The sequence below is a fragment of the Lissotriton helveticus genome, chromosome 6 (assembly GCF_964261635.1).
Source record: "Lissotriton helveticus chromosome 6, aLisHel1.1, whole genome shotgun sequence".
NCBI lineage: Eukaryota > Metazoa > Chordata > Amphibia > Caudata > Salamandridae > Lissotriton > Lissotriton helveticus.
The window spans coordinates 1,803,474,852-1,804,628,284 of NC_136067.1; the positions used below are offsets into that span (position 1 = coordinate 1,803,474,852).

The 1,153,433-nt window shown below is 43.7% G+C and overlaps 1 protein-coding gene across 1 annotated transcript; it reads left to right on the top strand.

The window, feature by feature from the left end:
- Positions 1-16,973: 16,973 nt before the first annotated feature.
- HAAO (3-hydroxyanthranilate 3,4-dioxygenase) lies at positions 16,974-972,232 on the top strand. The gene is made up of 10 exons (XM_078649691.1): positions 16,974-17,181; positions 234,178-234,256; positions 434,330-434,413; positions 555,352-555,458; positions 744,671-744,760; positions 802,563-802,606; positions 822,027-822,172; positions 825,609-825,677; positions 917,942-918,024; positions 971,883-972,232. The coding sequence occupies exons 1-10, from the start codon at positions 17,102-17,104 to the stop codon at positions 971,965-971,967; spliced, it is 867 nt and encodes a 288-aa protein (XP_078505817.1). The 5' UTR covers positions 16,974-17,101; the 3' UTR covers positions 971,968-972,232.
- The last annotated feature ends 181,201 nt before the right edge of the window (positions 972,233-1,153,433 follow it).

Consider the following 1,153,433-nt stretch of genomic DNA (forward strand, 5'->3'; position numbering starts at 1 on the left):
GAAGAAACAAATAAAAGGCTCCAAGCCTTGGACGACAAGTGGTCTACTATGGAGTCTAGGGTTGTGCAGATTGAGCAACAAGTCGACTCTATTCAAGTTGTGGTGAACCAGGTTCCTTCAATGAAGTTGGAAATTTTACTGCTCAAAAAACACGTGGAAAATTTGGAAAACCGTAACAGATGTAATAACTTGCAGATTTATGGCCTGGTAGAAAGCTTGGAAGGATCAGATGCCATCTCATTTTTCAAATCGTTCCTTCTACAGATTCTTGGTATACCTTCCTCCCCTCCGCTGAACATTCAAAGAGCACTTCTTTAGGTTATACTCCAACCATGGCAGCCTCTTCAGCCAAACATCGAGGTGTAATTAAATACTTCTTAGAATGCATAGACTTAATGAAGATTCTACAAGCGGCTAAACTCAAAAGTCGCTTTTTATGGCAAGGCTCTAATCTCTTTTTTGTGTAGTATTATGTCAAAGAAACTGCGGATCGAAGAAAGAAATTTCTTGATATGAGGCCAGCACTTCGTACTCTCAATGCCAGATTTGGTCTCTTTCATCCCTGTCTCTTCAAAGTGACATATAAGAATAGAACTACAACCTATGAAGATCCTGTTTTGCTACAACAATTCTTGGAATAGTGCCGAGAAGAAGATATGGATGTGTCCAGACATGCTACTGTTTAATCTTGTGCTGTTATTGTTTCTATTGTGCTCTGTTGTACATACTATGTTGTCCTTGTTCCCGTTTACTTAAGTTTCTCGGCTTTCCCTATGTTCTACTTACCTTGTCATGTTTTTCTTTTTTCTTCTAGGTGCGATATTTCCTTCATACCTATATTCTGTTACCCATGGTCTGCTTGGATGGTGACCTCCCTCCTCGATCCACCCTGGCTTACATGGTTAGTTGTACCATTTTCCCCATGTGGCTTTACCACCCTCATCTTCGCCTCACTGCCCTACATGCTGCCGAGGTTGCCGAGGCCGGCTTGCGTGCTTGGTGGCGCGGGCACAGACACACGCAGACGCAGCAGGTGCTGGTCGCTCTCTCCCCCACGGTCCGGGGCTTCACGAGGCCACAGGCATTGCTGGAGCCGCAGCCCTTTCCAAATGGGCCACCCCTAACCAACGGGCTGCCCGCAACCAACGCCATCTTAAAACATTCATCATAATGCGGCAAGAACCGCATCTTCTAATCTAACCGCGGCAGGAGCCGCGAGCAGCTAGCCGCTCTCAACGCCCTTCCACCCGCCCTGCCAAAACCCGGCTGGGATTGGGGGCTGCCAAATTGTCTAATCACAGCTGGGCGCTCCGTCAACACCCACCCTTCTAACGGGCCACAGTATATCTCCGCAAAAACCTCACCTCAGCGTGGAGGGAGCGTTCCTTTAGCGCCAACGCCACCATAAAGCGGCTGGAGCCACAAACTACACTACTAACGTGATTGAAGCAATAACATCATTTGTAAGGGCTGGTATTACGAGGCATACTCTTTGTCTTTTCCTCTGTTTGTTTTTGCTCAGTTGAAAATCGCAAGGCCATTAGAATTTAGCAGAAGCCCTAAGGCAGCATTCGAACGTGGTCAAGCAACATTTAAGCAACATTTAAGCATTACGCCACGCACTAAGGGCGTACCAAGGTAGTTATAATAGCTGCCAGTCCCCGTGATATAGATTCTGGACCTGCGTAGTTGGACTGCCCCAATAGCAATACAGCCTGGCAGTCTTTCAATTTAATCTCATTGATTCATCAACTACCCTAACTACTTCAACAGCCCAAAAAAAACCTCAACAGACTAATTATCATTTACACAACCTCACGTGACTTCAGTGCAACTACAAATATGGGAACAAGAAACTCAAATCTGGTACAATATCAAGACAAGCCTCACCCCCACAAATCAGCAAGATGTCAAAAATTAAAACTGCTTTACCCTCTGGGCAGAGGGAGTTCCAAATTAGGGTCAAGCCCCAAGGAGGGCTCTTTGGAGGACCAGCAAACAGGAGACGTATTACCAGCCCCAGTACTAGCACCTGCAACTCCATTAGGAAAAGCTCCTACTCCACACGAGCCCACGGCTAACATGAACAGTCTCAGTTCTAGAGAAAGAACAACCAGTACAGACGGCAACAGAGACATAAGAGAATTTCGGCTCCATACAACGCCAAACGATAAGCTTGGTGAACCTAGAGGAGCAGTGAGCTCACCATGTTCAGGACAAATCATCAGTACTGTTAGTCCTCCTACAGACGCCAGTAACATAAACTTAGGACTCCATTCATCTAGGCCCGAGCCATTCTACTCTCACCAGAAATAATTATGATTCTGGGGGGCACAACAGTACAAACAAATACGGTACCGGGCACGTCTAGCCATAATAGTCCATGCAACTTAGTAACTCAACGGCTGCGGATCCCATTTGCATGTCCGGCTTGGGCGCTCGACCTCGGACCTGGGGACCTGGGGATCTGGGTTCGAGTCTCAGTAACGATGCCAAAACCTCCTGTGATTCTGGGCAAATCACTTAATCTCCCTGTGCCTAAAATGAATGTGTGTCCTCATGTAACGTAACTGGTGCTATGTAAAGCGCTCAGATACCCGATTCGGTTCGGGTCTGGTTCGCGCTATATAAAACTCTGCAAAAAAAAAAAAAATGGGGCCAATAAAGCCAGCATAGCCAATGCTCATATAATAAGTGCATCAGCAGAGGCATCAGAAACATTAGAAACCTACTCCTTAAACCACAGTGGACCTGTATATGACAATGATCGTTCAGATCAGCAGTCCTCTCAGAGGGAGAGCAGGAAAAGAGCAGAAGCCGCCCATAATTGAAATATATTTAGTACTAATTATTGATGCCCTGACCTCAATGGCAAATGCTGCAATAATGGATGCAGATAAACTGGACGTTCAAATAAACATACTAAAAACAGTTTGCTGGTCTGATTTCAGGAATAGACTCCAAGTTAGAACATTTTAACTCTCTGATTCACAGAGCACAGGCAAACACAACATCAACAGTTAAACAAGAGGGCTGCGGCTGCAGTCCTATATTGCTGAACTTAGAAGAACTTCCAGAGATAATGAATACATTAATTGAAGATCTCAAGGAAGAAACTACCAGGCAACCAACCATTGTACATTCCAAGCAAAACATCAAGGAACTTACAATCACTAAAAACGCACAAAATTCGCAAACCAACGACAACGAACCCAAGCAAGACACAACTACGACAAGGGCAGTGGATGAGGACCTATGCAGAGCTAAAACAAATGCAATAGAAACATTCTTAGCTCTGACAATGATCATGAAAACCAAAACACCCAAAAGCCGACAAGCTCAGATACCCATCATCTTTCCCGGAAAAACAAGAAAAAACTAAAAAAGTTGAATAAACAAAAACAAAAAATCTAATAATAATGGCTCCATTCGGCAGTGGTTATTGCCGGAAAACCACATACTGTTGACCATCATGAGACTAATATTCCCCCTCAGACTCGGTACCTAAATTAAAACATTGCATGCTCAGCAATATCAGGCAAAATTAACTTCGAAACTAAGTCTGATGACATTGCGGATGACCGCACGGACCATGGATTAAATCATGTGAACATGAGGAAACAAAAAGTAAGCTGGTGTTCCAACCACTAACAAGGACAGCAAGCCAGGGATGGAAAGCACGACCTACAAAAAATCCAGGAACCTAATGTAAAGAGTCCCTCGCTGACTAAACCAGTGGATAAAAGTATGAGCAGTATGAACCAAGAAACTATAAGAACATATAAACGAGATTAAAGTGCAGCAGCTGGTAGCCGAAACAAACCAGGCAGAAGTTAATGTCGATACCCTGGCTCAGGAAACCCTAAACTCCACAAAGGTCCATGAACCGTGGGAGGCTATCATCCAACCAAACCTGCCTTCTATAAAACACGACGACCAGAAAATATTGCTGTACCATGAATAAGTCTCACAGGGCAAGTTGGACATCCTTAACCGCAGCAATCTTCTAAAACTGTGTGCAAATATCCCTGGTCTAGAAAACATACAAAAAACAGACATTGAGAGTGTTTCCTTCCTCACTCCAGGACTACGCGAGACCAACGAGACCACAGAGCTAATCTTCACTAATCTAGCCATGGCTGAGGCCTTGAAAAGAAACAGGAAGCAATTGGAAGAATGGGGCATAAACATTATGACCCAGCCTGTGCTAAACTACCCAATGCTCCTGAAAAACAGCAGCTTGAAGGAACCAACAGTTTCCCAGGAACAGAACTCTCAAAAAAAGACATTCGCGAACGATTTGCTTCATTTACTGCCACCAACAGTGTCCATTCTTCATGGGATTAAAAGCGGCACAAAAATAAATGTAACAAGTGATAGCTTAATTAAAATAACAACAAATCTGGGACAAGGTATTCGCTCTTGCTCAATGAAGGAGAATACTAGCAAAGACTGGTCTTGGTTGTCAAGGGCTTTAAATCCCAGTCCCTAATACCCGTCCCCCTGCAACCAATAAGACCATACCGCATCTGCCAACAATCGGCTCAGCCAAACACAGTAATTCGATGGCCATTATTCAAAGATTAAACATCTTGTCTTGGAACGTTGCAGGGATTTCAAAGCTTGTGCATAACTCAGCGACACTGGCTTTTTTAGAAGGAGCCGACATAATCTGCACCCAAGAAATGTGGGCAACTAAATCAATATCAATTAGAGGTTACTCAGAATATTGTAAACCAGCTATCAAAGATAACATATTTTGAAGAACATCAGGAGGGATTTCTATATACATCAAGCACTCACTGAAAATGCTGTTCACAGAAAAAAAAACAATGTCAAGTATGTTTCTGGCAGGCACCCTGAAAGGCCTCTCACAACTAACGGTCCATTATCAATACTCTTAATTAATGTTTATCACAACTCCCATGGGCCGGGGACAAGGACATGCTGACTCAGCTGATAAGTCAGATAAAAATTCTACTCTTACAGTTCGCTCCTATGGAATCCATCATCGTTGGGGACTTTAATACACACAACATAGGGGTCGCTGCATTACAAACCAACTATTCTGGGGCTGCAGACGCCTTCAATGCCCTGATGCAGTCTTATAATCTGCTAACAGCGCACTCTCTGTTTTTAAAGAATGCCCCAGAGGCAGTCTTTGCTCCCACATATAACAATCAAATGACAATAGACTACATATTATTAAGCAGAAGAATACAAAACCTCATGGTAAACTACACAGTACACTAGTGAAACGAAAGCGACTACGCCGCCTTAATGACCACGCTAAATCTCACAGTAGATACGCACTACACTTTGTGCTGCATTGGGGCATCTAACGGAGATTAATTGCACGTGCTGTCAAGAAGAATTAAATGGGGACCAGTGCCAATCAATGAATTTGAAAAATGGAAAAAAACATGGGCTGGCCAGAAACACAGCGCAAACAACAGGGACGCCATAAACTAATGGGATCGGTCCGCACGCAAATTAGCTTTACTGCTCCAAGGAGGCTCAACAAGCAGGACCCCCCATACCCATCACACACTTTTGGACGCGTCCCAGCATATAAAGAGAGTGCTAAACAATTAAATGCCAAACGTAGGGCCTATCAGAAAACCGGCTCAGAATCTGCCAAGAAGCCTCAAACAGCCATTCGAAGGAGGTCTGGGCTGTGAAACACGAATGCATTGAGGCAAAATGGCTGAAGATTTTCGACTTACTGAGACCTTGGAAGTACCAAGAGTTCTAACGATATTTGAATACTCGAACCCAAGGAGACAACCATAGAGAGAACTCTCTTGACACAGGCACCTGGGTCGCTCACTTGAAAACATTGTACAAAAAAGATGGAAGCATAACTTTGCCGAATAAAAGCCTTAACGTGAGTGGAGAACTAGACATTATTGCTCACACATCAAAAACCTTGGACTACCAAGCTTCCAGAGATAATGAATACATTAATTGAAGATCTCAAGGAAGAAACTACCAGGCAACAAACCATTGTACATTCCAAGCAAAACATCAAGGAGCTTACAATCACTAAAAACGCGCAAAATTCACAAACCAACGACAACAAACCCAAGCAAGACACAACTACGACAAGGGCAGTGGATGAGGACCTATGCAGAGCTAAAACAAATGCAATAGAAACATTCTTAGCTCTGACAATGATCATGAAAACCAAAACACCCAAAAGCCGACAAGCTCAGATACCCCTCATCTTTCCCGGAAAAACAAGAAAAAACTAAAAAAGTTGAATAAACAAAAAAAAAAAATCTAATAATAATGGCTCCATTCGGCAGTGGTTATTGCCAGAAAACCACATACTGTTGACCATCAAGAGACTAATATTCCCCCTCAGACTCGGTACCTAAATTAAAACATTGCATGCTCAGCAATATCAGGCAAAATTAACTTTGAAACTAAGTCTGATGACATTGCGGATGACCGCACGGACCATGGATTAAATCATGTGAACATGGGGAAACAAAAAGTAAGCTGGTGTTCCAACCACTAACAAGGACAGCAAGCCAGGGATGGAAAGCACGGCCTACAAAAAATCCAGGAACCTAATGTAAAGAGTCCCTCGCTGACTAAACCAGTGGATAAAAGTATGAGCAGTATGAACCAAGAAACTATAACAACATATAAACAAATTACCATCTTAGCACAAGACCACAGGACAGCCCAAGGCAATAGTGAGTCTGTCACTAATGCAGAGATGGAACCTGCATCAACTAGATCACAGAACGAGATTAAAGTCCAGCAGCTGGTAGCCGAAACAAACCGGGCAGAAGTTAATGTCGATACCCTGGCTCAGGAAACCCTAAACTCCACAAAGGTCCATGATCCGTGGGAGGCTATCATCCAACCAAACCTGCCTTCTATAAAACACGACGACCAGAAAATATTGCTGTACCCTGAATATGTCTCACAGGGCAAGTGGGACATCCTTAACCGCAGCAATCTTCTAAAACTGTGTGCAAACATCCCTGGTCTAGAAAACATACATAAAACAGACATTGAGAGTGTTTCCTTCCTCACTCCAGGACTAGGCGAGACCAACGAGACCACAGAGCTATTCTTCACTAATCTAGCCATGGATGAGGCCTTGAAAAGAAACAGGAAGCAATTGGAAGACTGGGGCATAAAAAGTATGACCCAGCCTGTGCTAAACTACCCAATGCTCCTGAAAAACAGCAGCTTGAAGGAACCAACAGTTTCCCAGGAACAGAACTCTCAAAAAAAGACATTCACGAACGATTTGCTTCATTTACTGCCACCAACAGTGTCCATTCTTCATGAGATTAAAAGCGGCACAAAAATAAATGTAACAAGTGATAGCTTAATTAAAATAATAACAAATCTGGGACAAGGTATTCGCTCTTGCTCTATGAAGGAGAATACTAGCAAAGACTGGTCTTGGTTGTCAAGGGCTTTAATTCCCAGTCCCCAATACCCATCCCCCTGCAACCAATGAGACCATACCGCATCTGCCAACAATCGGCTCAGCCAAACACAGTAATTCGATGGCCATTATTCAAAGATTAAACATCTTGTCTTGGAACTTTGCAGGGATTTCAAAGCTCGTGCATAACTCAGCGGCACTGGCTTTCTTAGAAGGAGCCGACATAATCTGCACCCAAGAAATGTGGGCAACTAAATCAATATCAATTAGAGGTTACTCGGAATATTGTAAACCAGCTATCAAAGATAACATATTTTGAAGACCATCAGGAGGGATTTCTATATACATCAAGCACTCACTGAAAATGCTATTCACAGAAAAAAAAAACGTCAAGTATGTTTCTGGCAGGCACCCTGAAAGGCCTCTCACAACTGACAATAGACTACATATTATTAAGCAGAAGAATACAAAACCTCATGGTAAACTACACAGTACACCAGTGAAACGAAAGCGACCATGCCGCCTTAATGACCACGCTAAATCTCACAGCAGATACGCACTACACTTTGCGCTGCATTGGGGCATCTAACGGAGATGAATTGCACGTGCTGTCAAGAAGAATTAAATGGGGACCAGTGCCAATCAATGAATTTGACAAATGGAAAAAAACATGGGCTGGCCGGAAACACAGCGCAAACAACAGGGACGCCATAGACGAATGGGATTGGTCCGCACGCAAATTAGCTTTACTGCTCCAAGGAGGCTCAACAAGCAGGACCCCCATACCCATCACACACTTTTGGACGCGTCCCAGCATATAAAGAGAGTGCTAAACAATTAAATGCCAAACATAGGGCCTATCAGAAAACCGGCCTAGAATCTGCCAAAAGGCTACTCAAAGGAGCCTCAAACAGCCATTCGAAGGAGGTCTGGGCTGTGAAACACGAATGCATTGAGGCAAAATGGCTGAAGATTTTCGACTTACTGAGACCTTGGAAGTACCAAGAGTTCTAACGATATTTGAATACTCTAACCCAAGGAGACAACCAGAGAGAGAACTCTCTCGACATAGGCACCTGGGTCGCTCACTTGAAAACATTGTTCAAAGAAGATGGAAGCATAACTTTGCCGAATAAAAGCCTTAACGTGAGTGGAGAACTAGACATTATTGCTCACACATCAAAAACCTTGGACAACCGAGCACTCCCAGGAAAAACTCTAGTTCGTATATCCTTGAAAAAGATCAGACACAATGGAACACCAGGACTCAACTGCCTGCCTGGCTCCCTCTTCAGGGCTGACACAGACTTCTGGACGGACAATTTAACCAAGTTATATGCTGAATGCCGGTTCTTGGGAAATGTTCCAGATTCCTGGAGAGGGTCGTTATTACACCCTATACATAAGAAAGGGCCAAAATCCAACCCACAAAACTATCGCATGATTGCCCTGTTGACATTGAGGGCAAGGCCTACGCAAGTACCCTCCTGGCGGAACTATGAAACTGGGCCAGTACTGAAGGCCTTCTGCCCTTTTTCCAAACAGGGTTTAGACCTGGGGCATCAACAGTGGATAATATAATAACGCTCTCATATCTAGCACAACAAGCCGTGTCACAACAAAGCCTGCCGCTTTTTGCTTGTTTCATTGACTATTTGGCAACTTTTGAGGGCGTAGACCCTTCCATCCTTTGGCAGAAGTCGGTACACTGGAACATCGTTCCTTCTTTACTACAAGCTATCCGCTCATTGTACTCGAGAACCTGGGTAACAATCAAATTTTTTAGCGCATCTGCTACCGAGAAAATCGACAAGGTTCGCGGCCTAAAGCAAGGGTGCATTTTAGCTCCTATGCTTTTCAACTTATACACCGCAGACATTGGCCAAGCCTTGATTGGAGCCACACTAGCAACACCTAGGATTGGGCATACTAAGATCCAATTAATGCAATACGCAGGCGACCTGGTACTCCTAGGCCATGCTAAAATAGGCTTACAAAAAGTACTTACGGCCCTGGGAATTTACAATGCAAAAAACAAGCTGGTTGCCAACCCATCCAAATTGAAAACTAGAATCTTTCGGCAATACCCTAAGAAAAAGCTGGCAAAATGGAGGCTAGGCCGGCTGACTTTGGTTTGCACACAACGCTACAACTATTTGGGGGTTTGGTTTTGGGAAACAGGTCGCCCAGGAGTTCACCTCCATAAAATGCAGATGAAAGGGAAAAGCATCACTTACGCCCTCTGCCAGCTATATGCCACTCTACATAGCCCAACATGATGGCTATCCAAAAAGTCCTGAGGGCGAAGGTAATACCATCACTTAATTACACACAACAGGCATTTCCGGGGAAACTAGCTAGAGACCTAGAAAAAATCCATTGCTAAGCCTATAAAAAGTTATTCAACCTTCCTGCATGCACCAGGAATAACCTAGTGCGGTTAGAATTCAACTTGAATCAACAAAAGCTGGAAGAGATGGCCTCTCTGAGTAAATACTTCTATCTTATTATGGCGGCACCAGAGAATACAATGAAGTCTATCATAAAAAGTATTTTTATGGAACCCGGTAACCCCTGGTCAGCCAGCCTTGCCGTTGCCAAAGACGTTTTGAAACTTGCAACAGTGAACTGCAACCCCGAGACAATCAAGTATACTGCCATCAAAAGCACAATAAAAAAACAAGTTTGCCTTTTTTTCCCATACGTTAGACATGGAATCATTGGAATCAAGAGGCTTCCATGAATCCCAAAGCCTCCCACATACAGATTAAAATTCCAAACTGCATCTTACTCAGGCAGTGGGGAGACAGGCCCTACACAGGATCATCGCATTCAGATTACATCCTCTCTCCCTTAAAGAACTATACCCTTTCGGGTCGACAAAATGGCGATCATGGAGTGTCGGCTCTGCAAATACAAACGTGAGTCCTTGGCCCATATCCTTTTTTGCTGCCCGGCCTTGCGCCTAGTCCGTAGACTATACCTCAGGCCCATTTGGCTACAACCGGGGAATAGAACTGCAAAAGAGGCAGTCCATTAACTGTACACACTGGAAACAGTGAAGCATATGTTTGGTAAATTTGTACAACAGACTCGAATGAAGCTGATGGACTCTCCCAGCTAAGTATTCAGGCAAGCTCCGCGGCTGAGGTCACATATCATCTCAAACTAATTGCTTAGCTTAACAGGAACATGAACAACTGTGGGCCTAGCTCAAAAAAGATTTATTGGACTTAACGATCATTGAATTTTAGACTTTTAGATTTTAATCATAATGTTTATTATTTTAAAATTGCTCGATTTTTAAAAAAATTGAGTGTTCTTTTTTACTTTGTTTTATTGTAATGGTTTTGAGTAACCACACAAATAAACTATTCATTCATTCATTTATTCATTCCCTCATCTTGTTTATGTGTTTCTTTGTAGTCGGATATTATGTTCTTGGAGTATATGGTGTATGTTTTTTGTTTACTGTTTTTGACTCTTCTTCATTTTTCCATTTTCTCTGTCCTTTTTCGAACAACTATCTCTCTTTACTAATGTTTTTTCTCTTTATTTCTTCTTTCTTTTCATCCCTTCCTTCCTTCCTGCTTATCACTGTTTCTTTTCTTACTCTCTGGGTCTTCATTACCACGTATTTTCTCCTCTCTGCTATTCATCTTGGTTGGAAGGGTTTTTGCAAACATTTTGCTAAAATATCATTACTTATACTATTGTTAATTTTCTGCTAGTTTAATTATTGTTACACACCTTTTGTTTTTTATTGAAAAACGCACATGGCTTTGAAGGTTGTCTCATGGAATGTTAAGGGTTTGGGCTCTCCTATAAAATGTCAACGAATACTCTCACACTTAACTAATTTGAAATGTGAAATTGCTTTATTACAAGAGGTTCATGTTTTAGAATAAGAGATTCCTAAACTTCAATGACAATGGGTTAGTCATATTTTTGCCTCTCCGGGCACAGGTAACCGTAATGGTGTAGCCTTTTTGTGTCATAAACACCTTGACTTACAAATTCTTTCACATGATACTGGTGATGTGGGTAGATGGGTTTCTGTTTCACTATTATTGAATAATGTCCCCTTGACCATTTTTAATCTGTATGCACCCCTTGCCCCAGATGTTACTTTTTGCCTTCAATATTATCTAAACTGCTGTCCCTTCAAGATTAATATTTGTTAGTTTGTGGAGATCGTAATTTGGTTATGAACCCTTTTATTTATCGTAATTCTCAATCCAAATTCATCCCTTCTCATATGTACTCTCAATTTACATCCGCTATTTATCAAATATCACTAGTAGATGCCTGGAAGATATGCATTCCCACACTTTGAGAATATTCTTTCTTTTCGCCAGTACATTTTTTCCAATCTCGCTTAGATTATTTCTTCACTTCAGCTCTTACACAAAATATCATTCACTCTGACATTGGTCCTATATTATTTTCTGATCCTCACCCTGTTAGTTTACATTTAGATCTGCTTTCTCTTGTCCACGATACAAGAAGATGGAGATTCAACAACTCTCTTCTCTTAGATCCCAAATCTACCCAACAATTTGAAACCTTTATTACCACTTTCTTCCTTGAAAATGAAACTCCACACCTGTCTCCACAGATTATTTGGGATGCCTTTAAAGCAGCCTCTAGAGATTTTATTATTTCCTTTGTGTCCCAGGGAAAGAATTCCTCTCTACTCAAAATGCAATCACTTACAGCACGCATTAAGCAACTGGAACTTTGCTTTTCCATACCAATTCTAAATCCTGTCTGGATGAGCTAATCAGGTCCAAATTCGAATAAGAAGTCTTTTTTGCTCAAAGCCTCAGCCAAATATTATGGGGGTCAAAATAAAGCAGGGAAGCTTTTAGCCAACTATCTAAAAGTTAAAAAAGAACGCATCAAAATTAGCTCTATTCTTTCTCCTAACAATCACATGATTTACAGAAATGAAGATATTCTATTCAAATTCATCAAATTTTTACAAACTCTTTATACTCCCGATTCCTTGGTACATAAGGATACTATAGTTTAATGCTTATCCTCTATTAACCCACCTTCATCTTATGAGCTTGATTTTTCAGTATTAGAGGATGATATCCGAGAGCTAGATATCCTTTCTTTTATTCGCTCTATTAAGCATGGTAAAGCCCTAGGTCCTGATGGTTTTACGATTGATTTTAATTCTTATTTTTCTCACATTCTTATTCCTAAATTACATCAGTTATTTCATTTCTTTATATCTTCCAAAAAGTCCAGCAGCTCTTTTCAAGAAGCCTTGAAGTCCTTATTTACAAGGAGGGTAAAGATCACACTTTATGTAAAAATTTTAGACCCATTTCGTTAAATAATTTGGGCTATAACATTTTCGCAAAAATGCTAGCTTTGCGCTTCGAGAAATGTTTACCCCTATTAATTGGTCGAGAACAATGTGGTTTTGTTAAGGGTAGACATCTCTCAGATAACACTTGGCTTTTCTTTAATGTTCTTACCAAGGCCAAATCATGTAAAGATTCCTTGGCCATATCTTTGGATGCTGATAAACCATTCGACCGAGTCGATTGGTCATTCATTTTCTCCACTTTAGCCTGGTTTGGTTTTGGTCCCAAGTTCATAAATGTTATCTCTTTATTATATTCTTCTCCTATTTCCTCCATTTTAGCTAATGGTCTTATATCTTCTTCCTTTTCCTTATACCGGGGGGTACAGCAAGGCTGTCCTCTTCAACCTCTTCTCTTTATACTTGCTCTCAAACACTTTTTAATTAAGATTTGTTTCAACTCTCAGATCACAGGCTTTAAATACGACACTAAACAATTGAAATCTGTTTATGCAGATGATATTTCACTCTTTTTATCTCAACCACAGATCTATTTGCCAGCTTTTTTTATCTGAAGTCCAGTCATTTGCCTCTGTGTCTGGTTATAAATTTAAATAGTGACAAATGTGAAATCCTCCCACTAAATTTAATATCCTTTTCCGTGGACTAAAGTCTCTTCAGGTGTTCGTTGGGCCATGGTTAACATCAAATACCTGGGTTTATGGTTCAAATCTTCCAGTCAAGAGTCCATGGTAACATATTTAAAAAAGTTACAGACACTCTTGAAAGATGCCACGTCCAGATGGAACCCCTTGTTCTTATCTTGGTGGGGCCGTCTTGACACGATCCAAATGATGTTGGTTCTTATAATACTTTTTTATCTCCCTAATATTCCTGTAAATATTCCAAAAGTCTATTTTGAGTAAATTTATTTATTCTATTCTATCGAAATTTCCATGGAATAATAAGAAACCTTGTATGTATTTACTTAAAATTAAATGGCCAAAACGGTTAGGTGGTGTCAATTTCCCTGATTACCAAACCTATCATACTGTGTTCTTTCTTAAATAAGCTTCTCTACTCCTCCAAGAAGACAACGAAGATTCATCATTACCGTTATGGACTTCCATTGAAAGAAATGTACTTCATCCTTTCTCTTTCCAAGAATTTTTATCTTTTTCACACCGTTCTTTGTCACTTTCTCTTCCGATTTTTAACAACAGTTGCAGAATTCTCCAACCTTTACTTACCAGTCATCTTTCTCCTACAGATCACTTTTTGCAATATTCACTATGGTATAATAATCATCTTGAAATCATTAATAGAGTTATTTTTTGTAAGGATTGGCATATGAAAGGACTTCACTGGGTACATTAGCTCTATCAGGATTATGCGTGTATACCTTTTACAGTTGCTCAAGTGCAATTTTCTTTACCTGCTTCGTGTGCATCTAAACATGCATCCCTAGTCTCACCTGTAATAACTTGGCACTTAGTACTACCTTATCATCGTGGCCTTCTTCCGTCATTTCCATCTTATCTCTTTACTCATCTGCATCTTAAGTTTATAAGCATTTGTCCTCTCCTCCACTTATTCTAGATAAAACAGAGGTGGAACTCTCCAATTGTTATTCTCTATTTCTACCTGGAATAAGATCTAGATTAGGATCAGGAAGTTTTCCAGGACTGCTAATACTACCTAAACTTTATTTTACATTTATAACAGACTTCTATTGACTCCTGTTTCACTACATAAAATAAATCCTGCTCTTTCCCCCTCATGCTGGTTCTGTAATACCTCCCCGGCTGATTTATATCACATGCTTTTTCTTTGCCCCCATGTTCAGAACTATTGGAAACGGGTTTCGAAGCAAATCAATAATATCTTTCACACTCAAATCCCTTACTCTCTTGTTAATATATTTCTAGGTAGTGTATCGTCTGAATGGGAATCACATACAATCAATTTCCATATTATTTACCTACTTCTCGCAGTAGTTTTCCAACAAATTACTAAGGCCTGGAAGAATGAGGCTAACATTTCTTATCAAGCCTGGTGGTATGGGGTTTGTTATAACCACAGGCTAGATAGAGCATATGTCCATCCTATTTCCCTTGCAATGAAATGTGAAAACCTATGGTAACCCATTACTCATTTTCTGGCTCTATCTGCTAATCTAGCATAAGTCCATAATCCCAGGGTTGATGAAGTGCCTAAACCTCCATGATTTCATTTTAGTTGTTTATATATTTGTTTTCTATAATAGAACTATGTAATTTCCGTGCACTTTTCTTTTATTATGTAACACAGTAGATCTTAAGTATATAAGTGGTTACGTTGATATTAATATTACATGAATGTCATTTTCCTTCCGTTTTCACTTCCCCGCCTTTTTTCTTTCCCCTCCCTTCCCTTTATTTTAAAACGACTATACAGTTCAGATTGTATTCACTATTTCTGTACTTTATTCAGCTGTTTTATATTATATCAATAAAGTTCCATTTTCAACTAAAAAAAGTGACCTTTCCTACTCACGATGAATAGCAAATTGAACGTCCTGGGGTTGCCTGTTGTGAGAGGATTTCTTTTAGAATGAATGATAAATTGGAGGTATTTTCCGTGATTGGCGTGCTTTTCTTGCTCAGTGAAAGAAGGTAAAGGATGTGAGATGGGTGGATAGCCCGGTACATACTAGTCACTAATTGAGAGGCAAAATCACTGATTAGACCAGATTAACATATCGTGCCACTATTATCACTGACAAGGGCAGTCAGAATTATCACTGGCATATGTTTTCCCCCTTACATCAGGGATATTTGAAAATTATTAATTCCTTAATTATAGTAGGTAGTTGTCGTGTACATGCTTGAATGCATTGGTGGACAGCCCTGAGCATTAAGATACTAGCACCGTGCTTTGTTTTGTGTCCACGCATATCAATATACTGGAATCTATAAATATTCTCTTATAGCCCAGTGACGTTGCACAGGGGAGAATTTAACCTGCCTTCCTCTGTCTATCTACATATGTTAAATAGTTACATGTTCCCCATCCCAAAATGTCTAAATATTTTGTCCCAGGCTGGCGTATTGGAGTATTTGTCAACAATGAATGTACATATTTGCCTCCCTATTCAGGAAATATGGTTAATGTATATTGACGTTTTATGTATTTATCTATATGTCGGTGTAATTATGGCATCTCTCATTCAAGTTTTATGGGCATCAAGTCCTGTCACTTAACATTTTAGTTCCTTCCCTAGCCGCATCACTTCTCTACAGTGTATGAATAATTGAGGGTACTAAATGTCCCTGGGTGACAGCTGATTTACACTCCTAAAAACTCTTGAGATTTTTTGTAACACCTATGCCACCTCAATCATCTATTGCTGATGGTAAAATAACTTGCCTTATTTCCCCTGTTTTTCCCTCCCCTCCCCCTCCCACCAATCTATGATGTAGTGATTTCTCCAGGGCAGAAGTCCTAAAAAAAGAAGTGGGGGGGATGCTGTCACCGGAAGTGATGTCACGACAGGAAGTAATGTCACGAAAGAGGGCTTGCACCATCTGGCTCATTGCCTCCCCTCGCTCACCCCTTAGATAGGATTGCATCTGAGAAGTCAGCGCGTGAGCAGCGTGCTGTGAGCTCTGATCTCCTACCAGAGAGGCCAAAGAGTGAAGTCCAGCTGTTTGGCAGGGGGGACGGCGTCCACCCGGTACAATAAGTGGGGGAACGCCGTCCACCCGCAGTGGTACACCGACTCGAGCCCTGGATTTTTCACGTCGCTAGATCCTTCCTTTTTCAATAGGCATTTCTTCTTTCAGGTCATTGCGACATTTGTCTAATTCTGACTATTGGTCAAGTGTGGTTATGAGTACTAAGTCTGTATATTGAATACAGTGTTTGAATCTTATTTTGTTCGGCAAGACTGTATGTTCCCTAAACGTTATATCGCTAAATAGGGACACTATAGGGTTTAAACTGTATAAAGAATGGTTCGCAGGACGACCTGAACATACTGTATACAAGGGCCAACTTGTGTGCATTCTATTTTGAAACGCTGAATGGCGAAATTAATAAATACTTCAAGAACAATAAATGTCAAACGGAACACGTTTCTCCACTTTGTACTTCCTCGGTTTAAAAGAAGTTATTTGTTAATGAGCTCACGCGGATGTTGCTCTCTCGTCCTTGACTGGATGTGAGTTTGCCTGTAACCTTTGAACCTTCGACCGTGTAAACAGAGCTGCCCCAAAGCACTACTCTTCAAAAGACAGTCGGGCAGTGAACGCCTCATACCTGCAGTGCGAAGCCACCGTTTAATAAACAGTGTTCGCTCGATTGCGATTTTTTCGTCCAACGGAGAAATGGAGACTCTGGTGAATGTAAGGCAATGGATTGACGACAACAAGCCATTCTTTCAACCACCGGTGTGCAATAAACTCATGTAAGTATTACTCAGGTTTTACTTTTACTTTCTGTAATGAGATATTACCCCCCACCCCAAAAAATAATACAGCTGAAATTAAATCGGAAGACGTGTCGAATGTATGCACCTAAGGAGCAGCTTGAAATGTTTACAAAGCTCTCGCTTTAAATGCTACGTTTATCTACTTAAAAAAAAAACAATCTTACAGCCAGTGCTTCTTTTGAGCTGGTGGTTGCCGCGGGTGCCCAATGGCACTCATTTTTGGGGGACTGATTTTTCCTTATCCATACATTTACAGAGAGCCAGAGGGGGAAAAGACAAACATGAAAGGAGGAGGGAAAGACTGGGGAACCACCGCCTGAGGAAGAAAGCAGAAACTTGCAAGAGTGCAAATTCAGTGCCTAATTTGAGCCGGTGGGGGCCACTGGAACTTATTTTTGGGGACCTGAACTTATTTTTCAGCATCACATAGCTGCCAAGTTCACACAGGTCCATGCTTGATGCGCTGCTCTAGTTCCCTTTCATTTTCCATGAATTGTTGGACTTGTAGTCCTGTACTATAATGCAATAAACAAGGCTAAAAGGTAATGCATGGAGCTGGGAAACCTAGCAGTGCTGCATAATTACCGAGCGCAAGGTGGAAAAACACACAGTTTGGAAAGAAAAGGAAGAGAAAGACAGCAAAACCCTCACAAAAGGAGAAAGCAGAAACCTGCAAGAGCGCGATAAAGGAGCAGGGAATATTTGGTATTGGTCAACTATATTGGTTCAGTACCCATCAATGTAACATGCAAGTAGTATTTCTACACAGTAGAGTTCAGCCAAGAAAATGCTTTAAATTGTGTAACACAAGTTCACAACATTCTATTTTACAAAACATCAATTAGACAAATTTATTTCATAAATTGACCCACTTGTAACTTGGTGTGTCTCTTTGAACTATGTTCCTTGCTCTTCGTCATCCATACTAATATAATAAAGAGAGAGCCCAAACCTTTGAGGCGGGTAATCTCAGGAACCACAGCAGAAGGTAAAAGGTAAAAGAACCGTGCCAGCAAAGTAGTCCCTTGTGGCCGTGTCTGCGTTGTGCTGTGGGCGTGTGCTGGGGGCGTGACAAACACTGGGGCGTGTGGTACGTTCCGCCCTTCATGCCATGTCTCATATCGTGTGCTAATCCCACCCTGTTCCTTTTAAATGCCCCTGCACCCCATAATCATAACCCACCCTTACTCCTTAAAATACCCCAACACCCTTAAACACTAACCCATCTTAACCCTGTAAATATACCCTGTACCCCAAAACCCAAATCTACCCCTGAACCCTAAAATACCCCTGTACCCCAAAACCCAAACCTAGCCCATAACCCTTAAAATACCCCTGTACCCCAAAACCCAAACTTACCCCTGAGCCCTAAAAATACCCTGTACCCCAAAACCCAAACCTAGCCCTGAACCCTAAAAATAACCCTGTACCCAAAAACCCAAACCTACCCCAGAACCCTAAAATACCCCTGTACCCCAAAACCCAAACCTAGCCCTGAACCCTAAAAATACCCCTGTAGCCCAAAACCCAAACCTAGCCATGAACCCTTAAAATACCCCTGTACCCCAAAACCCAACCCTACCCCATAACCCTAAAAATACCCCTATACCCCAAAACCCAAACCTAGCCCTGAACCCTAAAAATTACCCTGTACCCCAAAACCCATACCTATCCCTAAACCCTAAAACTACCCCTGTAACCCATAACCCAAAACTATATCTGAACCCTTAAAATACCCAAACACCCAAAAACATATACCTCAGTACCCCAAAACATATACCCCTATACCCATACTTACCTTATCCAAACATTAAAAAAAACATGCTTTTAACATTCATGCATGTACAACGAATTTCGTTGTAAATGTATGCGTGGTAAAAGCATATAAAATGTAATGCCATACGTTATAATGGCATTGCGGAGTCATGGTACTTTCGTAATGAAAGTTTGCGGAGTGATGGTATGCGAAAAGAAAGTTGCGGAATAATAGGTGTTTACCCTCCCCCGGTAAGTACATTGGTGGCACGGCGGCCCACATCTCCAGCAACATACTCATATTTTTTCACCACCCATTTGAAAAATGCACAGGTCTCTCTCATTGATGGCCAGCACCGACATACATTTTTAGACACATCTCCCGCCACAAGTTCTAGAATTGCGAACTTTAGAGCTGGGGAGCTACGTTCGAATCTCGGCATCAGCTCAACATACTGTGATTTCAGGCAAATCGCCTTGTCTCCCCGTGCCTACCACAAATTAATGTGTTCTTCTGTAATGCAAATTGTGCACATACCATGTTGTCGAGTTCGCGCTATATAATATTGCAAGGAAAAATAAAGTAGGGAAACTCGAGTTCACACACTACTGAACGCGCACTCTTAAGTGCATCAGCAGTGCACTGTGAATCGGAGTGTTTCACAGGCCTGTCACAGATAAGAAATGCTATCTAAATGAAATCCTACAAAACAATATACTACTGGCCGGCAGCAATTCATACCCGGACAACATCGGGACGGGCTGCTAGTCCTTATGTAAAGCGCTCTGATACCCACTTGGGTCATGTTCGCACTACACAAAACTTACAAATAAATAATACATAAATACAAGATTGTAGCTGTAAACGCCTGAGGCTTGAGCCGGGCGGTATCTTCCTTGTCCTCTTTGAATTCTTTTACTCGTCAGCACTTGCCCCATGTGTCCTCTCCCCCCCAGCACTAGCGCGCCGATTTAGGGCGTCGTTTGTTGCTTCATCGAGTTTATGGTGAAGACATTTTTTAATTGATAGCTTTTAAATATACATTTGGCACTCACCAAAGTCAGCGCTGTCTCCCACAGAGTGTCCGGCCGATATTAGGGCTGAGATACCGGGGACTCGGGCGGAGTGTTAGCGGCGGCCATCTTGGGTGAGTCAACAACATAAAAGCAGGCAGAGCGCTCCACTCGCGAGATTGTAGCTGTAAACGCCTGAGGCTTGAGCCGGGCGGTATCTTCCTTGTCCTCTTTGAATTCTTTTACTCGTTAGCACTTGCCCCATGTGTCCTCTCCCCCCCAGCACTAGCGCGCCGATTTAGGGCGTCGTTTGTTGCTTCATCGAGTTTATGGTGAAGACATTTTTTTATTGATAGCTTTTAAATATACATTTGGCACTCACCAAAGTCAGCGCTGTCTCCCACAGAGTGTCCGGCCGATATTAGGGCTGAGATACCGGGGACTCGGGCGGAGTGTTAGCGGCGGCCATCTTGGGTGAGTCAACAACATAAAAGCATACGGCCATGGCTCCGCGCAGCGGACGCGCTCAGCGGTCGCGCCGTATTAGCGCCGGCGTTACGCCAGAGTTCAGCCCGTCTGCGCCCGTCCGCGCTGAGGACAGGCTACAGGACGGGCTGCATTCCGTGAGGTATCACACTCCTATACCTTGGAGGAAATGCTGGTTTGGAAACCGATTGACTCCCTGTGCCACCATAGGTATACCCCTGAGGAACTACTGCTTATGGCCCCACATAATATACGTACCCGGAGCCCTGACACATTCCCCATGATTAACCATTCACCTATTAATTTACACTCTCCGCCTAAAAATATTTGTTCGGAGAAAGGATACCTTATCAATGCTCGCTCTATAATTAAAAACAATGTAACCTTTCATGATTTTGTGTTGGCTAGAAGGCCTGCCTGGGTCTTTGTCACGGAAACTTGGGCCTCAGAGACCTCAGGACACGACCTCCTAATGGCTATCCCAGAGGGTTATGCACTACACAGATTTGACAGAGTCAAGCGAAGGGGAGGAGGATTAGCAATTCTCTATCAGTCGCATTTTATCTGCCGCATTAATGCCCTGACGACACCATCCGACCCCTTCCAGGTCCTACATTTATTTATCTCTTCATCTCCTTCAGCTTCCTTTGTTGGCCTTCTTGTGTATAGGCCTCCTGGACCTAGATCCAAATTCAGCAGTGACCTGTTTAGAATCATGGAGCCATATGTTGGTAATCCCCACTTCACTATTCTAGGTGACTTAAATTTTAGGCCCTCTGCCCCCTGGTTCACTGAGCCTCTTAGGTTGATGAGACAGAGGTGCAGGAGACAGGAGAGAAAATGGAGGAAATCTTGGGACACTATGGACAGAGAGTTTCATAAACAACTGTTAGGGGAATATAAGTCCACGGTCATTAAGATAAAGCAACAATACTTCTCCGACCTTACTACCTCCCTCACCTCATCAAAGGAGCTGTTTAAAGTAGTGGACTCCCTCTGTTCATTACAAGTTCCAGACCCAGTTACTGGATCACAGGAGCTCTGTGACAAGATTTCAACCTTTTTTTACACTAAAATCGATGAAATTGCTTCTCATTTGGAAACGCAGAAACAATCCCTAGGGAATCACACTATCCAGGCTCTTACCAATTCAGAAGCCTGGCATAAAGATCCTACCAAGACTTTATCTAACTTTCCGTTGATCACTCTTGACAACCTCAACTCTCTGCTAAATAGGACCAAATCTTCCTCCCCTCTGGACCCCTGTCCTCTTAGAGTAATGAAGGAGTGTAGGGAAACACTACTTCCTCCATTGTTGGAGGTAATGAATAGTGCCCTGTTGCATGGGGTTTTTTCGTCAGCTTGGAAGAAAGCGATTGTTAAGCCACTACTGAAGAAACCCTCTCTAGACCCCACCATCTTAAAAAAATTTCGACCCATATCCCTACTTCCTGCCCCCGCCAAAATGCTAGAGATCCACCTGAATTCACACTTGTCTGCTTTCCTTGACTCTACTGGGTTCTTAGATCAGACCCAGCATGGGTTTAAGAAGCTGCATAGTACGGAGTCTGCACTTACTATGGTGACAAATAACATCAGAATGAAAGTGGATCAGGGACTGACAACGCTGCTGGTTTTACTCGATCTGACCGCAGCATTTGACACCCTATCTCCCTCAATTCTAACATCTCGTTTGAGGGAGATAGGAGTGGAGGGGCCCGCTTTGAGCCTTCTGTCCTTCTTCTTAGATCTTAGAGAACAGAGGGTCAAGCTTGGAGAATACCTCTCCCCTGCTACATCATTACAATGTGGGGTACCTCAGGGGTCAGCTCTAAGCCCCACCCTATTTAACATTTATGTGGCCCCACTAGCGAGACTAGTAAAAGCACATGGTATGGAAGTAGCGTCATATGCAGACGACCCTCAGATCATGGTGTCACTGGCCCAACCGGTCAGCACCTCTGCGTCCAGCTTCAGGAGTTGCATGCAATCAGTCTCTGACTGGATGATACTCAACTCCTTGAGGCTAAATGGCGAAAAGACCGAGGTGCTGATCTTTGGAAGGGACCAGGATGTATGGTCGAATGAATGGTGGCCGCCTTCCCTGGGAACATGCCCGGTCCCCTCTCATTCAGCCAGAAATTTAGGGGTTATCTTTGACACCTCGCTGGCAATGACCCTTCAGGTCAACAGGACGGTGGCTACTTGCTGGGGAATTATCAAAATTCTCCGACGAATAGTGCACTACCTTTCTCCCCAAGCTAGGAAACAGACAGTAGTTGCGCTGGTCGGGTCAAGATTGGATTACTGCAACTCACTATATGCAGAGATCAATAAGTTACTGATCCAGTGCCTCCAAACAGTACAGAATGTGGCCGCAAGATTTGTATTAGACATTCCTCGCTCCTCCTCTGCGATACTAGCCAGAAAGAGCCTCCACTGGCTTCCTATAGAGCATCGTATCTCCTTTAAAATCATTTGTCTGGTGCATAGGGCTCTGAAAGCTGGAACATCTGATGGGCTGGGATCTCTTCTCTCTGGCTATATCCCTAGCAGATGTCTACGTTCATCACAACATAATCTGTTGGTGATCCCCCGGACTAAGAAGTCCAGATGGGGAGGAAGAGCCTTTTCCATAGTTGCTCCGCATCTTTGGAATGCACTTCCATTGGAACTTAAGTCCCTATCCTCTCTGCCCCTTTTTAAAAAGGCTCTAAAAACATGGCGTTTCAAGAAAGCCTACCAGTATTTCAATTCTTTGGACATGAAAATATTTTCGTTGGTTAGGCGCCTTGATGCCCGACGGGCTGAGTCTGCGCGTTATAAATTTGCTTTCATTTAATTTCATTTCCTTTCAACCCTTTATTCTTCATAGTCAGTAAAAACACATAGCCTACGTTTTTCGTCCTCTCAGACTCAGGGCTTTCAATGTAATTATTCCTTTCTGACTACATGGTGGTATATGCTAATGATTCTCCTCCTATGGTTCGAAATGTTTGTGCCTCAAAGTTGAAGTGTGTCCAAATGGTAACCAGTCTATGATCCAAAGAAGTATTGAGGTAACATCATTCTGGATATTTGAAACAAATATTCCACTACAATTGGCGGTGTCCCATGATTCTGGAACTGAAGCTGTCAATTTTTCAGCCTACTGGGTTCTTGTCGTAGTATGAAAACTGATGTTTTGTAAACTAGATTACAAAGATGGGTGCTGAACCAATATAGTTGATCGGTAGTTAAGATTTGTTTAAACCTAGGAAGTGTAGGGGAGTTGAACTTCCAGTTCCGTTCACCAAACCCAATCCTAACTGTTCCCACTAATAGATAAGTGCAGTCCTGCTTGCCTCAATCCCTGTGGAGTTGAAATTGTTCCAATATTTGGTAGTGGATTAAAGTAGATTGAGTTAGGTTAAAGATTACCTGCTTGTTATTCAGTCAGGGCTTTAAGTAGGTTGAATAAACTGAGGGGTCTCTCAAAGGGGTGTGACCGATGTAATTAAGGGTGTGGCTTAAAAGCGCCCAAGCTGAAGATCTATTCTTAGCTTGGTGTGTCCCCCTACTGGTATTTTATTACTTCTATCATCACATCCATATATATAATAGAGCAAGTAACATTTCTCTTACAACAAGCTAGTACTGTTGGCTTTGTCAATTGGTGTTAGTTGTATAACATGAATAAGCAGCAACCATGGATTCATAGTATTGCATATTGAAAATGCTTCAGTTCGGAAATTGTGGGACTGTGAAAGAACTCTAACTAGTCTCTTTGAAGTTACATCAAAGGCAGTGAAGAGTGGTACTGCAGCAGAGTAAAGATTTCTTTTTTTTTTCGTCTTGATGGTGAGGGCAAAATTGGAGAGCCCCATAGGGACCCTTCCGGTGCTGAGCAGCGGCAAGACAGGTCCCACTTAAAGCCCTGTATTCAGTGCACCAACGTTAAATTTCACAGGCCGCACCTTCTGAGCAGAGCTTTGGCACTGGCACTTATTCTTTCACAAATGAAGGACTGAGTGATAAAGAGGTATGGACTGTCTAGCGGTGGATTAGTGAGGCATGAGGTGAGTTCAAGACTGTGCAGCCTTGGTATTCTGTACACTGACATTTATTAGCACTGGTCGTGGTCCAATGAGCAGAGCTCTGGGCACCAGCACTAATTCCTTTTACAAAGTAATCACTGCCGATTGTATTCAATTTACAAATGGAAATACACTAGTTGCAAGTTTATCATTCACTCACCGAAATAAATCTGGATAAATACCATGTAGATGGAAAAATGTGAGTGCGAATAAATGCTGACAGAAACGTCAGTAAAATAGGAACCATAAAACTGGAAAAATTCAGATGGGTCTCGAGTTGTGGTCACTTTCTTATAAAAAATCAGGGCATTCTGTAAGTGGTATATATTGTTAAATTTGTGCAGCGTTATTGTAATTAGTTTAAAATTTGTATATAGAATTCAGCTCCTCCATTAGAGAATATGCTGGTGCTACTGAGTACTGAATGTTTACCAATAAGGTTTTCAAACGATCCAGTTAATCAAGGATATAGTGCTCCACTCCTGGGGTAAGATTTCCACATTTGAACTATTTGTGTGCTTTAATATTAGATGTTCTATCTAAGAATTCATACATGTAAGCTATTGCAATTGAAACAATATAATAATGATGTGTTTTAGGGTATTTTTCCGGATTAGACTAGCTAGGCCTTGCCTTCATCTTTGTTGAAAGGGCTGCTGAATCATGATGTTCATTCTGTGTTTACATCTTCTTTGCTCAACACAAAGTGCCACAAGATGTTCACCGTTAATTTTATATGACGTATTGTTCTTGAAGAACATAGGGGATCAAGCGTTTTGCTACTTTCCAAGGCTCTTCCTGCTAGAACACTGTTATCACATTCATTCACAATTGTTTCTGTTGTTTATGTTACTAGTTTGTTCTGACACCTCTGGATGACATTAGGTCAGAAGGAGCAAATCAATGTTCTTGTAGTGGGTTAGGGCTAAGATGGTTGGGTGAGGAGAAACTTAAAAAATATGATATATTATTTGCTGTAATGTTGCTCACACCGTGCTGGTTTTGCAGTTTCCATGATTTTCCATTCTGAAAATGGCTATATAAACCCAAGAACTATTTGGAAGTGAGCCAGAGTTTTTGGATCACTACTAGCGATGGTGCCTGATTTTCCATTAATTTGCCGCAAAGTTGAGGCTTAGGGCCTGATTCAGAGTTTAACAGATGGGTATATACTCCATCAGGACAACGGAGTAAACTACTCCATCGCCTTGAGTGAACATCCACCCGCCATATTTTGAAATGTTGGCCAGCCTAGCTGACGTCACTTGCATTGGCAGAAACTGCCTTTTCAGCAGTTCCTTTCAATGCATTGAAAGTTTGACGGATGGTTCAGTCAACAGGATGGGGCAGTGCAGCAAGCTTTACATTTCTTTTTTATTTACAGAAAGAAAATCTCATAGCAAACAAGCATTTGCAATGCAATCAGTCTCGCCTTTGGGACCTTATATGTATTTAGCTATGCAGCACATTAGCCTGGGCGCTGAAACATTTACTGTTCTTTAACAGGAGGGAAAGTAAGCGTCAGGGGCGATATTTACAAGCTCAGGTTAAGTCACGCAGGGTGGCTTTACCTGTGATTGTAAACATTACTCCCCAGGCTGCAGCACTGCTGCGTCATGCAACGTGATGCACCGGAGGCGCAAGGGGCTTGTAAATCTGCCCCCAAATCCTTTCCATACTCTGCTCCTGTACCGGATGTTAGAGCCAAAACAGACCCCTGCCTTGGCTCTGCTTGTTAATGTGATGGCTCGCCCACCTCTACTTTAAGAGACTGAGAGAGGTTGTCACAGGAGTGCAACACTTGCAGTGGTAACTAAGCCTAGAGCCAAGGGCCAGATGCGCTAATCACGCCTTAATTGTGGTTGTCTTTTTATAAGCAATCTGAACAAGGCGGTCCAGTTCCTTTGCTTGCATCAGGGTCCATAGCCACAGAGACTGGAAATGGTTACAACGTGATTGCGTCAGAATCAGAGAAAGTGGACAGGATAGGGCAAGAGGCAGCAGAGAAATAAGGACTGAAACAGCCAGAATGGTCAAATAGGGAGCATAATTTGGACAGTAAAAATGCGATAATAGTGAAACAGTGGTAGGAGAAAGGAACAAGGAGAGGGTGGGTTCAAACAAAAGTGCCAAGGATGGCGAAGAAGAAATGGGCCAAATGGAAAGCTGTTGGCAACCAAAGCAAAAATGTGAGACATTAAAAGAAAAATTAAACAAAATCGTGGCGAAAAAGCAACTTTAAAGGAAAAAAGACACAGAAACAATAAAGTAAATAGAAAGCAAAGCAAGCGAGTGAAAGATATAGGAACAAATAAAGGAAAAATGAAGGATGAGAGATACACCAAGAAAGTTTAGGAGAATCAAAAGAGAAAGTAATAGATAAAAGGACTGAGCGAGAAAGAAATGACAGAGAATGACAGAATGACCACAAAAGAGAAGGAACAATAACATTGAGACAACGAGTAAAGAAGTGGAAATGTGGGTAGAAAGGGATGGAGAGAGATAGTAATGGAACAAGAGAGAAGGAGAGAGAGCGATAGAAGAACAAAGAGGAGAAGGACGGACAGGAGAAAGAAAGAATGAAAGAAAGAGAAAAAGAACAAGTATGGACAGATAAAGAAGGAAAGAGTGTTAGAAGAGAGAGTTGGGGAAGAGGGAGAAAAGTAAAAAGAAAAGAGCAGAGCAAGAGAGAGGGACAGAGAAAAAAGAGGGCAGGTGAGAATAAAGGAGAGCACGAAAGAAGGAGCAAGCGAGTGCCAGATGGGCCTGGGAGCGGTGTGTGTCCTGGTTTGTGGTCACGATGTGTCTGTTGCCTCTCCCCCGGGCTCACATCCTACTTGGCTCTGCTCACCCGGACTCTCACCAGAGCTGTTCTTCCTGCTCAGCCACTCTACCTTTCCACGGGGCCTGCTCCTTAATTCGCCCCTTGGCACTGCTTTTTACCACGGATGGTATGACATGTGGAGTTTGTGGTGCCCCGCTCTCCTTACCACGGGTCTAATGGTGCTTTGGTGAGTACTGAGTAGTGCAGCCCTGGGAATCAGTACGGCCCCTGCCCTGGCAATCTAATATGTAAAAACGAACAGCTCACCTTTTTAGCACCCACAGCTCAGCAAATACCACCACAGAAGCTGTGGGCGCAGTGCCCAGAGAGACTGCCCATGCGGAAGGAATGCTCAAAACATACAACGAGACATTGTTGGTGGGGTCCAGTTGGGAATGTCTTCCCCCTGGGCCCACCTCCCAAAGCCCCCTGGGCCCACTTCCCACTGCCTTCTGGGCACACATCCCACCCTCATGCGTGCACCCAGTCTCCATCACCGCACAGCATAACTGACACACAGAGCTGTCCCGTCTGTGTGTGCGTGTATTCATTTATTCATTCACCAGTGAAACAAATAATGTATTTTCTTTAGGGTTTTCTATAGTAGCGCCTATAATTATGGAGTGTTGCACAGTGTTGTCTTGTTTTCATTACACACGTGCATGAACATGGCGTGTATCTGTAGAGTGCTACATTCACCCCCAGATGTCTCCTGGCACTATTGACATAGAACAGGTGGTTACTGTTACACAATTCAATTTTACAATACAGATTAGGAACAAAATTGTCTCTGTGCTCGGAAACATGCATTGCCGTTAACCGAATCAATGCTACCCATGCTAGCGCCCTTTGGAAAAGTGAAAGGAGGAGCTGCTCCTCCCAGGACTGGCCCCACGACCTTCAGACTACACCAAGGTCTGAAGCTGATACCTCACCCTACTGAGTCACTTTACAGAGTTCACCTCACTGACGAGGTTTGCATCACAGGACTCAACCACTGAAGGATGAAAGGCCAACGCGGACCTGCCAAGACTCTTGTTATGAGTGTGTAGATAGTGCTGCAAGGCCAGTGACCAGCGGTACTGCCATGGGCATAAAGGGAAAGCAAGGGGTAGCAGCTCGTACCTCTGTCTGATAATACTTGACATCCAGGCAGCTTGTGGGGACACTGCGTGTGTGTGTAGGAGGGGGTGCTGGGGGGGGATTTGTGATGTACTCCGCAGGTATGACCTTCCTTCTGTTCAGGGTACACTGGGGCATGGTAATTTCAGATCACACTGACTGCGGTGGGCACGTTAACCCTCTGAGCTACTTGTCCACCTGCACTCGCAATGCATCATGGAAGAAGGCAAAGACCCCACAACGGAACAAGCCGGAACCAGAAAGTGTGGCTCTTAGCAGTAAACAATACAGTTGTTTGACGCCCCAACTTGCAGTCCATACTGGTCCTGTCAGTGACCCTACACCCTGGCAGCCACGCTGGAGGCCAGCTCCACGGAAAGTGCATTAATACCCCAAACACATCTAAAAAGGAACACAGCACAGGGTGAATCTGTCTACACATAGTCAAAGCAGCCCTGCCCTTGTACAGCTCGTTTGATTCATCATAGTGCTACCGCTGGAAAGCCTCAGGTAAAAATAGATTAGGTCTAGTGCTTGCTACATAGTCTTACTACTTCATGGCGCTATACACCCAAGGAATTATCACCAACCACGGCAAAGGTACATATTTCGGGACAACGGGATCACCCACCCCTGTCAGCCCAGTGCGGAGAAAGTTCCAGCTCCGAACTGTCCTGTGGGAAGCAGCTGCTGGAAAATGAATATTTATAGGAAGGTTTGGGCTCCAGGGAGGCTCGAGCTTGGCGGAAGTGACATGCGTTGCCGCCCACAACCAGACAACTGCTGCCTGACATTTGGGGCACTACTTTAAAAACAAGCATTTGTAATGCAATAGAACTCACATTTACGCAAGTCCTATTGCATTTAAAACAGGAGTGCGGGCGGGCAAAAAGGCATGAACAGGAGTGCGGGGGTCAGTGGGGGTGGCCCCAGAAGTCGAGAAATGCGAAAGGGAAGGGGGTGAGCCATGGCAACAAAATTGTTTTTAAAGGAAAAGGGGCCCATAGCCATGGAAGTATACAAATCAGAACATGGAAGTCAGGAGGAGGGACTAACAAGTTAAAAACCATTCAAAGGTAGCATTTATGATTTAAACCAATCCAAAAGATAGGCAGAGAGTGGGCAGAGCTTAAATGGAGCTTCCCCCACTATAGTGTATACTACATGCCTCGCAAAGTGATAGCAGCGCATTCACGCTGCAATGGTAGGCGAGACCTAAAAAACAATGACCACATTGAGTATTTTCTCACATGACATGGGGGTCATTTTCTGGCTGTGAGGAACAGTAAAAACTGGCCATTTATCTTCCCATTCTAAATAGGGTGGGCAAACAAAAGCCAATACTGTTGATGGCTCCTTGACCCGCTAAAATTACAAAATTCTCAAGGGTGTTTTGAGTTCACATCAACTATACATCAAAGACAAGAAATTAGGAAGTTAGGGAGAGATGAAAACGATTTAAAAAAATGGCAGAGTGTTCACCTTTTCTCACAAATTTGATGAGATCAAATCTTGTCCGAGTCAACTTACTGAGAATACCAAGACACTGACGACCCTCACGTCAGCCAGTGAAACAGATGTATCGAGTATTACAAGTAACCTGAGTGATACACAAGACCAAAATCCTGCTATTGTAGGCCCTTCTAGTAATATGACATCCTCTTTTTCAGTGTAATTGGAACGTTACAGGAAAGGGTCAATAAAGTGTACCAATATTCAAATTAAATCCTCATAGGACCTTATATTATTGTTTGATATTATATGGGGGTGCTTTTGGTTTTCGTCTCTATAAACATTACATACTGTTGGGATTCTTGGACCCAACGTGTATACACCCCCTTGGGTTGTAGGGTGTTGACGACCAAATAGCACCATCTTCAACTCTACTATTGTTGTCATTTATACTGCACCCACAGTAAACACTTGTCCTTGTGCGTGTATTCCTGAGGCGGTAGCCGGGATTGTGTGACTGTGATAGCATTCATTAGCTATTTTAAAATTGCACCTTTTGCCCGAATCTCTTGGCACTGACCTGTTTTTAAAATACATTTGCACGCCTTGCTTGTTCTCGGCGCCTCGCCCCCATCGCAGCCGATTAGGTGCTGCCCGGGAGCCAGCCCCTTAGCCGCCATCTTGGGTGAGGAACAGGGCTAGCGGACCAGTTGCTCGGCCCTCCCGACCTCCCCGGCATATAATGGCCATGCATCCTAGGACGCGCAGCGGGCGAGCCGGCGGCGCGCCGTAGGCGCGCCAAAGGCAAGCCCGTCTGCGCCCGTCCGCGCCCGATTGGGACCCGGGGCCCATCATTATGCTTGTTTTTTAAACTACTCTCCGACACAACTACATGCTTGCCAAGGTAATTGGCCTCTTAGTGTTTCCACCTTGGCCCGAATTAATAATCTGGGCATATCTCAGCCAACTCATACTTCATCACTGTCTCCTATGCTAGGACCACAGACCTCTTCATCGTCAACCGCTCAATCAGAGTCCCTCTCCCTCTCTTTTCCTACCTCCCCTGCTGTGGCTAGGGCCTACCTTCTTAACACACGCTCAGCGGTCAAACACCAACTGGAGCTCTTCAACCTTCTGGACACAGCCAAGCCTGATTTCCTGTTTCTGACTGAAACATGGTACTCACCTGATTCCTTGCCTGATGCCTTAGCGGCTCTTCCTGACTCTTATTATGCTCTCCGAGCCGATCACCCTGATGACTGGATGGGGAGTGGCTATGTTAGTCTGCTCCAACCTCCATTTCCAGCTTCTTTCCTACCCTACCATCACTGCAGTTGACTTCCTAGTTGCTTGCTCTGTCAACCTAGCGACTCCTCTCACCTGTGCGCTATTCTACCGTCCACCCCAAGCTATGTCTTACTTTATTCCAGCTATGCAGGAATTGCTGGCCACCTTGGTGGTCGACAATTCCTCTGTTTTGATACTGGGTGACTTCAATTTCTGGCCTAGTGACCCCCGGGAGGACCACACATCCAAAGATTTCACAGAATCTCTCCATTGCCTAAATTTCACTTCTCAGATTCACCTTCCTACCCATATACACGGCCACACTCTTGACCAGATCTGGTCAGCCAATCTGCCCATTTCCTCCCTTATAGTCCTTCCTTGCACCTGGTCTTACCATTCCTTGATTTCCTTCTCCCTTGAATTTGGGGCCGTCAATAAGCCCTCTCCTCCTAAAAACGTTTGACCTCGGAATTGGAACTGTGTGGATCCTGCTGATCTCTGCTCCTCCTTAGCGGCCTTGCCCACTTGCTTGGCCGGTGCCCCCTCTGATTCTCAGGTGGCTGCCATTAACATCTGGCTTTCTGCTTCCTGTGACTCAGTTCCCCTTCTCAAATTGGTCAGAACGTGTCGCTCTCACGAGGCTAACAGATGGTTCACTAACGACCTTAAGGCTCTCAAACTTGCACTTAGGCAGGCTGAGCGCCACTGGAGGCGCGGGTACTGCCCTATTCTCAGGAAACAATATTCTACTCTCCTCCGGGATTATAAAAAAGCCATCCTCCTAGCCAAAACAGAATATTTTTACCATCGTTCACGATCTAGCAGCTTCTGACAGAGTCGACCCCAAGCCTATCCCCTCTCAATCTCTCTGTAACTCCCTCAATACCTATTTTATTGAGAAGATTGCTACCATCAAACGCAATATCCCCGTGCCTTCCCCTTCCTTCTCCCCTTCCCAACTGTCTCCTACCTCCACCCTCCTTGACCAGTTCTCTCTGATCTCTAAAGAGATCTTACTCTCCCTGCTTAAGAAAGTGAAATCGGGGTCCCCTTCGACTGTTGCCCCGCCCATATTCTGAGGGAAGTCTTCCTTAGCTGTCCTGATCCTCCGTTAACCCTTCTTAATACTTCCATTACTCAGGGAATTGTCCCAGAGTCGTTTAAATCAGCTATAGTGATCCCCATCTTAAAAAAACCCGGTGCTGATCCTACCTCTCTCTCCAATTTTCGTCCTATCTCTTTGCTCCCATTCCTGGGAAAGATCCTGGATAGCCACGTAACCACCTGTCTCTCTGTTTTTATTGAGGAGAACCATCTTCTGGCCTCTCAGCAAGCCGGCTTCCGCCCAGCTCACTCAACGGAATCTGTGGTCCTCTCCGTCCTGGATGAGCTTAGGAGAAGTGCTGACATCAACTCTCCTCAGGCCATGGTTCTCCTTGATCTGCCGCCGCCTTCGACGCGGTCGATCATTCCATCCTTATCGATTGTGTCGGGGGCGCCGGCATTTGGGGTTCAGCTTTGGCCTGGCTCACTTCTTTCCTACAAGACTGTACCCAGGCCGTCCAGTTGGAGGGTTTCTCTGCTCCCACCTGTCTTGTCTCTTGCGGGGTCCCCCAGGGTTCTTCTCTCTCTCCTCTTCTTTTCAATCTTTATATCTATCCTCTTATAGCCGCTCTGCAAAAAATGGAGGTCACGGTATTTAATTATGCCGATGACCTCCAGCTCATTTTCAACCTTTCCTCTTCCCCTCATTCTATTCTTAAGTTTCAAACCACACTTACGTTCATTTATGACTGGATGAACCATAATCACCTAAAACTTAACCCTGACAAGACGGAGTTGGTCCTTACCGGTGGCCTCCCCAACTCCTGGAACTCTGCCTTCTGGCCCCCAGCCCTTGGTTACCCTCCCCAACCCTCTTCCTCTGTCAAAACTTTGGGCATCAAAATCAGTCATGACCTAACCATGCGTCCTCAGATTAGTTCTGTCGTTTCATCTTGTTTTCTGTCTCTTAGAATTATACGTAACATTTCTCGCTTCTTTTCTGCTGAAGCCCTTAAACTCATTCTCCTGTTTATGATTCTATCCCGCCTGGATTACGGCAATGGACTGTATGTAGGCATCCCTTACGAACTTCGGCGCCTACAGTTAATTCAAAATCAAGCAGCCCGCCTCATCTACAGGCTTCCGAAGTCTCATTGAGCTACCCCCTTGCTTAAAACTCTTCACCGGCTGCCCATCTTGGAGCGATCTTTATTCAAGATGGGTTGCCTGATCTTCATGGTCCTGGCTGGCACTGCCCCTAGCTTCATTAATTCGAAGATCTGTGCTTATGTTCCTAGCAGAAACCTCCGCTCCTCCGCTCAGTCCCTCCTGAGTGTCCCCCGGTTTCGGAGGAAAAAATTTGGAGGCATGAGGTTTTCCACCCTTGGCCCTCACTTTTGGAATGCCCTTCCCTTTACCATTAGGTCCATCCCTATCTATATGGACTTCCGTAAAGCCCTAAAAACTCATCTCTTCTCCCATGCATATCCATCGCAGTAATTCTCCTGTTTCCCCTCAGTGCTGTCGGTCCGTAGCGCCAAGAAACCGCATGGTGTTAGAGCGCTTTATAAAACATTTCAACTTCAACTTCAACTTCCTTAACGAGGTGCGAAAACTAAACCACTACTGCCCTCTGTTTGTCAGGAATGCTCTGCTCCCGATCGGGAGAGACAGGGCAGAGCGAGAACCTGAATAAAATTGGCCGGCACGGGCAGACGAGCGCTTTGTCTTCTAGTTGACACAGGTGTCTTCCGCTTTACCGTTAACCTACTTGATTGCTTCCAGGTCACTTCTAGTCACGTCTTGAGGTTCTTTGGAGGGTTGCTGAACGCTGGCTTCTCCATTCCTGCTTTCTTCGTATCTGTTTCTCCAGTATCTTGCAGGAACGTAATTCTCCTCTCTTGGAAATACAAGCAAACCTTTTGAGGATCCAAGTCATCTTTAAAGATGGTAATTCTAGCTGCACAATGTATACATATATGGGTTCACTCTTTGCTTATGATTGGCTTGTCCACAACGTATTGGAGATCTTATTTTCTTCTGCACGCCTGCTGAAATGCTATTATAACAAGCATTTGCAATGCAATAGGTCTCGTAATTCTGTGAGTTTGAGCTATTGGCATTCTAAACAACAATGCCTTTTTTGTATTGTTTGCTTTTTAAAAACATAAATAAAAGGCATTTTCATTTACAATGCCAATATCTTAAACTCGCATAAATGCGAGACCTATTGCATTTCAAATTTAGTGAAGTCAAAATGGGTGGGCGTGCATTTTCTCATCTTGCCCCTTTCCATTGGAACAGACTGGCGGGCGAGATACGAGCTTGCACAACTCTGGTGCAGTTTAAGAAGCAGCTTAACCACATGGATGCTGCACATATTTATCTGCTGTGCTGCAGATGCATATTTACCATTGTTCATGACGAGCTCAGCTGGTCATGAGCACACAAGCAGTGTACTGCATGACGAGCTGAGCTCGTCATGAGCATGGAAGGGGTTAAAACCTGGTTGTTCTAACCGACACTCTGTCATAGCTACCAGTACTGTGCAGCCAAAGGCACCTAGAGATCCCTTTGGGGATGATTCGTTGCACACTACAAATCCTAATAATAATAATAATGATAATAATTGTAATTGCTACATGTGGACAGCAGATGTAAAAGAGGAGGGGGTAAGAAAATCCTGGTGTACCACGCCTATTACAATGTAAACCATGTTGAGTGCCCATGGGCAGATTAAGAGGAAATGTAGAATATTATAATTTCTGTGAATAACAATGCAGTAGTATAAATAAAAATAAATGTAAAAAAAATTTGATCGAATTTAAACAACCCACTAACTATAGCCATATGGTCAGCCCTAGAAAGGGAACTTCTCTCTAGTCATCATAAATATTCTCTACACGTCGATAAAGCTAACTAATACAACAGAACTCTGGAATAAGAACCTGTCCTTTGCAACATTCATACAAGTGGTAAATAGAGCTTCAAAATTGCATTCTCTCGTGGATGACAAAATCATCTTTAGTAGTCGCTCACATGCCCGCATGGTCCTCAAAAACAACGACAGGATGAAACCAGGACCATACTTAAACCTGACATTCGCGGTATTCATAAATAGAAGGTCCATGGCGATTTGACTTGGCCAGTTTCCATAATTGGCAGACCAACAGTTCTGGAATATATAGTGGCTCCACAAAATGTAGGCTATGTGGATCTGAAAGGGGAAAACTTTATACAATCGATCTGTATGTGCCCCACTTTAAAACAAGTCCTACTATTGTAAAAGCGTTTTATTGTTGGGAACTTGCGAACATGCATGGTGGCAATAATACAAAGCCTTGATCCAGAGGACACTCACATTAATTGGAAGTTGATGACATTTCTGTTTATACATTAAACATGCTGTACAACATAAAATGGAATGATCCTTTATTAATCCCTATCTAATAAAACCGCACGGATGTGTGCATATTCCTGATTTCATTTCCTAGGAGCTATTCCTATAAAAAATACATATTATTTAGTTTTTCCCTTTTTTCATGGCCATCTGATTTGGGCTTTTTGACTCCCTGTTTTTTCACCATCATAGGTCAGTTCATATGATATTGTCCTTTTACGATATATATACTTTGCTCTGATTGCATAACACCTTTTTGTCCTCTCTTACTTCATTAGATAGTAATCTTATCCTGCATCTACCAGCATTATAGCCTCAGTGAAAGAGGGGAAATTAACAGGTAGTTATTCCTTATATGAAAAAACTTTTCATAACAGGATTGCAATCTGTTACATCCAAACCATATACATACACTATACAGAAAACACATAGGAAGTATCTGAAGCTTACCAGTCATCCCTGAGTGCGCCTTGGACAGGAGTCTTTTCTCTTCCTTTGTTTTCCCCTCTTCCCCCATTCCACCATTCCTTACTTTGACCTTGTTGGGCATTTGTGGTGGGTGTGGGAAGTTGGGACTTTGCATCAGAACTTGAATCTCCCCCTTGCGGAAACATCAGGTGAGAGTTACACTGCTTATTTGATAAAGTAATTTCTTTTTGACTGTATTTTGAGATGCTGTTTGAATCTCATTTATAGGGACACATTACCTCATAGGCTTTGAGGTTAACACTGTCCCAAACCCCTGCGTGTTTGAGTGCACCACTGTTATGTACACAGAAATTGCGTGTTCAAAGTTTTGGTGTCAGCTGGGGATCAAGAAACAAGATAAGGGACCTCTTTTGAAATAATGTTTGTCCCTGATCAGGACTTTATCTGTTTTCAGCTAGAGTTTGTAATTTGGATTATTTCTAGTGTTACAGTGCTGTTATCCAGCAAAACAGTTGTGAGTATTAGTAGGGTAGAATTAATTCTGAGTGATTGAAAGTGATTTAGTATAATGCACCAGAAACATATTGATGAATTATGGGATTTATAGTTTGAGAGTGCGGATTGGATTGAATCATGAATTAAACTTCATGTGAGATTTTTGGCTATGAATTGTTAATTATTGTTATATTGATGTTTTTGTCCTATTTATAAGTTGATAAATTGGTATTTGTCATTTCATTTATCATGGTCTTTTAAATAAGTGAATTGCATGCATCTAAGAAATTGTTGAATTTTTATGCTTTTTATGGATTAAGATAATCAGATTGTTCATAGTCCAAGAACTCAAAAGTATATTGCTGTACTTGTCTGCAGAATAGTGTGTTTTTGAGGCACCACATACACACATAGATAATCTATCTTGACTTTCTGTGTTATTAAGAATTGTCAACCTTTAGATTGAATGTGTTCAATTTAGATTAGAGTTGTTTATTCTTTGGTGCATGAGAGTAAACACACTGAACTACCGCTGGATGGGAAACTGCCTTGGTGTAAATTTTGTGATTGACAATTGCAGTGGAGGTCCTAGTTCAGTTTCTATCAAAAGTGGGATTGTTTTTCATCTATCTCTAGTTTCCTATTTTTATTTAAGTTGAGCAGGCAAGATTTTGTTTGCTGACTGACGCCTAGAGTCTTATTGCGATTAGTGAGCCGTCATCATGAGTCACACTGTGATTGGTTACCGCTGTAAGAAGGGCTGTGATTGGTTGACCTTTGCCATAGCTGCACTAGTATTGATTGTTTATGTTGAGGGCTTTCTAATTGTTATTTTGAGTGGGTTCTGTGTTGAAATCCCTAAAGCCCATAGTGTTTCTGTTATGGGGGGGAAGAGGATTCCTCCCGAAGGTTCTCCTGCATTTGAAATGATGACGAACTTCGAGCTCATAGATGTGTTTGGTTAAAAGACTGGCGCTAGTTCACTTCTATCTGCATGGACATGTAGTTTTTCTTTACAGAGTACTTCAAAATACTAGAAAACTTTATTTCTTAAGACATGCAATGGATGAGAGAAAGCTGCAACCTAGATCATTACATTAATGGGATCCAGTGGGCCTATAAAAAGAGAGAAAGACAATGAAGAAGCAGTTTAGAAATATGAGTCAGTGGTTAGAATCCGAATAGATTCACAGTTTGTGGTAGACTGGGCACAGGCTAGTTTGTTCCCTATACTTAGGGGACGCTTTCTTTTCATAGAATCCGAATAGGGCATTCAGAAAAAGGTGGGGAGAAAGGATAACAAGCATTTGCAATGCAATAGGTCTTGCATTTGGGAGAGTTTGAGCTATTGGCATTGCAAATGACAATGCCTTTTATCTATCTGTTTTGAAAACCTGCAAGTGTAAACAAGGACTTTAAATACAAAGTGTGTGTTTATTCACCGCTTGCAGGTTTTCAAAACCTATAAATAAAAGCAAGTCATTTACAATGCCGATAGCTCAAATTATTGCAAATGCGAGACCTACTGCATTGCCAATAGGTCTCACTTTTGGGACCTTATAAGTGTTTAACCAGAGCTATTGGCTCTGCCAATGTGTTTAAGGTATGTTGTAGAGCAGGCTAAGCTGTGCAACTGACTGTAATTTGGCAGTTGATGGGTGGTTACACTATGCTAATTTACAGTTGCAAAGAAAAAAAATCACTGACGTAGTTAAAATAATTTCTAATGATTTAGCTTACTTCAAGCATTCTATCCTTCACGTTTTGTCTTGCCTAATCATAACTGGCACCAAATAAACTACTTATGGCCAGGGAGGCGCCAATGCTTGTCTCCAGTGCCAGGAGGCGCTTAAAGGACGGATGGACTCCGGCAGCACGGGAGCCAGTGTTTCTTTGTGTTTCTTTGTGCAAGCCCGAATCCAGCCCGCATGCAGTGGGGACTCTAACTCACACAGTTCTTCACACCAGGGAGGCGCCGACGCTTGTCTCCAGCACCAGGAGGAGCTTAAAGGGCGGCAGGGACTCCCACAGCGCGGGAGCCGGTGTTTCTTTGTGCAAGCCCGCATCCAGCCTACACGCAGTGGGGACTCTAACTCCCACAGTTCTTCGTGCCAGGGAGGCGCTAACGTTTGTATCCAGTGCCAGGAGGCGCTTAAAGCACGGCATGGACTCCCACAGTGCGAGACAAGCATGGGCGACTGGAAGAGGCTGGGCTTGGCCTACCCTCTTGGCTATGTTCCATCGTTGGCTTTTAGCATTTACTGTCAGTGGCAACCCAGACAATCAGGTCTTGTGGCATCGGAGGAGGTAGGATTGACTATTCTTGTTGTTCCATTCAGGGCATAATAATTCTTACAAGGTGGGGACTGTGGTGGGAGTGCTGGACTAATTTTACGAGCAGCCTTTACATTCTGGGTTACATATTTGTTAATCTTACACGTATTCTGCTGTGACACTGTATTGGTTCCACAATAGTTTTAAAGTTATGGGGAGGCGAAAGTTACAAACAGCCTCTGCAGGGGCTACAGCTAGCTCTAATGCTACTGTTACAACTATGGACTCTTTTCTGCTGAGGGCGGCAGCTGTAATTGATAAAGAGATCAAGCTAGTGAATGGACGCCTTTCAAGGTCGCCATCCAACAGCTTGTATCCAACATCTGTCGGCCCTAGCGTACCCTTGGTGGAGGCTGTCATTGAACTCTTGAGTTCATCCATCGGTTCTGGGTCGTGTGACGGCTCTCAGGCTAACGCTTTGTTACCTTCGTTGCCATAAGCCCCTCTTAAGGCTACGCACAGGCCTCTTTCTCCAGTTATCATAATAGAAAACAAGGAGAGCAGTGATTCTCACTCATCTCAAGGGAAAGCTGGTAATTTAATAAAAAAACGCGCGGATAAACATCTATCACCAAGTTGTGAGAGTACTCAACTGCCCACAAAGGGTACTCTTAGCCTTGGTGAGGGCACAAAAAGGAAACTTCAAGCTATTGGGGCAAAGGAAAGAAACCTAAATCAAACCCTGTTACTAAGCCCATGGCATCTGTACCTGCTGCTCTGAATATAGATCCCTCGGTAATATTAGAAGCTTTTCAAGCAATAATGACTAGCTTGCTGGACACAAAGCTGGGTCCCATCCATGAGTGGCTAACCTTGTTTGAGAAATGTTATGCAGTGCCTAATCGGACTGATCAACTCGCAACCTCAGGTGGGCCAAGGGATAATTCGGTCTCACTACTGTAATTGATTCAGGTTTACTAACACATTCATCGATTAGCAACAGGGAACAGTCATGTGCCCAGTGTCAGACGAATCCTGTAGATCAGGGGGAGGCAGACACAATGAGTGAAAACCAGGTAACCAGTAGGGTTCTGCCTGCACACCAGCATGGGCTGGAGGATCTCCAAATTACCGGTGGTCGGCAGCAGGGGCTGCAGGGGTACTCAGTGGTGGAATCACAGCGTTTACCAGTTAGACATCTTCCACCAGAATCTTCGCCCTATCTAGTGATCCTGGGGAATGTGCCTCCGCTCCCACTGGGTATCAAAGAGGATTTTAGCCAGCTAAAAAATAAAGTACTTCACTGGTTATCTAACAATACCACCGTGGGTTTAAGGGCGGAACAAAACATTATCATGGTGTGCCGTATTAACTGGATAATTGGGAACAAAACGGGTTAGGTCTTTATGTGGTGAGGGCTAGACCTAATAACAATAGTAAACAACACAAAATGCCCAAACCACAGTGATTCAATACCATTTTTTGATATAGGGTAAGAAACACTTTATTGTTGCTTCCCTGGACACCATTATTTTGTGTCAATCATTTTATGTTTTTCTATAATTTGAAAAAATTGCTGACAGAAAAAAAGACATTGATTGCAAATGTTTACAAATATTTACAAGACTAAACGAATTGTAGCAAACATTAAAGGCAAAGACTATTTACACATTTAGAAAACATTAGAACACACATTAGAAAATATTCTCACATCAGACATTATTGAAAAAATAAATACAAACATTTCAATTACAAACAACAAAAAGCTTACAAACACTGAATGAGAGAAACTGGGGGTTGGGAAGATAAATGATTAAATGTCTTATATAATTTTTAACGCTGAACCAGCCGGTCCTAGCTTTAGTACAACAGTGATACTTTGTATCTCCCAACCAATACTGCCGACGCGTTTCTAGACCAGACTGGAGTCACTGGTCTGTCATCAGGGCTGTATGTATCTTGTATCTGTGGGATACAAAAGCAATGTTTTGCTTAATCTAGTGTGTGGGCTCCTTATTCTCGTAAAGTAGCTGTAATGTCGCTGTGCGCTACATACCAAGGCTGCTCAGTGTAGAATTTCTGAGGGGGTCTTTTGGAGGTCCGTTAAAATGAATAACGTGGCCAAACAAAGAAGCCTAAAAGAATTTAAGGGATGTTTTTAGTTTTTATAATTACGTGAGTGGTACAATATATTCACTAGCTGAAACATTTTGGGAAATTGGAAGTGTACCTTTTACTTTAGGTAGCGCCGAGTGCTGGCAGGATCCATTAGAAGCGGCGTGACCATCAGTTTGGGTTCTGAGAAAGATTAACATTCAGACGCTTAGCGGTGTGCACGTTGTGTTAAACACTCGCTTGAAGAATTCAAAAAGAGATTGCCTACCTTGAATTAATCTCTCATTAGCGCATGAATGGAGTTGTTAATTTCAGCATTCTGCAGGGAAAAACAGAGCGCGACCTTAGTAGATTATTTTAACTAGTTCAGAGCTCAGCTAGCGCGTGTTAGTGCAAGTGGAGCAAATACCTGTGGCTGGAGCTGCTGCTCTGTGCTGCAGGATTCTGATTTCTCTCAATAAAGATGGCCGCCGCTGTTTCTTGTTTGTTATATGCAAAAGCTGTACTGATGCATTGTGGGGCATGTAGTCCCATGAATCGCATTTGCTTGAAGTAAGAGCTGTCAACAGCACCTTATCCTAGTTTAAAGGTAATAGGTACGTCCTTCCAATTATTTATGTATTTTAAAAAAATGAATACGCTAAATTGTACTAGAATTTTGGGTGGCTTCTCTGGGTCAGTGACCTGTTTTCATACAATTGAGGACCAAGACCAACGGGCAAACCAGGGATGTCTAACCGATGCAAATCAGGACAGATGTAATCAAATATGCGCTATCTCAGACAGGTTGTTCAAACCAGTCTGTGCACTATTGAATTTTAAAATCAGATACGCTTCTTTTTGTAACAGAACGCGTTCGGCGTCATGGCATTTTGACCTTGAATTTACAGTGTACAGGACAGACCATTTGAATTCTTGCTCATTATGGGACTTCTCGCAAAAATGCTCCACCATTGGAGCAGACATGACCTTTTTCTTAATCCGCGATCGGTGCTGGCTTATTCTTTGGTTGACTTGCTGGCTGGTTTTTCCAATATAAATTAATTGGCACGGACATAGAATCAAGTACACAACGTTCTTTGTTCTACAATTAGAAAATTCTTTGTGCTTCCATTTGGTCCCATGGTGTACAAACTCATCGCCCTCTATTGTGCTGGAGCAGGCGATGCAGTTACAACACTTGTGGTGACCCTCGATAGGCTTGAGATTCCATTGCGCCAATAAGTCGCTCTTGGGCTTGGGAATAACCACGTCAGCTCGGATAAGTTCCTGGCCAATGCTACGATTTTTTCTGTATGCAAAAATTGGTTTGGGGAACGGGCAGCTCAACCCCTCCAACAAATGCCAATTCTTTAATACAGCCTGTCTCAGTTTGTGTGTATCTGAACAGAAGGTGGTGACGCACACAAGTTTCTCCAGAGGTGCTCGCTGTTTAGTTTGTAGTAGACATTCTCTAGGCGTGTATTTTGCACGCTTAAGAGAGTGTTTGAGGAGCTTACGTGGATAACCACGCTCTTGCATATCGCAGCAAAATGCTTGGGCCTGCAGCTCATAGTCTTGTATTTCTGAGCAATTCCGTCTTATTCTTAATAATTGCCCATAGGGTAAATTAGCTTTTAGGCGGCGGGGATGTGCGCTTCTGTGGTGTAGAATCGTGTTTCTGTCAGTGTCCTTCCTGAACAAAGACGAAACCAACCTACCGTCCACACACCTCATTTCAATATCCAAAAAAGTCATCCTACTAGGACTATTTTCTATCGAGAATTTTATATCTCTGTGCCTAGTGTTGAGCCATCCGTAAAAGCCCAATAACTCGGTCTGGCTCCCCTGCCACAGGAGCCAGACGTCGTCTATGTACCTGTACCACTGTAGTATTTGATGTTTAAAAGGGTTATTCATGTCCACAAACCTTTCTTCATACTGCGCCATGAAGAGCACCGCCATTTCTGGGGCATAAGGACATCCCATGGCGGTGCCCTTCACTTGCATGTAGAACTGACCGTTGAAGGTGAAGTAATTTCTCTTCAGTGCTATTGCTGCCAATTCTAAAATGAAGGCAGTCGGAACTCGATGTGGTCTTTCTCTCATGTCCAGATATATCTGCATGACTTCTAGGGCTTCTTCCTGGGGGATTTGGGTATACAAGGACGTGACGTCCATTGTAACCATGATTTGCGTTTGCGGATCAAAGATGGTACCTTCAACTTTGTTTAAAAAATCGGTTGTATCACGCAAATAAGATTTAACCTGGCACACAAATGGCTTTAAAAAGAAATCCACGTATTGCGCTATTGGCTCTAAACAAGAGTCACAGCCCGACACGATGGGACGTCCGGGGGGCTCTGTCAGGCTCTTGTGTATCTTCGGAAGAAGATAGAAGACAGGAGTCCTGGGGTACTTCTTTAAGAGGTAATCATACTCTTTATTACCCAGGAAACCACTTTCTTTGCTGGAGTCCAAGACTCTCTCAATTTGTCCCTGAATGTCCTTTGCAGGGTCCTCTGTTAGTGCGCGATACCAGATGGTGTTGTTGACCTGCTTGCCACCCTCTGACAGGTACATCTGGCGGGGCCAGATGACTATCGCCCCGCCCTTGTACGCCGGTTTAATAACTATGGAAGGGTCATTTTTGAGCGAACCTATTATGTCTCTCTGTTTTTTACTCATATTTTGTTTGGTAAAGATCTTGGCTTTCTCCATCTTGGTGATGGAAGACAGTAATGTCTGTTCGAAAGCTTGAACCTGTTTTGGGATATTAGTATAAGGAACAAAAGTAGATTTGCTCCTCAAACCAGTTGTTTCTACACTAGAAGTTAATGGAGCATTGGCGAAAAACGCCTTCAATCTGATTTTACGGCAAAATTCTATTGCTTCCATTTTCAATTTAGTGAAATCGGTGTTCCTACTAGGTACGAATTTTAGACCAAGATTGAGTACTGTTTCCTCCTCCGTAGACAAAACTCTAGATGACAAATTAACTACAGTCGAGGAGTTACCTATGACTTGTAATTGCTGCTCCGGGTTCGCATTTCCCATGGTACCTTGTACCTGGGTTTTGTTTGTTTGCCTTTGTCTAAAAAAGACACTCCCTTCTTTTGGTTGCTGTTGTTGGACCCCGATGAATCTGAGGAAGATGTGCTTGAGAAAGTACTAAATCGGTTTCTGGATCTGCCCTGGTATGTTGATAAGGCCTGACGCGAATCTGATTGTGAATAGTAGTCTTCGCGTAGGAATGGATACACTTGTTCTATTTTAAACGCCCTGACGTCGCGCTCGTATCTGTTGTTTTTATCTGTTATAGTATTGTCCTTAAAGATTTGAATATCTTTATCTATTTTGTCCAGAAGGGACTTTGCATCGGTGACCACCTGGCTGGTCTCAATGGACTTGGTCAATTCCTCTATTTCCTGTGCTTCCTTGTCGCATAAACGTTGGCTGGATAGGCATCTCGCGGAAAACTGGTGGGGGTGATTGTGTTATTGTGAATTTTAATAGATCATATCGCACTGATAGAATTCTGTCCAGGGATTTTTATCCTGGCCCCCCAAATTTTGGGTCTGCAGTACAGGCTTCTTTTATAAAGCAGATACACAAAGGTACACTTTAGGGACTAGCAATATGGATTCCTCCGAGATGCGGTAAAAGAACAATGGCTCCCACCAGCAGCACACAGTCTAAACCAGTCAGTTCAGCACGACCTTCCCCTTCCCCTGGAGTTATCAAATAGATATTCTACATTATCAAGGTTGGAGGAGTGCGATTGACTGCATAACCCTGTTGAGTCTGCTGTAGAGTCAAAATCCCAGCAGAAGGCTCCAATTGTGCAAAGTGTGGTGGTCTCTCGTGTATATAACATTAACATTCTGTCGTGGAACATTGCAAGTATGGCAGATAAGTTTCAGGATCCCATTTGGGTGAAATTTGTTAAGCTAAAATTCTCTGGGATCTGTTTCCAAGAGACTTGGTTATTGGACTGCAATTTATTCCTGGAGAGATTCAAGGCCTTTTTTCCCAGCTTCCCCATCGGCATTTGGAATAGCCAAGGGTGGTCTAGTCATTTATATATCTTTGGCAGTGGACTGCCGAATTCAGATTCTCCCATCTTCAAGTTTGGGTCTCCAGGTTCTAGTATGGGCCTGATTAATCTTTACAAAGCGACGACGAGTACCCTGGGGGAATTTAACATTACTTTGCTGGGTTCCTACATAAGGCAGTCTTGTGGTTTTATATCACATAACCTAATGGTGCTGGGCGATTTTAACATCCACCCCTGTGGAGATCCGAGGCATACAAGCATGGCTGATTTGGGCTGCCCTCAAAAGCGGGGTTTTAATTTCAAGCACCTTACTCAGGGGTAATTATTGAATAGCTTACTCAATGAATTTGACCTGATGTCACTAATGTATATTTCTGCTCCACATAGCAAAGCCCTTGTTCCCTCTTTTAAAGGGAAAGGTAGCGGTGCTCTTATAGACTACATTTTAATTACATCTACCCTCCAGTCTTTATTTTGTGGGTTTACTATCATGCAATTGAGTGGCCCACTTTTATTTAAAAACTCTAGGGTGGTGATGCCGGGCAAGCTAAGACCAACGGATGGTAGGCGCCGTCTTAAATGGTCGCAGATCTTCCCCGTTGCCTTTTATTGTGAACTAAGAAATTCTTGAGCTGACAAATTAGCTCTCTGTATCTCGCCGGGTACTTCTTCGATGGATGTCCTTAGCGCCTTTAATGTTATCACCATTAAGGTAGGGGAACTCTAAAGTGCTCCGGCACATAAGGTAGTCACTCCAACGCCCAGTTGGTTTGATTCATCTTGTACTCAAGCGGTGCGGAATCTGAGGGAGGCTTTGAATGTTACTCCAAGAAATCAACTACTTATACGCACCTGCCATAATGAATACAAACAATCACTGGCCATACGCAAGGGTGCCTTGAAAGAGGAGGCATGGAGGGAGTAGTTAGAGACGAGCTCCCTTGGGAACAGTTCCAGTTTCTGGAGTATTGTCAATAGACCGCTTTTTGAGCATGATGCAGGGGGTGATTTGGGCTCCAACATCACTGAGGAAGATTGGGTGACCCATTTTAAATTTATGTTTAAGGGCCCAATGGAGCAATCTCACCAGATAGACAGGGTCATCAATACCCCCGCAGTGGGTTTTGAGCAGAAAGAGGGTGAGGCAGGGATTGTCGGGTTGACATGTAATAAAGCACCAGGCCCGGATGGCATCCCACTGGACCTTTTTAAATCGGATTCACTTTTTTGAGCACCAGTTCTTGTGGCTGTGCTTAGTGCAGCAGCCAGGGACGGTTGTCCCGAGTCCTGGGCCACTTCAGCGATCGTGCCAGTGTTTAAAAAGGGGGACCGTAATAGCACCTTTTGATATAGGCCGATCTCCCCTCTTGACTCAGTGGTAAAGGCTGTGGGTGGGGTGTTATTAGAAAGATTATCTTCCTGTGCAGAGGAGCACAATATAATTTCTGATATTCAATATGGATTTCAGCCTGGGAGGTCAACTGTGGCCCAATGCCTCAATCTTTACTTGATCCTTGGTAAGTACACAATTGCTCGTCCAGGTACGATCTATCTGGCCTTCATGAACCTTTTGTCTGCATTTGATTGTGTCAACCGGGTCAAACTGTGGCAGTCCATGAGGGCCATGGGGGTGGAGAGCAATATTGTTAACTTCCTAAAGGATCTGCATGGGGCCACTAAGGCCAACCTTAGATTCTCACAGGACCGCTCTGTCTCTAGGGATTTTGACATTGGGAGGGGGATACTGCAAGGCTGTATTTTGGCCCGTTTTTTGTTCAACCTCTATATAAACGACCTGGATAGAGTTTTAGCAGACACAGGGGCAGATTTTCCGTATGTAGGGCGACAGGGCCTTCCCGTCCTACTATATGCGGACGATGCTGTCCTTATAGCCAGAACTGCTATCCCTGCTTGATGCCTTCTTAAAATTCATGGGGGCTTGAGATTTAGCAATTAATAACGCTAAATCCTATATATTGCAGGTAGGGATGCGGCCCAAGAAAAAGTTTCTCTTCACAGTAGGTCCCGAGAAGGTTCCTCTGACGACTGTCTTTTCATATTTGGGGGTTCTAGTGAATGCCCGTTTGAACTGGGGGCCTCTTATTCAAAAGAAAAAGGGGGAACTAGTGAGGGTAAACGCTGCTTTTTTCAACTTTGCTGCAAAAATAGGAAAGCTCCCAATTGCAGGTATGCTGCAAATCTATTAGGCTAAAAGCGTAACTACAGCTTGCTATGGCAGTGAAATTTGGGGGCATATTGCCACAGAAGCCTGGCAGGTGGTTGAGAACACTTTTTTGAAGCGCTTGTTGGGTGCGCTAAGCGGTTTGTCAAGTTTGGTGGCTCATGAGGAATTGGGGGTGCCTTATCTATGTGATACCCTAGCTTTGCACCCCTTAGCGTTCTGGTTCAAGTGTTGGCTGAATAAGGGTTTAGCCCTCAGTCAGCAGATCATAAATGAATGTATGAGCCTTGACAACATGTCTCGTATACCACGGCTAAAATACATTAAACATTGCTTTAATGAGTTGGGGCACCCTGAACTTTTCTGAAAGCCTGATACTATTGTACAAAAGGATGTGGAGTTTCTTAAGAAAGCTTTTAGTAGCATAAGTAAACTAGAAAGAGACGAGCGAGAAGTGCGAAAACCTAGTGTCCACAAATTCCTGATGCTAAAAACAAACCCATCCACTGAGCCTTATCTCCTGGGTTCGCTGTCTACATACAAGCGTTTTTTATTGTCTGCGTTCCGCCTGGATCTTTTCTATCTGTTACTTGCTGTTCCAAAAAGGAGTAGTAGCGGTAAGGTGTTAGAACCCTGTGGCTGCAACGGAGTTTCTCCACAGGATCTGCTACACTTCAAGTTTTTTTGTAAATATTATGAGGTACCCCGGAGATATTTTTTATTCCCTTTTTTAACCCCTTGGGCGCAGCCGCGATTCTGCGCCTGTGCGGCACATTCCAATCGCGGGTGCGGTCATGATGGCCGGGAGCCGTCATCAACACACAAGCATGGAAGGGGTTAAAGAAGTTGAATTTTAACCAGGTCCGCCCAGCGCTTCTGTACTTGCAATTGCTGAAGGCTGATTGTATCTTTTTCATCGTGGGTTATCTGAAATCTACGGTGAGAACCAGGGCCTGTTTGGACAATTAGCAACCCCGCTTGTTAGAGGGTGTACCCCTTTTTATTGTTTAGTATGTGAGGTAGTTCAACTGGCCCTTTTTTGCCTTTTATTGATATGAATTATATTTTGTATGTAATTTTATTGTATCGCGTTTTAAATTAAATTTGGATTTTGGGAAACTTTTATGGTTTTCTGCACGTGAAACCGAATACAGTTGATTTTGATTTGATGTGAACTACTCATGGTATCGACAATCTCTGGAATTCACAGTCTAAAAAAAAACATAAATCCACCCAAAAAGCAGGCACAGTTCAGTTGTCTCAGTGGCAAAAAAAAAATCAGTGACACAGTTAAAATAATTTCCGGTGATTAAGAGTTTTGGTGTGCTAATATGCTGCACATGGTTGCTCTTGCCATACGGTGCAAGTCATTTTAAAGCAACAGAACGAGAAAAGCATATCTATTCTCCAAATGGCATTTTATCATAATTTCACACGAGTTAAGCTTTGGATCCAGAAAAATTGGGCAGGGACAACTAATTGAATGAGAAGTGAGAGAGAAGAGAGAGAAAGGAGAGAGAGAGAGAGAGAGAGAGAGAGGGAGACACTATTCCAATGGCTCATGCTTGCCTAACCTATGTAAACAAGCATTTACAATGCAATAGGTCTCGCAATTACATTGTTTTGCGATATTGGCATCGAAAATGTTGCAGTTTTTTTCCCCTTCATGAAGCATTAGTCAAGAAATGGCGTTGTAAATGACAATGTCTTTTACCCCCTGTTGACCCCCGCAAAGCTCATCAGCATGTGCCTACCAGTTTGAGCTTGAAATGACACACTGCGTGAGTATTTTTCCAAAGTATGGGAGATTGCAGGCATTTATATTTGCTGCAGGCAATGTTTGTGCTAATATCAAGAAAATCAACAGAATAAACCGGCCCACATGGCATAAACAAAGTACACAAACTGTTAAAAAACAGGCCACACACGCACTGATCAGTCAGACCAGCCCATTGGGATCTGCCAGATTGCCCTGGGCCAATCTGAGCCTGTAAATACTTTCGGTAGGAAAGTACCCACACTTCTCCGTCACAAGTATGTGAGTCAATATTTCCATATCAAGCAGTACCTACTACCACACTGTTGTTGCACGCACCCGTTTTCCCACTTATGCACTATTTTACTAAGATGGTTCTCTTGCTACGAGCGCTCTGGTGCATGGTGCCCAGCTAGCATGCAGGGTATGAGTGCTTTCTAATAAATAAATATTGAGGAATGTATTTAATTAATAAGTAAACAACCATTTCCTGCCAATTTTAGCACAGAAAGGAATCAGATTTGTGATCTCCCAGGGCACCGGGGGAAGGGATTTGGTGCCACAGTGCTCACTGACTTGAAAACGTGCCAGTTCAAACAAGTGCACGCACCTACACGCCTGAGTGCTGCCCGCCTCCATATTACTTGTCTGGAACAGTAAACAATTGTGATGCCAAAGTACCTTTCCCTAAGTTTGGGAGATTCATTGCAGAGATTCTTAAATAGCATACAAATTTGGACTTCGCCTAGCTATGAAAAGTGGGAGGTCGGAAAACGTGATAACCAACCCCCAACCCTCACATACAAACCATTGAACACGAAATACGTCTATGTGCATCAGAGCCATTATATGCATATATATTGTCTGCTACTGGGTCACTTCTACTTAAGTCACTCACAGATAGAGGAGTGTAGTGTTTGAGAGCTAAGAGACATTCTGGAGCGAATCCTGTAACTGGCTCTGCTTCATTGCTAAAAAAAAGAAAAACAGAAAACACCCCGTATTTGGTTCTTAAATAAGGAAAGGCTATTTATAGTCCCTTTTGTGAATTCTATTCAAGATCAACGACCGCTAAGCAGCGATACCAGTTCCTCTATGGCGTAATTTCGTAGAGGATGTGTTGTTTTCTAGTGGGGTTATAATGTGTTCAGTCCGTGGTGGAAGATTAAATCAGTTCTTTAACCGCATGCGTGCAGCCGTTTTTCCCGCTGTGTGCGGCATTTTTCAAATTACCGCGATTCATGACGAGCTCAGCTCATCATCAGCACACGGCAGGTAACGCTGATGACGAGCTGAGCTCGTCATCAGCATCGATGGGGTTAAGGGCCTCCCACCGCCCATCCACTCCTCCCCAACACATGGTGTTTTGGTTCCAGGAAATCCTTCCCAGCATCTGTTCTAACTACAAAGCCCCACAAAGCATGCTCGGGATTATTTTAATTTTATTTTATTTGTTGAGTTTGTAAGGCGCTCAGCTACCCAAAAAGGGTTTCCCGGCGCCAGGACGGACATAGGCAGCAAGCAGGTCCTTCAGTAGACATTACTGATCAAACAACCAGGTTTTAAGATTTTTTCGAAAACGCATGTAATTAAGTTTCTTTACGGATGAAAGTGGGAAGAGTATTCCAGATGGAAGGGCCCAGGTAGGAAAATTATCTCCCTCCCATTCTGGAAAGTTTTACCCGGGGCACACAAAAGTTGCCCAAGGTTTCAGATCTTAAATGGCGGGAAGGCACGTAAGGGCGTACTAGTGCTTGGAGATATTGGGGAGCTGCACCTGCTTTTATCCTAAACATATAGCTCAGGGCTTTGAACTTAATGCAGTTCTCTACCCTGAGCCAATGTAGGTCACGTAGATATCCTGAAATGCTGGAGGTCTTTGGAATCCTGCAAAGCAACCTGGCAGCAGAATTCTGGATTAGCTGCAATCTACGGACCACAGCTTTGTTTGACCCAAGATAAAGAATGTTGCCGTAGTCAAGTCTTGATGTAATAAGGGCGTGGACTACAGTCTTTTGGGTGGAAATGGGCAACATCCATAGGATTTTCTTGAGCCATTTTAGAATGGTGAAACATAGTGCAGCTACCTTGACGGTTTGTTGATGCATGGACAGTGTATTGTCCACAATCACGCCCAGGTTCCGAATGTGGCTGGTAGGTTCAGGGAGATTACCCATTTGAGTAGGACAGTGGGAGAGCTTCCAAAGGTCTTTCTGTTTACACAAGATGAGAACCTCGGTCTTTTCACCATTTAGTTTTAGCTGATTTTTGGTCATCCAGTTGGAAATGTTAATGAGGCCTTGCTTGAGATGGGAAGGAGCCAGAGGGTTAGAGTTAGAGGGGGAAAAGAAGATTTGGGAATCGTCTGCGTAAGTAAACAAAGTTAGTCCAGCTTGATCTGCTATATCCGCTAGAGGTCTGACATAAAGGTTGAATAGCAGTGGACTGAGGATTGAGCCCTGGGATACTCCATGAGGTGAGGTATAGATTTTGGAGCAGGCTGTGGTTGACATGAATTAAAACGTACGATTTTCCAGAGAGGAAATGATCCATTCTAGTGCCGCTACGCATATGCCTGAGTTTTTAAGCGTATGTATTAGCCGTTTGTGCGAGATGGTATCAAAGGCCGCACTAAGGTCTAATAAAATAAGTGCAACTGTTTGACCTTCATCTAGAAGTTAACGGAGCTTTTCGGTAATGCCTAATAATGCTGTCTCAGTGGGGTAGCCGGGCCAAAACCGGATTGAGAAGGATGGGGAGAGTTATTGTTTTCAGTGAATTGTGTTAGAAGTGAGTGAACATGTCTTTCCAGAATTTTCAAAAAGACTGATAGGAGGGAAATGGGTCTGTAGTTGGAAAAAACCTCCGGGTCAGCCATAGGTTTTTTTAGGAGGGGGGTCACCTTTGCATGTTTCCAAGGAGCAGGTACAATGGATTGTAAGAGTGAGGTATTAAGAGTATTAAGAAGCACCTTCAGATGAGGGTTATCAAGTTGTTTCAAGATGTTGATAGGAATGGGATCATTAGGTGAACCTGATTTAATACTTTCAAGAATACTTTTAAGTTCATCCATACTAATGGGAGGCCAACAGTCTAAGGTGCCCATAGGAGCAGGTACAATGGATTGTAAGAGTGAGGTATTAAGAGTATTAAGAAGCACCTTCAGATGAGGGTTATCAAGTTGTTTCAAGATGTTGATAGGAATGGGATCATTAGGTGAACCTGATTTAATACTTTCAAGAATACTTTTAAGTTCATCCATACTAATGGGAGGCCAACAGTCTAAGGTGCCCATAGGGGCAGAGGAATTTACGGTGCCCTCTTGATTAGTGGAAATGATGTTGTCAGAATTGGAACTAGTCATTTCCAGAATTATATTTTTAATTTTACCTCTGAAAAATTGAGCGAGATTGTCGCACTGTAGCTCATTTAATGGCTGAGGGGTTGCGACTGTTTGAGATCCCGCTAGTTCTTTGACCATGTTGAACAGAGTTTTGGAGCGGTTGGTGGCTTCGGTGATGGTTTTAGAAACAAAGATGGCTTTCTCTTTTATACAGGAGGTGTGATAATTATTTCTGGCCTTGGTATATATCATTTTTTGCTCAGGTGAATAATGTTTACACCATTTACACTCTAGTGCTTTACATTTGGATTTTTTAATTTTGAGAGAGTCATTGAACCATGGGGCTGGAGGGCGATGGTTATTGAGTTTTTTGTGAGATGTGGGCAGACATAAATCAAGGAACAAAACAGAAACAGGCCAGCGTGGTGCAACCCGTGGAGTAGAGGGAGAGCGCGAGAAAGAGTGCGCGTGCCATAGAGAGAGAGAGAGAGAGAGAGAGACAGAGAGAGGTTCACCAAGTCACAAAACCTCGAGAAGTGGTTCAGCCTGACTACCTGCAAATGACTTTAAAAATCTTCAAACACTCATAAGGAATCTCCCAATCCACCGTTTACGGTCGAATTACCCCTTTGCAGTTTCCATCAGTCAGAGCTGCACAGAGGATGGTACTGCTATATCTTATCTATTCTTACCCATTGAGCTCTGTCATTCATATTGAGCTGTATTAACCCTCCCACGTTGCTCACAGAATAATGTATATCAAGTCACAGAGGGGGCAGGGTTCTCTTTGTTTATAAGTGTAAACAGAGAGACCAGGGTCGGCGACCCCAATGATAAATGTCCCATAACATGTGCAAACCTGACCCACATGAGATCTGCAGTCGCGTGCTACTGGTCTGGCACAGCGCCTCGACGCTGTGTCAAACGGGCGTAACACAGGCCCCCACAGCCCCCGTGGTAGGGGCGGCTCTAGGCTCATGGCGGCCCTGGGCAGGGAGCGTAGGTTGGGGGCCCCGGAAGAGGGGGTCCGGGTGGGGCAGAGCCCCCCGGAGCTTAGGAACCAGGAGGAATGCAGGCGCGGAGACCAGTGAAGATAAGGCGGACCGGGGTCAGGGGGTTTGGAAGTGGAACAGAGCCGGAGGCCGCCAAATCCCAGCCAGGGGCCGCCACGCAAATATGTATCCATCCTCAGAGGATTATTATATTAAGGATATATATTGGCGTGGAGGTCCCTGGGGTTTGGTGGCCCTGTGCAGGTGCACAGCTTGCACATGCCTAAGGCCGCCCCTGCCCGTGGTGCGGGGGGGGAGTGGGGCGTGCTCCAGGGGCCCCATTCACGGCCGTGCAGCCAGCAAACACTTCAAAAGATATGAGGCACTAGGCTGCCGGATTCCTCAGTAAAGTCACCCACATTTCTCTGCCGCTCCTGGCCGAATGGCAATAAAGTTAGCTCCTTATCGATTGCTTTCAAAGCGTCTTCCTGCAGTGTCCTATCTGCATTAACAAAGACTGTTATGAGAGAAAAGGGATGAGAGGTGTGGCACACGTGCGCCTAGGATGCTTGGACCAGAATTGTTTTTTTTTTTTTTATAAACCTTTATTTGCATAGAAAGGATATACAAAGCTGGGCCTACAACCAAACCGGCCGGCCACGATACGAGAAAGCAGTCAAGAAATCCAAAATGAAAGTTACAGAATCAATCGTAAAGGAGCGCGTTCAATACAATCTTAAAAGGGGGAGGAAAGAGGATCTAGACGGCCAGCAAACAGGAGCAAAGAAGGTTAATTTTATAACATAGCAATAAGGAGTATGACAGGCTCAGCTACAACATAGAGGAATCCGGATTCCCAAAACAAATCATTGGCAACAGAAAAGCTAAAGGGCATCAATGCAGGAGTATTAGCACTGTATACATCGGTATAAAAAAACAAAAAAAAAACAGGTGCTGTGAACACAAATCAATATGCAATTACCGACAACTTTGCACACCCACCACCCAGTAGCACATTGGAACAGAGCAAAGGGGCCGGAATAGCGACATCACCAAAATTGACCCGTCATACTAACCCTAGGAGAGAAGGAAAAAAGGGGGGGGGAGAGAGGGGGGAAGAAAGAAGAGAGGGAAAGGAAAACACAGACTGAAAGAGAAGAGTGCCTCGCCGATACAAGCGCCCCGTAGCGAGGAACACATAAAAGAGCAGGAATATTAGCAACGAGGAGGGCATGGGAGTCGCAATGAAAAGCAGCAAAACTATAAAAGAAGAACAGCGACGTTACAGGCCCCAACCCAATAATACCACGGAAGGCAAGGACAGACGCGGCACTCCAATAAAGGGACACAAAAAGGGCCATAGAACTGAGTAAAATAAAACATCAAAGAAGACCCAACCCACCCATCCCACCCAGCACCCCTGCAGAAGGCTACGGCCTACCCTCCAAACAGCGCGCCTGTCGCCCTAAACCAGAACCCGAAATGTAGTAGAGACAAGAGAGAAGAGGAATAAAGAGACAAAAAGAAGAACATGAAAACAAAAATAATAAATGGGAGGGAGGAGCAAAAGGGCAGAAATAAATACGGTCGGCCACAGCCCTCCGCCCAACCATACAGTCATATTACGTGTGAACCAGAACAACACAACTTCGAGCGCCACAGAACTTACAGGGGGGTCTCCCACAGCACTTTGAATATGAGCAACTGCGCCACGAATCCGTACACCAGTAAACCATCGGGGGCCGTGCATCTCACCCAAGTCCTTTCCGAACCACAATTACCACCCACCACATGACAGTGTGAAGTGAGCAACACGATGCGAGGCAAGCACACAAATGAAAATAATTACGATAAAGACGGAGACCAGGGGGGGTCAATCGGCAGGCAAGTGAACAAAAGTTCGAATAGGCAGTTCAAATGACTCAGCAATAGCAACAAGGGCAGCAAAAGACAGGAGTTCAGTTTCGCCGTTCGAAGAAGCGGGGGTGTCCCAGCAAAATAGAAACACGACCTCACCAAGGCAAAAACACGCTGCAGTTCACCATTTTTCTCAGGCACCCGGGGAGGATCGGGCCCCCGCACGACATCCAAGTCCCCAAACTCCAAACATCGAAGAGCAGGAGGTTCCAAAGCCACCGGCCTGCAGACCCGACTATGAACAGCGGCAGCATCTCTCATAGCGACCGAGGGGGGCGAGGCAGTGGCAGCACTGAGACAAGAGGGGACCATGAAGAAGCGTCCACCCAAGATGGCGGCGGATCGCAACGAGTCTCCAGGAGCACCGGGGGCCAAGGCCGCATACAAGGATCGCAGGGCATCAAGAACGTCTCCAATCGTGGGCTCGTGCTCACATGTCCATGCCCTCGTGCAGTCCAGCAACCCAAGGCCGCCATCACGAGGAAGTTCACCGCCCAAGTCGTCGGCAGCCATTTTGTAAGTTCAGCCTCTTCACCCCCCTCCGCGACTCCCGGGACAGTTCACAGATGTGGGCCTTTACAGATGTCCAGGGGGTCCCAGCAATGGCTGCCTCGGTGCAGAAAGGAGAGCCGCCCAAGGCGGGGGGTCGCCTGTATTATCGCTGGCGCTCCTCACAGACAGAGCCCGAGCGCGAGGGTCCAGGGTCGATGGACGGGGCAGCGGCGGGGGACCCCTTCACACGATCAGTCCACGGGGCACCGCGCTCCGCACCAGCCTCACGGCCGCCAAGGCAGGCCCGGATCAGGGTCACCGGGATGTTCACACAATGGCTCTCGCCAGCGGCTCAGTCCCTCGGCCGGGGCCGACGGTCACCACAACGCCAGGCCGGATCCAACAGGCGAGGCCCCGGTCTCAGCACCACGAAGGCCCGGGTCTCCTCGGGGGGCACAACTTCGGAACCGCAGCACGCCGGAGCCTCCAGTTCAAACGGTGAGTAAGAACGAAATGTTGCGTTTCTATTTCTTCGAAGATATGTCGTCTCTGGGCAGGATATGCAGCAGGATATGCGAGTCAGGCCAGAGGGCTGACGGAGCCGAGCTACAAGGCGACCATTCCGCTCGCGAGCTTGGCTCCTCCCCCCAGAATTGTTTTTAAACATTATACAATTACAATTATATTTCTGGTTTTTAGTTCGGAAGCATTGACATAGACGTCGATATTTCTCTTTTAAGGTCAATGTGTTACAAGATGAATCTGTAGGTGGCATTTTAACGGCTTTGCAAGTCCACTAATGAACCAACATCTGGGAAAATCACCACCAAATATAACGGTGAGCAGAGAGATTCTTCTGGAGAAAACCAGGCCCCAGCGCACACCCAAGGCCCATTAGTAATTTGATAATGATGTGAAAAACGTAAGCCTTCCATGCCCCTTCATGCAGGGATATTGTAACTTGTGTTGAGAAAGAAAAATGGCGCGTTCGTACATAGCTGTGATGGATTCCTCAAAGAGACAGTGGAAGGACCAGGATGCAAAACACATCAATGTTTGGAACCTGGAATCAGACATATATATCCGAATGTGATCTACTACCAGAAACATGGATCTGAATTGGTGTTTGGAAAGAGGCTGGGTTAATAGATGTCAGGCTACTAAAACGTCCCGTGACCAGACCATGCTGCTAACATCGTCAAAGAGAAGAACCCAGTAGGTTTTAAAATGCAGTTTGAAAGTTCTTCAAACTTTCGTTTTCGATGGCCCCTTATACAGTTTATGTCTATCCGGTTATAGCACCACCTTTGGTAAAGCAAATTCTACACTATCTGTCTCAAAAGATTGAGTTTAGACTTTGTTTAAAGAATGTCACTGTTGATGGATGTTACCTGTATGGATGATATAAAAAGAGGGAGGACGGCTTGCATTTCGAAATCTTAAACCTCTCCTAATGAGTGTCTTAGGGCCTGATTTAGAACTTGGCACATGGGTTATGCATCACAATGGTTACGGACATCCCGTCCATCGCAGGGGCGTAACACAAGCTCCGGGGGGGGGGGGGGGCCTCCACGGCTGCGCATCCAGCAACCACTTAGAACTACACACATCCGTCTAGGATGGGAGTTACGTAACTTACGTAGCGCTTGCCGTAGTTGCACACGCAGCCTCATCATAAATACGTGATCTACACTCTTAGGGTGAAGCATAGGGTGGGGCTGGTCATTCTCATGACCATGCCACTTTGTGCAATTAAAAGTGCGCCTAAGGTAAGGAGGTGGCTGAGAGGGACCGACGGGGACTTCCACAGTGAGGGCAACAGTTTCAAAGTGAGTACGAAAAATATTATTTCACAAGGTTTGTGAATAAAGCTGTACGTTTCCTCTGGGTGTTTGTATCCTGCAGGCCCCAGGTCTGGACTTGAGACAGCTTGCCAAGTTTGTCTCATGAAGGCATCCATGCGCTGAGGCCCGCACTTCTCGTGGCCTCACTGCAGCGCTGTGGGAGTCAGGTGATAGTCATCCCTCTTCCTGCGGGACTTTAAAGCAAAACATAAGAAACAAATGTTGTTTAAAGCATTGGCGATCTGACTGTGCTCACTTTAAAAGCATGTGTTTAACCACACAGGAGGCAAGAAATGCAGTTGTAGCAGGTGGCGCAATTAACTGCTGCAACGTCCACTGCAGCATGGCCCACATCCCGGTCACCACCCGAAAGCCTCTTCAGGGAGGACTCAGCTTGGTGATGTAACGCAGCGCCAACGGGCTTCAGAGCGCCCTACTCTCCCCTGACAACAGCCAGCAGGCCTAACTGTAGCATGTGGGCTTCTGTAAGCAGGGGACCCGACACCACCAGGCCACCCCAGTTCCCAGTTGACACATGCATCGGGGGATGCTGAGAGGGTAGGGGGCTTGCAGTAGTCATAGCAGAAGCTGTCCTGCTCCCCAGCATCAAAACGAGCCCCCACCTTTCCAACCTCTCTGGAAAATGCCCAGTGCATACCACCTCTTCCAATGTTTCAAATATATGCCCCCTGTTGGTTTTGCACCCGAAGATGAAGCAAGTTTAAAAGTAAGGATCGCTTTAATTAAGGACTCCACATATGACCAAACAGCCAAGTTCACAGCAACGTTGGACACAGGAGGCAATGTGAAAAGAAATATGCGGTTTTAGTTGCATTTTATACAGAAACTTGTACCATGTCACGCATTTAAGAAGTTTCAAGTTTATTGAGCTCAATGTTTTCTCAAAGGGTAAAAGATGCAGTATGGGAACCGTAGTTCAGAGAGTGCATCATGGATGTCCGGAGATTGATTTGTAACACGTGATGGGGGTGGAGCACATGTGGGTTTAATATCGAGCTGGGATTGAGAGAAGGGTGTACGGGAGGAAGGAGTTTAAGAAGAACGCAGAGCGGGAGGATAAAATTGAGTGAGCAGGTACGTGCCGAGTTGTGCTTCAGGTTTTTGAATAAGAAGGAAGAACGAGCAATCGTAGATGTTTAGTAATTAGAAAGCGCTTCGCGCCTGTTAGAAGAAAGGTATTGGCGCGGTAATCAAATGAAGATAGGGAGCAGTTAAAGCTTGAATATGCAAACGGAAGCACTGCAAATATAAAGTTAACACACCTCAAACAAGGATGGTATTTAACGGGAAACAACCTTTACAACGCAACTTTTACAATACACTACCATTACAACGAAACTTTTACAACGCAACATCCATTACATCGCATGCCATTACAACGCAACCATCACAACGCATGACACTACAACGCATACCACTACAACGCATGTCATTACAATGCAGTCATTACAACGCATACCATGACAATGCCTACCATTACAACGCATAGTACACTTACACTATCCAACACTTACCCTACTGTTGCACCTCCTGGAGTCAGAATAGTAATTTTTACCCCTACACTATCCAACACTTACCCCACTGTTGCACCCCCTGGAGTTAGAATAGTAATTTTTACCCCTACACTATCCAACACTTACCCCACTGTTGCACCCCCCTGGAGTTAGAATAGTAATTTTTCCCCTTACACTATCCAATACTTACCATACATGCAATGTAATGTTATGCGTTGTAATGATATGCGTTGTAAAGGTAGTATGCGTTGTAATGGAATGTGTTCTAAAGGTATTTTTTTTAAATTTGTTGTAGTGGCATGCGTTGTAATGGAATGCATTGTAATGGATGTTGCGTTGTAAAGGTATGCGTTGTAAAAGTATGCGTTGTAACGTCATACATCCGTATTTAACTGATGGATGAAAGTTTAAGATGAAGGGAATGACGCATGAGTGAAAGTAAGGAAGCTCGATACCATGGTGTATGGACTTTGTTATAGACCATGACATAGATTTTTCTGATATTTTACAGTGTTCACGGAAGGGAGTATTTGGAGTATATAGGGGACGGGGTCGCAATACTAGTTATGATCCACGTAATATAATGAGTGCAAATTACAGTGGTGGATCGCATATAAAATATGACTATCGTGAAGCTTAATTAGAATGCATGTATGTTAATTGTAAATAGGCAACAAATATTAATGATATTATTTCTGTAATGTTCACTTGCAGTTACCCCTGACGAAGGGCTAGAAAATGCCCGAAATGCATTGGGTTGTGAATAAAGAACTACTGCTCTGAACTATCTGTATTGGGATCGTATTTCCGAGGAGGCCTGGATGGGCACACGTTACATTACGTTAATACAAGAAGCTTCTGCAAATACAAATTTGTTTTCTATATGGACTCATTAAAAGAGAAGAAATAACGATGATTAATACTATGGTCAAGATTGGATTAATGATAAACATGGTTTAATGGAATCTGAATAGTTGGAACTAGTATCCATAACATGCAGTGCGACTGGGAATGGAGCGTGGACCACACGCTCCCCACATGTTTGTACAGTGCCCAATAGAGCCAGTAAGGGTCTGATAACAGTTAAAAAAACTGAAAACTGATTGCATTTTCGTTTTCTCCGGGTGACAAACAGTGAGTGGTCTAGACTGTAGCCCCGGATCAGTAAGTACATTTCAAGGCACTCGAAAGCCAGGGTTGGTCCACTGATAAACTATGGCAAGGTAACAGACCAGGTCACCCTCAGCAAAGAGCTATCTGCCAAAAGGACCACCACTGTGGCTAATGACCAGAAGCAGTACGGCATTTAGTGCAGCAAAGGTCTTAGGCTGGCCCTGCTCACCAGCTTCATCCTTTGACACCTAAAAGCGCTAAACTAACCTTCCATGCATGTCTCACCACAATTGGCTGAACCAGGCGAGATTTAAAAATGGAAGGTTTTAACTAACCGCCTGAAAGGCAATTTATTTCATTAGCACTAGCAGATAGCTCAAGCAGATAGTCTTCCTCCTGTCAATGATCTAGTGATGCCCTGTTGGGTAGGGTACCCTGTACCCTCCTCCCAAAGCTATTGCTGTAATGCGTGCCTGCCTGGTCGCATCACAGAAATAATGTGAAAGGGTTCTAAAACTAGAGAGAGGAATATTGAGACTTGCATTGGTTCTGTTGGAGTGATTTCCTTAATTTCACTCAGGTGTATCTTGGCAGCATGTTGGCCTGTTATGCTCACATGTAAATAAAATACTCCTCCATGGCATCACATGCAATGCACCTTAATGAAACCTTTTGGTACAGTGCATGGTAATCTCTTGCTTGTATATCTCAGTCATGTCAGGAGCTACTGCGGGACCTGGGACTGTAAAAACAATAAAAAGAATCCATATTTGTAAAGAGAAAACATATTACCCCCTTAAGGGTTTCAAGGCACTAGAAGCCATCAGGGAGATTAAGTAGGCTATTGCCCAGAGTCACAAGATGCTGAGATGAGCTAGCGCCGGTGATCCCTTTGCTCCGGAGTCCGCCGCTCTTGCCGCTGCACCACACCTCTCCCTGGAATGGGGCCCAAGTGGCATGAAGATCTGTTTCAATCCTTAAAACAAAGTGTTCTGCAGGGAAAGATTAAGCACAACAGATCTAGCACCGGGTGCCATCCTGTGTTGTTAGACATGGTGCCATCCTGTGGTGTTAGACATGGCGCCATCCTGTGTTGATAGACATGGTGCCATCCTTGGTGTTACACATGGCGCCATCTTGTGGTGTAACACATGGCTCCATCCTGTGGTGATAGACAGGCTGCCATCCTGTGGTGATAGACATGGCGCCATCCTGTGGTGTTACACATGGCGCCATCCTGTGGTGTTACACATGGCTCCATCCTGTGGTGTTGCACATGGCACCATCCTGTGGTGATAGACATGGTGCTATCCTGTGGCGATAGACATGGCGTTATCCTGTGGTGATAGACATGGTGCTTTCCTGTAGTGTTAGACATGGCGCCATCCTGTGGTGTTACACATGGTGCCATCCTGTGTTGTTAGACATGGTGCCATCCTGTGATGATAGACATGGTGCCATCCTGTGGTGATAGACATGGTTCCATCCTGTGGTGTTAGACATGGTTCCATACTGTGGTGTTACACAGGGCCCCATCCTGTGGTGTTACACATGGTGCCATCCTGTGTTGATAGACATGGTGCCATCATGTGTTGATAAACCAGTTTTACAGGGAGCACCCCTGACGAAGGGCTGGTCCCAAAATGCATTGGGGCTATATAACATTTCTGTGAAGCAGTTTACATATATGCCTCACAAATGCACTAGGATGTTCTTATGATATGAATTTCATTATAATTAAGTTATATTGAAACAATTGGATACTTTATGATCAAAACCATGACAGAATAAATGTCTTCTTGAAATTCAAGAATTGTTTGAAGCAATTTGTAAAAAGCGACATGCTCGCCTCCGAGTGCTATAGGTCTGACTCTTCCCGTATTAGACATGGTGCCATCCTGTGGTGTTCCACATGGTGCCATCCTGTGTTGATAGACATGGTGCCATCCTGTGGTGTTAGACATGGTGCCATCCTGTGGTGTTAGGCAGGAAGAACAACACAGGGTCCTGACTCAACTCAGTAAGGCTGAGTCAATATAACTAAAGAACAAAACAATTGCCAGTACTGAGATATACTCAAATAAAGTTTCTAAAACAACCCTAAGAATCAAACAATAAGGTTCACGTTCTTACACCATCATCACTTGATTTATTTCAAAAGTAATGGGAGAATTTTTCTTTTAACAAAATATTTTTTGCATGTGTATCAACTGTTTATACAAAATGTACACACTATGTACAAATAATTACAACATCAGACACCTACAACCAATGCACACCAGCAACCATACCCCACACGATTTGGCCAATACTCACTCTCACCTCATTCATACTACACACCAGTGCAAGTCACTATTCACTCTTGGTTGACCTGCACCCTGAAAATGAAAAATCCTAAATCCCAACGGCAACAATGAACTAGCTACCAAACATTATATTCCTGATATAACCAAATGCACATTCATAGAAATATGACTCAGTAAATTCACTATACAGTGCGCCCACCGGTAATGCCTCCCTACCTTAATTTATCACTAGACCACTCAATCGCTATTGAAACGAGTTTGTGTGCCAGCATTTCTGTAAAATACACAAAAAGCCGGATGGTCTCCGAAACTCGGAACCTACGGCATGAACAAAATGTGTATAAATGCCTCTTCTGAGGACAATCATGGCATCGAAATATTCTGCCACGCGTACTACTCCAAAACGCGCATTTACCTGGTATGTTGTTATTCGCGACTTATTTCGGTAACCAATGCTTCAGCAAAGATGGCATGAGGGCGTAAATGCTGAGTTCACTTGCTGGGATTAGTGTTTGAAATCCGGATATAGGCTGTGTATTGTCTAACATTGGGCACTTTTCACAACAGGGGCCCCAGTCACCTGAAAATCAACCGTGAGTGGCCACAGCCCAGTGCTACATTTGGTAAGCGCATTTTTGCACATGATTTGTTTAAACATGCATATTATCAGTGACAGACTAGTAAGACAAATGTTTGTTGTCTTTTTGTGTATTTTACAGAAATGCTGGCACACAAACTCGTTTCAATAGCGATTGAGTGGTCTAGTGATAATTTAAGGTAGGGAGGCATTACCGGTGGGCGCACTGGTTATGTGTTTTATGGAAACACTAATTGTTGAGATAGTCTAAAGTTTTGTTTTGTCCTTTTTTCGTAGAATATTGTGGCCCTGAGGAGAACCCTGCAAAGTCGCCAGGGTTCGAAACGTGTCGACCTTTTTGTGTCCCATGGCAAAAAAAAATCTTCTGTATAGTGAATTTACTGAGTCATATTTCTATGAATGTGCATTTGGTTATGTCATGAACATAATGTTTTGTAGCTAATTCATTGTTGCCGTTGGGATTTAGGATTTTTCATTTTCAGGGTGCAGGTCAACCAAGAGTGAATTACTGACTTGCACTGGTGTGCAGTATGAATGAGGTGAGAGTGAGTATTGGCCAAATCGTGTGGGGTATGGTTGCTGGTGTGCATTGGTTGTAGGTGTCTGATGTTGTAATTATTTGTACATAGTGTGTACATTTTGTATAAACAGTTGATACACATGCAAAAAATATTTTGTTAAAAGAAAAATTCTCCCATTACTTTTGAAATAAATGAAGTGATGATGGTGTAAGAACGTGGAACTTATTGTTTGATTCTTAGGGTTGTTTTGGAAACGTTATTTGAGTATATCTCAGTACTGGCAATTGTTTCATCCTGTGGTGTTACACATGGCGCCATCCTGTGGTGATAGACATGGCGCCATATTGTGGAGTTAGACATGGCGCCATCCTGTGGTGTTGCACATGGCGCCATCCTGTGTTGATAGACATGGTGGCATCCTCAGGTGTTACACATGGCACCATCCTGTGGTGTTACACGTGGCGCCATCCTCTGATGTTACACATGGCGCCATACTGTGGTGTTACACGTGGCGCCATCCTCTGATGTCTGATGTTACACATGGCGCCATCCTGTGGTGTTGCACATGCTGCCATCCTGTGGTGATAGACATGGCGCCATCCTGTGGTGTTACACATGGCGCCATACAGTGGTGTTACACGTGGCGCCATACTCTGATGTTACACATGGCGCCATCCTGTGGTGTTGCACATGGTGCCATCCTGAAGTGATAGACATGGCGCCATCCTGTGGTGATAGACATGGTGCTATCCTGTGGCGATTGACATGGCGTCATCCTGTGGTGATAGACATGGTGCTTTCCTCAAGTGTTAGACATGGTGCCATCCTCTGATGTTACACATGACGCCATCCTGTGGTGCTAGACATGGTGCCATCCTGAAGTGATAGACATAGTACCATCCTGTGGTGATAGACATGGTGCTATCCTGTGGCGATTGACATGGCGTCATCCTGTGGTGATAGACATGGTGCTTTCCTCTAGTGTTAGACATGGTGCCATTCTGTAGTGTTACACATGGTGCCATCCTGTGGTGCTATGTCTAGACAAGGGGTGGATGGCGCACAGCTTAAAGTTTGTGGTTTTCCTTTTCGAGGAAGTTGTTTTGATGAATGAAAAAGGTCGGGTGCTCCACCAGGTGACGTGTCCGTCCTGGCGCGTCTCTAGATTAAATCCTGGTTATGTGTCACCATAAGTTAATGGTGTCATCCCTGAGTTGTGGGCACTCCTTGGGTTCTTGTGAAACAAGACTCAGTGGTTTGTTATAGATAATGTACAGTTTTATTTTCACATCATCATTGTACGTCATGATAATATTCCATGGTTTCAATCGATATTTCAATCCTTTTCAATTCTTCATGATCACAAATACATCCGATTTGCTCCAATGCATTTCGGGCGGAATGCCCTTCATCTGGGAGCTCTACAAACGTAAAGACATAGCACTAAGGACGCATTTTCAGTCAGAAATCGATTCAGAAAATAAATACAGGTAACATGCGGGGGTTGTGAGTGGTGGGTGTACAACAAGTTGATCCGGGTGTGGCTGGGCGTGTAAAAAGAGCCATGGTTTTGGAGCTCGTGATCAATGTGGGATATTAGGAAACGCGAATTAGAAGTGAAACTAGTGTGGTGTACATGCAAGTACGATAACCGGTCTGGTATGCTAGTGTGCTATTTACACGTACATTCATGGTGAGGAGTGATCTGGTGTGCTCGCGTTTACGTGACTATACGCACTTGCGTGTGCTTCAATGATCCAGTATTCTCAGCGAGCTGGGTTAGTGACGCCATTATTAAAAGAGTGACTGTTTTAAAGGGTGATATCGGTTCAACTTACTTAATGATCTGCTGTCTCCAGCTTCGGTCGTCGGTGTGATAGTTCGGAACGAAGGTGGTGCCGAGGGAAGTGACGTTATATGTGTGATAAAGGAGTAAACATAAAAAACTGACTGTATATGCGTGAGCACGGTGCCGGACATATTGGGATGTGACAGAATTAAAGAGAGTATAGCATATTGGTGTGAACCAAACAAAACAGAACGTGATGATAAGTTTACAGGCGAAATCGCATTTCAGGAAACAAAGTATACAGCATTAGATATCTAGTGGATATCTCATAGAAAACATGAAAATTCTAGACGGTCATTGAGACCCATAGGCTTCATGGACTGCATCTTATATATCCAAGCCATCTCTCTCTGCAACAAATATTTGCTATTGTCAATGCCCTCGATTTTCTGAACCTGTTCAAGAATCATGAACTTAAGTTGTGACACATTATGTCTATTCTCATTGAAGTGTGCCGCCACATTGGATTTAGTGTTTTTGAGTCTTATGTTCGATTTATGTTCGTTAATACGAGTCTTTATTTTTCTCTCGGTCTTGCCGAGGTAACACATCCCGCACGGGCATTTAATGAGGTATACTACATTGGAAGTGTCACATGTCGCATTTACGTGTAGTCTCACAGGAGCGCCTTTCATGGGATGATTGACCACAGTTCCAGTGATAATGTTGTGGCAGTTTCCACAGTTTCTACAAGGTCTTGTGCCTTTTGCTGGTGTTTCCATGGGATTTTTTTTGTTGAGGATTTCTTTCAAGTTGGCGTTGCGGGTGTACGCAAATATAGGAGGTTCTTTGAAGGTGGTGCCAAAGTCGGGTTCAATACTCATTATTGGCCAGTGGCGTTAAATGATTCTTTTGAATGCGGTATTCATGTTTGAGAATTTTGACACCAGGACCATCCTGTTCCCCTTGTCTCGTGATGTTCTGGATAGTAATTTTTCTCTAGATGTTTCAAGAGCTCTCTTCTTGGCAGTTTCAATTAGGGATGTTGGGTATCCTCTTGTGATGAACCTTTCACCCATTTCTTGAAGTCTAATTTCAGTCTGTGTAGGGTTAGATGTGATCCTTCTAACTCTTAACATTTGGGACACTGGTAAATGTTGTTTTAAAGACCCTTGGTGGTGACTGGTGAAATGTAGGGTGTTGTTTCGGTCGTTTTTTTCCGGAACAGATCAGTTTCAAAACCGGTGATAGTGGTCGTGATTTTTACGTCTAGAAAGGTGATTGTGTTTTTACTGATCTCCCAAGTAAATTGAATGCATTCATTGGCATTGTTCAATGTGGGCAGGGCTTGTAACAGAGATTCTTCTGTGTCTTTCCAGATGATGAATATATCATCGATGTACCTCGCGTACATTTTCATGTTGTTTGTCCAGTTGGGGTTGTCATAAATGTTTTTTTGCTCAAAATACTTCATATAGATATTAGCGTAGGTGGGCGCGGCACAGTTCCCCATCGAGGTGCCGGACAGCTGTAGGTACCACTGTTGTTCTGTTGGAAATAGCTTTGGTACAGCGTGAAAATCATTAACTCCATAAGGAATTGTTGCATGCCTGGTTCCAAGTCGCTTTCGAGGATGGATTTCTCTATGGCTTCTATGCCCCCTGCATGGGGGATCGACGTATAGAGGGAGCGGACATCCGCTGTGCATAGTATTAATTGTTCTTCCTCAGAGATAGCAATTTGAGCCAGTTTGTTGAGGAAATCCGTCGTGTCTTGGACGTAGCTTTTCATCTGTCTTACTGTTGGCTGTAGGTACCTGTCTATAAATTTCCCCACGGGTTCATGGAGTGAGCCCCTGGTGGAGACCATGGGCCTGAACGGGGGGTCTTCAAGACTCTTATGAATTTTTGGTATCATGTGGATGGTAGGACTCTTGGGAAATGGTTTCAATAGATATTTCTTAGTTCTGTCGTCGATGGTACCACTTTCGTAAGCCTTTTGTACAATGTTGGTCAGGATTTCTTTGAATTGTGTGGTAGGGTTATTCGTAAGTTTCATGTAAGTGAATTCATCCTGTATGTGTTCCTGTATCTTCTGATCGTACATGGTGGAGTTCATCACCACCAAAGCGCCGCCTTTGTCGGCTTTAATACATTTAATCCGATCGTTGTTGGCTAAACTTCTCAAGGTATCATAATCTTTCTGTGTGATGTTTTTGTGTACTTTTTTGTTGTAGTTCAATTTGGATATATCTTGTTTGACGAGGTTCTCAAATAAGTCAATGCTTTTATGACTTAAGGGTGCTTCAAATGTGTTAACAGGTCTGAGTCCCATCAATTGGTCAGATTTCTTCGGTAAGGGGGGTATCACATGATCAAAGTAATATCGTAGTTTTAATTTACGTATGAACTTGTATGTGCTGACCTGTAGTTCTAGGTGATTGGTTTTGGAGGTTGGTATAAAGGAAGTTCCCTTAGATAAGAAATCAGTTTCGTGTTTGGTTAATGTAACGTCAGAAATGTTAATGATCATGTGTTCTTTTTCTTGTTGTCCTTCTTTGTACTCCGAGTACTGGGGTGAATGGTTTCTTGCTCCTTTTCTTTTCCGGAGGCTCCTCCTGGGTCGCCTCGGGTGCCTTTGCCTTCAGCTAAAAAAGATACCGCAGTAGATGATCCTGCTGGTTGGTTTAGGGGGCCTTCCCCAATTGTGGATTCCCGGACTGAGGTTTATCCTGTGTGAATACTTTTCTTAAGGGGCGATTTGAAGCGTCGCTTCCGGAGGAAGAAGTGTCGGTTTGTGAATTGAATGGTTTGTTTCTCCTGCGTTGGGCGTACACGTCTGCCCACGTGTACACTTCTCCCAATTTGTAGTCTTGGGTGTCTCTTCTAAATTTCCTGATTTTCCGATCGTTTATTTCTCTGGAGTGTTTGTCGATTTGTCCTTTGATGTCTTCTAGGATCTTCGTCCACTCATCGGTGGTTGTCATGTTTGACAATTCATCTTCCAATTCTTTGATTTCTTTGCTCAAGTCGGTTAGAATACTCGACAACTCTTGGATTATGAGTAGTATCAAGTCCAGACTGCATTTGTTTAGCACAGCGTTCCATTTTTCTTGGAAGGCTTTGGAGTTTTTGCACAACGATGGTTTCAACGCTATGCGTAACCCTCTGGGGATTCGTAGCGCGCGGTGATATTTAAGCAAAGTGCTTGCATGTAGTTTTTGGTTCACTTCCCGTTGGGATAGATAGAGTAGCTGTCGTATACATTGTTCCTTGGTGCGGTTGGAGGTGTTAGAGGCTATGTCTTCATTGATTAGGGCGTAGATGCGGGCTGTTTCACCTTCGTCGAAGGCCAAAATGTCTGATTTGACGTCGGTGGATCGGGTGATCTCGTCATATTGCATTTTGACAAGTGGCGTGCTGCCTTCCTTAGGGCGGACAGATAGGTATGACTAGACAAGGGGTGGATGGCGCACAGCTTAAAGTTTGTGGTTTTCCTTTTCGAGGAAGTTGTTTTGATGAATGAAAAAGGTCGGGTGCTCCACCAGGTGACGTGTCCGTCCTGGCGCGTCTCTAGATTAAATCCTGGTTATGTGTCACCATAAGTTAATGGTGTCATCCCTGAGTTGTGGGCACTCCTTGGGTTCTTGTGAAACAAGACTCCGTGGTTTGTTATAGATAATTTACAGTTTTATTTTCACATCATCATTGTACGTCATGATAATATTCCATGGTTTCAATCGATATTTCAATCCTTTTCAATTTTTCATGATCACAAATACATCCGATTTGCTCCAATGCATTTCGGGCGGAATGCCCTTCATCTCGGAGCTCTACAAACATAAAGACATAGCACTAAGGACGCGTTTTCAGTCAGAAATAGATTCAGAAAATAAATACAGGTAACATGCGGGGGGGTTGTGAGTGGTGGGTGTACAACAAGTTGATCCGGGTGTGGCTGGGCGTGTAAAAAGAGACTCAAAAACACTAAATCCAATGAGGCGGCACACTTCAATGAGAATAGACATAATGTGTCTCAACTTAAGTTCATGATTCTTGAACAGGTTCAGAAAATCGAGGGCATTGACAATAGCAAATATTTGTTGCAGAGAGAGATGGCTTGGATATGTAAGATGCAGTCCATGAAGCCTATGGGTCTCAATGACCGTCTAGAATTTTCATGTTTTCTATGAGATATCCACTAGATATCTAATGCTGTATACTTTGTTTCCTGAAATGCGATTTCACCTGTAAACTTATCATCACGTTCTGTTTTGTTTGGTTCACACCAATATGCTATACTCTCTTTAATTCTGTCACATCCCAATATGGCCGACACCGTGCTCACGCATATACAGTCCGTTTTTTATGTTTACTCCTTAATCACACGTATAACGTCACGTCCCTCGGCACCACCTTCGTTCCGAACTATCACACCGACGACCGAATCTGGAGACAGCAGATCATTAAGTAAGTTGAACCGATATCACCCTTTAAAACAGTCACTCGTTTAATAATGGCTTCACTAACCCAGCTCGCTGAGAATACTGGATCATTGAAGCACACGCAAGTGCATATAGTCACGTAAACGCAAGCACACCTGATCACTCCTCACCATGAATGTATGTGGAAATAGCACACTAGCATATCAGACCGGTTATCGTACTTGCATGTACACCACACTAGTTTCACTTCTAATTCGCGTTTCCTAATATCTCACATTGATCACGAGCTCCAAAACCATGGCTCTTTTTACACGCCCAGCCACACCCGGATCAACTTGTTGTACACCCACCACTCACAACCCCCCCGCATGTTACCTGTATTTATTTTCTGAATCTATTTCTGACTGAAAACGCGTCCTTAGTGCTATGTCTTTACGTTTGTAGAGCTCCCAGATGAAGGGCATTCCGCCCGAAATGCATTGGAGCAAATCGGATGTATTTGTGATCATGAAAAATTGAAAAGGATTGAAATATCGATTGAAACCATGGAATATTATCATGACGTACAATGATGATGTGAAAATAAAACTGTAAATTATCTATAACAAACCACGGAGTCTTGTTTCACAAGAACCCAAGGAGTGCCCACAACTCGGGGATGACACCATTAACTTGGGGTGACACATAACCAGGATCCTGTGGTGCTAGACATTGTGCCATCCTGTGGCGATAGACATGGCGCCATCATGTGGTGTTACACATGGCACCATCCTGTAGTGATAGACATGGTGCGATCCTGTGGTGATACACATGGTGCCATCCTGTGGTGTTAGACATGGTGCCATCCTGTGGTGTTAGACATGGCGCGATCCTGTGTTGATACCATGGCGCTATGCTGTGTTGATAGACATGGTGTCATCCTGTGGTGTTAGACATGGCACCATCCTGTGGTGATAGACATGGCACCATCCCGTGGCGTTACAAATGGCACCATCCCGTGGTGATAGACATGATGCCATCCTGTTGTGTTAGACATGTTAGCGCCCTCAACATTAAATAGGGCAGGCTAGCTCTAAACTTTATCATTAATTGTTACAAAAGATCATGGGGCCCCTAAATTGTTGCCTAAGGGATGAGGATCCCTACAGCCCACTTATGGATGGCCTGGTATATATGTATGTATTTGCTGTTTGCCTAGCACTAACCTAGCTGAAAGGGAACAGAGGTTTGTTCAGAAAGTATTATTTTGGATATTAACTATAAAATTTCCATAAAACCGTAACGCACATTTTAAGATAAATTTAATATTATCTCTCATTACAAATTATCAGACCTCTCTAAATTATATTAAAAACTAAATCTAGTTTGAAAGAGGTACTTAATCTGGATAGCAGCTTCGCTATGTTCTTGCAGCCTGAGATAAAAATTGACCCGAAGAAGAAAAGCCTATAAAAGGATATTCTAAGATACATAAAAGAAATCAATGCGATTGTACAAGTGCTAAATGCAAATTTTAGGTACAAATATAAGATATATCGGTGCCTAAATGTCACCTAAAAGTGACAGAAAAATAGAAATGTATTTCTAGTTCTTAATATGAACCGATGGGGTCCACAGGTATTCATTTTTGGGGACCAGCACTTATTTTTCTCCATCAGACTTTGATCCAGAGCAAACAAGAGAAAAACACAAAAGGTGGAAAAAAGGAGAAAGGAAAAAGACAAAAAAACAGTGACAAAAAAGAAAGCAGACATGAACAAGAACCTGAAAAAGTGAGATACATGGGCAGGGAGTTTCTGGGGGTGAATGAAAGAGGCATGGGGTTGGAATCAAGATTTTAAAGCACTGGAATTCATGCCCCCCCAACCAAGGACTTAATGCAGGCCCCTGCAGCACAGGGGGCCCCAAACCCTTGAAGGGACCGTCCAGTGGCGTAACATAGGACCCTGCAGCCCTCGATGTAAGGGGGCCTCCCTCAGCACAGTAACCTGACCGGAGAGCTCCTGATTGTGTTTGGAGGTGCCCCTCCACGTACCTTGCAGGGGGGCCCCCTGAAGTTTCTTTACACCACTGGTGTCAAAGAGAGTAAGTGCTAAATAAATCCCCCATCCCTCCATTATATACACCCTCTTCCACATACAGCACTCCCCCATCTGTGTCTACCTTTCCTGCACCCCTCGGTCCTATGGATCAGAGCCTGTCCGCCCCAGAGACCACTGTCTACCATGATGTAGGAAGAGTAGCGCCGCGTAGGATTCAGCACATGTCCTGCAGATATAAATTTAATGCACACTCGAGCTGTGCAATTCATGCTGAGGTCACAGCCAAGGGCCCCGCGGGTGCCTGGCAGGGACAAAGAGCGGGGCTGCAGAGACACGCTGCGGGCTGCTTTACTGCAAGGGAGCAGACTGGAACCGTGACCGAACCCAACATCTTTTACCCTGGCGGGGTCTCCATGGCATTGCTTCCTGTTTTATGCTCTAGTCCAGAAACAAAGTTTGTAACAAGAAGACGCAGGCAATAATTTCCGTACAGCAAGTCCCTCTCTGCCCCCTTCGTAGTCGTTCTGCAGAAGAAAAAAAACACAAAAGCGTGTTTCTGAAGAACAAAGGAAGGGTGAAGGTTGGAGATTATACAGCGAAATAAGGAGACCCGAGATGATTTTGCACCTGTAGACATGCGTGTGTGATCTTAGGCAATTCAGTGTACCCCGTGCTCCAGGTCCTAAGTATTTGGTAAACATTAAGAGAGCTTTGAAGCGAGCTGTAAGACACTATAAACCTAAAGCGAAACATCGCATCGGATAAAAGCTTGCAGCTTTGCCTGAAAGGGGCTCGCATTGAAGTTCACGGAGGCTCTCAAAGCACTGTCAAAAAAAGCTTGGACACAGCAAAAAATTGCTTGGAGTGCCTTGAAAAGTTTAGAATCTGAAATTGGTGAGATGAAACAGACAAAGGATACTTTGTTGAAGATTTTGCAAGTTTCCGTTTGTCGCACGCAGCACTATTGTGCCTCAAAATAGCTCAGAAATGTGAGACACACCAGTCTAGCTAGTATGTCCATTAATTTCTGGCCCCTTTCCAGAGATTACTGATAATAATGTTGTTTTGTTGGAAACCTACTGGTTAAAATCTGCATATTCCTTTTAATAAAATATACAATGTTTTTCTCAAACATATTAATCTTCTAACCAAAGAAAATGTATGCATTCACCTGCTTAGAAGTGTCTTCCAGCTCCGTTGAGCTCTATGCAAAATGAATAATGTAAATAATTTACTTTACTCCTGTAGTGTCTAGAAACGGCAAAGCGTACAGTGGTCTCTAAAATTAGTAAAATAATCCTTTCTAAATCTTAGTTGCATGCATTGCCCAGGTTATGTTTCCTTTAGTGACGGAGCCGGTGCCTGATAGCTGGAGGCAGGCGAGCAGCAGCAACAGGACCCACACAGCCTGGTCCATGCTGACAGCACAGGAGTGAGTCATGCACAGGTAGCAGAAAAGCCTTCCTCCCTTAATACCAGGCTGAGTGGGGCTCAGGTTTCAGACATCAGCCAGACCACATCCCTCGGGAAGTGGTTCAGCCTGACTACATGCAAATGTCTTTAAAAATATTCAATCTCCCAATCTGTTGTTTAGGGTCGAATTAACCTTTTGTAGTTTCCATCAGTCGGAGCTGCACAGAGGATGGGGGTTCTGGAAACACCTTTGACTGAACCCTAAAGAATCGTCTGCAAGGCAACGAGAGGACATGCCCTCAAGGCACCGCACGCTGAGTGTAAGCCGGGCTCTTTAAATGTGAAGTCTCACAGACCACACATTCCAGGCAGGTGTTGTTGCAGGTAGCCGGTGGCTTCCGTGGACGCGGTGAGCCCTGTGCACGCGTGTCCCTGCCAGCAGCACGCGGCGCAGGGACAAGGATGACACAGAGACATTCAGCATTTCTGCAACTGTGAGCAACATTCCTTCCACCCCGATCGCTGACCTGGCAAGAAATCTGAAACAAGCGCTCGCCATTGCAGGAAGGCAGCCGTTTGTTTCTTATCTTTAGGGGGGGCCATCTGTTTCTAATTAGCATGGCAGCGCTAAGGGCATGCTAATTAGAAACAGATGGCCCCCCTAAAGATAAGAAAGTGCTTCACGACAGCCGTAAGGCAGATGACCCAGTCTGGATGAGCTGTCTAAAAGGGAGAAAGGGCAGTAGCCCAAAAGCATCCTTTTTAATGGGAAGCCAGTGTTTAGCATAAACGCTGACGCGACCCAATGAAAATGATAGGCGGGGCTTCAAGTCCCCTTCTGAAATCTCCTCTCTAACTTTAGGTCTCGCCGAGCAAGCAACGCATGCACTGCAACGCTAGGTGAGACCTAAAAATGTATTTGCTAAGAAAGCCAGGCTAGTTCACCCAACCAAGCCTAACTATATGCAAGGATTTGGTACTGTGTTTGCATTAGATACCTGAGGGATTGATCTTCTATGCTGAGGGTAAATAGGTTGGGTTGTATTGGGCTTCATTCTCTAAACTGTTTCAATCTGCAGACATTTACCACTAGGTGATGCACAGATGAAAGCTAACAAAAGTTGAGCAATTAACATCTTGCACATAGTTGCCGTTGCGGAGACCCTCTAAGTCTTAATTACTGCAATAACAAGTAAAAGTCCCGAAGAATGTCAATGTCACTGAAAGGTTTCTTTCATTTGGCATGTGATCATGAACGTTAAAACTCCGCCCGATTCTTGTTGTGAAACCTCGTGTCAGAGATACTATACAATACAGGTAATTTGGGTAAAGACGACAAAGAAGTGCGATGCAACCCTCTTTTTGAAGAACATTCTAGGCGTTGTTCCACATTTCCTTGTTCAAATGGAATATTTGCTTAATAACTGATTGCCATTTTTGAATGTTCATGCTCTGCTTGATGATTGAAAAAAGATGGAATATAGAAGGGAAAGAACCTAGTTTTTGTATTATTCTAAATGTAATAGTTTGATTTTTTTTCTTTCGTTTTGCACAAAAATGTTGTAGACATATAGTACTAAAACATCCATGCATTTTGAAACAGTTGGATAGAAAATAAAACTCTTCATTAATATTTTTTTTATAGCTTTGTTTTTGCCTGTGCCCACCTTTCCTGTTTTGGTCTGTAAAGTAAAGCTATGGCAAGATGCTACAGGCTTTGGCTGTTTTGTCTTTCTTCGGTTCCTGTAGGTGTACAACCTGCTTCAAAGCAATGCCTGTTCCAGGGTGTTTTAGCTAATGCTGTGATGTAAATTTACCACAGAACAGAGAGGAGGAAAGGGGTATGTGGTTAATGCAGTTATTGTTTAAAAGGCGAAAGTATGTGCCGTAACTCCCAGCGCTGCTGGCCTTGGCTTTGGGGAGCCAGGTTCGAGTCTCCCCATCGGCCCAATATCCTATGATTCTGGGCAAATCACTTGATGCAAGAATATGACGACCTGGAATCTTGGCTAATTGATTCTGACTTTTTGCCCACAACAGCACAGACAATATAAAAAAAGTACTGAGTGGCATGCCCATATGGTGGGTGAAAGTAACATGCGCACACTACTTCATAACTTGACACAGAGCTGACGGGCTACTACTGGGAGAGAGTGCTGCAGAGTGCAGCTAGTATACAACTTCAGTGCCGCAGTGAGGCTGACACACAGCCCCTGGACTGTATATTTGGATTGGAAGTGTAATTAAAGTGTGATGGTCTAGTAACTTGTATTTTATTTGGTGCGCTGTTAATTATGTGTCTGACAGTCGGGACGGGTCGGAATCAAGCTGTACAATCTACAGTTACAGAGTTGCCATAAAAAGGAAAGATAAAAGCACGGTGCAGGGTGTCCCGTGGGAGCGCCCTACCTCCACAGCAGCCCCTCATACCTGAACTGGGCAAAACAAACAGATGCCAGTTAAGCATAGCAAAACTATAAAAATTATGTTGCTTTCCAAAATTGAAATTCTTTCCAAAGTAACACTTCTGCTCTGTAGACACAGGAGTCTGTGACACCACATTCAATAATGAGCCTACCTCTGAGTTAGATGTCCCACTTAGGCAGCACATGCAAGGCACAAGTCCTAAACCAGCATTGGTTATTTCAAGAAAATTTGCTACAGCCAATAGAACTGGAGGAAAAGCAAGTGGTGTGCACAGGAACCAATGAAAACTCAGGAAAAAAGAGGGGATGGGATATAAACCCTTTGTAGGGCATACCTAAAAACAAGCCCAATCCCCCTTAAAAGAAGCCCAAACCAAGCAAATATCCTAGAAAATGCCTAGTTGACGGTGGAGATAAAAAAGTGTAAAAAGCCTAAAATACAAGCAACATAGTGGGTGGCACTGTTGAGAAGGCAGTTGTAAAAAAGGCAGCAGTAACACAACTCTGGCATTAAGAGGAGGTGGGAGGAAGAATGGTATATTTGAAAGTAAGCAGCTAGGGCGCTGAAGCTAAACAGAGACAAACAGTAAAATAGCGGGAAACCAAGAAAACAATAGTCCCCCAAAGAACAGATAAAAAACTGTATCAGAATGGGACAGTACTAAGGGGCTCATTACGATGGCAGAGGGACCGCCACCGCCGGGCTGGCAGTGGCAGTCCCTCTGCCATCTGGCTCCCATTTCCCCCGCCACATTAGGAAGGAGGGGGGAATCACTTACTGACTACAGCGGACAAAAAGACTGCCCTCCAGGCTTCCACCATGGCAATAGTCATGATTCACTGGTGGAGCAGTCAGCATGCATGGAATGGCGATGGTGCCTAGTAGGCACCGCCTGCCATATTGCAATGCTGGCATCAGCCTGCCTTTCCATGGCGGTTCCCCTGCCATGGAAAGGCTGGCGGAGGCTGGTTTCTGGGGTCCGTTACGGACCCCTATTTTGTGGGGGAGGTCAATGTGCACTAGGGGGGTACCCATGGTAACCCCCTACATTTCCATGCACAAGGTGGCAGGCACTGTGTGGTGCCTGACATGTGCATGGAAATGCACTATGTGGCCTTTGTGCATTGCGAACAGTGCTGCTGCCAGCAGCACTGTCCGCAATGATCAAGGGCCTGGATGCTCCCGCTATAGTGGTGGGCACATCCTAATACACTGAGCAGGACCGCTTCCTTACCGGCAGTCAGTACCAGCTCAGCAGCGATGGCAGGTGAACTGATGTCCGCCCACCATCATAATAAGCCCCTTAGTCCCTGCTTTGTGGGAGGAACAAAAGAGTGAAAGGAGAGACAGAGAGGCAGGACTGACCACTAGCAAGCAAGGATTTTTAAAGGACACTGACATAGACAAATGAAAAGCAATGGCAAGAAGGGGGATTGGCTTGAAGCCCTCTGACTGATTACAGCAGGTCTCGAAGTGACAACGCATGCGCTATCTAGCTCGACCTGAAAGCAAAGTATTTTTGGTGTTAGTTAACCAATTAGACCAAATGAAAATTGATGATTCTAAGAAAGAAAATGAAAAAAGAGATGACTAAATTGAGGGGAAAGCTTTCTAAATGGCCTCCTAAATTTTAGATTTCCTCCTTACACAGATGATGGACAGAGACAAAGATCGTAGGTGCCTGATATGGGTGCTGGTAAACCAGGCATGAGGTACACAAAAAATAACAACATTGCATAGTGCCGGGGCTCTGCCTGGGAGTTCTTTGCTAGCTTTACGTGTTCCTCCTGGGTTTGCAAATGCCGTGAATACAGTCGTCGCTGTTGTTGAATGTATAGCTGCAACACCACCTGCGAAAAAGGCAATTTGTATTGCTAATTTGATAATAGAATTTGGGGACATTCAGCATGACACAAGAAGATTGTTTGTGTATAATTCTGATGAATTGAGATATTTAATTAAGGAAGCAGCTAGGTGCACAAATAAGTCTCATGATAAGCTAGAAGATGTAGCAGGAGAATAGTATTTTTTTGCCCAAAACAAGTAGCTTGTGCAAAAACTACAAAATGGAATTGAGTGAAGCATAAATAGAAAATATTTTTGTCAACCTGTTTCTTCAAGCTATGCATACTTTGGAATATCTTCATGTGGCTCCCCACCAACATCAGACAGATAATCACTCAACCCCTCATCATACGCAGACTCAACTACAGCACTGCCATCTACAATGGTATTTCTAAACACCCCCTTTAGACTACAGGCCATCCAGAACACTGCTACCAGACTCATCTTCAATTTTCTACATCAGACTCACATTTCCCACCACCTCAAGGAACTCCACTGGTTCCCTGTGAAGCAGAGATGCCAATTAAAGCTATTGACCCGGGCACACAAAGCCCTTCACAACCAGGAACCAGCCTACATCAATCACTGCCTGAATTTCTACCAGCCTGGTAGACAACTCCGCTCTGCCTCCCTATTGGCTGCTTACACCCCGACATCTACAGAGGTAACTGTGGAGGATGCTCCTTCTCCTACTTCACAGCGAGGGCATGAAACAACCTACTCCTGCTGCTCTGTACCCCCCATCTCTACCGGAGTTCCGGAAAGCACTCAAGACCTGGCTTTTCAACTAAGCCTACCGTACAAAACTGAAAGAGTCAGTGCTGGATAATATGAGAGGTTTATGCAGATTTATAGTAAATAGAGTGGAGTCAAAAAACAAGCAGAAGAGGGCGTTAGTTGATCCACATCAGATTTTGTTTTGGATTTGCGCCCAAAACCTGGATTGCATATCCTGCAGAGAGTAATATGCTTGAAGACCAAGAATATTGATGAATTACTCAAGTATACTAATTACTGTAACAACTGTTTTGGTGATGAATATCAAAAGCTGTTACTTGGTACAATCCGAGAGGTAGCCCAAAGTGCCCCATACCTAGATGGTGAGATGACTGGCCACACTGTATTATGTTTAATTAGTATCGGTGCTATCCATTCAACGGTCCATTCCATGGAGATTCCAAACTGACTACTATTGGGAAATAAGCAATGAACAGATTAGGAATCAAGTTTCATGTAATGTTTTAGTTACAATTAGGTCTATGGAAAATTAACATCAATTCATATTGTGTGATTCGAGTCCTGTTAACTTGCTTGGCAGAGACTTGCTTTCCAAAATGATTTGTGTGATCTGTTGCACACCAGATGGTGTCTCAATTGAAAACGAAGATGAAGAGCAATTCTTATTTTTTTTTTAAATCACAGGAATCAAGAGTTTAGTTGTTCCTAGCTCTTACAAAATATGATCCGCCTCTTGATTTATGATACACTATAAAATAAGAGTCATGGGATTTCCCAGGTAAAAAAAAATTGATTAAAAAAGAGTCCAGAACCAGTTAAGATTCAGGTCAAACCATATGCAGTTTATCCTAGAACTTGACAATGCACACTTTCGCGAGATGCAGAAGAGAGAATCAAGATCAAATAAATTCCTATTTGGTTAACTCAATCACTCAAAAGCCATACACGCCATATAACCAACATATAAAGGTAAGCAAACCAAGAATATATTTCCACAATTGCAAAAAGGACAATTTTTATTGAAACCAGTATATACTGTGTATAAATCTTCTTGAACCCTATATTCAGCATAAGAATTGTAATTCAAGTATGTACATTTAAGGTTAAAAACACACAATGATGAAATCCTTCCAGATGGGCAATAAACATATAAAATACATGGTTAAAACAATACAATTTCATAACAAATGGTTGCAAGTAAAAACACAACAACAACGCAGTGGGAAAACAAATCAGACAAAATATCATGTCATAAAAACAGCACTAGTCTGTGTCCGATCACTTGTTTCCTGTTGAAACTTCTATATGTCTTGCCTCACAAATCTCCCTGAGATCTAGCGTCCTAAGAAATAGTAGTGCCATTTGGTGACTGCAACCTGTCAGTGATGTCATCAGTGATATCATTTGAGATGTCATCAGTGATGTCACTGACCATGTCATGAATGATATAATATGTGATGTGATCAGCAGTGCATGGGGGGCGCAAGTTATAGTTAGCTGAACTAACTATAACGCGAGAATTTTTCTGATTTTGTACGAATGAATTGTCAAACTAACTATAATGTCCCTGAAACCTATGTTTTTTTCAGTGAATTTCAAAGGTTTTTTAAATGCTAATTTTTAACTATAATGTGCCTGAAACCTATGTTTTTTTCAGTGAATTTGTAAATCTAGTGTAACTGAATCCTATGATTTTTTTTATTTTCTCTATATATACATATATATTAAAAAAAATCGTAAACAATCTTTAGTTTGGAAAACTATATATATATATATATTTTAATATTATACAGAAGTCACACACTCTTCGCACACCCTACACGATGGCTGCGCGCATTCCGGTCGCCATTTTGAAAGGTCAAGCTGGGGGTGACTTTAGTGTAATTTGTAAAGTATGAAATATGTTTAAATTAATTATAAATAAAAGTTTTCCTTTAAGTGTTTGTCTACATTTATAAAGTATTATTTTTTATATCATTTTGACGAAAGTACAGTTATGAAATACGCGGTTTCCCCGCTTACTGTGCGGAACGTCTCCTCGCACGTATTTCCAGAATCGCGACTTCAGCGTATTTTAAAAGTTGAACAAATTACTATACAAAGTTAAAATATAATATTACAATAGACAGTTTTGCTAATGTACTATTAAGGGATTATACAAATTTCCATTTATAGTATATAATAATATATATGATTTTCGCGGGGGTGTGACGGGTGCGCGCCCCCTACGTGACTTTATGTCAGGAAAACAAAAAAAGAATGTGATTGCTTCAAATCAATTTAACTATGACAGAGGGAGGATTCATCTTTCTAATATTTCCCTTAGACAAGACCTGTTTGTCTATTCTCTAGAAAATATTTTTTTTTTGTGTGTTTGTTTATTTTGAATCTACTATGGCTTTAAATTTTGCAGAAGTGAATGCAATTGCAGTGCAGAAGGAGTGCGCCCCTGAGCTCTGCTTTGGTGAACAATGTATAATGTGATCTATGCTGCTCTGAAAGCGTACAAATGTTAATTGTTTTTGTTATAACGCGCTTTTGTGTTTCTTCAACAAACAATTTTTTGTTGTTCGTTTTTCATAATTGTTTTTAATATAAAAAACACACAAGAAAAGTAAAAAAGGTTAGAAAAATACAAAAAAAATTATATTGTTCTAAAAAACGGTTCTTACGGAACCACATCTACTGGTTAAAAAAAGAAAAATTATCAGTGATTGCATGAGAGTATGTACAGCATGTGGGTGATTGGAAAAATGCAAGTGTAGTGCATGGTTATTTTATGAATGTTTGAGAAGTGGCAACAGGATTCAATGAGTTCATGGAAAATAGAAGGATAATTGGAGGAGTGCATGAGTAGTCTGTAAGTGATTAGATGAGTGCATGTGTAGTGCAGACGTGATTGTAGTAGTGGATGGTTACTGCCTGGGTCATTCTATGATTAAATGGGTAGTGACTGGATGATTTGAGTACTGCAAGGAGAGTGAATGGTGAATTTATAAGTGCTTCAGTATTAGTGGAGAGATTGGATTAGTATATGGTACTGGCTGGGTGACTGGAGGTGTGCGCAGGGAGTGACAGTGTGATTGCTGGAGTGCATGGGTAGTACCTGGGAAAATGAAGGTGTCAATGAGCAGTGTGTAGGTGGTTAAAGGACTGCATGGATAGTGCACATGTAATTGTAGCACTGAATGTGTTAGTGTCTGAGTTATTTCATGAGTACATGGGTAGAGAGTATATGATTAGAATACTGCAAGGAGAGTGTATGGTTAATTTATAAGTGCTTGGGTATTGACAGACAGGTTGGATTAGTATATGGTACTGGCTAGGTGATTGGAGATGTGCATGTGGAGTGACAGTGTGTTTGCTGGACTTCATGGGTAGTAGCAGTGCATGTGTTAGTGCATGGGTCATTGCATGAGTACATGGGTAGTGACTGGATGATTAGAGTACTACAAGTCGAGTGTATGGTGAATTTTTAAGTGCTTAGGTATTGCCCGAGTGATAGGATAAGTAGATAGTGCTGGATGGGTGATTGGAGAAGTGCATAGGACTGACAGGAGGATTCCTAGACTGCATGGGTAGTAACTGGGTATTTAGAAGAGTGAATCAATAGTATGTAGCTGGTTAGAGGTCAGCATGCATAGTGCACAGAATATTGTAGCTATACTTGTGTTACTGGCTAGGCCATTCCATAAGTACATGACTAGTAACTGGAACGATTACATTGCTGCAAACAGAGTGCATGGTGAATATATAAGTGCTTCGATATTGGCGCAGTGATAGGATAAGTAGATAGTGCTGGATGGGTGATTGGAGAAGTGCATGGGACAGACAGGAGGATTCATAGACTGCATGGGTACTAACTGGGTATTTAGAGGAGTGTACCAATAGTATGTAGCTGGTTAGAGGTCTGCATGGATAGTGCACATGTGATTGTAGCACTGCATGTGTTAGTGTCTGGGTCATTGCATTGGTGCATGGGTAGTAACTGGATGATTAGAGTACTGCAAGGGGAGTGTATGGTGAATTTATAGCTGCTTGAGTATTAGTGGACAGATTGGATTAGTATATGGTACTGCTGTGTGACTGGAGGTGGTCATGAGGAGTGAGAGTGTCTTTGATAGGCTGAATGGGTAGTACCTGGGTGAATTAATCTTACCTATTTTCAAGGAGATATAAAATTAATAGTAACATTTTTTCACTTCTTTTTTTTGTAATGTAAATTTAAAATATTTTAAACTTTATTAGTAGGGTCCGTAAAAGAGAAGAAAAAAATGTGGTTATTACATAGAATTTTATACTTTTTACAACACAACATAATTACAAAATTACATCACATATTCAATTGACCATTTTTTTGCTGTCTTCAGATTCTATTGAATTCCACCATACATAGTGATTTCATTGTTGATCATCAGATGACAGCGGGCAAAAAAACACAATCAATAAGATTGTTAAAAAAAATATTTCTCTTCAAAATATCTACAACAACCTCAACTTTGTATTTACATTTTCACAAATGAACATTCTTAATAACATAGTAAATCATACGGAGATCAAATATGTGACCACTCTTTCAAACACAATTTTCCAACAGCAATACGAAAGAACAGAATCAATTATTGAAACCGTAATTATCAACATCTTCCCAATTGGCCGAAGGATGTTTCTGAAAATATTTCCATTGAGTATATCCAAAATAAACTTTTGAATTCATATTCACACCTTCTCAATAGGCTGAATGATGTTTCTGAAAACATTTGCAATGAGGATATCAAAGATAGACTTCTAAAATCATATTCACATGTTTCCAATAGGGTGAATGATATCTCCAAAATCATTTGTAGTGGAAATATCCCAAATATACTCAGTAATTCATGTTGATAGCTTCTCAGAATTTTGGCATCAAAAATATTAAATATGAATTTGGTAATTCATTAGGCAACCCAAATTTGAACTCTAAATGTCCATCATTACATAGAGTCCATTTAGGGGGCGATTCCGATTTGGTAAAATGCCCTCCGAATATCCGTACGGAGCGTTTTTCCCGTACGAATCGTATGCAGAACCGTACCCGTACGTCCGATGTAGTACGATTTGTACCCAAAGCAGTTCTACATACGAATCATACCAAAGACCGTGCAACTCACTAATCTGTACGAATCGCATCGAAACGCGCAGTACGCGATGTCCGTACGGATCGAAGCTGCATTTTCTGACCCAGCAAGTAAGAATCGTATCGACAACACTCCGTACGACTCTTTTTCTACTGGAGCTTAAAACGTCCGTAAAAGCAGATTTTGCCTCGAAATGCATGGATTTCAAGGGTACGGTGCGTATGTCCCTGTGCGTACACCCCATATCATAGGTGCAAGGACCGTAGGGGGGCGGTTCGTACACCCCAGTGTCGCAGGTGTATGGTGTGTACACCCCGTGTGTACACCCCGTGTGTATACCCCTTGATTTTAGGGGTACGGTGCGTATGTGATAGTGTTGCCCTCCGTACGAATAGCTCATACGCGATGTTTACCGTACGAATCGCGTACTCATTCCCCGGTCCGGATCGTACTTGGGGGGTCGTGCGGCATTTTTACGAATCGTACGGGTCACTGTACGGGTCGATGTCGTGCGGATTTACCCTTCATTTTCGTACGGTTCGCAATCATTAGAACATATTTTCTCGGAACGGATCGTACTACGCGATTCGGACGGATTTGTAAGATTCTTACGGAAACGGCTACGAATACCAATCATCGTACAGATTTGTTTCCCGAATCGGAATTGACCCCTTAGTGTTTATAGCATTTTAAATACACAGTATAGTGTCCAGATGTTGAAGTAGGTCCATCGTGGAAAACAATAGCCACTGTTTTAAAAGTTCTTCCTGAAATTGGCACTTGACCTGCCACAACATTTTTAATTTTGGTTTCCAATTATGTTCCATCTGCTCTACAACATTGCAGCATTAAAATAATATATTGTCCACATCTTTCTATAAATAATGTTGACAACATTTCCAATTTGCACTGAGTACATTTCATATCTTGATTAGCTGATTTCACTAGATCGTTGAAAGAAACTGTTTTCAAATCTGGTATTGTCAAATATATGAATCGTTCGGTGTCTCTTTTAGTGATAGATGATAATGAACAGCTGTCACATCTATGATCCCATCTGTAACGTAATCCAAACAGATTTTTCAATTTGTATTCCTTCATCTTCCAATACTGCAAGCCTAAACATAAGAAATTCCTGAGCATCTTGCTGTACATTCTGTGTAAATTGTGAAGAACCAGAACATATATCCATAAGATTTCGCACATCAGAAGCAGTATGGATTTTCATTTGATCAGTTTTCAACGTTTCAAAAATATAATGTAACAGAAAACAAAATCTTTTTTCTCGATTTTCCATAATTGCATTTTGTAGATTTAAAAAGAAAAAAGACAACGTTCACAATTACATTAGCATAGCAGTTGATACCTAAACTAATTTCTAACTGATATCCTACAATATTAGCAACCGTGTTCCCTTCCATTTTCTTTCCAGACTCATCATCCTTTTCAATTTTTTTTTTCTTTGCAACCTCAGTAAAATGTCTATCATATTTTCGTTTTGGACGTATTAAATGTTTTTCATAAATAGGATATTCACCTAAGAGCATAGAGTTCTTAACCTATTGTACTCTGTTACACAATGTGCATCTGCACTAAACTTTTGCTCATCAAAATCCATCAAATACAATCCTGATAATGTTCTTTCTCGAGACAATGCAACATATGCCATACCCTTTTTAAACACAGAACTTCCAATATTTACCAAAGCACTGTCTACACCTAAACCTTGAGATTTATGAATGGTCACTGCATATGCTAAAGAAACAGGAAACTGTGTTTCACCTCTTCAATCTGACCAAATTTAATCTTCAAAAATTCATCCCATCTGTATTTGCATAAAGAACAAAGTCATCAACATTCCCCATTGCTCCATTTACTACACCTTTCTCAACATCTAAATTATGCTGTAATATTACCCGGCAGTTTACAGATACATATAAGGTCCTTTCCAAACCAGCAGTCTTAGATATTGATTTTTCCAAAGAGTCTAATTTTAACTGTAATTTCTCTGACCAAAGAATAGTTACTCCTTCATGTTCTTTTTTATCAATGGCTACCATTTTCATTATTGATTCATTCTCCAGTTTCAACAGTTCTTCATTGAATGTGGAGCATTCGTTCAGTGTTGGCATAAGGCAAATTATAGATTTCTTTTCTGCAATTCTACGGTAGATAGTTTCAGGTGCAAAATTTTCTTTTGGAAACAAGTTTCTTAGTAGCCGACTTTCTAAAGCATTTTTTCCTTCTTTATTAACCCCTTCGGTGTTGATGACGGCTCCCGGCCATCATCAGTTATGGTGGGCGTGTGCTGATGACGGCTGGGAGCTGTCATGACCACGCCCGCGATCGGAATGTCCCGCACAGGTGGGGAATTCCGGCCGCAGCCAGGGAGTTAAGACACCAATTCTAATATTTTGAAGAATGTTTCCATAATCTTCATAATTTGCTTGTCACATGTTCTTAATAAGATTTTTAGTGTCTTCATGAAGAAGGGTTTTAAAAACCACATCTACTGGTTAAAAAAAGAAAAATTATCAGTGATTGCATGAGAGTATGTACAGCATGTGGGTGATTGGAAAAATGCAAGTGTAGTGCATGGTTATTTTATGAATGTTTGAGAAGTGGCAACAGGATTCAATGAGTTCATGGAAAATAGAAGGATAATTGGAGGAGTGCATGAGTAGTCTGTAAGTGATTAGATGAGTGCATGTGTAGTGCAGACGTGATTGTAGTAGTGGATGGTTACTGCCTGGGTCATTCTATGATTAAATGGGTAGTGACTGGATGATTTGAGTACTGCAAGGAGAGTGAATGGTGAATTTATAAGTGCTTCAGTATTAGTGGAGAGATTGGATTAGTATATGGTACTGGCTGGGTGACTGGAGGTGTGCGCAGGGAGTGACAGTGTGATTGCTGGAGTGCATGGGTAGTACCTGGGAAAATGAAGGTGTCAATGAGCAGTGTGTAGGTGGTTAAAGGACTGCATGGATAGTGCACATGTAATTGTAGCACTGAATGTGTTAGTGTCTGAGTTATTTCATGAGTACATGGGTAGAGAGTATATGATTAGAATACTGCAAGGAGAGTGTATGGTTAATTTATAAGTGCTTGGGTATTGACAGACAGGTTGGATTAGTATATGGTACTGGCTAGGTGATTGGAGATGTGCATGTGGAGTGACAGTGTGTTTGCTGGACTTCATGGGTAGTAGCAGTGCATGTGTTAGTGCATGGGTCATTGCATGAGTACATGGGTAGTGACTGGATGATTAGAGTACTACAAGTCGAGTGTATGGTGAATTTTTAAGTGCTTAGGTATTGCCCGAGTGATAGGATAAGTAGATAGTGCTGGATGGGTGATTGGAGAAGTGCATAGGACTGACAGGAGGATTCCTAGACTGCATGGGTAGTAACTGGGTATTTAGAAGAGTGAATCAATAGTATGTAGCTGGTTAGAGGTCAGCATGCATAGTGCACAGAATATTGTAGCTATACTTGTGTTACTGGCTAGGCCATTCCATAAGTACATGACTAGTAACTGGAACGATTACATTGCTGCAAACAGAGTGCATGGTGAATATATAAGTGCTTCGATATTGGCGCAGTGATAGGATAAGTAGATAGTGCTGGATGGGTGATTGGAGAAGTGCATGGGACAGACAGGAGGATTCATAGACTGCATGGGTACTAACTGGGTATTTAGAGGAGTGTACCAATAGTATGTAGCTGGTTAGAGGTCTGCATGGATAGTGCACATGTGATTGTAGCACTGCATGTGTTAGTGTCTGGGTCATTGCATTGGTGCATGGGTAGTAACTGGATGATTAGAGTACTGCAAGGGGAGTGTATGGTGAATTTATAGCTGCTTGAGTATTAGTGGACAGATTGGATTAGTATATGGTACTGCTGTGTGACTGGAGGTGGTCATGAGGAGTGAGAGTGTCTTTGATAGGCTGAATGGGTAGTACCTGGGTGAATTAATCTTACCTATTTTCAAGGAGATATAAAATTAATAGTAACATTTTTTCACTTCTTTTTTTTGTAATGTAAATTTAAAATATTTTAAACTTTATTAGTAGGGTCCGTAAAAGAGAAGAAAAAAATGTGGTTATTACATAGAATTTTATACTTTTTACAACACAACATAATTACAAAATTACATCACATATTCAATTGACCATTTTTTTGCTGTCTTCAGATTCTATTGAATTCCACCATACATAGTGATTTCATTGTTGATCATCAGATGACAGCGGGCAAAAAAACACAATCAATAAGATTGTTAAAAAAAATATTTCTCTTCAAAATATCTACAACAACCTCAACTTTGTATTTACATTTTCACAAATGAACATTCTTAATAACATAGTAAATCATACGGAGATCAAATATGTGACCACTCTTTCAAACACAATTTTCCAACAGCAATACGAAAGAACAGAATCAATTATTGAAACCGTAATTATCAACATCTTCCCAATTGGCCGAAGGATGTTTCTGAAAATATTTCCATTGAGTATATCCAAAATAAACTTTTGAATTCATATTCACACCTTCTCAATAGGCTGAATGATGTTTCTGAAAACATTTGCAATGAGGATATCAAAGATAGACTTCTAAAATCATATTCACATGTTTCCAATAGGGTGAATGATATCTCCAAAATCATTTGTAGTGGAAATATCCCAAATATACTCAGTAATTCATGTTGATAGCTTCTCAGAATTTTGGCATCAAAAATATTAAATATGAATTTGGTAATTCATTAGGCAACCCAAATTTGAACTCTAAATGTCCATCATTACATAGAGTCCATTTAGGGGGCGATTCCGATTTGGTAAAATGCCCTCCGAATATCCGTACGGAGCGTTTTTCCCGTACGAATCGTATGCAGAACCGTACCCGTACGTCCGATGTAGTACGATTTGTACCCAAAGCAGTTCTACATACGAATCATACCAAAGACCGTGCAACTCACTAATCTGTACGAATCGCATCGAAACGCGCAGTACGCGATGTCCGTACGGATCGAAGCTGCATTTTCTGACCCAGCAAGTAAGAATCGTATCGACAACACTCCGTACGACTCTTTTTCTACTGGAGCTTAAAACGTCCGTAAAAGCAGATTTTGCCTCGAAATGCATGGATTTCAAGGGTACGGTGCGTATGTCCCTGTGCGTACACCCCATATCATAGGTGCAAGGACCGTAGGGGGGCGGTTCGTACACCCCAGTGTCGCAGGTGTATGGTGTGTACACCCCGTGTGTACACCCCGTGTGTATACCCCTTGATTTTAGGGGTACGGTGCGTATGTGATAGTGTTGCCCTCCGTACGAATAGCTCATACGCGATGTTTACCGTACGAATCGCGTACTCATTCCCCGGTCCGGATCGTACTTGGGGGGTCGTGCGGCATTTTTACGAATCGTACGGGTCACTGTACGGGTCGATGTCGTGCGGATTTACCCTTCATTTTCGTACGGTTCGCAATCATTAGAACATATTTTCTCGGAACGGATCGTACTACGCGATTCGGACGGATTTGTAAGATTCTTACGGAAACGGCTACGAATACCAATCATCGTACAGATTTGTTTCCCGAATCGGAATTGACCCCTTAGTGTTTATAGCATTTTAAATACACAGTATAGTGTCCAGATGTTGAAGTAGGTCCATCGTGGAAAACAATAGCCACTGTTTTAAAAGTTCTTCCTGAAATTGGCACTTGACCTGCCACAACATTTTTAATTTTGGTTTCCAATTATGTTCCATCTGCTCTACAACATTGCAGCATTAAAATAATATATTGTCCACATCTTTCTATAAATAATGTTGACAACATTTCCAATTTGCACTGAGTACATTTCATATCTTGATTAGCTGATTTCACTAGATCGTTGAAAGAAACTGTTTTCAAATCTGGTATTGTCAAATATATGAATCGTTCGGTGTCTCTTTTAGTGATAGATGATAATGAACAGCTGTCACATCTATGATCCCATCTGTAACGTAATCCAAACAGATTTTTCAATTTGTATTCCTTCATCTTCCAATACTGCAAGCCTAAACATAAGAAATTCCTGAGCATCTTGCTGTACATTCTGTGTAAATTGTGAAGAACCAGAACATATATCCATAAGATTTCGCACATCAGAAGCAGTATGGATTTTCATTTGATCAGTTTTCAACGTTTCAAAAATATAATGTAACAGAAAACAAAATCTTTTTTCTCGATTTTCCATAATTGCATTTTGTAGATTTAAAAAGAAAAAAGACAACGTTCACAATTACATTAGCATAGCAGTTGATACCTAAACTAATTTCTAACTGATATCCTACAATATTAGCAACCGTGTTCCCTTCCATTTTCTTTCCAGACTCATCATCCTTTTCAATTTTTTTTTTCTTTGCAACCTCAGTAAAATGTCTATCATATTTTCGTTTTGGACGTATTAAATGTTTTTCATAAATAGGATATTCACCTAAGAGCATAGAGTTCTTAACCTATTGTACTCTGTTACACAATGTGCATCTGCACTAAACTTTTGCTCATCAAAATCCATCAAATACAATCCTGATAATGTTCTTTCTCGAGACAATGCAACATATGCCATACCCTTTTTAAACACAGAACTTCCAATATTTACCAAAGCACTGTCTACACCTAAACCTTGAGATTTATGAATGGTCACTGCATATGCTAAAGAAACAGGAAACTGTGTTTCACCTCTTCAATCTGACCAAATTTAATCTTCAAAAATTCATCCCATCTGTATTTGCATAAAGAACAAAGTCATCAACATTCCCCATTGCTCCATTTACTACACCTTTCTCAACATCTAAATTATGCTGTAATATTACCCGGCAGTTTACAGATACATATAAGGTCCTTTCCAAACCAGCAGTCTTAGATATTGATTTTTCCAAAGAGTCTAATTTTAACTGTAATTTCTCTGACCAAAGAATAGTTACTCCTTCATGTTCTTTTTTATCAATGGCTACCATTTTCATTATTGATTCATTCTCCAGTTTCAACAGTTCTTCATTGAATGTGGAGCATTCGTTCAGTGTTGGCATAAGGCAAATTATAGATTTCTTTTCTGCAATTCTACGGTAGATAGTTTCAGGTGCAAAATTTTCTTTTGGAAACAAGTTTCTTAGTAGCCGACTTTCTAAAGCATTTTTTCCTTCTTTATTAACCCCTTCGGTGTTGATGACGGCTCCCGGCCATCATCAGTTATGGTGGGCGTGTGCTGATGACGGCTGGGAGCTGTCATGACCACGCCCGCGATCGGAATGTCCCGCACAGGTGGGGAATTCCGGCCGCAGCCAGGGAGTTAAGACACCAATTCTAATATTTTGAAGAATGTTTCCATAATCTTCATAATTTGCTTGTCACATGTTCTTAATAAGATTTTTAGTGTCTTCATGAAGAAGGGTTTTAAAAACCGGTTGGCCTTTCACAGGTGTGAGTTGTGGTAGATTACCAAATACAATTACATGTTTTCCTCCAAATAAAACATCGTAATTTGTTTTTAAAATCTGCTGCATCCTCAAATGTACAAACGCAAGCATTAAGTTTGAAACCATGTTTACTTCATCAATTATCAGAAGTTTAATTGTCTTCAGTACTCTTGAAACTTTGAAACTAGCTTCTCCAGATAGCTTGTGATATTCCAACTTATTTTCATGTTTTACTGGTAACATAAATAGACGATGTAATGTAATCCCTTTAATGTTGTGTACTGCTAACCCAGTTGGAGCAGTTACAACACAAGACAAATGTGAATCAGTTGTTTTCTGTAGATAACTTGGCAAACATTTATTCAAGAAACTTTTCCCCGTTCCAGCTTATCCATTGATGTACATAAGAATAGGTCTAAATGATGTACATTGGCAATCATTCTTTTTATGCAGTAATCAATGTTGTATTTGTTGTGTAACTTGGTGATATATTTCTTTCTGTTCACTATTCAGACGTTCCTCTAAATTTTCCACATCAATATTCTCCTGTTGTGCTTGCTGTATCACCGTTTCCACTTCACTCATTGCTATTGGTGCTTCATTTTCAAGTATGGCTTCTCCTAGTGGATCTTGACTTTGTGGAGCATAACTCTGCCTATCCTGGAGCTATCTCTAGCTATTTGAGCTGCAATAGTTATTTCTTGCTTAATCTCTTAGTTCAACATCACAAAATACAAACATATACCCACCTTTCAAACCACACAAAGGAACAAAATCCAATGCCAAGCTTTCACTCTTCCACCACACCTAACACAGATACAGCAATACAGTACCTCTCTTCTAACCGCCTCTCATCCATTGGACAGTTTAGAACATTACTACGTGACCCTCATGCTGCACCACCTCCCCTGACTCATACACCTTCCGCCTTGAACACACACAAAAAATATAAGCAACGTGCGATACCACCTCACAACTTTGCTTCCCCATGTCTACTTCAACAATGTTACACCACAAAAGCAACACAGCACTCCAACTTACTCTCAAACACCATCTCCAACACATACGCACGCAGACCCATCAAAATACCTTCTTAGCATGCTCGATAAGGAACACAATACAGCTACACGATTTCTATCCTAATACAGCTAATAGCAGCACTAAAAACACTCCTGCTACAAACCCACACAATACTGGTTACTCTTCTACAAAACAAAGTCCCACTATCACCAAAGGCCACTCACTAAACTGTCTACTAATAAATGCTTGATCCCTCTCTAAAAACAAGCATCACATCTACGACCTTCTCAACCATGCAAAATCAGACATACTCTTCATAACCGAATCATGGTTGGGAGAGGATATGGCTCCAGTCCTGCATGAAGCCATTCCTCTAGGCTATCAAACAATCACCCAAAATCATATTGCCAAAAAAGGAGGTGGTCTAGCTGTTGTAGTCAGGCAAACAATACATATCACTAAAATTGACAACATCTCCATAAAGAATTGTGGGGTTCTTCTAACAAGATGTAATCCTACACCGTCTTCCTCCTGTAACTTCCTGCTCCTTTACAGACCTCCACCTAGCAAGGCAACATTCGCAGACGCAGTTCTAGACACAGTTTCAAACCTGATAACAATACACTCCAACCTAAGCATTCTGGGTGACCGTAACATTTGGTTTGATAAACCCAATATGACCCATCAAAAACAATAATCACCGGCCTAGACGCATTGAACCTGCATCAGATTGTCCACAATCTGACACACACCGCTGGACATATCCTAGATGTCATTTTTACTAATACTGAACTAGTTACCTTTCAAACTATAACTCCAGTCACATGGTCAGACCACCACTTGCTTGCTTTCCAACATAAAACAACGCTAAGCGACTCACCTAAAACTACCTTACATCCATCCATCTATCGGCCGTGGAACAAACTCAATTTGGAACACTTAAAAACACAACTAACATCCAGTACAAATCTGGAAACTATAAATTCTGTTCAAAATCTATATGAGTGGCTACAGGAAGCTTTTGACATCCTGATACCATTCAAAACCACACAACAGAACAAAAGAAAAAAGCGCCTTGGAGAAACATAGTAATAAAAGTCATAAAACAACAAATTAGAAAGCTGCAACGTACCTTACTCAAAACAAACGCCAAACAAGACAAACTTCACCTACAGAAAATTAACAGATTATACAAGTCGGCTATCAAAAAAGCTTAAGAAAAGGTACTATTCAGACAGAATTCAAATCGCTAAATGTGCAAATAAAGAATTCTATAAAATACTCAATGAATTTCGCAAACCAAATTGCCTAGAAGGAACTCATCCTGTTACTCAAGATTTCACAGACAAACTGGCAAATCATTACACGGACAAAGCAGACACGTTGGACTCATACTTAAAACAGAAACAAAGCCCCAGCACTAACCCTTGTACAAAACAACAATCCAAGAATGCTCTATAAAGCCTCTCTGCTCCTTCCAACACATCTCACACGATGAATTTATGGACCTTGTCAAAGCAAGCAGGCCTGCCAGCAGCCCTTCTGACCCCTGTCCACCACAAACTTTCAAGACAATCCTTTTAACAACCACTGCTGCACTCCAGTAAGAAGAATCATAAACGATTCCTTAACTACTTGAATATTTCCAGAAGAACTAAAAAAGTCATACATACGCCCTTTACTGAAGAAAACAAACTTGGACCCGCTGAACCCTGACAACTACGGACTCATTACAAATGGACCTTTCCTGGGCAAACTGATAGAAAGAGCAGCGTTCGCCCAGATGTCACAATTCATTGAAGAGAATGACATACTTTCAGACTTCCAAACAGGATTCTGTCCGGGAAGAGGCACTGAATCTGCCCTCTTTGCCATCTGGGATGACCTAAAGAATACAGTTGACCGCAACGGGGTTGATGCGCTACTCCTCTTGGATCTCTCAGCTGCCTTTGACATGGTTGACCATGACACTCTAAAACAAAGAATCTATGAAGCCGGCATAGAGGGAACAGCTCTAGACTAGATTGTGTCCTACCTTCAAAATAGAACTAATGTCATCCATATCCCACCTTTCTCGCCCAAACCATACTCCACAAAAGCAGGGGTCCCACAAGGTTCTGTCATCTCGCCCATGCTTTTCAACATCTACATGAAGTCATTACCAGTACTGATCAATAAATTTCACCTCGCGTGGAACAACTTTGCAGATGACACGCAAATACTCCTTCAACTAGAGTGCCCCAAAGACATTGGAAAATCAACAATTTTCAGCTGTCTCAGAGCCGTGGATCAGTGGATGACTTGGAGCCATCTCAAATTGAATGCTTCAAAAACTGAAATATTCAAGTGTGGCGATTGGAAACATTACAACCCGTTTGCTGCATGGCCTGATGAACTGGGATCACTGCCTAAAGTATTGAAGGAAGTAAGAAACCTCGACCATGGACTCCAAGCTGTCGATGAATGCCCAAGTGGATAAGCTAGCAAGATCAAGCTATGCTACTATAAAAACACTGCGACAAATTTTCCCTCATTTGGGATTTTCCAAGCTACCTCTCCCTTGTTCTGTCCAAACTTGATTATGCCAATAGCCTCTACCACGGATCACCTTTAACGACCATTAAAAGACTACAACGGATTCAGAACTCGGCTGCCAGACTACTCTTGCATATCAAACCGCGAGACCACATGAAAGCCCTGCATTGGTTACCGGTTGCCAGAAGATCCACGTTCAAGCTGCTTTGCATCACCCACAAAGCAATACATAGAATGTGACCACTCTTCATCAGGAATAAAATCACCAAACACATTCAGCAAAGGAACCTCCGCTCTAAAGAAGCATCTCGCCTCAAAATCCCACCATACAAGAAAAAAACCATGGGTGGCACATCCTTCTCTGTTCAAGCAGCCAAACTATGGAACTCTTTACCCCCCAACATAAGGTCCACCGACAACCACCTTATCTGCAGAAAACTACTCAAGATTTGGCTCTTCGCCACATAAGCACCATACGTTTTTATTACTTCTACACTTCCAATTCAATTCTTTATTTATGTTTTGGAACTCATAAGAGATCCACATAAAAGAAATACAACATATATTTGTACATACACAAACTTTGCATAAAACAGATACTGACAAGCATTTGGTTCCCAAGCCCTCTAATAAATATCTAGAAAACATTAAAAAAAAGTTAAATATATTAAAACAGAACATTTCATTGGGCAGATTATTCAAAGCATTCAGAAAGGAACTCGCTGTCAAGAGACCCAATTGTAAACATATATGTCTAAACCACTTTCTACGTAATATCCGCAAGGCTGGACATATAAAGAGGACATGTACAATATCCTGGATGGACATATTACAAAGGTGACAAATTGCAGGGGACCCATACCATCTAGATGTTAAATTATTTAGAGGAAGAAGGTCCTGCCTCGAGGAACCAAAAACGCCGTATACCGTGAGGTATATTCCAAGAAACATACGGTTGCATTTTCTTATATAGGCAGGAATCAAGAAATGGCGAAGGGCCTTTTTTTACAAGAATTGCCTCCCTGTCTAGGCTAAAACTCAATTTCCAAGTGGCCAGTTTTAGAACAGCCTTCAACTGGCCTGGGGACAATGTGAATAAAGTTAGTTCATCTAATTGCAGGTATTCAACCGCCTTTCTAAAATTCCTCACAATTCTAGAGTGTTCTTTTAAGGATCCCAACAATTCTTTTTTCATAAGATTCCGCATAGTCCCCGAGTCCCCCCGGGCCAGGCACGACACCCAATGAACAATCCCTGCTAAAGCCTGCACCCAACTACTGCGGATTCCAAACTCTAATCTAAGGGCAGCCGCTGTGCAAGCGGTATTAACATAAGCACCATACGCAAACAGAAATTTACAGCAAATCCCTCTGCATATAAGCTTTTGTTTTCACTATAGATATGTATCTATCTCTGTGTATTACTTTGTATAAACATGTAAAATATTTATGTTGTTGAGAGACAAAATAGTAATATTAATGCATAAATAAAAATCATATTTTTGGTCTACATTTACATACTTCCATTGTGCATCTATGTACCTTCCATGTACTTGGATCTGTGTGTTACTTTTCTCCTGAAAAAGCATATCCAACGCACTACCCTATTTCTCATACTGTGCTTCTATCAATATCTTTAATCTACATATACTTACCTCCTTTATGTATCTATATACTTTCAATGTACTTATGTATCTATATATTTATCACTTTCTTCAAATTTAGCATTTCCAATGCACTGCCCTGTTTCTCAGCCTATACTTCGCTTAATATATCTTCTAGACCAACCTTCTGACTCATCTCAAACTTCATTCTACTACTCCTTCCAATGCACTACCCTTTCTCTCATCCTATACATCTATCAATATATCCTCTACATCCACTCTCTCAAACCGTTCTAAACTCTTCCCTGTGACTCCTCCCCTCCAAAACTCCTTTTTACTCATCCAAAAGTCTCCTCCTACTGCTAAGAACTAAAAATTTTTTTTTTTTAAATCCTTTTCTCTTTTATCCCTCCACTATCCTTTTCAATCAAAATTAACAGACTAACATGTTCACTTCTCAAATTCCATATTCAACTATACTAATTCACCACTAATCCTTTATTGGGTTCCAGAGTAGCAAGCTACCTGACAATAAAGCGTCTCAACACCCCATCAGGGTTACAAGCGCTATATAAATGCAACCCTTGTTCCTTTACTACCCCTCCCCAAACCTTCTCAATCCAAATAACTGACTAACATACCCACAACTAACATTACTCTCATGTTTCACCATACTAATTCAACACTAATCCTGATGGGTTCCAGAGTAGGGTGCTAATTGCTCTTCAAAACCCCATCAGGGGTAGCAAGCGCTATATAAATACAAACCTCTTTCCCGCTTCTATCCGGCCACCTACCCTTCTCTACCCAAATAACTGAATAACATATCCACTACTCAAATTACTTAATATTTTACCATACTAATTTTCAACACTAATCCTCCAGGGGTTCCGGAGTAGCATCTACTCACCAGAAAAGTGCTTCAACACCCATCAGGGGTAACAAGTGCTATATGAATGCAAATCTTTCTTCCCCTTTTATCCCTCTGCTATCCTTCTCCCTCCAAATAACTGACTAATATCCACCACTGAAATTACTTCATATTTCACCATATTTTAATTCACCACTAACCCTTTATAAGCTTCCTGAATAGCGTGCGTCAACAAGCGCTATATAAATACAAACCTTTGTCCTCCTCTATACTTCTGCTATCATTCAAAAATCCAAATAACTGACTAATCTATCCACCAATTAAAATGTACTTGCATGTTTCACTTTACTAATTCAACACTAACCCTCTATGGGTCCCGGAGTAGCGTGCTACTTGCCGAAAAAGCACTTTGACCCCTCTTCATGGGTAGTAAGCACTATATAAATGCAATTACAATACAATACAATACAATACAATCTTTACATGCATTGAAAGAATCTTCATAGCAGTCCCAATCTCCAAGTAATTCCATTTCAGTTCGCCAAGTTTTGAAGAGTTGCAGAAGAGCTACATAGAAAAACTCTCTTTTATTTGGAGTATCGCAACTTAGTTTCCTGTGATTAATCAGATTTCCTTTGGCATGCTTTACCAAACATCCTTCAGATCCAATTACATCGTATTTTCCTTCATTTATATTTTCCATAAAACATTTTTTAAAGCTATAATGTTGCAGTATTTCATATATTGTGGAAGAGGTGTGGCGCAGCGGCCAGGGTGCCTGACTCCGCACTACGAGGTTCACGGTTCTATCCCGGGCACTGGCGGCAGGTTGGCCCAGCACCATGTGACTCTGGGCAATAGCTTGCTTAATCTTCCCGAGGGCCCCGAGTGCCGGGACACCACTTCGGAGGTAGCTGTGCACTTTACAAATAAATATTTATTTATTATTATAGACATATGTTTTCCAGGTATGGACTTCTATTTGCCTAGTATGTATCCAACATATTTGTTTTCAGAATATCTGTGCTCTCCGGTTCATTCAGTGCCAAGTATTAAATTTCTTGCACAGATTTCAAAACTCGATTTCGTGGTGCAGCAAGACTTAGACTTATCCAAATGATTCCTCTTGACTTTGAATATAAACTGGCAGATGCCAATCGATCTGAACATTCATATGATCCAAATTCCCGATGTGAAAGCATCTTCAAGCTGAAGCTGTACAATTTTTTCCTAAGTGTCTTCTCCTGTGAAATTTCCTCTCACATTTCTTTCAATTCTGTCTTCTCAGATTTGGTAATATATGATGTGACATAGCGAGCAACAGCAATTGAGGTATCTGCAACATATTGTATGTCCATATTTGCATTCCACATCTTCAAAATCACCAGATTGTAATCATTAATGTACTTCGATTCTTCTGTTCTTTTTATATTGTAAGTATTTTTGGGTGATTTTCGAGTGATAGTATGCCTCACTGCTGACATAAACCTGTTCACTCTTCCTTTGGAAATTACTGGATGTGGAAAGCCAAATGTTATGTTATGTTATGTTAACACGTTCTTCTATAGCGCAACAGCTACTCCAAAAAGGAGTGTCCCGGCGCTTTGGCGAAGAAAACCTTCAAGGGCAGCAACACAACTCAACAGCAAGGAAAAGCGGCAAGCCTATCTGGTGAACAGCCAGGTTTTTAAAGCCTTTCTGAAAGACAGAAGGCTGGGGGTCTGTCTAAGAGAGAGAGGAAGCTCGTTCCAGGCATGAGGAGCCAAATGATGAAAGGAACGGCCGCCCTGTCTGTCAAATCAACATTTTGTGTAAAATTGATCTTTTGACTTATATTTCCGTCGGCAATATTTTCCACATTGCTGACTTTGAAACTGTCATAAGATATTTTCTCCTCCTGTTTTCAGAATCACACAGGTAACATAGTCTTCAATAAAAGATAAAACAGTCTCATCCAAATCAGTTCCAAATTTAAGTGCATGCTTCATCCATAAAAGCATATGCATATAAGGAGCACCTCTAGCTTGGTATTCCTTTCTCCAAAAGAAATCAATAACTTTGCCAATAGGTGGATTTTTTTATTACAGACAAAATACATCATAGCTTCAGACCTATGATTAAAATATCTGCAAACATTTACAGGATCCAGGGAATACAGTTCTCCAGCTGTCTTTAATTCAATATTTTCTATATTTGAATTTGCTTCTCGTAGAAAATCCAGTAAATCATCCCATGCGTATTCAGCACAGCTAAGTGTAACAAACCACGTTGGGGTTCCTAAGTTTCCCTAACATACATTTTAATTTCCCAATGACGTTGATACCAATATTCAGTAGTGCCACATTGACATGCTATAAAATTAATTAACTGTGATTTTAAATAATTGTCTCTTTCTTCAACTTTGTCCATAAATGTCTTTGCAGAAACATGTGAAAGATGCATTCCTGTTTTTACTATATGGTTGACTGCATATGAAAGTGCAGACAGATCACTTTCAAATAAAATATGAAACAAATATGGAATACACTGGTGAAATCTTGGTTCTTCTGAGTGTAGTTGTGAAGTACAATATTCTGAAGCTGGAATCTGAACTGGTTGTTCATCATATCGTTCACCTTTTCCAGTAGGGAACAGATGTTGAAAACAACGAACTTCTAAGCTTTTTCCCCAGACACTCATGGGAGTTCCTTTTGCTTTTTTCATCTGGAACAACTCAATAGTACCTTCTATTAGCTCTTCTGAATGTAGAGGGTGTATAGTATGATGTTCATAAATTTCTTCTTTTCTTGAGTTCTCCACTTTTTCTATTTGTTCACTTGAAATGTGTGTTTCATCTTCTAAGCTCATTTCTTCTTCTTCTTCTACATTTACATTTCTATAGTAAATATTGTTTTGCACCAGATATAATGTAGCCTTTTTGACTTTCAGGACATCTACTAACTCTTGCCATATTTTCCGATATTTTTGTGGGTACACCATTAACAAGAAAGACTACAGGTTCAGTATCCTCTTTTTCTACACCAACAATTTCAAAATGTTTCTTTAAAATCTAAAAGTAAATACACAACTCTTCCTTCTAAACCTCTTTGTAGATAAGTTGGAGGCATCTTACCTGTTTTAAGCTCCATACGAATTATAGGCTGAAACAGGTGCACAGATTGAATAAGGATGGCCTCATATGTATTTAAATCTTTAAGTTCTGGAGGTATAGCTATTAATTCTAAGTCATTATGGACAGTTTTAGCTGCCATTATGTTCTCTTTTAATTTATTGTAACAATATGTACAAATACATTGTACAGTACCTAACTCAAAATGACCTTCCCCAAACAGATATGCAGCAAATTCTCTCCATTTATCATTGTTTTCCCTTTCACTTTTTAACCACACATCTACATTCCTAGTTTGAATTTTATAATAAGTATGTCGGCAACAAATACAAACATAGTTGAGATTTTCACCAGGAACTACTTTAAACTTTCTTATTTATTTTTCAAACTTCACATCAGTATTATCCTCCATCTCTTCTTCAACACCTACTCTTATCAAACTTTCACCTTCTCTACACTCCTCTTGACCAGCAAAGAAACGTAACTCTATATCATCAAAACTGTTTTTACATCCAACACTGAACCATGCAAAAGAGCTATATTAATTTCATTTTGATATAATGCAGGACTTTTCACGTAGTATAATCTTCTAACTGCTAACATTCTTAAATGATGAAAACAACTTTGACACACTTTCCTGGAAAGACAAGCCAGAGAATGACCTTGCAACACTGTATTTTTTCTCACTTTGTAAGGATCCAGTCCTTGTAATAGCTTAATCTTCTGTTTCCCAGTTTTTCTTGCATATTCCTTTAAGAAATTTACCAAAATATCAATAGATTGTTGACGTATACTACAAATACTACCACAATCCCATGTAAACACTGTAGCCTTGGTAGGTCTCCTTTGAACTTCCTCAGCTATTACTTCTTCAACATTTCTAGGAACTATCTTTTCTTTTTCAATTGGACAACCGTTTTTGAGTACGTAACAACGACCACAGGTATCGACTGCATGCACTAATGTATTTTGTTGAAAATAGCTTTCTTCATTAAAAAAATGTTCCGTACTCGAAGTATGCTTCCACTCCCCGGAAAATATTTTACAAAAATGTGTTCTATTTACAATTCTTTTTCTTTTACATTTGTCCTTCATACACTGCATTATTGTATTTAAAGTCTTCACTCTTTTTAAAATTAAGAGAAACATTTTTTTTTCAATTCAAATGCTTTTTCAATTATACTTAGAATCTCCTTTTTTGTCTGTAAAATGCTGATCTCCTTTGATATATTTTACATTTTTTGGTAAATTTTGGAGTACTCTACTTTTATACAATCTTTTTTAAATTTCTGAAAATTGTTTCTTCCTGCTTCCAACATCATTCTTTTTTGGATAATCCAATTGTCCGAATTTTTCAAAATTTTTCTTTTCCTTTTGTTTCACTGTTCTTGTTCTATCTCTCACTTCTTTATTTTTAGAATTTGAAACACTCGTTACAAGTTTAACAAAAATCTTTACTTCTCTTACCAGAAGGCTTTTTCCTTAATGATCCTTGTTGTACTTGATCTAATTGTTCTTTTCCTTTTTTTTAAACATAGGCCTCTTTTCATCGTTTCTTTTTTTCTTTGCTGATTTCTTGTCATTGTAACTCTTTCTTATAACTATGCAAATTATCAGTAAAAAAAGAAAAGTTTTGAAAACACTTTAATATAATAAAAATAATTATATATAAATATTGACATGTATAACTATAAAAATACAAAGAAACTACATTAATGATTTGAGCAATGGAACAGTGCTACCTGCATATTTATAGGAGTGTATGAGTAGTGTGAACGATACTAGAGCACAGCATTAGTAGTTCACATGTGATTGTGAAACTGCATGGTTAGAACCTGTATCATTCCATGAATACGCAGCTAGTGACTAATAGATTACAATACTACAAGGATAGTGCCTGAGTGCATTTATAAGTGCTTAAGTATTGGCGGAGTGAAAGGATAAGTATATAGTGCTGGATGGGTGATTGGAGAAGTGCATGGGACAGACAGGAGGATTCCTAGACTGCATAGGTACTAACTGGGTATCTAGAAGAGTGTATTAATAGTATGTAGCTGGTTAGAATATGCATGGATAGTGCACAGAATATTGTAGCTCTACTTGTGTTAGTGCCTAGACCATTCCAAAAGTACATGACTAGTAACTGCAATGATTACAGTGCTGAAAACAGAGTGCATGGTGAATTTATAAGTGCTTTGGTATTGGGGGAGTAATAAGATAAGTAGATTGTGGTAGATGGGTGATTGGAGAAGTGCATGGGACTGACAGGAGTATTCATAGACCACATGGGTGCTAACTGGGTATTTAGAAGAGTATATCAATAGTATGTAGCTGGTTAGAGGTCTGCATGCATAGTGCACATAATTTTGTAGCTGTACTTGTGTTAGTGGCTTGGCCATTCCATAAGTACATGAATAGTAACTGGAATGATTACAGTGTGCAAACAGAGTGCATGATGAATTTATAAGTGCTTAAGTATAGGCAGAGTGATAGGATAAGTAGAGAGTGCTGGGTGGGTAATTGGAGAACTGCATGGGGCTGACAGCAGGATTCCTAGACTGCATGCATACTAACTGGGTATTTAGAGGAGTGTATCAATAGTATGTAGCTGGTTAGAGGCCCGCAATCATAGGGCCCCGAATATTGTGGCTGTACTTGTGTTAGTGGCTAGACCATTCCATAAGTACATCGCTAGTAACTGGAATGATTACAGTGCTGCAAACAGAGTGAATAGTGAATTTATACGTGCTTAGGTATTAGCGCACTGAATGGATAAGTGTATGGTGCTGGATGGGTGATTGGAGGAGTGTATGAGTACTGACAGGGCAATACCTGCTCTGCAAGGATAGTGCTTATGGGATTAAAGTAGTGCATGAATCTCTACTGCTACTTTACCTTTTTACAACTACTTTTATATTACACCCAGCCAAATACAAAGCAGGAACCATTCACATGTCTCTGCTATAAGGCTTACCATATTACTGAAAAACATAAATGGATGTCTCTCTACCACAACACTATCTGCACCTCATAAATTCACAGAACAAACTTTAATTTTAAACCAGGCACCAAAAATGGTGTGGCATATTTCAAGTGTACCTCTTTAGAGACTTATAAAAACTAATCTCATCACTAATACCTTAACTCAACATATGCATTTCCAATTTCAAATCAACACCTAAAATTATGCGGTATACTACTAATGTACATATCCACACACTGAAATAGACTACCATAATCAGCAATCCCTATTCCAAAACACACATAATATAGCTTTATAGCCCCAGTAGCGGGCTATACCGGCTATTAAAGGCCCACTCCCGCGTTAAAGGCCTGAGCCGAAGGTGAGGGACTTTAACAAGGGACAGGACTTTAATAGCCGGTATAGCCCTGCTACGAAGAGCTATAAGGCTATTAAAACATTCTGCCACTAGAGGGCAGAATGTTCTAACAAATAAAACAAAGGCTTCTCGAAGCTCAAGGGGATTTAAATCCCCTTGAGCTCCAGGAGGCCATTGAAAAACATTGGAATGTAGCTCTGCAAGCCTTTACTGGCCCGTTGAAACACGGAGCGCTCCATTGTATGCAATGGAGCTCCCAACATTCCAATGTTCTAACACTATATAGAATTTATATTAAACAACATTTAAATGCATTACAAAAAACTGAAATAAACATTTCTTCATTACAAAATATCTCAAACTTCAAATGTCATGATTTATATTTTATCTTTAAAAGCAAATGCAGCACACAGTACACCTCACAAATTGATAACTCACCTTTCAAATTGATTTGTAGATTATGAAGTATGAGAATCTCACACCAGATTTTCTTATGCATACAATCAATAAAATGCACTGCTCTTAGCAAACCCTACAATGACAAACTTCCTCTCTCTTTCTCTACACATATAGATGTAAATAACAAATTACTTTGCTTCTGAGATTATTTCAAATTCTAAAACCTATTTCTATTGCTTACACATATCAGCCCTTGCCAACTGACCCCAAAATGCTTCTTTACATTTCTGAATTTGCGCCTGCACTGTGCACCGTAAGCGATGGCACCGCAAATCCATACAGGAGTTAAAAAATATATTATAAATAATTTTACCACATTTTTATTAATACACTACTTCTAAACATAGCACAGACTTGGGAAATCTCACTGTAATAACATATTACTTTAATATTTATAACAAATTCACATTTTAATGTGACAGTTAACTTTCTAACCTACCCCATTCTCCTTGATACCTGTTTCCATAGTAACAGTTCATGGAACACTTAACTGAACTGACAGGTCACAAGTTCAGCACACAATGTTGTGACTACAAACTGCAAATGTGCCTGACTTTCCAGAACATGAGCTTATCCTATCTAATGTACCTTTCAAACAGTTTTTACCAACCAATAAAAAACATGCTTTTTAAAGACCGAAACATGCATCCTATTTTTGACTATATAATGTTCTTAAACAGCCATTCATTTGTCTTCTTGTTTTAAAACTGCATCTTGTCCTCTATTTTAGATACCTCTTATTCTACCAACTATCTACTTTGACTACACACATCTTTTCAGTGCATCCAAATTTCCCTTCAACATGCTTAGAGTGTGGATTGTGGGATACAGCTACATTTTCTGGTACAAAATGTATGCTGAACACGGAGGTATTGACAAAGATCCAGCTTTGCAAAATGTGGACATTAAATGGATTGGACAAAGAGGATTAAAGTGGCACCAATTGATGCCTTTGGTTAACACCTTCTTACATCTCCAACCCCCTGACCTCATGATTGTGCACTGTGGTGCCAATGACCAGGCAACCTAGGCACATTGACTGGGGTAGGTCTGGAAATGCTAATGAAGGACTCCTTTGCAGAATTGATGTTGCTTTTCCCCCAAACTGCCTTTATATACTCTAACATATGCCAAAGACAGAAATGGAAGTGGTCCAATCAATTGTGTCCACAGATTGAGAAAGCTAGAAAAAATGTCAATACAACTGTTTCTGCTTACCTCCAAGACCATAGTATGGGGTCCATATTCAACAACAATCTGCGTTTCGATATGCATGGCATCTACAGGAGTGATGGTCTACATTTCATAGATAAGGGAAACAGAGTCCTTCTCAAAAACCTAAGGCTCTGCTTCGGCACTTGCATGTAGCTACAAAAATCTCCCAATAAACACAGGGGCTCTTTTTAGAGCCACCTAGTAACCCAACATATAATTTTGTTTTTGAAAAAGTATATATTTTTTTTCCTGCTTGGAGTCACACACCCAGCGTGACTTAAAGCCACACACCCATCGCGATCACAAGGGGGCCATACTAAGAGCCGCGCACCGATTGCTTTCACACGGGGGGCCGGGCTAAGAGCTGCGCACCAATCGCTTTCACACGGGGCGCGCTAAGAGCCGCGCACCCATCGCTTTCAGACGAATGGCCACGCTGATAGCCGTACTAGAGTCGCAACTCCATTGAAACAAATGTTTAAATAAAAATGCCCACGTACACTAATTTACATTTGCCTCGGAGACCCCATCCCCCAAAGCATGCCGACATTTTCATTATTTAAAAAAAGAAAAAAAACTAGAAGAGGGCCCCCTCCCATTGACAATTCCATCTCTCGGGACCCCATCCTCCAGGGCATGGCCACATATATAATTTTTTTAAGGAGGTGGAGCTGAGTGGCCCCCTCCTGAGGCCTCTATTGGCCCCGGGGACCCGAACCCCAGGGGCCGGCCTTTATGTATTTAATTTTTTATTTCGGGGGGCTGCGTGGCCCCCCTCCTGGGCCACTTATAGCCCCGGGGACCCCATGACCCAGGGCCGGCCCTATTGTAGTGAGGATACGGTTCTGCCTGCACACATTGCCATGTTGGCATTAGTAAGTTAGTTGCTCAAATGCCATTTTGCCGCCTTTGCACACAACACTAAATGTCTCAGTTTTTGTAAAAATGTACTCTTAAGTGATGGGACTACATGTAGCCCCAAAGAACCATTCTCACAGCTTCATGCCGCCCCTGGCGTGCATGATTTCACCAAAATGTTTACCCATTTCTTTGTAATATTCCAACTTTTCACCGTAATCTTTTTTCTTTCTCTTAAAATCATTATTTTCACTATTAAATCCAAATCCATAGACCGGATAAAGCTGCCAATTTTCAATTTTCTAGTATTCAGACTGTGCCAATCTAGGCTTTTCGTAAGAATATGGATAATGCAAAGTTCAACGCAAGCAGTCTTTATTTCATATAAAAACCCAATGCATTTCGGGCCGCTCATGGGCCCTTCTTCGGGGGTCACTACAATAAATAAAAATAACGAAATGATTGTTTAACACTCTTGAATACAATTACGACAAAATTTCATAAACATGATACTTTTTACATTAATTTACATAACCTATCGTTATGTCCCTCGTGTTAAGCATGCAGAGTCCTCTAGTCTCTCCTTTTCCAACCTGTTAATCCAACTGTAAACACTTCCCTGATAGTCCCAGTCTCTCACCCTCCCTCCGCCATTAATCTCCTCAAACCCTCTTTATCCATCCAGATATCCCAAAATAAAAACGTCTTGATATCCCAGAATTGAAAAACATGGAAAAACCTCATAGCTCGAGATTTAAAACTGCCCTTTGAAGTTAATACAATCAAATGTATTTCGTGCTGTTCTCCCTGTTCTCGTGAATAATTAGACATCGGCTTCCCACTTTTCTCTCCCACATTTTCTCATCATAAATCAACACGTATCTACCAACCCCCTTTCCTACGTACCTGCTGTGCTTGTATTTAAAAACCCATCTTCATCGACATCGTACTCGAGCAGTAATCCCTTCACCTGTTCCCGCCTCCTTTTTAAAGCTCCGCTCCCGCCTCCCTTTTTAAAGCTCTATACCTCCGTATTCCCCCTCCCAAATGGCTAGAACTCCACACCAGATTCCCGCCTTCGCGTACATGCTTCCTCTTGACAAACTACATGTCCCAAAATGCAAATGTGCAGTCAAATATTCCGTCTTTTCATTGCCATGTCTATTTTTATAAAATGTGCCATAATCTTCAATATCTCCATCTCCAAGTCACTCCGTGTGTTTTCTCTGCCACTTGCGATGAACTCCGATCTTTTGATGATGTTATGTGGATTTAAACGTCCCTTTTGATTTTTATCCGTATAATTGCTGAACCAACGGGTGCACTCCCTGGGTAGGGCTATAGTTATGAAGTTTTTTAAATGGTGGAGGGATGCACAATTTTTTTAACACGTTTCTTGTTTTCTCCATTTTTATCTTTCCTTTATTGTCAATTGCGTGTGGATCGGTTATTAGGCATTTGCCCCACTGCCATTAGTCAAAATGTACTCTTAAGTGATGGGACTACATGTAGCCCCAAAGAACCATTCGCACAGCTTCATGCCGCCCCTGGCGTGCATGATTTCACCAAAATGTTTAACCATTACTTTGTAATATTCCAACTTTTCACCGTAATCTTTTTTCTTTCTCTTAAAATCATTATTTTCACTATTAAATCCAAATCCACAGACCGGATAAAGCTGCCAATTTTAAATTTTCTAGTATTCAGACTGTGCCAATCCAGGCTTTTCGTAAGAATATGGATAATGCAAAGTTCAACGCAAGCAGTCTTTATTTCATATAAAAACCCAATGCATTTCGGGCCGCTCATGGGCCCTTCTTCGGGGGTCACTACAATAAATAAAAATAACGAAATGATTGTTTAACACTCTTGAATACAATTACGACAACATTTCATAAACATGATACTTTTTACATTAATTTACATAACCTGTCTGCGCATTGCATCTTGTCATTCCTATCGTTATGTCCCTCGTGTTAAGCACGCAGAGTCCTCTAGTCTCTCCTTTTCCAACCTGTTAATCCAACTGTAAACACTTCCCTGATGGTCCCAGTCTCTCACCCTCCCTCCGCCATTAATCTCCTCAAACCCTCTTTATCCATCCAGATATCCCAAAAGACAAACTGCTTGCTTTCCTTCATATGAGAACGGTCTGTTTTTTTACATCACTAGACTCACACTGTGACCTAAAGTCTGCACAAAGTGTTCAAGGTTAAATAACAATGTATTCTGTTGATGCAGTATGATCGGCCCACGCTCTAGACACAACATTCACACAGCTGCTCATTTGCTGAAACTCGGGTGCTTTTAATATTGCACTGCATGCATTAGAGAGGCATCTTTTGGAGAACATCTTCCCATCGATGAAGAGCTGTGCTGATCTGGGATGTGATTCACCTCACCTGATCTTGGAGGTATGGGGTTCCCCGTTTTAGCCTAGGGATCTTTTAATATTATAATACATAGCTCCTAGCAAGGGAGGGCGGTACACAAGGCACTATAGACCTGGTTCCACTATCATTATATTATGATTCCTCCTTTTGTATTTTATGGGATTGTAGCAATGCTGATTGTATTGATTTTATGCATATTTTTACTTATGTTAGCAAAGGTACTGCTTCTTAGAGCACGTAGTTGAAATAAACATTTTAAACTATACTGTGTCTCTGATTACTCACATTTTGGACATTTATGAGAATAAAAATGAAAGAGTGTTCTTGATTCCCACTATTCCCGAGAGGTACCTAAGTCGCTTGTTCTGGGTTGTCTAATCATTGGAAGATTCGCTGTAGTACGGAGAACGAATGAGACACTGATGCTAGTCGGATTGGGGGTCTGAGCACTGAGGTGGGTTTTGGTACAGCACAATACACAGAGGTCCTGGTTTCCTGCGCATAATTCTGTGCATGAGCAGAATCCCCGCAAAACTATCCATTGGGGACAGTGGGGGGAGCCCCAATGCCCCCACGGTCCCTGCCGGCTCCCCACCTCCTGCGGGAGCCCGCATTGCTTTTCCACACGAGGAGATGTTAACATGCAGCTCCCCTTATGGAAAAGCAATCAGCTTTGAATTTTGGAAGAGAGAGCAGGTTTCCCTGCTCTCGCTTCCAAAATCCAGAGCAAGTTTGCAGCTCCCGCCCTGTCATAGCAAACAACAATGTCCCGGGGTGGGCACCCAGGAACACTACAGGAGTTCCCGGGGTAGTGGTCCCCAGGGCCATCATAGGCTCCAGGAGGGGGGCGTGCAGCCCACAGCCCCCCTCCCAACATGAGTAAAGCACCGGGGAGGTGGTGGTCCCAGGGCTGCGGGGTCCCCAGTGGGCCCCAGCTATTATTTTTTAAGAAATGCCCCAGGACCTAGCCCACCCGGTATTCACGACGCTAGCGCAAAGTGCACCAGGATTTTTTTTTTAAATGCTTTGTTTGGCCCTGAGGGTCCTTCTGGGACCCCCTGAGCAGGCCTAGGGGGTCAAGGTGTTTCTACCCTTCCCCCTTCCTTGTTTTATATTGTTTCTCTATTTTCTGGTGACTTGCTTCTACCGAGTCACAAGATGGCTGCCAACACTTCCTGGTTTGGAGTGTTGACAGCCAATTGAATGAAGCTCGTGGTCGTGGCACCAACAAGAATGAAGCTCTTGGTCGGGAGGGGTTGCGACTCCACCGCATCCTTAGATATTCAAACTTTTATTTTTTGAATTTCTCAGCAACCCCTGAATAGATTTATACTATTAAAAAAATCCAAGTACTACCTTTTTGCCAAATTTGGGGTAATTCTTTTCAGTAGTTTTGGCTGTAGCCTGCCCAAAGTTTCTTATGGGAAATGGATTTTTTTGCTCTTATTTTTTCAATTTCTCAGCAACTACTGAACGGATTTATGGCATTTTAAAAAAAAGGTTGCTTTCTGAACCTTTAGCTCTACCTTTTTGTCAAATTTGGGGTCATTCTGTTCAGCAGTTCAGGCTGTAGCTCGTCTCAAAATTTCCTAAGGAAATTAACATGGGGAAAATGCGTTTTGGGACTGCCCTTTTTTCTCAGCCCCCGCTTGACGAATCACCCCCAAACTTTCAGGATAGGAGCTGACCTGGATAAACTTTTTTGGAGGGGAATTTCGTTTATTTTTTGAATTTCTCACAAACTACTGAACAGATTTAATTGCACCATTTAAAAAAAGGTCGCTTTCTGAACCAAGCTCTACCTTTTTGTCAAATTTGGTGTAATTACGTTCAGCAGTTCGGGCTGTATTCAGCAGTTCGGGCTGTAGCCCGTCTCAAAATTTCCTATGGAAATTAACATGGGGAAAATGCGTTTTGGGACCCCCCTTTTTTCTCAGCCCCCGCTTGACAAATCACTCCCAAACTTTCAGGATAGGAGCTGACCGGGATAGACTTTTTTGGGGGAGAATTTCGCTGCCCCCTTCTCTTGTTGTTATATCTTTGTTTCTCTGTTTTCTGGTGACTCGCTTCTACCGAGTCACAAGATCCTGCCAACACTTCCTGGTTTGGAGTGATGACAGCTAATTAGAAAGAAGCTTGTCGTCATGACAGCCAGTTAGAATGAAGCTCGTGGTCTGGAGGGGTTGCGACTCCACCGCGTCCCTAGATATCAAAACTATTATTTTTTTAATTTCTCAGCAACTACTGAATGGATTTACACCATTTAAACAAAAGGTTGGGAGGCGTGGCCAAGATGGCGACCGGGGTGGACGAAGGTGTGTGAGGCTCCCGGGCCAGTCCCCCGTCCTGACCATTCACTAGCCCTTGTACCCCCAGAGTGAGAGCGATCGATGCCCAGCGCAATAGGGGGCACCCCTCGATAGCACTTTTGGCCAGCGAGAGCCGGAATACGGCCCGAGCGGGACCCGCTCCTCCGCGGTGCCGGAGCCCACCATTTGCTGCAAGGAAGAGGCGGCCGAAGCTTGGGAGCGATCGAGGTTCCCTGATTGTTGAGGAAGCCTGGCTCCTGGGTGCTGGCCATTGGGAGACGACAGGGAGCAGAGGAAGCGGACCCGGCCGCCTGGAAGTCGCCCAGCATCGAGGAGGGTGATCGCGAGCGGACATCGCTTCTCCCGGGACAGCACGGAAATCGAGCCCCCGGCTTTGAGGCCTGGTGCCGGGGCTCGGGTAAGAGAGGCGGCTTTCACCCCCAGCAGCACAACGGGGGCCCGGTGTATATAGCGACTGGGGAGGCATCCGGAGGCGCAGCATAGACTGGAGCGGACAGCGCCCGGTGCCTCTGGGGAGAACTACTGAAGGCCCTGACAGCCCGGTGAGTGCGCCCTTAAACGGAGCGGGAGGCCGCACTTGGCAGCACGAAACACGAAACTCAAGCCCCCCTTGAGGGCCTGGCGCCGGGCCTCGAGTGAGAGTGGCGGCTGGCACCCCCACAACACAACGGGGGCCTGGGTGAACACAGCAACTGGGACGGCAGGGATTGGAGCGTCCGCGCCCGGTGCCCAAGGGGAGAGCGGCTGAAGGCCTCGACAGCCCGGTGAGTGCGCCCGCGGATGGGGCGGGAGGCCGCATCTGGCAGCACAGAGCGTGGAAACCGAGCCCCCTGCTTGGAGGCCTGGCGCCGGGGCTCGGGAGCAAGTGGCGGCAGACACCCACAGCACCACAGCGGGGACCGGGGGACGACGGTGACTCGGGCAGCACCCCAGGGCGCGGTGCAGAGTGGAGTGGACAGCACCCGGTGCCCTGGGGAGGGCTGCTGAGGACGCCCGTGGACAGGATGGGAGGCCAAGTTTAACAGCACGCAACAGGTTCCGGGCCGGGGCGCCTTTGCAAGGGTCGCGGAGGGCGGCCCACACCCCTCCTTGCATCAAGGCCAGAGGACTGGGGCCTGACCACAGTTATAACTGGGGCGCACCCCACGGGCATAGTCTCCTTAAGAGTAGGGGCCAATTTGAGGCTCTCTGTGGACAGCGGGCGCCGGTACCATGGCGTCGGGGCAGCGCAGAGGTGGACGCACAATAACAGACATGTTGGGGAAGAGCGCCCATAAAGGAGAGAAGTGCGCCCATAAAGGAGAGAAGAGCCCTACAACCTCGGCGGTGACAAAGAGCGTAACGGGGCCAGAAGATGAGGGAGCCCCTATCACCAAATCATTCTTGGAAACTCTTTTTAATACATTGCGTGAGGACTTCCAGACATTGAAACAGGACATGGCGGGGGAGTTCCGAGAGCTGCGCTGGGCCGTGGATAGCCTGGGTGAGCGGGTGGCCGCAGTGGAAGAGGCCGACCAGTCTAGAAGTGAGGAGGTGGAGCAGTTGCAGCAAGAAGTGGTGCGCCTCAAGGAACAGCAGGTCGACCTACAGGCGCATGCGGAGGACCTTGAAAATCGCTCCCGGAGAAATAACATAAGGGTCCGAGGCGTACCACTTAAAGCGGAGGGGGCAGATGTTACTCTCTCCCTGCAGGGCCTCTTTAGGGAAATTCTGGGGGAAGGGAAAGATTTTGATATCCGCACCGACAGGGCGCACAGAGTAGGCCTGGCGCGCCGAGCGCCTGCTCCCCCCCCAGACATTCTGGCGTTCCTTCCTGACTTTCCCTTAAAGGAACGTATTCTACAGAAGGCCCGCAAGAAGCAACCCCTCCGTTACCAAGACCACCCGGTGGCACTGTTTCATGACCTTTCGGCCATTACCCTTCAGAAGAGAAAAGCTTTTAAACCAGCCACTACATTTTTGCAGGAAAAAGGCATTCCTTATTCGTGGGGCCATCCCTTTAGGATAATATTCAAATGGAACAGAGCCCTGCAACAACTCCGATCCCTGCTGGACACATGCGCACTGCTGGGAATAAACCTAGACGGCGTTTCCACGAAGGACGACCCATCGGAGCGACCCTCGCCCAAGACTTCGCCACGAACCTCAAACGATGGCTGGCAGCGAGTAGGGCACAGACACTCGCCCAAGGGGTCTCTTAAACTGTACCCAGCACTGATGGTGCATGAACAGGCTGCGGCCATCCGAGAGGTATCCAGGGACACCGCGACATCGGAATAGCCGCACGGGTCACGCACTGTGCCCTGGTACAACAGCTCTTACAGAAGTGTGCACAGGGGTCTCTCTGCTTCAAGATCAGCAGGTCAGGAGGGGACGGGGGGCCGACAGGGTCGCCGTCGCCACACACTCCTCCACGTGAAGACTCTGTGGGCCTGAACTGTGTTCGGAAAGGCCCAGGACTATGACAACGTTGGGTTTCCAGTTGGGGTTGAGGACGGGGGAGGGCGGGGGCGGGGGGCCACAGTTGGGGTACAGTGCTGGGTCTCCAGTGGGGGGGAGCGGGAGGCGGGGATCCAGGGTATGGGGACTGGGGCTGGAGTTGAAGGGGGAGGGCGCAGGTGTGTTCCACTCGACAAAGGAAATGGCAGGGCCTTACGAGGGGGCTCTAGCTCAAGACACAGAGAGACAAAACATACACACATCCATGGCTGAGGCGACGCTTCAGGTTATTACCTTGAACATCAAGGGACTAAATAACCCCATCAAAAGAAGAGCGGTACTATCCTACCTGGAGAACTCAGGAGCATCCATATGCTTGCTGCAGGAGACGCATTTACTCTCCACGGACTGGCACCGTATGAGGTCCAGGGCCATCCCACAGCAATTCTACTCATCCACCAATGAGAAAAAGGCTGGGGTGGCTCTGCTATTCGCATGACATTTCATGGGCAGTGTGGTAGACAAGATCGCAGAAACCAAGGGTAGACTCCTAGCCTACAATGTCCTCATAGGGGATATGTCGATTGCAATAGGGTCGGTATACGCTCCCAATACCAAACAGGAAGCCTTTATTAAAGGGGCACTTGCAGACATGGTAGTGACTAACCATAGATATACACTGGTGGGAGGGGACACCAACCTGGTGATGAGCACTGAGAAAGACAGGTCAGGACAGCGATTCGGAGACACAGGGGCAATCTCCGCAGAAGGGCAACAGTGGTTAGCCAGTAGAGGGTTTATAGATCTTTGGAGGGGGTCTCACCCCACTACCCCGGGGTACACCTTTTATTCACACGTACACCACACATACGCCAGAATTGATCACTTCTTCGGCTCCGCAAACCTGGCCCCCTTGGTCCGCGATATCGAGGTTACCCCGGCGGCCCTGTCGGACCACGACGCGGTTATGACACGTTTGACAGTCCCACGCGTGTGGACGCGCAGCGGCAAGTGGCGCCTTCGGGAGAACCTGCTTCAACACAAAGGAGTAGCACAACAGCTTTCCAAAAGCATTCCAGATTATCTGAGCATAAACGACACGGGAGAAGTGGCCATGTCGGCCGTCTGGGGTGCACTAAAGGCGGTGGTACGAGGAGTACGAGGGGAGCTTATTGCGCTTGCTGCGGCGGACAACCGGGAACGCACCGAAAGACTCCAAGTGTTATCGGAGCAGGTGACGGAACTCGAAAGGGTTCATAGCCGGACACGGGCCCCCAGGATCTGGCCAAAGCTAAAGGCAGCCAGAGCACAGCTCGCAAGCTTGGACCTCGACCGCACAGAATACGCGGCGCTGCGCCTCCACCACACGTACTACGTGGGGGGGGACAAGACTGGACCTCTATTGTCCAGTAAGCTTAGAGCCAAAGTCCTCCGCTCCACAATCCCTGTTATTCAGGGTGAGGGAGGTAGAGAGGTCCGAGAAGATGATCAAATAGCAGAAGCATTCAGGGAGTTCTATGCCTCCCTATATACAGCTGATACGACCCTAGACACTGAGGCTGGGGACGCCTATCTCGAAGACGCAGCGATTACGGCCCTCAATGAGACTAACGCCCAGTGCCTGGAGGCCCAGATACGCTTGGAGGAAGTAATATCTGAGATAGCGCGCCTTAAACCGCTAAAAGCCCCTGGCCCGGACGGCTTTTCCGCGGGTTTTTATAAAACGTTTTGCCCCCTCCTAGCCCCAATACTTACCAAACTCTTCAACTCCTTTCAGGGTCCTGGCTCCATCCCACAGGACATGCTAGAAGCCGACATAATTGTCCTGCCGAAGCAGGGCAAGGGCACGACCCAGTGCGCGGCCTACCGACCGATCTCATTGCTTAATCTGGACCTACAACTTTTCACCGGGATTCTGGCCGCTAGGCTCGGCCCGTGCCTTCCAGGTATCATAGAGCCCGACCAGGCAGGCTTTATACCTAACCGTCAATGTGCTGATAATACCAAGCGCCTGATACACGTCATTGACAAGGCCCACTTCAATGAATCAGACGAGGCCCTCTTCTCGGTAGACGGGGAAAAAGCGTTTGACAGGGTAAATTGGAAACACCTAGACAGAACGCTGGCGAGATTCGGCGTAGGTGAGAGATTCCGCTCTTGGGTCGCCAGCTGTTACCCGACACCGCGGGCAACCATCCGGGTCAATGGAATAGGTTCTCGGCCTTTTGACATCAGGCGTGGTACCAGGCAGGGGTGTCCACTCTCGCCACTCCTGTTCGCTTGTACATAGAACCGTTCGCACAATGGGTATGCGACAGCCCGTCCATCACGGGCATCAGCTTCGGGGGGAGAGACAAACTATTAGCTTATACGCAGACGATATCTTGGTGGCCGTGGACAAACCCGAGATATCTGTCCCTGGCTTTCTAAGCGAAATGGAGACATTCGGGAGAGTCTTTGGCTTTAAAATGGACGTCGGGAAGTCGGTGATCCTACCCCTAGGACGCAATACAGGCCTCACCAACAGAGGCCTGATGCATATCGGAGGACTATTCACCAGTTTGTCATTGCCATATCTTGGGATCGTCCTGACACCCAACACGGCTCAAACGGTCGAAAACAACTACACTAGGCTCCTTGCCACCGTACAGGGGGACATTCAGCGTTGGCGCCAGCAACCGCTCTCCTGGCTCGGGTGTGCGGCGGCGGTGAAGATGTCCCTGCTGCCCAAGGTGCTGTATCTTTTTCAAACTATCCTGGTCACTCCCCCAATAGGGATGATTAAGAGACTACAGGACATCATACAACAATTTATATGGGCTGGAAAATGCCCCCGGCTCCGACAAGACTTAGCCATGCGGACAGGTGTCCCGGATTTACAACGCTACTTTCAGGCAGCGCAGCTCCGCTACCTCTTGGAATGGTCCCGCCCTACTTCGGAGAAACACTGGTTATTCCAGGATAGAGCGATGGCTGGCATGCCCCTGTGGAGAGTCCCGTTCCTGGCACGGCCGGACAGACCGGCGTACATCAAAAAATCTCCCGTCACCTGGACACTCCTCCAGGTGTGGGACGCGGTGGCGGTCGCCAAGAATCTCAAGTCTTTCCCGTCGCCGATGACACCCCTGCTGGATAACCCGGCCTTCCCACCTGGGATGGCCCCCAGCTCATTCCCTCAATGGCGACGGTCGGACTGTAGGTCCGCCGGACATCTGTTTGACACAGAAGGTTTCATGCCACTAGATACCATAGGGGATATGTATGGGATCGAAAAACCACAACAATTCCAGTACTTTCAGCTCCGGCACTGGCGCCATCGTCCCACAGGTTAGCCGACATCTCACGGCGTACGAGAAGTGGCTCGTTACAAAAAACACCGACGCTCGGGCCATATCGGAACTATACAAACTACTAGCCCCCCCCTCCCACAACACGATCCGGAGGCCAAAGACGATGGGAGCGAGAGATAGGGCGCACACTTACGGACAAGGAGTGGCAAGATATCTATTATAGGGCCCACCACACAGCCAGCAACGTGGCCAGTCGGGAAGTGGCAGTGAAAGTGGCATATTACTGGCATCTGACTCCGGCGAGGCTTCACCAGAGTAACCCATTTCGTGATCCCAACTGTTGGAGGGGTTGTGGCCAACCTGGGACGAAGCTACACCTGCGATGGGAATATGCGGAAGTGCAGGAATATTGGGAGGCAGTGCTTCGGGATGTGGACCAACACTTTAAAACAGAATTCCCCCGCTTCCCAGCCTACGCGGTGCTGGGCCTACCAAACAAAATCACGTTCCCACTCCAATCAATAGGGGGGAGACAGATGGGGCTGGCAGTAGGAGCAGCAACACAGCACATCCTCTCACTGTGGGGTACCTTACAAAAGCCCACGCACACAGGGTGGCTCCATAGATTATGGTACATTATGGGTATGGAAAGGATACAGGCCTCCATCACACAAAAGTCTGACTCCTTTAGGGAGACTTGGCAGCCACTAGTCTCACTGTTAACTCAAGAATTTAACGAGCTGACAGGCCCAAAATATCTTAGGGTCCTCCGCCTGGTGGATGAATTCCACAAGAACCCAGAGACCAAGAGTTAAAGGCCCAGCAGGGACGCATACACAGCGTTACTTGAATGTGCAGCGGAACACACCGGAGGGTGGATGGGGGTGGGGGAAGGATGGTTGGGGAGGGAGGCGGGGGTTGGGGAAGAGGGTAGGGGAAGTTCGGGCAAGGGAGTTGTTATTTGCATGGTTTAGGTTCATATTGCCCCCACTGGCTTGCATGGACACATTACTCCCTCCCAGGGAAGGGGGGCTTGGAGTGAGAGCCGGGAGGGGGGGGTACGAGCAAAATCGCGATTTTGGGATTGTCTGAACAATACTGTGTGTCATGTTGATGAAACCAATAAAACAAAGTTGATCAAAACAAAAGGTTGCTTTCTGATCCAAGCACTACCTTGTTACCAAATTTGGGGTAATTCCGTTCAGTAGTTTCGGCTGTAGCCTTGCACAAAGTTTCCTATGGGAAATTGATTTTTTTTACTCTTATTTTTTTAATTTCTCCTAAACAACTGAACGGAAACTCGAAACCAGGAAGTGTTGGCAGCCATCTTGTGCATCGGTAGCACCGAGTCACAAGAAAACAGTAAAACAAAGTTGAGAAATAAGGGGAAGGGGGCAGGCTAGAAACATTCTGAACCTCTAGGCGTGCTCCAGGGGTCGTACATGGATATTTAGGCTCAATTTTTATTTTTTTTTAAATAAAAAATGGTGGGGTACTCTTGCAGTACTTGTACGTGGTGGAAAAGGTGAAAAAAACTAGAAGTCTGTTTTATTCATTAGGTCCTGTGGGGGCAAATTACGGGGGTCATTTTTTTTTGCATAATGGGGATTTGTAAGGTGCCCGAGCATTGGGAACGGCACTCCTCTGGTTTTATTTTGAAGTATGCGGTGGGAGGTTACGGTCCTACTCCCCACAGTGTCGGGGAGCGGCACCCCTTGGTCGTTTTAAAAAACAAAAATGTTTTGCGCTCTCTCTCTCTCTCTTTCTCCCCGTACATGTCGCGGGGAACGCCACCTTTCTAGGGCAATAATATGTAAAATGACCTTCCAGCTCCGGGTACTTGCATTGTCTGGAGTTTTTTATTAATGTTGGGAGGGTGGGCTTGATAATACGTCCTTGTTAATTCCCATAGAAGCGCATGTTCTGGTGTTAACATGGGCTTCTATGGGAAATAACAAGGCTGTATTATCAAGCTCATTATCGCCATTTTATCGACAGTTTCCTGCCAATAAAACAGCGATAATTTTAACACCGGTCCTTGATAATATGCACCTAAGTTTACTGGTCAAAAAATAGAGCAATGGGCCATATTATCAACAAAAGGCAATACATTATCGCCGCTTTTATCGGCAGGAAACTGCTGATAGAGCGGCGATAATGGGCTTGATAATATGCCCTTGTAAATAACCATAGCAGCCCAGGTTAACATCAGAACCTGGGCTGCTATGGGAATTTACAAGGGCCTATTATCAAGCTCATTACCGCCGCTTTATCGGCAGTTTCCTGCCGATAAAAGCGTCTATAATGTATCGCCTTTTGTTGATAATATGCCCCTTCATTTCTAATATAGTATGTAAAACTTTCCTTTTTTTGTGTAGCAGTTGTACTCTCTACGCATGCGCAGCCTCGTTTCAAAGTCCACGTTTTTTCTTTTTCTTGAAGTTCAACAAGCAAACCTTTCTTTATTTCAGGTAGTAAATTTGTCGCTTTCTTTTTCCGGGTCGTGTGTGCCATCCACTACTGTACTTTTGTAATATATTAATAATCCTATTTTTTCTAAATTTATTTGAAAGGTAGTGTCGAGGCGCCAAACGTTGATTACGTACTCCGTCCACCGCCATTTTAGTAGTTCTTCACCGTTATTTTTATTATATCTGTTACTTAGAACTCAGTAGTTTTCAATCCTAGTCTTGAATATCTTACTATAGTATTTCAACATAATTTTTTTTGTGGACCGTCATACCTCTCCCCCACAAAATAAAAGAAGTATGCAGTTTTTTTTATTAACTTTTATTAAATCAATAAATGTAAACGAAACTGAATTATAACTATATAAGAAGCAACTAGAAAAATAACTTTAACAACAAACAATATTATGAACAAATTGTTAATTGGACTCCAAAAGATGTCCGATTGGTAATCTGCAAAACAAAAAAGAAAATTAGAGTTTAGAATTATGTACATGTGAGTAAATGAGCTTAATAAGCATTACAAGTTTTGGTTACTCTACAGTTTTACATGTGCAGTGTGCCTCGTACATTTCAGTTCTGTTATACTGCCACGTTCAAGTGGTGTCTATATGGAAGTGGCTACTGCGTTACTGACGCCCGTTATGCCGACTTATTTCTAATGTATTGCTATGAAGGCTTTGTAGATCTAGGCCTCTGTGCTTACCGTTGTATAAACCTTGCGGCCAAACATTTCAGGCACTCGATTCCACAACTTCACTTGAGCTGTTCTTCTACACATCGAAGCGGACAGCAGTGTCTATAAGTTTAAGAGCGAAAGAGAAATGATGTCACAGAGAGTGAGAGCGAGAAAGAGAGAGAAAAGAACATTAAAACTGTGTCGCCGAGTCTGGATTTGAGATTTTTTCTTGAAAAGTCAGACGTAGATTTACAAGCTCCTTGCGTCACTTTACCCATGTTAAAAGTGACTCAAAAGTGGCGTAATAAGGTTGTGGATCTGTTTGTCAGACTGTTGTAACCTATCTGTTGTCACTGCTTAGAGGTAATTATAGATTTTACAGAGAAGCTGCTGTACACTACGCACTCTGGGCCATAATATCAAGCCTGGGTGACAAAATTATCGCCACTTTATCAGTAGGAAAGTGCCACTAAAGTGGCGATAATGGGTTTGATAATATGCTCTATGGAATTCCAATCGAAGCTCATGTTATATGTGAAGGACATCTATCATCAGCTTCGATTGGAATTCCATAGAGCATATTATCAAATCCATTATCGCCACTTCAGCAGCACTTTCCTGCCGATAAAGTGGCGATAATTTTGTCGCCCAGGCTTGATAATATGGCCCTCTCTCCTTTCACAAATAAAGGCAACACTACAGTTTTACGAGTGCAGTGTACCTGGTACATTTCACTTGTTATAGTGCCGCGTTCAAGTGGTGTCTATATGGAAGTGCCTACTGCGTTACTGACGCCCGTTATGCCGACTTATTTCTAATGCATTGCTATGATGGCATTTTATATGTAGGCTGCTGTGCTTACCTTGTATAAACAGTGCGGCCACCGGAGTTCACCACTCGACTTGAACTCTGCTTCTATACGTCAAAATATATTCAATACATTGCAGACTATTCCATTGCTGTTGCTCGATAGGCCGTGGTTGCTTCTGAAGGATGTTTGCTGAAAGAAACAAAAGGACATTTTGATTAGTCATTGTAAACTGAGTTGCGTAAATATAGGCGGTGATCCTACCCCTAGGACGCAATACACGCCTGGCCAACAGAGGCCTGATGCATATCGGAGGACTATACACTAGTATGTCATTGCCATATCTTGGGATCGTCCTGACACCCAACACGGCTCAAACAGTCGAAAACAACTACACTAGGCTCCTTGCCACCGTACAGGGGGACATTCAGCGTTGGCGCCAGCAACCGCTCTCCTGGCTCTGGCGTGCGGCGGCGGTGAAGATGTACCTGCTGCCCAAGGTACTGTATCTTTTTCAAACTATCCCAGTCACTCCCCCAATAGGGATGATTAAGAAACTACAGGACATCATACAACAATTTATATGGGCTGGAAAACGCCCCCGGCTCCGACGAGACTTAGCCATGTGGACAGCCGCGGAGGGCGGCCTGGGTGTCCCGGATTTACAACGCTACTTTCAGGCAGCGCAGCTCCACTACCTCTTGGAATGGTCCCGCCCTACTTCGGAGAAACACTGGTTATTCCAGGATAGAGCGATGGCTGACATGCCCCTGTGGAGAGTCCCGTTCCTGGCACGGCCGGACAGACCGGCGTACATCAAGAAATCTCCCGTCACCTGGACACTCCTCCAGGTGTGGGACGCGGTGGTGGTCGCCAAGAATCTCACGTCTTTCCCGTCGCCGATGACACCCCTGCTGGATAACTCGGCCTTCCCGCCTGGGATGGCCCCCAGCTCATTCCCTCAATGGCGACGGTCGGACTGTAGGTCCGCCGGACATCTGTTCGACACAGAAGGTTTCATGCCACTAGATACCATACAGGATATGTATGGGATCGAAAAACCACAACGATTCCAGTACTTTCAGCTCCGGCACTGGATCACAAGTACAGCCATCGTCCCACAGGTTAGCCGACATCTCACGGCGTACGAGAAGTGGCTTGTTACAAAAAACACCGACGCTCGGGCTATATCGGAACTATACAAACTACTAGCCCCCGCCCTCCCACAACACGATATGCGGGCCAAAGACGATGGGAGCGAGAGATAGGGCGCACACTTACAGACAAGGAGCGGCAAGATATCTATTATAGGGCCCACCACACAGCCAGCAACGTGGCCAGTCGGGAAGCGGCAGTGAAAGAGGCATAATACTGGCATCTGAGTCCGGAGAGGCTTCACCAGAGTAACCCGCGCCGTGATCCCAACTGTTGGAGGGGTTGTGGCCAACCTGGGACGATGCTACACCTGCAATGGGAATGTGCGGAAGTGCAGGAATATTGGGAAGCAGTGCTTCGGGATGTGGACCAACACTTTGAAACAGAATTCCCCCGCTTTCCAGCCTACGTGGTGCTGGGCCTACCAAACAAAATCACGTTCCCACTCCAATCAATAGGGGGAGACAGATGGGTCTGGCAGTAGGAGCAGCGACACAGCACATCCTCTCACTGTGGGGTACCTTACGAAAGCCCACGCACACAGGGTGGCTCCATAGATTATGGTACATCATGGGTATGGAAAGGATACAGGGCTCTCTCACACAAAAGTCTGACTCCTTTAGGGAGACTTGGCAGCCACTAGTCTCACTGTTAACTCAAGAATTTAACGAGCTGACATGCCCGAAATATCTTGGGGTCCTCCGCCTGGTGGATGAATTCCACAAGAACCCAGAGACCAAGAGTTAAAGGCCCAGCAGGGACGCATACACAGCGTTACTTGGATGTGCAGCGGAACACACCGGAGGGGGGGGGGTGGGGGTGGAGGGGGACGGTTGGGGAGGGAGGCGGAGGTTGGGGAAGAGGGTAGGGGAAGTTCGGGCAAGGGAGTTGTTATTTGCATGGTTTAAGTTCATATTGCCCTCACTGGCTTGCATGGACACATGACTCCCTCCCAGGGAAGGGGGGCTTGGAGTGAGGGCCGGGAGGGGGGTACGAGCCAAATTGCGATTTTGGGATTGTCTGACCAATACTGTGTGCCATGTTGATGAAACCAATAAAACAAAGTTGATCAAAACAAAAGGTTGCTTTCTGATCCAAGCACTACCTTTTTGCCAAATTTGAGGTAATTCCGTTCAGTAGTTTCGGCTGTAGCCTTGCTCAAAGTTTCCTATGGGAAATTGCTTTTTTGACTCTTATTTTTTTAATTTCTCCAAAACAACTGAACGGATTTACACCATTTAAAGAAAAGGTCGCTTTCTGAACAAAGCTCTAACATTTTGCCAAATTTGGGGTAATTCTGTTCAGCACCTAAGGAAATTAACATGCCAAAAACGCGTTTTGGGACCACCCTTTTTTCTCAGCCCAAGCTTTACAAATCACCCCCAAACTTTCAGGATAGGAGCTGACCTGGATAAACTTTTTTGGGGAGAATTTCACCAAGATTCATAAAAGGACGCCAAAGTTATTAGCAAATCAAAAAATGCTTTTCCTATGGAAACTATGTTCTAACTATAATTACCTAGTAGGATATATATATATATATATATATATATATATACATTCACTGAAAATACCATAGGTTTCAGGCCTTATATAGTTAGGAATTAGCATTTAAAAAACCTTTGAAATTCACTCAAAAAACTATAAGTTTTAGGGGTGTTATAGTTAGCTGGACATTTCACTCATACAAAACCATTGAAATTGCTCCTATATAGTTAGTTGTACCAACTATATTTCACGCAACCGCAATCCACTGCTGATGATGTCACATATTACATCATTCATGACATGGTCAGTGACATCACTGATGACATCTCAAATGACATCACTGATGACATCACCGATGACATCATCCAGTGAATGTGGTTTGCTTCGTTATTTAAATATGCATTATATATATAGCAATTTGCATTGAAGAATGAGTGAATATATAAAAATAAATATTTGGATGGAGGATTTAGTAGCAGTGTAATTGACTATTTTCTTGACCAATTTATAGTGTCTCACTAAATATAGTGGATAGTGACTATACTGTTTGACTATCTGTATCACTTTGTCAGTTGTTGTATAAACTGGATCGGCTTAGGCGGCTCCTATTACTAGAAACCGCGTACCTGTTCCCGGGGGCACCCCCCCAGGTCAACACAGATTCCAACAGATTTGGATGAGATGGCTGGCTGTTTACAGATTCAATTCATTTACCCAGGTGGATGGCTAATTCCTCCCCACTATTCAGACCTGTTGGAATTTTTGTCTGTAGGTCGATGATATACCGAGACTCCAAACGTCTCAACCTCAACAGTCTGTTGCCACCCCTTATATACGTGTATTGAGCACTCGCAAGGCTTAAAAGCAGTTGAATATTTCATGATGAAGAGACCACTGAAATATGCGGGACACAGTTTCTAGTAATAGGAGCCGCCTAAGCCGATCCACGGCAAGATAATAATGGAATGTTTGATTCATTGGGCGCTTTCATTCACATATGTGAGATAAAATGCGTAAACATGTACACTCAATAAGGAAAAAAAAGGACTGTTTGAATAATCTTGAAATGTACAATGTATATTTGAAACGTACTTGTTTCTGATCAATTTTATGTCACAACAGATGTTGATAGAATTTAATTGGTGAGCCGATCCACGGCTCCGAAAATCAACTGAATCATGTTGTTTAAAAATGTAATTTTGCCCCATGATGAATGTAACAACGTTACTTTTGCACATTCCAATATGGCGCCCGCAGCTTTGAGACGGGTAGTCCATTCTCAGTTTCCATCAGAAACACCGCGCTGCATAAAATGTCTTCCCAATAGCGTTTTTGTAATTACATTGACAAAGGGCTTGGCCCGAAACGCGTCTGCACCAGGATTAAATTAAAGAAACTCTGAAACTCACCCCGCGAGTGCCGCTTTTCTTCTTCTCTCTCGGCTGGGAGAGAAGATTTCGGAGCATTGATATTACACGGTGCGCCAACCGTGTAGCGGCACCCACCGCTGGAGCCCCGTCTTTTTGGCGCAATTGGAGCAAGGATATATATATATATATATATATATCAGCACAAATCTTCAAACCTCCACTGCACAGCGGCGAAAGAAGAGACAGACCCCACGCTTTCCAGGCAAGATGTTTATTCAGTCCTTGTGCCTTCCAAAATGCAACGTTTCGACTACTGACGTAGTCTTGTTCACACACCTATATATTCACTGAAAAAACCATAGGTTTCACACCAGTTATAGTTAGCTGGAAATTTTACTCACATAAAACCATTGAAATTCCCACGTTATAGTTAGTTGGACTCACTATAACTTGCGCGTGCAATGCACTGCTGATGACGTCACATATTACATCACTCATGACATGGTCAGTGACATCACTCATGACATCACTGATGACACCATCCAGTGAATGTGTGTCTTTCTGAAAAATAGATATGTTTTATATATGTATATGTAAAAGTTGATGGAAGAATAAATGTTTAAAAAAGTGTCTAAATGGATTATTAAGTGTATCTTAGTTAATACATATATTAGTGAGTAATGTTTAAATATTTAAATATATGCATTAGTGTTTCACTTTGTGTATAAGTGGCTGCATGGGTTGGTGAGTAGCTACATGTGTATGTATATGGGTTATTAGATGTTTTTTTTGTATCAGTATGAGTGTTTGTATGGTTTGTTTGGGGTATTACTCAGCACATAGATGCATGAATGACTGACTCTCTCTTTGTATGTGTTTTGAAGACAGCATATGTGCATGACTGTATGGGTGGATGAGTGTGTATATGTGTGTGTTAGTGAGTGAATGACTTTTTCACTAGTGTCTTTATCAGTAACTACATATGTTTTAATCTAGTATATGTGAATATTTATGTATATAAGTGAGTACATGTGAGAGTAAGAGATTGTAAGAGTTCCTGTTTAAATAAGTATGTGTTTCTATAAGTGATTGTTTAAGAGAGTAAGTATGTGTAAGTTTCCTTAGAAGTAAGGTGGGAGTGTGTGTATAGCTGTATATGCAAATAAATGGATGTTCAATAGTTTATTTGCATGTGTGAGTATGTGTGAGAGTATCTTTTGGATGACTGTCGGTGTGTAACAGGATGTATAAGTGTATCACTACATATGATGAGTGAGTATATGTATGAGTGACTATATAGAACTGTTGGTGAATGAGTGGATGTGTATATAGATGGTGGAATTATTGAATTGGTTGTTGTAACTGGTATGGGTATCTCCATTTTTTTGAAAATGTTAGTTTCTATTATTGAATATGTGTTTCAAGGGTTACATTACAGTGAAAGGAGGTCTGTCACTCTGTCACAAGGATGTTGTCATCAGTGATGTCATGAGTGATGTCACTGAGCATGTCATGAGTGATGTAATATGTGACGTCATCAGCAGTGCATTGCACGCGCAAGTTATAGTGAGTCCAACTAACTATAACGTGGGAATTTCAATGGTTTTATTCGAGTAAAATTTCCAGCTAACTATAACTGGTGTGAAACCTATGGTTTTTTCAGTGAATTTAATAGGTTTTTTAAATGCTAATTCCTAACTATAACTGGTGTGAAACCTATGGTTTTTTCAGTGAATTTAATAGGTTTTTTAAATGCTAATTCCTAACTATAACTGGTGTTAAACCTATGGTTTTTTCAGTGAAATTTCATAGGTTTTTAAATGCTAATTCCTAACTATAACTGGTGTGAAACCTATGTTTTTTTCAGTGAATTTCATAGGTTTTGTAAATGCTAATTCCTAACTATATATAGGGCCTCAAACCTATGTTTTTTTTCAGTGAATTTCATAGGTTTTTTAATAGCTAATTTCTATAGCTATGAAATATAATATTCTTTATAATAAATCCTATATTGTATATTTATGTAATACTAATTTTTTTATGTATATTTTCCCTTTTTTTTATTTATTTTTTTGCCTTGGTGCGCTCCCGGTGCGCGGACCGGTAAACGCACGGGTAAGCGCAGTGTCACGGCGCGCCCCGGTGCGCGTACCGGTGAGCGTCCCGTTAGCGCAATTGCCGCGAACGAAAACATCATCGTGACGTATCGCGTAGCCGCGTGATGCGTCTTATGACGCACGGCGTAAGCGCACCCGGAAGCGCCCGAGCGCATACCATCGCGCAACGTAAGCGCCGCCGGGCGCGCCTCCGAGCGGGCACCGGGGCGCGTAGCGTAAGCGTGTCGGGTCATGTGACCTGAAAATAACACTTTTCATTGGTTGCTAACAGTTTTTTTTAGAAAGAATGAAATCCCCACCCATTTCCTTCACTTCTTCTTTCACGTTTGTGACTGCAAGACCTCTCTTTTTGCTGTCGGCTCTTTGCTGAATTAATATCTTGCATTACCATGGCTGCCAGAGCATCCAGCAGTGAAGATGAGTCAGAGGGATTTCTGGAAGAAGAGGTTCCTCAGCCGAAAATAAAAGAACACTTCATATGGAAGTTTTTTTCCATTCCACCTGATCAGAAAAAAGTAAATGCTCCAAAGGTGGAGTGCAGGATTTGTAAAACTGTCCTGTCACGGGGTGACCCCAGAAAGAAAGAAGCCCTTTAATGGCCCCCACATCAAACCTATGGGGTCAAGGGGGGTCTACCCTGCCCCCTTTTGGTCATTTCCCCCTGTGTTTTTGCCACCTCTTGTGTCTAGATCCTACCGAGACACAAGATGGCGGCCGCTCCGGACTGTTTGGAATGTTGACAGACACCCGAGAGCCAATCAGCTTTCCGCTCGCGAACTCGCGTAGCGCGCTGGTACGCGCCCCGGTGCGCGTACCGGGGCGCGCTTATAGATATATATATTTTTTGAACCTAAATTACTCAAAATCCACTGGAGCACATATCTTGAGACATAGCAAAGGCACATCGGGCTACCAGTCCCTACAATTTTGCCAAGTTTGGTGGAAATCCATTCTGCCGTTCGGGCTAAAAGTGAGTCCAACCGCCCTATGGAAATTAACATGGGGAAAACACATTTTGGGACCCCCTTTTATCTCGGCCCCCGCTTGAATCCCCCTGAAACTTATAGGGAAGGAGCAGAGCGGAGCGGGCTATCTTCTTTGAGAAATTCGCGAAGATTCGTCCACCGGCGCCAAAGTTATTCCCAATAGAATGTTGCGGATTTCCTATGGAAAACAATCCTAACTATAACTACCTACTGGCGACCGCCAGTAGGTTATATATATATATATATATATATACATATACTTATATTACCAACTGGCGGTCACCAGTAGGTAGTTATAGTTAGGGCCTAGTTTCCATAGGAACGATTTTATATTTTTTGGGGATTTTTTTCAGGGGAAAAACAAAAACAGGGATTCCAAAACTGCTCAACAGGAGCAAAAAATTGTGAAAAATTAGGGACGGGGAGGGCAGCGGTGTTCCTGTCTCTTTATAGCAATGAGTTCAACGCTCTGCTCCCCATAACTGAGCAGTTCATCACAGTTCACGCATAGAAATTTTATGCCTGCAAAGACCGGCTGCACGTTAGGGACCATTCTTCCACGTGGTGTTCTTGAAGGTGTTGCTCCACCAGTGGAGGTGCTGCCGCCATCTCTTGGTAAATTCCGTGCCAGGTCCCTGACACTCTCCCTGGCATAGTTATTTGGGTGTATTCCCTGGACATGCCTAATTAAAGTGGCATTTCCATAGCTATATTTCCTATTAGGATTGCCTCTGGATAAAATACTGCCACATATCTTGCAGGTTACCTTAGCAGCATTAACCTTTTTTTTCCTTCAGGGATGTGAAAAAATTTCCAAATGAAGTGGTCCTTTGTTTTGTGGTGAGGAGGGTCCTCAGGCAAAAAAACATCAGAATCACTGCTGGATGACTCCCTTGCAGCCATTGCTGTAGATCAGGAAACTTTGAGAAGCAGATAATGCACAGAAGACCTCTTGCTCTCTCCAAGCACAAAGCAATAGTGAGAGAAATCGGTGGGTTTCTCAATATTTGAAAAAAAAATGTTCTGAACCAATGAAAAGTGTTATTTTAAAGTCACATGGCTTGACTCGCTTACGCTACGCGCCCGAGGGCGCTTCCCGGGGTGCGTAGCGTAAGCGCGTCGGGGTGCTTACGTTTAACGATGGTATGCGCTCGGGTGCTTGCGGGTGCGCTTACGCCGTGCGTCATAATACGCATCTCGCGGCTTCGCGATACGTGTCTTATGACGCACTGTGTCGCGGCTACGTGATATGTCACAATGTTGTTTTTGTTTGCGGCAATAGCGCTAACGGGACGCTCACTGTTACGCGCACCGGGAACGCCCCGTAACACTGCGCTTACCCGTGCGCTCACCGGTAAGCGCACCCGGAGCGCTCCAGGGCAAAAACAAAAAAAAGGGGAAAAATATACATAAAAAAAAACATAGGTTTGAGGCCCTATATATAGTTAGGAATTAGGATTTAAAAAACCTATGAAATTCACTGAAAAAACCATAGGTTTCACACCAGTTATAGTTAGGAATTAGCATTTAAAAAACCTATTAAATTCACTGAAAAAATTATAGGTTTCACACCAGTTATAGTTAGCTGGAAATTTTACTCACATAAAACCATTGAAATTCCCACGTTATAGTTAGTTGGACTCACTATAACTTGCGCGTGCAATGCACTGCTGATGACGTCACATATTACATCACTCATGACATGGTCAGTAACATCACTCATGACATCACTGATGACACCATCCTTGTGACAGAGTGACAGACCTCCTTTCACTGTAATGTAACCCTTGAAACACATTTTCAAAAATAGAAACTAACATTTTCAAAAAAATGGAGATACCCATACCAGTTACAACAACCAATTCAATAATTCCACAATCTATATACACATCCACTCATTCACCGACAGTTCTATATAGACACTCATACATATACTCACTCATCATATGTAGTGATACACCTATACATCCTGTTACACACCGACAGTCATCCAAAAGAAACTCTCACACATACTCACACATGCAAATAAACTATTGAACATCCATTTATTTGCATATACAGCTATACACAAACTACCACTTTACTTCTAAGGAAACTTACACATATGTACTCTCTTAAACAATCACTTATAGAAACACATACTTATTTAAACAGGAACTCTTACAATCTCTTACTCTCACATATACTCACGTATATACATCAATATTCACATATACTAGATTAAAACATATGTAGTTACTGATAAAGACACTAGTGAGACAGTCATTCACTCACTAACACACACATATACACACTCATTCACCCATACAGTCCTGCACACATGCTGTCTTCAAAACAGATAGAAACAGAGAGTCAGTGATTCATGCATCTACCACAAACCATACAGACACTCATACTGATACTAAAAAAAATCTAATAACCCATATACATACACATGTAGCTGCTCACCAACCCATGCAGCCACTTATACACAAAGTGAAACACTAATACATATATTTAAATATTTAAACATTACTTTCTAATATATGTATTCACTAACATACACTTAATAAACCAGTTAACCAATCAATTTTTTTAATAAAAGACACACATTCAGTGGATGGTGTCATCAGTGATGTCATGAGTGATGTCACTGACCATGTCATGAGTGATGTAATATGTGACGTCATCAGCAGTGCATTGCACGCGCAAGTTATAGTGAGTCCAACTAACTATAACGTGGGAATTTCAATGCTTTTATGCGAGTAAAATTTCCAGCTAACTATAACTGGTGTGAAACCTGTTTTTTTCAGTGAATATACATATACATATATACATATACATATATATATATTAACCCTGGGCGTAGTGTGCGGAGTGGGGCTCCGCGGAGCTACGCGAAGTGGGCGCACAACTACGCCCACCCGTGCACTCCGCGTAGCCCCACTCCGCGCCGCCCGCCTCCCTCCCGCCCTCCCTAAATACATAAATAAAAGTATAAAAAGCTTTTAAAAACACTTACCTTGTCTGCCGCGTCCCCGGGGCTCCCTTTCGCCGTCCTGCGATTCGCGCCACCACCGATTCGGATCCTAATGCGCATGCGCGGCCGCCCGCGCATGCGCATTAGGATCCGAAATGGCGGCGCTAATCGCGGGACGGCGAGAGGGAGCCCCGGGACGCGGCAGACAAGGTAAGTGTTTTTAAAAGCTTTTTATACTTTTATTTATGTATTTAGGGAGGGCGGGAGGGAGGCGGGTGGCGGCCGGCTACGCACCGTCTGCGGAGCGCACGTAGTGCCGCCTCGCTACGCCCGCTACGCAAAATGCGTAGGAGACGGCACTCCGTGCACTCCGTGCACAGAGCGTAGCTGGCCGCCCACCCTTAATATATATATATATATATATATATATATATTACCTACTGGCGATAGCCAGTAGGTATATATCGTTAGGATTGTTTTCCATAGAGAAATCGCAACATTCTATTTGGAATAACTTTGGCGCCGGTTGAGGAATCTTCCTGAAATTTTCCTTAACTTTGCCTCGCGGCGCTCCGGTCCTTCCCTGAAAGTTTGGGGGGGATTCGTCAAGCGGGGGCCGAGATAAAAGGGGGGTCCCAAAACGTGTTTTCCCCATGTTAATTTCCATAGGGCGGTTGGACTCACTTTTAGCCCGAACGGCTGAATGGTTTTCCACCAAACTTGGCAAAATTGTAGGGACTGGTAGCCCGATGTGCCTTTGCTATGTCTCAAGATATGTGCTCCAGTGGTTTTTACGAAAACTAACTTTGAAAAAATATATATTGGGCTACATTGGGCTATATATATGTTAGAGCCCAAATGTAGCCCAATGTAGCCCAATGTAGCCCAGTGAAGCCCAAAGATGGCCACCAGAGACAAAAAAAAAAATGTAGCCCAAATATCAGCCAGATGTAGCCCAACTATAGCCCAATCAAAGAATGTCCCAGAGTGTTCTAAAGAACAACTAGACCACTAACAGTCTTACTTATGACAAAAGTATGGCACACCTGAAGTCATCTTGATTGGAATAAAGTGTTAACACTAAAAACATTTAATTTGCAAAGGAACAAAATGAGGGGGTTCATTTTGCCATAGAAATTATGATTAGTGCTGAAGAAAGAAAAATTAGGGCACATTTTGAGTGACTTCTCAAATCCTCTTATATTTCATTAATAAAATTCTGATATGCAGTCTCCCAAGATGGCCACCAGAGACAAAAGAGCCTGTGCTTAAAAACTCTGTTAGCAAAGCAGGCATTTAAGATTTAAAAAATAGTTAGGATTGTTTTCCATAGGGAAATCGCAACATTCTATTGGGAATAACTTTGGCGCAGGTTGAGGAATCTTCCTGACATTTTCCTTAACTTTGCCTCGCGGCGCTCAGGTCCTTCCCTGAAAGTTTTGGGGGGATTCGTCAAGGGGGGGCCGAGATAGAAGGGGGGTCCCAAAACGTGTTTTCCCCATGTTAATTTCCATAGGGCGGTTGGACTCACTTTTAGCCCGAACGGCTGAATGGTTTTCCACCAAACTTGGCAAAATTGTACGGACTGGTAGCCCAATGTGCCTTTGCTATGTCTCAAGATATGTGCTCCAGTGGTTTTTACGAAAATTAACTTTGAAAAAGAATATATTGGGCTACATTGGGCTATATATATGTTAGAGCCCAAATGTAGCCCAATGTAGCCCAATGTAGCCCAAAGATGGCCACCAGAGACAAAAAAACAAATGTAGCCCAAATATCAGCCAGATGTAGCCCAACTATAGCCCAATGACAGAATGTCCCAGAGTGTTCTGAAGAACAACTAGAGCGCTAACAGTCTTACTTATGACAAAAGTATGGCACACCTGAAGTCATCTTGATTGGAATAAAGTGTTAACACTAAAAACATTTAATTTGCAAAGGAACAAAATGAGGGGGTTCATTTTGCCATAGAAATTATGATTAGTGCTGAAGAAAGAAAAATGAGGGCACATTTTGAGTGACTTCTCAAATCCTCTTATATTTCATTAATAAAATTCTGATATGCAGTCTCCCAAGATGGCCACCAGGGACAAAAGAGCCTGTGCTTAAAAACTCTGTTAGCAAAGCAGGCATTTGAGATTTAAAAAATAGTTAGGATTGTTTTCCATAGGGAAATCGCAACATTCTATTGGGAATAACTTTGGCGCAGGTTGAGGAATCTTCCTGACATTTTCCTTAACTTTGCCTCGCGGCGCTCAGGTCCTTCCCTGAAAGTTTAGGGGGGATTCGTCAAGCGGGGGCCGAGATAAAAGGGGGGTCCCAAAACGTGTTTTCCCAATGTTAATTTCCATAGGGCGGTTGGACTCACTTTTAGCCCGAACGGCTGAAAGGTTTTCCACCAAACTTGGCAAAATTGTAGGGACTGGTAGCCCAATATGCCTTTGCTATGTCTCAAGATATGTGCTCCAGTGGTTTTTACGAAAATGAACTTTGAAAAAATATATATTGGGCTACATTGGGCTATATATATGTTAGAGCCGAAATGTAGCCCAATGTAGCCCAATGTAGCCCAATGTAGCCCAAAGATGGCCACCAGAGACAAAAAAACAAATGTAGCCCAAATATCAGCTAGATGTAGCCCAACTATAGCCCAATGACAGAATGTCCCAGAGTGTTCTAAAGAACAACTAGAGCGCTAACAGTCTTACTTATGACAAAAGTATGGCACACCTGAAGTCATCTTGATTGGAATAAAGTGTTAACACTTAAAACATTTAATTTGCAAAGGAACAAAATGAGGGGGTTCATTTTGCCATAGAAATTATGATTAGTGCTGAAGAAAGAAAAATTAGGGCACATTTTGAGTGACTTCTCAAATCCTCTTATATTTCATTAATAAAATTCTGATATGCAGTCTCCCAAGATGGCCACCAGAGACAAAAGAGCCTGTGCTTAAAAACTCTGTTAGCAAAGCAGGCATTTGAGATTTAAAAAATAGTTAGGATTGTTTTCCATAGGGAAATCGCAACATTCTATTGGGAATAACTTTGGCGCAGGTTGAGGAATCTTCCTGACATTTTCCTTAACTTTGCCTCGCGGCGCTCAGGTCCTTCCCTGAAAGTTTAGGGGGGATTCGTCAAGGGGGGGCCGAGATAGAAGGGGGGTCCCAAAACGTGTTTTCCCCATGTTAATTTCCATAGGGCGGTTGGACTCACTTTTAGCCCGAACGGCTGAATGGTTTTCCACCAAACTTGGCAAAATTGTACGGACTGGTAGCCCAATGTGCCTTTGCTATGTCTCAAGATATGTGCTCCAGTGGTTTTTACGAAAATTAACTTTGAAAAAGAATATATTGGGCTACATTGGGCTATATATATGTTAGAGCCCAAATGTAGCCCAATGTAGCCCAATGTAGCCCAAAGATGGCCACCAGAGACAAAAAAACAAATGTAGCCCAAATATCAGCCAGATGTAGCCCAACTATAGCCCAATGACAGAATGTCCCAGAGTGTTCTGAAGAACAACTAGAGCGCTAACAGTCTTACTTATGACAAAAGTATGGCACACCTGAAGTCATCTTGATTGGAATAAAGTGTTAACACTAAAAACATTTAATTTGCAAAGGAACAAAATGAGGGGGTTCATTTTGCCATAGAAATTATGATTAGTGCTGAAGAAAGAAAAATGAGGGCACATTTTGAGTGACTTCTCAAATCCTCTTATATTTCATTAATAAAATTCTGATATGCAGTCTCCCAAGATGGCCACCAGAGACAAAAGAGCCTGTGCTTAAAAACTCTGTTAGCAAAGCAGGCATTTGAGATTTAAAAAATAGTTAGGATTGTTTTCCATAGGGAAATCGCAACATTCTATTGGGAATAACTTTGGCGCAGGTTGAGGAATCTTCCTGACATTTTCCTTAACTTTGCCTCGCGGCGCTCAGGTCCTTCCCTGAAAGTTTAGGGGGGATTCGTCAAGCGGGGGCCGAGATAAAAGGGGGGTCCCAAAACGTGTTTTCCCCATGTTCATTTCCATAGGGCGGTTGGACTCACTTTTAGCCCGAACGGCTGAATGGTTTTCCACCAAACTTGGCAAAATTGTAGGGACTGGTAGCCCAATGTGCCTTTGCTATGTCTCAAGATATGTGCTCCAGTGGTTTTTACGAAAATGAACTTTGAAAAAATATATATTGGGCTACATTGGGCTATATATATGTTAGAGCCCAAATGTAGCCCAATGTAGCCCAATGTAGCCCAATGTAGCCCAAAGATGGCCATCAGAGACAAAAAAACAAATGTAGCCCAAATATCAGCTAGATGTAGCCCAACTATAGCCCAATGACAGAATGTCCCAGAGTGTTCTAAAGAACAACTAGAGCGCTAACAGTCTTACTTATGACAAAAGTATGGCACACCTGAAGTCATCTTGATTGGAATAAAGTGTTAACACTTAAAACATTTAATTTGCAAAGGAACAAAATGAGGGGGTTCATTTTGCCATAGAAATTATGATTAGTGCTGAAGAAAGAAAAATTAGGGCACATTTTGAGTGACTTCTCAAATCCTCTTATATTTCATTAAAAAAATTCTGATATGCAGTCTCCCAAGATGGCCACTAGAGACAAAAGAGCCTGTGCTTAAAAACTCTGTTAGCAAAGCAGGCATTTGAGATTTAAAAAATAGTTAGGATTGTTTTCCATAGGGAAATCGCAACATTCTATTGGGAATAACTTTGGCGCAGGTTGAGGAATCTTCCTGACATTTTCCTTAACTTTGCCTCGCGGCGCTCAGGTCCTTCCCTGAAAGTTTAGGGGGGATTCGTCAAGCGGGGGCCGAGATAAAAGGGGGGTCCCAAAACGTGTTTTCCCAATGTTAATTTCCATAGGGCGGTTGGACTCACTTTTAGCCCGAACGGCTGAATGGTTTTCCACCAAACTTGGCAAAATTGTAGGGACTGGTAGCCCGATGTGCCTTTGCTATGTCTCAAGATATGTGCTCCAGTGGTTTTTACGAAAATTAACTTTGAAAAAATATATATTGGGCTACATTGGGCTATATATATGTTAGAGCCCAAATGTAGCCCAATATAGCACAATGTAGCCCAATGTAGCCCAAACATGGCCACCAGAGCCAAAAAAAGTAAATGTAGCCCAAATATCAGCCAGATGTAGCCCAAATATAGCCCAATGACAGAATGTCCCAGAGTGTTCTAAAGAACAACTAGAGCGCTAACAGTCTTACTTATGACAAAAGTATGGCACACCTAAATTCACTGAAAAAAACATAGGTTTCAGGCCTTATATAGTTAGGAATAAGGCACAAGAAAGCAGAAAAACAAACGTGTAGAACACAAAAAGGGGGCAGGGTAGAAACACCCTGACCCCTTAGGACTGCTCAGGTGATCCCACTAGGATATTAATATATTTAAACGTTATCCGCTAATAGAATTAGCATTTAAAAAACCTTTGAAATTCACTGAAAAAACCATAGGTTTCAGGCCTTATATAGTTAGGAATTAGCATTTAAAAAACCTTTGCAATTCACTGAAAAAAACATAGGTTTCAGGCCTTATATAGTTAGGAATTAGCATTTAAAAAACCTTGCGAATTCACTGAACAGCTGCCCTGAGTGCCGGACCACGCCGACCTTGGGTGGAGGTTCCTAGAGGCTCCAGCATCGTGCTGACCGGGTATTTACCTAGAAGCACGGGCGCCACCTGAGCAGACTGCGGGGTGATTCCTTAAAGTTTGAGGGGTGATGTCCTCACAGGACCACTGACCTGCCCTGGTGTTTTTACCCCTTAGGTTGTATACTGCATACACTGTAAACGCCCAAATTGGGTACTTTTACTGGTTTATGAGCACAACGAGGTCCTGAAGAATTGCCCATAGGGCATGAAACATGTTGACCACATGCGAGGGTTGAACGAGGCCAGAATACATTGACTTTTGGTCCCCGGTACCCCTCCTTCACTATTTTATTAAGGCAGTTAGCCACACGAATAAAGTCTTCTTAGTGGACTAAACTTACCTTTTTTAATATACATTTTTTCACGCTCACTACTTTATTTTCCTGGGTCCCTCATACACAATCGATCACGGCAAGGAACAAAAGATCTCCACAAGAGTGTAGCACAACGTGCTACCCGTCAGGCATTGCAGCGCCGGCTTGACGTAGGAGCAGGAAGCCGGTGATGAGGCCAGACAACTACCGTGCGGGATGAAAATAAAATCATTCAGCTACCCAGTTGTATGAGGTTTCCTAGTTCCGACAAGGGATCCTCGCGGGTCCCTGTTCACTATTTATCACTTCTTTTTTCCTGAGAGAGAGACTGCTAGGCCACACTAACACGAATTCTTGGGGAACTCTGTACATTCAGTGTTTACTAGTTTAGAGGACAAGTACATTGGACCCCTATAAATATCGTCCTTTTTAGGTCCCCCTCTGTTGTTCTATACAATAATTCACTGAAAAAACCATAGGTTTCAGGCCTTATATAGTTAGGAATTAGCATTTAAAAAACCTTGCGAATTCACTGAAAAAAACCATAGGTTCCAGGCCTTATATAGTTAGGAATTAGCATTTAAAAAACCTTTGAAATTCACTGAAAAAACCATAGGTTTCAGGCCTTATATAGTTAGGAATTAGCATTTAAAAAAACCTTTGAAATTCACTGAAAAAACTATATGTTTTAGTGGTGTTATAGTTAGCTGGACATTTTACTCATACAAAACCATTGAAATTGCTCCTATATAGTTAGTTGTACTAACTATATTTCGCGCACCCGCAATCCACTGCTGATGATGTCATGAGTGATGTCACTGACCATGTCATGAGTGATGTAATATGTGACAGCATGTGTGCAGGACTGTATGGGTGAATGAGTGTGTATATGTGTGTGTTAGTGAGTGAATGACTGTCTCACTAGTGTCTTTATCAGTAACTACATATGTTTTAATCTAGTATATGTGAATATTGATGTATATACGTGAGTATATGTGAGAGTAAGAGATTGTAAGAGTTCCTGTTTAAATAAGTATGTGTTTCTATAAGTGATTGTTTAAGAGAGTACATATGTGTAAGTTTCCTTAGAAGTAAAGTGGTAGTTTGTGTATAGCTGTATATGCAAATAAATGGATGTTCAATAGTTTATTTGCATGTGTGAGTATGTGTGAGAGTATCTTTTGGATGACTGTCGGTGTGTAACAGGATGTATAGGTGTATCACTACATATGATGAGTGAGTATATGTATGAGTGTCTATATAGAACTGTTGGTGAATGAGTGGATGTGTATATAGATTGTGGAATTATTGAATTGGTTGTTGTAACTGGTATGGGTATCTCCATTTTTTTGAAAATGTTAGTTTCTATTTTTGAAAATGTGTTTCAAGGGTTACATTACAGTGAAAGGAGGTCTGTCACTCTGTCACAAGGATGGTGTCATCAGTGATGTCATGAGTGATGTCACTGACCATGTCATGAGTGATGTAATATGTGACGTCATCAGCAGTGCATTGCAAGCGCAAGTTATAGTGAGCCCAACTAACTATAACGTGGGAATTTCAATGCTTTTATGCGAGTAAAATTTCCAGCTAACTATAACTGGTGTGAAACCTGTTTTTTTCAGTGAATATACATATACATATATACATATACATATATATATATTAACCCTGGGCGTAGTGTGCGGAGTGGGGCTCCGCGGAGCTACGCGAAGTGGGCGCACAACTACTCCCACCCGTGCACTCCGCGTAGCCCCACTCCGCGCCGCCCGCCTCCCTCCCGCCCTCTCTAAATACATAACTAAAAGTATAAAAAGCTTTTAAAAACACTTACCTTGTCTGCCGCGTCCCCGGGGCTCCCTTTCGCCGTCCCGCGATTCTCGCCGCCACCGATTCGGATCCTAATGCGCATGCGCGGGCGGCCGCGCATGCGCATTCCTCATGAGAAATGCGCATGCGCGGCCGAAATGGATCCGAAATGGCGGCGCGAATCGCGGGACGGCGAGAGGGAGCCCCGGGGACGCGGCAGACAAGGTAAGTGTTTTTAAAAGCTTTTTATACTTTTATTTATGTATTTAGGGAGGGCGGGAGGGAGGCGGGTGGCGGCCGGCTACGCACCGTCTGCGGAGCGCACGTAGTGCCGCCTGGCTACGCCCGCTACGCAAGATGCGTAGGAGACGGCACTCCGTGCACTCCGTGCACGGAGCGTAGCTGGCCGCCCACCCTTAATATATATATATATATATATATATTCACTGAAAAAACCATAGGTTATAGACCATATATAGTTAGGAATTAGCATTTAAAAAACCTTTTTTTACTCACACAAAACTATTGAAATTCCATATATAGTTAGTAGTATTAACTATATATCGCGCACCCGCAATCCACTGCTGATCATGTCACATATTACATCATTCATGACATGGTCAGTGACATCACTGATGACATCTCAAATGACATCACTGATGACATCACTGATGACATCTCAAATGACATCTCAAATCAAATATATACAATACACCAGCAAAGTAACAGGGTAAAACATTTTATGAAATAACTATTTACATAACTATTTTATACTTTTTGTTGCCCGATCCGGCTAGCTCAATCGATCGAGCATGAAACTCATGCACTCTGATAGTTCAAAGTTTTGAGGAGTGCTTGTAACACTGTCTGAAGCCTATTTGCACTTGCTACAGCTTCACTATTCTCAATGTAAGTGGGGGCTGTTTGAGGACGTGACTGCATTTGAAAACAATGTGATGCGGTGCCACCCTGAACCGCTTGACGGAGGCCCCCGAGGGACGGTGTCATGGCGCGGACTCGGAGGGGGCGCTTGGCTCCGGCCCCCTCCGCAAGTCGTGTTGCCCTGGTGTGGCCTGAGATCGCCCCCGACATAGGTGGCCGGCTCCCGGGGTCAAGCGGAACTTTTTGCCTTTTGATGACTCTTCCATTCTTGACCTTGTCCCACAATCCGTTTCACCTAAAGACACGCTGTAGTGGGGCGCCCCTTTACCGTTTCAGTTGCCATTCCACCCGCTTTTGCTACACTGTGCCTCTTCCGCTATTCAGCTGTTTACCGCCCGCTCTTTCGACTACAGCGTCTCGCTCACCATGTACTTGAGTTGCTCCCGCTCTTGCGGTGCAGCGATAGGCGGCTGCCACAGGACTCTCAAAATGGCGGCCGGCTCTTCAGATTTGGGCGTGGTCCACTAAAATGGGCCTGCGACACCTTGGAACTCGGACGCTTGTCTGCTAGAGCTTGGGCTCCATTCTCGAAAGCGTCCCCTCAGCCTTGAAGATTCTACAAAAGTCTTGGGGGCCCCCGACTCCCGCAGGCTTCTGGTGGGGAGCGGCTAGCATGATTGCTCGTGGAATGGCCACGACGGAGCTACGAAATGGTGGTGCTCTCATGCTAACGCCAGCTTCAGTCTGAAACATCCAGAAACACTGTAGACTACCAATTCGATCAGTTCTGGTAGCGCCCCAACGTGACCCGGTAGAGAAGAACTTGCCCTCCCCTCTTTGACTGATGGTTCTTGTTGCCTGTCCCTTCTGTTGTCATTTAACAGAACTATTTAGCCTGCTGAAAGGGGTTGTGTTCCGACCGCTGGTTGGTGGAGACATTTTGACTATATTCTGGACCTGCGTTGTCGCGTAATGCGTCATATGACGCGCCGCGTTAGCGCATCCGGAAGTGCTCCGGTGCGCGAAGCGCAGCTTCCCGGAAGCGATCCGGGGCGCGGCGCGCTGCGCGTAACGTAAGCATAACAGGTCATGTGACTTGTTAATAAAACTTTTCATTGGTTCATTTTACTTTTCTTATTCTAATGATGAAAGGCTTGGTCATATGACCTAAAAATTACGCCTTTTATTACTTTCGAACATTATTTTTTCTTAAACATATGTTATAATGTTCCAGGCTAATGTACTTTCCCGGAAAATTTACAACTGTCCTGCAAGTAAAATATATTCCTTTTTCGAGAAAAAGGGCGTTTCTTCGTCCCATGACGGAGCCGTTGAGCAAAAGAGGCTCGGCCTGCTGTCTTAGTCGCCGATACGCCTGAATATCAGATTCTTATCGATCACTTTATGTTGCAGAAGTAGAAACACAACAGCCCTTGACCATTTATCTTTACTGCGTTCCTGCGTATTATACCTTTTACCCTTCATGTAATTGGACTGCTTTATTTCACTTGCCTTTTACTGATTCTAAAACAGTGACTATTATTAAAAACTTTACCAATGTAAATACTACTACCATGTTTTCTTTTAAAAACCTTTATTGTGAAAATGTCAGTATACAAATACGGGCCTATAACCACGTGGGCCGGCCACGGAGCAAACTGTAATCGTATATGATGAGTAGACATTTACACTGTAGAGGAACGTAACGGGCGGGCCATTAGGTTGCAAGAACTAAGGTGTCTAACAGTTGCGGAATCGGTGGACGTACATTTTATAATTAAAATACGACAGAGCCAGTTACAATAAAATTATCTAGATATACATTTGCGGGCAAGTACCATGGGTGACGTTAATTCGAACTTTCAATAGTACAGTAATCAATAACACATCAGAACTTAATATCAATAGGGATGTCGAAATATTCAATCAATTCTCGTCCCCGCCCGCCATGTGCTTCAAAACTGCATACGTATCTCGTGATTTCAAGGTTCTGCAACCAGTACACAACAAGGAGTTACGAGTCCCATTTATTCCGGCGCCATTTTGGGCGAGGACGGGCAGGTCCAGGATATAGTCAAAATGTCTCTACCAACCATCGACTATGATGATGTTCATATGCTGTATTTATTAGAGTAACACTCATCTGTCCACATGAAATTAATTTGCCACAATCTAAACATGTCATTTTAATCTTTCCAAAGTTCTTCTAAATATTTGGGACCGTTTCCCTTGCCTCTGATGCTGTCAGTGCCACTTCTTTGGTGAATGTACTGGCAGGTCGGGGGTTCTCCTCCAAATCTCTCTTTTGTGCAGCACTATAATTAATCGGTGCCACCTCTCCATATGACGATGCATGGTATAGTTACCATAACTATATTTTTTTTCGGTTCCTCTGGAGAGTACATCGTGGCAGATGAGGCAGGTAACGTACCGGGCATTTACCTTTTTTGCATGTAGAGGAAAGGAAAAAAAATTCGAGCGTCCGAGTTCTAAGGTGTCCCAGGGCCATTTTAGTGGACCAGGCCCAAATCCAAAGAACAGGCCGCCATTTTGAGAGTCCTGTTGCAGCCGCCTGTCGCTGTAGCATCAAGAGCGGCCGAAACTCAGCTGAATGGCAAATGAAACGGTAAAGGGGCGCCCCACTACAGCAGACGAGCCTCCACCTGGGAAGGCCCGTTCACGCCGCCTCCCCCCCCCCTTCGGGCACCCTACGCCGTTATTCGGAGCAGGATTGTAGGATGGCCACACCAGTGCGGCAACTTGCTAGACACCACCTCGGTGCCAACCGAATCTCAGCGCCTTGTGGTGTCTTCTATTCAGAAAATATTGTTGTGCTGCCTTCGGCCTATTTGCCGCAAGTGCGCACGCAACTCAGCTGCATAGCGAGTGAAACACCAAGGGGCGCCCCACTGCAGCCGAGGAACCTTCATCTTGGGGGCGACGCACAGCATCACATTGCTTTCCAATGCAGTCAGATCCTCAAACAACCCCCACTGACTGACGCGAACTCACAGGCCAACGGAGCGCCCCACGCCGACTTTCGGCGCAGCATTGTAGGATGGCCACACCAGTGCGGCAACTTGCTAGACACCACCTCGGTGCCATCCGGATCTTGGCGCGCTGCGCTGCCTTTGGCCCTATTCGCACATTGGTCCGCTACTGACGCCACCTCACAGGCCAACGGGGCGCCCCACGCCGACTTTCAGCATTGTAGGATGGCCACACCAGTGCGGCAACTTGCTAGACACCACCTCGGTGCCATCCGGATCTTGGCGCGTTGTGCTGCCTTCGGCCTATTCGCACATCAGTCCGCTACTGACGCGAACTCACAGGCCAACGGGGCGCCCCACGCCGACTTTCAGCATTGTAGGATGGCCACACCAGTGCGGCAACTTGCTAGACACCACCTCGGTGCCATCCGGATCTTGGCGCGTTGTGCTGCCTTCGGCCTATTCGCACGTCGGTCCGCTACTGACGCGAACTCACAGGCCAACGGGGCGCCCCACGCCGACTTTCAGCATTGTAGGATGGCCACACCAGTGCGGCAACTTGCTAGACACCACCTCGGTGCCATCCGGATCTTGGCGTGTTGTGCTGCCTTCGGCCTATTCGCACATCGGTCCGCTACTGACGCGAACTCACAGGCCAACGGGGCGCCCCACGCCGACTTTCAGCATTGTAGGATGGCCACACCAGTGCGGCAACTTGCTAGACACCACCTCGGTGCCATCCGGATCTTGGCGCGTTGTGCTGCCTTTGGCCTATTCGCACATCGGTCCGCTACTGACGCCGCCTCACGTGCCAACGGATTTTCTACGCTTTTTATACCCTATGCCGCATAACAGGTCATGTGACTTGTTTATAAAACTTTTCATTGGTTCATTTTACTTTTGGTTTCCTAATGATGGAAGGCTTGATCATATGACCTAAAAATAACACTTTTCATTGGATGAAAACTTTTTTTTTTTCCAAACGATGAAAGCCCCACCTTGTTTCTGGATGTTTCAGACTGAAGCTGGCGTCAGCATGAGAGCACCACCATCTCGTGGCTCCGTCGTGGTCATTCCGCGAGCAATCATGGCAGCCGCTCCCCACCGGAAGCCTGCAGGAGTCGGGGGCCCCCAAGACTTTTGTAGAATCCTCAAGGCTGAGGGGACGCTTTCGAGAATGGGGTCCAAGACCTAGCAGACAAGCGTCCGATTTCCAAGGTGTCCCAGGGCCATTTCAGTGGACCAGGCCCAAAAAGGAAAGAGCCTGCCGCCATTTTGAGAGTCCTGTGGCAGCCGCCTATCGCTGCACCGCAAGAGTGGGCGCAACTCAGCTGAATGGCGGATTTTGACACAGTGTACCAAAAGCGGGCGGAATGGCAACTGAAACGGTAAAGGGGCGCCCCACTACAGCAGACGAGCCTCCACCTGGGGAGGCCCGTTCACGCCGCCTCACCCCCCCCCCCCCCCGGGGCGCCCCACGCCGTTATTCGGAGCAGCATTGTAGGATACCAAAACCAGTGCGGCAACTTACTGGACATCACCTGGGTGCCATCCACATCTCAGCGCGTCTGCTGCCTTGGGACTATTCGCACAACAGACCGCTACTGACGAGCCACCCCCCGGGACGCCCCACGCCGTTATTCGGAGCAGCATTGTAGGATACCCAAAACCAGTGCGGCACCCAGGCAACATCACCTGGGTGCCATCCAGAACTCAGGACGTTGTGCTGCCTTGGGACTATTCGCACAACCGACCGCTACTGACCATTGTTCCTTCTTTTTTCCTAAATTTTTTTAAATGTTTTTACTGTTTTTGTTGCGTTGTATATATTTAGAAGTTATTAAAGTTTTATAATCCTACTACTTTGTTGGAGTGCTATATATTTTTAATGTGACACATAATTGTAAAAACTTTGATGTACAAAGAGGCATCCCTGGAATCTTCCGCTTCAGGCTCGGTCCCCTCCCCAATCACAATACAGGATGGTTTTCAGATAGTAGGAACGCGTGTGGTGTGACGGATCTCATCGGGTGGGGGCCTTGATCTACTGTAACTCCTTTGAAGAGGGGTGATTCTTTACAGCTGGGGCCATAAACTACATCTTTAGGGCTACCTGATAGCCTGGGACCGGCCTGGACAATCGGACACAGAGGAAGAGGAGTGTCAGAGGGTGCGGTAGTGAATAGGGCGAAAGGGAGGTGTCGGGTGGGCACAGGGTGTGATTCTCAGGGAAGAGCAGCGCAGATGGGGGGAGGTTTATTGCCCATGCATAAGACAGAGAGCGGGGGTGACCAGTGCCTGAGGGAGATGCTTGCGAGGGTGGGGAGCCATGCTAAGGATCGACAGCGTGCAGAGAGTGGGTCTGGTCAAGGCATCTAAAATGGCTGCCGTGCACGACAAAAGTGTGGCATTTGAAAAAAGGCAAGATGGCGCAGACAATGTTTTTCAACACTTCCTGATTTCCTTCGAATCGAACGTTAACAGACGTTATCTCTCCCACACTACCGGTCCCCCTGGGCTTAAACGCCGAGATGGTAGGGACTGCATCCCGTGGAGATAGGCCGAGACGTCACTCAGCAGAAAAAAAGAAAAAAAAAAGTCTATAAACATACAATAAGTTAAAAGTCAATCATTCTCGTTTCCTTGTAGTACGCTCCCCAGTCCGCTTCCCGTTACGCTAACCGGGCGCACCCCACCAAAAAAAAATGATTTTTTTTTTTTTTTGCCCCGCGGAGCCCTTTTAAAGCCTCCACATCAAACCTATGGGGTCAGGGAGGATATACTATGCCCCCTTATGGTCATTTGCCCCTTCGCTTTGGCCTCCTCTTGTCTCTCGATCCTACCGGGAGACAAGATGGCGGCCGCTCCGTACTGTTTGGAATGTTTACAGACACCGGAGAGCCAATCAGCTTCGCTTCGCAAAGCTCCGTAACGCGAAAAGTACGCGAAACGGAGCGCTACCCGAGACGCTGTCACAGATATATATCTTTTTTTGAACGTTAATTTCTCAAAATCCACTGCAGCACATATATTGAGACCTAGCAAAGGCACATCGGGCTACCAGTCCCTACAATTTTGCCAAGTTTCGTGCAAATCCATTCAGCCGTTCGAGCTAAAAGTGAGTCCAACCGCCCTATGGAAATTAACATGGGAAAAACGTGTTTTGGGACCCCCCTTTTTTCTCGGCCCCCCCCTTGACGAACCCCCCCCAAATTTTCAGGGGCTGCTCAGAAACAAAATGTTCCATTTTCCTGAAAATTTCAGCCAATTCCGTCCACAAACGCCAAAGTTATTAGACATAGAATTTTCAAAAATCCCATAGAGAAAAAATCCTAACTATATATACCTACTGGCGACCGCCAGTAGGTAATATATTACCTACTGGCGATAGCCAGTAGGTATATATAGTTAGGATTGTTTTCCATAGAGAAATCGCAACATTCTATTGGGAATAACTTTGGCGCCGGTTGAGGAATCTTCCTGAAATTTTCCTTAACTTTGCCTCGCGGCGCTCCAGTCCTTCCCTGAAAGTGTGGGGGGGATTCGTCAAGCGGGGGCCGAGATAAAAGGGGGGTCCCAAAACGTGTTTTCCCCATGTTAATTTCCATAGGGCGGTTGGACTCACTTTTAGCCCGAACGGCTGAATGGTTTTCCACCAAACTTGGCAAAATTGTAGGGACTGGTAGCCCGATGTGCCTTTGCTATGTCTCAAGATATGTGCTCCAGTGGTTTTTACGAAAACTAACTTTGAAAAAATATATATTGGGCTACATTGGGCTATATATATGTTAGAGCCCAAATGTAGCCCAATGTAGCCCAATGTAGCCCAGTGTAGCCCAAAGATGGCCACCAGAGACAAAAAAAATAAATGTAGCCCAAATATCAGCCAGATGTAGCCCAACTATAGCCCAATCACAGAATGTCCCAGAGTGTTCTAAAGAACAACTAGACCGCTAACAGTCTTACTTATGACAAAAGTATGGCACACCTGAAGTCATCTTGATTGGAATAAAGTGTTAACACTAAAAACATTTAATTTGCAAAGGAACAAAATGAGGGGGTTCATTTTGCCATAGAAATTATGATTAGTGCTGAAGAAAGAAAAATTAGGGCACATTTTGAGTGACTTCTCAAATCCTCTTATATTTCATTAATAAAATTCTGATATGCAGTCTCCCAAGATGGCCACCAGAGACAAAAGAGCCTGTGCTTAAAAACTCTGTTAGCAAAGCAGGCATTTGAGATTTAAAAAATAGTTAGGATTGTTTTCCATAGGGAAATCGCAACATTCTATTGGGAATAACTTTGGCGCAGGTTGAGGAATCTTCCTGACATTTTCCTTAACTTTGCCTCGCGGCGCTCAGGTCCTTCCCTGAAAGTTTAGGGGGGATTCGTCAAGCGGGGGCCGAGATAAAAGGGGGGTCCCAAAACGTGTTTTCCCCATGTTAATTTCCATAGGGCGGTTGGACTCACTTTTAGCCCGAACGGCTGAATGGTTTTCCACCAAACTTAGCAAAATTGTATGGACTGGTAGCCCAATGTGCCTTTGCTATGTCTCAAGATATGTGCTCCAGTGTTTTTTACGAAAATTAACTTTGAAAAAATATATATTGGGCTACATTGGGCTATATATATGTTAGAGCCCAAATGTAGCCCAATGTAGCCCAATGTAGCCCATTGTAGCCCAATGTAGCCCAAAGATGGCCACCAGAGACAAAAAAACAAATGTAGCCCAAATATCAGCCAGATGTAGCCCAACTATAGCCCAATGACAGAATGTCCCAGAGTGTTCTAAAGAACAACTAGAGCGCTAACAGTCTTACTTATGACAAAAGTATGGCACACCTGAAGTCATCTTGATTGGAATAAAGTGTTAACACTTAAAACATTTAATTTGCAAAGGAACAAAATGAGGGGGTTCATTTTGCCATAGAAATTATGATTAGTGCTGAAGAAAGAAAAATTAGGGCACATTTTGAGTGACTTCTCAAATCCTCTTATATTTCATTAATAAAATTCTGATATGCAGTCTCCCAAGATGGCCACCAGAGACAAAAGAGCCTGTGCTTAAAAACTCTGTTAGCAAAGCAGGCATTTGAGATTTAAAAAATAGTTAGGATTGTTTCCCATAGGGAAATCGCAACATTCTATTGGGAATAACTTTGGCGCAGGTTGAGGAATCTTCCTGACATTTTCCTTAACTTTGCCTCGCGGCGCTCAGGTCCTTCCCTGAAAGTTTAGGGGGGATTCGTCAAGCGGGGGCCGAGATAAAAGGGGGGTCCCAAAACGTGTTTTACCCATGTTAATTTCCATAGGGCGGTTGGACTCACTTTTAGCCCGAACGGCTGAATGGTTTTCCACCAAACTTGGCAAAATTGTAGGGACTGGCAGCCCAATGTGCCTTTGCTATGTCTCAAGATATGTGCTCCAGTGGTTTTTACGAAAATTAACTTTGAAAAAATATATATTGGGCTACATTGGGCTATATATATGTTAGAGCCCAAATGTAGCCCAATGTAGCCCAATGTAGCCCAATGTAGCCCAATGTAGCCCAAAGATGGCCACCAGAGACAAAAAACAAATGTAGCCCAAATATCAGCCAGATGTAGCCCAACTATAGCCCAATGACAGAATGTCCCAGAGTGTTCTAAAGAACAACTAGAGCGCTAACAGTCTTACTTATGACAAAAGTATGGCACACCTGAAGTCATCTTGATTGGAATAAAGTGTTAACACTTAAAACATTTAATTTGCAAAGGAAAAAAATGAGGGGGTTCATTTTGCCATAGAAATTATGATTAGTGCTGAAGAAAGAAAAATTAGGGCACATTTTGAGTGACTTCTCAAATCCTCTTATATTTCATTAAAAAAATTCTGATATGCAGTCTCCCAAGATGGCCACTAGAGACAAAAGAGCCTGTGCTTAAAAACTCTGTTAGCAAAGCAGGCATTTGAGATTTAAAAAATAGTTAGGATTGTTTTCCATAGGGAAATCGCAACATTCTATTGGGAATAACTTTGGCGCAGGTTGAGGAATCTTCCTGACATTTTCCTTAACTTTGCCTCGCGGCGCTCAGGTCCTTCCCTGAAAGTTTAGGGGGGATTCCTCAAGCGGGTGCCGAGATAAAAGGGGGGTCCCAAAACGTGTTTTCCCCATGTTAATTTCCATAGGGGGGTTGGACTCACTTTTAGCCCGAACGGCTGAATGGTTTTCCACCAACCTTGGCAAAATTATAGGGACTGGTAGCCCAATGTGCCTTTGCTATGTCTCAAGATATGTGCTCCAGTGGTTTTTACGAAAATTAACTTTGAAAAAATATATATTGGGCTACATTGGGCTATATATATGTTAGAGCCCAAATGTAGCCCAATGTAGCCCAATGTAGCCCAATGTAGCCCAATGTAGCCCAAAGATGGCCACCAGAGACAAAAAAAAACAAATGTAGCCCAAATATCAGCCAGATGTAGCCCAACTATAGCCCAATGACAGAATGTCCCAGAGTGTTCTAAAGAACAACTGGAGCGCTAACAGTCTTACTTATGACAAAAGTATGGCACACCTAAATTCACTGAAAAAAACATAGGTTTCAGGCCTTATATAGTTAGGAATAAGGCACAAGAAAGCAGAAAAACAAACGTGTAGAACACAAAAAGGGGGCAGGGTAGAAACACCCTGACCCCTTAGGGCTGCTCAGGTGATCCCACTAGGATATTAATATATTTAAACGTTATCCGCTAATAGAATTAGCATTTAAAAAACCTTTGAAATTCACTGAAAAAACCATAGGTTTCAGGCCTTATATAGTTAGGAATTAGCATTTAAAAAACCTTTGCAATTCACTGAAAAAAACATAGGTTTCAGGCCTTATATAGTTAGGAATTAGCATTTAAAAAACCTTGCAAATTCACTGAACAGCTGCTCTGAGTGCCGGACCACGCCGACCTTGGGTGGAGGTTCCTAGAGGCTCCAGCATCGTGCTGACCGGGTATTTACCTAGAAGCACGGGCGCCACCTGAGCAGACTGCGGGGCGATTCCTTAAAGTTTGAGGGGTGATGTCCTCACAGGACCACTGACCTGCCCATGTGTTTTTACCCCTTAGGTTGTATACTGCATACACTGTAAACGCCCAAATTGGGTACTTTTACTGGTTTATGAGCACGACGAGGTCCTGAAGAATTGCCCATAGGGCATGAAACATGTTGACCACATGCGAGGGTTGAACGAGGCCAGAATACATTGACTTTTGGTCCCCGGTACCCCTCCTTCACTATTTTATTAAGGCAGTTAGCCACACGAATAAAGTCTTCTTAGTGGACTAAACTAACCTTTTTTAATATACATTTTTTTCACGCTCACTACTTTATTTTCCTGGGTCCCTCATACACAATCGATCACGGCAAGGAACAAAAGATCTCCACAAGAGTGTAGCACAACGTGCTACCCGTCAGGCATTGCAGCGCCGGCTTGACGTAGGAGCAGGAAGCCGGTGATGAGGCCAGACAACTACCGTGCGGGATGAAAATAAAATCATTCAGCTACCCAGTTGTATGAGGTTTCCTAGTTCCGACAAGGGATCCTCGCGGGTCCCTGTTCACTATTTATCACTTCTTTTTTCCTGAGAGAGAGACTGCTAGGCCACACTAACACGAATTCTTGGGGAACTCTGTACATTCAGTGTTTACTAGTTTAGAGGACAAGTACATTGGACCCCTATAAATATCGTCCTTTTTAGGTCCCCCTCTGTTGTTCTATACAATAATTCACTGAAAAAACCATAGGTTTCAGGCCTTATATAGTTAGGAATTAGCATTTAAAAAACCTTGCGAATTCACTGAAAAAACCATAGGTTTCAGGCCTTATATAGTTAGGAATTAGCATTTAAAAAACCTTTGAAATTCACTGAAAAAACCATAGGTTTCAGGCCTTATATAGTTAGGAATTAGCATTTAAAAAAACCTTTGAAATTCACTGAAAAAACCATAGGTTTCAGGAGTTATATAGTTAGGAGTTAGCTTTTAAAAAAACCTTTGAAATTCACTCAAAAAACTATATGTTTTAGTGGTGTTATAGTTAGCTGGACATTTTACTCATACAAAACCATTGAAATTGCTCCTATATAGTTAGTTGTACTAACTATATTTCGCGCACCTGCAATCCACTGCTGATGATGTCACATATTAGATCATTCATGACATGGTCAGTGACATCACTGATGACATCTCAAATGACATCACTGATGACATCACTGATGACATCATCCACGTGACAATCACATACACCTTTTCATACACTATTACAATTTTTCATCACTCTTTGTAAAATACAGAGTATCATATTTAAATCCATTGTCACAGCAATACAAGTATCTAAAAATCCACTCAGTGATTCATAGATGTATACAGATATCTAATCACTTACCTATGGATTCACTCATACATGCTGTCAATGAACAATAGAACACTATCAAAAATACTTATACATCTATATCGACATTAAACAACAGCACTCATCCTATTCACATATGGAGTCATCCTACTCACTTATGCAAACAATGGATCATACTTACATATTTACTTTGCAAAACACTTATACAAACACCACTTCTTCTATTCATTTAGATAGTAAGTCATACTTAGTGAATTATAAAATCATTATTACAAGTATACAGTTATCCATACAGTCACTCACACAATCATTGTGTCTTATGTATACTTATTTATATACAACAACTGACACATACACTGCCTTTTATTTTTCTAGTTTGTTGGACATGTACCATTGAGAAATATATTTGCTCATGACCACACCCATAAAGAGATTCACTCACCCAAACAACTGTTAGAACATGTAGTTTTAACTTCATATATCTACTGAATCAACTATTCACACATCTTTGGACAGTCACACACCCCCCACCGAACCACACACACTTTCACACTCCTATACAAATACTCAGTTAACTAATCATTAACTAATATAGACTTTCACATAGCTAATAACCAACTGTAGAATCAGTTTACACAACAACTGACAAAGTGATACAGATATTCACACAGTTTAGTCACTATCCACTATATTTAGTGAGACATTATAAATTGGTCAAGTAAACAGTCAATTACACTGCTACTAAATCCTCCATCCAAATATTTATTTATATATTTCCACTTATTCTTCAATGCAAATTGCTATATATATAATGCATATTTAAATAACGAAGCAAACCACATTCACTGGATGATGTCATCAGTGATGTCATCAGTGATGTCATTTGAGATGTCATCAGTGATGTCACTGACCATGTCATGAATGATCTAATATGTGACATCATCAGCAGTGGATTGCGGGTGCGCGAAATATAGTTAGTACAACTAACTATATAGGAGCAATTTCAATGGTTTTGTATGAGTAAAATGTCCAGCTAACTATAACACCACTAAAACTTATAGTTTTTTGAGTGAATTTCAAAGGTTTTTTTAAAAGCTAATTCCTAACTATATAACTCCTGAAACCTATGTTTTTTTCAGTGAATTTCAAAGGTTTTTTTAAATGCTAATTCCTAACTATATAAGCCCTGAAACCTATGGTTTTTTCAGTGAATATATATATATATATAAATATATATATTACACAACAGCAACTCCACAAACGCCACTTCCACTTACATCATACACAAGGGACACTACATATTTCATCCATAGAATCTCCAATTTGGTAGTAGACGATCAGTGCTGGCTGGTATGCCTTGATGTCGAATCGCTGTATACCAGCATAAGACATCAAGACGGCATCAAGGCATGCCAGTTCTTTCTGAAGCAACGCAGGGTGGAACATTGGGAACATACATGTATGTTACTTGAAATGATCCGGATGTGTCTAAATGAGAATATTTTTCTATTTGACAGAGTCTACTATAGACAACAACAGGGGACTTCCATGGGCACCTGCTTCACCCCCAGTTATGCCAACCTTATGGTTGGCTGGTGGGAGAAGCAGGTGCTCTGGAATGACCAGACGGAAAAGTGGGCTTTAAATGTGAGAAAGTGGACGCGGTATATAGACAACGTCTTCTTTGTATGGAGAGGTTCTGAACAAAATTTTAACTGCTTCATTGATTGTTTGAACACTAATGAAGTTAATCTGAAATTTACAAAACATTACAGTAAACTCACAGTAGGCTTCTTAGACGTCAACATCTCTATAACAGACAACCGCTTGACCACAACCCTGTTCAGGAAGGACACAGCTGGTAATTCTGTACTTCATTCATCCAGTGCCCATCCTCCCAGCTTTAGATGGGGGATTACCTTTAGCGAATTCCTAAGGGCAAAGCGGAATTGTTCGGCAGAATCTCAATTCGAAAAAACAAAACAAGAAATGAAAGAGAGATTCCGAGCCCAAGGTTACTCACAGAAATCTTTGAAAGAGGCTGAAGAAAGAGTAGATAAAGTAACTAGAGAAGAGGCACTAATATCAAAGAAAAGTTTCCCCATGAGCAACACAAAGACTCCTGAGATCAGATTCATAACCAAATATTGTGGCCAATCTTATCAAATAAGAAAAATCTTGAAGAATAGATGGGATATCCTGAGACAGGATCCAATTCTAAGAAACTCCATTTGTACTACCCCAGGCATATCTTACAAACGCGGACAATCTTTAAAAGATTGTCTAGTACAGAGCCACTTGTCACCCAGGGAAACAGACTGGCTGAAAACAAATAAAGGCTTTAGAAAATGTGGCAATTGTAAAGCCTGCAGGGATAGTGTTAATTGCAATGAGATCGTTCTCCCCAAAACGAAAAAGAAATGGGAGATCAAACCCCGTATCACATGTTCTACTGAATATGTAGTATACCTTATACGCTGCCCATGTGACCTATGGTATATAGGGTCAACAACTGCACCAGTGAAGAAACGCATTCTAGAGCACTGGTTTGCAATCACTAATAAAGACCTTTCATACAGTACCGCAAGGCATTTTAATTAATTCCATCAGAGCAAAACATCGGCGGCCAAGTACATAGGGTTAGCTAGGATCAAGAATAACATCAGGGGCGGAGATAGATTAGCTGCATTACGAAAATTGGAGTCAAGATTAATTCTTTTGGCAGGAACCCTGTTTCCAGGTGGAATGAATATGGATGAAGAGCTACACTCTCATCTATAGGAGAAACAAGAAAGAAACCCTGTAAAGACCAATATGACTGAAAGTCGCTAGACTGATTACCCACCAAATATGTAAATCATTTTTGTTTTTAATCGACCCACCCGCCCACCCTCACAACCTCACAACTGGTACCAGCTAAATCAATGTGAGATTATGTAACACATATTTCTGTAACACGACCTGATGACACACCTCCCCTGACAGACTAATGTACTATTATTACCATTATAGCATACCAATACCTTCTCTTCTCCCATTTGTTGTAGGTCGAAAAGGGAAGAAACTTCAGAACAATGATTATGAACTTTGTATCTGAAAAGTATGAATTTTTGGTAGAAGGAATCTACATGTATGATCATATGGGTATACAATGGTAATATAATGAGTATATGGAGAGAAAGAAAGGAGGGAGACTACAAGGGTACTACACCGACATTGTCTCATATCTGTACAATTTATCCTATGATTTACTGTTGTAATGAAGTTGATAACGGAAATATGTTTAAACGGGTACTAAACCCTAAACCAGAAACCAACCACTACGCAAAGTGTTTGGAATGTTGAGAACAAAAACGAAAAGCTGGTTACTAGCACTTTTATCACAACTAATGCACGAAATTGGTATATATGGTCAATGAGTGTAATTGATTATATTATGTTTGCGAGTTTTTTTCATCAAACAAATTAGAAATATTGATTGAAATCATGCATGTACAAAATATACAAAACCATGAAAACATTTGTGTTATGGAACAATAAAGTACTATATGTTGAAAAAATGAAAAAAACGCGAATACACCTTTAAAAGGTGGTGTGTGAGGAACGCGCTATCCTCTGGGACCAAGAACAACCAGGGTTGTTCGAAACGCGTTATCCTCGATCGCTTGCTGTTCCACAATAAATACCAAACAAAGGACTACGGACTCGTTTGAATTCTTTTTGACTCACCGAATTCTGTTGCTGCATATATATATATATATTCACTGAAAAAAACATAGGTTATAGACCATATATAGTTAGGAATTAGCATTTACAAAACCTTGAAAATTCACTGAAAAAACCATAGGTTATAGACCATATATAGTTAGGAATTAGCATTTACAAAACCTTCAAAATTCACTGAAAAAACCATAGGTTATAGACCATATATAGTTAGGAATTAGCATTTAAAAAACCTTATTTTACTCACACAAAACCATTGAAATTCCATATATAGTTAGTAGTACTAACTATATATCGCGCACCCGCAATCCACTGCTGATCATGTCACATATTACATCATTCATGACATGGTCAGTGACATCACTGATGACATCACTGATGACATCTCAAATGACATCACTGATGACATCACTGATGACATCTCAAATGACATCACTGGTGACATCTCAAATGACATCACTGATGACATCACTGATGACAACATCCAGTGAATGTGTGTTTCTGAAAAGTTAAAATGTGTTTAACATATTGAAGAATGAGTGTATGTATGAGTGTCTGGATGAAGGATTTAGTAGGTGCGTGACTAACTGTATGAATGAGTGATTAAATGTGTCTTACTGAATGCATTGGTTAGTAACTAAACTGTCTGAATGTGTGCATCAGTATGTCTGTTGTTGTGTAAGCTGGTGCATGTGTTGATCAGTAGCTATATGAGAGGTTATATGGGTTATTGATTGGTTGTCCAAATATTTGTATGTGAGGGTAAGTGTGTGTGTGGGTGGCTGGGAGGTGTGTGACTCTGTGCATATATGTGTGAGCAGTTGATTCACTTCGTATATGGGTTCAAGAGTGCATGTGGAAAGAGCTGTATGGGTGGTTGACTGTGTGCATGGGTATGTTGGTGAGTGAATGGCTATCTCAGTGCTCCATGTCTAAGTAAGTAAATATGTAAAACACAGTGCATGTGAGAGTTGGCATATATAAATGACTATACATGAGAGCCTGTGATGGCATAAGTGACTGTATGGATCAATGTGTACTTGTATCAGTGATTGTAAAAGGGAGTAAGTATGTGTTAGTATATGTTTGATTAAGTAAGGTTTAGTCAGTAAAACTGTGTAGTTGAGGAAATGGGAGTGTGATTGATTCTTTGCATAACTAGCTCGGTGTGTGAGCAACTCTGTAGATGAGTGTCAGCGTGTGAATGTCTGTATAAGTGTATGAGTGGATATGATAGTGTTCTATTGATGAGTGACTGTATGTATGAGTGATTGTATGGGTGAATGAGTGGATGTGTGTGCAGACCAGGAAATCAGTGAGTGCGTATGTAGTTACTGGTATTGGTGTGTCAATAATTTCAGGAATGGTAGTTTGTATTTAACACTGGGTGTATCAAAGGTTAGATTAGAGTGTGAGGAGGTGTATCGTATTATCACATGGATGATGCCATCAGTGATGTCATCAGTGATGTCATTTGAGATGTCATCAGTGATGTCATCAGTGATGTCATTTGAGATGTCATCAGTGATGTCATCAGTGATGTCACTGACCATGTCATGAATGATGTAATATGTGACATCATCAGCAGTGGATTGCGGGCGCGCGAGTTATAGTGAGTCCAACTAACTATAACGTGGGAATTTCAATGGTTTTGTATGAGTAAAATGTTCAGCTAACTATAACTGGTGTGAAACCTATGTTTTTTTCAGTGAATTTGAAAGGTTTTTTAAATGCTAATTCCTAACTATAACGAGTGTGAAACCTATGGTTTTTTCAGTGAATTTCAAAGGTTTTTTAAATGCTAATTCCTAACTATAACGATTGTGAAACCTATGTTTTTTTAGTGAATTTCAAAGGTTTTTTAAAAGCTAATTCCTAACTATAACGTTTTGAAACCTATGTTTTTTTTGTGAATTTCAAAGGTTTTTTAAAAGCTAATTCCTAACTATAACGTTTGTGAAACCTATGGTTTTTTCTGTGAATTTCATCGTTTTTTTAAAAGCTAATTCCTTTGTATATCGACTTTGTAACCTACTATGTTTTTATTTTTTATTAGCTGTTTTTATAACTATTAATTATATTTTTTTTATCATTTTTTCCTGGTGCGCTCAGGGTGCGTGCACCGGTAAGCTCTCCAGAGAGCGCACCGAGAGCGCTATTTCTGCGTTCGTAAAAAAATATATATGCATGAAAAGTAAATAATAATGGAAGACATTTAGTACCATACTTATAAAAGCAGTATTTTTGATTCCCGAAATGAAAATGATTTTGCATTTCCGTAAAGCTATTAAAACGTCACTCAGGCGCGCCGCGTAAGCGCCCCCGGAAGCGCCTACGTTCGCGCCACGTAAGCGCCCCTGGAAGCGCTCCGGTGCGCGCAGCGTAAGCGCGTCAAGTCATGTGACCTTACAATAACACTTTTCACTGGTTGCTAACAGTTTTTTTTACAAAGAATGACATCCCCACCCATTTCCTTCACTTCTTCTTTCACTTTTGTGACTGCAAGACCTCTCTTTTTGCTCTCGGATCTTTGTTGGATTACTATCTTGGATTACCATGGCTGCCAGAGCATCCAGCAGTGAAGATGACATAGAGGGATTTCTTGATGAAGAAGTTCCTCAGCCGAAGATAAAAGAACACTTCATATGGAAGTTTTTTTTCCATTCCAACTGATCAGAAAAAAGTAAATGCTCCAAAGGTGGAGTGCAGGATTTGTCACACTGTCCTGTCACGGGGTGACCCCACAAAGAAATATTCATTTGGAAATTCCACAATGATTCGACATGTCGAGAGGAGGCACCCCCAGAACTTTGTCCGGGAGAGTGTCAGGGCTGTGGCACGAGAGGCTCCCAGTGATGGGGCCTCTACTTCAACCGGAGGACAAACTACATCAGGGAGGGGGCGATCACAAGAGCTGATTCCTAACATTCAGCCTGCTTTTAATAAAGGCGTTATTAAATGCAGATATTGCGATCAGCTACTTTGCTATGCGGAACAAAGTGTTCTGCTCATGGTTCGAGCATTGGATAACCATCGCTGCCATTCCCAGCCCTAATTTTGTTTTGTTTTTTTGCTCCTGTTTAGCAGTTTCCCATTCCCTGTTTTTGTTCACAAAAAGGAAAAAAAAAGTTCTTTTCAGAACTACCTCCAATTCTCATCAAAGAGCTGTATTCTTAAAAAAATGAAAAAGAGTGAGTGAAGTGGAGTGCATTGAGAGAGGAGAGGAAAATGAGTGAGAAAGCAAAAAAGGGACGAGAGGAGAAGGGAAGTGAAGTAGGGGGACTGAAAGAAGGTGAGTGTGGGGAAGGAGAGTGAGGAGAAGTAGAGTGAACATGGAGAATGTGGATACGCGAAACAAATGTAGTAAAGGAACGAGGGTGTGGAAGGGTAAGAAAAGAGCAGTGATGTTTTGGAAAGAGTGGAGATACAGACTGGATAAAGACAAGTGAGTGTGAGAACAGGTAAGTAAGGCAGTGAAGAAACAGAGAAAGTGAAAGAAAAAATAAGAGTAGAAGACTGAAGGCCTCATTTTTGCACCTGCCTCACAGCAGGCATAAGACTGATGCAGGCCCTTTCACATGGGCCTGGCCCCATGTGAAAGGATGCATTGCTGGGGTTGCGTCACTTTTGTAACACACTCAAGCAATGCATCACTTTTGTGCTTACAGATACGTCAGAAATACTGACGTATCTGTAACTCCTTGCGACATAATGCGTCATACATTAAATATGACGCATGAGTAGAAGACTGAAGGCCTCATTTATGAGGCCATGCGTCACTTTTATGCCGCTGGTGCGTCACTTTTTGTGACGCACCAGTGGGGTAAAAATTGCACCTTGTTGAGTCATATTTACAAAGTGATACATCTACGTAGATGCGTCACTTTGTGAACCTTTGCGCCACATTATACCTGCGTCATGTGCAATATCACTGCGTCACTTTTATGACGCTGTTGCGTCCAAATCTTGCGCCTGCCTCACAGCAGGCGTAACACTAACGTAGGCCCTTTCACATGGGACTGGCCCCATGTGAAAGGATGCATTGCTGGAGTTGCATCATTTTTGTGACACATTCCAGCAATGCACCACTTTCCTCTAAACACTCTACATTATTATTTATTTTACTTAAAATTTTTACACTGTTTTTCCCCCTGGTGCGCTCAGGGTGCGCGTACCGGAGAGCGCACCCGGGAGCGCACTCATCGCTTACCCCCGCGAAAATGTAAAAAAAAAAAAGTTTTTTTGCCCTTCAGGGTCCTTCTAGGCCCCCCTCAGAAAACCTAGAGGGTCAGGGGGGGTCTATTCTGCCCCCTTTTAATTATTTCCCCATTTATTTTTCACCTCTTGTGTCTCTGTTCTTCAGATTCACAAGATGGCGGACTATGCAGACCATTTAGAATGTTTATAGACACCCAAGAGCCAATTAGCTTTTGAAATTTACAACCAATTAAAATGTTTCTTTGGTTTTGAATTTGTGTGTGATGAAGTTTCATTGGTTTTCTACTAATGAAATGGTTTTCTAATGAGAGGGAAACACAGCCATTTTGTGATAGTACTCTTTGAGGTACATTTGTGAGGAATTTTTGGTGTTCTATTTCTGGTGTGAAATTTACACAGTATTAACTCTTCTACTCCTTTCTAAAAGGTGAGTTGTTAATTTGTAAGGGGAATTTAATACTTGATAAAGCTAGTTTAATATTATCTATTACTAAAAACGAAAAATTAAAGTGATTTTTTTCCTGCAATTTACAGCAAGAAATTTGAAAAGAATATGGATCTCAATGAGGACACCGTTAATATTAATTTTGAAATTTCTGCGACCTTTGTTGAGGAGAGTTTGATTGAGGTCTTAAATGATCCTGTTGATAACACTATCCATGAAGAAGACCTTCTTTTGAGAGGAGATGGAATGGAGGATTTTAATGATGAGACTTTGGATGCTAAATTAATGGAATGTTTGGACTATATTGAGTTCCAGGAGTCATGTATGAAGAGTTCTGATGAGGAGATTCCTGATCAGTTAATGTTAGAAGTTCTTCTAAATTATGAAAATTTTGAAGAATAAATTTATATTTATAAATTATAAATTGTTTGAGACATTTTTCTATTATTCTACTTGAAATTTATGAGATAGTAGTGAAATGATTGTGGTATAAATTGAAACTTATAGTATAGAGTGCAACATTTCTGTGTTACATAGTAAGTTTACTCACAGTTACTTCCCTTCTCCCACTATATTTTCTCCAATGTGCACTTCACATCTCTTCTTCATCTCATGCCTTCTTTCTCTCACTGTCTCTCTCTAATGTACACTATCGCCACCATTTTTTGTATTTTCAGAAGACAGTGAAATGTAATGCTCCAAAGGTGGAGTGCAATATCAGCCATACTATATTTTGCAGAGGAGACCCCAGAATGAAATACATTTTTGGTAATCCAACTATGATTCGGCACGTGCAGAAGAGGCACCCCCAGAACTATGCCCGGAAGAGTGTCAGGGCTCTGGCACGAGAGGCTCCAAGAGATGGTGCTTCTACTTCAACTGGAGGAACAACTGCATCGGTGAGGGGGCGACCAGAGCAGCTGAGCTCTAATATTCAGCCTGTTTTTAATGAGGCCTCCATCAAATGCAAAAATTGTGATGCCCTACTTTGTTACGGGGAACAAAGTATTATGATCATTGTTCAAGCATTAGAGAACCACCGCTGCGGTTCCCAGTCCTAATTTTAGTGAGAGAGGAAAGGAAAATGAGTGAGGGAGCAAAAAAAGGGACGAGAGGGGAAGGGAAGTGAAGTAGGGGGATTGAAAGAAGGTGAGTGTGTGATTATAACTAAGTTATATGGAGTGAGCTTGACAGAAGAGGAGTGAGAGACTAAAGAGACGGAGAGAATGAGACTAACAGAGAGAGAATGAGGTAAGGGGAGTGTAGAACTAAGAAGAAAGAGGGAGTAAGACAAGGAATTAGTGAAGTGGATTAAGGAGAGTAAGGGAAGGTAAAACAGTGAAAGAGCGAAGGATGGGAAGAGAGAGGAAAGAATGTAAAGGAGAAGGTCTGAAAGAAGATGAGTGTGGGAATATGGCTCAGTAATAGGGAGTGAGCATGATAGAAGAGGAGTGAAAGACTAAGAGGACGGAGAGAATGGGGGTAACCCAGAGAGAGTGAGAACATGGTAGTGAGTAACTTAGAGAACAGAGGGATTGACAGAAGCAGTTACTGAACTGCAGAAAGAGGAGTTAGGGAAGGGAAAAGAGTGAAGGAGTGAAGGATGGTAAAAGAGAGGAAGGAAAGTAAAGGAGAAGGTCTGAAAGAAGGTGAGTGTAGGAGTATGGCCGAGTTATAGGGAGTGAGCGTGATAGAAAAGGAGTGAGAGACTAAGAGGACGGAGAGAATGAGACTAACAGAGAGAGAATGAGGGAAGGGGAGTGTAGAACTAAGAGGACAGAGGGAGTAAGAGAAGGAGTTAGTAAAGTGGAGTAAGGAGAGTAAGGGAAGGGAAAAGAGTGAAGGAGCGAAGGAAGGGAAGAGAGAGGAAGGAAAGTAAAAGGAGAAGGTCTGACAGAAGGTGAGTGTGGGAGTATGGCTGAGTTACAGGGAGTGAGCGAAACAGAAGAGGAGTGAGAGACTAAGGGGATGGAGAGAATGAGGCTAACAGAAAGAGATTAAGGGAAGGGGAGTGTAGAAGTAAGAAGACAGAGAAAGAAAGAGAAGTAGTAAGTGAAGTGGAGTCAGGAGAATAAAATAAGGGAAATATATAAAACAATGAAGTAAAAGAAGAGAGAGGAAAGAAAATAAAGGAGAAGGCCTGTTTTTCCCTATGGTGCGCTTCAGGACCTCATTTATGAGGACATGCGTCACTTTTATGCCGCCGGTGCATCACTTTTTGTGACGCAACAGTGGTGTAAAAATTGCACCTTGTTGAGTCATATTTACAAAGTGACGCATGTAGGTAGATGCGTCACTTTGTAAACTCCTGCGCCACATTATACCTGCACCAGGTATAATATATGCAAAGAGGGCATATTGACGCAAAGAAGGGTCGTACAAGTGACACAATGACATCTAAGAGATCTCACTGCGTCACTTTCAGGACGCCGTTGTGTCAAAATCTTGCGCATGCCTCACAGCAGGCCTAAGACTGACACAGGCCCTTTCACATGGGGCTTACCCCATGTGAAAGGATGCATTGCTTGAAATTATTTTTTTACTATCATTTTTTACACTGTTTTTCTCTGTAGTGCTCTTCAGGGCCTCATTTATGAGGCCATGTGTCAATTTTACGCCGCTGGTGCATCTCTTTTTGTGACGCACCAGTGGTGTAAAAATTGCACCTTGTTGAGTCATATTTACAAAGTGACACATCTACTTAGATGCGTCACTTTGTAAACCCCTGCGCCACATTATACCTGCGCCACGTATAATGTATGCAAAGGAGGCGTATTGACGCAAGGAAAGGTCGTAGAAGTGACGCAGTGAAATCTATGAGATTTCACTGCGTCACTTTTAGGACACCGTTGCGCCTAAATCTTTCGTCTGCCTCACAGCAGGCGTAAGACTGACGCAGGCACTTTCACATGGGACTTGCCCCATGTGAAAGGATACATCGCTGGAAATTATTTGAGGGTAATAGAGAAAGAGTGAGAAAAGTAGAGTGAATAAATTAGAAGACAGAGGGTTTGAGAGAAGGAGTTATTGAAGTGGAGTAAGAAGAGTAAGACAAAGCAAAAGAATGAAAGAGCAAAGGATGGGAAGAGAGAGGAAGGTAAGTGAAGGAGAAGGTATCAAAAAAGGTGAGTGTGTGAGTATAAGTAAGTTATAGGGAGTGAGCTTGACAGAAGAGGAGTGAGAAACTAAAGAGACGGAGAGAATGAGACTAACAGAGAGAGAATGAGGTAAGAGGACTGTAGAAGGAAGAGGATAGAGGGAGTAAGACAAGTAATTAATGAAGTGGAGTAAGGAGAGTAAGGGAAGTGAAAACAGTGAAGGAGCGAATGATGGAAAGACAGAGGAATGAAAGTAAAGATCTGAAAAAAGGTGAGTCTAGGAGTATGGCTGAGTTATAGGGACTGAGCATGATAGAAAAGGAGTGAGAGAATAAAAGGACAAAGTGAATGATGCTAACAGAGAGAGAATGAGGTAAGGGAAGTGTACAATTAAGAGGACAGAAGTAGTAAGAGAAGGAGTTAGTACAGTGGAATAAGAAAATAAGGGAAGACAAAAGAGTGAAGGAGGTAAGAAGGAAAGATTGATGAAGTAAACTAAAGAAGAAGGTCTGATAGAAGGTGAATTTGGGAGTATGGCTGAGATATAGGCAGTGAGCGTGACAAAACAGAATTGAGAGACTAAGGGGATGGAGAGAATAAAGCTAACAGAAAGAGATTGAGGGAAGGGGAGTGTAGACGTAAGAAGACAGAGGGAGTAAGAGAAGGAGTTAATGAAGTGCAGTAAGGAGAGTGAAGGAAGGGAAAAAATAAAACAAAGAAGTAAGAGAAGGGGGAGGAAAGATAGTTAAAGAGAAGGCCTGAAAGAAGGTGAGAGTAAGAGAAGAGTGTGAAAAAAGAGAGTAAATGTGGGGATTCAGAATAAGTGAGGCAAGCGCAATAAGGGAACAGAGGTGTGGGAATATCAAAGAAGAGTAGTGAGGTTATGGAAAACAAAACAGTATAGAGAAAATAAATATTGTACATCACACTTACCTTATAAGTAATGTCAACTTAGTTTTATGTTTTCATTTAAATTTATATCTGTGAAAGACAAAACAAAATAAGTTACAATATTTATAATATATATTTTACAATACAAGAGACAAAGTAGGAGATTAACAAGGGTAAGGGAGGGTGAGTGAAGGGCAGGGAGGTTGATGAAAAAGGGAAAATAAAGAGAGAATAAAAGCAAGTGAGCTTGAGACAAAGGAAGTGAAGGAGTGAGAAAATAGAGGTAGTGAAGGAAAGAGTGACAGAAAGGAACTGAGTAAGAGAGCAAAGAAAGGTAAGGAAGGGAGTGTGGGTCAGTTTTAGGGAGTAAGCATGACGGAAGAGGAGTGAGACAGTGAGAGGATCCAGAGACTGAAGCTAAGATACAGGCTGTGAGGGAAAGGGAGTGAGGATGTGAGAAGACAGAGGAAGTGAGAAAAGCAGTAATTGAAGTGTAATAAGGTGAGTGAGAGAAGGGGAATTATTGAGGGAACAAAGAAACAAAACAATGGGAAGGGGAGTGAAGTAGAGTGACTGACAGCTGGAAAGTGCTGGATGGGAGAGAGGTAAAGGGCTGTGAAGGAGTGGTTAATGAGAATAAGTGAGGAAAATGGAATAAGGGAAGGGAGGTGCGGGAGAATCAAAAAAGGCCAGTGAGGGTGAGTTAAGAAGAGTGATAGAGGGTGGAAATAGATAAGTGAGCATAAGAGAATGGGATAATAATATATATTTAATAATATAAAATACAAAATAATTTCAACAACATGTTAAATGGTTTATTTTTGCTGTTCTCAGAATATATTGAATTTCACTTAAAACAGTGATTCAATAGTACTCATCATATAACAGCGGGCAAAAAAAACACAATCAAAATGATTGTGTTTAAAAAACGCATTGAATAATTTCTTAAATAATGTAAAATTTTAAAAACCATATCTAAACTCACTTTTGATCCATCCACTTTTCCACGAGGCCAAATATTATATGGAAAGTCCTTTTCTATGTAAATTAGTCCACTGTTTTCTTAATGTCTCATTTACCCGACTTTCTGAAAGAAAAGCTCCAACACCTTTTACATTATGAAACAAGAATTGTACTTTCACCTCTACCTTAATTTTAATAATTAATTTGTATAATACTCACAGCACACACTATATATGATAAAAATATACTATCTCTATGAAAACTACATGTTTTTTATTATCTTCATCACTCTCATTCAGAAAGTAATTTTGAAGAGCAAACTAAGTTATATTAACTGCTGCAATCTTCATAGGCCAATTACCTTCCCTAAAACTTCAGTTGTAAGAACACTAGGTAAGAATTTAGTAAGTCAGAAGGCAAACGTTGTTTGAAAGTCAATTGAGTATCATTACACAGCTTCCTCCCTTTTTGACATTTTAAGTAGCATGTGTAATGTCCTGATGTTGTTGAAGGACCGTCATGGTAAATAATTGCTGCAGTTGTAAAGGTTCTTCCTGAAATTGATAATTAAGAAGCCACAACATTTTTAATTAATGTTGTCAATTTAGTTCCATCAGGTCTACATCTTTGGAACATTAAAATAACATACTGTCCATATCTTCTTAAAAATAAAGTTGATATCATTGCAGTTTTACATTGACTACAGACCATGTTTTGATTTGCTGCTCAAACTACATTATTAAAAGACACTGATTTGCAGTCTGGTAAAGTCAAATATATAAATCTTTCAGTGTCTACTGTAGTACTACTTGAAAAGGAGCAATTGTCACAGTCATGTTGCCATTTATAAGAAAGGCCAAAAAGATTTTCTACATCTACACCTTCATCTTGCAATACAACAAGCATATACATTAGAAATTCCTGACAATCTTGCTGAATATTCAGTGTAAATTGATTTAGACCAGAACATATGTCTAAAACCTTTCAAATTTCAGAAACACTTTGTATTTTTGTTCTATCACTGCTACATTTCTCTAATACAGAATTTAATAAACCACAAAGTGTTTGATCACGATTTTCAGCAATCTGTTCTTTTACACTTTGGAGAAAAAAAACAACATTAACCACTACATTAGCATAGCAGTTGACACCAGAACTATTTTCAAACTGAAATCCAACAACATCTTTAACTGAATCCATTTCCTTTCTGCTTACAATTACTGTTTCATATACTATTTTTCTTTTTGCTACAACTTCACAACAATTTTTCTCATTTCTTCTTTTTCAGCCTACCACACGCTTTTCAAACAGAGGATAGTGAGGTAAATTTGGAGCATACTCTCTTCTTAACCTATTATATTCTTTTACACAATTTAGATCTGCATTAATCTTTGTCTCATCAAAATCAATCAAGTACAATCCAGATAAAGTTCTGACTCGAGATAAAGCAACATATGCCATGCCCTCCTTGAACACAGAATTTCTAATATTCACCAAAGCACTATCAACACTTAAACCTTGAGATTTATGAATAGTTACTGCATATGCCAAAGAAACAGGAAACAGTTTTCTGCATACATATAAATCTTTCACGAGCAAAAACCGAGCAGAACAGCGACAGATTTGTTGTACTTCTTCAATACCATCAAATTTAATGTTTATAATTTTAATTCCATCTCTATTTCGGTAATTCACAAAATCCACAACATGACCCATTGCTCCATTTACTAAACCTCTTTCCACATCTAAATTACGTCGTAAAATTATACGACAATTTAAAGATGCATACAGAGTCTTTTACATACCAGCAGTTTTAGATATTGTCTTCTCTAAAGAATCCAATTTTGATTTCAACTTTTCTGACAAAATAATAGTTGCTCCTTCATGTTCTATTTTATCAAAAGCTTCCAGTTTCACAATTTCTTGATTTTCCAACTTTAACATTTTGGTGTTGAAGATTGAACATTCTTGCAGAGTTGGCATCTAGCATATGACATATTTGTTTTCAGAAATTTTCTTAAAAATATTCTCTGGGAGAATGTTTTCTTTTGGAAACAAATTTGAAATTAATCGTGCATGTAAAGCTGCTTTCCCATGTTCACTTAGTTTCCCAATTCTTACATCTTGTAGAATATTTTTATAATCTTCATCCTCTGCCTGTCGCATATTTTGAAGTAGTTCTGCATATTTAAAATGTAGCCATATGTTAACATTTCCAATGCTTCCTAAGCACTTCCTGGTATCTTCATGCGTAAGCATTTTAAACCCTGGCTGTCCTTTCACTGGAGTTAGTTGCAGTAGATCTCCAAAAACAATGATGTGTTTGCCTCCAAATAACACATCATAGTCTGTTTTAAGAGTTTCTTGCATTCTTAAATGCACAAAAGCAAGCATTACATTTGACACCATGCTTACTTCAGCAATGATAAGTAGTTTCATTTTCTTTAGGAGTCTTGAAACTTCACAACAAGCTTCTACAGATAGCTTGTGGTATTGTAATTTGTTATCATGCTCCACTGGCAGCATCAATAAGCGATGTAAAAAATCCCTTTAATGTTGTGTGCTGCCAACCCAGTTGGAGCAGTAACAACACAAGAGAGCGATGATTCCGTTGTTTTCTGCAAATATGTTGCAATCACTTTAATCAGGAAACTTTTCCCAGTTCCTGCTTCTCCACTCACATGCAGTCGGATAGGTACAAATGATGTACATGAGCACTCTTTTTTCTCATGAGATAAACCATGCTCAATTTGTTGTGTCACTTGATCATATATTTGTCTCTGCTCAACGTTTAGTTCTTTTTCCAAATCTTCTAAGTCACCTCCATCCTCCTGAGCTTGTTCCATCGCTCTTTCAACTTCATCCATGGCAGTGGCAGCTTCATTTTGTAGAATTGGTCCTCCTAGTGGATCCTGACTCAATGAAGCAGAACTCTGACTGTCTTGAGAACTGCCTCTAGCAATCTCTGCTGCAATTGTAGCTTCTTGCTGTATTTCCTCCTTCAACATTTTCAGATAATTTGAAAAAACAGGACATTCTATGGTATCCTTGGTTGCATTAAACGAATCTTCATAAGTAAGAAAATCTCCAAGTAGTTCCTCTTCTGTACGCCAAGGCTTAAAGAGTTGCAAAAGAGCTAAGTAATAAAATTCCCTTTTGTCTGGAGATTCACAACTCAATTTTCGATGATTAATCAAATGGCCTTTTCTTTGTTTCACTAGACAGCCTTCACATCCAATTACAGCATATACTCCTTTATTGATGTCTTCTGTGACGTTCTTTTTAAAAATGTAGGTTTGCAGAACTTCATAGAAACAAGCGTTCTCAAGGTGAGTACTTCTATTTGGATAGTATGTATCCAACATGTTTGTCTTCAAAATATCTGTACTGTCTGGTTCTTTCTCCGCCAAATACTCTATTTCTTTTACAGATTTCGAAACTCGGTTTCGTGTTGCAGCAAGACCTAGACTCACCCAAATAATGGTTCTAGATTTGGCATATAGACTTGCTGATGACAACTGATCAGAACATTCATATGCTCCAATTTCTCGATGCGACAACATCTTTAGACTGTAACTGTATAATTTCTTGCTTAGACTCTTTTCATGTGAAATTTCCTCCCACATTTCCTTCAGTTCCGTTTTTTCTGATTTTGTGATGTAAGCCGTCACATATCGAGCCACAGCAATAGAGTTGTCAGCCACATATTGAATATCCATGTTAGCATTCCACATGGACAAAATGACTGGGTTGTAGTCATTTATAAATTTGGATTCCTCATTTCTTCTTAGGTTGAATGTATTTTTGGGTGATTTCCTTGTCACAGTATGTCGCAGAGAAGACATAAAATTGTTGACTCTTCCTTTCGATATTACTGGACCTGGAAATGCAAAATGACATTTCGTATAGAACTTGTCCTTGGATTTGTATTTTCGACGACAGTATTTTTCACAACGATGGCTTTGAAAGCGTAAAACTTGGTGTCTTAAATTGTTTTCTTCTGTACTTTTCGGAACAGCACATGTAGAATACTGCTCAATGAAACTCATCACTTTCTCATCTGAATCTGTTCCAAATGTAGGTGCATCTTTAATCCATACCAGCATATGTATATGAGGAGCACCTCTTGCTTGATACTCCTTTCTCCAAAAGAAATCCAACACCTCTCCAAGCAGAGGATTTTTTTTGTTTGTAATAAAAGACATCATAGCTTCAAACCTATGATTGAAATACATGCATACATTAACTGGATCCAAAGAGCACAGTTCTCCAGGTGTCTTGAATTCAATATTTTCAATGTTTTTATTTGCCTCTCGTAGAAATTCAAGTAAGTCTTCCCAAGCATACTCAGCACAGCTAAGAGTGAGGTGTAAAGGTTTCATTGGCATATTTACAAGCCGCTTGTGCAATGTTAGATATCATTTACTAATTAATGTTATATCTTGTTTATATATAGGTGGCCTGTTTTTGGAGTGTAGGTACAGAGAAATAATTTGTACAGAGACACACATACTGCTTGCAGAGACAGAGATGGTAGATTACATGTAATATCGTGGACATGTGCCTAAGATCACACCAAATCTATTGCATTTTCAATGCTTGTTTACTTTGGTTCCATCAAGAAGGCATTCAGATGTGTCACACATTTGCCATAAATTCTGAATGTTTGACATTAATGCTGGTCCAGAGATAGTATAAAGGTTTCATTGGCATACTTTCTAGCCGCTTCCGCAATGTTAGATATAATTTACTAATTAATGTTATATCTTGTTTATATATAGGTGGCCTGTTTTTGGCCTGTAAATACAGATAAATAATTTGTGCACAGACACACATACTACTTGCACAAACAGACATGGTAGATTACATGTAATATCGTGGACATGTGCCTAAGATCACACCAAATCTATTGCATTTTCAATGCTTGTTTACTTTGGTTCCATCAAGAAAGCATTCAGATGTGTTTTACATTTGCCATAAATTCTGAATGTTTGAAATTAATGCTGTTCCAGAGATAGTGTAAAGGTTTCATTAGCATATGTCAAACATTGCACACGTGGCTTGTAAATGTGCCAATGCAACCAATACACTATCTCTGTATCAGCTTTAATGTCAAACATTGCGCAAAAGTCTTGTAAATATGCCCCTCTTTATCTTTATCTGCGCCAGGTGTAATGTATGCAAAAGGGGCGTATTGACGCAAGGAAGGGTCGTAAAAGTGACGCAGTGAAATCTATGAGATTTCACTGCGTCATTTTAGGATACCATTGCGTCAAAATCTTGCGCCTGCCTCACAGCAGGCGTAAGACTGACGCAGGCCCTTTCACATGGGGCTAGCCCCATGTGAAAGGATGCATTGCTAGAGTTGCATCACTTTTGTGACACACTCCAGCAATGCATCACTTTTGCGCTTACAGATACGTCAGAAATACTGATGTATCTGTAACTCCTTGCGACATAATGCGTCATACATTAAATATGACGCATGAGTACAAGACTAAAGGCCTCATTTATGAGGCCATGCGTCACTTTTACGCCACCGGTGCGTCACTTTTTGAGATGCACCAGTGCTGTAAAAAATGCACCTTGTTGAGTCATATTTACAAAGTGACACATCTAGGTAGATGCGTCACTTTGTAAACCCCTGCGCCACATTATACCTGCGCCAGCTGTAATGTATGCAAAGGGGGCGTATTGACATAAGGAAGGGTCGTAGAAATGATGCAGTGACATCTAAGAGATATCACTGCGTCACTTTTATGACGCTGTTGCGTCCAAATCTTGCGCCTGCCTCACAGCAGGCGTAACACTAACGCAGGCCCTTTCACATGGGACTGGCCCCATGTGAAAGGATGCATTGCTGGAGTTGCATCATTTTTGTGACACATTCCAGCAATGCATCACTTTCCTCTAAACACTCTACATTATTTTTTTTGTAAATATGTCCCTCTTTATCTTATATTCCATCTCAATTGATACCATTACGGAAATACTTTATGCATCTCCCACACCATTTCATATGGTTTTCTATCTGCTATTCCTATCCCTCTCCATACTTTTACTACTTCCACCCATGCTAAAGGTTGCACAAGGCGCTTCAAAAAAAGGAGCATATTTACAAGTCCAATGAAACCATTACACAACTTCTAAACCAGCATTGAATCCAAGCATAAAAAACAATTTATAAAGAAGTCTACCTTATAAACACACAGCTATGTCAAAGATTGCACACACAGCTTGTAAATATACTTCTCTTTTTTTGTACTTTCTATCTCAATTTATGCCATTAAAAAAAAGCTTTAAACATCTCTCAGGGCATTTCATATTCTTGTCTGGTGCATATTTTATTATTCTGCATGCATTTTCTGCTTGTACCCATGTCAAAAATTGCACAAAAGTCTTGTAAATATACCCCTCTTTATCTTATATTCCATCTCAATTGATACCATTACTGAAATACTTTATGCATCTCCCACACCATTTCATATGGTTTTCTATCTGCTATTCCTATCCCTCTCCATACATTTACTACTTCCACCCATGCTAAAGGTTGCAGAAGGCGCTTCAAAAAAAGGAGCTTATTTACAAGTCCAATGAAACCATTACACAATTTCTAAACCAGCATTGAATCCAAGCATAAAAAACAATTTAAAAAGAAGTCTACCATATAAATACACAGCTAACATTCCTTAATTCACAAAGACACTCACTATGATACTTGACAAAAATCTTTAGGCTCTCTATCTTTTTTAAAAGAATCATTACTCACCTTTAAAAATGCATTGGAAGATGTCAAACAGTGTCAGTCACAGTCAACAGATATTCTTAACCAGAATCTCTGAACAATGCTTTCTTCACTGGAGCCTTTCAATAATGGCACAGATTCTTTCTAATTTCAGAGCCATATTCTTGTACATAGCCAATAAAAATTGTTCCCACACAAATTCAAAACCAAACTGCACATTTTAATTGGCTGTACATTTCAAGACTTTGAAACTCACATAACATTCACCCATCCCCCCAGTGCTCATTCACCAAGTAACCATGGTAACTCCCTCTTAAACCAGAACACAGTTCACAAGTTCAGCATACTAAATTGCAAAACAATCCTTCAAGCCTGTTTGACCTCTCAATCTACTAGCTAATGAAATGCAATGTTTCTTTAAATGACTTTTTCTCAACCATTGAAATGACTTCTTACAAAAAAAAAGCATGCACCCTAATTTTAAGTGGAGATTTTTAACAAAGCACCAATCATTTCTGGCTATTCAACTGCACTGATTCCCAAGCACTTCTTTTCATAAACAAACTGCCATTTCATTTCCACAACTCATCTGACTAAAAGCACATCCACCTTCAAAATGACAAAAGTCTGGTTTGTGGGTCATAGCTATGTCCAATTACACACAAATTCCTCAACTGGCACGAGAGTTATTCCCAATAGAATGTTGCGGATTTCCTATGGTAGCCAATCCTAACTATAACTACCTACTGGCGACCGCCAGTAGGCAATATATATATATATATATATATTCTCACTCTCTGTCCCACTTAGTAATCAGGGCACTCGCGGGTGGGTGCGGTATGCGGTAATGGGCCACCGCAATAACACAACGCTCAACTCCAGAATCGTTATTTTCCAAAGAACCGCACTCGTGGAGTCAAAGTTTCTCATGCTCACACCATCAAAGTTTAATCACACAGATTAACAGACGCGTTTCAGCGTAAAGCCTTCGTCAGTGTCAATTACATTGCGAGGGTTAGCATGGGTATTATAGCAAAACATTCATAGACATGGGTGACGGACTATGTGTTTTCTAGGTCGCGCCATCTTGAAGTGTGTTTAATACATTAATGCATTATAATACGCTGCGCGGTCTATATCGCCTCAAGTATTCCTTGAATAACTCTAATATTGCCGTGTATCGGCCTGGCTCCCCATGATAATCGTGGGGAGATAAAAATGGGGGGGGGATTGTGAAGCCTCGCAATCCCCAATATCAAGGTTCATACTTGTCCATCATGCCATGTATTGGCAATAATATAGTTGTGCACAGCAGCTCATTACCATCCGGTGCAAGATCACCCTCCACCCGTGCAAAGTTATAAATTCAAAGTTCTTGATCAGCCAAAGTACGTCAAATGAATATATCACGTAGTTATCCAGAGAAGAGAGATTCCCTAGTTAGACTGTCTCAACTCATTGATTCCTCCCAGTCATTCCTGAAAATTTCAGTATTTATCTATCTCTATCCAGATTTGGTGGCGAAGAATATGATAGAAAGAACAGTCACTGGCTAGTTGATGAAGTTATTTTCCCAGATGAACTGCCAGTTCTTCTCCGCTATTCAGTCCTCGTGGGGCCTTTGTCATGAGGTCGATGATATACCTGGATTCCAGGCGTCTCAGTTTTTTTAATCTATCACCCCCTCTGGTCCCCTCTGCCACAAAATCAATTCCAAAGTATTGCAGTTTACTTCTGTCTCTCTGGTGCACTTGATCAAAATGTCTTGCAACAGGGTATGCCGGGTCTGCTTTCTCAATGGCCCTTTGGTGTTCAAGTACCCTTATCCTTAATTGATGGATTGTGCTCCCAATGTACTTTAGGCCGCACGGGCAGACTAGACAGTAAACTGCATAACTGGTACTACATGTCATGAACTTCTTGATGGTTCTGGAGATGTTGTTCCCAGGGATTCCATATTTTCTTATCCTTTTGCTTCCCATGCAGGCCTTGCACTTACCGCAAGGAAAAAATCCTCCCATTTCAGCGATTTTCCCTGTTCTCATGGGGACCCGTTCATAATGGCTGTTTACCAGTGCATCTTTCAGGGATCTTGCCTTTCGGTAGGTTACTAATGGTCTCCCTGGAATGTCATCCTTCAAGATTGCATCAGTCTTTAGAATGTGCCAGTTTTTTTGCAATATTCTTTTGAAGTTCATGGATTCGCTGGTATAGGGAGTGATCAGTCGGAATTTCCCTTCGTTCTCAGATTGTGCCTTTGTTGGTCTGGGTTTGAGGAGATCCTCTCTTTTGATTTTTCTCACCTTTTTCAGAGTTTTAGATAGAGAGACCGGATTATATCCTCTTCTGCCAAATCTTTCTATGCAGCCTTTTGCTGCCAACTCAAAGTCTTGTTCCCTGCTGCTATTCCTTTTTATCCTGAGTAGTTCTCCGTATGGGATGCTCTGTATCAGTTTTGTGGGGTGGTTGCTATCTGCTCTTAGGATGGAGTTGCCAGCTGTGGGCTTCCTGTATAGTGCTGTATGCACTCCCTCCTCATCTACATTCACCCTTAGATCGAGATAGTCAACTGTGGTTCGGCTGACCGTTCCCGTGAAGTGTAGGTTGCAGTTGTTGTCATTCAGGATTTCTATATATTGACGGGCCCCCTCCATCGTCCCCTGCCACACGATGAAGAGGTCGTCAATATATCTAAACCACCTAACCACTTTCCCTATTTCCTGCCCCTCAATCTGTAGGGCCATGGGCACCCGCTCCTCCCACCAGCCTACGAACAGGTTCGCATAGCTGGGAGCAAAGCAGGTGCCCATCGCAGTCCCAGATATCTGTGTATACAGCTGTTCATCGAACAGGAAAATGTTGCTCGTCAAACAAAATTCCACAAACTCTAGAAGCATTTGATTATGCAACGCGAACCTTGCAGGTCTTCTGTTCAGGAAGTGTTCCACTGCAATTAAGCCCAGCTCGTGCTTGATGTTAGTGTAAAGGCTTGTTATATCTAGGACTACTAGGAGATAGGACGGATCCCAGACTAGATCAGCAATTTTTACCAGAAAATCTTTAGTGTCTTTTATGTGAGATTTCAATTGCGTCACCATTGGAAACAGGAAACTGTCTATAAATTTTGACATATTTTCTGTTAGTCCGTTGATAGATGAAACTATAGGGCGACCTGGTGGTTCTATTGCATTCTTGTGTAATTTTGGTAGATGGTAGAATGTTGGGATTGTAGGATTATTGCTTCGTAAGTACATATTTTCATCACTTCCCAGCATTTGTTTGTTGTACCATTTGTTGACCAGTTCATCGTATCTCCTTATGCCCTCTTTATACTTGACTTCATCTGTTCGCTGATAGTATTGCTTGTCTGAAAGTTGTCTCAGTGCTTCTTTGTGATAATACTCTCGTGTGAGCAACACCACGTTACCGCCTTTATCTGAAGGCTTAATGATGATATTTGTATCTTTTTGTAGATTTGTTAGAGCGTCTCTTTCTTGGGGGTCGATGTTATCAAGTTCCCTTGTTACTACTCGTTTGTTCCTTAGGGTTACAAGATCTTTTAGAACAGTCTCAGAAAAGGCATCTATCGCATCCCATGGCATGATAGGGTTGAATGTAGACATCGGTTTTAGTCCACTTTCTTCTCTCTCTTGAGTGATGTCGTTCATCATAGCTCTATCGATCACGGTATTGCCTTGTGTGCTTTGCGTATTTCTTTCCATCCTGAGACTCTCTAGATTTTCTATCCCTCTCAGATCTTCACAGGATAAGACATCAGTTGCGGTCAATCTTTTTGTGGCCAGTTTCGGCCCTTTGGAAGCTTTCCTCAATTGATGGTATTTGTGTAGCTTGAGCTTTCTTACGAAAACTGCAATACTTTGGAATTGATTTTGTGGCAGAGGGGACCAGAGGGGGTGATAGATTAAAAAAACTGAGACGCCTGGAATCCAGGTATATCATCGACCTCATGACAAAGGCCCCACGAGGACTGAATAGCGGAGAAGAACTGGCAGTTCATCTGGGAAAATAACTTCATCAACTAGCCAGTGACTGTTCTTTCTATCATATTCTTCGCCACCAAATCTGGATAGAGATAGATAAATACCGAAATTTTCAGGAATGACTGGGAGGAATCAATGAGTTGAGACAGTCTAACTAGGGAATCTCTCTTCTCTGGATAACTACGTGATATATTAATTTGACGTACTTTGGCTGATCAAGAACTTTGAATTTATAACTTTGCACGGGTGGAGGGTGATCTTGCACCGGATGGTAATGAGCTGCTGTGCACAACTATATTATTGCCAATACATGGCATGATGGACAAGTATGAACCTTGATATTGGGGATTGCGAGGCTTCACAATCCCCCCCCCATTTTTATCTCCCCACGATTATCATGGGGAGCCAGGCCGATACACGGCAATATTAGAGTTATTCAAGGAATACTTGAGGCGATATAGACCGCGCAGCGTATTATAATGCATTAATGTATTAAACACACTTCAAGATGGCGCGACCTAGAAAACACATAGTCCGTCACCCATGTCTATGAATGTTTTGCTATAATACCCATGCTAACCCTCGCAATGTAATTGACACTGACGAAGGCTTTACGCTGAAACGCGTCTGTTAATCTGTGTGATTAAACTTTGATGGTGTGAGCACGAGAAACTTTGACTCCACGAGTGCGGTTCTTTGGAAAATAACGATTCTGGAGTTGAGCGCTATATATATATATATATATATATATATATATATATATATATATTACCTACTGGCGGTCGCCAGTAGGTATATATAGTTAGGATTTTTTCCCTATGGGATTTTTGAAAATTCTATGTCTAATAACTTTGGCGTTTGTGGACGGAATTGGCTGAAATTTTCTGGAAAATGGAACATTTTGTTTCTGAGCAGCCCCTGGAAATTTGGGGGGGGTTCGTCAAGGGGGGGCCGAGAAAAAAGGGGGGTCCCAAAACGTGTTTTTAACATTGAGTTTTCCATAGGGCGGTTGGCCTCACTTTTAGCCTGAACGGCTGAATGGATTTGCACGAAACTTGGCAAAATTGTAGGGACTGGTAGCCCGATGTGCCTTTGCTAGGTCTCAATATATGTGCTTCAGTGGATTTTGAGAAATTAACGTTTAAAAAAAGATATATATCTGTAAGCGCGCTCTGGGCAGCGCTCCGGTTCGCGGACTTTACGCGTACCGGAACTTCGCGTAGCGAAGCTGATTGGCTCTCCGGTGTCTGTCAACATTCTAAACAGTCCGGAGCGGCCGCCATCTTGTCTCTCGGTAGGATTGAGAGACAAGAGGAGGCCAAAACAAAGGGGGAAATGACCATAAGGGGGCATAGTATATCCTCCCTGACCCCCTTGGTTTAATGTGGAGGCTTTAAAAGGGCCCCGCGGGGCAAAAAAAAAAAAAAAAAAAATTTGTTTTTTTGCGTGGGTAGTGCCCGGTTCGCGAACCGGGAAGCGTTCTGGGCAGCGTACTATAATGAAAAATGAATGATAGACTTTTCAAATACTGTATGTTAATTGATTGTTGGTTTTGTTGATTATTTTTTAATTTTTTAATTTTTTAAGCAATTATTTATTATTGTGATTGTGTTTCAAAATTTAATAACATTTCTAACATTTAACTAGTTTATGAATTACATATAAAAATGATTAAAGACTCAAACAATTTTTTAATATTACATACAATTTTATTTTTCAGATTGTTTTTCAAAATTTAATAGAACGTCTAGCATTTGACTGTCCGATATGTCCTCTTGTTGAGTGAACATAAGTTCCCACATTTGACCGTCATCATAATGGAGTAAATGATCGACAGATTCTACACATTGAAGTAATTCATAGTCCTGTGACTCATCCATGAATTCTAAGTCATCAATGGGTTCCATAACTTGTTCATTGTTGCTGTCCAGAACAATTTCGAAGGAAACATTCTGCTCACCTTCCATTTTATTGCTGTAATTTGCATAAAAAATAAATATATCAGTAGTGATAGGGCACTGTTGGGTTTAAGTTCAGACAGGTACTTGTGAGTTTATAACAGAGAAGTAATCTATGGGCACTGTATGGTTTCAGGCGTGAAGTAGTACTATTAAAAAGTGCCTGTGAAGAAGCCTAAGTAAATTCATAATTATACCACAGAAACCTAAATCAATCCATAATTATAATAAATAAGCCTTTCTCAATGTCTAACTCTTACAGAGGGATAGTAGAAGAAGCCTAAGTAAATTCATAATTATACCACAGAAACCTAAATCAATCCATAATTATAATAAAGAAGCCTTTCTCAATGTCTAACTCTTACAGAGGGATAGTATATAACTATCTGAAAATGTTTTCAAATTTATAAAATAATATCTCACCTTCTAAAAACAAGTTTAAGTTGTGAGTGAAAATGATCTTGCAATGTAATTCAGGAAGTAGTAGGCAAAATGGCTGTGTTTCTCTCTCTTTCTTTATATATATTCAGGTACATAACCAATCAAATGTCAGGTAAAAAAAGTAGAAAATGAAAGTAACATTTTAATTGGTTGTCAATTCCAACACTTCAGATGTGTTTTGTGCAGTAATTTACCTCAGGGTATTTAGAGAGGTCTACAGGCTAAATGGTTAAATGGAATTTCAATCAAATTTGTGAAAATGGTAGGCATTGGTATGTAGTATGAGGTAATCTATATTTGGTGAAATTGTCTCCAGTCGCTTTTCTGTAAACTACTTTCCCACCTTTTTTGATGGTGCGCTTCCCAGGGAGCGACCCGGTACGCGAACTGGTGAGCGCCCCGGTTTGCGAACCTTAAGCGTTACGGGAGTCCACCATTTTGTGTTTCGGTCGAATTAAGATACAAGATGGAGGGCAAATAATGTTCAGAATGGGTAGAAGGGGGCACGGTAGACTTATCTTGACCCCCTAGGTTTTCTGAGGGTGGCTGAGGAGGCCCATATGTGCGAAAAAAAACCATTTTTTTAAAAATTTAGCGAGGTTAGCTCCCGGTTCGCGTACCGGGAAGCGCCCCAGGGAGCGTACTTTGTTGAAAATTAGTGAAAAAAGTTAGAGTAAAATAATAATTGTGAGTGATCAGATGTAGGGTAGCTCTGAGAAGAGCTTTTGGGTTTATGATACATTTAGGTACTTATAAGTAGGTACCAATGCACAGTCTTAAATTCAGAATGAAAATTGTGTTGCCCTCATCTGAGAAGTGAACTCCATCTCCTCTGTAGATATCTTGCATGTAGAAACGCAAGTTATTGTTGTACAGGGAGCCCATTCCATGGTCTCTCATGTAAGCTGAAACAGATTTGTTTACATGCTTCCTCGACTTCTCAATTTGTGGACAAAATTGGTTTGACCACCTCCATTTCTGTCTTTGGCATATATTTGAATATACCAAGGCAGTCTGAGGAAAAAGTGCCATCAATTGCTCAAAGGTGTCCTTTAAAAGCATTTCCAGACCTACCCCAGTCAAAGTGCCCAAATCATTACCTCCACAGTGCACAATTAACAGGTCAGGTTTTGGCAAATGCATAAAGGTTTTCACCAATGGTATCAATTGGTGACATTTTAATCCTCTGTGGCCAAACCACTTAATTTCCACATCTTGTAAATTGAGGTTAGGTAAATTCCTGTTCTCAGCATACCTCTGAGCCCAATAGATGTAACTATGTCCAACAATCCAGACAGAAAACATGGTGAGAGAAGGTTCTCCTGCAGTCAGATGAAGTGTGGCAATGAAATGGCAGTTGAAAAAATAAGAGTTTAAAATGAAAAAAACTGTGGAGTTTCTGTGTTAATGAAGCAGTAACAGTGATTGGTGGATTTTGATTGCTGAAAACAGAAAGTTAGGGTGCATGGATGAGTTGTTTGAAAGATGTATTTTGAGTGGTCAAGAAAAAATCATTAAATGAAAGAATGCACTGGATATGAGGTGCACTGAGAGTTCAGAGTTCAATTGCAACATTGTTGTGTGAACTTGCAAACACCAGAAGTCTTCCAAGAGGTGGTTGCCATGCAGAAAAGGCATGAAATGGCAGAGGGGGGAAGGGTTTTCATTTGAAAAAAAGTGAGGGAAGAGTTTTGATTGGGTGACATGAGAGATATGTGTGAAGAATTACAGCATTTCTGTGCTTTTGATAGCTGCAGACTCTGGAGTGCATACCTTTTGCTCTGCTGAAGACAAATTGGTGTGTTTCTGAGACTGTTTTCAAACTCAAAGTATTTGCTAAGGTGAGAAAATATTTCTTTAATTTAGATAGAGAATAGTGTGCTTTAAGGAGAAAATTATGAAGAAAGTTGTGTTTTTCAAATGTTGCTTTGTCTCAAGTGTTTTACAAATAGATTTTGTTTCTTTGAGAAAATGTAATTGGAGAAAATGTGAAGTATTAGTACTGACAGGGTGTTTTTCTGCATAGGAGCTGTGGAGTCTTTTCAAATTATGACTTGAAAATCGTTTTTGAGGAAAATGAATGGTTATAATATTTCTGACAAGGACATAATGGTGTATGCTTCTTTATAATGCAATTGACTGTCTCTGATGTTATTTTTCCCATTTTAATGTAAGACCTTTCTCTGTGGCGCAAATTGCTTGTAAATATGCTCCCACCTGTGCATGGCAAATTTAGATTTTGAATGTTTGTGTTACATAGCCATGTTAAAAGTGATACAAACATGCTGCAAAGGCAATCAAAAAACGCTTTTATGTGTCTTAAGGACATTTTAAGTCATTTTCCCATGTGCAGTGTTTTGAAATTATGATTTGAAAATCGTTTTTGGGGAAAAGGAATTGTTTTTAAATTTATGACAAGGACATAATGGGGTATGCTTCTTTATAAGGCAATTGACTGTCTCTGATGTTATTTTTCCCATTTTAATGTAAGACCTTTCTCTGTGGCGCAAATTGCTTGTAAATATGCTCCCACCTGTGCATGGCAAATTTAGATTTTGAATGTTTGTGTTACATAGCCATGTTAAAAGTGATACAAACATGCTGCAAAGGCAATCAAAAAACGCTTTTATGTGTCTTAAGGACATTTGATGTCATTTTTCCCATATTACATTAAAAGACCTTTCTCCGTGGGGCACATTCCTTGTAAATATGGTCACACTTGTGCATGGTAAATTTAGATTTTGACTGTTTGAGTTACATAACCATGTTAAAAGTGACCCAAAAAAATTGCAAAGGCTTTCAAAAAACACTTTCATGTGTCTTAAGGACATTTTAAGTCATTTTCCTGTGGGCAGTGTTTTCAAATGATGACTTGAAAATCGTTTTTGAGGTAAAGGAATGTTGTTAAAATTTATGTGCGCCATATGCCCCCAAATTTCTTTTTCAGGGGTGCAGCAGGGTGTTCTTGAGACACCCCTGCACCTTTGGAAAAATTCCTAATTTGCGATGAGCTAATTGCTAATCGCAAATTGCACCTTCATTCCTATGGGCATCCTGGCCCATGGAAATGAATGGGTAATTTGCAATTAGCAATTTGCTCATCGCAAATTAGGAATGGTAAAGAATCGCTATTTATTCCTTAAAATTCGCTATTTTGGAAATGCAAAATAGTTTGATGATACATATGGCGGTTGATCTCTAACAAGATAAGAAGCTTAGGGATACATTTATGATGACTGGCGCAATGAAGTGGACATCACTTACTTCATTGGTAGAGCTTTACATGTATTATCTCCTCTGTATTCTTCATCAAGCGTAACTTTAATCTGCAATCCTGAGTAGGCCTCACCTTAAACAAACCTCTGGATAGGCCACACCTTATCGTCATCATGAATTAATCATTTAAAATGCTAGGGACAGATTTATGATAGGTGTATGCCTCTTTTGCGCCACTTACAAAACACTGCCCATGGGGAAATGACTTAAAATGTCCTTAAGACACATGAAAGTGTTTTTTTAAAGCCTTTGCAATTTTTTTGGGTCACTTTTAACATGGCTATGTGACTCAAACAGTCAAAATCTAAATTCACCATGCACAGGTGGGAGCATATTTACAAGGAATGTGCTCCATGGGGAAAGGTCTTATAATGTAATATGGGAAAAATGACATCAGAGACAGTGAAATGCCTTATAAAGAAGCATACACCATTATGTCCTTGTCATAAATTTACAAACCATTCCTTTTCCCTAAAAACGATTTTCAAATCAAAATTTGAAAACACTGCACATGTGGAAATGACTTAAAATGTCCTTAATTCAAAATTTGCTATTCCTTATTTTGCGATTGCACTGAAGGATTTGCAAATTTTGCGATTCCTTAAATGCAATGTATCAAACAAAAAATATGCAAAAAATGCCATTAAGGATTTGCAAATTACCACCAACTTCTAGTTGGTGGTAATTTGCGAATTCTTTTCAAAAAGCTTTTTTTCCAAAAAACATAAGGTGACATATGACGCCCATACATGCCCTTAGGGCATGTATGTGTGCCATATGCCCCCAAATTTCTTTTTCAGGGGTGCAGCAGGGTGTTCTTGAGACACCCCTGCACCCTTGGAAAAATTCCTAATTTGCGATGAGCTAATTGCTAATCGCAAATTGCATCTTCATTCCTATGGGCCTCCTGGCCCATGCAAATGAATGGGTAATTTGCAATTAGCAATTTGCTCATTGCAAATTAGGAATGGTAAAGAATCGCTATTTATTCCTTAAAATTCGCTATTTAGGAAATGCTAAATAGTTTGATGATACATATCTGTAACAAGATAAGAAGCTTAGGGATACATTTATGATGACTGGCGCAATGAAGTGGACATTACTTACTTCATTGGTAAGCCTTTACATGTATTATCTCCTCTGTATTCTTCATCAAGCGTAACTTTAATCTGCAATCCTGAGTAGGCCTCACCTTAAACAAACCTCTGGATAGGCCACACCTTATCGTCATCCTGAATTAATCATTTAAAATGCTAGGGACAGATTTATGATAGGTGTATGCCTCTTTTGCGCCACTGTGCGTCACTTTTGTGATGCAGCGGCGGTGCAAAAGATTTGCTATGAGGCGACAAAATTACAAATTGATGCATTTAGGCAGATGTGTCATGGTGTAAAAAAAACGTGCCACATGAAACCGATGCAGCAGTGATGCAAAAGATGCACCATGTTGCAAGACAGGCCTCACTTCGGGCCATATGTATCAAGCTAATTACCATTCGGAAAGATCAAAATTCTGCGAATTTCGGCCTTTGCGAATGCTAATTAGACAAATGGTATGTATCAAACAAGTTTGATGCAAAATAAGGAATAGCAAAATTTGCTATTCCTTATTTTGCGATTGCACTGAAGGATTTGCAAATTTTGCGATTCCTTAAATGCAATGTATCAAACAAAAAATATGTAAAAAATGACATTAAGGATTTGGAAACTACCACCAACTTTTAGTTGGTGGTAATTTGCGAATTCTTTTCAAAAAGCTTTTTTTCCAAAAAACAAAAGGTGCCATATGACGCCAATACATGCCCTTAGGGCATGTATGTGCGCCATATGCCCCCAAATTTCTTTTTCAGGGGTGCAGCAGGGTGTTCTTGAGACACCCCTGCACCCTTGGAAAAATTCCTAATTTGCGATAAATTAATTGCTAATCGCAAATTGCACCTTCATTCCTATGAGCCTCCTAGCCCATGGAAATGAATGGGTAATTTGCAATTAGCAATTTGCTCATTGCAAATTAGGAATGGTAAAGAATTGCTATTTATTCCTTAAAATTCGCTATTTAGGAAATGCAAAATAGTTTGATGATACATATGGCGGTTCATCTGTAACAAGATAAGAAGCTTAGGGATAGATTTATGATGACTGGCGCATCACCAGGGATGTGCCAGTCATCCTGCGCCGCTGTTCCGCCACCCATGGTGTGCTGCATTTACAATGCGGCGCAGCATGGGGCAAAAATGGCACAGATGCGTGACGTATCTGTGCTGTAAAGGTGGCGCATTGCTGGAGTTGTATCGCAAGTGCGATGCAGCTCCAGCAAGGCTCAGGGGTGCCCCATCTCCACAATGTTGCGTCAAGACCTATGCCTGCTTAAAGCAGGCGCAGGGTTTTGACGCAGCTTTCTCCTATCTGATTGTAAATGTGGCACACCATGGGTGGCAGAGCAGCGGTGCACGTTAACTGGTGCATGCCTGGGGATGTGCCATTTAACATAAATCTGCCCCTTTACATTTAAGTATGTGCAGGGGACACAGAGTCGGTGAGGCTTATCCAAGGTTAAGAAGAGATGAGTCCTGTTCACTGAAAAATTAGACATAGGCTTCACCTGCTCAGCATCGCTGGACATGGCTAAATAATAGCTGCAAAATGTTACTCTTGTTAAACAATTTTACTATTATAATCTCTGAGATTTGTCTCTTACTCTGCAACATCTCATTGTTGTTATCTTTCTTTAAAGATAAAGACAACATCAACATGAGCGACAATCAGCAATCAGTTGATTTTGACCTCATCATTGAACTTGTAATTGAAACATCAGTGGATGTTGATCCCTTGGATGATTTAAATCCTGAGGATGAAGAAGAACGTGATGAGGATGCAGATTTGTCCGAATTATATGACATAGGGTGGGAAGCTGACCTGCTTGATCCTATGGAACTATAAACATTTATTTTTAAAATTTATAATAAATAAAAAGTAAAAATGTAAACCGTTTAATTTAAAAATAAAGACACCTTCAAAAACAGGTTATGTGTAGTGTCTTCAATAAAATATTAAAATATGCTCATAAAATTAGATCATATTCACATATAAGATAGCACAGGTAACATGAATATAAATTCCATTTCTTTTCTGCTATTTCTGTATTCTAAAATTGCCATGCACTAAAAAAATCTTATATGTAAAAATGTAAAGTAGTGTTTTAAGTTTTTGATTACTGTTATTGATGTACTGTTGGGTAATAGTGGTTAATAACATTTTTTAATATATTTTACCACAGATTCAACTGCAGATCATTTCAACATTTCACCATGCCAACGAAAGAAAGACTGAGAAAGGCTGCAAAACGTCAAAGACAGCAGGTGATTGAAAAAAAGCAGCAGTCCTCTAACAAAAAGATTTGTCAAGTCAACAAGAAAGCACCGGGTAAGAGTACAAAAACATTCATAAGAAATATTTGCAGTAAAAAAAATATTACTACAGAAAATGTTTCAGTCCAGAAAAAGAGAAGCAATTCAAATGGAAAGGAAAGGCCAATCAAAAATGTTACTGCTAGAGCAAGAGATAACTCTGTGCATGATAGTAGAAGGAAACAACAGTTTAGGGACATTTGTAAACGAATGTTCCGCAACAGGATAATTGGCAATTTGTTAAAAAATATTAAGAAAGGTCAACAGAAAGTGGTTTTTTATAAGAGAAAAAAAAAAGTTGAGAAAGTTATTGATCAGGCATTTGAAATTAAACGTAAGTTATTTATTTTGATAATCAATAGAATTAGGAAGCTAAACAAGGCAATTTATGATTTCAAAAGAAATAGTAGATGGAAGAGAATAGTTAATCGTAGTAATTTTTGTGAAGTTTTTTCTGGAGAATGGATGCATAGTTCAAGCTGTGAGGCATTTTTCAATGAGGAGAGTTATTTCCAGGATAATGATTTGGTGCATGCAGTTGACACCAGTGGTCGTGCTTATGAAGTGAAAGATGGTTGTCCAGTTGAAAAAGAAAAACTTGTGACAACAGAGGCAGAAGAGGTGTTAGGTAATGAGGTTTTAGGAAGACGTGCTAAGGGTCCTGTGTACACCTGGAAGTGTAGTAGTATTTGCAGTGTGCGACAGGATTCCATCAATTTGCTTTGTGATTTTGTACGGTCATTTAATAAGAAAAGTTTGAAGCAGAAAATAAGGTTGTTGCAAGAATTAGATCCTTGCAGAGTGAGAGAAGTGACAGGTTTGCATGGTCATTCACTGGCTTGTCTTTCCAGGAGAGTATGCCAGAGTGTTTTTCATCATTTCAGGATGCTAGCAGTGCATCATAATAAAGTGAGGAAATTAGTTAGAATGTTGTATTATGCTAAGAGTCCAGCAATTATGCTTAAAAAATTATGTGCTGCTCTTTTGCATGGTTCTGAAATAGATGTGAAGAATATATGTGAAGAAATTGAGTTTTGTTACTTTGGAAGTAAAGAGGAGAATGTTGAAATTGACCAAGAAGAAGCGGGTGATGTGGAAGATAGCGTACAGGTTTCCAGTACAGATAATTTCCAGAGGGAAATTGCCACGTTTCAGGTCAAATCAAGTGAGAGGCCAAATTTCACTTGTGTGTGTTGTCGACGCACTTATTATAAGAATCAGACTAAGTTAGTGGATTTATATGCAAAAAGTGAAAGGGAAAATAATAGTGAATGGAAGGATTTCGCAACATACTTGATGGTAGAAAATTGTTTTGATTTGGGATTGGATCAACGTGTGTGTACTTATTGTTGTTGCAAATTAAATCAAAACCAGATGCCTGCTAGAGCAGTTCATAATAATCTGGAATTGGTTGAGATTCCTTCTGAATTGAAGGATTTAAATACTTATGAATCTATTTTGATTCAAAGTATCCATCCCTTTCAGGCTATTGTAAGAATGGAGCCAAAGACAGGGAAATTGCCTCCATCAGATTTACAGAGAGGATTAAAGGGAAGAGTTGTTTATTTGCCTCTAGATTTGAAGAAAAACATTAACACAATTGGAGTAGAAAAAATGGACGAGGAACCTCTGGTTATCTTAGTTAATGGGGTTCCGACAAAGAATAAGAAAATATGGCAAGATTTAGTAGATGTTAGGAAAGTTAAAAAGGCAACATTGTATTTGAAAAAAAATAATAAATACTATAAGAATGTATATGTTGCAGAAGAGGAAGTAAGTGAGGAAGAGGATAGCGATTTGTGTGCTGGTCAAATTGAGAAAGTAGAAACTTCTACTAGTGAAAAAATATATGAACATTATAGTGTTCATCCTTTGCATTCCAAGGAAGTCATAGGGAATGCTATTGAGTTGTTTCAAATGAAACAAGCCAAAGGGAGTCCCATTAGTGTTTGGGAGGAAAGTTTGGAAGCTCGGTGTTTCCCACAGCTTTTTCCAACAGGTCAGGGAGGAAGATATGATGAGCGGCCTCATCAAATTCCTGCTTCTGAATACCGGACTTTGCGATTGTATGCAGGAGATGCTAGGTTTCGACAATGCATTCCTTATTTGTTTCATCTCCTGTTTGAAAGCGATCTGTCTGGACTGTCATATGCAGTGAACCACATCTTGAAAAGTGGTATACACATGCAAAACATCTCGGCAAGTGACTTTATGGATAAAGTCAATGTCCAAGACAGTATTTTGGATTCTCACCTGATTAATCTCATGGCGTGTCAGCGTGGTACTAATGAGTACTGGTACCGTCGTCATGGTGATTTAAAATGTATGCTGAGGAACTTAGGTACTCCCACATGGTTCCTCACTCTGAGCTGTGCCGAGTATGGCTGGGAAGACTTACTTGAATTTCTACGAGAGGCAAATGCTAACGTAGAAAACATCGAATTCAAGACACCCGGAGAACTGTGCTCTTTGGATCCAGTCAATGTATGTAGGTACTTCAATCATAGATTTAAAGCTATGATGTCTTTCATCATGAATAAGAAGAATCCACCTCTTGGAGAGGTGTTGGATTTCTTCTGGAGAAAGGAGTACCAAGCAAGAGGTGCTCCTCATATACATATGTTGCTGTGGATCAAGGATGCACCTAAATTTGGAACGGATCCAGAAGACTCAGTGATGAGTTTTATACAACAGTATTCTACGTGTGCTGTTCCAAACGCAAAGGAGAAGAAAAGCCTAAGAGAAAAAGTTCTGCGTTTCCAAAGCCATCGATGTGGAAAGTACTGTCGTCGTAAATTCCGAAACAAGGACAAGTTCTACACCAAATGTCGTTTCGGCTTTCCACGACCGGTGATTTCTAAAGGAAGAGTAAACAGTTTGATGTCTTCGCTGCGACATAATGTGATGAAGAAATCACCTAAAAACACATACAATTTGAAGAGGAACGAAGACTCCAAGTACATCAACGACTACAACCCGGTGATTTTGTCCATGTGGAATGCTAACATGGATATACAGTTTGTGGCTGATAACTGTATGGCTGTGGCTCGGTATGTGACGTCTTACATCACCAAAAAAGAGAAGACAGAATTGAAGGATATGTGGGAGGACATTTCCCATGAAAAGAGCCTCAGCAAGAAGTTGTACAGTTTCAGTCTGAAGATGTTGTCGCATCGAGAAATCGGAGCGTACGAATGTTCTGACCGGTTGTCTTCAGCAAGTCTCTATGCCAAGTCCAGGAGTATCATTTGGGCGAGTCTTGGTCTTGCTGCAACGCGTAATCGAGTTCTCAAACCTGTGCGGGAAATTGAGTATTTGGCGGAAAAGGAGCCAAACAGTACCGACATTTTGAAGACCAACATGTTGGATACATATTATCCAAATCGAAGCATTCACCTCGAGAATGTTTGTCTGTATGAGGTTCTTCAAAATTACATATTCAAGAGGAACATCAAAGAAGATACTGAGAAAGGAGTGTATGCTGTAATAGGAAGTGAGGGATGTCTGGTCAAGCAAAGAAAATGCCACTTGGTAAACCATCGAAAATTGAGTGGCGAATCTCCTGAAAAAAAGGAGTTTTTCTATTTAGCACTTTTGCAACTTTTCAAGCCTTGGCGTGCAGAAGAGGAACTGCTTGGAGATTTTCTCTGTTACGAAGACTCTTTCAATGCCGCCAAGGAGACCATAGAATGTCCTGCTTTTCCCAAATATGTACAAATGTTGAATGCGGAAATTGAGCAGGAAGCAATGATTGCAGCCGAGATTGCCAGAGACAGTTCTCAGGACAGTCAGAGTTCTGCTTCATTGAGTCAGGATCCACTAGGAGGACCTGTTATCGAAAATGAAGCTGCCACTGCTATGAATGAAGTGGAAAGAGCCATGGCACATGCTCAGGAGGATGCGGTTAACTTAGAAGAGTTGGAAAGACAACTCAACGTTGAGCAGAGGAAAATATATGACGAAGTTACCATGCAAATTGATCATGGATTAAGTCATGACAAGAAAGAGTGCTCATGTACGTCGTTGAAGCCTGTCCGACTGTACGTGAGTGGAGAAGCGGGAACTGGAAAAATTTTCCTCATTAAAGCAATTTCATGCTATTTGCAGGAAAGGACAGAGTCATCGCTGTCTTGTGTTGTCACCGCTCCAACTGGACTGGCAGCACATAACATTAAAGGGATTACTTTACATCGTTTACTGATGCTGCCAGTGGAGCATGACAACAAATTACAATATCACAAGCTATCTGGAGATGCTTGTTTTGAAGTTTCAAGAATCTTGAGGAAAATGAAACTTCTTATCATTGACGAAGTAAGCATGGTTTCCAATGTCATGCTTGCCTTTGTGCATTTGAGAATGCAAGAAGTTCTCAAAACAGAGTATGATGTGTTATTTGGTGGCAAACACATCATTGTTTTCGGAGATCTTCTGCAGCTGACACCAGTGAAAGGGCAACCTGTGTTCAAAATGCTCACGCATGAAGATACCAGGAAGTGCCTAGGCAGCATTGGCAACGTCAATATATGGTTAAACTTCAATTATGCTGAACTGCATGAAAATATGCGTCAGGCGAAGGATGAAGTTTACAAGACTATTCTACAAGATGTTAGAATTGGAAAAGGGACCGAGCATGGGAAAGAAGCTTTACATGCATGATTACTGTCAAATTTATATCCAGAACAAGATGTTGTGCCTGAGAATATTTTTCAGAAAATTACTGAGAAGAAATCTGGAATATGTTTGATGCCAACTCTTGCAGAATGTGCCAAATTCAACAACAAAATGTTGCATTTAGAAAAGCAAGAGATTGTGAAACTGGAAGCTATTGACAGAGTAGAGCATATGGGATCAACAATTATTTTGTCTGAGAATCTGAAAACAAAATTGGATTCATTAGAGAAGAGTATATCTAAAACTGCAGGTTTTGAAAAGACTCTGAATGTGTGCTTGAACTGCCGTATAATTTTAAGAAGGAATTTACATGTTGAAAGAGGTCTGGTAAATGGATCAATGGGTAATGTTGTTGATTTTGTAAAATACAGAAATAGAGATGGAATTGAATTTTTAAAAATTAAATTTGATGGCATTGAGGAAGTACAGCTAATTGGTCGTTGTTCTGCTAGATTTTTGCTTGTAAAAGACTTATATGTTCGCCGTAAGCAGTTTCCTGTTTGCTTGGCATATGCGGTGACAATCCATAAATCGCAAGGTTTAAGTGTAGACAGTGCATTGGTGAATATTGGCAGTTCTGTGTTCAAGGAGGGTATGGCATATGTGGCATTGTCACGAGTTAGAACTTTATCGGGATTGTACTTGATTGAGTGTGATGTCACAAGCATTTGTGCGGATCTAGATTGTGTTAAGGAATACAATAGGTTAAGAAGAGAGTATGCGCCACATTTGCCTCAATATCCTTTGTTTGAGAAACGTGTGGTAGGCCGGAAACGAAGAAATGTGACCAATACTGGGGAGGTTGTAGCAAAAAGACGAAAAGTCGATGAACCTGAAATTATAAGCAGAAACAAAAAGGATTCTGTTGAAGATGTTGTTGGTTTTCAATTTGAAAACAGTTCTGGTGTCAACTGCTATGCTAATGTAGTGGTTAATGTTTTGTTTTCTCTAGAAAATGTAAAAGAAGAGATTGTGGTCAATTCTGATCAAAGATTTTGCAGTTTGTTAAATTCTGTGTTAGAGAAATGTAGCACTGATAGAATAAACATAGAAAGTGTGTCTGAAATTCGAAATCTGTTAGACAGATGTTCAGGCCAAACACAATTCTCTCAAAATATTCAGCAAGATTGTCAGGAGTTTTTAATGTATATGCTTGATGTATTGCATGCTGAAGGTGTAGATGTAGATCAGCTGTTTGGGCTTTCTTATCAATGGCAGCATGACTGCGAGAACTGTATGGTATCAAGTACTACTAGTGTAGACTCAGAAAGATTTATATATTTAACTTTGCCAGACAGTAAATCAGTCTCCTTTAATAAGCTAGTAAAAGCAGCTGATCACAACATGGAGTGTAGCCAATGTAAATCTGAAATGATGTCCACATTATTTATACGAACATATGGCCAGTATGTTATTTTAATGTTCCAACGATGTAGGCCTGATGGAACAAAATTGACAACTTTGATTAAAAAATTTGTGGCTTCACAGTTGTCAATATCAGGAAGGACTTTTGTAACTGTAGCAATTATATATCATGACGGTCCTTCAATAACATCAGGACATTACACAGCTTATTTAAAGTCTAGAAATGGCTGGTCATTCTGCAATGATTCTGTTTTAATTTTCAAAAAAAAATTGCCGTATGACCTTAAAAACTCTTACCTGGTGTTTTTAAAACCAAAATTTTAGGGAAAGAATCTCGGGATGTGCTCTGAGGAATTTCAAGAAGTTCTAATGGCTCCTACACGATTTGGCCTTGAGGATAAGTGTAGTTCAGAGACATAACTTCTAACCATAAGACTGGACGTCATGGAGAAATAAGTGCACTTTGAATGAGTTCAGAAAAACTATTTCTTTTTATAAGCTAATTGAAGCAGCCAATCAAAACATAGAGTAGAGGGAATGTAAGTCTGCAATGCTGTCTACTGTTTTACATTGCTTTGTGATTAAAAGTGATGTAGAGAATTAAATAATTGTAGTAGTCATAGAGGTAGTGTAAGTCTGCTTCATAGTAAGCAGTATCAGTGTCATAGGAAATGTAGAACATGACTGAGCAAGAAGGGGAAGATATTACTATTCCAGGATTGTGAAAATGATCTTCAACATTTTAATTCTGAAAGTTGCAGAAATGCCAAATGACGGGATTGGCTTACAACAAATCCAAGAGTTATAAATGGCTCTGACAAGATTTGGCCTTGTGGAAACTTGTGGTAGAGAGCAAGAAGTCATTTATTGCATGTAACATGTTTTTAAAAACGATGGAGGTTTTCTTTCAGAAAGTGGCGGGCTGAAAGTAATAACAGCACAACAGAGTGTAAGCTGTTCATAGGACATCCTTTGACGTCATGGAAAGTAAGTTAACTTTAAGGAGTTCTGAATTCTGATTTGTTATGTTGTATGGGTTTTTTAAACACAATCATTTTGATTGTGTTTTTTTTTCCCCGCTGTTATATGATGAATACCTTCAAGTCACTGTTTTTAGTGAATTTTGATACATTCTGAGAACAGCAAAAATAAACCATTTAACATGTATAATTAATTCTGTACTGTTTGCATTTATGATGTATATGTAGAACTGTGTAGGAGGCATGGAGAAGGTGAGGCTTCTGTAAGTGTCATAGTTGTTGCATGCAGTGCTGCACTTCTGCGTACTCTTTCATATGCTGGACTACATCTGCACAATGAGATACCTAAGCAAAGGAAACACAAGTGATGTGATTGTGAAATGAGCAAAAGAAATTGCACGTATTTCAATTACATCACCTGTGTTTCCTATCATTACGAATCACATTGTGCAGATCAAGTTTAGGTCTGTCCAGGGAAACAGAGGAGGTTTGGCCTTTGTTCAAGAGTGCAGTGGACATGACTCACTTCATTGGTAGGCCTGCAAATGTATTATCTTCTCTGTACTCTTCAACAACTCTAAATTTCATCTGCAACCCTGAGTAGGCCTCACCTCAAACAAACCTCTGGATAGGACACATCTTATTGGCATCCTGAAGCAATCATTTAAAATTTTAGTGTCTTGCGACACTTTTCTGAGACAACAGCAATGCAAAAGATGCACCATGTTTTAAGATAGGCCTCACTTCATCTGCAACAAGATACTGTTAGTTTAAAATGTATATCTTTAGGACTGTGTAGGGGGCCTGGAGAAGCAGAAGCTTCTGTAAGTGTCAAAGTTGTTGAAAAACTGTTTGTCCTTCAATCTTTTCCCTTGTCTTTTGTAATTTTTAAATACATGTTTTAATATTTTTCAAATGTTTGTTCTCTCTTTCACAGATTGAAAGTATAAAAACAAAAAGTGAGTAATTTAACGACAATTATAAGGTAAATGTTTTGTACTCTTTTCGTTACATTTCTATCACATTTAACTTCTATTAGTTCCACTGCTTCATTTCTTTAACCCTCAGTTTCCTGCCTTTGCTACTTCCCTCATTCCTTTCTCTATTACCTACTTACTCAACTCCTTCCACTCTTTTTCTCAGTCCCTCTCTTCTCATAGTTCCTCACTCTTGTTCACTCACTCCGTCTCTATTACTCTTAGTGTCTTTGACTGATCACTCTATCACTACTTGTTCATAATGCTTTCTCTGTGTAGTTGAAGCACACTAAGGGGCATATTATGAACACAGCCAATACAATTATTGCTGTTTTTATTGGCAGAAAACTGGTGCAAAAGTGGTTTTAGCGGCAGTTTCCTGCCGCAAAAGCGGCTTTAGCGACACAGTTCTGCCGATAAAAGCTGCAAAACTTTTATTGCCTATGTTGATGATATGGCTCTATGTTACTTACATTTCTTTGCTGTTTCAATTAATCTTTTTCTGTTATTTTTTGTTTTCTGTTTTCTATTTTTTCTCTCTGTTATTCCCCATGTTTTAATCTTATTTTGAACATTCACTCACATTCTCCAAGAAACTCTTCTTTGTTATTGTTCTACTCTCTTTTTTTTTCTTTCACTTCCTTATCTATTTTGTTTTTCACAATTATACCCTCTTCCGTCTTTTCTTCGGTAAATAGATCTATTAAACAGTATCTCTTCTTTACTCCCTATAGCTGTCTTTCTTTTAACATCACTCTCTGTTTACTTTCCTTATACTTACTCTTTTTTTTTTTTTTTTTTTTTTTGGTTAGCTCCCGGTCCGCGTACCGGGAAGCTAACCGGGAAGCGAACCAAAAGAAATAGAGCTTGCCAGAGTGCTAAACATTCTAGCAATTTTTTTTGAAAGGGGAGGTAGTTCTGAAAAGAACTTTTTTTTAATGTTTTTGTTGTTTTATATATATTTTTTTTTTTGAACATTTTTTGTTTTTTTTGTATTTTTTGAACGATTTTATATATTTTTTGGTTTTTTTGGGGGGGGAAACAACAAAAAACAGGCATTGAAAAGGGCTCAACAGGAGCAAAAAAAAATTACTGGGGGCGGTTAGGGCAATTATGATTGTTGTAAGCTAGGTTTATTGAATTGATACTCATGTTGCCACATGCTATCAACGCACCACAGTGCATACAAGTATGTTTCATGTGGCCAAAATTCTCTTGGATGTTTGGCACAGTTTCCCGTGCCTCTGCTGGTGTCAATGATATTGACGATCTTGACCTGGCCACAGGAGTTGATGTTGGATTTTCTTCCATATCCCGTATTTCCGCCCGGCTGTAATTGAGTGGATGCTTCCTGGTCATGTGCCTATGCATGGTATAGTTCCCATAACTATACTTTTTATCAGTCCCTCTTGATAATTTATCTTTGCAGATGAGGCAGGTGACATACCTCGCATTCACTTTCTTTTGCCCTGGAGGGATTGAATAAAACTGCCAGATGAAACTGGCTTTCCTATGGGAAACCCGGGGCATCTCTTCCAAGAACTGTGGTTCTTCTCTCTCCTCTTACTCCAAATTTCTTCTTCTTCATCCTCTGTGTTGGTCATGACCTGGGGAGGTGGTCCTCTCTTCCCATGAGGAGGTGGAGGTGGTGGTGGGGGTGCACCAGCTGAAGCAACTACTGAAGCCATTTCTCAAGTATTAATAAAGGTCTTCCTCTCACAATGATGAAAGTCAGAGTGAGGAAAGAAGGAGGGGTTTTCATCATTTGGGAAAAACAATAGTTCTCAACCAATGAAAAGTGTTATTTTTAGGTCACCTGACCTAGCCTTACATGATTATGAAACCAAAAGTGAAATGAACCAATGAAAAGTGTTATTAACAAGTCACATGACCTGTTATGCTTACGTTACGCGCTCCGGTCCGCGCCCCGGATAGCTTCCGGGTCGCTGCGCTTCGCGCCTCGGTCCGCGCCCCGGGGCACTTCCGGGTGCGCTAACGCGGTACGTCATAAGACGCATTACGCGGCAACGCGATACGTCGCGCTTTCGCGACGCGGCGCGGATCGCTTCCGGGGAGCTGCGTTTCGCGCCTCGGTCCGCGCCCCGGGGCACTTCCGGGTGCGCTAACGCGGTACGTCATAAGACGCATTACGCGGCAACGCGATACGTCGCGCTTTCGCGACGCGTCACGATGTTGATTTCTAAAGCGGCAGTTGCGCAAACGGAACGTTTACCGGTTCGCGGACTGGGTCGCGGCATCAAGATGAGCTAACGGGAAGCTTCCCGGTTCGCGGACCGGGAGCGAAACAAAAAAAATATAAAAAAAAAAATTATTAATAAACATATAAAATATATTTTTGGATTTAAAGAAGAATACATTTTACAGCTATAGATATTAGCTTTTAAAAAACCAATGAAATTCACTGAAAAAACCATAGGTTATAGACCATATATAGTTAGGAATTAGCATTTACAAAACCTTGAAAATTCACTGAAAAAACCATAGGTTATACACCATATATAGTTAGGAATTAGCATTTAAAAAACCTTATTTTACTCACACAAAACCATTGAAATTCCATATATAGCTAGTTGTACTAACTATATATCGCGCACCCGCAATCCACTGCTGATCATGTCACATATTACATCATTCATGACATGGTCAGTGACATCACTGATGACATCACTGATGACATCTCAAATGACATCACTGATGACATCACTGATGACATCTCATTTGACATTAATATATATATATATATATATATATATATATATATATATATATTGCCTACTGGCGGTATATATATATATATGTATTACACAACAGCAACTCCACAAACGCCACTTCCAATCTCCCACGATCGGCGAAGCAAGAAGGGAGAGACGGACCATAGGATCTGGCTTCGGGTTAAATTTTAATGTATAGGTGAGGCAACAACAGCACAACGCGTTTCGGGCCAGTGGGCCCTTGGTCACATGTAAGGTTGTTACAAGAATTTTTTCTTTTTTAAATGCTAGTGATAAAACACCACACCCCCTAGTGCACAAGGTTACAGCCATCACCTGACCAAAGATATAGAAGAAATACTATAATTTAACTCTACATTTGGCAGGTATTTAACATTAATTTTTTTCTGTAATAGGACTAGAACGCATTTCTGCCCTCTTGAAAGCTTGTTTCAAGACCTTATCTGAGTACCCTCGGGCTTTATGCCTGATATTCATCTGTCCTAGACATCGGTCAAACTCGATAGGGGCACTGCATATCCGTTTTAAGCGTAGGGTTCCCCCAGGGGTATGCTTGCAATCGTGTGTCTGGGATGCAGGCTAGTCGCATGCAAGGTTGTGTTTCCGGCAGTGGACTTTCTGAAGAGGGTGGTCTCTATTGCGTCATTCTTGATCAATACTTTTACGTCCAGGAAATCAATTTCACTTTGACTCATTTTAAAAATAAAGTGTAAATTTAAATCATTGTTATTGATTTTCCTGGACGAAATGAGCCGCTTCTTCTCCATCCCCCTGCCACAGGATGAAAACGTCATCTATGTAGTGTAGATATTGCCAGTCGGTAGTTATAGTTAGGACCTAGTTTCCATAGGAAATCCACAACATTCTATTTGGAATAACTTTGGCGCCAGTGGACGAATCTTCACAAATTTCTCCAAGAAAATGGCATGCTTAGTTCCGCTCCTTCCCTGAAAGTTTGGGGGTGATTCATCAAGCGGGGGCCGAGATAAAAGGGGGGTCCCAAAACGTGTTTTCCCCATGCAATTTTTCATAGGGACCTTTAGCCAGGACTACAGCCCGAACGGCTGAACTGAATTACACGAAATTTGGCAGAGAGGTAGATTTCGGTTCGCAGATTGTGCTTTTTGTTAAATGGTGTAAATCCGTTCAGTAGTTTCTGAGAAAATTAGAAGTAAAATCATAGCGATATCTAGGGACGGAGTGCAGCACGCGTATGGAAATCCGTTCAATTACGAGCACGAGCTGCATGGTGATTGGCTGTGAACTGTCTGTCAACACTCGAAACCAGGAAGTGTTGGGAGCCATCTTGTGCATCGGTAGAACCGAGTCACAAGAAAACAGTAAAACAAAGTTGAGAAATAAGGGGAAGGGGGCAGGCTAGAAACATTCTGAACCTCTAGGCTTGCTCAGGGGGTCGTACATGGATATTTAGGCTCAATTTTTATTTTTAAATAAAAAATGGTGGGGTGCTCATGCAGTACTTGTACGTGGTGGAAAAGGTGAAAAAAACTAGAAGTCTGTTTTATTCATTAGGTCCTGTGGGGGCAAATTACGGGGGTCATTTTTTTGCATAATGGGGATTTGTAAGGTGCCCCGGCAGGAAACTGCTGATAAAGCGGCGATAATGGGCTTGATAAAATGCCCTTGTGAATAACCATAGCAGCCCAGGTTAACATCAGAACCTGGGCTGCTATGGGAATTTACAAGGGCCTATTATCAAGCCCATTACCGCCGCTTTATCGGCAGTTTCCTGCCGATAAAAGCGTCTATAATGTATCGCCTTTTTTTGATAATATGCCCCTTCATTTCTATTATAGTATGTAAAACTTTCCTTTTTTTGTGTAGCAGTTGTACTCTCTACGCATGCGCATCCTCGTTTCGTAGTCGAAGTCCACGTTTTTTTCTTTTTCTTGAACTTCAACAAGCAAACCTTTCTTTATTTCAGGTAGTACATTTGTCGCTTTCTTTTTCCGGGTCGTGTGTGTCATCCTCTACTGTACTTTTGTAATATATTAATAATCATATTTTTTCAAAATTTATTTGAAAGGTAGTGTCGAGGCGCCAAACGTTGATTACGTACTCCGTCCACCGCCATTTTAGTAGTTCTTCACCGTTATTTTTATTATGTCTGTTACTTATAACTCATATATTTACAACAAGGGGTGGTGAGGGACAGAGTCTCTGAATTAAGCAGAATACTCTCACCCAGTCAAGAGATCAGGGCTAGATCCAACACCGTTTTTTAGCTCATTGCACCATCCCAGTTTCAGAACCTGGCTGTATGCAAATTAGTCTGTCCCTGGCCCAGTGCATCATGGGAACAGGGCAGACCAGACTACAAAAGCCAATTCTTACACTGGGAAGGAAACAAGCTTCCAGGGACCGGTTTCTGGCATTACAGCCGTCTTCGGCCCGGCTTGCTTGAATCCTGATGGTGCAATGAGCAAGGGACTCATGTCTGAGTATACCCTTCCACGCTTAGGGTGGACAAAAATATTTACAACAAGGGGTGGTGAGGGACAGAGTCTCTGAATTAAGCAGAATACTCTCAACCAGTCAAGAGATCAGGGCTAGATCCAACACCGTTTTTTAGCTCATTGCACCATCCCAGTTTCAGAACCTGGCTGTATGCAAATTAGTCTGTCCCTGGCCCAGTGCATCATGGGAACAGGGCAGACCAGACTACAAAAGCCAATTCTTACACTGGGAAGGAAACAAGCTTCCGGGGACCGGTTTCTGGCATTACAGCCGTGTTCGGCCCGGCTTGCTTGAATCCTGATGGTGCAATGAGCAAGGGACTCATGTCTGAGTATACCCTTCCACGCTTAGGGTGGACAAAAATATTTACAACAAGGGGTGGTGAGGGAGAGAGTCTCTGAATTAAGCAGAATACTCTCACCCAGTCAAGAGATCAGGGCTAGATCCAACACCGTTTTTTAGCTCATTGCACCATCCCAGTTTCAGAACCTGGCTGTATGCAAATTAGTCTGTCCCTGGCCCAGTGCATCATGAGAACAGGGCAGACCAGACTACAAAAGCCAATTCTTACACTGGGAAGGAAACAAGCTTCCGGGGACCGGTTTCTGGCATTACAGCCGTCTTCGGCCCAGCTTGCTTGAATCCTGATGGTGCAATGAGCAAGAATTGGCTTTTGTAGTCTGGTCTGCCCTGTTCCCATGTGTGGAGGTGTGGCAGGGTATGCTCAGACGTGAGTCCCTTGTTCACTTGGCCACTGGATTCAAGATAGCCTGGCTGATGAGGATTATGAATCCGAAACCGGTCCCAGGATGCTTGTTTCCGGTCCAGGGAAGACATGGCTTGGCAGTTCGGGCTGGACTGATCCCATGAGGCACAGGGTCAGACTGATTTGCATATAGCCATGTCTGAACTGGGGTGGCTGAGTGAACTAAAGAATGGTGATGGATTAAACCCAGATCAGTTGACTGGGGGTGAGTGTTTGATTTGTTCAAACGCTCCGTCCTTCATCCCCTTTTGTATCGCTTTGTTCGCCCTAAGTGTGGCAGGGTATGCTCAGACGTGAGTACCTTGTTCACTTGGCCACTGGATTCAAGATAGCCTGGCTGATGAGGATTATGAATCCAAAACCCGTCCCAGGATGCTTGTTTCCGGTCCAGGGAAGACATGGCTTGGCAGTTCGGGCTGGACTGTTCCCATGAGGCACAGGGTCAGACTGATTTGCATATAGCCATGTCTGAACTGGGGTGGCTGAGTGAACTAAAGAATGGTGATGGATTAAACCCAGATCAGTTGACTGGGGGTGAGTGTTTGATTTGTTCAAACGCTCCGTCCTTCATCCCCTTTTGTATCGCTTTGTTTGCCCTAAGTGTGGCAGGGTATGCTCAGACGTGAGTCCCTTGTTCACTTGGCCACTGGATTCAAGATAGCCTGGCTGATGAGGATTATGAATCCGAAACCGGTCCCAGGATGCTTGTTTCCGGTCCAGGGAAGACATGGCTTGGCAGTTCGGGCTGGACTGTTCCCATGAGGCACAGGGTCAGACTGATTTGCATATAGCCATGTCTGAACTGGGGTGGCTGAGTGAACTAAAGAATGGTGATGGATTAAACCCAGATCAGTTGACTGGGGGTGAGTGTTTGATTTGTTCAAACACTCCGTCCATCATCCCCTTTTGTATCGCTTTGTTCGCCCTAAGTGTGGCAGGGTATGCTCAGACGTGAGTCCCTTGTTCACTTGGCCCCTGGATTCAAGATAGCCTGGCTGATGAGGATTATGAATCCGAAACCGGTCCCATGATGCTTGTTTCAGGTCCAGGGAAGACATGGCTTGGCAGTTCAGGCTGGACTGTTCCCATGAGGCAAAGGGTCAGACTGATTTGCATATAGCCATTGTCTGAACTGGGGTGGCTGAGTGAACTAAAGAATGGTGATGGATTAAACCCAGATCAGCTGACTGGGGGTGAGTGTTTGATTTGTTCAAACGCTCCGTCCATCATCCCCTTTTGTATCGCTTTGTTTGCCCTAAGTGTGGCAGGGTATGCTCAGACGTGAGTCCCTTGTTCACTTGGCCACTGGATTCAAGATAGCCTGGCTGATGAGGATTATGAATCCGAAACTGGTCCCAGGATGCTTGTTTCCGGTCCAGGGAAGACATGGCTTGGCAGTTCGGGCTGGACTGTTCCCATGAGGCACAGGGTCAGACTGATTTGCATATAGCCATGTCTGAACTGGGGTGGCTGAGTGAACTAAAGAATGGTGATGGATTAAACCCAGATCAGTTGACTGGGGGTGAGTGTTTGATTTGTACAAACACTCCGTCCATCATCCCCTTTTGTATCGCTTTGTTCGCCCTAAGTGTGGCAGGGTATGCTCAGACGTGAGTCACTTGTTCACTTGGCCCCTGGATTCAAGATAGCCTGGCTGATGAGGATTATGAATCCGAAACCGGTCCCATGATGCTTGTTTCAGGTCCAGGGAAGACATGGCTTGGCAGTTCAGGCTGGACTGTTCCCATGAGGCACAGGGTCAGACTGATTTGCATATAGCCATGTCTGAACTGGGGTGGCTGAGTGAACTAAAGAATGGTGATGGATTAAACCCAGATCAGTTGACTGGGGGTGAGTGTTTGATTTGTTCAAACGCTCCGTCCATCATCCCCTTTTGTATCGCTTTGTTCGCCCTAAGTGCGGCAGGGTATGCTCAGACGTGAGTCCCTTGTTCACTTGGCCACTGGATTCAAGATAGCCTGGCTGATGAGGATTATGAATCCGAAACCGGTCCCAGGATGCTTGTTTCCGGTCCAAGGAAGACATGGCTTGGTAGTTCGGGCCGGACTGTTCCCATGAGGCACAGGGTCAGACTGATTTGCATATAGCCATGTCTGAACTGGGGTGGCTGAGTGAACTAAAGAATGGTGATGGATTAAACCCAGATCAGTTGACTGGGGGTGAGTGTTTGATTTGTTCAAACGCTCCGTCCATCATCCCCTTTTGTATTGCTTTGTAGTCAGCTACAACCCTTTGACTCCTTCTGATGCGTACTCAAGTGTTACTGCTCACCTTTTGTGGAAACGAGTTTCTTCATGATGTAGTCGCGATTTTCAACAAAGAAGTCTCATACGTGTTGCCGAGTCCTGATACCTCTATGGCTCACGACATACTCGTGCTCCCATCATCATCATCATAGCAGGTTCTTCACCCGCTCAGTGCTTCGGGCTCTACTAACTCAGTGACGAAAGAGGCCATGCAGGTAGTAGTGGGCTCTTTGCTCGGTGCTTTGGGAACAACTCTAAAATGGCGTACAACATGTGCGCTCCATCTTTTTTATACATAGGGTCATGTGTGTAGTGACGGATACGCTGAGTGAAGCATACTTGGTGTTTTAATTTGCAACAATGTATGAGGAACTTTTTACCTGAGTGCTGAGTTAGGTGTTCCCTGAAGTGTTTCTATGGTAACTGGCAGATTGTGGAATGGAGGAAGGGTTGAAAGTTTTGTCAGTTGGAAAGGGTGCAAAAGTTTAAGCAATAAAAATGTGTTTCGTTTTGAATTTAATGTGGGAATAAATGTGATTTTTGATTTATTTGTATATGTGAGTAGATTGAGTGTGTAGTTTGATCGGAAATGTTTGCTATTTGCTATAGTACTTCCTGATCCCGTAGGACTGCTTAGGGGGATTTACAATGATGTCCAAGTTCAAAATCTTTGATTGCCTTTGTTGAGCCTTTGATGGCCCTGGGGAGCACCGTCTCCGAGGGTCGGCTCTTGTAGTGTTATATGGTGCCTATTCGTGGGAGGCTGCTGTTTGCTATGGTTGGGCGAGAGTTCTCTTTGAAGTAGGAAAGCAGATTGTTTTTCGTCTGAGAGAGCAGCAGGCCCGGCTCCAGGAATTTTTATTTGGGTGGGCCAAGGGCTCATTCGGGTGGGCCACTGTGTGCCCAATTTGTCGTTTCTGGAGGTTGCCTACAAGCCCTAGATTACAACATATGTACTTGCAAACAGGCAGCATGAGACAACGGATTGCTTCTGTGTGTACCCAGAGCATGTGGAGAGTTATTTGAAAGTAAGACCAAAGTGTGGACCTAACTGCAAACCCTCGAATTCCAGCTGGCCAGGCAGTAAGAGCAATGTCTGGACCTCATTGCAAACCCTCGAATTCCAGCTCCCTGGCTTCAACACAAGTACTTGAATGCTAAGCATATTATGAAGCATTCAAGATTAAGGAAGTCCCTATTACTACACGAAAGCCTTGACACCATTGCACAAGAAAGGCTTCCAATTTACTCGTTGCAATTTGCCCAACACTTATTTCTCTGCACAAATGTAACTTTATAAATTTTATTTTCTTGTCATATTTTTGCAAAGTACTTTCATAGATAAATATTCTTGAAAAACAGTAACACATTTGAAAAAAGAGAAAGGAGTATTTTTGAAAACTGCCAGCAGTATTCACACCGACCATTTCAAAACTGCCAGTTCCTGTCAGAGGTAATCTTCTATTGTTTTTTGAAAACTCCCTTACAAACTCATGCATACATAGGTTTGCCGTGAGCTCTTTCTCATGTGGTAAAATAGTAAAATTCTGTTTCCAATCACGATTCATTGTGCGTCGGAAAGGTGTGAGGACGCGGAATAGGTTTGAAAAGGAGCTCTCACAGGCTGCGATTGAAAGCCGTATAACCAGCGTAGATACATACATTTCATGAAGTGCTGGGAAAGCTTCAGCATTATCATGTACCAGTTCACAAACGGTGGCAACATCTGCACCATCTGGGACTTTCTTTTGTAACAATGGTTTTGAAACAGTTAGTTCTGCTGCAAGAGTCACTTAAGGTTTGAGCCGGATGCCTGGTTCAGCTCAAGGTCCTCTTTGATCCTCGTGCTCTAAAACAAGCCTAGCTTTCATTTGGCTTCTGCCTGCTGCCCAGGCTGTGATGTCATATGCCAAGTATGAAAGGTAAAGCATTAATCTGTAATGCAAAAGAGGAGAGTGAGACACCTATCTATTGAGTGAATTGCACAATGTGAAAGTACAAAACCTGGGATCAATCCTGGCTTCCATGCTTGACCCAATTGTGTGATCCGAGCCAAATCTTTATTTCCAACAGCCTCCTTTATTCATCATCACATAGGAGTGCACCTTCAAATACATGTGTTGTAGCTGTGAACCATAGAAAACACCTTTTCTGTTTAATTTAGTATAGTATAATAATGCTTCTTCTGCACTAAGAATCTAAGCCACAAGTAGGTCACACACAACAGCTGGCCTTTTAGTTCAGATTTGATTAATACAGAAATGGCACTGGAGGCAAGAATCCTAGTTGATGTGCACCGAGTGAACTGTGTGTGAGGTTTAACATGTGTGTATTTAAAAGTTGAAAAACAGTAGGGCAATAATCAGCCTGGAGGCAGTTTTCAAGACGGCAAAGCAGGAGTACTAAAAGTCACCATTTAAATGTAATGTAAAGGACTTTAGTGATTATTAGTGCAGAAATAGCAGGGCTGCAAATCAGGACTAAGATGCATTGTAAGAGCTCATGAATCCAGAAGTGCGGGAGCTCTATTTTCTGAGTACTTATTTGCCCCACAGAAGTGTAGTACTGTCTATTCAGAGTAACTATTTGCTCCTGAGAACATGCAGTAATCTCTTCCCGGAGAACCTATTTGCTCCTTAGAAGTGCTGGTACTCTCTATGCAGAGAACCTATTTCCTTCAGAGAAGTGATGTTACCCCTTTGGAAAATCTCTTCAACATTTAAGAAAGGACTTTTTTAATATTGAAGAGATTTCACTGGCGGTATGCTGTACAATTTACAGTGCAAATTTTCACTTCTCGGCTTGTTGCTGGGGTCTTTGAACCAAGCCAAACAAATAGCTCAACTGCCTCGGCTCTTCCTGTTAATTTGTTGTCCCACCCACCCCTAGAGATGGGCCCATATATCTAGCAAGGCCTACTTCAGGGCCCTTCTTTATCTCTCCTTATTCTTACAAGGCCCAGTAAAATGCATTGTTTTGCAAATCTTTCTAATCGTTCACCCTCTGAAAAAGTGTTTTGTTCCCCATGTAAGGTCCCTTTCATGGGAAGAGGAGGTTTCTGAGGTGGGAGTATCAGGCAAGTAACACTACTCAGCCTCCCTCGTTGCCAGCCTCCAGAGAGAATCTCTCTTCATTCATACATCCACCTGATCCACACTCTGCAGCACACTTCCTTCAAAGCCTGATTATCAATGTTCTACCATCCCTCTACCGTGCACCTTATCTCACAGCTAACCTTGGTCCTCAGCCCCATTTCAGCCACCACGCGGCTTCATTTTCCTTATTAAAAATAAATCTTTTACAGATATTTATCAAGTTTATGTGTGGATATTTTTGTTGCTTGTAATGAGAGGTTTTTGCTTTATTGGTACTTATAAGTAAGTGCTTATCCATAGTCTAAATTTGTTGAGGAGCAGTGTTTTATACAGTGCTGAACTTTTGACCTGTGTTGACAGTTGGCTTTTGCATGATCTGTTGGGGTAGGGTGGAAAGTTATGTCAGTTGCAAAGGTTTGGAATGTTAAATCAATAGAAATGTGTGCTTTGTTTTGAATTAATGTGTGCAGGATTTTAATTGGTTATTTATATGTATGTATGTGTAAAATGAGAGGAGAAAAGGTTTCATTTGACGTTTCTGCTGGAAACACGGAACTAGAGAGATTCTGTACAAGAATATCCATTGTGTTGTTGGTATTCTTCTTAATCTACAAATCAATTTGAAAGGTGAGTTGATAAGTTGTATGGGAGTGTGTGCGGTGCATCTTTGTACATTAAGGAATTATGGGGTATATCAAGACAGGCGATAATATTATTGACGCTTTATGGGTAGAAAACTGCTGATAAAGCGGCGATAATGTTATCGCCTGTCTTGATAATATGCCCCTATATTTGTCCGTTGTTAAACATTTTATAGTAGTAAATGTGTTTTGCTATAATGCATGCTGTTATTTTTTTGGTTTAATATCAGTTTGTGCGTCTCTGTAAATTAAGGGATTATGGGCCATATTATCAATAAAGGGCGATACATTATCGCCACTTTTATCGGCAGGAAACTGCCGTAAAGCGGTGATAATGGTCTTGATAATATGTCCTTGTGAATTGCCATAGAAGCCTAGGTTAACACTAGAACCTGGGCTGCTATGGGAATTTACAAGGGCCTATTATAAAGCCAATTTGGCCGCTTTAGCAGCAGTTTCCTGCCGATAAAAGCGGCGATAATGTATCGCCCTTTGCTGATAATATGGCACTGATGGGCATAATATCAAGGACCGGTGTTAAAATTATCGACATTTTATGGGCAGGAAACTGCCGTTAAAACGGCGAAAATTGTCTTGATAACACGCCCTTGTTAATTCCCATAGAAGCCCATGTTCTGGTGTTGACATGGACTTCTATGGGAATTAACAAGGGCGTATTATGAAGGCCAGACGCGGCCCATGGAGGGAATTGCGGTGCGACAGGCGGGGCTGGGGAGGGGAAGGGTGGGGGGTGATAAACAAACCAATCTGGATGATTGCAGGTAAGTAAACAATTAAATGAATAAAACGAATTTTGGGCCATACTATCAACAACATAAGGCGATACATTATCGCCGGTTTTATCGGCAGGAAACTGCCGACAAAGCGGCGATAATGGCCTTGATAAATGCCCTTGTGAATTCCCATAGCAGCCCAGGTTAACACCAGAACCTGTGCTGCTATGGGAATTTACAAGGGCCTATAATCAAGCCCATTATCGCCGCTTTATCTTCAGTTTCCTGCCGATAAAACCGGTGATAATGTATCGCCTTATGTTGTTGATAATATGCCTTTTCGCTCCGTGCCCTGCATCGCATTTTGCGATGCAGGGCACGCTACAAAATTCGGGGCATATTATCAAGGACCGGTGTTAAAATGATCGCCGTTTTATAGTATTCGTAGCGTATGCTGAGAATGATTAGCAAGTCAAATCAGAGCACAGGGCGCGCTATGAGAATAGTTAGAAGTGGTCACTTATTGGAGATCCGATTCAGCTGTGTGGCTTATTGTGCGATGTTAGCAGGCATTGCTTACATGTTTACGGTAACTGAGCGTGTAGTTTGCTATAAAAAAGTTGTGTTTAGTCCTCTGTATGGGAAGCTGGATGTTTCAATCTGGCCGTCGATTCCGACCTTGAAAGAAGAGTCAACCAAATGAGCCGTATAAGAGCGATATTGTCTCAAAAAGAGGTCGCTCTTACATCTGCTAGAGAAACATTTGTCCTTCATGTAGTAAACACCCGCACAGAAGTGTATACTTTATTAAATACAGACGTGCCACGGAATCATAGGGAGTAAATTTAGACTATCTTTAAGGCGTCCACTTGTAGGGGGTTAGCTTACTTTTTTAAAGTTATAAGCATTGGCCTTGTGACTTCTGTAAAAACTATGGGGCCTATTTGGATGGCGGACGGACCTGCGTCCGTCCGCCACCCCCGAGGTGGAGGGACCGTCCGCAGGGGCAGCAGCGGTCCCTCCGGTGCAATTAGGATGTGACCGCCACCCTGGCGGTCACATCCTGTATCTTTACCATTGCGGCAGGTGCTGCTTGAAGCAGCACCCGCCCAAAGGTTAAAAATGCATGCCTTACATTTACATGCACACATCGGCAGGCACCTGCCGCTTTCTGCATGTAAATGCTGGGGGATACCATAGGTACCCCCCATGTGCACCCCCCACCCCCCGACACCCTGGCGGCCCGCAACGGGCCCCCAAACACAAAAGACCACATGCTTTTCCACGGCAGAAAAGCCGCAGTGGAAAAGCATGTTTCCGCATGCATCCTAATATGGCTTATGATGGTAACAGTTATTACGAAGCGCACAGCATGTATAAGCAAGTAAATACAAAATGAAAGTCCAATTGGTGCTCAAAGTGGAGCGAGTAGGTTACCACTACTCGGTAATCGTCAAAAATGACTGAACGTAAGCAAATATCCACCAAGCACTCGTTCTCAAATATAGTCTTTTTTAGTGTTCAAAGTTCATTTATTCCAAAAGGTCTTCATCAAATTTCTTCATCCAATAAACGACAAATACCAGCCAACACGTGTTTCGTCTAATCAGTATATGATTTACAGACTTCTTCAGGGCTGTAATTAATACAGTAACCAAAAATTACACAAAATACTAAATACTGAACTCAGTATTTACAATACAATTCTTCAAAAATTCACCGAATCCGTGCAAAAGAAAAAGTCAATCTAGGAAGTACCCGTCACCAAAAGTAAAGCTTGAAAACCCAAAGTGTGTCTATCTTACTCTAGTACCCAAGTATGAGTACATTTACTTAAAATCTTATATTTATCAATCACCTACAATACCAATTAGGACCCAGTCACCAACCACACCAGCAGATTGGTCATCGTGTAAATGATAATAGTAAAACATCTGCGACTCACCATTATACTTAATAGTAATGGTTGTGATTCGTAATCCTCGCAGCAAAAAAAAAAACTCAATCCTCAATCCAAACCAATCGTTATAATAATCTGAAAACAATACTAATATCTCTTAGTATACATTCTATTCGTATTGTCACACACATGTATCAAACTAAGGTTTAAATACACTTCACTTTCTTCCTGCTCAGTCATTCTATCCTCCAAATTGGCCAGTATAAAGTATACCTACTGGCTAGAGATGTATCAATCACCACTAAGTACATCATCTGATTCGTCTCACAGTTAAATATTCAGCATGGTCTAAATCCGACCTTCATAAATACTAAGAATTTGCATCAATCAACACTAAGTACCTCGATATTTCAGTTGTATCGTCTTCCAATAATTTGATTCGTCTCGCAGTTATATATTCGTCATGGTCTAAATCCGACCCTCGTAAATATTCCACACTCTCTCGTTGTCCACGTATCTGTAGACCGAGATCAATATATTACGTATATTCGTATACACTCATGTATCAACAGCATCGTACATGCTAAATCTACCAACCTTAAATATCTATATTAATCTCAGTAAACAATAGATACCTCAGTAGTTAAGCTGCTTCTCAGTCCAATGATTCCTAATATACTCCGTTCCTAGTCAGCGGTGCGATACTCTCTAAGTAATCCAAAGTTATCGCTGTCCTCATAGCGGTGGGCTGCAGACAGAAAATGTGGTACATTAGTAAGCGCCCTTTTGGCAGCTAAACATCTAGCGCCCAATATCCTAATTATTATCTCACTCACCGCATATCTGCTCGGTGAATTTTTGAAGAATTGTATTGTAAATACTGAGTTCAGTATTTAGTATTTTGTGTAATTTTTGGTTACTGTATTAATTACAGCCCTGAAGAAGTCTGTAAATCATATACTGATTAGACGAAACACGTGTTGGCTGGTATTTGTCGTTTATTGGATGAAGAAATTTGATGAAGACCTTTTGGAATAAATGAACTTTGAACACTAAAAAAGACTATATTTGAGAACGAGTGCTTGGTGGATATTTGCTTACTTTCCTAATATGGCTGGCGGTGTCTAGCAGACACCGCCACCATATTTGCCCGCACACACCGCGGATCAGCGGCGGACGGACTTGCCGTCCGCCGCTGATCCCACCGCCATCCTAATGTGGCGGTGGGTGTTCTAAATGTCCGCGGCAGTGAATCCGCATCCTCCAGGCCGGTGGTGGCTTCCGCCGGCTCTGAGGATGCGGATTCCCCGCCATCCTAATCGGCCCCTATATTTGGTGACTTGTCCGTGTTTTTTCATTCGATTTTTTCCAGCATCTTTGGTGAATTGTGCTTAATGCTCACATTAGTTGCCGGTGTGCTTGTATTAATTTGTTTACTTAAATATGGATGCACATTTTGCAGCAGACGACAATATTTCTCGGTTGTTGCTGGTCCACAACCGAATGCTTAGTTACTATGGAGCGCTGCCTCTTGCATCGTTGAGTGGAGATTATGGATTATCGTTTCGATTCTCCTTTTTCACATGCGTTCAGCCTCTCTTCCATTGCCTGAGCTGTGATTTCGACTGGGCCCTGGATTGGTGTCTCTGCATTACGGTGTCTCCCAACGCGGATTATGACCAGCTGATGAGCCCCTTAGTTGTTCATGACTTGCTCTTTTCTGGCGGCGGGATTATGGCCTTAGCAGCGAAACATGGAATAATGGGACGTTGGAATGTTTTTGCAGCGGCGCATGACTTCTTGGCACGCAATTACATTGAAGATGACCCGAGTTTTCCTCCGATGGTGATAGAGGCTCCGGTGGTTGAGGAACATGTATGTTCATTCCCACTATTGAATTGGATGGCTGAAATGTTTTCTGATGAGAACAATGACTTCCTGTTGGAGTCTGTTGCTACATACTGTGCTTAAACTCTGGTGGAATAAGACTGTTTGATTTTTCTACCTATTCTTTATTATTTAGTTACTGCTTTTTATCAAAGATCGATTTTTTTTGTTGCAAAATTGAACTTGACTCTGCTTTTTAGGCCTGGAGTCTGCGTTCGTAATTTGCCCATGTTTACATTATGTGCTTTGGTCAAGGAAATGTGTCGTGGGCTGCGCCTTGCACTCACACCGTGTTAAGTTAGCATGGGTTTATTAGAAGCTTAAACACCATTTTTGTTTTCCTGCTCTGGTTTGTACACAACACGCACTTGCAATATTGTTTAGAGAAGGCTGAGTATTTTGCTTCATATGAGAATAATTTGATATACTACATTTGTAGACTGTGTCGCTACTTTAGTGTGTATAGTGAGAGCATGAAACATCAAGGTTATGTTGGATACTGTGTGTGTTATTTGGAATGATGTTCGCACGTTTGAGCCATAAGAGATATGCAGCTGTGGCATCTCTTATACTTGCGCGTTTAGTAATGAAGTGTGCAGGCATGATTACACACAGTTTGAGAACATACGTATCTTGACAGTTTGTGTAGAACTCAATGTGATCCACTACTGCTGAGTAACAGAGGTATGGGTCTGCCTATGTAGTCGTATGTGATCTTCTGTAGTTATAAACTAACCTGCTAAGTAGGGAGGGTGACGTTTAGATGTATTTTAAATCGGTTTCCCTTTTGCGTTATAGGATGCTTTCTTCCTTTGTATTTTATGGAATAGTAACAATGCTGACAACTTTGTTTCTGATAATATGTTTGCTTGTATTATTTAAGGTACTGGGCATGAGATTACGGTGTTAGAAATAAACATTTCAAAGTTGCAGGTGTGTTTATTAAGTGCTTGTTTTGGACTTGTGTAATAATGTAACAAAAGTGTGCTCTTGTTATCTACCTTACCTGAGGTAACCTAAGTCGCATGTTGTGGGTTGATTAATAATTGGTGTTTTTGCTATAGGAGGAAGAACCAATGAATCACTGATTGCTAGTCTGTTAGGGGGTTTGGTTACTAAGGTGGGGTTTGGAACACCGTAATTCACTGAGGTCGTAAGTCTTTATGCACAGTTGTGTGTAGGAGCAGAATTACTGCAAGAGTAGTTACAAGAAAAAGGCTCATTAAAGGGCATTGAGTCTGAATCAAAATATGAAATTGAAGCATAATTGATAAGTGCAGCCAAGAATGGGAGCAAGTGTGCAAATTTCATAGTGCCTTCGGCCGGGGTAGTTGTTATAAAAAAGAAGCGTTGATAAAGGGCCTGTAGTTTGAATTTGAATTAAAGAAGAATGATTGATAACCCCAGCCAAGAAAGGGAGCAAGTAGGTGAGTGTATGTGTGGATGATGTTTTGATTGAGCAGAAGATGAAGAAGGTGAAAAATAAGAAAGGCTGCAGACTTGCAAACTTTGCACTTCTTTGTAAGGGAAGTGCCTGTTTAGTTTTCCTGTGCACATATATATATATATATATTCACTGAGAAAACCATAGGTTTCAGGCACGTTATAGTTAGGAATTAGCATTTAAAAAACCTTTGAAATTCACTGAAAAAACCATAGGTTTCAGGCACGTTATAGTTAGGAATTAGCATTTAAAAAACCTTAGAAATTCACTGAAAAAAACATAAGTTTCAGCCACGTTATAGTTAGGAATTAGCATTTAAAAAACCTTAGAAATTCACTGAAAGAACCATAGGTTTCACCCATGTTATAGTTAGCTGGACATTTCTCTCATACAAAGCCATTGAAATTCCTCCGTTATAGTTAGTTCAGCTAACTATAACTCGCGCGCCCGCAATGCACTGCTGATGACGTCACATATTACATCAGTCATGACATGGTCAGTGACATCACTCATGACATCACTGATGACATCTCAAATGACATCACTGATGACATCACTGATGACATTATCCTTGTGAAAGTGTAAGAGACCTCCTCTCAGCGTAATATAACCTTTGATACACACATTGAAAAATAGAAACTAAAAATTTCAAAACAATGGAGATACCAATACCAGTTACAACAACCTGTTCAGTAACTCCAACATCTACATACACATCCACTCATTCACCAACAGTTCTATATAGTCATACATACATGTACTCACTCATCATATGTACTCATACACCTATACATCCTGTTACACACAATACTCATCCATAGAGTTACTCACACACATACTCACACATGCAAATAAACTATCAAACATCCATTTACTTGCATATATAGCGATACACACACCACTACACTTACTTCTACAGAAACATACACATACTTATTCTCTTACACAATCACTTATAGAAGCACATATTAATTTATTTATATAGGAACTCTTCCAATCTGTCACACTCTCACATATACTCACGTATATACATCAATATACTCATAAAGATACTATTGAGACAGTCGTTCACTCACTAACACACCCATACACACACTCATCCATTGATACAGTCCTGCACACATGCTGTCTTCAAAATACATACAGTGAGTCAGTCATTCATGCATCTATGCGCTAAGTAATAACCCCACTAAACCATACAGACACTCATACTGATACTAAAAAAATCAACTAATAGCCCATATAGACACTCATATAGCTACTCACCAACCCATGCAGCCACTTATACACAAAGTGAGACACTGATACAGATATTTATATATTTAAACATTACCTGCTAATACATGTATTCAGTAGGATACACTTAATAAGTCAGTTATACAATCAATTTTACAAAAAAACAATCATTTAGACACTTATTTACCCATTTATTTTTCCAATGACCTTTAGATATGCATATATAAAAAATATTTATTTTTCAGAAAGACACACATTCACTGGATGATGTGATCAGTGATGTCATTTGAGATGTCATCAGTGATGTCATGAGTGATGTCACTGACCATGTCATGAGTGATATAATATGTGACGTCATCAGCAGTGCATTGCGGGCGCGCGAGTTATAGTTAGCTGAACTAACTATAACAGAGGAATTTCAATGGTTTTGTATGAGAGAAATGTCCAGATCTCTATAATATGGGTGAAACCTATGTTTTTTTTCAGTGAATTTCTAAGGTTTTTTAAATGCTAATTCCTAACTATAACGTGGCTGAAACCTATGGTTTTTCAGTGTATATATATATATATATATATATATATATATATATATATATATATATATATATATATATATGTATATATATATATATATATATATATATATATATATATATATATATATATATATATATATATATATGTATATATATATATATATATATAAATAAATATAATATAGCTCTTGCTAGTGATTAGGTGTTGACATGCTTTAGAGCATGTCGGACTCTATTTCTGAGCCCAAGGCTAGTGATCAATCCAGTGGTTACATTTTTGTTATTGGGGCTAATCTTTTGCTATCTAGGAAACCATTCCATACATTTACTCCTGTTTATTTGTAGTATTTTAAATGAATAGGACTTAGATCTGTTCATGGGGGGAGGGTTGTGCAAATGGTTGGTTGGTTAACTGGATAGGTGAGACAAGATCATTTATTGTTAGGTTGCAGGGATATGAGTTTGAAGAAGAAGGTTGTGATCTTTGGGGTAAGGCATGCAGAGGGTGATGGGTAAGGAGATGGTCATTTAATAGGAAGGAGAGAGAAGCAGTCACTAGTTTTAGATCAAGGTCAAATAGCTCTGCATGTTTTCAGGAATATCGAGGAGGCTTTTAGAGAAAGCAAGCTATTTGAGGGTGTAAAACTGTAGAAATAAACATTATTTGCTCGTGGAAAAGCATGTTGCACAGTGGCATTTGCATAGCTCTTATTAACCCCTTTAAAAAGTACTACTTCATTTCTTACCGCTTCCCACTTCAACGCATTTGTTGCAGAACAAGTCCCAGAGAATCACAGTCTTCAGGTGCACCAGTATTGGCATGGAAAGCTATGTCAGTGGTTAGATTTAGCAAATTATGTAATGGCTGTTTAGGCGCTGCCCATTTCATGTGCCAATGTTGAGCGGGCCTTTTCACAGATAAAGGTTTATGTGGGGAGGAAAGAGTGAGCATGAATGGCCAAAGGCTCACTGGAGAAGTATTGTATGGTGTACTACAATAATGTTTGATTTGTAGGAATGTATTTGAACCTCATATACCCTGTACGCACACTGTCTATATACCATGCACTCAGTGCAGAAAGCAAGCAATACCAAAAGCAAAATGTTCCATAAACACCAGAAAAACACTGTTTCCGTTGTTTGTAATTGTGCAAATTGTGTAACCACTGATTACCACTGTGTTTTTAAGATATTGAAATCACTGAAAAAAAAACAATCAGAATTTACCAAAAATAGAAACTGAAAACAGGAAAGCCTAGACATAAATATAGTGTCACTAAACAAAAACAATATAGTGTCACTGAACAATACAGTAGAAGGCACTTGACTTAACCAGTGATACCTAGATATACTTGGTTGCCATTACATGTGAAGTGCTCAATGGCAATTAAGGCATCTCTTGAAAGTTGTGATATTGATTTATCAGCATTGTCATATTTAGTTATCCTATTAAAATCAAGCACAATTTATTAGAGTGACAAAAGTAATATGTACATTTGTATGCTGAAGCCACACACCCTCAACTTTATGGAGGACATTTGAAGCTATTGCATCTTACTCAAGAGGGACATTTATTAACAACAACCTTGTGACAGACTTGTTAAGCAGTTGCTACTGACTTTAGAGGAACATCTAATAAAGCGCTGAAGCGCCAATGTCTTGTTAAAGACTGTGCACTGTTTCATCTAACTTGAAAAGGACATCTCATATTTACTTGTGTTACTGTAGCTATGTGAAAGGACAGACAATTAGCTTTGCTGATGATTGTTTATCTATTGTCAGCACAGGGGACACATGTTGATTCTTGTCTGCCTCTGATTTAAATGTCTTTGATGTCCTCACGGGAGTTTTTTGCCCAAAGGCTTTACCAATGCTTGACAGCTCAGTGTTTACACCTCGTAATCTTTCTCTTGTCTCGAGGCTAGCAGTGACAAATGATTATAGACCAACAATAGTATTAAGAGTTTGATTTTTTTTACTTTATGCAGCACTCTTTGTACAACAAACCGCTATTGTAGTTGGGCCAGAGACCCAACATGGGTCACTCATAACAATGTTCCAACCATACAGCTAACTGTGTGTCCGTCGAGAGCTCTTTGATGTTGCATGACAGCAAATACCACACACTAATTTACTGAAAGCTAGATTTTCAAAATTAACCTTGATGCTTGCTGCATGTTTCCCGCATCTGCCAAGAATCCAGAGAAGAGAAATTCTGTAGCAGTTGCTGGACATTAGGCAAGCAATGGGGAAGAGGGGCTGGTGACTACAGCAAGGGGCAAGCAACGAGAGTAAGTAAGGATGATGATAAGCAATTGAGCAAGCAACAAAAAAGTAACTCAATCCAAGCGCGAGTTGCAGAAGGAAACCTATAAAGAATTCAATCACTAATTGGTCTATGCTTTGTCGAAGGGAGAAACACACAAAAAGCCAGTGAACCCAGGACCCACGGACCAATGAGAAGCAAAGAAGTGAGAGTTACGTTGAAGCTAACCAATACTAATTAATGGGTGGGCTATTAGCCTTTTTACATGAATTTCTTTTTTCTTACAATAGCCTTACAGAGACAGCACGTGTGCTGTTTCAGGCAAGAGCTAAAAATGGAAGAAGGATTATTACAATGTGTGGAAATTGAAAATAGCTTTTCCGGTTAAGGAACCAAGGGTCAGATGTACATAGCATTTTTCTGGTCGCAAACTGCCCGATTCGCACAATCGGGCCGTTTGCAACCAGAAAAATGCTGTTTCATATGTACACATCAGATACAATCAGCACCTCTTTAACTCCCCTCCTTAATAATGTAGTGGAATCAGGGATCTTTCCATTAGCCTGGAAAAAGCTTGTATCAGGCCAATCCTAAAAAATCCTGCCCTGGACCAGACTGAGGTTGAAAACTACCGACCAATCTCTTGCTTGCCATTAGCTGCCAACATTTTGGAAAAATCAATGAATATGGAATTGAGTCAATTCCTCGAATCTAACAATCTGCTGGATCCTAGTCAACACGGCTTCTGATCTTGCCCCTCTACTGAGTCGGTGCTGATAATGGCTACAGAAGGGATTGACAGTCAGATTGACGGGGGTGCCGGGCCATCCTCATCCTTCTAGACCTATCTGCAGCCTTTGACACCATGAATTACACTGTGTTAGTGCGGCAGCTGAAGCTTCTGCGGATTGGGGGAATGGCCCTGGCCCTCCTCACTTCCTTCTTAGCCTCCAGAGAGCAGAGTATAGCCTGGGACCATCTGCAATCTGACACTTTTCACCTTCCTTGTGGGGTGCCACAGGGCTCGACCCTATCACCCACCCTTATTAACATCTTTGTCACTCCGCTGGCCAGAATCATCAGAAAGTATGGTTTCACCTTGGTCTCCTATGCGGATGATTCCCAACTCATTATATCCGTATCACAAAATCGAGAAGCTACTGCTGTTAGCTTCTATTCCTGTTTGACTGAAATCATAAGCTGGATGGGTCAAAACTTCCTTAAGATTAATACTGAGAAAAGTGAGGTGGTGGAATTTGGTAAGGGCCCTTCCGTGTGGAACCAAACCTGGTGGCCAACAGAGGCGGGTTAGTGTCCCTGTCCAACATCTAAGGTTCGGAACACAGGAATTGTCCTGGACAATCATTACATTTTGCAGGCCAGATAAACCACCCTACATCCTCCTGTTTTTTCTTACTAAAGATCCTACGTAAGATTTTCTCTTTATTCCTCAGGAACCCAGGAAAACAGTGGTGGTAGCTCTTATTCTGTCTAGAATTGAGTACTGTAACACACTTTTTGTGGGCATTGACAAAATTCAGTTGTCCAAATTACTGTCTTTACAAAATGCAGCCGCTCTTCTGATTTTAAATATCCCCAAAGGCCATTCTACCTCAGCAGGGATAAGAGAATTACATTGGCTCCATATTCAGCAACAAGTGGCGTTTAAGGCCCTCTGTCAGGACCACAGGGCATTCTATGTTGGCGGAGCTGCTGATATCCAAAAATTGTTCCTAAGCTCTGCACCTATGCGGAACCTAAGATCCACTAACGTGGGTCTTGTTCAAACTCCCAAAGTTTGCAGAGCTAAATGGGGAGGCATGAGTTTCTCCTACCATTCAGCCACTCTATAGAACAAGATGCCAACTGTCATGAGAGTGCAACCTAACTTGCAGCGTTTTAGGAAACTACTTAAATCCTGGCTGTTCCCTTCTACATAAGCTACATGAATTTTCAGAGCATCACTGTCTCACCGCTTTCGGCGCCAAGACGCCACGGCATTCAAGCACTTTATAAACTTTTTTCATTGTTTTTATTTCACAAATTGCGAATATGCGATTTGGTAACTTGCTACTGAATTGCATTTATGATTCGATATTTGTAAGGGGTGTGTTTAGAGTTTCACTTCCAAGTACTGAATCAGTATGGTATGTGTTACAACCGGCTATTTCTGGTAGGCTAAGGCTGATGCCAAAGCAAGGCAGAAACCACCATTCTAGTCAGGGCAAGGAAGTCACACGCCAAGATAACCCCTGCTCACCCTCTAGGTAGCTTGGCACGAGCAGTCTAGGCTAAACTCGGAGGCGATGTGTAAAGCATTTGCGTCAGCGCACAACAGCAACAACATATTAGGTACACCACAAAAGAGACTCCACACAAGGTTATATTAAAATAACTTTTGTATTGTCAAAACATATCAGATAGAAATCACACATGTACATTGTGCCAACTGGCACGGCAATATTCACAAGGGATTATTTACACAGGACAGGGCCACATGGGCCACTGTCATAATCAGCACTTTTAGAAATAGAAATAGTACTTATAGTACTTAGAATAAAAGTGTATAAAATCACTGTAACACAAAGTAACAGTTATAGATCACATCCAGTAACTACTGGGGACAGGTAAGTACCACCTACGTAACCCTAACCCTTTAGGAGACTGTCACGCAGGGGACCAGGACCTCACTAGGACCACCTGTACTAAAAAGAACCACCTAAGTATCACACAGCATTTAGGGGTCTAAGAAAGAACACATTACCCATGATGCATAAATATACATTCAGAGGAGTAGTAAAGAGAAACACATAATGTATAAACCTACACATTCAGCGGTGTTAAGAATAAAGCACATGATGCAATAACATTACATTCAGAGGTACCAGAATAATACAGTAGCGCAAAAGTCACATGATGTCTAAAACATTCAGAGGTGTAGGAATAACACATAATGCAAGGAAATACATTCAGAGGTGCAGTAACCATACAATTGCGCAAAACCTCACATAAACCACCACCTGTGGCAGTCCCTAGGCCAACTGGCCTTGTTGGGGCTAGAACGCCCTGAGTCTCAATGTCAGGGGCCTAAACGATGCAGGGGCCCACTACTTGCTGGGCCCCTGGGAACACTCACAAGGGCCTAAACGTTGCAGCTGGCACTAAGTGCTGCGCAGCTGGGAAGGCCGGGCACCACTGTGCCCTCGCTGTCCCACACAGGGACTCTCTCCTGAAATTGCGCCTAAACGGTGCAGCTGCCCACTAATGCTGGGCAGCTGGAGAACCATCAACACTGCGCCAGGGCCCTCACTGGCCCTCAGGCGCAAACTGCACCACGCTGGAGCCCCACAGGCTCTACAAACAGCTAGGTCCACGTTGGAGCCACCCAGGCTCTGGCATTATACGTGCCCAACGTTGGAGCCACACAGGCTCTTGAAGACAATGGTGCCCCCCCTATCTAAAACGAATGGTCCCGAACCTTCTCAGGGCTCCTCACAAGCATGGCCCCCAAGCCCCTCAGAGGGACTTCTGAGACAGCTACGGGCCCTCGGTGGAGCCTCTCTGGGCTCTAGACCACGTTGGGGCGACCCGCTGCCAACCGGGGCTGCCCTAGATGCACCAAAGTCAATTATGCCCCTACGAGCCTCGGGGCTCGCCCAACAAGATGAGGCCCCTTGAGCCTCTCTGGGCTCGCAAAACGCAGGGGCGACCCACTGCCAACTGGGGCCGCCCTTGAAGCCCTCGTGGCTTCACACTGGCAACAGGCGCGAGCTCGCGCCACTGGGGGGGGCGGACACCGTCACCGTGCCCCGGCGCCCCTCCCCTCTTCTGCCCCACTCTGCCCAGACTCACCGGCAGCCCATCGCGGGCGGGGCGACAGCAGGTCTCTGCTCCCTCGAGGCTCTCCCTCCATGCGGGGAGCCTCGCGCCGGCCTTCTCTCTTCCTCGCCGGGGCTCCCTCCGCACACGGGAGCCCCCAGCAGCCGACCACGAGTCTTCTCCTCTCTGCAGGGCTCCCTCGGCACACGGGAGCCCTACCAACCGGCCGCCTCGTCTCCCTGGGGCTCCCTCAGCCGAGAGGAGCCCCGTCCACCGCCGCCATCTCCCGCGCCTTCCTTTCTTCTCCTCGCCGACTGCGGGGGGCGGGACTTCCGGCCGGCTGCGCTGAGATTGGCCGGCCGGCCGACCACTTCCGGGTCGCTGCGGGCAGCGCAGCGGCCCTCCTCTTTAGGCAGGCAGGCGGGGAACCACGATCCGAGGGGTGGCACCCTCGATACAAACAGCACCCAATAAAAGTTGATGCGCTATTAAGCGCTTGGGGCCAAGTAGCACTGTAAATACAAATAAAGCGCTCTCCAGCGCTTGGGGGCAATAAAGCGCTCAGAAGCGCTAGAAAAATAGGCAAAGCGCTCCCGAGCGCTAGGAAAGGCAAATAAAGCGCTCCTAAGCGCTATTGACCAGCAACGTCTTCCAAGAAATGCAGCAGGCAGGGGGACAGTCCGGAAGAGTCCCCCAGCAGTCCATCAGGGCATCCAGGGGCTGGGCAGAGTCCCCCCCTCAGCGCTTTGCAGGGCAGAGGGGTCCCCCAGAAGTCCTCCAGCCTCCAGGGGCTGGGCAGCGCCCGCCCCGGGTAGATTCCAGTCAGCAACAGAACAAGACAAGAACAAATTGGAAGGGAACACAGCCCCTTCTTATACACAGAAAAGGCTTTGAAGTCTTTTGAAGTCTTTGTGTAAGCGAGCCCCTAAGCCCTGGGTGTATCTGGTTTCCCTCTCCTGTCAGCCTCAGGTCAGAGGTGACAGTGGGCCATCAGGAGGGAGAGCCATCAGGGGTGGGCCGACAGGCACAGCCTGGTTCCACCAGACGCTCTTTCCTCCCCTCCCTAACAGCAGATGGGGGCCTTTCATCTACGGCTGACTCAGACCCCCTCCTCCGGGGCCCTGCAGACCCCGTCCTACTCAAAACAGACAGTCCATCCACCAGCAGGCCCAGGCACTCCTGGGCCAGGCGCATCAGCCAATCACGTGCCAGCAGACTCACTACACAATTATGCCAACTTCTAAAAGTGGTGCTTCTAGACTAGACACAGCCATGCCGCATATACCATTCTGCAGCATTCCTTCTCACGAGTTCACACATATCAAACTCGACCCTGCACTCCCCATGCATCAGGAATCTACCATGGGCATACATATTCCCCATTCATTCCTATGGGAGGGCAGGTCACTCACCATCCATACACAGAGAGCACACGCACTTTACACTGTACCACAGTGAAAAAGTGCGCAGAGGCCTAAAATCACCAATCCAGGTTCCCAAAACAGGCTAGGAAAAAGCAAAAAGTCACGGGGTGAACCTGCCCAAAGGACCGGGTCCAACAGTATGTGTTACTGTTTTGCAACCAAATTCTGGTCGCAGAACAGTAATACTTTACCACCAGTTTAAAACTTGTGGTAACCCATTTGGAAAGAGGGGAGGGATCACAGAGGGACCCCCTCTCCTTTGAGAATGTAAATAATATTTGGACCACTGGACCACTGCCTGCTCTTAAAAAAATGAAAGTTCAAAGATTATTATTTTTTTTCTTTTTCAATGCGTCCCATTTTCCTTAAAGTAAAACAGACTGCATAAAAAAGTTTGCTTTATTAAAAATAATAATAATAATCACATTTATAAAGCGCCTGGTTACACTAGGCTAGTGTTTCCCCGTGCTGCGGTATCAGCTGCACTAGGCATCATGGTGGGAAGCTAAGAGTCTGGACGTGGCAAGGGGGGTCTACACAGAAGGGAAGAGGTATGTTTTCAATCTTTTCCAAAAAGTGATCTCTAGACCCTCCAGCCGGAGCCTCTGATGGAGTTTGTTCCACTGCTGTGCTGCCAAATAACGGAAGGAGCAGCCACCCATCCTTGCTCTCTTGATGGTGGGGACACACCCTTGCCCTGACCCGCTAGATCTTAGTTGCCGGGTTGGTAAGTAGGGGGTTAGTAGGTCATGCAGGTAGGAGGGGCCCTTCCTTTGTATGATCCGGTGGCTAACGCACAGAGTCTTGAACCTAACTCTCTCCTTAATTGGAAGCCCATGTAGGGCGGCTAATGCCCGCCTAGCAGAGGCTCTCTTAGGAAGCATTAGAACTAACCATGCTGCTGCGTTCTGGATACACTGGAGTCACTGCTTGCATTTGGCAGATGCACCCAGGTACAGTATGTTCCCATAATCCAGACATGATGTTACCAGAGCATGCACCTTGGTTTTCCTGGCTGCAGTAGGCAACACATCTAGGGTTTTCTGCAGACCACGTAGGACTCCAAAGCAGGCACCTGCCACCCGCCCGGTATGGTGTTCAAAAGAGAGCTTGGTGTCCAGCCAGACCCCAAGGTTCTTAGTCTGTTCACAAGGCATGGGGGTAGGACCCAAAGTCTGGGGCCACCATGCTGATGACCAAACTGATTAAGCTTTCCCTATCACAAGCACCTCGATCTTGTTGCTGTTTAATTTCAGACAGTTATTTGCCATCCAAGAGGTCAGTTCTTGCAGGCAGGACACAAAGTTGAAGGCTGCCTTATCCTGTGCCTGTGTAAGAGAAACCACCAGTTGTGTTTCATCGGCGTAGGACACAACCTTGATCCTGAATGTATCCGTGATCTTCGCTAGGGCGGTGACGTAAAGATTAAACAGGGTCGGGCTCAGGGTAGACCCCTGAGGCACCCCCTGTTTCAGCTTGACATCTTTGGAGTAGTGTGATCCCTGCACCACTTGCAAGCTGCACTCAGACAGAAAAGATTCCATCCAATTCAAGGCACTACCTGCCACACCTCCCTTCCTAAGACATTGCAGCAAACGTGCATTTTTCAAAGTAACATGTGTCGTACACACATGCCCTTAGGTCATGTGTGTGTGCCACATGTGCACACTTACCTTTTTGGGGGGTGCATTAGGGGACCACAGGGCCCTTGGCACCCTTAGAATTGCATTCGCAATTTGCGATTACCAATTTGGTAATCCCAATTTGCAAATGCAATTCCCATTCATTTCTATGGGCCTAAGAATGAATGAAGTGACATTACCTAATAGCGATTCGCAGTTTGCGAATCACTATTAGGTAATGTTTAGGAATCACAATTTATTTTGTGATTCCTACATGCATAAGGAATTGTGATTCTTAAATAGCAATTCCTTAAAAATCGCTATTTAGGAATCGCAATTCCTTATGGTGACCTTCTGAACATGTAAAATTACAATTTAGGTGGTCAGAAGTGAAACTAGCTGGATTCCAATGGGCTAAAGGAGCAGGTCGGCCCGTCGGAGACCAGCTCGTAATCAATATGGACGGTTAGATTTCCGGCAGGCTTACCATGTCGGGCTTTCCGGCATGTAAAGCCTTTAGGAAAGCGACTTTGGGGGCCCCTAGTAGGGCCCCCTTCAACCAACGGCGTCCGGTTGGTGTGCGAGAGGGCACATATGGTGCACCCTTGTTGATCCCTGCATTGTTTTGCAGGCACTGTGAGATGCCTGCTGTGCGGTGCAGGGATGAACACAAACTCCCTTTTCTGTATCGGAGCTTGTGATGCGGTCAGTTTCATAATTAAGCGGTCCGGACCGCTGCCCGGAGGTAGATGAGACCTGTATCCGCCCAACATCATAAATAGCCCCTTAGTGTGATTATTTTCAGTGACAGCCACAATATGAACACTTGAATCTCTATGAACAACACTGACAGATTTGATCCAGGTTCCAAATTTGGCAGCCTTATCCACCAAGCCACTCATGTAATAGGAATTAGGCTCCAGCATAAACACACATGAGGACAAAGGGAACAGAGCAAGAGGAATTCAATATGAAATAGGGCTCAGGAAAATAGAACTAACTTCTAAGAAACATGAACAGGGGTGGCAATATGCTGACCAAGGAACACTGAAATACAGGATAAGGAATCTACACACAAACTAGGGCAGAACTGGAAGTATGCAGACAGAACAAGAAACCTCATAGTATGCAGGTGCAGTTTGCTAACAAGCTGCAGCTGCACCACAATGCAGCCGCTAGGATTCTGTGAGGAACTCCTAAGTTTTTATCTGCCAAACCTGCGGATGCTTCATTGGCTCCATGTCAAACAAAGAGTCAATTGTAAAGCCCTGTATATCACCCTCAGGGCTCTGCATAACCTTGGCCCAAACTACCTTTTGGTTCAAATTGTATCTACCAGAGAGGATCCTCTGTTCAAGTGCTGCCAAATACATTGTAATTCCAAAGTTCGAGCTTGCCTCCTGGGGCAGCAGGAGCTTTGTGACAGGGGCCTCAAAACGGTGGAACTCAAATCTCGGGGGCACCTCTTGTCCTATTGCAGGCTCTGTAAACCTGGCTTTTTACCTAATACCCTCCGCAACCCACCAGCGCCTTGACGCCTCTGGGCATTTGTTCTTGCTATACAACATTATTTAACATAACATAACCAGTTGGGCATTACCTAGGAACTTAAATGGACCTTTCCTGTCATAAGCAGGTGTCAGATGAGACGTACACAGACCCTCCTTTTGTCTTACCAGTCAGGCAGGCACCAAACCCAGGGGGGTGAAAGCTTCCAAAGAACTGGTTTGGGGTGACGAAGAAGCAGAGGACTGCTCATTACCCTGGCAACATCTCTTGGCTCTTTACAAGGGGAGAAGAGCTTCTAAATATTGAATTCTATGGGCGAGAGGCACTGTGGAATTGTTACAATAGGTCACACAGGAACAACTGGAAAAGTAAGTAGAGTTCTCCCATTTTTCCCTACTGGTTAGGTAGTGGTCAGGAGTCGTCCCATCCACAACCTAGTGGCAGGCATGAATGTGGTATTCTTGTAACATTCTTCAGAGCACTACTGGACCTGAAGAAGAACTGAAGGACTGAACCTTCTATTTGAGACCTTTGAGAAGACCTGAAATGCTGGACCTGCTCCCACTTATACCCAGTACAAGCAAGTGAATTCCAGTGGTCAGTTGCCCTATCTCCTGTGTAAGCTACAGGGCGAAGCTGCAGAGGTCTTTTACTGTTGAGCCCAGCTGAAAAGTACAAACTGGATCTGACATGGTCCCTGCTGGTGGCCTCTGCTGGAGTCAGTCTTAACCCCCAAGTGCAGTACCTGAGGCACTGAGACCCTTGCTTGTCTTTAACGAACTCTGAAGGACCGTGACAAACCTGCCCAGCCGATCCGCCAAGGCATGCTGGCTGAAGAAACAGGTTTACCCCGCTCAGATCTTTTCCATAAGAGCAAATCCAATTCAGCAAGACCTTTCGGAGAAGGTATCTTGCCTCATGGAGCCCTCTTTGGAGATAGCCTGCAGGATTGCCTCACCGGAGGATCCCGAGATTAAAAAAGGAGATTAAGGACCTGATTTATTTGTTGGTGGTCCTCCACCCTGGTGACCAAATATTTTACTCCATTACCCTGGTAGAGGTCCCGACTGCCAAATGTATAAATATCTGTTGGGCTGGAAGACATTTAGTTCATTGACAGGAACGACTGTCAAGATGATAGAGCGGCAAGGTATTTTTTTTTTTTCAAATACAAAACCCCAAAGCATATTTTGCATTTAAAAATACAAAAACAATACCCCCTCACCATGGAAGGTTTCACCCAATTTTGGAGGGGTATTTTGCAGTTTTTACTGCCCAGGGTTTTCCTGGAGGTGATGGGCAGTGAAAACTGACCTGTTTGTCTGCTCATCTTAATCAGGTGGGTGGACATTCAGGTCAACATCCCTTACTGCATCCGGTCTTCGGAGTGGTCTAACCAAGACAGAGAGAGGAGTTTTCTCTGCCATTGATATACCAAAGATCTGCCTACTTATATATCTGGCAAACAGACCATTCTGTTGGCAGGAAGGATACACCATCGCCATTGCAAAGGAGTACCCTTTCCGCTAACATATAAATCAGGGCCAATTTATATATTGGCAGATGCAGTATTATCCGTTTGCATGGCAAAGTAATTTACGACCGCCATGCGATGGTACTCCCCCGTCTTATTTAATTAGTTCTGCCAGGCCAGCAGAAATATATAGCATTTCTAGGGACTGCCATCATGGGGACCTCATATAATGCCTATCCAATGTCGTGGAGCCCTCCTCAGATACAGCCTCGCCACACTTAAGAATTTTGAATTTCAGAAAAAAGACTTAAGTCACAAAGTAAAACTTATGACCGGGTCATACCTAGTTGGCATATCCCACACATCCTCCATCGCGGTCAGCCTGAATCACACCTAGGTCCTAGTCAATTGCGACCATTGGCTATTTGTGCTTTTTGGGGTTATTATTAATTCGCACATTAAAAATTCACATCTCCGTTTGCCGTGTTGGATTTTTGTCCTTTTGGTGTAATTTTGTCCATTTAATTTTGCTCTATTTTTTCAAACCGAGGGGCATATTATCAAGTAAGGGCGATACATTATCGCCGCTTTTATCGGCAGGAAACTGCCGATAAAGCGGCGATAATGGGCTTGATAATATGCTCTATGAATTCCAATCGAAGCCAATGTTAGATGTCTTCACATCTAACATGGCCTTCGATTGGAATTCATAGAGCATATTATCAAGCCCATTATCGCCGCTTTATCGGCAGTTTCCTGCCTATAAAAGCGGCGATAATGTAACGCCCTTTCTTGATAATATGCCCCTTAGAGTCACATTTGATGTGCTGTTATGAACATGGTCTGCCCATTGCACCTGTTTGATCGAGCTGCCACGGCCGGGCTGAAGAGCTGCGCTGAACATGTGCTGAACTCGCCTGACCGCTGCCCTTTCTGCTTACGCTGCGGGAGTCTGTGGTGGCAGGCTCGGTCCACGGCATATTGATATTGAGTGGGACTTATAATGTTTTGTGTTATCTAGTTTTTAACTAAGCTTTGCACATTTTCTTGACTTAAGCTGGTTTGCTCTGTGCCATAGATATCGGGGTTGAACTCAGATTTAAATGGCTGAAACCTTTAACTGGACTAAACCAGATAGTTACCTTATAATATATGCTGAACTATCGTCCATCCCAATCAATAAATAATTTACTTTCTCACATGGCCTTTAGTTTTCAAACCATTTGATCCCCATAGGTAGTAATAGGTTATGCTATATGCTCAGAGACAAATAAGAGAAAAAGGGCCATTAACACAGCCTCCCATTTTAGGGCAATGTAGCGATTTAATTGGGATAAGGAAAGAAGTAATGATAATTATCTTTTTTGGGACTATCCATTCTTTAAACATTTTTCAAAGCAGGGGCCTTCAAAATTGACGTCTCAGCCTAATGCAACATAGTAGGTATATTTTCTCATCTAAAAGTATTAATATTAATGGTATTGTTACCATTTTTAATATTCTTATCACTAATATTACTACTAATCAAAAACAATAACAATAACTTGCATTTTATGTTGCCACTTGAGTAATACTTGCTATATTTATCCTACTCGAATGTAGCCATTTCATCAAAATGATGTAAAAATGATGAGTCTATTTCAGCTTACCAAAAATCTAATTTTAGATTTTACATTTTCTCAAAGGTGCACTGTCATCTCAGGGAATGCTATCACAGATAATTGAGTTAATTTTAAAAAAATCAGCAAGGCTTTTTAACAAGTGAAACTCTCTCAGTTTTAACCTAAGCTGGTATATATAGGGGCATTTGGAAAAACCAGCTTCTCATCGTATGTTTACCTTTAAAAACTGTAAACTATCAAAAAATAAGAACTCATTAGTATGATGTAGAAACAAATATTTTTGAATATAATGTCTTGTACTAAATATCACGTATACTTAAATTAATAATTTTGCACTTGGTTCCACCAGATGGTAGCATTGTATAAACCATTACGAAAATATTTCTGGGCCTTTTCCATGTCAGACATCATCAGGAAGATTTCAATTGCTAAAGGAAGAGAGCTTTTGGAAGGCAAGAAAAGTTAAAAGTATGTTTCCATATGCTTCTAATGTTACCATATGTTGGTGACAATGAGGTATGCCCACTCTGCAGCACTAGAATAAGTCAAATAAGTGCAATAGGACCTCACCAAACAGTGCCTGTGAATTGCAAATTACCGATCCTATCAGGCCAAGTTGTCATCACAACAATAAAAGGATTTTAAACTCAACAACAAATAGAAACAAATCCTCATGGTGCCTCTAAAAATATTTAACAATTATTTTGGCAAAATCCATATTGTTATCAAACATTTCTGTGGGGTAATCTATAAAATAAAGCAATATATCTCAGACTTTAGATTTTGGGCCCGTGCCCAATTTACTGTGGGTGACCAATCCCAATCAGCAATTGGTCCTGCAAGGCAATGGTTGAACCCAGGATCGCCACAGGCAGCCAACCCCTTGCGCACGTCCTTTGGGAAGTCAAGTGGGTGCTAGTCCCTTAGTTATCTTTTTATTACATTTCAATTCAATTTCGGGAGGGGTTTGCGGTCCCCATTGTGGGGAGTCGTGATTCCTTAGAGAATTGTAAGCACTTGTGGTACTTCCTGCAGGGCGTGTGACACCTGCCCCTGGTTCACAATCCCATAATTGGCCCAATAAGTGATAAAAATGCTTGCTATTGGTTTCTCAGCCACGAGGCAGAGTTCGTGAAGCTCAAAGCCTTGTTGCAGGTAAGCAAAGCCTACCTCGTGGTTGGCAAATTCTGTGGCATAATCTATTTTTAAAAATGTTGATCCCAGGAGGGATGCCTTTTGCCCCCAACCCTCTTGACCCAGTCATGGGTTCCTCACCCTGCCTATTTTTCTCCATCATTTCTTTTTCAAGACCCAGGAACAATGCTCCCAGATTTGGAATAACTGAAGATATCTGTCAGACTCCTGTTCAGGGGGCCACGGGGCAAGCAGGTGCTACTGGCCCCAGCTGTGGGGTTTGAGGCTTTTTTACTGTCCCAGGACCTGGCCTACTATGTATTTTGAGCAACTGGATCAAGTACCCCTGCAGCACTTGACTCTTAGTGGTAGCACAGGTCAAACTGTCCAAGACTTCTCGGGCTTTAGGTAGACACGGGGGGGGGGTGAACACTGGCTTACAACTCTAACTACGTACAGCAGCAGCAATATATTATTGTTCAGTCAAATACTTGCTTTTATGAAAAAGGAGTATTTATATATGAACACAAAATAAAAGCCAACATTTGCAAACAACACATACAGTTATTGTGGTCAGGGCTGTAGTGTTTTATAGATGGGTCCCTGAGTCCAACTCTCCTCTCATAGCAGTAATGGTATTTCCAATTCACTGTAGATGATATTCAGGTTAAGCCGCACTAGCAGTCCCAGTCTCACGAGTCCCACTCCAATGCTTTATTAATGTCAAAAGTGTTCCATCGCTGAAGTGCTATCTGGCAGGCAAGTTCCCCTGGGGGCGTCTGGCTCGTTAATCAGTCTTACCAGCTTCAGCAGGATACAAACAACAGGAATCTGTGAGCATGTTCTCCTTGCGGTGCTGAAGCTGCAGCGGCTTTCTACTGTAAGTTTTTCACATGCTGCCTGGATGGGGCTGCATTCCGGTGTCCTTGAGTTCCTCACACGTGGTCCTGCAACAGCAGTGAGTGGGGTGCTCTTGTGATGCTGGTAAGTCTCCTGGGATCCTACACACAAGTGAGTGGGGTTACGATGCACCTGGCACTGGTCCTTATTAAAGGCATGGGCCTGCTCGGGTTACCACAGTGGCCTCCTTGCTCTAATGACAGTCTCACCCTTATCACACTCCTTGCCTTGTTCCAATGGTCTCCCTGGCATATGGGGTCACCATTCCTCCTCTGAGCACAAGCTACTTCCTGATTGGCACAGCAGCAATTTTCTTGGCAGCCCCACCTGGCTCATAAGGTCGCCAGTTTCAATCAAGCACTTGTGCTCCGGTCAGAGCAATCTTCACAGTGACCCCACCTGGCATACAATGTCCTCGACTTGGTACCTGCACACGGGCAATGATCCAATTAGTACAGCAACAGTTATGACTCATTACATTGCTGCCCTCCTCTGGCATACGGGTGTCAACAAAATGGCCCTGCACACTGGTGATGACCCGATTGAAGCAGCAGCTGTCTCCTCACATTTTGCCAGTGGAATCTAATCACCAGTATCTCTTACTGGACCTCGCTCCCTCCAATGCTCTTCCTCACAGGGCACACTGGTCTTGGCAGCTTGCCAGGCTCCGGTGCTCAAGGGTTCAAGGGCAGGTGGTCTTAGGTTCCATGGGCTATTTGACAGTTGATGGCTTTGGTGGTCTATGGAGAGTTATTTGCCCCCTTTGGCTTAGAACCATGCTCTTCTTGCTCTTTGTGAACCCAGTTAGCTAACCACTTGTCATCCAACACTGCAAGCGTCCCTGGATCCCTCTCTGTCAATTGAAATAGGTATTGCCTAAGCATGGTGAAGCACTTCTTCTTGAGTCCCTCTGACACCATCAACTGGTTAAGAGGACTGCAATTCCTTGGTCTCCATCCCTTTCCCCCACTCTTTCCAATCCTGCAATACACCATGAATCCAAGTCTCAAATAGCACACCGCCTGCTCTTTTGCAGTCCCGGAATCTCTGAATGTAATAAGCTAGCTTCAGTCCAAACCATCTAACGAGACCATCATTCAGTCACAGACCATCTAATCTACCAATGGCATTCTTCCAATGACAGCTGCCCCTTCCAATGGCAGGATACCACATTCAGGAAAGCTCCTTACAGCGAAATCAAAAGCTCACAAACCACTCCAAGATGTGATGACCTTCCACATATATATGCACACGATCTCTTGGAACCTTGACTACTACCAGACCTGAACTGGATGTAGAGTTACATATTCCAGATGGAGTTTTCATTGCTGCCATCCAATGTTTTTTCTCTAAAGGGCTATCTTTCCATTTCGAGCTTTCTTTCGTTCTCCTTCTGTTTCTCCTCCCACTCTCTCTATCACTCTCACCTCCTTTCCTCTTGTTCCAAGGGAGATAGTCTTGAACTCTCTGGTCATCTCTTCTTCCTCAGCCCTCAGCTTTCTGAAGCTCCAGCTGCAAGCTGAGGGTCCCTGCTAGCACTCAACCCACCCAAGGGTGACATTGGTGACAGTGATAGCCTAGAAATTTGAAGTAGTATATATACCTAGAGCATTCTAGAAACTAAAGATGGTGAGTGTCTTGGTGAAACTCTGGAAAATACATCATAGACCACAATATGAATGTGTCTGGGAGAGAGCTGTTCTAGGGGGATACTAGAGCCTTCCTCCACAGTGCTCTTGTGTTCCTAACCTAAGGTGCATATTATCAAGACAGGCGATAAAATGATCAACGCTTTAGCGACAGAAAACTGCAGCTAAAACGGCGATAATGGGCTTGGTAATATGCTCTATGGAATTCCAATTGAAGCCCATATTAGATGATCTTCACATTTAACATGGGCTTCAATTGGAATTCCATAGAGCATATTATCAAGCCCATTATCGCAGTTTTATCTGCAGTTTTCTGCCACTAAAGCAGCGATAATTTTATCGCCTGTCTTGATAATATGCCCCATAGTTTCCTCTCCCACAGTCAACTACAGCCTCAACCTTTCACCTAGTGTCTCAAACCGATCCCTTATGAAAATACTAAGGACCACTCTGTCCCTGCTCTTGGGAATTCTCTGATGAAGCCTGTGGCCCACTTACACAGTAGCACCTAGTCGACAATCTATTTGTGCGACATGACAGGTAAGGTAAACATCTTCTTTTCATCTCCAGATACAGTGTAGCGAATGTGGTTACTCAATAACTCAGTACGACACCAAGTCTCAAGTTAGTAAGTTTATTCCAAATTCAGACCCAGAAAAATAGCCTTGATCCTTATTTTTTCCCTACACTATCCATAAATGACAACCCTAAACTAAAGCAAAGGTTTACGGTAAGGTGAAATTAGAAATATGTCAGCTGTCGGAGTCCTCAGTAGAAGAAACTCCAACATGGGCCAAGTAGCATAAAGCCACACTAACCAAAGCAAAGGTCTGTAGCTCAAGATGTCCTAAATCAGAATGCTAACCATCCCTCACTAGGTTGCATCATAACACCAGTAACATCCAAATGACATCCCACAAACTGTACAGAGAAAAATGTCCATACTATAAGCACACTGGCTTCTTTACACCACCTTGCCATTCTCATAAACCTTTACTCCAGTGTTCCTTGGTTTAGCCTCCTTCTCACACGAGCAACACTCCTCCCATCTTGTTATCGCTTTTTCTTCGTACCAGTTGCCGCTTCGCATACCTCACTATCTACTGAGAACAAAGACACTTTTTCTCTCATTAACGAAGTCTTGTCAATCTGCAGTGGGAATACAAAATACATGCAGCATTTCTACTGCAAGAAAAAAATATGGATTCAAATGTTAATTGAAACGTGAGCTTGAAGTCAAATACATCTCAGACCCACAAGTTAGGCTAAGTTAACATGTGGATAGGTTACATTATGTGCACTTCTCTACACCCAAATGATCAAACTTTTCAGCACATACTTTAGTAATTAATACAGTAGTAAAATAACGATTCTTTTAGTAAACATCTTATTATACCAATTATCCGTGAACGCTTTAGTAAACATATCTCATGAAATACTAATATGTGAGCACTACAATTCTATCAGTCACATCGCTAAACGCATATATATTTAGTTAGTTCACAAGGATATTTTAAATATGCATTACCCCCAAAGTCATTTTAAACATTAGTCACATGGAATATATGGAATATATGTGATTGTGGACTACATGTGTTTACACAACTCTTGGGGTAGAGTAATTTTTACACTACTCCACCTCCAGCATCTGTCTCTACATAAATCCTTCATTTTATCTATGTACATGGTGTCGAGGTTTATTCCAACCATGTGTTTTCCATTGTTTATGCATGTCGTCTTTGTGCGTAAAAAAGGGTTTTATTGTACTACTGACATAAATTGGAAATAGCCTTTATCACTCATGTGTCTAAGGCCCCTACACAATAGGCGCCCCACTGCTTGCCGCCAATTGTCAGATGCCAGTTCAGACGGTCATGTGCAAGCAGAAGCAACTGGGCCCAACCGTGGCCTTTTACTACTGATGTCCTGTGGCCCTGCCTACTACGAATCCTGAGCAACTGAGCGAAGTACCCCTTTAGCACTTGACTGTCAGTGGTAGTGCGGGTCAAGCAATCCAAAATTCGTTGGTGGGGGAGGTAAAAACAGAGGAGTGAACACAGGCTCACAACTCAAAATACGTTCAGCAGCAACAATACATGATTGTCCACAAAAATACTTAAAAAAGCAGTATTTATATAGAAGCAGAAAGTACAATATGGCTTTCACAAACAATACACGCAGTCTGTTGAGGTTAGGGCTCTAGGGTTTTATATGCAACCCCCTGGGGACAACTCTTTTCTCCTAGTGGTAGTGGTTATTCCCTATTCACTGTAGGTGACTATCAGGTTGAATCCCACTAGTAGTCCAAGACTCAGGAGTCCCACTCTGACTCTTTATTAAAGTCAAAAGCATTCCAGTGCCGAAGTGCTATCTGGCAAGCAAATTTCACCAGGGCCAACTGACAGGCAAGTTCACCCGGGCCATTCGGCCTACCAATCCGTTTTTCTGTGTGCATCCTTCTGTGGTCTTTGAAGTTGCAGCGGCTGCTTCCGGAAAGTCTTTCACATCTGAACTGGGTGGAACTGCAGTCAGGTGTCCTCATGTTCCTCACACGTCATCCTGCAGTGGCAAGGGGAGTATTGCTGCTCTTCCAATGCTGGTAAATTTCTTGGGAACCTACCTGCTGGTGTGGGGGGTGTGTTGCATCTGGTGCTGGTCCTCTGTCACTACTTGGGCCCGCTCGGATCACCACAGCAGCCTCATTCCTCCGATGACAGTTTCAACCAGAGCACACTCCTTGTTTTGTCCCGTTTGCCTGCCCTGGAATACTGGGTCACCATTCTTCCTCTGCTCACGGTCTATGGCCCGATCAACACAGCAGCAATCTTAATGGCAGCCCCACCTGGCATGCAAGCTCTCTGACCTGGTATGTGCACATGCACAATGGCCAGATCAGTGCGGCAACAGTTATTGCTCACTTCACTGTGTGTCTCCACTGGCATACGGGGATCACCAACTTTACCCTGCTCATGGGCAACGGCCCGATCATTGCAGCAGCCGTCTCCTCACACCTTGCTACAGGGATCCAATCCCCAGTATCCCCCCTGGACCTTGCTCCCTCTAACATTCTCCTCTCCCTCACAGGACCAGCCACTGTCCATGCAGGTAAGAGCAGTGGGGTGGTGGAGCTGTGTGAAGGGGATTTCGAAGGACGATGACGAGGGCAAATTAATTATTTGTTTAATTGTCCCTCGTCATTGTCCGTCAAAATCCCTCTTCACCCGGCCCCACCGCTCTTACCTGCACAGGCCACGGCTGCACAGGACAAGCAGGAAGGCTTCAGTGTGCAAGAGTAGATGGTCACACATTTCATGAGTGATGTCCCTTCAGCCAGCTGACTGCCTAGCAGGCCTTGGCCCACAGTCCTGGCCATAGGCAGAAGTCTTGCAGAGCTTTTCTGCGCACAGCCCAGCTGGCTGCTTGATAGTTGATGATTTTGTGGGGCTCGAGCTACCCTTCTTACAGTCCATTTCCAGACATCATATGTGATTACTAGTGTCTGAGTCTTTGAAGTTGATGTCGGGGTCTGCCTCCTTTTGAAATGCCATCTCCTCTGCCCTGCCCTTCCTACAAAAATCAGTCTGTCACAGCAGGAGTAACTCTATATCTGATAGCCCCACAACACAGCTCATGGGAGTGACTAGAGGTTCACACCTAGATGTCAGCCACAGGGATATGCTTATCAAAAGGTTACCCCAGGGCCTCAGTCCTACTCATTATGATTCCCTTATAAGCCCCATTTCCTTCCTGAGATGTGTCCATGTCCATTCCCAGTTACCAGTCTCTGAATCAAACAGAGCACCCTTTGAAGTGTTCTGGAGAGCCTGGCTCTCCCTTCTGCAAGTGTGCCCCCCCCCCCCCAAGCGTACAGGAATGCAGCAAGCCACAAATCCTTCTTGGGGGGTTCCTCTACCTCCTTAACTCACGTCCCTCCAATCAGTCCTAGGTCTTTCAAAATAGAACCCAGGTTCTTCCATGTATGATGCCCTTCACAGCCAGCACATGCATATTGTATACATGCACTGCACAGCACTACATACTTCATGTATTGTACCATTTATATGGTCTCAGCACAGGCATATAATATACATGCACTGCACTATCTCTGTATTATACCATTTACAGGTACACTTATTCCCAGCACATGCATGTGAACATAAGATACCCTCACAGCACTGCATTATCCCTGAATTGTACCAGGTAAACAAACACCCAGCGCAATTGTACCGCATACGCACTGCTTTCCACATAAAACTGATGTAAGCCTAAGGGGTGTTAAGCACACAGCAGCAGAACTTTAAATGAGTGACCCTGTGGGCCTCAGTCCAGTGACACAGGTAAAAAATACCTGTTCACTCCTACTGATCACTACAAGATATACTGCTGGCACAGTGCTCATGCTCCTTAACTCCTGCTAAAGGCAGGAGTCTTACAGCACAATATGAGGGTGGCACTTGGTGCGCCCCTCTTGGTTCAAAAAGACTGCAGTTCGGAAGACAGGCCTATGTCATGGTGCACACACAAAATGCGTGTTCACCCATGACAACAACAATCAGCATTAGGGATTCAGACATCTTTACAGTTGAGGGACTTATTGCAGGGGTGCACGTCTATCACCGTGTGAGGGACTTTTCAGTCCCAACCTATACATTTTTGGAGGATAATATTTGTAATAGTATCTGGTGCAGGGTATAGTTATAATTACTAAAATATGTATTTTATAGCTCTTCAATGACGTATTATTACAGATTTAAAAAGTAAAAAATATCAAAATAGCTGCAAAAGTAATGTCAGTAAATAATATGCCTCTCTGGTGCTGCATGGTACGTGTGGCTCTGCTCCTAGGTATCTGTGTGAGCTGTGCGTGAAGAGTTTCCTCGCTTCCCAGTCCGGGGGACACAGATCCAACTGCTGTCAGTCGTATTAGAAAAAGATAAAGTGAGGAAAGGGGCAGTGAAATGCAGGCCATAAAAACTGACCATCTACTAAAAACAGAAGCCAACAATACGTACTTCGCAGCGGTGGTTTAAGCATCCTGGCATTTCCAATTACATTTTATATCTGTCGAACAGGTGGAAAATAATAAAATAATAATAAAACAATAATAAAATACATACGTCTGCGTAAGTATTCTAAAACAATGCTCCAGCAACAAACATAGGAGTTCTCATTTTTAGATTTCCATGTTACTTTATTGAAGTGCAGAACGTCCGCATCCACACCGTGAAGTAACTATTCTGTTACATTTTTTACATGAGTCCAGAAGGCACTCAATAGGACAATAAAAGGGTAGAATGTGCAGTAAATGAAGATTTCCAGTTTAAAAAAAATTCAGCTCGGTGCTATAAATGCAGATAATGGCAATATAGCGCTTTCTACTAACTTCCTTAAACATCTTTGTTTTTCAGGCACGATCGTCAGCTAAATATAATGTTTGTAGGTGGACCAAACCAGAGGACTGATTATCATATTGAGGAGGGTGAAGAGGTAAGCTGTTTCGTGTTTTTAAACCATCCTATGGAGCGATCTTGACTATTTTATTGTTGATGAACTCACTAGACTGGTTAGATGGAGAGTTTTTGTTCAATTATTTAGTTTTTAGGCTTTTTTCCCCACAGTGGTATGGGCTAGTGGAAAATAATGTTAGGTGACGTTTTCATAACTAAGAGAGGGCAAATGTCTATTATAAAATTATTAGAGATTCAAAATGCAACCCTCTTTAAATGAGCCCAAACCACACCCACCTTTGGACATATAAAATTAAACGACGGTGTTTAAAGCAACATTTCCGAGTACAGAGTGACATCTTCAGGATTTGTTGGGCTCCTGACAAGATATACTTTGAGGCCCCCTGTTTGGAATACACTTGAATTTAAATACCCTTTTCAGCTCATTGAAGCCCTCGTGATACCAAATAAATGTTGAATAATATGTTAAACCTTCAGATTATGGGGTATGCAAAAACAGCTAAGAGCTCATGCTGCTTACTGTTTGTCAGTCAAACAGTTCCAAAGGAAAGCTTTGATTGAGCATGGACAAACCCATTTCGTTTTTAATTTTGATCTAGAATTTTTACTTGCAACCACAGGAGGGCCCAAGTCTTTCGCTGAATTGGGAAAGCTGATTGATAATGACACCACAACATTTTTTTGTTCGTATACAATCATGTAATATTCATAAGATATGGGCAGGGCTTTGAGCCATGCATAGAAGTCAATCGATCATTTCTAAAGAGCAGTACTAGCACCTACTGGGGTATCCGGGTGCTGAGGTTGCTGTGTCTGCGTCGAAAAGCCACATTTTGAGTTGCTTTCTGAAAACTGCCAGGGAGTGTGCCATTCGGAGGTGTAGGGCGGTCCATTCCAGGTTTTGGAGTCGATGTAGGAAAATGAGCGGACCCCGATGTAGGTGCGATGGATACGGGGGACGTGTGCGAGAGCGAGTGATGTGGAGCGCAGGTGTCTCAACGGAATATGGAAGTTCAGCCCGTGGTTGATGTAAGAAGGTCCTTGTTTGTGGAGGGCTTTGTAGGAGTGGGTGAGTGTCTTGAACTGGCATCTTTTCTGGACAGGGAGCCTGTGGAGGTTTCTTAGGTGAGGACAGGTGTGGGTATGCTTGTAGAGGTCCAGGATGAGTATGACTGCTGTGTTTTATATTGTCTGGAGTCTTGTGAGGAGTTGCATGGAAATAACAGTGTAAAGCGTGTTGCCGTAAATGAGGTGACTGGTGATGAGGGCTTGTGCGAAGATCTTTCGGGCGTTTACTGGGATCCATCTGAAAATGTTGTGTCAATATTTACAATTTTTCTTATCCTAACAAGAGAGTCTAGGAAAACTCTATAATAACCAAAGAGCACAATATTTTTCTATATGTTCCATCTACTTTCATATGCCACAACTAACGTCTTGACAAGGTGTTAGCAAGGGAATATGAAAGCATGTTTTCACTTATAAATGATTTGGGCCATCTTTCTCGCTATTCCTCTGTGATTCCAAGCAGGACTAGGTGACAACTGTCCCCATATTAACAAAAAAAATTGAACTCTTGTACATGGTGTAGTCAATAAGGTCGCTGTGTCTCCACTTTTACATAGTCCAAACTGGATGATTTTCACCAAAATATAAAACCTCCTTTTCAAAATCCCGCAGAGTATAGCGACAGCGTAGCTTCAGGAGACTGCATTCAACCACAGGCATTTGAGATTCTGCCCTTTACATGGACCTGGAAGGGTCATTATAGATGTATGACAACTCCTCCAATGTAAAAACTATTTAGTCATTCCAGACAACTCTCATACCTGATCTTTATTTATTGTTTTCCCAAGGGAAGGGGGTGTGTTATGCCTTTATTTCGTATGATGCATCCTTTCCCTGATTACCCCATTCCCTGCTGCTCAGCCAGTATGAATGTGATGTGTATGTGGAATGTTAGAATGCTTGATGAGGAAGTGGAATGCTGGAGTGCCTTGTGGAGTGGAGAGAGACAGTTGGAGAGTGTGGGCTGAGCAGCAAGGATGCTGCTCCTGGTGGGTCTCAACTAATGAACTACCTTCTTGTAACTACCATCCTGTAACCAAGCTAAATAAACCTCCTATTTTACAACTTACCTCATGGCTACCTCTTGTCTTCCTTTGAATGGAACAACAACTCCACATTGTTTGTCACTCAAGATTACATCATCCTGATGGAAGGAACCAGAACAATTGAAATTTGAATGGTAGTTTCAAATTGCATTTTTCAGTCCATCGTTATGCTGATTAGGGCTGGTGGTAGGTAGGTCTTGTGCTAGTTTGTGGAAAGCTTAGTGGTCAGTAGATTCTCTTTTTATACCTGTGGAAACCCCCACTTTTCGCTTTTAGATCTCTATTTATCTTTGCTTTGTAACGTTACACTGAGTTTGACGTGGTGTCTAACTCAGTGTAATTCTCTTGTCAACATTATTATGAACTGCAACTGAGCAGGTCTCACCTTTTATTATAAGATTATCTGCCTGCAGAGAGCTAGGGTAAGTGGATTTGGTTTGTTTGCACACTTCATGTGTAGTCTGAGCGAGGAAGACGTAAGTGATTCAACTTGTCTTGTGTGGACAGTTGGCCTTGTGGACATTCAGAAGCCAGAATCTGTAGTGTGTTTACACTGTGCACTTGACAGCTAAAACTTGTTAAAAGAGTAATTTTTTACTGACCGACTCAGAACCCAGACCCAAGGTCTTTCTTCCAAGATGAAGTATTACAGATCTGTACCCAATAGGCTACATTCTTGAAGAGATTTACTTTACTGACAGAGAAAGAGGCTGTAAGCAGCATATCAGGTGATGTACTCAGTCGGAAGAACAGTAAAGGCCAAATTCATGCCTCCAGTGCCCCTCAGGAGGCACCCTGTATATTTGAGATGGAAGGGGGATGTCTTAGGGGGTGGAGAGGGACATAGCAAAGCTGATGTGACCACTCAATAAAAACGTTTACCCAGTGGCAGCTCCTCAAGGGAGTGCTGTGGGGCGGGTTGGGGGGGGGCACAGGGTGGGGGGTAGTAAACTCCGGAATGTGGCCGAACAGAGTTGAGTACATATATAAATAAATAAATCGAATTACATTGCGCGCTGCATCGCCGATTTGGCGTTGCAGCGCAAGCAATCTAATTTGTTTTATTTATTTATGTATATGCACAACTCGGTTCCCAGCATTTTGGAGTTTACTACCCTCCACCCTGCCCCTCCCTGCCTCATCGCCCACAGCACTCCCTCGAGGAGCCGCCACAGTTGAAATTCTTTTACACCTCAAAGTTCAGTATAAGCAAATAAACCTATGTATATTTGGTGTTGTAAAAATGCACATACGTTTTTTGTGCTGCACAGGGAAAGTATTTTCCCTCTGGCGGAATTACCCCAATGGACGAGATCTGTAAAGGCCTTTTGTACATGTAGACTGAACTCAGTATGTCTATCAAAACATTATTTGGTCCATTGGAAAGATTAGGCAATGTAAAGGTGCACTAAAACAACCCTGGTTCAAAATTGCATTTGCCTCATTTTCCCATCCACAGGGTGAAACAACCCTTGGAGGGAAGTAAAGTAAAGAAATGCACTTTAAAACACATCATTCATCACTCACATCCAATAAGGGCAAACAGCCAGTGATGTTCCTTGTTTGTGTTTCAGCAAATCTAGGATTGCTCTTGATCTGTCACATTTACTTATAGTATTTCCTTATCTTTTGAACCTGCAAAGAATGTTTCTGTTTATTCTGCCTGCTTTTGTGAGTCCACTTCTGAGAGAGCTTCATTACCCACTCTTTTTTGCCCAGTTTTTGAAATCCTCAAAGCAATATAACATATAAACAACCTGACTGAATGCCGTCTCTTCACAGCAAGGCTGGGGTTACTCAAGTTTAGGATCAATGTAAAGTCCAGTTGAGTTTGACATTTATCGATCTATCATTAATAATTAACAACGTGCCCTTGCTAGTGTATGTGCACATCTAAAACATGAATCAGCAAAAGATATGAGAGATTTCCTAAAGGAAATAACTTGCTTTGAAAAATATATTTTTTGAGTCATAAGGTATATTGTACCGAACGTGCAAGATTGTGGACATGGCCTAACTTAAATTCCTACCCACAACATTCCAGAGTAAACCTACAGTATGCCACAGAACGTTGGGGTATATTTACTAAAGTGTTGTGCAGGTACTTAAATTGCCTTCACTACTATTAGCTGCTAAAACCCCTGTAGTGACTAGGTCGAGTTACAGTATAAATTAAAGTAGTTTATCATACATTGAGCTACTCGGAAGTGGAGGACTAACGCGCAGGAGCTCCTGCACTTTCAACCTAATGTTCAACTGTCAAAACACATATTCCAACATTCTATAACATACATCACAAGATTCTAAACAAGAATACTTGCTTATGCTTGTTTCAGAAGGCACGTACAAGCATACTGTACTTAGCAGGTATTACACATTTTCCTTTCTCCCAGAACAACACAAATGACAGCACAAACCCCCATATACACAAGAATACACAACCACACACCACAAACAAATAACACTTAGAAAATAAATATATAAACACATTTAACAGGTGGGAAACCCGCTTGCCTTAACAGTCGGTCTAGCACTTTTTCATCTATTACTAACTTGAGACAACATTTGAAACTTTATTTCTCTTAGTGAGAATAAAACATGAATCAACAACATTTATATCACTATCGCGTGGTTGACGCATTTCCCTTGTACCAATTCAGAAGAAATATTTCCACCCCCATCACATTCCTCTGGCACCTTTTCAACCTTAACCACCTTTGCCAGATTCCACCAATATCTGCCACCACTAAAGTTAATGGCATTGCCACAAATGTTCTCCACCCTGACAGGATTGCTGAATTTACTCTTTCCTTTCTGGACATGAACAGAAAGGTTTATGTGTACTAAGTCGCCAATCTTGACATGAACCAATTTGGCACTCTTCCTATTGTCATACCATATTTTCTGCTTCTGTTAATTAAGCTCCACATTTCTCTTTACCAACTCCATCAATAGTTCCACATTAGATTTACTTTTGATCCATTGTGACATCCATGAAGGACAGAAACTAGTATTAACCTTGCTGCACCTCATTTGTTTAAATGGAGACACTTTAGTTGTAGAGAGAGGTTTGGTACTATAAAACCCTAACATAATGCTCACAGCTTGCACCCTTTCAATATTTGAGCTTTTGGCCCACCTGATGCACTCCCCCACCACCCGGTTCACCCTCCCTGCAGGCCCATTGGTTTGAGGGTGATACAAGGAAGTTTTAAGATGTTCGACTCCTCATTCCCTAAGAAAACTCTCAATTTCCTAACACACAAATTGTGCATCTTTATCTGTATCAATCTACTCAGGAAATCCCTCTCTTACAAATAGTTTTCTAAGGAAATCAATAATGGTACCAGCATTAGGACCTCAGAACAGTTTTAACTCGGGCAACTTTGAACGGTAGCCAATCAAAAATGCTATACATCTGGACCCCCAGGTAAAAAATCATATGGTTCCATAATATCTATGCCTAGCTTAATCTATGGTCCATCTGGACAATCAATAGGCATAAGTGGAGAGGTAGACACCTTCAGGTTTTTGACAACAGACTTGCATATCAGACAACTTTACACAAATCCATCTACCTTGGCGTTCATTCTTGGCCACCAAAACAACTCAGAAATCTGTCTTTTGGCAAGGTAAGAACCCAGATGACTCTCATGAGCATTTGTAATAATACTACTTCTCATGGCGTGTGGGGGGATCAACCTGTCTGAACTTAATAGAAGACCACCCTCTACAGAAATGTCATCACTCACTTTACAATATGGATGTAACAATGGTGAGAGAACTTTCTCTCTAGGCCAACCTCCCTTGATGAGGTCTATGATTTGCTGCAAAACCTGGACTCCTGACATGGCTTCCTTCCATTCTTCCTCAGAGCAGACCTTCAACTCAGGAATTTCAAGTGAATCTACTAGATAGTCCTCACAATCTTCATCCAACAAATCGGACAATATCATTTCTACAACACTATCCTCTTCTCTTTTTCAATGAAAAGGCGAAAGAATATCTGCTGTTCTGTTCCTTCCCACAGAAATATGGTTAACAACAAAATAATATTGCATTCATTTATAAAAACAACCTTAGAATATGTGGAGAGCAACACTTGCTACCACCACCACTCACAATGTTCAATAAAGGCTTATGGTCTGTTTGTAACTTAAAGTGGATTCTCCACACATAGTTGCGTATTTTCCAGCAACAGTCCAGCAACTCTGTCTGCATCAAAGAAAATTGCAATTCTTCCTCCCTAAGAACCCTTGAGTAAAATCTATAGTGAGTTCCTTGTTTCCATCAATCTGTGTATGCGTAGCAACTAGCCCTACTTGGCTGGCATCAAAAGTGATGCAACAAGGAAACCTTGGGTCATAAGGTTTGAAAGCATCACTTTGAATCAATAAAGTCTTAATGTATTGAAACACCAGATCCCACTACTCACATCACACAACTTTTTTTAGAAGATTACTAATGACCCTTACATTTGTAGCAAAATTAGGGATAAAACATGAATAGAACTCGCACAGGCCTTTTCAGAGAGAGGTGGAGAACATGCAAATTCTGAACCTGGAAAAAGTTAGTTCAGACTTCAGTCACCAAAACAGGGTAATCAGGTATGGAGCATTCTTCGCCAGGCAGCTCGGACCTGAAAAAAGTACTTTCTGAGGCAGCCAAATACACAGGTCCAACTGCAGCAGCTGTAGTCATCGCCAATATTTTCAAGTCACAGTAGAAATAAAAGTAGTTTATTTCTTTCATACATAGAGCTACTCAGTTGTGGAGAATGGATGCACAGGAGCTCCTTCACAGCCAACCGCTGTTCAACTGTCAAACACATTATCCACTTACATCACAAGATTCTAAACTAAAAAACGTACTAAAGCTTGTTTCAGGAGACAGGTACAAGTGTACTATCCATAACAGATACTACTACACCTCCACTCTGACTTGCACTATGTGGCAGACCGGCACAAAGTGTTTGCATTAAATAGTAGCCCTAAAGTAGCCCAAAGTAGGGTTTTGCGCTACTTTGCAATAATTACACTCAAGGGGCGTTCCATGATTTTTACATTGGCGTTTCCATGCAACCCCCCAATGGATTTTGATCCAAAGCCATATCGACTCATAATAGTCAACACCAAATATTAATGCCTTCTAGAGGCTAGCATGACGTTTGAGAGAGGTTTTCTTTTTTCAAAACTTTTCCAACTTTTTATGTCTGCTGAACTGCACAGCACGCCTACAAATGTCTTAGCATGGTATTTTCAACTGGATGGGTAACCTTCCAGTACGAAACTCTTATTTGACATGACACATACTCCCTTGCGCTATAGTGCAGTGTTGGCACAGAGGGAAATAGCACCATATCTTAGTAGGTATGGCGCTGTTCTGCTCTCTCCATTTCATACAATTCAGCATTGTATGAAAACTTAGTAGATCTGCCCCACAAGGTCCAAGCTCCATACGTACTTTTCCCGACACACTGTTAAACTTTAATCCTAGCGTGCAGTCTTTTCTATTCCTCTATTCCAATCAATCAACTTTATTCAGTTCTCGGACCATAAAAGTGCAAATGCATACAGTTCAAAAAGATATATGGTGCATACAATACAGCATGACAATTCTGTTGTAAAACAGATTCTGGAGAAATGGAACTATAAGATTAAAAAAAAGAAATATTGATCATTAAAAGTCCACAACATGGCCCAGCCAATTGTCCCAATGATGAAGAGTTCTACAATTGGTCGAGACATATTGTGGGTCACTTATGCACACATACTGTCTGGTAAACATCCTTTACAACGCAACTTTTACCACGCAGTGCCTTTACGGCGCAACTTTTACAACGCAAACAATTACAACACATTGCGCTGGGTGGCGCTCTAGGATAGGGAATAGGTTTAATTTACTATCCAACACCTTCCCTACTATCCACGGGGACTGGAGTTGGAATAGTAAATTAAACTATTCACTATCCAGCGCCCCAAAGCACCATGCGTTGTAATGGTATGCGATGTAAAAACCGCGTTGTAAAAGCATGCGATGTAAAAGTATGCGTTGTAATGTCATACATCCAATACTGTCTAGCATATAAAAAACAGGACATTAAAAAGGATTAAAATAAAAATAAAAGCCCAATAACAAATTTAATCATTTTTGATTTTTAACGTCAGTCTTCTGATGGTCCACATCTTACCAAGAAACGTAGCAACTGCACAAGTAAACTTGTATCGGATTTTAAAGTGTGCAGTGCTTCTAGGTGGCAATGAGTGCCAAGGCATTTGCAAAGAGGAGCTAAACATGTGGATCTTGGGGACCGATACAGCGGGCAAGCAAATAATACGTGGCCTACTGACTCAACAGTTAAGGGACAACCAGGACAAACCTGAGTAGAGGTAGCAGATTTTCTCCAAGAAGCTGTAAGGGAATTCACGGGGATGGAGCCAAAACTGAATTGCATAAACAGTTTCCTATCCTCCAGGACCGTTATAGCATCCAGGTATTGCTCAAGTTTGCTTGCCAATTTAAATTCTAAGAAGTCTGATGTGAGCTGGTTCTGACGCTGATAAATTAGTGGAGACTGGGCTAATCAATTCCGGTATTGTTTCTTGATTAAGTCCCTGCTAGGGAATGATGCAAGGTCCCTAGCATCCCACAGTCCCTCCAACCCTATTCCAGTGAGGAAAGATTTAAATTTGTGGAACCATTCAATTTGCTTGAACCGATCGAGCGCAATGATTTTGGAGAGGGCATCAGCATATGGAAGCAACTCTGGAGTAGTCCTAAGGCGAAACCAGAACAGGAGGGGGCGTAGGTTGACCTTCTTGATGATGAAAGTCCTGCCCATGTCCAACCTAATTGGGTGAAGGAGAGTGCTCTGTGGAAGTGACAACAGAGCTCTCAGAAATGTATTCTCCATGGTCAAGAGGCCATACAGAGTTTCAAACCCCCACAGTTCTGTGCCATATAGTGCTGAGCCCACTGGCTTACAGTCATAGATGTGAAGTGGAGCTGCTACTGGTCTGGTAGAGGAGGTCCTGTGCTCTTTGGTCATTGTCCCATTAATCGGTCTGTGTTGAGGAGTCCGCTTCACTATATGAGGCTTCCATGACTGGTCATCGGAGAGGGTGATCCCCAGGTACTCAAAGGTCTTCATTTCCCCAGGGGTACCCTACCCAATGTAAGCTTGCCGTGGAATGCTTTGTGGGGGTTCAACATTAAAAGATTTGTTTTTGTGGCGTTGATCTCTAAACCTCACACGGTGCAAAAAGTCTCAAAGTAATCCAGTGGCAACTGAAGGCCTCTAGGAGTTTTGGACACTAGCAGCATGTCATCGGCAAACAACAGTGTTACCACTTTGGTTCCCCCCGAGAGTTGGCTTCAGCAGGGATATCAGAGAGGTACTGGATGACTCCATTAACAAAAAGCGAGAAGACTGTGGGGGCAAATATGCAGCCCTGTCGGACCCCTTTATTAACTTTGATTGGATTGGTTAGCTGTCAATGGCTGCCCCATCAGACCCGTGCATAATTAGCCTGTGGAGGCTCTTAACCAGCAATAGAATATCAGTAGGGAGGCCCATCTCTTTTAGGGCTTATGTCTTGGGACAAAATCATAGGCAGAACTTAGATCAATGAAAGCAACATAGAGGCTCCCATGGCCTGTGATCACTGTCTTCCATGTCAATAAAAGGAAGCGACAGATCTGGTTGATGGTGCTAGTTTTTTCCTAAACACAGCTTGGAAGGGGGACAATATGCTAACATTGCTAATCCAGACCTGAATTTTCATAAGAAGTGCCCGAGCGAACACCTTTTGTACGCAGTCTATCAGACTGATAGGCCTGTAGTCGGAAAGTGACGATCAGTCACCCTTCTTGTAGACTGGAATCACCTCAGCTCCGTTCCGAAAAGTTGGAATTGGGTCACCCGCTGCAATACTATTTGCTAGTGCCACAATGTAAGATATAAGATGTCCCATTCACAACATCACTAAGAAAAACCTCATTGGGAATACCATGGAGCCCAGCAGTCTTGGCCCTAATGGTAGAATTAATGTTGGCCCTGATTTTAGCACCCATGAAGAAATCATTAGTGGCGAATTGAGCATGTTCAAGGGTACAGGCTACAGTATCTGGGTTTTGAGGTTCAGAATATAGTGTGGAGAAATGGTTGTGTCAGGCTGCAATGGGAATGTTGTTATAACTGTTATACTGCATATGTGTATTGCTCTTTATGCTTTATCCTACTACAGATCAACCACCGATGAACATGCTACGATATGATAAATTATGTATGGTTGCTTTGTCCAAAATATGTAATCACAATTGTGTAATGATGGGAAACAAATTTGACCCTATGTTGGCCGGATGAAGTAACATCATTCTCTGATTACTTTTGTAAACCAGGCACACAGGCTGTCTGACCAATCCAAGTTGGCCACACACACATCTCCACAAAGTCCAATATGGACACAATTTTACGATGTGAAAATAACCAGTCAGCTCCCCTTGTCTGTCTGCACATGCAAACTATATCCCACTCCATGTAAATTTATTGTCTCTGTAAACTGACAATTTATGCTGGCCGTTTTATTTACAATACTATTAATATTTACTTGACTTTTGAATAGCTCCATTAATGTAATGTATCAACAGATCGGGTACACTGACATCCGAGACTGTCTTCTGTTGCTTTGGTACCCCATTTGGGCAGCATTTAGCTGCTGCATGAACGCGCGTGGCTCTGATTTAAATGAGAGCGCCCTCCGCGCAGCCACTCCCGCTGATTCACCCGACAGATGCTGGAGGCTGCACCCGCAGTAGGCCCATAACAACTCTAGGTTTGCCAAGTCTAGATGGTGATAAACTGGCCATTGTCCAATTATTCATTTACCCTGTGTCTCTCTGTAGATTCATACACGGGTGGTATCTCCTCTGAAATATTCGAGGGAGCTTGTGACCATACCCATGGACTCAGGCGAAAGTAATAATATCGAGGGGATGTTGACATGTTGTTAAAGAGGTATGAGAAGGCAAGCTTCTTTTCAAGTTTTTACACAGACTGGCCTGTTTTATAGTAATGGTATAACTTCAATCTGAGCTGCAGTTCACGTTAGGGCCTGGTTATATTCAATTAATGCTGTTTTTACTTATGTCTTACGTTTATGCTCGGGCCCTGTTCAGTTTTTGATTCAATAATCATTACCTCAACCCGGTTGCTAAGCTAACTGCACTTTGTGATTAGCCTGTCTAATGGAGCGCTTATGTGCATCTCTATTGGATTAAGCGCTGCTGCACCTAGCTAGATTCTGGATGATGTATCCTCGGTTTGATATATGTTTTTTAATACTTTGATGAGGCACATGTTTTTAACCCGGCTGGGTACTGACTAAAAACTTTTGATTGTTGACTGCCATTTTGTAACATATGTTCAACACACTCTCTTTTTCTCTGGAGCCTGCGGGCCGACCAACACAACCCTCCCATGATCAACGCTGCCCCAAGCATCTGGCAATTGTTTGGTAAATATATGCCCAATTGTTTTGGATTGAAATAGGTGATTCACTCAGTCCGTCTTAAATCCTCCTTTTTCTTTAATTTAGGTGCCCCCCTCCCCGCTCCCCCACATCACATCACAGTCCTGAAGAAGACCCCACTGTAAGGTACAACTGAACCTACACCGCATAGGGGTCGAAACGTCGACTATCTTCTACAGCGCCTACCCACCCTCAACAAAGTATTATTAGTTTGGAGAACTACATGGATAGGACTACATGAATGTTAATACAATGTATGGGGCTGAAATGTTCACGCCCATCTGATGTCAACGATATGTATTTCTTTGTGACCACATGCAACTATTATATCCGTCTAACCACTACCTTGACCCTCACAAAACACCCTCTCCTTCTTCTTTCCTACCTCCCCTTCCATTACGGGCACTAATGTTTCTTTGAGTATATATATATATACATACAATGTATGAAAATGAGGATGTGAATAAACAACATCTCTTTAATGAAATTGTGGTATTAGTTATATGTACATAAGTCTTAGGTAATTTAGACATATGCTAAAAAAATACGTAGTCTGGTACTCAAGAATAAGGGCATTAAGCTGTATTGCTACTTCTGACCATTTTTGATGGGAGGTAAATTGAGGGAGGGGGGAGGGAACCTGCCCCAGCTCATCCTCCTCCCTGGTCTCACATATTTCTTCCATTGCTAGTGGCTTGTAGGTGACATTAAAGTAGGGGGAGGACAGCTATGGAAATGAGCCATACTGGAGGTTCATTAAACTAGTGTTGCTCCTCTGCTGCAAGTTCAGCCATATTGAATTTTGGAAGAACAGTGCTTTCTGGGAGAAGATTATGACTCACTTTGGAGGAAGTGGTCATGCTCTGGGGTGGTGCCCTGCACCTCATTGGACAGAGGTAATCGCGTGCTGGACTCCAGAGAACACTGATTTTGCTCAGAATGTACATTTCTGATTGAATGAAGATCTATAATTTTTTTTATTAGAGCAGACAAGAGTTTGTAGTACTTTTAATAAGCTGTATTGAGATCAGTTCTGAAGACAAGTTGGATTGTAAAGGAGGGTTAGCTGCTGTAAGGAGTTGTCTGACATCATAGAGTGTCACGCTGTGATAGGTTGGTTGGTGTGAAACTGTGCTGGGATTTTGTTGACAGAATAAATAGAGTATCACACAGGGATTGGTGGCTCAAACGATAACAAGGAAGTGTTTACTAGAGAATCAGGTGAAATAATTTGTAAAGGACATTAAAAGGACCAACAGAGTATGATGGTAGCCAGAGGTTAGATGAAAATATTTGAAATCCACATCATAGTTCTAGGGCCCAGTGCGTAGCGCTTCAACAGCAGCCTGGCTAATCCTCTTAACCATGACCAATCATGGGAAACGACAGGAAGGCTAGATTTTGACTTACAGACAAGAAAGTCGTAAAACTTATTTTCTGTATACTTTAGGAAAAATTCAACAATGGCATATTGCTGGATTTATCAATACCATTCTACTAAGTCCTTGAATTATATTTTTTTGTGAATTAGTAGCGATGGTTATGCCTTAATAAACTATTGCCATCTTAGCCTATGTGGCTGAAGGTCTACAATGACGAAAAGGAAATGTGCAGTTTCCCCCCTTTAGGGGTCCCGAATATGCAAATATAGTGTAGATCCTCACTCCACAGTGCTCCTAGAAGCACTTTCCTACAATGGGGAAGTGAAGTGTGTAATTTCTGTATCCCCAAGGCATGTAAAACCAATTATATCAGGGACTGCTTTATAAGTACATAACCCCCACCCCTGGGACACCTAGGGGAGACTCTGGGGGTACCTAATATGCCACAATATTGTAGTTTATCCCTTTTTGAGTGACCCTACCACAAAAGTCGAGTTTGGGCAACATTTACATTTAAAAGCAGTGCTGCAACACAGGGCTGCTTTTAAAATGACCTCAGGCTTTCAGCAGTACACACATGCATGCAATAAGGCTAAACTTCCATGCCCTATTATATACTGGGGACTTAAAGGTGGTTTTAATCCCCCTGCCATATTATGTACTGGAGACTTTATAGGGTAGGTCATGCCAATTATAAGTGTACCTTAATATATTGTTTACCCTCATGTATCTGTGTTTTTTCACTTGTGTTTTCAATATAGCACTGGCCCTGGGCCTGGTTAGGCAGAGCCCAGGGATAGTCAGAGTCAGTTACCACTAGTACCAGTCAGCAAAAAATTGGGGTGCACAGGGGACACAGGATGACTTTCCAACACTCAATTTTTCTAAATTGGTTCGAAACGTTTCTTTTGTTGGGTTTTGTCTTTATTACTGTTTTGGTACTGCATAAATACTTTAGACATTACCTCTAAGCTAAGCAGGTTTGTTCTGTGCCGTAGGTATGGGAGAGATTGAGCTAAGGTTACAAATACTTTAGACATTACCTCTAAGCTAAGCAGGTTTGTTTTGTGCAATAGGTATGGGAGAGATTGAGCTCAGGTTTATGTAGTGTCTCTGGTGGTTCACCCTGACAAGGTAGGTGTTTATTACTTGAGGTAGGTACTCACCCCCCTCAACTAATACCCCCGTTTTGTACAGTATAAGATAACATTGTTTATCGGCAACTATCCATAACAGTGAAGTTCATACCTCATACTTTCAAGTAACATCATAGATAACTCTAGATTTGGTCTCTTGTATTTGATGTTTTGCTATTAATGGCTAGCTATGTATAATTCTGTATATTATATTCATATTGGTTATTAGGATGCTAATTGCCTGAGATGCCTCCACTTAAGCATAAATAAATGTATTGGGATGCACAGGACTGCAATGGAATGTCAACGCCTCAAACAGTACAGTTTCAAAGAATTAGGGCCCATTTTCCCGGTCATGCTTTCTCCCGGCTGAGATTCAGTGCAATTCGAACTGATCTGTTGTGAAAGTAGAAGGCCAGAAAAGCAGACACTGATCTCCCAAAGACTAAGACCAATTGTTGCCAACAGCTTTGCGCCCAGTCAGTGTGGAAGATAAGATTCAATAATCAGTGACCTGAAATGAAACAGAAGGCCAGAACACCCAAAGGAATATGACTCACTGTCAAAGGTAGCATAGGCGTACCTTCAGGCAGTGTAGGGGGTACGAATCCATGCACAGATCAGTGGGCTTTTCAACAATTGGTCTGCACCAGGAACCAGTCAAAGCTGTCATCTGTTCCATGGTCAGTCATTCATGTGACTTATGTGCTATATAATACATATGTGTGACATTCACAGTACCTTCTAATATACTGGCATTACAGAAATTTAACATCAGGGAGCATTCTGGGACTGATTAGCAAAGTTACATTTATGATTGAAAATTTCTGCGCACATTCATTTTTGTCTACACTTAGGCATAAACTATCACCAAATGCAATAGGTATAAGTCTTTATACATACATGTTCCCAACCCCCTATGTGAGAGGGTGGAGACACATGTAACTCTAAATATGATGGTAAAGTTATTGCTAGCAACTTTACAGGTGGGTTTTTGACTTAAATCCACCAAATCTAGATATGTACAATGTAGGCCACATTCTCTACAATAAGTAGAAGTACGAACTGAAAAGAATGTGGAAAGAGGTATTACATGAGGAAAATATTACACACATGACAAACATCACAAGTGGAAGTATATCAATACAACCCTCTTCCCCGTGTAAATGAAGACGTTGTTGATGCAGGCATCTAATCCACTTGTGTTGTGTAGCAATGCGTGTACAAGTGTCTGTGTGTCTGCATGTCTATATATATGTGTCTCTCTGTGTGATAGTTTAGTACATGCAATATGGCATGTTATATCATTGTGTGTGTTTTTGTTTAGAGTATTTACATCTTTGTAATTTTCTATTTTCTATTTTCTAATGATCTATTACGACTGTTCTGTTTACATTTTTGTAAAGCAATTAGTATAGGAATGTGCAATGTTTAAAGCTATGGATTTCTTTACATTATTTTATTTTCTTATTACATTATTACAATATGATGTATATGCATAAGGCAATATCTAAATTAAAAAAAAAATGTATTTTAATTTTTTTGGTGTAGGGATTTGCACTAGCAGTGTTCTTCCATATTAGTGATACCTGTGAGTGGCCATTTGAGCTGTGTTTCAGTATGTTTAGGCCTCTTTTAGAGGTAGCAGATGCTGCTGTAACTTCATTGAATTCCTGTTCAACAATCCTTTTATAGGTATGTTTTTAGATTTATATATGACTCCCTGTTACTCCCTAAATTTTGCTTTTACTTCTCCCACTTTGTACTAAATATTCCCCACTTTCCATCTACTCTTTCTTGCCACGGCCACAATCACAGTAAAAATAAAGGACTGTACCTCTACAGAGAGTGCAGTGAACACCACACATCGGCACATCACTCTGCACATGAGGTATAGGACCGGCATATGTGTGATTCTGCACCTGTACATTTGCGAAATGCATTTCTGAGTAATTGAAGTAGTACTTCAGAAGTACAAAGTAAGTTACTCCTTTATGCCTTTTGAGAACTGGACCATCAGGTTATTTTCCAGTTTTATTGCAGCCTATTGTGCTTTTATGGTATCTTGAAAATCTATGTGCAGTGCATGGAAAATGCTGATTTTTTGGTATTATACAGCCTCTTCAATTTGCTATGAACTGCGTTTAAGAGCAAGGGTCCCCGGACACTCAGATAATATCTATCAGCCTCCTGTTTAGCTGCTACCCTTAATTTGGTTTTCAGAGCCACCTCCATTTTCACTTTCAGTCCTAGAGTGATGATCTATTTAAAGCTGCTGCTTTCAATCACAAATAAATGCTAGACAAGGGAAGCCTCATTAGTTAAAGCAGTTTTAGTACGGATTTTAATTCAGACATCTGTGACCCACAGCACTCTGGCGTGTTTACACATTAACATATTAAGTAGAGGTGGGTTAAAATTAAAATATCAGGTACTAATGCGTTAGTGTAAAATGCAGTCACATCCAGAGGTATAATGATATGCCTTATGTTTGTTAACAGAATTGAAAATGCAGGGTCAAAGTACATTACTTCCTGTTAAAATGTTTTGCTATTGATATTTTAAAAAGTCGTTTGCTCCATCATATCTACGCAGTGTGGGTGGAACATTACTTTTGTTTTATGATGAACTGATTTCTTCAAAGCTCATCTGGAGCTATATGACATACAGTGCCTCTGGGGTGCAACACCCGTGTATGCCCATTGTCTGTACCCATAGGAGCACTGTAGCATTACAGAAGAGTCCGTAGATGCTTGTGAGACATCTTCTTTAATACAGATCATGCAGGAGGACATAAAGCGCTGCGGCTATATTTAGAGTGCATTCCATCGTTTCCATGGGCCATGATCTCCGAAACAAATGAAGCAAACACTTTGCATCTGCACCATAATATAGATGCTTAGGGAACCTAGTAATATGAGCATATTACTAGGTTCCCTATGATTCAGGGTCATCAGTACACATAAACATTTACGTCCTGAAGATGGTTTTATAGATGCTTTCACACCAGAGACGGAACAACGACAATCCGACCCATTTTCTCAGTTACCATTCCTACAGGAATTGTTAATTGTAATGTTAATGGTGTACTTCCTGTTAATAATTATGTGACATGGGCTATGGCAAAAGTGTTTCATGATGGAAGAGATTTACCAAGAAGGGCTAACTTCAGTCGCTTTTGCTTGTATGATGTGATTTGTTATTTGTACCCTTTCTTTGTATACCAATCTTTTATATAAATTTGAACTCTAGTAAGTATACACCCGTGTAGAATTACTTATATTTGTTGAGCTTTGTCCAGCTTTGCGTTTGATTTGCTGTACAATTGAATAATTTACTTTAACATTCAAGTGTAATAAGTCACTGTTTAGGGCTTTAGAAAATTCATATGTTGAACCTACCAATAACTCAGATGTTAAAAAAAATCCCTTGAAGGCATCTATACCTGATCGTGTATATTACCCAAGCCTCCAAGGGTTTATTGGGTTTCCCATATTCTGTTTCATAATATAGATGCAGGAGCATAGGCAGAGAGGTCTTCAGAAGGCACGCTAATTGTGCACCATTAAAAGGTGGTGCACATTCAGTGTGCCCCTGATGGACTTCCCAGACATCCTACTGCAGTTGGGAGAATTCACTCATTGCACCTACCTTCAGGGGGATCTTTGTCCCCCTTTGATATGCTGGCAGGTCCAGCATGCACAGTAAACAAGCATTTACAATGCAATGGTCTCGGCATTATTAAAGGTAGAGCTATTGGCATTGCTCATGAATTTTTTTTTTTTTTAATCATAACTAAATGGCATTGTCATTTACATTGCCAATAGCTTAATCGTTAATACAATGGCATTGTCATTTACAATGCCAATAGCTTAATAGCTCGCAAATGCATGACCTATTGCATTTACACCCACACAGAGCCACACACACAAAGCCAACCACACACACATATAGAGCCACCCACACAAAGCCACAGACACACACACAGAGCCACACACACAGCCACACACACAGCCCCACACACACACAGAGTCCCACACACACACAGAGCCCCACACACATAACGCTAAACACAGAGTGTTGCCTTTTCACAGTGCTTTATAAAATGAGTTTTAGCCACACTCCAGCGCATCTGCGCTGTTGTACAACATGGCTGCAAAACACTGCCAGAGCCAATAGCTCTCAATGGCAAGAGCATTTGGCTTTGCCAATGCTTGTTAAAATATGGGGTGGGCTGCAAATCTTGACTTCCAACCTTGGTAGGCCAACTCATGTTGTATCACCCCTGAGGTCCATAGACTGGCTTATTAAATTCAGTAACAGAATCACCTGCTATTTACAGCTCGTAGAAATATCAAACCGCACTACGGAGCGCTATATCAAAGAGACATGCAGTGCTATTGAAATGAAGCCCGCTAGGGCGAGGAAGGGGATGCCAAGGATCAGTGCTTTAAAGATGTCTCATTCGAGTGCACCGCGAGTGGAATCAGTAGAGTAATCCCCGCTAGATGTTTGGCCCAGTTTTCTTTTCGGGTCAGGAAAATACACGTTGTGTATTGCCCTTGTGTAAAGAAAAAAAAAGTGAAAACAAGAACTTTGGACTTCAAATAAAGAAATTCCCAGCCGTAGCTTTTAGTGTTTAAAGGGGCAGGTGCCACTTTATCGGAAACGCGATGCACGAGACCCGCTGAACTCCATCTCGGGAACATTCGAGAATGTGTGGAATTAGACTGACTGCAGAGACGGCAGGGGTGTTCAAGCTCACACTGCTTTACACTTGTCTGCTGTCCAATCTGTCGGTGTTTAGGACCTTTCTGTATCGCTTGATGTCTCTCCAGTCCTGTGCCTAGTACTTCCCTTAGCTTTACTGCGCCTAGAAACGAGTTTGTTTGCGCTGTAGGTTAGACGCTATCAAATCAAGTCAAACTTGGAGCCACTCCCAGGGCTGAATGAGAGCAGTGATCTGCTGCCAGACAATACCTGGAGCATCGGCAAGAGAGATTCTGGAACACAGGAAAGGTGAACTAAATACGACAGCTCACCAACACCTCAGGGAGGTACATCTTGAAAGGGTGATTTAAAAAACAAAACGAAAAAAAAACATGCGCTGTATTAATTCTACCAAAAAGAGAGGAGACTAGCGCAAGAACATGTTGAATATACCTTTGTTAGTAAGACAGCTCAGTGGACTACTGCATCCACTGCAGCGATCTCGAATAGTCCGCTCTGCTTTGCGTATTGCCAATCACGCTCTCCATTATTTAGGGCACACAGGTTTATGCACAATCATTCCGCCTCCAGCTGGCAACACGTTCTGTTACAGGCAGTCAGAGCAGCGACATCTGCTTGGCACAGTTCAAAAGAATAAATTCCCACTTTTTTTGTTTGCAAATGGCATCGCAAAACGTTCCTTCCTTGACCAAGAACGCTGAAGATAACAGAGAGCATGACTGCTTCGGTGCAAAGCACAACAACTGTGCTGCAGGCTGCTAACAGCTGTGTGGCCATTGGGAAGGCCTTGTTTTTTGTGAATATGTTCTTGTTTTCGTAAAATCGCCTGTTCTTAATCGTGCCCAGCCCCCCACTCTGCCAGCCTTGGAAGCAAGCGAGGCGCGCGGCCGTCCTTTCAAATAATGAGGCATAATTAGGCCTGGCAGCTTTTATCTCCTTCTCCCGCTGAATTAGATTTCACAATAATAACAATGATTACTCTGGAAAAAAATCTGGTTTGTGCGCCCAGCGCCTTTCACATTAGTCTGGTACCCCAAATGCTGTTCAAGGGCAGAAGCGTGGAGGGAGGAGGCGGGCGGTAGGTGTGTGAGTGTTAACGAGTTCGCCGTGCAGTTTAAGACTGCCTGTGAGCACACAAGCCGTTCGCTTGCTGGTAATCTGCTGGAGTCAGGACAGACGGAGAGCCTGGAGGCTCGGCTCTCAGGGGAAGGCAGTCAGCCTGGTAATCGCCACTCCTGGGGTCGATGACAGCATAGGAGATGAGGCCACAGGGAGGGGAGGGGCGAAGTCTGGGTTAAACGGGCACACTGTCAGGACTCCTTCGCAACTCTCGGACCCGGCGAGCAAGAAAAAAATTTAAAAACTTACCTGGAGTAAGTTGTGTACTTGACCCCCCCCCCACACCCCTCCACCCCTCGGTGCTCGGTGTTTACGTCTGGTAAACGGTGACAAGCATGAATGACCACGTCGGAACCACGCTCTAAAAGGAGAACTGTAAACCAAGACTCTCGGCAAATGCGCAGCCACGAACTGGTGCCCTATATATTGGCTGGTGACCGTTGCGATCCCTGCCCGTACAATAGCTCACGACGAATCCAATCTCGATGATCCGGGATTGCTTTCTAAAGCTAAACGTATCATCTGTGCTGATGTAATCCAAGAATATTCATGGGGGGGGCAATTGTTACCTCGGTCTGGTCACTCCATCTGCACCGTTAGCATCGTTTTACTTGGTTTTCTAAAAGACGGTAGCTCCCTCTTACCTCACGCACTCGCTTAGGCCCACACGCTCTCAACACGGACTGAAGTAGAGAGGAAATGCGACTGCCACTCAGGAGAGGTGCCTCCACACGTCCATGTTTCTCCGAGGCGAGGCAGAAATGCCTTGGAGAAGGCATAGTCTTTTTCAGATTCGGGGGCGTGGTTTACTTTCTCTCCTCTTCCCATTGGCTGGAAGGTAAAATTCCAGCCAATGGGAAGAGGAGAGAAAGTAAATAGAAAGAAGCTTAAAAAAACGCCCCCGAATCCGAAAAAGACGGGGCTTGAACCGAGTGACGCCCCTCTCCTCCAATGGTCGGCCTCCGTTTAGGAAGCCAGCATATGGAGAAGAGGGGCGGGTTCAAGGCCCCTTACTAAAAAACATAAAATTTTCGGAGCTCCGCCCACACTGCTTACAGCAGTGCGACGAGTCCTCGACCTAAACAGAGTGGCTGGTTCATGCTGCAGCTCTCTGCATGCCAATAGGCCCAAATTCAAGCGGGAGACATGAATTTTAAAGCAAAAAATTACTTTAGTTCGAATGTCTCCAGTCTGAAGTTACCTGTGCTTCAATAGAAGTCAATGGGGGAAATACATTCTTCTGATTATTTTTAACATCTCCCACTTTCCTCTTCTTAAATGTTCTCTATTTGTACACTGGTTCTCATTGGTATCATTTAATCAAAAGGAATAATTAACTCTGTAGGTTAAATAACCTGTGCAATCAATGCTTCAAGAAAATTTCACAAAAGACCAACACAAAGTAAAAGAGAGAAGTAATTTTATCTCACCAATTATTCAATTAATCAAATAAAAATAATAGAAATAGTGCAATGTGCCCCCTGTAACATCCACCACATGTCAACATAATAGACATACTATGAAAATTGTATGCAAGTGTGGATTTGTCAGTAACAAACCACCTCAAGTTCCCAAATCAATTCACTCTCTTTATTGGTTTCTTTGCAACTGATCTGGGTCAACAACATTTCAACCCTTACTAGGATACAAGGATCTCTTCAGGGCAATTAATATATGGGGACATCTGGAATGATGAATGAAAAGTAATTACATATGGCGGTGACCTATGAAGGACCAGGAATGAAATTACTTTTCATTCATCATTCCAGATGTTTATTATTTTGGTATGTGTCTGTCTTTGAGGTCATCCGGACATACTTGTCTCATTAACTTTCCAAATTGTCCAGTTAACGGCTGGTCTCGCTCCAAATTGCAACATGTTTCACATGAGCACATTATTTTTGTCAATAGTTCACACATGAACAACTCCAAATAAATCTCATTTGAATTTTCATTCGAGTTTTCTTATATATTATTCATTTGACTTTTTGGGGTTGAATATGATCTGAGGCATGATGAAGTCAATAATTCTCAGAGCCAATTACCATATAAGATGCATCTTAATGCTATTTTCGACTTACAATTTCTTCTGATGTTATTTACAAGATCTCGAAAAAGAAAAGAGAAAAGTTCTCTTCAGCAGCATGATTTTTTATGTTCGAGCCACGTACACATTCATAATGGAATAATATTTTCCTGCATTGTGTGTAAATTGACGGTTCACAATTTCAATAACTTACAAGATCTTAAAGTGCATAAATTACGTAAACATTCTAAATAAAGTGCAAATCCACAATTGATGGTTTCAGCGGCTTTCGAGAACTTAGGGGCCCAAATAGGATGGCGGGCGGACTAGTGTCAGCCCGTCACCCTATTGGAAATGGAACCGACCGACTAGCCCTTAGCGGTCGCACCATAGGGATTACGATGCGACCGCCTGCAAGGCAGTCACACAGTGTATTTTTTGCATTGTGGCGGGTGCTGCTGGCTGCAGCACTCGCCGCAATGCAAAGAATGCACCCTGTACATATCCTTGCACTACGTGGCAGGCACCATGCGGTGCCTGCCATATGGTGCAGAGATATGTAGGGGGGCACCATAGTTGCCCACCAAAACCAAATCTAAGGCCCAGGGGGTAAGGGGGGCCCGCTACGGGTCCCCAATGTCCCTTTCTGCCTGCATTTTCATGGCCGGTTCACTACCAGCCGAAAAGGAACATCGTAATGCCAACGGTGAGGCCTGGCAGGCAACACCACCATTATAGACATTACTCGGCTTCTGACATACCAACAGACTCCTTGAGCCTGTCGAATCCCTGTCGGTATGTCTTTATGACCGCCACACATCCACCCGCCATCCAAATGTGGCGGGTCGGGTGGAAAAAATTCTTGTGATGGTGGTAGGACCACCACTAACAAGCTGCCGGTGGCGGTCATGCCGCCATCGTAATCGGGCCCTTAAAGTGCATAAATCATGTAAACATTCATAATAAAGTGCGTCCGTGTCGAGTGATCTGCGAATTTGCAGTCTGGGATCAAATAATGATCACTAAAACTGCACTGAGCAATTCATTTGCGATTTTTCTCAAGAAATAAAAAGATCTGACCTACTAAAGCATCATGTTGTGCTTAAGCCCCTTGGATGCTAAGGTAACTCTGGATATTTACATTCATTTCCATTGAAATGAATGGGCAGTCCATGACGAGTTACCCTTGTCATTAGCATCCAAGTGGTTAAATATCAACATAGACCTATGAGACAGAGAACCAAAACTATGTATAACATTGTACCTACTGAAGGTCACCAAGATGGACACTTGTAAGGCCTATCGAAAGATAGTCCGGGGTAAGATCTTAGAGAAGGATATAGAGATACACTGGGGAGATTTTTGAAGATACAGAATAGATTTTTTTAGAGATACAGAAGAGTTTTTTGCAAGCAGGCTTCTGGAGAAACTGCAGATTTCTAAACAAACTCACAAGCAGGTTTACGATCAAACGTCTACAAGAATTTACTGAAAGCACATTCTTATCCCATATCAAGACATTTATCAAAAAAGTGTCATCTTTCCATCTTTTTTAGATGGATATAAAGTTTGGCATCTGCATTTAAACACCATGGGATTTCACTCCCAATCATGATTAATTAGTTTGGATTCTGCTCTGAGGTTTGCCAGTATTAGTTGGATTCCATAAAAACAAAGACCACTTCTTTCCCCTACATGTTCTTCCTATATACGTTTGGAAATAGCATAAGATAAATCTTTATTTGATATTGCTCATAGATGTTAGAGTATTTGTAGCTTCAACTTGTTTATTGTGCTTTCTATGTATTTGTTTGCTACAGAAACATTCAAGCATGTATACTACAATTGTGCTCTCACAATGTATATATTTTTTTATGTCTCTGGTGTGTGGTATATAAATAAATAATACCGGATCTAGGTTTGACTGGACATAGCAATAACAGATAGCTCAATAAATAAGAGTCAAGATTCGAGGTAGTAGGAGTTTGCAGGTTTAATACAGCATAAAGGACAGGAACAGGACAACCTGCACAGAAATAGGATGGCAGAGCCCGGCAGCTGCCGGGGCTGGATCTGGGATGAGCGCGCTAACTTAAATAACAGTACACAAGCATATATACTAAAACAGTTGCAATTGCAATACATACAATAGGCGGAGCAGTGGGTGTGGTCAATAGCAGTCGCGAAAGATAAGGGTGAAAAGAGGTGTAACAGGAGGCGTATACATAGACATGTGATGAAAACGTAACGGAATATGTCATAAATGGGGCGGAAACATGGAGGGGGCTACCTAAGGAGCTGGGACCTCTAACCTAATGGTGCGCGCAAACTGACAATGACGTGTTACTAGGAGAAGCTGGGGGCTATGACTTCTGCACTAGGAGCAGAGACTGAAGTCTGGAGAATCAGGGCGACATGTACCTAAACAATATCTAGTATCTGATGTTTAGAGAACATGTTGATATAATCCAAAAGTTATCGGGGTAAAGGCTAACAGATTCTAAGACTGGTGCATGCATTATTCTACATGTAGTGCGTGATGAAGAATATTAAATGACCATTAATACAGTATTTCTCTTACATGGAGACGTAAAGGCTAGACTGTGACGGAAACTATTGATGCGATTCAGTAGCTTAGGAATGCAGAGAAGGAGGGCTGGACTGATAACTAGAATCATAACATATTCTTGGCAGACTAGCAGGCAGAGCCAGGCTGAACCGGGCACTGTGAGGCAGGAAGTAAGTGAAGGGTCGAGGATACAGGTGGGGGCTGTATCGCTCCTCAGCGAGGGCTCAGGAGACAGGAGCTGAATCTGGTGTCCGGGCCCTTTTGAGGCCTAGAAACGGGGACTTTACAATGAAATAACGTGCACACTGGGAAACGTGGCAGCGTAACTTTACATAGGCCTAATACTCGTAGCTTTCACGAGAACTGGAAACTGGCATACTAGGGATGGACACAACTGTAATTGCGTCTTTAATCAAACATGGGGAATACATATGCATATCAATCATGCACACATAACATAAGATGGGGGACACGTAGGGACACAGAACATGGCAAAATTTAATTTTCCACATTCCCTCCTTGTCACTACGTTTCCATCAGGAAACATCAATATTCATGATACCATCTATCATTTCATACAGTATCATTTGCTCGTCTCGGATTTTCTTGGAACGGGATTTAGAACGGGACTTGGGACTAGGAATACAAGAGGTAGCACAAATGCCACAAATCGCAGGGCCACATTGTATACATAGGCAGCAACTGAATATGATCGCTACTGCAATACCTAGAAAAGACAATACTTTCCATCCCCAGGCGGAGATTATATTCCAGAACCAACCGGACCATGTCCAGGTGCCTGGATCTTGGTGTAACATATGGGCAATTTTATGGAGTCTGGTTATAGCTGAATAAACAGACGGCGCGTTATTAGGAATGAAAATGCAGCAACTAGATCCGATGACTCTACAAGCCCCGCCCCTATCGGCCAGTATGACGTCAAGGACGAGACGATTCTGGAGCACGACAATTCTCATAAAGGATTGCTCTTCGGTTAAGTTACTTAGAGCAGAAGTAGTCTCAATCACTACTGCTTCAAGGGTTCTGGTTAATCTACGTATCAGTTTACTATTCACGACAGTACCTAAATAAGGAAAGACACCTTTATTGATATCTATATATTGTTCTAGAGCAGTTTCAGTATAATCGACAATCGGGAGGTCTCTCTTGTGTCTAGTATGTACTAGGTGGGAATTCCTATGATAGTCAGGTGGGGCTAGAAACACTGGTGGCAGTAAGAAGGCAATGTAACAGGTTCCCTCCCAATCGAGGGGCAGACGAACATATGCGGTCTGACCACAAACAAAATAAGAATGACGTGAAGCTTTAAAAATAGATTTCCTACTGTCACTATACTTGACAATAGTAGTACAATCACTATGTCCTACATGTACGGAACCATTCTTTCGGACACATAATTCGCCTTTAACTGGTAGTACTGACATAGCAGGTAAGTCTGGAGTAGTATCAGACTGAACATTCAGGACCATGAAATTCGAAGAATAATTACCTAAATTGTAAACTTCATTTTCTAGATCTAACCCTGTTCTGTGGGGAAGACCTTGCTTGTCTGGAAAACATGTACTGTTAAGAAAAGACATATCTGTTGAGGATGACGTTAACGTGGACCATGCTCCACATGAACCATTATGTGAAAATGGATAAGGAAAGAGTGGCAGAACTCCCTTCGGTGTCTGGAAAGGGGGGAGTCGGCCACACACCCAACAATTAGTGGCATTGCTGGTCTGGTGTGAATAATGTAACATGCGGATAAAGGAATTATTACGCATAGCAAGACGATAAGATAGTTCATGAGGAGGCAGATCACTAAACGTGTGCTCTACCGTAGCATTAGCAGACTTATTTACATGAGAAACTGGAAAACACAAATAAAATGCATAACCTGTGCAGGTAATCATGAGGCTGAAAAACAATATGAAACTTAGAAAAACGATACATCGGATTGAGTTTTGACTAACTCTCTCACTATGGGGGTCTATTTTATACATGTCAGAAACCGGTCTAACCGTTTCACCTAGGGGAGGACTTAGACAATCAAACTGGCTGACTTATTTTACTAGACCTTAATTTTAGCTTATACTCCTGTTGCGGAGTTTTCTCTAACAGGGAGGAATCTGTATCATTGTCTTTTGCGGGACAGTCCTTGAGAATAGTACTTTGGCAGTTTTTAAAATCCTGGGAAATGTTCTTTAAAACAGTCTTTAATCCATAAAACTTTTTCACATGTGACAGGTGGACCCAGCCCTTCCTGCCTTCCAGCTTGACGGCAGTACGGGTGGCCAGGAGGACCTGTTTTGGCTCCTTCCAGCGGGGCTCCAGCGGACTTGAACGATCAAAGTTCCTGACAAGAACCATGCATCCGGGAACGATTTCATGCGGTGCCACCTCGGTATTGTCTGGAAATGCGGCGGCAACCTGTGAACGACAAGAGTGTAGGGCAGACATCAAGGAAGCTAGGTAATCTGTCAGCATATTACTTGAAACATCTGTAATACTTCGGGGTCTAGGTGTACCCCACATATTAGGAGGGCGGCCGAATACGACCTCATACGGGGACAGACCTGATCTGGAATGTGCGACCATGCGCATATAAAACAAAGCGACTGGCAGAGCTACTAGCCAGTCTACACCTTTCTCTTTACATATTTTGGCAATGCGGATTTTCAGGGTCTGATTATGTCTCTCTACGAGACCGGCTGCTTCAGGATGGCGTACACAATGGAACTTCCACTGGTACCCTAACAACAGGGAAACATGTTTCATGAGCTCGGATGAGAATGGCTGGCCGTTATCAGAATATACGACTCTAGGGAGTCCGTAGCGGGGGAAGAATTCACGAACCAACTGCTTGGCAGTGGTCGTGGCTGTGTAATCTGGAACTGGATATGCCTCTGTCCACCTGGATAAAGCACATACCACTACAAGGACATACTTGAAACCTCGACATCGCTCCATCTGAATATAATCCATCTGGAGGACTTCAAAAGGGTGGTCAGGGGGCTGAAATCCACCTTGTTCCACCGGGACACTTTTACCTGGATTGAACTGGCAACATATCATACAGGTACGGACTTTCTGCTTGGCTGCAGCTCGTAAATGCTTATTGAACCAAATGTTCTGGATACTGTCTAACATAGCTTTTTCTCCTAAATGTGCTGGACTATGTGCGGTATTGATAATGACTTGAACCATAGAGTCGGGGAGAAACCATGTGGCTCTACCCTTCGTTACCCATCCCTGATCTGTCTGGACCCCTCCTTGTTCGGACCATTTCTTGATTTCATCGGGAGTAGCATGTAACTGGATATCTATGACATCTTGAGTAGGGTCCTTAACTGTCATACAGGTAGTCGGATCTGGAGTATGTGTCTGTGTCGGATTACCTGGAATGTCTGGAGTCTGTGCTGTAAGCTTGGCTGTGCGATCTGCTAGATCGTTACCTTGAGAAATAATGTCAGTAACTTTCGTATGTGCTTTGCACTTCATGATAGCAATAGATGTCGGTAAATGTATGGCATCTAACAGAGCTTGAATAAGGAGACCATGCTGAATCTTGGTTCCATGAGAAGTCATGAAACCTCTCTCCTGCCAGAGCACTCCGAAGTCGTGTACAACTCCGAATGCGTAGCGTGAATCTGTATAAACATTAACTTTCAGGTTCTTGGCGTGTATGCAGGCTTGTGTCAGAGCAACTAGCTCTGCTGCTTGAGCAGACAGGGTGTCAATACGGTGTGTTTCTATAACTTCAGAGTCAGTAGTCACTGCATACGCGGCTACTAGTTCTCCTGCACTTGTTCTCATACATGAACCATCCACATAAAGTGTCAGGTCGGGATCTGGTAATGGAATATCTGTCAGATCTTGTCTTGGCTTAGTCATAATATTAACTACTTCCACACAGTCGTGTGTGGCAGGATTCGAATTAACTGATGGTAACAGTGTAGCAGGATTTAGAACGTTGCAGCGTCTGATTTCTATGTGTGGCTGGAACAGTGTCAATTCATAACCTGTTAAACGTGCAATTGTCAAGTGCTGAGTCTGTGTACGGTTTAAAAGAACTTCCACGGAGTGTGGAACTTGTACTGTCAAGGAATGTCCTAATACTATGGAATCACTTTGTCTGATAGCTAGTGCTGTGGCTGCAACTGACTTGAGGCACGCAGGCAGAGCCTGGGCTACTGGATCTAATGTGCTCGAAAAATAAGCACAGGGCTTGTATTGTCCTGCTTGATCTTGTGTGAGAACAGATAATGCTGTACCTTCGCGTTCTGTGACGAAAAGTGTAAAAGGCTTACTGTAGTTCGGTGTAGCTAGAACTGGAGCTTGGCATAAAGCTTTCTTTAACTCATTGAAACTAAGTGTATGTTCAGATGTCCAAGGGAGGACAGTCGATACGGCTGCCTCCTGTGTCGTTAACTGTATCAGTGGCTTAGCTAGAAATGCATACTGAGGAATCCATTGTCTGCAATAAGAAGTAAGGCCGATAAAAGCACGTACCTCCTTCTGGGTCTTGGGCTGAGGAAGACTCGCTATTAACTGGATACGGTCTGGTGTCAACTGCCTACCCCACTTGGACAGTAAGTGGCCTAAATAGATCACTTGCTGGACACAGAATTGAAGCTTTGAAGGGGACACCTTGTGCCCCATCTCGGCAAGGAAATACAAGACTGTAAGTGATGCTCGCTCGCAAGCACGTTCAGAACGGGCTGTGATCAGTAGATCATCGACATACTGGAGCAGGGCAGTGTCTGTTGGCATGTGAATGTTGTCTAGTTGTCTCTTAAGCGCTTGACTATAAATACTAGGACTTTCTGTGAAACCTTGAGGAGCTCGTGTGAACATATAGCTCCTTCCATTTAAACAAAATCCGAAAAGAAACTGGCTGTCTGGATGAATGGGGACACTGAAAAACGCGTTCTTGAGGTCTATGACTGTAAAAAATGTTGCCTCAGAGTCAATGGCTGTCAATAGGGAAGAAATATCTGGAACAACTGGATACTGGGGAATAATACATTTATTGAGTTCTCGAAGGTCAATCACTAATCGATATACTGGGGGTGCATTTGGATCAGTACGTTTCATGACTGGAATGATCGGAGAATTACATACATTGGAGTCAGTTTCTACAACTACTCCTTGAGCGATGAGCTCGTCAATAATTTTGGATAAGGCTGTTACAGCCTCAGGTGGCAATCTATACTGTCTGATTCGTGGTAGGACTACACCTGGTTTGAGAGTCACACGATGGGGTGTGATTTGCATGAAACCTACATCAGTTGGACCTTGCGCCCATAGATGCTGCGGAACATTGGACAATCTTGGATCAAAATCTCGTAACACAAAGTGACCCTTGAAGTCACGTAGGAACAATCGTATTCCCTCTGGGGAGCAGCAAATAACTGCACCTAATTCTTTCAGTGTCTTAATGCCTAACAAATTTTCTGGACATGACTTAGTAAGTAATAGATCAGTAGTGCGGGACAATGGACCTACTTCTAGAGTAACTGGCTTAGATATCTCATTTACAATAGGCTTTCCTGAAAATCCAAGGGAAACATTTCTAGAGCCTGAGAGCGGAGCCCCTGGAACTTCGGCGTGACTAATGGTCGTCCTACTTGCCCCTGTATCAATCAGAAACTTTCTGTCTTTCCCTAGTACTTGACTGTGAACATAGGGACCTTCTTGATCTACAGGAATCTCGATGAGAGGCAAGCCTACCTCCCTCTCTAGGCTGTTTCATGAGTACTGTTGGTACTCTGGATACTCAGACTGTGCATACTGGTACATCTGCTGTGTAACATGCTGTGTTGCAGCAATAGGCTGCGGTGCTGGAACTGTCTGTTGTGCATTCTGTGGCTGAGAAGTCTGTGAAACTTGTTCTTGTCTAGGCGGACGTGGTCTTTCTTTAGTTTTACCAGTAGCTATATTGTGTTTCAGAACTGCACACTCGTTTATGAAATGACCTGGCTGTTTACAATAATTGCATGTCCCTTTAACGGGAGCTGCAGGATGACTGGCTTGAGTCGGACCCCTCTTCTGACTGTCTTGAGGAACAGATTGTGCAACTAGTACTTTCATTTTCGTGTCTTTCATACGTTTTCTCTCGTGATCTTGCTCTTCTCTGATTCTATTCTGGTGGTACTGGAGCATCTGTAACATCTGGGACGGGGTACTAGCTTGCCATGTACTTTCGACTTTCAAAACTCGATTCTTAACTTGTGGACTTGAATTCTCGACTAATTTAGTAACAAAAAGATGAGGGTATGACTCACTACTTGTCTTGAGACCACTGTTAATGCTAAAGCATTTCTCAAATCTAGAATAAAAATCACTAGTATCTTCGTCTGGTTTCTGTTTACAGGCTGAGATTGCATCCCAGTCTTCCTTTTTCGTGGCTAGTAATCTTGGCAAAACTTGTATTAACAGTTCAGGCAATTCTTTACATTTACCTCCTAGACCGGTACCTGGTACACGTGTATTTTCTTCAGCTTCTAGAGCTGCCCAATCTATCTTTTTCTCTCCCACCTCCCATTCTTTTTCCTTGAGTTTTTCATATGTGCCCGCAGGCAACAGAACCTTTAACATTTTAATAATATCTGGATACGTGTATTCTCCCATACGGAGCATGTCTTTTAATTCACGATGGAACCCTGCTGGATCTTTATCATGACAGGGAATTAACTTCTTCATCTCTAAGAGTTCCATCTTTGTAATCGGGGTGTAAACAAATACTCGTTGCATTTCACCAGCTGGTGTCCTAACTGGGTGTACTTCTCGTAACGGATGCTGTCTGTCTATGTAAAACGGTTTATTTTCTGGGGGTGAGACGTGAACAAAATGCGGATTCAGAAACGTTCTATATTTGTGGCGCTGTTCTAGAATGATACTAATTAAATCGGTACCTAGACCTTTCCATCTATACTGTAGTAACTCGTTTAGAACATCATGTAACGGACCTGGATCAGAATGCTGACCCTCATACAGTGTAATGAGGTGCTGGATCATATACATACCCACCAGTCGCTGCTCGGCTGGGGGCAGTTTCAGAAACATTTGTGCCACTATTTCGTCTGGAAAAGTGGTAGAATCAGTAATCCATCGGACTGCTGATCGGGCTAGTTCTTGTTCATGCATAGTACTTAACTCACTATAACCGATTCGTGATTTCAGAATGTGATCGGTAGCTTGAAATACTTGTTCTAGAGAACCTTGTTCTGGTGCTGGATGATGAAAAACTGACTTGTGTTCTAGGCGTAAGTGGCGGTCTGGAAATCTAGATTTTCCTACATACGCTATTCTGGCGGGATTCTCGTCCTCTACCTCTTCAGTAGAAGAGTCATTTTCTTTCTCGCTTACTTGTGCTGCTTTACGTTGTTCGTGTAACTTTATTATTTCCTTACGAATTCTCTTGTACATACTCTCTATACTACTGATAGTTCTGTGCTTACCCTCGGCTATATTATCACTCCACCTTGTCAGGATTCTCATTTCGGCCGGATCTTTGGTCGGATAATCTTGTTCCCTTATTAAACAATTAATCAGAAACTTTAATAACATGAGCTGGATCTCAGCTTTCCTTTGAGACATGGCTTCGCCAATACTTTCTGGATCATCCCCTGTACGGATGAAACGATATATTCTGTCTAGATCTTCTTTCATATTCGGTAGGGTGTCCAAATACCCGGTCACCCGTCTTACACGGATGGAATATATAACTGTACTATCATCACCTGCAACTGGATCATAGCGGCATTCAGTAAGAGCTCGTCGGATATCTGCAACGGACTTATATTTGGGCGTACGCTGTAACGCACTTTCATGTAACTCGACTAATGTTAAACGTTGGTGTGGTGGCGGGGTACCAGGAGGACCTCCTCCTGCGGCCCCTATACTGGAATCGTCGACTGATACTCTTCGTGCTGGCGCGGCGGGAAATTGTAATGTGGGCTGGACCGGGGGTACCGTAGCAGGTACTCCGGTGTCTGGAGGAGCAGGAATGGCATGATTTACAGGGACTGGCGGAACAGGATTTGCATATTCTGGGACTGTGTCGTCCAAGTAGGACGAGATGAAAATATCAGCTGCGGTCGGTTTGTGACGTAGCTTGGTCGGAACTAATGGTGGCGGAAAATTACTGGATGCCTCCGGGGTCGCTTTTGGCAAGCCCTCGGCAAGAAGAGGATACATACCTTTAATAAGGGCATTCCTCTGTCTGTCTGACTGTTCGATTTTGACTCGTTCACCTATCTCGATTAATTCCCTTTCGTGGGCTCGTTCTAAGGATTCTCTACTTAATTCTGACTTTCTGATTTCTTTTTCGGTTCTTTTATGAGATTCTTTGCGCCATAACTCGATGGCATCTTTCTGTGACTGTCTGGCTTTCTTTTTCCATAATGCTTCTTCTACTCGCATGATGCACTCGGCATCCCATGTACCCGATACGGGCCATCTATACTTTTCTTCTAACTGTTTGGTATACTCTACCCATAAATCTAGATATAATATGGCACTTATGCCATGCTTCTGATACATAAAGTGACCTGGACTGTCCCTAGGCGGGACAGGAACTGCTTCTTCTAACAGACCTTTTCTAGTTCTTAACTGACGTAGTTTCGAAAATAAAGGCATGACTGAACTGTAATCTAGACACAATACAATACACAATGAACACGATAATTACACCACTCTCATACCACGACACTAAAATACATGAAGAACTTTTAAAATAACGGTTCGGACAGAATACTACCTGGAATACGGAAAACAGAATACATGAATCTTCTTGAGAACAGAACGGACTAGAACAGAGACTAGATGCACTGCTGAAACAGTACGAAACTTACCGGTCTCATAAAGAGACACGTCAGGACCCGCATCCACCGGAGTGGACACTTCGTTTTGGGATCTGTGTACCACCAAACCCCACGGACCAGAGACAATTAGATTGACCCTGTCTAGATACTACCCCAGCAACGGTACTCACCGGGCAGCAAGAACGGAAGGCCTCGGACTGGACTGGACTGCTTCGACGCCGGACGGACGAACTTCGGACTTCTGTTACGGGTGGGCCTCCGGATACCTCGGACCTTGGACTCTCGGCTTGGGCTCTGGTCGGGACTCGCCGCGTTCCTCCACCGCCTCGTCTGGATGCTGGACCGCAACCTCCGTCTCCTCCGTAGGCCTGAGGGATACTTGAAGCAGAAATATCTGCACGTGCACGGTATGGTTCCGTCACGGCTGCAGAGGGTCAGGGGGCATACGTGGCTTCACCGGCGCGTGGGGAAAGGGCAGGTCCCTATTCGGGCGCCATTATGTGGTATATAAATAAATAATACCGGATCTAGGTTTGACTGGACATAGCAATAACAGATAGCTCAATAAATAAGAGTTAAGATTCGAGGTAGTAGGAGTTTGCAGGTTTAATACAGCATAAAGGACAGGAACAGGACAACCTGCACAGGAATAGGATGGCAGAGCCCGGCAGCTGCCGGGGCTGGATCTGGGATGAGCGCGCTAACTTAAATAACAGTACACAAGCATATATACTAAAACAGTTGCAATTGCAATACATACAATAGGCGGAGCAGTGGGTGTGGTCAATAGCAGTCGCGAAAGATAAGGGTGAAAAGAGGTGTAACAGGAGGCGTATACATAGACATGTGATGAAAACGTAACGGAATATGTCATAAATGGGGCGGAAACATGGAGGGGGCTACCTAAGGAGCTGGGACCTCTAACCTAATGGTGCGCGCAAACTGACAATGACGTGTTACTAGGAGAAGCTGGGGGCTATGACTTCTGCACTAGGAGCAGAGACTGAAGTCTGGAGAATCAGGGCGATATGTACCTAAACAATATCTAGTATCTGATGTTTAGAGAACATGTTGATATAATCCAAAAGTTATCGGGGTAAAGGCTAACAGATTCTAAGACTGGTGCATGCATTATTCTACATGTAGTGCGTGATGAAGAATATTAAATGACCATTAATACAGTATTTCTCTTACATGGAGACGTAAAGGCTAGACTGTGACGGAAACTATTGATGCGATTCAGTAGCTTAGGAATGCAGAGAAGGAGGGCTGGACTGATAACTAGAATCATAACATATTCTTGGCAGACTAGCAGGCAGAGCCAGGCTGAACCGGGCACTGTGAGGCAGGAAGTAAGTGAAGGGTCGAGGATACAGGTGGGGGCTGTATCGCTCCTCAGCGAGGGCTCAGGAGACAGGAGCTGAATCTGGTGTCCGGGCCCTTTTGAGGCCTAGAAACGGGGACTTTACAATGAAATAACGTGCACACTGGGAAACGTGGCAGCGTAACTTTACATAGGCCTAATACTCGTAGCTTTCACGAGAACTGGAAACTGGCATACTAGGGATGGACACAACTGTAATTGCGTCTTTAATCAAACATGGGGAATACATATGCATATCAATCATGCACACATAACATAAGATGGGGGACACGTAGGGACACAGAACATGGCAAAATTTAATTTTCCACAGGTGCGTCCATCCCATAGGCTATATGTAGTACTATTTTCACTAGGAAGCATGCCCTGCACCTTTGACATTTGTGAAAGCCAGGTCTTCTGTTTGACATAAGCCAGTTTGTTGCATTGCTTGAGCTGGTCATAAAGCTGAGTACCAAGATGTCACCCAGCGAATACATTTTCTGTAGGTTATATTTGGGGCATTCATTATAAAAAGGTTTTATTTCATCATCTCTTTATAAAATACCCCGAATGTTTTGGATCAATATTTTTATCTCCTTCTCTGAGTTGTTAAAATACATAATGTATCTTATTCTATTATCTTCCTCCGTTTCTTTTGTTTTTTTAGGGATCACTAAGTCCTGCCTGCCTCTCATTTTTTATCTCTCTAATGCATCTTCAAGTATTGATACAGGATATTCTCTTTTTTAAATCTCTGAAACATTTCATTTACTTGATTTTCAAAGTCCCCTACCTCTGAACAGTTCCTTTTTACTCTCAAGAATTATCTGTATGGTACACTCCATTTTAAAGCATTTGGGTGAGCACTGTTTGCAAAAAGGATACTGTTACAGCTTGTAGTTTTCCTGAATATTTTGGTGCAGATCTTGTCATTTTGAATACATAGGCTAATGTTCAAGAAATTGATATTAGTGGTGCTTATTTCATATGTAAAAGTTAAATCTTGGGGATTCTTATTAAGTGATTTAAAATAATGTCAAGCTCACTTTTTTCTCCTTCCCAGATTAAAAACAGGTTGTCGATAAAACGTAGCCATAAAATCCCCTTTTTCAAACTTTCTGCATTGGAATCTTTCCAAAACATTTCAGCCTCCCAAAATCTCATGGTCAAATTTCTGTATGTTGGGGTAAATGACATTCAGTTTCGTATCTCTGAATAAAATACTTTCCATCATATCTAATTTTTTTTATTTTTGAGCAGATTTCCATCATCTGTAGTAGCCTTTCAAAGTGTTCCATTAAGTTAAAAGATCTTGATCTTAAATAGTATTTGGTGGCTTCCAGGCCATCCTCATGCTTTATAGATGTATAAAGTGAGACAATTTCCACTGTTGCCATTATGTACTTCTTTTACCAAGGTATGCCACTGAGCCTGTTTAAAAAGTCAGTGGAATTAGGAGGCTTAAAACATAAGGGTATAAAAATATGTTAACAAATCTCGAGGTGTTTTCCAGTAAGGATTCACAAGAGCTAACAATCAGATGTCCAGGAGGGTTGTCTATGTTTTTATGAATTTTTGGAAAGAAATATATAGTTGGTAATATTGGATAATTCCTTTTTAGATTCCCATATTCTTCATCATCCAAAGAATTTTGATCATGCCACAATTTCAATTTTTCCTGAAAAACTTTCATTATATCAATCATTGGATTTTTGGCCAGTTTTTCGTAATGTTGCTGATTGATTAATTGTCTCTTGGCTTCCTGGATGTATTTGCTGTGATCCATTACAACAATATTCCCACCTTTATCTGATGCTTTTATAATCAGCTCTTTATCTTCTTGCAGTTCTTTCAGAGTCAACCAGTCTTCTCTGGTCATATTTGCTTTCAGATGATGGTGATTTGATTTGTGTTCCCTCACAGCTATATTCCTTAAACTCTCGGCATTCAACTCTTGGAACAAATCCACTCTGTTGCCTGTCGGTAATTGTGAACAAATCTTGATTTGCTTCTGCAGTCACTTGCCATTGATTTAGCCATATAAATCCCCACTCTAGCACGAAGTTCTTGGTCTGATAGTGTCTCATGATTCTCTTATGTCTGAATCCTCCTCTAAGGCCACAATGATTCGTAAGTGTGGTAGATCTTGTTCCGTTAGGTTAAATAGAGTTGAAGTCCCATTAGCTTTTGGTTTGTGTCTTCTTGATGCAAAATGTTTTTTAAATTCTAACTTCCTACACAACTTACATATATATATCAATCCTTGCTGATGCTAAGTCAATACTAACACTTGGACAGAAATATAAACCTTTATTTAGAATTCACTTAATTTTGTTTGCTAGTTCTTTGCTTGAGAGATTTATAACAAATTTGTCTTCCAATGATGTCAGGCCTTTTGATGTTACATTCTTTTTCTTGCTTTGCCACGTTTGCCTCTTTCTACCTCTCCTGTTACCTCCAGCAAGTCCTCCTGGCACACTACTGATTTCGGGATAAAGTCCAATTTACTCCTAAGGGACTTAGGGGCCAAGAAGCCCTCCTGGTACCTCCTGTATGTGCTCAACAGCAGTATTCCTGAGAGCTGGGTGGAGGTCCAACCCCCTTTCTCCACCACTCTGCAAACTTGACTAGTACTTAAAAATCAAATGTTACAGGATGCTATAGTTAGGATTTAGCATTTAAAGTACCATAGAAATTCACTGAAAAAAAACAAAGATTACAGGGACGTTATAGTTCGGTAAATGGATTTAAAAAAACTTTAGAAATCCATTGAAAAAACAAAAGGTTACAAGGACGTTATAGTTAAGCTCAGGTTTCATTGATAAAAAAAACAGAAACATTCAGCTATAACCCACACCCCCGTAATCGACTGCTTATGACTTCATATTTTACATCACTCATGACATGATCAGTGGCATCACTGATTGCATTACTGATTACATCTCAAATTACATCACTGATGACATCATCTACAGAATCACTGATGAACCCACTCACACTCCCATAGAACCTTTCATACATCCAATCCCACTCCCACACAGCTATTACCAAACCCATTCACAGACCCATACCAGTACATACACACCCACTCACTGATTCATAGATCTACACACCCACACTTCCACTCACTCACCCATAGAGCCACTCACACACCCACTCAGACACTAATACAGCCACTCATACAGCCACTCATACACACATACAGCCACTCACACACTACATCAGTCATCCATAGAGCTACTCACACACCTAGTCACTCACGGATGAAGTCAATCACACAGCCACTTACACACTTCTACAGATGCACATACACCCACTCACTTACGTATACAGACACTAAAACATACTAATTCACCTATACAATCACTGATACAACCACACACTCACCCATACAGCCACTCTCACATTTACTCATTTACCTATACAGTCAATCATATACCCCATCACTCACCTATACTGCCTTTCACATACCCAGTTATTCACCCATATACCACTGACACATCCACGTGCTCACCCACAAAGCCATACACACATTCACTCACCCATACAGCCTCTCACACATGCACTTACTAACCCATAAAGTCACTGACTCACCCGTTCACTTATCCATAGAGGCACACCCACAAAGACACTCAGACACCCATGCAGGTACTCCGATAACCAATTACTCGCCCATACATCCACTCATGTACCCATTCACACACCCATACAGCCACTTAGACACCAACTGACAGACAGATACAAGCATTCACACAACCAGTCACTCTCCCATACATTCACTGAGACACCAAATCACTCACTTAAACAGTCAGTCATGCACCCACTGAATCATCCATACAGGCACTCATACACCCACTGATTCACCAATCAACCTTGGTATATAATTAACACTCATAAACTTTTTTAAACACCTACGGTCACTGGATGATGAAATTTGAGATGTCATTAGTGATGTCATGAGTGATGTCACAGACCATGTTATGAGTGATGTAATATGTGAGGTCATAAGCAGTGAATTGCAGTGGGCATGAGTTATAGTTAGATGAGCTGACTATAATTGCCAAATTTCACTGGTTTTGTACAAGTGAAACCTGACCTTAACTATAAAGTCCCTGTAACCTTTGTTTTTTTCCTAAGAATATTACCTACTGGCGGTCGCCAGTAGGTATATATAGTTAGGATTTTTTCTCTATGGGATTTTTGAAAATTCTATGTCTAATAACTTTGGCGTTTGTGGACGGAATTGGCTGAAATTTTCAGGAAAATTGAACATTTTGTTTCTGAGCAGCCCCTGAAAATTTGGGGGGGTTTCGTCAAGGGGGGGCCGAGAAAAAAGGGGGGTCCCAAAACGTGGTTTAACATTGAGTTTTCCATAGGGCGGTTGGCCTCACTTTTAGCCCGAACGGCTGAATGGATTTGCACGAAACTTGGCAAAATTGTAGGGACTGGTAGCCCGATGAGCCTTTGCTTATATATCTGTAACAGCGGACCGGGCAGCGCTCCAGTTCGCGTACTTTTCGCGTAACGGAGCTTTGTGAAGCGAAGCTGATTGGTTCTCCGGCGTCTGTAAACATTCCAAACAGTCCGTAGCGGCCGCCATCTTGTCTCTCGGTAGGATCGAGAGACAAGAGGAGGCCAAAGCGAAGGGGCAAATGACCATAAGGGGGCATAGTAGATCCTCCCTGACCCCATAGGTTTGATGTGGAGGCTTTAAAAGGGCTCCGCGGGGCAAAAAAAAAAAAAAAAACGTTTTTTTGGTGGGGTGCGCCCGGTTAGCGTAACGGGAAGCGGACTGGGGAGCGTACTACAAGGAAAGAAGAATGATTGACTTTTAACTTATTGTATGTTTATAGACTTTTTTTTACTTTTTTTTCTGCTGAGTGACGTCTCGGCCTATCTCCACGGGATGCAGTCCCTACCATCTCGGCGTTTAAGCCCAGGGGGACCGGTAGTGTGGGAGAGATAACGGGGCATATTATCAAGGGGGTTTATCTCCGCTTTTTTGGCTTTAAAAGCCAAGAAAGCGGAGATAAAATTATCTCCGTATTACCTAGCTGTCGCTAACACCAGTTAGCGACCGCTAGTAGGAGATAGCGACCATCTTGGGCCCCACTTTGCATGTCAGTGATATTTATCACTAATGACATGCAAAGTGGGCATGCCAAGATGTTAGCGACTGGAAACAGTCGCTAACATCGCTATCTCCTATTACCAACTTTTGGAGATATTCGCGCTAAGCGCGAATATCTCCAAAAAGTAACACCTGCCCTGAGCAGTTCTTAGCCATGTTATCCAATGGGAGGTGGATAACATGGCTAAGAGCATTAGCTCGGTAATGCATGAATATCGCTGACTTTTCAGCGATATTCATGCATTGCAGCCGTTTTTTATCGCATTTGCGATAAACCTTGATAATAGCAAGGTTTATCTGCGATAATTTCTGACGATGCTTAGCGGTAAAAAATTCGTTGCTAAGCATCGTTAGCGATAAATATCGCTTAACTTTGGTAATATGCCCCAACGTCTGTTAACGTTCGATTCGAAGGAAATCAGGAAGTGTTGAAAAACATTGTCTGCGCCATCTTGCCTTTTTTCAAATGCCACACTTTTGTCGTGCACGGCAGCCATTTTAGATGCCTTGACCAGACCCACTCTCTGCACGCTGTCGATCCGTAGCATGGCTCCCCACCCTCGCAAGCATCTCCCCCAGGCACTGGTCACCCCCGCTCTCTGTCTTATGCATGGGCAATAAACCTCCCCCCATCTGCGCTGCTCTTCCCTGAGAATCACACTCTGTGCCCGCCCGACACCTCCCTTTCGCCCTATTCACTACCGCACCCTCTGACACTCCTCTTCCTCTGTGTCCGATTGTCCAGGCCGGTCCCAGGCTATCAGCTAGCCCTGCAGATGTAGTTTATGGCCCCAGCTGTAAAGAATCACCCCTCTTCAAAGGAGTTATAGTAGATCAAGGCCCACACCCGATGAGATCCGTCACACCACACGCGTTCCTACTATCTGAAAACCATCCTGTATTGTGATTGGGGAGGGGACCGAGCCTGAAGCGGAAGATTCCAGGGATGACTCTTTGTACATCAAAGTTTTTACAATTATGTGTCACATTAAAAATATATAGCACTCCAACAAAGTAGTAGGAATATAAAACTTTAATAACTTATAAATATATACAACAAAACAAAAACAGAAAAACATTTAAACATTTTTAGGGAAAAAGAAGGAACAATGGTCAGTAGCGGTCGGTTGTGCGAATAGTCCCAAGGCAGCACAACGTCCAGATTTCTGGACGGCACCCAGGTGATGTTGCCTGGGTGCCGCACTGATTTGGGTATCCGGCGTGGGGCGTCCCGGGGGGTGGGTCGTCAGTAGCGGTCTGTTGTGCGAATAGTTCCAAGGCAGCAGAACGTGCTGAAATGTGGATGGCACCAAGGTGATGTCCAGTAAGTTGCCGCCCTCCGAATAACGGCGTGGGGCGCCCCGAGGGGGGGGAGGCAGTCCAAAGTTCCGTTAAAAGGGCAAAGGAAAGGATCGGTGGTTTGAACCATCAGTCAAAAAGGGGAGGGGGTGCAACAATTTTTCCTACCGGGTCACACTGTGCTTTCACCGGAACTGATCCGAACTGTGGTCTGCAGGATTCTAGTCATTCAAACTGAGGCTGGCGCCAGCATGGGAGCGCCGACGTCCCGCGGCTACAGTTTTGTCACTCCACGGGCGATCATGGCAGTCATTCCCCATCGGGGGTGTCTGCGGGGGTCGGGGACTCCCGCGGCTCCTCGAGAATCTTCAAGGTCGTGGAGGACTACGGTGGTGGAGTCAACCAGTGACCGGGCCATTTCTTTATGCTGGGCCCGCTCTTGCCAGGTCGACCGCCATTTTGAGAGTTCGGTAGCTACCGGCGATCGCGGGGTCAAATGAGCGGACGGGCTCCACCCTGCCGGGCGAGACGTTGCAGCATCGCCACAGTGGAAGAACCCTTTTCCGGGCGCCTGGAGCGCTGAGGGTGCAGCTGGGAAGCCTCCACCTGGGGAGGCGGGAGAGGCCTGTTCGCACCGTCTCTCCCTCCCAGTGCACCCCACGGCGTCTCGCTTGACATTTGTTATGGCCGGACCAGGCGATGAGGACGAGGGGGGGGGTCGGAGGCATGTGCAAGACATCCCCCCCCAGTGTTGTCGCAGCCATTATAAAAGAAAGAAGAAATGTCCCGTCCGTCTTTGGGCCGGACCTCCGGTGGATGGCGGCCGGACGCCCTTTGCTCTGGCCCCATGAATGGGTTCCTTGGCTCATCCGGTGGGGCAGGCCTTGGCGTGTGGTGCCTCTCCTGGGCCTTTCGTGCAGTGGCCTCTCCACTCCCAGGCCCTCCATGGATGCTGGCCCAGACTGGGAGAGAGAGGGTCTAACCTGCAATTCTCCAGGGTTACCGCCACCGCGGCCGGATCCCGTCGGCCTCGGCCTCTGGTTGATGGTGGCCGGACTGGGAGAGAGAGGGGAGGGTCAAGGACACAGACATTCCCCCCCTTGCAACTCTCCAGGGTTGTCGTAGCAATCCCCCTGGCCGGGTCCCATTGGCCTCGGCCTTTCCTCCGGCTACACCCTACGTGATGATCTTCTGCCGACGGTTGGCAGCAGGACCCGCCTTATATGTGTTGCTTCCGGCTGGGCGTAGCCGCAAACCTGTTGCACTTTGGAAGTTTCCAGAATGGGGCGGATGTCTGCTGACTTGTATCTTTCCCAGTTTGCCGTTATTTGGCCGTGGCAGGCGGTGGGACAGACACGTTTTGGGGCAGTGAGGGGCGATGAAGCCTCGTTGCCTTGTGGCCGTTGCAATGTCACACTTGGTTTCTCTTACTGTTTTCAGGTTTCTTATTACGGGCTTACTTCTAACGTTTCTTGTTTCTAGGACAATAATAGGTTTTATCATTACGTATTGTTATCGTTTCTTTGTTTGTTATTTAATAAAAAGTTCATCAGTGGCCTACTGATTTTCGTTTTCCTATTCCTTTCTTTCCAGGTTGTTTCATGCTAAAGTTTCTGTTAACAGGATACAGTGATCACTTCGTTATTATTGCATATGTCCTTTTCACTAGGGGTGCTCTCTGGTCGGGCCAGATGACCTATCTCTAATACATGGTCCGGGTGAAACAGGTGCATCAATCAGTGGGGAGTAGATAGGCATGACAGATTACAACGGGGGAGAAAGGTCCGCATTACCTACCCTTTCACTACTTGCAAAGATTTTCCTACGTTTATTTGCAAACAGGGAATACCTCCAAAAAGAACCAATTCCCAAACAGTCAATGTTCGGGCAAACAATCAATCAATGAGGAACGAAATAGGCACGACGTGTTAAAGGTTTGCGTTACCTACCCTTCACTATCTGCAAAGGGAGAGAGAATATTCCTATTCTTCCCCGTTTGCAGGCAGAGAAGATCCTTAAGAGAACCAACTTCGAACAATTCAATGCTCGATTCAAACAATCAACAAGGGGTACTGTGAACACAAATGAACGCCGCTTATGTACATACACATTGCTATTTTCAACAGGTTGTTCCTAATGTTTCTATTTTAGCAAGGTCAAAAAGAGATCCCATTAGTGGCCTACTGATTTTGCTCGATTCCTTTTGTTTTTTTACACGATTTTTCGCTATCTGCAAAGACTAAACAGAGTATTGCGACTCTGTGCTTGTTTGTAAATAGAGAATGAACCAAAGAGAACCAATTCTAAAACAGTAAATGCTTGGATATCAATCAATCAAATGGAGAGAGAAGCAGGCACGACGGATTACAACGGGGGAAAAGGCCTGCGTTAACTACCCTTCACTATCTGCAAAGAGAGAGTACTCCTAATAGAAATGAGGGGGGGGGGGCAGCATCGAAAGCAGATCAGTGTGCATAAACACAAAAATGTTTTTTCTTACCACGTACTTGACAATCGACAGCTTATGATATTTGCTATTAAAAAACCATTGAAATTCACTGAAAAAACCATAGGTTATAGACCATATATAGTTAGGAATTAGCATTTACAAAACCTTGAAAATTCACTGAAAAAACCATAGGTTATAGACCATATATAGTTAGGAATTAGCATTTAAAAAACCTTATTTTACTCACACAAAACCATTGAAATTCCATATATAGTTAGTTGTACTAACTATATATCGCGCACCCGCAATCCACTGCTGATCATGTCACATATTACATCATTCATGACATGGTCAGTGACATCACTGATGACATCACTGATGACATCTCAAATGACATCACTGATGACATCACTGATGACATCTCAAATGACATCACTGATGACATCACTGATGACATCTCAAATGACATCACTGATGACATCACTGATGACATCTCATTTGACATTACTGATCACATCACTGATGACATCATTCATGTGATAATACGATGAACCTCTTCAGACTCTAATATAACCTTAGATACACTCAGTGTAAACACAGACTCACAGATTGTCATTCATCCATGAAGTTACACACACACACCTAGTCAGTCATGCAAACAATCAATCACACCTCCATTTTCCCAACTATACAGTTATACACACCTTACTTATTCAAACATATACTAAAACATATTTACTCTCTTATACAATCCTGGATACAAGTTCACAATGATGCATACAGCCACTCACACATTCACTGGCTCTTATGCACAGTTATTTATATATGTCAAGTCTCACATGTACTGTGTTTTACATATGTACTTACTTTGACATGTAGCACTGAGATATCCATTCACTCACCAATACACTGATGCACACAGTCAACCGCCCATACAGCTGTTTCCACATGCACTTTTGAACCCATACATCTAGTGAATCAACTGCTCACACATCTATGCACAGAGTCATACACCTCCCAGCCACCCACACATACACTCAGTCTCCCATACAAATACTTGGGCAACCAATCAATAACCCATATAGTTACTCATATAGCTACTGAACAACACATGCAGCAGTTTTCAGAACAACAGACATAATGATGCACAAATTAAGACAGTTTAGTCACTAACCCATGCACTCAGTGAGACACATTTAATCACTCACTCATACAGTCAGTCATGCACCTACTAAATCCTTCATCCAGACACTTATACATCCACTCAAGACATATTTTAACTTTACAGAAAAATACAGTCACTGGATGTTGTCATCAGTGATGTCATCAGTGATGTCATTTGAGATGTCATCAGTGATGTCATCAGTGATGTCATTTGAGATGTCATCAGTGATGTCATCAGTGATGTCATTTGAGATGTCATCAGTGATGTCATCAGTGATGTCACTGACCATGTCATGAATGATGTAATATGTGACATGACTCTGAGCAGTGGATTGCGGGTGCGCGATATATAGTTAGTACAACTAACTATATATGGAATTTCAATGGTTTTGTGTGAGTAAAATAAGGTTTTTTAAATGCTAATTCCTAACTATATATGGTCTATAACCTATGTTTTTTTCAGTGAATTTTCAAGGTTTTGTAAATGCTAATTCCTAACTATATATGGTCTATAACCTATGGTTTTTTCAGTGAATATATATATATATATATATATACAGCCAAAACCTTCTCCTCGGTAAGAAAAGCAATCCGGGCCACTTAGAGATGAAAAGCGTGTTTATTTAATGGCTTCCTCGACGCGTTTCGCAGATGAATCTGCTTTATCACGAGACAGAAACCAGAAACCAAGTGCTCTTTAAATACAGTCACATGTTTGTTCAATTCACATCCATGGAAAACAGACTAGTGGGTCTATCTACGGGCTGAGTTTGTTACTCTAAGAGGTGAGCATATCATAGAAACAAATAAAGGTAGTTGCAAAAAGCGTTATAGGGTCAAACACGCAAAATGCAATAAATTAAATTCATTGGACTGAAAATAATGCAAGTGCAATATAGTATCAATCGGCAGAGCACATTCAGGAATTTTAGCATATTCAGATAATATATCATTGTTATATATTCATGTTATTTACCGCCCCAGTGGGTCACTTTTTACAAAAAATCAATGACATGTCCTGTGACCCCAACTGGTTGTTTATGACCCTGGACGTCAGCAGCCTCTATACCTGCATCCCCCAACAGCAAGGCATCGAGGCATGCAGGCATTTCTTCAAAACACGGTCTATCTCTTACCACTTACATACTGAGATGCTTCTTGAAATGGCATATTTATGCCTTACCAAGAATTACTTCCTATTTAACAACACAGTTTACCATCAGCTACTGGGCACCGCGATGGGGACTTGTCTGGCGCCCAGCTTTGCCTGTCTGTACTTGGGACTATGGGAAGAGCAAGTGGTCTACAAATCCGAAGCATTCCACAACAACATTGTGTGCTGGCTCCGTTATATAGATGATATTTTTATCATCTGGAACGGTAACCAGAAGGACGCATTGGAATTTGTTAAAGACCTCAACACAAATACCTATAATCTTAGCTTTACCAGCCATATAGATCCCACAGTCATTGAGTTCCTCGATGTTAAAGTCGAAAAGAAAGACAATAACCTTACCACGACTTTATTTAGGAAGAGTACAGCAGGCAACAGTCTTTTGCATGCCTCCAGCTGTCACCCCACCAATCTGATCAACTCTATCCCTTTAGGAGAATTTCTGAGGGCCAAAAGAAATTGCTCAAACGAAACTGATTACAAAAAGGAGATAACTCTGATGAGTGACAGATTTAAGGAACGAGGATATGGAGGCAAATGCATTGCGAATGCCCTAGCTAAGGCCAACAAACGAGAGAGAACCAGCCTACTTAAAACTAGAAAGGAAGAAACCCAATCACCCTCTAAAAACATGAGTAGATTTATCACGGACTATCACTGTGATTCCAAAGAAGTGAGGAAAGTACTCAGTAAATATTGGAACATATTGAAGTTAGACAAAGACCTGGCCCCTGAAATCTCTGATTTTCCCCAACTTACGTTTAGGAGACCTAAGTCCCTTAATGACCTTCTTTGCTCCACTCTCTTACCTAAGATAGTGAAACCTAGAACTCCGGTGCAAGGTTTTTACACCTGTAACAGGTGTAAAGCCTGTCGCAACAGTAAAAACTTAAAGGAGATACAGTTATCTAAAGACACCAACAAGTTCAAAATCACCAAGCATGTCACTTGCCTTACAGATCATGTCATATACGCTCTGCAATGTCCCTGCCAATTATGCTATATTGGCAGTTCCAAACATCAAGCCAAGAAAAGGGTATTGGAACACATGCGGGCGATAACAAACAATGACAGACAGTATCCCATCGCCAGGCACTTTGCTACACACCACAACAGCAATGTGAATATGCTGTCGTTCTGTGTACTGGAAACAGTTCCGATAAGAGAGAGAGGAGGAGATCGCATAAAGGAAATGAGGAGACTTGAATCCAGATTAATTATCAAGTATAGGACGACCCAACCGCATGGCCATAATTTGCATGAGGAATTAAACGTCCACTTGGGTTAAACTGTGAGCTTGCAATGTATATAATTACCTGCTGTTTTTAACCATTTTTTCTTCACCTTTTAGCACTGATTTAACAGTCACTGATCTTTGTAATTTTTTTAATTTTGGTCTACAGAATCTGTTGGTGATCATAATTGGGAATCTGTTGGACCTCTGGGAGCACCTGAGTACATGAGACTATTGAATTGGACAATTTGAATTAATACTTTGAGCAACATATGCCCACTTGGGCTTTACCGCGGCATGTGTATGGTGGAAGGAATTATTATTTGCGCATTTGGCCCACTGGGGCGGTAAATAACATGAATATATAACAATGCTATATTATCTGAATATGCTAAAATTCCTGAATGTGCTCTGCCGATTGATGCTATATTGCACTTGCATTATTTTCAGTCCAATGAATTTAATTTATTGCATTTTGCGTGTTTGACCCTATAACGCTTTTTGCAACTACCTTTATTTGTTTCTATGATATGCTCACCTCTTAGAGTAACAAACTCAGCCCGTAGATAGACCCACTAGTCTGTTTTCCATGGATGTGAATTGAACAAACATGTGACTGTATTTAAAGAGCACTTGGTTTCTGGTTTCTGTCTCGTGATAAAGCAGATTCATCTGCGAAACGCGTCGAGGAAGCCATTAAATAAACACGCTTTTCATCTCTAAGTGGCCCGGATTGCTTTTCTTACCGAGGAGAAGGTTTTGGCTGTATATATTGGGACTCGCTATCCCATCCGGGGCCCGCCTTTGTAAAAGCGGCAGGGTTCTAAAAGCGACTCGTCTGGTTGGAATATATATATATATATATATATATATATATATATATATATATATATATATATATATATATATATATATATATATATATATATATATTCCAACCAGACGAGTCGCTTTTAGAACCCTGCCGCTTTTGTGTAACTGTTGCCATTTGAAATTGTTTGGAAAACAGACTAGGCTACTCATTACAAGTAGTTTGTCCTCGCTGTCTATTATCACGAGGTGTATGTTGAGAAAAAAAGAAAGAAAAAAATGCACTTTTTTTTTTCACTGTTTAGCAGTTACTATTTAAAACGCAAGCATTTCCAACTCTGACTGTCTGTGAGCAAGGGCGGATGCCCGAAACGCGTCAGATCGCTTGGTTCAGCTTTAAATAAAATCTGTGCTTTATACTTATTGGATCTGCGTAATTTCCTGGGTCGCTGTGGTCGCTGTGGTCGGAGCCTGGGGGATTGCACTTGTTGGATGTTAATTTCGGAAGGTGATTGCTTCCGTGGTGGATCCACTCTCCTGAAGTTGGCTGTCGTGTTCAATCATTCTACAAAAGCCTTTCCGTTTGGGAAAATTCGTCAACGACAGCTCCTGTGTCTGCGGAGGTATCGGTTCAAAGTTGGAAAATATCGGCGGTGCTTTTTGCAAATTTGAAAAGACACGAAGGCGCCAAGAAACGCCCATCCGGGCGGAATCCAACGGAGAACGCTCGTACATTTTGGCAGCACGGTGGAGAGGAACAGTAAGCACTTGCACGTTACCCTGGGAGCAGAATTATCGAGCTCGGGTAATTCAGTGCCCTTAACATCTAGAAGCAATTTGAACCAGGCGCCATGTCAGAGGAGACCCTCCGTGGCAGGGAAGCGGCGGCGGCCGCTCTGTACTCCAACTTACCCAAGGTAACAACGGGTGTGGGAGGAATCAGCAATAAAACTGATCAAACTGGTAGCTCCAATACGATAGAAACTCAAATACGGGCTGCACTAAAGAGACTTGAAAAATGCATGTATTCAGAAATGTCCAAATGGTGGGAACACAAATCTTTGAGTATGTATTTGGAGGAAAATAGAGTTCCTAGAGGCTTACGTATTTTATTGGCACCAAGCTACGACAAGCCTAATCCCAACATGCTTAAAGAGTGGGGCCAAGCCAATTTGGAATCATCTGCTAAACTGATGAAAATTCTGGTCAAATATGCTGTAATAGATCGTGAACAGCTTATGCAAGAGATTTCTGAAATTAATGAGGAGCTGCTTAAATTCGAACCTCATGACCTAATAATCAAAGGCAGAAAAGAAATTGATGAACGCATAGCGAAGCAGGAAGAGAAAATCAAAGCCCGCAAGATTTATAAATTTGCGCGCGATAAGGAGGACTATGCACAGGGAAGAATATTTACTTTCGCGCGCAAATTTGATAATATGAAGCGCTCCAAATTTGCTCAACAAACGCAGCTGGCTAAACAGGGCAAACCTGATGGACAAGCATCGGCCTCCGGGCAAGCTCTGGTCCCCACAACATCAGCAACATATCAAATACATAGCGATAATGAATCACTGACAAGTGCCCCCACCTCAGATGATGATGCCAGTGGCACTTGGGAGGCAAGCTCAGTTATCCTGGACTTAGGGGAAGAAATGGATTTTTTATCCAACGAAAGACTACAGTCACTAAGGCCCCGGCACAAACAGCCGACAAAGGGGCAGCCGCAGCAGCAAAGCGGGTCAGGAACAACAGAAGGCGGAGCCAGCGCCGGAAAAAGCACAAAAGCGCCCAAAAAACCAAAGCGGCAATACTGGCGCAAAAACAAGTGAATGATAATACTGTGGTTAATCTCTCTTCCGTTGACCTAACCAAGGCTGAACAACAACTTTTAAGCCTTGGTCTTTCATATTGTCCAGTCACTGATTTCAATTATGCCAAAACCCGCATAGATGTTTACATGTATATAAGAAAATGGAAGCTTAAAAAATTCTTTGCAATAAAGGAAGGTTTGAGCAACAAGACAACGCAAGAAATTGGAGCAAACACCAATGCTCTTTCAATTGTGCCCAAGCTTCCGGCCAGTGACACTCGAACAGTACTTACAGTACTAAACTTAATGGGCAATGACGCACCCACCAACGATTTGACATCCACACAGGATGAGTTGAGGGCAGCTGACATTCCCCAAATTGGAGCGAATACCAGTCCGTTCAAACAAACGTCTAAATTTAATCCTACCATGCCCAGAGACTCCATTGATGTTTTTCAGGACGTGGTGGTTGAAGACCTGAAGCGGTTACATCATCAGATCAAGCATAAAAAGCGATACAGAAGCAAACAGGAAACTGCATATCATACTTTGGTTAAAAAGTTGAGTAATGATCACAACATCATAGTAACCACGGCCGACAAGGGTGGCAATGTGGTCATCTGGCCCCAGGAGGAATACATAAAGGAAGCAAAGCGGCAGCTCAGTGATGGTACTTGCTATTCAATTACCACCATGAGACACTTTGAATCTTCCAAGGAATCACTCAAAAAATTGCTATTCAAATACAAAAGGGAAGGCATGATTTCCTTGCAAGAATTTGAATTCCTCCATGTTGAGTACCCTGTGTTGCCCAAACTCTACTTACTCCCAAAGATACACAAACTTTCAAGACCAGTGCCTGGCAGACCAATCATTTCGGCCATTGCAGGAGTGGCTGAACATGTCACAGAGTACATCGATTATTTCCTGCAAAGTCTGGTCCAAGAACTGCCCACGTATGTAAGAGACACAGGCGATTTTCTGTCCAAAATCCAAGACATCCAGTGGAGTGATGGAATGCTCATGATCACTTTGGACATAGAATCGCTCTATACGAGCATAGAACATGTATGTGGTATAGAAGCACTTGGTTTCTTCCTAGGAAAAAGGCCCATTAATTGTTATCAGCACAACAAAGTACTGATTGAGCTTACAACTTGGTGCCTGAATAACAATTTCTTTCTTTTTGGGAGTGAGTTGTATTTGCAGAAACGTGGGGTCGCAATGGGGGCCTGTTTCTCTCCCAGCTACGCGTGCTTGCACGTGGGCTGGTGGGAGGAGCAGGTCCTCAGGCGGCAACACGCCCAAATTTTTTCTGATCATGTTTTGCTTTGGCTTCGTTATATTGATGACGTTTTTTTGTTATGGCAGGGCGACAGAAACAGTGCACAACAGTTCATTGACTCCATCAATGTTAATAATGTGAACCTTAATTTCACTAGTTCCATTAGCGATTGTGAGGCTGAATTTTTGGATGTTAAAATCCTTATCCGCAATGGCCAGCTCACCACTAAGCTTCATCGGAAAAGCACTGCGGGCAACAGCATTTTGCACGCTAGCAGTGCACATCCGCGCCATGTGGTAGACAATATCCCTCTAGGTGAACTCTTAAGGATTAAGAGAATCTGTAGTACAGACTCTGATTTGGAATCTTGCACTAATGAAGCCCTGACTAGATTCCGTGCTAGGGGCTATCGTGAATCAGTACTTAAAACTGCTATGCGAAAAACTAAAACTAGATCTCGTGCTTCTTTGCTGGAGACCAATAGCAGTGCTGTTACATCTTGTACTTCAGATGGAGATACAACGAACCCCAGGTTCCTCACACCATACAGCAAACAGGCCAGGCAAATCAAATCCATTTTGTCTAATAGATGGCCTGTTCTTGCTACAGACCCTGTACTAAAACCGGAACTAGCGCAAGTCCCTATTGTTACCTTTAGGAAAGGTCCCTCACTTAAGTCCCACATCTGCCATGAATTTCCTGAACTTAGAAAAAAGCAGGAATGGATGAAAATAAGATCAGGTTTCATACGCTGTACCTCCTGCAGGGCTTGTAAATTTGGCAAAAGCACGCGGCAGTACAGTACGCCGTTCAGTCCAGACCCAATCCAAATCAAGGGTCAATATAATTGTAAAACTGAATTTGCCATTTACGTTTTAACCTGCACATGTGCACTCAGGTATGTCGGTAGCACACGACAACCGGTACACGTTAGGATCCTCCAGCATCTACGTGCTATCGTCAACAACGATCCAGCCTACCCTGTAGCTAGGCACTTCAAGGCTATACACAACAACAACCTGGAGTGCCTATCGTATTTTGTTATCTCTGCAATTGACAAACCCAGAAGAGGCGGAGATAGGGTCAGATTGCTGAGAAGAATGGAGTCTCACTTCATTCTAGAGCTGGACAGTAGATCCCCTAATGGCCTTAATAATACGGAGGACCTACATGTGTTTTTATAAACTAAGCCTTGCCTTCTCCCTCGTTTCTGTATTGCCTTGGGTGGTGGGGTTCTTTTGGTTGCCGCCCTCCCCCATGTGATGAATATTTTTGTCTCCTTGTTGGGTTATTGCACGTATTATCTGTACATATTACTTTACGGTGGCTCATTACTTATGTATGAGTATTTAATTTTTTGGGTACACTCATTTGAGGACATAGACAACAGTTTTTTCTGTATTCCTTGATCAATATGTTTTTGCAACAGTTCACATTTTGACAATAACATCCCCTTGACTACCATACCAATGAGCCCATGCTTCATAATTATGCTGCTACAGTCGTATGTTTACATATTACGCTGATTTGCACTTTGATAAATATAGATGCAATATTATACTGTTTACATTCATGCGTATTTTGCACTTAACCAACAGTATTACTGTGGGTGGTCTTTTTTAAATGCATCTGTCATAAGAATAGCTATGAAGTTTTAAATGATGCACTTTGCACTTTATTCTGCTATTTTGCACTATCAACTTTGAATGTTGGCGTGGGCTTAATGAGTGTATATATATATATATTTTCTATATACAACCATTTTTGGTATTTGCATTTTAAGCTGTCAAAAAAGTTATTTTTACATCTTTTACTTTTTATTTATGGGTTTTCGTTTTTGTCAAGAATTTACAATGTGGATTTAAACCAGTTAAATGAATTTGTGTAACTGTTGCCATTTGAAATTGTTTGGAAAACAGACTAGGCTACTCATTACAAGTAGTTTGTCCTCGCTGTCTATTATCACGAGGTGTATGTTGAGAAAAAAAGAAAGAAAAAAATGCACTTTTTTTTTTCACTGTTTAGCAGTTACTATTTAAAACGCAAGCATTTCCAACTCTGACTGTCTGTGAGCAAGGGCGGATGCCCGAAACGCGTCAGATCGCTTGGTTCAGCTTTAAATAAAATCTGTGCTTTATACTTATTGGATCTGCGTAATTTCCTGGGTCGCTGTGGTCGCTGTGGTCGGAGCCTGGGGGATTGCACTTGTTGGATATATATATATATATATATATATATGGCCCTGCAGCACTAAGAGACCCGGACTTCATTTGGCAAAGGTCGTTGTCAATTCAGCGATTTTACACACTCGGAGGACCGAGACGTCCGGAGTCCGCCTCACTGGCCAGGAGGTATCAGGCGGTAGGAGGCACTTGCCTCCTTTAGGACGCTATGCGCAATGGCTGTCCCTGCCGACATATCCTCCCTGGACGCCGAGGCAGCTGTGGACCGAGGGGACACAGGGAGGCCTTGAAGACTTTGGCAGCGCTCCGTGGGGACCTCCACCACCCTCTTGCACATTCCGGACAAAGCCATTTACCCACCAAGAGGCACTACCCATACCGCCGACCCAGATGCACACCTATGTTGCATTCTGGGAGTTGGAGTCCACTGTGTTATTCCGGACACCAACAGGTGAGAACAATCAGCCGGGGGAGGAGTTTCCGGACCTTTCATTATAGGGTTGCAGGTTTGGGACATTGAGTGGAGGACTTACTGTGCATGGCAGGGCGCTGAGGAAGGCCAGGAGCCGAAATGCATTCGCCGCCAGCACTGAATGCTGCTGAATAAAGCTTGGCGTTACCTGTTAACCCCCTCTGGCCTCCTTTTCTTCTGTTGTGGAGGGAAGTTATTCGATATTTTCTGCTCCAGCCAAGGGGGCAGCCTGGATGGCCCTGCAGCACTAAGAGACCCGGACTTCATTTGGCAAACGTCGTTGTCAATTCAGCGATTTCACACACTCGGGGGACCGAGACGTCCGGAGTCCACCTCACTGGCCAGAAGGTATCAGGCGGTAGGAGGCACTTGCCTCCGTTAGGACGCTATGCGCAATGGCTGTCCCTGCCGACATTTCCTCCCTGGATGCCGAGGCAGCTGCGGACCGAGGGGACACAGGGAGGCCTTGAAGACTTTGGCAGCGCTCCGTGGGGACCTCCACCACCCTCTTGCACATTCCGGACAAAGCCATTTACCCACCAAGAGGCACTACCCATACCACCAACCCAGATGCACACCCATGGTGCATTCTGGGAGTTGGAGTCCACTGTGTTATTCCGGACACCAACAGGTGAGAACAATCAGCCGGGGGAGGAGTTTCCGGACCTTTCATTATAGGGTTGCAGGTTTGGGACATTGAGTGGAGGACTTACTGTGCATGGCAGGGCGCTGAGGAAGGCCAGGAGCCAAAATGCATTCACCGCCAGCACTGAATGCTGCTGAATAAAGCTTGGCGTTACCTGTTAACCCCCTCTGGCCTCCTTTTCTTCTGTTGTGGAGGGAAGTTGTTCGATATTTTCTGCTCCAGCCAAGGGGGCAGCCTGGATGGCCCTGCAGCACTAAGAGACCCGGACTTCATTTGGCAAACGTCGTTGTCAATTCAGCGATTTCACACACTCGGGGGACCGAGACGTCCGGAGTCCGCCTCACTGGCCAGGAGTATCAGGCGGTAGGAGGCACTTGCCTCCGTTAGGACGCTATGCGCAATGGCTGTCCCTGCCGACATTTCCTCCCTGGACGCCGAGGCAGCTGCGGACCGAGGGGACACAGGGAGGCCTTGAAGACTTTGGCAGCGCTCCGTGGGGACCTCCACCACCCTCTTGCACATTCCGGACAAAGCCATTTACCCACCAAGAGGCACTACCATACCGTCGACCCAGATGCACACCTATGGTGCATTCTGGGAGTTGGAGTCCACTGCGTTATTCCGGACACCAACAGGTGAGAACAATCAGCCGGGGGAGGAGTTTCCGGACCTTTCATTATAGGGTTGCAGGTTTGGGACATTAAGTGGAGGACTTACTGTGCATGGCAGGGCGCTGAGGAAGGCCAGGAGCCGAAATGCATTCGCCGCCAGCACTGAAGGCTGCTGAATAAAGCTTGGCGTTACCTGTTAACCCCCTCTGCCTCCTTTTCTCACGTTGTGGAGGGAAGTTATTCGATATATATACATATATGTATATATATACTTAAAAAACACAGAAACTCAATCACCAGTTATATCTTCCAGAGTGAACTATAACCTGCATCCCCGCCATGCACTAGTTATAACCTCACATATTATATCACTCATGACATGTTTTATGACATAATTTATGACAACACTGATGGCATCTCAAATGACATCATTGATGACATCACTGAGCTTTTTTCAGTGAATTTCTAGGTTTTTTAAAACAAAAAGTTATATTTATTACGATATGTAAAGCCAACCCCCTTCCGCAGGGGGTTGGCGATACGACCTTATGTTTTTTAAAGGGGTGGGTTGCACATGCCCGCAGGACAGGATGGGGTTCACAATTCCATCCCCGAGGTTCTTTTTTATTGGGAATGGCCCCCCATCCGCCTGGGCCTTTTTTATGCAAGGGGAGGGGGGCCACGTGGCCAACCTCACCAAGCCTTATTGGGCACCTGTGCAACCCAACACCAGGGCCTTCTTTTTTAATTAAAGTGGAGGGGGCCAAGTGGCCACCCACATCAAGCCTTATTAGGTCCTGCAGACCCTACTCCCCATGGCGTTTTGTTTTTTATTCAAAGGGAGGGTGCCGCGTGGCCGACTCCTGAGCCTTATTAGACCCTGGGGACTTCATCCCCTGGGCTTTTTTTATACTCAGGGAGGGATGTCCATGTGTATCTGTTCCTGAGTGGACCCCCCATGGTCACAACTTAAAATAAAGGGGGGCTAAGGGGACCACCTCCCCGAGTATTGTTAGGCCCTGGGGACCACATACCCAAAGCCAACATTACAATTAAAAGGGAAGGGGGCCACATGGCCCCACTCCCTGAGCTTATTAGGACCTGGGGAGCCCAGGCATTTTGTTTTTTATTGAAGCAGGAGGGTGAAGAGCTCCCTTCCCAAGCCTTGTAGGCCCTGGGTACCCCATCCCCAGGGCCAATACTACATTTAAATGAGAGGGGGGATGCGTGGCCCCCTCCCCATGTCTTTTCAGGCCCTGGGGCCTCCATCCCCGGGGCCATTATTTTTAATTAAAGGGGAGGGAGGCTGAATGGTCCTCCTCCCCCAGCTTATTAGGCCCTGGGGACACCAGACATTTGTATCAATTAAAGGATAGGAGGGCCGCATGGCCCTCACCCATGAGCCTTGTTAGGCCCTGGGGACCTCCAACCCCCAGGGTCATATGTTTTTTAATTAAAGGGGAGTGGGGCCACATTGCCCCCCTCCTGGAGCCTTATTAGGCCCGGGCACCCCATCTTCTAGGCCACTTTTTTAAATAAAAAAGGAATAGGGTCCATAGTAATAAATTGAGCCCTGGGAGATGGGGTCCACAAGGCTAAAAACAGCTCAGGGAGGGGTGCCACACCTCTCCTTAATTAAAAAATGCAGTCTGTGCCGCCTTTTTCCCCCCCAATCCCGCAGAAGTCTTGCGGGATCATGGTAAAAATGGGGTCTGGGAGCAAGGTAACCCTATCCTACCCCCTTAAATCACTTTATTTTCTACTTTCAAGACAGGGGACTAAGTCCACAAGTCCTGTAATGGCTACCACCAACATTTTTCTGAGGATACTGACAGCCAATCAGAGTGCTTGCTCCCACTGACTCCCGCAGAGCGAATGGGCCCATTGGGAAAAAAGCACCCAGGGTCAGTCAGAAAGCTCCATTGTACCCTAAAGTAACTATGACTCATGCCCCCACCATGCACAGAATTATCAACAATGATGGCATTTCATATGTGATTAGTGATGTTATAAATGTAATCACTGAATATGCCATGAGAGATGTAATATGCAAAGGTAAAAGCAATGCATGGGGAGGATGCAAGGTTCAGTTACTTTAGGGTAGCAGTTATAGTTACTTGAGATACATATAACTGATGAATTTCAGTCGTTTTGTTAGTTTCAAATGATATATTTTCTGTGACATTTTCACCAAACTATAACATAATTTTAACCTTAGCTTTTTTCTGTGAATTTCCAAGGTTCTTTTAATGTAAACTTAAATATTCTTCCAATTCCTAACTTGAACAACATTTTAACCTTTCTGTTTTTCAGTGAATTTGTAGGGTTTTTCTTAACTTAAAGTAACATGTCCTGTAATGTCTGCCAGCAACATTGTTCTCATGTTGCTGGCAGCCAATCAGAGTGCTCGCTTTCGCAAGAGTCTGACTCCCACGGGAGTGAAATGGCCCAATAAAAATAAAGCTACCTGGGCCAAAAAGAACGCACTATTTTTAAATTGTCTCTCCCTTAAAAGTCTCTATAGTCTTTCGTGGACCTGACAGCTAAACTATAACATTATTTTTTACCCTAAATGTCTCAAAAATGACTGAACAGATTAACACCAAATCACAAAAAGCACAATCTACGTATGAAGATCTAGCTTCTAGCTAAATTTGGTGTAATTCCAGTTTTTGCTGTAGCTCATCTTAAAGAAGTCTATGGTAAATCAATAGGAATTTTGCTTTTTCGGACCCCCTTTTTTCGCAACCCCCTCATGACAGACCACCCAAAAACTTTCCAGGAAGGAGCTGAGGTGGAAGAACATTTGTTTTGGAAAGTTTTGTGAAGATTCGTCAAATGGGACCAAAGTTATTGGCCAACACAAAAATGCTCTTTCTGTGGAAAAGTAGACCTAACTATAACTACTTAGTGGCCGCTAACACAGGTAATATATATAAAAACCTACTGATGGGCAGTTATAGTTACGACCTAGTTTATGTAGACAAAGCGTTTTTTGTTTTGCTAATAAGTTATGGGGTCACTTGATGAATCTTCACAAAACTTTCAAGGCTAGTTTACTGAGGCCCGGCCTATATACATAATAGGGAGGGGAGCTCCGAGGGCCAGACATGCAATAGAATGGGAGGATGGCTGCGCAGCCCCCTTCATTGAGCCATTAATGGCCCTGGGGACCCCATCCCCCAGGGCCAGTCTCCAGCTATGTCCAGGATTCCCCACCCCTGGAAATAGCGGTTTCCCTGCCCCCCCAATGGGGCGGTCACGGAACCCTCCGTTTGCTCTTGCTTGCCTGGAGCAAGTTAAAGATTCCGCCAAGCGAGAGCAAACAGTAAGTCCGCTCCCAGCAGGTGGGGGCATTTTTCATGCAGAGTTTTTATCTGTTTCACTGTCTGCTGTGAAGCTGGCAAGGAAACAGATGCTGCTCCCACATGCAGGGAGCAGCATTTTTTGCTGCTCCCTGCATGAGGGAACAATGCTGTCTCCCGCTGAAAGCAGGGAACGTGGGGGCATTAAGGCTCATCGGCGGCCCCAACAAAAGGTACTGGGTGGGGCCTGGGCACCCACCATTGATTGGCCAGGCCCCTGGGGTCAAAATTGGCAAGGGGATGGGTGACCTTCTATGACACCCTTGAAAATATCACTGCAAAATTTGCAATAAAATTGTAGATGAGACCCAGACCCCACCCTGAAGGAGTGGCAACAAGTGGCTTCCCTGAGGGGTCATACAAGCAGCTCCAGTGGTTGTCGCATAGAAATGGGAACTTGTAGACCTGCTGTGGGTTGGATTGATGGGACTCTAATTTGTGGAGGTGTGAGAGTCCTCCTGCATGCAGTCTGGACTTGGCAGGATACTGTTCCCATTTTTTACCCACACCCCTCTTATTTTAGGCTACCGGACATACCTGAGGGAACATTGAGACACACCCCACTAGTCAGACTCTCCAGGATTTCGCGGTTTGCCGCAAAATCGGCACTTTTGTAAAAATTCCGCGATTTTTACAAAAGTGCCCGCGAAATCGGCACTTTTGTAGAAATCGCTGAAGGGTTCAAATAAATTCTAACGGGTCACACTTACCAATAACCCATATACGATTAAGGATAAGGAATAATTCAGTCGGCAATGGAGAAGGTTCAATCGTTTATTCATCAAAGACAAACCTTGGCAGGGGAGCCCCGGTCTACACAACCTCAAAGGTGCGCAGAGGAGACTGCTAACATGTTCAAAGTACAAAGCATATATACGTTTTCACACATCGAGAATGACACCCTACAAGGAAAAACGCAGTTTGTCAGCAGGCCAAGAGGAATACCCATATAAGGCACAATTGATTGCTACTATCCTAGGCTTCAGCTATTCCGGGGGCAGGTCAACCAGTTGCCTCCCAGTCTATCTAAAGCCGGGGAGGACAAGAACGGGTTTTGTGAGAATGTACGCATCCCACCAGGAAGGCAGGTGCGACCTTGAGTTTCTCTTGAGCTACCAGTTAGCAGACCTCGACCATGGTTTGGCTGACGTCGTGGATTAAAAAGAAAGACACAGTCACGTGATTTCAGGGAAACCGCATTTGCACACTAAGAAACGAAACAAAATGGCTCCAGCCATGTCAATAGTACTATCCAATAAAGAGTGAATGTAGGTAACTAAATAAATGCACTTCATTCTAATTAATCGAGTGTATGTTTACAAGGTTTATATTGGATATATTAGGCCAACAATATGTTTATGGCAAATTCGATCCCTACAGACGGCCCTTTTGGCCTAATATGGCCAATACACATACTTCTATTCTACAAATACCCCCTCATCTATTTGCATGAGATCATTTACTTTCTTTTGGATCATCTGTTTTTCTACCCTGATCTGTCGGGAAAATTGCAGTGCTGACGTGATCCTGGTGGCACAAAACGAGCAACAGGCAGGGCCGCATTGGAGACACAAGCAACATGTGAAGATTACTCCAAATGCCCCTGCCATTATTACAAATATCTTCCAAACCCAGGTAGCTAAAAGACCCCAAAACCAACTGCTAAGGGACCAGGTGCCATTGTCAACATGGGCCTCACTAGCCAATCGATGTAGCTTCTGTATAGCTAGATGAATAGTGGGCGCTGAATCTGGAATAAACACGCAGCAAGAGCTGCCGATCACACGACAGGCTCCTCCCCTATCTGCGAGGATGACGTCAAGAACCATCCGGTTCTGGAGCGAAACAAGCCTCGTCGCAGCAAGCTCTACAGTGATATTAATGAATATTCCAGTGGTGGTCTGGACCACATTCTCAACTATCCTTGACAAGCGTCTTATACTGCGACTATTGAATATGGGCCCCCAGAAGGGAGTAAGTCCCTTCGCGAAGTCTTCAAATTGCTGCAAGGAAGTATCTGTTTGATCAGTGGCATCAAGATCATAACTCCTAACGTTTCGGCTCACTACTTCCTCTTTCTGTATCAACTGGTGAGTTTTATGATAGTTAGGAGGGGCAATATATACAGGGGGATAAAGAAACTAAAGAGAACAACTTCCTGCCCAACCCCGGGGGAAGCCATGTATAGGCATTTTCACCACACACAAAATACACATCTGGTGGGGTGATCATAGGTGGGGTACTGTACACTTGTAGAGTGTAGGTGTAATTACATCTACTCCTGCCTACCTTAACATGGCCTCTACCCTGTATGCAAAACGGGGAGGTAGTATTAATGATAGGGATGGGTAAGGCTTTATCATTTGTAACGTTTCGGCCCTTAAAATGCTGAAAATACATCGTATCATTGAAGAGTTCAAAATCCTGCATTTCTTTCATTAGCCATGTCACATTCTTATAATCAGTATATAAATTCATACAGGCATTAGGGTCCAAGGAGCCCTCTCCTTCATTTCCAGCTGCATCAAATCCCTGATGTTTCTCTATGCATTTTAAAATGGCCTCATAATCCTTTTCAGTATACATTTTCGGTTCGGCTACATAATGCGAATACATCAACGATAACAACTGGAACCATGCTTCACAACTGGCTAAATAGGACATTGGTAGGGAAATAAACAGTTCATGTTGGTGCATAACTGAAGGGAGTAGTCCACATACCCAACAGTTTGTCTTATTTGTAGTGGAATGGGTCTGATGCAACATTTCTATAAAGGCATTTTTCATATAAGTCTCTCTATTCTAGTCTTATGAGGGGGCAAAGAGTAAAAGAGATGTTCTTCTGGGGCAACAGTGGTGCCTAGTAATTTCTGTACTGGATGCTGAAATTCTAAATATACAAACACACTCATCATAATAACTGTGATAATAATGATAAAAACAACGAATGCCACCTTCACTCTGGTGGACCATCCGGAATACAAATGCATATTATCCATATATCGCCGAGGGGCTAGTGGTCTCTCATCTTCCATTGCAAATCGGGCAAAAGGGAACATACTTGCTAAAAGTTCAGATATAACTCGGTCCCTCTCTATAAGTCCAAAAACTATCTGTATCCACAAAGCACGCACGCCACCAGAGGGGTTCTTCTCCCTGTGTCCGTTCAGAGTCTCACAGGTAGACTCTCGTCATTCATATCCATTGGACAAAATAACAAACAATTTCCTTTGTTTTGTAGAACGACCGCAGCCCCCAACTCAGTCTTTCTTTCTGAACAGAGCTATTTAGCACAATGTTCCAAGCTCTCAACGCGTTCAGTCCAGTGTCTCGCTCAGTACCCCAGCAAATATATCCAAGGTTTCAGAACTCCAGTCTTTCCCTATCTCCTATCAAGAGGAGCTGGGGTACTGCGCTGTTTTCGGGGCCGCAGGTCGTATTTGCAATGACCAGGTCACTCCTGATCAGAAAACAACTCAGTGGCACGGGCATTAGATACATCCGAATCCTGTGATGGACCCTCAATACTGGTCTCCGCTGATTGGGCCACCACTTTGTCGACCGACGGCTCAGCTTCACTTGGCTGCCCCCTGTCTCGAGCTTCTGAAAAAGGGACAAAGCTCCGGAGCGATTCTCCTTCTTGGCTTGGAATTCCTTCGCGGTTTTGCAAATCAAAGGGCAAAGGTAGAGGGAGTTGTTTCAAATTACTCCCATGGATCCAGTGTTTCCTCCCGTGCACCTTCACAGCTGACCTGGTAACGAGAATGATCTGATAGGGCTCAGACCATTTCGGCTCCAAACTCGATTTCTTCTGGTAGTTCCGTACTAGAACCCACTGACCGGGTTCCAGCCGATGTCCGGGACCCTCTGGTAGCGGCCGCAATGTCTCGGATACCTTTTGATGAATAGAACGCAGATCTTTAGTTAATGCATACAAATAATCTGTCATCAAAGGATAATCAATGTCTCTAAAGGACCTAGGTCTAGGGACTCCCCACACATTGGCGGGTCTGCCAAAAATGACCTCATATGGAGACAACCCAGTCCTCATGTGTGGAGTCGTTCTCAAGGATAGTAATGCCAAAGGGAGTGCATCAGGCCACTTTACTCCAGTGCTTGCGCAGATCTTGGCCATTTTCAATTTTAATATGCCATTGTAGTTTTTTAACTAGTCCTGCTGACTGGGGGTGTCTGGCTGCATGGAACTTCTGGCGAATTTGTAAACCATCACATACACTCTGAACCAATGCCGAATTAAAATGTGTTCCATTGTCCGACCATATATTTCCGGGCAAACAATACCTGGGGAAATATTCTTTAATCAAAGCTTTAGCAGTTACCACCGCAGTGACTTCTTTGCTGGGGTAGGCTTCAACCCACTTACTGAAAGCACAAACCACCACCAGCACGTATTTCAAGTTATTAACCCTCTCCATTTGAATGTAATCAATCTGAATAACTTCAAAAGGCAAGGATGGTGTGCAAAATTTCCACTTAGAACAGACTCTCTGCACCCCGAATTATAGCGTAAGCACACTGGACAGTATTTGACCACATGTGCGGCAGTTTTGGGAATGTTTGGGTTGTTCCAGACTGGGTCTAATACAGCACAAATACCTTTTGCTCCTATTTGTGCCGAGCCATGGGCCATGGTCACTACTGCATATACTAATGCATTAGGGAGTAACCAACGCTGTCTTTCAGTTCGATCTATCCAACATTCATTCTTGTCCAGTTTCCCTACTTCCTGCTTCCATTTCTGTGTCTCATCTATGGTGGCTTCCTTCTGTAATTCCCTTACACTCTCTATGGTATTGTCAAACACAGAAGTTTCCGCCACCCGTCGGGCTGAAGTACTGGGAAACATGGGAGTTACTTTAGTCCGAGCTGTTTCCTTCGCCACTGAATCAGCATAGGCATTTCCCTTTCCTGTAGAATCGACTATTTTCTGATGGGCGCTACATTTGATAATGGCCACTTTATCTGGTAGTGTCAAAGCTAACAACAAACGATCAATTATAGGACCATGTTGAATCTTTTGGCCATGTCTGGTAAAGAAACCCCTCTCCCTCCATAACCTCCCAAAACTATGGGCAACGCCAAAGGCGTACTGACTGTCCGTGTAAAGGGACATTGACAGAGACATTGTTAGGCACCAAGGACATCTACAGCTTTGAGCCAATGTTAGACAACTTATATCCCTCCTTGCTTAGGAAACTCTATCTACAATGGAGACATGGGTCCCTCCCACTCCGATTATTTACAAGCAAGTGGAGTAAACATGTGAATAGCCTTTGTCCAGCTTGCAAACTGGCCGAGGAGTCTGAGCTCCACATAATCTTTTTTTGTCCAGTTTATCGTGAGACACGCAAGAAATGGATCGTCCCTTTGTGCAGAAACCTGGGATTTGTAGACTGTATAGTTGCTTTTAGAGTCCTCAAAACAGACCTGTCGAAACATATTGTATTTGCAGTAGCTAAGTACCTAGGAGCTGTGTGGTTTCTGAGGACAAAATGTATTAAGGCCGCCCAGTGACCATAACATATAACAATGTGATAAACTTCTTTGAATGAACTGAACGAATTTGTAAAGTATAATTATGTTTTAACTGTTTTAATGGATTATTGTAATGTCTTTTATGGTGATAACATTTTACCGAAATAAAGAATAAAGGTTTACTCTCAATCCTTTGCTAATTTCGCACGCACGTAACAAAGCTATTAGTTCAGCTGCCTGGGCAGAGTGGTGTGAAATCCTAGCAGTTTCCACTACTGTCTTCAAAGTCGTAATAGCATACGCAGCTGTTGCAGTTCCATCTGGTAACTTAAAATTGGAGCCATCAACATACAATTCTCCTTGGGGTTCCGGTAAAGGAATGTCTGTGAGATCTACACGGCCCTTTGTCTCTTCCTCAGTTCTAAACACACAATTATGGATATCGTCCTTTGTATCACTAGAAGGGAGAGGTAATAGTGTTGCTGGATTCAATGTGGCACATCTCTTAATGGTAATGTGGGGTGCAAACAATGTCAGTTCGTATCCTGTCAAGCGGGCACTCGTAAGGTGCTGGGTTTTGGTTTTATTTAACATTTACTGTGAGGTCAGTGTTCAACACTATCCCCTCTGATTGTCGGATGGCCACTGCTACCGCCGCCATGGCCCTCAGACAACTGGGAAGGGCTCGTGCTTCTATGTCCAGTACTGATGAAAAGAAGGCACAGGGTCTCTGTTTCCCCCCAAAACCCTGAGTTAATACTGAAAGAGAACAACCGTCCACCTCGTGCACATAAAGTGACAAAGGCTTCCGGTAATCCGGGGAACCCAAAACAGGCGCAGAACATAAAGCAGATTTCAAAGAGCCAAAGGCTTCTTGGCATTCATCCGCCCAGGGTAGGGGTTCATGCACATCTTTGGTAGTCAAGTACAACAAGGGTTTAGAGATGAGGGAATAGTTAGGAATCCATTGGCGACAGTAAGAGGTTATGCCAAGAAGAGCACGGACATCACGTTGAGTACATGGTACAGACATATTAGTAATTACAGATATTCGTTCTGGTGTTAGTCGTCTCCCCGCTTTCGACAGTAAGTGGCCCAGGTAGGTCACTTCCTGTCAACAATATTGAAATTTGGAAAGGGAGACCTTATTTCCTTTTTTAGCCAAATGGTGTAACAACTTTACAGTAGCATCTCTGCACTTATCCTCCGTATCAGAGGCCACCAAAATGTCGTCGACATATTGAATGACTGTATTGCCGGTAGGTAAAACTAGTTCATCCAATACTGCTTTCAAAGCCTGGCTATATATACTAGGACTTTCTGTATAGCCCTGAGGTGCGCGCGTAAATCTAAAACTTCGTCCTCCTAATGAGTATCCGAAGATATGTCTGCTATCAGGATGAATAGGAATGCTAAAGAAAGCATTCTTTAAATCGATGACAGAAAAATATCGAGCAGTAGGGGGAATCATGGTAAGGATCGTAGTGTTATCTGGTACCATTGGGTATTGTGGGACCACTATTTTATTGACAGCTCTAAGGTCAATCACAAAACAATATGCAGATTTATAATCCGGGGTGCCATCAATTGGAGTCTTCTTCAAAATCGGCAAAATGGGACTATTACAGATATTTGCCGCTGTTTCTTCCACCACCCCTTTTCCAATTAAGTCGCGAATGATATGGAGCAATGCTTGTTCACCCTTTGGTGATATTTCATACTGTGGAATGCGAGGCATTTTTGCATTTGGTTTTATGGTGATTGACACCGAGTCTATTCTTAACAGACCCACGTCAGTATCCCCTTTCGCCCATAAGGTCGGAGGAATGGTAGCAAATTCAGGAGGCAAGGGTTCGTTTTTAGCAAAATACTGGGCCATTTCTATAGGTGGTTTCTGCATGGTTAGAAAAACACCATCGGGTGAGCAGTAGATTTGTGCATGAAGTTTCTTTAATATATCCAAACCTAACACATTCTCTCCACAATTAGAAGTAAGGAGAAAAGGAGTATGCATAGAAATGGGACCAATCGTGAAAGGCAGAGGTTTTGAAACGGGGCTGACTACCGGTATTCCAGAGAATCCGACTGATACATTATTTTGGCCAGACAGAGCTGCCCCTGGGACCAGTGCCTGGGCGACTGAACTACTCATCGCTCCAGTATCCACTAAAAACTTCCCTGATGTACCCAACAGTTCTCCTTCTACATAGGGTCCCTCTTGGTCCACTGGTACTGTAATACGGCCCCCGCTCTGTCCTTGGCTGTCTCAGGCATACTCTTGGTCCTCGTATCTGTCATTCTGATAGCTTTCATTGTAATATTGTCTATTCTGGGGGTCGTCAAAATGATTCTTACGAGACCCCTCGTGCTGCGATTCTTCCCTCCTCATACTATTCCGATCTATGTTTCCCCTACCTCTTCCTCGACCCCTACTGGGTCCGTTTCGTCCTTGTAGCAACGGGCAATCTATTCTCCAATGTCCCTCCTCCTTACAATAGGAACATTGGTTTATCCCAATATTTGGCGAACCCCCTCTGCCTCTCCCCACCGGCTGGCCACTTTGATACGAGCCCCGCACTCCCCTTCCTGTCATTTGACCTCTGCTAACTTGTTGCAATAATACCCTTGTTTTTAAATCCTTAGTCTTCTTCTCTAATCTGTCCTTGCTCTCATTCTCACGATGCTCGTAATATTGGGCCATACTAAGAATGACGGATGGTGCCGCTGTAGTCCACGTGCTTTCAGACGACTGAAAATTGCAAAAAACACAGTTGATGGCTATCAGCCTTCATTCAGCCTGGATAGCTTGACTCCAGTGGTGTGGAGAGCCTGGGACTCACGTCTGAGCATACCCAGCCCACTCGGGGTGAAAATTGCAAAAAACACAGTTGATGGACAGAATGTAGAACAATGTCATACATTCACCCCAGTATAAGGATCTGGGCCTAAATCCATCGTTTTTTTGCACTCCACACCACCCTGGGTTAGACACTGGCTATATGCAAATCAGCTCTGACCCTGTGCCTCATGGGAACAGTCCAGTCCGAACTACCAAGCCATGTCATTCTCAGACCGGAATCGAGCATCCAAGGACCGGTTTCTGGCACTCAGCCTTCATTCAGCCTGGATAGCTTGACTCCAGTCGTGTGGAGAGCCTGGGACTCACGTCTGAGCATACCCATCCCACTCGGGGTGAAAATTGCAAAAAACACAGTTGATGGACAGAATGTAGAACAATGTCATACATTCACCCCAGTACAAGGATCTGGGCCTAAATCCATCGCTTTTTTTGCACTCCACACCACCCTGGGTTAGACACTGGCTATATGCAAATCAGCTCTGACCCTGTGCCTCATGGGAACAGTCTAGTCCGAACTACCAAGCCATGTCATTCCCAGACCGGAATTGAGCATCCAAGGACCGGTTTCTGGCTATCAGCCTTCATTCAGCGTGGATAGCTTGATTCCAGTGGTGTGGAGAGCCTGGGACTCACTTCTGAGCATACCCAGCCCACTCGGGGTGAAAATTGCAAAAAACACAGGTGATGGACAGAATGTAGAACAATGTCATACATTCACCCTAGTACAAGGATCTGGGCCTAAAACCATCGTTTTTTTGCACTCCACACCACCCTGGGTTAGACACTGGCTATATGCAAATCAGCTCTGACCATTTGCAAAAAACACAGTTGATGGACAGAATGTAGAACAATGTCTTACATTCACCCCAGTACAAACATCTGGGCCTAAATCCATCGTTTTTTTGCACTCCACACCACCCTGGGTTAGACACTGGCTATATGCAAATCAGCTCTGGCCCTTTGCAAAAAACACAGTTGATGGACAGAATGTAGAACAATGTCATACATTCACCCCAGTACAAGGACCTGGGCCTAAATCCATCGTTTTTTTGCACTCCACACCACCCTGGGTTAGACACTGGCTATATGCAAATCAGCTCTGACCCTGTGCCTCATGGGAACAGTCCAGTCCGAACTACCAAGCTATGTCATTCTCAGACCGGAATCGAGCATCCAAGGACAGGTTTCTGGCTATCAGCCTTCATTCAGCCTGGATAGCTTGACTCCAGTGGTGTGGAGAGCCTGGGACTCACGTCTGAGCATACCCAGCCCACTCGGGGTGAAAATTGCAAAAAACACAGTTGAGGGACAGAATGTAGTACAATGTCATACATTCACCCCAGTACAAGGATCTGGGCCTAAATCCATCGTTTTTTTGCACTCCACACCACCCTGGGTTAGACACTGGCTATATGCAAATCAGCTCTGACCCTGTGCCTCATGGGAACAGTCCAGTCCGAACTACCAAGCCATGTCATTCCCAGACCGGAATCGAGCATCCAGGGACCGGTTTCTGGCTATCAGCCTTCATTCAGCCTGGATAGCTTGACTCCAGTCGTGTGGAGAGCCTGGGACTCACGTCTGAGCATACCCATCCCACTCGGGGTGAAAATTGCAAAAAACACAGTTGATGGACAGAATGTAGAACAATGTCATACATTCACCCCAGTACAAGGATCTGGGCCTAAATCCATCGTTTTTTTGCACTCCACACCACCCTTGGTTAAACACTGGCTATATGCAAATCAGCTCTGACCCTGTGCCTCATGGGAACAGTCTAGTCCGAATTACCAAGCCATGTCATCCCCAGACCAGAATCGAGCATCCAAGGACCGGTTTCTGGCTATCAGCCTTCATTCAGCGTGGATAGCTTGACTCCAGTGGTGTGGAGAGCCTGGGACTCACTTCTGAGCATACCCAGCCCACTCGGGGTGAAAATTGCAAAAAACACAGTTGATGGACAGAATGTAGAACAATGTCATACATTCACCCCAGTACAAGGATCTGGGCCTAAATCCATCGTTTTTTTGCAGTCCACACCACACTGGGTTAGACACTGGCTATATGAAAATCAGCTCTGAACCTTTGCAAAAAACACAGTTGATGGACAGAATGTAGTACAATGTCATACATTCACCCCAGTACAAGGATCTGGGCCTAAATCCATCGGTTTTTTGCACTCCACACCACCCTGGGTTAGACACTGGCTATATGCAAATCAGCTCTGACCCTGTGCCTCATGGGAACAGTCCAGTCCGAACTACCAAGCCATGTCATTCCCAGACCGGAATCGAGCATCCAAGGACCGGTTTCTGGCTATCAGCCTTCATTCAGCCTGGATAGCTTGACTCCAGTCGTGTGGAGAGCCTGGGACTCACGTCTGAGCATACCCATCACACTCGGGGTGAAAATTGCAAAAAACACAGTTGATGGACAGAATGTAGAACAATGTCATACATTCACCCCAGTACAAGGATCTGGGCCTAAATCCATCATTTTTTTGCACTCCACACCACCCAGGGTTAGACAATGGCTATATGCAAATCAGCCTTGACCCTGTGCCTCATGGGAACAGTCCAGCCCGAACTACCAAGCCATGTCTTTCCTAGACCGGAATCAAGCATCCAAGGACCGGTTTTTGGCTATCAGCCTTCTTCAGCCTGGATAGCTTGACTTCATTCAGCGTGGATAGCTTGATTCCAGTGGTGTGGAGAGCCTGGGACTCACTACTGAGCATACCCAGCCCACTCGGGGTGAAAATTGCAAAAAACACAGTTGATGGACAGAATGTAGAACAATGTCATACATTCACCCCAGTACAAGGATCTGGGCCTAAATCCATCGTTTTTTTGCACTCCACACCACCCTGGGTTAGACACTGGCTATATGCAAATCAGCTCTGACCATTTGCAAACAACACAGTTGATGGACAGAATGTAGAACAATGTCTTACATTCACCCCAGTACAAAGATCTGGGCCTAAATCCATCGTTTTTTTGCACTGCACACCACCCAAGGTCAGACAATGGCTATATGCAAATCAGCCCTGACCCTGTGCCTCATGGGAACAGTCCAGCCCGAACTACCAAGCCATGTCTTTCCTAGACCGGAATCAAGCATCCAAGGACCGGTTTCTGGCTATCTGCCTTCTTCAGCCTGGATAGCTTGACTCCAGTGGTGTGGAGAGCCTGGGACTCACGTCTGAGCATACCCAGCCCACTCGGGGTGAAAATTGCAAAAAACACAGTTGATGGACAGAATGTAGAACAATGTCTTACATTCACCCCAGTACAAAGATCTGGGCCTAAATCCATCATTTTTTGCACTCCACACCACCCTGGTTCAGACAATGGCTATATGCAAATCAGCCTTGACCCTGTGCCTCATGGGAACAGTCCAGCCCGAACTACCAAGCCATGTCTTTCCTAGACCGGAATCAAGCATCCAAGGACCGGTTTCTGGCTATCAGCCTTCTTCAGCCTGGATAGCATGACTCCAGTGGTGTGGAGAGCCTGGGACTCATGTCTGAGCATACCCAGCCCACTCGGGGTGAAAATTGCAAAAAACACAGTTGATGGACAGAATGTGGAACAATGTCTTACATTCACCCCAGTACAAAGATCTGGGCCTAAATCCATCGTTTTTTGCACTCCACACCACCCTAGGTCAGACAATGGCTATATGCAAATCAGCCTTGACCCTGTGCCTCATGGGAACAGTCCAGCCCGAACTACCAAGCCATGTCTTTCCTAAACCGGAATCAAGCATCCAAGGACCGGTTTCTGGCTATCAGCCTTCTTCAGCCTGGATAGCTTGACTCCAGTGGTGTGGAGAGCCTGGGACTCACGTCTGAGCATACCCAGCCCACTCGGGGTGAAAATTGCAAAAAACACAGTTGATGGACAGAATGTAGAACAATGTCTTACATTCACCCCAGTACAAAGATCTGGGCCTAAATCCATCGTTTTTTTGCACTCCACACCACCCTAGGTCAGACAATGGCTAGATGCAAATCAGCCTTGACCCTGTGCCTCATGGGAACAGTCCAGCCCGAACTACCAAGCCATGTCTTTCCTAGACCGGAATCAATCATCCAAGGACCGGTTTCTGGCTATCAGCCTTCTTCAGCCTGGATAGCTTGACTCCAGTGGTGTGGAGAGCCTGGGACTCACGTCTGAGCATACCCAGCCCACTCGGGGTGAAAATTGCAAAAAACACAGTTGATGGACAGAATGTAGAACAATGTCTTACATTCACCCCAGTACAAAGATCTGGGCCTAAATCCATCGTTTTTTTGCACTCCAAACCACCCTAGGTCAGACAATGGCTATATGCAAATCAGCCTTGACCCTGTGCCTCATGGGAACAGTCCAGCCCGAACTACCAAGCCATGTCTTGCCTAGACCGGAATCAAGCATCCAAGGACCGGTTTCTGGCTATCAGCCTTCTTCAGCCTGGATAGCTTGACTCCAGTGGTGTGGAGAGCCTGGGACTCACGTCTGAGCATACCCAGCCCACTCGGGGTGAAAATTGCAAAAAGCACAGTTGATGGACAGAATGTAGAACAATGTCTTACATTCACCCCAGTACAAGGATCTGGGTCTAAATCCATCATTTTTTTGCACTCCACACCACCCTAGGTCATACAATGGCTATATGCAAATCAGCCTTGACCCTGTGCCTCATGCGAACAGTCCAGCCCGAACTACCAAGCCATGTCTTTCCCAGACCGGAATCAAGCATCCAAGGACCGGTTTCTGGCTATCAGCCTTCTTCAGCCTGGATAGCTTGACTCCAGTGGTGTGGAGAGCCTGGGACTCACGTCTGAGCATACCCAGCCCACTCGGGGTGAAAATTGCAAAAAACACAGTTGATGGACAGAATGTAGAACAATGTCTTACATTCACCCCAGTACAAAGATCTGGGCCTAAATCCATTGTTTTTTTGCACTCCACACCACCCTGGTTCAGACAATGGCTATATGCAAATCAGCCTTGACTCTGTGCCTCATGGGAACAGTCCAGCCCGAACTACCAAGCCATGTCTTTCCTAGACCGGAATCAAGCATCCAAGGACCGGTTTCTGGCTATCAGCCTTCTTCAGCCTGGATAGCTTGACTCCAGTGGTGTGGAGAGCCTGGGACTCACGTCTGAGCATACCCAGCCCACTCGGGGTGAAAATTGCAAAAAACACAGTTGATGGACAGAATGTGGAACAATGTCTTACATTCACCCCAGTACAAAGATCTGGGCCTAAATCCATCGTTTTTTTGCACTCCACACTACCCTAGGTCAGACAATGGCTATATGCAAATCAGCCTTGACCCTGTGCCTCATGGGAACAGTCCAGCCCGAACTACCAAGCCATGTCTTTCCTAGACCGGAATCAAGCATCCAAGGACTGGTTTCTGGCTATCAGCCTTCTTCAGCCTGGATAGCTTGACTCCAGTGGTGTGGAGAGCCTGGGAATCACGTCTGAGCATACCCAGCCCACTCGGGGTGAAAATTGCAAAAAAAACACAGTTGATGGACAGAATGTAGAACAATGTCTTACATTCACCCCAGGACAAAGATCTGGGCCTAAATCCATCGTTTTTTTGCACTCCACACCACCCTAGGTCAGACAATGGCTATATGCAAATCAGCCTTGACGCTGTGCCTCATGGGAACAGTCCAGCCCGAACTACCAAGCCATGTCTTTCCTAGACCGGAATCAAGCATCCAAGCACCGGTTTCTGGCTATCAGCCTTCTTCAGCCTGGATAGCTTGACTCCAGTGGTGTGGAGAGCCTGGGACTCACGTCTGAGCATACCCAGCCCACTCGGGGTGAAAATTGCAAAAAACACAGTTGATGGACAGAATGTAGAACAATGTCTTACATTCACCCCAGTACAGAGATCTGGGCCTAAATCCATCGTGTTTTTGCACTCCACACCACCCTAGGTCAGACAATGGCTATATGCAAATCAGCCTTGACCCTGTGAATCATGGGAACAGTCCAGCCCGAACTACCAAGCCATGTCTTTCCTAGACCGGAATCAAGCATCCAAGGACCGGTTTCTGGCTATCAGCCTTCTTCAGCCTGGATAGCTTGACTCCAGTGGTGTGGAGAGCCTGGGACTCACGTCTGAGCATACCCAGCCCACTCGGGTTGAAAATTGCAGAAAACACAGTTGATGGACAGAATGTAGAACAATGTCTTACATTCACCCCAGTACAAAGATCTGGGCCTAAATCCATCGTTTTTGTGCACTCCAAACCACCCTAGGTCAGACAATGGCATATGCAAATCAGCCTTGACCCTGTGCCTCATGGGAACAGTCCAGCCCGAACTACCAAGCCATGTCTTTCCTAGACCGGAATCAAGCATCCAAGGACCGGTTTCTGGCTATCAGCCTTCTTCAGCCTGGATAGCTTGACTCCAGTGGTGTGGAGAGCCTGGGACTCACGTCTGAGCATACCCAGCCCACTCGGGGTGAAAATTGCAAAAAGCACAGTTGATGGACAGAATGTAGAACAATGTCTTACATTCACCCCAGTACAAGGATCTGGGTCTAAATCCATCATTTTTTTGCACTCCACACCACCCTAGGTCAGACAATGGCTATATGCAAATCAGCCTTGACCCTGTGCCTCATGCGAACAGTCCAGCCCGAACTACCAAGCCATGTCTTTCCCAGACCGGAATCAAGCATCCAAGGACCGGTTTCTGGCTATCAGCCTTCTTCAGCCTGGATAGCTTGACTCCAGTGGTGTGGAGAGCCTGGGACTCACGTCTGAGCATACCCAGCCCACTCGGGGTGAAAATTGCAAAAAACACAGTTGATGGACAGAATGTAGAACAATGTCTTACATTCACCCCAGTACAAAGATCTGGGCCTAAATCCATCGTTTTTTTGCACTCCACACCACCCTGGTTCAGACAATGGCTATATGCAAATCAGCCTTGACTCTGTGCCTCATGGGAACAGTCCAGCCCGAACTACCAAGCCATGTCTTTCCTAGACCGGAATCAAGCATCCAAGGACCGGTTTCTGGCTATCAGCCTTCTTCAGCCTGGATAGCTTGACTCCAGTGGTGTGGAGAGCCTGGGACTCACGTCTGAGCATACCCAGCCCACTCGGTGTGAAAATTGCAAAAAACACAGTTGATGGACAGAATGTAGAACAATGTCTTACATTCACCCCAGTACAAAGATCTGGGCCTAAATCCATCGTTTTTTTGCACTCCACACCACCCTAGGTCAGACAATGGCTATATGCAAATCAGCCTTGACCCTGTGCCTCATGGGAACAGTCCAGCCCGAACTACCAAGCCATGTCTTTCCTAGACCGGAATCAAGCATCCAAGGACCGGTTTCTGGCTATCAGCCTTCTTCAGCCTGGATAGCTTGACTCCAGTGGTGTGGAGAGCCTGGGAATCACGTCTGAGCATACCCAGCCCACTCGGGGTGAAAATTGCAAAAAAAACACAGTTGATGGACAGAATGTAGAACAATGTCTTACATTCACCCCAGTACAAAGATCTGGGCCTAAATCCATCGTTTTTTTGCACTCCACACCACCCTAGGTCAGACAATGGCTATATGCAAATCAGCCTTGACGCTGTGCCTCATGGGAACAGTCCAGCCCGAACTACCAAGCCATGTCTTTCCTAGACCGGAATCAAGCATCCAAGCACCGGTTTCTGGCTATCAGCCTTCTTCAGCCTGGATAGCTTGACTCCAGTGGTGTGGAGAGCCTGGGACTCACGTCTGAGCATACCCAGCCCACTCGGGTTGAAAATTGCAAAAAACACAGTTGATGGACAGAATGTAGAACAATGTCTTACATTCACCCCAGTACAAAGATCTGGGCCTAAATCCATTATTTGTTTGCACTCCACACCACCCTAGGTCAGACAATGACTATATGCAAATCAGCCTTGACCCTGTGCCTCATGCGAACAGTCCAGCCCGAACTACCAAGCCATGTCTTTCCCAGACCGGAATCAAGCATCCAAGGACCGGTTTCTGGCAATCAGCCTTCATTCAGCCTGGATAGCTTGACTCCAGTCGTGTGGAGAGCCTGGGACTCACGTCTGAGCATACCCATCCCACTCGGGGTGAAAATTGCAAAAAACACAGTTGATGGACAGAATGTAGAACAATGTCATACATTCACCCCAGTACAAGGATCTGGGCCTAAATCCATCGCTTTTTTTGCACTCCACACCACCCTGGGTTAGACACTGGCTATATGCAAATCAGCTCTGACCCTGTGCCTCATGGGAACAGTCTAGTCCGAACTACCAAGCCATGTCATTCCCAGACCGGAATTGAGCATCCAAGGACCGGTTTCTGGCTATCAGCCTTCATTCAGCGTGGATAGCTTGATTCCAGTGGTGTGGAGAGCCTGGGACTCACTTCTGAGCATACCCAGCCCACTCGGGGTGAAAATTGCAAAAAACACAGGTGATGGACAGAATGTAGAACAATGTCATACATTCACCCCAGTACAAGGATCTGGGCCTAAAACCATCGTTTTTTTGCACTCCACACCACCCTGGGTTAGACACTGGCTATATGCAAATCAGCTCTGACCATTTGCAAAAAACACAGTTGATGGACCGAATGTAGAACAATGTCTTACATTCACCCCAGTACAAAGATCTGGGCCTAAATCCATCGTTTTTTTGCACTCCACACCACCCTGGGTTAGACACTGGCTATATGCAAATCAGCTCTGGCCCTTTGCAAAAAACACAGTTGATGGACAGAATGTAGAACAATGTCATACATTCACCCCAGTACAAGGACCTGGGCCTAAATCCATCGTTTTTTTGCACTCCACACCACCCTGGGTTAGACACTGGCTATATGCAAATCAGCTCTGACCCTGTGCCTCATGGGAACAGTCCAGTCCGAACTACCAAGCTATGTCATTCTCAGACCGGAATCGAGCATCCAAGGACAGGTTTCTGGCTATCAGCCTTCATTCAGCCTGGATAGCTTGACTCCAGTGGTGTGGAGAGCCTGGGACTCACGTCTGAGCATACCCAGCCCACTCGGGGTGAAAATTGCAAAAAACACAGTTGAGGGACAGAATGTAGTACAATGTCATACATTCACCCCAGTACAAGGATCTGGGCCTAAATCCATCGTTTTTTTGCACTCCACACCACCCTGGGTTAGACACTGGCTATATGCAAATCAGCTCTGACCCTGTGCCTCATGGGAACAGTCCAGTCCGAACTACCAAGCCATGTCATTCCCAGACCGGAATCGAGCATCCAGGGACCGGTTTCTGGCTATCAGCCTTCATTCAGCCTGGATAGCTTGACTCCAGTCGTGTGGAGAGCCTGGGACTCACGTCTGAGCATACCCATCCCACTCGGGGTGAAAATTGCAAAAAACACAGTTGATGGACAGAATGTAGAACAATGTCATACATTCACCCCAGTACAAGGATCTGGGCCTAAATCCATCGTTTTTTTGCACTCCACACCACCCTTGGTTAAACACTGGCTATATGCAAATCAGCTCTGACCCTGTGCCTCATGGGAACAGTCTAGTCCGAACTACCAAGCCATGTCATCCCCAGACCGGAATCGAGCATCCAAGGACCGGTTTCTGGCTATCAGCCTTCTTCAGCCTGGATAGCTTGACTCCAGTGGTGTGGAGAGCCTGGGACTCACGTCTGAGCATACCCAGCCCACTCGGGGTGAAAATTGCAAAAAACACAGTTGATGGACAGAATGTAGAACAATGTCTTACATTCACCCCAGTACAAAGATCTGGGCCTAAATCCATCGTTTTTGTGCACTCCAAACCACCCTAGGTCAGACAATGGCATATGCAAATCAGCCTTGACCCTGTGCCTCATGGGAACAGTCCAGCCCGAACTACCAAGCCATGTCTTTCCTAGACCGGAATCAAGCATCCAAGGACCGGTTTCTGGCTATCAGCCTTCTTCAGCCTGGATAGCTTGACTCCAGTGGTGTGGAGAGCCTGGGACTCACGTCTGAGCATACCCAGCCCACTCGGGGTGAAAATTGCAAAAAGCACAGTTGATGGACAGAATGTAGAACAATGTCTTACATTCACCCCAGTACAAGGATCTGGGTCTAAATCCATCATTTTTTTGCACTCCACACCACCCTAGGTCAGACAATGGCTATATGCAAATCAGCCTTGACCCTGTGCCTCATGCGAACAGTCCAGCCCGAACTACCAAGCCATGTCTTTCCCAGACCGGAATCAAGCATCCAAGGACCGGTTTCTGGCTATCAGCCTTCTTCAGCCTGGATAGCTTGACTCCAGTGGTGTGGAGAGCCTGGGACTCACGTCTGAGCATACCCAGCCCACTCGGGGTGAAAATTGCAAAAAACACAGTTGATGGACAGAATGTAGAACAATGTCTTACATTCACCCCAGTACAAAGATCTGGGCCTAAATCCATCGTTTTTTTGCACTCCACACCACCCTGGTTCAGACAATGGCTATATGCAAATCAGCCTTGACTCTGTGCCTCATGGGAACAGTCCAGCCCGAACTACCAAGCCATGTCTTTCCTAGACCGGAATCAAGCATCCAAGGACCGGTTTCTGGCTATCAGCCTTCTTCAGCCTGGATAGCTTGACTCCAGTGGTGTGGAGAGCCTGGGACTCACGTCTGAGCATACCCAGCCCACTCGGTGTGAAAATTGCAAAAAACACAGTTGATGGACAGAATGTAGAACAATGTCTTACATTCACCCCAGTACAAAGATCTGGGCCTAAATCCATCGTTTTTTTGCACTCCACACCACCCTAGGTCAGACAATGGCTATATGCAAATCAGCCTTGACCCTGTGCCTCATGGGAACAGTCCAGCCCGAACTACCAAGCCATGTCTTTCCTAGACCGGAATCAAGCATCCAAGGACCGGTTTCTGGCTATCAGCCTTCTTCAGCCTGGATAGCTTGACTCCAGTGGTGTGGAGAGCCTGGGAATCACGTCTGAGCATACCCAGCCCACTCGGGGTGAAAATTGCAAAAAAAACACAGTTGATGGACAGAATGTAGAACAATGTCTTACATTCACCCCAGTACAAAGATCTGGGCCTAAATCCATCGTTTTTTTGCACTCCACACCACCCTAGGTCAGACAATGGCTATATGCAAATCAGCCTTGACGCTGTGCCTCATGGGAACAGTCCAGCCCGAACTACCAAGCCATGTCTTTCCTAGACCGGAATCAAGCATCCAAGCACCGGTTTCTGGCTATCAGCCTTCTTCAGCCTGGATAGCTTGACTCCAGTGGTGTGGAGAGCCTGGGACTCACGTCTGAGCATACCCAGCCCACTCGGGTTGAAAATTGCAAAAAACACAGTTGATGGACAGAATGTAGAACAATGTCTTACATTCACCCCAGTACAAAGATCTGGGCCTAAATCCATTATTTGTTTGCACTCCACACCACCCTAGGTCAGACAATGACTATATGCAAATCAGCCTTGACCCTGTGCCTCATGCGAACAGTCCAGCCCGAACTACCAAGCCATGTCTTTCCCAGACCGGAATCAAGCATCCAAGGACCGGTTTCTGGCAATCAGCCTTCATTCAGCCTGGATAGCTTGACTCCAGTCGTGTGGAGAGCCTGGGACTCACGTCTGAGCATACCCATCCCACTCGGGGTGAAAATTGCAAAAAACACAGTTGATGGACAGAATGTAGAACAATGTCATACATTCACCCCAGTACAAGGATCTGGGCCTAAATCCATCGCTTTTTTTGCACTCCACACCACCCTGGGTTAGACACTGGCTATATGCAAATCAGCTCTGACCCTGTGCCTCATGGGAACAGTCTAGTCCGAACTACCAAGCCATGTCATTCCCAGACCGGAATTGAGCATCCAAGGACCGGTTTCTGGCTATCAGCCTTCATTCAGCGTGGATAGCTTGATTCCAGTGGTGTGGAGAGCCTGGGACTCACTTCTGAGCATACCCAGCCCACTCGGGGTGAAAATTGCAAAAAACACAGGTGATGGACAGAATGTAGAACAATGTCATACATTCACCCCAGTACAAGGATCTGGGCCTAAAACCATCGTTTTTTTGCACTCCACACCACCCTGGGTTAGACACTGGCTATATGCAAATCAGCTCTGACCATTTGCAAAAAACACAGTTGATGGACCGAATGTAGAACAATGTCTTACATTCACCCCAGTACAAAGATCTGGGCCTAAATCCATCGTTTTTTTGCACTCCACACCACCCTGGGTTAGACACTGGCTATATGCAAATCAGCTCTGGCCCTTTGCAAAAAACACAGTTGATGGACAGAATGTAGAACAATGTCATACATTCACCCCAGTACAAGGACCTGGGCCTAAATCCATCGTTTTTTTGCACTCCACACCACCCTGGGTTAGACACTGGCTATATGCAAATCAGCTCTGACCCTGTGCCTCATGGGAACAGTCCAGTCCGAACTACCAAGCTATGTCATTCTCAGACCGGAATCGAGCATCCAAGGACAGGTTTCTGGCTATCAGCCTTCATTCAGCCTGGATAGCTTGACTCCAGTGGTGTGGAGAGCCTGGGACTCACGTCTGAGCATACCCAGCCCACTCGGGGTGAAAATTGCAAAAAACACAGTTGAGGGACAGAATGTAGTACAATGTCATACATTCACCCCAGTACAAGGATCTGGGCCTAAATCCATCGTTTTTTTGCACTCCACACCACCCTGGGTTAGACACTGGCTATATGCAAATCAGCTCTGACCCTGTGCCTCATGGGAACAGTCCAGTCCGAACTACCAAGCCATGTCATTCCCAGACCGGAATCGAGCATCCAGGGACCGGTTTCTGGCTATCAGCCTTCATTCAGCCTGGATAGCTTGACTCCAGTCGTGTGGAGAGCCTGGGACTCACGTCTGAGCATACCCATCCCACTCGGGGTGAAAAATGCAAAAAACACAGTTGATGGACAGAATGTAGAACAATGTCATACATTCACCCCAGTACAAGGATCTGGGCCTAAATCCATCGTTTTTTTGCACTCCACACCACCCTTGGTTAAACACTGGCTATATGCAAATCAGCTCTGACCCTGTGCCTCATGGGAACAGTCTAGTCCGAACTACCAAGCCATGTCATCCCCAGACCGGAATCGAGCATCCAAGGACCGGTTTCTGGCTATCAGCCTTCATTCAGCGTGGATAGCTTGACTCCAGTGGTGTGGAGAGCCTGGGACTCACTTCTGAGCATACCCGGCCCACTCGGGGTGAAAATTGCAAAAAACACAGTTGATGGACAGAATGTAGAACAATGTCATACATTCACCCCAGTACAAGGATCTGGGCCTAAATCCATCGTTTTTTTGCAGTCCACACCACACTGGGTTAGACACTGGCTATATGAAAATCAGCTCTGAACCTTTGCAAAAAACACAGTTGATGGACAGAATGTAGTACAATGTTATACATTCACCCCAGTACAAGGATCTGGGCCTAAATCCATCGTTTTTTTGCACTCCACACCACCCTGGGTTAGACACTGGCTATATGCAAATCAGCTCTGACCCTGTGCCTCATGGGAACAGTCCAGTCCGAACTACCAAGCCATGTCATTCCCAGACCGGAATCGAGCATCCAAGGACCAGTTTCTGGCTATCAGCCTTCATTCAGCCTGGATAGCTTGACTCCAGTCGTGTGGAGAGCCTGGGACTCACGTCTGAGCATACCCATCACACTTGGGGTGAAAATTGCAAAAAACACAGTTGATGGACAGAATGTAGAACAATGTCATACATTCACCCCAGTACAAGGATCTGGGCCTAAATCCATCATTTTTTTGCACTCCACACCACCCAGGGTTAGACAATGGCTATATGCAAATCAGCCTTGACCCTGTGCCTCATGGGAACAGTCCAGCCCGAACTACCAAGCCATGTCTTTCCTAGACCGGAATCAAGCATCCAAGGACCGGTTTTTGGCTATCAGCCTTCTTCAGCCTGGATAGCTTGACTTCATTCAGCGTGGATAGCTTGATTCCAGTGGTGTGGAGAGCCTGGGACTCACTACTGAGCATACCCAGCCCACTCGGGGTGAAAATTGCAAAAAACACAGTTGATGGACAGAATGTAGAACAATGTCATACATTCACCCCAGTACAAGGATCTGGGCCTAAATCCATCGTTTTTTTGCACTCCACACCACCCTGGGTTAGACACTGGCTATATGCAAATCAGCTCTGACCATTTGCAAACAACACAGTTGATGGACAGAATGTAGAACAATGTCTTACATTCACCCCAGTACAAAGATCTGGGCCTAAATCCATCGTTTTTTTGCACTGCACACCACCCAAGGTCAGACAATGGCTATATGCAAATCAGCCCTGACCCTGTGCCTCATGGGAACAGTCCAGCCCGAACTACCAAGCCATGTCTTTCCTAGACCGGAATCAAGCATCCAAGGACCGGTTTCTGGCTATCTGCCTTCTTCAGCCTGGATAGCTTGACTCCAGTGGTGTGGAGAGCCTGGGACTCACGTCTGAGCATACCCAGCCCACTCGGGGTGAAAATTGCAAAAAACACAGTTGATGGACAGAATGTAGAACAATGTCTTACATTCACCCCAGTACAAAGATCTGGGCCTAAATCCATCATTTTTTGCACTCCACACCACCCTGGTTCAGACAATGGCTATATGCAAATCAGCCTTGACCCTGTGCCTCATGGGAACAGTCCAGCCCGAACTACCAAGCCATGTCTTTCCTAGACCGGAATCAAGCATCCAAGGACCGGTTTCTGGCTATCAGCCTTCTTCAGCCTGGATAGCATGACTCCAGTGGTGTGGAGAGCCTGGGACTCATGTCTGAGCATACCCAGCCCACTCGGGGTGAAAATTGCAAAAAACACAGTTGATGGACAGAATGTGGAACAATGTCTTACATTCACCCCAGTACAAAGATCTGGGCCTAAATCCATCGTTTTTTTGCACTCCACACCACCCTAGGTCAGACAATGGCTATATGCAAATCAGCCTTGACCCTGTGCCTCATGGGAACAGTCCAGCCCGAACTACCAAGCCATGTCTTTCCTAAACCGGAATCAAGCATCCAAGGACCGGTTTCTGGCTATCAGCCTTCTTCAGCCTGGATAGCTTGACTCCAGTGGTGTGGAGAGCCTGGGACTCACGTCTGAGCATACCCAGCCCACTCGGGGTGAAAATTGCAAAAAACACAGTTGATGGACAGAATGTAGAACAATGTCTTACATTCACCCCAGTACAAAGATCTGGGCCTAAATCCATCGTTTTTTTGCACTCCACACCACCCTAGGTCAGACAATGGCTAGATGCAAATCAGCCTTGACCCTGTGCCTCATGGGAACAGTCCAGCCCGAACTACCAAGCCATGTCTTTCCTAGACCGGAATCAATCATCCAAGGACCGGTTTCTGGCTATCAGCCTTCTTCAGCCTGGATAGCTTGACTCCAGTGGTGTGGAGAGCCTGGGACTCACGTCTGAGCATACCCAGCCCACTCGGGGTGAAAATTGCAAAAAACACAGTTGATGGACAGAATGTAGAACAATGTCTTACATTCACCCCAGTACAAAGATCTGGGCCTAAATCCATCGTTTTTTTGCACTCCAAACCACCCTAGGTCAGACAATGGCTATATGCAAATCAGCCTTGACCCTGTGCCTCATGGGAACAGTCCAGCCCGAACTACCAAGCCATGTCTTGCCTAGACCGGAATCAAGCATCCAAGGACCGGTTTCTGGCTATCAGCCTTCTTCAGCCTGGATAGCTTGACTCCAGTGGTGTGGAGAGCCTGGGACTCACGTCTGAGCATACCCAGCCCACTCGGGGTGAAAATTGCAAAAAGCACAGTTGATGGACAGAATGTAGAACAATGTCTTACATTCACCCCAGTACAAGGATCTGGGTCTAAATCCATCATTTTTTTGCACTCCACACCACCCTAGGTCAGACAATGGCTATATGCAAATCAGCCTTGACCCTGTGCCTCATGCGAACAGTCCAGCCCGAACTACCAAGCCATGTCTTTCCCAGACCGGAATCAAGCATCCAAGGACCGGTTTCTGGCTATCAGCCTTCTTCAGCCTGGATAGCTTGACTCCAGTGGTGTGGAGAGCCTGGGACTCACGTCTGAGCATACCCAGCCCACTCGGGGTGAAAATTGCAAAAAACACAGTTGATGGACAGAATGTAGAACAATGTCTTACATTCACCCCAGTACAAAGATCTGGGCCTAAATCCATTGTTTTTTTGCACTCCACACCACCCTGGTTCAGACAATGGCTATATGCAAATCAGCCTTGACTCTGTGCCTCATGGGAACAGTCCAGCCCGAACTACCAAGCCATGTCTTTCCTAGACCGGAATCAAGCATCCAAGGACCGGTTTCTGGCTATCAGCCTTCTTCAGCCTGGATAGCTTGACTCCAGTGGTGTGGAGAGCCTGGGACTCACGTCTGAGCATACCCAGCCCACTCGGGGTGAAAATTGCAAAAAACACAGTTGATGGACAGAATGTGGAACAATGTCTTACATTCACCCCAGTACAAAGATCTGGGCCTAAATCCATCGTTTTTTTGCACTCCACACTACCCTAGGTCAGACAATGGCTATATGCAAATCAGCCTTGACCCTGTGCCTCATGGGAACAGTCCAGCCCGAACTACCAAGCCATGTCTTTCCTAGACCGGAATCAAGCATCCAAGGACTGGTTTCTGGCTATCAGCCTTCTTCAGCCTGGATAGCTTGACTCCAGTGGTGTGGAGAGCCTGGGAATCACGTCTGAGCATACCCAGCCCACTCGGGGTGAAAATTGCAAAAAAAACACAGTTGATGGACAGAATGTAGAACAATGTCTTACATTCACCCCAGGACAAAGATCTGGGCCTAAATCCATCGTTTTTTTGCACTCCACACCACCCTAGGTCAGACAATGGCTATATGCAAATCAGCCTTGACGCTGTGCCTCATGGGAACAGTCCAGCCCGAACTACCAAGCCATGTCTTTCCTAGACCGGAATCAAGCATCCAAGCACCGGTTTCTGGCTATCAGCCTTCTTCAGCCTGGATAGCTTGACTCCAGTGGTGTGGAGAGCCTGGGACTCACGTCTGAGCATACCCAGCCCACTCGGGGTGAAAATTGCAAAAAACACAGTTGATGGACAGAATGTAGAACAATGTCTTACATTCACCCCAGTACAGAGATCTGGGCCTAAATCCATCGTGTTTTTGCACTCCACACCACCCTAGGTCAGACAATGGCTATATGCAAATCAGCCTTGACCCTGTGAATCATGGGAACAGTCCAGCCCGAACTACCAAGCCATGTCTTTCCTAGACCGGAATCAAGCATCCAAGGACCGGTTTCTGGCTATCAGCCTTCTTCAGCCTGGATAGCTTGACTCCAGTGGTGTGGAGAGCCTGGGACTCACGTCTGAGCATACCCAGCCCACTCGGGTTGAAAATTGCAAAAAACACAGTTGATGGACAGAATGTAGAACAATGTCTTACATTCACCCCAGTACAAAGATCTGGGCCTAAAACCATCGTTTTTTTGCACTCCAAACCACCCTAGGTCAGACAATGGCATATGCAAATCAGCCTTGACCCTGTGCCTCATGGGAACAGTCCAGCCCGAACTACCAAGCCATGTCTTTCCTAGACCGGAATCAAGCATCCAAGGACCGGTTTCTGGCTATCAGCCTTCTTCAGCCTGGATAGCTTGACTCCAGTGGTGTGGAGAGCCTGGGACTCACGTCTGAGCATACCCAGCCCACTCGGGGTGAAAATTGCAAAAAGCACAGTTGATGGACAGAATGTAGAACAATGTCTTACATTCACCCCAGTACAAGGATCTGGGTCTAAATCCATCATTTTTTTGCACTCCACACCACCCTAGGTCAGACAATGGCTATATGCAAATCAGCCTTGACCCTGTGCCTCATGCGAACAGTCCAGCCCGAACTACCAAGCCATGTCTTTCCCAGACCGGAATCAAGCATCCAAGGACCGGTTTCTGGCTATCAGCCTTCTTCAGCCTGGATAGCTTGACTCCAGTGGTGTGGAGAGCCTGGGACTCACGTCTGAGCATACCCAGCCCACTCGGGGTGAAAATTGCAAAAAACACAGTTGATGGACAGAATGTAGAACAATGTCTTACATTCACCCCAGTACAAAGATCTGGGCCTAAATCCATTGTTTTTTTGCACTCCACACCACCCTGGTTCAGACAATGGCTATATGCAAATCAGCCTTGACTCTGTGCCTCATGGGAACAGTCCAGCCCGAACTACCAAGCCATGTCTTTCCTAGACCGGAATCAAGCATCCAAGGACCGGTTTCTGGCTATCAGCCTTCTTCAGCCTGGATAGCTTGACTCCAGTGGTGTGGAGAGCCTGGGACTCACGTCTGAGCGTACCCAGCCCACTCGGTGTGAAAATTGCAAAAAACACAGTTGATGGACAGAATGTAGAACAATGTCTTACATTCACCCCAGTACAAAGATCTGGGCCTAAATCCATCGTTTTTTTGCACTCCACACCACCCTAGGTCAGACAATGGCTATATGCAAATCAGCCTTGACCCTGTGCCTCATGGGAACAGTCCAGCCCGAACTACCAAGCCATGTCTTTCCTAGACCGGAATCAAGCATCCAAGGACCGGTTTCTGGCTATCAGCCTTCTTCAGCCTGGATAGCTTGACTCCAGTGGTGTGGAGAGCCTGGGAATCACGTCTGAGCATACCCAGCCCACTCGGGGTGAAAATTGCAAAAAAAACACAGTTGATGGACAGAATGTAGAACAATGTCTTACATTCACCCCAGTACAAAGATCTGGGCCTAAATCCATCGTTTTTTTGCACTCCACACCACCCTAGGTCAGACAATGGCTATATGCAAATCAGCCTTGACGCTGTGCCTCATGGGAACAGTCCAGCCCGAACTACCAAGCCATGTCTTTCCTAGACCGGAATCAAGCATCCAAGCACCGGTTTCTGGCTATCAGCCTTCTTCAGCCTGGATAGCTTGACTCCAGTGGTGTGGAGAGCCTGGGACTCACGTCTGAGCATACCCAGCCCACTCGGGTTGAAAATTGCAAAAAACACAGTTGATGGACAGAATGTAGAACAATGTCTTACATTCACCCCAGTACAAAGATCTGGGCCTAAATCCATTATTTGTTTGCACTCCACACCACCCTAGGTCAGACAATGACTATATGCAAATCAGCCTTGACCCTGTGCCTCATGCGAACAGTCCAGCCCGAACTACCAAGCCATGTCTTTCCCAGACCGGAATCAAGCATCCAAGGACCGGTTTCTGGCTATCAGCCTTCTTCAGCCTGGATAGCTTGACTCCAGTGGTGTGGAGAGCCTGGGACTCACGTCTGAGCATACCCAGCCCACTCGGGGTGAAAATTGCAAAAAACACAGTTGATGGACAGAATGTAGAACAATGTCTTACATTCACCCCAGTACAAAGATCTGGGCCTGAATCCATCGTTTTTTTGCACTCCACACCACCCTAGGTCAGACAATGGCTATATGCAAATCAGCCTTGAACCTGTGCCTCATGGGAACAGTCCAGCTTGAACTACCAAGCCATGTCTTTCCTAGACCGGAATCAAGCATCCAAGGACTGGTTTCTGGCTATCAGCCTTCTTCAGCCTGGATAGCTTGACTCCAGTGGTGTGGAGAGCCTGGGACTCACGTCTGAGCATACCCAGCCCACTCGGGGTGAAAATTGCAAAAAACACAGTTGATGGACAGAATGTAGAACAATGTCTTACATTCACCCCAGTACAAAGATCTGGGCCTACATCCATCATTTTTTGCACTCCACACCACCCTGGTTCAGACAATGGCTATATGCAAATCAGCCTTGACCCTGTGCCTCATGGGAACAGTCCAGCCCGAACTACCAAGCCATGTCTTTCCTAGACCGGAATCAAGCATCCAAGGACCGGTTTCTGGCTATCAGCCTTCTTCCGCCTGGATAGCTTGACTCCAGTGGTGTGGAGAGCCTGGGACTCACGTCTGAGCATACCCAGCCCACTCGGGGTGAAAATTGCAAAAAACACAGTTGATGGACAGAATGTAGAACAATGTCTTACATTCAGCCCAGTACAAAGATCTGGGCCTAAATCCATCGTTTTTTTGCACTCCACACCACCCTAGGTCAGACAATGGCTATATGCAAATCAGCCTTGACCCTGTGCCTCATGGGAACAGTCCAGCCCGAACTACCAAGCCATGTCTTTCCTAGACCGGAATCAAGCATCCAAGGACTGGTTTCTGGCTATCAGCCTTCTTCAGCCTGGATAGCTTGACTCCAGTGGTGTGGAGAGCCTGGAAATCACGTCTGAGCATACCCAGCCCACTCGGGGTGAAAATTGCAAAAAAAACACAGTTGATGGACAGAATGTAGAACAATGTCTTACATTCACCCCAGGACAAAGATCTGGGCCTAAATCCATCGTTTTTTTGCACTCCACACCACCCTAGGTCAGACAATGGCTATATGCAAATCAGCCTTGACGCTGTGCCTCATGGGAACAGTCCAGCCCGAACTACCAAGCCATGTCTTTCCTAGACCGGAATCAAGCATCCAAGCACCGGTTTCTGGCTATCAGCCTTCTTCAGCCTGGATAGCTTGACTCCAGTGGTGTGGAGAGCCTGGGACTCACGTCTGAGCATACCCAGCCCACTCGGGGTGAAAATTGCAAAAAACACAGTTGATGGACAGAATGTAGAACAATGTCTTACATTCACCCCAGTACAGAGATCTGGGCCTAAATCCATCGTGTTTTTGCACTCCACACCACCCTAGGTCAGACAATGGCTATATGCAAATCAGCCTTGACCCTGTGAATCATGGGAACAGTCCAGCCCGAACTACCAAGCCATGTCTTTCCTAGACCGGAATCAAGCATCCAAGGACCGGTTTCTGGCTATCAGCCTTCTTCAGCCTGGATAGCTTGACTCCAGTGGTGTGGAGAGCCTGGGACTCACGTCTGAGCATACCCAGCCCACTCGGGTTGAAAATTGCAAAAAACACAGTTGATGGACAGAATGTAGAACAATGTCTTACATTCACCCCAGTACAAAGATCTGGGCCTAAATCCATCGTTTTTTTGCACTCCAAACCACCCTAGGTCAGACAATGGCATATGCAAATCAGCCTTGACCCTGTGCCTCATGGGAACAGTCCAGCCCGAACTACCAAGCCATGTCTTTCCTAGACCGGAATCAAGCATCCAAGGACCGGTTTCTGGCTATCAGCCTTCTTCAGCCTGGATAGCTTGACTCCAGTGGTGTGGAGAGCCTGGGACTCACGTCTGAGCATACCCAGCCCACTCGGGGTGAAAATTGCAAAAAGCACAGTTGATGGACAGAATGTAGAACAATGTCTTACATTCACCCCAGTACAAGGATCTGGGTCTAAATCCATCATTTTTTTGCACTCCACACCACCCTAGGTCAGACAATGGCTATATGCAAATCAGCCTTGACCCTGTGCCTCATGCGAACAGTCCAGCCCGAACTACCAAGCCATGTCTTTCCCAGACCGGAATCAAGCATCCAAGGACCGGTTTCTGGCTATCAGCCTTCTTCAGCCTGGATAGCTTGACTCCAGTGGTGTGGAGAGCCTGGGACTCACGTCTGAGCATACCCAGCCCACTCGGGGTGAAAATTGCAAAAAACACAGTTGATGGACAGAATGTAGAACAATGTCTTACATTCACCCCAGTACAAAGATCTGGGCCTAAATCCATCGTTTTTTTGCACTCCACACCACCCTGGTTCAGACAATGGCTATATGCAAATCAGCCTTGACTCTGTGCCTCATGGGAACAGTCCAGCCCGAACTACCAAGCCATGTCTTTCCTAGACCGGAATCAAGCATCCAAGGACCGGTTTCTGGCTATCAGCCTTCTTCAGCCTGGATAGCTTGACTCCAGTGGTGTGGAGAGCCTGGGACTCACGTCTGAGCATACCCAGCCCACTCGGTGTGAAAATTGCAAAAAACACAGTTGATGGACAGAATGTAGAACAATGTCTTACATTCACCCCAGTACAAAGATCTGGGCCTAAATCCATCGTTTTTTTGCACTCCACACCACCCTAGGTCAGACAATGGCTATATGCAAATCAGCCTTGACCCTGTGCCTCATGGGAACAGTCCAGCCCGAACTACCAAGCCATGTCTTTCCTAGACCGGAATCAAGCATCCAAGGACCGGTTTCTGGCTATCAGCCTTCTTCAGCCTGGATAGCTTGACTCCAGTGGTGTGGAGAGCCTGGGAATCACGTCTGAGCATACCCAGCCCACTCGGGGTGAAAATTGCAAAAAAAACACAGTTGATGGACAGAATGTAGAACAATGTCTTACATTCACCCCAGTACAAAGATCTGGGCCTAAATCCATCGTTTTTTTGCACTCCACACCACCCTAGGTCAGACAATGGCTATATGCAAATCAGCCTTGACGCTGTGCCTCATGGGAACAGTCCAGCCCGAACTACCAAGCCATGTCTTTCCTAGACCGGAATCAAGCATCCAAGCACCGGTTTCTGGCTATCAGCCTTCTTCAGCCTGGATAGCTTGACTCCAGTGGTGTGGAGAGCCTGGGACTCACGTCTGAGCATACCCAGCCCACTCGGGTTGAAAATTGCAAAAAACACAGTTGATGGACAGAATGTAGAACAATGTCTTACATTCACCCCAGTACAAAGATCTGGGCCTAAATCCATTATTTGTTTGCACTCCACACCACCCTAGGTCAGACAATGACTATATGCAAATCAGCCTTGACCCTGTGCCTCATGCGAACAGTCCAACCCGAACTACCAAGCCATGTCTTTCCCAGACCGGAATCAAGCATCCAAGGACCGGTTTCTGGCTATCAGCCTTCTTCAGCCTGGATAGCTTGACTCCAGTGGTGTGGAGAGCCTGGGACTCACGTCTGAGCATACCCAGCCCACTCGGGGTGAAAATTGCAAAAAACACAGTTGATGGACAGAATGTAGAACAATGTCTTACATTCACCCCAGTACAAAGATCTGGGCCTGAATCCATCGTTTTTTTGCACTCCACACCACCCTAGGTCAGACAATGGCTATATGCAAATCAGCCTTGACCCTGTGCCTCATGGGAACAGTCCAGCTTGAACTACCAAGCCATGTCTTTCCTAGACCGGAATCAAGCATCCAAGGACTGGTTTCTGGCTATCAGCCTTCTTCAGCCTGGATAGCTTGACTCCAGTGGTGTGGAGAGCCTGGGACTCACGTCTGAGCATACCCAGCCCACTCGGGGTGAAAATTGCAAAAAACACAGTTGATGGACAGAATGTAGAACAATGTCTTACATTCACCCCAGTACAAAGATCTGGGCCTACATCCATCATTTTTTGCACTCCACACCACCCTGGTTCAGACAATGGCTATATGCAAATCAGCCTTGACCCTGTGCCTCATGGGAACAGTCCAGCCCGAACTACCAAGCCATGTCTTTCCTAGACCGGAATCAAGCATCCAAGGACCGGTTTCTGGCTATCAGCCTTCTTCCGCCTGGATAGCTTGACTCCAGTGGTGTGGAGAGCCTGGGACTCACGTCTGAGCATACCCAGCCCACTCGGGGTGAAAATTGCAAAAAACACAGTTGATGGACAGAATGTAGAACAATGTCTTACATTCAGCCCAGTACAAAGATCTGGGCCTAAATCCATCGTTTTTTTGCACTCCACACCACCCTAGGTCAGACAATGGCTATATGCAAATCAGCCTTGACCCTGTGCCTCATGGGAACAGTCCAGCCCGAACTACCAAGCCATGTCTTTCCTAGACCGGAATCAAGCATCCAAGGACCGGTTTCTGGCTATCAGCCTTCTTCAGCCTGGATAGCTTGACTCCAGTGGTGTGGAGAGCCTGGGACTCACGTCTGAGCATACCCAGCCCACTCGGGGTGAAAATTGCAAAAAAAACACAGTTGATGGACAGAATGTAGAACAATGTCTTACATTCACCCCAGTACAAAGATCTGGGCCTAAATCCATCGTTTTTTTGCACTCCACACCACCCTAGGTCAGACAATGGCTATATGCAAATCAGCCTTGACCCTGTGCCTCATGGGAACAGTCCAGCCCGAACTACCAAGCCATGTCTTTCCTAGACCGGAATCAAGCATCCAAGGACCGGTTTCTGGCTATCAGCCTTCTTCAGCCTGGATAGCTTGACTCCAGTGGTGTGGAGAGCCTGGGACTCACGTCTGAGCATACCCAGCCCACTCGGGGTGAAAATTGCAAAAAACACAGTTGATGGACAGAATGTAGAACAATGTCTTACATTCACCCTAGTACAAAGATCTGGGCCTAAATCCATCGTTTTTTTGCACTCCACACCACCCTAGGTCAGACAATGGCTATATGCAAATCAGCCGTGACCCTGTGCCTCATGGGAACAGTCCAGCCCGAACTACCAAGCCATGTCTTTCCTAGACCGGAATCAAGCATCCAAGGACCGGTTTCTGGCTATCAGCCTTCTTCAGCCTGGATAGCTTGACTCCAGTGGTGTGGAGAGCCTGGGACTCACGTCTGAGCATACCCAGCCCACTCGGGGTGAAAATTGCAAAAAACACAGTTGATGGACAGAATGTAAAACAATGTCTTACATTCACCCCAGTACAAAGATCTGGGCCTAAATCCATCATTTGTTTGTACTCCACACCACCCTGGTTCAGACAATGGCTATATGCAAATCAGCCTTGACTCTGTGCCTCGTGGGAACAGTCCAGCCCGAACTACCAAGCCATGTCTTTCCTAGACCGGAATCAAGCATCCAAGGACCGGTTTCTGGCTATCAGCCTTCTTCAGCCTGGATAGCTTGACTCCAGTGGTGTGGAGAGCCTGGGACTCACGTCTGAGCATACCCAGCCCACTCGGGGTGAAAATTGCAAAAAACACAGTTGATGGACAGAATGTAGAACAATGTCTTACATTCACCCCAGTACAAAGATCTGGGCCTAAATCCATCGTTTTTTTGCACTCCACACCACCCTAGGTCAGACAATGGCTATATGCAAATCAGCCTTGACCCTGTGCCTCATGGGAACAGTCCAGCCCGAACTACCAAGCCATGTCTTTCCTAGACCGGAATCAAGCATCCAAGGACCGGTTTCTGGCTATCAGCCTTATTCAGCCTGGATAGCTTGACTCCAGTGGTGTGGAGAGCCTGGGACTCACGTCTGAGCATACCCAGCCCACTCGGGGTGAAAATTGCAAAAAAAACACAGTTGATGGACAGAATGTAGAACAATGTCTTACATTCACCCCAGTACAAAGATCTGGGCCTAAATCCATCGTTTTTTGGCACTCCACACCACCGTAGGTCAGACAATGGCTATATGCAAATCAGCCTTGACCCTGTGCCTCATGGGAACAGTCCAGCCCGAACTACCAAGCCATGTCTTTCCTAGACCGGAATCAAGCATCCAAGGACCGGTTTCTGGCTATCAGCCTTCTTCAGCCTGGATAGCTTGACTCCAGTGGTGTGGAGAGCCTGGGACTCACGTCTGAGCTTACCCAGCCCACTCGGGGTGAAAATTGCAAAAAACACAGTTGATGGACAGAATGTAGAACAATGTCTTACATTCACCCCAGTACAAAGATCTGGGCCTAAATCCATCATTTTTTTGCACTCCACACCACCCTGGTTCAGACAATGGCTATATGCAAATCAGCCTTGACTCTGTGCCTCATGGGAACAGTCCAGCCCGAACTACCAAGCCATGTCTTTCCTAGACCGGAATCAAGCATCCAAGGACCGGTTTCTGGCTATCAGCCTTCTTCAGCCTGGATAGCTTGACTCCAGTGGTGTGGAGAGCCTGGGACTCACGTGTGAGCATACCCAGCCCACTCGGGGTGAAAATTGCAAAAAACACAGTTGATGGACAGAATGTAGAACAATGTCTTACATTCACCCCAGTACAAAGATCTGGGCCTAAATCCATCGTTTTTTTGCACTCCACACCACCCTAGGTCAGACAATGGCTATATGCAAATCAGCCTTGACCCTGTGCCTCATGGGAACAGTCCAGCCCGAACTACCAAGCCATGTCTTTCCTAGACCGGAATCAAGCATCCAAGGACCGGTTTCTGGCTATCAGCCTTCTTCAGCCTGGATAGCTTGACTCCAGTGGTGTGGAGAGCCTGGGACTCACGTCTGAGCATACCCAGCCCACTCGGGGTGAAAATTGCAAAAAAAACACAGTTGATGGACAGAATGTAGAACAATGTCTTACATTCACCCCAGTACAAAGATCTGGGCCTAAATCCATCGTTGTTTTGCACTCCACACCACCCTAGGTCAGACAATGGCTATATGCAAATCATCCTTGACCCTGTGCCTCATGGGAACAGTCCAGCCCGAACTACCAAGCCATGTCTTTCCTAGACCGGAATCAAGCATCCAAGGACCGGTTTCTGGCTATCAGCCTTCTTCAGCCTGGATAGCTTGACTCCAGTGGTGTGGAGAGCCTGGGACTCACGTCTGAGCATACCCAGCCCACCCGGGGTGAAAATTGCAAAAAAAACACAGTTGATGGACAGAATGTAAAACAATGTCTTACATTCACCCCAGTACAAAGATCTGGGCCTAAATCCATCGTTTTTTTGCACTCCACACCACCCTAGGTCAGACAATGGCTATATGCAAATCAGCCTTGACCCTGTGCCTCATGGGAACAGTCCAGCCCGAACTACCAAGCCATGTCTTTCCTAGACCGGAATCAAGCATCCAAGGACCGGTTTCTGGCTATCAGCCTTCTTCAGCCTGGATAGCTTGACTCCAGTGGTGTGGAGAGCCTGGGACTCACGTCTGAGCATACCCAGCCCACTCGGGGTGAAAATTGCAAAAAACACAGTTGATGGACAGAATGTAGAACAATGTCTTACATTCACCCTAGTACAAAGATCTGGGCCTAAATCCATCGTTTTTTTGCACTCCACACCACCCTAGGTCAGACAATGGCTATATGCAAATCAGCCGTGACCCTGTGCCTCATGAGAACAGTCCAGCCCGAACTACCAAGCCATGTCTTTCCTAGACCGGAATCAAGCATCCAAGGACCGGTTTCTGGCTATCAGCCTTCTTCAGCCTGGATAGCTTGACTCCAGTGGTGTGGAGAGCCTGGGACTCACGTCTGAGCATACCCAGCCCACTCGGGGTGAAAATTGCAAAAAACACAGTTGATGGACAGAATGTAGAACAATGTCTTACATTCACCCCAGTACAAAGATCTGGGCCTAAATCCATCATTTGTTTGCACTCCACACCACCCTGGTTCAGACAATGGCTATATGCAAATCAGCCTTGACCCTGTGCCTCATGGGAACAGTCCAGCCCGAACTACCAAGCCATGTCTTTCCTAGACCGGAATCAAGCATCCAAGGACCGGTTTCTGGCTATCAGCCTTCTTAAGCCTGGATAGCTTGACTCCAGTGGTGTGGAGAGCCTGGGACTCACGTCTGAGCATACCCAGCCCACTTGGGGTGAAAATTGCAAAAAAAACACAGTTGATGAACAGAATGTAGAACAATGTCTTACATTCACCCCAGTACAAAGATCTGGGCCTAAATCCATCGTTTTTTTGCACTCCACACCACCCTAGGTCAGACAATGGCTATATGCAAATCAGCCTTGACCCTGTGCCTCATGGGAACAGGCCAGCCCGAACTACCAAGCCATGTCTTTCCTAGACCGGAATCAAGCATCCAAGGACTGGTTTCTGGCTATCAGCCTTCTTCAGCCTGGATAGCTTGACTCCAGTGGTGTGGAGAGCCTGGGACTCACATCTGAGCTTACCCAGCCCACTCGGGGTGAAAATTGCAAAAAACACAGTTGATGGACAGAATGTAGAACAATGTCTTACATTCACCCCAGTACAAAGATCTGGGCCTAAATCCATCATTTTTTTGCACTCCACACCACCCTGGTTCAGACAATGGCTATATGCAAATCAGCCTTGACTCTGTGCCTCATGGGAACAGTCCAGCCCGAACTACCAAGCCATGTCTTTCCTAGACCGGAATCAAGCATCCAAGGACCGGTTTCTGGCTATCAGCCTTCTTCAGCCTGGATAGCTTGACTCCAGTGGTGTGGAGAGCCTGGGACTCACGTGTGAGCATACCCAGCCCACTCGGGGTGAAAATTGCAAAAAACACAGTTGATGGACAGAATGTAGAACAATGTCTTACATTCACCCCAGTACAAAGATCTGGGCCTAAATCCATCGTTTTTTTGCACTCCACACCACCCTAGGTCAGACAATGGCTATATGCAAATCAGCCTTGACCCTGTGCCTCATGGGAACAGTCCAGCCCGAACTACCAAGCCATGTCTTTCCTAGACCGGAATCAAGCATCCAAGGACCGGTTTCTGGCTATCAGCCTTCTTCAGCCTGGATAGCTTGACTCCAGTGGTGTGGAGAGCCTGGGACTCACGTCTGAGCATACCCAGCCCACTCGGGGTGAAAATTGCAAAAAACACAGTTGATGGACAGAATGTAGAACAATGTCTTACATTCACCCTAGTACAAAGATCTGGGCCTAAATCCATCGTTTTTTTGCACTCCACACCACCCTAGGTCAGACAATGGCTATATGCAAATCAGCCGTGACCCTGTGCCTCATGGGAACAGTCCAGCCCGAACTACCAGGCCATGTCTTTCCTAGACCGGAATCAAGCATCCAAGGACCGGTTTCTGGCTATCAGCCTTCTTCAGCCTGGATAGCTTGACTCCAGTGGTGTGGAGAGCCTGGGACTCACGTCTGAGCATACCCAGCCCACTCGGGGTGAAAATTGCAAAAAACACAGTTGATGGACAGAATGTAGAACAATGTCTTACATTCACCCCAGTACAAAGATCTGGGCCTGAATCCATCGTTTTTTTGCACTCCACACCACCCTAGGTCAGACAATGGCTATATGCAAATCAGCCTTGACCTTGTGCCTCATGGGAACAGTCCAGCTTGAACTACCAAGCCATGTCTTTCCCAGACCGGAATCAAGCATCCAAGGACCGGTTTCTGGCTATCAGCCTTCTTCAGCCTGGATAGCTTTTCTCCAGTGGTGTGGAGAGCCTGGGACTCACGTCTGAGCATACCCAGCCCACTCGGGGTGAAAATTGCAAAAAAAACACAGTTGATGGACAGAATGTAGAACAATGTCTTACATTCACCCCAGTACAAAGATCTGGGCCTAAATCCATCGTTTTTTTGCACTCCACACCACCCTAGGTCAGACAATGGCTATATGCAAATCAGCCTTGACCCTGTGCCTCATGGGAACAGTCCAGCCCGAACTACCAAGCCATGTCTTTCCTAGACCGGAATCAAGCATCCAAGGACCGGTTTCTGGCTATCAGCCTTCTTCAGCCTGGATAGCTTGACTCCAGTGGTGTGGAGAGCCTGGGACTCACGTCTGAGCTTACCCAGCCCACTCGGGGTGAAAATTGCAAAAAACACAGTTGATGGACAGAATGTAGAACAATGTCTTACATTCACCTCAGTACAAAGATCTGGGCCTAAATCCATCATTTTTTTGCACTCCACACCACCCTGGTTCAGACAATGGCTATATGCAAATCAGCCGTGACCCTGTGCCTCATAGGAACAGTCCAGCCCGAACTACCAAGCCATGTCTTTCCTAGACCGGAATCAAGCATCCAAGGACCGGTTTCTGGCTATCAGCCTTCTTCAGCCTGGATAGCTTGACTCCAGTGGTGTGGAGAGCCTGGGACTCACGTCTGAGCATACCCAGCCCACTCGGGGTGAAAATTGCAAAAAACACAGTTGATGGACAGAATGTAGAACAATGTCTTACATTCACCCCAGTACAAAGATCTGGGCCTAAATCCATCATTTGTTTGCACTCCACACCACCCTGGTTCAGACAATGGCTATATGCAAATCAGCCTTGACCCTGTGCCTCATGGGAACAGTCCAGCCCGAACTACCAAGCCATGTCTTTCCTAGACCGGAATCAAGCATCCAAGGACCGGTTTCTGGCTATCAGCCTTCTTAAGCCTGGATAGCTTGACTCCAGTGGTGTGGAGAGCCTGGGACTCACGTCTGAGCATACCCAGCCCACTTGGGGTGAAAATTGCAAAAAAAACACAGTTGATGGACAGAATGTAGAACAATGTCTTACATTCACCCCAGTACAAAGATCTGGGCCTAAATCCATCGTTTTTTTGCACTCCACACCACCCTAGGTCAGACAATGGCTATATGCAAATCAGCCTTGACCCTGTGCCTCATGGGAACAGTCCAGCCCGAACTACCAAGCCATGTCTTTCCTAGACCGGAATCAAGCATCCAAGGACTGGTTTCTGGCTATCAGCCTTCTTCAGCCTGGATAGCTTGACTCCAGTGGTGTGGAGAGCCTGGGACTCACATCTGAGCTTACCCAGCCCACTCGGGGTGAAAATTGCAAAAAACACAGTTGATGGACAGAATGTAGAACAATGTCTTACATTCACCCCAGTACAAAGATCTGGGCCTAAATCCATCATTTTTTTGCACTCCACACCACCCTGGTTCAGACAATGGCTATATGCAAATCAGCCTTGACTCTGTGCCTCATGGGAACAGTCCAGCCCGAACTACCAAGCCATGTCTTTCCTAGACCGGAATCAAGCATCCAAGGACCGGTTTCTGGCTATCAGCCTTCTTCAGCCTGGATAGCTTGACTCCAGTGGTGTGGAGAGCCTGGGACTCACGTGTGAGCATACCCAGCCCACTCGGGGTGAAAATTGCAAAAAACACAGTTGATGGACAGAATGTAGAACAATGTCTTACATTCACCCCAGTACAAAGATCTGGGCCTAAATCCATCGTTTTTTTGCACTCCACACCACCCTAGGTCAGACAATGGCTATATGCAAATCAGCCTTGACCCTGTGCCTCATGGGAACAGTCCAGCCCGAACTACCAAGCCATGTCTTTCCTAGACCGGAATCAAGCATCCAAGGACCGGTTTCTGGCTATCAGCCTTCTTCAGCCTGGATAGCTTGACTCCAGTGGTGTGGAGAGCCTGGGACTCACGTCTGAGCATACCCAGCCCACTCGGGGTGAAAATTGCAAAAAACACAGTTGATGGACAGAATGTAGAACAATGTCTTACATTCACCCTAGTACAAAGATCTGGGCCTAAATCCATCGTTTTTTTGCACTCCACACCACCCTAGGTCAGACAATGGCTATATGCAAATCAGCCGTGACCCTGTGCCTCATGGGAACAGTCCAGCCCGAACTACCAGGCCATGTCTTTCCTAGACCGGAATCAAGCATCCAAGGACCGGTTTCTGGCTATCAGCCTTCTTCAGCCTGGATAGCTTGACTCCAGTGGTGTGGAGAGCCTGGGACTCACGTCTGAGCATACCCAGCCCACTCGGGGTGAAAATTGCAAAAAACACAGTTGATGGACAGAATGTAGAACAATGTCTTACATTCACCCCAGTACAAAGATCTGGGCCTGAATCCATCGTTTTTTTGCACTCCACACCACCCTAGGTCAGACAATGGCTATATGCAAATCAGCCTTGACCTTGTGCCTCATGGGAACAGTCCAGCTTGAACTACCAAGCCATGTCTTTCCCAGACCGGAATCAAGCATCCAAGGACCGGTTTCTGGCTATCAGCCTTCTTCAGCCTGGATAGCTTTTCTCCAGTGGTGTGGAGAGCCTGGGACTCACGTCTGAGCATACCCAGCCCACTCGGGGTGAAAATTGCAAAAAAAACACAGTTGATGGACAGAATGTAGAACAATGTCTTACATTCACCCCAGTACAAAGATCTGGGCCTAAATCCATCGTTTTTTTGCACTCCACACCACCCTAGGTCAGACAATGGCTATATGCAAATCAGCCTTGACCCTGTGCCTCATGGGAACAGTCCAGCCCGAACTACCAAGCCATGTCTTTCCTAGACCGGAATCAAGCATCCAAGGACCGGTTTCTGGCTATCAGCCTTCTTCAGCCTGGATAGCTTGACTCCAGTGGTGTGGAGAGCCTGGGACTCACGTCTGAGCTTACCCAGCCCACTCGGGGTGAAAATTGCAAAAAACACAGTTGATGGACAGAATGTAGAACAATGTCTTACATTCACCTCAGTACAAAGATCTGGGCCTAAATCCATCATTTTTCTGCACTCCACACCACCCTGGTTCAGACAATGGCTATATGCAAATCAGCCGTGACCCTGTGCCTCATGGGAACAGTCCAGCCCGAACTACCAAGCCATGTCTTTCCTAGACCGGAATCAAGCATCCAAGGACCGGTTTCTGGCTATCAGCCTTCTTCAGCCTGGATAGCTTGACTCCAGTGGTGTGGAGAGCCTGGGACTCACGTCTGAGCATACCCAGCCCACTCGGGGTGAAAATTGCAAAAAACACAGTTGATGGACAGAATGTAGAACAATGTCTTACATTCACCCCAGTACAAAGATCTGGGCCTAAATCCATCGTTTTTTTGCACTCCACACCACCCTAGGTCAGACAATGGCTATATGCAAATCAGCCTTGACCCTGTGCCTCATGGGAACAGTCCAGCCCGAACTACCAAGCCATGTCTTTCCTAGACCGGAATCAAGCATCCAAGGACCGGTTTCTGGCTATCAGCCTTCTTCAGCCTGGATAGCTTGACTCCAGTGGTGTGGAGAGCCTGGGACTCACGTCTGAGCATACCCAGCCCACTCGGGGTGAAAATTGCAAAAAAAACACAGTTGATGGACAGAATGTAGAACAATGTCTTACATTCACCCCAGTACAAAGATCTGGGCCTAAATCCATCGTTTTTTGGCACTCCACACCACCGTAGGTCAGACAATGGCTATATGCAAATCAGCCTTGACCCTGTGCCTCATGGGAACAGTCCAGCCCGAACTACCAAGCCATGTCTTTCCTAGACCGGAATCAAGCATCCAAGGACCGGTTTCTGGCTATCAGCCTTCTTCAGCCTGGATAGCTTGACTCCAGTGGTGTGGAAAGCCTGGGACTCACGTCTGAGCTTACCCAGCCCACTCGGGGTGAAAATTGCAAAAAACACAGTTGATGGACAGAATGTAGAACAATGTCTTACATTCACCCCAGTACAAAGATCTGGGCCTAAATCCATCATTTTTTTGCACTCCACACCACCCTGGTTCAGACAATGGCTATATGCAAATCAGCCTTGACTCTGTGCCTCATGGGAACAGTCCAGCCCGAACTACCAAGCCATGTCTTTCCTAGACCGGAATCAAGCATCCAAGGACCGGTTTCTGGCTATCAGCCTTCTTCAGCCTGGATAGCTTGACTCCAGTGGTGTGGAGAGCCTGGGACTCACGTGTGAGCATACCCAGCCCACTCGGGGTGAAAATTGCAAAAAACACAGTTGATGGACAGAATGTAGAACAATGTCTTACATTCACCCCAGTACAAAGATCTGGGCCTAAATCCATCGTTTTTTTGCACTCCACACCACCCTAGGTCAGACAATGGCTATATGCAAATCAGCCGTGACCCTGTGCCTCATGGGAACAGTCCAGCCCGAACTACCAAGCCATGTCTTTCCTAGACCGGAATCAAGCATCCAAGGACCGGTTTCTGGCTATCAGCCTTCTTCAGCCTGGATAGCTTGACTCCAGTGGTGTGGAGAGCCTGGGACTCACGTCTGAGCATACCCAGCCCACTCGGGGTGAAAATTGCAAAAAAAACACAGTTGATGGACAGAATGTAGAACAATGTCTTACATTCACCCCAGTACAAAGATCTGGGCCTAAATCCATCGTTGTTTTGCACTCCACACCACCCTAGGTCAGACAATGGCTATATGCAAATCATCCTTGACCCTGTGCCTCATGGGAACAGTCCAGCCCGAACTACCAAGCCATGTCTTTCCTAGACCGGAATCAAGCATCCAAGGACCGGTTTCTGGCTATCAGCCTTCTTCAGCCTGGATAGCTTGACTCCAGTGGTGTGGAGAGCCTGGGACTCACGTCTGAGCATACCCAGCCCACCCGGGGTGAAAATTGCAAAAAAAACACAGTTGATGGACAGAATGTAAAACAATGTCTTATATTCACCCCAGTACAAAGATCTGGGCCTAAATCCATCGTTTTTTTGCACTCCACACCACCCTAGGTCAGACAATGGCTATATGCAAATCAGCCTTGACCCTGTGCCTCATGGGAACAGTCCAGCCCGAACTACCAAGCCATGTCTTTCCTAGACCGGAATCAAGCATCCAAGGACCGGTTTCTGGCTATCAGCCTTCTTCAGCCTGGATAGCTTGACTCCAGTGGTGTGGAGAGCCTGGGACTCACGTCTGAGCATACCCAGCCCACTCGGGGTGAAAATTGCAAAAAACACAGTTGATGGACAGAATGTAGAACAATGTCTTACATTCACCCTAGTACAAAGATCTGGGCCTAAATCCATCGTTTTTTTGCACTCCACACCACCCTAGGTCAGACAATGGCTATATGCAAATCAGCCGTGACCCTGTGCCTCATGAGAACAGTCCAGCCCGAACTACCAAGCCATGTCTTTCCTAGACCGGAATCAAGCATCCAAGGACCGGTTTCTGGCTATCAGCCTTCTTCAGCCTGGATAGCTTGACTCCAGTGGTGTGGAGAGCCTGGGACTCACGTCTGAGCATACCCAGCCCACTCGGGGTGAAAATTGCAAAAAACACAGTTGATGGACAGAATGTAAAACAATGTCTTACATTCACCCCAGTACAAAGATCTGGGCCTAAATCCATCATTTGTTTGCACTCCACACCACCCTGGTTCAGACAATGGCTATATGCAAATCAGCCTTGACTCTGTGCCTCGTGGGAACAGTCCAGCCCGAACTACCAAGCCATGTCTTTCCTAGACCGGAATCAAGCATCCAAGGACCGGTTTCTGGCTATCAGCCTTCTTCAGCCTGGATAGCTTGACTCCAGTGGTGTGGAGAGCCTGGGACTCACGTCTGAGCATACCCAGCCCACTCGGGGTGAAAATTGCAAAAAACACAGTTGATGGACAGAATGTAGAACAATGTCTTACATTCACCCCAGTACAAAGATCTGGGCCTAAATCCATCATTTGTTTGCACTCCACACCACCCTGGTTCAGACAATGGCTATATGCAAATCAGCCTTGACCCTGTGCCTCATGGGAACAGTCCAGCCCGAACTACCAAGCCATGTCTTTCCTACACCGGAATCAAGCATCCAAGGACCGGTTTCTGGCTATCAGCCTTCTTAAGCCTGGATAGCTTGACTCCAGTGGTGTGGAGAGCCTGGGACTCACGTCTGAGCATACCCAGCCCACTTGGGGTGAAAATTGCAAAAAAAACACAGTTGATGTACAGAATGTAGAACAATGTCTTACATTCACCCCAGTACAAAGATCTGGGCCTAAATCCATCGTTTTTTTGCACTCCACACCACCCTAGGTCAGACAATGGCTATATGCAAATCAGCCTTGACCCTGTGCCTCATGGGAACAGTCCAGCCCGAACTACCAAGCCATGTCTTTCCTAGACCGGAATCAAGCATCCAAGGACTGGTTTCTGGCTATCAGCCTTCTTCAGCCTGGATAGCTTGACTCCAGTGGTGTGGAGAGCCTGGGACTCACATCTGAGCTTACCCAGCCCACTCGGGGTGAAAATTGCAAAAAACACAGTTGATGGACAGAATGTAGAACAATGTCTTACATTCACCCCAGTACAAAGATCTGGGCCTAAATCCATCATTTTTTTGCACTCCACACCACCCTGGTTCAGACAATGGCTATATGCAAATCAGCCTTGACTCTGTGCCTCATGGGAACAGTCCAGCCCGAACTACCAAGCCATGTCTTTCCTAGACCGGAATCAAGCATCCAAGGACCGGTTTCTGGCTATCAGCCTTCTTCAGCCTGGATAGCTTGACTCCAGTGGTGTGGAGAGCCTGGGACTCACGTGTGAGCATACCCAGCCCACTCGGGGTGAAAATTGCAAAAAACACAGTTGATGGACAGAATGTAGAACAATGTCTTACATTCACCCCAGTACAAAGATCTGGGCCTAAATCCATCGTTTTTTTGCACTCCACACCACCCTAGGTCAGACAATGGCTATATGCAAATCAGCCTTGACCCTGTGCCTCATGGGAACAGTCCAGCCCGAACTACCAAGCCATGTCTTTCCTAGACCGGAATCAAGCATCCAAGGACCGGTTTCTGGCTATCAGCCTTCTTCAGCCTGGATAGCTTGACTCCAGTGGTGTGGAGAGCCTGGGACTCACGTCTGAGCATACCCAGCCCACTCGGGGTGAAAATTGCAAAAAACACAGTTGATGGACAGAATGTAGAACAATGTCTTACATTCACCCTAGTACAAAGATCTGGGCCTAAATCCATCGTTTTTTTGCACTCCACACCACCCTAGGTCAGACAATGGCTATATGCAAATCAGCCGTGACCCTGTGCCTCATGGGAACAGTCCAGCCCGAACTACCAGGCCATGTCTTTCCTAGACCGGAATCAAGCATCCAAGGATCGGTTTCTGGCTATCAGCCTTCTTCAGCCTGGATAGCTTGACTCCAGTGGTGTGGAGAGCCTGGGACTCACGTCTGAGCATACCCAGCCCACTCGGGGTGAAAATTGCAAAAAACACAGTTGATGGACAGAATGTAGAACAATGTCTTACATTCACCCCAGTACAAAGATCTGGGCCTGAATCCATCGTTTTTTTGCACTCCACACCACCCTAGGTCAGACAATGGCTATATGCAAATCAGCCTTGACCTTGTGCCTCATGGGAACAGTCCAGCTTGAACTACCAAGCCATGTCTTTCCCAGACCGGAATCAAGCATCCAAGGACCGGTTTCTGGCTATCAGCCTTCTTCAGCCTGGATAGCTTTTCTCCAGTGGTGTGGAGAGCCTGGGACTCACGTCTGAGCATACCCAGCCCACTCGGGGTGAAAATTGCAAAAAAAACACAGTTGATGGACAGAATGTAGAACAATGTCTTACATTCACCCCAGTACAAAGATCTGGGCCTAAATCCATCGTTTTTTTGCACTCCACACCACCCTAGGTCAGACAATGGCTATATGCAAATCAGCCTTGACCCTGTGCCTCATGGGAACAGTCCAGCCCGAACTACCAAGCCATGTCTTTCCTAGACCGGAATCAAGCATCCAAGGACCGGTTTCTGGCTATCAGCCTTCTTCAGCCTGGATAGCTTGACTCCAGTGGTGTGGAGAGCCTGGGACTCACGTCTGAGCTTACCCAGCCCACTCGGGGTGAAAATTGCAAAAAACACAGTTGATGGACAGAATGTAGAACAATGTCTTACATTCACCTCAGTACAAAGATCTGGGCCTAAATCCATCATTTTTTTGCACTCCACACCACCCTGGTTCAGACAATGGCTATATGCAAATCAGCCGTGACCCTGTGCCTCATGGGAACAGTCCAGCCCGAACTACCAAGCCATGTCTTTCCTAGACCGGAATCAAGCATCCAAGGACCGGTTTCTGGCTATCAGCCTTCTTCAGCCTGGATAGCTTGACTCCAGTGGTGTGGAGAGCCTGGGACTCACGTCTGAGCATACCCAGCCCACTCGGGTTGAAAATTGCAAAAAACACAGTTGATGGACAGAATGTAGAACAATGTCTTACATTCACCCCAGTACAAAGATCTGGGCCTAAATCCATCGTTTTTTTGCACTCCACACCACCCTAGGTCAGACAATGGCTATATGCAAATCAGCCTTGACCCTGTGCCTCATGGGAACAGTCCAGCCCGAACTACCAAGCCATGTCTTTCCTAGACCGGAATGAAGCATCCAAGGACCGGTTTCTGGCTATCAGCCTTCTTCAGCCTGGATAGCTTGACTCCAGTGGTGTGGAGAGCCTGGGACTCACGTCTGAGCATACCCATCCCACTCGGGGTGAAAATTGCAAAAAACACAGTTTTGGTATGCTCAGACGTGAGTCCCAGGCTCTCCACACCACTGGAGTCAAGCTATCCAGGCTGAATGAAGGCTGATAGCCAGAAACCGGTCCTTGGATGCTCGATTCCGGTCTGGGAATGACATGGCTTGGTAGTTCGGACTGGACTGTTCCCATGAGGCACAGGGTCAAGGCTGATTTGCATATAGCCATTGTCTGACCTAGGGTGGTGTGGAGTGCAAAAAAACGATTGATTTAGGCCCAGATCTTTGTACTGGGGTGAATGTAAGACATTTTTCTACATTCTGTCCATCAACTGTGTTTTTTGCAATTTTCAGACGACTGAAGGCGGGACATAACCTCCGGGAGTAGATTGGTAACAAACCTATTCACAAATAGTCGAATTCCCCCTTCTGTAGAGAGGTCCTGTCCACTGAAATCTATAAACACCTTCTCGAACCGAGTAAAGAAGTCGGACACACTTTCATCCTTCTTCTGTCTACATGATGTTAATTTATCCCAATCTACCTTCCTAGGAGGTAAAACTGTTTTCATGAATGTAACAATTTTTTCGGGCACTGCTAATATTTCATCTCTGGGCTTCTCTCCTGGTTTTCGTTCCTTGTCCCAATCTTTTAATTGGTTCCATGTTCCTCCTAATTCAGGGATATGGTCAGTATCATGAATCTGTCTCCAGATATCAACCGGAATTAGGAGACCAAAAAATAGCTCAATATCAGCTATAGTCATGATGGCAGAATTGTCAGCTTCGGTCAATTCTTTGTAATAAGCTGTAGGATTTTTACGAGGATCTGGTAGCTGGGCCTTTAATGTAAGCACTTCACTCCGTTTCCAAGGGGTATAAACCCATTGTTCCTGAAGCCTGGCGTCCACCCTGGCCCTAGTTACCACATTATTGGCATCTTTTAGTTCAGGTACTTCAGGGAAAAAGAGGGGATGCACCTCTCTCATGGGATGCTGTGCTCCCCATTCTGCGTTCTTTCGGTGCATCCTTTCCCTATAACTCAAAAGGGTGTTAACATTCTGATATACTTCCTCGAGTTGGAGATGGAATTTATGAGCATGATCCCTGATGTCACGCAGTATCTGAGGAGGTAATCCTTCCTCAAAACACTGTTCCCATCGTGAGATCAATCGGATCGCCATACTCTCTAGAGCCAGTTGTTGGGCAACGGGTTCAAAATCCTTCATAGTACTCCAAATATCTTCTAAGGTATAAATAGGATTCCGCATCCACTGGGATGCCTGAATTAAAATAGCTCTTCTCTCCTCCTGCCCCAACAGCGACCGAGTGAAAGCTCGTTGATCACTCGGGTCAGACATCGGTCGCTTGGGTGTGGCCCCAGGGCCCACCATATTTCGAAGGTCTAAAGAAGTTTGAATTGGAGGAGAGAGAAATACAGGGTGCAAGGGAGAGGGGACAGCCGCGTCCGGCCGAAGGGATAATAGGGATGAGGTAGTTAGTCGAAGAGAAGGAAGGGAAACCGGAATGTCGGATCTAGATCCGCCAACGGGAGCCGTGGCAATCATTCCCGACGGTGGTCGTGCAGCTGCAACAGCACTTGCCTGATCAACTCGCCCCACAGGCACGGCCGGATACAGGCCTTGCGGGGCATAAGGGGGAGGTGGTCGGGGTTCTAACAATTCTTCCAATTCATCACCTGTCTCTGGTCTGGCTACATAGCTTTTATCAGTCTCCAACCGAAACTGCCTATCCATCCGTTCAATATTCTTCTCCACTTTGTCTTTATCATATGCTATAGCTTTCTGTGTGACCGTCTGACCCGACTTCATCTTCCCCAGCTTCTCTTCCCTAATTCGTCGTCTTTTTGCTTCCTTCAACCATAAGTTCAAGGAGTCAAACATTGACTGACGACTCTTCTTCATAAACAATTTATTCTGTATATAATTTATCTTTTTCTCATCAAAAGACCCCGTGAGAGGCCATTGTAGATCCGAATTGTCCCTGGTATATTTGTTCCACAAAGTATTAAACAAAATTGGCTGTAATCCATGTTTGGTGTACATATCGAAACTGGGGCTACCTTCGGGAGGAGCAGGCTGTCTTTCTTCGAGCCGCGTTCCTCTCCGACAACAGCACCCAAAACACATTTTACTAAAACACGGCATTGTGCTTTATTCTACTCGCTCCTCTTACCTATAATCACACACACACACACACACAGTCGGACGCGTCCTTTCATATCATTCACTCATACAATTGTCACAATAAAGTGCTGTAAAGCAGTGCAAGGCAATTAGTTCTCGGAACCTATTCAAATGTAAATGATGTCTTCAAATATGAACAGAGCCCGTCGACTCCTGCTCGGGGAATCGATTCGAAAGAATTCCAGACCAACAGATTCACAAAAAGAGACAATCGTTAGAGTGCTCCGAGACCCTCAGATAGGCGAACCACGAACTCTCTCACAGGGCACCCCCTGGTCCCGTTCTGGTTGGGCCGGGTATCTGGACACGTCTCCAGACCCCTAGCTTACCCAGTTGCTCCCAGTGCTGTCCTGGAGAGAATTCGGCCGAGCGAGCAACACCGTACTCCGCTAAGGCATCGGAGGTAGTCTCAATTAATCACAAAACAAGTCAGTGAGGTCTCTACTCGCGCAGCCCCTCCGCTACTACGATAGATTCCCCGATTCCCTCGTGGTCCGGCTTCCCCGGCCACCTTCAAACAAAGACAGTTAACTGTGTATCCAAAGAGAAACACTTCCTCAAAGTCAGTCTAGTCCAATTCAATTTCAAAGATCACTCACCTGGTGCACTCAGGTCGATTGCAGGTTCTCCACTGCCGACATCTAAACAGACCGACACAGTCTGCTCTTCTCTCGGGTTAAGCCCGTAGGACTCCGGCGTAGGGTCTTCAACAGCTGGGAGGGGTACTGGGCTTGAGAGGGGAACGGCTTGTTTTCATACCACAAACGGGTGTCTCAAATCAGGATCCTATTTCTGTCCACCCACTCGGCCAGAACTCCTCCTTGTCCCGCTACTCCTGCTTACAGGAGGGGACGACCCTATCGCGGAGTCCGGGCGGAGTCGCCAACTGAAGGGTTCAAATAAATTCTAACGGGTCACACTGACCAATAACCCATATACGATTAAGGATAAGGAATAATTCAGTCTGCAATGGAGAAGGTTCAATCATTTATTCATCAAAGACAAACCCTGACAGGGGAGCCCCGGTCTACACAACCTCAAAGGTGCGCAGAGGAGACTGCTAACATGTTCAAAGTACAAAGCATATATACGTTTTCACACATCGAGAATGACACCCTACAAGGAAAAACACAGTTTGTCCTCAGGCCAAGAGGAATACCCATATAAGGAACAATTGATTGCTACTATCCTAGGCTTCAGCTATTCCGGGGGAAGGTCAACCAGTTGCCTCCCAGTCTATCTAAAGCCGGGGAGGACAAGAACGGGTTTTGTGAGAATGTACGCATCCCACCAGGAAGGTAGGTGCGACCTTGAGTTTCTCTTGAGCTACCAGTTAGCAGACCTCGACCATGGTTTGGCTGACGTCGTGGATTAGAAAGAAAGACACAGTCACGTGATTTCAGGGAAACCGTATTTACACACTAAGAAACTAAACAAAATGGCTCCAGCCGTGTCAATAGTACTATCCAATAAAGAGTGAATGTAGGTAACTAAATAAATGCACTTCATTCTAATTAATCGAGTGTATGTTTACAAGGTTTATATTGGATATATTAGGCCAACAATATGTTTATTGCAAATTCGATCCCTACATCGCGGCAGTTTTACAAAAGCCGCTATATCCTGGGGGTCTGAATATGGTCTCGTGCATGTACCAGGTAACTCACAGGATGAGTAGACTCGCGGCTTTCAAGTGGTACCCCCTGCTGTCCTTTTAGTGTATCTCTCGAGGGAAATATCTCTTAAAGTGTGTTAAGCTCCCAGGGGTGTACTCTGACTACCCTGTTCCTTTCCTGAACCTGTGAGCCCCTGACGAAGGGGCAGCAACTGCCTTACCTTCGGGTTTTCGAACCTCATCCTTCTGGTGGTCGTACAATTTTGGGTTCTGTGAAAAAAATAGGTTTAGGATTGAGGTAGACATTTGCATTGTGCGTCATTTAAAAACGGAGTGGCATTTGTATTCCATGTCAGCGGCTGGTGAGTATTTTCTCCAGTCACAAAGCTCCACGTCTCCTCTGTTATTCTCCTACCTAGACGGACTTCGTTGCAGCCCCTTGCGGGGAGATTGCCACACAATCCATCAGTAAAGACTTAATAGGATTGTCAACTCTGGGCTGGGATTGGTGCCTTTGATTACAATTGTAAAGAGCAACACAATCCATCACACCCTCCACGGACAACCAAAAATTAAAAAATATTTTTAAAAAATCACTGGAAGTGGTGTAAATCTCCATAGATGTGAATAATTCGCTCAGTGAACCTATGCACCTTTTACCTCAGTGCCAAACCTTTCTGACCTCAGTCAGCTGATAATCTAGGCTTCACTTAGGCCCTGATTATGAGTCATAACAAAATACAATATCCCAACAGGTAATATTCAAAAGACAAATAATATTCCATGCACAAGGCATTACACGAACATGAGTGAAGGAGACAATTATTCAAATCAATAAGTTATTGAAATTATTCTTATAGTTCACAAAAGATGGATTGACAAGGTCATATATATACAAATCGGGCAGCACAGCGGGAAAAAATTCAGTTGACAACCAGATATAAACTTGGTGCTCAAAATATGTACAAGTAGTCAGTGGCGACACAAGTGGTATAGTGAACAGCGTGAATGGCGCAGGTGCGTGAAGTGAACAATATATACAGTGAGTGACTCAGTGTGTGACAAAGTAGGAGTGACTTTACACTTATAATCACAATTTGAACAGAGCCACAGTAAAAGATGTGCCTGCAATTGCGCTGCGCGGTCGACGACGTTTCGGTCCTCAATTGTTCGGGACCATCCACAGGACATGGTTGCCTCAATAAAGGGTTCTGAATTGAATAGAAATTGGAGTCTCCAGATGGAAAGCGGATTTAATCCAGTTCCCGACCTAGATGTCTGCAGGTCTGGTTCACTTGGACTCCCTAATTCGACAAGACTACAAACATAACTAAGACGCTTTCCATCTGGAGACTCCAATTTCTATTCGATTCAGAACCCTTGTGCACACCCCTTTGACTGATCGCTGTTTCCCTGTCAGCACCTTTATTAAGGCAACCATGTCCTGAGGATGGTCCCGAACAATTGAGGACCGAAACGTCGTCGACCCCGCAGCGCAATTGCAGGCACATCTTTTACTGTGGCTCTGTTCAAATTGTGATTATAAGTGTAAAGTCACTCCTACTTTGTCACGTACTGAGTCACTCACTGTATATATTGTTCACTTCACGCACCTGCGCCGTTCACGCTGTTCACTATACCACTTGTGTCGCCACTGACTACTTGTACATATTTTGAGCACCAAGTTTATATCTGGATGTCAACTGAATTTTTCCCGCTGTGCTGCCCGATTTGTATATATATGACCTTGTCAATCCATCTTTTGTGAATTATAAGAATAATTTCAATAACTAATTGATTTGAATATTTGTCTCCTTCACTCATGTTCGTGTAATGCCTTGTGCATACAATATTATTTGTCTTTTGAATATTACCTATTGGGATATTGTATTTTGTTATACCTTTGAACCCTAATCCCGACTAGGTTTATGGGTCACACTCCTGTTACCTCTTACAAAACTGATTATGAGTCAGACAGGGCAGAATTACTGTGTGGAATTCCGTTCCGCCAGATCCTGGCGAGGCTCATGTTACCACACCTGGTTTTCCAGGGTGTTGGAACACCGAACACAATATAACAGGCAGTAATTCTTCCTGACAACTTGCATGGCGCTTTAGCAGCCTAGCCACCCTCCCATTTTTCCTCTGCCCCACCCACCTTCAGAATTTAGCTTCTCCTTCTCCTTCTCCTCAACCCCTCCTACCCCCCTTCCATCCACACCCCACAGAGGCTACAGCATACATTCAACACCTGCTTAGAGCAGGTGGAAAATATATGTATTAAACCCCATAGAACTGTCAAGTACTTGTGATTTTACAAGCGGTAAGTCTGGTCCCACGCTGTTATTACCTATTCCATGGGCTTTAACTCTTAATTGCAGTAAAGACTGGACGTGCGCGCGAGCTGTAGCAGAATGGAGGGCTCGAGCGGAAAGGCGCGAGGGAGGGAGAGGAATGTAAGGAAGACCGCTTCTGGCTGCATCCCTAATTCTGAACACGCGGCGCGATTTATCTCAGGAATTGCAGGCGATTGGTGGTCTGAAAGGGTGGAATAGCGCGCAGACGTGGAAAGGAGTGAGTGGGGAAATCAAAGACAATCTGGAAGGGAAAGACTGTTGAAGGGGAGATGGCAGCGAAAGAGTATGTGAAAGCATAGATGAAAGAAAAGGAAGAGAAAAAACAACCAGTCTGGAGGATGAGGACAGGTAATAGGTGCAGCGATGGAAGGGGGAAAGTAAGAGGGGGGGAAAGATGCAGATTGGTAAGATACTTACATGAGAAAAACCCAGTGGCGGCCCTCGAAATTTCGAACAGGTGCAACACCGAGGCTGGGATTGCACAGTGTGCACGTGTGCATTAAACATCTTTACAAAGAGTTTGGCTGTAGTCACCAGAGTGCATTTTGAGATAACAGTTACTCCGGTGGCTGAAGTTCCTCAAATAACAACGACCTACCTAGTAAATGTGGCAAAAACTATCTGTTGTATTGTCCGTTAGCACATTTAATCTTTCTTATTCCCCAGTCCACTGAACACTGCATCACTAGATTTTACTCCCTCTCACCAAACAGTGTATAGGATGTCATGGTTACAATCCACGACCCAAAAAATCACGGACAATCAATTTATGGCTGCCTGTGACCTCTGCTACACCACCACTGACCTTATTGATGACCTCACTACTTTGAATGCAGTTGTGAAAGTGTAGTAGTACTGTCAGCTTGTAGGTACCCATGTCATAATACATACAGATTAAAGGCTGCCGCATTGCACACACTACTTAGACAAATTCCTTTGTCTAACAATTGCTGATATCAGACTGCATTGTAACTTTAAACATGCATATGTCCTCACAATTGATAAATGTAAAAGTAGGTATATTTGTACTTGTCAATTTGTATAGACAAGCATTTGTTGTTTCAGCGATGCTTGTCATTGATGAAAGAAATGGCAAAGGTATATAACACCGGACCGATTAACGAGGTGGGGTGCAAATGTAAATTCGGATAAAATCAGATGCCTTAAGTGTAGATGTCAATCTGCTGCTATCTTACACATGCTGTACACCTGCCCAGCTTTAAGTGTACATTGGGAGGAAGTGGCACGGATAGCCTCGGCAGGGTTAGGATAAGAGCAAACAATTTCTCATTGGAAGAAACCTCCCTTCCTTGCTTTGATGGGGCCGGTGGCCAGGAAACGGCTGTCACTCCCAGGCCTGTGACGCATTCTTGGAGTGGCCATGTCCATGTCCTGGTGTCTGTGCTTCCGTCGGACTCTCGCTTTTTTTGAGGGGGCACCTGTCATGTCTGAGCACTTGTGTGCAGAGGCGCCAGGCGCGCGCTGGGTGTGGCGCCGCTCGTGGGACCCCTCGCGACGTATGAGAAGCATGTGCTGGTCCGAGGAATGAAGGAGAGGCAGACCCTGGTACGGCCTCCGCCATTCACTGGTTCTTTGTTGAGCCAAACCTACCACCGGGATCGACCAACAGTTGTTTCTCCTGCTGTTTCTCCGTTGTCTAGTAGGGTCCTGATGTCATCGGTGGCGACGATGAGGGCAGTTTCGGTGCTGTGGTTGCTGCGGAACCCAGACTGGGAAGGGTCCAGTATGCTGTTCTCCTCGAGGTAGCAGGTCAGTTGTTTGTTGACGGTCTTCTCGATGACCTTCACTGGGAACGGGAGCAGGGAGATGGGCCGGAAGTTCTTGAGGTCCTTGGGGTCCGCCTTGGGTTTCTTGAGTAAGGCGTTGATTTTAGCGTGCTTCCAGCTCTCCGGGAAGGTAGCTATCTCGAAGGAGATGTTGATGACTTTCCGGAGATGGGGTGTGATGGCTGTGCTGGCTTTCTTGAAGATGTGGTGTGGGCATGGGTCTGACGGAGATCCGGAGTGGATGGTGTTCATGATCGTGATGGTGTCGTCGTCGTTGATGTTGGTCCAGGAGAGTATGCGGTTGGTGCTGGTGGTGATCGTGGGGGCAGAGGTCTCAGTGTTTGTTGGGGCGGTCGTGGCGTTAAAGCTGTTGTGGATGTCTGCGATCTTGCGGGCAGTCTTTAGCTCTTCGAGGGAAACAAAGTGTCTACATTGTAAATAAACCAAATATACATAGCTTCATGTTGTTAACCACATCACTGCTGGAGCTATCCCTCTGCTGTGCTGCACCATAGTAGAAACGGGTGTGGTCATGACGAGCTTAGCTCGTCATGAGCACACGAGAGGTATACCTCATGACAAGCTGAGCTCGTCATGAGCATGGAAGGGGTTAAATTACTAAAAAAACTAAGATATCTGTGTTTGTTGTAGGAAGAATGGCCAAATAAAATGACGCAAAATTGCCGCTAAATTTCCATATTTGTGCCGCTAAATTTCCATTTTTGTGCCGCTAAATTTGCCAATCCATGCCGCTATATCCTGGGGGGTCTGGCTAGTAGGTTGGACACTCGACCCAAGCCTACATTAGTGTACATGAATGAGATGACTCTGATCAGAGGCGCAGAAGTGTGCTTTATGGTAGATAAGGTGAATGAGAAAGCAAATGTAGCTAGGAAGAGAGGCATACACGTCAATTCACCAAAATGGGTAACATCACACACTCTTTAACCTCACTGACATCACTGGAAATTATATATTTATAACCAACAACACTCATTGTAAAAAAATAAGTGGGCACAGTCAGCATTTTTCACAGGTCACTGAACTTAAATTACATGCGGAGGGCGTTAGGAATCACCTCTGAATGCTGCCACTGTAAAACAAAACAACTGCGAGTGCTGTCACCAGCTGTTGTATAGGACAAACAGTCAAAAGAAGCTAACCTCTGCAAAACATTATGAAGGCACCAGTTGGGATTTTCTCTTCTTAGTGCATGTTTGAGCTGCCCCTAAAGGGCATTAGATCTTCAGTTTGCGTGGTCCTTTGGGATTTGAGGCTGCACAAACTGTGCATAAAAGGTTAAAAATGAAGGGGAAAACTTAGAGAAAGTGGGCAGGCTGGCTTTATAACTTTGTTCAAACTTCAAATAAGATCATAAAAGTACAGTACATCATAAGGTGCATTCTCACAAAGTGTCAATACATATAGTTCCATTTTACAAAACATATCTAATCAAAGTTTACATAAAAAAAGTGTGTGCACAAATGACATTTATAAAGAGAATATGAATGCAGCTGTTAAATTGGGAGCTAAAACCATCCATAAAAAAAACCTCAAGAATACTCCCAAATTCATATTGCAATATACATAGTTCCATATAACATAGACCTAAAAGGGTTCAAATATATAATTAATTAAATTAATAATAATAATTTTTAAAAATCATGTGATCTACTAGTCGTTATTGAAAAACAGAGGTAGGATGCAAGACAGTGGCACACAAAGTGGTCAGACAGCATTTGTATGAATTCTAAAGCAGGGCGACATTGTATGAATTTGTATTTCCGCATGAGAGGAAAAATATACTTTTTGCGGTGTGCGAAATAAAATTTACAGAAAAAAATGAAGTGTAAATTGGATTTGTGAGGAAATTCCATCACATGGACAAACTGGCAATATATTTGGTGAATAAGTTCCTGCAGGATTACCCATCATACAAGGAATAAGGTTTAACTGAAATCTTACTAGTATAAAGCAATGTTGCATGTTAGTGACAAATGCTAAGTAGGAATTGCATCAAAATGAATAGAGGGTATCTTTTGAATATGATATAGCCATGAATTTATTACGATTACGTTCGTGCCTATCGCGCCATCTTTTTGTTTTTGTTTTTTGAGTTCGACTTTAGAGATCTTTTGACAATTAACTGGATTCCTATACAGAGGTTGCTGTCCCAAAGCTGTCAATGTATCTTTAACATATTGGATCCAGGGAACCTTCTGTACCTGATCAAGGGTTAAAGAATCTCTAATAATGTTATGTGTCAGGGCCACAGTGTCCCTTCTCCATATTGAATGCCATATTAAAATCGGGGTATGACAGGCTAAATCTGATATATAGGGTTCATTCAACTCTTTATGCAAATTAAAATTAGAACAACTATTAGGAAGAGCTAAAAGTTTTTAAAAAAAAGGAATCTTCTATGCTTTGTAAGGCATTGACATTTGCCATACCCCCAAATCCCTGCCCCATGCTAGAGAGAATGCTTTTGATGAATAGTTCTTTAAATTGCCTCCAATGGCTTAAAATCTAATTTTTTCATAAAAGAAAATATGGCAGAATACTTCTTTCTAACATATTACATCTGTTAGCTACCATGTTAGTCCATGAGGCCATACTTTTAAATAAAACACCCAAATATAAAAAGGTTTGGGTAGTTTCAACTCTACGATCCTGTAATCAGAATATGGGATTTAGATCCATCGCCCAGAAGGTCCAATGAAGCCATAAAAAGGGAAGTATTCATCAATACGTTTTTGCAGTGCTACCCCAGTCCTTGCTATCAATACTGCATCATCTGCGTATAAGAGTATAGGAATATACATTTCATTTACCAAAGGGACATCTGTTGTAGAATTTACCAAAGCAGATTCAACACCAATCGTGTAAACAGAAAACAGAAAAGGGGCCAGAACACAACCCTGCCTGACTCCCCTATGGATGGAGAAAATGAGCACATGGCAGCAAAGACGCAGCTCTACTGATGGCCAAAGACCTCTACAACCATACTTGTAAATGGTTGTTTTGTCAGAGAGGGTGAAAATTGTAAAAGAAATGGTATGTTTCCTATTCTTTATAAATCCCTTGGTTATTTTAGGAATGACGTGGGTGGGAATCTTTCTGTATGGTTCATGGAGAGTCATGCATAAATTAGTAGTCGAGTCACACTCATGTGTTGGGAGATGCAAGAGTATTAACACCTGCTGATTCCCTGGAAATCCTTTCCTTGCAGGAAAAAGTAACATTGCTAAGCTCAAAGTGCTAAAGAACTATAGCTATTTAAAAGATCACAGGACTTTAATTTACCTAGGTCTATATGTGTAATAGGCTTATTTATTTGTAGAGTTTTATATAGCGAGAACTTGACCCGAAGGCATCAGAGCGCTTCAGGGTTCACACAGTAGAAATAATTTGGTTTACATAATACATATTGGAATAGCTATACAGGTAAAAAAAGGCATGCACATAAGCGAAACATATGATGGTGTTAGGATAAGTAGCTGATACATTTTTGAGGTAGGCATAGCTTATCGATATATAAATTGTTTTAGCAACGCATAATACTGTACAAATTGGGGGAGGAATAAAGACATAATGGCAGTGCAGGAGCGCAACATCAAAGGCATTTTTTAGGAACAGACAGCTTATAAAAATATATATTGCTTTAATAGCGCATAGTATAATTACCTACTTGGATAGGCATAAAGGCATAATGGCAGTACATAAGCAAAATATACAAAGGCATTAGGATCAGTAGCTGAAACATTGTTCAGGTAGAAATAACACACATGTATACATTATGTTATAACAATGCATAGATACAATAGTGCAGGGTTACACAAGGAGTAAGTAAACATACATAGGACCAAAGATTACAATGGGCTGCAGCGTGCTTGAACAAAATATATGAAGTTATTAGAATCACCTTTATGTACGTCAAGAAAGAGGAAAGGATGTGAATTCTTTAATGCAGACACTAAGTCAACATTCTTTTCATTTATCTGCACTGACTTTAGCAACATTGGGAAGTATGAATATTTTATTTCTTGATCGAGTTATCGTTTTTGTTCATAGGTAAATTAATTACTGTCAGAATGTCTGTACATTCTATCAAATTAAGAAAAATGCTTCTTACTTAATATTTCTCAGAAGTTAAATGTTTGTCTTTCACATCTAGGAATTCTTTAAATATTAATATAAGAAAGACTAGGCTTTCCAAATCTCTAAAGTCTTTTAAAATTCAGGTACTGATTTATATTTGGTGGATGGCCCTTTTTTTCCACTCGGGCTAACGAGTAAATTACTCTGTTGCCATGGTGGAGGAGCCGCCTGCCAAATTTAGAAATGTCCAGTGGCGCAGTGGACATTTCTAACATTGACCAGAACAGGGGGTTCCTGTCAATGTATTGTAAGTGTGACATGTATGAAACGTACAGTGTTTTTTCTCAAACCAGGTTTTTCTTGGTGAAGAAAAAAAAAGAATGCCCCATTGCAATGGTAGTTTCTGTTTGGCAGTGTATGTTATTGAAAATCAGCTGTATGTCCTACGATCTAAATTAGGTGGTTTGACATATAGCCAAACCTCCGACAGCCCTTACTCCGTTGGGCTGTTGGAGGGGTTTGACCATAGCGGAGATAGAGTAATGCTGTTGTCAAAACATGGTCTGCTTGCTTCTTAATCGGGTGGGTGGACCATATTGTAAGTGGGGAAAGAACTCTATTGCCACTGTGGTGGAATTCCCTCTCTGCGAACAATTCATTTGGGCAGTTTTGTGGTTTTCCTTTGCTCCTTCATACCACCACAAATCTACGTTTCACCTGTCTCCTGAATTAAGATCCTCAGCATGACTTGTTTGTTCAAAAAGCTCTGTCTCCAAGATTGTGCCTCTCTGATTGTTTGCTGACTTTGTGTAACTCTGTAAATTGAAATAGGAGCTTTAGTTGATAACAATGTACAAAGAAAACCTACTTTTTCTTTCAGATACTCTAATTAGTATTTCAAATTTCTTTTTTGAATGCTAAGCCATTCCTTTCCTTATCAACCAATTTGGAAAAGTTTGGTCTAGTGACAAGTGAAACGTGAAAAAGTCTTTTATTGTTCGATTATTTAAAATCATTACAATATACTAACAATGTAAAAGAATTATCTAAAAACAGATAAGTTAAATTCCCTGCTTGTTACTACAAACTGGTGGAGCATAAAACCTTAAAAACAGTGTCACATTCTAGATATACAGTTTGAGTGCAAAGTACATTGTTTTTTGAATGGGAGGTATGTCCGCGGCACCCATACTTCCGGGCCGACTGTTTTCTTTATGAGGCTCTATTTTCGCAGACAGTGCAGCTCGAATTAGTTCTATGAATTTCCCCAGCCATGCAACTGTTTGAGTTGAGATTGAAGAAAACACAAGTCAGAGACTTCGCTGCATCGTGTGAGGCCCTGAGCTCTGCAGATTGGGGTGACCAAACGATGCCTCTCACTAGCTAACTTTGGGCAACAACACAACAAATGGAGCCAGGATTCCTGATGGTAATTGCAAAGTCTGCATGCTGCTAATTTATCCGGGCGGGCCCAGCTTTGATTAAAATCCACAATGGGCAATGCGAGGAGCCTCATGTAAGTGATCTTTTTTAGGGTTTGGACAGATAGTGCTTGCTCAAGATAAGGCTGTGGTTTTCCCACTTTTATAGGAGGCGTCCAATGAAGAAAGATTTAGATGGTGATGTAAACTTTCCAGGTCTCTTGCGTGTGATATGTACTTGACCTGTCTGTTCACAGCTCTTTTCCATGCAGCTATTGAAATATTAGCATTGTCCAGGTTTTGCACCTCTACTTCTAGCCATGTTGTGGCTACTGACAATTGCGCTTGCCATGGGAATCCGCTTTCTTCAAAGATTGTTTTGATTTGCGCTTTCAAGGCTGTTGCTGGAGCTCGCAGGGTACTAATGTAGTATTTTATAGTGTCGCCAAGGCAGGAAATATCTGGGCGAGATAGACCCAGCTCCAGCCTTACTCTGGCTCTCCTGACCTTTCGTGAGATGCCTAATACTTTCTTGTATATGGAAATTTGGTAGCCCATGAAAAAGTTAGTAAGGGCGCCAGGAAAGGTTAAGTGGCCGTAGTTGACTGAGGGCACTACTTTTGCTTTTAGGACTTTCAGAATGGGTTCAGTGGATGGACTGTGTAGTTTTCGGTTAAGACTTCTCAAGCTGCAGATGATTCCGGCCCCTTTCTTTCTTAGGTATTTCAAATGAGCTGTTGATGTTGCCCCTTCCATTAGCCTGAGACCCAGATAGTTATAGCTTTTACAAGATCTGATTTGATGGTCACCTAGGTGTCATTGAGCTGTTTTCTTTCGATGGTACTTTACAAAGATGAGGATCTGGGTCTTCTCCTGGTTTACCAGTAAATTATTCTTTTGATTGAATCTGTGTAGCGCTTCTAAGGCTTTCTGTAGACCTGACCTAGTATGGTCCAAGATTACAAGATCGTCCGCGTATTGGAGGATTTGAAGCCGCACATTCACCAACTTTGGAATAACTAAATTTTCCTCCTCCAGGGCTTGACCCATGTCGGATGTGTAGATGTTAAAGAGTAAAGGGGCAAGGACGCACCCTTGTTTGAGGCCGTTATTAGTTGGGACCTTAGTTGTTAACGACGTTTGGCTGGTCTTGATGCGTTCCCAGGTCCCATCGTATAGAGCAATTATCGCCTTTAACAACTTTTGAGGCATGCCCCAGTTGGTGAGTTTTCTCCATAATTTACCATGATCCACTCGGTCAAATGCTGCACTATAATCTACAAAGCAGCAAAACAAAGGGGGTTTGATAGGGCTGAGTCGCACGTATGGACAGATGGCCCAGTGCTAGGATGTTATCTATGGTAGAGCATTGAGGTCTAAATCCAGTTTGGAAGAATGGGAGGATGTTGTGCTCCTTTACCCAGCTTTCTAGTTCCTTCAGAAACACTCTAGCATATGTCTTTGCTTCGATATCTAGCAGAGCCACGAGCAGATAACTTTTGGGTTTTGTGCGGTCACCTTAGTGACAAGTGAATTGTGTTGATTTAACCCGTTCCATGCGTCAGACAGCCCCGGCTGTCCAATGTCACAGTGGGCGTGTGCGCAGGACTGCCGGGGGCCGTCCGAACCCCGCCCACTCACTATTTCGCCTGTGGCGGAATTCGCGCCGCGGTCAATGAGTTATTCAGTGTCAGATTAGATTGGCTTTGTTGGCTGAACACATATTCATATATTTATAGCACTAAAAATGGACAGACTGTCCATACACTCTCCCACCCTTTTTCCCACTATAATTTATTATTGGTCCATTTGCCAAGACCAACTTCTTGGCCAACAACCTCATTTTACTACTTTTTCTATACCTCGTTGAATCACTTAATCTCCCTGTGCCTCAGTTTCCAAATCTAGACAGATGAAGAACCAGTCCTTGTCCCCGGGAAGAAGTTAGCAGAACATCAGGGCAGCAGACCAGCAATCCAGTGGGGCACAGTCCTTCAGAGCAACCCTTTAGATGCTTATTCCACATCTAGTAACATCTTCAGTAAGAATGATATTATTACCTGCACAGTCCTAGAGGTTCTGAAAGAGTGGCTTCAGCGAAATATTTCCTTATAGAAATGCCAATATCTATGGAGGAAACCGCTAATATACAGTATTCACGTTTATTTTATAGCAGGACTTGTGTAGAAACCGGATGTAAAAAGCATAGCAGACTAGTCCTTGCCATAGTTTTGACACATATTAGACTTGCAGAAGTGTTGTTGTCATGTGTCTGATTCAAAGATGCAGGTATTTTGTATAAATACATGCTTTTTCTGCCAATACTGAGGCATTTCTGAATGTATGCTGCAAAGGATACAGTTCTTGAAAATATACAATTGTATTATGCTGCAAATTATTGCCCTTAAATACTGCAAATTAAGGGGCAGATTACGATGGCGGTTTTCCCGCATCCTCCGGGCCGGTGGAAGCCACCGCCGGCCCGGAGGATGTGGGAAAACCGCTGCGGACTGAAAAAGACCCCCCCCCCAGATTAGGATGGCTGGGGAATCGTTTTTCAGTCCGCAGCATTTCCGCTGCGGTCGCCTTCCGACCGCGGCGGAAAAGCTTTAACATGGCTGACGGTGTCTCTCAGACACCGCCAGCCATATTAGGATGTCTGACTTTCAATGCCTTTACATGGCGGCATGTCCCCCGTGCAAAGGCATACGGATTCTTGTTTGGGGGCCCGTTGCGGGCCCCCAGGGATGAAGGTGGGGGTGGGGGGTGCACATGGGGGGTACCATTTCCGTGCACAGCAGCAGGCACTGCACGGTGCCTGCCGCTTTGTGCATGCAAATGCACAACTTTCATTTTTAACATTGCGGCGGGTGCTGCTTCAAGCAGCACTCGCCGCAATGTTAAAAATAGAGGATGTGACCACCAGGGTGGCGGTCACATCCTAATTGCACAGGAGGGAACTCCGCATACCATGCGGAGGTTCCCTCCTACTCTATGGTGGCGGACGGACTCAGGTCCATCCACCATCATAATCGGCCCCATAAATGGGACATCCCAGGAAGAGAAAAAAGCAGTTGTCTTTATCTAGTCCTGCATCAGAGACAATCACCAACAACAGGCATTCTAGAATGTTCCTTTTTTGATGATGTCAGCTTGGTCTTTGAGACGCATTGTGACATTGTTCACCGGATGGCCCATTTAAAAGCACCTCCCTTGCTTCCCTGTTTGCCTCTTGTATCGGATCAAGTCAGACTCAACATCAGACATAATACAAAACCAGAATCCCTGCATACTCATTAGTTGTAACCACAGTACTATGACATTGGTGTCTGATACCCAAATGATGACTTGGGAATGTTGTACAAAGTCACCCCATGATCAGTATTTGCAAATATGCATGCACCAACTTCACCACTGCAAAGAACACCCCTTTCCCAAAATCTTACTTTGTAGACATTCTGCACCTAAAAAACTGATGAGAGGCTTCAGTATATATTTCAAGGGGCACGTCCTAGTTTGGATGTATGACGTTACAACGCATACTTTTACAACGCATACCGTTACAACGAATTTTTTACAACGCAAAAACTTTTACAACGCATACCATTACAACGCATGTTTTTACAACGCAAATACCTTTACAACGCATACCATTACAACGTAAGTATTGGTAAGTATATAATATTTTTTTATTTTAAATTAATTGTAATTAATATAATTTAATTTAATTTAATTTAATTAATCTAATTTTTTTTACCCTGTACCCCTGTACCCCAAAAAAACCCAAATTAACCCAAAACCCTAAAAATACCCCTGTACCCCAAAAAACCCAAACTGTCCCTGAACCCTAAAAATACCCCTGTACCCCAAAAACCCAAAACTGTCCCTGAACCCTAAAAATACCCCTGTACCCCAAAAACCCAAAACTGACCCTGAACCCTAAAAATACCCCTTTACCCAAAAACTGAAAACTGACCCTGAACCCTAAAAATACCCCTTTACCCAAAAACTGAAAACTGACCCTGAACCCTAAAAATACCCCTTTACCCAAAAACTGAAAACTGACCCTGAACCCTAAAAATACCCCTGTACCCAAAAACTGAAAACTGACCCTGAACCTTAAAAATACCCCTTTAGCCAAAAACTGAAAACTGACCCTGAACCCTAAAAATACCCCTTTACCCAAAAACTGAAAACTGACCCTGAACCCTAAAAATACCCCTTTACCCAAAAACTGAAAACTGACCCTGAACCCTAAAAATACCCCTTTACCAAAAAACTGAAAACTTAAAAAAAAAAAACATATAAAATATTAAATATAATTATATACTTACCAATACTTACGTTGTAATGGCATGCGTTGTAAAAGTACTTGCGTTGTAAAAACATGCGTTGTAATGGTATGCGTTGTAAAAGTTTTTGCGTTGTAAAAGTTTCGTTGTAATGGTAGTGCGTTGTAAAAGTTGCGTTGTAAAGGTTGTTTCCCCCTCGTTTTACACAGAAGTATTGTGAGCTGAAATTTCTTGAAATTGGTGTAATTATACAGAAGACTGTTCAAAGATATAATGCTGGAGCCTATTTACTCTGTATATTACAAGGATGTATCTCACTTTAACGTAGACTGGGCTTGCACTCCAGTATTTTCTTTAATCAGTGGTGGCAATGATATGATTTGTCATGCTGTACCTAACCAGTGCTCTGCAAGATTTTTATTTAATCTTTTATGTCAACTTTTATTTCATCTTTACTTTCGAGAAACTGTATTTGCACTGTACCACAGATTGGAGGAAGAGTTACCCTACATTTAGAATGCCTGTTTCTGTTGTTTTATTTTTACCACTGAGCTATTTTCTTTTGATATCAGATAATGTTTATTGGCACTAATTTCCGAAAGAGATGCTAACAATATTAATTGAATATTGTATCTATGAGATAAGTCAGCTGCAAGGTTGGTTATACAAAAAAAGCGAATAATGAGGACTTTCAAAGGAAGTACACACAATAAAGATAGACAACTGTCAAAAACAATACTAATACTCTTTTACTTGGCACAATACTGAATGAACATTATTCATTTTCCAAGTTTGATTATCTAGCTTAGGAGGACCATGAGGCCTATGTTTTTGTTCTTCTAAGGACAATGATAATTTAATTGCTGAAATGAACATGGCGAATCTGTCTTCTTCAGTGTGTTTCCATATTTAACTATACAGATGCTGTACTAGATCTTGAAAATCGTGTGTACTTCTAACATCTCAAATTAAACATTTTGTTTCAAAGATGCTATAAAATCACGCTTGAAATTGCATGCCCTTTAAAATATTGAAAGTATTATTCATATAGAATTGTAAAAAAAAAAGAATACTTTAATCTCATGGCCCATTTATCCCAAAATATACTAGTATTATTTTAATGTTTAGTTTGGTATGCCCACTTTCATAATGCCAGCATTTGAGTTCCTCCTAGCTTCAAAAGTGCAATGAGATCATTTCCTGTAAACAAAGACTACCACAGGCTATCTTTGGTCAAGATTGTTATTGACATAATATGTCCTCGTATCCTGTCCATTAGAAAGGAGTGGACAACTTAGAGTTAATAACAATGGCACTGTAGTATTTAAATTATACTTTTCTGCTTAGCCTCATCACAAAAAAATTTAAAAAAGCAGGTGAAATGAAATGAAATGAAAATGCGATTTATAAAGCGCGAAATAGTTGCCCGGAGGCATCCAAGCGCTAAGATTGCTGAAAGTTTTAAACAGAGAATAAAGACCAGATGAGACCAACAAACAAAAGAATTTATTTATTAAACAGAAAAGTTTTCAGGTGTTTCCTGAAAGAAGTCAGATCTGGGTTAGACCTTAGTTGAAGGGGTAGGCTGTTCCACAGCTTCGCAGCGTTCAAGGAAAAAGAGCGGCCTCCTGATCTAGCCCGGTTGACTTTGGGCACCGTAGCCAGGAAGGCACTAGCTGAGCGCAACTGTCTTCTAGGGAAATATGGAGTGATTAGGGAACGACTGATCAAAGGGCCAGTTGACCAAAAAGACTGATGGGCAATACAAAGGGATTTAAAAGCAATCCTGTCTCTCACAGGAAGCCAGTGCAGTCTTGTCAATCCGGGTTTAGCGGAGGACCTACGAGGGATTTGGAGTAGAGTCCGAGCTGCACAATTCTGGATCACTTGTAGCTTCCGCAGTGTGAAGTCGGGGGCTCCCAAATAGAGAGCATTTCCAAAGTCCAGCCTAGAATGGATCAATCCCTGTACAACAGTCTGCTTAGCTTGGAAGGGTAATAAGGGAAGGATCTTCTTCAGAATACCAAAGCAGGTAGCGGACAACTTCACAACCTGGTGATCTAACGTTAAATCCTTGTCCAACCAGATGCCCAGGCTCTTGATGGTATCCTTTGGAACTGGGGGAGTGCCCAGGCTGGCCGGCCAGATGGAATTCAGCGAGGGAGGGGCTGAACGTCCCAGAATCCTGACCTCTGTCTTGCTCCCATTAAGTTTGAGGCAAGACAGGGTCATCCAGCTGTGTACCTCGCTCAAACATCCGGCCAGGTCCACTGTCTCCGAGGAATTCTCAGCCCGCGTTGAAGAGACCACCAACTGGGTATCGTCGGCATAGGTAACGATCTTGATACCATATGGGCGGACGATAACTGCCAGCGGCCTCATATAGACATTGAACAATGTCGGGCTGAGCGAGGAGCCCTGCGGGACTCCACAATCCAACGGTCTACTAGTGGAAATGATGTTTCTCTCGAAAACCTGAAATGATCTGTTGGACAAGAATGACCTAAGCCACTTCAACGCTCCTCCTTGGATCCCAATATCATGGAGGCGCTGCAACAAGATCTCATGGTTCACAGTGTCAAAGGCGGCACTCAGATCGAGGAGGATGACTGCCACCGATCCTCCCCGATCTAAGATGCCCCTTGTTTCCTCCAGAACTGACAACAAAGCCGATTCTGTCCCATGTTTGGGGCGAAAACCGGTTTGTGATGAATCGAGCAGTTGATGTTTTTCCAAGAAATTGGTTAAAAGGTTGTTAATATATTTTTCCAATATCTTGCTGATCCAGGGGAGCAAAGAAATGGGACGGTAGTTGTTAAAGTTATTCATGTCCATATTAGGTTTCTTTGCAAGGGCCCTCACCCTAGCCTGTTTCCATGCTGGTGGAACCGTATTGGTGGAAATTGAGGCATTCAGTACCTCCAAGATGATCGGGAGGATAATGTAATTAACTGTTTTTAAGGAGCTCGGGGGGGCAGGATCACTAGGAGAGCCGGTTTTGACCTGCGCCATTAAAGTGGCCAGAAGGTCCAAATGTAATAAAGGGAACTTGTCCAAGACAGGTGGCGGATTGTCTGTTATCTCTTGCTTGGGATGTTCCTGAATATTAGCTGAGGCTGAGGTATAGGGAGCAGTGGTTGGAAGTGATGGAAATGATGAATAAATGAGATCCACTTTTTTATAAAAGAAGTCAGCTAGCTCATTGCATCTGGCTTGTAAGTCATCACAATTTATAGGGGGCTGAGGAAGTTTAGTGAGACATTTTACGATCCTATAGATCTCTTTAGAATTGGAGCTGGCTTCAGAAATCTTATGTGAGTAATACTGTGTTTGTGCCTTTTTTATTTCGGTCTTATAATCCCTAATTGATTCCCTATATAGATTTTTGTCATGGTCCGTATAGTCCAGGCGCCATTTCCTCTCTAGCCTTTTACATTTGCGTTTAGTGACCCTAAGCTCATCAGAATACCAGGGAGCGGAGGTCCTGGATCTCTTGGCCCGAGTAGTCTTAGTAGGGAGAATGATGTTCAATGAACTTGTTATCCAATTATTGAATTCCTCGTTGGCCAACAGAGGGTCAGCACTAATCGACGGTATAGTAGCTTGTAACTTGTCTGTCCACTTGTCTAAAGGGAGTTTAGCCCAGTTTCTGGCGTCCCAAGATCCTGGCATCAAAACGGGGGGTTTGTGCATATGCCAGGTAAAAGGGACCAAGCAATGGTCCGTCCATGGAAGTATGATAGGATGTTCTACCTCTAGATCAACACAGTTACTGAATATGGGGTCCAGCAAGTGCCCTTTCATGTGTGTGGGAGATCGGACGCGCTGCAGTAGCTGTAGAGAGGCCATGTCGGCGACAAGCTCTTGCGCCATGTGATCATTGAGGTCCTCCAGATGCAAGTTTAAGTCGCCCAATAATGTATAATTGGTGCAGATAGAGAATTCTAATCATGCAGGCAGTAACACACAACCAATAAGAGCTGCCACACGTTTGGTACCCCAGGAAAGACAATTAAAGTACATGTGTAATAACATCTATTGTTTACGAAGGAGTCTAAAATAACCAGCATTGTCTGAACTGTATGTTCATTTTTGTAACTATGTTTAGAATATTGTTTAAAGAGCTGAATACCATTATCCTTTACCTACTTACCTACTTTTTTGTTTAAGTAGTTTAAGGCCCTATGTTTCTCAACTATGGCAAACACTGAATCCATAATTTCTTTTGTACCTAAGCTCTGCATTTGAATATTTCTCTCAAAACGACATTACCACGGCCAAACTCACCATTTTTACTGCAATTCATTGGGATGCTCATAGATTCCTCACTCAATTTGTGTTTAGTATACTGTTCTGATGCTCACTTTTGTTATGCAGGATTGGCGGCTTGCTATGGATAGTAGATTCATGTTAACCTTCATTTACATAGCTTTCTATCTCTAGAAAGAAAAATATCTTCTTACTGAGAGTGAACTCAGTGGTGTTCTCGTTCTAGGTAAAGCACTGGAGTTGTTCGGGTTGCATGTCCTTCCACTTAAAAAAAGGTATTATTCACAGAAAGACCCCAGAATAGTGTTTGTATCTGTGTGTTACTTATATGATTTTTAAACTCCTTAGTCTAAAAACGCTTGCTGAGGTCAGCATGGGAAAAATCAAAATGGGAGCTGAAGGGCGTTGTCCCTGCAAGGCAATTCTTAGGACAGTAGGTATTTTTTTTTATTATCCATGACAAAGAGGGCATTTTATTATTTCTCTCAGAAGAGGTATCTTATTTAGTTTTGTCAAGTTAGATTCTATTTGGAGGAGATTGGAAAGACTTTACATATAACGGATTCAGCTTTCTGTTCTCTTAATGTAGTTTTATTTTATTTCGTTGTTTCAATTCCATGTTGCGTACTCTACCCTAGCTAGGATGCAGCAATTGACCTTTTATTTAAAAAGATTTATATAGCACAAACATGACTCAGTGGGTAGAGGGCTTTACAATTGAGCGAGAAAGAGGAGGCATGAAGAGCAGACAACAAGGCAAATGAGAAGGTACAAGTAGGACCTGGAGATCGTATAGTATAGGGTAACATAGATCTTTACAATTGTACAAGAAATAGGAAGCCTGAGGAGCCAGAGACAAGGTCATCACAACCAACAGATCTAAATAAAATCATAACAGACAAATAATATACAAGGGTGAGGAGAATGTGTCATAGAATGCCTGGAATGCGGGGGTTCTAGTGCAGATTTTTTTTAATCAATAGCACTTCAACTCCCTTTTTTAAATATGCCGCTTAGGGGTTCAGTCTGATTTCAGGGGGCTGGGAATTCCAGATTCTCAGGCGATACCCGAGAAAGTTCAATTGTGATTTTTCTTTTTAGGGAATTTCTGTGGCTTTAGCAGTAAGGGGCTGGCACTTTTAGTGGATCTAGAGCCACCAGATAGCTTGAGTTTTTGTGTGAGGTATATCGGGGTGTTGAAGTGTAAGGCTTTATGGATCATGCAGGCAATGTTTAGTTGCATTCTTGCTTCATATGAAAGCCAGTTTGGGGATTTCAACTCAGGCATAATATTGTTGTTTCTTTCAGTACCTTTGACGAGCAGCAGAATTAGGAGAGGCCCTTAGTGGAGCTATCTTAGATCTAGGAAGGCCGCAGAGGGTTGTACTTTCATAATCCAACTTGGAAATCACTGGGGCTTGCACAGCAGACTTTTTTTTTTGGATTTTTTTTGAAGATTTTATTATAGCTCGAGCTCTATGCCCCTAACATTCCACTATTGGGGCTCTCCACACCGTCTAGAATAACCACGTTGAAATGCATCTCCAAATGGTCAGAAGAGGGAGTGAACATGGTTTGGATGTTGTTTGCTCATAATATGCTACTGAATCATGATACTTTCGTAAGGGAACAAGGAGTCCACAACACTTTATACTTTCTCCACGCTAGCATTGGCAGATATTTTAAGAATACCTGGGCCCTAGACGGAAAGGAACCCCCGATGCATGAGCTAGTGCACAATTAATACCTAATGGGAAATGGGAGACACCTAATCAGATGGTTGTATAAGGGGTATACGAACACATGCTGGAGCTTCCCTACAAGACCTCAGAGACAAATGGAATGGGGGCATAGGCCGTGAGCTAACAAAAAAAGAATGGGGGGTTTATTTTATTTATTTTATTTTTGTGTTTTATAGAGTGCAAACTTGACTCGTTAGGGTATCAGAGCGCTTTACATAGTCAAGGAGTTGTACAAAAGGCATGGAATCGTGGGAGTACAAGGGGATGAAAGGAACAACAGGTACAGTTAGCATTACAGTAGCAGAGGACACGGGAGGGAAGGAAGGATACAAAGTATGGTTAACATTATAGTTGCTGAAGATAGGCCCCGGTTTTCATGGGGCGAAAGGTCTACGGAAGGAGGCAATAGTTTCTGTTGGGGTTATGGAACAGGGTTTAGATACAGAATTTGCTCATGAGGAATGTTTTGGCCTCCTTTTTAGGTTTCGACCTGGCGAGGGCACGAAGTGCCCCTCCCAGATCGAAAACTTTTGTCAACAGTATGGATGTCGGCACCGCCTCTGTTTCTCATTGGCTAGCTCCATAAATGGACGCTAGCCATTGGCAAACAGAGGCGTCCGTCATCCTTCGAGGCGACTCGTGGGCGTTCCTTGGATGTTTTTCTCATCCAGCCCCTTTGGACACGTCATGCGGCTGGGGGCGTGTTGTGTGGTTTTTTTTTTGGGCCGCCTTTCATTTTATCATTTGCCCCGACCTCTGGTGAGTGCTTGCTGCTGTCCTGCCTTTGTTCGTGTCCCCCCTCCCGCCGTCCCCTTCCCGCTCTCCGTGTGCCCGTCCCCCCTCCCGCTCTCCGTGAGCCTGTCCCCCCTCCCCCCTCCCGATCTCCGTGAGCCTGTCCCCCCTCCCCCCTTCCGATCTCCGTGAGCCTGTCCCAGATCGAGCGCTTGCAATTGTAGTTATGTATAGATCACTGTCATATATGCATAATTCGATTACGTTGCTAGCATATCTTTAACTTTTAAAATATCTTTAAAACGGTGTTTAAAAGAACGAGGCGTGCACCAAGCCCCTTTAAAACTTAATGAAACATTTTCCCAGCCTATTCGACTTCATTGATAGCTTGCACTGCGGCACAAACGTTTGCAAGAGATCGCTCTACTCTTCCTCATCAACTTTTTCACAACGTGTGTATAATCCCTGTCACGAGTCAAACACTCCTTTTATTCCCCTTTGAATTTTTTAGCTCTCCGTGAGCCTGTCCCCCCTCCCCCCTCCCGATCTCCGTGAGCCTGTCCCCCCTCCCCCCTCCCGCTCTCCGTGAGCCTGTCCCCCCTCCCCCCTCCCGCTCTCCGTGTGCCCGCCCCCCTCCCGCTCTCCGTGAGCCAGTCCCCCCTCCCGGTTTGTGGGTCTGTGGTGATAGGACAGGCCTCCTGAGGCCAGATGCGGGTCAGATAGTGTATGACTGCTCTGTTGTGTCTTGAGCCGGGCCCTGCCTGACTCGAGCGCTTGCAATTGTAGTTATGTATAGATCACTGTCATATATGCATAATTCGATTACGTTGCTAGCATATCTTTAACTTTTAAAATATCTTTAAAACGGTGTTTAAAAGAACGAGGCGTGCACCAAGCCCCTTTAAAACTTAATGAAACATTTTCCCAGCCTATTCGACTTCATTGATAGCTTGCAGTGCGGCACAAACGTTTGCAAGAGATCGCTCTACTCTTCCTCATCAACTTTTTCACAACGTGTGTATAATCCCTGTCACGAGTCAAACACTCCTTTTATTCCCCTTTGAATTTTATATTTTACCTTACTCCTTCTTCAGATCTGTAATTGAATACTTCTAATCATTCAGTCATTGAAGGTAGTCGAGTCCACCAGGACTTCAGGAACTCTGGCAAATCATTGCAACACTTTATCCATTCCCCTGACCCCCCCACCCCCCCCCCCGATTTGTTCTACTTTTTTGTTTAGTTGGTACGGGTTTTAAAGCATCTTTCAATCACAGTCTGAGTGCTGTGATTTATTGTGGAACTATGAGATTTGTTTATGGGGATCTGTGTTGTGTTTTTAAATATTGTATTTAGTACTTTTGTATGTCATTTTCTCATTTATGGAAAGACACAAGTTCGGGTAGTGCTGCGGATGCCATCTTGGTGTTTGGGATTTTCCAATGATGATCCACATTGGCAGATTGGTCCATATATGCACTTTGTGGGTAGTGGGCAGTGGAAATCGGGGTTCACCCTCCGATACCAAGGAGCTAAGGGTAGTTGCTATATGCCCATTGTATGCGGCAGTGTGCACTGGCTGAGCAACCTTGCTTGTGCACATTGCCTGGTTTTAAATGGTGACCTCTGGTACCATTGAGTTCCTTGTAGTGGCTGGGAGCGTTTCTTGAGACTTCACCAGACTGGGGCAGGCTTAAGGTGGTAGTGTAAGGGCGCAATATTTAAACTCTGTGGTAATTCAATGATCCTTCTACCATGCCTCTGAAGGAGGATGCTGCTTCTAACTACGGTTGAACAATTTAGAAGTGGTACTAGTAGAGTTTGATGCGAATGAGTGTTAAAAGTGGAGCTGGATGCTAGAGAAGTTGATGGGTCGTTTGTAATACAAGAAGGGATTTGTCATATCGGTACTTGCGTTAACGGTCTAGTTCAGCATCATTACGGTTCCTTGCCATCCTGTGGTGTCTATAGAATCAGTGGCTTATCAGACTCTCTTTCTTGGGTGCTAAACCTTTTTGGAGCACAGATGGGTAGACTTACTGAGCACGCTAAGTTTGGTCTGAAACCACTACTAAAATGTGTGTCACAGTTGAATGTTTTACACAGTTGACACCATCCTCCTTTTTCAACAACTACTGCATACCAATCAGTCAGAATGTAAGAAACCAGGAGCTAGGACAGTTTCCAAACTTCGGAAACTAATTTATGCAGCTCTGCTATAGGGCAACAGGATAAATAGGCATTACTGCATACTGCCAATGAGGGGTGGTATTGCACTGTTTTCCTTCTTTGAAAGCCTGGTTTGTATCAACATATGCGGAAGATGATTTAATTTAGGCTTGCAGCCTGGCTGCACTCCGTGGAGACACTGATGTCCATCTTATTTACAAGTCCTCTTTTAGGTTTCTGGGAGACCAATTTGATTTTTTAATTGCTAACATTTTAGGGATTCTTCATCTATCTAAGTAAGTCTCATCTTAATCCAGCCCACAGCTTGCAGGTTTTAGGTATCCTCTTTTGGACTGATGTAGTAGGTGTGGTCCTGGATCTGTTAGTGTTTGCGTTTCTCTGACAAGTTATCAACATTTGGGGTTCCACTCGCTGCTGGCTGAGAGTGTAGTTGGAGAGCATAGGGTAGACTCTCATTGTAGTTGGGGCACACCTCTAGGATTGATTTAGGAAGACATTGAAATGGTTCTCCTTGAGGTTTCCTACCGCTGGGTCATCATTCGTGTTCCAAGTTCAAACGAGAAGGTAGTTTAAATGAAAAAATACGATTTTGTTCCTTATCTTGTGGTTAGAGAAGTTAATACGTGCTTTACCAAACTGTAAAGGCTAATAAATAAGGCCACACTGAAACACGAGCAGAATGGATGCGAGTGGTCCCCATTTATTAAATAACATTTACTTTTCTGAATCTTTGTCTTTAAATTCTGCGTTGATTACTCCAGAGCCAAGTCTTCAGAAAGTGTAGTTTCCATGTGAGATGGATTCTATGTAATCTTCCATTTTCCCCTTGTTTCATACAGTAATTGCCTATATGTCTTCTTTGCTTTATTTGGCATATAGTACATTAGTTTTGGATCGTTTCTTGATTTTACTTAATTCTTCTTGACAAATGTTCTACCGCCACTTCTAGCTTGTGAGAACAACCCAATCCTCTAGAAGCGCGCTGTCCCTCTTGTGTCTAGGAGCACAGGTCCCGCCACTAGGCTTCCTTAGAGCTCCATGTATTATGTGCCCTTCAGGCGGGGACGTGGAAGTGCCCCAGCCGGAGCTGCTGCTGCCCCATTACTGGAGGAGGCTGTATGATCAGTTTGTTGTCTTTGAGTAGCACCAGTCCTGTGCCTTGCTTAAGTCTGCACTTTATTGATTACCAGCATGGTGGTAGCTACCGACGAGGAGGGATGCGAGGTAAATTGCTGACGAGTGATCAGATGACGCTTCTGGGTTTTATGGAGGCGATGGCCCCCTCTGAAGCTTGGACTGAAAATGATCCCACTCTCTTGGTACCCTTCAGACACAGGCAGTGGGTGGGCGGTTCCTGCCTGCTGTCTGTGACTTCTAGTCTGTGCTTGACATCTTTTTGTCGGCTTTGTGTTTTAAGCTTCCAATTGAGTTGATGAATGTTCATCTTTCCGCAACCCTAACTACTGCCATAGAAATTAAAACCGAACTACCTTTCTTTATTTCTCACTGGGCCCTCCCGGGTTCGGTCCCAAAAACATTTCAACCAATTTTGACTGTACTCTTGCAGTTCAGCGATCTGGTATCACATTTTTATTTGACATAAGTGTGGCTCTGTGTGTGGCTCTGTGTGTGTGGGGGGGCGGGCTCTGTGTGTGTGGGGGGGCTCTGTGTGTGTGTGTAGGTGTCGGTCTGTGTGTGTGTAGGTGTGGGTCTGTGTGTGGCATTTGCGAGAGATTAAGCTATTGGCATTGTAAATGACAATGCCATTTATTTATCCGTTTTCAAAACCAACACATAAATGACAATTTTGTCATTTACAATGCCAATAGCTCTAACTTTTGCAAAGGCGAAACCGTTGCATTGTAAATGCTTGTTGAAACGTGCAACAGAGGAGATTCTTCTGATGGCGGGTGGGAGGGAGTTCCATATACTTGGTGCAGCCCCAGCGAACGCCCGATTATAAGGTTGTTTTTCGGAAAGCGTGCGGGCTCGAGTAGGAGGTCTCTGGCAGACCGTGAGTTTCTGATTCCTCCAGATAACACAAGTTTCTGTGCCAGATATGCAGGGGAGTTCGAGTATAAGGCCTTGGGCGTAATGCATGCCAGTGCTCCTTATCCCGCGGTCAGCCAGGAAATCAAGGCTGAGATTGGAGCCAGGTCTCACGAGGTCAGATCTGACGTGTCAGGGGGAGTTCATAAAGTTACACATATGGATCTTGAGGGCTCCAGCCGACTCTTCAAGACACCAGCTGAGATCTATTTCCAAGGAGACTGGTTCAATCTGGCAAATCGGCCTCTGCAGCGCCATCAACACACTAAAGATAGAGGAAACAAGTCTACAGTCACTGGAAATTCCACTTAATGCTTGGAAAAAAGCGATAAATAGACAAGTGCACAAAATATCTTTTGCTCAAGACATCAAGTCTCTCCGTTCAAGCTCTAACTTTGATCCACTAAATAAATCGTACACGTCAGGTCAAGCCCAACTCTACCTAAGCGAGGCCCTAACACCACAAGCTCAAAGTAAAATACTTTTAATGAGACTTACTACATTAGGTATCACTGATTTCAATCCAGCATGGGCCCGCAAGGGAGAAAACACAAAATGCAGGCTGTGTTCCACATGAGGGAATCCTGGTTGCACCTCCTATGCTGTTTCCCCAATCTTCACAATGAACGTTGGTGACTCCTGCCCCCGATTTGTATAGGTAACGGAGCAAAGACCTGCAGCGAAGTGTCAGCTTTGGGCTTTTCCAAAACAAATGCTATGACCTTAGCAAGACTGGGGAAATTCACGCATCTGATCAGGGTTGCCTTAAAGGCCTCGAATGCACACAATCCAACGTCAGCGACCGGTACGCCAAACCCTGCGGAAGCAAGTGGACTGGTCCCCGACAGGCACTGAGGAGAGTGTCCCCTTTTTAGGTCTCGCATAGGGAGCGCAGGCTGCCTCTACATGGCATTTAGTAATCTTTATTAGTAGTGAAACTCCACCCATTTTGTTTTTCTTTGTATGGTCACTTGCCATTGGTTAAATGTGTCATTGCTGGTTTCATCTCACGCATTGATTGGCTGGTGGTCCGAAACGTCATTTCCGGTTTACTTCCATTTCGCAGGAAGCAGCACCGACCAACTACAATGTAGTTTGACTGCTGGCTGTTATTGTTTCATTTAGGGACTATTTGTTTATGTAGGCATCGTGCATGCACGCACGCCTGGGCAACAATCATAATGTTTTAATATTTACGGCGTTGAACACTGCCCCATGCCTTTCTTTTTATGGGTATTATTTAATACAATGGCGGCACCAGGGTCCAGGCAAACACAGCCTCCCGCCAGCTGTGTCAACACTCTACAGATCACTGCAACGAAAACAAAGGTCTTCTTGGCAGATGACGCTCCTCCTGCAAGGTTCCACGGCGCTGCTCGTTTTTTTTTTATACTTCTGCCCTTCTCTGCTCTACAAGCCCAGCTCTTTGGTGCTTCTGCTCGTAGTACTTGTCGTGTTGTCATGCCTGACCACACAGAGACAGATCAGGCAAGTAGGAAGCGGAAGTGGCGGGGACAGGAAAGGGAGGAGAAGTAGTCTGTAAGCCAGTAACTGCCTGGCAGGGAATAAAGAAGGACCCCCTTGACCGAGCACTGAGTCCTGTGTTTATTTGGGCGGGCTGCAGTGCGACAATGGCGACGAGGGTGGGATGCACTTACCCCACAAACAACGTCGCACAGCCCAGCTGAGGAAACGGCCCCAACGACAAGCCAGCAGCTCCAAGGAAGCGCCGCTCCAAAGAAAGAGCGCAAAAGTGAACCGACACCTGCACCGCTACCCTGGCCCGACGACATCGCGCTGCCATCCAAGGGAGCGAAGCGAGTGAAGCGCTCGCAGAAACACGCACTGGGGAAAGTGCTCACGCAGCATCGTGTGCTCGCGCGACAGAAGACGCGAGGAGCCCTGTGGAGCGGCGTCGCGGTGGGCGCGAACGTCCCATTCCCTCCCATGACCAAAGAATCACGAGGGTGAGTCCCGCTGAACAAGCGACCGCCGGATAAGTGAAGCGTGGCATAAATGCATGACAGAGACTGCCGGGGCTAAGGAGACGACGTCTCACACGGCGGCCATCTTTAAGTCAGGCGCCAGCCCTTTCAAAACTCACGTTTCAACAACGGCGGCCATCTTAGAGTCAGGCACAATCACTCCACACCACAAAACCAAGTGGAAAAGAGCGGGAACACTACTACTCACCTCAGCTACAAGCAAAACAAAGACAACAGAGTGAACAACACTACAAACAACTGCAGAAGAGTGCAGAGACAGCAAAAGAAAGACAATAGAGTGAACAACACTACAAATAACTGCTGAAGAGTGCAGATACAGCATGTCTGACACCGACGTTCAGAGCACCTCCACAAGCGGAGGCGCACCAGCGCAGTCCGGCACAACGATGATGCCTCAAGCAGTGCCCGTAGGAGCACCCTTCATGCGACAACCACAGCCGCTGGTGCTGACGCCTGGTAACACCATGGGGCCCGCCTGGAAAACCTGGAGCGAGGACTTCGAAGACTACATGGAAGGGTCCCTGGTACAAGACTCAAAACGTAAGCTGGTTGCACTGCGAAATCTAGCAGGCCAGGAAATAGCACAAATAATCAAAGAAATGCCCGACGCTGCCACTGCCACTTATGACGAAGTGAAGGCTGCCCTTGATAGGCGATTTCTGCACAAGCGCAACGTAGACTATGAACGCTACGTGTTCAACCTAGCCTCTCAAGAGAAAGGAGAGTGCATGGGCGACTTCATCACACGCATCAAGAGAATGACGCGCCATTGCCAAGCGAATAGAAACTCACAAGCCCGATCACAAAGAGCATGCCCTCCGAGTACAGACACGCAAAGCCACCCGACCGGTGCTGAGCACGCATAGAACAAGCAAGCATCACCACAGTTCCCGGAAATCGTCACCCAGACGAGAATCGCGGCACACAAAGTCCACCAGATCTGCACCTGCATGCTACCGATGTGGCCAAGACTATCCACACTCGGGACAATGCCCAGCCATCGGCCAGCGGTGTCACCGCTGTGGGAAGGACAACCACTTTGAGGTCGCATGTCAAGCAAGACAATCTACCCGTCAGTCTCCCGCTCCACGATCTGACACCCGACATCACGCACGTGCCGTGACGAGAAGAGAGAGCCACTCATCCAACTCATCGGGCTCAAGTGCCCACTCAATATGCTCTCACCAACGGCGAAGCAGATCCACAAGCACGCCTCGCCCTCGACATCACACCATGAGATCACGTCGAGCTCACCGATCCTCATCCAGCGGCTCATCGTCACTCACCACAGTGTCACAAGACAGTGACGAGTACATTTGTATGGTGGCTGACTCATCGTCACACACGACAGTGCCACAAGACAGTGATGAGTACATTTGTATGGTGGCTGACCCGGACCGGCTAAAACGATACCCAAAGCTAGACATTATGATAGGGGACCACCCAGCAAAGTTCGTCCTGGACTCGGGAGCCTCGCTAAATTACATCTGTGCGCTAGAGTACCACAACATGAAAACCCGACCCAAACTGGAGCCAGCGGCGGTTCGCATATTCACCTGGATGTGCCGGAAACCCTTACCATGTCTAGGTCGGTTCCACACCACACTGACCTTCAAAAATAGGAAAATTCCAGCATATATCCATGTAGTGGAAGGACCTGACTTTGCCGACTGCCTGCTCAGTTTGCCAACAGCTGAAAGACTGAAAATGGTGGAGCTGTTGTACATGACTGAAGATGCCCCTGACATCGTGGCGAAATTCCCAAAACTCTTCAAAGGCTTGGGCAAGTTGAATCATTTCAAAGTAAAGCTCCACATCAATGAAAGCGTCACACCTGTTGCCCAGCATCACAGGAAAGTGCCCTTTCACCTACAGCAAGCCGTTGATGACGAACTACAAGACCTCTTACAAACAGACATCATAGAGCGCACGTCTGGACCCACCCCATGGGTATCCCCCGTCGTGGTGGTCCCAAAGAAAGGACAAGACAACAAAGTCAGGCTATGCGTGGACATGAGAGCGCCCAACACCGCTATTGAGCGAGAGCGCCACCCAGGGCCACACATAAGTGATATGATCACGAAATTAAATGGTGCTACAATATTCTCAAAACTTGACCTGAATAAAGGGTACCACCAATTAGAGCTCCATGAACAATCACGGTACATTACAACGTTTACCACGCATCAAGGCCTATTCTGCTACAAACGCCTAAACTTCGGCATTTCATCAGCCGCCGAAATCTTCCAGGAAACAATCCAAAGAATTATTCAAGGGATTCCAAACTCATTTAACTACAGTGACGACCTATTAGTCTTCGGCAAGGATCAGGTTGAGCACGACACTGCCCTGGACAGAGTATGCCATGCACTACTGAAGGCAAACCTGACGCTAAATGCCACCAAGTGCGAGTTCCACAAAAACACCCTAAAATTCTATGGACACACGTTCTCAAGTGAAGGGATGACGCCAGACCCCGACAAGGTAGCAGCGCTTGCTGACGCTCCGACGCCCCGAGATGTGAGTGATCTCCGCTCCTTCCTGGGAATGGCGAGCTACTGCGCGCGCTATATTCGGGACTACGCCACCATCAGCTACCCGCTTCGAGAACTAACACGTCAAGGCCAACCCTTTGAGTGGTCACAAGCATGTGCACAAGCCTTCACGGAAATCAAACAAGCTGTCGGCTCTGCCATCAACCTAGCCTACTTTGACACGAACAAGAGAACAGAGATCACTGTCGACGCCAGCCCGGTGGGCCTAGGCGCCATTCTAGCTCAGTATCGTGAACACTCTGACCAGCGCCACATCATTGCATACGCCAGTCGCAGCCTCACGGACACGGAAAAAGCATACTCCCAGCCGGAGAAGGAAAGCCTGGCCGTAGTATGGGCGTGTGAGCACTTTCACCTATTCGTGTACGGAAAGCACTTCACCATTATCACTGACCACCAAGCCCTACTCACCATATTTGGCAATCCCAACTCCAAGATGCCACCTCGCATCGAGCGGTGGGGTTTGCGACTACAAGACTACATTTACACGATTGTCCACAAACCGGGCAAGGCCGAGAACCCAGCGGACTATATGTCTCGACACCCCCTACCGAGTGTCACGACTGCACAATCACTAGCAGACGACTACATTCATTTCGTCATCGATGCTGCGTGCCCTCCTACAGTTCCCCTGGAGGCTATCCAAGAAGCATCTGCCTCAGACCCACTGATTCAAGCAGTCATGACCCACATACGCGCCAACTCCTGGCGACATGCCAAGACCACAACTCCTGGTTCGGAAACACACCTCCGTGACCTCACGGCGTTTCAACGCGTTCATGATGAACTTTCCATCAGTGACAATGGCCTTCTCCTGAGAGGGGGGAGGATTGTGATCCCGCACAAGTTACGCCAAGGAATTGTCAACCTAGCCCACGAAGGCCACAGAGGCATGAACGCCACAAAGAAGACCTTGAGAGAACGAGTCTGGTTCCCCTCTCTTGATCTGATGGTAGAGGCAACTCTAAAGGACTGCATGACCTGCCAACTAGTGAGTCGCGAAGAACCCCCAGCGCCACTTCAAATGTCCGAACTTCCAGACGGGGTGTGGCAGCAAATCGCAGTTGACTTCTTTGGACCACTACAATCAGGACAATACATCATGGTTGTTATGGATGAGTATTCAAGATTTCCTTTCGCACACATGATACCATCTACCTGAGCAACAGCCGTCATTCCCATACTGGATGACATCTTCGCAGTGTGGGGCGTCCCTTCAAGAGTCAAGTCCGACAACGGACCCCCGTTCAATGGCCATGAGTTCGCAGACTTCGCGAAGCATCTTGATTTTAAACATCAGAAAATCACCCCACTATGGCCACAAGCCAACGGCATGGTGGAGCGATTCATGGGGACGCTAAAGAGAGCCATCCAGCAAGCGGAACTGACACGCAGAGACGTCCAGCAAACCTTAAACGAAGTACTGAGGGCATACCGGACCACCCCTCATAACACCACGAATCAGTGCCCGGCCACAATAATGCTGGGAAGAACACCCAGGACACGATTACCCACGATAAGCACAACGTCTCAACCACGGACCATCACTGTTGACCACGACACGCTGGTTGACATTGACAGAAAGAAGAAGCAGAAGATGAAGACGTATGCAGATCGGCGCCGACACGCCAAAGATGCCGACATCCGAGAAGGAGACTGGGCCATAGTACGAGGTGACCGGCGAACAAAAGCAGACAGCCGATACCTGAACCTTCCCTTACAGGTCCACAAGAGGAAAGGAACTATAATTACAGCCAAAGCTGATCACAAGCAAATAACGAGGAACATATCCCACTTCAAGAGATACACTCCCGTGAACAGGCGAGAAACGTCCTCAGGTCAAACTTCGAGTGACCCCGCCAGTCAAAGCGATAGCAACGATGTCCACTACCATCAATCTCCAAGAACGACCAGTGGCCCTGATCGACGCAGCCAAACGCCAGACCGAGAGGTTCGCCCCAGACGTCAGGTGAGGAGACCCCGGCGACTCGTCGAAGAAATGTAGCGACATTTCTTTGTACAAAAGGGGGAGATGTCGTGTTGTCATGCCTGACCACACAGAGACAGATCAGGCAAGTAGGAAGCGGAAGTGGCGGGGACAGGAAAGGGAGGAGAAGTAGTCTGTAAGCCAGTAACTGCCTGGCAGGGAATAAAGAAGGACCCCCTTGACCGAGCTCTGAGTCCTGTGTTTATTTGGGCGGGCTGCAGTGCGACAGTACTCTTTTCTTTATAGGGTTTCTTACTTGCAGACACGACGTGCTTAGCTACGTTCCAGCACGCCATGCCCACTTTCTGCCCCGTTTGCCCGCCCCGTTCAGAGATCGCAGATTTCCATTAATTTTTTTGCTCGCGGCCGCCTGCCATTTCCTTTTGTTTACATTGCTTTTGTTACTATCTCAGGACCAGCGCGGGTGCTACGATTTCATCAAAAGTAAGAAATAGAAAAAAAAGTGTTTTTTTATTTTTTATTAATGATGTAATATTGGCACCCGCGCTGGTGCAGAGATAGTAACCAAAGTAATTCGGCCAGGCGTCTCGACATGCTAACATGCCAGGACTGGCTGCGCATGTTTCAATGATATGAGGGGCAGGGGGCATCAGAGTGCACAAGGTTCCCAATTACGTGCTGTTTTTTTTCTTCACTGGCCTCTAGTGGAAAAAGAATAAGACAGTCTTATATCTTCAGCAGACTCATTCTTAGGTTTCCAGTTCTACTGGGACCTAGCTGTTGTTGTGGACCTGTGAGCTGTGCTGTCAAAGGTTTAAAAATGTATCAGTACTGCAACCTGCCAACTATGTCAGCTTTGAAGAAATCACAATGCGTTCTTTCATTCTAGTTTTTTCCCTTTACAACAGTGTGCGTTTGTGTGTCTGCTGCCTGCAGCACTACATAGCTGCCAAGTATTAACTTTCCCTATTTGTGAGAATTTGTAGAATGCTGTTTGCAGGGGTCAAACAGTTATTAATGAGTTGAAAGGTTTACTCCCACAGTATTGATGGGAGTTCAAATATCAACATAGAGTGAAAATACTTCCAGAGAATGTGCCACGTTACAACGCATATTTTGGTGTTTCTTCCTACATAACTTAGCCAGAAATGTGACATAGTTTAGTGCTCCATTGTTGCATAATATCCACCAACCTGTTAGCAAATGTTCAAGCAACACACATAAGCGAACTGAAAACAGCATCAGTGTGATGATACTTCCTTCGGTGAAAGTGGGCAGAGAGAAAGGAAATACTGCCACTGGAGACAATTGCAGCTGATGGTCAATAGGCATCTTCAAGTAGAACTGTTGTGGTTCATATATAACATTATGCTGCTATGATTGAGCTTCTTGCACATAAAGAGTCAACGCTGCTGGCATCTCAGCATGGAGTAAGCATTGATTTGTAAAAAGAAAACAAGCATTTGCAATGCAATAGGTCTCCCATTTACGCAACTTTAAGCTATAGACATTGTAAATGATAATGCCTTTTATTTATGTTTTAAAAACCAAAACATAAATAAAAGGCATTGTCATTTTCATTGCCAGTAGCTCAAACCCACGTAAATGCGAGACCTATTGCATTGCAAATGCTTGTTTTTTTCAAATGTATATGAACACAGATGGAAATGACATATTGAACAAATTTACAGAATTTCACCATCTGAAATGACATAACGGATTGAGAATAGTGGAAATAATGAATGACTGAACATGGATTCAAAACATGTTGACTTACTTGTGTCTGGTTACCAGTTATTACCATCCATTGTAACATATATGTGGTATTTTGACCAATTCGTGGGCTGTGTTTAAAAGTTCCAGTAGCACTGTAATGCTGTGGTACATCTGCTCCTCCAAACTCACAGGTTTTGTAGTTCAGGGAGGTGCATGGTGTACACAAGCCGAGTCTCCACTGACTCCACCTGGGTATAAGTTTCACCTGCCAGCCTCTTTCAAGGGGACCCCAGACCTCTGTTACAGCCAACCTGCCACTGGTTTTCCCTGCCCAAGCCTGCCTTGCAGACCTGGGCAGAGAAAATGCAGAATGTACAACAAGACATTCCCCTGCATGTTGGGGCATTTATTTTTAATTGACATTGACAATTTAAACCTGGTGCTCATTTGTCAAACCTTCTGTACTGGCCAGGGAGTCCCAGTGATGACAGTTCTGTTTACAGCATGGAGCTCCCCGCCACTCAGTTCCGGTTCTGAAAATAGGTTGGCCAGCCCACTACCAGGGTGGCACATGTAATGACCCCTGCCCCTCTGGTGGACCTGTGGACTGTCCTCCAGAGTCTAACTGAGGCACCATGTAATTTGATTGAAATGTCCATTGACCCTTGACTGTGGGGATGGAGTGTTTTAACAGAGGTGTAAGACAAATAACTATTTATTCTGTGACAGTTTCTGTAAATAGCTTTTTCCTATGAATAGCAGATGTCATGCAGTAGGGATAATCTCCTGTAAGGATCTTTGGTAACAAATACTGGCCAATATGCATAAGCCTTTTTACAGTAAGTTCCTTTTCCCATTCTTCACAAATTATATATCCAAGGTTTAAAGATGTTTGTCATGTGAAATACGTGGCTGTATAATTTCTTTGCAAACAATTTCTATTCTGTTAATTATTTATGAGCTAGGATTCCTTTTGCGTTGATTTTGCAATGGTACAAACGGGACAATGTTGCAGTTTCTACTGAACCAATCATGTCTGGCTGTTTCTCTGGGGTTTATTTACAAAGGTAAATGTTGATAGATAAGCAAGTGCATGACCACATTTACTGTGTTTTATGAAAGCAAAGTTCTCCACATGTGTGCAGCGAACTCCGCATTTGAAAGGAGTATGGTGCCGCTCGCAGAGGAGTGTTTGTTTGTTCGTGCTGAAAGCCCTTGCCTGTGACCCTGGGATAGCGCTGGTGAAGAGAGAAGCTCCGCTGAGCAAAAGTGTGGCCGTAAGGGGGACGGGACTGCGAGGCCCAACAGGCTGTGCGACCAACACCTAGCACACCTGCCGCCTCTTCCCGGGGACTCCTCCCCTCCATCACCGCCTACTTTACTCCTCGCGGCCCCCGCTCTGCGGGAGCCGCTCGCAGAGGAGTGTTTGTTTGTTCGTGCTGAAAGCCCTTGCCTGTGACCCTGGGATAGCGCTGGTGAAGAGAGAAGCTCCGCTGAGCAAAAGTGTGGCCGTAAGGGGGACGGGACTGCGAGGCCCAACAGGCTGTGCGACCAACACCTAGCACACCTGCCGCCTCTTCCCGGGGACTCCTCCCCTCCATCACCGCCTACTTTACTCCTCGCGGCCCCCGCTCCGCGGGTGCCGCTCGCAGAAGAGTGTTTGTTTGTTCGTGCTGAAAGCCCTTGCCTGTGACCCTGGGATAGCGCTGGTGAAGAGAGAAGCTCCGCTGAGCAAAAGTGTGGCCGTAAGGGGGACGGGACTGCGAGGCCCAACAGGCTGTGCGACCAACACCTAGCACACCTGCCGCCTCTTCCCGGGGACTCCTCCCCTCCATCACCGCCTACTTTACTCCTCGCGGCCCCCGCTCCGCGGGAGCCGCTCGCAGAGGAGTGTTTGTTTGTTCGTGCTGAAAGCCCTTGCCTGTGACCCTGGGATAGCGCTGGTGAAGAGAGAAGCTCTGCTGAGCAAAAGTGTGGCCGTAAGGGGGACGGGACTGCGAGGCCCAACAGGCTGTGCGACCAACACCTAGCACACCTGCCGCCTCTTCCCGGGGACTCCTCCCCTCCATCACCGCCTACTTTACTCCTCGCGGCTCCCGCTCCGCGGGTGCCGCTCGCAGAAGAGTGTTTGTTTGTTCGTGCTGAAAGCCCTTGCCTGTGACCCTGGGATAGCGCTGGTGAAGAGAGAAGCTCCGCTGAGCAAAAGTGTGGCCGTAAGGGGGACGGGACTGCGAGGCCCAACAGGCTGTGCGACCAACACCTAGCACACCTGCCGCCTCTTCCCGGGGACTCCTCCCCTCCATCACCGCCTACTTTACTCCTCGCGGCCCCCGCTCCGCGGGAGCCGCTCGCAGAGGAGTGTTTGTTTGTTCGTGCTGAAAGCCCTTGCCTGTGACCCTGGGATAGCGCTGGTGAAGAGAGAAGCTCTGCTGAGCAAAAGTGTGGCCGTAAGGGGGACGGAACTGCGAGTCCCAACAGGCTGTGTGACCAACACCTAGCACACCTGCCGCCTCTTCCCGGGGACTCCTCCCCTTAAACTCCTTCCGGTATAAGATCTACTACCAGGCACGCGTGAGCGGTACGCGTGTGCGGGACGAATCCCGGGACAAAGCCCGGACTAAGGGCGGACCCTCTGAGACCCTCAGAGACACGAGGAGCCGGGTCCGGGCATATCCCCTTGCCCTACAGGTACTGTCTGTTCCCGACTTTTTTCTCATTTCCGTCAATCATTTTGGCAACTTGCTTTTATTATCTATAGATGGCCACCACTAACATTGAGCAACCCATGCAGGATAATCAGGGTTTGCTGCTCAATGGGACTTTGGATAATTATTTTTCGAAACCATCACCGGATATTACTCGGGAGATTGCCCTGGCGGAGCGGCGGGCAGATCGCCGCCGTTCCGTGGAAAGTATTAAGAAGGGGTCTGCATCACTACCTTTAACCCCAGCGACTGGACCTCTTGATACTGTTACTGGTATAATAACCAATGAGTTGCCTCTTATATTGGATAGCTTACTCCCGGAAGGAAACATGGTTGTACTCTCACCTGACACTGCATCTAGGTCGGACACGATTGGCTTGCCAGTATCACCGATTGCAAGTAGTTTAACGACATCAAAGGGAGATGTCTCGTTACAATTGCACCTAGCCCGGAATAAGGCCAAAAAATTGCCGGTCATGGGGAAAATTTACGGTCCACCGCCGAATAAAAAACGGCGGAAAAAGTGGGATCCGTTGCAACCTAAATTGAGCTGTTCAGACTTTGGAAAAAAATTGTCTATGGTTGTCAAGAATCCCTGTGTTACACAATTAGATTTAGAGGGGACCCATAGTATATCTACATCCTCAGGCCAACCTAATACACCTGTAGACAAGGAGGATAGTATGGTCACTGTTGGAATTGATGATGTTCACACTGAGAACAAGGGCCCTGTGTCCCTATTTGATATTGAGAATCTGATCAAATCTTATTCTGCATCTATTCTAGAGAGGTTAATGGAAGTGGAGTGTAGACTGTCTAAAATCGAGAATGTCTTGGTCAAACAAGATCCTGTATGCCATAAAGGTGTTACTAATGTAGTTAGTAAAACATCTAACACTGCACCTCAAACCCTGTCACCCACAGTCCAACCACCTCCATCTACTTCCTCTTGTATCGTTCCTAGCCCTTCCCCAATTATATCTGTCCCTAAACCTATGGGGAACACAGTATCAGCGATTGTCCATCATCATGTATCCCCTAGTTCATCTCAATCAAAAATTGCTGATCATCTGCTGGGTAACGCTATAATCAAAACTAGTGATAATATATCTAAAAGTACCAGCAATTTATCTAATCTAGTTTTGCCAAACCCAACAAGGGAGACTAGGGAAACTAGTCACACCTGGGGGAAACCCAAAAGGGTTCCGCTGCCCGAACTTCCACCAGAGGCAGTACCCTATGTGGTAGTCCTAACAGGTGTGCCGGTACTTGAGCAAAATAAGAGGGAGGGTTTTAATCAATTAAAAAATAAGATAACGCATTGGCTGAGAATGCATAGGCCACTTGCAAATCATATCAATGGGGAAATAGTTCATGTTCGCCGCCTTGAATGGTTGGGGGGCAGAACCAAAGACATAGACGGTGACGTGGTGGTTGTGAACTTCAGGGATCCCATTGCGGTTCATTATATATTGAACTGGCAGATGGGCAGTTCCAATAACATTATAACTCCAAGACCCCTAACGTATTTTTATCCAAGGTCAGTGGTGTTTCCATTTCAGTATCCCCCTTCACACTGCACAACGCAAATTCAGCCATCTAACTACCCTTTTGTACAGAATGTTGGGAATGTTGGGAGTAATCAATATGTTCAGTATTCTCCGTCCCAACAGGGTATGAGAAGTACGTATTATCCCCCTTGTCATGTGACAGCCCCTGACCCCTTGGGATGGAACTATGTTCCAGTTAGAAATCAAAACTTCCAAAACAGAAGGATGGACCATCTAAAACCCTTCACACCACTGGAAACGTCAAATCGTTTTGATGTCTTCAGTGGTCTTGACAACTGTGATTGAAGTTTCCCGAGCGGGGGGATGAGGGAAGAGATATGAGGAATCCCATAGTTCCGGAAATTGTAAATGAGTGTAACCCACTTTCAACTTTAGCATCCAGGTCTCCGGTTAAATTGGTAACTTACATCACAAATATTCCTGAAGAACAGGTAGAACTAACATGCTCTTCAAGGCACTCACTTCCCGAGGAAATATCCTCGGCAAATAAATTGGCGTCACATATTGTTGGTAAGACGCCAAGGGCTAATATTGTTACGCCCTCTGTACTTGGGGTGCCAGTTAACCTGGTTTGTTGGAATATAGCCGGGGTTGCTAGTAACCTGAGGGATCCCGAGTGGGCTACTTTCATAGAATCTTTTGATTTTTGCTTACTCCAGGAAACATGGGCAGTTGATATCCCACACAGGGTAGGCTATAAGACCTATGGCATTGGGGCAATACCCTCTAGAAGTGGAAGGTCGTCGGGGGGTCTTTTGATTTGGGTAAAAATCAACCTAAAGGTTAATATTGAGGTGATAGACGTGAATTCTGTAGATATCCTAGTACTAAAAATAACAACCTCCAATGGGAACAAATTATTTCTAATAAATATCTATAACAGGCCAACCCCCTCTTCAAAGGAATCTCCAACCGTCTCCAAGTTGGATTGTTTTCTGAGAGGGCTGGATCCTAGGGAGGATCTTGTCATTTTGGCTGGGGATCTGAACTGTAACTACGAGCCAATTTCGGGCCTAAGCGAGATTTTTGAGGAAGAAGACCAGGCAAATAAGATCCCTTTTCTTGGGAACTTTAAATCGGTCAAGTGCTCTACTTTGGCTCTCCAGCTGATTAAATTATGTACAGAGCACTTCCTTAGGGCTTGTAATGGTCGGTTACCGTCTGACATCTTAAAAAAACCAACATTTAGTAGAAACACCTACAAGAGTAATTTGGACTTCGTGATAGCTTCAATCCCCCTTTGGCCGTACCTCATAGATCTCGATATAATGGAGAGGACTGAAAGCGACCATTTCCCTCTAAATTTGTCCTTAGATGTTGCATTATTTAGTGATTCTCTTTCATCACTCTTATCTGAGGAAGGTGCTGGTGACAGAAATGAAATCCATATTAGTAATAACAGGAGATCGCTAAAATGGCCATTTATTTTGGATCATAGCGATATTCTCAGTGAAATATATTCACTTTTTGCTGGGACTTTTGCTTCATATTTGAGTTTAACTCCCGAGGAGGAAGCAAAAACTCCCTTCTTGACTATACATCAGGAGTTTTTTCTTAAATTAAAATTATTGGTTACCAAAATGCCGAAAAAAAACCAGCAGAAGACCCAGAATCTGTCGCACAGTAAACCTTGGTATGACAGATCTTGTAGAGAGTCGAAGAGGGAATTGATAGTTGCGATTAAATCCAAGTCACAACCAGACGTTCAGAAAGCTAGAAATAACTATAAATCTGTCCAAAGGATATCCAAAAGTGCGTGGGAGGAAGAGAAATGGGCGGAATTGTTGTCAGCCGCAAGGTCACGCGATACTGTAGCTTTCTGGAGGCTGATAGCAAACGGGAATAATGTAGGAAGGGTGGCTAAGGATACCTTTTTAGATGAGCAAACCTGGGTAACTCATTTTACTAACTTGTATAGAAAATATGAAGATCCTCATATAGTATCGGAGACACCAAGTTATGTAATTCCAGTAGATCCGCTTGTCTTTACCTTGGGGGAAACTGAGCTGGCTTTAAGCCAAGTTAAAACTGGGAAAGCCCCAGGTTTGGATAAAATCCCTGGGGATCTTTACAAGCATGACTCAAAAATATGGGCACCCTATATAAATTATCTGTGCAATAAACTATCATATAGTTTAGAATTTCCAGAAAGCTGGAAGGGAGCTGAAATTGTTTTAATATATAAAAAAGGAGACAGGAAGGATCCCTGTAATTATCGGCCAATAAGCTTAATGGACATCCTACAGAAAATTTACTCACGCCATATTTTAGCGCGAGTGAGTAACTGGCTGGATGAAAATTCATTCTTGACTAAATTTCAAGCCGGGTTTAGGACAAAAGTCAGCACTATAGATCAGTGTTTTAGATTCTGCTGCCTCTATTGGAAGTACGTAATGATAAAAAAGGCCCATCTATACGTTGCCTTTGTTGACTTAAGGGCAGCATTCGATCTGGTGCCACGTGATCTTCTTTGGAAAACGTTGAGTGCAGCAGGCATGCCAAATAATATAGTAGCACAGATTGTAAAATTACATGAAGGGAACTTTGCGAGAATCAGATGGGGTCCAAACGGCGAACTATCTGGGAAAATTCCAATTGAACGTGGAGTTCGCCAAGGATGCGTTCTGGCCCCCACGCTTTTTTCTATTTTCGTAAACGATATTCCCTCATACTTAGAAAGATGTAAAAATGATGCACCAAAATTAAACGGTGAAAGGGTAGCATCTCTACTATTTGCTGACGATACTATCCTGATATCCCAAACAAAAAATGGCTTGCAGATTTTATTGAACACTTTTAATGATTATTGTAGCCAAAAGGGGCTAGAGATTAATGTTAAGAAAACGAAGTACATGGCCCTGAATCCAACCAAACCTGATAAGGGGTGTTTAATGTTAAAAGGAGTGAAGCTGGAATCTGTACCTCACTTCTCATATTTAGGGGTGACACTAGATTCCAACTTCACCTGGAAAGCACAATTGGAAAAAAGCAAACTAGTATTTGCTCAGAATATCAAACCGATACTTAGAGAGCAAAGCTTAAGCACTAGTAAAGCGGTGTCTCCAGTAATGGAACTTTTTAAATTCAAAGTCCAATCATCAGTGCTTTATGGTGCAGAATTGTGGGGGTCTGGGTCTAAGGAGACCTTCAGTGTCCAAGATAATAATTTCATGCGAAGCTTGGTAAGGGTTCCGAGAGGAACTCCATTAGTACCTCTGCAATTGGACCTTAATTTTAAAAGAACAGACCATCATGTTCTTATTAGACCACTTATGCTATGGGTGAGATTGTGGCATGTCCCTGAACTCCAAGCATATAGAGAGGGGCTGATAGAGATCATGGCACTGGACAGCCAGAAAAAAATCCCATGGCTTAGACATGTTTGTACGTGGTTTAATAACATAGGTCTGAAACATTTTTGGGAGAACCCTGAGCTATTACCATCTAACCCCAAATTAGTCCTGAAAAAGGCCTTCTGGTCCTATGTAGCAAACATGACTGTGAATGCCATAACTAGTGGCTCATTAGTTTCAAAAATTTTAAACTTTAAGGACGAACCCTCTTATGAGACCTTTATGGACGAAATAGAGCCTCCACTTGCCAAAACATTATTTTTAAAATTCAGATACAGTAATCTTTTATTAAAATCAACTTTGGCTCGTTGGGCAAGGAACCGTGATCCATCTTCTGAGGCATTGGACGAAGTTTGCTCACTTTGTGATAATAACCAAATAGAGAATGAGCAACATATTCTCTTCTTCTGTCCCTTGTATGGCCAAGAAAGAACCAGATGGATCAAACCAATATGCCTATTATTAGGCTTGAGATCCTACTGTCAGGCTCTGAGAATCTTGTCTACAAACACTTCACAACAGATAATATTTAGTGTTAGTAGATTTTTACTGTCTGTTTGCTACCGCAGGAAAAAAATGGGACATCGGCTGTAAACGAGTTTCCTTTATCTATGGACTTGAATTATGGACTTGAATTTGAATTTGTTTTTAACAGCACCACTTTACCGAAATTGCTCCTAAAATTAATGTTGTGTCCTCCAGTCTCATATGATTTTTATTATCATGCTCCAAGAGTTTTTTTACATGTATTGCACAGCTATATAGAATGTTCTTAATATTTTTAACTGAATGTGATTATCTTTTCTTTTTGTTGAACTGTAATGTTTAAGTTGCTCTTTTATGGCGTGTAGCCGAAATAAAGATTTGAAAGAAAGGAGTATGACCCGGGTGTTCCGAGGAATTTTTTGCCTTGGGAATGCCCACAAATAGTTTTTTTATGGGCATTCCTCGCCGACCTCTTCTCACCCTGGAAAGTGTCTGAGGTTTACGGCAATTGAGGTCTAGTGTAAATCTTCTCCTAGAGTGGAAAGGGCAAAGGGACCACCCCCATTTGGTGGTGGTGCAGCGAAAGTGCTGTCTCCAAAGGGGAAAAATATTAAACCCAGATCTTTTGACTGGGTGTGAGTGTTTGATTGATTCAGATGCTCCGTCCATCACCACCCCCTTTTGTACCACTTTTGGCCGCCATAAGTGTGGCAGGGTATGCTCAGACGTGAGTCTCTTGATCACTTTGTCACTGGATTCAAGCAAGCCGGGCTCAAGATGGCTGGAATGCCAGAAACCGGTCCTCGGAAGCTTGTTTCCGGTCCAGGGAAGGCATGGCTTGGCAGTTCGGGCTGGACTGTTCCCCTGAGGCACAGGGTCAGACTGATTTGCATATAGCCATGTTTGAACTGGGGTGGCAGAGTGGGCTAAAGAACGGTGATGGATTAAACCCAGGTCTTTTGACTGGGGGTGAGTGTTTGATTGATTCAGATGCTCCGTCCATCACCACCCCCTTTTGTACCACTAGTGTAAATCTTCTCCTAGAGTGGAAAGGGCAAAGGGATCACCCCCATTTGGTGGTGGTGCAGCGAAAGTGCTGTCTCCAAAGGGGAAAAATATTTCACCAGCACAGAACCAAAATGTGCATTTGTATCATTTCCATCAGTCACCTCATTCCTCCTGATCTTCCCACCTGACGCAACTTTCCAGTCACAATACAAGTTATTGAACAGTGAATAAACGTAAAAAATATGCTTAGGTGGTACTGGAACTCTCTGGCCGTATTTTTACGTTTAGTTTCATGAACAAGCCCCCATGTGTTAGTTTGCTGATTTAAACAATGTGTGCGTCTACTTTATTTGAAGCAATATAGCTGTATGTTCGACATGCAGGATTTGGATTTTCTAAATTGGGGAAATTGTTATGAGCTTTGGCTCTGATTGAGGCGGGCGCTTTCAAAACAACTTGCTTTAACATTGGTGATTTTCTTTGTTGTCGTCTTTTAAACAGCCATCCTTACTGGTTTGCCAATTATGTTTTCTCTATGGCACGTTGCTTTATTGTTCGAAATGGAGCTTGAATAATGCGGAAAGGTACCTATCTCACAAGCTGGCGCTAGTTTATTTGTTTCCCTTTCCGAGCTGCGGGACATTTGAGAACATTTCAATATCACAGCATTTGTCATAGAAATTGTTGGGTTTGACAAGTTAATAACATGCAATTATCATCAAAGTAAAGCTCAGCTCAATGGAGCATGCCACAGTGCCAGTTTGGCATGCTGCAAAATGTCAGATTGAAACAGTAGACGTTTTTTATTCAGTATATCAAGACCATAAATGAATGAATGAAATAATGTCTTATACGACGTTTAACATGTCAGTAACATTAAAGTGTTTTTTCAAATAAGCAAGTAGAGTCTAAACAGGAAACAATGGTAAACATATTTAAAAGGAGTTAATAATCAATTCTCGTTTTTTCTGCGTAAAAACCGAATAAAACAACTTTCTGAGCAGAACCGTTTTAAAAGAAACAATCCTAGGTGATCTGTATTGAGACAGATGGCACATTTGACAGTTATTGGGACAGTATTGGACAATTTCAGAGCTCAGCAATGTCGTCTCTCATTTTCCAGTAGTGAGAGCCTCTGGACCTGATGCCACCCGTTCAGATGTTTACAAAACCTATTCACTTATCTTTATCCCATTACTTATACAACTATTGAATTCCTTTGAACAAGGTATAAATATTCCTACAGCAGCAGCCCGTGCAGGAAAGAGCGGTGGGGCCCATAATTTGATAGACAACGACAAGGGAAAATTAAATATTTAATTTTCTCTCGTGGTCGTCTGTCAAATCCCCCCCACCGGGGCCCCACTGCCTCACCACTCTTACCTAGACAAGCCGCTCCTGTATTCCTAGATCCTGAAAGGAAATCTGCAGCTTTCATCACAAAGAGAAGGATCCTAAATCATGTCATAAAGACCTGTATCACTAATGAACTGTGTTTCAATAGTATAAACCAGGATCCTTGTTACCAGCATCTTATCCATGATTTCCGATGTAGTAGAGCCTATACCCCATGGATTTATCCTGGCTGCGATACCACAGAACGTACAAACCTAGCAATTGGCTTGTTCATTGTTCCTGAAGAAGAAGAAGTTAAATTGCCAGCAGGTATAATCCTATTGGATGCCGAAAAAGGCATTCACAAGAGTCTCCTGGCCTTAGATCTGGCTGCCTATAAAAATGCTAGGATCTGGTCCTCTCTTTTTGGAGAGTCCAAGCCTTCTATTGTGGTCTTAAAGCATAAATATCCTGCATTGGTCAGTTATGGCTAACTTAGTATTCACCAGAGGGATATAAAAATGACACCCTCTTTCTCCGCAGCTATTTGCACCTTATTTGGAACATTTTTAAAGTTTCTTAAAAGCTCACAGGAAATGACTTCTCTTGGGAACTTTAGAACTGACTGTAAAATCGCTGCATACAAGGATAATATTGATATTTTTTCCTTAGGTCCTCCTAAAGCTATTGGCACAATTGAACACTTGGTCAGAAAGGACCGGTATCTGGCTATTTCCTTACTCAAATAAGACCCAGATTGTATATAATCAATCAATTACAGATTGCGACACACAATACGTTTCATCAGCAACATACCTTGGATTACAAATTACCACTAAAGTGTTGATCTAATGAAATCAAATTATGACTCTCTTCTATAAGGTACAATAACTTGTATGCAGAATTGGCATAGACCTCTTCGAGGGATAACTAGCTGATGCTATCTGATCAAAATGATAATTCTTCCTCTCTTCTAGCATTAATTTCGAGCTGTTCCTCTTTGGCTCCCTCTTAATTATTTTCCCAAGGTAAATTTTCATGGTCACAATTTCTATAGTAATACAAAGAAAACTTGTAGTTCCCTTAATTACATCACACTAACAGCGCCTTGAGACCCTCACGGGTGAGTAGCGTGCTTACAATTCCCTGATTGATTGATTGGCTAACCCTGGCTAGGGGAGGGTGGGCTCTTTTACCAGCCATTCTGTTTTATTGGGCTTCATTTGTTAACTAAATTCCTCAGTTAATGGGCTATATATATAAAGAATTGCAATTGCATAACTTTATTACATTTTTTTTCACTATTGAGGTTTCTACGATAATGCATATTTTTAAACACTAGTTTCAAAACTCTCAGTGTATTTTGCCATAATATAGCATGACCTTGCACACAGACACAATATCTAAATTATTACAGAATATACATCTAATCAACTAAATCAAATCACTCTAATTCCTCGCATGATGCATACCTTGCAAACTAGGTCAATACTCCCCGACACAGGTACCTGAAAAGGTATCTCTTCTTACTTTGGAAATATCTTCAAATTAGATATTATTTTTCTAGACTTCTCAATAATTTAATTTTGCCTCCCATTTATTTTTAGATTTTATAAACGTCCTTCCTAAATGGGGGGGGGGGTGTGCCAGGACGAGCCTAATTCCTCTTTTTAGAGGCTCAAACTGCTAATTCCAACCAATTGGCAGATAAATGGAGCAACAATATAGGGAAAAAACTGCATGATGGTGAAATCAGCCAGAGCATTACAATGCAAGATGCTCCAAAACCTTTATTATAACCCAAAGAGATGATTGAGGACTGTAGGAATCTACTCAGTGCTTCTGCTGTGAAAGTATGTAAGATGATACAATACACATATTACCTGTGTGCTCTAAAATTCCGTATCATTTGACCCAGGTCTTTAGAGCAATTAACAATGTATTAGACAAACATTACCCGAAATATCAAATCAATCTTGTTCGGATAACCTTCAGGTGTGTTGTATAAATACAGTTGTATTGTTTTGTTACTGTCATTCTCATGGGACACACTTCCACCTACAATGGACAGGAAAAGGAAGTAAACTGCATGTGGCAATTTTGTAGCAAATTATGAATTACTAGCTAATTATCAATCCACATTTGAGTAGTGTAGCCTGTACAGGAAACCCGCCTATGGGCTAAGAATGGTCCAAATACTGATCATTTATTCAAATTGGTTGAAATGGCCACGCTTTCGACAATCCTGAATGAGTTCTTATGCTGTGATTGTTTTTATTGACAGCTGGATGCCTATCAGAATTACTTTTAGCAGCTCAAACCACTGTGGTTTTCTGCTCAGAAAGCTCATGGCAAAACAGAGAAGGCTATTTTCTGTGTTCTAGCAAGAAATCAACTATTTATCCAGCTCATTGGATTTGGGAATTTTGTGAATGCAAATGTTGGTATGTGACAAGACAATGAAGACGGTTTGACCTAATTCACTTTTTTTCTTTTGCTCTTAATCTCAACTATGTTCCTTAAAATGTACATGAATGTTATTCTCAGACTTAGCATCTCTCATGGTATGCAGTGTTGCACTTAACATGACAGTATTAATGAATGATGAGAGAAAATGTTTTGCGAAAAGCTGGAATCGTCTGGTTTACTCAAAAGTGTATGTCAGTTTGAGAAAATGTATGCAAAACAGCGGAAACATTATTATTGTGAAACACAAAAAGCACAATAAAATCTCTCAAAATTAAATGTAAGGGCATATTCCGTAGGGAAATTTCAGGTATGAGCGCAGTTTAAGTTTGGAAAAAAATGCTTATTGTGCACAGATATGCATTAAGTGTGAAGCATTTAAATCCATGTGTGCATAGTGCACAAAACACATATATACTTTACTCTTAGTCGATCAGAACCTACATTTAACTAGTGTGTAGTGCACAAAAGAGAGATAGATGGGTGGTGAGGGGACAGCTAAATGCAAATATGGGTCTCAATTCTCAAAACAAATCAGAAATCTGTACCAGTTGGCTGACTCCCTGGCACATGCATAGATTTCTGAAATGTCTGAGTTCACATATATTTTAAGGCTCCAGAAATCTGCAAAAATATCAGGTTCCAGGAATACGCCTTGAAATGTTTTGTAAGTTCTTAGTTAGGGGCTTGTAGAGTATTTTCCACATTTGCAATTGCACTTTTACTTGTACTTATTTTCCTCTCTGCAAAAATGTTGTTCGACGTGGAAAGAAATGTTTCTCACAGTCTCATGTTCTTTGCCCATTCACCACAGAGAGAGGGATTTATTCCTGCTCATGACAGGAGTAAATCTCTGACCATATCTCGGCTGGGAATGGTCTGACAAAAGTTTATGACTACCCACAAGCAAGTGCTTTAGTGGGTGTTCTCAAACTACCAGGGACTTTTCCTCCTGGAGCGTCCTGAATCCTCCTGTGTTCAAATGGATGGTGGTTGGCACCTAAGGTCATCCAAATTGATCGGCAATGCTAAAGTAGTGGCAAACATTCATCACAGACCATGGAAACAATTTCTGAAAGAGATATGGAACCGTCTGAAGGTGGGAAAGCTTGCATGAACAAACAAGTGGAAGGTTATGAGTACTTCACAAAATGGGTCAAATGTGCTAGCAACTATGAGTAAATATGCCAAAGGCAATAAGAAAGGTCAGACTTGTTGTTTAATTCTTATTGTTAGACCAGTCAGCCTTAGAGTGGTCTTCCCCCATTGTTTTTGCTGCCCTTAGGACTCTTAGCACTTTACCACTGCTACTCAGTGCTAAAATACATTTGCTTATTCCCTAAATATATTGCTGTATACCTGATTGACCTATTTAATTCAGATGTAAGTCCCTTGTAAGGTATACCATGTACCCAGTGCCTGTAGGTTAAATGCTACTAGTGGGCTGCAGCATTGATTGAGCAACCCACAAAAGTAGCCTTTCAAGCCTGTCTCAGGCCTTCCACTGCAGTGCCTATGTGCAGTGTACTGCCACTTCAACTTGCCATTTAAATTACTTGTAAAGCCTTAAACCCCTAATTTATTTCATGTGTCACCCCTAAAGGTGAGCCCTAGGTAGCCCTAAGGGAAGGGTGCTATGCAAGTAAAAGGTAGGATATGTACCTTTATGTCTTGCATGTCCTGGTAGTGACAAACAGCCTAGTTTGTCTTTCACTACTGTGAGGCCTACTCCTCTCATAGGTTAGCATAGGGAATTCCTTAATACACTTTTATGCTGTCATTCCTGATAATTGCTTTTTCATGGTCCAAATGTTTGGAATGGTATTGATAAATCCAACTTACTCGTGAAGTTGGAGTTAACATTTCTATTTTAGGAATGCCTCTTTTAGAAAGTGAACATTTCTCTGCACTTAGGTGACTAATTAGGACTTTGGCTCTCTGCTGACACAGCTGCACCAAACATTTACAAGGACCGCCTGCCCTTTTACGCCTAGTTGAACCCGTGTAAGGGGGACAGTCCTTTGCCTTTCCCATCGCTGTGCCAAGAAAGCAGGCATTGCAATGGGAATGGACCGTGCCATGCTATACGTTTGAGGGAATACAGAGACGGGGCACATCTTTTGTCTCCCTCAATGGCGGGGGGAGCATGGACCCCCTTTGTTCCTCCACCACCGACCTTTTCAAGGTGGGGCTCCCACCATGAAATGGCTGGTGGTGGCGGAACTCATAATATGCTCAGCGGGACTGCGCCAGTCCAGCTGAGCTTCTTACATAGTGGCCCATCTCCACCACCACCTTAGTACGACTGCTCCCTGGCGCAGCTGTTGGTCATCCGCTGCAACAACTTTTAAAGTTGTAATGCAGCAGGCCACGGACTGCCACAGCGAGTGCGGTGGTCAGAAGACCGCCGCACTCCTAATCAAGCTCTTAGTTATCTGTGTCCCTGACAGCCTGTCTCCAATACACATCTCGGGTTGGTGACAGATACACTTTGTGCATTCTCTCTAGAAACACAGAAATGATAGGTGTGTCTGAGTACCCATCTACATACTTCTGCATTCTGATGGCCTTGCCTGGGTGGGATGGAAGAAGACAGAGTGCCCCAAGCAAATATAAATAGGTTGGCCAACTTTAAAACGTTGCTGAAAATATTTTTGCTCAGCTGTATTTGGGAGGACTGGTCACTATAGAAGCCACTTGTCGAATCAACTATTATCTCTTTCAATCCAGAAAGACAAGATATGGTGGGTGGAATGATCAAAGGCTAGACAATTCGTTTTCTTGATGAGACTAAATGATGATAGATGTTGAACCCTCAAAGGAGCTTTTAGAAGCGTGAACACTAGGTGATATAAACCATTTCTTCCCTAACAAGATTTAGAGGGCAGGCTAGTACAGTAACTCAGTTTTATCGCACCTGGCTACTCATTTTATGTTAATTCAACTGAGAAAAAACACCTGCCTCCTTTCCATCTTCCCCAAAAAGAGGTAAAGGGCCTGGCTTTACCCAGTGGCGGGTGCTGATTACAAAAAGTGGTGGAGTTTAAGTCCATTTGTGGAACTGTACCATGCAAATGGCCGATTCTACTAAAGATGGTTTGTGGGGTCTATGCCTTGGAAAAAGTGGGGCAAAATAATGACTGTACCGCTGACCCTATCTAAGAAAGTGACCAAAGACCACAATTGTAATAGACATTTCTGAAATAACTTCACTACCGTAAATATTTGAAAGAATTTCTGGTTAACAAAATAAGGGCAACCCTTCTGAGGGAAGCTTGGACCTAGGAAGAGGTCTTGTCAGATCATCAGAAATTCCGCTTGCAGAAGTGTCAATTTTCCATAGGGTGATCTGCAATCCTTGTGAGTTGCTTCTCATCTAACACCACCTGAAGGCCAGTTGCACTCAATGCAAACTGTCAAAGAAAATAACAATTTCTGACATGTCTTCTGTGCATTTACAACAATGTATCTTGATAAGCTTTGAGCTCTGTTTGGTCTTCTCTACTCATAATACATGGCATTTCTGAGGCCCCATATAAAATCTGAAAACTAAACAATTTGAAAGCATATTTTGTTTTCTCTGGTTAATAAGTGTGTGCCTGTGCAGTTGTTCTTTCCTTAGGTACCCATGTGTCTGTATCAGGGCGGGCGGTGAGTATGTGTCTTGCTGCCTGTTTGTGTACATCTACTGTGTTTGTGTTCATCTGCTTTCTTGTGTTTGCTTACAATTTTGTGTTTTTGTGTGGGCCTGTATGTGTTCTATTTTTGTTTAGTGGGAAGGTATAGCTCGCTTTGGGATAGTTATTTCATAGTGATTATTAACATTGAAACAGTGCTCCGCAAGACTATGTTAGCGCCACATTCAAAGCGAAAGCACTGTGCGCATTCTCAGTGCAAGTAAACATGCCCGCACAGTTGAGTTTAGAAGGAATGAGGAACTTGATGATCTCATACTATAAAGCCAAAAAAAATATGTTTGGTGGTACTCATTTTATCCAAACAGGATGAAATGTTGACCAAGTTTAACAGGATTTACCTGTACGATGGAGTCAAACACAAATCCTTCCAGTTAACCCATTCCTTAGCTAGACTGGGATGTACAAGGAAAACAAATACTTGAACAGGTTTTTAATCTTTACTGTACAGGCAGTCAGAAATAAGAGATTTTAACTTATGGTTTTTGTTATATCACTAAGTTCGCTGCTCTAAGTCATATCTCAATGTTACTTTCATGCCCGTCTCACATCTGTGCCAATTCATTTGCATTGACAGCAGGACTGAAACAATCATATCAGGTTTACAATCCATCGACAAAGGATCTTCCTCAGCTCCTTTCACAGCTGCTAGGATCCTGTATTTTGTCCTGTTGTGTAAAAAACTGAAAGTGAATATAGCCTGGCATTACGGAACAAGGAGTACTCATCTTAACTCTTGCCATTTCGTCACTGGGTGGAGTGTGGCTAATGATGCTTGCTAATTCCACCCCATCTTGGTAAAAAATAGGATAGGGTGAGGAAATTGATTTTGACTGATGTTCAGCTTCCTTCAGCCTGAGCTGAAGAGTGAAACACCTAAGGCTAATTTCTATAGCACCTCCAGAAAGAGGAGGACACTGGGAAGCAAGGTCACCTGGGATCCGAGGCAACATGAGGGCTGTGTCTACATAAGCCCTGTTTTATTCCATAGCGCAGAGTAAAACACATACCAAGATGTGCAGTGCAGCTATTGAAGGTGTCTGGTGGCCTGTCCCTTTGTCTCAGAGCAAAGCAGTCAGGCATGAGTTCTGTTTAAAATGCATAACTTTATTTATGGTAAAAGGCTCTTAAGTAAAGGGGCCACAAAGGATATGGGTGGAGCCCCAATGCTCTAAAGCACTACCCGCTCTGCTTGGTTTATCTCAAAAGGCAAAATATTTCTTGTGAAGGAAAAAACAAAGAAAAGTAAACTTGAAAACAAGCTCGAGGAGCTTGATAACCATTCTCGAAGATCCAATCTTAGGATAGTAGGGGTACCTGAAGGACTGGAAGGCTCAAATATGCTCCAATGGGCCAACTCCTTTATTCATCAAAAAGTACTACCAGAGTTTGAAGGAGATCTGTCCATTATGAGAGCGCATCGGGTCCCGGCACAGAGGTTTGCCAATTCAACATTTCCTAGAACTATATTGATGAACTTCGCTGATTACAGGATTAAGGAAGAGATTCTATCAAAGGCTTTTCAACAAAGGCAATTTTCTGTTACAGAAACAATTAAATGTAGAATTTTTCCAGACATGACTGCTGCAGCTGCACGCCGCTGGAAAGAATTCGTTAAAATTCTCCACCTGTTTAAAATGAACGTCGCTCAAGCCTCATTCGCTCAGCAGTCTAAGTTAAAAGTACTTGTAAAGGGAAAGTTCTATATGTTTTCCGACCTTGAAGAAGCTCAGTCTCTCCTAAAAGAGATAACTTCAGAGACGAATGTCTGAGTAATTGGTATTAGGTCGGGTGGGGGTCCACTCGGTGAGGGAGATGGGGGGCTGGGGTGAAAGCAGTAAAAAAGAGCAGAAGCTGTAGGCAGAATGTGTACCAAATTTGGAATGAGGATTTAATGCTGCAAAAACTTTATTATGGAATTTAATAAATGTAACATCCTATCAGTTAATGCCAATGGTGTTTTAAATAAACAAAAATACGGTGCTCTCATAAAATGGGCAGTCTCTCTAAATCCCCATGTGATATTTCTCCAAGAGACCCATCTAAAAACTAATACTCCCTATATATTTATCCAGAAATATTTCTCCCATGTGTATTTCGCTTCAGCAGGGGTGGCCCAGAGAGGCGTTGCAATTTACTTTTCAAGGAGACTATCCGTAGAAATTTTAAAAATAAGAAGGGATCCCAAAGGAAGATGGTTATGGGTAGCAATTAAAATCCAAGGGAAAGTATTGAATTTCATAAACTATTATGGGCAAATATCGGATGAGGTGTCTAGTATATTAGAAATCAACGACCTTCTAAGGGGGGTCCCTGGTCAGATCATCATGGGAGGGTATTTCAATTACATACAAGACTTAAAAAAAGACACCACTAATAAAAATAAGAAGCAACTAAAGCCAAATACTAAAAAAGTTGTGGGGGCCTTTATCTTAGAATACCAGCTTATAGATCCATGGCGTGCACTAAACCCCGAAGGGGCATCCTTCACCTGCTATTCACACCGCTTCCAGACGGCATCAAGAATCGATTACTTTTTGATATCAAGATCGATTCAGATTTTAAATTCATCTATTGGATGTAATCCCTTTTCTGATCATGGGAAAATAGAGTTGAAAGTTAATCTAAGTGGAGGGGGCAGGGACCAGTCCAGGTGGCAGCTAGATCGTACCCTGCTCCAGAATCATGATTGGGTGGCTGGTTTCGGAGAATGGATCTCAGAATATTTTAAAATTAATAATGATTCAGCAGAACCATTCTCTGTCTTGGAGGGATTCAAGGCGGCAGCACGTGGCCAGATACTATCTTTTACATCAGCCCAGGTTAAAAAGAGGAGACAAAAGATATCTACGCTCCAAAAGGCCGTAGACAAAGAATATGCTTTACAGCTCCTCCGGCGCCCGAATCACCTGGAGCAAGCAAAGGCAGAATTAAGGGTTTTCTTTGTACTGGAAGAGATCAACAGTTCTAGAACCTTCCAACAAAGGATATATGAGGATAGCCAATTGGCAGGAAAGCTCTTGGCGAACTCTGTGAGGAAAAAACAAGAGTCTGCTGCGATAGTTAAAATCAGAAATCCGTTAAACGATCAAGAGATAGTAGACAACAGTTTGATTCAAAGGGCTTTCCTGGAGCATTTTAATCGCATTTACTCTACTGAATATCAAGTAGAAGAGGGTCAGATTCAGGATTATTTTATGAACTTAGATATCCCAAAGATCATGCCCAATCGGGCTTTACAACTAGGGTTAGATATTAATTTAGGGGAAATAGTCGATGCTATAAAGGCAACACCAGGGGCGAAAGCCTGTGGGCAAAACGGGTTCCCAATTGAATTCTATAAAATCTTCATAAAAGAACTAGTAACTCCTCTTATGAATCTATTTAATTACATAAAACTAGGAGGAATGGTACCCGCGTCCTTTAAAGAAGCAATAATAATATATTTTGTAAAAAAAGACAAAAGTCCAGAAGATATTAATTCTTATAGGCCAATAAGTCTTTTGAATTCTGACTACAAAATCCTAATGAAAATCTGTGCCCATCGTTTTATGTATGTGGCGCAAGAAGTCATACATTACGATCAGTTAGGATTCATAGCAGGCCGTGTTATGGCTTCTAACACAGAATTTTTAATTCAGGCACTAGACTATTTTAATGTTAATTCAATCCCCGCCTGTATCCTAATGGTCGACGCGGAAAAAGCGTTCGACCTTGTTAACTGGGCAACCCTGTTCCATTCTCTCACCAAATTCGGGTTCCCAGAAAAAGTGATCAAGATGCTCCAGAACATCTATCAAGGCGCCTCAGCACAGATCATAATAAATTCAGAAAAAGCTGGCTCAATCCAAGTTAACCGTGGGACCAGGCAGGGCTGCCCTTTGTCTCCTCTCCTTTTTACTTTTTTTATTGAACCCTTGGTTATTAAAATTAGAAATAACCCCGACATTTTCCCCCCTATCTCCGGGATGGCGAAGCTTAAGCTATTCGCGGATGATATTATCCTTTATGCAAAGCCAGACAAGGAGAATATTGAAAGCATATTAAAAGAATTCAAGGCATATGAACACATAGGAGGTTATAAAATCAATACAAAAAAAACAGAGGTCCTCGCCTTAAACACCAGTCTTAGTCATCTTCCATCGTGCTTGCATGTTCAGGCAGTAAGCCGAGACCCAATTAGATATTTAGGCATATATGTGACCTGTGACTACCATCAACTCTATCTCCTTAATTATGTGAGAATGAAGAATAAAATCAAGAATCTTCTCTCTCAATGGCTTTTAATTCCTCTCTCCTTGATTGGTAGGATATCGCTGATCAAGATGTCGATCTTACCTTTACTAATATTTTTGTTTAGCAATGTCCCTATTAAATTGAATTCTATTTTTTTCAAAGATATAGAATCTATGATCAGAAGTTTTGTCTGAGGTGGAAAGACCCCTAGGGTAAAGCTTTCCGTGATTCAACTCCCAGTCGACCAGGGGGGACTTGCTCTTCCACACATAAAAACATAATATGAGGCAGCCTTTTTAGACTTGGTGGCAGGTCTGATAGGTCCAAAAAACAAACGAGATAACTTCTTCTTAGTAAAATGCTACAAGAGTCCGATTCTCAAACCCAGGTATTTTTAAAGATCGCAAAACTTCCTAAAAGGACGAGATATAAGACCATAAAAGAACATCTATCCAGATTACAGTCCTTTTTCAAGAAAAATCAGAGCTCCTCAGCTTCCCAGTTTTTAAGCTTAAGAGAGTGTTCCGGTTTGGGCCTCCAAATTAGTAGTAGCCGAGTACTAAATTGGGAGAATTTGGGATTTCGGGAGTTAAGACACTTCTTTGTCCAGAATAGAATCATCTGATGGCAAGAAGTATTGGCTAGAATAAACACTCACATGCAACCAACGTTTTTTGAATTTCTACAAATCGTTCACTTTCTGAGACAAACTATCGGTGGACATCTCCCCACAATGGGTGAGCTGGTAATACTCCTTTATGAGGTTAAAATCACCGGCATAGGAAATTGGTACAAAAGGCTCCATTGTGCCGGTCAACTAGACACGGTGGATACCCATCTTGAGAAAATATTTAGACAAACTCAATGTAATTTAACACATAAGGAATGGGAAACTATAAGTTTGTTAGGCTATAAATCACTACGTGCCGCTAATTTTAAGAGGATGGCCTTCTTGTCCCGCAGGCTAGTGTACTGGACTCCATAAGCTCTTGAGAAAAGGTTCCCAGAGGTCGAGAATAAATGTTTTAGATGCCAAGCAGCCGGCCAGTGAGGTTGGCTCCATACCTTTTTTTCATGCCCTCAACTGAAATCTTTTTGGGAGGCCATTCTCCAAGACATTGAGGAGGCTTTAGGGAAAACACTAATACCCTCAGCTGAATTGGCCCTCTTTGGTATTTCGAAAGATAGAGGTACTCTCAATGATAACGAGGAAATATTTGTGTTTATTTCTTGTGCAGTTGCTCGTTCCTTAATACTCCAAAATTGGAAATCCAAGGAGCCTCCATCCCATTTAAAATGGTTGAACAAAACGAGGAGGTCTGGGAATTTCGAAAAAGCATATGCCTGTAGAGTGGGAGCAGTTAAAAGTTTTGAAAGAAAATGGCAGTACTTTGAGAATGTGGAGGCAATAAAAGGGGGGTTAAGTAAAAAATTTGATTGAATACTAAAACTAAACCTACATGATTTTTTTGTTTTTAAAGCAGTCATTAATTAAACAAGCAAAAAATGTGTTCCTGGTTGGATTGCACTATTTTGCACTTGCACTTTACACTTAAATCTTGCGGATGTTGCACATTGCCTGTAGCAGGTTGGACTGTACTGTAATGCACTTGCACTTTATGATCAAAGTTTGCGGATGTTGCACATTGCTTGTACTTGAAAAATATTTAACCAATATTTTGTGTAATAAGGATTACAATAATGACTGCTTTCGAGTTTTATGTATCTTAAATCTCTCCCCCCATTTTTAACTTGATCTTCAATCATGTTTTTACTCTTGTGTGACCCTATTTGAAGAAGAAGCTTTCTCTTAACTTTGTTTTTATTTCCATTGCTCTAAATTCTTCATTCATGAATTGTATTTTAACCTCCTTCTGCTCTATAAAAATTTAGAAAAAAAAGGAAAAAACAAAGAACATGAATAACTTAGGAATTTCATTTCTGCTATATGCTTTATTACAGAAGCTCCAGCTTCAATTTTATAATTATTTTTATTGAAGTATTAAGAAATAAAATGAATACAACTAAATCACGTGTTCTACTCAGGAATGAGTCCCCTGTCTTGCATTTTCCTTCAAGAATGAAAAAACTTGTAGTTTCAGATTTTACAGTAGTTTTAAAATATAAAGAAGGGCACTTTAGCGGGTCATCTAGTGTTTGGTGGATGGAAGGTATCTAGCAACAAAAAATATCCTTGCTTACCAAACATGCTGCTTCCCCACCCATTTGCATGTGGGTGAACGTAGGGTTTTGGATGGTGGAGCTTAGGCTGACCGCCTGTCAGAACCCCTGACACAAGGGCCCACTCGCTAAAAACAAGCTGTGGTGACTGTCACCTTTTCCTGTTTGGGATGAGGCAATTACCACTTGATTTCCTCTCCAGGACTGCCATCCAACCCTTGTAGGATCCAAGTTGGATAATCAATCAGTGATGATCACACGCTGATATAAAATTCCTTGTACTTCAAGGCCATAGTTTTTTGTTTTTTTTAAAGTAAATTCCCACTTTGAGAGTTTACTTTCAGAAAACAAATTAAGAATAACAAGGAGGTAATGGAAAACTGGGGTTTGCTTGCTGTTCAATAATGCCTTAGGCAAACTACCTACACCTGTGGCTACATGAAGACACAGAGATCCCTGCTGGAAAGATGGGGGTCTCTAAGTATGATGATGCTTGTCTAGTGGGTGGATGGTGGTCCACCTACCCTTGACCTGGCAGACCATCTGCCTTACTCCAATGGTCCCAGTTGTCATTATTTGAATGTAATATGGATAAGCATCTATCAGTGTCAGACATTTCTGTTCATTAATGTACTATGCTGTTTTTTTCCAATCTATTTCCATTCTAACACCTTCTGGATATGTGAGACAAATTAGATCTATGATTAATAGATTTAATTTGGGTTGCCAGTAATTAAGGTTGAATTGAAATAACCCTTTGTACCCTAAACTCTTAGGCCTGAAACTTTGCTAAGAACCACACATGCTTTACGGTCTTCTTTGAGAAAATAACTATACTGTTCTGATTTTCTAAAACGTTTTCTCTCGCAGAGTTGTGCAGCTTTATTTCTACATTTTTTACATTCTGCCACCCAATACTTATAGAAGCATTTGGTTAGCTTGAACTTTTGAGACATTGTTCTAAGCTCCAAAGTTCTTGGCGTTTCTAAGCAGAGGTAAATGTACCGTTTAATATAGTTCAGTTTCATAAGTCTTTATTTCGGCAAAATAAGCCATAAAAGACCGCACAGGATAAAACACAATATAACATTAAAACCCACATAATACATGAATTACATAATACACGATAAAAAAAATATAGGCTATCGGACTAACTAGTACTGTGAATATCTAACTCTGATTAGCCAGGACCAACCTAGATATGTAGCTACTGATATGGCCACTGGGAAAGATGTAACCATCCCTAACAACCTTAGGGCACCATCTGCCCCTCTCATCTTGAGCATTCGACAAATAGGTTTTAGCCATTTTTTCAGTGGGGCGGCATATGCAGGGCATACAAAAAAGAAAGGACCCAATGTTTCCTTTTGATCTTGACACCATGGGCAAGAGTTCCCTACTCCCTCCATTTATGAGTGAACGATCTCAGGGGTAACGTTCCTGCTCTAAATTGATGGAAAAGTTTTCTATGAATGCTCTTTGTTAAGGTATCCCAGTAGCTCTCCAAGACTGTGTCCACCTTATGGCTCAAAAATCTACCAGAAAGGGTAGATGTGCTGTGTTCCATAATCAGCCTATTTCTATAAGCGGCCCAAAACTGGTCTTTAAAATCCTTTTTCCCAGGGAACTTGCTGGTCCTGGGGTCGGACCATAGCTGGAAAAGGCCCATATCTGACAGGGTGGTTTTAACCGCTTTAAACCAGGGGAGATTGCCGCTACCCACTATTCGTCTGAGGTCTTCTATTCCCTCAGCAAAGGTAGCCAATTCAGGGGTTACCCATATTCTCCTCCATAATAGTATAATTCTCAATTTGGCTAGTTCCTCTATAGGATAACAAACCAGGTCCAACATTAAGGGAAGCATAGGGGTCGATTGAGGGAGACCCACCAAGTTCCGTAAAAATGTATTTTGTATTCCCTCAAGTTGGGACAAATTGACATAACCCCATAGGTCCGCTCCGTAAACAATCGCCGTTCTAATCTTAATATTATATATTTTGAGTGCTGGGCTTACTCTCTTGGTTAGAGAGGATCTCTGCTCCTTAACCAGTGTCCCACTCAACTGTGAACATTTTAATGACAATGCGTCCAACTGAGCAGACCATCTTAATCTGTGGTCTAAGACCACCCCCAGGTAAGTCATCTCATTTACCTGTTCCAAATTTACCCCATTAAGATTAACTTGTCCCAATCTTGGTCTATTTTTGGTAAAAACCATAAACTTGGTTTTGCTTGTGTTAACCTGTAAGTCATTGGCATCACAAAATTCTATAAATTTATTAAGTGCCGATTGTAGCCCCTTTTGAGTTTTTGAAAGTAAAAGCGTATCGTCCGCAAAAATTAGGAGCAGAACCTTCATACCACCTAAGCTAGGAGCGTCTGTGGGAGTGTCCTGTAAATAATCAACAACTCTGTTAATAAAAAGAAGAAAAAGAGTAGGGGCAAGGACACATCCTTGACGGACACCTCGGGTCACTGGAAACTTTTTAGTGACTTGGCCCTGCATACCCCAACGAACCTGTGCATAATTCTTCTCAAGGAGTCTTATAATTAAATCCAACAGGTCCTTTGGCAGACCCATTTGTGACAGAGCCTCCCACAGTTTGGGTCTTGGGACCAAGTTGAAGGCGGACTTAAGGTCCACAAAAGCTGCATAAATCACACCTTCATTTAAGACCACCACCTTCCAATAGATTAATAAGAATCTTAAGATCTGATCTATTGTACTTACACGGGGCCTAAAGCCGGCCTGCAGTGGAGATAGCATTGACCTTTCATCCATCCAAGCTGTAATCTTTTGGATGGCGTCTATAAGACTAATTGGACGGTAATTTGTAGGCAGGGAGCGATCCCCCTTTTTAAAAATAGGAAGGATTTCTGCCCCCTGCCAAGAGTCAGGTATCGGGGCACCATCTACCACAGCTTTAGCTATCTTTAAAATATAGGGGACCCAAACTGCCTGATCAGATTTAAAAAGATCTGAAGGAACACAATCTATACCAGGAGCTTTCCCACCTTTAGTCTGGCTTAAGGCCAACTCCACATCTAGACGGTCAAAGAGGGGATCATGACTCAGGGTTCTTAGGGGGCCATCCCATATGCTTGCAACGGGGGCTACCAGAGGACCAGAATTGCTAAATTGAGCCCCGAAATGTGCAACCCATCCATCTTCAGCTACATGATTGGACGGAAGTTGTGATTCATAGGAATTCCCCCATTTAAGAACATGCCAGAACCTCAATTGATTGGAAGATAAACTTGCCTCATAGAGGTCCTGCCAGTGTTTATCGTCCCAAGCCGACTTGGCCTCTTTCTGGCACTTTTTGTATTCCTGCCTGAACTTCCGAATAGTGGCACTGTCGCGAGATTTAAGTGCTGCGAGTAAGTCGATATGGGCTTGACGACAAGTTTGATTATACCACCTTCCCCCACCCAAAGGTATTCTGGTTTTTTCCCAGATTTTTTGTTTGTAGTTGAGAAAAGTGATTTCAAAAAAAGAAAGAGATTGTCGTGTAGCCCACAAATATCAACTAAATCGGTCGATGTCTCCATGGCGGCCAAAACCTCCACAACTTTCCGTGAGATTAGACTTAGGGTCGCCGGTTCCTCAGCTACTTTACTCCACTGTACCCTTCTTCTGTCATTCTCCAGAAATACATCTGCTGTAGCACATTTGTGGGGGGCTTCCAACCGGTGATTGCTATCAAGAGCTAGGCTGAGTACTAGGGGGTTGTGGTCACTCTCGGGACGATCCTCCACCATCATATCGACCAGAGAGGACCAGAATTCCACCTTATTAAGGAAGTAATCGATCCTGCTCGTCCTATGGCCATTATCAAAAGTGTGCTTCCCCTGTTTGTCTGACGGGGTTCGCCCATTCACAGCTCTCAGACCCCATTTGAGGCAGAACCCCAGCCAGTGGAGGGCTGCTTCTGTCCCTTTCTTGATAGGTAATAATTCTAGGGACGGAATTTGCCAAAGTTTGTCCTCTTCTGCCTGGAAGTCCATCTCTCTTCCAGAAAACGGCTCAATGGTGCAGTTTAAATCGCCTGCCAAAATAACAAAAGATTCCCTTCCAATTTGATTAAATATAAGCTCCAGATCATTGAATATACCACTTGGGCTACGTCCACCCGGGATACCCCTGGCATAGACATTTATAATAACTATCATCTGGGATCCTGATTTAGAAAGCTTAAGCACAAGGATATCAAGATTAGTAGTGGACACCTCTGTTATATGATAGTCCAAAGTCTGTCTTAACCAGACACATAGGCCCCCTGAGGGTCTACCCACTCCTGACCTACGAGCTGGTTTATAAAAGTTTAAGAACCCAGGTAGGAAGATAGGATCAATTGCCCAGGTCTCTTGGAAAATCAAGATGTCCTGATTATTCACCAACTCCACCCACTCCTCAATTTGAAGCTTACTACGCAGGCCAGCTATGTTCCACGAAATAAGTCTCAATGAAGTTGGGTAGTTAGCCAGGCCCGACCCTACGGAAACATTCATACAAGATGATAAGGGGTATCCCCCCCTTTGACTTGGAATAACCTGTGAAGGTACCTCATCGCTCCGGATTTTATCTATAGCAGCCGCACCACGAACTGCCAACCCAGGTTCCTGGCTTCTATTTTGAATCCCTCTATAAAAGCTAAGCTCCTTATTTCCAACCTCTAATGCCAATGCATCCTGAACCACAACCTCATCTACTTCCAAACTCACGCCCCAATCCCCACCAGAAAGATCAAACTTCCCATTCCCAATATAAGATGGCATTTCATTCAATACTTCGTCATAAAAGGGTACTGTAACTGGGGTAACAAAAATACCCGTACAATCTTGAGTGACCTCTGTATCGGGGAATGGCAAGAAAAGTCATTCGTTTGAGTCCAACCCCGAGATGGGTTCATAAAGATTATACAGCGGGATGTTCCAGTACTCGTTGTAGTTGGTATGATTGGTGTGATTTTTTGGTATGGGGAAGTGGCTGGGAGGATGATGACGTAAAGGAAGGGGGAAGGGAATATTTAAATTATTAACAGGGCAAGAAAAAAGTGGTGTACAATGAGCCAAATTCAAAGGGTTAATGTTTCTACCCGTTCTGGGATATGTAGGGGGTCTAAGCAGGGCCTCTGGATAAAAATAACGTAGATTTCGGGTTGAGACACCTCCTTCATTATTTCCTAGATACCAGTCGCTTATATGTGTTACGACTCTGTGGTCCTTAAAATTAACGATCACTACGTCTCCTTCAATATCTTTCGGACGGAGACCCACCCAATTGCATCTTCTTACAGAAATTATATCTCCGTTTAAATGAGCGGGGAGGGGCCAATTAGTTCTCAACCAAAAGATAACTTTATTTTTCAGATTGACATTGTGTTCGAGTTTTCCATTCGAAATCGGAGGGACACCTGTTAAAAGGATCACAAAGTTAGCTGACTCTGGAGGTAAGTCCACTGTAGTCCTACGATTTAAGGTGGCTCTTTGGGTTATGGTTTTAGTTTTAGCTACCCCCGGAAACATAGTTGGCTTATTCGTAGGAGGAAGCGGTTTATTCGGAGCCAACAGTGACTTCTCTTTGACTGGCTTGTGTACAGTCGTCGACTTGATAGAGATTGGGGGAGCACTTGTGTTATTAGAAGTTAAATTTCCATTTGTTTTATGTGGTCTACTTGGGTTCGATATATTTGTACTAGACTGGCATTTCGGTCGGAAATGGTCCTTGGGATTCACAGGGTCGGGATTTGTGCTCGGGTCGGCAGCTGCTAGAAGGCAATCCCCTAAGATTCTAACTCTCTCCATAAGTGGGAGCATATAGGATTTTAGAAGCTGATCAAAAAGTTCTATTGACTTTTTGTTAGCCATTGATAGTAATTCTTCTGGGAAGGGTGGTAATGAATGGGTACCTGGTGAGACCTCACTCACGAGTGGATCAATTAGTTTAGTTTTAGGGCCTACTAAAGGAGGTGGTGTACTCAAAGAATTATCCCCTTTTCTTTTTACCCCACCTTTTCTTCTTTTTTTCCTTGGCGGAGAGTGAAATACTCTTCGTGGATTCTTGGACTTAATTTTAGTCTTACTTCTAGTATGTAATGAAATTGTCTCAGTAGATGCAACAGTATCAATTGGATGATTAGAAAAAGTTGAATGATGTTGCGAGACAAGAATCAGGGCAGCTGAAGTGTTTAAGTCAATAAGACTATTAGAAAAAATAGGAGGGCTATTTATATTACCATCACTGTTGATAACAGAGTGAACAGGGGTTGTATTATGGTCTCGTAAGATACTAGGGATATGGTCGGTGCTGAATAAGTCAGCATCTATTTCTAACCTACCATTACTACCCAATTCTTGGGTGATAGTTAAATTTTGTGGGGAAGTCATTGGTTTCTTTTTGAGTTGTTCAATAGAGCGACGACGCTCTGCACGTTTCTCCGCTAGCAGAAGTTCTTTACCAATTTCTTTATTTGCCTTCGCGAAATATTTATCAAGGGGCCCAAGGATCGAGACCCCAACACTAGAAGGTAGAGAACTAGACATGTCTATAGGTGTCCTTAACACTTGGGGTACCCCCGTAAACGACTAACCTTTGACAACGGTAAGCAGATTATTGATGGATGTTAGGGACCAGGCCCAGCCCAGCCTCCTTCGGCCCCTGACGGCCACAGACGGTCCCGCCCTTGTCCCGGGCTTAGCCCGGCGCACTCCCGCGCGCTCCCGCGCAGCGGCAAAGAAGTCTAGCTAAATAGGGAGGGAGAAAGACAAGGGGGCGGGGCAAGCAGGGAGAGCAGCCCAGGTGTAACAGGTTGGGCTCACAGGGACTCCTGGGAGATGGAGTCCCTGCTCAAACGCTCGCAGCCCTGCTGTAACAACACGCACCCCACAATGGTCCTCCTTCAAGATTGCCGCCCCTCGCCTGTAGCCAGCTCACGCCGATGGTACTGCGATGTAAAGCTGTTTGTACAGGTCGGGCAGGAAAGCAGCAACCAAAGGTCCGGGAGCAGGAATCTTAGAGGGCAGGGTCAGTGTCAGCGTCCCACGATTGAAGTCCAGGCAGCCGTCTTTACATCCACGGTCGAGGGGGCGGGGCAAGCAGGGAGAGCGGCCCAGGTGTAAAAGGTTGGGCTCACAGGGACTCCTGGGAGATGGAGTCCCTGCTCAAAAGCTCGCAGCCCTGCTGCAACAACACGCACCCCACAATGGTCCTCCTTCAAGAATGCAGCACCTCGCCTGTAGCCAGCTCACGCCGATGGTACTGCGATGTAAAGCTGTTTGTACAGGTCGGGCAGGAGCAACCAAAGGTCCGGTAGCAGGAATCTTAGAGGGCAGGGTCAGTGTCAGCGTCCCACAAAATATATTAATAATCTGCTTCATAATATGTTAATTGAGATTCATGAATAATAAAATGCTTCTAATATGAATGTGGCACACACCTGATAATGAACCACATTTTTTGTACCCCTGTTAACATATCACAATTATATGGTATCCCCGAATTCAGCTGTGTTGATATTCATTGGCAACTAGTTCCATAACTTTATTTTGGGACCACCTCTTTTATAACCACTTTGACCTTTTGAGTTACTTACAGACCCTACCATGGATGCAATTATATCTGAACACAGTATGTCACAACTACTGATGTAGGATTGGTATACTTTTTCAGTTTGGTTTAATTCATATTCTGTGAAAACTGAGAGCACTAAAACTGCCACAGGTGTCTGACGAAAGTTAGTTTTTACTTGCCAGAATGAACATTTATTTAGAGAAAGCATACAAAGATAAGCTGATGAAGTAAAGAAATTGTAAGGGGCATCATTTGAATATTTATCGTTTTATATGTTTGTAATGCCCGGGGGCCTTTAACTATCTGAGAACTTGTTAAATTTCTGAAAGCTTTATCGAGGTCCCCATGCCTGCTCCATACAACCACACAACTGTGGGTTTTTTTTATTGTGGAAGGCCTGAAAAACACTGACAATGGCTGGTTTAAAGAAAAACTTGCCTCTCTCTAATGCGATTAATTGATAAAGTCCTCTCCCAGATTATAAAAATGCAGATAACAACAGGGAATTAAATTAAAAGGGAGAATTAGCCGAACAGACCCCAAATAAGTAGCAGGCACAACTTTCATGGGATCACCAGGCCAATGGGTAAAATACCTAGTATGCTGATGCTCATCACATTATTGCACCAGAGCTCCTAATATCACACTAAGCAATCGAACAGAAGACGTTTAGGCACATTGATGTCACTAGGTGGATGACAAATCAAGGTTTAAACAGCATATGAATCTGCCCACCCAAAAGGATGGTCACCCCTCGGATCTGTTCTTCACACATGAAATTACTTTCTACAATATTAGATCACTTCGGCACAGTGATCACCCTGCAGGCTCTCTCTCAAGTTACAAGATTGAATATCAGTCGTAATCCAATGCAGATCTAAAAAGGGCTTTTTGGTGACATGCTAGCACAACACCACCAATATCACTAAAGCAAAATTAATAACACCTAAACAAATATAGAAACCAAAAGCAGAGCTCAGTGCTGTCGCAAATAAATCGGTCACCAGCAATCTGTTAAATGGGAAAATAATTGATCAAGGAGGATAGAGTCATAGAGGATAGAGTCATTAGCACCAATCTAGATCTGTGATGGATGCATGCAGTGCATAGCATTGAAGTAACCAATAGCCATTACTTATTCAGCCCATCCACCATGCATGTAATCTCACGAACAATGCTCATAAAGCTATAGCACAGGATATTAGCCTTTGGGGTTTCACAAGTACAATCCTCGCATTATTAACCTACTATGCTTAACACTCCTTGATTGTCTTGAAACTAAAATGCCCAAAACGTGTACCTCTCACCAATGATAGATCAAAGTCAGGTCATCCACCAGTCTTTCTATACCCCTGCACAGCAGGTTGTCATAATTTTCAATGTGGAGCATGCACTATGTTCCAATTATAACAATTACGAATTATGTACTCCTTGCAAAAGTACGTGAAGCTAAGGGCCTTAATAATTTTTCATAGTCATTACACAGATTAAGTATGCAATGACCAAGCCAATAGGGCTGGCTTAGATTTTCAGTTCATTTCAGTCAGACCTCCTGGCTTTGCTAAATAAAATCGATTTACCAAAATAGCAAACGATGCATGTGCTTTAGCAGTATTGCATTTAAACTGACAATTAGTTACCACCAAAATAAACAACCATGCTGTCACTAGTATCTGTAAGGATGAAGCGTTTTTGAAGGCTCTGTGCTGCTGGCCATGTGCACTCACTCAGATCAACTCAATGATGTAATCATTCATTGACCCACCAAGTACCCATTTAAACCAGCTCCCTCAAGACCTTCCTCCCCCGCATACTAACCCAACCTAGACAATCAGTCAAGCATTACCTAACCAGGAATCCACTCACACCCTTTCACCTTTACACTCATACTTGCACTTGTTGACACCAATGCATTCTTGCATTTGCTCCTTATTTTAACATGCATTTGCTCACAGTAGCTCTAGCACAACCCTTATTTATTCTCTACCTCGCAGCAACATTCTTACGCCTTCACTTACTGTCTCACCAAGTACCACTCGATCTCGTTTCACCAATCATTCATCATGTAGTCATTCACATCAACACAATCGGGCACATGAAATGCAGACGTTAAAAGGCCTGCTAGCTGGCTAGCATACTGAGTAAAGGAGCTCTGGGATAGCAGCAGGTGCAGTCACGCACCAGGTAAGATGGCTGCAGCTGTACACTGAGGAGAGGGAGCAACAGTAAGTGAGTTTGAAGCTGAGTAGGAGAGAGCAACATAACAGTATATTCTGATAATAGAATTGAAAGTCATACAGTATCGAATAATAATGCCATTGCCCATTAATATATGAATTATTAATTTAAATATATCGCTCTGTACAGTGATATAATATGAGCTACTAAACTGAATCCGTTTCAAATGCTGCTTTGTAATCACAACTCTTTCGAAGGCTTGACTTGAATTTCGAACCCAGGCTTTTCTCTCCATGTGGAGCTGATACTTTGAACAGGCAAAAACTGATGAAAGGAATGCTTGCAATAACCACTGGCATTTGCTCAGGGTAGCATTCTAAACCATTGTTTGCCCAAAATGCGACCTCAGTTTGGACCCGGTCATATGCAAATCAGCCCTGACTCTGTTCCATTAGGAACAGACCAGCCCTGAATGCTAAGTCATGCCTTCCCTGACCCAGAACACAAGCAACCAAATACCGATTTCTTCCTAAATGTGATTTGACATTCAGGTGTAGATTGGCTCCAATAGCACAATGAGCATGGTACCGACATCTGGGCTTACCCTTGCCACTTAGGGCAGTACATCAAACACACAAAAGGTGATGTGATGTACACATTCAATAACTCTAACCACTGAAAATTGCTTGGTGTAGCATTCCAATCCATAGTTTTTTTGCCCACCATTTCACATCAGTATGTACCCAGCCAGAAGCAAATCAGTCTTGAACCTGCTTCTCGAGGAACAGTCCAGTCCAAACTGCTAAGCCAGGAACTCCCTGAACTGGAAAACAAGCAACCTAACACTAATTTTGCTCTGATTCGAGCTCGTAATTCATATGTAGGTTGGTTCTAGTGGCATAGTGAGCACAGGACAAATGTCTGGATATACCTTTGCCACTTACGGTGGTACATCAAACACACAAAAGGCAATGGGAGAAATGCTTGCAGTAAGTCTACCCACTGGCAATTGCTTGGGGTAGCATTCCAACCAATCGTTCTTTTGCCCACTGTTAGAACTGTCAGCCTTAGGCAATCACACAATAGAGGGATTAGCAGGCCTGAATGGGTCATCTGCTGGTTGGATAGGGGCGGAGCTGAGCAGAGCCCCACTTGCAACTGAATAGCCTATGCTCCGCTTTTACACAAAGTTCCTAACAACCCCACATTGTCACTGCTGCCAGCTTTAGGCCAGGGCAGGGGAGGCAGGAAATGCCATGCACTTCAAACCCACTGTCTAGAAGCTTCTCCCACTCTCCAGAATGAGAGCAGAAGTGCATAAAAACTAGACCTCAAGCACCAACTCTTCAATAAATTTCTGGACCTGTGGATGTTCTGCCCAGAAGAAGGGCTGCTGGAAGGTCTGCCACTCTGCTGGACGGATGCTCCAAAGGACTGCTGCGCTGCTGGTTTGCTGGCCTGTTGTCATGCTGCTCTGCTACTCTCTGCCTGGGTGAAAGGACTGGATTTTCAACTGTCGCAGGACCTCCAGAGTTACTCATGAGTGCTAGTTTGCCCGCCTCGTGTTCAGAGCCACAGGGACACAAAATACTTTTTCCAACTTGAATCCAAATTGGACCCAGCCTGAGTGAGTCCTGACCCTCCTAGTAGTGTCCTCCAATCCTGGACCATTGGAAGTGATTCTGAAAGTGACCAGGTAGCTAAAATCCAAAAGAGAGGACTTGCAAAATTTCTGTCTAAAACCTGCTCTGTGAACCAGGAGGAGACAAGGACCAATCTGCTTGCCTATTCACCTGAGGTGCATCACTGGTCGGAATGACTTTGTGGCTTCTCCCACTACGTTCTTTTCTGTAGCAGCAAATCCTTTTAAGCAATCCTTCACCATCGGGGCATCCGCCCTGTGGAACTGTCTTTGGCTACAGCCCTCTGCCTTGCCCCGCTGGAGGTTTTTGACTTCCATTTCAGCAACTAAGTCTGAACGTAGAAATCTTCACCATGACTTCGACCTAAGGACATCCAACTACGACAGTCCCTCCTCGTACACCTCAGCAGCCTTGCCTTGTTGAGCTTTACCTTCTCAGAAATTTTTATAAGTCTGAAAGTAAATGCTGACCAGACCCAATTCACTTCTTGTATACCAATCTTGCTCCATCGCAGTCTGCCATACTTTGTTTTACTATGCCCGATTTCGCCCTACTAGATATCTGGGATTGGCTCTTTACACATTTATTCGCTAGTTTTCACAAAAACTTTCGAAATTCATAACTGGTTCTACTGATTGGATTTTTGTCGTTTTGGTGGCAAGTAAAATATTTATTTATTTTTTATAAATTGTTTTGGGATTTTTTCATTTTATTATTGTTGGTGCCCTGCATAAATACTTTACACATTGCCTCTAAGTTGAGCCTGACTCCTTTTTGTGCCAAACTACCCAGGGTTAAGCACAGGCTAATTTAGTGGATTTTTGTGGTTCATTTGCAAGGAACTGAAGCTGTTGCTTGACCAGGGCTGACACCCCAGTCAACCAACAACCCCATTTCTCATATCCACTATGCCCCCTCTGGCTAAGCAATTCCATCTGGACTGTTCCTATTGCAGGGTAATGATTGATTTGCATATGGCTGGGTCCAAACTGAGGTGGCATGGGGAGCAAAATAATGATGGGTAGGCATGCTACCTTGAGCGATTGCCATTGTTATACTTATTGCAAGCATTCATCCCATCTACTTTTGTGACTTTGAGGAGCTGATACTTTTGGACACAAATAACTACTTGTGTGTAAAGCTGGCCATACTCTCTGGCCAGTGCAGTTTCCATTGAAGCATCTTAGCAGAACATCATCACTGCACAAGGGCCAAAAACAGTCTACTGGCTTGTTGTTATTTAGACTGGGCTCATGCCACCCTTTGCTATGCTGCTTGGTTATGTATTTACTCATTATATGGATTGCACTATGTATCTCTGAACTGATAGGATAGTGTGTGTGATTCTTCTTTTATGGTGCACATTGCCTCAAGCACCCATGACATGCGCCACTCACATTTTTCAGTATGCACATAGTTGCTGTACTTAAGTCCCTCCTGCTCCTCGAAGCAGGGAAGTGTTCTTATCTGCTAGGAAGTATTTAATCTGTGAGGTGAATGAATGGGGCAGAGAGGAGTCTAGGTGGTTATTACATATTCACGTAGGGCCAGATGCATCAAAGGGTTTTGCCCATTCTGTGTCTATTGGAAAATCTGATGATGCCTATGGCCCTTAGTCCTTGGACATGCTTTTTGCTACAGATACCTGATATAAAAACCATGGCTTCAGGATATTTTCTTTCATCTCTAATAAACAGAGACATAATAAGGGACACAGCCCATACTAGACTGCAGGGCTGCTTGATTACGGGAGTTCTGGACTCTGAAATGATCAATAAGGGTAGAGAAGATGGAGTGTTGACTGGGTTGCTGAGGAACCCAAGTGGAGAGATATACTGCAGAAAGGTATACATGCAATAGTGCAATTACAGTAGTAAGTGTATGTACTCGGTTAAACCCTTGGTTAATTTTTGATGATTGTCACCCTGTTATACTACGCACATTCCCATCTGTTTAGCATATTGGTATTGTACACAACAGGACCCTCGTGGTTCTAGGGTGGACCCTTATCAGGAACTATGTCATATACGGGAATGTGTTAGGGTGTGGTTAGTGTTTGAGTACGAGATAATGCATAATGTGTGTGAGTGTATGCTGAGGAATAAAGACATGTTTAGCTACAGCTCCCGTGTGTGGTAAATAAATAATTAATTACCGGTACTATTTTTGAATACATTAATAATAACAGATAGCTCAATAAATAAGAGGCAGGATCCGATGTATCTGAGTCTAACAGGCTTTAATCAGGCATAAGGGAAGGGACAGGATCGGGACAGCCTGAAATAGAATGGCATAGAAGGCAGCTGCAACGTTTCATCAACAGTACAAGGTATATATAGTAAGACATTACAATTACATTGCATACAGTAGGCGTAACAAGTGACACGCGTAAGATAAGAACACATGGGCGTGAAAAGAAGGCGTGCACAGGGCGTGCACGTAGACATGTGATGAGAACGTCACAGAAGTGTCATAAATGGGTGGAAACATGGAGGGGGCTACCTGGGCAGCTGGGACCTTTAACCTAGTGGTGCGCGCAAACGGGCAATGACGTGTTACCGGGGAGAACTGGGGGCTATGACTTCTGCACTAGAAGAGGAGACTAAAGTCTGCGGTGTCAGGACGACATGTACCTATAGCATATCTGGTATCTGGTGTTTGGAGTACATGTTGATAGAATCTAAAAGTTATCAGGGCAAAGGCTACTTGACACTAAGGCTGGTGCATGCATACATTCTACATGTATTGCGTGTGCTATGAATCTTCATGAATATTAACACAGTAATTCTCTTACATGGAGACAGAAAGACTAGACTATAGCTGAAGCTGTTTATGTGGTTCAGTAGCTTAGGAATGTGAAGACGGAGAGCTGAACTGATAACTAGAGGCATAACATATTCTTGGAAGACAGGCAGGCAGAGCCAGGCCGGGCACCGCGCTGCGCTGCGCGGCAGGAAGTAAGTGAAGGGTCAGGGATGCAGGTGGGGGCTGCATCGCTCCTCGGAGTGGGTTCAGGAGGCTGGAGCTTGAATCTGCTGTCCGGGCCCTTTTGAGGCCTAGAAACGGGGACAATTCAATGAATTAACGTGCACAATGTACAACGTTGGAAACATAGGCCTAATACTTGTTGCTTTCACGAGAACTGGAAACTGGCATACTAAAGTTGGACACAACTATAATTGCGTCTTTAATCGATCATAGGGGGATATATGCATATCGATCATGCACATGTAACATAGGATGGGGAACACGTAGGCACATATAACAAGGCAAAATTCAATTTTCCTCATTCCCTCCTTGTGCCCTACGTTTCCATCAGGAAACATCAATATTCATGATACCATCTATCTGTTCATATAGCATCATTTGCTCGTCTCGAATTGTCTTGGAATGGGACTTAGGACTGGGAATACAAGATGTAGCACACAAGCCGCAAATCGCAGGGCCACATTGTAAACATAAGCAACAACTGAATATGATCATTACTACTATACCTAGGAATGACAATACTTTCCATCCCCAGGCAGATATTATACTCCAGAGCCAACCGGACCATGTCCAGGTGCCTGGATTCTGGTGTAACTGATGGGCAATTTCATGAAGTCTGGTGATAGCTGAATAAACAGACGGTGCGTTATTAGGAATGAAAATGCAGCAACTAGATCCAATGACTCTACAAGCTCCTCCCCTATCGGCCAGTATGACGTCAAGGACGAGACGATTTTGGAGCACGACAAATCTCATAGCAGATTGCTCTTCAGTTAAGTTACCTAGAGCGGAAGTAGTCTCATTCACTACTGCTTCAAGGGTTCTGGTTAACCTTCGTATTAACTTACTATTCTGGACAGGACCTATGAAGAAAAAGAAACCTTTATTGAAGTCTTGATATTGTTCTAAGGCAGTTTCAGTCTGATCGACAATTGGGGACTCGATCTCCCTTCTATGTCTAACGTGTACTAGATGTGTGTTTCTATGATAATCAGATGGGGCTAGGAAAACTGGTGGCAGTAGGAAGGCAATGTAACATGTTCCATCCCAATCGAGGGGCAGACGTACATATGCGGTCTGGCCACAAACAAAATAAGAATGACGTGAGGCTTTGAAAATAGATTTCCCACTGTCACTATACTCGACCATAGTAGTACAATCACTATGTCCTACATGTGCGGAACCATTCTTTTTAACACATAATTCGCCTTTAACGGGTAGAACTAAAATAGCAGGCAAATCTGGAGTAGTCTCGGACTGAACATTCAAGACCATGAAATTCGAGGAATAATTACCTAGATCATATACTTCATTTTCTAGATCTAACCCTGTTCTATGGGAAAGACCTTCCTTGTCTGGGAAACATGTTCTGTTCAGAAGGGACATATCAGCCGAAGATGACGTTAACGTGGACCATGCTCCACACGAACCATTGTGTGAAAACGGATAGGGAAAGAGTGGCAGAACTCCCTTCGGTATCTGGAAAGGGGGGAGTCGACCACTCACCCAACAATTTGTGGTATTGCTGGTCTGGTGTGAATAGTGTAACATTCGGATAAAAGTATTATTGTGCATGGCAAGACGATAAGATAACTCGTGAGGAGGCAGTTCACTAAATGTGTGCTCTACTGTAACATTGGAGAACATATGTACATGTGAATTAATAGGAAAACATAGATGTAAGGCATAACTTATGCAGGTAACCATAAGACTCAGAAATATCAGAAAAAACAGAGTAATGATACATCTACTTCGAAGATTCTTTTGGTAACGTATTCTCTTAGAGTTTTGACTAACTCTCTCACTGTGTGGGTCTATCTCATACATGTCAGGAACCTGTCTAACCGTTTCACCCGAGAGGGACTTAGACAATTAAACTGGTTGACTTACTAGACCGAAGCTTATCTTTATACTCCTGCTGCGGAGTTTTCTCTAACAGGGGAAGTTTAGAGTCAGTATCTGGGCAGTCCTTGAGAAGGGGGCAGTCTTTGAAAAAAGATTTTGGTCGAAGTCCATGGAATCGCTTTACATGACTGGAGTGCAACCACCCCTTCCTGCCTTCCACCTGGACGGCCGTCCTTGTTGTTAGCAATACAAGTTTGGGCTCCTTCCAGCGGGGCTCCAGCGGACTTGAACGATCAAAATTCCTCACAAGAACTAGGTCGCCTGGTATGACCTCGTGCGGTTTCACTTGAGTGTTGTCTGGAAAAGCAGCGGCAACCTGTGAACGACAAGAGAGCAGTGCAGACATCAAGGAAGCCAGGTAATCTGTCAGCATGTTACTGTCAAAATCAGTAATTGTACGTGGTCTAGGTGTACCCCACATATTTGGGGGACGACCGAACACTACCTCGAAAGGGGACAGACCTGAACGGGAGTGTGCAACCATTCTCATATAAAAAAGGGCGACTGGCAGTGCTACCATCCAATCTACGCCTTTCTCTGCGCATACTTTGGCGATTCGGATTTTCAGAGTCTGGTTATGTCTCTCTACGAGACCGGCTGCTTCAGGATGTCGTACACAGTGGAACTTCCACTGGTACCCTAACAGAAGGGATACTTGTTTCATGAGTTCGGATGAGAATGGCTGGCCGTTATCTGAATACACGACCCTTGGTAAACCATAGCGGGGGAAAAACTCATGAACCAACTGCCTAGCAGTGGTCGCAGCTGTGTAATCTGGAACTGGATAGGCTTCTGTCCACCTGGACAAAGCGCATACAACTACGAGGACATACTTGAAACCTCGACATCGCTCCATCTGAATATAATCCATCTGGAGGACTTCAAAAGGGTGGTCAGGAGGATGGAATCCACCTTGTTCCACCGGGACACTTTTACCTGGATTGAACTGACAACAGATCATGCAGGTACGCACTTTCTGCTTGGCTGCTGCTCGTAAATGCTTGTTAAACCAGAGGTTCTGAATACTGTCTAACATGGCTTTCTCTCCTAAATGTGCTGGACTATGTGCGGTGTTAATAATGCCTTGAACCATAGAGTCGGGGAGAAACCATGTGGCTTTTCCCTTCGTCAACCATCCTTGATCTGTCTGGATCCCTCCTTGTTCGGACCATTTCTTGATTTCATCGGGAGTAGCATGTAACTGTATATCTATTACATCTTGTGTAGGGTCCTTAACTGTCATACAAGTAGTCTGATCTGGAATGTCTGTCTGTGTCGGGTTAACTGGAATGTCTGGAGTCTGAGCTGTAAGCTTGGCTGTTCGATCTGCTAGATCGTTACCCTGGGTAATGATGATGTCGGTGACTTTCGTATGTGCCTTGCACTTCATGATAGCGATAGCTGTCGGTAAATGTATTGCATCTAACAGAGCTTGAATGAGGGGGCCATGCTGAATCTTGGTTCCATGAGAAGTCATAAAACCTCTTTCTTGCCAGAGCACTCCAAAGTCGTGTACGACTCCGAATGCATAACGTGAATCTGTGTATATGTTTACTTTCAGGTTCTTCGCTCGTATGCAGGCTTGGGTCAGAGCGACGAGCTCTGCTGCTTGAGCAGACAGGGTGTCAATACGATGTGTTTCCACAACTTCAGTGTCAGTAGTCACTGCATACGTGGCTACTGGTTCTCCTGTACTTGTTCTCATACATGAACCATCCACATAAAGTGTCAGGTCGGGATCAGGTAATGCAATGTCTGTCAAGTCTTGTCTTGGCTTTGTCATGGTGTTAACAACTTCCACACAGTCATGTGTGGCAGGATTTGAAGTAACTGAGGGTAACAGTGTAGCGGGATTTAAAATGTTGCAGCGTCTGATTTCTATATGTGGCTGAAACAGTGTCAGTTCATAACCTGTTAAACGTGCAATTGTCAAGTGCTGAGTCTGTGTTCGGTTTAAAAGAACTTCCACGGAGTGTGGAACTTGTACTGTCAGGGAGTGTCCTAACACTATGGAATCACTTTGTCTGATAGCTAGAGCTGTGGCTGCAACTGACTTAAGGCACGCAGGCAGAGCCTGGGCCACTGGATCTAATGTGCTAGAAAAATAAGCACAGGGCTTGTATTGTCCTCCTTGATCTTGTGTGAGAACAGATAATGCAGTACCATCACGTTCAGTGACAAAAAGTGTAAAAGGCTTACTATAGTTTGGTGTTGCTAGAACAGGTGCTTGGCATAAAGCTTTCTTTAACTCATTGAAAACAAGTGTATGTTCCTGGGTCCAAGGGAGGACAGTCGATACGGCTGCCTCCTGTGTCGTTAACTGTATCAGTGGCTTGGCTAGAAATGCGTACTGAGGAATCCATTGTCTGCAGTAAGAAGTGAGGCCGATAAAAGCTCGTACCTCCTTTTGAGTCCTGGGTTGTGGAAGATGTGCTATTAACTGGATACGGTCAGGTGTCAACTGCCTACCCCTCTTGGACAGTAAGTGTCCTAGGTAGACCACTTGCTGGACACAGAATTGCAATTTGGAAGGGGACACCTTGTGCCCCATCTCGGCCAGGAAATACAGGACTGTAAGTGACGCACGTTCGCAGTCACGTTCAGAACGGGCTGTGATCAATAGATCATCGACATACTGGAGCAGGGCAGTGTCAGTTGGCATGTGAATATTGTCTAGTTGTCTTTTAAGTGCTTGACTGTAAATACTAGGACTTTCTGTGAAACCTTGAGGAGCTCGTGTGAATTTATAGCTCCTTCCATTTAAACAGAATCCGAAAAGGAATTGGCTGTCTGGATGAATGGGGACACTAAAGAATGCGTTCTTGAGATCAATAACAGTGAAGAACGTAGCTTCTGAATCAATGGCAGTTAATAGGGAAGAAATATCTGGAACCACTGGGTACTGGGGTATGATACATTTATTAAGTTCTCGAAGGTCAATCACTAATCGATAAACTGGAGGTGCATTGGGATCAGTACGTTTCAGAATCGGAATGATAGGAGAATTACATACATTGGAGTCAGTTTCTACAACCACTCCTTGAGCAATGAGCTCATCAATAATTTTGGATAAGGCTGCTACAGCCTCAGGTGGCAATTTGTACTGTCGTATTCGTGGTAATACAACACCTTTCTTCAGAGTGACACGATGGGGTGTAATGTGCATACAACCTACATCAGTTGGACCTTGCGCCCATAAATGCTGTGGTACATTCAATAATCTCGGATCAAAATCACGTAATACATAATGACCTTTAAAATCTCTCAAAAACAATCTCACTCCTTCAGGGGAACAGCATATGACTGCTCCTAATTCCTTCAGGGTCTTAATGCCTAGTAAATTTTCTGGACATGATTTCGTAAGTAACAAGTCTGTAGTTCGGGACAATGGACCAACCTCTACGGAAACTGGTTTCGATATTTCATTAACAATAGGCTTTCCTGAAAATCCAAGGGAAACATTTCTAGAGCCTGAGAGCGGAGCCCCTGGAACCTCGTCATGACTGATGGTAGTCCTACTTGCCCCTGTATCAATCAGAAACTTTCTGTCTTTCCCTAATACTTGACTATGCACATAGGGACCCTCTTGATCTACAGGAATCTCGATGAGAGGCAAGCCAACCTCCCTCTCTAGGCTGTTTCATGAATACGACTGATAATCTGGATATTCTGACTGTGCGTACTGGTACATCTGCTGTGTAACGTGCTGTGTGGCAGCTATAGGCTGCGGTACTGGAACTGTCTGTTGTGCGTTCTGCGGAACTTGTTCTTGCCTAGGAGGACGTGGTCTCTCTTTCGTTTTACCAGTAGCTATGTTGTGTTTCAGAACTGCACATTCGTTTATATAATGACCTGGCTGTTTACAGTAATTGCAGGTCCCTTTAACGGGAGCTGCAGGGTGACTAGCTTGATTCGTACCCCTCTTCTGACTTTCTGGTGGAACAGACTGTGCAACTAGTACTTTCATTTTCGTGTCCTTCATACGTCTCCTTTCGTGTTCTTGCTCTTCCCTGATTCTGTTCTGGTGGTACTGGAGCATCTGGAGCATCTGTGACGGAGTATTTGCTTGCCAGGTACTTTCGACTTTCAGTACTCGATTTTTAACTTGTGTACTTGAATTCTCGACTAGATTGGTAACAAAAAGATGTGGATACGACTCACTACTTGTTTTCAGACCACTATTAATAATGAAACATTTCTCAAATCTAGAATAAAAATCACTAGTATCTTCATCTTGTTTCCTTTTACAGGCTGAGATGGCATCCCAGTCTTCCTTTTTCGTGGCTAGTAATCTTGGCAAGACTTGTATCAATAACTCGGGCAATGCTTTAGCTTTATCCCCAAGACCGGTACCTGGAACTCGTGTGTTATCTTCAGTCTCTAATGCGGTCCAATCTATCTTTTTCTCTCCCACCTCCCATTCTTTTTCTTTGAGTTTTTCATATATGCCTGCAGGCAACAGGACCTTTAACATTTTAATGATATCAGGATACGTGTATTCTCCCATACGGAGCATGTCCTTTAATTCACGGTGGAACCCTGCTGGATCTTTATCGTGACAAGGTATTAACTTTTTCATTTCCAGGAGTTCTATTTTCGTGATAGGGGTGTAAACAAATACTCGTTCTAGACCACCCCCCTCTCCCTTAACTGGATGTACTTCTCGTAACGGATTCTGTCTATCTATGTAGAATGATTTTCTTACTGGGGGTGGGACAGGAACAAAATGTGGATTCAGGAACGTTCTGTATTTGTGGCGCTGTTCTAAGATGACACTAATTAAATCGGTACCTAGACCTTTCCATCTGTATAAGAGTAACTCGTTCAATACATCATGTAGAGGACCTGGATCAGAATGCTGACCCTCATACAATGTAATGAGGTGTTGGATCATATACGTACTCACCAGACGTTGCTCGGCTGGGGGCAGTTTCAGAAACGTTTGGGCCACTATTTCATCTGGAAATGTGGTAGAATCACTAGTCCATCGGACTGCTGATCGGGCTAGTTCTTGTTCATGCATTGTACTAAGCTCGCTATAACCTATTCGTGATTTCAGAATTTGATCGGTGGCCTGGAATACTTGTTCAAGAGAACACTGTTCTGGTACTGGAGGAGGAAAAACTTTCTTGTAATCTAGGCGTGAATGTCTGTCGGAAAATCTAGTTCTACCTACATACGCTATTCTGGAGGGATTCTCGCTGTCTACCTCTTCACTGGAAGAGTCATTCTCTTTCTCGGTTGCTCTTTTTGCTTCCTCCTTCTGGTGTATACTTATAATTTCCTTACGAATTTTCTTGTACATACTTTCTATACTACCTAGTGTCTTGTGTTTTCCCTCGGCTATATTGTCACTCCACCTAGTTAGGCCTTTCATCTCGTCTTGATCTTTATCAGGATAATCTTGTTCTCTTATTAAACAGTTAATCAAGAACTGTAAAATCATATGTTGAATCTCGGCTTTTCTGTGTGCCATAGCTTCGTGAATACTTCCTGGATTCTCTCCTATACGGACAAAATGATATATTCTGTCTAGATGTTCTTTCATGTCAGGCAGGGTGGCCAAAAAGTTGGCAACTCGTCTTAAACGTACTGAATATAATATCATGTGATCTTCGCCTGGAACTGGATCATATATACAGTCAGTAAGATGTCGCTTGAGGTCTGCGTATGTAGCCACTTTTGGCGTACGCTGTAACGCTGCTTCTCGCGGCGTCAGTCGTCTTACTTGAGGCGGGGTGATAGGAGCACCTCCCCCCGCACCTCCTGAACTGGAATCGTCAGTTAATACTGTACGTGCTGGTAGAGTGGCTGGCAAAACGGGTACACCTAATGTGGGCTGGTCCGGGGGCACTGGCACATTAATAGAGTCCCCGGGACCAGTGGCTGGAGGAACAGGAATTACATTATTTACAGGATGCTGAGGGTGAGCAGGCGGAATAGGATTTGCATATGCTGGGACTGTATCGTCCAAGTAGGACGAAAGAAAAATTTCAGCTGCAGTCGGTTTATGACGTAGCTTAATCGGGACCAATGGTGGCGGTAAATTACAGGGTGCTTCCGGGGTTGCCTTCGGCAAGCCCTCGGCAAGAAGAGGATACATACCTTTAATACGGGCATTTCTCTGTCTGTCGGACTGTTCTGATCTAACTCGTTCACCTTCTTCGAGTAATTCCCTTTCTTGGGCTTTTTCTGCGGATTCCCTACTTAATTCTGCTTTCCTGAATTCTTTTTCGGTTCTTCTATGAGATTCTTTGCGCCATAACTCGATGGCATCTTTCTGGGACTGTCTGGCTTTCTTTTTCCATAATGCTTCTTCTACTCGCATGATGCACTCGGCATCCCATGTACCTGATACAGGCCATCTATATTTCTCTTCAAGATCCTTGGTGTAATCCACCCATAAGTCTAGATATAATATGGCATTTAAGCCATGCTTGTGATACATAAAATGTCCAGGACTGTCCCTAGGAGGGACAGGAACTGATTCTTCGAGTAACCCTTTTCTGGTTTTGATCTGACGTAATTTCGAAAATAGAGGCATAATCGGGTCGTACTTAAACTAAACACAATACACAATAATCACAGTAATGGAATGGCAAACAAATCACTCATACCACGACATAGAAATACATTAATAACAATTCGAACAGAATACTACCTGATACACTGAAAACATAATACTTGAATTTCTCGAGAACGGACTTACTAGAATTACTGGATGCACTGCTAGAACAGTACAGAACATACCGGTCTCGTAAAGAGACACGTCATACCGTATCCACCTAGGTGGACACGTCGGACTGGATCTGTGTACCCAAACCCATCGGACCAGGAACAAACTAATGAACCTGTCTAGATACTTCCCCCGCAACGGTACTCACCGGGAAGCAGAACTTGAAGGCCTCGGACTGGACTGGACTGCTACGACGTCTGGTTACTACGCATGCGCTTCGGACCTCGGGCTTCGGTTACAGGTGGGCCTCCGGATACCTCGGACCTTGCTCTCTCGGCTTGGGCTCTGGTCGGGACGAACCGCATTCCTCACCGCCTCGTCTGGATGCCGGACCGCAGTCTCCGTCTCCTCCGTGGGCCTGAGGGAGACTTGATGAAGCAGAAATATCTGCACGTGCACGGTAGAGTTCCGTCACGGCTGTAGAAGGGTCAGGGGGCCTGCGTTACATCGCCGGCGCGTGGGGAAAGGGCTCGTCCCTGTTCGGGCGCCATTTTGTGGTAAATAAATAATTAATTACCGGTACTATTTTTGAATACATTAATAATAACAGATAGCTCAATAAATAAGAGGCAGGATCCGATGTATCTGAGTCTAACAGGCTTTAATCAGGCATGAGGGAAGGGACAGGATCGGGACAGCCTGAAATAGAATGGCATAGAAGGCAGCTGCAACGTTTCATCAACAGTACAAGGTATATATAGTAAGACATTACAATTACATTGCATACAGTAGGCGTAACAAGTGACACGCGTAAGATAAGAACACATGGGCGTGAAAAGAAGGCGTGCACAGGGCGTGCACGTAGACATGTGATGAGAACGTCACAGAAGTGTCATAAATGGGTGGAAACATGGAGGGGGCTACCTGGGCAGCTGGGACCTTTAACCTAGTGGTGCGCGCAAACGGGCAATGACGTGTTACCGGGGAGAACTGGGGCTATGACTTCTGCACTAGAAGAGGAGACTAAAGTCTGCGGTGTCAGGACGACATGTACCTATAGCATATCTGGTATCTGGTGTTTGGAGTACATGTTGATAGAATCTAAAAGTTATCAGGGCAAAGGCTACTTGACACTAAGGCTGGTGCATGCATACATTCTACATGTATTGCGTGTGCTATGAATCTTCATGAATATTAACACAGTAATTCTCTTACATGGAGACAGAAAGACTAGACTATAGCTGAAGCTGTTTATGTGGTTCAGTAGCTTAGGAATGTGAAGACGGAGAGCTGAACTGATAACTAGAGGCATAACATATTCTTGGCAGACAGGCAGGCAGAGCCAGGCCGGGCACCGCGCTGCGTGGCAGGAAGTAAGTGAAGGGTCAGGGATGCAGGTGGGGGCTGCATCGCTCCTCGGAGTGGGTTCAGGAGGCTGGAGCTTGAATCTGGTGTCCGAGCCCTTTTGAGGCCTAGAAACGGGGACAATTCAATGAATTAACGTGCACAATGTACAACGTTGGAAACATAGGCCTAATACTTGTTGCTTTCACGAGAACTGGAAACTGGCATACTAAAGTTGGACACAACTATAATTGCGTCTTTAATCGATCATAGGGGGATATATGCATATCGATCATGCACATATAACATAGGATGGGGAACACGTAGGCACATATAACAAGGCAAAATTCAATTTTCCTCACGTGTGGCATAATTCATCTGCACTTTCCAGCACTGGGGAAGATGATGCATCTGGCGATGAGTAGGGGGATACATGCACCAAGGAAAACAAAACAAGGCTCCTCTCCCTGAGAGTATGCATCAGTAGGACAAACTGCTTGTACATGCAATGTGTGCCTCTAATCGATGCAAGGCAGTCTATGACAGGTACATTTGGTGTCAACGCCCTGCTCCAGCCCACACATGGCCACCGAAGAAAGTGAAGGCCCTGCAGAGGAACACAATGAAAGCGCACGCCAAAACCACTGGTGAATCGGTCTACAGAGATGCTGCGCTTTGCCCCAAAATACGTAGCAATTACTCAAACAAAGAGAGAGATAACGGCAGTGAAAGCCAGGTATTGGGACAAGTGGCGCATTCGACAACCTCAGATAGGGAGCAGTGACCCAAGTCCAAGCAAAAGGGTTGTGTTTGCAGAAATTACAGGAGTCATGGTATGCCAAAGGCTGTCTGACCAGCACTTGCTCTCAATAGCAGAAAAAGGGAGCATGAAATACAATGCAGCCTTGTTCCTGAAGCTACCATCGCCCTTCAACACTTCTAAGAAGCAGAGCATTGGCTCCAGATGTGCTGTGTGGACAAAACATTCAATAATTCTTAGATGTACAAGAAGAAGACGATGAAAAGAAGACAATCGAATGCAAAATCATACCAAAGGTAAAAGAAACGTTGAAGGACAAGTTCAACTCAGTGCCCAATGTCGAATATGAAAGATATATCTTCAACCAAGCATGACAATAGGTTGGTGAAATAATGGACAAATTTGTTGAAAGACTTGATACACTCATCAAACATTGCAAATACTGTAATTTTACCAACAAAGAGGACGTGCACCTCAGTCATTGATGGCTGCCTTTCAGATTCAATTAGAAGGTGCGTGTTGAGAGAAACACACAGTTTAGAGAAAATGCCAATGGCTGCAAGAGCTGAAGAACAAGCAAGTTGACAAGCTACTGACATGAAAGCAGGAACAGATCACAATGAATCAGCTCTAGCCATGAAAAAGAAGAATAAGCACATAAGTTGAAATCTTTAGAGAAATCAAAATTATGCTTCCGATGTGGTTTTTCATTTCCCCATGAAGATGAATGTCCTGACAACGGGCAGGTCTGCAAAAGTTGTGGAAAAAAAGAATAATTTCATAACTGTGTGCCACGCTAAAGAAAAGTCAGGTGCATCATGATGAAAAATAAAGATGGAAGCAAGAATGTTTCAAAAGCACTCTTGTTAAATGCACAAAACCAAAAAGCAACATCAACTACAACATATCAGAACCAGGCAAAATCAATTGTAGTCAAGCTCGCCGTATAAAGGCTCTTCAACATCACTATTGTCCGCCAGTGAAGAAGATGGGTGTGCACTGAAGATGTCTACCGAAGGAAGGTGTGCGCATACGGAGTTGTCTGCCTATAAAGAAGATCACCGTTCAAAGAAATCTCAGCAAACAAACCAATAAACTTAATTTGGACACTGTCCTAAAGTCAAGCTGAAAATGAACGGCCATGTAGTGACTTTTATCATAGACAGTGGTGCTTTGATTGATATTATGCCCATGGCAAATGTAGGCGCTTATCCCCTGTGCCTCACCTCACTCCATCAGGCACGAAGGTATACACTTGGGCCACTCTTCTGAGCCACTGCAAAGCCAAGGGTCATTCACAACAATCTAACATAAAAAGACATTGATGCAAGCCATCATTCATGTACTACAAGGAACTTTTTGGAGTGTCTGTTTGCTCAGTTTTGCCACCGCTGCTGACATAGGGATAACATCCTTTAACTACAATCTCTGTGCTCAGTCTGAGATCACTTGCTGATTCCCATTGATGTTTCATGGCCTTGGAAATCTCTAGAAAATGAAATTAAAGCTTCATATCAATGAAGACATTCGCCATGTTGCTCAGCGACACCGTAGAGTTGCTTTCCATTTACAAGAAGCTGTAGAGAGAGAGTTGGAAGTGCTTCTGTAGCATGACAGGAGCAGTGCGCATCTGCGTAGATATGCACCAGGCAAACAGAGACACCCTGGTCCACAGCTCGCGAACATGATCATGCAATTGAACGAAGCTATAGTGTTTTCTTATCTTGACTTAAATAAATAATACCATCAACTTGAACTGGAGGAGGGCTGCAGATACAGTACTACTTTTTCAAGTCATGTTTGTTTTGTCAGATATAAGAGACTGAGTTTTGGAGTATCCTCTGCTGCTGAGAAATTTCAGGATGTTATTCGCTGAGCTATCCACCCTGTTATATATGCTTTCAATTACAGTGATGACATATTGCTTTTTGGGAGAACCTAGGAACATTATAAAGCCCTTAACCAAGTATGCCAGTTACTTGATAATGCCGGCCTCACTCTGAATGCTGCAGAGTGTGAGTTCCACCAAATCAAATTCTGTTTTTTTGGTCACATATTCTCTGACCGGGGAATGACTCCAGACCCAGACAAGGTGTAGGCACTATCATCCACTTGCCCCTCCCAAGATTTTACCAAGCTACGATCCTTTCTAGGCATGACCAGTTATTTGTCAAGATACATTTGCAACTTTACTACAGTGAGCGCCCCATTAAGTGACTTGACAAAGCAAAAGATACCAATTCAATGGTCTCCAGAATGCAACAGGAGTTTCAGAGACATAAAGCATGCAATAGAAAATGCAATAGAAATGGCTTGCTTCGACCCCAAGTTACATGATGAAATTACAGTTGATGAAATCCCGGTAGGGCTAGTGGCAATACTTGCTTAACACAGAGCCCTTCTGAATGCTCAGAAACACATTGTGGCCTATGCCAGTTGGAGCCTGTCTGAGACAGAACATTCCTACATTCAGCCGGAGAAGGATACTCAGGCTGTGGACCTGCAAACATGTTTTTATGTATTCCTCTGTGGAAAATGATTCACTGTCATCACCAGGCATTACTTACAATTTTAGTTAACCTGAAGGCTATTATGGCCCCTCAAATCGAGAGGTGGGGGTTTAAGGCTTGTCTGAGACAGAACATTCCTTCTTTTAGCCGGAGAAGGAGACTCAGGCTGTGGTGTGGGTCTGCAAATATTTTTATGTATTCCTCTGTGGAAAATGATTCACTGTCACCACCAGGCATTAATATAAATTTTTGGGAACCTCAAATCAAGAGGTGGGGGTTAAGAAGGCAAAACTATGACTATAGGATTGTGCCCAAACTGGTAAAGGATCAAAGACTAGCAGCTTACTTTTCACAAGTGCCACTACATCGTCACAGTTCGACTTCCAAGAGAGCTAAAGCAAATCTCAACTTTATCATGAGATCCAGCACACCAGTGGTTCTATCTGCGGAACAAATCATTGCTGCCACCAATGCTGATAAAGACATGATCATCGTTCAAGAATTTATTTCAACGCAGTCATGGAAGAGAAGTATCCGGCCACTTGCTGATGATGCTCAATTCTAAAAGTTCAAAAATGTGTAGGACGAGTTAGTCGTTACTGTTTGGAAACTCAGAGTTGGATGAGGTATAGATCATTCCAGAGGCTACTTTGCCTGGTAATATTAGATCAGTTAGGTGGGGCCTTTGTTTTCTGAATTGCCTGAGATCTAATGACCTTATTGCTCTAAATGGCAGGTTCTCAGAGGATTCTCCAGCCTTGTCACCATTCATTCCTCTAGAGGGCAATCATTATTTGATTATGTTTGGTGCTTGCTCTCAATTTGAGATACTAGGATGGATGTAAGTGATCACAGTATTCTCTTGGTGGTTTTTGATTTAAAGTTTAAGGCGCTCGAGTACTGGAATTCCAGAAATAACGCTATTGTTTTGGGCATACTTTTTAGCCGAATAACAATATGATGAATTTGGCCGCATGTTAAAATAGCAAGTTTACTCCCTTCTGTCACATTGCTAGAGAACCCTATTCCTTGGTTTGAAAAGCAGCTGTCACTGCTTCAATCATGTGGGAATAAAAATAGAATTATTAGTGTTAAACCCTCTGTAGTTATCTCTTAGGAGGTAAATTTCCTAGAAAGGAAACTTTTTAAGCAGTAGCTATTGAGAAAAAGGGAAATCAGTCAGGTGAAGCGCGTGAGAACTAGATTGAAGGCATCTGAACGTACGATGGAGGAGGCCCATAAAAGGATTAAGTTAAGACGCGCGTAAATATTGGTCTATAATAGCTAAATACTGTGATTCTAGAATTAAGACCAAGGCCATCCCTATATCCATCCGATGCAGAGTGGACCCAATATATCTCGCAGTTATATGCCATCAATTCCAGTTGCGGATGTTGTTGGAGTCGAGTGATGAACCTCCCTCATTGAATGGATCCGGCCCACCTTCTTCTGAGGCACCAAATCTGTAAATTGAATTTTTTGGCCATACCTTCTGCTTTCCGGCTACAATTTGGGCTCCTGACTATGAATGTGCTTGCTATGGCTGCTGATCTAAGGTGGGGGGAAAACATAATGAATAGTGGCTCGCGTTCCATCCAGACTGCAATAAAATATGAAGTTTTTTATGCATGTAGGGAAGAAGAGCCAACTTTCAAATTATATGAAAGCTTTGGATATGTTTGAATTTGATCAGAATGAGGTAGTACTGCTTCCAAAGCTTATCTTGACAAATCTGATTAAAGAAAACAGTTTATGAAGTGAGCCGGAAATAGCATTTGTAAAAAACCACAGCAATATGTATTATGGAACCTCCCCCATTGTGTGCACAGAACAATTTCATCATTAAGTATGAATTTGCTTCGGTTATGAATTATCACTGGATCCTGGCGCGGATTACCTAAGGAGGAGAGGCGTTGTGTTCTTTGTGGGAATTGCGTTCAAGATTTTAATCATTTGATATTTGTGTGTCCTCTCCTAAAATTATTGCGACGTCAATTGTTAGGACCATTGTTCTTAAAGTACAACATAACTTCGGCAGGGGAGACCAGGGAATGTCTCTCTGCATCTCTATCAGAAATAGTTTGTGCACATTCTTTTAAATATTTTAAACAATGTTTAAACGTATTTTAGTTGTTTGAATATTAAAATTGTATAGCAACTGTATTTGGTTTTGAATGTGTGGAATTTGGCATTTTAGGCATTAAATATTTTCTACAGTATAAATAGAATTACTGCATTAGTTCTGCCCTGTAAAGCTGGGGGCATTGCACAGATAGAAGTGCTGTATTAGTGTAGTATTGAAAAAGATTTTGCACCACTTCTTTTCTAAATTTATTACGCCTGCATAGTTTCCTGCATTCTTCAAGTATTGTATCATAATGTTTAATTGATTCAATTGCGCATTTGCACCTTTTCTGTCCGTGAGGCATTTTTTATCTAAAGTAGAGTATGGTTGCGCGCCGAATGGTTTCCTCTTGTATTTTATAATTCTGCATATTTTACCCTGTATTAATTGTCTTTTATAAAATCTGTTTTGAGTTCCAAATCATAATATATATTTGACTTTGACTTTGAAACGTTCAAAAATGTGTAGGACGAGTTAGCAGATACTCAAGAAGGCATAATACTGAGACCCTCGAGAATTGTCATACCTGAAAGCTTAAGACAGCAGGCCATCGAACTGGCCCACCAAGGACACTGCGGTATCGTAGCCACCAAAAGAGCCCTACGAGATCTAGTGTGGTTACCTTGACTGGATGAGAAAGTTGAGAAGGAGCTGAAAATGTGTCACATTGGTAATTGCTTGTCTCCCAACATGACGCAACACCCAATGACAATGTCTGACCTTCCTGCTCATGCCTGGGGGAGAGTTGCAGTTGACGTTTTTGAAACTTTGTGAAATAGACACCATCTCATGGTAGTCATTGATGAATATTCACATTTTCCTTTGGTGGTAGACTTATCTTGGACAACCCATGATAAGGTCATAGAATGACTTGATTACATCTTTGCAATGTGGGGCATTCCTGAAATCCTCAAATCTGACAATGGCCCACCCTTTAGCAGTAAAGAGTTCAAAGAGTTCCTTGTCTGACTCAATGTCAATGAGCAAAAGAGTACTCCTCTCTGACCCAAGCCAATGGTGTAGTTGAACGATTTATGGGCACCCTCAAGAGAGTCATCAGCTAGCGTCCATGGAAGGAATTGATCTCAGCCAAGCCATGTGCCTAGCCCTCTGGGCCTATCGATCAACTCTTCACTCCACAACTGGTGAGAGTCCAGCCACCTTGCTATTTGGGAGATCAATCAGAACAAAACTACCTCAATGGACCTCCGATTGATCAGTGAATACTGACCAGGTTTGAGACACTGACATGACTCGAAAAAGGAAAATGAAAGCATATGCCGATCAACATCGTCATGCCCAGCACAAAGAAACCTGGGTACTGGTTAAACAGAAACAAAGATGGAAAACGGACACTCCTTTTGCCATTATTCCTCTGCAGGTTGTGGTGTGCAAAAGACATATGATAAGAGCACATTGTCCTGGACAATCTATCACTTGGGATACATCACATTTCAGTCCTGAAACCATGCTTGAGGCAGTCCTCCCAGCAGATTTGGCATCATCACCTGAGCCTATGACTCCGTTGTCCGATCAGGGTGGACCTCGATCATCTCGATCATCTCGATCACTTCGCCGACTGATTGAAGAAAAGTGATTTTCGAAATGTTCACCACTTTTTATTTAACAAAGGGGGAGATATAGCATATTGCTGTTGTATGCACTGGGACCTTTGTGGTTCTGGGGCAGACTCTGAACAGGAACGACGTCACATGCGGGGAGGTGTTCCAGTGTGGTTAATGTTGATTTTGAGATAATGCTAGGGGTCGGTGAATAATTCCACTCTTCCGATTCATAACAGGGGGTGGTGATGGACAGAGTATCTGAATTAAGCAGAACACTCCTACCCAGTCAAAAGATCAGGGCTTGATCCATCACCGTTTTTTAGCTCACTGCACCATCCCAGTTCAGAACCTGGCTATATGCAAATTAGTCTGTCCCTGGCCCAGTGCATCATGGGAACAGGGCAGACCAAACTACCAAGCCAATTCTTTACTGGAAAGGAAAACAAGCTTCCGGGGACCGGTTTCTGGCATTACAGCCGTCTTCGGCCCGGCTTGCTTGAATCCTGATGGTGCAGTGAGCAAGGGACTCATGTCTGAGCATACCCTTCCACACTTGTGGTGGCCAAAACGATTCATAACAGGGGGTGGTGATGGACAGAGTATCTGAATTAAGCAGAACACTCCTACCCAGTCAAAAGATCAGGGCTTGATCCATCACCGTTTTTTTAGCTCACTGCACCATCCCAGTTCAGAACCTGGCTATATGCAAATTAGTCTGTCCCTGGCCCAGTGCATCATGGGAACAGGGCAGACCAAACTACCAAGCCAATTCTTTACTGGAAAGGAAAACAAGCTTCCGGGGACCGGTTTCTGGCATTACAGCCGTCTTCGGCGCGGCTTGCTTGAATCCTGATGGGGCAGTGAGAATTCCGCTCTTCCGGCAGAGTTCATGGAGTTTTGCCCACTCCACGTGGACTTCCCAAAAACTCAGCAAAGTGAAGTGGATTTTTTTCCCTTGCAAGAGAAATCTCACACTAGACACCTCCTTGCGAAAACTCTGAACTCGTGCTCTCTGAATGCAAGCCGTTGGAACAAATTTTACAGCCCAGGAGAAACTCTTGGTGCTAAAAATCTGCGCGAACAGCACTATGGTTTTGAATCCACTGCTTCCAGAATTCCGCTTAGCGTGATTCCCAAACTTCGCCCAGGCCTGAATAATGCACAATGTGTGTGAGTGTATGTTGAGGAATAAAGACATATTTAACAACTGCTCTCATGTGGAGAAGCGTGGCTCAGTGGTTAGAGGCGGCAGACCTGGAAGCTGAGATCGACCGTGGACCAGGGTTCGATTCCCCGCCTCGGCGGGTCTCGGGCTCAAAATTCCATGGACTCGACAATTCTCGCTCCGGTGCCTACTTGAATCACAGGGTCACACTCTGCAACTCTGGGCAATAGCTTGCTTAATCTCCACTACGGCCCCTCGCGCCGGGATGCCTGGCTTTCACCTTGTGGACACCCTGCCGGGGTTTCTCACAGGGGAATACCAGGATGGGTTCCCTAAGCAAGCGCCAGGATGCCCTTTGGGTGACAGGTTTGCACTATGTAAGTACACCTACATTTACATTTATGTGGCATTATCCATTTACATGCTCCAGGGCTAGGGAAGGCACTACAGTGGCAGAACTGTATGTGCTGCAAGAGCCCACCACTCAATGCCATAGAATCTCTTAAAGTTATTGCACGATTACTTAATATAAAAAAATCCACTCCTTGGACAATCTTTTTATTGTAAGTAAAACCAGTGCTGCTTGAGCTAGGCGTTGTGCCTGTACATCAACCTCCAAGATTAAGAATTGACTATTTAGTCTTGCTGCTTCTTATAAGTCTAAGACTAAAAAGAGGACCTTGGTATTTCACTGAGCTAACAGGATTTTTCTGTATTTCCATGCGCAGCTGCGGTAATTGTTACAAGGATTGCTTAACTTCCCTTGAGTTGTGCGGACCCAGCTACAAGTGGCATAAACACCGTGGGGCATATTACCAACAAAGTGGTTAAGAGAGGTGTTAGCCGCCTTGGCTTAACGTCTCTCTTCACCACTTTGGAAACGCTAGGCTGCACCATATTACCAAGGATATGGTGCAGCCTAGCGTTTCCCCCTGCAATGGCGATAAGTATTACAACTTAACGCCAGCGCAGGCAGGGAAGGTTTCTTTATGTATAGGAAGGTGTTCCTTTCTGCACATAGCCAAAGCTTAAATGCCATTTTGTAACTTACATGTGTGCTGCTTCATGAAGCACACATGTAAGTTACAAATTGGCATTTTTAAAAAGAGGTTTGTTTATGTACAGGAAGGGACACCTTCCTGTACATAAACAAACCTTGGCATTTTGCTTTTTCCATGTGTGCTGCACAAGGCAGCACACATGGAAAAAGCAAAAACGAGGAGAAATGAAGCATTTCTCCTCGTTTCGCCACCATAAGAACAGGTCTTTCCTGTTCTTAAATTTGGCGCTGCCACCTATTATCACCTCTCTTGATAAAAGGTGGCAGCGTCGAAGTGAATGGGTGTTGCGGTGGAACGCCCACCGCAACACCCACTGCACGCCCCCTTTCACGATGAGTTTATCGTGAAAGTGGCCCTATTACCAAGGCAGTGTTAAGTCAATTAACATGGCTTTAAGCCACGTTAATTGACTTAACGCTCCCTTGATAATAGGGCAATGCAAATACCGCCGCGTTATCGGCAGAAAAGAGCCGATGACGCGGCGATAAGGGGCTTGATAATATGCCCCATATTTTATTATTTCAAACTCGCGTCAGCAAATCAGAAAACGTGATTTTGCACGTATAAATCTGCTCATACACATAAATTCTGCCTGTATGGTGTGTTTTTGCATAGTAGCAAGGGTAGGTTGTAAGAGGTTCAAGAGTTGGGTTGTCTGCAAAGTGGATGAACACCCAAAAACCTGAAAGTGTGTGGGTAAGAACAAAGATTTGCCTGGCATATTTCCAGCCTATGGGAATAGGCAGGGAGTACTCCAGTGATATCCCAACCCCCATAAGTACTCGTGAAATTCTTTGTGAATTCAAGGAAAGTCAGAGATTTACAGAAATTGTATGCGTAAGACTACGAGTGTAACTTTTCGAATATACACAGGAATTTCGTGAATAAGGCCTTGATTTTAAGGATTTGCTTGCCTTGCCGACTACATGGTCAGTAGTTTCTTGAGCCTTTATACGTTTAAGGAACATGTAATAAACAACGGAAGAATGTTCTGGCTTTGGAAATGCAAGGCAAAGCAGCTGGTAGACTGAAATATGCAAATGGATACAGAGTACTATTTTCAAGCATAAGCCAGAAACCACGTTAAAATGCGAATGTTGTAGTCAATAGAGAATTTCCAAATACTTCACCTTTGGGAACAATACGATGCAGACTTTTTTTTTTTTTTACAAAATCACTTATAGCAGGCACTGTTCGCCTGCATGATAATGAGATCCAGATGTTTTTTAAATGCCAACCAAAATGCAATTAATACTTTTTTCCAAACTACGATGTGTTTTGCTCAAAAGTGCATGGTCAATATTTTATATGCAATGGTTGTGTGGCGGAGGATGAGCACTGTCCTCAACTTCTCAAGGGGGGGCGTAAATAATTGCGAAGAACTGATGAAAGTAAACAGTTGAAACACATGGTGCTAATAACAATATTAAACATGGTGCGCATGTATTGAGTTAAAGAAACACTGTGTAGGGGGTTCAGTGAAAGAGGAATCCTCTCAGTAAATGCCACAGAGACAGATAGAACCACAACAGAGTGCATTGGGGCTCAAAAGGTCTAAAGGCCACCTAGTTCTGCTTGGGGAGAATACGTGAACATTACACTTGTAATATTTAGTGTAGCAAAAGCAGAAAGTATGGTGCATAAAGAAATTTGTATAGGTTGAATTTCAAACACTTTATGCGGGCGGGGAATATCTCTGAGTGGAGGGCACTGGAGACTGCAGATTTATAAGGTGAGTATGCGCAAATGTTCTGCAGCGTTTACAGATGAAACAAATCTTTTTTGGCAATATGATTAATTGAAATATTTGTTATTTTTACAGCTATTTTTCCAAATAAATGGAGATATGTGCCTGAAGATAATTGAAAATGGGAAACATAACAATATCCACATTCGAGAAGGAGAGGTATTTGCTTGTTTTATTGCATATTGTGTATTTTCATTTACAAGTGGTATTTAAAATGTACATTTCCGATGTCTACCTTTAGAAATCTGTGTTTTAAAGGTTAATATTGATTAACAGCCTTCATAAACAATAAAAATATGAATGTTATGTAGTGTAATGAGTATCTTTTTCTACTGCCAGGCTCTAAATAAAAGAGGTGGAATGTACGTTTCCTCACATCAAGCTGAAAATAATTCAGTTCATGACAGTTAATAAACAGAACCCTCTAGGTGTGCAAGCTGGGGTAGAAGCCAAAGAAGAACAAAGTTTGCTCATTGAAAAAAAATTAGATAAAAAAGCAACACAGTATAATACAGTATCAATGAAAGTATTAAATGCAGGACCTTAAAAGAAAAAAGACACATACATGTCATTAGAACATTACAATGTTGGGGGCTCGATTGAAGACAACAGAGTGGCTCATTGCCAATAATGGCTGGTATAGGCCTTCTTCTCAAACATTTCATGTTTTTTTTCTGTTTCTCCCTGTTTCATTTAGAACATTCTAACACAGTGTGTGGAATGTTCTAATAACCATATATCTGTTCTGCCTCCAGGCTATATTGTTTATTAAATGCCCTTGCCCTCATTATGGACTCTCTTAAGACCTATTATTCATGTTCAGAGCATTTAACAACCAGGACAGCCCTTGCCAATGGGCGGTAAGACTATATTATGAGGTAATAAAAAGACGTCTCTCTTGAAAAGATAGGTGAGGCAAAGTTTGCGAAATACCATTTCCAGAAATAATTAAAACCTATATTGTGAGTCCAGTGTAAATGTATTTATTTATTTATTTATTGAATGTTTTATATAACGCGAACATGACCCAAGGGTATCAGAGCACTTAACGAGTATGTAATGCTAAATAAAAAACAAAGTTACGACAAAGGGCAATAAACTATAAAATTAATCATGGGGTACAGTGAATTAGGAGTAAACAGGGTCAATACATAGTACTTGAGCTAGACAATGTTACTTTGAGGACGTTATAGGAGAAATGGTAAAACAAGTGTACAATAAATGATAGATCTCAGCTAGTAAGGACTTGCTGTAATGCAGAGTTCAGGCACATAGTTGTTCTGATAGAGCTAGTTCGAGAGAGCAGAGTCATTGCTAATTAAAATGTTAGGAGTTCCAGATTCTAGGGGCCACTCCAGAGACAGCTCTATCATAGGTTTTCTTCTTCTGGAATAGGGTGGTTTCAGTACGAGATCCCTGGCGCTCCGCGAAGGTCTTCCTCCCCCCGAAATCTTAATTGTTTTAGCAAGGAACATCAAAGTTTTGTGGTGGATGGTTTTGTGGGTAATGCAAGCCAGTTTAAGTTGAACTCTGGCTTCGAATGGAAGCCAATTCAAAGCCTTTAGATGTGGAGAGACATGGTCAAATTTCTTTGATCCTGTACGGAGTCTTTCTGCAGCGTTGAGGCACATTTTTAAGGGAGCGGTGGAGATCTTGGGTAAGCCTGAAAGTGTAGTGCAACCATACTCGCTCCTAGAAATTACTAAGGATTGTACTGACATTTTAAAGTTAGTAGATAAAATGTAAATGTGTAAATGTAAATGTGTGGGATTTGTAAAGCGCACAGCTGCCCGTAAGCGTCCCGGCGTTGAAGACCGCTGGGGAACCCGTCCTGGCTTTCCCTGTGAGATGGTCCCTTCTGGGTATCTCCAAGGTGAAACCAGGCATCCCCGGCGTCTGTGGGGGGCCGTTGTAGAGATGAGGCAAGCTTAATGCCCATAGTTGCCGAGTGTGATCCCTGGTTAGAGTAGGCACTGAGGCGAGAATTGTTGATTCCGCTGACCCTGGTCAACAACCCTGCCGCGTCGGGAATTGAACCCTGGTCCCGGGCCATTCTTTGCTTCCGGGTCTGCCGCCTCTAACCAGTGAGCCACACTTGAATGGTTTCAATTTCCTGAGATAGCTCAGTTGAAAGCAGACGCTTTTGGCCATTGAGTTGATGAGAGATTGCATGTTTAAGTTCTTGTCAAGAGTAATACCTAGGGATTTGGAGGAGTCAAACAGGACAGGAGTACAGTTTAGAGCAGTGATCGACTTGGCCCATTCCTTAACATCTGCAAAGCTTTTTTTGTGGGGGGGGGGATCAAGAGGAATTCTGTTTTTTGCAGATTGTGTCTAATATGATTGCAGTTTAGCCAATGTAAGGTGAGCTTTAAGGCATCATTCATTGACTTGATCTCCTCCAGAGATTACTTTATCATGTAAATCTGGGTATGATTCGCATACATGTGATAGGAGGTGTTAGTATGCTGAAGTTTATCTGTGAGTGGTTCGACATAAAGTTTAAACAGTGAAGAGGAGAGAGTTGAGCATTGTGGAACACCAATCACGCTAGAGGAATGTATGGATAAATCATGGCTGACCAAAAATCTTTGGGTTCTGTTCTGCGAGAGGGATGTAACCTGTACAACACTGTACCTGAAAGCCCCATCCTGTTTTAAAGTCTGGCTGGCAGTATTTCGCGGTTAGCAGTGTCAAATGCGAAAGACAAGTCAAGAAGAACTGGTAGGCAGGTTTTGTTGTGATCAAGAGCCAAAAGAGTGTTGTCCACTATATGAAGAATTGCAGATTCGGTATTGGGACCAGGTCTAAACCCAGATTGACATTCAACAAGGAAATTGAATTTCTGGACGTGTTGGCTCAGCTGTTGTTGCACGCATTTATCTAGTACTTTTGCTAAAAGAGGAATGTTGGTCAAAGGCCTACATTTGTTTGGGTCTGCAGGATTCCCTGTATGCTTTTTTAAGATAGGAAGGACTTGACCAGTCTTGAGGCAGTCAGGTAAGGAACCTTGAGATAAGGAAACATTGATTATGTTGGTCCAACTGGGGACGATACATTGATGGAGTAACAGAAGGCATTTGGATGGGAAGGAATCATTGTAGTGATTATTAGGATTAGTGGACAACATGTTTCTAGTAATGTCATTGTGGTCATATAGCTTGAAGTTCGACCATTGTGCTTTGTTTTTGGAGGGTGAAGAGGTTCAGGGTGAATAATATACGAGTGGGAGAGTGCATCAGCAGCTGTCAGTAGTTCCAGGGTGTTGGCTTTGGATGAGAAAAAGGAGGCGAATTCCTCGCAGGTGATTTGGGATAGGGGTGATTCATGTGAGGTTTTAGCAAGCCTGTTCGATTGATGTTTTATCAGCTCAAATAGTTTACGCAGTCTATTTTTTACATTGTCAAGTTCAGAACTAAATAAATCTTTTTTTGATCTGACAATGCTTTTGTTGTAGGCTATCTGGTCTTTCTTAGAAGCTGTAAATGGAATGATGTGGGGTGATGCCTCCATTTCCTTTCAGCGAGTCTGAGGTTTCTCCTTTCGTCATTTAGCGATCCATTGAACCGTGGATTTTTATCTTTATCATGAATTCTTTTTAGTTTTAGAGGAGCAGTCGAGCTGATTATGTTAGACATTGTAGAGTTATAGTGATCAGTGAGATCGTTCACATTACCCAAATTGTCTGGGGGGAGAAGCTCTCGCTCTCAGTGTGCAATTAGATTTACATTATTTACATTTTTGGTGTCCCGTACCCAATGTATATTTTTGAGAGGTTGCAAGGTTTTTTTCTTTTTTATGAATGGTAATTGAAGCGCTGTAAAAGGTAGCCTAACTTGGCACGACAAATTGAAAACACATTTTTTACACTCAGCTATGCAAGTGGGAGAGGTGTAAAGGAGGGTTAGTGTAGAAGAATAGCAGCTCATACAAGTGTTAAAAGTCTATAGACCAGGCATGATGGAGAGATTACTACACTGCCATATTTATTTTTAGATGTTTCATCATCACCACGACAAGTGGCACCACATCTTATTATAAAGAGTGCTATGCTGCGCAGTTTTAATGGAATACTGAAAGCTGATATATCGTCCTGTGTTTCATATTTATAAGAAATTTAACATTCAGAGATATAGAATTTTATTTTTAGATCTGGCTTGTCAGTGCCACTGTTGTCATACCTTTTATGATTAACAGAAAAAAGGCTTTACTGAGAGAGGGACCTTGGTTCCACATTCTTGTTGATCTTCCTTTACTGTATTTGATTGGACAGAGGTGTGGGATTCTGCTGAAAAGGATTGATTGTGTTGCACAGCAGGAGGACTGAGCTGAGTATCAAGTCAATCAACAAAGCAGCAGGCCTAATTGTGTAAATGGGAAACGTTATGTCAGATGCCTTAGCTTAGGTCTGACCTTGTTCTTATGAAAAGCTATGACAAAGGCAGTAGACCCAAATTGTTTATTGTGAAATACATATGCCAGTAGACTTAATTCGGGTAGATTGTGATTTACTGTGTTATAGCCTATGTTAAATAATGTAAGAAGTAGCTTTGCATGGTGTAACCCGGGGACCGATCCAGTGGGAGGTAGTTTCACATTGACAAATATTATAAGAAGTAGTTTTACACTAGCTAGATTGCCAAAAACCATAGATATGCCTTCACATTGGGAACTCTCTAACAAATATCATATGAAGGAGTTTTACATTGGGAGCTTTTTTTGTGATGGAGTAACCAATCTGCCAAACTCTAAATCAGGCCTGTAATATTTATATCAATATATGCTTTGGGGCACTGCCTAAAAGACTTCATGTGTATTTCTAGACAGGGACCTAAAGGTCATGTTTATGTTCACATTAAAGCCTGATGTTTTCCAAGAAGCTCATTTAGGGCCATTGCTGATGTTTACAATTAGAGCCTGCTGGTGAGCTAATTCCCACATGTAACCTCACAGACATTGTAATAGTTATTTAGGGTAAGTGGTATGCATCTTGAATAATCTGCCAAACCTCTATTGGAGGGATTCCAATTTGTGATTCTACCTTAAATCTTTTAAATGTTTGTCAGTTTCATTATAGCGTGTGTGTGCTATAAATAATGTTTCACGTTTTAGAAAAAAGTAACTATCTGAACATTAATTTTTTGAGTGTTAATGTTGTGCTTTGCTGTGTGCAGTCTTTTTTTAGAGTCAGCCTTGACTGCTCTAATTTCCTTTATAGCCAGATGTTAACAGGAGTGTTTGTTCCCTAGTTTGAGGGTCTGGGGTAAAAGTAAAAACCATCAGTGAGATAATTGAGGCTAGTAACTTCTGACAGCCCGGGGACCTCCCAAACCAGATTTCTCTATTACAATAAAAAGGTGTTTTACATAGCATTCCCCTGGCCAAATGCTGTAGGAAAGGGGTTTTCTTTCTTTCTGAACCTTCCGACAAATGCATCGGTATGGGATTTACATTGAGAACTCTGTCAAAAGCAATAGCACAAGATTTTTACACTGTGAATGTCATCACAGACAAAAAGGAAGAGGTTTCCACTGTGAACTCCCTGATACATGAGATAGGAAAGGTGTTTAGTACAGAGATTCCTTTGTAGTTCTTGCCAGATGTATTGCTTGGTGTAGCAGATGTATGCTTTGGCTCTGCCTAAAATCTTTGATGGGTCTCTGTAAGTAGAGACCACACGGTCATGTTTATATTAAAGCCAATAAGCGTAATGTATTGATTTAATGTGGTGACAAAGGTAGCAGGCTCTCTCAGTTTACATTGTGAATGACTTCAAAAGGCCTGTAGACCTAATCTTTCCAATTATGAATAACTTTATGTGTTGCAATTAGCCAATATATGGGCATTGTCCGTTTTATTTTAAAACCACTTGGTGCGTAAATTGTCACCTAGTACCACATAGGTAATAAGAACAGACTAGAGGTACTGGGTTGGTTGCCTCCTATGATATTTCTTTGGGATACTTGAGTTTCACTGTGCATTTGCAGTCTTTATTTTCTAGCCCATATACCTCCCTTGGTTTCCATTTGTTTCCTTTAGTATCATTTCCACTGGTACACACCTAGAAAATCACTGTGCTCCTCATAAGCAAAAGTGGTATTGGTGCAATTTGCAAAGAAAGCCAACTGGGGTGGCAGAAGCTTTGTGGTCTGTGCAGCCACGGCTTGAACGAACTCCTGTTGCATGTTAGAGGCATGACTAACCTACTCGACTTCAGGAAGGCCTTGAAAACTTGGCTTTTTACCATTTAATCAGGCATCATTACTTCTCCCATCCACGTCCTCTGTAGGACTTCATTCTAGCACCAGGACATGCCTGGGAAACAGGTGCGATGTAGAAATATCAATAACATAACATAGTTTATAATTAACTGCTAAGTTTATTATCTGGGATTCAAGAGGTGAAAGGAGTTATTGGTCTACATATATGAGGGTCTGTGATATAGTGGCTGCCGGTCCCCACATATCAAAATACCGCCATTGACACAGTTGGGACTCATTAACTACTGACTGCTATGGGGCATGCTGATTTGTTTTTCTCAGTTGGGATTAAGGCATGGTTTGGATATTGAGAAATTGAGGCACGCCTATAGTCCCACATGTCCACCCTGTCATAGTGAAATATGGCACAAAATATATCTCAATTAGGAATTGTGATAAAATTGGGCAGAGCAAGACCAAAACACTGTTTAAAGATAAGCACGAGATATCGGTTAAGAACTTTCAAAGTCGTCTTACACAGCAAGGTCAGGTCAAATCAGTACTTTCGTAAGATAATGATTATAAAACATATATTTGTTTCCATGTTAAACTTATCCCATTCTCTGCACAGATGAAGAATTGTGAGCTCAGTGTTTGACTGGGAAACAAGACCGAAGCCCCAGCATGCCAGGAAAGGGTAACCAAGTTTGAAGCAATCACAGGCAGGTGAGGAGCAGGGTTAAGAGTCCATAAGACAGAGAACCAAGCTGAGGTAAAAGGGTAGAAGAGAGGACCATTTTGACTCACAGAGCATGGTGATTGGGAGGAGGAGGAAGGATTGCCCAGGATACTGTGTTATAGTCAACTTCAAATACCCTAATTTGGTTTGAAAACTGCTATCTGATGTGGAGCACATGCGAGAGAGACAAACTACCATTGGTCTTCTTCCTCCGGGGTATTTTTACAAGCCACCCAATGGGTTGCTCTTACTGTTCCTCTGTCACAACATCTCACACACACTTGTGCATCTGACAATGGCGCACTATGGCTTAATGGGTCATACAGTGTCCCTGTGTCCAACCGGTTGATGTTCTCGACTAGGTAGATTGACTTGCTAACAAGGAGGCCTCACAGCACCCAAACTGTATTAAGAATGACATAGATGGCTGTTCCAATATTGGACATCCAAAAATGGGAGATCAGAGTTGGTCAGACCCCCTCTCAAAAAATGGGGGATCAGAGTCGATCAGACCTCCCCTCACCAAGGGAATCTGTTCACACCTCGGGTGCTGTGGACTGCAGGGCTACATTTGAGGTCTGTAATAGCCTTGGCGCAAATACTCCCTACTTTTTAGGCTCATGGAATCAAGGGGTTACCATACAATCTGAGGAACCTCCATTCTAGTCGCATTTGGGTAATCATCATTCCCACACATCTGTCAGACTCACAAGCCATGAAGGGCGAAGCCTCACATGCTCACAGTATGGGGAGATCAGAATTGGAGGCTGAGTTAACAAGAAATCTAAATTCCTATTGGGAAGGAGTGACAGTGGCTACTTGGAACATTGCAGGTGCAAGCTAATGAATCCAGACCGGCGAAAGTTGGTTGTGTCCTTTGAAAGCTTCGGTGGGCAAGAAACCTGGATGCTTAACCCCTTTCACATAGATGGTTTTACCTCCTCATTCCAACCAGCACTTGCTTCAACAGCAGGAAGGGCACAAGAGATTCTTGCAACTTTCGTATCCGTTAAAATTCCTAATGTACATGTGTCCCCAAATGGTATCCCTGATCTCGCTGACAGAAGAATATGATATTTTGTTGATACATTTCTACAATAACTTTCTTAATCATGAAGCCTATAAGGGAATTAATGATTTAGATGAATATCTAAATGTTTTTACGCTCAGTTGACTAAAAATGTAATCCTAATATAGCTGGGGTGTTTTAATATTACCCTGTGTCCCATAGAAGAAAATAGTGTATGTGATCATTTAGCGGAAGAATGTGAGGACAGGGTACATTTTAGACACACTAGATTGGGGACACTGAACAAGCCAGTTCTGAAACACAATTTATTAATTTTGAGTGAGTCCAGTTAAATAACATTGAGAAGATTCCAACATTTATAGGGGTTGCCACAGGGAGTATCATAGATTTCATACTAATATCTGCAGTTACTGTGCCTCTAGTCTCAAATCATAAAACATTGGATAGTTGCCTCAGTGACCATAACCCTGTATGCTTTACCTTGGAGATAAAAATCCATTAAAATCCTGCAGCCAAGGAGGGTAATATGGGTCTTGCTAAGAATAAATGACTTTGGATTAAATGGCGATAGTGCATCCTCTTAGCTCCACTCAGAAAAGTGTCCATGATAATATGGAGTATAATATTGCATGCCTGGATGAAAACCCCACTCACACTTCCATTCTACCAGAAGTAAAAAGTTTATGTGAGGCAATTCCAGACAGTTTGGTTACTAATAGAGCCCTCTCCAGGGTCTTTCCACATCAATGGTTAATTAGGGGTTTGGTGGTGAACGTTTCTTCGCTGGCATAGATTTTGACGTTTGTTGTACTCTGCGCTCTGCTTGTAACGTGGAGTTCAGGAAAAAACTGCCTCCCACGTAGTGGAGTAGAGTTTACCAAAACCGAACCAGGGCCGATCCCACATTCGCCCTTCATCTGCATATGCTGCATACCAGGTCCTTCATCTACGCCGTTGGCTCTGTCACATGATGCCTATGCTATAATGACTATTTATCCTGATTGGCCAACACGATAAACCCTTTTGGGCTTGGGTAACAAACAGCCTGATTCATGTAGGTAAATTGCACTCGCAAAGGGCCAGATTCTGAGAATCTGGCCCTTTGCGAGTGCGATTTTTGCATTTGGTATTCATGATACCAAATGCAAAAATCGCTATTTAAGAAGTCGCAAATATGCGAGGAATAGCATTTAAGGAATCTCTAATAGAGATTCCTCAAATGCTATTCATGAAACATCAAGAAATAGCGATTTTGAACTTTTGGGGCCGCTATTTACCGACAGGTCAGACCTGTCGGTAAATAGCAAAAACTCAGAAAAATGCTTTTAAAAGCATTTTTCAAAGTTGCATGTAGCACACACACATGTCCTTTGGACATGTGTGTGCGCAACACCTGTCCAAAAGTGCATTTTAGGGGTGCTACAGGGTGTCCTTTGGACACCCCTGGCACCCTTAAAATCGCTATCTTAGTTGCGAGTAGCAAATTGCTACTCGCAAATCCCCATTCATTCCTATGGGCCTCTTGGCCCATAGGAATGAATGGGGAGTATTTGCGAGTAGCAAATTGCTACTCGCAAATAAAGAACATGTAGGAATCGCTATTTAAGTAGCAATTCCTACATGAATGCCGTTTTGCGTGTCCTCAATAGCGAATCGCTATGATTCGCTATTAGGGACACGCAAAACGGCATGTACATGAATCAGGCTGAAAGTATATTGTAATATGAGGATGCCTACAAGGGTTTTTTTAAAATATTAAGTATTATTTCCTTAACAATGTCACTCAAAAATGCCCAAACAGTGTCCTCAAAGACATGAATTCTGAAAATCAAATGACATAATCACAACCAAATTAAATAAAGAAAAGAGAAGGAATGTTGTATTCTTTAGTTGCCGTTTCAAGGGTAAAAACCAATATAAACATAAACATGAGTGACAAAGACTAACAATCTTACAACCAAATGTCTAATTGTCACTTGTGTTTTTTAATACCTATTTACACAGAAATCCTCCTATACATTACATAGACATCTCTTATACAATGAATTTCATTGATGGAAATGGGTTTGTTGGGCGACCTTTCAGTCTAATTACGTTGTCCATCTACAAGACCATCTTCAAGATAAAAGGATTTCTTATGTGGATGAAGGATCCTTCTGTAAAAAGCTATAATCGTAGAAAGGTATGTTTATCAGCTAAAGACATTAGCAAAAAGGGATACATCCAGATAAACGTGAACAGAATGATTATTTTATATTGTGAGCCATATAGAGACCTGTAACATATATTTAATCTTATCAATTCAGGAAGAAAGAATTAGCATGACTGATAAATAAGCCTATTTAGGATAAAATATAAAAAAACTTACTGAAAAATAGAATTGAATCAAGACTTTAAGGCAATTGGTCCTCAAAGACTGTCAGGACATAAGAGATCTGAAAAAGACGCATAGGAATTTTATTCAAAATATTAAAAAAAGAAAATCAATGTGTTCATGGCTACATAAACACATATCGTTCATTCAAGTTAATTCAGAACAATCATATTGTTAGTTTTATAAGTGATTATATTTCACACTAATTAAAGACAAAGTGGATCAAAAAAGAGGCATGCAGGGCAGAGCATACTTATATTGGTCCTGCAAATTTAAAAACACATTATAGAGTTGTAAAACGCTTATTTGTGCCACAGAGTTGTCGTAGTTATCCGCATGATTTAGAACATAACACGATGAACAAGAAATCTTTAAAATACCGCAGTTGAAAATTTGACATAAATTGTGGCGCTTCAAAAGACACAGGAACAGCAATAAGTCAAAACCAAGGAGAAGAAAAATGAAATTTAATACATAATTATCGTCATAGAATGGATGTACCAATAATTACTTGGTAATGGCAGGCAGCTCCTTCTTAGTTTGGCATCCACACGTGGTGAATTATACAACCACTGCTGGAAAGGTCATATAGAAGTGTATTTAAATTTCCATGTGACAAGAACCTGACTAAATATTAACGTTAGTAAACCTTTGGTTTTTGTGGCGGCCACCTTTAAATGGCTAACCTGCATAATGAACGATGAGAAAATTGGAGAATCTGTTTATGTCTAAACATTGCGAACAGTAATTAAAGGTTATTTATGGTGTTCGAAAGGTCTAAAAAACACATTAGCTCTAGTGGAAATATATTTAAACTTCTGTGTGCTGAAGAATCAGATAGACGTTACCATCAGCAATCAGTGATCCTCTTGATGGCTGTCTTAAATTTGCTTATGAGCAATTTGATTTGCCTATTTTTGTTTAATAACTAAGAACAGTGATGTTTAAGTGGAGAGTTTGTTTCATGTCTATTAAGTACATGTTTCTGCCTGATAACTAAGAGCAATAATTTAAAAATATTCCTGTTGTTAGAGAGGTCTCCAAATGCAAAGGGACAGACAGAAGGGTATTTAGGTTTCTGTGTGTCAAAGAAATAGCTAAATGCTCATGTCAACAATAATTTATATTTTTGGCTGCCATCTAAAAGGGGCTCATCTGCAAGATGGATTATCAGTCGTTTGAATTGCCTGTTATTTTATATAACTATAAACAAGGATGTTAAAGTAGAGATTAAGACCATAAATAATCTGATTCATGTATATAAGGTAGCAATTTAAAAAGAAGAAAGCGATTTCATACATGCATAAGATTAGAAAAAGTTACAGAGCACATATTGTATATATTCATGTATTCACATATTTAATTGTACATAAAAATTGAAAACTTAAACATGGGATATTTGAACACAAATATCAGTTAATCCATACAACTTTCAAATAGATTAGGAAAGACAGTTTTGAGTATATCAAAATATGTTGTACATGTAAATGGGGTAGCTAGTTTAACTACAGCTGTTGTTATTCAAATCAAGGTTTAAATATGATCAAACTAGTGTAGCTGGTGTTTGCCATTCAACAGCCAAGTTAATGCCTTTAGCTACGTTATCGGTTTTACATATCCGGTGGTTCTCCATTATTGTGAGGCCATGTTCCATATTGGAAGTCCTCTTGTATAATTTGAGAACATCTATGACCCACCACGCCATATCTTTTTCAGAGTGTTTCTGGCTTATGTAATGTACGAACATAGGGGCATGTTCAACCTTGCATCGTATCCGTTAATGTTGTAATATTTTTTTCTTGATCTGTTGTGTAGTTTTACCAACGTAATGAAGTCCACAAGGACATCAAATACAATAGACTACATTGCATGTATTGCAGTTTGAGAAGTGTTTTACTTTAAATTGTTTGCCATTGATGATAAAGTTCTTAGTGGTCTTAGTTGAATAACAAGCCACACACATATTACATTCAATATTGCCAATCACTGGGGAAAGTTGTACCATGTTGTCCACTGTTGCTTTACTAGGTGTATCATAGGCATGTACTAATCAGTCTTGCAGGTTTGACCCTCTTTTAAACGCAAATAGAGGTCTTGCTTTGAACTCTGGGATCCTCTTTAAGAGGGTCCACTGTATGATTATAATCTTTTTGATTTTATTTGATCGAGTGTCAAATGTGGACCCACAGACCAGATCAGTTGGTCGTTTTTTCACTTCCAGCAGAGCCTCTCTATTGTTAAACCAAGCTTGTTTGAGTGATTTTTTGAGGACTTTAGCTGGATAACCATGTTTTTTTACTTTTCTTTAAGTTTCTGTGCATTCAGAAAGTTGTCTTCCCTATTGGCACAGTTCCTGTGTAACCGCAGGAAATGCCCAACAGGTAACCCATCTTGAAGTGCCTGTAGATGATGGCTATTATATTTCAAAAGTGTATTCCTGGCTGTTGGTTTAGTAAATAATGTTGTATATAGTTTGGTATTTTTGACTTTCACCATTATGCCCAAAAAGTTAATTTGGTGTTTGTCAAATTCCATTGTGAATTTCAAATTAGGATTGAGTGAATTTATCCATATGTGGAAATTCAATAAACTTTGGTGATTTCCTTTCAAATCATTAGAACTTTATTGATGTATCTCATCCATTTAATGATGTATTCTCAATAAGGATTCATGATGCATTCAATGTTTTCGGCTTCAAAACAAGCTACATAGATGGTGGCAATGTCTTGAGCGAAAACTGTTCCCAATGCCACACCTTTCATATGTTGATAGAAATTATTTTGAAAGAGAACGAAGTTCTTACATAGTGATATTTCAAAACAATCCAAAATGAATGTGGTAGGCACATTATGAGGATGTGGTCTGGACTCTAATAGTTCTTTCAAAAGTCTAAGTATATCTTCTTGAGGTGGTTAGTGTACAGACTTTCAATGTCCATACTAACCAATAGTTCTTCATTGGGATAAAACACCTGATTTTCAATGGCATTAATTACAGCTGTAGTGTCCCTGATGTATGTGGGATTCTCAATAGTGAAAGGTCTTATAAAATAGTCTGCATATTGTGCAAGGGGTTTAAGTATAGAATTGCACCCAGAAACTATTAGTTGGACTGGAGTATTATCAACATTCTTGTGTACTTTTGAATATATATCACAGGGACAGTAGGAGCTGTATTTATCAGAAACACAGCTTCCTTATCATTAAGCCAACACTCTTCCAAACCTCTTTTACTGAGTTATAGAATCGATTTAGCTAATTCACCTATGCGATTTTTCAAAAGGTCTGCGCACTGGCCTATCACTAATAATCTCCACAACATTCTTGTGCACAATGGAATATTGCAGTCTGGGCATCCCTCCCTGCTTCTCTTTTTGGGCCTCCTTTCCCTAAACCCTCAATCGAGCCCCATGGCTGTACAACCTGTAATTCCCCTTTGTGGCCATAACTCCAGTAATGACCACCTATCGATTTGGTACTTGAATACCAGATCTTTAGTCAAACATCAGCTCGAGATCTTTCACCACCTAGACTCCAATAAGCCCGACATCTTGCTCATATCTGAAACTTGGCTCACATCTGCCTCCATCCCGGACACATTGGCCGCAATAACCGACAATTACTACATTCTTCAGGCAAACAGGCCTCAGGGGAAAGCAGGGGGCGGAGTTGCTGCCATTATTTCTAAAAATCACAAGATTTCTTCTATTACAATGTCCACCATCCCCTTAGTCGACGTCCTATTATTCAAACTCGAATCTAACAGGCTCCCTTTAACCTTTGCCCTGTTTTATAGACCACCTGGGAATGGGAAAAAAGTCCCTATCTGGCCAGAATCTGGACAAAAGGTTACAAAATAGGAACTCCCAGACCCAATAAAAACATAACCACGTGTTCAACAAATCACAATAATAAGGAAAATGAGATCAAAACCAATTTAAATTGATGTATAGAAATGTGTACAATTTATTCAATACAAAGATACATACTTTAAAAAATATACAGTGCCATTATTAAAACAAAGTTAAAAATGTGTCAATACACATAATGAGCAGATTAAAATTCCACACAGTTGTCGACGCAGCGTTTCGGTTTTATGATAACACCTTCATCAGGACAAGGTTCTGATTAAAGAGAAACATACAATTAGACACATTTACTGATTAATTCTTTATTTCGTAAAAAGTACATCGATTTTTAAAGAAAAAATACAGTTGGACCAATATCTAAACATTCGGGGCACAAGTAATTCATTTATTTCTTTATTAAACAAGTGGTATGCTGGGTTTGGGTTCAAGGGAGGGAGAGAATTTATCACTAAAGAGTACTATTGTTTATCAAATTCTCTATTCGTTGCACAATGGATAATTATAATGATGCATACCTTACAGGAAAACTAATTTGAGTCCTCAGTGTTCAATTCGAGGATTCTTCCTGTATTTATACAAATAAATTCTTCCAGAGTTGTACGAATTCACTGGATAGTTGGGCACATGTGGATCGTGCACTATTTTAAATTTAGAGAAGTGTAGAGTGTTAATAAAAAATCATACTGAATATCTGCTTATACATGGCTATTAGCAGTCGTCTTTACCTTAAAAGTATCTGTATGATCGCATAAGGTTGAGGGAGCCACCGTTTATTGTGAGTGGAGGGCAGGTACCCTGGTTGGCAAGAGAAAGGGAAACTATGTTTTAGATATGACTCGCCCGTTTCTTTATCCCTTAATTAAAAAAGAGAGGGAATTTTTTCACTTACCCTGCTATTATTAAAAATAAGCCCGATACACAGCTCATGGCTGCATTCTTTGATATTCAAACTTGCACGGGTTTGTTTTCCTCAAATTCGACCTTTTTGAGAGCTGATTTCTTCAATTTGTCAGGCTCTAGAGAAAAGGATTTGAAAATTTCGACTTACTCCTAGGTATTCTCTTTCAACCCAATTCCTGTTGAGAGATTTATTCTCCGATGTCTTTTCATTATTTAAAATCACTCTTATTGTATTGTATTCCTGACTTATATAAATTGCTTAAACATGAGTCCTACATTCTCGTATCTAGATCTTTTACGCCATGGCATTCGTAAGTAAGCAGTGTTGTCTCTTGCAACTAAAATTCAAGCCCCTGGTCTTAGCTGCTCGGAGACAAAGCCGCCCGACTCGCTCGGTTACAAATATTAGCTCCCTAGCAATGGCCTTCGTCAGTATGTAGAATTATCACTTGAGCTCCTTATCAAGCCCCTGATCTTACTCGCTCAAAATTGAAGCCACCAGTATCGCTTAGCTGCACGTTTAAGCCCCCTCACAAATAGAGCATTGTTTACTAAAAGTGCGTATTCATGGGATTAACTGCTCTGCTCTACCAATTACCCCACTACAACGCTTACCATTTGTCGGTCCGTCGACCTCCCTGCTCCACTCGTACCTTCTCGTTTGGAAATAAGTGATGGGTTCTTTTCGGGGAGAATTTATACGTGAAAAGGCGCCGTTCTTTCTTTGCTAATTAATTTTAATTACCTCATCATTTCCTGTGCGTCAAAAGATGTTGCAAACTACTCAGGTAGTTTCTTATCCACATCCTACTTCTCCGTTCTTGATCTCATAATTGACTTTCATTATCGCATCATTTCCTGTGCGCCAAGCGATGTTAACAAACTACTACTGTAGTTTCTTATCCATGCCCTACTTCTCAGCTAGAATATTCATCTCTATTAACATATGGTGCATGTTTTTAAATTATATCGAAGATCACAATCAACCTTCCGAACTAATATACCGCTACCCTTCAGCGGCGACCCCCAGGGTTAGAGGCCGATCTCAGACTACCCCAGTAGTTTTTTCAAGGTATTCTCGCGAGAGTTCGCAGAGAACACAGGCCCTAATATTCCTTCTAGATGCCTTATGTCTCTACTCATTTGTTTAATAGATAGAAAATTCCTAAAAGTGATAAGGCTTGATAAGGAGCTCAAGTGTTAATTCTACATACTGACGAAGGCCATTGCTAGGGAGCTAATATTTGTAACCGAGCGAGTCGGGCGGCTTTGTCTCCGAGCTGCTTAGACCAGGGGCTTGAGTTTTAGTTGCAAGAGACAACACTGCTTACTTACGAATGCCATGGTGTAAAATATCTAGATACGAGAATGTAGGACTCATGTTTAAGCAATATATATAAGTCAGGAATACAATACAATAAGAGTGATTTTAAATAATGAAAAGACATCGGAGAATAAAACTCTCAACATTAATTGGGTTTTAAAGAGAATACCTAGGACTAAGTCGAAATTTTCAAATCCTTTTCTCTAGAGCCTGACAAATTGAAGAAATCAGCTCTCAAAAAGGTCGAATTTGAGGAAAACAAACCTGTGCAAGTTTGAATATCAAAGCATCCAGCCAGGAGCCGTGTATCGGGCTTATTTTTAATAATAGCAGGGTAAGTGAAAAAATTCCCTCTCTTTTTTAATTAAGGGATAAAGAAACGGGCGAGTCATATCTAAAACATAGTTTCCCTTTCTCTTGCCAACCAGGGTACCTGCCCTCCACTCACAATAAACGGTGGCTCCCTCAACCTTATGCGATCATACAGATACTTTTAAGGTAAAGATGACTGCTAATAGCCATGTATAAGCAGATATTCAGTATGATTTTTTATTAACACTCTACACTTCTCTAAATTTAAAATAGTGCACGATCCACATGTGCCCAACTATCCAGTAAATTCGTACATCTCTGGAAGAAGTTTATTTGTATAAATACAGGATGAATCCTCAAATTGAACACTGAGGACTCAAATTAGTTTTCCTGTAAGGTATGCATCATTATAATTATCTATCCATTGTGCAACGAATAGAGAATTTGATAAACAATAGTACTCTTAAGTGATAAATTCTCTCCCTCCCTTGAACCCAAACCCAGCATACCACTGGTTTAATAAAGAAAAAAATGAATTACTTGTGTCCCGAATGTTTAGATATTGGTCCAGTATTTTTTCCTAAAAAAATGTACTTTTTACGAAAAAAAGAATTAATCAGTAAATGTGTCTAATTGTATGTTTCTCTTTAATCAGAACCTTGTCCTGATGAAGGTGTTATCATAAATCCGAAATGCTGCGTCGACAACTGTGTGGAATTTTAATCTGCTCATTATGTGTATTGACACATTTTTAACTTTGTTTTAATAATGACACTGTATATTTTTTAAAGTATGTATCTTTGTATTGAATAAATTGTACAAATTTCTATACATCAATTTCAATTGGTTTTGATCTCATTTTCCTTATTATTGTGATTTGTTGAACACGTGGTTATGTTTTCATTGGGTCTGGGAGTTCCTATTTTGTAAACTTTTGTCCAGATTCTGGCCAGATAGGGACTTTTTTCCCATTTCTATGTACCTCTCCTTGTCCCTGATTGGATTCCTAAGGAGACCTCCCTGTTTTTTACATATTTACTTATAGACCACCTGCTCATTCTCCGAATTTTCTTCAGCTTTTCGGAAGCATGGCTGCCGAGCTGGCAATAAATCAGGCCAAAATCTTGATCATAGGGGACTTCAATTACTGGCCCCTTGATCAGTGTGAAAGTTCCTCTTCAAAGGACTTTACGGACCTGTTAAATGGTCTTAATTTCTCACAGCACATCAACGTAGCTACCCACATTAAGGGTCACATTTTGTACCAGGTCTGGTCCTCTAATCTGGATATCTCAAATCTCCAGATTTCCCCATGTTATGTTATGTTAAGGTGTGCTTATAAAGCGCTCTGTCACCGTGGGTTTCCTGGCGCTGATCTGATACTGAGGGAGGCGGAAGAGATCAATGGGATTGTGGGAAGAGCCAAGTTTTTAAGGATTTGCGGAATTGAATAAGCAAGTTGGAGAATTTAAGCGAGGGAGGAAGAGAGTTCCAGAATTTGGGGGCCAAGAGTGCGAATCTCCGGCCGCCGATTCTGCTGAATTTAAAAGAGGGAACAACCAGGAGGCGGAGGTGAGCAGATCTGAGGTTACGTGGAGGGCAGTAGGGACTGATAAGAGATTTCAGAAAGGCGGGGCAGGGGCCGGTTAGGGATTTAAAAGTGAGGCAGCCGATCTTAAAGGCTACCCTCGAAGTGACAGAAAGCCAGTGTAATTTAGTGAGAAGAGGTTTGGCGGATTGCCATTTCGGGGTCCCGAAGGCCAGTCTCGCCGCTTGGTTCTGAACGATCTGTAATCTAGAGAGGAGAACCTTAGGCAGACCATGATAGAGAGAATTCGAGAAATCCAAGCGGGAGAGGACAAGAGCCATGATGACTTGGATCAGGGCTTCGGGGGTCAAGAGATAGGCCACCTTCCTGATCCTGTGCAGCTGATACATGCAGGAAGAGACCACCATCCCTATTTGGGGCTTAAGGGATAGCTCGGAGTCAATAGTGACCCCGAGACTCTTCACCGAGGCCACAGGGGTGGGAGAGGGGCCAAGCTCTGCCGGCCAGAAGTGCGGACCCCAATGGGTAGAGCTCTTGCCAGGGAGAAGGAGCTCCGTCTTCCCGGGATTCAATTTAAGTTGATTCTGGCTCATCCACTGGAGAATGTGGACCATAACCGACTGGAAATTAGAAATAGCAGAAAGAGAATTAAGAGGAAAGATGAGTTGCAGGTCGTCAGCGTAATTGAAAACGGTGATGTCCCACTGCCTCAGAGAAAAGAGAAGAGGTTGGAGATACAGATTGAAAAGAAGAGGAGATAAGGAGGAGCCCTGGGGGACCCTGCAGAGTGAACGCTCCCTAGGTGCCCTAAAGGTACCCAGGCTGACTGTCTGAGACCTCCCGGTCAGGAAGGATTTGACCCATGCCAGTGCCAGGCCCTGGATGCCGGCCTGCTCGACACGGTGGAGAAGGATGTTATGGTCCACCGTGTCGAAGGCGGCCGACAGATCTAGAAGAACCAGGGCCTGGGGGGTACCCCTGTCAGCGCCGTCTCTCAGAGCATCCAACACGGCCAAGATCACTACCTCCGTGGAGTGGCCGGGTCTAAAACCGGCCTGGTTGGCTTCAAGGAAGTTGGAGCTCTCGATGAACTGAGAGAGACAGGCGGTGACGTGGGCTTCCAGAATTTTAGAGAAGTAGGGCAGGAGGGAGATAGGCCGGTAGTTCGCCAAGGCTGCGGGGTCGGCTCCAGGCTTCTTCAATAGAGGCACCAGGACGGCTGCCTTGAAAGAGCTAGGCACCAAGCCAGAGGAGAGAGAAGAGTTCAACAAAGGGAGAATACTGTCAGGTAAAGAAAGGCATATGTCCCGTAGTATGGATGGTGGACAGCAATCGTCCGGAGAACCGGATTTAACACGAGCGGCCAGTGTGGCCAAAGATTTTGAATCAAGAGAGGGGAAGTGTGTGAGAGAGAGTGCATTGTGAAGGGGGCGGACAGAATCAGCGCCAGGAGAGGTGACCGGAATAGTGTCCTTAATCATAACAATTTTCTCTAAGAAAAACATGCTGAGAGCATTGCATGACTCCTGTGTAGGAGCCTGGGTCGGGAGCGTCCTGGAATCAGAGGTAAATTCGTCAAGGACTTTAAAAATCTCCTTCGATTTACAGGGGGCAGATAAAATTCTCTTAGAGGCATATGCTGTTTTGGCCGCAATAATGGCTTTTTTGTATTTATTGCGGGCGGCCACATAAATGTCTCTGCTCGTGGGACAGTAAACTCTCCTCCACTTGCGCTCCAGTTGGCGTAGCTCCAGATGTTGGGTTTTTAGTTGGGAGTCGAACCATTTGTGGGAGTTACTATGCCGAGAGCGGGGAAACTTGGTTAGCGGAGCAAAGATATCGCTAGCTGACGTAAGTCAGTGAGAAATGTTACCGTCTAGCTCATCGATGCGGCTATCGTTAGGGAGGGAGGGACAGGTCTGTGACAAATGGGAAAGAAATTTGGAGGAGTCAACAGCCCTCCACTTGCGGGCGACACCGCCTTCCAGTGGGGGGACCCTGATGTTACCATCGACAGAGATTATAGTCTCGATCAAGGAGTGGTCAGACCACACACAAGGAGTAATTTGCGGGCAAGAAGACTTAACCCCATGAATCCAGATGTGGTCGAGGATATGGCCACCGCTATGGGTGGGGAACTTAAGAAGTTGTGTGAAGTTTAAGCTCGAGAGAGTTTCAAATAGCTCAGTGGCGTGCGGCCCGGCATCCTTGTGTTGGAACCAGTAATTAAAATCGCCGAAAATGGCGACACGAGGGGAGGAAGTGATGAGATTGGCAAGCTGCTCAGTGAAGGATGAGGGGAAAGAGGGCATAGGGTGAGGGGGGCGGTAGAGTATTATAACAGTGACTGCACCCACCTCAGTTCCCAGGCTGAGAACCAAGTTATCCACTTCGGGGAGGATCATGGAGGTGGTGGCGATGATTTTTAAATTCTTGCGTATTACCGCTGCCACCCCACCACCGAGACGGCCCCCAGGGCGATTAGCATTCAGCAGATAATAGTCTGGGGTAATGCCGCCAGGATATCAGGGAGGGAGTCGTCGGTGAGCCATGTTTCTGATAATAAAAGAACATCTGGACTCTCAGCCAAGAGTAGGAGAAGGATGTCCGTTTGGTGTCTAACAAGAGAGCGGGTGTTTAGGTATAGTATTCGGATATGTGATTCAATAGGGACGGGTGGAGCATGTAGCACATCCGATCCCAGGTGGAAAGGGATATTCCCCGTGATTCCCAGAGTAGAAATGCGAGCTCTGACAGCAGGCGGAAGAGAACATGGAGAAGATTGTAGGCTCTTTAGAGCAGAGGGGGTGTAAGAGATCGCAGCGGCAGCGTCCCTGGCCCCTGGGCCCATCCGGCCGCGGACGGGCGCAGACGGGCTTCCCTTTGGAGCGCCTTCGGCGCGCAAACGGCGCTCCCGCTGCGCTCGTCCACTGCGCTTCCGGAGGATGCACATTTTATCTCAGTAAGGGAATGGGCCGGAAGGGGCGTGGCCTTGGGAAGGGGGCGTGGCCAGTGGGCTCGCCAGTGATGGCGGCAAAAGGACTTTATCGTCCTGCTGCAGCGCTAAGCTCAGCTGCGCGGGTGTCTGACAGAGCCACAGAAGTAGGTGCAGATAAAAACACAACAACAGAGCAAATGTGACACTCATATATTAAAATATTAGGCAACAGAAAAACGGCTCCCGGCTTTCCGCCTCAGGAGTTCAAAGCATCTGAGGACGCTCGTGGATCAGCGCCATAAATGCGTAGGTCGGGGGGTGTGGCCTCAGGAAGGGGGCGTGGCCAGTGGGCTCGCCAGTGATGGCGGCAAAAGGACTTTATCGTCCCGCTGCAGCGCTAAGCTCCGCTGCGCGGGTGTCTCCGAGGGATGACAGAGCCACAGAAGTAGGTGCAGATAAAAACACAACAACACAGCAAATGTGACACTCAAATATTAAAATTTTAGGCAACAGAAAAACGGTTCCCGGCTTTCCGCCTCAGGAGTTCAAAGCATCAGCACCCATGTGCCTGGTCGGACCATTTCTTCACCTCTTTCGCTCTCCCTATAACTGCCTCCCCCAAACTTGGTGCCCCGACCCCCCCACATTTAGGAACTGGAGTCAGGTTGACATTCCCTCTCTCTGCCTCTCTCTTGCTTCCTCTAAACCTAGCTTTCTCCAGCCGCTTGGACCACCCCTCTCAGTTCACACCCAGGCCGAAGAAATTAATATTTGGCTGGCCAAGGCCAGGGACACCTTTGCCCCTTTGAAAACTCTCAGAACCAAACGGCCACATGACGCCCAGCTCTGGTTTACCAGGGATCTAAAAGAGAGGAAACTTGCCCTCCGCCAGACCGAGCGCAAGTGGAGATTGGACTACTGCCCCTGTAAGAAAATTAATTTTCTCACTGCCTTAAAAGACTATAAATCGGCAATCCTTGCAGCTAACACCGAATATTTTCTCCATAGTGGACGAACTAGCTAAACCGGACCGTGTATCGATTAAACCTTCGCTATCACACTCCTTCTGCCATTCCCTTAATAGTTATTTTATTGAGAAAATCAGTAAGATAAAAACCAGTATTCCCAAAATTGTCTCAATCCCCAATCTGGGCAATAGACCTAGGAACCCTTCGTCCTTCTTAGAATTCCCTCTGATTACCAAGGAGATTTTCTTTTCCCTCCTCTGCAAAGTCCTCTCTGGTTCTCCATGGGATAGCTGCCCCGCCCACATTGCTCGTAAGATTTTTTTTAATCTCCCTGATCCACCAATCTCCCTTTTGAATAATTCTCTTATTTCTGGGTTGGTGCCCCTCTCTTTTAAATCTGCAGCTGTCTCCCCCATCCTTAAAAAACCGGGAGCTGACCCTGAGGTACTGAGAAATTTTCGTCCCATCTCGCTGCTTCCCTTTTTGGGTAAAGTCCTGGAGGCTTTTTGTTACAAACAATCTCAGCACCTTTGTGGAATCCTCTCATTTCCTAGACCCCCATCAAGCGGGGTTTAGGCCTCAACACTCAACTGAGTCTATTGCCCTGGCGGTCCATGATGAACTCAGAAAGGGGGCCGACCAGAACATCTCATAGGCTTTGGTGCTCCTGGATTTGTCGGCAGCGTTCGATACCGTCGACCATACCATCCTTCTCGACAGGGTCAAGAACGCCGGCATCCTGGGCACCCCACTCAAGTGGCTTACATCATTTTCCAAGACCGTAATCAAGCAGTCCGCCTCTCCACCTTTACCTCAGATAAAAAAAGTCTCACTTGCGGAGTTCCACAGGGCTCCTCTCTCTCCCCTTCATTATTCAATCTGTACATTTTCCCTTTGATTTCCAAACTTCAGAAGAGACCAGTAGTCATCTTCAATTATACAGATGACCTACAGCTCATTTTTAATATCGACTCCTCCCCTTCTTCCATTGAAAACGTCCATACCACGATGTCTTTTATTAGCAGCTGGATAAGCACGAACCAGCTCAAGCTCAATCCCGATAAGACCGAGCTGGTCTTGACAGGACCCCCAGGAAACCCCTGGAATACCAACTTTTGGCCATGCTCCCTGGGCTGTCCCCCATCTCCTGTCAACTCGGTAAAAAGTCTTGGCGTAACCATTTGCAGCGACCTTTCTATGAGGGACCAAATCAAACATTGGTATCAGTCTGCATATTCCACCTACGTCGTATTAGGAAAATGAGCAGATTTCTTTCCCGAGACGCTCTTATTCAAGTCATTCTGGGGTTGGTCATATCTCGGATTGACTACGCGAATGCATTGTATGTTGGAATACCGGCCTACAAAATGCATCCACTACAACTCATCTAGAATCAAGCTGCTAGACTCGTCTTTGGCCAGCCTAGGTCCAGTCACACCACACCTCTCCTTAGGAGCCTTCACTGGCTCCCTGGGGCCCAGCGCAGCTCTTTCAAACTAGGTTGCCTGAATCAAACGCCCTCTCCTTACAAGGTCATGCCTTGAACGTCTCTCGGATTTTCCGGCTCTAACCTATTGTCTACATGCGTCTTTAGACGCAAGAAACACGGTGGTTTGCGATTCTCCTCACAGGCATCTCTCTTTTGGAACTCACTTCCCCCAATTCTTCGTCTAACCCCATCCTATCCCCATTTTAGGAGGGCTCTGAAGACCTTGCTCTTCTCTCAAGCCTATAGGTAATTGCTCAGATCCTGTCGCATGCTCCCAGTCTGTCCTCCAAAGCGCCAAGAAACTGTTGGTGTACGTGCGCTGTATAAATATCTGTTATCCTATGATATCAAAGGTTTTTTACAATTTTCAGATACTGATAGTCATTTAAGAAGCTCTTTTCTATAGGAGGTTTTGTTCAAAAGAACAATGGGCTAGATTCACAAAAGTAATCTGAGACAAAATCCTAACTTTACGACTTGCGGTATTCACAAAGTGAATTTAGGAGTAGTAAAGTTAGGATTCGTAACTTTACTACTCCTAAATGCACTTTGTTAATGCCGAAAGTCGTAAAGTTAGCATTTTGTGTCAGTTAAGCTTAAAGTTTGGTTAACTTACAACCATAACTTAAATTTAACTGAGTCAAAATCCTAACTTTATGTCTTTTGGTATTCACAAGAGGAATTTAGGAGTAGTAAAGTTAGGATTCCTATCTTTACTCCTCCTAAATGCACTTTGTGAATACCGAAAGTCATAAAGTTAGGGTTTTGTCTCAGATTACTTTTGTGAATCGGGCCCCCTAACTTTCTACTCCTAAATTGAGACAAAATCCTTAACTTTACGACTTTCGGTATTCACAAAAGTCATTTAGGAGTAGTAAAGTTAGGATTCATATTTTTACGACTCCTGAATGCCTTTTGTGAATACCGAAAGTCTTAAAGTTAGGATTTTGTCTCTGTTTAAGAGTAGTAAATTTAGGAATCTTATCTTTACTACTCATAAATCCCTTTGGTGAATATTGAAAATATTTTGTCTCAGATTATTTTTGTGAATCAGGCCCCAAGCCTCCTTCCTTATCTGCTGGTTTTATAATGAGTCTGGAAGTGTTTGAAGCTTCTGTAAGGCTTGATATTCCTGTTTAGAAAAATTATATTTAACTTTTTGTGAGTCATTGAACAGATTCTCAATTTCAGTTAGGATGGCATTCTCAAAGATTAACACTTTCTTTGCAATCATTTGAATAGTAGGGCAAAAACTTGAGGTATTGTGTAGGGCTGTAGTATCTAATTTCTAAGCATTGGCACAAATGAAAGCCCTGATGGTAAAACTGATATTTCAGGCTGTGAGAGTACATGGAAAGATAAATTGAAGATCTATCTTGTTTGTCTGTAACCAGGAGTATATTGGTTCAGAAACTATCCTTGTCATGCTCGTCGTTGTCTCTTCCGAGACCCTGTGTCTCTGTAATTGATTTTGCTCTAAAAAAACCTGATGGGAAGTAGAGGATTGATTACCAAAGTCTTGTTGATAAAAGTTACCTGCAGTTTGATCACTGTCTGTATCTGAAGAAGTGTCAGAAAAGGTGACTTTTTTGAAAGACGTACTGTTGAGACCTGTAGTTTGATGAAAATCTTTCCTGTATTTCTTTATGTCCTTTTGTAACATCAGTTTTCAATGTAAATTAAACTGTTCAAACTCTTTGATTTTAGATACAACCTCGTCTAAAAGTGTCTTAGAATTAGTTATAGTAGAATCTGTACTTATTTTTCTTTTCAAGAGTTTCTATTTCCTTTAAGAGCAATTTGATGTGTTTAAGTTCTGTCTCTATGCTTAGGACCATCCAGGCTGTGAGCATTTGTTCGCAGAGAAGCTGAAATCGACTTTAAACTCTTTGTCTTCAATGAAAATAATTTGTAAACCTGTAGGTACTATGGGCCTCATTTATGACGGGCTTGCGCCACTGGTACGTCACTTTTTCCCATTTTAAAAGTGACGCACCAGCGGTACACCCTTCATAAATAAGGCCCTATGTTTGCATTGAGACAATCAGTTAAAAACTTGGTGTGTAATTCAGTTCTAACTACTTCTTTAATAATCTTTCCGATTGCATCAAATCTGATTCAAAAGGCTGTTGGACAGAGGGTCCCCTAGTCCATAAAAGAGATGGGCCACTTGCTATCTGGTGAATGTATTCATCAGTATACAAAAGAGTTTCTGCCTCAGACTTGTAGAAGGCCGAAAATTATGAAGTAAACAAATTGACTTACAAAACTACTTAGAAAAAAGTGACCCAACAGAAGACAGTTGTCTACGCATCAAACTATTTATCTTGATTAGGCAACCTGATAAATCCTTGTTGGATTGGGAACCAAAGTATTTCATATAATGAGGATGCCTACAAGGGATTTTTTTTAAATATTCAAAAGTTATTTTCTTTTACAATGTCACTTCTGAATGCCCAAACAGGGGCCTCAAAAACATAAATTCTGAAAATCTATTTACATATTCTTAAACAAATTAAATCAAAAAAGAGAAGGAACATGTGTATTCTTTAGTTGCGGTTTATAGTCCAATAAATCCCCTTTCACGGGTATAAAACAATATTCACACAAACATGAGTGACAAAGACTAACAACTAAACCAAATGTCTAATTGTCATTCATGTAATTTACCACCTTCTAGTACCTTTTGACACAGAGAATTTCCTATACATTAGTTAGACATCTCTTATACATTGAAATAATTTCATTGATGAAAATGGATTTGTTGGTCGACGTTTATTACGTTGTTTATCTATAAGACCATCTTCAGGACAAAAAGATTTCTGTTTTGGAAAAGGACCCTTCTGTAAAAAAGTATAATGAGGCAGCATTGGTGAGAGAAGCACTGGGAGAGTGTCGGGCTCAGGAACAAAGGCAGCCTGGGGGTTGTAGCATTGCCCTTGGAGGGGGATTACAATCCCTAGGCTGCCTTTGTTCCTTCAGGAGGGGCCACCAGAGAGGGAGCGCTTATAGCGTGTGTCAGTACTGCGCCCCGTGGGTGCCCCTACTGCTTTGTGCATCTCCCTGAGAGGGAAGACAACAGTCCTAAGGCTGTCTTTGGTCCTACAGGAGGGGCCACTAGAGAGGAAGCGCGTATAGCATGTGCCACTTCTGCGCCCTGTGGGACTTGCCCAATCATGGCCTAAGTGAAGACCCAGGCTGAGAGCGAGCCCGTCCGAGTCTGGTTGAGGCTGGTCTGGGCCACCTATCTTGACCCTTCTGAAAAAAGGTACTGTTTCCATTGCAACCTGTTGAACACTATTCTTGGTGGCAGTTCCTGCGCACATGAGGGCTTAATTGTTTTGTCAAATGGGTTTACTGTTACTGTTTTGGTGCGTCTCTCTACCAAGGAAGCAACTCTTTCTGGCAGGAGAACAAACAGCGAGCTGTTGCTCCCAACATCAAGTATGTAGAGTTCCTCTCTCTTCCCCACTTGTGTTTTGGTAGCCCAGGGCTCTCCCAGTGCTTCTCTCTCACTAGTGCTGCCTCATTATATCACAGGCATCATGTGACAGCGCCATGACGTAGAAGAAGGACCGGTAAAAGCAGCAGGCATATGCACATGGGGAGGGGCTCCACTGGCTCTGAAAAGAGTAAGAAAATGCCAGAAAAAGCATGGAACAAGGAAATGCCTTTGCAGAAATGTAGTTCAATTATGTTCATGAAGGACTGAATTTTAAGGCATTATACTTGTCCTATATATATATATATATAGGACAAGTATATATATATATATATAGGACAAGTATATGAGCTCCCAAATCCCTTCAAAAAGCGGTAAATCCAGCCGCCAAGAAAGAAGAAAGCACTCACGAGGGGGAGGTTTCCAATGATTTTTAATGAAACCTTCAAGCACCAGCAAAATGCATTTCGGCACTTAGCCTTTCTCTATTGCACCACATAACGCATCGCGGCCATTTTTTAAATATTGTACAAGTTGTCTACGTCATCAGAGTTTCATGAACATAGAAAAGGGACGATTGAGATTGTAGTCCCGCCATCTTGGAACATGCAATTCTACTATACATTCTAAACGAGATCGAGTGAATGTTTACAATCATAAATATGTTCTTACATTATAGTATTACCAGGATGAAATTCATGCATGTTAATGTTTCAATTATTTGGCCCTGAATGGGCTTCAGAAATAGTATTTTGCAGCCGCAAAATAATCTCGCCCATAATGGGCCGATTTTACCAACTCCAATTGATCGTAATCTACAACTTGAAAATCCTTAAAAAGCAATTGCATATATATACAGAATCAGAAACAACCCATCAAAATTAATGAAGCGTTACATTTTAACAAACATGAGAAGTTAGATATTGCAGAACAAGAGAACATATTCAATTAGCCCAAGTGTGATGCCAATTCTTCATGATTGTTTAAACAAATGGACTCTTGGTTTGGAGATCAATAATATAGCGGGACTCTAAGCGTCTCAGCTTTTGCTAGCGGTCTCCCCCCTAGGGGGAATGGGTATGTGGTCCAGACAAAAATAGGCCAATAGATCCCTATTGTGCCCATGAACTTTATTAAAATGTCTGGCCACAGGGTATGCTTCATCAAGGTTATTGATCGCACGCATATGTTCCAATATGCAAAGTTTAACTGGGTTTATCGTGCTGCCAATATATTGCAGCCCACAGGGACAAGTTAAACAATAAATCACATATGGTGTTGAACAGGTGATGAATTTATTGATTTTTTTAGGTTTCAGAATGCCTGGGATTTTATAGCTTAAGGTTCGCTTACTCATTTTGCAGGCTTTAAATTTTCCACAGGGATAAAAACACTTTAATGGTTGTAATGATTTGGGTTTTGAAATAACTGTGGCATGATGACTGTGTATCAATTGATCTTTTATGGCTCTGGCTTTCCGAAAAGTGATTTGCGGATTAGTCAGCAAATCTTCTTTGATACTAGTGTCAGTTAAAAGGATATTCCAATGCTTTTTAAGAATCCTTTTCAAATCTCCTGCATGATCAAAGCTCCAGTTTCAGAAAAGAAACGCCGCACTCACAAGACCCCATCAGAAGTGCTTTTATTGACAAGAAACGCGTTTTTGGCGTGCTGCCTTCATCAGCTTGTTAAAAGTCCATCTGCACATTCTGACATGATGTCGATTTAAACATGAAATCTGTTGCGATTGGATGTGACAGTTTAAACAGTGAAAGAGGACTGCATCCTCGAGAATGATGCATGCTGGGATATATAGTCCAGTAGAGCGCATGGGGGAACCAAATCCTGCCTGTATGACCCATTGATTCAATCTTAGCCTCTGTATGGGTATGTGCCTTCCATGCGCTTTTTGTGAATATTCACTGTCCTCTTTTCAACACAAAATTCCATTGTACCGGAATTTCACTTCCTTTTGAGGTCCCTCGTCCAGCCACAGGATCCCCCTGCACATGCCGCTGAAGCTGGTTCTATGGCTGCAGCGCCAATAGTAAGGATTACTATTGACACAGTCGACGGCGGTACACAGTTTCCTGCATGGCGGTGCAATTGCCGATTTCAAAATACGCTCCCCAAGTTCACCAAAGGCAATCTTCGCACTCCTGTAGACAGTGCAGCTAGTATGGCGGTGACCCATACGTAAATCAAAGCTCCAGTTTCAGAAAGGAAACGCCGCACTCACAGGACCCCATCAGAAGTGCTTTTATTAACAAGAAACGCGTTTTCGGCGTGCTGCCTTCATCAGCTTGTTAAAAGTCCAACTGCACATTCTGACATGATGTCGATTTAAACAGGAAATCTGTTGCGATTGGATGTGACAGTTTAAACAGTGAAAGAGGACTGCATCCTCAAGAATGATGCATGCTGGGATATATATTCCAGTAGAGCGCATGGGGGAACCAAATCCTGCCTGTATGGCCCATTGATTCAATCTTAGCCTCTGTATGGGTATGACCCTTCCATGCGCTTTTTGTGAATATTCACTGTCCTCTTTTCAACACAAAATTCCATTGTACCGGAATTTCACTTCCTTTTGAGGTCCCTCGTCCAGCCACAGGATCCCCCTGCACATGCCGCTGAAGCTGGTCCTATGGATGCAGCTCCAATAGTAAGGATTACTATTGATACAGTCGACGGCGGTACACAGTTTCCTGCATGGCGGTGCAATTGCCAATTTCAAATTACGCTCCCCAAGTTCACCAAAGGCAATCTTCGCACTCTTGTGGACGGGTGCAGCTAGTATGGCGGTGACCCATACGTAAATCAAAGCTCCAGTTTCAGAAAAGAAACACCGCACTATTGTATATATATATATATATATATATACAATAGCTCCAACAGCACCAGAGTGGGGCACTCTCAGGCGGGTGCTTCAAATGCGGGGGTGCACCGGCATATCAATTTCCGCTTCACTTCTCCATATATCCGGGTATTCAGCCCATAAAGATAAAGCACTCACGGGGGCCGTTTGAGACTTTTATTGACCACAAACACGCACAACAGCAACAGACGCGTTTTGGTACACATGGAGAAAGGTGTCAAATATTGGTTTATGGGGTCCTGTACTAACAAATGTCTTATGAAGTGCCATGGAGGGGAAAATCCCGGGGCCATGGAGATCGGCCACACTTGTCCCCATTTTCAAAAAGGAGACAAACTATGCCCACCTGTTATAGGCCAATTTCCTTAATTGATGCAACAGCAAAATTCTTGGTACTGGTGACCCTTGCCCGAATTGAGAGATAGGCAGAAGATAACAAGGTGTTAATGTCCATCCAGTATGTTAATGTTAATGTTAATGTTAAACAAGCTTATATAGCGCATGGCTACCCCAACAACGGGGCGTCCCAGCGCAGGCGGACAGTTTGAGACAAAGCCACTTAGCCCCAGGAGAAGACAAGTGGCGTTACATAGAAACCTTAGGTAGAAGGAAACAACCACGTTTTAATTTGCTTTCTAAATGTCAAGTAATTGTTTATAGCCCGCACCTCCGGGGGGATCGAATTCCACAATTTCGGAGCCAGATACCTGAGGGAGCGGCCTCCCGCTCTGCTCCTTCTGATTTTAATGGTGCAGGCAAGGTGAAGATCCACTGAACGGAGGGCACGTGTGGGAACATAAGAGGAGCACAGACCTCGCAAGATAAGAGGACCAGAGCAATGGAGAATTTTATGTAGTAGGCAAAGGGCCTTAAATTGAATGCGTTGTGTCACCAGTAACCAATGTAAGCGCCGCAGAATGTGAGACGTATGACAGTATTTGGGCAAAGCAAACAAAATGCGGGACGCAGCATTTTGAGCCCTTTGGAATCTGTTAATAACTGTCCGGTTAGAGCCCAGCAATAGTACATTGCAATAGTCTATATGTGATAGAACAAGGGCTTGGACAATAGTCTGGCGTACAGGGGGCTCGAAGAAACCCAGAATAGGTTTAAGCGACCGTAAGCGTCCATAGCATACGCCAGCCACTCTTTTTGCATGTGACTCTAGGGAAAGTGAATCATCCATAGTCACGCCCAGGTTTTTTACTTCCATCTTGGGGACGGGGAGAGGGCCTAAGGTGGAGGGCCACCAGTGATCATCCCATTTGTGTGTTTCCTTGCCGATCAAAAGTACCTCAGTTTTTGAAGAATTTAACTGCAGGCAGTTCATGGTCATCCAACTAGAGATGGCCAGGATGTCATCTTGAAATTTGGCTTGATCAGTTTCGATGTCATTAGAAAAGGAAAAAATCAACTGCGTATCGTCCGTGTAAGAAGTTAATTTGATCTTACGTTCTTTGGCCAACATTGCCAAAGGGCGGACGTATACGTTGAATAACGTGGGGCTGAGCGCTGACCCCTGCGGAACACCACAGCTCAATGGAAACCTGCTGGATGAGAACGGTGGTGCATGGACCTGGAAGAAACGGTCTGATAGAAAGGACGCGAACAAGTCCAGGGCTCCATCTTGGACTCCGATCTCCCATAGTCTTCTAAGTAGGATCCTATGGGAGACCGTGTCAAACGCCGCACTCAAGTCCAGCAGGACCAGAGCCGACGTGCCACCCAGATCTTGTGTCGCCCTCAGTTGTTCAGTGACGGCCAACAGGGCGGACTCCGTGCTGTGGTTAGGCCGGAATCCATTTTGTGAATCATCTAGAATTCCGTATGGGTTCAGACCCGGTATAGGGACTGTTTTTTTTTTTTTTTTTTTTTTTTTTATAAACCTTTATTGTTGCATTACTCAGATACAGGTATGGGCCTACAACCTGCGTGGCTGGCCGCTAGTACGGTTAGGTCAAATCAAGTAAAGCATACCACAAAAAACAATAGTCCACCACCCGCAGGCCCCGTAGCAAAGCTAGAGAACATTCGCCCTAAGCATATCACATGTACGTCAGGATTAAGGAAGATTTCTTTTTAAAGGTTTAAAGGAAAACAGGATCCGGTTACGTATAATCAATCAGTAACAAAGTAAGGAATTGCAATAGTACAGGATATTCACAAACAGGATCACTGTGGTTAAAATTTCGGCTCCGGTGCACATTAAACAGGATAAACAATAAAAACAATACTCGGAGCACCTTTAAAACATCCATACGTCATGTCTATGAGCCTCGTAAGAGCACCCTCCCTAACTGAATAGACTAGCAAAAAATATAGAGATACACTACCCAGATCCCAGAAAAGAAAAGGGAAAAAAAGGGCCATAGAAACAATAAAAGGACAAAAATAAGAAGAACCCATCCCCCACCCCGCACTCTTGTAGATGGCTACGGCCTACCCCCCCTAGCAGTGTGCCTGTCGCCCGTAAGGAACTAAAACCCCAAAAAGAACTAGTGCACAAGAAATGAAAAGAAAATAGTTACGAATAAAGCGGAGGAGGGCCTCCAGGCCAGCCCCCGGCCCCTCCCCACCCCGCGCTTACCTCAAGTACAATAAACAATATGAAATCAGATACAACCAGTTTGCAGAAGGGTAATACGATACTTTGTTAGCCCGCAAAGCTACATAGTCACAGAACAGTTTCGTGTCCCTCTCCCTCCAGCAGCCCGTTAGCAGCCTCTGCGCAATATCACCATCTCTAACCTTGGCCCACCCTATCGAGCTCGCCCACCCGCCAGGCAGTCTCAAAAAAGATTGTTTCGGAAGACTCGGGCACCCCGAGTGGTGGGAACAATCGATCATGTAAAGGAAAGTCATTGCGGGGATCAATCCACCCGAGTACGTTCACCAAACATCGAGACAGGACTGAGCATGGGGCCCTTAGTAAATGGGGAAAAGTCACATTTCCATTCCACTGTCGGAGCCGCATCAGCTTATTCAAAGGCGCTGCGTGGTCAACTGGTCCCTCCGGCGTTACGAGCCCAATGTCTCCCGATTCATGTGAACCTCTCGTCGGCCATCCAGGAGTCATAGGGGTCGGGCCTCTCAGAGTATCACTTGTCGGTGGGGTATCAGAAGCACAGCCCACTGATGTGGAATCGGGCAAGATTTCAGTCGCCCAAGATCCGACTGGCGTCTCCTTCCTCAGGGTGGCAGTAATGGCGTCCAGCCTCTCCCCCAGGCTTCGTGCGTCACATTCTAGGGCACTGCGGAGGGCGCCGAGGGCCACGACAAGATCACCAATCATCATCCCTTCGCAATGCACCCCGCTCTCGGAGTATCTACCCGCTCCGAGACCGCTGTCGCCGCGGGACACCTAAAGCAGGATATTGCCATCCAGCACCGCGGCTCGGTCCGCATCCATCCCCTTGCAGGGTCGGGAGCGGGTTTCAAACAAAGAGGAGGGAGATCGCATGGTGCCACGTACCAGCATGCAGGATCGGGTGCAGCAATCAGAGCCACCGACACCCCCAGGTACACCTCTCCGAAAACGAAAAACTCTCCTCCACAATTCGGGAGACTCCCGCAGTTGTCGGGAGAGGCAAAACTCCACGTCCGACCACCCCACCAGCCAGCAATCCGGTTCTAAGGGCTGCAGTCGATACGGTGATGGTCCAGACCCTCTCAGCGGCACCACTAGCGGGAAGGAGTCGCAACCGACGGAGCAAGGTAAGGTAGTCTCCCGCTCCGGGCGACCGATCTGGCTTTGCATCTGGTGGCCGCCATTGTTACATCGGCGGTCGGCGCAGCGCCTCACTCAAAACCCTGGCTCCGACGCCATCACAGGCCGTAAGCAAAGACGGGGCATATCTCCGGCTTAACCGCTGGTAGAAATCTCGGAGGCACACGGTTGGCGGCCACGACCATTCATCTTCCCAAAGCTGTAGTGCAGGCACAGGATCTCGGTCAGGATAGCATCGCGGGGCGGAGAGATCTACGGAGCCGGGCGCCTAAGCGGCCATCGCGGTCGCCGGCCTGGCTCCTCCCCGGTATAGGGACTGTTGAACAAACATTAAATCTAAATCTGATTACCAGGAAATACTTGAGGACAAAAGGGGGCGCCATTAACATGGTGTTCATCGAGCTGTCAAGCACTTTTGATTCAGTCAATAGGGACAAATTATGGGAGGTTATGCAGAAAATCGGGTTGTACCTAATCTGCTCACCCTAATAAAACACTTACACAATGACCTTGAAGTTTTGTTCTGATATGGCCCACTAGTGGAATTATCGTCTTAAATAAAGTCTGTGAAAGGTGTTAGTTAGACAAGGATGTATTTTAGCACCTTTTTGTTTTTGGTCTGTATCAATGGTATTACAGAACTTTATGACAGGCGGGTGTGGACTTTCCAAAGATATGAGATTAATCTGTGCCCATACTTTTATACGCAGATGATGCGTTCCTCATTATTCGCATCCCAAATGCACTGCAGAAGTTGTTAGATCTTTTCACTAGGTATATTGAAAGCCTGGACCTGATAGTGAATTATTTAAAATCAGATACCATGACATCCGGGCCACTATGCGCGAAATTAATGCACTTTAAAATGGGGGACAAACAAATGATTTTAGCTTCTTAGGTATTGTTTGTAGCTCATCATTAGGTTGGAAATCACACTTTCATATGAAAGCACAAACAATGGAAGGAATATGGAGGATATTTTTCTCTTTGCAAGTTCATTAAGACATAAACCTTTGGCAGAGATGATAGCCCTGTATAATACAAAATGATTTACCTCTGCCATATATGGGGCTGGGGTATAAAAAAACAGACAAACTTCAATATATTGAAAATGGTTTAAACACAGAATGCTTGCAGTACCAAAAAATATTGCAAATGTTGTATGTCATGAGGAATTGGTCCTTCCCTATACAGATGACCAGATACAAATTGCACCACTCTTCTGGTTGATTAAGTGTTGGCAAAACCCATAGGCAGAGTTCTTTAGAGCTTGCATGTTAGACTGTTTAGCCTTCGATAATCTGACTACGAAACCTTGGTTGATGTATGTAAAATCAGGTCTTCACAAATTGGCCTAATAGAAATGATCAAATCCCTTAATCATCTTCCACCAAATGCTAAGATGATCGTGAAATCCAAGTATGTCAACCATTGTTTGGAGGAAAGGTTATGAGGCACTTTGGATATGAAAACAGTTGAATGTTACTTGTAAATCTCTACAGTTAAATTAATTGAACCATATTTTGGATTGGTTGAGAATGTACATCTTCTGCTCCTTTTATCCTTTTATCATACTTAAGATTCAACTTAATTCCCTTTAAAGTTGTTTTTTTCCGTTACAATGCGCTTGACAGCGGGAATTACCCCCATGCCATTGTGATAATTCCACCAAGCAAACTCAAATACAATAGGAAGCGTTTTTGCATTATGAACTTTGAGAAACAATAGGAAGGGATTTTACTTCATGAAGTCCTTGCCAAACATCTTATGAAGGACTTTTAAATTGTGAACTTTATGACACATATCCTAGGAAGAGGTTTTACATTGCTTACTCGGGCAAATGCAATAAGGAGGGGGTTGGCAACTCTGGGAAATGTAATAGGAAAGGGTTTTACAATGTAAACTTTCTGGCAACTTCAGTACGAAGACATTTGATATTATGAACTCTGACAAACACAGTAAAAAATATTATTAAATTATGAACTCTGAGAAATACAACAGAAAGTAGTTTCCCGTGGTTTATCCTCTGCCAAATACATGATTTGTGGTGCTAGGCCTGAGTGCAGTTTTCTACTTTGTTTGTATTCTTTAACGTTTCAAAAGGACTTTATTGAAAATAAAGATTGCCATACTTAAAGTTACAAAATCATCAATACAAAATGAAAGCAATTAATTCAAAAAAGGTAGAATAATACAATTTAGGAAGAAGACAAAGACAGTAAAAAGAGAGATAGAAAGAAAAAGAGGAAGAGACGGGGAGGGGAAAAAATAAAGAACAATCTGTATATAGAAAGCAATATAAGCATAAAACATGTAAGACTTCTACATAAACTGTCATAGAATAAGAAGAAAACAGCCAGTTATTACAAATGAATAAAGTTATAATAACCGTATCATGGGGGTTTAGGAACTTCTTCACGAGGAGGGGTATGTAATGGACGAGATTGAGCAGATACATCTAAAAAATTAGTAATTGGTAACCATAATAAATCACGTTTATTAGCAAGCTGCATAGGATAAACATATGCTCTGTCTAGTCTGTGATTATATTATACACCATACCACCAAGCTTGAAAAGAGATATTTGATGCATTCTTCCAAGACTTAGTGATTTGCTGAAAGGCCACCACTAAGAGAAGATCGATAATGGAAATACTAGAAAAAGTCTGGGAAGACCATATGTCAGATAGGCTACCCAGAAAAATGTGGGTGAGTGAAAATGGAAATTGAGTGGAGAAATTAGGATTAATTTGCTGCCATACTTTGGACCAAAAAATATGAATTAGAGGGCAAGTGAAAAGCATATGTTTGAAATCGGCATGTGTATGGGGACAGGACCAACATGTAGATGGGATAGAAGGGTCTATAGCATATAATTTGGAGGGGGTGATTAAAAGTCTGCTATATACAAAAATACCGTTTGAGTGGTATTGGCTGCTCTGGAGGATTTCCTTAGTTTATTCCATATGTTATGCCATAATGGGATACTGAAAGAGTCTTCTAGATCAGATTCCAATCTTGTTCCGTTTTAAATTTGTCACGGATAAGAGGAACATCTTGCAATTGTTTATACATTTGTGAAGCTGAGGAAGAGGACAAGAGAAAGGGAATAGTAAGAGGAGAAGGTGTAGCAGGAGTGGAAGAAGCAGAAAAAGAGTTATAACAAGATTGAACAACAGTGCGCAATAAGTCATATTTATTAAGTAAGGAAAGAGGAAGAGAAAAACGAGATTGGAGAGACGAAAAAGGAAGGCAAAGACCATCCTGAAAAAGTTGATGAATCCAAAGAAGACCAAGAGAGTGCCAGTCTTTCCAGAAGAACGTTTTATTTTTGATTTTAATAAGAGGATTGTACCAAATGGGAGATTGTAAAAAACGAGCTCGGTCATCAAGACCATTAACGAAGAGAGGAAGAAAGAGTTTCCTAGAGTTCTTAAGAATAGGAAGAGACATCTTCGGAGGAATATGTGCTAAAGAAATAAATTCTTTAAAGGAAAATGGATGAAAAAAGGAGGATTCAAGTGCAACCCACAATGGAAAAGAGGAAACATCCTCGGTAGAATCTATTAAAAAAGGAACTGAGTGGGAAAGGAAAAAAGAAGTATGATAAGAAGAGAAATCTGGAAAATTAACTCCACCTAAAAATTTAGGACGTTTGAGTTTGGCAAAAGACATCCTTGCTTTTTTGTTTTGCCACAGAAATTTGGAAAGGATAGAATAAATGGACTTAAAACAAGACTTTGGAATATTAACAGGAAGATTAGACAGGAAAAATAAAATTATCGGAACTAACATCATTTTAATGGAGTCTAATCTACCCCACCAGGATAAAAACAGAGGGTGCCATCTAGTCGTGGAGTCTGTTAATGTAGTGAGCAGATTTTTAATATTTAAGGCTATCGTATCCTTAATAGAGGGAGTGAACCAGAGGCCTAGATATTTTATTTTAGAGGGACTCCAATGGAGTCCCTCTAAAATAAACAAGAAATCAATAAGAGATCGTTGGTATATAGTGTTTTTAAATTGGGTATGAACCTGAGATGGAGAAAAACTGGAAGTGGACTTCCTATCTAGAAAAGGGTCTATGATCATACTGCAAAGTGTGTTGCATGGATGAGGAAAGAATTTGAGGCCAAAATAGTTTATCCTGTACAGTGGGAGCATATACATTGAAAATAGTTAGAGGAATTTTGTTAACCAATAACGAAACAACTACCCATCGGTATCTTGAGCAATAAGTTGAACAGTAAGGCGTTTATGACACAGAACTGCACCCCCATTGCGCTTACCCGAACCAGGTGAAGCAAAAACATGGCCTACCCAATTACGACGTAACTTAGAAAGTTCAACTTCCTTAATATGAATTTCTTGCAATAAAACTATATCTGCTTTCAAATGAGCTAAATGAGAAAGAACACGTTGTCTCTTAATAGGAGACCCCAAACCTCTAACATTCCATGAAACTACATTAATTGACATCTAAACCTTCTTAGAAACAATCGAAAAATATGAGAACAATGCAATGTTAACATGAATACGTAGCAAAAATATAACCAAAACAAGTAGAAGCAATACAACCAAAATAGAAATAAATATAAAGAGGAAATAAGGAAAAAAGCTGAGGCAGAAACGTAAGATAGAATAAGAAATAACTGCAAAATAGGAAAGTGAAAGGCGAAATGAGAAAGGGGGAAGAAAGAAAAAAGAAGACAAAAAAGAGAAAGAGAGGGAGAAGAAGCAGGGAGAGGATAGAACACAACCGAAGAGGACAAAATGAGAGCAATATTCGAGGAAAAAATTAAAACAACAAAAGACATACCACAAGAAAACGAAAAGAACAGGGGTGGTGGAGCCACATGAGGGAAACGGAACGCTGAACAGGAAACGCCAAGACGAGAACGTGAGGAGAAGAACAACTTCAGGAGAGAACATATGAGGTACAAGGTGATGAGGGACCACAAAACCGCTACCTCAAAAAGAAATGAGGGAAAAAGAAAGAATTAGGTAATCGAGCACACCAAAAACACATTAAACAGCGAATAGCACAAACGTCAAAAAATGGCGGAACAAAATAACCACATAATACAGACGAAGGAAGAGAAACAAAAATAAAACACAACAGAATCCTTAAAAAAGAAGTATTAGTCCATTAAGGTCGAGGTAATTCCACGGAATTGCCACTGCAACTGTCCAAAAATTGCTGAAGTAATGCAGGATCTTCATAGGTGGTCGTCTTATTATTATAAGTCACTCTGAAGAGGCAAGGGTGGAATAGGCAATAGCGAGCATTTAAATTACGCAGAGCAGGTCTCATCTCAAAAAATCTTTTCCGACGATCCGCAGTTACCTTGGCGTAGTCTTGAGCAAAAAAGAGATTAGAGCCATTCCAAGTGAGTTTACCACGTTGTTTAGCCACATGAAGAACTTTGAGCAATTCCGTGTATGCCAAAAAATACAGGATAACACCTCTAGGTTTTGAAGAAGACGAAGCAGAGTGAGAAAGCGGGCCAAGACAATGGGCACGTTGAATATTCAATGGTGGATTGTCAGGGAGTCCTAGAAGAGATGGTAAGAAAGTCTGAAAAAAGGATATCGGATTTGACCCTTCAAGATTTTCAGCCAGACCGTAGATATGTAAATTATTGCATCTATTGCGATTTTCTAATTGCTCAATCTGCTGTTTGAGATGAGATATCTCTTTGGACATGAGAGGGGCTTGATTAGTAAGTCCTTCAACTAAGTCCACACGACTCTCCAAATCTCCAATTCTCTGCTCAGTGAGCGACCATGAAGACTTCCAAGTTTTGCAGGCGAGCATTAGTCTCTTCCATATGTGGCTTAAGAGCACAAATTTCATCAAGAATGAGCTCCATAGAAATTGTGGAAGACGAGTTAGTAGGAGATGGTGGGTTAACTTTCACTTGTTTGCCAGAAGGAGCTGTCGACGTCGAGGGTACCTTAGCAGTTTGCTTTGAGCTTGAGCGGGAACCAGAAGATGATGTAGAACCTTTGGACACATTAGAGTTGCTGATATTCTCTTCCATGGGTTCCTGTAGAACATTGAACGGATTAAAGTCCTCTAAACCAGCTTGTTTAGATTGAAGGGAGCCACCACGGTTGTTTCGAGACGATGCCATGAAAAGTCGTACAAGTAGAAGCCCTTTAAGGAAATTGAGAGGAGACTAATAGAGTATGAGGCGAAAACTGGGAAATGAAAAGTCAGTCAACAGAGAGCAACATAAATAAATAAAAGTTGAGAGACCAGCATATTGAAGAGGGCCAGAGATATTCAATAATGAAGAGTAATACTATCATTACAAAAAGGCGTATTTTCCTGAGAGAAATACTCATGTCACGCATTATGAGCGATATTCAGCGGGAACGCCAAAAAACAAAAGGCTGGCCGCGACTTTACAGTGAAGGGCAGCAACAAATTGAAGAAAGTAAAGTCACTGGGCTCACCATGAGCATTGTTTTTCGCTGCATTAGAAGCAGCCCTGGTTCCGACGTCCGAAGAGGAAAAAATTTGGGTCCGGACTAAAGAAATTAGTCCTGGAGCTGATCCAAGCCCTCACGTCTCGGCAGAGCTCCCAAGAACCGCGGCCATCTCCGAAGGCTCCGAAGCCACGCCCCCCTGTTTGTATTCTTTAAGTTTCATTTCGTTGGTGTAGTGTTCCTTTTCTTTGAGAGGCTATGTGGATAATGCAAACTGCTTTCAACACTGAATATCTGGATAAACAGAAAAGCTAAATATTACTCCGCACTCCTGGCAAGCACTAAATATTCTGGCAGGTCTAAAGTCTACCTTTGATTTAGCGTTTCAACATGCATGTTCGATGAGTCTTTTGTTTGCAGATCATGCTAAGTCAGGTCACCTATTTTAGATAAGGAATGATTGGAACAGATATGTTGAAAATAAAAAACAGGACCTGCAAGAAAACAAAGTAATCACCCACTCTCCTCCCCCAGCAAAAAATAAAAGAATTTAGAGGAGTGTGTCTGGGGTTTTAGATTCATGGTCTCACTTTCAGCCTTCACAAAATGATCTTGCACCGAAAGGCTTTAATGGAACATCTCAAGGGTAACGTAAGCACTTATTCAAATATATAATTTATTGAGATTATTCTGATTTACAATGGAACATATTAGTTTTTAAGTTTTCAGAGCCAAACCTTTATTAAAGAATCAAAACTTGAGAATTTTGTTGAGCCACGCTTACTACGGCATCAAATTCCACCATTATGATGGATTTTCCATTACACGAACTTTAGTTGTAGAAACATGGATGTTCCTAGGAGAGGAGCACCTGGGTGGCCATTAGGAAGTTAGAACTCTATGGTTATTTACAAACGTGCCTAATGTTTCTCACACTTAATTTTCACGTTTACGTTTAGTGCCAAAAAGTGCAGGAGTAGGTGTCTAAATTGACTGTGAAATACCCAAACACCCCTGTATTTGCTACGTGTTGTGGAGAGGGAATTCTCTACAATGATAAATATTTTATGGGTGGACAAACACAATTGAAAGTCTTAATGCACGTTTCTACCAAACCTACTGACACAGATTTTCTGCCTTAGGGTATTTCTTTGAGTCCACAAACACCTGCCATCGATGCATATTTAGAAAATAATCAATGATGTGTTGATGTCTGACTATGTCTCTGGCATTTCTGTTCTTGAGAACCTTGCATAACACACTCAGCTAGATGCCTGCACATTGTGAGGGAAGACCGGTGTAAAGTTAATACCCACTCCGACTGAGAATGTTCCAGGGACAAGTAGGGCCTAATTTGTATCAGTCCTAGAGGGGACAGGTTGTTTTTCTGCCCAATCTGGAATCTGGTGAATTCAGAGCTTTGGTGGTGGCAGATCTGCCTCTGTCCTGCAGCCTTCCACTACCTCACATATTTATGCAGAAATAGGCATGAATTTACCAGTATGTGGGAGAGGTTGTAGGACATAGCATAAACGCCACATACCTCAACAGTGGCAAAATACCCTCCTGGCCCTTGCCTACATCTGAAAAGGAGAGGTAGAAGAATGCTTCGCCATTGTCCTGAAACAGCATCCCACACTCCTTTTGATAGCTGGTGGCTGTCTAGCAGATGTGTTTCCTCCAGGCAGATCTCCTTTAAATGAGTTGGCTGTTATGTATCATTGTCTGCTTCTTTTTCTGTTCTAATTCTTGATCACCCTTGAAGTTCAAAAATTGATCCAGTGAGAATCTCTCCCCAGACAGGTTTCCTGTGGAAATTCTCTGGTCACAAATAACCAATCTACTTTTGTGGCCTTACACAAACTATTTTTCAACATATTTAGCAAAATGTTTTTAGATTACTTTAACCATTTGATATCTCTTCAGAATTTAATGAAAGATGACTGTGGCCGTAGCCGACAAGATGGGGCATTCAATATGACTTTATCTTTTTCTTGCCTCCAGAGTTCTACATATTTTAATTATTCTGGAAGCCTCTGAACTCTGCAAGGATTCAGAAATTGTGCGAGATGGAGTTTCTGCATCAACGCAGATTGTGTGGAATACCAGCAACTATGCTAAAATGTTATTGGCAGTTCTGGATGTGGCATTCTAAGTCAGTATTTGAACAGCACAGTCTGCTGTGGCGAGCTATTTAGCTGCAGAGGCTCGATTTTATAGTTCATTTTAGATTAAATGTGCTTTAACAATGTTTAGAGAAAATATAATATTTAATGATTTTAAATTCTTCTCAGTAAAGCGCAATCACATCAAGTACAAGTTTATTTAGACCATAAATATTTCTTTAAACGATAACAAACAATTCTGTAAGACAAATCATATATTACTTTACAATGAACATTACGTTAATTTAAGTTAGCTGCAAAAAAAGTATGAATCCAAAACTAGCAAACACATTTGCCATAAACCTGAGTTAATTATGCATACGAGTCATTTAACCTTCTGTTGCCATTCATGCATTGTACTAACCAACAATGATCCCTTACAAAAGCAGAGTTCGTTTTCAAATTTCCAAGCACAGTTAATAGGAATTGCACTCTTCATTAAGTATCTGGCTAATAAGAAATAAGTAAACAGAGCATTGCACATTTGGAAAGATTTGCCCACCTATCCTTAATGTAGGCACTAGAATCACCATTTAAAGCGCTCCACAAATTCACAAACAAGCACTGACAATGGCACCAAATTTTACTTTTGCGTTCACACACAACATAAACGCACTTTAACATAGATGGTGCAGACAGACATCCATGATCAGCCCTGCAGCAGGCGTTAAACTAAAGCATTTTAATGTGGTATCCACATCACTGCACTAAAATACCTTAGTGACAAATTTATAGTGCCTCCCTGACACCAATGGCACTGTACGAGCCTTACTGATGAGAGGTGCTGCATTAGCAGCGTAAGTGCGCTACTGGCACAGTGCACACTGTGCTTCAGCGGCCTTAGACTGATGCTGCATACACTGGTATCTGAGTTTATTGGCAAATTTGATGCACATGCCTGGTACAACTCTGCTAAAATGATGGTACCGTAGCAACTTTGAGGCTGCATTAAATCAAGCCACCATTCAGCCACGCAGCTTTAGGTATAATGTGCCCCGCCACAGAGGCGCGCCACCATGGTAAAAAAACAACATCCTGTTGGAGTAACAGAGGCAACGGGTTGCAGCTTTGTTTTTACTTGTTGCGCTGCTGACCAACAGAACGTCCCTCCGGTCCATGTAGCATAGCGTGACTAAGCCTCAACATCTGCCTTCCTCACCTGCTGAACGCAGAGAGTCTGACTACCTCTCATCCTCTTGGACCCTACAGAGATCAGCTAAATAGAGCCTTGGGGCTCCTCTCTGAGCCCCACTCTTTTTAACATCTACCTGGCCCGCTCACAGCCATCATCAGAAACCAGGGACTCAACATTGTCTCCTACGCTGACTTCACCCAGGTGATTGTCTCCCTAACCTACTAACCCACAGTTGCCAAAAACAACTTTCATGACGGGATGAAGAACAGCTGCCTCAAGCTCAATTCAGAAAAGTCCAAAGTCCTCATCATTGGCTCCACCCCCTCAACTTGGGACGATTACTGGTGGCCGGCAGCACTGGGAAACCCCCCCACACCCATGGACAACACTCAGAACCTCATCATCATCCTGGACACCTCACTCACCATGAACCGCTAGAGCAATGCTGTCTCATCATCCTGCTTCCAAACACTACACCTGCTCCAAAAGATATACCAGTGGATCCCCACCAAGTCCAGAAAGATGGTCACCCATGCACTCATCAGTAACAGAATTGACTACAGGAACACAATCTACGTCGGTATCACCCAGAAACTCCTCAAGAAATTGTAGAACATTAAGGATGCCTCCACCAGACTCATCCTCAACATCCCCAGCTGCAATCACAACAGCAGCCACCTAAGGGACCTCCACTAACTCCCAGTCAACAAAAGAATCACCTTCAAGCTCCTCATACATGCCTACAAAGCCATATTCGACACAAGACCTGCGTATCTCAACCACTGCCTTGCATTCCACTCCCCCAATAGAGACCTCAGCTCTGCCCAACTGGCCCTGGCTACCGTCCCATGTATCCTCAAGAACACAGCTGGTGGAAGATCCTTCTCCTACCTCACAACAAAGACCTGAAACACACTGCCTCTCCACCTCAGGCAATCAGTATCACTGCCTCAATTCAGAAAGGACCTGGAAATCTGGCTATTCAACTGAACCACAGTGCCTTCAACGGACCAGCAACTCCCCACCCCCGTCCCTTGAGACCCTCACGGGTGAGTATTCACGCTTTACAAGCAACCTGATTGATTTATTGATTGACAGTGCTGGTCTTGTGTTCGGAGGTCGGCATGTGCAACTTGCCTCATGCAGGATCTTTTTTAGAAAGTTCTGCCGGGCCCCCAGGAAGACATCATGTGACCCAGACAGGGAATGGAATCAGAACAACTTATCATAGTGAGCACTGTCTTTAAAGATATAGCTCAGTCTAACAAACCATGTCACAGACTAGCTTACTCCCCATAACTTCCACTTCCGAGAACATCTGCCTGATCTGCCCCCTGAGGTGGCTGGGCTGTCCAACTGACTCGAGCACAGCACTATCTGAGCAGCCCTGAGCAGAGCAGCAATCAGCAAAGTTTGTTCCCCACTGCAGCTTAAAAACTACTAGAACAGTGTCAGCCCGAGGCAGCATTTTCCTAGCAGAGTTGGTAAGTGCCTGTTGTAGGTAGGCAAGCACTACAGAGTTCAGTAATTTCTGTGTTTTCAGAGAGATCAGGTAACATGGTACTGTTTAAAATAAAAAAAGATATGGTTTGCAAATCTAATTTGCAATAAGGTGTTCCGTAGCCCACAATGGTCTGGCAAATTTGTCTGTGGTTCTGAGAGCAATTGCAGTGATCAGAACAGGTACAAGATCATGTAGGATGTGACTAGAGTGTGGTTACACACTTGGTTTACAGCAGGATCAACTTACAAAGCCGCACTAGAATAGTGCCTTTCCATGTCAGGTGCTTTGCTGACATTTCATGATCTTTTTAGGGATTCTTCTTGCTCAAATGGATGTAATTTCTTATATTTGTGTTACCATAGACTTCATTGCTTGATTTTGCTGGGAAACAATGTTACTCTAAACTATGCGTCCAGCTCAGAGTGAGACAATCACATGCCCTCTTTGATTCTCTCAGTTAAGCGCTTGATAGATATAAGCATTTATCTGTACCCGCAGCCCCAGCAGAGACAGTGCCGTAATTTGTATCCTGCTTGCAGCACTTTGCTGTTGTTATTTTCTGGCAAAAACATTTGCCCCACTATGTCCTGCACGATTCATAAAGGGGGTGGTGATGGACAGAGTATCTGAATTAAGCAGAACACTCCTACCCAGTCAAAAGATCAGGGCTTGATCCATCACCGTTTTTTAGCTCACTGCACCATCCCAGCTCAGAACCTGGCTACATGCAAATTAGTCTGACCCTGGCCCAGTGCATCATGGGAACAGGGAAGACCAAACTACCAAGCCAATTCTTTACTGGAAAGGAAACAAGCTTCCGGGGACCGGTTTCTGGCATTACAGCCGTCTTCGGCCCGGCTTGCTTGAATCCTGATGGTGCAGTGAGCAAGGGACTCACATCTGAGTATACCCTTCCACACTTGTGGTGGCCAAAACGATTCATAAAGGGGGTGGTGATGGACAGAGTATCTGAATTAAGCAGAACACTCCTACCCAGTCAAAAGATCAGGGCTTGATCCATCACCGTTTTTTAGCTCACTGCACCATCCCAGCTCAGAACCTGGCTACATGCAAATTAGTCTGACCCTGGCCCAGTGCATCATGGGAACAGGGAAGACCAAACTACCAAGCCAATTCTTTACTGGAAAGGAAACAAGCTTCCGGGGACCGGTTTCTGGCATTATGTCCTGCAGTATCTCATGGCATGACAGAGCAAGCCCTTGTCCACAAACCAACACTAAGGCTGATATACACTTGCAACAATCAACAATGCATTGATTTGGGAAGCAGACCATTAACTGACATAGGGGTTAGGTGTTGGGAATTACCCATTAGAGACAGGAGTAGATATGGACAGAAAGAAGGATGAAAGCATGTATGCAGACTTCTAGCCACTTAATATTTAGATTGGTGACAAACTTAAATTTAAAGGTTGGTGCCAATATATCACCAAAATTAAGCCTCTTCACAGAGAAATCCCTTCTACTGTGTGCTGAATTGCTTCAGTCTCCTTGTCCATTCAATCACCATCCTTTTTATGGTGGTAACTTCTTGGTAACTGTTAGAAACATGGTTTCTGGTTGGCTAGGGTATGCACTTAAGCCATGCAGAATCTACCACTCTATTCAGGGTAAGGGAGTTACACACGCAAGAAAACCACAGCTCACCCCTTGGTAGTTTGGCAGAGCAGTCAGGCTTATCCCAAAGGCAATGTGTAAAGCATTGACACAATAAATACACCAGAGGTGTATTGTATACAACACAGAGACCCAAACCATATAAACCATATATCACTTTTCTAACTAGTCCGAAAGTCAGATCATAACAGAACATTACAATGTGTGCAATAAAATATTGACTTATCGGTTGCACACCTATATGTAATCCTAAAAATAATACGCATTCACCCTGGCAGTGCAAGGCAAAACGACACATATCAATACATTCAGGTCATGAAACGCAACATGCAATCAGTAAGGCACATGAATAATAGTCACTGTGCACCTCATGCCAATACTGAGCAGTACTCATTATCCTGGCAGTGCAAGCAAAAAGACATACCTAAAGAAGAATAGAGTTCAAAGCATTAACAATAGCACGCAGGGCTTTGACAGAGAGAGGTCCCAAGTACCTCAAAGCTAGAGTACAGAAATACACCCAGACCAGATCCCTGAGATTCAACCATCCGGAACTTTTATCAGTTCCTCGTTATAAAAAAGCGCATTTCGGCGGTTGTTCGTTCACTGTAAAAACAGCTGCACTGTGGAACACCATGTCAATATATATCAGGAAAGCCAAGACAGAGAGACTGTTTAGGAAGGCTCTGAAAACTAGGCTATTTAGCCTTCCATGAATCTCCTAGCCTCTCTCTCCTGCTGCTGCCAGCGCCGGCACAACCCCGTCGGGGTAGCGGCCCGCTCTATAAGTGGTAATAATAATAATACTAATAATCAGGGCATAAAACGCTGTTCAAGTTAGGTAATCAACATAAGTCACCACAAATGCAATAATAACACATAAATACCAGTAGAATTCATGTGTTGCAGTGGAAGAGCAGGGCACAGTGCACCTGCTCTCTTGTTAGAGGTTATACGGTACACCAGCACCAGAATGTGGAATACAGACGCACCTGTGCGCCTATGGCAATCCAAACATGGCAAGTATCCAGCTGCTGATTGGGTACTCTGTCAAGGTCTTGCCCCGTTTTGGGGAAGCATACGATTGGTGCGTCTTTAGTCATCAGGGCAACAAGGTGGGGCTGTGCACCTCTCGGAGATGTACGCCCAGGGTGCACACTTGTCGAGTCGATGTAGAGTTACAACATCGCTCGTGAAAACAATGGGGGAACACAGCATGCTGCTCCTTTCAAAATGGAAAAGCAAAAGACACACAGATGATGGACGGAATGTGGAACAAATCAAGCATTCACCCCAGTCAAGAGATCTGGATTAAATCCATTGTTGTTTTGCTCACCATACCACCCCAGTTTAAATCTAGCCATATGCAAATCAGTTTTGACCCTGCTCCTTATGGGAACAGTTCAGCCTGAACTGCCAAGCCAGATCCTCCCTGGACCAGAAACAAGCATCCTGGGACCAGTTTTGGGTATCACCCTTATCAGCCAGGCTAGCTTGAATCCAGTGGCACAGTAAGCTATGGACCAATGTCATGGCATGCCTCGTGCACTAAGGGCAAGAAAGCAAAAGACACACAGATGATATACATAATGCAGAACACATCAAACATTCACCCCCAGCCAAAAGATGTGGGTTAAATCCATTGATCATTTGCTCACAATGCCACCCCAGTTTAGACCCAGCCATATGCAAATCAGTCTTGAACCTGCTCCTCATGGCAAGCCAGATCCTCCCTAGACCAGAAACAAGCCTCCTAAGACAGGTTTTGGGGTATTACCCCTCATCAGTCAGGCCAGCTTGAATCCAGTTGCACAGTGAACCAGGGGCACTCGTTACTGTACTCTGTGTTTCAGCGGTGTTCAACAGCGGGAAAGTGCAATCACACTGCAGTCCCAGGCAAGGGCACTCACGGCGAATCCTGCACCGGACTTTAGAGGTGATAAGCACTCACCACACGCTATGACCCAGAAAGAAAAGAACAATGAGGTGCTCTCCCTGTACCGTATATCCGAATAATAGAGATTGAAATACTTTCCAGGCGCTATACTGGTAGAGACCACAAGCACACACTAGTGCTAGACACGCACTGCCAGGAACAAGTTAGCCTGCACTTGAAGTGAAAAATAAAGCGCTCACAATAATGCGGGCAGGTCACCAAGCCCTGGGAGATCACTGGGGGCACCATAGCTGGAGTGTAGGCAGCAGTCAAGCACACAGGGTCCTTTGTAGGTAAAGAGGCAGTCCTTGTTAGCAGGCCAGTGCAATAGAGCAAAGTCCAAGTGGTGGTTTCTCCTGACTTTACAGTACTCCTCTGATGCAGTATGCAGAGCCAGCAGCATCTGGTTTCAAGTTCCATGCAGTGTCTGCAAACATGGGGTCCGAACACATGTGCTTATACTCAAAATGTTTTTAATGTGAAGTTAAATTCAAACAAACTTTAGAAGTGCACAACACCCCCATTCAATCCCCAGCCCTGGATCCAGGCACATACATGGGGTGGAGATAGCATTGTTAGAGGACAGGCACAGCCCTATTCAGGTGTCAGTGACAACTCCTTCCACAGCTCTAGCTCAGAAAGACACATCAGGATATGCAAGGCACATCTCGGCTTCCTTTGCGACTGTCTAGAGTGAATGCACAAACAGGCTTCTGTCAGTCTAAACCAAAAGTCGTTTGGAGTCAGGATGCAAAGCACAAAGAGTCAGAAGCAATCTGCTTTCACCAAAAAGCAGGATTTATCACCACTATTCCAAAAATACCAAACATGACAACGCTACGCTTTTCAGATCAGAAATTACCACTGAAATACATATCAGGGAATTCCCAATGCAAACCTATGAGCAGGCCTCACAGCAGTAAGAAACCAAATTGGCTGTTTGTCATTACCAGAACATGCCACACAACAAATGCACAAGTCCTAAATTTTGCCTACAAAGCACCTTCCTACAGGGCTACTTAGAGCCTTCCTTAGGGGTGACCTATATGTAGTAAAAGGGGATTTCCAGACTTGGCAAGTAACTTTAAATGGCAAGTTACTATGGCAGTAAACTACGCACACAGTCCTTGCAGACTTCTGTGTGTGGGGCAAGCAGCACTGCAGGCCCACTAGTATCATTTAATTTAGGGTCCCCTGGTATATAGGATATCACTGTACAAGGTACTTATAGGTAAATTAAATATGTCGAACAGGTGTAGACCAATCATGCCAAGTGTTAAGGAGAGAGAAGATGCACTTTAGCACTAATCAGTAGTGGTAAAGTGCAGCACATCTTATTTTTGGTCTTCCCAAGTACCACACTGCGTCCAAGGCCCTGAGTCAACTTCATTGGCTGCCTATGAAAAAGAGAATTGCTTTTGAGGCCCTATGCATCGCCTTCAAGGCTTTACACAACATTAGACATGCCTTCCTCACTCACTTATTTCTATGGTACATTTGTTCTAGACCTTTACCCTCCTCGTTTATGAAAAACATCGTTGTTCCCAAATTTAGATTGGCGCGCTGGGGCAAAAAAAGCATAGTAGTATGTACTTCAAAATTGTGGAATTCTCTTCCCTTGATCTGAAAAATGTGCATAACCTTCTGCATTTCGGGAAAGCGTTAAAAACATTGCTCTTTAACCAATAGTTGGGCCTTGGTCTTCTCAGTTAATTGCCCCTTTCTCAAGGCAGTGCCGAGCCACCTTCGGGTATTCGAGCGCTATACAAAACTCATTAACATAACATAGTCTTAAAACCAACAAAAACAGGTCATAAAAAATACAGGACCACAGTAAAAATTTTGGGGATAACCCTGAAATAAGGGTCAGGTCCAACATTAACAATACAGTGCTCTCTGCATCCACATTCCAGCCTTTTCGCCTTCACTATATAAACCATGTCTAGCACTTCAATTTTGTGCCATCATCTTTAATAATAACATATGACACACCTGTATGGACGTTAAAGAAGTGAAGCTAGAGGGTCTCTAGTTTCATCCCTTGACAGGCACACATATTATTGTCTTTTCTAGTGAGAAAAAAGACTTCCATTCAATAAGTTTTTCTTTAAATGTCTTTATATTTCATTGCGTTTTTGGCTTCAATATTTCAAAATTGCTTCATATGTCATCAAAATCATTGTGGACAATGTTTACTTCAGGCAATGTCTTTAAGACGTGTCCAATGCATTTCGGGCATTAACATCATGCCCTTCATCAGGGAATCGACACTGTGAAACAATAATATAAATGGCCATTAGTGTGGCTTCTACCCGTATCAATATATGTGAAAATCAACAAACAAACATATTCCTAAACATGATCATATTCACCCCTATTTTACACTATGCACATGTTGATGAAAATGGCATGATAAAAACGACATGATTAAACGGTGGTACACAATGGTGGGCATGGTCCTACGTATATGGGGGCGGTTGTGAGCAAACGAAATGTAAATATAAGGGCGGCGTGTCACTTACATGCCTGTCCGGGGAAGTTGGTCAATTCTGTGAAGAAACGATAAAAATGTGGTCAGCGCATGCTGATTGGGTGCTTCGGTGAAGCACTCAGAAGTTAAATCTATCGAGTGTCGGTGACTGACCTGAAATGAGGTTAAGAAGTGTTGCGGTCCGTTTGTACGTCTCCAGGAACGCCGGCACAGAAGATTCTGGCCGCGTTTAGATATTTTGAATTTTGCCGGTCATGTGACGCGTCACGTGTCTGACATGGTAAAAAGACTATGGGAGTCTATCGTGTGGTCGAGTGAAGTTTGGAAAGATCAAAGGAAAAGAATACAATTTACGGGCTTATCTTTGAAGTAGACTGTGTGCGAACTAATAAAATGTAAAAGAGTGACGGCTGATAGAAATATGGACGGACAACTTTAAAAAAAAAAATAATAATGTTGTGTATATGCTTGAGTCTAAGATCGAACTGCGGGTATCTGGGGTTAGAAAGGTTTGTTATTAACACTAAGGCTAGTGTTGATTGTGTAAAAACTGAATGAAAAATACAGGGTAAGATGCTGGTGGGAAGTGAAAGTGTCAATATTAATCAGGAACAAACACAGTAATCACAAGTTAAGGTCAATGGAGCAAATGTTTACAGGTAACAGGACAGTTCAATTCTTTCATTCAAACCCATCAATTTTTGGGTCGACAATTTCTGAATCCAGAAGTTCTCTCTTCTTAGGAGGTGTTTGTTGTTGTCTGTCCCCTCCATTTTTTGAACAGTTTCAAGGATGATGTATTTGATTTGCGAAACATTGTGATGTTCTTCAACGTAATGTGAAGATAATGCTGACTTCAGATTTTTAAGTCGGATGTTAGACTTGTGTTCAGTGAGACGCACTTTGATGCGTCGTTCTGTCTTACCGACGTACATCTTGCCACATGGGCATCTTATCCCATAGATCAAATTGCTGGTGTCGCAGGTGGCATTGACCCTTAGTTTAATAGCGTTACCTTGCATGGGGTGATGGATAATGTTTCCTATAATTATACTGTTGCAATTGCCGCAGTTAAGGCAAGGTTTTGTTCCAGAATATGTTATGGTCTCAATGGGTTTATTCTGTAGGATTTCTCCCAAGTTCTTTGCCCTAGTGAAAGCGAATAGGGGTGGTTGTCTGAATGACTGTTTAAAGTCAGGTTCAATGTTGAGTATTGGCCAATGCTTCAATATAACTTGTTTGTATTTTTTGCTAGCAGTTGAATATTTAGAAACCACCACAGTCCGTGTTTGCTCAGGTTTTACTTTTGGAGTTAAGAGCTTGGTCCTGTCGATATTAATTATCCTTGCTTTAGTTTCTTCAACTAGGGTTTGGGGATAACCTCTGTTGATGAACTTGTTGGTCATCTCATTAAGACTTACATTGAGGATTGCGTCATCAGAGGTAATCCTTTTTACTCTTGCCATCTGTGAGAATGGTAGGTTCCTTATCAAATTAGGTTCATGAAAGCTCGAATGTAGTAGCATGTTGTTCCTGTCAGTCGGTTTGACATAGAGTTCCGTTGTAAAACCATGTTGGGTTAAAGATATTTTCACATCCAAGAAATTGACAGAGATATCTGATATATCCCAGGTTAATTGAATTCTTTGGTCTATCTCATTGAACTTGGTGAGTTCAGTTCGTAATGTCTCTTCCGTGTTGGTCCAAATGATGAAAAAATCATCAATGTATCGGATTATCATTCTCAAGTTGTTGGTCCATGCTGTTTTCGTGAGGATATGTTGATTTTCGTACCACTGCATAAAAATATTCGCATACACGGGTGCGGCCGAATTGCCCATGGCCATCCCGGTGAGTTGTTGATACCAATTTTCTTTGACTTTAAAATAACTGTGATGTAAAGTGAAACACATGAGTTCCATTAGAAACAACTGTAGGTCTTGGTCCAATTCAGTGTTCAAAAGTGCTGCTTCCATGGCTTCAATCCCCATGTCATGGGGTATGCTCGTGTATAAGCTACACACGTCTGCAGTGCATAAGATCACTTTTTCGTCTGGATTCCAAGGTAGTTGTTGTAATTTCAATAGGAATTGTGAGGTGTCCTTGATATAGGTTTGCATGGATTGCACTGTAGGTTGTAAATATTTGTCAATCAGCTGTCCAATTGGTTCGTGTAGGCTTCCTCGCGTGGAAACGATTGGTCTCATTGGTGGGTCCCTGATGTTTTTGTGGATTTTCGGCACCATTCGCAATGATGGGCTTCTTGGGTTGGAGGTTATTAGGAAGTTTTTTGTTCTCTCGGTGATGACCCCCTGGTTATAAGCTCCATCGATAATGGTCTGTAGTGTTTTCGAATACTCCACTGTCGGGTTGTGATCCAGTTTGCAGTAAGTGTTGATGTCTGTGACGTGTTCCATCACTTTGTTCTCGTACATAGTGGTGTTCATAATCACGATCGCTCCACCCTTGTCCGCTTTGGTGAATGTTGTTCGATCATTGGCTGCCAATTTATGCAGTGTATCACGGTCCTTTTGTGTCATATTCCTTGATTTAGGTTTGGTGTGTTTGATCTTACTGAGATCTTGTTTGACTATGGTTTCAAATAAATCCAATGTCTTGTGGTTTATCGGTGCTTGAAAGGAGCTCTGGGGACGTAATCCCAACAGTTGATCTTTTTCTTGTTGTGGACGCTCCGGTACAACGTTGTCAAAAAAGTGTCTTAGTCTGAGTTTTCGCATTAGCTTGAAGAAGCTCACTTCCAATTCTAAATGGTCCGTGGAAGTAGTAGGTACGAAGGAGGTTCCCTTCTGAAGTAATCCCAATTCGTAGGTACTAAAGTCTTGGTTGCTGATGTTGATAACTAGTTGTTCTGTGGTTGATTCTTTTTGGGTCTCTTCTCCTTCTCCTTGTCTTTGGTTGTTGCTGTCGTGCTCCGAGTGGTCGGAGGATCTCTTTCTTTGTCCTTGTCTTTTCCCTCTCCTGGGTCTCCTTTTTGTGCTTGACCCTGTTCTAAAAAAGGATTGATGTTAGGTGTTCTGCTGGTAGTTGGTTCTTCAGCTGTGGTTTGATCTTGTGATACCCGGGTTGGTTGGGTTTTGCGTGGTTTTTGACTCGGTTCACTGTCGGTTGATGAAGTGTCAGTGTTGGAGTTGTATGGGCGATTCCTGCGTTTTTGGGCATAAATGTCAGCCCATGAGTAGACTTCACCAAGTCTGTAATCCAAGGTGTCCCTCTGGACACCAGCTTACCCTCTTACTATTCTGTATCCCATCCTCAACTTTCCCTTTATACATATTGTTGTCATAACATGCTTTAGTTAATTGCACCAAATACGTACGGCGACTCTCAGAATGCACTGGTTTGTAATATAAAACCACAGTACCAAGAAAATAAATTCCAGTATACACAGAGCAAGCTAGCTCAAACTATACTTATTTTCATATTTCTTACTTCAAAGTTAATACATCTCATTTTAATCGAAGACTGCCAAAAAAGTAATACATTCATCAGAGTTTTTGTAACTGTGCTGAACATGCACATTGTGTTTATAAAGTTCCCCTGAACTTAATGATTTTGCCATCTGCAACTTCTACAACAGTTGTTTTTAATTGTTTCACCAGGCTCATATATTTGCATCAGTGTAATTTAATTGCTGACAGTTGCTTCCAAGCAGTTAATCATTAAAGGCAGGATGGCAGTCCTGCTCTGAAAACAAAGACGTGTTTTCATCATTCAGCGGCGCATTGAGAAGGGACAACAAGCGATCACAAGAAATGCTGTCTCAAAGTGATCTCTGTGCAAACGCTATTTCTGTTAGTGCTGGTGGCCAATGATGAAAATAACAGCTAATGAATTAGCATACACAATATTTAAAACTTCAATATCTGACATTTCTGGTACAAACTCCTCATGACTAACTTCCCGAATGCCAATTAGGTGACACTTCCTTTCAAAACTAAAATCCCATTGGTACATGTTGCAATAACATTTAATTTCATTGGTCCTAAACTCATGTTATTTGTCTACCTGGGTCATGCTTGCCTTAATCATAGTTGTTTCCATCCACCTAACCATCTGTCTGAGCCAAGGTTTGAAATGGATTTTGTTCACAAACACACCCTGGATATGTTGTTAGCATTTCTAGAAATGCAACTGTAAAGAATTAAAGATCAAAAATGGGTTACTGACCCACAACAACAAATTCACTCTATTGAAAGTTTGCATCATACCATGGCTTCCATCAAATTTGAATCCTCAACTCCCAGGGTTTTCTTGTGCTGGAGGTACTCGAAAATACTCCCTAAACATACTTTAAAAGTCATGGGGTCAAAACATGATTAATTTTGACCTGGATTTAGCCTGGTACATTCTTAGAGGTACACCAAATGGAACAATCTGTTTATTTCATATAGAAATTTCAAAATGGTACCCATTGTCTTAGCAACAGATGCATGATTCCTGATAGTCTACATAGCAGTTATTTAAGTGAGTGACAGTAAAGTTATTGTAAATGAATTTCACCAGATAAAGCAAGTATTCCTAACTTGTAAACAAGTTGAATTAAAAAGATGAATTGTGTTACATTTTATATTCGACCTGGTCTTTTTTAGTCAAAATCTGATAGGCTGATTAGTTTTATCTTTGCTGTGTACAAATTGCATGAAAAATGTTTATGTAGCGATGGAAATATCCTTTTTTTCCTAACTTTTAGACAGCAGCTCGCTGACATCCTTATTTATTGCAAGTACTGGAAGATAATTCAGGTTGGCTCCTGTTAGATATTTAGTAATCCAATATACAGTACTTTTTTTTGTTCAAATCATTTTTATTGAAAAAAGAACACAATAACGAAAGCAAATACATACATAGAATAAAGGACGATAAGAAAAGAAAAGAAATTAAAAAACAATAGTAATAGGACCGAATCACACAATACAAATATGTTAATCATTACATACGTGCTAAACATTACATACATGCTAACGTGCTCAAGTGCCTATCGAATGCAGCCAATATTTATATGAGGGCCACAGTATATGAAAATAATATTGAAAGCATATGTATACCATGAGTGACCATATAAATAAGCAGTACGGCGTCATGCAAAAGGATTAAGTAATAATATAGCATACACCTTCATAGCAAGGGCGAAACATAGTAGTTACATATATTGTCATAATAGGTTAAATTCACGGAGGGTCAAATGAGAATGATGAGGCATCTATTGATTTCCAAAGTTTCCGGTGAGTCTTACGCCATGGAGGGGAGTGAAGAGCCGGGTTGTCTGCACCTCTTAGGAAGCACAGTCATTCTTGCCAAATTCTAAAAGGCACATCTTTAGCATTTTTCCATTTGCACAATATGACTTTACAGGCTAAGGTGAGCAAGAGGTCCATTAAGTGTCGATCGTTATCATTGACCAGTTCTGGATCCAGGACGCCTAATAAAATATATGAGAACTCCCTGGGAGGATGGGTGTTGAAAATATGACCTATACATTTGTAAACTTTGTCCCAATATACCTGTAGTGTGGGGCAGGTGAAGAGCATGTGAGCGAGATCAGCAACAGTAGAGTTACAGTTCCAGCATGTCGGACTGTCGTTTAGGCGGAGTTTAAAAAGTTTTTCCGGAGTCCAATATGACCTATTGAGTAACATGTATTTAGTCTGTGATAGAATAGGGGATATTTTATTCGAGAAGGCTGTGCTATATATTTTATCCCAATCAAATGAGATATTAGTGGAATTGGGTTCGGATTCCCATTTGACCTCGTTTTGTTTATGCATTTTCCTTGGATTAGGTAATAGGAGTTTGTATATTCTGGAGACGGTGTGACCTGCACTCAGCATTAGTGACAATTGAGACACTAATAATGGATCAAAGGGTTTAATAGAGCGTGCAGAGAGGAGTGCTTTATTTTTATTTTATTTATTTATTTGTTACATTTATGAAGCGCCTGACTCACCCCAAATGGGGTATCTCCGCTCTGAGGACAAGGTTACATATGATACAAGGGGAGAAAGAGATTAGAAGAGCTGAGTCTTAAGTTTTTCCTAAAAGACAAATAGTTGCCTTCTTGACGAAGATCTAACGACAGTTGATTCCATAATTTAGGAGCTAAATTAAAGAAGGATTTGCCTCCCAATCTGGTCTGCTTAATGCGAGGAATAGTGAGCAGGCTTTTGCCTTCAGATCGAAGTGAGCACGTAGGGGTATATTTAATTAGTTTTTCTGCCAAATATGTTGGACCAATAGAATTAAGGCCTTTAAACACCAAGCAACACACTTTGAAATGGATTCTCTTGCGAATAGGAAGCCAATGTAGGGTGTGCAGGACGGGAAGGGAAGGGGCACGGTAGGAAGCACTAGTCACCAGGCGGGCAGCAGTATTTTGCACCACCTGTAGGCTTTGCAAATCAGAGTCCATAGCGGATATCAGCAAAGCGTTGTTATAGTCCAGACGGCTAAGGACCAGAACATGAATTAACGTTTTGCGTGTGCCCATCGGCAGTAAGTGAAAGATCTTCCGGATCAGACTCAGAGCATAAAACAAGATCTCTTAACTGCTGCAATGTGGCCCTCCAAGTTAAGGTCTTCCAATTTTAAATCCATGGGGGTAAGGTTGTGTTGGCTCTGAAGGACAGATAAAGGTATCGGGTGGGCCCTGTATAGATGTCTTTTACTAGGTTTATTCCTTTTTGGGACCAGAGCTCCCAGGAGAGAATGCTACCTTCAACCCTTAAAGAGGGATTTCGCTATAAAGAGGTCATGCTAGACTTATTTACTTTTAGTTTATACAGGCGGTCAATTCGTAGGAGGGCTCTTTAATATTAAGGAGAACATATCGTGAGTAAAGAAGGTGGGAGAGGTCCATGGCGAGGAGGGCAGATAAAGGCATTTTATCTATGAGTGACCTTTCTATATCCAGCCAAACTGGAGTATAGTCCGAAAATTCGGTCAGCCAGTTTGCTTCTTGCTTGCAGAGAAAAGCCGTTTGATAATTCCTAAAGTTAGGAAGACCCAGACCGCTTTTTCTTTAGATAGCTGTAGCTTAGTCAGTGATATTCTGGGTTTGGGATTCAATTTATTCCTTGATTGAAGAAGTACGTGTTTTTGGTTCATCTACTGGCACAACTGCACAACTATTAAAACAGTTGGAGTACACCATGAGAAAAGAAATTAATCAAAGGTTACATGCAACTACTCTCAACGAGTATCACAAGGTTAAAAGAATTCCACGCGGTTTACGTATTGCACTAAAACCAATGCTGTTCAAATTCAATAAATCATTCATGGTGAGATGGAATGCCATTTTAAATAAATGTTCTTTAGATTTAATTCTACTGATTATCGAAGAATTATCCTCTGTGTTGAAAGATTTATCACAGGACATTGCTAGACATAAGGATGAAATCAATGCCCAAACAGAATTAGAAGACTGGAATAAAACTTTAGAGGACATCAATACACATTTGAATATACATGCTCGAGAGGTTCATGAACGCAAACTCAGAAAGTTTCGCCGAGACACCATTGATTACAAGTTGGATGAGGTCTAGACGTGGGCAGAGGCTTACTCACAGAAAAGATTCTTTAAGAAAAACACTGCACAAACCTCATCTGAACAAAGTGTAGTACCAGACGAGGACTTAACCTTACAATGACCACCTGCACCACGAGTAGCATCGGAGGAAGGCACCAGGGGAAGAGACGCGGCATCAACATCCACCATTCAGCTACCTTTTTTAGAGGTAGGCCAGGATGCAAATCTACCTCCAGACAAAATCACCGCAACCTCAAAAGAAAACCTACAAGGAGGGGACAAACTTAAAAAAAAAACGATACAGGACGACCTCAACGTGTTGTGAAGAGGGTAACCTAATAGTTAACATCTCTGACAGGAATCTTAACCTCGAGGAACAACAAGTTCTCAATAGAGGAACATCATTTGTTCCCACATACTCATCTAATGAGTTGGAAACTGAAGTTGCGTTATTTAAATTCACTCGGAAATTAAGCTTGAAATGGATTTATTCCACTATTGAAAGCACAAACACTCGTGACACACCAGAACCCTTTCGGCTGAAAAGCAAGTTCATGTCACCTATCTCACATAAAAGTATTGATAACTTTGAATCTTTGGTAAAGAAAGACTTATAAATGGTGCAATATGTTAAACCCAAACGCACAAACTTAACAAAGAAAGAACAACGAATTTTGAATGATTTACGTCAAGACACCAGCATAACATTTCAACCGGCAGATAAAGGGGGTGCTCTTGTAATGATGTACACCACATTTTACACACAAAAAGTGGATGAGCATGTCCAGGACCTGGATACATACATTCCATTGGAACAGGATCCCACACCAGAATTTGGAAAAACATTAGCTATCTTGGTGAACCAAGCTGAATCGTCAGGTCTTATGGAGAAGTGTGGCTCAATGGTTAGAGCGGCAGACCCTGATGCAGAGGTCTAGCCCGGGACCAGGGTTCAATTTCCCGCCTCGGCGGGTCTTGGGCTCAAAATTCCACAGACCTGATAATTCTCGCCTCGGTGCCTATTCCAATCATGGAGTCCCACTCTGCAACTCTGGGCAATAGCTTGCTTAATCTTCACAACGGCCCCTACAACGCTAAGGATGCCTGGCCTCCACCTTGGGGGTGCCCAGGAGTGGACACCTCACAGGGAAAGCCAGGATGGGTTCCACAGCGGTATTCGTACAAGCGCCTTGAGACCCTTGCGGGTGAGTAGTGCGCTATACAAGTATCAATTTACATTTACATCAATTCCAACACTCGGAAATACTTACTCATTGCAAATCCACAGGTTCCCCATATATACATGCTTCCAAAAATACATAAGCATGCAAGTAATCCACCTTGTCGCCCCATCGTGGCAGGATGCGGGTCAATACACGAACCTATTGGTCGGTTCATTGATTTTCATTTACAACCTTTAGTACAACAATGGCACACTTATGTAAAAGACACAACGGATTGTTTACATAAGCTGGAAAACATACGACATCTCATCACTGATTCTACAATTTTTTGCACCATTGATGTAGTGGCTTTGTATACGTCCATTGCACATAATGAAGGACTGGAATCTGAGTGGCGTTTATTACAAGCTGATATGGACAAGGACTTCGGGGTATTCCTGCTGGAACTGCTCCACTTTTCCCTGTACCATAGTTATTTCCGTTGGAAGGATCAGTTCTATCTTCAGCGCACCGGGGTATCCATGGGATTTCCCGGTGCCCCCTCATATGCCAACACGTTCATGGCACATTTTGAGGACACACACATACTACATCATCCCATTTGGCAAAGCAACACCATTTTATTTTTAAGGTTCATTGACGACATGCTCTTGTTATGGAAAGGAGAAATGCAAACCTTGAACACATGTATTAGAGAACTCAATGAAAAGAACCCCCGCATTCAGTTTACACATAAGATAGATTCTCACAAAATCCAATTCCTTGACATTGAAATATACAAAACTTCTGATGGATTAGCAACCACAGTCTACCGTAAGCCTACTGATGTCAACAATGCGTTGCACTATTCTAGTGCTCACTCCAGATCTCTAAAGGACCATCTGCCACTGTCTCAATTGATATGCATCAAGAGAATCACCTCACGTCCAGCACAAACTAATGAACTGATTGAACAACAACTGGTGCGATACAAAGCGCGAGGATACCCGGAATCAACGCTGGAAAATGCCAAAGAAAAAGTTGCTACTAAAACAAGGATGGAACTACTCCAAAAAGTTGTAAAACCATCGAACAAACGCACAGTGTTTGTTCTAAAGCAATCCACGCAGGCCGTTAAAATTAAAAATATCATCCGCAAAAGATGGGAAATCATCTTACAAGAACCAGACTTTATCGGTCTTTTTGAGGGTCTTCCACTATTCGCTCACAATCGAGCTAAGAATATGAGGGAAATTTTGAAAAAACAACTACCACTTGAAAATAAGGCCTTTAAAGGCATGCGTAAATGTTGGAATTGCGGGCAATTTAGCAATGTAATTACAGACAAAACCTTCGCGCACCCCAAGACAGGCCAACAGATTCCTTTAAAACACACATCAGATTGTAACACAGCTAGCGTGATATACGCCATACGTTGTCCGTGTGGACTAGTGTATGTAGGTAGAAAAGCACGCAAGATCAAAACTCGAATTATAGAGCACAAAAGTTCTATTCGTAACAAACATCTTACATCTAGTCTGGCTTCACACTGGGTAAAAACTGCACACACTATTCCCCAGATCAGATTCACCATTCTGGAAAAGGTAGATGAAGTTGTTGGCAAAGACCATCACATGATGTTGTCTCGGAGGGAGACCATTTGGATAAAAAAATTGTGTACAATGAATCCGGGTGGTTTAAACGATCAGTAAAAATTGTTATGCTTTCTATAAATCTTGGTATTAGAATTATTCTCTTAACCACAATTGGGGTGATCCATCTTATACTATACAATTACACTATGTACAGGGCTTTGCACATGAGGATGTTCCCTGACAGGGGGCAGGACATATTAATTATTTAACAGCACATGACACTCACCGCAGGATTGGCCAGTGGTCGTCGCATTAGGATAAATTTTGCATACATCCACACTCCATTCATGTATATTAAGCTCACTCGGTCTAACTTCCATAGGATTCATTGTGAACGATTAGTTCAGTATAACAATTGGGCGCTATTGAAGTTTGTGTTAACATATAGATATGCAAGATAGCAGGCAATATTGATGCCGATACTCAACATTGGAACACACACACATTTTTTGGGACTGTAGGATACGTCTTGAATGATCAATCCATTATAATGATTGGGCGTTATTAAGGCTTGCGTTTACAGACAGACATGTAAAACAGCAGGAAATATCGATGCCGATGCTCAATATTGGAATAAACACACCGTGAAAGTGTTTTTGGGTATTGTTGGGTTAGTCTTTAACACTCTTGCTGCTTCCACGCATATGTTGGTCTCAATAAAGTTGTTGAGTGCTGATGACACTCAAGGGAGGGACTATAAGTATCACATGACCTCTAAAAAGGTGTGTATAATTCCTTTCGACAAACGCGGGACCTCTGAGTTTGTGGACGGAGGACGGCTGCTTGGTTGAGTGTGGAACACGTCGGGAGAAACGTAGGTACACGATGTCGCATTACACAGATTTGGCTACAGATGCTCGTTTATCCAGAAGGATGTAAATGACTAGCATTGTTGTTATTTACAGACGTGGGCAAGGATTCCTGCTCAGCTTCTGCTACAGGATTGATAGACGGTCTGAAGGACTTTCGCTTGACAAGAGACTTTGGTAAGCTGGATCTAAGATCGTTAAGTAGTTAAAGGAACACACGATTTGTTTACACTCAGGCGATTGGAGATGAGTAGTAACACACGCTTGAATTTATATTGTAGTGAATATAATGGCGGATTCTTCTAACGTGTAAGTAGGTCAGTTTAGTTTTTTCTCTCTGGGCTCCTAGGTTTTCACCATCACATTGGGTGTCACTTAATTAGCCACATTAGTGTACAGGGAACCCCCCATGTGCAAAGATTATACCCTATAAACAATTGGTTGGCTGAAATCACTTAGTGTAACACTGGGTGAACTTGGTCTCCGGACGCTTTGGGAAAACCCGGCGGGAACTACTTTCCCAACTAAAAAAGCCCTAAAAGAAATCTACTGGGAGAAGGTGGCCGCTCGGTACTGGGGTAGTACTAGTGTAGCGTCCATGGCTGGAGGATTCTTAGAAGCAAAGCTGATTTCCAGCCTTGAACCATACTGGGACGCTATAACCATACCGAGGGACAGGAAGCTCCTTTTTCAACTTAGAGCAGGTGCCCTTCCCCTTAGATCTCTGACAGGCAGGTGGGGAGGCCCATTTATCAATAACTGTCCAGTTTGTGGAGCCCCCAAGGAAACAATTGGCCATTTTTTATTTGCCTGCACGATCTATGCAGACCCCAGACGTATCTGGCTAACACCAATCTGCAAGAACTTAGGTACCACTAGCAGTGTTGTAGCTCTAAGAATCATATGCACTAACACTTTTCTGCCTCTAGTAATAACTACAGCTAAATATCTTGGTTGGGCATGGACTATTATACAGAGGTTTCTAGGCACTTGATCGTCTTTTTTTATTGTATTACCATTCAGTCTGCATTTTTTATACTTGTAATTTTTATCTGTAAATTTTATCTGCAAACTTTTATCTTGTAATGATATTTACGTTTTAAACTATTTGTCTGTAAATCAAGTCCTATTTTTAACTGAAAAGTCTGTTAAAAACAATTTTATATTCGGTGACTGAATGTGCTTTTATGAGTGAACCTCAAATAAAGCAAAATTTGACTGACCCTATAAACAACCCCAATTGATTCTCTGAAATGTAACTAGACACTCCAAAGTAAAAAAATGTGTGTATATATTTTTTGCAGTGCCAACTAGATGAACATCTCAACCAATTTTGAACGTTTCAAGTGGAAACAAATCATATTTCAAAAATACTGTATTGGAATTCCACGTTTTTTCCCCTGAAGAAGGGTCATTATTGACCCGAAATGCATTGGGTTTTTGTTGTTTAAAGTATAATTTTTATTGACATAACAAAGATTTTTTGTTAAAGCATTCACGGAAATGTGGATATGTGTATTTATGTATAATTCATTTTTCTGTTCTTCTTGAAAAGTGACACATAAAGCAAAGTTATTTGAACACACAAAGAGTGATTGTTGTAATACTTGATAAATGTACATGAGATACATTATTGATAACAGTTTGATACACAAGATTATAGGTTTGAAGCCTTAGGGACACAGTAGAGCATCTCACAGACCAGGTGACCCTTGGCCTCGACAGAGCGTTCAACAGAAGGGGGATAGGGCATCCCCTTAGTGAGACCGCTCACTTATTACAGATGACATTTAACTGAATACACACAAACTAGAGATTCACTCAGGAGTGCTGATCTACACCTACAGAGGGTTTCTTACCCTGCCAGAGGAACGTGTTGAAGAGCTTATAGACCTTGTCCAGAAAATCAGAGGAGAAAGTCATTGGAATCATACTAGCTAGATAATTAACCAAAGGAGTCACCCTCATTTTCAGAGTTTCGGCCTTGCCCCACCATGAGAGATATTTAGGGGACCACCCTTCCAATAATGTGGATATATTTTTGTATACTAAGGTTTCATTAGTGTGAAGGGTAGAGATCAGATCTTTATCGAAGTCAAGGCCCAGATATTTAAAACATTTGGGTTGCCATGAAAGGTCAGAGTCTCCCATAATCTCTTTGCTGCTGAGGTTATTTAGGAGTTTTACTTCAGTCTTATATTTGTTTAGCTTTTATACGGATACCCTAGAAAAGCTTTCTATCGAGGACATGAGTGCAGGGATAGCCTTATCAGCTTCTTCAGAAATCACTAAAACATCATCGGCGTAAGCGGTAATCTTGACCGTATAATCGTTAAAGTGGACCCCTGACATACTCTCATTGTTCCAAATGTGATATAAGAAGGGCTCAATGGTGAGTAAAAATAGTGAAGGAGAGAGGGGGCAGCCCTGTCTAGTACCCTGTTGGAGTTAGAAGGCGGGCGAGATCGAGCCTCCTGCACGGACCCTAGCCGAGGGGCTGAAATATAGAGACATTACCATGCGCGTGAAATTTTCTCCTAGCCCAAATTTATTCAGTGCCGCTTCTAGATATGTCCAATCAACTTTGTTGAATGTTTTTTCGGCATCGAGCGTGATGGCTACTGTAGTCGAGTTGGTAGGTTTAGCCTTTTCCAAGACATGGGCTAGGAACCTGGTATTATCGCTAGATAGTCTATACTTTTAAAAACCAACCTGTGATGGGTGAATACGTTTTGGCAGGAATTTTTTGCAGACTGTTAGCCAGAATCATTGCAAAAAGCTTACAATCTAGGTTAATGAGGGAGATCAGCCTGTATTTTTTGGGTAGTGTCGGGTCTTTCCCGTCTTTAGGCAATACAGCAATGATAGCTTCAGCCAATGTTCCTGTGAGTTTGCCTGCCTCACTAAATTCGTGGAACAGATGTAAAAGTGGTGTAACTAAAAGTGAGGGGAAACACTTATAAAATGATGCGCTAAACCCATCGGGTCCAGGGGCCTTCCCACATTTAAGTGATTTATTGGCTTTTCAATTTCCAGGGTGGTTATTGGGCTGTTGAGTTCTGACTGCTCTGAATCTGAAAGGGCTGGGAGGTCACACTCATTGAGATAATCCTGAATTTTAGTGTTGCCTACGTCTTTATTTTTAGAATATAAGGTATTATAAAAATCTTTAACATTTTCAGCAATCTTGTCTGGGTTAGAATGGACTACGCCATTTTGATCTTTTATGCTATTAATCGTGTTTTTCTGTACTTTAAATTTTAAGTATGCAGCTAGGTTTTTGCCTGCCTTATTTGATTCACAGAGCCTGAATTTCTTTTGCTTATTAAGCCATATTCCAGCTCTATTAATTATTATTTTATTATATTCATACTTTTTGTTCACTAGTTTGTTAATTGTTGACACATCTCTAGATGCTATGTGCTTATTTTCTAGGGTTGAGATTTCCTTTTCTAATTCGTCAAGAGCTTTGTTGTATTCCTTATTTACGGCTGACCTAATTTTAATTATTTCGCCCCTAATGGTGCTTTTCAGAGCCTCCCAGCGGGTTAAGCCAGACGTGTCCATCCTTTTATTGTTCAGGAGGTAACTCTGGATTGCATTTTCTATGATTTTCCTATGTTGTTCCTTCACTAACAGTTCATCTTTCAGTCTCCAAAGGGACTGACGAGTGGTCGGTTTTATGTTAGATATAGATACGGAGATACAGGAGTGATCTGATACCACCCTGAGTTCAATTGACGTCTCTACGATTCTAGCAGTGGCATTACTGGTGATAAATAGGTAGTCGATACATGTGTAGGAATTGTGAGGTGGTGAGTAAAGTGAGTATTCTCTACCTGTGGTGTTTTGTAATCTCCAGGAGTCCATCAGATTGAAGCGGGAACAGAGGTTAGTAAAGGCTTTATGGGAGTTGTTACTCCGATAATCAGTCCCTGTCTAGAGCTGGGTCGAAAGGCAGATTAAAATATCCTGCCAGGATATGCATTGCCGAATCTGGGATAGTCTCGATCTGTTTAGATTGGTCATTCTAGAAGTCTAATTCGATAGTATTAGGTACGTAGATATTGGTGATAAAGAATTCCGTGTTGTCCTCAATCAATTTAGTCGTGACTCACCTCCCATTAGTATCGGCCGTGTGTGCTCCTATTTCAATATTTGATTTTTTAGCTATTAGGGTCAGAACACCATTTTTCTTGCCCACCGCCTCAGAGCCAACAACTTCATTGTAACATCTATGTTTAAGTGTATTGAACTGTTTGGCACTAATTTTTATTTCTTGTAAAAGGACAACGTCCCCTTTATGTCTCTGGAGGTAGTCCAGAATCTTCCTCCGCTTAACCAGGTGATTAAGGCCTTTGACATTAAGTGAAAGTATTTTCAGGTTATTCAGAGTGGAAATCCCTGAGGGCCTATTGGGTGTAGTGTGTGACATCATACGTATGTCATAAATATGATCCAACTAAACCAATGCCACTGCTGTACTTTCAATAGCAATGGTGATGCGCACAGTTTTTAAAGCAAAGGGCCCTCCTACCAATTAAAATTCTAACATCTGACAACCCATGTATAAAGTAGCTCATCAGTTTAGTTTTTTGAAAACAAAGAGACAAGCTAAAACCGGAAACTGTATTTTAAAATTCTATTTGTGAAAGAAACATATTTTCTTGGTTATCAGGTATTAGGTGCCAAATGTTAAGTTAGAAAGCTTACCAATGGGGTAGCCCCAGGTTTTAAGGAGTCGGTACAGTTTAGGCATGCAGGATGCTGATGTATTTATACTGAGCACAGTATTGAAAGCTCCATGTGCACGTTAGTATGTATAGCTAGAAGGTCTCTGATTGGGCCATATAGTATATAGTATCTCTATAGTAAAAATAAAAAATGGCTGGCTGAGGCAAGCTTTCACTTTAGCCTGCTGCTTGATAGCGAGTTGTGAGAGGCAATATAGAGTTAGATCTTGCTCTAAAATCGTTCTAAAATTGTTAAGAGTTTCTGAAAGAATCCTTTGCTATCAGCTAGGTGTGTTAAGAAATATTAAAGACATAATATTGATATTGTAAAAAAATTAACTTGGCATACAAAGCTTTACTATAAGGACAGTGGACCCGTGTTACACAGATCTCATGATGGATATAAATGACATTTTTGGATTTGAATTCTGGATGGAGACCATTGAGAGAGCCTTGGTATGTGAGGTATTCTGTGGTAATTAATGATATTACAAATGTCGAACTGAAAGAATAAGACCCTTCAGTATACATTAAAGTCAGATGACTCTCATGGCAGGTATTATTAATTGAATTAGGATTTAATAAATTAGCTCTGCAGTGTTATTATGCTGTTATACTTTGTATAGGAATCCTGTGAGATGACAACATTAAATCACAGACATATACTGTATGACAGGATACATTGCTGTATTACCTTTTCTAGGCAATAGATATTATAGTCTAGGTGCGTGTGATTCATGGGTTTTTATAAGTGTATTATAAAAACATTTTTTGAAAACATATGTGTTTTTGCAAATTTTCTTGGGAAGCTGATTGTACTGGTTGTACTATTTATATGTAGGATATATATATCTGCATAAGACTCAAGTAGCACAATATAAATATTGAACTCTCTCCAGAATTTAGGTAGCCCAATATCACTTTTTTAGTTCGCAAGATTTACATATTGAACAGTCAGATCCATAGCAAGCAATATAGAAAAGTCACCTCATTAAGCAGTGTTTTCCACACTACATCTGCTTACCCCAAGCCCTTACCCAAAAATATCCCCTGTTGGAAATTCTTATGACCATGTAGATTGAGTAGCTCAGACCTTGACTTCAAGAAGGAGGCTTCCAATACCAAAAACTGCTTCCTTCTGAGGGGAGTATGCACTAGCGTAGGTGGACATTCTAAGATAGAATCACTGTTTCCGTGGTACTCGAGTTGCTGAGACAACTGTGTCTCTGGTGTGAGTCCTGGCATACATGTGGCGTTCTAGTCTTTGTCCACGTCCCATGCATGTCGCTACATGAAGTCGATCAGATCACTGCCATGATTCTTGGATGCAGTTAGAGTACAAGAGCCGCGTCTGAGAAAGGTTTTTTGTCTGCTATTAATAAAGGTTTTATTTACCTTCTGCTTGTCATTCCTCCCTTGATCGTTTTCTGATTGTTCTTAGCGGCTATGCTGCAACCAAATCTCCTGCTACTCCATTGCCTGCATCATTGGTAACCATAACTGTACTCTGGAAAATCTCTGGAAACATGATAATAAAATGCTTTAGAAACAATGGACTGATTCATCTCAGGTAGTAAGGCATATTATAAAAGTACTGGTGAGATATATGCTTACTGCAGTGGCTATCCTGGGAGTGCTTTTTAAATCCGAATAGTAAAGTTTTGGAAGAAAGAGGCAATAAATATCTTTTAGAAGTAAAAGGGCACTTAAAGAATTATGGGCCATATGTAGGTAACTTGGAAATACCATTTCCTAAATGCCGAATTTTACCGAATCGGTATTTAGGAATCGGTAAATACCAAATCGGTAATTCAAAACAACAGTAATTGAGGACACAGCCAATCCTGTGCAACCACCACCCCTCCGAACCAAGAAGTGGCCACACCCAGGCAGGTGCACACAATCAGAACCTTCTGGAGAGGCTGGGAGTGCAGAGGAGAGCAACAGAGCCATTGCCTGAACTTTCCCTGCAAATCTTGCACAATGGCCAGCCAGGACACAGAAAGAGAAAGGGGGAAAGAAACAGAAAACTGAAATTCAGTCAAAAGGAACTGCAGGTTCTTGTGGAGGAGGTAGTGAAACAGCATACAAAGTTGCTTCGAAAGCAGTCCCTGTAAGTTGCAGAATCAGACAAAAGAAAAATCTGGCTTGGAATCCAGTCACAGGTGAATGCCATTAGAGTGACCCCCAGGGGCATTAAAGTGCTTAAGAAGCAGTGGTATGATATCAGGAGCATCACCAAAAAGAAGATGGCTGATCTAAAAAAAGAAGCAAGCCAGACAGGAGGAGGAAGGAACAGGGCACCTGCCCTGACTGAACTTGAGCAGCTCGTGGAGTCCACGATAGAGCCAGTAAGTGTCTGTGGAATCGGGGATGCAGACAGCTCTGCCAGAGCTACTACCAAACAAGGTACGAAGCATGGACAGCATTGTGCACCCCCTCTTCCCCATATCCACAATTGGGCTATGTGAATCCCACTCCAATAGAGGTTTTTGTTCAGAGCAGCAAAGCATTATGGGAGATGTAGTCAGTGAAACCCCTACCATGACAGGAATCGCACTGAACAACAAGGCATGTGACACACATCAGCGATAAGCAGGCAGAGGAAAATGATATAGTGTGGCAGAAATGTATTTTTATAATTGCAATGCAGGGCTGCTGGAACACTGAGCTAACGTACAATTTCTGTCCACAGGCAAGATATCGCGCAGGACTTCTCAGGACTAGGGAGAGAGGGCACCCCAGAAGGATATCACAGGGAAGTGCAGGGCACACACCACCACCACAGCCAGCCTCGCCACTACAGCCAGCCTCGCCACCACAGCCAGCCTCGCCACTACTCTAGCCTCACCAGCAGCAACACCACCTGCAGTGGTTGGACCTAGTAGGCATGCTGTTGCCAGACTGCAGGAGTTTGAGTCGTCCTCAGAAGACACAAGGGGGGGGGACATCTACTGTGCCACTGGATGGCAGCAATGCTGGTTTGCTGTCCATTTCTGAGGGAGCACACACAGGTGCCGGACGCCGCCGCAGGGCTTGTGATAGCAGTCTACCTCTACAGAGTGAGAGCCATGATGTCTTCGCAGGGCTAGAGGCAAACATGGTGAAGGTGAGGCGCCTACAAGGCAAGTCAATTCAGTCAGTCCAGTGACAAATGAAGCGCCTCAATGACAACATGACCAACATTGATAAGGGCATTAGCTCAATGGCTGAGGGCATGAAGGAGATGGCTGCAGGCATGCAGGACATTACCCAGTCTGTGATGCTGCTGTGCAGCAAAATGGATGAGGACAGGGTAACACGGCGCAGGGAGAGGCAGAAAATGGAACACCATACGAGGGCAGTGAACCGCCTAGCAACTGCCAATTCTCTGCTCTGCAGACTGCAGGCACTCCGTGGCCATGGAGGAGGGGCTGGCACACTGCAGCACTGATGTCTCCAGGGGGCTGGTGAAGGTTACCACTGCACTTGAAGTGCTGCTGTCGACTCAGGATTTATAAATAAACAAAGCTCTTATCACCTCTTTGAATCTATGCCTAAATAAAAAACTTTTAATAGAAAAATCTTTTGATGCCTCCAACCTGTCTTTATATTTTCTTATTGGTAGTGCTTGGAAGGGCACTAAACTCTTGAGGCTATTGAGCATTTCTTGATTTGGGTCCACCTTCCTTTTTTAATCAAGTTAATGACAATGGGCCATATGTACAGAATTTAAGGACTGTGTGTTCCTAATTGCTACTCTTTGGGAATTGCAATTTGGAAATTAGTGAAAGTGATTCCTAATGGGGTCGGAATGGACCTACCTCACATGGACGTCGATTCACCAAAATCCCTGGGGTAGTGGAAATTACATCATATACCCTTTGATCTTAATGACATCACAGGAAGTAACATCATATGAGCTTTGACCGTGAGTCGTCCCAGAAAGTGATGTCACACAACCCTAATCCTGATGATATCACAAACATGAGCATTGCTGAAGTTACATAATAACTGCACATTAATATTCTGTATTCTGCTAGGGAATAACAGATGGGTGGGGGGGTTTCTGTTCCCTGAGCAAAGTTAGAAATACATGCGCTTTACTAGTGGGTTTAAATGCACAATTTTCACATAAATTTGCTAAGAAGCCATAGCTCTAAAAAAAACACTCAATAAACATTCAAGTCCTTTCATGGCGTGTCTGGCTAATGAAACCTGACAGTCCCCATGAGTTTACCCAATTATGTTTTAAAAATGTCTTATAGGTGCCCCCTTATGTAAACAATTACCTCCATTGCTAGAACCAGCATTTTGCTGTGGTGGATCATTTTGCCCAAACATTACATGCAATATTCCAGTCTTCCCATATGTCAAGAATTTCCTCCAATGTGCTTTCATCGCAATTTGCCACAGGTGCAACCTATGCCAAGGGTTTCCTCCAGTAGGCCAAGCTGACATTTTTTCATGGTTGCCCCGTGCCAAAATTTACCAACAGTGTGGCAGCACTAGCATTTTATTGAAGGTATCCCACATTTATGTGTTGTATCCAGTATGCCAGTGCCAACATTTTGCCAATAGTGCTTCTATATGCCAAGACGCATGCGAGGTCCAACAGCGGATTTACAAGCATAGCAACACAGGTTCACTTAAATTCACTGACTCACACTCATTCTATCATTAGCACTCAATTGCACTGATTTGTTTTCACCTGGTGTCTTGCACTCACTCTAACTCTGAATCACTCATTCGCACTCTCTCACTTATACTTACTCACTTTGACATGTACACACCCACGATTTCACATGCACACATACATGCTCACACATATACACGCTCTCTCACACAAACTCACTCTCACCCATTCATGCACAGAACATACATTTAAAGCCATTTTTTTTAACCTAAGATGCTAGTGAAGGTCCAAACCTTACTGCTCCACGTTTTACTACACTAATAGTGGATAATAAACTATTATTCACTATTAAATAAATATAAATGAGAAGAAAACAAGGTTAGAACCTGACTCTGATAATGTGAAATACCCTTGTGTTCTTGGCTCTAATTATGCCACCTCTGAGGACAAAGGCTGCAAAGGCAGTGCCAGGGTTAGCAAGAGGCAAGGTAGGTATCACAACTGTGCCCCCTGGCGACCCCTAAATGACGTCCATGCTACTGCATGACTATTAATGTGTAGGTCATAATTTGTGACCCATTAGGTATTGCAGCTATTACACAGGGATTGTGTCCTGTGGGGTTCAGGAGGACACCATGTGTGTGATTGCTTTTTAATAGTGCAACATTTTTTTTTTTAATACAGGCTGTTTTCCTCAAAGGAAAATAGGATGTGTTTAAAAAGTAACTTTAAAGTTTGAAGTTCTTAAGCCACACCAATTAAAACTGGTGACTTGCATACAATTTATCAAGATGCGCTTTTTCACTCATGTTCTGTTATAATCGTATCGGAGTTAAACCTTTTTCATGCAATACCTTCCGGGTACTGAGGGGTCTGTAGAGATCCCTATAAGAGGGGACCTTTTCTTGTGGGGTGCTTGTACACCATGAGGAATTCAATCATATGGATGACTATTGTATCTTTGGAACCCTCGGAAATCTCTGCAAATTCATTGTACACGAATAGCAGTCTAGGGATGCCTCAAGGGCCGATGTTCACCATCACCTGTTGCTTATGCCCAGTAGAACTACACAGTGATTTGGTGGAAAAGTAAAATTCGCAAAGTGATACTAGCACTTCCATACTGATGTCTGCCGCTGTCCTGCCATTCTGCCACTGAGAATGTTGGGAAGGAAAGATAGTTTAGCATTGACAGAGGCAATGCCTCCACCAGGTTCTAAATGAAGGACTAGGTGGTGGGTATGATCTTTGGACATGCCCTGGATCGAGTTTCCTGGCTTTGACTGGTTCATAGAAGCTCACAGGTTACTGCCTTCACCCAAATCCGAATCCCAGTCCAACATTGGCCAGCTGGTGAACAGAAGTTCATGGCCACATAACAAGATCACAGAATGCAATTCCAATTGCGTGGTGGCTTACAAACATGGTGGTAGGAATTATCAAGTCTTGCCCAAAAGGGCTGGATATTAGGTACACACTGAGTCGTTTGCACTTTTTATGAGTCACACTATTGTAAGAGGTGTGGCGCTACGGCCAGGGTGGCTGACTCCGGAGTCTTGAGCTCACGGTTCTATCCCCAGCACCCCAGCACCGGAAGCAGATCAGCTCAGCATCTTGTGACTCTAGGCAATAGCTCACATAATCTCCCTGACGGCACCCAGCTCCTTGAGACCCTTATGGGTGATTAGTTTGTGCTTTACAAATACCGGGTTATTAATATTATTACTGTCATTTGCATTTGTATTGAAGGAAAATACATAACAGCAACAGAGACGTTTTCAGTCTCGTTGTCTGTTTTTTTAACCCAAATGAGAATTTACCATTAGGTTGCTGAAATAATGCATTTACGGTGAGCTTCCCTGATTTATACCTGAGGATTCCAGCTTGACACAAACAGGCTTGCCATGGACTCTGTTCCTATAATGTAATCTGATCCTAGTCCCCGAAGGCAAAGATGGTTGTCCTTATGAGACGCGATACATACAATTAATTAACATGGCGCCATGATGATTGATCTGTAATCTTCCCACTAGGACTTTGGTTTTAGATAGTCTCAATTCTCTTCATTGGTTGCTAGTCCTCGAAAGAGCGGTGTTCAAGCTACTCTGCCATATAAACCAAGTGTTTTTTTGCACCGGGCCTGTTGCTCTAAATGGAAGAATTTCCTTCCACAAGCCAGTCAGTGCTGTTCAATCCGCTAGTGAGGTTATCATCCACTGTCTGATCGAGTCAGGAAGACTACAATTGATAATCACTTCACCTATTTGGCTGCTTTCCACGGAAAAGGCCTTTGTCTTTATTTGCGCTCTACTTCTGATATTCTGACATTTTGTAAGTTGCTCGAAACGTGGTTGCTTCATCTGTGATTTTCTCTGTATTTAGGTTGTTTGGGGGAAGTTTGGATAGGACGGTTGTCTAGTGCCAGGATATCCCTTTGGGCATCATTGTGCACTTTACAATTGTTATAAATAAAGTAAATAAATAAATTATATCCATGAACATTATTACTATTGTGTCTGTTACACTGGGGTAGGTGGTGGTCAGTTAGGATCAGTGAAAGTGTTTAAAACGTCTCCAGATATGTTCATCACTATTTTTTTTCACAAATACTTCAGTATGATATGTGCAGCAACCAAATTAAGTGTGTTGTGTAACAGGTAATCATGTAATACGGTCATATCTTACAATCAAGGGACTTCGGTGACTTCATAAACCAAAAGTCCGAAACCCAAGTTGATTGTAAATGTCACCAGAGCATTTTGAACGTTGATGTTTTAATTAGACAGCTAATTATTTATAAATGAGCTAGGATAAGCTCAAAGATACTTGAAGCTTCTCCGAAAATGTTCATCTAACAATAGACCCTGATTGTAATGTGAATGTTCTGTTTTTTGCTTACCTTTCTTGAAGAGGCTACGAATTAAAAAGTGAGTAGTGGTGAAGTCCTGCCGAGTTTATATTATATAGTAATTTCTGCCAAATATGAAAAATATTTCACAGTTTCCTGTGAAATATTTCCTTTTTTTTTAACAATGATTGTCTTGCCACACAAGTTCCCAAACGTTTAATATATTGTTAGAAATTGGGTTACTGGTTGAGGAGGGGTGAAAACATACTCAAACAGCAACCACAATTCTTGTCAGGGTGAAAAACAAGCAAACCCCAATTTAACCTGTGCTTGACCCTCTGGTAGCTTGGTACAAATCATTCAGACTTAACTGCGAGGCAATGTGTAAAGTATTTAAGCAGTAGTTCAAACAGTAATAAAGTGAAAACACAGCACAAGAACAATCCCACACTAATTTAGAAAAATAGATAACATTTAATAAATGATTTGAGACCAAAAAAACAAACATCTAGTCAGTAGAACCATAGACATTTAGTTTTAAAGATCTAGGTGAAAATTGTGCCTAGGAGCGTGAAGCACCAACTGTGGTTATCTGCCCATTCCAGACTGGGACAAAGTCACAGGTTCAGACAGACCGCGATGGAATAAGGGGCAGATACAGGGGCCAAATTAAGCCTTAATAAAGTGCCTTAAATCGTGGTTGCGCAGCATTGCCAGAACCCACACCGAAGATGCTGCAGCGGCAGAGAGGAAGATGCGATGCAGAGTCCTGTGTAGTTGTCGAGGAGGCTGTCTATGAGAGGCTTGCATTGCGAAGGCCTGCGTCTGGGATGTGTTACTCAGTGGCAGTTCTAGTGTGGCTGCTAGGATATGCATTGCACTGCATCGGTTCTGCTCTGAGGGTTACAGCTGGCCTGGCAGAGCACTTTCAGGGCAACTTTTGGGGTTTCCCTTTCAGAACTCCTAAACTTTAAGCGGTATCCCTCTGGGCTGAGCTAAACTTAGCAATAAGGGCTGCTTTCTTGGGGGTGTAGATTATCTGTCTGTTCAGCCACCTTCAAAGCCTACAGAATATCCATCCCTATTCTAGTGTGTGCCTCCACAGACTTGCCCCCTCAAAATCATCTGGGACCATATGTATTCTAAGGGCTACCGCATAGGCTGCAAACCACCCGTAGATATCATCCCTCACCTCAAAGCTGGGCATGTGGACTTCTTTATCTCCTTTGTTCATTGCTCCCACCATTTCTGCAGGACTCTGACAGCTGTTTGGCCTTCAATTCAACCCCTTTAGCCAACAAAACCTTTTTCTCCTGCAAGGCTTTCTCTGCCTCAGCCATAATTTCCATCTTCTTTTCCTCCATCTTAACCTTGGCCATCTGCATCAATATTCCCTATTAGCTTTTCTGTCAATCAGCTTCTCTGGTGACAAACCTTGGAAGGACACAATGTTTTCTGCTCTGGGAGGGTTCTCCAAATCTGGAGGCAAAGCATCCCCTCCCCTGTGTGCTGCATGCTAGGACCTGCATCTAAGTTCCCTCCTTGCTCCTCTACACATTTGCCTCATCCTGGTCATGTGTTCCTGTCACCAACTCATAAGCCTCCGCCAAGGTCCTCTGAGCTTTCTGAAGCTAAAACAGTTTGGTGCCTTTTTTGTTGGAAGTCCCCTTTACTAACAGAACTTGTGCTCAGCCAAAGTGTACCTTTCCAGGTTGATGAGCTCGAATTTTATTTCTGCAGGTATGGTTACTGACAGTCAGGATGAGAGTGAATGTCCAAAAATGCCAATCAAGGAGAATTAAAAAAAAACTCTGATTGGTATTGATCCAGCGCCCCTATAGAAATTCTGTCTCAGCAAAACTACCCAACACCAGATACTCACCATTAATCATAAATCATTCACAAGGCCCATTAACCAATGAGACAGATTTTGAGCAGCTGAATCATGTGACCTAATTAAACAGAACCTATTCACAAACTATTTACACATTTATATACAATGGCCATGGATTTGCGCATGAAACATTTTAATTAAGTCACTAAGGTAAATGGATCAACTAATGGTAACAAGACCATGAATAACAAGTCCAGCTTGTTGTTTCAAAATCTTATTTTATTAGCTTTATTCATATAAGTGCATTTTTATAAATCTTTATTAGCAATTTTCACAATTTTTATTGAGGAATAGCACATTAGACTGTAAATTCAAAGTAAAATCTATTAGCATGATTTAAGTAAAATAAACAGTTTCATCACCTAAAACCTATTTTCCCTGTCTAAAACTCACTTTGCCTAAAGAAATAGTTAATAACCCTATTGATCCTTACGTGCTCCAAAAAGTCCTTCAGCACGACACGCCATACAGGATCTGGAAAGCGATAAGCGCCTTCCCTCCCAAGGGGGCAATTTTTATACCTTTTCCCCTAGCTAATCTCACTGAAAAATATACTTTTTCCCTACCATCCAGAGCTTTCATTGGCTGATAGACGTCAGCCCACAGGGTGTCATCATCTTTTTCGAAGCCTAGTTCCGACCTTTCTATGAGTCTATTGTCTCTTATTCACAAGTCACGCAGCTTCCTCAAAGAGAAACATTTTTGTAAATGACAGTCCGTGACTTCCTTAGCTTGGCAATCTTTGCCGGTTTCCGACCTTGGCTTAGTCCTCCCATGAGCATGTATAATACATTTTTCAATTGAATTTGCAGAATAACTCCAACATGATAAAACTTTCCACGCAGAGCTCTTGCTCTTTCTGGACAGGACTTGACAACACCATCTTTAACGTTAAGACGTTAGGCCTCAGGCCTTAGGCCTCTCTCATGGAGAACTAGTATTCAAACAAACACAAAAGAATAATTAATGAAAGAATTAGAATTCATTCTGTTACCCACCCACCTTTGCCAATCATTAACCCATTAATCTATGTTACCTAGCTAAAGCAAATAAAGCAACAAACAGAATTGTGCAACATTAAAACAAAAAGACATAACATGAGCACACACAAATAAGCACATGCCATTAATTGAACAGCCGCATTTAATACTGACAAAGACAATAGACAAGGTTAGTTCATTATTTTTTACGTACAAGCAGATGCAACATAAAGCACATATATGAGCACATGTATTAGTCCCTTATGTAATGTGTGCATTTTAATCTAGGTTGATTAGTAAAATTCACTCCATGCTTATCAGTACAATTATTTAATTATGGAAGTTTAACTTTGCGAGTCGAAATAAATAAATTTCTAAATCTCGCTCCATCGATATTAAATTATTTATCTGGGTTTTTAGTGTAATATAAAATCACTTTATGGCACTGCACAAACACAAGTCCTAATCCCAATGCTAATCCCTAATGCTGGAAATTGGATTACTGGTTGAGGAGGAGTGCAACACTACTGAAGCAGCAACCACAATTCTTGTCAGGGTGAAATACAAGCACAAAGCGCCAACTGTGATTTTCTGTTTTCGCCAGACAAAAAAAGTTGCAAATTCAGTTTGAACCTGAGGGAGCGCAGGCTGGATACATAGACCATGTTTGGCCTGCTGAACACAGTACTTTAATTCTTGGTTGAAGAGAATTGTGATAACCTGCGTCAAGGACGCATCATGCATCAGTGGTTCAGAGGAAGCTGTGGGGCTGCAAAGTTCAGTTCTTTACTGTCATCAAGGATGCCCTTGAGGAGGGGCTTGCAATGCGAAGACCTGCATCAAAGATGCTTCATGCAGCAGCGGTTCAAAGGAAGCTGCAGGCCAGATCCTGCATTGGGGATGCATTGTGTAGCAGATGTTCCCATGTGGCTTCAAAGAAATGCATTGTGTTGCGTCTGTTCTGCTCACAGGACCACAGCTGGTCAGGTAGAGCATCTTCAGGTCTATTTCCAAGGGTCAAGGAATGGTGTGGCACTGCCTGGGAGTTAGATCTCTCAGCAGACAGAGTACAGGTGATGGATTTAAGGTGTTTGGAGCCTTTTCTGCCCCTGGGGCTCTGTTCAGGAGGCCAGCCAACTAGCCCTTAGAATCACTCTGGTGGCCCTGGGATCAAGATGCAGGTCCAGTACTTTGACTCAGGCAGCAGGGCATCAGCACAGCATAGTAACAGTGCTCCTTGCAGAGCTGTACAGCAGTCATTCTGAAGATTTTGCAGGTCCAGAGGTGTACTGAAGAGTTGGGACTGAGGGTCCAATATTTATAGTAGGTGCCAACCTTGAAGTAGGAGAATGTTCTGGAGGTTTCCACCCCTAGAGGTGCTTGGAATTTGCTACCTTCTACCCTGGCTTCAGCTTGTCTGGGGGCCCAAATGGCCAGTGTCAAACCCTTTGTTAGTGTGTTCAGGCAGAGGTTTTGTGAAGTGCACATGTGCATGTGTGTTAGGTGATAATGCTTCCTCCTATCAAGTTAGAGATGGCCCATCCTGCCAACACATACCCCTCTTTGTCTCACTGTCTGGGAGCAATACACAAAGACCAACTGTGAGCTACACCTAGTCATGTGACCCAAGATACAAGTGGCAGGCACCAAATGGATTGGAAAAGAAAATGCCCAATTTTGAAAAGTGTTTTTTTTTTAGAATTGTATCATAAAATCTGATTTACGTTTACATTACCGTTTTTAGACCCCAAACTTGACATTCCGACTTGCTCTTAATTGAAAGTTATCACTTATTAAATATAATAAGGTAACCCAGTGTTATCCTATGGGAGAGGTAAGCTTTACAGTAGTGAAAAATGAATGTAAGAGTTTTTCATTACCAGGACGTTTAAAACGTAAAGGTACAGGTCAAACTTTCCAAATAGACTGCACCATGCCCTATGGGCTGTGTAGGGTCTACCCTAGGGGTGAGTTATATGTCTTCAAAAGGGAGGCTTTGGTCTGGAAAGAGGTCTGCCGTGCCATGTTGAAATGGCAGTGTAAACCTGCGCACACAGTGGTAGGCCTGAGACATGTTTAAAAGGGCTACTGAAGCAGGTGCACAATAAGTGCTGCAGGCCCATTAGTAGCATTTAATTTAAAAGCTCTAGGTATGCGTTGTACCATTTTACAAGAGACTTAAAAGTAAATTAAATGTGCCAATAGAGTGTAAGCCAATTCTACCATGTTTAAAGGGGTGAGCACAAGCACTTTGCACTGGTTGGCAGTGGTCTGGACTATGGCAACGCCCTCTACGCCGGAACCACCGCCAAGCTCCAGAAGAGACTCCAGCGTATCCAGAACGCCTCGGCGAGACTCATCCTCGACGTCCCCAGAAGAAGCCACATCTCCAGACACCTGGGAGACCTGCACTGGCTCCCGATCAACAAAAGAATCACCTTCCGGCTCCTCACCCACGCACACAAAGCCCTACACAACCAAGGCCCAGGATACCTCAACAGCCGCCTCAACTTCTACGCTCCCAAACGCCACCTCCGATCGACCAACCACGCCCTCGCCGCCGCCCCCCGCATCCGAAGAGCGACAACAGGAGGAAGGTCCTTCTCCTACCTGGCTGCCAAGACCTGGAACTCCCTTCCGACCCACCTCCGCCTGACCCAGGACCACCTCTACTTCAGGAAGAAACTCAAGACCTGGCTGTTTGAGCAGTAGCAGCACCCCCCCCCCCCCCCTAGCGCCTTGAGACCCTCCGGGTGAGTAGTGCGCTCTATAAATGTCTTTGATTGATTGATTGATTAAAATGTACGTAGTCTTAAAAGCCAACATAAACAGGATAAAAAAACAGGAAGGTGAAGGCAAAACTTTGGGGGAAGACCCTGCAGAGGGGGCCAAGTCAAACATATAAAATGATGAAAATGTTTATGTTATCTAAAATCCAACCCCCCAAAAAGTGCAGTAATTCACCAACATATAAAACTAAGTAGAAAATGTGTAGATCAGCATTATTTTTAAACATGATTAGAATTGTGCATTCACAACCATTGGTGGAAATGAGGTTTCTAGTTGGCAGAGGTATGCGCCCTGACTAAGTAGGGACCACAGTTTCTCTTTAGGATAAATCAGATGCATACTCTAAATTAACCTGTGCTCATCCTCAGGTTGCCTTATACAGAGCAGGCAGGCTTAACTTAAGAGGCAATGTGTAAAGTACTTGTGCAACGCTTCTTACAGCATGTTAGACCTGGCACCTTGGCGTGGGTCTCCCTTCCATTTTTTGCTGTTGCCTCATGTGTTTTTGCTGGTTATGTATGTTTTGGGCACTGTGCCACTGCTGTCCAGTGCCACAGTGCAAGGGCTCCCGATGGTAAATTGATGTATGGATTAGTGATTCCATCATTGATTGGGTTGGTTTTCTTGTCAGACCCTAGTACATTGCACTGAGTGTGCCCAGGGCTTGTGAACCAAATGCTCCTGGTGGGCTTGCAGCACTGGTTGTGCCACCCACAGAAGCAGCCTGTAAAAGTGTGGGTCAGGTCTGCCATTGCAGAGCCTCTGTGCAGTCTGGTACTGCCATGTTGACTGGGCAAGTGCACCCACTTGCCAGTCCCTAAACCTTCCCTTTTCTGCATATTAGTCACCCCTACGGTAGGCCCAAGAGCAGGGTGCATTGTAGGTAAAAGGTAGGACAAGCCCTGATGTGTGAAGCATGTCCTAATAGTGATGTTCAGCCATTTTCGTTTTTCACTATTGCAAGGCTACCTGTTCCCCATAGGCCAGAATGGGCAGCTTGATTATTACATTTTATAATCCTAACTGACTCAGGGAACTAGGTAGAAATTCGAGTTTAGTATGCCTAAACTCAGAATGATGAAATGCATCTTTTAGGGAAGTTGGTTTTAATATTCTGTGTTTGAAAATACCACTTTTAGAAAGTAGGTATTTTCTTGTCTACATGTCTAAGCCCGCCTCTGCTAGGTTGTGTATTCCTTGTCTGGAGTTTGAGTGACAGGGGCTGGGGGATTCCAGGAAACAGGGAGAGTCAGCACAGGGCTGAATAGAGAGATCTGCATGCAGATGGGAGAGAGAAGTTGCACCTGGGACCTAAATAGGGCTTTGCCTCCCCTCCACGATGCTGGCTCCACCTCCTGTGGTGCGTCTGATTTCCCTGCCCTGCACTGTGAAAGGAAAGAAGGAGTCATGTAAACAGAGTGCTCCAGGACTGACCTGAACTGGTTTGGACTAGGCAAAGGCCTCTCTGCCTTCAGAGAACAAAGAGAAACTGTGTATAAAAGAGGGGACCCAGACCCCAGAACTTTAGATCACTTGTGGGAAACAAGAAGAAACCTTTGCTGAGGAGAGGAACCAGAGAGACTGAGGAGAGACTATCCCTAAGCTGAAGTGTTGCTTGGGGGAATGGCCTCCACTGGTTGCCTGAATGCCAAAGAAAGGAGAGAGGAACTTTGTGTGTTCTTTCATCAACTTGTGAAGGATCTCCAAGGGCTTGAGAAAGAGCTTGCCTCCTGCTGAATTGTCAGGGACAACAGACTTCACCCACCACCTCCCCAAGAGTTCTTTGTAAGTACCTGCAGTTGTGTTGGGCTTTCTGAGGGACTGCGTGTCTTAAGGAGCTGGAAGCATGAGTCACGAAGGAGAAGCGTGTTGCCGAACTGCCACAGTCGCTTCACAACGCCAAAGCACCTCGCATCGCCGGAGAAGAGGATCGACGACGCAGCAGATGCCAAAGCATCATTCGAGAAGCGTGCCACAGCCGCTGTAGTTGCATCGCTGGGAAAGTGTGTTGCTGCTGCAAGCTGTCGCATCATTGCCGAAGCACCTCGCATCTCCGGAGAAGAGGATCAACGTCGCATCAGACACAGCCGCATCACCGAAAAGTGTGTTGAAGCATCGTGGAGTCGCCGCACTGCTGTCGGCCGTACACGCATCGTGTTGCATCCAAGAGAAGATGCCATCTTTGTTTCATTGCACTGGATCCTCATCGCATCACAGCATTGTGGGCCGCTTCACCACGGAAGCGCAGTAAGAAACCGACGCATCACCTCCCCTCGCAGAGAAGAACCAACTCATCCCCTAAGCATCAGTAGGGACCCGACGCATCACCGTTCTTGCGTGTAGGGAACCGATGCATCACCTTCCCTGCAACACTTTCGTTGTATAGCGTTACGCATCCTAAGGTACATTGACTCAAAGTGTTGCATTTTACATCTTAAAAGAACTAAGCTAATTTTACAATTTACAGTATTGTGGATTTTGTCGTTTGTGGTCTTGCGTCTATATAAAAATACTTATTGTTATACTAAAACTTGTATGGTGTCCATCTGTAGTGTTGTCACTGGGTTGCTGTATGTGTTCACAAATGCTTTACACACTGCCTCTGAGGTAAGCTTGTCTTTTCGTGCCAAGCTACCAAGGGGGTCAGCAGAGGATATTTTAGGAGTGTTCCCCATTATCCTGACTAGATGGAAGAGTCCCTGTTTGGACAAAGGTACCTACCTCTGCCAACTAGAGACCCCAAATGTAACACAGCATAACAGTGAAAATACACTAGGTTACGAAAATAAGCTTGCTTTAATAAACAAAGCAAGACCAAAGATAGAAAAATCCAAGTAGTACTGGAGTTATGTATTTTGAAAGATCAAATTGAAATATAGTGCTGAACAGTCGGTAGCGCTTAAAGTCAAGCTGACTGCGATGTTGCTTAGATCATATACAGTAGTCACGCAGGCCTGCTGAAAACAGTACCTTTCCAGAGGATATGTAAACATCGAGGAGCAACTGCATCAGTTCTGAGCCACACAGTCGGATCCCATGTTGTCGTCGAACCCCTTTACAAGATTTGCACTGTGTTGTTGATGAGTCCCCCAGTCGGGATCCACAACGTCGTCAAGTCCCCTTATGATGAAGATACTGCATCATTGTCGAGCCTCTCAGTCGGGTTCTGCGTCGTCATTGAACCCCTTGCAGGGAACGTGCTGTGTCATTGTTGAGCCACGCTGTCAATACTGTTGAGTCCCTGTTGAAGCACTGCATCGGCGTCGAAGGCAAATGCTTTGGCTTTGGATTTTGTCAGAAAACAGCTGCAGAACCCCTTTTGAAGGCCCAGGACTTGATTGGATCGTCTTTGCAGGGCAGGCCTCACAGTTGGCAGAGTCCAGCAGCTGAAGCAGCCTTGAATGAAATGTATGATGTTTGTGAAACTTCAGAACAGGAGGCAAGCCAGCAAGCCCTTGGAGTCACTTGGTTCTGGGGATGTAGAGAGTCAGGTCCAATCTCCAATCCTTCTCACCACCAGACAAGGGGGGCAGCCGGGCATGCATGGCAGAGCAGGAGTCCAGCAACTCCAGCAGAGTCCAGCCAAGTGACAGTCCTTTTAGCAGCACAGCAGTCCTTCTTCTTGGCAGAGTGTCCTCAGGTTCAGAGTGTACTGAGTTGGGGCTGTCAGGGGTCCAGTACGTATACCCAGCTGCACCTTTCAAGTGGGGTAGACTTCAAGAGATGCCTTTGAAGTCCACAAGGTCCTTGCCCTTCCTTCCCAGGCTCCAGTCTTACTACAGGGGGTTATGCAGCTCTTGGTGTGGGGACAGGTACAGTCCTAGTCAGGTGCAAATGTCAACTCCTCTTTCCAACATAGCCCAGGAAGACACATCAGCCTGGTGATGGGCCATAAGTATGTGAATGTCACACCTCGGCTACCTTTGTATGTGACTGTATAGAGGGAATGCATACAGCACAGCTGGCACCCCAGATGTGTATTAAGAGATAGGGAGAGGCACAGAAAAAGAAAATGCAAACTTTCTAAAAGTGCAAAAAGAACAATTGATGGACGGAATGCTGAACAATGTCAATCATTCACCCCCCCCTATACAGAGATCTGGGCCTATATCCATCTTTTTTTGTTCACCCTGCCATTCCAGTTTAGACCCAGCCATATGCAAATCATCCTCGAGTGTGCTCCCCATGGGAACTGCCAGGCCAGGTCCTCCCTGGACCGAAAAAAAGCATTCTGGTTCCTGTTTCAGGCTATCACCACTCAACAGCCAGGCATGCTTGAATCCAGTGGCACAGTGAGCACGGAACCCACGTAGGCAACAAATACAAAAAGAACAGTTGATGGACGGACTGCTGTATACAGTGTCAAACAGTCACCCCCAGTACAGAGATCTTGGCCTATATCCATCGTTTTTTTGCTCACCATGCCATTCCAGTTTAAATCCAGCCATATACAAATCAGTCTTGACCCTGCTCCCCTTGGGAACAATCGAGCCTGAATTACCAGGCCAGGTCCTCCCTGTACCACAAACAAGCATCCTGGGACCGGTTTTGGGGTATCACCCCTTATCAGCCAGGCAGCTTGACTCCAGTGGCACAGTGAGCAAGGGACCCACGTCTGGGCATACCCTTCCCATTTAGGGTGACAAATGCAAAAAAGAACAATTGATGGACAGAATGCTGAACAATGTCAAACATTCACCCCCAGTACAGATATCTGTGTCTATATCCATTGTTTATTTTTGCTCACCAAGCCATTCTAGTTTAGGCCCAGCCATATGCAAATCAGTCTTGTGTATGGATTCCTGCCACAGGTCACCTCTTTTTGCTATCACCATATACCGACATGACCCATATCATTCCTCCCAACACTTATAAACAAACAAACGTCTTGTACCCTGACTTTTGACTATATTACATGCTGTTGGTAATAGCTAGCTGCAGCTGGTGTTCCCCAATTTGTTTCAAAAGGCGTATTAGCTTTTGCAAATGTTTTACCTTGCATATGCAAGGTCAGGTTTCAGGCGCCACAGAAACATCCAATAAATCCACCAGAATAAGTATCAAGCAAACAGCATAGATGACCTCAGCGTGAACCTTCTGGAAGACAGCCCTCATCAAATTAATTCCCTGCACCTGTTCCTTGTTACAAACAATTAGAGTGTGACCTTTATGAATGTTCTAAAGCAGTCTTAATTAAAGACCATCCACACTCCTGCCCTTCACTTAGCCTCTTCACCTGCCACTTACCTGTTTCCCGGCTTCCAGGACTCTGTCTTGTCAGCTCACTTGATCCTCCCACTTCGACCTTACCGCAAAGAATGTCCTGCTTTAGTCTCGCACCTGGATGGAAAAAAGAAGAAGAAGAAAAGGAGAGATGCATTAACAGCCTCGATTTTACTACGCGCTGAGCCCAGTCACAACATAGTTCTGCAAACTAAGGTAACCACTGTTGGTGTTCAACTTGTACATACTGTTGGGAGGGCTCTGCCATAGAGGTCTTGGGTGAAGCTAACCCCATCCAAATTTGCTTGTGGGTTTGAAGCTGAAATCATACCTACTACAGTTTTGAAAATGTTGATAAAGGAGCCTCTACGGACAATCTTAAATGAAAACAAAACAACAACAAAACTAAGGGTTAGTTGAGATTTGAAAAGCTTTCGTGAGGTGATACCTTAAGAAATGGAGTTAATTCTAGACTAAGGCCTTATTATTTGTTTGTTTATAGGTACCATATCTGCGGTACCATTCATCAGACTGGTGTGAATGCCTGCAGCAGTGTTGCTGTATACGAGCCACAGCATCATTGAATCTACACGTTCTCTCCATCCCAACCCTCTTCCATCTGCGATTTGCCATCGGTGCAGTGTCTCCTGTAAACTGATGGAAAGTCTCTGGAGGTATCGGGCACTAGCATTGCCGCCCCATTGAAAACATCTAGGGGATCCAGGCAGGTGGCTTATGATGTCTTGACCCTGCTCCCCATGGGAAAAGTTCAGCCTGAACTGCCAAGCCCAGTCCTTCCTGGACCGGGTTCAGGGTATCATCCCATATCAGCCAGTCTGGTTTGCAGCCAGTGGCACAGTGAACACGGGACCCACGTCTGGGTTTACCATTCTCACTTAGGGACAAATGCAAAAAGAAGGACTTATGGATCGAATTCTGTGCAATATTCACACATAAAGGGAGCTGAGGTGTGAACATTCATCCCAGTACAGATATCTGTGCCTATATCCATTGTTTTGTTGCTCACCATGCCATTCCCGTTTAGACCCAGCCATATGCAAAACAGCTTTGACTCTGCTCCCCATGGGAACAGTCTAGCCTGAACTGCCAGGCCAGGTCCTCCCTGGACCGAATGAAAGCATTCGGGTTCCAGGTTCAGGGTATCACCCTTCATCAGCCAGCCATGCTTGAATCCAGTGGCACAGTGAGAACAGAACCCACGTAGGGCAACAAATGCAAAAAGAACAATTAATGGACAGAATGCTGTACAGTGTCAAACAGTCACCCTCAGTACAGAGATCTGGGCCTATATCCATTGTTTTATCGCTCACCATGCCATTCTAGTTTAAATCCAGCCATTTTCAAATCAGTCTCGACCCTGGTCCCCTTGGGAACAATCGAGCCTGAATTGCCAGGCCAGGTCCTCTCTGTACCACAAACAAGCATCCTTGGACCGGTTTTGGGGCATCAACCCTTATCAGCCAGGCAGCTTGAATCCAGTGGCACAGTGAGCACTAGACCCATGTCTGGGCATACCCTTCCCACTTAGGGTGACACATGCAAAAAGAACAATTGATGGACAGAATGCTGAACAATGTCAAACATTCACCCCAAGTACAGATATCTGGGTCTATATCCATCGTTTATTTTTGCTCACCGTGCCATTCCTGTTTAGACCCAGCTATATGCAAAATAGTTTTGACCCTGCTCCCCATGGGAACAGTCCAGCCCAAACTGCCAGGCCAGGTCTTCCCTGGACCAGCAACAAGCATCCTGGGACCAGTTTCAGGGTATCACTACTCATCAGCCTGGCTAGCTTCAATCCAGTGGCACAATGAGGACACAATCCACATCTGGGCAAACCCTTCCCACTTAGGGCGACAAATAGAAAAAGAACAATTAATGTACGCAATTCTGAACAATGTCAAACATTCACCCCAGTACAGAGATCTGGGTCTATATCCACTGTTTCTTTGCTCACCATGCTATTCTAGTTTAGACCCAGCCATATGCAAACCAGTCATGTGTAAGTATTCCTTCTACAGCTCTCCTCTTTTTGCTATCACAATATACCAGCATGACCCATATCATTCCTCCCAACACTTATAAATAAACAAACGTCTTGTACCCTGACTTTCAACCATATTACATGCTGTTGTTAGTAGCTAGCTGCAGTTGGTGTTCCCCAGTTTGTTTCAAAAGGTTTAATAGGTTTTGCAAATGTTTTACCATGCATATGCAACGTCAGGTTTCAGGCGCCACGTAAACATCCAATAAATCCACCAGAATAAGTATCAAGCAAACGGCATAGACCACCTCAGCGTGAACCTTCTGGAATACAGCCCTCATAAAATTAATAACCTGTACCTGTTCCCTGTTACAAACAATTAGAATGTGACCTTTATGAATGTTCTAAAGCAGTATTATTTAAAGACCATCCACACTCCTCCCCTTCACTTAGCCTCTTCACCTGCCGCTTACATGTATCCCGGCTTCCAGGACTCTGTCTTGCCAGCTCACTCAATCCTCCCACTTCTACCTTTCCACAAAGAACGTCCTGCTTTAGTTTCGCACTTGAACGGGAAAAAGAACAAGAAGAATGGAGAGACGTATTAATAGACTTGATTTTACTACGCACTGAGCCCAGTCGCAACATCATTCTGCATACTATGGTAACGACTGTTGTTGTTCAAATTGTACATACTATTGGCAGGTCTCTGTCATAGAGGACTTGGGTGAAGCTAACCCCATCCAAATTTACTTGCGGGTTTGATGCTGAAATCATACTCACTACAGTTTTGAAGATTTTGATAAAGGAGCCGCTACGGACAATCTAAATGAAAACAAAACAGCAGCAAAACTAAGGGTTGGCTGAGATTTGAGGTGATACCTCAAGAAATAGAGTTAATACTAGACTAAGACATTATTAGTTGTTTGTTTATAGGTACCATATCCGCCGGTATCATTCATCAGAATGGTGTGAATGTCTGCTGCAATGTTGCTGTATACGAGCCACAGAATCTTTGACTCTACACGTTCCCTCCATCCCAACCCTCTTCCAACTGCGATTTGTCATCAGTGCATTGTCTCCTCCTGTAAACTGATGGCAAGTCTCGGGAGGATTCAGGCATTAGCATCGCCATCCCATTGAAAACATCTAGGATCCAGGCAGGTGGCTTATGATGTCTTGACCCTGCTCCCCATGGGAACAGTTCAGCCTTAACTGCCAGGCCCAGTCCTCCCTGGACCGGTTTCAGGGTATCACCCCCTCATCAGCCAGGCTAGTTTGAAGCCAGTGGCACAGTGAGTACGGGACCTACATCTGGGTATACCATTCTCACTTAGGGTGACAAATGCAAAAAGAATGACTTATGGATCGAATTCTGTGCAATATTCACACATAAAGGTAGCTGAGGTGTGAACATTCACCCCAGTACAGATATCTGTGCCTATATCCATTGTTTTGTTGCTCACCATGCCATTCCCGTTTAGACCCAGTCATTTGCAAATCAGCCTTGATCCTGCTCCCCATGGGGATAGTCCAGCCCGTACTGCCAGGCCAAGTCTTTTTTTGCAACCTACTAAACTGGCATTTTCAGACTTACAATTTAAAATCTGACTTTACCATGAGTTTTGATTTTAAATTTTGAGTCCAGAGACATAAAACTCGTAATTTCTGTATTGTTCCAATTGAAAATTACACTTATGAGATGCAACAAGGCAATCCTAACGTTAACCTATGGGCCAGATAGGCTTGCAGCAGTTAAAAACAAATATAAGAGTTTTTCACTACCTGGACATGAAAAAGTACATGTCCAACCTTTTACTGCACCCTGCCCTTGTTGCTGTCCAGGACCTACCACAGGAGTGACATATGTATTAAAAAGGCAGGTTTGGGCCTGGCAAGAGAGTTATCTTGCCAAGTCGACATGGCCTTTTAAAACTGCACACACAGGCTCTAGAATGGCAGGTCTGAGATATGTTTAAAAGGCTACTGGCGTGTGTGGCACAATCAGTGCTGCAGGCCCACTACTAAAACTTTTTTAAAGAATTGGGGCTTGCCTTGATACTCCTACCACATCCGCACAAAGAATCAACTATAGAAACAAAATAATGCAGAGGAATCAATAACAAAACATATATTTCTGTAAGGAAAAAGCAAATTAATCCCTATCAATGAGTATTAGATCTCTAAACCTTCTTCCATTTTTTGTTACTCAGATACAAGCTCCAAGTGTAATATCCAAAAAATACTTATCTTTTTTAAAATATATCAAAAAAACACAAGCAAAATATATGCACAAGTAAATACATACGTATACATTTACAAATCCTTACTACCCATTCTTACTTAGTACGGATGCTAGTTATAAACAAAGAAACTTAATTCAAAGAGAAATCTGAAACCAGGAAGTAGTCCAGTACACACTTGAGGAAATAAAACAACCCTCCACAAACTACAAAAAGTATGTAATCAAATTTTTAAATATCAATCATGGTCTATGGGACTCCTCCATGCTGTTGGGTTGAGGCATTTCGGCTCATTAATTCGGGCCACATTAGGACAAGGGCAAAAGGAATACAATGCCTACAAAATAACATATGCAAATAAATATCATCTCTATTGCATAACTTCAATGACAATGCAAAAAGAATATACATGACAATTCAGAATCTCATTTTAACAGGCCACCAAGGGTGCAAGACAAAGAACACCAACCACAGTGACGTATTAACCCCTTCCATTCTGATGACGAGCTCAGCTCGTCATCAGCGTTAACTGCCGTGTGCTGATGACGAGCTGAGCTCGTCATGAATCGCGGTAATTTTAAAAATGCCGCATACAGCGGGAAAAGCGGACGCATGCATGCGGTTAAGAAAAAGAAAGTGACAAAATACCGTTTGAAAGCTGTAAATACCAAAATGTGTCTTGTATAAATAAATTAGAACCAAAAAACACATACCAGTTTATACTCTGTAAGCACTAGCCACCAGTGTCTGATAAAAAGAACCAAGTATCCACCAACCCAGATAGATGGCCAAAACAAGTATAAAACTCTACCTTTTCTTTTTCTCCGCAAAGATTCAACACTTCATATAAATACTACTGGAAAATTCTCCACTGAGATGTCTGAATAATGGACTTAGGCTGAAAAACTAATAAACAAAATATAAAAATAAAGTACAATTCTCTGAATAAGATGGTGCCAAGAAAGTCCAAAACTACTGGTCAATATCGGGACCAACCTGTAATATGAAGCATTTCAACACTGCTCAGTGAGTGGCGAGGTCTGATAATTTCAAACATCTATCCAGTAGGGGACTGCTATACAAAAACAATCAAGAGCAATAATTAAACCACAGTCCTGGATTGCTCTTTCAGTGTTGAATATCACAATGGGAGGCCGATCATATCTACTTACCTGAACACTCAGAAAGAATTACTTACAGCTGCTCTCCTTGCACTACAATATCATACACGCAGAAGTAAGGTTGCCAAGATGACTAAAACCTTCCTACTGCAACCTAGGTGCCAGGAATCTGGTCAGATGGTCCAAACGGATGTCCACGTATGTGCTTTTGAAGTAGCAAGTTCTCTAGGGTCTAAACAAAAAAGGAGGACTACAGGATCGTAGAGCCTCTTTCTCAGATATATACGTATATAATGGATAGAAAGATTACGGTGGCTAGAAAAAGAGGGGAAATATTTCTAAAACTGCTTGGTCCTACACTAAGGGTGTAAAAGGAAACAATTATGAAACAAAGATATACTATATTTTAAAAAAGAAACAAAGAAAAATAGAGCCATCACCTGTCATGTCACCCAAGGCAGGCAGTCTAAGTAAATCAAGTAGCATTTAATTTACAGACCCCGGGCATATTTGGTGCACTTCACTAGGGACTTCGAAGTAAATTAAATATGCCAATTGTGGACAAGCCAATGTTACCGTGTTTTAGGGAGAGAGCACATGCATTTAGCACTTGTTAGCTGTGGGAAAGTGCCCAGAATTGTCAAGCCAACAAAAATGAATTCATGAAAAAGGGGATGAGGGAGGCAAATTGTTTGGGGGTGATTCTGCAGAAAGGGCCATTTCCAACACATTCCAACAACCATGATATGCTTTACCAGCATGATCTCGAAGACAAAGGGGTTCTAGAAATAATTTAAACCCAGATAAGCTCCTTTGCTGCAAGGGTTCCTACCCGCATTTTAAGAGACTATGTTGCACTAACAACCTCATTATTTTGCAGCCAGACACATGTCTTATTGGATAACTTTTCTTACCCCACACTAAAGTGCGGAGAGAGCCCCTTCAGTCTGTGCAGCCTAGGCCACACACAGCAGCTTCATCTGTGTATGCATTTCCATTTTGCCATGGCTTATGTACCTGATCTTATTTGTCTCAGGTAGGACAGACTCATGGGTTTTGTGCAGGCCTGCTAGGCAATGGCTATCAGCATGTGTTGCTGATAACTTTACTGGCCCTACATTCAACCTACAGACATAGATCTGTGTGTGGAGACCCAGGCTTGACTCCTCCCCCCACCAGCTCATGTGAATTCTCAGGAGAGAATAATACCCAAAGGAAACAATCCTACAAGGTCCCATTTCACAGTGTCCTCAGCTACTTCATTGTCAAGTGGGCCATGTGTATTCATTTATGGAACATTGAGGGAGTGTGTTTTTTTGCCACTGAAGGTGTGCTCACTAGCTTTGATGTCTAAGTCAGAGAGCTACAGGTGGTTGCCCTTGGTTTCAGACCGTATAGTTGGGTGACAAGTATACATACAGTGATATCCTATTCTACTCCTCAGAACTGGACAAGATCAGTAGGGAGGGTGTTGAGCACCAGAGAGCTCCAGATGCTTCCAGGGGCTGAGAGACCCTGCTATCCACTCTGGCATATTTCGCTGGTGCAAGTGAGAGTGCTCCAATTAAACGAAGTATTATGAAGCCACTAATCCACCATGATGTATTCACATCATTAATTAAATGGAGCTTTCATCCCCATCAGGGGTTTGCAGGATGGACATAAGAGTCACCCTGAAGCGAAGAAGGTATTTAGAACATTTATGCGATGGTTCTGTTTTTTTTACTGATGGGTGTTTATGAAATGACTCTTTACTTTTTACTGAAATCTCTTTACTCAGACCTAATTCCCTCTAAGGATGCTTCTAATCTGTTGAATGGTGTCTGGGCAGAAAATGTCCAATGTAATATTGCAAAGTGTCACCTGTCACTGTTTCAGGGATTCTGCTCAGGAACAGAACTATGCTTGGGACCATAAAATGCCGGCAGTATCTATGAGCCCAAGTCTGATTAGCTATAGTGCCTCACTTGCCTTCCTAACCTTTCCAGAGAAACAAGTGAGTTGGCACCCCAGAACACAACACTCTTGTTCCTTTCATGGATCACTGTAACAGGATACACCCTTTCACTCGCTCACTCCTACTTGTCCACCATAAGATAAACAAGAGACACAAAGGAAGTTTAGAATATTTATTTAAAATATAGTGTCCTAAGATGCAGTGTTTGCTCCACAATTAGAAACTAAATGGTTAGCATGGGTAACAAACCATATACCATCAAAAAGCCTTGTCATGTTACAGGACAGATTAGCCTAACTGCCTCCCCCCTTTCCTACTGAAGCTAAATGATTATATACCGAAGATCTCTGGGATTTGTGGGGGACCCAGTACCTTCACAAAAAGGGGGTTGCCGTCTGCACACCATTCTTATTCATCGTTATCCCATCATTGTTCATCATAACTTTAGTATGTGTTAACAAATCAGTATGTTTACAAATCATTATATAGTACTCACATATCAAAACTAAACAATACATGGCGTGCTTTTACTCGAAACTAACGTTTTCCCTCTAAACGCGATGTGTGCGCGAAACACATCGTGCACTGAGACACCTTCAACAACAATATTCACCTTCCCTTATGCCACTTTTCCTAACCCTCCCCTCGTACTTCATTAAAGGGTGACTTTGCTCCATATATCTTCCCTATACTGAAGTCATCCGTACCTTCATACAACTGCCTCTTTTTACTCCTCCATGGCGTCTCTGCTTCTCTCGCACACCGATATTAAGTGCTCTCATGCTGTTACCCCTGTTTCATAAATGCGCAGCTAACTCTTTTAGAACTAACAGAATAAAAGGTGTCTCTGTGCACAATGTGTTTCGTGCATACAGCGCGTTTAGAGGTAAAACGTTAGTTTAAAGTAAAAGCACGGCATGGATTGTTTAGTTTTGATATGTGAGTACTACATAATGATTTGTCAACATACTGATTTGTTAACACATACTAAAGTTAATATTTTACCATTTTAGTGAACCCCTGAAGAAGGGCTACTGACAGCCTAAAATGCATTGGGTCTATGACATCCACTACCAAGGATGATTTTTGTATACAGCATGTTTCGGAAAAAGGCCTGGAATGGCATATTTGAGTCAGAAGAAATTTTAGTATACTTATACCCCCTCACATGTGGCAGGAGAAAAAAGTGGTGAAAATTGGAAAAAGGCCTGGATGGGCATATCTGATTCAGAAGAAATTTGAGTATTCTTATACCGCCTCACATGTGGCAGGATAAAAAAAGTGGTGAAAATTGGAAAAAAAGTTTTGGAAATAACGGAATAAAAAATAATGAAACATTGATAAACTGTGGAATTCATTGTGGAATTTATTCACGTATTACGCTGTGCGTCCGGATGGAGTGAAACAGTATCTTAACATACATAGATAGACGTTCTACATCTCAGCTGATGAGGTAATCTTGCCTCGGGACCTTCGCTCAGTGGGCGCATTTTTAGAACTCTTGTCCTCAGTTATAGGACAACATGTTTTCTCAATAACAGAAGCAGCATTCTCATGTTATGTCTGGGTGCTAGTGTCTCACCAGAGAGAATAACAAGGGACATTGTTGTTTGACCTTGCATATGGTGCTCAGATTAAATCCCAGGAAAAGGGCAGAACATGAAAACATATGCAGTTTCTGTGTGAAGATACAATGTGGCACAAAAGTGAGCACGCTTATGTAGTAATGTGTGCTAAAGAAATGCAGCCAACAACTGGGGCTGGGCATAGTTTGTGAAGTAGCGCTACGGGAACTGCGTAGTACCCTGTTTGCACTGTGCAATATCCCGTTTTCAATGATTGCACAGTGCGTACAAGCATCCAGCACTGTGCAATCATTGAAAACTGCATCTTGCACAGTGCGAGCTGTAGTTTTCTGCCGCTCGAATAGATTTTTCCTCGAGCGACAGCTTTCTCAACGCGGACTGGTAGTTTCTCATCGCGAGCAGTCGCGAGCATACGCGACCACTCGCAATGAGAAACCTGACCTCCTCGTGTTGAGAATCTCGTCTGGAGGTTTGTTTTCCAAGCTCGTGATCGGTAACTTGATGTTGTTGATCGTGAACGAGGAAAAAGTCTCACCCGGATGTCATTGTGCTTGCTCGCGGTCGCCAACTTGACGTTGAGGACCGTGAGCAAGATAAAAATGACCGCTGCACCACGCTACGTGTGTTTGCACTGTGCTACGTGCAGTTTGCGTTGTGCAAAGTAGCGCAAACTTCGCAAACTACGCAAGCATAGCGTAGTGCTTTGCCCAGGGTTACCTACGACGCGTACAACTAGGCTTAGATAGGGAAAACAACAATGGGCCATGCAGGAAACACACAACACCCTCCCTTTGGCCAGGTTAAAAGCACGATAAAAAATACTAAATTAAATAAATATAATTAGAAGGTAAACAAACTCAAAGTGCAATTTGAGAATAAGACATGCTGGAAACAATAACGGCAAAGACAATTTAGAAAAATATTCAGATCATGGTGTTTCAGAGGAACCCGTTGTGTCACTCGCCAATTCAAAGGCTTGGGACTCCATGAAGTGCATATGATGAGTCCGAGATTGGTGAGGTTGTCCAGCAAGGTGGTGGTGTTGCTGTCGTTGTTATTCTCCAGATGGAAGTTGAGGTCTCCTAGGAAAATATAGTCCTCGGAGGGGAGGGCGTGCGGGCTGACGAAGTCAGCGATGTCTTCGCTGAATTGTGTGCGGGGTCCTGGGGGTCTGTAGATGAGGGTGCCTCTGAGTGTGGTCTTGGGGTTGGTTTGTATTTGGAAGTGGAGGTGTTTAGTGGATAAGAAGGTGTCGTTGGTGCTGGTCGTGATGTGGATGGTGTTTTTGTGAACAATGGCGATACCTCCTCCAGGAATGAGATGATCCAGTCCAAGGCCTTATCTTGTATTCCGACGTTCCTGAGGCGTTGTACAAGGGTGCGGTGGCACACTGTGTCGAACGCTGCGGAGAGGTCCAGGAGGATGAGGGCCACTGTTTCCCCGGTGTTGAGCAGTGTCCGGATGTCGTCTGTGGCTGCAATGAGGGCGGTCTCAGTACTGTGGTTGGCTCAGAAACCGGATTGTGAGGGGTCTAGGGCATTGTTAGATTCAAGGAAGGCGGCGAGGTGACTGTTGACGGTCTTCTCTATGACATTGGCGGGGAATTGGAGGAGCGAGATGGGATGGTAGTTCTTAAGTTCGGTGGGGTCCGCTGTAGGTTTCTTCAGGAGGGCACTAAGTACGGCATGTTTCCAGCTTTCCGGGAAGGTGGCAGTGTTGAAGGAGCAGTTGATGATGTCCCGGAGTTGGGGGGCAATGATGGAGTCGGCCTTGTTGAAGATGTGATGGGGGCATGGGTCGGTTGGAGATCCGGAGTGGATGGAGTTCATTGTGCGGATGGTGTCTTCGGTGCTGATCGGGGTCCAGGCGCGGAGGGTGGTGGTGGGGGGCTTCTGTTCTGTGGTTGGGGGAGTGGTCAGGTCGCCGAAGCTGTTATGTATGTCAGCGATCTTGCTGTGGAAGAATGAGGCAAGAGAATCGCAGAGGTCTTGAGAGGGAGTGATGTCGTTGTTGCCGGCGTTGGGGTTGATGAGCTCTTTGACAATGCTGAAGAGTTCTTTGCTGTTGTGGGCGTCGTTGTCTAGTCGCTCCTTGAATGCTGATTTTTTGGTGGTGCGGATCAGCTGGTGGTGTTTGCGGGTGGCGTTCTTGAGGGCGGTCATGTTGTTTGTGGTTGGGTTTCTTCGCCATGCTTTCTCGAGGGTGCGGCAGTTCTTTTTAGAGTTCTTGAGGTCATCGTTGAACCAAGGGGCTTTTTTGCTTCCTGGCTTGTTAGGAGGGTTTTTCAAGGGTGCTAGTTCATCAGCGCAGTGGGTGATCCATTGTGTGAGATTGATGGCTGCTTGGTTTGGGTCCGTTGATCTGGCGGGAGGGTTTTGGTTTAGAGATGTGGTGAGCTGGTCGGTGGTAATTTTGTTCCAGTATCTTCGGGGAACTTGTTGCGGGTGGTGGTGGGTCGTGGTCTTTCTGAAGCTGAAGTGGACGCAGCTGTGGTCAGTCCAGTGGAGTCCCGTGGCGTGATTGAAGGAGATGTGCTTAAGCCCTTGCCACGATTCCACGCATCGGAAGAGCCACCATGGGAGGAAGATCCTTCTCCTACTTGGCGGCCAAGACCTGGAACTCCCTCCCCACCCACCTCCGTCTTACACAGAACCACCTCTCCTTCAGAAAACAACTCAAGACCTGGCTGTTTGATCAGTAGCGAACCCCTCTTCCTTTAAGCGCCTTGAGACCCTCTGGGTGAATATACAAATTTATGACTTGACTTGACTTGACTTGTAGCCTGCAACCATGTTAGTAGAATTGGTTTCCTATGACTCATGTGCCGATACACATACCCCCTTAATTCATCAATGTCCCGATTTGCGAGTCCTTAATAGCGATTATAAAGGAATCGCTATTAAAGACTCGCAAAACGGGATTCAGTAGAAATCGCAATATTAAATGCAATTTCTACTGCTTCCTTATTTGCGATTCGCTAATTACTAATCACAAATAAGGAATGACTCCCAATTCATTCCTATGGGCAATTTAGTGATTTCTAGATTTGCGATTTTTGCATTTGGGATGATGAATCCCAAATGCAAAAAAAGTGCTCGTAAAGGGCCAGATTCTCAGAATCTGGCCCTTTGCGAGCCGATTTTGGCTTCATGAATCTGGCTGATAGTTCTTCAAAGTGAGTGGCTCAAACTTTGCATTGTGTACAAGTTGCAAATCTAAAGGACATGTCTGAAAATGGGTCACTATGGGACTCATCAGCAGTCCAAGTAGCGGGTGTCTGCGAAGCCAGGCAAATATCCAGTGCCCATTCAAAGGGGCACCAGAGACAGCGAAAAACAGGTTGCACACAGGTAAACCAAGCAGGCCGGAATGGTAAGGATCAATTAAGATCCTGTTCTAGCAGTAGAAACATTCCAAAGATCTGAAGAATATCGTCACCGTAGCGTTGGAGCAGTTCTAGTTCCAGAGGGCCTGCTAATGGAATATCCATTGTGGAAAAGGAGGAACAGGATGGAATCCTCCGAAAACACTGGAAAAATGGTGCGGATAAAACCCAGGATTACTCTCAAGATAGTTTGGAATCAATTAACAAGGACAGACTCTACAATCTTAAAAAAGTGGGCGAGGCCAGCCATACTAAAAAGTTGATGCACTAATTCTCCGAAATACAGAGGAAGGTTTCTATTTGACAATGAGGTATTTCACTGGAGGTTCAAGCCACCTGCAATTTGAATGTTTCGCGAGCAGATGTGAGAGCTACTTCTTGTTTGAGCAATAATGCTTTGAGCCTGCTTAGCTTGTTGAAGTCTGCCTTCAAAGTTAGAATGGAAGGCCACACCAAGCTATCTATGATCCCATGTGGGTGGGGAAACAAGACATTGTTGCAATAAGTGACTAACTGGGAAATATATAAACTATGCAGTACTGCAGCTTGCATTCCTCAACAATCTTGATCACTAAGCATTAAATAACTCCCATTGGAGAGTACTGTAATAACGGGGAGAATTATGGGAATCTGCATTCCTTTAAAATACCAGGCCAAATTGGGCACTGAAATTTTGCAGGTACCATGAATTTTCACGTTTACAAATGAGTGAATGTCCAACAGTAGAGTAGCATTCATTGCCAGTACCAGAAATGTCCTTGCTGGCACATTCACAACGATATGTAAAAGGAAGTGACCATAATTCATTAATGAAGCTGGTTCCAAGGGGTTCATATCTACCTGCAGGGAAATGTTTCATGCAAGCTGTGAATTGAAATGTTGAGATAGGCAGAGAAATAGCTCTTTGTATTAACCACAATGAGTTTCAGCTATAGTGAATGGACGTTTTTCAATTTTTTTAAAACGAAGCATTGTGTAGGTTGCATCTTTCATGGCTATCAATTGTTGTTTGTGATGATAAATTGAAAGGCAGAAATAAATCAGTGCAATTTTAAGTAATGTCATGGAACACATCCATTTTTGAGTGTTTTAAGTGTTCGGCTAAACTGCATAATAGACCTTGCCCATGATACAGTGTTGACATGTCACTCTGTACAATATTGATAACAGACAGCAAAATGTTCATTAGATTGTAAATACAACATGACAACGTATTAATACTATTATCAACAGCAGCAAGCACTTTATCCAAATTATCTTGATCAATTTGTCTTAAACATGCAGCACCTTCCATCTGGGATAATTAACAGATTTCATTGTAGCATATATAAATCTTTTAGAATGTGGAGATTTGGGACCTAAAAGTAAATCTGATAAATTCCTGTCTTCGGACAGGAGGGAAAGATGTTGCTTCATTGCAGACAGTATGGAATGAACTAACCATTGTTGACATATCAACTCTACCAAATAGGTGGTAATAATACCAGAATGTGTTAACTGAACATATCAGGATCAGGTCTCTTTGATCTGAATCCAGGTGTGGAATTAAGAAAGCGAGTTTGGCAACCATTACTGTTTACTGGTCACAACAACCACCCGTCAGGACTCGAAAATGAAGAATTAAATGTACCATTCTGCCCCATGCTATTTATTGTTCTTCTTCTGTGTAATTTGTGAAACTCTGCCAGTTATCAAAGCGGGCAATAGTGGGAATTGTTGGTGTGTTCATTTCTTTGTTTGCGTGGGAATTAAACAGGTTAAAAATAATGTTTCCGTTCCCTGAATATGCCAAGATTTTGTTTCCCAAATCGACTTCAAATCAATGGTGTCCTTCCAGTAATCATAAAGGCTAACTGGTTGAGAGCGAAGCTGTAAATATGAGCTTAGTCTGAGTGAGCATATATTTTTGGGTGGGGTAGCAACTAATTTTGAAATAATATGGCACAGGAACTGAAGTATCATATTCTGTAAAATACGTGATTTCGTTTTTTTTGCTTTTTGAAACTCCTTTGTGGGCGAGTTGGACAATGTTCCCATTGTGTATAATTAAAATGTGGATGCTGACCATTGGTTCAGTGCAGAAAATTATGTCCTTAATGATGATAACAGAGCATATCTGCATTTTTGCTTTTGCCACCTGTATATTTGCTCTGTGTTGGACTCCCTTTTGCTGGTCTAGATGCTTGGGCACTTTGCCACTGCTGTTTAGTGCCAAAGTGCAAGCACTCCCTTTTTAAATTGTTGTTATGGATTAGTGATTCCGTGATTGGCTTATTTGATGTACGAGTCAGACCCTAGTACAGTGCACTGTGTGTGCACAGGGCCTGTTAATCAAATGCTACTAGTGTGCTGCATTACTGATTGTGCCACCCACAGAAGCAGCCTTTAAAAGGTGACTCTGGCCTGCCATTGCAAAGCCTGTGTGCAGTCTAGTACTGCCATGTCGACTTGGCAAGTGCACCCACTTGCCAGGCCCTAACCTTCCCATTTCATACATGTCAGTCACCCCTAAGGTAGGACATGCCCTGGTGTGTGTGGCAGTACGCAGACATAATATCGAACTTTTAATATCGAAGTGACATAATATCGAAGTTTAAATATCGATGATGAAAAATATCGGAATCACAAATATCGATTACAAAAATATCGTAATAAGTATGTGTGCTGAAATATCGATAACAAAAATATCTAAGTAAAAATATCGTTGTAAAGAAATATTGATAAATAGTAAAAATATCGAAATGAAATATATAGTAATAATTATGTAGTAATATGTGTTATTGTTGTGTAATAATTAATAATATTTAGAATTTATTAATAGTAATGTGTACCTATAAAATATAATAAATAAAAATAATAAAACATATATAAATTTAGGAGCGGGATGTGGGGTTAATAGGGGATAAGGGTGGGGAGTGTATTAAAAATGTATATATTATAAATATAAAATTGCTGAATTTTTATTTTCATTAGAAAATATAAAAAAAAAAAATGTAAATATACATTTTATATAAAAATTCATTAATTGATATATAAATTTAGGAGCGGGATGTTGGGTTTATAGGGGATAAGGGTGGGGAGTGTTTTAAAAAAAAATATTAATTTTTATTTATTTAATTGAAAAATATAATAAAATTTTTAAAAAATTTAAAATTAAAATTTTGTAATTTTTAAAAAAATTCTAAATTTTTTAAATATGTTTTCAAATATATTTGTTACAAAATGTTATATTTGAAATAGATGTTATTTTATAATAATTATTTTTAAATAATATAATATACAAAATGTTTATTAATAAATATATTACAATAGGAGAACATTTTTAAATGGTTAAATAATTCTACATAAAAAAAGTTTTTTTATTTTTAAATTTTTTGGGAAAATATTAAAATAAAAATACAAAATATTTTATAATTTATAAATATATATTTTACATTTTTTTTTAAAAAATGTAAAAACATTTATAAAACCAATATGTACATTAAATACAAATTTAAAATTTCGAATTTCGATTAAATTTAGAAATAAATTGCGAAATTTTTTCTATAACATTTCTCAATATTGTTCTACTTTAAAATATAGTTTAACAAATTATTTGATATAAATAATTGGAATATTTTTTTACATTTATTTAATATTTACACATTCGGATTAAGTATATTTGTTTGTTGAGTGTATGGAGTGAGTAAAATTGTTAACAATCTATATTGCTGTACAGTTTTGTATATTATACTACATTTGAATAGTGAAAATAAAAATTATTAATTAGAAAAGATTATTTTTTAAACATTATTATTGTATATAGTGTTTAAGGTATGTATTTTTATTTAAGTAAACATATATATATATGCATTTTATGTACCTTGGAGTGGGAATGTAAATGTATATGTAAATAGTGTGCTAAAGTATTCCTAATTAATGTAGAATGGAGTAGGAATAGTACATTATATATAATTTGTGTCCACCATCTATCTCTAATTAATGTAGACTGGAGTGAGAATATTAAATTATATTTAATTAGTGTCCAGCACCTAACCCAAATTAATGTAGACTGGAGTGGGAATAGTAATATCTATTTTATTAGTGTCCAGCACCTACCTCAAATTAATGTAGATTGGAGTGGGAATATTAAATTATAATTAATTAGTCTCCAGCACCTACCCAAATTTAATGGTGATTGGAGTGGGAATATTAAATCATATTTAATTATTGTCCAGCACCTACCCCAAATTAATGGTGAATGGAGTGGGAATAGTAATTTATATATAATTAGTGTCCAGCATCTACCCCAAAATTATGTACACTGGAGTGGGAATAGTAAATTATATTTACTTAGTGTCCAGCATCTACCCCAAAATAATTTAGATTGGAGTGGAAATAGTAAATTATTATTAATTAGTGACCAGCACTTACCCCAAAATCATGTAGACTGGAGTGGGAATAGTAAATTATAATTAATTAGTGTCCAGCACCTACCTTAAATTAATGTAGACTGGAGTGGGAATAGTAAATTATATTTAATTAGTGTCCAGCACCTACCCCAAATTAATAGTGACTGGAGTGGGAATAGTAAATTATATTTAATTAGTGTCCAGCACCTACACCAAAATAATGTAGACTGGAGTGGGAATAGTAAAGTTATCCAGATTGAAATGTCATTAAATAAAAATTTTAGTGAAGTTACATTTTAAATACTGTAGTGTTTTTTGGAACAAAATAATTTTTTTATTAACATGAGAACGAACAACAATAAACATTAGTATAACATATATTTTTTACATTTATATTTATTAATATATTTGTGTAATTTGTGTAAATTTTATTAAACATTTCAAACAATCTTGGTAATATTACTTAATTCAAAGAATACATATTTAATAAAGATAAGTATTGTTAGAAGTAAATAATATGGGAAACAACCATTACAACGCAACTTTTACAACGCACTACCATTACAACGAAATTTTTACAACGCAAAAACTATTACTACGCATGTATTTACAACGCATTTTTTTACAACGCAGGTACCTTTACAACGCATACCATTACAACGTAAGTATTGGTAAGTATATAATTATATTTAATATTTTATATGGTACGTTTTTTTTAAGGGATTAAGGGCCATATGTATCAAGCTAATTAGCATTCGCAAAGGCCGAAATTCTGCAAATTTCGGCCTTTGCGAATGCTAATTAGACAAATGGTATGTATCAAACATGTTTGATGCAAAATAAGGAATAGCAAAATTTGCTATTCCTTATTTTGCGATTGCACTTAAGGAATCGCAAATTTTGCGATTCCTTAAATGCAATGTATCAAACAAAAAATATGCAAAAAATGCCATTAAGGATTAGCAAATTACCACCAACTACTAGTTGGTGGTAATTTGCGAATTCTTATCAAAAAGCTTTTTTAAAAAAAACAAAAGGTGCCATATGACGCCCATACATGCCCTTAGGGCATGTATGTGCGCCATATGCCCCCAAATGTCTTTTTCAGGGGTGCAGCAGGGTGTTCTTGAGACACCCCTGCACCCTTGGAAAAATCCCTAATTTGCGATCAGCAAATTGCTAATTGCAAATTGCACTTTCATTCCTATGGGCCTCCTGGCCCATGGAAATGAAGGGGTAATTTGCGATTAACAATTTGCTAATCTCAAATTAGGAATGCTAAGGAATCGCTATAGAAAAGCGATTTTGTACATACATACCGTTTTGCATTTCCTAAATAGCGATTCCTTAAAATTCGCTATTTAGGAAATGCAAAATGGTTTGATGATACATATGGGGATATTTAAGGGTCCAGGTGCAGTTTTCAGTTTTGGGGTAAAGGGGTATTTTTTGGGTTCAGGGTCAGTTTTGGGTTTTTGGGTAAAGGGGTATTTTTAGGGTTCAGGGTCAGTTTTCAGTTTTTGGGTAAAGGGGTATTTTTAGGGGTCATGCTCAGTTTTCAGTTTTTGGGTAAAGGGGTATTTTTAGGGTTCAGGGTCAGTTTTGGGTTTTTGGGTAAAGGGGTATATTTAGGGTTCAGGGTCAGTTTTCAGTTTTTGGGTAAAGGGGTATTTTTAGGGTTCAGGGTCAGTTTTCAGTTTTTGGGTAAAGGGGTATTTTTAGGGTTCAGGGTCAGTTTTCAGTTTTTGGGTAAAGGGGTATTTTTAGGGTTCAGGGTCAGTTTTCAGTTTTTGGGTAAAGGGGTATTTTTAGGGTTCAGGGTCAGTTTTCAGTTTTTGGGTAAAGGGGTATTTTTAGGGTTCAGGGTCAGTTTTCAGTTTTTGGGTAAAGGGGTATTTTTAGGGTTCAGGGTCAGTTTTGGGTTTTTGGATAAAGGGGTATTTTTAGGGTTCAGGGTCAGTTTTGGGTTTTTGGGTAAAGGGGTATTTTTAGGGTTCAGGGTCAGTTTTGGGTTTTGGGTTTTTGGGTAAAAGGGTATTTTTAGGGTTTAAGGTCAGTTTTGGGTTTTTGGGGGACAGGGGTACAGGGTTAAAATACATTTAAATTTAAAATAATTTAATTAAATGAAATTACATTACATTAAATTAAATTAAATTATATTATTTTTAATTACTAAATTTTATATAAAATTAATTAAATGTATTTAAAATACATTTAATTATATTAAATTAAAATAAATTATATTATTTTCAATTATTTTAAAATAAACAAATTTTTATATATTTACCAATACTTACTTTGTAATGGTATGTGTTGTAAAGGTACCTGCGTTGTAAAAACATGCGTTGTAAATACATGCGTTGTAATAGTTTTTGCGTTGTAAAAATTTCGTTGTAATGGTATGTGTTGTAAAAGTATGAGTTGTAACGTCATACATCCAAATAAAATATACAGTTTGAAAAATACATATACAATGTATATATTCAAATACATGTTGTTAGTAAACAATAGTTTAGTATTTATATTAATATAAATATATTAATATTACATTTTGTAACAAAAATTTTAATTGAAGAAAATATTGTGGAATAGATTTATTTATATACATTTTGTTAAACATTTTGTTAATTTTTTTTACTCCATTTCAACATTTTTATAATTATAATAATAAATATTATGTATTTCATAATATTTATTTTTATAATTTTACAAATTGTGTACATTTTTCAAAGTATTTTAATACAAATAAAACATTACTATTTTTTCATAGTATTCCTTGGTTTATTAAATTAACAAATACTTTGCTTGCATTAAATAATAAGTGTGTAATTTCTATCATTTTCTTTAGTTTTGGGTCCTTTATTTTGTAACCGCTTTAGGTCGTTTTGTGTCATTTTGAGGAAGTTCAGCTAGCGGTTGGGAAACACTTCACGTCTCTGAAGGTAAGGTTTATTTAATATGTTTTAACTGTGTTTTAAATTAATTTTGAGAGTAGTTTGGTCGTATTTAGTGTTGTTAGAAGTAAATGTGTTGTATTGGCGATTATGATATGTTGTGTTTGCGGATGTACATTTAACGTACTTTTTAGTGTTGTATTGGCTTGTGTGTAGAGTTAGTGTTTCGATGTTTAAGTTTATTATTCGAAATATAATGTTGCTATTACTTTTAGTAGGACTGTATGTGTTATTTTATGTGGGTGGGAATATTTCTTTTATGTCTTTCACTTGCAGGAGTTCCTGATGTCCGAAGGAAGCGTTTTTTTGGGATAAAACTGTTCGTTAGTTTTATTAACTAATAGTTTGTAGACACTTCTTCTAATTTTTCGGCTTTCCTGGAGCGTTTTTTCTACATTTTTACATCTTTCGGGTTTTTTATGGTATTTCGAAGGAGCTTCGTGGAATGGATTTATCTATTTTGGGCCACTTGTATTTTTTCATTTTATTTTTTGGGTAACTGGTATTCGAAACTGGATTATTTTGGTGGAAATGGATTCTACATCATTTGGAATATCTTTGGTAGTCAAGTCAAGTCAAGTCAGAGAATTTATATAGCGCACTACATACCCAGAGGGTCCCAAGGCGCTTAGAAAGGGGAGGAGGATTACTTGTCAAATATCCATGTTTTAAGTTGCTTTCTGAATGCTAGGTGGTTCTGGGTAAGGCGAAGGTAAGCGGGGAGTGAGTTCCATGTTTTAGCAGCCAGTAAGTTTTTTTAAATTTTTATAATTGTGGGTGGGTAATGTTCTAATGAATATTGTTTAGTTTTATTTATTTCAAACTTAATTAATGTGTGTATATATATTTAATTATTTAATATATATTCCATACATTAATTTTTTTCGAAATAAATTATATGAATGTAATATTATTGTATTAGAACATTTTTCTATTGAGATTGTTTGTGGCTTAGAGTAGTTTACAGTAGTGTTTTGGCTATTATATTGAGGTATTCAATGCCTGTTGTGCTAGGGTACAGCTTTACTTGTTGCTCTAGGTATTTGTGCATTTGTTTTGTTTGTTTGGATGTTTTTGGAGTTAGTTCAGTAATGGATTGCTCCATTCTGAATTCCTGATAACTTTGCTCTTTTTTGAGGCATGTAATGAATTTTTCTAATGTTGGTTTAGTTCGGCCTGTTGATTGGAGGAAGGCATTGTGCCAACCTTCAACTGTGTTGTTTGTTTTAGATTCTCCATTTAAGGTGCTTCTGTAAACATTCCACCAGGGTATTAAGAATTTAGGATTTCTCCTGTGGCCAGATCTATGGAGTCTACCTATCCAAGTGTCCTCAAAGTAGTCTAAGAGAGGACTTAACTTTGCTTCATTTTGTTTGTAAAATTGGCTGTCTATTAAAAGGTTGTAGTGTTCGGCCACATCTGTTTCAGGGACGTAAGCTAGTGCTATCAGTTTTTTTATTTGATATGCAAAAGATGAGCTTGTAGCATATTCTATGCTCAGAGTAGTTTTTTGTAAATGCCTCCAAAGACACTGATTAAAATAATAATAGCAGCCTTGGATACAGGTATGGGGGTATATTTTTAAAATAGCTGAGAGCATTGCTTGTTCAAAATCCAGTATAATTTTTTCAGGGGAATAGTCATTTGTTTTTTGTTTGATAATGTTTAATAAATCCATATATGTTGAATTAGTTTTATTTGGAAGCAGTGCATATAGTAGAGGTATGTTACAGTTTTGATATAAGCCATGTATTGTGTAAAGTTGGTAGAAAGGTCTGGGACAGATGTTAAAAGTACCGTCCATCATCCAAAATTGGCATTGTTGGAGTTTTATTAAATTTATAGCAGTACCAAAGATTATTATTCTTTTCTCATTGTTTTTATTGTCGTAAATTATAAAAGGTATTTTGTTTAAAGTTATAGTTTGGTCATGAGTTAAATTTATATCACTATAATTTTTAGGAGGTGGAGTGGTAGTAGTAGTTGCTTTTTTGGTACGTGATATTGTTCTTTTGAGAGAAATTATATTAGGCATTTGGGTAGTGGCTGTTTTTGGGATTTGTGGAATTTGTTCTTTTAAAATTAGGCGTGTAGGTTTTTGGGACCCTGTACTAGCTTCTTTAATGTTTTCTAATGCTGTTCTGACTTCTATTTCTGTTACATTTGGAGGGTGGTTGTGTTCCCTGGTGTAAAGGACAGTTGCTTCTCTAGTTGTTGCTCTTCCATAACATTTGTTAGAGTAATATTTGCAACATTTCCAATTTACTTTCATCCCAAATTGTTTCTCTTGGGTATAAGTATAACCCATGTAGCAGAGTAATAGTTTCCCTTTTTGACTGGTAACAAATTCAGCTCCTTCTGTAATTTTCTCCTTTTTAAATCTATAAGAAATATATGGTATAGTTATAATAGTTATAGTTATATGTATTTTACGTGGGAATTATACATTTTTATATTGTGCATGCTTACCTTTGGTTGAAGTTTAGTCTGTGATTTTGATGTTCTTTACTCTTTTCCTTGTGGTCTGTCTTTTCTGGTGTTTCTTTGCTAGAAAAAAAACATTTATTTGTGTTAATTGTTTAGTTTTAGTTTTTTGGGTAGCTTTTACATGTTTTGCTATAAGCTAAAGCTTTTACTTATTTTATCTTTTTGAAAAGTGTTTGGATATACTTACTTTGGTAGTTGATTCTTTGTTTGTTGAATTCTGTTCTTTGATATTTGTTGTTAGTGGATGTTGTAGTGGTGCTAGAAAAAAGAAGGATATATGCATAAATTATTACTATATGTTAGCAATTTTTAATTCTTTAGGAGTTACTGTTTGTCACATCATTTAATTGACTTACTTTGTATTAGTTGCTTGTTATGCTGAGTTTTAATGCTGTTGTAGGTGTAAGGCAATCTGTTCAATTTTCAGTTGTGGCCTGTATTTTCTTTGATGTCTTTATCTGTAAAAAAAAAATTAAAATTAAAATCCATATTTTGAAACATATTTTTGGTAGCAGGTCTGTTTGCTGTTTTAATTTTAAAGCTTCAATTAATTAATGTTGTTCGAGAAAAAATATAAAATGATTACTTTGTTAGTAGTTTTGTAGTTTTCTTCTTAGTTTTTTCTGTTCTTTAGTAGTGAAGTTTTCTGTAGTGTTAGGAGAAAATATACAATACATATGTATGAGTAATTTGTCCATTTTACTAATTGTGTAATTTTAGCAGTTCCTTTAATTAAGTTACATTTTGTTACTTACTTTCAATCCTCTTAATGGTAGGTTGAATCTTAGTTTTCTTGTAGGCGTCGTCAAATGTATCCACAGTATTCTTTCCTGTCTTCTACTTTTCTCAGGTAATTTGTTTGTGGGATGTAATTGTTTATATAGTGTTTAGGAGTTAGTAATTAGTTAGCTATTGGTGAGATTATGTTTGTACTGTTTTGATTCGTTGGTTTGTATTTTTGAAAAACTGTTGGTGTAATTAATTACCATATATGGTAAACGCTAATTAATGTTGAGCATACATACCTTTATATAATATGTTAAAGAAATAATTTATAAATGTGTAAATCATTTATTATTAAATGTGAAAATATTTTTATTTATAAATTGTTGTAAAATGTTAATTGTAGTGCTAATAGTATTTTTTTAATGTTTAAAAGTGTTATAGAATAATAATAAAATTGTTCAATATTGCTTAAATAACGATATTATTGTAGCCGATATTTTTACTCTCGATATTTTTAACGTACTGTTTATAAATTTTATTTATCGATATTTAAATATTGCGATATATATGGGGTCGATATAATTGATATCGATGTTTATGTATTGCGATATTTTAATTTCGATATTTGTGTATGTGATTAAATAAGTATAGGATGACGATATATTTGATGTCGATATTTTAGTGTCGATAATTTTGTACTACGATAATGTGTGTTTCGATATTATGTCATAGATTCGTGTGTGGCATGTCCTGATAGTGAATTACTGCCAATTTTGTTTTTTCACTATTACAAGGCTACCTGTTCTTATAGGACAGAATGGGGCGTTTGTTTATAACATCTTATAAACATAACTGGCCGTGGGAACAAGGTAGGAAATTAAAGTTTAGTATGCCAGAACACAGAATGTTGAGATGCATCTTTAGAGATGTTGATTTTTACATTCTGTGTTTGAAAATATCACTTTTAGAAATTTGGCCTTTTCTTGCCTTACCATCCAGTATTCCTCTGCTAGGGTTGTGTATTGCATGTCTGGCTTTTTGGATGACAGGGGCTGGAGAGGGGCAGTGGCTTCAGATGTCTGATGAGTCAGGGCTGGGCTGAATAGACCTGGGCTGCATTTAGAGTGGGCGGAAGAGATTTCTTTTCACCTAAATGGGCCTGCTATGCCTTCAACAATGCTGTCTTCACCTCCTGCCAGGAAGCTGCACCAGTGAGGATAGAACTGGTTTTGGTTGGGTACAAACACTCTCTGCCTTCAGAGAACAAAGGATTTTTGTGTATAAAAAGAGGGGCCCAGACCCCAGACTTTTAGATCACTTCTGGGAATCAAGAGGAAACTTTGCCATGGGGAAGAGCTGCAGAAGCTGAGGAGGAATACTGCCCCTGTGCTGGTTGCTGTCTGGGGTGGGCCTGCAGTGGCTACTTGCTGCCAAGGAAAGGAGAAAAGGACTTTGCTGTTTGCTTTGTCACCTGCTTGAGGAAAAGATCTCCAAGGGCTTGAAATAGAGCTTGTCCTCGTGTTCTGAAGTCTCAGGGACACAAAGACTTTTTCTTCTGTCTCTCTGCATCTAGAACTGCTGTTTCAGCTGCCACAGAAGGACATTTCAACACCGAGGAGCAACGCAAAAACCTGTACCTAAGTCGTGGGCACCGCTCATGTACAGCACGATGCACCATCCCGACTTGAAGCGTGGACCATACGCCTTCTGATGCTGTGCTACATCCACTCAGAAGCTGTCACCGAGACCGCTGCCTGCATCGGAGCCGAGGACACCGCTCATGAGGTCCATGGCGCATCGTCCAGGCTAGCACTGCCCCCTGACTTCATTAACGTTGGTGCTTCATCAACGCAGAGGCGGTACTCGACGTGGGTGACTCCTGAATCCATTGACACAGCGCCTTCGTAAGAAATGGCCGCCTCGCCGCCACCGTGTTGCCACCACTCCAACACAGTAAGAATCCGACATCGCACCTCCCCTGCACCGCAGTAAGGAACGGAGGCTTCACCTCCCCCAGGGATGTAAGGAACCAACACCGCCCGACGCCAATGAATCATCACCTCCCCGATGCCGTACATCGTCTTTGCTTTCATCAATTCGAAGGTACTGTTCTTTGGGAGTCTGCTTGATTCCGTGCCCGACTGTATATTAATGACAAGGCAGGGGTATCCTTATTAGGCCTGGGTGGAGTTCATGGAGTTCTGCTATGAGGAACTTCACAAAGTGACAAAAAACCTCCATGGATGTCCGCAAGCAGTGGAGTGCAGTGCAAACTGCCATTTGTGCTGATCTTCCTGCTGCTCGGGTAAAAATTCTACGCTAGCGGCAACTCACACTCACCAACTTACCATTGACGAGCACAAGCGGGGAAAAAACTGTGCTTCATTATGCAGAGCGGAGTTTTCTCCACTCCGCGAGCGCAAACAGAGCACAGTTCACTGCCCAGGCCTCATCCTTATCCCAACCAGTATAGTTACGATAAAGTACAGGGGCCAATGCAAGAGCCCATTCAGATGCATAAGCTTGTTTGACTTGGTGAGGGACAAGGTCTGAAAAAGAAGGGAGAATTATTATTTATTTTTATTTATTTCATTTATAAAGCGCGTCTGTCACCTAAAAGGCATCCTGGCGCTAGCAGCCTCAAGACAGCATTAAGAAGGAGGGCGGTAGCGGACTAGAGTTTAGGGAAGAGAAATGTTTTCAATCTCCTCCTAAACAGAAGGAGATCGGAAATGTGTCTGAGCTCAGCCGGGAGAGCATTCCACAGTTTCACCGCGGCTACGCCAAACGCTCTTCCTCCTGCTTTGATTTTCTTAAACCGAGGTATTATCACCAACCTGGCAGAGGAGGAGCGTAGGCTGCGGGCTGGAACATACCATCTAAATTTCCTTTGTAGGCCCACAGGACCAAGATCATGCAGGGCCTTAAAGGTCAGACAGAGAGACTTGAATTGTACCCTCTGTCTCACCGGGAGCCAGTGTAACTGGGCCAAAGCCGTAGAGGAAGAGGCTCTCGTGGCCCACCCCAGGGCTAGTTTAGCCGCCGCAGACTGGACTCTCTGAAGTCTATCCATACGAAAGCTTGGAGAATCCAGCAGCAGGGAGTTACAATAGACTAGCCTGCTGAGCACAGTACAACGTACCACCTCAACCCGGGCTGGGGCGGAAGTAGGGGAAGAATTTTTCTCAGAAGTCTGATGACAGCTAGACAGCCAGCTACTAGTTTCGATACCTTCGCCTCCAGAGAAAGCTCCGTATTGAACATGACACCTAAATTGCGCACTACCTTCACTGGCTGTACCTCTGAGGAGAAATCCCCAGGCCAGAAGTTACAGGGTAAAGAAGTTTGCACCCTAGGCCTAGGGCAGTAAAGCACTTCCATTTTCTCTGCAATAAATTGCAGTGAATTGGCTTTAAACCACCCCGCCGCGTCTTGCAGACAGTTATGAAATTCCTCCAAGGAGGTCGAATTATCTCCCTCCAGGGAAAGAATCAACTGCGTATCGTCGGCGTAATTGACGATTTCAATATTATGTTTCTGAATGAGAGCAACTAAGGGCCTCATATAGATATTAAACAGCACCGGGCTGACTGCTGAGCCTTGGGGAATGCCGTGCAGGGTAGCAGAGAAGGTGGATTGGAAGGGAGGGAGGGCCACCGCTTGTTCCCTGTTCTTGAGGAAGGACTCAAACCACTCCAGAGCCCTGCCAGCAACCCCCCTCTCTCTCAGCCTGTCCAACAGGATGGCATGGTTCACCGTATCGAAGGCGGCAGACAGGTCAAGCAGTATCAACACACCTGCCTGACCCCTGTCTGCTCGCCAACGAAGCTCATCCAGCACGGTCACCAAGGCCGTCTCGGTACCATGGGCTGGCCGGAAACCAAACTGCACTTCATCCTAGAGCTTGTATTGCTCAAGATGTCTGGAAAGAGTGCCTGCCACCACCCGCTCAACAATTTTTGCTGGGAAAGGTAGGAGCGAGATGGGTCTAAAGTTCTTCAAGCACTTGGGATCAAGGGTGGGCTTTTTCAGTAACGGGATCACCACCGCCCTCTTCCACTGCGAAGGAACCACTCCAGTGGAGAGCGACTGATTGCAAACAAGCCGAAGCGTGTGAAAAAGCTCATCCTCAAACTCCTTCCAGATTTTCAATGGGAGCGGATCAAGTGGAGACCCAGATGTAATAACTGAAGCCACACTCCTAAACTCATCTGCAGTCAGCTGCAGAAATTCCACAAGGGACTGAACTCTTCCCTGTTCGCAGGCCACTCCAAGATTGTAATAATGGGAGGGAGGGGTGCCTAGGTCCTGCTTCAAAGGTCTATCACACCAGCCAGTACCGAGGGGTCTAGACTGGCTCAGGATTGTGCTGACCCATCCCCAGGTCTTCAATGATCCAGCTAGGTTCTCACACAGTTCCTGGGAGGGGGGATCTCATTCTTGACACAGTCAGGGCTGATAATGCTATTTAAAATATTGAAAATACTGCGGGAGCTATTTGGGGCATCGGTAATCTTGTTGGAATAGTACGATGCTTTAGCTCTATAAATCGTCTTCTTGAATTCTGTCCGCTTTATTTTCCATGCCAGCCTGTCCCTGTCCAAGTACGCCTGTCTCCACTTCCTCTCCGCTTGCCTGCAAGCCAGCCTCAGATTTTTTAGGCTGTCTGTGAACCAGGGGGATGAAGGTCTCCCCCTGCTCCTAGAAGAAGGTTGTTCTCCGAAAAAATCAGGTCCAACCGATGACCCCCTGTATGAGTAGCCTGGGAGACTCGCTGGAAAAGGCCAAGGCCCTCACATGAATGGGTCAGATTGTAAAGACCTACGTTCAAGGTGCCATTCAGCCAAAGATTAAAGTCTCCAAGGATTACCAACTGGCTATGGGTAGCAGCCATGTTTGTAAGCAATTCCAGGAGCGACAGCTGCTTGGATGTGGTGAAGATCCCCGGGGGTCTATAGCAAATAATGCCGGTTAGAAAGTGTCTATGTGCGTTCTTGATCGTGAAACCAAATAGTTCACAACCATCACATGCATCAAGCTCAAGGATGTGCAAATCCAGAACATCTCTAAAAATTACACCCACCACACCCCCCCTTCCACCAACCCTAGGCCTATGCCTAATTTTAAAACCTGCCGGGCAGGCGTCCCCAGCATCAACCTCACACTCGGGCACAGTCCATGTTTCCATCATGCACAGAAAATCCAGTTCATGGGCGTCAAACATCGATTGTATTTCAACCCTATGTTTAGGCAAGGATCTCACGTTTAGAAGTCCACCAACTATAATGTAATTCCTCAGCAAATCTGATATAGGGAAAGCCGTGTTGGACAACAGCAAAGACCCCCTGTCGGTACCCTGCTCACCAATATTGGTGAATTCATCACTGGTGTAACGTCTGCGATCATCCAGGGTGGCTAGCCCCTGCTCCCTCCCCAGAGGGGCAGCATAACTGGCGCTGGGCGCATCCTTGGCGCGGACGGGCACAGACGGGCTTGCCTTTAGCGTGCCCGCTGCGCGCGTCCACTGCGCAGGTGCTTCAGTGTAAGCATTTATAGAAGCCCCGGAGGTGTCCAGCCAGGTGATTCAGTGAACACTAGCCTGCGACCTCACTTACTCCTCCTCACCCAAGATGGCGGCCAAAGTCTCTTCCTTGCCCCGAGCAGTGGCTCCTAATGAAGGATTGAGCCCAGATACTTCAAGAACAGCAGCGCGGTAGGCACAAAGAATAAAAAACTCACCCCCCACAATAAAGCAATTAATGCAAAAAATGAAGAAAATGCAATAAAATTCGGGCTTAATTAGGAAAGCTATCCATACTCCCGGCTCACGCCTCAGGAGTCTGGTGGCTGCGCGGGCGCTTCAGTGTAAGCATTTATAGAAGCCCCGGAGGTGTCCAGCCAGGTGATTCAGTGAACACTAGCCTGCGACCTCACTTACTCCTCCTCACCCAAGATGGCGGCCAAAGTCCCTTCCTTGCCCCGAGCAGTGGCTCCTAATGAAGGATTGAGCCCAGCTACTTCAAAAACAGCAGCGCGGTAGGCACAACGAATAAAAAAGTCACCCCCCACAATAAAGCAATTAATGCAAAAAACGAAGAAAATGCAATAAAATTCGGGCTTAATTAGGAAAGCTATTTATACTCCCGGCTCACGCCTCGGAAGGTTACATCCTCACCTTGGGGGGAATTCAAGAACAAAAGGTGGGGTCGAATCGACCTCCACCAGAAGTATGTCAGAAGACGAAGTTCAGTTATCCCAAAATATTGCTGTGATCGTGCGCTTAACGTCACCTTCAATTCCAATATCTAAGTGATATAGTCTGTCCAGACTACGCAGGTGTCCGCTCTTCAACCGTAATAAATGTTTCAGTTGCTTTTACTACCAGAAAATGGTGGAGAGTCCGGTGTACTATAATGACTTCTGCCAAGCTGTCGAGGAGAGTCACCACCCAACTCTTGTTCCTTCTTTATCTTCATGTCAGATGAGCGTTGTATCTCCCTTTTGTATGTCGAGCCTAGACAGTGCATGCGCTATCTGGAAGACCTCTTGTAGTAGGAAAGAACTGGAAAGAACTTATGGCCCACCTGCTTCCCTCCTATTGGTTTAATGCCTTGTCACTCTTCTTTGCTGCCTCCTTAATGGTTAAACGGAGCGATACCTCATGTCCATTTAATGAACAGCAGCACCAACTAACCACAGTTACTCTCTGCCAGCATTGTTCATCTGTTCCTCAGACATACTCTTTTTCCTGTGTTTGGTGTGCCACGATAATGACACCCTTTACGGTCCATTATGTGCATAGGTTTAATAAGTACGGGCTCCATGCTACATGTTTTAACACAGCACCCACTTATGTCTTGTTTATCACCATGGCGCCCTTCACGGACCGCCAGGAGCATAACGATTTAATGCGCCATGGCACTGCGCTGTATGCTTTAGCACGGCGCCCCTATCCAGGCTATCGCTGGGCGCCACTCCTTTTCAATGCTCCATATTCAGCATTCAAAGCAGCCACAGACAGCTGCGGGGGATGGGCTGAAGGAGGTGATTCTCCCTCACCACTCGATTGCTTGTTTTCTATTTATTCACTCTTTTTTTTTTCTTACATTGGCGCACCTGTGCTTTGCCTTTTAATATGTTAAGCTAAAGCGCGGATGATTTACACACTATTTTTCGTTAAAAAAAATTCTTGCACTTTGGTTTCATTTTAGTTACAACTCGGATCAGTAATTAAAAAGAAAATCACCCGTGCTTTATCTTTAAACATGCTAAGCTAAAACTCAGGTGGCGCGATTTCGTCAAAAGAAATAGCAAAAACACATATTTTTTTCTATTTCTTTACTTTTGCAACAATCACGGGACCCGCACTTTAGCTTACCATGTTTAAAGGTAAAGCGTGGGTGCCACGATTGTAATAAAAGTAAACAGAGAAACAAAAAGCATGCAGCCACCCTTTTTTTCTATTTATTTCATATTGTTAAAATGGTGGCACCCGTGCTTTACCTTTAAACATGTTAAGCTAAAGCGTGTGTGCTGCGATTGCTGCAAAAGTAAAGAAATTAGAACACATTTCTTTCTTTACTTTTGCAGCAATCACGGCAGCCGCGCTTTAGCTTAACATGTTTAAAGGTAAAAGCGCTAGTGCCGTGAATAACTTTTTTCTTTTTAATTACTGATCCAAGTTGTAACTAAAATGAAACCAAAGTTGAAAAACGTTTGTTAATGAAAACTGGTGTGGGGGAAGCAACTAGGGCTGAGGGTGGATGGCTACTGTACAGCATCTTCCAAACTTCATAAATTATATGAAGACAAACATACTTTGGAAATGCTATTTCAGAAAATGGCAACTGGAAAGATTCCCAAAGCAAAGTCTGTAGCGTATGCTTTCACTTCCAAACATTTCACATTCACGGAACTGAATGAAATGGAATACCTTCCCCTTGGCAAGAGCAAGCGGAGAAGCGTGCAGCGCACTGTAAGCTTTTCGTTCTACCAATACAAACAGCCTGTGATCTGTGGTGCACTCTCCCACTACCACAAACTGTTAACCTTATGCAAATACGATTTGTGAGTGGCATACCCACAGTGCAAGTAAAAGTAATATAGCAATTTGATTGGGCCTGTCACATTATATGAGGAAACAGGTCATTGGAAAAACTGTTTTATTTTTGTTGGCTCATGAGCTAATTTTCTCATTCTGAAATTGTTCTTTGAGCATTTCTTCTTTTGATGAAATCGAACAGAATAGCTACTAGCCCCTGATTTTTCTGTATTGCTAATTTGGTTTATGAATGAGCCCTTGACAGTGGAATTATTGTCTATTAAAACATGATTTAATTGTGATTCTTAATTGTCAGCTTCTGTTTCAATGTACACATCTAAGGGAAAGCCGCTCTTTCGGAAAAAACACCTAACCCACTTATATTTAGTAGTTGAAATTATTGTCAATATTAAAGTCGGTCATACCATACCGCGTATGCACCACAACACCATTTTGTACCTCCTCCATAAACATTCACTGTGCGATGGACATTCCTCTTAAGTTGTCCCTGAGCCTACGAGCTAATATTTTTCATCAGACCAAGCGTTACATTGCTATTGCTTTGTTCCAGTGAGCATTAAGCATTGGCAGTTATTTTAATAAGGCAGAAGTGTCCTATGTCGACAAGCCAGTTCTGGCACAGTGTTGAAAGTGTTTTTAAGTTTGGATTATCCCTCAGTGTGATTTACAGGTGTTTATTGTTCCCGACTCAGTGGTACTCATTTTATCTTCCTCAGGATGATGAAAGCTTGCCGGTTGCATTCCTATACCAAAATAAGCCTGGCCTGCAGGAAGCAGGCACAACACAGTAAAGGGAGGGCAGCTAAGCTCTTATTTCAGCTGACCATGCACAAGCAACAGTTGTAAAAGTATGGAGTCTATTTCTTAAATAGATTAACAACTCCAATTGCTCTAACTTTTGACAATGTGAGACCTATTGCATTGCAAATGCTTGAAGTTTCATGTACTTTCCTTGCCTGTAGTCAGATCACCCTCCTTTGTCTTACTGCTGATCAGACAATTCCACAAAGGAACAAGGGGAACGTGTATCAGGAGCTTCATACCTGTCTGGAGTGTTTATTTTAGTGCAATCCCGAAAATTGTATTGTATTTCAGAGGTCTCCCAGGATGGAGAACTTCCTACCTTTCTGTTGTTGCTTAGATTCATCCAATGGGTTTTTAGCAAACTCACAGGATGGTCTAGTATCCTTCTCAGAGCTCGGTTTGCCAAGTGATCGTACTGAAGTTCTGGTTGCCAAACTAATGCGTCCTAAAGATATATGAACATTAGCAATGATACCCGGCACCTCACGTTCACTTCTGTATAGCCAAAGACGCTGCTTCACATTTAGCATTAGAAAGAATAATTTCAGACACAGCAGGAAAATTACCCACAAGTTTTATCCCCAAATCGAGGGCAGGACCTGCTACATGCTAATTTAATATTTGTTTAAGGATTTTTCAGTGGAATGGCCATCAAGGGATTTGCATGACCAAGAGTGTGTACTGTGGCAAATAAAGTCCCCACTTATTGCAGTCAGCTGGAGTGGGAACCAGTCTAGTGGGTAGGCACACAGTTAAAATTCTGTGCTTGTCTTGTGGTCCCACAAAGGGAAACACAGCTTCAAGTTGATTGATTTTTTTGCGCAATCCAAAACTGTATTTCCTCACGTGTAGTGTGCCGTTTGCTCATAACCTAATGAACAATAACAGGACTTATTACAGGTGCTGTGGAAAAATGAGCTTGCACATGCAGCCCAAGTCTGGATGGACCAGCTAGTAATGTATCTGAAAAAAATAATATTAGACCTCGATATAGGGCGACAAGAACATTATACAAACCATGAGTGTGCACTAGATTTAAATTACCTAAATGTGGACATGGTGTATATCCAGCCATGTGGCCCCATCATTACTGAGAGGACCCATTGGACCAGGCCAAGGCCCATGGGGAAGGGCACCGTTAAACCAAGTCTGGTTTTCCCAGACTGTAAGAGAAATTTAAACAGGGGCTTAAGATCAATATGCTGCAAGTGTCTGGGATATAGTTTATTCATAAAAAGTGTTAGCGTTAGCGTCCGCAGCTGTAAATGTGACCCAGGAATATAAAACCTCAAAGTGGAATGCAGCATCCGCTTCCACAACAAATATTATAGGAGCTCCCACAATAGGGACTCCATGTTGTTGTAAATGGGCATACACTGCTGGGCGGCAGTGGCTGCAAATGCAATGGGTTGCGCCATGAGTAATTTATAACGGATTAAAAATGTAGCGCTAACAGGGTATAAAAACCTTTTTATATCCAAACTTGAAAAACCAACAGAACTAGGTGCTACCTAAAACTGTGGAGGTTCCACAACACCACGGATGTCTCCAATACAAAGGTATGAGAATATTGTGGACAATCAAAAGCACTACTCAGGGTTCCTGCAAGTAAGTACCTGACCAAAATGTTGGCCGTGCCATGTTGCAGGTATTCTGCCCAGGAACAGAACTATGCTTGGGACCATAGAACATTGGCCTATAGGAACTGAGTCACCATACTACCTCTGTATCTGTGAGCCGACTACGAGTAGCCAGAGTGCCTTATTTGCCCTCCTAACCTTTCCAGAGAAACAATGAATTCTCTCTCAAGAACACAACACTCTCAATCCTCTCAGGAATCATGGTAACAAGACACAACCTCTTGCTCTCTCACTCTTTCTTATCCACAAAAGGATAAACACGAAGGAAGTTTAGACTATTTAGTTAAACTATCCTGCCCTAAATATTTGCACCACAATTAGAAACAAAATGATTAGCAAAAATATAGCTAGCATGGTTAACAAACCATACACCATAAAATGCCCTGTCATGCCTGTCATGTTATAAAACAGATTAGCATAAACCCCACCTTTCCTACTGAAGCTAAAGCTTTTATTTCAAAGATCTCTGGGATTAATGGTGAACCGTATACCTTATCATACATCTCAGCTAATGTGGTAATCTTCGCTCAGTGTGTGCATTTTTAGACCTCTTGTCTTCAGTTATAGGGCAAGACATGCTTGCTCACAAACAGCAGCTACATTCTCAAATTATGTCTCGGAGCTAGTGTCTGACCAGAGAGAATAACAAAGGGCATTGCTGTTTGACCTTGCCTGTGGTTTTCAGACGAAATCCTAGCAAAAGAATATGAAAAGATATGCAGTTTCTGTGTAAAAATACAATGTGGCTGAAAAGCGAGTGTGTTTATGTAGTAACATATGCAAAAAGAAATGTGGATTACAATGTGTACAACTAGGCTAAAATATGCAAAAATAACAATGGGTCATGTAGTAACGTGCAAAAGGAAATGTGGATTAGAATGTGTACAAGTAGGCTAACATGGGCAAAACATGACAATGGGTCATGCAGGAAACACACAACACCACTGCTTAGCCTTGCAGCTGAGAAATCACTGACAATTCTTCCTGACCATAAGTCCACATTACTATTGCCATCCAATCCAAGAATCAAGATGCATGCCAAAAGCTACTACTTTAACTAAGTGTATCCTCTTTTCCACCTGGAATAAGAAGAAGATCCTTTTAGCTGGAAGACTTTGGTTTTCGGATTGAGATAATGATTCAGGGTTCAATTGAAAGTGAATGTGACTATCTTTGATAGGTCTTCAGTTTGGTATTAACAAGCTGTCCTGACAGTTGATTGTTGGACAACACACTGGTTTACTTAGTGAGTTTGGCTATGAGTAACGGGCTTTTGCTTATGTGTTGGGCCCAGGGTCATAACTTTAAGACATCTTACAAAAGTAGAGATTTGTTTGACCTGACTTACTGCGGCCTGGTGTCAACAACCACCTTTGCTGTCCACTGGCTTGGCGCTCACTCACAGGTTGGAATATTTGCTCCAACTGTCAGTCTTCCACTAAAAGCCTTTTGCACCAGTTCAGAAGAGTGACCAGCATGTCTTACTTCCACCTAGTGACTCACATTCTTGCTGCATGATTCCTTGTGGTGTAATAGACAGTACCACACTCAACGTTTGACTTGTGGAACATCTTCATCACAGTACACCCTTGGCTACAGTGAGGGGGTACTGCCCTCTCCCGCATCAATACCAAGAGCAGCAATAGGCCTCCACACCTTGCTATATTTTTAGTGCACCAGTCTGTACATGGGGTTTTGGATTGTTTTTTCCAGTAATTGATTATTGAAGTAAGTTTCACACTGCTTCAGTCTTACAAGTCACTTGCACATAGCTCCCTTTAATTGACCTGGACCATCCCAGAATAGCCAGTTGCCACTAGGTGGGGCATTCTCATGCATTTAGGAGAAACATAGGCTGATTATCCCTACTCTGAAACATTATTTCTGTGCAGGGGTTTCCAAACCAGAACTCACAGCCTTCATGCATATTGCCCCAAGTGCACACTCCACACTGAGAGACTACTGTCACTTAGCGGGCCATATTATCTCTAAAACTGCAGGACAGAAAAGGCATATCTTTGCATTGTGAAAGTTGGGGTGTCACAAATGATTTCACTTGATTCAATGAAATGTAAATGTCCCTGGATATTAAACATTGCACTCATTTGCTTGCACTTAGACTACTCAGTTGAATATAAGAAATCTAAACATCATACAGCTGAATACAGCTGTTGCTGGCAGAGTCCCCAGGTCCCATTCAGGGGATTTTTTATGGCACACCCCCTGTTGCAGCTCCAGATTGGTTGATATTTAATTACAGGCTGCCTGTCTGAAGACTTGGTTGCTTAGAGTGTAATAATGGAGGCTTTGGTTGACAGTGGAAAAAAGCATGCAGCAACACATCAAGGACTGCTTTATGAAAAGAAAACTAGATAATTGATGTTGTTTGGCTTGTTGGTTGCAGTCTAAATAATGAGATCATAAACTTTATTTGGACAGATGTTCCTGCTGCCAGCTCGGATTCCACATTCTCCTCAAAGATACACAAACACTGTGGGACTTGTGGTAGAGAGGCGGAGGCTGAAAACGGAGATGGATGGACTCAGGTGAGGCATGCTTTCATACCACGTGCACTTACTGCAACTCTAAATGACGGAAATAGGGCTAATATCTGGGATGATCATATAAGCTACTTGTATGGATCCCAGTCGGTAGTCAAGACTTGATCCAAAGACATTGCAAAGGAATCGATCTCCAGGTAAAACTGAGGGTGAAGACGGAGGTAGGCACTACGAAAACAGCAGAGCCCCATCATGGCACCCAGTAGGTGTTCAACATTGTTCTCTTTCACCATGATCTTGCTTGAACAGAAAGAGACATCAGCATGCCTTAAACGAATTAGGAGTAATGGAGTGCCGGGTCCAAACCGCTTGCCAAACACTATCTTAAGGGCCAACTTATGGTCACTGGTGTTGACTTCCTCTATTATAAAGTAATCTTGACCAAGACTGTCGCAGAGTCATGGCAAGAAAGTATCATGCAATCTAGCTATAAGAGCGGCACACCAGAATCACCTACACATTATAGTTTAATTGCCCTAACAGACTTAGAGGCAAAAGGTTTTGCCTCTTGCCCTCTAGAGGAGCTAGAAGCCTGGGCATCTGCAGCACATTTTATTCCACTGAATCGAACTAGATTTCGCTAGGGCCTGGCGACTACTTCTAACTTGCTCGCCCTGATGCTCCTGGCCGAGTATGCCATATCAATGAAACACAAACTTTACATGTTTCTCATTGATTTAAAAGCAGTCTTGGACACCTTTCCCAGGGATTTGCTATGGCAAAAGTTAGCCACATGGGGTGCACCACCAAAATTTCTGGACCTCATAATATACTTTTATATGAACACTTGGGTTCAGATGAAGATGGGGGATGAAATTAAGGGTGTGTGGTAAATTTCACTCTGTGGATGGAGTTAGCAGAGTTTTGATGCTCCGTGCTCCGCTTGGAGCACAGAGTAAACCTAAAACTCCACCCATGCTGCATAGAGGAGTTTGCTAGCACACGCCCACCTCATACAACCACACCTACGGATTATAGAGCTGCACAATTGGGCTGGGAGGGTGAAAGAGCCTATTAAGTGTTCCGGACTGCCTGGGACTACAGTACTCACCCTGCTGTAGTCAAGGCAGGAGCCTGCAGTGAGCTGCACATTTAAGAGAAGAGGTGTGAGCTGTCCGGGCAATGTATTGGGGCAGATTGTAGTGAGACAACAGATTTCACTTGCTTTTGGTATTCCTGGTTCAGGATGACCTTCTGAGACCCATGCACCCTGCACTACGTGACTGCTGCACAACCCAGAGTCTGGAGTGGCTGAACATCTTGATGCATGATCCAACCTTCCCATGTGATGAGCATGGTTTACGACCACCCCTTCCTGGCCCCACCAGGGGCTTGACTTCCTTCTTCCCTGCCTTGGCACTGCCCCATGGCGGGACGGCCCTCTCTCTGCCGGGCACCCTTACTATGCCTATAATGGTGTGGGCAGCTGAAGCAGGCAGTGCCATCAGGTGGCCACGCACCTCTGGCCGCTCAAGGAGGAGATGGACAGCGAACCCAAGGTGCAACTAGTAGCCAAGGATTTGTGGGACCAGTTCCACAAGTGGCGCAAAGAGATGGTGAGTGACTAGGGGCCAGATGTAGGTAAATTCAATTTAGCGAGTCCTTAATAGCAATTTTTTACTGAATCGCTATTAAGGACTCGCTAAATTGAATGTAGGTAGGATTTTCTTTTAAAGGAAATCACTACTTACCACCAACTTGAAGTTGTTGGTAATTAGTGATTCCTTAAGGCTGAAGTGCACGTTTTTTAGTGCTACTTACATTGCATTTAAGGAATCGGTATTTCTAATTCCCAAATGCAAGAGAAAAATATGGAATTCCTTATTTTGCAAGTAGGTTTCAACTCATCTACATTGCTCTCAGCGAAAAACCGGTCGGTAACGTAGAAATTCTGCAAATTTCTGCGTTACCACTCGGTATTTGGCCACTTACACCTGGCCCGAATTCCGGCCGGTGCGTGTCTGCTCAGAACTATTTTTTCTTTCATATCTCCCAGCGCCTGCACTCCAACCCTGCACTTTACTGCAATTTGCTTATCCACCATCTTCACTAAACACAACTAGCAAGTATGTGACCTGCATTTGGGGAATTGTTTTCTCCTCTCCTTAGCTAAGTCAGCAGTTAATATGGGTATAAATTATGAAATAGTGATCACACAACTCTGTAATTCAGACGAAATGTCTCCTGAGTACATCACATGGCAAAACAAAGGTAAGGGTGTCCTCCTTATTGAGTACTGTCATATAGAAATGATTTGCCTTCACACTGTGTTAAGTTAGCATGAGCTTATTAGGAGTTTAAACGCCATTTTACCTTTCTGCTGCTTCTGCACACAGCACATATTGTTATTAAAGCTTTGAGCCTAGTAGAATATTTTGCTTCACGCGAGAATAATATGTTTTGCTATTGTATCAGCTTTGCTTGGTAAGCTATGTCTGTACAGTGAGTGCCGAGGCCTTCAAGGTTATTTCAACACAGTGGTTGTTGTGAGGTCTGATCTTCGCACGTCCTAGACATAACATATATGCCGCTGCGGCCAACTCTGGCTTTAGGCGCGTTTAATATTGCATTGCACAGATCATGCACACACACTTGATGATTCTTCGCATGCAGAGAGCTGGTGGAAGATGATGTGATCCCTTTCCACTAGGAGCAGAGGTATGGGGCCGCCCTTCTAAAACCCAAAGAGACCTTCTTTAGATATAATATAATATACTAGGAAGGGAGGGTAAGACTTAGGTGCTATTTAGCCTTTTTCCCTCTAGCATTTTAACATGCTTTCTCCCTTTGTATTTTATGGACTAGTAACTATGCTGATAACATTGTTTCTTATAATATGTTTGCTTGTATTAGCTAAGATACTGCGCTTGAGAACACTGCATTAGAAATAAACATTTCAAACTTGCACATGTCTTCATTTACTCCTCGTTCTGGATTGATATGTTGGTATAACGAAAGAGTGTTCATGTGTTCCACGTTACCTGAGGTGTTCTAAGTCCATGTTCTGGGTTGTCTAAACATTGGGGGTTTGTAAGAACCAATGAGACACTGATTGCTAGTCTGGTAGGGGATTTTGGGTACTAAGGTGAGTTTTGGCACACCCTAATTCACTGAGGTTCCAAGTCTCTATGCACAGTTCTGTGTGAGAGCAGGATCCCTGCGACAGTACCATTAAGTAGGATAATAGAATAATCGCAGTTGTAAAATGAAGTGCTATATAAAACATTTACTCTTTAATAATATTAGATGTTTACCTCATAATTTCATGTTCTGGGGCTTTATTTTTGAACTTCTGCAGTTTGCATTTACTAGGGACAAGTATTTTATGGCTATATTATCTTCTGCCCTTGTTTTCAGTCGACATACTATCTGAAATTGTTTGCAGGCAGTTTTACAAACCTACTCCTTAGGGTGCAGCGTGTGAAATGAAATACATTATTCTCAGCGTTTTCCTTACGTTATTATGATTACATTGCCTATTTTCAATGGAGTAAATGCAAATGTGCTGCGCTGAGGCCCCTGGCTGACAGTTCTGTGATACACATCAAAATAAAGCCCTACGTTCAAGTTACTCCCCCAGGTTGCAGAACTCCACAGAATCTCTCTGAGTTTTTCAGTCACCCCGTAGAATTCCGCTGAGTGAAACTCTGCGAGCCCCGCCCAGGACTAGATGAAACATCTCTCAGTCAGAGAATAGAACCATCAAACGGTTCAAACAGAGGTGTGTTCTCGCTCCCTTTTTTTTAAATCTCTTTATGGCAGACCTCGATCAACTTTTGGACACATCTAAGTCTCACCCTCCTAAGCTGTCTAACAATCCCTTAAAATACCTTCAATATACAGATGATACAGTTTTACTTAGTTAAATACCTATAGGTTTGCAACAATTAATCAACTCTTTTGATGAATATACATTAGCCAACCATCTTGAGATTAATATAAAAAAAACTTAGGTCATGTCAAATGAAATATTGCCATTTAGATCACAGTCCTGGTACTCAAGAAGGAAACTAAATGAAACAGTTAAAAGCTGTAAGTACCTTTGCATCATGTTCGACAAGCAAAAATTCTTTCAGAAGCCACTTGGATTTACTCAGGGCTAAATCTGTTACTAACACCTTTAAGGCTCTTCATTACAAACTGGCATGTTCATCTTATGCTCATCTATACTTCTATTATAAAGAGAGAACTTTGAACCTTTGAGGCGGGTAAACTCAGGAACCACAGCACCAATCCAAACACCCGATACATCGTTGTAATTGTCAGGGTCTGCAGATGGACATAGGCTATATAAAAAATAAAATATACGTTCTTTAAAATATTTACGATTTAAAAAAAAGTAGTCCCTTGGAAGTAGCACCAGCCGCGACGTGTGTGCTGACATCAGGAGCGCGGGGAGGAGCGGCGTACAGGAGCGCGAGGAGGAGCGGCGGACATGAGAGTGGGGAGGAGCGGCGGACAGGCGGGGAGGAGCGGTGAGGAGCGGCAGACAGGCGGTGAGGAGCGGCAGACAGGCGGGGAGGAGCGGCAGCTGAGGTAGGTGAAGCGGCACGTGTGCGGCTCATTGGGGGCCTTGAAAGTGGCGGGTGCGCTCCGGGGGACCCACGGACAACGTCGGGGCGGGCGGGGGCCCTGAAGCCTGAGACAACGTCGGGGCGGGCGGGGGCCCAGAAGCCTGATTGCTCCCGGACAACGTCGGGACGGGCTGCTAGTCTTGTAAATATAATGAAAACTTAATTCCAGCCCTAACTTATGGCTCATTTATTTTTTGAGGGAAAGATGCCAAATTATTCCACCTGCGACAGTTGTAGGTGGTAAAATAGGGCTTTGGGGGGGCGGCCCACCAGCGGGAGGCCTGCCACCCCGGGGGTTTTGGGGCCGGGGAAGGGGGGGCTAGAGCCTGCACCGTACGTCGGCTGGTTTTGGGCTGTTCTGGTAGCCTTGGGCTGGGGTTTGGCTATTTTTGGGCTGCTTGTGGGCTGGTTGCCTTTAAAACCGGTCATTTTGTGTAATGGGCCACCATTTTGGTGACTTGTGACACAGCAGCCGGGCGGGGGATGGCGGATAAAAGGTTTTGTGAATTTAATTGTAATGGTGGTCGCATCGCGTGGGGGGGCAGGGTCGCCCTTTGGTTGTCCATGGGGCCTGTTTGGTGCTGGGAGTCGTGGTTGGCGGTGGCGTGAGGAGCGGAGGCGGACGGCGCGCAACACCGAACCGCGGGTCCTGGAGGGCCGGTGGAGGCCTCTGCGGCGCGCCGCTGGCGATGCTGCGGCGGCCGGGTTAGCGGTGGTGCCGCTGTGTGTATGCCCCAGGTAGGAGGTGGGTGGGTGGGGGCATCGCAGGGCCTGGCGAGAGGGCGGTGCGGTAGGAACGCGGCCGGGGTGAGGGGCATATGGGAAGGGGTGAGCTCATCGCGGGTGGTGGCGGCTGAGCCTAAGCGGCAGATAGCTTGGCACGGACACCACCATCTGGTACGTCGGGGCTTTCCTTGTGCGTTAGACAGCGCATTAGGTTTAATATGCCTTCAAAGGTTTCGATAGCAGGCATGTCGGTAATGACGGCGACAGCGGAGCTATCGCTTAGATTATCAGCGTTTACTTGGCCCTGACGTGAGGATGCGCAGTGATGGATGACGGGGACAGGCACGTTTCTAGCCCAAATATGCCAGGCTCTTAAAAGCCGGGCTCGCCTCTGCACTTTCCTAAGTGCGCGGTACTGAGGAACACTGGGGGGGGGGGCTATGAATATGTTACCACTCCGGATCTGGTAATCGGTAGATGGTGAAAAGGAGGGGGCGGGCTGAGGGGTGCGGGGGGGCAGACGTTGAGAGCCTGGGGGAGGGTGGGAGGGCGGGACTGGGGGGGGTGCTGTTGCACCGGGTGTGCGAAGGGGGGTACGAGTTGGGGGAGGGGGGCGGACAGTGTGTAGGGGGAGGCCCGTTTCGGGAGGGCAGGCCTTCGAGGGGGGGTGGGGTGCCAGCGGGAGCGGGGCAGGTGGGGGGGTGGGAGGCACGATGGTTGCGGGGGGGAGCATGACAGGTGCGGAAGGGGGAGCTTTTGGGGGCGGGGGGGAGTTTAACCCCCGGCTTGCTGGACCACACCTCTTGTTCTGGACAGGGAGGCGGAGATTGGCGCTCGGGAGGGCAGCATGCGGCCCCACTCGACCGAGGGGATGGGCCGGCTCTGCCTGGTATGGGCGGTCGCGCTCCCACGAGGGACCGTTCTTGGAAGCGCGAGGGGAAGCGGGGCGGTGCGCCCCCCCCCGAAGGGTCAGCACGGCCGCCGGGGGTTGGGGATGGAGATTGGAAGCGGTTGATCAGATGCTGAGTATTACTTACTTATTTATGCGTTTTGGATGGCGCAGACTTTACTTGAAGGTGTCGGAGCGCTTCAAGATAGGAACGGACCTGATATGGGAGCAGTACAAGTGAACGAATGGCAGGTTACAAAAGGGGCAAGCAGCAAGTAGTGGCATGATACTGCAATCAAGGGAGGACACTTGAACACAAGAGCACGGGTTACGTGGGGGCAGCGAACAGTGTGTACCTGGGACTTGGTGACGTGTGCTTGTTACTGGGAGTGTCGAGCACAGGTGAAGGGGTGTTAGCGCATTTATGGCAGCCTAACGGACCACACACACACACAGGGGTCAGCACTGACATGGTCACGGAGAATGAAAATTTTGCTAAAAGGTCTGCCCGCAGGTAATAGTGGGGGGCATGCATTTCATTTGGAAGTGTCTGGAAGGAGGAGTACTGGAGGTCAGTTTTGTCGGCCGGGGGGAGTTGGTGGTTCGAAGCGGAGGCGGAAGGGAGTTCCAGTTGCTAATTGCGTTGCCCGGAAAGGGTGGGGCCGTCGGTCGGTCCTTCTTGTAAGTGGGAGGTCCATGCTGTCGATTTTCCGCATTTGGTTATGAGCTAGAGCTTACAGAGAGTTTCAGCTTCTTTGTGAGATAGTGTGAAAGGGGCGGGACGAGGGGATGAGTGGAAGGAGGGGCCCGGTGCTGGGCAGGAGGCCTTGATGCCATTGGACTATGTGAGGATGCGGAGGAAGAGGGGGAGAGGCGGGAAGGGGGCGGGTGAGCAGAGTAGCTGTTTTTGTAGGGTGCTTCAGGTATGCCCATGGCTGGGAGCGCCGAGAGTAGCTGGCCCACCGGGAATATCGGGATGGAACATGTCAGTTAGTACCATGACATATTTTGCTCGCTCTCTTCCACGTTTAACAGAAGGGTATGGCTGTTGATTTAGTATCAATTTTTTGTCCTCGTCAGAGTAAGGCGCTTGGGCACACCAGGAGTCGAGTCTATGACAACAAGGGTACAGGGGCTCCTTCAGCAGAAGGCTTATACCATAACACTAGAGCAGTAACATCATTCATGCAATGGCCACAGTCGACAGGTACCTAAAATCGAGTGGGGTGATGAGGGTTCGAGGGAGTGGGGCATGAGGACGTGTTGCACGTATGGCTTCTTGTTTTTCTTACCACACAATCCCATGGTAATACTACTTCTGATTACTGTTAGAAAGGATTTTATTGTGCCATTTTCAATGTATTCTTGAACATCGACTGAAGGCTTAGCTGGCCGTAACAGGGGTTAAAGCTGAAAGTTGCACACGACTCAAGGAAGCTCAAAAATGCCTCTTTACAGGCAGGTGAATAAATGTGCCAGCCTTGCTGGTTTGGTGATTGTACATTAACAAGCATTGGCACAGCCAATAGGCCTCACCTTTGGGACCTTGTAGGTGTTTAGCTATGCGACACATTCTCCTGGGTGCTGTGCCTGGTAAGCTATCTCAGGTGAAGGGAAGCCTGGGAGTGGGGGGACAGGGTAGTAGGAAGGGGCACATATCAAGGAGGGTGGGTGGCAGGGAAGGCGTCAATGGGACAGCAATGATGCAGGGGGGGGGGACAAGCAGCATTGATGGGGGATCAACCAGTGAGGAGAGAAGATGAGGGGCAGGGGGCAGTACTGAGGTGTTGAAAAGGTGTTCAAGGCATTGCCCATGGGAGGTTTGATCTCGCGTGCGCGGATTGGGCAAGTTAGTTCTTTGTTGCAGTGGGCTTTTTTCCTGGCGGACAGGCTCTGAGACGGTGACACACGATCTGGAGGACTTTTTTCTGTGGGACGGCAGGGTGCAAGGGACTGCCAGCGGCAGCTGGTCAGTTGTACGGGCCTCGTGGTTTGCCTGGGGGTGCCCCTGGCGCCAGAGAAGACGTACGGTCCCAGACGATGCTGTCCTGGCTTGGTATAGAGCTCGACTCCGGGGCAGGGAAGCACGCCTGCCAGGGGAGGAGGGGGCATTAATGTTGGCATGGGGGGCGACAGCTCTGCCCAGGGGATGTTTGATGTCGTGTGCGCTGTGTGTACCATTCAGCTGTTGGCAGTGGGGGGTTTTTCCTGGCAGACAGGCGCAGGCGGTGACGCACTATCTGGTTGACTTCTTTCTGGTGGGACGGCTGGGTTCGACGGACTGCCAGCGGCAGCTGGTCTGTTTTACGGGCCTCGTGGGTTGCCTGGGGGTGCCCTTGGCGCCAGAGAAAACGTACGGTCCCAGACGGTGCTGTCCTTGCTTGGTATAGAGCTCGACTCCGGGCCATGGAAGCTCACCTGCCAGAGGACGGGGGGCTGCAATGTTGGCATGGGGGGCGACAGCACTTCCCATAGGGAGGTTCGATTTCGTGTGCGATGTGTGAGACATTCAGTTCGTTTTGCAGTGGGCTTTTTCCGGGCAGACAGGCTCTGGGTTGGTACCGCACTATCTGGATGACTTCTTTCTGGTGGGACGGGCGGGTTTCAACAGACTGCCAGCAGAGCTGGACGGTTTTACGGGCCTTGTGGTTTACCCGGGGGTGCCCCGGGCGCCAGAGAGGAAGCGCGGTCCCAGTTCGGTGCGGTCATTCCTTGGTAGAGAGCTCGACTCCGTGGCATGGATGCACGCCTGCCGGAAGACAAGAGGATGGCAACGTCGTCGTTTGGGTCTGACACTGTCCGGTTTGACGCTGCCGCATCATTGACTACGGTTGTCGGCGGGGATTAAGGGGGATCGGTTGGGACAGGCATTCTTGGGGCATTTCCATGGTGTGCCTATGACCGAACAGGGGAGGAGTTGCGGTGGTAGAGAGCAGAGAGGCAGGGGACCGGTGGCTTCAGCAGGAGCAGGTGGTGCGGTTCAGGTTGAATTTGATGGACGGGGTTTTTTTGTTTGCGGGGTGACGATTCGCCGTCGGCGGGGGACTGAGGTACGGAGCTGTTGGATGGTTGGGCGGGGTTTTGGTCGAGGAGGAGGTGACAGAGTGTATGCGGCGGGGGTGCTTGGGGGTCCTGCGGCACGCCCTATGGTGTATGGGTGAGGACCTGAAGGCGTTACAGAGGCATTCTTTCGGAGTGGGGCGGCAACGGAGGCTGTGCGTCAGGGTGGGGAAGGCCTCGGGCCCTGGAGGTCAGACTGTGAGCGGGCGTATGTCAGGCAGGGGGGGAGGGGAGTGAAGCTATGACATGAAGTAAACATTTCTCGCCTCTCTCGGGTGTGTCTTTTCAGGTGCAGGGGCGGGGCCAATTGCAGAGGCGCTGGAGAGCTATTTGGTGAACACTCCTTTATAAGGCAAGCAGAAAGGGGGACTGGGTCAAGCGCCGGACTCGGAAGTTGGAATTGGATGGCAGGTTGTTTCATGGTCAGTGGCAAGGAAGAGGGGCAGGCGCTGGCATGCTTTATTGCCGACTTTGACTGAGGTGGAAAAGGGGAGAGTGTGTCAGACGTGGCCTGGGTAACGTGCAAAGGGTTAGCGTTGGTTAAACAAGTAAAGAGGGGCCTGTTAGCAATTCGGCGCAGGTAAGCGGGGGTCTTGTCAAGTGGTCGGATTTTAGGTCATAGGCGGGTTTGGAGGGGGGTTGAGAGGCCAGCGGCCATAGATAGGCCCGGAGGAACTTTATAGGGAAATGAAGGCTTTTTGAGGAGAAAGAAGGTTGTGAAAGGATGGAGCGCTCGGAGATTAGGCTCGGGCGGTGGATTTTCTGGGAGGAGGGGTACACCTGGCAGTACGGAATGGAGTTGTATGTGGTACACTGGCAGGAGGCTTTGGATCAGGCCATTGGTGGGCGCAGATACACGAAAGTGCAGGAGTCCTAGGGGGGGTCGAAAGCCATTAGCACGTCTTTCGAGTGGCGGTTCTTCCTAATATATGGGGGAAGTGAAAGAGATATGTTTTGGATTATCGGGGGGTAGGTCAAGCACAATAAAGTATTTAGACAGGTGGAGAGGAACATTTACGTTTTTGCTAATTGTTTACTGCTTGTGGATTGGGGGAACCAGTTTAGGGGAGGGGGTGGGGGGTTTGTCAGGAAATTGCATATTTAGTGAGGCATAGTTTTGTACGGCGCAGGCCAAGGGTTTTCATTGTGTAAGGTGCACCTGCTTCCAATAAAGCGGCCTTTATCACACCAACATTTTGAGTCTCTGGTCGGTGCTTTGCCTCCCCCCCCCCCTTCCCCGTTGGGCCCCAATCAGTCTTTAGGATTCCAACATATATTGTCCATGCCCAGATTAGACCAGAGTTTGGTCTTTGTAGGCAGGATCTAGCTCACCATGCAGCATTCTTGAACCACTCCTATTCTCTGGCCTCATCGGAAACAGGATCGCTTGCCAACATGTGCTGGTTAGCAATCACCAACTCTACCCATACCGGCCAACGCCAGATTATATGATGCAGTGCCTCCAAGCCTTAGGCCTAAGGAATCATTGGCCTGCTCAAATAACTGCAGTTTGCTTCAAGCGCAGTGTGAATCAATCGACAAATCTATTTTCATTCCAATTGGTCAAAGGACCTATTGCAGCAGAAAAGCATGCCTGGTCACTTATCAATTCTTATGAAATGCTGGGCATCCAGCCTTTCCTTACCACACATGTTTCTCCATACATGTTAGATGCATTCCTGAGGCTAAGACTTGGTGTTTTTCCAACTAAGGAGGGGACCTCAGTATGGTTCCATGATTGGCCAAACAGTAAAAGCAGGCTTTATGGCTACAAGGAGATAAAACTACTGCATATAGTGTGTGTTTGTCCAAATCTATAAACTCCAGTCAGATTTTTGCTGAGACCCTTTTTCTTAGAAGCAGGGGGTAAGACTATGTCGGCAAGCTCTGATGTTATGTTTATCTGGCACATCTATTTCACTCATCTTCCAGTTTGTCAAGTTTTTGGCTGAGGCTCAAAAAAAACTGTCCGTTTCAGAGCCACCACAGGAAGTGTTTTGCTTTACACTTTAACATGCTTCCTGATGACTTTGCTGTTTATTCGTTAATAGCCTACTAGCTGAATTAATTATTTTCCAGGTCCTTTAAGTCACTGCATTTTTTGTTGAATTGGTGTTATTTTAGGGTTAAATATGGACAATCATTAAATAGTATATACCTCAGCACATTTTCAACTGTTTTGTGAATGTTTTGCACATGTTTTTTTCTACCAAGCAAGGTCCAGTTATAATTTAATGGGCTTAGAACTTTGAATTTCTGAAATCATGTGGTTATATGAACTGCAGACAATTTGTACAATTTATTAACACCTATATGCATTTGTTTTACATTTGTTCTACTTACCTGTCGGGTTGGAACACTGAAGAACTGCACTTTGCACTCCAACGTTGCTCATAATAATGCTGCATATATGGTCATACCAGCTTCTAATAGACATTGTATTTAAAGCTATGTTTTAAATGAGTCTGTGTTATTCATGAGATTGTAATGAATTTGATTAATCAAACAATAAGTAGCTACAAATACTGCAGCTCCACCATTTTACATTATCTTACAGCTAGCCTCCATCTCGCCTCAATAAAGAACTGTATCCCCTCTTTTCTTGGCTACGTAAAATGGAAGTCTGTGTTCGCAGCTTTCTCAGGATCGACATAGTTTCTGAATGTATTGGCAGTTTTGAAAAAATATAATATACAGTTAAATATACAGTTAAAGGACGAGGGGCATGATTTCCCTCTGAATCAAGCCACCTGCTCGCCCTGAAGCGTCCATATTTAAATTAACGCATTAGTATTTTGCGATGAGAGGAACAGATTGTTACATTTATTTAATAATTTGGCACAGATGGAGGAATTATAGCCATTGTCCAAGGGATTAGAGGGGACTGGCAGTAACAGCAAGGCACGGGCACCGAGTACAAATAATACATTACACATAGTGACGTATTGACACACTAAAAGTACGTTTTTCCCGTCATCACATGTATGTACCATGGAAAGGGTAGAATGTGAAGTGAGACAGGCATTATTTACTACAAGCGAAGCGGAAGTGAAATGAACTGCTTCCTCACTGTAGTCATGAAATGCATGTTAGATTTCTTGTTATTTATCATGGATGAAATGTATCTAGGAAACTCCAGTGCTGGAAGATGAATCATTACATTTAGGGAAATATTTTAAAAAAACATAAATTTTTCCGTGACACCATTATAACAATTAATTTGACTTGAAAAACTGCAAACCATTCACTGGCACAACCCAGAGGAGTGGTACAGACAATACGAGCAATATCAAGGAAAAATACATGTGATGTGCGCACATGCAAACGTTGTACACCCTTCTGCATAAGGCACACTCCATATTCAGCTTGCCTATTAGTGCAAGCACAGTAAATTTTTTGTGCATGCGTGCTTGCACATGCACATTTTGTGCATGCTTTTCCAAGATACTTCTCCAAGAACTCTTCAGCTCCAAAAAAATAACTTTGGGCTGAAGGGGGAATAATACAGAGAGCTGTTTTCTGTTCAATATTTAATACAACCAGCATTGAGCCCCTTTGGTGGTAACACACTGATACTGCCCATACAGTACGGGCCATACCCACGCATCAACCTCATTATCGCTAATCGCCAACAATCAGACCAACATGAGTATGCATGTGTGAGTAACTTTGCTAAGGGGTACTAATTGAAAGTACGTTAAAAAAAAAAATTAAACATGAAATTCTGTCTCAACAAACAATATCTGTCTGTCCTAAGTGTTGTACTGTCACTTTTATTTTATTTCCCTACCTTTTCCACTTCTTCATGTCGCTCTAAGATACAAGGTGAAATAAAACCTTGTAAGTCACGGCACAGCTGGTTACTCGATCAACTTGTACAACTGGAACATCCAGCCTTTCAGCAGTGTAAGATAATTGGAAAAATAATCTTTCTCATCCTGATGATTTGCCAATAGACCCCTTACGGGCTGGATGAGGCAAGAAATATGTTGAGCAATCTTTATAGCACGCATGCTCTATAAGACCATTATATCCAATAGGAGCTACAATGTTTTTATTTAGGTTAGCGAGCCACATTAATAAAGTTTAGTAAACTGAGCATCACAAAATCTATTTTAAAATCACTTCTATCACTCCACTCTACTACTTATCACAACCCACACACCCTCACTCACTCAACGGCTTTATCAAAAAGAACTCCCCAAAGAGCTCCTTAGCGGGAGCCCGTCTAAATGATGAAGCATGGCATCTCTTGGGGGCGTGAGGACACTTCCTCCAATTGGACGCTATTCCACTGACCTGACCACCAACCCCTTTTCACAGGAACTGCATCCATTATTTTTAGCTATCTTAGTAAGGGAGTATGTGTGCTCCCAGTTCCTCTCGTTTTGATAACATAAAACACACATTTACATAAAAAGGTGAACCACAGTATTACCACAATTAACTGTAAATTTAATGCAAGCAATAGCGTAAAATGTTCTGTGCATGGTTAAGAAACAACAGTAATCTTATCAATACATACAAGGAAAAGATTATATTTCAACCAATGTTCCACTCTGTGGGGCTTATCTATAAGAGTCCTTAAGTTTGAGTTTATTAACAACAGCAAAAATGAAAAACAATACAGTGATTTAGAATAAGTCCTATTTAACAAAAACATACAGTGTGCAAATATCATGCTGTGTAAAGATTAAAAATACAAAATATGAAATGATGGAGGGAGAGAAGGGGAACAATATACAACTACTTTATAATAAGGTTATAGAATGTGATAAATGATAAAAAAACATAGACATAATGATAAGAAAAACGAAATCACATAGCTATTGATTTAAAGTTATATATATCTTCTAATAATATAACAAGGGCTTCATCTAATACAGTAATAATGATAGTTGAAGATTAGGCAGAAAAGGATATGTACATAATTAATGGGAGCAATTAGAAGTCTCCCCTTATAGCCAGTGATACAGAAGAGACATAGTTATTATCTAATCTTTGAGGAAAACAACAGCTTTCCACCATGACCTAAATGTAACCTTTTGAGCTTGTTTCCAGTTTGAGGTTATTAGAGGAAAAGCAAAAGCTAACAGTAAATCTAACAACTTATAGTTTGGTGATGTATGAGTCCACTGAGGTGACAAAATACCTAAACACATTAATTAAAGAAAAAGGAATATTGACAATAAAGATCTTATTGATTTGAGTCCAGACCAGCTCCCAAAACTAATGAATAGGGGAGCAATCAAATAACATGTGTTTTAAATCAGCAGTTGTGCATGAACAGGACTAACAGGTAGAAGGTGTGGTTGGTGAAAAAGATGCTATAGTCACCGGGGTAAATAACAAACAATGGTAAACAAAGTAGAGGGTATTTGCAGTATGTGCGGTTTGTGAAGCTTAAGCCATAGCTTATCCCATGTAGTAATTGGCCAACATTGCATTAAATCCTTTTCCCAGGACAATTAAATATTTGATTTGATTTTGTCTGAAGGCATTTGTAAGGATTTGTATATAGTAGTAGCAGATGCGCAATTGTCTATTAATGGAAAAAGTGTAGCATAATTTGCGGGGCAGGAAGTAACGGATAATGCAAGAAGATATTGGTTGAGGGATGATTTTAAAAGTTGATATTGTGGTATAAATGTTGATGGTAATGAAAATTGAGTTTGAAGATCAGTAGAGGATAGGGTTGAGCCTCAACTAGAAGTTAAGATATCCAATGCAAACCTTTTGTTTAGCCAAGTCTTCCAATATATATTACGATTCTTAATTCGCAGTTTAGTATGCCAAATGGGTTGTTGATGATAGGACGCAACCAAGGGATATGACAAAGAGGTGTCAGGAGTTTACAGGAATGAGAAATAATTGGAGAACATATTAGTTAAATATTTGTTGTGAAAGCAAGATTTTTTTGAAAATCAAGATGGGAAATACAAGATTTCACTAATTGTAGCCACAAAGGAATCCGGATGTAAGGGGAGCTCAGAAGAGAGCCTGTGAGCAGCTTGTTTCAGGGAGAAGACGTAGTGATCTCTGTTAGATTTATCCTTTTTTAAAGAGGACAAAGCTATACATGGGGGCCTTCATTCCAAAGAACTTTTGTTAAGAGGGAATCTAATTTCCTAAAATAATACCCAGGACTGTGACCAGGAATCATAGAGATAATATATAGTATCAGGGGAGTGAACATAATTTTAATAGAATCAACTCTGCCCCACCAGGAGAGAAAAAGTGGATGCCTATGAGCAATAGTATCATTCAGTGTCTTGGTAATGCAGTCAAAATTTAGTTTTAAAGTCTCCGAAATCATCTGAGAGAACCACAATCCTAGATACTTTATTGTGGAGTATTGCCATGCAAAACCTTGGTGTTTAAAAAGCTCTTTATTACATAAAACATTTGGAGGTAAAACCTCACATTTATCGGTATTAAGCTGATAACCTGATAAATGGGAAAATGTGGTAACTTGTTGAAGGAAAGGATGAAAAGAAGCAGCAGGATTGGAGCAATACAGGAGAATGTCATCAGCATAAACTGACATTTTAACCTGATGAGGTCCAAATTGGAAACCTGAATTACCAGAATTTTGTCAAATTTGGTTAAAAAGAGTTCAAGTGCAATGATAAACAAAAGAGGTGATAAATGACACACTTGCCGTACCCCTCTAAACAAAGGAAAATAATTTGAAAGGATACCATTAACAAAGATTGCAGCTTTAGGGCCGAATATAGTAGAGAAATTAGAGCAATCTATTTGGTCAGAAAATCATTCCATGTTAATGCTTGAAACATAAAACCCCAGCCAATCCTATCGTAAGCTTTTTCTGCATTCAAAGCAATAGCAGCAATAGAATGATCCAAAGTGGAGGCCTTGATTAGGACATTAAAAAAAGACTTGAGAATTGTCAAAAGCTAGCCGTCCCTTAACAAAGCCAGATTGTTCAGGGCCTATATTATCAGTCAGGACAGGGTCAATACATAATGTAACACCAACATCTTTGCAAAGATTTTGTAGTCAGTATTAATTAAAGAAATGATTCTTGCACAGGGAGAGAACTTTATTGTCTTTTCAAATTAGGCATAGCATGGCTTTTTGGAAAGTGCCCTGGGAAGTACCTTTAGTAATGATGAATTAAATAAAAGTAAAAGTTTGAGAAGGAGAAGGTTCACAAAATGGTTGTGAAATTCAATAGTGAAGCCATCGGGCCCCAGGGCCTTCCCTCTGCATAGAACTGAAACTGCATGAGTAATTTCCGATAGAGAAATATCAGCTCCTAGGGAGTCAAAATCAACATAGGGTGAGGGAGGAGAAGTAATGGATTGAAAATAATCGGGTAAATCTGATTGCAGGGGTTGTGTTTCTGGAGAATATACATTTGTAAATTCATGGGGTCAAAGCTTTGTGAGTCCAGCACCAAGCGTCGCTATTAGTATGAGCCTGTCAGATCTACTCTAAATCCATGTGCGTTAGATCTGGGATGTGACCCACACACATCCCACCAACAGTGATTAAAAAAATCACCACTATCAAAAAAACAAAAGTGACCCAGACCCGGTTACAACAGTCTGTATTAACCCGTGCCGTGCCTTGCTTCCGTCGGCGGTTGGCTGATGGGAGCACTACCTCGCGGGTGCTGCCATTGGCCAACGGCCGACAAAGCCCCGCCCACTCAATGAACGCCCGCACCGTGGCAAAAAAAAAACGCCACGGTTAAGGCGTTAAATATAGATGTCCTAGTACATCATATCTGAGCAAAAACACAATATATTAGTAAACCGCTTCCCGGACGAACAGATGGTCGCAAAACTTTATTGTTGTTAGTTTATTCCTTTCATTCAGAGGCACTTTATTCCTTTAAAACATCACACAATTGCTTGCCGCCAACGTGTTACATCCCTCATGGGACTTCTTCAGGGCTAAAAGCAATTTACAAAAATACAATATTTACACAATATATACAATAAAACATTCAATATACAACAACAGTGCCATTCATTGTAATTCATTGTTAAGCTAAACATGCATTGCCTATTAGTCACGGTCCTTATCGGACGACACTCATACTCAATATTAAAATCCACGGGAAGCTGTGCAGAACATCTTATGGTCATATTATCTTGAACATTTACAGGAACCGGAGGAGACTTATTCAGTGAACATACAAAAATTGCAACTCATATTGTAGCTACTATAATTCATTGTGTCTTACATCACAAACTATCCTCTATGTATAAAACACCCAATGTTGGTCTTACTCAATTAGCATTAGGTTTAAAAACGATATGTGTATTTTATATCGTACCTTAATCAGAATTTTTGTCTGTGGATGTCATTTGATGGAAGTTCATGTCACATTTAAAAACAACAACGATCAAGAGACCATGTATCTATAAATAACCATTCAAAATATTCAAAATCTCAGCAAGTGCTTATATTTACATAATAAAACGAAATTCAAAATTTGACCAATATCCAAATTTCGGATTCTAATAAACCTCAACTTGAACAGAGAGGGCTAAGGACACCATACAAATTACATTATATTGATTGAAGTGAACGCAATTCCAAAATGATCTAATCCATCTCTATATTAGGGTCTGTTCTTGCTCACATATTTACTTACATTAATTAACAACCTTCTACACAGAAACCGCGCCTCAAGCGGTGCTTAATAAATGCTCCTTGTGGGACTTTATAATGTTATGCTCTATCTGTCTTAGTCCTGTCACACCCCTGTCCACTATGCTTGTTTTAGACAGATTAGAAAATCCTTGGAAAACTCACAGGCATACTCTGTGTTCTTCACAATATATAAGCTTGACGTTGCAAACGGGTTCATGGACAACAATAAAGTGAGATTCAGCGGTGGCAGAATACCCAAATCTGTCAAGGTATACAGCAATGATATTAAATCCCCTCGTATTGACTCAAGCGCCAGTCAATACCAAACAACTACACACAAGGGCATGCTTTTAACAAATTCAACATTCTCATGCTTTTATCAAATTCAAATTACTCGTAGACTTACGCTACGATTCACATATCTAGTCTCTTTTTTGCCATATAGATCCACTTGCATAATAGGGTGGTTCACTTATTAAAATAAAGTACATCTGAAACATGTAGATGTTTGCACATATACAGATCACAATAACATATTGAACCATAGCATCACTTCCTATCTGAACAAATGTATGTATTTTGGGCGTTGTCAATGTTGTATCTACCTACGATATGCCCTTAATAGTAGGTTCTTATCCGAGTAGGGAGTTAACACCCAATGATATAGTCCATTGGTTGTGCTGTAAGTACAAACCAACAAAACACTGACATTATGTCTCTGTAATTGCATACCCCGCATAGTATCGGAAATATCATAAATGAGACATCAGACTCTATGCTATATACGTATACTGACAGCTATTCGGGTCGCACTAAGCGAAAAAGATATTTGCACGAATCATTTCAGTTTAACAAAACAAATCCTGGCTACCTTATTGATGTATCTTATAAAACGGCTGTTGCAGCATCTACCCTGCAATTGTTTGTACCATATTTTATAAACAAGACTCAGTGACAAACTAAATTATGCTGCTCACAATGTTGCGGTGTGGCCATCTATTATCAGTAATACTATCAGTGCTTCCCACACTTTATTATGTGCGCGGAAGCCTCAGCCTTAGTTTGACATTTATAAAGCGCAGCTTATACCCGAGGGCGTCTTGGCGCTGAGATTTGCAGAATTGTTGTTCAGTGCGGCTTGTAGTATCCGAATTGATTCAGAGATAACAACTATTGGTTAAACAACCATGTCTTTAGTTTCTTGCGAAACTGCAGAAGTGATGGGCTTAGTCTGATATCTTGTGGCAAGGTGTTCCATAATTTAGGTGCCGCTGTCAAGAAACGACGGTCGCCCCATGAAACTGTTTTGGACCGAGGGACCATTAGTTGGTTGAGATTGGAGGACCAGAGCTGTCTAGGGGGCAGGTATCGAACCAACTGGTCCTTTAGAAATTGGGGACTTTTATTGTTTAAGGACTTGTAGACTAAACATAAGGATTTAAATTTAATCCTATTATGGATGGTCAACCAATGTAAATCTTTTATTGTTCCTGATATTACTGCAAATTTTGGAAGTCCGGAGAGTAGACGTGCAGCAGCATTTTGTCAGTATGCGGCTCACACACTGCACTCGCCACTATTTCGTGTAATAATTTAACCCCTTCGGCGCTCATGACAAGGTCAGCTCGTCATGGGCGTAACCTGCGCTACGCGGATGATGAGCTGACCTTGTCACGTAACGCGGGATTTTTGAAATCGCAGCGCGCAGCGGGAAAACCGCTAGCGCGCATGCGGTTAAAACATTGACAATGTTCAGCCGAAAACCATTAACACTAACGGCACGCGCATTAAAGTTTGTTGTGAGCTACTCAATGCTAAAAACGGCAGGGTAAAACTCCCACAACCACTCCTCTCCAAAGGGAGTGTTATGCTATACATAATATGTGTAAGCACTCATGCTTTTACTCTGACTTTCAATAGATATTTTCGAAAGACTGTTCTTGCAGTTAACTAACTCAGTACTTACGCCAATGTATGCGGCACTCCGTGTACACCCAGCAATCAGGTTCTCTCACTAAATGCGCAAAACGAGCGCCTTTCTTTAGCAGTATTTATACCCTGTCCCAAATGTTAAACACCTGTGATTCTACCGCAGTGCCTCGCAGTCACATGATCTATGCATAAAGTCAGGCGCCATCTTATAAGGTGAAAAATCTTTAATTACCCAAATTTGTTGTTTTCACCATTATTTAGCCACGTTTTGAAATTCAATTATCGGATTACTTGTATCCCCGTGAGAGCAAAGCGCCCCATATATCAGCTAATAAGTGTACAAAACATCCACGTTGCTCTTCGGGCGATATTTAACCACACAGTCAATACTTCTCAATAAGGTGCCATATTTAAACGTGTCAGATTTCTATTTAGACACATTATATAGCCCTTACTTTCTCAGAGATGCTGTTGTTAAAATCGGCAAACTATATCATAACAACTCAAAGCCTTGTCACTATCAAGTCCTGATCGGTTAACTGCCACAAACGGTACAAATAATTATGTTGTTGCGTATCTCTTTTGAGTCAACATTGTTTTCTCTTGGAATTATGTGGCCCATACCATTAAGTCGACTCAAGTTCTTAGGGTCTTATTATTCCTTGTTATACCCACAGTTTCATCTGATCTCCACGTTCCTGGTTTTGTAACCACTCAGAAAAAACAGACAACATACAGCTATCTCTTATATTCATAAACAGCCAAACAGCCGATTGTGACACTAGGGTACCGAGTTATCATTTCCTTCACAATGAGTAGGTAATAAGGTACTGGCTCATCAAAAGGCTATAACCCATCACTATGTATCCTGTCCAATACATGGTTTATACACTTTGTTCTTTTGTATGAAAATGCATTCATGTCTTACTTATAAGTCCAAAATATGGGCAATAAGGTTTCTTTAATATCACCCCCCTACTGATTATAAGCAGACCCCACTAGTCAAATTCAACCTCTACCGGTACTAACAGATGAACAATATTGAAACCACTTGTCCTACATGTCATATTTTGATACATTGTACTTTTTCAACATCAGTGATGATTCTAACTATTGTCAGTAATCTCCAACATTTAACATCAAAGAAATGGAACAGTCATTAGAATGTTTTACATGGCTCATCTGCAGAGAGCAATATCTAAATGTATTCACTTTTTTACAAAAAGTGATGAAACTCATTATTACAGTTGAGGCCAGATGTGACAGCTCTCAACTGACAAATCCACATTGCCTCAGTCTGTCTCAATAGAGTAGTTCTATTACCACCCCTTGCACTACTTTTCACTTGATCCAATGCATGAAATATTATCCCTAGTTGATCTGGGTGTTCTGCCATTATATGCTGGGCTACTGGAGAAAGCTCATCTTTGTTTTTTATATCTCTAACGTGTTCTTGCATGCAGATTTTTAAAGATATAATGCTCCTCCCTACATAGATTCGGCCGCAATCACACCTCAATACATAAACTGCATTAGTCTTGTTGCAATTGATAAAAGAGAATATCCTGTACTATTTTGAATTATTGTATTGGAAGCTTGTACATTTATCGAGTCCCAGCTTACAAACACAGCAATTCCCACATGCATAGAAACCATGTGGTTTTTCCGGTAGCCACGCTTGTAATGTCACCTTAGGTTCGCTAACATGGCTAGGGCACAACATATTCCTTAATGTTTTGCCCTTACGGTAAATTACCCGTGGTCTATTAGGGACAATCTTAGATGGAAGGGCATTGCATTGCAAAAGGTACCAGTTTTTATGTACAATATTGTATATATGTCCACTATACATATTATATTCTGTGATGAACATAACTTGATCTCGAAATCTCTCATCCGTCTTAGCAACCCTTGCCACAAGTGTGTCCTTTCTGTTTAATATTTTTGCTTTTTCCTCAGAGTTTTTGAGGCAATTCCTGTTATATCCTCTTTTTTTTTAATCTGTCTGAATCCCTTTGATTGTCCTGTCAAAGTTATCTTCTTAACTACAGTTACGGTGTGCCCGTACCATCTCGCCATACAGTATTCCCGCAATGGTGGAACTAGGATAATAGCTATCAGCATGCAACACACTATTGCATGCAGTCGATTTCTTAAAAATATCACTTTAGATATTACCCTCCTGTATGTACAATCTCAAGTCCAGGTACATAATCTCTTTTTTGGAGCTGCTGATGGTCGATTTGATATTAAAGATGTTGTCATTAAGGTACATAAAATACTGATTTAAAGCTTCATCACTGCCCTTCCATACTAGCAGGATGTCGTCAATATATCTGACGTAAAATAAAATGTTCTCAATCCAGTCCCGTGCTCCTGGGCCCCAGGTGTGCTCCATCTCGTAAAGCCCCATGTACAATGGGGCAAACCTGGAGCCCATAGAAGTCCCCTGTTGTTGTAAGAACCATTTCTCACCATGCATAAAAGCATTTTGTGACAGAATGAGATTTGCCATCTCCAACAACATTTGTGTGTGTTTCAAGTGGCAAGCATTCCTCTTGTACAAAAAGTAAGAAAGTGCACATACTCCCTGATTGATCTCTATACGCGTGTACAAGTTCTCCTCATCCATGGTCACAAATGTGAAGACATCAGTTTACCACGGTAGATCTTCCAATTTGCAAAGCAGTTCTCTACTGTCCTTTATATAAGACGGGAGATTCCTAACCGAGGGTTGAAGAAAAGTATCTACATACTCTGCCAGATGTTCAATAGGTTCTCCATTACCAGAAATTATAGGTCAGCCCGGGGAGAAAGATCCCCCCTTGTGTACTTTGGGGAGTATACAGATGCATGGGTGTCTCGAGTTCTGTGCTAGGAGATACTTATATTCAATGTCAGAGATCAGACCTGACTCCTTCCAATCCAACAATTTGGCATTGATGTTTCTCTCTATTTGTGTGGTTGGATTAGAGTTTAGCCTTTTGTAACAGCATTCCTGATTCAACTGTCGATCAATCTCAGAGACATAGTCTGTATAGTCCATCAGGACTATATTTCCTCCCTTATCTTCTTCGCAGATTATGATATTGGAATTATCTTTCAAAGATTTCAAAAACAATTTCTCCTCCTTGGTTAGATTGTCTGTGTGTTTACACCTACTCTGGAAACCATATGAATCCTCCAATTGGTACAGATCTTGTGTGACTCTGCGAGAATTCATCTATTACAGAGTTGGTGTGATTAGGAGGTATGAATTTAGAAGTGCTATGAAGACCACTATCTATCGTTGTATCTTCCATAACTGCCAAATTACGGGCAAAATCTATTAAGTTACTGTTATCACCATCATTTAAAGCCACTATTACATGTGACACATTAATGTCTGCAATGGTAAAGTCCGAATTATAAACAGTCCCCCCAGACACATTACATGTAGACGGATGTTCTGCAAAGAACTGTTTTAATTGTAGTTTACGTACAAATTTGAAAAGGTCCAGGTGTACATTTTCCAAATATGGTTTCTCAGGTGGACAATAATTCAAACCTTTACACAATATTGCAACTTCTTCTTCACTCAAAATTCTTGAAGATAAATTAATAACATTTAAGGCATTCATATTAGTCTCCACATGTACACTGCCCACATCATGGTTCACAATCTCATTATTCACTTGTTTTGCCCGTTCGCAATTCTTGCTTTTATATCGGTCCATGTGTTTTTTGCCACACCGCTTTGTTCATTTACCTGATTGTTCTTTTTGTTTCCAAGGCAGAAGCGCTGGACCTCATGGAAAAAAGAGATGGTTGGTCTAAATTGGCCGTGCTGGTACTGAGCCCCTCACTTAGCTCACTTTCTATTGAGGAGAGAGACGTGGAACTAGATGATATACTTTGTTCCTTAGTTTCACTATTGGGGACCTGTGTCAGTTTGCGTAAGATCGTCATACTTCCTGGCAAAAGTACAAATCTGCACTCTCTCATAGCCCCCTGGTCTCTTTCTATAACATAATTCTTTTGAAGCATGTCTGTCAAATTTGTTTCATTAATTTCCTTCTCCAAGGATATTATATCATCCCTGATCTTTTTCACCTTACGTTCTGAGTTCCTAATCAATATGTCCATCATCTTATAGGACGCATCGTAGAGTCCATCCTCCCACTCCCCTACGTGGTCGGGGTCCAAATCCTCCTAATTTGGGAAAATAAGAATCTGGAGACCCCGTGGGATTCTCCTATTCTCCAGATATTTCCTCAATGTCGCCCCGTCCCACCATTTGGCGAGTTCTTGCTTTTTTAGTCTCTCTAACCGTTCAAATTTGCTTTTTAGGCCTTCAGTCCATAGTGTCTTTGTAGCTGCCCCTCCTCTGACTCTGGCGGCGCAAGTATGACCTTGAGGAGAAATTGAAGTACAAGGATGTTATAAAATTATATCATAAACAGATTGCCGAAGCTAAAAAGATCTACTTTGAGCGTAGAATTGATCAAGCTGACAATACGAGTAGGGAACTATTCCGTATTGTGAAGGAATTCGTGGATCCCGCTGCTGGCGCCCGGGTACACTCTCATACTGAGGAGTGGATCAGGCAGCTTGCTGACTTCTTTGCTGCTAAGATCGTAAAGATTCAGGATTCCTTCGGCAGGGTGGGGCCTCTGAAGGCTGATGTGGCCTTGTCGAACGATCAAAAGCTCTTGTCATCTGCTGAAGTAGCTGTTGGGCCCACGTTATCGGCGTTTCCCCCGCTGTCTTGTGAAACCTCACTTGAGTTGCTTTCCCGTTTGAAATCTGGATCCCCCTTGGATGCTTGTCCGGCTAAATGCCTGAGCAATGTGGCTTCAGCTGTAAACACCTTGCTGAACCCCTTGCTTAACATGTCTCTGAGCTCCGGGGTGGTCCCTAGAGAGTGGAAACATGCTCTTATCCTCCCGTTGATCAAAAAACCTCTCCTTGACCCCCTGCAGCCGGCCAACTACAGACCAATCTCCCTCCTCCCTGCTCTGGCGAAGGTCGCGGAGAAGCATGTTCAGCACACTCTTACCACCTTTATCGAGAATAACAATCTGCTGCATGACTCCCAATCTGGTTTCCGTGGTAATTATAGCACGGAGACAGCTCTTGTGGAGGTGACCGACGCCATCAGGGAGACGCTTGATCTAGGGGGAAAGGCCATGTTGGTCTTGCTTGACCTGTCGGCGGCATTCGACACCGTCCCACACGCAGGCCTCCTTTTAAGACTCAGGGAGATAGGAATGCGGGGGACGGTGTTGGATTGGTTTCAATCCTTCTTAGCCGACCGTCGACAGGTGATCTGGGCTCCTCCGTTTTCCGCGGAAATGCCTTCGCTAGAGGTGGGGGTACCTCAAGGATCTATCTTGAGCCCCACCATTTTTAACATTTATATGGCCCCTCTGGCGAAGGTCGCGGAAGCATTTGGAGCCCAGGTCATTTCATACGCTGACGACACCCAGCTCCTGTTTACCTGCAGTAAGGGAGAGGATTTCGACGGCGGCAGAATCAAAGACTGTCTGAGTGCAGTCTTTGCATGGTTTCAACATCAGAGCTTGAAATGCAACTCGGACAAGTCCGAGCTGCTCTTTTTTGGCTGTGCCCCTGATCCTGGTTGGAAGTCGTGGTGGCCCCCGGACATGTTTCCCCCAGAGAAACCTTCTTCCCAAGCAAAAAATTTGGGAGTCATGTTTGATGACGACCTTTCTTTTCGTCCGCACATCACGAGTTTAGCAGGGAAATGTTTCGGCATCCTTAGGATGGTGAGGAAATTTCTCCCACTGCTCTCCCTACAGTACCGCAAGAACATCGTTCAAGCGCTTGTGGGATCGCGTCTAGATTATGCTAACGCACTTTTTGCTGGGCTGCCTAATTATCTCATGTCCAGATTGCAAATGGTCCAAAATTCAGCGGCCAGAGCAATTTTTGGGCTCCCGCGGAGAGTTAGCGCCTCTCTGTTGCGCGGCAGGCTGCACTGGCTACCACTGCCGTGTAGAATCAGGTTTAAAATCCTTATGTTGGCGTTTAAAGCCCTCCATTCGACGGGCCCTGCCTACCTCAGGAAGCGTATTGCTTTCTACGTTCCCCGGAGGCTGCTGAGATCGGCGGATCTGGCTAAGGTGGTGGTGCCAGCGATCAAACGAGTGCGGATGGGTGGTCGATCTTTTCAGTCCATGGCGGCTCGTTTTTGGAATGAGCTCCCCCTTTCACTTCGCAAGGCCAATAATCTTCTGGCCTTCAGGAAGGAGCTGAAGACCGTCCTTTTCTCTGCACAACCTGTGCGCCCATAGTGTATCCGCTTCTGGGGTTTCTTGGTTCTGTTCAGGCCTCTTTGCTAAAGCGCCGGGACACCCTTCCTGGGTAGCCGTGCGCTCAAAAAGTGTGGTTTTAACATAACATAACATAACATTAGTGTCTTGTTTGCCAAATAAGTCTCCCAGTAGCGCCTCCCTAATGTCGTCAAAATCCATTGTATCAAATTGTATCGGGCTCTTGTGCGGAATGTGCTGGTAAGCTCAAAATTAGGGGAAAGAAACACTGCAAGAGGTCAAAGATTTGCGAGTCCAGCATCAAGCGTCGCTATTAGTATGAGCCTGTCAGATCTACTCTAAATCCCTGTGCGTTAGGTCTGGGATTTGACCCACATACATCCCACCAACGGTGATTAAAAAATCACCACTTTAAAAAAAACAAAAGTGACCCCGCACCCGGTTACAACGGTCTGTATTAAATATAGATGTCCTAGTACATCATATATGAGCAAAAACACAATATATCAGTAAACAGCTTCCCAGACGAACAGATGGTCGCAATACTTGATTGTTGTTAGTTTATTACTTTTATTCAGAGGCACTGTATTCCTTTAAAACATCACACAATTGCTTACCGCCAACATGTTTCATCCCTCATGGGACTTCTTCAGGGCTAAAAGCAATTTACAAAAATACAATATTTACACAATCTATACAATAAACCATTCAATATACAGGAACAGTGCCATTCATTGTAATTCATTGTTAAGCTAAACACGTATTGCCTATTAGTCATGGTCCTTGTCGGATGCCACTCATATTCAATAGTAAATCCACGGGAAGCTGTGCAGAACATCTTATGGTCATATTATCCTAAACATTTACATATTGTAGCTAGTATACTTCATTGTGTCTTACATAAAAAACTATCCTCTATGTATAAAACACCCAATGTTGGTCTTACTCAATTAGCATTAAGTTTAAAAATGATATGTGCATTTTATATCGTACCTTAATCAGAGTTTGTGTCTGTGGATGTCATTCAAGAGACGTTCATGTCACATTTAAAAACAACAACGATCCAGAGACCATGTATCTATAAGCAAACATTCCAAATATTCAAAATATCAGTGAGTGCTTATATGTACATAATAAAACAAAATTAAAAATTGGACCAATATCCACATTTCTGAGTCTATTAAACCTCAACATGAACAGAGAGGGCTAATGACACCATAAAAATTACAAATTCATTTAAGATATCTTTGTCCATAAAGGGAGGAGTCCCAGAGTTACTTTGTAAGGATTCTATTCTGGTTCTGTCTCTTCTTATTTTTTTTAATAATTAGCCAACAGTTCTCCCATTTTATTTTAACCCCCAAATTAAGGAGTACTGCTTTTCAATAAATATGATGTAGCAGCATCCATTGTTAATCTGTTAGAAGTGAGTTTGGTGCCAATATGATTCTGTAAGAAAGACTCATTATTGGAGTGATAGTAAGTATATTCCAATTTTCTTAAAATGTTGTTAATTAGTTGATTGGATTGGGCATCCATAGATTTTTTACTGTTGAAAATTTCTTTTGATTATAAAACCCCTATCTGCTGCCTTAAAGGAGTCCCAAATCATTGCAAAAGAAGAGTTAGGTGTAGTGTTAATAGTGTTAATAGGAGCTATTAAAAAGCCATCTACCAGCTTGAGGTGAAAAGGGTATAAGGTCAAGGTTTGCGCATACAGGTGTGTGATCTGATATTAAAATTGATCCTGTTTCAGACTAAAGGACATGTTGGGCCAAATATTTATTTAGAAAAAGATAATCTATACAGGATTGTGAGTGGTGAGGGATTGAATTAAAACAATATTCCTGGAGATCTGGGTGGCATAATCACCAAATATCACCTAATGAATTACAAACTACTGTGGATTAAAATTGCCAATCCATTTCTGGTATGAACAAACTTGACTGTCGAATGCCTGTCCAGTATGGGATCATGAATTTGATTGTAGTCACCACCAAATATATATTAATCATCACATAAAAGAAATGTATCAGGAAGTTTGGTCCAAAAAAGCTTATAAACAGAGACTGGACCGTACACATTAAAAATAGTTAAAGGTATGTTATCAATAAGGAGTTTAACAATAATCCGATTACTGATGAACAACTGTACCATCTAATTTTTTATAGCAAATAATCAGTGCTCCATGTTTCCTCCTTAACGCTGGAGAAGCAAAATTATTACCTACCCAGTATATTTTTAACTGTGCAGCTTCAAGCTCAGACAGATGTGATTCCTTAAGTAATGCAATGTCAGTTTTTAATTGAGCTAAATGAGATAACACCCTTTGCCTTTTAATAGGGTTACCTAACCCTTTAATGTTCCAAGTGGTAACCCGGAACATAATACTAAAACAGTAGCATGAGCAATCAATATGTCAATAGCAAGAAAAAATTAGAATAAGATCAAATATTGAAAGGATTAAGAATACAACTTTTGCTTGGTGAGGAAAAGAAAAGAACATGGATTACAAAATACGAAGGTAGGATAGAGTAGAACCACATAAGGGAACATCAGGGAGGAGAGAATAAAACAATAAACAAAGAGACAGTATAAGTCATACAAATGACGACTTAAGCACATACCTACAAAACACAAAAACAAAAGGGAGGATGACAACACGAGAAGACGATGGCAACAGCACCGGAACTCCACAGTATGTCCGGGCAGTCTTGAATTAAATGAAGACATCAAATGCAGATGAGACCATATGGAAAACGGGATACAGAGACAATATCAATAAAATTTTAAAAAGCATAGAGAAAAACCAACCTAACAATTAGACAAAGAAGAAACAAGTGGTTAATGAATTTTTAAAGAACAGAAAGCAGGAAACAACTAAAGGGCAATCAAATAATCGTTTAAGTATCCATGTCCTCTCTATCAAAGGTTTTGAAGAAATTTCTGTAATACAGCCAGCTACTCGTATGTGGTTATCTTTTCCTTGTATGTTACTTTAAATAGTCAAGGATGTCTTAAACCATATCTGACATTTATACCTTTTAGCTGTGGACGCAGGTTGAGAAATTGCTTCTGGTGATCTGCTGTGGCTTTAGCTACACCCTGAGAGAAGCTTAATATGTTTGTTTTTTTAGAATTGGCAGCTGACATGACATGTAACAGGTCAGTATATTGCAAGAACAAAATAACCCCTTGTGGTTTCATTGAGAGTCTGGAACCAAATCTGTGAGCCCTTTGTATGTTAGGTGGGGCAGTAGTAGGCATTTCAAGATGTTTTGGCGAGAAAGTTCGAAAGTAGACAGTCAAGTTGGAACCCTGTGTATTTTCAGTAAGTCCATTTATATGGAGATTATTCCTGCAATAGCAATTCTCAAGATCTTCAGTCTGCTTTTCGAGAAGAGCTTTTTCGAACTCCAGATAAGAAATACGTGAGCATGCAGACTGAAAGTTTCCGTTTTTGATCCATAATAAGAACTCGCAATTCCAAAAAAGACCATTTACCATCCAGGTGCTATAATGTCTTATTAGGTTCTTCCATGAAGGGTTTTAGCATGAGGATTTTGTCAAGAATCACATCCATATAGGGTGATGAGGACTGCCCTTGGAGACAGGGGATCTTTTTTGCTTGTTTTGTGGATTCTACAGGCATTTTACTTGATAACATTGCTTTTGGAATGCCACCTGGAAGAGATTCAGATTTGTGGGAAGATGCGTCTTCCATGTTGTTGCAATTAGAAACTGAATCTAGTAGTGTACTATTATTGTATGTACCAGAGAGCTTAAGATTTCTTAATTTCCCTATATAAGAGAAAAAAGAAAATTATATAAGGCACTCTAGAGGTTTTAACAGCTGATGAAAAAATTGTAGTACCTCTTCTGAAACAAGGCAGCTCTGTCACGCAATGAAGAGCAGCTAACCACAAGCTCTATAAACTGAAGCACAGGAGAATATACAGAAACACTCCAAGTTATGAGAAGTTCTGAAGACATGAAACTGCATTGTCAATTTTGCCCTCAAGTAATTGAAAAAGAAAAGCTCATAAAAGTATTAGAGTAATCTATATTACTGAAGCCATTAACATTATTAGACACATCTTGCAAAAAGATATTCCACAGAGTGCAACAAAATGCTGAGGTAAAGAAGCTCCTTGGTCATGAAGAGCAGAGTGTTGTCTTAGAAGTCAAGCCAAAAAGAAAAATTATTTGCAGACAAAGAAAAAAGGAATATAAAAGGCACCAAATAGAAGAACCATAGTATTATGAGGCAAATATTGGTAGAATTGGCTTTAAAACATGAGCGTGGTATATGCTTGCCACCTCATTAAAGAATGGAGTGCTATCGCCACTCAAAATAGTGGGCATAACCTTGCATGTGAGGAGAAATCCCCAAGGGCACCCGCAGCTAGAAAACAATGCGTAGAGGAGTTATGTAAAACTCCAGCGAATCACCATGTCGTGAGGGACAGATGCCATATTGCCCCTTCCCTCTCCAAGCACAGGAGCGATCACCGGCTGAGAAAAGGCTCGCTGTTCCTCGGGAGCTCAGCACTGCGCTGCCATCTAGGGCCGGCTCCACAACCATGCCCTCATTTATAAAAGTCCTGTGTCACTTTTGCACTACATAAAGTGGTGCATGCGTGCACCAGTGTCCGCGTAAAGATTTATGAAGCCACGCAAAACCACCCTGCGTGCCTTTGAGTGGCTTCATAAATCATGAGTTGGGCGGCGCAGTTCAAATCGCTGCGTCGCCTTCCTCTGTACCTGGGAGGCATTCCATGGTTGTTGTGGCGGGTTTTCCCATGCAACACTCACGCTCTGCCAGATTTACAAAGTGATATGAACCTGGGGAAGCATCAAATCCGTACACCTCCCAAGGTGAGGCATAACAAGGAGAAATATATTTCTTTTTCTATGTGTTTTCATCATTCCATTCTGCAGCACACATAGAAAGTGGAAAACGCTTTGCAGGATTGTTTCCCTTTCCTTTTCTGCACAAAATAATCCTGCATGTAACAGAGGCACCCTTGCACCACGGTGCAAGGATGCCTACATTGGCGCTAGGCTGCCAAAACGGCATCCGCGTAAGCTTAAATACAGTGCATTCCTGTCTTTTACCTGTGGCATAGGGCAGCACAACAAGGTGCCTTGCTGCACTGCCTTACGCCAAAATGCCATAAATCAGGTGCCACTTCCCCTGGGGCACTTGAACATTTTCTTCGAATGGAACAGTGCATTTTTGGTATTTAGAACATGACCATCTCCTAAAACTGCAAGACAGATGTCAACCAACACACAGCAGTTCATTCTCATGTGATATTTTTTAAATTGTGCTAATGACTTCATAGCATTTTCAACTTTATGCAAATAAACAATATGAACAATATGTAAATTATTTGTTCTGATACTACTAATAGATGGACTTAGAGTGTAGCATTTGAATATAGGACAATGTTGGATTCAGTTCATATGAATGTTTGGACATTTGCATCTTTTCATGATGTCTGGGCTGGATGGTTCGGTTGTCATGGGGGACCTCTGTCAGGGATAGGCTGGGATTCCACCAGCATGACTTGGAAGCAGTCTAGTGTTCTAACTCAAGCCAAAAGCGCTATTCAGATACCTACTAAGCCCAGGTGGTATGGAGCAGAATAAAAGACTTCCAGCCTCATTGCTAACATGGCCATCATCGCCAAGTTGTATATATTTGTATTTTCTGCATTCACAGTTTTGTTTATCATCATTAATCTAATTTAAATGCACAACATGAAAGTTCATTGGTCATTGGTCATAGGAAGCGACATTTTAGCCATTGATGACTGGTATTTTCCAGCAATAATGTGCTTCAAGCACAGATGCTTTTCATTATGCCTAAGAATTTGCCACGTGAAATGCATTTTGAGTTATGAAGACTAGAGGTTGGCATATGCAGTACATTTTCAAAATTATTATTGTAATATAAAAATCGTTCTGCAACCTGTAGACGAAAAGGAAATGACAATTGCTTTCTCACACTCGCACGTTTCAGAGCAATCACTCTAGAATAAGCATAACATTATTCGGATGGCTTAGTACAGATTTTGCACATTAGCCCTACTCCAACTCGGCTTTGAATCTATAAGTTCAGAGAGCCAGAGAGTGGTAAATATGAATAGCTTTTATGGCATTAAGCCGGATATTTTGATGAATGGTGAATGATGAATGGTGTGTCAATGTTCTTCCTTTACAACACTTAACAACAGATTGTTTTTTCTGTTTTTTCTCTTCATAATAATAAAATCAAACAGTAAAAATAGCTAATACAGCAACATATGCATTATATTTGGGGACAGAAGAGCGGCCAAGGACCATCCAACACTGTCATTTTCTCTTTGATTAACTATACACAGTCCACAAAAACAGTAAAGATTGTACTCTTGCTATGATCTGTTTTCTTTTAAATTATTTGTAAAGAGGACCTATCGCCTACTTTGTGCTTAGAAACTGTTTTCCTTTTCCTTGAACCCCTTTTGAATCTTACCCCTTTTAAAATTCTTACGCTTTATTTAAATATTATTTGTTTTAATCATTTATTCTCTGTAGTGTTATCATTACCCCACAGGGTCTTGTTGAAACTTGAAAAAGGTACAAATATTCACACATGGAAACATGACATGCTTTCTTTTATAGTAATATATATTACCTGCTGGCGGTCGCCAGTAGGTAGTTATAGTCAGGACCTATTTTCCATAGGAAATACGCCATAATCTTTTTGGAATAACTTTGGCGCCGGTTGACGAATCGTCAAAACTTATGGCCCGCTCCGGTCCACTCCTATCATGTCTCAGGGTGATTCGTCAAGCTGGGGCCGAGAAAAAAGGGGGTCCCAAAATGTGTTTTCCCCATGCAATTCCCCATAGGAACCTTTAATCGCAGCTACAGCCCGAACTGCTGAATGGAATTACACCAAATTTGGCAAAGATGTAGCCCTTGATTGAGTCGTGCCTTTTGCTTAAATGGTGGAAATCCATTCAGTAGTTCCTGAGAAAATCAAAAGTAAAATCACATATATATCTATGGCCGTGGAGAATCTGCGCGCCCTAAGCGCATCCAGCTGAGCACAAGCTGTATTCAATAAGGCTGTCAACACTCCAAATCAGGAAGTGTTGGCAGCCATTTTGTGCCTCGGTAGAACTGAGGCACAAGAAACCTAAGAAAAATACATTAAAAAAACGTGAAAAGGGGAAAGGGTAGAAACACTGCCTGCTTAGGGGGTCCCACAAAGACCGCAAAATTGGGTGCGCGGATCTTGCCCGTAAAAAAAAAAACGAAGCGCGGGCTCCCGCGCTTCGATGCTAATTAGCCCCTGGGGAGGGCCAAATCCTGGGAGCATGTTATAAATAAAGTGTGGGGGGTCCAATGCCCGGCACACTGCACCGGGGACCTCCACCCCCCGGGCAAAAGCATGAATAATTGCAGGGGGGGCACATGGACCCCCCACTGCCTCCGGGACCACCACCCCCGGAGGTTAATATTATAATGTTGGGGGACCTCTAAGGCCCCGCCAAGCCCCGGGGACCGCCACCCCCGGGACTCGACTTAATTGAGATTGTGGGTGGGGGCACACTACCCCCCTGCAGCCCCGGGGACCGCCACCTCTGGGGCTTTAAAAAAATACCCTGTGTGGGGGGTTCAAGCCCCCCCACATGCCTCGGGGACTGCCACCTCCCTGGGGCACTAAACATACAAATTGGGAAGTCTGTGATGGACCCCCAACACCCCCCGGGGCTTTGTAAAATATGGGAGGGGGGCCGTGCGGCCCCCCTCCTGGAGTATTGTTGTGGCCCTGGGGACCACCACCGCCCAGGGCCGGCTCCTGCAGTGTCCCAGGGTGCCCACCCCCGGGACACTGTAGTTTGCGCTCCCACCCTCATTGCAAACTGCTTTGCTTCATTGAAGCGAGAGCAGGGAAACCTGTGTCCTCATGTAACATAACTGGTGCTATGTAAATCGCTCTGATACCCAATTCGGTTCGGGTCTAGTTCGCGCTATATAAAACTCTGCTAAATAAAAATAAATAAAAAATACAGTTTTCGAAACAGTCACTCATACAATCACTGAGTCTTATGTATACCTATTTATACACAACTGTCACATACACTGCCTTTTATATTTCTACTTTGTTAGACATGTACCATTGAGAAATATATTTACACATCACCACACCCATAAAGAGATTCACTCACCCAAACAACTGTTTCCACCTGCATTCTTAACCTCATGTACATACTAAATCAACTATTTACACATCTTTGCACAGTCAGACACCTCCCACCCAATCACACACACATTCACTATCCCAAACAAATACTCACTTAACTAATTAATAACTAATATAGACTTTCACATAGCTAGTAACCAATTTATGTAGTAGTTTACACAACAAGAGATAGAGTGATACAGTTATTCACACAGTTTAATCACTATCCCATATATTTAGTGAGACACTTTAAATTAGTCACTTAGGCAGTAAATCACACTGCTACTAAATCCTCCATCCAGACACTCATACATCCACTCAGTCTTCAATGCAGATTGCTATATATATAATACTTTTTTAAATATGGAACCAAACCACATTCACTGGATGATGTCATCAGTGACGTCATCAATGATGTCACTTATCTTGTCATGAATGATGTAATATGTGACATCATCAGCAGTGGCTTGCAGGCGAGCGAGTTATAGTTAGTACAACTAACTATAACGGAGGAATTTCAATGGTTTGTACGAGTGAAATGTTCAGCTAACTATAACACCCCTACAACCTATGTTTTTTTCCAGTGAATATATATATATATATATATATATATATATATATTCACTGAAAAAACCATAGGTTATAGACCATATATAGTTAGGAATTTGCATTTACAAAACCTTGAAAATTCACTGAAAAAACCATAGGTTAGAGACCATATATAGTTAGCTGGACATTTTATTGACATAAAACCAATGAAATTCCATATATAGTTAGTTGCACTAACTATATATCGCGCACCCGCAATCCACTGCTGATGATGTCACATATTACATCATTCATGACATGGTCAGTGACATCACTGATGACATCACTGATGACATCTCAAATGACATCACTGATGACATCTCAAATGACATCACTGATGACATCATCTAGTGTCTGTGTGTTTTTGTAAAGTTTAAATATGTTTTACATATTGAAGAATGAGTGGATGTATGGAAGACTGAGTGTGTGTGTGGCTGGCTGGGAGGTGTGTGGCTCTGTGCATATCAATGTGTACTTGTATCAGTGATTGTATAAGAGAGTAAGTATGTGTTAGTATATGTGTGAAAAAGTATGGTGTTCTGTGTTTAACTGTATAGATGAGGAAATCGAAGTGTGATTGATTCTTCACAGGACTGACTAGGTGTATGAGTGCATATGATAGTGTTGTAATAATGAGTGACTGTATGTATGAGTGATTGTATGGGTGAATGAGTGAATGTGTGTGTAGACGTAGGAATCAGTGAGTGCGTATGTAGTAACTGGTATTGGTGTGTCATGATGTCATCAGTGATGTCATTTGAGATGTCATCAGTGATGTCATTTGAGATGTCATCAGTGATGTCATCAGTGATGTCACTGAAGTATGGTGTTCTGTGTTTAACTGTATAGATGAGGAAATGGAAGTGTGATTGATTCTTTACAGGACTGACTAGAAGTGTGAGTAACTCCATGGATGAGTGGCAGTGTGTGGCAGTGTGTGAGTGTCTGCATAGGTGTATGAGTGCATATGATAGTGTTGTAATAATGAGTGACTGTATGTATGAGTGATTGTATGGGTGAATGAGTGAATGTGTGTGTAGACGTAGGAATCAGTGAGTGCGTATGTAGTAACTGGTATTGGTGTGTCATGATGTCATCAGTGATGTCATTTGAGATGTCATCAGTGATGTCATCAGTGATGTCATTTGAGATGTCATCAGTGATGTCATCAGTGATGTCACTGACCATGTCATGAATGATGTAATATGTGACATCATCAGCAGTGGATTGCGGGTGCGCGATATATAGTTAGTGCAACTAACTATATATGGAATTTCATTGGTTTTATGTCAATAAAATGTCCAGCTAACTATATATGGTCTCTAACCTATGGTTTTTTTCAGTGAATTTTCAAGGTTTTGTAAATGCAAATTCCTAACTATATATGGTCTATAAACTATGGTTTTTTCAGTGAATTTCATTGGTTTTTTAAAAGCTAATATCTATAGCTGTAAAATATATTCTTTATTACGTGACGCGTCGCATAACCGTGACGTATCGGCTCTGCAGCGCAAACAAAACCCGTAACGTAAGCGTGCCGGAGCACGCTTACAGATATATATATTTTTTTTAACCTTAATTAGACAAAATCCACACGTGCACATATCTTGAGGCCTTGCAAAGGCACATCAAACAAACAGTCCCTACAATTTTGCCAAGTTTGCTGGAAATCTATTCCCTTCATTTTTTTTTTACTGTTTCTCTTGGTTTTCCCCTTGTTACGCTTACCGGGACGCTACCCGGTACGCGAACCGGACGCTCCAAAAACACAAGATGGCGGACTCCCGTTACGCTGCCGGTTAGCTGCCCGGTTCGCGTACCGGGAAGCGCCTCTACCGCGAAAAATCGCGAGGACTTTAATATCCCCCTCATCAATCCTAGGGGTCAGGAGGGGTTTACCTTGCCCCCTTTCCTTCATTTCCCCCTTCGTTTTTCACCATATCTTGTCTCTCGATCCTACCGAGAGACAAGATGGCGGCCGCTCCGGACTGTTTAGAATGTTGACAGACACCGGAGAGCCAATCAGCTTCGCTTCGTGAAGTTCCGTTACGCGTCAGGTACGCGAACCGGGGCGCTAACCGGAGCGCTGTCACAGATATATATTTTTTTTAAACGTTAATTTCTCGAAATCCACTGGAGCACATATATTGAGACATAGCAAAGGCACGTCGGGCAAACCATATCTACAATTTTGCCAAGTTTCATGTAAATCTATTCAGCCGTTCGAGCTAAAAGTGAGTCCAACCGCCCTATGGAAAAATGAATGTGAAAAACGCGTTTTGGGACCCCCCTTTTTTCTCGGCCCCCCCTTGACAAAACCCCCCCAAATTTTCAGGGGCTGCTCAGAAACAAACTGTGCCATTTTCCTGAAAATTTCAGCCAATTCCGTCCACAAACGCCAAAGTTATTAGACATAGAATTTTCAGAAATCCCATAGAGAAAAAATCCTATCTATATATACCCACTGGCTATCGCCAGTAGGTAATATAGATATATAAACATATATAATCTGCATATCTATATAAATATAAATGCATGCATACATATACATATATGCATACATATGCATGTTATTTACATGAAAGTTTTAAAAACACTAATAAAAGCAAAGCTAAAAAGCCACCTCATTACAAACAGAATGGCTTTAACTTAAACGAGGGCGAGATCTATTGCATTTTCAATGCTTGTTTACTTTGGTTCTATCAAGAAGGCATTCAGATGTGTCACACATTTGCCATAAATTCTGAATGTTAGCACTCTAGTTGCTCATTAGATCAGTGTAGTAAAGCTAGTGCTCACCAGGGAAGTCTGCTGCTAATCATGGTTTGCAGCCATTTTCCCGCATTTTTTATCCCGCAGACTTTCAGTCCGCATACCATTATCCCGCAAGGTCATTGACCTCGCATACCATTATCCCGCATTTTTTCAAAACGCATGTGCATTTATCGCGCATGCCTTTACAAAGAATTACGTTTTAAAGGCATGTATGGTAAATGCATTTGCGTTGTGAAAACCACGATGACGAGAGATGTAAGTGGGTTTGTGTTAATTTTTTCGTGGGTTAGTGATTGTGTAGTGTAGTGTTGTGTAGTGTAGTGTTGTGTTAGTGTAGTGTAGAGTTGTGGTGGTTGTTTAGTGTAGGGTCATGCTGGGGGTAGTGTTTTAGGGTTTAGGGTTGTGTTGTAGTGTTTGCGTAGTGTAGGGTCATGCTGTGGCTAGTGTTTTAGGGTTTAGGGTAGTGTTGTAGTGTTTGCGTAGTGTAGGGTCATGCTGGGGGTAGTGTTTTAGGGTTTTGGGTAGTGTTGTAGTGTTTGCGTAGTGTAGGGTCATGCTGGGGGTAGTGTTTTAGGGGTTTAGGGTAGTGTTGTAGTGTTTGCGTAGTGTAGGGTCATGCTGGGGGGTAGTGTTTTAGGGTTTAGGGTAGTGTTGTAGTGTTTGCGTAGTGTAGGGTCATGCTGGGTGTAGTGTTTTAGGGTTTAGGGTAGTGTTGTAGTGTTTGCGTAGTGTAGGGTCATGCTGGGGGTAGTGTTTTAGGGTTTAGGGTAGTGTTGTAGTGTTTGCGTAGTGTAGGGTCATGCTGGGGTGTAGTGTTTTAGGGTTTAGGGTAGTGTTGTAGTGTTTGCGTAGTGTAGGGTCATGCTGGGGGTAGTGTTTTAGGGTTTAGGGTAGTGTTGTAGTGTTTGCGTAGTGTAGGGTCATGCTGGGGGTAGTGTTTTAGGGTTTAGGGTAGTGTTGTAGTGTTTGCGTAGTGTAGGGTCATGCTGGGGTGTAGTGTTTTAGGGTTTTGGGTAGTGTTGTAGTGTTTGCGTAGTGTAGGGTCATGCTGGGGGTAGTGTTTTAGGGTTTAGGGTAGTGTTGTAGTGTTTGCGTAGTGTAGGGTCATGCTGGGGGTAGTGTTTTAGGGTTTAGGGTAGTGTTGTAGTGTTTGCGTAGTGTAGGGTCATGCTGGGGGTAGTGTTTTAGGGTTTAGGGTAGTGTTGTAGTGTTTGCGTAGTGTAGGGTCATGCTGGGGTGTAGTGTTTTAGGGTTTTGGGTAGTGTTGTAGTGTTTGCGTAGTGTGGGGTCATGCTGGGGGTAGTGTTTTAGGGTTTAGGGTAGTGTTGTAATGTTTGCGTAGTGTAGGGTCATGCTGGGGGTAGTGTTTTAGGGTTTAGGGTAGTGTTGTAGTGTTTGCGTAGTGTAGGGTCATGCTGGGGTGTAGTGTTTTAGGGTTTTGGGTAGTGTTGTAGTGTTTGCGTAGTGTAGGGTCATGCTGGGGGTAGTGTTTTAGGGTTTTGGGTAGTGTTGTAGTGTTTGCGTAGTGTAGGGTCATGCTGGGGGTAGTGTTTTAGGTTTTTGGGTAGTGTTGTAGTGTTTGCGTAGTGTAGGGTCATGCTGGGGGTAGTGTTTTAGGGGTTTAGGGTAGTGTTGTAGTGTTTGCGTAGTGTAGGGTCATGCTGGGGGGTAGTGTTTTAGGGTTTAGGGTAGTGTTGTAGTGTTTGCGTAGTGTAGGGTCATGCTGGGTGTAGTGTTTTAGGGTTTAGGGTAGTGTTGTAGTGTTTGCGTAGTGTAGGGTCATGCTGGGGGTAGTGTTTTAGGGTTTAGGGTAGTGTTGTAGTGTTTGCGTAGTGTAGGGTCATGCTGGGGTGTAGTGTTTTAGGGTTTAGGGTAGTGTTGTAGTGTTTGCGTAGTGTAGGGTCATGCTGGGGGTACTGTTTTAGGGTTTAGGGTAGTGTTGTAGTGTTTGCGTAGTGTAGGGTCATGCTGGGGGTAGTGTTTTAGGGTTTAGGGTAGTGTTGTAGTGTTTGCGTAGTGTAGGGTCATGCTGGGGGTTGTGTTTTAGGGTTTAGGGTAGTGTTGTAGTGTTTGCGTAGTGTAGGGTCATGCTGGGGGTAGTGTTTTAGGGTTTAGGGTGGTGTTGTAGTGTTTGCGTAGTGTAGGGTCATGCTGGGGGTAGTGTTTTAGGGTTTAGGGTAGTGTTGTAGTGTTTGCGTAGTGTAGGGTCATGCTGGGGTGTAGTGTTTTAGGGTTTTGGGTAGTGTTGTAGTGTTTGCGTAGTGTAGGGTCATGCTGGGGGTAGTGTTTTAGGGTTTAGGGTAGTGTTGTAGTGTTTGCGTAGTGTAGGGTCATGCTGGGGGTAGTGTTTTAGGGTTTAGGGTAGTGTTGTAGTGTTTGCGTAGTGTAGGGTCATGCTGGGGGTAGTGTTTTAGGGTTTAGGGTAGTGTTGTAGTGTTTGCGTAGTGTAGGGTCATGCTGGGGTGTAGTGTTTTAGGGTTTTGGGTAGTGTTGTAGTGTTTGCGTAGTGTGGGGTCATGCTGGGGGTAGTGTTTTAGGGTTTAGGGTAGTGTTGTAATGTTTGCGTAGTGTAGGGTCATGCTGGGGGTAGTGTTTTAGGGTTTAGGGTAGTGTTGTAGTGTTTGCGTAGTGTAGGGTCATGCTGGGGTGTAGTGTTTTAGGGTTTTGGGTAGTGTTGTAGTGTTTGCGTAGTGTAGGGTCATGCTGGGGGTAGTGTTTTAGGGTTTAGGGTAGTGTTGTAGTGTTTGCGTAGTGTAGGGTCATGCTGGGGGTAGTGTTCTAGGGTTTAGAGTAGTGTTGTAGTGTTTGCGTAGTGTAGGGTCATGCTGGGGTGTAGTGTTTTAGGGTTTTGCGTAGTGTTGTAGTGTTTGCGTAGTGTAGGGTCATGCTGGGGTGTAGTGTTTTAGGGTTTAGGGTTGTGTTGTAGTGTCTGTGTAGTGTAGGGTCATGCTGGGGGTAGTGTTTTAGGGTTTAGGGTAGTGTTGTAGTGTTTGTGTAGTGTAGGGTCATGCTGGGGGTAGTGTTTTAGGGTTTAGGGTTGTGTTGTAGTGTTTGTGTAGTGTAGGGTCATGCTGGGGGTAGTGTTTTAGGGTTTAGGGTTGTGTTGTAGTGTTTGTGTAGTGTAGGGTCATGCTGGGGGTAGTGTTTTAGGGTTTAGGGTAGTGTTGTAGTGTTTGCGTAGTGTAGGGTCATGCTGGGGTGTAGTGTTTTAGGGTTTTGGGTAGTGTTGTAGTGTTTGCGTAGTGTAGGGTCATGCTGGGCTTAGTGTTTTAGGGTTTAGGGTAGTGTTGTAGTGTTTGTGTAGTGTAGGGTCATGCTGGGGGTAGTGTTTTAGGGTTTAGGGTAGTGTTGTACTGTTTGTGTAGTGTAGGGTCATGCTGGGGGTAGTGTTTTAGGGTTTAGGGTAGTTTAGTTGTTTAGTGTATGCTAAAGGCATATTCGTTCTAAAAGTTTTCGTTATTTTAATTTGCGGCCTAATAGTACATGCAAGATTTTTTTTGCGGACTTATGGTATGCGGGATTTCGTCATATATTCGCTAATCATACTTTCTATGGCAAAATGAACCCCCTCATTTTGTTCCTTTTTAAATTAAATGTTTTAAGAGTTACCACTTTATTCCAATCAAGATGGCTTCAGGTGTGCCATACCTTTGTAATAAGTAGGACTGTTAGCACTCTAGTTGTTCTTTAGAACACTCTGGGACATTCTGTCATTGGGCTATAGTTGGGCTACATCTGGCTGATATTTGGGCTACATTTGTTTTTTTTTGTCTCTGGTGGCCATCTTTGGGCTACATTGGGCTACATTGGGCTACATTGGGCTACATTTGGGCTCCAACATATATATAGCCCAGTGTAGCCCAATATATATTTTTCAAAGTTAATTTTCGTAAAAACCACTGGAGCCTATATCCTGAGACATAGCAAAGGCACATCGGGCTACCAGTCCCTACAATTTTGCCAAGTTTGGTGTAAATCCATTCAGCCGTTCGGGCTAAAAGTGAGGCCAACCGCCCTATGGAAAATTGCATGGGAAAAACACGTTTTGGGACCCCCCTTTTTTCTCGGCCCCCCCTTGACGAAACCCCCCCAAATTTTCAGGGGCTGCTCAGAAACAAAATGTTCCATTTTCCTGACAATTTCAGCCAATTCTGTCCTCAAACGCCAAAGTTATTCGACATAGAATTTTCAAAAATCCCATAGGAAAAAAATCCTAACTATATATACCTACTGGCTATCCCCAGTAGGTAATATATATATATATATATATATATATATATATATATATATATATATATATATATATATATATATATATATATATATATATATATATATATATATATATATATATATATATATATATAAAAACATATATATTAGAGAACATGTATGTGTGTATATATGTGTGTATATATAACAGCATGGTAACATAAACCATCCTGGGCTGTTTAGTTTAAAAGCAACAGGTAGTATTCACCACTTGGTCTACCTAAATATATATTATTATTTGTATGTTTGAGGTCTGCGATAACGAATTATCCAGGAAGTCGCATAGTACATTAACAATATGGGTATATGTTGTACTGAGATGTTTTAGGAGCAAAAGGTGTTTCAGGTGGAAGAGAGGTCTTGTTTTCATCTCCTGAGGAAAAGTGTTCCATACAAAGGTGGTCCTAAGTGGAGCCTGTACTTGTTGCAGAGGTGTATTTTCCTTCTCTTTGGATTAGGTTTTTTTTTATAAAAGAAATGATCATTAAAGATTTCCGGGCCGTGTTTATTTTTAGTCATCTTCATATAGCTGTTTACAACTAATTTTTCATATTTTCTTTTAGCCACCTGGAATTGTGTAGTTTATGATAATTAAGTTCTGAAAATTTTAATTTAACACACATGCTGCCAGGTGCTATGAATAAAACAAACACGTAGCAACACCCACTCATCCCTAAAGAATTAATAAAATGTGCAATATGCTACATATAAATATGTAATTTATATTGAAACCGGCAATATCATGCCCACGTATCAGTTTTTTGATTTTTGATTTTCTTTTACAAATTAAATTATGTCGATTTGCAAAAGTGCTGGTGCCAATTTCAGATTACCTAGTTTGCAGTGGAGCTGGTTGTAACTAAAATGTGCACCACCTGAAAGTGCAACAATGGGCACTTAATTCAATTATATAATCTCATAATTTTACTCAATTGTAGCGTCAGCATCAGTGCAACCTATATTTTCTGGTCCAGTCAACAGAATATGATACTGGGATGTGGATTGATGCTGCTGTTTCTGACTCTGTGCCCTGAGACATTGCTAACCAGCCCTCCATGCAAGTGCTCTGACCCCTAAAACACGTTGAATTGGTTAACACCTAACCGGCCTATTTAACTTTCCTTTAAGTTTATTGTATATGGTGCCCAAAATACATGCATGGAAAGCTAAATGTTACTTATAGACTATGATGTCATCCAATTGTGCGACCAGCAAACATGACTCCAGGCCTGCCACTTCAGCAAGGCAGCTGCACCTTAATCCCGCCCCTCGACCTGCCAAAATAAACCGTTTTTGCAGGAGAAAACCTTCCTTTTAAATATTAATGCCACCCCTATGAAGGCCTTGAAGTCCTTATGGCAGGGTTCATGGTAATTAAAAGTAGAACATTTATAAATTTAAAATTAATTTAAAGTTAACATAATGTCCGTACAATGACTATACCCAAAATAGGTTTGACTGGCCCATAAAGAAACACTGAGAACCAATATTAAATGATACAGTTGATATCTCAAGTTAGGTACCAGTTATAAACATACCTCAAGGTCATTTTTTAATAATTTTTTAAAGCCCAACTTAATGACAATGTCGGATTTGTATTAAATATGAAGGAGTGGAACTTCTAGAAATTTACCCTTTCCCTGCCTGAAGATCCTAAAGGCTAATTTGCAGTAGACCCAGGTGGTGAAGAGCCCTGCTAAGGAGTCAAAAGAGCAAAGACAAAATGTGGCATTCTCTGGCATCTTCTTCAGAACAATACCGGACCTGTGGAAGACCAGAATACAGACTGTACATGTTATTTGAGTCCTATGAAGCAATCTGAAGGCCTAGACCTGCTCTCACTGGTACCCAAGCCAAAGCAGTGGACTCCAAGGGGCAGTTGGCTGACCTCCTGTGTAAGCTTCAGTGTCACAACAAGCTGCGGGAGGCCTTTTCCTTAAGATTCTAGTTGTCCAGTATCAACTAGACCTGACGTTGAAGCTGCTGGTTGCCTCTGCTGGAGTGAGTCTTGACCTCCAAGTGCTGTTCTTGAGTTCCTGCGACCCTTGGCTGTGCCTAACTTGATGACATTCAACATCCCTGAAATCCTGGGATTTCAAGCTCTCCAGAGGACCAGAACATTTTTGGACTGTAAGACCTTCAGAAGACAGGGGTAAACCTGTCACTGGGTAGAAGAAACATGTTTCCTCTCCCAGATCTTTTCTGCAGCAGCAAATCCGATTTAGCTGGACCTTACAGAGAAAGTATCCAGAATCAGGGGAACCGCAGCCTTGCCCCGCTGGAGGATTCTAAACTCCAAAAAAGACTCTAATTCTAGAGAAAGAAATTTGGCCAGGCAAAGGCACCAAAAGTGTACGGCTAGCATGATGACTTCCCTGGGCACGAATTTCACATTTCCATGCTAAAACCAACGACTTCACCAGAACCTTGTCCAATGCTTGTCTGATATTGTCTGACCATCTTCGAAAACAGTCTGCTGCCCTGCTATGCTGAAAGATTTTGACTTCCAGTGATGACTAAACTCCCTGGTAAAACCTCCGACCAGGTTGAACCTGGTTGGTGTATTTGACCAGCAGTCCATCACAGTCAGACTGAAATTACACCTAGGTCCCGGTCTTCTTTAACCACTGACTACCATTGACACTTTGCAATTTTTTTGTACTATTTTTACTTAAAACCTTAAAATTCATAACTCTGGCTCTCCTTATTGGATTTTTGTTGATTGTGTGTCATTTAATTCTTTAAATTATTCTCTATATTTATAAATTGAAGAGGAATTTTTATTGTGTTGAGTTTTCACCTTTTTAAACCTTGTTGTTACTTCTAAATGCTTTACATGTTGATTAAGGTATGCCTGTCTGCTCTGTTCCATAGCTACTAGGTATTTAACTCCAGCCGCGGGCCGTGGAGGGAGTTACGGTGGGGCAGGGAGGCGGGGAGGGGGAGGGGCAGGGTGGAGAGGGCTAAAAAACGGCATATGGATAATTACAGGTAAGTAAACAATTTAATTAATAAAACGAATTTCGTAGCGCGCACTGCATCGCATTTTGCCACGAGGAGAATTTCCTGTAGAAATATATCGGGAGATGCGGCATTTGAACAAACGAGCTGTAATGCAGGCTGTTTAGTACCAATCGACTACTGCCTAAATGCCGGGGCATATACTTGTGAAGATACCAGTCCCCAGCAGGGAATACGCAGAATTTATAGAACACTGCCGCGTCCAATATATGAATGTGTCCTTATCGCTAACTTCCGGATTCGTATATCATTGAGATCAGCTTTGATCTTTTCAAGGTCAACTGTATGCCTTATCGAGAATAATAATATACATAAAAGCCGGGTGGACTTATAGAAGAAATAAGACTTACCTTCCACTCCACTCATCGAGATATAGAACCCATTTTATGTCCTGTCCTATGTATGTGCGAATGACGGTCACCTGATGAAGGCAGATTGCCGAAACGCGCGTAGTGAAATCCAACCGCTTTGCCTACTACGATAGAATATAGACCGGTCCATTGTGACTTGTTGTATATTTTGTTTGTCTTTTTCTGTACTTTATCAAATTTGTTGTTTTATCTTTATGCATGTATATTTAATAATTTAATGAAATATAAAATGAAAATATTCAAGAAATAATAATGTTTGAACCAAAAATGAATATAAAATAAAATGTTGCGTATATATTAAAACTATTTGTGCTGCTATACTTGTAGTAGTACTATGAAGGTCGCTTTTTCTATTATGTTTCTATGTTTGAGAGATTTGGCACTTATTATTTGAGTGGTTGCTATAATTGTATTTTTCCTATAGTGTTGTTTTCCCTACGTATAGCAACTTTACTACTGTAGGGGTCCCCTGTTTTTCAAATAGTTCAACCCAGATCTATGACTGGGAGTGAGCGTCTGAAAATTTTCAGCGCTGCGTCCAACATCTCCTTGTGTTTGCTTTGTTTGAGCTAAGTTGGAAGGGTATGCCCAGATATGGGTCCCTTGCTAACTTTGCCACTGGATTCATGTGAGACTGTCTGATGAAGGGTATTACCCAGAAACCTGCCCCAGGATGCTTATTTCTGGTTCAGGGAAGACCTGGCTTTGTAGTTCGGGCTGGACTGTTCCCATGAGGCGCAGGGTCACGCCTGATTTGCATATAGCTGGGTCTGAACTGAGGTGGCGAAGTGAGCTAAAGAATGATGATGAATTCAACCCAGATCTATGACTGGGGGTGAGTGTCTGAACAATTTCAGCACTCCATCCATCATCTCCTTGTGTTTGCTTTGTTCACCCTAAGTTGGGAGGGTTTGCCCAGACGTGGGTCCCTTGCTCACTTTGCCATTGGATTCAAGCTAGCCTGGCTGATGAAGTGTGTAACCCAGAAACCGGTCCCAGGATGCTTGTTTCCGGTTTAGGGAAGACCTGGCTTGGCAGTTTGGGCTGGACTGTTCTCCTGAGGCACAGGGTCAAGACTAATTTACACATAGCTGGGTCTGAACTGAGGTGGCGAAGTGATCTAACGAATGATGACGGATTCAAGCCAGATCTGTGCTGGTGGTGAGTGTCTGAAAAGTTCCAGCTCTCCGTCCATCATCTCCTTGTGCTTGTTATGTACTATATTCCACAAACAGTTCAATATTGTATAGAAAATCAACTTCTTTTCAATTAGGGATAGATGTATTGTTCAGAAAGTAAATTTAAATTATTTGAACTGTTCCATTTCAAAATTGAAAGGAAAAGTAACCAATAATGATTAAATCTAAGCCATACAACTGAACGCAACCAACTAGCCTCTGCATCAGAAAAGTAGTGTAATTCTTAAAAACACAAACCTACTTATTCCCACCTGTGCACTCCGCAGCTACCAGCCTTGTGCGGCACTGAGCTGGCCCCGGTGCTGTAAACCGTTCTCTGGGGGAGAGCTAAGGCAATGGGGAAAACTAGCATAGAAAACATCTGACCCCATTCAGATCACCCGTATCAGCAAGGTGGCAAAGTAGAAAAGCTAGAGGGGTGGAGGATCAAGAGGTGAGCCAAACGCTGCCCTCCTCCATCTTGGAGACTGAAGCGTCTCGGCTGATGGAGCCAACAGTGTTCTCCATGGTGAATCTGCGGCTCATTTACAGTTGGACTAGTTTATCAGGACTGTCTCTACTGCCTCTAATTCTATTGCCTGCCCGTCCCACCTGTTCACGCTGCCCAAGTCTCTCTGCATCAACGTCGTCAAGCAGCGCACCGCAGTCTGGCCGACTCCCACAGCTCCAGACCAATGACTACCTTTCCTTCATTTACGAACTCACCTACACAGGGAAGATGCCTTCATGCCCTACAGCACATGCTACCCCCCTTCCCATAGTTGGTGCTCAGCATGAGCTCAAGTACAGCCCCCGGCTCCAGCAAGCTGCATACACCCACCACCACCTGCCATTCTACCTCTATAGCCAGCACCAACTCGGGGATCCCTCCAGGCCCAACAACACTGCCCGTGAGTGCAACAGCACCCTGAAGGTCTGGTTGAATGAGCACTGCAAGATCCCCTGCTATGGCAAGAAGATCATGCTCAACAAATATGCAATATATATTTGTCCAACCCTAATCGCTTCAACATTTCTTAATATGTATTCTTGAGTGAATATGCAACTTGTATATTTGTATCACTAACCACAAGTATCTGTAGATATATCTACTTACTACCATTCTTTTTGAAGTCCTTATGTAATGTAACTAGTTCTATGCTAAAGCGCTCTGACACCTTCGGTTAAAGTGCATGCAATATAAAAACACACAAATAAATACATTAATTTGACAGAAATAAACAGGGGAAATATTAAAACAACAGTGTAAATACACCCACCACTTTCACTCGTTCCCTAGGGTAACTATAACTTGAGTCCTTGCAAAGCACTGCTACTTCCCCCACATAGGACATCAGTAATGACATCTTGTATGGCATCACTCATTCCGTAACTGCAACATTTGCAATAAAATTAGTGATGGGAAAACTGTGCATGGTGGGGGCACTATATATGTCACATACTACTTACCCCATAATGCCAATGTGCTGAAGAAACTCCCATTTGGGCGGGGATAAAGGTATAGTCCACACAGCTGCTGGAACTTTGCACATGCAGCCAGTGAACAAGGGCATGGAGCCCGAAACATGTTTGGCGCTTTGTTTGTGGGGCTGGAATGCGCGGTGCACATCACCTGCAATAAAAGATGGCTATATTTTCACCTGAGTTTCACGTCTCCATGCAAGGTAAACTTGGAATTATGTGGATGTTAAAAAGCGGCGTGCCTCGTCGCAGAGACGACCCGCCGCGCAGTCAGCAGTACCTCCGAAGCTTGAAGATTGTTTGCATCATTGTTGGAAATGCCGGTATTGCCAGGATGAACATTGATTTACACTGTGACATTCTCTCTTCAATGCACCCACTTGGGATTTTATTTTATGTTTGTGCACAGCCCTGACAGCAACCAATATGGCTCAGTCACGGACTACTTACCCCATAATGCCTCTGTGCTGAAGGAACTCCCATTTGGGCGGGGATAAAGGTATAGTCCATACAGCTGCTGGAACTTTGCACATGCAGCCAGTGAACAAGGGCATGGAGCCCGAAACATGTTTGGCGCTTTGTTTGTGGGGCTGGAATGCGCGGTGCACATCACCTGCAATAAAAGATGGCTATATTTCCACCTGAGTTTGGCGTCTCCATGCAAGGTAAACTTGGAATTATGTGGATATATATATATATAAATATATATAAAAACGAACAATACGAATGGGTAGCAAACTTACAGAGACTAAATAGTTTCCCTCAGGAAACCGCAGATTCCGTGCCCCTGCAGTTCACCATGACACATAAAACACAAAGGCCTGCGCGCTTGACACTCACCTTCAGACGCGCACGGACGGGGGTGCACCAAACACACGACGTGCAGTGACCGCGATAAAGAGGTTACAGACTACTGAGCGGCTACAAACTTATACACGTGGTGTTAGGAACTCTTCCATGTCTAAACCGGCATGGAACTGACAGCAGTCATTTAGATTATTTTCATAAACATTTTTTCAGACCATGTGTTTAAAACCAATTCTTCATGAAATGTATACACACCAACATGAACCGTTAATTGTAAAGATGTATTTACAATGATTTACGAATTTTATGTTTGATGTGTCACAATGACTTGCATGTTTTTGAGCGCAATTAACTCTTCTATGTTTACAGTCAAACACCTAATTATGTCACATGGTTGTTCCATCACCTATCAAGTATGCACTAGTATAAATAAGGCTCACTGACTTGGTGTAAAGCAGATGAAGTGAACAAGGCGGACTTGTCCGCCGAAACGCGTCTGATCGTATGTATTGGTGAATAAAAACCTTTGACTTGACCCACGGAGTCGGTGCCTGTTCTTCTGAAGCCTAAGTCAGGATTGGGAAAATAAATATATATATATATTTTTTTTTTTTTCACTGAAAAATGCATAGTTTTCAGGCAGGTTATAGTTAGGAATTATCATTCAAAAAACCTTTGAATTTCACTGAAAAAAACATAGGTTTCAGGTAGGTTATAGTTAGGAATTATCCTTTAAAAAATCTTAGAAATTCACTGAAAAAACTAAGCATGGGCGGATTTTGCGGATTCGCAATCCGCGAATTTGCGGATTTGCGTATTCGCGGATTGCGAAAATACGCGAAATCCGCGAATTCTCGCGGATTTGCGTATTTTTTGGGGGTGTGTGTGTTCGCACGGGTTTCTGCAAGTTCGCGAGGGTTTTGTACAATTTCGCAAATTGCAAACTTACTTGTCGGGTCGCCAGTTTTGCGAACTTGTTGTTTCTACGTGCCCAGCCTGTTTGCTAAGCTTTCTTCATCACTGCCACCCTCTGTCACCACTGGCACTCTCTTTGGTCACCCATGCCTCCCTCTGGCTCACCCATGTCACCCTCTGTGTCATCACATCCCCCTTCTAGTTCACCAGTGTACATTATTGGGGCAAAGCAAAGCACTGCCATCCTCTGTCAATACTGGGACTCTGGTTCACCCATGCCACCCTCTGGCTGGCACACCCATGCCACCCTCAGTGTCATCACAACACCCTCTGATTGACCACTGAGTGAACAAACACCTGCTAAGTGCTTTAAGTTTTGCAAACAACAACACCTGCCCTGCCCCAACTGACATTAATGAAGGCTGGCACCTGCTTGTCTGCTCCCTTTCCTTTTTGTTGCAAATGCAATGTAAATAATTTTTTTTAACAGGATGCAATGGCATACTTGTAACTATTCTGTCACTGTCAGAGCAGGGTCACACAATAGTTGCAAGTAGGCAACCGGATTCTGGAGGGCCCCTTCAGGAAGCACTACAGGTAAATGGTTACAAATGATGAGCTCGAACTTTTGCACCTGCTCGTTCGTTTTGCTTTTGCAAAACTCGTTTTTCGGTAATTTCGCCCTATTCGCGAGGCGCGTCGTAGTGCGAACTCGCCCGTGGAAGCCGCGAACTCGTGCGAGTTACCCCAAGGTTGAGTATGGGCGCCGCCATTTTGTTTGCGTGACGTATTTCCGTTTCCGCCCGCTATGTGTAATCTCGCGCGATGAGCGCCTTGCGAATACAAGTTCGCACGAGTTCGCGAGAGAAATCGCATGCGAACTTACTTACGCGCACGTGATCGGGCCGCCATCTTGTTTTTCATTCATTCCTATGTGTCTGGGTATGGTGTTTCTATCCTCTGTATATCTCTGCCATCCTTTGCTTGTTTTAATATTTTTTTGATCTATTTAACTTATTTTCTATCCCTCTATTTTTCTAGATCTATATTTTTGTGTTTTAGGCTACTTTTGTTTACTTTTGAACTACTTTTTTAAACTTTTATTTCCTTCTTCCCTACTCTTATTCTTTTTCATTTTGTCTCTTCTTTACTGCTAACACCTGCCCAGAACATGGTCAAGACAGCTGTCAAGCTGCCCAAGACGGGCACCGCAGCCCGTGCCCGGCTCCCGTGTGGTCGCTTGAGGGCGGAAATGGTGGTGCCCCGGGAGATCTTCAGCCCTGAGGAGGTGGGCGCACTTGTTTTTTATGTGCAGCGCCGTCTCCCCAGGACCATCGCGGCAGGATCGCTGCTGGTTACACCAACAGCCAGGAGCGACGGAAGCGGTGGGGGCAGGTGTGCCGGGCCCTTTTTAAGATCACGGGGGTCCAGCGCACCTACAATCAAGTCACCCACCGCTGGACCGACATCCTGGACCGAGAGCGTGACCTGCTAGACGTGCTGGGAGTGGAGGTCCCCGGGCTTGGTGAGTAGTAGTAGCAATTTTTTCATTACTCACTACTCTGTTTTTTCTCCTGCTCTATGTGACTGTGTTATATTGCAAATGTTTGCTTTAACTTTTTTACAAAGAGCAATAATGCTGCTGGTGATTACATTGATACGAGAGGTAAATTACTATTTCAAAATCTTCTGTGCATTTCAGGTGCACTGTTCTCCTTCTCTGTGCCGGTGCCACTGCTTATTTGTTTTCTATTTTGTGTTCATTTAATTGGGCTGAGTAATGTATGAGTGTATTTTACAGAACTGCGTAATGCTAGACACAAAGGGGCAGATTTACAAGCCCCTTGTGCCACGTTTACGCTGCCTTACCTGACGCACAGCGACGTAAACGTGGCGCATCCCTGCGAGTCATGTACAACGTGATGCATCTAAGGAGATGCGCCACGTGAAGGCCTGGGCCTGCGCCACAATGGGTGCGTTCCCACGCAGGGGGGGGGTGGGGGGTGGGGGGTGCCGGTCAGGCAGATGTGTGCCTCGCAAAAGTGCCTGCGTGAAATCTACAAGATTTAACGCAGGCACTTCCGCGATGCTGCTATGTCAATTCTTTATGCCTGCTTGCTTGAAGCAGGCGTAAGGACTGATGCGGTATGTTGAGTATTGGGCAGCCCTGAGCACTGCTATAGTTGCATCGCGCCCGCGACACGACTCTAGAGATGCGCCCCTATTTCGTCACGAGATGCGTCACGCATCTGCCTACCCTTGCGCCAGGGTTTGCCGCATTGTAATAGCGGCGCATCTGCCGTGACGCAAGGTTAGTTTTGCGTTACGCATTTGTTCTGGTGCACATCTGGAGGTGTCCAGCTCAGAACTCGTAAGTATGCCCCTAAGTGTCAGATTAGCAATTACCTGCGCATCCCTGCAAAGTGTGCGGCACGCCAGCACCACCCATGGTGCGCCGTATTTACAATGCGGCACACCATGGTCCCAAAACGTCACCGAAGCGTTACGCATCGGTGCCGTAAAGGCGGCTCATTGATGGAGTTGCATTGCAACGATGGCGCAGCTCCAGCAATGCTGCGTCAAGCCGTAAGTCTGCTTCATGCAGGCGCAGGGTTTCAGTGACGCATCATTGTCCTAAATGACTGATTGAAATTTTATATATTCCCCATAGCCACTTTTAGCATGCGTTCCTGCGCAGGAACGCCCTCCCTTGCGATGGAATGCTCCCTAATGGCGCAGGGTTTTAGAATGGGATGCATCTCCCATATGCGTCACGTTGTTAATATACGCCACACCATGGCGCCTCTCTTGTTGTGGCGCTGCGTCACAAAATTGACGCAAGAATGGAGCAAAAGAGCTGCAAGGGGCTTTTAAATCTGCCCCTAGAGTAGAGGCTCAGGTGCAGTCCTTCCTTTGTAGCCCTCTTTTTGGATGAAATAGTAGGTTCTTGTTCTTTCTAAATGTTTGATTTGGTTGACAAGGACATCGGCAAGCAGCAATCATCAATGTTTTCTGTTATTTCTTTCATGTTGTACGTCAGGTCCGCCCAGGGGCAAGCGGACCGAAAAATCGGATGCAGTGGCTCCAAAGGAGGAGGATGCAGGCCAGGGCGGCGAGTGCTCCTTTGCTGGCCCCAGTAAGTTTTCATTTAAATATAGAGGACCTATTGTTGTCCAAGCATTCCTAATTTAATTGTTTCGAAATAGTGTTTAGATAGGAGCAAAATCAATAATACTACTGTTGCAGGGACAATTCTCCACAAACCGAACTATGGACACCAAAGACCAGAGTAATAATATTTCAGAGTGGCGTGTTTGGCACACTGTATAAATATAAACCTGGTAGTGTCAGCAGCACAGACTCCTCCTTGCAAAAATTGCAAAACTTTTCGCTCAGTCACTCTAGTCTGGAGGACTAAAAACCACAGAGTCTATTCAAGTTTAAAAGCTTTATTAAAAGTTTAAGTAAACACATATATTAAAATAAAGTTAGTTGGAAATGGAAAAGTGCTTGGTGCTGAGTTGATGAGTAATGGATTGGAACACATTTCTTGTGGTCGAGCCGAGCTTTCACCTGGTTTGAAGTTGATGTTCCTCTTGTCCTTAGAAGTCCAGTTTCTGTCTGTTCAGAGAAAAATAGTGTGTGTTAAAATTAAGCAAGCATTCAACAATTGTGACAAAAAAATGAAGCAAGACAACAGCTTTCCCTGGAAGGAGGGACATTTTTACTTTAGACTAGAGTAGACAGTCAATTAATTTTTCTGTTGTTTTCACATTTTTTCATTCATAGACCAAATACTAGTGGAGTGGTGTAATCTAACATTCTTAAATCTACTTTGTAGGTGGAACATCTGGTGGCGGGGCCAGCTCGGATGTGGTGGTCATCATTGACTCGGAGTCCGAGGGTCAATCTGGGGAGGAGGCGGCGCTAGAGGAGTCAGACCAAGAGCAAGAAGTACAGACTGTGAGGAAGGAGACGGTGGCGGTGGCGAGTACAGGTAAGCTGGATCATGGTACTATCTGACTCTTAGATAGTATATGATGTGTATCCAGTGGTGGCCCAGTGACAAATTACAATATGGTAATTACAGCAGGCTGGGACCGACAGACAGATAGAGGCAGAGACAGAGAGAGAGGAAGACAGAAGGAGAGAGAGAGAGGGAGGGAGCCAGAGGGAGGGTGAGGGAGGGAGACAGAGAGAGAGAGACAGCGAGGTAGAGGGAGACAAAGGGAGACAGAAAGAGGGAGACAGAGAGAGAGAGAGAGAGAGAGAGAGGGAGGGAAACAGACATATCGCCTGGGCCTGGTGCAGATGATACGGTTGCTGGTGTGGTTAACGGCTCAGAGGAAAAATCACTCACTTCTGCCAGATCTCTTTCATATGAAAGAGCACCAAACCAAGGATACAAGTGAGTTGTGGGAAGGGAAATGGTGATTCAAGCGCCCCCCCTTGCCCCTCCCTCCGGACGCCCATGATACTGGCCTGAATAGTTTTGTACTGCCCTGGCTAGTTGCTAGTTGTACTGTGACACAACTTCCTGCTGAATCATTTTGTGTTAATCATATTCTTAAAGAGCATTGGTTACAGATTATGTCTTTCTTTCTTCATATAGTTGGCAATACTAAAACATCCAAACCAACGAGGAGTATGCTGGTTGTACTGGCCCGGCAACGGAGGCTGGAAGCAACTGTTGCCGAATATCGGCGGCTGGTGGAACTGGAGGGGGACGACACGCACTCCAGTGCATCAAATCTAACATCATCTACATCCTCCTCCGTTACCCCACGTTCTGCTGGTAAGCACAGTGCTCCAGCGAACCGGAGCCGTGCTGGAAGACGCCACCGCCGAGCAGCAAAAGCTGCACCTCGCAGTACTGTTAAGGGTCGCTTGCGCCGTGCACTCCGCAGAGTGTCCGACCTAGAGGCGGAGGTCCAGAAATGGAACAAATATCAGAATGTGGTGGAGGGCCTCTGCCTAGATCAAGCCACCCTCCAGGAGAAGTACGATGCCCTGGCCCTAAGGCATGATGCCCTGGAGGCCAAACTTAACAGCTTGCATCCCTAGAGTGTCCCTTGCCCCTTTTTTTGAGACTTTTGGGGGGTGGGAATTGGGAGTTGGGTTTTTTGGGGACTTTTGAAGGACTATTTATTTGTTGGGGTTAGGGAGGGTCTTGCGGGAGATTATTTTGTTAGGGATATAAATATACTTTTTCAAACTTTATCTGAGCATACCTGTTTTTTTACTACTTTTGAGCTGGGTGGGTGGTGGTTTTGCAGTAATTTCATTTAACTGAACACTGTCATCGTGTTGGTTCACGTGCAATAGGCCAAATGTTTTCCTAAGTAAATGCCTACACCCACCACCACCTGCCATTCTACCTCTATAGCCAGCACCAACTCGGGGATCCCTCCAGGCCCAACAACACTGCCCGTGAGTGCAACAGCACCCTGAAGGTCTGGTTGAATGAGCACTGCAAGATCCCCTGCTATGGCAAGAAGATCATGCTCAACAAATATGCAATATATATTTGTCCAACCCTAATCGCTTCAACATTTCTTAATATGTATTCTTGAGTGAATATGCAACTTGTATATTTGTATCACTAACCACAAGTATCTGTAGATATATCTACTTACTACCATTCTTTTTGAAGTCCTTATGTAATGTAACTAGTTCTATGCTAAAGCGCTCTGACACCTTCGGTTAAAGTGCATGCAATATAAAAACACACAAATAAATACATTAATTTGACAGAAATAAACAGGGGAAATATTAAAACAACAGTGTAAATACACCCACCACTTTCACTCGTTCCCTAGGGTAACTATAACTTGAGTCCTTGCAAAGCACTGCTACTTCCCCCACATAGGACATCAGTAATGACATCTTGTATGGCATCACTCATTCCGTAACTGCAACATTTGCAATAAAATTAGTGATGGGAAAACTGTGCATGGTGGGGGCACTATATATGTCACATACTACTTACCCCATAATGCCAATGTGCTGAAGAAACTCCCATTTGGGCGGGGATAAAGGTATAGTCCACACAGCTGCTGGAACTTTGCACATGCAGCCAGTGAACAAGGGCATGGAGCCCGAAACATGTTTGGCGCTTTGTTTGTGGGGCTGGAATGCGCGGTGCACATCACCTGCAATAAAAGATGGCTATATTTTCACCTGAGTTTCACGTCTCCATGCAAGGTAAACTTGGAATTATGTGGATGTTAAAAAGCGGCGTGCCTCGTCGCAGAGACGACCCGCCGCGCAGTCAGCAGTACCTCCGAAGCTTGAAGATTGTTTGCATCATTGTTGGAAATGCCGGTATTGCCAGGATGAACATTGATTTACACTGTGACATTCTCTCTTCAATGCACCCACTTGGGATTTTATTTTATGTTTGTGCACAGCCCTGACAGCAACCAATATGGCTCAGTCACGGACTACTTACCGCATAATGCCTCTGTGCTGAAGGAACTCCCATTTGGGCGGGGATAAAGGTATAGTCCACACAGCTGCTGGAACTTTGCACATGCAGCCAGTGAACAAGGGCATGGAGCCCGAAACATGTTTGGCGCTTTGTTTGTGGGGCTGGAATGCGCGGTGCACATCACCTGCAATAAAAGATGGCTATATTTCCACCTGAGTTTGGCGTCTCCATGCAAGGTAAACTTGGAATTATGTGGATATATATATATATATAACTATATATAAAAACGAACAATACGAATGGGTAGCAAACTTACAGAGACTAAATAGTTTCCCTCAGGAAACCGCAGATTCCGTGCCCCTGCTGTTCACCATGACACATAAAACACAAAGGCCTGCGCGCTTGACACTCACCTTCAGACGCGCACGGACGGGGGTGCACCAAACACACGACGTGCAGTGACCGCGATAAAGAGGTTACAGACTACTGAGCGGCTACAAACTTATACACGTGGTGTTAGGAACTCTTCCATGTCTAAACCGGCATGGAACTGACAGCAGTCATTTAGATTATTTTCATAAACATTTTTTCAGACCATGTGTTTAAAACCAATTCTTCATGAAATGTATACACACCAACATGAACCGTTAATTGTAAAGATGTATTTACAATGATTTACGAATTTTATGTTTGATGTGTCACAATGACTTGCATGTTTTTGAGCGCAATTAACTCTTCTATGTTTACAGTCAAACACCTAATTATGTCACATGGTTGTTCCATCACCTATCAAGTATGCACTAGTATAAATAAGGCTCACTGACTTGGTGTAAAGCAGATGAAGTGAACAAGGCGGACTTGTCCGCCGAAACGCGTCTGATCGTATGTATTGGTGAATAAAAACCTTTGACTTGACCCACGGAGTCGGTGCCTGTTCTTCTGAAGCCTAAGTCAGGATTGGGAAAATAAATATATATATATATTTTTTTTTTTCACTGAAAAATGCATAGTTTTCAGGCAGGTTATAGTTAGGAATTATCATTCAAAAAACCTTTGAATTTCACTGAAAAAAACATAGGTTTCAGGTAGGTTATAGTTAGGAATTATCCTTTAAAAAATCTTAGAAATTGACTGAAAAAACTAAGCATGGGCGGATTTTGCGGATTCGCAATCCGCGAATTTGCGGATTTGCGTATTCGCGGATTGCGAAAATCCGCGAAATCCGCGAATTATCGCGGATTTGCGTATTTTTTGGGGGTGTGTGTGTTCGCACGGGTTTCTGCAAGTTCGCGAGAGTTTTGTACAATTTCGCAAATTGCGAACTTACTTGTCGGGTCGCCAGTTTTGCGAACTTGTTGTTTCTACGTGCCCAGCCTGTTTGCTAAGCTTTCTTCATCACTGCCACCCTCTGTCACCACTGGCACTCTCTTTGGTCACCCATGCCACCCTCTGGCTCACCCATGTCACCCTCTGTGTCATCACATCCCCCTTCTAGTTCACCAGTGTACATTATTGGGGCAAAGCAAAGCACTGCCATCCTCTGTCAATACTGGGACTCTGGTTCACCCATGCCACCCTATGGCTGGCACACCCATGCCACCCTCAGTGTCATCACAACACCCTCTGATTGACCACTGAGTGAACAAACACCTGCTAAGTGCTTTAAGTTTTGCAAACAACAACACCTGCCCTGCCCCAACTGACATTAATGAAGGCTGGCACCTGCTTGTCTGCTCCCTTTCCTTTTTGTTGCAAATGCAATGTAAATAATTTTTTTTAACAGGATGCAATGGCATACTTGTAACTATTCTGTGACTGTCAGAGCAGGGTCACACAATAGTTGCAAGTAGGCAACCGGATTCTGGAGGGCCCCTTCAGGAAGCACTACAGGTAAATGGTTACAAATGATGAGCTCGAACTTTTGCACCTGCTCGTTCGTTTTGCTTTTGCAAAACTCGTTTTTCGGTAATTTCGCCCTATTCGCGAGGCGCGTCGTAGTGCGAACTCGCCCGTGGAAGCCGCGAACTCGTGCGAGTTACCCCAAGGTTGAGTATGGGCGCCGCCATTTTGTTTGCGTGACGTATTTCCGTTTCCGCCCGCTATGTGTAATCTCGCGCGATGAGCGCCTTGCGAATACAAGTTCGCACGAGTTCGCGAGAGAAATCGCGTGCGAACTTACTTACGCGCACGTGATCGGGCCGCCATCTTGTTTTTCATTCATTCCTATGTGTCTGGGTATGGTGTTTCTATCCTCTGTATATCTCTGCCATCCTTTGCTTGTTTTAATATTTTTTTGATCTATTTAACTTATTTTCTATCCCTCTATTTTTCTAGATCTATATTTTTGTGTTTTAGGCTACTTTTGTTTACTTTTGAACTACTTTTTTAAACTTTTATTTCCTTCTTCCCTACTCTTATTCTTTTTCATTTTGTCTCTTCTTTACTGCTAACACCTGCCCAGAACATGGTCAAGACAGCTGTCAAGCTGCCCAAGACGGGCACCGCAGCCCGTGCCCGGCTCCCGTGTGGTCGCTTGAGGGCGGAAATGGTGGTGCCCCGGGAGATCTTCAGCCCTGAGGAGGTGGGCGCACTTGTTTTTTATGTGCAGCGCCGTCTCCCCAGGACCATCGCGGCAGGATCGCTGCTGGTTACACCAACAGCCAGGAGCGACGGAAGCGGTGGGGGCAGGTGTGCCGGGCCCTTTTTAAGATCACGGGGGTCCAGCGCACCTACAATCAAGTCACCCACCGCTGGACCGACATCCTGGACCGAGAGCGTGACCTGCTAGACGTGCTGGGAGTGGAGGTCCCCGGGCTTGGTGAGTAGTAGTAGCAATTTTTTCATTACTCACTACTCTGTTTTTTCTCCTGCTCTATGTGACTGTGTTATATTGCAAATGTTTGCTTTAACTTTTTTACAAAGAGCAATAATGCTGCTGGTGATTACATTGATAGGAGAGGTAAATTACTATTTCAAAATCTTCTGTGCATTTCAGGTGCACTGTTCTCCTTCTCTGTGCCGGTGCCACTGCTTATTTGTTTTCTATTTTGTGTTCATTTAATTGGGCTGAGTAATGTATGAGTGTATTTTACAGAACTGCGTAATGCTAGACACAAAGGGGCAGATTTACAAGCCCCTTGTGCCACGTTTACGCTGCCTTACCTGACGCACAGCGACGTAAACGTGGCGCATCCCTGCGAGTCATGTACACGTGAAGGCCTGGGCCTGCGCCACAATGGGTGCGTTCCCACGCAGGGGGGGGGGTGGGGGGTGGGGGGTGCCGGTCAGGCAGATGTGTGCCTCGCAAAAGTGCCTGCGTGAAATCTACAAGATTTAACGCAGGCACTTCCGCGACGCTGCTATGTCAATTCTTTATGCCTGCTTGCTTGAAGCAGGCGTAAGGACTGATGCGGTATGTTGAGTATTGGGCAGCCCTGAGCACTGCTATAGTTGCATCGCGCCCGCGACGCGACTCTAGAGATGCGCCCCTATTTCGTCACGAGATGCGTCACGCATCTGCCTACCCTTGCGCCAGGGTTTGCCGCATAGTAATAGCGGCGCATCTGCCGTGACGCAAGGTTAGTTTTGCGTTACGCATTTGTTCTGGTGCACATCTGGAGGTGTCCAGCTCAGAACTCGTAAGTATGCCCCTAAGTGTCAGATTAGCAATTACCTGCGCATCCCTGCAAAGTGTGCGGCACGCCAGCACCACCCATGGTGCGCCGTATTTACAATGCGGCACACCATGGTCCCAAAACGTCACCGAAGCGTTACGCATCGGTGCCGTAAAGGCGGCTCATTGATGGAGTTGCGTTGCAACAATGGCGCAGCTCCAGCAATGCTGCGTCAAGCCGTAAGTCTGCTTCATGCAGGCGCAGGGTTTCAGTGACGCATCATTGTCCTAAATGACTGATTGAAATTTTATATATTCCCCATAGCCACTTTTAGCATGCGTTCCTGCGCAGGAACGCCCTCCCTTGCGATGGAATGCTCCCTAATGGCGCAGGGTTTTAGAGTGGGATGCATCTCCCATATGCGTCACGTTGTTAATATACGCCACACCATGGCGCCTCTCTTGTTGTGGCGCTGCGTCACAAAATTGACGCAAGAATGGAGCAAAAGAGCTGCAAGGGGCTTTTAAATCTGCCCCTAGAGTAGAGGCTCAGGTGCAGTCCTTCCTTTGTAGCCCTCTTTTTGGATGAAATAGTAGGTTCTTGTTCTTTCTAAATGTTTGATTTGGTTGACAAGGACATCGGCAAGCAGCAATCATCAATGTTTTCTGTTATTTCTTTCATGTTGTACGTCAGGTCCGCCCAGGGGCAAGCGGACCGAAAAATCGGATGCAGTGGCTCCAAAGGAGGAGGATGCAGGCCAGGGCGGCGAGTGCTCCTTTGCTGGCCCCAGTAAGTTTTCATTTAAATATAGAGGACCTATTGTTGCCCAAGCATTCCTAATTTAATTGTTTCGAAATAGTGTTTAGATAGGAGCAAAATCAATAATACTACTGTTGCAGGGACAATTCTCCACAAACCGAACTATGGACACCAAAGACCAGAGTAATAATATTTCAGAGTGGCGTGTTTGGCACACTGTATAAATATAAACCTGGTAGTGTCAGCAGCACAGACTCCTCCTTGCAAAAATTGCAAAACTTTTCGCTCAGTCACTCTAGTCTGGAGGACTAAAAACCACAGAGTCTATTCAAGTTTAAAAGCTTTATTAAAAGTTTAAGTAAACACATATATTAAAATAAAGTTAGTTGGAAATGGAAAAGTGCTTGGTGCTGAGTTGATGAGTAATGGATTGGAACACATTTCTTGTGGTCGAGCCGAGCTTTCACCTGGTTTGAAGTTGATGTTCCTCTTGTCCTTAGAAGTCCAGTTTCTGTCTGTTCAGAGAAAAATAGTGTGTGTTAAAATTAAGCAAGCATTCAACAATTGTGACAAAAAAATGAAGCAAGACAACAGCTTTCCCTGGAAGGAGGGACATTTTTACTTTAGACTAGAGTAGACAGTCAATTAATTTTTCTGTTGTTTTCACATTTTTTCATTCATAGACCAAATACTAGTGGAGTGGTGTAATCTAACATTCTTAAATCTACTTTGTAGGTGGAACATCTGGTGGCGGGGCCAGCTCGGATGTGGTGGTCATCATTGACTCGGAGTCCGAGGGTCAATCTGGGGAGGAGGCGGCGCTAGAGGAGTCGGACCAAGAGCAAGAAGTACAGACTGTGAGGAAGGAGACGGTGGCGGTGGCGAGTACAGGTAAGCTGGATCATGGTACTATCTGACTCTTAGATAGGATATGATGTGTATCCAGTGGTGGCCCAGTGACAAATTACAATATGGTAATTACAGCAGGCTGGGACCGACAGACAGATAGAGGCAGAGACAGAGAGAGAGGAAGACAGAAGGAGAGAGAGAGAGGGAGGGAGCCAGAGGGCGGGTGAGGGAGGGAGACAGAGAGAGAGAGACAGCGAGGTAGAGGGAGACAAAGGGAGACAGAAAGAGGGAGAGAGAGAGAGAGAGAGAGAGAGAGAGAGGGAGGGAAACAGACATATCGCCTGGGCCTGGTGCAGATGATACGGTTGCTGGTGTGGTTAACGGCTCAGAGGAAAAATCACTCACTTCTGCCAGATCTCTTTCATATGAAAGAGCACCAAACCAAGGATACAAGTGAGTTGTGGGAAGGGAAATGGTGATTCAAGCGCCCCCCCTTGCCCCTCCCTGCGGACGCCCATGATACTGGCCTGAATAGTTTTGTACTGCCCTGGCTAGTTGCTAGTTGTACTGTGACACAACTTCCTGCTGAATCATTTTGTGTTAATCATATTCTTAAAGAGCATTGGTTACAGATTATGTCTTTCTTTCTTCATATAGTTGGCAATACTAAAACATCCAAACCAACGAGGAGTATGCTGGCTGTACTGACCCGGCAACGGAGGCTGGAAGCAACTGTTGCCGAATATCGGCGGCTGGTGGAACTGGAGGGGGACGACACGCACTCCAGTGCATCAAATCTAACATCATCTACATCCTCCTCCGTTACCCCACGTTCTGCCGGTAAGCACAGTGCTCCAGCGAACCGGAGCCGTGCTGGAAGACGCCACCGCCGAGCAGCAAAAGCTGCACCTCGCAGTACTGTTAAGGGTCGCTTGCGCCGTGCACTCCGCAGAGTGTCCGACATAGAGGCGGAGGTCCAGAAATGGAACAAATATCAGAATGTGGTGGAGGGCCTCCGCCTAGATCAAGCCACCCTCCAGGAGAAGTACGATGCCCTGGCCCTAAGGCATGATGCCCTGGAGGCCAAACTTAACAGCTTGCATCCCTAGAGTGTCCCTTGCCTCTTTTTTTGAGACTTTTGGGGGTGGGAATTGGGAGTTGGGTTTTTTGGGGACTTTTGAAGGACTATTTATTTGTTGGGGTTAGGGAGGGTCTTGCGGGAGATTATTTTGTTAGGGATATAAATATACTTTTTCAAACTTTATCTGAGCATACCTGTTTTTTTACTACTTTTGAGCTGGGTGGGTGGTGGTTTTGCAGTAATTTCATTTAACTGAACACTGTCATCGTGTTGGTTCACGTGCAATAGGCCAAATGTTTTCCTAAGTAAATGCCTGTCACAGAGTTTGTTAATTCAAGAGCCCTAGGACTTTACTGCTAGTACCACTGTCACTCTCACGCCTCTCCGAATACTCCATTATACTACCTCCCATCCAAACGCTTATCTTACCTGTAATTTGTGTTTGAGGGCTGGCTCCACCTGGAATTCACAGAGTCCTAAAGCGTTCTGCAGCAGGGCCACAACTGGAGTTTCCCGGCGTGGATTTTCTGCAAATCAAAAGCAATCAACATTAGAAATGTGGCAGCGGTGCTCACACAACCCTAAAACCTAGAAGCCCCACAGACAGCACCCCTGAGACAGGCAAGCGAGCAATAATAACGCCTACACGTTCACGTGCAATAGGCCAAATGTTTTCCTAAGTAAATGCCTGTCACAGAGTTTGTTAATTCAAGAGCCCTAGGACTTTACTGCTAGTACCACTGTCACTCTCACGCCTCTCCGAATACTCCATTATACTACCTCCCATCCAAACGCTTATCTTACCTGTAATTTGTGTTTGAGGGCTGGCTCCACCTGGAATTCACAGAGTCCTAAAGCGTTCTGCAGCAGGGCCACAACTGGAGTTTCCCGGCGTGGATTTTCTGCAAATCAAAAGCAATCAACATTAGAAATGTGGCAGCCACCTGGAATTCACAGTGGGGGACTCGTCAACGTTAAGTAAGTTTCTTCATTGTGCAGAATCCAGGCATCAGCATTATGGGTAATGGATAGGGTGAGTCTGGAGGAGGAGGACTCAGGATAGACGACCAGGACTGAGTTCTTGTCAACTAACTGTTGTGAACCTGAGGAATGCTGCGGCATCAAAATCAAGACAGTTCTGTTGATGGGCTTGTTGTTTTATTGGTTGATTACAGTTTTGTTGGGAATGTGATGAAGCACTTGCTAAAGAAAGACAGACACACAGGAATAAAAGTGAATAAGGAGGACTATTTACAATTAATGAATGATTGAGTCATTTTCAGAACTCGCTGTCAGGGAAGCAGAACTCGTCCTCATACTCTGCTAAATCATCAGTCGGGGTTACTTCTGGTAACTGAGGAGAACTTTCCTCAGGTAGGGCGGTGTCCTCTTCTTCCTGCGTGCATTCTCGTACTCTGTAATCTGGTGGTATGAAGTGCTGGTTCATCTTTATCAAGGTGAGCCGCTCCACATTTGCGGGCAAGAGGCGGGACCTTTTGGAAGTCACAATGCCACCAGCAGAACTAAAAACACGTTCTGAGGACACGCTTGCGAGTGGGCAAGACAAGTAATTGATAGCCAGGTTGGTGAGCTCTCGCCATATTTTTCTTTTCCCATGCCAATACGCCAATGGGTCCTCAGTAATATTGACCTCTGTTGAGTCATCCAGATAGGCCTGCACCATTGAAAGAATGTCCTCCCGGATTCCTGTACTTTGCACTTCTGTGTCCTTTCTAGGACCAGGAAACCCTAGCTGAGTTAGCCAACTCGCTTCAGACATATCGCATGCGCCTGGTGCAGATGATACGGTTGCTGGTGTGGTTAACGGCTCAGAGGGAAAGTCACTCACTTCTGCCACAGGCACAGATGCAGAAGGGCTTTTTTGGGACGCCTGATGGCCTGCTGATTCACTAGTAGTACTGTCTTCTCCTACAGTTTCCTTCCGCTCTCTTTCAAAACGAATGGCTGACTGAGCTAGCCAACCTTTGTACTCTGTAACATCCGATGTTTCAAAAGGAATTATTACTTTGCCAAACAATGGCTTTTTGTAACGTGGATCCAGAATAGTAGCACAAATGTAGTGCTGTTGTTTCTTGATATTTACAAGCCGTTCATTGCTAACTAGGCGCTGTAATAATCTCTGCGCCAACTCATGTGCTTCGTTCTTTCCAACGTCTTTTAATTCTGAAGACACCACCTTGACTTGGTGCTCGAGCTTCAGCAACAGTGGGATAGCTTTGCTCAAAGAACAGTCCTCCCTGCTGACGTCACGCGTGAAGACCTCAAAAGGCCGAAGCATGTCTGTCAGGCTTTTAACTAGCTGCCATTGCTCCATCGCTAGCATAATTTCTGTCGTATCACCACCCAGGTTGTAGAAATACTCATTGACTACTGGAAACAGCTCATGCAGACGCTCAAGCATGTAGAAGGTTGAGTTCCAACGTGTTGCCACCTCCTGGATAAGTGCTTTCACTGGCATTCTACGTTCATTTTGCTTGCGCCTCAGCTCCTTCCGGGCCTTAAAAGAATGGTTGAAATGTGTGCATATTCTTCTGCAGATGGTCAGTGTTTTGTCGACTGCAAGTTCTTTTTTCAAAAAATTTTGCACAACAAGGTTGATACAGTGCGCCAAACACGGCCCTCTGAAATAGAAACCGTCCGCCATGGCCTTAACTACATTACTGCCATTATCTGTAGAAACATAACCAACCTTGCAATGTCTTGGGCGCAGCCATTGCAAGACCTTTTTGTTAAAGTCAGCCAAAATGTTGACTGCAGTATGACTTTTCTCCATGCCAAACATGGCTAATGTTGCATGTTTACGAGCACCCTTAAAAATCTCGATCAAGTCACCACCTGCATTTATCTGTTTTGTAACCCCTGAAAAAGAGACCCAGTGTGCAGTGATGCACATGTAATCAAGGGCTTGGCAACTGGTCCACATGTCTGTTGTCAGGTGTATAGTGTGAACAGCACTCTTCTGCGAAGCTGCCCCCACCAACTCAAGCACCTCTTTGTGTAGTGCTGGAACAGCAACCCTGGCAAAATAGTACCGGCTAGGAACCTTCCATTTAGGGGCCAATGTTGCCACGAGTTCAAGGAAACCCACACCTTCGACAAACGAAAAAGGGAGAAGGTCCACCGCTAGCATTTTTGCCAGCTTAGTGTTATAGAGGCGTACAGTTGGGTGGTTGCGTTGAAATTGCGCATCTGAGGAGAACATGGCTGAAATGGTGCGCTGGACAAATTTACGGGATGATGCTGATGCCTTCTTTGACCCACTTCTGATCAGTGTTGACATTTTCCGCATTGGTGTGTCTCCCAGACTCTCAGTGTGCCTGCTATGTGTTACGGAGGGTGTGGTGCTGCCAGGGGTACTGGGTGCAACCGGACACATGTCTGACGCTTCTTCTACCTCCCCATCATCTTCAGATGAAACACCTACTATGGGTATATTTTGTCCACTTGCCCTTTGGGATCGCTTTCCCTTGACGTTTGCTAGGTGCGGAAACTATTCGACAGCGTGCTTTCTTTCAAGATGACCTATCTGGCCTCCGGTTCCATAGTTGGTACCAGTCTTACCACGGCTAACGCTAGTCTTACAAATGCAACAAACGGCTATGTTATCATATTTTTCACGGACACTAAAAAAGTTCCAAACTGGGGCCTGGAAACTTCTGGTTTTGCCGCACGAGGTGATACTGCTGCCAATGCCAGATGAAGCAGTGGTGGATGAGCCTTGCAGACATCTACTGGGTTGTGCAATTATTGCAGCAACCTTACTTGAGGGAGTCGAGCTGGATGGAGTCCCCCTCTGGGGAGAAAATATGGGAGCTGTAGGTTTTGTTGAACTTGTGGTACTACTTGACTGCGTTGGTGGTGCTACCAGTGGCACGTCGCCAGGGTCACGCTCAGCATGACGTCGGGATAGGGTGTAAATGTCTGTCTGCTGCATGGCCGGTGTGGCTGGACTGACATGTGTGATGACTAGGTCATTGCTGTCATCCTCTTCAACAACATCAGAATGCACCACTTCATCAAGTCGGACGTTCGGATCCATAAGTATGAGCTTTCCGGGGCCCTTCCTTTTAACATGTGATACCTTTCGCAGCTCATGGTGTGCCTCCCTCTCAGACGTCAGAGATGGTTGCCAATCTAGATCCAGATCATCATCTGATGGAGCGGGGCTTGAAGAGGAACTTCTACACACCCTCCTTGATCTTTTCCTTGCTGGGGAGCTGGGAGAAAATGAATAATCAGGAGGAGTGGCTTCGTCTTCCTGACATGATACCCCGGCTCCAAAGTCAATTTCCTCCTGTGCCCCTACTTCTGGAAGAACAACCATTGTGGGCACTTGCACCGCTCCATGCGCCGCTACATGGGCATCTTCACTGACCTCTACTTGCAAGTCTCCAATGGACCTCTCCTTCTCGGCCTTCTCCTTCTCGGCCTTCTCCTTCTCGGCCTTCTCCTTCTCGGCCTTCTCCTTCTCGGCCTTCTCCTTCTCGGCCAGCTCCTTCTCGGCTTTCTCCTTCTCGGCCTTCTCCTTCTCGGACAGCTCCTTCTCGGACAGCTCCTTCTCGGACAGCTCCTTCTCGGACAGCTCCTTCTCGGACAGCTCCTTCTTGGACAGCTCCTTGCGCATGTACTTCTGCTTGTACTAGTAGCCCATGCAGTTGTTGTTGCGGCTTTGGTTGTTGAATAGTACTTGTGAGATGAGTTACAACCTGTGTTGATGGTGTGCTGCTACTTTCTTGCGATGAACCAACATCACTGGTCGTTGGTGATTCAACAACTAAACAGGCTACCTGTGCAGCACTCATGGTGGGCATTTGTTTTTTTTGTTGTTGTTGCCCAAAAAATGTATTGGTTGAGCCACCAGTCTCCTTGGTAAGTGGTGCCACTTGCTTCTTCTTCTCCTTAGTAGAGACATCTTTATTGCAAGAGGACCTACGGGCACCTCTTTTTGGAGCCATCTTCTTCAGATGTCAGAACAACAGGCCGCAGCAGCACTTCTTCCTGGCACTGATGCTCAACGATGATGCGGAGTTTTGTGCACCTAAACGCAAACGAAGACAGAGGAACATCAGTAAATATAAATGTTGCATATGTAGCGCTTGAATAAACAGTTTGCAAGTAGGCATTTATGAATACACACGTGCACACCACACAATATGGAAATTTCAAAATTAGGATTTTCTAAATTTTTGGGAAACAGGAATTTAACATTGATCCAAGAGAGCACACACACAGAGGGTTGTACTTTCATGTACCCCTGACTCCGTCTGGGCACAATGGGTGAAAGCAAGGCACAATGGGTGCAGGCCTATGTCTCAAAGCTCACTGCCTGCCTTCAAAATGGCCGCTTGACCCCCCCATCCACATGGCCAGGACCATGCCTCAAAATGGCCACCACCAACATAGCCAGCACCCAACCCCTACTCCAAAAAGTCAAAAAACACAACACAAATCAAATCACCACAATCCAATGCCATCCATCCATTTTCAGAAGGCTTATGCTGCCTGCTGGTGGTTTTCCGGTGCAAAATTGCAATTTTTACAATTTCGCGAGTGCGAGATTGTTGCTTCACGGTGCGAACGTGGCAAAAACCCGCAAAAACCGCGAACAGACCGATTCTGGGCCCCCCTGGGCATAATGGATGACATCAGAGCACAGTGGGTGCAGGCCTATGGCACAAAGCACACAAACTGGCTTACAAATGGCCCCTAGACCCCCACCCACACGGGACCAGACAATAAAATGGCCCCCACCCACATAGCAAGCCCCCAACACCACCCCAAAAAGTCCTAAAACACACAAAAATCAGCACAATCCAATGCCATCCATGCCCTGGCCAGAATCATGTTAAAAAAAAATTCAACAAAACAGTTGTATCATGCATGCACCCATAAATAAGCCTGGTGGTTTTCAATTCATGTGCAGCAGAATTGTAATTTTTACAATTTCGCGAGTGCGAGATTGTTGCTGCGCGGGACACAAGCAGTGCGAACACAAGCAAAAACATCCTCAGCTCGCGAACTTGCAGATTTTCCCCCCAAAAAGTCGAAAAAAAAGCAACACACACAAAAATCACCACAAACAAACAACATCAACTTACTTCTTTGTGAAATCAAATTTCGAATCCAAAAGTAATCCAAAAGGCCTCAAATCCAAATATCCAGCAGCAACCACAAAAAGTAATCCTTCCCAGTCAAGATCGAAATCAAAGTGGCCAGGAAATGGAGGAGCTTGCTGGACAGGAACAGGAAGTTGGAGACTGGGGCACTTCCTTCACCCCACCCCTATGGGAGGAGCTTGCTGGACAGGAACAGGAAGTTGGAGACTGGGCCACTTCCTTTACTAATTTTTGTACTTTCGCTAGTGCGAGATTGTTCCTGCCCGCGCCGCGGACCGCGAGCAGCGCGAGCAGTGCGAACACAAACAAAAAATCCGCTTCGCGCGGATTTGGCGTATTCTCGCCGCATCCGCGAGAGTTCGCGGATTGCGGATTCTCCGAAAATACGAAAAATCCGCGAGCGTAACGGATTTTACGCCCATGCTTAGAAAAAATCATAGGTTTCAGGGGTGTTATAGTTAGCTGGACATTTTACTCATACAAAACCATTGAAATTCCTCCGTTATATTTAGTTGTACTAAATGTAACTCTCGCGCCCGCAATCCACTGATGTTGATGTCACATATTACATCATTCATGACATGCTATTGTGGTTTTAATAAAAGTTAATTTTAAAAAAGTATATACGTCTTCTTTATCTGACAACATTTCACTATTATTTAGTATGATAATCATATGCTTAAAAAACATTTAAAAACAGAAATGATGTTTATAACTAGAAGTATAATACTGAGGCTAACTCTTTACCAGCTCTTTACCGGAGTCTATAGCTGCGACTAACGGTTCCTATGGAAACATTTTAAAAACTACAGCACAGTAACTGTTTCGATTAGCAACATTGTGTGGTGAACTTCTAACCTCTGTGCTCGCTTAAGTGTTCCATGAACTGTTACTATGGTAACAGGCAGTAAGCAGTTTTGGGGGTAGGGTTGAAAGGTACTGGCTGTACAGAAACCATTATATTTACCCAGGATCCTCTACATGACAGAAAGGAAAGCAAACTAAGACAGAACACTGTAGCAGATTTACAAGACCCTTGCACCACTTTCGCGTCACATTTCCCATCTTAAAAGTGATGCAATAGTAACGCAAGGAACTTGTAAATCTGTCACTATGCACATTACGAGCAAAAGAAGTACACAACTCTTTCAATACTTTATCAATCACAATTAGACAGTGTTGCTTCACGATTCCAATGCACTTCACTAAATACTTTGTGTCTATTTAAATGGGAGATGAGATTGTCGACACTACAAAAACAAAGGGACATATTTACAAAGACGGCGTTAAAATTGTCGCCGCTTTAACGACAGCAAACTACAACAAAAACGGCAAAAATTGACTTCAAATCCTTTATCTTACCGGAAGATTTTTTCAACATTGCTGTTTGCTATGCAAGAGTAAGAGCCAAAGCTCTCGCCATGCCATAGCAAAGTTGGGGGCATATTATCAAGGACAGCGTTAACATGTTCTGGTGTGAACCTGGGCTACTATTGGAATTGTCATGAATTCTCAAAAGACTATAATAGGCATTATGGCCGCTTTAACAACACTTTCATAACGCTAAAGCGACGATCATTTTAACGCTGTGCTTGTAAGTATGCCCCCAATATCGCGAAAAATACAGCGATAATTTATGTTCGCAAGTGAAAAGCTAATTAATATAAAACTGTGGACTCAACATATCCATCCACCTCGCATATTAAACATGCTTAAGTCTACTTCAGAATAGATGTTAGGATCCGACATATACCACAATTAGCGATCCAGCCAGGGCCGCCTTGTAAATACAATGCTATTGTCATACCTCCCTCTACCCTTTAATATTCTCATAGAAACACCTACCTTGCCACTGAGAACACCTATATTGCAACTCACTGGAGATACAAAGCGAGCCCTTAGGAAACCAGCTGCTAACATGCATTAATGCATCTTAGTGTCGCCTAGTAAATAGGGCAATATCATTTTCACCGCATTTTTGGCTTTTTTTCAAAATTGCTGTTGAAATGGCACTTTTTAATATGCCCTCAGTTTTAGGGTAGCAAAATTATGAGCAAGTGTCCTGGAAATGGTGGGAGAAAACAAGACACCCAAATACTTCATATTAGAGGGACACCATGCAAAGTTAGCATTATCAAACATGTAACGGTAATAGGAGGAGTTTAACTGTAAAATCTCAGTTTTAGAAAATTTAATTTGTAATCAGAGATAGCAGAGTATAAATCACTCTCATTTAAAAAGGGTCTTAGGGAAGTGAGGGGATTAGACATATAAAACAGAATATCATCTGCATAAGCTGAGAGTTTGATTTCTAGAGAATTCTATTCAGATATAATTACAGTATTACATTGAATGTGCTTAAGGGCTCGAAGGAAAGGAGAAAAAGCAAAGGTGAAAGAGGACAATGTTGTCTAGTTCCTCTATGTAAATTAAAATAGGGAGAGAAAGGGCCATTGACAAAAATACAGACACAGGATTCAACATATAATAGTTTGATAAAGGAAATAAGCTTTGGGCCTATACCAAATCCTTGCAGAGTGGTAAACATAAATTGCCAATTTATATGATCAAAAGCTTTTTCAGCATCGAGTCAGAGGGCAGCAAGAAGAGATGGATATTTTTTTCCAGAGGCAAGGACATTAGTTAACATTCTAGCATTATTGGAGGCATATCTACCTTTAATAAAACCAACCTGGTCAGGCTTAACATAAGGTGGGGAACAACATCCTCCAAACGAGATGCTAGAATTTTAGCAAGAGTTTTACAATCATAGTTAATTATTGAAATTGGCCTATAGTTTTTATAGTTCGTAGGATCTTTATCCAGTTTAAGGATAATGACAATAAGAGCATCCAAAAGGAACCACAGGCTTTAGAGCTAAGCAAAAAAAAAAAAAAAGTTCCATCTGGACCAGGAGCTTTGGCCTTTTTCAAAGACTTAAAGCATCAATAACGTCCCAAAGAGTAACATCTATTTCAAGAGTTAAAAGAGTATCAGGAATAGAGCGGGGGTTAGGGAGGTCACAAAAAGTCTTAATCTTAGTCTTAATCTTGCACTCAGAAGGAGTTGTATCCTCTGTATATAGAAGTTAATAATAGGATTGTAAAGCATTATCAGAGTCAGAAGACATCATAGTGTTGTTGTGTTCATTATGAATAGGGACAATATTTGTCAGTTCCAATTTTATTTTTAAATAATTAGCCAACATTTTGCCAGTTTTATTTTGGCCACCATGGTATTTAGGTTTCATTTTTAGAAGGACGTTGCTAGCATCAATCGTAGAAATCCTAATCAGGGCAGACTTGGCTTTAATCATTTTTAACAAGTTAGCGGAGGACTTGGAGTTGAAGTATGTATTCTCAAAAACTTTGATATGTTGGAGAAATGAAAGATATTTAGAATCTAACATATTTTTCCTTTTAGCAAAGTAGGCAACAGTGAAGGCCCTAAAGGAAGCCTTGCAAGCATCCCAATTATTGTGAACAGTAGTCTTTAGGGTGAGTAAGTTGAAAAAAATCATTAATAAAGGTAGTCGCTTCCAAAATAAAGGCTTGTTCTGATAGTAAGGAGTTATTAAATCGCCAATGTCCCTGTTTAGAAGTGTAACGAGACATGTCAAAGGAGGACAAAACAGGGGCATAGTCAGAAATAAAAATAGAACCAATTTCTGATGATTGAATAGAGGGAAGTAAGGATTTAGAAACTAGAATATAATCAATTCGAGACATAGGGGCCGATTAGGATGGAGGATTTTCCGCCTCCTCTGGGCCGGCGGAAGCCACCTCCGGCCCGGAGGAGGCGGAAAATCCTCTGCGGAGTCACCAAAGACCCACCGCCGCATTACGATGGCTGGTGGGTCTTGGTTTCTGTCCGCTGCTTTTCCGCCGCGGCCGGATTACAACCGCGGCGGAAAAGCTCTCATTTGGCTGGCAGCGTCTATCAGACACCGCCAGCCAAATTAGGATGCATTTGTAAACATGCTTTTCCGCGGCGGTTTTTCCGCCGTGGAAAAGCATGTGTACTTTTGATTTTGGGGGCCCGTTGCGGGCCCCCAGGGTGTAGGCGGGTGGGGGGTGCACATGGGGGGTACCTATGGTACCCCCCAGTATTTACATGCACAAAGCGGCAGGCACCGCGCGGTGCCTGCCGCTTTGTGCATGTAAATGTTACACATGCACTTTTAACATTGCGGCGGGTGCTGCTTGAAGCAGCACCCGCCGCAATGTTAAATATCCAGGATGTGACCGCCAGGGTGGCGGTCACATCCTAATTTGCACGGAGGGACCGCCGCAGCCAATGCGGACGGTCCCTCCACCTCTGGAAAGGCGGACGGACGCAAGTCCGTCCGCCATCCTAATCGGCCCCATAGTATGGTGTACATTGGAAAATAACGTAAATTATATAGATCCGGGTTACATGTTTTCAATACATCAAAGAATGAACGCGAGGCAATGGCAGATTGGAATGCTTTATGAGACTTATCGGGTTTAAATGTGCAATTAGATTTCCTATCAGTAAATGGATCCAGCCAATCATCAAAATCATTAAAATCACTGACAACAATAATATTAGGATTAGAGATAGAAAATAACCTTAATTTAACAGTGCCTAAATTCGGGATCAGATTTAACAGGACCATAAATATTGAAGAAAGTAACATGTTTTTGAAATATAATAGCATCAACCGAAAGCCATTGTCCATTTGTGTCACATTCAGGTGATAAAATCTGAATATTCAATGACTTGTGGCATAAAATGGCTACACCACCTTTACGGTTAACGGCAGGAGAAAAAGCAATCTAACCAACCCAGTGATGTTTAAGTTTAAGTGAATCAACATCATTTCAATGCGTTTCCTACAAAAAAGCAACTTGTGTATTAAGCTTAGATAGGTGAGAAAGTACCTCCTGAAGTTTGACGGGATTACCCAGATCCGAACATTCTACGAGACAACATTAAACATGATGTGGGGTTGGGATGAGGATATGGGAACAGTTGCAACAGACTGCAAAATCAATAAGAAAAATAAAAAGACACTGTTTATCAACAAAGAAAGAACATAAGAAAACAGTCACTAAGAAAAGAGAAAGAGAATATAATAAACACTCGTACAAATAAAAGGGAAATTGGAAAAAGAAACAAGGAAAAAGAGAAAGAGAAAGACAGCAAAATTGGAGAGAAATAGAAAGGAGGAAATGGAAATAAGAGAAGGAAAAATACAGGACAGATAAAGGATAGAAATCCAGATCTGGAAAAAAGAGAACAAAGGATGTGCATACGGCATGCTAGCGTCAAAAGCAAGAACAGCAGCAGAGAAGGAGACTGAAAGGTATATAAAAAAAAAACATATATTTAAAGAAATTTTGAATCAAAGAATAGAATAAGAAAAACCATGCGAAGAGTTAAGAGTATCTAGCAACATCAAGTATTAGGTTCCATTCTCTGGCGACTTGTAATATTCAGTAAAAAGGTTTTTATTTTAGCCGGATCATCAAAAGACCATGAGACACCTTCATGGGTGATTTCTCAGAGGCAGGGATGAAGAATACCGTAACGAATGCCCAGTTCTCTCATCCGGGGATGAAGGGCTAGGAATTCTTTTCGACGAGCATTAGCTGCATTGGAAATTGCTTGAGAAATGACTATGTTATAACCATACCAGACAACGTTTTTCCTTAGCAGTTTTCAAAACACGCGTCAAGTCAGTGAATTCCAAAAAGAGCTTTATGATACCAATCGGCTTAGTGGAGGGGGTTGAAGATGGCCAGAGAGATGTGCACGTTGAATGTTAACAGAAGGTGTAGATTGAAGGCCAAGAAGATCAGGTAAACACTTCTTCAAGAAGGACAGGACCTTCAAGGTTCTCAGGAAGACTATAAAGGTGAAGATTGTTCCTTCTGTTTCGATTTTCAAGGTCCTCAGTATGTAATTTGAGATTTTTGATTTCTTGTTCCAGCATAGGTATTTTGATCTTGAAGGTCACCAACACACTGTTCCAAATGAGACATCTTGCCCTCCATGACAATCTAGCAGTCTTCAATTTGTTTTAGCTTTTCATTAGTTGGGCACATGAAAGGTTTGAGACCTCACACCCTATCCAAAATAGTGTCTAAAACCGGGTTATGGGACAACAGAATTGGAGAGGGAGGGTCATTTTTTGCTCGCTCTGTTTTTGTACCCAATAAAAGTTGTTTAAAGATGTATGTGAGTCACTGGTTATCTTGACGAAATGGATTGATTTTTTTTTAAAAGATCGAATCCTGCCCATGCACAAAAAAAGAAAAATGATTGTAGAGGTGTAAAAAGTTTAAAATAGAGTCATATATATATATAGAAATATCAACACAAATTATATCATTATATCATATTTTCACATATTTCACTGTAACTTCCTTGTTCATCTATCAATAAGCGGAGAAAGTTGAAATTTGGGCCAACCTGGAGTAAAGGGTCTTTCCAGGAAAGACATACTTGAAGAAAAGTTGCCCAGTAAACCTGAGGAGGCTGGATATCAGGCTGTTCATATGTAAGGAGAGGAGTTCACCGCTACAGCACCAAGAGCTAAGGAGAGCACTTCAACAACTGTCAATAGTGCACAAAATTACAGCTGACAGGCAATTCCAGAGGAAGCAGGAAAACCGAGACGCTCGCTTGTGTGAAGAAAATCACCACCACAGCACCGTGATCCTTAAAAACATACCTCAGTGACACTTTTTGAATTTTGAGATGCTGCGACTTCTAGGAGTTGAAAACCCCACCCAATTTAGTCAAGCTTTTGAATCCCAGATTAAAATGATTTACAAACTTGTGAAGAACATGTGGAAAATCCTAGCATTGTGCATTAGTAAAAGTCAGATGAATTGTTGTCAAAATTCTGAAAAGAAACTACAAACTGATTTGGAGAGAAGGTGGAAAGATATCTGTAATAAACTTGCTAAGCCATGCAGTAATGAGCTATGTCTGATCTGAGCCTCGTGGCTCTTTGTACTTTGTGGTGGCTAGGCCTTTATCGTAGAAACACATTCTTTGGTCTGTGTTACTTCCCTTGCTCTCTACTAGCTATCTCTGTGATCATTGTTGAATCCGGTCTGTTTCCCCTCTGCGTTTATTTTTGTGTTCACCGAAATATACCAAAATATACGAAATTACAGCTGAGAGACAATTCCTGAGGGAGCAGAAAATCCAAGACGGGAGCAGAGCGCTAGAAAATGGCCGCTCGCGTGTGTGAAGAAAATCACTGTTGCGGCACCAGGAGTCCTGAAAACATACCTAAGTAAATATTTTGGAATTTTGAGGTGCCGCGGCATACAGGAGTTGACAACCTCAGCGGGTGGAGAAAGGAATGGTGCGAGAAGGCTGAAAACAATGACAAAGCTTTTTGTTCGTAACGGAGCTCAGCAGGAACTATGCCAAATGCAGATGGCACACCTGCATTAGTTGTACTGTTGTGAATCTGTGATTCTAAGCCCATGACAGGTTTGATTTGTATCTCTGCACCAGAAATGGTTGATTTATTATTGCTATGATAGGCATGTGAAATGTTAACACTTGCCTTAAACATGTGGGAGAAATAAAAATATGCATTAATTACATGGTATTACTTATTCTAAAGTTTTATGTTCTACCTAGCTGCTACTGCTACTTCAGATATTCCTGCCTTCAACATTTGATGTAGGAAAATGTTGGAAGTTACTTAACCTGTATTAATAGTAAGGTGCATACGTAGGATTGTGCTTAAAAAGATATGTGGAATAAAAGGCTGCTGAGGAGATGCCACAGGCAGTGGAAACATATGAAATGTGGTAGCAGTACACAATGGCCTTCAGTAGTTTTTACTGCTTCCACCTGTTATTTCATGGGCAGCCTGTACACAAAAGAGCATAACGTGTTCCTGTTGCTTTTCAGATTAATTTAGAGACGTTTGGAGTGTGTGGTGGTCCAGTTTGCTGACTTCTTTCTATTACTCTCCACCACCTCTCCAAATCAACAAGACATCCTTTTTAGCACTCCTTTCTTCACAACACAGAAGGTCTGTAACCTGGCAGTCACCTTCCATAACAAATTTTCTTTTGAACTTTAATTCAATGATGTTATTAAAGTACATTTCGATTTGATATGCAACTGAGGGATATCCTTCTTTTTGTCCATCCAAAATGATGGGCAAAACTAGTCCACACAGTGATGATGGGCCACATGTATCAACCAATTTTGCGTTTGCAAACTGGCCCATTCGTAGAATTGGCCTGTTTGCGAATGCAAAAAAGTATTTTTACATGTATCAAACCATATTTTGCGATTCAGTAACCTGTTACCGAATCACAAAATGGGTTTACGACTCAATATTTGGAAGGGGCATGTTTAGGGCGGTTCTTCCAAATAGCAAATCCTAATGGTATGTATGAATGTTTTATGAACGTGAATGCGGTCGCAAATCATTTACATTTTACCACTTAATTCAAATAGGTGGTAACTCATTTGCACATGGGAAGGGGTCCCCAAGGGACCCCTTCCCCTTTCGGAATGGTTGTAAAAACATTTTGTAAGAGCAGGCTGTGGTCCAGGGGACCACTGCCTGCCCTTTAAAATGTAAAGAAAAATTTTCTTCTTCTTTTTTGTTTTAAACGCACCCTGTTTTCCTTTAAGGAAAATGAACTGCATTTGAAAAATAAGATTCCTTTATTTTTTAAAGCAATCATGGACATGGTGGACTGCTGACCCCAGCAGGCCCCCATCCCTGTGATTTTAGCGATTCCTATAGGTTCACAAATTGCGATCTATCTCATTAATATTAATGAGGTACGTCAATTTGCGACAAACTAGGAATCGGTATATGAAACTCATTGAGTTTCATACATTGGAATTTGCAATTACCTAATTGAAATTCTCAGAAAATTAGGTATTGGATACATGTGGCCCAATGTCTCTACCTGCAGACACATAATGGCATCAACATAAGTCTCCTTGTAAAATGTGTCTGAAGATTCGTAAAAGCCCAAAACCTGGGTGTAAAACATAACACAACATGTATTTGTAAAGTGCACCTTCACCAGTAGGCCTCTTGGCAGTTGTTAGAAATGGGATCTCTGGTTGGCTAAGGCTTGTGCCAAAGCCAGGCAGAGACCACTACTCTAGTCAGGGCAAGAAAATTGCACGCCAAAGATAACCCCTGCTCACCCCCTTGGTAGCTTGGCACGAGCAGTCAGGCTTATCCCGGAGGCCAAGTGTAAAGCATTTGTGCACGCACACAGCAACAACATCCCAGGCACACTACAAAAGGAACTCCACACAAGGTTATATCATAAATAGCCTTTGTATTCTCATAACACATTAGAATAGTAAACACATAATATACATGGTGCTACCTGGCACTGGGTCAAATCTACAAGGGATTATAAACACCTGACATGGCCCACAGGACCACTGTCAGAACCATCACAAAGCATACTTAGTAAAAGTAAAACAGGTCATAAACGCACAACCAGTAACCACTGGTAATCACTGTACTTAGCATCAGCCTGTAACATAAACTACATTATGCACAGTATCACATCAGGCGCAAATTACATTCTGCGCCAACCTCACCAGCATAAACACATTATGCAATCCTCTGATTAGTCTGAACACATTAGACCCTAACCTTCTAAACATAACTCACATTAGGGGCATTAATCACACAGTGAAACATGATCTCACTAGTATAAACCAGAATATGCAAAACAACCTCATAATCATAAAAACCACAGTTAGAGGTATAACACAGGGTGCGTAAATCATACTATATACATTACATTTCCTAGCACCCTATAAATCACTTCAGGGCCTGGCGCCCTACAAACCTAGCAGTCCCCCTGACCAACTGGCCATCTCAGAAAGGGGGCTCAAATGTCCTGTGTCCAGAATGTCAAGGCGCGCTGCCAATGCAGCGGAAGTCCAGGTGCGCACTCTGCGCATGCCTAAATGTTGCAGCTGGGACTAAGTGCTGCGCAGCTGTGAAGGGATGGGGCAAAGGAGTGCATCTCACTCCTAACTTCAAACAGGCCCCCAAAGAAAGAATAACCTAAACGGTGCAGCTGCCCACTACTTACTGGGCAGCTGTAAATATTAAACTGAGGCCTGGCACCACTGTGCCCTTTAATGCAATGTGCCAATGTTGGAGCCACACAGGGCTCTAAAACAATCATGGCCACAACTAACAAAGCAGCTGCCCTCTAGCAAGCGGGGCAGCTGGGAATCAGCATAAGGGCCCGGCAGTATGGGGCCCCCTGGCCCCAACGGGAACTTTAACATTTCTTGCCCCACATTGGAGCCACACAGACTCTGGAAATAAGCATGCCCCTGTTGAAGCCACACGGGGCTCTGAAATAATCATGCCTAAGGCGTTGCAGTGGCCCGCAACTGCGGCGCCGCTGTGAAAATCCGCACCACACTGGGGGCACTGAAAATGCTCACGGGCCCCTCTGGCCCTTTAAACAACAATGTTCCCCCTTCGTTGGAGCGACCCCCTATCAGACGGGGGCCGCTCAGGAAATAGGCCGGGCTTGGACCGGCACCAACAATGCACCTAGCCTGCCCCCCTGAGCCCCCCTGAGCTGTTGCAGTTCACTGGCTCTTAGTGGGGGGAGTGACTCCTCTCTTCCCAGTCTCCACTTGCGGCGTATCTGCGGTGATCTCCGGCCGCCTGTTCTAGCACTAGTGGCAGCACGTGGGGCTTCCCTCACTCATGGAAGCCACGCGCTGCCCTCGGCGGCCTCTCTTGTTCAAATGTGGCAGGGGCAGGCACACGCGGGGCTCTGTCTTCCACTCAGGAGCCCCGGCCCGGAATCTCCCCGCATTTCATTGCCATGTCCAGCGCGGGATGGGCTCCCGCCTGGAATCTGTGGTTTCTTCACCCGGGCCCACTCCTGGGACCCGTGGGCGCGGGGCTTCTCCCTTGAAAGCGGAAGGCCCGCCCCACATCAGGCAACACATTGCCTGACTTCCGGTTTTCTGCATTCTCGGCGGCTAGGGGGCCGTGGCGGTGATTTCTGTTCGGCGGTAATGAGGGGTAGGCTCCCTCCTAAATTGAAATGTAAAGCGGGGTCGGCACCGCGTTTGAATTAAAGTAAAGCGGGGTGGGCACCCATAATTTTGAATATAAAAATAAGCGGGAGGGCACCCGCGATTGCAGAATCACGTGGGGTGGGCACCCGCAATCAAGCATTATGGGGGAATCCCTATCCTGGGGATTCCCTCAAAGACAATCGCAGGCCAGCACTGCCAGGGCAATGGACAAAGGCCCCTTCTCGCAATGAAGGGACAAATTAAGACACAAGGCTCCCAGGCGCTAGGGGAAAAAGCACAAAGTCCCTTTAAGGTACTGGAGGTCAGGAACAGAGCAGGCAAAGGAAGGGGTTCAGGGGCAGAGGTGGGCACAGGGGCCAGCACACAGGGCCCTCCAGCAGGGAGGCAGCCCCCATGGCAGTCCCTCCTGGGCCCCAGCAGCAGCAAGCCCACTCCATCAGGAACAGAACAGGAACACTGAACAGAACAGGAGCAGAACTGGACACAGCCCCTATATTTACATTAGCAACTACCTTTATGTCACAGCACAGGATTTAGGGATACCAGTTAGAACTGGTATAGGGGAGCTTTGGAGCACTTTGTTTTGCTCAGCTCCTCTCTCCTGTGTCAGGTGGGGGCTCAGGGATTAGACACACCACAGGGGGCAGAGCCGGCATTGTGGAGGGAAGGCAAAGTTTTATTCAGGTCCCAGGTGCAACTCCTCCCTCCCATCTACATGCAGATCTCCCTATTCACCACTGGGCAGACTCCCCCCTGTCTCCTGGAGCCATCCACACCTCTCAGCTCCTGTCACTCACAAGCCAGACATGCAACTCACATCAGGCAGGCAGACACACGGGACACAGAAATGGCAACTTCTAAAAGTGGCATTTCTCCACCAGTCACCATAAATCTGTTCACACCATTGCGTAGCATTTATTCTCACGAGTTCACACATACTAAACTCGCCCCTGCCCTCCTCTCGCACCAGGAATTACCATGGACACACATATACCCCATGCATTCCTATGAGAGGGCAGCCCAATCTCACCACACGCACTCAGAGAGCGCACGCACTTTACACTGGGCCACAGTGCTAAAGTGCGCAGAGGCCTAAAATTACTACCACTATGTCAGAGCTCATGGCAAAAAGTTTAGAGGTGAACCGGCCAAAAGGGCCAAGTCCAACAGCAGTGAATAACAGATGTTTATTGTTACCCAGCAATACTCATGTTATTGACTCGAGAAGGATGAAAGGCCAAGTGGATCCACCGAAATTTTAACTTGTGACCTTGAGGTCGAGCACAGCCCCCTGCAGGGGATGCATTAGTCCATTAAGCCACCATCACTCCTATCACTGCTTTCTACTGGCCTCTCTTTAAGTATCCTTGACGACTAGCCAGAAGCCTATGGTCAACCTACTTATTATACTCTCCATAAAACGCCATATAATCTATATAGCGGATGTTTTCTTGAAGGGCAAGGCTCTACTCTCCTTAACCCTCTGCCACTTTTCCTCTTCTGAACCTCTGGCTTCATGAATTCCAGAAGAGCGATAACACCAGTGTTGAACTAAAGCAACAAAACATTTTAACGTCCAGGATCTATGTGCGTAGATAAATACACGAATAAAAGTGTGCTTCCACAACTACTTCCACGGAGGATTTAGTCTAAAAAACGTCAGTTTTCTTCTTGTGGTACAAACATTTCACAGTGCGTTTCAGAAAAGCTTCTATCTACATTAAATTTACAAACGTTTATCAGAGGATTGAAGAAAGATGGGTCTGGGAAATAAACATACTCGATGCCGGATGTTTTCTAATTAGAAGAACCTAATTGTCACATTCTGATTCACAACCCCTTTATATTCTGCTTGGTGTTAAACAACAAGGAAGACATTAAAAGGGGGTGTTGACAGCCTAATGTATAATATACTTTATTTCGCAGAAGGAAGACGATAAAAAAGATGCATCATGTCCTCGCTCAGTCTAATTAACACAGTGTGCTAATTACTGTATAAAACCCATATGTGCAGCTAAGAGGATATGAAGCAAGCCCTTGTTGGTAGGTAATTAGTGGGGTGTAGACAGTTTTAAAAAAAACTTTATATATACATCTGTTATGATTGTAGTATAGGGGAGAAGCATTGCACACAATCAGACTCCGATGTTTACATCGGATGTTGCAGCCTGAAGGTGTGAGGTTTACCTTCGATGTGAAGTTTTTTTGTTGCAGCTGAATGCTTCCCCAGAAGATGAATAAAATTCGACCTCAAACTGGAGAGAATCCAGTCTGCCAATAATATAGCGATTGCATGTGATCAACAATTAATTTTTTCGAATCTGTGGCATACTGGGTAGGATGAAAGAGTAATCAAGTTAGCCATATAAGGTGGTTTATTTTAGTGAATATCTTTGCTTGCTAGATAAAATATGTAAATTGGATCCTTGCTTGGCAGGGAGTGTGAGTCTTAGTACAGGGGTGATATCACATTTCCTTTCGAGGAAATGAGTCTTTTGAGAGAGTGAGTTTTTGGTTGAGTGGGGTGGAAGCCCTGCTCAAGCAACAGCCACTATCCCTGTTAGTGTGAACCACTAAAGTCATTAAATTAACCTGTGCTTAAACCTTTGGTAGCTTGGAACAAAAGCAGTCAGGCTTAACTTAGAGTTAATGTGTAAAGCATGTATGCAGCACACAAACAGTAATAAAGTGAAGACACAACACAAGAAAAATCGCACACTGGTATTGAAAAATAGTGTACATTTTTATAAAATTATTTGACATCAAAACAATAAAAAATCAATTAGTAGAGTTATCCTTTTTTAAAGTTTAAGGAAAAAAACTAGCACATAAATATTAAAAGCAGCAACAGCGGACATCTAATCTCGCGAGGCCAGGTCAAAGTTGAAAAATATGGCCAACCACAGTGGAGCCTGGGAAAATATAAGAAGCTTATTGGGCCCGGTCGGTGCTTATCTTCCGATTTAGAAGAAGTTTCAACAAAAAGTGTTTGAGGAGGTAAAGGAGAGCGAGGCAAGGCTGCAGGCAGCATCCGAGGAGGAGGTGTTGTCATCGGGGACCGCTGGACAAAGCTGTTTTGAAAATTTCTATGTTCAGGCGTAGTCTCTTTTTCAGAAGTCGAAACACTCCAGTGGGACGAGGCTGAAGGCTGTAGCTGATGAGGGCTCTATGAGGCCGGGTACCCCCTCTCCAAAGGACCACTGAACAGGATTTGCTGATGTGGATAACAATGTAATGGGCACTGCCACAAGGTCGGACCGACTAGCGATGCACCTTGGACGGATCGACCCGCAGGTGGGTCCTGGTCTCTCGGTTCCTAGAGCAGTGTTTATCCCCAAAACATTCTGAATCCCAAGTTTTGGATTTTGGTTATCTGGCACCTTTTGCCCCACTTCCAAGGGTCCAGATCTGGAGAGGAGCCACTTGAAAGGGCAGGACTCACTCAGGCTGGGTTCAGTTTTCTGTCCCTGATCAGGAGGCCAGCCAACTATCCCTTGGAGTCACTTTTGTAGCCCTTGTTTCAGGAAGTAGAACTTGACTCAAGCACTAGGGCAGGCTTTTGAGGGTTCAAGGTATGCTCCAGGCAGCAGAGCAGTCCTTCCAAGTGCAGCAAAGCAGTCTTATGAAGTACACAGAAGGTCACAGCAGCAAATGGTCTAATGAGAGTGCTCTGTCTGTTAACCACTCTGTGTGCAAGTCTGTTGTCTCGTCTCCTGAGAGCACTGACTCCGCATAGTGGTACAAAACTAAAAATTTGCAATATGGGGCGTGGCTTGGCTGGCTGCAAGATGGCCGCACCTTGAGTGGGCTATGTGGGCTATGCCGGCCAAGCTTCTTAATCTGGAAGAATCTGCAAGGCATCTGCATACCTCCTGCACCTAAACGCGATTCCCCAACTCTGTGTGGCAAGGGGAATCGCCTGATCCATCTTCTGCCTCTCTACCTGGATCCTCGGCGGTGCTGTGCTCCTTGTGTTCTCGAGGGGGGCGCTCCCATTCCCACCAGAGCGTCGTGGGCCCTAGGCGCCCTACTGGGACGGTGGGAGATCCTGTGTTCCTGAGCTGTGGGGACTGGTGAGTCGCACTCTCCCGGGGATTTGTGCTGGTGGTGTTGGGTGACGTCTTGCTGCACAGCCTGGCCCGGGGTGCCGCGGCCTAGTCGCCGCCGTACATTCTATCCTCCCCCGGCCGTGTGAGTTAGTGATCTTTGATGCCCGGGCCCGGCGGCAGAGCACCAGACCCCCCGCATCTCCCCGCCGGCGCTCCCCCAGCATGATGCGCGTCCTTCGCTCCTCAATAGGGCGCTTTGTGTGCTGGCTGCCTCTGCCCTTGTGCCTCCGGGCGTCCTTGCCGCACCATACATTGCTGCCATTCCTGGTCCTCTGCTGATTAGCTGTGCGGACTGTACCTGGAGGCGTGGGGAGTCTCGCCTCTGCAACTTCCTGGTGGGGTCCCCTCGCACAGCTATCGGCGCCAGCCCAGTCTGCTCCTGTGATCCTGGGCCTGGGATCCTCTAATCTCTGTTGCTGCACCCTGGCCTGCTGCGGCCTGATTTACGGGCCCTGTCGCTTTTATTGCTGGGGCCGGTGTGAAAATAATTACCGTTCCAACTCTCGCCCTGGTTGGCACTCCACCCGAGACATTAGAATGCCCGAGGCCTTGGGGGCGCTATCAACTGTCCTTGCCTCGCCTGCGCTCTAGCCAGTGCTGGTCGCTGGCATGCTTCAACCTTGCTATATTGGAGGCTTCACAGGGATGCTGGATCTTCACCCGCCTTGTGCTCCTCGCCTGCCTTGCTCTGGTGCCTGTTCCTTGGGGGGGGGAGCTCCCCCTTTCCACTTGGCCCCTCTGTTTGCTTTGCTTCTTGCCTGCGGGCTTGCATCCTGGCGTTGCTGATCTCTGCTGGTGCCCTGACAACATCGTTCTGCTGCCTGCTCTTCGGAGGTGGCACTATTGGCTTGTGCTCCAGCTCACCTCCCTACATCGACTGCTGGAGGCTGCTGATTAAAGGCCATTGTTCACACAACCCCCTCTTTGCCTCTGGCTGCCCCTGCGCTGCCCGGGGGGGGCGCAGCCCCTGTCCTGCTATGGCTGCACAGCGTGGGAGCTCTGAATGTGTCCTTCCACTTGTCCCGTGTCACCGGCTGCTGTTGGACGGTGAGCCCCTGCCTTTGCTCGCTTCTCCTGGCCCCGTGCTGACACAGGCCCATCAGCTGTGCCCTTCACTATGGGGAAATCGGACCCAAAACATCCCAAGATAGCATTTGAGCTCAGAAGATCCTCCCATCAGGACAGAGCTGGCTCTGACGTGGACAAGATTCTGGCTGTAATTGGGGAGAAGAATGAGAATTTGGAGGCCCGCTCCTGTCGGAGCAAACGGACCTTCCGGAGTCCACCAACATCTCCAAAATGGAAGACTTCATCGAGCAACTGATCAAAGAACTCTTCGGGGATGTTCTCGGCCCGCGCCCTGGCCAGGACTGCCTCCCTGCCTCATTATAGCTAAAATCTTGAATTACCGGGACCGGGACCGGGACGCCATCCTTCGAGCTGCACGTGACATGGGGCACCATCAATCACCAGGGAAATACTCTCTCCTTTTACCCGGACTATACTCTCACTGTCCAGGCAGCCTGGAGGGAGTTCCTCCAGAAGCAAGACGTCTCGTACTCCTTGGCCTACCCGGCGAAGCTGAGAGTCCGCCAGGGCGCCAAGACACTTGTTTTTCCAGACCCTGGGGAGAAACTTGAAAAAGAAGCCTGTTCCTCCCCTCCCAAGTCGCCACTTGATCATGCTGATTGTCTGAGTGACAACGATTGAATGTGCGGACATTGTTTTTTCACTTTAAAATCTTGTGTTGTCTGATGCCGAATACTACCCAAGCTTGGCCATCCTGCTGTTCTGCAGGAGTGTTCACCTAGCCCTGCCATGCCCTCATGGGATGAGTCCCAATGTTACTGCTGTTCTTGCCTTTTGTAGTTGTGGGTCCCTGGGGTGGGGTGGGTGGACTTGTTATCCTAATTGAGGGGTTGGAGTGGGTGCGGGGTTGGTGGGTTTCCTATTAGGGTAGCGGCTGTACTTCGCCACTGTTTGTTTGTTAGTTATTGCTCTAATATGCCATGACTGTGACATTGCACTGGGCTCACTGTTTCTTCTCGCCTCAAGTCTAATGTTATCCATGATTCATGATTGTACTGTTCCTTTGGCTTCATCTTCTGCATCCCTGCTGTTTTTGTCGGATCTGGATGCATGGGGCATCATCTACACATTCCAACGAGCCCTGTATTTAAGCCTCCTCTCCGCCACTGTTGGCCTAATGCGTCCCTCCCACGGGGTCCTTCCAGCTGCCGCGTCGACTGCCTCGTGTCCTCCTACCCGCGATGCTCCCTTCCTGTGCTGCGTCATGTCACTCCTGAGGCCTCCTACTCATGTCTGACACGGTCTGTTGGACTTGGAATATCCGTGGTTTGAACAACCACCGCAAGGCACTGTTGACTCACTCACACCTGCAGAGGCACCAGGTTGACATATGCTTTTTACAGGAGACACCCGATGCCCTGTTCCCTCTCCCGAATCCAGGCGCATTACTGGGGTGAAATACACTATTCTACTTATTCTTCCTGTGCTTGGGGGGTTTCTGTTCTAATATGCAGGGGTTTTCCCTGGCACACTGCCCAAACAAACATAGATCCTGAGGGCAGGTATGTAATTCTCCATGGTGCACTGTTGGCCCAGCCCGTGACTCTCGCCGCAGTCTACGGCCCTAATTCTGACGACCCGGACTTCTTCCATCATGTATGGCACCTTATTTCCTCCTTTGGCCCTGCTGCAGTTGTCTGGGGTGAGGATTTTAATGTCACCTTATCGGCGGCTCTTGATAGGTCTGGTTCTCATGTCTCTCACCCACGCGCCACTTCAGCCCTCACCTCCATCCTAATTGATAACTCCCTTCACGATGTCTGGCACCACCTCCGGCCCGATGCCCGCGAGGGCACCTGTATGACCAGCACAAGGGGCTGCTGGTCGCGCATTGACTTATGGCTCACCTCCCCTGATGTCCTGCTCTTGCTCACTGATGCAACATATATTGCGCGCACCTTTTCCGACCATGCGCCGGTCCAAATCCGCCTTTGTCTGCCCCACTCCCCGCAGCGTGCTTTCACTTGGCGTCTCCCTCCAAATTCCCTTTGGGACACAGTGTTTTGCGCAGACATCCAAACTGCTATCATTAACTATTTCGAAATTAACAAGAGATCCGTGGAATCATCTTCCGTGCTATGGGAAGGTTTTAAGACAGTAATTCGGAATGAATGTATCTCCAAACAAGCTGCCGTTCTCCGCTCCATCCGATTCCCTCTGCCTAAGTTTGAGAAAGAGATAAAAGATCTGGATTCCGCCCAGGCTGCGCACCCCAGCCCTGTTACTTTAGCACTAATTCGTAAAAAATCTACAGTTTTCAGAGGCCAGGCGCGCCGCTTCGGGGAGGATGATTGTCCGGGTCGCACTCTGGCCAACCTTCTTCGGCCACCACGCGCTGCTTCCTATGTTATGGCCCTAATTGATGAAGGTCCATCCAGAACTATCGCCCCGGACAAGATTAAGTCCAGTTTTTTAGATTTCTACTCACAGCTGTATACTACAGGCACCCCCCCAACCCGCGAGGCCTTTGATCAATACTTCGATTCCATCTTGTTGGTCTGGCTCGAGGACCACCACCGGGAATTTTTAGATATACCCTTCACCAGGGAGGAAATACTCGCTGCCATCAGGGGTCTACCTGCGGACAAGGCTCCTGGCCTTTATGGCCTACCGGCCTCGTTCTACAAAATGTATGCAGATCTCCTAGAGCTGCACTTGGCGGCGATGTATAATGAATCGTTTGACAATGGTCTCTTCCCGCAGTCTCTCCAGGAGGCTTTAATTACTCTGCTCCTCAAACCCGACAAGCCAGCTGACGGTCACCATTCTTACCACCCCCTCTCTTTAATAAACATTGATAACAAAATATTCGCCAAACTGATCGCCTCCCGCCTTTTGCTCCTCATGTCACTCATTGCTCTCCCAGACCAATCTGGATTCATTCCCGGCAGAGCTACCTCGCATAACCTCCGCACAATCTTCTCAGTTCTATACTAAATCAATCCTAACCTCCCCACGGTGGGCCCTCTGCTGGACGCCACAAAGGCGTTCGATACGCTTGAGTGGCCCTTTCTGTTCTACCTTTTACCCTGTATGGGCTTCAGAAAAATATTTATCCGAAAGATTATGCTCCTTTACACCGCACCATTGACTCGCTTACGCTTTAATGTTCAGATTACCGACCCCATCAGCATCAATCAAGGCACCCGGCAGGGATGTCCATTATCGCCTATGTTTTTTGCCATCGCCATGGAACCCCTGGCTGCTACGCTCCGGCAGCACCATACTCATAGGGAATAGGCTTCTTGGCCCGCTCCCTTCTCGTCTCCTTGTATGCAGACGGATTTACGTTGTACGTCCGCCACCCCCAGGACAACCTTAGCCCCCTGGTCAGGGAAATCATATGCTTTGGTGGTCTTTCCAAAATACAAGTGAATTGGAGTAAGTCTGTGTTGTTTCCCTTGACTGATGCCTCTGCTCCGTTTGCACCTGATTTCCCGTTTGTGTGGGCTTCTGGCCCCACGCGCTACTTAGGCATCTGGCTGAGTAGGGACTTGGATGCACTGTGGAGATCAAACTTTGGCTGTGCTGTGGATTGGTTGGAATCCAAGATCTCCACATGGAGTCGGCTCCCATTGTCTCTGGCTGGCAGGATCACCATCGCCAAGATGGTGGTCCTGCCAAAATTCCTCTACTTGTTTCTAAATGTCCTGATCCCTCTCACCACTCATTTTTTTTCTCGCAAACTGCGCTCCTTAATCATCTCACTTGTCTGGGCGGGTAAACTGCCAAGGGTGGCATATGATATCCTTACCCTCCCCATGTCTGCCGGTGGTCTGGGTGCGCAGGATTTTAAGATATATGCCCTGTGCACACAAGACAGCTTTCTGCATTTTTGGATTCATCCCACCCCCTACCAGCCTCATGTTGCCGTTGAAGTGGATATAGCCTCCCCCTGGCCTCTGTCTACGGCACTGTTTACACCGGCAGTGCAACCTCAGGCACAGGTGAATACAGTTGAGGTGTTGCGCTGGGCCTGGTCCGGCCTGCGGCAGCTTTCTGATCTCCTCTTGCTATCGGCTAACGCCGTGCCAATAGTGAACCACCCTGATCGCCCCGCTTCAGCCTTCTGGTATGTCCAAGCACGCGACACGTCTTGGTCTATGGACGGTGGCGGACCTGTAGCCAAGAGATGCCTTTTACCACCTCCCAAACTTCTCAGGCACGCTGGACACGCTACTATTCTACCAGCTGCGTTCCATCTGTCGGACATTGCATTCCACATTCCCCCAGCCCCCTCCCACTATGCCGGCCCTTGACTTTGTGTATGCATCCCCGACCTCACATAAATTAGTTACCAAATTATACACGCTCACACTAATGTCTACTTCCATTTCCACAGACCACGCGCGGGAGGCATGGGGGGGCGCATCTTGGCATAGACATTGCGCAGGCTGACTGGCTCTACTGCTGCAACCAGACGAAGAAACTGTCACCTAATTACTGGCTTCGTCTGATGCACTTCAAGTTCCTGCATAGGATATATCACACCCCTGCTCAGCTCCACAAGCTTAGGCTCATTCCCAATGACACCTGCGTGCGCTGCGACGCCCCTGGGGCTGATTTCGCGCACCTGGCATGTTTGTGCCCCAGGGTCTCCGAATTCTGGCAGGGCGTGTGCTCCACAGTCTCGGCCATAACTAGTACCTCAGTGTCCCCCGATCCCACCCTCTGCCTACTTGGTTTTGTAAAACTCTGTCCAGCTGATTCCTGCCACCTGATGCTGCAGGTCTTGGCCCGAAATATAGTGGCCATGTGCTGGGGTCGTGGGCCTGCTCCCAGGGTTAACAGCTGGCTGGAGGACGCCTCTAGGTGTCAGACTCTATTGTCGGAGTTCTGGGACTTAATGCCCGTTAGATTCCGCCCAGTGGATATTTGGGGCCCTCTGGTGACTTACCTCCATTCCCGTTCCTCTCCCAGCGGCACCGCCTTTCCCGCGCTCCCCGCCGGCTCCTCGCCCGCGGCGGCCGCCGGTGCTGTCCGGTGACCGTCTCCCCATATTTGGATTAGGTCCAGTCCCGTGTCCCTCATCTTTAATAATGGTGTGGTGCTGGAGTCCCCCTGTGTGGAGGGCCCCCCAAAGTCTTGATGCCTGTATAATACGCCTTACCTCTCATTGTCTCTTGTAATGTTATGTTAAGGCCGTACTTTTAGAGCGCACGGCTACCCCAGGGGGTGTCCCGGCGCTTTGGCAAAGAGGCCTGAAATCCAAAAAAACAAAGGCAGAAACGCTACAGTCACAGTGATTACACGGAAAAGAGCATGGTCTTCAGCTCTTTCCTGAAAGCTAGGAGGCTATTAGCTTTGCGGAGGGAGAGAGGGAGCTCATTCCAAAGGCACGCTGCCATATATTGGAAGGACCGTCCTCCCATCCGAACTCGTTTGACAGTGGGCACCTCCATTTTAGCCAAATCGGCTGACCGCAGCATCCTCCGTGGCACATAGAAAGCAGTACGCTTTCTAATGTAGTTAGGACCAACAAAGTGAAGGGCTTTGAACGCCAGCGTGAGAATTCTAAACCTGATTCTTTTAGAAATAGGTAGCCAATGCAACCTATTTAAAAGCAGAGCAGCACTGGCTCTCCTTGGCAGGCCAAATATGGCTCTGGCCGCCGAGTTTTGGACAATTTGCAGTCTAGCCAGAAGATAATTGGGCAGACCTGCAAAAAGTGCGTTCGCATAATCTAACCGTGACCCTACTAGCGCCTGGACTACAGTTTTTCGATATTGCAGGGAAAGCAGTGGAAGAAATTTCCTCAGCATTTTAAGAATGCCGAAGCATTTCCCTGCTAGCCCCATAATATGGGGTCGGAAAGATAGGTCGTCATCAAATACCACTCCCAGATTTTTCACTTGGGAGGATGACCTCTCAGGAGGGAACATGTCCTGGGGCCACCACAACTTCCAGCTCGGATCGGGGGCACAGCCAAAGAAAAGCAACTCAGACTTATCCGAGTTGCATTTCAGGCTGTGCTGCTGAAACCACGCAAAGACTGCACTCAGACAGTCTTTGATCCTGTCGCCGTCAAAGACCTCTCCTTTGCTGCACGTAAACAAGAGCTGGGTGTCATCAGCGTATGAGATGACCCGGGCCCCATAAGCCTCCGCTACCATCGCCAGAGGGGCCATATAGATGTTAAAAATGGTGGGGCTCAGGATGGACCCTTGAGGAACCCCGACCTCTAGCGATGGCATTTCAGCGGAGAACGGTGGAGCCCAGATCACCTGTCGGCGGCCCGATAGGAAGGATTGAAACCAATCCAACACCGTCCCCCGCAGTCCGATCTCCCTGAGTCTTAAAAGGAGACCATCATGAGGGACGGTGTCGAAAGCCGCCGACAAGTCCAGCATGACTAACATCGCCTTTCCCCCTCGATCGAGCGTCTCCCTGATGGCGTCGGTCACCTCCACAAGGGCTGTCTCCATGCTATAATTAGCACGGAAACCCGATTGAGAATCATGGAGAATGTTGTTATTCTCAAGAAAGGTGGTAAGTGTATACTGAACATGCTTCTCAACCACCTTCGCCAGAGCAGGGAGGAGGGAGATCGGTCTGTAGTTAGCCAGCAGCAAAGGATCTAACAGAGGTTTTTTGATCAGCGGCAGAATGAGTGCTTGTTTCCATTCCCTGGGCACCACTCCAGAGCTCAAAGACAAATTGAGCAGGGGGTTCAGCAAACTGTTTAATGCCGATGCAACCCTGCCCAAACACTTTGCTGGACAAGCATCCCAGGGTGAGCCAGATTGAAGCCGAGACAGTAGCTCCAGCGACGTTCCACAGGACATCTGTGGAAAGACCGATAATGTAGGTCTGGGCTCTGCCTCTAAGGATGGTACCGGGCTCCATATACGACCTAAATCGTCAGCATCCGTGGCAGAATCCACGTGGGGAAAGGAATCTTGAATAGTTTTAATTTTTGTAACAAAAAAGTCAGCCAGCTGCCTAATCCACCCTTCTGTATGAGAGTGTGAAAGGGCACCTGCGGCAGGATGAACAAACTCTTTAACAATTCTAAAAAGTTCCCTACTCATGTTGTCCGCCCGGTCTATTCTATGGTCAAGATATTCCTTTTTGGCTTCGGAGATGTGTTTGTGGTACTGTTTTATGGCATCACGGTACTTTAATTTCTCCACTGGGTCGTATTTGCGACGCCAGAGTCTTTCCGCCTTTTTACAGTCTTGGCACATTTTCCGTAGTGTGGAGGTAAACCAAGGAGCGGAATCATGGCAGGGGGCTGTTCTAGTTGACTTCCCTGGAGCTAGCTCCTCAAATCTTGTTTGCAGCCATTTCTGAACCAAAGTCAGATCAGCCTCTAAGTTCCCTATAAGTTTACACGGGTGTTGGCAGAGAGCATCCGATAGCATATCTGCTGTCACTAAATGAAACGCTCTGGACTGATGAAACACATCCTTCTGTGTTCTATGGCTAGTCCTAAACTCATATGAGATAGCAACAGCTTACTGGTTTATGTCTGTTTGACTTGGCTTCCAATGTGTCGATTTGTCCTTATCTGCTGCCCAGTGTATAGTCATGTCTCAAAGGTTTTGGGAAAAAAAAATTGCAATTAGATGGAGCTGTTGTTTATTGCACCCATATGTTTCAATATTTGTTTATAATGTAAAGCCTGTAGCAAAAACTTTTGATGAACTAGGCACACAACAGAGAAACAACCTGTGTTTGTTCTCCAAATCAGCACAGTTGACAATTTGGATAAAAATGCAGGCAGCAAGTGACTTGTATATTCCTTTAAAAATATCTAGGTATTCTTAGGTCACAATACGGCAAACTCTCACCAAAGTCCCCTCGGCTGCAGAAGGTGAGCCATACCTGAAGAAAATGAACCTATCCGGCTAGATATTATAAAACATTTCAAGCACTTAAGTAAATGCATCTAAACGTTCAACCTAAATAGAAATAGGTTTAGTGAAGGACCCTGAAACCTTCAACTGTTGAAATCATTCTGTCTTTGCCACATCATTGGAAGGTCATTGAATGGCAGACTCTAGAATGAGTCTGAGAATCAGATGGGATATCTTTGGTGCAGCGTGATTTATGCTCCACCCTCCATCATGGCACTTTTCAACATTTTGGTGGTCCGCCATGTATTTTGACTATCATCGAGTCCACTTAGAGTGCTTCGTGTTTTCCTTGACACACATTTCCCATCAGAGCAACAGGCTCTGCTTGCAAGTAGGTGGGTCCAAATTAAACCAGTAACCACATATGAGGGTAACTACTGTACTCTCCAATCACATTATATAGAGACCAGGGTCGGACTGAGACAGAAAATAGGCCAAGGCACCAAAAAAAAAAAAGAGGCCCCTATTAGTCCATCAGGTTGCTAAAAAGTGTCCCTCGTCGGCAAATAGAGCCGTCTTGAACTTTCAGAAACACAATAGGTGTGCTGTAAGGTTTGAAGCATTTGTGTTTACTGCAAGTAACATTTGAGGTAAAATCAATAGGAAAAGCCTGCCCACCACACCACAAAACAGGCTTACACACCTCTAAAAAACCATCCCACACACTCTCTTATCAGACCAGCCCCTCGGGCACTGCCTGATTGCCCAATAGCCCAGTCCAACCCTAATGGATAGTGATATTCAGTTGAAATTAACTTGATAGTTTAGGCGCACACACCATTTTCCTTTACCACTATTGAGAACATTGTCTGCAGCCCCCTAAAATCTGCTGAGCACCTCATGAATGGTTTCCTTTATATAACATCTTTATGTGTTATGTGTGTGGGAACATGTCTGTTGTTCATTGTAACTGAGGGTTGAATGTCTTTTATGTTCTTCAACGTTCTTGCACACAGCACACAATGGTGCTCCCATGCTAGTTATCCTGTCCCAGGAGAAGCACCTGGGGTGCACCTTAGATACCCTGAAGCAATTTCACCTTTTCTAGTGTTTTTATTTCATTTTATTTTATTTTATTATATTCAATTTTGTGTGACCCCTGCTGAACATCACAAGGAGAGCTAAGCAAGAATCCTTATGCAAAAATACAGCATCCACAATACAGTGAAGGTGCACATTTTAAAACAAATATAATCACACACCTGCTCTCGGAGCCCCAAACCCTTGGCATACTACAAGTCACATAAAATAATGGGTCTATTTGTGAAATCTAACAAGTAAGAAGAAGTGGATGGGTAATATAGGGTAATCACAGGGCAGCTCCTGAAAAACCATGACCTTGGCTTTTGCACATGGTGGGAATATCAAAACTTGGTGTCCTACCGCAGATGGAGCTGGAGCTTGGAACTGTTAGCCCCAAGTCAGCACAATGCCACAAAACAGAATGACTAGCAACTCTGTGCTATTGTGCTTAGCTTAACTTATGATCCACAATGTTACCACAAACAAGAATATAGCAGGCACACACTCTCAGACACTTTAGTCATGCCAATATCAAAGTGGATTACTCAGCTAAACCAGTTTCCATTGATTTAAGGCTGAGAAGGAATGATTACAAGTAAAATAGAGTGCCACAATAATGCTGCAAAATGTCAAATTTTGTGCTAAAAAGGTATTTGCAAATCTATGCAGGAATATCCTGGGGGCCTGACTAGGGACTTATAAATAAATAAAATATGCCAATCAGGTGTAAGCCAAAGTTACCGTGTTTCAGGAAGTGAGAACTTTAGCATTGTCCTAAGGCCAACAAAAACAAATTCAGCAAACATAGGAGAGGTGAAGGCAAAACTTTTGGGGATGACGCTGCAGAGAGGGCCAAGTCCAACAAGCCTTGATAACCCATTTGAAGACTTTGAAGCAATGCAAGACCTGTTTTCCTTCAAACAATCAAATTGAATTCAATATTTATTATGATTTAGAACTCCACAGAATTCCACATAAAATACATAATTAAAACACAATTCCATACACCAAAAAATTCAAACAAAATTACAAATTCGATTTTATGCTAAAAACATTCAATTAAAAGAGAACAATTTTTCTGTTCACTAAGTATGCTCTACGGTGGTCAACTTCATTTCAATGCAGATGGTCTTTCAAACATATACAGGCTTCTTTCAATTGCAGCACGCAATGGTTTGTCAGGAAAACCTGATCCAAGTGAGGTACAAAGAAGAATTAATATACGGTTGTAATCCGAAAATATATATCAAACAACTCACAACAATTAAAAAGATACACATGTTTGGTTGAAAGCATAAAAACCTAAGCTTGAGGGCTCTGTGCGTCTTCTTTTGGAGAAATTATCCCAAGTAATACTAGCAGCAAAAAGTTTTTATAAAGTGCTCAATAAAGTGATGATGCTCTAAGTATCCTCTATGGAACACTCTTTACCAATGAATAACTAGCAGCAAAATTATCTCATAAGGTGCACATAAGAACTTAAAAAGACGACTAACACGTCTGAAAAAAGTGCAAGTGCTCTGTGCAACTTTTTGGGAGATTATTTCCCAACCTCCCCTAGCAGCAGAGTAAATGGTCTAACATAGAAGTACTACAAACACTCAAATCACCACAACATTTTACGATCTTAATAACTATTTAAAAATTCTTTGAAAAAGCGAAAAATTTTAAAACACATCAGTTCGGATGGGGGGGACAGAAGGCAGTTACGGGCCTGTTCTGCTGTGGAAATATTATACTTTAGAAAACCAATCCTTAAATATCTACGTCGTATTGAATGGAGTGCAGGGCACACAAACAAAACATGATCAGATCTTGTATACCACAATTACATAGCTGACAATATCTTTCATTTTTAGGAATACCCTCCCAGGAACCTGTTACAATTCTTAGAGGTAGTAAATTCAATCTTAATAACAGAATCACCCTACGTACTCCGTGTTTCAGGTTCCATAAGACATAAGGTTGGGGATTTTTAACAATGGTGCTCCCAACAATACAATCCATACTTCTATTCAATGAGCACAGTTTCAAATCTCTTTCACGAGAAACCACAAATAGTGTTTTCTTAATTATCTTCTTTAAGACTGTTTTACATAAAACCGCTGCCCCATCCATATCTAAACCAAACATGCTTAATGCTTTTAAATAATTTCTAAAAATAGCTCTTTTCCTCAACATGTTTACAAATATTTCCCTGTGCAACGCTGCCCTTAGTAAATTGCCGGAACCGTTTATCAGAGCATTACACCACCTTAAACAGGCAGCCATTGATAGCACATATGTAGAAAGAAGACCAAATTCAAGTCTAAGCGCTGCGATCGGTGCTGCACAGTTCAGATTACATATTTGGAGCCAGATCTTTCCTTCCACTTTCTCAAATTTGGCCCACTCATGCGCATCTATTGTTTCGCTAGCATAATTCAAAGTCGGTGGGATCTTTATTTTATAAACTGAAATAATGTGTGAGAAATGTCTTTTCCCTCATTGCATGTACAGGCGATTAATTGCAGAGGCTTGTGAAATCGCTTTACCTTTGCAATGATCCATGTGTCTGTTGTCTGAACACCTGTTAGTAAATATTTGTCCTAAATATGGATAAAAGGTTACTACTTCCAGTTTCTCCTTTCCCAGAAACCACTTCAATTTTTTTTTAACCTTACAACCTTGATCACTAAAAATCATAACTTTACTCTTTAAAATATTTATTTTTAAAAAATACTCTTCTGTATACCTAACTAGCTCTGTCAATCGTCTTTGCAAACCAATTGATGTTAAGTCCATTATTATTGCATTGTCTGCATATAACAGACAACTCAGTTTTAGGTTACCTACTTTTTTTTTTTTGCAGAGTTTTATATAGCGCGAACTAGACCCGAACCGAATCAGGTATCAGAGCGCTTTACATAGCACCAGTTACGTTACATGAGGACGGACACACATTCATTTTAGGCACAGGGAGATTAAGTGATTTGCCCAGAATCACAGGAGGTTTTGGCGTCGTTACCGAGACTCGAACCCAGATCCCCAGGTCTGAGGTCGAGCGCCCTAGCCGTTAGGCCAACTCCCCTTTACTCTGTCCTACACTACTCAGCAGATCATTGATGTAAATAGAAAAGAGTAAAGGGGCCAAGAGGCACCCCTGCTTCAGCCCGTTATGTGTGCTTATTTTCTTTGAGAGGCCTTGTGTTCCCCCCAATAAAACTTTTGTCCAGACCGAAGAATGGAGAGCAATTATTAATCTTAGGAGGTTCCCTGGAATCCCCATTGTAACCAATTTCCTCCACTGCGTCCCCCGATCTACCCTATCGAACACTGTGAAGAAATCTATAAAGGCTGAGTACAACGGGACCCCCCGACCCACGGGATATTTTTCAATTAAGGTTTGAAGAACAGAATTGTTATTCAGTGTGCCACTATTCTTACGGAATCCTGTTTGTTCCACAGGTATATAATTATTTCCGAATGCCCACTCTTGCAAGTGGCCAAGGATACTCTTCGCAAACAGTTTCCCCGTTGCATCTAAAAGGGAAATTTGTCTAAAACTGGCGGGGGAATTTTTGGGTCCCTTCTTATATAACGGGACTAATATACTTCCCTTCCAAGATTGTGGGATGTCCCCATCATTATAACAGTGGACAAACAACGGATGTAAAAATTTAGCCCAATCCTCGCGGTTATTATAGCTACAGGAACATCATCCGTCAAACAATCATAACAAGCTTTATGGAGAATATGTAAAGACTGCTCTGGCACTGACAGCAGGAATAGTAAGTTGTCACTAAGAGACGTGCTGAGTATCAGTGATGCACATCACAACCAAGGACTGAAAATGTCTTAATTAAGTAGGACTTGTTACCTGCAAATCACTTTCACTCTCTGCTAGGCCATCTTGCTCAGCTCCAGCCTTCACAAGGTCACCATGTTTCCTGTTACTTCGTTTGCTCTCATCACTATAGCTGACAAACTGTAAGAAATAGGGTTGTTAGTTGAGAGGCATGGGAGTCCCACTCAGGCAACAACCACAATCCTTGGAGTGAACCGCAAAAGCCATCAAACCCTATGGTAAATTGGCACAATATTAGTCAGGCTTAACTTTAAGGCTATGTATAAAGTCTTAATGCAGCCCACAAACAGCAATAAAGTGAAAACACAACGCAAGAAAAATAGAGTTGTTTTTAACCCCTTGGACGCTCATGACGAGCTCAGCTCGTCATGGAAATGCCATCCATTTCAATGCCAATTACATGGCAACGATGTAATAGGCCTTAGCATCCAAGTGGTTAATCAATAAAATAATATTAGAGTGACAAAAATCCAATCATTATAAACTGAGATATTGGATTTCAAAGTTTTAAATGAAAATAGCTACAAGATCGGAAATCGCCAATCGCTGTAAATAGACTGGGGAAAGTAACAAATTTAGTCTGAATATTCAAAACCAAGTCCCGGGCACACGTATAGGTATACAGTTAGTACGTTTGTAGTGTTCAATTAGTACAGAAATCAAAAGAGATCGACACCGGAAGTTCCACGTATTGAACGATGTTTATGCAAGTTTTAGAGTTCGTCAAAGCAAAACGCCAGCCGACACGCGTTTCCTCAACAGGTGTTACCTGTGACTCTTCGGGGCTGGGAACAATACAAAATGAATAATCACACCTATTGTCAAGATTCTCAAAAGAGAGTGTCAACCATTTTACAGTGAAATCAGTTGGGTGACATCACAAGACACCCAATTATCAGTGGAAACCCTAATGAAACTTATTTAAAACCAAGGACAGCAGATAAGCCAAGAATATGGAAGAAAATGCATGGTGACATAAAATAATTGCTAGGCAATGCGTTCAATCAAAAAGTAAAAATCTGCGATTCTGAAGCCATAATTAGAAACTCATGGGGTGACCGTTTACTGAAGGCGAGCATGTTGATCAAAAGACCCAGTGAACGTTTCAAAAGGCTGGTGATATACGATAATGGTACATGCTAAAACGAAAACATGAAATACCCACATGGTTTCAAAACAACCTGCAATTGGAACCACAATGCGTTGAAAGAATGTTAAAACAAAAATGCATGTATTTGCAAAAATCGGACCACTTAAAAATAAAAAAGGAGTGGTAACACCACAGGAAGTGACCTTTTATTGGCACACGAAGCCAAGACTTGAGCGCTAAGACTAGAGCGCTAACTTCCGTGCATGAAAGTGAACACGGAAGTGGTGTTGGGGGCTAGTGGTGACTATTCCAGTTGTGGTGAAGTAGAAAGGAAAGAAAGTCAAAAAACCTAAATCCTATTTTTAAGGACAGTAAGAATCACGAGTAAAAAACACATTTTAAAACTGACTTGAGAATCTAATAGTTGGTTGTAGAATAACGATTACAAAGGTAAATAGTATCTTGTAGTGCTAGGCTGGTAATACAACATCCCTACGACAATGCTAGTGAATATGCAAAATATTTTTTCAGTATTATTATAAAGGGCAACACAAAGATCTGATCGTAATGATAAAATAGTACGATGGTATTGGCAATGAATTAACAACACAATATTCAAAGAATAGATCCAGAAACATGGGTGAATATTGTAAACAGCCGTTGTTTGTGTAGGAAAATTAAATTTACATTTCATAGGAAGTGCGAAGCGAGCATGGAAAATTAAAAAGTTCAACACAGTTAGAGCTAGAAAAACTAGTCAACATGTAAAGAGGGTATTGGTATCATAGGAAGGGAAAATAATGGAAAAAGTAAAACAAAATAAATGAAGAATGTTACACAGAAGCAGAGAATTTGGTAACAGGGATTTGTACAAAAAGTGAAAAGAAAGAGTAAGACATTACGAAATGCTGTAGCTTATGGCTATACAACATGAGTGTGTAGCCCCATTAGGTTAGGATGTGAAAACAAGGTCCAAAGCACGAGCAATGCCTCAAGTGCCCCGGAAGTATTGCAACTCATGATCAGTGTTCTGGCCATGTCTCACAGTGTGTAGGTGCATAATCCAGGTGGCCTCAAGACATCTCAGTCTGAGGTCATGATTACCTCCCCTTATATTAGGTTGGGCAACATCAATTCCAAAGAATGAGAATCTTTTTAGAGCACCCTGCGAGGGGCATGAAGCAATATGTAGAGCCACAGGGTACCTGAGTCCTGTTGGTGCATGGCTTTGGCGTGTTCACTTATGCGATCTTTCAGGGCCCTGATGGTGCTGCCAACATATTGGCTTTTACAGGTGCATTCAAGAACATACATTACAAATGTAGTGTTACAGTTGATCACATTGATCTCATAGTGACGTTTGTGATGGCTAGTAAATATCTTAACTCCATTTTGTGCCCATTTGCAGACCCCACAACAACCGCATTTGTGAAAACCTTTGGTGTGTGGCGTGAGCCAAGTAGATGTTTTTGAACAGTGTGGAACAGTGGGACTAAGTCTGTTCCTCAAAGTCCTCCCACGTCTATATGTGATTAATGGCTTGGTTGTAATGCTCTCACTCAATGTTTTATCAGCCAGTAGGATGATCCAATGTTTATTTAGGCTCTTTCTGATCAGAATGCTGAGGTCATTGTAATCGGTTATCAATCTGCCTGGTTGGGTTTGTGGTTCTTTGTGGGTTTTAGGTCGAATTGTAATGTCCCTGTTAGTCTTTTCAATTCTGGTTACCGCTTTGTTGATGGTATTTTCTTTATAACCTCTTTTGGAAAATCGGTTACTCATGTCTGACACGCAGTTACGGAATTCAACTTCTTCGCTGCAGTTCCTTCTCGCTCTCACGAGTTCTCCATAAGGGATTGACTCTATCTGGTGGACAGGGTGGGAACTTTCATCATGAAGAATTGCATTGCACGCTGTTTCTTTTCAATAAAGTCTGCTGTGTAAAATGTTCTCTTCAACATAAAGTTCTATATCTAGGAAAGTAATGAGTGACGTGCTTTGACTGCAAGTGAACCTCATGTCCATGTCATTGGTGTTGAGGTGCTCACAGAAGGCATTCAGTTCCTCTTGTGTGCCTGCCCACAGGAGAAGACAGTCGTCGATGTAGCGTCCCCAGTATACAATGGAATTGGACCAGTGTGCACCTCTCTTGCCCCAAATCCAAACTGTCTCTAATGTGCCCATGTAGAGGTTAGCAAAAGAAGGTGAGAACCTTGAGCCCATGGACAAACCTTTGGTTTGCTTGTACCATTTCTTATCATACATGAAGCAATTGTTATGAAGTATGACGTCCATCATGGATATTAACATAATAGTGTGCAGCCACAGAGGGGCTGGTCTGTTGTCCTAATATTGTGTCATGGCCTTTAAGCCTATATCAGGTTTGATCGAGGTGTACAGCGACACCACATCCAGTGTTGCCATGGTCATGCCTAGTTGCCAACGGACGTCACTAAGGATATCCAGAATATGCTTAGTGTCCTGGATAAATGACGGAAGATTTTTGACCATAGGGTTGAGAAATATGTCGATGTACTCCGCCAGTCTTTCTGTGGGTCCCCTTCTACCAGAAACAATAGGTCTGTCAGGCGGAAAGGCTGATTTTTCGTGTATCTTTGGGAGTGTGTATAGCCAAGGTGCAATGTGTCTATCTACTCTCATGGGCAGGACTTCATTTTCATCTAGTAGACCTAAGGTGTGCCAGTCAGACAGATGTTTGTTAATTAGGTTAGACAAAACACTAGTAGGGTTATTTGCAAGAGGTTCATAGCAAGTGGAGTCATTAAGTTGTGTAAGAATTTTATTATGATAGTCTGTCCTGTCCATTATAATGACGTTCCCGCCCTTGTTGGCCTCTCTTATGATTATGTCTTGATCTGAGATGAGGGATCTGAGGGCCATGCGTTCGTTTCTTGAGAGATTGTCTCTGCTTCTATGTTTTGGTTTGTCAAATTTGTTCTCGTATTTGTCAATATCTTCTAAGACTAAATTGGAAGAGGTGTCTACAGGGTTGCCACCTGGTAGTGTGGGGGTCCATTTAGATTTAATTTTGAGACCACTAGCAATTGTCATGTCAGTGTCAATGTCAAGTTCATGTAATAGATGTTCAAGTGTGTAGGGGCGCTCGTCTAGGTCACTAAGTGTCATGAGCAGGTGAGTGTCTTTGATGTCTTTAATACTTTGGAAGGTAGGGAGGGTAATGTTGTCTAGGGTCATGGTGTTGGTGTTGGCTTTGTAGATACCAGAAAAATGTTTCCTAAGTTTCAGACCCCTAATGAATTTAAAAAGGTCAATCTTAGTTCTAGAGAGGTCACCAGTTTCATGAGGATTAAAGTTGAGACCCTTGCTGAGTAAAGAGATCATATCTTCAGTTAATGTTTTGGATGAAAGTTTGACAACCTGGACCTCTTTATTGGCTGTTATTTCTTTTTGTCCCCTGACCTTAACTTCTTCTTGTAATCATCTTTTGCCAGATTTTTTCCCTCTATGGGTTTTCTTTCCTGTGTGCCCTGTCTTTGCTGTGTTCTCTTCTTTTTTCTGATGGTTTGAACCTTGCGTAAAAAATTGGAAGTTGTTGCTCCTCTCTGCAATTCGCATTCACTATCACTTGTGGCAAGGGTGTTTGAAGAAGAGGAACTGGATGATATGGAGGATGTGTCTGCTCTCTCTACTTATTCACTTTTTTTGGTGTTCTGGACAAGTTGATCGTATTTTCTAGCAAAAGTAAAGACACGCCCTTCTTTGTAGTCAGCCTCATCTCTTTTTAACTGTCTTCTCTTCCTATCTTTTTTGTTTTGGTGTCTACTAAGTACCTCGTTTAGAATTATATCATTTTTTTCGGTGACTTCTTTGAGATCCAGATCTCGTATTTCTAACTCTAGCTATGCGATGTCGGATTGTAGCTTAGTTACCTTGCGTTCGGCGTTTTCAATTAAAATGTGAATGAGCGTGTTCGAGTTTGCTGTTAGTGCCTCTTCCCATTTGCCTAACTAGTATTAGCACAGGTCAGGTAAATGGACCAGGTTAGTCTCACTGAAGAGTCACTTTCTCAAGTTTGGCGCAAAACATTTTGTTTGTGTTGAAGGAGGCCGCAAGGAGGCCACAAGGAGGAGGCTTTTGGCGCAAAGAGAAGGTCAAGACTTGCAGACTGATTGCTGTAGCACAAAGAGCAGCTTGTTGCTGGAGCCGCGTTGGTTGACCATTTTAGATGGTAATTTTCAGCATGAAGTGCAGGTTTTGCATTGCTGGTCATCACAGACAGTCTCTGTCAGCATGAGGAGCAGGCCTCCCAGGAGCTACCCTTTGGCGGCAGAGTTTCAGCATGAATAGGCCTGTTCAAGGTTCAAGGTTGCAAAGTGGCAAATCTTCAGAATGTTCACCTTTTTCTTTAGAAGGAGCTCTTATTCATCCCAGCCTAGGGTCCAGGATCGGGATGGTGCACCTCTTGGGGATTAGGAATCACTCCAGCAGAGGCCTGCAGAAAGACTGAGTCAGGTTCAGGAAGGTCCAGTCAGATCTGATTGTAGCTGTACTGTTAAAGGGAGGCCTCTGGAAGCTTGTTGTGTCCCTGTTGTTCACATAGGAGGTCACTCAGTTAATCCTTAAAGTCACACTGGGTAGCCTGGGATCGAGGCATGCAGGTCCAAACTTCTTTCTTTGGACAGTAAGGCAGACTGCCAAGCAGCAGGGAAGTCTTTCTGGCAGCAGGGCAGTCCTTTTTCTTACTCTTCCTTACATCTAGGAGTGTTTTTATGAGTAGACCTCAGCGTCCTCTATTTATACCACATGCTAGCCTTGATGTGGAGGGATTTTCCTGTTCTACCCCCAAAACTGGTTCTGTTCCATTCTTACCCCTGCCCTGGTCCAGCCTGTTAACTGTCTAGGGTGACAAAAGAAGATTTAAAATTACAATTCATATAACTGTAAACATCCTTTGTCTATTTGCTCCCAATCTGAAGTAAACATGTAAAAAAAGTGATACGGTAACCCCGTGTTAATTAAAGGGAGAGACAGACCTTACAACAGTAAAATAATGTATTTTAAGTACACATGTCTTACTTTTTAAATGCAATGCAACCTGCCCTATGAGCCTTTAGGACCTAACTTAGGCATGACCTATTAGTATTAATAAAGAAGGTTAAGGTCTGGCAGAAGGTTCAATTTAAAACTGCACTATAGGTTGCAGTGGCAGGCCTGAGACATGTTTTATAAGGCTACTTGAATGGGTGGCCCCCTGAGTGATGCTTCCCATAAGTAGCATTTAATTTACAGGCCCTGAGTACATGTAATACCATATACTATAGCCTTACAAGTAAATAACATGTACCAATCAGGTGTGCGCCAATTGTTATCATGTTTTAAAGGAAGAACATATGCGCTTTAGCACTGTTAACAGTAGTAAAGTGCATAGAGTCCTGAAAGCCAACAAAAACATATTCAGCAAAGGAAGGGCAGAAGATGGCAAAAATCTTGAGTGAACAAGCAGAAAGGATCAGGTCCAACACAAACGCTTGCTATGATTCATATTGTTAAACCACCTATGCTTCTTACTGTAGCTTACAATCATTTGTTGCACCACTACCTTATGCAACTATTACAACAGTACTATTTTCACAGGCAATATACTTTTCCCACTTGATCTTAGGACTACTGTTCATCAATTTTGGCTATTGACTCCAATCAACAAATGGAGCCTTGAAAAAGTATGGTTGACGATTCACGTGGTGGCTATTTCTTCATTCACCATGACGTTTCTGGATATATACATATGTACCTCAATGTCAACTGACAATTCTGTTCTTTTTTCCAACAAGAACTGAAGTACATCATACATTGTCAGTTTCTTCATTCACCTGGATGCATATTTGTATTTTTTGCTGTCACCTGATACTGCTCTAGTTTTGATAATAAGGATTGAAGCACCTTGTAAAGCTTATGATACTCATGCGTGTATGTGAAGATTGTGATATTACCTGTGTGAAATCAACATAGGAACAAGCTCTGTATCATAAGGTGCAATAAAGAGGACCCCCATGCCCACATCTAAAAATCTGGATGCCATGTTGATGTACTTGAATGCTTTTTCCTGATGTTCTGTTGCATTGGCAAAAAAAAGAAAACAGGTTGTGATGATGCGACCACTGCTGGTGGTTCCCTCACTCCCACTGATGCATATGCTGATGTCATATGGATGCAAGGACCAACAAAGTGATACAAGCGCCATTTGCTTTGTTTTTTCATTCTCCGACCCAAGATGGTGGATACTGGTTTGATCTTTAAATAAAAAAATTGAGACATTTTTAAAAAGAAAAAAAAAACAATAATGATCCACAGGGGCAGGAAGCAACAGCAGAGAAGGTGGGAGTAGAAAGTGTCCAGAGGAGGGGAATATCAGGGAACATACGACAGAGCCACAGGTGGGTGGGATAGAAGCACACAAAAATGGGACGGTCTGGGGGAAGCACATGGGCGAGAGAGAGCAACCAACATCCAAGTATGAGAACAACACAGGGTGGGGGAAAGCAAAAGAAGGTGAAAACAACATGGGGTTAGGAGGAGATGGACAAGAGGGTAGAGCAACACAGTGCACAGGAAGAGAGGCACACTAGAGAGAGCAAGACAAACCACCTGGGCTCAAGCATTTGGTGGGGCGGCACACAAGGTAGAGATCTGGAAAACACATAAAATCTCATGATGTGCTTAACCAAAATAGAAAAAAAAGTTCCCTAAAAGAGAGCAGCGAAAGAATATGTCAGCCAATCAAAGGGATGATAAAGAGGCTATGTTCCATGGCAGGGACAAACACAAGATGACAAGATGCAACAAGGGAAAGCTATTGAATAAGTAGTTGAGAGTGACAATAAGGCCAATGGGCAATAGGCTGGCTGTAAGCCCCTCTAAATTTTTAGTAACCCCACACTAGGTTTTTCGCATCCTGACAGCTTGTGCTGTCTGGTAGGTGAGGCCTAAAAAGAACAACCATTCGTTAAATAAACACAGAATAAACGTTATTAGCTATTTTGTTTTCTTTTAACCTCCGAATTGCTTTTTATATTGTTCTAAATATGTTTTAAACGTTATTACATTTGTTTAGCATACCATGAATGAAGAACTAGGCTTCTCAAATGTATATCATTTACCTTAGCCTTAACATTAAAAATATTGTAAATTAATCATTGGCTTACCTCTCTAATGAATTGGAATCAGTACAGTTAAGTACCATATTGGGTTGTGCAGTGTGGTCCAGGCAATTATCTTTTTTGTGGATTTAGAAGGCAGTAGAAGGGGACAAAGAGGTCATCCACCTCCCTCCGACCGTGGCAGTTCATTCCAGCTGCTCAACACCACTAACTTCAAGGCATTGATTGACTGTGTCACTTGTATGTTGGATGCTGTATACCAACCATTGGGAATAAGGACCTAAAGGTTGCTAACAAAGAAAAACCTTAAAAGTAGTGTGTGGAGAAGACATTGTAGCAAACCTAATACTTTCATTCAAGTATGTTTTCTTAGATGAAAATACATTAAAACTTTAGTTGTGACATGATGGATGTAGGCCTGCTCTCTTTTTGTAGCCCTAGCCAGTCATCCACAATCAACAAATAAACCTATTGTTAAGGCTTCTGTAAGCCATGTGAAAAAGAAACAATAGAGGCAGAAAGATGAAACAAGACTCGTATTTAACGGAAATTAAATATTCCAGAAAGAACTTTCAACAAGTTCCAGTTCAGTATGAGTATAAAGTACAGTGAAACAATGTAATGGAGCATAGAAAAGACAAAAGAAAAGTACAACTCAGAGGCACCATAGACTAATCCTAAGGATAATGTATTTGAACCTTGGAAAATGATTTACTTGTAACCAAAAATAATCATACTAGGGATGTAGCAGTTATTCTCGCAGGATCTTACGAGATACCTACCAACCCTTATGAAAGAAGAGTGCCAAACTGAGTCTGTGTGCTGTACATCATGCTCAGAACTCATCGGCACTCTCTGATAATAACACAAGTTTATTAACACAAACATTAAAGGATAAAGGGGCTAGAATAACAGTATGCTGCAATGTAGTATAGCAAGGGGTGGTGATGGACAGAGTCTCTGAATTAAGCAGAGTACTCTCACCCAGTCAAGAGATCAGGGCTAGATCCGACACCGTTTTTTAGCTCATTGCACCATCCCAGTTTCAGAACCTGGCTGTATGCAAATTAGTCTGTCCCTGGCCCAGTGCATCATGGGAACAGGGCAGACCAGACTACAAAAGCCAATTCTTACACTGGGAAGGAAACAAGCTTCCGGGGACCGGTTTCTGGCATTACAGCCGTCTTCGGCCCGGCTTGCTTGAATCCTGATGGTGCAATGAGCAAGGGACTCACATCTGAGTATACCCTTCCACGCTTAGGGTGGACAAAATTATTTACAACAAGGGGTGGTGATGGACAGAGTCTCTGAATTAAGCAGAGTACTCTCACCCAGTCAAGAGATCAGGGCTAGATCCAACACCGTATTTTAGCTCATTGCACCATCCCAGTTTCAGAACCTGGCTGTATGCAAATTAGTCTGTCCCTGGCCCAGTGCATCATGGGAACAGGGCAGACCAGACTACAAAAGCCAATTCTTACACTGGGAAGGAAACAAGCTTCCGGGGACCGGTTTCTGGCATTACAGCCGTCTTCGGCCCGGCTTGCTTGAATCCTGATGGTGCAATGAGCAAGGGACTCACATCTGAGTATACCCTTCCACGCTTAGGGTGGACAAAATTATTTACAACAAGGGGTGGTGATGGACAGAGTCTCTGAATTAAGCAGAGTACTCTCACCCAGTCAAGAGATCAGGGCTAGATCCAACACCGTTTTTTAGCTCATTGCACCATCCCAGTTTCAGAACCTGGCTGTATGCAAATTAGTCTGTCCCTGGCCCAGTGCATCATGGGAACAGGGCAGACCAGACTACAAAAGCCAATTCTTACACTGGGAAGGAAACAAGCTTCCGGGGACCGGTTTCTGGCATTACAGCCGTCTTCGGCCCGGCTTGCTTGAATCCTGATGGTGCAATGAGCAAGGGACTCACATCTGAGTATACCCTTCCACGCTTAGGGTGGACAAAATTATTTACAACAAGGGGTGGTGATGGACAGTGTCTCTGAATTAAGCAGAGTACTCTCACCCAGTCAAGAGATCAGGGCTAGATCCAACACCGTTTTTTAGCTCATTGTACCATCCCAGTTTCAGAACCTGGCTGTATGCAAATTAGTCTGTCCCTGGCCCAGTGCATCATGGGAACAGGGCAGACCAGACTACAAAAGCCAATTCTTACACTGGGAAGGAAACAAGCTTCCGGGGACCGGTTTCTGGCATTACAGCCGTCTTCGGCCCGGCTTGCTTGAATCCTGATGGTGCAATGAGCAAGGGACTCACATCTGAGTATACCCTTCCACGCTTAGGGTGGACAAAATTATTTGCAACAAGGGGTGGTGATGGACAGAGTCTCTGAATTAAGCAGAGTACTCTCACCCAGTCAAGAGATCAGGGCTAGATCCAACACCGTTTTTTAGCTCATTGCACCATCCCAGTTTCAGAACCTGGCTGTATGCAAATTAGTCTGTCCCTTTTGCCATGTTCTGTGTCCCTACGTGTCCCCCATCTTATGTTATGTGTGCATGATTAATATGCATATGTATTCCCCATGTTTGATTAAAGACGCAATTACAGTTGTGTCCATCTCTAGTATGCTAGTTTCCAGTTCTCGTGAATACTATGAATATCAGGCCTATGTAAAGTTACGTTGCCACGTTTCTCAGTGTGCACGTTATTTCATTGTAAAGTCCCCGTTTCTAGGCCTCAAAAGGGCCCGGACACCAGATTCAGCTCCTGTCTCCTGAGCCCTCGCTGAGGAGCGATACAGCCCCACCTGTGTTCCTGACCCTTCACTTACTTCCTGCCTCACAGTGCCCGGTTCAGCCTGGCTCTGCCTACGAGTCTGCCAAGAGTATGTTATGATTCTAGTTATCAGTTCAGCCCTCCTTCTCTGCATTCCTAAACTACTGAATCGCATCAATAGTTTCAGTCATCGTCTAGCCTTTACGTCTCCATGTAAGAGAAATACTGTATTAATGGTCATTTCATATTCTTCAACACGCACTACATGTAGAATAATGCATGCACCAGTCTTAGTGTCTGTTAGCCTTTACCCCGATAACTTTTGGATTCTATCAACATGTTCTCTAAACATCAGATACTAGATAGTGTTTAGGTACATGTCGCCCTGACTCTCCAGACTTCAGTCTCTGCTCCTAGCGCAGAAGTCATAGCCCCCAGCTTCTCCTAGTAACACGTCATTGTCAGTTTGCGCGCACCATTAGGTTAGAGGTCCCGGCTCCTTAGGTAGCCCCCTCCATGTTTCCGCCCCATTTATGACATATTCTGTTACGTTTACATCACATGTCTATGTATACGCCTCCTGTTACACCCACTTTCACCCTTATCTTTCGCGACTGCTATTGACCACACCCACTGCTCCGCCTATTGTATGTATTGCAATGCAACTGTTTTAATATATATGCTTGTACTCTGTTATTAAAAGGACTCCAGTCCAATCCTGTCCCAGGCAGCGCTGCCATCCCATTCCTGTGCAGGTTGTCCTGTTCCTGTCCTTTATGCTGTATTAAACCTGCAAACTCCTACTACCTCGAATCTTGACTCTTATTTATTGAGCTATCTGTTATTGCTATGTCCAGTCAAACCTAGATCCGGTATTATTTATTTATATACCACATAATGGCGCCCGAATAGGGACTTGCCCTTTCCCCACGCGCCGGTGAAGCCACGTATGCCCCCTGACCCTCTGCAGCCGTGACGGAACCATACCGGCCACGTGCAGATATTTCTGCTTCAAGTATCCCTCAGGCCCACGGAGGATCCGGAGGTTGCGGTCCAGCATCCAGACGAGGCGGTGGAGGAACGCGGCGAGTCCCGACCAGAGCCCAAGCCGAGAGTCCAAGGTCCGAGGTATCCGGAGGCCCACCCGTAACAGAAGTCCGAAGTCCGTCTGTCCGGCGTCAAAGCAGTCCAGTCCAGTCCGAGGCCTTCCGTTCTTGCTGCCCGGTGAGTACCGTTGCTGGGGTAGTATCTAGACAGGGTCAATCTAATTGTCTCTGGTCCGTGGGGTTTGGTGGTACGCAGATCCCAAAACGAAGTGTCCACTTCGGTGGATGCGGGTCCTGACGTGTCTCTTTATGAGACCGGTAAGTTTCGTACTGTTTCAGCAGTGCATCTAGTTTCTGTTCTAGCCAGTTCTGTTCTCGAGAAGATTCATGTATTCTGTTTTCCGTATTCCAGGTAGTATTCTGTTCGAACTGTTATTTTAAATGTCATTCATGTATTTTAATGTCGTGGTATGAAAGTGGTGTAATTATCGTGTTCATTGTGTATTGTATTGTGTCCAGATTAGAGTTCAGTCATGCCGTTATTTTCCAGACTACGTCAGTTAAAAACTAGAAAAGGTCTGTTAGAAGAAGCAGTTCCTGTCCCGCCTAGGGACAGTCCAGGTCATTTTATGTATCAGAAGCATGGCATAAGTGCCATATTGTATCTAGATGTATGGGTAGAGTATACCAAACAGTTAAAAGAAAAGTATAGATGGCCCGTATCGGGTACATGGGATGCCGAGTGCATCATGCGAGTAGAAGAAGCATTATGGAAAAAGAAAGCCAGACAGTCACAGAAAGATGCCATCGAGTTATGGCGCAAAGAATCTCATAAAAGAACCGAAAAAGAAATCAGAAAGTCAGAATTAAGTAGAGAATCCTTAGAACGAGCCCAAGAAAGGGAATTAATCGAGATAGGTGAACGAGTTAAAACCGAACAGTCAGACAGACAGAGGAATGCCCTCATTAAGGGTATGTATCCTCTTCTTGCCGAGGGCTTGCCAAAAGCGACCCCGGAGGCATCCAGTAATTTTCCGCCACCATTAGTTCCGACCAAGCTACGTCACAAACCGACCGCAGCTGATATTTTCATCTCGTCCTATTTGGACGACACGGTTCCGGAATATGCAAATCCTGTTCCGTCAGTCCCTGTAAATCATGCAATTCCTGCTCCTCCAGACACCGGAGTACCTGCCACGGTACCCCCGGTCCAGCCTACATTACAATTTCCCACTCTGCCAGCACGAAGAGTATCAGTCGACGATTCCAGTTTAGGGGCCGCAGGAGGAGGTCCTCCTGGTACCCCGCCACCACACCAACGTGTAACATTAGTCGAGTTACATGAAAGTGCGTTACAGCGTACGCCCAAATATAAGTCCGTTGCAGATATCCAACGAGCTCTTACTGAATGCCGCTATGATCCAGTTGCAGGTGATGATAGTACAGTTATATATTCCATCCGTGTAAGACGGGTGACCGGGTATTTGGACACCCTACCGAATATGAAAGAAGATCTAGACAGAATATATCGTTTCATCCGTACAGGGGATGATCCAGAAAGTATTGGCGAAGCCATGTCCCAAAGGAAAGCTGAGATCCAACTCATGCTATTAAAGTTTCTGATTAATTGTTTAATAAGGGAACAAGATTATCCGTCCAAAGATCCGAGCGAAATGAGAATCCTGACAAGGTGGAGTGATAATATAGCCGAGGGTAAACACAGAACTATCAGTAGTATAGAGAGTATGTACAAGAGAATTCGTAAGGAAATAATAAAGTTACACGAACAACGTAAAGCAGCACAAGTAAGCGAGAAAGAGAATGACTCTTCTACTGAAGAGGTAGACGACGAGAATCCCGCCAGAATAGCGTATGTAGGAAAATCTAGATTTCCAGACCGCCATTTACGCCTAGAACACAAGTCAGTTTTTCATCATCCAGCACCAGAACAAGGTTCTCTAGAACAAGTATTTCAAGCTATCGATCATATTCTGAAATCACGAATCGGTTATAGTAAGTTAAGTACTATGCATGAACAAGAACTAGCCCGATCAGCAGTCCGATGGATTACTGATTCTACCACTTTTCCAGACGAAATAGTGGCACAAATGTTTCTGAAACTGCCCCCAGCCGAGCAACGACTGGTGGGTATGTATATGATCCAGCACCTCATTACTCTGTATGAGGGTCAACATTCTGATCCAGGTCTGTTACATGATGTCCTGAACGAGTTACTCCAGTATAGATGGAAAGGTTTAGGTACCGATTTAATTAGTGTCATTCTAGAACAACGCCACAAATATAGAACGTTCCTGAACCCGCATTTTGTTCATGTTTCACCTCCAGAAAGTAAACCCTTTTACATAGATAGACAGAATCCGCTACGAGAAGTACACCCAGTCAGGACAGCAGATGGTGAAATGCAACGAGTGTTTGTTTACACCCCGATTACAAAGATGGAACTCTTAGAAATGAAGAAATTAATTCCCTGTCATGACAAAGATCCAGCAGGGTTCCACCGAGAATTAAAAGACATGCTCCGTATGGGAGAATACACGTATCCAGATATTATTAAAATGCTAAAGGTCCTGTTGCCCGCAGGGGTATATGAAAAACTCAAGGAAAAAGAATGGGAGGTGGGAGAGAAAAAGATCGATTGGGCAGTTCTAGAAGCTGAAGATAAGATACGAGTACCAGGTACCGGTCTTGGAGAGAAATGTAAAGAATTACCTGAATTGTTAATACAAGTTTTGCCCAGGTTATTAGCCACTAAAAAGGAAGACTGGGATGCAATCTCAGCATGTAAACAGAAACAAGACGAAGACACTAGTGATTTTTATTCTAGATTTGAGAAATGCTTTATTATAAACAGTGGCCTCAAGACAAGTAGTGAGTCATACCCTCATCTTTTTGTTACTAAATTAGTTGAGAATTCAAGTCCACAAGTTAAGAATCGAGTTTTGAAAGTCGAAAGTACATGGCAAGCTAGTACCCCGTCCCAGATGTTACAGATGCTCCAATATCACCAGAATAGAATCAGAGAAGAGCAAGATCATGAAAGGAAACGTATGAAAGACACGAAAATGAAAGTGCTAGTTGCACAATCTGTTCCTCAAGACAGTCAGAAGAGGGGTCCGAATCAAGCCAGTCATCCTGCAGCTCCCGTTAAAGGGACATGCAATTATTGTAAACAGCCAGGTCATTTCATAAACGAGTGTGCAGTTCTGAAACACAATATAGCTACTGGTAAGACTAAAGAAAGACCACGTCCGCCCAGACAAGAACAAGTTTCACAGACTTCTCAGCCACAGAATGCACAACAGACAGTTCCAGCACCGCAGCCTATTGCTGCAACACAGCATGTTACACAGCAGATGTACCAGTATGCACAGTCTGAGTATCCAGAGTATCAGCCATATTCATGAAACAGCCTAGAGAGGGAGGTAGGCTTGCCTCTCATCGAGATTCCTGTAGATCAAGAAGGTCCCTATGTTCACAGTCAAGTACTAGGGAAAGACAGAAAGTTTCTGATTGATACAGGGGCAAGTAGGACCACCATCAGTCACGCCGAAGTTCCAGGGGCTCCGCTCTCAGGCTCTAGAAATGGTTCCCTTGGATTTTCAGGAAAGCCTATTGTAAACGAGATATCTAAGCCAGTTACTCTAGAAGTAGGTCCATTGTCCCGCACTACTGATCTGTTACTTACGAAGTCATGTCCAGAAAATCTGTTAGGTATTAGAACACTGAAAGAATTAGGTGCAGTTATTTGCTGTTCCCCTGAGGGAATACGACTGTTTCTACGTGACTTCAAGGGTCACTATGTATTACGAGATTTTGATCCGAGATTGTCTAATGTTCCGCAGCATCTATGGGCGCAAGGTCCAACTGATGTAGGTCTTATGCAAATCACACCCCATCGTGTGACTCTCAAGCCAGGTGTAGTGTTACCACGAATCAGACAGTACAGATTGCCACCTGAGGCTGTAACAGCCTTATCCAAAATTATTGACGAGCTCATGGCTGAAGGAGTAGTTGTAGAAACTGACTCCAATGTATGTAATTCTCCGATCATTCCAGTCATGAAACGTACTGATCCAAATGCACCCCCAGTATATCGATTAGTGATTGACCTTCGAGAACTCAATAAATTTATTATTCCCCAGTACCCAGTTGTCCCCGATATCTCTTCCCTATTGACAGCCATTGATTCCGAAGCCTCATTTTTTACAGTCATAGACCTCAAGAACGCGTTTTTCAGTGTCCCCATTCATCCAGACAGCCAGTTTCTTTTCGGATTTTGTTTAAATGGAAGGAGCTATATGTTCACACGAGCTCCTCAAGGTTTCACAGAAAGTCCTAGCATTTACAGTCAAGCACTTAAGAGACAACTAGACAACATTCACATGCCAACAGACACTGCCCTGCTCCAGTATGTCGATGATCTACTGATCACAGCCCGTTCTGAACGTGCTTGCGAGCGAGCATCACTTACAGTCTTGTATTTCCTTGCCGAGATGGGGCACAAGGTGTCCCCTTCGAAGCTTCAATTCTGTGTCCAGCAAGTGATCTATTTAGGCCACTTGCTGTCCAAGTGGGGTAGGCAGCTGACATCAGACCGTATCCAGTTAATAGCGAGTCTTCCTCAGCCCAAGACACAGAAGGAGGTACGTGCTTTTATCGGCCTTACTTCTTACTGCAGACAATGGATTCCTCAGTATGCATTTCTAGCTAAACCACTAATACAGTTAACGACACAGGAGGCAGCCGTATCGACAGTCCTCCCTTGGACATCTGAACATACACTTAGTTTCAATGAGTTGAAGAAAGCCTTATGCCAAGCTCCAGTTCTAGCTACACCGAACTACAGTAAGCCTTTTACACTTTTCGTCACAGAACGCGAAGGTACAGCATTATCTGTTCTCACACAAGATCAAGCAGGACAATACAAGCCCTGTGCTTATTTTTCGAGCACATTAGATCCTGTAGCCCAGGCTCTGCCTGCGTGCCTCAAGTCAGTTGCAGCCACAGCACTAGCTATCAGACAAAGTGATTCCATAGTATTAGGACATTCCTTGACAGTACAAGTTCCACACTCCGTGGAAGTTCTTTTAAATCGAACACAGACTCAGCACTTGACAATTGCACGTTTAACAGGTTATGAACTGACACTGTTCCAGCCACACATAGAAATCAGACGCTGCAACGTTCTAAATCCTGCTACACTATTACCGTCAGTTAATTCGAATCCTGCCACACATGACTGTGTGGAAGTAGTTAATATTATGACAAAGCCAAGACAAGATCTGACAGATATTCCATTACCAGATCCCGACCTGACACTTTATGTGGATGGTTCATGTATGAGAACAAGTACAGGAGAACTAGTAGCCGCGTATGCAGTGACTACTGACACTGAAGTTATAGAAACACACCGTATTGACACCCTGTCTGCCCAAGCAGCAGAGCTAGTTGCTCTGACACAAGCCTGCATACACGCCAAGAACCTGAAAGTTAATGTTTATACAGATTCACGCTACGCATTCGGAGTTGTACACGACTTCGGAGTGCTCTGGCAGGAGAGAGGTTTCATGACTTCTCATGGAACCAAGATTCAGCATGGTCTCCTTATTCAAGCTCTGTTAGATGCCATACACTTACCGACATCTATTGCTATCATGAAGTGCAAGGCACATACGAAAGCTACTGACATTATTTCTCAAGGTAATGATCTAGCAGATCGCACAGCCAAGCTTACAGCACAGACTCCAGACATTTCAGTTAATCCGACACAGACACATACTCCAGCTCCGACTACCAGTATGACAGTTAAGGACCCTACTCAAGATGTCATAGATATCCAGTTACATGCTACTCCCGATGAAATCAAGAAATGGTCCGAACAAGGAGGGGTCCAGACAGATCAGGGTTGGGTAACGAAGGGTAGAGCCACATGGTTTCTCCCCGACTCTATGGTTCAAGTCATTATCAATACCGCACATAGTCCAGCACATTTAGGAGAAAAAGCTATGTTAGACAGTATCCAGAACATTTGGTTCAACAAGCATTTACGAGCTGCAGCCAAGCAGAAAGTCCGTACCTGTATGATATGTTGCCAGTTCAATCCAGGTAAAAGTGTCCCGGTGGAACAAGGTGGATTTCAGCCCCCTGACCACCCTTTTGAAGTCCTCCAGATGGATTATATTCAGATGGAGCGATGTCGAGGTTTCAAGTATGTCCTTGTAGTTGTATGCGCTTTGTCCAGATGGACAGAAGCATATCCAGTCCCAGATTACACAGCCACGACCACTGCCAAGCAGTTGGTTCGTGAATTCTTCCCCCGCTACGGACTCCCTAGGGTCGTATATTCTGATAACGGCCAGCCATTCTCATCTGAGCTCATGAAACATGTTTCCCTGTTGTTAGGGTACCAGTGGAAGTTCCATTGTGTACGCCATCCTGAAGCAGCCGGTCTCGTAGAGAGACATAACCAGACCCTGAAAATCCGCATTGCCAAAATATGTAAAGAGAAAGGTGTGGACTGGCTAGTAGCTCTGCCAGTCGCTCTGTTTTATATGCGCATGGTCGCACATTCCAGACCAGGTCTGTCCCCGTACGAGGTCGTATTTGGCCGCCCCCCTAATATGTGGGGTACACCTAGACCCCGAAGTATTACCGATGTTTCAAGTAATATGCTGGCAGATTACCTAGCTTCCTTGATGTCTGCCCTACACTCTTGTCGTTCACAGGTTGCCGCCGCATTTCCAGACAATACCGAGGTGGCACCGCATGAAATCGTTCCCGGAAGTTTGGTTCTTGTGAGGAACTTTGATCGTTCAAGTCCGCTGGAGCCTCGCTGGAAGGAGCCAAAACAGGTCCTCCTGGCCACCCGTACTGCCGTCAAGCTGGAAGGCAGGAAGGGCTGGGTCCACCTGTCTCATGTGAAAAAGTTTTATGGATTAAAGACTGTTTCCAAGAACATTTCCCAGGATTTGAAAGACTGCCAAAGTACTATTCTTAAGGACTGTCCCGCAAAAGACAATGATACTAAACCCTCCCTGTTAGAGAAAACTCCGCAACAGGAGTATAAGAAGAAATTAAGGTCTAGTAAAATAAGTCAGCCAGTTTGATTGTCTAAGTCCTCCCCTAGGTGAAACGGTTAGACCGGTTTCTGACATGTATAAAATAGACCCCCATAGTGAGAGAGTTAGTCAAAACTCAATCCGATGTATCGTTTTTCTAAGTTTCATATTGTTTTTCAGCCTCATGATTACCTGCACAGGTTATGCATTTTATTTGTGTTTTCCAGTTTCTCATGTAAATAAGTCTTCTATTGCTACAGTAGAGCACACGTTTAGTGATCTGCCTCCTCATGAACTATCTTATCGTCTTGCTATGCGTAATAATTCCTTTATCCGCATGTTACATTATTCACACCAGACCAGTAATGCCACTAATTGTTGGGTGTGTGGTCGACTCCCCCCTTTCCAGACACCGAAGGGAGTTCTGCCACTGTTTCCTTATCCGTTTTCCCATAATGGTTCATGTGGAGCATGGTCCACGTTAACGTCATCCTCAACAGATATGTCTTTTCTTAACAGTACATGTTTTCCAGACAAGCAAGGTCTTCCCCACAGAACAGGGTTAGATCTAGAAAATGAAGTTTATAATTTAGGTAATTATTCTTCGAATTTCATGGTCCTGAATGTTCAGTCTGATACTACTCCAGACTTACCTGCTATGTCAGTACTACCAGTTAAAGGCGAATTATGTGTCCGAAAGAATGGTTCCGTACATGTAGGACATAGTGATTGTACTACTATTGTCAAGTATAGTGACAGTAGGAAATCTATTTTTAAAGCTTCACGTCATTCTTATTTTGTTTGTGGTCAGACCGCATATGTTGGTCTGCCCCTCGATTGGGAGGGAACCTGTTACATTGCCTTCCTACTGCCACCAGTTTTTCTAGCCCCACCTGACTATCATAGGAATTCCCACCTAGTACATATCAGACACAAGAGAGACCTCCCGATTGTCGATTATACTGAAACTGCTATAGAACAATATATAGATATCAATAAAGGTGTCTTCCCTTATTTAGGTACTGTTGTGAATAGTAAACTGATACGTAGATTAACCAGAACACTCAAAGCAGTAGTGATTGAGACTACTTCTGCTCTAGGTAATTTAACCGAGGAGCAATCCTTTATGAGAATTGTCGTGCTCCAGAATCGTCTCGTTCTTGACGTCATACTGGCCGATAGGGGCGGGGCATGTAGAGTCATCGGATCTAGTTGCTGCATTTTCATTCCTAATAACGCGCCGTCTGTTTATTCAGCTATAACCAGACTCCATAAAATTGCCCATATGTTACACCAAGATCCAGGCACCTGGACCTGGTCCGGTTGGTTCTGGAATATAATTTCTGCCTGGGGATGGAAAGTATTGTCCTTTCTAGGTATTGCAGTAGCGATCATATTCAGTTGTTGCCTTTGTATACAATGTGGCCCTGCGATTTGTGGCATTTGTGCTACCTCTTGTATTCCTAGTCCCAAGTCCCGTTCTAAATCCAGTCCCAAGAAAATTCGAGACGAGCAAATGATACTGTATGAAATGATAGATGGTATCATGAATATTGATGTTTCCTGATGGAAACGTAGTGACAAGGAGGGAATGTGGAAAAGTAAATTTTGCCATGTTCTGTGTCCCTACGTGTCCCCCATCTTATGTTATGTGTGCATGATTAATATGCATATGTATTCCCCATGTTTGATTAAAGACGCAATTACAGTTGTGTCCATCTCTAGTATGCTAGTTTCCAGTTCTCGTGAATACTATGAATATCAGGCCTATGTAAAGTTACGTTGCCACGTTTCTCAGTGTGCACGTTATTTCATTGTAAAGTCCCCGTTTCTAGGCCTCAAAAGGGCCCGGACACCAGATTCAGCTCCTGTCTCCTGAGCCCTCGCTGAGGAGCGATACAGCCCCACCTGTGTTCCTGACCCTTCACTTACTTCCTGCCTCACAGTGCCCGGTTCAGCCTGGCTCTGCCTACGAGTCTGCCAAGAGTATGTTATGATTCTAGTTATCAGTTCAGCCCTCCTTCTCTGCATTCCTAAACTACTGAATCGCATCAATAGTTTCAGTCATCGTCTAGCCTTTACGTCTCCATGTAAGAGAAATACTGTATTAATGGTCATTTCATATTCTTCAACACGCACTACATGTAGAATAATGCATGCACCAGTCTTAGTGTCTGTTAGCCTTTACCCCGATAACTTTTGGATTCTATCAACATGTTCTCTAAACATCAGATACTAGATAGTGTTTAGGTACATGTCGCCCTGACTCTCCAGACTTCAGTCTCTGCTCCTAGCGCAGAAGTCATAGCCCCCAGCTTCTCCTAGTAACACGTCATTGTCAGTTTGCGCGCACCATTAGGTTAGAGGTCCCGGCTCCTTAGGTAGCCCCCTCCATGTTTCCGCCCCATTTATGACATATTCTGTTACGTTTACATCACATGTCTATGTATACGCCTCCTGTTACACCCACTTTCACCCTTATCTTTCGCGACTGCTATTGACCACACCCACTGCTCCGCCTATTGTATGTATTGCAATGCAACTGTTTTAATATATATGCTTGTACTCTGTTATTAAAAGGACCCCAGTCCAATCCTGTCCCAGGCAGCGCTGCCATCCCATTCCTGTGCAGGTTGTCCTGTTCCTGTCCTTTATGCTGTATTAAACCTGCAAACTCCTACTACCTCGAATCTTGACTCTTATTTATTGAGCTATCTGTTATTGCTATGTCCAGTCAAACCTAGATCCGGTATTATTTATTTATATACCACAGCATCATGGGAACAGGGCAGACCAGACTACAAAAGCCAATTCTTACACTGGGAAGGAAACAAGCTTCCGGGGACCGGTTTCTGGCATTCCCAGTGTAAGAATTGGCTTTGTAGTTTGGTTTGCCCTGTTCCCATCATGCACTGGGACAGGAACAGACTTTCTTTGCATACAGCCAGGTTCTGAAACTGGGATGGTGCAATGAGCTAAAAAACGGTGTTGGATCTAGCCCTGATCTCTTGACTGGGTGAGAGTATTCTGCTTAATTCAGAGACTCTGTCCCTCACCACCCCTTGTTGTAAATAGCAATGTAGTATAGGGAATACTGAAACGCAGCAATGCACAAATAAATACAGTAAACTAGGAACGTTAGAACGGCAACTGGAACCAGGATTGGAAGTATGTGGAAAGAACAAGGAACTCTGCAGTGCTGGACATGGAATCTACATTCAGATATGCCAGATGCTATATATGCAAAATAGGTTTAGGCAGCAGAATGGCTGTAGCTTCAGATCAGGCTTTGGGCTCAAAAGAACTACAACACCAAAATATATTAAAGAATCAGTCATCTGCCGCACACACAGAAGCAAAGAGTTTGTCTTAAAGCAGCACATAAACCAATATCAGGTTTAAGCAGAGTCTCAGTAGATAATTGTGAACTAGGAGTACTGAGTTCACAGGGATTATCGGCCACATGCATCAAAGTGCCCATTTGCGATTTCTTAATAGCGAAAATTAAGGAATCGCAATTAAGAAATCGCAAATTGGTATGCATTAAAAAATCTAATTTTTTTAGCGATTTCTTCATTTTCCTTAATTGCGATTGACTAATTGCGAATCGCAATTAAGGAAAACCCTTCCCATTGATTCCTATGGGCCAAGAGGCCCATAGGAATCAATGGGAAGGCATTTACAATTTGCGATTTTCAATTTGCGAATCGCAAATTGAAAATGCAATTTCAAGGGTGCAGGGGGGTCCAAAGAACCCCTCCCTGCACCCCTGAAATTAAACTTAAGAGCAATTTACACACACACATGTCCCAAGGACATGTGTGTGTGTAAAATGCAACTTTCTAAAATGCATTTTTGTGCATGTTTGAAGGTTTTCGGTAAATTAGCATGAGGTTCAACCTCGTGCTAATTTACCACTTCCAAATTGACAATTCGCAAATTTAAAATGATCATGCATTGCATTTAAGAAATCTGAAATTGCGATTTCTTAAATGCAATCGCTATTTTAGAAATCGCAACATGGTTGCGATTCCTAAAATTGCGAAATGCATGATGCATTCCAAATTAGTCAATTGCATTCGCAAACGGCCGAAAATTGCGATTCGCACCGTTTGCGAATGCAATCGACTTTGATGCATGTGGGCATAAATGTCAGGGGCTTTAAGGGAAATCTTAGGTGCAGGCAATAAAAAAACGCCCTAGGAATCATAGTTATGGCTCTATAATAAAGGCACCAAAGGAACTTGAAGAGGGATAGTCTAGATAATACGAAAGGGGATGCACGAAAAATTGCTCATACACGCCGTGAGGGGAACGGCTCCCTTACCTTTGGCACAATCTTAGTCCCTGGTTCCTTCAGCACTGTGAGGGAAACGGCAGCCGACCTTTTCCAGTACCGCCCTGCTACTTTACACCAAATTACATCTCCCAGTAATCAGAGCGTGGCGCCGGTGGAAGGCGTCATCGCAGGGCGCTTGAAATTCAGCGCGGCCCTCCCGCAGTGCGGGAAGCGGGCGGGCGTGCTCGGGCGCTGCCTGGGTGAAGCCCGGGCGAAGGGCGGGCCTGTCCGCGCTCGTAAGAGCCTGAAAGAGGCTGGGCTGGGCCACCTCCCCAAAATCCGCCAAATGGGTAAACGCGAACATGTGGGCAATGTGGAACAGGAGGGTTTAAACTAAAGTCCCCAGAAAGACTCCCTCAATAATATCGTATCTGACCTCGGCAGTGGGAGACTTGAACAAAGAGATTTCTAATGCCGAAAAGGAGTTGGGGCTGGGTCCAAGTCAAATTTGCGGTGAGGGGCCTGTGGCAGCTGGACATCAATCATCTATCCCCCCCGTACCATTGGAACCAGTGGTTTTGATCAATGCCTCAAATACAAGGAGGGAAGCTCAAACCCTTGAGACTGTTTTTCCAGAGATTGTCATTGCTGAAATCCTCTCTTGACAAGGACCGACCTATATTGGGTACAAAGGCCCCTGAGGAGAAAAGGGGCATTAATAGAAATGCTGGTAAACGGCAAAAACATGTATCAAGAGGTTCCTCTAAACCGGCATTTAAGTTGGATGAAAACATTGAATTGACTTTACGGAATCTGATAGAGGAGATTTTTAGTGAGCGGTTTGAGTCCATAGTAATTGGTATGGCAAAAGATGTTGTTGACACTCTTAACACATTTGTTGGGGACCTCAAGAAGAAATGTGAGAGGTTGGACTCTTTTTTAATGGACATAAAGCATACCACCGAAGTTATCCCAAAAGTGGGTTTGTTACCTAATCCTCCTGTAGAGAGAAGATCTAAATCTCAAGAGAAATATTTAGGTAATCAACTACATCAACTCTCAGGAGGAGGGGTAAAATCTAATCTTGATGTTAGAGCGGGGGAAAACCAAAAATTAGCAAAGTCTTGCCAAAATATCCATAGCCCAGACAACTTACAACTCACTGGCCTGACACTGACAGGTATTGAGAAATGTGCACCCCAAACTAATAATGTAAGTTATAATGGCAGTATAATTAATCTTCCACCAGAAGCCACTCCCTTGGTTGTGGTTCTTGTTGGGGTTCCACATGTTAGGGACCCCGACATTGAATCAGCGGCGGCCCTGATACGTAAATCGACACACTGGTGTGACCATTATTGTACAGGCCAATCCGAGATTTCTGCACATATTATAATGCTAGGAGGGTGTCTTGGGTTGGAAACGGACCCAAACAGGTACCTGGTGACTGTATTATAGTCTATTTTAACAAACAGTATGTTTGTAGACAGGCTGTTTTGGGATTCTTCCACAGTATATGGGGGTGACATTAGGGCATTTCCATTGGGTTTCTTCTACCCCCCTGTAAAAAACTCCACAAATGGAGGGGACGGAGTAGGAGGGGGTGGATCTAAGGGGCTGTCCTCAGTCCTTAACATGCCTCCCTATTAGAAGAAGTGTCACGTTAGGTCTAGAGAATAAAACCAGGGAGTTAAGCACACCTTCACATTTGGTTCCCCGTTTGCCGTTCATAGCTGAGGGAGATTTACCCCTCTCAAATAGATTTTCACCTCTAGCTCAACTGGACGAGAATGATTGACTGAATGGGAAAGAGGGTGGTAATGCTGCATTCTGCTCGAAGGGTCCTGTCACTATTGATACTGGTGGTGAAATCCCACGGAACTGTAGTATGATTAGTTGGAACATCGCAGGCCTGGGGTAAAAAAGAGATGGCTCCATATGGATGGATTTTATTAAATCTCACGATATAATAGCGCTACAGGAAACATGGGATACGGGGGCAAACTTCTGGGTGGATGGGTTTAGGTCATTCTTTCAACCTGCTTGTTCTGCCATAGTAGGAAGAGCTATAGGCTCTTTAAAAATGTTAGAGGTCGATTCTCCAAACTGCCTGGCGGTAGAAGTAACTGTCTTTAATCACTCAAAGTTACTATTGGTACATTTGTATAATTCTGGGGAATCAGGTTTCAGAAACCAACACTTGTGTTTTCTTAAATCGTTTTTAGAAGAATATAGGTTAAAACAATCCACTTCTTATTATATATTATTAATGGGCGATTTTAATGTACACCTTTTTGATTTAAATTGTCTTATTGATGACCACTTAGGACACAGTCACTCGGTGACTCCCCACTTTGAACATTCATCTCGGGGGGAGGCCTTGGAGGATCTTTTGGCCAAAGCTGATCTTTTTGAACCCTTTTTTTCAGCCATTCAGAGCGGTGTCCTACATTTAAATCTAAGAATAAAGACACCATCATTGATTATATATTTTTGTCCCTAAGGTGGTTAGATAAAGTAGTTTTTTATAACGCCAGGTTGTCACCTTACAGCGACCACAACCCTGTCATTTTAGTATTGGATAGCGGGGTTTGGTATCTTGGTCTTGGGGGGAAAAACTGTGAAGTAAACTGTTTGGTAATATGTGACCAGGGGAGGAGACTTAAGTGGTCCAAAGTAACGCCTGATACCTTTTTTACTGATCTTTGTGTAAAGGCTGAAGGGAATCTGGCTATGTGCGCTGACTCCTCTAACCCAAAGGAGTTGGTCCTTAAAGCTTTCGAGGGTTTATGTAGTCAGATTGCGGTTGATCTGACGATTGGCACTAAGATTAAAGGGAACCGCGGTCCACGGTGGTTCGACGATGCTTGCTCGAAAGCTCAACGTTTATTAATTTTAGCTCTGAAAAGTGTACCCCGAGACAGGACACTGGTAGCCAGCCTCCGTAAGCAGTATAAGCTAGCAATGCATTCCCGGAAAACATAAATTAAGACAGAGGCCTTGAATGCACTTTTACCTGTAGAGATCTTAAAAGACAGCTCTAGATTCTGGTCCATTATAAACGCCTCCTTTTTTTCCTCTGTTGAGAACGATGTGCAGGAGTGTAATATTTCAGAGGCACAGTGGTTAGCTCACTTTGGGGCAATTCATGAGCCCACTGGAACGCCGTCTCTTATTGCTAATCCACCCCCCGACAGGGAACAGTCTCTTTTATATTCAGTGAGGTGGATATTGAGAGAGCAATAAAGGAGACCTCGAGCAATAAAGCCCCTGGACCCGATGGGGTTCCTGCAGATATTTACAAATGTGAACCTATATTTTAGTCAAAAATACTGGCTGATGTTTTTAATGCTTCTGGTATGCATGGGTTCCCTGTATCCTGGAGCCAATCTATCATCATCCCGGTTTTCAAAAAAGGTCAGAGAGGGGACCCACAGTGCTATAGACCTATATCGCTGATTGATTTGGCTGTAAACATTTTGGGTAGAGTGATCTTAGCTAAAATTACAGACTGGGTTATTGAAAATAAGATTTCATCAGACTTGCAGTGCAGCTTCAGGCAAGGCAGAAGCACTATGGATCAGTGCCTCAACTTGCACCTACTAATTAGCAAGTGTACTGTGGCCAAGGAAGGCTCTCTGCACATGGCGTTCATGGATTTGTCCTCACCCTTCGACCTGGTTAACAGGTCTAAGCTGTGGAGTACTCTGTTGGAAATGGGCATTGAACCGTGTCTAGTTTATTTCTTGGCTGATCTCCATCGGGACCTTCATGCGTCAGTTAGGATTTCCCAGGATGGCAAATGTACTGGGTCTTTTAAATCTGAACGGGGCGTTCGCCAAGGGTGCATACTGGCGCCCTTATTGTTCACTCTTTATATTAACCCCCTAGATAAATACTTAAAGGAGGCGAGCCTGGACATCCCGCGTGTAGGAGAGTATCTAATACCGGTCCTCCTATACGCGGATGATGCCGTCCTTTTAGCACGTACTGCGTTGGGTCTTCAGAAACTCTTGGATGCTTTTGGAACCTATATGCAGTCTTTGGATTTGGTTGTAAATAATGGGAAGTCACACACCATTTTAACTGGTAAAAAAACTAGGAAAGCGAAATGATCCTTTTGTAATGGAGTGGAAGTGTCCTGGGTTACCTCCTTTACATACCTAGGGCTATTATACGATGACAAAGGCTCATGGGTTCCCCAAAATAAAGCTAAAAGACTGGCTGTCACCAGATCAATGACCGCTTTATTAAGGTTCGCTCAGCGCCTGGGGGCTAGGCCAGTAGAGCCCATCCTCAAGATATAAAGATCAAAGTGCCTGGCCATTGCTGCATATGGCTCCTCTATATGGGGTTTTAAACAACAGCCGGAGGTTCAGATAGCTGAAAATAGGTTCCTTTGTAGCCTTCTGTCTGTCCCTCAATTGATATCTATCTATGCAATCCATCAAGAATTAAGGCAGGGCTACGTATCGGATATCATGAATTTAGCTCCACTTCTGTGCTAGCTTAAAACCTGGCTCAATACAGAACTGACCTTGAATCATTTGATTCTTCGAGATATCATTAATTTGGATAAAGCCAATGACATCAAGTGGTTGACATATGTTAAACGTATGGTTTTTAAAATAGGGCGGCTAGAATTATTTGAAACCCCTGTAAGGATCTGTAGGGAGGATGTGAAGTGGGTCAAAATGAATTTTTTCAACACTGAAATGATGGAACAGGAAGATCTGGAGCTACAGAAACCATTGGCTCAGGCTCATTTTTTGACTAAAACCACCTGGTTAATTGAACCCTATCTGATAACTGTGACTTAGCCTTTTCATCGCTGGTTCCTGACTAGGTTCCGTTTTAACTTGATCAGGTTATTTTCCCGGGGTGGTGTAAACCAGAGGATGCGGATCCCTGCCATTGTGATAATTTCTCCGTACAGAACACTACATTTTATGATGTTCTGTGTTTATTACAACAATATTAGGAGGACGTTTTTAATCCCTTTATTGAGTGGCAAGGGTTTTCTACAAGTCAGACCGGCTCTACTTTATCTCAAAATGTTGAATAATCCTGGGATATTATCAATGTCGCCTGTTTTGTGTTGCTGCTGTCCGAATCAAGAACAAAAGATGTTCTGGGCTATATAGTGTATACATCTCAATGGTACCGTTTTATGAATTTGTAATTTTGATATATTTTGCTCTTTTTACATTATTACAGAATTATTGTATCACCCAGATTGTCTAAATGTTTTAAGGGATGTGCTTTTGTATCTGTTTTTTGTACTGTTATGATTTTTTTAAAAATCGAATAAAGTGGATTAATTGATTGATTGAAAGGCAAAAGAATAGGGAATAGGGGAATGAGGAATCAATTTAAAAGAAAACAATAAGCACAAAGGGCCTCCTGCTAGCAGAGATCCAAGAACTTTATTTTTTTGAAGGAAGGTTACTTCTTCATAGGTGCAAAGGGGGCACCGTAAAACTAAGGGGTGTTATTTAGAGTTTGGTGGATGTGAAACAAATTGATGAACGTCCCATTCAGCCTGTTTAGATTGTATTGTTGGCTAAACACTCTAAATAGGGTGTACAGGATATCTGTCAATTTTTGGTGGATGTCACACATCTCATAAACTCCTATCATCCCCTATAACACTGCTCAACAAGCAAACCTTAAGATAGGTCCCTAGAGCTTAGGGGATACCTCAAACTGAGCTGGATGTTAAAAAGGAACTTCAAGAACAAGGGTCAAATTGGTGATTTTAGGACATCCGGAACAGTCAACTGTAAGTCATGTCCTCTAATGACTATAACTCTACCTTGTATCATAGTTTCATAGTTTAACTTTCTGCTTTTACCGAGCTCCATATGGACCACATTTGTGCACCCTTTTCCATTGAGTTCTGTGCCTGTGTCTGTCTAGTTCACACTGCGGTTTTAGTTTTTTGATGAGTGCGTGTATAAAACATACTTCCTGTGCATTTCATATTTTTCTGGGACTTTTGCCCTTCAAACCAGGGATTAGTGGAATCTGGGACCATTTTTGATTTGTTAATTGACTTCAATTTATTCATATCTCAAAATATGTAAAGGCATTTATATTAGAACTGAAAGCCAAATGGCAGAAAGTACACAAAATGCAATACACAATGAAAGGTAAAACAGTATAATAAAGTGCTAAACCGATGCAGATTCTATGTAAAAGCTGTATCCTGTTGACCATCACTAGATGATCGTGAAATTGGAGTTATTCTAAAAAGGAGAAAACACAACACAATACGAATTCAGTTTGTAATAATGCAATGATTAAAAATGTTCACAGACATATACTGCAATCATCAACCCCTCTCAAACACAACACTTTAAATTATTGCATTTTTTGGGTGGCAGTGATCATATCAAAGTTGATGGGAAATGTAGACTGGTTTGCTAAGTATATTCTTGTATTTAGTTGGCAAAGACAGCACAGCACATGCACTGCCTGTCACACAGGCTCAAACGTTGAAGGCGTCGTTGATCTAGACTTTGCTCTATCAGCCTTTTAAATTTAGAGATGGAATGCTGCTACCTCACATGTATTTAACATACATGTTACCTTTACTCACAAAGGTAAACTTATATTTTTGTGTAAGTAAAAATTTTTTTGCAAAGCACAAACTCCGAGCAATTCGTAAGTTTACGACTCCAGAGACTTCTCAGTCTGCATTGGGAACTCAACACATGAAAAGATAGGACAGGTTTATCTTTTTATGTAGTGATTCTACGCCCGACTGCAGAGTTTCCACAGTTGTAAATTTGCTATTAACTCAGAGTTTGTGAATAGCAAAAGTATAGTAAACTTACACAAAAGTGTAAGTTTACCTTTGTGAATCAGGCCCATTCCTGCACCAGGCTTCTTTAACAAGTCGCACGAGTACTTCCACACAGAACACTCACCTGTAAGTAGCTCTTCTGTGTGCAGCATAGCCTACTAAATTAGAAGCTTTTGCCTGTCTGAATTAATATATTTACACCAAAATTGAAAAGTGTGCATTTCAGACAAAAATGTATGTATTTTCAGAAATCATAAGCTGATGTTTGGAGAAAAATAGATTTATTTTAACTTAAATGTGAGTAATAATGATGTGGCATTGGTGAGACGTATTAGCATTATTATAATTTCTTTGGTGCCACGAGCATTGCAGCTGTGGCAGTTATGTATTAACTATGTAAAGGCATTCCAAAATGACAACCCTTTTTCATGTTACTTCTGTCAGCCCTGCCTGATGGACTGTGGTGATCATGCTGTTAATCTTGTCTGATGTTGTAGTCCCCTGATCAATAGTAACATTGTCCCTCGAAGACCTCTGCACACTAAAAAACAAACTATTTTCTGAAGTAATTTGCTCATACTGTTTTATATAATTTACATTTCTGAATTTCATAGGCATTTTAGAGGATTCAACTATAGTTTGCAGAATTCCTCTCAGTTTGCATTATCATTCATCAGCGTGTGGTTGAAGCAAAGTAGTTTCTTTCCCATTATCTTAACAGTCCTCATTAACAGGCCTGCAGAGGCGATTTGTCAGTGTTATCTCACTTTAAGAGGATTCATTAGCTTTAACTTCAGGTGAAAGTGAGCTTTTTTCCACTGGTTTAGTCACAGGTGCATGGCAGATAGGAGAGGCATACAGCCAACTCTGTCTGCATCTGCTCACAAAATGCGTTTAAGTTGGTGTGCTGACTCAAAAACTAATTTTAACCAGTTCAATTAAGTTAAAGTATTCACACCAGCAAATAGATGATTGTTTAGGTATATAGACCAGTGAGTTAACTACTAAGGGAAACACGTCACTCTGCATGCTTACTGGCATACGTGAGGGCCGTGTACTGTAAAAGCGGCCCAGTGTCACTTGTGAGACCTTTAGCCAGTCCTGTCTTTTTTTTGGTTTATACATAAGGCTCCCTGTATTCTATTTTAATTGATATTTACTGATCAATACTGACTGAAAGCTAAATCAAGCCCTTAGGCTTTGGTACCTTTGCAGCTTCCTCTAAAGTTGAAAGGTTTGAGGCAGTATTGAGAGTGTGAATATGACTATTAAACTCCTTGGAAAAGTTTGGCCGTGAGCATTCAGTAGCCAGATGCCCATTTTGAAAACTTTCAAGGAGGTTCATCGCAGCATCTCTGACCAAAATAGAAGGCGATGGTACGCATGCTGACAAGAAGAATTAAACCCCACGTTTTGTTTCAGAATCATTTTCAAAATCAGTTAAGTTGAAGTATGTTTTGTAAGTAAAGAGATAATTGCACCACAGAAAAAGGCCATTTGTAGGAGAGTGTGATTTCGCTTTATATCGTTATCAGGCCACCAGACACCCGTGGAGATTAGGGACCTCATTACGTGTCCCGTGGAAGGGGGGCCGGTAGATTTGATCTCTTAAAGCAGGTCATATCATCCAGAGAAGAATCACAGATGGAATTGGTTGCAGTATTCTCTGGTAATTCGTCAGTTCTCAGTGGGGAGACTCAGGGTCCCACCCATAATCCTGCACAGAACTCGACCCCACCCCCACAATATAGAAAACTCCAGAGTGCAGACATAACAGGGAGAAATCCAGGTTACCCGTTGTGATGGCGTGAATCATACTGGTAGGCAAGCTAGCAGATTGATGGGAGAGATTCGAACGCAAGATATGCCTGTGGTTGGCTTGGCCCTGTGAGCCATTGCACAAGCTGAGATATTGATTTTTTTTAAATAGCCTTAATAGAGTTTTCAAGTAATACATTGAAACATTAACTACGCCCATAAGCAGGACATAGTAGGTTTTAGAAATACCTCCATATGCTAATATGCCCAGCAACACTGAATGACTTGATGCAGCTGTTCTTGGTTATCACCTATGGGCCCTCTCCAGCTTTAAGAAGCTGTGGGATGCCATTATATTGGTAGAGACGGCATGGCATGTGTTAGCATTTTGGTGTATCTAGCACATGGCATGGCTGTGCCAGCCCGGGCGGCATCTTTCTGTTGTTAGACGATGTTGAAATCAAAGTGTTCCTCCATATACCCCAGATTTGTGTGCTTGTGTGGGGATCTGTAGGCTTTATAAATGTCCCTTTCAACTACTCAGCAGCAGTCCATTCTCCTGAGTCATATACTGTAAGAGGAGGGAAGCCCTGCACTCCAGTGTTGTGTGATATGCCACTTCGGATTTAGGCATACCAGCCTAATAATGGTGCGAATGCTTCTGGAGCCCCTATATCAAACTGCACTCCCAATAGAGCAAGGACAATTGGCCTGTCACTCATATTTTAGAATATTCTATATCCAGAATGGTTGAATGCAAGGGCAGTACCATTCAGCATCTGTTGCATGTATAGCAGGGATTCTGCATCAATATGAGAAGATCGTCCACATATGAGGAGGGATATGCTTTTCTCCAGAGTCCCATTCTACCTGAAGCTAGGTAGGAGTGCACTTGTTCTAATTAGTTCTGCTAGAAGCTCTATTAGTCGGGCAAAGAGCAGGTGGAACAAAAGGCACCCTTTTCTTGTAGCCTGCTCATTATTAAAGCATCACAACAGAACTCCCCCACTCTTCCCTGTGCCCAAATGGCTTTTTTTAAATCTATATGGGTCAGGGATCTTTACCCCTCAAACTTCTGGGCCTGAGCAAACACCAGCTGAGGCTATTTGTGGTTCTTCCTCCTAGTTTGAAGCCATTATGATCATAGCGTACTGGCTGTAATGAGACAGTTTACTGGTATTTTGTTTAGCACCTTTGCTTCGGAGTTGATATGGGGCATTGGCTTGTAGAGATGATTGGCTTACAGGTACACCACCCTTATCAAAATCACTGCTATTTTTGCCACATGTACATCACTGGATAGCGAGCCTGTTTGTATTGCTTCATTATGCATGGATACAGGGGACAGTTAGACTAACACATTTCTTGAAAAGTTTCCTTGGAAAGACATTGGGGATGGATGTTTATTGGACTGCATGGCAGAGATCGCCTCTTTGATCTCCTCTAGTGTTATTGGTAAGTATGATTCCTCAAATCTAGAAAGGCTGAGGGTTTTAATTGGGAGGCCCATTATTAGGGGGCGAAGCCGTTCGGTGTATGGAGGAGGCCTCAGAGTGTATATTCACGTACAGTAGTCTTCCAATGCATAGGCTCTCTCCTGTGCTCTAGAGGCATCTCTGCCTGCCTGGTGCAGATATTGTGAATTAATATGGTCGACAGGTCATGAGTTGCAAGCCAGAGCAACAGTTTCCCTGATTTGTTAGGAAAATTAGCAAGTCTTGATCTAAATTAAATCCAAGTGTCACTGGCTGTGTCTAGTATTAACCCCCAGATGCATCAACAACTCAATTTGCGATTCCTTAATAGCGAAAAATACCGATTCGCTATTAAGGAATAGCAAAATGGAATGCATCAAGAAATCACTTAAAAAATGGCGATTTCTTAGAATTCCTTAACTGCGACTCGCAAATTGCGAGTCGCAATTAAGGAATACCTCCCCATTCTTTCCTATGGACCTAGAGGCCCATAGGAATGAATGGGAAGACAATCTCAATTTGCGAATCGCAGTTAGCGATTCGCAAATTGAGATTGCGATTTCAAGGATGCAGGGGTGTCCAAAGGACGCCCTGTTGCACCCCTGAAATTGATATGTGCACATATGTTGCGCACACACATGCCCTTAGGGCATGTGTGTGCGCAACATGAAACTTTTTGCAAATTACCAAGAAGTTGTACTTCATGGTAACTTGCGTGCCCTATTAGCAAATTCGCTATTTTAAAAACTTTCATGCATTGCATTTAAGGAATCTCAATTTGAGATTCCTTAAATGCAAAAAATCGCAATTTAGCGATTTCTAAAATTGCGATTTTTGCATTTGGGATGATGCATCCCAAATGCAAAAATACCGCTCGCAAAGGGGCAGATTCTGAGAATCTGCCCCTTTGCGAGCGGATTTTTGTTTGATGAATCTGGGCCTAACAGGTAGATTCATCAAAGACCCGTTTTGCGAGTCTTTAATAGCGATTCATAAGGAATCGCTATTAAGGACTTGCAAAACGGGATTCATGTAGGAATTGCAAAAAATATTGTGATTCCTACATGTTCCTTATTTGTGAATAGCAAATTGCTAATCGCAAATAAGGATGCGATTTCAAGGGTGCCAGGGGTGTCCAAAGGACACCCTGTAACACCCCTGAAATGCAACATTACACAGGTGTTGCGCACACACATGTCCAAAGGACATGTGTGTGTGTAACATGCAACAGAGAATAATGCACTAAAGTGCTTTTTTCTATTTTTTTCGCTATTTACCACGAAGTCTGACTTCGTGGTAAATAGCGGCCAAATATAGCGAATTCGCAATTTTTAAATGTTTCATGAATGGCATTTAAGGAATCTCTAATAGAGATTCCTTACATGCTAATCCTCGCAAATTTGCGAATTCTTTATTAGCGATTTTTGCATTAGGGATGATGAATCCCAAATGCAAAAATTGCACTCGTAAAGGGCCAGATTCTCAGAATCTGGCCCTTTTGCGAGCGCATTTCAGTTGATGAATCTGGCTGTAAGTCTTTTAGTTGTGTTTAAGCAGTCTTCAGCATTCTAAAGGGGGTGTTGTCCCTGGATGTCTGGACATGCTGTTCAGGTTCCCTTATTTTAGTCTTGAGGGTTGTGTTGTGTTAACGTTCTATATACTTCTCTTTGGTGGGAGACATACCCTTTCATTTATGACTGCCTTACAGACATCATGCAGCAACGTTAATCACAAAATATATATTAAAACTGTAAAATTCAAAAAACGTTTGTTATATATGACACTCACTGAGAGCTACCAGTGTGAATATCAGATTCTAAATCTTGGAACTCACTGCTAAAATGGAGCAACAGTAATAAACAAATCATTCCCACTGTTGCTACGCGATAAAGGCTTTTAAGGCTGCTCTGGCAAGGCTCTCAGAGAGCCTGCCAGTGCTGCCTGCACTCGTTCTCTGCTCCGATACAGAGCAAGAACATTGCTTTGTGCAGGGAGGGTGGAGGAAAGCACAGAGGCTGAAGGGGAAGCGTGGCATTAGACCAGGTGTTATTTTTTACATATATGGGCAAGGGATGGGTTGGGTTGAAAGAAGGATAGTGTGGGTGTGCTGCAGGACACATCTTTCTTTTTAATCTGGGAAGGGAAGCACTTCCAAATACAGGGTGAGGGTGGGTGCAGGACCCCAGGAGGTATTTTTTAATAGGGGGTTGGTAATGCAGAGGTGTTAAGATGCCATGCATTTTTATTTGAGGGAGGGGCAGAGGGGAGTGACGGTCAGAGGGGGATGGACAGCTGGCAGGACACCAGCTGTAACATGGGGCTGAGTTAGATGAGTCTATGTTGTCTATGGGCTCACCTAACGCACCCCCTGTTGAAAGCCGGGACCAATAATTTGGGTGGACCACACATACCATAATATTGTAGATGGGTAACAGTTAATATGAAGGATGTTTTTCACTGAGAGGTTGTGAGTGACATCAAATAGACAACGAAATCAAAGCTCAAGTTGTCTATGATGTCACTCAGAGCCCGAGGTGAAAAACACCCTCATTCTATATGTTATGTATGTCTCAGAGAGATCCATTATTTTGAAAAACAGATCCTGAATTTTGTTTTTCATGACTATAATGTGGCAATATGTCTCCCACTGTTACTGCACCAAATAGGAAAGTGCTCACTTCCTCTGTGTTTCACCAATTCAATGGATCTCCAGAAACCTGAGTGAGTTGGCGGAGTGGTAGCTCTGGTCTCAGCCTGCTTTATGTGCCTCTTTTGGGTCTCCACGGACCCAAATGAGACAGGAGGGTGTGTGCAGTGCTCTTTCTCCGCCAACTGCCCTATAGCCTATCAAACAGGGGCCTCTGCCGCAGCCCACAGAGATTTTAAAGCTGTGCTGACACTGCTCCCAGGAAACTTAACAGCACAGTACTGTCTTTCTGCTTCCAAGAGATCAGGGAGTACAGCTTCTATGCAGGGAGGGAAGGGAAGGGAGGGGACGGGAGGGGAAGGGACCAAAGGTCGCTGTAATCGGCGTCACCATGTATTATGTTATAATATTTGGGCACAGGGAAATTAAGGAGAAGATTGTGTTGGTTGGACCAGGACGCCATGTGTGTTTAACTGGGGAGAGGACGGTAAATGCTGGGGAGCAGAACACCAGGTGTGTTGTTTTATTTTGCAGAGGGTGGGTAAGTTGAGAGGGGCGTGGGAGGGTAGCATATCTCAGAAATGCTTTTTAAAATTTGAAGGTGTAGAGAAGTGATGGCATGTTGGGCGAAGGTTACTGACATACTTGGTGTTGTGTCCCCTGACTTTTTGTCTTCTGACCTCCTGTTTTGCTGACTTCATTTTTTATGACTTTAGGGTTCTGGCACTTTACCACTGATAACCAGGGCTAAAGTGTATATACGCTGTACTCAAATCATTGGCTTATCCAAAAGAGGCATATTTAATTTACTTATAAGTCTCTAGAACAAGTGCACAATATGTGCCCAGGTCCTGCAAATTATATCCTACAAGTGGGCCTGCAGTTCCATGTGTGCCACCCACTTTAATAGCCCTTTAAAAATGTCTCAGGCCTGCCACTGCAGAGCTTGTGAGTACAGTTTAAGCTGCCATTTCGACATGACAAGTTATCCTACTTTCCAGGGCAAAACCCTCCCTTTTTTCCATATACATCACCACTAAGGTAGGCCCTATGCAGCCCTAATGGGCAGGGTGCAATGTATTTGAAAGGTAGGACATGTACGTTTGAGCCTTACATGTCTTTGTAGTGAAAAACTGCTCAATTAGTTTTTCACTACTGCTTGGCCTATCACTCCCATAGGTTAACATTGGAATTGTCTTAAAACATCTTTTAAGTGTAATTTCCAATTGGGAAAACGACTTGGAGTTTGGTGTCTCGGACTCACAATTTAAAATCAAAACCTATAGCAAGGTTAGATTTTAAATAATAAGTCTGAAAATGCCACTTTTAGAAAGTTGGCATTTTATTACTCTTACCAACCTATTCCTCTGCCTGTCTTTGAATGAACGTCTGGGTTGGGTGACAGCTGAGCTTTTTGCATTTCCTCTGGACAGTCACACAAAGGGAGCTGGGGTGTTACATTTGCATCCTGATCACCAGGCCGATGGGCCTTCCTGAAGTAGATTGCGAGAAAAGAGATGGCTCTTGCACCTGAATAGGGCTGGGCCTATCCCCACACAAAGAGCTGCATTCCCCCTGTAATGAGTATGGAGCCAGGGAAGGAAATCTTCAAAGGCCTTTTTAAAGTCTCCCCCACTACAAAGGCACATTTGGGTATAGGTTCTGGGCCCCTGACACCACCATAATCAGAACTGTCAGAAAGGACTGCCACTTTGCTAACTACATTTACTGTGTTGGCTTACTGCCTGCTGATTCCTGTGCTGTAGGAGGGATGGCCACTTTGTTACCTGCTCAGCTTTGTTGGCCTGCTGCCTGCTGCTTCTTGCCTAGGAGTGAGAGGACTGGACCTGTTCTCTACATACTTGCACCCAAGTTTCTCCAAGGGCTTGTTGGCTTGCCTCCTGTTCTCTAAATTCTCAGGGTCACAAAATATTTCTTGCAGGTCTGCTGGTGCTGCTGGACTCTGCCATCTGTAAGTCCTACCCTTGTCTGAGGTGTCCCCTCCAGACCTGGGCCTCAGAAGGTGGATCTTTAGTTGTTTTTTCTGCAAAAATAAATGCAGTGGCCCCTTTGCGACGATTGGGACCGACGCATATTACCTTTAATGGAGACGCAGTGCCAATTCAATGACAACGTGGGTCTTGACTGCGAAGTTCGGCTCCAATGCATTGCTGACACTTTGAACGGACTGCGAGGCTTTACTTCCACGATTCGGCCAGACTGTGTGAATCGGAACCGACGCAGGGAGTCCTCGATGCAGAGGCTTGCTCAATAGCCGGCCTGCCCTCCATCGCATTTGGCCTGGAACATTGGATTTACTCCGGTGTAGCATGACCTCAAGTAACCTTTTAGCACTATTGACTCCGAAGCACTGTTTTTGGATTTAATCTTTAAAAATTCATATCCTGAGTTCTGCTTATTGGATTTTTGTCTTTTGGTCTTGTTTTAATCAGATACATATTCTCTACTTATCTAAACTGGCGTGGAGTCTTTTTGTGGTGTTTTAACTATGTTACTGTAATTTGAGTGTTGCACAAATACTTCAAATGTTGCCTCTTAAGTTAAGCCTGACTGTTTGCGCCAAGCTACCAGAGGATGGGCATAGGTTAATGTAGTTTGTATATCTGACTTACCCTGACTAGGATTGTGGCTCCTACCTGGACAAGGTGTATACTCTGCCAACCAGAAACCTCAATTTCTAATAGTTACCATGTGTAGTAGGGGGCATATGGCAGATGCAGGTGAGTCCTTATTGTGTAGCTGTTCTCCCATGACTTATCTATCCCTTGCGGAGTTGATGAGATGAAGGGAAGATGAACTAGAGGAGTCATACATAATTGGATGTTTTTCAACCTGAGGTATTAAGCGACATCACAGAGCTCTCAAACTTTGTTTGTTATCTGTTTGAAGTCATTTAGAATCCCTGAGTGATAAACATTCCTGTAATTCACAGTTAGCTCCCTATAATAACATATATTTCTTTAAAATGTATAACTCTTTTATTTCGCACAGTAGATCATGTCACTCCATTATGTTACAATTACAAAAAGTATGTTGGCCTGAAACATCAATTTATTGTGTATTCTGTAAACAGTCAATAATGGTATTAAATTTGGAACAATTTTATAGATATCAAACCAGATGAGAGTGAGGTGTTTATATTGGAAATATCCTGAATATCCCTTTATAGAGCTTGACCCATCATTGTATATGAAAGCAATATAATTTGAAAAGAAGCTGCCTTTATCCAGTATTCATCAGCTGCGGGCTTGGAAATACTTCGCTGAAGGTCTGAATGTATAGCTCAGTAATCAAGAGTTTTCTAAAGCATGCCATTTGCAAAGATTTGTGCAGAATTTGATTAAATAGGCACCCATAATGCTCAACTACTTAATAGAGGCCACAGTGCTTTGGCTCAACAGGCTCGACACTGCACACCAAAGGCCAGCCCATCCGTACCTGGACCACCCCTAGTGCCAGGAACCCTGTCCTTCTGGATATCCATTAGTACTCTTCCGCAGATCTCTGAGCCCTGGACTTCAGATGCCCCAAGAACCACCTGCCCTAACAGAAACCTGTGTTACTCCCACTTTGCCTAACAACACCAGATCACTCTGCAAACATGCCACCAATATCTTGGACACCATCTCCACCCTTTCCCCAATATAACTTTCAACACAGAGACCGGGCTCAACCCCTCTTCGATTCCCGACATTGCAACTATGACACACAGTGGCTACAATATGACACACTGAGACCACACCAGCAAACATGGAGGTGGCATCGCTATCATCCACAAAGAATCAATCCGCTACTCAACCAGCAAAAAGGACATCACACCAATCATGGAGCACCTGAATTTCCGAAGAACTTACCATTTTCGAAATGCATTGGGTCTTTTACTGTACTGGGCCAAAGGATAGTTGGCATCACATGTCTATGTTTAAGTTTGTATAAACAGCATATGGCATTTGAAAATGAGGAATAAAGCATTCTAGTTCAACTTATCTGTCTCCGGATTGATCTCATAAGAATTGAAAACATGGATTACTTAACACGTTATAAAGATTGGAATACAATTGGATTACTCTGGTTAATGTTAAAAACGGTTTAAATGTGAAGGAATGTTGTACTAATCTTAGCAGTGCAGCAGTTGGTGTCGCCACTTTCGCACCTTTGTCCATCAACTTTTAGAAAGTTGGCATTTTTCTGTCCTATTTGGTGCCTGCAGCTTATTCCTGGGTTGCATGACTAGGTGTAGTTGGCAGTTGGACTTTTCTTCCTCCCAGACAGCAATACAATAGAAGGATAAGATGTGCCTTGAATGGCAATCAACTGGCAGGATTGTGGGGCAGAGCTGTGCAAGGCCCCAGTTGCAATAGAATAGGCTGTACTCTGCCTTCACATAAAGGACTTCTCAACACTGCATTGTTCGTGCAGCTAGTTTGGTGCCAGGGCAGGGAAGACAGGAAACATTTTAAACTTAAAAGGGAATCCTCTAGAAGATTCTCTTTCAAAGAAGTCACCAGGTTAAAATTGGACCCAAAGACCAAACTCTTGAGTACACACCGGACCTGTGGATACTATAGGTGGACTGCTCTGCTGCTTTGCCATCAGAAGGTCTCCCACTCTGCTGCCATGCTCTTCTGCTGCTATGCTGACTGCTGCCATGCTTCCTGAGAATTAAGACCGGACCTGCACTATTAATTCCTGGCTGAAGTGACTCCAAGGGTCAACCAGCTGACCTCCTGTTTTGAGCTACAGGAACATAATAAGCTCCAGAGGCTCCCTACAACTTCCCAGCTGACCTGCTGCCTGGACTTGCAACTGGACCTGCCTGAACCCTGCTTGCCTCTGCTGGAGTGAGTCCCTGATCCCTAAGAGTTGCCCCTCAAGTTCTAGTCCTTGGTTGTGGCATTAGTTGACCTCTACCCTAAAGATAAGGAGAAACCCTGGAGTTTGCCGACAGGGCCATTCACGATACGATCTTGTCGCTTTCCTCCCGACTCACAGCAACCACCAGCAATGCCTGGCACTATGAGATCTACACTGTACTCTATAGCAACAACAAAGCGCGGTGACCACTAAGGCAAGGCTCCAGCAACAACCATCTGTGATGCTCAACAGTATCTTCGTTCTACTTCGATGACCATCTGCAATGCTCTCACTGCTCCTCACTGCGAAAGGGGGAACAGAACTCTGTGCTGGACTTTCAAGGCAACTCTTTCAGCTGGACAAATCTGGTCCCTGTATCTGGACTGTGCTCTATCACTGTCGGCCTGATCTTGTGACTTTCACCCGGATTCGCACGACCAGATTGTTATGAGTAGACCTCTGTGCTTTTATTTTACTTTACTTACCTGACTTATTTTTAATTGCATTTCTCCGGGTCTACTGATTGTATTTTTGCAGTTTTTGTGTCAAATTATTTATTACAATTTACTCTATTTTTCTAAATTGATGTTTTCACTTCATTACTATTTGAGTGCTGCATAAATATTTTACAAATTGCCTCTAAATAAAGCCTGGCTGCTTGGTGTCAATGTACCAGAGGGTTAAGTACGGGGCTTATTTAGTGACTTTAGTGGTTCAGCCTGACAATCAATCAATCAAACATTTGTAGAGCACTGTCATCCCTGGGGATATCTAGGTGCTGGATTGCGAGGTCTCCATCGTGCCAGCTCCCCCTGTGACTGGTCTTCAGGAAACAGCAGGAAAAGGGAAGAAATGAGCAGATAAAAGGCCAAGCAGAGCACAGAAAAATGATCAGAAAGTGCAAAACAAAGGGCAGAAAGAAGAGCAAAATAAGGCAAAAAAGAGGGCAGAAAAACAAGTAGAAAAGGCAAAACAGAGCAGAATATGGCAAAACATAGGGCTGAAAAAAAGCAGAAAAAAGCAAAATGGAGGGCAGAGAAGTGAGCAGAAAAGGCAAAACATAGGGCAGAAACACAAATAGGAAAGACAAAACGAAGGGCAGAAAAACTAGCAGGAAAAGGCAGAAAAACAAGCAGAAAAGGAAAAACAGAGCAAGAAACAAACAGGAGTCACAAACAGAAGGCAGAAAAGCAAGCAGAAAAGACAAAACAAAGCAGAAGAAGGCAAAACAGAGGGCAGAAACACAAGACGAAAAAGCAAAAGAGAGCCCAGAAAAACAAGCCGGGGGCACCGAAACGAGCAGAAAAGGCAAAACGAAGGCAGGAAAATGAGCAGGAAAGGCAAAACAGAGAAGGTTAAAATTAGCAGAGAGAGGCAAAACAGAGGGAGCAGCATAGATTAACGTGCCACAGGCAAGCGGGACAGGGAAACTGTCACAGGGGGAGCTAGCATGAGGGCAAGGATTGTGATTGTTATTTGAGGTGGGCTCTTAACCCCCTCAACTAATACTCACATATTTTAGAATGGTCCACTTTGATTCTCTGTCGAATGGTCATCAATAACGGGCAGCATTCAAAATGCATGGTAAACTCTGACATACCAATGAGCAAGTTAATCATTGGGCAGTCTTTGCAGGCACCTTTTTGTGTAAAAGTCACACAGGACTGACCACTCAATGATTAGGGTATGCAAGTTGCAATGTATATATGTTTAAGCGTTTTCAAGGACTGTCTCACCATTGCGCCTTATTTATCACTGCTGTAATAATTTGGTACTTGAATTGTGAGTCATTTGAAATCATTCAGGAGTGACAAAAAGTTAACGTATCTTATTTTAGTCCACACTCTCCAATAAATCGGCTTGCCTTGTTATGTGGCGGATGTGGTCACGTTTTCACTTAGTGTGTAAAGCTGTATGCCATTGATTAACAATGACCTATTAGAAATTACTCAAAATTCATTTGTGTGTATGTTGCTAATTTCCAAGCCAAATACAGACAGCCTAAATATAGTATCTGGTGCCAAAAGACACTGAGTTTTGCATGGAGTAGCACTGGGGCTTAGCACAGTGAAAGCGTATCTTACCTAGGGACTTGTGACCCACATGTGTTACAGCAATCAGGGGATAATATATAAAAGCAATAACTTGTATATGCAAAGCTATTTAGGGACCATGCCTGCATAGTGCCCCTTTTCAAAACATACTATATTAGCATTTGGAGCAGACTGTTGGGAATGTTTTCTTTGTCAGCTGCAACTACCATTATGCTAGTGAAAGGAGCATATGTTGATGACACCTCCCCCGTCTTTCTACTTTGGATGGTCCTGGTGTACAGCACTAATGCTCCAACAGCATCTCATTGACAGCATAAGGACCAGTGGTAGGAAAAATAGCCTTTTTGCTTCATGACACGGTAAGGGTGCAGAGAGGGAACTATGACAGCCATGGATATATGGAGAGTGTTAGAACTGGAGGTCTCTAGTTGGCAGAGGTAGGTACCACTGTTCAAATAAGGACCCTTGTCAGGGTAAGGAGGAAACACTCTTTAGATAACCTCTGCTCGCCCCCTTGGTAGCTTGGCACAAGCAGTCAGGCTTATACAAAAGCAATGTGTAAAGTATTTGTACCAACACTCACAGTAACACAGAGAAAACACCACAAATTGACCGCACAATGGTTAACAAAAATAAAGGTATTTAATCTAAACTATACAAGACCAAAACGACAAAAATCCAACATACACAGTTCAAGAATATGGTTGCAAAAGAGTTCTTGAGGTTGCGATAAAATAATCCACATTTGCGTGAAAAGTTCACAGTTGCATCACGTTTAGCCAACAGTACCTTTTAAAAGCGACAAAGTTCCAAAGCAGAAGCTGGTGCAGTGGAAAACAAGCTATGCGTTGCTCCTGAGACCTTGGGGAGGCGATGCGACAAGCCCGCTGCAGCAGTGGGTGTGTTGCGACGAATATGGTCTGAATGAGGAGGAAGGCTTACTTGTATAGATTCAGGTGCATAGGTTCCGTAGGAAGTTCTCTCACAAAGGTGCGATGCGATGATCTTTGGAGTTGCGACGATCTCTGGGGCGACGATGCGTGGACCAGCGGTGATCTCTCTCTCGCAGCTCCTCGATGCGATGGCTTCTGCGACAACACTCGCAGCGACTTGATGAGGTCCGCAAGCAAGCAGTGCGACGATCACACTCAGCGACAACAGGCTCTGTGACGACACTCGCAGCGATGGTAGTCTTCCCTCACCGGTCTGGTGCGTCCCGCAAACGAAGGATGCGACGGCTCTGGCAGCGGCAACAGGAGCTGCTACGATCTCGAAATTCCCGCCACTATGACGATCTCGACCTTCATAGTGGTGGGAATTTCCTCGCACTGTCGGGGATGCACTCCGCAAGCGAGCGATGCAATAACTTTCTGTACCAAAGTCTCTCAAATCTTGGTTTCCCAGCACAGATACAACTTCCAGAGGGGCCACAGCTGGCCCAAGCACTCTAGGAAGGACAGAACTCTCTCAGCAGAGTTCAGGGAAGCTGGGGATGAAGTTCTTTTGTTCCTGAGACTTCTTAACAGGGAGCCAGCTCTTCTCAAGCCCTTGGAGATTCCTTCAAGACAGGGGACACAGCATCAAAAGCAAAGTCCTTCCCCTCTCCTTGGCAGCAAAGCAACAGCAGGTCAGTGCAGCAGAGCAACAGCAGGACAGTCTTCCTTCTTCAGTTTCAGCTTTCTCCTTGGGAGAGGTTCCTTCTTGATTCCAGGATGATCTAATTTTCTGTAGTCAGGGGTCCGGTACTTATACCCCTAAAAGTCTTTGTTCCCTTTGTGCAGGAGGGCTTTGAACCTGGTCTGAACAAGTTCAGACGCACCACAGGGGGTGAAGTCAGCACTGTGGGGGGCAGGCACAGTCCTATTCAGGTCCCGGTGCTATCCCCTCCCACCACTCAAGATGCAGGTGCAGTCATTCAGCCTAGGGCTGACTCAGCCAGCCTCCTGGGGGCTCCCCAGCCCCTGTCACTCTCACACCAGACAGTCAATTCACAAACAGGCCAAGGCACCCAGAAAGGTCAGCTTTCTAAAAGTGCTCTTTTCAAACACAGGATTTTAAAACAACCTTTCCTAAAAGATCTGTTATTAAATTATGAGTTCAGGGATACCAGACTTTTATGTCCTAGATTGCTCCTATGGGAAGATATGCTGGTAGCCACTGTAGCTAGCATTCCCCATGATAGCCTATGGGGCAAGATAGCCTTACAATAGTGAAAAACGAAAATGGCTGTAATTCACTACCAGAGCATGTCACCTGCACAAGTACATGCTCTACCTTTCACATACACTGCAGCCTGCCCAAGGGGGTACCTTGGGCCTTCCATAGGGGTGACCAATGTGTACAGAAAGGGAAGGGTTAGGCCTGGTCAGTGGGGACACTGACCAGGAGGACATGGCAGTTCACAGACTGCACACAGGCACTGCGATGGCAGGCCTGAGACACCATTTTAGAGCTACTCATGTGTGTGGCACAATCAGTGCTGCAGGCCCACTAGTAGCATTTGTTATCACCAGCCCTGGCACACTCAGTGCACTTTACTATGGACTTCTTGGTGACACAAGTATGCAAATAATGGATAACCAATCACAATAACAATTTACACAGAGAGCATATGCACTTTAGCACTGATCAGCAGTGGTAAAGTGCCCAGAGTCCTATTGCCAACAGCCACGGGTCAGGAACAATAGGGGAGGGACCCCCTTCTAGAATAGTCAGGGCACCTGTGGCAGGTGTCCTGCACCATTCACCCACCAGTCCAGGGGTTCTATCCTACAACTTGTATTCAAGGTCAGGGGGATAACCCGGACATGGCCCTCAAACCTAGGCTCCAAAGCCGCCAGGTCAGACAACAACTGAACCTGGCTTCCCCACCCAGGGACCAACCCCTGCGGTGGAACACTTACCCGGTTCACCAGGACTTCACTCACAGGTGTGCCCATACTGGTACACACTACCCACTTGGCCAACACAACGGTGTGGCCCAGTCCACCCCCAGGGTTAGACTCCTGCCCTCCTTCCAGGGGCAGCCCTGTCCACCAGGACAACCAGACACAGGGGCCACTGACAGCTGTCAGTGATGAGAGCCAGGCCTCCTGCCTGTCAGGCCTCTCTAGCCTCAGTGGCGTCAGAGAGTGGGGGGCAATAGCCCCAGATGCCTGGCACCTTTCTTCCACTCTCCATCTTACCAAGTCAGGTAGGGCCTCCTGACACTTGCCCGCCAGCCTAGGGTCTATACCCTCAGGCTGACTAGGGGTCACGGGCGAGGCTCTCCTCTCCATACCCCGCCATCTGGGTTCCCGCACTCTCCTCCTAGGAGAGGCGCCCTCAGAACACAAGTTTCCTACCAGTTCAGGACCTCTCTCCAGCAACTGGTCTCCCAACCTAGAGTTTAAACTCTCAGGTTGCACCGGGGTCAGAGGCGAGGGCTCCCTCCCTCTGCACCCCCTTCCAGAGCGCTGCACCCTCCCTACTGGAGGGGAACCCCTGGAAGCCAAACTGGTCAGGACACTGGTTACAGATGTCCTTCCTTCCAGGTCAGGCAGATCCTGAACCTGGTCTCTCAACCCACGGACCAATACCTGCAGTTGTGCACTTGCCTGGCATGCCAGGACTTCTGGGGACTCACACAGTACTCCCTGGAGGGTGACACATAACTCATGTGTCCCGTGACAGTTTGCCTGGCGCAGGTCTCCCGACCCCTGTCCACCTAACAGTGTGCGAAGATCTCCCAGGACATAAGTGGTGTCGCCATGGTCTCTCCTGGGAGACTCAGCCCTTCTGGCTGGCAGCTGACCCACTGGTTCTCCCACTGGGGGCTCCTTCCCCCTCTCACCCCTCAGTCTGGACTTCTGCACCCTCCCAACTGGAGTGGCACTTCCAGACACCAGAACTGATGGAGGCCTGGTTACAGGTACTCCCCGTTCAACAGACACTAGGAGATCCTCCTCAAATGGCCTATTAGCACCTTCTAGGTCCCCAACCTGGTGTTCCCTTAAAGAAACCTCCAGGCCCTGAGACTGGGTTTCGGGCACCGTGAGACACACCGTCCCACACTCACTCCCCCTCCACTGAGACCGGACATGAGCCCCTACATCCCTCCCACTACACTGGGACATAACTGGGCTACACTGAACCTCTTCCACCTCACAGATCTGGAAGATATCTGTGCCACTCCTTTTGGGATCACTCTCCAATGCCTCTTCAGACCCTCTGGAATCCACCAAGGGGTCTGCCTCCAATGCAAGCTCCCTGGAATCAGAGAACTTACAATCCACCGGGTGTTGGCATAGCTCTGGAAAACAGGGACTTAAAATATGCTCTACAACAAATGAATCACACAGCCCCCCACAGTTGTTACCCAAGCTACCCTTTGCTTCACCCTCCTGGGCCTCACGCAAGTACCCCACACCACTCTCCTGAGATTGGCAAGAGAGTGTACTACTGTCTCTGTCACACAACCCACACTCTTCTGGCTGGTCTTCACACTCACACACCAAGGTTTCTACTATGGGGGAACCCCTCTCCCTGTACCTCTCATCTAGAGTCAGTAGAGTGTCCCTCCCACCACTAGGAATATGGTCCCCTGTGCCAGTCCCCCAATCTACTTCAGGGACACTGCACTCCACTGGAACTACATCATAAACCTGAAACCCTTGGTGTATGTCGACCCCCTCCCTCAAGTCAGGCGCCACATCTCTGGGTGTTTGTACCTTTCTCTCAGCACTAGATATCTTAATCATGCTGCCACCATCTGAGCTGGACTCCACCTCCAACTCAGCAAAGCTCACTTCTTGAGCTACATGTTTTTCTTCTTTCTGGGCTAAGGCCCACCGGATCTCACCCTCCTTGCTTTCCCGGTCGAATTCTCTGCACCTTCCCACAGCAGCAAGGTGCCACTCATCTTTCTCTCCCCCTCACTGTCAGAGAAGTCCTCCTCCTCAAAATCGTGTGTTAGTGTTGCTTCCCAGATTCTGACCTCATGGGAATACAGGCATGCCACCAGATCCCCCCTTGTGGAACCTCTGTCCACAGGCAGTCCCCTCTCTTTGCAAAAGGCCTTTATCTCCTCCACTGTGTAGATATCCAGGTGGAAAAAGTTGACTTCCATTTTGGCAGGACTTTACAGGTGCAACACTAGCCAGGAGGACACCAGGAAAAATTAACAGTATGTGGTTGCGTACTGGTCTGCACTCACTAGTGAGGTACACCAATCACTGTGGGTCTAGTACAAATACAAGTTCAAATCCCACCGCTGACCAACAATGTTAGAACTGGAGATCTCTAGTTGGCAGAAGTAGGTACCACTGTCCAAATAAGGACCCTTGCTTCTAGTCAGGGTAAGGAAGAAACACTCTTTAGAAAACCTCTGATCACACTCTTGGTAGCTTGGCACAAGCAGTCAGGCTTATCCAAAAGCAATGTGTAAGATATTTGTACCAACACTCACAGTAACACAGTGAAAACACCACAAGCTGACTCCACAACAGTTTAGAAAAATAATGGTATTTAATCTAAACTACACAAGACCAAAACGACAAAAATCCAACATACACAGTTCAAGAATATGGTTGCAAAAGAGTTCTTGAGGTTGCGATAAAATAATCCACATTTGCGTGAAAAGTTCACAGTTGCATCACGTTTAGCCAACAGTACCTTTTAAAAGCGACAAAGTTCCAAAGCAGAAGCTGGTGCAGTGGAAAACAAGCGATGCGTTGCTCCTGAACCCTGGGGAGGCGATGCGACAACCCCACTGCAGCAGCGGGCGTGTTGCGACGAATCCGGTCTGTATGGGGAGGAAGGCTGACTTGTATGGATTCTGGTGCGTAGGTTCCGTAGGAAGTTTTCTCTCGCAAAGGCACGATGTGATGATCTTTGGAGTTGCGACGATCTCCGAGGCGACGATGCGCGGACCAGCGGTGATCTCTCTCTCGCAGTTCCTCGATGCGATGGCTTCTGCGACGACACTCGCAGCGACGTGATGCGGTCCGCAAGCAAGCGGTGTGACAATCTCACCCAGCGACGACAGGGTCTGCCACAACACTCGCAGCGATGGTAGTCTTCTCGCACCGGTCTGGTGCATCCCGCAAATGAAGGATGCAACGGCTCTGGCAGAGGCAACAGGCACTGCGACGATCTCTACCTTCGTAGCGGCGGGAATTTCCTCGCACTGTCGGGGATGCACTCCGCAAGCAAGCGATGCGATTACTTTCTGTAGCAAAGTCTCTCAAATCTTGGTTTCCAGTTTCCCAGCACAGGTACAACTTCCAGAGGCACCACAACTGGCCCAAGCACTCTAGGAAGGACAGACCTCTCTCAGCAGATTTCAGGGAAGCTGGGGGTGAAGTCCTTTTGTTCCTGAGACTTCTTAACAGGAGCTAGCTCTTTTCAGGCCCTTGGAGATTCCTTCAAGACAGGGGACACAGCACCAAAAGCAAAGTCCTTCCCCTATCCTTGGCAGCAAAGCAACAGCAGGTCAGTCCAGCAGAGCAACAGCAGGACAGTCTTCCTTCTTCTGTTTCAGCTTTCTCCTTGGCAGAGGTTCCTTCTTGAATCCAGGATGATCTAATTTTCTGTAGTCAGGGGTCCTGTACTTATACCCCTAAAAGTCTTTGTTCCCTTTGTGCAGGAGGGCTTTGAGCCCGGTCTGAACAAGTTCTGGGTGTTCCTTGAGCACTTTGTTTTCCTGGCTTCTCCTTTCCTTTCAGAGAGAGGGGCAGGGTCGTCAGCCGCCCAGCATTGTGGAGGGAGAGCACAGCCCTGGAGCACTTTGTTGACATGATTCCCTCTCTCCATTCACAGTGCAGGGCAGAGCCATCAGACACACCACAGGGGTTGGAGCCAGCACTGTGGGGGGCAGGCACAGTCCTATTCAGGTCCCGGTGCTATCCCCTCCCGCCACTCAAGATGCAGATGCAGTCATTCAGCCGAGGGCTGACTGAGCCAGCCTCCTGAGGGCTCCCCAGCCCCTGTCACTCTCAAACCAGACAGTCAATTCACAAACAGGCCAAGGCACCCAGAAAGGTCAGACAAGAGAACAGCAGCTTTCGAAAAGGGCTGTTCTCAAACACAGGATTTAAAAACAACCTTTCCTAAAAGATGTGTTAATAAATTCTGAGTTCAGGGATACCAGACTTTTATGTCCTATATTGCTCCTATGGGAAGATATGCTGGTAGCCACTGTAGCCAGCATTCCCCATGATAACCTATGAGGCAAGATAGCCTTACAATAGTGAAAAACGAAAATGGCTGTAATTCAATACCAGAGCATGTCTCCTGCACAAGTACATGCTCTACCTTTCACATACACTGCACCCTGTCCAAGGGGGTACCTTGGGCCTTCCATAGGGGTGACCAATGTGTACAGAAAGGGAAGGGTTAGGCCTGGTCAGTGGGGACACTGACCAGGAGGACATGGCAGTTCACAGACTGCACACAGGCACTGCGGTGGCAGGCCTGAGACACCATTTTAGGGCTACTCATGTCGGTGGCACAATCAGTGCTGCAGGCCCACTAGTAGCATTTGTTATCACCAGCCCTGGCACACTCAGGTCACTTTACTAGGGACTTCTTGGTGACACAAGTATGCCAATCATGGATAACCAATCACAATAACAATTTACACATAGAGCATATGCACTTTAGTACTGATCAGCAGTGGTAAAGAGCCCAGAGTCCGATTGCCAACAGCCACGGGTCAGGAAAAATAGGGGAGGTAGAAGCAAAATGTTTGGGGATAACCCTGCAAGAAGGGCCAGTTCCAACAGAGAGGAAGCTGGAGCTGTACCATAGAAGTGAGGAGCCAATTTCCTCTAAGCCCACTCTATGCTATTGTGGCTCTCTCTGTTGGAGGCAGTGCCTGTTCACACTGCACAAGTATACGCAGGGTGGCAAACCTTCCCTTTTGCTTTTTTCACTAGTGTAACATTTTTAACAGTGTTAGAATGATACCTTGTGATGAAAACTGTATTGAGTATAACATTAATAAGTGTACAGTAAAGAAAAGAATCCTATCCCAAATTCTTTAATCAATCAACCTTGAAATGTAAGTGCATACTTATCCATAAATCAGTCAGTATTTGTAAAGTGCTGCTAATCACCCATGAGGGTATCCAGGTACTAGGTTGCTGAGCTCAGTCAAAAAGCCAGGTCTTGAGTCTGTTCCTGAAATCCACCAGTGGGGGTAATGTCCAGATGTGGAGAGGAAGGCTTTTGACTGGACTTGGAGCTGAGGTACGAGAAAGAACGGCCTCCGCTGTGGCTTCAGCAGATGCGCAGTGTCTGTGCGAGGGCAATGAAGGCAGAGCGAAGGTCTCTGGATGGTTGGTGGAAGTTTAGGCGATGGTTGATGTATGCTGGTTCTAGGTCATGTAGGGCTTTGTAGGTGTGTGTCAGTATTTCAAATTGTCATCTTTTCTGGATGCAGAACCAGAAAATGTTCCTAAGTTGTGGGGTGATGGGGGCCATTTGGGCAAGTTGAGGATGAGTCTGACCGGTGAGTTCTGTATCGTCTGGAGTTCCCTCATGAGATTTGTGGTGGTGCCTCTGTGGAGTGTGTTACAGTAGTCCAGCCGGCTGGTGACCACGGCTTGAGTGCCAGTTTTCCTCGGGCCGAAAGGGCAGCCATTTTATGATTCTTCAGAGCATGCAGTGAGTTTGGAAGAAGGTGAAGGAGACTGCTCTGATCTGTCGTTTCATGCTGAGTTTGCTGTCCCGAATGGAGCAGAGGTTGCGGGTATGGTCTGTTGGTTTGGGAGTGGCTCTGAGTTTGGCGGGCCACCAGGTGTCGTTCCAGGAGGAGGGGTTGTTGCCATAGATAAGCACTTTGGTCTTGTCGGCGACATTCCTCATACAGTTGTAGAAGTTGGTCTTTGTGTTGGTGGTGGGGTCTGCTGAGAGCGAGAGGATAAACTGGGTGTCGTCGGCATAGGATAAGATGTTGAGATCGCGGGTTCTGACGATGTCGGAAAGAGGTGTCATGTAGGTGTTGAAGACGGTGGTGCTCAGGAATGAAACTTGAATGGTGCATTTGGGTTCCATGGCAGCAAGAGGTAGGCGGGTTCTGAGTTTGTCCCGTGAGGAACAATGTAATCCATCTGAGGGAGTCTCCCTGGATCCCAATTTGATGCGGTCTCTTGATGAGTGTGTGGTGGGATACGGGGGCAAATGCTGTGCTGTGCAGAGGTCGAGGAGAATCAGGGCTGTCAATTCTGCATTGTCAAGGAGGGTGTGGATGTCATCAGTGGTGGCGATCAGGGTGGTCTTGGTACTGTGGGTGGCATGGAAACCAGATTGGAAGTCATTGAGCAGGTTGTTTCTCTGTATGTGTTCAGTGAGTTGCTGGTTGATGACCTTCACAAGCACTTTAATGCGGAAAGGGTGCAGCAAGATGGGGTGGTATTTCTGGAGTGCACTGGGGTCAGCGGAGGATTTCTTGAGGAGAGGTCTGAATTCTGCGTCTTTCCATGCATCGGGAAAGGTGGCTGTGGTCATGGGTTGAGGATGGTGGTGAGTTGGAGGCCAATGTCCTGGTCACCGAGGTTGATAAAGCGGGTGGATGGAGTTCATTATGGCTTTGGTGTTCTATGTGATGAGCTGTTCTCACGCAGTGTGTGGCTGGTCCAGGGAGACTTCCGTTGGACTGAGGAAGCTGTGGAGGTCGATGGGTGGAGGCTTGAAGTTCCTGTAGATGGTGGATATCTTGTGATGGAAGTGGTTCCCCAAAGCGTCGGATAGTTCCTGTGAAGAAGGGATCATGTTCTTGGTAGTTAGATAGTTTTGGCCAAGTCGAATTGGCAGTTTAAAACTGCACTAGAGGCTGCATTGACAGACCTGTGACAAGTTTTAATGTGTTATTTCAGTAGGTAGCACAATTAGTGCTACAGGCCAACTAGAAACATTTAATCTACAGGCCCTAGTAGCATGTAGTACAGTTTATGAGCAGTTTATCAGTAGATTAAATGTACCAATCTGGTGTAAGCGAATGAATGAATGAATGAAACAGCACTTGTATAGCGCTAACTACCCGGAGGCCTCGTAGCGCTTATGACAGGAACTTAATTAGCGAGGGCTCAAGGCAGGTCAGCAGAGTGTAGCATACAAGTGTGTTTTCAGGGTTTTCCTGAAGGAAAGATGGTTTACAGTTTCCCGAAGGGGTAGAGGGAGAATGTTCCAGAGTTTTGCCGCAGTATGTGAAAAGGAGCGGCCACCCCAGCGTGCTTTCCTGACTCTGATGGGAGTAGCCAACTGGAGGGAACAGGAACGAAGGGAACGAGATGGAACATAGGGAGTAACCAGGGACTGAAGAATTGCGGGCCAGTGCGATGGAAGGCCTTGTGTAATATACACATGGCCTTAAATTGTATTCTTGCAGTTATAGGAAGCCAGTGAAGTTCCCTTAAAGCATTCCTTGCTGACTGCCATCGGGGAAGGTTGTAAAGTAGGCGGGCCGCACTGTTTTGGGTGACTTGGAGCCTCTGAATGGTGTACGCAGGGGCTCCCATGTAGAGGACATTCCCATAGTCCAGGCGGGATAGTATAAGGGCCTGGACCAGGATCCTCCTTGCCTGAAATGGGAGCAGAGGGAGTACCCTCCTTAGCATCCTCATCAACCCAAAACAGGTAGCCGCGGTCTTCGTAGCTTGGACCGAGAAGTTCAGGTCGGTGTCAAGCCAGATCCCTAAGCTTTTTATTTGGGATTTGGGAATAGGGGGCGGGCCTAAACATGGGGGCCAGGAGGATGCAAAGCCTGAGGGGGAGGGATTACCTAACAGTAAGCCAGTTGTACAATGTTTTTAGGGAGAGAGCACAAGCACTTTAGCACTGGTTAGTGGTGATAAAGTGCAGAGACTACTAAAATAAACTAAATAAATCTACCTAATCAGGAGGGGTGAAGGCTAAAGGTATGTGGGAATACCACACCAAGGATGGCAAATCTAACAGGTGCTTGGACTGATGGCCCAATGTCTGTATGACCATCAGGTAGGCTTCTACAGCAGATCCAGTAGGTGCTCCACCAGCAGAGACTTGATGGTTTGCTTGTCTCTACATTAAGCAAGTTTGGCTGACAGAGTAGTCGGTCCACCAAACTCTAAATTACACCCTCAATCCATCTAATTTGAGGATGTGGTGTAGTGGCAGAGCTGCCCATTTTGGAACTGGCGAACAAGGTTTGAGTACGAGATTCGGCTCAACATCCTGTGATTATGGGCAAATCACTTCATCTTCCAGTGCCTAAAAAAATAAATAAAGATAAATCTGATCTCTGTAATGGAACTGGTGCTCATGTAAAGTGCTCCAGTGCCTTTGAGCCAAGTGTATGCTATATAAAACTGAAAAAATGCTATCTGCGCTTTGAGGTAAACAGCCTCTTGAAGCTAACTACCCAAAAATAAATATGTAATTTAAATGTTGATTATTTGTAACGTGTATTATGGCCCCATATTGCCATCTTGGGGTTTTAGTGACATTGAAAAACCACAGAGCCTCCAGCCAAGTTGATTATACTGTCATTAGTAACCCTCAGTTGCAATATTGCAGCTTAATATGCAGTTATTGTTATGTATTTTTCATATTACATTCATTTGCTTGAATAAAAATGTTTTCTGAAGGAATAATGCTGATATGTGTTGGACTGTATATACGTATGGAAAATTGCACTTTTTTTGTATAATGCATCTAATGTTATTGCTATTCCCTGAGTGCAACATGTCCTTTTTCTATATACGTATCTAGTATGCAAAATTCCTGTTACCCAGGGCACAATGTTTGCGGTCAAGGACGTTTTCATGGTTATTTTGCCCCCTGGAGAACTATACTCAACCCCCTGCAGCACAAACCCATCTAGGCTTTGGCTGCCTGTTCACAGCACCACAGTATAGCTGTGGGTGAAATGATTGTCTGCAAGCGATATAGGCATTCGTATGTACAATATATTTCAAATGTTGTATATGCTTCATGGATGCAAAGCCTTTACTATTAGGATAAGAGCTCTAGGAAAATCAGTGAGTTGTACGCTCAGATTTCATTACTGACAGTAAGTTAAATATAGAAACGTACACATTTTGTAAAATGTAACAATTTGTGGCTGTTTATAACATTTCTAGAATGCTCCTTTAATATATGCAAATTATATCAAAAAATTGAAGGTAGATCAGTGATTGCTTTCAAAATTTAATGTGCCCAAATAATGTTTGAAAAAGGGTGAAAGTCACCGTTTTTTTACACTGTCAGGCAATCTTTAAAAGACAGCTTTGAATACATTTCTTTTAAAAGTTCAGTTGATAAAAGAGTGTTAGATGCACACCAGTATGATAAAAAAAATATTTATGGGGAATCGGATTAAGCAACAAGGAGCAACATTAAAGCAACATATTAAAAAACAGAGCCCCTTTCTTAAAGAAAGGCGCAAAAGAGCACTCATTGTTATATGGCAAGGCATTGGGACATATTTATGATTTTCAGGAATTTGCATGAGTAAATATACAATTCTATGTTTGCTCGTGCATGAATCTAAATATGCAGAGCAAGTGCAAATTCACTTGTTGAAACTTTTTTCTTCAGGTAGAAAATATTTTCCTGCTTGGGGAAATGTCTTTCTAGTGGAAACGAATCCCATGACACCCTTAGAGAAAAAAAAGTTTACTCTTGTTCTTGTCAGAAGTTAATTTCTCACTTTTCCAGGGGGCAATGGGCTAGAGAGGAGTTGAGGAATACCCTTAGACTATATTTGTGAATGCGCACAAAGCATTCTAGCCCTGGGACTACTATTTCTATTCTGCTTCCAGACCCTGTAAGTATATTTGTTCCTATAAACATCTTGATGCTAGTTGTTAGATTTGGGGGTCTCTGGTCGGCACAGGTATGCACTTGTGACAAACAGGGACCCTCTCCTCTAGTCAGGGCAAGGGACTTACTCCTTAAAAATAACCCCTGCTCACCCTTTAGGTTGCGTGGCGCGAGCATACAAGGCTAATCTTCAGGGCGTTAGTTTAGTTAAGCATTTATGACCACATACAGTAATACAAATGACCCACCACAAATGGACACCAGTCTATATTTATAAAAATACGTATGTTTTATGTAAAAATAGGTTTCTATGCAGATTTACATTACAAGACCACAATAACGATGTAAATATGATGCCACAGTTCTTTGGAATAAAAAGAGTTCTTTACAGTTCGTTAAAAAGGCTAACTGCGGGTCCTGCGCGCTTTGCGCCGGCTGTGCGACCCGTTCGTGTGTTTAGAAATGCGTTTAAACAACCGTTGTGGACCCTGGTCCGATGCGAACCCTTGACTTGGTTCAAGTCGCACAGTACCTTTTTATTGATGATCGCGGCATTCAGATGCGGCCACAGGTGAGGGCAGGCCCGGGACGGGGCCGGCGGTTCTCCACTTGGTCATCCGGCTCGCAGACAGCCTCGAGGTGTGAGGCGGGTGAGCGGGACTGTGGGGAGAGGTGCGGGGGGTCCGGGGCTGTATGCGGCTCACAGGGCGAGGTGTCTTTCAGGCATGCGAGGCGCACTCCTTCCATATGCTTGGTGGTTCGCGGCATACCTTCGGGTCGGCTGGGGGACTGTGATTGTAAAGGCGGGGCAGGCACGGCACAGGGCTCTCAGTACGCAACGTACAAAGAGGCCTTCAGTGTGCGGCGCGGCCCAGCGGTTCACAAGGGAGTGGAGCGGAGCAGGGCGGCTGGGTATGTCACGAACGTACGCACCGTCCGAGGCTCGAGGCAGCCCTTCAAGCGAATTCCTGTGGGAGGGGGTGCAATGCGCACAGCGTGCTCCAGGCGGGCGGGGTGAACGGAGTGCAAGCGGCCCAGGGAAGCGTAGAGAGAGCGACTCGGACTCGAGCGGGGCTCTCACAAGGCAGGGGTGGCCAGGCACGGCACAGGGCTCTCAGTACGCAACGTACAAAGAGGCCTTCAGTGTGCGGCGCGGCCCAGCGTTCTCAAGGGAGCGGAGCGGAGCAGGGCGGCTGGGTATGTCACGAACGTACGCACCGTCCGAGGCTCGAGGCAGCCCTTCAAGCGAATTCCTGCGGGAGGGGGTGCGATGTGCACAGCGTGCTCCAGGCGGGCGGGGTGAACGGAGTGCAGGCGGCCCAGGGAAGCGTAGAGAGAACGACTCGGACTCGAGCGGGGCTCTCACAAGGCAGGGGTGGCCAGGCACCAGACGTCACGGCCCAAGGAGGGGGCGAGGCACACCAGAGATCACGGATCCGGCGAGGGGGGGAAACACAGCAGCCCAGCAGCAGACAGGCGAAGGCAGGTTGAGCCCAATGGTCCCGGGGCTCAGTTCAGGGGGCAAGCTTGTTCCCAAGCCCTTGGAGATCGTTTCAGGCACAAGTTCTGCAAAATCCTTTCTGGTCTTTTCCTCTCCTTTCCTCAGCAAGGCACCTACTGCAGGCCAGTCTCCCAGGGCAGAGACAGTACTCCTCCTCCAGCTTCTCCAGGTCCTTCTAGTCAGGCAGAGGCTATTCGTGGTCAAAACAGGATCTGATGTTTAGGAGCAGGGCTCCTACGTTTAAACGCAAAATCTTTTGTTTTTGCAGGCCAGGGGGCCTGAGCCTGGTTCAACCCAGTTTTGGAGCTCTTTGTTTTGGAGACTCTTGCTGTTTCTTTTAGGGTGCAGGGCAGATACATCAGACGCTCCGCAGGAGGTGGAGCCAGCATTGTGGTGGCAGAGCACAGCCCTATTCAGAGTCAAGGGACACTCCTCCCACCTATCCTGGGGGTAATCCCTCTATTCACCACCTGGCAGCCCAGACTGTCTCCTGGAATCCCCCAGCCCTGTCACTCACAGAAACCAGACAGCAGATACTCATCCTAGCAGAGGTGGGCTGAAATGGTCAGGCAAGCAAATGCTAACTTTCTAAAAGTAGCATTTGCAAACACAGGATATTAAAATAAACTTTACTATAGGAAGTATTTTATTATTCTGAGTTCAGGCATACTAAACTTGACTTTCTACCATGTTCCCTGAGCCTGCTGGGATTATAGAGTGTAATAATTCCAGCAGCCCATTCTGGCCTATGAGAACAGGTAGCCTTACAATAGTAAAAAAAGAAAATGGCTGTAATTCACTATTAGGACATGCCACACACATCAGGGCTTGTCCTACCTTATGCTTACAATGCACCCTGGCCTTGGGCCTACCTTAGGGGTGACTCAAATGAAGTAAAGGGAAGGTTTAAGGGCTGGCAAGTGGGTGCACTTGCCCAGCCAGCATGACAGTACCAGACATACGCAGGCTCTGCAATGGCAGACCTTTGACACATTTTACTAGGCCGCTTCTGTGGGTGGCACAACCAGTGTTGCAGGCCCACCAGCAGCATTTGTATTTACAAGCCCTGGCACTCCTGGTGCACTTTACTGGGGACTGACAGTAAACCAAATAAGCCAATCATGGAAACCAATGAATGTATACACTTTTCATAGGGAGCACTTGCACTGTGGCACTGATTGGCAGTGGCACAGTGCCCTGAGCAGCTAACACCAGTAAAACACATGAGGCACATCAGCAAAAAGTGGAAGGGAGACTCACGCCAAGGTGCCAGGTCTAACACTAGTCGATCCTTTCTGAGTGCAAAACCAACCTTTGCACATGTAAGCCAAGATTACATGCATAAATAGTGTTGGGAATTGGTTTCATAACATTTTGTGGTAGATTTACTAAATTAAAAAGCAATTAAGCACAGCAACCAAAAGTTGCGGCACTGCGTTAAATTATGAAGTAGAGAGCAGTGCATGTCTGCTAAATATGCTGATCTCTTCCTCTCCACTGCCATGCACACAGGCTGCCTGGTGCTATGAACACAGCTTTGCACCACAGTGCAAATGGGTGTGTGTGAGGTCTAGCATAGGTTTTGTATGGGAAGGATACTTGTCCAGTACAAAGTCCTATGCCTAGACATTGAATGTATGCTGTGTGGTGCAGCATGCATGCATGCATTATGTGGAAAATTTGGAGAAATAAGTATATTTCTCTGAATTTGCACCTGCCTCAAACAGGTGCTGTTTTTTATGCACATCCCAGTGTAACAGTTTTAGTATATAGGGCTCAGTATCAAAAACTATGGGTGGTTATGCAGTAACGCCTATGTACCACCCATGAAATGTCCCTTTAACGCAAAGTAGCATAAAACAGCACAAATCTCTATTTCCACTTTAAAAAGGGCTCTTTTCCCACACAAAAAGGTCCTGCACTGGGAAGTAAGTACCCTATCACGACATTGTGTCACTTTGCATCACTTTGCATGACTTTTCGGTGGTGCAACGTCTGGAGAAATCTGTCCCTTTGACTCTATAACACTTTGCAGATTTCAAACATAAAACAGCCATGGATTCAGATTTTAGTATACGCTCAAAATTATGGCAGAGGTGTGAGCTGAGGTACAGTGAAATTGGGCGATTTTCTCAAGAACTATATAATTTGGTCTAATGGAAAAGATCAGTGTTCGAGTGGTCTCATTAAGCCTCCGTGACAACATAAGTACTGGAGCACATGTGGAATCTGAATTCATTTACAGTAACATTTTGTGAAATCCAGTGAATGCTTAAAAGTAAATTTGCCAGAGCAGATCACAAGATGCATCCACAGAAACTAAAGTAGTTAGTGAGCTATGGTACAATTGGAACACAGATGTATCATGTCATCTGTAAATAGAACTGTTGCAAAGCAAAAGTGCTGGCATCTTAAGAGCCTCACTGTGATCAAAAACTGGCCTAAATAGAGCCCATTGATAAATCGAGCCTTTCACTATTGAAAGATATGAAATGAATAGAACCCACATATGTTCAGAGTCCGGTATAGTTAGAATTGTGGCTTAATCAAAGCATTGCTAGAATCCAAACCTTTACATAATATGAAAGGGTAGTATCTGAGCAGACAATGGGAAAACTGTTCCCTTAGCAGAAAATCTGCTTTTACCTAAATAAAGAGAAGGCTATAATTTCAGATCCCATTCTTCTGAATATTCTATTCTGGAAGTGCGGGTTATCTTTTAAGCTGATATTCATTATCCTACATGTATTTAGTGCACTGATGGACTTTCACATAGACAAATATGCCATCTCTGAACATTTTAAACCTTAAAGCCATTCAGGGTTTAAAATATTTACTTTAAACAGTTTCAAAATATTTACAACAAAGGGAAAACAGCTATGGAGGTACTAATTTCATCAATTCATTTCTTGTAAGTATCTTCCATCTTTCCCCCACCAGAAGAAGCCAGAGGCCAATTACCTAACAGAGGTCCTGTGACATTAAGTTGGAACTCGCCTCCATCCTTCTTTGGTCACAAAACTCCTCAGTGACTTGTATCCGTACAGAGAACATCAGCTGGTGCTTTATTCCATATAACATGCATTGAAGGCCTACAACTTGTATGGGTTGGAAAGAGACTCGCCATATCCCTGGTTTACAGGTCACAACTTTGGAGAGAATTAGAGGCCTTCTGAAAATTCACCAAAAAAGAATTAAGCTCCTAGTAACACAACAGTCACAATCATTAAAACCTGGTGCATGCAAAGACCTTACAGAGAGAGCCAACTTTAAGCTTTCAGGACTCAGGGCCAGATGTAGGTAATTCTATTTTACCGATTCATAAATACCGAATTTTACCGATTCGGTATTTATGAATCGGTAAAATAGAAGTAGTGAGATGTAGGTACATTTATTTTTCAATTTACCGAATCTGTAAGAATCGGTATTTACTGATTCAGTAAATGCTGAATCGGTATTGCCCATTGACTCCTATGGGCCTTGAAGCCCATAGGAATCAATGGGCAATACCGAATCGGTATTTACCGAATCGGTAAATACCGAATCCTGCAAGGGTGCAGGGGGTGTCACTTTGACACCCTCTAGCACCCCAAATACAGGCATGTGTGCCATGTGGCACACAGACATGCCCTAAGGGCATGTCTGTGAGCCACATGGCACAGGCGTGCATGCACAGATGTGCATGCACACCTGAATTCGGTATTTTACCACCCAATTGGATTGGGTGGTAAAATACCGATTCTTAAGGGCCTGTGACACTCTTAGGAGTGTCACCTACATGTGGATTTACCGAATCGGTAAAAATACCGATTCGGTATATTACAGAATCGGTAAATTTATCGAATCGGTACATTTACCGATTCTGTAAAATGATTGCCCCTACATGCCAAATCCTAAATACCGGTCGGTAACGGCCAAAATCGGCCGTTACCGACCGGTATTTCCTCTCCTACATCTTGCCCTCAGTTTCTCCTTTTCAGTGTCTCCTTTTCCAGCCCCCCTTTTCCAGCCCTGCCTTTGCAGCAAAACTTATTGGGGCACATTAGCAAGAACCTCGTTAAAATTATCGCCATTTTTGCGGCAGTTTCCTGCCGCTAAAACCGCGATAATTTTAACGAGGTTCTTGCTAATATACCCCTTTCTCTCTTATCCTTTTTCACTGGAGATCTTAAGCCCTGGCACAAACATTCCCATCTTCAACATCATAAAATCTGTATTTGGTTGTACGTGGCAACCATAAAAGAGCAAAATACATAACCATGAAAACATAGAGATAAAACACATGTGCATAAAATTCAACATAGAGGTATAAAAAAAACATGTTAAAAGAAAGAACTTCAAATGCACTGACACATTGTTCAGTCAGGTCTTGAACGCCTAGAGGCCATCATTGCACATGAACAACACACCACAGTGAATACATTCATTGGGAAGCAATTGTAAATACATAAGAGAAGGTCCTACTTGGTTAAAGTTTAAAGTTCTCATCAGTAGGAACAAGAACCACTTTCTGGACCAACTGTAGTATTTGAAAAACATAACAAAATGTAAGGTGTCCTGCGGAGACCTATTGTCGCAGCTGCGGAGCAAAATATTGCCCGAGTGCACCCATCCACAGGGTGTGATCAGGAGATTCTGTTATTGACTTAGCATCTCCTGGTCAAAGAAACCGGTTTGCCTGCTAGAAACCTGTGCTAAGCAGGGCTCCATGCCTTCGACAGACTACAAGAGCATGTGTCCCCTTACTGGCGGTTTTGTCAGTTCATCCACTTCTCTAATTAATGTTACCTGCTCAAGGCACAACTCTAATGCTTTTAAAATTTCGTGGAAATAGGTAGTGGGGTGTCAGATAAGTATCTACTCTCCCGGGTGCAGCAAATGCTGACTTAACATAGGCTAACCTGGGAATTCAGTGCACACCTTCAAGGGACAAACAATTAGAGAGGATCAGTCTGTTACGCAAAAGATCCTCCCTGGTCCAGACTTTTACCCAACAGAGGAGGGGGCCAAGAGCGACAAGATCAGCAAGAGAAACCTGGTTCCAAGTTCAATGTGTACTGACAGAGCCAGGGTACATAGCAGGACCTGACAAGTCACCTTAAGATTTTTTTCTGCCACTTGGATTATATCAGACTTCCAATAACCCCAAATCTCACTGCCATACCGAGCCTGGGACACACACTTAACATCGTAAATCTTGACCAGAAGCTCAACCTACGAACAAAACTAGCCACAGCACCACTAGTTTTGACAAGATCTGCTCTCTTCCCCTCCAACACAGGCTGCCAGTTGTTCTTGGCATCAACTAACACCCCAAGGTAGGGAAAGGCTGAAACTTTACCCAGTGTGTGGTGGCAATAGTGGTTAGACCACTTTGGAGGGGTCTACAATTTTGGTGAGGTGGCAGAGGGTGAGGATATGGTAGCCAAATATTAGGGTCTGGCACCCGTAGTTTTTACCCTGGAGGAAGTAGTCAAGGGCATAAATTCTCTAAGCAGGAAGAAGGCCCCTGGCCCTGACCAGACTCCGTCAGACCTTATGATGGTTGACAATGATTTGAGGGGCCCTCTATTGACCATGTCCTAAATGTAGCAGCACGTTGTGGGGTTAAACCCTCGTGGTCAATGGGGAGGATTGTGCCTGTGTTCAAGAAGGATGATAAAGATAACCCCGCCCCATCTCATTGATTGATGCTGCAGTAAATGTCCCTTTGGAGGGCCATACTTAATAGACTGATGGCCTGGTCAGATGCTAATGATATCTTCACTGACGTCTAATATGGCTTTCGGCCAGGAGGCCCACATCTGACCAATGTTTGAATCTTTACTTAATTATAAATAAGTATACTGCGGCCCGGCCTGAATTCCTCCATTTGGCATTCATGGTCCTCACGTCCACATCCAAAAAAGTAAACTGTGCTAAATTGTCGGCCTTGTTGCTTGAGTTAGGAGTGGAGACCAACATAGTGGCCTTGTTGGCAGAACTGCACTCTATCACTGTGGAATCTGAGCGCTTTTCACACGGTGTGGGAACAAATGGCAGGACCTGTCCCTTCTCTCTAATATATGGCCTATTTACTACCATCCAAAAAAGATAACAGGCTCCCTTCTCATTTGCCTCCCAGGCTAATTCCAAAAGGTTGTGTTTATGATCAACTACTGCCTGCATGTGGGCCTGCTTTCTGGCTGCAAAGAGACTCCTGTCTACTAGGACCCTCTTCAGGACCGCCTTCAGATGCTGAATGAACTTAGAGCAAGCCTTATCAAACCATTTTGGATTTTGCCTGCCCGCGCGGTTTGAGGGTACGGTCAATAATTCCTTGACTTTACATACAATACCCTCAAATGCTTGCAGAACATCCTTATTGAGGGCATCTGCATTCGAGACAGGTGACTATTTCCTGGTCCCTGTTAGATAAAAGGGAAGCTTGAATGTACGCAGGACCTACTGGGGTCCACTTAAGGTCACCTACCTTGGTCAAAAGGGAAGAGCCCATTTAGAGACCCGTCACCCTGTGATTGAGTGGCATCCATGAATCCCTCAAGATCTAAAAGCCGGGGATTATGGTGGCTAAATGGGCTGTGAATTATGTTAAAGTCAGCAATACACAAAGAATAGGGTCACAGACACAATGATAAATTCAGTGATAGAGCCGCAGCCACTCCCCTTAAAGGTTAGAAAAATAATAGGGTTAGATGAATTAACCAACTTGTCTAGGGCAAGCACCAGCTTGTGGGATTCAAGAATCATGCTGAACTTCAAGCCTTCCTTAGAATGAACAAAGTTAAGCCCCTCTGACACCATACACCTAGGCTTTGTAGAGTCAGTCAATACTGGGCAGTTAGACAAGTGCCAATTAAAATCTCACTCTGTCATTATCAACCCCTGGTCCACCCCCACCCCCTGTTCCAACCTGGAGTTCAGGGATGAACTTAAACTTTGGAGACTAGAAACCCCTTCTTGTCCTCTTCTGGCATTGCAAAAATTCCCCAAAGAATTAGGGGATGCGCCCTCTGCAGATAACATGAGCCCCTGCAGACTGCTGTATCCAGCGACAAATCAACAGCCTGCTGACTTTGCTCCACTGCCTCAAAGTTAATCAGTCCCTCGTTGGCCCTACTTTCAGGCAAGGGCACTGCTGGTAAAAATCATTTCTTGTAGCCTTCAATGAAAAATCTATTATTCACCGCCCACATTTTCTTCAGACAGATGATCTGATAAGATTTAACAAACTCCCCCCAATTTGGATCTGTAAACATTGATGAGAGACGGATACTGACTTTAGATACTTTGAGTTCATTCCCGGGGTCACCACTAGGGGGATAATAAATTGGGGGTAGACCTGGTGGGCTTTGAGGTAACTTCTAAGGAGTTAGCAGGCGGGAGGCGGTTGATGGACGTTGATAAGTAGATCCCAGTCAGTCACACGACTCAAGGCTACTTAAGGGGGCAAATCGATTAGAGAAGTTCAGCACCAGGGGCTGCACACTAGGCTGGCAATCGCAAATATAACAGGCCTGCATTAGCTAGCCTTAAGGGCTATAGAAGCTGCAAACCTTCTCCGGTTTATAGAATAATCCCATGCTACAATGCCCTGCTGATCATGAGACCTACAGGAGGATACTGTAGCTAAGACATGTGCCACAATCCTAGGATTTTTAAAATTTACCACCACGCAGTCCCCATTCCAATGTTTTTGAGTTCCATACCCACCCAACTAACTCTGTGGACCATGGTAATTTAGTCAGCAATACCTGCCCATGCTTGGGCATGCTGATAGAACCTTGTTTTTCAACTCTTGGAAGTGCTCAGGTGCAGAATTTGATTGGGTGGGACATTCCTCAGAACCACAACATATGGGATATCCTCAGGTGGCAAGTTAAGTATATCCCCAGTGTACGGTAAGCGGGGTGAGACTGTAGTTCTGTGGTGGTTCTCCCTATTGGGGGCAACTAGAGTTGAGGGAACTGTGGGACTATCCTTACGGCCCTTCCTGGCCCTGGGGGGAAAATGCTATTATATCGGGTGCACTATGAGTAAAGACAGTGCTGTCCACTGTGGCGTGAGTTCCAGAAGCAGCTGACTCCAGTGGGGCTAATCTGCCTTGCCTGCAAATCCCTCTCTGCATTGATTAGAGCTAGAAGTTCAGATACTTTGGTCTCAATTGGTTCAAGATTGGCATCGCCGTGAGTGTGGAAATTAATTCCTTGCTAAAAGGGTCCCCCCTCCAAGACAGAATACATTGATGTAGGAGGGGAAACTGAATGGGTACTAGGACACCCTGAGCCTGCATTTGCCCCCCCCCCGCCCACACTTCCTGCTCAGGCTGGAGGAGGCTGAGGAAGCTGAATCATGGCCCCAGAACCCTATCCCTGTGATAGAGGTCTGACTGATGGTGACCCCCTGTGATCCCCGACCCCCTCAACTCCCCCACTCACAGCACTCCTCCCCTCCACCCTCCTGGGAGCCTCCGCATGTGAGGGATGACTGGTTGGGGACTGAGTGGGGCTACCCCCAGTTGGCGACATCCTTCTTTTCTCCAGCTCACTGCACATGTTAAGAATCCTTCGATGGCCATCCCCGCTGTGTTTTAGGTTGTTACTATTCCTTTACAGCAGGAGCTTTCCCCCTTGCCCATAATTGAGTCACTCAGGCGACACGGCCCCTGATAGTCAACGGCTAAGGAGGCTAACAGTGCCCCTCCATTAGCTTCCATATCAAGCCAACCCCACCAGCTCAAGCACCCATGACACCACTTACTAGCCCGGTCTACAGGCACAAATGCTAGAGAGGTCTGCCCAAAGCACTAACTCGAGGGTCCAGAACAGAGCAGTAAGTGTTTGTTGGTCTCTACCACACGCCCCACAAACCAGAAGCCAGTCCAGTGGGGCCCTCTGTGTAACTTTTGCACTTAATGGTGTTCTTGAGCCGGCAAACATTTCGTCCAGTACCTTATTCTGCCAAGATATTAGGCCCACAACGCACCAGAAAACAAATCCGGGAGGTAGGAAGAAAGAAAAGACCAAAGGGGGTGGCCTGCCCTGCCTCTTCCTGTCACTGATGGGTGCAGGACAGGCCTGCCCTTAGCCCGGGGTTTGCTCGTCCACTGTCCGTCCACGGCCCGCCCGCATCCCGCGGCGGGCCCGCATCCCGCTGCAATCTTGGTAGCACCTGATGGAATGCAGGGGCGGCTCCGCTCCAGGCAAGGATTCTAGAACTCGTAGTCCCCAGCAGCTGCCAGTAGCAGCAGCTCTTTTCGCAGAGCATCCCACAGTGTCAGTGTGGTAAGGGAGTTAACAGCTCCCTCGAATCAGGGTCTGTAGTGGTCGAGTAAGCATGCCCCAGAAGCGTGAATGCAGCGAAACAGCCCCCGAGCCACGGCACTGCAGCACGCTTTAGTAGCTGCCTGATGGAATGCAGGTGGAGCTCCAGGTGCAATCCAGGCAAGGATTCTAGGACTCCTAGTCCCCATTGGCTGCCAGTGGTTCTTTCTGCAGAGCATCCCACAGTATCAGCATAGCAAGAGGAGTTAACAGCCCCCTCGAATCAGGCCCTGTAGTGGTTGAATAAGCATGCCTCAGGAGTGTGAATGTAGTAAAACAGCCCCATCTTAGTTTAAAACCAACTGGGCCTCTGAAGGAGGTAAGACTGTGGTAAGCACAAACAGAAGTGCAAAAGGAGGAATCATGCAGGTGTGCAAAGGTGGTACACTGAAAGACTGCACTACGAAGAGAAATGTAAGAAGACACTGGTCTGCAGTCCTCACTCGCGGATATTAGCGCAATGATAAAATTGAAAGCCATTCTTTGGAGGTATACATTATATATGCCCAAAGAATGTCTACTTAAATCTGCGCGGTAATCTATTTTAAATAACCTTTAAGTGCCCTGGCTATCAACCCACTTTTCTCATGTAGTTTTTAAAATTGTCTTCCATTGTAAGGTCTAGAGACAGCTTTAGCTGTTTGCAGAGCTTCCATACACAGAGGAAGGTGCAATGAGTCACCCTACACAGCCATTGCTTGTTGGAATTGTTACTCACAGTTTATATCATTCCACATTACATCCACTGGAAGATGGAAGTGTCAGTCATGAGAGGGTTGGCCTCTTTTCAGCAGCCAGCTCCAGCCATTTGATTGGCTGCTGGTTGTTCAAGCTCGTCTATGATAGTTGTTTTTTTCTGTTGGCTTCTACTGCAATGTAGCGATGGTCAGTTCCCTGCATTGGAATGGAAGTGCACTCATGTAGATTCATAATCTAAATCTGTTAGCTGCGGGGGAGGGGCTTATGCCTGGCAGATGCTGGCAGACACTTCACCTGCTCAGGAAGCAATGGGGTGACCAACCGTCTGTAAATTTCATGGACGGCCCGTGAATTGGATCTCACTTCTGTTGTCCATGATGATCCCTTTCACGGATGCCTTTTGTTCGTAATTTTGGGCATTAGGGAACAGCATTGTTCCCTTGCGAGAGGACTCAGTTCCCTGATGGGGCCGCACTCATCCCCTGAGCACAACATGAGTCCCACCCCGCCCATTGTCAGTCTCTATGCCGGCTGATTGTCACATACAGAATGACAAGGGGCTGCATGTGGTGTGTGTCCTCCTCCTGCCTCGGTCTAGGGCAGTGATAGGGGGGTGCAGGTGCACACCTGTGTGTAGACTTTAAGTGGGTTTCTAGTTTCTTATAAGATATTTGGTGGGTTTGTAAAGAATGTGCGTGCAATTCCCGGTGGGGAAATGACCCTAATTCCCCATGTTAGAACAGCAAGGCAGGCTGTGGGAGAACCCACAGTTAGGGGAATGCACAGCTCAAAGACAATAATGTCTAAATCAAATTTATCAATGACAGTTTAGAATTCTTATGAAAAGCTCTGAGGCCAACAATTATATGTTTCATCACATATGTTTTACTGTTATCGCATTTTACAAATCACAACTCAAAAACATTATTAGCATGTATATGTCTACAAACTGTTCGTATCAATTGTCAAAATAATATCAAGTCAACAATGCGTTTGAGCACTTAAGAGGTACATAACATTCTTATTTCATCCATCCCAATGCATTTCGGGTTACGTGGAACCCTTCGTCAGGGGAAAGCGTTCGAGAGTGAAGTTTTCTCATTCAATGTCGCCACTGGAAATTAAAAACACAACAACATGCAGTAAAAATACTGCTCGGCTATTAGGATTTGCACCCCAAGTTGTGCATTGAAATAAAGAGTGTTGGAGATAAGCCAGTATAGTAGTTGAATGAAATGAATCCTCCAAGCAAGGAGAGTGAAAAGGGTCCAATCACCATAAGGTGAAAATAATATAGAATAAAAATAATAATAATATGGTGATAACGTCTTGGTGATACCTTGCAAAAAGTGTTGATCCGGACAAGAGATCAGGTGCTAAGGGTTTCAGTGCTGAGCACTACTGTCTGTAAATACAATGATACAATGATGTATTATAATGGAGACTGTCCTGTGGCAGTAGAGAGAGAGCAGAGACCGTGAATGAAACGTGACATTCTTGTGCTCGCTTACCGGAAATGTAGTTATGTGAGCACTAGCGAGAGTGCTGGTAATCCGGAGTAATGGGGAGAAGGAAAACCCTCTGTGTGGCTCGGCTGCGGGTCACCGTACTATAAAGATAAACATGGGGAGCGAAGTTAGACTCCTCCAATTATCGATGTTTTCACTATAGACATAGCGTCTACTAAAGAATAAGGAGCGGGATAAACATACCGGAGGTTTGCCAAGTTCTCAGACCGTCAGTTGCTTCGAACGCGATGAATGGGAGATAATCCAGGGTGCAATGCGCGACCGGGGAGGTTCTATACAGAAGGCAGTGGGAGGTCTACTGTGCGTAAAAATAGACCCAAGGGTGAACAACGATGTGGAAAACGGAATGGAGCAGTGTCCCCAAGGATCAGGAAATGAAACGAAGGATCAAGTGTATAAAAGATAGAGATAATTATGAAAATAAAATGAAAGGGGTGAAAAGAACACAATATGTGATGTGTGGTGTTGAAAAAGATAAATAAAAACAGAATCTAAAACGAGAGTAATTTTAGGGAAAGACATATTTTAGAAGAAAGAAAAAGAAGAATGAAACATTTGTGAACAAGCAGTCAAAGTGGAAAACAAGATAAGAAGTGGGTGCAGATCCTGTACAATATTGAGCTGAAAGGAATACTTTATACAAAACACAGCATCTCATAATGGTCATTGAGCCCATTTGGGGCTATCGTTCTCAGTGTTTTTATCCAATGTGTTTCCCTACGAGCTAATGATGTGTTGATGTCAGTGCCTGACACCTTTTTGACTCTTTCTAGTATGGTAAATCGTAATTGGGGTATGGTGTGACCCGATGTCTCCCAGTGTGTTGCCAGTGGGGATGTGGTGTTCTTGTTCCGAATCCGGCTTTTATGCTCTATTATGCGAGTTTTTATCTTTCTGCTTGTTCTGCCTACGTACACTAGGCCACATGGGCATTTAATTGCGTATATCACTTCTTCAGTGTTGCAATTTGACGTATGATGAAGTTTTAGTTTGGTGCCCGTTTGTGGATGCATAAAAGTGTCACCTGTGATTACATTACTGCACTGTCCACAGTTGTAACATTTAGTCATTCCCTTGTAACCTCCTATGGGTTTGTCTTCTTGTGGTTTCAAAAGTTCACGAAGATTCTTCGCTCTTTGGTGTGCAAATAAAGGAGAATCTAAGAAGATACCTTGAAAGTCTGGTTCATTTTCAATGATTTCCCATCTTTTCTTGATGATATTTTTTATGCGAGGAGCTTGTGTGGAGTGTTTCAGTACAAATACCTCTCTGCGGGATGGCGTTCTTACTGTGGTTTGTAGCAAATCCTTCCTTGGTTTCTTTTCAACCTGTTCTGCAGCTTGATCAAGTATTTCTACTGGATATCCTCTTGTTTGATATCTGCATTTTTGTTCTTGGATTTTGTGGGTACATTCTTGGAAGGTGTATCAATGGTACCTGCCTCTACAGCTTTCGTGACTATAATAGTCAATACAGTCAATAGATCGTCCGTGGGATCTTTATCCAATGTCAAGTAAGTATCAGTGTCAGCCAAGTGGGCGTCCACGCTATGGTTGTAAAATGTGGTATCTAATACTACAAGGGCGCCACCCTTGTCAGCTAAGATACATTTTCTGGATATAGAAATTCAAAAAACAACCACAGGCTTGAGTACATCAGTCTACACTAAACCCACAGACGTGAACAGTGCATTACACTTTACCAGTGCACACCCCATTTCTCTTAAGAAACATCTCCCGATTTCGCAGTTCATGCGCATAAAGAGAATCACCTCGGATAACCAAGAATGTACCCACAAAATCCAAGAACAAAAATGCAGATATCAAACAAGAGGATATCCAGTAGAAATACTTGATCAAGCTGCAGAACAGGTTGAAAAGAAACCAAGGAAGGATTTGCTACAAACCACAGTAAGAACGCCATCCCGCAGAGAGGTATTTGTACTGAAACACTCCACACAAGCTCCTCGCATAAAAAATATCATCAAGAAAAGATGGGAAATCATTGAAAATGAACCAGACTTTCAAGGTATCTTCTTAGATTCTCCTTTATTTGCACACCAAAGAGCGAAGAATCTTCGTGAACTTTTGAAACCACAAGAAGACAAACCCATAGGAGGTTACAAGGGAATGACTAAATGTTACAACTGTGGACAGTGCAGTAATGTAATCACAGGTGACACTTTTATGCATCCACAAACGGGCACCAAACTAAAACTTCATCATACGTCAAATTGCAACACTGAAGAAGTGATATACGCAATTAAATGCCCATGTGGCCTAGTGTACGTAGGCAGAACAAGCAGAAAGATAAAAACTCGCATAATAGAGCATAAAAGCCGGATTCGGAACAAGAACACCACATCCCCACTGGCAACACACTGGGAGACATCGGGTCACACCATACCCCAATTACGATTTACCATACTAGAAAGAGTCAAAAAGGTGTCAGGCACTGACATCAACACATCATTAGCTCGTAGGGAAACACATTGGATAAAAACACTGAGAACGATAGCCCCAAATGGGCTCAATGACCATTATGAGATGCTGTGTTTTGTATAAAGTATTCCTTTCAGCTCAATATTGTACAGGATCTGCACCCACTTCTTATCTTGTTTTCCACTTTGACTGCTTGTTCACAAATGTTTCATTCTTCTTTTTCTTTCTTCTAAAATATGTCTTTCCCTAAAATTACTCTCGTTTTAGATTCTGTTTTTATTTATCTTTTTCAACACCACACATCACATATTGTGTTCTTTTCACCCCTTTCATTTTATTTTCATAATTATCTCTATCTTTTATACACTTGATCCTTCGTTTCATTTCCTGATCCTTGGGGACACTGCTCCATTCCGTTTTCCACATCGTTGTTCACCCTTGGGTCTATTTTTACGCACAGTAGACCTCCCACTGCCTTCTGTATAGAACCTCCCCGGTCGCGCATTGCACCCTGGATTATCTCCCATTCATCGCGTTCGAAGCAACTGACGGTCTGAGAACTTGGCAAACCTCCGGTATGTTTATCCCGCTCCTTATTCTTTAGTAGACGCTATGTCTATAGTGAAAACATCGATAATTGGAGGAGTCTAACTTCGCTCCCCATGTTTATCTTTATAGTACGGTGACCCGCAGCCGAGCCACACAGAGGGTTTTCCTTCTCCCCATTACTCCGGATTACCAGCACTCTCGCTAGTGCTCACATAACTACATTTCCGGTAAGCGAGCACAAGAATGTCACGTTTCATTCACGGTCTCTGCTCTCTCTCTACTGCCACAGGACAGTCTCCATTATAATACATCATTGTATCATTGTATTTACAGACAGTAGTGCTCAGCACTGAAACCCTTAGCACCTGATCTCTTGTCCGGATCAACACTTTTTGCAAGGTATCACCAAGACGTTATCACCATATTATTATTATTTTTATTCTATATTATTTTCACCTTATGGTGATTGGACCCTTTTCACTCTCCTTGCTTGGAGGATTCATTTCATTCAACTACTATACTGGCTTATCTCCAACACTCTTTATTTCAATGCACAACTTGGGGTGCAAATCCTAATAGCCGAGCAGTATTTTTACTGCATGTTGTTGTGTTTTTAATTTCCAGTGGCGACATTGAATGAGAAAACTTCACTCTCGAACGCTTTCCCCTGACGAAGGGTTCCACGTAACCCGAAATGCATTGGGATGGATGAAATAAGAATGTTATGTACCTCTTAAGTGCTCAAACGCATTGTTGACTTGATATTATTTTGACAATTGATACGAACAGTTTGTAGACATATACATGCTAATAATGTTTTTGAGTTGTGATTTGTAAAATGCGATAACAGTAAAACATATGTGATGAAACATATAATTGTTGGCCTCAGAGCTTTTCATAAGAATTCTAAACTGTCATTGATAAATTTGATTTAGACATTATTGTCTTTGAGCTGTGCATTCCCCTAACTGTGGGTTCTCCCACAGCCTGCCTTGTCGGTCTAGGGCAGGGCATTATGTCAGATGGAAGAAACGTACAATAACGCCCATGCTGCTACATGAGAATCCAGTTCAAGTACAGAAGCCGGTGAAAGAAGATAAAAGGAAGCGGTTATAGTTCTTTCAGAGTCTCATCTTTTTAGAACTGATGCATTTTAAATATTATATTCAACAAAGCCATGGTTGCTGCTTTTTTATGTTATGCAACTAATACCTATTGACAAATCTAATAGTTCTGGCTTGTTGGAGGTGTAACTTTACTTGTTCTATTATATATCTGGATGCAAAGACAGAAACAGTTAAATACCAGTCGGGAGGCAGACTATGCTAAGCACAGATTTGTAGCTTTGGTGTTTTAAGCTACGCCCTTAATTACATCGAACACCCCCTTTGAAGAGACCCCGCCCCCCAGTTTTTTCATCCCACTTAAAGCCCTGGAAACAACACCATGTCACAGTCACCTCACGTCCTGGCACTGTGCGTCATGCATGACTTCCACTTTTTCAGATCGTCTATGTGTAGGGGTATTGTGAACCCTGCCCCACCCCACCCCTTGCTTAGGGTGGAGTTCTTCATGGGCCTCTTCTGTCTGCCACTCTGCATACAAAGCCTCAGCTCATAATGTGAAAAGGTGGGTGAGTAAGTAAGCAAAGGGATGGGTGAATGGCTGGATGGATTAGTGAAAGGATGAATGAATGAATGAATGAATGAATGAATGAAAGGGTGACTGGATAGATAATGAAAGAAAGGATGGATGGATGGATGAGTGAGTGAGTGAGTGCAAGGATGGATGGATGAAAGAAAAGGTAAATTGATTGATGTATGGGTGGAAGGGTAGGTGGATGGGTAAAATGGTGGATGGAGAGTGAAAGGATGGATGAATGAGTGAAAGGGTAGATGAGGGGCAAGTGAATGGGTGGATGAATGAGTGAAATGATGGATGGCTTGATGAACTGATAAGTGAAAGGGTGAATGGATGGATGGATGAGTGAAAGGGTGGAAGAAAGGATGGATGAATAAGTGAAAGGGAGGGTAGATGGACAAAAGGATGGAGAGATGAGTGATGGAGTGAAAGAGTGGATGGATGAGAGAAAGGATGGATGAATGCGTGATAGGGATAATGGATGGATTCATGAGTGGATGAGAAGATGGATGGGTGGAAGGATCGATGGATAAGTGAAAAGGGGGATAGAGAGAAAAAGGGAGGATGGATGGATGGATGACTGAAAGGTCGAATAGGTGGAAGGATAAGTGACTGGGTGGATGGATAAGTAAGTGAAAAGATGGCTGGATGGGAGAAAGGGTAAATGGCTGGATGGATGAGTGAATATGTGGATGGGTGGAAGAGTGGATGGATGAGTGTACGGATGGATTGGGTGAAAGGGTGGATGGATAATGGATGGATGAGTGAAAGGGTGGATGGAAAGATGGATGAGTGAAATGATGGATGGAAGGATACATGAAGGATAGATTTACAAATGGTTGAATATGTTTGGATATAGATGGGCACACAGATGGAAGGACAGAATAAATGGTGAAAGACTGAATGATGGCTGCAAGAACGATTAAACCTTGTAGCCCCCATTATCTTAAGTAACATTTTTCTGTACATTGACTTTCACATTTATATGAGTCATTGTCTCTATATAATATGTGTGTGATGTAACACATCCCAACACCCTGCCCTACAAACTTGGGATGATTAACACTATAAAAGAAATTAAATACACATGAGAGAGGGTCTATGTGAAGATGAGGGGCACCATTGGAGAGCGGTAGCAAGGCCAGACTGGCCGTCCCAAGCATCGGGTGTTTCCCTGAGAGGCTGGAAAGAGAGAGGGGTGGTTTTGTTGCTGGGGTCTGGCACTGCAGAGTTCCTTGTATATCCAGCAGTTTTCAGGCAACAATAAAAGCGGCCTCACTTATATTCAGGTGTGGCTCACCATTGTCTGGTGCCTAATGTACCTGCTGGAGCTAGATGGGAGATTTGAATCATCTAAGGTAGCAAAAGGAGTTAATATGCCTGCTGCAAAGAATGTGTGCTATGCATATAAAAGAATAGTATTTTATGTGCAGATCTCAGTGGGTTACTACTATTGTCACTGAGATTCTTTTGTTACTGTGCAGTTCATATGTAATCGAGCACAGTGAGCTATGAAATGCCATCAAAGAGCTGCATGCAAGCTGCATGGTGCAGGTTACAATGTTATGTTTTTTTCCCAGTCTTTCATTATCCTGATGTTGCTAAAACAAAAGTTTGTTAGGTTAGGAATACATTCTTATCATTAAAGTTAACCCTAATCACAGGGCAGTGTCTACCATTAGGCAAGACTAGGCGGCCGCCTAGGGCGGCAAAAGGGGGAAACATTTTGTAGCGCCTTCTACAATCCGACGTCACGTGAGGCCACGTGAGGCGCCGTGTTTCTCCGAGGTCTCAAGCAACGGGCAAATGTGCAGATTTTATTGCAAGAAAGATGTACCCTATAAAACGTTTTCTTTCAGTGAAACTATTTTCTGTGACTGACTTTCAGCCTCCTGAAATAACTGTAAAACGACACAAAGCGTGTTATAAACTCGTGAGTAAACACGTGACAAAATACATAGCAGGTATACATATATAATTAAGACTAGCAGCCCGTCCCGACGTTGTCCGGGTATAAAATAGAATGTGTATAATGTGTGTATTTGGCAAAGGCAATTTAGTTTAAGGTCATTTAGGTCGTTGAATGAGAGAGTTATCAGCCGCGGGTAAATCCGTTTAATGAGAGAGTTGAGTGACAGCGAGTAGGAGAGGCTGCAGTAATTGTCCCTGAAGACATGCTCATTTGCGTGTTCCCCCGCTTGAGGCCCAGATGCAGGCCTGTTTGATGTTAGCAGGCGCGTGTTCACCCACTTGAGGCCCAGCTGCAGCCCTGGTTGATGTTATCAGGTGCGTGTAATTAGTGTACTGACCCGCCGCCTGAGCCCGGCTAGACCCCTGGTTGATGGTAGCAGGCGCGTGTAATTTAGTTGAACGAGAGAGTTCAGTAACAGTGCGCAGGGGAGGCTGCAGTAACGTTACTTACCAGGCCTCCAGGTGAACGCGTTTGTCACGCCCCCAGCACACGGCCACAGCAGATGATCTTCTGATTAATGTGCGACCCACATGGCGCGAAGGGCGGAACGTAGCACACACCCCCAGCGTTTCTCACGCCCCAAGCGTGCCCCTTGATGCGGCGCAATTGCGTTCACATGGCATGAAGGCCAGACACACTCCCCCAGCATTTCTCACGCCCCCAGCGTGCCCCTTGATGCTGCGCAGCAACGTAATTGGCGCTTGTATGTACAACTCACATGGCATGAAGGGCGGACACATGCCCCCAGCACACGCCCACAGCCAACGATGTGATGGCCGTATCACACGCCCCCAGCGTAGGTCACGCCCCCAGCCCACGCCCACAGCACAACGCAGACACGACCACAAGGGACTACTTTGCTGGCACAGTTCTTTTACCTTTTAAATGTATAGAGGAGTTGGCCTAACGGCTAAGGCGATCAACCTCGGACCTGGGGATCTGGGTTCGAGTCTTGGTAACGACGCCAAACATCCTGTGATTCTGGGCAAATCACTTAATCTCCCCGTACCTAACAAAAATGAATGTGTGTCCTCATGTAACGTAACTGGTGCTATGTATAGCTATGTATAGCGCTCTGATACGTGATTCAGTTCGGGTCAAGTTCGCGCTATATAAAACTCTGCAAAAAAAAATAAAAAAAATATGGTGGCCGTCTGCATAGCCTATGTCCTTCTGCTGCAACTGCCCTTTCCAAAGCTGTATTGGGTGTTGTGATTGGTCCTGTGGTTACTGAGATTACCCGCCTCAAAGGTTTGCACTCTCTCTTTATAATATTAGTATGGATGGTAACTATGCCACATACATAACTCAGTGGCTATGATATTTGTAAATATATTAAATATAGAAAGAACCTACACTGTCCCAATTACTGTAGCAGTGCCCACCAATAAGGGCAGAGTGTGGCTGCATGATTGTTCGTGCTGTAACCAAAGGCATGCACCTACTCTCTCTAAGCAAATGAGGATGACAGTACCTCATGCTCCATTTTATGGGCACAGTGCAATTGCTGTTCGTTTTCTTCCAGTGTCTAATATTATCAGGATGAGGAAACGCTACTTGTCTGATTTAGTCTAACATTAGATGCGTGGCTGTTTTTTCCGTGTTCGCGAGGTGCGTGTAGTGCCTCACGTGCTTCAGCTACATCAAGTACAAACAAAACATTTGTACTAGTGAACTGGAATTTACGCAGGTTGTAAATCTGTGTGCGCAACCCTAACCTTCATATTGTGTGGCAGGCGCTTCCGACTTTATGAGTCTTCAGTATGTATATTTTATGATCCTATCTGGACATTGTGTGATGCGAAGGGAGGTGGGGCTACCAAAGGGGGTGGGGGTGAGGAATTTGTGTTTGCACCCCCTTATGCCGTTGAGACCTCCTTTCTCACCACTGGCTTAGCAAAGTTGGCATGGGCTCTAATGCAAGCAAATATAATCGTCCTCATTCCGTGGTTTGGTAGTTTAAAAAAACACAGCTATGTTTGGGGTGTATTGGGCTCGTCTCGGCCCTGACCCTGCACCTGCCAAACTACAGATTGCTACTTTGCTGGCTCTCACAGGCGTAGGCAGTCTAAACCATTTACAAACCTTGCTTTTAATGCCGCTGATGGGCCCAGGATCTTATTTTGCCTCCCAGAGCACTGAAACGTCTCCTCCTCTGTGTACATCACACAAGGGACGGGAGGGGCAGCTGACACAGACCCCTAGCTCTCTGGGGGCATATTTACCCAACTCTTCATCCTTCCTGCCCGCCCTCTGCACCCCATGGAGCCGAGTCCAGCATGGGCAGATAACGCGCGCCTTGCCGATGGCTAACATCGTTCATTTACGGACTCTCCTGGGCAGTTTCACTTCAGTCATGTGTTTTTCAAAGCTCTTGTGCTTCGGGTGGTGGGTGCCTGGGATGCTGTTGTTGGAGGAGGCCCTTCATAAAACTTCAGAAATCGCCCCCTCCTGAAGAAAAGGGCCTGGGTTTGTGTAACGTGCATATGGAATGTGAGTCCATCTTGTACATGCACTCTCGAGTTGTCACATCCCCTAGTGTTGCTATATTTACATGTATCCCGCGTGTCGACTCTGAAGAGGGAAAGGCCTAGAAGGTCCTACGGGGATGCACAGCTAATATTCGCAAGCCAAGCCTCTCAGCATCTATCTGGGGCTGAACACGGTACCCTGTCTTACAGGGTAGCCAAGATCTTGCTGTAGGTGGGGAGATGTGACCTGCAGATTTCATCTCGGGAATTTACAATACCCTTAAAATGATTTTTCTTGGAGTTGAATATGTCACCAAGTCTCTGCAGCACGTACATGCTCCCTTGTACCGATCTCTCTGGCACAGATCTCAGCAGCAGGTACCTTAGCCCGACACGCTATACAACTCGAGATTATACGTGTCTGCAGCTGGTGCATTAGCCAGGCAAGCAATATAACTGATCTTGAAATATATGAAGGGCTGATTAAGATTTCCTCAGCGGGAACCCAACCCCATGCGGTATCCCCATGAGACCTTTAAGTGGTTTGAAACTTACAACCTGCATTTTATTGCCTTTCAACTACTTTTTAACCTTCATTTCTTAAACTTATAGTAATAATGACTTAAGACTCAATGTGTACAGCCCATTGAAAGCAGATTACATTGGTGCAGTTATTAGAATTTTGTTTAGTCTATTACTCTGTTGAGAAATGCTAATTTTGCTGATCAGAAGGATACAAAAACCTAGTTGGGGCCCCGGAGATTGGAAACTGAGTGTGCAGGTTAAGCTCTCGGACGTGTTAACTGGACTTACAATGCCACCACAAAGAGGGCTCCCCTGTGCAATCTGTTATTCCATATACATTTACGTGCATGGTGAACCTATCAGAAGAGACACCTGCATAGGATCTTCACTACGGAAGGGTATTACGCAAATCGGGGTTAAGTGGCTCTGTGGATCGCTCAGTTGTGTTGTAGAGACTCATCCTTTAGCCGGAGTTGAGGTGCTTTCCAAGAGCGCTGGGTGTTTTGGTTCTTGTAGAGTTGGATGAAATAATTAGCATCGGTGGTGGATCCCTGTCCCAGGCACATGTGACTCGCCCAGTCTCTGTGTTCACTGGTAACTTGATGACTATACCATTTTAATAGATTTTTTTTGTACCTATAGGACAGTACTAAAGAACTAGTGCATACACACAGCTAGGAAAATACTGAAATACAATACATATGAAACTGTATAACAATACTAATTAGCTATACGTCACATAATTGTATATCATCACCTACGGAACTGTATGAGTAACTAGATGTAGCTACGGTAACTATGGATCTTTGCTGTGTAACAATACTGTTGATATACATTATAATTAACTGTATACTGATACAGACTTTGCCACTATACTCCAACTCATTGTACTCTATGTAACTGTATGACAACACAAACGATGTAACTATATTAGCTAACAACAGTAAAAAAAAAGATTTTGACATTGCTAGAGTAACTGTGTAAGGTAAATTACAAAGGCCAAGCTGGCTTCAGTTATGGCAATTGATGACCACTATCATGACTGAAGTGTACTTGAATATTGTTTGCAACTGCTGATGCGGCTTTTTGGATTTTTCTTTTATTCTCTGCAATAGAGTGAGCCTGGTTAGGTCTGAGCAAGGTCAAATGATGTTAGTGAGGGAGCGACAAACAATTGTTTATGCATTAGACCACTGAGGCAACTTGTTAGTCTCACCCAGAAACGGCCCTGCCTAACCATGTTGTTATGTCCTGAATCTTGAGTTTGTGCTTCTTCAGACCAAGCACTCTTACAAAAGGCCTGCCAGTATAGGTGAAACGTGCATCCTATACCTTGTAGTGCCGTTTGCCTCATTCAACATGTTCTATACACTGATTTACAAACGTATGATTCATTGTCTCTATGTGTGTGTGTGATGTAAATCCAGCATTTTATACTGTTTCGAGAAGGGCTATGTTAGACTTGGGCCTTAGGGCAGGTTCACCCCTAATCTTTTTGCCTTTATTTGTGACCCTGTGTAGTGATTTGTGGGTCTTGGCGCACTTTTTCCCTGTGTCCCAGAGTGAAAGTGCGTGCGTGTAGTATGGCTGGCCTGCTCTCCCATAGGAATGCATGGGGAATGTGTGTGCCCTGTTAGTTCCTGATGTGTGGGGAGTGCAGGCTCGAGTTTAGTATGTATGAACTCGTGAGAATGAATGCTGCGCAATGGTATGTGCGGCTTGTATGTGTCTAGAAGGGAAGTGCTACTTCTGGACATTGATGTATGTGTGCAGTGAGGATAGTGGAGCGTGATTGGCTGGAGCTGGCTGGCATGACAGGCTCCAGGAAGTCTGGATGGGTCTGCCCGGTGATGAGTGTGAGATCAGCATGAGTGATGTGTGGGAGGAGTAGATCTGTGTCCTGGATGGGCTGGGTTTTTCCCCACACAATGCTGGCTCCGCCCCCCTGTGGTTTGTCTAATGACCCAAGCCTCCCCAGTGAATGAAAGGGGTGGTTGGGCCATCAAGGGTACTCCCAAGCCAGCTGCAACTGGTTTCCCCCCACCCTGCACCTCCTAACAAAGGAATTCTCTGTATAAATATGGGGCTGTGTCCCCACAGAAATTGTTCTACTTTTGGATCCTTGCCAGAGGGGGCTGTTGCTGCTGCTGGGGCCAAGAGGACCGCCACTTGGCTTGTCTCCCTGCCTGGAGACCCAGTGTGCTGGCTCTGGCCCTGCCCTGCCCCTCTGCCTGCCTCCAGTCCCTGCTGGAGCTTTTGCTTTTGCTTAGAGTGCCTGGAGGCGCTCTTATTTGATTTATAGCGCTTTCCTGGTGCCCCAGCGCTCAATAGCGCTTTGCTGATATCTCTAGCGCTAGGAGCGCTTTTCTTTAGCCCCTAAGCGCTGGGTGCGCTTTATTTCTATTATAGCGCTGTGGAGCGCTTTTGCCGCTTTTTGGCATTAGCGAGTGCCACCTCGCGTTATATTTTGATTTGGAAGCCGGTGCCCACCCGGCATTGCCCCGTTTTTGGATATTGTAAGTATCACGAGGGAGCCCACTCCTCGGATACTGTGAGCCCGCCTGCCTGTCTAAAGCGAGCCGCCGCGCTGCCCGCGGCGACCCGGAAGCACTGGCCTGACCGGCCAATCGCAGCGCGGCCCGGGAGAGGCCGACCGGAAGTCCCGCCCCCGCAGCCGAGCAGCGCGAAGGGAAAGCAGCCGGCCGTGTCCCCGAGGCTCCCCGAGTGGAGAGAGGAGCCCCGGGAGAAAGAGACGAGCAGCGCGAGAGGAGCCGGCAGGGTCTGCCCCCGCAGCACCAGCGAAGGACCGGTGAGTGCGGGGACAGGGTCTTTTGTTGCTTGAGAGCGGCCCCGGTTGGCAGCGGGCCGCTCCCACGTGCCAGGTCTTCTGAGTCCCCCGTGAGGGACTCCAACGAGAGGGGCCATTCTTTGTTCTGTGAGCCCGAGGGGCCCCAGCCATAGTTCTTTTACGGGCCCGAGGCTCCGGGGGCAATTGATCTTTGTCGAGCCTGCGAGGCTCCCGCCCTATGCATAATTACGAGCCCCGAGGCTCGAGGGGGCATTCGTTTTAAGAGCCCACGAGGCTCCAAGCACCTGCATTTGTTCACAAGTCCCGAGAGGCTCGAGTGCCGGCACCCTGGCCCATTGAGCCCTGAGAGAGGCTCTTGAGCGCCCATCATTGGTCTAGAGCGCAGAAGCTCTTTGGTGCCAGCACCTTTGTTTTGCGAGCCACAGAGGCTCTAGGGGGACACAGGCAGCTAGTTGGTTGTAGCCCCGAGGCTCCCACGCTGTGTCTCCCCACCTGTGTTCTTGAGCCCACGCGGCTCCAACGTTTGCCTACTTGCTATTCACAACTGTCCAGCACTTAGTGGACAGTTGCTACGTTTAGGCTTTTGTGTGCTGCCTGCGCAGCCTTCCCTGACATTGAGACTCAGGGCATTCAGCCCCTTTCGAGGCCAGTTGGCCTGAGGGACATTTCTAATGTTGTGCCATGTGCACCCTGCGCAATTTATGATTCCTGCTTATTTGATTTCTGCGCAAATGTTCTACCTGCACCTCTGAATGTGTTTTAATGTTTCATGTGCCCTTGTTTGTTATTGCCTTTGCTAAAAGTGACCTGCTTAGGTGATTCTTTGTTCTTTTATTCCCCTTTGCTAAAAGTGACCTGCTTAGAGGAATGTTTGTTTTTACCTTTGCTAAAAGTGACCTGCTTAGGTAATTCTTTATGTGTTTATCCCCTTTGCTAAAAGTGACCTGCTTAGAGGATTGGTTGTGTCATTACCTTTGCTAAAAGTGACCTGCTTAGGTAATGCCTTGTTCTTTTATTTCCCTTTGCTAAAAGTGACCTGCTGAGAGGAATGTTGATGTTTAATTGCCTTTGCTAAATGTTACTTGCCTAGGTGATTATTTTAGGTTTCCTTCCCCCTGCGTGATTTCCCTACAGAGACTAGGGTGGCGTAGGAGGTGATAGGTTTTCCTTCCATAGGTCCTGATGATAAGGTCCTAGCTCCCTGCGTGATTTCCCTACAGAGATTAGGGTGGCGTAGTAGGTGATAGGTTTTCCTTCCATAGGTCCTAGCTCCCTGCGTGATTTCCCTACAGAGACTAGGGTGGCGTAGGAGGTATTTTCCCTTTACCAGTTGTTACTGGTTGTATGCTACATTTTCTATTTCTGTGTTACAGTCATTATATGTTTATGTGCTAAAGTGTTATACCTACAAGTATTATTTCTAACAAGTGCATACCCCTGACAGTGGTCCAGGTGGCCCTGTCCTGTACATAATCCCTTGTAAATCTTGCCCGTGCCTGTTGGCACATTGTAAAGTGTGTGTGTTATCTAATGTGTTTTTATTATTATAATACAAAGGCTATTTTTTATATAACCTTGTGTGGAGTTTCCTTTGTGGTGGGCCTTTGGTTGTTGTCGCTGGGGTGCACGCGCAAACGCTTTACACATCGCCTCTGAGATTAGCCTTGCTGCTCGCGCCACGTTACCTAGAGGGTGAGCGGGGGTTATCTTGGTGTGTGACTCCCTAGCCCTGACCTTGGAAATGGTGATCCCTGACTGACCTCGACGCAAGCCTTGGCCAGCCAGGGGTCCCGTTTCTAACATTGGTGGCTAGCGGTGCGGATTGGACTTGCGTTTGCGTTGTACCACAGTGGCGACAGGCCACACTTCAAAACTCTGCAATTTTAGATAACCACATTTTGGGGATTATTGTTTTTTAGGGAAGATAAGTATTGCTTCTCCTGAAAGGGTCATTTGTATTTTGTCCAGTACCTTGTTCCCCGCCCTGCTCCCAGAGTTTGGTACCTGTGTCGCTAGTGGTCAGGTTGAGATAATCAGGGGTGGTAGAAACTGCCTTACCAGTCCGAGGGGAGGGTTGTGTGTGAATGAGTGTGTGTTACGCTGGACAGTGGAGTGCAAGTTCTGAGATAGGAATCTTGCTGAATTTTGTAATTGTGTACTCCTGTGTAAGCTCAGACCCCCCAGGTTCCCTGTGTCAAACTCTTCTTGAGAACGTCCGCCAAAATGGAGCCTGTTTTTGATCTCTGTTGTCTTTTTAGGTACAGTAGGTCAGAGCTGGTCAGATTCTGTGAAGAGGGAGGCATGGAGGTGAGTGTGTCGGATACTCAGTCCCAGCTTAGGGACAGCCTGATCCAATGGCAAAAGGGTCAGTGGGATCTTGAGTACAGTGAGAGAGAGAGGACCCGGGCCGCACGTCATGAGGATGGTGAGTCTGTTGGGAGCCCTGAAGATTCTGATGAAGAATGTGAGTTGTATGAGGATGACAGTGGATGGATGTCAGCAGATAGTGAGGACCCCATAGATAGGGAGTCCCTTGCTGAGTCCAGTGTCAGTACCAGCGCCCCATCCCTTTCCCTGTCCCCAGAGGAGTGGTTGGATAGGAGGGAAGAGAGGGCCTTGTTCAGGGAGAGTAGGTTATCCCCTGAGTGTAATTGTAATTGTCTGGATTCCCCAGGGAGGGTGGAGTCCAGTGGTGGCAGCTTTTTAAATATTAGTGTGGACAGTCCCACTCCCAGTTCCCCGAGTATGGTTCCTGTTTCCCCAGAGGAGGAGAATAGGTTGAGGTTTAGGAACCTTAGGAAACCGTCTCATCAGTCTTGGGAAGATTTTGTGGATGACTGTTGTGGAGCCCTGTGTGATTGGGTACGGGAGCCCACGAAATGTGATTGGGACATATTGTTCGATATGTTTCTCAGAGAGCAGTTGCTCAGTGTTGTTTATCCAGGGTTGCGCCAGCACCTGTTAGGGTGTGGATTGTCTGAGCCATATGAACTGGCAGAGGAAGCAGACCGTTGGGAAAGTGCGAGAGGTTCTTTTGAGTCACTAGTGAGTGATTCCAACAATAGTGGGTCAGGTGTCTTCCAGCCCAGTGTGGTGGAAGAGGGTGAGAGTAGCCCAGCTAGGTCCTTGGTTAGTGAGAAGGGTATAGGGGCTGACTGCCTGTCTCAGTGGAGCGGTAGTGAGTGTGTGACCGAGAGTCCCCAGATGCCCGAAGCCCTGTCACAGAGCCTGGATGGTTTCTTTAGGGAACACCAGGAAAGGAACCTAGACTTGCCTGTTAGTTCACTTGAGGGAGATCTCCTAGTGTGTAGAGAACCTGGAGCATCTGTAAGCGGAGCTTCCACGGTTCCAGAGTCTGGCGGTACCGCTCCAGTAGGGAGAGTACAGAAGTCCAGTGAAAGGAGTGATTTAGGGATCGGATGTGAGTCCCCAGAAGTCCTGGAGTGCCAGGCATTGGTTCCACCAAAGGTTGTAGACCGGAGGTTGGAGGTCCAGGTTCAGGATCAGCCTGACCTGAAGGGTGGGACTACTCTAATCAGTGTCCTAACCAGTTCTTTCTCCAGAGGTACCGCCCCGGTTGGGAGGGAGCAGGACTCTGGAAGGGGGTGCAGAGGGTGGGAGAGCCCACCTCTGACCCCGGTACCACCTGAGGGGTTAAACCCTAGGTTGGGAGAATGTTGTTTAGAGGGGACCCCTCGCAGGAGGAGGAGGAACCCTAGGAGAAGAGGTAAGGGGAGGAGAGCCTTCCCTGAGACTCCTGGTCCACCTAAGGTGGTAGACCCTAGGTTGGAGAACCAGTGGCAGTCTAGCCCTGTCTTGCAGATAGGAAGAGTGGAGCATGGCTATTATGTGCCAGGGGTTACTACCCCCCACTTTGTGAGTAGGCAGGATCCAGTGGTACCTGGGTGGCCTAGGGCCTGGTCCTGGTCGAGGGCAGCTGGAGAGTATCAGTGGGGTACCCCAGTTAGTCCCTACAGTAGTTTTAGAAGGAACCCTAGGGGTTCACCGTGGCGTAAAACAGGAGGGTGTCCCTGCCGTTGTGGGCCCGCGTCCTTGTTTTATCGCCCCAAGCAGGGTAGCCCATCACGGTGGTGATCGGTCTGCCCTGCGTTTTGGCTGGAAGGGGGTCGTGTTAGACTTGGGCCTTAGGGCAGGTTCACCCCTAATCTTTTTGCCTTTATTTGTGACCCTGTGTAGTGATTTGTGGGTCTTGGCGCACTTTTTCCCTGTGTCCCAGAGTGAAAGTGCGTGCGTGTAGTATGGCTGGCCTGCTCTCCCATAGGAATGCATGGGGAATGTGTGTGCCCTGTTAGTTCCTGATGTGTGGGGAGTGCAGGCTCGAGTTTAGTATGTATGAACTCGTGAGAATGAATGCTGCGCAATGGTATGTGCGGCTTGTATGTGTCTAGAAGGGAAGTGCTACTTCTGGACATTGATGTATGTGTGCAGTGAGGATAGTGGAGCGTGATTGGCTGGAGCTGGCTGGCATGACAGGCTCCAGGAAGTCTGGATGGGTCTGCCCGGTGATGAGTGTGAGATCAGCATGAGTGATGTGTGGGAGGAGTAGATCTGTGTCCTGGATGGGCTGGGTTTTTCCCCACACAATGCTGGCTCCGCCCCCCTGTGGTTTGTCTAATGACCCAAGCCTCCCCAGTGAATGAAAGGGGTGGTTGGGCCATCAAGGGTACTCCCAAGCCAGCTGCAACTGGTTTCCCCCCACCCTGCACCTCCTAACAAAGGAATTCTCTGTATAAATATGGGGCTGTGTCCCCACAGAAATTGTTCTACTTTTGGATCCTTGCCAGAGGGGGCTGTTGCTGCTGCTGGGGCCAAGAGGACCGCCACTTGGCTTGTCTCCCTGCCTGGAGACCCAGTGTGCTGGCTCTGGCCCTGCCCTGCCCCTCTGCCTGCCTCCAGTCCCTGCTGGAGCTTTTGCTTTTGCTTAGAGTGCCTGGAGGCGCTCTTATTTGATTTATAGCGCTTTCCTGGTGCCCCAGCGCTCAATAGCGCTTTGCTGATATCTCTAGCGCTAGGAACGCTTTTCTTTAGCCCCTAAGCGCTGGGTGCGCTTTATTTCTATTATAGCGCTGTGGAGCGCTTTTGCCGCTTTTTGGCATTAGCGAGTGCCACCTCGCGTTATATTTTGATTTGGAAGCCGGTGCCCACCCGGCATTGCCCCGTTTTTGGATATTGTAAGTATCACGAGGGAGCCCACTCCTCGGATACTGTGAGCCCGCCTGCCTGTCTAAAGCGAGCCGCCGCGCTGCCCGCGGCGACCCGGAAGCACTGGCCTGACCGGCCAATCGCAGCGCGGCCCGGGAGAGGCCGACCGGAAGTCCCGCCCCCGCAGCCGAGCAGCGCGAAGGGAAAGCAGCCGGCCGTGTCCCCGAGGCTCCCCGAGTGGAGAGAGGAGCCCCGGGAGAAAGAGACGAGCAGCGCGAGAGGAGCCGGCAGGGTCTGCCCCCGCAGCACCAGCGAAGGACCGGTGAGTGCGGGGACAGGGTCTTTTGTTGCTTGAGAGCGGCCCCGGTTGGCAGCGGGCCGCTCCCACGTGCCAGGTCTTCTGAGTCCCCCGTGAGGGACTCCAACGAGAGGGGCCATTCTTTGTTCTGTGAGCCCGAGGGGCCCCAGCCATAGTTCTTTTACGGGCCCGAGGCTCCGGGGGCAATTGATCTTTGTCGAGCCTGCGAGGCTCCCGCCCTATGCATAATTACGAGCCCCGAGGCTCGAGGGGGCATTCGTTTTAAGAGCCCACGAGGCTCCAAGCACCTGCATTTGTTCACGAGTCCCGAGAGGCTCGAGTGCCGGCACCCTGGCCCATTGAGCCCTGAGAGAGGCTCTTGAGCGCCCATCATTGGTCTAGAGCGCAGAAGCTCTTTGGTGCCAGCACCTTTGTTTTGCGAGCCACAGAGGCTCTAGGGGGACACAGGCAGCTAGTTGGTTGTAGCCCCGAGGCTCCCACGCTGTGTCTCCCCACCTGTGTTCTTGAGCCCACGCGGCTCCAACGTTTGCCTACTTGCTATTCACAACTGTCCAGCACTTAGTGGACAGTTGCTACGTTTAGGCTTTTGTGTGCTGCCTGCGCAGCCTTCCCTGACATTGAGACTCAGGGCATTCAGCCCCTTTCGAGGCCAGTTGGCCTGAGGGACATTTCTAATGTTGTGCCATGTGCACCCTGCGCAATTTATGATTCCTGCTTATTTGATTTCTGCGCAAATGTTCTACCTGCACCTCTGAATGTGTTTAAATGTTTCATGTGCCCTTGTTTGTTATTGCCTTTGCTAAAAGTGACCTGCTTAGGTGATTCTTTGTTCTTTTATTCCCCTTTGCTAAAAGTGACCTGCTTAGAGGAATGTTTGTTTTTACCTTTGCTAAAAGTGACCTGCTTAGGTAATTCTTTATGTGTTTATCCCCTTTGCTAAAAGTGACCTGCTTAGAGGATTGGTTGTGTCATTACCTTTGCTAAAAGTGACCTGCTTAGGTAATGCCTTGTTCTTTTATTTCCCTTTGCTAAAAGTGACCTGCTGAGAGGAATGTTGATGTTTAATTGCCTTTGCTAAATGTTACTTGCCTAGGTGATTATTTTAGGTTTCCTTCCCCCTGCGTGATTTCCCTACAGAGACTAGGGTGGCGTAGGAGGTGATAGGTTTTCCTTCCATAGGTCCTGATGATAAGGTCCTAGCTCCCTGCGTGATTTCCCTACAGAGATTAGGGTGGCGTAGTAGGTGATAGGTTTTCCTTCCATAGGTCCTAGCTCCCTGCGTGATTTCCCTACAGAGACTAGGGTGGCGTAGGAGGTATTTTCCCTTTACCAGTTGTTACTGGTTGTATGCTACATTTTCTATTTCTGTGTTACAGTCATTATATGTTTATGTGCTAAAGTGTTATACCTACAAGTATTATTTCTAACAAGTGCATACCCCTGACAGTGGTCCAGGTGGCCCTGTCCTGTACATAATCCCTTGTAAATCTTGCCCGTGCCTGTTGGCACATTGTAAAGTGTGTGTGTTATCTAATGTGTTTTTATTATTATAATACAAAGGCTATTTTTTATATAACCTTGTGTGGAGTTTCCTTTGTGGTGGGCCTTTGGTTGTTGTCGCTGGGGTGCACGCGCAAACGCTTTACACATCGCCTCTGAGATTAGCCTTGCTGCTCGCGCCACGTTACCTAGAGGGTGAGCGGGGGTTATCTTGGTGTGTGACTCCCTAGCCCTGACCTTGGAAATGGTGATCCCTGACTGACCTCGACGCAAGCCTTGGCCAGCCAGGGGTCCCGTTTCTAACAGGCTATAAAACAAATGAAATACATGTGAGTGAGGGGCTGTGGAGAGATGAGAGGCACTGTTGGTGATAGTGAGAAAATCTTTGAAGAGCCCCATCAAAGATTGTTGTTTCCTGGTGCACAGTAAAGTCATTATTTACTATGCTTTAGAAGCTAATGCAATTCATATATAATGGCAAATGTGTTGTAGAATGCACAATGTTTCCCCAAATTTTCTTGGGGGTGTGAAAACAAAGGCTGTAAGCTGTCCGTTTGTTTGTAACACACAACTTTTAAATATGTGTAAATACGCTGTGCAAATGTTTCAAAACATATCAGCAGTTAGGAAACCACAAATGGAACACTTGTTTGTAATTCAGAAGTGTGCTGGAAAAAGAGTTCTAATAGGATCAAAACAATCAAGTAACTTTACTTGGTGATGTTGATATGATAATTATTTGCTGAAGCGACATTTCCACACACTAGTATTTGTGCACTATACAGATTTATCTGTAAAACTGCATGATGGCATTTTGCTTCCATTTTAAAAGAAAATGTTCTGTATGTAAAAGACAGTGCCTCCTTTTGCTCTACAATAATGCCTTAACAGTGTATACAGTTTCTAGTTTGTAGCACACTTCTGTGCATCAATGAGAATCTGCAGTTTAAAGCTCATAGAAATGAAACTGCCCAATCAGTATTTTATTTCCAATATACAGCTAAAATAAGGGAGGCTGATACATGATATAGTAATGTCGACTCCTATCTAACCGCTCTGACCCACAATAATACCATAACACTCAGCAGTCTGCAGCCAATTATAGCTCATGCAGGTTAATACTCCCTTTTCCTGCTTAATGCTCTTACCCTCATACAAGACCTCTCCACTATGGGTCTTATCCATCACTCTATATTATACCAGCCTATACCAGTCATCACCAGCTGAACAGAAATGGAATACCTGAAGCGATCTGACACATAAAGCTGGCTACTTGGAGGACTGCACTCTTAACCAGCACTGCAGGTTCCAATTAGCTGCATCCTATGTGTGTCGCTTTACATCGTACAATGTCTATCTGAGCAGATCTTCCCGCCCATTTCTCTCACCAAACATGCCTGCTTGGGCATGACTTGGGTAAATAAAATATCAGACTGGACAACCCAGTGCAATAACCATATAAGTATTTTGTTATCTGAAATACCACAAAAAGACCTGCACGGTTGTTCAAAGCTGTGGGCATACTGAAAAACCGTGAAGTGCACGATTGTCTCAACCTAATATAAACTTATTTTGACTTGTACTTAAGTGGTTGTCTATTTACATACTCATATACTATTGCACGACCTCCTCTGATGTGTCTCTAAAATGTAACTCTTGTCTTGAAGTTTTGCCCTGAATTTAGATCTCCTGTCCTGTCCTGAACTACTTTAAAAATGTGATTGTCCAACTGGGGCATTTTTTCCATAGTTATGGATTTACCTCACTCACTGCAAATTCATCCTCTGTGGAATCATTTGCATTTTTTAATAAACAAATCAATTAGCGAATTTTCTCATGGAGTGCACATTGGCAGACACTTTCCAAAGGTTAACTGGACGACTTTAATGTGTTGATTTTTTTATTTGGATATTGAACGGGTACTAATGGGATGAAACATTCGCTCAGAAAATTGTAATGTCGCCATTTGATGGACTTGAGGGTAGGCTTTTATATGCAGCATGAAAAAGACATCTTGGCACACATAAATCATTTCAGAAAGGGGGAAATAATTCCTCCCTTCCCGTGAAAATGTATTTCTAAAATATTTTTGCAAATTTGTGTAGCCACAAAAAACAGCAGTAATTTCAAGAGACCACTCGTACTAAGGAAAATTCCCCAAATTCTTTGAAGGTATGAGTTTTGAAACTTAGAGTGCCTTTTAGTGAGATAATTACCTGCTGTAGTGCACAGTGCAATAGTGAATATTAGACCTTTGATGGAGTGGTGATGATTCTTGCTTAAATATGGCAACCTTGGCAATTAACCTACAGGTGCCCCCTCCTTAGCCTAATGCTGGGTCTGAGATTGCATGCTGTCGACATGGTTATACCAGTGGGATGATGGTTCCCACTTTTGGCTTAATGCTGGCCCTGACATTATGGTGATAATATATGGCATGAAGGTGCTTATTTGCAGTACACTGTGTACCTACATGCTATTTCCAGTGCTTAGTTTGTGAAAACAATAATTGCTGTGATCAAAAGTTTTTTTCCTTCAGAAGCCAGCCACCAGTGCTGCCATATATTGGGGATTGCCAAAGGCAGTCTAGTCTTGATGTCACCTGATCTCCATTTCATGCACTTCCATACCCTTCCTTACCGTTTATCTCTCTTTTGCAGGTTCCTTTTCATCCCTGCTTTCTCCCTCTGTCACTGCTTTTCTGTCTTGTTTTTAACCTTCCTTTCCTTTTTCTGCCTTTCTGTCTCTCTTGTTCTGGGTGAAAGTCTGCTGACGAAATATAAGTCCCAGTCCCCAAAAATGACTGCTGGTGGGCCCCACCTGAAACCTCCAGCTCAAATTAAGCACTGGCTCTGAAAATGTTTCTAACCAGCCTCATTCATTCATTCATTGTTTTACGCACACACTCATCACCGTACCCATTCACCCATCCCTGCAGTCATGCAGATGCCTATCCCTGGACTTACAAGTTCATCCAAGCATACATGCACGCGCTTACCAATTCCTTCAGGCCATTTTTCAGAAAATGGACTCGTTCACCCATCAGTACAACCATGCAATACAAAGTCACTAATCAGTCAAGAACTACATTTAATCAAAAGGCCAGAATGGTTCACTTTGCCAAAGCTAGTTTACTTATATCAGCATAGAAACTCTGATAGACATATAAAGCAACTGTTTTCATTTTTGTAGGCGCTAGAAGGTTGACGAATGACATACTCTATGCTCATAAATTAGAGACGTGCATCTGGCACTTGCCACTGTCTGAAAGTTTGTTAGCAGTCAAGAGCTTCTGTTGGTCTTGTCCTCAAAATTCCTGCGAAGTTATGTTTTGTCTAATGGACACATGCGAGAGATGCACTGAACTGAACTGCTACTGATTGTGTTTTGACAGGTACTACGTTGGAGACTCCACTGACGTCTTATACGAAAATTGGTTTTACTGCGGGAACCTGGGAACACAACTTCTGCCAATAATTGAAGCGTAAGCATCGTATTTTCCCTCCGGAGGGTAACCGAGAAGGCTAGCACCTGTTCTGTGCAACACGCTGTAGGGTTTCTAATTAATTGGCATGAAAGTAGGTTGACAGCCCTTATTTCACTGTGATAAATGCATATGATTTTCCAACTCCCAAACGCCATCAGCTGGAACAGCACTAAGTAGGGGAAGGACACGTTTTGTAGCAATAAATCAGATCATGAGTACACAAATTGAAAAAAAGTTATTTTAGGACAAGGAACAATTTTCATGAACTTTTTTTTACTCTTGTTTTTACCTGTTTTTATGGTTGACATTTTGCACGCACCGTCTGGATATTGGCAGTTGAAAATGATCTGTCTGAATTCAATTAGCTTAACAGTGGCAATTGATGTGCGGTTAAAACATACATTCAAATAGGCGCGCAGCATAAATATTGAAAAGCCGGTGAAATGCACGTGAGCTCCTCAGAACTCAGTGCGTTATTAAGAGTGGTATGGGTTCACAGGGCCTAATTTAAAGATTGACTGTTGGGATACCCCATCACAAACGTCAGCTGTATTACAAGTGCATTATATCCTACCTTTGGGTCAGAATATCAGACCCGCCAAATTCTAAATCAGAGCCACAGACTAAATGGTCTTTCATTTTAAGGACCATGGGAGTCTTAGTTTGAGGGCAAACAAACTTTCAATTTGTATGAAAGCAGGTGCACCCTTGGTTTTTTGCTAAAAACAGTTTGCCAGGAAAAATCTATGGAATTGTTTACAGGAAATAAGTATAACATTCCAAATTCCATACCTCAGATGAAGGGAAAACGTGGTATTACTATGTTATTCCCCATTCTGAAGTGTACTACTCTGAACAATGGCGTAGCGTGGGGGGGTGGAGGGGCCGCAGTGGCAGTTGCCCCGGGAGCAAAATTCTTAGGAGGTGCACAATATTAAAAGAAAACGATTCGCACTAGTAACTTTTTTTCTTTTAAAATTTTGCGACAGGAAGTGCTAATGGCTCACGAGTTAGGGGGCACAATACTAGTCTTGCTACGGGTGCTGGCAACCCACGCTACACCACTGACTCCGAATGATGCAGGAATAAAGTCCCCCAAATTCTCGCCTGGGAAGAAAGAAGGTCGTGGAATTCATGTTATATCAGTTGGCTCCAAGTCAGTTTTTGGCCTAAATGCGATAACCGTGCCAAATTATTACCTGAACACCTAAAACTAAACCCAACATAATTTTGTTCCACAGCGATTTGGAGACTCCCCTTCTCAAATTCGATCTTTTACACCTATGCCCGCTGAGTTTATTTGTTGCTTTTCTGTCCATGGAATTGCACTGTTGCCAACTTCCTGCAGGGCTTATTGACACTTTATTCCACTTTAGTGTGTATCCATTTTTAGTTAGAAGTCCTCTGCTGCATGTGTGGTCCCCATGGTATAAGAAACTGTAATAAAATCAAATACAATCTAGAAAGAAGGGAGGTAGTTGGTGGATCCCATGACATTGTCATTACTGCCAATCTCTCAATCATAACGCCAAATACAATGGGCCTCATTTATGAGGCCTTGCATCAATTTTGCGCTTCCGATGCGTCACTTTTTGTGACGCATCGGCGGCGTAAAACATGCCTCCTATTGCGCACTATTTGCAAAGTGACGCATCTAAGCAGATGCATCACTTTGTAAACCCCTGCGCTACATTATACTTGCGTCAGGTATAATGTATGCAGGGGGGGGGCGGTCCCCCGCAAAAAGCCTCGTAGAAGTGACGCAGTGAAATCTATGAGATTTCACTGCGTCACTTCTAGGACGCTGTTGCGTCAAAATCTTACGCTTGCCTCACAGCAGGCGTAAGACTGACGCAGGCCCTTTCACATGGGGCTTGCCCCATGTTAAAGGATGCATTGCTGGAGTTGCGTCACTTTTGTGACACACTCCAGCAATGCGTCACTTTTGCGCCTACAGATACATCAGAAATACTGACGTATCTGTAACTCCTTGCGCCATGATGCGTCATACTGTTAATATGACGCATCATTGGTGTCGCAAGGAGGACACAGTGAAAAGTGACGCATCGCTGTTTTCACTCAGCGATGCGTCACTTTTCATAAATGAGGCCCAATATTTTGAACTTCTAGTAAAGATGTCTTGGCATTCACCATGAATCTCTACTGCTGTTCATTTGGATTTGCTTTATTGAGGATATGTTGTTCATGAGTAATGAGGGAAATAAAAGGAGTCTTCAAGTTTAAAGAGGTGGTGTAAGCAGCATTATCGAACAAGTGTGACTGTACTCGGCATGGGACATCAGCCGTACCAGTAGTTAGATACTGTCTTCTGTGTTAATTTTACCTAATTCATAGTTCCTTAGCGCCTCACAGTTTTAACCAATACTAGTAAATTTCGAAAATCTTGATGCACAATGTTTCAGGGACATTTAGTGTTATCTTCAGGGACAATTAGTGTTCTCTTCGGAGAATATTCTTTCAAAGTAGGCGGTGCCAATGAGGTACCAACGGACTGTCAGTTATCTAGTAGAGTATGGTGCATGCAATGGCTCAGTCTACAAACAGTGTTCGACAAGAGTGACACCCTGAATATAGATATATTGAGAGTTGTTCCAGCACTATGAGGGCATGTGCAGTTCTTTGGTATCTGTTTCACTTCATATTTGAAAATAATAAATTATAGGGTACATTATTCCATAAAATGCATCAAATCATAGTCTATTCTTCATCGCCAGTTACTTTTCTAACGCTCCCACTTCTTTTCTCAGAATTCTAAAGAAGAGTACCTGATTGGGACTGTTAGAAATGGTGGTCTCTAGTTGGCAGAGATAAGTACCTTTGTCCAAATAGGGACCCTTCCTTCTAGTCAGGATGAACTTCTAAAATAACCCCTGCTCACCCCCTTGGTAGCTTGGCACAAGCGGACAGGCTCACCTCAGAGGCAGAGTCTAAAGCATTTGTGAACACATACAGTAATACAGTGAAAACACTACAAATGGACACCACACCAGTTTAGAAAAATAAGTAATCTTTATCTAAACCAAAACAAGAGGAAACGACAAAAATCCACAAAAAATGTAATAAAAATATGACTTTCAGGTGGTAGAAATAGTTAAGTTCAAAGCAAATTGCAGATGCAGCACTTTTCACACAAAGTACCTGGGATGTGTCACACAATCAACAAAACAGGCTGCAGGGAAGGTGATGCTTCGGTTTCTTACACTCTGGGTAGGTGATGTGTTGGTTCCTTGCTCCAGGAGAGGTGATGCGTTGGTTACTTACTGCTGCGCAGGGGAGGTGATGCATTGGTTCCTTACCGGAGAGGAGGTGATGGGTCGGTTTCTTACTGCGTGGGGAGTTGATGCGTCAGTTTCTTACTGCATCCCCCAACGATGCGACAAACTTGACACCTCGATGCGGTGCGACGATCCAGGGCGATGCATAGATTCTTCCAGCTCCCAGCAGAAAACAGTCTCTAGAAGTCCAAAACAACAGCAGGCACATCTTTGCAGGTCAGAACGTCCAGCAACGGGGTTCAGGAGAGCTGGGGGTGAAGTCTTTGTGTCCCTGAGAATTCAGAACAGGAGGCAAGCTCAGTTTCAAGCCCTTGGAGATCTTTTCTTCAAGCAGGTGGAAAAGCAAACAGCAAAGCCTTTTTTCTCCTTTCCTTGACAGCAAGCAGCCACTCCAGGCAACAAACAGCACAGGGGCAGTATTCCTACTCTGCTTATCTGGCTCTTCTCCTTGGCAAAGGTTCCTCTTGATTTCCCGGAAGTGAGCTAGATTTCTGGGGTCTGGGGCACTCTTTTTATGCCCAAAAATTCTTTGTTCTCTGAAGGCAGAGAGTGTCTTTACCCAGTCAAAACCAGTTATGTGGGGCAACAACCTCCATTGTCAGTGTGAGCCCTGGCTCCATACACACCACAGGGGGATGGAGGCATCACTGTGGAAGGCAGGCACAGCCCTATTCAGGTGAAGGTGCTACTCCTCCCACCATTCCAAATGCAGACCAGGCCTATTCAGCCCAGCCTGACTCATCAGACTTCTGGAGCCGGTGTCCATCTCCAGCCCCTGTCATACAAAAGCCAGACATGCAATACACAAACCTAGCAGAGGCACACTGGATGGTGAGGCTAGAAAATACCTACTTTCTAAAAGTGGTATTTTGAAACACAGAATGTAAAAATCACCCTCACTAAAAGATGTACTTTAACATTTTAAATTCAGGCACACTAAACTTTTTTTTTTTTCGTTCAAAAAGTTTTATTGGTAACACAACAAACACAGGAGTTTAGCCTACATCCACTGAGTGGTCAGCTGCCGTCAAGATAAAATAAATCAAAGTAAACAGGAAAATCAGATATCGTGGTACACAGCAAGCCGCCTACAACCACTACGGGCCGGCCGCGTCAGGTAATCAGTGAAAGGTCACTGCAATGTAACATGCAACAATGAAACAAGAGCTAGCACTAAGCCTACATGCACATTCTCTGGGTAAAAAGGGGAGGCAGAATAGGGGTCACAGGTAGTCAGTATGTACTGCATTCCCAGACAAAGTCATGCAATCAAGCATATAAATAGGGTCACCCAAGGAGAAGCCCACGGAAAGGGAGGACGGGGAGGGAGGGGGGAACATCCGCCAGGCACCAGGACAGGAGGGCACCCACTCACCCCAGGAGACCAACAACCAATTTCAACAAGAGCAGCACCCGTGATTGTTGGCACTGAGACTTATCTAGGAATGTGGAGCAGTATGTTCAGTGCAGTTGTGTCATGTGGAAAGGGTGAAACCATTACGAGGGGCAGTCGGTCAAGCTCGCCGTTTCTGTGTCTGCTGCCCTGGCCGAAAGATAAGCTGTCATAGGTGACCAAATGTCTCGAGGTCTAGATGAGGTAGGCAGCAATTCAGCATAATTGGATAATTGTTCCTGACAATAGGTCATGTCACCTAGCCATTCCTTAAATTTGGACGCACGTCCTCTGCCCCAACGACAGGCCACTCGTCTTTTAGCCATTAATAATGCTAATGCTATGTATTTACGAGACGACGTGGAATGGGTAGGACATAGCCAAGTAGTGCCACAAGTGGGGTTGTGTCTAATTGTGTCCCAGTCATCTGATGCAGAGCTTCAAAGACCTCCTTCCAGAAGGTCCGGACCTCCGGACAGCTCCAAGCTAAATGCAACATGTCTGCATTGGTCGCATGGCACCTATCACAGGCGTCTGTTTCTCTAGCCGGTGTGTAATGGATGTATGACGTTACAACGCATACTTTTACTCCGCATACCATTACAACGCGGTATTTACAACGAATACCGTTACAACGCATAGCGCTTTGGGGTGCTGGATAGTGGTAAGTATAATTTACTATTCTAACTCCAGTCCCCGTGGACCCTAGGGAAGGTGTTGGATAGTAAATTAAACTTACCTCTTATCCTAGAGCGCCCCCCAGCGCAATGCGTTGTAATGTCATGCGTTGTAATGCCCGCGTTGTAATGGTAGTGCGGAGTAAAAGTTGCGTCGTAACGGGTGTATACCGTGTGTAATATAACCTGTGAAGGTATTTGTAGTGTATAATGCGTAGTCTGCTACTAGCCGATACGCGCTCAGTCTGTAGGCAACAAAACTCCCATTGGTCATCAGTGATCTCAACTCCTATTTCCTCACTCCATCGAGTCCGGGCTTGCGGAGCTGGCTTTACCTGTTGCTCTTGAATAGCATGTTACAATAATGAAACTAGTTTTGTAGGTGTTTCGCGTTGCAGGAGCAAGTGAAGGGGTGCAAGTGTGGGAGGTTCTGCTGGGAAATCAGCATGCAAGGCTCGATTCCATGTCGAAGACGTAGATATAGGAAGCTGTCCAGCGGCGTGCGGGTAAGAATTAGAAAGAGGCATTCTAGGGTTCGGAATTGTCTATCTTCGTACAGTGTCCCCCTAGTGAGGAGAGCAGCTCTCTCCTTAAGTTTATGAAAGATCGTCTCCTGCAGTAGTGGCATTGCGGGGTGATAGGCCAGTGGCAAAAGTGGAGAATATTGAGAGTCCGCTCCCAATAGGGTCACAATGCGGCGCCACGCAGTGATCGTGGCATTCACAGTATTCTGAGTGAGGTCTCGGGTTGGGATTTCAGCAAACAGTACCCCCTCTATTGGAATCGGGTGCGCGAACCAATGTTCGGCTGCTATGTGCGGCATAAATCGGTGGTGTCGCACCCAATAGTATAGATAATGGGCCTGCGCGCAAATGTAATACAATTCCAGGTCCGGGATGGCAAAACCACCCGCGGCTTAAGGTCTGGTGATCATCGACCACTGTAGTCGAGCCTGCTTCCCCCCCCACACCAACCTAATCAACTCGGTTTTTAACAATGCGAAGAAGTGGCGCCCTGGATGGTACGGAATGTTAAGGAAAAGGTAGAGTTGTTGAGGAAGTATGACCATTTTGATCAAAGAGGCACGTCCAGCTAGTGACAGTGGGAGCCAGATCCAACGGGATATCTTGTCGGTGATACGGGTGAGTGCAACACCATAATTAAGCCTAATAAGTTCTTCTTTATTCCGAGTGATGCCAATGCCCAGGTAGCGGAAATCGTCATCACACCATTCGAGCGGGTAATCCAAGGGGAAACGTAGCATTGAACTCGTAAGGGGGAAGAGGCATGATTTTCCCCAATTAATCTGGACTCCAGATATACCGCCAAACACAACAAACTCTCGGAGGAGCGCATTGAGGTTAGAGCTGGGATCGTGAACATAGAGCGTTATGTCGTCGGCATACATAGAGACAAGAATCTGCCGCAGTTGGCATCTCAGAGCCATATCGTTATGCCGTTGCCGTAGTCTAGCCGCCAGTGGTTCAGTGACCAACGCAAATAAAAGAGGCGACAGGGGTAAGCCCTCCGGGTGCCCCGGGCAATTGGGATAGACGTGGACATATGACCATTGATCAGTACTCTGGCACCTGGCTGACAATATAGGAGCTTAATCCATGAAATAAATATAGGGGGGAAGCCCATCCGTTGCATGACTCCGAATAAATAGTCTAATTCAACAGAATCGAACGCCTTGGTGGCATCGAGAAAGACCGCCGCCAAAGGAAGATCAGGGGAGACAGCGTCCAGGACAGTAAAAAGCGAACGTAAGTTATGAGAGGTGGATCTTCCCGGGACAAACCCAGATTGATCCGGTAGTGTTAAGCGGTCACGTAGTAAGGTCAGCCTGTTGGCAATGAGCTTCGACAATATCTTAGCGTCGCAATTGAGCAAAGAAAGGGGGCGATAGGAGCCACACATGTGAGATGGTTTGTCGGGTTTCAGGAGGGAGATAAGGAGTAGTTTCTGTCCTGTAACTCCAGTTCTGTAGTAGGGGTATCTCTGTTATAGTCATAATCTAGTGAATAGTCCCGCCCATGTGCGTGGACCCCGGAGCAATCAAAAATAATCTCTTACAGTGTCAAAAAATGCAGAAAATGCATAGACACTTAAGAGAGAATTTAAAGACAGATAATGCAGCCAAAAGGCTACACTGTCCAGTACTTCAACTAGAAATTCCACCATAAAATCCACAAAACAGCAAAGCCTGTACAGATTTCCCTTGCTTAACAGCAAAATCCCTCAGGAATGATAGAGAGAAGAACCTGGACAGACAAGCCCCATAGGCTGCCATTATGTGGCTTAATCAGGATACTGCGCCTTTAAGGAACCTTCCAGAACCTTCTCTCAGTATCCCAGAATGCATAGCAGGTCCAACTTAGCCTCAGTTCTTTTCGAAGGCGTAGAAAACGCCAGACCTGTAGCATTATGATCATGAACAACACTCCACCGGGGAGGCGGGAGGGCGCTTATGACTATAACAGAGATACCCCTACTACAGAACTGGAGTTACAGGACAGAAACTACTCCTTCTGTAGTAGGGGATCTCTGTGTATAGTCATAATCTAGTGAATAGAATGGCAAGCCCATCCCCACACCAAGCGGCGGTGGAGAGTAAAATAACGCCACTACTGTGCGAACAGATTCCGCAGCGAAGCCTGCCCAACCTGAGCGTCTGCCCTGGCATCAGAGTCCAGGCAGTAATGCTTAGCAAAGGTATGGACCGACTTCCAAGTGGCCGCCTTGCAGATCTCTGCAATGGGAACATTACGGAGCATAGCTGTCGTAGCAGCCTTGCCCCTGGTGGAATGAGCCTTAGGTTTGCCCCCTAAGGACTTATTAGCTTTGCAGTAACACAACTGAATGCAGGACACAATCCACCTCGAGATGGACTGTTTAGAGGTAGCAAGACCTGTCCTGACTGAGCCATAATTGATGAACAATTGGTCTGACCTACGAATATCTTTAGTCTTATCAAGATAAAACTTCAGCACCCTCCGCACATCCAGGGAATGTAAAGACCTTTCCGCTGGAGAGGAAGGGTTCTGAAAGAACGTAGGCAAAGTGATAGTCTGATTGATATGAAAATCAGAAACAACCTTGGGAAGAAACTTAGGGTGAGTACGCATAACAACTTTAGCATTATGAAATACAGTATAAGGTTCTTGGCAACACAATGCCTGAATCTCACTCACCCTGCGGGCCGATGTAATGGCCACGAGGAACGCCGCCTTCCAGGACAGGTGCTGCAACGAAGCCTTATGGATGGGTTCAAAAGGCTCCTTCATCAACCTGGACAGCACCACATTCAAGTCCCATGAAGGCGAAGGAAGCCTGACAGGAGGGAACACTTTCTTCAAGCCTTCCAAAAAATCTTTGATCACAGGGATCTGGAAAAAGGAAGTCTGTGAAGGTCCTTTCCTGTAGGCAGTCAAAGCAGCCAGATGAACCTTAATGGAATGGACATTAAGGCCCGACTGCGCCAGATGAAGCAGATATGGAAGGATGACATCCTCCTTGCATGACGTAGGGTCATAGTTCTTAGACTTGCACCAGATGCAAAACCTCTTCCACTTGTAAGCATAGGAAGTCCTAGTGGAAGGTCGCTTAGCCTCCTTCAGTATGCCCATACAATCCTCTGGAAGATTCAGATGGCCATATTGTACTATTTCAGGAGCCATGCCGCCAAACTCAAAGACGAGAGGTTGGGGTGCACCATCCGCCCCCCGAACTTCGTGAGAAGGTCCGGCCTGCACGGCAGCTTCATGTGAGGAAGGAGAGATCGGTGAAGTAGGTCCGTGAACCACCACTGTCTGGGCCATTCCGGGGCAATCAGAATCATCCTCGCCCTGGAGTGAGACAACTTGATGAGAACCGCCGGAATCAGGGGAATTGGTGGAAAAGCGTACAGAAAGCTGTTCGACCAGTTGATCCATAACGCGTTCCCCAGCGTCCCTGGCTGGTAGTACCTGGAGGCGAAGCCTCGGCATTTGCTGTTTTCGGCGGTGGCGAACAGATCTACGTCTGGAGTTCCCCACCTTGCGAAGACTTCTCCCAGTACTTCGTCGTTTATGACCCATTCGTGGTTTTCCTGCACGATTCTGCTCAGTTCGTCTGCCTGAACATTCTGCACACCTGGCAGATGGGTAGCCGTAATCGACAGTCCTCGAGCCAGAAGCCAGTGCCAGATCGCCTGCGCCTCCTGCGACAGAGTGCGCGATCTCGAGCCCCCCTGCTTGTTGAGGTAATACATCGTCGTCGTGTTGTCCGTCTGAACAAGCAGAGAGTTGGTCTGAAAGGACGGATGAAAGGCCTTCAGTGCCAAGTGAACAGCTCTCAGTTCCAGGAAATTGATGTGGTACGTGGACTCCGTCGGGGACCACGTCCCTTGAATTTGCAGGTCTCCGGAATGCGCCCCCCAACCTTGGAGAGACGCATCCGTCACGATGGTCTGCGTGGGAATGTCCTTGTGGAAGGGAACGCCTCTGAGGAGATTCTCCTTTGAGCACCACCACTTCAGAGACTGAAGAGCATGTAGAGACAGTCGTATCCTGTCGTCCCAAGAACCTCTCCTCTGGTCCCACTGATCCTCCAAGCACTCCTGCAGAGGTCTCATCTGTAGCCGTGCGTGAGGAGTGAGAAAGATGCAAGAGGCCATCGATCCCAGTAGAGAAGACACCGTCCTCACAGTCGTAGACGGAGTGTTCATGAGAGCCTGAGCCTTCCGAACGAGTGATAAACGTCGCTCTTCCGAAGGAGACACGCTTGCTGACAGCGTATTGATGGAGGCCCCCAAGTACTGGATGCACTGCACCGGAATCGGGACCGACTTGGACATGTTGATGTGCAACCCCAGCTTGTTCAAGAGAACGCACGTCTTCTGGAAGTGTGCTTGAGCTTCCGAGAAGGAGGAGGCTTTGATCAACCAATCGTCCAGGTACGGGTAGACAAACACCTTGTTCTTCCTCAGGTGCGCCGCTACCACTGCCATACATTTTGAGAATGTCCTGGGTGCAGACTTCAGTCCGAAGGGTAGCACCGTGTACTGATAGTGATTGGTGCCGACTTGAAAGCGCAGAAATTTTCTGTGTTTGCATGCAATGGGCACGTGGAAGTATGCGTCCTGTAGATCTATGGCACACATCCAGTCTCCTCGTTGCAGCTGAGGGTAGATCTGATGCAACGACAGCATGCGAAACTTTTCTCTGCGAATCCACTTGTTTGCCTGCCGCAAATCCAGAATGGGCCTGAACTCGTTTTTGTCCTTCTTGCGGACAAGAAAGAACCGAGAGTACAGACCTCTTCCTCTTTGAGACAGAGGCACGTCTTCGATCGCCCTTTTCCTTAGCAGAACGTCCGCCTCCGCCTGAAGCTCGTGCAGTTGATACTGCGAGCTGACGGGAGGAATCGATGGAGGAGGGCTGGTGAAACGTAGACTGTATCCATTGCAAACAATATTCAGCACCCACTTGTCCTGAGTAATTTTTCTCCACTCTGCCAGAAAAAATTGAACGCTTCCCCCCACCGGAGCGGGTAACGGACGAGGGGGAAGTAACAGCTCAGGGACGGGACCCGGCCGGGCCCTTGGTCGCGGTAGAGGACTGTTGACGACCTCTACCACCCTGTCGCTTCTGGAAGGGCCGCCTGTACTGCTGCTGCTGCTGCTGCTGTTGATGTTGTCCAGCAGACTGCCCCCTTCCACGACCCTGCGACCCAAACCGACGTTGGTACTGTCGGAAGGGTTTCTTTTCCTTGGGCTTCTCCAAGCCCACTGCCGTCAGGGTCTCCGCTTCGGCCTTCACCCTGGCCATCTCATCATCCGCGTGTTTCCCGAAGAGGGTACCTCCGGAAAACGGGAGATTCGCCACGCGTTGCTGTGCTTCCGGTTTCAATGACGTCAACCTGAGCCAAGCATGGCGTCTCTGGTGAATCCCGTGGCAATATCCGTGCGCGGACAGCAATGATATGTCCGCCGCGGCGCCGATGGCCTGATTAGAGACCAGCATCCCCTCCTTGACGATCTCCACAAAGTCCTCCTTGCGGTCTCGAGGGACGAGGTCTGCGAACTGCTCCATCGAGTCCCACAGGGACCGGTCGTAACGTCCCAGCAAAGCCGAGTCACTGGCGGCCTTCATGGACGAGGCGGATGTCCCACACGCCTTGCGACCAGCAGAATCGATCCACCGGCTCTCCTTGTCCGGAGGCACCGTGGACGCAGGGGAGGTGGCATGAAGCTTCCGAGCAGCAGTCACGATGACTGAATCCGGTACCGGGTCCTTCCTCAAGAAGGCTGGGTCTGAGTCCGGAGCCCTGTACTTTTTGAGGATCCTGGAAGGCACAGATTTCACCGTTGCCGGCGTCAGGAATAGCTGTTCGGCGGGCTCAAGGAGCCCCGGCACCAGAGGTAACAGTGGGCGAGACAAGTGCCTTTTGTGTAAAGTCTCAAATATCACCGAGGTAGAAGCCGTAGGTGCTTCAACCTCAATGCCCAACTTCGCCGCACCACGCAGGAGAACCTCCTGAAATGTGCTAATATCGTCTATCGGAGACACCCTAGTCTCCGGCGAATCAGACAGCGTGGGCGAGTAGGAACGGGTCCCAGATGGAGAACGCGACCTGGACCGACGTCTCTTGTGATGACGCCTGGATCGTGAGGAAGATCCACGGCCACTCCTTGATCTGTCCCGTCTCCCCGAGCGAGACCTCGACCTCTTGGGCCTCGGACGCTCCTTCGGCCTCCCAGGGTCAGGAGCTCTAGGCTTCTTAGGAGTCTTCTTCGGAGGCGTCGGGAACTTAGGCATCGACACCGCCCTCGGTGGGATCGGGGGTGGAGGAGCAACCGGACGCGGGTCCCGCGGAGCCGGCTTCGGAGGCGGGGTAGGGGCCTTCGGAGGAGGACCCCTCGGCATAGCAGGCCGCGGAGGAGGTGTAGACGGCTTCATCGGAGTATCCACCCCGGAATGCGCCGGTCCCGGCGAGCCACCATCTCTTCCAGAGCGTGGGGAGCCCCCCACAGTCCTGGGCCTGTCCTTAGGACCTCCAGACGCTGAAGACCGGTGTCCAGACGACGACCGATGTCCCCTCGACGTCGAACGGTCCTTCGGCGTCGACCGAATCACACTTCTCGACGTCGAACCGTGTCTCCGTCTCGACGTCGACCCCGACCAGATCGACGAGCCACGAAACCTCGACGACGGGCGATGGTGCCTCGACGGCGACCTCGACCTCTTCGCCGGCCTCGACGTCGACTTCTTGGATCGCTTCGACGTCGACCTCCTCGACGTCGACCTCTCTGACCTTCTCGACGTCGATCTCCTTGACCGTCTCGACGTCGGTCTTTTGGAATGCTTCGACGTCGACCTCTTCGGCGCCGGAGACGCCTTCCGTCTCGACGGCGACCTCGACGACGAGGATCCCCTCGACGACGATGTCCTCGACGGCGACCGGCGGTGTCGCCTCGACGGCGAGCGCCGACGCCGGGCCCTCCGATGTCGACCACTCGACGCCGACAGCGACGACGAGGATATCGACACCGGCTTCGACGGCGGCCGGAACACGTTCCTCGACGTTGACGGGCGACGTTTTCTCGACCCAGAGCCCTGGGGAGACCTGGAACTGGCCGTTGACCGTCCCCTCGACGTCGTGGTCAGCGCAACTGACCCAGACGGAGACCTTGGGCGAGGGCTGGTCTTCCTGCCCCTGGGGAGCCCCCCAGAGGCCTCAGCATGGGTAGAAGGAGCCCCTCCTGACCCACCTCGTGCCTTCAGCTTTCTCTCCTCAAGTCCCTGAAGCCTGATTTTCTTCCTCTCCTTCAGGGTTCTCCCAGAGAAGCTTCTGCAGATCACACACTCCTCAGGGATGTGGGAAGAGGGAAGGCAGAGAATACAGACCTCATGGGAGTCTGACCTGGCCTTCTTTCTTGAGCACTCAGGGCATTTATCGAATAATGCAGGCATTATGGACAAACAAAGAGTGCAGAAACACAGAAAGAAAGTCACCAAAGTACTTTAAAAGTACCAAAAATCGAATTCAGTGTAAAAACACCAACAAAACCCTTGAAAAGGGAGAGCTCAATGCTCCAGGGTCCTGCTTGCAGGAGCCGGAAAAAAGAACTGAGGCTAAGTTGGACCTGCTATGCATTCTGGGATACTGAGAGAAGGTTCTGGAAGGTTCCTTAAAGGCGCAGTATCCTGATTAAGCCACATAATGGCAGCCTATGGGGCTTGTCTGTCCAGGTTCTTCTCTCTATCATTCCTGAGGGATTTTGCTGTTAAGCAAGGGAAATCTGTACAGGCTTTGCTGTTTTGTGGATTTTATGGTGGAATTTCTAGTTGAAGTACTGGACAGTGTAGCCTTTTGGCTGCATTATCTGTCTTTAAATTCTCTCTTAAGTGTCTATGCATTTTCTGCATTTTTTGACACTGTAAGAGATTATTTTTGATTGCTCCGGGGTCCACGCACATGGGCGGGACTATTCACTAGATTATGACTATACACAGAGATCCCCTACTACAGAATGAGCCTTCTCTCATGGATGGTGGGAGGATCCCCACGTCAAGGGATTCTTCGAAGACTTCGCGTAGAATAGGTGCCATCAGGTCAATGTAGGTTTTATAAAATTCAATAGGGATGCCGTCCAGGCCAGAGGCTTTTCCCGATTGCATGCCCATAATGGCATCCCGGACCTCGTCGAGTTCGAATGGGGCACTTAAGAATTCTCGGTGCACATCGCTAAGCCAACCCAACGCTACGTCACCTAGGTAAGAATCTAGGTCAAGGTCACGCTGACCAACACTCGCATACAGGTTGGTGTAGTGATTGGTGAATTCATCTAGGATGGTAGTAGTATCCCAGCATCTCGTGCCATCTGATTGTTCTAGGTCAATTATATAATTGGAGTGCCTTGGTTTTTTAATCACATCAGCAAGAGCTTTGCCAGGGCGCTCCCCTTCTCCGTATCTACGCGCCACCCAGTGTTTGCCACAAAAGCGTACCTCCCTATCCGCTTCTGCCATGTATTCCGTCAGCGTCTCCCTAAATTTGCTCTGAGTGTCTCCGTCTGGGCGGCTGGCTAGGAGAGTTTCAAGCCTATGTAGTTCTAGCTCTAGTCTCTGAAGGGAGGAAGTGATGCTCTTTAAGACTCCCGCTCCTTTAGATATGCACACCCCTCTAATGGTAACTTCCCAAATTGTTTCCACACTCCACACAGATCCCTTGTTGACCTCAAAGAATTCACGAATCTCATCTTCCAGTTCCGCTCAGAAGACCTCATCGAGCAGCATAGGCGCATTCAGCCGCGCTCGAAGGAGGAGCTTACATAAGCAGGAATCCTTCCACTAGCCAGGTAGACTTACTTGCTGGCTGCGCGCTGCGTGACCCGCTATTGCTTTTCTTTGATAGCTTTGATTTTAACCCTTTTAAAAACATAATTGCATTTACAAATTTCGCGCTGCATGAGTACAGGACGCAGGCGTCGTAGCTCTTTTAGTTGCATTGGGGAATAGTAGGCAGAGCTTACCTGCACTGTAATAGTTTGGCACCCGCACTTTGCGGGACCGAGGGACATCGGGGGCTCATTGGGAACGCTTCGCGCCGTTTTTGGCCGCCATATTGGGTTGGGCATCTAGGTGGTGATACTTCCTAGGCGGCATCTTGGGTGAGGGGCCAGCGGCTTGCCCTCACAGGACTCTTGTGATCTACGGTATTTAAGATGGACGCATCCCAAGCGCGCAGCGTTGGCGCGCAGCTGGCACGTCGTTGGCGTGCCGGAGGTGTGCCAGAGGTGATCCCGTTTGCGTCCGTTCGTGCAACGGTTGAGCCTAGGGCCGGTTCTGCTGCTTTACTTGCCTCCCCTCGCTTGGTCTATTCCAGTTTAGAACTTATGCAGCTTAGGCCGGACCAATCGCTCGGTGGACAGCAGGACACTGCTATCCGTAAGCCGGAGGTGCTTGCCTGTGGCCTACTTAACGTGCGGTCCCTTTGTAAGCACCACACCGAGATTGCTTTTCTTATTGAGTCTCTTGGGCTGGATGTGCTCTTCCTTACGGAGACTTGGACGCGGGCAGATAGTGATGCAGAACTGGGACTGGCGTGCCCATCGGGCTACAAAATTAGGCATACTCCCCGCCCGAAGAACAGGGGGAGGAATAGGATTCATTTTTAGAGAGACCTTAGCCCTCACTCAGTTGGAGATTAAGGAGGTGCAGGGCTTCGAACTGATGGTTTTTTCCTTTAAAGAACAGAAAGGAGTATTACAATCGGGGGTTCTTTGTTATAGACTACTGGGTAATGCAGTATCGACTCTGTCTGAACTGATTGATCTCATCTATGATCTCTCAAACTCCCACACCAGGTTACTAATTTTGGGAGACTTTAATCTATGGCCGAAAGGGCCTTTACATACTGCCTATAGCGATCTATGCCAGGCCTGCAGCAATATTCAGCTGCAGCAGTTGGTACTCTCCACGACCCATCTGAGGGGCCATATTTTGGATCTAGTCTTTGCGGATACCATGCAGGTGATGGTGAATGATATAATTTCCCAGTGTTGGACGGACCATGCACTTGTCTCCTTTTCTCTCTAACTACCGGTGGACTCCTTGAGCGCTGCAGGGTCGAGGCCTACCAAAGTGGGTAGACCTTGGTCTAAGCTTTTAAAAACCCCAGCTCTGCCAACTCTACTTCCTGGCGGGTTTGTGTTGGGGGCTAATGCTGAAGAAAGTTATGCCAGTCTATGTCAGCAAATCTCGAACTCCCTGGACAAGGTGGCTCCATTTTGTAGGTCACGGGACAGACAGACACGAGCTAAGCCCTGATACTCTAACGATCTTCTGCTGCTGAAGCAGCGATGCAAGCGGGCAGAAAGGGCCTGGAGGAAGCATTATCTAGATCTGGCGAAAGCCACTTTTAAGCTCGCCTTGACGGAATATAAGGCACAGATTAAGGGGGTCATTAGGATCGCGGTTTTTCCGCATCCTCGGGGCCGGCGGAAGGCACCGCCGGCCCAGAGGATGCGGAAAAACCGCAGCGGACTGACCAAAGACCCACCGCCACATTAGGATGGCTGGTGGGTCCTGGTTTCCGTCCGCAGCTTTTCCGCCGCGGCTGGCTTACAACCGCGGCGGAAAAGCTCTAATATGGTGATGGTGTCTGTCAGACACCGTCCACCATATTAGGATGGCCTGTAAAGTATGCTTTTCCGCGGCGGGTTTTCCGCCGTGGAAAAGCATACGGAACTTCACTGCGGGGGCCCGTTGCGGGCCCCCTAGGTGAAGGGGGGGTGGGGGGTGCACATGGGGGGTACCTATGGTACCCCCCTGCATTTGCATGCAGAAAGCGGCAGGCACCGTGCGGTGCCTGCCTCTTACTGCATGCAAATGCAATGCGTGCATTTTTAACATTGCGGCGGGTGCAGCTTGAAGCTCCACCACCCGCAATGTTAAAAATAGAGGATGTGACCGCAACCCTGGTGGTCACATCCTAATCAGCACGGAGGGAACGCCGCAGCCCCTGCGGACGTTCCCTCCTCCTCAAGGGTGGCGGACGGACGCAAGTCCGTCCGCCATCCTAATCGGCCCCTAAGTGTGCAAAGGCTACTTATCTTGAGGAAATGCTGAATCAGGCGACAAACAAGTCACAGACTCTGTTCAGGATTGTTAGCAACCTCTCTCGACCGGCATGCGCCATGAACAACATCCCATCCTCCCAGGCTCTATGTGACTCTCTGGCAGCTGCATTTGAGGATAAGATCGCTACCATCCTGAGTGGACTTGCTATGCCGGATTCTCAATCCTCGGTGCCTCCGGCCTTTACATCTACTCCGGGTGGCCCGGAAGTCCTGTCTGACTGGCCTCAGCTGAGCTACTTTTCTGTCCCACATTTTGATGATTTCTGCAGACTGGCACAGACTGTGTCTTCGGGTTCCCCAATGGACCCTCTTCCTCACAAATTCTGGAAACTTTTCAAGGAGGAACTTTTTCGCCCTTTGTATTCCATCTGTCTCCAGTCTTTTGACACCGCTATGATTCCCGCGTGTTGGAAGATGGCGGTGGTGTCCCCTCTCCTGAAGAAGTCCACACTAGATCCCACCTGCTCGGCGAACTACAGGCCTATTTCACTGCTCCCTTTTCCGGTGAAGATCATGGAGAAGTTGGTTACCCAGTCCCTGTCCAGATTTCTGGAAGATAACACCTGTTTGGATGTGGCCCAGTTCGGTTTCTGGCCAGCGCATGGTACAGAGTCCGCACTGGTGGTCGTTGTGGACAAACTTCGCTCGCGGGTCGACACTGGTCAGGCAGCCTTTTTAGTGCTGCTCGGCATGTCGGCCGCGTTCGACACGGTCAGCCACTCGACCCTCATTAGGAAACTGGAGGAGGCTGGGGTAACAGGGTTGGCACGAGACTGGTTAGTCTTGTACCTTCACAATAGGCAGCAGGTGGTGGCATTGCCGCCTTTTAGATCAGGGGTTAGGAAAGTAGGGCAGGGTGTGCCCCAGGGCTCGGCCATCAGCCCAATACTATTCAATCTGTACCTCCGCCCCCTAATCCAATTGATAAGTTCTTTTGGTATCTCGGTATTTAATTATGCCGATGATACTCAATTAGTCTTCTCTTTGGAAGGTAAAGAGGCCGTCTCTCTAGAGACCTTTCACCGCTGTATGACAGCGACAGCGGACTGGTTGTGTTCCAATTCACTCCAGTTTAACGGGTCTAAAACGGAGGTGTTGTACTGCTCTAACGACCGCGTCCCACGCTCCCTGCCAGAGGGCTTTTGGCCCTCCTCTTTCTCGGGGGCAGTGACGGCAGCGGAGTCTGCTCGCAACTTGGGGGTCATGTTTGGCCCCAATTTACAACTGGATGCCTTTGCCAATAAGACTGTAACTACATGTATGACGCTGCTTCGTATGCTAAGTAAAGTCCTCCCTATGCTCCCAGTACAGGCTAGACCTGAGGTCGTGCGGGGGATTATTTTAAGCAGGTTGGATTACTGCAACGCACTGCTTCTGGGAGCGCCTAAACCTCTGGTTGGTAAGTTGCAACGCATACAAAATATGGCAGCCAAGCTGGCACTCTCTCGTCTGCGCACTGCCTCCTCTACCTCAGCGCTGCTTGATCTTCATTGGCTGCCTGTTCAGCAACGGATCCTTTTTAAGGCAGCGTGTTTGGTTTTTGAGGCCTTGCATGGACAGGGTCCTGCTCTGCTGCAGAACCTTTTCTCCTGGTATTCTACTCCTCGAACCCTGCGCTCTTCCTCTGCATGCCTGGTAACGGTTCCCAGGTTCCAGAGGTCAAGGATGGGAGGTCGCTCCTTCAGCTTTTCCGCTGCCAAACTTTGGAATTCTCTCCCGCTACCATTGAGGAGCCAGGGCGAATTTCCATCCTTTAAGAGAAGTCTGAAGACCTATCTTTTTCCAAGAGTAGTGTGATCTCTATGAGTGTGTGTCAGCTATGTTTAGTCAAAGCGCCAGGATACCCTCTGGGTGACAGTGCTGCGCTATACTAGAATGCAATACATGCATACATACATACATGCGCTGCGTGGGCACTCAAAGGTCGAGGGGGAGAGAGTGAGCAAGACTGGTGCGTGATCGGAATATGTCCTGGCTAAGTGTTGCATTGCCGTGACCAGAGGACCCAGACCCTGAGACAAAAGCCAAAAGTCCAGTCGCGCCCAAGAGGCGGCATGAGCAGTAAAGTGTGTGCCCTCACGTCAGTGTGGATAGACGTGCCGCCAAGCATCTAACAGAGAGTTATCAGAGATGATGTCATGGAGCGCATGGGCTGCTTTGGTGCGGTGGTGTGGCGCGGGATTAGATCTGTCAGAAGCAGGGTCATAGGTGACATTAAAATCTCCTCCCCAGATGATATTGGTCGAGCCAATTTCACTTATTTTATCCCATAGGGAAGAGAAAAATTCAGGGGAGTCTGTGTTGGGGCCATAACAGCATACTAGCGTCACCGAGTTTAGGCTTAGTCGCCCCCATGTGAGGCGAAACCTCCCCTGTACGTCACTGAAGGAGCCTACCGCAGCAAAAGGCACATTATTCTTGATCAGTATGGTAGTGCCCCTGGAATTGGTAGAACAAGAAGAAAAAACTCTGTGCATGGACCAGCGGGAAGCAAAGGTAGGGGCCCGCAAGGGGTTAGGATGGGTTTCCTCTAGCATCGCAATATGGATGTGGTGTCGGTCTAAGTAAGCAATGATCTGTCGCCTCTTTCGTGGGTCCCCCAACCCCGGGACATTCCATGTAAGGACGTTTAATGGTGTCCCCCATGAGCCATTGTGAATGTTAGAGATAAATCTGAGCAAGCATTACCAGATGAAAGTGCAGTATGTAGGAACAAAGGGAAAGACACCATGTGCAATGTAGGGTGCGAAATACCATTCAATAAATGCAGTCCTAAATACCAAAAGTATACGGAGTAACGCCTCCAACCATGCAGTACAACATTCACGTACTCTCAATTCCCCCCTCCCTCCCCACCCACTGAAGTATCCCAATCATGCCAGTACCCTACACCCACCCCCTACAATCCCCCCACACCCCCAACAAATAGAACAACCACAGTTTGGGTCTCACTAAACTCATGTAGTGGACCAAAGCAGGATAATGCCCTTAGGGGGCTGTCTAAGGTGGCAACACAACCTCACCCCTTTCTTGCCAGCCAGATGCCAAGGCCTCAAGCAGGCAGACAGAGGCGCCAGGCGTTAAATAACTTGGCACTCACTGGGTTAGTCAAGGCACCCCCACATATAAAACACAAAGGGATCAGCATCATCCAAACATCCCTGTAAAGGTTCTCAGGTGGACGGGGAGCAAGTATTCTAATAATAGAGGACTTCGTATCAAAAGGACCGTGAAATCAGCCCTCCCATCATACACATCCAGGGTAAAGCACATCTCAATTCAGCCCCCCAGGCTCTGAGGAGCTCGCATGTCATCTCATAGTACAGTTCAAGCTCAAAATCACTCCCCGCCCAAGGTTACAGAGTGCATGGGTCTTACTAGTGTTCCATATCTGCGTCAGCCAGTGGGGGATCTCGAGGATCGTCTGCATCCGCCTCTAGTCTAGCCGATCTTTTCAGATGTTTCATGAAGTCCTCCACTTGCTGTGGCTTCGTAAAGAATCGCTGCTTCCCCTGATGAGTGACCCGCAGTCTTGCCGGGTACAGAAGCACGTAGTCCACCTGTGCTTTTCGCAGTTTAGCCTTGACGTCCAAAAACTTACGGCGTTCCTCCTGCACCATAGGAGTGAAGTCAGGATATATGGAAAAAGTAACTCTATTATAGACCAGCTCCCGCCCGCTGCGCGCCACCCGCAATGCCACATCTCGGTCTCTGTAGTTTAGAAGACGCACTAATATCGGATGTGGAGTGTCTCCAGGTTTAGGCCGGGGCGCAAGCGAACTGTGAGCCCGCTCGACAATAAATTGGGCAGAGAAAGCGTCAGCCCCCACGGCCTCCAGGAGTAACTTCTCTACATAGTCCTCCATATGTCCAGTGTTGGTCGACTCTGGAATACCAATAAGGCGAATGTTATTGCGCCGGCTGCACGCTTCCAAGTCCTCGTTCTTCGCTGCAATGGAGCGTAGCAGATTTTCCATACGAGACAGTTGGGACGTGTGAGCGGTAGTGACGTCCTCAGAATCAGAGATGCGCCTTTCCGCTTCTTTAATCCTCTCATCATGCCCATCTAACTTGTGGGCAATGGCGTCCATCTGAGAGGTTGGCCTGTCCACTTTATCAACAATAGTGGCGAATCCTTGCCGAACCTCTCTGAGGATGTCCTGTATTTCAGAAGTCGGGGCAGGCGCCGCTGTTCCATCCACAGTCCGTCCAGGCTGTTCCCGATCTCCTTGGATAGGCCGGGGCGTTTTTTTAGCAGCCTCGAAAGTAATCTTGGGTTGGCGCGTGTCCGGCTTGCCCATTTTGCCAATCGGGTATGACAGTGATCTCTGTGCCTGCCCTCCAACAGCGCTCAAGTCTAGCAGGGTTATTCGCAGAGATTAGGGAGGGATTGAATCAGGTAAATGAGCTCACCACTAGCCTTCTCTGCAGAAGTCCAGACTTCCCCGCTAAGCAGCCGCCACTCCCTCACTCTGGGCACTTAAGGATATCTGTAGGCTCTTGAAGGTCGCAGTAGTCAGGGATAGAGAGCGCCACTCGTGCCCTACACCGTCCAAGGAGCACTGCCTCGCCACACAGGGATGTCGCAACCTAGGATTCAAAATGACGCTGATGGTCTCGCTCCTTCCACCGAGCGTCGCAATGGGCCGGGTTCGGTCAGCAGGCCGCCTCGGTAGGTCGCGCCTCCGCGACGCTACCCTCGGGATCGAAGATGGGAGGGGGGCATAACATTCCCCCACGGCACTCGCTGGGCAAACAGCACCACTGCGTGGGATGGGTGCTCAACGTGACCTACAGCGAGCCCGGAACCAGCACCGAGCACAGGCGCTTACTCACCCCCTCCTCGCGGTATCCGAAGCATTGTGCCGAGGACAGTTATAGCAGCTTCGTAGGCCCGAGGTCTCTGACCTCATATGTCACGCCGCGATGCGGGCTAGTAATTTCGGCAAGAGCTTGCTGTACCTCCAGTTCTCACCATGCAAGGGGAGCAGCACTCCACCAGCTTCCTCTCGGCGCGTGGCCGTCGTCGGTGGCAGCGTCACAGGCAATCGAGTGCCGCCCCTGCAACCTCTGGCCGGGAATGCAGCCGATGCGGCCCAGCCAGCCGCGCCGCAGCCTCGGTGTAGAGTAGCCGCCGTGGCCGGCCCCTCAGTGCCGGGAGTAACGCTGTCCGGCGGGCCCGTCTTTCTTTTCCGGCTCCCGGGTCAGCGAGCCGGCAAAGTGTGCGACACTCGGTCCGCAGGCGCAGCTCAGTGTCAGCAATCGATTGAGGGTGCCAGGTTCCACCAGTCGGGCCAATAAAAGGATAATTAAAAGGATTATTTACGCCAGGAGGCAGGAGCTCGCTACAGAGCGGCCATCTGCTAGTGCGCCACCTAGCGCCCCCCAGGCACACTAAACTTTACTTTTATATCTTGTTCCCAGGGTCAGTTATGTTTATAAGATGTTATAAAAACACTCTCTATTCTGTCCTATGTGAACAGATAGCCTTGCAATCGTGAAAAACGAAATTGCCAGTATTTCACTATGAGGATATGCCACACACATCAGGGCATGTCCTACCTTTCACATACAATGCACCCTGCCCACAGGTAGACCTTGGGCCTACATTAGGGGTGACTAATATGTGGAAAAGGGAAGGTTTAAGTTGACAAGGCAGTTCCAGACTGCACACAGGCTCTGCAATGGCAGACCTGATTCACATTTTACGAGCTGCTTCTGTGGGTGGCACAATCATTGCTGCAAGCCCACCAGCATTAACTATAAAGGGGCGGCCCAGTGTACCTCAGAACCTGGGTATTGATATCAGAAAAAAGTGGTTCTGTCGGGCTGTAATCCATAACACAATTTACAAGAGAGAGCATATGCACTTTAGCACTGATCAACAGTGGTAAAGGGCCCAGAGTCATAAAACCACCAACAACAGGTCAGAAAAAATACAGGAGGAAGGCAAAAACTTCTGGGATGACCCTGCAAAAAGGGCCAAGTCCGACAGAGACAAAAGATAATGAACATTTAATGAGGATTAGAGAACACTCAGGGACTAATAACAGTAGAAATGCAAAAAGCACAGACCACAAAGAGTATGTGTTGCAAGGCAGCCGTCTGGAAATAGCAGTCCTAACTTCTGTGAAGTATGCTATTATGTTCCCTTCTTTGTGCACAGTCATGTTTAAACTAAGAGTGCCCATGTACTTGTTGTGTGGTGATACTAAACATGTCTGTTAGCAATATAAGACACAACCTTTGCAAAACTCCAGAGCAATGAAAACACAAAGACCAGAAAGAATGTACAATATGTTGGAGACTTTGGAGAAACAGTGAACGTGTCAGTGGACGAGACAGAATTGAGAACTTTGCTTGCTTGTTGGGCAGTTTGAACCATGCAGCAAAGAATATGGTGGCATAGGCAACAACAATACACAAACGAAAACTGTTTATCTTACTCACATGGACACACACTTATTGTGCCAGAAACACTTCAGCTGCATATGTCCACCCAGAAAATATGCATGCACAAATATATACACATGGTGTCAAAAGGTCAAGGCACACAAGAACAGGTAAGGAAAGTACATAGTGGCACACATAGACTACACTAAGGACATATTACATGTAATGGGGTGACCCTGTAACCCTCAGAACCTGGGTGGGTAATATAGTGAATAATAATGGTTCTGTCGGACAGAAATACACAGTAATATAGTATTCCAATTACGTTATTTGCACACTTCGTCCCTAATGAGGATACAAAGACAATGGTATCTATACCAGTAAACTTAAACACACATGTATACTTAAACACACTGACCAAAAAGTTTTAAGTGAAGTTTTACTCATACACTTTCGTATTCTTTATATTTGAATCAAAACATTCATGTTGCTGTCCAATTATAAAACATAAAATATACAAGGCACGTGAATTCTGTGCAAAACTGTTACACCATTAAAACAACATATAAAATTGTCACTTCATGGACTTATTAGCGACGACAACTATATGTACAATAATCCAGTAGGTGCATCAATTAATTCTTGGGTCCTAGAGGATTTTTAATAGTTGGTTCATATAAGAAGGAAATGCGTCGACGTTTCGACCCTGGGAAGGATGCGCTGATTTTGCGCATCAGAAGCGGGTCTTCATCAGGACTGGAGTGATGTAGGACAGCCTGTTAGATATAATGGACATGTATCAGGGGTTGGTCAGTGGTATTATGCATATAAAAGGTGCGGGCACAGTCAATGCTCACCTTATGTGGACCTTAACTTAATTTGGTCTTGTTTGAGTAGAACTGCTGGTCAGCTGACTTAGGCAATAAAGGGAAATTCCTTCGATCTACAATTAAAAATGTGGTGATAATTCCACATAACAAACCCTGGCTTCTCTTCTCTTAGAAACTCGGGGAAGGTTCACGTTTCATGCAGTCATACATACCTCTGTATTCGTTAGTTATACAGGAGGTGGGATGAGGAAGGCGTAATATCCTTGATCTGTAAGGAGGCGGATGTAATCTGTTAGTCAACGGATTTAATGTGAGGTTCAACTACTGTTTTAAAAAAAAGAGAGTGCTCGTAGCCTCCCTTGTGCGGTCGTGTCTATGACATAAATGTGAAGTGGGTGCTTTCTCACTAATATGTCCTTCTACTGACGGCCTGAGGGGTCTTATTTGGTCGCGGTATTCCGCGTAGGCTCTATGGAGGAATGAGGCTGGCTTTATATGCCGTGATTAGGCTCGTAAAAACGTTGGCTAATCCTTGTGATTCGTGACAGGTTAAGGGTGAGCATGCATTATTTATCGATTCTGTAATCAAAACGGCTCTATGCACAAATGAGAATGACCGTATATGCCGTGGTTAAGCTCGTAAACATGTTGGTTAATCCTTTTCGTGCGTGACAGGTTAAGGGTGAGCATGCATTATTCTGTAATCAAAACGGCTTACTCGTACCCTTCTAATCATGGAGTATTAAACCTATCCGGTTAACTGAGCACATGGGCAGAGTGCTTAAACACATTAAACCACTCTGTCCACTTACTTGTTTGCTTTTTAAACAACCGCTCTCCGTGTCTGTCTCCTTCTCAATTCAGCGTGGGAATGCCGATTCTCTGCGTTCCCTGTTACTAATAAGCCTGCACTGTACCCGTGCATTAAGCAGTAAGGCTTAATTTTAAGGCAATTTGTAAACTATTTATGCAACACTTCAAACAGTAATACAGTGAAAAACACAACACAAAAAAAATCTGTCACCAATTTTGAAGAATAGGGCAAAATGTAATACAATATTTGACACCAAAATGACAAAAATCCAAACAGTAGAACCCGAGATATGCAATTTCAAAGATTTTAGGTAAGTAAAGCACTTAAAAGTACAAAGCGCCATTCACGGCTACCTGGTCATGCAAGACCGGGTAAAAGTCACAAGTTTAGCCTGACCATGATGGCACGTGGGCCAGATACAGGGACCAGTTTAATCAAGCTGAAAGACTTTAAAGTCCATCTCGAAGGGTTCCGTTCACAGTGAAATGGCCATGACCAGCAAGGAGAGCATCAAGGATGGTCATTGCTGTAGCACGAAGATCCTGTTAGGTGTCACTGATCGTGGTTGCTGGTGCATCGCATTGGCACTTTCAGCGAGCTTTCAATACTGTAGCATGAAGTGCACACCTTGCGCTGCCCAGTATCATTGGTTGTCGCTGTCGCTTGAAGAGTTGGTTTAACTGGGACTTAATGTTGGTGGGCAGTGCGGGCAGCAAGATATTGGAGTGAACAGACCTGTTCATGCTCGCAGAGAGCCAAAACTTCAGGGGAGCTTCACAGAGTTCACACCAAGCAACCAGGACCTGAGGAGCACCATTTGGGGGTCAGGAACACACTCCAGGGGAGGCAAGCAGGGCTATGGCAGGTCGAGGCAGCAGGTCCATTGCAGGAAGTCGCTCAAGCTTGTTATGTCCCTGTAGCTCAAAACAGAAGGGCTCTGGTAGGTCCAGCTGCAGGTCCAGGCAGCAGGTCAGCTGGGCAGTTGCAGGGAGCCTCCGGAGCTTGTTATGTGCCTGTAGCTCAAAACAGGAGGTCAGCTGGTTGTCCCTTGGTTCACTTCAGAATGGGATGAAGGGTGCAGGTCCAGTCTTCCTACTAAGCAAGCAGGGCATCAGGGAACAGAGCAGCAGAGTAGCAGGGCAACAGGGTGGCAGTCCTTCTGGCATCAAAGCAGCACGCCTTCTTCTGTAGTATCTACAGGTCCAGGAGTGTACTGAAGAGTTGGATCTGGGAGTCCAATATTTATACCTGATGCCCACTTTGAAATATGATAAGGTTCTCCCCCTGAGGTGTCAGGCATCCCCTTCTCTCCTGCCATGGCCACAGCTTGTCTTGGGGCACGAAAGACAAGTGACAAACCCTATGTGATTGTTTTTAGGCAGGGCCTTTGTGATGTGCAAATTTGGTAGGTGACAGCTCCTCCCTCTCATTAAGGCAGAGTGGCCCATCCTGCCAACACCTATATTCCCTTTGTCTCACTGTCTGGCAACCATCTACAAAGACCAACTACTAGCCACACTTAGTAACGTGACTCAGAGATAGGCTAAAGGCACCAAATGGTTAGCACAAGAAAATGCCAACTTTCTAAAAGTGGCAATTTCAGAATTGTGACTTAAAATCCACTTTACCATTAAAGAGGGCTTTTAATTGCAATTCATTAGATGTATTTCCTGCTCCCAATGGAAAGTCATCACTTATTAAATGCAATAAGGAAACCCATTGTTATCATAGGAGAGAGGTAGGCCTTGAAGTAGTGAAAATTTAATGTAATCGTTTTTCACTACAAGTACATGTAAAACTTAAAAGTCCAACTCTCTAAATACACTGCACCCTCCCCTATGGGCTATTTAGCACTTACCCCACGGGTGAAAAGTTTAGGCCTGGCAAAAGGTTTATTTTGCCAGGTCAAAATGGCAGTTTAAAACTGCACACATGCCGCAATGGCAGGAGCTTGAGACATGTTTGAAAAGCCCACTTAAGTGGGTTACACAATAAGTGCAGTGGAGCCCGCAATGACTTTGAGTCAGCACGCTACAGGGTGTCCAGTAGACAATGCTTTAAAGATGTGACTCTGCATAAAGGGTCAAAACTTCGACATATTGGGTCCCTCCCAGATCATTGGTTGTTGGACTGTTTGAACCCATATGTCGATATCATTGGATGTCTGGGAAGCCTTTTTGTCTATGGGCGGGGACACTTGTACATATTTTAAATATCAATGATGTCTTATTTGTTGTTATGTTTGACTTATCTATTTGCAGTTACACTGTGCCGTCATTGGAGAACCTGCATCATTTTGACTATCTATTTAATTTTATTGCCCACTGGATTCATGCTATGTAACTTTAATATAAAACATTGACCATTGATAGAATCGCATGGATTATATTTGTATTTGTTCCTATTTAGCCAATTGTATTCTGTACCAGTTATATATTGAATGATGTCTAGGGGACCATTGTTCTTTATTATTTTCCTTTTCCTTGTTACTTGGAATAATGGGTGCCCACATTTTGCTGAATTATAAGCAGACCCACAAGTAGCATTTAATTTACTTACCATGGGTACATATAGTGCCACTTTACTAGGCACTTACAAGTAAATGAAACATGCCAATTGGGTGTAAGTCACTTACTATGTTTAAACGAGAGAGCACAAGGAGTGACTGCTCCTCTGCTAAGGTGGAGGAGCGTCACCCCATTGCTTTTCAGCAGAATGAAGAACGACAAATTAAATGATAACAACACAATGTTGTTATCATTTTATTTTTCCATACTGACGCAGGTTTTGGGATGGGGCGGGGCTTGGCTGTAATCACAGCCAGCAAGGGGAGGAAGAAATATGTGCAATTAAGTGCGCATGACGGTTCGGCCAGCCGTCTTGGGCCGACCAATCAGTCATGCACCCTTAGCATGTTTTCCACCAGGCTGTAATACATTTCCCCGGTGGAGAACATGCACAGGGTCCCACTCCCCTTCTGAGGGCAGACCCTCGGTGCTCAGAACAAACATAACGCTGCATTGCACAGAGATGATGACGGAGGAGAATCATCCTCCTTACAAAGGTAAGTGAGGTTTATTTTTTTAAACACCCCCTACCCTGCCACCCTTGTTCAATATCAGCCGCCACTGAGCACAATCATTTTAAGAGAGGTAAAGTGTGCAAAGTCCTAAAAATCAACAGAAACTGGTTCAGAAAAAAGGAGGGTGAAGACAAAAAGTTTGGGGGCGAACCTGCTGAAAGAGCTAATTCCAACAACACCCATAACTATTAGTGTTTGAAAGTGTGACTATTGGAAATATTGTAAACGGTTTGTCTGTACTACCAGTCCATGGGTAAGAAAGCATGAGAGCGAGGTTTACACTTATTTGTTGCTAGGTCTTGCTGCTGATAGATTGCATCTTGTGAGGGTTGGGAGGAATTGGATATGCCTTATACTTATAGGTACACCTGATAAGCGGAAGAGGTGTGGCGCCGCGGCTTGGGCGACTGACTCTGGAATCTGGGGATGAAGGTTTGAACCCTGGCACTGGCGGCAGATTAGCCCAGCACCATGAGACCCTGGGCAACAGCTTGCTTAATCTTCCTGACGGCCCCCAGCGCCTAGAGACCCTTACGGGGGATTGTGCGCTTTACAAATGTGGATTATTTATTCTTATAAGCAGGTTGCTGAAAAGATTGCAAGCTTAAGTGCAGTGTACTTACCAAGTCAGGTATCGCTTCTGTTGCTGTGCATTTTGCACTGAGCATAAGATGTCTGCTAACTCTACATTTCATCTTGAATGTTCGTTGTTGTACATCGAAGGGGCATGGTAATGTATAATTGTATGGTGCACAAGACTGGCATCTGAATTCCCAGATCTTGTTACCATTACAGCTGGTGCTTTCGTCCCTTGGCCCTGGGCAACAACTGCTAGGCATCCACTGCAGATCCAGGATACTCGCTTTGAAACACATTCTGACTGCAGCTGTCGCACTCAGCAGGAAAACCCTTAGGCTTGTTCACATTACTGTCCATTTTGCTGACTCTGTAATCTGGGATGCACAGGTCATGTACTCTAAAAAGAAGTGGTAACAGTTCAACTACATCCACTCGTGTGGTAGCCCCGTTTTTAATCAGACAGCAGAGACATGGTTTGGAAAAACCTCTCATTCTGACATTATGGATGTAGTTCCAGAATCATTTCCCATGCTAAGACTGGATCTCATACCAGGGCTTGGTGGTAGTTGGGAACCGTCTTTAATACAAACTTAAATCCTGACAGTGACCATCTACTTACATTGATGTTTATGAACATGTGACAGTGCATCTTCGGGCTTCACATGCTGAATCCTTACTTTTTGTTTTCTTCTGTTCTTCAAATTCAGGTTCCGACTCTAAACCAGTACTTATTGATCTCTTCCTATCTCTAGTACAATCTAGCACTAAAATGGCAGGGCACATTGATTTCAAAATATGGTTTGGAGATGACAAGGATACATCGGCTATTAAAGTGGCCATAGATTTAGAAGATATTGGTTCAATACATGGCTCTCAGCCAGCCACCCAAGAAAAGGGACATTTCCTAAAACGAATGCTCTCCGTGGTTAGAAGTACAGGACAGAACAATATTTCCCCTTTGGCTAGGTCAGACCCTCATCTGCGCACCTTCGGTCAAAGGGGAGAAAAGTTGTCGAACTGATATTCAAAAATAAAGATGAACCTTTATGACTTACAACCCTAAAAAGTTAACTTTAGATAATCTGATTCAGGTTCTCTGTCGTGTATTTCTATAGGTTCTGAATCGATCCCCCTATTCCTGACCCTATTCTGGTTAAACTACCTAGCTAGTTAACTAACAGTCAGCCCATGAGGCAAGAAAACCCCCATGATGCAGATACCGTTATCTGACGCAGTCACACTACGGCACAGGAACGTGTTATCTGATTAGGTCATAACGCTTGAGATCTAATTAGACAAGCGACATTCCTCCAGCCCCTGATAAGGCATACGACGTTCTCATAACAAATCAAACCTATGACAACCTGGACAATCCGTGCGGCCATTGTTTTGATTTCACAGAGAACTTTTGCAAAAGAATGTGCTAACGAGCAAGTCGTATGACATCTTTATTGACGTACCTATGTCCATCCTTACGTCAATCCCGGCACCTTTAAGGTATAAATATTGCCGACCTTGCCCTATGCAAACACACGCGTGGTGACAAGACGGAGCAGCCATACTTGCCGAAGCCGAGAGCAGAAGCAGACCCCGCTGGCAGCAGCCCCGCCTTCCTGACGCGCTGAGAGACGCGCTGCTATCTCAAGCCGAGAGACCCAGCACCGGCGCTTCCGGGTAGCCCTCGCAGGCAGCCTGGAATATCGAGAGCAGAGAAAGAGATACCATTCCTCATTCATCCTAAATTCCAGGTACAGAACTGAATAACCCCTCACAGAGAATTCTTTAGTTATTCACTTGGCAAAAACAAACTTAACTTAAACTGTAACTTTCTATTCCCGCCCACGCATTAGACTTAGGTCAGGTACACGGGGTAGGCGTATTTAGAAACACCAGTTGAGTACGTTTAGTCAAATGTATATGTGTATGTAAATATATTTTAATCATTTTAAACATCATATGGCTCAGAAACCATATCAATGTTTTTACAGTATTATTTTATACTATTGCTTCTAATGTATGCACTTTACTTAACTATAAGTATTGCAATAATATCGATCCATTTCTCTTGTACGAGAAAAGAGACTGATCAATAAATAACATCTTTTATTGAACACGCCCGTCTCTTCCTTTTCTCTACATTCTGATGAGACTAAGAATGCACGTACTGACTGAGTAAAATAATTGCCTTGTGCTCACACGACTCTCGAGATTGACTCTTGATTAGGGGAGAGCAAAGTTGTCATGTTCTATGGTTGTCAGAAACTAAATCCCTTCTTGTCTAATCAGGGAAGTTAATCCTTCCTTGAACATTCGAGAAAGTTTCTAGCGAACTCTGAGCTTAGCTGGCAAACCCAAAAATTAAGTCTAGTATCGACAGTAGTAGACCTAGTTAACGTCTGGCCTAGGCCTTTACTGCTGTAGGTACTATTCCAATGCGCAGAGCCTATTGGGAAAATAGGAGCTACACTACATGGCGCCCAACGCGTTTGGAAAGGGCGATAAAACTAACGTAAGACATTTAGAGTAACTCAGTCGTGCTTTCTCACTCAGACCCCTTTTCCCAAATACTCCAAAGACGTCTGGAGTGGGTGAAAGGTTATTATATCCTCCAAAACCTCGCAGGGGGGAACTCCTATGTATGGTTCTTGGTCTAGTCAACGTTGAAGGATAAAACAGTTCCAGAATATTGTGCATCTAATCTCTGTTTCCATAAGAAACCTGATCTGCAAATAAAAATAATACCATCCTGTCAGTAAAATGGGAGACAGTGATGGAGAAAGAGAGGCAATTAGATTAGCTACTGAAATAGCAGATGCTGATGCTACCATGCAAGCAGCAGACGCGGATATAATACTCATTCCGGTCATTAAAAGGAGATCTATAACCTTAAAACTTATAGAAAATGGACTGACACCTAGAGGTGGCACAGTCATATTCGTAATTGAGGCACACGAATATCGGCAGACAGAGGTATACTATACATGGATACATTTTCCAGCAGCAAATGCTGTAACAAAGTACTTCCACTATTACAAAGTAGAGGAACCTCCTGAAACGTACACTCCTTTCGAGGAGGTGGAAGTACCACTCAAATTCCAAGAGCATTTGCTCTTATTTGATGGCGCCCTAATACATAACAATCACATTACAAGGCTCGGTCCTTTAGGAAGACCAGGAGCAACGTGGCCGGTCTTAGCCGGATACACACCACATCCAGACATCGAAAGAATGCCTGCAGCAGAGCTATTAATACAGCTAAAACAACTACTAAAAATTCATAGACAATTAGTTCAGTATGTAATGCGGACTTCAACAATTCAGCCAGCGATTAAACTTCCACAGCTGACCCCTCACCAGGGGAACACAAATAAAATTACACCACAGAACATCCAATCCTGCCTAGGTAAAGTTCCAGCTAAACGGGAACAAATACCATTCTGGTTGGCACAGAAAATTACCCAAATAGAGGCGGTGTTTCCTGACACCACCCCGCTGGAAAAACACAGGATTCTGACTATATGTCTCCCAATGGGAATCGCACCACACATTGAGGACTGTGACACTTGGGGTACAGTCTTTGCTTCCATCTACACAAAAACGCACGGTGTTCCATCCATTTCGGTAATACCAGATGTGCTAAAACAAATTCAAGATGAATACGGTCCAGAACCTGCTTTAACTCTTGGTATGAAATTACTGAAAGACTTCAAGCAGGTCTCGGCTATATTACTAGCCAACATAAAAGGTGAAGCAGCAAACGTGGCGATCCGCCAGAGGTTAAAAGAGACAGATATAGCAGACCAACCAGCTGAAATAGCCAGAATCATAGAAAAATCCTATGAAGAACTAGGCAGAGATAGTCTAGGTGGAATACCAGTAAAACCGCAACTGACTACAAGTCCAGAAAAAATATTTTTTAATAATAATAATTCACCAAAAAAGAACTGGGATGGAAATAAACAATCCAATCCTAAAGAAAAGAAATTCCAGTCCAGAGGAAGGTCTCCTAGGCGAAGAGAGAAATCTCCAAACCCGAGACAAAGGTCACCCCAGAGTGACCCCTCTGGGAATAGATATAACCTTAGAAATAGGGATAATATTAAAAAACCTGATAGATATCAAGACATTGATACACGTCCCTCTCAATCTTTTCAGAATTCCTCGCAGAAATCGGAAAGAAGAGGACGATCAGAAGAGCACGCCAAGTCCAAAGACAAGGAACCTGCTCAACTGAAAAAGAAATTACAATTTCCAAAAAAGAAGGTAGCCAGTATCAAGGTAGTTAACAATGCCGAGAATACTGAGGACACAACTGAAAAACGGAGAGTGGGCTCAGACAATGCTAGACAGCGCAGCAGAGATGAGCATAGCTCGCAAAGTCCTTATGAATCATCTGGAGACAGTGGACACGAATGAATATCTTCAAGTGGAAACTGCAGATACCAGAGTTAGCAAGCCCCACAAAATATACGAGATAACATTACGTATAGAGGGAGATAAGACTAGGAAAATAAGGGGACTATTTTGGGATAACCTCTCCAAAGGCTATGACATCCTTCTAGCTGAAAAAGACTGGCCACCAGAGTTTGTCAGGGAGTGCCCTCATGGCGAAGAAGTAATTATGCCTGCCTTCTCGAATCAAATACCGATTCATAAAAAATATACACTTGCTAGAAAGTGGGCAGTGGCCTTAGCACCTGCTTTATATAAAAATCATGTAGGATGGGATGAGGATTCTCCTCCTCACAAAATCCAGTCAAAATCACAACCAACTGCACAAAGGCAGTACCCAATTAAGCAAGAAGCTAAAAAACAAGTAAATGAAATACTAGATCAGCTAGAATACCAGGGGGTGATTGAAACTTGCACCTCACAAATGAACAATCCTTTGTTTCCGGTCTCCAAACCAGACAATTCGTACCGTCTAGTTTTGGATTACCGACACCTTAACACATGTTGCAAAACCTTTGCAGTGCAAAACTCACACAGTGCTGCACTAATGAATAACATAGTGCGCAAAAAATACAAAACAACCTTGGACATCTCCAATGGATTCTTTTGTCAAAACATAGCACCAGAGAGCAGATATTTAACAGCATTCTCAGTAAATGGCACTCAAAAACAATTCTGTCGGTTAGCCCAGGGGTACAAGAACAGCCCGGGGGTATTCTCAGCGAGAGTAACAGAATTACTACAACTATATGATGATGAAGCATTATCTTATGTCGATGACATTTACTTAACAGATGATGACTTGGAGACTCACTTGAAAAGAGTGAACACCATAATACTTGGTTTTGCTGCAGAGGGTTACAAATTCAACTTCAAAAAATCCAGAATTGCCCATCTGAAAATCCAGTACGGAGGATATGAATTATCAAGTATTGCCTGGTTGACAGTCTTTTAAGAACTAGAAGAATTAAAAAATCTAAAATATGAAAAGACGTATCCTCTGCCAATCGACATTCTGCCTCTACGACATTACGCCTGTGTAATCTATACAGACGGACATGCTCAACCCTCCGTTTGGGGAGAACAAGCATACAACCCCACATGTGAGATTACAAAAGAAGTGTGGCGCGGAGGTAAACTAAGACCTCTATTAACAAAATCACACTCAGTAGAAACTAATTCAGAAAAACAAACTGAAATAATAGCTTTGAAAATGGCGCTAGATAATGCGGATCGCGAATTCCCGACACTTATAGTGTCAGATTCATATTACTGCGTCAAAGCATATAACAAGGATTTGCAGACATGGATTCAGAACGGTTACAAAGATGACACAGATGCACCAATAAAGCAGAAACTGCTCTGGGAACAAGTAGCTCTTTTGAAAAAAGAACTACCAAAGACTCACGTGACACACTCACTGAGTCATCAGCGTGATGGCGTTCACGTTGTGGGGAATTCATTGGCTGAAACAGCCGCAGCGGCAGCCACTAAACCGGCTCCCGTAGATCGAAAAAAGCGTACATTAAAATACATTGACGGTGAAACAATGCTGGCGGTGAAAACGTCATCAAAAGGCGACTGCTCAGCGTTACCGATCAACTATCCACTCAATTATACATACATAATCGATGCAAACTCCGTCCCTTTTGCTCGAATCCCTGGAGTGGGGGATAGAGTGATTCCAAACATGGACAGGAGAAACTTGTTAATCGCAGACGCACACATGGGCGAGGGTCACAGACACCTTAAATTAAAAGATTCTCTGGAAGAATTACAATCACGGTACTGGTGGCCAGGCATGAGCCTGCACTACACCATGTTTGTAAAAAACTGCCCAAACTGCAACAGAGATCGCAGTGGGGAGAGAAGCAGTTTAATACCTCGTCGTATCAAGGCAGATAATATTACCAGCAAAAAGAATGGCTTGCGATTAACATATACAGGCTAGTTTCCACTTATAATGTAGATCACCAGCACTCGGCTGACGTCCGGACTATTATACAAGATTTGCGAGTCTAAATGGCATATACGCTAAGAGCATGCTACGTTCGACCATTTCTTTCACTCAGGCAAACCAGCCTGGGGGGGAAACATGGCCAAATGAGCACAGCCCAGCGGGAATCTTCTCACTTCCTTCCTGAGGGTATGGGACGGTGTAAAGAAAAAACCAAGGCAGAAAGCAATCTATAATAGAAAGGATATTAGGTTCGGGAGCTGGGTGGGTCAAACATCTAATAAGTGTCCAACGTAGTCTAAATAACTTGCCAAGAAATTCTCTGAAGGGATTCAGTCCGTACGAATTATTATTCGGAACTAGGATGTTGATCTCTGACCTTGATAGTCAGACTTCAGTGGTAATAGAAAAAACCTTTGATGTCAAAGACCGTTTGGCTATTTTGCAGGACTTAAACAAAACAAGAAAAGACCTGAGCAACATACAGTTGAAACAACAGCCAACGACCACTGAAGATTCACCACCTGTCCCAGCAAGACCTGTCTGGATTCCAAAAGTCGGGGATCTAGTCAGGGAGAAGATCGCGGTAAAGAAGGAATTTGGGCCTTCTTACAGAAAAGCAGTTCCTGTCTTGTCTGTCAACGGGACAAGATCAGTTGTACTACCGCCACTTGCTGGAAAAAAAGAGAACCGAGTTGTATCCATCGACCTGGTAAAACCACAACATGTGGCCGATAACAAACAGTAGGCCAAGTGGACTCCCAATAAGTAGCAGAACACCAAGGTTTGCTACCAGTACAGAGGTCCTAACAAAGAGGCTCATCACATTCGAAACGCCTAAAGAAGAACAACAAGGACTATGCAACAATGCAATAGAACTCAGACCTCTGAAAACCCAAATAAAGACATTTAGCAGAGACACACCAATCTACAATGAAGTTCCAAGTGAAAATGCAAGAAACAAAAATCCTGAACCAATTGGAACAATTGACAGAACTGCATCTGGTTACTTCATCAACTTCGATGATTCCTCTGAAGGTTTCAGCGAACAAAAGACACAGCCATCATCAAAATCCTTTAAAGACAAAGCTAAGGAACTTTTGAAACAACTGAAAGAAACATATCTGGTTACTCCATGGATTGAATTTTGGGTGGGTTTTGGTGCATTTATCCTCATACTTTGGCTCATCATGGTATTTACCTTGGGACGCTTCATTGAGGGAAAATATGCTAAAATGGACACAGCAAGTCAGAACATCAACTTGGTCCTCAAACCACACACATCTTCACACGTCGAGAAACGAGAACTTTCTTCAGAACTTTCTTCAGCCAACTTCACAGCAATTCCAATACCTGGTGGGGTAGCCTGGGACAACACTGACTATGAAATTTATGGTCCGGTCGAGATCCTGAAATATCCACACCAAATCAAGATCTCCTTGAGTGATTTTGCAAAACCAAACTCATTTGCTGATGATTGGGACTTTGAAAGTATAAACAATATGATGTCTGACTTAGTAATGTCTGCTAAATTTACAAAACATGATTATTTGCAAGGTTCTACAAATTATGATAGTATGTATTGCTATAACCATTATGGTAACAGTTCTTTGCATAAATCTGCACAACCAAGAAATGTTTTAAATTATAATCAATGGGAACATTGTGCTACACCTCCAAAAGGGAGCTCTAGAACCGTGTATGACAAATATTCATACTTTCAAGGTTTTAACACTAGTAATGCTGAAACATTTTATTACAAATTGTCAAACAAGACAGGGATGAAAACCATGATAACCAACACAAAATTGATTTATTCTGATTCGTTCTTTGAAAAAATGAATACTTTTGGATTTGATTATTGGGACAAAAATGTTGATTTGAAAAGTGTTTGGGGTACAAAAGAATGGCAAGTACAGGGTTTAGAAGCTTTGTTTAGAGCCTGCATGATCCCAGAACAAATGACATTTTTAAATGACACTGTTCAACAAACCACCTGTCTTGGCTTAGCCAAAATCAAAGATTTAAAAAACCCGTCTATTCCAAAGCCAATAATGTTTAGCAATAGCTCTGAAACAGATGAAGAAATAGACATAAACCATATATTAAACCAAAACAGAACACATCCTGATTGGAAACAATGGTTGATCTGGCCCACAGATACAAATCACTGTCAAGATAGATTCCTGAATAAAACACAGGGTTTCAAAATGACCAGGCCAGACCCTAGATATCCCCAAAGACATCACCCAGGGATAATAACAACCTACAGTGTGGGCAAATTATGCCTTCAATGGCTACAAACTTCCACACTGCCTGAAATTAAGCAACACCTAACTTTACTTACTGATGGTGCTGACTTGCGTGATTTCATACTGGGACCACGCAAACAGCGTCAAAAGCGTTTCATAGCAGCCTCTGTATATGCAGCATACAATGAGGCCTGGAAGGTTACTCAAATTGAAACAGCAGAAAGAATACGGGAAATTGACCGTATTAATTTGGAAAAATCACTTTCTGTAGTGGACAATGGGTTAATGACTCTGTCCTCCAGAATTTTTTCATTGGACAGCATTGTGTCTTCAGCAATCGATATATTATCGCAAGACTTACTGTTATTACAACATGGACAGTCACAATTGCGTTCCATTGTACAGCTTGGCTGGACGTTACAAAATCTGCGTTCAGGCTATGTGCCTTGGCGTTTAATCAACACAACGTCACTATTCCAAATCTTTAACCTTACTGATAGACAAATCGGTATGGCGCAGAAGGGTGCTGATTATACAATCTTGAGCATTGAAAAACTAGAAAGATTACCAATGACAATGTCAGAACGACCTGTCAGTGAATGGATAATCCACGGAATCATAAATATTCCAATCTCAACCTTCAGGTTTCAATACTGCCAAAAATATATACAGGCTGGCATGTACGAGAAATTGGGAAAGGGGTACCTTAAAACAACTTGGAACCTGCCCTATTCACATGCATGTGTCAGTAACAAAGGACAGAAAGTGTTTCTTAGTGGCAACAATTGTGCTATGTCACTAAGCGGCACGCTTCTGTGTAACGGTATTAGTTTGCACGGAGCCTGTGAAGGGAATTCATACAACCTTTCATGTCACCAGCAAGGCGCACCTGCAACTGAAATAGAACCATTCTTTCAAAGACTCTATAATGGGAGTTACATTCTTATTGTAGACCGCAGATGTTGTAGTCTTATGCCCGGGACTCCTTATCTCGTCACTACGACGGCGAAGGTCAAGTGCTGTGGACGTTCTTTATTCCCCAGCTCCTTTCCAGACAGGGAGGCAAGGGCATGGCCCGGTTTGAAAATTACTTCTATTCGAATAGATACTTTAAGCAGAATGAAAACAGTGCTTCTTCAGACGCCTACAAGGCTCACGTCATCTAAAGAAACGTATGATCTACAAGTCGCAAGGACGACTGCAGAGATACATACATTATTATCAACTAATTCCCCCGTACATTTCGCGGACATCCTGAGCGAAATCTTAAATATTTCTGATACCACTGGGGTCTCAAAGGTATTTAAGACAGTATTTTCGATGGCATTAACACCATTCAAAGCCATACTGGGTATTTTTCCAGATTTCGTCCATTCGATTTTTGGCGGACTTCCCCTGATCCTGGGACTAATTGCAGGAATCCTATTCCTAGTCCTTATTTTTCGTTATGGCAACCCATGTCACAGATCAAACTCTCGCGACAATGGAAGATACGATCCTAGCCATTGGATACCGGGACCGGATATCAAAAATCCTGGGACTCTCCCGGCTTAGAGACCTAAACATGACTTGGTTTCTATCATTTCGACCAATGTGGCAAAGGTGTGTTTTACCTGTACTAAAGTGTCTGCTATGCGGAGAAGAATGCGTGTTAGACACCTGTCTGACGCTACAATCGGATGCGCCAGTGGATGCAGATACACTGTTGGTTCCTACCAAGGTTCACGCACTGTGCTGCCCTCAAAGGCTGCCAATTCTGATGACGGCATTCCTGGAATCTTCACCACTACGATTGAAGGGTAGTGAAGTTCGAGATGAAAGCAGCATCGAACAGGTACGACCTTCTGTCAGCAATGCAAATCAGAATGTCAATGGAGACAATCATGCACACGAATGCATGGTTACCCCTATTTCCGACTTAGTGGAACTTTCCCATGAAGCTGTTGACAGTTTTTTCGAAAGCCTGAATGATATGATGTTCTCTCCGGAACAGAAATAGAGACTTTTGAGTAAACTCGCACACGGCGTTCCCTGAATTCGGCCTTCAACTTTAAAAATAAAGTCACATGAACAATTACAATCCAGTTCACGGACAGCAACTTTTTTCAGCAAGCCCTTAAAAAAAAATTCTATATATTTTCTCCCCGGGACACTGATCTTCTGCTTAAAGTAAGAAACTATTGCTAGAGAACTAAGATTTCTATTTTAGATACTTTATATAGACTTTAGCTGCCCGCTGGTATGTTCACAAATATTTTATTATGTGATGAAATGGTCTCGACCTTCCTTTCTGTATAGCTATATTAAGAGCCATTTCATGTGTATTTCTCATATACCAAAAAGCAATAATGCATAACAATGCGTGTTTAATTTTGCATTTAATTCATAGCTTAAGTGCATACAATATATATGACTGCATTTTTTCAGTATATTTGAAAATTTCAAAATGCATTTATGTATTTTGGGGTGGTAAGGTATACACTATACTCTATAGTATGTTGTACTATGTTATACTATGCATAGATTAGTAGATATGACCATAGTTAGCGTGGAGTGGGTGTCGTGTATTTCTATAGGTTCTGAATCGATCCCCCTATTCCTGACCCTATTCTGGTTAAACTACCTAGCTAGTTAACTAACAGTCAGCCCATGAGGCAAGAAAACCCCCATGATGCAGATACCGTTATCTGACGCAGTCACACTACGGCACAGGAACGTGTTATCTGATTAGGTCATAACGCTTGAGATCTAATTAGACAAGCGACATTCCTCCAGCCCCTGATAAGGCATACGACGTTCTCATAACAAATCAAACCTATGACAACCTGGACAATCCGTGCGGCCATTGTTTTGATTTCACAGAGAACTTTTGCAAAAGAATGTGCTAACGAGCAAGTCGTATGACATCTTTATTGACGTACCTATGTCCATCCTTACGTCAATCCCGGCACCTTTAAGGTATAAATATTGCCGACCTTGCCCTATGCAAACACACGCGTGGTGACAAGACGGAGCAGCCATACTTGCCGAAGCCGAGAGCAGAAGCAGACCCCGCTGGCAGCAGCCCCGCCTTCCTGACGCGCTGAGAGACGCGCTGCTATCTCAAGCCGAGAGACCCAGCACCGGCGCTTCCGGGTAGCCCTCGCAGGCAGCCTGGAATATCGAGAGCAGAGAAAGAGATACCATTCCTCATTCATCCTAAATTCCAGGTACAGAACTGAATAACCCCTCACAGAGAATTCTTTAGTTATTCACTTGGCAAAAACAAACTTAACTTAAACTGTAACTTTCTATTCCCGCCCACGCATTAGACTTAGGTCAGGTACACGGGGTAGGCGTATTTAGAAACACCAGTTGAGTACGTTTAGTCAAATGTATATGTGTATGTAAATATATTTTAATCATTTTAAACATACTATGGCTCAGAAACCATATCAATGTTTTTACAGTATTATTTTATACTATTGCTTCTAATGTATGCACTTTACTTAACTATAAGTATTGCAATAATATCGATCCATTTCTCTTGTACGAGAAAAGAGACTGATCAATAAATAACATCTTTTATTGAACACGCCCGTCTCTTCCTTTTCTCTACATTCTGATGAGACTAAGAATGCACATACTGACTGAGTAAAATAATTGCCTTGTGCTCACACGACTCTCGAGATTGACTCTTGATTAGGGGAGAGCAAAGTTGTCATGTTCTATGGTTGTCAGAAACTAAATCCCTTCTTGTCTAATCAGGGAAGTTAATCCTTCCTTGAACATTCGAGAAAGTTTCTAGCGAACTCTGAGCTTAGCTGGCAAACCCAAAAATTAAGTCTAGTATCGACAGTAGTAGACCTAGTTAACGTCTGGCCTAGGCCTTTACTGCTGTAGGTACTATTCCAATGCGCAGAGCCTATTGGGAAAATAGGAGCTACACTACACTCTATATGGAAGATGTGAACTGACCACCTGGCATTAGAGCTACGGGACATGGTGAATGGCCTCACCTTTTACTAATAATTATGCTCTGTTTAATCTCTTTTAAATCATAAGAGAAAAATCTAATAACGCTCACACATGGTTCACAAAGGAATTAACACCTTACAAATGCATAAAAGGAAATTGGAACAGTAATGGCATAAGGATCCCTCTGATACTCTAAGCTCTGAACAACAACTGGCCAGTAAATCCTATAAGTGAGACTAGCAGAATGCAAATAGAGAGTGCTGTGACCAACTAATACAGGAACTTAAAGTGGTTGGGATCTTGAAAGCACTGCTTATTCATTCTTAGAGGCCAGTTAATTGGTGTGACTCAGTCCAAAATTATTTTTGGGATAAGAGTGAGCTTATCTGTGCCAAGACTGAAGACCCTGTAGTCAAAAGTACAGCGGTGGATTCAGTTTCATCGAAATGGACTTTGCTCTTGTGCATTTACATTTTATAAATATGTCACATGAGGAAACCATTTCTTTTAAATTGGCTTTGAAACTGACTATCTACTTTCTCAAATGATCAATCAATGCTATGGTGAGATGAGCTCATTTATTCAAAACATTGTAAATGGATCATTTTAGGAAGTTGTAATCCCTGCTTCTAGAAAGCAATCTTGGATCACCCCACTTCTGAGGAAAGATGGTGGCAATGTTTAGTTGCCGTCCAACTATTGTCCCAGTTCAAAGATCCCATGGTTTCTAAAACGTTTATCAAAAGTGGCCACCGTACAACCATAGGATTATATTCTGGCATTCTTGGGATAGACAATCCTGTTTCAGCTCACATAGAGGCACAGAAGCTGCTTTGACTGATGCTGGTTATCTATTTAGATCTCGTAGGTTCTAGGCACCCAGCTCTACTGAAGTTCCTGGATCTCTCTGTGGTCTTTTGCCAACCTTGACCACCCTAAGCTATTAGAATTACTTGCTAGGGTTGCAGGATTGGGTGAAGGACCTTAGTTGGGTAGTCTTCTTTTTAGCTGATTGATCATCTATGGGTGTCGTGAATCAGTGTCAGGCTGAGCCCATGACGTTTAACTGTTGGGTTCCACAGGAATCATGATGTAGTGTTTTATCTAGGAAACCTGAATCGATATTCCTATTTTATGCCCTTGTCCGGCTATAATCAATAATATCCATACAACGGCATAATAACCATATCCATAATTCAGTCGTAGCACATGCTGTCACATTAAGCAAGGCTGCTTCTCCGGCCCCCTAGTAAGCACACCGAGTTCTCTAAACAAAACCAAGCCTCCAGCAACCTTGGAAATCCCCCTTGCTTTTGTTTTGATTTCGTCCTAGAACTCCTGTAAAGCACTGTAAGAACGGGCAGTTCTTAGTGACATCTTTATTGACGTCTTATGTCCAACCTTACGTCAAACCCAGGCACCTTTCAGGTATAAATATACCAACGTTGCCTTAAGCAAACACACGGTGGTGATTCTGGAGCAGAGCAGCTATCTACTTGCCCGAGAGCCCAGCTGATGCGAGAGCCCACGGAAGCTGCCCCTCCTCTTTGACGCGCTGAGAAAGACGCTGTCTTTTATCCTGCCGAGAAATCCAGCTCCGGCGTTTCCAGCCTACCCTTGCGGGTTGCTGGGATATCGAGTCCTGAGAGAGAGATACCAGACCTCCTGCTTTCTATTACCCAGGTACGGAACTGACTAAACCCTTACAGAGAATTCTTGAGTCAGATTCTTGGCAAAACAAACTTAACTTAAACGCCTACTTACTTACTCCTTCCCACGTATCAGACTTAGGTCAGGTACACCGGGGTAGGCGTATTTAGAAGCACCAGTTGAGTATGATTAGTCAATGTATATATATATGTATATATTTTATCTATTTTAAAGTATCATATGGCTAAAAAACCATATCAATGCTTTTACAGTATTATTTTATAATCCTCCTTTTACTGTACGCACTTTACTTTACCATGAGCATTACAATCATGGCAATTCATTTCTCTTGTATGAGGAAGAAGACTGCTCAATAAATAACACCTTTTATTGAAAACGCCCGTCTCTCTTTTCTCTGCATTCTGGTGAAACTAAGTACGCACATTTGACTGAGCGAAATAGCTGTCTATTGTTTTCACACGACTCTAGAGATACACTCTTATTCAGGGAGAGCAAAGTTGTCATGTTTTATGGTTGTCAGAAGCTAATCCCTTCTTGTCTATCCAGGGAGGTTAAACTCCTCCTCGTTTATTCGAGAGTTTCTAGTGACCTCTGAGCTAGCTGGCAACCCTTAAGTCTAATATAGTCAGTAGAGACCTAGTTAACCTCAGTCCTACGTCTACACTGCTGAATATATTATTCCAATGCGCAGAGCCTATTGGGAATATAGGAACTACACTACATGGCGCCCAACGTTTGGTAAGGCGATAAATCTAACGCAAGACGTTAGAGTAACTCAGTCGTGCTTTTTCACACAGACCCTTTTCCCGTAAAAACTCCAAAAGACGTCTGGAGTGGGTAAAAGGCTAAAAATCCGCCGAAACTTAGTAGCAAGAGATTTCTATGTATAGTTTTGGTATAGTCAACGTTGAAGGATACAGTGTTCCAAAAATATTGTGCACCTAATCTTTGTTTCCTTGAAACTTGATCTGCAACAAAAACCTTTCTGTCAGTAAAAAAATGACAGAAAGTGAAGAAGAAAGGGAGGCAGCTAGAATAGCAGCTCGACTCCTAGAGGATGACACTAGTCTCCTGCAGACCGACCCGAATGCAATACTCATTCCGGTCAACATAAGAAAAACTATAACTCTTAAACTTATAGAGAATAGACTAACATCGAGAGGTGGTATAGTCGTATTCGTAATTGAGGCACATGAATATCCGCAGACAGAGGTATTCTATTCATGGATAAACTTTCCAGCAGCAAATGCTGTCACACACGAATTCCACTATTACAAAATAGGGAAACCACCGGATGAATACACTCCTTTCGAGGAGGTGGAAATCCCATTAAAATACCAAGAGCACCTGCTCTGGTTTAAAGGCGCCCTAAAACATAATAATCACATCACCAGGCTCGGTCCACTAGGTAGACCAGGAGCAACCTGGCCGGTTCTAGCCAGCTACACACCACATCCAGACATTGAAAAAATGTCAATACCAGAACTTTTAGCACAGCTAAAACAACTGATTAAAATTCATAGACAATTAGTCCAATATGTAATGCGGACTTCGACAGTCCAACCAGCTATTAACATTCCACAGCTGACCCCTCATCAGGGGAACACAAATAAAATTACACCACAGAACATACAATCATGTCTGGGTAAAGTACCAACAAAACGGGAACAAATTCCATTCTGGTTAGCACAACAAATCACTCAAATAGAGGCAGTATGTCCGGATACTACCCCTACTGAGAAACACAGAATTCTGACTATCTGCCTTCCAATGGGGATCGCACCACATGTGGAGGACTGTGACACTTGGGGCACAGTCTTTGCTTCCATTTACACAAAAACACATGGTGTTCCGTTCATGGCGGTAATACCCGATGTGCTAAGACAGATTCAAAATGAATACGGTCCGGAACCTGCTTTAACTCTGGGTATGAAATTACTAAAAGACTTCAAGCAGGTCTCGGCTATATTATTAGCCAACATAAAAGGGGAAGCAGCATATGTGGTAATCCGTCAGAAATTGAAAGAAACAGATATAGCAGAACAGCCATTTGAACTTGCCAGAATCATAGAAAAATCCTATGAAGAACTATGAAGAGATAGTTTGGGTGGGAAACCCGTAAAACCCCAACTAACTGAAAATCCTGAAAAAATATTTATTAAAAATAATCTAAACACTCCAAAAAAGAGCTGGGATAGAAATAAACAATCCACTCCCAAAGAAAAAAGATTCCAGTCCAGAGGAAGGTCTCCTCGGCTGAGAGAAAGATCTCCGGACCAAGGACACAAGTCTCCCCAGAGGGAGCCCTCTGAGAAAAGATACAACCTTAGAAATAGGGATAATCTAAAGAAACCTGATAGATATCAAGATATTGATACACGTCCCTCTCGATCTTTTCAGACTTCCTCGCAGAAATCGGAAAGAAGAGGACGATCAGAACAAAGGGAAGAGCACGTCAAGTCCAAAGACAAAGAACCTGCTCATCAAAGTAAAAAATTACAATTTCTAAAAAAGAAGGTAGCCAGCATTAAAATAATCAAATATGCCGAGGATACTGAGGACACAGCTGAAAAACGGAGAGTGGGCCCAGACAGTGCTAGACAGCGCAGCAGAAGTGACCATAGCTCGCAAGATCCTGATGAATCATCTGGAGACAGTGGACACGAATGAATACATTCAAGTGGAAACTGCAGACAGCAGAGTTAGCAAACCTCATAAAATATACGAGATAACATTACGTATAGAGGGAGATAAGACTAGGAAAGTAAGGGGTCTATTTTGGGATAACCTTTCCAAAGGCTATGACATCCTTCTAGCTGAAAAGGACTGGCCACCAGAGTTTGTCGGGGAGTGCCCTCATGGCAAAGAAATGATTATGCCTGCCTTCTCAAATTACATTCCAATTCACAAAAAATATACACTTGCAAGAAAGTGGGCAGTAGCCCAAGCTCCTGCATTATATAAAAATCATGTAGGATGGGATGAGGACTCTCCTCCTCACAAAATCCAATTAAAATGTCAACCAACTGCACAAAGGCAGTACCCAATTAAGCAAGAAGCTAAAAAACAGGTCAGGGAGATCTTAGATCAACTTGAATACCAGGGGGTGATTGAAACATGCACCTCACAAATGAACAATCCTTTGTTTCCTGTCTCCAAGCCAGACGATTCATATCGTCTTGTTTTGGACTGCAGACACCTTAACTCATGTTGCATGACATTTGCAGTACAAAACTCACACAGTGCAGCACTAATGAATAACATCGCGCGCAAAAAATACAAAACAACATTAGACATCTCTAATGGATTCTTTTGTCAAAACATTGCACCTGAAAGCAGGTATTTGACCGCTTTCTAGATAATGGGCTCGCAAAACAATTTCTGTCGACTCCCACAGGGGTTCAAGAATAGCCCAGGATTATTCTCAGCAAGAGTAACAGAGTTACTACAAATGTATGATGATGAGGCATTATCTTATGTCGATGACATCTATCTAACAGACGATGACTTGGATACTCACTTGAAAAGAGTGAACACCATAATACTTGGGTTCGCAGCAGAGGGTTACAAATTCAACTTTAAAAAGTCACGAATTGCCCATCTAACTGTCCTGTTTTTAGGATATGAATTATCAAGTGAAGGCAAAAGCCTAGCAGACAACTTCTTAGAAAAGTGTGCTGTACTCCAAGCACCAAAAACGCTGAGGAACTTACAATCAATACTAGGATTCCTAAATTTTGGAAGAACATACATTCTAAATTATGCAGAGGGGTTAAACCTCTCTATGAATTAATAAAACCTGATTTTAAACCAATCAATTGGACTCAAAAACACACAGAAATGTTGAGATCATTGCAAACAGACATGTTAGCAAAAACAAAATTGCAAATCCGCGACAATACACGCAACCTTGTAATCCGAGTCATCCCAGGAAGATGCGGATTCACGTACCTGACCTCTAATGAGGGAGAAAAGGTACCAATAGCATACAAATCACACTTGTACTCACAAGCTGAAAAAACATTCAGTCTTGCGAAAAATGTTGTAAATGTGGTTCAAACAGCTGTAGCAAAAGAAAGAGCCCAGGCCCAAGGCAGACGGATTACTGTTTTAACAGCAGAATCAGCTTCGAGGCATTAACAAGCCCATGTAATTTAACTACCGTGGCATTAGATCCAAAATGGATACAATGGGAAAATTCTCTTGCTACAGAAAAAGTATAATACTATTTTGACCCGGAAATGAAAAAATTGAAATATCTAACATATGAAAAAGAATATCCTCTGCCTGAAGACATTCTGCCCATACAACTTTACGCCTGCGTAATATACACAAACAGTTATGCAGAACCCTCAGTTTGGGGAAAACAAGCTTATAACGCTATGTGCGAGGTTGTCAAATGCCGGTGGCGCGGAGATAAATTGAGACCACTGGTAACAATGTCACAATCTGTAAAAGACAATTCAGGTCAACAAACTGAATTAAGAGCTTTAAATATGGCGCTCGACATTGCCAATCGCGAATTCCCGACACTAATAGTGTGCGATTCGCATTCCTGCGTCAAATCATACAATAATGACTTGCAGACATGGGTTGAAAACTGTTACAAAGATGACACAGGTGCCACAATTAAGCAAAAATCGCTTTGGGAACAAGTAGTTCTTGTAAAGAAAGAACTACAAAAGACTCACGTGAGACATACACTGAGTCATCAGCGTGATGGCGTTCACGCTGCAGGGAATTCATTGGCTGAGACATCCACAGCGGAAGCAACTAAACCGGCTTCCGTAGCCACAAAAAAGTGTTCAGAAAAATACATAGACGGGGAAACCATGCTGGCGGTAAAAATGTCTTCAAAAGGCGACTGTGCAGCATTACCCGTGAACTATCCACTCAATTATACATACATAATCGATGCAAACTCCGTTCCTTTTGCTCGAATCCCTGGAGTGGGGGATAGAGTAATTCCAAACACGAACAGGAGAATCTTCTTAATACAAGAAGCACATATGGGATTAGGTCTAAGGCATCAGATGATCAAGGAATCTCTGACAGAATTACAATCAGAATACTGGTGGCCGGGAATGAGCGTAGATAATCACAAATTTGCGAAAAATTGTGAAAACTGCAACATAGATCGCATTGGCGAACCGGCCGAAGTAGTGCCAGAACACCTAGTAGAAATCATAAGGCGATCTATACGCATGATTAAACAGGAAACATGCGTCCCAATGTATATTATTTAAGACTAGATTCACTTAAAATGTAGACACCAGCGCTCGGCTGACGCCAGAACTGTTATAAAAGATTTGCGAGTCTATATTGGCAAATACGCAATTGGCATGCTACATTCTGACCAGGGTCCTGCTTTTAGCTCTCGAGCTTATAAGGAGGCCATGACCAGCATGGGCATTGCATTGCGGTACACTTGTCCCTTCCATCCTAAGGGAAACGGGATTGTGGAAAGAAAAAACCGAGACATAAAGCAATCTATAACGGCGAGGGTATTAGGTACAGGTACTGGGTGGGTCCAACATTTAACAAGTGTCCAACGTAGTCTTAACAATCTGCCAAGAAATTCTCTAAAAGGTTTCAGTCCGTATGAACTATTGTTCGGGACTAGAATGCACATTCAGGACCTCGATAGTCAGACTTCAGTGGTAGAAGAAACATGCTTTGATATCAAAGATCGTTTGGCTATTTTACAGGACTTAAATGAAACAAGAAAAGACCTGAGCAACGTAAAGCTAAAACAGCAGCCAACAGCCACTGAAGAGAAACCACCTGTCCCAGCAAGGCCTGTCTGGATTCCAAAGATTGGGGATCTGGTCAGAGAGTAGATCGCGGTGAAGAAGGAATTTGGGCCTTCTTACAGAAAAACAGTACCTGTTTTAGCTGTCAACGGAACAAGATCAGTTGTACTACCGCCCCTTGCTGGTAAAAAGGAGAACCGAGTTTTATCCATCGACCTGGTAAAACCACAATCATGTGGCCGATAATAAGTAGTAGGCCCAGTGGACTCCCAAGAAATAGCAGAAGACCACATCTTGCTACAGTCCAAGAGGTTCAAACTGAGAGACTAATCACATTTGAAAAACCTGCAGTGATTAAAAAGGGACTATGCAATAATGCCATGGAACTTGTGCCTCTTGAAACCCAAATTGAAACAGTTCGTCAAGAAACACCAGTCTACAACGATATAGCCTCAGACTATGCTAATAAAACAAAGAAAATTCCAAAAACAAATAAAAATCCGGAAGCGATTCCAACAATTGACAGAACTGCATCTGGCTACTTCATCAATTTCGATGTCTTTTCTGAGGATCCGAGCGAACAAGAAGAACAGCCAACAGCTAAATGTTTTAAAGACAAAGTACCAGAACTCTTTCATGAACTCAAAGAAACCTATCTGATTTCTCCATGGATTGAATTTTGGATTGTGTTAGGTGTACTTTTCCTCTTGCTTTGGCTCATCATGGTTCTTTGTTTGGGAAAATTCATTGAGGGAAAATATAGTACAATGGACACAGCAAGTCAGAACATCAACTTGGTCCTAAAGCCACACAAGTCATCTCACATCGAGAAAAGAGAACTTTCATCCGTGAATGTCACAGCCAATCCAATACCCGGTGGGGTAGCTTGGGACAAAACAGATTACGATATTTATGGCCCGGTCGAGCTCTTGAAGTATCCACACCAGTTCAAGATTTCATTGAGTGACTTTGTAAAACCGAGCACATTCTGTGATGATTGGGACTTTGAAAGTATTAATGATATGATGTCAGATTTAGTAATGTCAGCAAAATTTACAGAACATGATTACTTGCAGGGTTCATCTAATTATGAAGAATTGTACTGCTACAACCACTTTGCACATCACTATTTGCATAAATCTGCCCAACCTAGAAATGTTTTCAATTATAATCAGTGGGAACACTGTGCAACTCCACCAAAAGGCAGTTCAAAAACATTTTATGAGAAATTCCCATACTTCTCAGGGTTTAACACAAGTGAAGCAGAAGTGTTTTATTTCAAAATGTTAAATAAGACAGGAATGAAAACAATGCTGACAAACACTAAATTAATCTATCCGGGAGATTTCTAACGGGAGCTATATTCTAATAGTGGACCACAGATGTTGTGGCATGGTGCCAGGAAAAGCGTATCTAGTTAGCGTTAGTTCCATGGTCACTTGCTGTATGCAAGTATTGTTTCCAAACAGAACTCCAGACAGGGAGGAAAACATTTGGCCATTTTTGAATATCTCTTCTATTCGAATTGATACTTTAAGCAGAATGAAGTCTGTCCTTTTGCAGACAACTGTGCCCTTGACGTCATCAAAAGAAACGTATGATCTGCAAGTCGCAAGGACAACGGCAGAGATACATAGCCTTTTATCAGCAAATTGCCCCCTACATTTCGCAGACATGTTAAGCCAAATCCTAAATATGTCCGATACTGGCGGTATCCCACATATATTTAAGACAATTTTTTCGGGACTGTTAACACCCTTCACAACAGTTCTGGGCATTTTTCCTAATTTTGTCCATTCTGTCTTTGGCGGCCTACCACTCCTGTTGGGACTCGTAGCAGGCATTCTATTTTTGATACTTCTGCTTCGTTATGGCAAGCCAAAACGCAGACAAGACTCCAGCAATGATGGAAGAAATGATCCTAGCTATACGCTATCGGGACCGCATAACTAAAGTCCTTGGATTAGCCCGGCTAAGAGATCTGAATATGACCTGGTTTCTTTCATTCAGACCCATCTGGCAGAATTGTATCTTACCTGTGCTGCGATGTATGCTATGCGGAGAAGAATGCGTGTTGGACGTCTGTCTTACACTACAATCAGCAGTACCATTGGATACAGATACTTTGCTAAGTCCTGTAACGGCTCATGCATCGTGTTATCCCCAGCGGTTACCAATCCTGATGATGGCATTCGTTGAGACTTCACCACTGCGGTTAAAGGGTAGTGAAGTAAGAGATGAGAGCAACATCACCCAGGTACGACCTTCTGTGAGCACTGCTGATCCTGTCATTGATGATAGCAATCATGCTCACGACTGCACAGTTGCGGCATTTTCCAACTTGGTTGAACTTTCACCTGAAGCCGTAGACACCTTTTTTGCGAGTCTGTCTGAAATGATGTTTTCCCCCCAACAAAAAAAATAATAACTTTTAAGCAAACTAGTACACAGCGTTCCATGAACTCTGAATTCGGCCTTCGGCTTTGATAAACAAAAGCTACTGAACATATTTGGAACTATATTTTTTCTCTCTCCCCTGAAAGCGAAATTAAATTATTTTCCCGATTACAAAATATTGACCTTTTTTTTTTGGCACATGTACTCTGCTTGAAGTAGAACTATTCTTAGAGAACAGAGCTTCTATTTTAGGAACTCTAAAGACAATATATCACGTCAGCCTCTAGCATATTTACAGCAACTGTATTTATATGTGAAGGAATGGTCTCAACCCTTTTTTCTGTATTAAGAGCCATTTCATGTGTAAATTTCGCAAATCATTCATGCCGATATATATATGCATCCTTTTTAATGAATAATTACACTGCTTGAAAAGCGTACAGTACCTATAATCATTTTCATGTATTTCACATACACCATTTCAAATGCAAAAATGTATTTTGGGGTGGGTTGGTATACACATGCACCTTTTATGTTTACTATTGCCTAGTTTTTAGTAATGATGGACATTAATTCGTGGAGTGGGTGTAGTGTTTTATCTAGGAAACCTGAATCGATATTCCTATTTTATGCCCTTGTCCGGCTATAATCAATAATATCCATACAATGGCATAATAACCATATCCATAATTCAGTCGTAGCACATGCTGTCACATTAAGCAAGGCTACTTCTCTGGCCCCCTAGTAAGCACACCGAGTTCTCTAAACAAAACTAAGCCTCCAGCAACCTGGGAAATCCCCCTTGCTTTTGTTTTGATTTCGTCCTAGAACTCCTGTAAAGCACTGTAAGAACGGCCAGTTCTTAGTGACATCTTTATTGACGTCTTATCTCCAACCTTACGTCAAACCCAGGCACCTTTCAGGTATAAATATACCAACGTTGCCTTAAGCAAACACACGGTGGTGATTCTGGAGCAGAGCAGCTATCTACTTGCCCGAGAGCCCAGCTGATGCGAGAGCCCACGGAAGCTGCCCCTCCTCTTTGACGCGCTGAGAAAGACGCTGTCTTTTATCCTGCCGAGAAATCCAGCTCCGGCGTTTCCAGCCTACCCTTGCGGGTTGCTGGGATATCGAGTCCTGAGAGAGATACCAGACCTCCTGCTTTCTATTACCCAGGTACGGAACTGACTAAACCCTTACAGAGAATTCTTGAGTCATATTCTTGGCAAAACAAGCTTAACTTAAACGGCTACTTACTTACTCCTTCCCACGTATCAGGCTTAGGTCAGGTACACCGGGGTAGGCGTATTTAGAAGCACCAGTTGAGTACGATTAGTCAATGTATATATGTATGTATATATTTTATCTATTTTAAAGTATCATATGGCTAAGAAACCATATCAATGCTTTTACAGTATTATTTTATAATCCTCCTTTTACTGTACGCACTTTACTTGGATGTATGACGTTACAACGCATACTTTTACAACGCCTACCTTTACAATGCAATTTTTACACCGCAACATCCACTACAACGCACACCATTACAACGCATGCCATTAAAACGAATACTTTAAAAGTACCTTTACAACGCATTCCATTACAACGCATACTACATTTACAATGCATACCATTACAACGCATTACATTACATTGCATGTAAGGTAAGTATTGGATAGTGTAGGGGTAAAAATTACTATTCTAACTCCAGGGGGTGCAACAGTAGGGTAGGTTTTGGATAGTGTAGGGGTAAAAATTACTATTCTTACTCCAGGGGGTGCAACAGTAGGGTAAGTGTTGGGTGGTAATTTTATGCGCTGTAATGGTATGCGTTGTAATAACTGAGTTGTAATGACATGTGTTGTAGTGGTGTGCGATGTAGTGTCATGCGTTGTAATTACTGCATTGTAAAAACATGCGTTGTAATGGATTTTACGTTGTAAAAGTTGCGTTGTAATGGTAGTGCATTGTAAAAGTTGCGTTGTAAAGGTTGTTTCCCACTTTACTTTACCATGAGCATTACAATCGTGGCAATTCATTTCTCTTGTATGAGGAAGAAGACTGCTCAATAAATAACACCTTTTATTGAAAACGCCCGTCTCTCTTTTCTCTGCATTCTGGTGAAACTAAGTACGCACATTTGACTGAGTGAAATAGCTGTCTATTGTTTTCACACGACTCTAGAGATACACTCTTATTCAGGGAGAGCAAAGTTGTCATGTTTTATGGTTGTCAGAAGCTAATCCCTTCTTGTCTATCCAGGGAGGTTAAACTCCTCCTCGTTTATTCGAGAAAGTTTCTAGTGACCGCTGAGCTAGCTGGCAAACCTTAAGTCTAATATAGTCAGTAGAGACCTAGTTAACCTCAGTCCTACGTCTACACTGCTGAATATATTATTCCAATGCGCAGCGCCTATTGGGAATATAGGAACTACACTACAATGACTCTCACTTCACTTTCATGTATATGCACAACCCTTGCATGAATGTCTGACTAATATTCATGTAAGTTTTTACCGCTATAAAAATGATACTCAGGAGGTCTTATCTATGGCAGAATTTAACAAGAGTATTGAGGTTTTTCAGATGTGGATTAAGGCAAACCAGCAAGTTCGGAATGCCTAACAAACTGAATTTTTACTGATTGGTACTGATCACTGGCTGAAACTTAACAAAGTTGAATATTGTTTGTTTCTTGTTGCTTTGTCGGAGATGGTAATAAAGCACAAAGTATAAACATAGCAGTAGTTTTTGATGAACAGGTGGCAATGGATGGACAAGTCAAACAGATAATACATTTTTCAAATTACCAGATTAAGCTCTTATTAAAAACTAAACAGGCTTACAATTGCAAGAGCAAATATTCTGCTCCAAAAAGGATAACAGTAATTTTCTGTTAGCTGGTACTTTGCAAACCAATTTTAAAAAGCTGCAAGTTCTACAGACGTCTGCTGTGAGAGCACTTCTTAATATTCCCAACCCCTTGCATATTTCTGAGGCCTGCTGTAGTCTCTGGCGGTTTCTAGTAGCCCCTAGGATTATGTTGAAAACCTTACCTAAGACTCCCAGCTGATCCTCTCCCTCACCAACGAGGCCACAATTGTCAGAAACAACTTCCATGACGGTATAAAGGACGTCGCCACCTGGATGAGAGACAGCTGCCTCAAGCTCAAATCGGACAAGACTGAAATCCTCATCCTGGGGCCCAACACTTCTGTTTGGGTAGGCCCCTGGTGGCTCATCATGTTAGTACCCCCCCAGACACCACGGACCATAAACTCGGCATCATACTGAACTCATTGCTCACCATGAACTGCCAGATCACCGCCATCCCCACATCATGCTTCCACACTCTACGTCTGCTATGAAAGACCTTCCGATGGTTCCCCACTGAGGCCAGAAAGACAGTCGGCCATGCACTCATCAGCAGCAGCCTCGATTACGGCAACGCACTTTGTGCAGGCATCACCCAGAAACTCCTCAGGAAACTACAGAACGTTCAAAACGCTGCAGCCAGACTGGACCTCAACATCCCCCGTCGCAGCCACATCTCCTAACACCTACGAGAACTCCACTGGCTTCCAGTCAAAAAAAGAGTCACCTTTAAGCTCTTTACATATGCCTACAAAGCTCACCATGACTCCAGACCAGCATACCTGAACCACCACCTCTCATTCCATGTACCAACCAGACACCTCTGCTCCTCCCAACTACCCCTTGCCACCATCCCTCAGATCCACAAGACCCAGACCAGTGGAATATCCTTTTCGTTCCTCACCGCCAAACCCTGGAACACCCTGCCTCTCCACCTCAGGCTATCCCAGTCGCTAACCCAATCTCAAGACCTGGCTCTTCGACTGAACTGCATCTCCCAGCCGGACCTGCAGCCCCCGTGCCTTGAGAGCCTCACACGTGAGTAGCCGCACTTAGAAGTACTGATCGATTAATTGATCTGAATGTACAAACCTTTTTTGACAAAGCCGCTCTATACATAAAAGAGATACTCATATTGTTCTAGCAGATTTCTCAGATCTGGTGGGAAGTAGTCATTAATTCCACTGAAATGTACTAGGAATGAAGCTGGAGGGAAAATTCTCCCACCGTTGCCTGCTCCTTGCAGAAGCTGCTTCTACAACTTTTCCATCTTAGGGCTTTAGTATTATTGATTTGATATATGAGGGTGTGCAAAATGTTACCGACCAAACTCCCTTCTGGATTCTACTTCTAAACTTATGGGTAGAGTCCTTCTGGCCAGATTGGAATGCCGGTTAAAAGAGAATAATATCTTAACAGACGCCCAGTATGGATTCAGAAGGGGTATTGGAACGGTGGAGCAACGTGTAAATTTAGAGTTGCTCATAGGGAAATATACACAGGGTTTGGATCACTCCATCTCTGGTTCGTCGACCTGGTAAACCATGCCAAATTGTGGCAAACCTTAGCAGAGATGGGCGCACCTGGTGATATAACACACTTTCTCTCACTGTTATACGCCCATCTAACTTCAAAAATATGCTATGGCCAGAAAGGGGAATGCACCCCGCACTTTAGGGTTACTAGAGGAATTAGACAAGGCTGTGTCCTTGCCCCCTTTTATTTTCCCTTTATATCAATGGTATCGATTTTCTTTTACAGAGCTTGCCAGCTGATGCCCCTGTTATTGGTAAACGTGTCACCCCTGTTTTATTATATGCAGATGATGCAGTCCTAATATCTAGGACTGCAAATGGCCTCCAACTTTTGATCGAAAATTTTACATCCAACATAACTGAAAAGAACCTAAAAATAAATTTGGGCAAAACATTGGTTATGACAAGTGGGAAAACAAAATCGAAAAATAGAAATCACTATGTTGGGGGTAGCAAAATTGGAAGAACATCTACTTTTTCGTATCTGGGGTTACTTTATAATGGCAAGGGACCATGGGCTGCAAATCATTGTAAACTTAAGTTCCTGAGATCTAGTGAGGCGATTCTCAGATTTTCTGAGAAAATAGGGAATAAGCCCATACGTGAAATATTAAAGCTATATGGGAGCCAATGCATTACAGGGGTGTGCTACGTAGGAGCACTCTGGGGTATGGCAGATATCTCCCCATTACAAACTCTTGAAAATAAATTCCTGAGACGGGTTTTATCTGTGCCTAGTTCGACATCGATTTATATAGTTCATAAGGAGCTAGACACACCATATATAAGTGACTCGATTAGCGTAGCGGCCCTTGTATTGTGGCACCGAATCTTCACTAAAGAGGAAGCTCATTTCACGAAAGAAATAATTTTAGATTGCCTCACATTAGACCACCATAGAAACATACCCTGGCTGCATTACATTTGTAGCCTTATGGCTGAGTGCAATATGGTATCTCATTTTAAAGGTCCTGTGAGTATACAGATTTATGGTAAGATCGAGCTCAAGAGGAGATTCCTGAAATGCAGAGAAACTGAGAGGCTAATTGAACTTAGTACAAAATCAGGCATTAAATCATACTGCGAAGGACCACTTCTCTTTGGCATACAACCATATCTCATTTTTACTAGAAACTTACAGCACAGATTTTCTTTGACGAGATTAAGGCTGGGTACACTCCACTTTCAAGTAGCATTCCCAGAGATGGGAAAGTGGAGTCGAGATTTACCTAAGTGCCTGTGCGATGGTACAAGCCCCCAGAGTACTTTGCATTTTATACTTTTTTTGTAACTTTTACAGGGACATCAGAAAATGGTTTTTAAGATCCCTTTTTATATCAAACAAATTGTATTTTTATAATCTGCTTTTTATCATGTTTGCAATTTGGAAAACTCATCGATATGTAATGCAGTGATCCTCTTTACCCAGGTGGCAATTAAACTAAGAAAGGATCTCACTTATCTGGAATTGCTATATTATGAATCTGATTAGCTTGAATTTTCCCTATAAATCATTTGTTACACATTTTTGACTCAATGCTTTTATAAATATCGTGCTGCTATTGACTTGAGTTTTTAAATGTGTTTGTATTTTATTGTGTTCAGTGAAGCTCTGTACAATCCACTCTGTGTATTTTTTTGAAAGTTTTTTAGGATACAGTTGTGTATACTTATGATGAAATATCCTCCTGTGTAAATCTATCACAATATTTTATTCTCCCCAAATGATTATGATGATTGCTTTTTTGACATATGTAGTATGCTTTCATGGTTATATATTTATATACCGAATAAAGCTTGTTTTTTTTTATTTGATATATGTATGATATGATATGAAGTGAAGAGATGTAATGTGATGTGATGTGATACTGCACCTTACAGCAGTACCTGACCATAACATGAGTGCATGTACATCTTTAATCTGCGACACCAATGTAATGTACTGGTGCAGTGGCAGAAGTCTATGCGTCATGTAAGATGCTTAAATTCCTCTCCGAGCACCAATCATTAAGATTAATAAATGGCATACTATATATTTGCTATATGAATTTCATCTCAAGGCTACAGCCTGTTTTACTAATCACTTTACTGAAGAAGGTACATAGATTTACATTTTCCTACTTGTAATCCCTGGAGCTTAGAACCCTGATGATTAGTCATGTGCATTTCATGTATTAGTGTTGCATAAACGTTGTGGGTAGGACAAACTGTATTAGACCCAGTCCACATTTTCGTTTGACTTTACATTTTGTGTCATTTAAGGTTTTTCATCTCAGAGCAGCATAAAACCGGAAAGCCAAATCCAGGTAATGTCATTGCATTGCTTATACATTTCCACCTAGTTAAAGTGCGTATTAATTTGCAGGAATTTGCATCCATTTGACCCTGAGGTGAGACACAGTGAATCTAAATTAATACTGTATGGTGCTGTAATGTGGTAAAATACTATTTCAAAGTCTATATACGTTGCCTCACCCGTACAGGTGCATGCCTACAGAATGCCAGAATAAGATATAGCTTGAGAAAGTATCATGTCCACATGCGTAGAACTAGTACTCCATAGGTGCAGACCATCACCAATGTCTTTTATTGGGAATGTTGCTTAACTAGACTCAGGAGCGCATGTCTAGTGCTTAAGGTATTGCTAGTAGAAACTGGGGCCCTGGCTTTTATCGACAGCTTCCATTGTAATTGATTTTCTTCCATAGTGTATGAATGTATCCAATTGCTAACTTTGTGGACATTCAGCATGTATTAACACCTGGACTACAGAACAGGTTTTGGTCTCCCGAAGATGAGAGACCAAGCAATTCCTCTTAGCAAAGGCTGAAAATGTCCTCTAATGTATGCAATGTTTTTAATGATTATTGTAAGTATAAAAATGAATAGTAATGTAGCAAAAGCTAATGACTACAGGAATCCAGTAATTCTTCTCCTGAACTAAGCCTTAATTGTAGACAACTTATAAAATGTGCCAAAAATTCACATTCATTTTATTTTTGCTTTATTTTATAAACAATATTTCCGGCCAACATTTTAAATATTTAGTTCTATTCAGTTCATTCCAAAAGCATTCCCTGCCAAAACCACCACACGATCTTTCTTGCAGGGTGTCACAGGAATGCTCCACAATGGAAATACAAGCCGTGTTAATCAATCACTTAAATGACTAATTCTGGCGTCTGTAAGGGTTACTAGTTTACACCACCACATAATTTCTCAACCTATGACGAATATCCATTCTCAAGTTTAAGTCTGACTTGAACAAATAAACGGGGAATTATGCACGGAAATATTGTTTTTAATGAAAAGTTGAAAATAAAATGAATTTAAATTTTCACTAAATTTGAACTGGTGGAGAGGATTCTTACTTAAGAAGTAGAAACGTTTTTGTAGTGGCTGCAAGAACCCACAATAGTAGACAAAGACCCAGGTTGAAGTATGGTGTGAAACAAACAGGAGACGTGGATAATTTCCTTTTTGAGGAAACTGCATCAAAACCTGCCTAGAAGATGACTATCTGCGGATGGTATTCCTTTATGAACTATGACGAATTTTGATTTTCTGTGACTGGTTTAGATATCTGTGATCGACATAGAAGCACACTGCATACTGGCAATGCATTCCAATGAACCAAGAATGGCGGCGTGCACATGTAGTGGTCCATCAGAATCATTTTAAACCATTTTCAAAATGGACTCCAATTGCATGTCTTCTCTCATTCCCATCATGCATAGATAGGTAAAGTCACAGGATAGACAGTTATTTTACCCTGTCTGCACTTCCTCCTTTATTCCTAATTTCTGAAATTATTTCTCCAATTTGTTTCCTCATCCTTTTGAGTATCTCTCTAAACTTTATAACTGTATCACCAAAGTGTGATAATCTATAATGGATGGGGTAGGCCCCTCGCCTATCCTCAGGTGTTAATATTCTCAACCCCCTACTGTAAATCCCTTCCAGACTACTAGGCCCCTAATTTCTGAGACTGGTGTTGCCTTTAAGGCACATACGCTTCACTTTCCTGTGCCTGGTCTAGATCTTGTAGAACGCCTTTATTTTTGATACTCATGCTTGCGATTGGGGCACTCGCCTGACTCCTGCAGCTGGGAATTGCCTTGTTCTTTTTGTCAAACAAAAGTCTTTACTCTCAATCTGCATAGCTGTCAGGTGTCCTCATGCTATGTGTGACACCCGTATCCACTGCAGACTGTCTGCCGACAGCGTATTCATTCTCATTCTCTCTCTCTCTCTCTCTCTCTCTCTCTCGTCACTCTCTCTCTCTCTCTCTCTTTCCTTCAACTAGTTCCTTTGCTTTGTTGTACACGCCCCTCTCCCTGCTCACTGGCAGCTGGTGCACTTTGAAAGTGATGGTGCATAAGACTAAACCATCAATTTACCTGAGCAAGCGAGGGTGCTGTTGCAGAGTGTTATACAGGAGCATTCTCTTACTGTGAAAAAAAAGTTAAATGGTGCATTTTTCAGCACTATTTCTTAAACAAATTAACAAAAAGCAATCATTTTTGCCTCCTACTGCACCAGTAAGAGAGAGTATTGCTCAAGATACAGTCCCATTGGCATAGGTAGCCGGGGGGGGGGAGGGGGGGGGCGGAATATGGCTGTGACAGGAAGTACCCCTGGCAGGATTGAGGTGCAATGGCAACGCTGTGCAGTGGATGGCAGTTTCGAAATATCATGTGATGCTGCAGGTTAGCTTCGCCATGGGAAACGGCCTTTACAACGAAGCCGTTTCCCCGAAATCTTTAACCACGCATGCAGTACAACGCATGCGTGGTTACCACTAATGCCTTTACCACGCATACCTTTACTACGATGTTTGTAGTAAAGGCATATGTGGTAAAGGTAAAAAGAAAAAAAGGGGGGCTTGGGGGGGGCTCCCCCCCAAATAAAACAACTTACCATAAGTCACGTCGGCGTCAGCGTCGTTTAAGAGAAATCGGAAAAAAAATGCCGTTTTCTCTTAACGACGTATGACGTCACCACGCAATTATTCGAGGAAAAGTTTATCTGTGGTAAACGAATTCCGTTGTAACGCATGCGTGGTAAAGGCATGCGTTGCAACGGAATTCGTTGTATCATCATATATTCAAACAAATTCGACCAAAATGTATTGGTGAGCTTTACAGGAGCACCAGTTACATTACACATGGTCACATTATGTTTTTTTAGTCATGGGGTTAACTGATTTCCCAGAATCAGAAGGCGTTGAGCTGACGCCGACACTCAAACCTTGTTCAGCAGTGCCAGTGGTGGCGGGTGTAGTCGTAACATTTGTGTGTTTGTGTCTCAAGTGTGTGTGCGTGAGGGAAGGAACATCTCAGACTTCCCATAAAGGAAGTAAATTGTGATCCAATCGGATTCACAGAACTCTTTCAAGTTGGAGAATGCACTGCCTGGGATTAGCATGCCCAACAACCTAAACCTGAACATATAAATTGGAACTTCCCACTAGATTGTTGAACATCTTTGCACATGGACCCATGTCGGCCTGTCCGTCTCCTTCTAACTATAAACAATCCTGAATATTCATGCTGAAAATCTGCTGGCCTGGTCTGCTGATGACATTGTCAGCTCAGAAGCTCCCACCTAGCCCAAGAAGCTCAGAGATGAGGAACCAGCAGCATGAATCCATCTCTACCCCAAGCCAGAGACTGGGGGGCTTACCCATGAAATTACCTTTTCAAGTGAGGGTGACTAGAGGGGCGATTAATCCCAGAGTGTGCACTCCTTGTCTGCTCCAATTTATATTGTTTTCTACTTTGGCAGAACCTTGAGGTGGTGCAGTGATCAATACCTAGTTTATCTGTCAGCTAATTAGAACGAGAGGCCTGTGTGTCCTGCTAGCTAGCTGGAAGAACAGAGGTTTGAGTGGCCTTACAGAAGGCCTTAGTGTCTGCGGGCATAACATTTCTGATAACAGTGGTCCGCCCAATTCAACACCAAGGTTGGTCCACCTGAGCAGACAGTGACACCAACACTAAATCCAGGCCGCAGATTTACCTCTCTGCACGAAATTCATACATTTTCGAACACTGAAACACTGCCATTTTGCAATGCAGGTTAACAGGTAGACTGTATAATGGTTTACAGTTAATCTGCTTTGTGTCTGCATTGTTTTAGAAGTTTGAGAACAGGAGGGTAGAGAACAGTAAATAAGTAAATATTACTGAATCTTAACAAAGTAGCTTAATATTGTCAGAGGGGAGTGATCTTTCATTTTACAGCACATCGACCGTTATTTGTTTGCCAGTATTGCTTAATATTACCAACATGTCTCTAATTGCATTGTTGTTCTATTTTGCTTTTCGTTTTGAGGATTGCTTTTATGCTCCGAATTATTTGGTGCTCATGAATTGTTTTATAGTGTGCATACCCAGAGACCCTGGTTTTACTACTATGTTGCCATGCATAGCCATTTGCATATGTAGTGTATTTGTTTGTGGTTTTAAGATTTGAAATATATTGAGTTACTGTGAAAGTACCTTTGGATTATTATTTTAGTGTTACTATACCGTGCTCTACAATGTACCCTCAACTCCAGCTGGAGATACCCATCTTTATTATTAAGACATGATTGTATTGTGTTGTTCCCAAATTCACTCTACACCACCACTGGGAGGCCTACGAGGCCCACCTGGAAGCATAAGAGCCAGTCACCTTCGTAAAACAGCCACTGGATGGCTTGATATGACCCCCTGTGAAATCCATCTTCTTTGGCAGTAAGGTAGTAGAGATGAAAAATTAACAATATGGCTGACTAGGGAAGAGAGGGTGCACAGGAAGAGAGAACGCTGTAATCCATGTCATCCTCTAATCCTCCCCTAGCTTGAAATGCAAGACTTGGGTGCCACTACTGCCTTATGGCCATATCTGCTACTGAGATTCTCGGACAAGTTTTACACTGGATGAAACAAGCTTTCAAAGTTGTTCTGCGTTACAGTACATAACCTATGTGTCTTCACTATATCCAGGCCTAATTCTACATGCCTTCTGTACCTGTAACAGGCCCTCAACAATTCAGGATTGTCACAAATTGATGAGCCGTGTCTGAATGAGGAAAGAAACAGAAGGGTACTAATCCACTAATCAGCAAAACCCCACTCTACTAAAAAAACGGCACCACATCCAACTGTGTTCCCTCTATGTAGCCCCAGTGCCAAGGGTTCTGTTCAGAAGTCACGGTGTTTTTGCCAAATGCCATTATCTATGAATTCAAAGTCTTTCTGTTCTTTCAAAGTCTTGCACGACAATCTAGTATTTCCATAAAACAGTCTAGCAACTTTTGTATTGAACGTGTGACTAATTCCGTCTCAGTTATTCCTAAATTCATACATGGGGTCAAACCACCACACAACCAAGCCTTGCAGCAAAACTCGGTTTTACATGCTAAACTCGGATTGGCGCACGCATATCAATGCATTTGTAAGGATTGATAGTCCAGGTGTTGTAGTGCAGCACCTGGACTATTGGATTTACCTGAGAACTGCCATGCACCACGCTCCTTTCTCTCCTTCTTCCTCCTAGCCTAAGACCACTGTTTTGCAAATAAAGCTTTTTTTAGAGTTTAGCAGATCCTAGATTACTTCCCAATAACAATGAGATCTCATAAGACTTTGAGAGCCTGCAAATTTAGCATTAGGAACCCTACATTACCATCTCTATAAATTAGCAAGTTATCTATTTACGTAGAAAGAAGATCATTAGCGGGCACAACTTGAACTAGATCTCTTCCTGGAGTGACATAACTACTGCAGTTGAAATTCTGAGAAAACTCAATGAGAGCTTTAGGTGCATGGACCACAGACACTGAAAGACCTGTGTGATGGACAGTCCTGGCAATCACAGACAATGCATTGAACAGTTCACATGTGTGCTTGGAAGGAGTATTGCCTGCAATGTAGCTCACACTACATGGCCAGTTTTAAAGTTGCTCACACTACATGTCCAGTTTTCAACCTCCAAATAGACTTAAATACCCAGATCAGGGTTGCTTGACCACTGCACAGCCATTACCCAAGAAACTCACTCTTTATCAGATATGGTGCATTCCATGGCTAAATCTTGGTTGCTTCACCCCACACGCCCTGCCTGGACTTGACCACCAAATAGGCAATCATTCCTTGGTCATGGTTGCTCAACAACTACCAGCCCATCGAACCCAAGAATGCCATCTAGGCAGACCTGAAAAAATATTCCTCAGACTGCTCTGACAACACCGCCAGAAACCCAGTCCTGGGCACCACAAGTATATATTTCCAGCCAGGAGCACTCCATGCCTGCTCCAAATTATGAGTGCCTATTAATTTGCTGAACCATGCACAGTGGCCTCTCTTGGATGCTCTCAAGGATGAATAGGTGATGAGGACACATTCAGGCCACCGCGTCACACCCTATTATCCATCCCCAAACCGTTTGCCTCAGAACACCAAAACAACAAATAAAAAGATTGCATGTCATCACAGATGAATTAGGAAGATACTCCATGGTTGGAAAAGTTTAGCCTATCTTAGGCCCTAACTGTTCTTCTCCCTCTAGGCCATAGTTTTTAACTAAAGTTGCCCCAAACTTCCATGGGTGTAAAATAGAGTTGATATTGAGAAATCAATGTTTCTAATGAGGCTACTGAACATATCTTAGTAATAACACCTCTAATACCTTTTTTTGTCCCCCATGACAATATCTTTCCTAGTGGAGAAACTGATTTCCCATTCTTTCACAGCAAAATGGTCACAATCTACAAACACTTCGACCCCCAACTACCCATTGCCAGCATCCACAGCCTCCACAAATTCACCGACCCCCACTCAAAACCTAGGATTACAACCTGGGACCAACTCATCACCCAGATTACCTCCACCATCATGGGCTCCGTCCACTCAGGAGCACTGAGGGACCCTTGCCCCCACCACAGGTTTAACCTGGGGAACAGCACCATCAGCATAAAACTCACCACCATCTTCAACTCCTTCATCTCTTCTACCACCGTCCTAAAGGAATGGAACCATTCGGGAGTTAAACTACTTCTCAAAAATCCATCCACAGACCTGGAAGAGCTCAGGAACTACCGGCCCATCTCTCTGCTCCCTTTTCTTGCCAAAGTTCTGGAAAAAGCTATCAATCCCCAACTCACCAACCACCTAGAAAACAGCAACATAATGGACCCATCCCAATCTGAATAGTGTGCAAATCACAGCACAGAAACCACCTTAATCACAGCCCCGGATTACGTCAGAGCTCCTTTGAACAAGGAGAAGCCGCAGTCCTGATCCTCCTTGACCTTTCGGCTGCCTTCAACACCGTATTCCACTACACCCTCCTAAAAAGATTCCACCAGATGGGGATCCAAGGAGAAGTCCTCAAATAGATCTCATCCTTCCTCACCAGAAGAACACAGAGCGTCTGCCCTACACCTCGGCCTAAAGGACATCATCTGCGGCGTCCCCAAAGGGTCCTTACTAAACTCTACCCTGTTCAACACCTATATGGCCCCTCTGGGCATATGGTATCAACATCATATCATACGCGGATGACACTCAGCTAGCTCATCCTCTCCCTATCCAAAAACCCAGCTAACACTAAGGCCAACTTCCACCTGACCAGTGTCGCCAGCTGGATGCAAAACAACCGACTCAACCTCAACTCTGACAGAACGGAGGTACTCGTCTTTGGGAGCAACACATCCATGTGGGATGACTCTTAGTGGCCAGTACAGCTGGGAACTTCACGTACACTCACAGAACATGCCAGGATCCTAGGTATCACACTAGACAGCAAACTAAGCTTTGAAAAAAAAAGAGCAGTATCATGAGCCTGCTTTCTCACTTTCTGCATGCTCTGGAAAATCTTCAAGTGGCTCCCCACTGACACCAGATGCACCGTCACCCAAGCCCTCCTCACCAACTGCCTTGACTACGGAAACACATTCTATGTGGGTGTCACCTCACAGCTGCTAAACAGACTTCAAACCATTCAGAACTAAGCTGCAAGGCTCGTCCTCAACCTCCTAAGGCAGACCAACATCATCACTCACCTCAGAGCACGTCGCTGGCTCTTCATCCACAAAAGGTGCCCATTCAAGATGCTAACCCACGCCTACAGGGCTCTGCACAACCAAGGACCAGCCTACATCAACCACATGTTGAACTTCCACCAACCCCTCAGACAACTGCGCTCTGCCTCCCTCTCCCTAGCCCACACTACCCGCCTCTGCCAAAGCAGAAGTGGTGGCCTCTCCTGCTCCTATCTGGCCACCTAGGCTTGGAAAGGCCTCCCACTCCGGAACTCACCTCCCTGCAGGAATTTAGAAATGGTCTGAAGACCTGACTGTTCGACTAATATACACCCAGCAGCAGCAACCACCAGTGCCTGGATACCATCACGGGTGATAATAGCAGTGGTTTACAAATCCAGATTGATTGATTAACCACCATTAAAGATGGTGGCGCTCCCTCCACAAACTGACCCAAAGACTCACTTATTCCTTTCATTGACAGGAATAACTTTGTATGGGTTTCCATGGTAGGACACTGTCTCCATGATTTATGTAAAGACACAAAAATCTCCAAGTTTGTGGATGTTTGCCTGCTCTTGCAGTTTGCCACAACAGGAACACTCATAACAACAACCTAAACTTGCCAATTTGGCCATGCCACTATATTGGCGGCATCCACTTTAGGAATGTAAAATTCAACCAATCCTGAGACTTGGAAATTAGATCCTGGATTTCATGTCTCTAAGGTCCATTCTTTAAATAAATAAGCTCTTACTAGGTGCACAAATACTTTACAAAATGAGGGCCTAAAATGGAAGCCAAAATCCTGGTGTTGGGATGGAAAAGGCCCTTGCATGGTGATGGAGTTGTTCCCCTGCACGGAGTGCCCCAGATACAGTGATATTTGGATCCTTGGTAATGATTTATGCTCATTAGCGAACATGGATCCCCCATGTGTGCAGTGACCTAAGCCTGTCTCACAGACTGCGGTCTGCTTAGAATGGGAGGGCCACCCAAAGCATTACCCTCAGGATGTGTAAGGCTACTGCCTTAACCTACCAGCCCATCGGGCTCAAGAATGCTATCTACGCCTATAAAAATCCCTCAGACTGCATTGACAACACCTACAGAAACCCAGGCCAAAGCACCACAAGTATATATTTCCATCCATGCTTGCTGCAATTTATGAGTGCCCATAAATTTGCTGATCCATGAACAGTAGCCTTGCTCGGAGCTGGAGTTAAGTAGCGCGAGCATGGTGGTGGCAGCATACTATGGGGCATATTAGCTAGGAAGTGGCGGAGAGAGGTGTTAACCTTCTCGGCTTAACGCCTCTCTCCGCCACTTCGGAAACGCAAGCCTGCACCATATTATCAAGGATATGGTGCAGCCTCGCGTTTCCCCCTGCAATGGCACTGAGTTTTACAACTTAGCACCAATGCAGGCACCCTTGCACCAGAGTGTATATAGGTCCTGATGAGAAACGCAGTGGGGACTGCGTTCGGAACATGTCGACCAAATAGGGAGTAGAAATTTTACGCCCCACTTAATTTCCCCTTTTAAGGTTTCCAGCTAGGGAACTGAATGCAGTCTATTTTTTCCACTAGCCAGGACATTTTTAATTCTCCTTTTATCCTGCACAACCCTCACTTTCCCTATCACTCTCACAATATTCACCAAAACTCATAGTCTTTTCACAAATAAAGTGCTCCCGCGTAGTCGTAGGTCGTAGCACACCCTGCCCCGTAGAGGGACGGGAAGACCCCTATGATGAAGCATGTCACTATGGGACTCATTGTGTGTGAGGGGTATTTTAAAAACACAGTGCTTCTCTCTAACATCTCCAGAGACAAGCCCTTTTCACTCATCACAAAAGAATTAAAAAATTGAAAAAATAAGATTCATAGGATAAAATCCCATTGTTTATACGAAGGTTGATAGGAGGTAGATTCTATTCTTTAGGAACCTCTATCCTCCCCCTTCTGTTTTGTTTCGGTACTAGGAGGAGTGCCACGTTACAGGGGATGATGGTTCTGAGGAGCTGCTGTCCTGTACTAATGAGTACTCACTGGCTGCTGACCTGGCCTAGCACTGCCTGCCTGCTCTCCTGCCCTAGCGCCTCGTGAGCGCTACACCTGGGCCCTGACTGCTCCCTAGTGCCTGGAAGAGAAGAGCGCTTGATCTGACTGTTAAGGAGCACCTTTGACTGCACCTAGAAGGAGGTGAGGAGCGCAACCTGTTGTCCCTGAGTCTGCCGGTGGAACCTAGCGCCTCGTGAGCGCTATATTTGGTGGGCGCTATACTTCAGTTGACTGCCTCCTGCCCTAGCGCCTTGGAAGCACCATACTTAAAGTGCCAGTGAAGAGGAACTGAGGCCTACAGCACTGTATTGAGAGAACTGTGCCCCCTATACTGTGCTATTAAAGCGCTGGGATCCCCTAAGCGCTGTGTGGTAAAAAAGGAACTGTCTTATTGTGAAGCGCTGCGGGAGCCTACCCTGCGTTATTGCCGCCATTGCGGGTGCCCACCCCGCGTTTGTGCAGCCTCTCTCCATTACCAATATAGCGGGTGCCTACCCGCTTCATGCATAATTGATGAGCGGGTGCCCACCCCGCATAATAGTGGCACTTTGCGCATATCAAAACTAGGCAGGAACCTACCCCGCACTTCACCACCATTGGAACTGCTCAAGATCACCGCCGCTGCCCGGGTACCTGAGAGTAAACGCTCTGCCTGAAGAAGCGCTGTGTAACCCCCGATCACCGCCGCGGACCAGGAGATGTGAGGGAAGCTGCGCGGGCCTCACAGCGCTGGGAAACGAAGAGGAGCCACTGAGGATCCCCGCGGCGGCCCCCGGAGCCTGGGAGGGTCTCGCTGCGGTAAAGGAAAGGCCGCAGTAGGCCCAGGAGCGTTCCTCGAGGCCGACGTCATCGGCCGCGTCTGGTGGCAGGCGCGGCCCCATTTGTTCCTGCGGCCGCGCCCACCGGAAGCCGCCACCTCATTGGCTCGCGTGCCCGGCCCCTTTGGAAGCTGCGGAGGCTGCCGCGCCCCCGCGAGAGCCACGCACGGATTGGCTGCTGAGCCTGAAGGCAGCCAGATGACCCGGAGACGCCCATACATCGCCGAGAGGAGCTCCAGGAGAGCGAGAGCCCCCGATCTGCTCCAGACCCGGATGAGGAGTGGTAGCCCGGACGACAGCGAGGAAGGCCACCAGGAAGGGGCTGCTGCTGGCAGGGCTCCCATGTTGGAAAGTAAAGCCCCGCGCCTGCCGTCCAGCCTGCAGCAGAGAGAAGAAGAGTCCCGGGGTCCACCCTTGGTTGGCGGGTGTGTCAGGGCACAGGGTCGGTGCCCACCCCCGGGGCCAGTGTTTGTTGTGGGGGCTCAAGGGGAACTGCACTGAGTGGGGCCTTGGTCCTGTGAGAGCCTCTGAAGAGGGACCCCTCCATGTTCTCCATGCTGACCTGGGTTACTGTACACAGCTGGCCCGTCTGACAGTGGCAGCTGCCCCCTGCTTGTGGCCGGCGTGAGTTTAGAGACCCCATTGAGGCTGCACAGTGGCGCCAGAGCCCCAGCGTTATTGTAAAATTGGGGTGGCTTAGGAGCTGACGTCTGGAGCCTGCCCTGAGGGCCTGATGGGCTGGGGCTGGACCTGCTCTAAGTTGGGGTATTGAGTCTGACACTGGCCAATCGTGTTTTATGCCCCAGGGTCTATACAAACAGGTAGATGCCCCTACACTGAAGATTGTTGTGCACAATAGGCCCCTAGGCTCACATGTGTAGGCCCAGGGGGATTTAGATTCGGGGTTAGTGCCCCACATGAATAGGGTTGACATTTCATGCGCAGATGTTCAATGCCCCATGTTAAATGTGTTGATGTAGGTGGGAGAGATGCCTATGTTCCCAGGTGGGCAGTGCTGAAGTTTCTATGCCCAGTTGTATGCACACTGTGTTTCTACCTCATGAGTTCTGCCTCATGTGGCATCGAGGATGGTGATTTAGACCATTGCTAATGCGCTGACGTGCATACTAATGTGAGCTATGCCTGAAGCCATGCCTAAGGTGAAAGTCATGCTATGAGGGTTTACTGCAGATGTTCCTGCCTAATGTGTTATGTCACTGTGATTCACGCTTCAGGTTCCTACCTTATGCCGAATGCTAATGCTTTATGTCTTTATTGCAGCATTGAGACTGATGGACTTACCTTTCTCATTTATTCTTTATCCTAGCGTAATGGTTCTGGCAGTGAGCCGATTGGCCCTGCCCTGTAAATAATCTCCTTTGTATATATTGCCCTGGCGCCACTTGGCGCAGTCTAGAGACTACTGTGGTTACCTATGTGGTTACTCTTGTATGTTTTATACAATACAAAAGTTATTCTTTTCATCTAATCTGGTGTGGTCTCTTTTTGTGGTGTGCCTTGTGTGTCGCCTGTGTGTACTGCGTGGATGCTCTGCATATGTCCTCTGGAATTTGGCCCGCCCGCTCTGCACCATACTACCCCATTTCTAACAATGTGGCATGAGCGCACTAGTATGTACGTGTGCCTTGGAAGAGGTACAGTACAGCGGAGCCTGTGAGCATCAAAATGTGTGTGTGTGCCGTCGAGTGTGTGTGCTTGTGAAAAAGCACAATACACGGAAGTCACTGGGTTCCACTTTGGCAGAACCAGGGCTTGCTGAAGATGCAGGGAGAGGTGGATGTTTACTCCCAACAGAATTGTGAATTGTTGCATTTCTAGGCACTGGGTAGGACACACACCAGAGGAAAGAAGAGCCAGGCTCTTCAGTGCACTTCAATAGGAGCTCTTTGATTCTGAAAGGAGGTTGCTGTCAAAGAGCTCTGGGCACATCTAAAGAAGGAGATGGGGCTAATAGGAGAAACAAAAGAAGTAGGGTTGAGTCCTTTGGTACCCTTTTGAAGCACATATCATAAAGGCTGACCTCTAGGTGTGAACCGCTATTCACTCCCTTGGCCTGTTTTGGGGGCAAGATTTGAGACTGCCCTGCTGTGAAAGACTGCTCTCTGGAGGAAGAGCACAACAAAGGAGTGAGCACTCCAAAGTGTGCAACTGCCAGAACATTAACTACAAGTGTGTCTGGAAATGAGTAATAAAAAGAGGAGTTTGAGATTTCCAAATTGTCAAACTGAAAGTGTACATCAGCTTGGAGAAGCTCAGCACAAGTCCTGCCTGTTGTGCCCAGGCTTGGGGATTAAGGGTCTACTACTCTCCCATGCTGGGTGAGGGGACATCACCCAGGAGAATCAAAAAGAGTCACCTGGACCCTGTAGCACCAGCTTCTATCTCACCCAGGACTGTGAGGTGAAGGAGATCATTTCGAGGGAGTCTGGTTCGTTGGGACTGCCACACTGATCGGGCTTTTGTATCACTTTGTTCGCCCTAACTGTGGCAGGGTATGCTCGGACGTGAGTCCCTTGCTCACTTGGCCACTGGATTCAAGATAGCCTGGCTGATGAGGATTATGAATCCGAAACCGGTCCCAGGATGCTTGTTTCCGGTCCATGGAAGACATGGCTTGGCAGTTCGGGCTGGACTGTTCCCATGAGGCACAGGGTCAGACTGATTTGCATATAGCCATGTCTGAAATGGGGTGGCTGAGTGGGCTAAAGAATGGTGATGGATTAAACCCAGATCAGTTGACTGGGGGTGAGTGTTTGATTTGCTCAAATGCTCCGTCCATCATCCCCTTTTGTATCGCTTTGTTCGCCCTAAGTGTGGCAGGGTATGCTCAGACGTGAGTCCCTTGCTCACTTGGCCACTGGATTCAAGATAGCCTGGCTGATGAGGATTATGAATCCGAAACCGGTCCCTGGATGCTTGTTTCCGGTCCATGGAAGACATGGCTTGGCAGTTCGGGCTGGACTGTTCCCATGAGGCACAGGGTCAGACTTCTTTGCATATAGCCATGTCTGAAATGGGGTGGCTGAGTGGGCTAAAGAATGGTGATGGATTAAACCCAGATCAGTTGACTGGGGGTGAGCGTTTGATTTGCTCAAACGCTCCGTCCATCATCCCCTTTTGTATCGCTTTGTTCGCCCTAAGTGTGGCAGGGTATGCTCAGACGTGAGTCCCTTGCTCACTTGGCCACTGGATTCAAGATAGCCTGGCTGATGAGGATTATGAATCCGAAACCGGTCCCAGGATGCTTGTTTCCGGTCCATGGAAGACATGGCTTGGCAGATCGGGCTGGACTGTTCCCATGAGGCACAGGGTCAGACTGATTTGCATATAGCCGTGTCTGAAATGGGGTGGCTGAGTGGGCTAAAGAATGGTGATGGATTAAACCCAGATCAGTTGACTGGGGGTGAGTGTTTGATTTGCTCAAACGCTCCGTCCATCATCCCCTTTTGTATCGCTTTGTTCGCCCTAAGTGTGGCAGGGTATGCTCACATGTGAGTCCCTTGCTCACTTGGCCACTGGATTCAAGATAGCCTGGCTGATGAGGATTATGAATCCGAAACCAGTCCCAGGATGCTTGTTTTCGGTCCATGGAAGACATGGCTTGGCAGTTCGGGCTGGACTGTTCCCATGAGGCACAGGGTCAGATGGATTTGCATATAGCCATGTCTGAAATGGGGTGGCTGAGTGGGCTAAAGAATGGTGATGGATTAAACCCAGATCAGTTGACTGGGGGTGAGTGTTTGATTTGCTCAAATGCTCCGCCCATCATCCCCTTTTGTATCGCTTTGTGCGCCCTAAGTGTGGCAGGGTATGCTCAGACGTGAGTCCCTTGCTCACTTGGCCACTGGATTCAAGATAGCCTGGCTGATGAGGATTATGAATCCGAAACCGGTCCCAGGATGCTTGTTTCCGGTCCATGTAAGACATGGCTTGGCAGTTCGGGCTGGACTGTTCCCATGAGGCACAGGGTCAGACTGATTTGCATATAGCCATGTCTGAAATGGGGTGGCTGAGTGGGCTAAAGAATGGTGATGGATTAAACCCAGATCAGTTGACTGGGGGTGAGTGTTTGATTTGCTCAAACGCTCCGTCCATCATCCCCTTTTGTATCGCTTTGTTCGCCCTAAGTGTGGCAGGGTATGCTCAGACGTGAGTCCCTTGCTCACTTGGCCACTGGATTCAAGATAGCCTGGCTGATGAGGATTATGAATCCGAAACCGGTCCCAGGATGCTTGTTTCCGGTCCATGGAAGACATGGCTTGGCAGTTCGGGCTGGACTGTTCCCATGAGGCACAGGGTCAGACTTATTTGCATATAGCCATGTCTGAAATGGGGTGGCTGAGTGGGCTAAAGAATGGTGATGGATTAAACCCAGATCAGTTGACTGGGGGTGAGTGTTTGATTTGCTCAAACGCTCCGTCCATCATCCCCTTTTGTATCGCTTTGTTCGCCCTAAGTGTGGCAGGGTATGCTCAGACGTGAGTCCCTTGCTCACTTGGCCACTGGATTCAAGATAGCCTGGCTGATGAGGATTATGAATCCGAAACCGGTCCCAGGATGCTTGTTTCCGGTCCATGGAAGACATGGCTTGGCAGATCGGGCTGGACTGTTCCCATGAGGCACAGGGTCAGACTGATTTGCATATAGCCGTGTCTGAAATGGGGTGGCTGAGTGGGCTAAAGAATGGTGATGGATTAAACCCAGATCAGTTGACTGGGGGAGAGTGTTTGATTTGCTCAAACGCTCCGTCCATCATCCCCTTTTGTATCGCTTTGTTCGCCCTAAGTGTGGCAGGGTATGCTCAGACGTGAGTCCCTTGCTCACTTGGCCACTGGATTCAAGATAGCCTGGCTGATGAGGATTATGAATCCGAAACCGGTCCCAGGATTCTTGTTTCCGGTCCATGGAAGACATGACTTGGCAGTTCGGGCTGGACTGTTCCCATGAAGCACAGGGTCAGACTGATTTGCATATAGCCATGTCTGAAATGGGGTGGCTGAGTGGGCTAAAGAATGGTGATGGATTAAACCCAGATCAGTTGACTGGGGGTGAGTGTTTGATTTGCTCAAACGCTCCGCCCATCATCCCCTTTTGTATCGCTTTGTTCGCCCTAAGTGTGGCAGGGTATGCTCAGACGTGAGTCCCTTGCTCACTTGGCCACTGGATTCAAGATAGCCTGGCTGATGAGGATTATGAATCCGAAACCGGTCCCAGGATGCTTGTTTCCGGTCCATGGAAGACATGGCTTGGCAGATCGGGCTGGACTGTTCCCATGAGGCACAGGGTCAGACTGATTTGCATATAGCCGTGTCTGAAATGGGGTGGCTGAGTGGGCTAAAGAATGGTGATGGATTAAACCCAGATCAGTTGACTGGGGGTGAGTGTTTGATTTGCTCAAACGCTCCGTCCATCATCCCCTTTTGTATCGCTTTGTTCGCCCTAAGTGTGGCAGGGTATGCTCAGACGTGAGTCCCTTGCTCACTTGGCCACTGGATTCAAGATAGCCTGGCTGATGAGGATTATGAATCCGAAACCGGTCCCAGGATTCTTGTTTCCGGTCCATGGAAGACATGACTTGGCAGTTCGGGCTGGACTGTTCCCATGAAGCACAGGGTCAGACTGATTTGCATATAGCCATGTCTGAAATGGGGTGGCTGAGTGGGCTAAAGAATGGTGATGGATTAAACCCAGATCAGTTGACTGGGGGTGAGTGTTTGATTTGCTCAAACGCTCCGCCCATCATCCCCTTTTGTATCGCTTTGTTCGCCCTAAGTGTGGCAGGGTATGCTCAGACGTGAGTCCCTTGCTCACTTGGCCACTGGATTCAAGATAGCCTGGCTGATGAGGAATATGAATCCGAAACCGGTCCCAGGATGCTTGTTTCCGGTCCATGGAAGACATGGCTTGGCAGTGCGGGCTGGACTGTTCCCATGAGGCACAGGGTCAGACTGATTTGCATAAAGCCATGTCTGAAATGGGGTGGCTGAGTGGGCTAAAGAATGGTGATGGATGAAACCCAGATCAGTTGACTGGGGGTGAGTGTTTGATTTGCTCAAACGCTCCGTCCATCATCCCCTTTTGTATCGCTTTGTTCGCCCTAAGTGTGGCAGGGTATGCTCAGACGTGAGTCCCTTGCTCACTTGGCCACTGGATTCAAGATAGCCTGGCTGATGAGGATTATGAATCCGAAACCGGTCCCAGGATGATTGTTTCCGGTCCATGGAAGACATGGCTTGGCAGTTCGGGCTGGACTGTTCCCATGAGGAACAGGGTCAGACTGATTTGCATATAGCCATGTCTGAAATGGGGTGGTTGAGTGGGCTAAAGAATGGTGATGGATTAAACCCAGATCAGTTGACTGGGGGTGAGTGTTTGATTTGCTCAAACGCTCCGTCCATCATCCCCTTTTGTATCGCTTTGTTCGCCCTAAGTGTGGCAGGGTATGCTCAGACGTGAGTCCCTTGCTCACTTGGCCACTGGATTCAAGATAGCCTGGCTGATGAGGATTATGAATCCGAAACCGGTCCCAGGATGCTTGTTTCCGGTCCATGGAAGACATGGCTTGGCAGTTCGGGCTGGACTGTTCCCATGAGGCACAGGGTCAGACTGATTTGCATATAGCCATGTCTGAAATGGGGTGACTGAGTGGGCTAAAGAATGGTGATGGATTAAACCCAGATCAGTTGACTGGGGGTGAGTGTTTGATTTGCTCAAACGCTCCGTCCATCATCCCCTTTTGTATCGCTTTGTTCGCCCTAAGTGTGGCAGGGTATGCTCAGACGTGAGTCCCTTGCTCACTTGGCCACTGGATTCAAGATAGCCTGGCTGATGAGGATTATGAATCCGAAACCGGTCCCAGGATGCTTGTTTCCGGTACATGGAAGACATGGCTTGGCAGTTTGGGCTGGACTGTTCCCATGAGGCACAGGGTCAGACTGATTTGCATATAGCCATGTCTGAAATGAGGTGGCTGAGTGGGCTAAAGAATGGTGATGGATTAAACCCAGATCAGTTGACTGGGGGTGAGTGTTTGATTTGCTCAAACGCTCCGTCCATCATCCCCTTTTGTATCGCTTTGTTCGCCCTAAGTGTGGCAGGGTATGCTCAGACGTGAGTCCCTTGCTCACTTGGCCACTGGATTCAAGATAGCCTGGCTGATGAGGATTATGAATCCGAAACCGGTCCCAGGATGCTTGTTTCCGGTACATGGAAGACATGGCTTGGCAGTTTGGGCTGGACTGTTCCCATGAGGCACAGGGTCAGACTGATTTGCATATAGCCATGTCTGAAATGAGGTGGCTGAGTGGGCTAAAGAATGGTGATGGATTAAACCCAGATCAGTTGACTGGGGGTGAGTGTTTGATTTGCTCAAACGCTCCGTCCATCATCCCCTTTTGTATCACACTGATCGGGCTGCCAGCCCATGTGCCAAAATCTGTGACCCCCTTACGAAGTGGGAGCCACGTTGAAGAGTAAGGGTTATTGCCCTGTATATTCTGCTGTGAGTCTACCTGTATGTAAGGCATTAGAGGTCATGTGGGAGGAAGAGGGCTGTCACCCTGTCCTCACAGGTAGCTGAGAAGACACTAAGGGCCGTGACCCATGGAGAGTAAGAGCAGCAACTTCAACTTCCCCGTCCCGGAGCATCTAGACCCCAGGAACAACTTACCTCATTTGGAGGTATGCCGAGAATGATGGCCACCTGTACTGCAGCTTCCTGCTATCTAGGCACAACAGGGCTGTTAAGGGGCGTCTGGGGACTCTGAACCGCCAGTCTGGGAGAGTGGGTAAGATTGACCAATGGGCCGCCAGGCTTTGGGGAGCTTGCTCTCCATTGATGCTCTCCAGCATGGGGACTTGGGGAGCATATTAAAAAGCTCTCATAGAACTTCTGAGATTTTAATGCCTTAGCAGACTTAGCTTGGATGTTGTCAAATGTGAATGGGGAATAGCCATCAGCCATAAACAGGAGAGCAGGACCGAAACGCTGACCTGGTTAACGCTAGTGGACTTGCCTCAAGAAGACTGTGCATTTTGTTTGTAGTGTGGTCTATTGTAATTTTTGTTAGTAGATATATACGCCTTTTTACATAAAAACAAGTATTGACTGGACAATAATTTAATTGGGATGAGCTGGAAGTATTTCTTATTTGTGGGCCTGTGCGTGCCCTACACCTACCTCCTCCCTGAGAAGCCTTGAAAAAGAGTGAAGGGGTACATGGTACAGTTGCTCAGAGTCCTTAGTAGGCTGGACCCCAGGCCTTCAGGGGTGAAAGGTCTTAACCACAATGGTTGGGCCCAGGAATTCCTACTTGCCCAGTGGCCCTCTGAAATGGGTTCTGACACCTGGATTAGAATGCATGAAAAGCCTATATACCACAACCAATTGACCTGACTATCATGCCAGAAATCAAACACCATTTGGTATACAGATTCTTCATTAGCATAGTATATGTTTCATTACAATTAGGAATTAAATATAACTAGTGTGATTTTATTTCAAATTTTGCTTCGATAAACTGTGTTATTTAATGACATGAGTCTAAAAGATGTCTTCTGAGGTTTGATTGACACCAGGTAATCTTGTGTCATTGGCTTCCTAAGGATGGGATTTGATTTACCCATCTGCTCTTATCTTCAAGCATCTGAAACCAGTAACGAGAAACCTATGGAGCAGTTTTACACCGGAAATGTGTCTGTTAGTTGATAGCTGGACTAATATCACAGATGTGAAGGAGTATGCACCAAACACATTAACGCAGGAGTATATGACGCTTCTCTTGTTTTATTGCAGAAGAACTTTTGAAGGAGACCCCTTTCCCGTTCAATACCACAAAAGTCATGGAGCCATTTTCCTTCAAGAGCTGGATAGATAGTCATCGAAAAGAATTACTTCAAAAGAAGTCCTTAAATATATTTGAAAACAAGTATGAAACTGAGGTATGAATGTATTTGTTTTATTTTCTAAGCCTATCAAATGCAGTAGCGGTCGGTGGTGGGAGTAGCTGCCAGGTGGCGACGTGGGGAGGGGGAGGGGCAGGGTGGGGGGTAGTAATCTATGGATTACGGCGGATTACAGGTAAGTAAACATATAAATAAATAAAACGAATTTTGTTGCGCGCACTATATCCCCAAAATGCGATGCAGTGCACGCAACGAAATGTGTTTTATTTATTTATATGTTTACTTACCTGTAATCCTCCGTAATCCATAGATTACTACCCCCCACCCTGCCCCTCCCCACGTCACTGCCCGGCAGCTACTCCCACCACCGACCGCTACTGATCAAATGGATGCTTCATAAGTACATACACTGTGAACACATCCCCATTTCTGGGTTTTACCCAAAGACTGTGGGTCGGATAGAAGGTCTGCCCCATCGAGATCAAGTGAACCACGCTTTATTCGATTTCTTTTTAGATAAACATAAAAGCACACAATATCACACTTCATCACAATAAAAAACAGAATTTTACGAAATCATATATAAAATCCGTTCAGGTAGTTTAAATTGTCTACTTGATTTCATACTCGTTATTAAGGAAACGTTTTAGAAGTTCACATTAAAATAGTTTTTCTACACTTAAGTACACGTTTTAAAAACATTGATAAAATCCGTACAAAATATTCATTTTCTAAAAATTGTAGGGCTATAAATGCAGGGCGGCATTGCCTGAGGTCTATTTTGATTTCATGCCTCGTTACAGTACGGTTTGGGGCAGAGCACCTGTCTGTATAGTTGGGGTCTACGGCATGTTTTGGTTTGAAGCATGGTTATTATAATAGTGTTTGAGCCTGGTTTGAGCAGTGAGTAACAAACATGGTGCAGGTAAATACTTAGCACTCACTTTAAACACTTTTAGTGCTTGCATAGTATTGTGCATTGCTATTTTAAAACGTATGCATTTCTAATCACCAATAACATCAAACCTGCATCACATTACTTGTCGCCCAAAGAAAACAACACACAAACACTCCACTTGAAATGCAAAAACTTGTACGAGAACAAATGTGGAACAATTACAAAACAAAAACATAGCAAATAGGACCACAATATGTAAAAAGAGTACTCTTCCAAAGAAGAATCCTAATCAGCTTCATAGGCATCACAGGCCTGTTGATGCTTGCTCCATCTCTTCTCTACGTCTTCTTCTGATGCTAGTGACCAGGACCTGGCAGAGATTGTCTAAAGAATTTGTAACCTGCTATGTAGCAGAAAACACGTTGCTGAAATGCAGGGTTGTGTGATGGAACCATGCATGCAATTACCACGCATGCTGGTTCCACGCTGTCTAAACCATGCAAGTCTTAACCACGCATATGCCTTTACAACAAAATATGCATTGTTAAGGCATGTATGGCAAAGACGTAGGCGTGGTTAAGACTTATCAGAAGAGGGTAACCCCCTACCTCTGCCACCAACCCTGAGCCCAAAAACACCCTCAGGGCAGAATTCTACCCTTATCCCTGCCCCCTGCCCCCGGCCCTGAGTCTTGAAATGGCCCCTAAGCCCCTGCCCTGAGACCTAAAACGACCCCTTCCCTCCTGAAAACCAACCTCTTCCTCCCCGAACACTAAAAAAATTCCCTGCCCCCAGCCCTAAAAAGTACCTTTATCCCTGCCCCTCCTGAACCCTAAAACGACCCCGAAAACCCTGCCCTGAGACCTAAAATTACCCCCCTCCCTCTTGAAAATCAACCCCCTCCCCTCCGTACCCTAAAAGCTACCCCGCCCGAGCCCTAATAACTACCCCAACCCCCTGAGCCCCAAAAACTTCCTGACCCCTGAAGCCCTAAAAACTACCTGACCACCCACCCCTGAGCCCTAAAAATGACCCCAACCCCCTGAGCCCTTAAAACTTCCCCAACCCCCACAGCCCTGATAAAAACACTGTCCCCATCCCTGAACAACACCCCAACCCTCCAAACCCCAGCCCCGGTCCCACTTCCCTCACCACGTCCTTTCCCGATCCTTCGTCTTCCTGGGCCCACCCATTCCAGCAGCTAGATCTTGCACTGCCTTAACCACGCATATGCGTGGTTAAGGCAAGTGTGGTTGTGTTTGCATTGTTCAGACATGCATGGCTGAGCCCGCATTGTTTCGACCGTATCCCGATATGTAGTGATCTCTGATGCTTAGCAGATCTTCGTAAGGCAGTAGGGTTCATGCATCAGAAAGTTGTGCCAGGAGTTAGCTCTGTAGAAAGTGTAACTTCATATGGGTGAAAGCCACCATGGTGCTTCTCCCTTCCTAGAGGGACTCAATCTCGTTTATAAACATGGAAAGCAGCAAGGGCACAAGCCTACATTTGCAAGTGTTCTGGGTATATTTACATGTTCGTCCATTGTTGACACTATCTGTTAGTTATGTATCTAGGCAAATAGTGACCTGGATGCATTTTTCCGTTACCTCATCATGTTTTGCATCATCTTCCTGTTTCCTTACTCAAGCCATGTCTATGGAAACTTTCACTGGCTTGCACATTAGAGGAGTTAAAAGTATGGATCCTCTTCTGCTCTTTAATGGTCCCAAACTCAATGAAAAACAAAGCCACAATATTCTCTTGACACTGTGCACATAAATTGGTTTGCTATGATGATCTGTTAGAATCCTAATTGGTAAATCAGGACCCATATATGTGGATGTATGTAAGAGAGAGCTCAATATAATGGAAACCTTACTACAAACTGCATTTTGTAGTAGATAAAGTAATACTCCAATAGTACTACTCACATAATACATACATAATACAATTCACAACTCTTCAGCGGAAGTCCTCAGCTCCTGCCTCTCCTGGCTTTTCTGTACAGATATCTTGGCCTGGGGGGAGTCAAGGACCACAAATGGCCAACCACTAGTGCTGTAATACACTCCCATAGAAAACAATGTGGATGTATCTATAAGAGAGATTAATATAATGGAAACCTCACTACAAAGGGCTCGATTCACAAACTGCATTTTGTAGTAAATAAAGTAATACTCCAATAGTACCACTCACATAATACATACATAATACAGTTCACAACACTTCAGCAGAAGTCCTCAGCCCCTGCCTCTCCTGTCTTTTCTGTACAGATATCTTGGCAACAGTGGCAGAGATTAATGCACACATAAGCGCACAATTTAGTTATATTTATAAATATGTGTGTATTTATCTTTGTGAATAATGCCCATAGTAGCAAAAAAGGCGAGGGGGTGGTTGTGATAGGAGAGTAAAAGGACAGTGGGAGTTGGTAGACTGGAGGAAGTTGTACAGTGGTATTTTAATTCTTTGTTAGCATGGAGGTTGCTTGATGACAATAGGTTGCTGGGCATTCATATTATAGCAAATAATTCCAGATTGAATCTATTTGAAATGAGATGCTCTATGTTTTAGGCGGTGGTATATGGACCAGGAATAAGCGATGGAGTCAACACGGAAGTGGACATATGGATATGGCAGTTGGTATGTAATATTTCAAAATGTGCAACAAAAACAATGGAGTGATTTGCATGTTTCTGCTGGTAAGCCAGCAGCACCAACAAAAGTTCCCTTGAAACATATTTCCATATCTGTGTGCTGAAGGTGGCTGGTTTCTGGACACATCACCTAAATGGAGTTACTAGTAGTATCTTTATTATGCGTGGCGACTCGTCAGTTGTAAAAAAACAACTAGTAAAATACCTTTGTGAATAGCAAACAATTGTAAACTTACACAAAGTTGTAAGTTTATCTTTGTGAATCAGGCCCAAAATGTGCCTCTATACTACAGTAACAAATTGACCACGAAGATGGCCTATTCGTGTACACATTAGCTCAAACCAGACCCATGCACAAAGTAGTCCTGTGTATGTATAGTTATAGAGCAAGAGTATGGAAACACATCACAATGTTATTCTGTTTTCCTAAGTAGCATGTTTCTGTGTAAAGAAAGGCAGAACTTCAAATTATGTTTTCTGAAATTTAATAAAAAAGTAAGCTTCAGTAAGATCACCTGGACCAGCAATCAATAAAGATCCAGTCTACCATTTACAAAAGGGTTTCAGGATACACATCATCAACATGTAATAATCAGTAATAAATGGTATGGCACAATAATTATTCTGTAATAATTTTGTGGGACATACGTATTTCACTCTATTGCTATAAAGATTCAGTGCTGAATTTAAGAAAAAACCTCTTACATTGACATCCTTTTCAAGGGGAGATTTATGAATTTTGGAAATGCAATTACATTTCCATTAGAGATCTTGGAAAGCTGCATCACTCACTGGTTTGCAGATGAAGTGAAAGGTATGTAAGTGACAGTCCAATTTGCTCTTGCCCTAATGGTGAATTGTTTGCAAAGTACAACTCTGCATTAGAGAAAGGCAGCCTGGTGTGGAAATGCACATTTATTTCATAACTTTTTTTGGGCAGTGGGTAAAACATTTTTGGTGGAGTAACCCCCCCCCATGCCCTACCAGGTATGGGTGTGTTCCCTGCCACATTCCCATCATGAAAGTGGATCTATTCTACGCAGGCCCTTTGCTGGAGAAGATCTCATAGCATTTCCTTGGTGGCAAAGGGATGTAAAGGATTGATATTTTTGGTGCATTCATAAATTCCCAAGGCAAACCACACCTTGAACCATACACTCTCAACACCTGGCATGTGGTTTACTCCTGCATAATTGTATGCAGTCTTAGCATACAATTATGCAGTAGTGAAATCATATGTATCCTTTTGTAGATATCAGTAGCATTAATGGGTACCTTTATGTCCGTAACCATATGTTTACTGACGAAAATAGCTTGGCGATTCGGGCTCACAATGTACATATAATCTGATGGATGTCTGTGATTACTGCACTATTGACTATGCCCTTGCTAGCCTCCCTCACCAGTCAGGCTGACATTCTAAATTTAGCTTTACCTGCTTCCTGTGGTCTCACCATTGTGCCTCTATGAAATAAAAGACGGGTGCTGCTGTAAGATTTCTTCCTCCCCAGCTCCCACTGTAAACATAACCCTGCTCAGTAGCGTGGGGAGGTAAGAATCTTGGGGGATATTATCAAGGACAGGCGATACATTATCGCCGCTTTTATCGGCAGGAAACTGCCGATAAAGCTGCGATAATGGCCTTGATAATATGCTCTATGAATTCCAATCGAAGCCCATGCTAGATGTGTTCACATCTAACATGGGCTTCGATTGGAATTCATAGAGCATATTATCAAGGCCATTATCGCCGCTTTATCGGCAGTTTCCTGCCGATAAAAGCGGCGATAATATATCGCATGTCCTTGATAATATGCCCCTCCTCCTTTTGCATGAAGAGTTCATTGCCCCCAGTGGCGAGGTCTGTGCTATATATATGGTACTTCATGTTGAATAAGCCATCATTTACAAGAAAAAATGATGATTCTTGGTTGCACTAGCCACTTTTAAGACCTTAATGCACTACATGGACATGATGAATAACCTATTAATGTAAAAATTACATTATTAGTCGGGGACTGGTCATATATTCATAAAATACTTTTTTATTACTTGAAGTGGACTGTCATCATGTGGTTATGAATTTGTATTGTTTTACATCTTTGACCGTCTCATTTCTGACGCTTGAACATGCACTTTATAATTGTATTCAATGAGGGAATTGAATGCGAATCCAATGTACTTTACAATTATGAGGAACAGTATATGAACTAGATCACTGTGAACTATTTTGTGTTTACATATTATGTAATGTTCTTCATACACTGTTTCCATAAACTAAATGAAAAAATGGATACAATTCAACAACAAAACGCGGGTGGAAATTGCCATTATCCACTCTTGAGGAGTTACAGTCTAGCTGCGAGTAGCAGTAAAAATTGTAGATGGACTTAGCACTTGAGCTCTTTATATTGACTTTCTAGACGGTGGGACTCTATGGTCTAGTAGAAGGCTGTGAAGCCGAAATGCTTAGGCCGTCCTATTTTTGATGCATTGTGGTGTGTGCTAAAATGAAATAAAAAAAACCCTATTATTTTTACTCTGTGGTGGTGCCGCGTTCTATCATTGAAGATCAACGTGGTGTGTGTCCAATATTTATGTATATAACCAAGGTGCTCGGGCACAGAAACGCCTGGGCGTTTACTAGCTGCATGATTAAATGAATGACACGCTTTAAGATATTCGGGCTCGAGTGGATTTTTGTACAGAAAGTACGGAGAAATCTTTGCGAGTGTCTATGGAGAGTCGCGACCTCATCTTGAGCCCGCCGCCATAAAGAGGCTAGGAGATCCGCGACTAGTGTTGGTGTATATATATATATATATATATATATATATATATATATTACCTACTGGCGGTCGCCAGTAGGTATATATAGTTAGGATTTTTTCCCTATGGGATTTTTGAAAATTCTATGTCTAATAACTTTGGCGTTTGTGGACGGAATTGGCTGAAATTTTCTGGAAAATGGAACATTTTGTTTCTGAGCAGCCCTTGGAAATTTGGGGGGGTTTCGTCAAGGGGGGGCCGAGAAAAAAGGGGGGTCCCAAAATGTGTTTTTAACATTGAGTTTTCCATAGGGCGGTTGGCCTCACTTTTAGCCCGAACGGCTGAATGGATTTGCATGAAACTTGGCAAAATTGTAGGGACTGGTAGCCCGATGTGCCTTTTCTAGGTCTCAATATATGTGCTCCAGTGGATTTTGAGAAATTAACATTTAAAAAAAGATGTATATCTGTAAGCGCGCTCCGGGCAGCGCTCCGGTCCGCGGACCTTAAGCGTACCGGAACTTCGCGTAGCTAAGCTGATTGGCTCTCCGGTGTCTGTCAACATTCTAAACAGTCCGGAGCGGCCGCCATCTTGTCTCTCGGTAGGATTGAGAGACAAGAGGAGGCCAAAACAAAGGCGAAAATGACCATAAGGGGGCATACTAGATCCTCCCTGACCCCCTAGGTTTAATGTGGAGGTTTTAAAAGGGCCCCGCGGGGCAAAAAAAACAAAAACATTTTTTTGTTTTTTTTGCGTGGGGAGCGCCCGGTCCGCGAACCGGGAAGCGTTCTGGGCAGCGTACTGCAATGAAAAATGAATGATAGACTTTTCAAATGCTGTATGTTAATTGATTGTTGTTTTTGTTGATTATTTTTTATTTTCTTTATTTTTTAAGCATTTTTTTTTATTGTGATTGTGTTTCATAATTTATTAAACTTTCTAACATTTCATTGTCAGAAATTTCATAATTATCATGGAATATACATTGTAGTCTCTGAGGGTGTAAAATGTCCTCATTTGCAAGGAGGTTATCTACTGCTTGTACACATTACAGTAGTTCATTGTCCCAAGTTTCATCGAAAAATTCAATGTCAATTTGATCAATTGTATCAATCAATTCTTGGCTGCTCTCTTGCAGGTGCATTTCAAAAGAAACTTGGTTTTCGCCTTCCATTTTGCCTGAAATTTGGATTAAAAAAATATATATTAGTAGAGATAGGGCAATGTTGGGAATAATTTTAGATAGGCATTTTTTATCAGTGAATTTATCTTTGGGCAGTGTATAGTATCAGAGTGGAAGTAGGAATATAAAAAAGTGTATGTGATTTAACGTAAGTAAATTCATAATTATACAAGAGAAGCCTAACTCCATCCATAACTATAACAGAGAAGTCTCTCTAAATCTATAACTACTACAGAGGGATAGTATATATCTATCAGAAAAAGTTTACCATATTAACTTATAGTGCACAATATACTTCAGTTTTAAAAATAAAAACTTACCTTTAGAAAGAAGTTGAAGGAATTAGTGAAAATACTATTGAAATGTACAGCAAGAAGTAGTAGTCAAAATGGCTGTGTTTTCTTCTCTTCCTTTATATATATTCAGGTATATAACCAATGAAATGTCAGGTAAAAAAAGTAGAAAATGAAAGTAACATTTTCATTGGTTGTCAATTCCAACACTTCAGATGTGTTTTGTGAAGTAATTTACCTCAGGGTATTTAGAGAGGTCTACAGGCTAAATGACTAAATGGAATTCCAATCAAATTTGTGAAAATGGTAGGGATTGGTATGTAGTATGAGCTAATCTATATTTGGTGAAATTGTCTCCAGTGGCTTTTCTGTGAACTACTTTCCCACCTTTTTTGATGGTGCGCTTCCCAGAGAGCGACCCGGTACGCGAACCGTTGAGCGCCCCAGTTCGCGAACCTTAAGCGTTCCGGGAGTCCACCATTTTGTGTTTCGGTCGAATTAAGATACAAGATGGAGGGCAAATAATGTTCAGAATGGGTAGAAGGGGGCACGGTAGAGTTATCTTGACCCCCTAGGTTTTCTGAGGGTGGCTGAGGAGGCTTATATGTGCGAAAAAAAAACATTTAAAAAAAAAATTCGCGAGGTTAGCTCCCGGTTCGCGTACCGGGTAGCGCCCCAGGGAGCGTACTTTGTTGGAAATTAGTGAAAAATGTTAGAGTAAAATAATAATTGTGAGTGATCAGATGTAGGGTAGCTCTGAGAAGAGCTTTTGGGTTTATGGTACATTTAGGTACTTATAAGTAGGTACCAATGCACATTCTTAAATTCAGAGTGAAAACTCTGTTGCCCTCATCTGAGAAGTGAACTCCATCTCCTCTGTAGATATCTTGCATGTAGTAACGCAAGTTATTGTTGTACAACATTCCATGGTCTCTCATGTAAGCTGAAACAGATTTGTTTACATGCTTCCTCGACTTCTCAATTTGTGGACAAAATTGGTTTGACCACCTCCATTTCTGTCTTTGGCATATATTTGAATATACCAAGGCAGTCTGAGGAAAAAGTGCCATTAATTGCTCAAAGGTGTCCTTTAAAAGCATTTCCAGACCTACACCAGTCAAAGTGCCCAAGTCATTACCTCCACAGTGCACAATTAACAGGTCAGGTTTGGGCAAATGCATAAAGGTTTTCACCAATGGTATCAATTGGTGACATTTTAATCCTCTGTGGCCAAACCACTTAATTTCCACATCTTGTAAATTGAGGTTAGGTAATTTCCTGTTTTCAACGTACCTTTGAGCCCAGTGAATATAACTATGTCCAACAATCCAGACAGAAAACATGGTGAGAGAAGGTTCTCCTGCAGTCAGATGAAGTGTGGCAATGAAATGGCAGTTGAAAAAATGAGAGTTTAAAATGAAAAAAACTGTGGAGTTTCTGTGTTCATGAAGCAGTAACAGTGATTGGTGGATTTTGATTGCTGAAAACAGAAAGTTAGGGTGCACGGATGTGTTCTTTGAAAGGTCAATAAAAAATCATTAAATGAAAGAATGCACTGGATATGCAGGTGCACTGAGAGTTCAGAGTTCAATTGCGACAAAGTTGTGTGAACTTGCAAACACCAGAAGTCTTCCAAGAGGTGGTTGCCATGCAGAAAAGGCAGAAAGGGCAGAGGGGGGAAGGGTTTTCATTTGAAAAAAAGTGAGGGAAGAGTTTTGATTGGGTGACATGAGAGATATGTGTGAAGAATTACAGCATTTCTGTGCTTTTGATAGCTGCAGACTCTGGAGTGCATACCTTTTGCTCTGCTGAAGACAAATTGGTGTGTTTCTGAACCTGTTTTCAAACTCAAAGTATTTGCTAAGGTGAGAAAATATTTCTTTAATTTAGATAGAGAATAGTGTGCTTTTAGGAGAAAATTATGAATTATGTGGCGCAAATTGCTTGTAAATATGCTCCCACATGTGCATGGAAAATTTAGATTTTGAATGTTTGTGTTACATAGCCATGTTAAAAGTGATACAAACATGCTGCAAAGGCAATCAAAACACGCTTTTATGTGTCTTAAGGACATTTTAAGTAATTTTCCCATGTGCAGTGTTTTGAAATTATGATTTGAAAATCGTTTTTGGGGAAAAGGAATTGTTTTTAAATTTATGACAAGGACATAATGGTGTATGCTTCTTTATACGGCAATTGACTGTCCCTGATGTTATTTTTCCCATTTTAATGTAAGACCTTTCTCTGTGGCGCAAGTTGCTTGTAAATATGCTCCGACCTGTGCATGGGAAATTTAGATTTTAAATGTTTGTGTTACATAGCCATGTTAAAAGTGACCCAACCATGCTGGAAAGGCAATAAAAAAACACTTTCATGTGTCTTAAGGACATTTTAAGTAATTTCCCTGTGGGCAGTGTTTTCAAATTATGAATTGAAAATCGTTTTTGAGGTAAAGGAATGTTGTTAAAATTTATGTGCGCCATATGTCCACAAATTTCGTTTTCAGGGGTGCAGCAGGGTGTTCTTGAGACACCCCTGCACCTTTGGAAAAATTCCTAATTTGCGATGAGCTAATTGCTAATCGCAAATTGCACCTTCATTCCTATGGGCCTCCTGCTCCATGGAAATGAATGGGTAATTTGCAATTAGCAATTTGCTCATCGCAAATTAGGAATGGTAAAGAATCGCTATTTATTCCTTAAAATTCGCTATTTTGGAAATGCAAAATAGTTATATGATACATATGGCGGTTGATGTCTAACAAGATAAGAAGCTTAGGGATACATTTATGATGACTGGCGCAATGAAGTGGACATCACTTACTTCATTGGTAGAGCTTTACATGTATTATGTCCTCTGTATTCTTCATCAAGCGTAACTTTAATCTGCAATCCTGAGTAGGCCTCACCTTAAACAAACCTCTGGATAGGCCACACCTTATCGTCATCCTGAATTAATCATTTAAAATGCTAGGGACAGATTTATGATAGGTGTATGCCTCTTTTGCGCCACTTACAAAACACTGTCCACGGGGAAATGACTTAAAATGTCCTTAAGACACATGAATGTGTTTTTTTAAAGCGTTTGCAATTTTTTGGGGTGACTTTTAACATGGGTATGTGACTCAAACAGTCAAAATCTAAATTCACCATGCACAGGTGGGAGCATATTTACAAGGAATGTGCTCCATGGGGAAAGGTCTTATAATGTAATATGGGAAAAATGACATCAGAGACACTGAAATGCCTTATAGAGAAGCATACACCATTATGTCCTTGTCATAAATTTGCAAACCATTACTTTTCCCCAAAAACGATTTTCAAATCATAATTTGAAAACACTGCACATGTGGAAATTACTTAAAATGTCCTTAATTCAAAATTTGCTATTCCTTATTTTGCGATTGCACTGAAGGATTTGCAAATTTTGCGATTCCTTAAATGCAATGTATCAAACAAAAAATATGTAAAAAATGATATTAAGGATTTGGAAACTACCACCAACTTCTAGTTTGTGGTAATTTGCGAATTCTTTTCAAAAAGCATTTTTTTCCAAAAAACAAAAGGTGCCATATGACGCCTATACATGTCCTTAGGGCATGTATGTGTGCCATATGCCCCCAAATTTCTTTTTCAGGGGTGTAGCAGGGTGTTCTTGACATACCCCTGCACGCTTGAAAAAATTCCTATTTTGTGATGAGCTAATTGCTAATCGCAAATTGCAACCTTCATTCCTATGAGCCTCCTAGCCCATGGAAGTGAATGGGTAACTTGCAATTAGCAATTTGCTCATTGCAAATTAGGAATGGTAAAGAATTGCTATGTATTCCTTAAAATTTGCTATTTAGGAAATGCAAAATAGTTTGATGGTACATATGGTGGTTCATCTGTAACAAGATAAGAAGCTTAGGGATATATTTATGATGACTGGCGCAATAAAGTGGACATTACTTACTTCATTGGTAGGCCTTTACATGTATTATCTCCTCTGTATTCTTCATCAAGCGTAACTTTAATCTGCAATCCTGAGTAGGCCTCACCTTAAACAAACCTTTGGATAGGCCACACCTTATTGTCATCCTGGATTAATCATTTAAAATGCTAGGGACAGATTTATGATAGGTGTATGCCTCTTTTGTGCCACTGTGCGTCACTTTTATGATGCAGCGGCGGTGCTAATTTGCAATTAGCAATTTGCTCATTGCAAATTAGGAATGGTAAAGAATTGCTATTTATTCCTTAAAATTTGCTATTTAGGAAATGCAAAATAGTTTGATGGTACATATGGTGGTTCATCTGTAACAAGATAAGAAGCTTAGGGATACATTTATGATGACTGGCGCAATAAAGTGCACATTACTTACTTCATTGGTAGGCCTTTACATGTAATATCTCCTCTGTATTCTTCATCAAGCGTAACTTTAATCTGCAATCCTGAGTAGGCCTCACCTTAAACAAACCTCTGGATAGGCCACACCTTATCGTCATCCTGGATTAATCTTTTAAAATGCTAGGGACAGATTTATGATAGGTGTATGCCTCTTTTGTGCCACTGTGCGTCACTTTTATGATGCAGCGGCGGTGCAAAAGATTTGCTATGAGGCGACAACATTACAAATTGATGCATTTAGGCAGATATGTCATGGTGTAAAAAAAACGTACCACATGAAACCGATGCAGCAGTGATGCAAAAGATGCACCATGTCGCAAGACAGGCCTCACTTGGGGCCATATGTATCAAGCTAATTAGCATTCGCAAAGATCAAAATTCTACGAATTTCGGCCTTTGCGAATGTTAATTAGACAAATGGTATGTATCAAACAAGTTTGATGCAAAATAAGGAGTAGCAAAATTTGCTATTCCTTATTTTGCAATTGCACTGAAGGATTTGCAAATTTTGTGACTACTTAAATGCAATGTATCAAACAAAAAATATGTAAAAAATGACATTAAGGATTTGGAAACTATTGTGGTAAATTGGTGGTAATTTGTGAATTCTTTTCAAAAAGCTTTTTTTCAAAAAAACAAAAGGTGCCATATGACGCCAACACATGCCCTTAGGGCATGTATGTGTGCCATATGCCCCCAAATTTCTTTTTCAGGGGTGCAGCAGGGTGTTCTTGAGACACCCCTGCACCCTTGGAAAAATTCCTAATTTGTGATGAGCAAATTGCTAATCGCAAATTAAACCTTCATTCCTATGAGCCTCCTAGCCCATGGAAATGAATGGGTAACTTGCAATTAGCAATTTGCTCATTGCAAATTAGGAATGGTAAAGAATTGCTATTTATTCCTTAAAATTCGCTATTTAGGAAATGCAAAATAGTTTCATGCTACATATGGCGGTTCATCTGTAACAAGATAAGAAGCTTAGGGATAGATTTATGATGACTGGTGCATCACCAGGGATGTGTCAGTCATCCTGCGCCGCTGTTCCGCCACCCATGGTGTGCTGCATTTAGAATACGGGGCATCATGGGGCAAAAATGGCACAGATGCGTGACGTATCTGTGCTGTAAAGGTAGTGATTGCTGGAGTTGTATCGCAAGTGCGATGCCGCTCAAGCAAGGCTCAGGGGTGCCCCATCTCCACAATGTTGCGTCAAGACCTATGCCTGCTTAAAGCAGGCGCAGGGTTTTGACAAAGCTTTCTCCTATCTGATTGTAAATACGGCACACCATGGGTGGCAGAGTAGTGGTGCACGTTAACTGGTGCATGCCTGGGGATGTGCCATTTAACATAAATCTGCCCCTTTACATTTAAGTATGTGCAGGACACACAGAGTCGGTGAGGCTTATCCAAGGTTAAGAAGAGATGAGTCCTGTTCACTGAAAATTTAGACATAGTCTTCACCTGCTCAGCATTGCTGGACATGGCTAAATAATAGCTGCAAAATATTACTCTTGTTAAACAATTTTACTATTATAATCTCTGAGATTTGTCTCTTACTCTGCAACATCTCATTGTTGTTATCTTTCTTTAAAGATAAAGACAACCTCAACATGAGCGACAATCTGCAATCAGTTGATTTTGACCTCATCATTGAACTTGTAATTGAAACATCAGTGGATGTTGATCCCTTGGATGATTTAAATCCTGAGGATGAAGAAGAGCGTGATGAGGATGCAGATTTGTCCGAATTATATGACATAGGATGGGAAGCTGACCTGCTTGAGCCTATGGAAATATAAACATTTATTTTTAAAATTTATAATTAATAAAAAGTAAAAAGGTAAACCGTTTAATTTAAAAATAAAGACACCTTCAAAAGCAGATTATGTGTAGTGTCTTCAATAAAATATTAAAATATGCTCATAAAATTAGATCAGATTCACATATAAAATAGCACAGGTAACATAAATATAAATGTCATTTCTTTTCTGCTATTTCTGTATTGTAAATTTGCAAGGACTAAAAAATCTTCTATTTAAAATGTCAAGTAGTGTGTTAAGTTTTTGATCACTGTTATTGTTTTACTGTTTGGTAATAATGGTTAATAACATTTTTTATTATATTTTACCACAGATTCAACTGCAGATCATTTCAAGATTTCACCATGCCAACAATAGAAAGACAGAGAAAGGCTGCAAAACGTCAAAGACAGCAGGTGAAAGAAAATAAGCAGCAGTCCTCTAACAAAAAGATTTGTCAAGTCACGAAGAAAGCACCGGGTAAGAGCACAAAATATTTCATAAGAAATATGTGTAGTAAAAAACATATTACTACAGAAAATGTTTCAGTCCATAAAACGAGAAGGAATTCAAATGGAAAGGAAAGGCCATTCAAAAATGTTACTGCTAGAGCAAGAGATAACTCTGTGCATGATAGTAGAAGGAAACAACAGTTTAGGGAGATTCGTAAACGAATGTTCCGCAACAGGATAATTGGCAATTTGTTAAAAAATATTAAGAAAGGTCAACAGAAACTGGTTTTTTATAAGAGAAAAAAAAAGTTGAGAAAGTTATTGATCAGGCATTTGAAATTAAACGTAAGTTATTTATTTTGATAATCAATAGAATTTGGAAGCTAAACAAGGCAATTTATGATTTCAAAAGAAATAGTAGATGGAAGAGAATAGTTAATCGTAGTAATTTTTGTGAAGTTTTTTCTGGAGAATGGATGCATAGTTCAAGCTGTGAGGCATTTTTTAATGAGGAGAGTTATTTCCAGGATAATGATTTGGTGCATGCAGTTGACACCAGTGGTCGTGCTTATGAAGTGAAAGATGGTTGTCCAGTTGAAAAAGAAAAACTTGTGACAACAGAGGCAGAAGAGGTGTTAGGTAATGAGGTTTTAGGAAGACGTGCTAAGGGTCCTGTGTACACCTGGAAGTGTAGTAGTATTTGCAGTGTGCGACAGGATTCCATCAATTTGCTTTGTGATTTTGTACGGTCATTTAATAAGAAAAGTTTGAAGCAGAAAATAAGGTTGTTGCAAGAATTAGATCCTTGCAGAGTAAGAGAAGTGACAGGTTTGCATGGTCATTCACTGGCTTGTCTTTCCAGGAGAGTATGCCAGAGTGTTTTTCATCATTTCAGGATGCTAGCAGTGCATCATAATAAAGTGAGGAAATTAGTTAGAATGTTGTATTATGCTAAGAGTCCAGCAATTATGCTTAAACAATTATGCGCTGCTCTTTTGCATGGTTCTGAAATAGATGTGAAGAATATATGTGAAGAAATTGAGTTTTGTTACTTTGGAAGTAAAGAGGAGAATGTTGAAATTGAGCAAGAAGAAGAGGGTCATGTGGAAGATAGTGTACAGGTTTCCAGTACAGATAATTTCCAGAGGGAAATTGCGACGTTTGAGGTGAAATCAAGTGAGAGGCCTAATTTCACTTGTGTGTGTTGTCGACGCACTTATTATAAGAATCAGACTAAGTTAGTGGATTTATATGCAAAAAGTGAAAGGGAAGATAATAGTGAATGGAAGGATTTCGCAACATACTTGATGGTAGAAAATTGTTTTGATTTGGGATTGGATCAACGTGTGTGTACTTATTGTTGTTGCAAATTAAATCAAAACCAGATGCCTGCTAGAGCAGTTCATAATAATCTGGAATTGGTTGAGATTCCTTCTGAATTGAAGGATTTAAATACTTATGAATCTATTTTGATTCAAAGTATCCATCCCTTTCAGGCTATTGTAAGAATGGAGCCAAAGACAGGGAAATTGCCTCCATCAGATTTACAGAGAGGATTAAAGGGAAGAGTTGTTTATTTGCCTCTAGATTTGAAGAAAAACATTAACACAATTGGAGTAGAAAAAGTGGAAGAGGAACCTCTGGTTATCTTAGTTAATGGGGTTCCGACAAAGAATAAGAAAATATGGCAAGATTTAGTAGATGTTAGGAAAGTTAAAAAGGCAACATTGTATTTGAAAAAAAATAATAAATTCTATAAGAATGTATATGTTGCAGAAGAGGAAGTAAGTGAGGAAGAGGATAGCGATTTGTGTGCTGGTCAAATTGAGAAAGTAGAACCCTCTACTAGTGAAGAAATATATGAACATTATAGTGTTCATCCTTTGCATTCCAAGGAAGTCATGGGGAATGCTATTGAGTTGTTTCAAATGAAACAAGCCAAAGGGAGTCCCATTAGTGTTTGGGAGGAAAGTTTGGAAGCTCGGTGTTTCCCACAGCTTTTTCCAACAGGTCAGGGAGGAAGATATGATGAGCGACCTCATCAAATTCCTGCTTCTGAATACCGGACTTTGCGATTGTATGCAGGAGATGCTAGGTTTCGACAATGCATTCCCTATTTGTTTCATCTCCTGTTTGAAAGCGATCTGTCTGGACTGTCATATGCAGTGAACCACATCTTGAAAAGTGGTATACACATGCAAAACATCTCGGCAAGTGACTTTATGGATAAAGTCAATGTCCAAGACAGTATTTTGGATTCTCACCTGATTAATCTCATGGCGTGTCAGTGTGGTACTAATGAGTACTGGTACCGTCGTCATGGTGATTTAAAATGTATGCTGAGGAACTTAGGTACTCCCACATGGTTCCTCACTCTGAGCTGTGCCGAGTATGGCTGGGAAGACTTACTTGAATTTCTACGAGAGGCAAATGCTAACGTAGATAACATCGAATTCAAGACACCCGGAGAACTGTGCTCTTTGGATCCAGTCAATGTATGTAGGTACTTCAATCATAGATTTGAAGCTATGATGTCTTTCATCATGAATAAGAAGAATCCACCTCTTGGAGAGGTCTTGGATTTCTTCTGGAGAAAGGAGTACCAAGCAAGAGGTGCTCCTCATATACATATGTTGCTGTGGATCAAGGATGCACCTAAATTTGGAACGGATCCAGAAGACTCAGTGATGAGTTTCATCCAACAGTATTCTACGTGTGCTGTTCCAAACGCAAAGGAGAAGAAAAGCCTAAGAGAAAAAGTTCTGCGTTTCCAAAGCCATCGATGTGGAAAGTACTGCCGTCGTAAATTCCGAAACAAGGACAAGTTCTACACCAAATGTCGTTTCGGTTTTCCACGACCGGTGATTTCTAAAGGAAGAGTAAACAGTTTGATGTCTTCGCTGCGACATAATGTCATGAAGAAATCACCTAAAAACACATACAATTTGAAGAGGAACGAAGAGTCCAAGTACATCAACGACTACAACCCGGTGATTTTGTCCATGTGGAATGCTAACATGGATATACAGTTTGTGGCTGATAACTGTATGGCTGTGGCTCGGTATGTGACGTCTTACATCACCAAAAAAGAGAAGACAGAATTGAAGGATATGTGGGAGGACATTTCCCATGAAAAGAGCCTCAGCAAGAAGTTGTACAGTTTCAGTCTGAAGATGTTGTCGCATCAAGAAATTGGAGCTTACGAATGCTCTGACCGGTTGTCTTCAGCAAGTCTCTATGCCAAGTCCAGGAGTATCGTTTGGGCGAGTCTTGGTCTTGCTGCAACGCGTAATCGAGTTCTGAAACCTGTGCGGGAAATTGAGTATTTGGCGGAAAAGGAGCCAAACAGTACCGACATTTTGAAGACCAACATGTTGGATACATATTATCCAAATAGAAGCAGTCACCTCGACAATGTTTGTCTGTATGAGGTTCTTCAAAATTACATATTCAAGAGGAACATCAAAGAAGATACTGAGAAAGGAGTGTATGCTGTAATAGGAAGTGAGGGATGTCTGGTCAAGCAAAGAAAATGCCACTTGGTAAACCATCGAAAATTGAGTGGCGAATCTCCTGAAAAAAAGGAGTTTTTCTATTTAGCACTTTTGCAACTTTTCAAGCCTTGGCGTGCAGAAGAGGAACTGCTTGGAGATTTCCTCTGTTACGAAGACTCTTTCAATGCCGCCAAGGAGACCATAGCATGTCCTGCTTTTCCCAAATATGTAGAAATGTTGAATGAGGAAATTGAGCAGGAAGCAACGATTGCAGCCGAGATTGCCAGAGACAGTTCTCAGGACAGTCAGAGTTCTGCTTCATTGAGTCAGGATCCACTAGGAGGACCTGTTATCGAAAATGAAGCTGCCACTGCCATGAATGAAGTGGAAAGAGCCATGGCACATGCTCAGGAGGATGCGGTTAACTTAGAAGAGTTGGAAAGACAACTCAACGTTGAGCAGAGGAAAATATATGACGAAGTTACTATGCAAATTGATCATGGATTAAGTCATGACAAGAAAGAGTGCTCATGTACGTCGTTGAAGCCTGTCCGACTGTACGTGAGTGGAGAAGCGGGAACTGGAAAAAGTTTCCTCATTAAAGCAATTTCATGCTATTTGCAGGAAAGGACAGAGTCATCGCTGTCTTGTGTTGTCACCGCTCCAACTGGACTGGCAGCACATAACATTAAAGGGATTACTTTACATCGTTTACTGATGCTGCCAGTGGAGCATGACAACAAATTACAATATCACAAGCTATCTGGAGATGCTTGTTTTGAAGTTTCAAGAATCTTGAGGAAAATGAAACTTCTTATCATTGACGAAGTAAGCATGGTTTCCAATGTCATGCTTGCCTTTGTGCATTTGAGAATGCAAGAAGTTCTCAAAACAGAGTATGATGTGTTATTTGGTGGCAAACACATCATTGTTTTCGGAGATCTTCTGCAGCTGACACCAGTGAAAGGGCAACCTGTGTTCAAAATGCTCACGCATGAAGATACCAGGAAGTGCCTAGGCAGCATTGGCAACGTCAATATATGGTTAAACTTCAATTATGCTGAACTGCATGAAAATATGCGTCAGGCGAAGGATGAAGTTTACAAGACTATTCTACAAGATGTTAGAATTGGAAAAGTGACCGAGCATGGGAAAGAAGCTTTACATGCACGATTACTGTCAAATTTATATCCAGAACAAGATGTTGTGCCTGAGAATATTTTTCAGAAAATTACTGATAAGAAATCTGGAATATGTTTGATGCCAACTCTTGCAGAATGTGCCAAATTCAACAACAAAATGTTGCATTTAGAAAAGCAAGAGATTGTGAAACTGGAAGCTATTGACAGAGTAGAGCATATGGGATCAACAATTATTTTGTCTGAGAATCTGAAAACAAAATTGGATTCATTAGAGAAGAGTATATCTAAAACTGCAGGTTTTGAAAAGACTCTGAATGTGTGCTTGAACTGCCGTATAATTTTAAGAAGGAATTTACATGTTGAAAGAGGTCTGGTAAATGGATCAATGGGTAATGTTGTTGATTTTGTAAAATACAGAAATAGAGATGGAATTGAATTTTTAAAAAATAAATTTGATGGCATTGAGGAAGTACAGCTAATTGGTCGTTGCTCTGCTAGATTTTTGCTTGTAAAAGACTTATATGTTCGCCGTAAGCAGTTTCCTGTTTGCTTGGCATATGCGGTGACAATCCATAAATCGCAAGGTTTAAGTGTAGACAGTGCATTGGTGAATATTGGCAGTTCTGTGTTCAAGGAGGGTATGGCATATGTGGCATTGTCACGAGTTAGAACTTTATCGGGATTGTACTTGATTGAGTGTGATGTCACAAACATTTGTGCTGATCTAGATTGTGTTAAGGAATACAATAGGTTAAGAAGAGAGTATGCGCCACATTTGCCTCAGTATCCTTTGTTTGAGAAACGTGTGGTAGGCCGGAAACGAAGAAATGTGACCAATACTGGGGAGGTTGTAGCAAAAAGACGAAAAGTCGATGAACCTAAAATTACAAGCAGAAACAAAAAGGATTCTGTTGAAGATGTTGTTGGTTTTCAATTTGAAAACAGTTCTGGTGTCAACTGCTATGCTAATGTAGTGGTTAATGTTTTGTTTTCTCTAAAAAATGTAAAAGAAGAGATTGTGGTCAATTCTGATCAAAGATTTTGCAGTTTGTTAAATTCTGTGTTAGAGAAATGTAGCACTGATAGAAGAAACATAGAAAGTGTGTCTGAAATTCGAAATCTGTTAGACAGATGTTCAGGCCAAACACAATTCTCTCAAAATATTCAGCAAGATTGTCAGGAGTTTTTAATGTATATGCTTGATGTATTACATGCTGAAGGTGTAGATGTAGATCAGCTGTTTGGGCTTTCTTACCAATGGCAGCATGACTGCGAGAACTGTATGGTATCAAGTACTACTAGTGTAGACTCAGAAAGATTTATATATTTAACTTTGCCAGACAGTAAATCAGTCTCCTTTAATAAGCTAGTAAAAGCAGCTGATCACAACATGGAGTGTAGCCAATGTAAATCTGAAATGATGTCCACATTATTTATACGAACATATGGCCAGTATGTCATTTTAATGTTCCAACGATGTAGGCCTGATGGAACAAAATTGACAACTTTAATTAAAAATTTTGTAGCTTCGCAGTTGTCAATATCAGGAAGGACTTTTGTAACTGCAGCAATTATATATCATGACGGCCCTTCAATAACATCAGGACATTACACAGCTTATTTAAAGTCTAGAAATGGCTGGTCATTCTGCAATGATTCTGTTTTAATTTAAAAAAAAAAAATTGCCGTATGACCTTAAAAACTCTTACCTGGTGTTTTTAAAACCAAAATTTTAGGGAAATAATCTCGGGATGTGCTCTGTGGAATTTCAAGAAGTTCTAATGGCTCCTACACAATTTGGCCTTGAGGATAAGTGTAGTTCAGAGACATAACTTCTAACCATAGGACTGGACGTCATGGAGAAATACGTGCACTTTGAATGAGTTCAGAAAAACTGTTTCTTTTTATAAGCTAATTGAAGCAGCCAATCAAAACATGGAGTAGAGGGAATGTAAGTCTGCAATGCTGTCTACTGTTTTACATTGCTTTGTGATTAAAAGTGATGTAGAGAATTAAATAATTGTAGTAGTCATAGAGGTAGTGTAAGTCTGCTTCATAGTAAGCAGTAGCAGTGTCATAGGAAATGTAGAACATGACTGAGCAAGAAGGGGAAGATATTACTATTCCAGGATTGTGAAAATGATCTTCAACATTTTAATTCTGAAAGTTGCGGAAATGCCAAATGACGGGATTGGCTTACAAGAAATCCAAGAGTTATAAATGGCTCTGACCAGATTTGGCCTTGTGGAAACTTGTGGTAGAGAGCAAGAAGTCATTTATTGCATGTAACGTGTTTTTAAAAACGATGGAGATTTTCTTTCAGAAAGTGGCGGGCTGAAAGTAATAACAGCACAAAAGAGTGTAAGCTGTTCATAGGACATCCTTGGACGTCATGGAAAGTAAGTTAACTTTAAGGAGTTCTGAATTTTGATTTCTTATGTTGTATGGGTTTTTTAAACACAATCATTTTGATTGTGTTTTTTTTTCCCCGCTGTTATATGATGAATACCTTCAAGTCACTGTTTTTAGTGAATTTTGATACATTCTGAGAACAGCAAAAATAAACCATTTAACATGTATAATTAATTCTGTACTGTTTGCATTTATGATGTATATGTAGAACTGTGTAGGAGGCATGGAGAAGGTGAGGCTTCTGTAAGTGTCAAAGTTGTTGCATGCAGTGCTGCACTTCTGCGTATTCTTTCATATGCTGGACTACATCTGCACAATGAGATACCTAAGCAAAGGAAACACAAGTGATGTGATTGTGAAATGAGCAAAATAAATTGCACGTATTTCATTTACATCACCTGTGTTTCCTATCATTACGAATCACATTGTGCAGATCAAGTTTAGGTCTGTCCAGGGAAACATAGGAGGTTTGGACTTTGTTGAAGAGTGCAGTGGACATGACTCACTTCATTGGTAGACCTTCACATGTATTATCTCCTCTATACTCTTCAACAAGTGTAAATCTCATCTGCAACCCTGAGTAGGCCTCACCTCAAACAAACCTCTGGATAGTAGACATCTTATTGGCATCCTGAAGCAATTATTTAAAATGTTAGTGTCTTGCGACACTTTTCTGAAACAACAGCAATGCAAAAGATGCACCATGTTTTAAGATAGGCCTCACTTCATCTGCATCAAGATACTGTTAGTTTAAAATGTATATCTTTAGGACTGTGTAGGGGGCCTGGAGAAGCAGAAGCTTCTGTAAGTGTCAAAGTTGTTGAAAAACTGTTTGTCCTTCAATCTTTTCCCTTGTCTTTTCTAATTTTTAAATACATGTTTTAATATTTTTCAAATGTTTGTTCTCTCTTTCACAGATTGAAAGTATAAAAACAAAAAGTGAGTAATTTAACGACAATTATAAGGTAAATGTTTTGTATTCTTTTCGTTACATTTCTATCACATTCACCTACTATTAGTTCCACAGCTTCATTTCTTTAACCCTCAGTTTCCTGCCTTTGCTACTTTCCTCATTCCTTTCTCTATTACCTACTTACTCAACTCCTTCCACTCTTTTCCTCAGTCCCTCTCTTCTCATAGTTCCTCACTCTTGTTCACTCACTCCGTCTCTATTACTCTTAGTGTCTTTGACTGATCACTCTATCACTACTTGTTCATAATGCTTTCTCTGTGTAGTTGAAGCACACTAAGGGGAATATTATGAACACAGCCAATAAAATTATTGCTCTTTTTATTGGCAGAAAACTGGTGCAAAAGTGGTTTTAGCGGCAGTTTTCTGCCACAAAAGCAGCTTTAGCTACACATTTCTGCCAATAAAAGCTGCAAAACTTTTATTGCCTATGTTGATGATATGGCTCTATGTTACTTACATTTCTTTGCTGTTTCAATTAATCTTTTTCTGTTATTTTTTGTTTTCTGTTTTCTATTTTTTCTCTCTGTTATTCCTCACGTTTTAATCTTATTTTGAACATTCACTCACATTCTCCAAGAAACTCTTCTTTGTTAATGTTATACTCTCTTTTTTTTTCTTTCACTTCGTTATCTATTTTGTTTTTCACAATTATACCCTCTTCTGTCTTTTCTTCGGTAAATAGATCTATTAAACAGTATCTCTTCTTTACTCCCTATAGCTGTCTTTCTTTTAACATCACTCTCTGTTTACTTTCCTTATACTTACACTTTTTTTTTTTTTTTGGTTAGCTCCCGGTCCGCGTACCGGGAAGCTAACCCGGGAGCGAACCAAAAGAAATAGAGCTTGCCAGAGTGCTAAACATTCTAGCAATTTTTTTTGAAAGGGAAGGTAGTTCTGAAAAGAACTTTTTTTAAAATATTTTTGTTGTTTTATATTTTTTTTTTATTTTTTGAACATTTTTTGTTTTTTTTGTATTTTTTGAACGATTTTATATTTTTTGGGGTTTTTTTTGGGGGGGGAAACAACAAAAAACAGGCGTTGAAAAGGGCTCAACAGGAGCAAAAAAAAATTACTGGGGGCGGTTAGGGCAATCATGGTGTTCATACGCCAGGTTGAGTGCATTGATGCTCATGTTGCCACAAGCTAATAATGCACGACAGTGCATACATAAGTGAATCATGTGCCCAAAATTTTCTTGAATATTTGGCACAGTTTCCCGTGCCTCTTCTGGTGTTAGAGAAATCGGTATTGTTGGTCTGGCCACAGGAGTTGGTCTTGGATTGTCAAGCATATCCCTTATTTCCGCCCGGCTGTAATTTAGTGGATGCTTCCTTGTCATGTGCCTGTGCATTGTGTGATTTCCATAGCTATATTTTTTGTCCGTCCCTCTGGACAATTGTTCTTTGCATATGCGGCAGGTGACATACCTCGCATTGACTTTTTTTTGGCCACGAGGGATCGAATAAAACTGCCAGATGAAACTGGCTTTCTTTCTGGAAACCCGGGGCACCTCTTCTAAGAACTGTGGTTCTTCTCCCTCCTCATCCATTTCTTCATCTTCCTCCTCAGTGTTGGTAATGACCTGGGGAGGTGGTCCTCTCTTCCCATGAGGAGGTGGAGGTGGTGGTGGGGGTCCACCAGCTGAAGCTACCAATGAAGCCATTTTCCAACAAGCAAAATAGGTCTTCCTCTCACAATGATGAAAGTCAGAGTGAGGAAAGAAGGAGGGGTTTTCATCATTTGGGAAAAACAATACTTCTCAACCAATGAAAAGTGTTATTTTTAGGTCACCTGACCTAGCCTTACATCATTATGAAACCAAAAGTGAAATGAACCAATGAAAAGTTTTATTAACAAGTCACATGACCTCTCACGCTCATGTTACGCGCTGCGGAACGCGCCCCGGTTAGCTTCCGGGTCGCTAAGCTTCGCGCCCCGGTCCGCGCCCCGGGACACTTCCGGGTGCGCTAACGCGGTACGTCACAAGACGCAGTACGCGGCAACGCGATACGTCGCATTTTCGCGACGCGCCGCGGATCGCTTCCGGGGAGCTGCGTTTCGCGCCTCGGTCCGCGCCCCGGGGCACTTCCGGGTGCGCTAACGCAGTACGTCATAAGACGCATTACGCGGCAACGCGATACCGTCACTATGTTGATTTTTTACCGGTTCGCGGACCGGGTCGCGGCATCAAATTGAGCTAACGGGAAGCTTCCCGGTCCGCGGACCGGGAGCGAAACAAAAAAAATATTTAAAAAAAATTATTAATAAACATATAAAATATATTTTTGGATTTAAATAAGAATACATTTTACAGCTATAGATATTTGCTATTAAAAAACCATTGAAATTCACTGAAAAAACCATAGGTTATAAACCATATATAGTTAGGAATTAGCATTTACAAAACCTTGAAAATTCACTGAAAAAACCATAGGTTATACACCATATATAGTTAGGAATTAGCATTTAAAAAACCTTATTTTACTCACACAAAACCATTGAAATTCCATATATAGTTAGTTGCACTAACTATATATCGCGCACCCACAATCCACTGCTGATGATGTCACATATTACATCATTCATGACATGGTCAGTGACGTCACTGATGACATCACTGATGACATCTCAAATGACATCACTGATGACATCACTGATAACAACATCCGGTGATTTTATGTTTCTGTAAAGTTTAAATATGTCTTACATATTGAAGAATGAGTGGATGTATAAGTGTCTGGACGAAGGATTTAGTAGGTGCATGACTGACTGTATGAGTGAGTGATTAAATGTATCTCACTGAGTGCATGGGTTAGTGACTAAACTGTCTTAATTTGTGCATCATTATGTCTGTTGTTCTGTAAACTGCTGCATGTGTTGATCAGTAGCTATATGAGTAACTATATGGGTTATTGATTGATTGTCCAAGTATTTGTATGGGAGACTGAGTGTGTGTGTGGCTGGCTGGGAGGTGTGTGACTCTGTGCAGATCAATGTGTACTTATATCAATGATTGTATAACAAGGTAAGTATGTGTTAGTATATGTTTGAAAATGTAAGGTGCTCTATGTTTAACTGTATAGACAAGAAAATGGAAGTGTGATTGATTCTTTACAGGACTGACTAGGTGTGTGAGTAACTCCATGGATGAGTGGCAGAGTGTGAGTGTCTGTATAGGTGTATGAGTGCATATGATAGTGTTGTAAAGATGAGTGATTGTATGTATGAATGATTGTATGGGTGAATGAGTGAATGTGTGTGTAGACGTAGGAATCAGTGAGTACATATGTAGTAACTAGTATTGGTGTGTCAATGGTTTCAAAAATTATACTCTGTATTTAACACTGGGTGAAACAGAGGTTATATTAAAATGTGAGGAGATGCATTGTATTGTCACATGAATGATATCATCAGTGATGTGGTCATTGATGTCAAATGAGATGTCATCAGTGGAGTCATCAGTGATGTCATTTGAGATGTCATCAGTGATGTCATCAGTGATGTCACTGACCATGTCATGAATGATGTAATATGTGACATCATCAGCAGTGGATTGCGGGTGCGCGATATATAGTTAGTGCAACTAACTATATATGGAATTTCAATGGTTTTGTGTGAGTAAAATAAGGTTTTTTAAATGCTAATTCCTAACTATATATGCTGTATAACCTATGGTTTTTTCAGTGAATATATATATATATATATTTTTTTTTTTTTAAATAAACGTTTCCATTGTAAAATGTGTTTTTTGTTTTGCCAATAACTTTGGTACAGCTGCTGTGTTGAAAGTTTCGGGGTGATCCATCAAGCGGGCCAAGAAAATAGGGGGGTCCCAAAACGCGTTTTTCCCATTTTAAGGCTCTGGGGATTTTTCATTTTCTGAACAGGACTACAGCCCGAACTGCTGAATGGAATTACACCAAATATGGCAGAAAGCTAGACGTCGGTCCAGAAAGCATGGTTATTGTGATTTGGTGTAAATCCATTCAGTAGTTTTTGAGATATCTATTTTAAAAAATATAGATATCTAGGGACTCGTGTACATGCAGTGGACTTGCGAATCCGACAAAAATTTGATTGGCTGTCAACACTCAACCAGGAAGTGTTTGCAGCGTCCCAGAATTTTTTATTTTTTTTAAAGACAAGGGGGCAGGAACACCCCGATCCCCAGATATGGAAGTGAATCTGTGGCAACATATGTGAAAAAAAAACAATTGTGGCTCTCTCCCTTGCTTTAGAGTAACCCCTGGGTGGGTTAGGTCCTGGGGGCAAAAAGTTAATGAAGGAAGGGGCTCATGGTCCCCCTTCCTAGGCTTTTGTTATGCTCCGGGGACTACCACCTCCCAGGGGCACATACATCAATTAAAAACAAAGCCACGCCTCTCCCCTGCTGCCCCAGGGACTGCCCTCTCCCCAGGACACTGTTGTATGCAAATACAGTGGGACTGCTCCTCAGGTCTCGGAGACCGCTACCTTCCTCTAGCATAAACATTAATTATTTTAAAAAAACAATGTGGGGGAAGCCCTACGACCTCCCCTGCAGCCCCGGGGAACGCCACCTCCCCGTGGCTAAAATAAATAATAATGTATGGGGGGCTCAAGCCCCCCTGCGCAACCTGTGGACCGCCACCTCCCCAGGAAGAAATACAATAATAAAGGGGGTCTGTTGTGGACCCCGGGGACCACCACCACCATGGGGCTTACTTAACAAAGGAGGGGCAATTTGGCCATCCTCGTGGAGACCTACATGGCCCTGGGGACTGCCATCCCAGGACCGGCTCCAGCAATGACCCTGGGTGCCAACCCTGGGACATATCAAACAAGTGCTCTGCTTTCAGCAAGCAAGAGCACAACATGCTCTTGCTTGCTAAAAGCAGATCAAATGTCTGTTTCCCTGCCTGCTGTGAACTGAGCAGGGAAACAGACACTTTGCTTTGCGGCCCAGGGAGCAGCTCCCTAGGTCCCAAAGCAATGCCGGTTCCCACATAAGGCCGGGAGCTGGCAGGAACCGCAGGGACCTTCAGACACCCCCCACAGTCCCTAACGGAGAGGCCAGTCCCAGAGAAATGAGTTCCCCAGGCCAAAAATCGACCTGTGGAGAGGGGCCGCGCTGCCCCGCTCTCTTTTTTTGTTTTTATCTTTTAAAAAGGGGCATGCCCCAGGGAATCGAGCCCCCACAATTGCAAGAAAATATAAAAAAAAAAGAAAAGGCCTGGCCCTGGGGGATGGTGTCCCTAGGGCCAAAATCGGCCTCAGTAGGGTGGGTCCAGGGAAAGGGGACCACGTGCCCCCCTTCCTATAAAATAAAAAAATAAAAAAAAGGCAGTAACTTGCCGAAGGCCCCGCCCCCTTTCTCCACTACTCTGCAAACGTGCCTCCTGTCGCATACCTGGTTGGGGAGCACAAGTTATAGTTAGCTCAGCTAACTAAAACTGCTGAACTTCTCTGTAACCTTTGTTTTTTTCAGTGAATTTCCAAGATTATTTTATATTCCACTTACTAACTATAATGTCCCTGTAACCTTCAGTTTTTTCTGAGAATATATATATACATATATATATATATATTCACTGAAAAAACCATAGGTTATAGACCATATATAGTTAGGAATTAGCATTTACAAAACCTTGAAAATTCACTGAAAAAACCATAGGTTATAGACCATATATAGTTAGGAATTAGCATTTAAAAAACCTTATTTTACTCACACAAAACCATTGAAATTCCATATATAGTTAGTTGTACTAACTATATATCGCACACCCGCAATCCACTGCTGATCATGTCACATATTACATCATTCATGACATGGTCAGTGACATCACTGATGACATCACTGATGACATCTCAAATGACATCACTGATGACATCTCAAATGACATCACTGATAACATCACTGATGACATCTCAAATGACATCACTGATGACATCACTGATGACAACATCCAGTGACTGTATTTTTCTGTAAAGTTAAAATATGTCTTGAGTGGATGTATAAGTGTCTGGATGAAGGATTTAGTAGGTGCATGACTGACTGTATGAGTGAGTGATTAAATGTGTCTCACTGAGTGCATGGGTTAGTGACTAAACTGTCTTAATTTGTGCATCATTATGTCTGTTGTTCTGAAAACTGCTGCATGTGTTGTTCAGTAGCTATATGAGTAACTATATGGGTTATTGATTGGTTGCCCAAGTATTTGTATGGGAGACTGAGTGTATGTGTGGGTGGCTGGGAGGTGTATGACTCTGTGCATAGATGTGTGAGCAGTTGATTCACTAGATGTATGGGTTCAAAAGTGCATGTGGAAACAGCTGTATGGGCGGTTGACTGTGTGCATCAGTGTATTGGTGAGTGAATGGATATCTCAGTGCTACATGTCAAAGTAAGTACATATGTAAAACACAGTACATGTGAGACTTGACATATATAAATAACTGTGCATAAGAGCCAGTGAATGTGTGAGTGGCTGTATGCATCATTGTGAACTTGTATCCAGGATTGTATAAGAGAGTAAATATGTTTTAGTATATGTTTGAATAAGTAAGGTGTGTATAACTGTATAGTTGGGAAAATGGAGGTGTGATTGATTGTTTGCATGACTGACTAGGTGTGTGTGTGTAACTTCATGGATGAATGACAATCTGTGAGTCTGTGTTTACACTGAGTGTATCTAAGGTTATATTAGAGTCTGAAGAGGTTCATCGTATTATCACATGAATGATGTCATCAGTGATGTGATCAGTAATGTCAAATGAGATGTCATCAGTGATGTCATCAGTGATGTCATTTGAGATGTCATCAGTGATGTCATCAGTGATGTCATTTGAGATGTCATCACTGATGTCATTAGTGATGTCATTTGAGATGTCATCAGTGATGTCATCAGTGATGTCACTGACCATGTCATGAATGATGTAATATGTGACATGATCAGCAGTGGATTGCGGGTGCGCGATATATAGTTAGTACAACTAACTATATATGGAATTTCAATGGTTTTGTGTGAGTAAAATAAGGTTTTTTAAATGCTAATTCCTAACTATATATGGTCTATAACCTATGGTTTTTTCAGTGAATTTTCAAGGTTTTGTAAATGCTAATTCCTAACTATATATGGTCTATAACCTATGTTTTTTTCAGTGAATTTCAATGGTTTTTTAATAGCAAATATCATAAGCTGTCGATTGTCAAGTACGTGGTAAGAAAAAACATTTTCGTGTTTATGCACACTGATCTGCTTTCAATGCTGCCCCCCCCCTCATTTCTATTAGGAGTACTCTCTCTTTGCAGATAGTGAAGGGTAGTTAACGCAGGCCTTTGCCCCTGTTGTAATCCGTCGTGCCTGCTTCTCTCTCCATTTGATTGATTGTTATCCAAGCATTTACTGTTTTAGAATTGGTTCTCTTTGGTTCATTCTCTATTTACAAACAAGCACAGAGTCACAATACTCTGTTTAGTCTTTGCAGATAGCGAAAAATCGTGTAAAAAAACAAAAGGAATCGAGCAAAATCAGTAGGCCACTAATGGGATCTCTTTTTGACCTCGCTAAAATAGAAACATTAGGAACAACCTGTTGAAAATAGCAATGTGTATGTACATAAGCGGCGTTCATTTGTGTTCACAGTACCCCTTGTTGATTGTTTGAATCGAGCATTGAATTGTTCGAAGTTGGTTCTCTTAAGGATCTTCTCTGCCTGCAAACGGGGAAGAATAGGAATATTCTCTCTCACTTTGCAGATAGTGAAGGGTAGGTAACGCAAACCTTTAACACGTCGTGCCTATTTCGTTCCTCATTGATTGATTGTTTGCCCGAACATTGACTGTTTGGGAATTGGTTCTTTTTGGAGGTATTCCCTGTTTGCAAATAAACGTAGGAAAATCTTTGCAAGTAGTGAAAGGGTAGGTAATGCGGACCTTTCTCCCCCGTTGTAATCTGTCATGCCTATCTACTCCCCACTGATTGATGCACCTGTTTCACCCGGACCATTTACTAGAGATAGGTCATCTGGCCCGACCAGAGAGCACCCCTAGTGAAAAGGACATATGCAATAATAACGAAGTGATCACTGTATCCTGTTAACAGAAACTTTAGCATGAAACAACCTGGAAAGAAAGGAATAGGAAAACGAAAATCAGTAGGCCACTGATGAACTTTTTATTAAATAACAAACAAAGAAACGATAACAATACGTAATGATAAAACCTATTATTGTCCTAGAAACAAGAAACGTTAGAAGTAAGCACGTAATAAGAAACCTGAAAACAGTAAGAGAAACCAAGTGTGACATTGCAACGGCCACAAGGCAACGAGGCTTCATCGCCCCTCACTGCCCCAAAACGTGTCTGTCCCACCGCCTGCCACGGCCAAATAACGGCAAACTGGGAAAGATACAAGTCAGCAGACATCCGCCCCATTCTGGAAACTTCCAAAGTGCAACAGGTTTGCGGCTACGCCCAGCCGGAAGCAACACATATAAGGCGGGTCCTGCTGCCAACCGTCGGCAGAAGATCATCACGTAGGGTGTAGCTGGAGGAAAGGCCGAGGCCAATGGGACCCGGCCAGGGGGATTGCTACGACAACCCTGGAGAGTTGCAAGGGGGGAATGTCTGTGTCCTCCACCCTCCCCTCTCTCTCCCAGTCCGGCCACCATCAACCAGAGGCCGAGGCCGACGGGATCCGGCCGCGGTGGCGGTAACCCTGGAGAATTGCAGGTTAGACCCTCTCTCTCCCAGTCTGGGCCAGCATCCATGGAGGGCCTGGGAGTGGAGAGGCCACTGCACGAAAGGCCCAGGAGAGGCACCACACGCCAAGGCCTGCCCCACCGGATGAGCCAAGGAACCCGTTCATGGGGCCAGAGCAAAGGGCGTCCGGCCGCCATCCACCGGAGGTCTGGCCCAAAGACGGACGGGACATTTCTTCTTTCTTTTATAATGGCTGCGACAACACTGGGGGGGGATGTCTTGCACATGCCTCCGACCCCCCCCCCTCGTCCTCATCGCCTGGTCCGGCCATAACAAATGTCAAGCGAGACGCCGTGGGGTGCACTGGGAGGGAGAGACGGTGCGAACAGGCCTCTCCCACCTCCCCAGGTGGAGGCTTCCCAGCTGCACCCTCAGCGCTCCAGGCGCCCGGAAAAGGGTTCTTCCACTGTGGCGATGCTGCAACGTCTCGCCCGGCAGGGTGGAGCCCGTCCGCTCATTTGACCCCGCGATCGCCGGTAGCTACCGAACTCTCAAAATGGCGGTCGACCTGGCAAGAGCGGGCCCAGCATAAAGAAATGGCCCGGTCACTGGTTGACTCCACCACCGTAGTCCTCCACGACCTTGAAGATTCTAGAGGAGCCGCGGGAGTCCCCGACCCCCGCAGACACCCCCGATGGGGAATGACTGCCATGATCGCCCGTGGAGTGACGAAACTGTAGCCGCGGGACGTCGGCGCTCCCATGCTGGCGCCAGCCTCAGTTTGAATGACTAGAATCCTGCAGACCACAGTTCGGATCAGTTCCGGTGAAAGCACAGTGTGACCCGGTAGGAAAAATTGTTGCACCCCCTCCCCTTTTTGACTGATGGTTCAAACCACCGATCCTTTCCTTTGCCCTTTTAACGGAACTTTGGACTGCCTCCCCCCCCCGGGGCGCCCCACGCCGTTATTCGGAGGGCAGCAACTTACTGGACATCACCTTGGTGCCATCCACATTTCAGCGCGTTCTGCTGCCTTGGAACTATTCGCACAACAGACCGCTACTGACGACCCACCCCCCGGGACGCCCCACGCCGGATACCCAAATCAGTGCGGCACCCAGGCAACATCACCTGGGTGCCGTCCAGAAATCTGGACGTTGTGCTGCCTTGGGACTATTCGCACAACCGACCGCTACTGACCATTGTTCCTTCTTTTTCCCTAAAAATGTTTAAATGTTTTTACTGTTTTTGTTTTGTTGTATATATTTATAAGTTATTAAAGTTTTATATTCCTACTACTTTGTTGGAGTGCTATATATTTTTAATGTGACACATAATTGTAAAAACTTTGATGTACAAAGAGTCATCCCTGGAATCTTCCGCTTCAGGTTCGGTCCCCTCCCCAATCACAATACAGGATGGTTTTCAGATAGTAGGAACGCGTGTGGTGTGACGGATCTCATCGGGTGTGGGCCTTGATCTACTATAACTCCTTTGAAGAGGGGTGATTCTTTACAGCTGGGGCCATAAACTACATCTGCAGGGCTAGCTGATAGCCTGGGACCGGCCTGGACAATCGGACACAGAGGAAGAGGAGTGTCAGAGGGTGCGGTAGTGAATAGGGCGAAAGGGAGGTGTCGGGCGGGCACAGAGTGTGATTCTCAGGGAAGAGCAGCGCAGATGGGGGGAGGTTTATTGCCCATGCATAGGACAGAGAGCGGGGGTGACCAGTGCCTGGGGGAGATGCTTGCGAGGGTGGGGAGCCATGCTACGGATCGACAGCGTGCAGAGAGTGGGTCTGGTCAAGGCATCTAAAATGGCTGCCGTGCACGACAAAAGTGTGGCATTTGAAAAAAGGCAAGATGGCGCAGACAATGTTTTTCAACACTTCCTGATTTCCTTCGAATCGAACGTTAACAGACGTTGGGGCATATTACCAAAGTTAAGCGATATTTATCGCTAACGATGCTTAGCAACAAATTTTTTACCGCTAAGCATCGTCAGAAATTATCGCAGATAAACCTTGCTATTATCAAGGTTTATCGCAAATGCGATAAAAAACGGCCGCAATGCATGAATATCGCTGAAAAGTCAGCGATATTCATGCATTACCGAGCTAATGCTCTTAGCCATGTTATCCACCTCCCATTGGATAACATGGCTAAGAACTGCTCAGGGCTGGTGTCACTTTTTGGAGATATTCGCGCTTAGCGCGAATATCTCCAAAAGTTGGTAATAGGAGATAGCGATGTTAGCGACTGTTTCCAGTCGCTAACATCTTGGCCTGCCCACTTTGCATGTCATTAGTGATAAATATCACTGACATGCAAAGTGGGGCCCAAGATGGTCGCTATCTCCTACTAGCGGTCGCTAACTGGTGTTAGCGACAGCTAGGTAATAGGGAGATAATTTTATCTCCGCTTAGGGACTGCATCCTGTGGAGATAGGCCGAGACGTCACTCAGCAGAAAAAAAAGTAAAAAAAAGTCTATAAACATACAATAAGTTAAAAGTCAATCATTCTTCTTTCCTTGTAGTACGCTCCCCAGTCCGCTTCCCGTTACGCTAACCGGGCGCACCCCACCAAAAAAGCCTCCACATCAAACCTATGGGGTCAGGGAGGATCTACTATGCCCCCTTATTGTCATTTGCCCCTTCGCTTTGGCCTCCTCTTGTCTCTCGATCCTACCGAGAGACAAGATGGCGGCCGCTACGGACTGTTTGGAATGTTTACAGACGCCGGAGAACCAATCAGCTTCGCTTCACAAAGCTCCGTAACGCGAAAAGTACGCGAAGTGGGGCGCTGCCCGTTGCGCTGTTACAGATATATATCTTTTTTTGAACGTTAATTTCTCAAAATCCACTAGAGCACATATATTGAGACCTAGCAAAGGCACATCGGGCTACCAGTCCCTACAATTTTGCTAAGTTTCGTGCAAATCCATTCAGCCGTTCGATTATTATTATTTTTTTTTTTTTTTGCCCCGCGGGGCCCTTTTAAAACCTCCACATCAAACCTAGGGGGTCAGGGAGGATCTACTATGCCCCCTTATGGTCATTTGCCCCTTCGCTTTGCCCTCCTCTTGTCTCTCGATCCTACCGAGAGACAAGATGGCGGCCGCTACGGACTGTTTGGAATGTTTACAGACGCCGGAGAACCAATCAGCTTCGCTTCACAAAGCTCCGTAACGCGAAAAGTACGCGTAGCGGAGCGCTGCCCGGTGCGCTGTTACAGATATATATCTTTTTTTGAACGTTAATTTCTCAAAATCCACTGGAGCACATATATTGAGACCTAGCAAAGGCACATCGGGCTACTAGTCCCTACAATTTTGCCAAGTTTCGTGCAAATCCATTCAGCCGTTCGGGCTAAAAGTGAGGCCAACCGCCCTATGGAAATTAACATTGGAAAAATGCGTTTTGGGACCCCCCTTTTTTCTCGGCCCCCCCTTGACGAACCCCCCAAATTTTCAGGGGCGGCTCAGAAACAAAATGTTCCATTTTCCTGAAAATATCAGCCAATTCCGTCCACAAACGCCAAAGTTATTAGACATAGAATTTTCAAAAATCCCATAGAGAAAAAATCCTAACTATATATACCTACTGGCGACCGCCAGTAGGTAATATATATATATATATATATATATATATATATGACTGCTCCAAGTACTCCGTAGTATCTTACTACAAAAGACCAGCACTCACGGTAGCGAGCTTCAGTTTTTATTATAGCTCACGGCGTTCAGACGCGTTTCGGCATTCGCCTTCGTCGGTGTTAACATGGCGCCGACGAAACGGCCGTTTTTTATGTTCAAACATCAACATTCATGGATACAGTAAAAGGACAACAATGTCAGAATGTGGGCGCCATCTTAGAGTGGTATAGTACCTCACCCCCACAATGGCGAAATATTGGAAGTTCCATCAAACTCCTATATGAGTTAACGACCCTCCAACATTCATCAACATATTAAATATATTAAGTATGTTAAATACGTTGCTTTCATAAAGCCCTAGATGGGCTACTGTCATTTCATTCACAATATCCATGAGTGTAAACAACCCTCGTAAAACTCCACATTCCCAAATTATCAAAACGGTTCATCCACAAAATACAGTTACAATTCATCTACAAATTACAGTTCATCTACAAATTGAAACAGTCTTACTTAATTAATTAATTGTCCCCTAAATGTACTGCCAATTCCTCATGAGAATTCAGACCTGCAGGTGTCTTGGTATTCAGATCAATGATATATCTAGACTCTAACCTTCTGAGAGTCGTCAATCTATCACCCCCCCTGGGGTTCTGTGGTACATGGTCTAAACAAAAATAAGTCAGAAGATTCCTGTCCCCATTGTGCCAATCTTTAAAGTGGCGGGCCACTGGATATGTAAGGTCCCCATTATTGATGGCTCTGGCATGCTCTAAAACCCTGATTTTCGCAGGATGAATGGTACTCCCTACATATTTTAATCCGCACGGGCACTGTAAGCAGTATACTGTGTACGGAGTAGTGCAGGTCAAAAATTTGTTTATCATTCTAGGTTGCCTCAGTCCTGGTACCTGGAATGTGGAGACTTTCTTGCTGCCAGCACAGGCCTTACACTTTTTGCAGGGATGAAACCCCTTAAGGACATTCTCAAAAGCCTTTGTTTTTCTCTTCTGCACATAGCTGTTTGTTACGCTATCTCTGAGGGATCTTGCCTTACGGTAGGTTATAAGGGGTCTTTTCGGAATATCTAATCCGATTACTGGATCCATTTGTAGAAGTTTCCAGTGTCTGTTAAATATGTTTCTCAGTTTGGTGGCATCTTGTGAGAAGGTGGTGATCATTCTAAAATTATTAACTTTATCTTCCTCACCTCCTCCTTTGTTGCTCACCTTCAGGAGACTTTCTCTAGTAACAGTGTCTACTCTTCGCTTGGCACCTTCCAAGACCTGAGTACTGTACCCTCGTTCTCGAAATCTGGCCATACTTTCAGCCGCATATTTCTCATAATCAATGCTCCTAGTATTATTTCTCTTAATTCTGAGCAATTCTCCGTAGGGGATACTATTCTTTAGTCTTGGAGGGTGTCCACTGTGAGCATGCAAAATGGAATTTCCCGCAGTGGGTTTCCGATATCATTTTGTGCATATTTTGTTATCGACAACTGTTACTGCCAAATCTAGAAAATTCACAGATGCTTCACTGATGTCAGCTGTGAATTCCAGATTGTACTCATTCTGGTTCAAAGCTCCTATATACTCAAGAGCACTCTCCTTTGTCCCTCTCCATATAACGAAGAGGTCGTCGATATACCTATGCCAGGTGACGATTTTCTCCGTCCATAGATCTTTATCTGCTGCCCAGGCCACCTGCTCCTCCCACCAGCCCACAAATAAATTAGCGTAGCTGGGGGCGAAGCAGGTTCCCATCGCAGTCCCTGACAGTTGTTTGAAATATTGACTCTCAAATAAAAAGATGTTATTATGTAAACAGAATTTTAAGAATTCTACCAACATTGCATTGTGCTCAGTATATTTGGCTTCTCTGTTTCTCAGAAAATACTGTACCGCCTTTACTCCTTGCTGATGTGATATGCAGGTGTATAGACTAGTAATATCCATAGATATCATTACATCTCCTTCTCTCCACACAACATCATTCAATTTGCCCAGAAAATCCTTGGTATCTTTTGTGTAAGATCTTAATTTCACCACAAAAGTAGACAAGAAGTGATCAATATATATAGAAACATGTTCGAGCAAACTACCTTGAGACGAGACAATGGGTCTCCCTGGGGGACACGTGGCATTTTTATGAACTTTCGGGAGATGGTAGAAACAGGGCGTGACATGGCTAAGCTTTCTCAAATACAAATACTCCTCTGTCTCCAACATTCCCTTCTCATACCATTCCTTAAGCATCAAATAACATTCCCCAATACTGTTTGTATATACATCCCTTTTCACTTTCATATATGAGGTCTCATTGTTCAATTGCCTCAAAGCTTCGTTATTGTATGCCTCAAGTGTTTGCACGACAACGTTTCCACCTTTGTCTGAAGGTTTTACGATTATCAAAGGGTCATTATTCAAGCCAACCATCGCCTGATACTGTTCTCTAGGAAAGTTAGCATCCTTCGTCAGATGATTCTTAGTCTTAATCAGATCATTGTCATTTCCTCGCATCAATGTCAAGTCTCTTATAACATTATCTACAAATGTATCGATAATATCATTAGGCATCTGTGGAACAAAAGTAGATACTGGCCTGAATGTAGTTGATGCGCTTTTTTGTTCGATTCCTGAGGGATCAGCCGACCCCTCTTGCGACCCCAACTCAGTTCTAAGGTCCTCCAAAACCTGAATCGCTGGAAGGTCTCGTTCCAGTAGAACATCCGTTCTTTCCTCTGTTCCCTTTTTTGACAATCCAGTGTCTTTTTTCGGACGCAACTTGAAAAATGTATGCAGCTTTAGCTTTCTGGCGAACTTGAATAAATCTATCCGTGTCTGTGTGTATTCCAATTTCCTTTTAGGACAAAACGATAGTCCTAACTGCAGCACACTCTCTTCTGTCTTTGTCAACACACGCGGGGTCAAATTGATAATGGTCAGGTTGTCAGGAGTCATTCCACTTAACGTTTTCTGGTAAACTTCTTCTTGCTCCTGGTAAGCATTGGTGAGCCTATTCCGTTTGCTCCGGCGGCCCCCCCTCCTCGTTTTCCTGCACCTTTATGTCCAGGTTCCGGGGGCTTCCCTCTCGCGTTGCTTTGCCACGACTGTCGGATGACTTGGAACTCGCTTTGAAAAAGCCCCGGTTTGTCTCCCGAGCTGCTACCTGGTTGGTTGTCCTCATCGGAATGCTCTGGTGTGGTTACCTCTGATTCGGACGTCTCAGGTTGCTCAGTGGGCTTCTGCGCTGCCTTTGCTTGCAGCACCTTCCTTGGTGCATCATATTTCTTCGCGAACGTCAGGATTCTGCCCGCCGAATAATCCCGTTCGTCCCTCTCGAACTTTTCTTGCTTGCGGGCTCGTATTTTGCCTTCTTATGTTTTAAGGCGCTTCTTCATACCTTCCCTGAGGTTATCCTGTTTCTCCTTGTCCGCGTCTTTTTCAATCTCCAATTCAAGTTCCTCAATGGCTTTCCGTACCTTCGTGTGATCACTCCAGGCAAAGTCGATCAGAATCCTCAACATTCCTAACACGAGTGCGCTGTATGTTCAGACCATTTTTGAAGGAGCAGTGGGTCGGGGTTCTCATAAGCCGGCACCGTATATATTCTCAGGCCCCTGGGGACCCTTTTTACCTCTATGTAGTTCTGAAGTGAGGTACCCTCCCACCATTTACGGATTTCCCGTTCGTACAGTCTCTCCAATGCCACAAATTGATTAGTCAGGGTTGTGGGTTTTTCAATATTCTCCCGGGGCAGTGCGCCCCCTTTTGGGGTAGGTTTCTTTTTAAAGACTTCTAAGATCGTTTCCTCGCGGTCCACGTCACAATACATTACAATTGTATATTCACACACCGGAACTCCACATACGTTGCAGGAGTTTCAGCCACCTCGCTCTGTCGGCATTTGGTTGTGTCGGTATCGTTATGCGACAATTCCTGTCCAGGATCGATGTCCACTCATACGACACGTTACCTCTGCACGGTGCACGGGAAAATTATATCTTGCTCCTGTGTTGTGCACCAAACTCCCAGCACTCACGAGCGGGTGCCCTTAAGTGGGTGGTGCCCCCGCCTCTATGACTGCTCCAAGTACTCCGTAGTATCAACATGGCGCCGCCGAAACTGCCGTTTTTTATGTTAGGAGTTTGATGGAACTTCGAATATTTCGCCATTGTGGGGGTGAGGTACTATACCACTCTAAGATGGCGCCCACATTCTGACATTGTTGTCCTTTTACTGTATCCATGAATGTTGATGTTTGAACATAAAAAACGGCCGTTTCGGCGGCGCCATGTTAACACCGACGAAGGCGAATGCCGAAACGCGTCTGAACGCCGTGAGCTATAATAAAAACTGAAGCTCGCTACCGTGAGTGCTGGTCTTTTGTAGTAAGATACTACGGAGTACTTGGAGCAGTCATAGAGGCGGGGGCACCACCCGCTTAAGGGCACCCGCTCGTGAGTGCTGGGAGTTTGGTGCACAACACAGGAGCAAGATATATATATATATATTACCTACTGGCGGTCGTCAGTAGGTATATATAGTTAGGATTTTTTCTCTATGGGATTTTTGAAAATTCTATGTCTAATAACTTTGGCGTTTGTGGACGGAATTGGCTGAAATTTTCAGGAAAATTGCACATTTTGTTTCTGAGCAGCCCCTGAAAATTGGGGGGGGGGTTCGTCCAGGGGGGGTCGAGAAAAAGGGGAGTCCCAAAACGTGTTTTTAACATTGAGTTTTCCATAGGGCGGTTGGCCTCACTTTTAGCCCGAACGGCTGAATGGATTTGCACGAAACTTGGCAAAATTGTAGGGACTGGTAGCCCGATGTGCCTTTTGTAGGTCTCAATATATGTGCTCCAGTGGATTTTGAGAAATTAACGTTTAAAAAAAGATATATATCTGTAACAGCGGACCGGGCAGCGCTCCAGTTCGCGTACTTTTCGCGCAACGGAGCTTTGTGAAGCGAAGCTGATTGGTTCTCCGGCGTCTGTGAACATTCCAAACAGTCCGTAGCGGCCGCCATCTTGTCTCTCGGTAGGATCGAGAGACAAGAGGAGGCCAGAGCGAAGGGGCAAATGACCATAAGGGGGCATAGTAGATTCTCGCTGACCCCCTAGGTTTGATGTGGAGGTTTTAAAAGGGCCCCGCGGGGCAAAAAAAAATAAAATAATAATAATCGAACGGCTGAATGGATTTGCACGAAACTTGGCAAAATTGTAGGGACTGGTAGCCCGATGTGCCTTTGCTAGGTCTCAATATATGTGCTCCAGTGGATTTTGAGAAATTAACGTTCAAAAAAAGATATATATCTGTAACAGCGCTCCGCTTCGCGTACTTTTCGCGTTACGGAGCTTTGCGAAGCTGATTGGTTCTTCGGCATCTGTAAACATTCCAAACAGTCCGTAGCGGCCGCCATCTTGTCTCTCGGTAGGATCGAGAGACAAGAGGAGGCCAAAGCGAAGGGGCAAATGACCATAAGGGGGCATAGTAGATCCTCCCTGACCCCCTAGGTTTGATGTGGAGGCTTTAAAAGGGTCTCGCAGGGCAAAAAAAAAATATATCGTTTTTTTAGTTTTTTTGCGTGGAGTGCGCCCGGTTCGCGAACCGGGAAGCGTTCTGGGGAGCGTACTTTCTTGAAAATTTGTGAAAAAAGTTAGAGTAAAATAATAATTGTGAGTGATCAGATGTAGGGTAGCTCTGAGAAGAGCTTTTGGGTTTATGGTACATTTAGGTACTTATAAGTAGGTACCAATGCACAGTCTTAAATTCAGAGTGAAAATTCTGTTGCCCTCATCTGAGAAGTGAACTCCATCTCCTCTGTAGATATCTTGCATGTAGTAACGCAAGTTATTGTTGTACAGGGAGCCCATTCCATGGTCTCTCATGTAAGCTGAAACAGATTTGTTTACATGCTTCCTCGATTTCTCAATTTGTGGACAAAATTGGTTCGACCACCTCCATTTTTGTCTTTGGCATATATTTGAATATACCAAGGCAGTCTGAGGAAAAAGTGCCATCAATTGCTCAAAGGTGTCCTTTAAAAGCATTTCCAGACCTACCCCAGTCAAAGTGCCCAAATCATTACCTCCACAGTGCACAATTAACAGGTCAGGTTTTGGCAAATGCATAAAGGTTTTCACCAATGGTATCAATTGGTGACATTTTAATCCTCTGTGGCCAAACCACTTAATTTCCACATCTTGTAAATTGAGGTTAGGTAAATCACTGTTTTCAGCATACCTCTGAGCCCAATAGATGTAACTATGTCCAACAATCCAGACAGAAAACATGGCGAGAGAAAAAAATGAGAGTGTAAAATGAAAAAAACGGAGGAGTTTCTGTGTTAATGAAGCAGTAAGAGTGATTGGTGGATTTTGATTGCTGAAAACAGAAGTTAGGGTGCATGGATGAGTTCGTTGAAAGATGTATTTTGAGTGGCGAAGAAAAAATCATTAAATGAAAGATTGCACTGGATATGCAGGTGCACTGAGAGTTCAGAGTTCAATTGCAACATTGTTGTGTGAACTTGGAAACACCAGAGGTCTTGCAAGAGGTGGTTGCTATGCAGAAAAAGCAGAGAGGGGGCAGAGGGGGAAGGGTTTTGATTTGAAAAAAAGTGAGGGAAGAGTTTTGATTGGGTGACATGAGAGATATGTGTGAAGAATTACAGCATTTCTTTGCTTTTGATAGCTGCAGACTCTGGAGTGCATACCTTTTGCTCTGCTGAAGACAAATTGGTGTGTTTCTGAGACTGTTTTGAAACTCAAAGTATTTGCTAAGGTGAGAAAAGATTTCTTTAATTTAGATAGAAAATAGTGTGCTTTAAGGAGAAAATTATGAAGAAAGTTGTGTTTTTCAAATGTTGCTTTGTCTCAAGTGTTTTACAAATAGATTTTGTTTCTTTGAGAAATTGTAATTGGAGAAAATGTGAAGTATTAGTACTGACAGGGTTTTTATGTGCATAGGAGCTGTGGAGTGTTTTCAAATTATGACTTGTAAATCGTTTTTGAGAAAAAGCAATGGTTTTAATATTGATGACAAGGACATAATGGTGTCTGCTTCTTTATAGGGTAATTGAGAGTCTCTGATGTTATTTTTCCCATTTCAATGTAAGAAGTTTGTCTGTGGAGCAAATTGCTTGTAAATATGCTCCCACCTGTGAATGGCAAATTTAGATTTTGAATGTTTGCGTTACATAGGCATGTTAAAGGTGACTGAAACATGCTGCAAAGGCAATCAAAAAACGCTTTTATGTGTCTTAAGGACATTTTAAGTCATTTCCCCATGTGCAGTGTTTTCAAATTATGAGTTGAAAATCGTTTTTGAGGTAAAGGAATGTTTTCAAAATTTATGTGCGCCATATGCCCCCAAATTTCTTTTTCAGGGGTGCAGCAGGGTGTTCTTGAGACACCCCTGCACCCTCGGAAAAATTCGTAATTTGCGATGAGGTAATTGCTAATCGCAAATTGCACCTTCATTCCTATGGGCCTCCTGCTGCATGGAAATGAATGGGTAATTTGTAATTAGCAAATAGCTCATCGCAAACTAGGAATGGTAAAGAATCGCTATTTATTCCTTAAAGTTCGCTATTTAGGAAATGCAAAAAACTTTGATGATACATATGGCGGTTCATCTCTAACAAGATAAGAAGCATAGGGATAGATTTATGATGACTGGCGCATCACCAGGGATGTGTTAGTCATTCTGTGCCGCTGTTCCGTCACCTATGGTGTGCTGCATTTACAATGCGGCGCATCATGGGGCAAAAACAGCACAGATGCGTGACGTATCTGTGCCGTAAAGGTGGCGCATTGCTGGAGTTGTATCGCAAGTGTGATGAAGCTCCAGCAAGGCTCAGGGGTGCCCCTGTCGCAGGGTTTCTGTTCTCACACAGAACTGTGGACAGAGGATTGGAACCTCGGCGAATTAGGGTGCCCCAAAACTCACCTTAGTAATCAAAAACCCCTTAGCAAGCTAGGTACAGTGTCACATTGGATATAACAAACTCTCAATGTTTAGACAATCCAGAATATGAACTTATAGTACTTCAGGATACGTGGAACTCATGAACAGTCGGTCGTTATATATTTCTTAGAAACCAGAACATGGAGTTAAGAAGAACACATGTGTATTTGAAATGTTTATTTACTAATGCCGTCTTCTCAGGCGTAGTATCTTAGATAATACAAGTACACATATTATCAGTAGCAAAATTACCAGCATAGTTACTAGTACATAAAAAGCGAATGGTGACAGTATGTTAACATGCTGTAAATGAATAAGAGTTAGCAACACTTATAAGCAGCCGCGGGCCGTGGAGGGAGTTACGGTGGGGCAGGGAGGCGGGGAGGGGGAGGGGCAGGGTGGAGAGGGCTCCACCCTGCCCCTCCCCCTCCCCGCCTCCCTGCCCCACCGTAACTCCCTCCACGGCCCGCGGCTGCTTATATCTCACCCTCCCTAATACACATATTATATTATTTGCTAGGAAGGTCTCTTTGTGTTGGTTTAGGGCGTGCCCATACTTTAGTGTCTTAGATTTGAAGGAATCACATCAGCATACACCAGCTCTCTCTTCATGTGAACCGCATCAAGTGTTGTGTATGTGTGTTCGGCAAAGCAATATAAAACCCGCCTCATGCCCAGAATTGGCAGAAGCTGCACTTATGTTATGAGTATGAAGTCGTGGAGATCAGACCTCATAACAATTCTGTATCGTGTTGTTCTTGAAACTTCAGCACTCGCTGTACAGATATAGTTTAACAAGTAAAGCAGATAGTAGAGCAATAACATATTATTCTCATGTAAATCACGATGAACTATTAGGTTGAAAGCTAAAGCAACAACTAAGTGTCGTGTGCAGAAGTTGCAAAAAAGGAAAAATGGCGTTTAAACCGGTAATGAGTCCATGCTAACTTAACACGGTGTAAAGATATCCAGGATCTAGATGACACCTCCCCATGATCCGGAAACGAACTGAATAAGATAATAGAAGTGCCATCTCATGAGAGCAGATTGCAACTTTATATGTGGACGGTCCGCAAGGTAAAACATTAAAAACTAGGAAAATTTAATGCTAAAGAAAAATAAAACAGCCAACTACTTTATCGAGGCTTAAGCCAATAGGCAAGCTAAATAATAAAAACTTGACAAATAAGTCAATGAATTGTCAATGAAATGCTAGTACTCAGCATATCAAACATGAAAACGGTCTATGACATAACTGTGTATGCAAAATAAGCTGCAACAGCCTCTAATAGGAAGTCACCGTCTTCATCCGAAAAGAGTTCAGCCATCCAATTTAAAAGCGGAAAAGAACATACGTGCTCTTCCAGCACCGGATCCTCTATCACCATCAGAGGACAGCTCGGTGGGTTTTCAAGAAAGCTCTGTTCCAAGAAAGACTGTGTTGCCGCCAGTAATTCCAAGGACCAATTAGTCCATGCATCAATGCCACAGCCATAATCCTTTCGCCAGGACAAACCAACTCGTGAGTAATGATAGGAGTCATCAGCTGATTAAAGTCGACATCAGGAGAAACCGGTCCGCAGAGACACAAATCAATGGCCCAATCGAAATCACAGGTCAGGCAGTGAAATACAGGCTGGACACAGGTGAAGTAGGAGAATCGAAAAGATAATCCATATGCCGTGCTTAATATCGCCAACGGCATTGTGCCATAATATTCAAGCATGCGATTGCGGAACAGCGTCAGCAGCTGCAGGGCGGGAGCTTGCACAGGAGGGACATCCATATTTAAAAATGTAAAAAAGCACAAGAGCGTCCGTTGGTAATGCAAGTAAAAATGGGAATCCACCAAGCACAGTGGAAAAAATAGAATGAAAGAAAGCAGGGATGACTCCAAAGATTTTCTCAAATGAAGTCACGAGACCACTGGTAACAACTTTAAAAAAGTGCGCCAGGCCCTTTGTGGAGGACGCGTTAAAGATAGTCCGAACCATGTCGCTGAAATGCAAAGGCGAATCAGTATTTAAAAGGGTCTGCACCTCTGTACGGGTGTTCGCTATGTGAAGCACGAAAGTTTCACGGGCCGAACTCAAGGCCACCTCTCTCTGAGACAAAAGAGCTCTTATTCTTGCCATGCCGTTGAAATGTGCTCCCAAGGTTGGTATTTGTGGCCAGATTGAAAACTCCCTATGTTCATGTGTGGGAGGAAATAGAACATTTCTGCAGCAAATAACCCGTTCACTTACTGTTACGATAAAAGGAATACTTTTAATTAACCCAGAACAATCTTCATTATTGAGCATCAAATAACTACCATTTTCCAACAACTTGAACGTGGGGATGATAGCAGGAACTGGCGTGCCTTGCAACACGCAAGCCATATTTGGTCGGTGTTTGTTGCATGAACCGTGTAACTGTATGTGCCTACACATTAGTGAATGATCTGGCGTCTCAGTGCATTCCTCTCCATTCAGATAAACTTCTTGATCATCTTTGAAAATCTGTATGTGTATGGAAGTGACCAGACCTCATGAAGAAAACCACTACCTAAAGGTTCATAACGACCTATTGGTATATATTTCATACAATTTGAAAACTTATATAAAGCAAAAGGCAGCGTTATTAAACCGTGGATAAGGCACGTTGCCAAAGCAGCCAACCTTTTGGATTTATACTGGAAATGTTAAAGGAAGAATTACGGAGTAGGGCCTGTAAATCTTTAATGGACAACCGAGTAAAATTACTCCAACCATCATATTCCTCTAACTCCGGGATAGTAGGGGTGTTTAATTTTTTAGAAGTAGCCAATCCAAAGCATTTGGTCTGGGAAATTGTTTCATTCACAAACAACATATGATTTGGGATGAGACATGCACGGTGCAAAGCATCAGTGCCTTGTACCTGCCAGGTTCGTGAACCCCAAACTGATGTAGATCCTGGATATCTTTACACTGTGTTAAGTTAGCATGGGCTCATTACTGGTTTAAACGCCATTTTTCCTTTTTTGCAACTTCTGCACACAACACTTAGTTGTTGCTTTAGCTTTCAGCCTACCTGCGTCAAGATCTATGCCTGCTTCAAGCAGGCGCAGGGTTTTGATGCAGCTTTGTCCTATCTGATTGTAAATGCGGCACACCGTGGGTGGCAGAGCAGCGGTGCACGTTAACTGGTGCATCCCTGGGGATGTGCTAGTTAATATAAATCTGCCCCTTTACATTTAATTATGTGCAGGGGACACAGAGTCGGTGAGGTTTATCCAAGGTTAAGAAGAGATGAGTCCTGTTCAGTGAAAAATTGGAGATAGGCTTCACCTCCTCACAGCCGCGGGCCGTGGAGGGAGTTACGGTGGGGCAGGGAGGCGGGGAGGGGGAGGGGCAGGGTGGAGGGACCTAAAAACTGGCATATGGATAATTGCAGGTAAGTACACAATTTAATTATTTAAACGAAATTCGTAGCGCGCACAGCATCGCATTTTGCGATGCTGTGCGTGCTACGAAATTCGTTTGAATAATTAAATTGTGTACTTACCTGCAATTATTCATATGCCAGTTTTTAGGTCCCTCCACCCTGCCCCTCCCCCTCCCCGCCTCCCTGCCCCACCGTAACTCCCTCCACGGCCCGCGGCTGCCTCCTCAGCATCGTTGGACATGGTTAAATAATAGCTGCAAAATGTTACTCTTGTTAAACAATTTTACTATTATAATCTCTGAGATTTGTCTCTTACTGTGCAACATCTCATTGTTGTTATCTTTCTTTAAAGATAAAGACAACATCAACATGAGCGACAATCAGCAATCAGTTGATTTCGACCTCATCATTGAACTCGTAATTGAAACATCAGTGGATGTTGATCCCTTGGATGATTTCAATCCTGAGGATGAAGAAGAACGTGATGAGGATGCAGATTTGTCAGAATTGTATGACATAGGATGGGAAGCTGACGTGCTTGAGCCTATGGAACTATAAACATTTATTTTATAAATTTATAATAAATAAAAAGTAAATATGTAAACCGTTTAATTTAAAAATAAAGACACCTTCAAAAACAGGTTATGTGTAGTGTCTTCAATAAAATATTAAAATATGGTCATAAAATTAGATCAGATTCATATATAAAACAGCACAGGTAAAATGAATATAAATTTCATTTCTTTTCTGCTATTTCTGTATTCTAAATTTGCCATGTACAAAAAATTCTTCTATGTAAAAATGTTAAGTAGTGTGTTAAGTTTTTGATGACTGTTATTAATTTACTGTTGGGTAATAGTGGTTAATAAAATTTTTTATTATATTTTACCACAGATTCAACTGCAGATTATTTCAAGATTTTAGGATGCCAAGCAAAGAAAGAGTGAGAAAGGCTGCAAAACGTCAAAGACAGCAGGTGAATGAAAAAAAGCAGCAGTCCTCTAACAAAAAGATTTGTCAAGTCACCAAGAAAGCACCGGGTAAGAGTACAAAAACATTCATAAGAAATATCTCTAGTAAAAAAAATATTACTACAGAAAATGTTTCAGTCCAGAAAAGGAGAAGCAATTCAAACGGTAAGGAAAGGCCAATGAGAAATGTTACTGCTAGAGTAAGAGATAACTCTATGCATGAAAGTAGAAAGAAACAACAGTTTAGGGACATTCGTAAACGAATGTTCCGCAACAGGATAATTGGCAATTTGTTAAAAAATATTAAGAAAGGTCAACAGAAAGTGTTTTTTTATAAGAGAAAAAAAATAGTTGAGAAAGTTATCGATCAGGCATTTGAAATTAAACGTAAGTTATTTATTTTGACAATCAATAGAATTAGGAAGCTAAACAAGGCAATTTATGATTTCAAAAGAAATAGTAGATGGAAGAGAATAGTTAATCGTAGTAATTTTTGTGAAGTTTTTTCTGGAGAATGGATGCATAGTTCAAGCTCTGAGGCATTTTTTAATGAGGAGAGTTATTTCCAGGATAATGATTTGGTGCATGCAGTTGACACCAGTGGTCGAGCTTATGAAGTGAAAGATGGTTGTCCAGTTGAAAAAGAAAAACTTGTGACAACAGAGATAGAAGAGGTGTTAGGTAATGAGGTTTTAGGGAGACGTCCTAAGGGTCCTGTGTACACCTGGAAGTGTAGTAGTATTTGCACGTACGACAGGATTCCATCAATTTGCTTTGTGATTTTATACGGTCATTTAATAAGAAAAGTTTGAAGCAGAAAATGAAGTTGTTGCAAGAATTAGATCCTTGCAGAGTGAGAGAAGTGATAGGTTTGCATGGTCATTCACTGGCTTGTCTTTCCAGGAGAGTATGCCAGAGTGTTTTTCATCATTTCAGGATGCTAGCAGTGCATAATAAAGTGAGGAAATTAGTTAGAATGTTGTATTATGCTAAGAGTCCAGCAATTATGCTTAAACAATTATGCGCTGCTCTTTTGCATGGTTCTGAAATAGATGTGAAGAATATATGTGAAGAAATTGAGTTTTGTTACTTTGGAAGTAAAGAGGAGAATGTTGAAATTGACCAAGAAGAAGAGAGTAATGTGGAAGATAGTGTACAGGTTTCCAGTACAGATAATTTCCAGAGGGAAATTGCGACGTTTGAGGTGAAATCAAGTGAGAGGCCAAATTTCACTGGTGTGTGTTGTCGACGCACTTATTATAAGAATCAGACTAAGTTAGTGGATTTATATGGAAAAAGTGAAAGGGAAAATAATAGTGAATGGAAGGATTTTACAACATACTTGATGGTAGAAAATTGTTTTGATTTGGGATTGGATCAACGTGTGTGTACTTATTGTTGTAACAAATTAAATCAAAACCAGATGCCTGCTAGAGCAGTTCATAATAATCTGGAATTGGTTGAGATTCCTTCTGAATTGAAGGATTTAAATACTTATGAATCTATTTTGATTCAAAGTATCCATCCCTTTCAGGCTATTGTAAGAATGGAGCCAAAGACAGGGAAATTGCCTCCATCAGATTTACAGAGAGGATTAAAGGGAAGAGTTGTTTATTTGCCTCTAGATTTGAAGAAAAACATTAACACAATTGGAGTAGAAAAAGTGGAAGAGGAACCTCTTGTTATCTTAGTTAATGGGGTTCCGACAAAGAATAAGAAAATATGGCAAGATTTAGTAGATGTTAGGAAAGTCAAAAGGGCAACATTGTATTTGAAAAAATATAATAAATACTATAAAAATGTATATGTTGCAGAAGAGGAAGTAAGTGAGGAAGAGGATAGCGATTTGTGTGCTGGTCAAATTGAGAAAGTAGAACCCTGTACTAGTGAAGAAATATATGAACATTATAGTGTTCATCCTTTGCATTCCAAGGAAGTCATGGGGAATGCTATTGAGTTGTTTCAAATGAAACAAGCGAAAGGGAGTCCCATTAGTGTTTGGGAGGAAAGTTTGGAAGCTCGGTGTTTCCCACAGCTTTTTCCAACAGGTCAGGGAGGAAGATATGATGAGCGACCTCATCAAATTCCTGCTTCTGAATACCGGACTTTGCGATTGTATGCAGGAGATCCTAGGTTTCGACAATGCATTCCTTATTTGTTTCATCTCCTGTTTGAAAGCGATCTGTCTGGACTGTCATATGCAGTGAACCACATCTTGAAAAGTGGTATACACATGCAAAACATCTCGGCAAGTGACTTTATGGATAAAGTCAATGTCCAAGACAGTATTTTAGATTCTCACCTGATTATTCTCATGGCGTGTCAGCGTGGTACTAATGAGTACTGGTACTGTCGTCATGGTGATTTAAAATGTATGCTGAGGAACTTAGGAACTCCCACATGGTTCCTCACTTTGAGCTGTGCTGAGTATGGCTGGGAAGACTTACTTGAATTTCTACGAGAGGCAAATGCTAACGTAGAAAACATCGAATTCAAGACACCCGGAGAACTGTGCTCTTTGGATCCAGTCAATGTATGTAGGTACTTCAATCATAGATTTGAAGGTATGATGTCTTTCATCATGAATAAGAAGAATCCACCTCTTGGAGAGGTGTTGGATTTCTTCTGGAGGAAGGAGTACCAAGCAAGAGGTGCTCCTCATATACATATGTTGCTGTGGATCAAGGATGCACCTAAATTTGGAACGGATGCAGAAGACTCAGTGATGAGTTTCATAGAACAGTATTCTACGTGTGCTGTTCAAAACGCAAAGGAGAAAAAAAGCCTAAGAGAAAAAGTTCTACGTTTCCAAAGCCATCGATGTGGAAAGTACTGTCGTCGTAAATTCCGGAACAAAGACAAGTTCTACACCAAATGTCGTTTCGGCTTTCCACGACCGGTGATTTCTAAAGGAAGAGTGAACAGTTTGATGTCTTCGCTGCGACATAATGTGATGAAGAAATCACCTAAAAACACATACAATTTGAAGAGGAACGAAGAGTCTAAGTACATCAACGACTACAACCCGGTGATTTTGTCCATGTGGAATGCTAACATGGATATACAGTTTGTGGCTGATAACTGTATGGCTGTGGCTCGGTATGTGACATCTTACATCACCAAAAAAGAGAAGACAGAATTGAAGGATATGTGGGAGGACATTTCCCATGAAAAGAGCCTCAGCAAGAAGTTGTACAGTTTCAGTCTGAAGATGTTGTCGCATCGAGAAATCGGAGCTTACGAATGTTCTGACCGGTTGTCTTCAGCAAGTCTCTATGCCAAGTCCAGGAGTATCGTTTGGGCGAGTGTTGGTCTTGCTGCAACGCGTAATCGAGTTCTCAAACCTGTGCGGGAAATTGAGTATTTGGCGGAAAAGGAGCCAAACAGTACCGACATTTTGAAGAGCAACATGTTGGATACATATTATCCAAATCGAAGCAGTCACCTCGAGAATGTTTGTCTGTATGAGGTTCTGCAAAATTACATATTCAAGAGGAACATCAAAGAAGATACTGAGAAAGGAGTGTATGCTGTAATAGGAAGTGAGGGATGTCTGGTCAAGCAAAGAAAATGCCACTTGATAAACCATCGAAAATTGAGTGGCGAATCTCCTGAAAAAAAGGAGTTTTTCTATTTAGCACTTTTGCAACTTTTTAAGCCTTGGCGTGCAGAAGAGGAACTGCTTGGAGATTTCCTTTGTTACGAAGACTCATTCAATGCTGCCAAGGAGACCATAGAATGTCCTGCTTTTCCCAAATATGTAGAAATGTTGAATGTGGAAATTGAGCAGGAAGCAACGATTGCAGCCGAGATTGCCAGAGACAGTTCTCAGGACAGTCAGAGTTCTGCTTCATTGAGTCAGGATCCACTAGGAGGACCTCTTATCGAAAATGAAGCTGCCACTGCTATGAATGAAGTGGAAAGAGCCATGGCACATGCTCAGGAGGATGCGGTTAACTTAGAAGAGTTGGAAAGACAACTCAACGTTGAGCAGAGGAAAATATATGACGAACTTACCATGCGAATTGATCATGGATTAAGTCATGACAAGAAAGAGTGCTCATGTACGTCGTTGAAGCCTGTCCGACTGTACGTGAGTGGAGAAGCGGGAACTGGAAAAAGTTTCCTTATTAAAGCAATTTCATGTTATTTGCAGGAAAGGACCGAGTCATCGCTGTCTTGTGTTGTCACCGCTCCAACTGGACTGGCAGCACATAACATTAAAGGGATTACTTTACATCGTTTACTGATGCTGCCAGTGGAGCATGACAACAAATTAGAATATCACAAGCTATCTGGAGATGCTTGTTTTGAAGTTTCAAGAGTCTTGAGGAAAATGAAACTTCTTATCATTGACGAAGTAAGCATGGTTTCCAATGTCATGCTTGCCTTTGTGCATTTGAGAATGCAAGAAGTTCTCAAAACAGAGTATGATGTGTTATTTGGTGGCAAACACATCATTGTTTTCGGAGATCTTCTGCAGCTGACACCAGTGAAAGGGCAACCTGTGTTCAAAATGCTCACGCATGAAGATACCAGGAAGTGCTTAGGGAGCATTGGCAACGTCAATATATGGTTAAACTTCAATTATGCTGAACTGCATGAAAATATGCGTCAGGCAAAGGACGAAGTTTACAAGACTATTCTGCAAGATGTTAGAATTGGAAAAGTGACCGAGCATGGGAAAGAAGCTTTACATGCACGATTACTGACAAATTTATATCCAGACGAAGATGTTGTGCCTGAGAATATTTTTCAGAAAGTTACTGAGAAAAAATCTGGAATATGTTTGATGCCAACTCTTGCAGAATGTGCCAAATTCAACAACAAAATGTTGCATTTAGAAAAGCAAAAGATTGTGAAACTGGAAGCTATTGACAGAGTAGAGCATATGGGATCAACAATTATTTTGTCTGAGAATCTGAAAACAAAATTGGATTCATTAGAGAAGAGTATATCTAAAACTGCGGGTTTTGAAAAGACTCTGAATGTGTGCTTGAACTGCCGTATAATTTTAAGAAGGAATTTACATGTTGAAAGAGGTCTGGTAAATGGATCAATGGGTAATGTTGTTGATTTTGTGAAATACAGAAATAGAGATGGAATTGAATTTTTAAAAATTAAATTTGATGACATTGAGGAAGTACAGCTAATTGCTCGTTGTTCTGCTAGATTTTTGCTTGTAAAAGACTTATATGTTCGTCGTAAGCAGTTTCCTGTTTGCTTGGCATATGCGGTGACAATCCATAAATCGCAAGGTTTAAGTGTAGACTGTGCATTGGTGAATATTGGCAGTTCTGTGTTCAAGGAGGGTATGGCATATGTGGCATTGTCACGAGTTAGAACTTTATCGGGATTGTACTTGATTGAGTGTGATGTCACAAACATTTGTGCGGATCTAGATTGTGTTAAGGAATACAATAGGTTAAGAAGAGAGTATGCGCCACATTTGCCTCAGTATCCTTTGTTTGAGAAACGTGTGGTAGGCCGGAAACGAAGAAATGTGACCAATACTGGGGAGGTTGTAGCAAAAAGACGAAAAGTCGATGAACCTGAAATTATAAGCAGAAACAAAAAGGATTCTGTTGAAGATGTTGTTGGTTTTCACGTTGAAAAGAGTTCTGGTGTCAACTGCTATGCTAATGTAGTGGTTAATGTTTTGTTTTCTCTAGAAAATGTAAAAGAAGAGATTGTGGTCAATTTTGATCAAAGATTTTGCAGTTTGTTAAATTCTGTGTTAGAGAAATGTAGCACTGATAGAACAAACATAGAAAGTGTGTCTGAAATTCGAAATCTGTTAGACAGATGTTCAGGCCAAACACAATTCTCTCAAAATAGTCAGCAAGATTGTCAGGAGTTTTTAATGTATATGCTTGATGTATTGCATGATGAAGGTGTAGATGTAGATCACCTGTTTGGGCTTTCTTATCAATGGCAGCATGACTGCGAGAACTGTAGGGTATCAAGCACTACTAGTGTAGACTCAGAAAGATTTATATATTTAACTTTGCCAGACAGTAAATCAGTCTCTTTTAATAAGCTAGTAAAAGCAGCTGATCACAACATGGAGTGTAGCCAATGTAAATCTGAAATGATGTCCACATTATTTATACGAACATATGGCCAGTATGTCATTTTAATGTTCCAACGATGTAGGCCTGATGGAACAAAATTGACAACTTTAATTAAAAATTTTGTGGCTTCACAGTTGTCAATATCAGGAAGGACTTTTGTAACTGTAGCAATTATATATCATGATGGTCCTTCAATAACATCAGGACATTATACAGCTTATTTAAAGTGTAGAAATGGCTGGTCATTCTGCAATGATTCTGTTTTAATTTTCAAAAAAAAATTGCCGTATGACCTTAAAAACTCTTACCTGGTGTTTTTAAAACCAAAATTTTAGGGAAAGAATCTCGGGATGTGCTCTGAGGAATTTCAAGAAGTTCTAATGGCTCCTACACGATTTGGCCTTGAGGATAAGTGTAGTACAGAGACATAACTTCTTACCATAACACTGGACGTCATGGAGAAATACGTGCACTTTGAATGAGTTCAGAAAAACTGTTTCTTTTTATAAGCTAATTGAAGCAGCCAATCAAAACATGGAGTAGAGGGAATGTAAGTCTGCAATGCTGTCTACTGTTTTACATTGCTTTGTGATTAAAAGTGATGTAGAGAATTAAATAATTGTACTAGTCATAAAGGTAGTGTAAGTCTGCTTCATAGTAAGCAGTATCAGTGTGATAGGAAATGTAGAACATGATTGAGCAAGAAGGGGAAGATATTACTAGTCCAGGATTGTGAAAATGATCTTCAACATTTTAATTGTGAAAGTTGCGGAAATACAACATGACGGGATTGGCTTAAAAGAATTCTAAGAGTTATAAATGGCTCAGACACGATTTGGCCTTGTGGAAACGTGTGGTAGAGAGCGAGAAGTCATTTATTGTATGTAACATGTTTTTGAAAACGATGGAGGTTTTCTTTCAGAAAGTGGCGGGTTGAAAGTAATAACAGCACAACAGAGTGTAAGCTGTTCATAGGACATCCTTGGCCGTCATGGAAAGTAAGTTAACTTTAAGGAGTTCTGAATTCTGATTTGTTATGTTGTATGGGTTTTTTAAACACAATCATTTTGATTGTGGTTTTTTTCCCCCGCTGTTATATGATGAATACCTTCAAGTCACAGTTTTAGTGAAATTTGATACATTCTGAGAACAGCAAAAATAAACCATTTAACATGTATAATTAATTCTGTTCTGTTTGCATTTATGATGTACATGTAGAACTGTGTAGGAGGCATGGAGAAGGTGAGGCTTCTGTAAGTGTCAAAGTTGTTGCATACAGTGCTCATATTCTACGTAGTCTTTTATATTTCATTACTTTCACTGTTTCTGACTGATCTAAAAAAATTTTTTTTAAAAGAACAGTAAGTATAAGGGAAGGAAACAGACAGTTATGTTAAAAGAAAGACAGCTATAGGGAATAAACTAGGGATACTGTTACCCGCAATCCTCTGCTGATGATGTCACTGAGCATGTCATGAATGATGTAATATGTGACATCATCAGCAGTGGATTACGGGTAATAGTATCTCTAGTTTACTCCCCTATAGCTGTCTTTCTTTTAACATAACTGTCTGTTTCCTTCCCTTATACTTACTGTTCTTTTTAAAAAAAAAAAAATTTTGGTTCGCTTCCGGTTCGCGTACCGGGGAGCGAACTGGGAAGCGAACTAAGAGAAATAGAGGTTGGCACAGTTCCAAATATTGTACCAATTTTTTAATAACGGGGAGGTAGTTCTGAAAAGAACTTTTTTTTTATTGTTTTTGTTTTTTTATTTTTTTTTTATTATTTTTCTGAACATTTTTTTACTTTTTTTGAATTTTTCTGAACAGTTTTATATTTTTTTGGGGGTTTTTTCGGAGGGGGCAACGAAAACGATTCATTGTAAAGGGCTCAACAGGAGCAACAAAACAAAAAAAATGAATTTATTATTTGGGGCGTTTCGTACAAACTTGCATATGATAGTCAATAGCTCTGTTGATCAGAGTGATGCTACTTTCTCCGTAGCAAATGAATCCACTGCAATGTACGCAGACTTGTTTTACTTCACGAAATCTCGTTTGTATATTTGGCACCATCTCCCTGCCCTCTGGTCCCGTTACTTCCGGTACAACAGATCTTCTGGCCATAATAGGGAGATTATCTAGGTCGTTACGAAACTGTGCAGCACTGTAGTTGTTAGGATGCCACCTAGTCATATGGCGATGCATTGTGTAGTTTCCGAAACTGTATTTTTTGTCGGTCCCTCTGGACAGTCTATCTTGACATATAAGGCAAGTTACGTATCTTGCATTTACTTTTTTCTGACCTTTGGGAATTTTAAAAAATTGCCAAATGAAGTTTTCTTTCCGGTGAGACGTCCTGGGCTCCTCAGGCAAAAAGTGCCTCTCTTCGTGCTCGTCGTCCTGTTCCTCTTCTTCCTCTTCTTGCTGAATTATAACTTCAGCAGGTGGTCCACTCTTCCTTGGATGTGGTGGAGGTGGTGGGGAAGCACCAGCTGAAGCTACTAAAGAAGCCATTGCTCACTGGTAACAAAGGGTCTTTCTCTCACAATGATGAAAGTCAGAGTGAGGAAAGAAGGAGGGATTTTCATCATTTGGGAAAAACAATAGTTCTCAACCAATGAAAAGTGTTCATTTTAGATTATATGACCTAGTCTTACATCATTAGGAAACCAAAAGTGAAATGAACCAATGAAAAGTGTTATTACCAAGTCACATGACCTGCTGTGTTTACTTTACGCGCTTTGCAGGGCCTCCCAGTTTGCTTCCAGAAACCTGTGCTTTGCGACTCGGTAAGCGTACCAGTTCGCTAACGTAGCACGTCATATGACGTATCACGCGACAACGCGAAACGTCATGCGGACGGGAGGCGTCACGATGTTGTTTTCTAACGCAGCAGTTGCGGTAAAGAAACGTTTACCGGCTCGCGGTCTATTTCGCGGCATCAAGGTCAGCTAACGGGAAGCTTCCCGATTCGCGAAGCGGGAACGAAGAAAAAAAAATATTTAAAAAAAAAGTTATTAATAAACATATAAAATATATTTTTGGATTTAAAGAAGAATACATTTTACAGCTACAGATATTAGCTGTTAAAAAACCAATGAAATTCACTGAAAAAACCATAGGTTATAGACCATATATAGTTAGGAATTAGCATTTACAAAACCTTGAAAATTCACTGAAAAAACCATAGGTTATAGACCATATATAGTTAGGAATTAGCATTTAGAAAACCTTATTTTACTCACACAAAACCATTGAAATTCCATATATAGTTAGTTGCACTAACTATATATCGCGCACCCGCAATCCACTGCTGATGATGTCACATATTACATCATTCATGACATGGTCAGTGACATCACTGATGACATCACTGATGACTTCTCAAATGACATCACTGATGACATCACTGATGACATCTCAAATGACATCACTGATGACATCATGACACACCAATACCAGTTACTACATACGCACTCACTGATTCCTACGTCTTCACACACATTCACTCATTCACCCATACAATCACTCATACATACAGTCACTCATTATTACAACACTATCATATGCACTCATACACCTATGCAGACAGTCACACACTGCCACTCATCCATGGAGTTACTCACACACCAAGTCAGTCCTGTAAAGAATCAATCACACTTCCATTTCTTCATCTATACAGTTAAACACAGAACACCATACTTCAGTGACATCACTGATGACATCACTAATGACATCTGAAATGACATCACTGATGACATCTCAAATGACATCACTGATGACATCATGACACACCAATACCATTTACTACATACGCACTCACTGATTCGTACGTCTACACACACATTCACTCATTCACCCATACAATCACTCATACATACAGTCACTTATTATTAGAACACTATCATATGCACTCATACACCTAGTCAGTCCTGTGAAGAATCAATCACACTTCGATTTCCTCATCTATAGTTAAACACAGAACACCATACTTTTCACACATATACTAACACATACTTACTCTCTTATACAATCACTGATACAAGTACACATTGATATGCACAGAGTCACACACCTCCCAGCCAGCCACACACACACTCAGTCTTCCATACATCCAGTCATTCTTCAATATGTAAAACGTATTTAAACTTTACAAAAACACACAGACACTAGATGATGTCATCAGTGATGTCATTTGAGATGTCATCAGTGATGTCATCAGTGATGTCACTGACCATGTCATGAATGATGTAATATGTGACATCATCAGCAGTGGATTGCGGGTGCGCGATATATAGTTAGTGCAACTAACTATATATGGAATTTCAATGGTTTTGTGTGAGTAAAATAAGGTTTTCTAAATGCTAATTCCTAACTATATATGGTCTATAACCTATGGTTTTTTCAGTGAATTTTCAAGGTTTTGTAAATGCTAATTCCTAACTATATATGGTCTATAACCTATGGTTTTTTCAGTGAATATATATATATATACACACACATATATATATATAATAGATTTTAAAAAACAGTATTACAATATGCAACTGTGTGAATTAGAAAATTAATTTAAAAAAAAAACCTTTATCTGGGGCATTCAACCACTTAGATGCTGCAGGGCAAATACTTTATTGACATAAACAAGGGAAGAGCAACAACCACAAAAATTATTTTACGCAGCCTCCCAACCCTGTTCACTAAGAACAAGATCACATCATACTGGGAAATTGTTTTTGGTTCAAAGTGGTGCATCCGTTTTTCATTGGTTTGGAAGTTATAGCATTTACTGTTATACTTTCCTGAGTTACAATGGTTCAGACCAAAGTCTTTTAATGCATCTGTGCCATGTGTGTTTCCATCCTTCAAAAACATTTACCTCACTGGGTTTTCGTACACCTAGACCATACTTCCCAGGTCAGAAAGTGAAAATGTGCATGCTTTGCAGAAGGTATGCGAGAGCTGTAGGTTTCGAGATTGTGAGTGTTTTTTGGAATCACGTTCCAAGGATCACCTACGGGTTCACTTGACATAAGAAAACTAGGAAAAAGTAGGAAAAGTCAAGTAGGGCATTCATAAGATGCAATTATAATAAAAAAACGTACATTATTTCTAACTCTGAGGAAGGGTTTGATTTGGGTTACTGAATTCGATAAGAAAGATAATTTTGGAAGAAATTTGAGAGGAGACTCCTTCAGAGGTCATATTTTTCTTTAGAATATCCTTCACTGGGCAACTTAGTACAGGTCATTGGACAGTCTCAGCCCAAGAAGGATTCCCATGTTTGAGTCAAGGTGGTGGAGTAGTGTGGCTTCAGTGGTAGCTGTGCAGCGGGGGTACCACAATCAGTACCTCTTTCAGTTGACTAAATCATGGATCAAATGATGTTTACGGCATCCTGCTTGTGGCATGTGTTGAGGTACTCAGAGTTCTTAACTAATGCCATCCAATGAGCATTCTCATTGAGCAGTGTTAGTTGCAAACATCATTCACTCTGGGTAGGAGGACCTACAATCCTAAAATAGAATACTTTCCTCTCCTGGACTCCTGAAATCACCTTCAAGGGAATTTTTCAAGCGCCTTGAAACACAGGGCATTAGAAATACAGCTTCTTCAGTCTTGCCCATTTGAGGTGGGCCAGAAAAATTTACCTGACCATGCTAGAAGCATTAGCAAAAGGATTTTGGAAAAATATTGCTGTGATTCGTCCAGGAATTTAGGTTCCCTCTAGCCTTCCAGATTTGAGTGGCCAACCAGTGATTGGCATTAAAGATGGAAAGTATGTTTTGCTGAAAAAGATATCTTTCCTTTTAATATTTTTTTAATCTAATTTTAACTTTTTTCATTTTTTGCCTATGAACTTTACTTGTAAGTACATAGACGATCATCTAATTTAGGAAAGCTTGTTTTATTGGACATTTTAGCATTGCCCCCTCATTCTCAACCAGTAACTATTTGGCTAAGGGACGGGTACTGACACCTTTGTGAAGAACAATTACTGCAGGTTTGTCTCAAATACAGTTGATCTTTCTGCAGATTATTTGCGCTTTTCTTTCCTCGCCAAATATACTACTTAAAAATATATTTGATATAAAATAATGGAAAAATCGGTATGGATATTGCATCATTTGTTTTTAACACATGCTAATCAAGCGAAATGTTATTTTCTGACCTTTCCAGTCTCAGTTAGCATTCTTAATATTTTTCCATGCTGTAAAAAGCAGGGGAGTAGTGCTCGAAACCAGCCAGGAGTAGCTCATTCAACAGGTATCTCGGCTTACGTGTTTTTAGCCTGCTTTTTTTCAATTCATACAAATAGTGAATATTAAGCTACTATTCCCTATTGGTATTATGAAAAAATGCTGCTCCTCTCTTCTCACAATGAGGATTCAAGCAGCAGTCTGAGACAGTCAATGATATTGGTGCAATGGTTGGTGCACATGCATGGTGATGCTTGCACAAGTCATTAAACCGATCATGTAGTGCTAGCAAAGTCAGAGCCCCCGCCTCGGAGACCTGCAACCAGTCGCGGCCAGCATGACTCATGGTTGGGAGGGTGGGTCGTGGGGGGGGAATTTATCTTTTTTCTTAACCTCTTCGATGCTCATGACTTCACGGTGGGCGTGTGCTGATGACGGCCGGGAGGCGTCATGACCACGCCCGCGATTGGAATGTTCAGCACTGCGGCGGAATTCGCGCTGCAGTGATGAGGTTAAATATGTAATTAAATGTAGCTTCCCTGCCGGACCGGTCCTTCGTCTTCTCTGCTCTCCTGCTCTCCAGGAACAGGAAGCAGAAGCAGGCAGTCAGGCTCCCTCCCTTCCCTAAGCCAATCACAATGCAGCAAGCAGTGTTGTGATTGGTTGGAACGCCGCACAGCCAGCTGCTTATGGGGAGGCCTTTTTCTCCATGTAGGCTGCATTGCAGAATGCATGGAGAAGGGCAGAGTGTTCATGACTGGTTTGGGCGGCCCCAGGGGGCCGACCAAACAGTCTTTGCGCACTCAGGAGTGAGCAGGCCCTCAACTCCTCCCCTGCCCTGCTCTCAGAGAAGAGCCACCCACCTGCCCGCAACCAAACATAAAATGGTAATAACGGAAAGTTATTACCATTTTATGATTCTGCTTCTCATGCTGCGAGAAGCAGTGGGGCTACCCTACTCTGCCCTATCTGAGGAGCCGCCCCAGCCTGCAACACCTCAGTCCCTCCCCATTTGTGATGTACTGGACATTTTGGGTTTAAAAATTGCAGTGCCTGGGACTATATTCCAATCAGCCTTGTACCCCATATTTCCCAACTTGACACAGAGTTAGGACGTGTGGGGTGAATCTGGGAGGGAGCTGTGTGTTTGCCTCAATTCTCAAGTGTCAAAGGAGTACCAGGAGCTGAAGAATGAATATGTTTCTTCTTCTGGCTCAAACCCCCTGCAACTCGTGTGGGGTCATCTTTTTCCTCCTTTGTCCATCCTTTAGGGGCGGGAGACAGAGCAACCTTGGATGAGCGGGGACAGCTGTCAACTGGGCAGGACCTCAAGGAAATGTGCCCTTCTCCATGGGCTCCTGGTGGAGCCCTGTCATGTACAACTTCATTACGCACCTTTTGCAATAACTTTCTTACTGTCAAGAAGCTGAAATGTGCAAGAGTGTTAGTGCCCTGCATCCCACAGGCCTTCCCACTCAAATCTGTAGTACTAAGGTCAGCAAACAATACCATCTTTCCTTACACCAATGTTGGACTCTATTGTTGGGCCAGAAACATTGGTGTTTCTGGCCCTGCAGAAACACCAATGTTTCTGCAGGGCCACCCCAGATTTTGGCCTTCTTATGCTGAACCTGTTTATGTTGGCTTTTAGGACTTTGGGCGCTTTACTCCTGCTAACCAGAAGTAAAGTGCTTGTGCCTCCCCTTGTGTACATGTGTTTGGTACATTTGATTTACTTATAAGTCCCTAGTAAATGGACTAGATGCACCAAGAGCCTGTAAATTAAATGCAACTATAAGACTGAAGCACTCATTTTGCCACCCATTAAAGTATCACTGTAAAGCATGTCTCAGGTCTGCCACTGCAGTTTGTATTGCAATTTTAAAGTGCCATTTCAACCTGTCAAAATGAACCTTTTGCCAGCCCTAAGGGATTGTTTTTAATATTTATAAGTCAGCCCTAAGATTGGTCATAAAGGCTCAAAGGCCAGGGTGCATGGCATTTAAAAAAGTAGGACGTTTTAAAGTCCAGACAGTGAATAGCTCCTAACGTCTTGTTTCACTGTTGCAAGGCTGTCTGTACCATAGACTAACACTGGGTTACCTTAATACACTTAAGTGATAACTTTAGTTTGGGAACAAATAGGGAAATGCTTCTTCCACGCAGTGGAATTGTAATTAAAACCCTCTTCAATGATCAAGTCGAATTTTAAGTTACTATTCTGAAAAAGCTACTTTTAGATAATTGACATTTTTCTGCCTAAGCAAAAGTTGCCTTTCTGCCTGTGTCTAGGGTCGCATGACTGTGAATGGCTCTCATGTGGTGTTTTGTGTATTCGTTCAAGACATGGGGGCAAAAGAGCCTTGGGTGTGGGGCAGAGTTTTCATCTCCTGAGCTTAATGTTCTGGGGCTTGTACTGTTGCCTGCCTGAGCTTCAAAGGGAGCCTTCCTCACTTGGAAAGGCTCCCTGCTCTGCCACTAACAAATGCAGCCCAATCCTAGGTCTGCTTGTCCCTTGTTACACTAGACAATCTGGAGCAAAACCTAGGAAAGAGTGAAGGATAGACAAAGGGGGCATTCATCAACCCAAAGTTGCACCTCCAGAACATCTCATCAGATCACTCTTAGACCTATAGAAGTTTCAGAAGGACTTCAGGTCGAAGAACGAAGGCTCAACCTGCTTGCCTTGATCCTAGGCTCCCCAGAAGTGGCTCTGAGGGTCTGTTGGCTGGCTACCTGTCGGAGCTACAGGGATACAGCAATTTTACAGGGGGCTCCCTCTACCTGCTCAGCTGACCAGCACCACATGGGCTTCCCTGAACCCTGCTGCTGGCCTCTGCTGAAGTGTGTCCTAATCCCCAAGAGCTGACCCCTTTGTCCTTGACCCTTGGCTGGCATCAGAGTGTACTCCTACTGCCTCAATGTCCAGGTGAAGATCAAAAAAAATGTCAGCTCCTCATGACCGTCAATGTACTCAATGGCATTGCCCGACGACTATCCACATTGTCCACTTACGCAAATCTCCAGCAATGGCCTACCCTATGTGCTAAAGAGGAACTGTCCACAATACCTGACCCTCTCCTAAAGCAGATAATCATCTCTTCGCATTGGCCGCCAACGTAAAGCTCGGCTGCAGCTCCCCACATGAACTTGGCTCAGAAAAGGAGACATGGAAGGTAAAACTTTACACTGGAATGAACCTGGTTAACCGTATCCAACCCTCGTTCCATCACAGTCTGCCTGAACTTGTGACTGGACACGCTAAAGTGCTACCAGATAACCGCAATAGTTGCTGTGTGCTTTATGTCACTATTTTTACCTAGAAATTTTAAAAAATCACTTTGGCTCTATTGATTGGATTTTTATCATGATGGTGTTATTTTATTTATGAAAATTAACTTATTTTTCCAAATTGGTTTAGAAATTTTGTTGAGGTTTTCATTTTATTACTGTTTGAGTGCTGCATAAATACTTTACACAGTGCCTCCAAGTTAAGCCTGACTGATTTTGTGCCAAGCAACCAGAGGTTTATGTAGTGACTTTTGTGGTTTATCCTGACAAGGATTATGTTGATCACTCGAGCTGGACTTCTCAACTAATAACCCAATTTAATTAAACCAATAATCATAAAAGTCATTAAAACCTCGCCTGGTTGGTTAAACTTAGTGGTTTACTGAGGGGTCACCTATAGTGTATGGCCAGCATCAACACCAACACCAACATTTTGTTACTATCATATTGTAGATAACTCGTGGTGTTAGGGGTCCCAATTAGCATATAGGGCATGCATGACCGAATGCTGCACCTGGAAGAATTGAAGTAATTATTTACATATGGTGGGCCCCAATAGCACATTTTGAAAAAGTAGAGGTCGAGTCAGGGTAAACATCAGGGTTTATTGACTTGCCCTTTGAAAATGCATGAATATTTAATGACTGCCTTTTTAGAGCCTAGCTTTTTTAGCAAATGTGTGTGAAATATGCCTTTGAAAGTGCAGTATTTGATGACTTTTAATTAAAAAATTTCTCATTGGGAGAATGAATGCTCTCAAGCCCCCCGAATCCCGCAAAACCTACTAGAAGTCGGACTTCTTCGCTTCTGGAAGTCAAGGAAAAATATGCCCTGCCACTTTCAAAGCTCACCAGCCACCACTGCTTAGTTAATGCCCAATGTAATGCTTAATGCCATTGAAAGGAGTACCACGTGTGCTATAGACAGTACACACTCTCTTGCATGCTGCATAGCATACGCTCAGTGAAATTCCGCTGTAGTTGACCACTACTGCCACTAGATGGCAAGCAAGTATTTAGGCATGTATCTAGCGTTCGGGTCTTGCTTGTGTATTAATCATTGCGCCTCACAATGGCATGCCAAACCGGCCCAGTCTCGGCGGCATATTCTTTAAAAAAAACGTGAGGTAATAATGAGAGCTCTGAAATAGTAAATACGTTAGGCTGACATTTGCGTCACATAACGACCTATAATCTGCCGACAAAGCTTAACTCTTTAGTACTGACCACAAACCGTGGATTTATTTGATTGCGAGCCAGCACAAACATCTATATTTGCATGTTGAATTAAAACATGCATACTTCATATTGAACACGTACATGTATTCCATGCATGTCCCTCTCTGAAATGTATTCCATTACTTTGGTTGTATTGGCATGGTTTGCATTCTCCATTCAAGAGAAATAATCGTGAGCAAGCACTGTTAGCAGGCCAGAGCACAGCATGTGTCGCTAAGTAATTTAATGAACACAAATAGCGCGATTAGGCAGAGTAATGGCTTTACAAATTGTATTGCTCCAGCAGATTCTGATAAACTGATGTGATGCACGTCTGGCAGTCAGTGATTCAGTGCAGTATGCTCCCACTTAATAGATCAGCCATGCCAAGCAACAGTCAATATAATATTAGTTGAACGAATTTGCTAGGTATTGACTAGTATGCCGTTTGCTGAAATTCACTAGTAGTCCTGCTTTAATATTGTCAAGTTTCTAAAGTATCTTACAGTATGCTATGGGTGACTGGACGGAAGTGGAAAAGACAAAAAACCCAATGAGCATTGGCAGAGAGAATGGGTTTTGCTTGTATTTTCAGTTGTGAGCCTGACCTATTGACTTTGGTAATGTGCATAGTTAACTAATTACCTAAAGTGCCAATGCCTTGCCTGGATGCTTGTATGGTGTGTGGTGAATGTTTTGATTGCTTTAATGAAAAGTCTATTTACCTTGATTTTCTCAAATTAAAGGGACAAATTACTTACAAATGTGTTCTACTTCCTTCTGTGTCGGTCAAGCAAATCGTATTTGTATTCAGTCTTATTTGAACACTTAGCATTACTGAGTTAATTTCTTCATCAATCTTCATAGTCCCTGTTTCGCTCCATGAATGCAGTTTGGGCCTACATTATTCATCGGCAGCAGAAGTAACAAACACTGGCAAAGCCAATAGGACTCAATACTTGTTCTTCTCTTCTATAGTCGCAGAGAATATGCAGACATCCTTAGTAGGTTTCTATGACAATATATCCAGAACTCAAATATGAATTGACATGAACATCTCTAAAAAATATTGTTTATCCAAATATTATGTATTTAGTAGTGGCTAACCACGGACACACAAAACACCATCATGATGATGTATTGTATGGCTATGGTTGGCCACCAATAAATATCACTGCATAAACAACACATGAAGTGAAGTGCAGCCTTTATCTTTTGGTGGACAATAATTACAGGGCACGGTTCCGCCCTGCTCGCCGGCATGGTTCCGCCCTGCTCGCCGGTACGGACCGCCCTGCTCGCCGGCACCAACTTTGAGCGCGCTGTAATTGGATCTCATTTGGTGAATTATATATATATATATATATTCACTGAAAAAAACATAGGTTTCACACCAGTTATAGTTAGGTGGAAATTTTACTCGCATAAATAAATAAAATAAGCGCCAGGACACCTCCGGGTAACAGAGCGCTTTACAAATGTAATAAATAAATAAATAAATAAATAAAACCATTGAAATTCCCACGTTATAGTTAGTTGGATTCACTATAACTTGCGCGTGCAATGCACTGCTGATGACGTCACATATTACATCACTCATGACATGGTCAGTGACATCACTCATGACATCACTCATGACATCTCAAATGACATCACTGATGACAACATCCTTGTGACAAAGTGGCAGACCTCCTATCAGCATAAAATAACCGATTTGAATTGATTTGATTTGATAAAGCTTTATTCGAGATATATATACTCATAAAAGCACAAACAAATATTTAAAACATAAAAAACATTATTTCATACATATAAATGTTTTCTTTTTAAAAAAACAGTTGTGCAGCTTCATCAAATAGAAAAATTAATAGAAATTTTAAAACAATGTCAAGTTGCATGAGAAGATATAACCCTCCGCCTAATGGACCATGCCCACCCTAAATATTTTGCTGTTCCCAGGACAGTCGGCATGTGGGTAGATGTACAGATAATTCTTAACCCTTCAACACCACTAGATGCCCCAAGGTTTCGACAAACTGGGGCCAACCATACTCTCCTTGGATTGGCATATGCCGTGCACAAGAATAAAAAGTGGACTATACTTTCATTACTTGCACCGCACATTGGGCAGGATGAAACATTAGAGCTCCGCCATCTGCCCGTCAGGGATCTCAGGGGAAGGGATCCGGACCTTAATTGAAAGAATAACTTCCTGTCCATGGGGACGGTAATACTGTCCCAGTACTCTTCTAATACAGGAGTCATTTTAAATTCCAGAAATCTACCCCCCATTGTGTCGGATTTTGTACTTCTCCAGAGTCTACCATCTATATGGTCCCAATAAAGGGACTTAATGTTGTTTTTACTTGGGAATACTTCCTCAGATGGATTACCCCAGAGTTTAGGGAGGCCTAGTTCACCCAGAGCAGCCCTGAGTTTCTTTAACCAAGGTATTTTGTGGAAGGTATCTGCTTTTATTAAAGCCAAGAACCCGTCGGCATAATGCCGAATCTCAGGGGTGGTCCAAAGGCGTCTCCAGTAAAGAATAGGCCGTAGTCGAGCACGGTCGCTGACCGATCTCCTCCCTAGGTCAAGACCAAGCGGGACTAATGGCGCACTCTGTGGGAGCCCCGTAATTCCCTTTAAAAACCTATTCTCAGATATTTGCATGGGGAGAAGGTGTTCAAATCCCCACACTTCTGCCCCGTACAGGGCTGACCCTATGGCTTTGGCATCATATACCAGGAGAACTGGTTTTATAGGCTTAGTTTTGGATTTTGAGTGCTCCACCCGTAGTGCCCCCGAAATCTGCTGGTGCCTCAGAACCGCCTTACCTATATGCTGAGACCAACCTGGCTTACTTGATATCTCAACCCCAAGATAAGTAAAGACACTTACTATCTCAAGCTCACTATTGTTTAGGAAAATCCCAGGGCGAGGTCTACACCTTGGGGTAAAAGCCATCAGCTTGGTCTTGCTAACGTTAAGTTCAAGGCCGTGCTCCTGAGAAAAACCATCAAATATGTTGAGAGCACGCTGCAAACCAGCCGGAGTCTTGGACAAAATTAAAGTATCGTCAGCGAACATCAGGATCGGAACCCTGAGGCCCGCTAACGATGGAGCATCCACACTAACATCCAACATCCTATCCACAATTCCATTAATAAATAGAGAGAACAGCAAGGGTGCCATTGCACACCCATTTCGTACTCCCCGCTCAACAGGAAAGTTGGCAGTGGACTCCCCATTCACCCCCCACTGGACCCTGGCGAAGTTGCACTCATGCAACCTCATGATCAAGGTGAGCAGCTCAGATGGTACCCCCATTCTGCTCAAGACTGACCAAAGCTTACATCTTGGGACCAGGTCGAAGGCAGCCCGCAAGTCGACAAACGCGACATATAGGCTGCCCTCGCCAAGCAAAACCGTCCCCCACCGCAACATGGTGAAACGGAATACCTGGTCTACCGTGCTGGTCGCCCGCCGGAAGCCTGCCTGGTAGGGAGACAAAGCATTATTCTCCTCGACCCAGTCCATCAGTTTGTTTACCACCATCTTCCCGATCACTTTTTGGACAGTGGCAATCAAACTTATTGGCCTGTAATTCGCCGGGAGTGACCGATTTCCTTTCTTAAAGATGGGAATAATAATTGCTCCCTTCCATGTTTCTGGAATTGCAGCCCCCATTGAAATGGCATTTCCCAGAAGGGTCACATACCTGGCCCATCGTACTCTGTCATTTTTAAAAACATCGGAGGGTATCCCATCTATACCCGGTGCCCTACCCCCTTGCAAGCTACTAATTACCAGTTCTGCTTCTTTCGGGGTAAACAGACTTTCAGTGCAATATACAGGTGAAATTTCTTCCACGACCATAACTTCCTTTGCCTCTGCATACTGGGGTTTAAAATACGCCACCCAGGCATCCTGATCGACATTATTATCAGGTTTGTTAGGGGTGCCACCTCTACCCCATTTTATAATATTCCAGAAAAACCTGGAGTCTTTGGCCCCCGAGGCCTCTAACAGTTCTTCCCAGTGATCCTCATCCCACTTTTTCTTGGCCAAGCGAAGACTACCATTATATTGCTTCCTGGCGGCAGAGATCGCGACCTTGTCCCTAGTTCTAATTGCTCTACCCAATGCTAGTCTGGCTGCCCTACACTGTTTATTAAACCACCTAGCTAGTTTGGGTACAACTTTCCTATTTGTATTAAGAGGTCTAGTAAAGTGAGGTTTTAAAAGGGAGAAGAACTCATTATGTATATCTGCAATTAGCCTAGACCCTGGAGTTATAGGACTTACTACCTCAATGGCGCCAATTGCAGAGTCCACCTCTGAGATTATAAAGTCCATGGACTCCACATTCGCCAACACACTTGCCCATTTAAGTCTACGTGTGTCGTTGGCTATGTCGGGCAGCACTCCACCATAATGTTGGTAACTACCTGTCATGGGTGTCCACCAATTGTGGGTGACACAGAGGGGATTGTGATCGCTTTCCAATCTACCCTCAACTTCCATATCACAGACACCCTGCCATAGATTAAGGCTACAAATAACGTAGTCTATTCGACTTTTACTATGGCCGTTATCAAATGTACAGGCACCTTCCTGGTCTCCCCTAGTTCTTCCATTTAAGGCCCTCAGCCCGTATTCCAGACACATAGCATTTAACAACAGTATGTCCTTCGTCCACCGTTTCACTGGAACCAAGTTTACGGGTGGAACACCCCATAAATTATCCTCCTCCTGTCCCAATGGGTTCTCAGTATTGTCCAACGGTTCGAATGTCCTATTTAAGTCACCAGCCACCACCACTTGATTTCCCAGGGACTTTGATTCAAGGAAAGTATACAAGGCCTCTAGGGTCGGTGAGCTCCCAGTGTTGGTACCCCTGGCATAAATATTATAGATATCTACCGCACCCCTCTTGTCCGATGTCATTCTTAACAATTGGATGTCCTTGGAACCCAAGTCCAGGACTTTTATTTTAGCCTGTATTCCCTGTTTTACCCAAACTGTTAGACCTCCCATAGGTCGGCCCCTTGCACCTCTACTTGCTGGGATTGAAAAGTTTAAATACCCTGGTAAAAAAATAGGCTCACACGCCCATGTTTCCTGAAATAGGCATACTTCGAACCCCTTGATAAAATCTATCCAGTTTTGGGACAGTATCCGGCTAGACAATCCCGCGTTGTTCCATGATAGGAGTTTCCCCGGGGTTGGGCCAGTTCTGGCTCTGGCCCCGGGGACTAATGTGGGGGATAGATTAATTGGGCTTTCAGTATTCCCTACGTGGACTAACCCAAGGTCCACAAAGTTATTAACAGATTCTTGGGAATTGCTAGTATCTACTGAAAATATTTCCTCACGCCCCATACTATGCGTGCAGGCCCCATAATTTGCCCTCAGATTCACAGTCTTCCCACCGGTGTTCACCTCATTTAGAGACATTCTTGTGTTCAAACTAGGCGCAATTGAGTTCCCACCCAAATCCCCCTTTTGTATCATATCTCCCCCGGTACTCAGGGAATAATCCGATTTCGGTCACCTGCCCCAACCCAGATTTCTTATCTCATCATGGGAGTTATAGGTTAGACCGTTATAGAAATTAGGGCGTAACATTGGGACAGGGTTTGGAACACTCCCTAACAGAGGAAAGTAGCTAAAACTACCCTGGTCGTTATTCACAACATGTTGTACCTCCATTGATCTTGGATAAAAGAAGGTAAGATCCACAATACCAACCCCTCCACTATTAGTGCCCCAACCTGGCTTTGTTATCCAACTTGCCACCCTTGGATCTTGGAAATTTATTTCAATACATTCCCCCCCCAGGTTTTTATGGGTACAACCTATCCAACTAATCCGTCTTACCCCAATGATCAAACCATCAACTTCCCCAGGCAATGGCCTATTGACCCTCAACCAGTGCATGACATTGTTTTTCAACATCTGGTAGGTTTCTCTTTGTCCTGACAATAAAGGTGGAACATTGGTTAGGACAGCCACATAGGGGTAGGAATCTGGGGTAAGGTTCATAGGGGGTATCTTGGGGGGAGGCTTCATCACTGGGAATGTAGGGCGGTTAATGTCTGGAACCACAGGACGGGGTTTTATTACATTTTGCACAGCCCGGGAGTTATTCAGTACACCATTGCTTCTTCCGTGGCCGTTATTACTATCAGCCACCGAGCCAGAAACAAGTGTCTGGGTACAAGCTAAGCTTTGAGCACCATCACTTAGGGGAGTGGTATTTTTAAGACATTCCATGCTACCCTTTGCCACAACATTTGGAAGCTTTGCTTTCCCCCCAGTGGTACTACATAGGGGCAATGGCAGTTCAATATTAATCTTACTACTTTTTCCCTTTTCTTTGGGCCCAGTTACAGTGCTAGCCACGGAAGAATGCAATTCCACCCTGGGAGTACTTTCATCCTGCCCTGCAGAGTGCTGGATATTACTACTCTCTCCCGTCCTTAAATGAGACTTAATTAATAATTTTGTGGAGAAGAAGTTATCCAAACTAACCTGCTCAAAATGATCCAGACGATCCGCTAGTTTTGCAACTCGATCCTCTAAAGGAGCGAGAAGAGACTTTAGCAGTCTCTCTAATTCAGAGACCAGTAGCGGAATGGATGATAGTGCCTCTGATGGCACCATCGCTATGGGGGCTAGACTTACTGGAACAACTTCCCCTAGTCCCGTCACTGCCCTAACGGGGCTGCTTCCAACTAAATTCGGGGGGGAGGTACATATTCCCACCTTTCTAGTTTTTCTTGGGGGTTTTGGGGCATAACTTTTCTTAGGAGCCATACCCCTCTTCCTCTTGGAGCAGGGTTTGGTTTGTGCAGCATGAGATGGTACACTGGATTGAGCCATATTTGGCTGACCCATAGGTGAATCAGTAGAAATATTAAAAGGAATTTCGGGCAAAGTGGAAGTATCGGGTTCCAAAGACAAAACGACCAGTGGCTCTATAATTGGAGGGAAGGGGTAAGATGTTTCCAATACAACAGGGAGTGTTGTAGAAGATAGAGGGGTAACCAATGCCGGAAAGCTTTGTGGGGTACGTTTTTCTACTGAAGTTTTTAAAAGCTCGATGGATAACCTACGTTCTGCGCGTTTTTCCGCCATGGCAATGTCCTTGTCAATGTCTATGGTACATCGATTAAAGTATTTATCCAATGGGCCCATGATAGCAGGCCCCGCTTCAGGCACCAAAGTGGTGCTATTAAGTGATAAGGGCATAATATAAAGTCACCTGGGCTTTTACCACGAACAGGAACCAGGGAACAATTTACACAACAATGCAAATTACATAAAACTCCGTTAAAAGCTAAGTACCGTGGATATAAACGTCAGAGGGCTGGCCCAGCCCGGCCTCCCTCGGACCCTGACGGCCACAGACGGCTCGCCCTTGTCCCGGGCTTCTCCCGGCGCGCTCCCGCGAAGCGGTTGCACTGGTCACCTTTATACACAAAAGTACTCCAGCCTCATAGGCTGATAGGCGGGTGGGCATGGCCAGCGGGGAGAGGCTCCCTTGCAAAGAGTCACTGCAAAGAGTCACTGGGCGACTGCAGCAATCCAAATGGCCAGGTACGATGTCAGTTCGGCAAAAGAAATGATCCCACTGAGTTCCAGAGAGGGCTGTGTTTTAATCCGTTGGCGGGGGGCGTGGCCAGCGGGGAGAGCAGCCCAGGTGTGTTAAATCGGGCGCGCAGGGACCCCTGGACACTGGAGTCCCTGCCTGTGTGCTCACAGCCCCGCCGACGCTGTCACCCGCCCGCGCTCCTCCAGGGAAGGTCCCACACAATCAGCAGCTTCAACAACCAAAGCGCTGCGGGACCGGCGAAGCGGGTCCGGCGAGGCGCTGGAGGCTCCCTTGCAAAGAGTCACTGCAAAGAGTCACTGGGCGACTGCAGCAATCCAAATGGCCAGGTATGATGTCAGTTCGGCAAAAGAAATGATAAAATAACCTTTGACACACACATTCAAAAATAGAAACTAACATTTTCTTAAAAAAGGAGAAACCAATACCAATTACAACAACTTATTAGGTAATTCCAACATCTACATACACATCACTCATTCACCAACAGTTCTTTATAGTCACTCATGCATGTACTTACTCATCATATGTACTCATACACCTACACATCCTGTTACACACTAATACTCATCCATATAGTTACTCACACACAAATTCACACATGCAAATAAACTATCAAAAAACCATTTACTTGATTATACTGCTATATACACACCACTACACATACTTCTACAGAAACGGAAACATATTTACTCTCTTAAACAATCAATTATAAAAACACATACTCACTAACCCACCCATACACACAATCATCCACCCATACAGTCTTGCACACATGCTGTCTTCAAAATACATACAAATAGTGAGTCACTCATTCATGCATCTGTGCTCTAAGTAATATCCCCCACCGAACCATACAGACACTGATACTGATACTTAAAAAAAACAACTAATAACCCATATACACACTCATGTAGCTACTCACCAACCCATGCAGCCACTTATACACAAAGTGAGACACAGATACAGATATTTAAATATTTAAACATTACTCGCTAATATATGTATTCACTAAGATACATTTAATAAGTCAGTTAACCAATCAATTTTACACAAAAAAAACATCCATTTAGACATTTATTTACCCATTTATTCTTCCATCAACCTTTAGATATACATATATAAAAAATATTTATTTTTCAGAAAGATACACATTCACTGGATGATGTCATCAGTGATGTCATTTGAGATGTCATCAGTGATGTCATGAGTGATGTCACTGACCATGTCATGAGTGATGTGATATGTGACGTCATCAGCAGTGCATTGCACGCGCAAGTTATAGTGAGTCCAACTAACTATAACGTGGGAATTTCAATGGTTTTATGCGAGTAAAATTTCCACCTAACTATAACTGGTGTGAAACCTATGGTTTTTTCAGTGAATTTAATAGGTTTTTTAAATGCTAATTCTTAACTATAACTGGTGTGAAACCTATGGTTTTTTCAGTGAAAATATATATATATATATATATATATATATATATATATATATATATATATATGTCAAAGCAAGCTCCCTCGAAGAAAGAGCAGAGGCCACACAGGGGAAGTTTTGGAGCCAGCTTTAATCGCAGTTAACACGGAATGGCGAATGCATTTCGGCGTCATAGCCTTCTTCAGCGCCCAGAGTGTGATCAGGATGCAGGTGCAAAATCGCGGGTTTAAAATACCCAGCCCCCTCCTGATAGGTGTTCAGATGCTCCTCCCCCAGGTGAGTCACAAGCGCTAATACCTTATGTGGGCCGCCCAGTGGCAGGCGCCTACAAAACCCACAATGCTTTGTCCTTGACGGGTGGGTATTGCGAGGGTGGAAAAGCAACATAGTTCAGCAAAAAACTCTAAAGTCCGTGTTGGTGCGCATTCTGCTTTCTCCTCTGGTCCCCACGCTGCAGCAACCTCCAGACAACAGGAATCGATTCAGCGTGAGCAAGTATGTGGGTACAACTTGCCACGGTGCAGTCAATGACCGCATACACCGCCACCTGTCTTCCCGTGCCTGAGGGCGGGCCTTGGCAAAACCAGTAGCCTGGAAAAAACGAAGATCCGCCGAAGCAGTGTCCAGCAAACCAGGGCCACTTAAAGCTGCGAGAGCCTCTAGAGCGCAGCACTGGAACTGCGCGAATGAATGTCAAAGCAAGCTCCCTCGAAGAAAGAGCAGAGGCCACACAGGGGAAGTTTTGGAGCCAGCTTTAATCGCAGTTCACACGGAATGGCGAATGCATTTCGGCGTCATAGCCTTCTTCAGCGCCCAGAGTGTGATCAGGATGCAGGTGCAAAATCGCGGGTTTAAAATACCCAGCCCCCTCCTGATAGGTGTTCAGATGCTCCTCCCCCAGGTGAGTCACAAGCGCTAATACATATATATATATGCAGAACACTCCTTTAGGAAAAGAAGCAGAGGCCACGTCGGGGGAGACAGGGAACACCTTTATTGAAGCTTCGACTCGTGTGTGTGGAGAATGCATTTCGGCATTATTTAGCCTTCCTCAGCGCCCAGAGTCAATAAGCAGGGTGTGGGCAAAAAAGAAAAGTTTATGCAATGTCCTGCCGCACAACGATTGGTTCGCTTCTGACCCCACCTCCCAAGTGGTCAATCTACTGCACCTGAAGCTAGGTGACTGCAGCGCAACTACAGGCCCCAGAATGCAGCGCTTCAATGAGGTGAGTGATGCGGGGGGATCAGCTGCATGTTGCGGCGAGGAATGAACATCTTTGCTGCCACTAGTGTCCTGTTTGTTGCTCCATGTATGGTGTCCCCTCGAGTCCCCTGAACCGCATAACCTCCGAAGAAAGAGCAGGAAAAATGACGGGGGCTCGTCCTGAATTCCAACTTGCCCGTCGTGGTGCATGAAAGCCTCCAACACCGCCAAAGTCCTTGCAACTTAATCCGAGGGTGAGCCTGGCAAATTTCAGTAACCTGAAGAGAGATGGCGCCGAAGCGGTTACCAGTAGAAGCCAGGCCAGCTTGAGATGCGGGGGCCCCTGAGACGCGATACTGGCAATCGCGTGAAATATGCAGAACACTCCTTTAGGAAAAGAAGCAGAGGCCACGTCGGGGGAGACAGGGAACACCTTTATTGAAGCTTCGACTCGTGTGTGTGGCGAATGCATTTCTTCATTATTTAGCCTTCCTCAGCGCCCAGAGTCAATAAGCAGGGTGTGGGCAAAAAAGAAAAGTTTATGCAATGTCCTGCCGCACAACGATTGGTTCGCTTCTGACCCCACCTCCCAAGTGGTCAATCTACTGCACCTGAAGCTAGGTGACTGCAGCGCAACTACAGGCCCCAGAATGCAGCGCTTCAATGAGGTGAGTGATGCGGGGGGATCAGATGCATGTTGCGGCGAGGAATGAACATCTTTGCTGCCACTAGTGTCCTGTTTGTTGCTCCATATAAGGTGTCCCCTCGAGTCCCCTGAACCGCATAACCTCCGAAGAAAGAGCAGGAAAAATGACGGGGGCTCGTCCTGAATTCCAACTTGCCCGTCGTGGTGCATGAAAGCCTCCAACACCGCCAAAGTCCTTGCAACTTAATCCGAGGGTGAGCCTGGCAAATTTCAGTAACCTGAAGAGAGATGGCGCCGAAGCGGTTACCAGTAGAAGCCAGGCCAGCTTGAGATGCGGGGGCCCCTGAGACGCGATACTGGCAATCGCGTGAAATATGGTGAAAATTCCTTTAGGAAAAGAAGCAGAGGCCACGTCGGGGGAGACAGGGAACACCTTTATTGAAGCTTCGACTCGTGTGTGTGGCGAATGCATTTCGGCATTATTTAGCCTTCCTCAGCGCCCAGAGTCAATAAGCAGGGTGTGGGCAAAAAAGAAAAGTTTATGCAATGTCCTGCCGCACAATGATTGGTTCGCTTCTGACCCCACCTCCCAAGTGGTCAATCTACTGCACCTGAAGCTAGGTGACTGCAGCGCAACTACAGGCCCCAGAATGCAGCGCTTCAATGAGGTGAGTGATGCGGGGGGATCAGATGCATGTTGCGGCGAGGAATGAACATCTTTGCTGCCACTAGTGTCCTGTTTGTTGCTCCATGTAAGGTGTCCCCTCGAGTCCCCTGAACCGCATAACCTCCGAAGAAAGAGCAGGAAAAATGACGGGGGCTCATCCTGAATTCCAACTTGCCCGTCGTGGTGCATGAAAGCCTTCAACACCGCCAAAGTCCTTGCAACTTAATCCGAGGGTGAGCCTGGCAAATTTCAGTAACCTGAAGAGAGATGGCGCCGAAGCGGTTACCAGTAGAAGCCAGGCCAGCTTGAGATGCGGGGGCCCCTGAGACGCGATACTGGCAATCGCGTGAAATATGCAGAACACTCCTTTAGGAAAAGAAGCAGAGGCCACGTCGGGGGAGACAGGGAACACCTTTATTGAAGCTTCGACTCGTGTGTGTGGCGAATGCATTTCGGCAATATTTAGCCTTCCTCAGCGCCCAGAGTCAATAAGCAGGGTGTGGGCAAAAAAGAAAAGTTTATGCAATGTCCTGCCGCACAACGATTGGTTCGCTTCTGACCCCACCTCCCAAGTGGTCAATCTACTGCACCTGAAGCTAGGTGACTGCAGCGCAACTACAGGCCCCAGAATGCAGCGCTTCAATGAGGTGAGTGATGCGGGGGGATCAGATGCATGTTGCTGCGAGGAATGAACATCTTTGCTGCCACTAGTGTCCTGTTTGTTGCTCCATGTAAGGTGTCCCCTCGAGTCCCCTGAACCGCATAACCTCCGAAGAAAGAGCAGGAAAAATGACGGGGGCTCGTCCTGAATTCCAACTTGCCCGTCGTGGTGCATGAAAGCCTCCAACACCGCCAAAGTCCTTGCAACTTAATCCGAGGGTGAGCCTGGCAAATTTCAGTAACCTGAAGAGAGATGGCGCCGAAGCGGTTACCAGTAGAAGCCAGGCCAGCTTGAGATGCGGGGGCCCCTGAGACGCGATACTGGCAATCACGTGAAATATGCAGAACACTCCTTTAGGAAAAGAAGCAGAGGCCACGTCGGGGGAGACAGGGAACACCTTTATTGAAGCTTCGACTCGTGTGTGTGGCGAATGCATTTCGGCATTATTTAGCCTTCCTCAGCGCCCAGAGTCAATAAGCAGGGTGTGGGCAAAAAAGAAAAGTTTATGCAATGTCCTGCCGCACAACGATTGGTTTGCTTCTGACCCCACCTCCCAAGTGGTCAATCTACTGCACCTGAAGCTAGGTGACTGCAGCGCAACTACAGGCCCGAGAATGCAGCGCTTCAATGAGGTGAGTGATGCGGGGGGATCAGATGCATGTTGCGGCGAGGAATGAACATCTTTGCTGCCACTAGTGTCCTGTTTGTTGCTCCATGTAAGGTGTCCCCTCGAGTCCCCTGAACCGCATAACCTCCGAAGAAAGAGCAGGAAAAATGACGGGGGCTCGTCCTGAATTCCAACTTGCCCGTCGTGGTGCATGAAAGCCTCCAACAACGCCTAAGTCCTTGCAACTTAATCCGAGGGTGAGCCTGGCAAATTTCAGTAACCTGAAGAGAGATGGCGCCGAAGCGGTTACCAGTAGAAGCCAGGCCAGCTTGAGATGCGGGGGCCCCTGAGACGCGATACTGGCAATCGCGTGAAATATGCAGAACACTCCTTTAGGAAAAGAAGCAGAGGCCACGTCGGGGGAGACAGGGAACACCTTTATTGAAGCTTCGACTCGTGTGTGTGGCGAATGCATTTCGGCATTATTTAGCCTTCCTCAGCGCCCAGAGTCAATAAGCAGGGTGTGGGCAAAAAAGAAAAGTTTATGCAATGTCCTGCCGCACAACGATTGGTTCGCTTCTGACCCCACCTCCCAAGTGGTCAATCTACTGCACCTGAAGCTAGGTGACTGCAGCGCAACTACAGGCCCCAGAATGCAGCGCTTCAATGAGGTGAGTGATGCGGGGGGATCAGATGCATGTTGCGGCGAGGAATGAACATCTTTGCTGCCACTAGTTTCCTGTTTGTTGCTCCATGTAAGGTGTCCCCTCGAGTCCCCTGAACCGCATAACCTCCGAAGAAAGAGCAGGAAAAATGACGGGGGCTCATCCTGAATTCCAACTTGACCGTCGTGGTGCATGAAAGCCTCCAACACCGCCAAAGTCCTTGCAACTTAATCCGAGGGTGAGCCTGGCAAATTTCAGTAACCTGAAGAGAGATGGCGCCGAAGCGGTTACCAGTAGAAGCTAGGCCAGCTTGAGATGCGGGGGCCCCTGAGACGCGATACTTGCAATCGCGTGAAATATGCAGAACACTCCTTTAGGAAAAGAAGCAGAGGCCACGTCGGGGGAGACAGGGAACACCTTTATTGAAGATTCGACTTGTGTGTGTGGCGAATGCATTTCGGCATTATTTAGCCTTCCTTAGCGCCCAGAGTCAATAAGCAGGGTGTGGGCAAAAAAGAAAAGTTTATGCAATGTCCTGCCGCACAACGATTGGTTCGCTTCTGACCCCACCTCCCAAGTGGTCAATCTACTGCACCTGAAGCTAGGTGACTGCAGCGCAACTACAGGCCCCAGAATGCAGCGCTTCAATGAGGTGAGTGATGCGGGGGGATCAGATGCATGTTGCGGCGAGGAATGAACATCTTTGCTGCCACTAGTGTCCTGTTTGTTGCTCCATGTAAGGTGTCCCCTCGAGTCCCCTGAACCGCATAACCTCTGAAGAAAGAGCAGGAAAAATGACGGGGGCTCGTCCTGAATTCCAACTTGCCCGTCGTGGTGCATGAAAGCCTCCAACACCGCCAAAGTCCTTGCAACTTAATCCGAGGGTGAGCCTGGCAAATTTCAGTAACCTGAAGAGAGATGGCGCCGAAGCGGTTACCAGTAGAAGCAAGGCCAGCTTGAGATGCGGGGGCCCCTGAGACGCGATACTGGCAATCGCGTGAAATATGCACAACACTCCTTTAGGAAAAGAAGCAGAGGCCACGTCGGGGGAGACAGGGAACACCTTTATTGAAGCTTCGACTCGTGTGTGTGGCGAATGCATTTCGGCATTATTTAGCCTTCCTCAGCACCCAGAGTCAATAAGCAGGGTGTGGGCAAAAAAGAAAAGTTTATGCAATGTCCTGCCGCACAACGATTGGTTCGCTTCTGACCCCACCTCCCAAGTGGTCAATCTACTGCACCTGAAGCTAGGTGACTGCAGCGCAACTACAGGCCCCAGAATGCAGCGCTTCAATGAGGTGAGTGATGCGGGGGGATCAGATGCATGTTGCGGCGAGGAATGAACATCTTTGCTGCCACTAGTGTTCTGTTTGTTGCTCCATGTAAGGTGTCCCCTCGAGTCCCCTGAACCGCATAACCTCCGAAGAAAGAGCAGGAAAAATGACGGGGCTCGTCCTGAATTCCAACTTGCCCGTCGTGGTGCATGAAAGCCTCCAACACCCCCAAAGTCCTTGCAACTTAATCCGAGGGTGAGCCTGGCAAATTTCAGTAACCTGAAGAGAGATGGCGCCGAAGCGGTTACCAGTAGAAGCCAGGCCAGCTTGAGATGCGGGGGCCCCTGAGACGCGATACTGGCAATCGCGTGAAATATGCAGAACACTCCTTTAGGAAAAGAAGCAGAGGCCACGTCGGGGGAGACAGGGAACACCTTTATTGAAACTTCGACTCGTGTGTGTGGCGAATGCATGTCGGCAATATTTAGCCTTCCTCAGCGCCCAGAGTCAATAAGCAGGGTGAGGGCAAAAAAGAAAAGTTTATGCAATGTCCTGCCGCACAACGATTGGTTCGCTTCTGACCCCACCTCCCAAGTGGTCAATCTACTGCACCTGAAGCTAGGTGACTGCAGCGCAACTACAGGCCCCAGAATGCAGCGCTTCAATGAGGTGAGTGATGCGGGGGGATCAGATGCATGTTGCGGCGAGGAATGAACATCTTTGCTGCCACTAGTGTCCTGTTTGTTGCTCCACGTAAGGTGTCCCCTCGAGTCCCCTGAACCGCATAACCTCCGAAGAAAGAGCAGGAAAAATGACGGGGGCTCGTCCATATATATATATAAAATTTCTATGGCAAAATGAAACCCCTCATTTTGTTCCTTTTCAAATTAAATGTATTAAGTGTTACCACTTTATTCCAATCAAGATGACTTCAGGTGTGCCATACTTTTGCCATAAGTAAGACTGTTAGCGTTCTAGTTGTTCTTTAGAACACTCTGGGACATTCTGTCATTGGGCTATAGTTGGGCTACATTTGGCTGATATTTGGGCTACATTTGGGCTCTTTTGTCTCTGGTGGCCATCTTGGGAGACTGCATATCAGAATTTTTTTAATGAAATATAAGAGGATTTGAGAAGTCACTCAAAATGTGCCCTAATTTTTCTTTCTTCAGCACTAATCATAATTTCTATGGCAAAATGATCCCCTCATTTTGTTCCTTTGCAAATTAAATGTTTTAAGTGTTAACACTTTATTCCAATCAAGATGACTTCAGGTGTGCCATGCTTTTGTCATAAGTAAGACTGTTAGCGCTCTAGTTGTTCTTTAGAACACTCTGGGACATTCTGTCATTGGGCTATAGTTGGGCTACATCTGGCTGATATTTGGGCTACATTTGTTTTTTTTGTCTCTGGTGGCCATCTTTGGGCTACATTGGGCTACATTGGGCTACATTTGGGCTCTAACATATATATATAGCCCAATGTAGCCCAATATATATTTTTTCAAAGTTAATTTTCGTAAAAACCACTGGAGCATATATCTTGAGACATAGCAAAGGCACATCGGGGTACCAGTCCCTACAATTTTGCCAAGTTTGGTGGAAATCCATTCAGCCGTTCGGGCTAAAAGTGAGTCCAACCGCCCTATGGAAATTAACATGGGGAAAACACGTTTTGGGACCCCCCTTTTATCTTGGCCCCCGCTTGACAGATCCCCCCGACCGCCAGTAGGTAATATATATATATATTTTCTTTCTCTGTGAAGCGTTGCTTAATAAAAACCTTTGCCTGGATACTGGATTCGTGGAGTTGTCTGCTTTCCTGGGGACCCGGGACGGCAGTTTTGCTTCTTCTTGTTTCCGAGATATATATATATATATATATTCCATATAAAACTCCCCTTCAATTGAGGCACCCACAGCAGCGTTTTTCGACCTTTTATTAATTCGGATGGCAGTAGAAACGGAATCTTCAAGAAGCAAGGTATTTCAATCCATACACGTTTCAGGCTTGTGCAGCCCTTGGTCACTGGATTAGTTTCTGGATGGAGCCAGCATGTTTTCGCGCTGTATTTGAAGCGCTTGTGTGTAAGTTCTCGCCCTATGGGGCGTCGCTACTTGGCATTCTGGTAGAAGAAGTTCAAAGCTGTTCTAGCGTGCTTCCATTCCTTTTCTAATTATTAAGAACCTCTGATAGGTTTGCTGATCGAGTTGATCACCGTGTCTCAGCCAATTTTGGCCAGTAGAACAGTCACGCTGTTCCAAAGCACCCGCTAATGTTGCTAGCAGCGGCGTGCAAGGTCCGCTGTTCCGCGGCGGGGTCGCCTCGTGACCCGGGTGGGCCACAATATAGATGATATAGATATATCACCAAAATTGCATTTTGTGCACTCTCAGGACAATGAAACTCCGTACAGATGATATTCCGCAAGAATGTTTATTACACTACTCGTTTCGACTGCGTCCGCAGCCTTGCTCACGTGTAAAGTGCACAAAATGAGAGGTAGCTTTTAAAACATGGTGAGTTGTTCAAACATATAAGGGGGACAACCAAAACAAATTTGTTGTTACAGGCAGCCATGTTATCATTGCAAAAATATCAATATTGTAAATACATGGGAAACATTATAAGCACCTTGCTGTGATAAATGCACACACTACAATGACATGACAATCTCATGAGTTCAGTCAAAATATAAATAAATAAGCTGTCATAAGTTGATGTAATCAGTAATGTAATTTGAGGTGTCATCAGTGATGTCATGAGTGAGGTCACTGACCATGTCATGAGTGATGTAATATGTGAAGTCATCAGCAGTGCATTGCGGACGGGCGAGTTATAGTTAGTTGAACTAACTATAACGGGGGAATTTCTATGGTTTTGTACGAGTGAAATGTCAAACTAACTATAACGCCCCTGAAACCTTTCTAAGGTTTTTTAAATGCTAATTTCTAACTATTACGTGCCTGAAACCTATGGTTTTTTAAGTGTATTTCTAAGGTTTTTTAAATGCTATTTTCTAACTATAACGTGCCTGAAACCTATGGTTTTTCAGTGAATTTGAAAGGTTTTTTAAATGCTAGTTTCTAACTATGCCTACAGAGGTAGGACATATGATGAAACAACGCACAGAAAGAAAAAAAAAAAGAAATGCAGAAAAAACCAACAGAAGTCCACAAAGACGAAGAAAAGTGCAGGAAGAAGAAGAGACCACAAAGACGAAGAAAAGTGCAGGAAGAAGAAGAGATGTACAGAAAGAACCAACAGAGGAGCAGAAAGTCCTCCTGTGCCCATAACTTTTTCAGACAGGTACTGGTGGTAACTGAATCTGACTAACCAGGCCTAGAGCCAGTGCTATGCTAAAAGACACTTAGAATACAGTAAAAACACCTACATACACTAGGGAACACTATGCGTTGGTGTACCCCTGCAATTACCATGACCCCCTTTGTAAGAGTCTAGTACATGTTAGGGCAGGGGGATTAAAACTACCTCTTACAATGCACCACAGGGCGTGTTTGTACACTGGTGGCGCGTTTTAAGAGGTAGTTTTAATCCCCCTGACATGTGTGCAAACACTCCCTGTGGCCGTTTTAATTTGGGGAATAAAGTCCCCTTGAATCCTGAGTATCCCTTGGGTCCAACTAGACCACCAGGTATCTCCAGTAAGCGCCACAGAACTGCGTTGCAGAGAGGTGTAAAAAGGGGTGTGGCCTGGACCACCTCTGTACAACGCTGCGCAGTGGTGCTTACTGGAAGCACCTGGTGGGCTAGTTGGCCCCCAGGGGCCCTCAGGATTGAAGGGGAATTATGTCCCCCAACTTAAAACATGCCACACAGCGTGCTTGCACACATCACCTCAGGCCCGTCCCCTCCCTTCACCACTGTGAAAACACGCCCTGTGGCTGTTTTAATTTGGGAGATTAAGTCCCCTTGAATCCTGAGGGTCCCTAGGGTCCAGCTACGCCACTAGGTACCTCCAGTAAGTGGCACAGAGCTGTGTTGCAAAGAGGTGTAAAAAGGATACGGCCTGGACAACCTCTCTGCAATACAGCGCATTGACACTTACTGGAAGCACCTGGTGGGCTAGTTGGCCCCGAGGGGCCCTCAGGTTTGAAGGGGAATTAGTTCCCCAACTTAAAATACGCCACAGGGCGTGTTTGCACACGTCACCTCTGGTACCATCTGCTATAAATACTTTTAGATCTAAAAAGTTCACTTCTTTGGCACTTATGTCCCCACTAAAGTGTAAATTCACCTTGTTATTATTAAGGATAGCAATGTATTCTTCTGCCTCCTGTTTTGATCCTTTTCATTGGATAAACAGGTCATCTATATAGCGGTGCCACCCTACTATACAGGAAACCCATTTCTGGTGATCATCTGCCGAGGCCACCTGCTTCTCCCAACAGCCCAAACATAAATGTGTGTAGCTGGGGGCACAGCAGGTTCCCATGGCCGTACCTTTCAGTTGTATATACAATTATGGCTAGAAAAGAAACATTTTGTTATAGAGGCAGTATTTTGCAAATTCGATCAAGATTTGGCTATGTTCAGCTAGGTGTAGAGATTTGCCCTTAAGAAAGTGTCCGATTGCCTTAATGCCATGAGTATGGTCTATACTTGTGTATAAACTTGTGATATCCAAGACTATCATCAGCATGTCCGGTTCCCAACTGATATTGGAGATAATTCGAATAACGTCTGTAGTATCTCGGACATGGGCCGACAGTGTCTTCACGAGGGGGGCAAGAAAAAACATCCATAAATTAAGATAAATGCTCGGTCAGGCTCCCAATAGGAGAAATAATTGGGCGACCCGGGGGTTTGCTTGCATACTTATAAATTCTTGGCAAATGATAAAACTGTTGGTAAAATTGGATATGCACAATTCAAAAAGCGTGTTTCCTCATTATCAAGCATCCTACGAGTAGACCACTTTTGTATCAGTTCATGATGATCATTAATACTCTCAATATATCTCTCTTTTGTGATTTTAGCATAGTTTCTTGTGTCGGACAATTGGCGCAATGCCTCCATAACGTTGTAGTCTCTGTTCAGCAGGACAATGTTGCCCCCCTTATCTGATAGTTTGCATACAATAGTTGTGTCTTCTTGAATTCTCTTAATTGCCTTCCTTTGTTCATCAGAGAAATTAGAACTGAAGTGATTTCCTCTTGTCCATTTGGATGTTTTCATTCTCAGTTGTTGCAGTTCGAGTGTCACTGCTTCTTTAAAAGCATCAATAGTATTAAATGGGGTATTGGGGATGAATGTAGATTTCAGCTTGAGGCTTGATTTCACATTTTTTTGGTTAATCCCAAAGCTTTCAATCGCCTGTGCCTCTGAGACAGATGCCTCATCTGCTAGTATCCATAAAAAGTGTAGGTCATCACCCGTTAATTCATCCATCCTCGTTTGCAGGATTTCTGAGGATAGCATTTGTGATACATTTGGTGTGCCTCGTAATTTGAAAAATGTGAACAATTTTAGTTTCCGTGTGAACAAAAAAAGGTCAATCCATGATTGAGTATATTCAAACTTATGTGTGGAACAAAACGTGAGTCCCTTTTTCAATGTTAACTTTTCAGTTTTTGACAGTTTCCTAGGCATCAGGTGTATGATTGTTAGTTCATCAATATCTCTTACTTCCTGGTACCCCTCTTGCTTCTTGTCTGTGAGGAGATACCCGCACTTGCTGAAGCCTCCTCGTCTTGTTTTTCTCTTCTTTGTTGGTTCCTCCGTTCTGGGGGTTTGCCTCGTTCTCCCCTCTGCCAGGTTTGTCGCATTAACTTAAATTCCTCGTAAAAAAGGGAACGTGAAGGGGTCTGTTCTGAACCTTCCTCTCCTCATTGTTCAGCATCAGTCATAATATCTGATTCTGATCTTTTTTATTTTCAAATCCAGCTGCCAGCAATACGTTCCCTGATCCATTTCGCCTAATGAAATAGACATGATCACAGCTGAGCGAGTTTATGATGCACTTAAATCACAATACCCATGTGACCACAGGATAAATCCTATTATTCCCACAATGCACCATAATATCAATGTAATATTGAAGACAGTGACTTTCAATTATTATGCTTGATAGCTTCAAAATCGCACAGTCTTCTGCTTGTACATGTGTAAAAATGTAAGAGTCACGCATATTTTCAAAATTATATTCTCTTTCTTGCTCCGCTCCTGCTGCCATGTACAATCCATATTTCTTTAAAATGCACAGTTCTGTCCAAGTTGTCAGGAAGCAAAAATTCTCTTCCTCTCCCTCTCTCACCTCCAAGAATCAGTATCAGGGAAATCCTTGTAATCTCACGAGGGCAAGGAGGACATGCTCCCCAATTCAAGTCCAACCTAAAAACTCTCCATGCCTGTTTTGAAGCCTCCCTGCAGGGATGGTGGCTCCCGTCACTTGGAGAGTTTTTTGTTGGATATACATAGATGTATATAGTCAATGTATATATAGTCAATGAAAAGCGATTTCTAATACAACTATATTGAACTAAACAATAGCACATATTATAATATTAAAACCAATACTATATATGAAAAAGAAAAACAGTATGTGAGATATTCCGTTTCACAATGTTTTGGTAGTGCTGATATTTTTGACACAATGTTCATGTCACACAATATTTTCCTTCAGTATTTTTCCCTTTCGACCTGTAGTAGACATCTTAGAACTGGTTTGTAAAACGTAACAAAAGCCATTACAATTTAAAGATTCAGTCAGGTGGATTTCTTGAAATGGTCAAATAATTATTTTAAGTCGGCCAGCCACCGATAGGTCAGTGGGGACCAATAAAGTAAACAGATAAGTAAAATAAACAAAGGGTTAAGGAGCCAAGATGTTGGGTGGGATGTGAAATGTGGTGAAGGGGCAGATGGAAACGAGAGATAAAGAGGGAAAGGAAATAGTCCCTCTCATGGACTAAAAACAAGCAAGGTCTGACAACAGCTGTAGGATATATAATTGTGAATGACATGAGTTGTCATTTTTTTTTCTAAACCAGTGGGCTGATTTGCAAAACACAAAGTGTGATTAGGTGGACAGCTGGTACAGCGAGAGGCACACTGACTCACACACATGGTTTCTTGATAGAGATTCACATAACTGTGTGTAGCTGCATCTGCCACCTACTAAACTATGAAAGGAAGTGAATTAGAATTTTAGATTTTTGCTTCTAAAGTCAGAATTCTGACCAGTTAGTGACATAGAAGAAAAACATGTTGCTGTCTTTAATGTAATAGAAATCGCACACTGAGCGCTAAACGTCATAGTCTGGGTCAAAGGTGACAGTAAGAAGGCATTTCTTCATAACAAATCTCAACTCCTGTCACGTGGCCCATAGCGACATTGTCGTTTTTCATTAAATTAGCATGAGCACATTGCAGCTTGCCTGCTGGTTTTGTGCATGTTACTACACGTCTTTATTTTTGCAATATTTCAATGACTCTTTTCACATGAGAACTCATCCCTGTGTTCACTTTCTGCATGTTCCTGGGATTTTGACTGAACATTCTGTGCAAGGTCAAACAACATTTTACAGAGCAGGGAGGTGAGAGGATCTGCAGGCGCAGCTGGCTGCTTGTGATGCCATGCTGTTGGTCCCGCCCAACTGCTGAGCTATTGTCGTGCCTCCCTGCGATTCTTGCAGAAGTTGATCACCCTCCAGGATCCTGGCCATGGAATTCCCTCAAATAAGATGGCTCATGCATTGTGAAGTTCAAGTGGCAGCATCCTACAAGAGGATATTTAAATTAGAATTTAAAATTACTATCCAGTGAGAGAATCCCTATATTTAAGCTAGCAGTTGCATCATCATGCTGAATCGATGACCATCTTGTATGAGGGGTTTACTCTTCAAATGTAATGTGTTTCTGAATACCATAGAAAAACGCATAGTAAACTTCATCACTAAGTATCCTCTGTGCTTCTTTCTGCCACCCTTCCTTGCACTATAAAGGACTGCATGTCAGCAATGCTACAGTATTTGCATGTTTGTAAGGGACTACGTTTTTCCCTCATCACAATGCATATTGTAATGGTGATAATGTAAAGATCCGCAAAATGAAGTGGGCTGACTGAAACATGAAGGATATCTTCTCAATAGCTATCTCAGTTGCAGGCTTTGCAAGGTGGCGTACTCCTCAGATCTTCCTCTCTGCTATTTACTCAACTTTGCTAAGGTTGGGAGAACAGCTCATAATTGCAGTGGAGACGTGCTTCTATCACGTACCTAGGGTAGCTGTGTTGGGGACAACCTTCATATTTGAGGGGCTTTGCGAGATGTATGTGCTTCGGTCGTGGCAGTTCCTGACACACGTGGTGCTTCAAGAGTTGAATGGCGGTGTTTGAGGTGACCCGGTGGTTGAGCCGCCGCCCACACTGATTTGCATATACTGCTGATATGGACCCACCCCCTCAGCCTGGGACGACTCCTGGTGGCCGACGGCACTGGGAACAGCACCAACACCCACCGACCACGTACGCAACCTAGGCTTCATCCTCGACTCCTCCCTCTCCATGTCTAAACAGGTCAACACCGTCTCCTCCTCCTGCTACAACACCCTCCGCATGCTCAGCAGGATCTACAAGTGGATCCCGACCGAAACAAGAAGAACAGTGACACAGGCCCTTGTCAGCAGCAGACTGGACTATGGCAACGCACTCTACACAGGAATCCCAGCCAAACACCTACGACGACTACAGCGCATCCAAAACGCCTCCGCCCGACTGATCGTCAATGTCCCCCGCCGCAACCACATCACCCCCCACCTGAAAGACCTACACTGGCTCCCCGTCGACAAGAGGATCACCTTCAAGCTCCTCACCCACGCACACAAAGCACTCCACAATGCCGGACCAGCCTACCTGAACAGCAGACTCAGCTTCCACACCCCCACCCGCCAGCTCCGCGCCGCCAGCCCCGCCCTCGCCACTGTCCCCCGTATCCAACGGACGACCTCCGGCAGCAGATCCTTCTCCTACCTTGCCGCCAAGACCAGGAACACCCTCCCTACCCACATACAGCAGACCCAAGACCTACTCACCTTCAGAAGGCTCCTCAAGACCTGGCTCTTTGAGCAGTAGCAGCACCCCCCCTCCCCTCAGCGCCTTGGGACCCTCACAGGTAAGTAGCACGCTTTACAAGTACTCTGATTGATTGATTGATTGATTTCACGAGACACAGGATCACAAATATGCACAGGGCAGTGGGTCGTGAGGTGAGACTGGCACTGCCTGGCCTCTAGCTCCGATGGAGGCAGGACTTACAGATCGACCTGCCAAATCCTGAGCCGCATCCCCCAGGTTTGAAGAAATGCACACCTTAAACTATTCACCTTAATTATGTCCATTGTACTTATTTGACTGAAACGTGGAGCCTGCAAGACAGGTATTAAGAAATCAGGTGTGCTTCTCCCACTCCTCAAGAAAGCGCTTTAACGGGTGAGATTTTAAGTCGATGGATATAATGAGAAAAGAACTACACATCCCACAATGCAAAGTGCTAACTGATAAGGCAGTGAAATGCCTCAGTGAAGGTCTCAACACTGTGTATTTATTTGGATACTCTGGTCTTCTTGCGCGGACTTCAAGGCACTAACCATTACGAGGGAGGCGCTAGCGAGCAGAGAGAGAGCGGAGAGAGCAGAAGCAGTTGAAGCAGTAGCGGGCAGGACGCCGTCGCCATTTTCAGCAGTGCGGCGCTTGAGGTCCTGCCAAGCTGCCAAGCTGCCTAAGCTGACCGCTGACTACCGCTGGCAAAACGGCCCCCCTAGAGCGAGCTTCTGACGTTAAGCCGGGGGGCCACGGGACATCACGAGACAACCGGATAGCAGCGGGTTCGGCAGTGAGGCGAGGCGAGGCTCATTGAATCAGCGTTTCGGAACGCTCTGCCTCCAGCCTCCTGCCAGCCCCTCCCGGTACACGGACACAATCCCCCCGCCCGCGATTGAGTTGGGGAGGGCGAGGGAGCGCCTTGGCGGACGGACATAACAGACTGCGGTTAATAACGGATATCTGCACGGATATCTGCAGATTACCGACTATTGGCGGCGAGTACCGATGAGTGGGGTACGAGTCAACTTTCACCCCACATTGTTTAAAAATAATCCCCTGCTGGCACCTTGACTGCTGGCGACCGATCTATTGAATCTATTGACCAGTGATGAATGTCTGCTGCCAGTGGTCAGTAGAGCGCAGCAGTGAGCCGCAGTGAGCCGCAGCAACAGTGAAAGAGCGACAGTGACAGAGACAGTAGCCGTACAAATCGCAAGCCGCAAAACGACAGCCTCAGCAGACCAGGCTACGGATTACAGCTACAGCTACAGCATTCCGGGACTACATCAGGCCCCCACGGGTGCGAGGTTTTAGCACTGGCTGCATTATTGGCAGCATCTTAAACGCGTTAACAAGCATTTTTAAGCATTTTATAAGCGTCATTAAGCTGCCCATCTTGATAAACATGTAACATGTAACTAAGGAAAGTCCACCTGACAAGCTACTTAACAGCAGCGGCAGACTAACAGCAGACTAACAGCAGACTAACAGCGTGTTAAACAGCTCACGCAAGTGGGACCGTGCTCCATCGGGCTCCATCATATACCTGGTAAAATTGTCTTTCCAAGTGCTTTTTCAACACCAGTAGTCACCCCACCTCATATGCTACACACCGCAACCACACCTCGCTATCCTCCCTGATGGCAGCTGATCCTATTCAGAGGGGCAGACAGGCTTGGGAGGGGGAGTGGAGGTGGAGTGGAGTGGGAATTGGAGAACGGGTGGCACAGGTGGCACAGATACCAGGATACCAGGAGCACTAGAGACTATAGGCAGGAAAAGCAGGGCTCAAAAGTGGATGCTCAGGACCTCGGCCATACTAGTGCTGTGGAGGGCTTGGGAAGGCCCGGTAAATATATAAACACACGACAAGCCTACATATCAGAAGGAAGTCAGACAGAGAAAAAAAAAACAAAAAAAAACAAAACCTTGAAGCCGGAGTTCCAGGAACACGCAAATTAGACGGATCTTATTAAACAAACTGGAAAGAATGAGATCTGGAAAAGTGCAGCAGAACACAAGTGTAAGGTAAAAAAAAAATGAAGAAGATAGAAACCAGGACACACAAAAGTCAAATAGAAAAAGGAAGAGGATGGTACAACAAAGAGAGAGACTAGTGTCGGCACCTGAGCTAGCAGTTCCAAGTCCAAAACAAAGTAATATTGGGATCCAAAAATTCTTTTACCTAAAGGACCCCATGGCGGCAATCTACGGGCAAACGCAGGAACAAGCGCTCCAACCTAGCCCAATCACACCGGCACCAAGTGTAAAGGAGAATGTGCAGCTGCAATCAAACAGCAAGAAGGAGAAAAAAAAAGATTCACAAGATACTCATAGTGAGAGCAGTCCAACAAACAATCCAATAGACCAGCCACAAACCTCTCGGACTTTTGCTAAGCAAAATAGCAACATTGGCCTTGGCAAGTCCCTTGTGGTAATAGCCCAAATAAATAAGAACGACTCCCAAACTCACGAAAGAGACAAGGAAATAAAGACCAAGGATAAAACCAAGGTGAAAGAAACAATAATGGGGAATAAATTGGTGGCTGGGCAAAGTGCCGCACAGGACGACTCATGGCTAACCTCCCTCTCCCTACCTGACGACATAAGCTTGGACAGACAAACAGGAATGGAAAAAACACCCAATCCCAGTTAGAAGCATATCTAAAGATCAGCCAAGGTCCGCAAGCCAATTATAAACCACAAGAAGATCAGTAAAACGGACCAGGTGGTAACGGAAGGCTGGAATCTACACCATTGCATCCAAACGTCAACCCCCATGAATGGGACAAAGGCCAAAATAATACTAAAGGATGGTCTATGAACAATCTAAACATAGAATCTCCAATTTTATATCATCTATGAGTAGGTCAGATGAAGACTCAGATGTACTGGAAATACCGCCCAGAGCAGAACACAAGGCCCCATGGAGTAAATCATTATTAAACACCTTAGACCAGGCAAATTAAAGCACTAAATTTCCAGTCAGATAAAATGGACGTTCAAATCGACCTAATAAACCTTATTGCGGGTCATATTTCAGGTATAAACACCAGGCTGGACCACATGGCAACCTTGCTTCTAGGGAGGGTTGATAAGAGACTCCACACAGAGACCATCCAGCCAAGCTGTGCATGCGGCAAATTAGTGGACAATATGTCAAATCTACCGGTCATATTAAATGACATACTAAGGGCGGTTCAATCATCAGTGGATACAAAACATAACATCAAAACCACGAGCCATACTGGGGTAATAAAATCTGATGTGGAAATTGGGAGTCAACACATAGTAAGAGACCCTACTCGAAATAGCTATGTAGAGGAAGAGATAAGTAAATTAAGTGAAGAAAAATCCGACAATGAAGCAGGCCAAATAGAGGAGGTAAATTTCGCAACAATCCATACTAAAGTCAAGTTAACAAAAAGACAAAGAAAGCGCGCTAGGAAAAGGAGGGCACAACTTAAATTCTAGCCTTCAACAGACATTCATACGTATCCCATCTTTCATCATACCACCTCTAAGAAAGAGAAACCAGCTTCTGAAGTAACCATTTCAAAGCATATAGATAAGTCCCCAGACCAATCAGCCCAGTCAAGTGCAGTGAATAGGAATAGCCTGATCACAGAATCACCAACCCGCCCTACCTCCACAAAATCAAAACACACACAAGGGAGTAAACATTTGAATAGTCAGAAAACCCCCCCAAAAAAAACATACGAGCTCAGGATAAAGACAAGACTCAAGACGAGGTTGACAACGGGTTTTAGTCCAGGAGGCCTGTGTAAATCGGATAGTAACGACTCACCAGACAGACAAAACGCAAATACCTGAGGTCAAACCAGCAAACCAAGACATAAGGTCCCAAAATGCCCCAATCAACGCGGATACTAAACAAAATATAATAGACAAAACTAACCAAAGGCAATCCATAAAAAGAGTAGACGAAAAGGGAAACATAAGAACACCAATAAAAATTAATTCAAACGAAGATGGACAAACCTGTAGTATTCATCAAGCAAACAAACAAACAGCGAGCACTCAGATATTCCAAAATACAAACATTGACAAAAACACAGATAAAATAAATAACAAGGATTACAAGCTGAACACAGACAGGATTAACGAACCCATCACCCACCCTAAAAGAACAGACAATTCAAATGAAGAAATAACAATAAAAACTCTGAGCCGAGGGAGAAGAACAAACGTAATTGGTGAAACAACACAAGATACTAAATCGGAAGAAAAAAAAGCGAAATTGAGTTCACAAACACAAGCAGACACAAACAATAAACTGGCATTCATACCCAAATACCAGACAACAGGGGGACAAGACTTCTTGAACAGAGGTAACATAATGCGGCTGCTAAGAGGAATACCAGAACTGGACGACATAGTATCCCAAGATCTTCTGTCTGTAGAATTTAAACGCACAAAAAATAAATCAGAGGTAGAAGAGTCTTTAACCACCTGGTGGTCTAAGGACATAGTTAAAAAGCATAACCATAGGTAAAAAGAAAATGGAAGAGGGGAATACCCAAAAATCATGCTTAAAGGGAGCTTGTTCAGTAACCCCGCAAAAAATATCACAAAACATAAGGAGACATGAAAAGGCAGTGGTGCAAGGAGGTGCTCAGGAACAGATTACTGACTGGTCCTGGGTGACATCGGTTTTGAGCAATAAGCGTTCCTAGCAAGTCCAGACATTTAAAAGAAGATAGAAAATTACATCTACAGATAACAGTTGGTAACCAGAAGGAATCCATTGCTGCAAACCCACATATGATCAGCCTCTGTTCCTGGAATGTTCATGGTTTTAATAGTATGGGGCACGACCATGAAACCGCAAACTTCTTGGAAATTTGGGCGAGGCCAAACGAACAAAGAACACAAAAACAGACCTAAAAGCCAAAGCACAGTCCCTGATCTATGCATACCGGAAATTACAAAAAAAACTAAGCTGATCGAATTATACAGACCTGCTGAAAGTGATAAAAGCACAAACCCTACCCACTTTGTCATACGCATTGGTCACCTGGCGTGGCAAAGAAGCGGGGCTGTTAAACAGTTTACAAACAAAGATATATAAGGCAGCCCTAAACCTCCCAAAATTGTCAGCACTGGCGCAGGTTCGTCTAGAATTTGGACTTCTGAATCAGTAGTTTCGCAGTATGGGAACCTTTGTGAAACTCTGCCATAAAATTTGCATGTCAGAAGAAGGCTCACTGGACAACCTGTGCTGGAAAGAAATCGATACCCAGCAGAAACAGCACGTGCCAAATAGTTGGGGAGATTTCTTGTCCCAATCCTTGAACTGTATAGGAATCAAATAAACTTGGGACTTGATGCCAGATAGACATACCTTTGACAAAATTGCAAACAACACAGTCAAATGGGAATCCTATCTGGAAGATAAAACATGTACCGCAAAACGACGACACGGGTGGACCTTGATAAACTCATATTCCGGGATAAAGCCACAGACTTATCTGGAAAGTCATTTCAATAGGTTCCTAAAACAAAGATATATAAAACATCGATTAGGCCTACAGTTTTCAAAGGATTTGTTACCATCCTGGAAAAACTGTCACATTGACCCTCATTGTTGTCTATGTGGATATCCAAATGAAACATTAACTCACTTACTATGTGTTTGCCCGGCCCTTAAGGATTTGAGGAGACGGCTTTTAAAGAACATTTTTAACAAATTGAACATTCAGACATGTAGCCAAGCTGTAATTCGATGGCTAGATGGATCATCTCCTATGTTGGCTTGCAGGGGGGGATAAATATATGATGAAAGCACAATCTCTCCTACAGCAAGATGAACAGTGAATTATAGCATCAAATTGAAATATTAGACATTTTATTTTTCATACTGCCAACAGATTCTAATAGTTAATATTTACACATGTGTTTTTAAGGCTCTACGATGATGGAAATGTATTTTGTAATAATTTTTAATAATTTTATACAATAAAAATTGACGACTCAAATATGGCTGTCTAGGATGTTCGGCACTGCTTCAGATGAATGTCTCAGGTACGACTTCGACTACACAGACTTTTATCACCTGATGTGGTGATGCTCCACATTGTTGTCATTTTGGATCGAAGTCTGAGATTATCTCACATACATAACGGGCAGACGCCACATTAAGAACCCAAAGATAAGCTTCCTGGATCTTATGCCCCACTCCAAGATGGCCAAGGTAGGGAGCAAGTTAATCGACCTGGCTCTCGCATTAGAGAAACAAGCGATTATGAGGAATGGAAGAGTGGCTTCTCCATCTCCCATACCTGCGTATAGATTTGACACCTATTGTTGGATACATGCTGAAGGCGATGTGCTACAACAACTGCAATACAATGCCAGAGCACTAGACACATATCTACAGCTGTGTGACTGCCCTTCCCCACTTTCACAGCATTACTAAAGAAAACACTCTTTCTGTGGCAACTGTTAGACACTGTACTACTCTTTCCTAAGGTGCCCATTACTGTTGATGCTCCGTTGTGCCAACCACACCACTAGTAGGCCTGCTTGATCGCCTTTCCCATGCTGGAAGATTTATTTTTATCATGTTCTACTGTAACCCACATAGCATGTAAAGCAGTATGTTATGCGTTATTCATCTGTGCACAACATGACATGGGCCTTGGTAGCCCTGCTTGCTATGTATAATGGTTGATAAATGTATGCCCCACACACTGTGGTTGAATATGTACTAAATGGCAGAACAGCGCCCAGCTTATTTGTTATTTAGAAACTATTGCTCTTCACTCACATTGGACTAGAGCAGCCTGGGAATGCAGTACTCCAAGTGGTAGTACCAGATGCAGTGACCTGCTGCTCACTGTTCTAGTCTTTGCTGTGCCAGCCACTCCCTGAGGGCTGGATACACTCCACCCCACACCCATCCAACACAGGCTTCACAGCTCATGTGACCCTGGTAATAAAAGGGGCTGGGCGCACGAGACATGGGCCAGTTCCACTGACTATATTCCAGTGTATGTGTCCTTATTCTATATAGATGGGGGCTTAGGGCTCCAACACAGTACACCAAAGACCCTGTCGATTTCAATGGGCAAGAATATGGGAGAGGCATCAGGCTTGGCACCTGTGACATGTGGCATGGAAGAGTACAGCCAGGACAACCACTGGGCCCGGAGCTGGCCTGGAGTTGTGGAAGCCATGTTAGTCACACACTTCCTATTTCAATGACGAGCCCCAAGTCCTAGTCTGCAGTGGCGTAACAAGCTCCGGGAGGCCCCATCTGGCACTTTGCATGGACGTCGGTCCCTTTGGCCTGATAGCTACTGGCTGCGTCCATAGCGTGGGGGATCCCCTCCATATACTTTGGGGGGGAGGCTGAAGTTTCGGCACACCGTTGTCCCTTTTCAAGGGTTGGAAGAGTGCCTTGTCAAATTCCGATTTTAGAAATAAGGGCATTCTAATCTACTTACACAAAACTATGTCAGTCCCTAATTTCTTTCGTAGCTGAGGCTGCATTTCAGATTGTGATAATAATTACTTTTTAAGACTCATATGATAATGCCTGCATTGTTGAAAGAACAATCAGTCAACACTTGTGTATGTGGATTTGACTTCCAAAATGTGCTACTGAAAAACAGCAAAAGAGAACATTAGTACTTGACATATGAATGATGAAATTACTAACATTGTTTTGGTTCTAACATCCAATATAAGAATCATAATTATGGGGAGGACAATTTACAGGTGGTATTGCCCGCATGCACAGGCAATAATGCCTATTTGCGAAAAAAACACTGTTTAAATATGTACCAGCTACTACACCATAGCGTGTAGGGTATGATATATTATAGGGTAAAGTAGCCCACACAAAACATGTCAAATGCAAAATATGACACCATAAAGTCTGCCATATGAGTACTGCTGTACGTTTTTGATTAATTTTGTAAAGCCCCACAAAGTACTAGTATGAGTGGACTTGGAAAAAATACTTTTTAAAATCTAGTAATTTGAGACAAATTCCTTTCATTCTAGGAGGGCGAATCCATTGTGACTGTTAATGGTAAATCCCAGACACTGATGGCGAATGACAGTCTTCTCATTCCGGAGGAATCACTGTAAGTATGGAGGACATTTTAGGCAAAAATGTATATTGTTACCAGATTAAATATAGCATATTGTCCGTATTAACATTCCTATGTCTATTGATAGGTGCGAGTTGAATATGCTCAATTTCCAGGAGGCTTAACTAACTGAAAACCTGTCTCCTCTCACACAACATTGTATCCTCCTTAAGTGCATTGCTGAGGTTGGGCAGTTAGCTATCTAGTTGTCCGGATATTATTGGCTGAGTTCTGTAGGGTGACTGGGTCGTTTATGATTTAGTCACTTATTGTAATCTTTAGTGTGGGTGTGCTTGCAGGGCCTTGCAGGGCTTGCACAACTTGCACGGCTGCAGCAGCCAGGCACAAGGCTCTGAAACACTGGATACAAAGTACAGACTACACCCTGAGTGGTTGGCAACCTGTTATTTTTACCTGAGGCTCACCCAGCCGTGGGGTTTGTTGCACCCCTGGGATGCTGAACTGCTAACCCACTGCTTCCCTCCCAAACTTAACGCCTTTGACACTGTTGACAAGAGGAGCAAATTCTTGGCTGACAAAGTCTTTCAATCGGTAGATGGGTGGAGGATACGGAGGTTGAGAGTATCAGTGGTGGGATCTTGTGTTACATTCGGATGCCTCTGCTTCAAGGGTTGAAAGTTTTTGGGGTATGGGGTTCTACCTGGAAGGAGAAGGTGAACGAGGTTAACCATCAATGCCTGGTGGGGTCAGTGTCGGCTGTAATTCAGCTGATTCCTCGTTATAGGGGGTCTTTTTCTCATACTGGGTTCCCAGAGACTGATCTGTAGCAGCCATCAAACTGGCCTGCTTGAGTCACAGGTTGTCTTCTACTTTGTCTGTCAAATAGAATGGGATGTGGTGGTGTCTTAGGACAATGGGCTTGACGCCCTTGTTAATGTGAAGTTTGATGGTTTAGTCTTTCAGGAAACCAAAGCCTTCAAAGACATGCTTATATTCCTGGAAGAGTTGATCCACTTGACTTCTATGGATCTGGTTGGTGAATACAGTGAGTCTGAGTTCTTCAGCGGTGTGACAGCTGAGCAGCATGTCCTCTTTCTTTCTTTTGACAAAGAATGTTGCCTTAACCTCTTGGCCCCTGTGCTCGATGTGTTCCTCTAAAACCCCTTCAAGCAGAACAGGTGTGTTTCTACTGTAGACAAAGATTTCTGTATTGCAAAGACTGTGAAACTGGTCTATGTCCATTACATTGACAGAGGACCCTGTGTTAATGATTTCAGGTATAGCTTGGCCGTTGATAGTGATGTGACAGGCCTGTTGTGGCCTAACATTTCTTGGCTTATTCAGTAGAATAAAAATGAAACTTAGTTTCATCATCATCTGTGTCTTCCTGTCTTCCATAATCTAGGGGCGTCCACGGGGCAGAGATGGGTCCTTCCATCCCCTCCGGTCGAATGTCACTCTGAATGATGGGGTATGTGCCATCCCTCGATGTACCTTGGCAATGCTGTGGCATAGTCAGGCGAAATAGCTGCTTCTCCGGCGGTAACTGTGTTACTGGGTGAGCTGTCCGTTCACAATAATCACAGGTGTGGCCCCTTTGAGGATATTTGGGTAGGGCGGCTGTGGGGCAGGCACAAAAGGTTTGGTCAACGGCTAGTGTCTTGATGTGTAGTTCAGGGTCTTTAGGTGTTGTGGTCCTGGCCAACGCTTTTTGTGTGCACTCTGCTCGGCTCTTGAAAAGTTTGTAGTTTCTTGCTAGAACTAGGATGTAGTCTAGTGTGATACCACGTTCCCTTAGGATAAGACCTCATAGGACACTGGATTGACACCGCTAGATAATCTAAACCCTGACCTCTTTCTGCTGGTCATTATCGGGACAGGTGCTTGCCAGTTTGTGAAGCCTCGCTTAGAAAACGGATGTATGACTTAACAACGCGAGCCAGTACAACGCATGCTGTTACATCGCGGTCGTTACAACGACTGCGATGTTACCACGCTATGTCATTACTATACAAGTTTTTACATCGACTTGCGCTAGATGGCATGCTAACATTAGAAAAGTGTAATTTACTATTCCAACTCCATTCCACTTAACAGTAGGGAAGGTGTTGGGATAGTAAACTACACTATTTGTAATGTTAGCATGCCATCTAGCGCAAGTCATTGTAAAGACTTGCGTTGTAATGGTATAGAGTGGTTACTAGGGCTGGGCGTAGTTTGCGAAGTAGCGCTTCTCGAAGCTACGCGATGTGCACTTCGCACTACGCGAGCTATGCGTAGCACTATGCGAACTGCGTAGTAGCAGGTTTGCACTATCGAAGATGCCGTTTTCAATGATTGCACAGTCCGGACAAGAATCCGGCACTGTGCAATCATTGAAAATGGCATCTTGCACAGTGCGAGCTGTAGTTTTGTGCCGCTCGAGGAGATTTTTACTCGAGTGGCAGCTTTCTCAATGGGGAAAGAAATTCTTTTGTAGCCTCGCGCCGATGTGGACTAGGACGTCATAGAGACAAGACCTCACTCGTGACTCCGCTAACGTCACCGACGCCTGCAATAGGCCCACGCCGGCGTGATGACATCAGTTCCCTTTTTTCCGCGTCGTCGACGCTAACGGTTTCGGGATACTCTGTAGCTTATAGCTTATTGTTACTTAATATTTCTTCGATTCTCCATTCTCTGACCCTTTGCTACCGTTGTCATGTCGACAAAGAAGACAGGGTTTAAGCCTTGTAGAGAATGTGGGAAGATGATGTCCGTTACGGACCCCCACCAGGACTGTATCTGGTGCTTGAGTTCGGATCACGACGTGGAGGGATGTTCTTCATGTCAGAAGATGAATCTGAAGGCTCTTCGCGAAAGAGAATCTAAACTTCTTGTGGCCAAATTAAAGGCGAGTAAAATTAAAAGATCCTCGAAGCACTCGAAGAGATCGAAGTCAAGATCCAGGTCGAGGTCTCGAGAGGCGTCGGCCTCGAAGTCTTCGTCTGATCACGTTTCCGGTTCTCATAAAAAACATAAGAAGAGGAGGCATGGATCCCGTCATCATTCAGGTGATAAGTCTGGTTCTAGATCGAGATCTCCCAAGAGGATGAAGTCAAAAGTAATTCCTCCGCAAGTGTCGGATCGAGAAGGTGAGGCTTCGCCTTCCGAGTCGATGGTCCATTCTCCGACTCCGGTTCCGGATCCGACTCCGGCTCCGTCTCCGGCTCCATCTCCGACTCCAGATGGCACCGATGGAGTTCCTGTTGAGGAAGAGGTTTCGAATCCTGTTGAGGAGACAGATTCAAACCTGTCTCGAGATCGGCCTGAGCATCCTCCATTCCCGACTCCAGGTCAGGACCCCTCTGCATTTTTAAACGCGATGTATGGTGTCTTCTCGAGATCATGGTACCCCTCTGGAGCACCTTCGGGTCCCATGGGTCCCATGGCTTTTAATTTGGGTGTTCCTCACTCATATGCTCCGGCACCTTTTATGCCGTATATGCCAGCCCCGACTCCGTTGTGGCAGTTCCAAGCTCCACCGAGGTCGACGCCGATATCGACGCCGGCTCGGCCGAAGTCGATGACTCTGGTTCCGGCCTCACCGACTCCTAGCAAATCTATGGAGCATCCTTCCAAGCCCTCGGATTCGATTCCGAAGTCGGCTCCGACGCCGTCGAATTTGTCGTTGGATTCGACTGCACTTCAAGTTAAAATGAGATCTCGGAGAGAAGCTCAACGTCTTCTTGATGAGCAGAGGGTTGATGAGTCTTCTTCTGAAGTGGAGGAGGGCGAGCTGGATGGGAGTTGTTTTGAGGACCTAGCAGAGGCGAGTGGTCTCGAATTTTCTCCGGAGTGGTCTTTGCCTTCAGGACCTGATGCACCCTCCAGGGATGTGCAACCATATCATGTTGTCATGAAGACGGCAGCAGGACTTTTGGGTTTGACATTGCCTACTGTCGAATTTAAGTCGAATTTATTGACTGAGGTTCTCCATTCTCCAAGCTCGGCAGTGGAGCCGATACTACCGTTTAATGATGCTTTGAAAGATCCCATTATGGAGGTATGGAAAAAACCCTTTTCTGCTCCTGCAGTTTCAAAAAGTGTGGCTAGGAGGTATAGAGTGGCTCCTGAGGATCCTGCTTTTTTATCTTCACATCCCTCTCCTGAGAGTTTGGTTATTCAGGCCGCTTGTTCTAAAAAATCAGTGGGTGCTTTTCCACAGGTGCCTGGCGACAAAGAGGCCAAGAGACAGGACCAAATTGCAAAAAAGACTTTCTCTTCGGCTAGTATGGCGTTGAAGTCTTCTAATGCCACTTGCCTTATGGGCAGATATATTCATGCTCTTATGGACTCTATGCGCTCATTAATCCCTAAGGTCCCTGAGGATAGCAGAAAAGACTTTGAGGAAGCTTTGTCTGATTCTCAAGCGGCAGCCCGTCAGGTCATCCAAAGTGGGCTTGATACTACGGATTCTGTGGCAAGGATCATGGGCACGGTAGTTGCCACGAGGCGCTCAGCCTGGTTGAAGTCGTCTGATTTTTCGGCTGATGTGCAGTCGGCTTTGTTGGATTTGCCTTTCGATGGTGAGGGGCTCTTTGGAAGGAAGGCAGATACGGCCTTGGAGAGATTCAAGGACAGCAGGGCGACTGCTAGATCTCTTGGCCTTCAGGTCAGAGGCTCTACGGTCAGGAAATTTAGAGGATTTGGCCGCTCGTCCTTTCGTTCTTATAGACAAGGTCAGCAGCAGCAACAACAACAGCAGCAGCAGAATACCTTGTATAGGTCATACAGGGGAAAACAGAGGCCACGTCCTCGAGGGCGTCAAGCCTCCTCCTCCTCCGCTTCCTCCAACCCCCCAGCCACAGAGAAGCAGCCCTAGATCCTCCATTCAGGATCATGTAGGCCCAGTGGGGGGTCGGCTTACCCACTTTCTACGGGATTGGGAATCGGTTACATCAGATCTTTGGGTTCTCAATCTCGTAGAAACTGGGTATGCCCTTCCCTTTCGGGAATTCCCTCCCAATTACCCTCCTTGCCAGGGGTATTGCTCAGAGGAACGTCTGTTACTTCTCCAGGAGGAAGTCCAAACTCTATTGAGAAAAGGTGCGATATAGGTGGTCCCAGAGCAGGAAAGGGGTCAGGGATGCTACTCCCGGTATTTCCTGATTCCCAAGAAGGATGGCAGACTTTGTCCAATCCTGGATCTCAGGATCTTGAATTTTTATCTGAAGCAGGAGAAATTCAAGATGCTCACCCTTGCTCAGGTTCTTCAGGCTCTGCTGGAAGAAGACTGGATGGTGTCACTCGAGTTGCAGGATGCGTATTTTCATATTCCAATCCTGAAGTCGCACAGGAGGTATCTCCGTTTTACGGTGGGATCGCAGCACTACCAGTTTGCGGTCCTTCCGTTTGGACTTACTACTGCGCCTCGAGTCTTCACCAAGGTGATGGCGGTGGTGGCAGCACATCTCAGAAGATCGGGGATACCTGTATTCCCGTATCTGGACGACTGGCTGATCAAAGCAGAGTCGTCAGAGAGAGTGCTCCAGCATCTACAGGAGACAACCCAGTTGTTGTACAGGTTGGGTTTTTCAATAAATGTACCCAAGTCTCACCTGGTGCCCTCCCAGCGCAACCTGTTCATAGGTGCGGTACTGGACACTACTGTATGTCGTGCATTCCCTCCCCCTCGCGACATACAGGGGATGATTCCTTTATTTGACAATGGAGCGGTCGTTCCAGTCCTGAAGGTCCTTCGCCTGCCCGGTCTGATGGCTTCTTGCATTCTGTTGGTCAACCATGCACGCTGGCACATGAGGGCACTCCAGTGGTGCCTCCGCAGGCAGTGGTATCAGCACAACGGAGATCTCAGGGAGTCAGTGAAGATCTCCAAAGAAGCTGCAGCGGATCTGTCTTGGTGGAGCGTGGAAGGCAATCTTTCTCAAGGAAAGCCTTTCCAGCTGCCTCCATCGGTGGCCACAGTGATAACGGATGCATCCACTCTAGGGTGGGGTGCTCATCTGGGGGATCTGGAGGTCAAAGGGCTTTGGTCTCCAGAGGAAAGGTTGCTTCACATCAACCTTCTAGAATTGCGGGCGATACGTTTGGCACTCAAGGCCTTCCTCCCTTCCCTTCGCGGTCAGTCAGTTCAAGTACTGACGGACAACACGACCGCGATGTGGTACGTCAACAAGCAGGGAGGAGTGGGGTCGCAGTGTCTCTGCAGAGAGGCTCTGCGCCTCTGGTCCTGGGTTCAGGACTATCGGATTTGTCTGATGGCAAATCATCTGGCCGGAGTGTTGAACGTTCGTGCAGACAGTCTCAGTCGGCAGTTCCCTGCCGACCACGAGTGGAGGCTTCACCCGGAGGTGGTTCACGACATCTTTCAGATGTGGGGAACTCCTCGGGTGGATCTGTTCGCCACTCACGAGAATGCTCACTGCCTGTCGTTCTGCAGTCTCCAGTTTCCGATGCAAGGAGCTTTGGGGGACGCGTTTCAGTTGAGTTGGGGAAATCAACTCCTTTACGCGTTTCCTCCCATACCTTTGATTCCTCGGGTTCTGAGGAAGATTCGTCAAGACCGGGCCCAAGTCATATTGGTCGCCCCGGACTGGCCAAGAAGGGTGTGGTATATAGATCTCCTCCACCTCTCCTCTCACCCACCGCTCCGTCTCCCTCTCAGGGCAGACCTCCTCTCTCAGATGGAGGGGCAGGTTCTACACCCCCACCTCCAGACATTACACCTTCATGCCTGGAGATTGAACGGGGCAACCTGAATTCCTTTTCCCTTCCGCCTGACGTTGTGGATGTCATCTTGTCAGCCAGGCGTGACTCCACTAAGTCCATTTATTCTTATAGATGGTCGAAATTTGTCACGTGGTGTGGGGAAAAGTCTCTTGACCCTGTGAGAGCACATTTGTCTGATGTTCTCCAGTTTGCCCTTTCTCTGGCGCAACAGGGGCTTGCTGTTGCCACAGTGAAGGGTTATCTTTCTGCGCTGTCGGCTTTTCTCTGCTTGCCTGACCAGCCATCTCTTTTTAAGTCTCCTGTGGTGTTAAGATTTTTGAAGGGCCTCATAAATATGTTCCCTCCTTCTCCTTTTATTGTGCCTCAGTGGGACTTAAATCTTGTCTTGACTTTTTTGATGGGTGCTCCTTTTGAGCCTCTTCACAAATGTCCCATGAGGCTTTTAACCTTTAAAACAGTCTTCCTCGTTGCAATAACCTCGGCAAGGAGGGTAAGTGAGCTTCAAGCTCTTAGTCATAAGCCCCCTTTCTTGACCATTCATGCTGATCGAATGGTTCTCAGGACCAGGGCTGCTTTTCTGCCTAAGGTGGTAACTCCCTTCCATCTGGGGCAGTCCATTACCTTACCTACCTTCTATCCTCCCCCTCACCCTTCTAAGGAGGAAGAGAGACTGCACCGTCTGGACCCTAAGAGGGCGGTGTCCTTTTACTTGGACAGATCCAAGGACTTTCGTTTGGAAGACCAGCTCTTCATTGGGTTTGCTGGCTGCAAGAAAGGAAGAGCTGTCCATAAAAGAACCTTGTCAAGATGGATTGTCCTCTGCATAAAGATCTGCTACTCTTTGGCCGGTAAGGAACCACCAGAGGGTATAAGGGCTCATTCTACAAGGGCTAAGTCTTCGACCTCTGCATTGGCTAGAGGTGTGCCTGTAGAGGATATTTGTAGAGCGGCAACTTGGTCTTCCCTCCACACTTTCGCGAAGCATTACTGCTTGGATTCCGAGGTGAGGAGGGACGGTCACTTTGCACGCTCTGTCCTTCAGGATTTCCTGGTTTAGAAGAGTGGACACCCTCCTCCGGGAGTGGGGACTGCTGTGGGATTCTATTCACAAGGTGAGGAATCCACACGGCAGATGTATCTATCAGAAGAACAAGTTACTTACCTTCGGTAACGCTTTTTCTGGTAGATACTATATCTGCCTGTGGATTCCTCACTGACCCACCCGCCTCCCCGTTGTCCACTCTTCTATGCCAGAGTTACTGTAATGTAATTATTTTGTTGTCAAGGAAATGTTTCAGCTGCTTTCCTGCATTTGCTTTACACTGTGTGTTTTGCCTTGACTATTGTGTACTGTGTATACTATGTATATATCTACTGTCATTGGTCCGTCCGTGTGCCTCGATGGCACGGAAAAAAGGGCGGAACTGATGTCATCACGCCGGCGTGGGCCTATTGTAGGCGTTGGTGACGTCAGCGGAGTCGCGAGTGAGGTCGTGTCTCTATGACGTCCTAGTCCACGTCGGCGCGAGGCTACAAAAGAATTTCCGAATGTTGCTGACGCAAGGGGATATTCACAAGGTGAGGAATCCACAGGCAGATATAGTATCTACCAGAAAAAGCGTTACCGAAGGTAAGTAACTTGTTCGTTTGCACTGTGCTACGTGCAGTACGCATAGTGCGAAGTTGCGTAAACTTCTCAAACTACGCGAGCGTAGCATAGTGCTTCGCCCAGGCCTATTGGTTACATTGCGGTCGTTGTAACGACTGCGATGTAACAGCATCGCAGTGTACTGACTGAGATGTTAAGGATGTTTCCCTTAGAAAACATAAATGGATTAATTATTATGTTGTCTGGCTTGTCGTAGTGTGAATCTTTCAAAGTCTGGATTGATCTGAGGATCAAAGTGTGCAGTCAGGGTCACCACGGTCTCCTCATAGTCATTGACATCCCCCGTGTTTGGCCGGTTCAAAAATAATTTAAAGGTCCCTTTCCCCGCATAGCGTAACAGCTGAGATTGTTTAACACCTGGTTCTCTTTCTCATGTGGTGCAGAAGTAGTTGGTCAGCCGGGATCAGCCACGTCTTCCAGCAGGCAGTGGCAGACCCAGTGTCAACAAGTCTATTGAAGGGAGGCCAGCCCTGAGGTAAACCTGGGTGCCATGTGCTGGAGCTGGAGAAACAGCCGGTGATGTATAATTTACAGGAAGTGTAGCAGTGTGGCTGGGCCCTGCCTAAGCCTGCAACATCATTCTAGGCTGCTCTTTGAGGCGAGGTGATGCATGGCCTAAGCTGGCACCAAGGATGCACTGCAGAACAGGTGAAGGCTGCCAGCGTAGGTGGAGACCAGCACCACACTCACCTACACTGAAGGGAAGGCAGGCCAAATAGAAAATGAGCTTGCAGGCACAGCGCTCTGTGCGCAGTATGATGTACCCTCCCGGGCATATGTTGTGTGTAGGCCTTGTCCACTCCGTGTAGTGTGGCTGGAGGTGCCATGTGGAGAGAGCACATGGGCAGACAGGAGGCGCTCCTGGACCAGTGGTGTGTTGGTGGCAAACCCCACGCCTCGCAAGCAATGCAGGAGAAAGATAGTCAGCCGCGTTGCCTGCAGGAGTGGCGGCATGATCTTTCTGGGTGAGGCTTACCTGTCACTGAGCTGCTGCAGGTAAAACTGCCCACCTGACCAGTGAGTGAGTCCAGTGTGAGATGTCAGGCGCCAAGGCAGCCCTTGGTGAGGGTGCATGGGAGAGGACCTTTGCTGCCAATGTAATGTGAGTGCGTTTGTGGTGCCTGCCGCAAGAAACGCACTGCAGGAGCAGCCGGGGACAGGACACTGTCACACTGGATACAGAGTATAGACTCCACCATGAGTAGTTGGCAGTCCCTTTATTTATACCTGATGCCGCATCTGGCCTAAGGTGAGTATTATGGCCTTGGAGAACTGGACCGCTAACCCACTAGAGTAATCATTCATCATCTGGCAGATTCTATGTTTTGTTGATGTTGTGCTTTGAAGCTTGAATTTAACTTACAGTTTAGGACTGTATAAAAAATTAAAAAAATTAGCTAAGTGGGTTTCTCCCTCTCTCTTGAAATCAATTCCAACACCATTATTCACTTATATGCAGATTTACTAACATTTCACGGAACACAGCGCAGTAGGGAAAGTTGCTGCACTGGGAGAAAGGGAGTTATCGGAAATGTGGCATATTTACAAAGATATGGTGCATTTCTGCTGCTTCCTTGCGCTGGAGCATTGTGGTGCATGGTGCCAGCGTTACAAGCATTATTGTTTTCATGCAGGGAGGGATGCCTGCATGCACAAAAACAATACTTAAAGTCATTTACCTTTTTCTGTGTGTGATGCGGAATGCTTCACACATAGGTAAAGGAAGTAACGAGGAGAAATAAAGCAATTTCTCCTTGTTACGCCTGGGTCGGGAGGCATACTATTTTGACACATTCCCAGGTTTACAACTCTTCGTAAATCTGTGAATGCACCAAAATTCATGGATGGATCCATGGAAAATCCGACACTTCAGCCATGGAATGCCTACCTGCCGCAAGGTAACGTGAGGAAGCAAAATGCGCTGTATTGCTTTGCCTTGGATTTGCAAGACTGCGCAGAGCCATGCAAGGTGGCTTTGCCTGGCTTAGTGGATTCTAGTTAAGAGCTTGCGTGGCCTTGCGTCATCTTGTGTGAAGCAAGGGCAACGCAAGCCCTCAGGAAATTTGGTCCTTCCTGTCTGCATTAATTGAAGCCAAGGTTACTTGAGCAATGCCTCAATGGTGTAAATTAAGACAAATCTTATTGGACACATCACTGGCAACATTTTAAATGGTGTGCATTATAGATGAAAACATTGAGGTGAAAACAAGATAGACAGCGGCAACAACACAACTATACATATATTTAATCCCTTAACGGGGTCCCGATGAAAAGAAAAGAAAGTTTTCATCTACCACAGGCCCAATCTTCATTAACTTCTATGTTGTTTCAGTTTTAAAATCCTCTTGAGGATCCGAAGTGTTTCCATGCCTGGTTTTAATTTTTTCTTTTTTCATTCAATCGATCAGTTTGCCCTTTTGAGGTACTTATTGGCTGAATAAAACAGAATCTTATTTTTTTTCATTTTTCAACCATATTAGACTACGTATTTACCATTTGTCATATTTTCTATAACTATCATATTTAACAAAGGGCAGGAATGCACCATATTTAAGGCAATACTGCGCATTCCTGCCTTTTCCCTTGCACTGACGTTCTTTTGGAAGCCTAGATCCAACACAGTCGCCTGCATTGCATGCAGGATTGTTTTTTGTGCAGAAAGAGCCACCTTCTTGCACAAAAAAATTCAATCCTTCTATGTGTGCTGCAGAATGTAGCACATATAAAAAGAGGAAGTAACAAGGAGAAGTACAGATATTTCTCCTCATTATGCCTCACCTGAGAAGGTGTATCTTTTTGACGACTTCCCAGGTCTACCACTTTTGGTAAATCCTGGAATGCATCAAAAAACATGGGAGTTGCATGGGAAGACCCACGCAATGCCCATGAAAGCCGTCCCAAGTCAGTGATTTGCACTGTGTTGCCTTACTCCAGTTTTTTGGAGCCCCTCATGGCCACGCAAAGTTGCCTTACTTGGCTTCGTAAATCTCATGCGTCACTCTTGCACCACATTGCGTGGTGCAAGAGTGCTGAATGTGGTGCAGGAGTGCTGAAAACCGGCTCATTAAAAGGCCCCTGAAAGTTTAAAACAGGTATTAGAAAGACTCGTTTACAGACAGAATATCTGGAGTGCAAAAGTAGATTTTCTAGAAAAACCTACATTTGTATTCATGTAGGCAAGGCCATGGAAACTATGTATACCTATACACTTAAGATATCCTCATTGTTTACCTTTTGGGCACCCTGCTTTAGAACTTCAGTGAGTCCTACATTCCTGTGTCAGCCCTCGGCTGACATTGTAAAATTACTTAAACTCTCCACGCGGTGGTGTAACAAAACTTGTGCGGGCCCCCAGCAAAGTACATGGAGGGGGCCCCCCTTGCCCTAGATCCAGTCAGGAGCTGTCAGCCCAGGGGCCCACAGCCTGCGCACAGTGAGGATATTGTCCCCTGCTGTGACCACGTCATTCAGATCATACTGGTAGTAGAAATGACTGCTGATGCGTCATGACGTCTGATGTTTACAAGAAAGCCTATTGTTTACTAAAAGTACACCTGTTTACTGTGTTTGTTGGTTGTGAGCTTCCAGATGCTGCAAAACGATACGCTATTTTTAGGATAGGGTGGATAGAAATGTAAATTTATCCTCGGGCGTGCTAGAGGGCACATACACAAGATGGCTGCACTGCTATGAGGCTCTGGCAGCACAGGAGCAAGAAAGATCATTAACCTGTCCCATGACCAGCCGTGCTAGACCCTAATATTGGCCGCATCACCCTGAATAACAGTGGCCTGCCAGGACCGACCTCGAGGGCTGCCTTGTCATCCATGCTGGCTGCGAGAGCCGAGGGCCTCCCTGGACAGAGACTACGAGTCGTGGCCCAAGACAATGCTGCGAGACCACGGTGATGAAGGGGCCTGTGGCTGCTGAGATCGTGTGCTGGTGTCGTGACCGACCATTGGGCTAGAAGAGGTGGGGAGTAAGGCCTGTGACGCTGAGCAGCAGCACCCACTGGTGATCTAAGTTGCTGGCGCCATGAGTGAGAAAGACCTGGAACTGGAGACAGGCTGTCCCGGCAGAGGAGAGCTGAAAATCGAGCTGCCTGTGGCCTAAGCATGGGGTGCCTTGGAGGCAGGCGGTGCGTGGGCAGCGCCGCGCAACATATACTGCATTCTGGACCAGTGTACGAATTGAGGCTCATGTTATCTGCTGAGAACCACTGGGCTCAGGACTGTGCAATGTGGGACTGAGTGAGCGATCCAAGGGGGGCACAGTCAATAGAGTATATCAGAGGCCTATCCCTACTGTATGACACTTACACACGTGGTTAACTGTGCCTCGTGTAGGGAGTAGAGGTTCCCAGTGACACTGGTAGCTAGAGTCTTTAGGACAACAGAAGGCGGCGGTCACCAACTGCCGATAGAGACCATCTGCTTTGACTCTGGGAGTGGATACCTTGACCTGGCCCTCCCTCCTGTGCAGACTACAGATACATGTTAGAGTCTGTAAGTAAGGAGGAAGTGTATCTGGGAGCAGCTAACAGATTGTGTTGAAATCACTGGAAGCTCTGCAGCGCCATTGGTGTTTGGCTATGGGCAGAACCAAGGGAAAACAAGCCAGGCTGCAATCCGTACCCTGTAAAAGCCCAAGATCACAACAAGAAGACAAGAATCAAAACATGGCAGAACAATCCATCAATACCTCAGCAATACCGCACAGGTAAAATCCTTCCTGATGACCATGAAGCAGAGTCTTACCTCAATTGAGACCAAAATGGACTCTATGTGTACCCACATGGATTTCTTTGCCCAGAAGCTGGAAAAGCACGACAGTCGGATTGAGGAAGCGGAACACATAATCTCAGAACTGGAGGGTACATCTGCTAGCAGGAAGGAGCAGTAAATGCATATGGAGCACCCCATGAAAGTTATCGCCACCAAAATCTAAGATTTAGAAGCACGGTCAAGGCGCAATAACACGCATTTTAGGTGTACCGGAGAGAGCAAACATGGGCGGATGGAAGACACCGAACGTATGCTGAGTGCAGTTTTCAGAGCCAATGCTCCCTGGGGACCCGGTCTCCACCGGGTGCAACTCCTAGGCCCATCATCACCAGACTCCTCAATTACAGTGATTGAGATGCCGCCCTCCGCCTAGCAAGGGAAAAGCGACAACTTGTGTTTAAAGGTTACACCATTGCAATATATCCCGACTTCACTATGGCAGTCCAGGATGCCAGGAGGAAATTCGCACTGGTGAATAGGAAGCTGCAACAGGTGTACAGCGACTATGCTATACTGTACTCGCACGTCTTTGGATCACTCATCTGGAAAAACAAAACGTTTTCACAGTCCTGCAGCACGTGGAGGGCTTCTTGAAATGTGCCCACCGTGGTCCGATGGGATGAGGCGCACTCGCCCGGGCATGCGCTCATTTCCGAAGTCAGAGCCGGCATAGCAGAGCCCTGTGATTTGGCCATAGAAGGGAGGCCTTGGCTTCCGTGACAAGCTTTGCACCATGGCACTATTGATGACTGGTGTTGGTTTTACTCTCCATCGCCCCGGTGGAAAACAAACTGAATGACATTACTTGGTGTGTACAGGCGGTTAATGGAGGCATAGATCCTTGCGATGGTTCACTGAGACCACTATAAGACCACACCCAGGCATCCCCTCCATTTACAGAGGGCGGAGCACTGTTGTGCCTTCTGGTGCTACCCCATGAGGAGATCCCTACTAATTTACTTAATGTTCTATATTCCCCTTAATATCTATTTCCTTTTCAATTAATCAATCACTGCATTTGTAAAGCGCGCTACCTACCCGTGAGGGTCTCAAGGTACTGTGGGGGGTGGTGGGGGTGCTGCTACTGCTCGAAGAGCCAGGTCTTCAGGAGCCTTCTGAAGGTGAGCAGGTCTTGGGTCAGTCGCAGGTGGGTGGGGATGGAGTTCCAGGTCTTGGTGGCAAGGAAAGAGAAGGATCTGCCGCAGGAGGATGTCCGTTGGATGCGTGGGACGGCAGCGAGGGCGAGGCTGGCGGAGCGTAGCTGGCAAGTGGGGGTGTAGAAGTTGAGTCTGGTGTTCAGGTAGGCTGGACCAGTGTTGTGGAGTGCTTTGTGGGCGTGTTGAGGAGCTTGAAGGTGATCCTCTTGTTGACGGGGAGCCAGTGCAGATCTCTGAGGTGGGGGGTGTTGTGGCTGCGGTTGGGGACGTTGAGAATCAGTCGTGCAGAGGCGTTTTGGATGCGTTGTAATCGTTGCTGGTGTTTGGCTGGGATTCCTGCGTAGAGGGAGTTTCCGTAGTCCAGTCTGCTGCTGACGAGGGCTTGGGTCACTGTTCTTCTGGTTTCGGTCGGGATCCACTTGTATATCCTGCGAAGCATGCAGAGGGTGTTGTAGCAGGAGGAGGAGACGGCGTTGACCTGTTTAGACATTAGAGGGAGGAGTCGAGGATGAATCCTAGGTTGCATGCGTGGTCCGTGGGTGTTGGAGCTTTTCCCAGTGTGGTCGGCCACCAGGAGTTGTCCCATGCGGAGGGTTTGGCGCCGAGGATGAGGACTTCCATCTTGTCCGAGTTTAGCTTCAGGCGGCTGTTCGTCATCCAGTTGGCGACTGCTTTCATTCCCTCGTGGAGGTTGGTTTTGGCGGAGTGTGGGTCCTTGGTCAGGGAGAGGATGAGCTGGGTGTCATCGGCGTAAGAGATGATATTCAGGTCGTGCTGGCGGACCACTTGTGCGAGGGGGCCATGTAGACGTTGAACAGGGTTGGGCTGAGGGAAGAGTCCTGGGGTACACCGCAGATGATTTCAGTGGCATCGGAACGGAAGGGAAGGAGGCGGACTCTCTGGGTTCTGACGGAGAGGAAGGACGTGGTCCAGTCGAGGGCCTTCTTCTGGATTCCGTCTTTTGATATTTCTTTACACTTCTATCTTTATCTCTCTCACTCGCTTTGCTCTTCTGTTAGGATGGTAGGAGGAGGGGGGATACTGCACAGTGTTTACTGGAGAGACACTCCTGTAAGTGATTGATATTTTAGAAAAGTGACGCAATGGCGGCGCAAAAGTGTTGCAAGGGGCTCATAAATAAGCCCCTACATTTTTTTGCCCAGGATTTTTACATATGCTTACCATCCATTGTGCCATCAGTGTCCACAATCTTTGATAATCTGTTCTGTGGATTGAGTCTAAACTAGTTGCTATACTTCCCTTATCGACCATCTACTGCAGTAAGGCTAGTGTCTGGTTGTGAATCTTACGTCACCGCTCATTGTTGAAACAATTTTCAGTCTAGTATCTGGTTACACTGACATTGACAGCAATGTCTCAACATTTGTTGGTTATATTCATTGGGGTGGGGTGGTACTTTGACTCCGACAAGTTTGGGAATCCCATGACGGGGCTCCAGGAGAGATCAGGAGTTCATTTCATTACTTGGTACGTCTGAGGGCTGGGAAATCCATGTAAATGCAGACAGATTTTAGCTTATTTAGACAGATATACTATACACATCACTATGTTGCAGGAGACACATCTCAGCCCACTAGCGTCTCCTGCCTTCGCTTTCCTCTGGGTAGAACACAGATGTTTTGCTTCCTACTCAACATATGCCAGAGGCACAGCAATCCTGATTAAAAAAACACACAGTATGTGACTGTGGGGTCCCTCCAAGACACTCTCGGCCACTTCAGCATTATGTGGGGAAAACTAGCAACACATTCTGTTACCTTGGTTTCCTGCTATGGTCCTAACACTGATAACCCGGCTTTCTTCAACACTCGATGCGGTAAAGTGTTGGACATAGGGTCTACACATGTGATATGGGGAGGGGATCTCAACATAGTGATAGAACCAACCTGCGATAGATCACATCCCCAATCCCATAATTACACCACCGCCAGTGCTGGGTGCAGAGCATCATGGAGACACCTTCCTCATACCCTAAAGGAGGCACTCATTACTCAATGGTGCATTCCACATGGTTGAGGCTCGACTGTTTGATTGTATCCATAGGCTTGGGCCCCTGGGTGTGTCAGGTCCAGCATTTGACTTGCAGATACTCCGATCACTCCCCTGTGACGATGATATTGACACCTACTACTAACAACACACCTTATTTAGTTTTATGGCTTTTTCCAATGACACAGTTGGATGCCCCATTTAGAGAAGAGGTTGGGCAGGAGATAGAAAAACTTTTTTTAACACAACTTGTGTTCAGTTCCACAACTAGCAACAGTATAGGGGATTTGCATTGCGAAAGGAGGAGTGACACACATCATTGGAAGTACCCTTAGTCGGATAGAGGTTGAACTCAAATGCCTTGAGAAAGATTTAGTAGACATCCCCACAGGGCATGAGCAAGCCACCCTTAGGGATAAAATGACCAAATATTGAGATACTGCAGAACACAAATGTTTGTTTCGGGGCAAATTCTTTTGTGCCCATAGATACGCTGAAGGGGAGAGGCACAGGAAAGTGCTGGCAGATCAGATCTGCAAGCCCAGTTTCACCAACTGTGTGCTTAAATTCAGGACTCGCATGGCATAACACAAAGGGATACACACGATATTCTTTAAACATTCAAGTCATTCTATTCCTCTCTTTACAATACACGACGGCAACAACCACCTACACTTGTCCCATATCTGGAAGAGATATCACTGGGCTGGCTGGGAGTGGCACAAAGAGAATTTCTACCCACCTAATTGAGTAGGATAAGATCAGAACTGCTGATAAGATCTGGTCGTCCTCCGGGCACAGATGGCCTCCTGGCTGAATTTTACAAAACATACCTAGACTTCTTGATCCTAATACTTAAAAAGGTGTACAAGGAGGCCAAAGAAACAGGCATCCTTCCCCCGACCATGCAGGATGCAGTGATCAATTCCTTATTAAAGCCTGGATAGCCAGGTGATAAATGCGAATGGTTTAGACCGCTTTCCCTAATAAATTGTGATTTTAAAATCCTGACCACGGTGCAGGCCAACCGCTTGAGGATCCTCATGGATTCCCTCATGCTGCCCGACCAGGCTGGCTTTATCCCTGGATGCTCAACATCTCACAACCCTCGCACCCTCTTCTTACTGATGTAGGATATAGACCCGGAGACGGCCACAGTGGTGGTATTTTTAAACACTACCAAAGCTTTTGACTCTGTGGAGTGGGATTACCTTGAGGGGCACTAGGACGCATGGGTGTGCTCCCTGGCTTCCTCTCCTAGATAAAACTACTCTATTATCAGTCACAAGTGAGGACACTAATTAATGGTAAGTGATCAACCCTGTTCCGGGTATCTCACAGCATGAGACAGGGGTGCTCACTGTCCCCCCTCCTATTCGGGCTAACCGTTGAGCCACTGAGAACATGCAATCCATTATCCTACTAGACATATATTTGTGTCTCTCTATGCAGATGACATCACATCACCAGGGTAATCTCGGGGATCATTATTAACTGGGAGAAGTCCCAGATATTTCCCCTCACTGAGACAGTCCGACTCTATGACATGGATTTCCCTCTAAAATGGTGTGCATTGTAAGTGAAGTACTTGGGGATAACAGTTTCGAGAGACAAGGCAGAGTTAATACGTGCCAACTATGGGACAGCTCTAGCGACCCTAAGGGACTCAATCACTAGTTGGATCTCTATGCCCCTGTCTATGATCTGATTAGGGAGATTCTCCCCAATCAAGATGGTCATCCAAACCAAGTTACTCTATAAACATGACATATAACCCAGGATGACATTTGTTTCAAAGCTCTGAAGGGTTACATCGAACTGACTCGGTTGACATGGGTTAATCACAACACGACCTAAGGATAGAGAGGTAGACCCCACTACTGAAGCTGTACTGCAGCATCTTAGAGTGACATAGCCAAGAAGCTGGCCAACCCAATATTGTACTCGCCTTTACTAAACCTTTCAAGCCATTCAGACCTTCAGGTGCCACAGGACTCGAGTTGCTGACAACTGTTACAGAAAGCGAACGTGAAGACCTGCGGGACCTGTACACTAATGGTACCTTTTGCAACTGTGAACACCTCTTTCAAGGAATTGAGCCCAGCCTATGAAACTCTTCCTGCATGTACGAATAAGGCAAAGTGTTAAAGTGGCCACACCGACATTTCCCAAAAAACCATCCACCCTAAATCCACGACATATCTTCCTTCAATGCACCTCCCCTGCTTATGCGGGGTCTCTCCTCTATCATAACACACAAGCATCCCTGGGGGATGCCCCTACTAGCCCACTCATGCACAGAGATGGAGCTCGGTACATCCCTATCGGACAGACAATGGGAATTTTGTTGTCACCAGATTGGACGTATTTCTGCCAGAACCCGCTTACGTATAATACCTCCATCACTTGTGTTACATGCCAGCCAAAATGCACAGGTTTCAGGTACGTGAACATGACAAATGTGACGTTGCGCTATGTTGCTGAATTCATGCATCTGGCATGGGAGTGCTCCACCATCGAGCAATACTGGCAGCAAGTGATATAAGTGCTGGAACTAATGATAGAGACTCCCTACCTGCTTCCCCAATTATGGCATTGTTAGGCTATACGGAAGGGCTAAAGACTACTCACAGGAAGTATATGGCACTGGGGCTCCTGTTGGCTAAACGAAAGTGGCTTGCAGATGGGTTAGGGGACAGGCCCACAAATTCAAAAATTGTCTCCAAGATCCTGTATATTGGCAAGAACAGTCCCTGACGTATGCAGACTTACTCCTGCCTACCTTCAAGCCAAAGGATGTATGGGATCCTCTGTGTATGACCTCCTAGCTAATCCTCTGAGGATAGCTGGAGTAGAAAGCATGGGCTCTAACAGCAGAAGGGTGGCAGCGGTAAGCCATCTACTGCTGGATGCTGAGCCGGGTTGATACTATAAGTACATAATCACCTACTGAACGTTTGATCAGGTGGAGCGTTATGGGCAGGATTAAGGGACGGTACCAAAGCTATATATATAGGATGGAAGAAGACTATAGCAGGATTTTTAGCTTTGGGAAATCGATTCCAAGCTGTTGGAGATGTTGCACCTGTGAGATTTGTAATGCACACTTTTTGTACAATATACTATGCTGAAGATGTGTACCTCTTACTAGTTATACCTAAAACTCTAATAAAATAATCTTTTAAAAAAAAGGAATATTAACTTATCCTCAGCTTTTGTGATTTCTGCAACTGTTCTAAGCCTTGCGAACATGAGGTTACATTATGCCAGAATGCCAAAGTATTAGTCTCTTCTTTCAATTGTAGTATAAATTTACATCTCCCCGATGATATTAAATAATGTATGACATTTGTAAGGTGTGAGTTATTTGAGGGTAAATTACCGCATTGGCCGTTTATCTGGTGATATTTTCAACTATACATTTTATGGGAAATTTTAAAATGTTACCTAAAATCCAAATACTCTCTTTATCAAATTTTCAAAATCTCCCAGGGACTTTTCTGGCTTTCGAGAATATGTGGATTAGAGGTAAGCACATGGTAAAGCACAGATGTTCATATTGGCCATGTCCATAAAGGCTGATTAAGCATAATCAGTAAAGTGGCGAGTCCTTTAGTCCAGTCAAGCAAACCACAGAATTGCTTCCTAGACAACACGATTATCGGAAGATGATCCCAATAACACCATCAATACCACAAACACTGGCAGGGGGATTACTACTTGATTTTGCAAATATAAACAGATCCCTGTGTGGAGTCTTTTTGTGGTGTATTCATTTTATTACTGTTTGTGTGTGTGTTGCACAAATACTTTACACATTACCTTTGTAGATAAGTCTGACTGCTCTCTGCCAAGCTACCAAAGGGTGAGCACAGGTTATCATAGTGTGCATCTAGCTTACCCAAGTGATGGTACCTGTCTGGCCTGGGTGCATAGCTCAACCAATCAAGAATCCCATTTCTATCAATGTGGGTGTCCCTCCCCTCTGAATACATGCAAATAACACATAGCTCAACAACATGTCAGTTGATTGCAAGCAAGCAGCAACACAATAAGCCACTAGGGCCCAGATGTAGGTAAACCGATTTTACCGATTCTAAAATACTGAATTTTAGCGATTCGGTATTTTAGAATCGGTAAATGGTATGTAGATAAAAAATCGGTAAAAAATACCGAATCGATAAAAATCGGTATCGGACATTCGGAAAATACCGAATCTGTATTTACCGATTCTGTATTTACCGATTCTGTATTTACCGAATCGGTATCCCCCATGCATTCCTATGGGCCTTTCGCCGCATAGGAATGCATTGGGAATACCGAATCGGTAAATACTGAATCGGTAAATACAGAATCGGTAAGCAAACAAAAGTGAAACTTAGGCAGGCAGCCAATCAGGTGCTACCACCCTCCCTCTCCCTCCCAAGAAGTGGCTACACAGGCAGCTGCAACTAATTAGAAGGAAAGGCAGTTGGAGCTGAGCTGAGTCACTGAGCCGCAGAAAGGGTTTGGTGCACTTTTAAAAGTGTAAAATGGCAAGCAGCAAGGAAAAAGAGCAGCCTGAGAGGAGGAGGAAACTCAAATTCAGCAGCATGGAGTTGCAGGTCCTTGTGGAGGAGGTGGTGAAGGTGCACCACAAACTGTTTGGCAGGCAGTCCCTCACTGTGGCAGAATCAGCCAAAAGAAAAAAACGGCTTGACATTTTGGACAAAGTTAATGCAGTTGGGGTGACCACCAGAGACACAGAGGACCTGAAAAAAAGATTTTATGACCTCAGGAGCCAAACCAAAAAGAAAATGGCTGAATATCACAAGCAGGCATCCAAAACTGGTGGAGGCAAGAACCCAGCATCCCCCCTTACTGACCTGGAGGAGATGGTGGCCTCAACCATCGAACCGGACAGCGTCTGCGGACTGGGAGAAGTAGACAGCTCAGCCAGAGCTGCAATCAAAAAAGGTAAGAGACATGCACAGCATTCTCCCCATACCATCATCCTTACCTTTACCCTTTGTGAACAAGTGAACCCCAGTCCAGTACTGCTAGCACTATACAGGGCCAATTCATGATGCAATATGTAGTCAAGAGATGCAATAACATGTCATACAGCACAACAACCAACTAGTGAAGGAAATGACTGCATAGAGAATATAGCCAATGTGATACATATTTAATTGTAGTGACTGTGAGACAGTAGCGCTTAGCTAATTTACGCTCATATGTCCACAGGTGAAACGTCTTGCAGGCGCTCGCAGGAGACTGAAGGCACACCACCTGAGAGGGAGGACAGTCAGGAAGCAGGTCCAACTACTCACACCGTACCACAGGACACAGGTGCATCAAGTAGCCATCCTCCTGCACAAGACTCAGAGATGCCTCAAGACTTCCTGGCGTCCCCTGACAGAGCACAATCCCCTCTGTTGCTGTCATCCCCAGAAATGCCAGCATCACAGCATGAGTCCACACCTGCATCACAACCCAGCAGGAGGCATGTTGTGGCCCCACTCCTAGAAATGGAGACTGCAGCAGCTGACAGTGAGGGCGATGAAACACACAACTTGCCTGCAGATGTCAGCACTGGTACAAGGCACTCCAGTGCAGGGGTGGGCCATAGTGGTGCAAGACGCCGCAGAGTCCAAGAGAGGCCAGCAGATGCACCAGTTGAGGGTCCAAGTGTGTTCCGTGGTCTGGAGGGGAGCATGGTGAGGATACAGAGGATGCAGGGAAGAGCCATCCAGGCACGCCAACGTCAAATTAGGTCCCTGAACAGCAACATTGGAGAAATAGGAAAGGGCATCAGTGAGCTGGTACAAGTCAACAAAGAGATGTCAGCAGGGATGCTCGTAATTGGCAACTCGGTGCAACTGCTATGCACCAAACTAGACACTGATTTCGAGGCAAGGCGCAGAGAAAGGCAGCGTGGTCATGGACTAAATAAAGCCATCAACCACCTGGCCACTGCCACATACCTGTCATGCAGGAGAAGCAGTAACATGCAGGAGGCCATGACCCAAAACACCAATGAGGTCACTAGGGGCATGGGCAGGATGACCAGTGCTCTTGAGGCGCTGTTAAATGCCCAAACTGCACATACAGCTGCTCTGGATGTGCCTGTCAGTGAGGAGAGCACAAGCAGGAGCAGCATAAGAAGCACCATTGTCCCTGAAACAAGGAGGAGCAGGCGCCACGCTGAGGCCACAGGCCAGCAAGACAGTGAGCAGGGTGAGCAACCTACAGGTGTTACAGGGAAGCGAGGAAGGAAATGACTTTAAAAGTTCATGGTGATGTGAACCAGGACTGACATCATTGCACTTAAATACTTTTTGTTGCACAGTTGTGCTTTAAAAATCTACCTCTTTACCAAATTAAACTACATTTGGTGCATACTCCACCTGTCTGTGTATCTTAACTCACTTAAAAGTAGTTGCGTGTGATCACATCCCGTCTGTGTCTGCCATCAGTAGGTGTTGCAACTCCAGATGCGTGTGGTTCAGGCACTGCTTCCTCATCATCATGGTCCTCGTAATCTGAGAGTTCCACTGCTGTGTCCTTCTTGACCGCAAGGTTGTGCAGCATAGCACAGGCTACAATCATCTTGCAGCAGATGATTGGTGTGTACTGGCGGGCACCTCCACTCTTGTGGAGGCAGTGAAACCTGCTCTTCCACATGCCAAAGGTGAGCTCCACAATGTTTCGGGTTGTCTTGTGTGCCCTGTTATATCTCCTCTGACTTGGTGTTGTAGGGTTGAGGTAGGGAGTGAGGATGAAGGACCGGAGGGCATATGCACTGTCCCCTAATGGCAAGAGAAAAAACATTACTCACATGCACACACACACATCCACCTGTAATACGTATCAAGGGAGTTTCACACAGTGTGTTACCTAGCAAGTATCCTTCGCCAAATCCCCCCGCTGTCAGGCGTGCGTAGATCCCACTGTTTTGGAAGATGTAGGAGTCGTGGGTACTCCCGGGGAATTTGGCTACTAGGTCAGTGATCATGTACTTGAAATCACAGATCACCTGTACATTTATGGTGTGGGTGGACTTACAGTTCAGATAAATGTACTCTGTGGCAGCAGGTGGGCATATTGGTATGTGGGTACCATCAATACATCCAATTATGTTTGGGAAATGTGCCATCTGATAAAAGTCTGTCTTTGTCCTTAGCAGTTCTGCATGCGTTGCAGGGAAGCTGATGTGGAAATGCATTCTCTGCAAAATGGCATCAAGGAATTTTTTAAAGAAACGTGACAGACAGCTCTGGGACACCCCACCTACCACAGCAACCACACTCTGGTAACTCCCAGAAGCAAGCAGGTGTAGGCTGCACAGCACCTGCACATGGGGTGGGATGGCATGTGCCCTTGTGGTTGCATGTTCCAATAGTGGGTGAAGGTCCCTGCTTAGGTCCAGGATAGTTTGGGGAGCCAGCCTGTACCTTTGGAGGATCTCAGGCTCAGTAAGCTGGAATAGAGTGATCCTCTGCCTGTATACCTGCTCCTCCCTCCTCCAGACCCTCTCTCCTTCTGCCTGTAGACGTATCCGCCTCGTAATGACATAGAATGCCGCCATTCTGGTGAAAATGTTGCATTTTGGGGCCTTTTTTATACCATGCACCTGTTTACCACCTGATATGAATCCATGGTAAATACCGACTCTTAAATACCGAATTTCATGCAAATTCGGTATTTAAGAGGTTTCCTACATCTCAAAAACTCATTTTACCATTTGTTATTTTCCGATTCGGTAAATTTACCGATTCGGTAATGTTTCCAAATCGGTATATTTTCCGATTTGGTAAAGTTACCGATTCGGTAAATATACCGATTCGGAAACTTTACAGATTCGGTATTTTTTCCGATTCGGTATTTTTTCCGATTCGGTAAGGTTTCCGATTCAGAAACTTTACCGATTCGGTAAATTTACCGATTCGGATGTTTTAGGGTCCCCTACATCCCGAATGCCCGAAGGCCGGTAACGGCCGAAAATCGGTAAATTCGGCCGTTACCGACCGGTATTGGCCTACCTACATCTGGCCCTAGGTATTTAAAATATTTGTTATTCAAAGTTGATATTAGATTTGTGTTTCAGTTCCCTTGTTGATGTCAAACATCATCAATAGTGAATAGCATCAAAAGAAAAATTATTAAGACTCATACAAAGCTCAGCCAGGGTTGCACAGGTGTTCTAGACTGCGGAATACCTGTCTCAGTTTTGGTAGCAGGCTCAAGAAGCAGTGCTTTCTTCAGAGAAATGCATGTGGTAGGTGTGCAAGAATACAGTTCAGTAACGGAGTGGGTAACAGTAATCTAGTTAACTTAATTTGTTCTGAGATTTCTCTGCAACTTACTATCATGCATGTGTCCATGCCAGTCTGTATCAATCCCAAAAGGCCAGATGTAGCACCAAGAGAATCCAATTTTTGGATGTGTCAGCCATAATAAATGCATGTGCCAGGTCAACAAATTTCACAATTAAATGGCCTGAGTTCACTGGCATAGCCTTATCATACACCAGTACAGAGAAAAGATAATTTGTGCATGAGCGGGGTAAAAATTAATCCCGCATCGCTGTAAGAATATACTTGGCGACAGGCCAATTTATCAGAAGACAATGGATCCATATAGTATGGAGATTGTCTGCCACATCTGCTGGCATGATTTGCTAAAAACAGTTTCTGTCTTCTCAAAGCTATTTCTTAAAAAGTAGAATGATCATCCCCCACCTTCACAATTTAGGACTTGCTTCAGCACACATTGCTTAATAACATATGCTTGTATGGGTAACTACCTCGAACAGGCACCCAGTGTAAGATAAGTTAAGCAGTTCTAGAGTTCTTTTCCTTCAAGCGCCAAACACACCCTGGCATAAGCAGGCTAATTTCTTGTCCCTACTGTCTATTGTTCATTCAAAACAACTGTAGCTATGAGTCTCTAAGTTGCCTCGAAATTGTGAGTCTCTAACTATGGAGTCTCTAAGTGGAGAGACTCCACATCCCTTCATAGTTTATCAGTAATGCAATTATCATCATTATTGCTGCCCTCTAAATTGTTGTTCAATTGAAACTCATCCTAGTATTTCAGTGTCGAGCATTGCATTATATAGCACACAAAATATAAGATCAAACTTGTATCTTCAAAATCTACACCCAAGTTAAAATCATTCTGGACACGTTATTCAAATGTAGGCTGTACATTTTAGGCTGAAGGATCAATCGACTTATGACTTGTTCACATGCCCCCCGTAGATGTTCCTCTGTGCTAAGAAAGTACCTGGCAGCCATCAAATGATAAATCATTCTGCCCACATTCCTAACATCAGACAGTATCATAATTTGCGCGAGACTGTCACCATTAATCATCCGTATAATCAGGAGGGTAGGGAGGTAGAGAGAAGATCCTTTCAGTCTCCGGAGTTAACTCATTATGATCAAAAGGGGGGGAAAGGATCACTTGTCCTGCTTAAACCTTGGGTTTCACAAGTCGAGGAACTGGTATCTCCCAAACAAATATAACTCTCATACACGTGTATTTTGGATGTTTCTTTCTTAGCGGTATATACTGGGTACCCGCTTTTCTACACGTGCGTGCGTAATCATCGAGTTATTTTTTGTATTGTGCACCCTCCACCAGGAGGTTTTGCCTTTGGTTTAAGGCAGTAGTGATCGTGAATAGTCGGGGAGGGGTTGTGGTGATGGTATAGTTAAAAAATCCGGACAGCCAGACTAAGACAGTTTTAATAGGTCTGGATTCGGACTCGGTTTAAAAAGTTAGAGGTGCACTTTTTGAATTTGTAAGGGGTTCAAGTGCATTTCGTATCTAAAAAGAGGTCAACATGTTTCAGCCTTTGGTAGTCTGAGGATCTTAGGCTTTCGTCAGGACCAATAGGGGTGAATAAATAGTGATTAAAGCAAACGTTGTGAGAAGAGAAAAGGTAAATTGACCTGATCCTTCGTGATTCAAGGTTTCATTGTACCTGAAAAAATGAAGAAAAACACACACAAACGACAACAAATAGGGAGACAGGGTGCGGGAAAACACATATTATGTACAATAGTGCCTTTCAATTATTAAGGAACTCATGAATGGCAATGCTTTACCTCATACTCAATTCAGGCGTCAACTCTTCCTTTGTCATGCTTCGATAGGAGGGAGGGCTAGTACTGTATTATGGTGCCCATAGTTTTACCATAGTACTTTCTCAGTGCGTGGTTTATAGTGAGGACTATTGTTGTGATTGGTTCATAGTTACATTCATACTTCATTCACACCATGCTTTCTGTCGCATATCAATCGTGTGGTAATAATTTCAAAATAACATGCCCATTGGATGGTCAGAACAATGTCTAGAAATCAATGTTGCGAAGTGCGTTGTGCGTGACGACTGATGTTTGCTTATCAATCGTGTGATTCTAAATTCAAAACTCATGCTCTTTTGATGGTCAAAAAATAAGTCTACGAAACTTAGTTGCAAAGTGCATTGTGCGTGACTGTAATTATGCCCAATTCGCTGCGAGCGCTTATGCATACCTTGTCTTGGATGAAGAAATACTTCATCGGGGAATGAGGCTGCTCGAGAGAGGTTACTGAGGAAGTATTGAGAACAGATTGTTACAAGGGGTCGTTAATACTTGCGGTTTTGGTTCTCGTGTTCCAGGCTGAATGCGCGTCGCTTCACCTGAGTGCCTTCTAGCTCGGTCTATGCCGCATGTGCTGGCTCTGCCTCTCGTCCCCCGGAACTACAGGGAGATGCTGTTCCGGGTGGACTTTAACACTCTGTGACTAGAAAGGGAAGAGTTACTTCCCGCTATACTTGGAACTTGTTATGAAATGTTAATAATTTTATTTTGTTTAAATGGAAATAATTCTCAACATGGTTTGTGATCCAGTAATTCAATAAAGCGAGTTTAGGTTGGATAAGGAGAATTTAGAAACCAGATGGCCAGATTGGTTCTATAGGTGTATAGAACCGGCTGGTTAGCAGAAATACCGTCAGGGTAATCCCAATCGGTGTCATCTCGTGACGTTATCCAAATAGAACCAGGGGACATAAATTGGTGTTGCATTCACTCATTCTTTGGTAGATTCTGCAGTTGGCTATTTTGGGGAGAGTTGTATTTAAATAAGGAGCATGAGTGTGGCCAGTGTTGGCCGAGACATCTGAGTGTGTACTCTTTTGGCAAAAGTCAAAAGGCAATGAATGTGTTGGATTGGGGCAACCATTTTAGTTCTCACTTGGGGTACTATGATACAATGGGGCTTAGGTTGTATTTCATTTGTTCAGGGACAACCACAGAACAGAATCGTTAAGGCCCTGGGTATCCGTTTTGAGCCTATGGACCCAACGTTGTTCCTTTTCGAATAGTATTCTTGTAGCGTTTCTATCTACTGTGTCAAGGCTTTCTAAGATTACCCAGTGCAAGTCATTCACTGTGTGTTGCTTTTCCTTGTAATGTGATGACATCTTTGTCGTGGTTCTTTTGCAGTTCACATTACTCCTGTGTTCACACAGTCTCTGTTTTGCTTTTCGGCAGCTCATCCCAATATATCGCATGTCACAGGGACATGTGATCATGTACACGACATGGCTAGTATTGCAATTCGTGTGTTTTCTTAGTTTCCATAAAAAATTTGGGAGTAATTGCAATTCTTTTGTAGGTTCTGTGGTTGCACACATTACACAGGTCCCACATGGGTAGTGCCCGGTGATTGGGGGATTGTTCCAGAGTCTTGGTTGTTGTTTTTTCTTTCTTGGAGGTGGTCGTGTGTGGACCAAGAGGTCTTTTATGTTGCTGGTCCTCTTGTTTGCGAATCTGGGTTTGGACCAGGTCAGGGTGTTAGATGTTATAATCCTCCAGTTTCGGTTGATGATTTTTTTCACCTGGTTTGTGATTGGGCTATATGTAGTAACGCAGGTGGTTCTTTCATCGGTCTGTTTTGGGTGGCTTTCAAGGAGAGATTTTCTCGGTTGGTTTCTTGCTCGTTTGGCACAGGAATTAATGATTCTTTTGGGGTAATCTCTGGCTGTTAGTTTTACACAGAGATCATTTGCTTGCAGTTTGTAATCTTTTATGGAGCTGCAATTTCTCCTCAGTCGCAGAAATTGACTGTATGGGAGATTCTCTCTCAACGGGCGTGGGTGGAAACTGTTGAAGGACAGTAAACTGTTTTTGGCGGTAGGTTTAAAGTATGTTCTTGTTTTTAGGGTGTTTCCTTCAGCGAATACAGTTATGTCTAGGAAATCGAGGCTTTGTGCATGGGATGTGTAGGTGAAGTTGAGACATTCATCTTGAGTGTTCAGCCACCTATGGAAATCCATCAGAGATTCCGTGTCTCCTTCCCAAATTAGCAGAATGTCGTCGATATACCTTTTCCAAAAGAGTATATGACGAAGGTAGGGATTATGTGCATTGTGCAATGTCTGTTTTTGGTGTCGGTACATAGCCTAGTCCTTTGTTAAGTACGCTGGTTTGGTTCTCTGTCAATTCTTGTCCTGTTAAATTGACTATCAGACTGTCGGGCCTTGGTTTGTGTTGGCTTTGGTGACACTTCGTGTTTGGACCTGTCGTGTCTGGTCGGACCAGGTTATTCCTTTCTGTCTGGACCTTCGGTTGTTCTGGCCATTCCCTAAAAAAGGACGGCCTTGTTGGTAATTTTGAACACCCTGTGGGGGCATTTGGTGGTTCATGGGTATCGGAAAATATGGGTTCGGCCACCCTTGAAACTGGGGGTTGAATGGGTGAAAAGGTATCCCTTGTCCACTGTTGTGGTAAAAAGGGGGGCGCCATTGGTTGCTACGACCTCTTTGTTGTCCCCTTTTGTTCCTAAAATTGCCACGGCCTCGTGGTGTGGTATCATCCCCACTCTGGTTTGAGCTGTTGTCTGAAGACATGCTGTTGGTGTCAGAATTGTCATTTGATTTGTAGTCTTTACTACTGTATGGGTGAATGCGTTCCAGGGAGAATCTCTTTAATTCTTTAGCAAGTTTCTGTAGTTTTGTCTGGGTTAGATATTCTTGGGTGTCTTTCATTTCTTTGTTTATCTCATCAAGGCGGGTTTTGTAGATAGTGATATTGATTGTATTGTTCATTTTTGTTTCCAGAATTTCGATCTTGATTGCGAGTTCATCCGTAAGTCTAGTTGCGGTTTTAATTATAAGTACTAGATAGTCTCTGGTACACTTCCATGATATGGAGGACCAATCCTTTCTGAACGCAAGATCTTTCAAAAAAATGCGTGGTGCATTCGTCACCCAAAGGCCTTTGGGTGCAGCGTTGACTCGGAGATACTCGGTCATGATTATGCCATGTACTGCTGTTCGTACTTGTTCCTTCTTGACCTCTGTTAGTTCGTCCCATTCTGCTGTCGAAGATAGAGTCTGGTTGAGGTCACCTTCCATGAGTAGAGGCGGTCTTGCCAGGATTTCATCGATGTCCTCAGTTGTGTAACTGAGACCAAAGCTTCCTGCCATTATTGCAATTCTTGCTAGGCAGTATGATGTCACAGGCTAGTAGTGCCTATGAGATGTAGCTCCCACAGCTGCACGCTGCTTAATACGTATAATCAGGAGGGTAGGGAGGTAGAGAGAAGATCCTTTCAGTCTCCGGAGTTAACTCATTATGATCAAAAGGGGGGGAAAGGATCACTTGTCCTGCTTAAACCTTGGGTTTCACAAGTCGAGGAACTGGTATCTCCCAAACAAATATAACTCTCATACACGTGTATTTTGGATGTTTCTTTCTTAGCGGTATATACTGGGTACCCGCTTTTCTACACGTGCGTGCGTAATCATCGAGTTATTTTTTGTATTGTGCACCCTCCACCAGGAGGTTTTGCCTTTGGTTTAAGGCAGTAGTGATCGTGAATAGTCGGGGAGGGGTTGTGGTGATGGTATAGTTAAAAAATCCGGACAGCCAGACTAAGACAGTGTTAATAGGTCTGGATTCGGACTCGGTTTAAAAAGTTAGAGGTGCACTTTTTGAATTTGTAAGGGGTTCAAGTGCATTTCGTATCTAAAAAGAGGTCAACATGTTTCAGCCTTTGGTAGTCTGAGGATCTTAGGCTTTCGTCAGGACCAATAGGGGTGAATAAATAGTGATTAAAGCAAACGAGACCTAATCAATAAGTTGGAGAACTTTGAGTACTCAATAACCAGCATGCTCTTAGTAGGTTTAGACGTGGAGAGCCTCTACACAAGCCTACCACAACAGAAGACGTTAGAGACTCTAGAATCCATATTGTTCAATAATGAATGGCACCATCGAACACCAAGACACTTCGTACTGGAGTGCTGCAGAATGGCCCTGATGGAAAACTTTTTTCAATATAAAGACACTCTCTATCTCCAGCAACATGGGACATCTATGGGCAGTGTCTTTGCTCCCAGCGTGGCGGGACTCTACGTGAGTACTTTCGAACAGACTTACGTCCACAATGCACATAATCCCTACCTTCGTCATATACTCTTTTGGAAAAGGTATATCGACGACATTCTGCTAATTTGGGAAGGAGACACGGAATCTCTGATGGATTTCCATAGGTGGCTGAACACTCAAGATGAATGTCTCAACTTCACCTACACATCCCATGCACAAAGCCTCGATTTCCTAGACATAACTGTATTCGCTGAAGGAAACACCCTAAAAACAAGAACATACTTTAAACCTACCGCCAAAAACAGTTTACTGTCCTTCAACAGTTTCCACCCACACCCGTTGAGAGAGAATCTCCCATACAGTCAATTTCTGCGACTGAGGAGAAATTGCAGCTCCATAAAAGATTACAAACTGCAAGCAAATGATCTCTGTGTAAAACTAACAGCCAGAGATTACCCCAAAAGAATCATTAATTCCTGTGCCAAACGAGCAAGAAACCAACCGAGAGAATCTCTCCTTGAAAGCCACCCAAAACAGACCGATGAAAGAACCACCTGCGTTAGTACATATAGCCCAATCACAAACCAGGTGAAAAAAATCATCAACCGAAACTGGAGGATTATAACATCTAACACCCTGACCTGGTCCAAACCCAGATTCGCAAACAAGAGGTGCAGCAACATAAAAGACCTCTTGGTCCACACACGACCACCTCCAAGAAAGAAAAAACAACAACCAGGACTCTGGAACAATCCCCCAATCACCGGGCACTACCCATGTGGGACCTGTGTAATGTGTGCAACCACAGAACCTACAAAAGAATTGCAATTACTCCCAAATTTTTTATGGAAACTAAGAAAACACACGAATTGCAATACTAGCCATGTCGTGTACATGATCACATGTCCCTGTGACATGCGATATATTGGGATGAGCTGCCGAAAAGCAAAACAGAGACTGTGTGAACACAGGAGTAATGTGAACTGCAAAAGAACCACGACAAAGATGTCATCACATTACAAGGAAAAGCAACACACAGTGAATGACTTGCACTGGGTAATCTTAGAAAGCCTTGACACAGTAGATAGAAACGCTACAAGAATACTATTCGAAAAGGAACAACGTTGGGTCCATAGGCTCAAAACGGATACCCAGGGCCTTAACGATTCTGTTCCGTGGTTGTCCCTGAACAAATGAAATACAACCTAAGCCCCATTGTATCATAGTACCCCAAGTGAGAACTAAAATGGTTGCCCCAATCCAACACATTCATTGCCTTTTGACTTTTGCCAAAAGAGTACACACTCAGATGTCTCGACCAACACTGGCCACACTCATGCTCCTTATTTAAATACAACTCTCCCCAAAATAGCCAACTGCAGAATCTACCAAAGAATGAGTGAATGCAACACCAATTTATGTCCCCTGGTTCTATTTGGATAACGTCACGAGATGACACCGATTGGGATTACCCTGACGTTATTTCTGCTAACCAGCCGGTTCTATACACCTATAGAACCAATCTGGCCATCTGGTTTCTAAATTCTCCTTATCCAACCTAAACTCGCTTTATTGAATTACTGGATCACAAACCATGTTGAGAATTATTTCCATTTAAACAAAATAAAATTATTAACATTTCATAACAAGTTCCAAGTATAGCGGGAAGTAACTCTTCCCTTTCTAGTCACAGAGTGTTAAAGTCCACCCGGAACAGCATCTCCCTGTAGTTCCGGGGGACGAGAGGCAGAGCCAGCACATGCGGCATAGACCGAGCTAGAAGGCACTCAGGTGAAGCGACGCGCATTCAGCCTGGAACACGAGAACCAAAACCGCAAGTATTAACGACCCCTTGTAACAATCTGTTCTCAATAATTCCTCAGTAACCTCTCTCGAGCAGCCTCATTCCCCGATAAGTATTTCTTCATCCAAGACAAGGTATGCATAAGCGCTCGCAGCGAATTGGGCATAATTACAGTCACGCACAATGCACTTTGCAACTAAGTTTCGTAGACTTATTTTTTGACCATCAAAAGAGCATGAGTTTTGAATTTAGAATCACACGATTGATAAGCAAACATCAGTCGTCACGCACAACGCACTTCGCAACATTGATTTCTAGACATTGTTCTGACCATCCAATGGGCATGTTATTTTGAAATTATTACCACACGATTGATATGCGACAGAAAGCATGGTGTGAATGAAGTATGAATGTAACTATGAACCAATCACAACAATAGTCCTCACTATAAACCACGCACTGAGAAAGTACTATGGTAAAACTATGGGCACCATAATACAGTACTAGCCCTCCCTCCTATCGAAGCATGACAAAGGAAGAGTTGACGCCTGAATTGAGTATGAGGTAAAGCATTGCCATTCATGAGTTCCTTAATAATTGAAAGGCACTATTGTACATAATATGTGTTTTCCCGCACCCTGTCTCCCTATTTGTTGTCGTTTGTGTGTGTTTTTCTTCATTTTTTCAGGTACAATGAAACCTTGAATCACGAAGGATCAGGTCAATTTACCTTTTCTCTTCTCACAACGTTTGCTTTAATCACTATTTATTCACCCCTATTGGTCCTGACGAAAGCCTAAGATCCTCAGACTACCAAAGGCTGAAACATGTTGACCTCTTTTTAGATACGAAATGCACTTGAACCCCTTACAAATTCAAAAAGTGCACCTCTAACTTTTTAAACCGAGTCCGAATCCAGACCTATTAAAACTGTCTTAGTCTGGCTGTCCGGATTTTTTAACTATACCATCACCACAACCCCTCCCCGACTATTCACGATCACTACTGCCTTAAACCAAAGGCAAAACCTCCTGGTGGAGGGTGCACAATACAAAAAATAACTCGATGATTATGCACGCACGTGTAGAAAAGCGGGTACCCAGTATATACCGCTAAGAAAGAAACATCCAAAATACACGTGTATGAGAGTTATATTTGTTTGGGAGATACCAGTTCCTCGACTTGTGAAACCCAAGGTTTAAGCAGGACAAGTGATCCTTTCCCCCCCTTTTGATCATAACCATTAATCATCCTCCAAACATGCAATTATCCGGGCAGTATAACAGGGCAACTACCCACAACTGATCTCTATGGCTAAACATCCTCTGTCAGAACAAATTTCACAGTGTAGTTCTAGATGAAAAAGATAATTTCCATGCATCTTTCCCTTATTTGTAGTGCTATGGTTTGTTAACCTCCAAACTAATAAGGCATCAGTGAATTAAAGATGTTTATTCACTACGGGCCTCATTTATGAAGAGTGTGGCATTGCTGCGATAAAACAGCGATGCAACATTTTTCACTGTGCCCTCCTTGCGATAACATGGATGTGCCCTATTTACTGTACGGTGCTCCATGTCACAAGGAATGAAAGATGCGTCAGGAATCCTGACGTATCTGTCGGCACAAAACTCACACATTGCTGGAGTTGTGTCGTAAGCATGATGCAACTCCAACAATGCATGGGGAGGCCTATACACATTAAACTGCGTCACCTTTACGCCTGAGGCAGGCGTAAGGTTTTGACACAGTGGCGTCCTAGAAGTTGTGCAGTGAAATCTAATAAATGTAACTGCGCCACTTCTTTGAGACTTTCTTGTGACGGAATGCCCACACTGCATACATTATACCTGACGCAGGTATAATGTGGCGCAGGGGTTTACAAAATGATGCATCTGCCTAGGTGCGTCACTTTACAAATATTGTGCAATGTGGCACAATGTTTATGCCGCCGCAGCATCATGAAAAGTGACGCAATGGCGGCGCAAAAGTGTTTCAAGGGGCTCATAAATAAGTTCCTAAATTTTTTTGCCCAGGATTTTTACATATGCTTACAATCCATTGTGCCCTCAGTGTCCACGATCTTTGATAATCTGTTCCGTGGATTGAGTCTAAACTAGTTGCTATACTTCCCTTATTGACCATCTACTGCATTAAGGCTAGTGTCTGGTTGTGAATCTTACGTCACCACTCATTGTTGAAACAATTTTCAGTCTGGTCTATGGTTACACTAACATTGACAGCAATGGCTCAACATTTGTTGCCATGTCGCTCTTACTCCTAACGGCTTCCATGCACATAACCCACTGCCTGACGGAGCGCCAGTCTTAGGTAGTTGCAAAGCTTCTACTTGTGGGCCTTTGTCAATTCCAGTGTGCCAAGCTCTATTGGGCTGTCTTCTCACCTACAATTAACACAGGTTAACATTGTCCCCATGCCATACATGTCCGTCCTAGGCCGGCTTCAAGCCATGTTTGTTACTGAGTTGTTCAAACAACTGCTCAGCAGTGTCAGGGATTCTGCCAAGTTCTTCATGTAAGGAAATTACTCCTTTTGCATGATCACCCCCAAAGTTTTGGACTGATGCTGCTGGTTTTTCAACACTGAGGGGCTTATTTTTAAGCCCCTTGCGCCGCCAGTGCATCACTTTTTGTGAGTCTCCGGTGGCGCAGGAGCCTGCTCCATATTTACCAGGCAGCACTAAGCCACTTTTTTTGGCCTAATGCTGCCTCATAAATATTGTTCCATTTAACACAGTTTTCTGCATTAAAGGGGCATACAATGGATGTTGCTGGGGGTGTTCCCAGCAACATCCATGGCTTCTTGACACTGCCCCAGATTTACGAGAAATCGTAAGTCTGAGGCAGCGCCAAAAATGTACACCTCCCATGGGGAGGCACAACGAGGAGAAATATTTTTATTTCTCCTCTTTTTTCCTTTTTCTATGTGTGCGGCTTCTGCAGCACACGTAGAAAGAGGAAAAAGCTTCTTGTGATTGTTTTGTGCAGGAAGGTTTGCCTTCCTGCACACTACTAAACTTTATTTTCTTACCTTGTTCCCAGGGGTAGTTATGCCTATAAGATGTTATAAGCAAACTCCCTATTCCATGCTATGGGAACAGGTAGCCTTGCAATTGTGAAAAACAAAAATGGCAGGTGGGCGTCGGCGTCACACCCCCTTTGGGTGTATTTCCGGTGACGTCGGCATGCTTCCTGCGGAAGCTCCCACTCTTGGGCGCCATCTTCAGATTCTTTTTTTCCGCGGTCGGGTCTGGATCGTTCCCGTTTGGGCTCCAGACATTTTTGGAGAAAGAAGAAAGAAAATACAGAAAAGACGAGGAGAAGTCATCTGAAGACTCCAGGGGACTTCACCGACGAAAGACAAGCAAAGATAAGGCGTTTTCCATCCAGATCTTCGACGACCGTCGACGAACACGCGACCAGAGAGGCCCTGGACGCTCGAGGATGGACAACACGCCGTTCAAGTTCTGCCGTAACTGCCACCACAAGACGCGCAGAAGGACCAGCACCCGGTATGCAACCTTTGCCTACCGGTGGACCACGAAAGCGGAGACTGCAACGCCTGTTCCGCCTTCACCCCGAAGACCCTTCGTGTGAGAGAGAGGCAGAGGGTAGCACACGCCGCCCTGCAGGGGAAGGCCCCGACCCCGTCGCTCTACGAGCTGGGGATGTCCTCCGAGGAAGAAGACAACGCTGCCGCCGAAGACGACAGCTACACGGTCGTAGAGACCGATTACACGAAGACTTCTGACAAGGTAGGAGACTCTTCGGCCCCCAAGAACCCGAGAGACTCTGAGTCTCGAAAAATCGAGGGCAAGACCCCGAAAGCGCCGACGCCAAAAAAGGCGGCGTCCGCGACTACTCCCAGGCCCAGCGGATCCTCAGAGAAGGAGTCCCCGGCGCCGAGAGCTGCTGATCAGCAGAAGACGTCGAAAATCGTCCCCGAAAAGGATCGATCGACGAGGGAGAAAGACCCGAAACTGTCGACGACGACCAGAGACCCGATATCCGGTTCGACGTCGAAAACTTCGACTCCGAGAGGCACGGCGACGAGCCATCCGTCGAAGAGAGCGGCGGAACCATCCGACGCGGAACACGCGGCCGAGATGGAAAAGAAAAGAAGGCGCCTCGAGGCAGAAATGGAGAACTTCATGCAGCGGAAAAAAGATTTCGACGCAAGGATGAAGGCCTTCACGATCCCTCACAAGACCAAGCCACCAGTGCTGGAGGCGGTCGAGGAGGAAGAAGAAGAGGTCGCCGAAGTCACCGAGCAAGACCAGGACGTCGAGGTGTTCGACGACCAGGAGGAGTACGAGAATCCCCACGAGAGCTACAGCTATGGGGAGGAAGATGAGGGCAGGACAGACACAGAGTCGGCGCCCTATGACCTTCAGGAGGTAGATTACATCGATGTCGACACCGACAGCCCGGAGGAGGTGGTCGACACCTACCCCTCGAGGCCCTCGCCGCCGGACGACATCGGGGCCTACAACGCGGTGATACAATCTGCCGCAGCAGCTTTCAAGCTCAAGCTCGACGAAGAGAAGCAGAAAGCAGACTTCCTTCTGGAAACATTGCTCCCAACACAAACGAGGAGCCAGTTCCTCCCGATGCTCGAGAGCGTCTTGGCTCAGGGGAAGGAAGCTTTCAGGGAGCCCGCAACATGCAAGGCAGTAACTCCCAGAACTGAGAAGAAGTACAAGCATGCCGCAAAGGACCCGGCCTACATTCAGGGCACGGTCTCCGCACACTCCATTATCACGGCCACAGCAAGGAGGAGGGCTAACGTACCCACTACCTCGGGCCCGCCACCGGATAAAGAGAGCAAAAGGATGGATCTGGTGGGCAGAAGGATCGAACGGAATGCCGCGACCCACTGGCGCATGGCTAATTCCAACGCCCTGGTAAACAGACACATGTACCAAATCATGGAGGGACTGGGGCAGTTGGTGAAGGACTTGCCCCAGGATGCCAAGCAGAAAGCCGAAAAGCTAATTGAAGAGGGGAAGAATGCTGCAAATTCTTGCCTTAAGACGGCCCTGGATGGGGCAGACACCGCCAGCAGGCTCATGATGATGGGCGTCACGGAAAGGAGACACGCCTGGCTCAGGATATCCGGTTTCAAACCGGAGGTGCAACACAGCATCCTGAACACACCGTTCAACGGCAGTACGCTTTTCGGACAAACAGTTGATGAGCAACTCAGCCAACTTAAGAAGGATAACGAAACAGCAAGATCCATGGGAGCATTGCAGTTCAGAGGGAACAAGAGGGGCACCCCGTCACGGAGGCCCGGCGGAAGAGGCGGAAACCAGCCAGGTACATCACACCAGGCTTTCCAGCAAACGCACCAGGCAGACTCGCAGGGTCAGCAGGGCCATCAGAAACAGCCTGGCAGTACCAACAAAGAGGCCAGTCCTTTCGAGGGAGAAATGGACGGGGACAAAATAGGAGAGGGGGCCAGCAGCCCACCTCCAAGTGACTTCAAAAAAATCCGTGTGCCCACCCACAAAAAAGATCCCAGGGGGCAGCACGTACAGATGGGTCAAGACAAACTAGACACCTACGACCACAGGACACCAGTGGGAGGAAGATTAAGATTCCACCTCCAGGAGTGGAGAGGAATCACATCAGACAAATGGATCCTCAACATTATCCAATTCGGATACTGCATAGAGTTGGAGGCGAGGCCAACAAGCAGAAAACCAAGAAGAAAGCCGCTAGCAAGCAAGCAGCTGCAGTGCCTTCAGGAAGAAGCAAAAGAACTCCTGCGGAAGCAGGCCATAGAAAGGGTACCCTTCAAGGAAAGAAACACAGGAGTATACTCAACATACTTCCTGGTACCAAAAGTAGACGAGACAATGAGGCCCATTCTCGATTTACGGTTCGTGAACAAATTCATAAGAACGCAAAAATTCAAAATGACCTCCCTGCAAGAGGTGCTCCCACAGTTGCAGACCGGGGACTTCATGGTCACTATAGACCTCAAAGACGCATACCTGCACATCCCAATGAACAGGAAGCACAAGCACATGCTCAGGTTCACCGTCGGAGAAAGCCACTACCAGTTCACGACACTGGCCTTCGGTCTAAAATCGGCACCAAGAGTTTTCACAAAGTGCCTCGCAGCAGTCGCAGCGCACCTAAGAAGGCAGGGAATACATGTATACCCTTACCTGGACGACTGGCTGGTGAAAGCAAACTCATACCAGAAATGCAAGCTGCACGCACATACAGTGACCAGCACGCTCATAAACCTGGGGTTCTCCATCCATTGGAAGAAATCATCAATGGAGCCGGAACAAGTGAAGATCTTCCTGGGAGCACAGATCAACACCTTACAGGGCAAGGTGTTCCCCAGCGAGAAGAGGGCGAGGGCGCTGGTGAAGGAAACTCGCCTCTACCGGAAGGGACAAGCTCGGACAGTGAGGACGGCGAGCAAGATCATGGGGATGATGGCATCATGCATCCACCTGGTACCGAATGTACGACTCCACATGAGACCCATTCAAGAATGGCTACAGGAGCAATGGTCACAAGCTACAGGCAGTTGGGAGGATCTAGTGGTTGTAACGCACGCAGTGCAGAAGGAGATGACATGGTGGACCATGGAGAACATAGCAAGGGGAAAGCCTCTAACGCCCCCAACGCCAACAGTGACCATCACCACAGACGCATCCCTGAAGGGATGGGGCGCTCACATGGAGGAGCTCAAGGTGAGGGGACTGTGGACACCGACGGATGCCACAAAGCACATCAATTACTTAGAATTGAAGACAATCTTCCTTGCACTGAAGGCCTTTCAAACAAGACTGTACAAGCACAAGGTATTGATACAAACAGACAACACCACTGCGATGTTCTACATCAACAAGCAGGGGGGCACACAGTCCGCACCGCTTTCAACGCTGGCGCAGGAGATATGGAGATGGGCCATCCCTCTCAAGATAGACCTGCTAGCCATACACCTACCAGGGAAGGACAACATACAAGCCGATTGGCTCAGCAGGCAGACATCGGCATCCCACGAGTGGGAGCTCAATGCTCAGGAGACAAGATACCTGTTCGACAGGTGGGGGACACCATCGGTGGACCTGTTTGCCACACGCCAGAATGCAAAATGCCAAAACTTCGCATCCAGGCATCCCGAGGAGGGGACACTGGGGAATGCCCTATGGATAGATTGGTCAAGGACATTTGCCTACGCCTTTCCCCCGATACCACTGATGCACAGAGTACTGAGCAAGTGCAGAGCGAGCAACATGACACTGATACTGGTCGCACCGCAGTGGGCGAGGCAGACCTGGTACTCGCAGATCATGGAGATGACACAGTGTGCACCCCACAGATTCAGCAGGAGGAAAGATCTACTGTCCATGCAGAACGGAGAGGTACTGCATCCAGAGCCAGAGAGCATGAGCCTAGTAGCGTGGCTCCTGAGGACATAGAGTTCGCACATTTGAGACTACCAGAAAGCACCCTGAGGGTACTTCGGGAGGCACGAAGGCCCAGCACTCGAAAGTGCTACGTTGCGAAATGGAAAAGATTCACAATATGGTGCAGACAGGAAAGACTCCACAATAAGATGAAGAGGGACTCCACAGTGCTAAGGTACCTGACGCACTTACTGGAGAAGAACCTTAGCTCATCCTCGTTAAGAGTTCACTTGGCAGCGATAGTAGCCTACACAAGGGGAGAAACGTGCAGGAGCTTCTTCACATCACAGGTGGTGAAGAGATTCCTAGAAGGAGCGAAAAGGATCGCGCCACCCAAGCGGGTGCCGCCACCTGCATGGAACTTGAACACAGTCCTAACGGAACTCATGAAAGAGCCCTTTGAACCACTTCACAAGGCCTCCCTAAAGATGCTAACTATGAAAACAGCCTTCCTGGTTGCGATAACGTCCTTACGCAGAGTAAGCGAGCTTCAAGCGCTGACGCTACAAGAACCATACATACAAATACACAACGATAGAGTTGTGATGAGGACTGACCCACACTTCATGCCGAAGGTGGTATCCAATTTTCACATGAACCAGTCTATACAGATACCGAGTTTTTTCCAAAAACCCACAACCAGCGCAGAGAGAGCTCTGCACACCCTGGACGCCAGAAGGGCAGTCATGCACTACATTGAAAGGACAAAGGGGCACAGGAAAACGAAACAGTTTTTTGTGTCCTTCGCAAACAGCTTCATGGGCAAAGCAGTAACCAAAAGGACCATTGCACGATGGATCGCACAAACAATCCAACTCTGCCACAAACGGGCAGGACAGGAACTGGCTGAGGGGACACGTGCCCACTCCACCAGGAAGAAGGGCGCTACAATAGCCTTCCTGGCTAACACACCCATAGAGGACATATGCCTGGCGGCAACATGGGCTTCGGTGCACACGTTCACGAAGCACTACTGTGTGGACATACAAATGAACAAGGAAGCTCAAGTGGGACAGAAGGTGCTACAGCACATATTCAACACCCAACGCTCATCTTCCACCCAGCCGCCACAGAGATGAGAAACCGCTACAAAATCTATGCACAGCATAGTGAATCCAGAAAGATTCACGCTGCAAAACGAATAGTTTTCTTACCTGTCGGTGTAGTTTTGCAGCTTGAAGATCTTTCTGGATTCACTAGCGAACCCACCCACCTCCGCCAGAAAGATGAGGCTGGAGAGAGAAGAGGTGGTTAACTAAAGAATAGACTTTGAAAGTACAAAGCGGTAAATACAAACTAAGAAGAACATTGCCATTACTTCGGAAACGAAAGAAACACGGAAAAAAAGAACCCGAAGATGGCGCCCAAGAGTGGGAGCTTCCGCAGGAAGCATGCCGACGTCACCGGAAATACACCCAAAGGGGGTGTGACGCCGACGCCCACCTGGGCAAAGAAAAAAAAAAAAAACACAAAGAAAAGACTACGAATCCGAGTGGCACAGTCAGTGCTACAGGCCCGCAAGTGCCAATACTGTTTTTTTCGAATTATATCCAAAGGGGTTTGTAAATAAATAAATCGGACATTGGTGGATTAAAATTCCGGATGTATCTAAATGTTTGATTCATATAGCATAAGCTCTAAGCAATGTTGGTAATTTTTCTCAGTATTGGCAATTGTAGTGTTTGGTATATTGCATAGACTCAGCCTTACTGAGGTGAGTCAAGGCCCTTGGTTGTTAATTATTGAATGTGCGGGTAGCTACTCGCGAGGCTCTACATGTCGGAATAATAAGTGTCCGGGTAGATTAAGGCAGCCAGGAGTTCTGCCGTTTTTTGAAGGAGGGGATTTTTCCCATTATATGTGTCATTTGTTTGTCTGTCAATCACTTGTCTACATCTATTTGTGTGTTGTACTTTGACTATGACTGAAAGTGACATCTTTGTCTACAGCGAAGAACATATACAACGACTCATCAACGCCCCACCGGCGTTCGCTTCAGCAACCTTGAGTTTAACTGCAAAGACTCAAAATGAGTCTGATAAATTAATCCGACTTAAGAAAAAACAAATTAGGATGGATTTGCACGGGCATTTTTTCGTCGAACACCTACGTGCGGGAACAATTCCAAGCGGGCTCCAAATTCGCAATATCCCTATGGTATTCATCGATGACCCTGAATACAAAAAGGGCTTCAGCTGTATTGAAACTAAATGCAGCCGTGATTTGATGGTTCTGACAGTTGAAACAGATCTCCGGCTATCTCTCAAGCAGTTAGAAGAAATAGAAGTCCTTGAAACAGAAATAAAAAACAACCAACTGATTACAGATGTTAAAACTTTGTTAGACAAAGTAGAAAAGGAAATCTTAGAGTTTAAGGATTACACAGTGTCTCAAAAGACAAATATATTTGAAACAGATAAAAACAACTTTGCATTGGAAAACGTGTATCCTTATCTCCAAAAGGATTTCTACACATGATCGGATTCAATGAGGTATCTTCAAAACTCACAAGGAAGATCGAGGAACAAATTCTTGACTTTCTCTGAAAACCTCGTCCTCATCGGGGACAGAAACTGACTCAAGTGAAGCAGGACCTAGTAGCAACAGAATAGGGAATCAATACAATCAGCAACAACAAAAGAATCCCCAACCTTTTTTAGGCAGAGGTCAACGAAGAGCAAGATGTCGATCCCGTTACCACACTCAACCATGGGAAATGACAACGGGACGCCAATTCTACAAGAACTAAAAATATGACCTCTATTTAATCTATCTGAACGAGTATTGACGGAGACAGAAAGATCGGTTCTGGAAAAAGGTCTCTCCTTTGTTCCATCCAGGAAAACTGATTTTGTAAAAATGAAGTTAGAAGCTTTGGAACTTTGTCGGAAAATCCGGCTTAAGATGTTTTTCAAGGATCAAGTTGAGATTAGTAATGAAGAAGTCACAGGCCTAAAGAAAAAATCCAGCTTTTGCCCTCCAGGCAACACAATTCCCAAAGAAGTCATTACCTTCGAAAAAACTATTCTATCAGCTATTGTACAAATGGAGTCCAAAAGACTTTCCCCCAGATTCATCATTGTCCTCTTTTGCGAGTCCTTAATAGCGATTATTAAGGAATCGCTATTAAAGACTCGCAAAACGGGATTCATGTAGAAATTGCAATATTATTTGCGATTTCTACAGCTTCCTTATTTGCGATTAGCAAATTGCTAATCGCAAATAAGGAATGACTCCCCATTCATTCCTAAAGGCCCATAGGAATGAATGGGGAGTCATTCCTTATTTGCGATTAGCAATTTGCTAATCGCAAATAAGAATGCGATTTCAAGGGTGCCAGGGGTGTCCAAAGGACACCCTGTAGCACCCCTGAAATGTAAATGTAGACTGATGTTGCGCACACACATGTTCAAAGGACATGTGTGTGTGTAACATACAACTTAGTTTTCGCTATTACCACGAAGTCAGACTTTGCGGTAAATAGCGGCCAAAAATAGCGATTTCGCAATTCAAAAATGTTTCATGAATAGCATTTAAGGAATCTCAAATAGAGATTCCTTAAGAGCAATTCCGCGCAATTTAGAATTTAGCGATTTCGCAATTTGCGATTTTTGCATTTTGGGTGATGAATCCCAAATGCAAAAATTACGCTCGCAAAGGGCCAGATTCTCAGAATCTGGCCCTTTGCGAGCCGATTTTCCGTTGATGAATCTGGCTGAATATGTCCAATTTAATCTCCCTAAAGATCAAAAGGATGCGATTATATCCCTTAAAAATGACCCATCATTAGTCATAAAGCAAGCAGACAAAGGAGGAGCAGTGGTCCTTTGGGACATAGGTAAATACAAAACAGAAGTTATGAGACAACTTGACGACCCCAATTGCTTCAGAAAGATTAGAAAGAACCCCACAGTGGAACTACAGGGCCAGCTGTTTGCCATCTTTCAGAATCGATTTGATCTGGGTATTCTAGGACCTAAGGAGTATGCATTCCTGCAAAACAAAAACCAGCGCATCCCGGTTTTTTACGTCCTTCCCAAAGTCCACAAAAGTGAGACAAACCCACCTGGAAGACCTATCGTGTCTGGTTGTGATTCCCTTTTGGAACCAATTTCCAAATATATTGATTTTTCCTTAAAACCTCTAATTCAATTAGTCCCTGCACATCTACAGGACACAACAGCTTTTATTAACAGACTGGCACAAATCGAATACGAAGTCTCTAAACATCTCATGGTAACAATGGACGTAGTGTCATTGTACACGCAAATCCCACAGTAGGAGGCCCTTGAGACTTTGTCATTTTTTCTGGATACACGGGCCCAACATGCAAGGGTCCCCACAAGTTTTATCAGTGAGCTTGCCAAGTTTGCCCTTCAAAAAAATTATTTTTCATTCGGAACAGATTTTTTCCACCAAATCAAAGGGGTGGCAATGGGCTGTCCGTTTGCACCAGAACTGGCAGTCCTTTTCATGGGCCTTTTTGAAGAAAGATTCATTTTCAACAACAATCCGTTTTCAGAATTCATTACGAATTGGATGCGTTACATTGATGACGCATTCCTGATTTGATCTGGGTCAGAGGAACAATTATTTGACTTCTGCAATTGGCTAGACAGAAGAACGGAAGATATACAATTTACATGTAATTTTTCTAGAGTTCAGATTACATTTCTTGATGTCCAGGTATATGCATCAGAAGGGACACTTGCTACTACGTTGTTCAGAAAAGAAACAGATCGAAATAAGGCACTACATTTTTCTAGCAACCATCCATGTAACCTTCGCCAAAACCTCCCCTTTGGACAATTTTTGAGAATGCGGCGTAATTGTACGCTTAAAGATGAGTATTTCCAACATGCAAGAAACCTAGTGAATCGACTAATGGATCGAGGATATCCTAAAAAACAGCTTAAACATGCCCTTCGCCGGGCCTGGTGGGTCCCAAGTTAAACATTATTGGAAAAAAGAACTAAATAGGAGATGCAAAGAATGGTCTGTGTCACCAGGTTTTGCCCCAATGCCAACCAGTTAAAAAGAATAATTAATCAAAACTGGCATCTTGTTAAGAATTTGGATGAAGGTTTGTGACAACCACCCCTCTTTGCTTTCAAGAAAGAGAAGAGCATTGCCAACTATGTGGTACGAGCGGCGTTGCCAAGAAAGGAAGTGGCTACATTACGAAGCATCGTGGGGTTGCAACCAGTCATAGGTCACCACAAATGTGGCACATGTGCCTGCTGTGATCAGACAATTGAAAGGGAAGTGTTCACTGATGAAGGCATTTTTGGGAAGCACAACACATTTTCTAACTGTAAAACTCGGAATGTTATCTATGGGATCCTTTGCCCGTGCCCTAAGTTATACATTGGCAAAACCTCGCAGGAGATACGTCAGCGTATCACCCAACAAAAATCGAGAGTAAGAAGAACAGTGATGAATGCCCCTCTGGTCAATCATTGGCAGAATAAAGGGCTCAAAGAAAAAGATTTAAAATGGACCGTGTTGTCCAAAATTGAAACAGACATCAAAGGAGGGGACATGGATGTCAGATTAAGCCACCGTGAGGCACTACTCATTATGAAATTTAACACAGCCATGTCTGGACTGAATGAGGTGTCAGAAATGTTCCGCATCTAATAAATATGTGCATCAGCTATTCGTTTGGACCTTCTGGCAATTTCCATCGAGGAGCAGTCCAACCTGTTGCTTTACATACGACAATTCGGGTCTAGTCCACCTTTAAGCCAGCGATTCCATCTGCGAGTTGGTTCGGCAAAGATATTTTCATTTTATGCTACTTGTTATACAGTGCAGTGCCAGCCAAATGATGAATAACAAGCCATCTATCTCCTATGCCCTATACGTAATACTATCTTGTTTACAACAATTAACATTGGGACACGATACAGTCAGCATCTACACACCTGAACTATTTTTCAAAATTAAAATTATTTTTCAAAGTTTTATCATGTGGAACCTTGATTTTCAATCCCCAAGTATTGTTAGTAAAACCACGCTTTGTTTCCATCTCGTGGTATACAAAGGAGCGGCATGATTGGATTTTGTTTAAAAACCACAATTCCCAGCAGCCCAGGCACTCCCGAGTCATTTCCGGGTTTCGTGCGTCACACGCCAGAGTTGTTGGCAGTGTGCGCGACCGTTTGAAGAAGCTCCGATTTATTTCCTAGGTAAGGGCTACTCCGCAGCGCATCTAATACGCTATTTGGCATCCACCTCAGCCCACTTCTAATGCAGTTGCCCGTTTTTTCTGTCCCCCCCCCTTTTTAGACTAAAGGTCACGGTGAAATTTGCATCACTGCATAGTGCAGTGTCATATACAGCGCCAAAGAGCGGTGGCTCAATAAAACCCTTCACGTTCTTGACCGGACACTTCGGATGTGTACCGGCCATCATTATTTAGGAGACCCATGAATGGGTAAGAACAGTCCCTTTGCTTTCAAGAAACTGACTTGTAACTTTCTGTTAGGACGCACTGGGCTAATTGTTTGAATTGTCCAATGTTGTTTTCCTTTTAGATGTGTATTTTAAACAGCCAGAATATCACACAAGTGTATTCTATTGAATCAAGGTAGGCGGCAGACGCCAGGCATTGGTGTTTTGTTCAAATATCTTTACTTAGTTAAAAGTGGTGGATTTACTAAGGTATATATATTTTTTCCTTTCAGAATATTTGTGGTCCTGATGAGAACCGGACAAAGGGTCCGGTTTGAAATGCGTCGACCTTGTTGTGTGTTTCCCTGTCAAAAAAACAAAAAAGGTTTTGTGAAAATTCACTAATACGACGTGTGGTTCATTTCTTGTTGTTTCTGTACGGAAAAACTTGTAAATAGAACTTTACCTGTACTTTTTTTCTTGAAATTAATATATTTACTATTTTGACGTGGGATCCAGTGTGTTTGGTGATTGTGTCAGGAGTAACTGTTTTGGTTGTGCTTTGGGATGTTGAAACGGAAGGGTAGTATTTGAGTGAATGAGGTGAAAGAGTGAATGAAGGTGTCTAAGTGAAGTTCGCATTTTGCTCTGCTGAATTTGTTTTATGTTTCTTTGATTTGTTTCTTGTTTCACACATATTTGTAAAGTGTTTGTGTTTTTTTTCGAATTATATCCAAAGGAGTTTGTAAATGAATAAATCAGACATTGGTGGATTAAAATTCCGGATGTATCTATATGTTTGATTCATATAGCATAAGCTCTAAGCAATGTTGGTAATTTTTTTTCAGTATTGGCAATTGTAGTGTTTGGTATATTGCATAGACTCAGCCTTACTGAGGTGCGTCAAGGCCCTTGGTTGTTTATTATTACAGGCCCACAAGTAGCATTAAATTTACCAGCCCTGGCACACTTAGTGTACTTTACTAGGGTCCTACTAGTAAATCAAATATGCCAATCAGGGAGTACCAATTATAGTAACAATTTACACAGGTAGCACTTGCACTTTGACACTGATCAGCAGTGGCACAGTGCCCAAAGCATCTGGCCAGCAAAAACGAAATCCAGCACAGAATCAAAAATACAGGTGGTAGAGGCAAAAAGTTAGTTGAAACCACACCAAGGAAGCCAGGTCTAACACCAAATATGAAAAAAAAGAAGAAAAAAAAGTAGAAGATATACTTTGATATGTCCTAACAGTAAAAACCCCATATCATCATTTTTACTGTGGAAAGGCTAGTAGCCCCATTGACAAGTACAGAGTTACAGGCTGGCATCTCAGTCCTGTTAGCTATTGAATGAGACTACTAAAGTGGGTATCTCATTAATCATGACTTCAAACCCAGGTTAATGCCCAGCTCAAACTTAATGTCACTTATGAGGAAATGCAACTTTTGGAAATTTGCCACACTGTTTCCCAGTTTCTCCAGTGGCCATTCACAGATGATGACCACCAGACATCCTTCGCCCTCCTGGTGAGGAGCTTGAATGACTCCCAAGTACAAGAACAATAATGGATGCCTGCTGCAGAGAGAGGTCTTCACATGAAGTCACAGAGGGTGATGGCCCAAAAGGCAAGCTTCCAAAGAGAAGCCACCTTTGATGGGCAAATGGCAACCAAACTGGAGAAGGGCTTCTCCTTTGTTTAGGTAGATGTGCTGGTGGCGAGAACAAAGATGGGAAATCAGTTGCTGAACCGGTTTGTCCGTGGGCTTGTAGCCCACCTGTAGGATGGACTACCAAGCTCCTCACGCAAAGAGAAGGGTTCAAAAATGTTGGGAGTGGGCAGAATAGGGCATTCTGGGATAGCTGGTTACCCCACATAGCCGGAAATCATCATAAGGTGGAAGGGAACCTGGTAACCTATTAGCTATTGACCTTTTTTTTTCTTCAGAGTTTTATATAGCGCAAACTCGACCCATAGGTATCAGAGCACTTTACATGAGCACCAGTTGTGTTACAGATGGGCACATTCATTTTTATTAGGCACAGGGATATTAAGTGATTTGCCCAGAATCATGAGATGTTGAGCATTCGCTACCGAGACTCGGACCCGGTTCACCAGATTCAAGGTCAACTGCCCTAGCTGTTTGGGATATAAATATGGCACCTAGACCTCAGACCGCCCTTCTGATACCTGGACCTTGCAAAGGAGGCTGAACCAACTGCTGGAATGCACCTGTTGCTCCTTGGGCTAGCAGAGAAAGGACTGTGTCTGTGGTGCCTGGCTCATGGAAAAGTCACTCCAGACCCCCAGACAGAAAAGGTGAACTCCCTGTTTCAGCACCAGGGCTGTAAAAGCGGACGTAGCCAATTACTGGTCAGTCAATAGCCTCATTAATCGAATCACCTCTGACCAGCGATGTGCAGCCAAGAAGACCACTCCTTGATACTCAAAAGTTGCATCCAAGTCTGCCGGACCCGGTGGAGTCACCAGAGTTCAGTTTGGTAGCAAAACATGGATACTAGCCCTCACCAAAGGAAAGCCCTGGACCTATTGTGACTGAAAACGTATAGTTCAGTCATAACTGGACAAAGAGGACTTTGAGAAATACCAATACCTGTGGCAATTGTCGAGCCACCTGAACCGTGGACTGAGTAATAACCTCTGAAAACCCCGTGTCAATCGCACTGCACCCACAGCATCCTGTATCCTCAGCATCAGGACCACTCCATTGAAGTCTATAGTGGTTCATACATAAAGTGTGGAACTGGGTTTCAGACTTCTTTAATAACCATGGAACTGTCCTAGTACTCCTTATTGACCCCTCTAGCTTTCTCTCTGTTGGAACTGGTGACCCAGTCCGGACTGAATAGTCAAACATAACACTTTAAAAGTTTTAGAAAGTTTCCTAATTTTAGGTTTACCAATGCTTGTTTGTGTTTTTAAGTAAAAGACAAAGATTTATGTATACCCTCCAGTGGATTTTTTAGTCTTGGTGTCTAAAAATTCATAAAATATAATCTATTTTTATAAATTGGTGTCAGATTTCTTTCTTATTTTGTTGTATATTGTGGCTAAATATTTTACACGTGTTTAAGTCTTGCTGCTCAAGACCACAGCTACACAGCGATGAGCTAGACATTTCACAAACAGGCCTCACTGGACCCAAGAAGGTTTTGTGAGCGTGTTACATGTGAGGTCTCACAACCATACTGTATACCACACCACAATTCTCACACATCTCTGCTCTCCTTTCTTGGCAGCCCCAATTAGATAAGGAACTAAAATATTTCTAAGCACTGAAATTGAAGTTCGTACTTAGCTTTTCTATCCTTCTCTTGAATGTGTTTAATCAGTATCTTGTCTCAAAAGCTGCAGACATATGGTATATCTTGATTTGAACTTACATTTTCCCCACCTTCTATTACAAAGGACAACATTTACATTAGACTCCTTGAAATCAGGCAGACTAATTTCACCACCTGCATATCCAAACCACCCCCTCTCTGTCATTCAGTATTCTGGTTACTCACAGTTTCCTATCCTGCGGGAGTTTCATAATTAGATCCTCCTAAAAGCTATCCACCCCCTCACCAGAGTCAATCTACATGTCTCCCCTAAATTTTACAGAACCTTTCTGGCACTTCATAATGATGTCTCTTATCTTTGCCAGCATCACTGCATTTCTCCTTATTCTTTATAATATAGTTAATTATGAATCATCTAGTTCTGGCATAGTATTTCCACAATCATATAACTCAAGATGATCTTCTTTCATCATTGTCATCTGCCTTTGGACCCTTAGAAAACAGAAGTTCCTTGACTTGGCAAAGACTTGAGCTATGTCTTGCAGGCTAAAGTCACTCTCCAATCAGTAGAGGGCCACCCAACTGACATGTTTTTGCTTAGAGTGGGCCCCTCAGTTTCTGGCCACGGTCTATTTCCTTCAGTTCCTGAAGTTGAGAACCACTAATGGTTCCATTATTTGGTTCCTTGTTTCAGCGGAATCCCAACCTGGGTTTCAGTACCTCTGAGAGCCACAGTAAGTACTCTTACAACTGGCTATGAAGCAGGCCCATATTGACTGCTGCTACCTGACCTTTCCATTAATCCCACTTCCATATGAGAATATCCAGTGGTTATCTTTCCACATGATGACATGCTGGGAAACACTCAAGACTGCCTTTCACGTTTATTTCAATCCTGTCTTCAATGTGCACAGTTTAATCATTTACACTCACCTGCACCATTGTCTCACCCATTGACAGACAACCAAAAAGTAACTCAACATGTGTTGTCACGTCCCAGGATGGTTTCACATCAGTCAATGTGTACATTGAAAGCTGTGTGACGAGGCAATCCGGACGATTTGGTGCTATCCAGGCTGAGGCTCTGCTGCTGAGATAGCTTTTCTGGAATTCTTCTATCCCATTCCCTGATGTACCACCTTTGCTCTATAATGACCATTTAACAAGTGGTCGAGCATGATCAACTTTGTAGGCCACTTTAGAATCATATTTACTTCTATTTATGGTTTTTTTAAAACTCCATTCCTCTATTCATATCTGCCTCTACAAAACGGTAATAGAGTGCTTGGAATACAAGGAAATACAAATTCGGAGAACCACAGACAATTATTGCCCAGGCTAGATGCAGAAAACAAAAAAACGATCCACTTGCTGCTTAAAAAAATTAAAATCAAGCAATGAAAACATATTTCTCAAATGCTAATAATAAAGTGCTAATATTCTAGTATATTCATTAAACGTTCTCACTTTTAAAAACATATTTATTTGTTAAAGGTAGTATCAAGTTACATAGTTCAACTTTAATGTTATTAGCAAGAATTAGGTCCCTAGCAACTTATAATATGTACATGTGCATATATATGTTTGAGCTGCAAGTGAGGTCTTTGACAGTGTGCAATAAATTCAGATTGTTCAAGTTAACCAGTAAGTGTATGTGCGCATGTCTGTGTGTGCGTGCTTGCGTGTGTGTTTGGTATAAGTCATATAAAGATATCAAATAACATATCATTCGGGGAGATGTATTCCACCTGAGAATTGTCCATGGCAGCAAATGGGCAAAAGGTAACCATTGGTAAGCAAAAAAAAAATCCATTGGAGAAATAGAAGATTTCGAAAATACACTTAGGGATTGTGTATTGTGACATAAATGTGTTTATACAGGGGGTCTAAGCATTCAGTTTTAAGTCCTTTAGATAAATATTGATTGGGAACTCAAATATTGTTGTTACTCTTTTACAGTAGGGGTTCCAGGCTTTTGTGTCATTAAGGGTTCTTTACTGGCTAGATATGCATCCACAAGGGTTCAAGTGTAGGAGATTCAATATCAAGTGTGTTCTGGTAAACATTATTATTCCAATAGCAGTGCCATACCAGTATTCTGAGCAAATGTAGGCCTCAGAGTTGCAAAAGTGCAGGTTACCAAGACTTTTAATTCGTTCAAGGCCGAGATTTATCTGAAAGAGATGCCTATCCTACAACAGTTACCAGTTTACTTGAAAATGTTGCAACCCTAGTGTTCCTCTATCTGTTATTCGAGTGGCTCTCAGATGGGGAAAGCGATTGTAGCTTCATTTTAGGAAGACCATAGAGTAGGGCCTTGCCACACTAAAGTGTGAGAGGCTCGGGGCCTTATTACAAGTTCAGGAGTCTGACCACCAAAGGACAATGTCCATGCCCGCTAAGAGACCACTGCGCCTGTGGTTTTCCGAATGGTGTATTATGAGTTTCCAGAGGGGCAGAGGTATGGCAGTGGTAGTCTTGCAGCGGTGGGCAATGTATTTCAATATATATCGATGCCTGTGTGTACATTCCGACTGCATATGTGTTGAATACACAACAAATGCATTATATTTGTGGAAAATTGCCACCTACCCATTGCCGGAGTCAGACCCACATGTTGGAAGTTCCGGTAATGGGTACATGGTACCAAAGCACTTGCCTGTATTTCACCTAAGATGGTGTCGTATTTCTTGGGGTGAAGATGCTTCTGTGTAGGGGGGACCTAGAGAAAGGGACCCAAGTCAGAATCTGTTCGGAACAACTGGAAAGGGATAAGCATGCACCCCAATTCCTTTGTTTCCACTGACTTTTAGGCGGCGGTCCGACCACCACAGTCGGCTCATCAGGAGGTCAACTCATAATACGAATGGCGGTGTTGCACCTCTGTACCGCCCAATGGAGGATTCCTTCCACACAACGAGACCCCAACAGTCGGCAGTGTGCTGGAAGTGGCGGCAGTCCAGCCACAGTCTTTGCACAGCCAATCTGCCCAACTCGTAATATGGCAGACAGCTCACCGCTGTCAGACCACTGCCACCGGGAACTCATAATAAGTCCCATAGACTATTGCTCTGAAGTTAATTTCTCAGAGCAGGATCATACTGGGATATAAAATAGCCCTGAGCATCAAAATTAAAGTAGCCCCTATTTGCGAATCTATTAGCTAAAAAAGTGGCCACATTTGGGGCACAAGTTTTGAACTTCTAAAGACAAGTTCTGTGTGTGTTTTGCAAAGATATGGGTGACTGCAGGATTTGCTTTTGGTATCAGCTGGGAGATGAACCAATCCAAGTTGAATTTGAAGACCAAACATTGAATTTGTGATTCTCTCTTTCAAAAGGCAAACCAGGGGAATTTGTTTCTAAACCTGGAACATTTGTAGTGTAATTTGCACAGACTCAAAACATGCATATTATCTGTCATATATCAAGTAATGGACATGTAAACCACTTAAGTGATACATTTTGTGATGTTGTACAGACGGTACTAGGGTTGCTACATGGCTCCCATAAGGGGTAGTTTGAGCGAGTCTACCTCCCTCCCCCGAGAGCTGATCATGGTTCTTTTCAAAAGAATGACCAGGGTTCCACATACAAATTGTAGCTAGCATGCCAGCCTAATTGGAGTTTTTCATGCGTGCACTCATACCAGATCTTTTGGGGGCGTAAGCGGGATTTAGCACATCTTGTAAAGGTGCGGTTTCAGACTACTTCAAACTTTGCTGGAGCTCACTCTGTGCATGTATGGATGGTCATGTAATATTTGTAATTACATATTACACTTTAGTGTATGATGGTACTATGGCCAAACTTGTTCCTTCTTGGGACGATTTATATTTAGACCTGGTTAGGGCCAAGGCTTTGCACCTGATCATCACTCAAAAACCGGGCATTAGAGTCTCAGGTACATTTTGGCACTATTGATGCACACCTTTTGTGCTGCTTTCTCATGCTGGTGTTATTCTGATGCAAACAATCACCATAGAAGGCATAACTTGCATTGAACTTGCAATCAGCATAGTAATAATAATGTTTCGGTGCTAAAGTCCTTCTGTGCCTGGGTCTTAAAGATGCTTCATGTTATTGTTTCACACCATTTGCTTAAAATGCATGTCTTGACGATTCAATTGTACCCCATTCCAGTTGTGCATTTATATTGTAGGGCACAACTTTAACTCTGCCTCTTGTTTCCCATTTGTACAGGTATCACTGGAAAAGAGGAGAAGGATGCGTTGCTTTCCACATCACCCAGAATCCTGCACGGAAGGCACCCTATGCCGAACAGTAAAAAGATTTATCGAAACACAAGAGCAACCTGTGAACTGGGTAATAGCTAATCAGCTTCAGCACAATCATTCACAAGGAACTCATTTTAAACAAGGTTTTTTAAATTTAGCAACTTGATCAAAGGACTAAAATGAGAATGATACAACCAATCTGTTCAAATTAATTTGCACATTTCAGTGTCCCCTTGATTCTTTAACTGGAGAAAAGTAGCCGGAAAAAATATTTTTAACACTCACTTCATGCGAAGTGGGTGATTTGTTTTGCAAGTACAAAATTCTTAGTAAAAGCATACACTCTCAAAACACAACATATATTGATACTATTTACAAACTTATAAAAGAAATAAGGGAAAGTGACTTATAAACGGCCTTTTTTTTAAATAATCACTTTCAGCCTGATTCATCAAGCTAAATTGCACTCGCAAAGGGCAAGATTCTCAGAATCGTGCCTTTTGCGAGTGCAATTTTTGCATTTGGGATTCATCATCCCAAATGCAAAATTCGCTATTTGAGAATTCGCACATTTGCGAAGAATTGCATTTAAGGAATCTCTATTTGAGATTCCTTAAATGCAATTCATGAAGCATTTTAAAATTGCGAAAATGCAATTTTGGGCCGCTATTTACCGAGAGGTCAGACCTCTCGGTAAATAGCAAAAACTTAGAAAAATGCATCTAAATGCATTTTTCTAAGTTGCATGTTACACACACACATGTCCTTTGGACATGTGTGTGCGCAACACCAATGTAGATTACATTTCAGGGGTGCTACAGGGTGTCCTTTGGACACCCCTGCACCCTTGAAATCGCATCCTTATTTGCGATTAGCTAATTGCTAATCGCAAATAAGGAATAACTCCCCATTCATTCCTATGGGCCTGTATGCCTCCCCTTTCATTCCCCATAGGAATGAATGGGGAGTTATTCCTTATTAGCGATTAGCAATTAGCTAATCGCAAATAAGGAACATGTAGGAATCGCAATATTTTTTGCAATTCCTACATGAATCCCGTTTTGCAAGTCCCTATGAATCGCTATTAGGGGCTCGCAAAACGGGAGAATGATGAATCAGGCTGTAGTGTTTTATCTCATGTTGGTTATGGTCACTTCACTGGGGTCATATAAGTCAATTTCCCTTATTTCGTTTATACGCATGTTAATAGTATCAATATATGTTGTGTTTTGTGAGTGTAGGCTCAAGAATCAAGGAAACACTGAAATGTGCAAATTCATTTGAACAGATTGTATCATTCTCATTTTAGGACGCTGATCGAGTCATTGCAAAAATCTGATATTTTCTAAAGTGAAAAAGTCTTGTTTAAAATGTGTTCTTTTTGAACGATTGTGCTGAAGCTGATGAACAGTAAAGAGAGTCAGGACAATTACGCATCTTTGAATCTGAAGCACAATTATTATCACTAGCAGTATATAGCCTGCATGCATCATGCACACGAGCACGATTTACAGTATCCTTTGTGTTTCAATATCTGTTTCAGAGCGTTGGCATAAATCACCTTCCTATATGTAACTATACGTTGAACTTTACAAGACAGATGACTTAAATAAACTATTCAGTGCAGGGATACTTGTAGTGTAATCTGGAATAATCTTTTAAATTGACAACCGACATCAGTTTTCTGAATATTGGATGCACTTTTCCAAAGTGTACTAATTTCTGTTTTTGGCATTATTTCACAAGAGTAAATACTAGGACATTCAAAACAATTCTCAGTTCAGAACGACTCATAAATTGTCTTATTTAAACCTACTGTATATATCCTTTTACTTTTGGACGGATGATTACTTTTGCACAAATAAAATCTGCTATTTTATCTAAGTGGGCATTCTAAAAAAATACATGCTTTGTGTTTTTTTTAAGATACTAAATTGTATACTGAGTCACAGCTCAATCGTATGCAACACAATTGAGCCGGTGAATGCAAAGGACTATCCCCCAGATTCATCAAGAACACATTTTACTAATCCTTAATAGCGAAAAATACCGATTCGCTATTAAGGAATAGCAAAATGCTATGCATCATGAAATCACAAAAAAAATAGCGATATCTAATAATTCCTTAATTGCGACTCGCAAATTGCGAGTCGCACTTAAGAAATATCTCTCCATTCATTCCTATCGGCCTAGAGGTCCATAGGAATGTATGGGAAGACAATCTCAATTTGCTAATCGCAATTAGCGATGCGCAAAGTGAGATTGCGATTTCAAGGGTGCAGGGGTGTCCAAAGGACACCCTGTTGCACCCCTGAAATTGATGTGTGCACATATGTTGCACACACACATGCCCTTAGGGCATGTGTGTGCGCAACATGAAACTTTGAAAAGTGAACTTTAGTGCATTTTTCAAACTTTTTGCAAATTACCACGAAGTTGTACTTCATGGTAATTTGCGTGCCCTAATAGCGAATTCGCTATTTTTTTCACTTTCATGCATTGCATTTAAGAAATCACAATTTGAGATTCCTTAAATGCAAAGAATTGCAATTTAGCGAATTCTTAATTAGCGATTTTTGCATTTGGGATGATGCATCCCAAATGCAAAAATACCGCTCACAAAGGGCCAATGAGCCGTTGCTTTAGAATCACGTGGCTTACTATGCCTTAGGCTGTGGATAGGTCCAGAAGGACCGACGCAGCCTTGCCACCCTTATCCGTTATATCTAAGAATGGGCGGATTTTGCGGATCCACGATCCACGGATTTGCGGATCGTGGATCCGCAAAATCGGCGGAATTTGCGGATTTGCGGATCCGCGGATTTGGGCAGATGAATGAGTCACTGATTTTGAGCTTCAACTAGTTCCAGCGACCATGTGTGTGTTATGCAATCGCCCCGAGGGGGGCAGGGCTCCCTTGGGTGAGCTGTCCATCATAGTGGGTCAATGGCGGGAAGACGGTGCACACCGCGAGTGTGTGGGCGGGGCTTCCATGCGAGTGCACAATCATGCCTCTTGTGTGTTTAAAAGGTCTGATACCGATCAGAGCAGTAGATGAAGAGACAGAAGCTCCTGGTCACAGGAACAGTAAAGGGATTGCGCTCGTGAAAGTCAAGGATGCAAAGGCTTCTATCCAGCATCACAGCTGATTTTCGATGGTACATTTGGGAAGAAGGCACACCTGCCCAGCCTCGATGACGCGCACGATTGTTTTTGGGCAGATGAATGAGTCACTGAATTTGAGCTTCAACTAGTTCCAGCGACCATGTGTGTGTTACTATGCAATCGCCCCGAAGGGCGCAGGGGTCCCTTGGGTGAGCTGTCCATCATAGTGGGTCAATGGCGGGAAGACGGTGCACACCGCGAGTGTGTGGGCGGGGCTTCCATGCGAGTGCACATGCCTCTAGTGTGTGTAAAAGGTCTGAGACCGATCAGAGAGCAGTAGATGAAGAGACAGACCCTCCTGGTCACAGGAACAGCAAAGGGATTGCGCTCGTGAAAGTCAAGGATGCAAAAGCCTCTATCCAGCATCACAGCTGTTTTTCGACGGTAGATTTGGGAAGAAAAGAAAGCACACCAGCCTGGCCTGTTGTAACTATTTTACGATGGCGCCGGCAAGCTGCCAGCGCCATCCTAAAATAGTTACTAAATTAGCTTCAACAGGAAGCTCTAATAGATAAAATCGAGCACCTGCTTTATTTTATCTATTAGAGCTTCCTGTTGAAGCTAACTTAGTAACTATTTTAGGATGGCGCTGGCAGCTTGCCGGCGCCATCGTAAAATAGTTACAACAGGCCAGGCTTCAACTTTTGCCCCCGGATCCGCCGCTCGCGGATTTGCGAATTCTCGGTAAATTCGCGGGAGTTCGCGGATCGCGAATTTACCGAAAATTCGCAAAATCAGCGAGCGGAACAGATTTTGCGCTCATACTTAGTTATATCCCTGGTCTCCTCAGTGACTGCAACCAGCGCTGTTTCAGTGCTAAGAAGTTCCTAATATTTATGTGATAAATCAATCTGGTCAAAAATAAAAACAAACAACTATGCAAACAGAGCAAAATAAAAAAATAAATAGAGATAGCCTTGCATAAACAGACCAATACACCTACAGCGGCCCCACACATAGAGTAACAGAAAAATAGGCACCCCTGCTTACAGACCTATAGGCACCGATACACATAGATCACACAGGCCAAGAACGATGTTATGTTGTTTCCGTGTTTATTGTTTTACGCTGCTCAAATGCCTTTTCAAAGTGCTAGAACTAACAAGACAGTAGAAAGATGGGAAGAGTGTGATTGAGAGAGGAGCCTTTTGAATGCATTGATTTTACCCAAAACCATGTTGCAACTGGTAGTACTTCTTAGGTGTCTGGTAATCGAGGAGGACGTGAAGGAGGAAGACTGAGAAGGGAAGAGCAAGAGAGGGTAGCATTATACATCGGGGCAGAGATTATGAGAAGTCGAAGTATGATGGAGAGTTAGAAATGGTACATGGTTAGGGGCCAATGTATGGCAGTCAGAGCCAGATAACCATGTCTACAAACCAACACAAAGAGGTTGACAAACATAGACATCCATATGCACCATAGAGGGATGAGAGGAAAAATCAATTACCCAACCTCCCAATCTGTAGCACACAACACATCAGGATTAATGAATAAAGGAATAGTCACTATCTTCGACCTGCTGATAAGGAAGTAATGACCTCACCTGCATGTCGTGACAGGCTTCTTCATAGGACATACCTCACACCCAATGCGCATTAAGAGACAGGCTTCCTTAATAGAAATTTTAAGTAAAGGCAGGAAAGAAATCACATGAATTTTCCCAACAAATGGAGTACAAAGGAAACAAAGGTAATGAATAAATAACACGAAAAAAAAACGTAAACAACTGTTCACAGTATGAGGAGTTATGAATTCCTAAGTAAAATGTCCAAAAAATACCCACCCAAAATGAAAAATCCAAAGGTATACAGCAAAATGTGGTAGAACGGTTCCTAGATACCATATGTGGCTGACTGGTAATGAAGCAGGAATTGGTCAAGGCTGCTGATTTGCCTCACTCAAGCACTGTGGAGAACCAGTACCTTTTGTTGCTGACCAGTGATGGAGCGAGGGTTGGGTATGGATAAATGTTTCATCTCGTTCAACAGTTTTACCGTGAAGCTTTTTCAGAGCTCCAAATACATCAGTTGGGCGAGGCAGAAAGCTGCAGACTAAGAGGATTACAAGAAGTGAGGCACCTTTTTTTGTGATCCTGCAGTTACCACATAATTTGCATTAAAAAGGTTCAAATTGGGTTAATCGTGGAAAAAAGCCTGCTGAAGATGTGATTTTCAGGTAAGTTTGGCACCTTGTTTGAGGGTAAAGCACATGCAGTGGTCCGGGTTTAGCAGCCCTTGCGCCCAGAAATTTAAATATGCCATCAGTCTGGTCCCAAAAAAGACTCAGGGAGACTACAGAAAAATGGCAGCTTTCTTCAATATCCCAGTATTGGAACAGTCATAAGCCTTGAATAGTATCATGCTCTGATATCCCAATGCCGAGAAATTTACAGGGCTTTTATGTTGCACCTCTCCGTTAACCTGCCCAGAGTACTATTATCAAAAGGCATATGCCTGTTTAAAAAAAAATATATATATATATAAAGGTTCCAATTCTCTGTCCCATATTCTGTTCTTCTCAATCACTTTACTTTCCTGTTACCTTGCATTTCTTTCTCTCATCTGTATATTTCTTTCTGGCTTTATCTCTTATCACTCTTTCCTCCTCTCTGTCATTACGTCCCCATTTTTTAGTTTATCGCCATCCATCCCTGTGCAGCACTCTCTTCATCCTGGTCAATAATCTCACACCAAAAGCAGGAGCAAACGTTATCCCTAAAGGCTCACATTATAATCATAGCCTTAACACTGATTTGAGTTGAAAAAGGAGTTTCACGCTAAATAGGTGTTATAACCCTTGCAGCATTACTGCATGCAGAAATGATTCTGTAATAGTTCCAGATAGACACCCATAGTGGAATTAGTCCTGAAATTCAGGACTATCATGCTGAAATCCCTGATTTTACGTTATTCTTCACTTATTCCTAGTAGTCTAAATACTAGCGTGGAATCCTCCAGTAATACTGTACCAATTGTCAAAACTCTAAATATTAGTCATTCAGAGTGTGGCATTACCTTCTCACAATTACCACAGACATTGTAAAGCATGTCTATGTGCTATGGGTTTTAACCGCCTGTGAGACTTATGCCTTCATAACACTGGTTCCATCGTAACAATGGTTCCATCATTTATTCTTACCCAGATGGACCTACAAATGTCAAACAATGGGTAAAAGCATGTTTCCCCATATTTATGTGAGGGCAGCTCTATAAATTGTGGGCAACAGCAAATGTTGAAGAATCCCACATTTCTACACCCCCTCTGATAAATATGAAATCCACAACAGACAGGAAAGGCCCAAAATCGCAACCACGTCCATGAACAAAGAGAACGGGAAAATATTGAGATCATGTTAATGGTAGATGGCTGCTGTTTTTGAGTCAAGGGTTAGCGATCACCCGATAAACTATTTCAAATTCAAGCATTTTTGAAAACTAGAGACATGGGGGATGTGACTTGCCTGGATCTGGACAGGTTTTCTTACTCTTAATACCTTGCTAATATTAAACTATGGGTAAAGAAATCACAATTTCCTAATGTACACGTGATGGAAAACTCTTGAATTTATGGTCAACAGCAAATGTCCTATCATCCTTTCCCACAGCTCCTGTGATAAAAATGCGACTGTAGATGTGTGTGCTTACCTTTCATAGAGGAAACACTCAAAATCACAACCATTTTAAGGGACTCTGAGATAGGAGAACATGGAGACAGTTAGATGACAGCCGGCTGCACGCAGTAGGTGGGAATGTTTCTGCCTGATCTGTCCCTATTGGGGTTATAAAATGCACCCTGCGTGCCATGCTCCATTTTGCTGAGGCAGCAATCAAGCAGCCAACTGGATAATCAAGCTTTCTGGTACAAAGTGAATCACTCAGTTTTCTCCACCCATCATCCACTGGATGGCTTCCTGACGCTTGGCAAATTTCTTAATGGCTTTTACCCACTAAATCAGTGGGCAAAATTAGGGGTAGAGAGGAGGTGACCCCGATGCCAGAGAGGAGCTATATCATCCATTTCTATGCTCTGGGGAGTCTAGGACTTTTTCCCACACCCAGAGGGAAGATTGAGGGGAATATCCCTAAGGCAACCGCTCATTGCTAGGCAATGTTTTGGGTTCATTTTATATTTTGCAGTTGGACTCCCCCGCTTCGGCTGCCCTCCCCCTCCGGTGTGCTCCCTCTTGCCGCCTTCTTCCCGCCACTGCCCTCTGGCGTCTCCGCCCCCCCTCCTGCCCATTGGCCGCCCCGCTCCCGCCACCCAGCTGACCCGCCCTCCCGGCTCCTCACTTAAGGGGTCCCAACGCAGGGGTAAGGAGTGACCGCTCGAGCCTGCCCAGGCGAGGTCGCCCCACTTACGCCGCTCCTGCCTGCTGCTGCCAGCACGCTGCCCTGCTGCTGACGGCTGCGCACTTCCTGCTACCTCCGTTTTCGCCGCTGTCCGCCTCCACTGCGTGCCTGGTTACCCCTCAGTCGCCTGTTGTTACCCTTTTTTCTGTACCCTGCTGTGTGCCTGTTGTCTCCCCCGCCCGCCGCCTGTTTACCCTTTTCCTTCTGTACCCCTCTCCCCCGCTTCGGCTGCCCTCCCCCTCCAGTGTGCTCCCTCCTGCCGCCTTCTTCCCGCCACTGCCCTCTGGCGTCTCCGCCCCCCCTCCTGCCCATTGGCCACCCAGCTGACCCGCCCTCCCGGCTCCTCACTTAAGGGGTCCCAACGCAGGGGTAAGGAGTGACCGCTCGAGCCTGCCCAGGCGAGGTCGCCCCACTTACGCCGCTCCTGCCGGCTGCTGCCAGCACGCTGGCCTGCTGCTGACGGCTGCGCACTTCCTGCTACCTCCGTTTTCGCCGCTGTCCGCCTCCACTGTGTGCCTGGTTACCCCTCAGTCGCCTGTTGTTACCCTTTTTTTCTGTACCCTGCTGTGTGCCTGTTGTCTCCCCCGCCCGCCGCCTGTTTAACCTTTTCCTTCTGTACCCCTCTCCCCCGCTTCGGCTGCCCTCCCCCTCCGGTGTGCTCCCTCTTGCCGCCTTCTTCCCGCCACTGCCCTCTGGTGTCTCCGCCCCCCCTCCTGCTCATTGGCCGCCCCGCTCCCGCCACCCAGCTGACCCGCCCTCCCGGCTCCTCACTTATGACGCCCCCTGAGCGACCGCGCAGCGGACGCGCGCAGCGGGAGCACCGAATGAGCGCCGAAGGTGCGCCAAAGGTAAGCCCGTCTGCGCCCGTCCGCGCCTGGACCCCTGGCCCCCACCGACGGAAGCCTACCCGACAGACCTACAACGCCACCGACCTTAACGCACTCAATACCGGCCAGACCCCGGGCTGCTACCGAGCCACACCGAAACGCACCCAGGGACCCTTCAGCTGCCACTCCTGCAAGTTCTCTAACAATGAGCACAAATGCTCTGGTCAGCACATTTTACCCCAACCTGTTACTGGATAATACATATCCTTATAGAAGACCCCTCACTCACCAACCTGGTTGGTGACATGCTTCATCATCGGGGTCCCACCCCATAGGCCGAGTGCCTACAGGGTGTGCTGCGACAACTGCTGCGCCACCTGATTACAGTGGAGCTGGTTTTGTTTTTATGTGTTCAAGACTATCAAAATTGTGTTTAAAAAGGGCCAACACTACTCACTTCAAGTATTTTATTCTTGAGTGCTTGAACCCTTGGTAAAATTAAAGTGTGGCACCTTTGCCTAATTAGGAAGGCTTTGGTGTCAAAAGTCGTATTTAAAATATATAAAAATAGCGAAAGTGTGCTATGTGAATGTGAATATACAAAACTATTGTTTAAAAAGGTCTACATGTTTCAACCCATACATGGATTCAAGGGTTTTCGTCAGGACCGTGGTGATTTGAACTGGGTGGTCCGCCCACGCTAAGGAGCGTCCTGCCCTAGTTCAAGTTAGAGACCATAAATAGTGATCTCGTGAAAAAAGTGCGTTTTTCTTTTTGAAAAAACGCTTAGAAGCGGAACTATCGCTTCATGGGCACCAGCGTTACCAAGTTGACAGGATTCCGTCTCTTGTCGCTGTTCATCAGACCAAAAAACCTACTTGGTTCTTGCTCGGCGTGCCCCGTAGAGTCGCAGCACACCCTGTAGGCACTCGGCCTATGGGGTGGGACCCCGATGATGAAGCATGTCACCAACCAGGTTGGTGAGTGAGGGGTCTTCTATAAGGATATGTATTATCCAGTAACAGGTTGGGGTAAAATGTGCTGACCAGAGCATTTGTGCTCATTGTTAGAGAGTTTTTTCTCTCTACCCACGAGGGGTTACTCCTCTATTGTTTTTTCATATTATTTGGGGGACCAGGAGTTCCCACCTCACATAGTGCCTGCCATTATTACTATCCCTCTCTCTCTCCATTGTTGCGAAGACTCCTGCAAGTTCACCTGCAACCAGACCCACGCCACACCAACACCCACCAAGCCGAACGCCAGCAGCAACCACCTCAAGTGTATCCTGCTCAATACCCGCTCCATCCACAGACACGCCGTCGAGCTCTGGAACCTGCCCGACACCACAGCCCCAGACGTCGCCTTCCTCACGGAAACCTGGATGAACTCCTCCTCAGCGCCCGACATCGCCATCGCCATCCCGGAAGGCTACAAGATCATCCGAAGGGACTGCGTCAACCAGACCGGAGGAGGCATCGCCATCATCCACAGAAACACCATCCGCATCACGACCGACACCGACGATACCCTCGCACCCGGCAAACACCTGCACTTCCAGATCCACGTCAACCCCAAGACCACCCTCAGAGGCACCCTCATCTACAGACCCCCGGGACCACGCACACAATTCAGCGAAGACATCGCCGACTTCATCAGCCCACACGCCCTCCTCTCCACCGACTACATCCTCCTCGGGGACCTCAACTTCCACTTGGAGAACAGCAACGACCGCAACACTACCACCCTGCTGGACAACCTCGCCACCCTTGGTCTCAAGCAGCTGGTGACCACCCCAACCCACTACGCCGGACACACACTCGACCCCGTCTTCTCCTCCAGCAAGGACATCACCTTCAGCCACGCCACCGGACTCCACTGGACGGACCACAGCTGCGTCCACTTCAGCTACAGAAAGAACACGGCCCACCACCACCAGCAACAGGTTCCTCGCAGAAGTTGGAACAAGATCACTGCAGACCAGCTCGCTACTTCCCTGAGCAAGAACCCTCCCACCAGCACAACGAACCCCAGCCAAGCGGCCACCAACCTCACGAAATGGATCAGAGACTGCGCAGACGACCTTGCCCCCCTGAAGACCCCCCCCGAACAGACCCAGCAGCAAGAAAGCCCCATGGTTTAACGACGAACTCAAGAGCTCCAAGAAGAACTGCAGAGCACTCGAAAAAACCTGGCGCAGAGACCCAGCACCGGACAACATGACCGCCCTAAAACTCACCACCCGAAAACACCACCAACTGATCCACGCCACCAAGAAAACCGCATTCAAGGAACGACTGGACAACAACGCACACAACAGTAAGGAACTCTTCAACATCGTAAAAGAGCTCTCCAACCCCAACGCCGGAAACAACAACATCACCCCTTCGCAAGACCTCTGCAACTCCCTCGCCTCCTACTTCCACAACAAGATCGCGGACATACACAACAGCTTCAGTACTCAACCGACGCAAGCCACGACCGAACCACCGCCCCCCACAACCACCCCCCGCGCCTGGACCCCGATCAGCACCGAAGACACCGTCCGCACGATGAACTCCATCCACTCCAGATCCCCGACAGACCCCTGCCCTCACCACGTCTTCAAAAAGGCCGATGCTGTCATCGCACCCCACCTGCGGGACATCATCAACACCTCCTTCGACACCGCCACCTTCCCGGAGAGCTGGAAGCACGCCGAACTCAGCGCCCTACTTAAGAAACCATCAGCCGACCCCACCGACCTCAAGAACTACCGCCCCATCTCGCTGCTCCCATTGCCGGCAAAAGTCATCGAGAAGACCGTCAACAAGCAACTGGCCGCCTTCCTCGAGACAAACGACTCCCTCGACCTCTCGCAGTCTGGCTTCCGTGCCAACCACAGCACCGAGACCGCCCTGATTGCAGCCACCGATGACATCTGAGCCCTGCTCGACAACGGAGAAACAGCGGCCCTCATCCTCCTGGACCTCTCCGCGGCCTTCGACACTGTCTGCCACCATACCCCAGTACAGCGCCTGAGCAACGTCGGAATCCAGGAGAAGGCACTGGAGTGGATCATCTCCTTCCTCGCCGGAAGGACACAGAGAGTCCGCCTCCCCCCGTTCAGGTCAGATGCCTCCGAAGTCACCTGCGGCGTTCCTCAAGGCTCCTCGCTCAGCCCATCACTCTTCAACGTCTACATGAGCCCCCTCGCAGCCATCGCACGCCAGCACAACCTCAACATCATCTCCTACGCCGACGACACCCAGCTGATCCTCTCCCTCACCAACGACCCCGCCACCGCCAGAGCCAATCTGCACGAAGGGATGACATACGTAGCCAAATGGATGTCGAACAGCCGCCTGAAACTGAACTCGGACAAGACGAAAGTCCTCATCCTGGGATCATCACCCTCCGCCTGGGACGACTCCTGGTGGCCCCCCGCCCTGGGCAGCGCACCCAAACCCACAGACCACGCACGCAACCTGGGCTTCATCCTGGACTCCTCCCTCTCCATGACCAGACAAGTCAACGCCGTCTCCCCACTCATGCTTCAACATCCTTCGCATGCTACGCAAGATCTTCAGATGGATCCCCACGAGACCAGGAAGACGGTCACCCAGGCCCTCGTCACCAGCCGTCTGGACTACGGCAACTCCCTCTACGCCGGAACCACCGCCAAACTCCAGAAGAGACTCCAGCGGATCCAGAACACCTCAGCACGACTCATCCTGGACATCCCCCGCCGCAGCCACATCTCCGGACACCTGAGAAACCTGCACTGGCTCCCAGTCAACAAGAGAATCACCTTCCGGCTCCTCACCCATGCACACAAAGCCCTACACAACCAAGGCCCAGGATACCTCAACAACCGCCTCAACTTCTACGCTCCCAAACGCCAGCTCCGATCGACCAGCCACGCCCTCGCCGCCGTCCCCCGCATCCGAAGAGCCACCACAGGAGGAAGGTCCTTCTCCTACCTAGCAGCCAAAACCTGGAATCCCTTCCGACCCACCTCCGCCTGACCCAAGACCACCTCGCTTTCAGGAAGCAGCTCAAGACCTGGCTGTTCGAGCAGTAGCGGACCCCCTCCCCCCAGCGCCTTGAGACCCTCCGGGTGAGTAGTGCGCTATATAAATGCTTTGATTGATTGATTGATTGACTTTGAGATTTTTAGTGGTGTTGACAAATTGTTTCAACCAAAAAAGGGTGAAGTTCCATAAACATATGGGGTTCCAGCACCCACACCATGGGTCTTGCCTGGACACAGCATTTACAACGCAGACAGAACAATGAAGTGCCATTACAATGCAGGCACTACAATAAACACGTTGTTACTACGTGTTCCCTTACAACGCATCGTTACCACAACTTGCTTTAGGGAACGCATTGTTGGATTTTAAATCTTACACCTTACCTACTGCTGCACAGACTGGAGTTGGAATAGTAAAATATACTATTCCAAAGTCCTGCGCTTCCCTAAGGCAAGTCATTGTAATGACTTGCGTTGTAATGGAACACGTGGTAATGATGCGTTCATTGTAATGCCCGCGTTTTAAAGGCACTCATTGCAAAAGCATGCATGAATACGTCAGACATCCGGTCTGGACTCGTCAGGTCATCTAAGCTAGCTCTTAATAGGAGCACAAACCCTCACCCACGAATGGTGGCATGCTTCAACGTCAGGCTGTGCTCTTCATTTGGATGGTGCTGCAAAGATCAACAGGCCCCTTGTGGGGCACTTTGCCGGAGTGCTTTTCGTATCTCCTGTAGGCCAGGTATGTGCTGACCATTAGTCTTGTTAAAACATGAGTCAAAAGGAATTTCACACAGTATTGAGATTGGTATGTAAATTTAAAATTAGCTAAAGCTCCCCTCTATACCTATTCTATTTACGGGGCCTCTGTTAATGGTTAAAAACAATAAATGGACCATTGGAAAGTTGTAGTTCATAGATCTCTTTAATTCTGGTCAATGTGTTTCAAGCACAGTTTGTCCATCCACAGATCAAAGGCATTTCATCAGGGCCTACTTTAAACCTAATCTACTTAAGTAGGCAAAAAAGTTATTTGTGTGACATTGTCCTACCTGTTGTACTGTATTGGTGTCAATAGTCTACCGACATCCAGTCATGCCCAGCATTATGGTAGAAGGGTAGGCCAGTGGCAGAGACTACCAGATGGTCAAATGACCAGCAGACAGTCGAGGATTCTGCCATTCCCAAAGGACCCTTTAACTTTCTGATTAGGGTCATTAACGCAGTATAAAAGAAATACGTCTATCCTAAGGGTATTAACCTAACATAACATTACATAATGAATAACTGAAACTTTTACATAATTAGTTATCAATGTTTAATAACATAAAACGTAATAAAAGATAAATTTTAAAAATGTAATGTTTCCCACCTTCATCCTCTACAGACCCAAAACCCCTCTACTAAAATATATGTTACACAAAATAAAACATACATTAAAATAAACAAATTGCAATAAAATACCAATTAAATATTTTAATAATTGATACCCGATTATTGATAGAAATTATAATTAAAGACTAAATAACGACTAATTACCAACACAAACCTATAAGAATCAATGTTAATAGTAAATATAACCCCTCTAAGTTCCACACTTTCCCTACAGTTTCTTTGATTGGAGTGAGAATAGTAAATCCAACCCCTTCCAAGTTCAACTCTTTCCCTACTTTTGCTTACATTGGAGTGAGAATAGTAAACCTAACATCTCCGAAGTCCAATACCTTCCCTTCTTTTGCTTAGATTGGAGTGGGAATGGTAAATCTAACCTCAGCAAAATCCAATACCTTCCCTACTGTTGCTTAAATTGGAGTGGAAATAGTAAATGTAACCCCCTCTGAATTTCAACACCTCCCCTGCTTTTGGTTTAATTGGCATGAAGATAGTAAATCAAACTCCTTCAAAGTCCAACACTTTCCCTTGTTTTGTGTACATTGGAGGGAAAATAGTAAATGTACGGAGTATGAGGTGTAACACTGTCTTAGTTTTTTTAAACTGGAGATTGAAACGTTTTCAATATTTTGTTGTATAACTGTATTTTTATTTGAAGTTAATATATATATATATATATATATTTTATTTAATTCATTGTAATATATATATATATATGTTTTTAAACGTTTATTTATAACATTTTCATATACAGTAACTTTGGGCAGTCAATACGGCATCTCTATTTCACATTACATAATCAATCAGTCAAAACAGTAGGGTGACGTGGGATTGGACCATGCAATGCAGTCGATTCAGTGCAATGAGGTGACATTCAACTGTTATCCTACTCTGTCACGTATATTGTAACAGCAGTTTTACAGTACAACAGTCATTTATCATTATCATTAAAAGCAATACCCAGCTTGGTGATACATCGTCTGGCCTTAATGTCCTACAGCAATCAGAATGTGCAACAAAAGCATGCATATTTGGTTACATTCCTTCCATTCCCCTTCGCTCCCCTGAGGTTCCCGCATCCAATTGATCACCACTTTCAGCATAATTATTGTAATATATTTTTCTATATGCTCTTTAAATTTCATTATTTGTTGCAATTAATATTTTGTAATTTTTTTTAACTATTTAAATATCGTTTTTTTTAATACATTTAGTGGTGCATCATTTCCTCATTTAAAGAGAAAATCATGAACACAAACAAAGTACATAAAATGGTCACAAAACATCCATAATCTTTCTGTGGTTCATATGATGCTGGATTTAACGTACAAAGTCCAAATCATGCATCCAGTATAAATATTGCAAGTCCAGCCCAAGTGGTCAGAATCAATAAAGCAATCGATTTGTCTCAAGGGACATTTTTACAATCTGCGAATTTTAGATCATACAGAAAGAATCCTGTTTCATTGAAGTGCAAATCATGAATGTAAACAAAGCACATAACGTGGTATCAAACAAGCATCTATATAAATTGAGCTGGGGCTGTAGTACATATCCAAATCATGCATCAAGTATAAGTATTCAAAGGGAAGCCCAAGTGTGCACAGTCAATCTAACAATCAACTTGAATATCATGACATAATTCACACAAGGAATATTGTTTCCATAAACATACTGCAGATGTAAAAGTTTAACATATACTTTAGTGGATCTTCATGTTTACATTTACTCAGTGGGAATGTAGCCTCAGTCTTGATGAACCATATCTGCCAAAGAGTGAAAGAGCGGGGTTTCTTTAATCTTAGTCTCGGTGAAATCATCAATCACAATCCCCACTGTTCATATAGACCTTTCATTGTCGACTTGAAGTGTAAGAAAGGAGCTAACCTCAGATGTACATTTCAAAAACCGTGAATCCAATGCACCTTCACACAAACTACAGAGAGGATGATGTCCAAACCGTAAGGCGTTTATTAACAATTTAATTAAGATGTTGATGGAATCATTCAGCAAAATTGAAAAAAACATATCATAAGAGAATACATATTCAAATGATCATGCAGTCTGAGTTTACATATTATAAGAAAGAAAATGCAAAATAGTATTGCATACTGCAAACAAAATATGACCCAAGCAGGTTCCATAAACGATCTTCCCCTCCTGTCAGGCGCAGGTTTCCACAGACCTAAAGCTGAGAAGAGATTTCCAATGTGTGCCAATGTGGTTCAGTCAGAGCCATTGTCAGTATGCTCTGGCTCTTTCCTAACTGAGAGTGCAGAGCACAACAGTTGGTTGGGAGGAATGGCTGAGCGAGTGGTAATGAAGGCTGGCAGTGCATTATGTATTGTGCTTTCAAAATATTTGGACAAGACATGATCAGGGATTTCCAATGGTGATGGAGAACATACCAGAATAACATTAATTCTTTTTTGCATTTTAGATAGGGTGGGAAGCAGTCTGGTAAGAAAGGTGGTGGAGGATGGCAGGTATATGTTTTTTATAGATTTGTACAGTTATTGGCTGAGGGTGATAACTGCTAACATTCACTTACTAGTGGTGCTCATCTGGGGAAATACACAACAAAAGACTGTGGACTGGTATTTATCAATAGCAGTAATTTCCCTCGTTAGGTATCCAAATAAAATCATAAACAACAACCCTGTTATTGTCCATTGCTCATCTATGATTCTATATTTACACCACTACCAAAAAAGGGCAGTTAAATAAGGTGACTACGGGGTGCAGTGCTATTTATGCTAATAACCCCCACTGACCATCCTATCCCCTTTGTTGAATTTTAAAATCTCATAAATTGTGCAATTTCCTTTGCAGGTTACAATTGCATGGGTCTTAGGATTCCAGGGAAAGGATAGTAAAATTACTTTCAAACGAGAATGATAATGCTCATAAACATTACATCACATGGGGCATGAAACTGAAAGCTTTTATCTTCTTAAATTACTTATATTTATTTAGAGTACAGTTCTAATCAGCAGCAGAGCAGGCACAGCAATTTGAACACTAAGATTTGAAGATTTAGCCCTGCTGTAAAAATCAGATCAAGTGCTTTGTTATTCTGCTTTCACCTCAGTGTAATTGAAAAGTAAACCTTGTGCTTAAATTTAAGGAAACCTTCTAAGTGCAATTAAAGTAAATCATACACTGATTATAAAATGTGTTTGCCAGGAATTTATTTGAAATACATACACATTTGTTAAATAAAATCACCTATATCCGACTGATGGAAGGAGAGCACTCCATCAAAATCTTTGTAATATATCTTAAAGCACACAAAGTAGGGGTGTATAATGTCATGCGAGTTAGGAATGATGGAACCCTCTTGGCTCCTGATGGACTCAGTAGAACTGTGATGTAAGTGTTAGAGTGTAGTGAAGAGAATGCAGGTTTAGAAGGGGGAGTTCGCGGTTACATGCAGATCAATAAAGACAAGGTATGCTGAACTTTATGTGTGGTGTAGTTCTTGGCAGGTACCCAGGCTGTGGAGGATGCTACATGGTGCAGCAATGATTTCTTCACAGGGTAAGAGACCCACACACTTACCTACGTAGACTACCCCAAGGTAAGACCATATCTTCCCACCCATCTGACCCACCCACTCCCTCTTAAATTAATCACCCTTTAAACAAAGGGAAAAGTTACCTACTTTATTTAAGTGGTTCCTTGTAGAGAAGAGCTGCCAAAGACAAAAGAGAAAATTAGAATGATTGTGCTGGAAATTATTGGATGATGAACTTCGGCCACCAGTATAAGCAAGCAAGTTAAAGAATAACATTATTATTGCACACAGTTTGTTCTGTGTATATATTCAATAGAGATATGTATGTGTAATGGTGTGCCTAGATCAACAATTAGACTGCTTACGTGGACAACGCTAGAAAGGTGAAGAATTAAAACAGAGAGGAAGATTTAATAAAATGTTACATCAGATTTGCATCACATATGCAAATCTTTATTTGGGTCTTTCTTTCCATCACAGCACTTTATCTGCACAGGAAAGTAGTACTAGAACAAAGCAAAGTAGCTAGCAGTAATTTGTGTTGCCTTGCATCGAGAGGAAATGAATAGTACCATAGGTGCACCATGGTCGTTCCCATGAAAACACTCATGGTTTTTTAGAGAAAGCCCTAGGTATTAGCATTTGTAGAAAGGGCTTTGCGCCAATAAATAATGCACCTTTGAAGCAGATGCTAAAAAAGAGAAATGTTTTTACTTCTTCAAACGTTTATGACTTTGCATTTGTGTTGCACTGTATCGCACACATCTAAAGAATGAACTGTTTGAAAGTGTTTCTAAAAGTAGTATTTTTTACTGGAAGGACAATCTTTCAGTACAAAACCTATGCTTGATATCACACAGATCCCTTTGCGCTTTGGTCCAAATGTGTGTGTGTGTGTGCCGTTAAACAGCCTGATTGTGCGCCAGCTCTAGGGAGAAGAGCAGTAGGTCCATACTGTAGTATATATGAGGCTGCCCTACTCTCTCCCTCCCAAGTAATAAAGCGCAGCATCTTTGGTTGCTGCTCTGCGTGACAGGTTTATATGGTGTACAGTCATAATATCGAGTCAATTATTTCGACTGGACAGAATATCGAGTAAAAAATATAGAATGGACATAATATCGACTAGACATAATATAGACAACAAAAATATCGACTAGAGAAAATTAATATCGAATAGAATGGACATAATATCGAATCAAAAATATAGAATGGACATAATATCGACTAGACATAATATAGACAACAAAAATATCGAATTTAAGGTAAGTTAATAATAATTTTTATTTTTTGTGTAATATAAGTCTGTAGCGGGTTGTGGGTTTATAGGGGAATAGGGTGGGAAGTAATTTAATTCTAATTAATTAAATATGTTAATTTATTTATTGATATATATTTAGAATTAATTGTTAATTAATTATTAATTGGTAATTAATTAAAATATAATTGGTAATTAATTATAATTGATTAATTGCTAAATATTTTAATTTTAGTAATTTATTTTCTGTAGCGGGTTGTGGGTTTATAGGGGAATAGGGTGGGAAGTAATTTAATTATAATTAATTAAATATGTTAATTTATTTATTGATAATAATTTAGAATTAATTGTTAATTAATTATTAATTGGTAATTAATTAAAATATAATTGGTAATTAATTATAATTGATTAATTGATAAATATTTTAATTTTAGTAATTTATTTTCTGTAGCGGGTTGTGGGTTTATAGGGGAATAGGGTGGGAAGTAATTTAATTATAATTAATTAAATATGTTAATTTATTTATTGATATTTTTTAAAAATTAATTGTTAATTAATTATTAATTGGTAATTAATTAAAATATAATTGGTAATTAATTATAATTGATTAATTGATAAATATTTTAATTTTAGGGTTCAGGGTCAGTTTTCAGTTTTTGGGTAAAGGGGTATTTTTAGGGTTCAGGGTCAGTTTTCAGTTTTTGGGTAAAGGGGTATTTTTAGGGTTCAGGGTCAGTTTTCAGTTTTTGGGGTAAAGGGGTATTTTTAGGGTTCAGGGTCAGTTTTCAGTTTGTAGGTAAAGGGGTATTTTTAGGGTTCAGGGTCAGTTTTCAGTTTTTGGGTAAAGGGGTATTTTTAGGGTTCAGGGTCAGTTTTCAGTTTTTGGGTAAAGGGGTATTTTTAGGGTTCAGGGTCAGTTTTCAGTTTTTGGGGTAAAGGGGTATTTTTAGGGTTCAGGGTCAGTTTTCAGTTTGTAGGTAAAGGGGTATTTTTAGGGTTCAGGGTCAGTTTTCAGTTTTTGGGTAAAGGGGTATTTTTAGGGTTCAGGGTCAGTTTTCAGTTTTTGGGGTAAAGGGGTATTTTTAGGGTTCAGGGTCAGTTTTCAGTTTGTAGGTAAAGGGGTATTTTTAGGGTTCAGGGTCAGTTTTCAGTTTTTGGGTAAAGGGGTATTTTTAGGGTTCAGGGTCAGTTTTCAGTTTTCGGGTAAAGGGGTATTTTTAGGGTTCAGGGTCAGTTTTCAGTTTATGGGTAAAGGGGTATTTTTAGGGTTCAGGGTCAGTTTTGGGTTTTTGGGGTACAGGGGTACTTTGTAAAAATAAAGTAAAATTACATTTAAATTACATTTATTTAATAAAATTAAATTATATTAAATTATATTATAATATTTTTTATTAATTTATATTCAAAAAATTATTATATACTTACCAATACTTATGTTGTAATGGTATGCGTTGTAAAGGTATATGCGTTGTAAAATCTTGCGTTGTAAATGTATGCGTTGTAAAAGTTTTTGCGTTGTAAAAGTTTTGTTGTAATGGTAGGCGTTGTAAAAGTATGCGTTGTAACGTCATACATCCCTGGAGTGGGAATAGTAATTTTAACCTCTACGCTATCCAGCGCTTTCCCTACTGTTGCACCCACTGGAGTGGGAGTAGTAAATTTTACCTCTACGCTATCCAACACTTTTGCTAATGTTGAACTCACTATAGTTGTAACAATAAATTTTAAACATTTTCTAAAATGTTATATATGTTTATTTAATAATATGTTTAAATATATATATATATATATATATATATATATATATATATATATATATATATATATATATATATATATATATATATATATATATATATATATATATATATATATATATATATGTGTGTGTGTGTAATTTTTGGTGATGTAATTTTTTTAATTAGATAAATTATTTATTAAAATTATATTTTTTTAATAATTATTTCTAAGTTTATATTAAATATATTTATTACTATATTAGTTTTAACTTACTTTTAAGACATTTTAAAAAATCGATATTTTGACAGTCTATATTTGTGTAAGTCGATATTTTGGAGTCGATATTTTGGTACTTACCTGTTTGAAGATAGGGAGTCGATATTTTGTCAATCGATATTTTTGACTCGATATTTGTGTATCTCGATATTTGTGTCGTCGATATTATGTCAGTGATCCGTTTATATATCTGCCCCACAAGTGTGGGTCTGACCTGATGGTAGGATGTTTTCCATGCAGTGAGTTATTTGAAGGAGCATTTGAAACATTTGAGGGATTGTGCAGTGAAAGCTTTATAAAAAAGTAAAAAACTGTGATTTATAATGCAAAGTGTCAAATGCATAGTAGTGAACCGCTGCCATCAATGGGAAGTATTGGACCAAATGTATTTTTTGAATTACACATATAAGATGAACAGTAGAGGTTCCTTTACGGCTATTTCTGTAATCGTGCATCCATTCTGTTGCAATATGGCAATCTGTTCAACTGGGGGGTAGCCGAACAGAAAGTCCTGTAGACAGCTGAAATAAGGCCAAAAAACAGAAGGAGTGGGGCATCCCACTGCTTCATCGGACCATACCCCAACCTCATACCAGCTGCGGACTGTGGTGGGAGTACCGGCCTGGCGGTGACGTGGGGAGGGGGAGGAGCAGGGTGGGGGCTAGTAATGTATGGATTACGGAGTTTAACTGGTAAGTAAACATATAAATGAATAAAACAAATTTTGTTGCGCGCACTGCATCGCATTTGGTGATGCAGTGCACGCAATGAAATTTGTTTTATTTATTTATATGTGTACTTACCTGTTACATACATTACTACCCCCCACCCTGCCCCTGCCCCTCCCCACGTCACCGCCCGGCCGGTACTCCCACCACCGGCCGCGGCTGCCTCATACCTAGCCAAACTGAGATTTTACCACTGTCCTTCCCCGGGGGCAGGTTAGTGGCTTTACCCCCATTCTGTTTTCCCAAGCAGAGCAGAAAGCCCACTAGACGCCTGGAAGAAATGGCCAAAAAGGCTATAGGTGGAGTTTTTTGCGTGGTCCTTGGTTTGATCCGTTTCTCTCATGGAAGCAAGGCCCTGCCACACAAGTGTGGTACCATTTTTGTCGGAAGAATTTTGGGAGTTCTGACTGACAAGAATTCTGTAGATATACACCGATTCTGGAGGTTGAGAAAAATCCATGATTTTAGCCCATGTTTAAGGTTTGCAGGACATTGTGTGTAAGACAATGTAGTGGGATGGAAGCAAACCACACCACTCTGGACTCCCTTGTGTGTCTAGTTATCAGAAACACCTGGCTGGCAGGCAAGTCCATGCCCAGATTCCGCATCTACCCACATTGCCAACAAGAGCCAATTGTTCAAGACAAAAATGTGATGTCTCTCCATTATAGCTTGGGGGCTTCTCCTGTCACAGCATTAGGCCACAGCAAACAAGTGGGGCACTATTTTTATTAGGAGAAGTCTGAAAATGTTGGGTGGTTGGAATTTTTCTGGCACTCTACGGTTTCCGGAACTTTCTCTCACAGAGATGTGAGGAAAATGTGTGATTTTAGCCAGAGTGTGAGGGTTGCAGGGCATTACGGGTAAGAAAAGGTAGTTGGATGCATGAATGTCACACCATCCTTTACTTTCAAGGATGTCATGTTTAAATAAATGTATTGGTCTAGTAGGTTATCCTGGCTCAAACACAACTGCTACCTACATTGCCAAAGTGGTGAATTTTGATGGTTAAAATTTGATGTCATAACATTACATTTTGGGCCTTACCTTTCATTGGTGCCAAACCCAGCCAAACAAGTGGGATACCATTTTTATAATGAGAGGTGTGAGAATGCTGGGTGGCTGGAATTTTGTGAATCCCTGCAAATTCGTGACTGTTATTTCAAATAAATGTGATGAAAATGCATGTTTGTTGTCAGCAATTGAGGTTTTCTGGGCAATGTGGGTAAGAAATGAAATGGGATTCATGCAAATCACACCACTCTGAACATCCAGGGTTGTCTAGTTGTCATCTCAGTCTGCATTTGGTAGGTTTCCCTTGGATGCGGCCCATCCTAGGCCAATGTTCCATAGCTATCAACTAAATCAAATATTTTCAATCTTCATGACAAAAATGTAATGTCTTCACTTTGCATTTGGAGGTCTTTACTGTTGCAGGTGCTAGGGCCAGCCCTGAAATTGGAATACAGTTTTTTCTGGGGAAAGGAGTGGGAATATAAAGTAGTAAAACATTTGTTATTATGAGTTTGATTGCTCTTGTTTAATGGCTTCCAATTTTGAGCCAGTGTGCATTACGGAACACATTTTGCAAAATGTCTCTGTAATAAAGTGGATTATTAATTAGCTTGGATGGTAGCATACTGTTAGACCTAGCATCCTTGGCGTGGTTCCCCCAAATCTTTTACCTTCATACCTCATGTTTTTACTGACATCAGTTTTGCTGGCCTTAGGACTCTGCACACTTTACCACTGCTAACCAGTGCTAAAGTGCTTGTGCTTAATGCTCAAAACACGGTAACATTAGCGTATACCCAATAGGCATGTTTAATGTACTTATAAAACCCTAGTAAAGTGCACTACTTGTGCCCAGGGCCTGTAGATTAAATGCTACTAGTGGGCCTGCAGCACAGATTGTGCCACCCACTTAATTAGCCCTTTAAACATCTCAGGTATGCCAATTCAGAGCCTTTGTATGCAATTCTAACCTGCCATGTCGACCTGGCAAAAGAAACTTTTTTTCCAGGTGCAAACCTTCCTTTTTAATACTTCTAAATCACCCCTAAGGTAAGCCATAGACAGCCCTAAGGGCAGGGTGGCTTCTCCTGTCACAGCATTAGGCCACAGCAAAAGTATTTAAAAGTTGAACATGTACTTGAAAGTTTTACATGTCCTGGTAGTGAAAAACTCAAATATTTTTTTCACTACTTCAAAGTCTATCTCTTCCATAGTATAGCATTGCAGTTGTCTTATTACATTTTATAGCATAGGTATAATTTCCAAATGGGAACAGATAACTAGATCATAGTTGGTGTCTCTGGAATCACAATTTAAAATCCAAACGTATGGTGAAGTCGGATTCTAAATTGCAATTCAGAAAATTCCACTTTTAGAAAACTAGCATTTTCTTGCATTAGCCATTTGGTGCTGGCAGACTGTCTCTGGTCACATGACTTACTGGGTGTAGTTGGCAGTTGGGCTTTGTGTATTCCTCCTACACAGACACACACAATGGGAACTTAGAGAGAATGGATGGGCGATCACTGACAGGACGGGAGGAAGATGCTCAAATGCTAGTCTGCCGGCCTCCTGATTTGAGACTCAGGGGCATGAAAGACTTCCCAACAGCTCCTGGACCAGTCTTTAGGATGTTCCTGACCCCCAAGTGGTGCCTACTAGGTCCTGGACTCTTGGTGTGGCTCAGAGCTCTTGAAAGTCAGCTTTTGAGCTATTTGCGACCATGAATGAGTCCATATGCACCCGAACCACGCCACTCGCTTCAGAAATCAGTGTGAGCTGCCACCAGCCTGTCTATTCGCACAGCAGCATTCACAGCCAATGAGGGCCTGTCAACACGAAGCTCTAGCCCACCAGTCTGCCTGCTCTTCAAGCCACACCTCCTGCAACGCACTCCATGCTCCTCACAGCCTTCTCCAATGCGAACAGCCCTTTGGCAAGTTAGAAATTGGGTCTATAGTTGGCAGAGGTATTGACCCTGTCCAAGTAGGGACCACAATCCTAGTCAGGGTAGGTCAGTCATACACCATAACTTCCCCTGTGCTCACTCTCCAATATATTGGAATTGAGCAGGCAGACTTAACTTAGGAGTCAATATAAACAGTATTTGTGCAACACAACACACAGTAACACAATGAAAACGCCACAAAAGGCTTCACACCAGGTTATAAACATATATATGAATTTCATACATAAAACAAGAGCAGAACAACAAAATCCAATGAGTAGAAGTCAAGCTATGAATTTGTAAAGAATAAAAGTAAAAATTGTGCTTAGAAGCAATAAGCGCCTATGGAGGCAATCAGATTCACTGGACAAGGGCAAAGTCAAGAGTTCAGGCCAACCATGAAGGATCATGGGCCGGATTCAGCAGGCCCACTGAACACAGTATATTGATCCTGGCTGTAACAGAGAGATGTGGTTCGTAGACAAATGATGGACCGGTGTTGTCAACAGTCGAGGTGATGTGCTGATTTTCTGTATGCAGTGGCAGCGATGCGTAGGTTCATAAGACAATGCACCGAGCCAAGAGGCATTGGTTCTGTAGATGATGTGCTGGGTTTTTGGTTCTGATGCATAGGTTCTTTAAGGCAATGCCCTGGTTCTGACTACGATGCATTAATTCTGCTCTAAGAATAGGGTTGATGCACCGATTCTGCTACACACAGACTGGAGATGTGTCGATTTCACTGGATCAAGCACCTGAGTCCACTTCCAATGGACCAGGCACAGGAGCAGGTGATGATACTTTGATATCCCTGAGTCGCAGGAAACAGCAGGCAAGCCAACAAGCCCTTGGAGATCACTCTGGGTTCAAGGCCTCAGCAGGATCCAAGGGCAGCAAGCAACAGGGCAGCACCTCAAAAAAGCAGTTTTTCCACAGCAGCAGTCCAGAAGAGTGACAGTCCTTGTAGCAGAACAGCATAGGTCCAGAAGTGTCAGATTTGTTGGGGTCAGAAAACCAGTACTTATACCCAGATGTGCCTTTGAAGTGAGGGTGACTTCAAAGAAGGGTCTTCGAAGTGCACCTTGGTCCTTTATTTTCAGCCCTGTCTCCAGATTCAGTACTGGGGCAATCAACCCATTTGTGTGGGAACAGAGCACTGCCTATTCAGAGGTATCTGTCAGCTCCTCCCCCCATCCTACCCAGGATGAGCAATCAGGATGCAGATGGGCACTCAGACACACCTAAGCTTCCATTGTGTGTGCCTGTCTAGAGGGAATGCACAAAGTCAAGCTGTTACCCATCCCAGCCATGTATTGAAGACAGGCTGCAGGCACACAAAGCTTTAAGAGCAGAGAAATGCCCACTTTCTAAACGTTCTGGTGGCTAATAGATACGCAGTTACGATAATAGGTAAGCTCAATGGCAATAGGTTTTGTAAAGACCCTGTTAACATCAGAGGGCAGAAGGGACAATCTACACAGTTTTGATCTTTGATGATTTAATATTAATCATCAAAGATCAAAACTGTGTAGATTGTCCCTTCTGCCCTCTGATGTTAACAGGGTCTTTACAAAACGTATTGCCATTGTGCTTACCTATTATCATAACTGTGTATCTATTAGACGCTAGAACCATTGTTTTTTTTTATAAACCCAATACCATGGTTGAGTAGTGTTCCCCTGACCTTAGTTGTCACTTTCTAAAAGTGGCATTTCTAAAATTGTTATGTCAAATCCAACTTTACCAGTAAAGAGGATTTGTCATTATCATTCCGAAGATATAAAACATGACTGAGGTACTCGTTTCTCATTAGGTATTACAGCTTAAAACTGTAATAAATAATTTCTATTATTTATTTATTATTTATTTCTATTGTTAGCCTATGAGAGGAGGTTTTTACCACCAGGACATGCAAAACTTAAAAGTGCATGTTCTACCTTTTCCTAACACATCACTCTGTCCTATTAGCCAACATGGACCTACCTTAGTGGTGACTTATGTGTAATAAAAGGGGAGTTTAAGGCCCGGTAAAGGGTTTTAAATACCAAGTCGAAATGGCAGTAAAACTGTAAACTCAGGCTGTAGTGGTAGGTCTGAGATGTGTTTCAAGAGCTACTGATGTGGATGGCACAATAAGTGCTGCAAGCCCCCTAAAAGTATTTAATTTACAGACCCTCGGCATAGGTAGCGCATGCTACTAGGGTCTTACAGATACATATCCCAATTGGGTATGAGCCAATGTGACCTTGCTTAGAGAAGGGCACACATGTACTTTATCACTGGTTAGTAGTGGTAAAGTCCTCAGAGTCCTAAAGCCAACAAAAACAAGTTCAGAAAAAGAGGAGGAGGAAGGCTAAAAGTTTGGGGTGACCCTTCATGGAGGACCTGTTTCTAAAATGGCAAAAAACTTGAGAAGGTAAAACTTCAGCTCAATTAATCTGGGTTTGTATTTGACTGGCAATCCATCACAGTTGGCTTGAACTTTTGACTTTGACCCAGTCCATCATGACCAGATAGCCACGGTTGTGCTTATTTTACTTTTAGGCACTACATTGCAAATGCTTCTTTAGAAATTCATAACTCCGGTTCTACTGACTGGAGTTTTGTAACTTTGGTCTGGTTCCATGATATATTACACTCTTTTTTCCTAACATGCCATGGGATCTTTTTGTGTAGTGTTTTCACTGTTGTCCTGTTTGAAGTCTTGCACAAATACTCTACACACTCTCTAGCCTGATTGCTCTGTGCCAAGCTACCAGGGGGTTAAGGACAGGTTATTTTGGGGTTTGCTGGTGCCTTACCCTGACTAGAATTGTGGTTGTTGCTTGACCAGGGTTGACACCCCAAGCAACCATTAATGTAATTGCTAGTGCTTACCACAAGTAAGAATGTCTCTATTCGTATTAGGTCCAGTAATGCTTTTAGTAATTTAACTCTGAGCTCAGCCGATAGTAGCTATGGCATAGAGCACACGGGCTAACTAAGAAAATGTGTACAGCATTTAGAATTACCAAAGCAGTTAAAATGTTGAAAACACAATACAATACAAATCCTTTTCCAATTTATAAGAAAATAGAATATTTTAATGAACAAAATGACACCAACATGATGGATATCTAACAAGGGGAACTTAAGAATGCATTTTTAACATTCTAAATAAAAATAGCACTAATATTGCTAAGCACCAATTGCGGGCAACTGGTAGCTTATACCGGGACATGAATAAGATTTGAGGCTGACCAAAATGCAGTGGGGGTCAGATACGAGGACCAAGTAGGTCCCAGTCAAAGAGTTACTCTCGGACTTGGAAAAGTTTCTGTAGAAAAGGTGGTTATCTACGAGTAGTCTGCACAGCAAGCTGCAAGTTGGATCCGAGCCGTGGTTCGATGACGGTGAGTTTTTGAAGAGGAGGGTCCTAGTGCAGTCATCAACAAAGGCAAAACCTCTGAGTTGGAGAAGTCTAGTATCTGTGACCAAGAAGGTTTTAACTTTGATTAGCTTTGGATTAGCATCACTCTCGCTGAAGCCCTCTACGTTTGGATGTACGAACTTTTCTGGAAGTCACATTTCCTTCAACAGGGCACACCAGCAAGTTGAATGCACCAGTCTCCTGCTGGTCTTCATAGCAAAAGTTGGAAAGTCACAGCTTTTGCAGTTTAAGCAGAAAGGGTACACTCTAATACCAGTTGTTGGATCCAGGGCACCAGAAGCACCACTAGGGGGTCAGAACAGACACTCCACCAAAAGCCACGGATGTATGTCAGTACAACGTGATCTTTTAGATCGCGGTACTTTACAACACGGTTATTACAACGCAAGTCGTTACAACGACTTGCGTTGAAGGGCACGGATTGAGGAATCTTATAATTTTATATTCCAACACCAGTCCACGTAACAGTAGGGAAGGTGTTGGAATATAAAATTACAATATTCCTTAACCAACAGCACCATCCAGCGCAAGTCGTAGTAACGACTTGCGTTGTAATGGCAGCGTGGTAAAGGTCGTGCGGTGTAAACACCGTGTTGTAAATGATGTTTACCAAAAGCCACCTGCAAAAAACACAGTTGATGGACAGAATGTAGAACAATGTCATACATTCACCCCAGTACAAGGATCTGGGCCTAAATCCATCGTTTTTTTGCACTCCACACCACCCTGGGTTAGACACTGGCTATATGCAAATCAGCTCTGACCCTGTGCCTCATGGGAACAGTCCAGTCCGAACTACCAAGCCATGTCTTTCCCAGACCGGAATCAAGCATCCAAGGAACGGTTTCTGGCTATCAGCCTTCTTCAACCTAGATAGCTTGACTCCAGTGGTGTGGAGAGCCTGGGACTCACGTCTGAGCATACCCAGCCCACTCGGGGTGAAAATTGCAAAAAACACAGTTGATGGACAGAATGTAGAACAATGTCATACATTCACCCCAGTACAAGGATCTGGGCCTAAATCCATCGTTGTTTTGCACTCCACACCACCCTGGGTTAGACACTGGCTATATGCAAATCAGCTCTGACCCTGTGCCTCATGGGAACAGTCCAGTCCGAACTACCAAGCCATGTCTTTCCCAGACCGGAATCAAGCATCAAAGGACCGGTTTCTGGCTATCAGCCTTCTTCAGCCTGGATAGCTTGACACCAGCAGGGTCCAGAGATGCCCAATTGAAACTGGCCAGCTGGGCTTTTGCATCTTTTATGTTCCTATACCTTAGCATCTCCTCACACCCTTTGTCCACTGTCTGGGAGCAATCTAAATCTCACCATAGGGAGGGCATTAACAGTTAGATGACACTGGCAGAAAGACACCTTTTGCCTAGGTAGGAAAATTACACATCTCTAAAAGTGGCCTTTGCAAATTAGGAATATAATATCTGGCGTGACCATTAGGTTGCATTTAAACGTCCTTCGTACATTATGACCATTTGAGTTAATTTACTTCATATCATGTGGAACACACCTTTTATATATAACTCCCTTGCCCCCTATAAACTGTCCTCTACAGTTTTTAGTCATGCAGAAGACCCTCCGTAACACACATTTATGTGCTCATTCTTCATGGTCGAAACGTCGACGGTCATACCAGTTCATGTCCTCCAGCTTACCCGGCCCCAAAAAAATATGAACTATATAGGGTTTTTTGAAAATGTGAACTAACTGGAAAGGACAGATCTTTATTGATTTTCAACTTTTACACCTTATTACAAAACATCACGTTGTCACGTATGTCACTTTACTCACCTTAATCACTATTTCATATGTTACTTGTTGGTTGATATTTCTATGAAGTGACAGCCATATATAAAATAGTAAATACCATGTTTTAAAACAATGATTACATTTGCTTTTGTGTGTTCCATTCAAACTCTATAAATTAATGTATTAGACTTTCGTTTTACCTCACAGACTAAGCTTGCCATGTACTAAGCAATTGTTTTCTCCGACAGAACCAGTTGTAGTTTTTCTTGTCCAATACCCAGGTTCTGAGGAACACAGGGTTACCCTATTGATTCCAACAGGAAAAAGTGGAGGCACGATGTAAGTCAATCAATCAATCAGGGTTTTATAAAGCGTGCTACTCACTTGTGAGGGTCTCAAGGCACTGGGGGTGGGTGGGGGGGTGCAGCTCCGGTTCAGTTGAAGAGGCAGGTCTTGAGGTTCTTCCTGAAGGTGTGCAGGGTGGGGGCGCGTCTGATGTTGACAGGGAGCTCGTTCCAGACCTTGGCTGTGATGTAGGAGAAGGCTCTTCAGCCTGCTCTGTTTCTGTGGATGTGTGGGGTTTCTGCCAGGGCGAGGTCGGCGGAGCGGAGGTTCCTTTTGGGTAAGTGGAAGGAGACTCTCTCATTGAGGTATTTGGGTCCGATGTTGTGGAGGGATTTGTAGGCGTGGGTGAGTAATTTGAAGGTTACTCTCTTCTTGACGGGAAGCCCATGGAGGTCTCATAGGTGTTGGGTCATGTGTTTGTGACATGGGGTTCCGAGGATCGAGTCTGGCTGCGGTGTTCTGGATGGTTTGGAAAATGTGTAGGAGAGTTCTGTTGATTCCGGCGTAGAAGGCATTGCCGTAGTCCAGTCTGCTAGTTATGAGTGCGTGGATGACGGTTTTTCTGCATTCCGGGGGATCCATTTGAAAGTCTTACGGAGGATGTGGAGGCAGTTGAAGCTGGTGGAGGCGACGGAGTTGATCTGGCGGGTCATGGTGAGGGAGGAGTCAAGGATGATGCCGAGGTTCCATGCGTGGTCTGATGGGGTGCATGGGATTCCCGAGGGCGGTGGGCCACCAGGTGTTGTCCAAAGCGGTGGTGGAGGGTCCGAGGATGAGGCCCTCTGTCTTCTCCGAGTTGAGCTTAAGACAGCTGTTGTTTATCCAGGCTGCAACATCCTTCATTCCTTCCTGGAATCAGTGCCTGGTGTCTTTGGGGTTCTTTGTGAGGGAGAGGATGAGCTGGGTGTTGTCGGAGTATGATACTATGCTGAGCCCATGCTATCTGACTATGGTGGTGAGGGGGCCCATGTAGATGTTGTAAAGCGTGGGGCTGAGTGAGGATCCTTGGGGTACTCCGCTGTTGATCTCTGTGGGTTCAGAGAGGAAGGGTTGAGTCTGACCCTCTGGGTTCTGCCGGATAGAAAGGATCGGACCAGTTGAGGGCGGTTCCTTGTATCCAGGCGTTGTGGAGTCTGCCTGCTAGAGTGCGATGTAAGACAGTGTCGAAGGCTGCAGAGAGGTCTACTTGGATGAGGGCCGCAGTGTGGCCCTGGTCAAGTATCATGCAGATGTCATCGGTGGTGGCATGAGGGTGATCTCGGTTCTGTGGTTGCTGCACAATTCAGACTGGGAGGGGTCTAGGATGGCATTCTCTTCGATGAAGGCGGTCAGCTGGGCGTTTAGGAATCTCTCTGTGACTTTGGCAATGAAGGGGAGAAGACAGATGGGCCGGTAGTTTTTCAGGTCCGTAGGGTCGGCCGAGGGCTTCTTGAGGAGGGGTTTGACCTCTGCCCGCTTCCAGTCGTTGGGGAAGATGCCGGAATCGAAGGAGGCATTAATGGTTCGGCCAAGGTGGGTGCTATGGTGGCGGCAGCTCTGTGGTGGATGTGCGGTGGGCAGGGGTACGTGGGGGGCTCCTGAGTGGGTGTTCTTCATGGTCGTATCGGTGTCGTCAGTGGTAGCAGGATTCCGGGTGGTAATGGTCGGCTGATTATCGGTGGTGGGGAGGGGGATGGTGTCCGGAATCTGTTCGCTCAAGTTGTCATAGAGGGCCTTAATTTTTAAGTGGAAGTAGGAGCTGAGCTTGTTGCAGAGGTCCTGGGATGGTGGGACATCCATGGCTTCACTGGGGGGTTTGGTGAGCTGCTGTATGACGTTGAAAAGTTCTTTAGAGTTAGTTGAGTTGGTGTGGATTTTGTTTTTAATGAAGGTTCACTTGGTGGCTCTTATGCGCAGGTGGTATTTGTTCAGGGCGTTCCTGTAGTTGTCTGGTCTTCAGTTTATGTTAAAAACAATAGATTTCTCAAGCACAGTGCAAGCACTGTGCAGACGAAATCTAAAAAGGAAGCTTTAGGCCTGCTGAGAGGTTTATTTTGCCAGGCCATACTGGCAGTTTTAAACTGCACCCTTATGCTGCAAGGGCAGGCCTAGAGACATGCTTTGAATTATCACTTTAGTGGTGGCACGAAAATGTGCTGAAGCTCACTAGTGACATTTAACGTACAGACCATGGGCATATTTTTTACCATATACTAAGGACTTAAAGGACATTTAAATATGCCAATGAGGAGTGTAGACAATTTTTATTTGTTTTAAGGGTCAGGGCACATGTACTGGTGCCTGATAAGCAGCATCTCTGTGGACAGAGTAAAAAACTCAGCCTTAGTACAGAAACAAGCATTGGCAAACCAATAAGTGTTGCTAATTACCACTAGCAGCATTTAATGTACATGCCCTGGGCACAGGTTGTGCCATTTTACTAGGGACTTACAAGTAAATTAAATATGCCAATTGGGTGTAAGCACATTAGCACTGGTTAGTAGTGTTAAAGTGTACAGAGTCCTATGGCCAGCAAAAACAGAAGATCTGAAAGTAAAGGTTTAGGGGGAAAACCATGCCAAGGATGCTTAATTTAACAGTACTTCGGAGAAATTTGATTTTGGAAAGTTAAAGTATTGATTCTGAAGCTACCATCTTTCATATAAATACATATTAAATAGCTTGATGTCACAAGTTCACGTGTAAACACAAAGTATTTCATATTGTAATTTGTGATTTTTACATTAGGTATTTGACACAGTAGGAACTATGCACTTTAGAACAGTGATAGGCAGACCATTATAGAGTTATTTCTTTGGCGAATTTACGTTAAACATAGTTACAATTATGTGATTTGTCCAGATAATATACTGATTAACATTGATTTATCAAATTGTACTTCAACTTGATGTAGCAGGAAGAGGGTGGATGAGTAAAGGAGACTTTGGACATAGCTGTTCATCCCAAAAAAGGCCGCTAAACTCAACGTGCGATTTGCTGGCACCAACTGTGGGTAGGAGGCAGGCTGATCAGGACTTTGTTCAGTAAGCTAATTTGTGAGGGTTTTGCCTAGTGAAGCCTTTGCTCATGTTTTGGAACATTAAAGAGCACATGATGGCCTAAGGCATTACATTCTGGTCCGTAAACACCAGGCTCTCTATTACAAAACCTTGCGTCATGCTTTTGGTTGTATAGGGCTCTGATTAAGTTTCTCTGCTTGTCTATTAAGGCCACTTCACAACCCTTAATGGCATGTGTGGTGCATTCCAGACTTCAAGCGGTAAATGGACATAGCGTTTCCCAGGCCCCTGGCATGTGTCATTTGGTTCAGCCCATGAGTTTAACATTCCCGATTGAGCAGGAACCACTGCTCATTTTCCGTCATGTCCAAGATCTCTCCACTGCAGGGTTGTATGAGATGACAGGTAAGTTGTTTGTACGTGTTGGAGGTCCGCACCCTCAACACTGCCGAAAGACCCAGAGCAAAGCATGGGGGGTGTGTACGTTAAGTTAAGGAATGGAGAGTGCGATGCACGTGGGCAAAAGCAAAATAATAAAAATCACTTTATCTCTCAGCGACTGAAAGTGAATGCAAATGCAAGTATGATTATAATGTTTCCATCTGTAATGCAACTGGTGCTCATGCAAATCACTCCGATACCAGAGCAAAACATGTCAGCTGGACATGGACTCTATAATGGTATTTTGTTTTTTAAATGTACGAATGTGATGTTTAATTTGGTATTGAAGAATAAATGGAACATCAGTACAGAGTTTTAAACATGGCTTTAAGTGTGATGAAAAACTGGGGGTCTCTCAAAAAGGGTGTGGCCAATGTAATTAAAGGCGTGGCTTAAAAACAGGTAAGCTAAAAATCTGTGATTAGCATAGTGTGCCACCGGACTTGTATTTTGCTGTTTCTGACATTGCATCCTGATATATGATACAACAAGTAGCATCACACCTACAACAAGTCAGGACTATTGTCTTTGTATATGGTTGTTAATTGCATAAGATAAGTAAAACCAAAGGGGATGATGGACGGAGTGTTGAACATTGCAAGCACTCACCCCCAGTCAACTGACCTGGGTGTAATCCATCATCATTCTTTAGCTCACTTCGCCACCCCAGTTCAGACATGGCCATATGCAAATCGGTCTGACCGTGTGCCTCATGGGAACAGTCCAGCCCGAACTGCCAAGGCATGTCTTCCGTGGCCAGAAACAAGCATCCTGGGACCGGTTTCTGACTAATCAGCCGTCATCAGCCAGGCTAGCTTGAATCCAGTGGCAAAGTGAGCAAGGGACCCAAGTCCGGGCATACCCTGGCAACTTAGGGCGAACAAAGCAAAACCAAAGGGGATGATAACTGTAGGGTTCGTACCACAGCACTTCATAAACAAGCAAGATGGCTCAGTAACTGCTGTGGTCTGAAGATCACAATTACAAACCCAGGGAAGGTAGTCAGATTTTTCTAGATCTGTAATTTGTGTACCATTACATTGGTTAATAGCAATATAAGCTATTCACAACTGTTAGAATCTCCAGATGTGTAGCATGAAAAGCTATGCATTACGTGATTTCTTGTTGTTATAATTCCTTATATCGATGTTAATATTATCATAGGGTCGAGACTGATTTGCATTTGGCTGGGTCCAAACTGGAATGGCATGGAGAGCAAAAAAATGGTGGATTTAGACCCGATCTCTGTACTGGGGTGAATGGATGACATTGTTCTGCATTCTGTCCATCAACTGTTGTTTTTGCATTTATCACCCCGAGTGGGACGGGTATGCTCAGACGTGAGTCCCGTGCTCTTCATGCCACTGGAATCAAGCTATCCTGGCTGATGAGGGCTGAAAGCCCGAAACCGGTCCTAGGATGCTTGTTTCCAGTCCAGGGAGGACCTGGCTTGGAAGTTCAGGCTGGACTGTTGACATGGGGCACAGGGTCAAGACTATTTTGCATATGGCTGGGTTCAAACTGGAATGGCAGGGTGAGCAGACAAACGATGGATTCAGGCTCAGATCTCTGTACTGGGGTGAATGTACGCCATTGTTCTGCATTCTGTCCATCAACTGTTGTTTTTGCACAAGATAAGTAGGCATCAAGTATGACTTGTATATAACACTGAAAAAGCTTCCACTTTAATCCCTGGTGACACTCCGACAATGTTGCTGCTCCTGAGTTTCACAAAGAGTAGGGAAATCCAGAGAGAAAATGACTCCCTTTAAATGATTTCTCTTCCCTTACAACGCTCACCTGGCATGACGTCATGCTGAAGTGAGCAGTATGAGCACTAGCACATTGATGTGTCTGCTGTCACTGCAGTCCAGGAAAAAACCTCAGTCGGTGCCAGGGCACAAAACAGAGCCCAATAGAGACCCGTTTAGCGGCCTCCTTTAAAAAACTGCGGGTGCTCAGCACCCGTGAGACATGGCCTACTTAAAGCCCTGGTTTTAGGTTCTGTTTTCACTAGAGATATAATAGAAGAGCAAAGCATGGAAAACATCGGCACAAATTCTAAAACTACCCGTAAAAGAAGGGAGGGCAGCGCACACTTGGTATGACCTTTACTTATCAGGGACTCTGAAGAGCAAGGCCATGTGTGCTATCAAGGTGAAAACTATAGTTTATTTGTTTCACACCGAAATGTCATTGTTTGTTCCTCACATTTCCTTTCACCCACCCAAATTGCTAAGTTATGTCGGCTCGGTGCGTTGGGTCCCATACAATGTATTGTCAGTCTTTCAATCTGCCAGGTTGATAAATTGAGCACCATAAAGTTGGGTTTTAAAAATATGTTATTTCCGGACTTGATATTTGCAGAGGTTTGGCATGAGGAATTACAAACAAACAAGTTACTATGCATGAGCAGTGCAATGAGCTGCTGCTCTTGAGACCTAAAAAACATCCCATAGTCAATGTGATCAAATTCAGTGAAGCCTAACTTCCAGGAGTTAAATTGTGGCACCCTTTATGACTTGGTTACAAATGTAACAACTACATCTCATCATGTTTGCATATTATAAGACCAACACACTTACAACAATTAATATTTCAGTCTGCCCAATGAAATTAATCGCCAACACCAAAGAAATGTCAAAATTCGAGGTCTGACGTAGGTTTGAAAATCTAGAGAATGGGACTCTTTCTGCTCTTAAATTCCTACCTACTAAACCTGCTGTGCTGTGCAGAGAGGATCCATGCATGTTGTCATTAAACATGCAGACATGGTGTCATGAGTTGGGCACTCCAACACTAACCACGTCGTATACTCACTCTCGGTGGATCATTCGCCAAGCGGTGAAGAGGGATGTGCCCGGGAGATGTTATCACAGACAGAAACTGCCTCGGTGCTGAGATAGACAACCTGAATTCTGCTTCCGCCCCCTTGACTGACCAAAATGCATGATCTTGGGCCGAACAACTATCCCCACATGAACATTTATGTATCTACAAAAATAAAGAACAGTCAAAAACAATATTTAGTGAAGTCAGAAAAAAACAGCTGTACATACCACCTGTCGATTAAAATCTACTTTTAAAGTGATGCTAAACAAGTATCTGTCCCTGGCAATACGAAGGCACGTTGGTGGGAGGCAGCTTTATAGGATAGATTAAACTGAGCAGTTGTAAACTCGGATGTTCACAGAGATAAACAAGCTAGCCGGTGCTGCTTTGGAACGCATAATGGAAATACATTTTAGTTGTGCAAAAAACTAATAAAAGAAGTTCCATCAAAGTGGATGAAAACAAGTACTTGGGCCATGGTACACGTATAAGAGAAACACACAAGGAACAACAGGAAATAATATGCTGCAACCAATGGAAATAGAGGAAAAGTAAGTGGCAAGAACACAAACAAATGAAAAGTAAGGGCGGGATGTAAGCCCCTCTTAAGTTTGTTAAATACAATAGATTTCACTGCATGCAAAACCTAAACATGGGAGTGACCATTCAAGAGAAGCATTTTCTCACACCTGCTGAATCTAATCATCGTATGGGTAGCCCTAAATTCAGAAATGTACGAATAACCACTATTTCAAAACTCATTATTTGGCACATTTAAAAAATACATAGGTTTCTTTCATGTATAGTTTTTCATATTTAGATGTTATCATATGGGTTGCTCCATAGTCGCTACATGATAAAAAATCTTTATGAGCTACAGCCCAGTTGTTGACTCTGGGTTTCTCAAACTTTTGAACAATCGACAAACACTAAGGGCCAGATTTACTAAACTCTCAAGCAATGCAGCACTGCAGCACTGCATCCAAAAATGCTGTGCTGCGTTACATGAGTAGGAAAGAGCAGGAGAGCGCCACATCTTCTGAGATATGGCTCTCTCCTCCCCTCTCCATAGTGCTGACACAGACTTTTTTGCCACAAACTATGCACACACCTTTACACCAAAGTGCAAAGTTGTGTGCGTAAGTCTAGCATAGGTTTGGTACTGGAAGAGCATCCTGGCAGTACAAAATACTACGCCTAGACAACTTTTTAAACTTTTCCTACTTTGGATGTGTGCTGTACAGTTCAGCACACAAATGCCTGCTTTCAAATAGTATTCATTTTTATGCAAAACCCTGTCTCAAATATTTGGTAGACAAGGTTTTGCCTCTAAAAGCATGGGCGGTTGCATGGGAATGCCCATGTAGCGCCCCTGAATGCTAAGTAACGTAAAGCAGCGGTTTGCGCTATTTTGTATTACTTTTAGGCAATTTCTAGTGCAAAACGGAAAGTTAATAACAAAAATCTAGCCCTAAATATCCCTGCTACGGGAAGAGTCTGACAGACGTTTTGCTTTTGTGACTTGGTCATTAGGTCAATAAGTAATAGATGAAAATGTCAGCTATTTCCATTTTTCATATTTTTTTAATTTATTTTGATTTCAACTATTATGTTTTTTAGAAAACCATGAGTGCTCAACACAAATGACCCCTTGCGAAATTTGGTCTTTTGTCTAGGTTTTTTATATGAATAGCTTTTTAACAACAAAAATAGGAAAAATACTTAGAAAAAAGCAAAAACTGTGGTAAAAAATGTTTTTTACAGCGATGTGTGTTCCTGAAAACTAGGAAGATAGTGATATTACTATAGCAAACCTTACATTGATGCCTTTGCATCTTTCCCATTTTTCTAAATACCAACAACTTTGCTATATTTTGGCTATTTTCTCAGTTCCTGCTAGGGCAATCCACAAACCCTTGCATCTTTACGATCTCCAAGAGGTGGAAATAAATGATTCAAATTTCGCTTGGGTACCTTTTAAGACTTCAGCGTGAAGTACCCCAAACATCAAAATAACCATGTAGCCTTACTGCTAGAGCGGTTGTTGACCTTGAAGCTGGGGAACCGGGTTCGATTCTCGGCAACAATGGTCAACATCCAGAGATTCTGGGCAAATCACTTAGGGGCAGATGTATCAAGCGTTTTTTTGTCGCAAACGCTGCAAATCGCAAAATAGCAGCATTTGCGTAAAAAAAAAAAAATGGGAATTGGCATGTATCATGCAAAAAGCCTCACAATATTAAGGAATCGCAACTTTTGCGATTCTTTAATATTGCGTAAGCATTTAAGAAATCGCAAATTGCAATTTCTTAAATGCTATGTATTAAGCATTTCAGTTTTGCGAATTTAGGCTAAGAAATCGCAAATTACCACCAACTTGTAGTTGGTGCTAATTTGCGAATTCTTTTACAAATACACATTTTGCAATTTGTAAAGGTGCCATGTGACGCTCATACATGCCCTTAGGGCATGTATGTGCACCATATGCACACACATGTCAATTTCAGGGGTGCAGCAGGGTGTCCTTGAGACACCCCTGCACCCTTGAAATTATTCTCAATTTGCGATTAGCAAATTGCGAATCGGAAATTAAGAATAATTTCATATTCATTCTTATGGGCCTCCTGGCCCATAGGAATGAATGGAAAATTATTCCTTAATTGCGATTAGCAATTTGCTAAGCGCAATTAAGGAATTTTAAGAAATCGCTAAAAAATAGCGAATTTCTACATACATACCATTTTGCAATTCTCAAATAGCGATTCCTTAAAAATCGCTATTTGAGAATCGCAAAAGGGTATCTTGATACATCTGCCCCCAAATCCCCCCGTGCCTAATAAAAATGAATGTGTCCATTTGTAACAAAACTGGTGCTCATGTAAAGCACTCTGATAACCGATGTCTCGGGTCTAGTTCACTATATAAAAACTCTATTAAAAAAAAAAAAACCTTGGCATAGCCAATAGGTCTCGCCTTTCGGACCTTATAAGTGTTTTGCCATTTTACCAATTACCATTGCAAATATCTTAGACACAGAAAAGTCTCTTCCCCACTTCCTCAATGTGTACTCATTTAAAATATGCAGAGTGACCTGCACATGAAACATGGTTATGTTAAGATAATTCAGCATATGATGTAAAGAAAGAGAATGATGCAGTAACTTCCCTTGAGGGCTGTGCTTGTTATTGAGTGATTCAAAAAATATATATATAGCCACAGGATAATGGAAAAGTACAACTGTAGAAATACATGAAATGTCGGTATAAGATGTGAGTGTGTCCTACATGTAATGAAAAAAGAGTTTCAACTGTGAAAACAGAGAAAATGATATCACGATGTTCCGAATGAATCTAAATGGTCACAGCTTAACACGCTTCGAGTGTGAATGAACAGTCATGACAAACTCTCAAGCTGTGAGATCACACGCCATGTGACAAAGATATATTTATCCAAAAAACCACTCACTGTGTCTGCAATGGCGTGCTGTAAGCTTGTACCTCGTTTTAGGAAAGTAAAGGTTTGAATGCCAACCACATCTGCCCTGCAAACGTTATCAACGTGATCATGAAAATGGAACAGGTATTTGCAAGTGAATAAACAAACTCTCCGTACATGAGATGTTAAAGATGCATATCTATCTAAACAAAAATGAAAAAAGAAAAGCACACAGAGAGCAATATGAGTCAGTCTTCAATAACTGTCTGTTTGAAGTGTTGAAATGGCCATACAACATTGAATTTTAATTAAATGATTGAACCGAAAACAGGAATTTCTAAAACGAGTTTAAAAACTGCCTGTAGCTAACTGAAGGGAAAACTAATGAAGTCTAAAAGACAGAACAAAAGATCATGGATGACACAGTCCGTTGAAAACATGAGAAGAGTCTATAAATAGCTGTGTTTGATCCCTGTAAATGCCAACTTCCAAGAGACAACCTAGTGAATGAAGAAAGACGAGCTACCTGAGTTTTGTGTGCGCTACATTAACCAAACAAGCTGCGAGGGGTGGGAGGTGTTGTGGGGGTAGAGGGCACGGGGAGATTAAGTGAACTGGAAACAGAGCCGTGCACCGGCGAGCAGCGAGGAAAGGGTGAAAGGGAAAAATAGTCTTCTCAAACAAAACATATGGCCACTAATGAAAATATCCATGTAGCAAGGGCAATTGAGTAGCCAAGAAGGTAACAAAACTGGCACAAGGTGGAACAAATGTACCCTATTCACTTATGAAAACAAAAGCAATGGAATTTGTAAAGGCAGGCCAATCAACCAATGAAAACTCGATGGGCATGTGTGGGCATGACCTAAAAAGGGCTCAGGACTGTGACAGGAAATGCCTCAGTAGCTATGGGGTTAACAAATATCACAGTGTGTTTATATGCCTAATAGTTTGTTGAAGCATTCCTTTATTATTATTACCATGGATTTGTTGCCCTCACCACAAAAAAGCTGTTTTCCAAGGTGTATTCTGTGAAACATTACTTATTTTATTTTTCCCAACATTTCTGGAATCTCGAGTGTGAGCCTGACTGTGTTTTCTTATTGACATCAGGGTGACCTGCCCCCAAGATGGCCACCCCTGAATCTCAAAAGCTGAGCCACAAGCGGCATTCTCAGAAGACTTTAAGGTGGTCATCTTAGTTTGAGGCCATCCCGATGTCAACACAAAAACCCTCCCGGAAACAGACATTGTCGCTTTCACGCACGTTGCAGGACGCCTCCAGGTGTTATGCACATTGCAGGATGCCTCCAGGTGTTCTATCAACATTGTGGTTAGAAGTGTTTTAGAATGCTACTTGTATGACAGGGTCATCAGTACTTGCAGAGATTGTTTAATGGAAATAAACTACCAAGGTTAGAATTTTTCTCCACTGCTTGGAACGGAGCTTTCGGTTAGAAGGCAAATACGTTTGTATTATGTATATAAAACCTATAAAAACACATTTTTTAAATTAAAAAATTGTTAGGCATGGTAGAAGTCTTGTCAGCCTCTTTAATCAACGTAAGGAGTGGAATTTGTTAGCTTGGAAAACATTTTCATGGTTTCTTCCATTTTATGACACGCCTGCCCTAAGTGGCCAGCAACGATTGTGCAAATTCATTTGATCTGTTTTATTGCATAAAAACTAAATTGGTGTAATGTGGTCATCTTGCAATATCTAAAAGAGGAGCTCTAATACCTCAATATATCATTGCAACTGAGACTTTTATTAAGTATTTTGGACCGTATTAATTCTTGCAGTTTTTATATTGTTTCCGATTGTCTAGAAGATTACATAAAATAAAACCATATATTGTAGTAAGAAAACATTTCTCCTCTTTCTTACACTGAGACCAGTCAGCTGTAACTGTTCAGTAAACATGATGTTATGAAAGGGATCTGGGCAAATTATATCGCAATGATTTTTAAACTCTAACAGCCTGATTCATCATTCTCCCGTTTTGCGAGCCCCTAATAGCGATTCATAACGAATCGCTATTAAGGACTTGCAAAACGGGATTCATGTAGGAATTGCAATAAATATTGCGATTCCTACATGTTCCTTATTTGCGAGTAGCAAATTGCTAATCGCAAATAAGGAATAACTCCCCATTCATTCCTGTGGGCCAAAAGGCCCATAGGAATGAATGGGGAGTATTCCTTATTTGCGATTAGCAATTTGCTACTCGCAAATAAGATAGCGATTTAAAGGGTGCCAGGAGTGTCCAAAGGACACCCTGTAGCACCCCTTAAATGCAAATTGAAACAGGTGTTGCGCACACACATGTCCAAAGGACATGTGTGTGTGCAACATGCAACTTAGAAAAATGCTTTTAAAAGCATTTTTCTACGTTTTTGCTTTTTACCACCAGGTTTGACCTCGCGGTAAATAGCGGGCCGAAATTGCGAATTCGCAATTTTAAAATGGATGATGAATTGCATTTAAGGAATCTCAAATAGAGATTCCTTAAATGTAATTCCTCGCAAAATAGCGAAATCGCTATTACCGATTTTTGCATTTGGGATGATGAATCCCAAATGCAAAAATAGCGCTCGCAAAGGGCCAGATTCTCAGAATCTGGCCCTTTGCGAGCCGATTTCGGCTTGATGAATCAGGCTGTTAGGCCCACATGCATCAAAGCAAAAACTGGTCTCAAACAGGCAGATTCTCAGAATCTGCCCCTTTGCGACCGGTATTCTTGCATTTGGAATGCATCATCCCAAATGCAAAAATCGCAATTTAAGTAATCTCTAAATTGCAATTACTGAAATTGTCATCACATTTAAGGAATCGCAAAGTGAGATTCCTTAAATTCAATGCATTAAAGTTAAAAATCTAGCGATTTCGCTAATAGGGGGCACAAATTACTATGAAGTTGAACTTCATGGTAATTTGCAAAGACTTTGAAAAATGCACTACAGTGCATTTTTCAAAGTTCCATTTTACACACACACATGCCCTTAGGGCATGTGTGTGTGCAAGATGTACTCATATGTACTCAGATGTATACAAGATGTACTCATATGCAGATTTCAGGAGTGCACCAGGGTGTCCTTTTGACACCCTAGCACCCTTGAAATTGCATTATCAATTTGCGATTCTCTAATTGAGAATCGCAAATGTCTTCCCATTCATTCCTTAATTGCGACTCGCAATTTGCGACTCGCAATTAAGGAATGTTTTGAAATCGCTATTTTTTAAGCAATTTCTACATGCATAGCCTTTTGCTATTCCTTATTAGTGAATCCTTATGTTTCGCTAATAAGAAATCGCAAATGGCATTATTGATGCATGTGCCAGTAAATCAATGTCTAAGGCTGCCAAGCCCTCTGTACTATTGTTTGAAAGGCATTCCGCATTTCTACAACTTCACAATAGATTACCATATTTTTCCCCTCCAATAGCATGACATCACAAGCACTGCTCTCCTTAATGACCAGGAATGTTGACTGCTCCTACCAGATACTTATCCTTTTAATTAGCTTCCAGCATTATAAGGCTTGTTCAAATTATTTTTGTAGAATTCTCTCCTCCACGGGCATCAATTAGCTAAAATGCCAGGGGTAGAGGAAGTGACATCACATACCCCTTGTCCCTGATGACATCACAAGATATGACATTATATGATTGTTGACACTGGTGGCATCACAGGAGGTGGTGACATGTGACCTTCAGCCCCGACCACTTGATAGGAAGTGCTCTCTCAGCTAAAGTGGAAGGTTATCAAAATAGCAAATTATTACTAAAGCAAGTTAATACAATGGTGCAACTATGAAATGCCATTGGCACATTCCCAAATAAAATGTAATATTCACATTTTCTATTGTCCCCTTTTTGGAAGACCTGTACCAGCAGTTCTGCATTCAGTTCTACTGAGCATAATTAACATTTTTGCAAGTTTGATAATCGTTATTATTTAGTGTGGTGCATTTTAATGTAGTTGCTTACTTTGAGAATGTACACACTTCACTGCACTGTAGCCCTCTGGATTTTTACTGATGGTCCATGTTACCCTGCAACTTAATTATTTGTTTGCGTTTTTTGACTGCTTTCTCACTTTGACCCATTGGCCCCTATGATGCCTAGGGTGGCAAGGATAGTGCCTGGCGTAGCAAAAGGCAGGCAAACGGTAAATGACGTCTGTGATCTCTTCCCTTCACCCAGAGCCTTAAATAGGCTGGTGCTTGCAAGTACTGAGTAGCTGCACTTCTCATTTTTATCCTGCTGCGTAGCAGCACTTCTCGACTGTCGAGGAGAGTACTGGTACTCATGAAAGGTAGGCTCATTGGCTGCTAGAGCTGGTGAGCACTTGGCTGTCAGAGTGGAGCCTGTCTCTGATAGCCAAGGTGCTTCTGTAGCCCTGAGCTGATCCCCAGCTGAACTATTCAGCGTGGTCTCATTTGCATAATGTCCAGGTGTTCACCATCACAGTGTTTGACAGAGCAGGGTCCCTTCAGGCCCTGTGCTGTTAATCACATACACACTATCATGTGCATTTGTGCAAGCACAGGAGTCTAGGCAGCCCGCTGACAGCGGCATTTAAGAATGCTCTGGGATGTGTATAGTTAAATGGCTTTAATCCCACATGAGGGGCAAGCTTATTTTTCATTACAACTGTATTTTATTGATTTCAGCAAATTAGAAAAGAACAAAGAAAAGCAGTGCTAGAGTGCAGCGCTATACTTATTCTCACCAAAGTTACAGATCATATGCGGCTTCAAACATAAGCATTACATAATATTTGCGTACGGGCACATCTACCAGCTCAGCCAACAATCAATGCAGTTTGTGTATGAAACAAGGACCACAAGTTGGTTCTCTTACAAGGAAGAACAATTACACACTTGGTCATCAGACATTTAACGAAACAGATATACATCCATACATACATACAAAAAGCCCTCTGTTTCAGAGTGTTCTCAGAACCCTTATCACAGTCATCTTGAAACACACCCAGCAATTGAGTACATAGCATTATTTCACCAGCTGTGCATTCATCCTTACGTGAAACTCACTTGTGGTGTTCTTCTGCCACTCCCCATTCCAGTAGATCTCACTATCAATGGTCCATCAGCTGGACTCTAGTGCCCATCCACCCAATTGCCACATGTCATGTTGCCAATAAAATGGCCAACTGGGCTAGTCTGTAAGGATTTTTTTTGCCGCTTGGGTCACTCTACCACTCCCAACAAGAAGGCTAACAGCGCCATGGGGATTCTAATCCTGGTGACCGTCTCTGTGCATGGCATTAGTTGTCCCCAATATTCCTGAACCTTTGCACATTTCCATGGTAGATGTAAGAAAGTGGCAAGTATCTCCCCCCAGCATGCAGAATTACCTCCCCTGGTGGAATCCATTTTATTCAGGCGATGGGGCATAACATAGGTGTGATGCAGAAAATGAAAGTGGAGCAACTTGAATCTGTTATTACAGGACACAGTGCATACCAGGCTCGATGCTCTCACCTATTTTGGATCTGAGATGGGCAATCCCAAATCTCTCTCCCAGGACCCATGGGCTGAAAATGTTCAATGTTGCATGTCACTCCTTAGGGCTTTGCCATATTACCCGGCATCCTGACCAGGACGCATCTTGGGTCCTCAGGCCGCAGGCAACCTCAAAGCCTGGCCGGGCCTCGCTACGCCCAAAGCAGGAAGGAGTGCTCTCCGAGCACAGACCTCAGCCCTCACCACAACCAAGTGCTCCCCTGCTGACCACCACCAGACCCTCCTCTCTCGTTCATCAGATGTGTCCTGCCACAAAGGCGCTCCCACACCAGCCATACCGGGCCACATGCAAAGGAGGAGAACCCCGCTCAGGCCCCCCAGGCCAACCAATCCACGGCTCAGGCTGCCAGAGGTCCCCAGACCCGCCATGCGGAGCCCCGAGTAGCATCACCCAGAGGCGACACAGCAGCTCATCAGGTCTGATATTTGGGTACAGAGGTTTGTCAGGTGTCCACTGCGCATAACGTTGGGCAACACTACCCAAAATAAGGCAGGACCTGGAGGATAACCTGGGGTCGGTCGGGAGCCCCAAAGAAGTGCATCCTGTCAGCTATCTTGTGTGGCCATTCCCCCAAGGCGCATGTTAATTAAGACATCATGCAGCGCAGCAAGTCACAGTGCTGCACTGTGCTGTGTGACATGGAAAGGACTGGAATGTACTACAGAGTCCATCAGGAGCCTAAAGAGCTCCGTCATTGCTAACTCACACACCACTACATCTCCCCCTTTATTAAATAAAAAAATATTTTAAAAAAATATATATACAATTATAACTCTTCAATGAATCTTCGTGGTGCTCTGATGACACATTCTGACCGTGCTTTTGGAAACTCGGGACAGGCAGTAGAGGAGTCCATGATCTGTGTTGGCAATGTAGGAATAACAGCAGTTGGGGAGTCTCCAATTGTCCTTTTGATCAAGTCTCTACATTGACATCAGTGCCTGACGACCGATGAGCCACATGTCAGAAATGCAAGGAATCTTGTGTGATAGACTTCCCAGGACATTGGGCAGTTACAATGTGTGCTTTGTTATGTTATGTTATGTTATGTTATAGTGGCTTTTATAGAGCGCACGGCTACTCAAAAAGAGTGTCCCGGCGCTTTTAATTAACAGGCTGCAGTGAAACTAACATAACACATAAAAGAGAATAACAGCTACACAGTCAACAACAGAAAAAAAATAAAACACCGAGGGCCTACTGGGAGAATAGCCACGTTTTAAGGTCCTTTCTGAAGGCTAATAAACTAGGTGCTCCCCGCAGAGACAGGGGCAGAGAGTTCCACAATTGGGGCGCCAGTAAACTAAATGAGCGACCTCCCAGGCGTGCACGCTTTACTCGAGGAACGGTCGCCAAGAGTAACGATTCTGACCTCAGGGAGCGCGCCGGTTGATAAAAGGTGAGTCTCCTCTGGAGGTACTTAGCCCCCGTCGCATGGAGCGCTTTGTACGTCAGAGTCAAGGTCTTAAAGGCGATCCGCTTACGGATTGGCAGCCAGTGCAAGGTCTGTAACAGAACCGTAGCACTGGCCCGTCTGTTCAGTCCATAGATTGCACGCGCCGCAGCGTTCTGCACAACTTGCAGCCGCTGTAGCAGGTATTCTGGCAGGCCCAGGTATAGAACGTTGGAATAATCCAACCTGGACCCTATCAGGGCCTGCACAGTCAGCCTCCTGTGCTCCTCCGATAGTAGAGGAAGAAACCTCCGTAGCATCTTCAGGAGGCCGAAACACATACCCGACACTCCGAGGATCTGGGCCTTCATTGTTAGCCCCGTGTCCATCTTCACTCCCAGGTTCTTAGCCCATTGGGATGAGCACGAAGGGGGGGCCATGTTAATAGGCCACCAGGCCTGCCACTCTGGTTCCACATCACACCCGAAGAAAAGTACCTCAGACTTATCGGGGTTGCACTTGAGGCTGTGTAGATGGAACCATTGAAACACAGCCTCAAGGCAATCCCGGATACTTTCCCCCTCGAAGTCCACTCCTCTCTTACAAGAGAAGAGGAGCTGGGTATCGTCGGCGTACGATACGATCCGGGCCCCGAAAGACTCCGCCAAAGCCGCCAAAGGGGTCATAAAGATATTAAAGAGGGTCGGGCTCAAAATAGAGCCCTGAGGGACCCCGACTCCCAGAGGCGGCATCACGGCGGAATCTGGAGCGGCCCAGACCGTTTGCCGGCGGCCGGCTAGAAAGGAAGAAAACCAGCTGAGCACCGTTCCCCGAAGTCCTATCTCACAAAGTCTTGTGAGAAGACCATCATGGGGAACGGTGTCAAAAGCCGCCGACAAGTCCAACATCACCAGCATGGCTTTACCCCCTGCATCCAACGACTCCTTGATTGTTTCGGAGACCTCGAGGAGCGCGGTCTCCGTACTAAGACCCGGGCGAAAACCTGACTGGGTAGCATGCAGAATCTCGTTCGACTCTAAAAAGTTGGAGAGCACCGTCTGCACGTGCTTCTCAACAACCTTCGTCAGAGCCGGCAGCAGAGAGATAGGCCTATAGTTGACCGGGGCCTTAGGGTCCAGACCAGGCTTCTTAAGCAGCGGGATGACCATCGCCTGCTTCCAAGCCTGCGGAACCACTCCCTGGCTCAACGACAGATTCAGCAGCGGATTAACCAAAGGATTAATAACCTCAGCCAGTTTCGCCAGAATCTTAGCAGGGCAAGGATCCAGGGGCTGGTCACAACATGAAATGGCTCAACCTCAAAGAAAGCATCAGATTTCCATTTTCTAGGCTGACTGAAAGCGATTTATCTCCTCTTGTGAATGTAATGTCCTTCGCATGTTGGTACTGATCTGCATAGGCTTTAATTTTTCTTTTACGATCCAAGTCTCTTAAACAGGGTACTTTCTCAGTACTTGATCTTCTGTTGGTCCATTGAGGTAACCTGGTCAGGTCATCATTGCTCTCCCAAACAATACGATTGCAGGGATTTCACTTGTGGTGAGTGAGGAGTTGAACGGAAAGCTTGAAGCGTACTTAAAAAAAGTTTTAAAGTTGTTTTTCTCTTATACAACACACTGAACAGCTTTCTTGAAAGTACTCATGAAATGTTTGACAAGGCCATTGGCCTGTTACCAAAGAGGTATGCTCTTCTGATGCTTCACATTAGGATGATTGAGAAAGTCTCTGAATTCTCAACTGTTAAAAGGTGGGCGGTTGTTAATATTTAAGGATTGCAGGAATACCCCATGTCATGAAGATGCCATCTAATCTCTCGTTGACTCTTTCTTAAGTGGTGGATGAGAGATCTTCTATCAATGGAAAAAGGCAGTATTCATTGACAATCACCACTGTCATTGTGACCGAAGAATCCAATGCCAATTTGTTCCCATGATTGCTTTGGCAAATCTGACATGGTTAGTGTGTTCAGCCGTTTTCGGTGAAAGGCAGGTGCATAAATGACAGGCCTTGAACCCTCTTTCAACTCTCTCATCGATATGCGGAAACCAGACTCAGTCTTGGAGAGCTCTTTTTGTGGCTGCGATTCCACAATGCCCTTCATGGGCCATTTCAATTATCTGTTGTCGCAGACTCTCTGGAATAACAATTCTCCAACCTCCCAGGACAATGCCTTCTTGAGTAATGGACAGTTTGTCATTCACATTTTTAAGCTTCTGGTCTTCACTGTCACTGGTAAGAGGTTGAGTGAGCTGGTTCCAAAACTGATGTGCAATAATCTATTTCAGTTTTAACATGTCACTATCTTGATTCATGATAGTAACAATTTGTTCCACCAAAATGGCAGCTGGTGTGCTCGATTTCACAATGAAATTTATGTAGGCTTCAGCTGTCTTAGAAGGGGTACCATGGCACTGTAGAGGCACTCGTAAGAAGTAGTCACCAGGGTTTTGATCTTTCCATGGACAGTGCACAATTTTGTAATTGTATTCTAGTAGTCGTAGACCCCAACTTTCAATGCAAGGAGGCATCTTGGCCTTAGGGTTGGCAATGGTGGTTAAAATAAATGCTTGATGATCTGTCTCAAGCGTGAAAAGCTTTCCATTATGTTTATGACGCACCACTATCAATAATAAAGGCATTGAGCAACTGTTACTTTTAATATAATCTTCGGGCAGTGTTTGAATGACTTTTGTGCTTTTTCATGTTAACATTTCTTGGACCTGTATTGTTATTCACATGTGTCCAGTCAAACATGTGCACATTTTTCTGAGGTAAACATTGACATTGCCCAACCATCATCTTCACTTTCACTTGATGTAGATATTGAAGAACTCTTTGATGATGATCTAGTTGACAATCAACTTCATTTGGTGTCAATTTGTCTCAATTGGTGTGGTCGCTTGGCCTTGTGGGCTTGTGTAGAGCGTGGCGTCTAGAGTATTCGGGCAGCCATTTTGACTTTGCGCAATGACGCACTCCATTTTTCATCAGCCTTGCAAACCATCAGAAAATTAGTTGGGGGAATTGTGACTTCCCTCTTGGTCACCATGGGAGTCCTTCACTTTCTGGAGACCTCTGAAGTTGTTCTGAGCCGCCACCCAGCAGCTTTGATGGTGTGCCACTTTGGGTATGGACAGCTCTGTAAACACAACTCTGCGCATCTCTTCTGGGGCCACTTCACCCACATCTCCTGACTACGGTGATTAGATGATCGTTTCTTGTATTTGAATGGCTTTGTTTGTAACCATCTCTTTGTACTGCCTGACACCTGGTTGATCTCTGCCTTGCAGTGCTTCTGAACCCGGCATTATCTCGCAATTTGCTGCTCTTTCAAAACCTGGTTGCTTCTGCCCATAGCATTATCACTCCATGTGATGTAAGGCTTTAGGTTGTATAGTAACACTGTACCTCTTTTTACAGCCTTTCCATCAGGTTCTCAGCCAATGTTGTGAAAACTTCTCAGGTTATCTTTAATTAACTTCAAATGCTTTGCACAGGCTGGAGTTGCACCTTGACTCCACATATGCCAAGCGTCGATTTAGCACTTCAACTGAAGCACCCGTGGCATGCACAAGCAGTTTGCTGGACCACAACAATCTCTCTGGGAGAGCAGTCGATCATCGAGTTACTTATCCCCTCCTCATCACCAGTTGTAGCACCCTCCCAATCATGGGTACCTGCTAATCACTACGCCACACAGAGCTTATTATAACATGTCTATATTCTTATGCGTGTAACTGCAAACTCAACATTCTAAGCCTGCATTCTTTTCACTATGCTCTAACGCTTATGTTTCAGTGCTACAGAGTCCATCAGGAACCAAAATGGTTCCGTCATTGCTAAATCACACAACGCTAAGGATTAGATGTCATTAAGTATCATCATGTCTTCCCTTAGCCCTGCCCCCTCAGCACACCTCTAGCTCATCTTAACAGTACCTTCACATATTTTTTTCCCATTTAAAGCTCTTCCTTCACCCATGTCATAAGGTTTCCCTGGAATTGAATGATGTAATCCCTTATGAAACCAGTTTGAACTCTTCTCTCTCCCTTCTGTCAGTGGCGCTCAGTCGTTGCCTTCATGCAGGGAGAACCATAGAGACCATGCTACAATAACCACACAGAGCCTAGTAATGGGAGAGGTCCAAGAATGGTATGTACTGGGAAGGGGTGTGTTATCACTAACCAACCAATTCGAATCCCCAGCTGTGCTCTTCTTCTCAGTACCCTTGTGAGCAGCAGTCCAGCTGTGACTTTCTCCTCTTTGTGATTCTTTCATGAGACCCAAAACTGAAGGGAAGAAAACTCGGGAAGAGGATAAAGAAAGCTAGTAACAGAAGAGTATGGGATCAATGCTTTACAGGGTATGATAGATGGCATGACCATGACATGACAAGCCCAAATGTATGATGTGCCTCCTCCTTACTGCTTTGCTCACTGTTTCCTCGGGATGCGCACCCCAATTGTGTGTATCTGTAAATATGTATATTTAGACGTGAAAGACGGAAGCATGGCACCTTTATTGCACTCACTCTTAACTATGAAATCACAGCTCTCTTTACGGATAGAGTGGCCTGAGCAGACATGCAAATATCCTGGTGTAAATCATTAATCATATGAGGTCAAACACATTGACACCCACTGGCCTGAGTCGGGCAAATTAATAAACATGAGGGGGTACTGCATGGATTACTCTCCCCAAATGCTTTATTCAGAAAGGTATTTCGTCTGAGCTATGAGTGCTTAAAGCCGAATACATTGCAGAAGAAAGCACCTGGCAAGATACACCTAGGAGGTGTTAGTATTTAGCCACAACAGATTAAGTTAGTTACTCCAAAATAAACCTTAACCCATCAAAAATGTGAGGAGCATCCGAAGAGTATTTTGAGAAAGTAGACAAAAAAGAAAAAAGTGCAAATTACATTCTCATATGTATTGCATCTACAGGACAAACCTAGCACGGAGTCCAAATTAACAAACATTACACCACATCTTTTTTATCCTTGTTTATTTCACAACTGTTGTACTTGCCCTCTCTGAAGGGTCACCCCTAAACTTTTTGCCTTCACCCCTACTGTTTTCTGAACCGTTTGTGTTGGGTTTGGGAATCTGCACATTTACCACTGCTTGTACTCTCTCCTTTAAACATAGTAAAATTGGCAAATTCCGAATCAGCACATTACATTTACTTTTAAGGCCCTATTATAGTGGTACTAAGTGTACCAATGGCATGTAAATTAAATGCTACTAAGGAGCCTGCAGCACGGATTGTGCCACCCACTTAAAAAGCCTTTTAAAACATGTCTCAGGCCTGCCATTGCAGCCTGTGTATGCAGTTTTATACTGTCATTTTGATCTGGCAAAATACATTTTTCACCAGGCCTAAACTTCCCTTTTTAGCACATATAGGTCAGTGAGGTCACCCTCGTCACCCTTAGGGTAGGTGCTACACAGTCCATAGGGCAGGTCGAGTGTATTTGAAAGTCAATCATTACTTTAGTCTGTTGTTCACCATAAAATTAACATATGCAACAACAGGTTAAGTAATAATAAATACAATCACAATTTACAAATAAAGATACAAAAAAGTCATTTCCAAGTTATGAAATATTAATCATCATATTTATACTGTAGATCAATTACCTCACTGTGTACCAATCTTGGTGACAAATGCAACAAATTATCCATCAACATTAAATCATCTAGATAATCCATAAGCATTTAAAAAAAATACAATCTAAAGTAAGAGCTTAAGGCCTTTAAAACATTTAGGCTTTGACCTACAAAGATTTTGCATTTGGTTTGTGTTACTTTTTTAATGCATGACCAACGCAAAATCTTTTTGGGGATTTACAAACTAATGCATTGGTGTTTGCGTTGTTTTTTTAGAAAAAGTCCTGCTTTGCATTACTCTGAGTCAAGATGGAGTTCATTGGGTAGCACATGGGCGTTCCTGTGATACCATCCATGTTTTTTGACACAAAACCGTATCTACTAACAATAGTACACAGGGTTTTGCGGAAAAAATGTATGCCACTTGAAAGCAAGGGCTAAAAGAAATAATGCTTTGATTTCTCCTTTCTTTTCCGACTTTGAATGTGTGCTGCATTGTACAGCACACACACAAAGTAGAAAAGTTCAGTACAAAACGTATGGTAGAGTCACGCAGACACCATTGCACTATGGTACAAATGTGTGTGGGTGGTGCTCGGCAGCATAATTCTGCGCCGGCACTAGGGGAGAGGAGACTAGGGCCATGTCTCTGTAGATATGGTGCTGTCCTTCTTTCTCCGTCTCACACAAAGCAGCACAGCAGCTTTGGGTGCTTTGCTGCCCTGCATGAGAGTTTTGTAACTCTGGACCTTAATATGATCTCAGGTAAGAACACAGGACCAAAGTCCTTGGTCTAAGCACTAAAATAAGAGGTGCCAGATAAAAAGTTAAAGGACACATACCACGAGATGACTGCTCGGCTACCTTCTTTGAAAAGGAAACTCCTTATCTTTTCCAAGTTTTTAAGGAGCAACTTATATAACTAATTACTTCCCAACATCTGCAGACCCTATCTGCTGTAAATAAAACATTTCTACCTCTAAGGTTCTGATATTAACAGAGCGTAAAATCGTGTCTAAAAAGCGTGAAATTCCTGTTCTATAAAGTGTGCAAAAAAGCATAAAGTGAGTAGTGCTTTGTTGAGAGTGGTTATCACATGGGCAGTACAGAAGAGATGAAAACCATGCATCCGTGTTGTGGGAATGCTTGAAGGAAATATAATGTACCAATACTCAACCTAGTTAAAAAATATCTGTATTGTGGATGCTCTTTTAAAATGAAATAGAGTTCCAAAGTATATTTGGAGGACAGTGCAAAATAATTAGCGGACTGTAAATTGTGGACATTGACAATGCATTCTGTTTCTGTTTAAATCTTTATTCGACTATCAAAAGGGGTAGCCATAAAATTACAATTACAATGCATTTAAAAAAGATAAGTTGAAAAGGCAGATACAATTACAATTACTAAAAACATTTAATTTCTTGTATTATATCAAGATATATTTTCACATTATATAGGCTTCAAAATAGACATGACTTTTTTATTGCTTTGAGAAAAACCAACAACAGCATCAATAAAATCAATTCAGGTCCTTTCTACTATATTCTGATATTTTTCGTCAAGTTAATAAATTTCAGTATTAACTGGGCAACCTGTAACATATCAGGGGTCTCCTATTGTCACCAGGAATTTCATTGCTACTTTGTTTGACCTAATATTATGGGTGACAAACAATGGTTTGAGATAAAAACATATAAGATTCTGATAAAAGTTGCAAAACAACATACAGTGCAATGTGCTCTGTTTACTTTTATTATCGCACAGACAAGGTACCTCATCAGGCGGATAGATCCTCACTTTAGGCAATGCTACAAGGTGATGAACGATGTCACATCTCAATCTTAATAGCACAAAGCGGTGCTGGGCATAGATCACATATGTCAAATAATTCTTGGCACCCGCCTCTAAATTGTACGATATGTACAAAGCAATGGTAGATTTATTCCTCTCAGCCTTAGATCTCAAATCTGACCTATATTATAAATAAGTGTCTCTGATCTCCTTCTTTGTGTAGGGCAATATTTTGGATGTCTTTGACCATACTGATGTTTTTCACAAATGTTCTAGAGAGGAATTGATATATAGTAACTACGGAGTATTTAATACATTGTGCAATTTAAGACAATCTAAAATAGATTTTGTAAAAGCAGTTTCTTCCCTTTTCCAGATTGAGTCCCACAATAGCAGTGGTCTGGCCAATACGAGATCTTCTAAAAACTGGAGAGCCACCTCGTGATGTGCAATTGTGTTTGGAGCAGATGTTGGTAAATATAACAAACATTTCAGAAACTAATTTTCTTGCGTTAGCAGGGCCTTGCTATTTGCATGGCTCCAAAGCCCTGCCCCATAAAGAGCTATACTTGCCCCTTTAGCTTTATATATTGCTACCATCTCATTAGTTGGTCGATTCCCCAGTTTGGAAGAAAATGTAAAAACTTCCCTGAGTTGTCCTGCTCACTTTCGCTCTGGTGTTCAGAATGTGTTGCGCCCAAGAGCCATTATACGCAAATAAAATGCCTAGATAACAAAAGGAGTTGACACTATTGATAGGGCTATCCTCAATAAAAACGTTTGAGGGGTTTAGGTTTGGGCCCACAGATCATGGTATATGTTTTGGATTTATTTATAACCATTTTCCTTTGTAGCATGAAAGCTGAGAATGCATCCATCAGTCTCTGGAGGCCTACTGGAATTCTTGCTAGTAACACAGCATTGTCTGCATATAATAAGACGGGTATCTGGCGACCTGCCACCCTGGGGGCACCGGCCTATATTGTCTGCAAATGGTTATCTATCCCATTGATCAATAGCGAAAATAGTATAGGTGCTAACACGCATCCTTGCCAGATCCCCCGCCCCACTTTGAATTTAGCTGAACATTCCCCCTGGGGGCCAAAATGAACTTGGCTAATTAGATTCTCATACATACGAGAAAGAAACCCAACAATCGCCCTTGGTGCTCCCATAGAGATTAGGGTTGGCCGAAGTAAGTTATGATCCACCAGGGTAAAGCATAGATATATAGTGCCTGCCTTTGCCATAGTATACTTGCCGATAGGTAGCTCTAGGTTAATACATTGCTCAATGGTCCCTAGTCGTTTTCTGAACCCAGACTGTGCCGGGCTTAAACCAAGTACAGAGATGCCCATTCCTCGAGTCTTAGCAAAGGAACCTTGCTCATCACTATTAAGGCAGTATCTAAGAGTGAGATTGGGCGATAATTTCTGGGATCCATTTGATCCCCTTTTTAAAAATGGGTATAATGATCGATTCTCCCCATGACTTTGGGATTTTATCAATAGCAGCTGATTGAAACACTCTAGTTAGGATGGGTCCCCATAATATAGGGATTTATTTAAACACTTCGGCTGGAACACCATCCGATCCTGGGTTGCGCCCACCGGCACTCGCCTGGATTGCCTGGAGGGCTTCCTCATTAGTTATATTCAGGAGATTTCTTCCCTCTCCTATTAACCCTTCGAACGCTCTCATCATCTCCCCATTATTACAAAACAAATTCTGAAAAATGTTTCACCCAGTTATCTGAAGAAACAAAAGAACAGAGTTCTGGGATGTTATTGCTCTTCAGAAAGGGAGCATTTACTGTGGCCCTAAAAAGTTTGCTATTCTTGGCTTTATCAGAAATAACCAGGTTTTCCCATGCCTCAGCCTTGAGTATCCTTTTCCGGGCGGATATAGCTATTTTGTACTCATGCCGTAGGGTTTCGATGATAAATAAGTCTTGTGGTACTTTAGACAGGGCGTGCTTCAAACCCTGTAGGGCTTTAGTGTAAGAGCTGTTGAACCACCCCTTCTTTTTATTGCATAGAGGCCCAAGGTTCTTTGTTAAAAGTGATTTAATGGAATTTGTGATGATAGAAAAATTCTCAGTCACTAATAGTGGAATAATTTCAACTTGGAGGCAGTATGTTATTTCCCTTTGGTTCAAGACCACTATTTCCCTCATAATCAAGCATTGGTCAACACCTGACCATTTAATTCGAACACCGTTTGACCAACACGGATTAATATGGTTTACTAAATCAAAAACATCATGCCTTTGCCAAAAAAGATAGTTTTAGAAAATTATGATCACTGAATAAAGGAGGTATGAAACTAAGGTTGCCACACATACAGATGGCAGGGGCAGATACTAACACATGGTCTATAATGGAGAATAGGTTTCTCCCTATAAGAGTTGGGGCTAATCCCCGTTTGGACCACATCTCTCCCAAAGAAGTTGAAAATCATATTTGACAATCATCTGATTAAGTGCGCCCCCATAGTCATTAAGACAAAAGTGATCAGTTCCCTCTCCCTCCTCATATATGTGACCACATGCCTTGTTGTTGGATACTCCGCATGCCTGTAGGTTAAAATCTATTGACCACAATAAAACATACTTCGTATTAAGTGCAGATAAAGGTTTTTTGGCCACGGTCAAGAGCTGCTACCACATTGGCTCTTGAAGAAACAAAAACATTACTATAAAAGTTTACAATTATTAGGTCTTTCGCCCCTTTTTGCATAACCACAACATTTGTGGGTGGGGGCCTACATTTGCAACCTTTTTAACATTGATGGAAATTTTATTGGAAATAAGTGTTTGTAGTCCCCCTTTTGCTCTTCCAACCTGTTATGTTATGGCTGCTAGGAAATAGGAGGAATATCCTGCCACATGTGCCTGGCTAACACACCAGGGTGTCGATTCCGATCCGGTAAAATGCGCTCCGAATGGTCGTACGGAGAGTTTTTTCCCCGTACGAATCGTATCCGTAGACGTCCCGTACGTACGATGAAGTACGATCCGTACTAGGTGCCGAACTCCGTATTAGTCGTACAGGACTCCGTACGACTCAAATCTCCGTACGAATCTCACTCGGAACCCGCTGTACGCGACATCGCGGCACGTTTTTACGACCCAGCAAGTACGATTCGTGTCGGGTACGCGGCGTACGACCCTTTTCCTACGGGAGCCGAAAACAGTCGTAAACGCAGAGTTCACGCCGAAACAGGTACGGAACGCCCCCCCCGGGTACGGCACGTACCCCCCATGATCGCAGGGGTACGCGGCGTACCCCTGTGGTCATGCAGGGTACGTGCCGTACACCCAGCGTACATGGGGGGTACGCGCCGTACGGTGTGTAGGTGATCGTGCGCTTTTCCGTACAAATCGACGTGTACCGTACGAATCGCGTACGGGTCGGCCGATCGGGATCGGAATCGTCCGGTCGTACGGCGTCTGTACGAGTCGTACGGAAACGGCTCCGGATACGATTCGTACGGACGGGGATTTTACCGGATCGGAATCGACCCCCAGGTCTCTTGTGGACATGTAATGTCATAGCTGGACATGGAATTAACCCAATCAATATTTGAGACCTTATTTGCTAGTCCATTTACATTCCATGTTGCAAATTCAAACCTTTCCATATGGGGATGTTCCACTAAATGATTGATGGATACACTTTCAGGGATGCTAAGGTTAACATCACTGCAAATGATACTGCTTTAATTACTACCTAACTACCTGGAGGGAGCCTGCATAATAGGTGTACAGACTTTTGGGGATTGCTGCTTTATCGGTTGTCTATAAAAATTCTTTTATCATACCCATGCTGGTGACCCCTAGAGTCGTCAGCACAACGAGGCCTGCCTCCACCCGCAGGCTACCACCTGCGCCTCATCCCTGGTGGCCAGTGGTAGGCCTTAGGTTTGCTTGTGCCCGCTCGTTTTTCTGCCTGTGACCGCTGTTTCTGCACTGTGTAACATTGCTTTGTGACCTTATTGTACTGTTTTTTGGTATTGCCTGTATTTGCTTCTGCCTTATTCCCTGCCTTTGCCGGTGCTTGTTACTCATCTGTGTCCGTCCCTCGCCGATCCTGCTCCCCGCCGCTGCGTCCACTGTGGCCCCGCCCCCATTGGCTCTCTCCCCCCACCCAGCTGCTCCTCCCTCCCACCACCCCTACTTATGGCAGCCACTGTGCGGCCACATAGCGGGCATGCCACTGGCGTGCCTGGACCACGCCCAGCGCCAGAACCTCTGGACCCCGGATACACCTCAACACCTGACTGCACTACGACGCCAGCCCCCTCCACGTACTCAACGCCAGACGAGAACATGCCTGCTACCGGGCCACACCGAAGCACATCCATGGACCCTTCTTTTGCCGAAACTGCAGCCTCACCAGCATCCAGCCCGCCAAACCGTCAAGCAAAGATCTCAACCACCTCCAATGCATCCTCCTCAACACCCGCTCTGCTCGCAAACACGCCATCGAACTCTGGGACCTCCTCGACTCAACCGCCCCCTATGTCGCCTTCCTGACGGAGACCTGGCTGAACACCACCTCAGCACCAGACATCGCCATCGCCATCCCAGAAGGCTACAAGATCTCCCGCAGAGACCGCACCAACCGAGTGGGAGGGGGAATCGCCATCGTCCACAAGAACACCATCAGAGTCTCAACCAACACCGAAGACACCCTCAACACCGCCGAGCACCTGCACTTCCAGATACACACCGACCCCAACACCACCCTCAGAGAAACCTTCGTCTACAGACCATCCAGACCCCGACCACAGTTCAGCGACTCAATCGCCGACCTCATCAGCACCCACGCCCTCGCCTCTACGGACTACATCCTGCTTGGGGACCTGAACTTCAACCTCGAGAACAACAACAATGCTAAGACCACCTCCCTAAGCGCCAACCTCGCCAACCTTGGACTCGGACAGCTCGTAACATCACCTACCCATGCCGCGGGATACACGCTTGACCCCATCTTCTCCGCAAGTCCCCAAGTCTCCTTCAACCCCACTGAACCGACCACAGATGCGTCCACTTCACCTTCAGGAAACCTACCACGCACCACTGCACCCAACAGATGCCACACCGCTGCTGGGGCAAGGTCACCGAAGACCAACTGACCACCACCTTCACCCTGAGACCACCCCCTGACCTCACCGACCCCAACACCGCCACCCTCAACCTCAAACAATGGATCAACGACTGCGCCGACACCCTCGCTCGACTCAGGACCCCCGCCACCAACCAGTCCAGCAAGAAAGCTACATGGTTCACCGAAGACCTCCAAGTCTCCAAGCGCACCTGCCAAAAACTGGAAAAGAACTGGCTCTGCGAACAAACACCAAACAGCTACACGACCCACAAGAACGCCTCCCGCAGACACCACAAGCTCATCAGGACCGCCAAGAGGTCCGCTTTTAAGGACCGCCTAGACAACACCGCACACAACAGCAAAGAGCTCTTCAACATCGTGAAAGAACTCTCCAACCCCGGCTCCAACACTAACGACATTCCCCCCTCTCAAGACCTGTGCGACTCACTGGCCAACTTTTTCCACCGCAAGTTCGCCGACATCCACACCAGCTTCAACGCCATGATCCCCACATCCACCACCGAACCCACCATCCCTGCGACCACCATGCGGACCAGCCGCCTGACCGCCTGCTCCAACGTCAGCGATGAAGACACCATCAAGACCATGAACTCCATCCACTCCGGATCCCCATCTGACCCAGGCCCACATCACATTTTCAACAAAGCCAGCACAGCCATCGCCCCCCCATCTCCGGAAAACGATCAACATCTCCTTCGAGACAGCAACCTTCCCGGAAAGCTGGAAGCACGCCGAGATCAGCGCCTTACTGAAGAAACCCAAGGCGGACCCCAAGGACCTCAAGAACTTCCAGGCCATCTCCCTGCTCCCGGCGAAAGTCATAGAGAAGATTGTCAACAGACAACTGACCCGATACCTTGAAGACAACAACATCTTGGACCCATTCCAGTCAGGCTTCCGCAGCAACTACAGCACCGAAACCACCCTCACTGCCACCACCGACGACATCAGGGCCATAATGGACAAAGGAGAAACAGCCGCCCTCATCCTCCTGGACCTCTCAGCCGACTTCGACACCCAACTGATCATCTCTCTCACCGAAGACCCTCTCACCGCCAAAGCAAACCTCCACAGGGGAATGAAGGCCGTCGCCAAATGGATGAAGGACAGCAGGCTGAAGCTGAATTCTGACAAGACGGAGGTCCTCATCCTCGGATCCATCCGCTCTGCGACTCCTGGTGGCCCACCTCACTGGGGACAGCGCCAGCACCCAACAACCACGCACGCAACCTGGGGGTCATCCTCGACTCCACCCTCTCCATGACCAAGCAGGTCAACGCCGTTTCCGCATCCTGCTTCAAAACCCTCCGAATGCTCCGCAGGATCTTCAAGTGGATCTCCTCCAAAATTAGAAAAAACATCACCCAGGCCCTCGTCACCAGCAGGCTGGACTACGGAAACGCCCTCTACGCAGGAACAACCAAGCTCCTGAGATGGCTGCAATGCATCCAGAACGCCTCGCACGACTGGTCCTCGACATCCCCTGGCACAGCCACATCACCCCCCACCTGAGAGACCTACACTGGCTCCCCATCAACAAGAGGATAACCTTCAAACGGATGTATGACATTACAACGCATACTTTTAGCACGCATACTTTTACAACGCATTTTTTACAACGCAAATACTATTACAACACAGTATTTTACAACGAATACTATTACAACGCAATATACTGCATTTAATAAAAAAGTACCATTACCACGAAATCTTTTATAACGCGTACTATTACAACGCAATATACATAATTTTTAATTTTTTTTGTTAAATAAAACCTGGCCCGGGATGCAGGGAAAATAGGGGTTTTGGGTGGGGAAGGGTTTTAAAATATAGTGAATAACTAAACGTAATATTATGAAATATTACCGTTTTTAAAAAAAATGAATACTCGAGTATTAAAATTAGTACTCGCGTATTAAAATTAGTACTCGAGTATTAAAATAAATATCGAAATCAGTAAAAAAGTTACATATTTCATGGAGTTGACAAATCAGTTAAATAATTGTTATATATAAAACAATATTTTCTTGATAAAATAAACATGATACCAACACTCAGCTGCCATTTTAAACCATTTCAATCTTTTCTGATTTTTTTAGTCCTTCAACTGTTTCCATGAAATCAAACCACAACAATACTCTCAAAATGGATGCCAAAACGGAACGAAATTCACTCCACATTATTAAACTACATTTTTTCACACGAAATTAAAATTATTACTTTCCACATTAGTAAAATGGTATTTAAAATAGATTACTAACGATGTATTTCTTATTAAAAAACGATGTATCTGAGAAAAACTTATAAATACAAGCCAGACACCATTTTAAAATCAGTTGCTTGACAACTCCCAGAGTATTCAGACGTGAAAACCTGACCCTCTGACCTCTCAACTTGATAATAGCAGCAGACTACTTTGGAGCTTTTTTCACATATTTACAAGTAAGTTTGTGACACGAGTAACGCAAATAATAACTGAATTTATTTTTGAAGGTTTGCAAATAAATAAATGACATTTGTAACGAGAAAGTAACATATATCAGTAATAATGCCAACCACATTTCTACTCGACAAATAATTAATTAATTATTTATAGCAATTATAATAAAATCTGAACAATCTTTTTATTTTAATGTTCGTTAAAATACAGTCATTTTTTTTTTTTTAAAGATTAACTCCTACAAAATCTGAGGAAAATACAACGTTTCCACATAAAAGATTTTGTTACAAGAACCACAGTCTTTTTCAACATTTATCTACAGTTTTTTTTTTATTTTGTTAAATAATATAATGATAGTATTTAAAACATCAAGATGAATAATGCATACATTTTAATTTGTATTTACCAACAGAATTAAAGGGAGACTGAAGAAAAAATTATCAAAATAAAAAAAAAAGTCTTATTAAAAACGGTAAAAAATTCTTTTTTTTTACATATTTATACTAGTAAGAAATCAATTCTATTTTTCAAAAATATTGATCACCTACTATTATAACCCTATCATTTTTCTGCAGTAGGTAAAGTGTGAAACGATAATGAAATATCAAATATAGTTGTAACAGCAAGAAAATGCAGATCCAGCAAAATGTATAATCTTAAACATTTTTTAAATATTAGCCTTACTTCAGAAAGGTGGTGCTAAAGAAAAATTGATGATTATATTATTTTATTTTTATTAAAAATGCAGTACTCGGTAATCGTAATATGTGCAATGACGTAAATTAAATGTTACAAAAATATCAAATTATTATTGCATGTTTTTCCTTCACAAATCTTGTTTTAAATAATGACATTATACATTTTTTTAAAAATGTTCTGCCCTTTGTCAAAAAGATAAATTGCAAGTGAGCTAACAACAAAGAAAGCCATCTACAAACCAGAAAATCGTCCTGAATCAAAACTAAAAAGAATACATCAACATTAAAAGGTAAATAAAAATAAGGAAAATCCTAAAAAGCATACCTTATTAATCTGTTGCTAATGCGCATTTGATTTTTAATTTTTTGCGAATATAAAGTTCTCTATTAGTTTTCCTAAACCAGAGAAAACATCATAAGTGCTGTATTAGTGAAAGTGCTGGATAGTGTAGGGGTAACATTTACTAATCTAACTCCAGGTAAGTGCTGCATTTGGGAAAGTGCTGGATAGTGTATGAGTATTAATTACTATTCTAACACCAGGTAAGTGCTGCATTAGGGAAAATGCTGGATAGTGTAGGGCTATCAATGACTAATGTAACTCCAGGTAAGTGCCGCATTAGGGAAAGTGCTGAATAGTGTAGGGGTATCAATTACTAATCTAGCTTCAGATAAGTGCTGCATTAGAGAAAGTGCTAGATAGTGTAGAGGTTTCAGTTACTATTCTAACTCCAGTTAAGTGCTGCAGTATTGAAAGTGCTGGATAGTGGAGGGGTTTCAATTACTATTTTATCTCCAGATAAGTGCTGCATTAGGGAAAGTGCTGGACAGTGTAGGGGTTTCAATTACTAATGTAACTCTAGTTAACTGCTGCATTACGTAAAGTGCTGGATAGTGTAGTGGTATCAATCACCAATTTAACTCCAGGTAAGTGCTGCATTGGGGAAAGTGCTGGATATTGTAGGGGTATCAGTTACTAATCTAACTCTTGGAAAGTGCTGTAGTATTGAAAGTGTGGGTTGGTGTAAAGGTACAATTTTTGAAACATTAAACTTTTCAATTGAAATTTAGACATTTTCCATTTTTCTTAAAACATTTAAAATCAAAAACATACCATTTCATATTTTTTTCTGTTCTTAGATTACCAAGCAACTCTTCAAATACCAATAGAAAATCAAATCCAACTCAATCTAACAACCAAACAAGGAAATCTCACCAAACTAAGAAGGTAAATCAAATAAAGAGTACAATGACAGTGATCATTTTTTTTTTTTTTATTCTTAGAAAGTGCCGCAGTAGAGAAAGTATTGGATAGTGTATGGGTATTAATTACTATTCTAACTCCAGGTAAGTGCTGTATTAGTGAAAGTGCTGGATAGTGTAGGGGTGACATTTACTAATCTAACTCCAGGTAAGTGCTGCATTTGGGAAAGTGCTGGATAGTGTATGGGTATTAATTACTATTCTAACTCCAGGTAAGTGCTGCACTAGGGAAAGTGCTGGATAGTGTAGTGGTATCAATTACTAATGTAACTCCAGGTAAGTGCCGCATTAGGGAAAGTGCTGAATAGTGTAGGGGTATCAATAACTAATCTAGCTTCAGATAAGTGCTGCATTAGAGAAAGTGCTGGATAGTGTAGAGGTTTCAGTTACTATTCTAACTCCAGTTAAGTGCTGCAGTATTGAAAGTGCTGGATAGTGGAGGGGTTTCAATTACTCTTTTATCTCCAGATAAGTGCTGCATTAGGGAAAGTGCTGGACAGTGTAGGGGTTTCAATTACTAAATAACTCTAGTTAACTGCTGCATTAGGTAAAGTGCTGGATAGTGTAGTGGTATCAATTACTAATTTAACTCCATGTAAGTTGTGCATTAGGGAAAGTGCTGTATATTGTAGGGGTATCAGTTACTAATCTAACTCTTGGAAAGTGCTGTAGTAGTGAAAGTGTGGGTTGGTGTAAAGGCACAATTTTTGAAACATTAAACTTTTCAATTGAAATTTAGACATTTTCCATTTTTCATAAAACATTTAAAACCAAAAACATACAAATTCATATTTTTTTCTGTGCATAGATTACCAACCAACTCTTCAAATACCAATAGAAAATCAAATCCAAGTCAATCTAACAACCAAACAAGGAAAAGTCACCAAACTAAGAAGGTAAATCAAATAAAAAGTACAATGACAGTGATCATTTATTTTTATTTTTATTCTTAGAAAGTGCTGCAGTAGAGAAAGTGCTGGATAGTGTATGGGTATTAATTACTATTCTAACTCCAGGTAAGTACTGTATTAGTGAAAGTGCTGGATAGTGTAGGGGTAACATTTACTAATCTAACTCCAGGTAAGTGCTGCATTTGGGAAAATGCTGGATAGTGTATGGGTATTAATTACTATTCTAACTCCAGGTAAGTGCTGCATTAGAGAAAGTGCTGGATAGTGTAGTGGTATCAATTACTAATGTAACTCCAGGTAAGTGCCGCATTAGGGAAAGTGCTGAATAGTGTATGGGTATTAATTACTATTCTAACTCCAGGTAAGTGCTGTATTAGTGAAAGTGCTGGCTAGTGTAGGGGTAACATTTACTAATCTAACTCCAGGTAAGTGCTGCATTTGGGAAAGTGCTGGATAGTGTATGAGTATTAATTACTATTCTAACACCAGGTAAGTGCTGCATTAGGGAAAATGCTGGATAGTGTAGTGGTATGAATTACTAATGTAACTCCAGGTAAGTGCCCCCTTTGGGACAAGTGCTGAATAGTGTAGGGGTATCAATTACTAATCTAGATTCAGATAAGTGCTGCATTAGAGAAAGTGCTGGATAGTGTAGAGGTTTCAGTTACTATTCTAACTCCAGTTAAGTGCTGCAGTATTGAAAATGCGGGATAGTGGAGGGGTTTCAATGACTATTTTATCTCCAGATAAGTGCTGCATTAGGGAAAGTGCTTGACAGTGTAGGGGTTTCAATTACTAATGTAACTCTAGTTAACTGCTGCATTACGTAAAGTGCTGGATAGTGTAGTGGTATCAATTACTAATCTAACTCCAGGTAAGTGCTGCATTAGGGAAAGTGCTGGATATTGTAGGGGTATCAGTTACTAATCTAACTCTTGGAAAGTGCTGTAGTAGTGAAAGTGTGGGTTGTTGTAAAGGTACAATTTTTCAAACATTAAACTTTTCAATTGAAATTTAGACATTTTCCATTTTTCATAAAACATTTAAAACCAAAAACATACAAAATCATATTTTTTTCTGTTCATAGATTACCAAGCAACTCTTCAAATACCAATAGAAAATCAAATCCAAGTCAATCTAACAACCAAACAAGGAAATCTCACCAAACTAAGAAGGTAAATCAAATAAAGAGTACAATGACAGTGATCTTTTTTTTTTTTATTCTTAGAAAGTGCTGCAGTAGAGAAAGTGCTGGATAGTGTATGGGTTAAATTACTATTCTAACTCCAGGTAAGTGCTGTATTAGTGAAAGTGCTGGATAGTGTAGGGGTAACATTTACTATTCTAACTCCAGGTAAGTGCTGCATTTGGGAAAGTGCTGGTTAGTGTATGGGTATTAATTACTATTCTAACTCCAGGTAAGTGCAGCATTAGGGAAAGTGCTGGATAGTGTAGTGGTATCAATCACTAACGTAACTCCAGGTAAGTGCAGCATTAGGGAAAGTGCTCAATAGTGTAGGGGTATCAATTACTAATCTAGCTTCACATAAGTGCTGCATTAGAGAAAGTGCTGGATAGTGTAGAGGTTTCAGTTACTATTCTAACTCCAGTTAAGTGCTGCAGTATTGAAAGTGCTGGATAGTGGAGGGGTTTCAATTACTATTTTATCTCCAGATAAGTGCTGCATTATGGAAAGTGCTGGACAGTGTAGGGGTTTCAATTACTAATGTAACTCTAGTTAACTGCTGCATTAGGTAAAGTGCTGGATAGTGTAGTGGTATCAATTACTAATTTAACTCCAGGTAAGTGCTGCATTAGGGAAAGTGCTGTATATTGTAGAGGTATTAGTTACTAATCTAACTCTTGGAAAGTGCTGTAGTAGTGAAAGTGTGGGTTGGTGTAAAAGCACAATTTTTGAAACATTAAACTTTTGAATAGAAATTTAGACATTTTCCATTTTTCATAAAACATTTAAAACCAAAAACATACAAAATCATATTTTTTCTGTTCATAGATTACCAAGCAACTCTTCAAATACCAAAAGAAAATCAAATCCAAGTCAATCTAACAACCAAACAAGGAAAAGTCACCAAACTAAGAAGGTAAATCAAATAAAAAGTACAATGACAGTGATCAATTTTTTTATTTTTACTCTTATAAAGTGCTGCAGTAGAGAAAGTGCTGGATAGTTTATGGGTATTAATTACTATTCTAACTCCAGGTAAGTGCTGCATTAGGGAAAATGCAGGATAGTGTAGGGCTATCAATTACTAACATAACTCCAGGTAAGTGCCGCATTATGGAAAGTGCTGAATAGTGTAGGGGTATCAATTACTAATCTAGCTTCAGATAAGTGCTGCAGTATTGAAAGTGCTGGATAGTGGAGGGGTTTCAATTACTATTTCATCTCCAGGTAAGTGCTGCATTAGGGAAAGTACTGGATATTGTAGGGGTAACATTTACTAAACTAACTCCAGGTAAGTGCAGCATTATTGAAAGTGCTGGATAGTGTAGGGGTTTCAATTACTATTTTAAGTCCAGGTAAGTGCTGCATTAGTTAAAGTGCTGGATAGTTTAGGGGTATCAATTACTAATCTAACTCCAGTTAAGTGCTGCAGTAGGGAAAGTGCAGAATAGTGTAGGGCTATCAATTACTATTACAACTCTACTTAAGTGCTGCAATAGGGAAAGTGCAGGATAGTATATGGTTATGTATTTCTATTCTAACTCCAGGTAAGTGCTGCAGAATTGAAAATGCAGGATAGTGTAGGGGTATCAATTACCCTTCCAACTCCATGTAAGTGCTGCAATATGAAAAAATTGGATATTGTAGGGGTATTATGTAAAACTCAAAGAATAAAATAACACAAATTTAATTTTTTTCTTTTTCTTTTTCAGATAATGTCTATTCAACCAACAGCAAACTACATCAAATCCAGAAAAGGAAACAATCTTTTAAATCATATGGGTTACATATATTGTAAGGAAAGGATAAGTTTCCCAAGAAATCATTGGAGATGCGTGCAATACTTCACAACCCGTTGCAGCGGCAGAGCGGTTACGGTGGACGATATTATTGTAAAAACAACTGACCATAACCACTCTGCCTCTGCAATGATTGTTGATGTCAGAGAAACTGTGAATGAAATGAAAGAACTTGCAAGCATCTCCAATGATTCCACAGGAAGTATTTTACGAGAGGTTGCTCAACATGTCCCAGATCATATAGCTAGTAATATGCCTACCATACATAATTTGAGAAGAATTATTCAACGTCAAAAGCAGGCAAGTAATACACAAATAAATACACCCCATACCTTTTCTGATATAGTTATTCCTCACGAACTCACTGTTTCTTTTTCTGATGAACCTTTTCTTCTGCATGATAATGAAAACCCTCAGAAACGTATATTAATTTTCAGTACACCTAGAAATCTTGTTAAACTTGAAAATAGTGAAATTTGGATGATGGATGGGACGTTTAAAAGTACACCCCATCCATTCACCCAAATTTATAATATACATGCAAAAATTTATAATAATGTTATTCCCCTAGTTTATAGTTTGCTGCCTGATAAGACTTCTGCAACCTACACTGAACTTTTATCAGTTATAAAATCAACCACAAACAAAAGCCCTAGGAAAATTATCATTGATTTTGAATTGAGCATGATTAATGTAATCACAAAAACGTACACGGATACCCAAGTTCAGGGGTGTTTTTTCTATTTTTCCCAGGCATTCTGGCGTAAGTTACAAAAAACACCCCTAGTTACAGAATACTCCTCAGACAGCAAATTACAGGTAGAATTAAAAAAACTAACAGCTCTTTGTTTTGTCCCTCCCGAAAGTGTAGACGAGTACTACACTGCCATTACAGAGTCTGATTATTACATAGCAAATGAAGAAAAATTGGTACCCATTCTAAATTATATGGAAGACACATGGATTGGACACCTAAGCAGATCAGGTCGCAGGAGGAAGCCACGTTTCCATGTGGAGTGGTGGAACTGTTATTCGACTTGCTTACAGGGAGAGGCTAAAACAAAAAATGCCATTGAGGGATGGCATAACTCCTTCAACCATACAATTGGAAAACCCCACCCTAATTTCTACTCTTTTCTTGAAACTTTGAAGAAGGAGCAAAGTTTTCAGGAAATGAGAATTTCTCAAACTCTTACAGGTAGTCTAAACCCACGAATAACCCATAAAACAAAGGAAATGTCGGAGAGACTATTTGCACTTTTACAACAGTTTTCGTTGTGTGTGGCTTTAGATTACCTGGAAAATCTAGCTAACATTGTAACTTTTTAAACATCATCTTCACATTACTTTCCTGCTTTGCTCTAAATTTTTTCCCTTTTTTTATTTAATTGGCTAAAACATTTTCCTAAATTTAAACATAAAATTAAATATAGTCGGCTGTATTTTAAATGTTTTTTTTGTATAGAGAAATTGTGATTGTTTATAATTTCCTTATTTTCAAAAAAATCCAAAATTTAAACTTTTTCTAACTAGATAAAATTAACATTTTTTTTAAAACGTTTTTTATACTTTTCCACTTTCAAGGATTTGTTTAAAAAAAAAGAATTTTTGAAAAATTTCTTAAAAAATCTTTACTGTTCTTTTCTAAAAATTGTGAACAAAAAGCTTCATGAAAACATTCACGAAATGTATGTAAATTTTTATTCTAAATGAATATTTATTTTTTCTTAAAAAATTGACCCATTATTTTTGTATTTGGCGATTATTTAAATGCAATCATCCATCTTTGTATATTCTAAAAGCTCCAAAGTTTAATTTTTTTTTAAATTTGAAAAGACATTCCATTACTATCTTCTGATATTATTTTTTCTAAATAATACATTTTTCCAGAATCAGATATAAAAAACATTTTCATTTTCATTAGCAATATTTATTCATACACACAATCCCATATATATCTTCTTTAAATTATCATCGTTTTTGTATTGTCAAAACTTTATTGTTTAAAAACAAAGTATCAATTTATTTTACATTTTTCCTCAACCATGTCTCGTAAATCATCAAAATATATTCCGCCAAATAACCACTTTTTAGTGTAATTACCATAATCTGAAGAAACAATCCATAAATTTTTAAACCACGTACGGATTCATATTAATAAACATCAAAACATCACTTCCAAAAAATAAATTTCATATGTTACAAACTTAGAAATACATCTATTTGTTTTCGACAAAGCTTTTTTCAACAATAAAATAACCTCTTTTACCTCTGTCCTAAGTTTTCCAAAAAACAATCAAAGCTTTCAAAAATGCATTTATTTTTGATTTATACATTACATATGTAATAATTTCAAAACATACACATCTTATCTGTATTACAATTTTGAATACATGTTATAAAATACAATATCAATTACTCTATTTTTATCCTCCGACACCCGACTTAGGCATATTCTAGCAATAAGTTCGGCGACATTTTTTTTAACGTAGATAACATCATTTACGTATTAAGCAACCTCTCCTTATCCTTATCTCCTTACAATATATCTTTACTTTTTTGTAAATATATACATATAATAAAGTTTTAATTGTTTCTTACCTGGACGCAGATCTGCTTCCAGCTGCTTCCTCCTTGGATCCTGTTAAAAATGGCCGCTTACGCTGTACGTTAACGTCAATACGTAATAGAAAGCTGCAACAATAAAAAAAGGACTATTTTTTTTTATTTATTAATAAAATGAATATAATTATTTAAAAATGTTTCCCTATCGATAAAAAATTTCAAAAATATGTTTAAAAAAATATGTGAAATAAAGCTATTTTCTAATGTATTGTTTTTGAGAAATAAAATATTTTTTTAAAAGTTATCGTAACTTTCTTTATTTCAAATGTACTTGCAATACTTCTAAAGTCTATTTCTTATATGCTTAATTAATCTTTTTAACTTTTACCTGTTTTCTTTTTCCTTTTCTCTTTTTTTCATCTTCTTTCATCCTCCTTTTCTCATCTTTTCTATGTACCGCGGGACACATAGGAGATATCATGATAATAAAAGAAGGACAAACGTTACCATTGGATTCAATGTAAAACCGTGGGAACCCAATGTTAAATCTATTTTAAATATTTAAATCATACATTATATCCTTGTTTTCATAATTATTATATATTATAATTCAAACAAATTCTCTATTAAATTTTTTTGTTACTTTAATATTATTTTAAATTAATATACATTAATATTTAAAAATGATTTTTATAGATATCAAAGTTTTAAATTATGTAGTGTTCTAAAAAATAATTTAATATATATAATAATTCTATATTTTTTATTATTATTACTATTACAATAATTCCCTTATTATTACTACTCCAATATTACTTGAAAATATTTATAATTGTTTATTATTTGTTGAAATAACAAATAATAATAATATTTCCAAATAATTATAAATACATCAAAAATAATCTATTAAAATAATATTTTTTTTAATTATTATTTTTAAATAATACTCTTGTAATATTTTTTTAAATATTTATTTGTATTTAATTAGTTTAAAAAAATAAAAAAATAAAGTAATTCTCTTTTATTATTATTAATACCAAATAAAATAATTAATAATTTACTTTAAAAAATTCTAAATAAATAAATTCTCTAATAAATTTTTTAAAATATATATTTAATTAAAAAAAATCTTAATATGTTTTACATAATTAATACTCTAGTATTATTTTTAATAATAAAAATATAAATATCATCAAAAAAATAAAAAATTAAGTATTTCTCTATTATTAGTATTAATACTAAATAATATTGTGTATTCATTTTTTTAAGTATTTTTACATTTAATAAATTTTAAATAAATAAAATTTCTAAAACTTTTTTTTAAATATATTTATATAATTTAAAATATTCTTAATATGTTTTAAATAATTAATATTTATTTAATATTAACAAATAATATTCTATTATTATTAATAATAATAAAAAAATAAATATCATCAAAAAAATACTCTAATATACATTGTACAATATAAAAAAATAACACTCTATTAATTTAATTAATTAAATTATAATAATAAAACAATTTTTTAAATTCCTTATTTATCATTAAACATACTTATATATATATAATGCATTGTAAAAGTATATGCGTTGTAAAAGTACTTGCGTTGTAATAGTATGCGTTGTAAAAGTATGCGTGGTAAAAGTTTTTGCGTGGTAAAAAATGCGTGGTAATGGTAATGCGTGGTAAAATATGCGTGGTTAAGGTTGTATACCCCTTCAAACTCCTCATCCACGCAAACAAAGCCCTACACAACACCGGACCAGCATACCTCAACGAACGACTCAGCTTCCACACCCCCACCCACAGCCTCCGCTCAGCCAGCCACGCCCTCGCCACGGTCCCACGCATCCGGAAAACGACCGCCGGCGGCAGATCCTTCTCCCACCTCGCCGCCAAGACCTGGAACACCCTCCCCACTAACCTTCGACAAACCCAATACCTGCTGACCTTCAGAAGACTTCTCAAGACCTGGCTCTTCTATCAGTAGCGGCGTCCCCTCTTCCCCAGCGCCCTGAAACCCTCACGGGTATGTAGTGCGCTTTACAAATTCCTTGATCGATTGATTGATTGATTGATTGATTGAACTTGACTCTATACATTCATTTGTTACCGTCTAGTCTCCTTAGTACTTCATATCAGTAGGGCATAGCAAATTCTAGGACAAGTTTTGGGTGGCCCTCTCTACTGGGAAGTGTGATACATCTCTGTGGCATTGATCTAAGCCCCTCAATTGACGGTAAAAAAAGCCCAATGGGAGTATACTCATGTCTAGTATCTCAAATGGTAGTACCTCTATCTTTTTGAGGATACCACCAACAGTTCGAGGGCTTCTAAAATTAATTATGACGCAGTCCCCCCCAAGATTTTTTTCCAGAGACCCAATCTACCCAACTCTCCTTGTGAGCAAAATTTCATATGCTCTAGTAGGGGAAAATAAATGTCTGTTACTAAGCCAGTGAACTACCTTATTCGTCAGACATTCTGTGGTTTCCCTGACCCCTGGCTTCAGAGGGGGTACATTGACTAGAACAGCCACATATGGACAACTAGCGGGTGGCAAATTCATAGTAACTAGGGGCCCCATTAGGATGTCGGGCGGATTGCCTCCGCCAGGGTGGCTGTGGCCACCGCCACCCTGGCGGAGGCAATCCGCCCGACATCCTTCCCTGCATTCCCCCCCGCCATATTACGATGGCGGAGGGGACCGCAGCGGTGGGAAACACTGCCCGCCTGTTTTCCGCCCCGGTCGCCGGGCGGCCGGGGCGGATAAGTGATAACATGGTGGCGGTGTCTATCAGACACCGCCAGCCATATTAGAATAGGCATCTGACAATGCCTTTCCGTGGCGGCAATGCCGCCACGGAAAGGCAGGCGGACTTCACTCTGGGGGCCCCATGCGGGCCCCCAGAGTAAAGCACAGTAGGGGGGTGCACACAGGGGGGTACCTATGGTACCCCCCTGCATTTGCATAATGAAAGCGGCAGGCACCGCGCGGTGCCTGCCGCTTTCGTCATGCAAATGCTGCAAAGCATTTTCAGCATTGTGGCGGGCGGTGCAGAGTGCACCGCCCGCCACAATGATGGGAATACAGGATGCGCTCGCCACTGTGGCGGGCGCATCCTAATGCTGCCAACGGGACCCCTGCCCTCATGGCGGCCGGTCCCTAGTACCGTGAAGATGGCGGTCGGGCAAAGTCCGCCCGCCATCCTAATGGGGCCCTAGGTCTTATGGGGGCAGATCGATGTTGTTATTGGAACTGTGTTGATTAGGACCGCTTTTATGTTGTACCCTAGGTTTACTCCTAGAGATTTTACTATTAGGTCTGGTATATTTCTTCTTGACATCACAGCCATTCTGGGGCAAGTTGGGCCATCAGGGTTTAGGTGCTGATCACCTAGGATCTTATTCGTATCAGTACCTATTGGTCCAAGGCTCTTGGCCTGTTGTATTCAAGTCCCCACGTTGATTTTTTTTAGTTCCTTCTCCACCCTACTTAGCCTTTCTTTAAGTGGGTTTACTAGGTAACTAATAACAGATGTTAATTTGTCCCAAATTAGTTTCCAAATGTGAGAGTCCATAGAATTACGTCCATCATCACTCCCTCCCATTGGGATAAGTTCATCTGGAGTTTTAAAATCGGCAAGGCACTTTTTCATCCGTTTTGCTGGTGGTTGCTGGGCAATGACAATGCATTCAGTGTGAAGGTAAAAAAAATAAAGACCTGATTCTCTCTTTATGAATTGCTCCAGCTGTATCACTATCAGTAAAAAACTCTAGAATACCCAGACAGAAGAAGACATCTCTAACATTAGCCAGCCAAGAAGGTTGGCTGTAGTAACCAGGGGTATGCAATCTTTTGTTATTAATCTTGTAAAACATGCCTACTGTGATTGCCAAATCTTGAGCCAGAGCAACAAAAGAGACAGAATCTCCCAGGTAATCCAGCCCAGTCTCTGCCTAGCAAAAATATGTGGACGTGCCGGGCGGAACAGCTAGAGGTCTGCACAGGAAGCTGTTTTCCACCTTTTGTAGACTTTCAGAACTGGAATATCCCCAGACACCGGCTCCATAGAGACCAACCGTGATACAATTGGACTTAAAAGGAGCAGTAGCTCTCTGACTGGCTTATGGGCCAGCATTAAACCAAAACGGAAAAACGCTTCCACCTCTCGGGAGAACTGCTGTGATCTATGAGTCAATAGGGAGCCCAAAGTATGATCAAAACCTTCACCAATTCCTTGTGCTGCACTCCGATCACAGACGTCAGCTCGGGTTATTTACTGTTTTCTTCCCATCTCATGCTGCCCCCTACTGGCTGCCTCAAAGTTTGTCTACTCTGCTTTATTAGTTTTGCTAACCCCTTGATCACCTGGAATATGGTCTGCCTGGGTTATTTGCTGTTTGCTTCTCTGCTCACCTGCTCCCCCCCCCACCCCCCCCCCCTCCGCTGGCCACCTCAACCCCTACTCTTGCACGACTACTTCTGGAATGACCTGTGCTAGGCTTTTACCTTAGAGATGGGGCAAACTCATGGCCACAGAGAGAAAATAGTCTGTCCCCCATACTGATGCTGTTTGTTCCCATTTAGTACACGTTCTTTCTTTGTCTACTTCCTTTGCTCCTATCCCCTCTCCCCCAAATCTCTCCCCTTGCCTGCTATACCGCCTAGCCCCCTGTCCTTTTGTGCCCTTTGACTAAGAACTCCTTCACCCCTTGTTGAGGAAATATCCAATATTTATACTCTGGACTCTCAGCGAACCTGCTGAGAGAGTCCAAAGCGCTGAGGGAGCCACTCATAGTTAAGGTATGATATGGCACCCCTTGCCAAAGCACTCCCTCTACCCTTGTTGGGGAAGGATCCCGTATGTAGGCCTTGGAGTCTCAGAGACCCCTCTGAGAGAATCCACTGCGTATAGGGAGCCTCTCGCAACAGAGATGGGGAAATGATACCACTTCCCCTGGGATCACAGCTTACTGGACTTTGGACGCAGCTTTGACTCGTCTACCAGTTTGTGTCCCCTTCACCCTCCTCTTTCCATGCTGTGTCTCTCACCCTCCCCTCCACTTTCCCTCCTTCATTCTCTGACTACTTCTCCTGCTCCTACCCCCTCCCCTGAATCTGTCCCCTTTCCTGTTTTTTCTATTATGTATATGTCCTTTTTGTTTGTCTTGACCTTACATGTATCTATGTTGCCATGCTCTAATAACGGTGTAATCTTTGTAACAATATAACCTGCAAATATGGTCTGATACTCATGTAAAGCGCTCTGATACCTCCGGGTCCAGCCAGTGCTATATAAAACCTTTAAAATAAATAAATAAATGAATGAAAAGGGGATCCCTAGGTAGTTAGAATTTCTCACCTTTGCAACGGGTCCGACTTCAATTGAATGAACTCTGTTTTAGTGCGTTTAGCTCCGCTAATCATAATGGAAGTCTTAGTGTGATATAGCTTCAAATCAAGCTTACTTATCAAAGCAGAAAACTCACTCATTATAGGTTTTGGCAACTATTTGAAGTCCTCTCTATGAGAACAGCGTCGTCCACATATAATAGAGTAGGAATATGGAGATTGTCCATTATCGGAACATCCATCCCATTTTGCAATAAACATCAAGCCAGCCCAAAACTATAGAAAATAAAAACAAAATGGAGCCAAGTAAAACCCTATTGGATCCCCCAGTTAAAAGCTTTCAGTGGAGTGAATCAAATTCCGACCATAGTAGCCCAACGCAAATGTCTCAATAAAGTGACAAGTGCTTTTTCTACCCCCAAATTTCCAGTATCGACTATAGCTTAGAGCAATTACAGTGTTGAATGTGCTTGAGAAGTTCATATATGCTGAGGGTGGTGCGCTTTTCTTTATTTGGACATACTTTCATATTAAAAAGAACAAATGTAAATGTTGTTCGACATTGCAAATGCCTGACCTAAAACCAAATTGGACCTCTGACAGAATATTATTATTCTCTGCCTAGTCTTCTAGTCTCGGGAAGAGAACCCGGCCCAGGATTTTCATAGTAGAATCCAAAAATGCTATTGGAAGATGGCTGGCTCCTATCACCCGAACGATAGTTGCCTTTTGGCAAGAAGGAATTCGTTGGCCTACAATCACTGCCTGAATCACATTTGTGAGTAAAGGGATCAACAACTCAATATTCTCTTTGTAGATGTCCACAGGAACGACGTTAAGTCCTGGGGGCTTTCCACATCTCCTTTTTTTAGGGCTATTATGACCTCATCAACACCAATAGAGTCACTTAACTACAAGGCAGCGTCTAGGTCAGCTATTTGGTCTCTCCAATCTTGTAATAGTATGTGAAAAGAAGTATTGGATTTAAACAGCTAGGAAAATTGAAAGACCTAAAGGGCAGCAGGAATTAAGCACCCAACCTTCGAAACAGAACTTTCTGTAAAGAATGGGCAATTTACTGTTTCCCAAAAAAGTGTACTATCTTTTGTGCTCCCTGCTGCTTCTAGATCTGGTGGTCTTATCACTTGCAAAAAATCATATAATTTTTAACAACCATTCTGTTAAGCACGTCTCCAGAAGGAGTATGATTATACTGCGTGATCTCAATGCCTTCAGTATCTAGCAGATTTTTAAAGTTGGACATATACTTTTAGGTTTTACATATCCTTTTAGTGAAATACTCCTATTTTTATTTTTCCCTACTGTGAGGTCTACCTCTTTCTTAAGATAACATAGGGTTACCTTATTACATTTAATAAGTGATACCATTTGATGAGGACCAAGTAGGAAAGTCATATTTGGTGATTTAAAGCCTTTAATGATAAAGTCGAATTTTAAGGAACTTTTTGAATGATGGCATTTTCTTGTCCTAACCATTTGATAACTACAGCCTGTTCCTGGGTGACATGACTAAGTGTAGTTAGCAGTTAGCTTTTGTGTATTCCTCCTAGTCAATATCACAAAGGAGGGTCCGAATGTTGTCAGAATGGGCCATCTCTGACTTGATAGGGGGGCAGAGTTGTTGCCTACCACCATGCACTTTAAATGCACTGCTTCAGCTCACACTCAAATGACTTTACACTAGCCTATTGTGCCCTCAGACAGACTTGCAACAGGGCAGGAAGGCAGGATATTCCAGAAACCTCTGTAGGTGGAAAATTCGGAAGCTTCTTTGACTTCTAAGTAGGCATACAAATAAGACCCTTGTTGGACTTGGGCCTTGTGGCAGGGTCACCCCTGAACTTTTTGCCTTAAATTATAGTGATTTCTGGTCTTTGCGCACTTGGACACTGTGGCGCAGTGTAAAGTGCGTGCGCTCCTTGAGTGCGTGTGTGAGATAGGCCTGCCCTCCCATAGGAATGCATGGGGAATGTATGTGTCCCTGGTAGTTCCTGATGCGTGGGGAGTGCAGGCTCGAGTTTAGTATGTGTAAACTCGTGAGAGGGAATGCTGCGAGATGGTGTATGCGGCATGTATGTGTCTAGAAGGGAAGTGCTACTTCTGGACATTGAGATATGTGTGCAGTGAGGGTGCTGGAGCGTGATTGGCTGGAGCTGGCTGACATGCCAGGCTCCAGGAAGTCTGGATGGGTCTGCCCGGTGGTGAGTGTGAGATTAGCATGAGTGATGTGTGGGAGGAGTGTACCTGTGTCCTGGATGGGCTGGGTTTTCCCCACACAATGCTGTCTCCGCCCCCCCGTGGTGTGTCTAACGACCCTAGCCTCCCCAGTGAATGAAATGGGTGGTTGGGCCATCAAGAGTGCTCCAGAACCAGCTGCGACTGGTTTCTCCCCCACCCTGCACCCTTAGACAAAGGATTTGTCCGTATAAAAAGAGGCTGTGACCTCTTGGAAAATGTTCTTGTTCCCAACTAGAATCTTGCCAGGGGCGTGCTGCTGCTTGGGCTCAGGGGTGGCTTGCCTCCCTGAGCCCTGCCCAGCCCCTGGACTGCTGAGATGCTGAATTGCTGAAGGACTTGTTGCTTTTGGTGCCTTCATAGCGCTGGGAGCGCTGTATTTCTGCCTTAGCGCCTGGGAGCGCTGTCCCTTGACCCCTGGTGCAGGAGAGCGGTATTCTGTGTGCCTAGCGCTGGGCGAGCGCTTTATTTGCCTTTTAGCGCTTGGGAGCGCTATTGATCTCAGCCGGTGCCCACCCGGCGTTATTTGCCCCTGTTTATTACTTTGGCGAGTGCCCACCTCGCTGTGTTGGTTCTTATTTTAATCTCGAGGGTGCCACCCCTCTGAAATGCCCCCGAGATTCACCGCCGCGGCCCGAGCGCCGCAAAACAGGAAGTCAGGCACTACGGTGCCTGATGCGGGGCGGGACTTCCGGTTTGCCGGAGGAAGTCCCGCCCGCCGCCGCGCTGTGATTGGCCAGCGCTGCCCCGACGAGAAGTGAAGTCTTCCTGCGGCCCGGGTCTCCCATGAGCTGAGGAGAGCCCCGGGGCCGCCAACCAGGCAAAGCGCGAGCCATTGAAGGCCCGGTCCCGAGATGGGGGACCGGGGAACAGCGGAGCGGGCGCATGAGGAAGGCGGGGCTCCCATGAGGAGAGAGAGCCCCGCCGAGCGCTACCGCCGCATGGAGAAGACGACCCTGTGAGGGCAGACCGGTGAGTGGGGACCGTGTGTGTGCTAAAGAGAGGGGGGGCGTCGGGGCACTTGCCGGTGCCCGCCCCCTCCCTTCCGCGGAGTTAGTTGTTTTGGGAGCCCGAGGAGTCTCCAGGCGCCCCACTTGTTTCCCGGGCCCCAAGAGGTTCTTGGTTGCTGCAGTTTGTTCACTTCGAGTCCCCAGAGAGGGGGACTCCAACGGCAGAGCATATTTGGAGCCAGAGAGGCTCTCAGCGGCATCCCTATTTCGAGCCTGTGAGGCTCCGGGCATTCCTTGAAGTGCGAGCCCAGTGAGGCTCATCGGGGCATATTTGTTGAGCCCTGCCAGGCTCCTAGCCCACAGTTGAGGTAGAGCCCCAGAGAGGCTCTTGGGGGACAGTGCTTTTGCTCAGAGCCTGTGAGGCTCCCACGATGCCCCTCATTATCCTCTACAGCTGCCCAGCACTTTGTGGGCAGCTGCTACGTTTAGGTTTTGGCGCAGTGGCGCAACCTGGACCCTGGACTTTGATGTAAGTTCTGTGCGAATGTGATTCATCATGTGTTCTCCTGCGCTGCACCTCTGAATGTGTTGATAATGCGTCATGTGCCTCCTTTACACCTCTGAATGTATGCATTGCATCATGTGTTTTGTCCCCAGGTCTATGCCCCTACTTGTATTGTAATACTTAGGTGGTTGTTTTCTCCCTAGTACAGGTGGTGCTAGTGAGGTCCTGGTTACCAGTAGTTACTGGTTGTGTGCTAAAAGTGATTTTACATTCTATGTTTTACATTCTAAGTGATATTTCTGAAAGTGCTACTTCTGATTCCTGACAGTGTTCCAGGTGGCCCTGTCTTGTACATAATCCCTTGTAAATTCTGACCGTGCCTCTGGCACATTGTAAAGTGTGTGTTTTATCTAATGTGTTTTGGTGTAATACAAAGGCTATTTTTATATAACCTTGTGTGGAGTTTCCTTGTGGTGGGCCTTTGGGTGTTGTTGCTGGGGTGCGTGCGCAAATACTTAACTTACATCGCCTCCAAGTTTAGCCTTGCTGCTCGCGCCACGTTACCTAGAGGGTGAGCAGGGGTTATCTTGGCGTGTAACTCCCTTGCCCTGACTTGGGAGTGCTGGTCTCTGACTGACTTTGGCGAAAGCCCTGGCCAGCTAGGGATCCCATTTCCAACATTGGCGGCAAGCGGTGAGGATAAGGATTTGTGTTTGCGTTGTACCACAGTAGCTGCTGGCTGCACCACAAAACTCTGCATTTTAGATAAAAACATTTTGGGGATTATTGTTTTAAGTTTGCTGAAAATGTCATTTCTGTGGAAATGTTTTTCTTGTGCACTTTGAGTTAGGTGTCCCTAGCTCGGGAGGGTAGATCATCCCCCCTAAGTGCAGTGTGTTTTCTGGATTCACCAGAAGGGTGGGATCCAGTGGTGGCAGCATAAGTGTGTTCAGTGCATGTGTCCCCCGTCCCTGCCCTGGAGTAATGGTACCTGTGTCAAGTGTGGTCAGGTTGAGAAGTCAGGGGTGGTAGAAACTGCCTTACCAGTCTGGGGAGGGGTGTGTGTGGATGAATGGTGTGTGGCACTGGACGTGTTTGTGAGTTCTCTGGATGGGGAGCTTGCTGAATGCTAGTTTTGCTCAGATATTTAAGTCCTGTGTGTTGAACTTTTCCCAAGAACGTCTGCAGACAGTGGAGCCTGCTTTTTGATTTCTGTGGTCTGTTGAGAGACAGAATTTTGGAGTTGGTAATGTTCTGGGAGGAGAGAGGCATAGGGGATGGAGTGATTCCAAAAGGAGTGTCTGAGGTGTCTTCCAGCCCAGCGTGGTGGAAGAGGTTCAGTGTAGCCCAGCTAGGTCTCGGTGTAGGGGCTCACGTCCTGTCTCAAGAGGAGAAGGAGTGGGTGGGACTGCATGTCTCCAGGTGCCCGAAACCCAGTGTCAGGGCCTGGATTGTTTCTGAAGGGAACATCCGGTCGGGGGCCTAGGCTGTACCAATAGGTCATTTGAGGAGGATCTTCCAGAGTGTCTGGAGAACGTGGAACCTCTGTAACTAGGGTTCCAGTAGTTCTGGTGTCTGGCAGTACCGCTCCAGTTGGGAGGGTGCAGAAGTCCAGATGGAGGGGTGCGAGGGGGATAGGTTCCCCAGTGGAAAAGCCAGTGGGTCAGGGGCCAGCCAGAAGGGTTGTGTCGCCAGTGAGTGACCATGGTGGTGCCACTTCTGTCCTGAGTGTCAGGCAGACTGGTACACGACACATTAGTTATGTGTCACCCTCAAGGAAGTCCTGGTGCGCCAGGCATCTGACCAAAGGGTACGTCCCTCGGTTGGGGAGCCAGTAGCCGGTGTTTCCGGATCTGGACGTAAGGGCAACTGTATGTAGTGTCCTGAAGTTACAAGAGGGAACTCCTGCCTGAAGAGAAGGAACCGGGTAAGCTGTATGGGGTATTGACCTGCAGTGGTTGCCTTGCTGCTGAAGGAGGAGAGAAAGTCTTAGATTTTTGTTTCCAACTTGTAGAAGTCCTGGTGCGCCAGGCATCTAACCAAAGGGTAGCGTCCCTAGGTTGGGGAGCCAGGGTCAGGCGTTGCCTGTCCTGGACGGCAGGACGACTGTAGCCAGTGTCCTGGCCGGTTTGTCTTCTAGGGGTACCCCTGTGAACACAGGTGGGGCTAATCTTAAGTGAAGAGACCCTGTGTTTCCCAGAAGGGGTGGTACAGGCTTAGCAGGGATCTTTAGGGTTCTTGGCTGAGTGTTGTGGTACTATCCAGAGAGGAGGTGGGGCCTACCTTGAGTGGAGGGACCCTGTTCTACAGTGGGAGGGTGCAGAACTCTGGAAGGGGGTCAGAGGAAGTCTGACCCCTGTGCATCCGGTGAATTTGAATCCCAGGTGGTAAACCAGTTAAGGGAGCTGTGACTCAGTCATGACCACCCTGGTGTCCTGTAGGCACCGCACTGAGCAACGTCCCCCTCGAGCAACGCCGCCTCTGCGCTCACCGACGTCGTCTCGACGCCGTCAACGAGCCATAGGATACACCGCAACTGGGGGGCACCGCGACATGCAACGCCTCGCTACACCGTTCTGGTGGTGGTCTGATTGTGGTCACTGCTGCTGAGGAAGTAAGGTCCTAAACTGGTGGGAGAGTTGTGTTCTGGAGGGTGCTTCAGAAGTAGAGGTAGGGTGGGGCATTCTTGCCCGTGACCTCTGGTCAGCCTGAGGGTGCGGACCCTAGGTTGAAGGATCAGTGGTAGTTTGGAACTACACTGAGAAAGGGAGTGGAGAATGGCTAGTGTAGGCCAGGGGTTACTACCCCCCACTCTGTGGATTGGCAAGGACCAGTGGTATCTGGGTGGCCTAGGGCCTGGTCCTAGCCGTGGACAACTAAGGAGTACCAGTGGGGTAGCCTAGTTGGGCCTGTTTTTTTAAGTATGTGCTTGTCTTATGGATCAACGTGGCGTAGAACCGGAGGGTGTCCCTGCAGTGCGGGCCCGCGTCTGTGTTCTATCGCCCCAAGCAGGGAAGTCCATCACAGTGGTGATTGGCCTACCCTGCGTTTTGGCTGGAAGGGGGTTGTGTTGGACTTGGGCCTTGTGGCAGGGTCACCCCTAAACTTTTTGCCTTAAATTATAGTGATTTCTGGTCTTTGCGCACTTGGACACTGTGGCGCAGTGTAAAGTGCGTGCGCTCCTTGAGTGCGTGTGTGAGATAGGCCTGCCCTCCCATAGGAATGCATGGGGAATGTATGTGTCCCTGGTAGTTCCTGATGCGTGGGGAGTGCAGGCTCGAGTTTAGTATGTGTAAACTCGTGAGAGGGAATGCTGCGAGATGGTGTATGCGGCATGTATGTGTCTAGAAGGGAAGTGCTACTTCTGGACATTGAGATATGTGTGCAGTGAGGGTGCTGGAGTGTGATTGGCTGGAGCTGGCTGGCATGCCAGGCTCCAGGAAGTCTGGATGGGTCTGCCCGGTGGTGAGTGTGAGATTAGCATGAGTGATGTGTGGGAGGAGTGTACCTGTGTCCTGGATGGGCTGGGTTTTCCACACACAATGCTGTCTCCGCCCCCCCGTGGTGTGTCTAACGACCCTAGCCTCCCCAGTGAGTGAAATGGGTGGTTGGGCCATCAAGAGTGCTCCAGAACCAGCTGCGACTGGTTTCTCCCCCACCCTGCACCCTTAGACAAAGGATTTGTCCGTATAAAAAGAGGCTGTGACCTCTTGGAAAATGTTCTTGTTCCCAACTAGAATCTTGCCAGGGGCGTGCTGCTGCTTGGGCTCAGGGGTGGCTTGCCTCCCTGAGCCCTGCCCAGCCCCTGGACTGCTGAGATGCTGAATTGCTGAAGGACTTGTTGTTTTTGGTGCCTTCATAGCGCTGGGAGCGCTGTATTTCTGCCTTAGCGCCTGGGAACGCTGTCCCTTGACCCCTGGTGCAGGAGAGCGGTATTCTGTGTGCCTAGCGCTGGGCGAGCGCTTTATTTGCCTTTTAGCGCTTGGGAGCGCTATTGATCTCAGCCGGTGCCCACCCGGCGTTATTTGCCCCTGTTTATCACTTTGGCGAGTGCCCACCTCGCTGTGTTGGTTCTTATTTTAATCTCGAGGGTGCCACCCCTCTGAAATGCCCCCGAGATTCACCGCCGCGGCCCGAGCGCCGCAAAACAGGAAGTCAGGCACTACGGTGCCTGATGCGGGGCGGGACTTCCGGTTTGCCGGAGGAAGTCCCGCCCGCCGCCGCGCTGTGATTGGCCAGCGCTGCCCCGACGAGAAGTGAAGTCTTCCTGCGGCCCGGGTCTCCCATGAGCTGAGGAGAGCCCCGGGGCCGCCAACCAGGCAAAGCGCGAGCCATTGAAGGCCCGGTCCCGAGATGGGGGACCGGGGAACAGCGGAGCGGGCGCATGAGGAAGGCGGGGCTCCCATGAGGAGAGAGAGCCCCGCCGAGCGCTACCGCCGCATGGAGAAGACGACCCTGTGAGGGCAGACCGGTGAGTGGGGACCGTGTGTGTGCTAAAGAGAGGGGGGGCGTCGGGGCACTTGCCGGTGCCTGCCCCCTCCCTTCCGCGGAGTTAGTTGTTTTTGGAGCCCGAGGAGGCTCCAGGCGCCCCACTTGTTTCCCGGGCCCCAAGAGGTTCTTGGTTGCTGCAGTTTGTTCACTTCGAATCCCCAGAGAGGGGGACTCCAACGGCAGTGCATATTTGGAGCCAGAGAGGCTCTCAGCGGCATCCCTATTTCGAGCCTGTGAGGCTCCGGGCATTCCTTGAAGTGCGAGCCCAGTGAGGCTCATCGGGGCATATTTGTTGAGCCCTGCCAGGCTCCTAGCCCACAGTTGAGGTAGAGCCCCAGAGAGGCTCTTGGGGGACAGTGCTTTTGCTCAGAGCCTGTGAGGCTCCCACGATGCCCCTCATCATCCTCTACAGCTGCCCAGCACTTTGTGGGCAGCTGCTACGTTTAGGTTTTGGCGCAGTGGCGCAACCTGGACCCTGGACTTTGATGTAAGTTCTGTGCGAATGTGATTCATCATGTGTTCTCCTGCGCTGCACCTCTGAATGTGTTGATAATGCGTCATGTGCCTCCTTTACACCTCTGAATGTATGCATTGCATCATGTGTTTTGTCCCCAGGTCTATGCCCCTACTTGTATTGTAATACTTAGGTGGTTGTTTTCTCCCTAGTACAGGTGGTGCTAGTGAGGTCCTGGTTACCAGTAGTTACTGGTTGTGTGCTAAAAGTGATTTTACATTCTATGTTTTACATTCTAAGTGATATTTCTGAAAGTGCTACTTCTGATTCCTGACAGTGGTCCAGGTGGCCCTGTCTTGTACATAATCCCTTGTAAATTCTGCCCGTGCCTCTGGCACATTGTAAAGTGTGTGTTTTATCTAATGTGTTTTGGTGTAATACAAAGGCTATTTTTATATAACCTTGTGTGGAGTTTCCTTTGTGGTGGGCCTTTGGGTGTTGTTGCTGGGGTGCGTGCGCAAATACTTAACTTACATCGCCTCCAAGTTTAGCCTTGCTGCTCGCGCCACGTTACCTAGAGGGTGAGCAGGGGTTATCTTGGAGTGTAACTCCCTTGCCCTGACTTGGGAGTGCTGGTCTCTGACTGACTTTGGCGAAAGCCCTGGCCAGCTAGGGATCCCATTTCCAACAACCCTCAGACCTGGACCGTCTCCAATTTATAACGTCCTCTTCATGCTACAGCAACAGCGATCCATAATGCTCTTCCTGCTCCTTGTGGCCTTCTGCACCACGAGTAGGACTCCTCGCACTGGACTTTAGAATGTAACTTTGCCAGTGGGACTAACCTGGTCCCTGTACCTGGCTGGCCTGCATCACAGTTGCAACTTGTGTCTTTCACCCTGAGTTATGCATTGCGCGTTTAGGAGCTATACTTACCTTAAATCTTTAAAATTGCATATCTCCAGTTCTTGTTTTGATTGGGTGTCAAATGATTTATTCAATTTTACTCAATGTTTTAAATTGGTGTGTTTTGCGTTTTTACTTTAGTACTGTTTGTGTACACATTGCCTCTAAGTCAAACCTGATCGCTTTTGCGCCAAGCTACTAGAGGTTTAAGCACAGGTTAAAATTAGTGGCTTATTGTGGTTCTCCTTGACAAGGACTGTTGCTGCTGCTTGGGAAGAGCTCACACCCCCTTCAACCAGCAAACCAATTTCTCACAATATGAGGCAACCCAATTTCTCACAATATGAGGCATGTTGCCTCTTTGTAGGAAATTAAAAAAACATTGGGGGGTTTTCAGAAGCCTATTTCTCCTTTTTATAGGCCCTCCCAGGCCCTGTCCTTACACAGTATCTCTTTACCTTCATGCTTATGACATTCCATCTGTGTACAAGTGTCTATCTGATCACTTGAGCCTTCCTGCACTGCAATTGCAAACACAGAGTTAGCAAATTTTTTGAAGACGTATTGTTATACACACTTTAACAATTTACATCCTATATTTAAACAACACTAATGCAGGGCGATTGTAATCCTTTAGGTTAATTCATATTTATTTACTTATAGCTTTACGCTCATTGTATTTTCATGAGTGCAGTCTATAGAATTGAAAAAGTTACCTAAATCAAACAGAAAGTCACAAATCATACATTGCAAAAAACATTATAACATTGAATTTGTTGCGAATCCCAATGCATTTCAGGATCAAAAGATCTCTTCTTCAGGGGAACTCAAAAGATAAAATACAGCAAAATATGTGTCAATGCTGTTTACCTTGTACAAAGTGGTTCAAAAGTTTAACTCATATACATTAACTGAGAACATACTTCATGTCATTATCGCAATGTAGTGTGTCAAGTGAAAAAACCCATAAATAAACTTCCCCAGAAAATAGTGCAAATGTGAGGTTCAAAGATTAAAGGATAGATGTGGAGGAAAAGAAAACACGCAAGCAAACTAGCTTACCGACAAACTAATCTGATTGTGTGCCGTAGATCACACTATTAGAGATCACCGTCAACTGCTGCCTGTTGGAAAAAGTACAGCCATGGAGCACCTGATTTTCCGTGTGTTGAGAAAGTTAAGCCAATGAGACGTTTTTTCTAAGAACACGGGCAAACTATACGGCAATGACGTTGAAGGTTAACATGATTACCTAGAAACAAATGCACCGAACAATGGCGTGGAGTATTGAACAGAAAATGGATCCAACAAGGATGACTGACAGCGCCTGTAAAACCGTGAAATGGAAATAGTATTAAACCGCGATGATTCAGTGTATAACCAAACCTGTCCTTCAGAACGTATTATTGTCACCTGGGATGCCGCTACGTCTCCCTCGTCGAAACCACCTCTGCCACAATATTGAAATAGCTGGAATTTATCCTGCAACAAAACACTGTGTGTATTCAATTGAGATCTATCGACCCCTATCTTAGACCAAGACAATTACCTGTAGCCACGCCATTTAATCTTTTAAACCGTAGTCCTTCTTCGCACCCAAGTATCCGTATAAATTCCGTCCTGTCGAAAAACAATCTAATTACTGACTGCACCTTTCTTAATCCTGCTATGCAAGCAACTGTATAAAATATAAGCAATGTCTTCCATTTACCTTCGCCCAAACACCGACGCCCTCCACCATTAGCTCCCGTGTCGAACGTCTAAGTGGAATACCTCTCATTCAAATACTTCCGCCATGAAGGCTAAACATAAACAGAGGACTGACGTACACCTATACTGTCGATTGTGAATAGAGGCGGACATATTGCGAACGTCATGTAGTATGTTGAAGTTAGAACTGCAGTCTATAGATGGTCGAGATCACGATGGTTAGAAATCCTCGAAATGCAGTATACTGCCATTCTCTATAATGCGGTGTCTTCCAACACGAATGTAAAATGTAAACAAGGAGGAAAACTTCTAATTCTGGTGCTTCCAACTTTAAAGCTGGACATAAACAGAAGACTGACGTCATCCATTCAGTCGGATGTTCATGGTGGCGGCCATATTTCAACGATCAAATAAAGCGTAATGCTCTGCAAGTTAAGTATAGGGCCCTTTGAGCACAGTGAATTGAAAGGTTAATGCCCCGATAGACAGCAATTCTATAAATATGGAATAGTTTTTTTATTTTGAAAATATTTTTATTTCAGAATTCAAAACATGGACAGTGTCAATTCCGAACATCGCATCAGTCACATATCATGCATTTACAGTCCATGCAAGTCATAAGGTAACAGGTATAATATCAAGTTACTTTTTGTTTTTGTTCCTTTCAGTTTACAACAACTCCCCCCTCCCATTAACCTCCCTGGCACTTATATATTTCAATTCGCACAACACCTGTACCGTAGCCATAACATCTGTGATGGCGTGTAGCCTTAGCGTCCAATATTACCCTGTCATTTCCATTTCACTCCCTACTTCAATTGAGCAAATTAACTGTATTGTTTTCCTTTCCATTCGATCCTTCTTTCTGCACCTGGTTACGCAGCCTCAGTTTCCCTTATGTGGGATCATTGAGGTGAGGGGAGGGGGGAGGAGGGGAAGGAGGGGGAGGAGGAGGAGGGGGAAGGGTGGGGGGGAGGAAGAACAAGGTTGTAGGGGGGGCAGGGGCGGGAGGGGGGATGTGCGGTCAACAGTTGTGTCGCTAGTTTTGCGTCTCTCCACTGTTGCCTTCATCGACTGATTGTGTCCCACCAAGATCAGTGCCTGATTCAAAGTCTGTTAGTAGTGTATTCCAGTCCATTGAAATGGGGGTTCGTCGTAAGCCTTTACGCTCCTCCTGTTACAACTCCACACTCTCTGCTTTCCCCCATCGCAGTACCTCCCTGTGCCAACTGTCCGGGTCTGGTGGCCTAGCCGATTTCCACCTCATAGTGATTGTTCTCTTGGCCAATAATAGGGCCAGGTCAGCGAAGCGGGACGCTACACTCCTTTTCTTTTCAGTAGTGCCCAACCCCAATATGCTGTATGCCATGGAGGTGTATGGTATTGCTGGTGCTACCCTCTTTAGTGTTGCATGCACTGTTGTCCAGAAGTACCCCAATTTTGGGCAGTCCCATAGCATATGTAGCAGCTGTGCGTCGTTCGCCTGACATCTGGGGCATGTATCCGTAGCATCAGGAAACATGGTGTGTATCCGATGCGGAGTGAGGTATGCCCTGTGTATGATCATTAGCTGTATAAATTTAAATTTTGGGTTTCTCGAGACCTTTTTAGGAAATTTCAATATTCTCTCCCACTCCTTATCCCTAAAAACTCTTCCTGCGTCTTCCTCCCAGCGGTCACGGGTGGATTGGAGCGATATAACCCTTCCAGTTCTGATGCCATGTGTTATCCATTTCGTCAAATGGCTACCCGACCCCATTAGATACTGCATAATAAGTAACGAGTTTGTGGGTGGTTCCGTACCAGTCGGTGCCCATGTCCGTGTAATATACTGTTTAACTCTGGCGTATAAGAGAAACAACCTCCCGGAGGTCTGATGTGTTCTGTTAAAGTCCGCATACGGCATGATGGTGCCATCCTTGAACAGGTCTCCCACCTGCGTGATGCCCGCGTCATGCCATGCAGTTAGTTCGTGTTCTGTTAGTGCGCTTGTTCCAATTGGAATCCCCAACAGTGGTATCGTGGGTGCATAGGATGTCACCGCGTTCGTATACCGCACTGCCTTTCTCCAGCAACCAATAGCGAGTCTGAGCAGAAGCGGCGCTGATCTGGGAAGTTTAGTCTTTGGTAGTAACAGTTTATGAATGGCGCCATGGGCTCTATCTGCTGCTGTCATGTTCATCTCATGAAGGTTCCGGCCCGCCAGCCAGTACGCTAGCCATTGCAGTTGGCAGGCGTATCCATAAGCCATCATATCTGGGACTCCCATACCCCCTTGAGTAGTTGGTAGTTGTAATTTAGCAAGGCTAATGCGTCTCCTACCCGAGCCCCACACCAGTTCTGTCAATATAGTGTTTAGTGTTTTGAACGTATTAGTGGGAATCATAAGTGGTAAATTTGTAAAGAAATAGAGAAGACGGGGCAAGACTACCATTTTGAAGATGGCCACTCTTCCAGCTACCGATAATGGCAGTGTGTTCCAAAACTGTACTTGTGCCCTCAGGGCAGTAATTGCTCTACCCAGATTTCCGTCCAGCATGTCTTTCGTCTCTCTGTATATTTGTATCCCTAAGTACTTGAAGGTCGTCGCTGCAATCTGTAAGCGATATGGTGTGAGCCGCATCTGTGCGTCTTCTCTTGCGGAATTAAAACAATAACCATATGACTTAGGAGTGCCGGGACACCCCGTTGGGGTAGCTGTGCGCTATACAAAATACACTAAATAAATAAAAATTAGTGTCATTGATCGTAAGGCCCGATATAACCTGAAAGTCCTAAATTATTTTTGGTATCGGGTCAAAACAATCCTCCATGTCCCCTATGTATAGTATTATATCATCCGCATAAGCCGATACTATATGCGTCATTGCATTCCTCCGAATATCTCTGTGGTGAGCAAAAGTCTGGAGTGGTTCCAATGCTAGAATGAACAGAAGGGTCGATAATGGACAACCCTGTCTAGTGCCCTTCTCAATATTCAGTGGTTTGGAGATACATTTATTAGTGCGTATCCGGGCAGTCGGATGTGTATACAACAGAGTCACCCATGCCACAAACTCGGGCGGGAGTCTGAATCTACTGAGTGCTGCTAACATATAATCCCAAAGGGAGTCAAATGCCCATTTCAGGTCTAAGGATATGCAGCCCTCTGTTCCATTTACCGCGGCTTCGTGAAGCATTATTTGGCTGAGCCTACGTAGGTTCATCGCCGTACTCCGACCCGGAACAAAGCCGCATTGGTCCGAGTGTATCAATTGTGGGACATAGGGGGCCAACCTTGCCGCCAAGATCTTGCTAAGGATCTTGTAGTCCGTGTTTAATAGCGAGAGCGGTCTGTAGTCCGCTAAGTGAAGCCCGTCCCTACCAGGTTTCAGCAGTGAGACTATCAGCGCCTGTAGTGTCGTAGGCGGAAGTCCGGTAGAGTACAGTAACTCTATATAAAGCACATGTAAATGCGGCGCAATTATGTTGTCTACATATGTCCCATAGAACTCAGCCGGTAGGCCATCAGTCCCTGGGGCTTTACCTCGTGGTAATGCTCGGATCGCCTGCCATATTTCTGGGATCGTAATTGGGCGGGCCAATTCCTTGCTCTGTTCTGCCGTGAGGCGCGGCATAGTGAGGTCCGCCATAAAGGACTCATATTGTTCCTCCGACAATTGCGGGTGCCGTCCATATAGTGCCTCATGATATTCCTGAAATTTATTATTTATGTCTATTTGTGTCTGAACTGGTGTGCCATGTTGGTCAGTCACTTCCATTATGGGGGTATATATGGGCGCATCTCGTACTAATCTTGCCAGCAAGGGGCCTGATCTATCAGCCTGGGCATGTTGTCTGCATGTGTATTCTCTGTAATCTAGAATTCTCAGCTCTTCAAGCAGCTCAGCGTGTTGGATGTGTGCCTCTTGTAGTTGTGTGAGCTGTTCATTCGTGCCCGCTGCCTCACTCTCTAGCATTGCCAGTCTCCCCTCTACTTCCTTTAGTCTTTCCATCACTATATACCTCATACCCACTTTCGTACTCATCGCAACGCCACGTATGGACACCTTAAAGGCGTCCCACTCAATCTGTCTCGAGCTAGCTGTGCCAGTATTCAAGGTGAAGTATTGTGTAATAGCATCTGAAAGTGTGGATCTAAAAACCGCATCTTCTAGTAGTTCCGGCGATAGGCGCCATGTTGGTATTGGGGTGGGGATCTTACCCCAGCGCATCGTGATTTCTACTAGGTTGTGATCGGAGAGCGTCTTCCCCATATGTTCAGCAGTCACCATAGACCCCAATAGGGCCCTAGAGCAGAAGACTCGATCTATTCTAGTGTGTAACTTGTGAGGTAGAGAATAGAAGGTGTATTCACTGTGCAATTTATTTTTGGTATGTTACCTTTATAACGCAACTTTTACAACGCACTACCATTACAACGAAAATTTTACAACGCAAAAACCATTACAACGCATGTATTTACAACGCATGTTTTTACAACGTATGTACCTTTACAACGCATACCATTACAACGTAAGTATTGGTAAGTATATAATTATATTTAAAATGTTATATGTTTGGGTTTTTTTAAGGGGTATTTTTAGGGTTCAGGGTCAGATTTGTGTTTTTGGGTAAAAGGGTATTTTCAGGGTTCAGGGTCAGTTTTGGGTTTTTGGATAAAGGGGTATTTTTAGGGTTCAGGGTCAGTTTTGGGTTTTTGGGTAAAAGGGTATTTTTAGGGTTCAGGGTCAGTTTTGGGTTTTTGGGTAAAGGGGTATTTTTAGGGTTCAGGGTCAGTTTTGGGTTTGTGGGTAAAAGGGTATTTTTAGGGTTCAGGGTCAGTTTTGGGTTTTTGGGTAAAGTGGTATTTTTAGGGTTCAGGGTCAGTTTGGGTTTTTTGGGTAAAAGGGTATTTTTAGGGTTCAGGGTCAGTTTTGGGTTTTTGGGTAAAGGGGTATTTTTAGGGTTCAGGGTCAGTTTTGAGTTTTTGGGTAAAGGGGTATTTTTATGGTTCAGGGTCAGTTTTGGGTTTTTGGGTAAATGGGTATTTTTAGGGTTCAGGGTCAGTTTTGGGTTTTTGGGTAAAGGGGTATTTTTAGGGTTCAGGGTCAGTTTTGGGTTTTTGGGTAAAAGGGTATTTTTAGGGTTCAGGGTCAGTTTTGGGTTTTTGGGTAAAGGGGTATTTTTAGGGTTCAGGGTCAGTTTTGGGTTTTTGGGTAAAGGGTATTTTTAGGGTTCAGGGTCAGTTTTGGGTTTTTGGGTAAAGGGGTATTTTTAGGGTTCAGGGTCAGTTTTGGGTTTTTGGGTAAAGGGGTATTTTTAGGGTTCAGGGTCAGTTTTGGGTTTTTGAGTAAAAGGGTATTTTTAGGGTTCAGGGTCAGTTTTGGGTTTTTGGGTAAAGGGGTATTTTTAGGGTTCAGGGTCAGTTTTGGGTTTGTGGGTAAAAGGGTATTTTTAGGGTTCAGGGTCAGTTTTGGGTTTTTGGGTAAAGTGGTATTTTTAGGGTTCAGGGTCAGTTTGGGTTTTTTGGGTAAAAGGGTATTTTTAGGGTTCAGGGTCAGTTTTGGGTTTTTGGGTAAAGGGGTATTTTTAGGGTTCAGGGTCAGTTTTGAGTTTTTGGGTAAAGGGGTATTTTTATGGTTCAGGGTCAGTTTTGGGTTTTTGGGTAAATGGGTATTTTTAGGGTTCAGGGTCAGTTTTGGGGTTTTGGGTAAAGGGGTATTTTTAGGGTTCAGGGTCAGTTTTGGGTTTTTGGGTAAAAGGGTATTTTTAGGGTTCAGGGTCAGTTTTGGGTTTTTGGGTAAAGGGGTATTTTTAGGGTTCAGGGTCAGTTTTGGGTTTTTGGGTAAAGGGTATTTTTAGGGTTCAGGGTCAGTTTTGGGTTTTTGGGTAAAGGGGTATTTTTAGGGTTCAGGGTCAGTTTTGGGTTTTTGGGTAAAGGGGTATTTTTAGGGTTCAGGGTCAGTTTTGGGTTTTTGGGTAAAAGGGTATTTTTAGGGTTCAGGGTCAGTTTTGGGTTTTTGGGTAAAGGGGTATTTTTAGGGTTCAGGGTCAGTTTTGGTTTTTTGGGGTACAGGGGTATAGGGTTAAAATAAAATAAAATTAAATTTAAATTAAAGTAATTAAATGAAATTAAATAAAAATAAATTAAATTAAATTATATTAAGTTCAATTAATTTACATTAAAAAAATTAATATATACTTACCAATACTTACGTTGTAATGGTATGCGTTGTAAAGGTACCTGCGTTGTAAAAACATACTTTGTAAATACATGCGTTGTAATGGTTTTTGCGTTGTAAAAATTTCGTTGTAAAGGTATGCGTTGTAACGTCATATATCCTTTATTTTTGTTCCTCCATATATCAAGCAAATCCCAACCATCCGCCCATTGAGTTAGTGCTTCCGCTTGTTTCCTACTTTCTGCTGTATGTAGTGGGAGATGAGACCTGTCAAGTGAGATATCCAGTACTGCATTGCAGTCTCCCCCTATTATCCAGTCATGGTCTGACCATTCAGCTAGTACCCTACTAAGAGTGGTGAGGAACGACATCTGGTCCGTGTTTGGTGCGTACACACTGCCAAGTACAATAGGGGAACCACCCAATGTCCCCCTCACCAACACATATCTACCCTCTGTGTCCACTCTTTGCTCTATCATTTTAAAGGGAACAGAGTTTCTGATCCACACTGCTGCTCCTCTCGAGAATGCGGAATAAGTAGTGGCGAATAATTGACCTTTCCATTTCTTTTGTAGTTTAGCACTTTCTGCACCATTAAGATGGGTCTCTTGGAGGTACGCTATAGTCACCTGCCTCCGGTGTAATTGCGCTAGGATTCTATGTCTCTTGTGTATTGACCCCATACCCCTTACATTCCAGGTGCATATCTTATAAGTGTTAGGAGTCTCCATGGCAGGGTATGTCCGTTTCATAGTTCAAACCCAGTACAAGTGTCGTGTATTGTATGTAATTAGAATTCACAAGTGCCCGCATTGTAATAAACCCTCTAACCTTAAGGTCTCCATCTGTGAAGATCCGGGGACCAAACATCAACGCCCAACGCGGGCAACAAATAAACAAATTTGTGTCTGCGCCTTCGTGGGTGTGATCGGGCGCCCTCACTCACTAAGTGGTCGCTGATACGTACAGCAAGTTACCCTGGTTCTAAAAAGTACCCTGTTCCTACTTGCCCACCTCTGCCCGTGCACATCAGCATCATACATTACCAACTGATGTCTTCAGTAGTCACAATTAGAATTCGTTCGGCATTTGTGCAGTGATTTTCGGGAACAATTGCACCATAGTGACAGAGCCTGACAGTTCCGTGTGCAAGTCCGAATTGCCTCCCGTATTCATTTCGTCTCTGGCATCATGCGCCGCGAGCGCATCTGTCGTAAGCAAGGTCACTGTCGAGTTCGATCTTGGCTTGTCCTGTGTCTTCCGTCATTTTGCACTAGGTTTCTCCAAGATGCTGTCCTGTGCAGTGGGCCGCACCTCTCCCTGTCGAGCGGATTCCTCCTCCCTGTCCTCCTCCATTGGATCCTGTGTGTGCTGCGGTGTAAGTGCCACTTCCATCCACTCCGAGGCCTCTTCGGGGGGGTCAAAAAAATAAGTTTTGTTACCGTGCATAATTTTTAGGCGGGCTGGAAAAAGGAGTGCGTACTTCAGATTAAGATCACGTAGCTTGCATTTTACACCCAGGAAAGTCGATCTGGAGGTGCTTTTTTTCTAGAAACGGGGGCGGGGGAACATGGCGGCGGCAGGCTAGCGGCTGCTGCGAGGCTCTGATCCTGAAGCCCTAGTTCGAGTTTTCTACAGGTTTCTTCCCCCTCTACTTTAAGCAGATTTACAGCGGATTTACAGTGGATCATGCTGGTTGTATAGGTGAGTGAGAAGTCGTACTTTGTTTTCCTTCTCGGATGTACGGCAACTTAGTTCTCCCTCTTACCTTTTTCCCCGCGCCTAATGGACCGAGAGTGATTACGGAGAGGCAGAACGCCGAAACGAGCGTGGAGCAGTGAGCATCGAGACGGAAGAAGAGGGCTCTAGGACCGGCGCGGACCACTTGGCAGATGAGAGAACAGCAAGATTGGACTCACGAGCGGCGGTACGCCAGGGAGCCGGTTACCGGTCAGCTGCATCGGGTCTCTGGTGAAGCGTTATTGCCGGCATCAGGAGCAGGACTTCAGCGCACCAAGAATGGGTGCAGTGGTAGCATTACACGACCCCAGGCAGAGCTGACTGCAGTCTGTGCAAAACCTAGGGTAAGATCTAATAATATCGGGCTCCGCAAGAGAGCAGCCCTATGGTATCGGTTGACAGGGGTTGTAAGCAGAGAGTATTACTCATATTTCCCTGTGTCCGTATCTTGTTGGGAATCCACAGTTTGTATGGATGCAGATAGGGGTCCTCCTGTAACACCGCAATTTGCTTTGGGAAATGTGAGCCCCTCCAGGAAGAGGGATACAGCGAAAGGGCTCGTTTCAGCGAATTCACCTGTACAGCCTCCCAAGGTGGGAATAGCTATCAGCGAACAAAAGAGTGCTACCAAAAATAGATACCAGCTCCCCTCTCGAAGGGAGCTTAAGATAAAGGGGGTCCTAAACACTGCTGACTTGGTCGAGGCGAGTAGTAAGGGTCCAGAGCCAATTTCACCTGGCAAACAAAGCAGAAAAGGGGGAGCGAAGAAGGGCAAGACTAAAGACTTAAAACAGTCCAAATTTAATTTGCCTAGGGGTACCCCGTCACTTAAGAGTTACTTTAAGATAATGGAGCATGCACTGTCTTCCAAGTCGGACAGCACCGGAATGGATGGAGGGGGCGAAAGGGAGCAGAGTTTAAATAATCTGCCTCAGGTAGCAGTTTCCCCGCTTTTAGCTTCTTTCCCCTTGAGTAATAAATATGGGGGTTTGGAGTCAGCTGACACGTTAGAAGGAACAGTTGAAGCAGTCTCCACAACCAAGGCAATCGATGTAATTGATGCAACTGCTCAACCCGCAGTTAGTTTTCCAAGGACCATTAATCAAGAACTAAGTCTTGAAAGGGAGCAGCCGGAAAGTATCACGCAGGATGCTGAACCCCAACCTCTCCACATCGAGGAAGAAGGGGCTTGTGGAGGCAGCGAAAGCCTTGGATCTCTTCTGCAGTCTTTAAGAGGAGATTTACTAAGTAGATTTGAGACTTCCGAAAAAAATCAACAGCGTCTGCATGATAGATTTGATCTACTAGAGGCAAAAATTGATGGTATCAGTATTAGAACCAGTACGCTGGAAGGGAAGGTTTCAACACTCTCAGAGACCTCAAACATCAATTCGAAAGATATAACAGCCTTGAAGGCCCAGAATCGATCTCTGTCTATGGATCTAGAGAGATTGGAAACCCAATCTCGCCGGAACAATTTGAGGATTCTAAAAATTCCGGAAGGGGCCGAGGTGGAGGACATAAAAGGTTTTGTTTGCAGATTATTACGTGAAGATATTCTCAAGGACCGTCCGGATATCGACCTAGAAGCAGAAATTCAGAGGGTACATAGAGACCCATATAGGCTACACCCAGACAGGAAGGCTCCCAGGAAGATTTTGGTATACTTCCAAACATACAGTGTGAAGGAATTGATCCTGAATAGATGTTTATCACGCACTTCCCTACACTTTCAAGCTAACCCATATCACATTAGATCTGACATAGGCGGCAAAACTGCTCAAAGGCAGTGGGAGTTAGGGTCTAGAATGCCAGAATTACGTTCCATGGGGGCAAATGTACAGATGAAATTTCCAGCACTTCTCAAAATAATGTGGAACAATAAAATGTACACGTGCCAATTTCCAGAGGAAGTAGATGCTGTTCTTGATAGAATGAAGGCTCAAGAGGAATAGTATAATTAGAGACAGTTTAGATGTTCTATTCCCCAAAAATCTACCATTTAGCGGAGGGTAGAGTATGTTTGCAATGGAGTGCAGGGAAAGAGAGGAAGAATAGAAAAAAAAAAATAAAAAAAATTATATACGATGTTTCCACTATACATATTTAGTTAAGAGTTTTTTAAGAGTTTGCACGAAATAAACAGGTAAGATAGGGGAATGAGACCTGTACATATGTTTTTCTTTATTTTTAGGGTAGGGCAATCAGGGAATAGGGCCTCTTAGGGCGTATTTTCGCCAATTAGGAGGGAATTATTATTTTTATAAGGTACTACGTTTTGCTATTAGCCACATTCAAAATTTAAAATTAGAGTATGACTCAAGCTAGCCAAACCACAATCCTCTCCTGGAATGTGAATGGATTAGGGAGTTATAAGAAACAATTCAACGTTTCTCACTTCTTAGAAAATTCTGGAGCATCATTAATTTTTCTACAGGAGACTCACTTGGAAGCAAATAAATGTAGAGATATTTTTACAAAACACAAGTGGGTTCAGGAAATTTTTTGCTCAAAACAATCGGGTACTACGAGAGGGGTGGCAATCATTATTCGTGCCAATAAAGGAATAGTTGTCCATGATTGGGCTACAGATCAGACAGGGCGGTGGCTGGCGGTAGTGGTATCAGTGGGCACTGTTAAACTTTTATGTGGGGTTTATTACGGCCCAAATGAAGATAATCCATGTTTCCTTCATAAACTAGCAAGCTATTTATTACAATTTTCTATCCCTATAGTGCTAGGGGGAGACTTTAACTTGTTATTGGATGCAGATCTAGACCGCACTTCAAAGGCTAGATACAATAACCCAAAAAAATCGATTTGTATGCTACATAATATTATTAAGGAGTATGCGCTGTGCGATGTCTGGAGAATCAAACATGGCTCCCAGAGAGAGTACTCGTTCAACAGCAAAAAAACCCACCAATTCTCCAGGATAGACTATTTCCTGCTTGATAGAGCGATGTTATCAGATACACATTCTATTGCATATATTCCGAATGGATTATCAGACCACTCCTTGGTTAAGTTGTGTATTAGCATGCAAAAAAGGAACCCATCAGAATACAGGTGGACTCTGGACAGGACTGTTTTACTAAAAACAGATTTCAATACTAGCACTAAGAAAAGTATAGGAGAGTTCTTCCTATTTAATAATGATTCAGCTCCGAACCGGACCATATGGGACGCTCTTAAATCTTTTTTAAGAGGTATATACGGTTCTCAAATGGCCTTGAATAGAAAGCTAATTAAAGGAAAAGAAGTAGACAACCTCAACTTAATTAAAATAAAAGAGCAGCAACTTCTCTATGCCATCTCTAATGATCGAACTGAAATATTGAGGTTGGAAAAAGAATTAGATGGCCTACGAATTCAACATAGATTACACTCTGAAAAAATACTAAGAGATAAGTGGGAGGTAAGCAAGTTGCGTAATTTTGAATATGGGGAGAAGTGTGGATCATTACTTGCCTGGAAAGCCAGATCTGACAGGTCCAGAAACAACATTAAAACTCTAATACAACGAGGAACTGGCACTGTTCTATCTGAGGATGAAGATATTAAAGAGGAGGCCAGATCTTTCTATGAAGATCTTTATCGTGAAAAAGTGAATATTTCATCGGAGGAAATAGAAAACCTAGACATTCTGAGAAATTTAACTTGTTTGAGTAATGAAGAAATATCTTTTTTAGGAAAAGAAATTACCGAGGGGGAAATCAGATCTCAAGTCGAGAAAATGGCAAGAAAGAAAGCTGCAGGTCCGGACGGGCTTCCAACAGAAATCTATAAGGATAATTTGGATGAGCTTATTGCTCCAATGCGTAAACTTTTCAATTAAATCTTTATTCAAGGTCAGCAAATCCCGTCTTCTTGGCTGGACGCAACCATTTCATTAATTGCAAAGCCGAACAAAGACCCACAAAGGATAGAATCATACCGACCCATATCCTTACTGAACTCAGACTCAAAAGTTTATTCAGGTATCCTGGCAAACAGGCTCGCTAAGGTGATTAAATCCATTATACATCCGGACCAACGCGGATTTATCCCGGGCAGACAATTAAATGAACTCACATTTCAGGCAATTGGAGCTATCGACTATGCAGTTCAAAATAAAAAACCATTGGCCATAGTCGCAATAGATGCTGCGAAAGCCTTTGACCAAGTAAACTGGAAATATTTATGGTCAACGATGAAGAAATTTGGCTTCCCTGAAATTTATATTAAAAGCGTGGTGTCTTTATATAGAGGTCCCAGGGCCAAGATTCTGGTCAATGGAGGATTGTCTAAATGGTTCAGTGTTGGCAGAGGAACAAGGCAAGGATGCCCCTTGTCTCCACTGCTGTTTGATATCTATATTGAACCTTTTGTCTGTTCTTTAAGGCATGATTCTATTATTTCTTCATTTAAAATTGGGGAATTATTAATTAGGACAGCACTATATGCAGACGATCTTCTGTTGTATACCTCAAACCCCCTTGTAGCAATTCCTAGGCTATTTCAGCTTGCGGAGAGTTTTGGCTCGATTTCAGGTTATTCTATTAACAAGGAGAAAACCGAGGTAATGTGTTGGAATAACTTACTCCCCATTCCCGAAGCTAAATGTAAGATGAGATATTTAGGTATTTATTTAACCCAGAATATAGATGACACTCCGAAGGTTAGCTGGGAAACAGTGACAAAGGAGATTAAAAAACTTCTGTCCAGGTGGAACACTCTGCCTTTAAACATCTATGGCAGAGTGAATCTTGTTAAAATGATCATTCTTCCCAAGGTTACGTTTTTGTTTAATTCTATCCCCTTAGTTTTCTGCAGAAAAGATATTCTTAATTTGCAAGGTAGAATAGGGTCGTTTATTTGGGCAACAAAATCTCCAAGGATAGCCTGGAAGAAGCTAAGGAGAGGATTAAAATTAGGTGGTTTAGCTCTCCCCGATTTATTATTTTACTGTTATGCTTTCCAGCTTAAAAACTTCAGGATACTAGCTAATAAATTGGATTTTACCTCAAATAGTTTACTATTCCAGGCAATGCTGCAGGATCTTCCGTTTGGTACTGATTATTTTCTGTTTAAATTTGGTGACAAAAATTTTTTCAAAAAAGTCAGGCTGAAAGTTCTAAAGGCTGCTTTATACTATTGGTCGCAGATGTGTAGGTTGCTGAGTATTCAATATTACCATCAATACTCCCCAATTTGGGACTCACCAGGCACCCCGGAATGTTTAATGGACCAATTGGCTCTCCCCTTAAAAAGAGCAGGCCTTCTGAAATGGGGGGACTTATGCGATGAATCGAAAGCTTTAAAGTGGGAATTTCTAGAGGGCATAACTGGAGGGACGTTAACAAGGTTTAAGTTTTATCAACTATCGGCCTGGTGGGGTAGTCAAAATTGGGATATAAATGATGAGGAACCGTTCCTAGAACTATTTAGTAAGCCTAGAGAAATGAAAAGGGAAACGGCACAATGGTATAATATATTATTGAATAATAAAGACAATTTGGAAATAGAGATTGCAAGAATATGGGACCCCTCCACAGTTCAGATAGCCGAGGATGTAGAGAAATTATGGATTGATTCTTTTTCATTATCCCAAAAGATAATCAAACCTTCTAATCTAAGAAGAAATCACTTATATACATTGCACAGGGTATATTGGACCCCAGCGAAACTCTCTAGGATCTCAGGGGCGCAATATTTTTGCCCTAGGTGTAACCTAATGAGCGCAAATGACATTCATATGTTTCTTGAATGTCCTAACATAGCTAATTTTTGGGAACAATTGTGCAAATTCTTAGAAGAGGTACTGTCGGTCCCAATTCAATGTACACCCAGATTGGTTTTCTTCGGCCTATTACCTGATTATGTGTTTAATAGTAATTTGTCACAGTTTATTTTCTATGTAATGACCATTGCCAGAAGAGAGATCTGCAAAGCATGGAAGTCTGTATCCCCCCCGAAATTTGCAGAGTGTCTTAAATACATCGTCGCGGTGAGTAAATTTGATATTTTATGTGGGGGTGATAAAGCTGTCAGGTTGTGGTCAGCAATGAATGCCTGGATCGAAAAGTAACAATAGTCCAATGATTATGCCAGAGGTAAGTGGTCCTGTCCTTCCTTAGCAGCAAGTACCAACCCGAAAGGAAGTTGGACGGGTAACGACCATTCCTCTGGGCAATCTTCTACAGCTATCCACAAACACGAGGGCTGGAAAGGACAGTTTGTGACAGTGGCTTGAAGAGCACCTACTATAGAGCAGTCATTAACTGGTGGCATATATGAGGACAAAAAATTTTTTAAAAAATTAAAAAAAAAAAAAAAAAAAGGAAAGTCGATCTGGCCTTTTGGACTGCAGGCGTGAAATCCGGATAGATAGATATCGTTTTGTTTTCAAATTTCAAAGGAGCTTTCTCCTGGGCTGCTCTGAGCACCGAGTCTCTATCTTTATAATGCAGCAAGCGTGCAATCAGGGGTCGCGGTGGGGCCCCTGGTTTCGGTGGTTTCAGAGGCATTCTGTGTGCCCTCTCCACACTGTATAGGGGAGTTAGGTCCGTAGGCCTCACCATTGTCTTCAGCCAATCTTCTACAAACTGTGTGGCGTTTCTCCCCTCGCTGCGTTCCGGTACCCCCAATATGCGTACATTGTTTTGGCGCGAGCGCCCTTCTGCCTCGTCCACCCTGTCTCTCAAAGTCTTAAGCTGCTGTTCCATGTTCTCAAGTTTCGTAGAGTGTTCTGTTTGTTGCGGAATCAGATCGTCCAATGCAAGTTTGTGTTCCTGCACTTTCTCAGCTAGCTTGTTGTGATCGGCTTTCAAAAATGCCATGCCCATTGCCATTGCATCCATCCGCGATTCCAGCTCTTCCCTGGAAGCCGGTATTTCCGTTAAAATAAGGTCTAACTTAGCCTCCTTCGTATCTTTGCCCGTCGGTGGTATGATGTCATTGTTAGAAGAGGCCAGCGGGTCCTCAGAGCCAGTAAACTGTTGTTCGGCGTCCGCCAGAGGTTCCTGGTGCTTGAGCCTGTTTCTGCCCATGATTGCGTGCGGGATTTGTGTTATGGTCCAATGTTTCGTGGAAATGCTCTGTTCCCACTGTGGTGGCGTTCGTGTTATTCTGTCACTGCGCTATATCACTCACTTCTCACAGGACAATCCGGTATCCCCCGTGTCTGGTCAGGGGGGGGACTGTGGGGGGGGTCTCCCCTGTGTTGCTCGCAGCACCGTCACAGCTCACACTTTATAGTGGTAACCTCTGCCAAGACGATGGCTTTAAGTCTCCAACTGTACTATGCCCAGGTTGTATGTCATGTGCAGCCGCTACGCGCTGGCAGGCAACCGTCCGGGCGTCAGGCCGCCACCCAGGGATAAGTTTGCAGGGTGCACCAGTCCCATACGCCTCATGCACTTTATGGGGAGTAGCAGCGTGGCTTTCCTCTAGTGGACCAATAGGGCAACGGTGCAGCCTCTTGTCCGTAGTAAAACTGTTCTAGCTGGCTCACCTCACCTTTGCCATGCAATCGCTCCCGGGCTTGGGGGGCATACAGTGGAGCATATGCGTGGTGCGAGCCGGCGCCGAGCTCAGCAAAATGGCGCCCGATTTCAATTGCTCCAATGCCCGGGTAGTTACCCCTTCCCAGTCCAGCGTTTCGGATACAGATCGGCTCCCTCCACAACAATTCTCCCCTCCATCACTCCACTTGGTGACGCTTACCGCAAATGTCTCTCTAGCAGGGCCGGTATCGCATATCTTCGCACAGCGGCTCCGCCAAAGACGGGGCTCTCAGCGGCGGCGTTCTTGGGGTCTGTTGCACTCTGCATCCGCTCGCCAGCCCGCACAGTAGGTCTTGAAGGTGCAGATGTCCACTTCCCTTGTCTGCGCGGGTCGTGGTGTGCACAGTTCCGGACGTCGGGTCTATGGCTCGGGTCGTGTGTCGCACTCAGATCCGCTCCTCCCCCTACTCCAGGTCGCGGTCTCCGACAGTCCTCAAGGCCGCACAGTTCCCGGCGGTGTTCCTCTCTTTTAGGAGCAGGGATCGCCCCCAGAGTCACTGCCATCGACCCCAGGATACTACAAGCAATCGGGCGAAGGTGGGTGTCGATTCGGAGCAGGGCTCACAGGATAATAAGCAAGTGTTCAGGGCATAGGACTGAGCTGGTTCAGATCACGTCCACCATGCTTTGCCCGTAGCCACGCCCCCCCATAAATATGGAATAGTGACAGTCTCTTTAATTAAGTGCTTTCCGATTCTGTTATACAACTACAACCGATAATCAGAATCTCCTGAGTCTACATTAACTAGCCAGAACCTAGTGATAAAGATTGAAAAAGTGATAAGAATAAAAAAAGGAAAAAGATAGGTGAATAATGACTGTGTGCAGCTAGAATATTTGCACAAGGTTATAATAAAATCAACTTGTTTACACTGCAATAAGATTCGATTAGAAAACAAGATGTGTGATTGCAGAAACCTAAATCCCCAATACTAATAAGACTGTAATCTACTTGTTTTGTGAATATGGAATATACTTAAATTTTTGGGATCTTATTACTAGTAGGTCGATGCTGGATCACATAAGACTCCCTGTCCCAGGATAGCTGTCTTCATTTAGACATTTTGAATTTAGATTGGTATTTTGTGGTTATAAAAAGCAGATCATATCCAATTTATCATTTAATCCTTTGGGGATCAATGTGTCCAGAAACTTAATCCACCAGATTTCTCGCTGTGAAAGCCATTTTGCATTATCTCGGTCCGGTGTTTGTTTGACAGTTTCGAGTACTTGGAAACGTAATTGCGGTATTGTATGATTGAGTTCAATCCAATGAGTAGCTAAACTAGAAGTGGTGGATTTGTTGCGAATGACCACTTTGTTTGCTAAAGGTTTGTATGTCTGAGATTAATGAGTATATATCAGCAGCTTGGGCTGAAGTATATGTTTTGGTATCTGCCTTATTGTCAGTAATGATATAATATATTTTATTATAGGAGGGTAGCTACCTCCTCCCAACCTAGCACGCCCCGTTTAAACAGTGGTAAATACATTTAAAACAATCTAAAACAGTGAACAAATTTCCCTTTAAACCAGAGTGCACAGTACAACCCAATCACTAACTGTTTGACTTAGGTAACGGTACTGTTGCACCACTGAACACAATGCAGTTTGATTCAATTTCAAACATTACTGACAATAAGGCAGATACCAAAACATATACTTCAGCCCAAGCTGCTGATATATACTCATTAATCTCAGACATACAAACCTTTAGCAAACAAAGTGGTTCAATCCCACAACAGCTGAGACAATTGGAATTTCTATCTAAAAGGATATTAAACCAGAAACTACATGCCTCTACTCTCATCCAGTACCACAAGGTACAAAGGATTCCTCGAGGACTACGTTTACCTATCAAACCAATGCTTTTTAAATTCCAATATAACAAAAATTTCATGGAAAAATGGTACGCCATTCTCAATAAATGCTCTCTGGATTTGATCCTATTACTAGTGGAAGAATTAGCCAAAACTATTAAAGAACTAGAGGAAGAAATAGAGTTATTGACAAACGAACTCAACAGACAAACAGAAACTGAAGAATGGAATGTCATACTGAAAGAACTTAATGACAAGCTTGACAAATAAGGAAAAGACACCCAGGATCGGAAACTTAGGAAGTATAAAAGAGACACTATTGACTACAAATTAAACAAGGTGTACAGCTGGGCAGAGGGTTACGCCCAACATAGACCTCCACCAAGAATGGCAACATCCTCGCAGGAAAGTGTTGTCTCAGATCAAGAATGAACTACCTACAGACAACCACCAAAGCTGGCAATTCCATCTGTGTCCAACAAAGGAGATGAAGTACAAGCTTCGGGGAGTGAAAGCACTTTACAACAACAGCCTGTTTTTTTAGTCAAGGGTCCAGCAACAGGCAAACCACCAGAAACAACCGAAGCATGAAAACTCGTCGCGGGAAAAGAAACAGTAGTCCTGAACCTGCGGAGCAAGAACAAACCCTAGTAATTAACATATCATCAAAAATGCTCAGCAAACAACAATTACAGATATTGCAAAAAGGCACTAGCTTTGTTCCTACAAGCAAGGGTACTTGTTTTGACACAGAAATAAGCCTATTGAGATTTATGCGAACACTTCGTCTTCGCCATTTTTTCAACAGCATAGTACCGACCTTGCCAGAGCTTCCACAAAAGGAGATATTTGAATACAAAGAATTCAAACTTCCAAGTACCTTCATGCGACCAGTATCACACAAACTACTCGATACTTTTGAAATATTGGTTAAACAAGATCTCCCAAAAAATCAAATGGAACACAAACACTAGAAAAAACATCAACAAACATGAAGAACACATCATCAGGGAATTAGCTAATGAGATGTCAATCACCATTCAAACAGCTGACAAAGGAGGAGCCTTAGTTATTATGGATACTGAATTCTATGAAGCAAAAGTCACAGAACATATCAGTGATGAAACAACATACCTAAAACTTGAACAAGAAATCAAAGACACATTGGCACTAATTCTAGAAAACGCAATAGAGATGGGATGGATCAACTCCAATACAACATTTTTTTTAACAACAGCATTTCCGAGATGTCCACGCATCTACATGCTGCCAAAAATTCACAAAAGTCTTCAAAATCCCCTATTTAGACCTATCGTCAGCGGTTGTGGATCAGTCTTTGAGCCTTTGGGGAAATATATAGATGAGTTTCTACAACCTTTCGTCCAAAATTGTACTACATATCTGAAAGACACATCTCATTTCCTACAGCTCTATCAGGAAGTAACACTTGGTCAGAATGTTATCTTATGCACCATAGATGTAACTTCTCTATACACATCTATACCTGCAAATGAAGGCCTGGAGTCATGTGAATGGGCGTTATTACAAACACCAGAGTTAGCAGCGCACAAAGTTTTTTTGCTAGAATTATTACAGTTCTGTTTACGACATTCATATTTCTGGTGGAAAGAGGAGTACTTTCTACAAACTAGTGAAACGTCCATGGGATTTGCAGGGGCTCCGGTTTTTGCAAATACATGCATGGCTAAATTTGAAAATGACTTCATTTTATCAGACAAAAACTGGCAGCAACACACTGTATTTTTCAGGAGGTTCATCGATTACATTTTTCTATTATGGAATGGACCAGAGTCAACATTGAGAGACTTAATTGAACAGCTAAACACATAAAATAGCAGGATCAAATTCACATCTCTCAATTGATCACTCACAAATCCCATTTTCGGATGTAATGGTATCTATAGCGGAACATAAATTGGAAACACAAGTATACCATAAACCTACGGATCGGAATAACACCTTGATTTTCACTAGCTTTCACCCAAGAGCCTTACTTCAAAATTTGCCATACTCGCAATTTCTACGGGCTAAACGCATCTCATCTACTGAATCAGTACTTCTACAAGAATTAAACAAACAAAAACAACGATTTACGACTCGAGGATATCCCACAGATATTATTGAACGGGCAGAAACTAGGATGCGACCTATACCCAGACAAGAGTTGTAACACACGAAAACCCGCCCTAAACAAGAAAGAATGGTCTTTGTGACAAAATATTCTACCCAGTCTACAAAAATTAAAACCATAGTGAACTCACGCTGGGAACTACTCCAGGCGGAGGAAGTCTTTAAAGGCATATTTGACAGTCGACCATTGTTTGCTTATACTAGAAGCAGAAATCTCAAAGCCATGGTAACAAGAAAAACAATAAAAAGAGAGTTACCAGCCAACAAACATATTGGGATGAAAAAATGCATGAATTGCGTTCACTGCAATAATGTGATTACTGGTGCTTCTATTTTACATCCGCAATCAGGTAAAAGCATCAAAATCAGAGATCAAGCAGACTACAACACTTTCTTTGTTGTATATAGCATCAAATGCCCATGCGGAAAACTGTACATTGGCAAAACAGAGAGAAAAATCAAAATACGTATCTCAGAGCACAAGAGCCGCATTCGCAACAAATCCACCACTTCCAGTTTAGCTACTCATTGGATTGAACTCAATCGTACTCGAAATTGTCAAACAAATACCAGGCCGAGATAATGCAAAATGGCGCTCACAGCGAGAAATCTGGTGGATTACGTTTCTGGACACATTGATCCCCAAAGGATTAAATGATACATTGGATATGATCTACTTTTTATAACCACAAAATACCAATCTAAAATTCACAATTGTAAATTCAAAATTTCTAAATGAAGACAGCTATCCTGAGACAGGGAGTCTTATGTGATCCAGCATTGACCTACTAGTAAAAATTTAAGTATATTCCATATTCACAAAACAAGTAGATTACAGTCTTATTAGTATTGGTGATTTAGGTTTCTGCAATCACACATCTTGGTTTCTAATCAACTCTTGTCGCAGTGTAAACAAGTGGATTTTATTATAACCTTGTGCAAATATTCTAGCTGCACACAGTCATTATTCACCTATGTTTTTCCTTTTTTTATTCTTATCACTTTTCCAATCTTTATTACTAGGTTCTGGCTAGTACATATAGACTCGGGAGATTCCGATTATCGGTTGTAGCTGTATAACAGAATCGGAAAGCACTTAATTAAAGAGACTGTCACTATTCCATATTTATAGAATTGCTGTCTATCGGGGCATTAACCTTTCAATTCACTGTGCTCAAAGGGCACTATACTTAACTTGCAGAGCATTACGCTTTATTTGATCGTTGAAATATGGCCGCCACCACAAGCATCCAACTGAATGGATGACGTCAGTCTTCTGTTTATGTCCGGCTTTAAAGTTGGAAGCACCATAATTAGAGGTTTTCCTCATTGTTTACATTTTACATTTGTGTTGGAAGACACAGCATTGTAGAGAATGGCAGTATACTGCATTTCGAGGATTTCTAACGATCGTGATCTCAACCATCTATAGACTGCAGTTCTAACTTCAACATACTGCAAGATGTTCGTAATATGGCCGCCTCTATTTGCGATCGACAGTATAGGTGTACGTCAGTCCTCTGTTTATGTTTAGCCTTCATGGCGGAAGTATTTGAATGAGAGGTATTCCACTTAGACGTTCAACACGGGAGCTAATGGTGGAGGACGTCGGTGTTTGGGCGAAGGTAAATGGAAGGCATTGCTTATATTTTATACAGTTGCTTGCATAGCATGATTAAGAAAGGTGCAGTCAGTAATTAGATTGTTTTTCGACAGGATGGAATTTAGGGTGCGAAGAAGGACTACGTTTAAAAGATTAAACTGCGTGGGCTACAGGTAATTGTCTTGGTCCAAGATAGGGGTCGATAGATCGCACGCCTACATATGGGTTTTTCAATCGAATACACACGGTGTTTTGTTGCAGGATACATTCCAGCTATTTCAATATTGTGGCAGAGGCGGTTTCGACGAGGGAGATGTAGCGGCATCCCAGGTAACATTAATACGTTCTGAAGGAAAAGGTTTGGTTATACACAAAATCATCACGGTTGAATACTACTTCCATTTCACGGTTTTACAGGTGCTGTCAGTCATCCTTGTTGGATCTATTTTCTGTTCAATACTCCACGCCATCGTTCGGCGCATTGTTTCCAGGTAATCATGTTAACCTTCAACATCATTGCCGTATAGTTTGCCCGTTTTCTTATAAAAAACGTCACAGTGGCTTAACTTTCTTAACACACAGAAAATCAGGTGCTCAACGGCTGTACTTTTTCTACAGGCAGCAGTTGACCGTGATCTCTAATAGTGTGACCTACGGCACACAATCAGATTAGTTTGTCGGTAAGCTAGTTTGCTTGCGTGTTTACTTTTCCTCCACATCTATCCTTTAATCTTTGAACCTCACATTTGCACTATTTTTCGGGGAGGTTTATTTATGGGTTTTTTCACTTGACACACTACATTGCGATAACGACATGAAGTATGTTCTCAGTTGATGTATATGAGTTAAACTTTTGAACACCTTTGTATAAGGTAAACAGCATTGACAAATATTTTGTTGTATTTTATCTTTTGAGTTCCCCTGAAGAAGGGATCTTTTGATCCCGATATGCATTGGGATTCGCAACAAATTCAATGTTATAATGTTTTTTGCAATGTATGATTGGTAACATTCCGTTTGATTTAAGTAACTTTTTCAATTCCATAGACTGCACTTATGAAAATACAATGAGCATAAAGCTATAAGTAAATAAATATGAATGAACCTAAAGGATTACAATCGCCCTGCATTAGTGTTGTTGAAATATAGGTTGTAAATTGTTAAAGTGTGTATAACAATACGTCTTCAAAAAATTCGCAAACTCTGTGTTTGCAATTGCAGTGCAGGAAGGGTCAAGTAATCAGATAGACACTTGTACACAGTCTACTTTTATTATAGGAGGGTAGCTACCTCCTCCCAACCTAGCACGCCCCGTTTAAACAGTGGTTATTACATTTAAAACAATCTAAAACAGCTAACAAAATTCCCTTTAAACCAGAGTTCACAGTACAACCCAATCACTAACTGTATGACATTCCATCGACAACAATGGTAAGAAGGGAAAACAATGCTCCCTTACTTATCCCACAGAAGCCATAAAGAGTAACACAAATATAGGGCAAGCGAAGCAAAAGATGTCAGATATCCCTAATCTAGGGAGACTCCCAAAACGACTAATGGGTTTAACATACCTCACATGAGTTCACTGACAAAAAAACAACCCTCAATATATTGGCAATACAAAAATATTGTTTCAGAAATATCACTGTAAAAAAAAAGTCTTATAAAATATTGTTTTTTTTTTAAATATATATAATTGAAATAGTGAACATTAATTATATTAAATAATAACAATAATACAATAAAAATTAAATATAATATTTCTTTCACAACAATATAGGAATCATCATTATTTTCTAAAAGTAAAACACACAAACGTATAGGGTAGTTCTGTGATGCCGGGCCAATTTAAGGAACCCCACATTCCTGCAAGTAATGATGACTTGCAGGCTAACGCTATGTTGAGGCTGCAGAAGGGCATCAGGTGCAGTGAACCGCATTGAGCAAGTTTCAAGCGTCCTGTTCACCTCTTTGCAACCAAGTTAGGAATGCTGATTCGATTTTTCCAACACCGTTAACTGATCATAGGCTTTCTCAGTTCAAAAAAGCGGTGAACTGGAAGCAATTTGATGGTGGTGTGGGGATGGGGCTCAGCCATCCTGCAGTTGGGCTACAAAGGGTTTTTATGCTAATGATGAGGATAACTTATCTGAACTGGAAGAGGGTGAGCTTGCTAGTCAGACCGAATTGTCTACCAGCCTTTTTCTCTCCAAACAGGAGGGGCTTACTAACAAGATTTCCCAAGCTATTATTTTGCAGATAAATGAATCTGAAAAGGATTTTGAAGGAGCTAGAGTGGTTGTCCAAGGCATCTGACAGCGCCAATACAAAAAGACGTGCAAAGCTGGACAAGCCCTGTCAACCAGGTCAGCCGGTCACTGATAGTTATAATAAATCTAATTTTAGGAAACTTAAAGCAGACGCAGTTGTCGGTAAAGCCGCAGATGATAAGGTTTGTTGCCATTGTGAGTCTCCTTCAAAGTTACAGCATGTAATCTCTTCTAAAACAGATACAGTTCAAGACAAAGTACTGGCATCTAACACAAATTCTCAAGGACAAGAAGGACAGTAAGGACAAAGCCAAAGGTTTAAAACCGCTTCCCTACATGGGGCTGTCCATACCATTAGGTTCACATCTTAATAATAATACTAAAGAAAAAATTTGGAACAGAGAATTTGTGGATGTTTTCAAGTTGCTGCATAGGGAGATCCAATCCAAAGAAGGTTCTAGAGAGGAGGCTCGGGAGCTGGCGAAGAGATCCAGGGTTCCCACTAATATTGATTCCTGTACCTCAGCCTTTCTGATTTTTACAAGTGTTTACTGCGAAAAGTTTCCGATTGTTCGGGTTCAATTTTAAAATACTTGGATACAATTAGAAAGGCTCAGGCAGAATTTGGATGTTTTGCCTGGCTACATTATGACAAAAAGTTCAGAGCTCGTCTGGTGCTACTTCCAGAGAAACCTTGGGGTGAAGTGGATAACAAATTATGGATGCAATGGATGTATCCCCAGAGGCCTCCCCCTACGATGGATACCACTAGTGGGCTTGCTATTGCTCCCCGGCCTTACCCACTCTGGGAGGTGTGGGCACGTGGGCTAAGTCTTCAGATTTCACTACATGAGCCTGTTGGAATTTTAACAGGGGTTTCTGCAGAAGAATCCATGTAAATACAGGCATGAGAGTTCTAAATGTGGCGGAAAGCATGCCATTTTGCAATGTTTTAGCTAACAGACCTCCAGCTTCCCCACCGGTCAGGGTTTAGGGAGAGGCACCCCTTTCCAGCATCACTTCAAAAGCAGTTACACCAATTAATATTCCCAAGCTCTATTACTGGCTTCAGTTTTATCCTCTCAGGGAGAAAGCTTTAAAGTTGGAATGGGTGTTTAAGGAGGGTTTTAAGCATGGTTATCAAGGTCTCAGGCAATGCAGATTCGCACAAAACTTGAAATCTGCAAAACAATTCCCACAGGTAATTGCCCACAAATTATGCTCTGAAATTGCCGACGGTAGAATAGCCGGCCCCTTGCTTTCTTGGCCCCTTCCCAATCTTATAATTTCTCCTTTAGGAGTGGTTCCAAAAAAGACACAAGGAGAATTACGCATGATACAACAATTGTCCTGGCCACAAGGTTTGTCAGTGAATGATTTTTTCGCCAAGGAAGACACAGTAGTGCAGTTCGCCTCAGTGGATGCAGCTCTTTATCTGGTTAAAAAGGTCGGCTCAGGAGCGGAGTTAGCCAAATGCGATATTAGATCTGCTTTTAGGTTACTTCCAGTTCATCTCCAGGACTTTGAATTACTTGGTATACATTTTCAAGGCCATTTCTTTATTGACAAAGTGTTACCTATGGGGTGTGAAGTTCCTTGTCAGCTGTTTGAAGACTTTAGCTCTTTCCTACAATGGATTTTCTCATTCAGGTCTGGTTATATGCAAGTGTCTCATTATTTGGATGCTTTTCTTTTCATTGGCCAAGAGGGATCACAACAGTGCAGCAAGGCACTACAATCCTTACAAACCTTGATGCAAGAATTAGGTGTGACGATGGTAGAGGAGAAGAGAGAAGGGCCGGAGACGTGTCTCATATTTCTTGGTATTGAGATTGATACACTCAGAATGGAAGCCAGGTTGCCAGTTGTTAAGGTGTAAGAAATTGTAAAACTTTTAGAACATGTCAAGATGTCACCAAAACTCACTCTGTTTGGGATGCAGCGTATATTGGGGCACCTAAGCTTTGCCTGCAGAGGAGTAAAAGCTGGGAGATCTTTTTGTTGAAGGTTGGGCTTTGCTATGGCTGGTGTGTCATTACCTCATCACAGGGTCAGAGTGTCTCTTTACATGTGATCAGATTTTGAGATCTGATTGATATTCCTTAAAAGATTCAATGGCATTCCTATCAGGTCTTTTGATGAACACTTTATGTGGTCCGATGTGTCAGGAGCGGTTTTGGACTTTTCTGGGATGGGAAATGGTACGCAGAACCATGGCCTCAGAAGTGGGTGGTTGAGAAGCGCAATATTGCATTCCTCGAATTCTTTCCTTTGATAGTAGTTTGACAATTTGGGGAAAGTCTTTGGCTAATAGATCTGTGCTTTTTCATGTTGACAATAAAACTGTTGTCGATCTTGTTAGCGGTCAGAAAGCGAAAGAGAAACGCCTGCTTAAATTGTTGCAGAGGCTTATGCTGGATTGCTTAATGTTGAATATTACTTTTAGAGTGAAGCATATTCCTGGTCTGGACAATAATATAGCTGATGCATTATCTCGTTCTCATTGGCAGAAATTCCGTGGCTTGGCACCAACAGCAGATCCAGAAAAGACTCAAATTCCTTAGGAGCTATGGTTTCTAGCCGACTGAAGATAAGGATGTTGGTGGAGCACTCTCTTGCTATCAGCACACGTTTAGCTTACAGAATTTCTCCAGTCAGGTGCGGCTTGTCGTAGCAATGATCAACTAGGCTCTTTACTACATAACGATGACATGGGGGGCGTGGCCATGAGCTGAGCATGGCGGATGTGCTTTAGAGTAGCTCCGTCCGCTGCCCGACACACAAGCAAATTATCCTGCCTTCCAGTACTCCCCGATCGCCCATTTCAACCCTGTACTACACCGGAGACAAAGGGTTACCCAGGCCGGCAATCGCTATCTGCGGGGTCCCCCCTGTGACCGGAATCGGAGATCGGCATCTGTGAGGCCTAGCTCCTGGCCGACAACCGCGGACCACAGTAAGAGCTCCGCGCCGCCAAAACAGAGACCGACTGCTCGGATGCCCGCGGGGCGCGGCCACACGGAGCGGCAGTGAGCGGCAGACAAGCGGCCCCCGAGAACCGGAGCTTTGCCATCGCTAGCTGAGCTCTGGGACTGAAGGAAGAGCGGAAAGGACGTGGGTGCCTGTCCGAGGGAGGTGAAGTCCGGGCACCACACAGAGGCGGCGCCCGTAAGGCGGGGACAGCGCTGTAGCGACGGAGGCCCGATCCACTCACACTCTGTCCTCGGACGCGGGGCTGGAGGCCTGACCGCGGCGATCCCCACCCGCGGAGACCAACAGTGAACCCGGAGCCCGGAGCCCGACTCTCCGGCTCTGAGATAACTGAAGGGGCCCTGAATGAAAGGGCTGCTATCCGCCACAGACCGTTGCGCCGCCATTTTGTCTTCAATGATACCGGGCTTCCCATAGGGGTGACAGCGGGGCTGATAATACACGAACACTATAGCGCTGCAACGAGCCAGAGGTAAGGAAACAGCGCACGGTGCCAGGCACGGCTTGGCGAGCAGAGCACACATGTCTCCATTGGAGCTTGCAGCAGTTTGAGGCACCACACGTGGCAGTGCCAAGCGAATCTACGGGGGTGACCAACTCTGAATCTGCGGGCAGAGCCATAATGGAGTGTTCCGGCGCAACGCCAGACGAGGATTCAGGCTAGTTAGAGACACCAGTGAATCGCCGATTGGGGGCGCAGATAAAATCAGAAGCTTACGACGACCACATGGCTACAGAGCTACGGAACATATGCCTATGCTTATATATGGACGCATATTTAGTGACAGCGTTCTCTGAGTGCACCGCCCATAGAAGATAGCTACGCATCTCCTGACACCGGACGCATGAGACGCACACTGAGGCTGCCGTCCTGCCAATGAGAGCCAAGGGGAGGAACAGGGCTAAGGCGCAAGACCCCGGCGCCAACGCTGACCTACAATCTACGGGATCGGAAGATCCACTAGCCTCCTCCAATGTGGAGGTCATCCCACCGATGGGCAAAAATACCCAGGACGCTAAACTGGACCTTATACTGGCCGAAATAAAGGCCTCCAGGGACGCGCTGGAGCTGCGTATGGACAATATGGCGACCGGCCTGTCACTCCTAAGGGCGGATCACAACAAACTGGCAGAGAAGGTCTCTGAGCACAAGATCGCGCTAGATGACCTAATCCCGCAACAAACTGTTCACTCCACGAAGCTAGAAAGCATGGAAAAACAGATCAAGCTGCTGTGGGACAAGATGGACAACGCGGGGGGCGTTCCCGCCGCAACAAAGTGCAAATTTTGGGAATTCCGGAGCGCAGCGAAGGGAGGAACCCCACTCAATTTGTGGAGGACTGGCTGAAGAAGATTGTAGGCCCACAAGATCTTACTCCGCTGTACAGTGTAGAGAGGGCGCACAGAATGCCGGCGACGCCACCTAAGCCACGAGCACCACCACGACCGCTAATAGCGCGACTGCTGCACAATAAAGATAGAGATTCAGTGCTGAGGGTAGCAAGGGAGAAAGCGCCACTACAATATGAGGACAAAACCATTTCAGTGTACCCAGACTTTACCCCGACAGTGCAGAGAGCCAGATCGTCGTTCCTGGGGGTGAAGCGCAAACTACTTGACAGTAACCTTAAATACGCCCTGTTGTTCCCAGCTCGCCTCAAAATAATATATGGAAACAAATCGTACTTCTTTGACTCACCTGAAGAGGCGGCAGAGTGGATGGAAGTAACGCTTACACCGCCAAATACCCAAGACCTATTTGAGGACGAACAGGGCGGAGGACCTTCACACCAGGAGAAGAGGCACGAGTCTGACGCGAATGAGGAACACGCGAAAGGATCCTCGGCCAGTGGAGGGACCACGCCGGACAGGTCTGGGAGAACCATGAAGATCGGCCATTTGACGGAGGCCGCGTTAGCAGCACATGATGCAAGAGGCAACTCAGCTACAGACAACCGCTCGGACACGCAAACGGAGGTGTCGGGATCAGCTGATAGCCTGCAACTCTTCCCCAAAATCACGGCACAAGTGGCAAATGAACTCTGAGTGTGACATGAGAAGACTCCGATTGGTAAAGTATGAACTTGCGCAAGGGGCGATCGGGGGTGAGGGTCACACCAGCCAAGGGCGTAATAAAGTGTCACCAACAAGCTCTGGACTGGTGCGAGTGGACCCCTCTCCCCACCACATAGACATGTTTTGGTTCTACCTTTGTCCACGTTGGACGGTAAGGTTTGGACCCCGAGAGTATTTACTTGGGGACCTGAGCGTTGTGGGGTTACTAGTTGGTTTGGCACTGGGGTCATGGCAGAATATATTTGCACTCTTTATGTTGCAGAGCCCACTGACATTGCCTGCTAAAGACCGAAATGGGGACTCTTAATGAATACAAACTGTGCACCTGGAATGTTCGAGGCATGGGGTCTGTCCATAAAAGACATAGACTGCTGGCACAACTCAACCGAAGGAACGTTAAGATTGCCTGCCTCCAAGAGACTCATTTAAACAATGTGGAGGGTGGGAAGCTACTTAAAAAATGGAAAGGGCAATTGTTTGCTACCTCTTATTCTGTATTCTCGAGAGGGGCAGCTGTGTGGCTGAGAAGTTCTGTCCCGTTTAAACTGGTGGAGAAGAGACTGGACACGGACGGTAGATATGTATTTGTCCGTGGGTTGTTAAATGGCTCCCCTGTGGTGATAGGCAGTATTTATGCACCAAACTCTGGCCAATCGGACTTCTTAACTAACGTCAACAGAGTGGTGGCGGACTGGGCGGACTATCGTTGGATAATAGGTGGGGACTTTAATGGTGTGTTGGATATCTCATCGGCCAGGTCACATCCACCCCCACAGGCCACTGAGAGTAGGAGACAAGCAGATGCACTGGCACGGTGGGCCGAGGGATGGGGGCTGGCGGATGCATGGAGAAGTAAACACTTGCTAAGTAGGGAATACACCTTTTACTCACCACCCCACAGACTGCACACCAGGATAGACCACGTCTTTTGCGCTAAAACACTACTGGGGGAGGTCACCTTGGTGGAACATATGGTCAAGACTCTGTCAGACCACAACCCGGTGGAGGTTACGTTCCAATGGGGTAGAATTCCAGCACCAATACCTACATGGCGTCTTACACCGGACCTCCTGGAAGACACAGTCTTTCGCACAACACTTGCAGACGCCATAACCTCCTACTTTGACACTATTACTGGTTCGGTGAGTTCCCGGCAAGTAGAATGGGACGCTTTAAAAGTGTCCATTAGAGGCGAGGCGATGAGTACACGAGTGGGTATGAGGCATATTGTCATGGAGAGGCTCCGAGAGGTGGAGGGGAGGCTGGCTATGCTTGAAAGTGAGTCTGCTGGCACGAACGTACCATTCACACCACTCCAGGAGGCGCACATACAGCACGCAGAGCTACTGGAGGAAATGCGAGTGCTGGATTTTAGAGAGTACACATGCAGACAACATGCGCAAGCGGATAGGGCCGGACCCCCGCTGGCTCGAATGGTGCGGGATGACCCAGTACATCTGCCTATAATTGAGGTCATTGATCAGGGGAGGTCCCTAACAGCGACACAACTGGGCATTAACACCGCATTTAGGAAATACTATGAAACCCTATATGGCCCACACAGACCATTGTCAGTCACGGCATTTGAGGAGTTCACGGAGGAGCTGGATCTGCCGCGACTTGCAGATCATCAGAGCAAGGAGCTATCTCGCCCTATCTCGATTGCGGAGATACGCCAGGCTATACGCGCGCTACCGCGGAATAAGATACCGGGAACGGATGGCCTTCCAGCCGAGTTTTACGGAGCTTTCATTGACCTCCTTCCCCCGAACCTCCTGGTGGTGTATCGAGAGGCGTTACAAACGCGGGGCCTCCCGCAGACATCACTTCAGGCCCTGATAGTGTCACTACTGAAACCGGGCAGGGACGGCCTACACTTAGCTAATTATAGACCCCTATCCTTGCTAAACACAGATTATAGAATATTGAGTAAAATTCTGGCAACGAGACTGGCACAATATATACCGCGACTGATACACCCTGATCAGTGCGGCTTTGTACGGGGTAGGAGCACTGCTATGAACCTGCGGAGGCTCAGTCAACTTATGCTCAGCGGGTCGGGGGCGGTGAGTAGGGAGGGATGTATTTCCCTGGACCTGAAGTAGGCCTTTGACTCCCTCAGGTGGGACTACATGCTGGCGGCTCTTGCACGATTCGGAATACCACCCGAATATATCACATGGGTTGAATTACTATACTCCCGTCCAACGGCTCGGGTCCGTACGAATGGATGCATTTCGTCGCACCTGGACAGAGCGAAAGGAACAAGGCAGGGATGCCCACTGTTGTTTATACTGGCATTAAAGCCATTGCTCTGCAAACTCCGGGGCTCGGCACAAAACAGGGGCATACGTAGGTGACGGAGCGACACATGTGGTATCGGCGTATGCTGATGATATTATTCTGTACTTCAAAGACTTGGGGGGAGACTAGACCCTGTCCCCGACATATTTGAAAGCTTCCGCTCATTATCAGGGCTTACTATAAGCGAGGCAAAATCCTACGGATTCTACTTCTCAGCAACGGAGGCGGAGGCCCAACTGCCCTTCGCACCACATACCTTCCGAGTGGCGGAGACAACCTTCCGCTACCTCGGGATACAGATTTACAGAGGCGCGAGGGATATGCTGAATGGCAATCTAGGGAGGGCAATCACGGCGCTGAAATCCCAGGTGCTATTTTGGAGAGCATTACCGCTATCAGTGTCGGGCAGGGTGACCATATCTAAGATGGTGGTACTACCCCGTCTCCTTTACTATTTCACAAGCATGCCATTTATGATCCCCGCCTACATGTTCAAAACGCTGAATACCCTACTGACTGAACTGGTATGGGGTTTTGGGAGGAGACAAATTAGTTTAGTCAAGCTACAGCTTCCCACTGCGGCTGGCGGTATGGGGGTCCCGGACCTACAGGCATACAACTTTGCCTGCCAACTGCAATGGCTAGCCTATTGGACGGCCGGGAGGAACTTGCACAAAATCAACGTTTCCGAGGCGGACTGGAACAGGGGGAGTATACACACCCTGTTGTTGCCAGGGGCGGAGATCCCCAGGTCAGCACCTCCTCTACTTTGAATTGCGATTGCATACTGGAAGAAGGCGGTGAAATATTCATCCCGCACGACCTCCTACGCCCCCACGATTCCACTGCTAGGACTCCCGGTGGGATTGAGACCACTCTCGAATCAAATGCTCACGGAGTGGCACGAGGCGGGTGTAACACAGGCAGGGGACTTGTTTACAGACGGCAGGGTCTTGTCATTTGAGGACTTTCGTAATACACACCACACATCGGGAGGGTCTTTCCTACTACATGCAGGGGTGCGTCGACATATCACACAAGTGTGGGCACCAGACGGAAAAGAGCCGCCCACGAACCCACTACTCACCATGCAGTGCCTAATGGGGATGGGCAGTCATCTAACGAGATGGTTAACGCACGGTATACGAGCGGGCAGGGCAGTCTCGTTACAGCCACTACGGGAAAAATGGGAACAGAACATAGGGAGGCCTGTCAGGGACAAGGAATGGGACAGAATACTCGCACTTCCGAAAAAGGTATCAAGAAACCCGAAATTCAAATTCATACAGCTTATGATACTGCATAGAGCATACCTGACACCGCACCGCATACATGCAATGTTCCCCACCACAGCAGACACATGCCCCCGGTGTGGTGCGGAAGACGCCAGACTGATCCATATGTTTTGGGAGTGCCCGAAACTGGGATACTACTGGACGACAGTACATAATGATTTGGCCAGACTAATCCCCTCCAAACCATACACTCTACTAGAATACACGTTATTGGGGCTGGGTCCTGTAGAACGGAAGAGGAGTGTAGGCACGCGCTTCACTGATCTGGCCCTGCTACTAGCGAAACGCACTTTAACGATGAAGTGGAAGTCGCCTAGGCCACCAGATCCGGAAATGTGGAGGGCGGAGGTAGTGAGATGGGGAAAGGCCGAAAGCATGACGTTACAACGGAAAGAGCGTAGAGGACTCAGGAAGAACTTCATATCACTAGACTGGAATGCATTAATGGGGTCGTTTGAGACAGGAGAAGGCGATGCGTCCGACAACTCTGTAGTGGTGGGTTGATATAGACGGAGATATGCAAGCAGTTGGTGCTGCCCGCTCTTTGGTCGGGGCCTGCAAATGTGGCAAATGTTGTAACTATCTCTGGGTGCACGGAACAGACACAACATACAAGGAGACTTAAGAATAATCCCCTTTAAGGTTGTGATAGATACATTGCAAGTAATGTGATCCCATGGAGTGGGCCAAGAAACGCGATTGTTGAAGTATGATCTACACAAGTGCCTAGGGTGGGAGGGGATGGGAGGGGGGGCGTTATATTGGGAACGTTTTGAAACATATAAAGTGAAAATGTCTAATTAATGTAAGGAAATGGTGTTTGTTTGCTCACCCGACATGTGACATTTACAAAAGCGATTACCATGACATGTCAGTCTTTAATTATACTGCCAATAAAAAGATTTTTTTTAAAAACATAACGATGACATACTGCGTTTTGTGCTGAGCAACATTGACAAGAATATAGCTGCTACCACTATTGCGGGGAAGCTTTCAGGCACAGAGAAACAACAACTTACAGTGGAGGGTCAGAGGGAAATGTTTAACGACCAACCAGGTGAATACCCCCAGTAGAACTACATAAATAACAAAAAGCCTGAAGGTCGAGTATAGCTGAGATACTTAAACTAACACTGGACAAATTGCACATCAAAGATTTTAATACATCAGTTATCAAAAGTCGGACTGGCTTTCAACAAAAGCTGTTTGAGTCCTATCAGCCCACCCAAATGGCGGAGCCTCATCATGTAGGACCCCCAAAACTAGGTCTGTGTGCGAAAGCCCAGATGTATTTTGGCTTCGTGTCACTAGGCCATAGTCTGGTCACCGCAATTGTTCTTACAGATGGTGGAGCTGATGAGTGCAGTGCAAAAAAATTGAATAAAGTGAGGTGTATTAAAATGACTGTCAAGGCAAACAAAGAACTTTATTAGTGTTCACCTAAACGTCAGACTAAAAAATAGTGAGAGGACAGTGTGACAAAATCACTGTCTGAATTGCTTGGTAAAAATTATATATAGGGCCAACATGTTTCTGCCGTAAGGTGGATGTTCACCGGCATTCATCAGGGCCAAGCTCTTATATATGCTACTGCAATTAACACTATCAAACGTGCTTGATAAGAAACAATAGAAAATCTAACAGACCATTATCAAGAAACAGATGAGCGGTCATTGGGACCATCCTACCATATCCTCTTGAGTGGCACAGACGTTAGAATAGATCTTCCCTGTAAAAAATTAAAAAAGAAAAACCATGTACTCCGTTCATCAGAATACTCCTAGTTTAAAATAAGAAGTTTCAATAAACCTAAGGTGCGCATTTAATAAGGAGTGCTTTATGTGCAAAACCAGTGATAATCAAACAAAACTCAACTAAGCCAATCACCAACAATGATGGCCTCTAGAAATGTGCGCTATATTAAGTCGCCAACAGATAATCTGTGTATCATTTTAACAATTTTATAAAACACTTACCCAGCTCTGCGTGGGAAGATAGCCTCACCTCACCCGGCAACTGCTCGGAAAAATGAGGCCCGCTCTAAACGTGTAAGCAAGGACAGTTCCAACATTAGATAACTGCCACACAGTGTGACTACTTAACAGTTTATAAACCCAAAAGTTTTCTGAACTGCCCATCATGGTAACTATACCCCTGGGACCCAGATGGAAGCGCTCAACGACCAAAATTAAAAACCATCCTCTAGCATAGCCTAGCTTGTGACTGCGTATTGATGGATATCGCAGATTTGTCTCTCATCAACCAGCTGAGTGGCATTGCTGGTGATGGACATAGGTATGTACCTCAAATATAGTAATAACTATTGGGGAGGGCAATTCTAATGGGAGTGGGAACTACCCTACAGCACAGTGGTTTGGCTGGGTTAGTAGCTCAACTCATGGTTGAAAGGTTGGATAATATAACCAAAGGAAAGGGTTCCCCCTTGATAAGAACTTAGTTACAGTGTAAAATCAGATAAACAAAGCCATGTAAAGCGAACAATAAATGTACTTAAGTCCTTGTATAGCGCTCTCGAGGTGCAGCTACGCTCAAGCATGTTACATATAGCTAACCACCTCGCCCATAGATTCTAAGGTTGCTCAGTGCATAGAGCCTGAACTGTTACTAACAGAGTTTAACCAGAAAGTTTAGCGCAAAGGTATCAGAGGCCCCAGTCCGCCCTCCTCGGCCCATGCGCTGCCCTCTTACCTGCCCGTCGGTACCTCACGGCGTGGTCTCAAGCCGAAAGGGAGGCACCGACGGTCAGGCGGGGACACGGTTAAATACTAAGGCCCCCAGACGTAATCGTCTTCAGCTGGTAGGCGAGTCGCTCATCCACGCATGCGCGCCTGTGTCACGCTAGTCAAATGTGACCGCGCATGCGCAGATTCAGAGCCTCGACAGTCGCGCATGCTTGGATCTTTAATAAGCGGTAGCTCCAGACACTACACTCTCACACATACGTGTGAATGCAGTATTGACGCGATCCTGCGTCTGAATCGCTGCTTCAAAGCAGCATAAAGAGAAAGGATAGTTATTGTCAGGATCTAAGTGGGACTCAATGGCTGTGTATTATTATAAGGTCTTGACTCAGAGACTGTGCGAGTGAACGCTGTGTGCCTGATATTTCAACCCCCAAAAACGATTAACGATCTAGCAGATGTCTGCAAATTACATCTGAGGTGGATACATAAAGATCCCGAAGGATACCAAAATATTAGATAGAGTGGTTTGAGGCTATGAAATTGCTCCTAATTCTGGGGAAGACCCGTTCTCCATAGTAGGCACCAAACGAGGCCCAAGTGCTTAATGATATAGAGCCTTACATTCCAAACATAAGCACCACCATATATCAACTGCATAATATCTCTATCGTGGTGGTTACTGCAAGAGGAAGTAACCGTTAAACCGTTACAGAGAGATTCTGGTAGGGACAGACCTGTGGGTCAATCCTAAGGACTCTAATGGTAAAATAAACAGTAAAACCTCAGATTGTTCAGACATTTACCCAGCTGAGGTTATCATTCAATTGAGTACAGGATGGTAAGTGTGTCACTCAAATCGAGACCCACGGTATGTTGTCATTGAGCCCGGTGATGTCAGTCTTCAGTTTGAAAATCCAACGTTGTTCTTTGACAAAGAGGAAACGTGAGACGTCCGTGATGTGTGGCGGGATATATGGCTGTTCCAGTACCACCCATGTTAAGTCCTCAGCTTTATGTTTTTTATCTAAGAAGTGATTCGTGAGGCATGTAGATTGTTTTTTACAACGAATCGTACTCTTATGTTTGCTGATGCGAGACTTGATCTTTCTTGTTGTGTGGCCCACGTACTTCTTCATGCAAGGACAGGTGATCAAATATATCAATTTCTCTGAGTTGCAGTTCGTATGCTTGGTTAACCGCCAGGGTCTAGCGGTGCCACTGTCTATCATCATGGTCTTTCGTGTCTGTGGACAGGCCGCACAGCTCCCGCATGGATAGTGACCCCTTACTGGGTTGGTACTCCAGAGGGTGTTCGTGGTTTGCTTCATGTTATTCCGAGGTCTGGTGTGAACCAGACTATCCCTGATGGATGGTCCTCTCTTGAATGCGAAGAGTGGGCGAGGTATTTCTGCCGCCCCTGTGTTGAGGATCTTCCAATGTTTTAGAATGATCTTCTTCACTCCATTAGATAATGTGGTGAAGGTTTGCACCATCGTCATCCGTTCATTGGTGGCATCTGATCTGTTATGTTGCAAGAGTGCCTCTCGATTGTTATTGAAGGCTCTCTTACATGCTCGGCGCACTAGGTGGTTGGGATAGTGTCGGTCTCTCAGATTTGATGACATTTCTTTAGCATGGTGTTCAAATAGACTGTTAGAGGAACAGTTTCGTCTCACCCTGAGGAATTGTCCCACCGGTAAGTTTTCGCGAAGTGATTGAGGGTGGAAACTCTGAAACGATAACAAAGAGTTTCGTGCCATAGGTTTCTTGAAAAGTTCGCTTTGTAGGCCTCCTTCTCCTGGAAAGATATGGAGGTCAAGGTAAGCAAGTTTCTCTTTACTACTCTCCATAGTGAACTTGAGAAACTGGTTTCTTGAGTTTAGCCAGGTGTGAAAGGCAAACACCTCGGTGGATGAACTTCTCCAGATCACTATGATGTCGTCGATGTATCTTCTCCACAGTACCACCTGTTTGAAAAATGGGTTGCTGTGGTTCAATACATGATCTTGTTCAAACTGGTTCATGTAGAGGTTAGCATGGCTGGGTGCAAAGACACTCCCCATTGAGGTCCCTGAGACCTGTAGATAAAGGTCATTTAGATACTGGAAATAGTTCTCCATCATGGCAAGCCTGGCGCACTCCATTATGAAGGCTACTGGTGTTATTGTATCCATTTGTCTGGCCTCTAAGAGAATTCTAATACAGTCCAACGTTTCTTGTTGCGGGATAGAGGTATATAATGACGCACTATAGCACCGCCCTTATCGGCGGGCTTGATGGTAGGGGAACAAGTGCCGGCCAGTGTCCTAGCCTTTGAGCAAGCAGTGACGCATGAGATTATGGGCCACACCCAACCTCGAAAGAAGTTCTTTCACAACATGACTACCTCGGAGAAACTAGCATTGTCCGCTCTATCAAACGACAAATCCCTTACCATCAAGCCCGCTGATAAGGGCGGTGCTATAGTGCTACAAGACACCAGCATCTATCATGATGAATGCCTAAGACAATTGAGCGATACTAGAGCCTATCGCCGCCTCACTGAAGATCCCACATTAAGAATCTTGAATGACATCAAGAGTCTAGTAGAAGAAGGATCATCGGAGGGATGGATCACTCCTCAGGAAGCAAGATATCTTATCACAGCGCATCCAGTGATTCCATATTTCTATTGCCTTCCTAAAATTCATAAGGCCCAGAGACCGCCTTCCGGACGACCCATTATATCGGGCATAGGTTCCTTACTCGAGCCTTTGTCTACTTTTGTAGATTTCTTCTTGAAACCGATAGTGAAAGAGACACCGACGTACCTACAAGACACGGGGGATGTGCTCAGATTATTAGCAGATACGGAGTTCAACGTCGAGACTGACCTATTGGTAAGCTTTGAGGTTGAGTCATTATATACCTCTATCCCGCAACAAGAAACGTTGGACTGTATTAGAATTCTCTTAGAGGCCAGACAAATGGATACAATAACACCAGTAGCCTTCATAATGGAGTGCGCCAGGCTTGCCATGATGGAGAACTATTTCCAGTATCTAAATGACCTTTATCTACAGGTCTCAGGGACCTCAATGGGGAGTGTCTTTGCACCCAGCCTTGCTAACCTCTACATGCACCAGTTTGAACAAGATCATGTATTGAACCACAGCAACCCATTTTTCAAACAGGTGGTACTGTGGAGAAGATACATCGACGACATCATAGTTATCTGGAGAGGTTCGTCCACCGAGGTGTTGGCCTTTCACACCTGGCTAAACTCAAGAAACCAGTTTCTCAAGTTCACTATGGAGAGTAGTAAAGAGAAACTTGCTTACCTTGACCTCCATATCTTTCCAGGAGAAGGAGGCCTACAAAGCGAACTTTTCAAGAAACCTATGGCGCGAAACTCTTTGTTATCGTTTCAGAGTTTCCACCCTCAATCACTTCGCGAAAACTTACCGGTGGGACAATTCCTCAGGGTGAGACGAAACTGTTCCTCTAACAGTCTATTTGAACACCATGCTAAAGAACTGTCATCAAATCTGAGAGACCGACACTATCCCAACCACCTAGTGCGCCGAGCATGTAAGAGAGCCTTCAATAACTGTGATGTATTCCTATAGGTTCTGAATCGATCCCCCTATTCCTGACCCTATTCTGGTTAGTAAACTAACAAGTTAACTAGTAATCAGCCCATGAGGCAGAAAATCCCCATGATGCAGATACCGTTATCTGACGCAGTCACACTACGGCACAGGAACGTGTTATCTGATTAGGTCATAACGCTTGCGATCTAATTAGACAACCGATATTCCTCCAGCCCCTGATAAGGCATACGGAGTTCTCATAACAAATCAAACCTATGACAACCTGGGCAAAACCCTGCGGCCATTGTTTTGATTTCACCGAGAACTTCAGTAAAAGAATGTGCTAACGAGCAAGTCGTATGACATCCTTATTGACGTATCTATGTCCATCCTTACGTCAATCTCGGCACCTTAAAGGTATAAATATTACCGATCTTGCCCTATGCAAACACACGCGTGGTGACGAGACGGAGCAGCCATACTTGCCGAAGCCAAGAGCAGAGCAGACCCCGCTGGCAGCAGCCCCGCCTTCCTGACGCGCTGAGAGACGCGCTGACTTCTCCTGCCGAGAAATCCAGCCCCGGCGTTTCTGGGTAGCCCTCGCAGGCAGCCTGGAATATCGAGACCAGAGAGAGAGATACCATTCCTCATTCATCCTAATTTCCAGGTACAGAACTGAATAACCCCTCACAGAGAATTCTTTAGTTATTCACTTGGCAAAAACAAACTTAACTTAAACTGTAACTTTCTATTCCCGCCCTCGTATTAGACTTAGGTCAGGTACACGGGGTAGGCGTATCTAAAAACACCAGTTGAGTACGTTTAGTCAAATGTATATGTGTATGTAATATATTTTATTCATTTTAAAACATCTTATGGCTTAGAAACCATAGCAATGTTTTTACAGTATTATTTTATACTTCTGCTTCTAATGTATGCACTTTACTTAACTATAAGTATTGCAATAATATCGATCCATTTCTCTTGTACGAGAAAAGAGACTGATCAATAAATAACACCTTTTTATTGAACACGCCCGTCTCTTCCTTTTCTCTACATTCTGATGAGACTAAGAATGCACGTACTGACTGAGTAAAATAAATTGCCTTTTGTTCACACGACTCTCGAGATATACTCTTGATTAGGGGAGAGCAAAGTTGTCATGTTCTATGGTTGTCAGAAACTAAATCCCTTCTTGTCTAATCAGGGGAGTTAATTCTTTCCTGAACATTCTAGAAAGTTTCTAGTGAACTCTGAGCTAAGCTGGCAAACCCAAAACTTTAAGTCTAGTATCGACAGTAGTAGACCTAGTTAACGTCTGGTCTAGGCCTTTACTGCTGTAGGTATTATTCCAATGCGCAGAGCCTATTGGGATGATAGGAACTACACTACATGGCGCCCAACGCATTTGGAAAGGGCGATAAAACTAACGTAAGACATTTAGAGTAACTCAGTCGTGCTTTCTCACTCAGACCCCTTTTCCCACAATACTCCAAAGACGTCTGGAGTGGGTGAAAGGTTATATCCGCCAGACCTCGCAGGAGGGAACTCCTATGTATGGTTCTTGGTATAGTCAACGTTGAAGGATAAACAGTTCCAAAATATTGTGCATCTAATCTTTGTTTCCACAAGAAACCTGATCTGCAAACAAAAGAAATAACCATCCTGTCAGTAACATGTCAGACAATGAGGATGAAAGAGAGGCAGTTAGATTAGCAACTGAACTCGCAGCAGCTGATGCTACCATGCAGGCAGCAGACCAGGATATAATACTCATCCCGGTCATCAAAAGGAGATCTATAACTCTAAAACTTATAGAAAATGGACTGACACCTAGAGGTGGCACAGTCATATTCGTAATTGAGGCACACGAATATCGGCAGACAGAGGTATACTATTCATGGATACATTTTCCAGCAGCAAATGCTGTAACAAAGTACTTCCACTATTACAAAATAGAGGAACCTCCTAATGAGTACACTCCTTTCGAGGAGGTGGAAGTACCACTCAAATTTCAAGAGCATTTGCTCTTATTTGATGGCGCCCTAAAACATAATAATCACATCACCAGGCTCGGTCCTTTAGGTAGACCAGGAGCAACGTGGCCGGTCCTAGCCGGATACACACCACATCCAGACATCAATGAGATGCCAGCAGCAGAGCTGTTAACACAGCTAAAACAATTAATAAAAATACACAGACAATTAGTCCAATATGTGATGCGGACTTCAACAATTCAGCCAGCGATTAAACTCCCACAGCTGACCCCTCACCAGGGGAACACAAATAAAATTACACCACAGAACATCCAGTCCTGCCTAGGTAAAGTACCGGCTAAACGGGAACAAATACCATTCTGGTTGGCACAGAAAATCACCCAAATAGAGGCGGTGTTTCCTGACACCACCCCATTAGAAAAGCACAGGATTCTGACTATCTGTCTTCCAATGGGAATCGCACCACACATTGAGGACTGTGACACTTGGGGTACAGTCTTTGCTTCCATCTACACAAAAACGCACGGTGTTCCATCCATTTCGGTAATACCAGATGTGCTAAAACAAATTCAAGATGAATATGGTCCTGAACCCGCTTTAACTCTTGGTATGAAATTACTGAAAGACTTCAAGCAGGTCTCGGCTATACTATTAGCCAACATAAAAGGAGAAGCAGCAAACGTGGCGATCCGCCAGAGGTTAAAAGAGACAGATATAGCAGACCAACCAGCTGAAATTGCCAGAATCATAGAAAAATCCTATGAGGAACTAGGTAGAGATAGTTTAGGTGGAATACCAGTAAAACCGCAACTAATTGAAAGTCCTGAAAAAATATTTTTTAATAATAATTCTACATCACCAAAAAAGAACTGGGATGGAAACAAACAATCCAATCCTAAAGAAAAGAAATTCCAGTCCCGAGGAAGGTCTCCTAGGCGAAGAGAAAAATCTCCGAACCAGAGACACAGGTCACCTCAGAGTGACCTCTCTGGGAAAAGATATAACCTTAGAAATAGGGATAATATTAAAAAGCCTGATAGATATCAAGACATTGATACACGTCCCTCTCAATCTTTTCAGACTTCCTCGCAGAAATCGGAAAGAAGAGGACGATCAGAACAAAGAGAAGAGCACGCCAAGTCCAAAGACAAGGAACCTGCTCAACTAAAAAAGAAATTACAATTTCCAAAAAAGAAGGTAGCCAGTATCAAGGTAGTTAACAATGCCGAGAATACTGAGGACACAACTGAAAAACGGAGAGTGGGCTCAGACAATGCTAGACAGTGCAGCAGAAGTGAGCATAGCTCGCAAAGTCCTTATGAATCATCTGGAGACAGTGGACACGAATGAATATCTTCAAGTGGAAACTGCGGACACCAGAGTTAGCAAACCTCACAAAATATACGAAATAACATTGCGTATAGAGGGGGATAAGACTAGGAAAATAAGGGGACTATTTTGGGATAATCTCTCCAAGGGCTATGACATCCTTCTAGCTGAAAAAGACTGGCCACCAGAGTTTGTCAGGGAGTGCCCTCATGGCGAAGAAATAATTATGCCTGCCTTCTCAAATCAAATTCCAATTCATAAAAAATACACACTTGCTAGAAAGTGGGCAGTGGCTCTAGCTCCTGCTTTATATAAAAATCACATGGGATGGGATGAGGATTCTCCTCCTCACAAAATCCAGTTAAAATCACAACCTACTGCACAAAGGCAGTACCCAATTAAGCAAGAAGCTAAAAAACAGGTAAATGAAATACTAGATCAGCTAGAATACCAGGGGGTGATTGAAACTTGCACCTCACAAATGAACAACCCTTTGTTTCCGGTCTCCAAACCAGACAATTCCTATCGTCTAGTTTTGGATTACCGACACCTTAACACATGTTGCAAAACTTTTGCAGTGCAAAATTCGCATAGTGCTGCACTAATGAATAACATAGTGCGCAAAAAATACAAAACAACATTAGACATCTCTAATGGATTCTTTTGTCAAAACATAGCACCAGAGAGCAGATATTTAACTGCGTTCTCAATAAATGGCACTCAAAAACAATTCTGTCGGTTAGCCCAGGGGTACAAGAACAGCCCGGGGGTATTCTCAGCGAGAGTAACCGAATTACTACAACTATATGATGATGAAGCATTATCTTATGTCGATGACATTTACTTAACAGATGATGACTTGGAGACTCACTTGAAGAGAGTGAACACCATAATACTTGGGTTCGCAGCAGAGGGTTACAAATTCAACTTTAAAAAATCCAGAATTGCCCATCTGACAGTCCTATTCTTAGGATATGAGTTATCAAGTGAAGGCAAAAGCCTGGCTGACAATTTCCTAGAGAAATGTGCCATACTCCAAGCACCTAGAACAATAAAAAACTTACAGTCGATTCTAGGCTTCCTAAACTTCGGAAGAACATACATTGCAAATTACGCAGAAAGGGTCAAACCCCTTTATGATCTGATAAAACCAGATTTTAAAAGATCCAATTGGACTCAAATACACACAGAAATTTTGAGATCCCTACAAACAGACATGCTAATTAAAACAAAATTAGAAACACGTGATAACACACGCAATCTTGTGATTCGAGTCATCCCAGGGAGATGCGGATTCACATACCTGACCTCTAATGAGGGAGAAAAGGTACCAATTGCATTCAAATCACACTTGTACACAAAAGCTGAACAGAAATTCAGCAACAAAGAAAAAATTGTTCATGCAGTTCAAACCGCAATAGCTAGAGAAAAAGATCAAGCAGACGGTAGACATATCACAGTCAGAACAGCTGAATCAGCCTTTGAGGCATTAACAACACCGTGTAATTTACCAACAACAACATTGAATCCGGAATGGATACAATGGGTGAATTCAATCACAACGGACAAAGTATACTACTACATTGATCCAGAACTAGAAGAAATGGAAAATCTAGAATATGAAAAAACATACCCTCTGCCAATCGACATTCTGCCTTTACGACATTACGCCTGTGTAATCTATACAGACGGACATGCTCAACCCTCCGTTTGGGGAGAACAAGCATACAACCCCACATGTGAGATTACAAAAGAAGTGTGGCGCGGAGGTAAACTAAAACCTCTATTAACAAAGACACACTCAGTAGAAACTAATTCAGAACAACAAACTGAAATATTAGCTTTGAAAATGGCGCTAGATAATGCGGATCGCGAATTCCCGACACTTATAGTGTCAGATTCATATTACTGCGTCAAATCATATAACAAGGATTTGCAGACATGGATTCAAAACGGTTACAAAGATAACACAGATGCACCAATAAAGCAGAAACTGCTCTGGGAACAAATAGCTCTTTTACAAAAAGAACTACCAAAGACTCACGTGACTCACTCACTGAGTCATCAGCGTGATGGCGTTCACGTTGCAGGGAATTCATTGGCTGAAACGGCCGCAGCGGCAGCCACTAAATCGGCTCCCGTAGTTCGAAAAAAGCGTACATTAAAATACATTGACGGTGAAACAGTGCTGGCGGTGAAAACGTCATCAAAAGGCGACTGCTCAGCGTTACCGATCAACTATCCACTCAATTATACATACATAATCGATGCAAACTCCGTCCCTTTTGCTCGAATTCCTGGAGTGGGGGATAGAGTGATTCCAAACATGGACAGGAGAAACTTGTTAATCGCAGACGCACATATGGGCGAGGGTCTCAGACACCTCAAACAAAAAAATTCTCTGGAAGAATTACAATCAAGGTACTGGTGGCCAGGCATGAGCCTGCGTCACACCATGTTTGTAAAAAACTGCCCAAACTGCAACAGAGATCGCAGTGGGGAGAGAAACAGTTTAATACCTCGTCGTTCTACTCCAGAAAAAATCAGGAGTAAAAAGGAAGGGTTGCGATTAACATATACAGGCTAGTTCCACTTATAATGTAGATCACCAGCACTCGGCTGACGTCCGGACTGTTATACAAAGATTTGCGAGTCTAAATGGCATATACGCTAAGAGCATGCTACGTTTGACCATTGTCTCCACTCTAGCCCTCAAGCCTGAGGGGAAACATGACCAAATGAGCATAGCCCAGCGGGAATCTTCTCACTTCCTTCCTGAGGGTACGGGATGGTGTAAAGAAAAAACCAAGGCTTAAAGCAATCTATAGCGGAAAGGATATTAGGTTCAGGAGCTGGGTGGGTCAAACATCTAATAAGTGTCCAACGTAGTCTCAATAACTTGCCAAGAAATTCTCTGAAGGGATTCAGTGCGTACGAATTATTATTTGGAACTAGGATGATGATCTCTGACATTGATAGTCAGACTTCAGTGGTGAAAGAAAAAAGCTTTGATATCAAAGACCGTTTGGGTATTTTGCAGGACTTAAACAAAACAAGAAAAGACCTGAGCAACATAAAGTTGAAACAACAGCCAACAACCACTGAAGAACCACCACCTGTCCCAGCAAGACCTGTCTGGATTCCAAAAGTCGGGGATCTAGTCAGGGAGAAGATCGCGGTAAAGAAGGAATTTGGGCCTTCTTACAGAAAAGCAGTTCCTGTCTTGTCTGTCAACGGGACAAGATCAGTTGTACTACCGCCACTTGCTGGTAAAAAGGAGAACCGAGTTGTATCCATCGACCTGGTAAAACCACAATCATGTGGCCGATAACAAACAGTAGGCCAAGTGGACTCCCAATAAGTAGCAGAACACCAAGGTTTGCTACCAGTACAGAGGTCCTAACAAAGAGGCTCATCACATTCGAAACGCCTACAGAAGAACAACATGGACTATGCAACAATGCAATAGAACTAAGACCTCTGAAATCCCAAATAAAAACATTTAGCAGAGACACACCAATCTATACTGAAGTACCAAGTGCAAATGCAAGAAACAGTGATCCTGAACCAATTGGAACAATTGACAGAACTGCATCCGGCTACTTCATAAACTTCGATGATTCCTCTGAAGGCTTCATTGAATCAAAGACACAGCCATCATCAAAAACCTTTAAAGATAAAGCTAAAGAACTTTTGAAACAACTGAAAGAAACATATCTGATTTCTCCATGGATTGAATTTTGGGTGGGTTTTGGTGCATTTATCCTCATACTTTGGCTCATCATGATACTAACATTGAGACGCTTCATTGAGCGAAAATATGCTAAAATGGACACAGCAAGTCAGAAAATCAACTTGATCCTCAAACCACACACATCTTCACACGTCGAGAAAAGAGAACTTTCTTCAGCTAACTTCACAGCCAATCCGATACCTGGTGGGGTAGCTTGGGACAACACTGACTATGAAATTTATGGTCCGGTCGAGATCCTGAAATATCCACACCAAATTAAGATCTCCTTGAGTGACTTTGTAAAACCAAACTCATTTGCTGATGATTGGGACTTCGAAAGCATTAATAATATGATGTCTGACTTAGTAATGTCTGCTAAATTTACCAAACATGATTATTTGCAGGGTTCTACAAATTATGATAGTATGTACTGTTATAACCACTATGGTAACCATTTTTTACATAGATCTGCACAACCTAGAAATGTTTTAAATTATAATCAATGGGAACATTGTGCAACACCTCCAAAAGGGAGCTCAAGAACCATTTACGACAAATATTCATATTTTTCAGGTTTTAACACAAGTAATGCTGAAACATTTTATTTTAAATTGTCAAACAAAACAGGGACCAAGACCATGATAACCAACACAAAATTGTTACAGACTCATTGTTTGAAAAAATGAATAGTTTTGGTTTTGATTATTGGGACAAAAATGTTGAATTGAAAAGTGTTTGGGGTACAAAAGAATGGCAAGTACAGGGTATAGCAGCTTTGTTTAGAGCCTGCATGATCCCAGAACAAATGATATTTTTAAATGACACTGTTCAACAAACCACCTGTCTTGGCCTAGCCAAAATTAAAGATTTAAATAAACCGTCTATTCCAAAGCCAACAATGTTTAGCAACACTTCTACAGATGAAGAGATAGACGTAAACCATATATTAAACCAAAACAGAACACATCCTGATTGGAAACAGTGGTTGATCTGGCCCACAGATACTAATAACTGTCAAGACAGATTCCTGAACAAAACACAGGGGTTCAAAATGACCAGGCCAGACCCTAGATATCCCCAAAGACATCACCCAGGGATAATAACCACCTACAGTGTGGGCAAATTATGCCTTCAATGGCTACAAACTTCCACACTGGCAGAAATTAAGCAACACCTAACTTTACTTACTGATGGTGCTGACTTGCGTGATTTCACTTTGAGACCACGCAAACAGCGTCAAAAGCGTTTCATAGCAGCCTCTGTATATGCAGCATACAATGAGGCCTGGAAGGTTACTCAAATTGAAACAGCAGAGAGAATACGGGAAATTGACCGTATTAATTTGGAAAAATCACTTTCTGTAGTGGACAATGGGTTAATGACTCTGTCCTCCAGAATTTTTTCTTTGGACAGCATTGTGTCTTCAGCAATCGACATATTATCGCAGGAATTACTGTTATTACAACACGGTCAGTCACAATTGCGTTCTATTGTACAGCTTGGCTGGACGTTACAAAATCTACGTTCAGGCTATGTGCCTTGGCGTTTAATCAACACAACGTCACTATTCCAAATCTTTAACCTTACTAATAGACAAATCAGTATGGCACAAAAGGGTGCTGATTATACAATCCTGAGCATTGAGAAACTTGAGAGATTACCAGTGACAATGTCAGAACGACCTGTCAGTGAATGGATAATACATGGGATAATAAATATTCCAATCTCAACCTTCAGGTTTCAATACTGCCAAAAATATATACAGGCTGGCATGTACGAGAAATTGGGAAAAGGATACCTTAAAACAACATGGAACCTGCCCTATTCACATGCATGTGTCAGTAATAAAGGACAGAAAGTGTTTCTTAGTGGCAATAATTGTGCGATGTCACTAAGCGGCACGCTTCTGTGTAACGGAATTAGTTTGCATGGAGCCTGTGAAGGGAATTCATACAACCTTTCATGTCACCAGCAAGGCGCACCTGCAACAGAAATAGAACCATTCTTTCAAAGACTCTATAATGGGAGTTACATTCTTTTTGTAGACCGCAAATGTTGTAGTCTTATGCCCGGGACTCCTTATCTAGTAACTACGACTGCGAAGGTCAAGTGCTGTGGACGCTCATTGTTCCCCAGCTCCTTCCCAGACAGGGAGGCATGGGCATGGCCCGATTTGAAAATTACTTCTATTCGAATAGATACTTTAAGCAGAATGAAAACAGTGCTTCTTCAGACGCCTACCAGGCTCTCGTCATCAAAAGAAACGTATGATCTACAAGTCGCAAGGACGACTGCAGAGATACATACATTATTATCAACTAATTCCCCCGTACATTTCGCGGAAATCCTGAATGAAATCTTAAATATTTCTGATACCAATGGGGTCTCAAAGGTATTTAAGACAGTATTTTCGATGGCATTAACACCATTCAAAGCCATACTGGGTATTTTTCCAGATTTCGTCCATTCGATTTTTGGCGGACTTCCCCTGATCCTGGGACTAATTGCAGGAATCCTATTCTTAGTCCTTATTTTTCGTTATGGCAACCCATGTCACAGACAAAACTCTTGCGACAAGGGAAGAAACAATCCTAGCCATTGGATACCGGGACCGGATATCAAAAATCCTGGGACTCTCCCGGCTTAGAGACCTGAACATGACTTGGTTTCTATCATTTCGACCAATGTGGCAAAGATGTGTTTTACCTGTATTGAGGTGTCTGCTATGCGGAGAAGAATGCGTGTTAGACACCTGTCTGACGCTACAATCGGATGCGCCAATGGATGCAGAAACATTGTTGAGCCCGATCAAGGTTCATGCTTTGTGCTGCCCTCAAAGGCTACCAATCCTGATGACGGCATTCGTGGAAACTTCACCACTACGATTGATGGGTAGTGAAGTTCAAGATGAAAGCAGCATCGAACAGGTACGACCTTCTGTCAGTAATGCAAATCAGAATGTCAATGGAGACAATCATGCGCAAGAATGCATGATTACACCTATTTCCGAGTTAGTGGAACTTTCCCAGGAAGCTGTTGACAGTTTTTTCGAAAGCCTGAATGATATGATGTTCTCTCCAGAACAGAAATAGAGACTTTTGAGCAACCTCGCACACGGCGTTCCCTGAATTCGGCCTTCAACTTTAAAAATAAAGTCACATGAACAGATTTTCCCTCCAGTTCACGGACAGCAATTTTTCAGCAGCCCCAAATATTTTTGCATATTTTTCGGGACACTATCTTCTGCTTAAAGTAAGAACTATTCTTAAAGAACTAAGGTTTCTAAATTTTAGATAGCTTATAGACATTAGCTGCCCGCTGATACGTTCATAAATATTTTATTCTGTGATGGAATGGTCTCGAACTTTTTTTCTGTATTAAGAAGCCATTTCATGTGTAATTCTCATATACCAAATAAGCAATAATGTATACAAATGCGATTACTTTGGCATTATTCTACAGCTTGAGTGCATACAATACATATGTCTGCAATTTTTCCGTATATTTGAAAAATTTCGAAATGCATTTATATATTTTGGGGTGGTAAGGTATACACTATACTCTATAGTATGTTGTACTATGTTATACTATGCATAGATTAGTAGATATGTACATAGTTAGCGTGGAGTGGGTGTGATGTATTCCTATAGGTTCTGAATCGATCCCCCTATTCCTGACCCTATTCTGGTTAGTAAACTAACAAGTTAACTAGTAATCAGCCCATGAGGCAGAAAATCCCCATGATGCAGATACCGTTATCTGACGCAGTCACACTACGGCACAGGAACGTGTTATCTGATTAGGTCATAACGCTTGCGATCTAATTAGACAAGCGATATTCCTCCAGCCCCTGATAAGGCATACGGAGTTCTCATAACAAATCAAACCTATGACAACCTGGGCAAAACCCTGCGGCCATTGTTTTGATTTCACCGAGAACTTCAGTAAAAGAATGTGCTAACGAGCAAGTCGTATGACATCCTTATTGACGTATCTATGTCCATCCTTACGTCAATCTCGGCACCTTAAAGGTATAAATATTACCGATCTTGCCCTATGCAAACACACGCGTGGTGACGAGACGGAGCAGCCATACTTGCCGAAGCCAAGAGCAGAGCAGACCCCGCTGGCAGCAGCCCCGCCTTCCTGACGCGCTGAGAGACGCGCTGACTTCTCCTTCCGAGAAATCCAGCCCCGGCGTTTCTGGGTAGCCCTCGCAGGCAGCCTGGAATATCGAGACCAGAGAGAGAGATACCATTCCTCATTCATCCTAACTTCCAGGTACAGAACTGAATAACCCCTCACAGAGAATTCTTTAGTTATTCACTTGGCAAAAACAAACTTAACTTAAACTGTAACTTTCTATTCCCGCCCTCGTATTAGACTTAGGTCAGGTACACGGGGTAGGCGTATCTAGAAACACCAGTTGAGTACGTTTAGTCAAATGTATATGTGTATGTAATATATTTTATTCATTTTAAAACATCTTATGGCTTAGAAACCATATCAATGTTTTTACAGTATTATTTTATACTTCTGCTTCTAATGTATGCACTTTACTTAACTATAAGTATTGCAATAATATCGATCCATTTCTCTTGTACGAGAAAAGAGACTGATCAATAAATAACACCTTTTTATTGAACACGCCCGTCTCTTCCTTTTCTCTACATTCTGATGAGACTAAGAATGCACGTACTGACTGAGTAAAATAAATTGCCTTTTGTTCACACGACTCTCGAGATATACTCTTGATTAGGGGAGAGCAAAGTTGTCATGTTCTATGGTTGTCAGAAACTAAATCCCTTCTTGTCTAATCAGGGGAGTTAATTCTTTCCTGAACATTCGAGAAAGTTTCTAGTGAACTCTGAGCTAAGCTGGCAAACCCAAAACTTTAAGTCTAGTATCGACAGTAGTAGACCTAGTTAACGTCTGGTCTAGGCCTTTACTGCTGTAGGTATTATTCCAATGCGCAGAGCCTATTGGGATGATAGGAACTACACTACATAACAATCGAGAGGCACTCTTGCAACATAGCAGATCAGATGCCACCAATGAACGGATGACGATGGTGCAAACCTTCACCACATTATCTAATGGAGTGAAGAAGATCATTCTAAAACATTGGAAGATCCTCAACACAGGGGCGGCAGAAATACCTCGCCCACTCTTCGCATTCAAGAGAGGACCATCCATCAGGGATAGTCTGGTTCACACCAGACCTCGAAATAACATGAAGCAAACCACGAACACCCTCTGGAGTACCAACCCAGTAAGGGGTCACTATCCATGCGGGAGCTGTGCGGCCTGTCCACAGACACGAAAGACCATGATGATAGACATTGGCACCGCTAGACCCTGGCGGTTAACCAAGCATATGAACTGCAACTCAGAGAAATTGATCTATTTGATCACCTGTCCTTGCATGAAGAAGTACGTGGGCCACACAACAAGAAAGATCAAGTCTCGCATCAGCGAACATAAGAGTACGATTCGTTGTAAAAAACAATCTACATGCCTCACGAATCACTTCTTAGATAAAAAACATAAAGCTGAGGACTTAACATGGGTGGTACTGGAACAGCCATATATCCCGCCACACATCACGGACGTCTCACGTTTCCTCTTTGTCAAAGAACAACGTTGGATTTTCAAACTGAAGACTGACATCACCGGGCTCAATGACAACATACCGTGGGTCTCGATTTGAGTGACACACTTACCATCCTGTACTCAATTGAATGATAACCTCAGCTGGGTAAATGTCTGAACAATCTGAGGTTTTACTGTTTATTTTGCCATTAGAGTCCTTAGGATTGACCCACAGGTCTGTCCCTACCAGAATCTCTCTGTAACGGTTTAACGGTTACTTCCTCTTGCAGTAACCACCACGATAGAGATATTATGCAGTTGATATATGGTGGTGCTTATGTTTGGAATGTAAGGCTCTATATCATTAAGCACTTGGGCCTCGTTTGGTGCCTACTATGGAGAACGGGTCTTCCCCCGAATTAGGAGCAATTTCATAGCCTCAAACCACTCTATCTAATATTTTGGTATCCTTCGGGATCCTTATGTATCCACCTCAGATGTAATTTGCAGACATCTGCTAGATCGTTAATCGTTTTTGGGGGTTGAAATATCAGGCACACAGCGTTCACTCGCACAGTCTCTGAGTCAAGACCTTATAATAATACACAGCCATTGAGTCCCACTTAGATCCTGACAATAACTATCCTTTCTCTTTATGCTGCTTTGAAGCAGCGATTCAGACGCAGGATCGCGTCAATACTGCATTCACACGTATGTGTGAGAGTGTAGTGTCTGGAGCTACCGCTTATTAAAGATCCAAGCATGCGCGACTGTCGAGGCTCTGAATCTGCGCATGCGCGGTCACATTTGACTAGCGTGACACAGGCGCGCATGCGTGGATGAGCGACTCGCCTACCAGCTGAAGACGATTACGTCTGGGGGCCTTAGTATTTAACCGTGTCCCCGCCTGACCGTCGGTGCCTCCCTTTCGGCTCGAGACCCCGCCGTGAGGTACCGACGAACAGGTAAGAGGGCAGCGCATGGGCCGAGGAGGGCGGACTGGGGCCTCTGATACCTTTGCGCTAAACTTTCTGGTTAAACTCTGTTAGTAACAGTTCAGGCTCTATGCACAGAGCAACCTTAGAATCTATGGGCGAGGTGGTTAGCTATATGTAACATGCTTGAGCGTAGCTGCACCTCGAGAGCGCTATACAAGGACTTAAGTACATCTATTGTTCGCTTTACATGGCTTTGTTTATCTGATTTTACACTGTAACTAAGTTCTTATCAAGGGGGGAACCCTTTCCTTTGGTTATATTATCCAACCTTTCAACCATGAGTTGAGCTACTAACCCAGCCAAACCACTGTGCTGTAGGGTAGTTCCCACTCTCATTAGAATTGCCCTCCCCAATAGTTATTACTATATTGGAGGTACATACCTATGTCCATCACCAGCAATGCCACTCAGCTGGTTGATGAGAGAGAAATCTGCGATATCCATCAATACGCAGTCACAAGCTAGGCTATGCTAGAGGATGGTTTTTAATTTTGGTCGTTGAGCGCTTCCATCTGGGTCCCAGGGGTATAGTTACCATGATGGGCAGTTCAGAAAACTTTTGGGTTTATAAACTGTTAAGTAGTCACACTGTGTGGCAGTTATCTAATGTTGGAACTGTCCTTGCTTACACGTTTAGAGCGGGGCCTCATTTTTCCGAGCAGTTGCCGGGTGAGGTGAGGCTATCTTCCCACGCAGAGCTGGGTAAGTGTTTTATAAAATTGTTAAAATGATACACAGATTATCTGTTGGCGACTTAATATAGCGCACATTTCTAGAGGCCATCATTATTGGTGATTGGCTTAGTTGAGTTTTGTTTGATTATCACTGGTTTTGCACATAAAGCACTCCTTATTAAATGCGCACCTTAGGTTTATTGAAACTTCTTATTTTAAACTAGGAGTATTCTGATGAACGGAGTACATGGTTTTTCTTTTTTAATTTTTTACAGGGAAGATCTATTCTAACGTCTGTGCCACTCAAGAGGATATGGTAGGATGGTCCCAATGACCGCTCATCTGTTTCTTGATAATGGTCTGTTAGATTTTCTATTGTTTCTTATCAAGCACGTTTGATAGTGTTAATTGCAGTAGCATATATAAGAGCTTGGCCCTGATGAATGCCGGTGAACATCCACCTTACGGCAGAAACATGTTGGCCCTATATATAATTTTTACCAAGCAATTCAGACAGTGATTTTGTCACACTGTCCTCTCACTATTTTTTAGTCTGACGTTTAGGTGAACACTAATAAAGTTCTTTGTTTGCCTTGACAGTCATTTTAATACACCTCACTTTATTCAATTTTTTTGCACTGCACTCATCAGCTCCACCATCTGTAAGAACAATTGCGGTGACCAGACTATGGCCTAGTGACACGAAGCCAAAATACATCTGGGCTTTCGCACACAGACCTAGTTTTGGGGGTCCTACATGATGAGGCTCCGCCATTTGGGTGGGCTGATAGGACTCAAACAGCTTTTGTTGAAAGCCAGTCCGACTTTTGATAACTGATGTATTAAAATCTTTGATGTGCAATTCGTCCAGTGTTAGTTTAAGTATCTCAGCTATACTCGACCTTCAGGCTTTTTGTTATTTAAGCTTTCAGGCACTCCTTCTATGGTAAGTGCTTTTGGGGTTATGACCCCTCTTTCGGAGAGTTAGGAAGGAGAATTTGACTAGGTTGGTCTAAGATAAAGAGGCGCAGAACAGTACTGTGCAAACCTTTATCTATTGCCTTATTGGGAGGAATTTTACCAACTCTGCCCACACTTTGTTTTTCCAGGTTTGAAGCTGCACTGTTTAAACTTTGCATGTTATGATTATTCTTTGGGGCTTTTAGGATATCTGACCTTTTAGGTAAATTGTTTATTCAAGGTTTAAAGTATTCCAATGTGTCAACCTCACCAGATTCACTAAGTATTTATTTAGAATCATCCCAAACGGACCAAAGAGGTAAAGGGGCTACTGTGGTGTTGTGGAGCTTGGCGGTCCGCTATGCCCATAGTTTGCTTGGTTACAATTTCAAGAGTTTTGAAAGGTACCCTAATAATAATTTTATCTTTCATCATCAGGATGGAGCTACACTAACCGCTTCCCAGCTTTTAGCTATACTGAGAAAATCTTTGAATTTATTAGGTCTTAACCCTTTAGAATTTGCTACCTATTCTTTTCAATTAGGATCAGCTACAGAAGCCATCAGAAGGGGCTTTTCCCTACAGCAGCTGTGACGTTCAGGCCGTTGGACATTAAATTGCTGTTTAAAATATGTTAGAGATTTGAATGACTTTTAGAAATCATTTCGTTCTTGCTAACATGTATTTCTTTGTAGGTCCCCAAATCACTTCACTGGCATCCATGGCAAATGTATGGATTGTTGGACACTCATTTGTGAGATGGGCGGCCAAACAAGCTGAAAGAAGCCACTATGGTTCAAATTTGGGTTTTAGTTTTGAGGACACTGACATTTTCTGGTTTGGTAAGAGTGGTATGCGTTGGGGTCAGCTGTTGCCCAATGTATACAAATTAGTTTCTTCTAAGCCACTACCTAAGGTTGTACTGCTTCAGTTGGGTGAGAATGACTTGGTACAGCTGTCAGGCCTGGGTCTTCTGCTGGATGTTAAAGCTGACTTGGCAAACATTTTGTTATCCTGGCCTACTACAAAAATCATATTTACTGCCCTGGTGGCAAGGCGGGTTTGGAGGGGTGCCGAAAAGTTTTCTGCCAATAACAGAGCCTGGAGTAAGTTCAATAGAGAGCTTCATCGCATGACGACATTGGTAAAGACCGAATGTGGTTCATTTGTCTTTCATTGCGAATGAGTTATATATTGTAGATATTAAGGACAAATTATCTTACATTTTGGACCTGCATCAGTGGGGTTGAAGGATTGCATAAGCGACTTTCCTTTTTGGGGTTTCTTGGTTCAGCATTGGTGTTTATTGAGGAATTGTTTCCCATTAAAATGTTGTTCTTTCACAAGCTGATTTACAGATTTTATATATGCTTGCTATATTGAAAAGCATTTTATATTCCATTCTAAGCATAAAATCGGGGAAGGGGGGGGGACAGGAAAAACGCCTTTACAGGGTTTTAGGGTTTTTTCCTGGTGCAGATTTGGACGGGATGGAGGCAGGCAGGAAGGGTTGGGGCAGGCAGAATAGCTTAGGACAGTTGGATAACAGAGATAAGGGGTTGGGGTCGAGGTTCAAGGCGGGGGAAAAATGGGGATCAATATGGGGGAAAATTTCATGGGGAATCAACATGGGAGAAATTCCATGGGGTACCGAAATGGCGAAATTTCATGGGGGATTCGAAATAGGGGAAAACTCATGGGGGATCAATATAGGGAAACGTTCATTGGGGGATTGATATGGGGATCAAGGGAGGGTGGCGGGGTGGGCTTACTTGCAAGTTTATTGATTACATTATTGCATTAATTTTTGTTGCGACTGAAATAAAGGCGACCTTTTAACCCCATCGGTATGTGATGTGATTCATCGCCCAAAGAGATTACAAAATGATCACCCCGTACATATCCTGTCTAGACATAGAAGACCGACTATAGCTGAAAAGTAGCACCAATCTTTCCAAAATCGGCAGTGATCTTGTAACATACATGCTATAAATAGATAAACACATTGGTGTTGCGTAATCAATGTACGGTTAAATGAGAAACAAATGTATTATAGTACATGGTAATATGGCCTCAGATATCCACTGTGCATTACAGAGTGCTGAGATGAATGCCAACAGAGTGTCACATCCCATGTAAATTCTCCTGCTTCTCATAACAATAAACTTGTTACATTTATGTCAACAGCCACGAGCAGAATGGTGTGGCAGAATAGGCAAAAAGAGAGGAGAGATAATGCATTGTACAGGGTATGCGGCCTTGTGGGTCTGCCGTGGCATGCTTGCAAGTACTGAGCAAGAACCATGCATAGTCCTGTAATTGCACTATACTAGTGATCTGCACGAATCACTGTCCAGAAAGGAAATGTGTGGGATAATTGCAAAGGTGCTGTCAAAGGATATAGTATCCTGGTTAGCAGCCGGTACCCTGAAGAGGTTGAGGGGTACACACTGTGATTTTCTCCTAGGTAAAATAAAATGGACAAATGCCTAGTAGTTATGCGTTGGTCATAGGGACCACCCCATGTATATTGATGGGGCCCCAAGTGTAAAAAAACATGGGATGTGAAAAAAAATACATTCACCTGAGTTAGTGCTAAAGGACATATTGTTAAAATATTCTTGATAACGATATTCTTGCACACAATATTTCTGTGTGATGATGTTTCAGACTTGGTATTTCTGTCTGACAATATTTTAATTCTGATATTTTGTCTGAACACCCCTCACATGATGGCGTTTCTTAAAAAAGGATAGAAACCCTCACATACTACCAGTAGCATTCTTCATTATCAGGTTCCTCCTCAATGTGACCTGTTGGTTGGTAATGGTGGACTCTCTTGGGAGTACTTTGGAAGGCTTTTTCCTGTGAACAGCCACTGAGGGAGACTTTTTCCAGTCACTGTGCGAGATTTGAGACAAGGCATTGTAACATTCAGGAGAATGGGAAGGAAAGTATAAAAATGAGTAGAGGTGGTTGCTAATATTAGTCTTTTATAAAGATGGAACCTCCTAATCATATGACTTAAAATCAAGGGGCAGGTTGGTGTGTGCAATGCAAACCTCCTGACAATCTTCTTCATGTATCCGCCCACAATAAATACCTTTGTCGATCATGGTATTCTTCAGGACAGGCCCCCTTGCATCAGACATAATCTCAGGTCAATAGGTCAGTGTCCACAGTCAATCCTGAAGGAAGGGAAGAACAGAAACAGCACAATCAACTTATATGTGGCAGATGACTGGCCACCTTGACCGGTCTATTGTAAAAGCAATGCCACCTAACGGTGTACAAAGCTCCTAGTGTATCTTTGTAAATACCAGAATTATCTTCTGCACCCAGAAACAGGTTTTTACAAATGGTGAAAATGTCCACCAATATGTGAGGATAAGCCTAAACCCATTAGTCTTTTTACAATTCCCCTAATTCAATGCTTTGCTCATCTGATATCTTTGTGGCTTGTTATGTTACTTGCTGCCTGTCATGTTGCTTCCCACTTTAGACATATTCTCAGGAGTTCAAGAAAGGGGATTTTGCTTGTGGTGGGGTGGCTCGTAAACAGTTCTTAGTTTCCCCAGAGTTCGACTACTTGGGATATAATAATGATGGTTGGGGGGAGGCGAGACAGACCTTTTCTGAAGATTGTCTGTTGCTGCCACTTCCTCATATGGTTTTTAAAGTAGGAAGGTGCATGGCTTCAGGAAGAGCAGTGGCATCTGAGAATTAATTTTTTCTTCACAAACTTCTTGGATGAAGGATAAAGTGTTAATGCTAGTGTTTCATGAGCATTACTAATATTAGATATGGTGCATGTGGCCCAAATAAAGCTATGTTTCGAAGGAAGCGCTCCCATTATTCCCTGTAGGTAAAAGGGGGCAGAAAAGGAGGTGCCAATCCTGATCCAGTACATCTTCTACCTCCATTTCACTGAAGAGGAAAAGGGTAGCAAAGGAGGATAAAGACTTGCCTTAATCTCATGTATGCGGTGATCAACCATTCTGTGGAAGTGGCTATCTGGGGAAGGTAGAGAATGAGTTCCTGGTCCTGCTCCCCTAAATCTTCTTCCTCCGCCTCACCTAAGAAGAAAAGGGTGGCAAAGGAGATTAAAGACTGGCCTTAATCATATGAAGGCACTGACCAAGCAGGCTGTGGAAGTGGCTGTCAGGAAGCAAAGAGTCCACAATATGTCGTCTTGCTTCGGTAAGCTCAGAATTCTCTGCAAAGTGCTCCCTCTGCTACCTTTTCAAGCAAGAAAGCTTATGATTCAGGTGCTTATTCGGTCACGCCTGGACTATGGAAGCGCCCTTTATTTGGGCGTCCCATGTTCAGTCCTGGCAAAACTTCAAACTGTGCAGAACTGTGCCGCAAGGATTCTTCTGGGGATCCCGAGGAGGCATTCGGCTGAACTAGACTTGAGGTTTCTCCATTGGCTTCCAGTCCAGGAGAGAGTCTTTTTTTAAGGCCTTGTGTATTACCCACAAGTTGATCAGTGGGAAAGGATCAGCCAGCATATACTCTCTGGTACAGCCCTACAGAGCTAACAGACAGTGGCGCTCAGATGAGCTCCACCTGAACTCGGTTCCCAGAATTAAGAGGGCCAGAAGGGGTGGTCGGCTCTTCTCTTATAATGCCGCCAAACTCTGGAACTCCCTCCCTCTTCAGATACGAAAGGAACCCAGTCGTCTGGCCTTTCATAAAGCTCTGAAAACATGGCTCTTTCCCAAATATTCACAAAGTAGTTTTAGCTGCCCTGCTTAGCGCTTGGATGCCTCCGGGTAGCCATGCGCTTTACAAATATTGTTTCATTTCATTCAATATGGTGTCATCAGATTCTGATTATGAGGCAGAGGAGTCAAAGGATTTTGAGGGAAAATCAAAGTCATCCATTTGGAAAGAGATATATTGGCATTTCCTTCTATAGTAAAGGATGTAATAATAATTATATTAACAATAATAACAATGCATTTATTGAGTGCATGTCTACCTCAACAGTGTTTCCCAGCTCTACCAATAGGAAAGGAATGTCAGTATCAGTCTTAAAATAGCAACCTTAGAATATTCAAGTTTTCAGCATTTTACAAAACTACAAATTTGAATTTTTAAATGGAGAGAGTTCCATAAGGAGGGACCAAGAACAGCAAAAGACCTGCCACCCAGCTTTGCTAATTTTGTAGCGAGGTATGGTAACTAAAAGTTGATTCCCAGACCAAAGAGTATGCCTGGATAATAAAACTGCACCAGCACCCCATGGTAAGGGTGGCCACCACCATATAAAGCCCTGTGCATAAAGCACCGAGGTTTAAAATGAATATGCATATCTATTGGCAACCAATGGAGAGATCGTAGATGAATAGCAACTGAAGAATTCCCAAGAATGTGACAAAGCAGACACAATTCCTCAATTGATACAAACTTCTTAGAACTGACAAACTTAGGGCTGTATTCACCTAACTTTTTTCCTGCTTCCCTTCATTTCTGACCTTGTTTGTGCTCTCTCCCCTAAACATGGTAACATTGGCTTAAACCTCAATTGGCATGTTTAATTTACTTATAAAACCCTAGTAAAGAGCACTAAATGTGTGCAGGGCCTGTACACTAAAGGCTACTAGGTGGCCTGCAGCACTCCTTGTGCCACCCACATAAGTAGCTCCCTAACCATGGCTCAGGCCTGCCATGGAGGAGCCTGTATGTGCAGTGTTTTACACTGTCACTTCAACCTGGCATGGTAACCCTCTTGCCAGGCCTAAACCTTCCCTTTCTATACATATAAGTCACTCCTAAGGTAGGCTCTGTCTATCCAACAAGGCAGGGTGCAATGTATTTGAATGGCAGGATATGTACTTTTAAGTTTTACATTTCTTGGCAGTGAAAACTCCCAATTTTGTTTTCCACTACCACAAGGCCTAGCTCTCCCATAGGATAACATTGGGGTACATTATTCGTTTTTTACATACAATTTCTAATTGTGAAGAGATGCGCTTTTTCAATGGACTCACAATTTAAAATCACAACGTAAGGTGCAGTTGGATTTTAAATTACTGTTCACCAAATACCACTTTTTAGAAAGTTTCCATATACTGACTTTAGCCATTTGGTGCCTGCTGCCTGTCTCTGTTAAGCCTAGGTTGGGCGACAGCTGGGTTATGTGTATTCCCTCCTGACAGCCACACACAAAGGTGGCTTGATGGACCTTCCTGGGAGATGTGATGGAGGAGCAGGGCACAGCCTTACACTTACACCTGAATAGGCGTGTGTGTGTCCTGTCCACACACAAAGGGCTGCATAACCAATGTAGTGAGTCTAGAGCCAGGGCAGGAAGGCAGAACCTCTGTGCAGTTCAAAGATTTCTTTGACGTCTCCCCCACTTCAAAGACACAACGGGGTATAAGCGCTGGACTTCTGACACCATGACTTTAGTCCATTTCTTGACCTGGTACCACTCCGCGAGGAAGAAGAACTGCTGTGCTCCTGGAGGGACTCCTACTCTGCTTGAGTGCTGCTTTGCTGGACTCTTGCCTTGCTGTGCTCTTGCCAAACCGCCCTGCTGCCTGCTGTACTCTTACCTGGGTCAGAAGGTCTGGACCTACATCACTGCAACCCAGAGTGACTCCAAGGGTTTGCTGTCTTGCCTCCTGTTTTAAGACTGTATCAAAGACTACAACAACCTGCATCTGCATCTGGTCTCTACAAGCTGTGAGTCTGCCCTGCCAAGTGGTGCCACCCCAGTCCTGTACCATTGGAAGTGAGGCCTAAGGTGGTTCTACATCCAGAACCGATGCATCCTCATCGGAACTGGTGCGTGCTGCGGAACCAGCGCCTCTTTGTTGTTGTATGGAGTGGACACGGAGCATCATCTTTGGAACCAGCACATCGCCTCATGATTTGACTCAGCACATACTGAGGTAGCATCTCGTCCACTACATGGCTCGACACCAACACATTGCTTCAGCTGCACCTCGCAACTTCCCCGATGATGAAGGATCCCAGATTAAGGAACTTTGGTTCAGCAGGCCTAAGTGGGTCCAGGTATTCAGACCATTTTCCATTGTGGTCAGCCTGAAATTTTGCCATTTTCTCCAGTCTAGCACGACCAGATAACTCATTTAAGTGCTTATTGCTTCTAAGTGCTATTTGGCATTTATTCTTTGAAAAATCATATCTTGACATCTACTTGTTGGATTTTTGTTTTCTTGGTCTTGTTTTATTTATACAATTATCCTTTAATGTTCTAACCTAGGGGCCTATTAGGATGGCGGATGGACCTGCGTCCGTCCGCCACCCCAGAGGTGGAGGGACCGTCCGCAGGGGCAGCGGTGGTCCCTCCGTGCGAAATTGGATGTGACCGCCACCCTGGCGGTCACGTCCTGTATTTTTAACATTGCGGCGGGTGCTGCTTGAAGCAGCACCCGCCGCAAGGTTAAAACTGCAAGCGCGGTGCCTGCCGCTTCGTGCATGCAAATGCAGGGGGGTACCATAGATACCCCCCATGTGCACCCCCATCCCCCCACCCCCTTCTCCCTGGGTGCCCGCAACGGGCCCCCAAAGAAAAGACCGTATGCCTTTTCGTGGCGGCATTGCCGCCGCGGAAAGGCATGTCCCAGGGCATATCCTAATATGTCTGGCGGTGTCTGATAGACACCGCCACCATATTAGAGCTTTTCCGCCGCGGTCTCGCGGCGGAAAAGCGGCGGACGGTCTACCCGTCCGCCGATGACCCACCAGCCATCCTAATCTTGCGGGGATGTCTTCCAACACACCGCAGCGCTGAATCCGCATCCTCCGGGCCGGCGGTGGCTTCCGCCGGCCCGGAGGATGCGGATCCACCGCAATCATAATCGGCCCCCTAGTGTGGAGTCTTGTTGTGGTGTTTTCACTCTGTCACTGTTTAAAGTGTTGTATGAATACTTCAAATATTGCCTCCTATTAAGCCTGACTGCTGTGTGCCAAGCTAACAGAGGGTGAGTACAGGATACTTTAGGGTTTATTGTGCCTTACCCTGAAAAGGATTGTGTTTCCTGCTTAGACAGGGTTCATACATCTGCCAACAAGAAACCCAATTTCTAACAGATCTAAAGACTCCTTACAATTTATTTTGTAACACCTAAATACAGCACATTTCCATAGCCCAGCTAACAAACAATTACAGCTTGAACAATGGTTCATTGTGCAGAAAGAGGAAGAAGCCAGGGAATTTTCCTGAGACATTTGAGCAGTAAGAAGCAAAAGGCTTCGATGTTTGAGAATTGGAAGTCCATAAAAAGCTTGGGCAATCCAGACGCCCAAGTTCATAACAACCTTACAAGGAGTAGGCAACGGTTCAAGAACATTAAGCTACCAATAAGGGCCCCAGAGCTGGGGTTGGTTGCCAACCACAAGCACCTCTGTTTCGCCGCCATTTAGTTTAAGGAGTTTTAATATCATCCATCCCACCACTTCAGTGAGACAGAGGCCGAAGTTGGATGCACCTTTACTGTCCTCTACAGTAAGTGAGACAATGATCGGAGTATCATTGTCATACATAAATGGAGACAGTCCATAGCCTTCAAATAAGTTGGCCAAAGGCTTAACGTAAATATTAAAAGGTGTAGGGCTCAGGGAGGACCCCTGAGGCACACCACACATCATCTGTAGTACTGAAGACTTATAAGAAACAGAGAAGACCTGTTTAGTGTGATTCTGAAGAAAAGAGGTAAAACAGGGTAAGGCAGAGTCCTAAATACCAATCACTGTTAATCTCTGGCACAGAAAGGAGTGGGACACTGTGAAGAAAGTGGCATTGAGATTTAAGTAAAAAGAGCAGTGTTGCCCCACTGCTCCAAGAAGAGAAATTCATATACTAAAGTCAGATTGAAATTATGACTGGGATGGATGTCACAGGTGGTGGTTCTCCAAATAAGGCAAGAGCTTGCTGTTTAGATGCTTTTCCACGATCTTAGCATAGATCGGCAGAAGAGAAAGGGGTCAAAAATGAGTCCATACCTCATCGTCAAGACAGGCTTTTAAGTAAAGGGACCAGCATGGAGTATTTCCGATACCTTCCCTTAATGAAGAGCACCAGTGTAAGTGATAACAGACAATATTGTGGGAAAAGTGCTCATGGACAGACAAGGGGAGCCCAAGGTAAAAGGTCTGCAGTATATGGTTCAACAGATCATAATATGGACATATATGTTGACTCCCTCAATAAACCAGTTAATTTCAGCAGTGAAGGAAATCTGAGAGCAGACTATGTGAGCAGAGTTTTTCTCTCATCAGGCTCTCTGTTCATCAGTCCAAGTGTATATTGCTTTCCTGTTCTAGATTTGTTTGCCAATAGGAGGAACAGGATAGTTCCCCAGGACTTATTAGCAGAAGGGGTGGATGGTCTGGAAACAATATGGCCCAGAGCGGAGGGCTTCTAGCTGTGTATGCCCCATTTTTCTTGATTCAGCAAGTACCCCTCAAGTTCAGGAGGGAAAGAGGTAACTAGAGCTGCCTCACTGGCCATGAAGGAATTGTTGTTCTCGGTTAGTGAGAATGGCACTTGTAAGACATTGGATTATTAGTTGTAAACGATGTGAGTCCTTCACAAGTAATACCTTTCCCATGTCTGTTTACTGGGAACCAAGTATTCCTTGTAGGATTTAACTCCCGCAGGGTAGTGAAGCAGAGCAGTCTAAGGCCTACTCACAGATGGTGGTGTGGGCTAGAATCCCCAGCTCGCTGGTAAGCAACAGTACTCAATAAATCATTATCAAGTCAATGCTTTTTCTTATAAAAAGGAATCACTCATTATTACACACACAGTACTGAATACTATGTATTAATTTACAAATATCTGCAATCTGACAGATGGAACTACCTATGGTGATGTGTTACACCTCCAATGAGCCATGTCTTCCCTGACCCGAAATAAGCATCTTGGGACCGGTTTCAGGGTAACATGCCTCATCAGCCAGGCTGACTTGAATCCAGTGACAATGTGAGCAAGGGACCCACGTCTGAGCATACCCTGCCAACTTAGGGCTGCCATGCCTCATTGTTGCCATTAAAATATGTAATGCTCGTAAAGCTTGACTTTTAACTTTGTGCTTATCAATAACACCTCTTCAAAACCCTAACCATACACAATTGCATTATCAATATTGCCATTGTTAATAAAGCAGTATCAGTTCAATTCAATGTGTATGTGAGTCTTTCTTCTACTTATCATAAAACACACAAAAGTAACCAGCCTGATATAATAATTGTAGTGGAATATCTCGCTATAATTTAGGAAAAGCTCACGGTCGCAACAGAGCCATGTGATTCAAACAATGCATATTAAAACGTTTTCATTCATAAAGCAACAATCTTATTTAGTTACAAACTCTTCAATGTTTAATATGAATAATTAACAAATAAATAACAAAAAGAAATATACGGCGTCTGACAAAATGTAACCTACATTTTCATAAATACTGTAAATTAACATTTTAGCTCTGAGAACCTCAAAGAAGTTTTGTCACCCCTAGCCACTCATACTCATAGTCAAAACTACATACATATCATTCATGCCATGTATATACATCCTCCGCCAGCATATTTCAAACATCAAAACCAAATACAAGAAAACAATTACGATTTAAAACATAGCAAGGATCAGAGTAGAGCTGCATCCACTTAAAGCTCTAGGAATACTTTTCAAAATGAGTACATCTTAAAAAGCGTTGGTGTGCGTCATAATCCTTAGAAAATAATTCCATTCTTATACATTCATATTGGTAAAGTACTCTAATCAATATATTTGAATGAGATTACATTGATGTAATATTCTGGTGCTCATGTTTCAGTTCTTTGTATGCGCCAATGCGCGTTTCGGTGAAAACCACAATCCTAGTCGTACCTTCCTCACGGCACACTTATGTTAAAATACCCAATTGAAAAAAGAGGCGGCGGATCCCAGAGCTGGGTCTCTTCGATTCCTTAGGTAATGATTTTTAGTAGAAAGATGGGGCTCAAAGGTCGAAACAACCATATCCTTATATCTAATGCATCCTTATATTCATAACAGACTTCAGAAATTAATGGAGCACAGAAAACAATATACTATCCAAGTGTCAAACAGATGACAAGACGTGTCACCAACTGAGTCAGGTCTTGTCTTTGCAACGTCTCAATATATGCTGTAAATTGCATCTATTTGTCTGATAAAATGAAGGGGCGGGAAGGGTCTCTCGCTCCTACACCCTAATATAACATGCTGCCTCTGCAGCTTTAGGACCAACCAACTGACTGACCAGCCGACTGACTGACCAACCGAATGACCTACTAACCCGTGTACCTGCACTCCAGATCCTATGTGAAAAACCACAAGCTCCAGAAGTGCTTTAAAGAATGTAAAATTTCTCCCATGGCATCAACTTGGGAGACTTAGTGCAGCCATTTTGAGAAAGATTCTGTTGAGCTGTTCCACTTCCTGCGGCCCCCAAATACTCACTCAAAACGTTGGTGGTGCCACATGCCCTTCGTGGGGCACCACAGATAAAACAAACTATGCAAAGTGTTGCCCTTCCAAGGGTTCATACAGTACTTACCGCCCCCAGCGCCGAATATTATATTAACAGCTTTATTATGGGTGTCTTTTTTTGCTGATCATCAGCACTGTGCCACTTTTCTAGTGCACTTTGTTGGAGCAACACGTGAGCCCTCTCCTTCCTGCTTGGCCGCCACTGTTCTTGTGTCAGTGAGGAAACCAACATTGTGTTTCTCCCGCACATGTCCACATGGGCAGGCTGGTGGTGTGCGCCCGCTCCTCTCAATCATGGGCATGAGAAGAAGGGGGGAAACACCTACCAGAATGCGCGCGTGGCAGCAGCCTTCCTTGGAGTTCCCTTACCTAGTGGCTATAATCTACTCGGTGACTTGCAATACCCTTATAATATACAGCAGAGGATACTTTATCCCATATATTACCTCATTGGGGATTTTGATCTTTTGAGACAACAGAATATTGGTTGAAAATTTTGTAGGAGAAGCTATTTTGGATTTGGATGGTTGGGCTTATCTTGGGAGCCGGTAAACTTATGAATATCAGTTCGACTATTAAACCACCTGAACTGCATCACCTGTGATGGAATTTGCGTTTTACAGGAGAAAAGCAAAATATGCCTTTGTACTCTCAAAAGAAATAAAGAAAAGGAAATCTAAGTTAGCAGTACCTTGAAGAGAACACTTACTGAAGTGAAATATAATGTTTGCCTGAAACCTAGTGACATTATGATTGACGTAATCTGCTAAACAACAAAAGAAGTTGGATCCCCCAACGTAGGCATTCGCCTATCAAAGCATTAAGCTGTCGGGCAGATATGGTAGGTTGTGTACCTCATGACTGAACTGGGGCAGCATTTTAACATGAAGATCTATTTTCCCTATGCATTGCGATCAGGATTTTTTTTTTGTTGCTAAGTCTGAAAAAGTGTAATTGTTTTTTTAGAGGGAAAGATAGCTTTAGGCGTTGATTTCAGTGCTATTTTGATCCAAACTTTGCTGAACTGAAAAATACAAATCTTCAAAATGTGCAACGAATGTTTTGGAATCATTTAGACAAAAATACACTTGCAAGGCTTTTTCACATGCTAGGCAATAAAGGGATTATTTGGAATATTTTAAGACGATGATTTTGGATGCCTATAAGAAGGACACAATATATTTTGCAGGCAATAATTGGCTATAATATTCTGTTACCATACGTTTTTTCAATGAGAAGCACAGGGAAGTTAAAGTGGTGCCGAGTTAGTGATTGAAGCGTTTATTAGTTCATTCATTTAATGAGTTATTTAGCGTGAACTAGATCCGAGGCTGTCAGAGCACTTAGAAATAGAAATGTAGGCAATTTACATCGAAAACCTGGGTAAAGAGAAATGATCATAGAAAATGCCGACAACAGGTAACCACATTACAACAAATTTGTAATTGCGAAACATTTTCTAAATGAAGACTCTTTAAAAGGCCAAGGGAGAGAGGCAGGGTAAATATAAAAATGGTAAATAGTATATCATGCTTCCAGAAGTACTGATGCCCCTGGTATCAGTAATCCTTGTGGCTGGGAATAACCAAACCACCCTTCGTGTAACGGGCCCTATAGCATTTAACTGATAAAGAGGACTTTGGGGGATATGTACAATGAAGTGGCGGAGCATGTCTTTAGCCTCCTGGGCTCGCTCCTCCACTTCGGAAATGCAAGGCAGCACGATATTTATAAGAATGTGGTGCAGCCTTTCGTTTCCCCCTGCGATGGCGCTAAGTTTAACAACTTAGCGCCAACGCAGGCACCCTTGCACCAGAGTGCAAGGGTGTCTGTGTGCAGGGGAGGATTGGTTATGTGTAGGTAGGTGTCCCTTCCTGCACATAAACAATCCTAAAATGCCATTTTGTAACTTTCATGTGTGCTGCTTCATGCAGCACACATAAAAAATACAAAATGGCATTTTTTAAAAAGGTGTGTTTATGTACAGGAAGCAGCACCTTCCTGTACATAAAAAACCGTGGCATTTAGCTTTTTTCATGTGTGCAGCACAAGGCAGCACACATGGAAAAAGCAAAAACGAGGAGAAATAATGCTTTTTCACTGGTCTTAATGTTGGCACTGCCTCCTATGTACACCACCCTTGTACATAGGGGACAGGGTCAAATACAATGGGTGTTGCGGTAGAACGCCCACCACAACACCCACTGCATGCTCCTTTCACGCTAAACAGCGTGAAAGGGTGCCTTATGTACAAGGCAGTGTTAAGCCATGTGCACATAAGGCAAGGCACCTATCGCCACAGGGTACGTCACAAAAAGTGGCGTTCCGGTGGTGATAGGGGCTTGTATTTATGCCCCTTTGAGTGTAGTTTGGAAGGGTGTCAGTTTGTACTGTCTTCTTCAGACATGGTACCATGATAACGTTCAAATGTTTTGATTGTTTATCCACATATCTTCACATGCAAGAATTATCAATGAAATTCAAAGCTAGAAAGACAGCAATTGCTCAAAGGGGCACTGGTGGAGATATTCGCATGTATGGCTTATTTCATACTAGACCTGCAGACTATGGGGGCACATTTTTTTTCTCATTGTTGTATCTTTGGAGCTTGGGATTTGTAGAACGTAATGTTGCATATCAAGTGTTAGGTATGAATAATTTTGATCGATGGTACAGATGACCATTTTACCGATGATTTAAGAGCAGCATACTTTACATGTTCTGCAAGCAATGTACACCAGACTGTTATTCCTCTGATTTCCTTTAGGATGGAACCATTACTGAGTGTTTATTCTGAGAGCTGTGCATTAAAGTTGGCACATTTTCACAAATATGAAAACAATCAATATATAACCATATAAAAAAAAATATTTTTTTTATTACAAGTATAAATTCATACATACAATATTAAAAACACAATATAATAAATGTCCTAAAATCAAACAACTTGTACAGAGTGCAATAATCACGACTAAAATAAAGCTAATACAATATCAATTATGACCCGCATAATCTGAAAAACAGACAGAAATATGTAAGACATGAAGTTTGTTAAATACGGCATGTACATTCGATATCCTATAACTTCACTTTGTTATATACATAGATGTAATCTGTATTTCAACACAAGTGATAGGATCTTGAATTGTACTTGGAAAGTGCGTCAACGCGCTTCGATGGATACAGCAGTTTACACCATCTTTGTCAAGACTTAAAATATTCTGTCATGTAAAGGGGGTCAACAGTAAATTCTCCCCTTGATACTAGTTAACTTCTGATAGGGTGAAGGCAGTTCCTTGAAACAGTGCTTTGCAGATTGCGTTTTAATATGGCTCTACGTCTGCTTCTTAGTACCACATGGAATGCTTTCAAGTGCAAGTGGAAATGGATTCTCATAGCACTACTGTTTCAGGATTCAATAAAGCTATATATGTCCACTATGTTCCTTTCTATTCAGAGGATCCAAATGATTAAGGAGCTCAAAGACGGCAGTTCGCTGGTAGTGCCACCAAGTTATTAAGAAAGGTAGAGCAAGCCGTTGTGCTCTAAAGAAACCAGCAGGCTGCTTGGTGGTCCCTTCATGTAGCGTTTCACATGGGATTCCGCGTTGCTTTACCTCTAGTAGAGCCATATTAAAACGCAATCTGCAAAGGACTGTTTCAAGGAACTGCCTTCACCCTATCAGAAGTTAACTAGTATCAAGGGCAGAATGTACTGTTGACCCCCTTTACATGACAGAATATTTTAAGTCTTGACAAAGATGGTGTAAACTGCTGTATCCATCGAAACGCGTTGACGCACTTTCCAAGTACAATTCAAGATCCCATCACTTGTGTTGAAATACAGATTTCATCTATGTATATAACAAAGTGAAGTTATAGGATATCGAATGTACATGCCGTATTGAACAAACTTCATGTCTTACATGTTTCTGTCTGTTTTTCCGATTATGCGGGTCACAATTGATATTGTATTAGCTTTATTTTAGTCAAGATTATTGCAATCTTTACAAGTTGTTTAATTTTAGGACATTTATTATATTGTGTTTTTAATATTGTATGTATGAATTTATACTTGTAATAAAAAATATATTTTTTTTTATATATGGTTATATATTGATTGTTTTCATATTTGTTGAATTGTGGATTGGCATCAAGGGGATATTGTTTTCAAAGATATTTAATAGACAGAAACTCTAAGGATATACATTTTACATTCGCTGAGGCCGGGACATAAAGCTGTCACTGAAAGCTTTCATGGGAATTGCCCATGATGATACACAGTTAGGGGCCCCTAGTTCTTTGCAAAGATGGAGCAGTTCTCTTGTCTTCCCTGTGTCCTTGATCCAGGTTTCAAGGATATCTTTTGACGACTTATCTAGCACTCAGTGGAATCTGGTGGCAGTTAAGAGTCAAGCACTCGCCTGTAGCATTTCATGTTAAATGTTTATCAATAAACCAATTGTTAAATGTAATATTTCTTCTTTTGGGGATTTTCAGGGTGAGCCCTGTTGAGTGCAATGGTGACTTTCTTTGCAAGATCATCAAGGCTATATCACCATGCACACTTAATGGTGGCATTTCTGAAGCCAGAAAAGTTTGACCCAAGACAGTTGGTCTTCCAGTACCTGTTTGAAAAATGTTGAAATCAGTATATCATTTGGACTGGTTAGGTGCCAGCTCACATTTACTGAAGAAGTATAAGATCATAGTTGATCTTCTTAGAGAGATGCAGATAGCAGAATAGCAGAGGTTTTCATAGCAGAGAGATTAAGAAAACTAGGGTGTAGCCATTAAATTGGGCTAGTTGCCAGAGCAGTTGGAGGAAACATAGAGGCTCCATTTCCTTCTGCGCTTCTTTTGGTGGTCGGCCCACATGTTCATGGAAATGCTTTGACATGCTTACAATGCTTTGTGCCAGATGAGAGTTCATCGGAGAAAGGGTGGAGACACCTATTTATTTGATGGTAGAGTAGGTTATATGTGAATGATAGTCTTATGAAGTCAGTCATTTGGTAACATAATGCAAGCAATTTGATTGCAGGGACATTAATTTCAGTAGAAGACTGTAGGATCCTCCTATGCATTCTCCTATTGATTTCATTTCTCAGCAGGCAAGAAAAAACTGCATGTCTCATGAGCCGTTATGACAGGACTGAAATGAATTTCTAGAGAATAATAACCAAGAATAAATATCTTTCAAATTCTGTTTGGGTGAGTGAGTGGGTGTCTGAATGGTGGTATGAGTGAGTGGCTGGATGTGTAAGTGGCAATATGGCTGATTGAGTGCCTGTTTGAGTGGTTGCTTGGTTAAGTGAGTTGGTGAGTGTCTATGTGAATGGCCGTATGGGTGAGTGAGTGGATGTGTGAGTGCTTGAATGGTTGTGTGAATGGGTATGTAAGTGGTTGTGTGGATGTGTGAGTGAGTGTGTGTGTGCTTGTATAGGTGAGTGAGTGGCTGTGTTGAGAGGCTGTATGGGTGAGTGAGTGGGTGTATGAGTGACTGTGTTGGTGTGTGATGGTTGTGTGAGTGGCTGTATGAGTGAGAGTGGATGTGTGAGTGGCTCTATAGAGGATTGAGTGAGTATGTGAGTACTGGTATGGGTCTGTAAATGGGTATGTTAGTAGTTGTCAGGGCAGGAATGGGTGTACAAGAGCTTGTATAGGGGTGTGAGTGGGTTTGTGACTGGGTCCTGTGAATGATGTCATCAGTGAGGTCATTTGAGATGTCAAGAGTGATGTCATCAATATGTCACTTACCATGTCATGAGTGATGTAATATGTGAGGTCATAAGCAGCGCATTGCTGGAGTGTGTGTTATAGTTAGCTCAGGTAACTATAACTGCTGAATTTCTATGGTTTAGTATGAGTTTTATGGCTTTTTACTTAGTTTTCACGTTTGCAGAGTGATGGAGAGAGGGGGGCAGGAACTCTGACCAGCTCTCAGGACTTCCGTTGTGTCGGACTTACTGGAGGTAACAGGAGGGCTTCTTAGCCCCCTAGGACCCTCTGCTTCCAAGAAGACAACATCCCCCAGCTAGTAGTGCACCTGGAGGTGCATTTTCAGAGTGGTGCAGATAGGGGGCTCTGACCAGCTCACAGTAGTCCCGCTGTGTGGGACTTACTGGTGGTAACCGGAGAGGTTCTTTGCCCCAGGACAGAGCTAAGTTTACTGCGCTAGGAAAAAGAGACAAATCATAACAGTAAGCATCACTAGCGGCTGAATTCAGTAATGCTCATTCTCAAAGAACATGATGAGGCAACTTTTTCATACACTGTCACCCTCCTCTGACAGACCATCACTGTCCAGGAAAATGAAGCAGAGAAAAACATGAGGACATCCGTGGATGGTGGGGACATCTGCTGCAATTTGTAGTAGAGAGAGGGATAACCCACTGGGTGTACATAAGATAGTACTTCCTGGTGGTCATGGGAGTACATTGTTCAAACTTTCTGTCCACTTGCCCTTGTTTCGTTTTCTTAGAAACCCGCTGGCAGTACATTTGGGTACAGCTGCCCTTGTGAGTGAGGTGGGTTACCTCAGTGACATCTACGAAGACATACACAACATCTGGCGTCGAAGACATCTATGGTAGAAGTAATGCAGCAGATGCAGTGGCACCAGGACCTATGGGCTTGCGGGGCCCAAAATACTGCACTTAAAAGTTGCTTTGTTTTGCCCACAAGCCAGGGAAGAGGTAAGGGAATTTCCCTGCTTACAGCAGGGCCCAATGAGCCCTTACAATGCCACTGGCTGTAGCCCCTTGCAATGAGGCTGCGGTACGGTGTTTTGGCTTCGGTTCACTTCAGAGATTGTCATTGACACCCGCACTTGTGCAATGTGTCTTGGGTCAAGCTGGCGTGCTTTTAAAACATGCATGCCTATGGGTCTGTTAACGTACATCCGGTGTGCTTGTAAGCGCCACTATGGGTGCGTTTCTTTGTGTTAGTGTGTACTTATGTTTAAAGGAAGTAGGGTGTTTCTCTGTAACTGTGCTTGTGTATCTTTCTACTACTGAGGATGTCTGTGTTTGTGTGCCCGTCTGTGTTAATGCTTGTGTGTATCTAGGTGTGCATGTACGTCTTTAAATATGTGGCTCCCTATCTCTTTTATCAATCTCCAAGCAAAACATAAAGTCTGGATAGTTGGTTAAGCAGTTTTAAAACCATAATGGGGAGTTGAGTGCTTTACAAATGCCTTTGCTTTTCTAAAAATACATTTTCAGTGGGCGCCGCAGATCCACTGCGACTCCCGCTGTAAATACTCATTACAAATGTGTTTTTTTACCCCTGCAGGGTCCGTGTGGAATCCCCTCAAAAGTCGCAGGGGCCAGGATATTTTTACCCTGCCCCTTCTCTTATTTTTAATGTTTTTTAGGGGACTCGGCTCAAGCTGAGTCCCAAGATGGCTGCCAACACTTTCTATTTTGAAGTTATAGTTATAGTTCGGCTGACATTTGACTCATACAAAACCAGAAAAATACAGCTGTTATAGTCAGCTGAGCTAATTATAACTTGTGCCCCACAATGCACTGCTTATGACCTCACATATTACGTCACTCATGACATGGTCAGTGACATCACTGATGACGTCTCAAATTACATCACTGATAACGTCTCAAATTACATCACTGATGACATCACTGAAGACGTAATCGAAAGAATCTCTGACGCACCCATTCACACCCCAACATAATCTTTCATACGCCCACTCCAACTTTCACACTAGCATTCTCCAAACCATTGACACACCTATACCCATACTTACACACCCACTCACTGATTCATAGGGCTGCACACACATCCACTCAGTCACCCATACAGCCACACATACACCAGCTCACTCACTAATACCGCCTCTGATACATCCATCCATACATGCTCTATATCTGGTCTTTGGATTTTTAGTAATTTAGAAATAATTAATTGTGACTTTAAATTGAAAGGAGGTTCCGTTTTAGAGCAGGACATAGAGGAGCTGATTTTTAGGAACTAGCTGCACACTTCTTTGAATTTTTATTTTGAGATCTAGCAGATAAAAAGGAAAATATGGACAATTTAATTTGTAGCAGATAAATAAATCATACATGTCAACAAGGTCATATACAGACATTAAAAAATCACATGCTAAACACAATCTATATCAACCGTTTCAAATAACCTAAAAAAGTATTTATCAACTCACCCCAGCTTTGCCATATTTTTTCAAATCTATTTAATGACCCCATTCTTTTGGCATATAGATTTTCACATTGTTTAACCCTTTGCAATTTGACAATCCAATGATCCTATGTAGGAACTGTATCAAATTTCCAGTTCACTAATATCAGCGTTCTAGCTACAAGAATGGAAATAAACAAGAATTGGCTGGATCACAATGCCGTAGAGAAACCCATGGGCATTCGGGGATATTTTTCATACTCACCTCTAAAAAGATCTCCTCCCAAAATTTGGCCAAATGGGGGTAGGTGAATAGCATATGTAAGTAGTCTCTGTTCTCATGTTTGGACCTGAGGCATGCAGATGCTGTCAATCGATGAATCTTGTGGATTGTTGTAGAGCATCTATCTACTGAAAAGGCCATTTTCTTGTATTTGGCAGCACGTATAGCTTTGCAGCTCAATTGACTCTGGTACTTCCTTTGGGCAATATCAATTTTACAGCCCATCAAAGTTATACTGTTATTCAAAAAGTCTGATATCACCCTGGATAATTTTTGAGTTTGGTGTTCTGTACCAGTTCCTTATATCTGTTAGCTTTGAAATAAAATAAGCTTTACTGATACTATCTTCCTCTTGGTTAGAGCTGTGTTGAATGCTCGCCAGGATGGTACGTTTTAACTAAATTGCATCTTCTAAATAAAAGTCAGAAACTTGATTTTAGAAACCTTTCTAATTGCACTTTACTTCATCTTTCAAAGTCTTTAGCGCTACACGCACGGGGCACTTTATAAGTTGTTTCACGGTCTCCATAGGAACTGCTCGATTCACAGGGAATTGAAGGCAGGAACGGACAGCCTGATTTAGGTTAGCGGGCTAGATCTTCTTAGCCGCAACCTATTAATTGACACGCTGACGCGATCACGCCTAAGGCAAGCCCGTCTGCGCCCGTCAGTGCTCGCACCAGGCTCAGGGCCTGTCCTGCTGGTTCTTTAAGGTCAGATCTTCTGATATATTCCAGAGATGTCCTTATGGGGCTGGACCAAGAGGGCGGGAACGTGTCCTGTCCAAGACTTTCACCTAATGCTGTCTTAGAAGCACAGGCAGTCTTGTGCCCCAAATGCCACAGAGCCCTCCCTTGTATTACAGGACATTCCACCAAGTCTAAGGCTAGCATACAAGATGACACCACTTGTGAATGGGACCGTACCCCCCTTAAATGCATTCTTTTGAATGCCAGATCACTAATAAAGCACAGTGTGGAATGCACCATGTTGATTGAGGAGCATAAAATCATGATGGCTTTTACCACGGAGGCTTGGTCCGATGAAACCTCAGGACTGGACCTCGTCAAAGCCCTACCACCAGGCTATCTCTGCTATACACAAGACAAACCAATTAGGAAGGGCGGAGGGTTGGCGGTAATCTATCATAAGTCCTTGGTGCCCTCTTTCCCCAGAGCCTCCAACCAGACTTGTGAAGCTCTGTCATTAAGCGTTCATATCTCCCATCACAAGACACTCAAGGCCATCCTCCTCTACCGCCCTCCAGGTCCTAGAGGTGCATTTCTAGAATCGATCGGAACACTCCTAGAGGAGGGGCTCTGTGCTTAGTCCTTTATGATATTAGGAGATGTTAACTTCTATCTTGAAGACTTCACCAACCCTGGCAATATAAAGCTGCAGCAAGCTTTAAGTGGGGGAGACCTTAAGCAGCTCATACAAGATCCTACCCACGCAGCAGGCCACACTCTAGATGGCATTTACTCAAATCACCTAAATCTCTTCTACTCTGGGGCATTGCCACTTTCTTGGTCTGACCATGCCGCCATTTTTTTTAACTAATACAGACTAAGCATCATTAACACAACCCTGACCCCAAAACCATGATGGAAATTAGGCCTGGAAAATAGCAATAGCTTAGAGCTAGACAATCTTCTGAAAGTAACTGCCAGCACCTTGCCTTCTACTGCAGATGATGCTACGGTCGTATATACATAATGGTTAGACTCAGCGTGCAGTATATTAGCCCCGACTAAATTGTGCACTTCCAAGCGGGAACATCCATCAGCCCCCTGGTACTCAAAAAATTTAAAACTGCACAGACTTGATTGCAAATGGTTGGAGCGAGTCTGGAGGAGAGGGTATACTAATACTAATAGAGAGGCTTACAAAGAAAGTCTTATACTTTACAAAAAGTTACTTCTTGATACTAAAACGAAGTATTTTGGGGAACAGACCAGTAAAGCCAAATCCTCTGCGAAAGAACTCTTCAAAACTATATCCAAACTTACGACACCTACAAGCCCCAAAACACAGAGCAGCCCCGAAATCTGTGAAACCCCTGCTTCTTTTTTTCTGCAAAAGGTCGACACTATCTTCTTTTCCTTCACCCATCAGCCAAAAGAGGACAACAAGGTCTCACTTTGGTGCTGCCAAAGGACACCAAATGAATTCCCACATTAGATTGCTTTACGCCACTGGAGTCACAAGGTGTCATCAAACTCTTGTGGGCAATTCAATCTGGATCCCCCTTGAACCCATGTCCAGTATCCGTGGCCAAGTTGGTCTCGGATACCATTGGGTCTGCCCTTGCCCCTCTGTTCAACACTATCCTTAATTCAGGCCAGTTCTCCAAATCCTGGAAAACAGCATCAATTCTGCCACTGCTAAAAAATCTAACCTGGACCCCAAAGATCCGAACAACTACAGACCCATTTCGCGTCTTCCTCTGCCTGTAAAGGTGATTGAAAAGGTTATGAACATCCAACTTAGTACATTCCTTCAGACCAATTGCTTGCTGGATCAGACGCAATATGGCTTCTTTGCTGAACACAGCACTGAGTTGGACCTGATTAAATCAACAGAGGAGATCATAGAGGCCTTGGACCAGGGAGGAGCCGCGATATTGATCATGCTATATCTCTCGGCGGCCTACGATACGGTCCATCATAAAGTTCGGATGGACCATCTATCGGAAAGGGGGGTTCGAGGCAAGGCCTGGGATCTCCTAAATTCTTTTCTCACCGATAGATCTCAAACAGTGGACATGGACAAATATAGATCTAGGCCCTTTTCCCTTCGATGCGGGGATGCCGCAGGGGTCATCTCTCAGTCCCACACTATTTAACGTTTATGTGTCCCCGTTGGCAGCCCTGATAAGATCCTATGGGTTCCAACTGACCTCTTACACGCAAATTGTGTTGTCCCTTCAGAGGTGTAAAGAGGCCGAGGCAGGACTACGCTGCCATGGCTGCATGCAAGCAATCGCAAGCTGACGTGTGAGATAGTAGTCTCTTCTGCAACTAAATACAATACCATATCATCAGCGAACAATTTCAGTTTCGCTGCTCTGATGACAGGAGGACCGATATTATGGTCTTGGTGTATGGCGCAGGCTAGCGAGTCAATAAATAAAGAGAACAAAATGGGTGACATGGGGCATCCTTGATGAGTTCCCCACTAATAATAATCTCTCCTGCCGAACTACTATTGAAGACTATGTGGGCCCTTGCATTTGTGTAGAGATTTTTTTGAGTAGCTGAATGAATCTGGTTGGAAAAGCAAATTTCGAAAGGGTAGCGAATAAGACTTCCCACTACACGAGGTCAAATGCTTTTTCTGCTTCCAACATTAAAACAATTGCTTTGGTTTTCTGAGTAGTATAGTAATTGATTGCCTAAATCAGATACTTTGTACTAGTGGGGAGGTTTCTGCAGAGTAAAAAACACGTGTTGGTTGTTATGAACGATTGGGCCAGGGCACCGAAACAGCGCTGGTGGTGGTGGTCGAAGAGGCTAGGAAGATCATTGATGCAGGAGGATCAGTGGCAGTGATCCTCCTGAACCTCAGCGCGGCATTCGACACCGTCAACCACATCATCCTGGCAAAGCGGCTTGAAGACCTTGGTATTGCAGGGACTGCCCTCTCTTGGCTCAAATCCTATCTTCATAACCGCTCTTTCCAGGTAGCAGAAGGCGACTTTATCTCTAGAGAGACCCCTATACGTTGCGGAGTGCCACAGGGCTCATCTTTGAGCCCGACGCTCTTCAACGTGTATATGTCGCCTCCTGAAAAAATTGTCATCCCGTATGGTATCAAACTTCTGACCTACGCGGATGACACTCAGTTAGTTGTCTCCCTTAGTCGGCAAGACAACCCTGCTATCGACCTGCACTCATGCCTGAAAGACATCGTGAGTTGGATGAACTCCTCCCATTTAAAACTCAATGGGGAAAAAACGGAGATAATGGTGTTGGGCAACCAGTCCCATTTCCGTCCGGAGTCTCTCTGGCCCCCGTGTATGGGCCCTCCTCCAATCCCCAAAACGGACATCAAAAGTTTGGGGATTTGGTTGGACAATAAACTCACCCTAAATACCCAGGCAAGGAAAACGGTGGGAATCTGCTTTGGCCTATTACGGACTACTCGTAAGATTCTCCCCCTGCTTCCTTTCCGGGTCAAGAAAGCTCCTTTTACAGGCCCTCATCCTTTCCAGACTGGACTATGGAAATGCCCTATATCTTGCTGCACCGAAGAAAGTCACAGCCAGGCTGCAGGTTGTGCAAAATGCTGCCGCTCGGATTCTTACGGGCACCAAAAATCGCTGCTCAGCTAGACCTGCGATTAGAGCACTACACTGGCTGCCTGTGGAGCAAAGGGTACAATTTAAGACTCTGTGCCTAACCCACAAAATCCTTCATGGAAAAGCCCCACCTATCCTTAAGGACCTGGTTGTTCCCCACATCACGACTAGAACACTCCGATCCTCTTATACTCACCTTGCCCAAATTCCCAGGATTAAGAAAGCACGTTCTGGAGGCCGGCGGTTTTCCTTTCATGCGTCCAAGATGTGGAATGCTCTTCCACTGGACCTCCACGCCCAATCCAACCTATTGCCCTTTCGTAAGTCTTTAAAGACCTGGCTGTTCCCTTAATCATCTCTTGCTCCCGCCGACCCTTTCAGATTTTCTGTCAGCGCTGGGACGCTCACGGGCAGCCATCCGCTCTAAAAATCCCTTAAATAAAATTGAGCTATAATCATTGTAAAGCAGACTGAGCAGACAATAACATTTTGTATCCTTAACCATTTTATTTTCAAAAACTAATGACCACTGATTCAGTAAACTTATTGGGGATTTCGCCGCCGGAAATAACTTGATTAAACAGTCTAACTAAAATTGTATTAAGTTGCTGCGAAAAGATTTATGAACTTCGTGGGTATCCCTTCCTTGCCACGGGCCATATTATCAAGAACAGTGATAACATTATCGACACTTTAGCGGCAGGAAACTTGATAAGGGGCTTGATAATATGCCCTTGTGAATTCCCATAGAAGCCCCGGTCCACACCAGAACCTGGGCTTCTGTGGGAATTCACAAGGGCATACATTTTCAAGCTCATTATCGCCGCTTTAGCAGCAGTTTTCTGCCGCTAAAGCGGCAATAATGTTATCGCCGTTCTTGATAATATGGCCCCACATGCCTTAGTTTGGGGAGAGGAGTTAATCGTCTGTGAAACTTTGGTCATAGTGATCCGGGCGATGATAGTCTCCCTCCGATCTGTTGCCATTGTTGGGATGCTAATACCATTGAGCCATCTTTTTATTGTCTCCACGGTGGGGCTACATGAATCCAAACATAACTTTGTTTAATGACCGCAAAAGGCCTCAGCTGTTACCTGAGGTTGAATTACTACTCTGCTTATATCTGAATCAAAATCTTTTATGTGGAGTTATTATTTTTGCGCTTAATTGACAAGGCCAAATATTTCCCATGTGTTCACTCTGCTCGTATCTATTTTTTGAGATATGTGTGTGTGATTGAATACTTCTACTGACATAAAACATTTTTGTAGATTAAGTCTCGCTCGAGAGACTTCTCTATTGGTCACTAGAGCCGGAATTAAATTCAATACCATGGTTGCCTGATTTAACACCGACTGCAACTGTTGGTATTTTGCATTTTCAAACTGTTTTGCTGTGCTCGAAAAGCTACAACGTCAGGCCTGAAAAACTCTTTCAGTGCCCCCATACCAAGAAATCAGACGCCGTGTCATATTGTGCCCCAAAAAAGCTTTCACGGCTTGTCACATCTGTACTACCCAGCTTTGATCAATTAGGACTTCTCTCCCTCGGATACCCCTGACATGGCCCTCTCTAAATATAATGTTGCCCTGAATACTGCTGTTAATTTCATTGCCCCTCTAAGACTTTGTAACCAACGGTCTAACCGCAGGCAGGAACTATGGTACTCTGATTCACTACGTGCAGAAAAGAAAGCATGCAGGAAGTTGGAGAAGGCCTGGAGGAGCTCTCAGAATGTAGTAGATAAATCTCGCTATCACTCGGCCTTGAGACTCTACCATAGAAATATCAGAGCTGCCCACAAAAACCATATTGTCTCTCAATTATCTGAGGTAGGCAATGACCCTAAAATACTGTACCAGGTTCTTCGATCCTTCACTAAGCCCATCGCGTGTGAAAGCCCAGAGACGGTGTCCCAACAACTGTGTGATGATACTGCTGGGTTTTTTGCAAATAAGATCGACTCTATCTACCAAAATATTGCTCAATCCACCACTTTGGTCGATATTAGGGATTCCTTTCCCAGCCTTCAGCACGGAACAGTTGGACTTGGCCCTTCTGTACTGTCCTCTATCCCCGAGATCAGTTTGGATGATGTCAACTCACTGATTGGGACGATTAAATCGGGCAGCCCGGCGGACCTTGTCCCCGCCCGAGTGATGCATCTTATAGGGAATGTTCTTAGTCCCACTATTCAGACAGTGATTAACCGCTCTCTCTCTGAAGGATTAGTCCCACTGGAGTGGAAAAAGGCCCTGGTCAAGCCCATAAGGAAAAACACCTCCACCCCTTGGTCGGATATGACCAACTTGAGGCCTATCTCCCTTTTGCCGTTTGTCGGCAAATTAATGGAGAAACACGTCAATCTCCACCTCTCCGGCTTCATTGAACAGACCGGCTGTCTGGACCACTCTCAATCAGGGTTCAGACCTAGGTATAGTACCGAGACGGCTCTTCTTTCAGTCACAGATACTATACGTATGTCTCTGGACAGGGGTCTATCTGTGGTGTTGGTGCTGTTGGACTTGTCCGCAGCATTCGACACCATATCTCATGCCATTCTCCTAAGAAGATTAAAGGAGATTGGCATAGAAAAATCTGCCCTGGCGTGGTTCACCAGTTTTCTTGCAGAGCGTACCCAGCAGGTTAATATGGGCTCCTTTAGCTCCATCTCTACCAAAATTACCAGAGGAGTCCCGCAGGGCTCCTGTCTCAGCCCAACGTTGTTTAACGTTTATGTCTCCTCCTTGGCTGATATCATGAGGTCTTTCGGGTTTTTACCCATTTCATACGCTGATGATACTCAGCTGCTGTTTACTTTTAAAAACTTTACTCCCGAGGTAAGGCAAGCTTTCTCGAATGGCATGACGGCGGTCGCCAGCTGGATGGCCAGGAACTTTCTCCAGTGCAATGTGGGAAAGTCGGAAGTCATGCTGTTCTGGGAAGCAAAAATCCTGTGGACCCCCGACTGGTGGCCGACCAGTCTGGGAGAGGCCCCCTCCCCTAAACAGGTGGTGAAAAATCTGGGGGTCCGTCTTTACCATGACCTCACTCTTGTGCATCATGCCAACACTATGGTGGGGTCTTGTTTCCATGTCATCAGCCTCCTTCGGAAAGTGTTTCCTCTTCTCCCTGACAGCACAAGGAAGACCCTGGTTCAGGCCCTCGTATTGAGTCGCCTGGACTACTGCAATGGTCTACTCTTAGCGGCCAATGAAGGCGTGCTAAACAAACTTCAAGTGGTACAGAATACCGCGGCACGCCTGGTGACAAATGCCCCCCCCAGAACACCATCCCGGCCCCTTCTTAAACTGCTCCACTGGCTCCCTATCCGGAAACGGGTGGAATTTAAGACCTGCTGCGTGGTGCACAAAAGTCTCCATAACCTAGGGCCGCCCTATCTGGCCGAAAAATTTGTCCATCATCGCCCCTCTCGTAACTTACGCTCCAGTAATCAGCTGTTACTGCAGATTCCCCGACATAACAAGACCAGACAGGGAGGACGTGCCCTTTCTGTCATGGGTCCACGTCTGTGGAATAACCTCCCCCTTTCCCTCAGACAGTGCTCTAGCCATGCAGCCTTCAGGAAGAGCCTCAAGACAACTCTGTTCCAGTATTAGCGCCAGCTTGGACCTGTATCCCCCCACAGCACTGCGCGGAGATACACCTTCGGGTGTGATTCCGGCGCGTTACAAACCCATAAATAAAATAAAATAAATAGTAGCGACTTGTCAACCACCCATCTGGGCCTTTCTTTTTATCAAGCTTTTAGGCAGAGTTATAATGAAATTATCGAATGGTCTGAGAATGCATTGACTATTATTTCTTACTGTCCTTGACAGACTGTATGACAAGTTAGGAAACAATAGATTTGTGAAGCTGAATTGAACCTTTTTAAGAAGCAAGTATATTGTCTCTCTTTTGGATGGTCGATGCGCAATGGGTCTACTAAGGTCAAATCTTGCTCTAATAGTCGCAACATCTTGATGGATTTAGGTTTGTTCTGATGTATGTTAATACGAGATGAATAGATAGAGGTATTGGGAAGTAAATTGAATTCGCCCCCTCTTACCAGAAAGCCAGGAGCCTCTTTTGAGATATTATATTTAGCCTCTAGGGCCTGGGAAAAAACCTCTCTAGGACCATAATAGCTTGCCAATTTATTAATTGATGTTGCACCTTGGATTTCACCCAGACCCATCTGGCACCCGGATCACTGATTAACTTTAATATTTCACAAAATAGTTCTTTAACTTCCAGATCCACACCGACCCCAACACAACGCTCAGAGGCACCCTCCTCTACAGGCCTCCAGGACCCCGTACACAATTCAGTGAAGACATCACTGACTTCATCACCCCACACGCCCTCCCCTCCGAGGACTACATTCTACTGGGAGACTTCAATTTTCACCTGGAAAAGAGCAACGACAGCAACACCACCACCCTTCTGGACAATCTAGCCAACCTCGGACTCAAACAACTAGTAAACGCCCCCACCCACTACACAGGACACACACTCGACCCTATCTTCACCTCCAGCAAGCACATCTCCTTCAATCACACCACAGCCCTCCACTGGACGGACCACAGCTGCGTTCACTTTAACTACAAAAAGACCACAATCCACATCCACCCTCAACCTACTCTGCGAAGAAATTGGAACAAAATCTCCATCGACCAGATCTCCACATCGCTTCTCCAAAACACCCCTGCCTATTCGTCGAACCCTAACCAAGCAGCCAGTAACCTCACTCAATGGCTAACCCACAGTGCCGACAACCTAGCTCCCCTGAAAAAAGTCAAATCAAGATAGGCAGTAAAAACGCCCCCTGGTTCAACGATGACCTCAAGAGCTCCAAGAAACTCTGTCGCTCCTTGGAAAAAGCCTGGAAAAAAGACTCTAACTCCATCACCAGAGACGCCTTCAAAAAAGCCACCCGCAGACACCACCAATTGATCCGGACAGCCAAGAAATCCGCACTCAAAGACCGACTAGACAACAACGCCCACAACAGCAAGGAACTTTTCAACATCGTCAAAGAGTTTACCAAACCCACCGCCAACTCCAACGACATCACTCCCTCTCAAATCCTTTGTGACTCCCTAGCTTCATTCTTCCACGACAAAATCGCCGACATCCATAACAGCTTCAACAACCATCCCGAAGACCAACCCTCCCAACCTACCCCCAAAGGCAAACCCCCCTCGAACACCCTTTCTGACTGGAACCCAATCTCCACTGAGGGCACCATTCGCCTGATGAACTCCATCCACTCAGGATCCCCCACAGATCCATGTCCCCACCACATCTTCAACAAAGCAGACTCCATCATCGCACCTCACCTCCGAGACGTCATCAACTGCTCCCTCAACTCCGCCACCTTCCCGGAAAGCTGGAAACACGCCGAACTCAGCGCACTTCTGAAAAAACCCACAGCCGACCCCACCGAACTCAAAAACTACCGCCCCATCTCGCTCCTACCATTCCCGGCCAAAGTCATCGAGAAAGCCGTCAACAACCAGCTGCCGCCTTCCTCGAAACAAACAAATCCCTCGACTCCTCACAGTCCGGCTTCCGAGCCAAACACAGCACCGAAACCGCTCTCATCGCAGCAACAGATGACATTCGAACACTACTGGACAACGGAGACACAGTCGCCCTCATCCTCCTTGACCTCTCTGCAGCCTTCGACACAGTCTGTCACAGCACCCTTATACAACGCCTCAACAACGTCGGAATACAAGGAAAAGCACTGGACTGGATCACCTCGTTCCTTGCCGGAAGAACTCAGAGAGTCCGCCTCCCACCGTTTAAGTCAAAAGCCACCAAAGTCATCTGCGGCGTACCACAAGGATCTTCACTCAGCCCCACCCTCTTCAACGTATACATGAGTCCCCTCGCGATCATCGCACGCCAACACAACCTCAACATCATCTCCTACGCTGATGACACTCAACTAATCCTCTCACTCACCAAAGACCCGAACACCGCCAAAACCAACCTACACGAAGGAATGAAAGAAGTAGCCGAGTGGATGAAGCACAGCCGTCTTATACTGAACTCAGACAAAACAGAAGTCCTCATCTTAGGTACTTCCCCTTCCGCATGGGACGACTCCTGGTGGCCAACAGCCCTATGAAAAGCACCCATCCCAACAGACCACGCACGGAACCTGGGCGTCATCCTGGACTCCTCACTCTCGATGACCAGACAAGTCAACGCCGTTTCATCTTCTTGCTTCAACATTCTCTGCATGCTCAAAAAAACATTTTGCTGGATCCCCTCCGAAACCAGAAAAACGGTCACCCACGCACTGGTCACCAGCCGCCTGGACTACGGAAACACCCTTTACGCCGGTACCACCGCAAAACTTCAGAAAAAACTCCAACGCATCCAAAACGCCTCAGCCAGACTCATACTAGACATCCCGCGTAGAGACCACATTTCCGGTCACCTGAAAGACCTCCACTGGCTCCCCGTCAATCAGAGGATAACGTTCCGCCTCCTCACCCACGCACACAAAGCACTCTACGAACTTGGACCCGAGTGCCTCAACACGCGACTATCCTTCTACACCCCCTCCCGCCAATTACGCTCTTCCAACCAGGCACTCGCTGCTGTTCCACGCATCAACAAAACCACCATGGGAGGAAGATCCTTCTCCTATTTAGCGGCTAAAACCTGGAACTCCCTTCCCATTCACCTCCGCCTTACTCAAAACCACCTAGCCTTCAGAAAGCAACTTAAAACCTGGTTATTCGACAAGTAATTCCCCACCCTTCCTCAAGCGCCTTGAGACCCTCTGGGTATGTAGTGCGCTATATAAATTTATTGACTTGACTTGACTTGACTTTAATGATTAAAATTGCTACCCTCTGATCAGAAGATGCAAAAGAAGCATGTTGGATATAGCACAGTGGGGCATATTATCAAGGGGGTTTATCTCCGCTTTTTTGGCTTTAAGAGCCAAGAAAGCAGAGATAAAATGATCTCCCTATTACCTAGCTATCGCTAACACCAGTTAGCGACAGCTAGTAGGAGATAGCGACCATCTTGGGACCCACTTTGCATGTCAGTGATATTTATCACTAATGACATGCAAAGTGGGCGTGCCAAGATGTTAGCGACTGGAAACAGTCGCTAACATCGCTATCTCCTATTACCAACTTATGGAGATATTCGCGCTAAGCGCGAATATCTCCAAAAGCTAACACCTGCCCTGAGCAGTTCTTAGCCATGTTATCCAATGGGAGGTGGATAACATGGCTAAGAGCATTAGCTCGGTAATGCATGAATATCGCTGACTTTTCAGCGATATTCATGCATTGCGGCCGATTTTTATCGCATTTGCAATAAACCTTGGTGATACCAAGGTTTATTTGCGATAAAAATCGCCGCAGCTCAGCGGTAAATTTTTGTGTCTAACCAAGCAATAGCGATAATTATCGCTATTGCTTGGTAATACGCCCCAGTGTTTTTAAGGGGGTGCTTGTGGCTTTTAAGGTAAGTTACTCACCTGTAGTGCCCTGAACCAAAATAACGAAGCCTGAAACTTGGCTCTATTATTGAGGCCATTGGCATTACATGAAATTACTTTTAGCAATCTAGAAACCATATCTTATTTCAAGCCACTTTAATGACTTAGCTACATATTTTACTGATTCTGCTACATCTTTTTGACATCCCCATAACCCCCATACCCTTTCTGGCCTTCCCCACCAATCCTTCCCCATGTGGAGCTTGGATCCCTGAGAGCCTCACCCACCCCAGACCCTTGTGTGGGATCTGCTCTGCCCCCTTCCCCCCCTTTTCCCAGTAATCACGGTGTATCATCAAAGCCTTACCAAGAAAGGAAAAAGAAAAACGGAAGAAAAGAAAGGAAAGGAAATAGGGAGAAATCCCCACATATGTAGAGGGGACACCTAAACAATGCAATGTGAAATCGATAGTAGAAGGAAAAGGAAACAAAGGAACATGGGGGTGGGGGTGGGAGAGTACCACTAGTACTCACAGACAAAAAATCATATATTCTTTGCGCATGATTTTAACAGTTCTTTGTGTCTCCCCCTTTGCATAATAAATTGCAAAAAAAACATTTGCTTATTCCACAGAGACAAAGACACAAAGCTGTCCCTCAAAAAGAACTATGAGCGTGGATTGATGAACATGCCCTGTTTGTATGCCCTGTTTTTTAAGGGTTCACTCACCATCTTGAGTTCTCGCCAACACAGCCATCTGAGACGATTTTGGACGCAAAATTGTCTGATGTATAAATCCCTTAGTATTCATGACCTTTGTCAAAATGTTCTCTTTTATGCAGAAGTCTCTGAAATTAACCAAAAAGTGCTTGGATATCTTGCATTTGAAGTCTCGGAAGAAGGAACACGATGAACGTTCATAATGGTGAGATCTTTGACCTTTTCTTAATGTTCCAGGATCACATAATGTTTGACCAAGTCTGAGTCAAACTTAGTGGCCTTTTGTCCGTTCTCTCCCCCTTCCAGTATCCCAACAAAGTGTAGATTTGAGAGGCAGGATTTATTCTCCATCTCTTCTAGCTTCATCTGTATCTCGGTTAGTTCACACTTAATTCTTTGTATTAGTATCAGATTTGATTTTAAAATCCTCAATATCGGAGATCCTTGCTCTGCCTGCATTAGTCGGAACACCTTTTTGAAGGGGTTTGTTCTGAAAGGTGTGGCTAGTTAATATCTTATATTTGTAACAAATTAGATGAGTTAATAAAAAAAATGCTGCCTCAGAAATCCTGTTTTTTGTCAAATGAAAACTATAGGGAATAGAAGTGTCTGTTGTCATTGGATAATCCTTCGAGTAATTCAGTGGGGTAGAACTCCAACAATTTCTCGATTTGTGGAAGCAAGCCATTTTGTAGCTTTGACGCTTTGTTCACTTATTATGTGGTGCAGACTCATTTATTTGCATCATGCATAAAACCTAACACTGTCCATTATGTTGGCTTTTGTAAAGTGACGTGACTTTTACCAGGCCTCAGTGCATGCACATTAAACGAAGAAACCTAGACCCATATTTATCATAGTGTTGTGTCGCCCTTGTTTCACGGAAGGGGGAGCCAGTGCGACGCAACACTAAAGTCAGATTAATCAAGCCATGCAAGGCCACTTTGCGTGGTCCTCTGTGGCTTGATAAATCTAGAGTAACGAAAAGCAGTGCATATCACTGCTTTGCGCTACTCTGCCCTCAGGGAGGTGTTCCATAGGTGGAACATGGGTGTTGTTCCCAGGCATCCACCCATTGATTTGTGTGCATTCCCAGAATTACCATGAGTGGTAGACCTGGGAATGCGTCAACATGCTACCATGGGGAGGAGTAATGAGGAGAAATATCTTTATTTCTCCTAGTTTTTTCCTTTTTCTACATGTGCTGCATTCTGCAGCACACATAGAAAGAGGAAATACCTCTGAGGGTTTTCTTGGGCAGGAAGGTGTTCCTTCCTGCACAAAAACAATCCTCCCTACAACGCAGGCTCCCTTGCACTATGACGAAAGGGTCCCTGCATTGGCGCAAGGCAGCACAAGGCACACCAACCCTTACCCTTTCACTAAGCGCAGCAAGGTGGCTTGCTGTGTTGCGCTGAGCAAAAGTATGATAGAAACTGCAGCTCTCAATATATGTGTAGACAGATTTCCCCTACTTAGGGTGAGAACAGATGGAGAGAATGACTCTTTTCAAGGCAATCTCAAGACACATTTACTGAGCAAATTGTAAAATATACGTCTTTGTGCCTCTCTTAATTTCTCTCCATCCTCTACCTTTTTCTCGTCTCTTTACACCCTTCTCTTTTTTCAGAGCACTCTTTCTATCTCCCTTTCTAAGATTCACTAATTTGCTCTCGTTCCTCTCTCTTCTCAATTTCTCCTCTATTGATAAGGCACAGTATTCACTACAAAGACTTACTCCGCCTCATGGTTTTGGCTTAACTTCATAGGCACGGGTCACTCTGACAGTCATTACTCCTCAAGTCAGACTACTCCATATGAAGGTTTTGAAACATGCCAGCAAGCGATCGATCCACAATTCTTTTTACAATGAGTCTGAGGTTTCAGGAATGGTAATCACCACAAAAGAGGAGGTCAAACCTAAGCTAAGCCTTTTGAGGAACTAGCCTATATATTCAGTAGGAGCTCATCTAGCTCATTTCTTCTCCCACTTAGCAAGATGTTATGGCATGAAATGGATTATGGGGTATTCAATAGATTTCTACAAATAGCCTTTCAATCAACTACTCTTCATTTTACAGAGGATCAAAGGTTGTTGGTTTCTCAGGAGATAAACGTCCTCCAACAAAAAAGACTATGGAACAAACCTCTTTTGATTCTTCTGTTCCTTAAGCACATTTTTCTTGTACAGAAGAACAAGAAGTGTTGTCCAGTATTAAACCTCAAGTGGTTCCACAATTTTATGGTCAACCATCATTTCAAAATGGAAATTATTATTCATCTATGGGATTCCCTATTAGAGGGCGATTGGATGATCAGACTGGATCTGCAAATGTGTATCTTATGATTCTAGACCACAAGTCTTTCAGGAAATTCATTCAGTTTCAGTGGGAAAAGGGGCTCTCTGTTTCAGAAGTCCCATAATATTTTTGTGCTCTCATTTATGACATACTGCCAAACAAGGCAATTGTGCTGAAAACGTTTGGTGTTCCTTTGTATTGGAATGATAAATCATCATTGGGAGTTAGATTATGAATTTACATGTCAACTATTTATCTTACATGAGCAGGCAAACCAAGTACATTTCATGTTCGCATAATTTTGACATTATGGATATGACACTGAGAATGCTACATAATTGTTATCTGTGTTGGGTCTTGTCATAGGTTTCTGTAGAGTTTCTCTCTTTTCACTATGCATGGCTTGTGCCATGCCACAGATATATGACTATTGTTAGTGATACTCAATATCATAAACTCTAGATTTTAAAAAAACAGGACCTCATTTGTGAGAAAACGTTGCACGATGATAGTTCAAAACACCATGGGTGCACCGTATTTACGGTACGGTGAACCATATCGTAAGGTCCCAAGGCCCGGAAAAACAAAATGCTGTATCAGTGGGACAGCTTCCACAGAGAAATGTGAAGCATGTGCACTCAAATTGATCCTAGACTGCCTTTCAGGTCACAAAGCAATGCTTACGTCCTGCAAAGCAGCTTTGCTCGACATTCTAGTTTGTCATGTGCCAAAAATTCCATAGAAAGTGATGCTTTGAAAAAAACAGTTAATCTTTACCTCAAATGAGAGATATGGAGCAGGTAGAAGGCAGCAACAGTCAGGGCAACAACCCCAACATCAGCAACGATGTCCAGACAGAAGAGGAAAAGTAAATTCAGTGAGAAGGAGAAACAAATTCTGACAGAGGTGACAAAGCATGAACATCAACTCTTTGTCACCTCACAATTGCCATTAGGGAAGAAAGAAGCCCTTTGGCAGTCTATTGTGGACAAGATTAACAGAATAGGGCAGGCCTGTAGCCAGAAATATCTTTTTAGGGGGACATGGTCCTCAGCTATGATCACACATTAATGCTGTACTCTGTAGGTGTAGTCTTTCCTATACTGGTTGTCCGACTAAATATTAAGCCTACCCCCCAGAATATCGTGTTACAAGAATATCAAGGACAGAACATTGAAAGGTAAGTTCATATATAGCAAGTATAGATTTACTATTCCTAACTCCACATCTACACACCTTGAAGATTTAGAACCATGTAGGTATATATATATGTGGAGTAAGGTATAGAAAATCAGTATCTACCTGTCAAGATTTTGGCTGCAATATTCTGTCCTCCATATTCTGTGCCATCAATATTTTTGTTTTGATATTCTGGTGCACACCATGTGATTCTGTGTAAAGGAATATGTGTATTTTTTTAAGGTCCAAATTTAAGTATGATCAATCAACTCTCCAAAATCCGACTTTAAATCCTATCAATTCGATGATAGTAGAAAGATGTAAAGTCTGACTTGCAACGTTGTGCATTTTCTAAACAGTTCAAGCTTTGTGCAATGCAAAACTTCAGAAATTATTATTATTTTTTTTATGAGCTGACTTTAGCTCAGAGCCATCCCTCGCACACATCTTACCTCAGGTGGTGGATATTCAGCCTCCACACTCAAAATTATTTTGCTTGGAGATGTGGTACCTGGGACATTCTGAATCTGGAAATAATCAGACCTAGAAGGCCTGAAACAATACACCTTACCTCACATAAATTTAGGAAACTTTATCTGCTTCGAAACTGTGGAGTTTCATTATTCCAACCAACTTAGTAAGTGAAGTTTTTATTTGACTTGCTACCAATTTAAAATAACTTTATAGAGAGCATGGAGCATATCCATCAAGAACATTTGGGGAAATTAGTGGCAAAATGTGCGTTTTTAACATTTTGCGGCTGCAGCAATGGTGAAAACTAGATACCCTGATTATAGTTTCCTCAATATTTGGTCCAAGGGGATGGAGTGTGTTGACCCTGGCATGGGTATCTAGTTATTTAACCATTTTTGAAAGATACATGTTCTGTTATAGCAGCCCTTATTGGATCATTTCAGATCCCCAATACCAGCTGGTTGGGGTATTTACAGCCCTCTGTAGCAAGGAGATTAATTTAACTAAATATCTGCCTCCTGCAAACAAAATATAGATCTCTAGAGCAGCAGCTATCTTACCAGGCTATATATCACAGTAGGCCAGTGTAGGCTGAAGCAATGTCAATCAAATGTAAGTTGCACCTGATTTGGGAGGACTCTGCCCCAACATTATAGGTTAATCAAAGCACTATGCCATATTGGAATCTGGGGTTCGTGATCTGGCATTGCTTCTGAATGGATGGTAAGTTTAGGTAGTGACAACCATGTATGCATCCTGAAGAGTAAAGGTCATGAAAGCTTATGGCTTAGGAACAGCATGACTCCGTGCCCTGTACTGTTCTACAATATTTTCAGAAAGCAAATTCCTGTTTGCCGTACCATATATGAAAGGTGTTGGACTTGGCCCTTTTTGCATGGCCATCCCCAAACTTTTTGCCTTCACTCTCCTGTCATCTGAACTCATTTTTGTTGGCTTGTGGGACTCTGTGCACTTTACCACTGCTAACTATTGCTAAATTGCTTTTGCTCTCTCCTTTAAATATGGGGATATTGTGTGGCATGCACCTGGTTTAACATAACACAGTGCTGTCAATATGAGTTTCTCAAAGGAATATTATATATGTCATTTGAATTGATGTAGGTAATAAGGGGTTGAAGCGGTTTGTGGGAGTTGTGAATGATGGGTGCCTGCTACTGTCTGTGACGGGTGAGATCTTCTGTATGGAATGAACTTGAAACCTAAAATTTTGGATCACAACACTGGCAAAGTGGGCAGCCACAGATCTACAAGAAGATCTCAACACATGAAACCAAGCGTACAGTCATCCTTCTCTGCTGAGACCTATCTGATGAAGAGAGGCAGCTTTGAGGTGAGACCCAACTGAATTTGTAACTGGTTGAAAGTTGTGCTTTGGGGCTGTTTGAGCACGGAATTGTTGGCCTGTGCTCACGTTCATTTACACTGGTTTCATAGGTGCAGTGTGTCTAACTACCTGGAGCACAGTGTTTATGCAGTGCACAAGAGGATCGCTGCTGAGTCTGGCGTACTTGGGTCAAGCACAGAGTCGGTACGGTGTCTGTGCCATGTGCAAAAGAATCTCGTGCCGAGCCTAACTTCTCAACTTGAGTACAGAGTTGTTCTGGTGCGTGTTCCATGCTCACTCAACGGCCTCATGCCTCTTAGCAAGTTCTGATTCTTGCTACAGCACATATGTACCATTTTTAAATAGTCACACCCTCCTGGTCAATATGACACTGCGGCTGTGTGACTCACTTCTTCCGTAGTTACATTGTGGCACGACTTGACATTTTCTTCTGCCTGCAGGGCACCTCAAGTCTCTGGCATTCACTATCTCCTCACGCAGAATCCTGTTCCCTTGTGGCATCTGGTTTTGAATGTGCTGGGAGAGTGGCTGATGCGCTTGGGCATGATCGGCTACTGTGCTTGCCACTTGCAGCGATGCACACACTCAGAGGAAAGCCTTTCAAATTTATACAACTCTTTCTCCACATGTCTATAAACGGAGGTTCTCGTCTTTTCAGTGACACACATACCTGTTACAAGCAAAACTTTGGTGCACGATATTCTTCATGTGCCAATAAATAGAGGTGCTCGTCTTTTCAGTTGCATGCATACTTGTTAAAAGCAATGTTTTGGTGCACGATATTCGGGAAACATCCTTTACCACGCGGATTTTACTCCGCAAGGCTTTAACAACGCGTCCATTACAACGCAATTCGTAACCACGACTTGCGCTGGAGGGCGCAAGAGGATTAAGAATAGTATATTTACTATTCCAACACCTTCCCTAGTGTCCACGGGGACTGGTGTTAGAATAGTAAATTATACTATTCTCAATCCGCGCCCCCAACGCAAGTCGTGGTAACGACTTGCGTTGTAAGGGACGCGTTGTTAAAGCACGTGTTGTGGCGGTACGCGTCGTACCGTCATACATCCACGATATTCATCATATACCAATAAATAGAGGAGCTTGTCTTTTCAGTGACATTCAACTTGTTACAAGCTATACTTCCTTGCACGATTTTCTAAATATGCCAATAACAAGAGGTGCTTGTCTCACACACTTTTTATTTTGATAAAGGGCTTGTCGTTACAGTGACACCCATCCTAGTTTCATTGAGCCTATGCACTCTCCTAATGTGATGGTCATCTTCAGTGATACGCACACTACTTCAAACATATAATTTTGCTGATGTGATTGTATTTAGCTAGTGAAAGGTTTATTGTTTCCATTTTGTGACATGCACACTGGTTGTAGTTAGAATATATGCGCTCACTGTTGATGTTCAGTGTCACTCTTGCATTGTGCAAACATTGCTTTATTTTCTTTACTGCTTGTTCTAAAACATTTTTGATTCATGCTTGTTCAGGTGCTGTCATTCGGTTGCCTCAACAGTCATGGAGAATGTTACGGCACCACAATTTTTAATGTCAAGTCCATGTATTCCTCCCATCAAGCGGCAGAAATGGAGGAAAGTATTTGAAAGGTACGCTAAAATGTGTGGAGCATCTTTAAGTACAGAGAGAAAGACCGCACTACTTCTTCACTGTTTTGGTTTAGAAGGGCAGGAAGTGATTGATCATCTTCCAGAGCTTTCAGCTATGGAAGCAGAGGACCTTAATGAGTATGAAGACTGCGGAAAAAAATTGGACAAACATTTTTTGCTGAAAGTGAGCACAATATTATAAAATAGCTTTTGGCAAAAAGGACTCAAAGGGAGGAGGAATCTGTTGAAAGTTATGTAACAGATTTAAGGAAGTTTGCATCACCATTCAAGTTTGCGGATTTGATTGAGGAACGCGCACATGATCAATTTATGTTTGGTTGCAACATAGAGAAAGCAAGAGAGGAGCTATGGCTACGCGATGAACCTACCCTTGATGAGGTTCTGTGGGTGGCTAAGAGAATTGAACACTTCATGCAGTGTGTGGTGGTAATTAAAAAAGAGAGTGAGAAGGACCTTAAGGTTCAGGTTCTGATGGAGGAATTAAAAAAAGTACAGGTGAAAAGTCAAGTTGATAAAGAAGTGCAAAGAAATAAGGATGAACCCAAATGTTATATGTGTGGGAAAAAAGGTAATCTAGCTAATGACAAAAGATGTAATAATAAGGGGCATTTTGCGGTGGTTTGCAAGAGCAAGTATGAACCTATAGTCAAGAAAGTTGATGTAGAAGTGGAGCGTGATAGTGATGATGATAAAGTGAGTTTTGAGTGTGACCGGATAGTATTACAGGTGGCAGGTTTTTGCAGGGAAAAATCCAGTCCTCTTGACAGCATTTTGGTGGAAGTGGAAGCCACACATGTCTTTCCTTAATTCAGGTGCTAAAATCACCATTGTTTCCAACAATTCTTTCAATACAAAATTATATAGGGAAGTTCGTGGTGATTAAACCAGACATTAAGGTCTGCGGTTATGGTGTTGAACCTATAAAGTTGCATGGGTATTTTGTTGGTTTGATTGAATTTAAGGACAGATTGGTCTTTGGAAAAATATATGTTTCAAAGAAGGGTTACAGCATCATCAATTGGCTGCATAAGGGTGATTTGGGGGTTATGCTTGATCCTAATGGAAATCCTCCTATTCAACTTAAGGAGAGGGTTGAGATGTGTGCCTTGGAGGTGGACTCTTATCATGGCTTTGTGGATGACTTGAAAAGAGATTTTACTAAGGTGTTTAGGGAAGAACTTGGATGTCTGAGAATTTATAAGCATCAGATAAGACTCAGACGGGATGCCCAACATGTTTGTTGCCAAGTCAGGAATGTATCCATCTCCACTAGGGAGGAAATGTGGTGTGAGATCTTGAAATTGAAACAACATTGGATTATTGAAGGGTTGGAGGGCACAGAGTGGCTTGCTCCGGTGGTAGCGGCCAAGAAAGCCAATAGTGACTTACGCCTATGTATAGATCTGAGGTAGCTCAATAGAAATGTTATAGTGGATAGGTACCTCTGCCTAACATAACTGAGCTGCTGGTGTTGCTGGGGGTGAATAAAGTATTTAGTACCATCAATCTCACCTCTGCATATCATCAAGTCGAGTTGGAGGAACCATCCAGGGATTATACAGCATTTATCACTCCCTTTTGCATTTATACGTTCAGCAGGCTACCCTTTGGGTCCGTTTTGGCGTCATCAGTTTTCCAGCGTGTCTTGGAGAGGGTGCTGAAAGATATAGAAGGGGAATTCATATATCAAGATGACATCCTGATTTACTGTTTCATGGGCCGAGATTGGTTCCTCCTGGTGGTCTTAGGAGGGAATTGATTGATGCAGCTCATGAGACTCATCTGAGAATCACAAAGAATAAAGAGAGGTTGCGCACCTCCTATTGGTGGCCAGGCATGGATAAGGTGGTGGAGAGAATCATGCGTGATTGCCTTTCTTGTACTATGAGTGATAAATCCAAGAGTTAGAGTGCACCTATGGTTGTAAGAGATCTCCCTACACAGCCTTGGCAAGGTATCGCTCTGGACATTTTGGGGCCCATTCATGGAAATGGTCTTCAAGTTTATGAAATTGTGCTTGCAGATACACCCTCTCGTTGGCCAGAAATTGGCTTCACTTCTGCTATTGATACTGAGCATATCCTTATGTTTCTGGGTGATCTGATGTCTAGAGAGGGGGCCC

Excerpts from the sequence above, each read along its gene's own strand:
- HAAO (XM_078649691.1), top strand. The coding sequence starts at position 17,102 with ATGGAGACTCTGGTGAATGTAAGGCAATGGATTGACGACAACAAGCCA. Across the intron at positions 434,414-555,351 it reads TCCACATTCGAGAAGGAGAG|ATGTTCCTGCTGCCAGCTCG; the intron begins GTATTTGCTTGT and ends TTATTTGGACAG. Across the intron at positions 825,678-917,941 it reads ACATATGGATATGGCAGTTG|GAGGGCGAATCCATTGTGAC; the intron begins GTATGTAATATT and ends CTTTCATTCTAG.